The sequence below is a fragment of the Chaetodon auriga genome, chromosome 9, assembly GCF_051107435.1.
Source record: "Chaetodon auriga isolate fChaAug3 chromosome 9, fChaAug3.hap1, whole genome shotgun sequence".
In the NCBI taxonomy this organism is placed as follows: Eukaryota; Metazoa; Chordata; class Actinopteri; order Chaetodontiformes; family Chaetodontidae; genus Chaetodon; species Chaetodon auriga.
In genome coordinates this window covers 14,765,001-15,585,000 of record NC_135082.1, presented here as the reverse complement: position 1 = coordinate 15,585,000, position 820,000 = coordinate 14,765,001, and the positions used below count along the sequence as shown (strand labels likewise).

General features: G+C 42.4%; 33 protein-coding genes and 18 pseudogenes across 136 annotated transcripts in view; 4 read left to right on the top strand and 47 right to left on the bottom strand.

Moving 5' to 3' along the window:
- Positions 1–28,053, top strand: part of dock2 (dedicator of cytokinesis 2) — a 95,235-nt gene extending 67,182 nt beyond the window's left edge. Inside the window, exons 27-51 of the mRNA XM_076738720.1 lie at positions 6,489–6,587; positions 6,702–6,796; positions 7,653–7,731; positions 7,850–7,950; positions 8,255–8,313; positions 8,605–8,753; positions 9,103–9,188; positions 9,455–9,611; positions 12,408–12,448; positions 14,783–14,873; positions 15,829–15,939; positions 16,481–16,570; positions 17,997–18,101; positions 19,830–19,971; positions 20,376–20,457; positions 20,624–20,708; positions 23,667–23,753; positions 23,997–24,173; positions 24,833–24,916; positions 24,999–25,136; positions 25,639–25,766; positions 26,016–26,214; positions 26,382–26,487; positions 27,132–27,280; positions 27,806–28,053. Of these exons, the coding sequence (XP_076594835.1) occupies positions 6,489–6,587; positions 6,702–6,796; positions 7,653–7,731; positions 7,850–7,950; positions 8,255–8,313; positions 8,605–8,753; positions 9,103–9,188; positions 9,455–9,611; positions 12,408–12,448; positions 14,783–14,873; positions 15,829–15,939; positions 16,481–16,570; positions 17,997–18,101; positions 19,830–19,971; positions 20,376–20,457; positions 20,624–20,708; positions 23,667–23,753; positions 23,997–24,173; positions 24,833–24,916; positions 24,999–25,136; positions 25,639–25,766; positions 26,016–26,214; positions 26,382–26,487; positions 27,132–27,280; positions 27,806–27,868 (2,703 nt within the window). The 3' untranslated portion in view covers positions 27,869–28,053. The remainder of the gene's footprint in view (positions 1–6,488; positions 6,588–6,701; positions 6,797–7,652; positions 7,732–7,849; positions 7,951–8,254; positions 8,314–8,604; positions 8,754–9,102; positions 9,189–9,454; positions 9,612–12,407; positions 12,449–14,782; positions 14,874–15,828; positions 15,940–16,480; positions 16,571–17,996; positions 18,102–19,829; positions 19,972–20,375; positions 20,458–20,623; positions 20,709–23,666; positions 23,754–23,996; positions 24,174–24,832; positions 24,917–24,998; positions 25,137–25,638; positions 25,767–26,015; positions 26,215–26,381; positions 26,488–27,131; positions 27,281–27,805) is intronic.
- Positions 28,054–47,038: 18,985 nt separating this feature from the next.
- On the bottom strand, positions 47,039–50,603 carry LOC143325434 (uncharacterized). 2 transcript variants are annotated; one of them, XM_076738467.1, is made up of 3 exons: positions 50,103–50,592; positions 47,797–49,619; positions 47,039–47,676 (listed from the first exon to the last, which is right to left on the bottom strand). In XM_076738467.1, exons 2-3 carry the CDS (start codon positions 49,617–49,619, stop codon positions 47,286–47,288), a joined length of 2,214 nt encoding a protein of 737 aa, XP_076594582.1. In that variant the 5' UTR covers positions 50,103–50,592; the 3' UTR covers positions 47,039–47,285. The 2 variants fall into 2 exon arrangements, with proteins under 2 accessions (XP_076594582.1, XP_076594581.1); XM_076738466.1 differs by having other exon boundaries at positions 47,797–50,603.
- A 24,379-nt stretch (positions 50,604–74,982) lies between these two features.
- Positions 74,983–125,669, top strand: trpc7b (transient receptor potential cation channel, subfamily C, member 7b). Its single transcript, XM_076739852.1, has 12 exons — positions 74,983–75,539; positions 81,394–82,156; positions 88,862–89,044; positions 92,382–92,546; positions 98,655–98,871; positions 100,901–101,134; positions 102,882–103,146; positions 116,792–116,987; positions 117,823–118,044; positions 120,665–120,745; positions 121,655–121,730; positions 122,021–125,669. The coding sequence occupies exons 1-12, from the start codon at positions 75,052–75,054 to the stop codon at positions 122,158–122,160; spliced, it is 3,030 nt and encodes a 1,009-aa protein (XP_076595967.1). The 5' UTR covers positions 74,983–75,051; the 3' UTR covers positions 122,161–125,669.
- A 9,304-nt stretch (positions 125,670–134,973) lies between these two features.
- On the top strand, positions 134,974–136,032 carry smim32 (small integral membrane protein 32). The gene is made up of 2 exons (XM_076739263.1): positions 134,974–135,108; positions 135,521–136,032. Exon 2 carries the CDS (start codon positions 135,555–135,557, stop codon positions 135,894–135,896), a length of 342 nt encoding a protein of 113 aa, XP_076595378.1. The 5' UTR covers positions 134,974–135,108; positions 135,521–135,554; the 3' UTR covers positions 135,897–136,032.
- A 3,535-nt stretch (positions 136,033–139,567) lies between these two features.
- Positions 139,568–231,443, top strand: diaph1 (diaphanous related formin 1). Its single transcript, XM_076739732.1, has 27 exons — positions 139,568–140,338; positions 159,742–159,768; positions 160,603–160,767; positions 161,125–161,226; positions 161,952–162,082; positions 163,264–163,347; positions 163,450–163,513; positions 164,439–164,578; positions 164,913–165,018; positions 165,232–165,342; positions 165,602–165,720; positions 167,104–167,220; positions 169,502–169,617; positions 172,081–172,145; positions 173,524–173,703; positions 175,790–176,320; positions 177,590–177,704; positions 212,860–212,958; positions 213,090–213,184; positions 213,276–213,377; positions 213,721–213,960; positions 214,488–214,617; positions 214,834–214,959; positions 215,112–215,275; positions 215,774–215,906; positions 220,160–220,249; positions 229,104–231,443. The coding sequence occupies exons 1-27, from the start codon at positions 140,234–140,236 to the stop codon at positions 229,283–229,285; spliced, it is 3,639 nt and encodes a 1,212-aa protein (XP_076595847.1). The 5' UTR covers positions 139,568–140,233; the 3' UTR covers positions 229,286–231,443.
- Positions 164,202–329,109, bottom strand: LOC143325930 (protocadherin beta-16-like). The gene is made up of 2 exons (XM_076739351.1): positions 325,636–329,109; positions 164,202–164,212 (listed from the first exon to the last, which is right to left on the bottom strand). The coding sequence occupies exon 1, from the start codon at positions 328,411–328,413 to the stop codon at positions 325,960–325,962; it is 2,454 nt and encodes an 817-aa protein (XP_076595466.1). The 5' UTR covers positions 328,414–329,109; the 3' UTR covers positions 164,202–164,212; positions 325,636–325,959.
- LOC143325917 (protocadherin gamma-C5-like) lies at positions 248,398–528,827 on the bottom strand. 50 transcript variants are annotated; one of them, XM_076739322.1, is made up of 6 exons: positions 479,834–482,410; positions 433,203–433,222; positions 256,325–256,383; positions 255,207–255,260; positions 252,843–252,940; positions 248,398–251,135 (listed from the first exon to the last, which is right to left on the bottom strand). In XM_076739322.1, exons 1-6 carry the CDS (start codon positions 482,205–482,207, stop codon positions 250,852–250,854), a joined length of 2,889 nt encoding a protein of 962 aa, XP_076595437.1. In that variant the 5' UTR covers positions 482,208–482,410; the 3' UTR covers positions 248,398–250,851. The 50 variants fall into 50 exon arrangements, with proteins under 50 accessions (XP_076595437.1, XP_076595445.1, XP_076595461.1 ...); XM_076739330.1 differs by lacking the exons at positions 433,203–433,222; positions 479,834–482,410 and adding exons at positions 344,864–348,209; positions 384,880–385,101; XM_076739346.1 differs by lacking the exons at positions 433,203–433,222; positions 479,834–482,410 and adding an exon at positions 526,279–528,827.
- On the bottom strand, positions 282,541–286,053 carry LOC143325922 (protocadherin gamma-C5 pseudogene; annotated as a pseudogene). The gene has a single exon (XR_013077581.1). The product of XR_013077581.1 is annotated as a protocadherin gamma-C5 pseudogene (transcript).
- On the bottom strand, positions 286,262–288,746 carry LOC143325929 (protocadherin gamma-C5 pseudogene; annotated as a pseudogene). The gene has a single exon (XR_013077585.1). The product of XR_013077585.1 is annotated as a protocadherin gamma-C5 pseudogene (transcript).
- On the bottom strand, positions 289,671–292,469 carry LOC143325926 (protocadherin gamma-C5 pseudogene; annotated as a pseudogene). Its single transcript, XR_013077583.1, has one exon. The product of XR_013077583.1 is annotated as a protocadherin gamma-C5 pseudogene (transcript).
- LOC143325938 (protocadherin beta-16-like) lies at positions 293,955–353,144 on the bottom strand. Its single transcript, XM_076739360.1, has 2 exons — positions 349,534–353,144; positions 293,955–295,822 (listed from the first exon to the last, which is right to left on the bottom strand). The coding sequence occupies exons 1-2, from the start codon at positions 351,916–351,918 to the stop codon at positions 295,781–295,783; spliced, it is 2,427 nt and encodes an 808-aa protein (XP_076595475.1). The 5' UTR covers positions 351,919–353,144; the 3' UTR covers positions 293,955–295,780.
- LOC143325939 (protocadherin gamma-A10-like) lies at positions 313,085–315,929 on the bottom strand. Its single transcript, XM_076739361.1, has 2 exons — positions 315,475–315,929; positions 313,085–314,187 (listed from the first exon to the last, which is right to left on the bottom strand). Exons 1-2 carry the CDS (start codon positions 315,786–315,788, stop codon positions 313,368–313,370), a joined length of 1,134 nt encoding a protein of 377 aa, XP_076595476.1. The 5' UTR covers positions 315,789–315,929; the 3' UTR covers positions 313,085–313,367.
- On the bottom strand, positions 330,676–333,264 carry LOC143325931 (protocadherin beta-16-like). The gene has a single exon (XM_076739353.1). The coding sequence runs from the start codon at positions 333,262–333,264 to the stop codon at positions 330,811–330,813; it is 2,454 nt and encodes an 817-aa protein (XP_076595468.1). The 3' UTR covers positions 330,676–330,810.
- On the bottom strand, positions 333,950–336,573 carry LOC143325940 (protocadherin beta-16-like). The gene has a single exon (XM_076739362.1). The coding sequence runs from the start codon at positions 336,368–336,370 to the stop codon at positions 333,956–333,958; it is 2,415 nt and encodes an 804-aa protein (XP_076595477.1). The 5' UTR covers positions 336,371–336,573; the 3' UTR covers positions 333,950–333,955.
- LOC143325934 (protocadherin gamma-A3-like) lies at positions 336,608–404,597 on the bottom strand. Of its 2 annotated transcripts, none has more exons than XM_076739356.1 (2): positions 402,190–404,597; positions 336,608–338,688 (listed from the first exon to the last, which is right to left on the bottom strand). In XM_076739356.1, the coding sequence occupies exons 1-2, from the start codon at positions 404,582–404,584 to the stop codon at positions 338,684–338,686; spliced, it is 2,400 nt and encodes a 799-aa protein (XP_076595471.1). In that variant the 5' UTR covers positions 404,585–404,597; the 3' UTR covers positions 336,608–338,683. The 2 variants fall into 2 exon arrangements, with proteins under 2 accessions (XP_076595471.1, XP_076595472.1); XM_076739357.1 differs by lacking the exon at positions 336,608–338,688 and having other exon boundaries at positions 402,129–402,924; positions 404,212–404,597.
- On the bottom strand, positions 363,055–366,073 carry LOC143325944 (protocadherin gamma-A7-like). The gene is made up of 2 exons (XM_076739365.1): positions 365,750–366,073; positions 363,055–364,468 (listed from the first exon to the last, which is right to left on the bottom strand). The coding sequence occupies exons 1-2, from the start codon at positions 366,071–366,073 to the stop codon at positions 363,674–363,676; spliced, it is 1,119 nt and encodes a 372-aa protein (XP_076595480.1). The 3' UTR covers positions 363,055–363,673.
- LOC143325942 (protocadherin beta-16-like) lies at positions 368,166–370,577 on the bottom strand. Its single transcript, XM_076739364.1, has one exon. The coding sequence runs from the start codon at positions 370,575–370,577 to the stop codon at positions 368,166–368,168; it is 2,412 nt and encodes an 803-aa protein (XP_076595479.1).
- LOC143325943 (protocadherin gamma-A2 pseudogene) lies at positions 371,261–374,576 on the bottom strand (annotated as a pseudogene). Its single transcript, XR_013077588.1, has one exon. The product of XR_013077588.1 is annotated as a protocadherin gamma-A2 pseudogene (transcript).
- Positions 377,921–380,365, bottom strand: LOC143325935 (protocadherin gamma-A1-like). Its single transcript, XM_076739358.1, has one exon. The coding sequence runs from the start codon at positions 380,363–380,365 to the stop codon at positions 377,921–377,923; it is 2,445 nt and encodes an 814-aa protein (XP_076595473.1).
- LOC143325928 (protocadherin gamma-A5 pseudogene) lies at positions 381,899–384,361 on the bottom strand (annotated as a pseudogene). Its single transcript, XR_013077584.1, has one exon. The product of XR_013077584.1 is annotated as a protocadherin gamma-A5 pseudogene (transcript).
- LOC143325925 (protocadherin beta-16-like) lies at positions 385,152–388,658 on the bottom strand. Its single transcript, XM_076739350.1, has one exon. The coding sequence runs from the start codon at positions 387,642–387,644 to the stop codon at positions 385,155–385,157; it is 2,490 nt and encodes an 829-aa protein (XP_076595465.1). The 5' UTR covers positions 387,645–388,658; the 3' UTR covers positions 385,152–385,154.
- Positions 395,525–398,346, bottom strand: LOC143325936 (protocadherin beta-11-like). The gene has a single exon (XM_076739359.1). The coding sequence runs from the start codon at positions 397,964–397,966 to the stop codon at positions 395,531–395,533; it is 2,436 nt and encodes an 811-aa protein (XP_076595474.1). The 5' UTR covers positions 397,967–398,346; the 3' UTR covers positions 395,525–395,530.
- Positions 405,823–408,326, bottom strand: LOC143325924 (protocadherin gamma-A7-like). Its single transcript, XM_076739349.1, has 2 exons — positions 407,933–408,326; positions 405,823–406,639 (listed from the first exon to the last, which is right to left on the bottom strand). Exons 1-2 carry the CDS (start codon positions 408,324–408,326, stop codon positions 405,834–405,836), a joined length of 1,200 nt encoding a protein of 399 aa, XP_076595464.1. The 3' UTR covers positions 405,823–405,833.
- On the bottom strand, positions 409,553–412,054 carry LOC143325923 (protocadherin gamma-A11 pseudogene; annotated as a pseudogene). Its single transcript, XR_013077582.1, has one exon. The product of XR_013077582.1 is annotated as a protocadherin gamma-A11 pseudogene (transcript).
- LOC143325932 (protocadherin gamma-A3 pseudogene) lies at positions 416,718–419,182 on the bottom strand (annotated as a pseudogene). Its single transcript, XR_013077586.1, has one exon. The product of XR_013077586.1 is annotated as a protocadherin gamma-A3 pseudogene (transcript).
- On the bottom strand, positions 423,197–498,630 carry LOC143325941 (protocadherin gamma-A4-like). Its single transcript, XM_076739363.1, has 2 exons — positions 496,225–498,630; positions 423,197–424,303 (listed from the first exon to the last, which is right to left on the bottom strand). Exons 1-2 carry the CDS (start codon positions 498,607–498,609, stop codon positions 424,274–424,276), a joined length of 2,415 nt encoding a protein of 804 aa, XP_076595478.1. The 5' UTR covers positions 498,610–498,630; the 3' UTR covers positions 423,197–424,273.
- LOC143325933 (protocadherin beta-15-like) lies at positions 462,390–465,789 on the bottom strand. Its single transcript, XM_076739354.1, has one exon. The coding sequence runs from the start codon at positions 465,636–465,638 to the stop codon at positions 463,191–463,193; it is 2,448 nt and encodes an 815-aa protein (XP_076595469.1). The 5' UTR covers positions 465,639–465,789; the 3' UTR covers positions 462,390–463,190.
- LOC143325948 (protocadherin gamma-B7-like) lies at positions 497,380–502,936 on the bottom strand. The gene is made up of 2 exons (XM_076739368.1): positions 501,521–502,936; positions 497,380–497,448 (listed from the first exon to the last, which is right to left on the bottom strand). Exons 1-2 carry the CDS (start codon positions 502,687–502,689, stop codon positions 497,412–497,414), a joined length of 1,206 nt encoding a protein of 401 aa, XP_076595483.1. The 5' UTR covers positions 502,690–502,936; the 3' UTR covers positions 497,380–497,411.
- Positions 507,914–512,524, bottom strand: LOC143325946 (protocadherin beta-16-like). The gene has a single exon (XM_076739366.1). The coding sequence runs from the start codon at positions 510,445–510,447 to the stop codon at positions 508,048–508,050; it is 2,400 nt and encodes a 799-aa protein (XP_076595481.1). The 5' UTR covers positions 510,448–512,524; the 3' UTR covers positions 507,914–508,047.
- Positions 528,828–540,932: 12,105 nt separating the features above from the next.
- LOC143325537 (protocadherin alpha-C2-like) lies at positions 540,933–731,425 on the bottom strand. 30 transcript variants are annotated; one of them, XM_076738686.1, is made up of 4 exons: positions 728,883–731,425; positions 557,399–557,463; positions 553,930–554,015; positions 540,933–544,145 (listed from the first exon to the last, which is right to left on the bottom strand). In XM_076738686.1, the coding sequence occupies exons 1-4, from the start codon at positions 731,238–731,240 to the stop codon at positions 543,838–543,840; spliced, it is 2,817 nt and encodes a 938-aa protein (XP_076594801.1). In that variant the 5' UTR covers positions 731,241–731,425; the 3' UTR covers positions 540,933–543,837. The 30 variants fall into 30 exon arrangements, with proteins under 30 accessions (XP_076594801.1, XP_076594804.1, XP_076594808.1 ...); XM_076738689.1 differs by lacking the exon at positions 728,883–731,425 and adding an exon at positions 715,249–717,604; XM_076738693.1 differs by lacking the exon at positions 728,883–731,425 and adding an exon at positions 708,248–711,372.
- Positions 581,276–584,572, bottom strand: LOC143326166 (protocadherin alpha-3 pseudogene; annotated as a pseudogene). Its single transcript, XR_013077608.1, has one exon. The product of XR_013077608.1 is annotated as a protocadherin alpha-3 pseudogene (transcript).
- Positions 640,408–693,851, bottom strand: LOC143325543 (protocadherin alpha-8-like). The gene is made up of 2 exons (XM_076738695.1): positions 691,269–693,851; positions 640,408–640,520 (listed from the first exon to the last, which is right to left on the bottom strand). Exons 1-2 carry the CDS (start codon positions 693,645–693,647, stop codon positions 640,503–640,505), a joined length of 2,397 nt encoding a protein of 798 aa, XP_076594810.1. The 5' UTR covers positions 693,648–693,851; the 3' UTR covers positions 640,408–640,502.
- On the bottom strand, positions 653,782–659,945 carry LOC143325548 (protocadherin alpha-8-like). Its single transcript, XM_076738697.1, has 2 exons — positions 657,224–659,945; positions 653,782–653,804 (listed from the first exon to the last, which is right to left on the bottom strand). Exons 1-2 carry the CDS (start codon positions 658,229–658,231, stop codon positions 653,793–653,795), a joined length of 1,020 nt encoding a protein of 339 aa, XP_076594812.1. The 5' UTR covers positions 658,232–659,945; the 3' UTR covers positions 653,782–653,792.
- LOC143325540 (protocadherin alpha-3 pseudogene) lies at positions 662,850–668,024 on the bottom strand (annotated as a pseudogene). Its single transcript, XR_013077546.1, has one exon. The product of XR_013077546.1 is annotated as a protocadherin alpha-3 pseudogene (transcript).
- Positions 680,999–684,720, bottom strand: LOC143325545 (protocadherin alpha-3 pseudogene; annotated as a pseudogene).
- On the bottom strand, positions 687,909–691,259 carry LOC143325539 (protocadherin beta-15-like). The gene has a single exon (XM_076738694.1). The coding sequence runs from the start codon at positions 690,589–690,591 to the stop codon at positions 687,955–687,957; it is 2,637 nt and encodes an 878-aa protein (XP_076594809.1). The 5' UTR covers positions 690,592–691,259; the 3' UTR covers positions 687,909–687,954.
- Positions 694,168–697,966, bottom strand: LOC143326165 (protocadherin alpha-3 pseudogene; annotated as a pseudogene). Its single transcript, XR_013077607.1, has 2 exons — positions 694,584–697,966; positions 694,168–694,173 (listed from the first exon to the last, which is right to left on the bottom strand). The product of XR_013077607.1 is annotated as a protocadherin alpha-3 pseudogene (transcript).
- On the bottom strand, positions 704,368–707,469 carry LOC143325544 (protocadherin alpha-3 pseudogene; annotated as a pseudogene). Its single transcript, XR_013077548.1, has one exon. The product of XR_013077548.1 is annotated as a protocadherin alpha-3 pseudogene (transcript).
- On the bottom strand, positions 711,398–715,241 carry LOC143325541 (protocadherin alpha-8 pseudogene; annotated as a pseudogene). Its single transcript, XR_013077547.1, has one exon. The product of XR_013077547.1 is annotated as a protocadherin alpha-8 pseudogene (transcript).
- Positions 718,477–720,863, bottom strand: LOC143325547 (protocadherin alpha-8 pseudogene; annotated as a pseudogene). Its single transcript, XR_013077549.1, has one exon. The product of XR_013077549.1 is annotated as a protocadherin alpha-8 pseudogene (transcript).
- LOC143325546 (protocadherin alpha-3 pseudogene) lies at positions 722,052–724,433 on the bottom strand (annotated as a pseudogene).
- On the bottom strand, positions 725,314–728,595 carry LOC143326164 (protocadherin alpha-3-like). The gene has a single exon (XM_076739689.1). It carries the CDS (start codon positions 727,675–727,677, stop codon positions 725,314–725,316), a length of 2,364 nt encoding a protein of 787 aa, XP_076595804.1. The 5' UTR covers positions 727,678–728,595.
- Positions 731,426–735,674: 4,249 nt separating the features above from the next.
- LOC143325481 (protocadherin alpha-C2-like) lies at positions 735,675–762,042 on the bottom strand. Of its 7 annotated transcripts, none has more exons than XM_076738536.1 (3): positions 759,634–762,042; positions 738,872–738,907; positions 735,675–737,548 (listed from the first exon to the last, which is right to left on the bottom strand). In XM_076738536.1, the coding sequence occupies exons 1-2, from the start codon at positions 762,040–762,042 to the stop codon at positions 738,896–738,898; spliced, it is 2,421 nt and encodes an 806-aa protein (XP_076594651.1). In that variant the 3' UTR covers positions 735,675–737,548; positions 738,872–738,895. The 7 variants fall into 7 exon arrangements, with proteins under 7 accessions (XP_076594651.1, XP_076594652.1, XP_076594650.1 ...); XM_076738537.1 differs by lacking the exon at positions 759,634–762,042 and adding an exon at positions 756,748–759,328; XM_076738535.1 differs by lacking the exon at positions 759,634–762,042 and adding an exon at positions 749,535–752,080.
- LOC143325483 (protocadherin alpha-C2-like) lies at positions 743,258–749,133 on the bottom strand. Its single transcript, XM_076738538.1, has one exon. It carries the CDS (start codon positions 748,398–748,400, stop codon positions 745,968–745,970), a length of 2,433 nt encoding a protein of 810 aa, XP_076594653.1. The 5' UTR covers positions 748,401–749,133; the 3' UTR covers positions 743,258–745,967.
- LOC143325487 (protocadherin alpha-C2 pseudogene) lies at positions 752,439–755,900 on the bottom strand (annotated as a pseudogene). Its single transcript, XR_013077543.1, has one exon. The product of XR_013077543.1 is annotated as a protocadherin alpha-C2 pseudogene (transcript).
- A 505-nt stretch (positions 762,043–762,547) lies between the features above and the next one.
- Positions 762,548–765,165, bottom strand: LOC143325488 (protocadherin alpha-C2-like). Its single transcript, XM_076738541.1, has one exon. The coding sequence runs from the start codon at positions 764,966–764,968 to the stop codon at positions 762,548–762,550; it is 2,421 nt and encodes an 806-aa protein (XP_076594656.1). The 5' UTR covers positions 764,969–765,165.
- Positions 765,166–765,461: 296 nt separating this feature from the next.
- Positions 765,462–767,879, bottom strand: LOC143325485 (protocadherin alpha-C2 pseudogene; annotated as a pseudogene). Its single transcript, XR_013077542.1, has one exon. The product of XR_013077542.1 is annotated as a protocadherin alpha-C2 pseudogene (transcript).
- Positions 767,880–768,370: 491 nt separating this feature from the next.
- LOC143325486 (protocadherin alpha-C2-like) lies at positions 768,371–770,785 on the bottom strand. The gene has a single exon (XM_076738540.1). It carries the CDS (start codon positions 770,783–770,785, stop codon positions 768,371–768,373), a length of 2,415 nt encoding a protein of 804 aa, XP_076594655.1.
- An 82-nt stretch (positions 770,786–770,867) lies between these two features.
- On the bottom strand, positions 770,868–773,931 carry LOC143325484 (protocadherin alpha-C2 pseudogene; annotated as a pseudogene). The gene has a single exon (XR_013077541.1). The product of XR_013077541.1 is annotated as a protocadherin alpha-C2 pseudogene (transcript).
- Positions 773,932–774,290: 359 nt separating this feature from the next.
- On the bottom strand, positions 774,291–776,835 carry pcdhb (protocadherin b). Its single transcript, XM_076738530.1, has one exon. It carries the CDS (start codon positions 776,682–776,684, stop codon positions 774,291–774,293), a length of 2,394 nt encoding a protein of 797 aa, XP_076594645.1. The 5' UTR covers positions 776,685–776,835.
- A 4,848-nt stretch (positions 776,836–781,683) lies between these two features.
- Positions 781,684–788,662, bottom strand: LOC143326235 (protocadherin-10). 2 transcript variants are annotated; one of them, XM_076739785.1, is made up of 5 exons: positions 786,077–788,652; positions 785,873–785,986; positions 783,268–783,326; positions 782,985–783,112; positions 781,684–782,561 (listed from the first exon to the last, which is right to left on the bottom strand). In XM_076739785.1, the coding sequence occupies exons 1-5, from the start codon at positions 788,393–788,395 to the stop codon at positions 782,239–782,241; spliced, it is 2,943 nt and encodes a 980-aa protein (XP_076595900.1). In that variant the 5' UTR covers positions 788,396–788,652; the 3' UTR covers positions 781,684–782,238. The 2 variants fall into 2 exon arrangements, with proteins under 2 accessions (XP_076595900.1, XP_076595899.1); XM_076739784.1 differs by having other exon boundaries at positions 785,873–788,662.
- Between the last annotated feature and the right edge of the window lie 31,338 nt (positions 788,663–820,000).

The window sequence follows — 820,000 nt, the reverse complement described above, 5'->3', positions numbered from 1 at the left end:
AGCTGTGAGGTCTCATAAGTTTGATTTTGGAGAGGAGGATGAGAATAGAAGCATGCCACTCTTCTCTTCTCTTCTCTTCTCTTCTCTTCTCTTCTCTTCTCTTCTCTTCTCTTCTCTTCTCTTCTCTCCTTGACCTCTCTTCCTCTCTTTACATTGTCTTCCTTATTTGTATCAGCTGATTGTGTGTCTTTGTACTTGACTGGGAAATGGGAGTCTGAGGACACATTGATCTGTTTTCTGGAAAGTGAGGAAGCGTTCACATCCAAACAAGTAAACAGCCATGCACACACATAGACAGCCATGTTACCGTTCTCTCGTTCCCAGCCTCAGACAAACACACAGCCACATGCACACACAACAACTCTAATTACACCTCTGCACAATCCATCTCTCTTTCATCCCCCCTCTGCTTCCCCACGTCAGCCCCCAGGTGTCAGAAAAACGTGTGTGAGTGTGTGTGTGTGTGAGTGATAGAGGGGGGTCAGAGACGAGCATGTGTCTGTGAAGGTACAGTGAGGAACGCTGCAGGCTTCCAGCGAGACTGTGTTTTCTAGATGCTCTATTTTGAAAAACGATGGAAATCACAGTTGAGAGCAGCGTAATGAGTTCCCACACGGGGTGGGGGGCAGCACAAAAGGACAGAGGAGGAAAGAGGAGAAGAACAAAAAGGGTGGTGAAGGCCGAAATGAAGTGCCATGAGAGGCGTCAATGGACTTGATATGGAGTTATTTGAATGCATGATCGTTGTCATCAAATGAGCTTTGAATTGAAACTTGTTTTTTATTATGTTTTTGGCTCTGTGTTGCCTTCCTGTCTGTCTTTCTACTTGTCCTCAAACTGGGCAAAATGTGTTGGATATTGGCTGTTTGACACACACAATTAGATGCCAAAACCGTCCACGTGTACCTGGTGGATTACTTGCTCCACTCTGAGTGACAGTTGTGACTAACATGCCAGAAACATTTCTTTGTGTTCGGTTGACAGATTAAACCCTAACCCTTTAAGTATTTAAATTAGGGCTGTCAAAGTTAATGCTTTAATGCTCTGTCTTAATTTAAAATGAATTATATGTTAATTATATTTAATTGCATCAATTGTGTTTCACTGTTTATCCCACTGGGCATCTCTTGGGTATAACGAACTTTAAACAGAGAATTCAAACTTGGTGACATAAAGTGAGTCTATGGAGCTTTAATAAGTTTTGGAGGAAATTAAGTAGCACGCTTATTTGTATAGCACCTTTCAAGAACAGACTTCACAAAGTACTTAAGAATAAAAGACAACAAAAAAATAACAACAAAGCGACAGAGCGACAAACATTAAAAGCAGACATCCAGCTAAAACCAAAAGACAAACAAAACAAATGAAACAAAGGCAAGTCTAAACAAATGGCTATTGAGCTGTTTTTTTGAACGTGTCCACAGTGTCCACAGATCTTAAGTCCATTGGGAGAAAGCTCCAGAATTTAGGAGCTGCAGCCTCAAAAGCACAGTCTCCTTTTGTCTTGAGTCTGGAGGGAAGAACAACCAACAAGCCCTGATCAGAGGACCTCAGATTCCTAATGGTATTATATTATACGGCTGCTTCTTCTCATGTGGCTTCTTTGTTGAAAGAAGAAATGGCACAATCATTCTCTCAAATGAAAAGTTAAATTCATATGAAATTAGAAGCAGTTTGCTGCATTCAGCAGACTTAGCAGACATATGTTGCTGTATTAGTTAACTCAGTTTATGACTCTTCTCCATTTGCGATGCTGTTCCAGTACGTCGTAGCGTGTCTCTGCTATCACTATGTTCGTTGCCGTGCCGTGACGGTGTGTGAAGGTGTCGCTGGAAGCAGTGTGCTACAATTGGTGAGCGTGCTCCCTGCATACCTATTGACAAATCCAGGCTTAGGACAAAAGTAAACAAGCCTCAGCATCAGTGGCACTGCAGTAATGGCATGTTTAAATGCAGTAACACTATGATGCATGTTAGGAACTGGCGCAGGTAAAGCACAAGACATTTACTGAAAAACAAACAATTTAGTAAAACTAAAGTGAGATGAGCAATGGGGTGTGGAAATTAGCATTGTTAGCAGATGTGTGGCGTGTGTGCTGTGGAGGTGTTGAAAATGCAAAAGAAGGTGATGGAAGTGGGTGTCGGCTAAGGAAGGGAGAGACCGTGTGAGCACTCAGGCCTGTTCTTACAGCTGGTACAGCCAGATCAGCTGACGACCCTCCATGTCAGCCAGTTGGCTGCTGAGGTTGGCCAGGACAGCCTCCAAGACAGCAGGAGGGGCTTCGTGTATCAAAGAATTTTACTTTTAAATGACTTTTGCCAGAAAATGTGTCCAGGAGAAACTGCAGAGCCTGCAAATAAGGTCCTTAAAATGTCCTTGGGAAAAACACTTAAACTTTTTTTTTCAAAGAAATTGAGTGTAGTTTTAATGGACAGCTAGATCTCTGCTTATCTGCAAATCAACAAAACCACAGTGACTGCTCTGTGCTGCCCCCAGCAAAGGCAAAATCCACAAGCCTCTGCTACATGAAATTCATTTCACTGTAATAAATCTCCATTAAATCCTACATTTGCATCTTGAGCGGCATGCTGACAGCGGGCAGACCGCTAAAGACCGGCGTCAATCTGTGATGTGTGCCACTGATCTCTCACGAGCTGGGCTCGGTGCTTCCTGCATGTGTTTCCAGGATGATATTCCACTTCTGGTACTGCATTTTTCCAATGCAAAAACACACAGATAGCACATTTTTTGGTTGGCAGGTAATGCCAGCCGAGTTTAATTTCTACACAGAGCTTTCACATTCCGACTGTGAAGGTCGGACAAAAACATTGATGTTTTTCTTGTTCTCCAAAGCTGCTAAAGAATTTTAAAATAGTCATTTGTGACTGAAAACCTTTCACATTCACATGGTCTGATATCATCAGTTAGAGGGTGCAGTTGTTGACCGACACAAATATCTCTGCTTGTCATTGTCAATGGAAGTGTTCACTTTGGTTCTGCCGCCACAGTAATGGAGGCACTGCAGGACACAGACCAGCAGTGAAAGTTATCTATATTCAGACCACTGCTCGAGGGGTTGAACGCTTTTGAGTTTCATGACCCTGTGATATGTCTCGCTCCACCCCCAAGACAAAGTGTATATTAGTTTGAACGAATGGCAAAATCATCGTTATGCTGTTTGTTTGGAGCGTAGCGAACATTGCGTCTTACAGGGATTCCTAGCAGGGATGAAATGGAAATAGATTTTTGTCATGTCATGCAGGTGCATCTCCAGGTAACTGTCCCTGTGATGTAACTTTGAAATTACAGCCGTTACTACGTTATTAACAAGAGTGGCCAGAGCGAGAGGCTGCATGGATAAATGGAGGGAAAGTGAAGGAAGGAGGAGGAGGAGGAGGAGGAGGAGGAGGAGGAGGAAGGGAGAGAAATCCCAGACCTCACCAGCATCTGTGTCCTGTTTTGTCAGTAATCTCTTCACTGTTGCGTAAGGCCTTCGCCTCAACAAGCTCTGAGCTCGCTGTCTGTCTCTCTGTTTGTCACACACACTGTAGTTGTCACTGCTTTTATCAGTGTACACAAGGCTCATATGCCTCCCATATGTGTCTGCATGTCATGCAATGTCTTCATGGAACATGTCCACGTGCGAGGACAGTTGACGGTCGGATATTTGGCCCTTTGAGCATTTGTGTTTGTGTGCGTTTCAGATGGTGTTAAGGGAGATTGAGAGCATAAGTCCTCAGAGAAGACCAATTACGCTGAAGTAGGGCGACATGTGACCTACACTACACACAAACACACGATCAGACACACACACACACACAAACACAGTGGATCCAGAAAGTACTGAACTGTAGAGTAGTTTTGGTGAGTGGGTGTGTGTGTTCTTAATCCTATTAGTGATCAACCATTACATACTAAGGAGGGAAGAGAGAGAAGTAGAACGAAGAGTAGAAAGATCCAGAGTCAGAGTTAATTTACTGTAGTATAATTACATAATTTAAATGCCTGCTCTCTCCCAGTATTTTTCCATGTTGAGTTTTATTATCAACAGTGGTGGATTTTAGTGACTAAGACAAAAAATTTCCAAACCTCGCATCCTTATTTTAGAAAGCCTTACTTGCGGCACTTACCTCCTACTTTAGTGTCAAACAGAATTGATCTCCCAGCACCTTTAGAGGTGGAACATGTGACGGGAACATGAGGAGGGGCGTGCCAAGTGGGAAAGGAGGGAAGAGAGATTAAAGAGGAGAGTGTGCTGACAGGGTCTCTGGTGTCACTGCACTGCAGTCCAACTGAAAGCACTTCCTTTATTCCTTTCAATTTGTGTGTGTGCGTGCTGCACATGGTGGAAATATGCTTGTGTTTGCATACATGGCTCCAGAAAGTGTGTTTTCTTATCAATGCGCGGGCATGCATACACACACACACACTCTGCTCATTTTGATCAGATGAAAGCTGTCAGCGCATCAGATGCCATTCATCTTTCATCTTCAATTTGCCATCCATCATCCTTCATCTCTGTCTCGTGTTTCCCTTTTCCACCACCACCTCTGGAGGATAATTTCACACAAGCCCTGGCAGGCGTACCTGTACATCTGCCATGTTTCTGAAAAAGGTTTGTTTGCTTCATTCCAGCAATTAGGCACAGAGGGAAGGATCAGAAAATGTTAATGTAGAAGTTTCTCTAAGCGGGGCATAAGCGGAGACATCCTGCTCCACATTGGATATTAAGACTGCGCTCTTTAACTCCTTCTGGTGTCCACTAGGTCCTCTGACCACTCTGAGGCTCTCCCTGCTGGCTTTCATTAGCATGAGGACCGTGCCTGCTTGTTTACAGACAGCGACTAAAATGACAAAGAAGACAGATGAAAAAGAATTGAAAGAGCAAAACAACAAAAGTTACAGGGCTGCTTTATGTTTTGTAGGTCATTTGCGATTTTCCATTTTTTTTGTGTGTGTTTCTTTCCATATTTTCCAGATAAACGTTCAATTTCATCTTGTTCCATTTTAGGTTCTCAATAGCTAAAAATGGGCACAGAGAGAAATGATTAAGAAAGTCAGACAGACAGGTGGAGCAGATGGAGAAGAGGGAAGTGAAACGGGCTGACTGTAGATGACTTTGGCTTGACTAAGCAATCAATATTTTAGCACTCTAAGGGATAGCATCTTATGTATGAAATATATGCCAACTGTTTTTGTATTCATGCCATCGGTTATTTCTGTTCTCTTCCGGTCAGTGCCGCTCAGGTTTTGTCCTTTTCTTCTCTGTTTTCTTCTCCTTTTGTTGGCCGCTGCCCCCTCTCAGTGACTCCCCCCTCTCAGCCTCTGGTTGTGGGAAGGTTGGCACAAAATTTGCCATGAATTTTGTACTTTAATCCAGCTCAAGGAGCTTTTTCTCTGCATAAGTGGTTTTCACACAAACTTAGAACTTGTTTAAAACTTTTTTTTTTTTTTTTTTTTTGCCTATCCTCATCTTTCATGTCTGTCTTACTTTCACAGTCCTAGCAATGCTTGCTCCTTCTCCCTCCTCTTCTGCCTCTCGAGTCTCCTTCAATTTCATCTTCCATCTCTAATTCTCCCTATTACTAGGCTCTCTGCGTGTTTCGGTGTACTCACTTTGGGCCACATTCAGACTTAAGTGGACGTACTGAGGAGTCAATACCTCATTAAAAGCTATGTGTGTGTGAGTTTTCTGTGCCGTGTTATGACGTTATATCATTTTTTGATATCATGTTTTTACCATGCGATAAAATATGGCTGTATAATCTGTCTTGTGTGTGAAATCGGCTGCATCTTGCATCTCACATTCTATGAACGGGACCCTAGTGTTTGTCAAAATAACCACTCTCTTTGGTATTGCTCTGTCCCATATATGTAAAATTGTCTTCTCTTTCTTAGATAAAGGGAAAAAAAAGAAGCTTTTTTTATTTGTTATATAACAATTCACAGTATGCTTTGAAATCTTGCTGAGTGGCAGAGGGCCACAATGGAATCTATAGAATACAATTTTGAAACTGCAGAGGCTGCCAGTCTTCCTGGCGATGGTTATGTTTGTTTATAATAATTATGCTAATTTGTGAATAACATTGGGGTAACGGCTTGTTGATGCATACCGCATCTTTAAAAATAACATCATGACAATTTTCCCAGCTCAAAGCGATGCCCTTGTGTTCCAGGTCGTGTAGGCAGTATGGGATGATGTAGACGCTGTTTGGACCGAAGCATAGTTTGTGGCTCAAATTAGCAAATGACAGAAGAGGTTTTCTTTGAAACTCTCTTCAAGCAGCCTTAGACATGCCGCAGCAACAAATTACTTTAAGAGATTTAAATGTCTTTGGCTTTAGATGTATAGCACTCAGTTTAAGAGCGACTGCACCGTGCCCAAAAAGTAATGGTATGTCACCTTCTCTCTCTCTCTCTCTCTCTCTCTCTCTCTCTCTCTCTCTCTCTCTCTCTCTTCCTTTTGCTCTCATACACTCAAACTGTAGTCCAGAGTGGTAGCATGCATGACAGCTATCCTCAGTCAGATGGATGATCATCACTATGCTACATACATAGAAACCTTCAGTGGAACCACTGATCTAGTGGTAAGTACTCACACACACACACACACTGCAGGTGTCTCAAAACTGTTTCAGACTGTATTGAATGAAGGTATAGTCATACACACACACACACTTCTCTTGTCCATTTTAATGCAGGACTTCCTGATGGAGTCCTTCCTCCTTTTCAAGGACCTGATTGGGAAACATGTGTATCCCTCTGACTGGATGGCCATGATCATGGTACAGAACAGGTACCACACTATACACAGTCTGCTTCTCTCACTGAATAGGCCACGACTGCCTCAGCCTGGCCTGCCGCTGGGACACTGGGGCTTGGCCTATGTGAATTTTAAAGAATTGTTGATATCCACAGACACTCGCACATCCACACAAACCCTCAGAGGGATAAGTTAGAGATAGTAAAGCTGGGATCAGGGCTGCAGTGATGAAAAAGGCTGATGTGACAAATGTGTTTGTGTGTGTGAGCTGATAGAGCGGAAGCCATGGGTGTATGTTTTGTGACGTAAGTTGGAGGGGAGGCTAAGAGCTGAGAAAAGGCAAATAGGTAAAAGTGAGATTTAGGCAGAGGAAAAGGCAGGTTGATAAGGAGTTTGCAGACTGGGGTTTGGGAAGAGATATGCATGTAGAGAGAGGGAAAAAAGGAGACAGAGGGAGGCCAGGGAGAGGGATTGGCAGTCGACTCTGAATAACGATGATATATAGATAGTGTTAGGGCAGAAAGGCTGGGAGCAGATCTGCTTCTTAACTTTAGAAATGCACAAAGTCACAATTCACTGATCCATCTGCACACCGTGTGAAGCTGCTATCATGATCTATCATGGTGACAGAAGTTTTCAATCTGAAGCAATCTTACAGCCTTTTCTGAAATAGCCTAGTCTGAAGCTGTGAGCTCGAGCTGCTGTCACAGCTGAAAGCTACAAATAAGGATGTTTGTCCTTTATTAATCATTCATCAGCAATCAGCACACTGCACGAGGAAGTTATTTTTTTTTGCAGTCTTGATTTCTATTTCTCACGATATGATTCTACTTGATTGTGGTGTTTGGTTTGGGTGTGTGTAATAAATGTGTGTGTTTCTGTCGGTTAGAGTGTTCCTGAGAGCCATCAATACCTATGCAGACACTATGAACCAAAAGTTCCTCAACAACGACGACTTTGAAGTACAGGTAAGTGTGTTTGTGTATTTTGTCTTGTGTATTTTGTCTTGTGTTATTTGCCTGTCCTACTTTTAACATGGCTGTGTATTCTCTCTCTATATATATATTCCCCCTCTTCCTCATCTAGTTATGGAATAACTACTTCCACTTGGCCGTGGCGTTTATTACCCAGGAGTCTCTGCAGCTTCAGCATTTCTCACCAACCAAGAGGAACAAGATTCTGGCCAAGTGAGAGAAGGGCCATATAATTTCCTTATTTACCACACCTCCTCTCTTCTATTCTAATGAAACACTCAGTGATTTGTGATCTATTTTGGAGTCTGCATTTACTGTTTACACTCCCACTGCTTATTAAAACCACGTGGTGCCTGTACACAGACATTCACCTTAGTTCATGTCGGGGGAGATTAGTGCATCTTTTCCCCTGAGCTCTACAGTTTCCAAAGGTGAAATTAATCGTATTGATCATTCGTTATTTCTAAGCTGAAGGGCTTTCTCTCTATATATTTTCCTCTCTCTCGCTTTATTCCAGATATGGGGATATGAGAAGACTCATCGGCTTTGCTATACGTGATATTTGGTACAAACTGGGTAAGAAAATCCAGTTTATATAACTGTGGTTGACTTACTGGGTATGCAAACATATGATTACCCTGATATCAAGAAATACCTGTGTGTATAGTTGGGTGCAGGTGTCTCTTCACTTTAACCTTCACTGAGCAACACAACCAAGTGTCAGTGGAGTTTGTTACCATTATGCTTTTGGAAGAAGGGTTTAGCACCATTTACACACAGGCAGACATCAGTCATATCATGTATATTCTGAAGATGAGAGACTTGTGATTTTACCTGTAACCTGGATTTTCTTGCTCTATCTTTTAGGCAGCCACAAGATCTGTTTCATCCCTGGCATGGTGGGTCCCATCCTGGAGATGACTTTGATCCCAGAGGAAGAATTGAGAAGGGCCACCATCCCCATCTTCTTCGACATGATCACTTGTGAACATGCACACTCTGGAAACTTCAACAAGGTAAACACACATACATGCATACACATACGCACACATTGAATACATACAATGAACATTTCTGCATGTACGTATATAGAAATGTGAACATTTTTCTATGGATGTGTGTAGAAATTTCCCACAAAACATCTGAGGATTTAGATTCACACACACACACACACACACACACACACACACACACACTGCTCTTCCATCACTTTCCCGTGACTCTGCACATAAAAGTAAAAGAGACACCTTAATTACGCTTGCATGATTGATTTCTTCTCCTATTCCTCCTCTCATTTGCTTTCTCGTCTCCCTTTGTTCTCCCTCTTTGCTTTCTCCTCCTCCTCCTCTCTCGCTTTTTCTGCAGTTTGAGAATGAGATCATTCTGAAGCTGGACCATGAGGTGGAGGGCGGAGGAGGAGACGAGCGATACATGCAACTACTGGAGACCATGTAGGGTCAAGTATTAGAATATGTCTGATAAGTGTATAAATACGTACAAAAGAATTACATCAAAATGAGAGCCTTGCAGAAATATGATATAACATGATACAGAAATGGTTGAATTCATTAGTTTTTTCACTACTGTCCCAAAAAATAACTTAAAGTAGATTTCCTGCTAACCCGCGAAACTTTAACTTGTGACACGTGCCACTGCTCTCTCAGCAACACATTCACAAAATCCTCTCAAGATTAACCTGTTGGTGCTTGTCTGCCAGCCTGCTGGACTGCGCTGCCGAGAAACCCCCGCTGAGGCCACAGGTGCAGCACTTTGTCGCCTTGGTGAAGGGTCTCCTCATTCGTCTCCTTGACTACCGCACCGTGATGAGCGATGACAGCCGCAACAACCGCATGAGCTGCACCGTCAATCTTCTGGTACGTCCCACCTCCTTTGAATCTTAGTTGCGTGAGTCGTCCCAGCCTTTCAGTTCCCACGGGCTCCATCAGCTGCATGAATTCCTTCGCCGCAACTAAAGTGGGCTTTCTGAAAGGGTGCCAGCCAGCATGGGCACAGGGCTGAGTAGCAAGTTGCTGGGAGTCTTTCCTCAGTAAGAATTTTTTTTTTGTTTTGTGTTCATCATGTTTCATTGATGCTCTGGGACTTGCCAACCTGGCACACGTAATCATGGATTAGCACTTACTGACACTAACCTTGAGATTCATTTACTGTATTTTGTAGCTTTAATATTGAGCCCCACAGCAAAGAGGTGCTGATCCCAGACAGGCGCACACCAACACTCGCATACACACATCAGTGAACTCATTATTAATTGAAAGACGGACGTACAAAGAGGCTAGTACACTAAGTGAGTTTGTTCCATACAGACCTCAGTCAATAATCTCATCCATACCAAAAGAGCTGCACTGATTGAAGAGTTTATTGTGAAACACCGATTTTATGTCTTGTCTTTCACGCCAAGGTCTTTGTATTCCTTTTCCACATTTAATTTGTGTGCTGATTGATCTAAAGGAAAAGATTCATCTCTGTGTCTGGTCTCTGACTGTTTGCAGGGGGTTGCGTCAGCTCCTGTCTGTTCCGCATCCTTTTTCTTATGTGATCTCCTAATCAGATTCTCCCCCACGGTATTCTCAGGTTTAGTAACAGATCACATCTGCCCACCATATGATCTCTCCACAGCAGATGAAATCATATAATTCCTACTCTGAACTCTGTCTTCCCTCTGGTATATGTGTTGGCTTTATTTCGATTCTCCTCTTGAATGTTTGTTTGTCAAGACATTTCTCTGAGATGCCAACATTTAGGAGAGTTGGTTAATGATAAATGGATGGATCCGTCTGTTGGTGTCTTAAAATGTGTTATATTCCCCCTGAGGAGAGGAGTCTGCTGGCACATGGCAGAGGTGTTTAGCTTATAGACTGTTTCAGCTGCACATTAGCTATTCTCTTTCATTTGTCTGGCCAGCTAAAAAATCCATTCTGCAGGCTATCAGGCACTAGTGCACTTTCCTATCCAGGAAGTACACACACACACACGCACGCACACACACACACACACACACACACACACACACACTGTAGGTATTTGCTTAACTTCCTCATTCAGATGCACTTTCAAAGGAACACAAATACACATTGAGGAACAAACACAGACAGCTCAGGCGAAAGTAAAACTGCTCAAAAAAGCATGATGGTAAAGCAGATAGCACTTCCTCCATATAACATATAGACAACTATGGGGACTTTTAAACAGCTGCCACTTGGTGAGTCATCAGTTGGGAAGGATGCTTAGAAGCTGATACTGCAGTTGCACTGTAGATTGGGTTGCGTGTTCACACGACGTGTCAAAGGCGACTGCTGCAAGTAAAAAAATCTGACCTTCATGTAGATGTGCCAGCCTCCAGAAGTAATTTGGCTTAAGTTGGAATGCATTGATGTAAACAATGATGTATCTGACCTTTGCAAAAATAGAGCAATTAGATGTAAGTATGCATACAGTATGCTTTTGCTTCACAGTGAATCTCTCAGTAATTGAGCTCTCCTTTTTTATTACGTATTTGTGAGTGTGTGTGTGCGTGTGTTTGTGTGCATTGTGTCTGTTGGCTCATGCAGGTGGTGGGAGGAGGGGTTACATCAGTTCGTTCCACTCCTCTGTTCTCTGTAGATGTCATTAAACTTCATTAAACTGGGAGTTTGTGCCGCTTAACTAGCAAATGCATGCACACACTCCCACACATTAATACACAAAGGCAATCAGGAGCGTATGGTTTGACACACATAACACACACATACAGTCATTTAGACAAACTCTCAACCACACAAGTACAAAATGAGAAAGTTGCAGTCCGTGCAGTGCTTCAGAACGATTTTGAAAACCTTTCTTTGTCACACACACACATACATGTACAGATGGGTGACATACCAAAGGAAATCCTGAATAAATAAGTGGAGAAACATAATGAATGCAGATGCTTCCACACGGGTGTGCTGCATGGTCCAGTTGAGCAAATAACATCCAATCATGCCCTGTAGCATGCATAAAAATGCTGAGCATGCACAATTGATTCTGATTGTGTATCAAGATGTCAAGAGGAAAAGATCTGAGTGGCTTAGAAAGAGGATTCATCGTTGGGGCACGGGTCGTTGATTCAGACTACTCAGCTGGCTGGTGTTTCAATGGGAACAGTGACTAAAGCACCTGGATTTACTTCACTTCTATTGGAAAAGACATCAACAAATAGGGTCAGAAATTGTGGTCAGCGGCGCACATTTGATGACAGTGACGCTCGTGCATTTGTGTGATATGTAAGGAAAAATAAAAGATCAGCTCTTCCTCACGCTCAGCCCCTACAGTGAGGGGGTCTGGTGCCTCTGTTATGCTGCAATACAAAGTTGCTCTGAGCCTTCACCTTTATCCTATGATAGAACATTGCTGTCCTGATGGGAGTGGTCTCTCGATGTGATGTGAATCATATATTGTGGCCTTCACAGTCCACATCTCAACCCAGCTGAACACCTATGGGAGATTTTGGACTGATGTGTTCGACAGCGCTCTCCACCACCATCGTCAAAACAACAAATGAGGAAAATCTTTTGGAAGAAATGCTGTTCCACCTCTCCAGTAGAGGACCAGAGACTGTACTGTGTGTACAGTATGTACAGACACACACACCAAGACTGTCACTCACCCGACTTCTCTTTGTGATTTTGCAGAACTTCTACAAGGACATCAATCGAGAAGGAATGTATATCAGGTATTTATGTGCTAAATTTGACACTGTGTTTTTTTAAGTGATGCGTGAATGTGTCGTGTGTACATGCATGTATATGTCTGAATGTGTGTACAGTCTATGTGTGTATGTGTGTGTGTGTGCGTGTGTGTGGCTCCATAATCTGACAAGGGATTATATGAGTCCCACTGAATTAATGTCAAAATCCACAGGATCAGCTCTTGGTCTGACTGGAGGGAGAGCAGAGAGAAAGAGAAACATGATGGGCACAAGGGAGGGAGAGGTGGAGAGATGGAGGAAGCCAGGATGATGGCGGGGGAGAGAGAGGGGGAGAGGGGGAGAGGGAGAGAGAGAGAGAGTCCCACAGTGCATTTCTGGCATTGGCTTATAGACATAATTAGTTATCTGTATGTGTGAATGTGAGCTCAACTCTGTGGTCGATCAGCTGCCTCCGTCTGTCCTGTGGAGAATATGGTAATATTTGTTCGGCTCGCTGTTTAATGTTAGCAAACAAACATAGTTTAATGCAAATGCATGTTTCAGCTCGACATATGTTATATAATAAACCAGAATGTTCTCTTACGCCATGATCTAGATCTATTACTACAGGCCATGCATGCATAATAAAACCCACGTCTAACTGTTATGGCCCAGTGTGAGAAACCATTTGCAGCTGCATCGCTGGGAAGATAAAATGACTAATGACTATGACATCATCTTGGATGTTACTTGTATATGTCGAAGCTAAACACTTTAAAATCACCTAATATTGATTGAGCAACCTTCTTTTTCATGGCACAGTCATTCAGGATTGCCTTTGTGCTGACAACCAGAGAATTAACTGTGCAGTAAGTTATGAAATGTTTTTCACCATTAGTATACAAGAACTCATTCTTTACTGTTTTGCACCAACAAGAACTTTCTTAGATGTCAGTCAAACTCTGACTTTAGGATACTTTATTTTTTGTTTTGTGAGGTGTTAATAGAGCTGCTTCACAAGTTAACACAGCTTAGATCTTTTTCACCTGTGAATACCACCTTTATTCCCTTTGTGCATCACAAAGATTAAGCATTTTTTTTTAGCGTACTTGCAGTTATTTTATCAGTTTTTCAATGTGAACACACTACATATTCAAAAACTTTGGGGAATTTGTAGATAAGAGATAGGTCTTTATTTGTAGATAAAGATGGTCTACTTTTCAACATGGATTGTCCAATGTTATAACCTTTTCCTTTATTAATTAGAGGGCAACATCAGATTGTATTAAAAATGAGGGGATGAATTCTACAGTCTTCATTTTCCTGCACGATAAATTTCCGAACACACAAGTTTACAGAATGAAAAGCTGCCTCCTGTTAACCGCATCAGTGGTGAAATGGTTTGCACAGTGAGTGGCGGAAGGAAGTGAGGGAAGGGTGGAGTCAGAGAAGGTGAGAAGGAGAAGAGGAGGAGGTGAAAGAGACAAATATACAACAGTAATGTGTTCATCAAACAAACAAGTTAATGAGCGTGCACATTTTGTCAAGATAGAAAGGACTGACTGTTTTTGTTGATTTACTCCATCAACAGCAACCGGGTTGTCCAAACCAACAGAGCAGGCGGACTCTCCGAGTGAAAGTGTGATTGAGCTGGTTTAAATGGAGAGGAAGGACATGTGGAGATCGCCATTTAGCCAGACAGAATGAACGATAGACCTCAGAGTACATTTTTACTGCCCAAGCATACAGGGGATTGTTCAGTTAGAGGAATCTGGGAGCCACTGCTTTCCTGCTTCGTCATCAGTGCCTTAGCAAGAAAGCCTCTGGCCATGTGGCAAAATGTTTTCTCCAGACAGAGGGAGACAGAAAAGGATCAAAACTTAAAAAAAGGGAGGCAGTAAACTGGTAAATTGGTTCAGTAGCAGCCTAATGTTCCCATTTTCCTCCTTGTCATGAGCTACAAAACATCTGTCAGACCATTAAAAAAAAACACACGAAGAATTGTGCTTCTGTGTGCACACGTGTACTCTTGAATGACCTTTCTGTGTCGTGCACATAGTCCTGCGTGTGCGTGCATGTGTGCAGATTTGTGTGGCCATGCATGTGTCTGTGTTTGACCTCTTTTGTCTTTTCATCTCTTTTATGAGATGTGTGTGTGCGTGCGTGCGTGTGTGCGTGTAGGGAGAAGCAGATTGAATGAGACAGTGACACACTTGTGATTAATTCATTTTCAGGTCTTCAAGTTGCCCAACAGTGGCATCTAGTGGAGTGATATTTAAGTTGCATATTAAATTCAACTTGACCTCTGTGTGTGTGTGTGTGTGTGTGTGTGTGTGTGTGTGTGTGTGTGTGTGTGTGTGTGTACACGTGTGTGCTCAGGTACCTTTACAAACTGAGGGACCTTCACCTGGAGGGTGAAAACTACACAGAGGCCGCATACACACTGCTGCTCCACTCTCGTCTGCTCAAGGTAGGACACGCACACACACACACACACACACACACACACACACACACACACACACTCTTACAGAGAGATATTTTGTCGTTTTGTCGACCCAGTGTCTTGCGCAGCCTAATTACTTGTCTGTCTGCCGTGAGTGAGATAGTTTTTTATTAGCTGATAAATGGTTGCTGTGTCTCCGGCCTCCGAATGATGAAGGTCCATGGTGGGTTTATGGCATGACATTGGCCACTGTAGCTTCATCACTATGGTGATGCAGTAAGTGTGTATGTGCATGTGTGTGTGTGCGCGTGCACGCGGGTTTGTGTGACCATGCATGAGCCTGAGTGTGTTTGACCTCTTTTGTCTTTTCATCTCTTTTATGAGACACTTAGAGGCTCACAGAGAGGGACAGAGGACTCGGGGCACCTCTCTCTCTCTTTCTCGCTCTCCCTCTCCTGTCTGGTATCATTACATCAAAGCAGTTGAACTCTATAATGTTTTTTATAATCTCCATTCATTGCCGGTGTCAGCCCTGTCATGCCCATTTCACATTATTGCAAAGAGCAGACTGTTACGCAGCATGCTCTAATCCTCTTCTTGCCCTCTTTCCTAAGCAGATAGAACAGTCGCAATAAGATAAGTCAGTGTTGGAGATCTCTATGTGCTTTTGTTTGGTTTCTAAATGAATTTCTGTGTAATTCATGTTATGGAAGATTAACTATTGTCTCATTTCTATAATAAATGAGCATCGTGCTGCATGTTTTTGTGCACACTCTGCTTAGGACTAATATTGATTTATTACAACAAAGAAAAGAAGGTCTTCTTCTCTCTTATGTCAACATCATTATAAATGGGACACAATAAAAAAAAACGAGCTGATGTGAGTGCAACTGTTTTTCCTTTGGTATTGACTATAAAAAAGTTACACCACCGCATCTCACCTTTTGTCTCCGTATCTCCCATCCTGTCTCCATTCCAGTGGTTAGATGAGACGTGCAGCCCCCAGTTTGAGTCCCACGGCTCCCAAACCCAGCGGCAGCTTAAAGAGACACTCTACGACACCATCATTGACTACTTCGACAAGGGCAAGGTCTGCATTGTATTTACTACCTAATTAAGCTTTCATAGAGTAATGTGATGATGTGAAAATGCTTCAAAATCAATTATAGTAACATTTTTCATTCTGGATGAAGATTTGGAAATCAACAGAACTTTCTGAATTCCTTTCACAACAACATAAAGAGATCACAAAAGTAGGAAAATTGGGTTTTTTTGTGCTTTGGCAGAAGCACAAGCTGATAAAATCAGAATTCAGCGCACAGACTTTTATTTTGGAAAATGTTCCTTTCCTGTATTGTATCTTCAGTATCTTTTAAAGATGAGACAGTGTTGCAATCACGCAGTCATAGTCTCCCAGCAGCATTTTGGTGTCACATTCGTTTTGTATTCTCCATGAGTGCTTTGTGTTCTTTGAAGCAGTGATAGAGACATTTTCCTCTTCCTCTCCAGAGACTTGCAAACAGACATTTTCACAAGATGAATTCCCACCACGACAGCTGCTGCCGATTTATTAGCAGATGGTGTAATGAAGGACACTTTCTTTCCTTGTGTTTGTATATGTGTGTGTTTAGATGTGGGAAGAGGCCATCACTCTGTGCAAGGAACTAGCTGACCAGTACGAGAACGAGATCTTTGACTACGAATTACTCAGCAAGACACTGGTAATACACGAACCTTCATATTGAATCATCTGCACAGTAATCATGATCTGACATTTCCTTCACCCCTGAATTCCCTTAATAGATGCTATAGATGTTCTTTGCTTTGATTTGCAATCCTCATTCCCTGTGTAAAACATAAATAAAAACAGAGAGCAATCATTTGCAAACCAACTGTGCTGGATGTTGGTGTGTTGGGTTTTGCAAAGTGTTCCTGAGCCCATCTAGTAATATCCTTTGTACAATGATGTGTTCACAATGTGGTGAACTTCCCTCCATCCTTGCTTATGATCGACTGAGCCTTTCCAGGATGCCCCTTTCTTGCCCAGTCATCATACTATCACCTGTTGCTGATGAACCTGTTTACCTGTGGACTGTTCCAAACAGGAACACTTTCCGCAAATTTCTCAGTTTTTTGTTGCACCTGTGCCACCTTGTTTGAAATATGTTGCTGGCATCCAATTCAGAATAAGCATATATTTACAAAAATCAAGTAGGTTAATAAGGTAAAACAATAAATATATTGTTTTTGTAGTGTTTTCAACTGAATATATGTCAAAAACGATTGTCACATTCTGTTTAATTTACATTTTACACAGCGTCCAAACTTTTTTGGAACCAGGGTTGTCATACAGGATTTATAGTTCTTACTTTATATGGTAAACCTAAATCGAGGAAAATTGTAAGTTGTAAATTGCACAGAATAACACATTTTCTGAACTTCAGAACATATTTCTCCCAATGAGCACTTTCCACACTAAATTAATCATCTGCACTCTCAAACATTAGCACTGACTCAGCACGGCCATTCATCCACGTTTAAAAATGAATACTCACTTGACACAAATCTTCCTTTTAGACTGATCTTTTTCTGAAGAAATCTGGAAGTGTGACCTTCCCCAATTACCACATGACCCCAGAAATGTGATTCCCCAATGCCAATCATCAGCGACTTCAAACCCCTCCAAACTCTTCTCACTTTGACCTCTCAATCACTCCTCTATCTCTTTCATCACTTGCTTTGGCACCAAAGCAAAAGTGATTCCCTTCATACCCAAATCCTAACGTGTTCTTTAGCACCACCTTCTCCTCTATCTCCCCTTCACTCAACTCCTCTTTTCCCCTCCCAATGGAGAATTATGCTTTTTCCAACAATGGAAGAATCTCTCTCTCTCTTTATATGTCTGCACCAGTGGCTCTCTCAGCTAATGCTGAATTTATATGGTTATATAAATGACAGACATTGCCCTTGGATGCTTTGCACTTTATTTTATTCTACATCTATCACCCTCAAAGGCCCAGCATTCTGCTGAGGGTTGCTTTGTCATTGGCATGAGCTGATAAAACTGCTACAGCTGCACACAGTGCACATCTGAAACTCTCCCCTGAACACATCCCCCGTCTCTCTCTTTGTCTCTTCTTTCTCCAGGAAAAACAAGCCAAGTTCTACGAGAACATTATGAAGATCTTGAGACCGAAACCAGACTACTTTGCAGTGGGCTACTATGGACAGGGCTACCCTCCATTCCTCAGGGTTTGTGTTGGTCGCACACGAAATAATACATTCCCTTGGCATGGAGCACACGCACACGCACACGCACACACACACACACACACACACACACACACACACACACACACACACAATGATTCCCTTGCTTGTACAATGGGATCAAACTGCAAAAGGGTCCAAAAAAAAAATTGTTTTCCATTATCAGCACTGAAGCTGTTTAAAACTGCAGCAGTGGACAAGTTTCTACACACAACAGCAAGATAGTTAACAGAATAGGACATAAAGAACCTTATGGGAACATTGTGGATCTGTGGATTTCAGCAAACTGCAGAAATAAAATATTCCACTGTTTATAGCTCCTGTTTTCATTAGGTGTGTTAATCTGCTGTGGTAAGGAGTATGACAAAGTCAGTGACTCAGTTTTTCAGGGAGCAGGGCAGGGCAGTGAATGGAGGCCCGGCACTTTGATTTCGGCCACGCCGCAGAAATGACACTGCTCTCTCGACGGTCTTAATCTGCATCTGTTCAGATACAGAGATGGTAAAGTCTCTGTCTTAGTACTGCTGGATCTCAGTGCGGTGTTTAACCCAGTTAACTACAGAATATGACTGGACAGGGTTGGCGGGTGTCAGTTGGTAATTATGAATCTGAAAGAACAGCAATGCCATCATTGTCCATCATTGTTCTAGTCAACAACTATTTGCTCCCAGTAGCTCACATTTTGGAAGACAACAAAACAATAATTATGTGAGCCATAAATCCATGAGGAAGCCATGCCTGTGGCTCTGTACAGTCACTGAAAAATTGCATTGACCAAATCAATATTTGGAACTGAAGAAATTATTTTTACTGCCAAAAGTGAAAACTCAAATTTCAGCGCTCACCTTGAAGCCCTAATGTTTAAAACTTCAAGCCAAGTCAGAAAACTCACATCAATACAATTACCAAAGCAACCTACTACCTCTTTAAAAAATATAGCAAGACTAAAAGGATTCACGTCTTAGCAAGACTCAGAGAAAGTGCAAGCTTTTGTTTCAAGCAGGTTTGATTATTGTAATAGTGTCTTTACAGATCTCTGTGACAAATCAATGAGACCGCTGCAGCTTATTCAGAACGCTGCTGCTCAAGTCCTCAGTGAAACTAAGGCAGCGCAGGCTCAGGCACAGGCTTCCTATGCATCAAATAATTGATTTCAAAATACTGTTATTGACTTACAAGGCTCAGAATGGTTTGGGGCCAAAACACATTACTGATATGCTTCTCTGTTACGAGCCATTCAGAGCTCTTACTGTACATCATCTGGGACAGGCTTGCTCGCTGTCCCCGGGCTCAGAACCAAATATGCAGAAGCAGCTTTTCAGTTCAGCTCAGAACATTTGAGGTCTGTTTTTTTAAATGGAAGCTTTTCTGTTTGCCTCTGCCTTTCCAGGGGTCATTTAAAGATGCTGCATTTTTATGCTTTTGCACTCTTTCCTTTGTAAACTGGCTTTTTTTCTGTTTGTATCATATGATTATGTTTTATATAAAGAACTTTTAATTGCCTTCACTTATCAGATCTGCTATATGAGTAAACTTTCCTCACCCTTCCTCGGAAAAAGATATGCAATATGTCCATCTACAGCTATCCCTCTATAGCTGCAGATGGACTTTCCTATTGAAGGAAGTCTAAAGAAGAAGAGCATTTCCCTGTTCATGGGATGAATAAGGTCTTTTCAGTATCATTCCTAACACCAATACATGTGGCTTCAGAACAAAGTGTTCATCCACCGTGGGAAGGAGTATGAACGCAGAGAGGACTTTCAGAACCAGCTGATGAGCCAGTTCCCCAGTGCCGTGCGCCTCAACACCACCACCATGCCAGGAGACGATATCAGGAACTCTCCGCTTCAGTGTATCCTTCTGGCAGAATAGGACACATTATGTAGATGCACAGAGAAAACCAAAATGTAAATGCTGTACATGGTCTACAGTCTTTACAAGTACACAAGTGTAGCAATGCAAGTCTAAAGTAAATGATAAGATCAGCTCAGATCCATTGTTTTCCAAACAAAAATATAAGGGGATTTTTTTTCCCCAGAAACATAATAAAACATTGCCAGACATCTAGATGGTTTTTGGTCCTGCCTTGCTTTTTGTTTACTTTTGTTGTACCTTTTGGTTTGCCTCCGTATATTAAACCCCAGCCGCTGCAGATCGGACTCATCCCTCAGCTCTCTGTTTGCACGTTCTGACACAGGGATGTAGAGATACTCTCCATCATGTCATGATGTTTCGTTCCTGAGTGATCTGATCCAGATATCCAGTGTTTCACCGTGCAGCCTGTCCTGGAGATTCCTCCTCGCCTGAAGAACCAACCTGTTCCTGACCAGATCATCAAGTCAGTCAAACAGCAATATTTTCAGAAAGCGAAATGTGAATGCGTGCGAAATGATGGGCATTAAAAAAGGACAGGCAATTTTGAAAATGCCACATTTCCATCTTTTATAAATTATGTTTCATTATTTCCTTTGACCTCTCTTTCTGTTTTCTTACATCATGTGCAGCTTCTACAAATCCAACTATGTGCAGCGTTTTCACTATTCCAGACCTGTGAGGAAAGGACCTGTGGACCCAAACAATGAGTTTGCTGTGAGTTATTAGATTCATGACCACAGGGACCATGAAAGTCTTTCAGAAGCTCTTGCGTGCTTGCATTGTTATCAGCCTGAAACGATGAGTTCCTGCTCTATAAAATAAGATTTTATTCAAAAGCAGCTTGTGGTACAATTATGCGATAAGACATCAGATTATGTTTTAGGTATTCAGACAAGCACTTGAGATGCGACATCAGATTCAGGTATTACTGTAGTATAAGATTAGATATCAAATTGTGCAGTGATGAAGAAAAAAGTAGAGGAAATGGCCAAATGGGATAGAATAAAGAGGACCTAGTGTTTCAAAAAAAGTAATATATACAGAGAAGAGGGGAAACAGAGAAAAAGAAATAGGCTTCTGCATGACTGGTGAGAAGAAGTAGGAGTGTAATTTGTTCTTCCAATACTATTTCATTCTTTACTGTCTTTCCACCAATGGGAATGACTCGTATCTTCTGAGGAGAATGTTGATTGAGGAAGTTGAAATTCAGTGTGAACAAAAGTGACTCTAAACTCAAGATAGAAAATGGGAGGCTATTTTAGTGGAAGGTCAGAGAATGAGTTTACCGGTCCTGTACAATAGTTGGAACCAAAAGCATAACATTTTTTGCATTTGCATCAAAAAAGGAAAAGAAAAATGTGATTAAAAAACTAATGAGAAACAAAATGGGTAAGAATCCAAGAAGAATGTGATAAAGACGCTGAATAATAAGGATCTGCAAACACAGAATCTTAAGCAGCTTAAAAGACTTAATTGCGCAAATACAAAAGATAATATCGCAACACAGAGTACAATTTAGAGGAGGACAAAGAGGCAAGAGGTCACTGACACCTCACCCTGCTCAAACCCTTTGGGATCGGCTTCTCTTGTGGTGAGAAATTGCTTGTATTCAACAACCCAATCTAAAGTAGCCCTGCCTATGGCATCTTCATTGAACAGCCAGATGAAAGTACAAGAAAGGAAAGGCATGATCGTATGATGTCTCGTCTACCTCCCCCAATATGTAATGACCTGCGACGCTGGTCTGATTAGAGATGCTCAACAAGTGCAGCTGTTTTATTAAAACATGATGCTTCTCAGCCAGTGATCTCACGGTATCCTTTCTCATGGAACGAGAGAAGGCGTTCGTCCTGTCAGTCAATCTCTATCACAGATGAAGACATTTTTAAGGAATGGCGGGTTATTGTAGACGATGGTATAATGAATTATACATCACTTGCAGCACCACTCCAAGGGATATCAAAAACCCTCAACATGCATTCACCCCATACCTGGTCACAACAAGCAGAAGAGTGATGTAAGAAGTTGAAAGAAGCATTGCTGTCAGCTCCAGCGCAGAGCTTCCTACTATACTTACCAGAGAGGCACATGAGCATGTGACAAGGACCAGGGGGGATATAGAAATTGTGCTGGCACTCACTGGAATGCCATATGCAGGGTTTTGCAATTTGTGATGATTTCTCAATTATTGGAACGGCTGCCCTGCTACCCTCATTAGCTGAATGCATGCAGTGATGAGAGCCTGTCAGCTAGCAGAAGGACTCTACAGACTCTGTTGTTTGCATGACTTAATGGGCAAACCAAGGTTTGATGACATCCTCTGGGACACCTGTTTAACATGGTGAAATGACTGATGGACTGTTTGATGCAGGTTAACTCCTCACATTTACTTCTGTTGTTAAATGTTGTTAAAAGGACATGTGTCAAATAATGCTGAAAGATTGATATGCTTCAGTAGTGTAAGTACTGTTTAGTCTGCCAACACCAGGCTTGGGAAAACGAAACAAAGCCAAGAAAAGTACCTTAGGGGTGACATATCCTCCCCTGTGTTCACTCTTTAAAGTAAAAGACTACACTACAACCTGCTCTACTACCAATACAGCAGTCAGGCGTTAAGGTCATTCTACTTACACATCTCCACCAGAGGATGCCTTATCCATCATACTCCAGAGAGCAGCTGGACTGCTGTTCAACCCCTGGGTCCTATTCCTCATCATTGTCGGAAGGGGACTCTTTCGCAAAAGGACACCAGAGGCAAAAATATATATATATATATATATAGGACACCCACAGCTAACTCATAAGGAACAAAGGAGCAATACTACTGAAGTGGAAGGACCAATGAAGAAAGTGGATTGGATTACACCCACCCCACAGAGAAGGCTATAGATGCTACAAAACAAGTATTTCTACTATAAAATGAGACAAACACATACCTCCAAATGACAAAAACGGAAGCTGATAAAAATCCAAACCCTCTGCGGAGGGTGTCAGAGGGACAGTTACTGAAGGCTTTGAATGTAGCATCCTGTGACTCATGCACACATGTGATTTTCTAGGCCTGTCACACTAAAATCTGTGCAGCACATTTTACAAAAAGCATTACTTTGACCTACGTATGGCTGAGCTTCCTCCCATTCGGTGAGATACATGCACAGACTTTCAGCAGGAAAAACGGGAGGGTTGGCAGGTCTGCACACACTACACTTCATCTCCTCCTGTTAACGCTGTGCTGATCCACTTACACCATATTGATATTCCTGCAAAGATGCTTTCAACACCCTGATCCTAATAATGGCTTTGAACCTTTAAATTGATTGAAATTAGATAAATTGATCAGACCTTTGTCTCTATCTGTATGTCAGACCTTGGTGTCTGAATGTAAAACTGCATTACCCATTGATCACAACTGTATTAGCATACTGTGTGATCAAACCTGTCAGTCCACTGTATATATTCGATACCCTGCCATTCTGTTTGGCTGGCTCACTTTCTCAGACCCACTGTCTGTGTCTGTAAGCTCTGAATGATTTTTTCAACAGCAGTCAGCGTCTGGAGAGAGTTCAGACTTGAATCCAGGATTTGGTATCATGTAAGGAGTATTCACATGAGGCAGAGGCTCATCTAACAGCTCTCTCTCTTTTTTTCCTCCCTTCCGTCCTTGTTTTTTAGTCCATGTGGATTGAGCGCACAACCTTCACCACTGTGTATAAGCTGCCAGGGATCCTGCGCTGGTTTGAGGCCACTGACATGAAACATGTGAGTCTGAGCGGGCGTGTTATCACTCCATGCTTGACGTGTGTGTTTGTTGTGAGCTGTTGCCTCCAGTTAATGTGTTCCCTGTCTCGCCACCATTGATTGAATTCCCTTTGCTATTTTTTTTTCTACCTCTCCCACATCCCAACTCTCCTCCCTTTCTTCATCGGCCTCTTCCTCCCTCATTTTTTCATTTTTCTCACCTCCTTCCCTCTGCCCTTCGCACCACTCGGCTTATCTGTCCAGACCACCTTGTCTCCATTGGAGAACGCCATAGAGACCATGGAATCCACCAATGAGAAGATTTTGACCATGATTAATCAATACCAAGCTGACTGGAGCCTTCCCATCAACCCCCTCTCCATGCTGCTCAACGGCATCGTGGACCCAGCTGTGATGGGCGGCTTTGCCAAGTATGAAAAGGTAACTGGAAAGATTCAGCCCCAGAATCCAAACCAATCCACTTGCAAATACACGTTTCCAGGCCAGTTAATGACCATTGTACCACTGAATAAAGCTACCAATGAGAGTTCAGCTGAGTTTGATTGTCTGAAATTACTTGGTTATGGGTCTTTATCCCAAAATATTGTGTGCTGTTTTTCTTTTTATTTATTTAGTTTTTTTAAAGGAACAGTGGAGTTAAATAATCCATGATGTTTATCACATCTATCACAGCTGTGGACAAAGATTCTGCCTTGAATTTTGAAAGACACCATGACGAAGACTGACCATCTCAATACTCTTTGTTTTCATTTTCTATCATGACTAAGCCCCCCAAAACTTATCTGATCTTAAGACACTGCCTTACTGCAAGACCCATCTGTCATGATGAATTGACTTGAACTCATTCAGTATCAAAAATCAGCATCACCTCCTGAGGTGCTGAATTCGATCAGTTCAAATGAACTGCATTGAACTTATTAAAGTCTGGTGTATTTGTATGAAGAAATTTTATTAGGCCTCACCCTCAAACACCATTCAGTGTTATTGTATCCCCAGTAAGATAGGATTATCGTGCTTTGAAAGTGCACATGTGAGTGAAAAGGTCATGACATGAGTTTTTAACATTTCCTCGTTATCAGGCGTTCTTTACTGAGGAGTACACTCAGCAGCACCAAGAGGACAGAGATAAACTGCTGCGTCTCAAAGACCTCATCGCCTGGCAGGTACTGAAAATGCTAAGATCCATTCTTACTTACATGTGTAGCGTTAACACTTCTGTTGACACTATAACATTTGCATTTACAGATCCCGTTACTCGGAGGAGGGATCTCTCTCCACGGGAAGAGGGTGACGGATGACCTGCGTCCTTTCCACGAGCGCATGGAGGAGTGTTTCAAACAGCTGAAGAAGAAAGTGGAGAAGGAGTACGGAGCGAGAGAGCTGGTAAGAAAAAGGATGGAGGCAGTGAGAAGAGAGAAAAAGTGGAGGGATAAGGGACTTTTTACTGAAACATGGTGTTTATCTGTAGTCCAAAACATGTTCTTTTCTACAAGACAGAGTTGCTGTGGTAGAGCTGCGCTAATTATTCTGCAAATGAGCTGACCCAGGCGAATTTTAAAGATCAAAGTACTCACAAAAGCCTCTGAGTAGAACATTTATATGGGATTTGTACCTTTAAATTTCTCTCCAACCAGAACAGGGTTTGAAATGTCTGACTGGGGCTAAATATGGTCATTAACTCGTAAATTGGCTCTGCCCTTCAGGAGCGATTAAACTAATGATGAGTAGGAGTGATGATGTGCTGTTTTTAAGAAAAACTTCACTTGCTTTTGCTTTTCTTGTGTTGTAATGGTGTACTTCTGCCTTGTTTCACTGTCACTGTCTATGAACTGTTCTATCCTACTCGTATTGTCATTTTTGTCATTGTTCAACTCTCTGTTTCCAGCCGGACTTGGATGAGAGGAAATCTACTCGTCCTCGCTCCATGCTTCGCTCCATTCGGCAGTCCATCATCTCCATCTCCTCAATGCAGGGGTCTGAATGCGGGACTCCGACCAAGCTCCATGCAGACAGGTAGCATACACATATATGTGCTAAAAGTGACCTTCAAGTGTCAAGAGAACCCCACAATGCATTGCAAAAATGACATGTCTCCAGGATACATACATACACTATATTGTAATAAACTGGCCACCAGTGTGAATTAAAGCATACCTCATCTTAAACTCTGAATGTATATGTTCACTCCAAAGCAACCTGGATATGAAAATCCACATTTAACCCCTTTGATTTACCACTCACACCCTTCTTGCCTCCACCCAGGGACCTTCCCCCTGAGTCGCCCAGCTGGACCCTTCAGCGCTCCAGTGGCAGCGTGAGCGCAAGTACAGCAGAGGAGATGGTGGTGACAGTGGCCGACACAGAGGTCAAAATGAGGAAAAGTAAGAAGAAGAAGAAGAGAAGCAGCATGATCTTCATCTCAGAGGAAAGGGAGAGGACGAACACACTGGACTGCAAACGGGTAGGAATGAGCTTTAGTGGGAGGCAGATGGTTTTAGAGAAGAGAAAGTATGAGGAAAGGAGAGGAAGAAGTGAAAAGGCAGCAAGTGAAGGGATGTTTAAGTAATGGAGCTGAGGATCTGCAGGAGTGTTGTTGCTGAGTTTTGTGTGATCTCTGTCTCCCTCTAGCTGTCTAAGAAGCAGGAGTTCCGCAGCGACACCAACTTGTCTGAGCCCAATGAAGGAAATGTGTCGTTGACCAATGCCAACTCCAGATCCCTGCCTGCCATGACAGGTGATTAACACACACAAATCCATGTGGTGCAGCATAGTACAGCTGAGTCACACCTGAAAACAAAGGGCACACAAAGTCAAAATAAAAAAGTCATGACCCGAGAGGAAATACTGTGTTTTTCTTATTCTGGAAAGCTGACTGTGAGGAAACACACACACAAGGTTATGGCAGGAAGTCTAGTGTGCGTTCGAAACAAATTGGCAAGCTTGGGAATTTGGCAGTAATAGCCTGACCTGAGACAAACTCTGATGTAAGGTGGCAAAATTAGTGAATCAGTCATGTCAGATGTATTTTTTTTTTTTTCAACTGAGCCACCCTTTCATCCAGTTTATATTTCATTGTTGCAGTTATATAACCCTGCACTTCAAAGTCGTGCATCAGGCCACAATTCGCTGATGTTTCTCTGGAATCCTGCCATGTTGGCCCAGGCCAGCTGAGGCAGCACTGACTGTGGTGTTAATACGCTACCTCTGATTAGCACCGCTGACTACAAGCTGTACAGCCTTGCTTAACACACAAACAGTGCCGCCAGTGTTGCCAGAGCACACAGTTCATCAGTAGAACAGCTGCAAGACCACAGTATTCCCCCAAAACCAGCAGGAAGAGGCAGAGGAAACAAACACTGAAGCTGTTTCTGTCTCTAGGTCTGTCTTTGGCGGTGGTGGGGGGCATAGAAGAGGTGGACTCAGTCAGAGCCAGGAGGGACAGTAAGAGCATGTCTGTCTGTGGGACCTCTGACCGAACAGCAGACAGGCGCTCAAAGGGCGTCATTAACCTCCTCTTCAAGTCCAAGGTGAGACCAACAGGTTTAATGCAGTCCTGGGGTTGACAATCATGAATCAGCGCTACAGCTTGGGTATTGATTGGTTACATTTTGGGTGATATGCTTGTCGGCTTTCTTGCTGAGACCGAGTAGAGGAGGTAAATACCATTGTCATGTCTGTATTCTGGATATGAAACTACAGCCAGGAAAGAGTTACTTTAGCATAAAGACTGGAAACATGATGAAAACGTTAGCCCTGCTCTGTCCAAAGGTAACAAGATACACCTACGAGTGCCTCTTAAGCTCATTAACTAACACTTAAAATATCGTTTGTTTAATCCAAACTGTATTTTACCTTTGGACAGAGTCAGGCTAACTGTCCAGTCTTTATATAATCTAGATTATTTCGAGCAATATAAAATGTAAAAGATCAAAATCCCCTGATATGTATCATTTGAACATGTTAACACCAACATAGTCTTCCAGAACAGCATCAAGGACATATTCTAAGTCATTTTTTCTCCTAAGAATAAAAATGTGTGTTTGTTTCTACAGAGCTCCAAATCAGAGGATGTGAAGTCAGGTGACCCATCCAAAGACAGTGCCAATCACTTCTGAAATCTTTTTTTATTAATTTCCTGTTTCCTTTACTTATTTTAATGCATTTGTTTTACAAAGAAGTTCACAGAAACCAGCAAGGAAAACCAAATTATGCACTCACGGTCAGCCTGTCAGTCTCAGTGTTGCTGTTGCCTTAATATAATTGATTTTACCTATCAATAAAGGCTATTTTTGTGCCATGACCTTTTTCCTGGTAATTCAAATGATTCCCAGTGAAGCTAAATGCCATCTAACAGCTTTTCAATCAATTCTGCTTCTACAAGAACGAGCAAACACAAACCATCCCGCTGACATGCTTGATTAAAAAGCTTCTTATTACATAGTTTTCAGCATTGTTGTGACTGACTGAAGTTAATGGAAAAATGATAATTTGATAAAGCACAAAGGTTACAGTGTCCTCCCCGGGGTCTTTAAACAGGAACACGCTCCCAAAAGCTTTGGCACTGATACAACAAACAAGAAAGTCTTGCAAATTCAAATACAATAGGGAGCAACAGACTGTGGAGTCTAGTGTACAAATACCACAGCATTTGTAGTGTGTGAGGTTGGACAAGCTTTTGGATATATTCTTCTAATCGAAATCACATTTATATGTTCTGCATTAGTTGCAACAGCAACAGCTTTACTTTTATTTAAATATAAAAACAAAGCAAGCTTAAAGGAGCAGTTTGACATTTGGAGAAATATGCCTTTTTGCTGAGTTATATATGACAAAATCGACTACCAGCACCTCTTAAGCTTTCCAGTTAACACGCTGTAAACAAGCTGATATGTAAAAAGAACAAGTTGTGGTTTTGCAGAGGGCTATGCAAATAGTTGACAAATAGTTCCAGCACACTATAAGAGCCAAAACTTGTTCTTTTTAAGTGTTGGTTTTGGTGCAGATTAAACAAACTTCATATAACCAAGCTTTATGTGTTAGTCAGAGCCAGGCTAGCCGTTTCCCCATGCTTCCAGTCTTTCTGCTAAGCTAAGCTAACTACTCACCAGCTTCAGCTGCGTACAGTATGAAACAAACAGACATGAGAGACATATCGATCTTTTCATCCAACTCTTGGCCAGAGGTGGTATCGTTTCGAGTAGAGGTAGAAGTAGTGATGAAAATAATTACTTGAGTAAGAGTACCAAAATATCTACCGGAAAAACATGAGGAGTGACAAGATTCATGAGTAAATAAAGGAGAAGTGAAGAAACGTCTGTATTTGCAGTCAATTTTACTTCTAATTATTTAATTAGTTACATCTCTTAAGTATGATCACAAAATTTCCATAGAGATTTTAGGGCTACGCCAATATGAGTATGTATCAGTTAAAAATGATGAATGTATGCAAATAAACACAATGAAAGTTGATTTTTCTCCCAAAATATCAAGTAAAAAGTATGCTGCGTTAAAATATTCCAACAACTACACCTTACTCTAACATGTTATTTATGTACATATAATTAAGTAAATGTAACTCATTACCACCCACCTCTGCTCTTGACAGGAACTTCCTGAAATGCTTTTAACTACCAGGATGCTTCCCAAGATTCATGAAGTTTGGAAAATTCCCACTGAGTGATTTACTCCTTTAAAATGCTGCCATATAGATGCTGGTTGGTCTTTTTAGGGTCACCTCAAAACACAAAATACTGCTATAGAATACTGTGGTTTGTAATCTGTGTTGATGCTGCCAAACACGAGCGCGTTGGTTCCCCAAAGAGTCTGTTCTCTCATCGCTGAGTGAGAGGGAGCGTGAATAATGAAAGAACAACCCAAGGTGGACACGTCTGCAAGGACAGCGTGTATACAGCTCCCTGGATCTGAGGAACTGTTGTGAGCCAGGGGGAAAAACAAACTCTTCAGGTGGTGGGCTGTTTTCCCCTCACCTCCTGCACCAGAAGACAGAATTTTGAGGAGAAACAGTGCAGCCTTCGGACCAGTGTGGAGCTTTATTTTATGACTCATGAGTTTGTTGGTGATTTCCCCAGATTCTGTGCAAATGCATCCTGGTTAATTCTGAATGCAGCGAATCTCTTTCAAGTTCTGACAGATAGTGAGGTGGGCAGGACATGAGCTTAAGTCTTACTTTCTTCATTGACTTTAGCGGCATTTCGATAAAGATATTAAGATAAATTGTTAAAAGAGCAGACAGGCCGTTGCATATGATGAATATGAATTAGTAGCCAGGGCAGTCAGCGAGGGACTTAATGTATCACCTGCATTGGTAAAAGGTCATTATGTTAGAAAATATCATTTAGAATGAGGCTGTTTTAATGATTCGTAGATATGGATGAATATCTCACATTTGGTGGAGGTTTAATGTCCTCATGGTTTTCTCAGTACTGACAGTGCAAATAGTCAGAGAGTGATTGAGAACAATGGAGACATTTCCCCTGGCTCCCTTATTAATACTGCCATTATCTGGTGCCACACTGACCACCACGTTTCTCCACAGCCAATTTAAAGTTGCAGACTAGCCTTTTATAACTCGTGCTAAGCCCTGCTCTGCAAAGCTTCTGTCTGCACTGTGGATCCTCTGATTAAACCACTGCTCTGTGACCCCAGAGTGATTTCAGCCCACAGACATCTATCTCACTTCTACAAAAAAAAAAATGGATAGATTGGGCTGGTGGCTAAGTTAAATGAAATGCTGTATATTGTGGCAGGGAATCAAGGCACTGCATTGCTTGAATGACCACCAGAATCATTCCCACTGAAACAACAACACCGGCCTGGAAAGTGTGTAAATTTATCTAAATATTAATCGATAAAATCTCTCGCCGTGTAAGGGGAGACATGAAGAAAACATTGCATTTTAAGATCTAGAAGTATAAGAAGCGTGGTCACGAAGCTATCAATGATGCCTTTAATTTAAGTCATTCAAAAATGTGACTCATTATTAGTGGCTCCAGGCTGTATTCGTCATATTCATGTCAGATTTAATGATCCCGCTCTGTGGTTTCTTCAGTTTCCAAATGCAAAGACAATCAAAAACTCAACATACAACTCCTGCAATTACAATTCAGTGTTACTTTTAGCCTCTGAAGGCACGTCAGACTCCTGTTATTTAGTTTTAAGCTTTTATTGGAGCTGTCGTGTTTGGTGCCATGACTTAGATGTCATATTAATGGGTATAGCTCATGTGCTCAGATGTCATCTCGCCTGGTGTATTTTGAAGACGTCCACCTCAGCTGCATCTTTAAAGCAGATGTGTTCTGTTCAGCTCATGTCTGCTGCTGATCAGTGGTCAGACAAAATGTTTGGAGGCTTGCAGTTGCTTGCTGTTTAGCAAATTATCACATTATGTTTTGCTTATGTTTTACACGGCGTCCCAACTTTTTTTGGAATCGAGGTTGTAAAAGGCAAGCAATATCCTGAGTCCTCAGAGCATCATTCAGGCTTTCATGTGAGGAATTTATGAGCAAGCACAGCAGGGAGTTGCAGCTAATAAGCACAGTTTGGTTCAGTTTGATGGAATTTAGGAAATGTTGAAAAGAATGAAATGCACACCCATTAAGAAATATTTCACAGAAACAAGCACGGGATGCTGCATTCTAAAGGCTATTTGTAATGTCTGCAGTAGATTTTACTAAACAATCCCTCTGCAAAACCCCAGAGGGTTAAACTGTTTTATGCAAAAGTTGAAAGTTACATTTGTTCAACAGAAAGTTTTTGGCATCTCTGTGTTTCCTTAGTTGTCTGTAAACAACTTGCAGGAAAATACAGCTTGTGTTTGTATCTGCCTGAACTATATCCATTGATCAATATGCAGTACATCGTGCTGTCTTGAAGTGAGCAAGATTTCCATGTGTGAAAAGAAAAGTTGAAGCCTCGTTTTACAGACACACACACATACACACACACATACACACACACACACACACACACACACACACACAAAACGAAACAGGTTTTCGAGCCATCTGTGATAAAGTCGCTTGTGTTAGATGAGGTGCTGTTTTGCAGGACTTGATCCATTTAATCAGTTTTATGGCATGTAAGAAGGTAAAAATGTGCAGCTGCTTTACTGATCAGTATAATGTTAATTCAAATAGAGCATCAGCTTACAGGATAATTTGAGTCCACTTTTTTCTCAAATATCTGATGTGATCAAATGAATAATCACATAAACACACATGCACATATACATAAGATAAAAAAAAAAAACAAACAAACTAATAACAACGATGTAGTTTGCCAGATCTTCCCTCTGAAGGCTAAAAATGAATCTCATTAATGAAATCAAAGAGTGGTGTAAAAGAGTTTTTTGAAATGTTGCTCTGAGGGGATATGAGTAAAACACAATTGAACATAGAAGGCTTTCATTTATTTAGGATGGAGCAAAACGGTCAATAAATTATAGATGCACTCACTGAGGGCTTTTCAATATCTGTTTAAACTGAGCACAGCTGCGTATGGCCCCGCTGAGCCTGAGCTGTGCAGGTTGTTCAGTGCTGCTGCAGCTCTGCTCCGCAGCCTGGCTGGAGGATGGCGGACACGGCTGAGCAGCTCCACACTGTCAGAAATCATAATGAATTTGAATGAATTTCATAACGAGCCGTTGATGGCAAACTAATGAAGGTGGCGATATGAAAACAGTTATACTAATATCTGGCGCAGTGGAAGCAAAGCAAAATCATTTCCAGCTAATTTCAAGCAAATTATAGATCATCATCTAAAATTCCTCAGAAGCCTTTTGATTGCTGTTGAAACTGTGGCAGGGCAAACATTGTGCTGCAGGTATGGATCAGCTGCAGAATAATGAGAGTTGTAGTGATTATTTTTGTCCAGTAGGGGGCAGTAAGACACTGGCTTTAAAGATGAGTGAAAATTGATCACGCAGATCACTGACAAGCATGTTGGGAATCCTCAGAAGACAATGTGAAAAGAAATGTAAAGATTTGTGTTTGTATGTAAGCATCTTAAATAAAGAGTGAGTGAAATGCAGAATTCTGGTCAGCTGTAGGAGCAGGAGAGATGGAGCAGTTGATTTTTCTGGACAGACAGTTTGAGTGTTTTCTCACATTAGAGAGGCAAGCCACCCCTGTGAGAATAAAAGCTTCTGTGAATCTCTGGTTCTCACTTCTGCCGGTGATTTTAGCCACAAGGAAGTGTCGGCTACGACATGACGTCACAGCTCCAGGGACCTTCTGCTCATCCCCACACGCAGGCAACATCCTCTTCACTAAGATGGCAGCCATCCAGCTGAAACATGAAGGGTAATTCATAACTGATGACATGATGCATACTGTGCACAGGCTCCTTTCTTTTTAACTTTCATTGTGATATGCACTTCCTCCTGTTGGCCAGTGAACCATTGCACATCTGTCAACACAGCTTGAAGTTAAGTATCGGGGAAACAAGCCCTGTAATACCAACACAAAGCCTACGTTGTTCTCTGTTAAGAGTGTTATGAGCTGCATCTCTTGTATTTGAGTTATGCACCAAAGGCTTCCTTGCTCTCTCAAGTCTTGCATCTCTAAATTCAATGATCAAAAAATAGGCCTATTGGCCTTTTCCTGCCTCCAGAGTTTAACTTATGCATAGGGACAGTTTTCTCATTCCAGCAGTTTGCCTTTGGTCAGCAGTGTTTTGATTCCCTCTTTGCAGCCAAGGTCTGAAAATTGAATCCGGGAGTCTTATGGTAGTTGAGGTTAGGGGACACTATGAATATCTGTCACAACATTAAGTGTGTCCTTGGAGTCTGGTAATAATATCAGACTGTCAGAAAGCCATTGTAGTGAAATTATGTTAGAGGGATGCAGCCCACCCTCTCCTCTCTCTAGTGCTCTCCGTGGTTGGAACTGAACTCTCACTTTTTTTTTTTTTTTTTTTTTTACTTATGTGGTTTTCTTGATTTCTGCATCGTTGGGCCCAAACAGGCTGAGTGAGATTCTTTTCGTGTGAGTTTGTGTTGTGATGTCATCTCATTTTCACCCCGGCTGTGACTGTCTAAACTGTTCCATGACACAACAGCTGCCAGTGATAAGTAGCTCTGGTGCTGCATTTTGACAAAATTGTCCATGAATGGAAATAATTGACTAAAAACACCGTTGCTTTAAGAGCAGCTTCTTATTGCTTTCAGGTTTTAAGCTTTTCTACCAGATGCTTCATTTGGCTGTTACAGAGTGATAATAATAAAAAAAGTCTCATGCGTTTGAAACGACTAATGCTCAAGACCTCCTAATATCAGCCTGTGTTTACCATTTCTATTCCAGCTCACTTCTTCTTTTTCTTTTTTTCAGAGAATTGAAATTCCAGCTCCAGCCTGTAGAGTGCAGTGTTGAAATGTGCCAGCAGTGAGCTCTCCCACTCAGTATGATGGAGGATGCTGATGTGTTAGACCGTTAATTGTTGAATAGCTTACACACCTCCATAAATCAAGCCTGATAACGTGCCAGTTATCAGGCATCCTTCTCCACTTCCCACCTTCTGCTCTACTGTCAGTTCACTTTCCTCTCCCTGCCTCCTCCTTGTAATTGTCTAGTTCTTACTTTGCCAACACTTCATCCCTCTCCTCTTGCTTTCCAGCCCATTTTGCCCACCCTCTAACACTCTTGATAGTCTCTCCATCTCTCTGACAGGTCTGGCAAAAAGATGATGGGGGAGCAGAAAGTGGAACAGTGTTGCTGTGAGTTTTAATGGTGCTCCTTGGTAATCCTTAATCTGACAGCTCATCAGCTCACATTCCCCCCTTTCCAGGATCACTCATTAGGATGCATGTGAGTGTAATGTACCACATGTAATCTGTGCCTGGGGGGCTGTGAGTATTGGTTATGTATAATGTACTGTAGCACATACTGTATAATATACTGCAGCACATGGTTCAGACTTAAAATTGTAGATGACAGGGAGCTGGAGTGTGTCACTGGGTAATGGGCAGGAGAGAGATGAAAAGTATTACAATATTTGTAAAACTGACAGATTTCAATGCACAGTTTAATCTCAGAATTACTGTAATGACAGTTGATAAGACTGTAGACACATCTTCATGCCTGCTTTCTCACTGATAACTCAATGTATTATTTTACTGGTTTATATGCAGATTTTTTTGGTGCCCTGCGAAGAAGAAATTGCATGCCAGCAAAAGCAAGAACAGGGAGAGATCAGATACCAACCACAGTGCAGTATGTGGACGAGTTGAGCATCCAATATCCCAGTCCGCGTGAATGGAGACATCACAGCAAAATGTAAAACTTCCTACTTGTGGATCCACTGTGGTCTCTGTAGGACACCTTTCAATGTGTTCGGCAAGCATCAGCCAAACTGTGCGTAGAGGTGGAGAGCCACTCTTTTCATGAATCTTGTGTATACCAGCATTCATTCCACCTGCAGCAGAAGTAAACAGCAGATTCTAATCAGCATGATTCAGCACCTTTAGTCAAGCATAAATAGAACTAGATGCTGTGTAATGGTTGAGCAATCATGTCAAATGAACTTGAGCACTGTTTTTATTGACAGAAACAAAAAGGAATAGCTAACAGTCTGGGGAAAACACTTCTTAGATGAGATGACTGATACCAATCACGTCTGTAAACTAAATATGGAGTTACAGCCAGCAAACAATTAGCTTAGTGTAGCATGAAAACTGGAAACGGGAGGAAATATCTATCCTGGCTCTGTCAAGTCAAAACAAATCTGTCTACCAGCCCCTTTAAAGCTCAGTAATTAACAACTTGTATCTCTCTTGCTAATTCCATACAAAAACCAAAGTGTAAAAGCAGTTTTAGTTTTACATTGTGGGCGTTGTGTGGCAGGCTGGACTTGGATGATCACATTTTATGAGATAATACTACGTTTCATATGAAGACATTTACCCTGTAACATAACAAATAAAATCAACTGTTAAATAAGTAGAAAGTAGAAGATCTGCCTGGACAAGTTGTGTTTTAGGAGGATTATGAGGAGGACTACTTATCTGCAGAATGCACTTTCGCCGGTTGCGTGGCAACCTCGCGGTCACAGCTGTATCTGGAGTATTAATTAGTGACTTTTAAATGTGCTGGTAGTCTGATAGCAGCATGCATGCAGTGGAGCTACGGGGGTTAGGGCTGCTATCACAGGTGACGATGTTGGATGGTCAGTCAGTCCTGTCAGCAACTGCTGGATGGACTGCCTTCAGAGTTTTCACTTTTCCTGTCAATTATGTCAACATCTTCCAGATGGACTGGGACAAAATTTGGTGTAGATATTCATGGTTCCCAATTTATCCAATTGATTTTGTTGATCATGTGGAGGTTGGCTTTTTTTCTAATTTTTATTGAAATATCTTAACTTCTTATCTTCAATTTTTGATCGATTGCTGTGAAATACACATCATCATGATCCCCAGAGGACGAATTGCAGTCTCTTTGCCCCTCTGACGTTTCATGTAGTGTCATCATCACATCAAAATTGTATATTGTCCAATGGACAGCAGTCTCAGCTCAACTTTGTGCTTAATGCTAATAAGCTTTAGCATGCTAAACTAAAGTGGTGAACATGACAAACGTTTTCCCTACTAAACATGAACATGATAGTACGGTCATGATTGCTCCGTAGGAAAGCTACCTGTTTCCCCCTGCTTTCATTCTTTATGCTAAGCTAAGCTAATGGCCGCTGACTCTAGCTTTATATTTAGCTTGCAGACATATGAGTGGTATGGATATCCTCATATAACTCAGCAGGCTCAACAAAGCAAACAAGCATATTTCCCAAATATGTCAAACTATTGTAATTTGTCACCACCAACAACCCATATGTAAAAGTACAGTATATGATCCATCAAAGCCAGTGGCTTCTGTAAAGACTTGACTACATCCAGATAGTATTCAGTACTTGTTGCCAGTAAAGATACGCAGTCTATGTCTTGTCCGAAATATGCCTCTTTGAGAATTTTAGACAAACTATAGGATTTAATACACGAGTTAGAAGTTCAGCCAAACCATTATTTGGTTCCACAAATCAAGTTTGGGTGTAAAAACATAGATTGCAATATTGCAACAAGAGTGAGTGTATTAAATATTAATACTTAGTTCAAGTGAAATGCTGTAGAGACAAAGATGGGAGAATGAAGTTTCCTTCTTGCTCAAAAAGTAATGATGTGATTCAGATGTGACAAAAAAAAAAACTCTTGTTTAGAAAAATAGGAGCTGTATTAAGGCGTGACAAAGACCATAAAAATTGCAACAGATCTCACAGCTCAACCTTTCCGGGCTGTAACACTTCAGGCACACAGAGTCAGACATTTGATTTGCACCAGACAGGAGCAGCGAGGGCAGCAGCTCGTCCTCCTTTTGATTGGGTGGATCACTTGTGGATGTAAGTGAAAGTTTGGAAAGCGGGATGCATGTCATCCTGCAACAAGCTTTACAAAAGTGAGACTAATAAGCATGACATTCACAGGTAGCAGCAGGGCCGGCAGCAGCGCAGAATGATGAGTGAGTTTGACATCTGAAATCGACCACCTAATTGGTGATGGTCATACTGTACGTGAAACTGCAATATGTGGTGCTCAGTATGTGTCTGTATTGTGTGTATGTGTGTGTGTGTGTGTGTGTGTGTGTGTGTGTGTGTGTGTGTGTGTGTGTGTGTGCTCTGTGGCAATACATCTGCTATCAGATATCTCCTTGGTCTAATGGCAGTCTGTGAATGCCAGAGACATAATGACTGCGGAGAAGAGGAAATGGAGAAAGAGGAAGATGGAGGTAGACTGAAAGGAGAGGATATTATCTGTTAGTGGAGGAAAGAAATCGCCAATAGGATGCTTGTGTTGAGCATTTTGGACTGAGATTACATTTTGATAAAAGCAAAACAAAGAAAATGTATCTGTACCTCATCTGATTTTAGTTGGTATGCACATATGTTGTACGTATACACAAAAAGCTTCTAGTGTCTTTTTTCTCGCAGTCATACACCTTTCCTGTATGCACACACACTTACACACTCACGGGAAACATCGCATTTGTTCTTCCATCATAGATGATAAGCATTCCATGATAACGCAGCATTAACCCTGTCAGTAGGGGGATCTGGTTGATTATTTGGCAAATTGTCTGTCACTCAAAGCTGTGACCTCTGCTCTACCCTCCCTGTCAAGGAAAATAGTTATCACAGCCACAAGCCTGGCCAGTACAGCATGCTTTGTCATGACCAGGACCTCCATTTACCAAATGAAATCCCTCATGGGCTTACACGATCAAATTCCTTACTGTCACATCTATGGGAAACATGACTTATTTAGTTTTTGGCAGTGAATATAAGCAAGTATTGCTTTATTTGTCTACACTGTCAGCTAATAATAATCCTTCCTTGTTTTACTCCCCAGAGCAGACAAATTTCCTGGTTTCCACCAATCACTGGTCTCTACTGACCCATTGATTCCTGCTTAGGAGATTGTGTGATTAGTAGTGGATTGTACCCTGGGAAATGTGAGAGTTTGACATTACAAGGAAAAATGGCCGCCACTGTGTCAAACAAGCAGGAATGTGTCTCCACTCATATGAAAAACAACATATTACCACATTCTCTCATCAGATCAGTTAGGTTGTTTCAGGTTTTTCCATGAAATTTAACAGGGGATCTTTATACAATTCATTGAGGGTTTTCCATAAAATAGAAATAACATTTTCTTTTGAATACGGGATATCGACTCATCTTTCCAACAAAGTGCAATAAACTTAATGGCTGTGATTATTTTTTACTCTAAGAAAAGATTGAATGTTTTTGGCAATGCTTGTCAGTTTTGATGAGCTCACTTTACGAAGCGTCTCAGTTTGTCCATCAAATTGAATTTGAATTACTCGTATCAAGTGTGAAATAAAAGAATTTAACATTGAACACTTATTCTTTCCCAGCATACTTTAGCTTTTATGTGAAATAAAAGAGTCTGAAGTCCAGTTCAGATCAGTGCCAGCGAGCACTATGTTGGATGTACGCCTCTGTTAAACAGAGTGTGCTTCCAGTGCAGCAGCAGCATTTGTCAGGACTTCTTGAAAAAGGAACTGTGTGAACAATCACACTTTGGCCGTTAATGTAAAATAGTTGCAGTGATCCACAGGGGAGATGAGCGCACGTCTTTGGGGAATCACCCTGGGTATCTGACTGTCCGCCCACTGATGAGGCAGTTGTCACCAGAGGCCCCGTTGCCAAGGTAACCGCCCTCTGTCACCTCCTGTTCTCAGTCGCTTCCTGCTGCTCTCCACCCTCTGCTGCGCCCTCGCTCTCCGACAGTATCCCTGTCTTCTTTTTCTTTTCAAAGGGCAAGTGCTCACAAACTTCTTGTGCGTACATCTGTGTGTGTGTGTGTGTGTGTGTGGTGTATGGATATGTCTGTGTGTGTGTGTGTGTGTTAGTAATAGTGTGTCTGTGTCACGCAGAGTGGCCACTGTCTCCCCTGGGGATGGATTGTGATGCCAATCTGTTGCAGCAGTTCACAACAAGTCTGTCAGTACCGAACTGGAGAGAGAGAGAGGGTTAATTCACCCTTTCATTTCCATATCTTTCCCACATCTTTTCCTTCTTCTAATCTTTGTTTCCTCTGTCCTCTCTCACCCTCAAACTGTTTTTTCTCCTTTTCCCACCTTTTCCCCATTCCTCACTTCTTTCATTTCCCCTCCACTGCCTTCCTTCCTTCCTCCTGCACACATGTTCCTTCTTTTATGCCTTGCTGGTGCTCTCTTCATTCCATTAACCTTTTCATCCCTTCATGTTTCGGCTCCTTTAGTCTTTGTCTTCCTGCACTTTGTCTTTACAGCTATCTTCTCCTTCCTTGCTTTGGTGAGTCCTGATTTCATGTCTTTAATCTTCCATTACCTTCCACATTTCCCTCCACCCCTCCTCCATTTCCAGCCATTCTTGTCCACCTTTTTGCTTTTCTTCCTTTTCCTCCTGCTTATTATTTATTTTGTCTCATCTGTAGGAGGTGAAGGGAAAATGTGTAAGAAATTGTTGCAAAGGTAAGAAAGGAATGAACAAGAATTGTGTTGAAATGGAGATTAGGTAGTCTGTCAGACTTACCATAACTGTGGAAGACACAAGGCGTAATAGAAAGACTGCATCCATGCTGTGACAGAGAGGAAGATGGCAGTGTGACCAGCATCCTAAGGTGCAAATGAGGCTTATCGTAAATGTGGTTTTAAGTTATTTTCAAGAACCTCAAGCACAAACAATAACAATGATGTTGGAAAGAGGCTACACTTTGTGTCAACTGTGGTTTATTGTATTAAATAATAGCAAAATTCACACATGGAACCTTAAATCTAAATTGTACTAGAGACAGAGAAAGACAGATTTGTGGACATGGGCACAGACACACACCTGACTGGCACATCTGCAGATGAAAGTGAGATTGCTTTTAAGACAGTGAAGCACACTGCTGAGAATAATTGTAACCTGGTGAGAGAGAGATGAGGACTTTTGTCACCATTTTAGTTCAAAGTCTCACACCCTTTAAAAAAGCTCCAGGACCTCCAGATCCAGGAGTGACGGCCCCCGAACCCTTGGAAACACCCCCTCCATCTGTGTGTGCTGGTCTGCCAGATGGATGCAGAGCACCACCCGGCCGGTAATCAGAGCAATACAGACCTAAACTCACAGCTAACCACATGGAACTGGAACTGTGTGCATTGCAGAATTTATTCCTCCTCTCTGGGGTCCTGCTGGTCGCTGCTCTTTTCTATTTCATTCTTGCTAAACTGTGTTTGTTTAGCTCATCACCATATAAATGCTGTCTGTAATGCTTGCAATACATAATGCAGCAGAGGAAATAGAAGTTACAGCGACAGCAATATGAATTTGCAAATGTGATGAGAAAATATAGTGAAATCCTTTTAAATCTGAGTTGTTGTGGATCCAAGTATGTACTTTGCCTGCTTTAGCCACTGACACACCAAATGCCTGCCAATCACTTTGCCTTTCACCATCCTATTCTTGTTCTCTTGCTCACTCTCTCCATTTGCTTGTTCTTCGCTCTGCAGAATGGTAATTGGTGTAAGAGTTTATGGAGGACTGGCAAGTCCCGCAGGACTTGCCAGTCCTCTGTATGAGTCTAATTAAACACAGCTTTCTCATTGGCGCCCCTCCTTCTTCTCATCCCTCTTTCTTCCTCTCCTCCCTCTCACGTCCCTGTGATGCACAGTGGGCTCATTAATTACTCTGGAGTTTACAGATCAGCATGCTCTGTCTCAATGTCATCCAGTGTGAGAACATACAAGCACATAGAACTGCATACAGTAGCACTGACGCACTGTTTGTATTACTATTAAAGAAAGGCTGCCGACTGAGCTATTGTGCAAGTCCTTTTCTGTCGCCAAATGCTCTTTTGCATTTTCCCATAAATGAGTGTGTGTCACTGATCTGAAGTGTGTATCACATGGTGCAGTCACCATTCCCTGTTCTCTTAGATCGAGATACAAGTGCAGAGCTCTCATCTCCCAGACTGACATCTGACAACCAGCAAGATAAAAGGAGGTAGATGCAGAACAAAGAAGAGCAAAGACACCAACAAAAGAGTGATTCAGTTGCTAGCATGAGTAGAAAACACTTAAGACTGAGTCATAGACGTAGTTTCAGATGTTGCAAAGAAATGCACAGCAAAAAGAAGGACAGAAAAAGCCCAGCTAGAAACAAGCCAAAACTTCTGAATTTAGCGAGATTGTATCAAGAAAAATTCTGCAAAAAGAGTAGACAGCAATGACTCCATAGCCAATATGTCATCTTGAAACTAGTCCAAATACTTGAGTTTAAGCATGTTTAGTTCCATTAAAACTTTGGAAAATTAAGTCGAATTTCCCAAATCTATATCAGTCTGTTAGCCCCATGGGTTTGACACTGTGACACAGGTCAAACCCACATAGGCAGTCTGCTTGAAGAAGGATTCAGATTCTTCACTGTCAGATGTCTTGAAATAAACAGTGGTGTCTTGATAAAAACAGGAGCCAAATGGTGGTCTCATTGATGTTTTATAGAGTATGCTACCAGTCGATGACTTGATTGTCAGGGTGCCAATGCAGAGTTTCAACAGAGTTAACCAACACTGGGACCCTTCAAAGGATGAAACACACAAAAGAGAGTTGGCTTGATGTGACTATGAACACTGGTCTTTCATATCATCAAACGATAAAAGTTTAGAAGAACTGGTTTGTTTGTCTTGCTCCCCAATGTCACTTTTTCATGTTTGGTTGATAGTTGTTTGGGCTTGGATTCATACACTTTGGCTATAATAATATACAGTACACACAGTTGCTGGAACTTAGATGAAAGTAGTAATACCCTATGGGAATGCAACTTCCTGGGTAGGTTTGGAATGGAAAAAAAAAACAAAAAAAAAACATGTAATTATCTCCTCACATTGTCAAAATAATAAAAGCTTTCAACAAATCTCCCACTGAGAACAAATGCAGTACTGATGAGAAACCACCCTGTGAAAATTGATATTAATGCTTCAAAAATGAGGAAGATGGTTGGTTATATCAGGAGTAAAGAGGGATAAAAGGAAGACTCAGAGGGAGCTTAAAAAACACAAAACCTTGAAAGAGCTGGCTCATGTTGGGACCAGCGGGAGACTTCCCCAAAGACTTTTCCTGTTTCTTCAGTCACTTGCCAGAGGTGATGTTTTGATGTGCCGTGGTGGAGCATTTGAAAAGTCCTGCTGAGCAGAGGTGGTAATATCATGGCAGAGGGAGACATTTATGTGATCCAGTTTAGGATTCTGGCACCGTGCATGCTGCATTACTGTTGCACTTAATGGAACTGAGCCCCCATTAGTGTTAGTTAGAGTGGAGCTTTTCTAGTTATGTTATTAAGTCAACATGTCTGCTGTGAAAAAGTTTGGTGACATAAAGCTGCAGCAAGTAATATTCTTCACTGGAGAGGGGAAGGGGGGTAAGGAAAAAGAAAGTCTCAAGCATGTGTCATCAGTTTTAAAACATGGGAAGAAACTGAAGGGGGAGAGAAAGAGATGGAAACGTGTGTCTGAGTGTCTGAGAGTGAGGAGATGTGTAGAGAGGGATCAAAAAGTGACATGGAGGTGAACAAAAAATGTAAAAAGCCAAGTGACAGAGTCACCGAGAGAGAGAGAGAAACTGAACAAAGTTGTTGAGAGAAAATGTGTGTCTCGGCTGAAGTGGTTGAGTGATATTGAACCAGGCAGCAGAGAGAGAGAGACTGTGTGTGTGGCAAGGAGGGAGAGTGAAAGTGTAGCAGGACATCAGCCTCTTTGAAAGCAATTATCTTTGGAGCAGGTGTCGTCAGATTGGTGACAAGATTTGCCGGCACTTGCCTGCACATTTCAGGAACAGGGGATCAAATCTGTGATCTGGCAATGCACTTCAATTTCAGGCCTCAATAAATAAAATAATACAACTACCACAAATAAATGAATAAGGCCAGTATCAGAGGCAATGGAAGCAGGTGGTAGAGTGCCTGCTGGTCATCCAAAAGGAAAGCAGGTGAGCAGAAAGCTTTCCAGCCAGCAGTCAAGCCAGAATTAGAGATGGAAACCCCACAGACAATGAACAGTGAACATCAAGAGGTATTGAAGGAAAGTTGAAGAAAGCTGTCAAAGTTTGAATAGGAGACTGGTGATAGCACAGGCATATTCTGCAAATACATGATTTATTTATTTTCCAGGAGATTGCTTTGGTTGTTTTATATTGTACCTAGACAGCTACATATTCACAAGAGTAGACATTTCCTTTGAATCGAACAAGTAGTCAATTTAACAGTAAAAGGCACGACACACCGACGGGATGTTCGTCAAAACACCTCCACTCAATGTTATCTGTAAAAACCTGCAAAACCGCACATGAATTTTTTATTCACAATGTGCATCAACACGTCAGCACAACAGCAACTTTATCAAAGTTCGTCCCAGTAGCAGCACACCATGGCCACTGTACCTTGACTTCCTCTTTTGTTTGTTTGGGTGTGTGTTATGGGCTTCAAATGATACATGTCAAATGATGCAACACTGAGACACAGCTGGTGTGTCTGACTCATGCCAGAAAGCAGCACAGTGAAACTGAAGTGAAGCATCTGGAGTTTTGTGGCATGGAGGCCACCCTACTTGCATGTGAGCTAACACTAGCAACCCTGGAAGACGCCAGTGCTAGTCAGTCACATAAGCTCTCAGAGCTCCTTCCTTATTCTCTGTAGCCTACTGTGCTTTTTACCCTCGATCCAGCTTTTTGTCAGGATTGTACATGAGTTCATTCAATACAGAATTATTGAAAGGCTATCAAACCAGCTCTGACACTGGTGTAACAAACAAAAACAGCTGCAACAAAGTTAATAGGTGAATGAGCGAGCTGCCAATTAAGCACGGCCTGTACACACAGTCCTGAGAAGAGGCCTAATCAGCCAAATGCCTAATTGAAACACCTGTGTGGGTGTTAAGTGTGCAGGGCCTTTAAGATAATGCTAATGTTGGCTTGATGTTGCTGTGGTTTCATGCTGTCCATCTACAGTGTCTCTGCGACAGCAAGTCAGAGCCAAAAGTGTTTAGCCAGGCCAGTTTAATCAGCATGGCTCATGTCACTTGTTTTGCTGCTACAGTGAAGATAAATTGGTTATGAGTGGAAGGTGTTGGCTGACTAAATGGATGGGACAGAGCCAAGAAGCCAAGAAATGCGATGTCAGAGAACGTCAGATGAGGGTAAGTCCTGCTAACGTTGGCTAACAGTCAGAGAAATTCACTGGTTAATTGTATATTTATGTTCTGTCACTCACAGCCTAACATTGTCAATGTATGTATGTTATGTTGTCTGCCTGCCTTAGTGTAAGTGTTTCATAACTGATCAGCATGATAATGCCTGTAATATAGGGTTTGTTTGTTTGTTAAGCACATGTACATGCATGTGCAAGTGGCTGTAATGTCTCTGAATACAATGGCTGAGAAAGCAGACTCAGGACAATCATTAGTTGGTTGTATAAGCTATAGAAATGACAACAATGGCGATGAATTCATTGAAGAATGTTGCTTTAGTGTGTTTATCATATAAAGTGCATCATATAAGCAGTTTCACACAAAACAATGTGTTGCATTGAGATAGACCACATCAATACTTGAAAGTGGCTGAATCTATCAGATCAATAAGTAATTAGGTCTGGAAAAGCATTCCTGCTACTGGATGCAAACAGTGTGTCTTGAACATGCCTGTAGGAATAATAAGTAAGGTGAAGACCATCCAATGGATTTGAATTAGGTCTCATGTGCCCCAAGGATACAAAATCAACTCAAAATTAATAAATTTATATCTTTGATTCAAGTATAAAGATTGACCCAAACCTAAAACATTTAACCTGTTAAATCCATAAAGACTTGAAAATCAACAGCCATCACCTCTCCAAATCTTTCATCTTTCATTATTAGAAATACTCAGAGGAAGCGAGGGAATAACATCAGAATCTGAAGATGAGACGCCGCATCCTCTGTAGATCAGAGATACCAGCCGCTCTGTGCCGCACATCAATCGAGTTGACGTTTGTATCCACTAGTGGATCAAAACTGCTGTGACAGTGGGAGGAGATGGAGACAGATTACATCGTTCCCTCTTCCAGCTCCTTATCACAACAGCCATGCTTATCTTTCCCCAGTGGAATGATGTTATTAGAAGCCTGAATGAGTGGCAGGAAGAGAGACAAATGACTGGAAATGCGGAGGATGAAAACTACGAGAGCTGGATGGATAAAAGTTCGGAGCCAAAGTCATGAATCAGGGATTAAAGTGGAGATAGTGGGAGAGAATACAGTAAATGGGTGTTACTATAAATAAAGCATGATCTGGGTATTATTCTCCATGTATTGACTGTCAGCACAAACAATAGGTTTGTCAAATAAGTCAACAGCGAAGACAAAAAGGAGCAATAAATCCCATCAATACCACGACTGTTGTGTTTTAAAGGAGAAGTGTTTTGTGTCATGACCCCATTGGTGCCCTCACCATCACCATTCTTTCTCTGTCACATGCTCACTCAGTGGAGGATTAGTCCCTAAAGTTCCCCTGTGAATAAATCTATAACAGATCCTCAAACAGAAGTGACTGTGCTGAATCGGCAGCATCAGCGGTTGAATCAGTAGCTTTTTAGTGATGGACGTCCCCTCACTGGTGACTGAGAGCACTGCTGTTATCTCAGCTGCAATAGACAATGAATTGCTTCCTAGTTAAAGCTTACTGGAAGAAACGATAACGTGTTCACTCTGTTGTAGATAATTTGCTCCCGAGCTACTTGCTTTGTAAGTAAGGCTTGGACAGGCCCATTTTTCTACTGAACTGAACCAGTTTGAACTAGCTGAAAGTGGTAACAAACAGTGCAGTGTTATTGACAATGATGCATTGGCTCTCTGATGCACATGTGCATTTGAGAAAGAAATTAAGCTACCTTGTCGGTAACTGAATCTTTGAATCCAACTGAAGGGAAAAGAAAACAATTGAATCAGCAAAATGATACAGAATTTGCACCTCTAGTCCCATCTTTATTTGCATTTTTATTCCAGTTTATATCAATGTTAGAGACCCTGAAAGAAATAAAAAGTGATTTACGGGCATCTGGAGGCCCAGAGTGCAAGAGGGCATAGCTTATGGGTCAAAGACGAAACCAGGTTTTCAGTGCACCAAAAAATAAAATTCGTGCACAACTATAATATTTGTCTTTTTTGGGTACCTTGGACTGTCTAGTTCTTAACTTTAATATTTTTTAAGAAGTGAATTGTGTACAACATGTGCTTTTACTCTGTTTTTTAAAGGGTGGCCCTTAAAATGTCATTCAGTGTAATAAAACTTTTTTTTCCAAAACAATATGTATGCAATCACAAAAATGAAATAAGTCAAACTACTTACTAAAGTACTATATGTAGAGTGATCATTAGAAGTATAATGATGCGATAGGTCCTAAGTCTCCATATTATGAGACAGTCATTAATCTTCCAACAAGTCACTTCAGCCCACTTCCTCACATAAAGTTGGGAAATGGAAAGGAAAATCTATTCAAAATCCATTGTAATTCACGTGTTGGTATGTGTAAGTGTGCATTATTCTAAACCAATACTTATGAGACATGCACTTCATTTTTTTATGCCAATATGGGCATTACACCAATGGACCACAATGGTTACACCAAATGACCAAATGACGTGTTTTTATCAGAAGCTATGTAAATTGATACAGATCACAGCAATGTTATTATTACTCTTAGTATACCACAATATGCACTCTCCTAAATACATGACAGAGACCAATTTTGAAAAGAAAATTGTATTTATTATTTTTAAGAGCATGTAAGTTAACAAAAATGCTGCAGGGTATAACAGTGTAAAAAAAATGTGAAAAAAAACCTTGAAATTGTAGACGGCGGCTACAACAATCTGAAGTCTACATTTATACAAATTAAATCTTCCACAATAATGGAATTTTCAAATGATATAGGTATGCCACAATTTATGGCTTAGCATTACTTACACACACTGTGTTGCTGCTGTAAACTTGTCCCAGTCTGATTTGACAAGTTTGGACTGCCTCATAGTTAAGGGCTCTGGCTCAGATATAACAGCCTTCACATCTGATCTGAAATAAAAAACTTTGTCTGCTCTTTCTGGCCACACAAAAGCATTCTTTCCTGTTGCACACTGATGCATGCAACTGACTTCCATCTCGTGACCTACGACCTGCACCACCTGCCCAATAAAGGGCTTGTCTTCATACATTACAATGACAAATTTGCCACTTATGTCCTCGATATCATCTGTTTTCTTGTAAGCAGCTTCTCTTTCAGAATTCTCTTCCAAGGGAGGAAGTTGGTTTAGGTCAACATGGGTTGGCTCCTCGCATGCACATTGGGTATTGTTCCTGTGGCAAAGGCAAGAGATTTCCCTGTGAATAATTTGTCCTACCCCTGTCGTTTCCACTTGGTGTAATCTGAAGGTGCCTTTCACTATTGGTAAATGGTCAGGCACTGCTTCATCATACCTTGTCACATCCTCTTCAGTCACCCAGAAAAACCGAACATTGGATGGCGTTGTCTGAAGGAATGTGAAGAGGTCTTGGGGTGTTTGAATGTCGCCTCCTTTCTTCACATGGCCATCAGCCATCCTTTTCACAGCACCCCCAACACCATCCGGAGCACCTTTTCCATGGCAGGCTTCTGAGAAGTTCCAGGTCACCTTCCTGAATCCATTCAGAAATGGCAAACTGCTTAGAAGATAAAAGTTGCCTTTATTGCGGTACTGGGTGACTGGGCCATCACTCATGCAATGAAGGGTGGTGATTGATGCATGCTTAGTCCTGATGTCATCCAAGACAGGTTTCAGATGTGCCCAGACTGCTTTTTCATCATGCCGTAGACAATCTGAAATGGTGGCATAGGACTGATAGCCACTGGCTGTATAAACAACACATGTGTGTATAGTGGCCTGCTGTCTATTTGCACCAAAATTGATGGCCTGGATCTCAGTTTTGAGTTTGCACCCATAGTTTTCAGAGAAGTCCATATGGACGACAACCTCCTCTTCAGATAGGCTGTCCTTTAGCTGCCTGCATTTCTCTGCCTGACTGATCCAGTTAAACTGGTGTCTTGCCAATAAGTCAATTTTGGTGTTGAACAGTTGGACCAGGTCTTTTACTGTTCCAGGCATTCTTTTTTTCAAGTAATGTGGGACTTCTTTCCCACTTTTTAGAGTCTTCTTCTCCTTGACAAACTGCTCCCACACAATCTCCTCTGTATCATCACACACCTCAACTGCTATCTTGTTGTTACATTTTGTGCAGAGACGATACATGCATTGTTTGTTTTGTGGATCACAAACAATTGTGGATATAAGGTGAGATACACTAGATGTTCGTAGTATCCCTCGTTGTTTCAGTCTTTCCACCAGGAGGCCTACATTTTCATGATATATGCATGCGCATGTGTTGCGATCAGTGGCTCGAGGCTCAGTGATGTGAAATGGCCGGAGACGCAGGAACTGTCTATAGGACATTGTGTTTTCCTTGGCCACCTCTGCATTGAAGGAGCTGTGTAGATCCTTTAAGGTGTGTGAAAGGACACGCCGCTGCCTTTTTATTTTGTTCTTTGTAATGGTGTCCTTCTTCCCAGGCAAAAGCCTGCTGTTCTCATCACGGGAAAGAAAAGCAAACACACTCTTTCTCCTTGAAACACTCCTTTTTTGTGTTTGTGACACCATTTTTTTCCTTTCCATTGCTGTTTTCCCCTTCTTTCTCTCCCTGTGGAGGACCATCCTAATTTGTTCATATCTGTGTTTTTGTTGGGCAAGCTGTTTCTTGAGTAATGCCACTTGTCTTCTAAGTGCCACATTCTTTTTCTTCATCCGTTCAAATCTTTGTTTTTGTTTTGCCCCATCTTCCTCTGGAGTGGAGGTAGTCAATGGCTTGCCAGCAATAGAAGACCTAGGTGATGGAATGGAGTGTTGAATAGACGGCACTGGCTGTAGCGAAGGAGGTGACTGGGTAGGTTGCACTGGCTGCACTGGCTGGGAAAGAGGTCTGGAAAGCTCTTCAACGGGAATGTCAGGGGAGTCTGGTGTGAAGTCCAGTTTTTTGGCACGTTTAGCTGCCCGGTGCTTCCTTTGATTTTCCCGCCACTGTTGTCTTTTCTTGATGACTTCATGCTCTGACAGAAACTTGATTGGTTGATGGTCAGGATTTGCACCCAAGGCTGCAATTTTTCTCTTCTTATAGTTTTCTCTTCTTTTTGCAAGTAGTTTTTCCCGTTCTATTGGGTTTGCATTTATTCTTTGCCTGTGTTTTGCCACTGCCGCTTTGTTGGAAGGCATCTGTAAAAATATATAAATAATGTCATTAGAAATATATAATATCATCAATAATGACAGCATACATCATACATAAAAACAATATCAACATCGGTAATGGAAATGATGGCCATAATAAGCTTGTGCCCAGGTGTGGACAGTTAACAAGCCAGGAACAAACACTTTGTCTGCAGAAATGATGTTGGTGTTTTACAGCTATAACAGCACTGATTACACAGAATGACACTGTCCTTGCACTGAATGACATTATTATACATTTTACATCTTTTATGGGCAAATACATAGCCACCTACATTAAAAAGTGCATATGATCTACACAGTTCAGTGCAATTACTTCCAACACATACTGCAATACATTTGTTTCAATTAAATTTCAACTATAAAAGTGACTTTTGACATTTCACTGAATGACATTTCATTTTGTGTCCATTGGTACCACATCATAAAAACATGAATATATCACATATTTTAGAGAGGAAAACTCACCTTCTGCTACCACCTCCGAAGCCTTCAGGAGTCCTTCTAACGATGGAACAGGTGTTCAGCTGACTATATATTAGATTGGTCGTTAAAAAAGGCCAGCTTTATCTCATTACACTGAATGATCTGTAATTAACTTAGAAGTGGGCACAAAAGTCCCCTAATGATTTCAATATCAAAACGAAGGAGTATTGCAAAGTGCTTTTAATATGATAAGACCAACACCTGTACAATTATGCCAGGGTAGTTACAATACAACTTTATTTATTTTTTCACATGAATATTTAAACATGTTTCATTGAAATTGTAGTTCGTACCATTACACTGAATGACAAATATGGACTTTATGAGCTTATTTCACATATGCAGATTCATTTTTTTTCATCAAAAGTTACTGACATTACAAAGTGGACCATGTACTTTCACCTGATGTATCCAAAATGTAATCCTCTCCTTCTCGGGGTACTTTTATGTGTCCGTACTCAAAAAAAAGGGCGTCTCGTCTTTGACCCTTATACTGATCGAATGTCCAGGTTCGACTGCTGTCAGGGACTTCATTTGCATGTCATTCTCATGCACTTTTGCCTTTTCTTCTCTGTTACTTCTTTAGTAGAGATAAAAGCATATTCACACAAATAAATCCTCAGTAACAGTAATGCTGGTGTAGTGTTATACTTGCTGAGGTTCATTCCAGTTTCTATGTCTATCCATACATTCTTAAATCCTTCCTTTATCCAGTCTGGAGGATCCCAGATTGTCTATGTGGTGATGACGGTGTGTGAACGTCAGAAACTACTGTAACTCCCTCCTCTTGCAGTGGCCAGTCCCCAGGGCATGGGATATGTGTGTAGCTAAAGTCTGCATGTCAACAATCTGTGTGTATGTGTTTGTATGTAATTTCATACACATCCTGAATCACTTATGTGTAAAAGGACAGAAAAGATTTTAAAGATTTGAAAGTTATTTTCTTCCTTTCTTCCTTAAAGGTGTATGACGTATATATTTAAAAGGAAAGTCCACTCTAAATTATTTCTTTGCTTTGTGCACATAATCCAGATGGTTCTAATCAAAGAGATTCATGTTATTTTATAATGGTAATACAGTTGATTTTTCTCAAAATTAGCTTTCTTCGTTTGATCTGAAAGTTTGGTTTTGCAGAACTCTTTGGCCCCTTTCTAACCCCGATGTAATAGGCAAGATGCCGAGGTCTATTTCTCATGTCAACTGCAGTGCCACAGCTGCTGGCAGTGTTAGCATTAGCAAGCCTGATAAATGCCTGTATATATGAACAAGATGTATTCCTCAGCAGCAAACACAACTCAGGGGCCTGCTGATATTTGCAATGTATCCAGATCTTGACAAGATTTTTAGGGCTGACAAACAGTAATGTCATCTATAACAGAAGGGCTATGAACTGACACTCACACACAGACACACACTCACCACAGAGCCTCTCAGTTACAATACAGCTACCCACATTGTAACTTTCTAAAAGGCACTGGCAAGTTTTTTTTGACTTGGGTGAAGTATGTACACATTACAGCTACATGTAGTTCTATCAATCACAATCTATATTCTTTAAGTCCTCAAAAAGTAATTGCATCTTCAAAAGTAGGCTACATATAAAAGAAGAAATGCACATTCAAAAATACTTGTCAACCCACCTCTCACTGGGCAGATAGCCAATCATAATTTAGCATACTAAGGTGGCACTTGGGGGGGCAATCAGACTTCACGGATGGCCAGTGTCACCCCAGGCCACCCCATAGATACAGAGTCTGACAGTAGCCGCTCATGGCAGGTTAGCTCTGGCTACCAACTCTACCCACACTGAGAGGTGGTCAGTCAGTCGCCCCCCTGACCCTCAGCATCACGCTATGTAGTAATGAGTCCATGCCTCCTATAGTTGTTACTCCCTCACTCAGAATCAGAATCAGAATTACTTTATTGATCCCTGAGATCCCTGATCCCTTACAAGAATAAAATTAGAATAAAAAAATTAGAAGAAACAACAAGAAAAAACAAAACAAACTAGACACACACACACACACATATATATATATATACAGTGTATATATATATACACGCACACTGAGAATTACACTCCTGTGTTGTATTATTCAAATATGCTTGGAGGAGAGTTCTAGCAGAATTTTAGGGAGCAGTTACCTTGTAATGTGAATAGCTGTTTGAGTACAAATAGAAAAGCATTTCTTTGACTGTCTTTGAATGATGCAGTGAAGGTTGCAGCGCTGTATGTCTTTGCTGCTGAGTCCAGCAGAGGATTCGTCTCTGTGGTCTAACGAGTAAACAAAACTTATGTGATTCCCGTCATTGAAATGTAACTGCAGCAGCGGCAGTAGTCTGGTACTGAAAAGAGTTTCAAATAAACGCAATTGCAGATGCTTATGAGTGCGCCAGACTTTGAAAATGTATGTGTGTGTGAAAGAGAGTGTGTGTATGTGAAAATATGGACAGAGGGACACACCATCCCCGTGGCTGATGCAAATTAAATCAATCCGCTGTGACTTTCAAAGTGAAGGAATATTAAAGTTGAACAACAGTGGAACCGCACAGCAGCTGCCACATCAAATTGGAAGTGAGTATGTGTATATTAAATATGTGTGCGCCGTAGAACTGTCTGTCCCTTCAATTGTTTTATGCCCTCCGATGCTAAAACCTTGTCATTCATGAGCCAAGAGGTACACAACAGAGAAATATGTTCATTTTTCTCGCTGACAGGATGTTAACAGAGTGGGACGGTTGTGACAATTGAGGTCTCATCAATCCAACAAAGACAACACCCACTTTACAAAATCTCATTTATCCCCACAAAGCGTGGCTGCGCAAAGGACATGTTTCAGTGTTGCCTGGAGGGGGCGTTTGTGTTTGATGATAAGGGCAGGAAGATGAAGAAACTAAGAAGTGAGGACATTCCCAAAGGGCATTTGTAGGGCTCCTTGAGACTTTGGATTAGAAATTGCTGTAGGACAGTACAAGAACATTCAGATGATATATGCATGCTACACCTACACACAACCTGAGCCATTAATGTTGTGCATCATGACTGCAGCAGGTGTTTCCAGTTGATGCTTTTCGTAAGGCTGCATGGGTATGAAACCTCAATAACTTTTTGGTACCGACTGAAACATTTCTGTTCTGTTAATGTAAATGTAGCTGCAAGGCCTTTTAAGCTCAGCAGAAGAAAGCAGCTCAATCAGCCAAAATTAAAGTCTGCAGCAGCAATGAGCAGCTTTCAGGCTTCGCAATGACAAGCAAAGTCACTTCAGCTACTTTATCAGCTACTTCATCAACACAAAGCCTGCAGCAGTCCAATAATTAGGCACTTTCACCATTTGTCCCCCCCTCATCAGATTTGAATCAAACTCTGTATGTATGATCACAAGATAGTGCAGGATCTTTCCAGTGAGTTTAATCAGGATTACTCAAAGGCATCTGGAGTTCTAAGAGGCTGTTTTGTAAAGCACATTGAGCTGCACCTGTGTACCCAATTTCAAGCCAACCTGTGAGGGTATTTTTGGCCTTAGCTACAAGGAAGCACTTGCAAATCATTTCCAGTTTCACGCTTCTAGCTTGTAGGAAGATTTTTTACTTTGCATAGAGACGAACTAGCTGTCTTCCCCTGCTTCCATTCTTTATGCTAAGCTAAGCTAATTGACTCCTGGCTCTAGCACCATGTGCCACACAGACCTGAGCAGTTAATGCTTCATTAGGCCTCATACCAATCCTCTCGCCTTACTCTCAGCAAGAAAGCATATTAGCATATTTCCCAAGATGTCCTTTCACTGAGGAGAAGTTTGGCTTCTTTTGTTAAATGTAGAATATGAGTTTATAGAAAAAACGTGCTTGTATTCCAGAAAGTAAGGTATTGAAAAAGGACTCAAACTTAGGGAACATAGTTGCAATAGTTTAAAGAAATTTCAAACGATATTCAGCCCTGGTTTAATGGGATGGGCCTATGCACAATCATAACCCATTTTTCAGTGCCACACAGCACCAGCTGTGACTTGTCTTCTTGATCGGTTAAGTTTGAACGCTTTTGAAAGCTGCAGAAAAAACAAGATTTGTCACCTATCATTTGCTCTACGTTAAAACTCTGCAAGGCACAATCCAGGAAATCATGTAAATATACAGAATGTTTTGCCTCATAAATCTTAGTTTGAAAGTAAACTTTGCTTCCTTGTAGATAACAACCTGACGCTACTATGCTGTAATACCTTTGTGTTCATGTTTGCTTTATTAAAATTATATTGGTGTGAGAAAGAGTGAGGGAGAAGAGTATGAGTGTGTGGGTGTAGGTGTGTGTGTGTGTGTGTTGGCTACCTGACAGTGATAATGGCTGTCATTAATTACCAGTGGGTCTTCATCAGGCCTGATAGCTGGGTAATCAGCTGTTATATTCATCTCCAGGGGGTTTATGAGCACTTGCAAATTATTATTGCAGTTGTGTGTGCATGTGTGTGTGTGTATGGGCATGTATTCCTTACATTGTGGGGACATAAATCTGTTTACACAATCACATAGTGGGGACTTATCCTCCTTATGGGGACAAAATGCAGGTAACCATAAGGGTACCCCATAGGATATGTCAAGTAGTGGTTATGGTTAAGGTTCAGGCAAGTCTCCAGGAAATGAATGTATGTCTATGGTGCTGTCCCCAAAAGTAATGGAAGCGTGTGTGTGTGTGTGTGTGTGTGAGAAAGAGCGAGAGAGACAGTGACAGTTTGTGCATGCAAATACTGTGCAACTTTCCTGTAATGCCTGGTAATGACAGTAATATATTTGCGGATATTACCTGTTAACCTTTATATGCTGCATAATGTGACTGTAATGTCTTTGTAATGTCCGCCTCTTAATTTTCACTTGTTAAAGATGTTTCTTATTTATGACTAGCCATCTGCGGCATGTAAATATGCTGTGACACATCAGTGTGCCAGAAGGATTTCATATTGGATATCATATATTGTATAATCAAGGTCAATTCCCCACATCCAACAACTCCTGTAATCTAGTTTGCTGTCTTCATTGAACCACTAGTCTCCCTCCTCTCTCTCGTCCTGTCTGGATGTGTGAAGTCTGCATACACATACACGTTTTATGTAGTTGTGTGTGTGTCTGCTCATAACTGTGGTCTTTCTCTTTTGCCTTGCCCATAGTTACTGTATGCCTGTGGGTTTGACATGCTCCCATTAGCGCCTGTGTGTACGGTGTATGGAAAGCATTTCCTCCTTTTTGCACTTCTTCAGTCAATCCTGACTTGTGTGTTTGTTTATGCCCCCCATAAATGCAAACATGCTTGAAGCAACACTGCATATTGTGGCAATCAGGACAACTCCAGTGGCACACTAAGAGCCACTGCCAACACTCCTGTGGGACATATAAAAACAGAGAGGGAACAAAAGATGGGATTCAACAAGGATACTTAGGGGCAAAAACTAAACAGAAAGAGAGAGCAAGTGACATGGATAGAAAAGGATACAGTGCCGAGTCCCGGGTTTACGAATGAGATCCGTTCTTTGCTTACGTTCGTAGCCTGATTTTGTATTTAAGTCAAGTCATACACTCATATTATGTATGAAAGTACTGAACGATGCATGATGGGTTACTAATGGCGGCAGGCGGGAACTGGAAGAGGGCCTTCCTTGCTCAGACAACCACATAGCGCGTACTCTACCGCGTGCTCTACGCCAAATAGTTCTTTTGCACAGAACAACAAAATATATGAGATGAAAGTCTGTTTGTAACGGTGAGTTGCCGTAAGTCGGGGACCTCCTGTAGTTTCATTTAGTGTGCTGCAGGTGTGAGTTTGCAGTTCCGATTTTCACATGTTTACGCTCTACACAGTGTGAGCTGAGACAGGCTTTTTGTGGCCGTGATAAACTAATGAGCAGTCGACCAGGCAGCAGCCATGGCACCCTAACTACAGAGCTGAGCTGACATTTTGTTTGTATTATCTAATCAGTTGATAGCTTACCAATACTTTCATATTTCACCCTCAGGGATAATAATAAGTCATCATGGTGGCTTAGTGCAGCTTGTAGTTCATGATGAATACTGCTTTGTTATGACGAGCAGTGTGCATGCTGAAAATGAGCCAATATTTTGCTACACACACATTTGCAGACAAAAATGCACAAAATTATACTAACATGCAAAGACACTGACAGATGCCAACATATTTGTGTATTTTGTCTGTATATGAATATAATTTATAAGAGTGAGTGCTTGTGAAAACTCCCACTCATTAGACATAAAATGCATGCCTTTGCACACACACACACACACACACGTTACATATTCATTTTCATTAGAGCTGTGATTCGGAAATGAGGCCTGGGGGTGTTATTGGTATACTGATTCTGCTCTCTGATGTCTCACTCCGTCTCTTTCAAATCAGGAGACATACCCCTTTCATCTTCTCTGCTAAGCTATATCTGTTCCTTGTGTCTCATGTCTAAGTACAATGGAAATTACATTAAACCCGGCTGACATTACACGAGACAGACCAAGGCTCTGAATTTCACTGGGAGCCTCTTTGAGGCTGGTTTTGATGTACTCCAGACTGCAAAGGCTGAAATCTGTATGTTTCTGTACATTGTCGCCCATCACAGCAGGGGTTACTAGCAGGGTGGATGGATGGAGTAGGAGAAGTCTTCAGTGCATCGGCAGCCTACTATTTTGGACTGATTACTGCGGGCTAAATATCAATACCAAGCCTTTCTGCACTCTGAACTGATAGCACAATCATATCTGTATCAGAGTGTGGATACCAGCGGGTTCGGCCGGGCTCGAACAATAATCTAGAAATGAAGTTCTGGTTTGTTCATATTAGCTGGGCTAGCCTACTTCACACAGTGCTTTCAAGTTCTTTTAGTGAAAATATAAGCACGGAAAATAAGTTGGGAAAGCAATGGTATGGAGGCATTTCGAGTTAGTCATCAGTGCAGATAATAATGAAGCAGTTGGTTATGTAAAATGTGTGGGGCTCTGATGAGATATGACAGCAAGAAGACTGGGAGTTAAACCTTGCCGCGACATGTGGGAAGAAGGTGCAGGATGCGCGCTGACGAACAACAATTGCATGGCAGGGAAACACAAAGTAAAGGCTTTAGCTTACATTAACTGCGCCAGGCTCGGGTCAGGTTCAGACATAAAAATAGAAAACATACCAGACTTGTATTGGGCTTGGTTACAACTCTCTCAGACTTCAGTTGGGTTTGGACAGAAAAATGCATCCAGAACTTAATGAGCAAGAGCTTATCTTAGCGTGGCATGAAGACTGGAAACATGGGAAACAGCTAGCCTGCCTGTATGGAAACGCAAAATACCTGCCTCTCAGCACTATTAAAGTTCACAGTTTGAAACAGTATACCTCATTTGTTTAATCTGCACAAAACCTGAAATGTAAAAGCAACACATCACAGTATTACAGTGGTTACGCATGTGACTGACAACTTCACTATGACAGCAAGACATCAAGAAATAGTCCCACACATAAGCCCCAGTAAAACCATGAACTGCTGTTTTTACATTTTGTTTTTACAGATTAGACAAACAAGATAAAATGTGTTAATCTGTGGCCTTGATGAAATATGTAGGGGGTAAATTAGTAGCCTCTCCCCAAAGTGCAGCAGATATCAACATGGCTGCTCCTATAAGCATGGCCTTCAGTGGTCCATGAGGACACAACACATCTAATGTTGACAAATTCTTAATTAGTCCTTCCACTGTGACTCCTTCTGGATGTGGAGGAAACTGTTTTGTTTTTGCATATTTTTTCAAATGAGTCAAGATTAGAACAAGAAGTAAATTATCTGCGGTTCGATTGTCATCGCCCATCTCTATGGAAGGCAGGGTGTCTAACAGGAAATGTTTGTTGGGCTCACAGGGCACCCATGGTGATCTGGGAAACATTTAATTTGATGCAGATGTGTGTTTTAATGGTCTGGCTTGCACACTGATGTGTTTGTGAGTTAAAGAGAATCACACACACACACACACACACACACACACATCCATACAGAAACACACAGAGTAACTATGGCCACCAGTGTTACTGTACACAGAGATTTCTCCCCTTTTAATCTCTCGTTCTCTCCCTGTTTTTAATATGAGTACACTCTTGCTTTTGTTTGTACAGCCCTGCCCAATATCCCATTCATATTTGATCACTCTTCATGTTTAAACGATAAAGCTAATTGAGGCTGCCAGCAAGCTTCGGCTACAGTTCAGCTGCACAAACTGGAACTGCTTGCAGGACAAACTCCTCTACCGATCAGAAATGTGATACAAAAGCATGTTCTACCCATTGGTGCTGCAGCACAGTCTTCATTCTGTTTGCTATGGCGTTTGCTTCGCCGCATACTCTTTGTTGACAATGACATGCCCAGGGCGATGAGCATGTACATAAAATTTCACACAAGTTCATCTGATGTCAAGGTCTCATGTTCAGGCTGTACTCTACAGTATGTCCCTGCATGCTGCTGTGTGATTATATAGCAAGGAGTATGCAGAGAATTACACTCGGCCATGAGGATGTTACTGTGTGGGCTAGTTATCCATTTGTCAGCATCCATTCACTCACATGTCAGGAAGAGGTAAGGACCCTTGTACATAACTGTGTGTGTTGATTAGAGACAGCAGAGCGGGTTTGAAGCTGCTGGCCGGCTGGGGTCTTTCTGTGTGGAGTTTGCCTTTTCTCCCTGTATCAGACAGTTTATTGTTGCTCTTACCGTCTAATGTTCTTCCCTGTAATAAGCTGATATGATATGAATCCACTCAGTTAAAATGAGCTCAATAAAGCCATTTATCGAAATCTAGAAATGGATGGTGCAGTGTGGCTTTGTACAGGCAGTGTTCTAATGCTGTCATGTTGTGTGTGAGCTGAAGTTCAGGTGTTATCAGGGACAATGTGCGGGCTATTTTATTAGGTACCACTACTGTTTTCCCCCAAAAAACAAGGTCAGGACAAAAGGTGGCAAGGAGATCTGGTGTTCATCAGACTAACTTTTGACAAATGTGCTGATGCACTTTAGCATGAAGCCTCCATCAGTGCATGTATGACAGCAGTGAGCTCCTCTTGTAATTGATGCGAGCATCAATGAACAGAAAACAATCAAACCTGCACAGCAGAAAACAGACATCAAAATATCTTTTAATTAATTAAAAACAATTAGAATGAAAAGACATTAAAAAGTAAAATGAAAAATAGCAATGAAATTAAAAAACAGCCCTTTTGCACGCTTCCCATGTTCGAGTACACAAATCACCGCTTGTAGACAGATTTACAGCCTAATTTGTTAAGATTGTTATCAGTCATTGTTTGATTATGAACAATTTTCATTTGCCTGTCAATAAGGATGATGTTCTTTCTGTGTTTTGAGGTTGTTTTTTGCTCAATGGGCTTTAGGGCCACTGTGTATTTTCCATCAAATGCATAATAATACAATACAATAAAAACAATGATTCGCAGCAGGCTGAGTGTGGCTGTTAAACTCCAGAAGTGTCAGAAATAGAAACATGGGGTTGTTTTTAATGAGAAGGTGCAAGGCTGCAGATTCTGGTGGCAACAAGAGTTGTTGTATAGGCTAACTCTGTTATTGCACTCACTTATAGTGTCATTTATCACTGTGGAAGGCTGTGATTGGGGTCTTGGATCCTTCGCTTCTGATGTGTTTCCTGTCTCATTTGTTCAGATGGTTTCTCACCTACTTGTCCACATAGTGATGATGCTATATATATACACTGCAGCCACTTGTGTCTTGTCCATTTCCATTTATATGTTCTTGAGTCCAGGGCTCCAATGGAATGGGATGTTTCTTTCGAATGGGAGCTATTTATTTTTATTTTCCTGCTAATTAAATTTGTCTGAGGTTTGAAAGAGGAGAGAAAAAAACGGGTTGTGTGTGTGTGTGTATGTGTGTGTTCTGGTGATGATGAGATGAGAGAAAAGAGAGTGGAAAAAGCGGAAAAGGATCGGTTGTGAGCGTCGGTTGTCTGTCTGTGATGAGCGCTAATGAAAAATAATTCTGGCTGAAAATAAGATTGGATGGGAGACAACACACTACAAGCGCCTGTCTCATCCTCTTCCTCTTTTGTCATTCCTCCCCCGTTCTCCTCTCGCGTCCTTCCTCACATTATCATAAAGTCCCTCCATCTCTCTCTCTCTCTCTCTCTCCCTCTCTTTCTCTCTGTCTTTCTCTTTGAAGGCCACAACCAGATAAAGGGGAAAGTTGAGTCGAGCACGAAATGAGGGTTTCCTAATACCCTCGAATGTGCTATTATATTTATCAGGCCTGGACGCCAAGCTTCACAAATTTAATTAGCTGTGAGGAAAGACCCTTTCATTACATCAGTATAGCTACCTTGGAAAAAAAAAGTTTCTCTGTTTGCAAAGAGGAGCAACGTTCCACTTCCTCCTTTAATGTGGTTTAAAGTCTTCTCTGTGTTACTCAATGAGATATCTACATTGTTGCATAAGGGAACAGTGATAATTCAGGATGAAAAGGGGATGGGGTGGGGTGGTTGGTTATCCAAATTCAGGGTTTAAGGATAAAGGGTGTCACATGCTGTATAGATTGTAAAACCCCTTGAGGCAAATTGCTGATTTGTTATATTGACCTAAACTGGCAAATTCATCAATTAGCTTAATACCCAAATTGCTGTGTTTCCTAAACAGTAATCAATGGTTCTTGTAGGATTACGGAACTAATGTTGCAATAACATGATACTAGTCAGATTTTCCAGATGCCAGAAAGTTTCACCTAATTGTATATTTTATGTCCCAACTTCATCGTCTTGAAAAGAGGAAGAGAAGAAATATCGATGCATCTGGATGTGTGGTTGATGTCAACATCACACGGATGTCTGCATGATGGAGCGGTGAGTGAGTGACCGTCTACTAACTCTGTCGAACCTTTAAACACATCTCAGACTTCATCTGGAGTCTTTGCTCCGTTTGGATCTTCTATAACGTGTTAGCAGCTTGTTGTGTATAGCTGTTTTTACAGGAACTTACTTCCATACTAAAGAATATTAGTTTAAATCAGGCCACTTAGCAAAGGCGTACAATCCCTGTACAAAGGATTAGTCGATGGCACATGTTGCTGTTGGAGGTATTTGCAGGAGAAGCTAAATTAACAAGTCAGGAAGTTTACAGTGTTCAAGTAAACAGACATAAGAGACATTTCATTATTTATTGTGTACTCAGGGATTGTGGATTACCTGGTGCACTCATTTACATCCTGGAGCCGTCAGATCCAATAAGCAAAGTGTAATTTTCACACATGCTTCCTCCATAAAAATAATGGACAGCTGTTGATCCTCCTGCAAGACTCAAGGCTTTTTATATGTCCTGGGGCTTTTTATGTAACTGTAAACTACAGTAAATTAATTTCAGTCCTATGCAGAGTGAGAAAGAGGACTAGCTGGAGCATTCCCTCTCTGTCTTGTGTTGGATAAGGCTGAAATACTGAGCAATATAATGCCTGAGCTTGACTAAGAGAAGACAAAGGAGAAAATGGTTAAAAAAAAAAGTTTCATTTCCAGCGCAGCAGGGGCAGCCCGAGTTAATTAAACTTTATGTCTTAACACAGTTTAAATAATTTATTACGGCCGGTAAAGAGAGAGAAAGAGGAGGAGGAGAGGGAGACTGGACGAAAAAAAATCTTTCACTTCATCATCCTGAGGGTCATTTGTTTTCTTTTTCATTGCCTACAATCAAGAGCGTAGCTTGTAAATGTAATAAAGAACAAGTGAGTGATCCTCTGAACATGCAGCCAGATTTAATATAGCTTTAGGGGGGCATATGATCAATTATTGGTTCTTTGCAGGTTAGCAGATATTGGGGAACATAGTCGTTTTGTTTGAGGCTTTGAACAGTATTTCATATGCAAACATCCCTTTGGCCACAAAATGAGCTGCTGCAATCTGACTTATACATACTTCAACATGTAAATTAAAAGTCATTGGTTTCAATAATTTATGGGTTCATAATTGAAATTACTTTTTGGCCTTTTCACCATGACCACTCATATTATTGTTCAAAATGTCATTTTTAATAACAGATTGGATCTTCTGTGAAGCGAAAAAGGGTAACTGTTTCTTTGACATATTGATTAGCGAGTTTTACAACCATAAACATTTGCTGTGGTTTGTAATGTCTGGTTTGTTTTTGAAGGCAGGAACAGCTTGTTTTTGTGTAGCACAGAAGATGAAATGTTCTCTCTTCTCGAACAGTAAAGACTGCCTGAATGTGTGTGTTTTTGTTCACAGTCTGCATCTGAGAAAGAAGCTTTTCTCTCTTAAAATGTCAGAAGTTTGCCGTCCTACAGAGCCAACCTCTAGAGTCATTATTACATGGCCGCTGCCTTCTCTGTCAATCAATACATCCTTTGAAAATATCACACTCTGTCTGTGTTTCTGTGTGTCTGTGTGTCTGTGTGTCTGCGTGTGTGTGTCATGAAACAGATATATGATTTATAACCCATAGCCTTGTACTTTGCCCTCCTTCTTGTCTCGTTTCACCTCCTGTCTCTCTCTGACAGGATGTCACTTGTGCTGAAAATGTCATTTCAAGGTCAGTTTGAGGTCAATTTGACACCTCCAAAGGAATTATGCAACACGAGAATGGGGCTTTGTTTTGGTGCAATTAGTTTTCCTTTTGTATGAGATCTTGGTTTTGATCATATTTTAGATGCTGTGTGGTTGTGCATGTGTATGAATGTGTGTGTGGGCCTGTATGATATCTCCAGGTTGAATGGCAGCCATGTTTCCTGGAAATGTGCTGAGTCCCTGGTGATGCTAAGAAGCACGGGGGAAATAATTACTCTGAGCACACCAGAGCCTCTGCGACCAACCTCACAGACAAACATACAGCTACTTTATACACACCAAATACACCGCCATCCTCAGATGTTCAATTTGGAAATGAGGTGAAGTGTCACTGAAAGACTCTGATAAGAGACAGTAGGATGCATGAAGTAGAAGACAGAGAGAAAGAGAGACAGTGAAAGACAGAGAGAGAGAGACAATGTGACAGAGACAAGTGGCTGCTCTGCACGACGATAGATAAGCCAGGCAATTCTCAGGCAGCTCCTCATATCTCCCCTTACGCTTGATTGTGGGGACAGAATAACCTTTCAGCAACACCCCCTCCTTCTCCATCTTTATTTTCGGCCTCCAATTTAGACTTGAATACTGAATCTTTACATTAGTGTGCACTGGCGATTCAATGGATTTAATTCCTCGGGCCCTGGTCCTGCTCTTTGATGTTACTCCCAGTCAGCTTTTCTTCCTGTATTGAATTCACTATAAACGTGTTAAACCGAATCACTAACAGTGTGCGGGGTGATCTTATTGTCAGGAACCTTGGGGAGAAGTAATATGATTGTGGGAGCGAGGAGGCGGTGGTGGGGTGGCGGGGTGACAGAGAGACACAACAGAAATGAGAAGATTAGTTTTTGTAATTCATTCCAAAATAATCTTCTCCCATTAGTAAGTTGGTGCAGTTTGCTCCTCCCCTGTTGCCATAGAGGAAAGTAAGACTGAGCGGAGGGAGCACATTCCTGCTTCCGTTACCTTTGAATAAAATGTTTAGTTACTATATTTCAGGAGATAAATGGTTGCAATCAATGCGATCAATGCAGCTTTCATCCTGTTCTGATTCCCTTGTCTTGTTCCTGTTTGTGCACCTCCTTCTTTTCTTCTTTTCCTCACTGACCAGCTCAGACTCCTATAAATCACAGTATGTGCTGCAAGAAGTCCTCACATTTCTAGGTTGTTATTTTCTCCCTCTTTCCCTCCCTTCCCAGCCTCCCCATCTCGTGTCGGAGCTCAAATAGTGTAACTCTTGACAGTGCATTCTCATCCATATTTTACACGACAGCGCTGTCTTTTTCATTCTCCTTTGAGTCTGGGGGCACATTGAGAAGAATGAGGAAGAGGAGGAGAAAAGACAGACAGTATGCCTTGTGAATGTGATGGACGGAGGAGGCTTTAGGGGGAGCACAATGGAGGCTGGTGAAGGGGAAGTGATAGAGAAAAGGGGCAGAGGCAGGCGAGTTGAAAGGAATGGAAGCAAAAAGCAAAGCCTGTGTTTGTGTGTATCTGTCTCTTCTTTGTGTGTATATGTAAGAGGAAAGAAAAGTTCTGCCCCAGTCTATAGACGAGCACCTGAGTCCAATTACTTGCACAAGCTGCCATTTCCTATTTACCTCTGAGAGGAAACACACATACACATACCTGTCATTCTTCCTTGCCCATTGCAAATAGCTAAAGCTGGGAATAAGCATGACATCAAAAGTGTGATTATTTTACTTTTTGTCATCCCCCTTTTGCTCCACGGGTACATGTACAACACAGAAACTCATTTGTTCCCTCATGGATAAGACACATTCCTTAGCTCTTCATCCTCACCTTAACCATCACAACTAAATGCCTCACCCCAACCCTTAGCCTAAGCCTGAACCCTCAAACAGCCTGTATGAACCCTCAAACAGGTCTGTATGAAAGTGAACACTAGCCAAAATGTCCTCACTTTCCAAAAATGTCCTCGCTCTCAAAGTCAAACACTCAAATAATTTTTCACAAAGAGAGCTGTGCAAGTAGACACACACAGATACACACACGCTCCTGTTTAACGAGCAGGGAACCTCAACTGAGCAGCAAGTTGGCAGGATAAACAATGCCCGTGTTTTATGGGGGAGATGTTTACTTTGGTAAAACACACTGAATGCAGTGTGTAGATACTGTCCTCTCCGTGCCTCAGAGTCTTCATCATTAACTCTCACACCATGCTCATAAAAGAAGACAAGTGCACAGAGTACGAGCTGGAATACACCTCTCCAGGTACAGAGACTGAATTTCTCCTTGTCTTCTCCTGTCACTTGTTTTGTAGATAACTTTCAAATGCATTGCAGTTGAACATCCCAGCCACCTTCAGCCCTGACACCTAAACTTTGTCTTGTCAGGGAATGCAGCTGTTTCTGGAGGCTTTATGTAGCCTGCATGCTCCCTTTCTTTTAATATGGCTCCTATTATTCTTCCTAAATCCTTCTATCCAGATATATTTCTGCACCTAACTGTTCACAGCAGTCCACATGATAAGAAACCTACAAAGACTCTAAGATATTGAAAGTGTCTCCAGACATATTTATCCAAAGTGGATTTCAAGGATTTATTTAATAAATGGAGGAACATGCACTTTAATATAAGTTTAAAACATTAACAATACTATTGCTAAATACTATGGCTACAGTGCTGTATATATGGAGCATTGCACAGAGGCAGTGCAATGAAGTCCTGCTTGAATCAGCTGATTGGCATCAGCTTCTTCATTCATGTTTCACCATCAGAGGTTCAAACACACATCCGCTTTGATTCACAATATGTTTTGAGAGCTCTGTCAAAGAGTTACAGCCTTTTTCTTCCAAATCTAGCTACACAAACATTTGCTATAAGTTGTCTATTCCAAAAACTTAAATGTCTCTGACTGAGCTTCAACTTCTAGTATCAAACAACTATTGGACCTGAATGTACAGTTTATATGTTGCATGTATATGTAAGTACAGATGTTTAGTTGGCAGAAAATTATGACATCTTTAGCAAAGCTCCCTCAAAAATCCAAGAAACATACCGAGGGATTCTGCAGGGAGCGCTAAATCCCCCATCGTATTTACCTAGTGAACATACAGATCTATTAGAAACAGGAGTCGGATAACTTCTTGACATCATGGCATTAGCCAGACATGTGTGGAAATGTTGGATAATAGAGGGAGCTGTGGTTTGCAGAAGGATTAGAAGAGTTAAGCTGCAGTCGCACCAGAATAGCTGAAGGAAATGAACTTTTGAGGCCTGCTTCTCTACATACTGTAGGTGTAGAGGGGGTGCCGCTTCCTCCTTCTCACGAGAACAAGAAGGAGGAAACAAGGAAGATGGCATAACATGGAGAATGAGAAGGAGCAAATTATAACGGCTGTTTTGCATCTGCAACTCGTCCCGTGATGGTACACAAACATCAGTATGGAATTACACCGTGCGTATCGCTGGTGTGACAGGCCCACTCTTGTTCACGAGATGTCTCGATCATAGCAAGGCTTACAGTTAAAGCTAAACCCATAGCACACAGAAACGTGATAGAACATGCTGCATGGTCTCTGTGTTAGCATGTACGATTTCATTACGAAACATAGCTCGCCACTCTCCTTCATTTAAATGCCTTCAGGCTATACTGGCATGATCATTAGCTGACACTGACAGCCAATATTTCACCTCATTTAAATGCTTGTGGAAAACTAGACGTCTCATTTTCATTTCAACAGTCACTGCAACATAGTTTCTCTGCCTGCCAGGTAAGCAGGCCGCTAGGTCTGTGTTATGTGAAACCGGTATGGAAGCTTGCCGTTATTAATGGAGTCGTACCTCAGAGGATATTGTCCCTGCAGACTTTTGTCATAGTATTGATATATTCAAATTTGTTTGGCCGTATGCAGTAATAACATCAAAGGTGGTGTGTGGTTGACTTTGGATCTATATACATTTGAAATTTAAGCCTCTGATAAGAATGAAATAAATTAGGTTGCTCTGATTGTGCCTCCTTGTATGACTTTCTTTTAATTTAATAGCTGAACGATTGACATGCATGACTGAGAATATGGTAATAGGATGGACCAAGTCAGCAGGGAATAAAGCATGCTAAGATACATGCTAATTCACATATAGCCATACAGTGCGTACATACAGAAAAGCAAACAGCATGAGGGTGGCAGATGGAAAAAAAACACCAGCAGTTGTGGCAATAAAAATATTTTTACTGACTAATGAAATCAAGAGAGAGTCATAAGATCAACCTTTTTCATTTTAGAAGGAACGTATCTAATTTTGTTGAATGATAGCTTTTCATAAACTCCAATTTTGCTGAAGATATTATTCCGCTCAACAAACGAGACAGCTGGAAACTCTTAGAAGCGATGCTTAGTTTCCTGGCTGGTGTATGTGCAGTCGGTTTTCAGTTCCCTACACATGTTTAAGCCTATTCATGGGTTGACCAGAATACAATAAATATCAGCAAAGGCCAGTTAGAGAACTATTGTTTCCTCTTGCCACATGTTGTCACTCCCTCTCCTCTCTGTGTTTCCTGTTTCTCTGCTGTAAAACTATAAAATAATAAATAGCATAAGAAAATACTGAAGTCCAGTTTTAATAGATACCCAAGGTATAACAGAAGGTGGTGATTTACAGGCGTGAGTACCTGCGACTTACCATGTTTACCAAGCTATACTGTCATCAGCTGCTTGAACAGTCGTGCTACACTTCTACAGCATGCAAAATCCACAGACCTCTGGTCATTGAAATCTGCATGGATTTTGCATAATCTCTCTGAAATCCTCATGCTCTTTCTAAAACCTTCGAGTAAACATTGCAAGCTTGTTGCTAAAGGGATACAAACTTGACAAAGCTCCACAGATGGCATTATACAATTGTTTTCACAGGCTGAGTATCACAGACCATGACTAGAACCTGATATCCATGTGTAAAATCATTGGAGTGCCCCTTTAAAGGTCAAGGCTGGCATCATTTTATCATTTTACTTTCAAAAAATCCTCCATAGAGACAAAGACCAACGATCAATTTCGTGTGAGAAACAAAACTCGTGAACTGTGATGTTGCTGAGCCACAGAGCTCGATTCTTGTCCAAAACCTACACACAGTACTGCCCAACAGTTCTACTGTATATCTGTATGATGTCAAATACAATGATTAAAATTAAGAGTTCTTTCTTAGCTGTTTTGCATTGTCTAGTTTCATATTCTTTATTCCTTAATTAATGCTTTTAGTGGCCTGTTGTCCTTTACACCTCTTGCTGTCATTGCAAAAGTACTCACACAGCCTTGTGTCACTTTCAAGTCTTTGTTCAGAAGTGTGAAAAAGAAAATGTGGCCACTCACTTAATTCTCTAAGGACCTTTTTCAATTTACAGCAAGGGCTTGAGATGAAGGGTTGGGCAAAGAAACCTGAGGTCTAACAAGCCAGCGGGGTAAGGCTTGATTGGGCTCACCACAAGGCTGGAGGCGGATGTAGAAGTCATCTGTCAGTGTTGATGGGGATATTTTGTGGAGAGACCTTAGATTGATACACATCCAAATATATCCATTTAGGATCAATTACCCCTGTTCGTTTGAAAGTTGTGTTTTCTTTTACTAAAAACAGAAAATGGGGTTTAATTCTTGTCGCTTAGAGTGAGTGATGTTTTAGTTACAGTTGTGTCATAAACAGATGCGTTTTCTAGTTGAATATTCAAGCCTTGCACACAGACTTTCAGCTCGTCCTACTGTGAAATCAATAATGATTTGTAAATTACATTTTCATTCAAGTAGACATCATTACACATTCATTTAAGTTCAACCCAGGTGGTTTGTTTGCTCAGTAGGGAGCCTCTCACTCGATGTCTCTGTGACCTAAATGTTTTTCCCCCCATATACACCCTCTGCTCCAGCTGTTTGGCTTAGGAAGCAGCCTCAGTGCCGGAGACAGTGTTGATCCTCCCAGCATAGGCCACTGGTGAGGATAATTGGTGGCAGGTATTACTCCAATGATCCGCTCTGCATGGAGGAATGAAACTGCTTCCCTCACTTCACATAGACTTCTAGTTGGAGCCTGTGGCAACTCTCACCCCCAGAGTGCAAAAATCAGCTGCTGCTCTGCTGTGAAAACACTCTTTAATTGTCAGCAAGTGATACATCAATGCAAATTAACTTAAAAAAAACTGATTAGATTGATTGTTTTAGACTCATCAGTTTATCATTAAAATGTATTTTGATTGGCTTTGTGAATCATCACAAGTGTTGGAATAAACGATGGCTTAAGCATCTCAAATTAGAGAGTTCCTGATGAGGAAATGCAACTTAATTTGCCCAGTCATTGTCCTCATTCAAACCATGTCACAGTTTGTTAGGGATGCATGCTGGAGTTCAGGAAAGAGACACATTTGAGAGAGGCTTGAGCACATTTTGATTTACTTAGTTTAATCACAGGAATAACGTCAGTTGTCTTTTTGTCTTCTGGCCCTCTGGTGGCAATACTCGCTGGGCCGAATGGAAGATATTCAAATTCACAACAAGCGTCACTGTCACTTTGCCCGCAGGCTCAGTTTTCATTTCTCTCTTTGTCCTCAGTGATAATAAGTTTTAGTTTTCCCCTTGAACTCTTCCATCTGCTGAATTTTCCTCTTCCAAGGCCTGGTACAATAACACACATGCACACACACACACACACACACACACACACACACACACACTGCAAAGCCTGTTTCAGCTGAACCAGAAACACTTGCCATCACTTTCCATAATGACTTAGAGTCGGGTGCCGGGGTGGCAGTATACTGAATGCACCAAAGCAAAGAGAGACTCTCTTTTTCAATACATAAAAATACAATATTAGCTATGCTCATTAGGTTTGGAATAAACGTACATGTCAGCTTGATCTGTGCATGCTCTATGGGCACCCATCCGTCTGAGAGTGAATTTCTGTGTAAATAATAAATTGCAATTACTGTGCACTGTAAATGGGGGGGTTGAACAATTCATGCCATTCAAAATGCTTTTGGTGCATCAGAAGTGGTTAGGAGTATATTAATCTAATAACAGAAGAAACTCTCTGAGCATTTGCATGAATTTGCATGGTTGCATGTGGGTGTGTACATAACAGTATCAGTGTGGGTTTGTGGTTCAGACAACTGCACACAATTACACGCACACAAAGTGTCTGATTTGTTTAATTAAGGCCAGTTAGCAGAATACTTCATTAAATGCTTTGTCACTAGTCATTCATCACATCCTGGCAAGCGGACATAATAAAAGTTTTAAACACCTCAATGCCTCTCCCGTTGCTCTGCGCCAATAAAATATGCATAGAGTATAGATTGTCTTGAATATCTGCCCAGTATTTTAAACTCAGCTGCACAGTATCTTACTGGTTGGAGTAGAAGAGAGAATGCACAGAGCAAACTAAAGAACTGGTCTGTAGGGAAACATCGCCAATTGATGGCATGCCCTGTCATTGATCAAGAAGCCAATAAAATTACCATGAGGTCGATGGATGTGGGTGTGAGTGATTGGCTTTCGTTCCCTTCCTCCTCTGACACGTTAACACTGATTGGCCTGTTGAAGTCAATAGGACAGGAAGCTAGGCTGCCATGTTAACCCCTGACTGATGGTACCACTTTTTAGCCTCATTCAATCACTCAGACACCTCCAACAGTGAGATCTGATTCTAGTTGACAAATCCTGATCACTGTCACAACATTTGGTTAAGATTAAAATGTTGAAGCTAAAGATGATGGACCAGCTGATTGAAAGGTTTGTTTTTGTGTCTTATAAGACTTGAAAATGTCCTCTATCGCTTCAATCCTTGAAACCACTAGATTTGCAGGTTCTGGGTTTCCAAGAACAATGTTGCCCCCAAGGGCCTCCACAGTGATAAAACCAGTTGCAGTGAAATATACTTTTTATCTGATCCATACCGGCTATGAAAATAGAGTAAATGTAAATTTTAAATTAAATCCTCCATAATCCTATTAAGTATTTTATGTTTTGTGCGGCATGTGGCCATCTCAGAAAACTGGTGCCTCCAGACCTGATGGAACAGCGATAGGAACTGGGAGCAGACAAAATGGGCTGAGTGTGAGACAGTGTTTGACAGCAAAGCGATGACTGGAGGACAGGGTGTGAAAAAGAGGGGGACAGATGCAGGGATGGAAAAAAAAAATGACACTGGGGCCCATTGGATGATTGATTTTTGTCACCCTTCATACCATCTATCATTTTCTGTCTGTGTGCAACTCCTAAAAATTGTTTGCGTGCAACATTTGCATAAGCAAATGTGTTTTTCCACCTGGATTCCATTTTTGATTGAAATAACAAGGAATATGTATGTTGGGACATGGGAGCCTGGTCTCATGTCCCAGAGACACTTCGTCATGTCCATGGCTTCTCATACAGATACACAAGGTATGCTTTAGCATCTGTATAAGATGCACAGGGCTAACTCCTATGTAAATCCACCCACTGCAATATGAGACATTTAGCAAGGTGACGTAGTATAAATAGCAAGGAGGTCCGCAAATGCAGGTGTATGGAGTCAAACAAACACATGACTTTCCCTCAGGAGAGTGGGATTTGTGTTTCATGAGAAACCAAAAGTGATCTATCATTTCCTAAACCAAGCAGTTTTGCTGCTTAAATCTAACCAAACCGCAACCATTTCACACCTTTAACCACATGCTAGGCAAGGAGGGCTTTGTGCATCGCTGAGACGAGAACGTGTTGGACGGGTGAACAGTTGCTCTGAGCATCTGATACGGCCGTGGATGGGTTTACATTCGAGTTAGTTGAACTGGAACTTCATCATCTTCATCGTGAGTGTTTTGCTATCTTAAAATGTAGCTCACATCAGTGATTTTTAAAGCAGTTGGTAAATATAATGGACAGACCAATGTTGGAGGTCCATCAGAATTTAGGACGCTGTCTGTGATCAGATTGTCAGTGGTAGAGGCCTGCTGAGCTTGACATACCTGAAGGGAATTAAGGTAATGAGGACAAGGTGAACTTGCTGGGACATCATTGTTTCAACTTTCCTTCTTCAGCCAACAAACAGCTTAGGGCTTAATGAACTGTCCGCTCTTTCTGGTGGACTCTCTGTCTGGATGTCACATTTGCTGACATGAACACCTGTGAAATGTGAAGCCAGGACTTTGAAAATGTATCCTACAATTCTTTGTTTCCTCCAGAGGAAGTGATAGCTGGCATCACCAAACTGGCACATCTGCTGTCTCCTGTCACCAGAGGATGTAAACCCCCCCAGCAGCTTGTTGAACAGACAAGACTGACTTAGCTGCCGGAGGGGGTTAATCAGAGAGGTGCTGGGGTTTTTTTTTTAACCAAATGCTACAAGCAGCTAGCTGGTGATGCCACAGATGGGGGTTGGACACAGACTCCACTCTACTGATGGAAACAGTTGAAAGCAGGGCCTGTAAAGAGGATGAGAGTCTGCTGTCACACCAGTCTCTCTGTGTGTGTTCTCTCATCTGATTTGTGGGACTGCATGTTTTAAACAGTGAGTGACGAGTGTTTAATGTTTGGCCTGCTGAGGGGATCAGAGTGATGTTTAATAAGACCGTACCAGACCTTTGATCTCCATCTCTGTCTTCCTATTTAGGACTACAGTATCTTAACTCAAACGTCCTGAGCACACATTGACTTCAGTGTGGTATTTGAAATGCTAAAATCCATATTAAGTGGTTGCCATCTTTGCCCACTGAAACATATAGGAAAAGGTTCTGCTGCATTATTGTGTGTTAATCGAAGCTTTCATGCATGTAGCTTTCCTAAACTCCTCTAATCGGTGATTTTTCACAGTTCTGCCTGTGAAAGACAACAGAAAACTCCTGCTGTGACACAAGTGACTGAGGTAAGGCCAGAAGATTTAAACCCACACAGAGACCCTCCATTAATGACTACTGCTTTACCCTTTTGAATGGTCAAATGAGTAATTCCATTGTTTTCATTATATTAACATCCCTAAAGGAGTCTGGTCTGTTTGTTAGGGCTCTGCACCTCTGCAGAGGCTTACTTGTGCGAAGTAGGAAGAGTAATAGTTTGCCTTGGACAAATACAGTACCATGTAATTGTTACACTTACTCACAAAGACACAGGCTCCGACCTTGAATATTGTGCTTCTTACAATGGCACTTTAAATGCAGTATAAGCTTGGGTGGCTGTCAAAACAAAACAAAACAAAAAAAAGTCAGGATGAAGCCTTAAAGAAGCTTATTATAGCTTTGTTATCACACACATACACTCACAGCAACCCCACTTCAAAAGCCCAAAGCAATACAGAAGAGGTGCAATGGCAGACCCTTACATACATACAAACACGCAAAGGGATAGCCACTCAGTATCTCTTGACATTCACTCAGGACTTTGTGGGCAGTGGGACACAGTTTCTCCCAGTTCTTACCAATCTTTGTATTACCTGGGGGTTTCAGATGGATTAAGGGGAAGCCTTAGCAATAATAATTCATTACCATAAGAAGTTCTTCTGCTCAAGGTCACAGGGCTTGAATGTGAAGAGCATATTGGTATGAAATCCCAAGCCAGTTTTTCTTTTTTTTTTTTTTCATCAGTCTTGAGGAGTGTCTTGAACCAGTTCTACAGTGTCATTAAAATATTCTTTTTCATAAGTGTAATTAATCCTCCAGGGCTGCTTCACTGGTTTTTCAATTTGAATCCTATCACTCTAATGTGGGGAAAATGTAAAAATCTGACATGGAAGTATTTTATGAGTCCCTTGGTTTCCTCATTTCCAAGAAAAAGAAATTAAATTTAGCTTTTATTTTTAAAATAATTTCCTGGAAATGACTGTCATTTAGCTGAGTAATTGCAAGCTACTGAAGTGAGCGAATAAGCGGTGAAGCCCCAACGCTTAATGGTCAACGGTTGAACACATCAAACAAAGTTTGTCCTCCTGTGTGAAAATTGCTGCTACGCAATTCAACAAATATGAAGAATGTTTTTGATTCATAATGTTTAAATGGATAATGGACCACTGTGATTTATTATGAATTAAAGAATCAGTAAGTTAATCTATTAGTTGTTTTTGGTTTTTTTTTTTTGGTTTTTTTTTGATAATGGACCACTGTGATTTATTAAGAATTAAAGAATCAGTAAGTTAATTTTGTATTTTTTTATTTTATATTTATTACGAAAGCATTGTGTTTTACCAGAATTAAAACCAGATATTCTGGATAATCCACAGACCTCACTCTAGATGGTTTTGGGAGCTGTTTTCCACCCAAATGTAAACGCCAGTGAAAACAGTTTGTCATGTGTGATGGGTGTTCATTTGATTTGTTGAGATCTGTGTGCATGTGTTGGGATAGATCAAAGAGCTGGAACAGGACTGGTCATTGTCTGTGTGGGGGTGCAGGAAGTCTCCATCGTGACTAATGGGACCCTGCCTCTAATTACAGGACCACACACACACACACACATACAAGGATACAGTGACATTCAAACACTGCATTGTCTTCCTCTTTACATCTGAAGGTCGAGACCTTAAAAGGCTTTATGTCCTCATTTGTCTAAACCTACCAAGGCACAAGCAAGGACTCAGTGTATCCAAAGATGAACCTACCTATCCTGAGGTTAGATGTGGGTTACTGTTAGTATGAATTGTTTGTTCTCTGATGCAATAACAAGATTATGTCAGTACCAGTAATTGCCATACAACAGGTGGGCACATTAACCCCTTCAATCCCCATCCAACCTCCAACTCTTCCAAGTGGATTGTCTCTCCATCACTGAAAACAGTTTGACCGCACTGCAAATTATCTTGCAAAGAAGAGCTTTGATTTATTATTGCAGTGTTTTATTTGACAGTTGCTTACTTGCCTGGGTCACCTTTCTTATAAAAAACCACTTGTGTGTGCTTGCGTTTCTTAAAGAAGACAGCTTAGTTACTTGGCCTCATATGTGTGTTAGCTTCCCAGAACAGAGCAGTAAAACGTGTGTTATAAAGATACAGGCATTTTCAAACATGCAACTACAGACTGAAAACTCGTAGCATACTTGTTTTTCTCAATGCTAAATATAAGCATAACGTGTATGTATTTGCAAGCCAATGCAAAGTGTCAGTTGAGCTAGTTTCTGGTGTGGCCGCTTTTTCATTTCCCCCATTTTGTAACGGGTTGGCTCCCTGCGCGCGCACTCTCGTCCCCTTCTAATTGGAGCGCGCGCTCTCGTGCAAAGGTGGAGGCTTGGCTCATCGCTGCTGCGCGGCTCAGAAGAAACTTGTGCGGCTGAAACTTTGACAAACATCGTTAAATGTCTGTCACATAGCTCAAAATATTTAAAGTATATGCTGCTCACGAACTCTCCCCATGTCTGACGAGGGAGAGGAAAGCGACAGCGGCGAGGGAGGACATCTCTCCGAGTCTTCCTCCCCGCCGCTGTCTATCTGTCTTCCCCGGCAATCTCCGTCCTCTGCGCGGCCCTTAGACCTCTTCTCCTCTGCCTCTCCGCTCCTGGGGGACACAGACCCACCTTACCTAGCCTCTCCGCAGTGTCTTCACCCGTCTTCAGAGAACCGGGAACCAGGGGACTCCCCACACCTCACACAGCCAAAGTTCCGCCACGGCACCGGGGACAGTGGCTCTCCGTTTCGTTCGCGGCGGGATGTACGGATAGACGAGGTGTACGGCCGCTATGATGAGCCGTTTCCCAAGTGGAGAGGACGAGACGCGGCGAACGCTCAGCGCTTTCAGCACCGCGGACAGAGACTCCACCGCGCGCCGGAGCTCTCGGACCAGGAGAACCACTACTCTGTTGAACACATAGACACTGAGTTCAACTCCGAACCCAGGCAAACGTGAGTCATCTGTCCATATTCACCCAGAACTTTTATTCATCTATCCAGAAACATGATAAATAAGTAAAGTAACCAGTGTCGTGGCTTTCAGTGGACTCCATGTGCTTATTTAGGAACTCTATTTGAAGTTATGCAAACAGGCAGCTGAGCCATAGTTTAGAAATGGCAAAGCTGTTCTAGGTTGAGAGAATTTAATCGGCAGCAACTAATCCACTTGGGATGCCAACAAGTAGAGGTCAGCTTTTCAGGGGGTAGAGTAAAGCAGCCAGGATTTTCACTGAGCCAGCTGCGTTCACCTGTCTGTGCAGATATGGACCAATAACTGACACTCAGCTGTGCTTTACAGGTCCTGTATGCATGACATCAATGGGGCTGGACTTTGATTTACAGTAGATTTGTATTACTGGAAGGTCATCTTATATTTTGCTGTCATGCACTGCTTCAGTTGCAAATGGAACATTTTCAAACTTTTTTTGATGTTATTTTAATTTAGCTTGTGCTGAAATGTGGTGATTTAATCTTAAATATCAGTTCCCAAATAACTGGAATGTCTCAAGCTCTCTCCCACCTCATTCAATTAAGCTGACAGTGTGTAGCTGCTGTGCTTAGACTGCACTGTGCCCCTTGTGAATGCATATATGTACAGGAAGTCTACATATGCAAGCGGAGGGTGTGTGAGTTTGAATGAATTAGTGTTTCTGTGGGGCTTTTCCACTACAGCCCTTATGTTGTCCTTGTGTTGAGAGAGAGAGAGAGAGAGAAAGAGAGAGAGAGAGAGATTGATTGGTTCCTGTGCATGAATGCATAAGCACCAGTCAACAGGGATTGTGTGCGTGTGCGTGTGCATGTGTGTGTACGTTAGTCTGAGTAAGAGCGAGAAACCGGAGCAAAACCATGTGACACTGAGCTGGAGAAGACTACACAAATCGGCTTGCACAGTACATCCCCATAATGACACGCTCATCTCATACAAAAAATTTGCACAGACTCACTCATAAAACCCTGATTGGGGACCATTTTGCAAAAGCAGTGTCCTACGAAAATAATTTCGTTGTGCTATATGTTTAACTGCTGCAGTGGAAGATAAGTGCTTGTCAGACCATTTGGTGGGAGCAGGCCATTGCATTCATGCAGGACACAAATGGGACATAAATGGTGACACTTAATGGGTATTCATGTAGCACTGCCAGCTTAGCTATGACTAACAGGTTTTGAGAATGGCAGGCCTCAGTGTTGGGTCTTTGATCTGGTCTGCCCCTTTGATACACCAGTGTTCAGCTTGAAAGGCCTTGCATGGAAAAGAAGCATGTATACTGTCACCGATGCCTGACAAGGCTAAATGTTGGACGCCTTTGTGTGCTTGTGTGTGTGTGTGTGTGTCAAAGAGAGGGTAAAAGAGGGTGAATATGCCCCTTTCTCATTACCAGTGAAATATGGTGTGCAACTCACCTTTGATTGTTAAAACTGTCAATTTACTGATTGAAAAAGTGTATGCAAGACAGAGTGGAAGAGAGCTGAGAGTGTATGTAACTCCTCTAAAATATTCTTCTCATGTCTGTGCACTGATAAAGTACTAACTCATTAGTTAGTTCTGTAAATATTCCTGCTGTGTCAAAACTTCTGTTTCTGTTCGTTTTTTCAAATCTGATTTTGAACCTGATTCATCTTCTCGTCTTTTTCTCTGGTTCACCACTAAATGACCTAACCTAGCTGACTGCTTAAGCTGAAAATAATGAACCTGGTGAAGCATCCTTAGACAGTTCAGATCAGAAAAGAGGATGATCAATTCAAAACTGATTATATACAGAGTTCCTGACAGAAGAGCTCCCAGTAAGATAATGATTTTCAATATATACTGAAGCTGCAATGGAAGTGTTTTGTTTACATTTGCGCTCGTTAACTTTTGCCAATTTGCATTAATTGGAATAAGAATATGTTGACTGCAGCTCAGACTGATTTTCATTACTGCAGACCGTCATTCCAAGAAAACCATATGTTTCTAGATGAGTTCGCTTCCCTCCATCCTTAAATTTCAGTCATTTGAGTGCACAATGTCTTACATATGAGGACAGGCACCACTTATTGTCTTCTTGGTTTGATACTTCAACAACATAGACCATGACAGCAATTGCTTTATGACTGTCAACTAAAATTTCAAACTAAACTAAAGTTTCCAAAATCAGAACTCTCCAAAGGCAATGAAGGGCATGAAAAAATGGAAAGTCACACTGTGTAACTCAAAATAGAGGCAGCTTATTTTTCTTTGGTGAGTTATTTCACCAAGGAGCTTACATTACATTAATTATGCTTGTCATTTTATCATAATCCAAACACAGTCTCATTGGTATGAAAGAACTACATCTTGACTGGATGAGGCAAGATTTCTGCAATGGTGTGCTGTAATATAAATGGAATCACCAGCAGCAGTGGTGCACCATAGTTTCTTCCTTTTCTGACAGTTTAATAGGAGACGGAGCTGCTTGCTTCGACACAGGCTCTTCAGCAGCCTTTGACTTGGATGCAGCATCAAAATGAGAGCTGCAAGTCAGTAACAGCTGAAGCGGTGCAGTGTGTGGTTTAGGGATTAAAAACTGTTAACATATAATGATATTGCCAGTTGCTTCAAGCAGGCCATCAAATGAAACGTGGAGAGGTTGCCAATGTTGCGATTCAAGACTCATGTCCACAACCCCTTGGAATTTTTTTTTTTTTTTTTTTTGAGTCTAATTTTTTAGTGAATACTGTCAAACATCAAGGAAGCTGTGTAAACCCAGATATTTTTTCTCAGGTGTTTGTGAAGTAAAGCAGCAATTACAATATTGGACTTGTTGTATTCAACAGGTAGGCAGAGGGACAACTCTAGTGGAACTGTCATCATGATCTGCTACACCAATGTTAGCAATGAGGTGTGGTGGTCTCGGTTACAACTGTAAAGTCCTTTAGTCTCAAGAACACAATATGATGTGTGAGTACAATTGCTTACACTATAAGGAGTCATACATAATACATACACAATTCACTCACTCATTTTTCTTCTGGTTAATCTCTCGCTCTCTCCCCCCCTCCCTCTCTTTTCCTCTCCCTCTCCCTCTCCCTCACACACACACACACTCCGTCTCTCCATCCATCTATTTCCATTGTGTCCCCCTCCTCCCATGTTTGTGATTTTAATTCCACACAGAAATGATGCAGGTAAATTCAATTTCAGATCAGAATCACAAATAGTCAGAGATGGATGGAGAGGAGGATAGAGAGGGACGGAAAATGGCGATTCATTACTTGACTATAAGGTTAGCTAAATGGGCTGGCAGCCAGACTGTCCCCTCACTCATGAGGAATCCTCCCAATGCTTACAAATATGTCTGTGAGTGTGTGTACGTGTGTGTGTGTGTGTGTGTGTGTGTGGACACAGGAGTTGGGGGAGATATTAGGCACAGGCAATGCGCTGTAGTAAATCAGCAACACAAACATCAGCCTTTAGAAGTCAATACTTTATATCATCATAAGCTCCATAAAGGCAGCATTCACTGCATGGCTTTACTGGTTTACATTGCATTTTACAAATGATGTATGTTGTGTCCATGTTCTGTGTGCATACTGATGGTGGTGATGTTGCCACACGCATGTTCATCCATAGGTGCAGCTTATGTCCACATTTGTCTTCTTCTGTGTGTGTTTATTTGTGAGCTACCAATTGTGCGTGTGTGTGAGAGAAAGAGAGAAAGGGGGAGATTTTGCCATCTACCATTGATTGGCAGCCCAAGGCATACACAGCTGATTGTGTAAATCGAAAATCAAGAGCTGCAGGCCTATTATACCCTTTAAACACACACTGACAAACACACTCTCTCTCTCTTTCCCCCTCTCACACATACACACACACACGCACGCACACACTCACATACTCTCCCACAGTGATTTGCCTTGGTGAGCTTTCTTCATCTTCTCAGTTCCACATCCTTTGACGCCCCCGGGGAATGTTTTCACCATGAACAGGTTTCTATTTTCACATTTTCCAGCAGTGTCCAGCATTGTGTGCATACACACACACACACAGACCCACACAGACACACAAACACACACACAATTTATATGTTTTGGTGACAGGCCTTATTGTGAAACCGGACCTCTTGTCATTTGTAAGGTCACTGCATCAATGCAGAAAACAGTCTGTTCAAGTTAGTAAGCAGGTGTGTTGCCTTCTAGCCAACTTAATAAGAATTGTTTCAGTTGAACTCTACTATGACCTTTGCATTTTATAAATCAAATCTAAAGTGTAAGTTGGTTATTTCACATTGCAGAACTAAACTATTGTGGATAATGATTTTCCACCAACACCACTACTAATTTCCCATTCCCATTTTTCATTTTAAAGCTTACCCATGTGCAGTATCTCCCTCTCCACTCCCACACTGTCAGTCAGTCTTTCTCCCTCGTATTGTTCCAGCTTTGGGGAACATCAAGGCTTTTTTCACAATGCAGGTCAGAGTGTCAGGCTGCACAGCAGATGCAATCATTGTGACAGATCTTTGTGTTTCTAAAAAATACAATAGGAGGGGTACAATAGTGCCAATAAAATGTCTTTTGCAGGAACAGGGGGTGATTACCTGGGGTTCTGTACAAGGTACAGCTAGTTTTACTTGACAAGTCTCTATTGATGAAGGTTTTTTACCCACTATGTCCTGCTGGGATGTGACAGTGTGTCACCAGAAATAGTGCTCCAGTTAGGAAGACAAACAAATAAGGACAAACTGAATGGGAGCCTGGTCTCATTCCCAGGTTGTCAAATACCAACATTTTGTCACTCGCCTCGGCATCTCATACAGATGCACAAGGTCCGCTTTAGCATCTGTATGAGACACACCGGGTTTTCAACTAATTGCACTGTGAACTCATCCACAAAATATGAGATGCTTAGATAAGGTGACATAGTATAAAGAGCAAGAAAGTCCACAGATGGAGTAAGGTGTGGTGGATAGATCAGTCAAACAAAACACATGACTTTCACTCAGGAGACTGGGGTTCAAGCCCCATGAGAAACCACAAGTGGAGCTAAACTAGAATGATTTTCTCCTAAACCTAACCTGGTGTCTAAACCAACCAAACTGCAACCATTTCACAATGTTAACCATGCGTTAGAAAGGCTCTGTGGCAGTGTATTACTGGGATACGAATGTTTTGGACGACCAGAGCGGTTACTCTAATATTACAGCAGATGGTTTTACATTCAAGTTAATTGAAAGCCCCGAGTGTCTCATACAGACACCAAAGAGTACCTTGTGCATCTGTATGAGATGTTGAGGGCAATGACAAAGCATTAGTATTTGAGGCTCTGGGAATGAGGATGGGTTGTGAATGGAACTGCATGGGAAAGAGTTCATGCCTGCGTGTATGCATGTGGTGATAGGTAAAGACCGCTGGCCAAAGAGCCTCTTGGGTTGACCACAGACTCATAGTGTGTGTTTGTCATACCATAACCAATTAAAATGACAGCTTCATCTCTTTTTGCCAATTAGAGCTGTTGACCTGGAATGGCCCCCGCAATGAGCTTTGACCCCGATAGCATTCATTGATCTGGCTGGAGACAGATACATCACAGATGTCTTCATGGGATTTTCTCAGGGGTCATACGTTAAGCGCTACTGATAATGTTTGACCAGTCCCTGTCCACATAGGACATCCACAAGGAGAGACAGTGATGACTTTGTTTGCCTTGGAACACCATAGTCACTCTGATGTAACTGATGATGCTATCATTTCCTCTTACCTCCATAATTTGCTCTGTTGCTCCCATTTTTTCTTTCCCTTTCCCTTCATCATTTCATCATTCCTTCATCTGCTCTACTGTCTCCAGGGTGGAAGCCATGCATCGCCGGCACACCACACTGAGAGAGAAGGGGCGTCGCCAGGCAGTGCGGGGCCCAGCCTACATGTTCAATGAACGTGGTTCGCCCCTCACTGCAGAGGAGGAGCGTTTTTTGGATGCTGCTGAATATGGAAACATTCCTGTGGTCCGCAAAATGCTGGAAGAGTCCAAAACCCTTAATTTCAATTGTGTGGACTACATGGGCCAGAATGCTTTGCAGCTGGCAGTGGGTAATGAGCACCTAGAAGTGACCGAGCTGCTCCTAAAGAAGGATGGTTTGGCCAGGATCGGGGATGGTCTGCTTTTGGCTATCTCCAAGGGTTATGTTCGAATCGTTGAAGCCATTCTCGGCCACCCTGCTTTTCGCGGAGGTCTCCGACTGGCTTTGAGCCCTCTGGAGCAGGAGATGCGTGATGACGACTTTTACGCCTACGATGAAGATGGAACGCGTTTCTCGCATGACGTCACACCCATCATCCTGGCAGCTCACTGCCAGGAGTACGAGATCGTCCACATCCTTTTGACGAAGGGGGCTCGCATAGAAAGGCCACATGACTACTTCTGTAAGTGTTCAGAATGTGTGGAGAAACAGAAGAAAGACTCGTTCAGTCATTCGCGCTCCAGGATGAATGCATATAAGGGTCTGGCCAGCGCAGCTTACCTGTCGCTCAGCAGTGAAGACCCTGTGCTGACCGCTCTCGAGCTCAGCAATGAACTGGCAAGACTGGCCAACATTGAGACAGAGTTTAAGGTAAGGTAGTTTCTACATATTCTCGACATCTTTACCTATTCATTTTTATTTAACAGTGTTTTACTGCTTCTATCCCATCACTTTTTAATAGCCAAACTTACACAAACAGTACTGTTTTATCTGGGTTGCCAAAGGGTTGATTTAGCAAACTGGTGTAGGGAAGGAAGGTGGAAAAGAGGAATGCTCTTCTTCAGAAGACACACACAATATATTTAATTCACTTCAGAACGATAAAACAGCTATGCTGTGAATGTTAAATAGTGAAATGTATCATCTTACGCATAATTACAGTGCTTTCACTCTGAAGTCCCATACATTATTTTTTTCTTTGTTTTGTCAGGAACTTAGGAAGAATAGGGACATAGTGCTGAATGAATAATTGTGGCTCCATCTCTGTCAATGAGAATCTCATTTTGAATTGATTCTCCAGTGTACTCCCAGCTTTTTATTACTCTTCTGAACTACCTATTACCAATGCAAGCTCTCCTCAGCCGGCTTGTAAGAATTGTAAAGAGAAACACTTAAAATAAAATATGAAAGAATTGTGTGCGCTTTTACTGAGAAAGAAGATACTAAATACTGCAGTCACTGAAATGAACTTCGCTTCCATGATAATGTTGGTGGTGGAAGAGTATACACTGTGTGTATGTGTGTGTGTGTGTGCGTGTGTCTGTGTGTGTTTGTGTGTGTGTGAGAGAGAGAGAGAGAGAGAGAGAGAGAGAGAGAGTGTGTGTTGGAGAAAATTAAATTGCTCATGTGTGTAATAGTTAATGATGTTGTTTGAAGTGGCTGGATCTAAGGTCTTCACATCTTTGACTCATAGCAGTCCTACACACACACACACACACACACACACACACACACACACACACACACATATAAGTTGACTTCAGTCACTTTTGGGGACATTACATAGACTTATATTCATTTCCTGGAAACTTACCCTAACCACAACCACTGACCTAAAAAGCAGTATTGCAACTGGGGACAAAAGTCGTGTCCCCCATTAACAGGTCTTTCATCTGAAATTTGTCCCTGAAAGTCAGAAGCACACACACACAGAAATATTTTCTGTACTAGGAATCAAACCTGGATGTGCTGGCATCTGTTCTGAAGCAGGTTGATTGGCTCGGCCCGGGGGAACAACGTGCCCGCTCGCTCACACTGTGTGACAGGTTCGGGCAAGCTTTAAGTACCAGCTTGAGGTGGAGAGGGAGATGATTCCCACCAACTGTGCCAGCTGGTACACCTGTCCCGAATCAGTTGGCTTTGGATATTAAGGACAGCACACTCACTGACAAATGAGGCTCACTGAGAAAGACGAACTGCAACATATACTGTCACCATTCGACCAGTAATGCTGGCAGATGCAGTTGGAATTATTACTGCTATCTTGCAAGTTGTAAGTGCACAGATCCCAGCCTTCGGTTCCCGTAACCTTTGTCACATGTCATAATAACATGTAATGATAACACATTTAACCAATAAATATTAAAATACAGATTATTCAAGTCATTCATTTGAACACAAGATCAGAGTCATAGTCCGAAAAGCCAAAAGACGACTGTACATTGAATTACTTCTTTTCATCTGTCAGCAACTCGATGAGTCAACCCTGTTTTCAAGCACTGCATTTTGGTGCAGGGCCTTCATCAGCAATTTTAGAGACATACACCAACCCTCTGTCTCCAGCTGCTTTGTTTTCTGTTTTCGGTGTGGTGATAATTATATGAAATCAGTGAGGAGTTGAGTCTCACTCTGTTTCCTCACTCTGTTTCTCTGCCAGGGAAATCTGTTAAAAGCCACTTTGCTGGCTCTATGGCATTGTCTTATATTCCACAGTGTGATCATATCGCCCTGCTATGTGTGTCATCCCTTGTGTCCAATAGCCAGCAGGAATAACAAATAACTTAAAATAGTTTGCGGTCCAATAGTTTGTAGCATGTTTTCTTTCATGATTTGGATACAATATATGACTTTATACATAAAATTATCAGCAGAGTTCAGTTGTGTGACCGACAACACTCGGCTCCCATTGATTACTCGCTCAATTATATTTATAGTTAAAATCAGTAGTGTAGAAAGCATGACCATAATTGAACCAATCAGATAACAGTACTCTGATAACAGTACAGTTTCTTTGCTTATTTGTCTCCCTGCATCTGTCCATGTGTTGCTCATTTTTTCTTCCCACCTTTGTGTTTGTCATTCAGCCTTCCTGCTTGTCACTCTGTTTCCCATCTCCAGACAAGTTAATGAGAAGGGCTCACCTGAGGGACCAGAGTTGGGTTGGAACTCATCTGTCTCATTACCATCTCATTATCACCCCCGTCTTCTCTTTATATTTGACTCCCTGTTCCTCTTCACTTCACCCTCTCATTATATTAAAATATCAAATAATGTTAAGGCAGTGTCCCAGTAGCCTTAGTCCTGTCTCATGTGGGCGAATCAAACATGGGGAATAAGAGTTAGGGCATAGATTGAGGCATAATGTCACTGAGAATAAATGTGACTTTAGTGAATGAAACAATACTTTCAGTCATTGATGACACCTTAATGAGACTCAAGCACTTTAAAATAAATAAAACAATATGAGATTTTCCATGCTGATGCCAACGCCAGCACATTTAATTTTCTATAACTGCTGTTTGCGTTACAATGAATACAAGTGTCATTTTAATGTTGACTTAATCGATTTGGCATCAGTTTTTTAAAGATTTTTGTTTTGTGTGTGTGTAATACTGCGCTTCATTGCCTTTATTCTCATACCAATCATTGTGAGAGGTAACCTGAGCTCGTGAAATGAAAATAAAAATGGCCTGAAGGCGTCAGTTAATTCTGTTTCTTGAGTCAATACCTTCTCGTTGAAAACTTTGCAGGTGCTTTTATGAGAAGGGGGGTGCAGGCCTCTGACCCTGTGTTTAACTCTGCTCTGTAATAAGCTGATATGTGTTCTGTGGTTTGTTTATGTGCTGTGTGAACCTCCGGCTTCAAGATTTGAGAGCTGCCTGCTGAACGTCAGCCTATTTAATGAAGGAATTATCTTAATTATGACAGCGGTGTTTCCGTCTTGTTGTTCTCTGGATTTGCTGTTCTGACAGCGTAGCTTGTGATGAAACATTATTCAGCTGCCAACCCTCAATTTTCAGAAGTTGGAGGTTTCACAAGCACATGAATGCATTGTGCGCATTTAGCCACACAGAGCAACCCATGGGCTTCCATTTTTATAGATGTTTTATCCACCACCACCAAAGTGTCAGGATTTCTACTTACACAGCACTAAAATTCATCAGTAACACTGTCTCCACTCCACTCCACGTCTTAAATATATGCAGAGAATCTGAATACTTTATAGGACGCAGCTCATGTATCCACTTATGCTTACAGAAAATAAAAATGTACACACATTGCATGTTGGATGTTTATGTGGCCACTGCTAAAGGCATATCAGAACCTCCCTAACAGCCTGACATTTATCTTCAAACATCTAGCTTTTCAAGACAGCCCATCAATTTCTCATACGAGCTTCAGGACACACACACACACACACACACACACACACACACACACACACACACACACACACATACAGTATACACACCCCACATAGCCTGGGGAGACGCAGCGAGAGAGGAAGAAAGTGGCGGAGGAGGGTATCATTTCATTTTTTTGAGATCACATTGCACTCTGTGCTTGTGTCATGCCACTTTCAGTTGAATTTAGTTTAAATTAAGACACATGGCCACAGAGAAAGTGAAAAAAAAAGAGGTAAACTGATGGTGGTGAATGTCCGCTGAAGTGCAGCAATAGAAACTCTCTCTGTCCTGTTCGTCTCATCCCTCCATCTTCCATCAAGTCCACCCCCCCATGTTTCAGGCTTGGCTCATGTCCTCCTGAGTTCACTCATCTGTAGCCATTCTCACTCTGCTTCACACTGCTCTGTCTCCATTTTCAATCCCATAGCATCATTCCCTTTCCTTTATCTCAGCCACTGAGGCACAATCCACATACCATGAATTGTGATTGCGTTTTCACAATGTTCATGGTGTCTGTATGTGTGCTCTTGGTGTGTATTTTATGATGTAAATACCATTGAAGAAGAAATCATTTTTGTACATACGTATATACCCTGAAGACTTACCTTTACCTGAATATAAACTCACATGAAATTGTATTTTATTTCTTTCACTTAGTAGCCAAAGGCTTAAGACACGTGTGAAATTAGAGAAGCACATGAGCACAATCACATCTTCACTTCATGTGGAGTTCAATTTTGGTGAACTTTGATATGAATTTCGGTTCAGCAGGTAACGGTCATTCACCTGCATTCGCACGTGTGTGATTGTACCCTTAAGGTAAAAATACACCTAATGCCACTTTTTCCCTCATGTTCCCCAAAGGGCTCATAGATGCTTGCAGCCATTGCTTGATGCCTAGAATTCACTTTTTAATTTGCAGATTGTGATTGGCCTTTTGACCAACCTTATCTTACATGCCATCCAGTATAGTATTTTTTTAATTCGGTGATGAATCCAAACCTGATGGGCTGGATTTTAAAATGTATTGCAGCTGTTTGGCATTTAAGAGTATGAACACTGTGATTGTAAAAAAAAAATTGCTCCATTTTATATTCAAGACACACAGTGCAAGTCGTACTCGAAGCAACCCCCATTACAAAGAGGGTCAAACACTGGAGGAATGTAAATCACGTTCATGGTCTGTATTTGCACCAAATACAGGACATACTTGAGTATGTCCTGCATTTTGGTGCAGATACAGATACATGATAAAGCACATATTATGTGCTTTATCATACCTGCTTACAGCAAATGTGCCCTAAAGGAAAATGAGAGTAAAACTGGTAATTTCCCACCATGTTAAATCATAATGATTTTGATGGGGAGATCTGTGTAAAAATTCTGATGAAAGTCAGCATTATCAACACACTGTATTGGTATATTTGTACACAAAACTAACACAGCATTGAATGCATAATAAGAATCAGACCTTAGGGACTGCAAACCTGCCAGCAGCTCCAAGCTCCAAGCTGCTGACTGTTTACCTGCTCGGCGAAGTGTTAAGAAACAGAACAAGGCAGGAGGACGAGGGGAGGTAGTGTAAGAAGGAAGGGTGACAAGTGAACTGTGTGGGGCAAGACAGAGGGGCAAAAGGTTGAAGCTGCGTGAAGGAGCAGGAGGAGGTGCGAAGGTTGAACAGCCTGGCAGGAATTCTGATTTGTAGTGAAGTGGACAAAGTTATATTCAAGTCAGAGGGTTCCAGAGGTAAAAGCCACAAATCAATTTTTTCCATTTGACAATGGTGATCGGCACTTTGAGCAATTTCCACCACGAGAATGAGGAACGGAATCCACAACTTACCACCTTGCGCTCTGAAGATAAAAAAAATTGGTGCTTTCTAAGTTGAAAGAAACATTCTGGTGAGTTGTTTTCTTGTCTTCTCGAAGACGTGGACACGTCTTCGGCCTTCAACTGGCCTTGTCTTAATTGCCTTGACTCTTGTCCTAGTAGTATAAATGCCAGTCAGGAGACTGCTAGGAAGGAAGGAAGGTGTTTGCAGGGCCATCAATCTTTCAAAGGTAAAATAATTGCATTTAAGAGTGTGCAGCTATCCTCTTTTTTCCAGTCAACTAACACACATTCATTGAATTTCGAAAACGCTGGCTAAATAAAATGCAAATCAGTATTTCTATCAACTACTATTATGCAAATGTTCTTAAGAGAGTGCCACAAGACTGCAACAGGAACTACTCTGCTAAATCCATGGCACTCCTTGGTTGCCTCCCACCTAGGAAGACAATTTTGTTCACTGAATGAATGAATTGCCCCTCTGTGCTCACATCCTATTTCTTCTTCTCTCCTTTTGTGGTGTCTTTCTCACACGCCCTTTATATTTTTTTTACTTTTTTGGTCTTTTTACTTTCTACTTTGGTCTTTTCTGAAGTGATTACCTTGCAACACTTTGGATTTTATTCAAATTGCAGACATGTCCATTCAGTTTTTTTGATGTGCAAGCTCAAACTGTGCATGAATTCAGGTGAATGGCAGCATACTAAATGAGCATTTAAATGACCAAAGGAAAGGCAGAGTGGGTCCCTTCCCTCCAGCTTTAGTGGGGTTTAAGTGCATTCTTTTGTGCCCATGGCTGCCATTTCTGATAATGTATGCCATACATTTTTCAGTTTGATAAGTTATTAAGATAAAAGAAGTCAAGTGGACTCCCTCCATAGACAAATATTGTAAAGATAATCCAGCTCTCTGCTTCAGACAAAATGTCAAACATACACCCAACTGATTTTTTTTTTTTTGCAAAGTGAAGTTAAGTGATGTCTTTCAAGATGGAAAAGGCCGTTACCCATATCAGAGTCACCCTGTCTTTTTTTTTTCACACCCCAGCCATATTATAATTGCAAATGAGAATAAATGGCACTATTAGATGACATTATACAGGTGAGGACCCACAGGGGGCAGCTGAAGGCACAGTCACAACTTGATGGATCTACCGTTTCTTGATGCTCGCATTTATACATTTAAGGAATGTTGTGTGGTCTGAAACCAGATGTTCGCCTCAAAGTTGATTTTAAATTCTGTTTCAAGTCTCCTCTCTCTGAATTTTTCCCTCCTGTCTGTTCTTCCCTCTCTCTCTGTCTTTTCCCTCCCCAATAACCTCCATCCCTGCCTCATGCAGAATGACTACCGCAAGCTGTCCATGCAGTGTAAGGACTTTGTGGTGGGTGTGTTGGACCTCTGCCGGAATACAGAGGAAGTGGAGGCCATACTGAACGGCGACGTAGACCAGTGCCCTCCAAGCCCCTACAACCGACCCTGCCTCAGCCGTGTCAAACTGGCCATCAAGTATGAAGTCAAGAAGGTAAGATGACCGAGAAACGACTGATGAATCCATCATCTACTGTATGTAAAGGATTAATGGTAGTTTCAGTTGCAGTTATATTTAACATTTTGCTTCCGTACAGTGGAACTACACAACATGCAAAAGCTGAAATCTTGTTTCAGCAGGAAGCGTTGTGACATTTTATTGTACAGCAGCTCCTAAGGCTGAGGAGGGGCTGGCGGATGGTCGTATGTAGTGTTTGAACTAGGACACCTGGGCTCATGTCCCATCTCAGTGTCTGTCTTCCTCTCCTAAGCTTAACCGTACCCTAAAGAGGGTACTCCAGCAATTTATAATTATATTTCTATAAACTGGGGGACTTGCAAGACACAAATTGAAATGAGAGGTAGAGATAGAGATATCCACAAATATGGGAACCTACATTTCACATAATGCCAGTTAATAACGTGAATAAGCCAAGATAATCCCGATGATGTCATCATGATGTAATCATGGTTTATTTTTCAGACTTTGGTTAACTCCTCGAAAGCCACAAAAGACATTGTACAACTCTCTCCACAGAATCATACTCTCTATGACAAGTAACCTTGGTGTCATGCCCTTTTAACTATAGGAGGAGGTGAACAATGCTGAGCTGATACTGAGATCTGACGAGAGCTTTGTGAAAGAACTACATATCCACCCTGCCATTAGAGGATGCCTGTACAGATGAATAAAGAATCACATGAGATTACAAAATTCCTACCCACATCCTGTTCTGTTTGTTATTTGAGTTTATTATAATCCACAGATGTGCACATAAAGAAATTAATTGAAATATGTGCCAAAATTGAATATCTCTTGAGAAAATAACATGGAAGAATACCAAACATGTTTTTCTGCAGTGCCTACCTGAACATTGTAGATTTGATAGTGTCTGTTTGCTATTTTGTGCACGTGTACAAACAGTATGTTATATTTTCATATGCATGGCCTCTGAGGGCCCTATGTAAACAACAAACTGGCCTCTGTGTCAGAGAGTTAATCTCTTTGGTGCAGAGGTGTTCTTACAAAACGCCAAACCAAATCCCTTTTCCCCATTTCCTCCCACTATGCTCGCTCTCTCTCTCTCTCTCTCTCTCACACACACACACACACACACACACACACTCCTATTTGACCTTCATGTGCTGCTTTTTTTCTCTAATCACGTATATCCCACGTGTGTGTGTTTGTGCGTACAGTACACAGCCTGTTGGAGCTGTGTTTTTATGCTGTACATGACAGTGTGACCAATACTCAGAGCTAATTACACAGGAGGCGAGGAGAGAGGGAGGGGTAGATTGCCATGGAAACCAGGTGGATGATGATTGCATGATGCTGGACGCAGACAGAGTTCATGTCGTGGGTCAGTGGGTTTATAGACTGGCCACTTGACCGCTGGGAAACTATGTTAACTACGATTTAGTGTGCAGTGTTTACGGTTGCGTGTGGGTTCCCTCTCAATGGAAAATGATTGAGAGCACAAATACACATTGTACCTGTGTGCCTTTCGATCGGCGGACGGAACGTCAATCGTCAGCTCAGATAAATGCTCCCTTTATGCGATGACCGGCGAGGCTGATCGGTGAAGGGGTGGGAATGATTGATGCAGGGAGAAAACAAAGAGGAAATCAAGGGGGGAGCAAGTTTGACAAGAGGTAACCTGATGCTCGGATGTTAGATGTGAACGAAAAACAACACAGAGTTTGATTGTTACACCAGTTGACCTCATACTGTGCATCGATTGCTTCGTCGTCCACGTCCTTCCTCCAGCTGGAACAAAAACATCCATCCTCTCCTTCCTCACCAGACCAGCGGATGCTTTAATTTAATGCTTCCTGTCTCGGAGTAAAGTCTCCAACAGATGCTGAAATGCCACACTAAGCCTTATCTAATAAAGCGAACATGCTTCAGTAATGAATGTAAACTCTCTGTGCTTCTTCTTTGCTGCCTGCTCACCTTTGCATACTGTATTTTAAATGGACTTTTCCCAACGTGCTTCTTGACACTTTTTCATTCTGAGTGAAGCCAAGTGGCAGCCTTTAATGCAAACGTGTTGTGAATAATACATATACATATATATACACACAGTGAATATACAATAGATATGCTGTAAACACAGAAAAGCAGCCTGCGCACTCAGCTACTTAGGAATAAGTTGAATATTAACATTACATGGAGCACCAGAAGCCCTCCTCATAAATGTAGTATATTTTTTAACCTCATTCATTTTGCACTTATTGTATTGACGTAATAGCACACAAACACAGGAAAGTACCCTGTGTAGCATTTGTACTTTTCATGATAAAGGCAGTAATTAGTCTTATAATTTATTCTGTATGCTAATCGAGAAAAATTAATTCAGTCTGCTGCTTTGAGCATTAACAACCAGAGTGTTAGGGTCAGAAATGATGAATGGATTCATTGCTCAGAAATGCAGGTTGGACCACAAAACAACAATATACAAAAGAAATAGACTGGCCTCCTCATTCCTTCACCATCACTGTTACTTGTTTGTACAAGACAATACAACACTGGTATCTCAAACAAAACAGGATTTTCAGAGGTAAACAACAAAAAATGCACCACAGCACCATGCTCTAACTTGTGCCACTCTGGTGTAATGTGTGTTGTGTCTTGCGTTGGATTCAGTGGTGAAATTATTGATAACCACGTTGTAAAAAATACCCCATTAAAGTAAAAGGCTGCATTCACAAATATACTTCAAAGTAAAACTCCAAATGTATTATCAGTAAAATGTACTAGTGCAGAGTGTCATATGTGGACTTTATATTATTGGATCATTATTATCATTACTACGTGGCTGTTAGCAGCATTTGTGTATGAAATATTTCATAAAAAGGCTCCAGGATAGTTTGTCAGACCATTTTTTTTCTCAATATGCTGTAATTCTACACTTCTGTTGTTTTTGCTGCTTTTTTGTTGTTTTGAACCCCAAGATAACTAGGCCTGCTGTCAGGCTGTTAAATAAGCCAGTTCCATCATGTTTGTGGCTACCGGGCCATTTTAGTGTAGCTCTCAGAGCCGGAGCATCATCATATTTACTTAATATGCTGCTGCTGTAAAGACTTTACAGACCCCTCAAGGGAGCTGTAAAATGATAACAAAAATTATGAAGATGAGGTTAGAAAACCAAATTAGTATTGCTTCCATGAAAATGTCTTTATTATTGGCTGTTATGGCTGCTAATTGCTCCTCTCTCCTCTTCACCTCTCTTTCTTTCTCCTCTCTCACATTCCTTGCCCTGTGCCCCATCTCCTCTCTTTAATTCTCCATTGATTTACATTTCTTGTCCTGGTGTCTCTCTCTCCAGTTCGTTGCCCATCCCAACTGTCAGCAGCAGCTGCTGACTATCTGGTACGAAAACCTACCTGGTCTGAGGCAGCAGTCGGTTGGGGTGAAGTGCTGGACAGTGCTGGGGGTCACAGTCGGTCTGCCCTTCCTGGCTATCGCCTACTGGATAGTGCCATGCAGCAAGGTATGAACACACACTGTCCCGAGCCCATTTTCCTTCTATCACCCATGAACCGGTGTTCATCACACATTAAAATGCATGGGTGACCAACCACTTATATTATGCATATTAATACATAGATAAATTACATACATACATACATACATTAAAATCAAAACAAACAAACCGTTTATTAAATTATTCAAAATCATTAATAATTGGCATCAAATGAAATTCATACATGCATTTTGTCATAGCTTGTTAAATTTCATGTTTGTACTGTACTACCTTACATATTCTACTGGAGGCCACATCTCATAAACTGGCATCTCCGAAACCCAAATTAGTCATAACAGTAATCATAAATCACAGTCACTTGCTTGGGGTCGTTGCAGAATGGTTGTGCACAGCACAAGCAGGGGGTGGATTAACAGATGTGACATTCCCTGCATTTCTCCAGCATGTCTGGCTTCCCAAGTTGGCAAGTTGGGCAGAAAATGTGTTTACATATTTATAGCAGCAAGGTGGAGGCAAATGAAGTCATCAGTCCTAACTTCTCTGACAGTCGGGCCACTGTTTGACCATCCCATTCAGAGCTCATATCGACTGAGCTTGCTTTTTTTATTGTCAAGCTCCAGTTCTTTCAAATCAGATCTGATTCATAAATGGCACAAAAACTAGTCCCTCATCGTCAGTGGCCTCAGTTACATCTTTATTTCCAGAGCTGACAGTAAACGAATGTGAAATTTTCATCATCGTGTCAGTATTTATTCATATTAACCATGAGCTTAACAGTGTCATCATGAGGCCAAACAGGAAAACACAACATTTACTGCAATCGCTTGTGTCCAGCACATCACAGATAACAACTGGAACACTCTGACGTACCTCAGGTCTCTAGCAACTCTAGAAACTTAATCACCCACAACCAGACCAAGGCACCTTAAACACTTATTAAACACCAGAAAATTATCAGATTGAATGTAAAATCAGTTTCTTTGTTCTTTGATCTTAACCACAAGGGCAAAAAATGTTTTTCCTGAGGGTGAGACAAGGTTATGTTATCTAAATCAGGGTTTATCCTCTGATCAAAGGCCATTTTAGGACTCTCAGACTCTGCACTTCCTTCACAGATATGGTTCAGCTTCCATTTTTCTCAGCTCTACTTCGTCATCCTGAACTGAATGCTAACATGCAAACAGTCCCAGTACTGTCCTGTTACTGTGCTAATGTTAATAATGCTAACATAACTCCATGCTAAGGTCACATGCTATCCAAAATCTGCAGTGTCTTTGAGTCGAATACATTCACTGCAGAGGTGGCTTCTTGTCTGTGGCTTGCTCTTTCCCAGCTTTAGTAAGCCTGGATTCACCTCACTTACCATAGTAACAATTCTAATAGTGAGCCTGTTACACAGTCACAGTTGCAGAAAAAGCATCAAAACCCCACAGAATGTTCTCCGACGTCTGCATACTATATTCCACTCTGTCACCATGACTTTCGTGTCCTCGTGTGTTTAACACACAAACTTTTCTCACTCATTAAATTCATAACTGATTATTTCTCCGGGGACCAGGAATATGTAAATTCATTGCCAATCCATCAAGTATTTGTCAAGATACTAAAGGACTAAGTGTTGGACACGCAGACAAAATGACTGCCATGGCTGAAAACATTACAGATTTCCAATGTAAACAGTGTGATATAATCAACATTTGACTATCAGGCCCCAAGGCCACATTTTGTTAACACTCCATCAAGAATATTATAATCTGTCTAGTGACACAGTATGACAGAGGCCACACACACGCGCGCACACACACACACACACACACACACACACAAGCTATGTGCAAATCTGCTCATCAACCTGGATAATCCTCTACCTCATCATCAAGTGGTGTGTCTAACTATGTGCGTGCACACGCAAACAGTGTCGAGGACTTGAGTGATTCATGTCAGGTGTGACTGTTGAATTAGTCATTTTATGGACTCAGAGAGACAGCAGCTGATCTCAAGTGTGTGAGAGCAGCGAGGCTGAGAGCATCTCCACCAGCGAGACATGGATTCAGTTATGAGACGCTGCTTTTGATCTCACTGTGTCCCAAAAACACCTGTGTGTGTTATGTGCGAGTGTGTATTTGTATTTGCATGCGCATGCATGCACGGGCATGCGAGTATGATTATACTTGATTATGAATCAACCAACCGATAAGCCTGTGTGTCACACTCTGCCATTTTCTGATGTAGCAGAGAGAACAGGAAAAAAGGCAGTGTAGAGAAATGACAAATTGATAGAGGATGCAATATGTTAGTATTGTTGTTGTTGTTGCCATTATTGTTATATACATAATTAAAAGACCAGTTATATGCTGACATTGGCTAAATTTGAAATCTTGAAAAGGCAGAACTAGGAGGTAGAATAATAAAAAACATTTAAACCCAACTAATAACTGAGGTACAAAATGGATGTTTATGCAAGCTTAATAACAATATGAAGGCAGCTCAGCAGAGACAAAAAGGTACATTAAATGGATTTGATAATGAAATAGATAAAGACAGAGTGAATACATCAAGACAGACGCACATTGCAGAGAGAGAGCTTTGATGTGGTTTGGTTGATTGTGTGTAGCGTGTCGTCCTACACCTGGCGTTAATCATGCAATTTTGTTCTGCTCATCTCATCAATTGCTCATCTCTTACAGCTCATAATATTCTCCATTTATATGCCGCTGCAACAGGCCATTATCAGAACCCCAGAACCATATTACATTTCATATCAGCAGGGACAGATGAGGAAGATATTGATATTTTTGTTGCTCAAAAATAAGTAGTCATCAAAGAGATATGCTTTGGGGGTGATGGAAAACAGATGTGTGCTTGATATTGAACGTTTCTTATTGATTGAAAATGGTGAAAAATGATGAAAACATGCAGAGAGAGATGGGAAACAAATCGAAGGTGAACACAAGAATACTTTTTGGTCTTCCCCGAGTGACAGAAAAGAGATGAAACACAGAATAAGAGACAAAAAAAAGATTGGTAAATAAAATAGCCCGGGATTGACTGTCAGGTTCCCATCCTCCTAGAACAAGCTTCATACTTTGGTCAAGTCAAGGAATAACTCTCTCCAAGTGCCTGATTAGATTTAAACAGCAAGCATGCACTTTCCCTGGAAGCATTTTATTATTGACGATTGAGCTACTGCTGAATTAATTAGTTAATAAGTCAGAGGTGGAAAGTGTATTTGCATGTTATGATACTTAATATTTCTACCTCACTAAATTTCAGGGACAGCATTATACTTTTTACTCCACATTTACATTGCATACATCACATCACTCAACTTGTCCCTGTATGATGACTGCGAGCTACAGCTACTAGTTACTTTGCAGCCCCACAGAGCAAAGAAACAAAAGAAGGAAACAAAAGAAGGAAAAAAGAGAGGGAATGGAAGCATAAAGTAAGAAAACAAAAGACAATCGATGCACACAGGACAGGGTCACAACCCCCACTGATCATCGATTCAATGACTGGACATCATTGAATAATCTGCAGTATCTCAACCCTTGTCAGTGTGGGCCAGATTTTTTTCAAGAACACTGTCAGATGTGGTCTAGATCCATTAGACCTTTCAGCTGTTCATCATGTCTTAATGGCTTTTGATTGTGTTATTTATTTATTTATTTGTTGTGCACCGTGAATGCAATGCATGTATATTTTGTTATTGATCTGGTGTAAATGAGTTTCCTCACTGGAGATTAATAAAGATGTCTAATCTAATATAATCTGATAAGGATGCACAAATTGCATCACCCACAGAATATTAGACTTAGTAAGAAAGAAAAGGGTTTTTCGATGCAGAGCTGTAATTCTATATAGTCAAAAAGCTGATTGCAAGTTTAATGCCTGACCGATTAGATAACCTACATTCGTAAATGGGATTGTGTATTCGTGTGTGAGATACAAAGAGAAGTGGAGAGAAGGACGGATGAGAACAGAGACTCCAAAATGTACACATTTGTAGAGTCCCCCATATTTTACTATTTTGTTTTGTGAGGTGGACATAGAATATAATCTACAGAAGGTCTTTGCACATATCTAGATAAGTCATTACTCAGAGTGGATGCCTGTATGCACACAGCGTGTGTCAGGCTCGATTCTCCCAGGTGAAGAGATGTTAGGGAATAGTAAAGGACACAGCAGCTCCATTCTGCCCGTGTGGGATTTCCATTTTGCGCCCAACCTCTTTTTTTTCGTTCTGCATGCACCTGCTGCCACCGGCTAGCATTTCGTTATAGGCGAGGATATCAGTTCTTGTCACCACTGCAGTGATAAAAAAGAAACCCTTGGGATTTGCAGTCGTCACATAGCAGTAGTCCTGATCTAAGATGACCATCTCATTTCAGCTGACGGGTGAAATGGAGGAGCCTTATCAGCTCTGCAGATGGGATAAATGAAGGAGGGAGAGTCATCCCAGTAGCAGGAGGAGGTTCAGAGGAGGGTTTGCGGGGTTAAGATTTACCAACCAACCTCTTCCCACATGGTTTAGCGGTGTGTGTGGCATGGGAACAGCTATTGAATCTGATGTGTTAGTGTGCATGCAGAGAGTCGAGATATCCTGTGGGTAGTTAATATTGAACACAGCAGGCTTAGAGAGTGGCAAATGTTGGGATCTCAATGATGTCAGTATGGGGTGGGAAGTGTGTATGTATTTGTTTCTGTCTGTGTGTGTGTGTGTGTGTGTGTGTGTGTGTGTGTGTGTGTGTGCGCGCATGGATGTGCATTTTTGTGTCCTGGCATATTTTTGTGCAATTACAAAAAGGTCCCTCTGTGTGCTGGCATGTTTAATGCACCTTGTGCAGCACCACCTTGCATCACGTTCTCCACATATGGTGCACTTCCACAAATTTTGCTGGTTGTTTGGCATCTCGTTACTCTGGCATTATGTTGCTGTGAGAGTGATTGGTGGTTAAGCACATCCATGAATTGCAACAGCTGCTGTTTGCCCACTAAGATGGTTGTGTAGTGGTGCTTTTCAGATTTTGATCTCTGTGGACCGACATCTTAGGAACTTTGTAAAAAGCATAAACTCTGAATTATCTCTGTAAACAAGAACAGATGTTTTGTTTGCTGCAATTTTACACTTGTGTACGGTATTTTTTTAATGCTACACTCAATACTCAAACATGTATCTTCAGCCTGATTCTGTTACACAGAAGTGGATGTTGCAATTTTGCAACTCTTTGACAAATATAACAAGTAAAAATATCTAATGTTGTAGTGTGTCTTTCATTCCACTCTAATATACTTTGTAGTAACACGAAAGGGCTTTGACATCAATTTAAAGATACCCTGTGAAGTTTTTGCCACTGGCAGCGCCATGGAAAGGATTTGGTTTATTCCCACGTGTTCCTGCCACTGGCTTTGTATTATTCCACTGATCTACAGGTGGTGGTACTGCACCAAGAAATGCAGCAATGCGCTAGTAATGGCAGGGAAGAAGAAGACTGCTAGCAAGGAAAACATGGAAGCAAACCTGGTTCAAAGTGACAAAAACACCAGTTTTCAACTGATATACAAGATAGGAAAATCATTGGAAATGCATGTTTCTTAGAGCTCAGTGATGCATGCAACATGTTTTAATGAAAAACACTGAATGTAAATTTAACTTTTATTTATTTATTTGCAAATTAAACACCACAAGGCATCTTTAAAGCTGCATTCAATGTTGTTATCTTAACAATGGATCAAATGTGACGAACCCACAGAGAATAATCACCTGATTATTCTGGCACACTTTCTTCAGTCTCATTTCCAGAAGCATGACAACAACTAAAGACTGGAAAAGTTGTGGAATGCTCCAAAAACACCTGTTTGGAACATTCCACAGGTAAACAGGTTGATTGGTGAGTATCATGATTGGGTATGAAAGTGGCATCCTGGAAAGGCTGAGCTCAGGGACACTTCATAAAACCATTGTCAATGAAGTTTGTTGGTCAATTCTGCTTTTATTTACCTTTTACACAGCATCAGCATTTTTTTTTTTTTTTGAATTGAAATTGTATTTGGAAACCACAGACACACATTGAAACATTGACCCTATTATATCTTCAAACTTCTCACTTCCAGATTGGTCAGATCCTGAGAAGCCCCTTCATGAAATTCGTGGCTCACGCCGTCTCCTTCACCATCTTTCTGGGTCTGCTGGTCGTCAACGCCTCTGACCGCTTTGAGGGTGTCAAGAACCTGCCCAATGAGACCATCACAGACCACCCGCGACAGGTGTTCAGAGTCAAAACCACGCAGTTCTCCTGGACAGAGATGCTGATCATGAAGTGGGTTTTGGGTGAGTTGCCTTGAAATTCTCTACAGTTAAAGCCAGTAAACATGTAAGTAGATGTAAGATGGTTGCTGTCAAGGTAGATTCTCTTTCATGATAAGAAATAACCTTGATACGGTATGTAAGAGTGTCAAGGCAAAACATTTTCTGGTGGACTCTTCCTTTATTTAGGTTTTAATCAGCATAGATGTACTTTGTCAATGTGCAAGCAAGAAGAGTTTATGGCGATGTGTCTGCCAACGTTTTAGAAGTTTTTGATGTTAATCCAAAGTATCTTACACTTTCCACAAGGCCAGTGTTATCACAGAACAGTTTGTTTTGTTTTATCGTTCAAAGATCAAATAGAGGTTTCCTGGTTGGATGCAGCACAGGCCAGACTTGTTGAATCAGTGGCCATGCTGAGTCTGAACGATAATCCAGAGGGACATTTGGAGGTTAACCTCAGGGTGGTGCTGAGGAAATATTACAGGAAATGGCAGCCGTTGAGGGAAACAGATGAAAGTAGAGGTCCTTCAAAGTCCCAAATTGATCCAGAAACGTACTATGGGCAAATAAACCAGATGCGCGTATTATTTGGAACCCTGACCCATGCCAAATCGAGAAATGTCAAACCCAAACCCAGCCTGGAGACACAGAGCCAGTTGGTGCAGCTGATTGCTGTTAACAAGTTAACTTTTTACAAGTTGTTAAAAAACACTTTGTGTCTCAGTTAATGTAACTTTAGTCGCCTTCTCCTTTGTGCCTGGCCGTGACACATAATCCATCCTTCGTGCCAAAACATTTGCTGAAATAGGTCCAGTTTTTCTGTTTCTCCTGTCTTGCTGATTGAAACGGCATGGCTAATCCAGTCATTATTTCAATTCAAAAGTCCACTTGCTGTCACAGTGACGGATAATAAATGAGACTCATTTTAAATCAGCTTTGCTGTTTTGTTGCATCTAGCATAATAAACATAATTTCAACTGTTTGCCCTCAACTATAATAACTATTGCTTGTTTGTCACCACAGCTGCTAATGCTAGCATTGATAATTTGTTATCATCTGTGCTCTCTTACATGAGTCTGTTGTAGCTCCTGCTGTTTTTTCACCTTATTTCCGAGCCCTGACTTTCCCATCTTTTAATATTACCATCTCACAAGTTACAGTACAAGTTAAATAGACCTGGGACCGGTGGTAATAGAATGAGACCTGACCCAGACCTGCCTGACCGTATAAAACTTGAATCTGAATCCGTCCAAGGTTGGGCCTTGGGTCCTTGGGTATCCAGTTGACCTGTGAAGACCTCTAGAAGGAAGTAAAGGGAGGGGTGGAGTGTATGGAAACAAGGGAATAGACAGAGCCAACAGAAAGACAGATACCGTAAATAGCCTGTAGCAATATCTGTCAGACCTCAGCTGCTTTCCATCTGCTGATGTTCTTCCTTTCATCTACACACACATACACACACATGCGTGCACACACACACGCAAACACACCCACGTATAATAACATTTTGTCAGTGGTTTGTGCATGTTGGCGCACATATGCTTTATTTATGTTTATTGGTTTGCACATAATGGCACCGTTTTTATCCATCTGTGGTCATTTTTTTGAAAGCATGTGCTTGTGTGTGTGTTTGTTTGTTTGTTTGTGTGTGTGGATATGTTTGTGTGCATGCAGTGAATGGTGGCTTAAGTAGACCAGGATAATTGTAATTCCAGCAGCATGTTTTGAAGTCTCAGTCATTGTTAGAGAGATGATACTGATCAGGGTGCTATTTCAGTAAACAATTTTCTCCTTGTTTTGGGCCCAAATAGAGAATGACAGAGTGGTTGTGTGGGAGGAATTAGGTTTTCCTCTCAGTGTGTGTGTGTGTGTGTGTGTGTGTGTGTGTGTGTGTGTGTGTGTGTGTGCGTGCACACGTATGCACACCTGAGCTATGAGTTGGGGATGGCTTGGTGGTTGAATGTAAATTATGAGCAATTTCTAGTGTTTTCCATCTTTCCACAATGTATCCATGTGTTTAAGTGTATTTGTCTGTGTCTTCCCTCTTCAGGTATGATTTGGTCAGAATGTAAAGAGATATGGAGTGACGGGCCCAGAGAGTACATTATGCACCTGTGGAACGTTCTGGACTTTGGCATGTTGTCAATCTTTGTGGCATCCTTCACGGCACGCTTCATGGCGTTCCTCAAGGCGTCCAAAGCCCAGCAGTATGTGGACATGCATGTACCCGACGAAGACCTCAGCAACGCCTCGCTGCCTGACGAAGTCGCCTACTTCACTTACGGTAAACAGTTATTCCAAAAATATAAATACAACTAATGTCAGCAGTATAAGCAATATTGCATATGATTAAAGGGTTTGAAGTCATTTCTTTTGTGGTTTTGCTCTACATTTCCCAAAGATTACCTGTATGTGACAGTCTTTTGTTTGTTTTCCCAGCCCTTGTGACTACCTCTATTCATGATAACTCTGCAATTCCTCTGATCTTTAGTGGGAAAAAAATTGCTTCTGTGCCAGAAAATGTCAAACTGCCTCACTTCTTATCTACCAGACAGCGTTTCCCAGGGAAGGCCGAGTTGACACCACATGATAAAATGTAAAAGCTTTCATGAGGTGCTTGAATCATTGTTGTGCTACATCAGCCACTGATGAGAAGTAGCAACTCAGGTGATTGTTTGTGTGGAAATGTCATGAATAACTAAAACCCTGAGCTGGGACACTAGAAGATGAGAGCGTATTCATCAATTAGATAAAAATGTCATTGCTGCATATTTATCTCATGATGCTCACACATATTTGTGCATGCATTCTGATGTTTGAGCTTTAGCTTAATGGCAACACAACACATTCAGTTACTTACGGGCAGACATGAAATCTACTGATGAGCAAACACAATAAACAGTTTACAATTCACATTAGTTTTAAGCTCAGAATGCTGAGAGGAGCATTTGGATTGAAAACCCACCTCAGATAATTATTCAGGTTGGTGTTCATAATTGTCTGAGCTCCCTTTACTCTGCTGGCTTTCTTGGAAATATAGTGTCAGAACATTAAACGAATGGGGAAAACTGTAAGGTAACATAACATGTAAACATTTACTCCACTTCCAGAACCAGGACTCCTTTACATCACATTGAAAGACTGCTGCAGGCTGCAAGCTGCTGGACTGTACATTTCTTAGTGGCCTACTAAGGGAACCTACATCAGTGCTGTCATCTGGTGGTCTGACTCTGTCATGACACATCAGGAAATCGATGACGGTGTACTGTATATTACTGCAGTGTCCGTTATGATCCTGTTAACCACGTGTCTCCGTACCTACGCTGAAAAGATCTTCCTTGTCCAAGATATATCTCACAGCAAATCATGTCTTTAAATTGAGCCTTTCATTCTTTTACTCTGTTTTTCTCTGTTCGTGGTCTTTCTGGTACTTAAATCATCTCTTTCGTATCTCATTTTTCCATCTGGCTCAACTATCGTCTCTGTTTTCATGTCTGATTGTGCCTCTTTTGCAGCCCCTCGCTCTTGCTCTCTCTCTCTATGTCCTTTCGTCTCCTTGGACACACTATCCCTTCATCCCTTCTCTTTGCTGTCCACCCGTCTCATACTCATTGCCTTCCCTCCTCCCTCGCCCTCTCTCTCAGCATCTCTTCTCATCCTCACGTAATCCATGTCCGTTCTGTACCTTCTCCTCTCTCGAAGGACATGCTCCTTAAAGGCAAGATTATGCTGTAGGAACATCTCTTGCAAACATTTACATTTGTAATCAAAAGTTTTATACGTACACTGTTAAATAGAAGAGAAGTTATGTGCAGCATCAAGCCAAAGGAATTTAGGATTTTCATTAAAAACATTTCTGTCATTCTAAACCACCTTCAAAGCGATTGTTTCAATATGATAGAAAAATGTTTAAAATCCTAAATCCACAAATGCAGCTGTGGATGATTACGGTCGCTTACAAATGTTTCAGCATTAATTTTGGAGCCATACTTATTCGACAGCCACTCATCTTTTTCTCTCTTGTCCTCCAGCCAGGAACAAGTGGCGCCCCTCAGACCCCCAGATCATCTCAGAAGGCCTTTACGCCATCGCTGTGGTGCTGAGCTTCTCACGCATCGCCTACATCCTGCCAGCCAACGAGAGCTTCGGCCCGCTGCAGATCTCACTGGGGCGCACGGTCAAAGACATCTTCAAGTTCATGGTCATCTTCATCATGGTGTTTGTGGCCTTCATGATTGGCATGTTCAACCTGTACTCGTACTACCTGGGAGCCAAGTACAATCCTGCCTTCACCACGTGAGTTATGCCTGGCTGTCAGGGTGTTTTGGCAAATGTGTGTGGCACAAAAACCGTGCAGCTGCATGACAGCCCTACCCGTTTTATATCAGAACTGACTGCAAAGATAAAAAATAATTCACGACAAAAGGATTTGTTTTGGGCCACATGTTACTATAATTGCTGCACAGAGCCATAGAACAAGGAAATCCCCAGGACAATATAAATCTTCATGTATCCTCCTTGATTGGACTGTTTGCCGGGTTCATTAACTCCATGGTACTTTGTCAGGTTCAGTGTTCAACAGATCGAACTGTAATCTTCCAGACCTAATCCTGGCAATGGGGCTATTTGGTTAAATTTAATAAACAGAATGGTGAATGGGATGACTCAGTCACTACAATCTATAACAAACACTGGTGAAATGTGGCTTTATCTCACAGGTCAAACAAAGTTATAAGTTGGAAATATCCTCTGCACCACTTTACTGTAGGACCTCTGTATCGCTCCCATAAACACCACTACTTTTGACTACACTTATAATAGAAATGCCATCTGAGAGGCTTAAAAGGCAGATTCTGTCTGTCAGGGAAAAAATGCATCAATATTGGTATAATTTAAATTCATACAATAAAAAAACCTGATTTGACATGCAGCCAATGATGCAGCAAACCATCTCAGCTTATTGATTTTTTTAAGTCCGTTTAATTTTAGATCAGTGTGGATCTGGAAGTAGCAAGAAAACAAGAGGAGTTTTTGGAGATGTGTTGGAAGTGTCTCCGAATGTCAACTATTTGGTAAATTTTCACTGATACACAAAGAACTTTCCCATCGTTTGATAGCGCGGCAGGGCACTGAGGCAGGATTTAACACACAAAAACAAGTCATCAGCCATCAGTGTGCAACTGAAGCTCACTGGTATTCAGACTAGAACCCTTCAAGAATAGGTGCATGTTTTTTCCAAGTCTGTCTTTATACATTCACTTGCTATGTTCTCTCCTTACCGGCCATGAAGCAGTCTCTTCCTAGTCCTTGTTCTGGCTTCAACAGTCTGAGTTAGACACATCAAGAGCGATGTGACTATTGTTGAATTTGATAACTGAAAATCATCCCGCTGAAATTACAAAGGGGTCATAACAGCACTTACGCAGTACTCAACATGCACTTTATCTGGTAAAGTGCTGCATTTAACTTCATTATTCAGGGTCATCCATTTCAAATAATCAAGTGCACATTTTAATTGCATTAAAGGCTGCAGTGCGTAAAATCAGCCACACAATGCCTTAAATATTAAATATTATACATTATCCACTTCAGCAATGCAACATTCAAAGGCGATCCATTTCACTGTAGCATTTTTCCAGACACATTGTGTTATATATCAGCCTGCTTGTAAAACAATCAACTCCTCCAACAAGTCCGGCAACACATCAATCTGACCATTCTGCCTCCTTTCATTTCAGCTTATCCGCGGGTCTGTGTGCTCATCCGTTCACATCAGCTGCAAACAGAGTGACAGTGGATCTTTCACTGTCATTGTCTCGTATTTGTTGTAAAGTTATCCATCTTGGGCTGCTGACAGAATCTTTCAGCAAGTCTTTTTATCATCATTCATGTCAAAATGAAAACTCTCTCTGTGGTCTCTCGCTGTCACTTACCATTATTCACTTTCTCAGATGAAGACATTTGCAGACTTAAACGGATGACATTGCTTCATTTCTGCTCAATCCAATAGAGTAAAACATCCTTAACAGGTTGGTCTGTAATTATATTGTCATATACATACTGTTCTTAGCCAGAGTGGAAATTATTTTTTTTCATCTGGTACCTTATGGTTCACTCTGTCTAGTTGTAAGAGAGCCTCGACTTAAGATGTCACGAGTAACTCTATCTTTTGGCAAATTTGACAATCAGCCATCCCACCATGTTAGAGCAGTAAACAAGTTCAAAACCAGTCTGAACATACATATAGTGGAGCCTGATGGTCTTGTTTATCCTCCTTGGGATAATTTACCTTGCAGGATTTCCATATCACTGATGAACACATAAAGAAAATCATTCCAGAGTGTGGACTTTATTCATGCCCTCAGTTAGTTTTGCACTGGCAGGCTTTCCAACCATGACAAACCGCTGCCAGATGTCGACATCTGTCTCCTCATGAGCATAAATCTTGCGCTGCCGGCTTGTTTGCTGTTGCTGGTCTGGAGTACGCCCAGTAAACCACATGCTAGTTTGATGCACCACAGACCTGCCTTTTCAGATTCTTTGCTCCAGTTATTTGGCTTGCATCTCAGTTTCCTCTTCACAATAGAACCAAACTGGAGGATTAAATATGATGAAGTTAGAATGACCTGGGATCATTGCCACCACTTTGTTGTGTCTAGTTGTTTTGGCAAGCTATACAATGACTGTGATTCAGTTTTGCTGGCAGACTTTACTGGCCAGACTGCTTGTCCATCTGTTTGCCTGCCTGTTCTTCTTATCTGGTTATACACCTGTCTGCCCACCTGCCTGCACTTGGGTCATGTGTCTGCTTGATACAGGGACATTCCTCTTAAGTATGTGTGTCACTAAGCTATATAGGTAACTATAATCAATGTCCATTTACACATCTTTGTTAGATATAGCCATAACAGAAATTTTATGAAATTGCCTTCAACCTCTTTGATAGTATAGTATTTCACACAGGTACAGCTGATTTGCCCTGTATAAGCAATCAAAATACCAGCAGCAATAACAACACATACCAGTCTACTACTACCATTATCCTCCCATATTCCTATCGCCTGTGTGATATGTGAAGCCTGGGAGTAATTTACAAGTTTATGACCTGCTGAGCATTCACCTTAGATAGAATCACTGATGATAAAAGGTGTGTGATTGGACTTCTAGTGTGAGGACTCTGCTTTCCCATACTGTCTTATCCTGCACCTTGTGCTGTGCATATACAGCAGCTCCTCTGCTGAGCCCCAGCACAGGGGTCTTAGAGGCTGTGAGTTCTGCTTGGCTGCCCACATGGAGCCAAAGATCCAGGCGACGTGATGAGCAGACAGGCGGAGCAGTGGCATGAGACGGAGTTAACGGACAGAAAGGCAGACAGACAGGTAGAAGCAGAGTCTAATGGAGTCAAAGTGGACAGTCAGAGAGATTGTGGACACAACCTGACAGTCAGACATAATGAAGACTTCTCAAAAAGCAAAGGACAAGTACAGAGACGACCCCGGGCTCTACAGATGGAAGTGCCTTCATCACCATTACACACTCATTTATCTTGAGGCTCATTCCAGAAGTCAGTCCAAACACGGCTGTGGTAAAAATAGAAACGACCTTTGCTGATCCTGACTGCATATCTTGTCATATCTATATTTTTATTTATTTCTTTTATTTTTTGGAGGGAGGGCAGCAAAAATGCTGTCTCTAAATGAGCTGCACTGGTTCAGTCAGTTCATCAACTGCTTCGTCTGGTGGTGAGAGCTGAATGTTTTTAGCAATTCTATTGTTGTTGTCAGTCTCGCCACCAGGGGTCAGTCTGGCTTTAACTCTAATCCTGTCTGTGCAATGGTTTACCGAGCAGCAGCCCGGACTGGACTGTGCAGGCGGACAGTAATGCATTTATTTTTATACTCTGCCAAATTCTTTGTTGCTTCAGTATAATCAACCCTTTTCAATATTTTGTCACTGAATGTCTCACAGAATTTGCAGTTTGTGCACTAATGATGCATTTTTGTGTGTCTTTTGTTTCCGCGCATGTTTTTTTCTAGGAGTGACTGCGATGTGATTGGTGCGACTGTTAATAATAGTCTGCCATGTGCGCAAATTGGGATTTCTCAAAGGAACAATCTTGCATCTATTTCTTTTCTCTCTGTCACCCAGCAGAGAACATGTGCTGTATGGATGTAAGTGTGCGTGTGTGTGTGTGCTCATACTCAGTTCTGTGTGTGTGTGGGCTGTGTGACGCAAATGCATGTTTTAGATTTAGGGCAGAAGAAAGGGCTGGTCTGATAGCTCTGATACAGGAAGATGAAGAGGGAGCCAGGTGAAGGTGATAATGATACCCCAGGAGGGGCCACTAGGGGATGGAGGGATGGATGTGAGGGGTGGGTGAAGGAATGAGGAGGAGGAGGAGGAGGAAGAGGAGGAGGAGGAGGATATCACTCTCTGTCACACACACATAGACTCACACAGGCCATAACTAGCACACATACACATAAATGCACAGCTGGATAGGGCTTAATGAAGGCTCAGCAGTAATAGCCACACATATCCAATCCCCAGAGGCGTGCAGACGGCAATCTGACTCACACACTTAAAACACACGCACACACACACACACACCACATGATCCTCGTTGAGGTTCTCAAACGTGTAAATACACTTAAAGCAGGGACACACAAGGGACACGCACATTCACACATCCTCACTCTCACTGTTTGTTTTTTGCATATGCTGTAACAGGTGCTTAGATGGGCAAACAAACATTTTATGTACAGATCAATTCACACACACACTTATCAGGATTCTGATTTGGACAGCGCTGGGGGAGCAGTCCACCTGTCTCCATGTCCTAGTTAATCATGCATGATAACAGAGACCGCAGAGAGCGAGACAGACAAAGAGGGGAAAGACAGGGCAGGTAAAGGAGAAGAAAGGAGAGATGGATGAAACGGGAAAGCATTTTGAAATAGTCAGAGGTTGAAGGTGAGCACATTTTGCGGCAAGGACCTTGAAAAAAATCTTAATAATGATTGATGCTGAAGTGGAAACCATAGGAATGAGAGTGAACAAATGCAGCACAATCATAGAGGTGCCTAATAGCAGTGCAACAAAGTAAGATGATATGTATGATTCCACTGGGAAGAGGAGGGAATGGGGGATAAGAAGAGAACCAGAGGGAGAGATGCAGATGCAGAGGAGGGTGTTTTTGGCTCGGCTGTTTGTTCAGGCAAAATGTGGTAGACCTGCCAGGATGCATAGACAAAGAAAACCAAGGCAGGCAGAATGAGAGAGGATGAGAGAAGGTCAAACAAACAGAGCTGCAGACAGCCACACAGGCTTAGCACAGATTTAGACTGCACACATTTTACCAGTAACCATTTTAAAAGGTGGGAAGGAATCAGAAAATAACTCATGTAGTATGTACAGTGTGTAGATTTTGACAGTTGTTGTGTTTTTCCAGCCGTTAATGCTTATTACGTCTTCACTTAACTACTGTTTATGTACCGTAATGTGCAATTCTGTGTTATGTCAGTTCGACTCATTATGTTGCTTTGGCAACATGGGCCTTTGTTTCATACCAGCGAAACATGATTGAATTGAAAAACGCAATGTGCGCTGAGACAGTATGAGCAAGACAGGAGGCATATCAGATTAAAGCCAAGGACAAAGCCATGTAATGTAATGTAAATGGAGAGAGACAGAGAGCGAGGGCAGGGATGCAAACAGAGACAAAGGGCGAAGAGTGGGGAAGATAAAGGACGGCACATAGACACGCAGAGATGAAGATGCAGGCTGTAGCTGAAGGACTGAGAGAAAGTGTCAGGAGGAAGAAGAAAAAAACAAGGGGTGTGAGCTGTTGATTCTGTAGTGACAGAGTTGGTGGCAAGACTGAGATCGTGGTGAGAGAGACGGGGTCTGAAAGGAGGATAAGAGGGGGCCGAGAGAGCAGAGAGGGAAAGAGATGGTTGAGTCGGTGAGCAAAAGAGGGAATTTATTAGCTCTGAAGGCAAGGCAGCGGTGTCATGTTCAGCCTTTAGCAGTCAAGCACATCTGAATGTCAAAATTAGGAGAGGAGACACAATTACAATTAAGGCGAGACAGAGAGAGAGAGAGAGAGGAGAGAGCGAGAGAGAAATAACAGAAAAAGAATGCATTCATGCAGTGTGACCATTAATGGCTTTTAAATGTCAGTGCTCTCACCATAGCTTTAGAGTTTGTACCAATATTCAGTATTTTTCTATAGATTCTTCCATTATCAAGACAAATGATGTGAAGCATTCAGCGTCCCTCTCGGTGAGACCTGATCCCTCTGAAATACAGTAGCACCGAGGCCATCGTTTGTCTGTCGAAATTCATTCCTTTGAGTTAAGACGCTGCAGAGCAGGGACATCAGCCCACATATGGTCATGAAAATGCTTCAGTACTGTTCATGATCGCATGAAGAATTAACGATCTGCACAGACATTAACAGTTGACTGCTGGATGAGCTCTGCCCTCCTTCGTCATCGTTGCTGTACCCGTCAATCTTTCCGTTCTCGCACATCACAAATGCAGTATAGCAGGAAGCATATAACTAAGTATATTCACTGTACATAAGTACAAATTGGAGGGACATGTACTCTACTTGATTACTTCCATTTTGTGTAACTTTAAGCTTCTACTCCACTTCAGGGGCAAATATTGCACTTTTAACTGACAGCTGTAGTTACTTTTCAGATTACAATTATGCATCCTTCAAATGACTTGATTCTGAATGTTTCTGATAAACTGAAGGATCGAGAGCTCCTTCGTGGGCTGAGGAATTTCTCTACTTCTTAAGCTAAATTTTAGATTACTGAAAAACCCTCCTGGATGAGCTAGAAAATGCATTGTCAGATATGTGGTTTTCACAGGATAGCAATGCTGCAAACACACGGTGATCTTATAGAATATGATGTTTTGCTGCAGATTAGACAAAACAGACTTGTGATTTCTCGACTGCAGTCCTTTTAGCCGCATTGAAGTGAAAACTGTCACTGGCTCGGCTGGCAAAGCTAAAGTTAACTCCGTCTCCGTATCTGACTTGATTATTATGTTTTCAGCTAACTTAATCTAAAATAAAAGTCCTGTGTCAAGTATGCACACAAAGACTACATACTTGATAGTGTGCTAAATGGCTGAGGCTGAAGATGATTGTAGGCATAAAGTCAGCCCTCTCACCAGCTGATGATTCATGGAAAAGAAATAAAGTAGTAAAGTTGTTGAATTTTAGTGTAGAGCTGTGAGCCCCAGTGTTATAATGAAACATTTAAGATCAGGATATTTCTGTCTAAAACAACACTTACTAACATTGTAAATACATTGCTGTGTAGTTTTACTATTACTCCATGCACACTGCTTCACCATGTCAAAGGAAAAAAATCCAAAGCTTCCCTAGTCACAGTTGTTAAGAGGTGATTGGGCAAGGGAGAGGTTTGGTGAATGCCCATTAACATTTTTATTGATAAATGAAAAGTGCAAAACAAATGCATCATTTGACTGGCTGGTATCACACATAATAATAGCCGAAATTAGACACATTGGTTTGTGCTCAGTGTTATGACAAGATAAAGACGGCGTGGATAACAGAGAGACAGGAAGCAGACAGACGGCGAGGGAGCAGGCAAATTTTAAAAAAGGTTTGGTGACGTCGAGCTGGATTCACCATCAAAACACTCTTAATTGCTTGTCTTGTGGTGTTGTATTCCCCACTTAATAAGATTTCTCTCACAACTTGCCCGAAGATACAAAACAAAATGGCTTCCTTTTGCGTTTCTCCCTTTCTGCCTGTATGCCGCTGTCTGTCAAACACAAATACACACACACATACACACACACACACACATACACACACATTAAAAGTAGCACACACATCAGTTCAGTTCCCCTTTCCCTCTCTTTTTGTCTCTCTATCAAACACGCGCACACTCTCACACACACAGTCTTGGGAGCAGCATTCATTCATTCATTCATTCATTCATTAAAAGCTGAGGTGGGCAGGGCCCCTGCTGTTGCCATGGTGACAGCTCTTTTGGTGCAACAGATAGAAAGTTAAACTCAATTCAATATTTAAAGATGTTTTGTCTTTACTTGCCTGTCTGTGTGAATACTGGTCTGTCCTCACGAGAGGAGATGAGAGGAGAGGAGAGGAGAGGAGAGGAGGAGAAAAAGGACCCGATGAGGTGATCAAGAAGGAGAAATTTAATATCTTGCTAATAACTGAGGGGCAGAAGGAGAAACATCTAGCAGGAGGCCAGCTGCAGCCGTTCACAAAGTCGACATTTGCATTTACATTTACTCTCTGCCCGTGTGAGAATATTGCTGCAGATTTAACAAAGAGGACAAATATGTGAGAGGCAAAAAATAATGGGAGGAAAGAAAAGTATAAATCAAACCAATAGATTGAGTGGCATAGAAATAGCTAAAAGCTGTTGGGATGAAAGATGGGAAGAGCATGTGAGAAGGAGGGAGGGAGGGTGATGCGGAGAAAGATATAAAAGCAATGGCAATGGGAATATAATGAGAAAATGGGTGAGAGAGATAGAGAAAACCAATGAGAGGCAGAGATGATAGTGAGAGAGAGACAGAGAGAGAGAGAGAGAGAGAGAGGAGCAAAAACAACGACAGCGACAAACATAAAGCAAGAGACGGAGATGGAGAGAGACTGAGAGCACGTCTCTGGGGAGAAGAGGTTGATTTGGGCCTGTCGGTGATTGGGTTTGGACTGCTGCTTCCGTGGAGCCGAGGTGGTTCACCAGTCTCCCACACAGACACACACCATGCTGTGTGTGTGTGTGTGTGTGTGTGTGTGTGTGTGTGTGTATGTGTGCTTGAGAGAGAGAGTGAGAAGCAGGATCCCTTCTTTACTGTCAGTGCCCTGCAGGGTTAAGGGTGTGTGTGTGTGTGTGTGTGTGTGTGTGTGTGTGTGTGTGTGTGTGTGTGTGTGTGTGTGTGTGTGTGTGTGTGTGTGTGTGCCGTCATGTTGCATGCAGCCTGTTGGGAGCTGCCAGTCTTAGTAGCAGATAATAACACACTGTCCATCTTTGTCTCCTGATGTCCACTGTCCCTGCTGATTCACTGCCTGTTGTACAATGCTATTATGAAACACACACACACACACACACACACACACACACACACACACAGTCATGTTTCCAGTACTTCAGAGGACATTATATTAACTTCTTTCCTGGAGACTTACCGTAACCATAACCTTAACACTACTTGCCTAACCCTAACCTTCACCCTAATCTTAAACCAAGTCCTCGAGGAGTAGTAGTAGATAAGCGTAATACATGTCCACACACACACACACACACACACACACACACCTATGGGTTTGGTATGAATTTATCTTATTCCTAGTTGTTGTAAATCTTCCATTATGCAGAGTGTCAAGCATCTCATTTAATTGAGTAACATGGTATTGCATAATACACGCATGACCAGTACCGTAGCTGCCAAGAGCAAATTCAAATTTATCAATGTTGTTGATCTCCAAGGATACATTTTAGATTTTCAATAATTGCAGTTCTTCCTGGAGAGGCATCTCACACCAATTTCAGTGAATTAAATAAGCAGAAAATTAGGTGAGCAAAACAAATGATTATGCACAACACCACCGGCTGCCCATGAGTCAACGTTATCCAATATGGAAGACCTTTGGCTTGACTATCTAAATATATATATACACACACACACACACACACGTTCATATACACACACACACACACACACACACACACACACACACACACACATATATATATATATATATATATATACACATACTCACACACACACACACCAATAAATACTTCTGTCTATATTCTATCTATATTGGTGTCCTATGGGTAGAAATGAGGAGCTGTATTGCATGTACCCATTAGTGCATAGTCGATTCAGGTGGTGCTCTTAGGAGGGGTTCAAGTCCAGAAAGGCTGCCCACACATTTTTGGAATTTGCCTTATATTAAGCTAACAACCTGCCAAGGCACACAGATGATCAGTGTATATAAGTAGTCCACTATGTGGTGTAATTTTAATTGTGTGTGTGCATTTGTCCCTGCGAGTGTCTGGTTTAATGGCACATTAAAGTTGCCTGGAACAAAGCCCTTCAGCAGCCTCTACATTTTGGGAACATGAAAATCTAAATCGAGTCAGGATTTCACACGGGTGGGAAGAAGAGCTGGAAGACAGAATAATTTGATTAAAAAAGGTAATTGAGATAAAACATAATCGTGACCAGATAATTGTCCCTTTGTTTTATATTTCAAAGCTGCAGGAAAGCATTTTTATCATGTAAGAGAGGTTCCAGATAAGCGAAGGGACATTATTTAAAGAGAGAAGGCTCAAAATAACAGGTTTTCAAGGCAAGTCTACCAAAATCACCTTCCTCAGCTCTCCTGATTGCAGGATAGGCTGGTGGATGTGTGTGATGTGAATAGTGAATGCGAAGATGGTACTGTTGATAACAGCCTTTGGTCGCTGCTAGTCTCGCAGCAGTCTGATACCTAGGCCATCCATTACTGCAACACAAGGAAGAAAACCACTCGAGAGCTACTATTAATGCTTGTGAATGTGTTTCTCTTCACACATACCTCCACTGCCCGATGTCACAGTGATGTGTGTGCGATTGATAGTGCACTGTGCATGCCTCTGCATCCATGTTCACTACCAAAGAGGCACTTATTTCTCTAAGTAGCTGTTATGTGTTTGCTTGTGTGTGTGTGTGTGTGTGTGTGTGTGTGTGTGTGTGTGTGTGTATATATATATATATACATACATACATACAATACATGTATCTGTCTGCAGCTTATCTCACATACTACAAGATCCTTTTTTGTCCCTGTGACCTCTCTTTGTTGCGGTGATTCACAATTTTTGGGACAGGAAGTGTTAAACAACTGCTTCAGTTTTGAATCTTATTTCAGCTAGGGACAACGCACATAGCGGCCAGTATTAGTGGATTCTAGATCTTCCCACTGATTCTTTGTTTGCACTTTGATTTTTTTTTACACATGATCAGTGTTTTGGAACCTGCATATTGTCTTTCCATCATTCAACCGCTCTCATGCATGCACACTGGACACACAGCCTCCTCTACACTCTCTGTTCCCCACCCACGTGCCCTCAGGCATTCCTGGCAGACATCTGCACTCTAATGAGTTTGCTCTACTGGTTAAAAAAATGTTTCTATGTTAAAATGTTGTCACTGATTGTTTGTCTGGTGGACGCAGATTAAAGTTACTATTAGTCCCAATAGAAATTTATGCTTTCTGCTACGCCTTGTTGTTCAGTAGTTCATCTTAGCGCCAGAAGGTTTAAGTGTTTCATTGCCTCTGTATACCTAGGTCTGGACTTTTAAATGGATCAAGTATTTTCAGTTTTTGAGTACTCTGTGTGTGTGTGTGTGTGTGTGTGTGTGTGTGTGTGAGCTCCCAGCAGTGCAGGCCACGCTAACGTGATATGTGGGTATCGAGTGGAAGTAAAACAACATGATTCATGATCCTGCCCAAATATTAAGCTGTCGGCTACATAAAGATGACAACTTGAAACCTTACAGTAAATAAATACACATTTATCAATTTCTATGTATGTTGTATTATGACAGTTGCAGAAATGCCTGAAGGCGATAAAAGTACTTACATCTCAATGCAAAACACTAACAGGCAAGTTGTCTAAGTATCAAAATGCAGCAAGAGTCTTTGCAACGTCTGCCAGCAGTCAGGAATAATATCCACAGGCTAAAATCTTAACAAGCACTGAATCTACTGTCTTTCTCTGGTGCATGAACAAATCTGACAAGTCCTAATCCCAGTCTCTTTGGTATTGTACAGTATGTACGGCAAGTGTCGAGGGCAGGGAGTATGTGCGAGAGCTGCTATCAGCAGCAGTCAAGTTGAGTCAGAAGGAAAGCATGTATCATAGCAGAAAATGTGTATTCTTGTGGGACTTCATTACTCTTAGTAAGACACTGATTGAGAAAAACATATTCAGGGCCTGTGGGTTTATGAGGGTGGAGTCTTCTGTGGTTGTGACTGAATTTTTCATGCGAGTGTCTTTTTTGCATGTCAACACAATGTTCAGCGCTCACTTAAAGGCTCTGCGCACAACCTCACACACCTAAATTGCAGATTAGCGTTGATCCTCTGCATAATATCATAATAACAGCTGTTATGTTAGCAAGTGAGCAGACTGTCAAAACATGTTAACATGAAGAAATCAATGGAAATGGAAAGTCTTTCCCATGAGAAAGTTCATAGGATAAATTTTCTATTCAGAGGTTAAAAGCCACACATGCATGCTTTTCACTGACCATTATTCACGCTATTCAGCTACAGTTCAGAGAAGCAGAGGGAATAGTGACTGCAGACAGCCAGCCAAAGGCCAGTGTGATAAGAGAGAGTCATTAAGGAGTGCTTCTAATGAGCAACAACAGATTGTTCTATGTTACATGTGATGCAAGAGACAGTAGGGGTATTCAGTATCTAAGTAGTTCCCGAGTTAGGGAAGCAGTGTATTTCTACCTGGTGGGAGCACACAATGTTTTGGTAAATGGTTTCCCAGAGAGCAATTCAAGCAAATGTGTTGGATACGGGCAGAGCATATTCTTAGATGTTTTGCAGCTGAGATCTAGAGAGAAATTGAACAGACACAGATCTGGTCTTGAAGGTTAAAGAGTGTGTTTTGGTTTCTTCCTAAAAGGTTAAAGCTGTAGTACCCAGAGGAGTCTCTGTTTTCCTGTGTGTGTGTGAGAAAGAGAAAGAGAGGAGGAGAAAGGCTGTGCTGGTGAGTGTGTTTGTGTTTTATGCATGAGTGTGTTTTCTCTCTGTGTGCCTTCACCTAGCTATGTGCTTGCCAGTGAAACTCTTTGAAAGAACTTAAGTTGGAAGATGCCTGCAGCCTCAGACCAGGAGCCTATAGATCTTCTCTCCTCACTGCCTCCCTCCACCTCCAGCCCCTCCGGCAATCCAAGCAAGCGACTTCTTTCTCCCAACTGAGACCCCCACCCTCCACCTCCCTGTCATCTCAAGGCCATGCTTGCCACTCTTAGAAATAACGACAGACATGTACCCGAATGCCAATGTTAACAAGTTGCAGCTTCGTGCCTTTTTACCTCGACTCACACACTGGGTCAGTGTCATAGAAAGATTCCTCTGGCTGAGCGGAGATTTGGCTGTGGACTTCAGGAAAAAGCACAGTATATTTTTAGTGCTTAATTTATCATATCTTAATGTCAGGGGGAAAAGGCAAGTGGAGCTTTAGAACATAACGTATTTCAATCACAGCTCCCGTCTGGTGTCTCTGCAGTGGAAAGTCTCAGAAATTCAATTCAGTGACATTCAAATGAAACTAAAGAAAGTTAATTTGGCCACAATCAAGTTCACTGTTTCCAGTTTAATCAACCCTGGGCTTTTTAGACACAGCTCCCCAAAAAAGACAGCATACACATTCATTTTAAGTTACGGAGTGAAGCTTTTATTGTTTCCCCATTAGCTGCTGTGACGTCTCAGTGTCTATTTCGTGTAAAGGTCGGCGCAGGACAAGGCTACAGGCTTAATGAACTGATTCCTCCAAACCAAATGATCTCTGAAATGCTGAAGTTGAGTCATTTCCTGCACTTCGAGCTTGGTGGAAGTCAACCATGTTTTTATGTATCCGTATGTGCGGTATGTGCGTAATTGTAAGAGTAGGTGTACGTGTGCGTGTGTGTGAGAGAGATAAATGGGATAATGTGTTCAAATTGGACATGACTCATCAGGTATTTCATCAGTGCCACCTCATAAACCCCACAACATTAGACTTCAACTTTGTGTGTTTGTGTGTGTGCGTGTACATGTTTTTTGCTGCTAACATGGTGAGCTTTTATGTATGTATTCACTGTCACGTATGGTTTTCTTATTGCCACGTTTTCTCTCTCTCCATTACAGGGTGGAGGAGAGTTTTAAGACTCTTTTCTGGTCGATCTTCGGGCTGTCTGAAGTGATCTCTGTGGTGCTGAAGTATGACCATAAATTCATAGAGAACATCGGCTACGTGCTGTATGGAGTCTATAATGTCACGATGGTGGTCGTCCTCCTCAACATGCTCATTGCCATGATCAACAGCTCCTACCAGGAGATTGAGGTTCGTAAATAAGATTGTGGCTCATTACAGAAAGGGTATGATATCTTCAACAAGTCAATAAGGATCATTGTTTGATCACCTCAGTGCCTGCAGGAGGATTAGAGAGTGAGTTATGAAATACCTCGAGCCGTCAAAGATCAATACAGTGAAAGCAAACAAAAACACAGAATAACTAAAAAAAAAAAAAAAAAGGAAAAAGCAAGAGTTACGCCGGAAAGTTGTCACCAAAGAGAATGAAACAAAAACATGAGAAGTAGTTTCACCAAATAGATTTTTTCTTCAGACGTGCCAAGAAAACTCCTTCAGTGAGATTTGATCTTTCTGTTCTTGTTGTTGCTCTTGAAACATTCCACTAAGACAAAAAGACCAGTGCTGAGAGTCGCTGGACAGATGGAAGATCAGTTGTTTTATTTTGTAGAAGCAAAGTAAACACAAATTCAATGCATGAACTGGATGTGTTGACAGAGCAAAGAGCAAAGATATTTGGTTTTAAAGTTTGATTCTTGATACTCAACATAGCTTCTCTCATCATAATGGTATGTAATTGTAATTATTGCAACAGGTTAACTTGCCTAAATTTGCAATAATTCGTGTGAATTGTTTCATAAAATCACTTTAATGTGGTAGAATGTTGTTGATTTTTGCTTAATGTATTCCAAAGAAGCTTTTATTGTTTGGACTTAATTGTCTTGACTTCAAGTAAACCATGGAGTTAAATTGATCATTTCTTTGACAAAGGTCTCTGCAATCTGATGTTTTGTTTTGTTTTGTTTTTTTGCCACCGGCCTGGCTTATTTCAAATACACCCTCCGTGTCTGTCTGCTTGTCTCTGCAGGAGGATGCCGACGTGGAGTGGAAGTTTGCCCGAGCCAAGTTGTGGCTCTCCTATTTTGACGAGGGCCGCACACTGCCTGCCCCCTTCAACCTGGTTCCAAGCCCAAAGTCCTTCTATTACCTGGTCCTCCGTATCAAGTCCTGCCTGATACGCCTCTGCAAGGCCAACAGCCATCCCCACAACAACGAGCTGGAGCTGGGCATGCTAAACTCACAGGCCAAGGTCAGTGTGAGTAACTCTCATGACTCCTAATCTCAGGATCAATTACAGACCCATACTAAAAAAAACAGGTTTGTATTTTGCGTATGTTATCCCATGTAACAAGACTGGGAGAGCTAGCAACATTATTTGTCAGCCCATTGTGCAAAATGGTTAATTCAGGATTTTCCAAACCAAGTTGCAGTGGCAACTAAATAATAGACTGTGTTTCTTTTTAAGTGCTTTGATTCATTCATACATTTTCCAGGATCTGTGGTCGGAGCCAATAATTACAAGCTAATTACTGACAACATGCAACTTGTTTTTCTGGGCCACCATTCAGCATTATTATTGTCACACAGCAGGAAAATGGTATTATGAAGTGACAAGTTACACAAATCAAATCTCAAGTTTACTATCTCTTTTTTTTATTTTTATTTTTTTCGCTGCTATAATGAACATACTAATGTCCAGGAGAGTATTTTCTTCTTTTGAAGGCTCCTTCCCATCTAAATAATGTTATGCTTAGTTTCCCTTGTGTCATCATTTAATTGACTGTTGAAACTGGAAAAGGGGCAGAGGACAAGCTCACTAATTACACAAACAGCAATCTTGCCTTGCCTTTATGTACAAATATTGGTCAACTGCTTGTAATAATTGGATTGTCAGCATATATAATATGCACAGTGTTTTCAGATGGCCTTGGTTAAGACGGGAAATATATGATATTCCCACTGTGAGCCTGGGATGCTGCTTTGCTTTTGTTCATTTTCACTCCATCTCCCTCGCAAGGGTTGTCCATCTAAATAAAATCACTGTAATGAAAAGAAAGTCTTGCGTGAAGAAAACAGCGTAGGCCGTTTAACACAGAGTGAATCTTTTCTCCGGCCTTGTCCGCAAGCATTTCCTCCGTCTGATTCCTCTGCTCAAATGGCTCACCTCAGCGCCTCAGCTAAGCTATTAGTCAGGCCATCGGATCTGCCTGCATCTGCTCAAATGTCCGGGCAGCTTTCGGATAGGGCATGATGCGTTACACCCCGCTGCCTCTATGAACTCCTAAAGTTCTCTGCAGCACTGACAGTTTAACTGCAAAGCCAAACAGGTGCAGCAGACGATCGATACATAAGCTCACACTCGACCACAGTGCAGGGCTGAGAATGTCAAGTGAGGTTTAGAGAAGGCGGCGTGGTCTTTCTGAATCAGTAATTTTCTTTCTTCCTTTCAGTCTTTTGGTCCAAGTTTCTTCTGCTTCCACTGAGCAAACTAAATGTGCTTTATTAAAGCTAATTATGTTAGTTTCAAAACAGCATATTCTCAGAAAGATATACAAGTTAGTGTTATATCTGTTTTAATGACTGGATCTTATATATTTTAAGCAAAACTGACTGAGCCTCTGGCAATGTATTTTTTAATCACTGTTTGTATGTGGATTTGATAAAAGATTAATGTGTTCATATGTTTGCTTAGTAAGTGTGTGTGTGTGTGTGTGTGTGTGTGTGTGTGTGTGTGTGTTTGCTTGCATGATGTATATGTCCTTCATATATTCACACATCATGACAATTAATTTCTTGCCGAAAGCAAGAAACAAATGGAATATTGCTTAAATGGAGGCATCAGAGGCCAAAAAAGCAGGCTATTGATAGGAACTAGATCACAGAGTACACAACAAAGAGAATTAAGCTTTGTCAGTTGGCTTTTGGCAGAAGCTCCACATGAAAGATTCACATGAAGCTGAAACAGTAGTTGCCATCTGGTCCTGTGGTTCAGTAAAGCAGCGAGAAGATAAGAGCGTTAATTTGCCTCTGTATAGAAACTCATTTGTATTTGCAGTAGGTGTTCTCTGTTCTTCAAAGTCCTGAAAAAAATTACTGTACACCTTGTTCTTTCAGAGAAAAGAAAATGAAACATAATTCAGGAATTTGATAAGAAAATCAATCAGAGCACAAATGAATATAGTCCTGAATGGTCTGTACTGTATAAATCCACACTGTGGATCTCCTGTGAGTGTCTGCTGTGGGTTGGTAGAAATGTTGTATGATGAACTTCAGTAGTGTTTTTCTGTTATGATGTATGGCATTTTAGAATGAATCTGTTTTTAATCTCATGGATCTGCATTGATCTGCATTCATTATTTATACTGTCCATGTATATAGTCATAATTTAGAAAGATTCAGCTGCCCTCCTAGAGAAACTTTAAAGCTCATATAAAGCATTATTCATTAACAAACTGTTATATTGTTGGGTTGTCATCTAGCGATATCGCCAGTCCTACGCAGCTTTAGTGCATATAGAGTAGCGGCTAGTTGTGTGTGTCCACACTTAAGTTAAAACTCATTTTGACGCTGCAGCACTGAAATGACACACGAGCAACAAAGCAAGGTCACGGAGGTGGAAGGCATCTGGAAGTGAGTTAAGAGAGATTCACTCAGATCTAGTGATGCTGTCAATTCCCTTTACCTTCTCTTTGAAGACATCTGTGAGCGCTTGATACAAACACTAAGCCCTGCCTGTCATTGTTGTTTTGTTTTGGCAGTGTGTTGCCTCCTCCAACACCCTTCTCAAATGTTTCCATTATAAAAGATCACTCAACCCTGAAATGTGACGTTAACACTTGGCTGTTGTCTGTATCCCACTGTTGCAACAGGATGAGCGCTTCAGGTCTTATCCACGCCCAGGAGAAGAGTTCATGCCCAGAAAATCTAGAAAACACCCGACCAGATACCAGGTAAGACAGAGAGCGCAGGATGGGCGGAAAGTCTCAGAAAAGAACGAGAGAGGAAAATAACAAAATGAGAGGCAGGCTGAGGAATATAGAACAAAATAAAAGTAGAGAGGTATAACGGCAAGGAGTGGGGGCGGCTGGAGGGTGATATGATGGAGGATGACAGGAGGAGAGATGGAAAGAGAAAATGAGAGGGGTGGAAGAGGTAAAGAGGAACTGGTATGAACAACAGAGGTAAGGAAGAGTGGGGAAGGCAGGGAGATGAGCTGGAGACAACAGAGAGGGAAGAATCTGAGAAGAATTTGGATGAAAGGGCATTGACAGAATGGAAGGCAGGATTGAACAAGTGATAGCAAGTGGAGGAGGAATGGCAGAAAAAGAGAGCAACAGAGTGAGGCGGAGAATGCCTCTAATGAGCTGTTTGAGGGAGATTGAAAGCAGATACTCTGTAAATGAGCTGAAAATATCACACTGAGATGGGACGAGATGCTCTCATTCTTAGTCTGCCCTTCACCTTTTGCCCTGAGGGAAATTTCACTTCCTTCACTGGTCGACCATGCTTTTGTTCTCCCGGTGTGTTCGTGTTTTATTTGTTTCCGGCATCCAGCATGCAAATGCACAAGATCACTCACACCAAGCACTGAGATGTCACTTGATTAGACATTTGTATGTGTGCCATGTAAACGGTGACAGGTATCGATACACATCCAGACTGCCTCCATGCAGAGATTGGCTGCTCGAGCCTTGGCGGCCAGTACGGGAAGTCCCTATTGGCTGCAGATCAAAATGCGACATTTCACACACAGTCTCTGAGACACCGTGCAGTTCACTGCCACTGTACACTATGTGTTGTCACATCACACTTGTCACCTTCTCTCTATTTAATCTTCTCCTTCCCTCTCCTCCTGGTAGAATATCATGAAGCGCCTGATTAAGCGCTATGTCCTCAAGGCTCAAGTGGACAGAGAGAGCGATGAAGTCAATGAAGGTAAAAAGTCCCTCTTCATTAAGGCTCACTCTCATTGTGTCATTATTTGCTTAGGGTGTGTGCGTGCGCGCATGACTGTATGGACTGTTAATGAGAGACAAGTGGTAGGAGTTAGTGTGTGTATATATGTCTGCATGTGTGAGATAAAGCCCATGAAATTATGTCACGCCGTATGCACTCACACGTCAGCTATAGCACAGTTTCAATGGCACTGTAGATAAGTGTTTACTTGCATGCATGTCATATGTGCTCATGCTCACATGCTGTGTCCGTGTCTGACTGCGTTGTAGGCGAGCTGAAGGAGATCAAGCAGGACATTTCCAGCCTCCGTTATGAGCTCCTGGAGGATAAGTCCCAGGCCGCCGGAGAGCTGGCTCTGCTCATCCAACAACTTGGCGACAAGTTTGGCAAGAACACCATGAGACACTGACAGGACTTGCAAGCAGGAGAGAGAGGGAGGAGAGAGGGCGATGTGAAAGAGGGTGTCATCAGGAGGTGGTGGGGCCAGAAAACAGGGTCAGGGCAGGTATTTTTAATTTAGGGAGGAAAAGGGAAGGACGTTTGTAAGATAGACAGGGAAGAAAAGCTTAGGAGACACAAATAAAATTTGCTAACTTAAGGCAAAAGGCAGGAGTTTTGTATACGCAATGGCCAATTAGAGGGAAATGTGAAAAGAGGACAGCGGCGACTGCGACTGCGCATGAGGTCAAAGGGTCAGAGGTGAAGCAAACTCAGTTGCAGGGGGTTTATGTTGACAGCTGAATTCTAATTAAAGGCAACGTCTTCAGGGAGTGAGAGACGAGAGGAAGACAGAGGCTCACAGGCTGGGAGTGAGATAGAGGGAGACGAATGAGGAGGAGAACACAAGCACCATGAGATATGAAGAGGCACCACAGGGCAGAAGGCTGAGGCAGCGCAGCAATGAGGGGCCCCCACATCCGCTGCCAAGAGATATCAGTGCATCACCCACTTGGAGGAGCGAGAGAGAGGGAAACCAGGAGAGGGGATAAAACAGAAGGAGAGCTGGAGAGTGTGTTGGGGGGGAGATATGTGGAAACAAACAAAAAAAATTGCTACTGTTATTCACACCAGAAACGCCGACTTTACTTCTATGTGTTCACTTTGTCAGGACACGCACAGTGATGCTTGTCAAGATACTGTAACACCCCTTTATACACCAGGCTATCTAATTAATACATTACCATCCACGATGCACAACTTGTGACCAGGAGTCAGATGATTCAGGAAAAAGCGTGATAAAAGTCATTAAAGCTCAGTCAAAAATGTAACATTATCCTGTCTTTGTAACGCCGGTCAGACTTCTGTATGTCCACATTACACACAGTGTGTTCTGTAGGCATACAGTATTGTAGCTCCATGTGGACTGTCTCCAAGAGATCTTCTGTTAGTAGAAACTGACTTAGTAGAAACTGCGCTAAAAGCAGAAAAAGTGGCAATAACATTACTCCAGACAGCATGTCTTTTACCTCACTTAAAATACAGTGTACAACTGAGCAAGCACATGCTGCCAGAAATGTTGCCAAGTGTGGCTAACAGCAGACACAGATGGGATCTATAAAAACAAAGGGGACACTCTCATTCTCATGCATATTTGAACAACTTCAAGCCAGTAAACACTCTGAATACGACCTAGAAGGCTGTTGTGGATATTGTCCTTTTCATTGTGCATTTGCAGCACAAAGTGTCTCCCTGTGACACATTTTCTAAAATGGTAACCAAACGGCAACATGTCCTCGGGGAGTTGTGTTTACAGCTGCATAATGCAGGAGGTCAGTGTTTATGAGGAGCACATGAGGGCAGAAAAGCTCCTCTGCCTGATCGCTTCAGGGCAACCAGACGTCTGAGATGAGAAAATGTGGGAGATGCAGAGATATGACGAGAAATTAGACTATTGGAACAACAGTCATTTGGCGATAAAGCTCTGGCATTCTGCTGAAGGTGCTGTGTGGAGTAATTTTATGGCCTTGTTTTTCTTTTATTTGACAGACTGCTGCACACGCTAGCTGGCTGTGTTAGACTTCACCAGTCATTCGAATGACATGAGGATGAGTAGGTCATAGTTGCGCTGCTGCTTTGACTAGAATATACAGAAAATGTGATCCCAATAATAATGCACAGTCTGCTAATTCTGCCCATTAGAAAAGACTTTTTTGTGCTGAGTGGGAAACATTATCTACAACAAACAATACAGACGTAGATGCAAACAGGGTGCTAAAGATTGTGTTGACTTGTGGGATCAGTCCTTTGTGTAACAGCAATCTATTTTTGACAACAAAAAATAGCCATTCAGCCATTATTTCTATTGCATCCAACACCCCAAGCCTGAGCACAGTCGGGATTCAGCAATTTGAATGAGATTCTCTCATATTATTATATTTCTAGTTAGAATGCTTCAGTAATTTCTAAAATCCTCTTACTTGATGGCTTGCCATTTTGTTCCCCACAGCTTCTGGGAAACAGCAACATCCCATGTTCACACAGTACTGCTCTATGTATATTTCCATGTTATCATTTAAAAATGTCATAAATGAGACAGCTGTTGTATTTTTAGCGACAGATTGAATGGCTTCCTCCACGGATCCTGCTGTGTGTTCAGATAGTTAGAGTATATCATACAACCCTTTCGAAGCCAAAATATTATCAAGCTAAAACATCACAATTGCATTATTCTGTTGTGTGGATGCTATCAAATGCCATTAGCCTCATAGGTAAGAATCAGCAGGGGCCTACTGCACCGATTAACACATTTAGAGGGCTGTCATTATACATCAAATCAGATCTTGTTCGTCTTAACATCATTATCCATTATAGTAAAACTTTAACTTGCAAGACTGTGAGATGATGATGATGATGATAGCAAATGTATCTACAGTATATGTCGGTCCTTACAGGTAGTCACTAAAGCTTCATGGTTAAAAGCCTAAACTCACTTGTAGGTGTGGTAAGCCCAAGCACACTTCTCAGCACCATTGACTTGGATCAGAAGGCTTTAAACACAACTGAAAAGTTTATAGAGATATGAGGTTAGTGACTGAATTAAATGTTTAGAGTGAAGTTTTCTTTGAAATAAGTAGTGGGACTTAAACTTGTGTCTTTTTTATTTATTTTTTTTTGTTCTGTGTGTGTCAGAGAGTGAATGAGCAGCTAACTATTTTCTGTGTGCAGAACCAGGCTAATAATGAAAACACTCCCAGAGAAGGTTTTAAGATTCCCACCTCCTGAAAGGCAAATTTACCTGAAATACTGTATTTTTAATTTGTACGCAAGAAATATTGATTAAAGCAAAATCTTGTACTGTATAATGTCATATTTTTGATCCTCGAATTAAAGAGAGTAAGCTCTAAACTGATTGTTTGATCTCTGGACTGCCCTGTATGTTTGCGATGACGGGTGGAGTTAGGTCAAATTGAATGACTCTAAATACTCAGTGTTTGTCCCCATCAGTCAGTCCACGGCAGGCGCTGGAGCAAAACCAAACATGTGGCTGAAAGTGTTGCTCTGCACTCCAGCAAAGATACACACACATACACACACACAAATGTACACACTCAGAACAAATGCTCTTTAAACAAACATTTGAGCAGCCTGGAGGACCCAAACTGCACTGAGCAAACACTCACACACATTGAAATAATACACATCCATAGTACACAGTACTGGACCAACACACAAACATATAAAACATGGACCCTTGTATATCTGTGTACAAAGAGAACTTTCTATTTACTGCATAGTGTATTACAGTTTTTAGAGCAGTTTTTAGAGTAGTGCTTACAGGCATATCTCAGGCCTCATTCACACAGATCTCTTCACCATCATCAAATGTGTGCAGCTGCAGTCATGCACCTGTGCGTGTTGACCTCGCCATCACTTGGCGTGTCAGGGATATCCTGAAAGCTGCCCTCGAAAGCAGCGCTGTAAACACTCTGCTCAACATATGTCCAGATGTTTATCAGACCTCAGTTACTCCACTCTGTCTGCATTGTTTCAGGCTGTCACTGAAAGACCTCCTTTTATTGTCAAGTCTGTCATTGTGCAAAGGCCAATAAACCCTGTAAAGCTGTGTCTAAAACTTGCCTTACATGGCCTTCTTTAAATATGACAAGAGTCGTTGGATTAAAGATGTCCCCGTTTTCAGTGCAATTTCGTTTTGTGAGAGTTTATTTAAAAGTTTCACTTCAATAGCAGAGATGGTTTGATTAAAAACTGTTTTCCATTAATGTTGCTTTTGATGATGATGATCGGCAAGTTCATACGTCGATGGCAGCTCATGACAGCTGCAGGTAGCGCGTCTCGGGTGGCATTGAGCCGGAGAGGATCCTAAATACAATACATTTAATACCTACATGTAATGTGGCCCTTCAAACTGTGCAAACGCTGGCTTTTCTTCCCCTTTATGAGTGTTGGTGATGTACGTGGGTGGTGAAGAAAATCTGTCTCTACATTAGGGTCAGCCTTCATCTGTGAGTCCTGCTTTCTCTGGATGAGCTCACACATGAAATGCTACTGTTCAAAATAAAGTTTGGGATTTTGCACCCAAGTGTTAGTTGGTGAAGAAGATTTGTCAACATGAACTACGCACTCCAGGATGTCATGAGTCTATACACCCACATAATAATTCCGGTTGTGAGATGCGTGCTCATATTTTTAGATCAAACGTCGGCAGGCACAGCTTTAAGCACACGCTCTACAATAATCACAATTACAGGCTTGGGTAAACTCAGAGGAGCATCCTTTCCTCATCACTTTGCGGAGTCTGGTTTATAACCTTTGTCACATTCTGTCCTCCTTCTGTTTCCTCCACTCTTCCTCTCTCCTCCCCATCACTCCCTGCTGCACTATATATGCAGGCCAATAAAGCAGAAATGCCAAAACACTGTCTCAAAAGAAAGAAGACTTTATTCAACCCGAGAAATGCTGTACAGCACACACACACACACACACACACACACACACACACACACACACATACACACACGGCACACAGGATCCTTACTGGACTATCTCCATAGCAACAAAGTCAGTCCAGGGGAGATGTGCTTTTGGAAGTTCACAGGAAATATCTGATATCTGATTTCCTTGAGCGCTCTCCCTCTGACTTCATTTGAGTTTTGGCCTCAAGGGCGTGACTCAATGATACACTCTGTGCGTGTGTGTTTTACATGTGTTTGTGTTTTATCTGTTTTAATCAAAAGATAAAATTTTATGGAAGCGTATGTGTCCATGACCGGCTGTGTGTGACCTGTGCTTGTGTGCTTGCATAGGATCCTTGTGTGTGTGTGTGTGTGTGTGTGTGAGTGTATGTGTTAGAGAAACACAGTATTACTGACATCCCTTCTCTGGTGTAATTTGTCCCAGAGGCCCAAGGCATGGAAGTGTTTCCAGCCTGCCCTCCCTCTCTCCTCCCTCTCTGCTCCTCTCCATCCTCCCTCTCTCTCGATCCCCCTTGCCTCCTCCATCTGTCTTTCTCTGTTTCTGTCTCTCCTGGCACAGTAGTGAGCGATGTAACCTCCTGCTTCTGAAAGACGGGGATTCCAGGGATTTGGAGGAGAGATTAGACTCCCTCTCCAACGTGCCTCCCGCCTACTGCCTGGAAGCCCCCTCGGGAGGCAAACTTAGCAGCACGCACGCATATAAAAAAATATGCTTACTTGCTTGTATAAACACACATAAACAGCAGCTTACCCTTCCTTGTATATTATTAGAAGCTTGAACACACACGTAGGTGGGCTCAAATGCCCCCTCTCTGCCAGAAATCTACACACATTACACACTCACTGAGGCGTGAATACTCACATATGCATGCACACTCACACACCAGACTGTCATAAGTGCTCCCATTTAAACAGTGACTGCTAACTTGTTTGAACACAAACAAACAAAAGCTTACACTCACGTATTAATGGAGGCATTAACACAGAAGCGGGCTTAAACTCAAAAGTCTCTGCAGACGATTATGTGTCGTTCATCATTTTTGCATGCACTCATACACGGATACAGCTCCCATCCGAGGCATCAATCTCTTTCTTGAGCCATCTCAGTTTCTCATTGCAGAATCTCATTAGATGAAAGCCCTCTGGAGAGGATCTGATCAGGACAAACTTCTTAAACTAAAAGTCGATTGTACAGCATAAAGCTGTCATACTCAAAATGCAGCCTGTATCGCACTCACTCATAGGACTATCGTCTAACCTGCCCCCAAACCAATTTCTCACTTCTCTGACATGACAGCCTGTGAAAAAAAATCACAAATCCATAGCACTGAGACTTTTTTAAGACTCCTCATCAATGGTAAAATGCCAATATCTAATTTCTGAAGTAGTCAGAGGGCTGATGGAGTGGAGCAGGAAGGGGCTATTGGAGGGGCTATGAGAAGAAAACACTCGCCAAGTGTTTACCAATTCCTCAAAGCCACAGCCCGCTGAATCGAGATGGATGGAGGATTGATATGGCAACTCCCTGACAAGCCCTCCAGGTGGCTCAACCGGCCCTCGAGGTTGAGCTGAGGAATGGGAGTATACGCAGCCATGATTGCACTCATAATTGCAAGTGCAGAGCATGAAACAGACACACACACAAACAAGACAGACGTGTCAGGTGTGCGTCTATCTCATGGGATGACTTTTTCTCCCAGAAATCATCATCATCACTGTCATCACAATGAAAACACAGCTGCTTTCTGTATTGTATCTGCAGATTTTAGAGAATACTTTCTACTCGCCCTGCAGCGTCTCAATACCTGAACTTTGCAACTACCATTGTAACACATAACCAACAAAACTTCAAAATGTCACATCACAGCATATGTCTGAATATTTCTCGGCATTTTTCAATACTTCAACAGCCCTGTGAATTTCAAAGAAAATGTAATGATCATCGGAGCATGTGAAAACACAGAGGATGCCCTTATAGTTACTTTTACGATGGAAGCCAGTTGAATAACATGGGTAGAAAAAAATCCACTCATCCCAATGTACAAATACAGAGAATCTGACAGCAGGCGTCATCATCATCATCATCATCATCATCATCACCACCATCAGCAGCATTTGGCTCATTGCTCCAGACTTACAGCATCACCACTGGCATCCTTATAACCATTGCTCAATCTTTATCTCGGTATTACTGACAGCAGTGAATAATGGGTGTGGAATGCAACACAGGAACTGTTACAACGTTTCCTGGACTGCAAATATTCTCCTACGCATTCTTTGTAAGAGCCGTGTGTGAGTATGAAAGGAAAATGAGTGAGACATAGAGAGGAAGTTATGTTTATAACAATCCCAGCGCTGCAGCTTGTCATATACACCAACATTTCCCCTCAGTGTATTTATGTACCTACAACATAGTTTCCCTTTTATGGGCTAGCCATAGCTGTTACACCACCATTCATCTTCTGACTCACTTTTCCTTTCTTTGCCTTTGTTCTGCTCTATGTTGGGCACTGTTTTTTTTTTTTACATTCACCCTCTCTCAATCACTCACTCACCATCCTATTTTCTGTTTGATTCTCCATCTTTTTTTAATCGGCTGTTTGTTTCTGTCTGTCTCAGCAGCTATTTTCTTCTGTGTCACTTTCCGTTTGTCTTTGTACCGTTGCTGTTTTCTTTTCTTTTCCTTTCACGTTTGATGTGTCACTGGTTTTGTCTGAATCACAGGTGGTTTAGCAACACTGGAAAGGGGACATTACTGAGTAATTGGCTGTTTCTCTCTGTCTCCCCTTCCTCTCCTCATCCAGATTTAGGCTCCAGGCAGCAGAACTCAACACTACGAACATACACATACTCATGGTGGGATCAGAGATGATGTCTTATATGGAGCACTGGTTCTGTTATTTCCCACTTGATCTCCTCCTTTTGCTCCCCACTCCCCCTTTCTTCTACTACACACCTCGTCCTGCCCTCCCTCTCCATCCATTTCATCATGCTTTACATATCTAGGCTTCCAGGGTGAGTCTCTGCTCTCACAAACACCCTCCCTACTATCAGACATGCACCCACTTACGTTGGGGCCCTCCCCCCTCCCTCCCTTGCCTCCCTCCCTTCCCTCCCAAAAACCTTTCAATGATCCTGAACATAACCAACCCGAAATTATTCACATTTGAATTGCAGATGAAAAAGAAGGTAAAAGAGGACCGAGCTGAGCCTCAGCATCTCTGCTCCCTTTTTATAGTTTCTTTTAGTGTTCTCAAGCTCACATTTGAAATTCCCTGGTGGCCTTAACTGGCTGAGTCTGCTTTGTTTGCTATTGAGCTGAGAGGCTACTTGACCTGCACTGAGATCTGTGCCTATGCTGTGTAAATAGTAAAATAAAATGCAGATTTGATCCTTTACTGTAATAAAACAGAGTATAAATCAAAATGTACAATGGCAAAATGTGTCAGACTTACAAAAAATGTGAAATCGTCTGTTGTATTATGTTCATTTTACTGTAATTCCACTGTAGACTTGAGACTGTAGACAGAAATGCTTTGGTTTCCTTTTCCTGTGTATTTTTCTGTACTTTTACTTCATGTCTTTTCTTTTCATGCAACTCTACTACAGTTCAGAGGGAAATATTGCACTTTTTCCTTCACTGCATTTAGCTTATCAAACATGATAAACTGCCCAACAGCTGAGCAACTAGTTTGATCATCATTTAAGTCATTTTTCATGCAAAAACGTTTCATAGATATTAAAACAAAATAATCAACAGATTAACTGATAATGAAAATAATTATTGGTTTCAGTCCTATACGAAATAATTAAAATTTACCAACTTCATCTGCAAAATTCTGCTTTTACATCAATGCAATGGAGCAATAGTAATCTAACTGAGTACCTTTACTTCTAATACTTCATTCCTGATACCTACTTTGGCTCATATAAATAACGTTTTCAGTGCAGGACTTTTACTTCAAACAGAATTCCAACACCAATACGCTGCACTCTCAAATATATCTAAGCCTCACAGAATATTTGAAGGAATGTAAGGTGCATATTTACTGTATGTTGAATTTATCATGTAGTGGTAGTTCTCTCTCTCTCTCTCTCTCTCTCTCTCTCTCTCTCTCTCTCTCTCTCTCTCTCTCTCTCTCTGTGTGTGTGTGTGTGTGTGTGTGTGTGTGTGTGTGTGTTTCAGTGGTGACATGACAGCTGCTGCTCACTTTGAGTATCCATTTGTCATTTTTACTGCAAGCGAAAGTAAATGCCTCTCCCTTTATGCCTGAAGCAGCATTTGGTGTTCTGGCGAGATAATCAAGTGACTAATTGTAGAGTGTCTGATTTCTGCCAATGGGGGCGTTTGATGCGCTGGCAGGGAGAAATCCTATTTTGCCGGTTGATTTTTCCACAGAGGTTAAAGAGGAGATGGTTAAAAGAAAATGAAGACAATTACAGAAAATGAGAGAGGGGGAGACATTGTGTGTCATTTTTTGTTTAAGATTCTTGTTGGAAATCAGTCAGACAGAAAATGGAATTGAATTGACATAAGAGATAAAGGAGTCCGAGCTGCTTGTGTAGCCATTAGTGATCCTATTGACTGCATTGTGTAACGTGTGTGTGTGTGTGTGTGTGTGTGTGTGTGTGTGTGTGTTTGAAGTGACTGGAGCATGCTTTAGCTTGCACACTGTATGTGTGAAAGTGTGACTGCGTGTGTTCTCTCTCTTTCTCAGTCTGCTCCTGTTTATGTAAGTGTGTAGCAGTGTGTGTATGTGGCTGCTTGTGGTTTATTCATGTCAAATGTCTCCTGTGAGTGTGTTTGTGTGTGTGTGTGTGTGTGTGTGTGTGTGCAGTGCTGGAGCGTCTGGACCCACACCAATGTTCTCATAATCTGTCTCTCTCTGGCTTTTGTGTGTTTTAGTCTGGAGAGTCTGTCTGGGAGTATCACTGTTATCAGATGCTATGTGTACGTGCGTGTCTGTATGTGCGTCTGTCTTTGCAGGCAAAGAGGGGATGATAGCATTGATTAGATATGTTGATTTTTAATGATTTTGGAGCTTGGGTACCACCTTCTTTTTTAATGTGCCAACCTTCCAGTGAGGCCATGAAAAGCAGAGATGATAGACTCTATAGACAGTATATTTGGGTAGCTGTTGGACTCCTGCCTGTGCGGCAAATGATTCCACTGCTCTGTGGAGCTCATGCTGAGGAAAGCAACAAAACAATATTACTCTTTCATGAAGTAAAAATAAACAAAACTCAGTGGACTCAAGCAATTTTTTCTCAAAGGAATTAGCAATAACGGCCGAAGAAAGCACTGCTGTGAGTGCAGATTACTCCCGCTTTTGTTAGTGCTTTGTGCTCTTTACTTCATCCGCACTTGAAATGGCATAATTTGTGGTGACTAAAACTTAATGATGTAGAACAGTGGCAGAAGACTGTGAGTGTGGGATTTCCAAAACGTTTCCCTGCTTGAAATAATGAAAAATAGGAGTAATAAAATAACGAGCCCTGAGCAGACCCAATTCTCCTGTTAGCTGACAGTGCAGAGGAGTGTGTATCATTGTGTGTTTTATCAGTGTTTGTGTAAATGAGAGAGAGGGTGGTGTGGCTGGTGTGTGTAGGCTACACATACATAATCCACGTTGACTTGCATGGTGTGCCATTTGCTTTGGTTATGTCTCATCAGTGGGAACATTAAGCTTCTTTTAAGCACTTCTCTGACTCTTTTTTTCATCTTGTAAAACAACATTATTAAACTTAGAAAAAGAAATCCAAAAAATTTGTGGTTTTTCTTGTTTATCTCCTTTTCGAGCTCTCTGTGCTTCATGGATGAGTTGTCTTTCCCTCTGTTTTTTTTATGGATTAAAAGGATTAAGAAATAGAAAAAGATGGAAGAAAGGATGTAGAGAGAGGGAAGGAGAAGGAGGGAAGAAAAGGACACGAAGAGAAGTGAAAGAAACAGGCCACACAACGGAGAAGAGGAAAGGAGACATGAGGGAATTAAAGAGGAGATGAAAAGCAGCCAGTGACGGACGGAGTCCACATTGTGTTAGTTTGTGTGTTCATGTAGGACACAAAGGGAGAGCATGTGAACAAAGACATAGAAGGAAATAGATCAGTTTTGTGTGACATGACGGTTGACAGCATCAAGGAGTTTGAGGGGAGGTGAAGTCCATCGTGGTGGAGAATTATAATTCACCACTCCTGATCAAAATTCCATTGTCATGGGTTACAGCTAATTAGTCACAGAGCAAGGCATCAATCACCGTATACGCCATGGCATATCGCAGCCCTTCTCCCTCCCTTCCTGTTTTTCCTTTTGCTTTCAACCTAACCACATCACCTGGTTATGATGTGTGAGCTGGGTCCGTTAGCAACCTCGCAGTGGAGATTTGCAGGTTTAACAAGACAACATCATCACTTGAAGGCACTCACACAGTTTGTGGCAAAATGGGTCAGATTTTTCTTTGTGTGTGTCTTTGGATTTGCTGCTGTGCCTGTCCTGCATTTGTACATTTGTGTGAATGTGTGTGTGTGTCTGTGTATGTCTGTGTGTGTCTGTGTGAATGTATGATGGGGATGAGGATAGCAGCAAGCCCGCAAGGCAGGGAACGAGTGGCACATCCAAAAAGCACTAATAAACAGTAATCTCCTTAGCCGTCACAATTACTGCTGTCCCTCCACGTATGTAAACAAGGCTTTAGGCTGTATTTGGATTTCCCATGTGGCATGCACATTGTACCAGACTCTGGTCCACTGTAATCCCCTTTCTTGTTGAATACAAATTTGATGTGGGACACCAAGTCACTACTAGGTATTTTTCTGTTATTTGTTGACTAGTTTGCCTCAAACTTTTCATTGCCTGTTTGCATATATGTGCATGTGGCATCAAAGTCTATTCCAATGGGGATGGTTTACAGTGGTGCAATGAGTGTGTTTGTGTGTGTGTGTCCCTGTGCCCTTGCCTTCTATGCCTGCCAGCCACTCTATTGTGACAGAACAGGTGCAGATGAATATGAAACAGATCGGCAGAGCTTTTAGGGTCTGGCCTTTTGTATGCACGCTCATGTCTGAAGCATCATGTAAGAGCAAACTGGCTTTCAATCTCCATCTTTAGCGCCTTGTTTTTTAGTGTCTAGCACCAATGTCAAATCTGTTTTGCAGAGAGCAAACACATTAACGTTCTGAACACAGAGACCAGGGCCATGTGAGTCGCAAGAGCAATTTTGTTGCCATTTAAGTCTTTCCTGAAGGAAATGAAGTGACAGTTTATCCAGAATTTTGTGTACTCAGGCACTAAGACTCAGACAATACATGACTCTGCAGACCTTTTCTGAAATTTAATCACCCCTATGAGTTCTTACACACACTCACCAATCTCACACCTTTTCCTGCTCTCTCCTCACCCCCGTGTGAGACATTCCCCACACGGGCCCAGGAATGACTCTGACCTAACTTTTTTCTCATCACTTTGAAGATAAAATGAGGGATACTGTAGGTAGGTAGATAGATAGATAGATAGATAGATAGATAGATAGATAGATAGATAGATAGATAGATAGATAGTTGGGACTTCTTGCTTGTGACTCTGTCTTTAAAGTAGGCTGACACGCATCCCTGTCCGATGATGTGCCTCCAGCGCCCTCCTTCCCCTCTCCTGATCTGCAATTCTCTCTCTCTCTCTCTCTCTCTCTCTCTCTCTCTCTCTCTCTCTCTCTCTCTCTCCCCCACCCTCTCTCTCTCGCTCTCCGCTATGTCATACACACGCAACCCAGGAGGAAGATGGGAAGGTGCTCACGACCCGGTGTGCTGCTGTGTTTTGTCCTTCACTAATCCCTCCTTTCGTCTCATTTTTAGTCATACTGAATCAATAACCCCGTAAGGTCAGACCGTCAGTAGCATCTTTCCAACACGTATCGACCCTTTACTGGATAAAAGAACAAGCAGAGCTGTGCCCAGTGCGCACAGGCAAAGGCGATCTTGCTTTACTGCGCACCACGACGCACAAGGAGACATGTGTGCGCACCAGCGATCGCCGCTGAACTTCACCACCTCTGACAGACCCTATGTCATTTGGATATCGCTACAGTAGCCTGCGATAACGCAATGTGTGCTCAACCACACGCGTGACAGGACGATTTGGATTTAAACACCAACAAGTGGAATTGATAATGTGTTCTGTCACTGGGACCCTGGTCTGCGCTGACACGTTTGATTTGATCTGTTTGGTTTAATGGGACGTGAGATGTCGCTTTAATATCCCAGTCAGCGACATATGGTCTGTAGGCGCGCATTTGAGGCTATCGACCCGCCGCGTCCCCACAGTGCGTCCTCGGCGGGGCTGGTGCGGACAGAGCCGGGGACGCTGAGGAATGCGGAGCCGGGATTTTGTCTTTTCCAGCTCACCTGCGGATTTCTTCGCAGCGCACACCAAAGTAAGTGATTCTGTCAACTAAAACCATGTGCTGTGGTTTGTTTAATGTTGCTGTGGGATTCCACAAAAAGAAAATCACAAGGTTTTAGCATTTCTAGGAATCTATAGTTTGAACTGAACAGTGACTCCAGTCTACTTCACGGTGATTTCCTCATCACTTTTGGTATCCTCTGTGTCCCGATTTGAACATATATCAAAGATTATCTGTGTCACTGCATGGAGTTCAGCAGTGACATTGTCAAACATTGGTTTATTTTGGGATCACTGAATTTTTAATAGTCCTATTCTTAAAGGTTGTTCCCAAATTTGCCACACAGGAATCGCTCCTGATTCTTCATTTTATCGGAGTTGCTTCATCACAATAAGAGGGTCAGTGCGCCGCATAACCTTTTCCGTGTCTTTCCAACCTCCAGCCGATCAACGCAGCCGGTGAGTCCGCGGGGCGCCATGCTGAGACAGATTCTCCTCAATTCCACCGGCACCCCAGACTTCGACCTGGTGCTCATGGCCCAGTCCTCCACGCACGGCCCCTCCTCCCTGAACGCCTCCCACGGCGGCTCGGTGAGCGTGGCCGCTCTTCTGAGACCCACCACGGGTCGAGGGGGAGGAGGGCTCCGGGAGGGCGAGCTCCACAAACCGGATCTGATCACCTACATAGTCATGTGCCTACTGTTGTTCCTGTTGGTGCTGCTTATTGTGTTCTTCATCAACTGCCAGCTCCGGAACTCTTTCTTCGCCTCCATGCCATACGATAGGTCACTGAGAGAGGCACGGACCTCTTACAAATAAATTAGACCACAAGGACAAATCTCTGGGACTCTGGTTGAGACTCATGTGGGGGTTTAACTGGTCAACGTACTGGACACATGAAGTTGTTGCCTTTGTGAGTTGTCTTGGACACGTTGGAAAGCCTAAATATCCTGGAATCCCCAAGAAAACCTAACATGATTAGTCAGGGCCTCGATTATGCTAGATGTTGCCCACATATCTCACTTCAGGGCCCACAGCACCATCCCAAAACAGATAGCACTTCCACCCATGAGGGCAACAGTGTAACCTGTGATCAGATTAGTGAGTCATATACAGTATTTTCTGGTAAATAATGAATGACTTGTGAAGCAATCCATCATCCCCTGCAACCCCCGATGTGGCCCCCGCACTGCACTTTGGAAACAAATAGTTCATTCCTTTACAGTATATTCCCAAGCTTGTATTAATCGTTGCTTACAAATTTGAACCTGCGGTTTGGCTTCAAAGTCACAGTATTTCACTCTGGGAACCGATTAGATGAATCATTTTTGACTATTATTTATGGAAACATGACTTATGCCAACATAGGAAGAGTCTACAGTAGTTTGTATATAAAATATTTTGTATATCTGTAACTTAAATGTCTTGTCTTGTGAAATGATTCAGTCAACACAAAATTTCCCCTTCTTTGTCCACTGTAAAATGGTGATTAAACGACATACTGTAGGCCTCTATACGCATAAAGATATTCAAATGTACTTTGAAGTCTTTTCCTCTGTTTACCTGCTTATGAATGGCGACGCTGAAGATGATGCTGCAGCTGCTGATGTGAAGGGCCAACTGTTTATCACTTCACATGTGCGTAGAGGCGCTTTTACGAGTATCATTGGGCAGCCATCCATATCGTGCACTTTCACTTTTAATTAACCTTTCCCCCAGAATTTATAGCGCCAATATCCCGGAGAATGAAGACCTGAGGCTAAAGTTTATGACGAGACCTGTGCGATAAACCAAACTGTTGTCGGTTTCAGTGCCACCGGTGATGCGCAAATCCTCTCCAATCTTGTTGTTGGAAAACATCTCTCACATACCAAGACAGACAGATGAGCCTATCGCTGTAATCCTGCTCCTTTGTGTGTGTGTGTGTGTGTGTGTGTGTGTGTGTGTGTGTGTGTGTGTGGTTGGGTATGTTCACATGTGTATACGCCTGAGAAATAAGAGAAGCACTGCGCTGACTTCAAGTAGTGGACATATGTATGCCAAAATGACTTAAGCCAGGAGAAATGGAGTCAGAGAATTCCTCTGGATGTTCACTCAGTGACCCCGGAATTCTTCATCTGAGATGTGAAATTCTGCTGATGAGCTAAACACAGTGATTATTATTGTCTGTGGTGCGTAATCAAAATTATTATCTGGATCCGAGAAACGCTGAAATAAGACGTTGCAAGAGGGGGACAAAGGCCACATCTGCCTGGAGTGTTGGATTTATAATGGCCGACAACTACAGGCTGGTTTTGAAAGACAGTCCTCTAAGAAAGATTTTGTCAGCATATTCAGAAGAATGAGCTATGCGCCTTCTTGATTCAATTATTTGCTGCAATTGCCTTGTATCCTAGTATTATTGTCCCCTAAATGCGATATGCGATACATGCATTTGTAAATACAAAGAAATCTCTGTAAAGAGCAAAGCAGGTAATAAAGTAGGCAACATCGTTATTGTTTCAGTACTGATGCGGTAACTTTGCATGACATACTGTACTTGCACATGTTCCGATGACACTGCGGCACCTTCCACCACTTGGTGGCGCACCAAGTCTGATTATGTGTTTGCACAGTATGACTGGCTTACAAATGGAAAAGTGTACAAGCCATATATAAGCTATATATACATATAAAACACCTGCTAAAAACAGACTGCGCAAAGCACAAAACAGACAGATATGAAGCAGCTTAGCTTGTCTTGGGGGTTCAATAAGGAAAAAAAGGTAATAAGGGTTGCAAAGGGTCGGTGCATCTCCAAAAAATTTCCAAGGGAAGTTAAGCTTGGGAACATATTTGGGGGTGGGGTTGGGGGTAATACACATAAAAAAGCAATCCTGGGTCTTATGGTATGTTTTGGTTAAAAGTATACCCATTTAATTGAATTGTAACCCCTGCATTCACCACAAACAGATCATTTTTCAGCATCCCATTAAAGAGGAATTCAGAAAAATTACAGCTCTCTGCATCTACAATGCATCTTCTAATCAGATGTGCAGCCCATACTACTGCCAAGTGCACTGTCTGAGACAGAGGGCTACATGCAATCAGTCAAAACTTGATTACATTACCGTAATGAAAATGTTTTTCATTTTTTGTCATATTTCAATCCACCAGCAGATTATAGTCTAAAACAAAGTTGATAGATTGTTAACATCTCTCTGCTAGTTTTTTTCTAACTAGGTATTACCACGTGGGATGTAGCTTGATAGAGCATGCTGATTGAGAAGTTTTAATTTATCTATTTCCAGTCATTCTTATTAAATGAGTCAGCTAATTCAATTAAAGTTCAACTGAACCAAATTGTTGATTTAAGAAAAATCTATTTGAAGGGTTTTCAATTATGTCTTCTTATGATATATAATAAATGTTTGTTTCTATCTGCATAAGACATGGAAAATACAGACAGAGCAGATAACCCCTATTGTTCAGTTTTAGTCCTGTTCTTTCCTAGAAATTCCTGTTAATACCCATGGAAAGTTTCCACCTTGAATATTCCAAGAGTTTTGCAACCCTAAATTTGATCAATAATGATTATGACTTGCACAATTAAGCTCTCACCAAGCTCCAGCAGCCAAATTCCTTTCCAGATATGTGAGATAAGATGAATTGCCTGCATGGAGTGCAACCTTAGATGTCTGGCGGAGAGTTTTCTGGCCAATCTTACACATAACCTTAAGAGTCAAGGAGAAAGAAATGTGTGTCACGGAGGGGTAAGGTGCAGTGGCAAGGACTTGAGCAGAGATCACTCTGCTTTAATCTTTAATTACAGGCAATACATTCTCTCTTATGTCCAGAGCTTTTATGCAACATATGGTGAATAACATAGGAGGGGAAAATAGAATATTGCCGGTGAAAACACTGTCTTCCTTGATCTGATTTCTTGGCTATTTCCCGTGTGAACTATTGTTAAGCTTCAGTGTAAAGGGGTGGGGTGCCTGAGGTTGGTGTTAACATGATAACTCCACAGTACAGTATTACCAGCAGGCTAGTTGTCTGTAGTAATATTCATGTTTACTGGCCTGTGCTGCCTGCTGGTGGTGGATTATTCTACTACACTGCTCATTTCACATTTGAATTTGACCGGCTGTGTGGTTTTTAGAGTCTTTCCTACTCTTAATGGTGGATTTTTGTCTCTAGATTATGCCACAGTTATGACACAATGCATTGTTGCACCATTCCTGCAGTTCTGAACACGTCATAAACGGCGATTCCATGGAAGCGCTGCAACTGAAATTTGGGCAAATTCTATCGTATCAGTCCGCATTTAGACTGCTCCTCATTTCACCGTTGGACCCTGTAACTTTCACATGGAGGTGTGATGATCCCTAGACCCACAGATGTGTGCGTTTATAGGGCAAGTGTCTGTTCAATCCTCTCAGGTGTAACTGCAGAGCGCAGGCTCCGCCCCAACCAGCTCTGACCAGACTGTCAGAAGAACAGGAAGACTCCGTTAGTACTAGGCACGCAGTCACTTCCCCACTGTCATTGAGGGGTTAAAAAGTTAACTATAAAGTTGTACCAGTCATGGAAACTAATTTGGGAGTTGTCGCCGGGACAAGTCATCCGTAACACCAACTCGTCGCTCGTGTTTTGGTCACCGAAACAACTCGTGGAAGTTTTTTTTTTTTTCCCCCCACGGAGACTTTACCTACTGTAGCTAGACAGGCTAGCCCAGCTAAAGCTAACGTTAGCACAGACCTCATATTTTCGGGACTTAAATTCACGTTGTTAAAGCTTCGGAGTGTGTAACACGTGGATACTGGTAGAATAAAGCACTCATTTGTATGTTGTAAACGCAACAGGTTGTTTTCGTACGTTTCTTCCGGAGGACTTCGGGTTGTGCTTTGAATTTCCCTCCTTCAGTGATACAGACAGACGGCTTAGCGAGGGGTTCGTTCGGTGTAGTTGGCTTTCCACCAAATCAGTAGCAACGTTGTGCTAATTGTGGCTAGTTAGCCGGGGGACTAGCCCAGGCCAAGTGAATCAACAGTTGGCTCTTTCGGAAGTTAAGAAAGCTCATCGGAGGAAACGCTTTGCTTTTTACGTTTGAATGCGGGGAGATAACCGCCACACGGCTTTATTTTGACACCCAATTCAAGGAGACGGATTAATTTATGAACATGGATCCCCCCACGGGGATATCTGCCGCAGCTGCTGGTCCCAAGAAGGACAAGAAATCAAAGAAGAACTATGAGGATGGAGATGGAAAAAAGAAATTTGTGAGTATCTCACAGGGTTAACTTGTTGAACTTGTGTGCTGTTTGAATAACTTATCTGGGCTCCACGATGTTGCACCTACCTCCACTGATGGTGACATTTTCTTCCTCTCATGTTTCAAATGAAGCTACAGGGCACCAAACTGCCACCATACCTGTAATTACTTTTACCCCCTTGAGCTGTGCACCAGCTGTCGTAGAGCTTGTGTTGTTACCCTGAAGAATTCATGATTCGGGTCAAAGTATGAGGAAGTAATTGTCCCTCCATCTTTGAAGATTTGCACAGTGTAATAAACCTGAAGTTATGCAGTCCTGAGTAACTACAACACGTCAAAAATGACTAAGGTTTTATTGTTTTTGAGCATTTGACAGACTATAAAGACTCACCCAGTTGCAGAACCACATGCACACAGCAATGATTCATTTTTTACAGTGAGGACTGTATGTATTTTCAAACAGTATATAAAATGAAAACTTGGCAATAGAATTGTGTCAAATGAGAGAGGGAACTTTGTATGGTAAGGTGTGGCATTGGCACAATGGATTTTCTCAAGGTGACTTCATCACCATGACATCATGTGGTGTTTACCTGGCTGTGTCAGCATGTGTGATTCAGTGTGGTGTCTTGATGGGGGCAGAGCAGTAAGAGTCATCAGTCGTTATGCTGTTGCGTAACTTAACCTCTTGGCCATGTCTAGCAACAGGTGAAAACTGATATTCCACACACTGACAAATGGTAACCATAGAGGATGCACAGCAGACATATCTGGTCACAGAGTACACAAGTCCTCCATAAACAAACACTTACTCTCAGAGAGTTTTCAGGCCCTGTATTAGTCCCACTAAGAAGCCCTCTTGGTGAAACAACAAGGTGTTTTATATCCTGCTCTAAGGAATGTGCATTAACCATTTTTTTTTGTATAATTTATGGATACATACAGAACATTTTGTTCTGTGTTTTTGTTGGTAATATTTTAATGTAAATAGTACCATCCTGGACATGAGCCCAAAAACATGTATGCCAAGCCAAAGTGGTATAGGGTTGTAGTTGGTCTTTGTTAAAGGTACGGTTTTGATGACAAGACCTGATGTATTAGAACAGTTAGTCTACACTGGCATGCAGACACAGTCAGTGGAGAAGTGAAAAGCTGTCCATGCTGTATTGTAAATGTATGCTCTTGTGCTTTTTCAGCTTTTGCAAACAGAGACAGGTAAACACATGAAAATGAAGTGATGTATAATATCATGGTATAATATTACAGGAGTGTTAATGTATACACAGGTTTAGGTAGGGCAGTGACAGAAACCAATTGTGCAGTGTCCTGTGATAACACTCCATGCATGAGTCTGTGTTTGAGGGTGAGTGCATATCTGTGTGTGCAGCAAGTGAGCTATGTCCAAGAATTCAGTACACCAGTAACTCTGAAATTTGAACCCATTCTGGCAGAATTTTTGTTACACTACAGTCGGAGGTCAGAAAGGAGTTAAGGGGTGTAGAATTATGTTTGGCATGTATGATCTACAGTGTGATGTCTTCTCAACTATTTTGTCTGTGGAAAACTTATCTGACTTCATCACTCTCCTCAGACATACCAGTGACAATAATGTGACGCTATACATACGGCTTAATGATATGTGTGGTTTGCCGTCATTTGGTGTTTCGACCCAAAGTCATCCCTGTGTGAATACCTCTCCGTTATTTCGTCTGGGACTAAGTGACAGTGTGGGTGGGCTATTCAGCTTCCTTAATCATCGTCATGGTTACAGTTTTTGGATGAATTGAAGGCAGAATTGATGATTTATTTTTTTATATACAGTTTGTTGTTGGAATAATGTCACTGGACTGCCACTTCAGCTGGGCTTGGCACTCAGACAAATAGTATGGCTGTTTGCTGCATGCACAATTTATGACAGATGGACAATTTTGTCCATTTATATTCTGCCCCATCACCATTCAGTACATCGAATATTCACTAACCCCAACATCAGCCCCTGTCAGACTGCGTGTGTCTCAGTTCACACATTGGCTGTTTTTTTAATTATTTTTTTTTGGGCATATATAGCCTGTAGTTATGTTTCACAGAATGCTTAACATGATTTGCTGTGCTTACAGGTACTTTGGTAGCTGAGGATGATCCATGTATTTTCTTTGAAAAGCAGGTCATTAGCTGTGCTCCCTGAAGCACTATCTGTGTTCTTCAGGCCCAGAGAGACAGAAAGGATCAGCATCCATGAATACTGTTGACATAAACAGACTGGCTCAACCCAGCAGGCAGCCACAGTGTGGATTAGCCAGGGATCACTGCCTTGGACAGTTGTTTGGGATACAAGGTGAACTGCAGATCACATATTCTGGCTCTGGGACACCTTGCTGAATTTGGCAGGTTATCTGTTTTTTGGTGGGAACGTTTGCTGAATTCTATCAAGTAGACCTTTTCCAGGCCTTGATGAGGAATATTAGTTATCAAGGTGATCAATAACAAATATTTTGAGTGATTTGTCTAAGATGAGCATGCTCTTCTGGGGCTTCTGGTAAATCTTTGCACTTCTTTCAGAGCTTGATTGGTTATTTGCTAATTATTGGCATTCTATATTGTCTTTTGGATCAGTTTGATAAAGCCATATGGAGCAGCAGAGCAGAATTCCTTTATTGTCTTTGTCACAGATGTTACAATGAAATTGGTTAGGCACTCTATCCTCTGTGTGTTTAAAAAGAGAATCTAAAATTAGCAAAATAAATAACCATATATCTCCATATGTAAGCATCACACTCATCATTGGATTTTGGGCCAGAATTATAGAACTTTCCTATCAGCTGTGTAAGAGGATGGCTTGCATTACATGAAATTGCACTCTAATTGAAAAGAATATAGCCAGTTCTGATAAATGGAAAAATAACACTTATCGTCATACAATATGTAACGTGTAACTTCAAGCAGCAGGAAGAAGACCAGTCTGTTGTAGTTGGCACCAAAGAGAACCCTTGGCCAAGTGTCTAAGAGCACATTTTTCTCTTGTTGAATATTCATACAGTTCGAAATTATGCTGAGTTGCAGAGTTGAAACAAGTGGATCTGCACACCAAGTAGCTCCTATTGGAAGGATTTTAATGCTGTTTAACGCTGTGATGTTAAACGCTGTGCATGACCCCAGACCACCCTAGCTGGCTACTCAATATCCTTGTGGAAAGCCCTGACTGGGATGTGTGTGTCTTCTTTTATTTTCTTTGTATTGTTTCTTACTGCTCATGCATGTAATCCCAGCCTACCCATTGGATTATTTCTCTAATGTTATTTAAAGATAATGGAAGTAATTTCAGTCGAGCATTTTACGGCATTAATGATTATGATATTGCGAATGTTTAGTTTCAGTTAGGAAGTATAGAGAAATGAATAATTACATAATAATAAGAGTAATAAGTACACAGAGATTCCTAGTTTTAATATTTTGATACAGAACATATTGCAGTATATTCCCCACCCCTTAATTAAGGTAATGCATTTGTGCTGCAACTTCAAAATTAAACTAAATACACTCAAACACTATCAGTCAACAAGAACATCCAAAAGAATTAAATTATGTTGCAGTTGTTTCCCTCCATTTCTCTTGTATGCAGTGTTGTTTTGGGGGTTTCATGCCCCAGTCCTCGCCAGTCAGCATGGGTGTAAGTGTTGAACACAGTTTGACATGCTGGTGTTCATCATTTAAGGTCTGATTAATTGCAAAGATAAGTGCATCTTCCTTGAAGCATAAAATCTTGTGCCTGCATGTGCCTTTGTGCAGCAGTGCACCTACTTCCTGGGGGAACCACCTCAGCAAAAGCTTAATTTAAGATAACGCCACAAATTGCACCAGTCAGGTCACGACACTTTAGTCACACTGTCTGACTCAAGTAGTACAAGTCAAGTAGAATAGTTAAAAATTTGCTTTGGTGCACAGTGGGTCTCTTTTTGCCCTTTTTCTTTTTATATATGTCTGTTCTATTCCCCCAACACACACACACACACACACACACACACACACACACACACAGTTTCCTGTTCTTTACATCTTGGGGAAAGAAGAGCATACTGTGAGCTGAAGAATAGGGATGACTGAGTGCCAGCGTGAAACTGGAGTGGTTAATGGACTGCGAGTGGCAGGGGCCTCTTGGCTCAGAGTGAACGGGAGTATTTTAAAGAGGAAGGCTGAGCAAGGGAAACCAAGTGAGCCATCAGTGAGCAAGGACAGGGGAAGGCAGAGAGGGAGAGACAAATTGAGAGGGAGAGAAGAGAGTTTGACAGAAAGCAAAAGAAAGTGTGGGGAAGAAGCCGGAAAACAGAAATGCAGATAAGGAGATTAAAGAAAGGCAGAAAAAAACGCATGAGTGGGGGTGCTATCAGCAATAACAACAAGTCACAGGTGGTGTGACGGGTATGGAAAGCTTGAATTACTGAGTTGACTCTAAAATCACAGTTAAAGGGCTGTAGTGTTGAAGATGTTGTTTAGTTGTCAAGGCTAAGCTTCTGGTGTGACATAACTGATAAAATGTGGACAGATGTGCAACATGAGTGAAAGTTTTAATGCACACAGGGAGCAATTCTGCCATCATGCTTCTATGTGAATTTACCCAATATATTGTTAACTTAATGAAACATGTAACAGATTAACATGCAGAGACTTCCTTCTGAGATGCTTTGGAATGTATTTCTGACAGCATTTTTAAATACCTGGCTTGCATTAGTTGTCATTTCCAACCAAGATCCTGTTCAGACACCACTAATTGGTAGCGTTGGGTGGTGGACTGGTTTCGTCACATCAGCGGTGAGACGTTCTGTAATGACATGGATTTTGCAATAGTATCATTACAGGGATAATTGTTTTAGCATATTAAAAATACTTGCTATACTGTTGCTGTGGTAACATGCAGGTAGAGGGCTATACACATACTCACAGAACTACAGCTGCATGCACTAACTACAATTTTCTTCAGTATAACGCCAAGTCCAGTAGCACGGAGATGTAGAAGGTGACATCAAGAGCATTGCACACCAGTTTCTCACCTGTTGTTGGCTGCAGCAACCAACACAAAAGTCTTCACCTATTCCGAATATACACATACTTTTTTTGTTTTCCTATTTTTTCCTTCTTAAGATATGTTCCTTTGCATTACTTTACATTACCCTTTTATTTTTTTTAATACTGTGATATAATATCTACACACACACAGTGATATAAATTTTAGCTCATATCACCCACCCTTAGTAATTAAGTGGAATGAAGACACTTGTTGGAATAATCTGCCATGGATGAGTATGATGATTAACCTGCATTATGTTCTTGCTTGCTTTGTCCTTACTGTACTTTACACATCAAAAAGGAACAGCTGTTGGCTCAGCTAAGGACTGTGTTTGGTTTGCTGAAGCCTGTTCTGACTAGATGTGAGAGCTGAGTTGTGTAATAAAAGTGCCAGTGACCAATTTGTTGAGGCAGGCACACAGAGGAATGCAGAGTCACCACACCACTAAAATACCATACTTAGAATGGAATCTCACCTTCTCCTAAATGGTTGTTTGATTCAGATGTTTGTTTTTTTTTTTAATCTCAGACTTCACAGTTGACTTTGTGAGCCTGTGTCTTCTGATTCAATACATCAAGTACCTGATGACTGTATAGTTTTGTACTATACAGTATTATAGTACTATAGTTCAGTTGGCCCATGTGGTGGTGGTCCTAACATGATGTCTCAGGCAACAAAGTCTTCAGACTTCCAGTGATTATCCATCCACCACATCACACACAAACAGGGAATTTCCTAGTTACAAGACTGTAACAAATAGCCACTTTAATTGACTTAGATGGTGCTGAATGTTGGAATACGTTTTTATGAGGATTGTGAATATTGCCTCCTGTTTCTTACAATTGGATAGCACTGTGGACCTAATGTGTCATGGCAACTGTGAGTGAGAGCATTACTGACACCAAGAACCCATACACACAGTCGACAATGTCAGGTACCATTTTTAAAGGGAATTCCACAAAATGTACTATATTACAATATATATGTATACGGCAATGTAAAATTTAGGGCTGTGGTTATTAGTTTTTTAATCTCTTTGTTGATTAATTCAAATGCTCCAAAAAGCTCCAGCCTCTCAAACGAGAGGAATTGTTGCTTTTCTTTGTTTTTGTATGAGCATAAGCAGAATATCTTTGGGTTTTGGACTTTTGGTCTGACAAACCAAGACATTTGAGGATGTTACCCAAGTCTCTGAGAAGTAGTGATGGACATTGTTTCACTAATTCTTCAGATTTAATAGACTAACTGTTAATCCATTAATGAAAAACAAATCCTTAGCGGATTAATCAGTAATGATAATAATCATTAGTTTCAGCCTCAGTAAAATTATAACTTTTGAGACAGAAAGACTTAATTCACATTGCCCACTCTCAGCAACTATGTGCTCTCTGTAAGCAGTTGCCCTCTTGAGCGACTAGTTCGATTCTTCTACATGAGCAGCCACACAGTTGGTAAAAAATGTTGCTTTTCTGTTTTATACCGCCATGAACAAATTCACAGAGGGCTGAATTGGTGTTGATGTCTAATTAATCCAAACCACTGTGACAGCATTCTGCATGTTCAAGATGGAATTGTGTGTTTTTTATATCAGATATGTTCAGTCAACAGTGATCTTATACTCTGAGGAAAAACTGTCATAGTCACAACTATCCCATGTCCTTTTCAGATCGTGCATCTGACAATTTTTGTATTAATTGCTTGTTGTGCATAACCACATGTCTTGTGGTCTGTTTGTTTAGAGGCCTTATGCTGTCATGTATGTGTTGTTTAGTTTTATACACAGAGGCAGGAGAGGAAGTGGAGCACACTGTTTTTCTGCGTGTCATTCTTTGTCATGTTTATTTCCCCTTACTCGGGGATGAAATTTAAACAAATGCCTCTGTGCATAGTACGTTGCCCAGAGCTATTGAATTTTTGAATTTAAAGTTTGTTCAGTTTGTTCAAATAATAAACCGGCTAGTCCAGACAGTAGTATTTCACTTGTTCTGTTTATTTAAAGTGGAAACAGACAACTTCTCATCTCCCCCTAGTGTTTCCAAGTGGTGTTATTATTACTGACATCACCATTTTCCTTAGAACCCAGCAACTACCAAAAGCATGGGACACATTGCATTTGTTTCCAAATTTATGTGACAAAATGGTCCACACCACTTATAAGAGAATAAAAGAGAGGAAATGTATGGTTACTGAAGAGGTAAAGTTAAATTGCCATAAAGCTGTCTGTGCCGGTCCTGGTCCAATAAAATAGACCTGACATGTGGTATCCCACAGGGCTCTATCCTAGGCCCAGTTCAGTCTATGTATTTTACCACTTGGCAATATTATTAGAAATTGTAACATCAATTTCCATGATTATGCAGAAGATGGCCAGCTGTATATGTCTGTAAGCTCAAGCTATTACAGTTCTATCAACAGCTTAATTACATGCATCTCATACTCAGCTTGTGGATGTCTCAGAACTTCTTACAGCTAAATCAAGACAAAACTGAAATCCTTACAATTGGAGCAAAAGCTGACAGAGAGAGAGAGATTGTCTGAACACCTAAATCTACTTGTATTAAACAGCAAGGAACCAAAAACCTTGGCGTTTTCATTGTCTCTGACCTTAATTAGAAACGTGATTTAAGTGTCATTCTATCGTTTAAGGAATATTGCCAGAGTCAGAGTGTTTCTATCCCAGGCAGACACAGAAAGTTAATACGTGCTGGACTACTGTAACACTCCTCTGTCTGGTGTGTTTGAGAAAGCTGTTGGTCAGTTACAGCTCGGACAGAACAGAACAGTATGTGTCCTGACAAAACAACAGAGAGCCCACCTTACTCCAATCATAAAATCTTTACACTGGCTACCTGTCTGTCACAGAATTTAGAAATTCTTTTTGTTGTTCTTTTTCTTCCATCTTATCATTATTATTATTATCATCACACAAACAAGCAATTACAGTAGAGGTTGGCCGTGGGGTGGACGGGTTAGTAGAGGAAAACACGAGGAGAAAAAGTGTGAGTGCATTCATTCATGTAATCTGTAATGGAGACATGACAGCAGATAAAAACCAGCCCAACTTGATCTCCAATCAGCTGTAATTTTCCCAGGAGATCGTACCCAGTGGCAAACATTGCATAGTCAAGGCAAGGCTTATAGGGAACCATTCTGTGGTCATTATGTTGTGCAACCGACATTTACTTCATAATTTTACCTTAAATTAAAAAAAACCTGACTATACTATACTCAGTTTAAAATGAACTGCTACCTCTGTGCATTTCTGGCATCTATCTTCAGTGGAAATGAGAATTGTGTGTTCAAGCTGCCCTGACCTGGGTGTTCACTTGTTCACATGCTCATTTTGCCAACTGTTAAATTTTACTTCTCCTTCTCACTTTTTCTAGTTGAGTATGTGTGCATGCATACACACACACGCAAACACACACACATGCACACGCATACAGTGTTTCCACCCTGTAATATTATTTCTCAAATTCTTAGGGCTGTGGCAGGAAGCTGTGCAAAAAAAGCAGGATGCTTCCTTATTTGTCCCCATTATTTTGTTCCCATATCTCTCTCCTCCCTCCTTCCCATCCATTGTGCAAGGAGGTACCAGTGGTCTAGTAAATATGTTTACACATGTACATACACATAGCCCATTGTCAAATATTTTGAGGCCTGAGTACTATAGAAGCCTGGATAATGTTAGAATATATCGCAGGGTTATATCATTTGCGCCTCATGAACAGATTTGAAACATTCCATACTGGGGCTGGATAACACTGAGTAACTGCATTATCTTGAGGAGATCAGGACATTGTTTCTGCTATTGAGTTTTTCAAAAGCTGAATCAGATAAAATAAAAGCCATGGTGGCAGTCTGTGTTGGGAGAGTTCATGGAATTCATGATCTGTGCAGGACTCCTGACTGACCTTTTTCCCCACCTGTCTGAACTATCCCAATTAACAATTTTAACCATCCCAAAATGAATGTAAACCGTCCCAAAATCAAAATCAATCACTCATCTGAAGTACTTCAGTATATTTATTTACTGTAAACTTGGGTCGGCACATTAAACCGCAGTTCTCATTTTAACGCTTCATGTTCCTCTGAACAGAGACTCTCCTACTGTGTGTTTAGCTCTGCTAGCTCTTACCTCTTTTAGTTTTATTAGCTCTGTTAGCTGTAAACTATTAACTCCATTAGCTGTTAACTCCATTGGCTCTTTTGGTTCCGTTAGCCAAACACACCTCAGGAATCTGCTGCCCACCAGCTGCGACCAGCTACCAGCTAACTAGCTTTTCTCCTCCTGATGTAGCATTAATGATTAGCTTTCTCCTCTGATGCATGTGAAAGACATAACTGCAGGAGCAGCATATGAAAGGCTTTTGAGCCTCTTCTTAACGGCTATGACTTAATCATCATATCATCATGGTATCACTATTCTTATTCTGCCACGGTGAATCACTGTTTTACTTCCTGATTTCCTGTTAAAAACCTCATAAAACATTATTATTTTTATCTGCCGTGCTGCATTTAAGCTTCTTGCATTTCTCTCTCTAGTTATATGAGTTATATGAGTGATGAATCAGTCAATCAGCCATTAATCTGCTTCCTGTGTATGTGTGTGTGTGTGTGTGTGTGTGTGTGTGTGTGTGTGTCTGAAGTTTTGTGTTTGTAGTGTGAAATAAGGCTGATTGTCTGATGTGATAGATTATAATGATGTTTTCACATCAATTACACATTGTGGTCAGGCTGGTCTTTCAGTGATAAATTGATAAGTTAATGTGGGGTGATGCTCTTTTCCTGTCAGTCTTTCTCAGTCAGTCAGCTAGTTGGTGACAGAGGGCAGTGTCGTGAAGGGAGTTGACTTGTAAGCAGAGAGCTGGATAGACAGACCTGTAGACTGATCCTCACAGATATGAATGCTCTTACCTGTGTGTGACACTTGTGTTGTGTATGGGGGACTTAGTTAGGATTATAGTGTCAGTCCTCCTCTGTGACTCTCCCCAGTCTCCCCTGACAGATTACAGCTAATCTCAGACTGCTCGGTGTATCTCAACACCACGACTGTCAACAGCAATGGCCTACGTGCCACTTGCACAACTGTGTGCATAGGACACCAGTCTATGCCTGTTTCTAGGACTGGAGCAGGACATTAAGACATTCACGGCGGTGGAAGAAATTTAGCTGCTGGACGCACATGCACACCCTGCTGTGTCTTGGCAAGGAGTGTAGGAAACTAAGCTTAGCCTGAAATCTGTCATTAGTTCACATTATAATCACTATCTGAGCTGAGGTATAGCAGAGGCTTTAGTACCTATAGTCCACTAATAAGGAGATGGAACTGTGTCAGACCACAGGCAATAGCAATAATGTCAAATTATGAAATTCCAAATAAAACTTAGAGATAGTTGAGACTCTCTTTTCAAAAGAACTCTGTGGGTTTGTCTCGACATTTTCCCCCATGGACCTGCCTTGAAAATACACATATCCCCACAACACTTCATGATTTGTCTACTGGCGAAATTGTCTTGGGGAAGCGATGTGGGATATGATGGGTAATAAGGATTGAAGATATGGGCTTGGTCACATACACCACATCTTTGACAGAATACCGGATTTTTCATGGCTCATCATTAGCTGAAGGTACCTAACAGGTATGGGTGGGGGACTGGGACACCACTGTCACAGAAAAAGTTTTTGCTTTTGTTTATTATGTGTCAACTGTATTTGTGAACATTTTTAAAACCTGCTAACTAGCCCTGAGACGTGTCCAAATTACATTCAATGTAGCGGCTTGATTCCATCAGGTATTTGTGTGCCATTTTGGCTGTGACACATCCACGGGAGCTGATCGTGGCCGTTCCAAACAATGCTTGTGATTCCACCAGACGTGACACAGCTCGTCTCAGACGCATCCCAGATGCTGCTCTGCTCTATGGAGACTATGTGCCTTGTCTATTTTTGATGGAAGCCACGTCAAGCTGCACAGAGCAGATTGAGCTGGAAGTCAGACACAGGAATGAAACAAAGAATCCGGACAGTTTTCAAAATAAAACACCCTGTGCAGACTCCTGATTGTGTATCAACAGAAAAAAAAACACAATGAAAACAGACAAGAAAGAAGCCATTTAATTACACAGCCTGCTTACCCATGGTAGAAGCACAAACATCAAGAAAAAAATGACCAAATCAACAAAATCCACCAGGCAAACACTCTTCTTATGAAACGTTCTTGGTGGGGTATGAAGCCATGCTGAGGATGGAACAAAACTGCGTTACTAAGTAAAGCTACTTTATGAGTATGATAACTGTATATCTACCAAAATGTTAAAGGAAATACATTTCCAGTGAATCAGAATAATATTTGGTTATCGGTTTCCATTTTGAGTTTTCAAGTGTCCTGTTTGAATTTTTCCCCAAAACATATTGTAGAAAATACACTGCAAAGTTTAAGCACCACATGTAAAAAAAAGAAATTCAGAAAAGGAATTAATGCTGTAGAAATTATTTTGTCCATGTGGGATTCATGTGTTCAGCTTCTGCCTGAGTTCATATTGCAGCGGTACACGCAGAAGTGGACAGCAACAAACCAACACCCATAAAGAGAGACAGTGAATTTTTCTGTGCTCTCACTCCTTTTTTAAACCTCCTTTTTAGGCAGTTCTTTACTTGCAGATTTTCTCATTGTGGTCCTCTGAACCAGACCCTGCCTCTGTTTCTGTTGATTTAGAAGGCTGCAGTCATCAATAGGAGCAGTCAATGATGCCTGCACGTCACCCACGTCTCTGTGCTGGTACAGTGGATTGACTGTGAAGATATGAGGCAGGTAGTCAGAATTTGTGCGTGGGTGGCACCAGTGCTCGTGGTGACATGGAGGTGAAAGTTTGAGATTTGTATACTGTAGGTGAATTTGTGTTTGCGCGTGAGGGATGTTACTGCACTCTGCTTGTAAGCAGACGATGTGTGTAGGTGGATGAGTTTAAATATGCTGTGTGATAGCCTCATCACTTCTAAGACGTTAGGGTAGAACCGTTATTTAAATGACTCTGAAGGCATAATATCCACAACCATTTTTTTCCACCTGTATTGAAATGACTGTTAGAAGTGCAAAGTAAGCTGAAGTCCGTGAAGCGTGCAGTCATGAAACAAAACAGCTTGCAAAAGCTGAAGTTTGTCTGGAGGTGTTGCAGCATCAGGGTAGGTGACAGTATTGGCAGTGAAGCAAGCAGAATATACGCAAGCAGGAAACGTTAAAATGGCCGTGGCATTTTGACACTAAAGTAAAAGGAAGCTGCACCCGGTCTAACATGAACTGCACCATTGATATTGTAGGGTGATGGAGATGTAGGTGATAGTTGAGGGGTTGATTGTATTATTTGTTCTGTTTTTTTTTCCTGACCCATATGAACAAAGACACTACCTAGCCCCCCTCTCTCATGCCTCCTGAGGGCTGAATTGAGTGCTATTGGTGTCTGTGATTCAGATCTACTCCCTTTAAACATCTGTTTGTGTGAAACCCATTTGTAAAATCCCTAGACCTCTCCAAATTATAGGCTTAGCCTTAGACTTGTGTTGTTTAATCCCCCTTCCCCCTTTGTTTTCTATGCACATCTTTGTACGGCTGTTGCTGTGTTACATTTTTCCTTTGTTGTTGTGTTTGATCATGCCAACATGTGTGGCTGTCTTCTTGGTTTTGTTGTCCCATCAAGCAGTTGTTCTAGGGGTGAGTGGTATTACTTAAAAATCATATTTGGGTTATTATTATATTATGTATTATTCAACTATATATACATACACACACACACACACACACACACATATATATATATATATATATAAACTAAATATGATTGAAATGCAGTACAAGGCTTTGCAATTGTAACTGCGTAGTGCCTGGGGTTGAAGAAGCATTAATATACTGTGTATTGTTTTCATACATGGTGGAAGTTGAAGGCTAAACATGCTGCAGGTCCACTTTTAGCCACACCTGCTGTACATGTTTATTTTTAGGTGATATGTGTTTGATGTATTATTACTTATAGGAAGTTGGAGACTAATTCAGTTGTGCAGAATGGGTGAACTATGAATTACTGACTTTTTGGCTTGGTACCCAGGGGTTGACAAGTGCAATGGCAATCACTCTCAGGATGGGCTGAGCCTCTTCCATTGTTGAGTAACGTAAGATGCGCTCATTTTCTGAATTCATTAATATTCTGCAGACCAGATGGGAAGCCTTGGTGGCTCAGATGTGGCCCACAGGCTGCCAGTTGATGATCACTGCCCTAAATCCTACACACTGAATCTTTAACCTCAAGTTTGTTTCTTCTTTGTCAGCTCAGTTGGATTTTGGTTTTCGTTGATTAAATCGACATATATGTAAAGACTGCACCAATTATCACCAAGATTATCTAATTTCTCAAAAAATGAAAACTGCTATGAGAATTTCATTCCTCATAGCAGTAGTTTGGTTAACTAATATTATCCAAACAATTTCAGGGCATTACTCTGTAAGTTTTGAGAAGACTAGTTTTAAATGTACATATGGTAGGGATAGCTGCACTGTTCAGTTGGCAGCTGTTAGTCTGTGATGTGGCTAAAATGTTAGCGGCTTTTCATTGGACGTAAATGTCATTGTAAAAGGTCTTTATTGATGGACTAATGTACTGATTGTATTATTAACCATCAGTTAATTTAACAGGATCAATAATCCATTTGCAAGACCCTTGAAGTCCTTATAGGACACAGTGAGAACGCACAGTACAACACCACACTATGGATACCGCATTAATGTTTGTTCAGTCAGTTTTAGAAGACAGACAGGGAAGCTTGCAAAAAGGGAGACATAATGACAGTGACCTCCCTTGTTTTAACTGGAGGTGGGTGTGGGGTGGTTGGGTAGACCAACAGTGGACCAAGGACGAGGAGCAGTCATGCAGCAAACATGCCCCACTTGGGCTGTGACAATCACAATCTCTCCCACACACAGACTGTGCACTCAAATGCACCTTGAGTCAGTAGGTCAGTGAGGAGTGTAGGAGCATTATGAAGAGTGTCATGGAGATGATCAGATGGCTATGTGGGGTAGTGGAGAGGAGATTGTGACCTCTGTGAGTTAGACCTCACAGCATTGGTAAAAGTATTGTGTTCAGTGTTTTCAGGACTGCCGTTTGGTGTCTCTTGCTCTCTTTGTCAGTGTTTGTTTCTCTTTGTCACAGGTTGCTTGGAAGTTGTGACTAATCTTGCATGTGTCAGCAGGCAGAGTACCTCTGAAGCAGTAACTACAACATTATCACACCCAGCCCTTTTAGTACAATTCTCAAATGAGCATGTGTCATAGATCATTTCATTTTTTCCTTGTTTTCAAGGAAAAAAAAAACTCTTTGGAGCAGGGGCGAGTTTTTTAACTTGGTGCTTTGTGAACCTAACAGCTTTGTGTGTGCACACGCAATGTGTCAGGGTTGTTGGTAATTTCCTGTTTAGGCTGTATGCATAGACAACTTTTCAGCTGTGACTGGGTGTGCCTGCCCAAGCACTGCTTCCTCTGTGTAATATTGTAAGTACACTCAGTATGTTGCCATGGCAACATTGTAAGCAATATTAACTCAGTGTAGTTAATGACAGAGACCGCACAAACAAACCATCACACACACACAACCCCTGTGCCATTTTAAGCATTACAAATAACAGAACACAAACAGAAATATCAGTGCAGTAACCTCACATCCATCTTAACAGACATGTCATTTGTTTTCTCTGTTTCTACAAATACCCTGTGAAGTCAAGTGAACAAAGTGATTCCTGTGGTATTATTACATGATTTAAACATTTGATAGTCTTAGACAAAAGGTTTTGAATTTGGTCAAGGTTTGTAAAGCATGTATAGATTGGCAATGACCTTACTATGATTCTTTATTCCTTGCATTTCTGTCATATTGCAATTCAGCTTTTTTTGGTTTTATTTTTAGGTAAGCATCATGTCTATCTCAGTTTGAACTCTGCTGGTGTCTCAATATATGTTCATGCAGTTAGTGTCAAGGCCTATATATATATAAAGAGGAAGCTGTCGCTGGCTGGATATGTTCAGAACTAAAACAAACTTGCATTGCATTATTGTATAACATGAAATATTACTAGTTTTGTTTTATGATGATAATTATTGACATATACAAATATCTGTGTGGACACAGTGGTTGCGGTATTTGGGCCATCTGTAGTATCCTGGGTGCTCTAGGAAAAGGGGAAATTGTTGAACTTTAAGAAAAAGAATCTTTAAATATTTATGATATTTGGTTGCTCTTGACAATAAAGATAATCGGGATGTAAGATTGATATTAGACAATAAGGACTGAATGTTATTCACTGAATTTTTGTAGTACCCCTAAGACGGATACAAAATATGTCATGTCCTTATCACATTTACACTACCTGTGTGAAAAATCGTCTTTCCCCTTTTATGCAGCCTAACTATTAACCTTGTGTGCATCAGTTTGAATGATATTTGAGTCAACTGTGGATGCTTCACACATTTGCCTGTAAAAGTGGCCACTCTGCTTTCTGCCGGTCTGCATTTACTTAGTTTTCATTCTCGCTCTGATTTACATAATCTCAATAATCTCACCACTCTTAGGACCTGCTACATAAATATGTATGCACAGACAGTGCAGGTATGCACACACAGAGAAACATCAGCAACAGTGTATGACTGGCTCATTTTGTAGCTGTCATAAGCCAAAGGCATCTGCTGTTTTGCGTTCTCTTCCAGACAGATAGACAGACAAGCAGACAGAGAGAGAGAGAGAGAGAGAGAGAGAGAGAGAGAGAGAGAGAGAGAGAGAGAGAGAGAGCCCTGTGTTCTTTGTTTTGCCTTCAAGGCTATGTAATTATGCTCTCTTTGGAACACTTACATGTGCTGTATGTGTGTCTATTTGTGTGTGGGTGTTTTGTAAAGGGATTTGCATTGGGACACTGCAGGGGGTTTGTCCTGCACAGACAATTACAAAACAGCAATCAGTGTGCCACTCTTGATTTCAGACTTTGGTAAATGTCCCATGAATTGCAACTGTGCAATTGTATTATTATTTTTTTCATTTACCATCAGTCCAAAAACTCAAAGGTGTTCAACTTACAATGATATTATACAGTCAAAAGCTGACAGTCATCAAATTTTACAAGCTGCAACTAGCACACGATAGGCAGTTTTGCTTAATAAATGATTTTATCCATCATCAAAATGGTTATTATTAATTTTTTTCTTGATTGACTACTTGATTTATGGACTATAAATTTTCGCACTGTAGGTAAATTAAGACACAATGTATGTGGATTCAGTGCTAAACATTAGTGATGATTATGTTATGTTATTTATTTAATAGTTTATGTACACTATTCTATTCAATAGAGTAGTTTGTCGAGGCATAATCTTTTGCGTCACATGCTGAGTGGATTTTTGTTTCCAGTGTTATCTTAAGGATCCATGTAGCTGACACACACATTTATTGGTGTTATGCTTCTGATAGTAGCATGAACAACTAGTCTTATTGTGTATGGACTTTCAGTGGATCATAGTGGTCGTTCAATAATTACACAGAGCAGATTGTAATTCAAAGCTAACAAATAGTTGAAGTGTTTATTTTAAAGACTTTTGTCTGATGTAATGCATAACATTTAACACATAATTTTGCGGTCATTGCCACTGACTGTGTATGTGAAAACATTTTAACTAAGTCTGTAGTATTAAATTCAGCTATATTCAGCAATGTGAATAACCAGTTAGCACCTGAATCATAGCCAGCATTGGCTCATCCATTGAATGGAGGCCTTGGTACTCAGAGCGGTTCTAAAAGTGGTTCTGAAGTAGTTCATTGTTGCTTTTATAGTTCTCCTCAGACAGAGAGACAGTACTTTTAGGCCTATTTGCCTCCCTCACAAACAATCCTGGCACAAACGCTGTGGTTAATTTTATCTATGAGTGTCTGTATCCTTAACTGTACTTGTGGGTTAAAAAGCGGAAATTCACACTCACAGTTGTTGAACTCAAGAACGTTTTTTGTCTCTTCCTTCCCCATCTATCACTATTGCTGTCTTCCGGACACACTTGTGTTCAGTTTCCCATGCGATTACCCAGAATCCACTTTGCCTGCTGTCAGCTGTATAGTTCATTTCTGTGTGAATACACCACAACATTTGTATATATGTATTATTTTCTGCCCCTGTGTGTGTTTGTGGGTATGGATTGAGAGTTTGTCATTTAATGGCAGCTGTGTAAGCAGAAGCACCCTTCTCTTGACTGGTGACTGCTCTCCCCTGACTGCTCTCCCCTCTATGTGTCATTCTCCTTTATCTCTACCTCTTATTTTCCTGCTACAGAAAAAGTTCAGTGAACTTGTGCAGCTGTGGCATTTGTAGTATAGGGACCACTCACCTCTTGTAGGCAAGGGCAGAGGAAGTCTCAATAACTACACCAAGGTTGTTACAAAACCAGTAGAGTAAATGTTTAAAAATATCCTTCAGCAGGTTGTTTTACAAGGCAAATTGTTAACATTTTACATATAGAGACAGAGAGTATGGACGTTTTGTGTACCCCTAATTCAGTGAAATGCCAATTCTTGGCATTTTCCTTAATGCGATCCTTTATTATCCTAATGTGAGTTCTAAGTACACTAATCAAGGACTTCTTGATGTTGCAGTATGTGCTCTTTATGGCAAGTGTGAGCATATTTATGAGCTGCTGAAATTGGGTTTTCTAGTGGGACATTATTGGGTATAACCTGACACCTAGTTAGCGAGACATATGCAGCCACACCAGCATAGTCAACAAGAAACAAAGCAGACCTATCACAATGTAGTGCAACAGAATTTTTTTTGACCCACTGTTATTTTGCTCTACAGCATTTCAAGATACATGAATGCTAAATCATGTGACTTATTTTAATGTGGAACTAACTGGGCAATGAGCAATATGTGCTAATTGCATTGCATTGCTAAGTAGATGGGCTCACTTTAAGCTGTTGAAAAGCTACTTTTTGCAATCTTGCTCCATACATTAAAGAAGACCCTGTTCTGTGTGCGGTCTTGTAACCAGTTGACCCCCAAACCCCTGCACCTTAGACCAACCCCCAATGTTGCATGCTATTAAATGTCAGACCAAGGGATTAGAGTGTTAGGTCCATGCAGATCCATCATATGTCTTGAACGTATAGCACTTTGACTGTCAAAAGTCATGGAAAACAGCTTGTCTTTAAATTTTAATAATAGGCAAATTTGAAATCAAGAAGAAAATCTTATTGTACTACTCTTAAGATTCTTGAAAACAGGTCTTTTCACTTGTCCTGTCTCCTTTGTGTTACAAATGTTGGTTGTGGTTATTATTTGATGTTGTAAGCTCTGCATGGACTTTGACAGGACATGTATTTGTCCACTTTGAAAGTGGGCTTGTTGACAATGGGTTTCCTAAGGGGACATTATTGGACATAGCCTGACACCTAGTGGCCAACACATGCAAGTGTATTTCAGATATATTGGTGCAACTTTCCCCTCTTAAATATATATTGATGTCCCTCTGCCTCAGACTGTTTATGATTGCTGATCTATTATTAATGGGTCACACATGTAGTTACTGCCTTTTAGATGTCTTGATTAACTCTCCATAGGCTTGATTTTACAACACTGATTCCAAAAAAGTTGTGACGCTGTGTGAAACATAAATAAATGAATGAGATAATTTGCTAATCCATTTTGACATAGACTTAATTGAAAACAAAGACAATATATTGATGTTTACAACTTCATTGACTTTTGTAAATACATGCTTTTTCTGAATTTGATGCAGCAACACATCTCAAACAAGTTTTGAACATTCCTGTAAACAGGTTCATTGGTAACAGATGATGGTATCTTGATTGGGTATGAAAAGGACATCCTTGAAAGGCTCAGTTGTTGACAGTGAAGGATGGGGCTTGGTTCACCACTTTGTGAAACAAATGATTATATAAGGGATGTTACTACATGGGTTCGGAAACACTTTGTAAAGCCGTTGTCAGTACACATAATTAGTTTGGCAATGACTCCATTCTGTTTTTATTCACTAACATTTGTGGAATCAGGGTTGTAAATGTATTAGTTCTCTGGAGATGTGTACGAGTTATAACGCTGATTGACTGTTTCGCTCTCTCCTGCTGAGTCGCTCATGAGCTCTGTAGATGGTTTCCTCTGTTTCCTGTCATGATTTCTGTCTAATTGACTCTTTCTCTTTCTCTCCCTCCATCTACCTCCCTCCTTGTCACCGCCTTTCCCTGCTATCTGTTGGATTTTTCTTACCCTTCTGTGTTATTTTTCTCTCTCTCATCCGTTCATCCTTACAGAAACTCAAACGGCTGATTCCTGATGAGGTAGGTTTGTTATTGCTTGCCACCATCACCTGTGTGCTTGACTCGTCCATCCGTCACTGTGGTCTTTGATAAACCAACTCACCATTATTCATTTAATGTCATGTCGCCGTCTGTCATACAAACTTAATCCCCTGTAACACAAATGCTGTTAAGTATCTGTTTTGTCTTGTGTTGTATTTCCATTGGATGTGCATGCTTTGAAGATACGTACTGAGAGCATGAAATTCTTGGCACATAGCAGAGTGATCCTGAAACAGTAGCATGCAAGAATCATACATATTGACAGATTATTATTCATGATTCATTACAGAAATCACGATGTTAATATGTGCCAAGGATTACATGTATCCTTAAGTTGATTTTCTTCAGTGTTTTTCATTTGACAATAAATGATATAAACAGTCAGTGCAAGTACTTGAAATTTGCCACACAAAGCCATTAAAAGCAGAGAGAAGAAAGTCTCCCATTGCTTGTCAAAATTGAGGCTCATGGTCTGCGTCTGCCAATGTTTGCTGCTTGTTGACTTTGAATGGCAATGTTTGTCAGCAAAGCCTTCAACATTTCTGATCCCTAATCATCATCTCATGTTGCTGAAAGATTTCTACTGTTGTAGAAAATGTACTATCCCAAAAACTAAGGGAGAAAAAGCCCTTGAGAGTTTTGTTACTCTTCATTTATTCAACATTGGTATTAAGAGAGTAGGCTCGTCTTCAGACTGTGAATTGATTAGGGATTACTACCTTGTTTTGTGGCCTTACAGCGATGGTTGCACTTTGCCGTTTTTCCTCTCTGACCTCTTTCCTCTAACCTATGTCATATTGTTTGCCAATCCAGTTGGAGCGTTTCACCAGCATGAGGATGAAAAAGGACAAGGAGAAGCCCGGCCATATGCCGGGTCAGCGACACTCTTCAGCTGCCAACTATGAGTTAAATGCTCAGAGTGCTATGCTGCATGATCATTCTGATGAATATGTGCTGGATCTCTTCGAACAGATGCTGGTGAGAAAGATTTGTATTGTGTGCACAAGATTCTGCTTTTGGAGAATCACCTTTTCATTATTTCCCCTGAACAATTATTGAAACTTGTACTTTGTATATTCCACTCTCAAAGTGTTTCGTAGTAATGTGGTATTATTTAATAACTCTGCTCAGTGTCTTAGCGCCTCCATTTAATGCGATTCCTTACATTTAAAAATACAGTAAGATTTCCATTGCAGAATGTGTTTTCTGTTTATTAATTCCTTGAGTTAACAGATATTTCAGCATGCTGTCTCCTTGTCTCAAAATACCTTTATTTATTCCTCCATCCTACTTTATATGTCTTTGTATCTCCTTGCTTCCTCCTTCTTTCTCCAGGTGGATATGAACCTGAACGAGGAGAAGCAGCAGCCTCTAAGGGAAAAAGACATTATGATCAAACGAGAGATGGTCTCCCAGTACCTCCACACATCTAAAGCTGTCAGTACCAAAATAATATTGCTGTGTTGAAGGTTCATTTGAAGACAGTCTCTTGGAAGTTGTGTTTTTTTTTCAGTATTAACTAAAATCAGTACAGGTTCCAAAGCATTTTGACCTATATATATGTATGCCTTATTATCCTATGCTAAACCCATAGTGCTACATATGGGCCTGTCATGAAGCCAGACTGAAGTGTTTTCAAGCAACACTACTGCTTGTTCACTTCCTTAACTGATCATGTTTGATGCCTTTGCTTATGCGGTTGGAGTGTTTCCCTACTCAAGTCAAGACTAGATTGTTTTATACATTATACAAATGTATTCACTGGTGAAATGCAGAATCAATATATCACAATCATCATTGGTAGAACCAGCTACCACACTCTACTCTACTACTCTACTACTCTAGTATTAGTAGCAATCGGAATAATATGATTAAATATGGTGAAAAGGAGTAGCTCAAAGGACCAACATAACCAAGCATAGATGGTAGCCAGCACAGTTCATTAACTGTGAAATAAGTCTATTAAGAGGAAATCCTACATGAAGTACCCTTTAATTCTGCAACTGTAGTCTGTAACTGGGCTACACTATTGCCCTTGGAGCCCTACCGTTGTGCTTTCCCGTAATAATAATACCAGTTCTAACCTGAAAAGACAAATATAGACACACAAAATGACTCTTGAGTTTGTGTGCCCACTGTGTCTACTATTATTTGTTGAATAGGGCCAAAACCAGAAGGAGAGCGATAAGTCAGCCATGATGTACATCCAGGAGTTAAAGTCAGACCTCCGCGAGACAAAGCTGCTGAGCTGCCTGGAATCTCTACGAGTATCACTCAATAACAACCCTGTCAGGTAGTACACACACATGCTTACATACATGAACACACATGAATACAGTGTCCCTGACCCAGATAAATGCAGGTGTTGATTCTGATTAACTGTGTCAATCTCCAAGTGTGCATCAGCCCAGCTGAGACTTTGTTGCAAGTCTTTTTAAAGTTTCTAAGTTGTAAAAACGTGACAGAGCTGAAGCCGTTTTACAAAGAAAAATGCTAAAAACTGCAATGTCCAGATGTGCAAAAGTGATCCTATTTACATGTGCTGCCATAGAAGCTTCTATTAAATAGTCACCTAAAGGAAGCAAATGCTTGTGCAGTCCTTCACACTGTGCTGCTTGCTGTGTTATGTGACTGGAAAACCAATTGACTGACGCAGTGATGATTCAGCTGTATCACAGTAAAGGGAAGAATATTTAAAAGATAAAGTAAATAAATTTGTAATTCCTTAAGATAAATCAATAGACATATATTTTTACTTTGATCTTACAGTCTTTAGTTGTCGATCAGTGTGATTAATCCACTGTGATTCAAAATTGTGAAACATTCTATTTTCTTTGTAATGTTCAGCTTTTATGTTTTTTTTTTTAATTTGCCGGTTGTGTGTATGTCAATCTGCCTGTCACATTCTTGCCAATGCAATATCTCAGGAATACCGGGAGGCAATTTCTGTTTGGCACAAATGTTTACCTGGACTCAATAATGAAGTGGTTAGAATTTGGTGTTTTAGTGGAATCATACATGTCAAATAGTGATAGCTTACATTTCACCAAAAAAGACACAACACCTTTTATTAAATTCCTTCAAAGTCTTTACCACATATATTATATTAGTCTGGACAGACATGAATGTACTCTGCAAGTTAGCTGGGAGGCGCAGGCATACAACTGCAGAGTGGTTATTCTAGTTTGACTGTATACATTACAGAGTTTGACTTGCAGATATAAATTAAGGTCTTTTTGAGTTTCTCAACTATCTTAGTTGAAAGCATAGTCATGTTTTTTTTTTTTTTTTTTTTTTAAAAATCCCTCTAATTCAATTCGGGGAATTTTTATTACAAAGAAAAAAAATGTGTGATTTAAAACAAAAAAAAGGAGAGACACCAGATTTTTCAACATGATAAAATCAATTTTAACAGCAGAAACACAAAAAGGTAATGTGAGTACTTAAGAAATCATGTGCTCTTGTCACTTTCAGTTGGGTGCAGAACTTCGGAGGTGAGGGGCTGGCACTGCTGCTGAATCTGCTTCGAAGACTACAGGAGGATAAAGACGAGAACACGTAAGACCCTTAAGCCACAGAATAACTATAACTTGTTCTCTCTAGCAGTGTGTGTTTGTAATATCTTTCCATGTCTGTCTTCTTTCCTCATCCACCAACTAGAATGATTGCTGTGAAATGTCAACACGAGATCATTCGCTGTCTAAAAGCCTTCATGAACAACAAGGTAAGACAATTGACTGTTTTCTCTCCCTAAATCAAAGTAGCTAATCCTTTCTATGTGTTAAGTAATAGAACTAGTAATAGAACAATCTTCATCATGTTTACAACCCTTGTTGTAGTGTAGCAGTTCTTCCTCTAGATGGCATCATGAAGCCACTGACCAGCTGTGGTCAGTTCATTACGGTGAATGCACCTTTGAGAACACTTGAGTTATATCATCAATATAAATCTCTTCAAAATCTATCACATCTATTAATTACACATCAGTAATTGAATATCAATGATGTGGTTGTGATGTGATTGTGATGTGATGTGATGTGATTGAGTATCAGTGCCGACAAGAGACCAAATGCTACGTTACTCTTTATAGCCTAAAGTAATACATAGTTCTGATTAGCTAAGATCAATGTCATAAAAGCATCAAATTTAAAGGTGTGGATACAACACAGACACTGTCACAAGTTTGGTTTGTTAGTGAAATTCAGTCAATATTGAACTGAAATTGTCAGTAGTTGTAAATGTTACAATATTTGTCAATATGACAGTTTGGATGTTTAATAAATATTGGAAAAACAGTAAGTTTGTCATTGCCTTGATGTAGTCAATATCCATGATAACAGCGCATAGTAGTAGCTTGGTAAGTGATGGCAACTGATTGAAAAGTGCAGCCTGTGCTCCCTTGTAGAGTTGTTGAACATGTAACCTCTTGTCAGACCGTCATATCACTTTGTTTGTATCAATATATGCCTGTTATTTCCAAAGTTGTTGCGGTCAGTAAATTTTATCCTGACTGACAAAAACTCATTTTTCTGATGTAACCTCTAAAATTTGAACCATGAAAGCCCTGTCTCTGCTCTGCTGCACACAATAAATCTGAAAGGACTTTGCCTCATTCTGCCTTCTCTCTTCCTCGCTTTTTTTCCCGTCAGTATGGTCTGAAATCCATGCTGGAGTCAGATGAGGGAATCCCTCTGCTGGTCAGAGCCATCAACCCCAGGGTGCCTCATATGATGGTGGATGCTGTCAAGCTGCTCTCTGCCATCTCAATTTTGGAACATCCTGAGAACCTGTAAGCATCCCAGACAACCACATTTAATGGTCCATCTTCCCCTGACTGCATTAGTTTAAAGTCTGGAGCACAAATCTAATATGCAGTGTTATATGAAGATACAGTGTTGAACTGCTCTATTTAGGATGACTAGCAACCTAGCACTGACATCAATAATTGAATTATTGCATGTCTTACTTCTTTTCTCATTGACTTGTATGTCAGGTTTCAGTAAAAGCTGTAGTTTTACACTCTGCATACATGTTTTTTTTGTCATATCAAATGTTGTATTTATGTAGTGTTGAATATATGTAGCAACAACTTAAATGATGTGAATAACTGTCTGTTTTTGCAGTCATGAGCGTGTTCTGGAGGCCATTACAGAGGAGGCAGAGAAACGGGACATTGAGAGGTTTCAGCCTCTCCTTGCTGGGATGAACAATCACAACATTGCTCTTAAGGTACACATACACATGCACAAACATACTTTATCTATTATAAATCCCCATGTGTGTTTTTGTTTGCCAAATGACACCAGCCCAGTTGTATTTCATAGACAGAGGTACTTGATGCAGTCTGCAGTATAAAAGACTTACTCAGCTGACAAATATTGTGTTTTGTATTACATTTGTCATCTATCCAGTTATTCTGACTGTGTAATGTGTTTTTGGCAGGGTGGCTGCATGCAGCTGATCAATGCCTTGATCAGCCGGGGAGAAGAGTTGGACTTCAGGATCCATATTCGCTCTGAACTACTAAGACTGGGGCTCAGAGAACAGCTGACGGTACAGAAAGCACCGTCTTTTGATCTTCTCTCAAAGTGACTCTCCAACAACACACATTTGCACAGCCTCACTCTTCATGTCTCTCTCACTGTGATGCCTCTGTCTTGCTGACTGGCTGACACACACTCCTATGCTGTAAAAAAAAAAAAAAAAAAAAGAGCAAAAAACTTTCACAACTGTCAAAACTCAATGTTTGTCACAGTCTCCCTGCCATTCTCCCCTTGCCTTTTCTTTTTTCCCCCCATCGCTCTCCCTGCAGGAGGTGCGGATGATAGAAAACGAAGAGCTGAGGGTGCAGCTGACGGTGTTTGATGAACAGGCTGAGGATGACTCTGAGGACCTCAAAGCACGACTTGATGACATCCGCATTGAAATGGAATATCCTTCCACTGAGCAAAATTTTCCCTCTGTAGAAATTGACAGGGTCTACTTTTTGACCTTGGTTTTCAAGGATGCCTGGATACAACATTGCTTTGCATGCTTGTGGTTTTGTGTTTACATTACTTTGCCACTTTGATGAGCAAAAGGAATAACCTTCAAAATGTTTTTCCTAATGAAAGAATATGTATGATTCAGACAGAATAGTATATGGAATTATATGCATATATTCGTTGTCTTATAATGAGTCAGCTATGTACACAACATCAAATTGCTATTTTCTCCCCCTGTGCAATCAGCCTGAACACTTACTTTCTTTCAAGGCAGATGCAAAATGAATATTTTCATACTTAATAAGCATCGTTTTTCAGGCTCTAGGGACACTGTAACCCTGCGTGGACTTTTTTGCATTCAAAATCTGTCTTTGCTAATTGGATCCTCTCCGGCATAAGCTACTCATCTGTAGTGCTGTAAAGAACAGCAAAACATCCAACCACTGGTGGACCTTGTCATTGCTTTAATGTAACTCTCAATGATATGTTTTTGTCATAAAAGTAAGAGTCCGTCCAATTAGATACACAACAACCATAGAAACTACTTTTGTTTGTTTTTTTTGTTGTATGTGGACTTTATGGTTCATGCTCCTGCACTTCGATATCATTGTAGACATATGCTCATCTGCTTTATTCTATGTAGATATGGCCAATCTTTGTAGAACCTCCGTGTCTGTCATGTCTAATGATTTTGACCTAATTTGACAAAGATAGATATTTGAAGGAAAAGATGCAAAGGATGTTGTTTTATGTTACACAGTGCATACTGGTTTCAGCTGGTCGTCTTGTGGGACATCCAGGAGAGACAGATTTTTGATAAAAAAGAAAGTCATTCTTACTGTAATAGTGAACTTTTCTTCTTGCTGCTTTTGACTTGCAGTTATAATTCTCAACACCAGGTGTCTCCAAGGGGTCACAATTCAGTGAAAACATAGTCTGCCTTCCCCACTTCAACACTGTGTCTTCTGCCTGCACCTGTGATTAACACAAAGATGATGTAACACAGTTGGTCAAAGGAATTTTGAAAACAAAGATGCATATGCGATAGAATTGGCTTTGGCAGTTGTGCAAGACATGTTGAGATTACATCACATTGTCCCTATACAGCGAAGGTTATCAGATGGACGAGGGCCTGACTTGTGTCACTGTAATTCTGCAGTGTACAGACGGCACTGTTCAGTTGTGTTCCTTTTGTAAGTAATAATTGTAGCAAAGGTTGCTGTATGGCTCCTCAGTCACTGATTGTTGAAGATGTTGTGTGTGGAGTATTTAATAATCGTGCTAAGCTCTTCAATTCATTGTGTTAATTGAGCCTTAATTTTTGCTTCACTGATGTGAGGGAAGTGTTCGACATCCTAGTCAACACTGTGAAGGACTCCAAGGCTGAGAACCACTTCCTGTCCCTGATGCAGCACCTGCTGCTGATCCGTAATGATTATTTGGCCAGGTAGCACAAGAACATACACACTCATACATGTTGCTACTCTCTCACACATGCTCCTGCTCACATGCTCATTAGTGCTTATCAACACTGTTTTATTATTGTGATACAGTGCTTTATCATTTAGGAGTAATAGGAAGTAGAATAAAGCTAATTTATTTTTCTGAACGATTGGGTGCCTAGCTGTATGTAGCACAAGGTAAAGAGAGGTAAAGATTTCTAGAATTGTAAATGTTGTGTTGTTGTATGGTATCATTATTTTATCAAAATTGACGTTTATGTGAAAAAATGTGGATTTTTTTCAAAATCATACAGCCATATATATGTAAGGAAAATGTAAGAATTTTCTTCAGTTCCCTCTCTTACCATCCCCATGTCAGTCCTTTCCTCTGTTTCCTGTTTGTTTGCTAGAGAATCGTTCAGAGCTGAGAAATTAATACATGCAAAGTCCAATTCCATTTTAATAGAAATGAATGTGCATCATGTGCTAATGTCTCTCCCTGTGTATTCCAAAGCCCATGGGGGTTTAGCTCGGGAAATAGAGAAGAAAGGAAGAGTGAATGTTTGATTGACGAGACGGGGGGGGGTAGAGTAATGTTCGGAACAAGCCAAGAGTTGTATGGCTTTCTGTGTCCACATTTACACACGCGTGTCCACTTCCCACTCCATTAACACATAAGGGAAAAATGCTTTGCTTTACGTAATATCGCAGAATACGTCCAGGACACACAAAAACGTGCAGGTGTGCACGCATTTGAGTTAGTTGTGTTGTTGGTTCAGTGTTGCCTTGACAGCATCAGGCAAACATGAAATTGGTGGTTTATTTTTAACACAATTTAGGGAATATATTGTGAGCATGGAAAAGGTAGGTTGGCCCAGACATGTAATCCCAGCTGAAGTCTTTTTACCTCCCCTCTTTTTCTCCCTCTTTCCTTTCCTGTTTTGTCTGTCCAGGTGATCCCCTTGAACACAATAGAGGTGGTCTGTAATGGACTCCACAGAGACAGAAAGTGAGGGTGGGAGGGAGAGAGAGCTGTAGAATGGCAGAAAATACAGCCTGATAATTACAGAGATGAAAAGAGAAGGGAGGTGGAGGGTGAGACAATAATGAAGAAGAAATTGAGAGTTGAAGTAAATTGCTAGGTAGATGTGGAGAGAATGAGGGAGGGGCGTGCAGGGAATGGAAGGGTTAGCATTTGTGTGGGAATGAACGAAAGAGTACCAGCTGCTTTGGTCTTTTTTCATTCTGGGTCTCACTGTTTTCAATCTCAAGTGAAGATGGAGGCCAGGGACTTTACTAGAATACACAACTGCGCTCATATGAATGGTCATACTTACTGTATAGTCATGCACATACTGTTCATGTGCACAGACCATAAAGGGCCAAATAGAGTTTTAAAATGCAGTGACATCTGTATGTTTGTTTTAGGATTTAGCATTTCCCAGTAAATCACCTTAGGCCTACCAATCATATTTTTCCTAATATACCTAATATCTCAATTTAATATTTTAAACTCATGAAGAATGCCAGATTTAGCCAAATGCATATATCCAGTTTTTCCAGAATGACACTAGATGTCTCTCTCGCTCCACGGATAAATCAGAGCTTCAGGAAAAAAAACAAAAAAAAACAAAAAAAAAAAACCTTCAAGTATAGTGAAGGAGTGGAATAAGTGTCAGACAAAGGCAGAGTGACTAAGAGAGACAAGGGAGGGAGGGAGAGAGAATAAATAAAGTATTGAGTTTGTGACTCTGGCAGCATCTAATGGGGTCAGGGAATAAGACACCTCCAAAATTGAGTGTCTTTGTGAAGCTGGCTTGATCAGACACGGAGCGCTGGACATACACCAACACACTCTCACGAACACAGTTGCACACAATCAATCTTTGTGACAAGCAACTCAAACCGTCATGCTCACACAGACAGCCGGTCTCAGTTGCAGACAGAGTGACATAGCATGCGTGTTCTCACATTTGTCTGAACAAATGAACCTGCTTTCTCTTTGTCAATCCCACTCTCTGCTCACATAATGTGCCAGAGTTCTTGTGCATTTGGACTAGAATGACATTGTAAAAGACATTTATCTGCTGTGCTTGTCATTGTGGACACAACATGCAAAGTATATTGTTGAAAAAATCTCCTTTTTTTTTTTTTTTTTTACTCCAGCAACACATATAAACTCTCCTTCTCCACTTTTACTTTGCTTCCATCCTTCTCATCTTATCGTCGTCCCATCTGTTTCTTAATCCATCCCTCTGTTAATCCGTCTCTCCCTCTCTTCTGCAGACCTCAGTACTACAAATTGATAGACGAGTGTATCGCTCAGATCGTGCTTCACAGGAATGGAGCCGACCCAGACTTCAAGTGTCGTAACCTCAGCCTCAACATTGAAGGCTTGATAGGTGAGTTGTTAGACCAGACCACACATATGTAGCATCAAGTGTACATTCTTGCCTATCACGCAACACCCATAGAATTTAGAGCTATATTCATGTACTTTCACAGACATTAAAGACCAAGTCAACATAAAATGCACACTTACCAGACAAATAAAACTCTGCTGAGCGTGTGTGACTTGAAACTTTAAACCATATTTCACTTTTGGCCTACCCCACTCGAATTACTGACACAATTGCTGTGCTGCAGTTATTGACCGTCCTGTGTGATTTAACCTTAATTTGGTCATAATTTGTCTTAAATTTCTGAGGATTGACAAATGTGTAGTGGCCCAGAAACGCCATAGGGTGGTGCCAGAGAGGGAGTGTGTATCAATTTGAGCTGATTTGTGCTAAAGATTTTATGGTCACAGGTCAGAACTTTATCAAGAGGATAAAGGCTTTATCAAACCAAGTAATCCTTGTCCAATTTCACATTATAGTGGGTGAGATTTCTCAGTTCTCCGATTTTTGACCCCTGACACACATTGATATGTTGGCTAGATGGTAACTTTCAGGCAAGATGTATGCAGTGGTGAATGTGTAATCAATATAATAATGCCCATATGAATATTGAAACAGGTTTTGCTTGCTGTGCTCAGTCCTCCTTTTCATACTGAGTATAAAAAGATCCCCTCCTGATGTACTTCCAATGGAAGTGAAGGGGGCACCAAATCTACAGTCCTCATTTTTGCAAAAATATATTCCAGTCTGAAGCTAAAATGAGGCTTCTCCAGGCTGAGTTAGACAGATCAAGTGCGTTCCTTTCCAAAGTTACTGTCTTTTTAGTGCAGAGTACCCTCTTTGTTTTAGTGTATATTAATGTTTTAATGTACATATGGGCACCTGACTCGAAAAAGTGCCTTGATCTTGATCTCCATAGAAAACTCACACAGACTATGGAGATCAAGAAAGTATTATATATAGTGGCCACGGAACCATGTCATTTTCTGTCACTCTATTTAATTGAGCATGAAATGTTGAATTTTGTGAAATTTGTGGACGTGATTGACAGCTCTAGACGTTGACAAGAAAACACCTGCTGACTATAGTAAACCAAACCAGAGCAGAATGGAGGTGCAGGCCATGTCTCAAGAGTTCAATACTCCTTTATGGCAGGTCTCCGTTGCTCACCGCAGGAGGCTCTAATTGCGCTGCTTCTAAATGCGTCCTGACACACACACAGGCTGGCTGGCCTCCTTTAAGGCTGCCAGAGTTATTATCGGTGGAAAGCAGCCCAATTCTGCCCTGCATGCATTATTTAGTGTTTTTCTTTGAACTCTGAAATTCAGCACAGTTTTTCCCCCCACATTCTGGCTCCCTTAGTGCTCTCTATTCAAAGTTTGTCCCATTTAACCTAGCCACCATGACAGAAGTAACCCCCCATTACACATCCAATAACCATATAAACTCATACACAAATGCACACTCTGAAATTGTATATAGGTTGGCATTTTATTGTGAGATTCTTTTATCCAGCAAAAACTTTCCTTTCACATCATAGATTTTTCACTTTTCTCTGAGTTAATGTAGATACAAGGAAACCTGCATCGTTTCAACTCATTTTTCCACTTGCCATATTTTCATTTCAACTGAACACTCAAAACTTATCCTCCTCACAATCTTTATAATTCACTTCTATAAGTTTATGTAATGCGTTCATTTTCTATCTCAGCTTTTCACAGCTCTTTTATCTCTGCTATCTATCTGTTTGATCCCTCTCCTGGGCATCATGATTAGCTGTCTTTGATCCAGTGACTTTGTGGCGTTCATCTTCATGTTAATTAGCTCTTTTATTGCACATGCTCGGCAAGCCCTTGGGCACCGAACCACCTGTAGACCCTGCAATTATTCTGTAAAAGTACCCTGTTGGTTAGCCTGTGTCCTTCTCACCCTGTCCTCTGCCAAGCAGAACCTCTGATAATGGATTACTCCCAGACTGTTATATGGTTTTTCTTTTATTTTTGTACAGTCTGTCTCAAAGAGGAGGGGTGAATATAAGACTCTGAAATGAAGTAGTGTGAGATGTATTTCACATAGAGCGAAATTGGTGTGCTCTCACCTCTCCTGCACACACACACAGTCAGACAAAGGTGTATGTATTGGAGGCTTAAATGGTAATGATGTGTAGAAGCAGCATGCAACAGATAGCATCCCATTGCAAGGAGATGCCTCCACAATCGCCTCACAGATCTTGACTTTGAGTGGTGTGATAAGGGAAAACGAGGGAGACACATTGGACGATTGCTCCGTGTGCGTGCGTTTGTACGTGAATGTGAATGTGTGCACGCAGCATGTGCCAGACTGAAGGGTGCGATATCTTCACAGCCAGACTTGTGCAGGTCCATTGTCTGAAACGCTTATGTTATCTTCCACCTTTTTCCCCCTCTTTGTCTTTCCCTCTCTTTTGTCCTCTCTGTTTGTCCACAGACAACATGGTGGACCAGACCAAGGTGGAAACTAGCGAGGCCAAGGCAACTGAGCTGGAAAAGAAGGTGAAATACACAAATTCATTCACATTGCAAATCACAAATGCACACAAATGTGCTTGCAACAAAAGCATGTGATACACACAGACATATTTACACATCAATCCAGAAGCACACAGGTTGTTACAATCACATAGACACAAAAGAAAATCAGACGTTGTAAAAGTCTCACACACATAAACACATTGGGATTGTAGTGAAATTCTCTCTGATCAGTGTCTGGCTGACATGGGATGACAAATAAGAAAAAAGAAGGAACAGAGGGTGACTAAGAGAATGAGCATACACATGTCTGACAGCCACCCGACAGACACTCTCGCAGGCTAGGCAAGAAACACAAGCAACACACACACACACGCATGCACATTTCACACAAGGGGGTAAATGCCTTGATTGCGGTGTGCTGCTACCCTGATGTTTCTGTCCCAGTGACAGGATAATTGCAAAGAGGGAGCTGAAACTAGCCTTCGTTCAGGCACGCATTAAGACACACGCTCTCACTTGGGATCATATCAGTTGAATGCACGCACATCCACACAAGCACACATCACATGAACGCACTTGGATTAATTTTCGTTGACCACACACACCATAGTGCTGGTTGTGTATGATGGGGTAATTGCAGGCAGTCTCTGGCAGGAATTAGGGATGAGGCTGTCAGGACGCTGACAGCTAGAGTAACAGATCTGCTGTCGGCAAATTAAACAGCCGTGTGTGTGTGTGTTCATGGATTCATCTGTTTAACTACTCTTATCCTGTTTGTCAAGTGTCCTAGAAGAAAAAACCTTGAAAATTTGAGAAAATTAAAATTGGAGTTTTTTTTTTTTTTTAATGGGTGTGAAGGTTTAAAAATGGAAGTGAGAAGTGAATTCATACAAGTGCACTGAAGCATCTTAACTCAATAACTGACACTAATTTGCAGTGTAAATTATACAATGGAACTGAAAGCACTAGACTGCAGGAAATGGCTTCTACAGGTCTTTGAGATACAGAAACTGCTGCAGCTTCAAGAGGGTGGCTAAAAGCTTGTGCATGCAAACACACGCTGCCATATTACTTTGGTGTTTCAGTAGCTTGAAGATGGATATTTAGACATTTGTTTGTCGAGTGGATGCTAGACATGATTAGCTCTACATTCATTGCACAAACATACCTGGAACACCATTTTCACAACAGTGGCACAGTATTTGTGCAGTCCTGGTACTAATGGGACTTCCTGTTAGTGCCCGAGTGAAATGTGAGAAAACATATGTACTTCCCTGAGGATCACACCTCTTGAAATTCACCATTAAACAAAAATTGTAAAGTCACCAAAAAGACTAACCCTTTTTAGGATACTATAACCGAGTCTGTCCCTGTCTATAACCCTTTACACGTGCATTAGCTGGACGCAGAGTTGACAGCACGCCACGAGTTGCAGGTGGAGCTGAAGAAACTGGAGGGTGACTATGAGCATAAGCTGCAGGACTTGAGCCAAGAGAAGGAACGTCTGGCCTCTTCTAAGCTGGAGCAAGAAAAGGAGAACAAGGGACTACAACAACAACTAAGCACTCTGCAACAGCAGGTATACACAAACCACACACACACACGTCCATCTGTCCACGTGGGACTCAATGCCTTTTTAATTCAAATAACTCAAAATCTAACCACACGATGTTTCTATTTTAATCTGTTTTTTTGGCTGTGGAGTATTGAGCCAATTAGCTACATGTGACAAGTTCTCTGAAGGTTTTTCATGATGTGAATTCATCTTAAAGTAAATGCCTTAATTCACTGAATTAAAAGTGAGTTAAACCCTGTATGGCGCTTGCAGAAGTCTTTGTGGGTAGTTGACCAGGTCAAACAAACATACAGGATTTCGATCATTGCTTCATGCCAAGTATGAAAGTACCAAAACATCAGAATCAATAAATATCGGGTCATATAATTAGTTTTGTTAAATGTTCTGCAAACGCATACGCACAAAACAGAAACTTCTGCTAAAGCTGCAAGAAGTAAAATATTTCAAGGCTTAGAGAAATGCAATACTGCATAACTCTAAGCACCAAAAAGTTGTCCAACATCTATGCACACCCACACAAACACAGAAACCCCCTGGCCTTAAATGATTAAGCCAACTGCTAGCATGGCATGAAAAGAGGAAAAAAAACTAAAAGGATATTGTGAGAAGAAGCCAAATCCTTTAGAGATTAAGAAACTCAATAAAAACATGGAAAGTTGGGGAATGTGAGTATAAAGAGTGATGAAAGGGGGAAGAAAGAAGAAGAAACGGAAAGGATGGAGATGGGACAAACAGAATTTTTTAAGGCCAAGATACACATGCAGGGCGGTGTGTGTGTGCGTGCATTTGGGTGTGTGTGCGTGTGCGGGTGTGTGTCTGTGTGTGCGCATACAGTAGGGAGCCAAAGATGAGGATTGTTTAGCTGTCAGTGTCCTGCTGCCACACCAGCTGGACTCTGCCTCACAGTGACACCCAAACTCACAAACACACCAAGTGACCCAGAACAGTCTGCCTCTGTGCATGTGTGCTCATAACCACATGAAGATGTTCCTCTGTGTGTGTGTGTGTATGTGTGTGTGTGTATGTGTGTCTGTCTGTCTGTAAGAGAACTACACAGCTTCCAAAAGGAGCCTCATCCAAAGTGGCTGTTGCCAGCAGAGTCATCTTCTCACCACACAAAAGCCCAAACACACACACACACACACACACACACACACACACACACACACTCAGACACACACATGCATATGCACACACAGTTGTCCAATGCATCAACAGCATCACCAGCCAGGCATCTAACAAGCTTCTCATGCTAAGATGGCTCACTTTCTCTGTGTTTGAGGCACTGCCCATCGAAGATTTCTTCACATGTAGAGATCTCTCACTGTCCCTCCGTGTGATGTTGTGCCCAACTCTTCATCTGCTGCCTTACTAAGAAAGCTTGCCTCAGAGGCCTTTTATGTCTGTTACTGTCTTTTTTTCAAAGTCAGAGGAGGAAACAACACAAACAATTTGTTACGCTACATACAGACACTCTTTCACGCACATATGTGCACTGTTTACAATTTATACACCTACAGTAAGAACAGATACAGTAAATATACTTCTCTATATCTGTGTGCCTGGAATCACGTATTGTATATTCCTATTCACACCCTAGTCTTCTCTCATATGCCAGTATTAACTGGCTGACTTTACTGACTTGGACAGTTTTCTCAAGAATTGGCACCTCACGGATGTAAATACTGATATTTAGTATTTCATTGTTGAAGCAAAAAAAAACTTTACCCTCACGTCTAATTTAGAAGTTTGTCTTTAAAACTTTTTCCTTTGAATTCCTCTGTGGGCTTAATTCCCCCTGCTATGTTTCTCGCTCAATGCCTCACACTTCATTCTCTCCCCATCTCTCCCAAAACTCAGTCCTGCCCAGGCTTTAATCCCTTTCTATGTCAGTCTTTCTCCTCTTTTGTTCTGCCTTTTGTCTAATATCTAATCACTCTGTTGGCATGGCTGTTCATTGGAAATGATGTAAATTGGAAAAATGAGTGTTAATTCGAGACATATACAACAAAAAAGACAAGTCAAGATATGCCTGTTATTAGACTAATCAATATTTCCAATAACATACTGTATCCGCACTTCCCTGCAGATTGAAAAGCTGTCTAAAGATCTGGAAGAGGCCAAGACTAAAGTTGTCACAGTTACTGTTCCTGTGCCAACACCGAGTTTGCCCCCTCCACCACCTGCCCCTCCCATCCCTGGCCAAAATGCAGACATGCCCCCTCCACCTCCACCTCCACCTCCACCCCCACCCCCACCCCTACCAGGTCAGGCAAGCATGGGTGTTCCCCCAGCGCCACCTCCTTTACCGGGTCATGCCGGTATTCCCCCTCCTCCCCCAGCACCTCCTTTACCAGGTATGCCAGGGCCTCCACCACCTCCACCCCTACCTGGCATGCCAGGACCACCACCCCCTCCACCCTTACCTGGGATGGGACCTCCACCGCCACCACCACTGCCTGGTTGTCCTCCTCCACCGCCAGGTCCAGGAATGCCTCCACCTCCACCATTTGGCATGGGGGGCTGGGGTGCCCCTGTGCCACCTCCACTGCCTTATGGGCTGGAGCCTAAGACGGAATACAAGCCTGAGGTCCAGCTGAAGAGAGCCAACTGGAGAAAGGTCAGTTCAAGATAGATGGTTCGATATATTAGCAATCTTCGAAGAGTGGAATTTATTCTCAATAATAAGTGTGTATGTGTTTATTGTGCTAAGTTTGACAATGTATACTGTTGCACTGTATGTACTGTGTGCAACAGTATGAGAGATAGAGCTTCAAGAGTGAGATTCTGACCTAAAGTGACTTTTGTGCATACGTGTATCTCATGACTATTTGCTTCATGTTCTTCTCCTCCCTCTCATCTGTGATGGTTAAAACATCAAAACGGCCCTCTGTCTTTCTTTAGCCTAAAGCTACTGTTTAATGGCTTCAGCAGACTTCATCAGCATTTAGCTTCTCTCTCGCACTCTCGCTCTTTTGCTCTCTCTCTCTCTCTCTCTCTCTCTCTCGCTCTCGCTCTCGCTCACTCTCTCTCTCTCGGGCTGGTGAGAGTGTTTGACGAGGATGTCACAGAAATTGCTTTTTAATAAGCCTTCTTCTTTTAACTGCGCCACTGAAAGATAATTAAATTGCTGCTAGAAAGGACAGTATTCTTTTGTAATTTAAATTAACTTTTTTTCTGGCTTGGTCTCATCCTCCTTTTTGCGTGCTCTCTTGCTTTCTTCCTTGCTCCTTCAGCTCATCCCCATATCACATTTCCTTTCCCTCTTCTCTGTCTTTTCCGTCCTATGCCCCCATCCCTGAGGCTTTGTCCATAATGAAAGGCCTGATATCTGTAAACTTACTACCACTGCTTTCTTACTCGCTCTCTCTGTGTTTCACTTTCTCTCTCCTTCTCTTTCCCTTTGATGAGAACACTTGGAAAGTGGAGGAAAAACACACAAAGTTAATTGTGACCAGAATAGAGAGAGTGCAGTACCAAGACAAAGAGGGGGATACAAGGAGAGCTCCTGAGTAAGGGCGGAGAAAGAAAGAATAAGGGGAGGAAAAAGTGGAACCCTCGTTCTGGTAGAGACAGTGTGTGAAGATTAGAGAAAATCACTACTTAATTCCTCTTTGTCCCTTCCCTCCTTCCTACACCCTTTTCTCCTCCCTCTACTATCATACCCCTTCTTCCTCCTTTCACAGCCCTGCTGTTTCTGTTATTTTGCCGACTTCTATATCTGCTCATCTCATTGTTTACCAGGTGCACAGATGACCATTTTTGGAAAATTGAGTCAATTTGATGATAGGGTTCTAACATATTCAATACATCTCTCTCTTCTTCATTATGTCCCCCTCTGTCTCTCTCTCTGTCTCCCTCCATACATACTGGCATTTCTTTCTCTTAGCTCGGACCTGAGGACCTCTCTGAGAGCAGTTTCTGGGTCAAGGCAAATGAGAAGAAATTTGAAAACAATGAGCTCTTTGCCAAACTCACCTTGGCCTTCTCTTCACAGACAAAGAGTGAGTGTGTGTCTTGTGTGTTTTTACAACTGGTGCTATCATGTTGCGTTTCACAGTAATGAGCAATGTCTTTCTCTGTTTCTCACCTCTCCCACATCCCTCCCCTCTCTCCCTCATTCCATGTCTATTTCAATTCTCCTGCTCTGCCTCCATCAGCCACTAAAGGTAAGAATATCACGCACACGTTTCCATTTAGTTCTTTTTTTCTCACATCTTCTCCAGCCTTTCTCACCCTTCCCTTCCTCTGCTTGGAGGACACACTGCACATTTACATTATTCAGCAACACTGTGTCAAAACAGCATCACACACAAGTTCATGAATAAACCACCCACACCTGTGTTTGCACGTGTGTGTTCATCTTCTCAATGTGCCCATGACTTGTTGTGCAGAGACAGTGCTCACTACTGGGTGAAATGAATTGGGACTTGGGGAGAGAGGGAGAGATGGACAAAGGTAGGAGGGTAGAGGGAGGAATAAGGAGAAGGTCACTGATGTCCTTTGACTAGCCACCTGCTGTCCTGGCATAAAGCGCTGACACCCGGGCGTACGCTCACACACTCACACCTGTCCACTCCTATCACCTTGTCCCAGTGTCACTGAGCCTTCTGCTCTAACTCCTCCATATTCATTCCATAGCCAGGACACCAGAAAATCACAGACAGACATTGTGTGTGTGGGTGTGTATATAATTCCATCTGACCTTCAGATTCAGTCTCAGTACACATACACACACAGACACACCTCTCTCATCATATACATAAACAAAAGTGCACATGCACACATGGCTGATGCTAGCTGTTTATGTCAGTTAAATGTCAGTGTTGGCAGCTGTCCCATCTGCATTCACCTGTATGGCAAGTCCTAACGTCCGCCTGTCACTCCTTGATTTGACCCCCCCACGTACACACCCTCTTGGCCCGTGAACCCACGGCTCCATTTTTTATTGGCTGAGACAGCCGCCTGTTCTGGTTGATGTCTAATAACCTTTTCTGAGAGCTGACTATAAAGACACCGTGGCCTTTTCATAGCCCCACACCTGTCTGTATGTCTGCCTGTGTGGGTGTACTGTGTGTGTGTGTGTGAGAGTGTGAGAGAGAGAGAGAAAGGAAGAGAAAGACAAGGTGTGTTTATTCTTGTGTTGTTGATATCCTGTGTGTGTTTTGAATCCGTTGAAGTTGGATAGTTAGAATAAAACATTCTTTGAAAGAGAATTGGGATTTCATTGACCTTTTGTGTGCTTGTGAGTATATGTGTGGTTTAATCCACACTATGTCTGGTTATGCAGATTGACCCTTCACCCCTCGTCCTTCCTTCTCTTCCTTAAACACACCGCTCAAGGCCTAATACATTCCTCCTGACCTTCCTATCCTTCTCCTTATCCCTCACCTCTGGGAGCCCGGTTTCACTCCTCCTCATCCTCCTGTTCCTTCTCCACTTGTGCCTCCCATTCCTCGTTACCCAGCAAAAGCAGGCTGACACCATGCCGAGCTACCGCTGACCCTTCCTGACCCTTCTTCTTCCTCTCCATCAGCTGCCCAGCAGCACAGCTGGTTTGCACGCACGCACACACCCACACAGAAAACAGGCGTGCAGGGGGGTAATGTGCTTGGGGCAGGGTCAGGGGTGACCTCTGAGGCTCGGTGGAAGAGCAGAGAGCTGATGGTGGAAGACACGCCCTCTGGCTGTACATGGCTGTATCTTTTGCTCTTTATCTATGTAGTTATTTCTATTTTCAGTCTGTATAGCTATGTATGTATCTCTATCTATTCTTTCTCTCCCTCATTGAAAACAGTTGAGCTCAGGCCAGTTACCCTTCATGCTCCTATTCTGTCCAGCTGCTGAGCATGTCAGAATTTTACTGAACAAATCTCAGAAAAATCCTTGACAATTTGCAGAGGTTATAATTATGGCCTGTATTGTTTGTACTAGTTGGAAATGACATTGCTTTTGCAATGTTCAGATGGATTTTTGCCCCAACAGGAACAGATCTTATGAAATCCTACTCAAAGGAGGTTCCCCCATAACCCATAAGCTGCAGTGCAACACTATCTGTATGCAGTTTGTTAATGTCTGTATAATGAATCTATTACTGTCTGTAGCAAATCTATCATAGAGCATTGCTTAAATGTTTCCTAAATTGTGCAATGTTGGTTTCGTGTTTCCTTTTAAATGCAGTAATGCACCTGATTTCATGTAGCTGCTCTTAACTTCCCACACACAGACCTTTTCCCTTTTTCTTGATAAAATAGTATTTCAGCATTGAGCCTACTTGGCTACATTTTATCAACCACGGTTCTGAGGTGAGGCAAGAACACACATGTCCAGACTACTACCATAGAAAAGTTCCACCGTACTTGATTTATTCCAGTCTTGCTTTCTTTACCTCAAGACTTTTCACCTCTCTCAAACTACTTAACTTGCCTTGCGAGCAACCATTGCAGACAAGGTCACCATTAGTACTACGGTGCTGCCAAACACCTTATTCACCTGAATGGACATGCGAAACTAAGCTGTCAGCATGGGAAATCAGAAATAATCATTTCATAGTCAGTCAATAAATTGAGCAGGGCCCTATCAAGGATGTGAACTGTCAAGGTTTTCAGATGGCACACCAGCTCTGTGAGCTGTTTGGGCATATTCTTCAGACTTGCTTGCCGTCTCCCTGCTTCATTGTCCGTATCCATTTGTGTAATGTTGATAAACTATATTTATGGAGTTTGAAGGCACATATTAAGTGGTGTTCATCTTTGTTTTACCCTAAGCACCACCTTTTGCAAAGAAAGTATGTGATGGTGTATTTTTAATAAGACTGTGTGCTGTATTTTGTTATGTTGCTGAGCTTTTGGATATGACTGAACTGATGCCCAGTCTGAGATAATAGGAAGCTGCTACGCTGTACATCTGTAGTCAAGCTTGATGTGATATAAAATTCTATTTTAAGATCCATCCAGAGTATTCACAAGACTTTATTAGAATGTAAAAGCCTAATTCTACTGCACTGTTTGTGCTGGAGACGTGATGCTATTAACTGCCATCTTCTCTCTGTCTATATTCCTGTCAGACTTGGGAAAGACAGCTATTATTTTTTTCCCATTGTTGTGCTGTGCGAGTGTAAGGGCTTATAATCCAAGACCTGATATGACTATTTGCAATTGTAAACAGTTGTTTAGATGAGCAAGTATGTGTGACTGTAAAGCGGTTAGCGTAGGGTATAAGGTTTCAGCGCCAGTCTCATCCCCACATTCTCCCTTTAAGCTGGAGGTTCTCATATCCTCACTTTGAAGTGCTGGTGTCTGTTTTCTACTTTTAAGTGTTTGTTTTCTTCTATCTTTCTTATAATTTTACATTCTTATAATAATAATAACAATAAATAAGATAAATAACAACAAGTGAACGGAATCCAAATGGAGGTTGTGGTTATGCATACTTAACCAATTTTGAGGACAGTGACAAAGCTAGATTTGGTACACTGTTCATCTAATATGGGTATATATATCCTGAACTGTCCTTTTTTCACTTTTTCATCTGTTTGATAGCAGGTGCCTTTTGAAGTCGGCACCTCAGATAGCCCAATTAGCAAAAGAATGAGAGGGAGAGTGAGAGATGGAGAACGGAGAAGGAGGAGGAGGAGGGAGGCGGGTGGAAAAAAAAAAAAGAGGGAAATGCTGGGCTAGGGGGAGCGGTGGTGATTAATTTGATTCGGGAGAGAAAAGGAGAGAAAAGGGCCAGGAGCATATATGATTATTAATCCTCATAATGTGAGGATCATTTTCATATCCCAATTCTCCAGCCTTTGCACCCTTCCCTCTTCTGTGTCTGAGTCTCTATTGCTGTGTTTCTCTGGTCTGTTGTAATACAAAGACCTTATTTCTCTTTTTTGGTTGGAGACTAAACCCCCCACCCCACCCCAACCACCCTATGAGAGTCATGCTGTGATGCCGTCCACAGTATGGCGCATAGCACACCTACACAAGCAGACCGCACTTTCCTGGATCACATTTGCTTCCTATAAAATACAGACAAGTTTATTGCAGATGAATGCAAGGTTGTCAGTGCAGGGGTGTCTGTATGCTGGTGTATGTGCTCGAGAGAGTGGGTGGGTGAGCTCAGCCACATTTACAAACCAATTATAATAAGCCTTTTGATCTCCCTGTGTTCTGAAGAAATCAATTTCCTTCTCTGTAGGTAGGTGTGTGTGTGTGTGTGTGTGTGTGCGCACGCACGCGCATGTGCATGTCGCTGAGTTTCCTCTTAGGTCTGTTCCATTCACTTTTCACCTTAATGAGCCACCAATCAGCAAGAAAGTACTCTGTACACTGTGTGTGTGTGTGTGTGTGTGTGTGTGTGTGTGTGTGTGTGTGTGTGTGTATGTGTGTGTGTGTGTGTGTGTGTGTGTGTGTGTGTTTTTGCTTGCCTTGGGCCTCTCTTAGGTTGTAGACCAATCAGTTAAAGGGATGAGATGAGATATGTAATATAGTAGCAATAAAAAGACCAAGAGGCAAATTATGATGCAGTGTTGTTGATTAGGTCATTACATCTTCTGCTAAACCGAGTTCACAACATTTGGTCTTGTTTTTTTGTGCACTGGCTCAAGGTCATTGTCAGTCAAAGAAACATTTCCATGCTAATGAAATACCTTCAGCACATACAGTTTGAAAGCCTTTTTGTTGTTGTTGTTGTTGTTTTATGACAGTATAGCAGACTAATTGCAAAGTGTCAGCTGTGTGATGCATTGTTCAGTGTAGTTTTACCCTTCGGTCATTCATAACATGCAGTTCATAGACAATGCAGTTTAGTGTCTCTTGTGATTTTATACCTGTTGGCTGTCGCCGCTGCAGATTTGACAGGCCTGATAAATAACTTTCAAGTTTTTGCCGAAAATGACCACAGGTGAGAAAGGGGAAGACCCTGCTTTTAACTTCAATTGGCAGAGCCCTCCTTTCTTAAGTCCCTCCGTCTCCTCCCCTTCCATCCCAGTTTCATAATCCCCACCCCCACAACCCACTTTTAGAAGATGTTTGTTTTTCTACTGTTGGATCCCCTCTAGGTCACAGCCAAGAAACATTTGTGAGTTGTGTGTGTTTGTGTGTACATTGGTGTGTATGATTGCGTATAATTAGGGAGAGTTTTAGATAACAGTTTATGGGGTGTGTAGACGCAGAGCATCAGTCTCCTGAGACTCTTTAAAATATGTACTAATAAAGCACTTAGATGACTAAATGAGGAATGGGCACAGTGAATTAAGCCATATCAGTGTTTGTGTGTGATTGTGCTAAATTAGCATTGGCTTTGAAAAGCTTGTGTGTAATGTACTTTAAGTTCTCTGTGAGTGTGTGTGTGTGTGTGTGTGTGTGTGTGTGTGTGTGTGTGTGTGTGTGTTGTCTCTTTATGTATGTTTGGAACTGTGTAGCCCACAGTGGCAGGCCTTGTTAATAAATCATGCAGTGTTCAGGCTGGGGCTGCAGAAAGAGAAGCAGGTTAATGCAAAGGTCACTAATGCTGTAGAAAGAGCTGGGAAAAATATCATTCTTTTCTTTCCTTCTGTTCTTTCTTATTCACTCCATTTCTGGATGTAGCCAGTTCCCCACTTACATCTGTAATCCCTGTTTTCTCTCCCAACCTTTTTGGCAACAGTAAATGACCACATGGTCAAATAACTATGGGTCAGTGTACAGTGGTGTCTCTGAGACACATAAATCTGAACAGCACCTATAGCCCACATATAGACCAGCTATTCAGTGTGCAGGTATAACCTGTAAATGAAAAGATTTGATGTTTATAGGTTATGTTTGGTGTGCGTTTATGTGTACCAGTACTTAAGTTTAAATCCTAACTATACCTCTTAAGCCTTCAACAGTAGCGGTGCATTGGGTTGGCTTTGCTCACTCTCTAAGCCTTGGTGCGTATTCTCAGTGCGGCAATAGCAAGCGTTCCCTCATTCACCATCTCTTTATGGTTGAGGAACAGCCACTAAACGCCGCTCATTCATCAGGCCTTATCAGGTTCAAACACATCTGTGTGTGCTCGTACTGGCTCTCACTGCCAACTGCAACAGCTCACTCACATGCACAAGCAGAAGCATACACTGATGCATACACATGTGTGCGTGCTCTCACACACACGCACGCACACATGCTTTTGTCCCACTCATTCTCTTCACTCCCTCGTTATATCTCTCTTCTCTGTTTTACATGCAAATGAGCTGAGCTGTGTACTCATGCCGGAGCATTACTGCTGTGTGTGCCTAATCTCCTTGCTGCCTTTTCTCTTTCCTGGAGATTATCCTGTTTTTAAACGGAATGGGCCTTCTTCTTCGCTTCACTCGGCTCCTCTCCCAGCTAGCCAGCCACTTGGTCGACCAGCCAGCCAGCCAGCCAGTGTTCCAGTCTCTCGTCCCTACACCATTACCATTTAAATGTTCCCAGTGATATGACAGCTGAGCAGGGACTGAGAAAACCTGTGTGTGCATGTGCTTGTGAGTATGTTTGTGTGTGTGTGTGTTGGAGGCATTGATTGATAAGCTCAAAAGCTTGTTACAGATGCTAAGTATCTCCAGTGTTCGTGATTCTGTGTCTTTTCACCCAGGCCAAGGTGGGGGGTGGGGGGTGGGGGGGGTGAATTGAGATGGAAGGATGTGAGAATGAAGGGATATATGTATGCACACCTACTCTCCTCCCACCACTCTTCTTTTCTGTTTTGCTCCACTTGGTCACAGGAGCATACTCTTTTTTTTTTTTTTTTTTTAACCTCCCCCTCTGTTTTTCTTACATATGTATGCTTTGTGTGTGTGTGTGCAAGCATCTCTGAGGTGTCAAAGTGAAGGTAGAGGCACTTTAATTTTGGTATTGACAGGTTGAGGAGGGAGGAAAGTCATAGTGAAGCAATATCTATGATTAGAAAGCATAGAGGGATAGATAAAGAGAGGAGAAGAAAGAGTCAAAGTGCAGAGCGACTGTGGCTGACTGCTCTGCCACGCAGAAGCGACTCCCTCTCTGTTTATATTTTTGCAATATTAGCTACCTATCCCTGAGGGCAGTGATACTCACACACACACTTGCATAGACACGCACGCAGGAGACTTGGCCCACTTTGATGTCACTGATAACATACCTAAAAAAAAAAAATGGAGCGGTAAAGAGCAACAACTTCAAAGATGGAGTTGACAAGATAGGAGCATTAACCCCCATCTCCCTTCCTCCATCTCGTCTTCCTCTTCTCTCTCCTGATTTCCTCATCTCTCTTCTCTTATCTATTCCTGATAACGAGGTTCTTATGAAAAGAGACAATGAACTAGGGATGGAATCAGAAAAATGATGGAAGACTGGCGAGGGGTAAAGATAAAGTAAGCTGTAAAATGAGAAAAGGCAAGATAGATGGTAGCAACACAAGCATTTGAAAGTGTCCTTTAAAGTCCAAAGCTCCTATCTCAGTCAGATTGTTTAACAGTTGCCTTAAGCTGCTGCTGATGCAGTGTTAGCTAGCTATTGAGTTATTAGGGTACTATTAGACTATCTTCCCCATTATGCTGATGGCTCAGACCATGTCTTCAGGCTTCTCACACAATCCCACATATTAAAACTATCAATTTCACCCAAACTTTTCACCCAGTTGTACCAACTTTCTTAAGGTGCACATTATCTTGTTTATTTCCATATGTGTGTGCGTACACTTTGTGCTTGGCCAGGGTGTATATGAGCTCTGTGTATGTGTATGTGTGTGTTGTAACCTGACCAGCTTTTATTGCCGCTGGTGTAACATGGCCCCTGGTCTCTAGCTGTCGAGGCTCTGTGTAATATGGATAACCCAGTGGCATTTACACCAGAAAGCGATGGTATTTACAAAGCTTGGTGGACCACGCTCTGCTTTCTGACCTTAATTTGCTACCAGTGACCATGTGACAGTGTCTGTGTGTGGACTAAAGTGTATGTGTTTATGTGTCACAAGAACTTAGACTTAAATGCGTAGTTTACGTGAGTACAAGAAAGCTGTCAGTATATGCTACTTGTCAATTACAGTTGGTTTGCTCCTATGTCTTTGTCCTCCTAGCTGCGTGTGTGTGTGTTCGCATGCTGAAGCCCCTGCTCCATTACTCAGTATCTGCATGTGTCGTGTTCTCTGAGACGGGGGTTCTGCTTCGCCCTGCAGGCACCTTAATTTTACACCATGCTGTGTGCTACACTACACTGCACTGCATGAAAGTGTAGGTCTACACCCTCTCCTGCTCTCTCTCTCTCTCTCTGTCTCTCTGTCTACTTCCCCCATCCTCGTACTCTCCCACCACAACCACCACCCACCCTTTGCCACACACACATGCGCCTAATCAAAGGAGCTCTCTAGATTAGCACTTGAGAAAACTCCCTAAAGACATTCCTTCATTTTGACCATTTTCAGGTACTCTCTTTCCTCCCCCACCTCCTCCCTCCTGGCTTTGAATTTTTAACCTCCCCACTGAATAAGAGATGTGGCAGTCCTCGTGGGGAAAGGAAAGTTGGAAGCAGGGCAAGTAATGAAGGAAGGGAGGAGGGGAAGGAGGGGTAGGCTGAAGGGAAAAGGTTGTCCCTAAACATGCTTTCACATTTATCCCCTAAAAACTTCACTCTGTATGCTCAATAATGCATGGCCATCTCTCACTCCCCGTTCCCTTCCCCCCTCCTCTCATTCCCCTCTTCCTTCATCTCCTTCATCTTCCTCTCGTTGGTTCCCCAAGCGCTCATCACTCCACCCAGCAGATTAACTGCAGGGTGAAACTGAGACTGGCAAAGTAGGGTGATGGTATCAAGGCATCAGGGACTAAAAAGAGAAAAGGAAAAAGAGCAAGACAGCAGATGAGTAATTTGTCATTGTGTGAATGGAGTTACTTCTTTAAGTATTGATCTGAGTGGGCTTTGGAGTTGTACCATTTCAGAGGGGGCCGTACAGCTTGACTGGGCCTGAAAATTGGAGTCTGACTTCACCCAAAACAATCTTCACTTGAACAAAGCCGGTGACTTAAACCCCATTGAATTCTCTAATAATTTCTCAGCTTGTTTCTGACCACTTTCAGAGACAAAATCATCCCGGCCTAACCCCAAATCTGCCTGTTTCAGATTCGTGGCACGAATATGAAGTATCACTGTAGACATAGTACACGTTATAGTCAGAAGGAGGGCTTGAAGCACTTTCATTTCAACTGAGACTAAATGACACCATCCCTAACAAGCTGCAATACATGAGACATTGTGCCTATAACTAATGCGAGTCACATGTTTTGCATGTGTACTTTCTCTATCTTCTGTTTTGTCTGTATTATACTCGGAAGTGCTTTGTCTGCTGGAACTGTTACACTGTAGATGTGCAGCGAGCGGAGTGAACCTTTCAGGACTTGTTGTGCATGCACATGGCATCAGCAGCAGCTCTGTTTGGGTGAATGGAGAGGTATGCCAAAGACTTCTAAAGATCTCTCCAAGAATGTTTTTTTAAGTCTGTTCTGGCAAGTTTTTGAAGAACCCAGAGAGTTTTTGCTTTCAGAGTTTCATGTTGATTTTTGCTCTGAAGGTTTTTCCCTTCTCACTGGTTTCTTTTTTTCTAGCCCCAAAGAAGACACCGGTTTAATACTGCAAGAGCAACAGACCATAACCGCATTGGAAATAAAACTAAAAAAACAAATATTGGTGGGTCTTGAAAATGAATCTCAAATCTTGAAAGTGATAAATTCTGTCTATAAATACAGGTTTCTTTTTCAAATCAAATTTTATTTTAATCTAAAATGACATCGTGTTATTTGCTGTTTTAAGGATATACAGGGCTGTACAGCTTTCTGCAAAGAACTACAAACATGCTGCTTTCCCTTTCTTCCATATTCTGAAAAATGTGGGTAGCACTTGCAACACTGCAGCTTTTATTGGGAAAAGTTACTAAAAACATGGTTGTTTGGCTCACAAGGTTGTAGGCTAACCCAAGAAAGACAAAGACTTGCCACCACTGTGGAAAAGTGCAAATGTTTGGGTGCTAGATAGATGATAACAAGTATGCTGCTTGAGTGAAGAAAGATGGAGGAAATAAACATGGAGGCTGCTGCATTGTTTGCCAGAAAAAAACAGTAATTTAATATATAGTTGCAGATGAGAGTAATGTGGTCATACCTGCATTCTGAAACTCAAGACTGCAATGAGAGCCCAATAGGTCAATAGCAAGGTTAAATATTAGGGGTTTCAGGCTTTTCTTACTTAAATTAATTTACCTTTTTTCCTTTAATTTTTTCTAAGTTTATTCCTTAGGTTTAGAAAACCTATTTGACTTTCAAAACCTGCAGGAACTCTTCAGAAAAAAAAGCAGGAGAGATGATTGTCAAAGATACAGATGGATGGAGACTAATCTTGGTTCAGTAGACGAGAAGAAGGATGGCGTTATTGAGGGTAGAGTGAAGGAGAGAGGCACAGAATGAATGAGGCTCAGAGAAGGACGAATGGAGGCAGGAGTGATCTGTGTACGATTGAAGAGAGCACTGAGGGAGGGAATGAAGGAATGACAAATGATCAAAAGGTGAAGAGACATGAAGCAATGAGAGTGATTGAGTAGATGGAGATTTAGGTGAGGACGAGGAAACTGAGTTGAGCGTGTTGTGAGAGCGTGTGATTGAGAAAAGGGGAAATGAAAGCAGGGCACAAAGTTCAAGTGTTCAGGTTGGTCATAGTGACGTAGTGCTTTGCTGGCTGCTGTGATAGCTGCAGGAGAGATGACAGTGCTGCTCTTAACAAAACGTGACTTTGTCAGCATGTGTGTCCTGCATGGCTTTCTCTCGGCCAGTATACAGTATGTGAGAGGACGGACGACATGGACGCTCTCTGCCTTTTAGTGTTTCTCCTCTCCTCTGTGCCTCTCTTTCTCTGTGCTTTTCCTCTGTGAGGAATGGAAGACGTCACAGTAAGCATTTTAATGCCCCACTCTTCTGACAATGTTTGGCTCTCCACTGAATCTCTCTGCTTCCCTCTTTCTTTTCTCCAAATAGGTTATTTAGGCCTTGGTACTTAACTGTGCACAGTTAGCGGTCAGTCAGCAGGCACCACACACATGCACACACATGCACACACATGCACACACATGCACACAATGCCATAGGGCCTCCTTAGAGACTGTCTGCTTAATACTGCATAGCACTTAGAGGTATCAACAGGCCCCGTAGTGCTCCACTGAGGTGTAGAACGCATGAAAGCATGCTAATTCCCCCCAACTCACTCCATCTATTCCTTTGTGAGCCCCCACCCCATCCATCACAACTACTTCCCCCTTCTGCTCCCCCACCCCACCACCCTCAGTCATCTCTGTAGCCAAACAGGGTTTAATCATCAAATATTTGGACCATTGTTGTAGCTTGTTTAGCTCAACAAGCTAATGGTTATACAGTGGATTATTCTGTTACAACAAGAGTTCACCAAAACAGAGTGTTATTCAAATGGGAAACATGTATTGATTATTGAAGAGAAAAAAACATTTGCGCTGGTGTTCATTTGTTGTATAATATGTTTTGTTTTTTTTTTAACCAAAGTAATAGTAATAAAGTGTAAGCAGAGAGGGTGGAGTGCTATGTGTCAAAGGTCTCCTGCCGTATTCAAACTCAAAAACAATGTCGTGTTTATCTGTTTTAGCTTGCTTCTCTGTCACACTCCAGTCTCCCACATTTGTACATCAAACTACAATCACCACTATGATCAAAAAATTGTGCACATCCCCTGTTTTCCAGGATTTACTTATGGAATTAGCTACATAGAATCTACTCTTGGTGATTTATAGCTTTCCTTTTTATCTTAAAAAAGACTTCAAAAGACTGCAACGGACAATAGAACATAAAATGAGATAATTAGTACTGGTGTTTGTCGAGCCCTCTGGTTTTCTTTCAGACTGCAGTGTAATGCAGAACACATCACATGGGACAGTTTGTGTGGCAGCTTTCAAACCAGGACAAGTGTATGTATCAGGGGACATGCGTCTGTTATGTGAGTAAGCACATATCCCCCTCGAGCCCTCGCTTAAAATGTGTAAAGTAATGCTAAGAGTTCTTGCCACTCACCACAATAATTCATAAGCATATCAGGACCTGTCTTTCAGGGACTCATTGTGCATTTGTGTACGAGAGACACTGAATGTGTGTGAAAGAGTGTAAGTGAACGAGTGAATGTGTATGCGTGAGCCTGTGTCATAGGGGACCACAGACACTGTCAGCTTCATTTCCCAACATCATGTAACGGAGGACAAGCCGGTCTTATGAGACCTCACGCTGAAAAACAGTAAAGTGATGTTACACACACGCGCGCGCACGCACACACACAGACAGACACACTCATCAGGGTGAAGAGTGGAATCCTAGCCTTGTCATGCTCTGCGCCATAATCCAGTTTAGAAGGATTAATTAGGAATTAAGGAGTGTAATGTTATCTGTGCGTGATCCGTTCACATGCGTGCACATACACATATCTCACTCTTTTTGAGTGCGTATATAGGGCAAGGATTATTCAGAACTAAGAAAGAAAAGTAAAGTAATTTTTAGGATTTTTCTGACTTTATTACTTTCTCATTCACTTTTTCTTTCTTTTCATTTTCTCTCTGCCCTCTCTCCCTCTTTCTCTGGGTGCATTACTTATTATCCTCCGTGTTACTCATTACTCTCCCCTACTCTTCATCCATCCTCACACTTTTTTTCCCCTTCAACTTCCTTCCCTTCATATGTTCTAGGAACATTCATAAAATTACTTTTTTCAGTCTTCTCCTCGCCCTTGTTTTCTGCTACTTCTCTCCGCTTTCTGTGCCACCATTATCCTGTCTTTTAAGGTCGCGTATAGGCTTTCATTCAGTGCTTTCATCCTTCCAGCCTAGCTTTGTCAAAGAGAGTAAGAGTGTGAGAGAGATTTCTATAGCTTTGCTACTCTTTCAAGAAGGCTACAGCATTCAGGTGTGCCACTCTGGATGTCCATTTTGTGTGTCTAGCTTCCCATTTTTCATAGTTTTTTCTTTATTTTTGTGGTGAATGGTGCGACTGGGGATCTGCGCTACTTACAATTGCTTGACTCAAGTCTCAGCCTCTTTGCTGTATGAAACAGCCTTGCTTTCAGACAAGAGTTGAGTGGCTTACCTTTGTCCTTGAGACGGTGCTTTCAGTCCTCATGCTTTTTCGCTCCTCCTCCCATCTAGCTGCTCATTTGTGGATGTGTGCACTTGTATGGCCATACTGTTTGGGCTTTATCTTCAACAATGACTTTAAAGGTAGATTGATAGATGAAAGGCAGTAGAAAAGCGGGAGGATGAAGAGGAGGGGAATGGAGATGGAGTAAAAACAGGAAAAATGCAATGAGTGATGGGGTTGTTTATGTCTGCATGACTGTTTCCTGGACTGTAATGTTGTGTGTGTTCCTGCCTGCCAGATTCAGTGAGGTGTGTGTTGATACTTCCTTAGGCAGACAGCAATGATATTGTTTTTATTAATGGCTGATTAAAGTTTTAGCATGTGGCTGCTGGAGCTTTCAGTGCATTTATAACATGGCGCCCTTATCAGTCGTCAGCCTTCTTAACACACAAATCCAAAATGCTGAAGCCTCTCTAAATTTCCCTCAGTCAGTTTTTCCTGTAATGAGCAACAAGCCTTCTAGTCTAAACAAGCAATAGCCATTTGACCACTGTGCTAATCATTATCCATCCAGTTCTTTTCATGCGTCTGGTTTATGCTCTTTCTTTGTCTTCTTTCCTCAGCTGTCTTCTGTTCCCTCCTTCCCCCTTTTCGTTCTCACTGTCTGCCACCCTCCCTCTCTCTTGTTCCCTCTGGCACTATTGGCAGCACTCTGTCTCTGTCAGGTGTGTGTGAGATAGCCTTCACGCCATTGACTTGGAGGAGATAGGCTTTTGGATGCCTCAGCCCCTATTCGACTGGTTCCTTAACTCTTTCCTTCCCAACTGATAAGAGGATAGTTGCTCGTTCTCGTCACTCTCTGCAGATTTGATTGAAGGTGAATAGACATTTAATCGGTCATAGTGGGTGCACCGCATGTTTTAGCCGAGTGCAAATCAAGTACCGTAAAATGCCACCATCCATTTTCAGTGGGGTTTTTTTAATGTTTGATTGTTTTTTTTTTTAGCTTCTAGGCATCTGTTTGTTTCTGCTCATGTCAGCATGGTTTACAAATCAACTTGTAAAGATTTTAAACTTGGTTTGGATACATAATCCATCAGTAAACTTCATGGACCTTTTATTTTTGCCAGAGTTGTCTTTGTATAGTAATGCTAGTGAAAGATGGTTTGAGGGTTGGCTGCTACACACTAATATATTCATGACATATCAGAGGTTGTCAGAAAATCAAAAGCTGGAGACAAACGATAGGATAAGCATAATGTAAGGATAATTTGAGTTCGTATGAGTTAGATAGCTTGTCTCCAGGCCATAAATGCATCACACTTGCAGTTTCACGGCAGTTTCACTGATGACAATAAGATAACTTTGTCAAGAAAGAAAAAGCAGGAATGGAGTTAGCTGTGATGGATTATGTACCTCAAGCAAATTACAAGTATTCGCAAGTTGACTTTCATCTTGTACTGAATCAAAAAAGTTTCCAGAACCAACTCAGAACAGAAAACCTTGGTATGCTGTCAGCGGATCAAAATCTCACAGCTAATGTGTTGGCAAGCAGTAGCATATTTACACATCCAGCAAACACAGAGGAGCATGGGGATTTCTCTCAAGTCTTTCTATCCACCTGATGGCTCTTCAAAATATACTCACCTTTTGCCCCATGACCACTTACTCCATGCTAACATGCAGTTGTTTTGTCTGTTTGTAATGTAAGAGAGCTGCCTACAGTTTCCGCTGGAGTGCTGTTGGGACACCACAGTGCAAACCAGTGAACCACCACAATGAGCTGATAGCTGCGCATAGCTCTAGACCGAGGTGTTAATTCTCAGTGGAATCAGCAGTGCTAGAAACCCTTTTCCATTACAAGGATCACGTCAGTCAGTATTAATGCCAATAGTATCATGTAATGGAGCTTTAACGGCCTACAGTAAAACATGGACAAGCCCGTTTCTAAGAAAGTAAGGATGCTGCGTAAAACTTAAATAAAACAGAATGAGATAATTTGCTCATTCTTTTTGACACATACTCAGCTGAAAACAGGACAAAGACAATATATTTAATGTTTAAACACATCATCCTCTGATTTTTGTAAATATATGCTGAGCAATAGAAGAGTGGGAAAGTAGTGGAATGCTCCAAAAACACCTGTTTGGAACATTCCACAGGTAAACAGGTTCACTGGTAACAGGTGATAGTATCATAATTGGGTGTGGAAGGGGCATCCTGGAAAGGCTCAGTCGTTCACAAGCAAGGATGGAGGGACGTTCAACACTTTGCGCACGCATGATTGTAGAAAGTATATAATTACATGTGCTCAGGAACACTTTCATGGAACTGTTGTCGGTAAACGCAGTTTGTTTGCAAATGATTGCATTCTCTTTTTATTTATTTAGGCAGTGCCCTAACTTTTTTGGAATCAGGGTTGAATATGGGTCTTTCAGTATCGATTGGTACAGTAGTTGTTTGTGGGACATCAGGAGATATTTATCTAAAATGCACGGTTACTAACATTTGATGTTCATAAAACACGTGGATATTCATTCTAAATATTTCAGCATTGTAACTGTTTTCATGTGTTAGCCATGTTGTGATAGTCTCAGGTTCAAAATGCTCGGCTTGTTTCAGCAGCCGTGGCTCCGTTTGGTATAAATTTGAGATTGTGTCTGTTTGTGTCTGAAAGAGAGAGGAAAAGAGAGAGTAACAAGGCCAGCTCTGCCTCCGGGCTGTTTGGCCCCAAACTCTCATCAGCCTGCTGGTGCTGAAACAGAGAACCTTCTGCCCCTTGCCACTGTAAAACCACAGACACACGCACACACACACACGCACACGCACACGCACACACACACACACACACACACACACACACACACACACACACACACACACACACACACAACACAGAGCACTACAAACACATGTACACATAAGAAACCCACGTGCATTCATAACACACACACACACACAATCAAAGTTTGTGACTATCATCTTCCCCATCTCTCGCCGTCATCCTTACTTGTTTTATCAGTGTATCCCATCTTCTTTTATCCACCTCCCTAATCTGTCTGTGCTTCTATCAGACACTTTCTATTCCCATATCTTGCCTCTGAGACGAGCTCTCTTTTCTAACTCCTCCACTCCCTTCATCCTTATCTTGTTTCCTCGCACCCCCATACATCTACTAGCTTTAGATTAGTTTGAGAATGTTTCTTGTCCCTTCTCCCCTCTTTTCCATCTCTCTCTCTCTCTCTCTCTCTCTCTCCCCCTCTCCCCCTTTCCCTCTCTGTGTGTGTCTCCATTCCTCTCTACCCCCCTTCCTCATCTTTCTCCTCTCCTTTCCATGTCTCACTCTCTTCTCAGCGGTGGTTTTAATGCATTATGAAAATGGACTGGGGCTATGAAAGCGAAACAGGACAAGTTTGGCTGTTTAATGTGACTCCTTTCACTCCTCATCTGCCTCATTGGCAGCCTGCGTTTGTGTGTATGTGTGTGTGTGTTCATGCTGCTGTATGAAGTGTGCTTTTTCTGTGCATATTGATATGCGTGTGCATGCACACATGCACGTTCTTTCGCTGTTTTTCGTTCTTTCTGCTGTTAACACTGAAAGCTCAATGTGACCAACACATCAGCTGGTCTTCACACATGTAGTGACACGTTCTTGCTCTTTAACATGGACTTCCAACACACTTAATGCACACATGCACACACTTTGGGCAAACATTAAACTGCATGAATAATAGAATAGATGGGCAGACAGCATGGAACACATGTTTCTCCAAGACGTGTGCTAATGGAAAAGAGTGTTAGAGCATGGATAGAGAGATGAAGGAAGCTGGGAAGGGGTGTTTATGAGACAGAGTTCTACCCTACAGGGTGGTGTGACCTGGATGAAATTCTCCTCATTTCCATCTCTCTTACTCTTTATCTCTCACATTTATGCCAACCTCTCCTTCACTCCCTCCGCTATTCCCACTTTGTTAATTTGTGTGAAGTTAAAACTCTACATCTCTGGAGAGAGGGAGATCATCCTGTGGAGAGATAGAGCCAGATGAGCTGATTAGATGGATAGAGATGAGCTAATGGTAGATGCAGAGTGGGAGGAATACAGCAGATAAAACAGAGGGGAAGAATTAATATGAAGATATGAGTATTGCAGTATTGCAGTACTGAGGCCAACTGGTGACAATACAGCAACTGTTGTTTAGCGTTTGTGTGGTGCTTGACTATTAGATGAAGGCGGAGAATGTGTGGCTGTGGAGAGGTCGCCGAGCCACCTCATACCTTAATATCGCCTTGCTGTATTTAAATACACTTTATGAAGCCGATTGTGTTTGAGCCAGAAGTTTAATGAACTTTTACTGTGCTACTTGAGAGAGCAGTAGCATTGATTTAAAATAGCCTCAGTCTTTTCTTGTCATTTCTTTTTTTTCCCTTCCCAGCCTCCCCCTTTCTGCCTCTCTGCCACCTCCTCTCTTGCTTGCTCTTTCTCTCTGATGTTGCAGAGCGCGTGTGTGTGTGTGTGGCTGGCGGTGGATATTCTGAGTGCAGGCGGCGTATGTGTGTGCATCAGGGTTTAATTGCGGTGTGCATAGAAACGAGTGTAATTAGCCAGCGCTCGCTTCCCTGCCGCCCGGCTAACAACCAGCATCCCCTCTGTGCTTGCTCTTTCTCTCTCTGCCTTTCTTCTTTGTCTCCCTCCCTCTCTCTCTCTTGTCTCATGCCTGTTGCCACAACGACAAGCCCCACTCTGCCATTGTTCCCCGCTGTTCTCCAAGAACAAAGGAGGAGGCTATTAGCTCCCTGAGAGAGGAGTGGTGGAAATGGAGGAGAGGGATAGAGAAAGAGAGAAAGGATTGCTGTGAGGGTGGGATGATGAGATGAGAGTGTGAGAGAGAATTTGCGAACAAGTGAGGGAAGGAGAGAGACAGGCATGGAAGAAGTGAACACAGGGACAAAGAGACGGAGAAAAAGAACAAGAGTTTTAGAGATTTACACCGAGGATGAGAGAGAAGGGAAGGGAAAGCTAGAGGAAGAACACGTGAGCAAGACTTTGAGAGAATTAGAGGAGGAGAGACAGATTAGAGGAGGAGAAAGGCTTGTGGGGCATCCGAGTGAGTGAAAAGTCAGATTGGACAAGTTATTTAATTTAATTCAGAGAAACATACTTAGCCTCTCTGCAGAGTTTCATCCCATCTACCTTTTCTCTTTATAATCTCTCTCTTTCCCTTCTCCTTCCCCTTTTTGCCCTTTCTCAGTCCATTACAACCAGAATATGAGTGTTTGTGTATTGGCGTGTGCACATTCAAGTGTGCGCGTACAGACTTTGTACTTTTTTATACACTTAAGGTTGTGTGTCCTTGCTTGCGAGTGTGTGCATGTGTGCACTCTGTGAGGGTCATTAGTAGCGAGTGTAGGCGGGTAATGCGCTGTCTGCGATGCTGGCCATCTGAATGTTAACAGATTGTAACACAGGGCAGAAAGTGAATTTGGTTTCCCAAGGAAAATGGAGCAAATTACACTTTTATAGCTCTCTGCCACTATCCTTTGCTCCCGCCATTACTCACTGGGTGTAGCAAGAGAGAGATGAGGGGAGGGAGAGAATGAGAGAACAAGTGATTGGGAAGATGTCCTTACTGAGGAGGACGGTTGAGGTGTGATGGTGAATCTGCGGTTTATGGGGAAATGCAGGGACAGCTTTTTAGGTAGTTGATAACCTCTATCTCTTTTTGACCTTCTTACAGAGATATAGCTCAGGGATGAATGGCTGCTATTATCCCAGGGGAAGTTTAGATAATTGTCAAGATTTCCATCCCTAGTGGAAATTTGCTATACCCATACACATCTAATCCTTAAAGTATAATCCAAATGTCAACATGTCCTGCATAGTTATTATATTTGGATTAAGATATGTAGGTGTTCCTCCTATTTACTGTCCTGACTTTTGAGTCAAAGTAGGTTTTATAATACGTCTGTACGGTTACAAAGGAAATATGAATGCTATGGTTTTTCAGACATTTACATTTCTAATTGTGGTATAATGGCATGCAATGCCACATGAATATCATTTGAATTTATCAGTTTACAATGGTGCTTGAAATAGCGGATGCACAGTATGCACATATCAGTGAACTCAGTCAAAGCTTAAATGTCAAAGGGAGACATTTCAGTCTCGCTGGAGTTAACTTCTCAACATTCAACATTCAAGTCTATTTATATCCTCAAATTTCACTTAGTTTCATCCTAGTATTTAAAGTTATCTGTGTAATTACTGATTTTAGTTTTCTCTGTGCAACTTCTGAAACAACTACACTGAAATTTCTTTGATTATTTATCCATTTATTTTTAGTAACAACATTAACATGAAAGAACTAAATCAACCATATGCCTGCAAAACTGCTAAGAGGTACTAATTTTCACATTTAATCATTAACGTCCAATGAAAATTGCTTTGCTGTTTGTTTTGGAATAAGTGAAGCATTTTTTACCATTTAGTTGCAGTAATGTATCTGCCGAACATGTTTTTGTTTTCCAAAAAATGCAACATATGTCAATGTATATCAACAGCAAATGTCACTTTACTGATCCAGAATTAAAAAGAGATTTTGTGAGTCATTTGGTAAATGTGTAGAAAATCACAATTAAGTATCATCATGACACGCAAAAGTGTATTTGTGACAACTGCATATGTTGTCCACCTCCCTCAATAGTGACAAATTACTGGCAGGTAATTGCTAATGATGACTGACAACCAGTTAATGATACTGACAGATCTAAACTGTAGCAGATAGAGCTAACATTAGCTTCATACTCTGACAGTCCAAGCTGCCTCACAGCTCTGAATCCTAAGGATTTCGGTTAAGCTTAAAATATTGATGTGCTTAAAACTGCTGGAGTCTGACTGTTGTTTGTTATCTGGCACCTGTTGGATCTTCTATCCACCTAAAAATGACACAATCACCTTGTTTCACCCACATACAATTCACCACTTTCTGAACTGCAAAAGGCTCAGAACCATACAGACTGAAGTTTCTTTGAAAAGCCATCTTCAACTGAGTCTAAATACTACTGACACCTTCTCGCACTGAGCACACTAATTAGGTGGTTCGAGATCAAAAGTGTGACCACAAACACAGTTACGTGCTGCCCATCCATACCAAAACAAGATTTGAATACTTTATGGGAATTATAATAACAGACACAACACATCTTTGACCAATGAGACAGCAAGACTAAAACTTCATTTTGTTCAAAACTGAAGTGGAATCTGCAGTTTTTTCTTTTGAATAACCCTGACTCGACCCAATTGACCTTAGGTTAACTTAAAAGAACTGTTTAACTCATTACAGTTTGATTTTCTTTTAAGATTCACATCGCTCATGTTCACCCTAACAGAATGCATATATTATCGTATTCACTGCTGACTTTCGCTTGGCTTTTTGACACTGTTGAGCATTTAAATTTTAAAGACTGTGGCCAAAGTTCAGTCGATTTAATCATCAAGTTTAGAACTGTAGCTTAGAAACAGACATAGCACATTTCAGATTTTTGCCGAGAATTAATGGTAGGTTTATATTCTCGTTGTTAAAACTTGAAATTCTCTGATGTATTATTGGATGTGGACTCCTGGCTATAACTGTTGTTGTCTTAAGCTAAATAAACAGAATCTATATGTGCATGTAGTGTTTTAGAGATTTTAGAGGCAATGTTCACTTCAATTGTAGATATTAGTTACATCCACGGGTCTGCTCCCTCTTGTCATCTATAGCATCTCTGCATCCACTAGTGCTTAACAGCTAAAGAGGAAAGGTACAAGAGGATTGTGAGAGACAGTCAGGAACCTGTCTCACCGTCAAGTCGTGATGAAGCATCACAGGAGAGAGAAGGTGATTGCTTTTGATTTGGGAATTAAAACAGAGCTTAGCTCGAGTGAAACAGCAGTCAAGGTTGGCTGAAGGGCAACATTTCCCAGCCAGGCAGCGAATGTGTTCGTGTACAAGCACACACATTTATGCACACGCGTATACACCATCATATGAGGATTCACCCTGCTGACCTGGTGGCTCTGTGTCCCTCCAGAGGGAGACGGGGAATATCTTTCCCGGTGATGTGTTGCTTCTTAGCATCAGAGAGATTGTATTCCTTCCTCCTGGAGGGAGCAATGATGGTGTCTCCATCACTCCAACCCCACCTGTCTCCTTCTGGATGCTTCTTTTCTCCTCTTTTCCTCTCCTCCCTCTTCCCCTCTTCCTGTGTGTGTCTCTCTCTCTTCCTCCATCTGCTACCATTCCTGAGCTGACATTTGCTGTCAGGCAGCCTTATTATTTTGTTCTTCAGATTTCTGATTAGGATTCTCTCGTTCCCTCTCTTTGCCTCCCTCGTCTTCCTCTGCCCCCCCCCCCCCCCAAATAAAACTCTCTCAGCTCAGTCCAATAATGTTTCCTCTGCTGCTCGTTGTCTCACTTTGTTTTGTTCTTTATTTGCCGCATTCAATTGAGCATAATCTAGTTCAGTCTGTCCCCCACAATCCCATCTTCCATTACACCTCTGTCATCTCTCACCGTTTCTCTCCGTCTCAGTCTGTGTTTTTAAAGGTCAGTTTTCCTTTTTTCCTCCCTTCTCCCCATAAAGTTCTTGCTGCAGTCGCTCCCAAGGACTCTGTGTCTCTGGCTTTTAATTATGCTCTGTGGGCCCGCTACCCTGTCCCTGTAGAAACATGCACACATGCGGGTTTATGCACCCTCCCACATGCACGGACGTGGCGCAGGCTTGCGCACAGTAAACAAAGTATGTTCAGCCACAATTGTCCAGCTGTTAATGCACGAAGGTTGCATGTTCTCCTTGTTGGTTCTTCAAACACACATGTAGTTCGTAATCATTTACCAAAAGTATGTTGAAACTTGTTACTGCTAATTATTTCATGACCGATTGATTATCAGGCTGTGATAGTGAGTGGATATTTGGTCCATGCTGAGGTCCACTAAAGTAGTAGGAGTTCATCATGCAGCTGGACAGCAAAGGAGACAGGAGAGGGTTGTCATGGTGATAAGAATCCCTTGAGGGTATATTCCCCCCCCCTCATTCTCTCTGCATCCTGTCCACTTGCTGTGTTTTATTTTACTCTTGCTCTCTCCCATTACATCTTTCTGTCTTTGTCTTCCCATCCCTCTTATTTCTCTGCCTGTCACATTCTGCTCTCTGTTTGTTTCTTGGTCTCCACGTCTCTCTGAGGCTTTTTCCACTTTCTCTTAATGTCTTCTTTTGTTCCTATCTTTCTTTCTTGTTTCTCTTTCTCTCTCTCCTTTCTTCCGTCCCTGTGGTCCTCACCTCTTGTCCAGCCGTCGAGGGAGGGAGAAGCAGAGGAGGGAAAGGAATGCTAATTTTATCACCACAGCGACGGAGTGCAGTAGGAGAGACAGAAAGAGGGAGAGAGAGAAAATGTCACTCGTCTGAGGAAATGAGATGGCCATTGCAGTGTGTATGTGTGTGTGTCTGCATGCGTCTGAACAGAAAGGATCAGGGTGACAGTCTGAGTGACATTTCATGTATTTTTCCTCCACTTTGCCTTGCTCCCCCGCCGAGTAAATGATATATATGCATATATAGGTGTGCGTTTTTGTGTGAAGGGGCAAATGCTAATGTTTGTGCATGTGTGTCTACGCATTTGTTTTTTTTGGGATTTTTTTTTTTCCCATCCAGTGCAAGAGCAGCTTTCTACCCTCTCTTTGTTTTTCAAGTCAATCATCTGTCTCTCTCACTTTTTCTTCTTTCCACTGCTTGCTCTCTTCACCCCTCACTCATGTCGGAAATGTAATCACGTTCGGAGGCTGCAGTGAGGGAAAGAGGGGGATCATGGTGGGAGAAAAAGAGGAGGGGGGGGAAGAGAGACTTTGAAGAGAACGTGGAGAAGAGGAAGAAAAAGGCATTTGTATGTGTACCCAATTACCACTCCAGCCAGCCCAAAGTCACCTTCGAAGAGAACGGACGCGCGCTCTCTCAAAATAGCTACTTACATCCCGCCTCCTCTGTGTGTGTGTGTGTGTGTGTGTGTGTGTGTGTGTGTGTGTGTGTGTTGGTTACAGTGGTGATGAGGTAGACTGAATAATGTGATGGCCTTCCTCTCCGTGAGCTCAGGGCTTATTACGTGTGTGTCGTCCCTGTGTGTAATTGTAGTTGTGTGTGTGTGTGTGTGTCCTGTGTCTGATTGCACTAGCTGATTGAGTCCTAGCCCCGCAGATTTCAACCCAGGTCCTCAGCCTCTGATTAGGTGTTGTGATGTGTGAAAGAAGAGGAAATCGTGTGTGTGTATGTGTTGGGGGGGCTGGAACACAAAGGTCTTTAACAGTGTCTGCTCCTCTGTTTCTTTGTGCTGTGCTTGTTTACGTGTGTGTGTGTGTGTGTGTTCTGCTCCTATCTTTGTGAGGCAGAATTTGAGCTTTAGACCTTACGAGTGAAAACTGTATTGCAAAGTTTCTTTCAAGGTGCACATTAAATGTAAAACAATGACTTTTTCACTGGTAATGAAACAGTCTCAATTTAATACACACACTCCTGTATGACCTACATAAGCAAATGAGCCCATCAGCGAGAAGACTGGCTATTTCTAAGTAGTTATTCTCAATGCCTGTCGCCAGGTCCGAATCCGCACAAAATCAGATGAAACATTTTACGGCAAACAGACGGAAGAGTTTCCTCGGGCAAAGTTTTGCAGTGAGCTTTAGATTAGTCAGCTAAAAGGAAGCAGGAGGAGATTTTTCTTTACAGAATTTTATTTTTGACATTATATTTTGTGGTTATGGCTGACTGGGGCAGGATCAGCATCGAGAAAAAGAGCACGAGTCAGCCTTGGCTGGTCATTCAACGTAAAGGGAGATGGACAGAGTTGTGGAAGTGGAGGGATTCAAAATTGATCCTAAATTGGCCCTCTGCCTCTTAGACAGGTATGTAATAATGATGATAACTTAACCTTTCTCAACAAAATTACCGTAACTGAGCAGCTGAATCTGTTAGTTGTATGAACAGTAAAACCAACTTTACTTTGTTTCACCATCGTCATATTGCTGTCATTAATCTTACATAGCCACAAATAGACACATTACCTTGTTACAAATGCTGTGCATCCTGCAAACAGCTGTGATCAACAAAAAAGTACTAAAAATAAGTTTAACTCGCTTCCAGAATGCATGCGCTAGCCAGATCAAGACACTAGGCGGTAAAAACCACAGGGGCTGCCAAAATCAGGACAAAATATAAGTTTGTTGTAGTTGCTTTAAGGATTAGGTTTGAATCAGGTATAGATCCCTGTTATGGCTGAGTGTGGGTTCAGGTCAGGCCTGTGGTGCTGATGGTTAACTTGATGATGACGGTTAAGCACTGGGGCCTGCAGATAATGCGGGTCCTTACAAGTAAAGCAATGCAAACGTCTGTGTGTGTGTGTCCTTGTTAACTGTGGCCTCGTTCCGCCTTGCTTCTTAATTAAGAGACCATAGGCCTCCCAGCACTGCCTGCTATCCCACACTCCACTGGGGCAGAAAAGGACAGGAACAGGCAGAGAGAGAGAGAGCAGTAGAAAAACAGGAGACAAAGAGAGGGGACAGGGAAATGAAAAAGCTATGTGTCAAAAAATATTGAACAGAAAAAGCAGAGTGATAGATCCTGAAAGGAGAGGGAAACTAAAAGAAGGATTGCTTTTGAAGGAGTGAGAAGCCAGAGCCGATGAGGGAGAAAGTAATAGAAAGTGTGGAAATGTGGATTTAGAGAGAGGGATAGTGTAGACTGATAGGACACACGGCACATACACATTCTCCATTTCCCCTGCTGAATTGATGCCACTCATTTCCACAGCCATCTATGCATCAGATGTGTGTGTGTGTGTGTGGTTTTCAAGCGGTAATCTGTTCCATCTTATTCTTTACTTTCCATCTGTATGGGATCTTTCGCTCCGTTGCTCCCCATCTCTCACTATCACATCTAACTCACTCCTTGGAAATGAGTGTGTGTGCGTGTGTGTGTGTGTATGTGTGTGCGTGCGGTTGTGTGAGTGCATATCTGTGGTTAGATACGTGCCTGTATATCCTTGTATGCCTGCCCTGCTATCTCTGCCATTCTCTCATTGCTCTCTTGTCAGTGTGGGGTGAGTGGCGAGATAGTGGGTTAAATTTTAATGGTGCTGCCATCTCTCAGTAGCTTCTGAAAGAGGGCCAATGCAGACTGACACACTCACTGAGCCGTGAGAAGAGACAAGACAGAGAGAAGAATAATAGCTCACAAGACATACACACACGCACGAGGTCACAGGTCCACAGGACAAACAACAGGTAGAATAAAGGAAATACTACTTAGCCTTGTATTACAATATTTTTGGGAGCATTTGGTTGACTGCCTGTCAAATCTTACAGTCAAATTCTGTTATTTCACAACTTGTGTCTTATTATTGGAGTTTCCTTGTATATTTAAAGGGTACCATTGCATTGAGTGCTCTACTGACCTATTGTTTAAGTAATGAAAGCAAATAACATTCAGGTCAGCCTGCAGATTGAACTTGGAAGTAGCTCTACAGGGAAAAAGATGATCTTTACACAATCATCATCACAATCATCTTCATTTTGCAGACGCTCCATCCAAAGATACGTGCACACGCAGCAGTGAATCCTAAAACATTGATTCTTTTCCAGAATATGCCACTCTTACCATCAATCATTTTTAGTTACAGAAGACCCAGAAAATCTCTTCACACACAGTCCCTCTAAGAATGCACTGAGTGAGTTCTCCGGTTGGCATTATGCGTGCATGAATCGGTGAAATCAGTCACACAGGCACGCACACACACACACGCACTCTGTCACTCACACAAACATGTGGCAGTCCTGTAGCCATATTGTGTGTCGTTCCTAGATTGTTTTCATTCGCCCAGCCTCACATAGCCGTCTGATTGGCAACACGTCCCCTGATGGCTCACTAAGCACGTGGTGGGATTAGGTGTGTACTTTTGTGAATTTGTGTTTTTGTTTGTGTCTTTGTGGGCATGCATGTGTGTCTTTTTGTCTAGCCCCAACTACAGCCAATTCCAGTGAGAGGCCAGCAGACAGATGTTCTAGGAGAGGATTTGCACGACTGTCTCTCTGTTTAAATATCTATTTCTCTTGTTTAGTTTGTTTGGTGGGGTTGGGGGGGATTTTTTTCTCTCTTTTGAGGAGGGGGTAAAACTGACTTCACAAACTGGAAACCCTGCAGCACCCTGATGGATCTTTGATGAGAGAGACTTTTCCCCAGATTCCCACGCAGAGGTGGAGGTTGCCAGATCATGGTTGTCATCCCCCTGCAGCTACTTAGTTTGACTATGATCTCAGTGTTATTGATGTTTTTCAAACACCTGCAGTAGTTTTCCCAAAGCATTTGCAACAAAGAGAAACGTTCACCTACACAAATGCAAAGAAATGTTCCGTCTTCTCAGCACTATGGATTGCAGGATCAGTATACTTGCCGGTGTTCCGGTGATTCAGAACTGTAAATAAAATAAACAAATTCTAGTTCAAAGGGGGAGCTTTGGGTTTGTATGTATGCGGAGGTGACTGTGTGTCTGTCTGCTGTGTTAATCATCATAATTGAGGCAAAGTCTTTCTGGAATTGGGCTCTCATTCCCCTTTTCTTTCTTCTTCCTCTGTTGCCTGTTCACACCGTCTTTCTCCTCATCCTTATCCCTCATTCTTTTTGCTCCAGTCTCTTCCCCACAATACTGCCTCCCTTTGCAATTGCTTCACTTTGTTACTCATCCCCTTTATCTCTCCTCCAGCATTGCTCTCAACATCTTTTTTTCCTTCTCGTTTTGTTCTCTCCTCTCCTCTCCGCTCCGCTCCTCTTCTCTCCTCTCCTCTCTGGTTTCCTTGGCTTGGTCATATTAACATGCCGGCTGAAAAAAAACATAGTGACAAGCACCAGAAAACAGCCCAATATTTTGGCCTCCAGTCAGACACACTTTTTCAAGTGCGTGTGTGTCCTGCGAGCGATGGCTGACATTAGAAAAGGCAAAAGTCCCTCCTCCAACCCCCTCATTGTCTCTGGGCCTTGCTCAAGGGGTAATCAGACCCAGCAAAACTGGCCCTCATCCTCCTCTTTGCTACATATGTATGCGTATACATATGTGTGTGTACATGGTCCTGTGTGTGTTTGTGCGTGTGTGCCAATGTTTCCACCATGCGGTCAAGTCACAATTGTTAATCAGGCCTGCGAGCCTCGCCTGAAGAGACCAAGAGAGGGAGAAAGGAGGGGGGATAGAGCTGGGGAGGGAGGGAGCAAATGAGTGAGTGCTTTCCTTTGTCCTCATCACTGAAGCAGAGATAAAGACGAGTGAAGGGATGGATGGTTGGAGACGAGAGGACAGAAACTGAGGGATTAACAGAGGATGAGTGTGTGCTCCAGCCCTGCGACGAGCTTTTAACTGTCCTCCATGGCATGACACCGTGTAGACCTCCATTTTTCTCTGTCCCCCTTTCATCTATTTTGCTTTGCATAAGTCAGAACTGCTTGTATTCATAAAGTGCCTCTCTATCACTTACTCATGTTCTTTTTTTTTTTTTGCACTCTCCCTTATGCTTGCTCCTTCTTGCTCCCACTCGCTCTCTGCCTGCTATCTTTCCATAAGGTAATAATGAATATTTGAGGGCTGACAGGGGCGCAGTACCTAATCCTTTGTGCCCAGGGCAAAATGTGCCTCATGGGGTGCATGTGTGTTACAGTTCATCTAACTTTTTAATTGAGATAGGAACCCAATTTATAAGTTTTCATTTCTTCCTCTGTGCTCATGTAAATGAGAATTTCTGCATGGTTGTGCATACAGTATGTCATAGAAGCGGTCAGGATGGACAGTACACTTCACAAGCAGGGAAATGTCAGTTCACTCGGCAGGCAGCAGGCACTGTACATTCAACTGCTCGACCTCAGTCCAAGCATCTGACAGGATGAAGTGTCCATGAGCAAGGGCTTAACTGGAGGTTAGGTGGGGTTGCAAACTGTATTTCCCTAATGGGAATGATGAAGTGTCAAGTTATTATCAGTTCTTAATTGCTACTCTTATAGGCTATGTATTCAAATATGAGTGACTGTCAGACCTTCTCTGATAGCTGTCTGTTAGAATGCTAATCTCCTCAGTCGGTCTCATATGCACACATACACACACACGCACACGCACACACACACGTGCAAAGCATGCGAGTCTGCAAATGTCATTGCATGCCTTCTGCAGCACCAGGAACAGGGATCAAGGTTGATTGATGCTCAGCATAGCACTGAGTGAGCCTTCTTAATGATGCAATTCACTCTCCTCCCCATAGAGGGAGCACTATGCTGTGAAGGCCAGTGCAGCGTCAAGGACATTCACACTGTGAATAACAAACACCAAAGCACCACACAGACTACCATAGTACCACAGAAAAACTACTTACATACTCAGTGAGTCACTCAGTTAGTCAGTCAGACGCACAGACACACACACACGCAGCGAGTTTCTGAGTTTGAACATCGAACCTTTGTGTTTTCCTGTTTTCTGTGAACCCTGTTTAAGACATAAGTGCTGTGACTGTCTCAAGGTCACATCCTCGTTGACTTTGTCCTTTAAACAAACTTCTCTTAAGCCGTCTCCCCTTTATTTGCTTTCTCATTGTCTCAGTTTCACACCTTTATTTGCTCTTGCTCCTTTTGATTTGATTTTCTTCTCTCCTTTACACTCTGTCGCTCTCCCTCACTCCCTCTATCTCTCCTCCTTGTAATTAGCCAGTGTAATTGCTGTAGTAAATCTTTTCTGCTGTCCCAAGGAGACTGGCTGATATAGGACTGATTTAATAAGCACACCATAGCAGCTCACCTCTCCCTGTGTGTGTGTGTGTGTGTGTGTGTGTGTGTGTGTGTGTGTGTCCTCTGTTATTTGCTATAGGGATTTATGGGCTGTTTGTGTGGTTTCAGCAAGTGCGAATTCGAGTTCAAGGTAGTGCTGTGTCGGTGTGTTGACTGTAGTGCACCTTATCAGCAATGCAGGCGGCATACTCCGTGTGTGTGTATGTGTGTGTCTCATCAGTGATGCCGTTACATGCCGTGTGTGCGTCATCGCTGAAGACCTTCATGGCCAGAAGAGCAGAGAGAGGTCAGAATGGCCCTGAGAGAACAACACTGGCACACACACAGACCCGCTGTTTCCAAACGCCAAAAACTACTACACACTCTCTCCACCTCTGTCTCCCCCCTTGTGTACCCACTACACTGTCACACACACATACATACATATATATGTATATGTATATATACATATATATGTATACACTCTCTCTGTCTCTCTCTCTCTCTCTGTCTCTCTGTCTCGCACACACAATCAATATGTTCTTTCTTTCAGCTTTTTTCCACGTTTCTCTCTCTTTTACACAAACACACACAACTTGGATGGCGAGTGAGATGGAGTGTGAAGGTAATGAACAGGGTATCCAGGTGCAGGGGTTTGCTTGCCATCTAGCAGCAGTACACCAGATTCACCAGTGGAGGGCACTGTGACTCCACATATAAACAGTAACCTCAACGAAGGAACCACACTTTGTGCCTCCTGTAGTCAATATATTTAGATTAAACAAGCATGTACACTACCGTACTTTTTAATAAGAGGCAGTGTAAAAGTATCTCAAATTGTATATATATTTTTGTTTTTTTTGTTTTTGTATTTTTACAGTTTTCAAGGAAAATATAGAACTTTTACTTTTCAAGGAGTTAACATCAAAGGTTTGTTGTGAGTTGTTGAAAAGAGTACTTCTTTTAAAGTATATGGAAGTTGCCAATCATCTAAATTTAAACAAAATGCTAAAAAGTCAGTGTGATTTTTCACAGTGAGATGAATTTGGTCAGCCATATAGTACATAGGCTAAAAATATGAAATATATAAATGAAAATAAGTCAAAATCCTCCAACATATCTATAATTTACATGTTCAAACATTACTGATTGTCATTAGATTTTGGCAGCATGGCATCTAGTGTTACTTGTTTAAACTTCAAAGACCCAGAACTATTTGATGTCAATTTTGACTTTAATTAAATAAAATAGAAGCAGTTTTTAATAGTTTTAATTTTTTTTATGCTTGGAATTGTCCATTATGTAGGTTCATCGAATAATCATATTATGTTTGCTACATTCTGACAGACTTATCCATGTAGGCTTGAGATTAAAAAATATATTTTTATATCTGTTTGGAAACTCCTTTGGAAAACATTTCCGAGTGTGGTACCTTTAATGAACAGATGGAAGCAAAACTAAGTTCTATATTTTCTGTATTCCCCAGATTTTTCAGCTGTAAATATTGGCTATTTTTGATGTTTGTAAAGCATTGTAGTGTGATAATATCCAACTTCAGTTCAGTGCAGAAAATCTAAGCTGCAGTAACACAGTTCATGCACCAGGGGAGCGCAAGGGAGCACAGTCTTAGCCCCTCCCACGTGCCCTCCCCCTGCATCCTGGCCCTCCCACATCCTGCCCCCATCCCCCCTCCTCCCTGCCCCACCCTGCCATCTGGTCCTTTTCACACACAGACACACACACACTCACAGTCAGGATTTTTTTTTCTCCCCATTTCCTTTCACGGCGAAAAACAGGATGAAGGGGCTCTTTCAGACTCCAGGTTACCGTGGAAACCCCCTTATTCTTCCTCTGTCAAACTTGCTTTCATTGTAACACACACACACACACACATAGATATAGTGACAGAATGCTGGACATTTAAAGTTTAAAGGGACCAAGGCTACAGCTGTCCTTCTGTCTGCCATAGTTGTGGCCATGTGTTTACTTTAGACAAAGAACTTCTTGCCCCCCTGTTTTTCCTTTTCTTCTTCTTCTTCTTTGTCTCATTACCCTTTCCGTACTGTTACTTAAGCATGAATCCAGGAAACTTAATAAAACCATAAAATGTTCAGATTAAGTTTCCATGATATGTGTTTAGTCTCTGTTGATGTTAAAAGTTGGCAAAAGAGTTGTTTGTGTCTCCGTGTGGTTCTTTCTGCTGAGCAACCTCAGCAACTTTTTCCAAAGAACTGCTCAGCCCATAGATATTGATGTTGAAACTATAAACCCTCTCCTCTGTTCCAGTTTCGACAGTCTCCAGCCCTGGAATGCAACATGGAAAAAACTTAGTAGAAGTTACATAAAGTTAATGTTATGCTTTTCTAGCATATTGCCGCCAGAGGGCCCATGGAAAACACTTTTGGGGCCACAGATATACAATAGGGCACATCATCTGAAAGCTTTTAGTCAGTTAAAAATAAACCGCACCGCTCCACAAGCAGGGAGTGGTGATGAGAGGATGAAAAGACCACATGAAAGGACAGGAGGAAAGATAGAAAAAAGAAGAGCTTTCTGCTTTCTGGGAGAGGACTGAAACTATTCTTTGTGCTGGGGCTGTAGTTCAGAGCGGTCAGGGATGAAAGTGTTCTATACATTTTTTTTTCTTTCTTTTCATCTATCTTTTTCCAAATGTTTACTTTCTCCAAGCCTGTCTGCCCATCACCTTCTACTCCACACATTTTCTCCTTTTAAGGAGTGAGTGAAGGAGAGAGGAAGGGAATGGAAGGGGGGGGGGGTGAAGGACATACTCAGGTCTGCTGACTGATAAACAGACTCCTCTTTGTGCAGATAGAGACAGACAGACCCCCCCACCCCCCACCCCCACCCCCACCCGCACACACATGCACATGCACGCGCACACACACACACGGACACACTCACACACACACTCTTTGTTACATATTGACAGAGATCTCTGCATGACTTGGCTCCTCATGATTCTGTGCACCCTGTCTTTCGCCTCCTCTCGCCCTCCATCTCTCTCTCTCTTTTTTTTCTCTCTTACCACTTAATTAAAAACAGAAGTCAGAAATGGAAGAATTTAGTTTTTGGTCCATGACTCACAAAAGCAAATCTGCGTGCATGGAGACACGTACATACACACACACACACACACACACACACACAACACCCCCCTTTTTTCTCATCATCTCTCAATGCCAAGCAGCTGTTGGTTAGACGAGGGGGAGGTGTCCCAGGAAAAGTATGTGTGTGCGTGTGTGTGTGTGTGTGTGTGTGTGTGTGTGTGTGTGTGCGTGTGTGTGTGTGGGGTAGTAGGGGTGGCAGTGCTTTGGTTCCACAAAAAGGGCCTCATTTGTGCTCCGATATAACAAAAAGACATCTGGGATGATAAAACATGTGGATGTGAAGATGTCAGCACTCCACGAGCGTGTTCGTATGTGCTCATGTACGTTTTTTGTGTGTGTCCAGTCACACATGTTTCCTGGCTCTGTCATTTCCTCTCCTCCCCCACAATGACTAAGAGTAACATGGCGCAGCGCTCCGTAGCCACCACTAGAGGTGCCATCGGCTCATAAATGAAACGAGACGACTCCGCATGTGGAAACCACTCAGCAGCCATTTTACAATCTGCACACCAGACCCCATTTTATGAATCAGCCATGATGTCAACATAGCTAACCCTGATTCTATTGGCTAGAGTGCAGCTGGCACTGTCGTTATTATAGCACGGATGCACACACACACAAATGCATGCTCCCTCACTGGCTCTCCGTCTCTCTGACATACACACACAGGCACATACTGACCTAGTGACATGATGCTGTCACTGGGTCACTAGTCTTGTCACAGACCAAGTGGATTAGCACTCCCTCAGATTATATACTATCCACCTAAGTAGTTGCATTGTGCTGTAACATTTGCACTTTGTACAAGTCTGCATGTGCATATTTGTACATGTGCACATGGTGTTAATGGGCTTAAGTTTTCACTAATATTATTATACTTACTCTTAAGTGTCTTTATTTCTCTCACTGCTGTCTTCAGGGGTATTACCTCCCTCCTTAACTCGATGCCTCTGTCTTGAAGATGTGGATTATTTTAGGTCATTGTCTGTCTGTTTGTTTCTTAATGTGTTTATCTATAGATTCTTGTCACTTCCTCTGAGTTTATAGATTCTTGTCACTTCCTCTGAGTTTCTTCCTAACCTTGCAGCTGTGACTATCTGTGTTTATGTGTTTGTGCAGAGATATTTATGTTGTTTCCTCTGATGTGTCCTGATGGATTTTCCTACCCTGTGTGTTTGTGTGTACTATTTGACTTCCTGCTATGGTTTCCTGCTCTCAGTGGGGACTATGGCTGGAGTGTTGGATACACAATAGTGTTACTGATGGTAGTTTTAGATGGTAGTGATACACACGGCAGATTATACTTACTTTACACAAATTATACACAACAGTAGAAGTACAGAGTTCAAACAGATCAGGTTGACTGACAGTTCGAGTCAATTTTTAGGCACAAGTGATGGCTGGTTTTTAGAAAACAGTTTCATACAAGTGAATCTGACACTGAGTGAAACAATGGGACTTATTGAGGCCACAGTCCACTGACTGTCTGTTCAGTGTGTGTTCTAAATGGAGAGATGAGCAGCTCATTAAGAGGACTGGACTCGTTAACAGACAGTCCAAACGATTGGCCTCTCACATAGAGACAAAGCACTGTTTGACTGGACATATGGAAGGATGGCTAGATGGATGAATGAGTTGTTATGCTGTCGTGGCTAACTCTGTCTGTGTGGAGAATACTGACAGTGTTGCTGTTTGCATGGTAGAGATGAATGTGGGCAGATTTTGGAAAAAGATGGTGACTGAGGAAGTGGATAAATAAGACCGCATATGCAGCACAGAAAGCTGGAGGTTAGGTCAACCTAATTTACAATGAATAATCAACATTTGTAACACTGGCAGTAAAGCAGCCTTAATTGATTCTGTCTGTAGGATCAAGTCATTATTTTACAGTTGTTTCGGTCCTCGTCTGTTGTAGTAAAACACTTAATTTTAGCTTCTCATGTCATCACATGAGATCATCACTGGGCAGTGGAAACAGGTGGGCTCTATTGTTTGTGTGAGCTTCAGACAGAAAAGTGACAAAGAAATATAGTATGCTCTTATTGTACATGCTGTACCAGCACTCTTGCTGGCTTTTTTCCCGGACAGTCATTCTTATTTCCTGTCAGTGTCTTGTCTAAACAAAAACAAGACACAGACAAGGCCACATAGAGAATTAGACAAAACCATAAGAGAGACTGGAACAAAAAGCAGGCAGTAGAGATGCTCCAGTGTTTATCAGACTTTAAGCTGTGTAGTGAAGTTTGTGAAGCTGTAAGCAGAAAATGTTTGGTATACAAACCTGTTAAATGGCTCCATAGACAATGTCAGTGACAAATGTTTTATTAATGGACTAATGATTTTAAAAATCACATACAGGATTTGTGTTGCTCTTTCACAAGAATGCTGAATTGAGTGAGAGTGCTTAGATACGCTGACCTTAGATTTGATGTGCCTTTATACAGTGAGCTGTTACGTGGTCAAACCCATGTGCTTGTTAATCTTTCACTCTTAATTCTCATCCAGTGCAGAGTCACCCCCCTCACACTGACACATCCTTACAGTCACAAACCTGACCTTGCCAGAACACGTTAATGTGAAGTGTCTCTGTCAACTTTGTGTGTGTGTGTGTGTGTGTGTGTGTGTGTGTGTGTGTGTATTCGGATATAACTGTACATGGATGTGTGTAAGCTGATTTGCAAACTTCGAATGCCTCACAGCTAACAAACGTCTGACCATATTTACCAGGCCCCCACACACAAGGGACATCTTTCCCCCAGTGTTACAGCCATTTCATAGCAGTTTCATCTTACCCAAGGCCACTGATACAATAATCCTAACACCTCAGTGACACCATACAGTTGGGAGAGAGTGAAAAAAAGAGAAGACCATGCCAAGTCTGCCAGTTTTTATGGCCATCACATAGGCCCTCTGTCCACCCCTTATATTTACTTCTCTCTCTATTACAGAACCCACTGATTTTACTACTGTCCTTCTTTCCAACATTGCTGCTATTCATATCCAGCAGTACTATTAAAAAAAAAAAAATACAATTTCTAACAAAGTCTGCTCTTTTGTCTGTTCACCTGTGAATTTGACCACCACCCTCCCTGTTTCTCTCTCTCTCTCCAGCCAAAAACGAGCAGGATGGCAGAGACGAGAATAAGCAGCTGCAGAAGAAGAAGGTGAAGGAGCTGAAGGTTCTTGACCCCAAGAATTCACAGAACCTTTGTAAGTCCACACATGCCCATCTGTTAGAAAGCCTGATACCCCCATACCAGTTACATTGCTCTTTAAATGCATTTAGTAAACACCTTCACGGAAATGCTCACAACTGCTGTTAATTGTGTTTGCTCATATAGCCATTTTCCTGGGATCGTTCCGTCTCCCTTATGAAGAGATCAAGAATTCCATCATGGAGGTTAATGAGAAAATCCTCACAGAGTCCATGGTTCAGGTACAGAGCTGTTTGTATATACGGGTCATGTGTTAGTGAATATGCACAAGGTCTTGTTACTCATGTATATTTTCCTCTTATTGCTGTGTAGAATCTGATCAAACAACTGCCGCCAGACGAGCAACTGCTTTCCCTGGGAGAGATGAAGGATGAATATGATGACCTGGCTGAGTCTGAACAGTTTGGAGTAGTGGTGAGGAGACACAGATTCACAGACACACACACATTTGTGAAAATCAATATTGGTTCCCCTTACCAGCTGACTTGGACATGATTAACCACAAGCATAGCAGTGAAATCAGTTTAAGGGCAAATGAGGCATAGAAAATTTGTAAATGCTGAGATAAGGCATGCAGTTATCAATACATCACACACAAAAAATCCTCATGTTGTTAAACACAGACTGCTTTGTTCAACTGTGGAAAATGTGTGCCACAGAAGAAATCCCCTTGACTCTCTCACAACCACACACACACACAGACACACAGTCTATGTGGCATGGATCTCAAATCCCCCACCCTCTTTTCCCTCTCCAGATGTCCAGCGTGAAGAACCTGAAGAAACGGCTTGGGTCCATCCTGTTTAAGCTGCAGTTTGAGGAGCAGCTGAACAACATCAAGCCAGATGTGGTGTCTGTGACAGCAGCCTGCGAGGAACTCATGAAAAGCCAGACCTTCTCCAAGCTGCTGGAGATCATCCTCCTTGTTGGGAACTTCATGAATTCTGGCTCCCGCAATGGGAAGGCATTCGGCTTCTCCATATCATACCTGTGCAAGGTAAAATAAGGTGTAGATACAGTATGCACACAAAATAAAAGCTGAATAAATGCGCTGGAAATGCCTTTAGGTCTTACCTGATGTTCTTCCTCATCAAATGTGGACATGCTAATGTACAATGAATAGCATGGACACTGGGCCCCATAATGGTTGAGCTTTCACCTTAATAGTGCCCTGCTTGCAGTGTAATCACAGTGACAGAAAACTCTACATCCTGTCTTATATGTATGTATGTATGTATGTATGTATATAACACAGATAAACATGTACAGGTGGCCCCATAATTCCTTGATCAATATACTGATGCTACACCAAGTCAGTGTAACAACAGTGATTTTATAATGTGGAATAGGCAACATGGATGCACAGACTAATTGCATGAATGCTGGGATTTTGGAAAAAATCTTATTGCACTTCCATTTACACATATCTGTAAACAGAGAAGTGCGAAACACTGACAGCCCATGCAGACATTAAATATCTTTTGATTGATTGCCCTCTTTTAAATCAATCCTTTTTCCAATCAGCTGCGTGACACCAAATCAGCTGATCTGAAGCAGACGCTGCTCCATTTCCTCGCTGAAGTGTGCCAGGAGCAGTATCCTGATGTCATGAGCTTTGTAGACGAGCTCATCCATGTGGAAAAGGCCAGCAGAGGTACATGGGACATCTAACTGATCTCCACACTTCCCCATCTCAACATGCCGTACCATTCATTGCAACCTCTGGTTACACATTGCTTTGGTCTCATTGATACTGTGTGCTCTCATTGTTGTAGTCATATGAAAAACAACAGTCCTTTATAAGCTATGTGTGTAGGTGTTTGTATGTTGGCACTCTGCATCATCAATGGTTCCACTATGTCCCCTGCAGTGTCTGCAGAGACACTTCAGAAGAACCTTGAGCTGATGGGCCGTCAGATCAAGGGCCTGGAAAAAGATCTGGAAACCTTCCCCCCTCCACAAAATGACAAGGACCTGTTTGTGGAGAAGATGTCCATATCCTCTTTATTCAGTCACATGTTTAGTATAATAAGCAATTGCCATAAACAAATTTAAATCATATATCATGTCATCTTAAATGATCATTTTTTATGTCCTGTTAAGACACAGAGATGTTTTTTTTGTGTTCCTTAACACCGTGTCTCCACAGTTTTGTGGGTAGTGCCCGTGAGCAGTATGAGAAGCTGGATCTGCTGCATAAGAACATGGAGAAGCAATATAACGACATGGGAGCGTACTTTGTCTTTGACCCGAGAAAAATCTCAATTGAGGAATTCTTTGGCGACCTCAACAACTTTAAAAACATGTTCCAGGTGTGTTTTTGTATATGTGAATGAACTAACTTCAGCTTGATCTGTTTCAAAAGGGCACAGGTGTGGTTTGCAGTATTTGCTGACCACCCTCAAATCAAACCTGTACACATACACTACAAAGACAAACACAAAAGTGGAGTGAAAGAAAAGATAAGTAGATGAAAGAGGGAAAGATAAATGTCAAACCAGGAGAAGGAAAAAAGGCTGTGCACCTGTTTATATTGACATAATAACGACTCCATGGTACTGTCAGTTTATGGATCAACTGTAAGTGTGCTGTTTGGGAGGGTTCCCGCAGGAAGTAACTTGTTTTACCAGTTACTGTGGATAACTGCCATCCGCTGCTTTGGACGTTATGTTTATATACACAGACATCCATCAGATCCATCACACACCTGTCTTCCTGAATTTTCCGTTATCCACACCAAACCATTAAACTTAATTTGCATCCATGCACTGTCTGATCTTTTCTCCTTTTTCTCTTTCTTCCCCCACCAGCAAGCCGTGAAGGAGAACCAGAGGAGGAAGGAGGCTGAAGAGAAGATCAGGAAGGCCAAGCTGGCCAGGGAAAAGGCAGAGAAGGAGAAGGAGGAGAAACTTAAGAGGAACCAGCTCCTTGACATCAACGCAGGTCACAATTGCTGCATCATGTCTGTTTACCTGCATGTGACTGAAAGAGAGGGAAACACTCCAAGCATCCTAGTTTGCATTTCCCTCAGATTCCAGTTGGGGGCAGTCAGACTCCACACTTCTGTAGAATATTTTGTGTGTGTGTGTCTGAGTGTGTGTGTGTATGAAAGCAGCCCATCAGTATTTATAGACCGGAGTTAATCTAATGTTGATGACCTGTGTTTTGGAGTAAGCAGAATGAGCTCCACAGAAAGTGAGTACAAGGAGGGATGTATACAAGGAACCGCTTGACCTCTTTTCATGCCTCTGTTGAACGGGGGATTTGTTTCCATAAAAGAACTGAAAGAACGTCTAAATCTCTTTATCACCAAAAACATGTTTCCACTCTTTTATGAGATGCTGTTATACTTTGAAAACTGCTTGCAGCATATTGTCCTGTGTAACACACACACACACACACACACACACACACACACACACACACACACACACACACACACGGTCTCGCTCTCTCATCCATGTATACACACACAGTTAAAACTCAGGTCCTGCCTTGCAGACACACATTTATGCACAGGCACTTTTTCTCCCTTCTCTCAGACTGTGACCTAGTTTCAGTACATTCCTTCTCTCTCTGGCTCCAGCCAAGTTCTCTTGGGACTCCACAGTCAGAATTTGCCCCAGCCTCAGTGCTCTCTGCGTATGCGTGTTGGAAAATTTTTTCTTGTGAGTGTTTGTTTGGCTTTTGCCTGTGTGTTGGAGAACATTCTGTGTGTTTGTGTCTGTGTGTATGTCTCTGTTTTCTGAACCTCTTACAAAAAAAAGTCTTTCTGGCTTCTCTCCTTATGCTCCAACTTCCAGCTGGCTCCCTTTCTCCCCTCTTTCTTGCTTTTGTTCCATCATTCACTCTTCTTTTTTCCCTTTTTCCTGCCTCTGTGTCTGCCGTTCATTTAAATGGGCACTTAAAGACACAGCAAGGACTGAGGCTGTACTTGGAATATTTTGTCTCTGTCTTGAAAGCATGGAACAGACATGTTGTGGTAGAAAGTAAGGTAGTCAAATTTCACGTTCAGCCTCTAAAGACATGCACGACTGGAACATAATAGTGCTTTACAGATGTGTGTGTGTGTGTGTGTGTGTGTGTGTGTGTGTGTGTGTGTGTGTGTGTGCATGCATTAGTGGACTAGAGATCATTTACATACAGGTGGCATATTTGACTGCCCTGTAGCCCAGAGTCATTCACTACCCCCTGTTTAAATACAAGCACACACACACCTGGTCTTTGTTCTGTATTTGTTTATAACCCTCATACTGGATGGCTTTTACACAAAGGTTGTTTTCAGCAGCTACACTTTTGCATGCTCTCACCTTCCTTGTTCCCTTTTTTCCTTTTGGCATCTAGCACCCACATAGGGTGTGTGTACTATCTTTGAATGTTCCTGTTTCTCATGAGTCCTCTGAATGCTCCTCTTTCTCACTTTCTGTCTCTTTGTAAACATAATATCCCAGTTATTGGTTAAGCCCTGGAAGGTCAGTGTGTGTGTTTGCCGTCTGTGGCCTTGTCATTCCTATGTGAGTCAGACAGACAGACGCTCGCTCAGTGGAGCCTCACAATGTCCTAAGCATGTGATGGTTTAGTAACTGATTCCTTATAAGATAATGACTTATTTAATCTTTTGAAAATGCAATCATTCAGTGCTTTTGTGTGGCTTTTGTTTGGCTCTCATGAAACGTGGATGTTCAGGATTCAGACCACATTCAGGGCAGAGGACTTGGATGCCACACCCAAAAGTCCACTTTCATTGCTCTAATTTTATCTGACAAATACTTTGTACTACTGTAATGAAATATCCCTCCCTGGCTGTCATGCACTCATCTTTAGACATATGCCAGAGTGCTTGGAAACAGACCTTTTCTTATTTCTACAGCTAGGTGTCAGTACTGTCTGCAAAAGATTGTGAGGCTGGGTGTTTTTTATGTATGTGGCCAAGGGTGTGTGCATGTGAGGCTTACACACCCACATGGATGCTGGTATGGGAACGGCCACTAGGAGTGCTCGTGCTCCACCCAGAGAGCAAGTGAGGGAGTAGTGTGGGGGAGGAAGAGCGAGGAAGGAGAGTAGGGCGGCAGATGCTCTCTTAGGGATTAGACTGTGTTGTCTCTTAGAAAAGGGGGTAAGAGGAGGAGAGGAGAAGAGCACAGGGTGGGAGGGGGGTGGGATGGCTTTAACCTCGGTTCGTCTGATGTCTCACCTCAGACAGCTGTAAAAAAGGGACAAGATCATGACACATTGTAAAAATATAAATTCTTTCTGCAACCTGTTTCAGCAGTCTTTATTTTTCATACTCTTTTCCTTTTTCTCTGTTTTTCTTTGCGTGTTTTCTCTTCATGTCCTCCTCTGTTATTGTGTGAACATCCATTAGGGGTGCTATTGCTCCACATAAGACGCTGTCCTCCCTCTGTGTGTGCGTGTGTGCCAGATAGAATGTGTTGTGGAGTGTGTGCATGGGGTGTAGATCAGACATCTTTAAGAGCTCATGATCTAATGCTATTACACTAATTAATCCATCTTATGTTCTTACCTGCTTCAGGCAATACCTTGCTGTTTGTGTCATGCACTGCAGTTGCCTGTGTGGAGTGTGTGTCATGCATTATGCTTATGCTTGCTGTCAGTGTTGTTGTTGTACTCAGTCTAACTTTGCCACCACAGTATTTGAGGCCATTTCAATATTGATTTTGTATTGATTGTCAATAATAACACCATTAACCAGATACCTCTTCCACAGAATCATGGGCATTAACAAGTGAACATGATTCTCAACAAGTGATTGAGCCCAACAAGTGTGATTTTCACTCATTTTTAGCCCAATTATTAATTGCTAACAAACCAAACATTGTAAAGCTTTCCTTTGATAAAGAAGACTCCTATATGGCATTTCAAATAGTGTCGCCCAAGGCCACACTCTTACAAAAACACCATAGTGTTGCATGTAGTCGTATAATGCTATACAGTGCACTGACCCAAGGATATTCTAGTTTTAGTTCACTCCGTCAACAATAAGCCTGTTTTATATACAGCCGGGTCATTGTGTTGTCCCTCTACAGCCTCTGGTACATATTCACAAATAGGTTTGTGTGTCTCTGTGCTTCCACCAGTGGTTTAAGCCAACCATGTGATTAATGTGAGTGGAAATGTGCCAGATGTGTTTCCCCGGAAGGAGAAAAACATGGCCTACATCATTCTGATCTATCTGTGCAGTTCCAGGACATGGACATTGAGGGGTGTATGTGAGCTGTGCAAGGCCTGGGAATTGTGTGTGAGGGAGACTTTCTCTGACGTGACAGGCAAGACCACAGGCCATCTGCTTCATGGCTTACTGCAGGATTAAATATTGTGTGTGTGTGTGTGTGTGTGTGTGTGTGTGTGTGTGTTTGGGGGTTTGGGAGGTGACGACATAAACCTTTAACCCCCAGCCTCACTGCCCCTTTTTCCAGACCCCTGTCTCTATTCAGGTTCAAATAGATATAATTAAAACCATCTGCCTGAGTGCTGAGCTGTGCCACTGAATCCTACCCACACAACACTCACACACTTGTACACACAGCAGCATGCCATGGAGTACCCCCCATCACGCCCCCCTTCCCTGATTTAAGGCCACCAGACACAGAGTCTGTGTCGACAACGTGGATGTAAACACACAACAAGACCACCCATACAAGCTGTACTGTACCTATACACATACACAGAAACAAGGTTCCTTTACGGTTAACACTCTTTCACTGTAAGCCACAATCACTCATTGATTCTGGAGAATTTGAATGTTTATGAGGAGGTTTGGTCTCAGTGGGTGTGTCTTTCCAATAAAGCTGTGTGTGTTACAGAGGTTATCTCCCTGAAAGTGCAGTGTGTTGCCCCTAGCAGTGACAGTAGCTGAATTAGGTCACTGCCTATCTGGGTTAATGTAGCTAATTTGCTAATGTGGCCACATGGCTGGTAAATATCCACCATGCCCACGTGTGAGTTGGCGTGTCTGAGAGAAACAACGATAGGTAGAGGGTTTAGAAAAACCACTAATCACTCTCCCCTGTTGTTGGGAAAGAAAAAGAGTGTGTATGTCAGCGGTGCATTCAGTCAAAATAGCATGGTTGTTGTGGAGTGGTGTGTGTGTGTGACATAAAAGTTCAAATGTGACTCCACTTATTGTTTTCATCCAGTGGCATTGCTGATGTCATGTTCTGATGCTGTGTTTACAGAGGGTGATGAAACTGGTATCATGGATGGCCTTTTGGAGGCGCTGCAGTCCGGCGCTGCTTTCAAGAGAAAGAGAGGACCACGGCAAGCAGGTACTCATACACAAGCAGAGCAGAAAGTCTTGACAAAACATTTCTCAAAGATTTCTGTTTCCTTTTACACCCTTCTGTGGTATACATACTATACTGAAACACATAGCATATGAGGCTCATTCGTTCCATCTCCCTCTTCCTCTCCGTCCCTATGTCTCTGTCAACACATAACAACAGATTTGTTTGTGTTCCCCTGTTTCTGTTCCATCTGTCGCATGGCTCAGAGACTGTGGATTGTGGTAGTATTTTCTGGCCATGGTTACAGGGGCCAAAGCCAATTCCACCAATGACTGGCACAACAACAAAAGAACGGGGAGATTGCCAAGGGTGGGTGTGGGCAGCAGGATACTTAAGAAAGGAACAACTGGTGAGCGTGTGGTTGTGGAATTGGAAAATATCAGAGGAATATGAACATGCAGCTAAGGAAGATAAACCAGTGTGGGTAGAACTTTTAGTGAAGGGGCAAGAGGCGATATTTGAACAACTGGCTAAAGTATGGAGGAAAACACAAATGGTTAAAGTTCCCCTCCACTCAGAAATGTGTCTTTATTGTTTATTCACTTGGGAATAACAATAAATCACTACAACAATAAATCACTGCGGATTGATGTTCAGTGCGAAGTCTATGTCCTTTAACACTCACATAACAGCCTGTATGTATTTTCATTTAGGTCATGTTCACTCTGTAAGCTCATAGAGACAGGCCAGTAATCTGGTTACCTGCTTACTCTGCTCTCTGCCCTACTGCCCAATTAAGTTACATTCAGTTAGTGAAGACTACAGTATTCTTCTCCCTCCTTCCTTGCTTCCTTTCTTTCTTTCCTTCTTTCTTTAAATGTGTACATCTAGTACATTTTGAGGACAATGTAGCCTGCTAAGACTATGCAAAGGAAAATGAAGCTATGTGAGCTGTTGTAATAGTAACTTTGTAACATGATATCTGGTGGCAGGAAACTCATGTGTAACCATGTGAGTGGGAAAGTGTCCAGTGCCTATTAACTGAGAGAGAGAGAGAGAGAGAGAGAGAGAGAGAGAGAGAGCAAGAGAGCCTGTGTGTGTGTTTGTTCACATGCTCTCATGTGTAGGTTGAGTATTCACACATAAGAGAGGCCGGGGAAGAGTGTGTGCAACCCAATCCCCCCCTTCAATAGAAGCCAGATGTGAAGCGGTGCTCCAGAGTGGAATAGCTCTAGCCTGGACTCCTTCCTGCTCTTTCTTTGTGTCTCTCCCTCTTTCTTCCAATCACTAAATACATTTATAGCATGTGAGCTGTAATTGTGCATAGCTCTTAAACATGGGTTGTGAGATGTGGTCCAATCAGTCACACTGAGAAAATCTATCAAGTGGAGCAAACTCTCTTTAATCACAAACAGCTAAGGCTCATCACCACTAACTGGCTGAGAATGAAAATGGAGGGAGAAGCAGGAGCACTGTATGAAAAAAGGATGGGGCCCACTTGAGGGCTCAGTCAGTCACCCACAATACTGTTTGGCCACCTCACAGTCCTAACAGGAAATACCTCAACATGTGTGTTCAAGGGAGAGAAAGCCCTCCTCCTTACGCTTGTCGGTGGTAGGAAAAAGAAGGAAAATATAAGTGGCAGTATGTATCACATCTCTGCTCAGTGCCCCCTCCCTGTCTCCTCTTTTTCCTCCGCCTTGTCATTTTTGTTTGCTTTTGCTAAAGGTCAGGTTTTTCCATGGTTGATGTGGAGAGTGTGAAGCCTTGCTGTGGTTTTTAGGCAATCTCAGAGTTGTTCAGAGTTTATATTTTCTTCACGTACGCTTAAAGACAGCTTCCTTTTCAGTCACCCACTTTGCCTCTCACACCCAGAAGGGGCCGTCTTCGCCCACACAATAGAATTGCGTCTCTATGTCTGTGTGTGTGCACGCACATGTTTGACTGGTGGGTTGAGTCAGAGGTCTTAATTTAGTGGAGCTGAAGGAGGAGGAGGCACATCCTGACTCCGGCTCGACTGATACATATCTGGGCCCGCAGGCAGCCTGTATGCATAGACACTATTTTCAGTGTTTATTCCATCATGTGGAATGCATAAATGAAATTTGCTGGACACAGGAAAAACAAGATCAGACTTCACTTGGTCTGTCCTTGTTGTGTAGTAGCGCAGCACAACATGAAGGAACCACAGCTGTTGGAAAAAGTAATTAATGTTGGCCATAAGATGTCATAAAAGTGGCATCATTTTGGTGAGGCGTTTCCTCATTTCTGCCTCCCTCACTGATTGGGAGATATAATGTGCCACTTGCCCTGAGGCCAGTTGAACCAGCTGCTCATCTTAACCTCAGTCTAATTACTTTTCCATGCGGTTAAATTGCAATCAATTTGACCTGTTGTGTTCGATAGTATCACAAATCACGTCCCACAATGAGCAAACAAACACAAAACTGCCAACAACATAGGCAGAATCACGGTGAAGCCGTACATTAAAACAGAAGTTGCAGCTGTCCAACCGATGTTTGCATTTAAGGTAACAGGAGTATTAATCAGGAATAATGTATCAAGATGCCTGTTTTCACATAAGACATGATAACACGTCTACGGTATTAATGTTAAACGTCATAAGGCATTACGTAAGACTTCTCTCAGATGTGAAAAAGTACTTACCCTCATGTCAGTCAAAGCACCAGTGAATGCTTTACTGTACTGCAAATTAACCGACAGACCGACAAGGGGGAACGGGTCAAAAATATTTAGATATTGTGGACTGATAAATTGTTAACTGTTGACATCCCTATTCTGTACATGTACGTCCACATGTAATACACAGTGAGTGACCTTTCACTGTTTTCGTCAGCCCTCTAACACAACTCAAGTCACAGCAAACAAAAGTAAAAAATATGCATCCAGTGCTCAGTGTTTTCATTCTAACTTTCTGCTCTACTTTTGATCTGGTAGAAGAGTCATGCTGCCTCAAGGTGCTGCTCACAGCTTCCTAATTCTGAGTTTCAAAAGTCTTATTGCACACTCAACTACTTTTAGTCAGAAATAATGAAAACAAACAAAAAACAAGTGATACAAAGACAAGCTGCAAAAGCTGAATGAAACAGTGATTTTGGTCATTACTATTTTTGCGAGGATCTTTATGGATACTATAATTGTTTTTACAAAGCCACTCTTTGTCCTGGGTTAAATACTCAAATTTGTACTCAAATGCTGTTAAAACATGATGGAAATGTCACACATTTACATATTTTTTCACTTTTCCAAGCTTGTGTTCCTTATACGTAAAAGTACATTATTAAACATCTAATCGGAGGAACTACACTATACAGACAGAAGGCCAGACATTATTTTCATCAAAGGTCTTCTCACATTATCCCCTGTGCCAACATCCATAATGTCTCAATTGTTCAATTGCCAAAACAGAGTTCACATCAGGAAAATACCAAGCAGGTCTGATAACAATCGGTACATCCGAGATTAGGTCAGGAGGACGGTTGGACTCACCAGTCATCCCACAGCAAAGTGGTGGGTGAAAGCTCACTTGGTCTGAGGGTCTTAGGTGTAACTACAAAGTTTCTATGCTTTCCTTTATTTTGTTGCCAAATGGTGGAATAATAGTTAAACAAAGAGTCCAAAAAAGGCAGCTGGACACTGCCGGACATACTTTGGTTTCATTCCAGCGTCTTTTAGCATAAACTTTGCAAGGTGGCCTGTTGTGCCAGCAGTGTATATCTATGCATAATGTAACACAAAACAGAAACACGAAACAAATATCAGTGAAAATCTGGACACTCGTCACAGTGACAGACAGTGATAATTTAGGTTAAGCCCCTGACTACACACCCTCTTAGTGTGCATCTTCTGAGCCATTCATTATCATGTAACACTGTTTATTCAAATACATACTGATAATATCTTAAAAAGCACAGCAATACTACCACTCTCATGGCACATGTGGGGTATTCTACACTGTAGCATAAAATAAAAAATGTTTGTCATGCATCTATCTGTTGCACTTATTTTTATATAATATATTTCAAAGTTCAAACAAAAGTGAAAACTCCATTTAAGCCAAAGGATGTCATCCCCAAAACATCTGAGCTGTTGCCTGCTGATCACATTACAGTGATTACAGTTTCACCTAAGACCAGTTCTAATATGCTTAAACATCAGAGGGGAGAAGTCATGAATGCAACTTAAGTCCCAACTTTTTATGAAACCCAAGTTGCGTGACATTTTGTGGAACCGCTGGCAAGAAAAGCCCCTTTTAAATGTTTTATCAGTGCTCCGGGGCTGGCCTGTGTGGCAGCATATAATGAACAAAGACAGGCTGAAGTAACACTACCATCACAGTTTGAAACTTTCAACATGATGACGGTTACCAACTTTCTGTGACTGTCTTAAACCTTACAGTACATTATAATGGCGCACACACTGTGCCAAGCAAATATGACCACCTTAAAGCGACACTAACTTTCAAAGTTATTATCAATGTGGTTTGAAAAGCATGGTGTTAGGATGCTGTCAGTATATATCCTCACAATCTAGATATTTTATATCTACCATATGCTGATATGAAACAGCATTCATATTTTTATTATGTTTGCAGCTAGTGATCACTATTGTACATGTAAGGGTCTCCATTACATGAAGTGTGTCCCTCCTTTCCCCTCCTTTCTTTTCTCCGCACACAGCTGTGGTGACTGCAGACGTCACCAGCATGGTGTTAAAGAACTACTGAGGGTCTATTGAGTGTGTTGTCACGCTCATTGTGTCACAGCAGTGTGACTGAATGGGAAGCCACGAGGCTGCAGAGGCTGTATACCCCTCACCTTTGACCTGTACCTCAGCTCAGTGCATGCGTGTGTGCTGGTTGTGTAGAGTGAGCAGCTACAGCTGTCTACCCACCGTCTGTCTACCCCCCATTTAAACACATACAGACAAAGCACACACACCAGATGCTTGCATGCCTATACAAAGACATGCGTGGATGTTTGCATACCAATACATACACCCAAACACACGCATCACGTTCCAGAGGACACACAGCCTTGCGTACTTTTTCAAACACTATCACGCTCTCTGCTTTAGATAGTAAGTTATGGTTTGTCTGTGTCCTTTATATGAGTACAGACTTGGGTACATATGGCTAATTTGTGTTTAAAGTATTTAAAGCAATTTCAGAGCATTCGTGTGTCAAGGAATGATGCATCTAAACACTCACTATAGACCCATCTGCTGGGTCGTGACCCTTTCCAGAGCAACCAATCACAGTAGCAACTAGTTTACAAAGCACCAATCGCAACAGAGAGACCAAGATAAAAGGGATAGCAACAATAGGCACACGCTGGCCCTGCAGACGGTCTACTCCTACACACACACAGAAAAGAAAAAGGCCTCTACAAAGATCTGTGCTTTCACAGATGTTCACACACAGGGGAGAGAGACAAACAGGAGAGCACTCATCAGTCAAGCCATCAGTGAAGCAGTGGTGATGTCATATGCATCCTTAACACCCACTGAGACAGTACAGGTCGGCAAGCCCCACAGATCCAGTGACATAAATGCGTGCTTGCATGACAATACTAACCCACAGACACAAGCCAAAAGTGGTGCTAGATGATGTCACTCTTTCCCAGAGTCCTCCAGTGCAGAGCAGCAGTGTGTTATGCAGTGTGGCCTGAGGAGGGCGATATAAGTCCCTGCTAAGATGGAGACACCTACAGAGGTCCAGCCTACATCTGCAAAAACATAATAATGCCAGTCGTGGCACCGTCACCACGCTGTCATGTGACTGTGTCTTTGCTGCAGCTGCTGTACCAAGAGTAAATGAAAGACGGCTGATTCCTCATCACCCATTGGCACCATAGCATGCAGACTTAAAGTTCATTAAGATGCAAAGTAGGCATAGCCTGCGATCAGAGAAGAGGTGCCTTAAAGTGCCTGACCTCTGCACATTCTCTCCTCACTCTGTTTGTGTGTTTTCCCCTCATAAGGCCAGCACACACACATACTGTACAACAAAGCATGCTTTCCCTCATCAGGCAGTCATTATTGAGTCTCCTGGCGTGTAATGTGTTGCAGATGATCTTTTCACTACACTCTTTGTGCCACTGATCGCCCCTCAGTTTGCAAACACACTCATTCAGTCTCACTCCCAACAGTAAACACACCTAAAAACAGTCTTTGTTGTGAGTCCCGACATCTCATTTCCTACCGCTGCACACACCAGGCTTCATGCCAAGCACATGGATCATTTAGTCAACATCACAGCCAGTATCTGGATACGACACACATGCTGAGCACTTCCTCTGTTTGTAGTGCCACGTGTTAAAGGGCTAATCCAGCTATTTTTGTTTTGCACTTCCACAAGCCGAGGAAGCAAAAGAGACAAATTTAAAAAAAAAGTGGTCAAAATGGAAACAGCAGAGGCCAAGATATCCTGACTTTCAGTCCCTAGTGTGTGTTCACAGTAGTTCCAAAAACACTCGATCCTTCATTGCCTCATCATGGTTATTTTCTCAGGCTTTAGACAGCTCCTCAAGAGCCACCTGAGACATTTAATAACTATTAGAACAAAACATCATGTGTAAAATCAATGACGTACTCCTTTTAAATAGTTAAACCAGAACCTGACTCGTCAGGACAAGACATTATTTCTTTGTTGTGTCAGCCTCATCTGAGAGCTACGAGCTGTGAGATTGTTCCACTTCATTTCCAGTGGGAGGTAACTTATAACTCTGATCGACCTCAACTTAATCCCTTAAGTGGCCAGCTGTTTTTTTTTTTTTCCTTTTTTTTTAATGAAAGTATATATTCCTGCTGACCCATTTTTAGAAATTCACATATGTCTTAAGTTGGGGAAGTTAAGAGAGTTGGATTAATCCACGGTTTGTTTTGGTCTTTCATGGGAATTCATTTTTTGATGCATCATCTCTGTAATGTGTTAATTGAAACTGACTTTCTCATTTAAACCTTTTTATCATATATTTGCTCCTGAAGCTATTTGAGGTCATGTGTTTTAACTATATTTAAATATAGAGAATATTTGCACAACTTCGCTGAGAATTTTACTCTCATTACAGGTTTCTGTCTAAATTCATCTTTTTTCCCATGCTGCTTCCGATGCAACAACCCTCTGATCCTGAATCTTATCCCTCGTCTCTCTTCCTCCTCTCTTAAGAGGGAGTGGAGGAGGATGAGAGATGAGAGGAGCTGGGCTTGACAGCCTTTGAAGAGCTTTTCTCTGCGGGTTGGATTTTTTAGGACAAGCTCGTCACAGTACACATACACTAACACCCTCACTGACGCACACTCTTTCTCTCGGTTTTCGGGTCATTTGCATAATTTCTAATTAGTAAGTTTATGAGTGAGAGAGAGGTTTGGAGAGGGACGAAAATAGATATGGAGGACGGATATGACAGTAGGCTGAGAGAGAGAGAAAGTGTTCCCGTGTGTTGGAGTGTATGAGGGATGGAGAGTGATCTGTGTGCCTCTTCAAGGGAAGTGTGTGAGGTGATAATTTGACACCCCAGCTGTCTGTGCTGATCAGTCCAGCTGAGGCTCGCATATGAAGAAGACAAGTCATCTGTGAACATGAGTCTAAATCTTTAAATCCTCCTTCTCCCCTCTCTCCCCAGACTCAATTGTGTCTTTGTCACAGCTAGTTCTGGAGACCTGTCCGGTAACTCGTGTTTTTGTGTGTTTTTGCTCCATCAGAACCATGTGTCAAATCTTGGTTTGTTGTTTGAGTGACCATGGTTCATTTGCATGTGTATTTCTATTGGTTTGCATCATGACAGTCTTCTTTTTTTTTTTCCCCCCCTTCATCAGTGGCACAGGGACACATTGCATTAATGTGTGTGTGTTTATGATAACGAATGTGCCGTGTACTGATGTTAACCTTTTGTTCGGAGCCTCTTTTGCTTGAGGAATGAAGAGTTGTGAACGTTCACCAGGCATAAAATAACAGCAAACACATAAACACAATCTCCCACTGACCTATATAATTCAAAATGGCTGCTGCTGCACAGCTGTCCTCCCACGCAGGAGAATGAAGAGTGGTAAAGGATATAGAGGGAGGGGATGAGATAAAGGCAAGGCTGCTGCCCCTGCTGGTGTGTGTGGGAGCAGGAGGAGAGGAAATAACAGAGTAAGCAGGTAGAAGAAGAAAACAGCAGCATCCTCAGGGCACAGTTTGTCACACTCGCTCTGTCTTTCTGTCCATCCCTGTGCATGTCTTATCTTTTCCTCATGGCATCTACTGTTTGTCTGTGATCTGTTTTACTACTTGCTTCTGTCATTCCTTGCATTCGTCCTCTTACTCAGTCTCTCCATCCATGTTCCTCTCACTTTCATTCATCCCTGCCTCTTTAATCTTCCCACGGCATGAATCATCCCGCTCTTCATGGTGTCTCACCCCTTCATCTTACCCCTTCCTTTCCTCCTCGCAGTCAGACCCACTTCCTTGAAATGTCTCTTTTATTTGTTTTTAATTAATTCTTCAGGATCATGTTGAGTAATCTGATAAAACAGCGAGTTGCTGCAGATGCTACATTAATCCATACACATACACAGCCACAGCATTAAGCCATTTGTGTGTTTGTATGTCATGGTAATGCACATTTGTTGATGCTAGGAAGAAAGGGAGCATCCATTTTGTGTTTTAGCGTTCAAAACACAAGCCTGTGAGGTTCTTGTATGTTGTATGTGCTGACTGCCATATTTCTAACATCTATATTTTTTGTTTTTTTGCACATACATCGGATATGCCACTTCATGGCATGCACTGACATATCTGCATGGGCTTGTTATGATATAAATTGACATCTAATGTATTACCTCCTTATTTGTTTATATGTCACTCACTCTGCACCTTTCTCTTTCCCAGCCAACCACCGACGAGCTGGTCATGCAGTGACCAACATCCTGGCCAAAGAGCTGATGCAGGAAGGCACGTCTTCATCCAGCTACGCGCCCCCTAAGAAAAAATTACCGCAGGAGGAGCCTAGAGTAGAGGGAGCAGAGTCATTAGAGGAGTTATTGGATGCTGCTCCCTCACGGTCCAATTAGGCACCCTGGGGAGGAAGTTTTATTACTCACATAGTCAGAGATATCCAAACGCAGGTGTATTTTGCAGCCATTTCAGGGGCCAATATCCATTTGAGATTAGCTTACTGAAAAAAAAAAGGCTCATGTTTCTCCTTGACCTTTGTCTTAACAGGACCATGTTTTAGGGTAGCGTTGACTGTGTCTTCTGTGAGGACAGGGAGAAGCAGAGGGTGAGGGTGGGGTTCTCACCTCAACCATAAAAGCGCCCCCCCCCAAATGTCCCTCATCAACATGTGGATCTATGCCAATGTCATAAAGATTTAATTTCTCTCCTTAGCATGTGCACATATCTGTTTATGGATTGTTGTCTGTTTCTGTTTCTCTTTGTTTCTACGTCACTTGATTTTCACCTGTCATCCATCAAAGGGCATCTTGAGCAATTCCAAAGACTTACTCAGGAGGGATCCACCCTTTTTTGTTGTTATTTTCAAATCCCAAATTTAGACTGGGAGTGTCTGGAATTTGGCGCATCCTTGAGTTTTCTGTGGATGTTCCAGGCCAAGACCACTTTTTTGTTGTTGTTGTTTTTTAACCTATGACACATACTGCTTTGTAATTGTCTGATATACTGTATGTTACTATTTGTAAATGTTAATCCTTTTGCTGTGTTATTGAAAAAGTGCCAACCAATACAAATCCAGTCTTGTCATTTCACTCCAGTGATTTGTCTAGTCACAGTTTGCACTGGTTTGGGGACCCAGTCCAGCAGCAGTAATCACCAGGGTGTATGTTTCAATATGATTTAGTTTTTTTCACTGAGAAGGGGTTTAGTTCACTGGTGTGCATGCATTAGTTTGTTTTCACATGAAAAGGAGGGACAATTTACATAGACTTGTCTAAACAATGTTACCACTTGCGCCCACAGCAGTTCTATGAAGAAAACCTGCTTACATCCAAGAACATGAACATTCCCAGAAACCCGAAAGGGAAGTAGAGTTACTTTGGAGGAGAAAGTCCTTCCACAGTCAGTCAAACCAAAAAGGGTGTTTCCATGCAAAGCCTAGCCTGAGCAGTTTACATGCCTGTGTGTTTAAGCGTGCTCGACTTCCTATGTGTGTGTGTGCGTGCGTGTGCGCATGTAGGTTTGAGTGCATGCGTGTGTGTCGCCATCTGTAATTACTGTACGGTACCGACCATGTTGTCATAAATGCTAGGTTTCATAAACAGCTTTGTGGTCTTTCTGCTGAGGATATAGCACACTGGAAAACTGCCCAAAAACTGCTGAGACAAGTACGTGTGTGTGTGTGTGTGTGTGTGTGTGTGTGTGTGTGTGTGTGTGTGTTCGGTTGTCTGGATGTGTGTGTTTGTGTTGCTCACCCACTTTCCCTCCCACTGAACTGCAACAGTAGTTGATGAATGTCTGGCTTTGCTCTTCTTTTGTATTCAGCAGCCATCAGCATACATGTTGCCATGATGTTGTGGTGTAATATCTGACAGGAATCCTGTGAGGTGATGTCAGCTGCTTCATGCAATATTTATTCCTATGCAAACACAATACTGTAGCCAGATTCAGGATGTAAAAAATGCTCGGTGGATTTCAGCAGTCTTTATCAAACTGCTGATTCAAGATCAGTGCTTGGTATTGCTGGTGATTGAGGAGAATCTTCATAGCTCCTGAATTTAAGCATCAAAAAACTTTGTGTCCTAACACCAGTGTTTATATGTGACACCTTCCATACAAATTTGAGTGTCTTTGGACATGCAGAAACTGGCACTTAAAGAGAAATTAGGTTCTTCAAGTACAGTAGGTGTAGAAATCCTTGTTCTCATCGAGTGCCGTGCTTCATTTTAATCCAGTATCACTGAGAGTAATTGGTTTTGATGACTGCACCACCCGCTCTCAAGCACAAAACATGCCATAGCCGCATTTAAACCAGACCCGTCTCTTCAGGTGGACAGTGCCAGGTGGTTGTGTGGACCAGATACTGAAAAGTGGCATTAAGGAGAGAAGGATTAACCATGAAAAGAACATCAGGACATCACTGGAATATTTGCTGTTTGCTAATTTGAGTAATTCCTTCGTTGATTATTATTATTTTTTTTTAGAGATTGTTTTCTATGTGAATTTTTACGGTTGATTATTTTAATGTATTTGAATGGAGACGAGATTTTTTTTTTTTTTTTTTTTTTTTTTTCCAGAGATTGCTCTATGTCTACAGAATAATGCACATAGTTATTCTGTTTGCTACACAGAACTATTAAAAATGTCTTATGTAATGTACTTCCGTGACTGGCTCGTGATTTGTTCATGTCAGATTCTGTGTAACATGATGAAAGTGTGCACAGCATCTGTTGATGTGTTAATGGGAGAAAATGGGATTTCTTGGTCAGTTGTTTTCCTGTATTTTTGCCAACGTTAATTCCTTTTGAAGCACATTTCTCCGTATCTCTCACTCTCTCCCCCTCTCCCATGTAAACACACAGTGCAGTAAAATACCAGATTTTTCTGCACCCTGTGAAACTATAATTTTAAAGCCAGAAGACAGCAGAGGAATGAATAAACAGTTGGCTTAGTTATTTTTACAGATAAGTTCCAGGATTTTCCATGGCTTCAAGGTTTCCAGAGATATTTTCCGACATTGATTGCCAGCGTTCAACATGATCTCTCAGATTAGACGGTGTGTGTGTCTGTGTAAGGGAGAGAGGAGAGCAGTTGACGCTTATGGTGTCTTCTCATCATTTTGTCTCCCCTCTCCATTTGTCTTCCAGCCCTTCTGTCACTCTCACTAATACTCTATGACCTCCTCCTCTTTTGCTCCAGTAGCTCTTTCTCTATGAATCTAATCACCAACATCTAAACTGGGATAAAGGTCTGGCCTCAGTTTACCTTTTAGTTTGAAGCTTGTTTCAGTAATAAAATGGTTCACTGAGGCCAAAGTAGAGAGATTTCCTGTGACTTTAGATTGTTTGCTTGCCCACTTTAGATGTGCAGCCAGTTCACTCGGAGGAAGCCCACCTGTCTTCCATCTGACAGTCACTCAGATCATCAGATCTCCATCTCCTTCTGTCCTTCGCAGCAGCATTGACTCAGAAATGTTTCCTAACATAAACTATGAAGAGTCACTCATCTCCTCCCTGCCGTGGTCAGCCAAGGCGGCACTGGCCTGTGCTTGGAATAGCCTGCTGTGTCACACCAGCTACGCAAAACAGCTGGGGAAGTTTCTCTGGCCTCAGCTTTGCTCTGTAAGGTGAGTCGATTCCTTCCACATCTCCTAAATCTTTTACCCCTGCTGCAGCTTGTTCACACTGAGCCCTTTGCATCTGCTTTTCATTTAAAACGGAAAGAGAAAAGCATCAATTATGTCCTATATTCTCTGGCAGTACTGTTAGATTAAAAGCAAACTTTCTTTTTACTGCTCCGTGTACGGGTCAGTCTGTGTTTGAGAAGATGATAAACTTCACCCACAGTTATAGTCAAGAAAGCTGTTTATTGGGCAATGAAACTCTCCAGGGAATGCTGAATGGAGCACACAGTTTATGGACAATGCAGCCTTGTATAAACATGGTGTGAGGCTTTCATTTCAAACCTTTGTCACTGCTGTTCACTGCCCTGACACTAGTGCGTCTTATTTTCACGCAGCAATAATTTAGATTCAAATATTCAATCAAACTTTTTTCTGCTTCCTCCTCATGTGAAAGCATTTGCTAGTCTTATCTCGGATGTGAGTTTGAGAGAATGAGTTCTGTTTTTGGAAGCCATTTCATGTCATAAACCTGGAGAGTAATGAATCCGTTTCCCAGCGGCTCTCCCGTGCGCTGTGAATGAGGGCCTCTGCTCTTCAGTGAACCTGAACAGCAACTGCCGTCCTTTCACCTCATTAACTTGCCTGTTAATTTAACCAGAAAGGCCTGACTTCCTTTCATCATTTACGATCATTATTTGGGCACACACATACACGCACATGTAGGCCACAAGGTAGTAATGACTGGCTCTACACTAAAGAAAGATGGTGGATCAAAAATATCTGTACATAATTTCTTTGTATCCGTGTGTGTGTCTGTCACTCTTCCTGTCTCTTTGAAGACAGAAATAGGCAGCCATTGTCCAGCATCTGATCCTAATCAAAGTGAAACTCTAACACAGCCAGCAGCTCTTTGCCTTTCCCTGGTATTTGTGTGCATGTGCGTTCCTTATGTTATCCACATGAGAGTTGCTAAAGTGATTCGTCTCTATGTGGTAGAGCTGCACTTGGGATGTCCTTGTTAGTCACGCTGTAGAATGGAGGCTCTGTCTTAGACCAAATCACGATAATGCAACAGTAACAGTACCAGCAGAAATTCATAAAACTATTTTTAAATCTTTAAATGATGCTTTCAGAATGCCTGAAACATTAAAATACCTGCTTTCTAACAAATTAGACACCTTTTTAAGCAGACTTCAGATTGAGTGGGTTTTACCTTTTAACCATTAACAGATGGGCAAACTGAGGAGCATAAGGTTTGCCTTTGATGTCTTGTGGCACAAGTTCACTTGTATTTCATGAATGTCATCTTAAAATGTGTGAGTAGGTTTTATGAGAAAACAGAAATGCTTTTGTCCCACTGATACCTTTTTTGTCACTTGGAAAACAGCCTTGAATGTTTAGGCATTACACATTTCCTGATGTTATCACTAATGTTCCTTGAAATGACTGAAGAAATGTAAGAATGTAACATTCATATGCAGGTTTATATGTTTGTTTTCTCCCCTTTAACCTCTTGACACAGTAGTTTATATCATCTGCACTCCTTTTGTAGTCTTTCTCCACTCAGCATCTCCTCTGTACAAGGAGGAACTCCACCCTGTCAGGAGACAAACATGAACCTTTTGAATAAATGTCCACTGTGGGTTCATTTGCTTCCACAAGAAAGAATTCAGGTATGAATGAAAATAATGTTGGGTTAAGATAAGGAGGCGGATGCTTTTAAAAGCCAGGGGGAGAAAAGCTTTCAACAAACGGATGATTTACACAGCAAAAAGGAAACCGTATTTGAAAGAGGTCTCCTTAATTCTGAAGAAGAGAGCTTGAGTGACTACAAGAGGTCAGAACAGAGGGGATCGTGAGGGAGAGAGCAATTAACACCAGTGGGGAGGTTGGAGAATGAGTGAATGAATGAAAGGAGCATATAGTAGAGCAGGTGAAAGAGGTTTGGAGACTGAAACAGGGTAAGATGGGAGGGAATGCTGACTGTGATGAAGTGATGAGCTGACAAACAAAAGCAGAGGTCTGTGGATTGAAAAAGCTCCGGACCTTGTTCACACCAACAGCGCTGTGGGAGCGAGTGAGAAGTGACTGTGAGTGTGTGCCCTCTTCGTTGAGTGTGTTTGCCACATTTACATCCTTGAGTAGATGTAGCCTGTAGGTGTGTTCTTATGTGGGTGTGGTTGAATTTCTGCTTATATACTATAAACCTCATGCTTGTGACTGTGCTTAGACAACACACATGGCTGTGTAAACATGTGAGCACATCCTGTTCAAGGAGCTACAACGAGACAGAGAGCAAACTCTCTGTTTGGCTTCAGTTTGAAGCTGTACTGCACAGAAAAGGCCACATCAGTAACTGAAAACAAGACAGGACAGTTATCTGTGACTCATTAGATTGAAAGGCATGCCTTCATAGTAGATTGTGCTTGGATATCTTGTGCATTGAAGGTCCCAAGCATCATTATAGCTGTTTAGACTCTGTGACTCTGCTGTGCCATTTTGCAGTGTTTCCGTGGGGCCAACTTTGTTTGCAAAAGTCACAAAAATCCTGAGTGGTAGAAGCCAGTCAGACTACAAAGGTCATATTTTCATATTGAGCCCACTAACACCACACATATTAGACAAAGCAGAAATATATTGACAGTAACACGTCCCACTACATCCCAATCCCCTGAACATCATTTGTACAGGAGGCAGATATCACCTGGGCTACCTGTGGAAGAATTATACTACGGCTCAAATTTACCAGTAGAGTCAAAGATAGAATATTTTTAGGGTTTGGTTTCAGGTTAAGTAAACTGCTCTTTCTTCCCTTTAAGTTGTGTGTTTATTGTGGTTAAGGTCATATCAAGGATATCAAGAGTCCACTCTGATCTACAATGATGTCTCATTACTATGAGTTTCAGGTCCTCTGATTCCCAGACTCCCTCAGTCTCTTGTTGTGACATTCAGTGGAGTCGGGGGAGATTTGTGTGTGTGTATGTGTGTCTGTGCCCTTATATGCGTGAAGGGGGTCTGCTGGAGAAAAGAGGTCTGAACAAAGAAAAGGGGCAGTATAATTGGCTTCAGCACTGCCAGACGACACAATGACACAGCCATTGATAGTGGAATGAGTTCCCGGGAGCGGTGGACCAATGGAAGAGCAGGAGTCTGTTTTTCACAGCTCCTGATTGGCTGGCCGAAGGAGGCTGTCGGTCTCCAGGTAGCAAAGTGAACCTTGGAGCATATCTGCCACCCCTTCGCCTCCTGGGAGAGGGAGGGAGGGAGAGAAGAAGGGAGTGTTAGATGTGGAAGAGGAGATGTGACCTAAGCTGTGGAGAGAAGAAAAGAATAGATTTACATGCACACAACATATTATCTCTTAGACTCTGTATGCTTCCTCTCTGCTGTTTCCTCATTCCTTCTACATCACAATGTCGTTCTCTTTTCTTTTCCTCTGACCCAGACGTTTGTGTGTATGTGCGCATGTGTGCGTACACGCATTTCTCTGGCTGCTATTAGCATCCTCATTGCCAGGGCTCTGAAATAAATTTGTTTCATTTGTCTTTAACTTGGCTGTACACTCCACTGCTTCTCTGTCTTTCTCTCAGTCTCCATTTCTGAGAACTGTGGATTAAAGCCTCACTTCATTTGTTTAGATTGGCCATTTCTCAACTTTCCTGCTGTTTCAGGAAAGAAATACACACTACTGTGGCATTTAAGCTCCAGAGAAACATGGTTTGGAGTGGAGCGACTGCTGAGGAATGCAAAAAAAAAAAAAAAAAAAAGAAAAACTGACTTTGACATTTGAATATGTGCTGAATACATGTCTGTGCATTTGTGTGCTTGTTTGCATCATTTTGCATTTGCCCGCAAGTGAGATCATAAATTCACACGTTTGCGTCCTCGTCTGGAGCTAAACGTGTCGCCTTCATTCAGTCTCCCTGCATCGGTCGTCATATCTTGATAATATCCCCTTGATCAAATTACTCGGCTGCTTGTATAACACTCTCCATGTGACACACAATTAGCAGACAATTAACATGGGCCAGTGAGTGTCAACCGATTGGCTGTGCCATCACACTGCTGAGTGACATCTCCATCACAGCGCTGCCCTGTATCACCCTGAAGCAGCGGGGTGCAGAGATAAGGACGCTGTCTGCCTGTCTCATGCAGAAATCTGTGTCAGTCTATTTCGGACTCCATGTATGATTCTGTTTCTCTCTCCTTATGCATCTATACGTTTCTGACTGCTCATGAACATTTTCTTTATCTTCATTTCTACTTGTTTTTCTTCCTCCATGCTCTCTTCTTCCAGACTTCCCTCATCCCCTTATTTCCGATCATCTGCCTGTCATCTGATTTTTCGGCCTATTTGTCCGCTGTTTGTGTGTTTGTTCATCTGGAAGTGAAGCATGTCTTGCATTGAAATATTATGATGTGTCTGCACATCGTGGTGAACTTATGTGATCGGCAGCATGTTATGAAAAGGACTTCAATGTGTGTGTCAAATCTGAAGAGGTCCGGTATATAGAGACAACTTAAGCATTAAATCTCATTAAAGAGCAGACTGGGCTTTTGTAAAGAGAATTGTGTGTTATCTGAAACAGGCCTCTGCACAGCTTTTTGAGGAAGTGTTGAAAAATTTGACGAGGGTTCATGTATTATCAGGAGAGGCTGAAGAATTTAGACCTGTTCTCATTTTCTGCCTCCACCTGCTCACCTTTCCTTTCCTTCCCTTTCTCCTTGCTTTCTTTCTCCTGTGTTTAGTCCTCTTTTCTTTTTTCTTTGACTCCGTTGCCTCTCGTCGTCATTGTACGCAGTTGTTTCGCAGCTGGCTTTTTCTTCTGCAGTCAACTGGCATGATGAAACTGTGAAACATCAGATGCAACATGTACAGTATTTATGGACCAACAGACTTGTGTGTGTGTCTGCTTTTTTCTCTTTTGATTCCTTTTAAATTTTAGGGCATGCTGATCTCCCTCTGCCCAAATTCATTATGAACCCCACAATCCCTAAACCATTTCAACACACCCTCACACACACGAATCCTCCCACCACCAACTACAATTTTCATGTTTTAGCATTTTCTTCCCCTAATCCGCAATGTCATGGCTCATCCCAGCACATCATCGTCTCTCTGGGGATGGATTTCTCTCCTAAATATGAGAGAGATTTAGAGAGAGGAGGGTCTGTCTGCTCTGCAGGCTGTGCTGAAGGCTGATGCCAACAGAATATCAATAAGCATCAGGGGTCACACAGCCACATGCATTACCATAGCTCTCTCTCTCTCTCTCTCTCTCTCTCTCTCTCTCTCTCTCTCTCTCTCTCTCTCTGAAACCCCCACCCCTTTTCTCTCTCTCATGTGCGCACATGCTGTCAGGAATACCTGCACACCTCCTCATGTGTATAGTAAACAAATACAATAGAGGCATCTCCATAAGTAGCTTGTTTGTTGTTGAAATAGGCAAATGCTCTTGTGGAGGTGTGTATATCTGTAGCAGTACAGGCTACATCGGTGTGGACACAACAAACGTGACATTTCTTATCACACACAACTTATAGTGACAAGTTGACGACCTATAGCCACGTTTAGCATCATAATCCTATCCTGGAGTTGAGCTTGAGCCATGGCTCCTAATGCTGTTGTTGTTTGTGACGATGTGTTTACGTGACCACAGCTGAACAGTGTGGGGGGTGTGAGGGGGTCTTTGTGAGTCAGAGCATAGCATGTGAATGTGTAGGATAGAAACCCAAGACATGCAGTCAAATCTGTCTGTACCCATTAATATTTCCTCAACTGTCTGTCAATGCAGCTAAAATCTTTGATTAGAGCGTTTTCTCCTGACCTGCTCATTAGGCTGTATTTAGCAACTAGTGACTGAAACAGAAGTAAAAAAAAAAAAAAAAAAAAAAAAGGCAGACGCTCCTAAGTGTAACAGAGAACAGGTTGTGGTTGTGCTGGGTAGTTTGACCCAGTAGTAGTAGTTGATGTTCTGTGGCTCATAGTAAATGTTTGTGGTTTATTTTCTCACATGAGGAAATAAGTGTTCCTCAGGCTGCAGACATGTGAAGACATTCAGGACCTGGTGGGGTGTGGCGGTGCTATAGATGGTGACTGATAGCAATGATGTGAAGAAGCTGATTGTATCTGCATGGACCCTCCAGGCTGTTGTGTCTGTCTGGAAGGCTGTAATCACAAGGGTTGAGCCCCCAACCCATTTGATGAGAACATTCTGTATGCTTACTGTAAGTTTATGGGAATATTGTTCATACATGGTTCATTTTGTTGTAGGATCATGGTCATGTTGTTGCGGAAGGAGGCATCAAAAACAAGTTTGTTTTTCTTCTGATTGTTTCTAAGTGTGTGTGTCTGTGCGCACCCCTCCCTCATGCTCCCTATCTGTCCATACACATCGGTGGAGGTAGGGCAGTTGTCAGTCAATTGACCTACATTAGCAGAGCCTGCAGCAGTCTGATTTTCTCTGGGGGCAGTACATTTCTGGGTGTGTATGAGGTTGTGTGTTCATGCAAGCATAGCTACATTTGTATATGTGTGCGTGCACGCATGCATGTGTGTCCTACATAAGGTATAACCCCATCTCAGGAGGTTGAGTCTGGAGTGAAGAGAATGAGCCGACATCCACGGTGACATTTAGAGGTTAAACAGAGCAGATTCTAACAGAGGCAGACACTGAAGCCTCACAAAATGCTTCTGAATGCACTCCTAAAGATGAAGACGAGCTTCATGATGATGAGTTGGAGCAGTGATCCTAGCAAGTGCCAAATTACTGATAGCCTTTCACTGATTCTTATGTAGACAGTAGTGCAAATCAGATCAGCATGAAAACCAAAATGGACACAGATATTCCTTAATAGGCTTCATTGTTAAAAATGTAAGTTGATTAATCCACTGAAAACGGATAACAGATAACAATTTTAAGAAAAGATCAATGATTAAAGTTATCTATCTACCTGCAAATGCCAAACATTTTCATATTCCTGCCTCTCAAATTCAAGGATTTACTGCTTTTCTCTTTTATGTTCTGTTTGAATGATAACTTTCTGACTTTGAGCAGTTGGTCAGACAAAAGTCTATTTAAAAACATCCGTTTCTGAGTTCTGGGAAATATGGCTGAACTTTGTCATGATTTGCTGAGATTTTATGGACCAAATTAGTTAATTTATTAAGAAAATAATAAACTGATCAACTGATATTGGCATTAATTCATAGCTGCAGCCCTACCAATGGTTCTGTATGTGAGGAATAAGAAGCAAGTTTGGAAGAAAGAATTCAGAAAAGGGATTTTAGGGGAAACTGAAAGGTAATGATGAAGTTGGCGCACACTGGCAATGTCTGGTGTCATGCCATTGTACATCTTTTATTATCTGTAAAGGCTAAATTAAACTCCCAAATGCACACACCCATTTACAGGAGAGTTGCATTTTTCTCCTGATGTGCAACAATAAAGTGCTGAGGGTGAAGAACAGATTCGCTCTGCCAACCCCCCAAAATACCCCCACCCTGCCAAGCACCTATTAGAGGGGATGACATCACTCCTTTTGCCTGGTAACCATGGTTACACTCACCTCCTGCTGGCAAAAATCAGCACCCATACCCGACTTTCCTTGATTTGTCTCCCACCATCACCACCCCCGCCCCCTCCCTCCCCCGCCTGTCTCGTCTGCTTTCCTCACCTCTCTCTGCTCGAACTCACTTTGTTTCCTCTTTCATATCTCTTTCCCCTCTCATTTCCTCCTTTTTGGCTTTTATTTTTCCAATCCACTCCTCAGTGCATTTCCTTCTGTCTTTCATATCCTCCATATATCTTCCCTGCTGCTTGTTCTTTCTCACAACGTGCTGTCCTTGATGTATTTTATCATCAAGCTTTTAAGGTTTTCTCCACCTTGGTTTTATGCTAAAATGGAGGCTGAGGTGGTATTACAGAGGAAGGTGAGAAAACGAAAGACAAATGCAGAGGTAGAGATGACCTACATAGACAAAGGAAACACAGATGTGAACATATAGCTGCAGCTGAAAAGGCAGTGCATCTTAAACAGAGGGTAATAACGCTGCGGTTGTTACTCAGTCAGGCATAAAATAGAGATTGCAGCAGAAGCGATTGAAATATCAGCCCTGTAAACAATGACTAAACTGATTGGTGGACATTAACAGCTGGACCACGCAGGCAGTATGAGTCACTGCTCCATGCTGATAACGTAAAGGACAGATGGGTCAAGTGCTGCATTAAAATCCATTCCAGAGAAGTAGCTCTGCAAGAAGGAAGGCTAAAGTGCTACGACTTCCTGTTCAGAAAAGCTAGCACCCACTGCAAAGAAGTACATGAGGATAGAGGGCAGTGCACTGCATTACAGACAGGCAGACAGGCAGACAGGCAGGGTGGGTGGGGGGTAAAAGAGGAGTATTAAGAGGCATTGTGTAGCTGCATTATAGTAAGCAGCTTACAGTCCCTGTGCCGGGCTGAGAGGACAAAGAGGCGTCACAGAGGAGGAGACCAGGAGAGGGAAGAGCTGGCAGGGAGGGCGGGAGGACGGGGACACTTGTCTTAGTGTCCTCCCCTGTTGAAAGATGCTTCTTTTCTGTCTTTCTTTCAATGAACAATCACCAAACCTTCTTTTCTTTTGTCTTCTGCTTCTCTCTGATCAGCATGAATTATTTGTAGCTTTGGCCTCTTTCTTCCCCCTCTTCACTTCAGTCTCTCACCTCCAAGTGATTTAGTCTGCATGACGCTAACATGTTTTGCTACATGTTGCCAGGAAGGCGATCACTTGCCGCCACCACCCCTCTCTACAACCTGACTGAGTCAGAGAGAGGAGGGGGTGGGGGGAACGGATGGTGGAGGTTGCCATGGAAACTGGGAGTCTGTTGCCGGCCGACATCATCTGTTGTTGCACGGTGCAGAGCGGGCACATGAATATTTGAGCTTTATGGACATGGACAGACGAATGACACAAACTGCTCTCTGGACCTCTGCTGCCATCTCAGATGGAAATACAGAGAGGTCACTAAAGGGGGAGAGGATGGAAGGCGAGCAGGGAAGGGATGGATGGAGGAAAGGTGGGGTCACAAGGAAGACTGACAGACCTCCATTTTATCTAGGGCAGAGAGTGTCTGTTTATCTGGGTTAGCAAAAGGGAGACAGAAAAAATGGATGTAGGGAGAGTAATTGAAAAGAATGGTTGAAATGAAAGGATTTTGGCCCCTTAAATGAGTTTTGTGTGCTGAAGGAAATGCAGAGTGGATGATGGGAGCCGGAGAACAAAGAGAGAAAGAGATGGAGGGGAGGGTGGGTGACGTGCTATGAGAGCACTAAATTAGGGCACTGGAGCTTGTTTTTCCCTCTCTCTTCCCTCCTCCTTTATTCTCATCATTTCTCAGAACGTCCTGCAGTATTTTCCAATTAATCCTCTCGGAGGGTTGTTTCCTCTGCCTTCTGCTGATAGACACACAAACACACACACAAACACACACACACACACACACACACACACACACACACACACACACACACACACACACAAACACATTCATGCAAACAAACTAGTCATCATTCATTCAGATTTCCGAATGCGATGCTGCACTGACTTGGAAAATGTAATTGTGCACAATCTGACTGCACTGCGTCAAAAAGCACAGAAACTGGAACAAATATGGCCCATGTTTTTGCATCTCCTCTGACTTACAGCTCTGTGTCTCCTTATGGCTTTTCGTGCACTCTCAAAATACAGTTAGTTTACATAATGGATGCTGGAATGGGCCTTATGCAGAAGGAATGTGTGTATCTTTTCTTCTACATCTTTATCTGTTATAACGATTGGTTTAAACCTCTGGCATGTCTTGTATTTGAGAATTTCCCATGGTCCAAAAGTATGGTCCCAGCTTTGTGAGTGACCTCCACTGCTGATGGGTTTAGCACCTGTCCCAGAAGTCCTGGCGTGCACCAGAGTCCCTGTATCCCGCCAACACTACTGACACTCAGACCCTGTCAGAATGTGAGATACAGCTCTTAAAATATTCCCATGGTCCCTCTTGTTGATTGCTGATGTGTTTATGTCCAGTTTGTTATTCCCTGGTGTATCACAAATATGCAACTTTCACATATTATTTCCACTTGTGTGTGTGTGTGTGCATTTGTGTGTATGTCTGTTCTGCCTGGATGCATTAGCGCTTGATTCTGGTTTTTCTACGCTGTAGGTTTTGACGTCGTTCTTGGTTGTTATTTGATGTCTCTCCTTCTAGACATTTATGGAGTTTCTAAATATAAAGAACAGAAAACCTAATATCCATATCCATTCTTGGGTGAAATGGCCACGGCTGTGGCTCAGTGGGTGTGGCAGTTGTCCACTTCTCAGAAGGTCGGTGGGTCAATCCATGGCCTTGACAGTCTACATGTCGAAGTATCCTTGGGGAAGAGACCGAACACCAAATTGCTCCCGATGCTGTGTCATCGTCGTGTGTGTTAGTGTGTGTGAATGTGTGAACGTAGACTTGTGCAAAAAGCTCTTTGAGTCGTCATCAGACTAGAAAAGCGCGCATAAATACAGTCCATTTAGTGGCAAACAGCTAGCCTTGTGCTGTCCATAGTTCTAAAATCTACAACTGACACCTCTAAAACTCCAAACTGTATCAACTATCTGTGCAGTTAATCTGTGAGAACTCGCAACTTTGCTTTCGGAGTGTTACATGCTGTAATTATTTCTTGGCCAGCGGTGACTTTCTGGAGTCTTGTCACCATAAAGTTGGCAGACAACAAATCTTAGTTACAGCATGTACATCCCTGTGAAACCACAACTTGATGTTAGTACATTTCTGTTTGTGTACAAATGAAACAAACAAGATATAACATGTTCATTTGTGTGCTGTAGGGGGGGTTGGTGCTGGGATTTTAGAAATTTGGGCAGAGCCAGGCTATCATTTTCTCTCTGCTTATAGTCTTTATTCTAAAGTAGTACGCTCCAGCTCCATCCTTAAGCATACGTTGTTGGGGGTACTGACTATCTTATATAACTCTGGTCAACACTGCAAATAAGTTTATTTCCCAAAATGTCAAAAGATTTCTTTCAGATATGAAGATAAGTTTTTATGTGATTAAAAATGTTCATTACAGCTAAAATGTTTGCCTTTTTGGAATTATAGGAATAAAGTTTGGGGTTTATTCTCATTCCTTTATCAAACATCCCGCTGAATATGTAATAATACTCCAGATTAGCTCCCCTCTGAGTTTGCATTCTAGTCTGCAATATCAGGCAGGGGTGTGTTGGTTCAGGGAACAGAGAGGAGACGTGGGGAGGGGAGTGGAGCTTGATGGTGCATGCTTATTAGCCTGAAATATCCATGCAGCAGCTGCACCATATCCGCGGCAGCACCTGTCGCCATGGTGCTGAGTTGTCGACATGCCTCTGTGTCAGTGTCTGCGTGTCTGAGGCGCAGTGCATGCACAGTGTGTCCGACCTCTGAGAGCGCACACACAGCACACACAGCACACACACACCTCCTTCCCAAATGAATGCCTTGGCATCTTAAAACCTCATGCATGCAGCACAGCATCCTAACAAATGCAGTGGTGCCAACGTGTACCTACACACACACACACACACACACACCCCTGTGGCAGCAGTGCTGAAGAAGAAGTTATAAAATAAGAGAGCAGAAAGGGAATCTTTTTAGCTTGCTGGCTTCTCTCTTGCATCCTTACATACTGGATCCTCTGCTTTCCTCTGTGCTCCCTCCTCGCTCCGTTCTTTCTCCTTCTCTCGTCACTCAGATGGGGAATTTAGCGTTTCCATGACAACAACAGTGGTGGAGGAAATGGATTAGATACTCTGCACTGTCTGTGCTGGGGGTGTGGTAGCCGCTGGATGGGGGGAGGTTATGGGTTTATGGGGTGTATGGCTTGTAAAGAGGGATTGAGGTTAGAGTCGGGTGTATTTTACATTTGTGTGTGTGTGTGTGTGTGAGTGTGTGTGTAGAGACTGGAGGGGGGCAGGAGATGCCCTCAAACCACATAGCACCAGATGGAAGCTTGTGATCCCCTCGAAACACAAACATTCTATTTTGTCGAGTGAATGGAAACCAAATTGAAGTCCATTAGATGGGTCGTCATTTTGCATTCTCTGTCCTTTATCCGTGAGCCGATCATGTGACTTTACTGCTTTGTTTTACAGACTTGACCCTTGACTTGTAATTTAGTAAAGTGACATGTGAGGCAAGCATGAGGGGACACTTCATCCTCTCATCTTCTTCTCTCCAACCTGCTGCAGAGAAACCACACCAAGGAAATTAACCCTGCTTCGGTCACCTGAACTTCAACTCTCACCATCCCTCAGTCTGTCTTTCCCCCCCTTCATTCCTCATCTCCCCTCTGTCTGATTTCCATCCTCCCAGCTGAGAAAACAGGCGCGAGAGCTCTTGGCAGAGGAGATGGCGAGAGAGGGAGTGCAAGAGAGAGAAAAAGTAGAGAGGGGGCTTTTCAGATGACGAGAAAAAGGGATTGCTGCTTTGAATGGGAGCATTGTGTTCTTCTTCCACATTGCTACAGCTCCATCTCTGTGATTTAGTCGAGCCAGCAGCCAGCAGCCAGCACATTACTGTGTCTCTTTAAATCAGGGTACTGTTAGCCTTAGCAACGTTCAGGCTCCAGTGCTCCTGCTCAAAGACCTCCTCTTTTTTTTTTTTTTTCCAAAGACCACTGAACTTAACTCTGTCTGATGGGTGCATTCCTGTCAGCAGACATGATAAATGAAAACAGGCTTTTTGGAAAATATCTAAGAAATTTGGTAAATATAGTGTGTTCAGCAAAGCACAGAGAGGATGTTTAAAGCAACTGATAAGTGCTCATTAGTTAATATTTGTTGCCGTGTGGGACACTCGGGTGTATTTTTGGAGCTGGCTGAGTGTGCCAACAGAAAAAAAGATTCCGTTCCTTTCTCTCCCTGTTAATTTTTTATAAGGAACATCCATCCAAAAAGCAGCGAGTGTCTTTTTTTCCCTCCATCTCTCCATGAGAAGAAGTCGCATTAACCCACCACTGTCTGTTCTGGTTCTCTGAAACCTTCATATATAATCTCCACTAAGTGTGTCATTTGGATTTAGGCCATGCTTAACTTGACTGGTGCACTCTTAACATATACATGTCATCCCAGAGTCATTCGCTGGTAAAGTCCAGCTTAAGCTGGTCTTTATCCCCTGCTGTGTTTCCACAGAGCAGTGCTCTGTCCTCCAACATGTGGTGACCCAACACACTGCAGAGACAGCTGCAGGATGGGAGGAAGGAGGGAGTTTGGGGGGGGGGGGCAGGGAAGGAAGAAGAGAGGAAGTCAGAGGGGGAGGATGAAGAGGAGGGTTCCTTCCTTTCGCTGGACTACTGAGAGGGGAATAGTAAAAGAGGCGCGTAAACTCACTTCCTGTCCCGCCACAAGCAGCCATTACGTCATGTCCTGCTCTTTCCTGACATGGATCAGATGTGATCCTCCTCAGCCTGAAATTTGATCCATGTTTCCTCTCGCTGGACTTGCCTGGCGGCTCACACTCTGTGACAGAGGAGTTGTAGCTCTGCTCCTTGTTATGCTCCAATTTAGACAAAATAGAATAAATCTGATTAAGAGGCCAGTCGAGGATTTTGGATTTTCCACACTTTTGTTTGTGAGTGTGTTTGAACGTGTGACTTCTTCAGTGACTCATTGACTGACCCCAGGGTCTGAGTGGGACTGTGGGCTGCCACATGTCTGCTTACATGCACATGTGTCACATTCAGGATGTGATGATGCCTGTTATTCTCTCTTGTCTCCAGGCTGACTAATGCTATTACTGTGCACAGGCAATCCATTGTCAAGTTCCAGTCTGCCACGTCTTCCCCTCTTTGGACAACCCTACTATACATCACTGGTTTGAAGTTTTTTGCCTGTGTGTGACTGTGTGTGTCACTCTTTTGTGTATATGTCTGTGTGTGTATAATCAGTTGGAATGTGCTTAATTAAGCGAGATAGGGTGGGGGACCTAAAGAGGGCAATAAACGAACAATCTCCCCATTCTGCTGGGTCTCCCCTCCGGGAAATGGATGACACATGGGGACAGTGAGGACAGCAGGAGTCTCTGTGTGTCACAGGATGGCAAACAGCTGACAAAGTAAATCTAAAGCTACTTCAAAGCATAATGGTGTATGCATATTTACCCATATGAATTATGCTTCACTTTCCTTTTATTGTCACCTAAAATTAGCTCTCAAATTAAAGTCACACTGTGGATTTCCAGCAAATTAAACTGGGACAAACCCACAGTGCGTTATTACCTCTGACTCATCCCCTTGTGTGGGCTATCCTCCTCTCGACTCTGCCATGTTTCCCACATATGCCAGGGCTGCAAGGTTTGACTAATGGCTGAATATGTTTGCCTTCCTGCAGGTCATTCAGCTCAGCCGGGCCCTGAGTGGAGCCAATAATGGCCACTGCGTAGATGTGTAATGAAGATGTGGAGAACAGAGAAAAGCATCCAGCCGCTGGGGCTGACAGTTGCCGTGGCAACAACATAACACAGTGAGACAAGGGTGAGAGGAGTCGGCCATTTTGGGTATGTGAATCTGTCGCGTTTGATGTGGGAATGCTGCTGTGTGAATAGCTGGGCTGTCAAGTGAAAATGATTTTCTGTAACCTAAAAGAATGAATGTATTTAAATGTTTACATGAAGGAAAAGATTCTCTTTATAGCTTTTGATCTTGTGTCATGTTCAGGCAGTGACCTTTACTTAGAAAAATGGCATTAGCTGGTGTTGGAATGGACGTCACGCCTGACTCATGAACAACACTCACATCATCTCCATTCCTCCAGCTCCCTCCTTCCATCCCCCAACATCTGCAGCAGAGCCTGCTCCTTTTGTTTTGCTAGGTGACGTCCCATGGGCTATTTATAGGGACGTATGGTATTGTGTAAGACCTTGTGAAAGGCACAAAGAGCCTGAGCCAGGCTACCATGTTCCCTGTTGTGGCCCCAGGATGTCTTAGAGGAAAGTTACAGAACATGTGGCTTTTGGATGAGCTAGACCAGGAGACAGTGAGTTTGTGGAATGAGCTGTCTGAAAATTGACATGATTTTATAGTTTCTTCAGTCTTGTTTCCTGTACTCTGTATTTTCTGTATTCAGACGATAGCAGATGATATCAAATGTACTAATCATCTATCTATGAGGACAAATAGGCTGGAAAGCTTGCAAGTAAATAACAGTGAGGGAAGCATCTTCATGTCTAATCTGTACTGTTACACAAAAATGAAAAAATGTATAAAAATAGCATATTATACCATCAATAAAATCTTTTTTCCTGTTCAGGGTAATGCTTTTGTGAGTTTCTTGCTGCAGTGACTTTTTAAATTGGTAATTTCAGTCAATTCAGTCATGTTGCACAACCCAATTAGTCTCGTAATTTAGTAGATTTGGTGGATTTAGTTGTGAATCACTGTATCAGCAGAAGCAGCACAGCAATAAAGCGCCCCAATTCAATACTCTCATTTATTATGTGATGAGGGAATGGTAATTAAAAGGGTGCTAAGTCTATGTGGATTTTGTACTGACACATCAGTGTAAATAATATTTTGCAGCCTCATGTTTTGTTTTCTTTTTATTCCCCTGTTTTTCTGCCACAAAGAGCACTTGATATGGACCAGGGATGCAGCGAAGCTTCAGCAGTAGGAGTGCTGCGGACCTGCAGAATGTAGGTCACGCAGACAAAAAGCCGCAAGCAAGTTTTTTTTTTTTTTTTTTTTTTTTTATGCAACACACTGCATCCTACACCATTTAATGATTTTCACAAGAGTCTGAATGAATGAACTAACTCACTCACACTGTAGTCTCAATGAAAATGTTATTAGTGCAAAACAAACCACACACACACACAATAACTTTTTTTTAAATGATTTCAGAATCTTTTTTATTTGAAATGTCCGTGTTCAAGAGAAAATAAAACAGCAATATAAATATTAGCATAAAAATAAGAGAGTAACACAGGGGTATAGCGTGGGGGCTAAGCATTTGATAAGAAAGATAATACAGCAGGATAGAGTAGTATTAATTCAGCAGCGGACGGACTTACACATATATAATATTTATAATCATTTGTTCATATGGACAGAAAGAGAATGAGGCATTCTTTCACAAATGCACAAGATAAAATCACCGCAAAAGAACATTAAGAGGTTACAGAAGGATAGAAACATTTCCATATTTTTTTGTTTTGTTTCTTTACAGGGTGATAAAAGATAGTAGAGAGAAAATGAACACAAAAATATGCGCAACACATATCACAAGTTAACTAGTCTACGTGTGTCACTTTGTTTACTTATCTAAAGTTATCTTTAATTCATTTATTTACACTGAAGAGTTAGTTGGCTTCCATGGTGCTTAGTTACTACATTGCAACACAAACTGTTGAAGAACATCTCAAATTTTTATTCATTATTGTTTTGTTTTGTTTTTTTTTCAAACTGTGGTTTTCTTATTTTTCTTGAAAAACAAAATGCAACACATTCCAGTAGTAAGCCACGCCTTGTGGAGAGGGACTTTTATTTTGAAAATGTTGGACGTGGTCCCTACTTTACAAACAACTGGCTCATACCATCGACAGGACTTGTGTTTATTTACAGTGGGAGAAGAGCCTCACAGGACCAGGGAGTGGAGGGGAGAGGTGAGTGGTAGACTAAGGTTTCCCATTGATTTCAATGGCGGAGGGATATTTCAAAGGGCTCTCAAGTGGTATCTCCTCACCGACAGGGACAGCTGCGCTTGGCTCTGTTGACCTCTACCTGGGTCAGTGCATTAGAGAAAGTTTAAGGGGTGGGCAGGTCAACAGTGGTTCCTCTGTACATTCAGTGGGTAGAGCCGAGGTTGTTTCCCCCACCCCCCTGGTCGATGTAATGGTGCCACCTCAGTCTGTGTACGCCTCACCACACCCCCTTCACTCCCCCTGACCCAGCCTGCAAGCTGCCTTTTCTCATGCAGTTGTATCTGGCCAAGAGGCCTGACAGACAGATGGACGGCAAAGTAAAGACTTCATATCTTATACAAACAGTTCCTCTATGCTATTGAATTGTTATCTCCCAAAGAAAAACATGTTACTGTGCCACATCAAGAAGTTTCTTCAGCACTTCAGGATAGTGAGGGGAAAATACTCTAGCGGCTTGCAAAGTGTCTAGAAACTCCTAAGCACTTAAGTTTACCACATCTACGTGTTTCCCTAAAGACCAAAGTGATTACTACCCCTACATCATCTCATCAGTAAACGAACAGTGCATTTCTCTTTGTTTGGCTCTCCATGTGGGGTAGTGAGTGAGGGGAGAACACAAGCTGGGTGTGAAGAGGGGAGGGTAGAGGGTGCAGGGCAGCATGACCTGTTCGTGCCCATCTGGAGTTGTTAAACAAGAAGCCAGTCCCTGCTGCTACACCACCTGCATGGACAGCATGGCTCGTGACTACATGACAACGCCATGCTGCCCCACCCTCTGCCAGCCCTTCCTCTGGGTGCATGCTCAGGTCATAAAAATATCAGAAGATTTCAATCTTTTTTTTTTTTTTTTTTTAAACTATGATTACAAAAGTAATTTTCATTTTGTGTCAAGTAAATGCTACATGTGCATTATATTGACCTGCGATTGGAGGGAGGATAACAGATTGAGGATGTCCTCCTCTTTGCTTTTGCAATGCATAGTTTGCAACTCTAAACTATTATATGTGGTTGTAACCTTAAAGAGCATGCAGAAGAGTTTGTAATACCTGTCAAACAACAGCCTTATATCCACAGGACTTGTGCTTTAAGACCCTGCAAGGCTGACCCTATATAGGAATCTAATGGATGGCAACTAGCGTACTTTACAATAGCTGACTTTCCACCTTAGGGAAAGAGCACAATAAATCCAACATGAAAGACACTAACAATTTTCATCTCTGAATACATCACTGCGTATAGCCTTGTCATCCCAGCAAGGTTCCTTACTCTGAATCTCTTTGTCCAAGTTCATTTGATTTTGCCAAAAGAAAAAACAAACATTAAAAATCGAAATCGTTATAACCCCCCATACCCTGCCAAAATGATCCACGACAAAGATTATGTGAGCAGTATTCGACCTTTAGCACAACACGAGTTATCGACACCAGTAACAGCCTTCAGCACATTCAGATTCCTCAAGACACTCTTCCAAAGAACCATCAACATCGTCCACATGGTCAAAAGTGATTTGCTGTCATTATTTAGACCGTGGCTAGCATGAGTGACAGCAGAGCAGTACGATACCTAATGGGGAGGGTATGGGGGGTTGAATTTGTCATCAGATCAGGCCGGGTTTATCCTTCCTCCACCCGACTCTACTTCTTCTCCTTCTTGGTGGACTTCTTCTTGGAGGCAGGGGTCTGGGCCGCCTTAGGGGGCTCGGGCTGGGCCGAGGCCTGGGGTGGGGGCAGCGCCTGCTGGGTGGCCTGCTGGGCCGTGGCCTGTTGCTGCTGGGGGTTGGAGGTGAGGGTGGCCGTGCTGCCAGGGATGTAGACGTTCTGGCGATAGTCGGGCACGTGCTGCAGGGTGAACTGGGGGCTGTAGCGGGTGCTGAGGCCCATGGTGCCAGGTCCCAGGGTGGCCGTAGCCTCGCTCACTTCTGGGGGGAAGAGAGACAGAGTGGGGGAATAAGGGGCGAGGAGGGAGAGGAGAGAGGGATGAAACTTGTTAGATGGCAAGAATTTGAAAGTTTTAGTTTGACAGTGTTATATTAAAGCAGTGAAATGAAAATAGGTCATAAAAGGAGATCAAAGCAATTACTCTGAATGCATCTGTAAGAGATTTTGGACTGAAGGAAGCCTCTGTGTCAGCAATAGATTGAATTTAAACACAAACGAATGCTCAGGCAAAACATGAGGTTGCAGTAAGCTTAACTAAAAAGGGCTCGAGTATGAAAAATATGAACTCCAGAGGCAGAGGAGGCATTACAAAATGGATGATTGTGTGCAGATGTTTTTTTTTTTTTGTATAGCAGGAATGATGAAACCGTCTCCACAGTATACTCCTCTGTGTTTCTGGTTTTGTATCACGCCTGCCCAGAGCGAGTGTGTGCGCATGACGTAGCTGCTCTGCTCATAATTCTCCCACAGCCCCTGCATTGCAGAGCCAGAGACACAAACGCTCCCTCCCCCATCCTGTAGTTCCTCTCAGCCTATATAAACACGTATGAGCACGGGAAAACCGTCATGCTAACTGCGCTGGTTTCCAAAGAGCCAATGGAGAGACTGAAAGCTAAATTTTTAAAAACTCTCTCGCAGTGCTTTATTAATTGATGGCTCCTGCGCTGTACTTATCAACACAGTGACATTAAGTGTAGAGGAGGGCCGACCTTCAGTATTTATCACATGCACTGATTGTTCTTTGCTTCCTGATGGCAGCAACTGTTCCTTCTATCTGACTTTGTGCTGACATGCAGGTTACCGCTAAGCCCCAGACAGAGCCTTTTCTCACTCTGTCTCTGTGTTCACTCTGATGGAAAAATTTCACCACGTCCGGCGCAGTGTCCAAGAGGGGGGAAGAGTGTGTGTGTGTGTGTGTGTGTGTGTGTGTGTGTGTGGAGAGGGAGGGAGATGTGATGTGTCAGTGGTTAAAATAACAGTGGAAACAATGACTTGAGTCTATGAGGCAATAAATCTTTTTGAGTTTGTCCCTGCATCATTTCTGTGTATTTTGTGTTTGACTGTCACCATGTTTTGTGTTGCTCAGCCTGCTTTCAGGGGTGGTTTTCTGTGTATTTTTCCAGGTAATTACTAAGGCTTCCACGATATCAGCCCAAAGATGAATCATTGAGTGTGTCCCCTCGGTGCTGGTTAGGCACTCACTGCAGGGACAGAGAAATAGGGCAGTGGATGCATTGTGGAATACGGGAATCTTTGGTTATGTATGAGCCCGCAGGTTGTATATTACATAACAGTGATGTAGCTCTACGGCCTTCTGCTTATGATAAAACACAATGCATGTGATTAGTGTGTACAGTGGAAACATGCATTTGTGTCATATGTCATGTTATTCAATTCAACACTTCAACTGTACTGTGTATCTGTGGAACTGCAGGTCGTTATGTCCACTGTCTCGATTTCATCTGAGGCTTTATTAGCACTGAACCACTACATGGAAACATCAATGTGGACACAGAGAACTTCATCCATGAGCCAGTCTGGCTGGTTGCCCTCCAACCAAACAGGAGCCTAAATAAACCAACCCTGCCCACGCACCCTTGCTAAGCATATGAAGAAGAAGACATTCATTTGGAAAAGAAGATGAACTGATAGAAGGGAGGAGGAAGATGGGGAGGTATCGGACTCACCGTTAGCTGCAGCCATCAGCGCTTGGAGCTGCTCAGCCTCAGTTGGGGGTTGGGGCCAGGGGCCAGTTCCCATGGCAACCTCAGGTCCTCCAGTTGCCCTGTGGCGAAAACGAGGAAAGAAAACTGTAAATAACTGGTGGTTCGTCCTCTCCACTGTGTATGTGTGTGTCTTTAGCTCACTGGTGTGACAGTTGGTGGGTATGATGTCAAGGCAAAGCAGCTGATGGCAAAGTACACAGCCTGAGGAGACCTCAGCCGAGATCACAAGGAGGATGTACGGTTTACAAAACAGGGTGTGTCGCAAACAAACTTGCACTCTTAAACACACTCTTGTTAAGGCACGTACAAACTGTGTCTGCACACAGACACACAGTAGCAAGCGTGTTCGCGCATTCACACAGTAAACGTTGTACAGCGTTCACACTCTCCGTTATGACCATGAGAACTGTGCCGTCTGGTAAATCTGATTAAATATTTAATGATCCCACCTTTAAAGGAAATACCTGTCTGCATAGTCACACATGCAGCGCTCAGTGAGCACTGAACATTTCCATCTGGGCAAACTTCACCTTCAAAGGCTTGTTTACTTAAAGTCGGCAATTTGCATGTGGGGTAACGGAGGAGAAAGCAGACCTGCGATCTATTATGCTCACCTACTTATTTCCATTCCCACACTTGTGACACACCAACACAAGCTCTCCAACTGACGGCTAGGTTATAATGCTTTAATCCCAGCTCTGCTGCTGTTTCCCAAGTGCTAATAAACCTCCATTTTTGGATTTTTATCAGTACTACAGTATGTTCTCTTCATGCTCCTGGTACTCTATATTAGAACAAAAGCTAGCAATGCCACTTCACTTCATTAGAAGCCCAGCAGAAATCACAAAAAATCTTCTAAAACAGCTTCGAGAGTTGTTCCAGAGCAAAAATACTAACTGTGTGCAATACGTTGCTTATTTGACTGTTTTTGGTAATAACAAACCACCTGAGGGCATTTAGTAGATCATCATTAGTCCTCAAGAACATAGGTCAAAGATTCTTGCGAAGTGCACAACTCAATAAATGACACATCAGGGATTAAAGGAACACAGAGGTTTCAGGTCTCACTTTCTGACAAATATCGGCTGCAGTTAGGAATCAGGAAAGCAAAACTGCATGCATATTGAACACTGTCTTTTCTGTTTAAACCTAACAAACAAACAAAACTATTGGACAAATTGGTCTGCTCCAGAGACTTCACAGAAAGTAAAGGACAAAACGGGGAAAAAGTGAAAAAGGAATAAAAACAGAGATTTGTTTAAGAGCAGGTTGCCAGATTTCACTGCCAAAACTCTGAAGTGGTTTTCAGTTCAGTGCCAGAGAGAGACTGAAGGAGAGAAACACGTATGTCCTGTGCCAGGCAGCCAATGAGAAACAGGCTGAGTATGAGCTCCGTCTGTGAAGCTAGGGCAGCCATTTTGTGCCTCTTCGCACCACTTAAGATAAAGGGAATGCTTCATTTGTGCTAAATTAGCATCTCTCTGTGCTTATCGCATCCTGGAGGTTGCGTTAAACACATCCTGTGGTCAGGATTATCACTTCCTGTGGGCAAGATTGTCAACTGTGGTCCAGAGGGATTTCCTTGGTTGGCCAGACAGGGCTATCATTTTCCCCTTCAATCTCAGATGACATGTTTTGTCTCAAAGGATCGCTCTCGAGACATTAACTTGAAGCCTTAACCGACGCCCATTCAGCCAGTCACATGGTGCACATGCTGGCATCTGTCTCATCTGCAGGTTGACCACAGGAGTTTAATGCGGAGCTGTTTATTTCACTTCAGGCGTTAAAGACATCAATCATGAGACAGCTGTCTGCATTGTCTCTTTCTTGTAGTAGTTCAGTGGATAAATCACATGAAAAAGCCACATGTGGTGATGTTGAGCTCCAACTATCACAGACATACATCAAAGGCAACACTGTATGGTAAGCCAGTCTTCTAGGAGAGAAAACGAGCTCTCAGACTACAATGATATAATATAGCACACAAAACAAGGCATAACAAATCTACAAAACACTGCACGCAAACTCAAAAGTGTCACAATCCTTTCTACGCCACAGCAAGCATTGTGGCCTATATGCACATCGATCAACACACCCCATCAAACTTTTAGGGAGATTAACAGAAGCTATGGGTTAGATACATCTACACACAGCACAGCACTCGACTGCAGTGCACTACCTAAGAGTTTTTAGCCACTCTCTGCCCTTATCAGCTGGTTTGTGATCAGGTCCCTCTTGCACCAAACACTGAGTGGACAAAACCGAGCACTGATCAGCTGCTAAGGAAGGAGAGCGACCATATAGTGTCTACGTCTAAATTGGTACCTTGTCCCACTCTTCGGCGTCCATCGTATGTGTGTACCGTACGGCATGTGGGGGCTAAAAACACAACAAGTTATACAGTCTGAAAGAACCATTGTGTGTCTGTCTGAAAGTTGGAGTTAGTGTAAGGAAAAGGAAAATGCTGTGATGTCGTGCTCTAGATATCAGTGGAAAATATGTGGAGGCGGTCATATCCATTTAAAATACCAGAGATGGGGGGGTAGTTTTCTTTTTCTCCACCACTAACATGAATTATGTGCAAAACATTCCAAAAACGCAGTGGTATTCTATAACGACGGTGACGTGTGTTTGTGTGTGCCTAACATTTTTTGGCTCAACAGAGCGTTGTGCCCCAGCTGGTCTGTTTCAGGGTGAAGCCTTGACTCATAAAATGTGTTGTGCAATCATTGTTGTGAAAACTGTTACAACACACGCTCCATTTTGGCCCACACGATGTGGGCAAATAGCAAACACTGACCATCAACACAACTGAAACACGCAACTGAAACAGAAACGCAGTCATCTAATGTCACTTGTCTCAAAAAATTTCATTTCAAGTTACCCGTCAGGGCGACTTCACAGATGGCAGAAAATGAAGAGAGAGCAAAGACACTGTCCCATCCCCCCACTAGCTCCGGTCACCGTCCCTCATCAGTAGTACTGAGTGATGGCGCACAGGCTCAGAGAGCGCAGAGAGGAGAGGAACAGGAGGGGGAGGGGGAGGGGGAGTGGAAGCTGCGGCAGCCATTTTATAAAGCAGCCTGGAACCAGGCAGAGATGCTCAGTCAGGAGTGTAAATCAACAGTCTACATTCACTGAGCAGATTCACATAGTTAAATGCAACCATTACATCATCACCGCAATGTAATTCAAAGTCAGAATCAGATGGTTGCATTGTGACTTCGATGTCATGAGCATGTTACGATCAGGACTCTGCAGGCAGCCAGTTCTAATGGTTACAGCACTCACTATCCACCATCCACCTCTTTTATTATTCCTCATCCTTCATCACTCCCTCTGTCTTTACGATAAGCTCGCCTTGTGCAGCACAACACGTCCTTCACACTACTGCGCATTTTATCGGAGTATGTGTGTGTTTGTGTGTGTCTCAGTTTACTCACCCGCTAGGTCCGGGTCTCTGTCCCTGTGTGAAGCGCCAGTCATTGTTGGGGGGCTTTTGCTGTGAAGAGAACAGAAGATGCAACATGAATTGTATGTTTCATTGCACCAACAGGGAGACATTTGTGGGTTAAAAGGATATTGCTTTGTGGCTGACACATTTGTGTGTGTGTGACGTTGTATGTCTGTGTGTCTGTCTGTGATTTAGAAAGCCTTTTCAGTTTTCCAGTGAGGCTCAACAAAGGGTTACAGATGGCAGCAAATATCTGTATGCTCAGGCATCCATGTTGTTCCCAAAGCTGTGGAGCATAAAATGCTGCAGAGGAGCACACACACGCACACGCATAAACAAACAAACTGGGGCTTTGCTTATAAGATGGGACTCAAAACCAAAAACAAAGGGTAGATAATATCAAAGAGAGGGAACTACATGATCACATAATTGGGCAAAATCAGCTATAAAACAGTGTAATAAGCCCTGAAAATGCAGCAATGCAGCCAGAAGATCAAACATGTCTGAATGACCAAACAAACAAAGATCAGTCCAAAATACAGTATTTTACTGATCTGGCAAAACAATACTATGACACTACCTATATGTTTGACTGCAGAGGGAAGAGAGTCCTTGCAAGATGTTATTTTGATACCAAAACATCATGGAGATAAATCTCAGCAGTGATAAAAGCCTCTCTCATCTCTACGTGTCCCTGCTACTCTCTCTATTAATGTCTTCAAGCCCATTGCACTCTTGTCCATCTCTACCTCACTGGCCATGCCACCATGTCTTTTCCATCTCCCGAGCTCTTTCCCTCTCTCTCAGGCTCTCTTGTTGTGCAGTGATGCAGTGAATAGACCTCTTGGCCTGGCTCCAGATTCTGCCGCCTAATCGACACAAGAGCTCCCCGGAGAGAGAGGCCAGCAGGATGATGTGCTGCATTATTAAAAGAGCTGTTCTACCCGAGGGAATGACGGAAAGAAGCAAGCAAGCGGGAGTGAAAACAGAAAGAGAAAATCCTGAAAAACATACCTACACAAACAGAACAGTACTGCAGGATAAACTGGTAATTATCAAGACTGGAGCCTCTATTAGAATACAGGCAAATAAGGAACAAATGCACCGGTGACTTCTTGCAAAGAAAATGTGAAATAGTGTTCAGTATCCATGCAGACAAAACAAGTGACTGTCACGCCACGCAAAGAGAATGACAAGGACATCAACAGTAACTAAAATAGGCAAGGAACAGAAAGGACTGTGGTGGATTGTCTGCTCTACTATGGACCTATGAAGGACACTACAAAGCATGAGGGGGCGTGTGAATGATAACAAGGATGGAGTTAACAGTGATGGAGTTGTATGGCAAATGGTGTTTGTTCAATAATACAACACAATTACTGAACTCTGTAACACACTGAGTGAAAATATCTGTCAGTATCATCAACAAAACACTGGCAGAACTAACAAATTATTATTATTATTTCAACATGAAACCATAAGGGATGAGGATCCTCATTCAGAGCAGTGCTTCGTCCATGTTTATCTAAAAATGGACTCTGAGACGAGGATATGTGCGTGGGCACACAAGTCTGTCTGAGTTTTGGTGGGGAGAGAAAAAGATCTGCGCTGAGTGGAGGCAAACATCCACCGAGAGGCCCAGCATTCCAGCTGTGTGACTCGTTCTCACCACACAACACACACAGACACACGCTCGTCTTGTCCAAGGTCAGATCCCACTGCAGGCATGTGGAATAAGGGGTAATAGTCAATGCCGGACTGCTAGTACACTGTTAGCCTGCATCAGACAGGTAATATCTATAAGAATACAACTCTGCTCTGTTCAGGAAGGAGGTCAAACTGAGGGACTTCATCCTTTCATTCAACTGAATCACAAACTGTTAAGAGTTGCTGAATTCACAAGCTAGGAGGGTTTACACAACAACAGTTGCCAGGGAAGACAAACCCCAAGCCAAGTTTAATGGCATGCAGGCAGGAATAAAAGTCAAATTGACTTTAGCTCCAATTATTGGAGCATCTTTAGATGTGCTTGTTTTATCTATTTATTTTTTTTAGTACTTGGTCTCTGAAGTGATTTGATCCCTTCAGACAGATGAGATGAATATTTGAAAAAGTACAACTTTCTTTTTTTTTTTTTTTTCTTTCCAGAGTCAAGTTAAATTTAATGCCAGGAGCTAGAGAGAGAAGGTCAAATGGACTATTCAGGGAGAGTCATGAAGGGATTAGAGTTCTGTGGGCCTGAATTCTCATCCAACTGAGAGACTTTCATACCAGCATGGAAGCTTTAAACACTGTCAGTCAGCTTCCCTTACATCTGTAAGTTGAACCAAGGAGCTTTGAGGGCTCGTTTGGTGAGCTTCCTTAGCTACCACAACACAATGTCTGTCAGTTGAAGTCCTATCATCTTAAGGCACGAGACGGATATTCATTATGCGAGCACTGGATTCATCAGGGGGTATAAACTGGACTGTGCACATGCACATCTGTACTTACTGCATGTTTGAGAGCATGTGAATGTGAGCTTTTCTAAAATATCTGGTTTACTGCTTAATCACTTCTCTATCGTGATATTTATCCAGGTGTACAAAAGAAAATCAATGCAATCTCATCCTTTTCTCTTGTTCTGGCATGGGTGTAAAAAAACACAACACACGCAACCACTTCCTTCACACACACACACACACACACACACACACACACACACACACACACACACACACACACAGGTCCATCTGGTGCTCTTTGTAGAAGATTCAGTTTCCTAACACACACGCAAATAGTGTTGGTGTAAAAAGAACTGTGGCTGGACCGCAGCTGGTCATCTGTCTGAAAAGAGGAAGTCATATCTGTTCTGCTGCTCTGATAACATTCAGCACACACACACACACACACATACACACTATAAAACCTTCAGCACACAGGCATACATTCATTTCCTCATCCCAGATATGTTCTTCAGTGCTAAGCAATGATTAGGCCAGTAGAAAAACATAGAACAGAAGGACGTATAATCACTAAAATGTGGCATCCATTCCACTGTTTAATCACTATAAGCAAAGAGCTGAGCACTGAGACAAAGCACAATGTGTGGTGCTCAATTTTAATATTCCCCTCCCTTAAACAAACATCATGACTCAACTGACAAAAGCCCTGAGGACAGTTTTCCTGAACTGCACGAGCCAGTTTGTTGTATGTGTAGCTTTATCATTCATTAAAATCATTAATCATCATTAAAAAGATATTTACAGAACACTTGACCTAACTTAGGGCACGTGCAAAACCTTATGAACTCCCACTGACTCAAAGAGAAAAAACTAACACGTAGTCATGGGAATATTCATTTCCTGCTTTAAATATCTGCTTGTACAAGTATAGAGATGGGAATAACTGCAAAAATGGAAGAGATAAGTGACATCAGGATTACACGGCAGGTAGCCTGGAAGGCTCCCTTCATCATGGAAATATTCATCATTTAACGCAAAGATTTACATGCTGCAGGCCACTTTGAAGCAAATAAACCTTTGAATTCAGTTACCAATATTTCAGGGAAAAATAAACCTTCCGTGTAACCCCCCCCCCCCCCAACTTTCTGTGTTAGCACCTGGTTAAATAAAGTGAGTCAAAACAGCACACTCAAATGAATAGAGTGACTGGCAATCATTGCCCTAAGCCTCCAGGGTCCTGCTAAAATTACACACTAGTGCAGGCTCCTTGTGCCTGATGCTTTGTATGTACAATGTCACACGCAAGCATATAAACACCCACAGTGATGGCTGCTACGCTAAAGCCATTATAGCCTGTGCAGTCTGTCGCTGTGGCACACGTGCGTAAAGCTGCCCTTTCTTTCCCTTTGTCCATCCCTCTATCTCTTTTCCTCTGTTGTCCTCATTGCACACGTGTCACCAGAGCAGGGAGACAGATGGTACCCTGCATGCTGACCTCGGGGACAACCTAATTCAGCAAAGAGAGACTTTGTAATACAGAAACCAGAGAATCTTATGGATATTAAACAGACATAAGCGTCAACATTCTGTTGTGTGCAGAAGAAATTATTATTGCCAAACATCTCCAATCAAAGCATTAAACATGACACGACTGAGGATGATTGGACTTGAGGTGTAGAGAATGAGGAAATCTCATACTTTCTTTTTCATAGAATTCCCCTGCATCGATGAGAGCACTGTCATCCATTTTCTATCCCTGACAACTCTTCCATTGCCTCAGAACACTAAATGTGTTGTGCGTGTCTCATACATGTGATTATTCTATGGTTAGCTTTCCTTACACCCCATTTTGGAAACATGAAAAACAAAAACTGTGGCATGTCTGACCGAGGATCTAAGAATGGAATTTTAAAATGTCTGTACAGAACTGACACAGTGACAACAGCTTCAGTCACGTGATGCTGAGTCCTGGAACCAATAACCAAAAGTTCAGAGGACAACAGGAAGTCAGGGGTCACGCCACTGACCCCATGAATTCCTGTTTTTCAGCTACTGCTTTATTCTTTGACTCTTTCCTCCCCACCCCTCTCACCATTTTCTTTCCTTGGCCTTTTCCTCTCCTTCACCCCCCTGCTCTCCCTCTGTCATCCTATTCCCCTCTGTCTCCCAACCATTTCCCTGAGCCAACACTGCAGGACCTATTTTCATCTGTTTGTCTCCTCCTCTCCATCTGTTCGGAGCACTTATGCTTCCCCCTTTCCCCTTCCTTTTCCATTTCTTCTACTAGCTTCAACTACCTTCATTCTGCCTGGCTTTCTCTCTATCTGCATCTTTCTCATCCATTAGAAACAGATCCTCTCTGCCAGTCTAGTTACTGGAAGTCAGAGATAGTAACCACATTTCCTCGCCTGGGGTCAGATTAAATATTAAGCTCAAACCTGTCTAGTAGGACAACAATGCTCAAAGAGCTTTTTCACCACACAGAGAGAGGGGTCCTCCTGCTAAAACAAGTGGAGTTTCAGCTAAAATACTGCAGAGCTACGTGACTGAGGGAATCTAGGTTAGCACTCTACTGTCAAGAGTCATGAGTACAGTTTTAACCCATTCACTGTGTAGATATACATTAAATATGAAAACAACATGTGTTGAAACATCTCTCAGACCCGGCTATAGATATTGAAACCCCTGTATTGGTCTTATCCTACCATGGCATATTTCATCAATGCCATGTTTGCATTCCCATTTAATCCCTCACCTCCATGGCTGAGTTCATAAGGTGCTTCCTGCTGAGTGTCATGTTGAGTGTGTTGTTGTGGCTCAGCATGGGTGTCTTCATAAATACAAAGTCACTTCTGCTGGATATGGTGGAGTAGCAGGGCCTGTAGGTGCGTGTGTGAGGCTCCTGGGGGCCTCCCACAACCTCCATATAGCGTATAGGTCCATCAGTATTGAGCTGCAGGTGCAGGTCCTTGCTGGGCCTCTGATGGTAGCGGCTGGGCCTGTGGTGACCATAGCAGCAGCAGTCAGAGCCTCCAAAATCTGGGCCACGGTGCCTGAGGCAGCGTACCATGAGGACAACAAAGGTGATGAAGGACACAGCTGATACACAAGCTAAAGAGATGATGAGGTACAGGGTGATGTCTGACATCCCAGTGCGGTGGTAGAAGGGTGTGTGGGGAGGACTTGCTGGTGCATCGTTGGCCATGCCCTTCTCATCCACTGTTACTGTAATGTTCACAGAACTGGACTTTGGCGGGTCACCATTGTCCTGAATGATGACCACGATGTCATAAGTCGAGCCCACTTCCTCCTCTGCCCACTTGCGGGCCGTGCGGAGCTCACCGGTGTGTGCCCCAATACGAAACATGCCAGTATTTGGCCCATGGGCAATGGAGTAAAACAACCACGCATTGTGCCCACTGTCTGCATCCACCCCTACAAGTTTATTTATGAGGTGCCCTGGGCCGGCAGATGGAGGCACAGAGAGCTGTAATCTTTTGTCTTTTGGGTAGGAGGGGTGTACAACCACTGGTGCATTGTCATTCATATCCACCACAAACACATGCACAGTGACGTTGGCTGTCCGTGGGGGCACGCCTGCATCCCGGGCCTGCACCTCAATACGGAAAGCATTAAGCTGTTCATGATCCAGAGAGCGCATGCTGTAGATGTGACCGCTCTCTGGGTTAATGTAGACATAAGAAGAGATGGGTGAGCCCTGGACCATGCTGGGAAGGATTGAGTAGGATATGCGAGCATTGTCACCAAGGTCTGGATCAGTGGCTGAAACAGCAGCGATGGGGGCACTGGGGGCATTGTTCTCTGGGATGTCCACAGAGTATGAAGGCTGAGAGAAGGTGGGGGCATTGTCATTTACATCAGAGAGCTTCACCACGAAGGTGGTTTGTGATGAAAGGGGAGGGGATCCAGCATCAGTGGCCTTGATGACCACTGTGTACTCTGGGACAGTCTCACGGTCCAGGTTTCCAGCAGTAGTGACGCTGTAATGCATGCCAAAAGCTGAATTGAGTTTGAATGGCAAACCTGGTTGAACAGTTAATGTAACCTTGCCATTCACACCGGAGTCCAGATCTCGTGCACTTATGAGCGCTATCACAGTCTCTGGTGCTGAGTCCTCTCTGATAGGACTGGTCAGTGACGTCACTGTCACCTCTGGTGCGTTGTCATTCACATCAATGATGTCCACTATGACGTTGCAGGAGCCCTCCATAGCGGGGGAGCCACCATCTCTGGCCTGCACTGTGATATGGTATGCAGTGGCTTTCTCATAATCCACATCACCCTTCACACGGATCTCCCCGCTCTTAGAATCCACGCTGAAAAGGTTCAGGACGCGTTCCGGTGTGTATTTATTAAACAAGAAGGATATGTCCCCGTTGTTACCCGAATCCGCGTCAGTCGCGTTTAATTTCGTTACTAAAGTGCCCCGTGCAACATTTTCTAATAGCTTAACTTTCTTAACCGGCTCGTCAAAGACGGGCGCGTTGTCATTTACATCCAGAACTTTAATGAGTAGGAGTGTCGAGCCAGATTTCTCCGGCTGACCCCCATCTACAGCAGTGAGCAACAGGCGAAATGAGGCCTGCGCCTCCTTGTCCAAAGCTTTATTCACCACTAGTTCTGGAAACTTGCTGCCGTCACTTTTACTTTCCACATTCAAAACAAAGAAGTCATTTGCTGCGAGATGATAAGTGCGTAACGAGTTGGTCCCCACGTCTGGGTCGTGCGCGCTCTCCAAACGGAACCTTATTCCCGGCGCGGCCGCTTCTGATATCTCCAAGGAAATGTTGCTGGTTGAAAACTGCGGCGCGTTGTCATTCACATCCAGAATGTCCACCACAACGCGATGAATGTCTAAAGGATTCTCCAGAAGGACTTGAAGGTGTAGCGAACATGCTGAACTTACTTCGCACATTTGCTCTCTGTCAATTTTTTGTTTAATTACCAAATCCCCGGTCGCCTGCTTTACCTCAAAATACTGCGTTGTGGATTCCGAGACCACCCGCAACCTCCTCTGAACAATCCCCCCAGCAGTGAGACTCAAATCTTTCGCGATATTCCCAACGACAGAGCCCGGGCTTAGTTCCTCTGATACAGAATAGCTGAGCTGAGAGGAGGCACGAGAGAGGCAAGCCAGATAAAAGCAGAGCTTCCACAGCCTCCCTCCTCCGGAGCGCTTCCTCTGTCTGGAGTCCATTGTGCTCCGCTCCGAGGATCGGAGAATGGAAAAGTTTTTACCTTCTTCTTTCACCGTAACGTATCCATAGTAGTGTTAAAACGAGGCTGCCAGGCTTGATGGTAAACATTTCCGTTTTAAAAATAGATCGATGGGAAGTTTTGATGTGATCATGACGGCCGTCTTTTAAGAGAAAACGCGGACGAAAATCAAACTTTTTTCAGCCTCCAGTGGAGCCCTCTGCTCTGTCTCCTCCGCCTCACTCCCCTCGTGGGCGGGGAGAGGCCACAGAGGCCCTTCCTCTCATTGGAAGACAGGGCTGGACCAGCTCTGTCACACAACTCACACACACACACAGTGAAAACTTTTCAGTGACTCCACTTCCACTGACAGGCAAGGATCAGCCTAATTCTCATTTTAAAGGACTGAGAGGACAATGAAAGCGGGATAACAGAAGCAGGAACATGTCACGACTATGCAAATGCAATCTGCCATAATACAAGAAAAAAATAATAAATTTTATCTTGTAGAATAATATTCAATGAAAAATCCATGTGCTCTCATTGTGAACTCCTCGTGGTCAGTGTATCAAGCAGCTGTTATTTATAGCAATGCTATTTGTATCCGCAGGGGGGCATGCTTTCCAAAACTGTTTTTCTCCTTCCCAAAATCCACATCAAAAGAAATTGTAAACGGGGCTTCGTAATAAAGTTAAGACGTTCCACAAAATATTTCAGAGTTGATGGAAGCTATAGAAATGCCACGCAGCAGACATTTTGAAGCCCAATTTAAAGAGCAAAATTATTTTGTTTTATAAGAAAACGCAATAATGAAGTATTATTGTTGCAAATGACACAAAAGAATGTGAAAAAACCCTAATCTCTTTTTAACCTCAGCATTTAAACTGAAGATGACTATTTTGAGATACATCATGAAAGTGACACTATGTTTAAGAAAAATACATAACAATTCTGTGAAATAACCTTTAATAAAAATATGTACGTGTATACCAAAAAATGATTGGTAGCTAAAGTCATTAAAATGTATTACCAAAAATGTGCTTTGTCACGTACACTATCATATAAACAGAAATTACAACCCACTCTGTGAGAACCCCATGTAAGTCATAAAAACTCCAGCTTATACGCAGTTTGTACGAACTGGTTTCCATTACAGAGAATCAGGACACACTATGTTCACCCACAGACAGGCAGAGAAATACAGATAGAAAGAAAATCGCGCTTTGCTATCGAACACCTATTAAGAAGGACAAAAAAGAGAACAAAGAGAATTCTGTTCAGCCCACATACAACATCACACAATGGCTTACGGTTTTCAGCTCACCTGCTGGCTCTCAAAGGTCCAGGTGCTGTCGGGCAAAGACGCATCGAGGACACTGATCACCTCCTTAAAGTCTGTGGTGCTGCTGGGCTTAATCAAAGTGAAATCACTGTACTCTGACATTGGAGACATACACGACCTGAAGGACTGACTCTGAGACAACATGTCTCCTCCCAGGACCTCCACGTACTTTATAGGTCCGTCAGTGTTGAGCTGAATCTGCAGGTTTCTGTTGGGGTTCTTGTACTCATCAAAGTCGGTCCGTGTCATGCAGCAACTGCCGCTGCTTCTGCTGTTCCTCACGCATTTCACCGCTAAGATGAGAAAAGTCACCAGAGACAGCACGGACACCGAGGCCAGAGACACAATCAAATAAAGAGTCATTCTCTCAGTTTTCTTGCTGGGCTCGGCCGCTTTCTGTCGGAGGTCTAAGATGGGCTCATGGAGGCCGTCCTCCAGCAGGATGGACACCGTGACGGTGGCGGACTGGACCGGCTCCCCGTCGTCCCTGACCTCTATAAGCAGCCTCTGAGAGGAGTCGTCCTGCTCGGACACAGCGCGTTTAGTCCTCACCTCCCCTGTGTACAGATTGACAGTGAACAGAGAGGCGTCTGTGGCCTCCGCCACTTTGTAGGAGATCCAGGCGTTATGGCCCGAGTCAGCGTCCACCGCCGTCACCTTAGTGACCAGGTGACCCGCTTTAGCGGAGCGGGGCATCCTCTGATGAGAGAGGGAGCCCAGGGCAGCGGAGGAGGGGTAAATAACAGCGGGGGCGTTGTCGTTCTGGTCCAGGATGAAAACATGGACAGTGGCGTTGCTGCTGAGACACGGAGAGCCCTGGTCCTTTGCCTGAACCTGAATCTGAAACACTTTGAGTTTCTCATAGTCAAACGAGTGCATGCTGTAGATGCTGCCGTTATCTGAGTTAATGTAAACATAAGATGAGGCAGAAACGTCCTGCACTTTAGAGTCCAGTATGGAGTAAGAGATTTTGGCGTTTTCACCCACATCCAGGTCAGATGCTGATACTGAGTAGAGTATCGAACCTGGTACTCCATTCTCTTTCAAATATACATTATAGGAGGACTGAGTGAATACAGGAGGGTTGTCATTCACATCAGTGATGCTGACAGGTACAGTTTTCTTACTGGACAGAGGAGGAGAGCCTGAATCAGTGGCTGTTATGTCAATATTATACTCTGAGAAGCTCTCTCGGTCTAAAGCACCACTGGTAACCAGTGCGTAATTATTAGAAAAAGATGGTTTCAGATTAAAAGGAGAACCTTTGGTGAGGTGTAAAGTTACTTTACCGTTATCACCCGAGTCAAGGTCTCGCGCACTGATCAAAGCAACTACGGTGCCACTTGGTGCGTCTTCACGTACAGGCTTTGGCTGAGAAGTGAAAACAATTTCTGGCACGTTATCATTAAAATCAGTAATATCGACCTGCACGCGACAGTGGCCCTCCATTTCAGGAGTGCCTTTATCTTTTGCAGTCACATCAACGTCATATGACTTTGTGGTTTCATAGTCTAACTCTCCTTTCAGAGTGAGCTCACCTGTTAAAGGGTTAATATCGAAGACTGACAACACAGAATCTGGTGTCCGAGAGCCAAATGAGAATTCAATTTCACCATTTAATCCTTCATCTGCATCGGTTGCTTTGGGCTTGATTATAACAGCTCCCTTGATGCTTTTTTCACCCAATGATACTTTGTAAACGTTTTTTTCAAATACCGGAAAATTATCATTGATGTCAAGCACATTTATGGTTATCTGTGAGGTACCGGATCTGACTGGATTCCCACCGTCCAATGCTGTTAGTAATATTTTGTGAATAGCTGTTTTCTCTCGATCTAGAGGCTTTTCCAAAATAAGTTCCGGAACGGTCTTACCGCCCTCCATTTCTTTTATTTTAAGGGAACAACAGTCGTTTTTGCTAAGAGTATATGATTTCAATGAATTACTTCCAACGTCGGGGTCCGTTGCGCTCTCCAAAGGAAAGCGCGTGCCAACTGCTGCTGATTCAGCTATTTTTAAAGATAATTCATTTGAAAGGAAACTTGGAGAATTGTCATTAATATCTCTTATTTCCACCTCAATTCGGTGTAGTTGTAGCGGGTCCTCAATAACCACTTGCAGAGGTAGAACACAGCTGGCGCTTTGTCCGCATAAAGCCTCTCTGTCTATTCTGTCATTCACCACCAGCTCGCCCTTCCCCGCATCCACACTGAAATACTGCTTACCAGCCTCAGAGGCGACTCGCAATTTGCGTTCAAAAATTTCAGACAGTCCCAAACCCAGATCTTTGGCTAGATTTCCGACCACAGATCCTTGTTTTAGTTCCTCTGGGATGCTGTAACGCGTCTGTCCGTCTATTGTACTCCACAAGAGAAAGAAATGATGCCACCAAAGCGCCTGCCATCTCCAGTCTCGGTACCCCATTCTCTTTGTCATCCCCGATTCAGTAAAATACATCATTTCCAATCCACGAGAACAGAGAACATAAAGTCAAAATCCATATCCTGACTGCGTGAGATATTCCATTAAAAAGAGACGTGTTCATGGTCAAAAATAAAACTAAAATAAAACTAAAATATAACCTGATATACCGCGAGTATGAACCATTTACCTACTCTCCTCCCACTCTGAGCATTGTGGTTTTGGTGCTGAAGCTGCATGGGGGAGGGAGTAGATCTCTTTGTACAGTTGTGAATGCTATTGGTGCGCAGCGTCCATCTCTCACACCCAATGAAAGGAGAACTGAGCAGCATCGTTAAAGACACACTCTGCTGCATTGTCATGAAAGAGCAAGTGACACACCACCAGGAGGGTGTGATTAACAGTTACAGGACTTACATAAATGTAAAATAAATAAATGCACTTAAATCAAAGTCTGTGTATCATAATATATGTATATATACTGTGAACATTCGGTTTGACTGAGACCAAATTCCTTTTCCTCAGCTCACATTTGTAATGCGTGATGCCATCATCTGTGTTTATGTAAACCAATAAGTACAGTAGATGTAATAAGTAAAAATTGTTATTAAGTGTGTTGGTTACGTTTTCATGTAATTAAATTGTTACCCGTTGAGAAAAGTCCATCAGGAACAATGTTATGGTCCCCTCTGTCTACCCCATGGGTCAGAGTCGCTGTCCACCCCTGTGGTGCTGAAACACTCAGCTCGAAAAGCTATTCAACATCCAGCACACTCTTCAGGTCACATGATAACACAAGCTGTGACATTAAAATTGTTGTCAGCTAGACAAGTTACAAACTTAATTTGGATATAATTTTCATATTTTCTTTTAAACATATCAACTAGTCACAAATGCCTACGTTGAACTACTTTGCCATTATGATTTGTCTCACTCACTGCTTTCTTTGCGGTTTCTATAAGTTATATTCTTACAAACTGTATATGTCAATGTTTGCTTACACTACTCCTTACCTGCTGGCTCTCAAAAGTCCAGGTGCTGTCGGGCAAAGACGCATCCAGGACACTGATCACCTCCTTAAAGTCTGTGGTGCTGCTGGGTTTGATCAAAGTGAAATCACTGTACTCTGACATGGGAGACATACACGACCTGAAGGACTGACTCTGAGACAACATGTCTCCTCCCAGGACCTCCACGTACTTTATAGGTCCGTCAGTGTTGAGCTGAATCTGCAGGTTTCTGTTGGGGTTCTTGTAATCGTCAAAGTCGGTCCGTGTCATGCAGCAACTGCCGCTGCTTCTGCTGTTCCTCACGCATTTCACCGCTAAGATGAGAAAAGTCACCAGAGACAGCACGGACACCGAGGCCAGAGACACAATCAAATAAAGAGTCATTCTCTCAGTTTTCTTGCTGGGCTCGGCCGCTTTCTGTCGGAGGTCTAAGATGGGCTCATGGAGGCCATCCTCCAGCAGGATGGACACCGTGACGGTGGCGGACTGGACCGGCTCCCCGTCGTCCCTGACCTCTATAAGCAGCCTCTGAGAGGAGTCGTCCTGCTCGGACACAGCGCGTTTAGTCCTCACCTCCCCTGTGTACAGATTGACAGTGAACAGAGAGGCGTCTGTGGCCTCCGCCACTTTGTAGGAGATCCAGGCGTTATGGCCCGAGTCAGCGTCCACCGCCGTCACCTTTGTGACCAGGTGACCCGCTTTAGCGGAGCGGGGCATCCTCTGATGAGAGAGGGAGCCCAGGGCAGCGGAGGAGGGGTAAATAACAGCGGGGGCGTTGTCGTTCTGGTCCAGGATGAAAACATGGACAGTGGCGTTGCTGCTGAGACACGGAGAGCCCTGGTCCTTCGCCTGAACCTGAATCTGAAACACCTTGAGTTTCTCATAGTCAAACGAGTGCATGCTGTAGATGCTGCCGTTATCTGAGTTAATGTAAACATAAGATGAGGCAGAAACGTCCTGCACTTTAGAGTCCAGTATGGAGTAAGAAATTTTGGCGTTTTCACCAAAATCCAAGTCAGATGCTGATACTGAGTAGAGTATCGAACCTGGGACCCCATTCTCTTTCAAATATACATTATAGGAGGACTGAGTGAATACAGGAGGGTTGTCATTGACATCAGTGATGCTGACAGGAATAGTTTTCTTACTGGACAGAGGAGGAGAGCCTGAATCAGTGGCTGTTATCTCAATATTATACTCCGAGAAGCTCTCTCGATCTAAAGCACCACTGGTAACCAGCGCGTAATTATTAGAAAATGATGGTTTCAAACTGAAGGGAGAACCATGTGTCAGTTTTAACGTGACTTTGGCGTTATCACCGGCGTCGAGGTCTCGAGCTCTGATTAAAGCTACTACTGTACCTCTCGGTGCGTCTTCGCGTATTGTGTTTGGTTTTGATGTGAGAACTATTTCTGGAGCATTATCATTAATGTCTATCACTCCTACTTGAACACGACAGTGGCCCTCCATCTCAGGAACTCCTTTGTCCTTTGCAGTAATATCAATTTCATGAATTGCAGTCTTTTCATAATCTAACGGCCCCGCTAAGGAAATTTCACCTGTACCTGAATCCAAGTGAAAAATAGACAACAGGGATTGGGGTGTATGCTCAGCAAATGCGTATTCAATCTCCCCATTTACACCCTCGTCTGCGTCTGTTGCTTCAACTTTTATCAGAGCAGATCCAGCGACACTATTTTCATGTACAGTCACGTTATAAAACGGCCTTTTGAAAATGGGAACATTGTCATTGTTGTCGAGTACAGTTACTATGATTTTTGTGGTTCCAGTTTTGACTGGGTTGCCTCCGTCTAACGCTGTCAGCAATAACTGATGGACACTTTGTTTCTCTCGGTCAAGTGATTTCTCGAGGACTAATTCTGGGACCTTTCGATTACCAGACAGCTCTTTAATCCTTAAACTAAAACACTCATCTTTGCTTAAAGTATAAGACTTTACTGAATTACTACCAACGTCCTGATCCTGTGCCGTTTCTAAAGGAAAGCGTATGCCTGTGGCAGTGGATTCTGCTATCTTTAAAGATCGCTCTTCTGTTGAAAAAATCGGGGAATTGTCATTTATGTCCCTTATTTCCACTTCTATCCGGTGTAGCTGCAGCGGATTCTCTGTTACAACCTGTAAAGGCAACACACAGCTGGCGCTTTGTCCGCATAAAGCCTCTCTGTCTATTCTGTCATTCACCACCAGCTCGCCCTTCCCCGCATCCACGCTGAAATACTGCTTACCAGCCTCAGAGTCCACACGCAGTTTACGGTCAAAAATGTCTGATAATCCCAAACCCAGATCTTTGGCGAGATTTCCAACCACGGAGCCCTGTTTTAGTTCCTCGGGGATGCTGTAACGCGTCTGTGCGTCTATTGTACTCCACAAGAGAAAGAAATGATGCCACCAAAGCGCCTGCCATCTCCAGTCTCGGTATCCCATTGTCTTTGTCATCCCTTCTCCGTTACAATATATTAATTCCCATCGAAGTGTCCATCAACACAACCAACATCCAAAGCCATCGCCACATTGGACCCTCAAATATAAAGAAATCCTTAAATAATAGGTCATAAAATGAATTTTCCGGACGCCATCGAATAAGCACATCTCCTCTGCAGCTCTGAGCACTGCGAGGGTTACCGTGGTGAGACTGAATGGGGGGATGGAGTAGATCTCTTTGTACAGTCCCGTATGCTATTGGTTCACAGCATCAATGTCTGCTATCCAATCACAGAGAACTAACTCTATTTAGAAAGCTTCTGCACCACCTCAAGGTCGCACTGCATTTGGACAAATCACACATTAGGGGACGTCAGATTTGAGGGATAATTGCTTCTGTAGAACGCAAAATAAAAACTCAGATGATGAAAATAAAAGGATTTTGATCCCAAAACCCCAAATCCACTGACACCTGATTTTCAAAGGATTACTATCAACTCAACATGATTATAATATCAAATTTAAAAAAAAAACAACCTTCAACTTGGGGGGGGAGGGGGGGGGGGAGACACCCAATATATATCTTTAAACATTTTTGCCTTTATTTGAAAGTGACAGTTGAAAAGGCAGATCAGAAACGTGGGGAGAGAGGAGGGTGTGACATGCAACAAGGGTCGCCATATGCGCTCCTGTGGCATGTGCTGTAACAAATCCGCTACCAAAGCGCTGCAGCTTTCTAAAGTTTTTGTTTTCCATACATGAAATGTACCAGTTATGAAAAAAAAAAAGTGAATAACGTGGAAGTAACACCCGATTACAATTGGAAATATATGCGCAGTGCTTGCTTTCCAAAAATTTGAAATTAGAAACGAGTTCTTAAAAAAATATTTTTAAAAACAAATTCACCAACATAGAGGTTAATGGAGTCTCTTTTAAAGTGAACAGTACTTTATCCCATTGAAAAGCCATCAACTTTCAAGTTTAAATTAAACGAAATTTCTTCTTTTGTGGTTGTAGTGAAATCGAAAGACAGAATTCAGAAATGTTTAGGCTTCCCACCACATGATTACAACTCATTCAGGTTCATTCACAACAGTGTGAGGTCATATTTCACATTACAGTGGTGGTTCATATTCTTACTGTCAGGCTATACAAGAAATCTACACGTCATGTAAGAATTAAAACGTATGTAGTGGTTTTCAGCTCACCTGCTGGCTCTCAAAGGTCCAGGTGCTGTCGGGTAAAGACGCATCGAGGACACTGATCACCTCCTTAAAGTCTGTGGTGCTGCTGGGCTTAATCAAAGTGAAATCACTGTACTCTGACATTGGAGACATGCAAGATCTGAAGGACTGACTCTGAGACAACATGTCTCCTCCCAGGACCTCCACGTACTTTATAGGTCCGTCAGTGTTGAGCTGAATCTGCAGGTTTCTGTTGGGGTTCTTGTAATCATCAAAGTCGGTCCGTGTCATGCAGCAACTACCGCTGCTTCTGCTGTTCCTCACGCATTTCACCGCTAAGATGAGAAAAGTCACCAGAGACAGCACGGACACCGAGGCCAGAGACACAATCAAATAAAGAGTCATTCTCTCAGTTTTCTTGCTGGGCTCGGCCGCTTTCTGTCGGAGGTCTAAGATGGGCTCATGGAGACCGTCCTCCAGCAGGATGGACACCGTGACGGTGGCGGACTGGACCGGCTCCCCGTCGTCCCTGACCTCTATAAGCAGCCTCTGAGAGGAGTCGTCCTGCTCGGACACAGCGCGTTTAGTCCTCACCTCCCCTGTGTACAGATTGACAGTGAACAGAGAGGCGTCTGTGGCCTCCGCCACTTTGTAGGAGATCCAGGCGTTATGGCCCGAGTCAGCGTCCACCGCCGTCACCTTAGTGACCAGGTGACCCGCTTTAGCGGAGCGGGGCATCCTCTGATGAGAGAGGGAGCCCAGGGCAGCGGAGGAGGGGTAAATAACAGCGGGGGCGTTGTCGTTCTGGTCCAGGATGAAAACATGGACAGTGGCGTTGCTGCTGAGACACGGAGAGCCCTGGTCCTTTGCCTGAACCTGAATCTGAAACACTTTGAGTTTCTCATAGTCAAACGAGTGCATGCTGTAGATGCTGCCGTTATCTGAGTTAATGTAAACATAAGATGAGGCAGAAACGTCCTGCACTTTAGAGTCCAGTATGGAGTAAGAGATTTTGGCATTTTCACCAAAATCCAGGTCAGATGCTGATACTGAGTAGAGTATCGATCCTGGTACTCCATTCTCTTTTAAATATACATTATAAGAGGACTGAGTGAATACAGGAGGGTTGTCATTCACATCAGTGATGCTGACGGTTATAGTCTTTTTAGTCGACAGAGGAGGAGAGCCTAAATCAGTGGCTGTTATCTCAATACTATACTCAGAGAAGCTCTCTCGGTCTAAAACACCACTGGTAACCAGTGCGTAATTATCGGAAAATGACGGTTTCAGATTAAAAGGGGATCCCTTGGGGAGCTGTAATGTGACTTTACCGTTGTCACCGGAGTCAAGGTCTCGTGCACTGATTAAAGCTACTACAGTACCGCTTTGTGCGTCCTCAGGCACAGAGTTTGGTTGGGAGGTCAGAAATATATTTGGAGCATTATCGTTAACATCTAACACGTCGACATGTACAGTGCAATGTCCCTCCATTCTCGGAGTTCCTTTATCTCTTGCGCAAACGTCTATTTCATAATTTGCATTTGATTCGAAATCTAACTTGCCTACAAGACGTATTTCCCCGGTTAATGAATCAATATCAAAAACTGAGAGGACAATGTCTGGTGTGTGCGTTCCAAATGAATACTCTACTTCTCCATTCGGACCTTCATCAGTATCGTTTGCTGTAAGTTGTAGGATAGATGCACCTTGTACACTATTTTCGCTGATGGAGACTTTGTAAACATTTTTCTCAAATACAGGAAAATGATCATTAATATCAAGAACATTTATTATTATTTGTGAGGTCCCAGATTTCACTGGATTTCCCCCGTCCAGAGCTGTTAGTTGTAGATGATGTCTAGCCTTTTTCTCTCTGTCGAGAGCTTTATACAAGACAAGCTCTGGGACTTTCCTTCCACCGGACACATCTTTTATCTTCAAACTAAAAAAGTCGTCTTTACTCAGAGTATAGGATCTCACTGAATTCACTCCAACATCAAGATCTTGTGCACTCTCAACTGGAAAACGTGCCCCTGCTGCTGTCGACTCGGATATTTCTAATACAATATTTTGTGATGGGAATATTGGAGAATTATCATTAATATCTTGTATTTCCACTTCAACTCGGTGCAGCTGTAACGGTTTATCAATAACCACTTGCAGAGTCAACACACAGCTGGCGCTTTGTCCGCATAAAGCCTCTCTGTCGATTCTGTCATTCACCACCAGCTCGCCCTTCCCCGCATCCACGCTGAAATACTGCTTACCAGCCTCAGAGGCGACTCGTAGTTTACGGTCAAAAATCTCAGACAGTCCCAAACCCAGATCTTTGGCCAGATTTCCTACCACAGATCCTTGTTTTAATTCCTCTGGGATGCTGTAACGCGTCTGTCCATCTATTATACTCCACAAGAGAAAGAAATGATGCCACCAAAGCGCCTGCCATCTCCAGTCTCGGTATCCTATTGTCTTTGTCATCCCCGATCTGTGAGAATTATTTCCCATTGAGGTAATCGAAAAGCAGATAGTTACCATCCATTGTCATAAAGCATTAATCCAAAACAAAGATCCAAAATTGCTTCATACTAAAAACTAACCAAGATTCTTCTTTTTCAAAATCCGACAAGAGCATCACTCCCTCTCATCCAGCTCTTTGCAATGAAAATGTGCTCGGTGCTCTTAGCTGCATGGGGGAGGGAGTAGATCTCTTTGTACAGTTCTCCGTTTCATTGGTGCACTATATCCATCTCTAGCATCCAATAGGAGAGGGGTGAACAGTGCTTTGAAATACACAGCCGATCTTGACAGACTCTGCCTTGAAGCATTGAGTGTGCACAAAAAGAAATGATACCATGCCAACTGTTCGCCATCATGCAAATTAAATTAAATCTGATCACAAAACTACAACTAGTATCTGTGTTATAATTATTCAAACTTTTGATTAAAAAACAACTATTTTTGGTTTGAAGGAGGAAAGGTAATATTATTGTGAAGTTTAATTGCTGAAGGCAGCCGTGTGCAAACCTAATCAGGGTGTCGCTGTCCAACTCTGCGGTGCTGAAACAAAGTGCCATTCATACAACTAGAAAGGGATCATTCCTGAATCGTAAACTACAGAAACAAACTAACTACAAAATCTAAAGGTTGAGACAAAGTAGGCGGTCGTAGCAGAAACTAAAAATTGGCAGGGTGAAATTTTAAAACAAACATAAAGTGCGTGAGCAACACAACATGTATTAGTTTTGATGTGTTGACACATTTAAATGAAAACGTAGTGATGAAAATCTGAATATCCTGTTCGCATTATTAAACTGACAATAGCAACTGAACAAACTGATAATATGACATGATGTAATATTATGAGCGTAAAGTACGTGTAGGACAACCAAGAGGAAATATTACAAGAACGCCAAATATATTTAACGTATGTAGAAAAAAAAGAAAAAGAAAAAGAAAATAAAGAACACGGTCTTGTAACTAATTATTTGGACCATGCGATTCAAAAGAACCATGGAAACATTGCGTTATCAGAGGGGAGTTCAGTATTTACAGTTTACAGAAATTGTAAACAGCGATAGAAAATCACAGCGTAAATCTATTGTTGTCTGCTCACCTGCTGGCTCTCAAAGGTCCAGGTGCTGTCGGGCAAAGACGCATCCAGGACACTGATCACCTCCTTAAAGTCTGTGGTGCTGCTGGGCTTAATCAAAGTGAAATCACTGTACTCTGACATGGGAGACATGCAAGATCTGAAGGACTGACTCTGAGACAACATGTCTCCTCCCAGGACCTCCACGTACTTTATAGGTCCGTCAGTGTTGAGCTGAATCTGCAGGTTTCTGTTGGGGTTCTTGTAATCATCAAAGTCGGTCCGTGTCATGCAGCAACTGCCGCTGCTTCTGCTGTTCCTCACGCATTTCACCGCTAAGATGAGAAAAGTCACCAGAGACAGCACGGACACCGAGGCCAGAGACACAATCAAATAAAGAGTCATTCTCTCAGTTTTCTTGATTGGCTCGGTCGCTTTCTGTCGGAGGTCTAAGATGGGCTCATGGAGGCCGTCCTCCAGCAGGATGGACACCGTGACGGTGGCGGACTGGACCGGCTCCCCGTCGTCCCTGACCTCTATAAGCAGCCTCTGAGAGGAGTCGTCCTGCTCGGACACAGCGCGTTTAGTCCTCACCTCCCCTGTGTACAGATTGACAGTGAACAGAGAGGCGTCTGTGGCCTCCGCCACTTTGTAGGAGATCCAGGCGTTATGGCCCGAGTCAGCGTCCACCGCCGTCACCTTAGTGACCAGGTGACCCGCTTTAGCGGAGCGGGGCATCCTCTGATGAGAGAGGGAGCCCAGGGCAGCGGAGGAGGGGTAAATAACAGCGGGGGCGTTGTCGTTCTGGTCCAGGATGAAAACATGGACAGTGGCGTTGCTGCTGAGACACGGAGAGCCCTGGTCCTTCGCCTGAACCTGAATCTGAAACACCTTGAGTTTCTCATAGTCAAACGAGTGCATGCTGTAGATGCTGCCGTTATCTGAGTTAATGTAAACATAAGATGAGACAGAAACGTCCTGCACTTTAGAGTCCAGTATGGAGTAAGAGATTTTCGCATTTTCACCAAAATCCAGGTCAGATGCTGAAACTGAGTAGAGTATCGAACCTGGTACTCCATTCTCTTTCAAATATACATTATAGGAGGACTGAGTGAATACAGGAGGGTTGTCATTGACATCAGTGATGCTGACAGGAATAGTTTTCCTACTGGACAGAGGAGGAGAGCCTGAATCAGTGGCTGTTATCTCAATATTATATTCTGAGAAGCTCTCTCGGTCTAAAGCACCACTGGTAACCAGTGCGTAATTATTAGAAAATGATGGCTTTAGAGTGAAAGGAGAACCTTTGGGTAGTTGCAATGTTACTTTGCTATTATTACCAGAGTCAGCATCACGTGCATTTAGCAACGCCACCACTGTGCCGCTTTGTGCGTCTTCTCTCACCGGCTGCGGTTCAGAGGTGAGAACAATTTCTGGCACGTTGTCATTAACATCTACAACATCTATTTGTAAACGACATTGGCTCTCCATTTCCGGAACTCCTTTGTCTTTCGCAGTTATTTCAATTTTGTATGAGGAGGCTCTTTCATAGTCTAAGTCTCCTTTCAAATGTATTTCCCCTGTTAATGAATTTATTTCAAATAGTGATGAGACTGAATCTGGTGTCCGCGAGCCAAAAGAGAACTTCACTTCAGCGTTCGGGCCCTCGTCAGCATCAGTTGCTTTAACTTTAAGAACAAAAGTATTTTTTGCCGTATTTTCCCCTAATGAAACTTTATATACATTCTTATCGAAAACTGGAAAATTGTCATTTACGTCCAGCACTGTGATTGTGATTTCTGAGGTACCAGACATGACTGGATTTCCTCCGTCTAACGCAGTCAGTAATAACTGATAAACTGCTTGCTTCTCTCGGTCAAGGGGTTTCTCTAACACTAACTCCGGGACTGTTTTTCCATCCTCAACCTCCTTCATTTTCAGAGTAAAACAATCGTTTTTAGTCAACACGTAGGATTTAACCGAATTACTGCCAACGTCAGAATCTTCGGCACTTTCCAGGGGAAAACGAGTTCCCACTGCTGCCGATTCAGAAATTTTTAAGGACAGTTCTTTTGTATGAAAACTTGGCGAATTGTCATTTATATCTTTTATTTCCACCTCAATCCGGTGCAAATTAAGAGGCTTTTCAAGAACAACCTGCAGAGGTAGAACACAGCTGGCGCTTTGTCCGCATAAAGCCTCTCTGTCTATTCTGTCATTCACCACCAGCTCGCCCTTCCCCGCATCCACGCTGAAATACTGCTTACCAGCCTCAGAGGCGACACGCAGCCTCCGGTCAAAAATGTCTGACAGTCCCAAACCCAGATCTTTGGCTAGATTTCCTACCACAGATCCTTGTTTTAGTTCCTCTGGGATGCTGTAACGCGTCTGTCCGTCTATTGTACTCCACAAGAGAAAGAAATGATGCCACCAAAGCGCCTGCCATCTCCAGTCTCGGTATCCCATTCTCTTTGTCATCCCTTCTCCGTTACAATATGTTATTTTCCATCGAAAAAAGTCGACGTTAATACCCCGTTCCAATGAGCATTAGCTATTCCTCTGAAAACGTCTGAATCATTTTTTTTCATGTCTGAAGCTTAAATGAACGATTTCTTCTTCAGCTTCGAGATACGAGGGCATCACCCACCGTCCTCCAGCTCGTTGCATTGTCAACGTTTACAGTGCTGAGGCTGCAAGGGGGAAGGGGTAGATCTCTTTGTACAAGCCTGCGTGTGATTTGTGCACAGCATCCATCACCAGCATCCAATGAGAAGGCGAGCAAGCAGACAAGAAGCATTTAAAGACACAGCTGCGCTTATGAGAGTCAGTCGAGATACGCTGCTGTGTGATGCTTTTACAATCGTGAGGCTGAAACAATCTGCAGTTTATATAATGGAAGAAAATGTGTCTTCTAGAACAGCATATGCAGCAAATTATCGAGGAAAGTCACGTCAAAAACGTCACCATCTCGACAAAGCATGTATGAAAAGTCGTTCTTGAAGTCAGAAATCACTACGTTTTGTTATATGGAAAAAAAAGAAAAAAAAAAAAGAAAAAAGATTTATTTATTTATTTTCCCCACCATCATTATAGCAAAGCACAGAGCTCGTATTTTTGGGGGGCAATTTGGCTATGTTTTTGGCAATTGCGAATTGTTCAAGCAATGATACAAGAAGATGTTGGTGAATAAATAAAATTCTTCAGTATTCACTTAATAACAGCATTCACGAAGTGCTAAATGAATATCTTTCAGCATATGAGGGTATAAAAACAAGGCTGAGCAGGTCAGCTTTCTTTCATTCTTCTTCTTTTTTTAAAAAAAAACATGAAACACGATTGTCAAAGGACAACCAAGTATTACAGTATGATATATAATTGTGGAAACGTAACAAACTATTAGGACATAAAAAAAAGAAAAAGAAAAAGAAACAAAACCCAACAAAAAAACTCATCTGCTCACCTGCTGGCTCTCAAAGGTCCAGGTGCTGTCGGGTAAAGACGCATCCAGGACACTGATCACCTCCTTAAAGTCTGTGGTGCTGCTGGGTTTGATCAAAGTGAAATCACTGTACTCTGACATGGGAGACATACACGACCTGAAGGACTGACTCTGAGACAACATGTCTCCTCCCAGGACCTCCACGTACTTTATAGGTCCGTCAGTGTTGAGCTGAATCTGCAGGTTTCTGTTGGGGTTCTTGTAATCATCAAAGTCGGTCCGTGTCATGCAGCAACTACCGCTGCTTCTGCTGTTCCTCACGCATTTCACCGCTAAGATGAGAAAAGTCACCAGAGACAGCACGGACACCGAGGCCAGAGACACAATCAAATAAAGAGTCATTCTCTCAGTTTTCTTGCTGGGCTCGGCCGCTTTCTGTCGGAGGTCTAAGATGGGCTCATGGAGGCCGTCCTCCAGCAGGATGGACACCGTGACGGTGGCGGACTGGACCGGCTCCCCGTCGTCCCTGACCTCTATAAGCAGCCTCTGAGAGGAGTCGTCCTGCTCGGACACAGCGCGTTTAGTCCTCACCTCCCCTGTGTACAGATTGACAGTGAACAGAGAGGCGTCTGTGGCCTCCGCCACTTTGTAGGAGATCCAGGCGTTATGGCCCGAGTCAGCGTCCACCGCCGTCACCTTAGTGACCAGGTGACCCGCTTTAGCGGCGCGGGGCATCCTCTGATGAGAGAGGGAGCCCAGGGCAGCGGAGGAGGGGTAAATAACAGCGGGGGCGTTGTCGTTCTGGTCCAGGATGAAAACATGGACAGTGGCGTTGCTGCTGAGACACGGAGAGCCCTGGTCCTTTGCCTGAACCTGAATCTGAAACACCTTGAGTTTCTCATAGTCAAACGAGTGCATGCTGTAGATGCTGCCGTTATCTGAGTTAATGTAAACATAAGATGAGACAGAAACGTCCTGCACTTTAGAGTCCAGAATGGAGTAAGAGATTTTGGCGTTTTCACCAAAATCCAGGTCAGATGCTGATACTGAATACAGTATCGAACCTGGTACTCCATTCTCTTTCAAATATACATTATAGGAGGACTGAGTGAATACAGGAGGGTTGTCATTCACATCAGTGATGCTGACAGGTATAGTTTTCTTACTGGACATAGGAGGAGAGCCTGAATCAGTGGCTGTTATCTCAATATTATACTCAGAGACATTTTCTCGATCTAAAGCACCACTGGTAACCAGTGCATAATTATTAGAAAAAGATGGTTTAAGAGTAAAGGGAGAACGTTTAGGAAGCTGTAAAGTCACTTTACCATTATCACCGGAATCAAGGTCACGGACGCTGAGTAAAGCCACGACTGTCCCACTGCGAGAGTCTTCGGGCACAGAAGTGGGTTTTGAAGTCAGCACAATTTCTGGGGCGTTATCATTCACGTCTAAGACATCCACCTGCACACTGCAGTGACCCTCCATTTTAGGCAAACCTTTGTCTTTTGCACTAATGTCTATTCGATACGAGGCTTGAGATTCGTGGTCCAGCTGGTTTTTCAAAAATATATCTCCCGTCACAGCATCTATATGAAATAATGACAACACTGATGGCGGTGTGTGTATACCAAGCGAGTACTCAATCTCTCCATTTGGACCCTCATCTATGTCGGTTGCTTTTGTTGTAATTACAAAGGAGCCGTTTGCACTGTTTTCTTGAACAGCAATTTTATAAAAATTATTTTCGAATAATGGCACATTGTCATTAATATCGAGCACATTTACAGTTATTTTTGAACTCCCAGACTTGGCCGGATTTCCTCCGTCCATTGCTGTAAGAAACAAATTGTGAATGGCTTTTTTCTCGCGATCTAATGATTTATTTAATACCAATTCGGGTATTTTTCGTCCATTTTCAATTTCTTTAACTTTTAAAGTGAAGCAATCATCTTTGCTTAGTGTGTACGTCTTTAAGCCGTTACTGCCAACATCGGGATCCTCTGCACTCTCCAAGGGAAAACGCACACCTACAACGGTGGATTCAGCAATTTCTATTATATGATCGCTTTTGAGAAAACTGGGAGCATTGTCATTTACGTCTCTTATTTCCACTTCTATCCGATGTAGCTGCAGCGGGTTCTCTATCACAACCTGCAGAGGTAGCACACAGCTGGCGCTTTGTCCACATAAAGCCTCTCTGTCTATTCTGTCATTCACCACCAGCTCGCCCTTCCCCGCATCCACGCTGAAATACTGCTTACCAGCCTCAGAGGCGACACGCAGCTTACGGTCAAAAATGTCTGATAGTCCCAAACCCAGATCTTTGGCTAGATTTCCAACCGTAGAGCCAAGTTCCAGCTCCTCTGGGATGCTGTAACGCGTCTGTCCATCTATTGTACTCCACAAGAGAAAGAAATGATGCCACCAAAGCGCCTGCCATCTCCAGTCTCTGTATCCCATTCTCTTTGTCATCCCCGGTCCGCTACAGTACGACGTTATTCCGCATCGAAATATTGTTCAAAAATAACGAGATCATTGTGAAAATCCATCAAAGTCGAACTTGCTGTACTCCACAAATAGCCATATTTACGCATGATGACGTGTAAATGAAAGGCATATCATTTAATCTGAGTGTTGAAGCGCATCATCCTCTCACCACGGGCTCGAAGCAATATACTGGCTGCAGTGGCGGATGATGGGGGAAGGAGTAGATCTCTTTGTACAACTCCTAACGCTATTGGATGCACAGCATCAACTGTGCATCCAATAAGATGGAGGCAGCAGCAAGTTCAAGACACAGCACTACAATTCAAATATGTATGAAATGGAACAAATGGGTTCTGATTCCAATGAGCAACTACATAAACCTTGACCAGTTTATTCAAACTAGAATAAATGTTTTCTCTTTATTTCGACTGTTAAGATTTTAAGAATTACTGTAATTTCATTCAAACTGTATTTTCTTTAAACTACATTCAAATCAAATTTGCAACATGTCCAAAAATGGAATCCACACAAATAAATAAAAGTAAACGGATCATTAGACTTCCACACGCTGAGATTTTAAATAATAATAATAAAAAAATAAATAAAAAATACAAATCCATGGATCACTGGTAAATCCTCACAAGCATTGTTTTTGCTTATTTTATGTCACTGAATCAGAAAATCATCCAGTCACAAAACAGACGCTCTCTTCAAGCCCCACAGCAACTAACGGCAGTCTGGAAATCTGACAGCGTCAAACAGGCTGGGCTGAAACAGTTTGCATATAAAGCGCTGGGGTTTCAGTATTAAATCCCGCAGTTCAATTACACGTGTGTAGAAATAATGTGGCTATGAGGGTAAACACTGAAAAAAAAATGTATGTATAAAACTACAATTATCAAATGAAACCCACGAGACAGAAAAAATAGAGAAAATTAAGAGAATCTCGTGTGTGAATATACACACAACAGAAGACTCTCTGCTCACCTGCTGGCTCTCAAAAGTCCAGGTGCTGTCGGGCAAAGACGCATCCAGGACACTGATCACCTCCTTAAAGTCTGTGGTGCTGCTGGGCTTAATCAAAGTGAAATCACTGTACTCTGACATGGGAGACATGCACGACCTGAAGGACTGACTCTGAGACAACATGTCTCCTCCCAGGACCTCCACGTACTTTATAGGTCCGTCAGTGTTGAGCTGAATCTGCAGGTTTCTGTTGGGGTTCTTGTACTCATCAAAGTCGGTCCGTGTCATGCAGCAACTGCCGCTGCTTCTGCTGTTCCTCACGCATTTCACCGCTAAGATGAGAAAAGTCACCAGAGACAGCACGGACACCGAGGCCAGAGACACAATCAAATAAAGAGTCATTCTCTCGGTTTTCTTGCTGGGCTCGGCCGCTTTCTGTCGGAGGTCTAAGATGGGCTCATGGAGGCCGTCCTCCAGCAGGATGGACACCGTGACGGTGGCGGACTGGACCGGCTCCCCGTCGTCCCTGACCTCTATAAGCAGCCTCTGAGATGAGTCGTCCTGCTCGGACACAGCGCGTTTAGTCCTCACCTCCCCTGTGTACAGATTGACAGTGAACAGAGAGGCGTCTGTGGCCTCCGCCACTTTGTAGGAGATCCAGGCGTTATGGCCCGAGTCAGCGTCCACCGCCGTCACCTTAGTGACCAGGTGACCCGCTTTAGCGGAGCGGGGCATCCTCTGATGAGAGAGGGAGCCCAGGGCAGCGGAGGAGGGGTAAATAACAGCGGGGGCGTTGTCGTTCTGGTCCAGGATGAAAACATGGACAGTGGCGTTGCTGCTGAGACACGGAGAGCCCTGGTCCTTCGCCTGAACCTGAATCTGAAACACCTTGAGTTTCTCATAGTCAAACGAGTGCATGCTGTAGATGCTGCCGTTATCAGAGTTAATGTAAACATAAGATGAGACAGAAAGGTCCTGCACTTTAGAGTCCAGTATGGAGTAAGAGATTTTGGCGTTTTCACCAAAATCCAGGTCGGATGCTGATACTGAGTACAGTATCGAACCTGGTACTCCATTCTCTTTCAAATATACATTATAGGAGGACTGAGTGAATACAGGAGGGTTGTCATTCACATCAGTGATGCTGACAGGTACAGTTTTCTTACTGGACAGAGGAGGAGAGCCTGAATCAGTGGCTGTTATTTCAATATTATACTCAGAGAAACGCTCTCGGTCTAAAGCACCACTGGTGACGAGTTCGTAATTATTAGAGAACGATGGTTTCAGAGTGAAAGGAGAATGTTTGAGAAGCTGTAAAGTCACTTTGCCATTATCACCAGAATCAAGGTCCCGTGCACTGATTAAAGCTACTACTGTGCCACTTGGTGCGTCTTCACGTACAGGACTGGGCTTTGAAGTGAGAACAATTTCCGGAGCATTATCATTTATGTCCTCTACATCCAACTGCACACGACAGTGACCCTCCATTTCAGGGGTGCCTTTGTCTTTAGCTGTTATATCTATAAGGTATGATTTAGAACTCTCATAATCTAATGGGCCTTTTAATACAATATCTCCTGTTATGTCATTAATTTCAAACGTTGATAACACAAAGTCTGGTGTACGGGACCCGAAGGAATAATTAACTTCACCATTAAGACCATCGTCGGCATCTGTAGCTGTAAGTCTGATTACAAATGTTCCTTTGGTGCTGTTTTCCTTTAAAGAGACTTTATACTCATTTTCATTGAATATTGGAAAATTGTCGTTATTATCAAGTACAGTAATGATAATATTACAGGTTCCCGATGTGACTGGGTTCCCCCCATCTAATGCTGTTAACAGCAGCTGATGGACAGCATTCTTTTCCCGGTCTAATGGCTTTTCTAATACTAATTCTGGAACAGTTTTACCGTTTTTTGAGTCTTTAAATTTGAGAGAAAAGTAATCGTTTTTGCTCAGAGCGTACGTTTTCAAAGAATTGCTTCCAACATCAGGGTCTTCCGCGCTTTCCAAGGGAAAGCGTCTGCCAATCGCAACCGATTCTGGTATTTTAAGGTTAATCTCCTGTGTAAGAAAACGAGGAGAATTGTCATTTGTGTCTCTGATTTCCACTTCAATTCGATGAGACTGCAGCGGATTTTCAACAACAACCTGCAGAGGTAGCACACAGCTGGCGCTTTGTCCGCATAAAGCCTCTCTGTCTATTCTGTCATTCACCACCAGCTCGCCCTTCCCCGCATCCACACTGAAATACTGCTTACCAGCCTCAGAGGCGACACTCAGCTTACGGTCAAAAATGTCTGATAGTCCCAAACCCAGATCTTTGGCCAGATTTCCTACCACAGATCCCTGTTTTAATTCCTCCGGGATGCTGTAACGCGTCTGTCCGTCTATTGTACTCCACAAGAGAAAGAAATGATGCCACCAAAGCGCCTGCCATCTCCAGTCTCGGTATCCCATTCCCTTTGTCATCCTTGTTCCGCTATAACACAATCATTCCAAACGAGATTTTGTTCATCGCAATGGTGGATTCCATGATAGTATGGAATACACACAACGAAAAATTTCCATAATGTTTAAGCATGGCTGTACGCTAAAAATAATATGTTTAAATATCAGAAAACACGAGCTGGTCACCGTCTCTCCTCGAGCTCATTGCATTCAAAGTGTTATAGCGATCAGGCTGCATGGGGGCAGGGACAAGATTGCTTTGTACAGTTCTGAATCCTATTGGTGCACAGCATCCATTTTCACCATCCAATGAGAGGTGCACTGATCGACACTGTTAAAGGGGCAGCATCTATCCTCGTTGTGAGCTTCCATGTGGCATGATTACGACAAAGAAAATCAAATAATATGAGAGAATCGGTGTCAAATATAAAATATGAATGAGAACAACCCTGCTTTCAGTCTGCCAAACTAATTGAAAAGGTACAATTTCATATTCGAATCACAAAAAGAAAAAGCAGAAAAAGTATCAAACAGTTATCTGTCATCATGTCAAGAATACTGTGCAGAGTTAATGAATCAACACTGTTTAGACATAACAGTCGCTGTCCCCTCTAATGGTGCTGAATTGTTCAAATCTATGCGTGTAACACTAAATTGACGCATGTGTTCAACACAAATATGTTGACCGTCTCCGAAAACGCTTTTGCACCTTTATTTTCTCCACTTTTTAATGAAGACAACAATATGAAAACATGAAAGAGAGCAGACTAGAGATAGATAGCTAGATAGCTAGATAGATAGATAGATAGATAGATAGATAGACAAAAGTTTTGTGTGCCCAGCTGACTGACGTTCACAACAGACTGCTATAATTGTGTATTTTCTGTTCTTAATTACAAAAGAATAAGTAATGTATTTTTTTTCTTCATTATTGAGAAAAAAGGTTGTTTTCAGCTCACCTGCTGGCTCTCAAAGGTCCAGGTGCTGTCGGGCAAAGACGCATCCAGGACACTGATCACCTCCTTAAAGTCTGTGGTGCTGCTGGGCTTAATCAAAGTGAAATCACTGTACTCTGACATGGGAGACATGCACGACCTGAAGGACTGACTCTGAGACAACATGTCTCCTCCCAGGACCTCCACGTACTTTATAGGTCCGTCAGTGTTGAGCTGAATCTGCAGGTTTCTGTTGGGGTTCTTGTAATCATCAAAGTCGGTCCGTGTCATGCAGCAACTACCGCTGCTTCTGCTGTTCCTCACGCATTTCACCGCTAAGATGAGAAAAGTCACCAGAGACAGCACGGACACCGAGGCCAGAGACACAATCAAATAAAGAGTCATTCTCTCGGTTTTCTTGCTGGGCTCGGCCGCTTTCTGTCGGAGGTCTAAGATGGGCTCATGGAGGCCGTCCTCCAGCAGGATGGACACCGTGACGGTGGCGGACTGGACCGGCTCCCCGTCGTCCCTGACCTCTATAAGCAGCCTCTGAGAGGAGTCGTCCTGCTCGGACACAGCGCGTTTAGTCCTCACCTCCCCTGTGTACAGATTGACAGTGAACAGAGAGGCGTCTGTGGCCTCCGCCACTTTGTAGGAGATCCAGGCGTTATGGCCCGAGTCAGCGTCCACCGCCGTCACCTTAGTGACCAGGTGACCCGCTTTAGCGGAGCGGGGCATCCTCTGATGAGAGAGGGAGCCCAGGGCAGCGGAGGAGGGGTAAATAACAGCGGGGGCGTTGTCGTTCTGGTCCAGGATGAAAACATGGACAGTGGCGTTGCTGCTGAGACACGGAGAGCCCTGGTCCTTCGCCTGAACCTGAATCTGAAACACCTTGAGTTTCTCATAGTCAAACGAGTGCATGCTGTAGATGCTGCCGTTATCTGAGTTAATGTAAACATAAGATGAGACAGAAACGTCCTGCACTTTAGAGTCCAGTATGGAGTAAGAGATTTTGGCGTTTTCACCAAAATCCAGGTCAGATGCTGATACTGAGTAGAGTATCGAACCTGGTACTCCATTCTCTTTCAAATATACATTATAGGAGGACTGAGTGAATACAGGAGGGTTGTCATTCACATCAGTGATGCTGACAGGAATAGTTTTCTTACTGGACAGAGGAGGAGAGCCTGAATCAGTGGCTGTTATTTCTATATTATATTCGGAGACATTTTCTCGATCTAAAACACCACTAGTAACTAGTGCATAATTCTGAGAAAACGACGGTTTTAGGGCAAATCCAGATTTCTTGGCGAGCTGTAATGTTACTTTTCCGTTCACACCGGAGTCAAGATCTCGGGCACTGATTAAAGCGACTACGGTGCCATTAGGCGAGTCTTCGCGCACTGGCTTTGGATGAGAGGTGAGCATTATTTCTGGGGCATTATCGTTAACATCTAAAACTTCAACATGCACAGTACAGTGCCCTTCCATTCTTGGACTGCCTTTATCTTTCGCACTTAGATCTAATTCATAATTCGCAGTTGTTTCGAAATCTAGTTTTCCTTTAAGAAATATTGTTCCTGATATCTGATCGATAGTAAAAACAGAGAGAACAGTATCTGATGTGTGAGCTCCAAATGAGTACTCTATCTCCCCGTTTTGACCATCGTCAATGTCTGTGGCTTTAGTTTGTACAATCAAAGCCCCTTCTGGAGCATTTTCACTTATAGATACTTTATACAACGTTTTCTCAAAAGCTGGAACATTATCGTTGATGTCAAGGACTATAATAGATAGTTGCGCGGTCCCTGATCTCACTGGGTTTCCTCCATCTAGAGCAGTCAACAAAAGCTTATGAACAGCCCTCTTTTCTCGATCTAAATTTTTTGCTATAATCAATTCAGGGACTTTCCGTCCGCCGGCAACTTCTTTAACTCTAATATTAAAACATTCATCTTTACTCAGAGTGTACGTCTTCAGTGAATTACTGCCAGCATCTGGGTCTATGGCGCTCTCTAATGGAAAACGAACCCCTAAACCCGTCAATTCAGCAACCTCCAATGTGATATCATTTGATGGAAATCTCGGCGCATTATCATTAATATCTTGTATTTCCACCTCAACACGAAAAAGTTGTAATGGGTCTTCAATTACAACCTGCAGAGGCAACACACAGCTGGCGCTTTGTCCGCATAAAGCCTCTCTGTCTATTCTGTCATTCACCACCAGCTCGCCCTTCCCCGCATCCACACTGAAATACTGCTTACCAGCCTCAGAGGCGACGCGCAGTTTACGGTCAAAAATCTCAGATAGTCCCAAACCCAGATCTTTGGCTAGATTTCCAACCACAGAACCCTGTTTTAATTCCTCTGGGATGCTGTAACGCGTCTGTCCATCTATTGTACTCCACAAGAGAAAGAAATGATGCCACCAAAGCGCCTGCCATCTCCAGTCTCGGTATCCTATTCTCTTTGTCATCCTTGGTCCGCTATAACACAATAATTCCAATCGAGATATTGTATAGAACAACGCTGAGATCCATCATCGCAGATGTTATTCCAATGGAAAATTGTCCACAGTTACTGAGCATGGCTGTTAAATGAAATGATTAATATTATAAAAAGGAGCCCATTGCTTTCTCTCCTCTAGCTTTTTGCTGTCTACATGTTACAGCACTGGGGCTGAATGGGGGGCAGGGACAAGATTGCTTTGTACAGTTCTGAATCCTATTGGTGCACAGCATCCACCTACCGTCCAATGAGAGGGAAACAGATCTACACTCTTAAAGTCGCAGCATCTATTCTCTTTGTCAGCTGTCGCTCAAAAGCAATCATTTTGAGACTTAAGGGACGTCAAAAAAAAAAAAAAAAGAAAAAAAAAAGTACACGCAGCATGTCACTACAAAACATTTTTTCAACCAAGAAAGAGCAGGATATCAGCCTGGCTAATACAACTTCAGATCTAAACAATCACCGTCTGAGGAGATCTTCTTTAACTAGTCATTTGGAAAGAATGTTTTGGGGATGTTACTTTTTCTGAAAAGATGATCAAGAACAGAGGCAAAACATGCCCTCACACACATACTTTGATAAGAATCCCTGTATTACACCAATAGTCGCTGTCCAACTTCGTGGTGCTGAACTGCACTTTAACTCTTTCTGAACACAGTTCGGACTACAATGATTTCTCCAAGATTTTAACCAAACATTAGATAGATAGACACGCAGACAGAGACACAGACAATTGCACATTTCCTGGACTAATTTAAAAAAAAGGAAAGTTATTATTTTCTTAATTATTGAGATCAATGGTGGCTGAAACACGATTACTGAACAACAAACAAGCACTTCAGTATGTTATATAACTGTGGACACTTAACAAACTATTGGGACATCAAAACAAACTGTCATCTGCTCACCTGCTGGCTCTCAAAGGTCCAGGTGCTGTCGGGTAAAGACGCATCCAGGACACTGATCACCTCCTTAAAGTCTGTGGTGCTGCTGGGCTTAATCAAAGTGAAATCACTGTACTCTGACATTGGAGACATGCACGACCTGAAGGACTGACTCTGAGACAACATGTCTCCTCCCAGGACCTCCACGTACTTTATAGGTCCGTCAGTGTTGAGCTGAATCTGTAGGTTTCTGTTGGGGTTCTTGTAATCATCAAAGTCGGTCCGTGTCATGCAGCAACTACCGCTGCTTCTGCTGTTCCTCACGCATTTCACCGCTAAGATGAGAAAAGTCACCAGAGACAGCACGGACACCGAGGCCAGAGACACAATCAAATAAAGAGTCATTCTCTCAGTTTTCTTGCTGGGCTCGGCCGCTTTCTGTCGGAGGTCTAAGATGGGCTCATGGAGACCGTCCTCCAGCAGGATGGACACCGTGACGGTGGCGGACTGGACTGGCTCCCCGTCGTCCCTGACCTCTATAAGCAGCCTCTGAGAGGAGTCGTCCTGCTCGGACACAGCGCGTTTAGTCCTCACCTCCCCTGTGTACAGATTGACAGTGAACAGAGAGGCGTCTGTGGCCTCCGCCACTTTGTAGGAGATCCAGGCGTTATGGCCCGAGTCAGCGTCCACCGCCGTCACCTTTGTGACCAGGTGACCCGCTTTAGCGGAGCGGGGCATCCTCTGATGAGAGAGGGAGCCCAGGGCAGCGGAGGAGGGGTAAATAACAGCGGGGGCGTTGTCGTTCTGGTCCAGGATGAAAACATGGACAGTGGCGTTGCTGCTGAGACACGGAGAGCCCTGGTCCTTTGCCTGAACCTGAATCTGAAACACCTTGAGTTTCTCATAGTCAAACGAGTGCATGCTGTAGATGCTGCCGTTATCTGAGTTAATGTAAACATAAGATGAGACAGAAACGTCCTGCACTTTAGAGTCCAGTATGGAGTAAGAGATTTTGGCGTTGTCGCCCGAATCAGGATCAGCTGCTGACACTGAGCACAGAATTTTCCCGGGAGGATGGTTCTCTTTTACATAAATTACATAAGAAGGTTGGGAGAAAACTGGTGGATTGTCATTTACATCTAATAATTCAACAAGGATTACCTTTTCACTTGATAATGGGGGCTTTCCAGAATCAGTTGCACTTATCTTGACACTATATTGGCCATTTTTTTCACGGTCAAGTGGCCCATTCGTCACTAAAGAGTAATGGTTGGAGACCGATGGATTTAACTTAAAGGGGGATCTGGAAGACACGCTCAACATAACCCTGCCATTGTCACCTGAATCTGGGTCTTTCGCACTTATCAGTGCAATAACTGTTCCGATTGCTGAATCCTCAGGAACAGGTGTTGTTAAAGACGTCACGATTATTTCAGGAATATTGTCGTTAATGTCAACTATTCGAATTTCGACGCCACAATGTCCATCCATCTCAGGATTGCCTTTGTCTTTGGCAGTAATATCAAATCTATGTAAGGAGTTCGTTTCGTGGTCTAAAATTCCTTTGACAGCAATAGCTCCAGTCGATGGTTCAATGTCAAATAATGATAAAATCAGATCTGTAGTTTGCTCTGCAAAAAAATATTGAATTTCTCCATTTAGACCTTCATCTGCATCTGTGGCTTTAACACGCAATACTTCAGCTCCAGGTGTTACCTTTTCGCTGACATTAGCCTCATATACCTGTCTCTCAAATTGCGGCGCATTATCATTGATATCAAGTACTATAACTGTAATGTCAGATGTCCCTGAGCGCACCGGGTCTCCACCATCCACAGCGGTGAGGATAAGATTATGTACAGGCAGCTTCTCTCTATCAAGTGGTTTTTCGAGGACTAGTTCTGGAATTTTTCTTCCGTCCTTGTGTGTTTTAACAGTCAATTTAAAATTGTCATTTTTGCTTATGCGGTAAGAACGCACAGAATTGGTGCCGACATCAGGATCCTGTGCACTTTCTAAAGGAAATCGCGCGCCTGGATTTACCAGCTCTGCAATTTTCACCACTTTTTCTTTAGAAAGAAAACTAGGAGAATTATCGTTTGTGTCCTGTATTTCAATTTCGACTCTATGCAGCTGTAGGGGGTTATCTATGACTAGTTCCAAAGGCAACAAACATGACGGCCTTTGTTCACACAGTTCCTCCCTATCTATCCTATCAATCACCACCAGTTCTCCCTTCCCCAAGTCAATGCTAAAATACTGCTTACCAGCCTCCGAGGTTATCCGCAATTTACGTCGATACAGTTCAGATACAACCAAACCCAAATCTTTGGCTAGATTTCCAACCACAGAGCCCTGTTTCAGTTCCTCTGGGATGCTGTAGCGAGTCTGTCCGTCTATTGTACTCCACAAGAGAAAGAAATGGTGGCACCACAAAAAGACCTGCCATGCAGGCAATTTGTTCCACATTATTCCTCGTTCCATAAATCCCATATCTTCTCACTCCAATCCCAACTTCTTAACTGATTAAGGATAGATGGTCTATAATCCAATGTAGATGCGTCCTCATACATAACAGTGACACTCATGCTTTGTGTCTGCATATGTATCCCTCTCCTCCTGTGCAGAATATTGTAATGATTACGACGGCGAAGCTACTCAGTGAGGGGGAGAAGATCCCTTTGTACAGCTCCGCATTTCATTGGTGGAGAGAGTACACCTTTTTCCACCAATCGTGGCATCAGAAAACGTCTACAGTGACGTAAAAGGATGATCATAGATAAATTATCTAGATTACTGTGACTATGTGAAATATCATTATACTACTGATCAAACAGTCTCCACATTGCTTATATTTTTTTATTGTATATTTGATTAATACAAATATAAATACAAAGATGATACAATACATTCATTAAGGACAAAAGCTGTAAATAATAGATGACTGACTACAATTTCGTATGAAGAACTGAACAACTGATCTTTATATGATCACTCATATAAGGCTTTGTGTGAATCCGTCCATCCTCTTGTCTGTATACCTGCAGGCATGCACATGCCTTTGTGGTTGACAAGGCTCTTCGTTGCCTTCCTGTGGCCACAGAAAGCCAATGCAGCCTGCGTACGTCATTACGTTTACACGGCTCTCAACCAGCCTCAGAGAAAAAATTCTCAGCAGTCTACGTAAAATACCCGTATGGAGGTCTGTAGAACAAATGAAAAGGGAGGGGGAGCTCAGATGGTGGAGGAAGGCGTTTACGCCGGTATAGGTTTTGCTTTTGCTATCTCTCTCTCTCTCTCTCTCACACACACACACAAACACATGAAGAGAGAGCTTCTTCGCCGACCAAATACACATTTTAAGGACAGAACAGCCAGTGCAACACTTACGCATTTCACGAACAATCAAATCATCCTAAAATCCATGCACCATTATTATGCAACATCCCTCCACTGGAGACAGGCATTATAGGCCGACGTATAGAATAGTGATAATAAAGCTGAAGACGCGTGAATTCAGTACTGCAAATCGTAAAAGAATCCATTACAACACATGTCAAGTAATAGGAAAAATAAAGCCCATAAAGCATTAGTATGCAAAAGCCATCTGCTCTAAAAAGAGGCAGACAACAGAGGGAGATGTAGAGCGGCAGAGTGAGGGAGGGAGGGGGAGAGCGCCGGAGCTGCCTTCAGCACCACACGAGTGGACAGCGCCACACAGGCGGCCGACTGCTGCTGCTGCATGCTGCTGGAGAGGCAGCCAGCCTCATGGGCTCTCACTGAACTCAGCAAGCCGCCAGGAAAAGGAAACCTCAACCTCCTCACTATTTTCCACACTGAATACTGGGAAAAATTACAGTAGAACTGCCAGACGCATATTAGTCATGTCTTACTACAGTAAGCACAAGACATCAAAAATAATGACAGAGATAGCCCAAGAATCTATTGTCACACTAAAAAAAAAATCAATACTTAGGATACATATTAAGAGAAAAAACAACATTCAGATGTTTGATAATGATATAATTTGGATTTAAATTATGAAGTCAGCGGTTCTCCATTAAAGTCTTAGATACTGTTTTGCTACTTGTCCAGTGATGCTATTTCTAGGGCTGAGATTTGTAGGCATCATGAAAAATCCAAAAAGCGTAGTTCTCACATAAACAGCTGTAAACACGCATGCCGTTCACTCACACTTTGAATTTAAACACTTAAAAGTCACATATTGAATATGTTCACTGTCAGGTGTTGAATTAGAGCACACAGTACTGAAGTTGTATAGACTAAAGTGGTTTACTTTTTTTTTTTTTTTTTTAACCAAAACTTACTGATACTCAATCTTCATCCTCTATCCACTGAAATATTTTCTATACCCACTTATCCCATGCTGGACACGTAGAGGACAGGCCACCAGTTTATCACAGGTTAAACACACATCAACAAACAAGCACATTCATTCTCACAGAGTCCACAGAAAAAGGACCCAGCTACTCAGTGGATTCAAACCTGTCATGAGGTCACAGTGCTAACCACTGTGGCAGACTACATGTTCATACAGTCATTGCTCCACATGAGAATGACTGAAGTTAATGCACGCTGTTAAGTTAGTAGCATAACCTGTGTCAGATGAGCTGCGACTGAATGATTAGAAAGACACACGTAGGGTGTACAACAATTTAATATAAGATACCATCTGTAAATATTACCCAACATACGGTATGTTTAGGTTTTTTGCTAAGACTACAGTGTTAGATGTTTGTGTGTTAAATCAGTCATGTGGCATGTTTTAAAGCTGTAGTGTGTTGTGTTGGTCTGTGTTATATGAAAAGTTTTTTTCTACTATTTGTCTACCTCAGTTACACACACGTGTGGACGTTTGATTAGGTCCAGGTAGCTCAAACTAACACAGTCTACTACAACAGTCCTGCCATAAATCCTGTGACGCAACATTCAGTTTTTGTTGAAACTGTTTAAACAAGGTGCTGATTGAACTTTAATGTCATTTTGGCGGCTGCAGTTTGGGATATTATTGAATTGTATTGTGTTATACTGAGAGGTGATTCTATTATTTTGTCGACTCTATTTCTATCAGTGAGGGTAGACTAACTGATAGAAACACCTCTCTGTGTAAACACGTTCAACAGTTCAACAGCACCACAAAGTGCAGCCTCTAAAATGTTTCATTCAGTTGAATCAACAGTTTTGAGAAACACAGAACATTTAACCTTCCTAAGATTTACTGCGGGACTGATGTATTTGACTGCATTAGTTGCGACTATAAATGACAGCCTCCAAAATGACCATAGAGTTGAATCAACACTTTGCTGGTCTTTAATTGCTTGCCCCCTGACTAAGTCTTAATTTCCTCTGATATGTTAGAATTTTGTATGTGGGCTTATGATGCTGTTTAATGACTCTGACTTGCTTTATGATGGACTGTATAAGTGGGAGGGTGGTCCAGAGCACCATAACACAGGCTAAAATCTGTGATACAGTGCTGGACAGTATAATCACTGCAGCTTCACTCAGGCATGAGTTACTTTAACAGCTGGTATTCACTGCTAATACTTTCATTAAACCATATAAGCCTGTTAGTAGGGAGGGCTTTCCAACTTATTCAGAAGTCTTGTTCAAATCTACTTTGGCACCCTGAAAGAGAGGGCATGTACAAAGGAGTAAAAATACTTATTCAAAGTATTCTCAGATTAAAGATTACAGTCTGAAAGTTACATTTTTCATTTAATATCCAGAGACTAGTATTAAAATTCAACTGTCCTCTTATTTACAGTACAGACTCTAAATTATGTATATGTCATAATGAGTGCCATTCAGTGCAGCAGCCCAACCAGATAACACACATCACATCATAGATTGAGCATCAAGCCACTCACAATAACAAAATGTGTGTCTGTCAACGCCTGACTGGAGCAATCGTCAGTGGTGATAGATGTTTTGGGAGGTATGTGAACAGATGTGTCGCTTGTGGAAAATCGGATTAACAGCTTGACTTAATGCCAATGTGTAATGTTTGGACACTGTAAATATCACATGCTACAGTCTGTGTTTGAATTCTGTTACTGCATGGTGATCTAGAGCATGTTGTTTAGTTGTCAGTGCATCAGTAATCTGTGCTGTGATATAGATGAAAACTATGTCTTACCTTATTTGGTGAGTCAGGATTTAGCAGGAGTCAGGAAAAGGCACAGGAACAGCATCAGGAAACAAGGCGGACACATGAAAGAGAAAAACAAGAGCAAAGGAATGCCAGTTAGATTGGTGGTCAGCACACAGATTCTGGCTTTGGAAAGTACAGCAATCAACATACTTACCATGTGGCTCACAACAAATGGGGTTTTGATTTTGTGTGGTGATTCATAACATATGGAATTTCTATTTATTGAGAATAAATTGCCTCTCATGTATACACAAAAACAAAGCTCTGCTGTGCGAGCACATAAACTATGGAAGTTTAAAAATGTGGAAACAATTATGTGTTGTGTAATCTGTATCTGTGTCAGCCTTCAGTCAGTATGATAACAGTAAGATTGAGCACCCATCAGCACATACTGCAACTAAATATAAAGACTAGTGAAACTCTTGTGGCTTATTGTTCATGAGAAAGCAAACAAATGCATAAGTATGATACAGCTATTTCAATTGATGAAAGAGTGAACCAAACTGGGAGTCAAGTCACAGAGATTAATGTATCATAATCATTAAAAAAAAAAAAAAAAAAAATAGGGAACATATTTCCACGAGTGTGCTTGTTTGTGTTTGAGTTAGTGAGTGAATGAGAGGGAGAGAAAGAAGGAGAGAGAGGACGCAGCTTCAGGGAAACTTTGTTTTAGCATTGCTATACTTGTAAGAGAGATGATAATGATAATGAAGCATAAATAATTGTTCAGAAAGACAGAGGCAGTAGCTCTACCTCGGTGGACAGAGTGGTGCTGCTTTGCAAAAAAATATTTCCAGTTATGGTTTATTTGATGATTTTTAACAGCATTCACCAATTAGTTTAGATTTCTATACGACAGAAACCAGCTACAACAATCAACGTCCCATTCACAGAACAGAACAGAAGCACATACATACTTTGGTAAGGTACAACCACTTCAGCCTGAACCAAACATTTACAGAAAGCTTGGGAAACCCTGCTAACACCAGCATTGTACGAATCACAACCAATATACTGCACTGCACTGCAGCACAAAGCCACTACCCTGATAGCAACAGCAGGGGGCCTCGAGGCGATGCCCTGAGACAAATCCATGCCTTATTAATGAGACTGTTTGCTCTGTGACCCTATGTGTCATGGCTGATGTGTGTGTGAGAGTCTTTGTGAGAGCAAATTTAAGCTTCTTAGACAAAGCAAAGCAGCAACTGTGCTTTTATAATGCCAGTATATTGTAGTTTAAATTACAGACTGTAGGTAATGTACCTTTTGTTTGTACACATGAACAAGATTATAAGTGACACCATAAGATGTTGCTCCAAAAGCCACATACATCCAAAATAAACAGGTCAAACTGGAAAACAAGCAACAAGGAAATAAAAGCATAAAACTGAAACAGAGTTTAAACACAAATTAAATTCTAATTGGGCCTAATTAATTTAGGACTTTATATTAGTCAATATACTAATCATGGACACAGATATGCTGAAACAGGGGAAGGCAAAACAAAGAGGACAGCATCGATTAAAGCAAATATCAAAAGCAGCCATCATCGCCCACTCCCCCTCCCCTTTCTCCATCATCAGCCACCCCAGGTCTGAGGATGCTGTACTTATTTGCCCAATATGGGGGTGTCTCCCATCCTCTCAGTATCAACAAACACAAGGAGCCATCAGAGCTCAGAGTCTGCATCTGCTGCTGACTCCCTGTGGTTCAGTGAAAAATGGTACAGCCCTGCCTGTGAGTCAGCTTGTTGCTATGGCAACACATCCCACCTCGCTTGCTCGCATCCCACCCTGCTTCCTGTGAGCTGGCAAGGGTGGCAAAACAAAAAGAGCCACAAAAAGAACAGGGAGGATAAAAGAGAAGACAGAGGAAAGAAAGAGAGATGATGCTCAGAGAGACACACATTTACACACTGCTGCTTAATAAAGCGTCTCGTGGTAAATGGCTGAAAAGCGATACGAAAAGAGATATTTATTCATGTCATGAAACTCGCAACCTTCACAAGCATGAAATGACACCGTATGGTGTATAATGACTCTTTATAGACTGAACAAAATGTCCTACACTGAGCAGTCTCTCTGTCCCTTTCTCCCTGTCTCTTTCTCTCGCTGCAGCAGAGTGGTGCAGCTGGAGAGGGGGAGGGGAGGGATGCAGAAAATGAGATCAGGAGGAAAAAGGAGCACTGTTGGAAACCAAGACAGACTGCTGAACAGTGGCCATCCAGTTTTAGCTACAACTGACAATTGATTGAATAAATGGTAATTAGCAAAACAAATATTGCTCAATTTGGATGCAATATAAGAACAAAGTGAACATAATCCATGATAATCATTTGGAAGTTATATAATGTAACAACAATATCAGAATCATAATACACTACATCTGTACTCCCCAAGAAGGCAAGGCTCCGTCCTTCTTCCAAATCACACTTAAAGCCTTGTGGGTGGGAAAAAGGAGAAACAAACACACGCAATGCAATCATGTCCCACGCGGACATCAGACAACTGAAATAACATTTTAGTGAAGCTAATGAGGATATGCTTCTGGGTCTTTGTGCACTTGACACAAGTTTGCCATATTACAGTGTTCTTGGTGTACGCCTTATCAGAGAATCAGCCAGCACAGAAACTCCACTCTTCTACCTTGAGGACACCGATACACAAAACAATGTCTTCTGTATGTTCTTAAACAAACTAGGTTACCTTCATGCAAAGAAAGGTATGGGTAATTAATGTATGCATGTACTTGCTTGTATTCTCTACAGTTTCCTTTCCTGCCATCAGTCTAACGCACCCAAGGAAGTAAAATTGAGATCTGCACCACAGGAGTCAATACAATACTTTTTACTTGTCCTACTTCTTCCACAGTGAAAGAGTCGGGGTCAGTTACAGAATAGTTTTGCATTCTTGACACTTGCCATTTGTGGATGCTTGCTGGAGAGGAGCATGAAGCTTAGGTTTAAGGATGTGCTCTAACTGTTAGCCCTATGCTGTTCGAGTTAAACGCAGCCTTTTGTACAAAGCAACAAAACAACAGTCCCTGAAAGACAGACCGGGTGGAGATAATATTACGCACATGTACATTTCATTATTTTTTTTCTCTTCAGATCATGCATAGTGTATTGAAGTGCTAATTCTGGTCTGTGGGAATTAAGTCACACCAAAAGGCCCCTGATATTTCAGATATCTGGTAAACAAAAATATAATGAGGGTACAAACATTAACCACATCCCCAAACACACACAGTGCACAGTGTGTCGATGAGCCCCACCGGCATACACATGGACAGACAGCTGCTCACCAGACAGCTTGGCTAGAAAGGCAAGACACTTAAACAAGAGCTTGGGCCTGTGGGAACCAAGAGCTCCTGCACGTGATTATAATTTTGTGGTCAGCAACAAGTTTGGCAAACTGATGACTGGGGCTTTGTGTAGGATCCAGAATGAATGATGACAGCTCCACGGTGGGTTTCTTGAATAAAAGAAAGATAAAACAGCAACACGCTGAAGGGGCGCAGGGTATAAAACAGGCTGAACCATTTAGCCACTTGCAAAGACGTTTCTGTGAGCTTTGACCCCTACGGAGACACTGCCAAAAGAATTTATAGTACACAGTAAAAACCAGCGCCACTAACAAACCTGAGAAAATGAGACATAGTGGTTGAGACACAGTTCAAACAGGTAAAGCACACACAGATGTGGGCTGATAATGATGACAGACTGCTTCCAGCGGATATGGGGGTTAACACAGTTAACCTCAGTTTCTACCTTGTAGTTTCTACTTTCACACGCACACAACCTGAAAATCATGCAGATTTTACTGCTAAACCACATACACCACCCAGAGCGAACAGACCAGGCACACAAAGTTGATCTAATGCTTCCTCTAATGGCCGCCAAAACTCAGCAAACCTAACTGCAGACAGACGACCCTCAACCACATCATACAAGCATTTAGTAATCACTCATGCATCAAGCTGGATCTTTAAACAAAGCTTTATGTGCCCTTTCATCACAAGACACATTATTTTCATTAAATGTCAGATATTAAACACACATGCCTTTACTTTCCTCACCTCAGGCATTACTATAATAACACACCATCACTTTTAAAAAACATTTTCATATTCAGCATATCATGTAAACCCTCACAAATCTACTCTGTAACTGTATAACTTCTAAGTCTTATTAGTAACTTACAGATTTTGACTAAAATCATGATTTTACAGAGTTTGCTGACAGCTACATCTGAATACATTCCAGGTCAGTTTTGCTTTGTCATTAAATGTTTCTATTCAAACGCATTCAGCCTCTGTCCTGATTTCTGACATCCCCTTGTCATTTGTTATATAACTAATGTAGCTCTCTCCTGTCTCTCCCTCCCTCTCTCTCTCATTATTTCTCATCCGTTCCTTTATATTTTATCAATAAACACCTCATGCTGACCTGTGCCCTTTACCTGGCACAACTGTCTCACAAATAAGACTTTCCTGTGGCCCCTATTTCAGCACACAAAGAGGGCTGCACATCAAAATGGCTGCCGTGCATCACGAACACGAATGCTGCACAGGGATGGTGGAGACTGTGCCGGTTTACCACGTGCCTCCTCCCCTCCCCCGCTGCCTCCCCCTTCCTCTCCATCACACTGCTTTTCTCCTGCATTTTCAATCTCCCCAGCACCAGTAGTGACTTCTCCACTTCCACATTTTAAACCTCTTCATCAATATGATTGTCACTCTTTGCATTTTTTTAATATATTCTTGACTATATTTTGCTTGCATCCATCCCTGCTCCTTTTCTCTGTGTGTGTAGCCCCTGCCTATGGCTGCACTGTGTTGTGAAGGGATCTAGGTCACTGAAAAGTAGTGCATGGCTCAGTGGTGTGTCTCTATGTGGGAGCAATCTGTAGCAAGGCTTTAGCAGGGATGCAGCCTAGAACTCTGTTTTTCATTGTAGCTTCTGTATTGTTCTCTCACACGTACAGTAGGTGGAAAAGGATCAAACCTAAGCAACTAAAACACAATTTTACTTGGCTTGTCTGCATGTAACGTCACACTTCAAGGCAAAATGATGTCTATAATTTGCAGCACTACATTATAAATGAATCAATATGAATATCAAAGAATGGAATGAAGGGGAAAGACACCGCAAAGATGATGCCAGTAAGGGCATGTAGTGTCATAAAGCATCTGACACAGCATAGCTTCCAAAAAACATAGAAAACCACAGTTAGATGTAGGTACAGCCTCTGTACAAAGCATGCGACAAGTCAACATAAGTGTGAAGTTATCTCAAATACTAATAAATACATTTTGAATACTGAGTGAAATGCAAAAATAGGAGAACCAGACTTACATGATATTTGAGTGATTTTCTCTGTTTCACTGAGTCTTTTAAAAATCTTATCTTTTTTGGGGCAAAGTTGGAGCAGTAGAAATAAAAGGGGAATGAAAGGGGGAACAGTGCAACGTCCAGTGTTGATACTCGCTTAAGCAGTAACAGAAAAACTGATGTTCCATATTGTGTACAGTGAAATGCAAAGGGAGGAAAGGATGAAAACAAGAATAGTCTGAGAATGAGTGGACCTTTCAGTGAGTAGTTATGTTCAGTACCAGAGGCAGCCAAATATTGAGTGTGCTGTGGCTAAACAGAAATCAAAGCACTGAATAAAAAAAGAATGGGCACACGGGTTTCAAAGAAAGAAACAAGAGGCTGATCTCACCTCTGTGAGTATATTCTCTGACTCTGTCTTATGTCTTGGCACCGTCCTGGTGGCACTATGGTCAACACTCAGGGTGCTCTGACTGAAGGGTCGGGAGCACTTCATATCACTCTTCCGGGAGTCAGTAGTTCCGTACACCTCATAACTGAGCGCCTGCTTCAACGTGCCGGTACCTCCTACGTCTGCGTAAAGGGGCGGGTAATACGGAATAACTGGAAGATTCCCACTGGATTTGTAAGCAAGGCGCTCGCGTCTCCATCTGTAGATTTTCACTGATATAATAACCACCAAACACGTGATGAAGAGGAAGGAAACTACAGCCAAAGCCAGCACCAAGTAAAAAGTCAGGTTGTCATTGTACTCCTTGTCGTGTGGAAAGTCAGTGAACCCCGACAGCACTTCAGGGAAGCTGTCCGCCACCGCCACGTTAACAATGACTGTGGCTGAACGAGAGGGCTGCCCGTTGTCCTCCACTATAACAGTCAGTCTTTGTTTGACTGCATCTTTATCAGTCACTTGGCGGATCGTTCTTATTTCTCCATTCTGTAAGCCCACTTCAAACAGCGCCCTGTCTGTGGCTTTCTGCAGTTTATAGGAGAGCCAGGCATTCTGTCCAGAGTCCACATCAACAGCCACCACTTTGGTCACCAGATAGCCCACATCTGCCGAACGAGGCACCACTTCAGCCACCAGAGAGCCACCAGTCTGGACTGGGTACAGGACCTGAGGGGGGTTGTCGTTCTGGTCCTGGATCTTTATTTTCACTGTCACGTTGCTGCTGAGTGGAGGAGAGCCTCCATCCTGCGCTTTGACGCGAATGTGGAACTCTTTCGTTTGTTCATAGTCAAAAGAGCGCACAGCAAGTATCTCTCCACTCTCTGCATTCACTGAAAAATAAGCGGAGGCTGACATACCATTCAGGTGGCTATCTTCAAGGAAATAGGAAATGCGCGCATTGTTTCCAGAGTCCTGGTCAGTGGCTTTGACAGAGAGGAGCGACATGCCAGGTGAATTATTTTCAGGAATGAAAGCGGTCAGAAATGGCCGTGGGAAAATTGGAGCATGGTCGTTTACGTCAGATATTCTTAGATTAATGGTCTTGTTTGTAGAATAAGAAGGGAATCCCTCGTCCATTGCTGTTATTGTTATATTATACTCCGGCATTGTTTCACGGTCTAAAACATCGTCAGACATCAGGCTATAAAAATTAGTCGACGATGACTTGATTTTGAAAGGCAAATCTGGGCTAATAAAACACTTAACTTGGCCATTTTTTCCTGAGTCCAGGTCTTTAATGTTGAGCATTGCTATAATAGTATCTGGAGCCGAATCCTCTGGTATGGGATTGGAAAGGGAAATAATGCTTATGATAGGGGCATTATCATTTAGGTCGGTCACCTCTATGAGGACTTTGCTTGTGTCTCCCAACCCTCCTTTGTCTGTGGCTTCAATATCAATTTCATAATGTTTAGCTTTTTCGTAATCTAACACACCAATTACGCTTATCTCCCCGGTATGAGGATCCATATTAAAGAGGGATGATGCACTATCGGTGTGCTGGGAGAACGAATACACGACCTCATCGTTCGCTCCTTTATCATTATCAGTGGCACTGACTGTTAAAATAACAGTGCCTCGAGACGCGTTTTCGGGAACTGTAACTGTGTAACCAGACTGACTGAACACTGGCGCATTGTCATTTGCATCCAAAACAACGACATTTATTTTGACAGAACCCGATTTCTGAGGATTACCACCGTCAAATGCTGTCAGAGTTAGTTTATGCTCTTCTTGCTTTTCTCTGTCAAGCGACGTGTGAAGAACCATTTCAATGTATTTGGTTCCATCAGGACGAGAGACAACATTTAATTTGAAATTATCGGTAGGGTTGAGTTTGTATGTTTGAATAGAGTTTTGTGCCACATCGGGATCTCTGGCACTCTCCAGCGAATAGCGAGCACCCGGTGAGGCAGATTCACTAACCTGGAAACTGTATTCCTTTTTAGAAAAATACGGAGCATTATCATTAATGTCTGTAATCTCTACATCAATCCGATGCAACTCCATTGGATTTTCGAGGATGATTTGGAAATGAAGAGAGCAGGGAGACACCTGCTTGCACAATTCTTCTCTGTCTATCCTTTTAGCCACAACTAAAGTTCCTTTCTCTGCATTCAGACCTATGTACTCACTGTCGTCCTCGGTAAATATCCTAGCCCGCCCAGACTTCAGCCGCTTAACATCCAAGCCCAGGTCCTGAATGATATTTCCCACAACCGAGCCTGTCGACATCTCCTCAGGTATAGAATAACGGACCTGTCCGAGAGCCATTTCTGCGACACAAATGCAGAGAAGCAGCGGCATCCATGACGAGGATTTTTTTTCTGCCACACAACAAAGGACGCTCGTCATGACGAAAGCTTTGGCAAAATCCGAAAGGAAAAACAAATCGCCTGTTCAAAATCTGACCAAATATTTGATCATGAGCTCATAGTTGAGATCGGTGGCTGGCTTTGTCAGGCTACCGGTTCCGATTAAAATAGAGCTATGATAACGCCCCAGACAGACAGAAGAGGGAGGATTTCACTCAGGAAAAATGGTCTTATTTTCCTCACACTAACCAACAGCGGCACTTAGGGACGACAAAAGAAATTGCAGAAATAGCTGTATAAATACAGATTGAGATAGATAGATAGATAGATAGATAGATAGATAGATAGATAGATAGATAGATAGTGTCCCTGTCCATGGTCCTGAATATTAGAAGTGGTTGTGTATCGTTTCTTATATGAAGTCTAACCTCTAAAGGAGAGTCTGGTTCATCCAGGATGCTCTTCTCACTCTGTAGCCGCTGCATCGTCCCTGTTGAACTGGGGTCCATTATCAACACGTTCTGACTACCAGCTCTGCCGAACTTACAGTCACTCTTTCTGGAGTCTGTCGTCCTGCACACCTCGTAATTGTACACGTGTGGGAGAGTCCCTGTCCCCAAAGTGTCTGAGTAACGTGGTGGATAATATGGAATCACAGGCAGACTGGAGTGATAGAGGACGCGAGACTGTCTCCATCTGTAGATTTTCACTGATATAATAACCACCAAACATGTGATGAAGAGGAAGGAAACGACAGCCAAAGCCAGCACCAAGTAAAAAGTCAGGTTGTCATTGTACTCCTTGTCGTGTGGAAAGTCAGTGAACTCCGACAGCACTTCAGGGAAGCTGTCCGCCACCGCCACGTTAACAATGACTGTAGCTGAACGAGAGGGCTGCCCGTTGTCCTCCACTATAACAGTCAGTCTTTGTTTGACTGCATCTTTATCAGTCACTTGGCGGATCGTTCTTATCTCTCCATTCTGTAAGCCCACTTCAAACAGCGCCCTGTCTGTGGCTTTCTGCAGTTTATAGGAGAGCCAGGCATTCTGTCCAGAGTCCACATCAACAGCCACCACTTTGGTCACCAGATAGCCCACATCTGCTGAACGAGGCACCATTTCAGCCACCAGAGAGCCACCAGTCTGGACTGGGTACAGGACCTGAGGGGGGTTGTCGTTCTGGTCCTGGATCATCATTTTCACTGTCACGTTGCTACTGAGTGGAGGAGAGCCTCCATCCTGCGCTTTGACACGGAAGTGGAAATCTTTGATCTGCTCGTAGTCAAAAGAGCGCACTGCATGGATGACTCCACTATCAGCACTGACCGACACATATGAGGAGACTGGCACTCCGTTAACAGAGGAGTCCTCCAGGATGTAAGAAACACGCGCATTCTGGTTCCAGTCAGCGTCTGAAGCTTTGACTGTGAATATAGAGAGACCTGGTGTGTTGTTTTCTACAATGTAGGCCTCATATGAGCTCCTCTCAAAGACAGGCGCGTTGTCATTGACATCAGAGATCTGTAAGGTGAGAGTGACGCTGCTGGAGAGGGAGGGGACTCCTTCATCAGAGCAGGTCACAGTGATATTATACTCAGAGGCTCTCTCTCTGTCCAGATCACTGTCTGTCACTAAACTATACAAATCATTTGTTGTTGACTTCATCACAAAAGGAATATTGTTATTGATACTGCACTGGACCTTGCCGTTTTCACCAGAGTCCGCGTCATCAATATTAATCATCGTCACAACAGTGTCGGATTTTGCATCTTCTGATATCACGTTTGATTTTGAAATTATATGGATATCGGGTTTATTGTCATTGACATCAATGACGTCAATCATTACTTTACAGGAGTCAACTAGTCCTCCATCATCACTCGCACGAATGTTTATTTGAAATGTTCGAGCTTTTTCATAGTCAACATTTCCTTTCAGCCGAATTTCACCACTTTGATCGTTGACTTCAAATAACCCACGGGCATTATCTAATATGCTCGAAATAGAATAAGTGATTCTACCATTAGATCCATGATCTGCATCAGTTGCTGTTACTGTCGCTACAACTGTTCCGACTGGTACATTTTCTTTAATAGAGGCTTTATAAATAGGTTGCGTAAAAACAGGAGCATTGTCATTAGCGTCTAACACGGTGATGAGAATCTGCATTGTTCCTGACATCTGCGGCTCTCCTCCATCCACCGCTGTCAGCACTAAAGAAAGGTGTTCATTTTTTTCTCTGTCGAGTGGTTTTTCTAACACCATTTCGACATTTTTCGTCCCATCAGCTTGATCATATAATTTAACTACAAAATTGTCTGTCGGTTCGAGTTTATATGTTTGTAATCCATTTGAGCCAACATCGGGATCAACTGCCCGGTCTAATATAAATTTAGCCCCACTGGCAGCGGATTCACTAATCTTAAATCTGACGTCGTTCTTCTCGAAGGATGGAGGGTTATCATTAACATCCGTGATTTCAATAGTAACACTGTAGAATTCCATCGGATTCTCTAATATAATCTTGAAATGCAAAGCACAAGGCGTCGTTTGTCCACAGAGCGCCTCTCTGTCTATCCTGTCTTTGATGAGGAGGACTCCTCTTTCGTTGTTCAGCTCGATATACTGGTCACTGTCTCGAGTGAAAATGCGAGCTTTACCCGATTTTAGTCTTTTTACATCCAAGCCAAAATCCTTTGCCATGTTGCCTACAAGAGAACCCTTTGGCATTTCCTCGGGAATTGAGTAGCTGACCTGTCCGAGCACCGAGCTGAGAGAGAGGACCGACAAAAACAACAGTACTTGCCGTCTCATTGTTCTGTCCAACGTTATCCCAGAGTAAAGCAAGTATGGCTTTTGGGTTGCTGCCCTCCGATGTTTTTCACTCAACGCCGAGTTAAAAGCATATTCCGAAAACGAAAAAATATATCCCGTTCTGTATCTCTGGCAAATTCCAGACAGTGCGCGTTGCTTCTGTTTCTTTCTCTCTCTCTCGAAAATAAAGACAAGATGGGAGGTACAATGAATCTGAGGAAAATCTAATACAGACTGGCCAACAGCGGCGCTGTGAGTTCATAAAATAACATTGCATGTGAAATGTGTAAAACAAATCGAGAAGCCAAGGTTAAGGATGAAAAGAGGAAGAAAATATACGAGTGGCCATTAGTGTTTGAGACAACAGCTACTGGATGAAAAAAAATGTCACCTTAATGGGGATAAATGGAGATGCAAAATTTTGAGAAGATGGATTGTATGAAAATATAACAGTCAATTTAAACAGACACCTGAAGTTCAACTGGAAAAATAAATGGTTTTGAATATGGAGTCATGTCCCTCTCCAAGGTTCTGAAAATAGGAGGAAAGTAATTTAAAGCGTAGCTTCGAGGGACAGATAACTAGCAATTTCTAACCTCCATAGGAGAGTCTGGTTCATCCAAGATGCTCTTCTCACTCTGTAGCCGCTGCATCGTCCCTGTTGAACTGGGGTCCATTATCAGCACGTTCTGACTACCAGCTCTGCCGAACTTACAGTCACTCTTTCTGGAGTCAGTCGTCCTGCAAACCTCGTAATTGTACACGTGTGGGAGACTCCCTGTCCCCAAAGTGTCTGAGTAACGTGGTGGATAATATGGAATCACAGGCAGACTGGAGTGATAGAGGACGCGAGACTGTCTCCATCTGTAGATTTTCACTGATATAATAACCACCAAACATGTGATGAAGAGGAAGGAAACGACAGCCAAAGCCAGCACCAAGTAAAAAGTCAGGTTGTCATTGTACTCCTTGTCGTGTGGAAAGTCAGTGAACTCCGACAGCACTTCAGGGAAGCTGTCCGCCACCGCCACATTAACAATGACTGTAGCTGAACGAGAGGGCTGCCCGTTGTCCTCCACTATGACAGTCAGTCTTTGTTTGACTGCATCTTTATCAGTCACTTGGCGGATCGTTCTTATTTCTCCATTCTGTAAGCCCACTTCAAACAGCGCCCTGTCTGTGGCTTTCTGCAGTTTATAGGAGAGCCAGGCATTCTGTCCAGAGTCCACATCAACAGCCACCACTTTGGTCACCAGATAGCCCACATCTGCTGAACGAGGCACCATTTCAGCCACCACAGAGCCACCAGTCTGGACTGGGTACAGGACCTGAGGGGGGTTGTCGTTCTGGTCCTGGATCATTATTTTCACTGACACGTTGCTACTGAGTGGAGGAGAGCCTCCATCCTGCGCTTTGACGCGGAAGTGGAAATCTTTGATCTGCTCGTAGTCAAAAGAGCGCACTGCATGGATGACTCCACTATCAGCACTGACCGACACATATGAGGAGACTGGCACTCCGTTAACAGAGGAGTCCTCCAGGATGTAAGAAACACGCGCATTCTGGTTCCAGTCAGCGTCTGAAGCTTTGACTGTGAATATAGAGAGACCTGGTGTGTTGTTTTCTACAATGTAGGCCTCATATGAGCTCCTCTCAAAGACAGGCGCGTTGTCGTTAACATCAGAGATCTGTAAGGTGAGAGTGACGCTGCTGGAGAGGGAGGGGACTCCTTCATCAGAGCAGGTCACAGTGATGTTGTATTGAGACGCTGTCTCTCTGTCTAACTCACTGTCTGTCACTAAACTGTAGAAATAATTGGTTGTAGACTTCATCACAAAAGGAATATTGTTATTGATACTGCACTGGACCTTGCCGTTTTCACCAGAGTCCGCGTCATCAATATTTATAATTGTCACAACAGTTCCGGGTTTTGCATCTTCTGATATCACGTTTGATTTTGACATTATATGGATATCGGGTTTATTGTCATTGACATCAATGACGTCGATCATTACTTTACAGGAGTCAACTAGTCCTCCATCATCACTTGCACGAATGTTTATTTGAAATGTTCGAGCTTTTTCATAGTCAATATTTCCTTTCAGCCGAATTTCACCACTTTGATCGTTAACTTCAAATAACCCACGGGCATTATCTAATATGCTCGAAATAGAATAAGTGATTCTACCATTAGATCCATGATCTGCATCAGTTGCTGTTACTGTCGCTACAACTGTTCCGATTGGTGCATTTTCTTTAATAGAGGCTTTATAAATAGGTTGCGTAAAAACAGGAGCATTGTCATTAGCGTCTAACACGGTGATGAGAATCTGCATTGTTCCTGACATCTGCGGCTCTCCTCCATCCACCGCTGTCAGCACTAAAGAAAGGTGTTCATTTTTTTCTCTGTCAAGAGGTTTTTCTAACACCATTTCGACATTTTTCGTCCCATCAGCTTGATCATACAATTTAACAACAAAATTGTCTGTCGGTTCGAGTGTATATGTTTGTAATCCATTTGAGCCAACATCGGGATCAACTGCCCGGTCTAATATAAATTTAGCCCCACTGACAGCGGATTCACTAATCTTAAATCTGACGTCGTTCTTCTCGAAGGATGGAGGGCTATCATTAACATCCGTGATTTCAATAGTAACACTGTAGAATTCCATCGGATTCTCTAATATAATCTGAAAATGCAAAGCACAAGGCGTCGTTTGTCCACAGAGCGCCTCTCTGTCTATCCTGTCTTTGATGAGGAGGACTCCTCTTTCGTTGTTCAGCTCGATATACTGGTCACTGTCTCGAGTGAAAATGCGAGCTTTACCCGATTTTAGTCTTTTTACATCCAAGCCAAAATCCTTTGCCATGTTGCCTACAAGAGAGCCCTTTGGCATTTCCTCGGGAATTGAGTAGCTGACCTGTCCGAGCACCGAGCTGAGAGAGAGGACCGACAAAAACAACAGTACTTGCCGTCTCATTGTTCTGTCCAACGTTATCCCAGAGTAAAGCAAGTATGGCTTTTGGGTTGCTGCCCTCTGATGTTTTTCCACTCAACGCCGAGTTAAAAGCATATTCCGAAAACGAAAAAATATATCCCGTTCTGTATCTCTGATGAATTCCGGACGGTGCGCGTTGCTTCTGTCTCTTTCTCTCTCTCTCGATAATAAAGACAAGATGGGAGGTACAATGAATCTGAGGAAAATCTAATACAGACTGGCCAACAGCGGCACTGTGAGTTCATAAAATAACATTGCATGTGAAATGTGTAAAACAAATCGAGAAGCCAAGGTTAAGGATGAAAAGAGGAAGAAAATATACGAGTGGCCATTAGTGTTTGAGACAACAGCTACTGGATGAATAAAATAGCACATTAATTGGGATCAATGGAGATGCGAAAATCCGAAAAGATAGATTGCATGAAAATATAATAGTCAATTTAAACAGACACCTGAAGTTCAACTGGAAAAATAAATGGTTTTGAATATGGAGTCATGTCCCTCTCCAAGGTTCTGAAAATAGGAGGAAAGTAATTTAAAGCGTAACTTTATGGGACAAAGAGATAACTAGCAATTTCTAACCTCCAGAGGAGAGTCTGGTTCATCCAAGATGCTCTTCTCACTCTGTAGCCGCTGCATCGTCCCTGTTGAACTGGGGTCCATTATCAGCACGTTCTGACTACCAGCTCTGCCGAACTTACAGTCACTCTTTCTGGAGTCAGTCGTCCTGCAAACCTCGTAATTGTACACGTGTGGGAGAGTCCCTGTCCCCAAAGTGTCTGAGTAACGTGGTGGATAATATGGAATCACAGGCAGACTGGAATGATACAGGATGCGAGACTGTCTCCATCTGTAGATTTTCACTGATATAATAACCACCAAACACGTGATGAAGAGGAAGGAAACGACAGCCAAAGCCAGCACCAAGTAAAAAGTCAGGTTGTCATTGTACTCCTTGTCGTGTGGAAAGTCAGTGAACTCCGACAGCACTTCAGGGAAGCTGTCCGCCACCGCCACGTTAACAATGACTGTAGCTGAACGAGAGGGCTGCCCGTTGTCCTCCACTATAACAGTCAGTCTTTGTTTGACTGCATCTTTATCAGTCACTTGGCGGATCGTTCTTATCTCTCCATTCTGTAAGCCCACTTCAAACAGCGCCCTGTCTGTGGCTTTCTGCAGTTTATAGGAGAGCCAGGCATTCTGTCCAGAGTCCACATCAACAGCCACCACTTTGGTCACCAGATAGCCCACATCTGCTGAACGAGGCACCATTTCAGCCACCAGAGAGCCACCAGTCTGGACTGGGTACAGGACCTGAGGGGGGTTGTCGTTCTGGTCCTGGATCATCATTTTCACTGTCACGTTGCTACTGAGTGGAGGAGAGCCTCCATCCTGCGCTTTGACGCGGAAATGGAAATCTTTGATCTGCTCATAGTCAAAAGAGCGCACTGCATGGATGACTCCACTATCAGCACTGACCGACACATATGAGGAGACTGGCACTCCGTTAACAGAGGAGTCCTCCAGGATGTAAGAAACACGCGCATTCTGGTTCCAGTCAGCGTCTGAAGCTTTGACTGTGAATATAGAGAGACCTGGTGTGTTGTTTTCTACAATGTAGGCCTCATATGAGCTCCTCTCAAAGACAGGCGCGTTGTCATTGACATCAGAGATCTGTAAGGTGAGAGTGACGCTGCTGGAGAGGGAGGGGACTCCTTCATCAGAGCAGGTCACAGTGATGTTATACTCAGAGGCTCTCTCTCTGTCTAAATCACTGTCTGTCACTAAACTATAAAAATTATTTGATGTTGATTTCAACAAGAAAGGAATGTTTTCATTTATGAAACACTGAACTTTACCATTTTTTCCCGAGTCTGGGTCTTGGATGTTAATCATTGTAACGACTGTGTTGGGGTTTGCACTCTCTGTTATAATTGCTGATTTTGACATGATTTTAATAGTTGGTTCATTGTCATTTATGTCAACGACATCTACAATCACTTTACAGGAATCCGTGAGTCCTCCATTATCCATTGCGCGGACATTGATCTGAAAATTTCTTTTCTTTTCATAATCTAAACGTCCCGTCAGCCTAACCTCGCCATTGTCTTCATTTATCTCAAACATGTGTCTGACGTCATCCAATGTATTTGTGATCGAGTACGTTATTTTACCATTTAAGCCATGATCAGCATCTGACGCACTGACAGTAGTAACGATCGTACCTTTGGCAGCATTTTCAGCTACAGTGCCTTTATATATCGGCTGTGTAAAAACAGGAGCATTGTCATTCGCATCTAACACTGTGATGAGAATCTGCATTGTTCCTGACATCTGCGGCTCTCCTCCATCTAAAGCCGTTAACGCCAAAGAAATGAACTCGTTTTTCTCTCTGTCCAGAGGCTTTTGTAACACCATCTCAACATTCTTTGTACCATCGGCTTGGTTGTGCAGTTTCAGCACGAAATTATCACTTGGCTTAAGGAGGTAACTTTGGAGCGTGTTGGTACCTACATCCAAATCCACAGCTCTCTCTAAAACAAATTTTGCCCCGACCACTGCGGACTCACTAATTCTGAATTTAATGTCGCTCTTCTCGAAAGATGGTGCATTGTCGTTGATGTCTGTAATTTCAACTGTTACACTGTAAAACTCCATAGGATTCTCTAAAACAATCTGAAAATGCACAGCACACGGGGTCGTATCGCCACACAACGCTTCTCTGTCTATTCTCTCTTTGATAAGGAGGACCCCTCTTTCGCTATTAAGCTCGATGTATTCTCTGCTATCACCAGAATAAACACGAGCGTTACCCAACTTCAGTCGTTTAATGTCTAAACCTAAATCCTGAGCTATATTACCGACCAAAGATCCTTTCGCCATTTCCTCCGGAATAGAGTAGCTGACCTGTGCGAAGACTGAGCGAAGGGAGAGGATCGAAATAAACAACAGTACTTGCCGTCTCATTGTCTGAAAATATCTCGACAAGAAGAAACAGTAACCACGTAAAATCCGTCAGAAAGATGGACAGTCGTTCGATTGAAATAGGAAGCAACAGTAATCCTGAAATGTGGAGTAGAACAATGACAGTTTTGCCTCGTCGTGTATATCCGTCCCTTTGCCGAAGACAATGCAGTCTGCGCCTGTCCCTTCTCTCTCTTACAACGAAATGAAGAGGCGGTACTGCTGTAAATATATAATAACTGCAAGAGAGTGGACAACAGCGGCCCATTGAGTTCAGAGAGTAAAACTGCAGAGACGTGTGGTGAGAGGTAGAAAAACTTAAGATATAACGTAAAAATATCGACACTGAATTTTAATACTGTGTGGTCCTTGATGAAAATTATTTAATTATAGTGCAGTGGAAAATTTGGACTAAAGACACACACACACACACACACACACACACACACACACACACACACACACACACACACACACACTTCAAAAGACCTCTAGATCTGCATTATGGGGTGAAAAAAGATAATTTTTTTCTGTCGCTCTTAATTACATGAATGTATAAATCGTCCATTTTGCTCTCCAAGGTGCTGAAATATGAGCGTCCAATCGAAATGACCAAAATGCTGATACATTTGGTTAAAGTGTTTGATCATAACAAGTAATTAGGGAGAGCATGTGGGATGCAACACATTTCTAACCTCTAAAGGAGAGTCTGGTTCATCCAGGATGCTCTTCTCACTCTGTAGCCGCTGCATCGTCCCTGTTGAACTGGGGTCCATTATCAACACGTTCTGACTACCAGCTCTGCCGAACTTACAGTCACTCTTTCTGGAGTCAGTCGTCCTGCAAACCTCGTAATTGTACACGTGTGGGAGAGTCCCTGTCCCCAAAGTGTCTGAGTAACGTGGTGGATAATATGGAATCACAGGCAGACTGGAGTGATAGAGGACGCGAGACTGTCTCCATCTGTAGATTTTCACTGATATAATAACCACCAAACACGTGATGAAGAGGAAGGAAACGACAGCCAAAGCCATCACCAAGTAAAAAGTTAGGTTGTCATTGTACTCCTTGTCGTGTGGAAAGTCAGTGAACTCCGACAGCACTTCAGGGAAGCTGTCCGCCACCGCCACGTTAACAATGACTGTAGCTGAACGAGAGGGCTGCCCGTTGTCCTCCACTATGACAGTCAGTCTTTGTTTGACTGCATCTTTATCAGTCACTTGGCGGATCGTTCTTATTTCTCCATTCTGTAAGCCCACTTCAAACAGCGCCCTGTCTGTGGCTTTCTGCAGTTTATAGGAGAGCCAGGCGTTCTGTCCAGAGTCCACATCAACAGCCACCACTTTGGTCACCAGATAGCCCACATCTGCTGAACGAGGCACCATTTCAGCCACCAGAGAGCCACCAGTCTGGACTGGGTACAGGACCTGAGGGGGGTTATCGTTCTGATCCTTGATCATGATTTTCACTGTCACGTTGCTACTGAGTGGAGGAGAGCCTCCATCCTGTGCTTTGACGCGGAAGTGGAAATCTTTGATCTGCTCGTAGTCAAAAGAGCGCACTGCATGGATGACTCCACTATCAGCACTGACCGACACATATGAGGAGACTGGCACTCCGTTAACAGAGGAGTCCTCCAGGATGTAAGAAACACGCGCATTCTGGTTCCAGTCAGCGTCTGAAGCTTTGACTGTGAATATAGAGAGACCTGGTGTGTTGTTTTCTACAATGTAGGCCTCATATGAGCTCCTCTCAAAGACAGGCGCGTTGTCATTGACATCAGAGATCTGTAAGGTGAGAGTGACGCTGCTGGAGAAGGAGGGGACTCCTTCATCAGAGCATGTCACAGTGATATTATACTCAGAGGCTCTCTCTCTGTCCAGATCACTGTCTGTCACTAAACTATAAAAATTATTTGAAGTTGATTTCAACACGAAAGGAATGTTTTCATTTATGAAACACTGAACTTTACCATTTTCTCCCGAGTCTGGGTCTTGGATGTTAATCATTGTAACGACTGTGTTGGGGTTTGCACTCTCTGATATAATTGCTGATTTTGACATGATTTTAATAGTTGGTTCATTGTCATTTATGTCAACGACATCTACAATCACTTTACAGGAATCCGTGAGTCCTCCATTATCCCTTGCGCGGACATTGATCTGAAAATTTCTTTTCTTTTCATAATCTAAACGTCCCGTCAGCCTAACCTCGCCATTGTCTTCATTTATCTCAAACATGTGTCTGACGTCATCCAATGTATTTGTGATCGAGTACGTTATTTTACCATTTAAGCCATGATCAGCATCTGAAGCACTGACAGTAGTAACGATCGTACCTTTGGCAGCATTTTCAGCTACAGTGCCTTTATATATCGGCTGTGTAAAAACAGGAGCATTGTCATTCGCATCTAACACTGTGATGAGAATCTGCATTGTTCCTGACATCTGCGGCTCTCCTCCATCTAAAGCCGTTAACGCCAAAGAAATGAACTCGTTTTTCTCTCTGTCCAGAGGCTTTTGTAACACCATCTCAACATTCTTTGTACCATCGGCTTGGTTGTGCAGTTTCAGCACGAAATTATCACTTGGCTTAAGGAGGTAACTTTGGAGCGTGTTGGTACCTACATCCAAATCCACAGCTCTCTCTAAATCAAATTTTGCCCCGACCACTGCGGACTCGCTAATTATGAATTTTATTTCGTTTTTTTCAAAGGTTGGTGCATTGTCGTTGATGTCTGTAATTTCAACTGTTACACTGTAAAACTCCATAGGATTCTCTAAAACAATCTGAAAATGCACAGCACACGGGGTCGTATCGCCACACAACGCTTCTCTGTCTATTCTCTCTTTGATAAGGAGGACCCCTCTGTCGCTACTAAGCTCGATGTATTCTCTGCTATCACCAGAATAAACACGAGCGTTACCCAACTTCAGTCGTTTAATGTCTAAACCTAAATCCTGAGCTATATTACCAACTAAAGAGCCTTTCGCCATTTCCTCCGGAATAGAGTAGCTGACCTGTGCGAAGACTGAGCGAAGGGAGAGGATCGAAATAAACAACAGTACTTGCCGTCTCATTGTCTGAAAATATCTCGACAAGAAGAACCAGTAACCACGTAAAATCCGTTCAGAAAGATCGACAGTCGTTCGATTGAAATAGGAAGCAACAGTAATCCTCAAATGTGGAGTAAAACAATGACAGTTTTGCCTCGTCGTGTATATCCGTCCCTTTGCCGAAGACAATGCAGTCTGCGCCTGTCCCTTCTCTCTCGTACAACGAAATGAAGAGGCGGTACTGCTGTAAATATATAATAACTGCAAGAGAGTGGACAACAGCGGCCCATTGAGTTCAGAGAGTAAAACTGCAGAGACGTGTGGTGAGAGGTAGAAAAACTTAAGATATAACGCAAAAATGTTGGAATTAAATCATAATGCTGTGTCGTCCTTGATGAAAATTATTTAATTACAATGCAGTGGAAAATTTGGACAAAATATACACACACATGCACGCACGCACGGTCACACGCGCGCTCACTCGCTCACACTCTCTCTCTCTCACACACACACACACACACACACACACACACACACACAGACTTCAAAAGACCTCTAGATTTGCATTATGGGGTGAAAAAAGATAATTTTTATCTGTCGCTCTTAATTACATGAATGTATAAATCGTCCATGTTGCTCTCCAAGGTGCTGAAAAAGGAGCGTCCAATCGACATGACCAAAATGCTGATACATTTGATTAAAGTGTTTGACCATGACAAGTAATTAGGGAGAGCATGTGTGATGCAACACCTTTCTAACCTCGAGAGGAGAGTCTGGTTCATCCAGGATGCTCTTCTCGCTCTGTAGCCGCTGCATCGTCCCTGTTGAACTGGGGTCCATAATCAGCACGTTCTGACTACCAGCTCGGCCGAACTTACAGTCACTCTTTCTGGAGTCAGTCGTCCTGCAAACCTCGTAGTTGTACACGTGTGGGAGAGTCCCTGTCCCCAAAGTGTCTGAGTAACGTGGTGGATAATATGGAATCACAGGGAGACTGGAGTGATACAGGACGCGAGACTGTCTCCATCTGTAGATTTTCACTGATATAATAACCACCAAACACGTGATGAAGAGGAAGGAAACGACAGCCAAAGCCAGCACCAAGTAAAAAGTCAGGTTGTCATTGTACTCCTTGTCGTGTGGAAAGTCAGTGAACTCCGACAGCACTTCAGGGAAGCTGTCCGCCACCGCCACGTTAACAATGACTGTAGCTGAACGAGAGGGCTGCCCGTTGTCCTCCACTATAACAGTCAGTCTTTGTTTGACTGCATCTTTATCAGTCACTTGGCGGATCGTTCTTATTTCTCCATTCTGTAAGCCCACTTCAAACAGCGCCCTGTCTGTGGCTTTCTGCAGTTTATAGGAGAGCCAGGCATTCTGTCCAGAGTCCACATCAACAGCCACCACTTTGGTCACCAGATAACCCACATCTGCTGAACGAGGCACCATTTCAGCCACCAGAGAGCCACCAGTCTGGACTGGGTACAGGACCTGAGGGGGGTTGTCGTTCTGGTCCTGGATCATTATTTTCACTGTCACATTGCTACTGAGTGGAGGAGAGCCTCCATCCTGCGCTTTGACGCGGAGGTGGAAATCTTTGATCTGCTCGTAGTCAAAAGAGCGCACTGCATGGATGACTCCACTATCAGCACTGACCGACACATATGAGGAGACTGGCACTCCGTTAACAGAGGAGTCCTCCAGGATGTAAGAAACACGCGCATTCTGGTTCCAGTCAGCATCTGTGGCTTTGACTGTGAATATAGAGAGACCTGGTGTGTTGTTTTCTACAATGTAGGCCTCATATGAGCTCCTCTCAAAGACAGGCGCGTTGTCATTGACATCAGAGATCTGTAAGGTGAGAGTGACGCTGCTGGAGAGGGAGGGGACTCCCTCATCAGAGCAGGTCACAGTGATGTTATACTCAGAGGCTCTCTCTCTGTCTAACTCACTGTCTGTCACTATACTATAGAAATTACTAGATGTCGATGTGATTGCAAATGGTATATTTTTATTAATTGCACATTGGACCTTCCCGTTTTCCTCCGAATCAGGATCATTTACAGCCATAACAGCTACCACTGTGTTGGAACGAGAATCTTCTCCGATTGAATTTGATGATGAAATCATATTAATAACGGGACTGTTGTCATTAATGTCACCGACATCAATGACCACTTTGCTTGAATCAGATAAACCGCCTCGGTCCACTGCCTCTATATCAATCTCATATTTTTTGGCTTTTTCATAATCGATAGGCCCATTCAATATAAGACGACCATCTTCAGTAACGTGGAATAATTTTGAGATGCTCCTCATGCTGTTTCCTATTACGTAGCTAACCTCTCCATTCGAGCCTTTGTCTGCATCAGAAGCACTCACCTCTGTAATGAGCGTTCCCGTGACGGAGTTCTCTTTTACACTCGCTTTGTAAATGTTTTGCGTAAAAACAGGAGCGTTGTCATTAGCGTCTAATACAGTAACATGAATCTGCATCGTCCCAGACCTCTGCGGTTCTCCTCCATCTACAGCCGTTAATAGCAATGATGCAAACTCCTGTTTCTCTCTATCTAGAGGTTTCTGTAAAATCATTTCCACCTTTTTGCCGCCATCAGACTGACTATGCAATTTAAGCTTAAAGTTGTCATTGGGCTTCAGTGTATAGCTCTGAAGACCATTCAGTCCGATATCAGGGTCTATCGCTTTCTCCAGCATGAACTTAGAGCCGATGACTGCGGACTCGCTTATTTCAAACCTTCTCTCTTCCTTTTCAAATACGGGAGCATTGTCATTAATATCTGTGATTTCGACAGTAATCGGGAATATTTCTATTGGGTTTTCTAAGGCAACCTGAAAATGCAAAGCGCAAGGCGTTGTCTGGCCACAGAGAGCTTCGCGGTCGACTCTCTCTTTGATAACGAGGAGTCCTTTTTCCTTGTTAAGACTAATGTATTCTGTACTGTCTCCTGTGTAAATGCGAGCTTTGCCCGCATGTAGTCGTTTCACATCTAAACCTAAATCCTGAGCTATGTTACCGACCAAAGAGCCTTTGGGCATTTCCTCGGGAATAGAGTAGCTGACCTGGCCGAGCACTGAACTGAGACTGAGGACCGAGAAAAACAACAGTACTTGCCGTCTCATTGTTCTCTCAGGCACATCCGTCGAGCCAAAGTAACGATTTGTCCTGCTTTTTGCAATCTGCGTAATTGACGGAAATAAAAAATACGGTCTGGTCTGTTTAATCAACGTTTCACGATCAAATTATTCCAATTCGATATTCCGTGTATGGTGCTTAATCCTCTGTCGAATGTGCGGTATGCTTCGGAGTCTTTCTCCCTTGTGCGAGTACAGGGGACGTCCCAGCACATAAATAGAAATTTAAATGCAGAGACCCTGGTCAACAGCGGCCCACTGAGTTCACAATACGAAACTACATGTGTTAATTTCTTTTTTTTTTTTTTTTTTTTTTTTTTTTTTTTTTTACTTCTGAGCCCTATGGCCGCTGAATAAACAACCATCAATAAAAGACGGCCGTTGCGGTTATATGGAAGAAAATAAAAATTACAAATAGCACAATATTTTCCCTGAGTCATGACAACAAACACTGACTTAATACAAAGGCAATCACCTGCAGTGTGAACGAAGGAGAAAAACGTTAAGGTAAAAGAGAAAAATAGTACAAAGAAATAAAACAGAGTATGTTCTTTCGCTGTCCAAGGTACTGAAAAGGTATTGACAATATTTGACAAAACTGAAAAATAAAATAAAATAAAAGTATGAGTGTGATTATCAGATTTGTATCATTCTAACCTCCAGAGGAGAGTCTGGTTCATCCAGGATGCTCTTCTCGCTCTGTAGTCGCTGCATCGTCCCTGTTGAACTGGGGTCCATTATCAGCACGTTCTGACTACCAGCTCTGCCGAACTTACAGTCACTCTTTCTGGAGTCAGTCGTCCTGCACACCTCGTAATTGTACACGTGTGGGAGAGTCCCTGTCCCCAAAGTGTCTGAGTAACGTGGTGGATAATATGGAATCACAGGCAGACTGGAGTGATACAGGACGCGAGACTGTCTCCATCTGTAGATTTTCACTGATATAATAACCACCAAACATGTGATGAAGAGGAAGGAAACGACAGCCAAAGCCAACACCAAGTAAAAAGTCAGGTTGTCATTGTACTCCTTGTCGTGTGGAAAGTCGGTGAACTCCGACAGCACTTCAGGGAAGCTGTCCGCCACCGCCACGTTAACGATGACTGTAGCTGAACGAGAGGGCTGCCCGTTGTCCTCCACTATAACAGTCAGTCTTTGTTTGACTGCATCTTTATCAGTCACTTGGCGGATCGTTCTTATTTCTCCATTCTGTAAGCCCACTTCAAACAGCGCCCTGTCTGTGGCTTTCTGCAGTTTATAGGAGAGCCAGGCATTCTGTCCAGAGTCCACATCAACAGCCACCACTTTGGTCACCAGATAGCCCACATCTGCTGAACGAGGCACCATTTCAGCCACCAGAGAGCCACCAGTCTGGACTGGGTACAGAACCTGAGGGGGGTTGTCGTTCTGGTCCTGGATCATTATTTTCACTGTCACGTTGCTACTGAGTGGAGGAGAGCCTCCATCCTGCGCTTTGACGCGGAAGTGGAAATCTTTGATCTGCTCGTAGTCAAAAGAGCGCACTGCATGGATGACTCCACTATCAGCACTAACCGACACATACGAGGAGACTGGCACTCCGTTAACAGAGGAGTCCTCCAGGATGTAAGAAACACGCGCATTCTGGTTCCAGTCAGAGTCTGTGGCTTTGACTGTGAATATAGAGAGACCTGGTGTGTTGTTTTCTACAATGTAGGCCTCATATGAGCTCCTCTCAAAGACAGGCGCGTTGTCATTGACATCAGAGATCTGTAAGGTGAGAGTGACGCTGCTGGAGAGGGAGGGGACTCCTTCATCAGAGCAGGTCACAGTGATATTATATTGAGATGCGACCTCTCTGTCTAAGGCTACTTCTGTAACAATGCTGTAAAATCCATTCATTGTGTTCTGTATTTTAAACGGAATGTCATCATTAATATTGCACTTCACCTCTCCATTCCTCTCAGAGTCAGGGTCATTTACGGTTAGCATAGCAATGACAGTATTCTCAGGTGAGTCTTCTAAAATTGTGTCAGATTTAGAGAGTATTTTCAACTGAGGGCTGTTGTCATTTACATCTGTAACATCAATTAAGATCTTACTGGAATCAGAGAGTCCTCCATTATCTATAGCTTCGATATTAATTTCGAAGAGCTTCGCTTTTTCATAATCTATTTCACCGATTAGGATAACCTCTCCTGTTTTTCTATCGATCTGAAATAGGTCAGATAAACGACGCTTGCTATTTGAAATGGCGTATGATATTTCTCCATTCGAACCTCCGTCCTTGTCAGAGGCACTAACAGTTATAACACTGGTTCCCCTTGAGGAATTCTCGGTTATTGTTGCTTTGTATACGGACTGAGTGAAAACCGGTGCATTGTCGTTTGCATCCAACACGTTGACAGTTATCTGCATTGTACCTGACATACGCGGCTGTCCGCCATCTGTGGCTGTTAATAACAGTGATATCTGTTCCTGGTGCTCTCTATCGAGAGGTTTCTGCAGAACCATCTCCACCTTTTTAATTCCGCCCGCTTGATTCTCTAATTTCAATGCAAAGTTATTTGTTGGATTTAACGAGTAGCTTTGGAGATCGTTTGTACCAATGTCAGCATCGACAGCTTGCTCCAGTACAAATTTAGACCCAATGACTGCTGACTCGCTGATTTCAAAACGTTTCTCGCTGGACGCAAAGCTGGGAGCGTTGTCGTTTATGTCTGTGATTTCTATTGTTATGCGAAACAATTCCATCGGGTTTTCCAAAATCATCTGTAAGTGTAACGCACAGGGCGTCGTTTCTCCACACAACGTTTCTCTGTCTATTCTCTCTTTGATAAGGAGGACGCCCCGCTCTCTATTCAGCTCGATATATTCTGCACTGCCTCCCGAATGAATACGAGCTCTACCCGATTTGAGTCTTTTAAAATCCAAACCTAAATCCTGAGCTAAATTACAGACTAATGAACCTTTCTCCATTTCCTCCGGAATGGAGTAGCTGACCTGCCCGAACACCGCCGTGAGAGAGACGACGGAGATGAACAACAGTACTTGCCGTTTCATTGTTTTGTCGGTGCAGTCCAGTCTCATTTTAACAAAACTGTAATCCATAAGAATATTGTCACAATTTCCGATCGTGCATCAAGGAGAAGATCCACAAAATACTAACAGCTTCCCATGTCCGTGAGCAGTTTTCTATTTAAACGAGGACAGGCGGTTCGTGCCTGTTTTATTGTCTACCAGGACAAAATCTAAAGGGGAGGTACAGTTGTCAGTCCTGTCGAAGACTGCCACACTCTGGCCAATAGCGGCCCTTTCTGTTCAGTACACCAAACAGCAAATATTGGAAAAGAAGGATGAGAAATATAGTTGGCTACAGGAAAACAACCAAAAACGTTTTATTCTTATTCTTATGTAACAGTACTACTAGTAGTATTTGATTAGACTCAGTACGATCTTGGTTTAAGTCAGCAACATCATTGTTTAATTACAGATTTATCTAAATTAGTGTTTTAAGTAAAATCTAACAACAGACAGTGTCATCTGACAATTTAGTGAATAGATGACATTATCTTCAATGGCTGAAAGCTAAATAAAGACAAAATTAACCACAAAGAGCAAAACCTAGCTCTGTACACACACCACTTTGTTGACTACCGAAGCTCTGTGCAGCTCCACAAATATGAAAACAGCTCTTGTATCAGAAAAAGAAAGATGACAGGCACGGAATGAAGAGACAATGGTGCCATGAATTAAAAAAAAAAAAAAAAAAAAAGTGTTAGATTAGTAAAGTATTAAATGTAAGCATAGCAGTCTAACCTCTAAAGGAGAGTCTGGTTCATCCAGGATGTTCTTCTCACTCTGTAGTCGCTGCATCGTCCCTGTTGAACTGGGATCCATTATCAGCACGTTCTGACTACCAGCTCTGCCAAACTTACAGTCACTCTTTCTGGAGTCAGTCGTCCTGCACACCTCGTAATTGTACACGTGTGGGAGAGTCCCTGTCCCCAAAGTGTCTGAGTAACGTGGTGGATAATATGGAATCACAGGCAGACTGGAGTGATACAGGACGCGAGACTGTCTCCATCTGTAGATTTTCACTGATATAATAACCACCAAACACGTGATGAAGAGGAAGGAAACGACAGCCAAAGCCAGCACCAAGTAAAAAGTCAAGTTGTCGTTGTACTCCTTGTCGTGTGGAAAGTCAGTGAACTCCGACAGCACTTCAGGGAAGCTGTCCGCCACCGCCACGTTAACAATGACTGTAGCTGAACGAGAGGGCTGCCCGTTGTCCTCCACTATAACAGTCAGTCTTTGTTTGACTGCATCTTTATCAGTCACTTGGCGGATCGTTCTTATTTCTCCATTCTGTAAGCCCACTTCAAACAGCGCCCTGTCTGTGGCTTTCTGCAGTTTATAGGAGAGCCAGGCATTCTGTCCAGAGTCCACATCAACAGCCACCACTTTGGTCACCAGATAGCCCACATCTGCTGAACGAGGCACCATTTCAGCCACCACAGAGCCACCAGTCTGGACTGGGTACAGGACCTGAGGGGGGTTATCGTTCTGATCCTGGATCATTATTTTCACTGTCACGTTGCTACTGAGTGGAGGAGAGCCTCCATCCTGCGCTTTGACGCGGAAGTGGAAATCTTTGATCTGCTCGTAGTCAAAAGAGCGCACTGCATGGATGACTCCACTATCAGCACTGACCGACACATATGAGGAGACTGGCACTCCGTTAACAGAGGAGTCCTCCAGGATGTAAGAAACACGCGCATTCTGGTTCCAGTCAGCGTCTGAAGCTTTGACTGTGAATATAGAGAGACCTGGTGTGTTGTTTTCTACAATGTAGGCCTCATATGAGCTCCTCTCAAAGACAGGCGCGTTGTCATTGACATCAGAGATCTGTAAGGTGAGAGTGACGCTGCTGGAGAGGGAGGGGACTCCTTCATCAGAGCAGGTCACAGTGATGTTATACAAAGACGCTGTCTCTCTGTCCAGATCACTGTCTGTCACTAAAGTATAAAAATTATTTGATGTCGACTTAATAGTCAAAGGAATGTTATCGTTGATAAAACAGTGAACTTTACCGTTTTCATTTGAATCCGGGTCTTGAACGTTCATCATCGCTACAACAGTGTTCAGCTTAGAGTGTTCAGCTATCATGTTTGACTTCGACATTACATTAATCGTTGGTTTGTTGTCGTTCATATCAACCACTTCAACAATGACTTTACATGAGTCTGTTAGTCCCCCATCATCACTTGCACGTATGTTAATATGATAGTTCCGTGCATTTTCATAATCAATATTTCCTATCAATCTGATTTCACCACTGTCTTCGCTTATCTGAAACAGTGTATGGGCTTGATCTAAACTGTTTGTAATTGAATACTTTATTTTACCATTCAGTCCATAATCTGCATCTGACGCAGTGACGCTGGTGACAGCCGTCCCTGCTGGGGCATTTTCAAAAACAGTGGCTGTGTAGGTTGTCTGTGTAAAAACAGGTGCATTATCATTGACATCCAACACCGTGATCAAAATCCGAATTGTTCCTGACATTTGCGGCTCTCCTCCATCAAAAGCTGTCAAAACTAAAGATATCAACTCTTCCTTCTCTCTGTCAAGAGGCTTCTGTAAAACCATTTCAACCTTTCCTCTTCCATCACCTTGACTGTCCCGTTTTAATACAAAATTATCAGTCGGCTTAAGCTCGTATTTTTGCAGACCATTCTTGCCGACATCAAGGTCGATTGCTCTATCTAATATAAATTTTGCTCCAGTCACAGCAGATTCGCTGATTTTAAAACTGACTTCATTTTTTTCAAACGTGGGAGGATTGTCATTTATGTCTGTAATCTCGACTGTGACACTGTAGAACTCCATGGGGTTCTCCAAAATGATCTGAAAATGTAAAGCACAAGGCGTAGTCTGTCTGCAAATCGCTTCTCTGTCCATTCTGTCTTTGACTAGGAGGACTCCTCGTTCGTTATTGAGCTCGATGTACCCCGCGCTGTCTCCCGTATAAACGCGAGCTTTCCCTGATTTCAGTCTTTTTACATCTAACCCCAAATCCTGAACAATATTACCGACTAAAGAGCCACTCGGCATTTCCTCGGGGATGGAGTAGCTGATTTGCGCGAGCGCTGAGGTGAGATGAAGGATCAGGAAAAACAACAGTACTTGCCGTCTCATTGTTCTGTCCGACATTTTCCTCGTGAAATTTAAGAAGACGAATTATGTTCCACGATGACCAGATATTTATGGTCCATTACATTTGATGACAAAAAAGGTATGAAGTGTTACTCCGCGATCGTCCACATCGGTAAAATAGAGCATTTGCACTGGCGTCGTTTGAGTGTACGCGGACGTTACAACCCCGTGTCTGTCTTTCTTTCTCTGATATCATCAGGATGGGGGAGGCTTTCTTCAAATCCACGGTGAAACAGCAACTCACTGGCCAACAGCGGCCCTAAGAGTTCACAGTAATGAACTACAGAAAACGCCGGGAGAGGAAAACAATACTGTACGTGAGACAATACAGTTGTTTTATGTACCAGATGAAAAGGCCAGTAAAAAAGCTGACAAACAACTACAAAACTGGATCATAGAGGTCTCACATGATACTTTGGTTAAAGGCGTCAATCATGCATTTCCTTACGACACAGTGGAAAGGAAATATATGAAGTCATTTTGATATATGGACGAGGAATTCATTTCAAATGTTTACTAGTGCCACGAACATGTAACGATAGATAGATAGATAGATAGATAGATAGGCAGGCTACGGCTGTATTTGTATTTTCCTTTGTCATCATACGGTTGATTCCAAAATAGATGTTAAGTAATCATCTATCAATTCCTGCATCACGGAGCTACTTCAGCATGATATCCAGCAGGAACTAGCCTGCACCACCACCGCCCGCAAATACACACACACACACACACACACACACACACACACAGGGCGACAACAGCGACTCTGTCCATGGTGCTGATTACAAACTGGCGATACATAGCACCAGATATGGAATTTATCAGTCACAGAAAACATTCAAACAATGTGCAACTGAAATAAACCCAGATGACGAACCTCTAAAGGAGAGTCTGGTTCATCCAGGATGCTCTTCTCACTCTGTAGCCGCTGCATCGTCCCTGTTGAACTGGGGTCCATAATCAGCACGTTCTGACTACCAGCTCGGCCGAACTTACAGTCACTCTTTCTGGAGTCAGTCGTCCTGCACACCTCGTAATTGTACACGTGTGGGAGAGTCCCTGTCCCCAAAGTGTCTGAGTAACGTGGTGGATAATATGGAATCACAGGCAGACTGGAGTGATACAGGACGCGAGACTGTCTCCATCTGTAGATTTTCACTGCTATAATAACCACCAAACACGTGATGAAGAGGAAGGAAACGACAGCCAAAGCCAACACCAAGTAAAAAGTCAGGTTGTCATTGTACTCCTTGTCGTGTGGAAAGTCAGTGAACTCCGACAGCACTTCAGGGAAGCTGTCCGCCACCGCCACATTAACAATGACTGTAGCTGAACGAGAGGGCTGCCCGTTGTCCTCCACTATGACAGTCAGTCTTTGTTTGACTGCATCTTTATCAGTCACTTGGCGGATCGTTCTTATTTCTCCATTCTGTAAGCCCACTTCAAACAGCGCCCTGTCTGTGGCTTTCTGCAGTTTATAGGAGAGCCAGGCATTCTGTCCAGAGTCCACATCAACAGCCACCACTTTGGTCACCAGATAGCCCACATCTGCTGAACGAGGCACCATTTCAGCCACCAGAGAGCCACCAGTCTGGACTGGGTACAGAACCTGAGGGGGGTTGTCGTTCTGATCCTGGATCATTATTTTCACTGTCACGTTGCTACTGAGTGGAGGAGAGCCTCCATCCTGCGCTTTGACGCGGAAGTGGAAATCTTTGATCTGCTCGTAGTCAAAAGAGCGCACTGCATGGATGACTCCACTATCAGCACTGACTGACACATATGAGGAGACTGGCACTCCGTTAACAGAGGAGTCCTGCAGGATGTAAGAAACACGCGCATTCTGGTTCCAGTCAGCGTCTGTGGCTTTGACTGTGAATATAGAGAGACCTGGTGTGTTGTTCTCTACAATGTAGGCCTCATACGAGCTCCTCTCAAAGACAGGCGCGTTGTCATTGACATCAGAGATCCGTAAGGTGAGAGTGACGCTGCTGGAGAGGGAGGGGACTCCTTCATCAGAGCAGGTCACAGTGATGTTATATTTGGTCGCGACCTCTCTATCCAAAGCTAATTCTGTAACTAAAGTATAAAATCCATTTATTGTAGTTTCTATTTTAAATGGAATGTTGGCGTCGATATGACACTCTACCTTTCCATTATTCTCTGAATCTGGATCACTGATGCTCAACATGGCTATAACAGTGTTTGGAGGGGAGTCCTCTAATAATGATTCTGATTTAGAAACAATGTTAATATGAGGACTATTGTCATTTATATCAATAACATCAACAATTACTTTAGTGGAATCAGAGAGTCCTCCACTGTCAACCGCCTCTATATCCATTTGATACATTTTTGCCTTTTCATAATCTATTTCACCGACTAGGATAATGTCACCAGTCTTCGTATCAATTTTAAATAGTTCAGATAAAAGACGTTTGTTGGTAGATATCCGATAAGAGACGTCTCGATTCGAACCGATGTCTTTATCAGATGCACTGACAGCCGTTACACTGGTGCCTCTTGGTGAATTTTCTTGTAATTTTGCTCTATACACCGGCTTAGCGAATGTCGGTGCGTTGTCATTCGCATCTAATACATTAACAAATATCTGCATTGTCCCTGACATCTGTGGCTCTCCTCCATCTATAGCAGTCAACAACAGTGAGATGTATTCCTGCTTCTCTCGATCTAGAGGCTTCTGAAGAACCATCTCCACCTTTTTGCTTCCGTCTGCCTGATTTTCTATTTTTAATGCAAAGTTATCAGTTGGAGTAAGTGAGTATTGTTGTAAACCATTCATCCCAATGTCGGAATCAATAGCTTTCTCTAATATGAATTTCGATCCTATCACAGCAGACTCGCTAATTTCAAAGCGTTTTTCCGCATTTGTAAAAGTGGGGGTGTTGTCGTTTATGTCGGTAATCTCCACTGTTACACGAAACAATTCCATTGGATTTTCCAGAATGAGCTGGAAGTGTAAAGCACAAGGCGTCGTCTCTCCACATAAAGCCTCTCTGTCTATTCTCTCTTGGATGAGGAGGACTCCCCTTTCTTTATTCAGTCCGATGTATTCGACACTGGCTCCTGTATAGACACGAGCTTTGCCTGATTTCAGCCTTTTAAGGTCTAAACCTAAATCATGCGCTATGTTACCAACTACAGATCCTTTGGTCATTTCTTCAGGGATCGAATAACTGACCTGGCCGAGCACGTAGCTGAGATGTAGGACCGAGAGAAACAACAGTACTTGCCGTCTCATTGTTCTGTCGGAAGCAATTTCCTGCACCATTAAACCAAACGCTTTCCGGATAAAGTCAGTGCGAAGGTAGGTCCTAAAAATATCGTCCGCAATCCAACTATTGGAAGCAAAACAATATATCCAGTTTTGCCGTTCGTCGTAATCCTAACGGACCGTATATTCCGTCTTTCTCCGAGTATGTCCAACGTATCGACAGGAATGGGGAGGACACAGACACACAAAAAAAATAACAAGGAGTGAAATCGGAACACGCTTGTCAACAGCGACCCTTTGAGTTGAAAGTGCAAATTACAAGTCCCATCACAGAGCCAGCTGAATGCAAAGTCAGACTGGTAATCAAGCTGAACTAAAACTAGAGACAATGTGGCCATTAATTCAGAAAACTTACATTTTCCATAACAAAAATATTGATAATATTGTCCTCAAGTGGTTTAGTAATTTAGTTCAATGCTGTAATAACAAAATAGTGCTTTTGAATTGTAGAAAGAGCTGAAAGTATGAAGCAGAGTAAGAGATTAAAACAGATCACCTGGGTTAATTTCAACACAGCAGCGTTAAGTGCTGCTGTCCATGGTGCTGAATGGTAATACTGTCGTTTACAATGAGCTTCTCAAGCATGTATATGTGGTCTGTTTTGAAGTGCTGATGAAATCAACAGCCTTATGTAATGAATGCACATGTCATGACTTTGATTTGCATAAAAATTAAACAGTGTCATTGTTACAGTTTTCTAACCTCTAGAGGAGAGTCTGGTTCATCCAGGATGCTCTTCTCACTCTGTAGCCGCTGCATCGTCCCTGTTGAACTGGGGTCCATTATCAGCACGTTCTCACTACCAGCTCTGCCGAACTTACAGTCACTCTTTCTGGAGTCAGTCGTCCTGCAAACCTCGTAATTGTACATGTGTGGGAGAGTCCCTGTCCCCAAAGTGTCTGAGTAACGTGGTGGATAATATGGAATCACAGGCAGACTGGAGTGATACAGGACGCGAGACTGTCTGTAAAAACAGGTGCATTATCATTGACATCCAACACCGTGATCAAAATCCGAATTGTTCCTGACATTTGCGGCTCTCCTCCATCAAAAGCTGTCAAAACTAAAGATATCAACTCTTCCTTCTCTCTGTCAAGAGGCTTCTGTAAAACCATTTCAACCTTTCCTCTTCCATCACCTTGACTGTCCCGTTTTAATACAAAATTATCAGTCGGTTTAAGCTCGTATTTTTGCAGACCATTCTTGCCGACATCAAGGTCGATTGCTCTATCTAATATAAATTTTGCTCCAGTCACAGCAGATTCGCTGATTTTAAAACTGACTTCATTTTTTTCAAACGTGGGAGGATTGTCATTTATGTCTGTAATCTCGACTGTGACACTGTAGAACTCCATGGGGTTCTCCAAAATGATCTGAAAATGTAAAGCACAAGGCGTAGTCTGTCTGCAAATCGCTTCTCTGTCCATTCTGTCTTTGACTAGGAGGACTCCTCGTTCGTTATTTAGCTCGATGTACCCCGCGCTGTCTCCCGTATAAACGCGAGCTTTCCCTGATTTCAGTCTTTTTACATCTAACCCCAAATCCTGAACAATATTACCGACTAAAGAGCCACTCGGCATTTCCTCGGGGATGGAGTAGCTGATTTGCGCGAGCGCTGAGGTGAGATGAAGGATCAGGAAAAACAACAGTACTTGCCGTCTCATTGTTCTGTCCGACATTTTCCTCGTGAAATTTAAGAAGACGAATTATGTTCCACGATGACCAGATATTTATGGTCCATTACATTTGATGACAAAAAAGGTATGAAGTGTTACTCCGCGATCGTCCACATCGGTAAAATAGAGCATTTGCACTGGCGTCGTTTGAGTGTACGCGGACGTTACAACCCCGTGTCTGTCTTTCTTTCTCTGACATCATCAGGATGGGGGAGGCTTTCTTCAAATCCACGGTGAAACAGCAACTCACTGGCCAACAGCGGCCCTAAGAGTTCACAGTAATGAACTACAGAAAACGCCGGGAGAGGAAAACAATACTGTACGTGAGACAATACAGTTGTTTTATGTACCAGATGAAAAGGCCAGTAAAAAAGCTGACAAACAACTACAAAACTGGATCATAGAGGTCTCACATGATACTTTGGTTAAAGGCGTCAATCATGCATTTCCTTACGACACAGTGGAAAGGAAATATATGACGTCATTTTGATATATGGACAAGGAATTCATTTCAAATGTTTGCTAGTGCCACGGAACGACTTCAGCATAATATCCAACAGGAACTGGCCTGCACCACCACCCGCAAACACACACACACACACACACACACACACACACACACACACACAGGGCGACAACAGCGACTCTGTCCATGGTGCTGATTACAAACTGGCGATACATAGCACCTGATACGGAATTTATCAGTCACAGAAAACATTCAAACAATGTGCAACTGAAATAAACCCAGATGACGAACCTCTAGAGGAGAGTCTGGTTCATCCAGGATGCTCTTCTCACTCTGTAGCCGCTGCATCGTCCCGCTTGAACTGGGGTCCATTATCAGCACGTTCTGACTACCAGCTCTGCCGAACTTACAGTCACTCTTTCTGGAGTCAGTCGTCCTGCACACCTCGTAATTGTACACGTGTGGGAGAGTCCCTGTCCCCAAAGTGTCTGAGTAACGTGGTGGATAATATGGAATCACAGGCAGACTGGAGTGATACAGGACGCGAGACTGTCTCCATCTGTAGATTTTCACTGATATAATAACCACCAAACACGTGATGAAGAGGAAGGAAACGACAGCCAAAGCCAGCACCAAGTAAAAAGTCAGGTTGTCATTGTACTCCTTGTCGTGTGGAAAGTCAGTGAACTCCGACAGCACTTCAGGGAAGCTGTCCGCCACCGCCACGTTAACAATGACTGTAGCTGAACGAGAGGGCTGCCCGTTGTCCTCCACTATGACAGTCAGTCTTTGTTTGACTGCATCTTTATCAGTCACTTGGCGGATCGTTCTTATTTCTCCATTCTGTAAGCCCACTTCAAACAGCGCCCTGTCTGTGGCTTTCTGCAGTTTATAGGAGAGCCAGGCATTCTGTCCAGAGTCCACATCAACAGCCACCACTTTGGTCACCAGATAGCCCACATCTGCTGAACGAGGCACCATTTCAGCCACCAGAGAGCCACCAGTCTGGACTGGGTACAGGACCTGAGGGGGGTTGTCGTTCTGGTCCTGGATCATTATTTTCACTGTCACATTGCTACTGAGTGGAGGAGAGCCTCCATCCTGCGCTTTGACGCGGAAGTGGAAATCTTTGATCTGCTCGTAGTCAAAAGAGCGCACTGCATGGATGACTCCACTATCAGCACTGACCGACACATATGAGGAGACTGGCACTCCGTTAACAGAGGAGTCCTCCAGGATGTAAGAAACACGCGCATTCTGGTTCCAGTCAGCATCTGAGGCTTTGACTGTGAATATAGAGAGACCTGGTGTGTTGTTTTCTACAATGTAGGCCTCATATGAGCTCCTCTCAAAGACAGGCGCGTTGTCATTGACATCAGAGATCTGTAAGGTGAGAGTGACGCTGCTGGAGAGGGAGGGGACTCCCTCATCAGAGCAGGTCACAGTGATGTTATATTTGATCGCTACCTCTCTATCCAAAGCTAATTCTGTAACTAAAGTATAAAATCCATTCACTGTAGTCTCTATTTTAAATGGAATGTTGGCATCCATATGACACTCTACCTTTCCATTATTCTCTGAATCTGGATCATTGATGCTTAACATAGCTATAACAGTGTTTGGAGGGGAGTCCTCTGATATGGATTCTGATTTAGAAACAATGTTAATATGAGGACTATTGTCATTTATATCAATAACATCAACTATTACTTTAGTGGAATCGGAGAGTCCCCCGCTGTCTACAGCTTCAATATCAATTTGATAATTTTTTGCCTTTTCGTAATCTATTTCACCGACTAGGATAATGTCACCAGTCTTAGTATCAATTTTAAACAATTCAGATAAAATGTGTTTGCTGGTAGATATAAGATATGACACCTCACCGTTCGAGCCGATGTCTTTATCAGATGCACTGACAGTCGTTACACTGGTGCCTCTTGGAGAATTTTCTTGTATTTTTGCCCTATACAGCGGTTTAGCGAAGGTCGGTGCGTTGTCATTAACATCTAATACATTGACAAATATCTGGATTGTCCCTGACATCTGTGGCTCTCCTCCATCTATAGCAGTCAACAACAGTGAGATGTATTCCTGCTTCTCTCGATCTAGAGGCTTCTGAAGAACCATCTCCACCTTTTTGCTTCCGTCTGCCTGATTTTCTAGTTTTAACACAAAGTTATCAGTTGGAGTGAGTGAGTATTGTTGTAAACTATTCATCCCAATGTCGGAATCAATAGCTTTCTCTAAGACAAATTTCGATCCTATCACAGCGGACTCGCTAATTTCGAAGCGTTTTTTTGCATTTGTAAAAGTGGGGGTGTTGTCGTTTATGTCGGTAATCTCCACTGTTACACGAAACAATTCCATTGGATTTTCCAGAATGAGCTGGAAGTGTAAAGCACAAGGCGTCGTCTCTCCACATAAAGCCTCTCTGTCTATTCTCTCTTGGATGAGGAGGACTCCCCTTTCTTTATTCAGTCCGATGTATTCGACACTGGCTCCTGTATAGACACGAGCTTTGCCTGATTTCAGCCTTTTAAGGTCTAAACCCAAATCATGCGCTATGTTACCAACTACAGATCCTTTGGTCATTTCTTCAGGGATCGAATAACTGACCTGGCCGAGCACGTAGCTGAGATGTAGGACCGAGAGAAACAACAGTACTTGCCGTCTCATTGTTCTGTCGGAAGCAATTTCCTGCACCATTAAACCAAACGCTTTCCGGATAAAGTCAGTGCGAAGGTAGGTCCTAAAAATATCGTCCGCAATCCAACTATTGGAAACAAAACAATATATCCAGTTATGCCATTCGTCGCAGGGATCCTAACGGACCGTGTATTCCGTCTTTCTCCGTGTATGTCCAACGTATCGACAGGAATGGGGAGGACACAGACACAAAAAAAATAACAAGGAGTGAAATCGGAACACGCTTGTCAACAGCGACCCTTTGAGTTGAAAGTGCAAATTACAAGTCCCATCACAGAGCCGGTTGAATGCAAAGTCAGACTGGTAATCAAGCTGAACTAAAACTAGAGACAATGTGGCCATTAATTCAGAAAACTTACATTTTCCATAACAAAAATATTGATAATATTGTCCTCAAGTGGTTTAGTAATTTAGTTCAATGCTGTAATAACAAAATAGTGCTTTTGAATTGTAGAAAGAGCTGAAAGTATGAAGCAGAGTAAGAGATTAAAACAGATCACCTGGGTTAATTTCAACACAGCAGCGTTAAGTGCTGCTGTCCATGGTGCTGAATGGTAATACTGTCGTTTACAATGAGCTTCTCAAGCATGTATATGTGGTCTGTTTTGAAGTGCTGATGAAATCAACAGCCTTATGTAATGAATGCACATGTCATGACTTTGATTTGCATAAAAATTAAACAGTGTCATTGTTACAGTTTTCTAACCTCTAGAGGAGAGTCTGGTTCATCCAGGATGCTCTTCTCACTCTGTAGCCGCTGCATCGTCCCTGTTGAACTGGGGTCCATTATCAGCACGTTCTCACTACCAGCTCTGCCGAACTTACAGTCACTCTTTCTGGAGTCAGTCGTCCTGCAAACCTCGTAATTGTACATGTGTGGGAGAGTCCCTGTCCCCAAAGTGTCTGAGTAACGTGGTGGATAATATGGAATCACAGGCAGACTGGAGTGATACAGGACGCGAGACTGTCTCCATCTGTAGATTTTCACTGATATAATAACCACCAAACACGTGATGAAGAGGAAGGAAACGACAGCCAAAGCCAACACCAAGTAAAAAGTCAGGTTGTCATTGTACTCCTTGTCGTGTGGAAAGTCAGTGAACTCCGACAGCACTTCAGGGAAGCTGTCCGCCACCGCCACGTTAACAATGACTGTAGCTGAACGAGAGGGCTGCCCGTTGTCCTCCACTATAACAGTCAGTCTTTGTTTGACTGCATCTTTATCAGTCACTTGGCGGATCGTTCTTATTTCTCCATTCTGTAAGCCCACTTCAAACAGCGCCCTGTCTGTGGCTTTCTGCAGTTTATAGGAGAGCCAGGCATTCTGTCCAGAGTCCACATCAACAGCCACCACTTTGGTCACCAGATAGCCCACATCTGCTGAACGAGGCACCATTTCAGCCACCAGAGACCCACCAGTCTGGACTGGGTACAGGACCTGAGGGGGGTTATCATTCTGGTCCTGGATCATTATTTTCACTGACACGTTGCTACTGAGTGGAGGAGAGCCTCCATCCTGCGCTTTGACACGGAAGTGGAAATCTTTGATCTGCTCGTAGTCAAAAGAGCGCACTGCATGGATGACTCCACTATCAGCACTGACCGACACATATGAGGAGACTGGCACTCCGTTAACAGAGGAGTCCTCCAGGATATAAGAAACACGCGCATTCTGGTTCCAGTCAGCGTCTGTGGCTTTGACTGTGAATATAGAAAGACCTGGTGTGTTGTTTTCTACAATGTAGGCCTCATATGAGCTCCTCTCAAAGACAGGCGCGTTGTCATTGACATCAGAGATCTGTAAGGTGAGAGTGACGCTGCTGGAGAGGGAGGGGACTCCTTCATCAGAGCAGGTCACAGTGATGTTATACTCAAAGGCTCTCTCTCTGTCTAATTCACTGTCAGTTATGAGGCTAAAGAATTTCTTCGACGTTGTTTTCATCAAGAATGGCAAGTGTTCTTCGATATTACATTTGACTTTGCCATTTTCTCCCGAGTCAGGGTCTTGAACATTAAATATAGTTACCACAGTTCCTGCTCTAGAATTTTCTGAAACAGAATTCGTTTTAGACATTATATTAATAGTCGGGTGATTATCGTTCGTGTCGGTCACATCAACAATAATCTTACACGAATCAGTCAGTCCTCCGTCGTCGCTTGCTTGTACGTGTATTTCATAGTGCTGCGCCTTTTCATAATCCAGGTTTCCAGATAAAGCTACCACACCATTTTCTTCGTCGATTTGAAACACAAGAGGGACATCATCCAGCGTGTTTGTTATTGAATATGACACTTTTCCATTTGAACCTTGATCTGCATCTACAGCACTAACGGTGCTCAATATTGTGCCCTTTGGAGCTGTCTCCGGTATCGTTACCCTGTACACTTCCTGCGTAAATACCGGGGCATTGTCATTTGCGTCTAACACTGAAATTTCTACTCGCATTGTTCCCGACAGCTGAGGGTCACCACCATCAACTGCTGTGAGAGTTAAAGAAAGGTGCTCTTGCGCCTCTCTGTCTAGATGTTTTTGTAAAACCATCTCCACCTTTTTACTCCCATCTTGCTGATTTTGGAGTTTTAGGTGAAAGTTGTCTGTAGGCTTTAGCGAATAACTCTGCAATCCGTTCACACCGACATCTAGATCCATAGCTCTCTCTAGCACAAATTTTGCTCCAATCACAGCCGACTCACTAATCCTAAATTTCATCTCATCCTTTTTGAAGCTGGGTGCATTATCGTTAACGTCATTTATTTCGATTGTAACTGTAAAGAACTCTATCGGGTCTTCGAGTGTAATCTGAAGATGTAAAGCGCAAGGTGTTGTCTGTCCACAGAGCGCCTCTCTGTCGATTCTCTCTTTCACAACTAGGACTCCTCTGTCTTTATTCAGCTCGACGTATTCTGCATTGTCTTCTGTGTATATACGAGCTTTTCCTGACTTCAGTCTTTTCACATCCAACCCTAAATCCTGCGCTATGTTACCAACGAGCGAGCCTTTTGACATTTCCTCGGGAATAGAGTATGTGACCTGCCCGAACACTGAGCTGAGGGAGAAAATCGAGATAAACAACAGTACTTGCCGTCTCATTGTTCGGTCCGACATTTTAGCTTCGACAAATACTGTAGATATAAAGTGATATTCCAAAGCGTTAAGGTCCCCCTATTACAAAATGATCCAGAGAAGAAAAAAGATTATCCTCGTGTTTCTTGAATCCGAGCTAAATAAAATTGCTGCGCGGTTTTCTCCCGGTTTCTGCAACGACGCCTGTGTTCTGCATGTGTGTCTCTTTCTCTGTTTAATATTATACATGATGGGGGGAAGGCTCTACATTGACCAACAGCGGCCCTGAGAGTCCAAACACTTGCACTGCAGAAAACTGCACTATGCACGAGAGGAGGTTCAATATGAAGAAAACAATACGACTTCCAGCCATTACAAAATAAATACTAATTCAAAAACTTACTCTTGAAGTTGTTAAACAATGTAACGGCTTAATCAATAGGTATTATGTAAATAACAAATTAATTAGGAGTTCATTTGTTAAGTATGCAGTTTATCTACTCAAGAAAGAAGTCATCTTAGAGCAAAGAATAAACGATTTGTGGAGTTGATCAGAAACAGAAGTCAGAGATAAAATTATTTACGAAAATAACTATTGTCTTAGAAGGAAATGAGAGAAGAAATATATCATCAAACATGGGTAAATAATTGAAATGATTTGTAATTATCACAATTTTTGGAAGTTAAGATGATAAACTGACGACTGGGAAGAATAATCCCAAATACTATTCTTCAGCAGCTCACAAAACTTATTTTCCAGCAGGAACTCTTTCCCTTTTAATTTTAATCATCTCAGCAATGACCAGTAAAATGATAACTGAGGCGACTAAAAATGCTCACTTGCACTTGTTGTTTACACAGAGAGTGAGAGCAAAATGACTTTTCATCATATATGCAGAATGGAAACGTTACTCTCTCATTTCCATTTGGTTTAGATCCACTTATGGGCTACCTGAATGGAAACTGACACTATGGAGACATTTAATAACAATTTTCTATTTACTGTCCAACACCTTTACTGGGATCCAAAGTAACTTAGATTTTAATTATTATTTTTATTTTTTACTATTTTGTTTTACTTCCCACAGCTTCATCATGTCCAAAAAGCGGCTCATGAGATGAAGCTGTAGCAGAAAGAGGCACAGCAGAACAGCTAGGTGAACTGTAATGGGAGCAGATCACAGCAAGATAACTTAAAATCTACTGCTGCTGGCGTGTCTTTGCTAATGACTAATAAACGGTCAACAAGAACTGGGTTATGAAAACATCATGCACAGCGAAGATGATGCTCGTGCTAAGATGTTTATAGCTGCTTTTTTTACTGCACAAGTACAGCCAGTTCAATCTCATGCTAATAGGTTTTTCTGGTCTTACAACAAGGTCACTGAAGAGGTCATAACAGACAATTTCACTGATGCCCTGAAAAGATCACAGGATAGCCTATTGTTTGTGTTGGGTAACGTAAACACTCACACATAAGTGCTTCTCACACCATTTAACAGTATGCTGATTTGATTATATGCTTGAGAAAATACCGACAAGTTGTAAAAGAAAAGAAATCAACTGCAAGGACAACTTAAATATGGAAAAGTAAAGCAGGGAACGACCACACTGACTGTCTGGGGAGTATGTTAGACTCTCATAAAATGCCACATCAGTGAACACACTGTGTGTCTTCTGAACCACCGAGTCTGAAGCAACAAAAGAGACTAAAGCATTTTTAGTTAAAATACCATGAGATGTGAAGAATAGAAAATATGTGGTTTGGATTGATCAGACACAGCTCTTCACCTGTTCTGTTTAGAAAATATGGGTATCAGTTGAATCTGGAGGTTGGCTTGAATGAAACATTTTTGGATCAGTCTATCCCGTCTATGTCTCAAACACTGACAGAAGTGGACAAGTGGGAGCTCAGTAGACCTTGTGTCACTTTGCTTTGCTCACCTTTGCAACCAACAACTGACATACTCATTGGAAGCTTCTGGGTGATCAGCCAAGTATTCATACTATTTTCAAATACCTTAATTGTGATAAAGGCTGAGCTTACTTGTCTAATGTTAAAAAAGACCTGAACGTAAATGTTGCACTACAGACAACTACATTCGAAGAAGTGGATATTGAATGTGTCTTTATAGAAGTATGAAAGATGGTAGGTTGTAAGGAAAACAGCCTGAATAAGAAAGGATAGTTGTATTACACTATGTCTCTAAGCTTTCCAAGAACTTCAAGCTCAGTGAGCAACACAATGAATACATACACACAAAAAAAAGGCTGTTAGAAGGTCTGATGCAACACTTTTGTCATTCTAAGAAACTAACCTCTAGAGGAGAGTCTGGTTCATCCAGGATGCTCTTCTCACTCTGGAGACGCTGCATCGTCCCTGTTGAACTGGGGTCCATTATCAGCACGTTCTGACTACCAGCTCTGCCGAACTTACAGTCACTCTTTCTGGAGTCAGTCGTCCTGCACACCTCGTAATTGTACACGTGTGGGAGAGTCCCTGTCCCCAAAGTGTCTGAGTAACGTGGTGGATAATATGGAATCACAGGCAGACTGGAGTGATACAGGACGCGAGACTGTCTCCATCTGTAGATTTTCACTGATATAATAACCACCAAACACGTGATGAAGAGGAAGGAAACGACAGCCAAAGCCAGCACCAAGTAAAAAGTCAGGTTGTCATTGTACTCCTTGTCGTGTGGAAAGTCAGTGAACTCCGACAGCACTTCAGGGAAGCTGTCCGCCACCGCCACGTTAACAATGACTGTAGCTGAACGAGAGGGCTGCCCGTTGTCCTCCACTATGACAGTCAGTCTTTGTTTGACTGCATCTTTATCAGTCACTTGGCGGATCGTTCTTATTTCTCCATTCTGTAAGCCCACTTCAAACAGCGCCCTGTCTGTGGCTTTCTGCAGTTTATAGGAGAGCCAGGCATTCTGTCCAGAGTCCACATCAACAGCCACCACTTTGGTCACCAGATAGCCCACATCTGCTGAACGAGGCACCATTTCAGCCACCAGAGAGCCACCAGTCTGGACTGGGTACAGGACCTGAGGGGGGTTGTCGTTCTGGTCCTGGATCATTATTTTCACTGTCACGTTGCTACTGAGTGGAGGAGAGCCTCCATCCTGCGCTTTGACGCGGAAGTGGAAATCTTTGATCTGCTCGTAGTCAAAAGAGCGCACTGCATGGATGACTCCACTATCAGCACTGACCGACACATATGAGGAGACTGGCACTCCGTTAACAGAGGAGTCCTCCAGGATGTAAGAAACACGCGCATTCTGGTTCCAGTCAGCGTCTGAAGCTTTGACTGTGAATATAGAGAGACCTGGTGTGTTATTTTCTACAATGTAGGCCTCATATGAGCTCCTCTCAAAGACAGGCGCGTTGTCATTGACATCAGAGATCTGTAAGGTGAGAGTGACGCTGCTGGAGAGGGAGGGGACTCCTTCATCAGAGCAGGTCACAGTGATGTTATACTGGGAGGCTCTCTCTCTGTCTAAATCACTGTCTGTGACTAAACTATAGAAATCATTTGAAGAAGTTGTAGTAGTAAATGGTATGTTGCCATTTATTCTGCAGTTAACTTGACCATTGTTACTTGAATCTGGATCAAGGACACTGAACATAACTATAACTGTATTCTGGGGAGAGTTTTCTGGGATTGAATCAGATTTGGAGAGGATACTGATTACAGGCTGATTATCATTAATATCAATAACATCAACTATAATTTTACTGGAATCAGACAGACCACCACTGTCTGTAGCCTCAATGTCAATTTGGTAATTTTTGGCTTTTTCAAAGTCAACTGACCCAATTAATATTACTTCACCGTTTTCATTGATTGTAAATATGTCAGACACACTGTCCATCGTGGTGGACACTGAATAAGAAACCTCCCCGTTTGTTCCTTTATCTGCATCAGACGCGCTCACTGTTGTCAGTGTTGTTCCTTTCTGTGAATTTTCCGCTATGGCTGCCTTGTACACCGACTGCATAAAGACAGGAGCATTGTCGTTTGCATCGAGCACGGTCACATAAATCTTTACTGTACCAGACATCTGAGGTTCCCCTCCGTCTACAGCTGTTAACAACAATGATATTTGTTCTTCTTTCTCTCGATCTAACGGCTTGTGTAAGACCATTTCGACCTTTTTATTTCCATCGTCGTGGCTTTGTATTTTCAGAACAAAATTATCTGTAGGCTTTAAGGTGTAATTTTTCAGGCCATTCACGCCTATGTCTGCATCAATCGCTCTTTCTAACACAAATTTAGATCCTGTAACCGCAGATTCGCTGATTTCAAAACGTTTCTCGTCATTTTTAAAACTGGGGCTATTGTCGTTGATGTCGGTAATCTCTACTGTTATCCGAAAAAGCTCCATTGGGTTTTCTAGGATAATCTGCAAATGTAAAGCACAAGGCGTCGTCTGTCTGCAGAGCGACTCTCTGTCGATTCTCTCTTTCACGAGGAGGACTCCTCTTTCTCTACTCAGCTCGATATATTCTGCGCTGTCGCCCGTAAATATACGGGCTTTACCCGACTTGAGTCTTTTCACATCCAAGCCTAAATCCTGTGCTATGTTGCCCACGACAGAACCCTTTGCCATTTCCTCCGGAATAGAGTAGATAACCTGACCAAGAACTGAATCGAGGGAGAGGATTGAGATGAAAAACAGTACTTGCCGTCCCATTGTTCTATCCACAGTTTACGTTGCGCCAAAAACGGTGTCACACTCGGTTTCACAATAAAATTATTTCCATGTAAAAACAAACAAAAGAACACCGACAAAATCCACAAAATGTTAAGGCCAGTCTATCAGCTCAGTGATTCCATCTAAGAGGTCCGTGAACAGTGCTTTCTCCCCTTTTCTTTCTCTGAAAAACGGCATCACATGGGAGGGTCTGCTTCAAATCCTGACTACATCTACAACATGTTGACCAACAGCGGCCCATGGAGTTCATAGAATGATACTGCAAGAAAATTAATCTAAAATAAGTTGGAATAGTTTAATAATATGTAAGACATACAATACTAATAAATAATTAGACAGACAAATAAAAATAATAAGGCAAAGAGTCTGCCGTCGATCCAAACATCACCTAATTGACACGTAATGTCGTTTCTAAAAGAAACACTCTGTAAGAATAACCCATACAACTAAAAGCACATCATTTCAATAGTTTGACAGGAGACAAGAGAGAGAAAAAGTGAAAGCGGGTGACTGCCTCTGTCCGTGGTTCTGAAATGACGTTGTCAGCGAGGAGACACACATTTAAACATGCAGCACTGACAAAACCAAAAGGGGATATTTCTAACCTCTAGAGGAGAGTCTGGTTCGTCCAGGATGCTCTTCTCACTCTGTAGCCGCTGCATCGTCCCTGTTGAACTGGGGTCCATTATCAGCACGTTCTGACTACCAGCTCTGCCGAACTTACAGTCACTCTTTCTGGAGTCTGTCGTCCTGCAAACCTCGTAATTGTACACGTGTGGGAGAGTCCCTGTCCCCAAAGTGTCTGAGTAACGTGGTGGATAATATGGAATCACAGGCAGACTGGAGTGATACAGGACGCGAGACTGTCTCCATCTGTAGATTTTCACTGATATAATAACCACCAAACACGTGATGAAGAGGAAGGAAACGACAGCCAAAGCCAGCACCAAGTAAAAAGTCAGGTTGTCATTGTACTCCTTGTCGTGTGGAAAGTCAGTGAACTCCGACAGCACTTCAGGGAAGCTGTCCGCCACCGCCACGTTAACAATGACTGTAGCTGAACGAGAGGGCTGCCCGTTGTCCTCCACTATAACAGTCAGTCTTTGTTTGACTGCATCTTTATCAGTCACTTGGCGGATCGTTCTTATTTCTCCATTCTGTAAGCCCACTTCAAACAGCGCCCTGTCTGTGGCTTTCTGCAGTTTATAGGAGAGCCAGGCATTCTGTCCAGAGTCCACATCAACAGCCACCACTTTGGTCACCAGATAGCCCACATCTGCTGAACGAGGCACCATTTCAGCCACCAGAGAGCCACCAGTCTGGACTGGGTACAGGACCTGAGGGGGGTTGTCGTTCTGGTCCTGGATCTTTATTTTCACTGTCACGTTACTGCTGAGTGGAGGAGAGCCTCCATCCTGCGCTTTGACGCGGAAGTGGAAATCTTTGATCTGCTCGTAGTCAAAAGAGCGCACTGCATGGATGACTCCACTATCAGCACTGACCGACACATATGAGGAGACTGGCACTCCGTTAACAGAGGAGTCCTCCAGGATGTAAGAAACACGCGCATTCTGGTTCCAGTCAGCATCTGACGCTTTGACTGTGAATATAGAGAGACCTGGTGTGTTGTTTTCGACAACGTAGGCCTCATATGAGCTCCTCTCAAAGACAGGCGGGTTGTCATTGACATCAGAGATCTGTAAGGTGAGAGTGACGCTGCTGGAGAGGGAGGGGACTCCTTCATCAGAGCAGGTCACAGTGATGTTGTACTCAGACCCTGTCTCTCTGTCCAATTCACTGTTTGTCAGTATGCTATAGAAACCATTCGATGTAGTTTCAATGACAAAAGGTACATTTCCACTCAAAAAACATTTAACCACTCCGTTGATATCAGAGTCAGCATCATGCACATTCATAACAGCCACAACTGTTTGAAACATGGAATCTTCCGGTATAGACTGTGTCGTTGACATCAAATCTATTATTGGAGAATTGTCATTCACATCAATGATGTCAAATACTATTTTGCACGAGTCAGTGAGCCCACCTTGATCTCTAGCTTTAACATTTAACTGATAATGTTTTGATGTTTCGTAATCTATTTGGCCAATCAAACGTACCTCTCCACTTGTCCCGTGTATTTCAAATAAATCCAAAATTCCCTCGGTGTTACTGGAGATGGAATATGTCACTAAACCATTTGTGCCTTGGTCTACATCAGTGGCTGTTACAGTCATTAACGACGCTCCCTTGTGAGAGTTTTCCATTAAACTAGCTTTATATGTTGACTGCGTAAACACCGGAGCATTATCATTAGCATCTAATACAGTTACGTGAATTTGCACTGTCCCTGAAAGCTGAGGTTCACCTCCGTCGACGGCTGTTAATGTCAGAGTCAACTGCTCTTCTTTCTCACGATCGAGAGGTTTCTCCAAGACCATCTGCACTTCCTTTTCTCCACCTGGGCTGTCGTTGAGTTTTAAAACGAAATTATCGGTTGGGTGAAGTGAATAGCTCTTGAGTCCATTTATTCCAACATCAGAATCTAACGCTTTCTCTAATTCAAATCTGGCCCCTCGAACAGCGGTCTCGCTGATCTCAAATAACATATTGTTCATTTTGAAAATAGGAGCGTTGTCGTTTATATCTGTTACTTCTACCGTAACGCGAAAGAACTCGATGGGATTTTCCAAAATGATTTGAAAATGTAAGGCACACGGGGTCGTTTGTTTGCATAACGCCTCTCTGTCTATTCTCTCCTTGATGAGAAGGAGCCCCTTTTCTTTATTCAACTCGATGTACTCAGCGCTGTTTCCAACATGCAATCGAGCTTTTCCTGTTTTCAGCCGTTTTAAATCTAAACCTAAATCTTGGGCTATGTTTCCGACCAACGAGCCTTTTGACATTTCCTCCGGAATAGAATAGCTGACCTGCCCAAGCACGGAACAGACAGAGAGCATCGAGTAAAACAATAGCACTTGCCGTCTCATTGTTTCATTCAAGGTTTCTCTGCGATCACAACGAATCAAGAAAACACTCCACAAATAAGACCGTCGTATTCCACAAGCTGGAGGACTGAGGATGAAAAAGCGTTGACAAAAAATGTCGATGAAAACAATTTCCAGCTCTTTTGGCCGTGCGTTGTGTTCTCGGTAGCTCGGGCTGGTCGCTGTGTCGACGCTGCTTCTCACAAATATAAATGATCCGGGAGGTGCTATACTGATATCTACAGTGAAACCACCACACACTGGCCAACAGCGTCCCTAAGAGTAAAGAACACGACACTACACAAGACTGGTACAAAAAGGAGTCCAAGTCATGTAAGGTTGAAAAGTTGACCATAAAATGAAGAAAAGCCCATAGAAGAAAAAGGAATAATAATGATTAAAAAAAAGATAAACCTGTCTGAATAAGACTACTGTACTTGTTGCTGCTTGAAACAAATGTTACTAAAAAAGTACAGCACGATAGTACCAAAAGTCTCTCTCTCTCTCTCTCTCTCTCTCTCTCTCTCTCTCTCTCTCTCTCACACACACACACAAACACACACACACACACACACACACACACACACACACACACACACACACACACACACACTTCTGTGTAACTTCAAGATGCTATTGAAGACAGTATATGATAACTGGACCTGTGCAGAGCCTGCATTCACCTAATGTAAGATCATTCGAAGTGCTGTCCATGGTGCTGAAAGACAGCACACTGAAAAACATCAGCGAAAACGAGTGTGCGTTTTGTTAATTGAACGTATATTGTATATCAGTATGGGTGCTTGCTTTGTAACGGGAGGCCTCACCTCTAGAGGAGAGTCTGGTTCATCCAGGATGCTCTTCTCACTCTGTAGACGCTGCATCGTCCCTGTTGAACTGGGGTCCATTATCAGCACATTCTGACTACCAGCTCTGCCGAACTTACAGTCACTCTTTCTGGAGTCAGTCGTCCTGCAAACCTCGTAATTGTACACGTGTGGGAGAGTCCCTGTCCCCAAAGTGTCTGAGTAACGTGGTGGATAATATGGAATCACAGGCAGACTGGAGTGATACAGGACGCGAGACTGTCTCCATCTGTAGATTTTCACTGATATAATAACCACCAAACACGTGATGAAGAGGAAGGAAACGACAGCCAAAGCCAGCACCAAGTAAAAAGTCAGGTTGTCATTGTACTCCTTGTCGTGTGGAAAGTCAGTAAACTCCGACAGCACTTCAGGGAAGCTGTCCGCCACCGCCACGTTAACAATGACTGTAGCTGAACGAGAGGGCTGCCCGTTGTCCTCCACTATAACAGTCAGTCTTTGTTTGACTGCATCTTTATCAGTCACTTGGCGGATCGTTCTTATTTCTCCATTCTGTAAGCCCACTTCAAACAGCGCCCTGTCTGTGGCTTTCTGCAGTTTATAGGAGAGCCAGGCATTCTGTCCAGAGTCCACATCAACAGCCACCACTTTGGTCACCAGATAGCCCACATCTGCTGAACGAGGCACCATTTCAGCCACCACAGAGCCACCAGTCTGGACTGGGTACAGGACCTGAGGGGGGTTATCGTTCTGATCCTGGATCATCATTTTCACTGTCACGTTGCTACTGAGTGGAGGAGAGCCTCCATCCTGCGCTTTGACGCGGAAGTGAAAGTCTTTGATCTGCTCGTAGTCAAAAGAGCGCACTGCATGGATGACTCCACTATCAGCACTGACCGACACATATGAGGAGACTGACACTCCGTTAACAGAGGAGTCCTCCAGGATGTAAGAAACACGCGCATTCTGGTTCCAGTCAGCGTCTGAAGCTTTGACTGTGAATATAGAGAGACCTGGTGTGTTGTTTTCTACAATGTAGGCCTCATATGAGCTCCTCTCAAAGACCGGCGCGTTGTCATTGACATCAGAGATCTGTAAGGTGAGAGTGACTCTGCTGGAGAGGGAGGGGACTCCTTCATCAGAGCAGGTCACAGTGATGTTATACTCAGAGGCTCTCTCTCTGTCTAAATCACTGTCGGTCACTAAACTATAGAAATTATTTGTTGACGTTTTTAAAGTGAAAGGTATATTTTCACTCACAAAGCATTTGACTTTTCCATTGTCTCCCGAGTCCTTGTCCTCAATGTTTATCATCGTGACAACTGTATCAAGTCTGGCATCCTCTGAAATAACAGTTGACTTTGACATAATATTAATTTCAGGCTCGTTGTCATTCATGTCCTGTAAATCCACAAATAATTTGCACGAATCGGTTAATCCTCCCTCATCACTAGCAAGTAAACTTATTTGATAGTTTCGAGATTCCTCAAAGTCAACATTTCCGATTAAAGTAACTTCACCGTTTTCCTCATTCACCTCAAAAACCTTCATGATATCATCTAATGCATTTGTGATTGAATAGGTTATTTTCCCGTTAGAGCCTTCATCTGCATCTGAGGCTGTAACAGTAGCAACGACTGTCCCCTTTGGTGAATTCTCAGTAACTGTCGCCTTGTATGTTGGCTGTGTGAAAACGGGGGCATTATCATTGACGTCTAAAACTGTGATGACGATCAGCATTGTTCCTGACATCTGCGGCTCTCCTCCATCTACAGCCGTCAACACAAGAGATATCTGCTCTTGTTTCTCTCTGTCTAAAGGCTTCTGCAGCACCATCTCGACATTTTTATTCCCATCAGCGTTATTGTGCAGTTTCAGAGCAAAATTATCTGTTGGTTTTAATTCGTACCCATGAACACTATTAATTCCAACATCAAGATCCACAGCCCTTTCGAGCACAAATTTCGCTCCAGAGTTCGCTGACTCACTAATTTTGAATTTCATCTCACTTTTTGCAAAGCTTGGTGCATTATCATTAATATCGGTGATCTGGACGGTGACCGTGTAAAATTCCATAGGATTCTCTAAAATAATCTGAAAGTGTAAAGCGCACGGCGTCGTCTTTCTGCAGAGAGCCTCTCTGTCTATTCTCTCTTTAACAAGGAGGACTCCCCTTTCTCTGTTCAGCTCGATGTACTCGTCGCTGTCTCGGGTATAAATTCGTGCTTTGCCAGATGCTAGACGTTTCGTTTGTAAACCTAAATCATGTGCTATATTGCCCACTAAAGATCCTTTCGCCATTTCCTCCGGAATCGTGTAGCTGACCTGCCCGAACACCGAGCCGACGGAGAGGAGACAGATAAACAGCAGTACTTGCCTTGTCATTGTTCTACCCGAATTATTTCCTTGCGATTCAGAGTGTTAACATCCCACAAAACTGATATCAACTCCAGGATCAAACGTCAATTTTAGCGCACCCACAATCCACAAAATAGAAAGAAAGCCTCAAAGGTCGACGTCTCCTTTTCAAATATTCCACACGACTCCACTGTCCGTTCTCTTCTGCGGCGCTCTTTCTTTATTATGTCGATGTTACATGGGAGGTGCTGCTACAACCCTACTGTCTGCCGTCGACACTCTGGTCAACAGCGGCCCTAAGAGTTCATATGATAAAACTGCAGAACTCCAACACAAACCAAACTCTCCTCAGAAGACTTTCAAAAAATATGAAGATGAATGAAAAAGATCGTAATTACAGCGGTGATGTGAACATAATCTCTATCCTGTTATGATGATCCTCACAGCTATGGTTGAATGTTTTTGCAGTCCCCTTTTAAGTCACCTTAACAATAGAAGGATATGATTTCGATACTGTCATATGTCAAATAATCAAACAATTTGATGAAATGTGTGAAACAATATACGGCTTTAGAACCTTGAAACGAGTTTGCCAGAAAACTGACTGATGTACAAACAGATCCCAGTACATAAAGTGGGATCACTGAGTAGAAGTAAATCCAATCTCAGGGTACACACTCAGTGTCTTTGAGGCGCCATCCCGCCAAATCCGCGAATGTTTCCGGCTGTCCCACTGTCAAACTGTCAAGTTCACAAGGTCTGACTCACAAACACTCTGAGTCCTTTATGCACACGTTCCCTAAGTCCGCATTTCTGAACACTTTGCCTGAGGAAATTGCCCACAGTTCATAGCGCCATGACGTTAAACACGGCGTCGGCAGGGGACGCCCTTAAGAAGCAAAACAAAACCAACAAAAAAAAAAAAAAGAAAGAAAGAAAGAAAGAAAGAAAGAAAGAAAGAAAGAAAGAAAGATAAAACGTTATCAAACTGAATCCTTCATTTGATTTATTTCAGGATTTCCTTAAATATGGGTGGTCTCTCAAGGAAGGTGTCAGATATGGTAAACATAATTATCTTTTTTAAGTAAATACCAAAAACATAAGTGCAAATGGAGAAACAGTGAATCTTGCTTCATTTGTTTGAAAATGAATGAAAAAACTATGTGTAATCCTTTAAGATGTTATCGAAAAGAATTAGTTTGTTATACAGCTCTTTGCTCAAACTAGTTTTCACATTTTGTCTTACTGTCAACCCCCTAACTGTCTAAATGATTTTTCTTGACTGATGTTCTTATATAATGCATATGCCTGTCTGCATACACAAACACATGCATGGAAGCACACTCACACATCAACACACAAATGGGCATTGACCACATACACAGTATGACTGCAGGTGTATGTAAATCCATATATGTGTCTTATCTGGTTTGTATTTATTGTTTCAAATGCAAGGTGCCATTCCCTTATTGATTTTGTAAAGTACAATTGTTCAATTAAAACATGGAAAGAGCAGCTACGAGAAAAAAGAAAGTCTATATGTGAGGAACAAACCCACAGTTCTCAGTAACATGTTTTGGTGTCATCAAGGTACCAAATATGTTGCAAAGTGATGATCCATTCATATGTATACCATTTGGGCACTTGTGGCCTTTTGCACATAAGTTCTGATCAGATGAACTCAGTCAAGGCAGTGAGGGTTTAGCATTTAAGGCCTTGGAGGAAACATTGTGATTGGGCCATAAAATAAGCTAATGAAGCACTGGTAGCTGTCCCTTGTTCTAAAATTGATCAAATCCGTTTCATAACTGACATCAGCACACAAGACCTGTCACAATATCTGGATTCAGGTGCAAAAAATAACAATGTCGTCTGTGACTGATGTTCAAACATCATAGATGTGTTGCAATGAAACCTTGTCAGTGTCTGCTCAGAATTTGTGGCAAATAATAAGAAAAGAAAGTTAAGCTATGTGAGCAGGGAAGACTGAAAAAAATCTGATGAACTGTCCAATTTTATGCAAGGTCAGAAATGAAAAAGAATAAATAAATGTTATGTATCTGGCTCTGGAAAATTTTAAATCAGAGGATAAAAGCACCAGTATTAATAATCAGTCTATATCAACACACTGAACTTCAGTTACAATAAATAACACTTTTAGGCCAACACAGAGAGGACATGATCCTCTAACTGTACTACGTGCAATTATTTCAACCAAAACGCTTCATGCTTTAGGTAAAAGAAGAAGAAGAAGAAGAAGAAGAAGAAAAAGAATTGTAATGATGTGTGGGAACAATTACAAGAGATCAAACCTCTAGAGGAGAGTCTGGTTCATCCAGGATGCTCTTCTCACTCTGTAGCCGCTGCATCGTCCCTGTTGAACTGGGGTCCATTATCAGCACGTTCTGACTACCAGCTCTGCCGAACTTACAGTCACTCTTTCTGGAGTCAGTCGTCCTGCACACCTCGTAATTGTACACGTGTGGGAGAGTCCCTGTCCCCAAAGTGTCTGAGTAACGTGGTGGATAATATGGAATCACAGGCAGACTGGAGTGATACAGGACGCGAGACTGTCTCCATCTGTAGATTTTCACTGATATAATAACCACCAAACACGTGATGAAGAGGAAGGAAACGACAGCCAAAGCCAGCACCAAGTAAAAAGTCAGGTTGTCATTGTACTCCTTGTCGTGTGGAAAGTCAGTGAACTCCGACAGCACTTCAGGGAAGCTGTCCGCCACCGCCACGTTAACAATGACTGTAGCTGAACGAGAGGGCTGCCCGTTGTCCTCCACTATGACAGTCAGTCTTTGTTTGACTGCATCTTTATCAGTCACTTGGCGGATCGTTCTTATTTCTCCATTCTGTAAGCCCACTTCAAACAGCGCCCTGTCTGTGGCTTTCTGCAGTTTATAGGAGAGCCAGGCATTCTGTCCAGAGTCCACATCAACAGCCACCACTTTGGTCACCAGATAGCCCACATCTGCTGAACGAGGTACCATTTCAGCCACCAGAGAGCCACCAGTCTGGACTGGATACAGGACCTGAGGGGGGTTGTCGTTCTGGTCCTGGATCATTATTTTCACTGTCACATTGCTACTGAGTGGAGGAGAGCCTCCATCCTGCGCTTTGACGCGGAAGTGGAAATCTTTGATCTGCTCGTAGTCAAAAGAGCGCACTGCATGGATGACTCCACTATCAGCACTGACCGACACATATGAGGAGACTGGCACTCCGTTAACAGAGGAGTCCTCCAGGATGTAAGAAACACGCGCATTCTGGTTCCAGTCAGCGTCTGTGGCTTTGACTGTGAATATAGAGAGACCTGGTGTGTTGTTTTCTACAATGTAGGCCTCATATGAGCTCCTCTCAAAGACAGGCGCGTTGTCATTGACATCAGAGATCTGTAAGGTGAGAGTGACGCTGCTGGAGAGGGAGGGGACTCCTTCATCAGAGCAGGTCACAGTGATGTTATACTCAGAGGCTCTCTCTCTGTCCAGATCACTGTCTGTCACTAAACTGTAGAAATTATTTGTTGATGTTTTTAAGATGAAGGGAACACTGTCACTGATGAAACATTTCACAAGACCATTTTCTCCTGAATCTAGGTCCTCAATATTTATCATTGTAACTACAGTATTGAGTTTGGCATCCTCTGATATCACATTTGACTTGGACATTATGTTAATTTCCGGCTTGTTATCATTCACATCTCTTACGTCAACAATTAATTTACAAGAATCTGTGAGTCCTCCTTCATCACTAGCAAGTAAGTTTATTTGAAAATTTCTTGACTTTTCGAAGTCAATGTCTCCAATTAATGAAACTTCTCCATTTTCTTTGTTTATCTCAAATATTTTCCTGACATTATCTAACGTATTCGTGATTGAATAAATTATTTTCCCGTTAGAGCCTTCATCTGCATCTGAGGCTGTAACAGTGGCAACGACTGTCCCCTTTGGTGAATTCTCAGTAACTGTAGCCTTGTATGTTGGCTGTGTGAAAACGGGGGCATTATCATTAGCGTCTAAAACTGTGATGACGATCAGCATTGTTCCTGACATCTGCGGCTCTCCTCCGTCTACAGCCGTCAACACCAGAGATATCTGCTCTTGTTTTTCTCTGTCTAAAGGCTTCTGTAGCACCATCTCGACGTTTTTATTTCCATCAGCGTTATTGTGCAGTTTCAGAGCAAAATTATCTGTTGGTTTTAATTCGTACCTTTGAAGATCATTGACTCCAACATCAAGATCCACAGCCCTTTCGAGCACGAATTTTGCCCCCGAGATCGCTGACTCACTTATTTTAAATCTCATCTCACTTTTTTCAAAGGTTGGAGCATTGTCATTAATATCAGTGATCTGGACGGTAACAGTGTAAAATTCCATAGGATTCTCTAAAATAACCTGAAAATGTAAAGCGCACAGCGCAGTCTCTGTGCACAACACCTCTCTGTCGATTCGCTCTTTGACGAGGAGGACTCCTCTTTCTCTGTTCAGCTCCATGTACTCGTCGCTGTTCCGTGTATAGATCTTAGCTTTGCCTGATATCAAACGCTTAATTTCTAAACCTAAATCTTGTGCTATATTGCCCACTAAAGACCCTTTCGCCATTTCCTCTGGAATGGAGTAACTGACCTGCCCGAACACCGAGTCGAGGGAAAGGAGAGAGATAAACAACAGTACTTGCCGATTCATTGTTCTTTCCGATATTTTCCCAAGTGAGGCTCCACAGTCTGTTTATATTCCCCCAAAACAGATACCTCTTAGATCATTTCGTATTTACAGCTGCACAATCCACACAACAAAATCTTTTTTCAATTCGCAATTTCTCCTCTTCCTTTCAAAAGATGTTCCACAGGCAGAAATATCCGATCTTTACCCGTCGTGTTCTCTCTGTATTGTGTCGACGTAACACGGGAGGTGCTGCTACAACCCTGCTCTCACTCACAGACACTCTGGTCAACAGCGGCCCTAAGAGTCCAGATTATAAAACTGCAGAAGAACAACTAAAGGTCAGCTCTGGAGAACTCATTGTAAACCAGCTGATATTTAGTAACAATACATGTATTTAAGTAATATCTTGGACTTCTCAAACAACAACAAGAGGACAACTTGATTGAAATCAACCTTGTTTACAGACAAGGTCATTATAAAAATATACATTTAAAAAGAACAGATACGCAATTAAAAGTATTGAGTTTTCAAATCTTGCAGATCAGGAATAGGGTGGATATCAAATCCAGTTAAAACCATGGAAAGAGTCAAATAGCTCGGACGACAAATGCTTTCCCACATAATGACAATTCTGGAAAAAAAAAAAAAAAAAAAAAAAAAAAAGGAATGAGAAGAACTAAAGATTAAGTCCATTATAAAACTACAGAAAACGCTGTTGACACACAAGATTAACATGTGGATGTGCTATTTATGTCGCCATCAGGTCTGAAGTGAATCATTTCTGAATGAAAGCCCAAACAGAAACCCTCCGCGAGGTCTTCGAATAACGTGATGCCACATACAGGTATGACATCTGAAAAGAATTTTGAAAACTTTGTATAACAGATAATTAGACTATGACTTTCATTATCAACACCACAACTATCGTTACTACTACTGCTTCTACTAGTATTACAATTATAAATAAATAACTAAATCATTACGACTACTAAAATAATTGATTGTGCTTGCAAAGGAGGCAGGTTGAAGTAAAAATGCAATGAAAACTCTTTTGGACAAAAACAGGTAACGTTAACCCACAATTCATGTAAAAGTAAATTGTTTAAATGGGTTTAAAAACACGTCACTGTGCCCTAAATTAAAACTTTCGCTGCATATGTATGCTCCATGAATATTACATAAAGAAGATCAGTTGTGAATTATCAAATTTGAATCATTAAGAACCGTCTGAAGCTGTGTTAATGCAGTCTAACCTCTAGAGGAGAGTCTGGTTCATCCAGGATGCTCTTCTCACTCTGTAGTCGCTGCATCGTCCCTGTTGAACTGGGGTCCATTATCAGCACGTTCTGACTACCAGCTCTGCCGAACTTAAAGTCACTCTTTCTGGAGTCAGTCGTCCTGCAAACCTCGTAATTGTACACATGTGGGAGAGTCCCTGTCCCCAAAGTGTCTGAGTAACGTGGTGGATAATATGGAATCACAGGCAGACTGGAGTGATACAGGACGCGAGACTGTCTCCATCTGTAGATTTTCACTGATATAATAACCACCAAACACGTGATGAAGAGGAAGGAAACGACAGCCAAAGCCAGCACCAAGTAAAAAGTCAGGTTGTCATTGTACTCCTTGTCGTGTGGAAAGTCAGTGAACTCCGACAGCACTTCAGGGAAGCTGTCCGCCACCGCCACGTTAACAATGACTGTAGCTGAACGAGAGGGCTGCCCGTTGTCCTCCACTATGACAGTCAGTCTTTGTTTGACTGCATCTTTATCAGTCACTTGGCGGATGGTTCTTATTTCTCCATTCTGTAAGCCCACTTCAAACAGCGCCCTGTCTGTGGCTTTCTGCAGTTTATAGGAGAGCCAGGCATTCTGTCCAGAGTCCACATCAACAGCCACCACTTTGGTCACCAGATAGCCCACATCTGCTGAACGAGGCACCATTTCAGCCACCAGAGAGCCACCAGTCTGGACTGGGTACAGGACCTGAGGGGGGTTGTCGTTCTGGTCCTGGATCATGATTTTCACTGACACGTTGCTACTGAGTGGAGGAGAGCCTCCATCCTGCGCTTTGACGCGGAAGTGGAAATCTTTGATCTGCTCGTAGTCAAAAGAGCGCACTGCATGGATGACTCCACTATCAGCACTGACCGACACATATGAGGAGACTGGCACTCCGTTAACAGAGGAGTCCTCCAGGATGTAAGAAACACGCGCATTCTGGTTCCAGTCAGCGTCTGTGGCTTTGACTGTGAATATAGAGAGACCTGGTGTGTTGTTTTCTACAATGTAGGCCTCATATGAGCTCCTCTCAAAGACAGGCGCGTTGTCATTGACATCAGAGATCTGTAAGGTGAGAGTGACGCTGCTGGAGAGGGAGGGGACTCCTTCATCAGAGCAGGTCACAGTGATGTTATACTCAGAGGCTCTCTCTCTGTCCAGATCACTGTCTGTCACTAAACTGTAGAAATTATTTGTTGATGTTTTTAAGATGAAGGGAACACTGTCGCTGATAAAACATTGTACTTTTCCGTTGTCTCCAGTGTCCTTGTCCTCAATATTTATCATTGTAACAACTGTATTCAATTTGGCATCTTCTGATATAACAGTTGACTTGGACATTATGTTAATCTCAGGTTGGTTGTCATTTACATCTTGAACATCAACAATCAACTTACAAGAATCTGTTAGTCCTCCATCATCACTAGCACGTATATTTATTTGAAAATTTCGGGACTCCTCAAAATCAATATTTCCAATTAATGAAATTTCGCCGTTTTCTTTGTTTATCTTAAACACCTTCCTCACATCATCTAACGTTTTCGTGATTGAATAGGTTATTTTCCCGTTAGAGCCTTCATCTGCATCTGAGGCTGTAACAGTAGCAACGACTGTCCCCTTTGGTGAATTCTCAGTAACTGTCGCCTTGTATGTTGGCTGTGTGAAAACGGGGGCATTATCATTAGCGTCTAAAACTGTGATGACGATCAGCATTGTTCCTGACATCTGCGGCTCCCCTCCATCTACAGCCGTCAACACAAGAGATATCTGCTCTTGTTTCTCTCTGTCTAAAGGCTTCTGTAGCACCAGCTCGACGTTTTTATTTCCATCGGCGTTATTGTGCAGTTTCAGAGCAAAATTATCTGTTGGTTTTAATTCGTAGTTTTTAAGATCATTAATCCCAACATCAAGATCCACAGCCCTGTCGAGCACAAATTTTGCCCCCGAGATCGCTGACTCACTTATCTTAAATTTGATTTCCTCTTCTTCAAAGGTTGGTGCATTATCATTCATGTCTGTGATCTGGACGGTAACAGTGTAAAATTCCATAGGATTTTCTAAAATAATCTGAAAGTGTAAAGCACACGGCGTCGTCTTTCTGCAGAGCGTCTCTCTGTCTATTCTCTCTTTAACAAGGAGGACTCCTCTTTCTCTGTTCAGCTCGATGTACTCGTCGCTGTCTCGGGTATAAATTCGCGCTTTACCAGAAGTCAAACGTCTCGTTTCCAATCCTAAATCTTGTGCCACATTACCGACTAACGACCCTTTCGCCATCTCCTCCGGTATTGTGTATGTGACTTGTCCAGTTACCGAGCCAAGGGAAAGGAGAGAGATAAACAAAAGCGCTTGTCCTTTCATTGTTCTATCGGAGTATTTTCTCTAGTAGGTTCCACAGTCCAACTATGTATTACACAAACTGAAATTCCTTCCACTGTCAAACATCAATTCCGCAGCTGTATAATCCACACATTGGAGGCAACAGTCTTTGAAGTCGTCGTGTCTATTATCAGATATTCGCCATATCCAGGATGTCCGATCTTTTCCCGTCGTGTTCTCTCTTCATTATGGTGATGTTTCATGGGAGGTGCTGCAACAACCCTACCCTCAGTCTGCACACTCTGGTCAACAGCGGCCCTAAGAGTTCATTTAACACAACTGCAGAAAACCATCATGAATTAAGTTGTCCAGAAGACCCAACGTTACGAAAGATGAACTTGCTGTAACGTAATAAAAACCGCAGAAGGAGCATTATCCTCTGAACAGCCGGTGATTTGCCACTTCCAAAAGGTTTATATTTCTGTCTTCTCACGTTTGTCTGAACATTCGTGCCACATAATGTGTCATCACAAAACAAAACAAAACAAAACAAAACAAAACAAAACAAAACAAAACAAAACAAAACAAAACAAAACAAAACACACCTGACTACAGGGATAAAAGAGGAAAATAAAATAAATTAGAATACTACCCGAAAAACAATATTAAGTTGAAGAAGAGGAAAAAGGAGAGATGAGTCTGGAAAGTCGCTGTCCGAGGTGCTGAAATGATGAGTCTGAAAAACGGCAACATGACTGAACATCGCAAGTGGTTTCATGGAGACACGAGTGTTTCATGTTCCACTTAAAACATGAGAAAATTGAAATATCGCTGATGTCATTAAAAAATACACACATTTTCCATGTATGTAATACGCTTTGAGGAAATGTATGCTGAGTTAGCAAGAAAGTAAAACACAAAGATGAGATCTTTGTGTTTTACTTTCAAAACAGCCTGTTGACTATTTCATCAAATACCAATACCAAGTCTCTCTCCAAAAAAGATTACTGACTGTTAGAAAGGTTGCTGATAAGGAAGGAAATGAGCCACGAAACACATTTAAAATAGAAATGATAAACAATACAAAAATGAAGTAAAATTCTCCGACACGTCTGTCCGAATTTGAAGAGTATAGAATCTCTGTATCATTAATTAAGTTAAGCAACAACAGGTTGATTATTTAAATAGTGAGGGGAAAAAAAGAAGACAAAAGTCTGACCGCTTTGGGATATGTCAGTCCAAATAAACACACAACGTACCGAAGTCAAAGCAGCGTACTTGTGAAATGAAGCTACGTTATTCAACTAACCTCCAAAGGAGAGTCTGGTTCATCCAGGATGCTCTTCTCACTCTGTAGTCGCTGCATCGTCCCTGTTGAACTGGGGTCCATAATCAGCACGTTCTGACTACCAGCTCGGCCGAACTTACAGTCACTCTTTCTGGAGTCAGTCGTCCTGCACACCTCGTAATTGTACACATGTGGGAGAGTCCCTGTCCCCAAAGTGTCTGAGTAACGTGGTGGATAATATGGAATCACAGGCAGACTGGAGTGATACAGGACGCGAGACTGTCTCCATCTGTAGATTTTCACTGATATAATAACCACCAAACACGTGATGAAGAGGAAGGAAACGACAGCCAAAGCCAACACCAAGTAAAACGTCAGGTTGTCATTGTACTCCTTGTCGTGTGGAAAGTCAGTGAACTCCGACAGCACTTCAGGGAAGCTGTCCGCCACCGCCACGTTAACAATGACTGTAGCTGAACGAGAGGGCTGCCCGTTGTCCTCCACTATGACAGTCAGTCTTTGTTTGACTGCATCTTTATCAGTCACTTGGCGGATCGTTCTTATTTCTCCATTCTGTAAGCCCACTTCAAACAGCGCCCTGTCTGTGGCTTTCTGCAGTTTATAGGAGAGCCAGGCATTCTGTCCAGAGTCCACATCAACAGCCACCACTTTGGTCACCAGATAGCCCACATCTGCTGAACGAGGAACCATTTCAGCCACCACAGAGCCACCAGTCTGGACTGGGTACAGTACCTGAGGGGGGTTGTCGTTCTGATCCTGGATCACTATTTTCACTGTCACGTTGCTACTGAGTGGAGGAGAGCCTCCATCCTGCGCTTTGACGCGGAAATGGAAATCTTTGATCTGCTCGTAGTCAAAAGAGCGCACTGCATGGATGACTCCACTATCAGCACTGACCGACACATATGAGGAGACTGGCACTCCGTTAACAGAGGAGTCCTCCAGGATGTAAGAAACACGCGCATTCTGGTTCCAGTCAGCATCTGTGGCTTTGACTGTGAATATAGAGAGACCTGGTGTGTTGTTTTCTACAATGTAGGCCTCATATGAGCTCCTCTCAAAGACAGGCGCGTTGTCATTGACATCAGAGATCTGTAAGGTGAGAGTGACGCTGCTGGAGAGGGAGGGGACTCCTTCATCAGAGCAGGTCACAGTGATGTTATACTCAGAGGCTCTCTCTCTGTCCAGATCACTGTCTGTCACTAAACTGTAGAAATTATTTGTTGATGTTTTTAAAATGAAGGGTACACTGTCATGGATGAAACATTTCACAAGACCATTTTCTCCTGAATCTAGGTCCTCAATATTTATCATTGTAACTACAGTATTGAGTTTGGCATCCTCTGATATCACATTTGACTTGGACATTATGTTAATTTCCGGCTTGTTATCATTCACATCTCTCACGTCAACAATTAATTTACAAGAATCTGTGAGTCCTCCTTCATCACTAGCACGTAAATTTATTTGAAAATTCTTTGACTTTTCGAAATCAATGTTTCCAATTAATGAAACTTCTCCATTGTCTTTACCCACCTCAAACATTTTTCTGACATTTCCTAACGTATTCGTGATTGAATAAATTATTTTTCCGTTAGAGCCTTCATCTGCATCTGAGGCTGTAACAGTAGCAACGACTGTCCCCTTTGGTGAATTCTCAGTAACTGTAGCCTTGTATGTTGGCTGTGTGAAAACAGGGGCATTATCATTGACGTCTAAAACTGTGATGACGATCAGCATTGTTCCTGACATCTGCGGCTCTCCTCCATCTACAGCCGTCAACACAAGAGATATCTGCTCTTGTTTTTCTCTGTCTAAAGGCTTCTGTAGCACCAGCTCGACGTTTTTATTCCCATCAGCGTTATTGTGCAGTTTCAGAGCAAAATTATCTGTTGGTTTTAATTCGTAGTTTTGTACACCATTAATTCCAACATCAAGGTCCTCTGCTCTTTCAAGCACAAATTTTGCACCAGTGATTGCCGATTCACTAATTTTAAATGCAATTTCACTTTTTTCAAAAGTCGGTGCATTGTCATTAATATCAGTGATCTGGACGGTAACAGTGTAAAATTCCATAGGATTCTCTAAAATAACCTGAAAATGTAAAGCGCACAGCGCAGTCTCTGTGCACAACACCTCTCTGTCGATTCGCTCTTTGACGAGGAGGACTCCTCTTTCTCTGTTCAGCTCCATGTACTCGTCGCTGTTCCGTGTATAGATCTTAGCTTTGCCTGATATCAAACGCTTAATTTCTAAACCCAAATCTTGTGCTATATTGCCCACTAAAGACCCTTTCGCCATTTCCTCTGGAATGGAGTAACTGACCTGCCCGAACACCGAGTCGAGGGAAAGGAGAGAGATAAACAACAGTACTTGCCGATTCATTGTTCTATCCGATATTTTCCCAAGTGAGGCTCCACAGTCTGTTTATATTCCCCGAAAACAGATACCTCTTAGATCGTTTCTTATTTACAGCTGCACAATCCACACAATTAAATATTTCTTCAAGTCGCAATTTCTCCTCTTCCTTTCAAAAGATGTTCCACAGGCAGAAATGTCCGATCTTTACCCGTCGTGTTCTCTCTGTATTGTGTCGACGTAACACGGGAGGTGCTGCTACAACCCTGCTCTCACTCATTGACACTCTGGTCAACAGCGGCCCTAAGAGTCCAGATTATAAAACTGCAGAACAACAACTAAAAGTCAGCTCTGGAGAACTCATTGTAAGCCATTTCCACATTTACATCTATGTAAACGATACATTGAACTTGCCAAACGATTGCCAGACGAAGACGTGATTGATATTTATTGCAATTATTGTCCAGATAATCGAGATCATGTATTTATAGTGACAATATACACAATAAGACAGTCTATTCATGGTGTTTTGCACATGTATCAGGAAAATGGATGGTTATAAAATCTAAATGAAAGGATGGAAAGGGAACATTGCTTGGAAAAGAAATAGTAATAATTATAGGGAAAAAAATGAGAACACCAGAAGAAGAAACCAACAATAAAACAATGCAAACAGCAGTTTAAGATAAGACAAGATAAGAAATAAAAATGTGTCATCTATTATTCCCCATTATCACCGCCACTAAAACTACTGCAACTACTACTAGAAATAATAATTAAAATGAGAAATAAGTAAAAATAACTATTATTATTACCATTATGAAAACAACTAATCACTTCCCTCAAGTAGACAGGCTGAAGGTAAAATCTATTCGAAATTCCGTTGGGGAATGTACACATGAGTACAATGTACACATCAATGCTGTAGAGAGAGCGAGAGAAAAAAAACTTTCCTCTGAAATCAAAATGTTTATTAAAATGGTACACTCCCCTAGCTGTGACTTAAAGACAGACAGTTGTGTGTAATTACGTGTTAAATCATTAAGAAGAGACTGAAGGTGTATTAATGAAGTCTAACCTCTAGAGGAGAGTCTGGTTCATCCAGGATGTTCTTCTCACTCTGTAGTCGCTGCATCGTCCCTGTTGAACTGGGGTGCATTATCAGCACGTTCTGACTACCAGCTCTGCCGAACTTACAGTCACTCTTTCTGGAGTCTGTCGTCCTGCAAGCCTCGTAATTGTAGACGTGTGGGAGAGTCCCTGTCCCCAAAGTGTCTGAGTAACGTGGTGGATAATATGGAATCACAGGCAGACTGGAGTGATACAGGACGCGAGACTGTCTCCATCTGTAGATTTTCACTGATATAATAACCACCAAACACGTGATGAAGAGGAAGGAAACGACAGCCAAAGCCAACACCAAGTAAAAAGTCAGGTTGTCATTGTACTCCTTGTCGTGTGGAAAGTCAGTGAACTCCGACAGCACTTCAGGGAAGCTGTCCGCCACCGCCACGTTAACAATGACTGTAGCTGAACGAGAGGGCTGCCCGTTGTCCTCCACTATGACAGTCAGTCTTTGTTTGACTGCATCTTTATCAGTCACTTGGCGGATCGTTCTTATTTCTCCATTCTGTAAGCCCACTTCAAACAGCGCCCTGTCTGTGGCTTTCTGCAGTTTATAGGAGAGCCAGGCATTCTGTCCAGAGTCCACATCAACAGCCACCACTTTGGTCACCAGATAGCCCACATCTGCTGAACGAGGCACCATTTCAGCCACCACAGAGCCACCAGTCTGGACTGGGTACAGGACCTGAGGGGGGTTGTCGTTCTGGTCCTGGATCATTATTTTCACTGTCACGTTGCTACTGAGTGGAGGAGAGCCTCCATCCTGCGCTTTGACGCGGAAGTGAAAATCTTTGATCTGCTCGTAGTCAAAAGAGCGCACTGCATGGATGACTCCACTATCAGCACTGACCGACACATATGAGGAGACTGGCACTCCGTTAACAGAGGAGTCCTCCAGGATGTAAGACACACGCGCATTCTGGTTCCAGTCAGCGTCTGTGGCTTTGACTGTGAATATAGAGAGACCTGGTGTGTTGTTTTCTACGATGTAGGCCTCATATGAGCTCCTCTCAAAGACAGGCGCGTTGTCATTGACATCAGAGATCTGTAAGGTGAGAGTGACGCTGCTGGAGAGGGAGGGGACTCCTTCATCAGAGCAAGTCACAGTGATGTTATACTCAGAGGCTCTCTCTCTGTCCAGATCACTGTCTGTTACAACAGTGAAGAAATTGTTTGTTGTTGATTTAATGGCAAAATTATCATTTTCGTTTAAAACACACATGACTTTGCCGTTATCATTTGAGTCCGGGTCTTGTATATTAAGCATTGTGACAACCGTTCCCGGTTTCATGTTCTCAGATACTGTGTTTGAGTTAGACATTATGTTAATGGACGGAGGGTTATCATTTGTATCTGCCACGTCCACAATCACTTTACATGCGTCAGATAATCCTCCCTGATCTGACACCTGAACATCAATCTCATAAAGTCTCCGTTTTTCATAATCTACATTTCCAGTTAAGGTCAATTCTCCATTATTTGGATCAATTTTAAAGAGACCCGCTGCTCCAGATTTCGAAATCATGTATGTGACTTTTCCGTTATTTCCTTTATCCAGGTCTGTCGCCCTGACGGTAGTTATCAGAGTGCCAGCAGGAGCGTTCTCTGTCACACTTGCCTTGTATTCCGATTTGGAACAAACAGGCGGGTTATCATTGGCATCGAGCACAGTTATCATAATCTGCATTGTTCCTGAAAGCTGTGGTTCACCACCATCCAAAGCGGTGAGTAATAATGATATATGCTCATCATTCTCTCGGTCTAAAGGTTTCTGTAAAACCATCTCGACATGTTTAGTCCCATCTCCTCTGCTGATTGTTTTCAGAGCGAAATTGTCACTGGGTTTTAGGGCGTAGCTGTTCAAGCCGTTCACACCAACATCATCGTCTATGGCTTTCTCTAAAACGAATCGAGCTCCGGTAAGAGCTGATTCGCTAATTTCATATTTAATCTCCTCTCTCTCAAAAGTGGGAGGATTGTCATTCACATCGGTAATTTCGACAGTAACCGTGTAAAACTCCATTGGGTTTTCAAGGATCATTTGAAAATGAAGTGCACAAGGCATCGTTTGACCGCACAGAGATTCTCTGTCTATCCTGTCTTTAATAAGGAGGACTCCTCTTTCTCGTTTCAGCTCGATATACTCCTCACTGTTGCCCGTATAAATACGAGCCTTACCGGACTTAAGTCTTTCCACGCCTAACCCTAAATCCTGGGCTATATTGCCTATTAGAGCCCCCTTTGCCATTTCTTCGGGAATAGAGTAACTGACCTGGCCGTGCACTACACAGATAGAGAGCACCGACAAAAACAACCGCACTTGCCATCCCATCGTTCCCGTCGACATCTATGTGAAGAAAACCAGAACGAAATCCCCTGTTTTGTCGCTCCAGGTTCCGTTTTTGACATATAGGTCCACCTATATGATCGTTAAGGTGACACTTATCCTAAATTGCGGAACAAAGAAATCCCATTGTGTTGTCCTGGCTGATGCTATTCACGGCAACCCCGACTGTTAACTGCCTCTCTCTATTTTCCAGTGCAATACAAAGGGGTGGAGGGGAGGTACTGCAACAAATGCTTCTTCAGTAACTCGATGGCCAACAGCGTCCCTCTCTGTTCAATGAGCTGAACTACATGGTATATTTCTGTGGCAACCACCAAAAAGGAATTTTACAAAAAGACAGCAAAGAGATTTACGAAGATACATTTTGTTAAAATTGTAATCTCATATAAATACTAGCCTTTCTATCTGTCGCCATTGCTGATAAATGACAAATAGAGGACGAAAGCAATGGATATTATGAAGGAGAATATAGGAAGCAACAATAGGAACACGGGGAGCTACATATACCACTGAGTCCAAGAGTAATGTAATTACTTTTTCAAGTTACAATACCCTTAGTGGATTGCAGTATCACAGCTATTGTTTGCGCTTTCCATGGTGCTGAATAATCAAATACACTATTTAAAGCAATGACTCCAGCTTACACGTTGCACTTTGGTCTGCAACTGTAAACAGTCTGTATCGAGACTGAAAACAAATTCATATCCGTCTGTCAACGCTGTTTTTCAGTGACGTGTCTATTAGAGATATCTACAGAAACTAACACAGACAAAAGGATAAAATACAGAAAAGCTTGCAAAAGACTCTCTCTCTCTCTCTCTCTCTCTCTCTCTCACACACACACACACACACACACACACACACACACACACACACACACACACACAGAGAGAGAGAGAGAGAGAGAGAGAGAGAGAGAGAGAGAGAGAGAGAGAGAGAGAGAGAGAGAGAGAGAGAGAGATTAAATCCTGAAAAGGGTCTGACCCACTATGCTGAGAAATAGAAATAGACCTGCGACCAGTGGATGAAAACATATGAATCTTATGGAAAACCAACCTCTAGAGGAGAGTCTGGTTCATCCAGGATGCTCTTCTCACTCTGTAGCCGCTGCATCGTCCCTGTTGAACTGGGGTCCATTATCAGCACGTTCTGACTACCAGCTCTGCCGAACTTACAGTCACTCTTTCTGGAGTCAGTCGTCCTGCACACCTCGTAATTGTACACGTGTGGGAGAGTCCCTGTCCCCAAAGTGTCTGAGTAACGTGGTGGATAATATGGAATCACAGGCAGACTGGAGTGATACAGGACGCGAGACTGTCTCCATCTGTAGATTTTCACTGATATAATAACCACCAAACACGTGATGAAGAGGAAGGAAACGACAGCCAAAGCCAACACCAAGTAAAATGTCAGGTTGTCATTGTACTCCTTGTCGTGTGGAAAGTCAGTGAACTCCGACAGCACTTCAGGGAAGCTGTCCGCCACCGCCACGTTAACAATGACTGTAGCTGAACGAGAGGGCTGCCCGTTGTCCTCCACTATAACAGTCAGTCTTTGTTTGACTGCATCTTTATCAGTCACTTGGCGGATCGTTCTTATTTCTCCATTCTGTAAGCCCACTTCAAACAGCGCCCTGTCTGTGGCTTTCTGCAGTTTATAGGAGAGCCAGGCATTCTGTCCAGAGTCCACATCAACAGCCACCACTTTGGTCACCAGATAGCCCACATCTGCTGAACGAGGCACCATTTCAGCCACCACAGAGCCACCAGTCTGGACTGGGTACAGAACCTGAGGGGGGTTGTCGTTCTGATCCTGGATCATTATTTTCACTGTCACGTTGCTACTGAGTGGAGGAGAGCCTCCATCCTGCGCTTTGACACGGAAATGGAAATCTTTGATCTGCTCGTAGTCAAAAGAGCGCACTGCATGGATGACTCCACTATCAGCACTGACCGACACATATGAGGAGACTGGCACTCCGTTAACAGAGGAGTCCTCCAGGATGTAAGACACACGTGCATTCTGGTTCCAGTCAGCATCTTTGGCTTTGACTGTGAATATAGAGAGACCTGGTGTGTTGTTTTCTACAATGTAGGCCTCATATGAGCTCCTCTCAAAGACAGGCGCGTTGTCATTGACATCAGAGATCTGTAAGGTGAGAGTGACGCTGCTGGAGAGGGAGGGGACTCCTTCATCAGAGCAGGTCACAGTGATGTTATACTCAGAGGCTCTCTCTCTGTCCAGATCACTGTCTGTCGTTAAACTGAAGAAATTATTTGACGATGAGGAAATTGAAAATGGAATGTTGTCGTTAATATAACATTGCACTTTTCCATTTTCACCTGAGTCTGGATCTTGGATGTTTATCATCGTCACAACAGTGCCAGGCTGAATGTCTTCTTTTATTGCACTGGACTTTGACATGACATTTATCGCAGGTACATTGTCATTTGTGTCCGTTATTTCAACAATAATTTTACACGAGTCAGTTAATCCTCCTTCATCACTGGCTTGGACATGTATTTGATATTGTCGCTTCTTTTCAAAGTCAGTGCTCCCGACCAGTCTAATTTCACCATTTTCTTTTTTTATGTCAAATATTTCAGATGCATCATCAACAGAGTTCAATATAGCGTAGGATATCTTTCCATTAGATCCTTCATCTAAGTCGGAGGCACTGACTGTAATCACTATCGTTCCTGCGGGTGAATTTTCTCTTAAGGTTGATTTATAGATTTTCTGCGTAAAAACTGGGGCATTATCATTACTATCTAGCACACTTATATTTATTTGAACTGTCCCAGAGAGCTGCGGCTCACCACCGTCTACTGCAGTCAATATAAGCGACAGGTGATCCTGTTTTTCACGATCTAAAGACTTCTGTAAAACCATTTCTACCATCTTATTTCCGTCGGCTTGATTTTGCACTCTTAAAATGAAGTTATCAGTTGGCTTTAACAAATAACTTTGAAGGCCATTCACACCAACATCCAAATCTACTGCCTGATCCAGCATAAACACTGTCCCTGTAACAACCGATTCACTGATTCTGAATTTCATATCACCTCTTTTAAAAATCGGGGCGTTGTCGTTAATATCTGTAACCTCGACTGCGATGCTATAAAATTCCATCGGATTCTCTAAAATAACCTGAAAATGCAGAGCACAGGGAGCCGTCTGTGCGCAGATCACTTCTCTGTCTATCCTGTCCTTGACGAGGAGGACTCCTCTTTCTTTATTCAACTCGATGTACTCTGCACTATCTCCCGTATAAATACGAGCTTTTCCCGATTTCAGTCTTTTCAAATCTAAACCCAAATCTTGCGCAATATCACCGACGAAAGAGCCTTTCGGCATTTCCTCTGGGATGGTGTAGCTGACTTGTCCAATCACTGACGTGAAAGAGAGAACCGAGATAAACAGCAGCACTTGCCGTCTCATTGTTCTGTCCGTCCTGTTTCTGTATAAAGAACCTCCGATTATTCCTCTCCAAAACGTTTGTTTTCCGTCGGAGATAATCCTTTTTATGTCTTCCGATTGTATAATCACCAGTTAGGTCGTAAATTGCAAAGGTAAAAGAAAAATATCCGCCCAAATGAACGTTTAGATCTCTGATCGTCGTTTTCTGTACAGTTCCCTGTGCCTTTCTCTCGTTCTCTATCTGAAATGATGGGGGAGGTACTGCAAATTTCTTCTCCTTAACTGACACAGACTGGCCAACAGCGGCCCTAAGAGTTCACTATGCTGAACTACAGTATACTGTGGAGGATGGAGAATTATTAATGGTTTCTATAAGGTGTCGTGCAACGTTCAGGTTGACCAATTTCGTCAATTTAACAACAGATATTATGTTTTCATGTTACACACAAACACACATGAGCTCTTGGCCCTCCCCGTCTACAGTTATCTTAAAACTATAATATTACATCCTTCCGATGCTTTTTCTACTATTAACAATCAGTGGAAATCGGAATGATGGACCTAACTTTTATAGGTATCACTCATTTGTCAAACACAAGTCACCACAAAAGCATAAAGATTTGATGACGGCTATATTGAAAATCAGATGCCACCAACTACTAAATATCCAGACATTTTCAATGTGTTTCTGTTGTACAATCAGAATTTTAATGTAAATCAAGTTGATAACCGATAAGCCATGTTTACAGCGCTGAATCACCTGCTACAAAGTGTGCTGGAGTTAATTCACTGCAGTTAGGTGTGCATTTAGATAACCGTCCATGATGATTTGCTCGGCATTGTCATCTCCAACCGATATTAATCAGACTATTGGGACTAAAAAAAAGCTAAAAGTTCATATCTCAACAAATATATGAGAAACTGCATGTCACAACATTTATGAGTGTTCATCATTTGTCAAAAAAAAAAGGTTTGTTCCCACACAACAAGAAGTAGGCCGAAAGTAACACAAAAGATTATACTGTGTAAAATCTGATACCATGTGCTTGTACAGTCAACAAAGCTTTTAAGATGAAAAAACCATGATAACCAAAGAAAAAATCATGTTGAATGAAGCCCAGTTAAAAGATTAGATAGATAGATAGATAGATAGATAGATAGATAGATAGATAGATAGATAGATAACTTTTTCATTATTTTTTCCAGACAGTTGAGGTAAGACATTGCTTCTTATAACTTAGAAATGAGTTTCTAGGTTAGTTATTTCAGAGGTGAAAAGAAGTACGGCATTTAAAGCTTACAAGAATCTGTGGTGCTTGTATATTGTGTTAAAGGGTTCCTACACTGAATTAAATGCTATATTGTAGTCTCATGATATTTAGTAGTTATATCTGAGAGGTGTAAGGTCTCTGGAGTGACCCAAGATAAGGACCGTTAAGTTAATCAGACTTATACCAAAGTTTATTTAGATAAAGCAGGCAAAGCCCCATCTGCATATACAGAGAGTGGAGGAACTACAACTATGCAGACACTGAAGGAAAGGACCGTGTCGCTGAGAACATCAGTTAAAATTGTACAATTAGGAAAAAGGTGTAACGTTTCAAACTGTGAAAGGACTTTGTTTAATCCAACACTTGGTCAAACTGCAACAATGAACTGTCCTAACAGAGTCCAGGCCTCAAGAGTGAGACAGCCTGAGGCGCTGTCCGTGGTGCTGAATGAGGAAAAAAAAAAAGTCTGAAAGGATTTCCTCCAATGGAAACATGCTATTTTAGGAATGATGGGTAACACATATCCTGTCTTTCAGAAAAATTACTATTGAAATATGAATCTGTAAAGAAAAGCACGGGTTTAACAAAAGAATGTGTTCAGATTCAAGTAAAATACACCTGTCAGAAAGCTCAAGAAGTGCCAGCACACAAACTTAGATGAAAAAACAGAAATGAAAAGCGGCCACGTTAACTAAACTACATGTACAAAAGCAAGGAAAGGTCAGTTTTGGGGAACAAATGCTAAACAAATCACAGAGAATATGAGACAGGACTTCTGTTCCAAGGCATCCCTGCTCAACACTAAAGAACCTTTTGGCCGAGGATAAAACATATGCAATTAGTTACATGATTATTTCGGTAAAACTAACCTCTAAAGGAGAGTCTGGTTCATCCAGGATGTTCTTCTCACTCTGTAGCCGCTGCATTGTTCCTGTTGAACTGGGATCCATTATCAGCACGTTCTGACTACCAGCTCTGCCGAACTTACAGTCACTCTTTCTGGAGTCAGTCGTCCTGCACACCTCGTAATTGTACACGTGTGGGAGAGTCCCTGTCCCCAAAGTGTCTGAGTAACGTGGTGGATAATATGGAATCACAGGCAGACTGGAGTGATACAGGACGCGAGACTGTCTCCATCTGTAGATTTTCACTGATATAATAACCACCAAACACGTGATGAAGAGGAAGGAAACGACAGCCAAAGCCAACACCAAGTAAAAAGTCAGGTTGTCATTGTACTCCTTGTCGTGTGGAAAGTCAGTGAACTCCGACAGCACTTCAGGGAAGCTGTCCGCCACCGCCACGTTAACAATGACTGTAGCTGAACGAGAGGGCTGCCCGTTGTCCTCCACTATAACAGTCAGTCTTTGTTTGACTGCATCTTTATCAGTCACTTGGCGGATCGTTCTTATTTCTCCATTCTGTAAGCCCACTTCAAACAGCGCCCTGTCTGTGGCTTTCTGCAGTTTATAGGAGAGCCAGGCATTCTGTCCAGAGTCCACATCAACAGCCACCACTTTGGTCACCAGATAGCCCACATCTGCTGAACGAGGCACCATTTCAGCCACCAGAGAGCCACCAGTCTGGACTGGGTACAGGACCTGAGGGGGGTTGTCGTTCTGGTCCTGGATCATTATTTTCACTGACACGTTGCTACTGAGTGGAGGAGAGCCTCCATCCTGCGCTTTGACAAGGAAGTGAAAATCTTTGATCTGCTCGTAGTCAAAAGAGCGCACTGCATGGATGACTCCACTATCAGCACTGACCGACACATATGAGGAGACTGGCACTCCGTTAACAGAGGAGTCCTCCAGGATGTAAGAAACACGCGCATTCTGGTTCCAGTCAGCGTCTGAAGCTTTGACTGTGAATATAGAAAGACCTGGTGTGTTGTTTTCTACAATGTAGGCCTCATATGAGCTCCTCTCAAAGACAGGCGCGTTGTCGTTAACATCAGAGATCTGTAAGGTGAGAGTGACGCTGCTGGAGAGGGAGGGGACTCCTTCATCAGAGCAGGTCACAGTGATGTTATACTCAGAGGCTCTCTCTCTGTCCAGATCACTGTCTGTGACTAAACTATAGAATCCACTGGAAGTAGATTTCATTACAAACGGAACATTTTCACCAAGGAAACACTTGACTACCCCATTTTCATCGGAGTCCGGATCATGTACAGTCATCACAGCTATGACTGTATCGGAGGGAGAGCTTTCTGGAATTAAACGTGACGTTGATATAACATCAATATAGGGTTTGTTATCATTAATATCAATTATATCTACCACTAATTTACTAGAATTTGAAAGACCACCTTGATCTCTAGCTTCGATATCGATTTGATATTGCTTTGACTTTTCATAATCAACGTCGCCTATCACACGCACATCACCACTCTTTTCGTCTATTTCAAAATGATTCAAAATTCCAACCATGCTACTTGATATTGAATATGTTACTAAGCCATTTGAACCGTAATCAAAATCAGATGCACTTACTGTAATTAATAATGTACCCCGGGGCGAATTTTCTTGCAAACGCGTCCTATAAATTGACTGTGTAAATACAGGAGCGTTGTCGTTCGCGTCTAAAACTGTAACGTGGATCTGCACAGTTCCGGACATCTTTGGTTCTCCCCCATCGTTTGCAGTTAGCAGCAGAGATATCTGCTCATGTTTCTCTCGGTCCAAAGGCTTCTGTAAAACCATTTCTACTTTTTTACTCTCGTCAGCTTGGCCATGCAACTTCAAAATGAAATTATCGGTGGGAGAGAGTGAGTAACTCTGAAGGCCATTTATCCCGATATCGGAATCAAAGGCCCTTTCAAGAACAAATTTCGCACCGATCATTGCGGACTCGCTTATATCAAATTTCATTGAATCTTTCTGAAAATGGGGAGCGTTGTCATTAATATCGAGAATTTCTACTGTGATCCTGTAAAATTCTATGGGATTTTCCATAATGATCTGCAAATGTAAAGCACAAGGCGTTGTCTGTCCGCATAGCGCTTCTCTGTCTATTCTTTCTTTGATCAGCAGCACTCCTCGATCCCGATTCAGCTCGATGTATTCTACGTTATTTCCAGTGTGCACCCGAGCTTTGCCGGATTTGAGCCTTTTTATATCCAACCCTAAATCTTGTGCTATATTACCGACAAAAGAGCCTTTCGCCATTTCCTCCGGAATGGAGTAACTAACCTGCCCGAGCACTGAGCTGAGAGAGAGGAAAGACAAACACAACAGTACTTGCCGTTTCATTGTTCTGTCTGACGCACAGAATATTACACCACGAATCGTTGAGATCACTTTGGCCTATTGTCCGTAGCCTACAAATCCCGATCAGATCCTGTTATGCTGAAAACAAAGCGATCCAAAAGCGTTGATCACAACAGTCCATATTATCTTCATGTCCTCAAAAAGGAAAGCAATGTCGATGCCGATATACTCCTCGCTGTAACACGGACTGTGTAATATCTGCCTCAGGCTGGTGCACATTTAAAAAAAAAAAAAAAAAAAAAAAAAAAAAAAAAGGGGATGAGGAAAGATGTGCCACTGTGAGCATCGACTGATAAAGCAACCCACTGGTCAACAGCGGCACTCTCCGTCCACTACTCTGAATTGCACAAAGCACAACATAAAAGTCGAAAGGGGGAATGAATAATATGTGACACACAACACGAAACGTATTTAAAGAAGTGTGTCGGTAAAATGTTAAGAAAATTTGTGTTATTCGTTCTTGGAAAAATACATATGGAAAAATGTAACAATATAAATAACAAACAAATGAAATAAACGCTCTGAAAAAGTCACATTCAGCGTGAAAAGCTACTGTACTGTGACTCAATGTAATTAGTGATTGTGCACCGTCCAGTAAAGGATACACATAAAATGACCAACCCTGAAATAATAAACAACAACAACAAAGGCAAACATATTGCCACTCATACCTCTAAAGGAGAATCTGGTTCATCCAGGATGTTCTTCTCACTCTGTAGCCGCTGCATCGTCCCTGTTGAACTGGGGTCCATTATCAGCACGTTCTGACTACCAGCTCGGCCGAACTTACAGTCACTCTTTCTGGAGTCAGTCGTCCTGCACACCTCGTAATTGTACACGTGTGGGAGAGTCCCTGTCCCCAAAGTGTCTGAGTAACGTGGTGGATAATATGGAATCACAGGCAGACTGGAGTGATACAGGACGCGAGACTGTCTCCATCTGTAGATTTTCACTGATATAATAACCACCAAACACGTGATGAAGAGGAAGGAAACGACAGCCAAAGCCAGCACCAAGTAAAAAGTCAGGTTGTCATTGTACTCCTTGTCGTGTGGAAAGTCAGTGAACTCCGACAGCACTTCAGGGAAGCTGTCCGCCACCGCCACGTTAACAATGACTGTAGCTGAACGAGAGGGCTGCCCGTTGTCCTCCACTATGACAGTCAGTCTTTGTTTGACTGCATCTTTATCAGTCACTTGGCGGATCGTTCTTATTTCTCCATTCTGTAAGCCCACTTCAAACAGCGCCCTGTCTGTGGCTTTCTGCAGTTTATAGGAGAGCCAGGCATTCTGTCCAGAGTCCACATCAACAGCCACCACTTTGGTCACCAGATAGCCCACATCTGCTGAACGAGGCACCATTTCAGCCACCACAGAGCCACCAGTCTGGACTGGGTACAGAACCTGAGGGGGGTTGTCGTTCTGATCCTGGATCATTATTTTCACTGTCACGTTGCTACTGAGTGGAGGAGAGCCTCCATCCTGCGCTTTGACGCGGAAGTGGAAATCTTTGATCTGCTCGTAGTCAAAAGAGCGCACTGCATGGATGACTCCACTATCAGCACTGACCGACACATATGAGGAGACTGGCACTCCGTTAACAGAGGAGTCCTCCAGGATGTAAGAAACACGCGCATTCTGGTTCCAGTCAGCATCTGTGGCTTTGACTGTGAATATAGAGAGACCTGGTGTGTTGTTTTCTACAATGTAGGCCTCATATGAGCTCCTCTCAAAGACAGGCGCGTTGTCATTGACATCAGAGATCTGTAAGGTGAGAGTGACGCTGCTGGAGAGGGAGGGGACTCCTTCATCAGAGCAGGTCACAGTGATATTAAAATGAGACGCGACCTCTCTGTCTAATTCACCGTCTGTCAGTAAAGTAAAGAAATTATTTGATGTTGACATGATTGTAAAATGAACATTTTCATCTAAAGCGCAGCGGACTTTGCCATTTTCATCGGAATCTGGATCCTGAACGTTCATCATTGTCAGAACCGTGCCTGGCTTAACGTCCTCAGATATACTAGATGACGTTGACATAATACTGATAGCTGGTGGGTTATCGTTCGTGTCCAACACCTCGATTATAACTTTACATACATCGGAGTTTCCACCTTCATCTGATGCTTGAACATCTATCTCATAATGTCGAGATTTCTCATAATCAAGGTTTCCCACTAAGCTGAATACCCCGTTTTCTGTATCTATGTCGAACAACTCTAATGCCCCCTTGGGGGCATTTGAAATTGAATATTGTACGTGTCCGTGATTACCTTCATCCGCATCAGAGGCGCTCACAGTTGTTAGAACAGCTCCTTTCAACGAATTTTCTTTCACACTCGTCTTGTACTCTGTCTGAGAACAAACTGGTGCATTGTCGTTCGCGTCCAGCACTGTTATTATAATGAGTATGGTCCCAGAGAGCTGTGGGTCACCGCCATCTAACGCAGTCAGTACTAAAGACAATCGCTCCTGTTTCTCTCGGTCAAGATGCTTCTTTAAAACCATCTCAACATTTCTACTGCTGCCAATTCTGTATGGGTTTAATGTGAACGTATCACTTGAACTGAGTGAATAGCCCCGGAGCCCATTTATTCCCACATCGTCGTCAGCTGCTTTTTCTAAAACAAATTTTGATCCAATTTGAGCAGTCTCACTAATCTCAAATTTCATTTCTCTGTTTTTAAAACCAGGAGCGTTATCGTTAATATCAGTGATCTCGACAGTTATGCTGTAAAACTGCATAGGATTCTCCAGTATTATTTGGAAATCAAGCGCACAGGGCGTCGTCTGTCCGCAGATGGCTTCTCTGTCTATCCGCTCTCTGATGAGGAGGACTCCCTTTTCTTTATTCAGCTCAATGTATTCTGTACCTTCTCCGGTATATATGCGAGCTTTCCCTGACTTCAGCCTTTCCACATCTAAACCTAAATCCTGAGCTATGTTACCGACCAAAGATCCTGTCGCCATTTCCTCAGGAATGGAGTAGCTGACTTGCCCCAAAACCGAGCTGAGAGAAACAACCGACATAAACAACAGTAGGCTTACTTGCCGTGTCATTGTTCTGTCCCACATTCTCTCGTCCACAAAAAAACGATATAAAATCCGTTTCCAGAAAAAAGATTTTAGATCCAAATGTCAGTAAAGCAATCAAGAATCCAAACCCCAAAGAGAGCTGATAATTCGCCTGTATCCACGTTTAATCATCTCCCTCTCCTAAAACGTGCTATTTACTTCTTTTTTTCCTCTTCCTCGGTAACATTTCGAGAAGATGGGGGAGGTACAGCTGCAATGAGCTCTGCAATCTCAGCAGACTGGTCAACAGCGTCCCTGTGAGTTGGATGCACCGAACTACACATCTCACAGCCATTCCTGAATTTATTGGCTAATCAAAATATGTTCAAACACGCTAAGAACGTTTACAGGTTAAATGCTAACAAAAACAGAAACAACGTGCTGTGCATATCAGGGAAATGTGACCCCACACACAAGGGCACAGTGGGCCGAACACACAGAGGAAAGGCACTGAAAAAGGGAAGATACATAGCACTGAAAAAACTCAACAAAGCACCCTTAATGTTGCGCTATCCATGGTGCTGATAGGCACTGACAAGAGGTGCAGAAGCAACAAGAAGTCAGCACGTTTCACTCTTAAAGTATAAATCTATGTATCTGATGTCAATTCAATAATAATAAAATTAATGATAAAAAGGGCAATAACTGAGACATAAAGGTACCTAATTTTGGCATTCAATCTGGGTCTTGTGCACCAGATTTTTGAACATTTTGCAAGTCAAATCTTTTCAAATAGCTGTATTTGTTCAGTGAAATATTTATATTCAAAATGTCAGTCTATCATAAAATGCTCATATTACAAAAATCTGCACAATAACTTCAGCAAAATCAACATCAACTAAGTTATATGAGTAGTTTTCTGGTAAGGATTGACACAATGTAACATAAAAAAATAATAATCATATTAAATTGCAGATTCACAGGACATAGGAACAGACAATGCCAACCTCTAAAGGAGAGTCTGGTTCGTCCAGGATGCTCTTCTCACTCTGCAGCCGCTGCATCGTCCCTGTTGAACTGGGGTCCATTATCAGCACGTTCTGACTACCAGCTCTGCCGAACTTACAGTCACTCTTTCTGGAGTCAGTCGTCCTGCAAACCTCGTAATTGTACACGTGTGGGAGAGTCCCTGTCCCCAAAGTGTCTGAGTAACGTGGTGGATAATATGGAATCACAGGCAGACTGGAGTGATACAGGACGCGAGACTGTCTCCACCTGTAGATTTTCACTGATATAATAACCACCAAACACGTGATGAAGAGGAAGGAAACGACAGCCAAAGCCAGCACCAAGTAAAAAGTCAGGTTGTCATTGTACTCCTTGTCGTGTGGAAAGTCAGTGAACTCCGACAGCACTTCAGGGAAGCTGTCCGCCACCGCCACGTTAACAATGACTGTGGCTGAACGAGAGGGCTGCCCATTGTCCTCCACTATGACAGTCAGTCTTTGTTTGACTGCATCTTTATCAGTCACTTGGCGGATCGTTCTTATTTCTCCATTCTGTAAGCCCACTTCAAACAGCGCCCTGTCTGTGGCTTTCTGCAGTTTATAGGAGAGCCAGGCATTCTGTCCAGAGTCCACATCAACAGCCACCACTTTGGTCACCAGATAGCCCACATCTGCTGAACGAGGCACCATTTCAGCCACCACAGAGCCACCAGTCTGGACTGGGTACAGGACCTGAGGGGGGTTGTCGTTCTGATCCTGGATCATGATTTTCACTGTCACATTGCTACTGAGTGGAGGAGAGCCTCCATCCTGCGCTTTGACACTGAATACAAGCTGCTTGATCTGTTCATAATCAAATGAGCGCACTGCTTGTATAACTCCAGTTTCACTGTTTATAGACACAAAAGATGAAACCGGGCTGCCACTGACATGAGTGTCCTCCAGAAAGTAGGAGATTCTTGCGTTTTGATTCCAATCAGAATCTTGTGCGCTCACAGTAAATATTGACATCCCAGGGACATTATTTTCAGCGACATAGGCAGAATACTTTGGTTCAATAAAACGCGGAGCATTATCATTTACATCAGAAATTTTCAGGTGTAGAGCTGTTTTAGTAGAAAGTCGGGGTGACCCTGAATCGGTTGCAGTTATGGTTATGTTGTATTCTGCTATGGTTTCACGATCAAAAGGTATATCTGAGAGCAAACTGTAATAATTACTCAAAGAAGACTGGATTTTAAACGGAAGCTTAGAATCTATTGAGCATGTGATCTGACCATTTCTTTCAGAGTCTGCATCTTTAACATTAAAAACAGCTATTGTCGTACCTGGAGGGACATCTTCTGAAATCTGGCTAGAAAAGGACATTATATTTATAACTGGGGCGTTATCATTTATGTCAGTGACCTCAATGACAACTTTGGCTGCGTCACTTAGGCCTCCCTGATCTTTGGCAATGACTCGTATTTCATATTTTTTGTCTTTTTCAAAGTCAATATTATCAGCAACAGTTATTTTGCCAGTTGAACTGTCAATTTCAAATATTTCACCAGACTTCCCATTCACATTTGAAAAAGTATATGTAACAAAGCCATTAGATCCACTGTCGGCATCTGAAGCATTAACAGTGGTTATGTAAGTCCCTACGGATGCATTTTCTGTTACAGTAGCAGTGTACAGTGATTGATTAAATACAGGACGATTATCATTGACATCAACCACAGTAATGTTTATATTTACTGTACCAGATAGCTGTGGAGTTCCTCCATCTAATGCAATCAGCTTTAAGGAGAGTTGCGCATTCAACTCTCTGTCTAATGGCTTCTGCAAAATCATTACAGCGAGTTTGATGCCATCGGCGTTTGAGTGTTGCTTCAAAACGAAGTTTTCATTCGGGGACAAAACATATTTTTGTAAGCTGTGAATTCCTGCATCAGGGTCATAGGCGTTTTCTAAATCGAAATGCGACCCTATTGTTGCAGATTCACTAATTTCGAGATTAATTACGCTATTTTTGAAAGTTGGCGCGTGGTCGTTGACGTCTAATATCTCTACTGTCACCCTGTGCAGTTCAATTGGATTTTCTAAGATAATTTCGAAGCTGAAGCTGCACGGTGTTACATCTCCACAAAGCTCTTCTCGGTCGATTCTCTCATTCACCACTAGAATCCCTTTGTCTGTTTTCAGCTCAGTGTACTGATTGTTTTCTCCGGTCACGATACGGGCCCGACCAGAACGGAGCCTATTTAGAGCCAAACCCAGGTCTTGTGCTACATTACCGATTAGAGAGCCCGTCTTCATCTCCTCTGGTATGGAATAACGGATTTGGCCGTCGATGGTGGAAATCATGAAGACGAAAATGAATAGTTGCCGTGTAAGTGTCCAACACAACAGCCATTTTCCGCATCGATGCTGGTGTATCCCCATGTCATACAGAATGAAACCAAAAATGTAATTATATATCCCACAACCACAGAGGTGGACGCAAGGTACACTCCAGCTCAGTAACGCTGCATTTCTGTTTAGCAGGATTGTTAGATTATTACGACCAAACAACAACTGTTCTGTCAAGGCGAGTGCACTTCGGTCGAATGCCTCGCCTCCTTGTATGAAGCCTGTTTCTCCTCCTCCTCCTCTTTCTCTCCTCTGTCACTGCCGTAACACAACTAGACTCTGTTTACTGATCAACAGCGTCCCTTAGAGTCCAAACTGAGGAAAAACCCAGGCCGACAGTCAGAGAAAAAATGAAACCAAAACCACAGACAAAAGCAACAGAGCAGTATCACCAAACCAGTCTGATAATGTGAAACTGTCCAGCAAGGCAGTGCTAAAATGACGAAAAGGGGTTAATGTTTTTTTAAGGGTATGATTCTGCCTATAGTTCGAATGTAGTATGAACAATAGACACTGCAATAAGAAATAAGTACCGTATAGGATACAAACCAAATAGATGGAGTCAGTAAAAAGAACATTATTGTATTGTCAGCACTGTTAATTGCATATTTACAATGTTGTAAACAGAAGCTAGTTATGAGTCTGCTTCAACACAGAATGTAACTAAGTTAAAAAAAAAAAAAAAAAAAAAAAAGGTGTGCGTGTTAAATAACATAATAGCATGTCATTGTTTGAGAACATAGGTATTACTGACTTCTTTTTAAAAGTTGAATGTGAACACAGAGGCAAGGGTCGCAAAGCGAGGTGCTGTCCATGGTGCTGAAAATGAATGCACAGCGTCCAAAAGCTCACTATCAATGTAACTAAACAGAGAGGGGGAATTAATAACACACAGGCGAAGTGACATCATTTAACTGACCTCGAGAGGAGAGTCTGGTTCATCCAGGATGCTCTTCTCACTCTGTAGCCGCTGCATCGTCCCTGTTGAACTGGGGTCCATTATCAGCACGTTCTCACTACCAGCTCTGCCGAACTTACAGTCACTCTTTCTGGAGTCAGTCGTCCTGCACACCTCATAGTTGTACACGTGTGGGAGAGTCCCTGTCCCCAAAGTGTCTGAGTAACGTGGTGGATAATATGGAATCACAGGGAGACTGGAGTGATACAGGACGCGAGACTGTCTCCATCTGTAGATTTTCACTGATATAATAACCACCAAACACGTGATGAAGAGGAAGGAAACGACAGCCAAAGCCAACACCAAGTAAAAAGTCAGGTTGTCATTGTACTCCTTGTCGTGTGGAAAGTCAGTGAACTCCGACAGCACTTCAGGGAAGCTGTCCGCCACCGCCACGTTAACATTGACTGTAGCTGAACGAGAGGGCTGCCCGTTGTCCTCCACTATGACAGTCAGTCTTTGTTTGACTGCATCTTTATCAGTCACTTGGCGGATCGTTCTTATTTCTCCATTCTGTAAGCCCACTTCAAACAGCGCCCTGTCTGTGGCTTTCTGCAGTTTATAGGAGAGCCAGGCATTCTGTCCAGAGTCCACATCAACAGCCACCACTTTGGTCACCAGATAGCCCACATCTGCTGAACGAGGCACCATTTCAGCCACCAGAGAGCCACCAGTCTGGACTGGGTACAGTACCTGAGGGGGGTTGTCGTTCTGATCCTGGATCATTATTTTCACTGTCACGTTGCTACTGAGTGGAGGAGAGCCTCCATCCTGTGCCTTTACTACCAGCTCAAGTTGCTTAATTTGTTCATAATCAAAAGAGCGCACTGCATGGATAGCTCCAGTTTCACTGTTTATAGAGAGGTAAGAAGAAGCTGGACTCCCATTTATCTGTGTTTCCTCGAGAAAGTATGATATTCTAGCGTTTTGATTCCAGTCAGCGTCCTGTGCTTTGACAGAAAATATGGACATTCCAGGGGAATTATTCTCTGTCACATGAGAAACGTAGCTATTTTTATCAAATGATGGGGCATTATCGTTGACATCAGAGATTCTCAGGCGCAATATTGTCGTGCTTGACAAAGAAGGCGATCCCGAATCGGTTGCCCTTACAGTTATGTTATACTCCGGTACAACTTCTCTGTCAAAAGCTGAGTCTGTTACTAATGCATAATAATTAGTTAATGTTGACTTTATTTTAAATGGGAGGCTACTGTCTGTTTTACAAATAATTTGGCCATTCTGCTCTGAGTCCGCGTCCATCACATTAATTATTGCCACTGTGGTACCCGAGGCAGAATCCTCCGGCACTGGGCTGGAGAATGACATCACATTTATGACAGGTGCATTGTCGTTGACGTCCACAATCTCAATCAGTACCTTACTTGAATCTGTCAGACCTCCTTGGTCCATAGCTTCAATCATAATTTCATGTTTCTTATCTTTTTCATAATCCACTTGTCCTATAAGTGTTATGATTCCCGTAATTTCGTCTAAGTGAAATATGTCAGCAAGCTGCTCTTTCATGTTTGAAAATCGATATGTGACAAGACCGTTTGATCCACTGTCTGCATCACTTGCATTCACTGTCGTAATATAGGCGCCTTTTGGTGCATTCTCTGAGACAGTAGCTCTGTAGAGACTCTGATTGAAAATGGGAGGATTGTCATTGACATCAAGCACTGTAATATCTATATTTACTGTACCAGATCTATGCGGAGTTCCACCGTCGATAGCCATCAGCTTCAGTGATATTCTTGGCTCGCTTTCTCTGTCTAACGGCTTTTGTAAGATCATTTCCGCATATTTTCGACCATCTGGGCTTGAGTGTTGCTTCAAACCAAAAATACCATTAGTAGTTAGTATGTATTTCTGGAGACCGTTACTTCCTACATCTGCGTCTTCAGCACTCGGCAGCAAAAAGCGTGATCCCAGAGTGGCAGATTCGCTGATTTCAAATTTGATCTCATCCTTTCTAAACGTCGGAGAATTGTCATTTACGTCAATTATTTCCACCGTTACTCGGTGTAATTCCATCGGATTTTCTAAAATCACCTCAAAGCTGAAGCTGCACGGTGTTACATCTCCACAAAGCTGCTCTCGGTCTATTCTCTCGTTCACGACTAAAATGCCTTTGTCTGTTATCAGCTCAGTATACTGAATGCTTTGTCTGGTCACGATACGGGCACGGCCAGAACGGAGTCTTTGCACATCCAAGCCAAGGTCTTGAGCTACGTTACCAATAAGAGATCCCCTTTTAAGCTCCTCAGGAATTGCATACCTGATTTGACCAGACACGATGTGACTGAGACACCAAAGAAACAGCAGAAGCGCCCGGACTGACCTGCTATTCAAACGCCATTTTAGGCGAGACGGAGGAGATTTTTCAAACGCCATTGCACAAATAAGAAAAGGTGAAATCAACAGCCTGCTGTGTACTCTGAACAGAGAACACCGACGGTTGCATCAAGTAATCCTTTGAGTTGAAGTCCTCCCTCCGAATGAAATTGTGACCGCAGTCCTGCGTATGAAGCCCAGTTTGCCGTCTCTCCTGCCTAAAGGGAAAAATGAGGGCTCTGCCTCCACTGAATCAACCCTGAACACTTGTTTCACTGACCAACAGCGTCCCTTACTGTCCAAAGCACGAATATCACAAAAACAGGCAGAAAATAAAAGTCAATTTGCCAAGAAGTTCAGTATATAAGAGCTAGACTTGTGGATCAAAACGGCAATACTGTTATCTATCTATTTATCTATCTATCCATAAAACAGAGAACCAAATGAAACCAAAATAATTTTTTTTAGTGGTTTGTATTCTATAATTTCTGACCGAAATGATCACATGTGTGTGATGAATGAGAGCAAAGCCTTTAGTCTTCCCGGTTCTGCATTAATTCACATCGAATCAAATGATATTAAGCCTGAAACACGTGAAAATGTATCTATAGTAATAACGAAGGGAAGGCTACCTCGTGGACAAACATTTGGCTGCTTAACCCTCCAGATGTTGCTGTGGTTACAGTGCAAAGAGGAGACCTAAAGCATCATATGTTAAGCGGAAGCAACAAGTCGAGGCGCCTGATGCAGTTCACAGAATTGAATGATGGTGGAAGTGCAGCCAGGGGTCTGCAATAAATACAAATTACAAACAAAGAAACAAAATAGACTGCGAGACTTGGTAAACAAATGCCTTCATAGTGGTAATATAAAACTTGTATATAGATTAAAAAAAAAAAAAATGTTTTAAACATTATAAACTCAAAGTCTCAAATGGCACAGCAGCCTAAAGAACTAGTAAGACTTAAATGACATTTCCACAATTTTACATAATATGAGACTATTAATCCTCAATTACTCGCACAGTCGCCTTATAGTTACACCAGTTAAACTTAGTACACACAAGAAAAAGTCTATCAGCATATGGACTAAGGAGACACACAGTATCATCACAACCTTCCTAAAGGCTTTCTTAACGGCACCGAGTTTAATCAACCGGCCAACAGGTTACACATGTTCCTCGTTATGGACCTGGATTGGTGCGATTTGGGTCCGTCCATCTCCGGAAAAGTGCCACCGAGTAAGTAGACGGGGTTTACAAGTCTGGTCTGCATGGGCCGTGTCTTAGCAACTACTCAGCAACAGCAGCAGCCTAATTTTCCACACATTTTTGTGCAATGACAGTTCTTTTAAAAGGAAAAAGGGAAGAAAAAAAAATCTCACACCTTAATTCAACATCAGGCTCTTGCTCTATTGTGAATTAAGCAGCAGTTCACAAAATAAAGTTAACCTAGAGTCAGTGGAGCTGTCAGTGAGCTGTGTTTTTGAATGCCACATGAGTTAACAATGCTTGACAAGTTACACCTGAGCGCCAACGTCACACAGTGTTTAATAAGACTTCTGAAAAGGCACAAACTTAATTAGAGGTGAAGATCAATATGTCAAAGTCCTCACCTCTAAAGGAGAGTCTGGTTCGTCCAAGATGCTCTTCTCACTCTGTAGTCGCTGCATCGTCCCTGTAGAACTGGGATCCATTATCAGCACGTTCTGACTACCAGCTCTGCCGAACTTACAGTCACTCTTTCTGGAGTCAGTCGTCCTGCACACCTCGTAATTGTACACGTGTGGGAGAGTCCCTGTCCCCAAAGTGTCTGAGTAACGTGGTGGATAATATGGAATCACAGGGAGACTGGAGTGATACAGGACGCGAGACTGTCTCCATCTGTAGATTTTCACTGATATAATAACCACCAAACACGTGATGAAGAGGAAGGAAACGACAGCCAAAGCCAACACCAAGTAAAAAGTCAGGTTGTCATTGTACTCCTTGTCGTGTGGAAAGTCAGTGAACTCCGACAGCACTTCAGGGAAGCTGTCCGCCACCGCCACGTTAACAATGACTGTAGCTGAACGAGAGGGCTGCCCGTTGTCCTCCACTATAACAGTCAGTCTTTGTTTGACTGCATCTTTATCAGTCACTTGGCGGATCGTTCTTATTTCTCCATTCTGTAAGCCCACTTCAAACAGCGCCCTGTCTGTGGCTTTCTGCAGTTTATAGGAGAGCCAGGCATTCTGTCCAGAGTCCACATCAACAGCCACCACTTTGGTCACCAGATAGCCCACATCTGCTGAACGAGGCACCATTTCAGCCAGCAGAGAGCCACCAGTCTGGACTGGGTACAGGACCTGAGGGGGGTTGTCATTCTGATCTTGAATATTTAATCTAACTGTGGTATTGCTGCTTAAAGGAGGGGAACCCCCGTCTTGTCCTTTAACAAAAATATTGAGAGTTTTAATTTGTTCATAGTCAAATGATCGAACTGCCTGTATAACTCCACTTTCTGCGTTAACAGATATGTAAGTTGATATGGGGTTGCCATTTAGCTGAGTATCAATAAGCAGGTAAGACACACGTGCATTTTGCCCCGAGTCAGAGTCGTGTGCTTTCACGGAAAACACGGACAATCCTGGGGAGTTATTCTCCACGATATTAGCTTCATAATAACTCTGCTCAAATACGGGGGCATTATCATTGACGTCGGATACTCGAAGTGTTATTGTCTTGTTAGTAGAGAGTGGTGGATTACCTTCATCCACAGCCGTAAATGTGATATTGTAATCAGGATTACGTTCCCTGTCAAGTACACCGTTTGTCACCAGAGTATAATAATTCTTTAGTGAAGACTGGATTGCAAACGGGATATTACCGGTAACTGAGCAGTCTACTTTGCCATTTTTGCCCGAGTCTAGATCTTTAACGTTTATGATGGCTACAGTAGTTCCACTGGGAGAATCCTCGGGAATGGCGCTAGAAAACGAGGTTAGTGTTATGACAGGTGCATTGTCATTAACATCTGTCACCTCAATTATTACTTTTGTTGATGTGCTTTGTCCGCCTTGATCTTTTGCCTGCACACCAATCTCATAGATTTTATTCTCCTCATAATCAATCATACCGTTTACAGTTAAATCGCCGCTGTTTTCATCCAGATGAAACAGTTCAGCAACGTTACTAGACATGCGATTAAAGTGGTATGTAACACGGCCATTCATCCCTTCATCTGCATCTGTGGCGCTCAAGCTCACCACTAATGTATCTTTTGGAACATTTTCTTTAACAGACGCCTTGAAATTTGACTGCGTAAAAACCGGAGCATTGTCATTTGTGTCTCGCACAGTTACATGTATTTTTAGTGTCCCTGATCTCTGTGGCTCACCACCGTCCACAGCAGATAGCGTGAGAAGCAGCTTTTCCTCTTTCTCGCGGTCCAGGGCATTAGAAAGATACAATTGTGCGTATTTATGACCGTTTGGGCTGGACAGGACCTTAATGTTAAAATGTGTGGTTGGGTGTAACGTATAGCTGTGCAAAGCGTTGATACCAACATCAGGATCGGTGGCACTCTCTTGTAATATTTCGGTTCCTGGGAGAGCAGATTCTACTATTTCTACATGCACTTCTTTCTCATGAAACACAGGCGCATTATCATTAACATCCAGCACTTCCACGACCACGCTATGTAGTTGCATTGGATTGGTCATGATCATTTCGAAATTCAAGCTGCAGGGCGATGTCTGCCCGCAGAGCTGTTCTCTGTCGATTCTTTCTCCCACGACAAGAATCCCTTTGTCTGCATCCAGCCTTATATACTCGCTGCTATCACTGCTAACAATTCTGGCACCGCCTGATATCAGTCTTTTAGCGTCGATACCTAAATCTTCAGCCACATTTCCTACAAATGAGCCCTTTCTCATCTCCTCTGGGACAGAATAGCGGATCTGACAGGCTGCGACGTCAATGATAAAAACAAGGATGAAGGCCCGTACTTGCCATGTAATCGCGGGTTCACTGCTGACGAACGGCATATTCTCGAAGCAATCCACGCAATTCCGCATAAAAGTATGTAGCAAAAAGCCGGTCGGTTACCCCGTAACAACCTTCTGTTAATGTATTTATAATCCACGGTGTGACAACGAATCCATTAGTCTAAAAAACAGGAGTGAAAATGGAGACAGAATGATGTCCCGTCCTCCACGACACATTATGAAAAGTACAGGGGGTGTAGCTGCATATCAGAAGCATCACATGTGCTTTGAAGACCAATAGCGGCCCTTAGAGTCAGATATGAGAATAACAAGCGCTTTCAATAAAGAAAGGACTGAAAAATCATCTTTAAGTTGCAGTTGAGTGTGTGTAGCAGCTAAATAACGTTATTTTTAATATTGTGTGTGCAGGTATATGATGTATTAAAATGAAAATAAGATGTGGAAGATGAAGCTGAAAGGGGGTTCACGTGACTAGAATAGATGAAGTGGGAGAGCAAAATGCACTACAACCATGACACATGTTAACTGGTCATGCTATTTTGCGATTTGCTTCCTATGTTGAAAAAAAAAAAAGAAAAGAAAACAACGCTTGGTTGGAAGGAGAAAGTCTGCAGATATATTAGAATGACAAGTGACTGAAAACCCCCAGTGCAGAAAAGAAAACATGACAGGCTAATAACACATAAGGGCATCAGAGCATGTCATTGTGTGCATATTCCAGACTGATTCTTTTTCACTTCAGTTTACTGGTTCAACTCAGAGAGGAGCTGTCCACCACTAGTGGTACTGAAGACGCTGTCCGAGAAGGCAGTGAGACAAACCAAAAAACCAAGTCATGTCTGTAATCTAAAATCTGGGATGATTAAAGAAATGGTTCAGTCATGTGAGTTTGTGAATGATGATGGCTCAAAAAACCCACCTCAAGAGGAGAGTCTGGTTCATCCAAGATGCTCTTCTCACTCTGTAGCCGCTGCATCGTCCCTGTTGAACTGGGATCCATTATCAGCACGTTCTCACTACCAGCTCTGCCGAACTTACAGTCACTCTTTCTGGAGTCAGTCGTCCTGCACACCTCATAATTGTACACGTGTGGGAGAGTCCCTGTCCCCAAAGTGTCTGAGTAACGTGGTGGATAATATGGAATCACAGGCAGACTGGAGTGATACAGGACGCGAGACTGTCTCCATCTGTAGATTTTCACTGATATAATAACCACCAAACACGTGATGAAGAGGAAGGAAACGACAGCCAAAGCCAACACCAAGTAAAAAGTCAGGTTGTCATTGTACTCCTTGTCGTGTGGAAAGTCAGTGAACTCCGACAGCACTTCAGGGAAGCTGTCCGCCACCGCCACGTTAACATTGACTGTAGCTGAACGAGAGGGCTGCCCGTTGTCCTCCACTATAACAGTCAGTCTTTGTTTGACTGCATCTTTATCAGTCACTTGGCGGATCGTTCTTATTTCTCCATTCTGTAAGCCCACTTCAAACAGCGCCCTGTCTGTGGCTTTCTGCAGTTTATAGGAGAGCCAGGCATTCTGTCCAGAGTCCACATCAACAGCCACCACTTTGGTCACCAGATAGCCCACATCTGCTGAACGAGGCACCATTTCAGCCACCAGAGAGCCACCAGTCTGGACTGGGTACAGGACCTGAGGGGGGTTGTCGTTCTGATCCTGGACTATTATTCTAACAGTAGCCACCGAACTCAGAGGAGGAGATCCAGCATCACGAGCTGTTACGTTAAATTCAAACCACTTGAGTTGCTCATAATCAAACGACCTCACTGCATGAATGACACCGTTTTCTGAATTTACTGACACTAACGACGAAACAGCAACTCCATTTATCTCTTTTTCCTGCAGAAAGTAGGAAATCCGAGCGTTTTGGCCCCAGTCTGCATCACTAGCACTGAGAGCAAACACAGACAACCCAGGAGAGTTGTTCTCTGGTACAGTCTTACTGTATTCTGACTCATCAAATTTAGGTGGACTGTCATTCACGTCAGACACTTTTACATTGATGTTTTTGCTGCTAGACAGAGGTGGAGCGCCTTGGTCAGAGACGGTGATGGTGATGTTATACTCAGGAATACTTTCTCTGTCTAAGTAGCCTTCGGTTACTACAGTATAATATCCTGTTAATGAAGACTCGATTTTGAAAGGCACGTCAGAGTTAATGGAGCACTTGACGACACCGTTCCCATCAGAGTCTTCATCATCAACGTTAACAACAGCTATAGTTGTACCTGGGGGAGAGTCTTCGGATATCGAGTTAGAGAATGACATTAGCTGTATTGTAGGCACGTTGTCATTCTCGTCGAGTACTTGAATAATGACTTTGCACGTGTCTGTGTATCCTCCGTGGTCACTAGCCTGAACATTTAATTGATAAGTTTTTGATTTTTCAAAATCCAGTTTACCTGCAACTTTTATCTCTCCAGTCTTATCGTTTACTTCGAAAAGCTGCTTTGCATCTTTAGAGACATGGGGGATGGAAAATGTTACCTCTCCATTAAGTCCTTTATCTGCGTCATTTGCGCTAACAGTGGTTACCACTGTTCCTTCAGGAGAATTCTCCTTCACATCTGCTTTATAAACAGGCTGACTACACACTGGTACATTGTCGTTTGCATCTAGCACAGTGATATGAACACGCACTGTCCCTGATCTATGTGGCTCCCCGCCATCTGAAGCAAGCAGCACGAGTGTGTGAGTCTCCTCTTTCTCTCGGTCGAGTGGCTTTTGTAAAACCATTTCGATAAAATTTCCTCCATCAGGCTGGTTCTGTACTTCCAATTTGAAATGATCTGTAGGTCTAAGTGTGTATTTCTGAATATCATTAACACCAACGTCAGGGTCGTCAGCACTAACCAAAGAGAAGCGAGTCCCTGATGCAGCATTTTCAACAATTTTCAAATTGATTTCATCTTTTGGGAACGAGGGACTGTTATCGTTTATGTCTATAACCTCCACTGTTACTCGATAAAGCTGGATTGGATTTTCCAAAATGACCTCGAAACTGAAGCTACAGGGCGTCGTCTTCCCACACAGTTCTTCTCGGTCGATTCGCTCTTTAATAACAAGTGTGCCTTTTTCTCGGTTTAAATCAACGTACTGACGGCTTCCTTTTGTGATAATACGAGCTTTACCTGATATGAGCCTCGCCACGTCCAAACCTAAATCTCTGGCAATGTTTCCGACAAAAGACCCCTCTGCCTGCTCCTCCGGTACGGAGTACCGAGCCTGTCCAGTCACTGAGCTCAGCTTGAGAAGACAAAGAATCACAAACACTGCCTGCCATCGGCCTCTGCGAGCGGTTATCCTCATACAAGCCATCATAAATCCAGACATTGCGACGCCGAGATCTCGTTCAATGCAACACCGATGTCATTAAATCCATATATGGAAAAAGGTAATTATATTTTCAGCTGAGAAATTCCACGACAAATGCTACACTCGAGGTCCTTACGGGAAAGACCGTCGTCTTCCCAAGCAGAAAAACACTGAAATGGATCAGAGGGGTGGACCGCTGCACTGCTGATTTGGACATTTAGTCAGTGATGTATCAACAGCGGCGCTCAGAGCCCATGCACGGTAATGTCTGCAGTGTGCACATCATTAAAATAAGTTTAAAAGTTTAATTCGCTCAAAAATTGTTATATAAAAAATAAATGGGCCAAAGGTTGACAAAAAAGCAGCATTAATGAAGCCCATTCTATTATAATGACAGGCTACTTTCCACAAAAGCATCATAAGTTTAATATCATAGTGACAATCAACTGATGCAGCATGGTGACACATTGATGATGATGTTCAGAACAAAGTAAGAACATTGTGATCCATTAACAAATCACAGCACATGTTCAAGACGGAAAAGTAATGGGGCAAAGAAAAAAAAAAGGTTGGGGAAATTGCGTTTTATTGTCTGTTGTCATAACATTTCTAGTTTACAGTGGAAACTTTGTGTGTACTGCTGACTGAGTGAAACATGACAGTCCATTGCAAAAACAGATGGTGACAATGTTTATATCATCAGAATGTAAACTAATCCTGGTTGTAACACAATTGTTGACTCCACTTCAACTGAAAAAGCTGTTAAGGTTTAACTTGAGGATAATCTTAATGTGTATGAATATCTCTTCTACTACTTCCAGTACTGTAGTTTGTGTGATTTTATATTAAATTCTCACGAGTGTGTCGTTTGTTAAATTAATGAAAGCTTAGTTTTATTTTGCATCCATTGGAAGGAATATATTGGCAGTTCCAGGACCATGGACAGTGACATAAAACACTGCTGATACACGTGGACACACTTCAAATATTTTTAGGAGGAAAGAATCCAGATGAGAAGAAAATGTAAAAGATAAAGATGAAACATATGACTCACCAAAGTTGACATTTGAGAACAGGTGCCTGAAAGTTGCTTGTCCAGCTGCGGCGTATCAGTCCCATCTCCATCCACACTCACTAAACTCTGACTCATCGGTTGAATATACTTCATGTCACTCTTTCTGGAGTCTGTCGTCCTGCACACCTCATAATTGTACACGTGTGGGAGAGTCCCTGTCCCCAAAGTGTCTGAGTAACGTGGTGGATAATATGGAATCACAGGCAGACTGGAGTGATACAGGATGCGAGACTGTCTCCATCTGTAGATTTTCACTGATATAATAACCACCAAACACGTGATGAAGAGGAAGGAAACGACAGCCAAAGCCAACACCAAGTAAAAAGTCAGGTTGTCATTGTACTCCTTGTCGTGTGGAAAGTCAGTGAACTCCGACAGCACTTCAGGGAAGCTGTCCGCCACCGCCACGTTAACAATGACTGTAGCTGAACGAGAGGGCTGCCCGTTGTCCTCCACTATAACAGTCAGTCTTTGTTTGACTGCATCTTTATCAGTCACTTGGCGGATCGTTCTTATTTCTCCATTCTGTAAGCCCACTTCAAACAGCGCCCTGTCTGTGGCTTTCTGCAGTTTATAGGAGAGCCAGGCATTCTGTCCAGAGTCCACATCAACAGCCACCACTTTGGTCACCAGATAGCCCACATCTGCTGAACGAGGCACCATTTCAGCCACCAGAGAGCCACCAGTCTGGACTGGGTACAGGACCTGAGGGGGGTTGTCGTTCTGATCCTGGACTATTATTCTAACAGTAGCCACCGAACTCAGAGGAGGGGATCCAGCATCACGAGCTGTTACGTTAAATTCAAACCACTTGAGTTGCTCATAATCAAATGACCTCACTGCATGAATGACACCGTTTTCTGAATTTACTGACACTAACGAGGAAACAGCAACTCCATTTATCTCTTTTTCCTGCAGAAAGTAGGAAATCCGAGCGTTTTGGCCCCAGTCTGCATCACTAGCACTGAGAGCAAACACAGACAACCCAGGAGAGTTGTTCTCTGGTACAGTCTTACTGTATTCTGACTCATCAAATTTAGGTGGACTGTCATTCACGTCAGACACTTTTACATTGATGTTTTTGCTGCTAGACAGAGGTGGAGCGCCTTGGTCAGAGACGGTGATGGTGATGTTATACTCAGGAATACTTTCTCTGTCTAAGTAGCCTCCGGTTACTACAGTATAATATCCTGTTAATGAAGACTCGATTTTGAAAGGCACGTCAGAGTTAATGGAGCACTTGACGACACCGTTCCCATCAGAGTCTTCATCATCAACGTTAACAACAGCTATAGTTGTACCTGGGGGAGAGTCTTCGGATATCGAGTTAGAGAATGACATTAGCTGTATTGTAGGCACGTTGTCATTCTCGTCGATTACTTGAATAATAACTTTGCACGTGTCTGTGTATCCTCCGTGGTCACTGGCCTTAACGTTTAATTGATAAGTTTTTGATTTTTCAAAATCCAGTTTACCTGCAACTTTAATCTCTCCAGTCTTATCGTTTACTTCGAAAAGCTGCTTCGCCTCTCGAGCGACATGAGCTATGGAAAATGTTACCTCTCCATTAAGTCCTTTATCAGCGTCATTTGCGCTAACAGTGGTTACCACTGTTCCTTCAGGAGAATTCTCCTTTACATCTGCTTTATAAACAGGCTGACTACACACTGGTACATTGTCGTTTGCATCTAGCACAGTGATATGAACACGCACTGTCCCTGATCTATGTGGCTCCCCTCCATCTGAAGCAAGCAGCACGAGTGTGTGAGTCTCCTCTTTCTCTCGGTCGAGTGGCTTTTGTAAAACCATTTCGATAAATTTTCCTCCATCAGGCTGGTTCTGTACTTCCAATTTGAAATGATCTGTAGGTCTAAGTGTGTATCTTTGAATGTCATTAACACCAACGTCAGGGTCGTCCGCACCCTCCAGTGAGAAACGAGTCCCTGATACAGCACTTTCAGCAATTTTCAAATTGATTTCATCTTTTGGGAACGAGGGACTGTTATCGTTTATGTCTATAACCTCCACTGTTACTCGATAAAGCTGGATCGGATTTTCCAAAATGACCTCGAAACTGAAGCTACAGGGCGTCGTCTTCCCACACAGTTCTTCTCGGTCGATTCGCTCTTTAATAACAAGAGTGCCTTTGTCTCGGTTTAAATCAACGTACTGACGGCTTCCTTTTGTGATAATACGAGCTTTACCTGATATGAGCCTCGCCACGTCCAAACCTAAATCTCTGGCAATGTTTCCGACAAAAGACCCCTCTGCCTGCTCCTCCGGTATGGAGTACCGAGCCTGTCCAGTCACTGAGCTCAGCTTGAGAAGACAAAGAATCACAAACACTGCCTGCCATCGGCCTCTGCGAGCGGTTATCCTCATACAAGCCATCATAAATCCAGACATTGCGACGCCGAGATCTCGCTCAATGCAACACCGATGACATTAAATCCATATATGGAAAAATGTAATGATATTTTCAGCTGAGAAATTCCACGACAAATGCTAAACTCGAGGTCCTTACGGGAAAGACCGTCGTCTTCCCAAGCAGAAAAACACTGAAATGGATCAGAGGGGTGGACCGCTGCACTGCTGATTTGGACATGTAGTCAGTGATGTATCAACAGCGGCGCTCAGAGCCCATGCACGGTAATGTCTGCAGTGTGCACATCATTAAAATAAGTTTAAAAGTTTAATTCGCGCATAAATCGTTATATGGGAAAAAAAACAAATGCACCAAAGTTTTACAAAAGAGCAGCATGGATGAAGCCCACTCTTATATATTGACCGAACACTTTCCAAAAAGGCATCATAAGTTTAAGATCATAGTGATAGTCAACTGATGCAGCATGGTGACACATTGATGATGATGTTCAGAACAAAGAACAATGTGATTGTTAAAACACAGCACATATTCAAGATGGAAAATTAAGAGGGACAAAGAAAAAAGGGAGGGGAAAGTGCCTTTTGTTATCTGTTGTCATATCATTTAAAGTTTACAATGGAAACGTTGTGTGTACTGCTGACTGAGTGAAACATAACTGTCCATTGCAGAAACAGATGATGACAGTGTTTATATCTTTGGAACGTAAACCAACCCTGGTTATAACAAAATTGTTGATACCACTTACCCTGATTAAGGGGATAATCTTAATGATTAAGGATAATCTTAATGTGTATGAATACCTCTTCAACTACCTCCAACACTGCAGTTAGTGTGATTCTATATTAAATTCTCACAAATGTGTCGTTTGTTAAAGTAATGAAATCTTATTTTCTTTTTGTATCCATCAGAAAGACTCAATCGACAGTTCCAGGAGCATGGACAGTGACATAAAGCGCCGCTGATACATGTTGGCACACTTCAAATATTTTTAGAGGCAAAGAGTCCGGACAACGAGAAAATGCGAAAAAGAAAGATTTAACATATGACTCACCAAAGTTGACATTTGAGAACAGGTGCCTGTAAGTTGCTTGTCCAGCTGCGGCGTATCAGTCCCATCTCCATCCACACTCACTAAACTCTGACTTATCGGTTGAATGTATTTCATGTCACTCTTTCTGGAGTCTGTCGTCCTGCACACCTCGTAATTGTACACGTGTGGGAGAGTCCCTGTCCCCAAAGTGTCTGAGTAACGTGGTGGATAATATGGAATCACAGGCAGACTGGAGTGATACAGGACGCGAGACTGTCTCCATCTGTAGATTTTCACTGATATAATAACCACCAAACACGTGATGAAGAGGAAGGAAACGACAGCCAATGCCAGCACCAAGTAAAAAGTCAGGTTGTCATTGTACTCCTTGTCGTGTGGAAAGTCAGTGAACTCCGACAGCACTTCAGGGAAGCTGTCCGCCACCGCCACGTTAACAATGACTGTAGCTGAACGAGAGGGCTGCCCGTTGTCCTCCACTATAACAGTCAGTCTTTGTTTGACTGCATCTTTATCAGTCACTTGGCGGATCGTTCTTATTTCTCCATTCTGTAAGCCCACTTCAAACAGCGCCCTGTCTGTGGCTTTCTGCAGTTTATAGGAGAGCCAGGCATTCTGTCCAGAGTCCACATCAACAGCCACCACTTTGGTCACCAGATAGCCCACATCTGCTGAACGAGGCACCATTTCAGCCACCAGAGAGCCACCAGTCTGGACTGGGTACAGAACCTGAGGGGGGTTGTCGTTCTGATCCTGGATCATTATTTTCACTGTCACGTTGCTGCTGAGTGGAGGAGAGCCTCCATCCTGTGCTTTGACTACGAGCTGAAGCTGTTTAATTTGCTCATAATCAAATGAGCGCATCGCATGTAAAACCCCAGTTTCAGAGTTTATGGACACAAAATTAGACACTGGATTACCGCTGATTTGTGTGTCCTCCAGGAAATAAGAGATTCGTGCGTTTTGATTCCAGTCAGAGTCTTGCGCGCTAACAGTGGTGATAGACATTCCCGGGGAATTATTCTCTGTGACGTAGGCAGAATATGACTTCTTGTCGAACAACGGAACGTTATCATTTACGTCGGAGATTCTAAGATGCAATCTGACGGAGCTAGAAAGAGGGGGGGACCCTGAGTCTGTGGCCATTATTGTAATGTCATACTCAGAAGTAGTTTCTCTATCAAAATGCTGATCCGCCACTAAATTATAGTAGTTTGTTAATGATGACTGGATTTTAAGCGGAAGCGTTTTGTCTATGGTACATTTTATCTGTCCATTTTTCTCCGAATCAGCGTCTTTGACATTGATAACAGCTATTGTTGTTCCGAGAGGGGCATCTTCTGATATAGTATTAGAGAATGACATGATATTAATTACTGGAGCATTGTCATTGACGTCACTGACATCAATTATAACTTTACTGGTCCCAGTCAAACCTCCTCGATCCCTTGCCTCTAATCTAAGCTCATATTTTTTCTCTTTTTCAAAGTCTATAAGTCCAGCAACAGATATGACACCTGTGTTTTCATCGATACTAAACATATCTACCGTACTGCCTTTTATTTTCGAAAAACTGAATATTATTTCCCCATTACTGCCAATGTCTGAGTCAGTGGCGTTAACTGTTGTAATATAAGTTCCTTTAGGTGCATTTTCAACGATGGAAGCCCTATAAACAGACTGATTGAATACAGGTGCGTTATCGTTTACATCTAGGACAGATATATTTATATCCACCGTACCAGATCTCTGTGGGTTTCCACCGTCGACAGCTATTACTTTTAAGAGGAGAATGGGGTGTTCCTCTCTGTCTAATGGCTTCTGCAGCACCAATTCAGCGTATTTACTGCCGTCCGGATTTGCATGCTGTTTCAGAATGAAATAATTATTCGGAGACAGAATGTAATTTTGCAGTGCGTTTAGTCCAACGTCGGGATCAACTGCGCTTTCAAGGGGAAATTTTGCTCCAATTGTAGCAGATTCACTCATTTCAAAGTGGATGTCTTTATTCGGAAAGAAAGGCGCATTGTCGTTTATATCTAAAATCTCGACAGTGACTCGATGAAGTTCGATCGGATTTTCTAAAATCATTTCGAAGCTGAAACTGCACGGGGTCACGTCTCCACAGAGCTGCTCTCGATCTATTCTCTCATTCACTACCAGGATCCCTTTGTCTGTCTTCAGCTCTGTATACTGGATGTTTTCTCCGCTCACGATACGGGCACGGCCAGAGCGGAGCCTTTTCAGATCCAGACCGAGGTCTTGAGCGACATTGCCAATAACGGAGCCTTTCTTCATCTCCTCTGGTATAGAATAACGAATCTGGCCAGCCACTCTATCACCCATAAATGTAAGCAAAATGAGAAATCCCATTTGATATCGTAATATGCAAGCAAATCGCCATCTTACACTTCGAGAGTAGGGTTGGCCTCGGGTCGCCATATCAGGAACAACAAATCGTGACGAATAATGCGTCCTCACTTGAAGAAAATAAAAATGAGTGTGTAGTTCATTTAAATATATATTGTACTGCTTTCAGATAACAGCGTGCTCCTGGTATATTCCAAGACAGTCGTGTAAAAAAAAATCGTCTACGTCCTCTCACGAAGGACAGAATCTCTGCTGTCATGCTAAAGTATGGTAGTGAGGGAGGGGAGTAGGCTGGCTGTTAACACTGAAATCGATGTGCTGATCAACAGCGTCACTTAGAGCCCAAAACCTGAACTCCTTCCACTGGGACCTGAAAACTAAACTTTTATTGCCTGAGAATATTTGCAACCTAGTGTTCAGCTGTTTACTATTACTACATTTGCAATTTGTTGAAAAGACTGAGTCAAATGAACAATTGAAAGAAAAGTAGAAATCAGAACAAAAACTGCAATGACATCCCATTTAACGTTTCACTGCAACACATGTATGATTTCCAAAAGGCAATACGAGACTCTCATGTATTAAGTATAGGAAGGTCGCTGTCTGTGTTATGGAAACAAGCAATGAAATGAGAACAGGAGCTAGAATGCAGGTGTGGAACATCAGCATACAAAATTTTGAATTCCAAATGTAACTTTTTCAATAAATTCTATTCACTGCATGTTGCAAAGACTGATAAGTCATCAAGCATTTAAAAGGGAATGTAAGAGTGACAAAAAGTAAACAAAGTGAAGCCATTTAATTGTGCTGTGTATATACACATATGATATGGATTTTGTTACTGCTCCCTAATTATGTTAAAAGATTTTATCGCATATATTTGTCAGGCATTTAAAAGTCAAAACAGGCAGCAGCTGAGGAAACGTATACAACTATCAGTCAGCAGGGAGGAAACTGTGGGATTTGGGGGCGCACAGCTCCAGGGATTGTATCTTTGAGTAAAGTGAAAAAAAACAAACACTATCCTAACTCACCTCTAAAGGAGAGTCTGGTTCATCCAGGATGCTCTTCTCACTCTGTAGCCGCTGCATCGTCCCTGTTGAACTGGGGTCCATTATCAGCACGTTCTGACTACCAGCTCTGCCGAACTTACAGTCACTCTTTCTGGAGTCAGTCGTCCTGCACACCTCGTAATTGTACACGTGTGGGAGAGTCCCTGTCCCCAAAGTGTCTGAGTAACGTGGTGGATAATATGGAATCACAGGGAGACTGGAGTGATACAGGACGCGAGACTGTCTCCATCTGTAGATTTTCACTGATATAATAACCACCAAACACATGATGAAGAGGAAGGAAACGACAGCCAAAGCCAACACCAAGTAAAAAGTCAGGTTGTCATTGTACTCCTTGTCGTGAGGAAAGTCAGTGAACTCCGACAGCACTTCAGGGAAGCTGTCCGCCACCGCCACGTTAACAATGACTGTAGCTGAACGAGAGGGCTGCCCGTTGTCCTCCACTATGACAGTCAGTCTTTGTTTGACTGCATCTTTATCAGTCACTTGGCGGATCGTTCTTATTTCTCCATTCTGTAAGCCCACTTCAAACAGCGCCCTGTCTGTGGCTTTCTGCAGTTTATAGGAGAGCCAGGCATTCTGTCCAGAGTCCACATCAACAGCCACCACTTTTGTCACCAGATACCCCACATCTGCTGAACGAGGCACCATTTCAGCCACCACAGAGCCACCAGTCTGGACTGGGTACAGGACCTGAGGGGGGTTGTCGTTCTGATCCTGGATCATTAATTTCACTGTGACGTTGCTACTGAGTGGAGGAGAGCCTCCATCCTGCGCTTTGACGACGAAAACCAGCTGTTTGATTTGTTCATAATCAAAAGAGCGCACTGCGTGTATAACTCCAGTTTCTGCATTAACAGACACACAGTGAGACAGTGGAGATCCATCAAGATCAGAATCCACCAAAATATAAGATAAACGTGCGTTTTGGTTTTCATCAAGATCTTTAGCCGAAACCGTGAGAACTGAAACACCCGGTGAGTTATTCTCTGTGATAAACGCATTGTAAACACTTTGTGAAAACACGGGAGCATTGTCGTTCACATCAGAAACCTTTAAATGAAAGGTTTTCTTGGTCGACATAGAAGGCATTCCTGCATCTGTCGCAACTACAGTGATGTTATATTCTGAAACACTTTCACGATCTAACGCAGTATCTGTAATCAACGTGTAATAATTTCTTAAATTAGATTTAATCTTGAAAGGTGCATTTTGTTCCACAATACATGCTACTTGACCATTATCACCTGAATCGAGATCTTTTATATTAATGATGCCAATAGTTGTACCGGGAGGAGAATCTTCTGACACAGGACTCGTGAATGACATGACGCTTATTATAGGAGCGTTGTCATTTACATCAGTTACTTCAATTATCACTTTACTCGAATCTGTCAAACCTCCCTGATCTTTTGCATCGATTCTGAGCTCATACTTTTTGTCTTTTTCAAAATCTATTTGACCTGAAACAAATAATGCTCCAGTCACTTGATCTATGGACAACAAATCAGCTACATTGCTCTTCACGTTTGAAATTGAATATGTGATGTAACCATTCGATCCGCTATCTGCATCTGTGGCATTAACAGTAACGATATTAGTGCCCTTTACTGCATTCTCAATCACTGTGGCTTTATAAACTGACTGATTGAAAACGGGAGCATTGTCATTTACATCTAAAACCTTTATGCCTATATTTACGGTGCCAGATCTCTGTGGATTCCCACCATCTACTGCTATAAGCTTCAACGAGAGATGAGGAAGTTCCTCTCTGTCTAACTGCTTCTGAAGCACCATCTCTGCATACTTACTCCCGTCTGGATTTACATGCTGCTTTAAAACGAAATTGTCGTTTGAGGTTAAAACATAATTCTGCAGTCCATTGACGCCAACGTCAGGATCCTCTGCACTGTCGAGCACAAATCGCGCCCCAAGGTTTGCTGACTCGCTTATATCTAACATAATATCGGATTTCTTGAATACCGGAGGATGGTCATTCACATCCAACACTTCAATTGTTATGTGATGTAGCTCCATTGGATTTTCCAAAATTATTTCAAAGCTAAAACTGCACGGTGTTACGTCTCCGCACAGCTGCTCTCGGTCTATTCTCTCATTCACAACTAGAATCCCTTTGTCTGTCTTCAGCTCGGCGTACTGATTGTTTTCTCCGGTCACGATACGGGCTCGGCCAGAACGGAGCCTTTTCAAATCCAAACCAAGATCCTGTGCTACATTACCGATGAGAGAACCCTTTTTCATCTCCTCTGGTATAGAGTAGCGGATCTGAGCTGTCACGGCATTAAATAAGTAGAACAACAAAAGAACGATTACCCGTTGAGATCCGAAATACAAACGCCATTTGCAGGGCGGTTGGTGATACGCCATGTCAAAAAGGGAAAATTTCCGAGGGAAGAAGAACCGATATCCTATGACCAGAAATCAAGAAAATCCACTCTTAGAGCTGCACTTTTTCATGTATTAGAAGAGAAAAGCAAGACTTCTATATATACAAATATTGTCCAAGTTACGCTTCCTGATGGTCCCTCTGAGCTGACTACAATGTGATCTTACAAAGAACGCCCCTGAACTGCAGCAGTGAGATAATGGGTAAATGTTCCATCCTTGTTCAACAGCGTCACTTGGAGTCCAAAACGTGAACACCAAAAGGGTTTGAGATGAAAAATGAATACGAATGAATGGATGATACTACTACTACTACTACTACTACTACTACTACTACTACTACTACTAATAATAATAATAATAATAATAATAATTTGCTCTCTATACTATCTTAACTACTTTATGAAAACATATTATTATTATTATTATTATTATTATTATTATTATTATTATTAGTAGTAGTAGTAGTAGTAGTAGTAGCAGTAGTAGTAGTAGTAGTGTAGTCATCGTAGTATATATACACGGTGGAATTTCTTATTAGAAGTCATTCAGAGAGCGGAAAGTATTCTGGCCAGAAAAAAAGAGGGGAAATCGGAGCTGTCCGCACTGTGGTGCTGAAGAGAACTGGGTGCACTTGTTGAGTAAACCTCAGTCAGTTGAAATGTAATTTACATTGACAGAAACAACATTTGCAGAAGACACTGCGTATTGCACCTCACCTCTAAAGGGGAGTCTGGCTCATCCAGGATGCTCTTCTCACTCTGTAGTCGCTGCATCGTCCCTGTTGAACTGGGGTCCATTATCAGCACGTTCTGACTACCAGCTCTGCCGAACTTACAGTCACTCTTTCTGGAGTCTGTCGTCCTGCACACCTCGTAATTGTACACGTGTGGGAGAGTCCCTGTCCCCAAAGTGTCTGAGTAACGTGGTGGATAATATGGAATCACAGGCAGACTGGAGTGATACAGGACGCGAGACTGTCGCCATCTGTAGATTTTCACTGATATAATAACCACCAAACACGTGATGAAGAGGAAGGAAACGACAGCCAAAGCCAACACCAAGTAAAAAGTCAGGTTGTCATTGTACTCCTTGTCGTGTGGAAAGTCAGTGAACTCTGACAGCACTTCAGGGAAGCTGTCCGCCACCGCCACGTTAACAATGACTGTAGCTGAACGAGAGGGCTGCCCGTTGTCCTCCACTATGACAGTCAGTCTTTGTTTGACTGCATCTTTATCAGTCACTTGGCGGATCGTTCTTATTTCTCCATTCTGTAAGCCCACTTCAAACAGCGCCCTGTCTGTGGCTTTCTGCAGTTTATAGGAGAGCCAGGCATTCTGTCCAGAGTCCACATCAACAGCCACCACTTTGGTCACCAGATAGCCCACATCTGCTGAACGAGGCACCATTTCAGCCACCACAGAGCCACCAGTCTGGACTGGGTACAGAACCTGAGGGGGGTTGTCGTTCTGATCCTGGATCATTATTTTCACTGTCACGTTGCTACTGAGTGGAGGAGAGCCTCCATCCTGCGCTTTGACGACGAAAACCAGCTGTTTGATTTGTTCATAATCAAATGAGCGCACTGCATGTATCACTCCACTTTCTGCATTTACAGAAACATATTCAGAAACTGGGGATGCGCCGATATTAGTATCTTCCAGAATATATGATATACGGGCGTTTTGGTTTTCATCAGGATCTTTTGCCCTTAGCGTGAGAACAGAAATACCTGGAGAGTTATTCTCTGAGATAAACGCACTGAAAAGACTTTGTGAAAAAACGGGAGCATTGTCGTTCACATCAGACACCTTTAAGTGAAAGGTTCTCCTTGTTGAGAGAGGAGGCATTCCTGCATCTGTCGCAACTACAGTGATGTTATATTCTGAAACACTCTCGCGATCTAACGCAGTATCTGTAATCAACGTGTAATAATTTCTTAAATTAGATTTAATCTTGAAAGGTGCATTTTGTTCTATTCTGCAGTTCACTTGTCCGTTATCACCTGAGTCGAGATCTTTTATATTTATGATGCCAATAGTTGTACCAGGAGGAGAATCTTCTGACACAGGACTCGTGAATGACATGACGCTTATTATAGGAGCGTTGTCATTTACATCAGTTACTTCAATTATCACTTTACTTGAATCTGTCAAACCTCCCTGATCTCTTGCCTCCATTCTGAGTTCGTACTTTTTGTCTTTTTCATAATCAACAGAACCGGTTATTGAAATGACACCTGTTTTTTCATTAATCATAAACAAATCACTAAGACCACTGTTCAGATCAGAAAAATAATACGTGACAATACTGTTGGAGCCGAAATCTGCGTCAGTAGCATTAACAGTAGTAACGTATGTATCTCTGGGAGAGTTCTCCATCACTGTCGCTTTGTACACAGATTGATTAAACAGAGGTGCGTTGTCATTGACATCAAGAACAGTGATATCTATATTTACTGTACCAGATCTCTGCGGAGTTCCGCCGTCTACGGCAATTAGCTTAAGGGACAGATGAGGATTTGTCTCTCTGTCTAATGGCTTCTGTAACACCATCTCCGCATACTTTTTTCCATCTGCATTAGAGTGTTGTTTTAGAGCAAAATTGTCGTTCTCGGTAAGAAAATATTCTTTCAGTCCGTTGACACCCACATCTGGGTCCTCTGCACTCGCCAGTGAAAAACGAGCACCAGTATTAGCTGTTTCGCTGATTTCAAACTGGATTTTATCTCTTTTGAACGTGGGCGAATGATCATTTATGTCTGTTACTTCAACGGTAATTTGATGTAGCTCCATAGGATTTTCTAAAATCACCTCAAAGCTGAAACTGCACGGCGTCACGTCTCCACACAGCTGCTCTCGGTCTATTCTCTCATTCACGACTAGAATCCCTTTGTCTGTCTTCAGCTCGGTGTACTGGATGCTCTCTCCGGTCACGATACGGGCCCGACCAGAGCGAAGCCTTTTCACATCCAAACCAAGATCCTGCGCTACATTTCCGATTAGGGAGCCTTTCCTCATCTCCTCTGGGATTGAATATCGGATATGTCCGGTGACCAAATGGTTGAGATAAAAGAGGAAGAACAGAAGATGCCAGTTCAGTCCGCAGCCAAAGCGCCATTTCACGCACGGGGTGTACGCTGCTACTCCACAAGCCATAGCAAAAGACAAAGACGAAAATAAGCTCTTCAATGATCCAAGTACAAGACTTATTATGAAAACAATATTGATGGTACCTCAAAAGAAAATGTCTATTCAAAATACTGCATCCACATAATCTTGATGAAGATATCTATTAGTGCGAATCTGTTTTTCCCGAATGTCAGCCCATGTAATGCACTCCATCTCCTTTTCTCTCGTAGGCCACTGTGGTGAGGGAGGAGACAGTGTGGTAATGTTTCAGACATTCTGTTGGATTGACCAACAGCGTCCCTTAGAGTCCAAAATCAGGAACACCAAGTCACCTATCTTATCTTGAAATATTAAGTGGTTGATTGCGTCTTCCCGGCGCATAATCAACATATTAAAAGCCAGAATTACACACACACACCAAAAAAGCTCAAAATTATCTCACCCTGAACTTTGGTATAATACTCGTCTTGCGTGATCTATTAAAACTATGTGAATAAAACACCATTTTAATATACGTCACACAAATTACCAGAAACAAAATGCCACGAAAATGACATCATGGTTCGGTGAAGCGCTGTGGGTGAAAACGCAATGATGGTTGTGAAGCCAGTTGAGATGAAATGAGAAAAGTGAAAAGATAATTTTTGATCGTCCATATATTGCTTCAAGTTACCACCAGTCAGCAACACCGAGTGAGTGCACATCATGAGACTATGGTGATCGTACAAATCGCACAAGCACATTAAGTTAGGAGCAAGTCGTCACACCGCCTTAACACGAAGTGCAGCTTAGTCAAAGCAATGTATGCGTAAAATAATAAAACGTCATATCATTGACTGAGAATAAGGGAAAATATTAGGTTTTGAAATTTTGAATATACAGTAATTAGAGAAGAAGTACTCATATAAATCATTCAACAGAGATGCTCTCCATGGTGCTGAAAATGACGGCAGAGCCGACAGCAGTTCACAATTGAAGTAATTAAACATAGAATGAGAAATAACGGAGAGTCGATGCTAATTATTCAACTAACCTCCAGAGGAGAGTCTGGTTCATCCAGGATGCTCTTCTCACTCTGTAGTCGCTGCATCGTCCCGCTTGAACTGGGGTCCATTATCAGCACGTTCTGACTACCAGCTCTGCCGAACTTACAGTCACTCTTTCTGGAGTCAGTCGTCCTGCACACCTCGTAATTGTACACGTGTGGGAGAGTCCCTGTCCCCAAAGTGTCTGAGTAACGTGGTGGATAATATGGAATCACAGGCAGACTGGAGTGATACAGGACGCGAGACTGTCTCCATCTGTAGATTTTCACTGATATAATAACCACCAAACACGTGATGAAGAGGAAGGAAACGACAGCCAAAGCCAACACCAAGTAAAAAGTCAGGTTGTCATTGTACTCCTTGTCGTGTGGAAAGTCAGTGAACTCCGACAGCACTTCAGGGAAGCTGTCCGCCACCGCCACGTTAACGATGACTGTGGCTGAACGAGAGGGCTGCCCGTTGTCCTCCACTATAACAGTCAGTCTTTGTTTGACTGCATCTTTATCAGTCACTTGGCGGATCGTTCTTATTTCTCCATTCTGTAAGCCCACTTCAAACAGCGCCCTGTCTGTGGCTTTCTGCAGTTTATAGGAGAGCCAGGCATTCTGTCCAGAGTCCACATCAACAGCCACCACTTTGGTCACCAGATAGCCCACATCTGCTGAACGAGGCACCATTTCAGCCACCAGAGAGCCACCAGTCTGGACTGGGTACAGAACCTGAGGGGGGTTGTCGTTCTGGTCCTGGATCATTATTTTCACTGTCACGTTGCTACTGAGTGGAGGAGAGCCTCCATCCTGCGCTTTGACGACGAAAACCAACTGTTTGATTTGTTCGTAATCAATTGAGCGCACTGCGTGTATCACTCCACTTTCTGCATTTACAGAAACATATTCAGAAACTGGGGATGCGCCGATATTAGTATCTTCCAGAATATATGATATACGGGCGTTTTGGTTTTCATCAGGATCTTGTGCTTTTATGGTAAGAAGAGAAACACCCGGAGAGTTATTTTCTGCATTAAACGCATGATAAACACTTTGTGAAAACAGCGGGGCATTATCATTGACGTCAGACACCTTTAAGTGAAAGGTTTTCTTTGTCGACATAGGAGGCATTCCTGCATCTGTCGCAACTACAGTGATGTTATATTCTGAAACACTTTCACGATCTAACGCCGTATCTGTAATCAACGTGTAATAATTTCTTAAATTAGATTTAATCTTGAAAGGTGCATTTTGTTCTATTCTGCAGTTCACTTGTCCGTTATCATCTGAATCGAGATCTTTCACATTTATAATGCCAATAGTTGTACCAGGAGGAGAATCTTCTGACACAGGACTCGTGAATGACATCACATTAATGACAGGTGGGTTATCATTCACGTCAGTCACTTCAACTATGACTTTACTCGAGTCTGTTAAAGCTCCTTGGTCTGTTGCTTCAATGCGTATTTCATATTTCTTAACCTTTTCATAGTCAACCTGCCCTGAAAGAAATATCACACCCGTTGTCTTGTTAATTACGAAAATATTGTCAATACTGCCTTGCATCTTGGAAATCGTATAATCAATCAAACCATTTAATCCGCTATCTGCGTCAGTTGCATTCACAGTGATGATATAGGTACCTCTTGCGGCATTTTCCATCACAGTGGCCTTGTAGACGGACTGATTGAAAACAGGGGAATTATCGTTAACATCTAGGACAGTGATATCTATGTGTACTGTACCAGATTTCTGTGGCGTTCCACCGTCCACTGCTATCAGCTTTAGGGACAGACTTGGATATCGCTCCCTATCCAGCGGTTTCTCAAGTACCATCTCCGCATATTTTCTTCCGTCAGAATTGGAATGCTTTTTTAAGATGAAATTTTCATTAGGAGATAAATTATAGTCCTGAAGGCCGTTGACTCCTACATCAGGATCATTGGCTGTGGGCAAAACAAAACGGGCTCCCGGTGCTGCTGATTCTCCAATCGTCAGCTGCATGTCGTGCTGATGAAAAGAAGGTGAATTGTCATTAATGTCCAATACTTCGACCGTAACGTGGTGTAGTTCCATCGGATTTTCCAAAATCAAATCAAAGCTGAAACTACAAGGCGTTACGTCTCCACAAAGCTGCTCTCGGTCTATTCTCTCATTCACGACCAAAGTCCCTTTGTCTGTCTTCAGCTCGGTGTACTGGATGCTCTCTCCGCTCACAATACGGGCCCGACCAGAACGGAGCCTCTTCAAATCTATCCCAAGGTCCAATGCGACATTCCCAATAAGAGATCCCTTCTTCATTTCTTCTGGGACTGAATACCGAATTTGACCACTGGCAGTATGATTGAGGAAAAGAAGAAACAGAAGGCTTCGCGACGTCAGACCGTAGCACAAACGCCATCTTAATGTCCGAGAAACATATTTTCCGACATCCATGTTATCAAATAAATGACATGAAATGATACTATCGAAACACGTCTCTTAGAAAACACAAAGATGAACGACAACGTAATACAAGTCGAGTTTATAATAAGAACAAAAATAAAAGTATTTCGATCTTCTGTCTCTCGTAGTGAAAAAGGTCCAACCCAGTCTGCACCCACCTAAACACTGTTCACTGTCGAAAGCATATCCACTCTCCTCAGAGCAGGGTGGTGGTCTAAAACAGAGTTCAGAATTGTTTTTACTTGACCAACAGCGTCCCTTAGAGCCCACAGGATGAATATCAGCATGAGGAAGGGACAAAATTGCAAATTGCATTTTAATAGTGACTGAATATCTACAACTACACTGAAAGACACGAGTAATACCATCACTGTCCTCGAAACTGAAACAAGTAATAAATTAGCATAGGAGATATTAAATAGATCACCACCGCCCTCATCGTTTGTGATGCTATACAATACAGTGTATGTTAGGAATGCAGACGATAAGAAACATTAACTATATAATGTTGGGGGGGGGGGGGGGGGATGAAATCGAGAGTAGAATTAACTTGGCCGACAACACTATACAACTGCTGCTGTTAAGTAAAGTTTTCCATACAAGCGAAATATTTAATATTTTGTGTCACTTGACTGTTGTTACATGAAGGCTGAGGGGAAAGTTCAGCACTCCTCTGTATTTTATGGTAATATGTAACTGCATGCTTTAAGTTAAATGGTGATGGACAGTGCAATTGTAGGAAGCAGTTTGGATTTTGTGAAGTGTCGCAAAATATTAGTTTGTGGAAGTCTGGAGTGGGCATATGAATATTGCCATTAACATCAGGCTTTAAAAAAATAGTGAAGCTTGTGTGTGTGTGTGTGTGTGTGTGTGTGTGTGTGTGTAATGACTACAATCTTTCCATGACATTTAGCAAACCTTCTAGGTGCCTGCTTTGAACAATTCTGTCATATGTCGAATTCCATGTGGGGATCTAATACGAATGACATTACATCGTTGGCAGTACATGCTGTGCACAGACATGAACAGGACTGATATTTTGGATGTGCACAATGAATGCATTCCAGCATAGCTACTATGACACACAAGAAACTGCTCCATCTGCAAAAGCTTTTTGGTGAAGTAGAGTTCTTACTAAATTATACAAACTAAATGAGATGCTGTCCATGGTGCTGATAGGGACAGCATTCAGTTGCTCTTCATTAAAGCAAAATCTAAAGACAAAAATTAGATAGGCACATCAAACTAGAGAGACAAAATGAAGACTATGCCAACTCACCTCTAAAGGAGAGTCTGGTTCATCCAGGATGCTCTTCTCACTCTGTAGTCGCTGCATCGTCCCTGTTGAACTGGGGTCCATTATCAGCACGTTCTGGCTACCAGCTCTGCCGAACTTACAGTCACTCTTTCTGGAGTCAGTCGTCCTGCACACCTCGTAATTGTACACGTGTGGGAGAGTCCCTGTCCCCAAAGTGTCTGAGTAACGTGGTGGATAATATGGAATCACAGGGAGACTGGAGTGATACAGGACGCGAGACTGTCTCCATCTGTAGATTTTCACTGATATAATAACCACCAAACACGTGATGAAGAGGAAGGAAACGACAGCCAAAGCCAACACCAAGTAAAAAGTCAGGTTGTCATTGTACTCCTTGTCGTGTGGAAAGTCAGTGAACTCTGACAGCACTTCAGGGAAGCTGTCCGCCACCGCCACGTTAACAATGACTGTAGCTGAACGAGAGGGCTGCCCGTTGTCCTCCACTATGACAGTCAGTCTTTGTTTGACTGCATCTTTATCAGTCACTTGGCGGATCGTTCTTATTTCTCCATTCTGTAAGCCCACTTCAAACAGCGCCCTGTCTGTGGCTTTCTGCAGTTTATAGGAGAGCCAGGCATTCTGTCCAGAGTCCACATCAACAGCCACCACTTTGGTCACCAGATAGCCCACATCTGCTGAACGAGGCACCATTTCAGCCACCACAGAGCCACCAGTCTGGACTGGGTACAGAACCTGAGGGGGGTTGTCGTTCTGATCCTGGATCATTAATTTCACTGTGACGTTGCTACTGAGTGGAGGAGAGCCTCCATCCTGCGCTTTGACTACGAGCTGAAGCTGTTTAATTTGCTCATAATCAAAAGAACGAACTGCGCCAAGAACTCCAGTTTCGGAGTTTAACGACACATAAGTAGAAACTGGACTACCACTGACTTGTGTGTCTTCTAAAAGATACGAGATTCTTGCGTTTTGATTCCAGTCAGAGTCTCTCGCGCTGACAGCAAATATGGAAATTCCCGGGGAATTATTCTCTGTGATATAAGCAGAATAGCTGCTTTTATCAAATAACGGTGCATTGTCATTTACGTCAGAAATTTTAAGATGTAATTTTGTTGAACTGGAAAGAGGAGGAGACCCTAAATCCGTGGCTGTTATTGTTATGTTATATTCTGATACCGATTCTCTATCAAAATACTGATCAGAGATCAAATTGTAATAGTTTGTAAGAGATGATTCGATCTTAAAGGGAAGTTTGCCATCGATTGAGCATTTTATTTGGCCATTTCTTTCAGAATCTGCGTCTTTAATGTTCAAAATAGCAACTGTTGTACCGGGAGGGGAATCCTCAGATAAAGGGCTGGAAAATGACATAATATTCACAACTGGGGCATTGTCATTGATATCAAAAACATCAAATATAACTTTACTTGTTCCAATTAAGCCACCCCGATCCTTTGCCTCCACCCTCACCTCGTATTTTCTGTTTTTTTCATAATCTATTTCACCAGATACGGAAACTGTGCCGGTGTTTTCATCTATACTGAATATATCAGCGGCACTTCCTTTCATTTTAGACAAACTATAAGTAATGAGTCCATTTGAACCGCTGTCAGCGTCTGTGGCATTTACTGTAATAATACTTGTGCCTCTCACCGTGTTTTCTATCACAGATGCTTTATACACTGATTGGTTAAACACCGGAATGTTGTCGTTCGCATCTAAAACAGTGACGTCTATATTTATTGTACCAGATCTCTGTGGTGTTCCTCCGTCAACTGCGATTAGTTTTAATGAATAACTGGGACGTTGTTCCCTGTCTAAAGGCTTCTGCAGTACAATTTCACAGTTTTTACTTCCGTCTGGATTCGTATGTTGCTTCAATATGAAATTATCGTTTGGTGACAAAACATAATCTTGCAACGCATTTTGTCCCACATCTAGATCCTCTGCACTCTGCAGTGGAAACTGGACGCCAACGACAGCTGATTCACTTATTTCAAAACTGATAGGCTTATCTTTATTTGGGAAGACGGGAGCGTGATCATTTATATCCAAAACCTCAACAGTTATTCTGTGCAATTCCATGGGATTCTCGAGAATCACCTCAAAGCTGAAGCTACATGGCGTTACATCTTCACAGAGCTGCTCTCGGTCTATTCTCTCGTTCACGACTAGAATCCCTTTGTCTGTCTTCAGCTCGGTGTACTGGATATTTTCTCCGGTCACGATACGGGCCCGCCCAGAACGGAGTCTCTTCAGATCTAAACCAAGATCTTGCGCTACGTTGCCAATAACAGAGCCTTTCTTCATCTCCTCTGGTATAGAATAACGAATCTGACCACCTACCATGTTAACCACATGAAGCAGCAACATAAGCAGTCCCATTTGCTGTCGAAATCCATAAAATAATCGCCATCTTGCGGATCTATAGGTGAGAGATCTTCCAGTTCTCATCATGGTAAGAAAAAAAGAGAATTGCGGAAAGTGATCTACATCCAGTTGATATGACGGTAAATCTGATGGTGGTATCTTTTCCTGTTAACATCCACACACGTCGTCAACGTTTGCCTCCAATACTGAGAGACAATGTTCGCCCAGGACCTCGACTAAACACAGAGAGCTGTCTGAACAGTGCAGTCAGAATGGGAAGGACAGGATGACGACACAACACAGAAAATATTGAACTGGCCAACAGCGTCCCTTAGAGTCTAAAAGGTGAACATCAGATAAGGTCCTGACAAGATCAACACTCTGGAGAAGACAAACCGAACACATCTCTCCCTCGTGTGATCCATGGAGAAACATTTGAGAAATTATTTGTAAATTAAATCACATTTCAACTCAACTTTTTTTTTTTCATTAAACTAAAATCTGTGTGAATGCTAAACGATCCGTCAAATAAAAAGTAAATTTCGTTCTCAGACAATCAGACAATTCACTTGCAGTGCATCCAGTCATACAGAAAGAAAACCAACAACTGGTTTAAAATAGAATAGTCAGCATTGTTATAATTATGGAAAATATCCATGTTTGAATTCGAAGACCATAGCAGTGACTCCATACAAGGACTCAACGGATGACAGGATCTTATAAACAATGATATGGATTTTAAGCTCTTGTCTCTTAAATATGTTGAAATTCAACAATTCTGTGTTAGGACATGTTTGACATCAAATTGGAGTGAAAATGCAGCGAGAAGGGAAGTCATGTTGCTATTCTGAAGGGGGAAAAAAACTCGAGTCCCGCATAATACTACTAAACAGTGACACAAAATTCATCACTGTAATGTGACTATTGTATTGCCTCAACGTCCCCTGGCGACATAATGCCTCACTTATATCATATTTACAACATCTTGTCAAACGGCCAAGTTGTATAACAACACCAGGACGTTGGAAGCCAATGTTGCGCTTTGAAGATTGAACGTAATTAATGTAGCGACAGTTAAAAGTAACTCGGTAGAGACAACGTTGTTAAATAATACAGTTTGTTTGACATTGTTTCAAAAGCATCTACTTTGCAAAGTCATTTCTATAAAAACTTTAACGTTTAACATTTCTAGCAGGTTACGAAAAATGATGTGCTGTCCATGGTGCTGAAAATGGCAGCATGAAGTGCAGCTGTTCTATCAATACAACTCATTAAAAAGAAAGAACAAATGGGCAAAGACGAAGCTAAATTATTTAACTGACCTCTAAAGGAGAGTCTGGTTCATCCAGGATGCTCTTCTCACTCTGCAGTCGCTGCATCGTCCCTGTTGAACTGGGGTCCATTATCAGCACGTTCTGACTACCAGCTCTGCCGAACTTACAGTCACTCTTTCTGGAGTCAGTCGTCCTGCACACCTCGTAATTGTACACGTGTGGGAGAGTCCCTGTCCCCAAAGTGTCTGAGTAACGTGGTGGATAATATGGAATCACAGGCAGACTGGAGTGATACAGGACGCGAGACTGTCTCCATCTGTAGATTTTCACTGATATAATAACCACCAAACACGTGATGAAGAGGAAGGAAACGACAGCCAAAGCCAACACCAAGTAAAAAGTCAGGTTGTCATTGTACTCCTTGTCGTGTGGAAAGTCAGTGAACTCCGACAGCACTTCAGGGAAGCTGTCCGCCACCGCCACGTTAACAATGACTGTAGCTGAACGAGAGGGCTGCCCGTTGTCCTCCACTATGACAGTCAGTCTTTGTTTGACTGCATCTTTATCAGTCACTTGGCGGATCGTTCTTATTTCTCCATTCTGTAAGCCCACTTCAAACAGCGCCCTGTCTGTGGCTTTCTGCAGTTTATAGGAGAGCCAGGCATTCTGTCCAGAGTCCACATCAACAGCCACCACTTTGGTCACCAGATAGCCCACATCTGCTGAACGAGGCACCATTTCAGCCACCACAGAGCCACCAGTCTGGACTGGGTACAGAACCTGAGGGGGGTTGTCGTTCTGGTCCTGGATGATTATTTTCACTGTCACGTTGCTACTGAGTGGAGGAGAGCCTCCATCCTGCGCTTTGACTACGAGCTGAAGCTGTTTAATTTGCTCATAATCAAAAGAACGAACTGCGCCAAGAACTCCAGTTTCGGAGTTTAACGACACATAAGTAGAAACTGGACTACCACTGACTTGTGTGTCTTCTAAAAGATACGAGATTCTTGCGTTTTGATTCCAGTCAGAGTCTCGCGCACTGACAGCAAATATGGAAATTCCTGGGGAATTATTCTCTGTGATATAAGCAGAGTAGCTGCTTTTATCAAATAGTGGTGCATTGTCATTTACGTCAGAAATTTTAAGATGTAATTTTGTTGAGCTGGAAAGAGGAGGAGACCCTAAATCTGTGGCTGTTATTGTTATGTTATATTCTGATACCGATTCTCTATCAAAATACTGATCAGAGATCAAATTGTAATAATTTGTAAGAGATGATTCGATCTTAAAGGGAAGTTTGCCATCGATTGAACATTTTATTTGGCCATTCTTTTCAGAATCTGCATCTTTAACGTTGAAAACAGCAACTGCTGTACCGGGAGGAGAATCCTCAGATAAAGGGCTGGAAAATGACATGATATTGATAACTGGCGCATTGTCATTTTTATCAACCACATCAACAATAACTTTGCTTGTTCCAATTAAGCCACCCCGATCCTTTGCCTCCACCCTCACCTCGTATTTTCTGTCTTTTTCATAATCTATTTCACCAGAAACAGAAACTGTGCCGGTGTTTTCTTCAATACTGAATATATCAGCAGTACTTCCTTTCATGTTGGACAAACTGTAAGTAATGAGTCCATTTGAACCGCTGTCAGCGTCTGTGGCATTTACTGTAATAATATTTGTGCCTCTCACCGTGTTTTCTATCACAGATGCTTTATACACTGATTGGTTAAACACCGGAATGTTGTCGTTCGCATCTAAAACAGTGACGTCTATATTTATTGTACCAGATCTCTGTGGTGTTCCTCCGTCAACTGCGATTAGTTTCAAAGAATAACTGGGACGTTGTTCCCTGTCTAAAGGTTTCTGCAGCACAATTTCACAGTTTTTACTTCCGTCTGGATTCGTATGTTGCTTCAATATGAAATTATCGTTTGGTGACAAAACATAATCTTGCAACGCATTTTGTCCCACATCTAGATCCTCTGCACTCTGCAGTGGAAAATGGACTCCAACTGCAGCTGATTCACTTATTTCAAAAACGATAGGCTTATCTTTTTTGGGGAAGACGGGAGCGTGATCATTTATATCCAAAACCTCAACAGTTATTCTGTGCAATTCAATTGGATTTTCGAGAATCACCTCAAAGCTGAAGCTGCATGGCGTTATGTCTCCACACAGCTGCTCTCGGTCTATTCTCTCATTCACGACTAGAATCCCTTTGTCTGTCTTCAGCTCGGTGTACTGGATATTTTCTCCCGTCACGATACGGGCCCGCCCAGAACGGAGCCTCTTCAGATCTAAACCAAGATCTTGCGCTACGTTGCCAATAACAGAGCCTTTCTTCATCTCCTCTGGTATAGAATAGCGAATCTGACCACCTACCATGTTAACCATATGAAGCAGCAACAAAAGCAGTCCCATTTGCAGTCGAAATCCATAAAATAATCGCCATCTTGCGGATCTGTAGGTGAAAGATCGTCCAGTTCTCGTCATGGTAAGAAAAAAAAGAGAATTGTGGAAAGTGATCAACATCCAGTTGATATGACGGTAAATCGGGTTGTATTATCCTTTTCCTGTTAGCATCTACACGTCGTCGACGTTAATATGAAAGACTGAGAGACAATGTTCGCCCAGAACCTCGACTAAACACAGAGAGCTGTCTGAACAGTGCAGTCAGAATGGGACGGACTGAATGACGACACAACACGGAAAATATTGAACTGACCAACAGCGTCTCTTAGAGTCTAAAAGGTGAACATCAGATAAGTTCACGACAGGACCAACGCTCTGGAGAAAACAAAACGAACACATCTCTCACTGGTGTGGTCCATGGAGAAACTTAAGAAAAAATATTTGTAAATTATTCACCTTTCAACTCATATTTTTTTTTTCCATTAAACTAAAATCTGTGCGAATGCTAAACGATCTGTCCAATAAAAACTAAATTTAATTCTCAAACAATTCACTTACAGTGCATCCAGTCATACAGAAAGAAAACGAACAACTGGTTTAAAATAGAATGAAAAATATTCATGTTTAAATTTGAAAACCATATTAGTGACTCCATACAAGGACTCGACGGATTACAGAATCTTATAAAGAATGATGTGGAGTTTAAGCTCTCGTCTCTTAAATATGCTGAAATGCAACAATTTTGTGTTAGGACATGTTTGACATCAAATTGGAGTGAAAATGCAGTGAGAAGGGAAGTCATGTTGCTATTCTGAAGGGGGGAAAAAACTTGAGTCCCGCATAATACTACTAAACAGTGACACAAAATTCATCACTCTATTGTGACTATTGTATTGCCTCAACGTCCCCTGGCGACATTATGCCTCACTTATATCATATTTACAACATCTTGTCAAACGGCCAAGTTGTATAACAACACCAGGACGTTGGAAGCCAATGTTGCGCTTTGAAGATTGAATGTAATTAATGTAGCGACAGTTAAAAGTAACTCGGTACAAATAACATTGTTTAATAATACAGTTCGTTTGACAATGTTTCAAAAGCATCTGCTTTGCAAAGTCATTTCTATGAAAACTTTAACGTGTGACATTTCTAGCAGGTTACGAAAAATGATGTGCTGTCCATGGTGCTGAAAAAGGCAGCATGAAGTGCAGCTGTTTTACCAATACAACTCATTAAAAAGAAAGAACAAATGGGCAAAAAGACGAAGCTAAATTATTTAACTGACCTCGAGAGGAGAGTCTGGTTCATCCAGGATGCTCTTCTCACTCTGTAGTCGCTGCATCGTCCCTGTTGAACTGGGGTCCATTATCAGCACGTTCTGACTACCAGCTCGGCCGAACTTACAGTCACTCTTTCTGGAGTCAGTTGTCCTGCACACCTCGTAATTGTACACGTGTGGGAGAGTCCCTGTCCCCAAAGTGTCTGAGTAACGTGGTGGATAATATGGAATCACAGGGAGACTGGAGTGATACAGGACGCGAGACTGCCGCCATCTGTAGATTTTCACTGATATAATAACCACCAAACACGTGATGAAGAGGAAGGAAACGACAGCCAAAGCCAACACCAAGTAAAAAGTCAGGTTGTCATTGTACTCCTTGTCGTGTGGAAAGTCAGTGAACTCCGACAGCACTTCAGGGAAGCTGTCCGCCACCGCCACGTTAACAATGACTGTAGCTGAACGAGAGGGCTGCCCGTTGTCCTCCACTATAACAGTCAGTCTTTGTTTGACTGCATCTTTATCAGTCACTTGGCGGATCGTTCTTATTTCTCCATTCTGTAAGCCCACTTCGAACAGCGCCCTGTCTGTGGCTTTCTGCAGTTTATAGGAGAGCCAGGCATTCTGTCCAGAGTCCACATCAACAGCCACCACTTTGGTCACCAGATAGCCCACATCTGCTGAACGAGGCACCATTTCAGCCACCACAGAGCCACCAGTCTGGACTGGGTACAGAACCTGAGGGGGGTTGTCGTTCTGGTCCTGGATCATTATTTTTACTGTCACGTTGCTACTGAGTGGAGGAGAGCCTCCATCCTGCGCTTTGACTACTAGCTGAAGCTGTTTAATTTGCTCATAATCAAATGAACGAACTGCGCTAAGAACTCCAGTTTCGGAGTTTAACGACACATAAGTAGAAACTGGACTACCACTGACTTGTGTGTCTTCTAAAAGATACGAGATTCTTGCGTTTTGATTCCAGTCAGAGTCTCGCGCACTGACAGCAAATATGGAAATTCCCGGGGAATTATTCTCTGTGATATAAGCAGAATAGCTGCTTTTATCAAATAGTGGTGCATTGTCATTTACGTCAGAAATTTTAAGATGTAATTTTGTTGAGCTGGAAAGAGGAGGAGACCCTAAATCTGTGGCTGTTATTGTTATGTTATATTCTGAAACCGATTCTCTATCAAAATACTGATCAGAGATCAAATTGTAATAATTTGTAAGAGATGATTCGATCTTAAAGGGAAGTTTGCCATCGATTGAACATTTTATTTGGCCATTCTTTTCAGAATCTGCATCTTTAACGTTGAAAACAGCAACTGTTGTACCAGGTGGCGAATCCTCAGATAAAGGGCTGGAAAATGACATGATATTGATAACTGGGGCATTGTCATTGATATCAACCACATCAAAAATAACTTTACTTGTTCCGATAAAGCCACCCCGATCCTTTGCCTCCACCCTCACCTCGTATTTTCTGTCTTTTTCATAATCTATTTCACCAGAAACAGAAACTGTGCCGGTGTTTTCTTCAATACTGAATATATCAGCAGCACTTCCTTTCATGTTAGACAAACTGTAAGTAATGAGTCCATTTGAACCGCTGTCAGCGTCTGTCGCATTAACTGTAATAATACTTGTGCCTTTCATTGTGTTTTCCATCACTGATGCTTTATATATGGATTGGTTAAAAACCGGAACGTTGTCGTTAACATCTAAAACAGTGACGTCTATATTTATTGTACCAGATCTCTGTGGTGTTCCTCCGTCAACTGCGATTAGTTTCAAAGAAAACTGTGGATATCGCTCTCTGTCTAAAGGTTTCTGCAGCACCATTTCAACATATTTACTTCCGTCTGGATTCGTATGTTGCTTCAATATGAAATTATCGTTTGGTGACAAAACATAATCTTGCAACGCATTTTGTCCCACATCTAGATCCTCTGCACTCTGCAGTGGAAACTGGACGCCAACTGCAGCTGATTCACTTATTTCAAAAACGATAGGCCTATCTTTTTTGGGGAAGACGGGAGCGTGATCATTAATATCCAAAACCTCAACAGTTATTCTGTGCAATTCAATTGGATTTTCGAGAATCACCTCAAAGCTGAAGCTACATGGCGTTACATCTTCACAGAGCTGCTCTCGGTCTATTCTCTCATTCACGACTAGAATCCCTTTGTCTGTCTTCAGCTCGGTGTACTGGATATTTTCTCCGGTCACGATACGGGCCCGCCCAGAACGGAGTCTCTTCAGATCTAAACCAAGATCTTGCGCTACGTTGCCGATAACAGAGCCTTTCTTCATCTCCTCTGGAATAGAATAACGAATCTGACCACCTACCATGTTAACCATATGAAGCAGCAACATAAGCAGTCCCATTTGCTGTCGAAATCCATAAAATAATCGCCATCTTGCGCCTATGTTGATGAGACATCGTCTAGTTCCCATCATGGCAACAAAAGATCAAAAAAGGTTAAGAATATCCAACTAAAGCGACGATAAAGAAGGTCCTTATCCGTTTGTTGGTTCCATCTAAACACGTCTTCAACCTTTCCACGCAGGTCTGTGAGACAATGTTCACCCTTACGTGCCTTAAACCTCGATAAAACAGAGAGCCTTCCTCACTGTGTAGTTAGTCGGTGGATTGACTGAGTGACGACACAACACAGAAAGGATTTAACTGACCAACAGCGTCCCTTAGAGTCTAAAAAGGTGAACATCAAATGAGACCAAGACCACATAACTCACATTTTAAAATGAGCTGAGAGTATCAACACGTCTTTAAATACAGGAGAAATCACATTATTATAATCAAGTTTTCACACAACACGTTGCATTACAACTATTTCACTGAAAAAATGTTATCATGGAAGCGTAAACCCGACATATCCAAAGGAAAAGAAGAAGAAAAAAACAAAGTCAAGTTGTAATATGTCTAAGTCAGAGTGACTTGTGTACACAACAAAGTCGTTCTTGACGTAAAAAATACACAAGAGTTTCAAGATTAGTTATCATTGTGAAATAACTATGCCTTCATCGCAGAGCACAGTAACGCGTCCCTGTATCTATGACCTCTCTTGACTCCTGACTTCCATATGCTAAAACGAAGGATAAGGATGTGAGGATCGGGAGTGGGTCTCTGTGGTTCCTTTCACATCGGCGCGGAGTATTCGTGTTCTGTATTTTTTATTTTTTTTTCCCTCGGATTATTCAGAGACAACTGTTTAATTAATAAATGGTCACAACAAACTTTTCGCAACATTTTGCGAAGCGTTTTTAGCTACTCAATCTCTCATCCTCTTTAAAAGTCCACCTCCCAATGACACTGGCACGGAATAACATTGCACCCTGTATTCGAATTACTATTAAAAACTGTCGTCCCATAAACACATCATATGGGAAACATTAAAAACAAACAAACAAACAAACAAACAAACAAACAAACAAACACCTCACTCTGAAATTATTCAGTTTTGTTCAGTTTTCAGACTATATTAAATTGTTTAACTAACCTCTAAAGGGGAGTCTGGTTCATCCAGGATGCTCTTCTCACTCTGTAGTCGCTGCATCGTCCCTGTTGAACTGGGGTCCATTATCAGCACGTTCTGACTACCAGCTCTGCCGAACTTACAGTCACTCTTTCTGGAGTCAGTCGTCCTGCACACCTCGTAATTGTACACGTGTGGGAGAGTCCCTGTCCCCAAAGTGTCTGAGTAACGTGGTGGATAATATGGAATCACAGGCAGACTGGAGTGATACAGGACGCGAGACTGTCTCCATCTGTAGATTTTCACTGATATAATAACCACCAAACACGTGATGAAGAGGAAGGAAACGACAGCCAAAGCCAGCACCAAGTAAAAAGTCAGGTTGTCGTTGTACTCCTTGTCGTGTGGAAAGTCAGTGAACTCCGACAGCACTTCAGGGAAGCTGTCCGCCACCGCCACGTTAACAATGACTGTAGCTGAACGAGAGGGCTGCCCGTTGTCCTCCACTATAACAGTCAGTCTTTGTTTGACTGCATCTTTATCAGTCACTTGGCGGATCGTTCTTATTTCTCCATTCTGTAAGCCCACTTCAAACAGCGCCCTGTCTGTGGCTTTCTGCAGTTTATAGGAGAGCCAGGCATTCTGTCCAGAGTCCACATCAACAGCCACCACTTTGGTCACCAGATAGCCCACATCTGCTGAACGAGGCACCATTTCAGCCACCAGAGAGCCACCAGTCTGGACTGGATACAGAACCTGAGGGGGGTTGTCGTTCTGGTCCTGGATCATTATTTTCACTGTCACATTGCTACTGAGTGGAGGAGAGCCTCCATCCTGCGCTTTGACGACGAAAACCAGTTGTTTGATCTGTTCATAATCAAAAGAGCGCGCTGCGTGTATAACTCCACTTTCTGCATTCACAGAAACATATTCAGTAACTGGAGCTCCGCCTATTTGACAGTCTTCCAAAACATAGGAAACACGGGCGTTCTGGTTTTCATCAGGGTCTTTGGCATTAATACGTAGTACAGATACACCTGGAGAGTTATTCTCTGTGATGAATGCACTATAAAAACCTCGAGGAAATACTGGAGGATTATCATTGACATCTGCGACTTTAAGATAAAAGGTTCTTCTAGTTGAGAGGGGAGGCGATCCTGCGTCTGACGCAATTACAGTGATGTTACACTCTGACAGATTTTCACGATCTAACGCGGCATCAGTCGTCAATGCATAATAATTTCTCACGTTGGTTTTAATTTTAAAAGGAACATTGCCTTCGATTGTGCATCTTACCTGTCCGTTTTCTCCCGAATCAAGATCTTTAACATTAATTATGCCAATGGTAGTGCCAGCAGGAGAGTCCTCTGACACAGGACTCGTGAATGACATAACGTTAATGACCGGAGCATTATCATTTACATCAATAACCTCAATTTCAATTTTGCTGGAATCAGTCAGTCCGCCTTGATCTTTGGCTTCAACCCTGAACTCGATCTTTTTGTCTTTTTCAAAATCTATTTCCTTTGCCACATATACTCTTCCAGTAGCTTCATCTATATCGAACAAGTCAGCTATTCCTGCTTTTGATTTTGAAAAAGAGTACGTTACCTTTCCGTTTGAACCGCTATCTATGTCGCTTGCATTTACAGTAACAATGTGAGTGCCTTTTGGTGCATTTTCAATCACCGTGGCCTTATACACAGACTGGTTAAACACGGGAGCATTATCATTAACATCTAGAATATTGACAACTATATTTACTGTACCGGATCTCTGTGGATTTCCGCCGTCAACAGCCAACAGTTTCAGAGTCAGGCGTGGCTGTGCTTCTCTGTCTAAAGATTTCTGAAGCACCATTTCGGCATATTTGCTGCCGTCCGGATTAACGTGTTGTTTTAAACCAAAATTGTCGTTCGGAGTTAAAATGTAGTCCTGCAGACCGTTTACCCCGACATCAGCATCGTCCGCACTCTCTAAAACAAAACGGGAACCAAGCGCTGCTGATTCGCTTATTTCAAAATCCAAGTGGCTGTTCTGGAAAGTGGGAGCGTTGTCGTTTACGTCTAACACTTCGATGGTGACAGGGTGCAACTCCATTGGATTTTCCAATAAGATCTCAAAGGCAAAGCTACACGGCGTCACGTCCCCACAAAGCTGCTCTCGGTCGATTCTCTCATTCACGACTAAAGTCCCTTTGTCTGCCTTCAGCTCGGTGTATTGGACGTTTTCTCCGGTCACGATGCGGGCCCGGCCAGATCGGAGCCTTTTCAAATCCAAACCAAGATCTTGCGCGACGTTACCAACAAGAGACCCTTTCTTCATCTCCTCCGGGATCGAATAACGGATCTGTGCCTCCGCTTGATGGAGAAAAATAAACTGAACAATAAGCAGGTAGATTGCCACTGGTAGTCGTCCAAACAATCGCCATTTTACACCTCTGTCTCGATGTTGTTCTTTGAATGCCATGTGAAAACAGGGTCCTCAGGCAAACCGAACAATGTTATGAAGATTTCAACTCAGTGAGGAAAACGCAAACATTCCCGGTTAATTTTTATTTAAGAGTAAATCAACTGTGCATCCGATGAGCTCCAGCTCGTATGAAACACAGATCGCCTCTTGAAATGCAGTGACAGGGGAGGGAACAGCACTGCCTCACAATGCACACAGTAGAATTGGTTTACCAGGCAACAGCGTCACTTAGAGGATAAAATATGAAACTAGTACAACCAGACATTCAGCTCCACAAATTTTGTGTTTTCGATGACAGTCTCTATAGTGATGGCATTGCTGGTCATAAAAGACATTACTGATTGCTCATTCAAATCCTAAGCAAGTTAGTTTTTTCCCTTCTTCGGGGAATGAGGAAAGAAATCAATAAATATGGAGAAAAGGGCTCTCTTTCATTGCCAGGAAACATCTAGCTGATTTTCAATCTGTTGTCAAACTGATAAAGCACTGTATATTCCATGGTAAGCTTACTTCGAAATGATCCTTACATGGTCTCTATGACAAATAAAAGCAAAGCCTAGATGACAGAAAATAAACACATGGAAATAATGTTAATCTTGTCCTCGGAAGAGTGCACTAACAAATTGCCAGTTGGGAAGGAAATGGGAGTAAAAATGAAACTTAGTAACCTCTAACATGTTCTGTTTTCACAGTCGCTAAATATAGGCTTTATAATTATTATTATTATTATTATTATTATTATTAGTAGTAGTAGTAGTAGTAGTAGTAGTAGTAGTAGTAGTAGTAGTAGTAACGGCAGCAGTAGTAGTAGTTGTCACCAAATTGTGAAAATAAATTCAAGTAACAAATCAGCACCATGGACAGCGACAGAGCTGCCACACCATCCTGTTCAACGTGTTTTCTGTATGCCAACTTATTCAGATGCAGTTAATAAGATCAATAGAACAACGCAAACGTAAAATTCGATCAGTATTTTATTGTGCGCACAGATGGAAGAGTTGATATGATTTGCATAGGATTTGCAGGCCAACTTAAGTCACAGCTGATGTCTGGAGTCAGTCGTCCTGCACACCTCGTAGTTGTAAACCTGCGCGAGAGTCCCTGTCCCTAAAGTGTCTGAGTCGATAAATTGGAATCACATGAAGAACTTTAAAGTTAGTCCATCGACCTGTCCAGCACCATGGACAGTGACACTAAAGCGCTTCTGATAGGCGTGTGCACACACTTTACTCCAACTACCGAAGGGGAAAAAAAAGAGAGAAAATCCTGAAAATAGAGAATAAAATGTGAAATATATCACTCACCAAGGTTGACATTTGAGAACAGGTGCCTGTAAGTTGCTTGTCCAGCTGCGACGAATCAGTCCCATCTCCATCCACACTCACTAAACTCTGACTCATCGGTTGAATATAATTCATGTCACTCTTTCTGGAGTCTGTCGTCCTGCAAACCTCGTAATTGTACACGTGTGGGAGAGTCCCTGTCCCCAAAGTGTCTGAGTAACGTGGTGGATAATATGGAATCACAGGCAGACTGGAGTGATACAGGACGCGAGACTGTCTCCATCTGTAGATTTTCACTGATATAATAACCACCAAACACGTGATGAAGAGGAAGGAAACGACAGCCAAAGCCAACACCAAGTAAAAAGTCAGGTTGTCATTGTACTCCTTGTCGTGTGGAAAGTCAGTGAACTCCGACAGCACTTCAGGGAAGCTGTCCGCCACCGCCACGTTAACAATGACTGTAGCTGAACGAGAGGGCTGCCCGTTGTCCTCCACTATGACAGTCAGTCTTTGTTTGACTGCATCTTTATCAGTCACTTGGCGGATCGTTCTTATTTCTCCATTCTGTAAGCCCACTTCAAACAGCGCCCTGTCTGTGGCTTTCTGCAGTTTATAGGAGAGCCAGGCATTCTGTCCAGAGTCCACATCAACAGCCACCACTTTGGTCACCAGATAGCCCACATCTGCTGAACGAGGCACCATTTCAGCCACCACAGAGCCACCAGTCTGGACTGGGTACAGAATCTGAGGGGGGTTGTCGTTTTGGTCCTGGACACGCACAATAACTGATGTGTTACTACTTAGTGGTGGCGAGCCTCCATCTTGCGCTTTAACTCGTATTTTGTACTCTTTGACTTGTTCATAGTCAAGTGAACGCAAAGACTGAATGACCCCACTCTCCGTATTAATGGAGAAATACGTGGAGACCGGATTTCCACTAACCTCGCCGTCAATAAGAAAATATGATATGCGTGCGTTCTGGCCCTGATCTGGATCTGTGGCGTGGATCTGTAACAGAGGGATACCAGGAGTATTGTTCTCAACCACCTGAGCGCTGTAAACACTTTGGTTGAAAGCTGGTGCGTTGTCATTAATATCAGTCACGTCTAAAACGACAATTTTCCTGCCTGACAAAGCAGGCAAGCCCTCATCTGTGGCAGTAAGCGTAATGTTGTATCTGGAACGCTGTTCTCGGTCAAGATTTTGCTCCGTGACCAACGTATAGTAATTTCTAAGAGACGATCTAACTTTGAAAGGGAGATTTTCGTCTATATTTAAATGAACCTGTCCATTTTTACCTGAATCTTTATCTTGGACACTAATCAACGCTACTACTGTGCCTGGAATAGAGTCCTCTGATATTTTACCTGAATACGAAGCCATCGTGATTACTGGACTGTTATCATTCACATCTCCTACCTCAATTATTAATTTGCTGGCGCCCACTACACCCCACGGATCTTTTGCTTGAAGATTTATTTCGTAATTTGCAGTAACCTCGTAATCGATGTCACCGGTGAGTTTAACCTCTCCGGTGTGAGAATTTATTCTGAAAGGACAGGACGAATCCTCCTCTAAGTGGGTGAAAGAATATGTGACGTTACCATTGTAACCTTGGTCTGCATCTGTGGCACTGACGGTAGCAACAACTGTGCCTCGCGAAACATTTTCCAGTACAGATGCTTTGTATACGGACTGCGTAAAAACGGGTGCGTTGTCGTTTGCGTCCAAAACAGACACATGTATCCTCACTGTGCCAGACCTCTGCGGTTCCCCACCATCGACAGCCGTTAATATGAGCGTGTGCTCGCTTTGCTTCTCGCGGTCCAAAGCACTCTGAAGCATGATTTCAGCATATTTACTCCCGTCTGTTCGAGTGTGTTGTTTTAGAACAAAATGATCGTTTGCCTTTAAAGAGTAACTTTGCAGTGAATTTATTCCTACGTCAGGATCTGCTGCACTATCGAGCAAGAATACCGTCCCTGTGGGCGTCGATTCGCTTATTTCCAAATTGATTTCCTTTTTGGGGAAAGCAGGAGCATGATCGTTCACATCTTGTATTTCGATGGTAATCGAAAACAACTCAAGTGGTTCTTCGAGGACAATTTCTAGACTAAAACTACATGGCGATTTCTTGGCACACAATTTTTCTCTGTCAATTCTTTCATCGACAACGATGTGCCCTTTGTTCTGGTTCAGCGCGACATATTGGTTATCCCCATCTATAACTAGTCGAGCCCGACCGGAAACCAACCTTTTAACATCCAAGCCGAGGTCTTTGGCAAGGTCTCCAACAAACAGCCCTTTTCTCATCTCCTCCGGGATAGAATAACGAATTTGTCCGCTAACCGCAGCAACAACACAGAAAAGCAAAATGGAGACTCTCCAGTCCACTGAGGTGCATTTGCTCGTCCGAATATCCATTTCTTCCCGTGAATATCAGATCCACAACTCCGCAGTTATCTGTAGCGAGTGTGACAGTATATTTTGTAGTCTTCAGTCAGATCCATACAATGGCACCATCCATTCAGAGCCTTAACGAGCGTATGCACACAACCATCGCCTATTTTGTTAGAAGACGGGCAGTGACTTGAGATAAGGCTGATGTTAAACGAATAGTCTGCTTATGCAACAGCACCACCAACAGTGACTAAGTAAAACAACATCATCATCATCACCGGTATGTGATGACCAATGCTGTGCAATCTTTTTTTTTTTTTTTTTTAACCTTTAATGTTGTGGATCTGCAAAATCAAAATACAGAGAAGGAAAAAAAGGCCAAAAAGAATAAAAGTCTGTGCTAAATATCACTATTTTTAGAATGAACATTAATCAGCATGTGATTATACACTGAACTGGTCATTGTCACCACGTTCAGATATCAATTGACTGAAAAACGCAAGTGGGGATACTTTGCAATAATAACAGCTGCAATAATCTCAAATGTACAAGAGCAAGAAATTGTGGACACACACGCACAAAGTAAAATGGTACAGTGGGACAGAGTCATGGGTGGATAGATAGATAGATAGATAGATAGATAGATAGATAGATAGATAGATAGATAGATAGATAGATAGATAGATAGATAGATAGATAGATAGATAGATAATCTTTTCTCTCCCAATCCAATCTGACTGATAAGTCCAGTGACCTACATTTGAGCAGTGGAATTAACATCTAGCATGGAACTGCTGCAACACTATTTCACAAGCATGAATAAATACTGACACATTTCACAGCAGCCTAGTTCTTCTCTAAGCAGCTAAAACATGATAAACATGATGTCTGCAGAGGTAGCAATGTCGTTTTTTTCTTCTTTTTTTAAATGGGTCACAAGCATGCCTTGCATCGTCCCTGTACACACATGATATTAGCATATACTGTTGTAGAGCATAACATTCTGCACATCGTGATTTTGCATTATTCAGGCAATGACTGCACAGCAGCAGCCAGATTATTAATATTCATGTAGTTTAAAGCCTAGGGGTGAATCACAGCGCACACAAAAATAAGAGCAATGCAGCTGCCTGTGCTGCAAGACTGTTAGTTACAATTTCAGTCTTGCATGATTACGACTTTCAAAGCAGGATTTGGAAAGAAATGTGGCTTAGAAAAAATTATAATGTTGGGTTTGTTAGTTGGTTTCAATACAGCTTGTGTGTGGTGGAAGACAGATAGAGTAGGAAAGAGATAGAAACTCATTCTGGGTCAACTGTGTTCCATATTGATTTGGGGATTTGAGTAACACATAACAGAGCAATAAAGAGTGTGGTGTACAGTAGTGTACAGTGTGAGATTTCTAAAGAGAGGAAAATGAAAATAAGCTTACCTGCTGGATCAAAATGGAAGTTTCATTCAAGGAGTGCACCGAGAAAAGAAAGGAGAATAAGGAAAACAGTTAGTGTGATCATGATGAATCCTAAAAAAACACAAATTAATAACATCTGGTCACGTTCGTTTACATGACTATGAATTACATACAGAGTCATAGTGAAATGATGAATATCAGGAACTGTGATGTTTTGTAAACTACCCCAAAGAAGTCACCACACACAAAGTGCTAAGAGAACTTCTAGGGGCTGCTTTAACTTTCAGACACACTCAAACTACAGAATAGGTCAAACAAATAGTCTGAATCCAGATCGTTGTCCAAGTTCATCAGTTGCATACAGAGCGTTTTCTTGACTGACTTAATCAGGACTACTTTGCTCTTTCATGGAGCCGTGTTTTCATCTTTTACTTCATTCTTCAAAAGGCAGCTTTGTCAGTTGGCAGCAGGTACCTTAGGTGTGTTACTGTTGCCATGGAAATATAGCTCTGACCTTTGACCTGAAGTTTTTACGTAACATAGGTAACTTTAAGACTTCATGTCTATTTCTGAGCACTTAACTAACATGACTGTATGCCTCCTTATCTTTTAACCAGCCTAACTGAACAGCTCTCTATCCTGTAATGTTATTTCTGAGAACAGTGTCACATAATAATCATCAACCCATTAAATCCCAGTTTCAAATTCAATGATAGTTTCTAACATTACATTAAAAAAAAAAAAAGTCTATGCGATTGCCAGGTGAAAGATATTGTTTCTGTGTTGTAAAGATACAGACAAAGACTTGAAGCTTAAAGGTGTTGCTGGACATCTCCCACTCCAAGAATTATGCACATAATGTGTCAGCGCTTTTTGAACATTTCATCCCCTGCTCTGCACAAGATGTTTCTACAAAACAGAACAAAACTCTGTGACGTTTGTGTTAATTAAAATCACCCAATCCAATGTTGTCAACCATACTGCTTAAGACAGTGTTCTTGTGACCTAGATAATAAAAATCATTAAGCACTGCTTGTTTGGTTTTTTTTATTTATTTATTTTTTCTTTCTCCCTCTCCTTCCAAGGCTGAAAATTAGGAGCACAAATGAGCCTGCAGCTATAACAGGAACAGGAACAAACATGAATTCACATGGGAAGTCTTTTGATGACAAAACCTCTCTGCTTCACTACCATGACACAGTCAGTAGGAGACAAGAATGCGCACGCACACACACACACACACACACACACACACACACACACACACACACACACACACACACACACACACACACACACACACACACACACACACACACACACACACACCACCACACACCAACATCACTATTGAGCTGTTGCATAAGACTGTAACCACTGACCTGAGTGGAGACTATGGTACTTTTCAAAATCCATACAGTTCCAAATATTTAGCTTTCTGTTGTTCATATCACTTAAAAAGGATTTAATTTCTTACACATTTGCTCTCTTTTTTAACTGTTGTATGTCTGAAATGCTTATGTTCCTTGATGCTAAAAGGGTCCTGGAAGAGGCTAATTGAGAGCTGATCTAAAAAAAAAAAAAAAAAGTATCACTTGAAAGAAAAGGAAGAAAAAGGAACAGAAAACACAATCTTCTCTTCAAGTTTATTGTTCATCCATGTGCAGCCATAGTCTATTTACATATTGTTCAATTCATAGCATGTAGTGCAAAGCTTTTATCATGTCTCTGTCACACAAATCATGTGTTTGAAAACATTTATAGCTTTATCAAAACTTAGCTGTAGTGTATTCAAAGTCCAAAATGGACAGTAAATAAAAGTGTGAAGGCCATTTTACACAAAAACTATTAACAGCTCAATCAATCACGAACAAAGCAAAAGATAAACAGCTAAACCCGCATTTCTTCAACTGTGTAGCTATCAGAAGACGCAGTGATAGAGAGGTCAGAACAACAAAGGTCTACCATGCATTTCATATGCAGGAAATGAACCATGTATAATGTATCTCATATATCACCCTTTCTAAGACACACTGTCTGCTGCATATTTGTTCTGTCTTTGATTCCCCCCCCCCCCCCCCCCCCCCCCCCCCAAAAAAAAAAAGAAAAAGAAAGAAAGAAAACAGCTATTTAAAAGAGATTGTTTCACTTATTCTACTATGACTATTTCCAAAAAGATTCCAGGAGAAAGACTATCTACAAGGTTAAGCTTGGCGTCTGTCAAGGTCCAGTCATGGGGGTATGAGGTTCAGGTTAGATGCAAAACTCCAACTTTACAAAACATACCGATGCACTGATAACAATATTCATGCACACGTACTTTTGTAGAAAAAATGTAGACATTTTAAACATACACACAACAATATACTCTTCTCTAGTAACTCCATAAACACATGACAAAAAGTAATCCTAACATATCTGATAGTCAAAGGTCCAAATTATATTGACTGCACAAAGATTATTTTACATCATATTTACAATATGTCATGACCGACTCATGTGACCACATAGCAAGGATGTGGTGCACCTGCTCTCACCTTCAGAGTAGCTCTATCTGTACTAGCGCGCCTTAGGGTGCTTTTTTGATAGGCTGCACTTCTTTTCTTTAGTGTGTCAGTGTCTGTGTTTGACCCGAATCGAAAATCGCCTCTCCAAGACCCAGTGGTCAAGAAGGAGTCATATCGCTCATCTTTCAGCAGGGTCCCACAACGGCTCAAATCTGTAAAACTGGGGGGGCAGTAGGCTGTGGGGAAAACGGGGAGAGTAGCGGTGGTTGAACGGTAAACATAACCACGCCGGCAGAGCTTAAAGTAAAACACTCCACTGATTAAAAGGACGAGAAGAGAGGACACGGCCGCCAGGGCAATTATCAAATAGAGCGTTAAGTTATCGCTATCCGGTGATTCATCTGCAAACTCAAAGAGTTCGTTTAAAACAGGCAGCCCGTCTCCAATTACTATGCTGACTGTAACAGTGGCGGAGAGCGACTCGGGCCCGTTATCCGTTACTAAAACTAAAACAGTTTGCTTCGGTTCGTCCTCCTCCATGAATTCTCGCACGGTTCTGATTTCTCCTGTATGCAGACCGATCGTAAACAGGTTGGGCTGCGTTGCTTTGATTAATCTGTAGGAAAGCCAGGCATTATGGCCAGAATCGGCGTCCACAGCTACCACCTTAGTAACCAGGTAACCTCGAGGCGCTTCGGATGGCACCATATCTTCAGCAATGTACCCGTTGGTTTGGACAGGATATAGGACCACAGGTGCATTGTCATTTTGGTCTTTAATAAAAACGTTTACAGTGCATGTGCTGGAGAGTGGAGGGTCGCCTCCATCTCTACTTATCACTTTAATTTGGAAGTGAACGGACTGTTCATAATCAAAGAGGCGTGACGTGAAGAGCTCTCCTGTTTGTGAGTTGATGGTAAGGAAGGAGGACACTTCTGAGTTTGTGTCCCTTGATATTTGGTACAGTATTTTAGCATTAGACCCGTCGTCAATATCCTCTGCGTTCACTTTCATCACTAACGTGCCAACGGGTTGGTTTTCTAAAATGCTGGCATCGTACTGGCTGTGCGTAAAAGTCGGGGGGTTGTCATTTACATCATTAACAACGATTGTTATAACTTTTACACCAGAGAGTGGGGGGGAGCCCGCATCAGTCGCAGTAACTGTGATATTATACTCAGGCTGAAATTCTCTGTCCAGTATTCCGTCAGTCACCAACATATAGTAGTTTTTAACCTCTGAAACAAAATTGAATGGGACATTGTCTGAGATTGAACACGTGACGCGCCCACTGTTCCCAGTGTCCAGGTCATAAACATTTATCAGAGCAACCATAGTTCCTGGTTTAGAGTCTTCAGCCACGTTAGCAGACGCGGACTTTATCTCTATCACAGGTTCATTGTCATTTACGTCAATAACGTCAATTACAAGTTTACAGTGAGAGGCCTGACCACCTCCATCTTTAGCCTGAACACCCAGCTCGTGCGTAACAGCCTCTTCATAGTCAATAGGACCTGCAACCCGAACTTCTCCACTCAGAGGGTTAATTTCAAAAACTCCCCCCATCTTGTCTGACAGGTGACTGAAAGAGTAGGTTATCTCTCCATAAATGCCGTCATCCAGGTCAGTGGCATTCAGCGCTGCTATGACAGTCCCTATGGCCGAGTTCTCTGGCACAGAGGCTTTGTAAACTCGTTGGCTAAAAACTGGGACATTATCATTAGCGTCCAGAACACGGATATGGATAGAAGCCGTTCCTGATCTGACTGGATTCCCCCCGTCAATTCCATTGATTTTCAGTACATGTTCAGCTTGTACCTCCCGGTCCAAGGCTTTTTTGAGAATTAGCTCCGGATAAGCATTGCCATTTATTTGAGTGCTCATTTCAAGCGCAAAATGATCATTCGGGCTCAGTTTATATTCACGGACAGAGTTAGTTCCTAGATCGGGGTCATGCGCGCCCTCCAAGGGAAAGCGTCTCCCCAGAACTGTGGATTCTACCAAATCTAGTTTTATCTCCCCTGCAGCAAACACCGGGCTGTTGTCATTTATATCCGCAATATCCAAAACTAAGCTGTGTGCTTGAAGGGGATCTTCAAGTAAGAGCTGATACTGTAGGATGCAGACAGTGGCTTGCGCGCAGAGCTCCTCTCGGTCTATCCGTTGGCTGATCAAAAGATTGCCTGACGCAGTGTCCAGTTCACACAGCTGTCTAGTTCCTTCTGCAACAACACGGGCTCGACGAGCATCAAGCTCCATCACTTCCAGCCCCAGGTCTCGTGCAACATTCCCGATAACCGAGCCCCGCTGCATCTCCTCGGGAAGGACGTAACGGACTTCTCCAGACGACGCACCAAAAAGGAGGCTAAATAGTAAAAAATGCATCGACCACTTCACATTTACTCGCTGTTCCATTATTAAATATGCTTTCAGAAACCGATGGACTGTCGTCATTATAGCAAAATCCTAAAACTAAAAATATCGACTAAAAATGCTGCTGTAATCCAACGGTTCCCTGCTTCTCTAGCCGAGTTAATCATGCTCTATTAGGGAAGCTGTCAGCTTGGATTCCTCTCTCTCTACCCCCTTTTCACCACTACCCTCACTCCCTCTCTCTCTCTCTCACTAACACACATACACAGTCTCTCTCTTTCTCTCGCTCACACACACCCACACACACACACACGAACACGCATGCCTACAGCCCTCGGCTCTAACCCAATACTCCAGTTCCACTGGCACAGATAGGGTGAGACACGACATAGCATCCTTGAGTCAGACATTATAAAATAGCGCCACCATGAGACTGGGATGATAATTGCAGTGGATAGTATGAAAAACATGCATTATATTTGCTGATATTTTTAATACAATTAAAAGCAATACTTGGGCAATATAATGCAATTGTATACAATATTTATAAACATAATGGCTAAATGTTATAATGCTTTTTTGTGTGTTTGTTTTTTTTTTTTCTCAGAGTTAAATCATTGTGTCACATGGACTAATCAACACATGATTAGTCCTTGTGACACAATGATTTAACTTTTCAAACGACAGTTTGTGGTGACACTGCACTGGAGCAGAACACACTCACTGCAACTGTGGAGATGACAACACACACACACACACGCACGCACGCACGCACGCACGCACGCACGCATGCACGCACAGAGAGAGAGAGAGAGAGAGAGAGAGAGAGAGAGAGAGAGAGAGAGAAGAAAAAGGACATAGCAGGAAGTTAGAGGTGTACCTGTCTTTCCACTTCTACAGTGCAGTGAGTTTGGTCTTTGCAAATTAATCACAGATTATTTATCAAGGTAGGCAGAATTCCACAATAAAATTCCAGCTATGTGCCTCATTATTCGTGCGGTATTAAGTATTATAATAAACTAGAAATAGAGCCAGTGCTAACAGTGTGCAATGCGCTTAGACTAAATGTGAACATATTAACACATCAAACTTTCATAGAAGAAATGACCGAAAAAGTCACATTGCATGTAGTAAAACTACACACAAGCTCTGCACAGTTAAAAGCCAGCATAACAAACATTAACTGGGCTCAATTAGCAACATTTTTCAACATATACTCTAACATCAAATATGCACATAAAACAATCTCTGAATGAAGAGTAACATACTACTCATACAATATTACGGAGCAGGGAATGTTGTCATTTTATATTCATATAATGTGACATCTGTATGACATTCAGAGTCTCAAAGGATTTCAAAGGGTGAGGTTGCTTTTATTTTGCACTTATCACCACTGATAAAAATATCAATATCAAATAAACTGAGCCCAGAAACTAGGAGTTGTGTCAATGGCAGAATGACCATTCAGTTACTGCAGGAAGAAAACAAAGTATATTTACCACACGGTTTGATCACTCACCATGATCTTCTGATCCTGCTTAACAAAGAGATTTTAAGAGAAACTGAGACAGAAAACTATTTGAAAATTGGTAGGGGATTAGGAGATACCACTTAAAATTACTAATAAGAACACAGGGTTATTACTTGATAAATGCAGAATATCATTTAACTTAATTACAGGTCTAAAATGTGTGGAGATGATTTAAATTTAATTAACAAACAATTTTATGTCAGTTGAAACAACAGGTCTAATCTTTGTAAAGTGGAAACACCCTAAGAGTGAAATAAAATAAATAGAAAATAAGTGCAAACCTGATAGGTGATACTGGCAAAACTATCTGCAGGATGGTACCTGACTGTAACTCCAGTCAGCTGTGCTTAAGTTTTACAGTATTTCCAACTACAGTTTTAATAGGCATAAGTGACAAAACATAAGTGAATGTCTGTACTCCTTTGGCTACAAATGACAGTACAAACATTTTAATGAAATAAACAAGGAAAAAATAAGTAAAAAACAGCAAAATAAAAGACACAAGAGACAAAAATGTTCCACGTGAGTAAATGATTACTGCAGTTCTAATTGGACCATATGAGTGGTGTCTATTTTACTATTTTTAAAAATCAATTTTCAATATAGCATTTCTTGAACGTAAACTCTAATTTACAGCTAGTTAGGATTGATGATCACTTAAGGTAAATCAACCTTGCCCATTTTTGAAAAAAATAATTTCATGATCTTTCTGCAGCAAATGACATTAAACTCAGCTACCCTTCAAGGCAAGTCAACTGAAGTGTCCTCTCAAGGAACTTGCAATGAAACCTGATCAGAATATTAGATTAAAAAGATCAAAACAAATACAACTTAAATATTTTATTGATTTGATGTTATAACCAAACTGAATAAAGGACACAAGGCATCAGAAATAAAGAGAGAGGGAGAGAGTTTTAGACAGAAGCAGCAAAAAAATAGAAGGTGTTCAGCACCAAGGACAGAGAAACGAGTCAGACCAGTCAAAGACATTCCTCCAGCTGACAGTCGCTGGACATCACAGAGAGAGCTCGAACATGAATAAACATAGATACTGCACGTTGGCTCTGTGTGTGTGTGTGTGTGTGTGTGTGTGTGTGTGTGTGTGTGTGTGTGTGTGTGTGAGAGAGAGAGAGTGAGGTGAGTGAGGTGAGTGAGTGAGTGAGTGAGTGAGTGGTGTGTGTGCCTGTGCAATGCTTTGAGAGCATAAACTGTATATATCCTATGTGTGTGTGCACATATAAACGACTGTCCATGTTTTTACAGAGGGAGAAATTTTTAGAGAGTGATGACATTTCCTCACAACTTCAACGTGCTGTTTGAAGCTGAAGGTTGGGGAAGGTGTCTGGGAAACACATTAAGTCAAGGAGGGTCCCTGCAAGTATAGAAGTATGACTGTGTGTGTGTGTGTGTGTGTGTGTGTGTGCGCGCGCGCGCGCGTGCGTGCATGTGCATGTGCATGTGCATGTGTAAGACATGCCTGCCTCGCAGTAAAGATCATCAGCTGTGTAGGTGTGTTAACCCTCAGTCTGGTCAGACTGACCACTTACATCTCCTTATACACATATTAAAGCACACACACACACACACACACACACACACACACACACACACATATACAATCGTGTATAAATAATTTATGGTGACATCACATAGACTTACATTAATTTTCTGCACACCAACCAAAACCACTAGAGTTTTCATTCTAAAATTTAAAACAGATTTATGTCATCACAACATAATGAATACAATATACAAACACACACACACACACAAACAGCAAGACACAGACACACATAATCAAATAGAGGTAATACATGTCTGCTACCTGAACATCCAGTGTCCACAAGGTGGATAAAAATCAACGGATCTGAGTTTATTACAGAATGTATGCAGAATGATTGCATAACAGCTTGTCAATTAGAGTAAGCTCAGATATCTTTGAACACTGAACCAAGTGCAATCCTCCCAACTGACAGTGGAATTGAAACTTCTAATCCAGAGCTGCCTTATCACACATTAGGTTCCTCTTTTGTGAATGAAAAATGTGGAGTTCATGAATATTAAAATACAGAAATAAAATGTAAGATAGCATTGGATTGAAACTATCATGAGTAATGATGATTACATTTCAGACCCAGGAAGAAACAACAGACTACAAACTCCAAACTCATACAACAACAGAGGCAATGCAAAAACTGTTCTACGTCTCAATCTCAAATAACTTTTCAAGACATTTCATTGAGTGTGTCTAACTGAAAATCTTCATTGTAGGCCTGATTTTACACGAGAACAAGTCACCAAACATTTCTTCGTGGCATTCTTCCTCTGCATTTGCTCTTTATCACTCTTAGGTCTCAACGACGAATGAATTCCTTTATTGTTAAGAACAGGTCATTTGTGTGTGTGTGTGTGTGTGTGTGTGTGTGTGTGTGTGTGTGTGTGTGTAAAGCAAAATAAGCCAGATGTTCTACACATTTGGCACATATGATAAAAAACATGCGCCTACCTCGGGAGAATCATTTAAGTCTCCAAAGGCTTCAACAAAGTCAGACGGACTTTTCCTCAAAGTCTGGTCAGCAGGCAGTGTGTTGTCATTGTAAGATGACACAAACTTAAAGTCACTGGTTCGAGATCCTGTTGTCAGGTAGGCGTCATAATTGTAAGTGCTGCGTAAAGTTCCTGTGCCGTCAACATCTGCGTAATTTGGAGGGAGATACGCGCTCGGGATGGCGACTGCTCCATCAAACAACAGTCTGGGCTTTCTCCTGCGACAAAACCTCACACCCAGGATGATGATGATGAAGGTCAGAAAAAACGTGGACACTGACACCAGAGCGATGATCAGATAAGAGGTCAGTTTGGAATTCTTCTCATCATAAGAAATATCCTTCAGTTCTGGCACCTCAGCCAAGTTATCAGAAATAAGTAAATACATGGAGCACGTGGCAGACAGAGAGGGCTGTCCGTTATCTTTCACTGACACAATCAGGTTCTGTTTCATGCTGTCAGATTCAGAAATGTCCCGCTGTGTCCTGATCTCTCCGCTGTGGACACCGATAGTGAAAAGTCCAGGATCAGTGGATTTCACTATATGATAGGACAGCCAGGCGTTCTGGCCGGAGTCCGCGTCCACCGCGATCACTTTGGACACCAGAGAGCCTCCGTGTGCAGCTTTGGGGACCAGCTCGGTCATGAACGAGTTGCCCTCCGGGGCGGGGTACAGGATCTGAGGACAGTTGTCATTCACATCCGATATGAACACACTGACGGTCACGTTGCTGCTCAGAGGGGGAGAACCGTTGTCTCTGGCCACCACGTGCACTTTAAAACTCCTCAGCTGTTCATAATCAAAAGACCTCACAGCGTGGATCACCCCCGTGTCTCCATTAACAGACACATATGAGGACACCGGGGCACCGTTCACCTCTCCAGCTAACAGAGAATAAATCACTGTACCGTTCTGTCTCCAGTCGGGGTCTCGAGCAGTAACGGAACATAAAGTGGAGCCAGGTTTGTTATTTTCACTCACATATGCGCTGTACGACTGCTCCTCAAACACAGGTGGGTTGTCGTTGATGTCTGCTACAGATAACTGAACACTTTTAGAGGAGGACAGAGGTGGAGAGCCCTCGTCAGTGGCAGTGATTGTAATGTTGTAATCAGACACGAGTTCGCGGTCCAGTTGTCCTGTGCTCACCAGAGAATAATAGTTTTTGATAGACGGAACCAACTTAAAAGGAACATTTTGCTGAATGGAGCAGCGCACCTGTCGGTTGCGCTCAGAGTCTCTGTCCTGCACGTTAATGATGCCCACCTCTGTCCCCGACGGGGTGTCCTCTGGTATGGGATTCGTCACTGATTTCAAATTGATTACAGGGGCGTTGTCATTCACATCAGTGATGGAAATTATTGCCTTAGCATAAGATGATAGACCTAATCCATCTTTTGCTTTAATACGTATTTCAAATGATGTTGTAGTTTCGTAGTCAACAGCGCCAACTACTCGTATCTCACCCGATTTACGGTCAATACTAAATATCTTCTTCACATCATCACTAACATGTCCAAATTCATAAGTCACATCTCCATTGACCCCCTCGTCTGCATCAGTAGCGCTCACTGTGACCACCACAGTGTCTACAGGAGCGTTTTCAGGCAGACTGGCTTTATAAACGGCCTGGCTGAACACTGGGGCGTTATCATTAGCATCCAGCACCGTGACGTGTATGACTACTGTACCTGATCTCTGAGGAGAGCCACCATCTAAAGCTGTAAGCAGCAAATTGATCTCCTGCTGTTTTTCACGATCAAGCTCTTTATCAAGAACAAGCTCTATTGTGTTTCCATTTGCAGCCAAAATGAAATTTTCGTTCTTTTTGAGGCTGTACTGCTGAACTAAATTCTGTCCTACATCCGCATCGTGCGCCTCCTCGATCACAAAACGAGCTCCCCTGTCTGCAGACTCTCGAATTTCTATACTGATCATTTCTTCTTTAAATTGCGGGGAGTTATCATTAACATCTTGAATGTGAAGAGTAATACGATGGAGCTCGAGAGGATTCTCCAACACAAGCTCGTGTTTCAGGATGCACGAAGCCTTTTCTCCACAAAGCCCCTCACGGTCAATCCTGTCGGCAACTATCAGCTCTCCGTTATTCAGGTTGATGTCACAGTAACGTTTATCTGTCCCGTCGGTGTCAATCCGGGCTCTCCTGTTAGAGAGCGCACGCGTCTCAAGCCCGAGATCCTTGGCCATATTTCCAATAATTGATCCTCGCTTCATCTCCTCAGGAAAAGAATAGCTGATGTCTCCATATGCGGCGTGCATAAAAAGGAGGAGGAAATAGAATCCGCGCGATCGAAACAAGAATATTTTCGACTCCATCACAACGTTCAGGTCCTAACAGGCTGAAGAATAAAGCGAACAACGTCAGTTTAACCACAAAACACGAATACCAACTGCGATTCCTGGGTGACTGTCCCTATCTAGACACAAGAGAACAAGAATGCCTGTCCACACCGAAGGACAGATGCATTAAACCATCTTAAGGCTGGTGTATAGCGCCACCGTGAGTAAAATTTGACAAAAACACTAATGAAAAAGTAAGTGATAGGAACACTTCAAATTATCTGTACCCTGTTTTTAGTTTATCTGCATATGAAACAGATACTATAACTACTGTGATGTAAGAGCGTTATTTTCAACTGCAGTTATTCACAAAGTTTACACCAGGAAACAACCAGGAAACTAACAAAGTCAACAAACAAGTCTTCCAGAGTGCAGACTGATAGCTGGGTTCAAGCCATGCATTTCCTTGGTATGTTGATAATTTCGTGTTTTGTGATTGTGAGGAGCCACTCTTGGTTCTGCACTGTAGGCTTGATTACCTCACTGAGGCATGAGCTAGTCAATTTTTCTCATGGTCACCATAACATTGCTGCATATGCATATATTTAATCTATATACATAATGGTGGAAGGCAGGTTAAGTTTGGCATACTGAACACCTGCATATGTAGTTGACTTAAAAAGGGAAACTGTTGTCTGTAATGTTGAAAAGGGAAGTGAACTTGAGCAATGACACCGAGGCACAAAAAGTTTATGAAGTTAACTATTTACATATTTATACATGCATCTTAAATCATTCACAGTAAATACATTAACATATCTGTGGTTTTATCATCATATCAAATAACATTTTGGGCCCCCTTTCATCTTATTGGTTTATTCAAATATATATCAGGGAGAAACCAAACTATTCGTGGTGAAGACTTGATGAAACTGTAGAGGAAACTAAACTGAAAGTTGCTGAAAATATGTCAGTCTCCATCCTGTTTCTCGTTCAAGTTCGCAATAATCCACCGGCCATATCAGCTCTGACATTACAGTGGAATCTCCTCACAGCAATACTTTGTATAATAACAGCAGTGACTTTTGGATTTTTTGAGTTTTCTTTATTGGTTGTGGTCTTAAGATATATCTATATTTTATGCCCATCGTGAACTCTGCATGCATGTTTGTTAAATCTAGTCCTGCTGATTCCACCAAATTTAAAAAGAAACCCAGACGGCTGCCAATTGTTTGTGATTCCTTTTATACTTCATAGGAAAAAAGGTTTGCACATACACTAACTTAGACAACATTATGCAAATACAGCAGAAACAAGCTCAAAATCTTGTTGGAAATGCAACTCCTGCACTGTGCTCTTGCACTGAAGAAAAAGTCATACGATAAATAGGGTGTGGGTGGCTCAATGAACAGATTTAATAAATGTCTTGAATGCAAGAGAAGAGTCAGGGAATTACCTTTTTTCAAGATACTTAATTCAGATAAATTCAGTGTTGAGTTTTGTCTCTTGTTTCAGTAAAAAGATCACAACCATTAATGACCACAGATGTACAAGTTCTATGGTGACTTAAGGTGATTACAACTGCTTACTACACCACAATCAGCCTTTGACCTCTTCTGAAAAGAGGAGAATAAAAACAAAGTCCTTTCTAATGTCACAGAAAAGAGTTACAGGACTCACTTTGTCATTAACTTTCAACAAGACAATGGAAAACGCACTGAATCAAACATTTACTCTCAAAATAAATAAATAAATAAATAACAGCCAGACCTGGCAGCATAGCTGAGAGTCACAAGTTAAAACTAATTACTTTAAACACAACCAGTCCACAGCGGAAAAATCATGCAGAACAGCTATCACCAAAATCATCGCACAAAAAAAATTATTTGGGTCACATGGAGAGGAATACCCCTCATTCTGTCTGCATGACTTGTCTAGACTACCTGTATGAAACTCAGGCTGTATGTTGATAAACAAGGTGATTCATAAAGCCAAGACTTGATCTTCACAGTGAAAACACACACTGGATAAAATATGGTTCACAATGTTGTGAACAAAGTAAAGGACATTCATTCAGAGCATATCACTGAGCAAACAGAAACCACTTCAGAAATGCGCAAACTGTTGTGCAAAATGATAAACTACAAATAAAGGGGGGGGGGGGACTAAGTTTTTTTTTTCTTCTTTTTTTTTTCTTTCTCCATTTGTATCAACCGTAGTTGCATAATCACAGAGGTCAGAGTGGAGAGCAAAAACAACCCTGTCAAAACTCAAATGGAAGCCAAAACAAACACACATGCTAATAAAGTGCAGTCAACTGTATTCAAATGTGAACACCTAAATACTGGTGATGCCATCCACATTAAAAACCAGCATTAGACAGCAGTGGCATGTTTTCAGCCATTAATCTTTCAGGTATAAAAATCAATCTGCTACATATCATTATAATGTTAATACCCAAACCTTCTGTAAGTGTATGACCAGCGTGTGCATTCATGTGGCAGACACGTCTGATTAAAACAAAGAACAAGCGAGGAACAATACAAGCAACAGCAGGTCAAGAAGACGCAACCAAGTTTGAAATTCTTTCTGTGACATGCATCACTAGATTGCAGCTTTATGAAGTATGACATGAATGCATAAGAAGTGAGATGTTTTTGGTTTGTTTTTGTCTGTTTGTAATAGGAGAGATAGAGTGAGATGCATCTGCCAGAAACATTTAGCGAACAAGTCACAAACTGAAAATGACAAAAGACATGAGAGCGTACATGGACACACGTTGCTTCCTCTGCAACAATGATCATCTGATTGTAGATGTGCTTTAGCATTAAGAGAAAATTGCATCATACAAAGTCTATCAAAGGTTATTACTGAAGCTCAATTTTAGGAAAATGAAGTAGAATAATTTGATTCAAGCACTGATATTTCATGTGGTTCAGATGCTAAGAGATAATATATTTCATTAGTGAAAAGTCAAGACCAAACATTTGATGAGACACAAAAAGAACAATCTTCCTGAAAACTAGCAGCCCAATGTCACAACTTCTCATGAAGAATAACCTTAATTTTTGCTGACCATAAAAAAAACATTTACAAGTGAATAATCATCCGCAGCAAAGTGAAAAAATAACAACAGATTAGACTAAATCGAAACAATGACACATTACTCTGTTGACTTGGACAAAATGCATATGATTTGCAAGACTCACTGCTACACCAACACCTGTAAGCACAGAGAATGTATTCATATCTAAGAATAGTGAGACTAGAATGACCAAGCATTATATAACATCGACATCTACAAAAAGGACTTTAATTAGGCCTAATGTTACATGCTGACAGTATGGAAATGAAAGTGGGCATGGATGAAATCAAATGATTCTGGAAACTTAAAAAACATGGGGGGAAATAATGATAATAGTAGTTAAAAAAAAAAAAAAAAAAAAAAAAAAAAAAAAAAGCCGGTTAACAACTGATTTACATACACAGACCGAAATAGAGAAACGGTGGAAAGAATAGACACGATATGGCAATTACGCGTGGCAACCCATAATTACGCACGAAGTCAGTGCAAAACAACTTTGAGTTTGGAAATTATCTGGTTATCAGCTATGCACTTAATAAAAATGAAAGAGTTGAAAGGAAACTTTCGTTGAATTGACTGTTCTTCATAAAAGGGTTGGCAAAATTGATGTCGTGTGTATTCATACCTCTGAGTACCCATCCAAATCTCCAAATGCCTCAGTGAAGTCTGTTGGACTTTTCCTCAGAGTCTGGTCAGCAGGCAGTGTGTTGTCATTGTAAGATGAAACAAACTTGAAGTCACTGGTTCGAGATCCTGTTGTCAGGTAGGCGTCATAATTGTAAGTGCTGCGTAAAGTTCCTGTGCCGTCAACATCTGCGTAATTTGGAGGGAGATACGCGCTCGGGATGGCGACTGCTCCATCAAACAACAGTCTGGGCTTTCTCCTGCGACAAAACCTCACACCCAGGATGATGATGATGAACGTCAGAAAAAACGTGGACACTGACACCAGAGCGATGATCAGATAAGAGGTCAGTTTGGAATTCTTCTCATCATAAGAAATATCCTTCAGTTCTGGCACCTCAGCCAAGTTATCAGAAATAAGTAAATACATGGAGCACGTGGCAGACAGAGAGGGCTGTCCGTTATCTTTCACTGACACAATCAGGTTCTGTTTCATGCTGTCAGATTCAGAAATGTCCCGCTGTGTCCGGATCTCTCCGCTGTGGACACCGATAGTGAAAAGTCCAGGATCAGTGGATTTCACTATATGATAGGACAGCCAGGCGTTCTGGCCGGAGTCCGCGTCCACCGCGATCACTTTGGACACCAGAGAGCCTCCGTGTGCAGCTTTGGGGACCAGCTCGGTCATGAACGAGTTGCCCTCCGGGGCGGGGTACAGGATCTGAGGACAGTTGTCATTCACATCCGATGTGAACACACTGACGGTCACGTTGCTGCTCAGAGGAGGAGAACCGTTGTCTCTGGCCATCACGTGCACTTTAAAACTCCTCAACTGTTCATAATCAAACGACCTCACAGCGTGGATCACCCCCGTGTCTCCGTTCACAGACACATAGGAGGACACCGGGGCACCGTTCACCTCACCAGCTAACAGAGAATAAATCACAGTACCGTTCTGTCTCCAGTCGGGGTCTCGAGCAGTAACGGAACATAAAGTGGAGCCAGGTTTGTTATTTTCACTCACATATGCGCTGTACGACTGCTCCTCAAACACAGGTGGGTTGTCGTTGATGTCTGCTAAAGACAACTGAACACTTTTAGAGGAGGACAGAGGTGGAGAGCCCTCGTCAGTGGCAGTGATTGTAATGTTGTAATCAGACACGAGTTCGCGATCCAGTTGTCCTGTGCTCACCAAGGAATAATAATTTTTAATAGAGGGAACCAACTTAAAAGGAACATTTTGCTGAATGGAGCAGCGCACCTGTCGGTTGCGCTCAGAATCTCTGTCCTGCACGTTAATGATGCCCACCTCTGTACCAGACGGGGTGTCCTCTGGTATGGGATTCGTCACTGATTTCAAATTGATTACAGGGGCGTTGTCATTCACATCAGTGATGGAAATTATTGCCTTAGCATAAGATGATAGGCCCAGTCCATCTTTGGCTTTAATACGTATTTCAAACGATGTGGTAGTTTCATAGTCAACAGCGCCAATTACTCGTATCTCACCCGATTTACGGTCAATACTAAATATCTTCTTCACATCATCAGTAACATGACTGAAGTCATAAGTCACATCTCCATTGACCCCCTCGTCTGCGTCAGTAGCGCTCACTGTGACCACCACAGTGTCTACAGGAGCGTTTTCAGGCAGACTGGCTTTATAAACGGCCTGGCTGAACACTGGGGCGTTATCATTAGCATCCAGCACAGTGACGTGTATGACGACTGTACCTGATCTCTGAGGAGAGCCACCATCTAAAGCTGTAAGCAGCAAATTGATCTCCTGCTGTTTTTCACGATCAAGCTCTTTATCAAGAACAAGCTCTATTGTGTTTCCATTTGCAGCCAAAATGAAATTTTCGTTCTTTTTGAGGCTGTACTGTTGAACTGAATTCTGTCCTACATCCGCATCGTGCGCCTCCTCGATCACAAAACGAGCTCCCCTGACTGCAGACTCTCGAATTTCTATATTGATTGATTCTTCGTTAAATTGCGGGGAGTTATCATTAACATCTTGAATGTGAAGAGTAATCCGATGGAGCTCGAGAGGATTCTCCAACACAAGCTCGTGTTTCAGGATGCACGAAGCCTTTTCTCCACAAAGCCCCTCACGGTCAATCCTGTCGGCAACTATCAGCTCTCCGTTATTCAGGTTGATGTCACAGTAACGTTTATCTGTCCCGTCGGTGTCAATCCGGGCTCTCCTGTTAGAGAGCGCACGCGTCTCCAGCCCGAGATCCTTGGCCATATTTCCAATAACTGATCCTCGCTTCATCTCCTCAGGAAAAGAATAGCTGATGTCTCCATATGCGGCGTGCATAAAAAGAAGCAGGAAACAGACGATGCACGGCTGAAAAGTGATCATTTTAGAATCCATCGCCAAGCAAGAGTGCCTAAAGCGTGAATCGACGCAACAAACACGGTTAAACCACGCAACACGAATAGCAGCAGCAGTTCAGCGTGACTGTGCCGAGATCTAGACCAGGCAATGGGCGTACAAGACTGTCCGTCCACAAAGGACAGAGCCATTAAACCATCTTAAGGCTGGTGTATAGCGACACCGTGAGTTAAATTCAACAATAGCATTGATGACACAAATCAAAAGAAATACGATACATGTGCAAAAACAGTCACCCACAATCAATTTAAATCAGAACACCACTTGCAATAAGTAGTACCGTGTATGCATTTAGTTCAGTGTATCTAATGCTGACTCACATCTAGGTCTGAAGACAGCATGGACTTTTTCAAGCCACGCTATTTTTTTTTTTTTTCTGTTTTTTTTCTGTTGTTTTTTTTTTTTTTCTTTCTCCCAGACAGGTATTTGTGCAAACTAGAATTCATGTTGTCTTTAAACTGTCACAGTCAGCACACTTAAATAGCATGTATTTTAATACAGTAATGTGGCATTGCAAATAGCTGCCCTGATCTGGAAAATCAACTCTGTCAGATTCAAGGACAATGAAAATACTAAATGTCTTGTCTTTGCAGTACATCCCAGCTGTAAATAGGTAGTAATCATCTGATACTGTCAATTCCCTAACTGGGGGTATTGTTTTCATTTTTAACACTTATCAAAGGGACGTCTCTGCAAAGAGCAGACCAGGTTCCAGTGCATCTTTGCTGTTGTCTGCTGAAATATCTAGAACTGAAATGCTGTGGTCACCATAATCATGGTGTGCTCATTAGAAGGTGTTTGACCCCAGACTTTCATCACATGGTTTGTTTTGCTCAGAATTTCATTGTGTGAGGCTGAGTTGGTATTTTGGTACAGAAACACATTACTGCATATGTACTTTCTTGAAAGTAAACTTGCAGTTGAAATGTACTGTAGCACGGGTATGACTGCAGTGAGCTTCTTATTGCTGTCTGAAAATATTAATGTGCATTTTTGCAATTTATATTAAAATCATACCACACCTTAGTTACCTTTGCCATCACATCAAGGGTTGCACAAATTTGGTATAGCAAACACTATTGTCTAGAAGAGGATGAAGAGAGTATTTCCCTGCCTTTATTTCATCACGTCAGTGGGACTTTTGATTCCTGTTTTGTTTCTTTCGATGGACTGCAGTCTTATCTCAAGATGCACTAATAGTTCTATGTCAGGTATTGTTAAATGGTCATTGTTTGGCTGCATCATAATTATATGTATGTCAGCTGAATGCTTGTCTGTGGGCAGTGGAAACGCTGGCATCACCAACTTGGAACTGGATCCACTAGAAAGCAGGCTTGTCTTTGACCCCACTTGGTCTGACATCCTCCAATCAGCTTCAACTTGTATTGATCAAAGGTTTCATTTTTTAAGTTCCTGAAAGAGTGGGCATGTATTTAATTTACGACCAGAACATGTGCTTAAATTCTGTCTAAGAGACAGCTTCTACTACCACTGTATCTTACGACAAAGAACTGCAAACAATGAAGAGAAAAGTAAATGCAAAAATCAAAAAGTCAGAAAACCTGTTGAGGGGGACACTACTCTTCACACTACCGTATCTGTACAACTACAAAGTTCTATATAATACTGCAAATCTACACTTGTTATGGTGATTTATTGTTACTGCAGATATTTAATCTCACTATCCCGCATATGATGAAGAGGAAGTAGGGCCGAGCCTACACCTCACAGCAATTTCTTTCTTCTCAGATATGAGAAAAAAAAAAAATCACCTTTCAAAGAGTCACACAAGAAAGATCCAGGATACAGTCTGACACTGGGTATCCTCTCAAAAATACAACAGACAGTCATAACATAACAAAAGTTCTTCATTGTAAAATCATTGACTTCTCCATACAAAGTTGGCACAAGTACTGAATAAATCTCCAATGGATGAACGCTTCCATTGGAAAGGACAAACTACAGATCAAAAAATAATACAAGTGCACTCTCTCCTTCCATCTGAAGCTGTGGTCAAATCATTTAGTTATCAAACACATCAAGAGAGGCCAATTCAGCATATATGTTCATAAATGGGAATGGAACGGCTATAAGTGTAAAGAACCAGATTCCTCAGGCAGTGTCATCCACCTGTGATACATATGCTGCTATGACACAACAAACGTTTCAGTCATCCAACTCTTGAGATACATATAGCCCTCTGCTAGACACCATAATCACATACTTCCCAGGGCTATAAAGAAAGATCACTGCTTGCCAGAATATTTAGCAACAAAGGCAACAATCGTCTATGACATATGGTGGCAAATATGACCACAGGTATCATTTCTTTGTCAACAAAGATTGTGATGACATGTTATGCATGGTTCATAACTGACAGTCCCTATATTGTTCAAGATTCCAGGTAACTCTGGGAGTGGTTTCTGTAATATAAAAATGAAGACTACAAACTAACAACAATGCAAGAGATGGCACCTTTCAAAGGAAAGTCGCTGTGTCATCTTTCATGTAGGGCAAACCATGTCAACAACAGATCTATAATGAATGATCAACCCAAACAAAGTGTTTGGCTCACATAAAAGCTTCAAAATGTATGACATCAAGGCTAAAAACAATCTTTTGACAAAATGACAAAGTGAACAATGCATAACATCACACGATAACTCATTTGATAAATGGAGCATTGCTTTATGTGTCAGGGAAACAAACATCACATCCAGAGCTCCCTGATTGATTTGAGTAACCTGCCAACACCAATAATATACTCAAAGATGACATGTCATGACTTTTTCCTGTACGAACGAGCCTCATGTCACATCTTCAGAGTGTGCTCAAATTTTGGATAAATACATACGGCATCTGCACAGAGCAGTCGGTTGGTGACTTTATACGTTGCATTCAGGAAAGTTTGCCATTAAAATTGAAAATGGTATGATGATAAAAAACTGCAGTTTGAAGATGTTTGTGATAGCAGCACAAAACTGACAGATAAAGGGACAATTTTCAAACATAACTTCAACTATGAACGCTTTTGAAACGACTTGTAGACACAGAGAATTACACACTAAAAAGTAATCAAAATGAAACCCACAGCAGTTGAAATGAAAACTATTTTAGAAAATTTTTAAAAACGACTTCGTAAAAACAATGAATGCAATATGGCCAATCATACCTGTGTGAACACCACCAATATTTCAAAACCCCTGGCAAAGTCTGCTGGACTCTTACTCAAAGTCTGATCACTAGTCTTGTCATTGAAAAATGAATCAAACTCACAGTCACCTTATCAGTTTGCCAGTATTGTCAAAACAATTTCTTCCCAAAATCCATCTTTATGTAATTCCCTCCGATAATCACGTCATGTGGTATGAGATATTAAAAAGCAATTCGTCAGTTCGAAAATGAAACCTTATTCAGAGATTTTAAGTTCCATACAAGAGTGAGGAAAACCTACTTGAAATTTCGAACTGAAAACATGATAGTATAATGATATCAAAGAAAGAATGATGGGACGACTCCCGTTGTAGTTGGATTGCACTAATTAAGAAATATACAAAAATACCTCTTTTAGTTTAGAAGAAAAAGAGGCATTATTGTATATCGGTATTTCATACCTCGGGGGAAACTTCGGGATCTCCAAACACATCAGTAAAGTCAGTCGGATCTTTCCTCAGAGTCTGGTCAGCAGGCAGTGTGTTGTCATTGTAAGATGAAACAAACTTAAAGTCACTGGTTCGAGATCCTGTTGTCAGGTAGGCGTCATAATTGTAAGTGCTGCGTAAAGTTCCTGTGCCGTCAACATCTGCGTAATTTGGAGGGAGATACGCGCTCGGGATGGCGACTGCTCCATCAAACAACAGTCTGGGCTTTCTCCTGCGACAAAACCTCACACCCAGGATGATGATGATGAAGGTCAGAAAAAAGGTGGACACTGACACCAGTGCAATGATCAGATAAGAGGTCAGTTTGGAATTCTTCTCATCATAAGAAATGTCCTTCAGTTCTGGCACCTCAGCCAAGTTATCAGAAATAAGTAAATACATGGAGCACGTGGCAGACAGAGAGGGCTGTCCGTTATCTTTCACTGACACAATCAGGTTCTGTTTCATGCTGTCAGATTCAGAAATGTCCCGCTGTGTCCTGATCTCTCCGCTGTGGACACCGATAGTGAAAAGTCCAGGATCAGTGGATTTCACTATATGATAGGACAGCCAGGCGTTCTGGCCGGAGTCCGCGTCCACCGCGATCACTTTGGACACCAGAGAGCCTCCGTGTGCAGCTTTGGGGACCAGCTCGGTCATGAACGAGTTGCCCTCCGGGGCGGGGTACAGGATCTGAGGACAGTTGTCATTCACATCCGATATGAACACACTGACGGTCACGTTGCTGCTCAAAGGAGGAGAGCCGTTGTCTCTGGCCATCACGTGCACTTTAAAACTCCTCAACTGTTCATAATCAAACGACCTCACAGCGTGGATCACCCCCGTGTCTCCGTTCACAGACACATAGGAGGACACCGGGGCACCGCCCACCTCACCAGCTAACAGAGAATAAATCACTGTGCCGTTCTGTCTCCAGTCGGGGTCTCGAGCAGTAACGGAACATAAAGTGGAGCCAGGTTTGTTATTTTCACTCACATATGCGCTGTACGACTGCTCCTCAAACACAGGTGGGTTGTCGTTGATGTCTGCTACAGATAACTGAACACTTTTAGAGGAGGACAGAGGTGGAGAGCCCTCGTCAGTGGCAGTGATTGTAATGTTGTAATCAGACACGAGTTCACGGTCCAGTTGTCCTGTGCTCACCAGAGAATAATAGTTTTTAATAGAGGGAACCAACTTAAAAGGAACATTTTGCTGAATGGAGCAGCGCACCTGTCGGTTGCGCTCAGAATCTCTGTCCTGCACGTTAATGATGCCCACCTCTGTACCAGACGGGGTGTCCTCTGGTATGGGATTCGTCACTGATTTCAAATTGATTACAGGGGCGTTGTCATTCACATCAGTGATGGAAATTATTGTCTTAGCATAAGATGATAGTCCTAATCCATCTTTTGCTTTAACACGTATTTCAAACGATGTGGTGGCCTCATAGTCAACAGCGCCAATTACTCGTATCTCACCCGATTTACGGTCAATACTAAATATCTTCTTCACATCATCAGTAGCATGACTGAAGTCATAAGTCACATCTCCATTGACCCCCTCGTCTGCATCAGTAGCGCTCACTGTGACCACCACAGTGTCCACAGGAGCGTTTTCAGGCAGACTGGCTTTATAAACGGCCTGGCTGAACACTGGGGCGTTATCATTAGCATCCAGCACAGTGACGTGTATGACGACTGTACCTGATCTCTGAGGAGAGCCACCATCTAAAGCTGTAAGCAGCAAATTGATCTCCTGCTGTTTTTCACGATCAAGCTCTTTATCAAGTACAAGCTCTATTGTGTTTCCATTTGCAGCCAAAATGAAATTTTCGTTCTTTTTGAGGCTGTACTGTTGAACTGAATTCTGTCCTACATCCGCATCGTGCGCCTCCTCGATCACAAAACGAGCTCCCCTGTCTGCAGACTCTCGAATTTCTATATTGATTGATTCTTCGTTAAATTGCGGGGAGTTATCATTAACATCTTGAATGTGAAGAGTAATCCGATGGAGCTCGAGAGGATTCTCCAACACAAGCTCGTGTTTCAGGATGCACGAAGCCTTTTCTCCACAAAGCCCCTCACGGTCAATCCTGTCAGCAACTATCAGCTCTCCGTTATTCAGGTTGATGTCACAGTAACGTTTATCTGTCCCATCTGTGTCAATCCGGGCTCTCCTGTTAGAGAGTGCACGCGTCTCCAGCCCGAGATCCTTGGCCATATTTCCAATAATTGATCCTCGCTTCATCTCCTCAGGAAAAGAATAGCTGATGTCTCCATATGCGGCGTGCATAAAAAGAAGCAGGAAACAGACGATGCACGGCTGAAAAGTGATCATTTTAGAATCCATCGCCAAGCAAGAGTGCCTAAAGCGTGAATCGACGCAACAAACACGGTTAAACCACACAACACGAATAGCAGCAGCAGTTCAGCGTGATTGTGCCGAGATCTAGACCAGGCAATGGGCGTATAAGACTGTCCGTCCACAAAGGACAGAGCCATTAAACCATCTTAAGGCTGGTGTATAGCGACACCGTGAGTTAAATTCAACAATAGCACTGATGACACAAATCAAAAGAAACACGATACATGTGCAAAAACAGTCACCCACAATCAATTTAAATCAGAACACCAGTTGCAATGAATAGTACTGTGTATGCATTTAGTTCAGTGTATCTAATACTGACTCACATTGAGGTCTGAAGACAGCATGCATGTTTTCAAGTCACGCTTTTTTCCCCAGGTAAGTATATGTGCAGGTTAGAATTCATGTTGTCTTTAAACTGTCATAGCTAGCACACTTAAATAGCGTGCATTTTATCACAGTAATGTGGCATTGCAAATAGCTGCCCTGATCTGGAAAATCAACTCTGTCAGATTCAAGGACAATGAAAATACTAAAATGTCTTGTCTTTGCAGTACATCCCAGCTGTAAATAGGTAGTAATCATCTGATACTGTCAATTCCCTAACCGGGGGTATTGTTTTCATTTTTGACACTTATCAAAGGGACTTCTCTGCAAAGAGCAGACCAGGTTCCAGTGCATCTTTGCTGTTGTCTGCTGAAATATCTAGAACTGAAATGCTGTGGTCACCATAATCATGGTGTGCTCATTAGAAGGTGTTTGACCCCAGACTTTCATCACATGGTTTGTTTAGCTCAGAATTTCATTGTGTGAGGCTGAGTTGGTATTTTGGTACAGAAACACATTACTGCATATGTACTTTCTTGAAAGTAAACTTGCAGTTGAAATGTACTGTAGCACGGGTATGACTGCAGTGAGCTTCTTATTGCTGTCTGAAAATATTAATGTGCATTTTTGCAATTTATATTAAAATCATACCACACCTTAGTTACCTTTGCCATCACATCAAGGGTTGCACAAATTTGGTATAGCAAACACTATTGTCTAGAAGAGGATGAAGAGAGTATTTCCCTGCCTTTATTCCATCACGTCAGTGGGACTTTTGATTCCTGTTTTGTTTCTTTCGATGGACTGCAGTCTTATCTCAAGATGCACTAATAGTTCTATGTCATGTATTGTTAAATGGTCATTGTTTGGCTCCATCATAATTATATGTATGTCAGGTGAATGCTTGTCTGTAGGCAGTGGAAACGCTGGCATCACCAACTTTGAACTGGATCCACTAGAAAGCAGGCTTGTCTTTGGCCCCACTTGGTCTGACATCCTCCAATCAGCTTCAACTTGTATTGATCAAAGGTTTCATTTTTTAAGTTCCTGAAAGAGTGGGCATGTATTTAATTTATGACCCGAACATGTGCTTAAATTCTGTCTAAGACACAGCTTCTTCTACCACTGTATCTTACGACAAAGAACCGCAAACAATGAAGAGAAAAGTAAATGCAAAAATCAAAATGTCAGAAAACCTGTTGAGGGGGACACTACTCTTTACACTGCCGTATTTGTGCAACTACAAAGTTCTATATAATACTGCAAATCTACACTTGTTATGGTGATTTATTGTTACTGCAGATATTTAATCTCATTATCCCACATATGATAAATAGGAAGTAGGGCCCAGCCTACACCTCACAGCAATTTCTTTCTTCTCAGACATGAGAAAAGAAAAAGAAAAGAAAAAAAAAACACCTTTCAAAAAGTCACACAAGAAAGATCCAGGATACAGTCTGACACTGGGTATCCTCTCAAAAATACAACAGACAGTCATAACGTAACAAAAGTTCTTCATTGTAAAATCATTGACTTCTCCATACAAAGTTGGCACAAGCACTGAATAAATCTCCAATGGATGAACACTTCCATTGGAAAGGACAAACTAAAGTTACAACACAAAAATAATACAAGTGCACTCTTTCCTTCCATCTGAAGCTGTGGTCAAATCACTCAGTAATCAAACACAACAAGAGAGGCCAATTCAGCATATATGTTCATAAATGGGAATGGACCAGCTATAAGTGTAAAGAACCAGATTCCTCAGGCAGTGTCATCCACCTGTGGTACATATGCTGCTATGACACAACAAACGTTTCAGTCATCCAACTCTTGAGATACATATAGCCCTCTGCTAGACACCATAATCACATACTTCCCTGGGCTATAAAGAAAGATCACTGCTTGCCAGAATTTTTATCAACAAAGGCAACAATCGTCTATGACATATGGTGGCAAATATGACCACAGATATCATTTCTTTGTCAACAAAGATTGTGATGGCATGTTATGCATGGTTCATAACTGACAGTCCTATATTGTTCAAGATTCCAGGTAACTCTGGGAGTGGTTTCTGTAATATAAAAATGAAGACTACAAACTAACAACGATGCAAGAAATGGCACCTTTCAAAGGAATGTCGCTGTGTCATCTTTCATGTAGGGCAAACCATGTCAACAACAGATCTATAATGAATGATCAACCCAAACAAAGTGTTTGGCTCACATAAAAGCTTCAAAATGTATGACATCAAGGCTAAAAACAATCTTTTGACAAAATGACAAAGTGAACAATGCATAACATCACACGACAACTACTCATTTGATAAATGGAGCATTGCTCTACATGTCAGGGAAACAAACATCACATCCAGAGCTCCCTGATTGATTTGAGTAACCTGCCAACACCAATAATATACTCAAAGATGACATGTCATGACTTTTTCCTGTACAAACGAGCCTCATGTCACATCTTCAGAGTGTGCTCAAATTTTGGATAAATACATACGGCATCTGCACAGAGCAGTCGGTTGGTGACTTTATACGTTGCATTCAGGAAAGTTTGCCATTAAAATTGAAAATGGTATGATGATAAAAAACTGCAGTTTGAAGATGTTTGTGATAGAGGCACAAAACTGACAGATAAAGGGACAATTTTCAAACATAACTTGAACTATGAACGCTTTTGAAACGACATGTAGACACAGAGAATGACACACTAAAAAGTAATCAAAATGAAACCCACAGCAGTTGTAATGAAAACTATTTTAGAAATTTTTAAAACGACTTCGTAAAAACAGTTAATGCAATATGGCCAATCATACCTGTGTGAACACCACCAATATTTCAAAACCCCTGGCAAAGTCTGCTGGACTCTTACTCAAAGTCTGATCACTAGCCTTGTCATTGAAAAATGAACCAAACTCACAGTCACCTTATCAGAGTTTGTCAAAACAATTTCTTTCCAAAATCCATCTTTATGTAATTCCCTCCGATAATCACGTCATGTGGTATGACATATTAAAAAGCAATTCGTCAGTTCGAAAATAAAACCTTATTCAGAGATTTTAAGTTCCATACAAGAGTGAGGAAAACCTACTTGAAATTTCGAACTGAAAACATGATCGTATAATGATATCAAAGAAAGAATGATGGGACGACTCCCGTTGTAGTTGGATTGCACTAATTAGGAAAGATACAAAAATACCTCTTTTAGTTTAGAAGAAAAAGAGGCATTATTGTATATCGGTATTTCATACCTCGGGGGAAACTTCAGGATCTCCAAACACATCAGCAAAGTCAGTCGGATCTTTCCTCAGAGTCTGGTCAGCAGGCAGTGTGTTGTCATTGTAAGATGAAACAAACTTAAAGTCACTGGTTCGAGATCCTGTTGTCAGGTAGGCGTCATAATTGTAAGTGCTGCGTAAAGTTCCTGTGCCGTCAACATCTGCGTAATTTGGAGGGAGATACGCGCTCGGGATGGCGACTGCTCCATCAAACAACAGTCTGGGCTTTCTCCTGCGACAAAACCTCACACCCAGGATGATGATGATGAAGGTCAGAAAAAAGGTGGACACTGACACCAGAGCGATGATTAGATAAGAGGTCAGTTTGGAATTCTTCTCATCATAAGAAATGTCCTTCAGTTCTGGCACCTCAGCCAAGTTATCAGAAATAAGTAAATACATGGAGCACGTGGCAGACAGAGAGGGCTGTCCGTTATCTTTCACTGACACAATCAGGTTCTGTTTCATGCTGTCAGATTCTGAAATGTCCCGCTGTGTCCGGATCTCTCCGCTGTGGACACCGATAGTGAAAAGTCCAGGATCAGTGGATTTCACTATATGATAGGACAGCCAGGCGTTCTGGCCGGAGTCCGCGTCCACCGCGATCACTTTGGACACCAGAGAGCCTCCGTGTGCAGCTTTGGGGACCAGCTCGGTCATGAACGAGTTGCCCTCCGGGGCGGGGTACAGGATCTGAGGACAGTTGTCATTCACATCCGATATGAACACACTGACGGTCACGTTGCTGCTCAGAGGAGGAGAACCGTTGTCTCTGGCCATCACGTGCACTTTAAAACTCCTCAACTGTTCATAATCGAACGACCTCACAGCGTGGATCACCCCCGTGTCTCCGTTCACAGACACATAGGAGGACACCGGGGCACCGTTCACCTCACCAGCTAACAGAGAATAAATCACTGTCCCGTTCTGTCTCCAGTCGGGGTCTCGAGCAGTAACGGAACATAAAGTGGAACCAGGTTTGTTATTTTCACTCACATATGCGCTGTACGACTGCTCCTCAAACACAGGTGGGTTGTCGTTGATGTCTGCTACAGATAACTGAACACTTTTAGAGGAGGACAGAGGTGGAGAGCCCTCGTCAGTGGCAGTGATTGTAATGTTGTAATCAGACACGAGTTCACGGTCCAGTTGTCCTGTGCTCACCAGAGAATAATAGTTTTTAATAGAGGGAACCAACTTAAAAGGAACATTTTGCTGAATGGAGCAGCGGACCTGTTGGTTGTTCTCAGAATCTGCATCCTGCACGTTAATGATGCCCACCTCTGTGCCAGGTGACACGTTCTCCGGTATTGGATTTGCCAGAGATTTCACATAGATTACAGGGGCGTTGTCATTCACGTCGGTGACATCAACGGTGACCTTTGCATATGATGATAAACCTAAACCATCTTTTGCTTTAACGCGCAAATCATAGGTTGCAACAGTCTCAAAGTCAATCGCAGCACTGACTTTTATTTTTCCGTTCTTCCGGTCAATACTAAAAACTTTCTTTACATCCTCTGAAACATGCCCGAAGTCATAAGTCACATCTCCATTCACTCCCTCGTCTGCATCAGTAGCGCTCACTGTGACCACCACAGTGTCCACAGGAGCGTTTTCAGGCAGACTGGCTTTATAAATGGCCTGGCTGAACACTGGGGCGTTATCATTAGCATCCAGCACAGTGACGTGTACGACGACTGTACCTGATCTCTGAGGAGAGCCACCATCTAAAGCTGTAAGCAGCAAATTGATCTCCTGCTGTTTTTCACGATCAAGCTCTTTATCAAGAACAAGCTCTATTGTGTTTCCATTAGCAGCCAAAATGAAATTTTCATTCTTTTCAAGGCTGTACTGCTGAACTGAATTCTGTCCTACATCCGCATCGTGCGCCTCCTCGATCACAAAACGAGCTCCCCTGACCGCAGACTCTCGAATTTCTAGATTAATCGATTCTTCGTTAAATTGTGGTGAGTTATCGTTAATATCTTGAATGTGTAGAGTGAAAGGATGCAGTTCCAGGGGATTCTCGAGTACAAGATCGCGCTTTATTACACACGACAGCTTTTCCCCACAAAGCCCCTCTCGGTCAATCCTGTCGGCAACAACTAACTCTCCGGTACTGAGACTGATGTCACAATAACGTTTGCGATTCCCCGCGGCATCAACACGGGCATTTCGAGCAGACAGTTTACTCATGTCCAGGTTAAGATCCTTCGCTATATTCCCAATAACAGATCCACGCTTCATTTCCTCTTGGAAGGAATAGCTCACGTCGCCATTCACGGCTTGCCACACGAGAAAGAAAACGATGCAGCTCACTTTGAGCCCCGTCATGGCACAACGTTTGCTCCAGAAAAACGGTCCGCTTTTAGATTTCTGATTCAAGGATTATACGGTTCAGACACAAGCAAATCGACAGCACCGCACAGTTACTCTGGCTTCATCCTCGGTCCCACAGCAACTGAAAAATTACCCTTTTATTGGTCTACAGGCAACAACAGAGGGTGGAGTGGAAATGTTTCGGGTAGACTGGTAAATAGCGACACCATGAGTGAAATAAAGAAATGACAGAGTGTACTTATGAAAATTATTATTATTAATAGTAGTAGTAGCAGTAGTGGTGGTAGTAGTCGTTGTAGCTGCAGCACCATAGGCCTTATAACAATTAAACTACTACTTTGAAAGATATTTTAAAATTACACTATGGAGGAATGACAATTGGTTTAAGATTTTATGCAGCGTCATAACACAAAAAGGCTTCTTGTGTAAGAAAAGTTAGTCACATTACAGTTATGGATGAGTTGCAGTGATTAATTTTGAATATATATGTATATTTAAAATAATCAACATAATGTAGTATGCAAACTTTTTTTTTTTTTTTGACTGAAATTAAAAGACAAGTCCCCTCATGAAATGTTATCAAATGGCCATCATAAAGCCAGTGCTTCACAGCAGATATAATTACGCTCAGGGTAACCTTGTGAATAAAATACCTTCTTACAGTTTATCAAGATGCAGAGACAGACTGGTAAATCCCAACAAAACATATCTGTTGAAAAGTGTAGAGACACTGTCAAACCCAAACAAAGTGAATGTCCTGACAAGAACCACAACAGAAAATCAGACCTCACTGAAATATTACTCTGCTGAGCAAAAGAGAGAGAGAGAGAGACCAAGAGACATCCTAAATGATACAGAGGAAGAGTCTTATTAAAAGTAACATAAATCACAACAGCACCAAGTCAAAACTGTCAGTACTTCTTAACAGCCAGCTGGGACAGTTTACAAATGCTACCACCAATCAAAAGTTTTTAACCAGGCAAATTTGAGGTTTTGGTTGAACATAGACAAATGCATCATTCAGAACACAAAATATATGATGAGAATAAATTTGGAAACTCAACTACAAGTTGATGACAAAATAGCCCATATAATCGAACCTGTCTGACTGGAATCACAGACATATCCATTATCTGTCCAAGAAGGCGGGTGAAGCAGACAAGAATAACAACATTGAAAGTGGATCTCACAAGGTCTTGGGCATAAACGTCAAAATGCATCTTGATTATTATGTATCAGATATGCATACAAATACTTTGTGAGAGTACAAGCTTTTGACCCCTGAAGGTTATTGCCAATATTGTTGAAAAACTGTCTCTCCACAATATACCAGCAGGTATCTACTGACAATTATAATTTAATTCCTAAGATTGGCTCTTTTCGTCCAATATATTAATAAGAAAACTATCAGATCCAAATGAAACCTTACTGAGAGGTTTGTTCAATAAATGTCTACTAGGAAGGCCAGGTCCACACAAGAGCAGGGGAAAACGAAAGGAGAAAAATTATTTGATAGAGGTGATTGCAATTAGATCTTATCAGCAAAAGAAAGGAAATAAGATGAGTGACTTGTCCTGACAGTGAAAATATTAAGAAAATTAAAGGAGGACTTCTTATCTTATACTGCCACTAAGTTTGTTTTTCACGTGTTCCATACCTCTGGGGAAACTTCAGGATCTCCAAATACATCAGCAAAGTCTGTGGGATCCTTCCTCAAAGTCTGGTCAGCAGGCAGCGTGTTGTCATTGTAAGATGAAACAAACTTAAAGTCACTGGTTCGAGATCCTGTTGTCAGGTAGGCGTCATAATTGTAAGTGCTGCGTAAAGTTCCTGTGCCGTCAACATCTGCGTAATTTGGAGGTAGATAAGCGCTCGGGATGGCGACTGCGCCATCAAACAACAGTCTGGGCTTTCTCCTGCGACAAAACCTCACACCCAGGATGATGATGATGAAGGTCAGAAAAAAGGTGGACACTGACACCAGAGCGATGATCAGATAAGAGGTCAGTTTGGAATTCTTCTCATCGTAAGAAATGTCCTTCAGTTCTGGCACCTCAGCCAAGTTATCAGAAATAAGTAAATACATGGAGCACGTGGCAGACAGAGAGGGCTGTCCGTTATCTTTCACTGACACAATCAGGTTCTGTTTCATGCTGTCAGATTCTGAAATGTCCCGCTGTGTCCTGATCTCTCCGCTGTGGACACCGATAGTGAAAAGTCCAGGATCAGTGGATTTCACTATATGATAGGACAGCCAGGCGTTCTGGCCGGAGTCCGCGTCCACCGCGATCACTTTGGACACCAGAGAGCCTCCGTGTGCAGCTTTGGGGACCAGCTCGGTCATGAACGAGTTGCCCTCCGGGGCGGGGTACAGGATCTGAGGACAGTTGTCATTCACATCCGATATGAACACACTGACGGTCACGTTGCTGCTCAGAGGAGGAGAACCGTTGTCTCTGGCCATCACGTGCACTTTAAAACTCCTCAGCTGTTCATAATCAAACGACCTCACAGCGTGGATCACCCCCGTGTCTCCGTTCACAGACACATAGGAGGACACCGGGGCACCGTTCACCTCACCAGCTAACAGAGAATAAATCACTGTGCCGTTCTGTCTCCAGTCGGGGTCTCGAGCAGTAACGGAACATAAAGTGGAGCCAGGTTTGTTATTTTCACTCACATATGCGCTGTACGACTGCTCCTCAAACACAGGTGGGTTGTCGTTGATGTCTGCTACAGACAACTGAACACTTTTAGAGGAGGACAGAGGTGGAGAGCCCTCGTCAGTGGCAGTGATTGTAATGTTGTAATCAGACACAAGTTCGCGGTCCAGTTGTCCTGTGCTCACCAGAGAATAATAGTTTTTAATAGACGGAACCAACTTAAAGGGAAAATTTTGCCAAATGGAGCAGCGCACCTGTTGGTTGTTCTCAGAATCTGCATCCTGTACGTTAATGATGCCCACCTCTGTACCAGGTGACACGTTCTCAGGTATTGGGTTAGACAGAGATTGCAGGTAAATGACTGGGGCGTTGTCATTTATGTCAGTAATTTCAATTATTAAGGTTGCATATGAGGCCAAACCCAGACCATCTTTAGCGCTGATCTGCATTTCATATGAAGATTCTTTCTCATAATCAATAGATCCAGAAACTTTAACTTCTCCCGTTTTGGGGTTGAGAGAAAAAAAATGGTTTTCATCTGAAACATGGTCAAATCCGTAGCTAATTTCACCATTCACTCCCTCGTCCGCATCAGTCGCACTCACTGTGATCACCAGTGTATCCAGAGGAGAGTTTTCAGGCAGACTGGTTTTATACACGGTCTGGCTAAACACTGGTACATTATCATTAGCATCCAGGACATTGACGTGTATGACTACAGTCCCTGACCGCCGAGGTGAGCCACCATCGAATGCGGTAAGTAATAACATCATCTCCTTTTTGTCCTCTCTGTCTAATTCTTTGTCTAAGACTAGTTCACCATACTTTCGCCCCCCTGCTTTTGTGTTTATGTTTAGTTTGAAATGATCATTTTCCTGTAGCGAGTAGCTCTGAACAGCATTTTCTCCGATGTCTCCATCGTGTGCCTCATCCAAGAGAAAACGCGCACCCTTTACCGCTGATTCGCGAATTTCAAATTTTAGTGATTCCTCTTTGAACTGCGGTGAATTATCATTAATATCTTGAACACGGATACTTATACGGTGCAGCTCTAGAGGATTTTCCAGTACGAGTTCCTGTTTCACAACACACGATGCCTTCTTCGCACAAAGCCCTTCTCTGTCAATCCTCTCTTGTACGACCAACTCTCCGGTGCTGAGGTTAATGCCGCAGTACTGCACGTTGTTGACTTCACTATGGATACGAGCCTTGCGAGCTGACAGTCTGTCCAGATCAAGTCCCAAATCCTTAGCGATATTTCCAATTACAGATCCACGTTTCATCTCCTCGGGAATAGAGTAGCTCACGTCTCCACTGATGGGATGAAGGACAAGGAAAACAAAAGCAAGGCCGCATAGCAGCGCAAATCTGCTGTATCCCATTGTTACTCAGAGAAACACCACAGACGCAGTAAAGAAATACGAATCGGGAGTGGTGATTCCTTCCAAGAAAAGCAAAATGTCACATAGAAGTCCCGCACGAAGCGTTTTTGTCGCTACAACAGCAGTCAGGCTTTAATTCGTCGAGTCAGAAGGGTGGAGAGTGACCGTGCCTTCTCGTGCACTGGTACACACTGACACCATGAGTATTTGTGCAGGTATAACAAGACGATGTAGGATTTTAGACAAATTAAAATGACAGACTCTTTCATAACTCTTAATTAGAAAAACAACAACAGAAAGGGAAACTTTAAACATGCTGAAAAGCACAAAAATATGTTTCAAAGGTTGAGGAAGAAGAGATGATTTCTTTATCAGTAGAAAAACATTAAAAACGAAATCTGAAAATTTTAGGATAAAACTGCAACTTCTGCGAGCTGCTCTGTCAAAATCCAACTGTATTTACATATATTTGATATCGTTATAATTACATTCATGTTATTTTATACCATTGATAAGTGTATTTCTCGCTACTGGGCAACAGCATGTGGTATCTGTTTGACAAACAATAGATTCATATGAAAAAAATCAATTGAGTCAGATGTGCCATTTCATCACACGTTCTGTGAAAGACTGCATGCCATGCCAATTTAAGCAAAGAAACGTTGTTCACGGGTGCACATATCAATTATGATTCTTAACAAGGGGCCAACTTAAAAAAGAGCCTCCACAAGCGAAACAGTGTTGACAGAGAGGAACTTCTATGCAGTATGGATTGATAAGATGCATTCAAAATGACATCAGATTAGAACAACCACATTTTAACGGACAGGCATTAAAGTAGAAAAAAAAAAAGATTTTAGCTAAGCCTTTAAAAGATCAAATTTACTGAAATAAACTTCAGCAACGGGGGGAATGACAACAGTACAAAACACAGTTGCAAACGAACTCCAAATATACATCAATGAATCAGGCGCAATTCAGCACCAAGGACAGAGAGACAAGGAAAGGAATGGAAAAGTTGTCCCTCATCGCAGCATGATACAGAGAAAGCATAAAAGCGCATGGCCAGACTTAGTCAGAGGGACTTGGGGAAAAAAAAAAGATTTTTAAAAACACTTAAAAACTCCAGAAACAATTGACAAGCCGCACATTGAACACGAGAGAGTCTGCATACTTAATCGGGGCGTGTGTGTCTACATAGGTCGAGTGGGGTGCAATTTCAGACGCTTTGTAAAACTTGATATGTCAGCTTCTTTACGCACATTGTGGTTAGAAAAGACAACATAAACATAAAGGTTGTGATGCGAATACGGTAACTATTTAGGTTAAGTTATATCAAGACATAATGTATCATGAATAGCTAACGTCGAAAATATTTAGCAGCCATCAGGACTTCGTTACAAACCATAGACAGCAGAAAAGGTTGAATCAGCACGACCAACAACAAGAACCAAACCAAGAACAAAAGAAAAAACTCTGAACCAAAAATCAAGAATGGCTTCTAAGGGGTGCCGAACAGCAATTCAACGAAATGAAATGTATTCCTACCTCAGGAGAACCATCACAATCTCCAAATACATCAGAAAAGTCTGTGGGATCTTTCCTCAGAGTCTGGTCAGCAGGCAGTGTGTTGTCATTGTAAGATGACACAAACTTAAAGTCACTGGTTCGAGATCCTGTTGTCAGGTAGGCGTCATAATTGTAAGTGCTGCGTAAAGTTCCTGTGCCGTCAACATCTGCGTAATTTGGAGGGAGATAAGCGCTCGGGATGGCGACTGCTCCATCAAACAACAGTCTGGGCTTTCTCCTGCGACAAAACCTCACACCCAGGATGATGATGATGAAGGTCAGAAAAAAGGTGGACACTGACACCAGAGCGATGATCAGATAAGAGGTCAGTTTGGAATTCTTCTCATCATAAGAAATGTCCTTCAGTTCTGGCACCTCAGCCAAGTTATCAGAAATAAGTAAATACATGGAGCACGTGGCAGACAGAGAGGGCTGTCCGTTATCTTTCACTGACACAATCAGGTTCTGTTTCATGCTGTCAGATTCTGAAATGTCCCGCTGTGTCCGGATCTCTCCGCTGTGGACACCGATAGTGAAAAGTCCAGGATCAGTGGATTTCACTATATGATAGGACAGCCAGGCGTTCTGGCCGGAGTCCGCGTCCACCGCGATCACTTTGGACACCAGAGAGCCTCCGTGTGCAGCTTTGGGGACCAGCTCGGTCATGAACGAGTTGCCCTCCGGGGCGGGGTACAGGATCTGAGGACAGTTGTCATTCACATCCGATATGAACACACTGACGGTCACGTTGCTGCTCAGAGGAGGAGAACCGTTGTCTCTGGCCATCACGTGCACTTTAAAACTCTTCAACTGTTCATAATCAAAAGACCTCACAGCGTGGATCACCCCCGTGTCTCCGTTAACAGACACATAGGAGGACACCGGGGCACCGTTCACCTCACCAGTTAACAGAGAATAAATCACTGTGCCGTTCTGTCTCCAGTCGGGGTCTCGAGCAGTAACGGAACATAAAGTGGAGCCAGGTTTGTTATTTTCACTCACATATGCGCTGTACGACTGCTCCTCAAACACAGGTGGGTTGTCGTTGATGTCTGCTACAGATAACTGAACACTTTTAGAGGAGGACAGAGGTGGAGAGCCCTCGTCAGTGGCAGTGATTGTAATGTTGTAATCAGACACGAGTTCGCGGTCTAGTTGTCCTGTGCTCACCAGAGAATAATAGTTTTTGATAGACGGAACCAACTTAAAGGGAACGTTTTCCTGAATGGAGCAGCGCACCTGTCTGTTGTTCTCTGAATCTCTGTCCTGCACGTTAATGATGCCCACCTCTGTACCAGGTGACACGTTCTCAGGTATTGTGTTAGCCAGAGATTTCAGGTTTATAACTGGGGCGTTGTCATTTATGTCTGTAATCTCTATCATTAAAGTTGTATATGAAACTAATCCCAGACCATCTCTTGCGCTTATCTGCATTTCATAGGATGACTCTTTCTCATAATCAATAGATCCAGCTACTCTCACCTCCCCCGTTTCGGAGTGTAAGGAAAACGCGTTGTTATTTTCATCTGAAACATGGTCAAATCCATAGATAATTTCGCTATTTAAACCTTCGTCCGCATCAGTAGCACTCACTGTGATCACCAGTGTATCCAGAGGAGAATTTTCAGGCAGACTGGCTTTATACACGGTCTGGCTAAACACTGGTACATTATCATTAGCATCCAGGACAGTAACATGTATGACTACAGTCCCTGACCGCCGAGGTGAGCCACCATCGAATGCGGTAAGCAATAACATCATCTCCTTTTTGTCCTCTCTGTCTAATTCTTTGTCTAAGACTAGTTCGCAGTATTTTCGTCCCCCTGCTTTTGTGTTGACATTTAATTTGAAATGTTCATTCTCCTGAAGCGAGTAGCTCTGAACAGCATTTTCTCCGATGTCTCCATCGTGTGCCTCTCCAATGAGAAAACGCTCACCCTTGTCTGCTGATTCGCGAATTTCAAATTTAAGTGACTCCTCTTTGAACTGCGGTGAATTATCATTAATATCTTGAACACGGATACTTATACGGTGCAGTTCTAGTGGATTTTCCAGTACGAGTTCCTGTTTAACAACACACGATGCCTTCTTCGCACAAAGCCCTTCTCTGTCAATCCTCTCTTGCACAATCAAGTCTCCGGTGCTGAGGTTAATGCCGCAGTACTGCACGTTGTTGTCTTCACTATCGATACGAGCCTTGCGAGCTGACAGTCTGCCCACATCAAGTCCTAGATCCTTTGCGATATTTCCAATTACAGATCCACGTTTCATTTCCTCCGGAATAGAGTAGCTCACGTCTCCATAAACGAGGTGGAGGACAAGAAACATAAAAGCAAGGCCACAGAGGCGTGCAAATCTGCTGTATTCCATTGTTACTCAGAGAAACACCACAGACTCAGTTAAAATACTTTTCAGAAGTTGGGAATCCTCCCAATACGTCGTGATTCCTTCCAATAAACAGCAAAAATGTCACATTGCAGTCCTACACGATACGTTTTTTGTCGCCACAACAGCAGAGTCAGGCTTTTAATTCGTCGAGGCTGAAGGGTGGAGAATGACCTGCCTTCTCGTTTACTGGTACACACTGACACCACGAGTATTTGTGTAGGTATAGCAAGGCGATGTAGGATTTTAGACAAGTTAAAAGATAGAGTCTTTCACATACTTGAATGATAAAAGAGAACACCAAAAAAGGCAAAGTTTAAAACAGATTGAAAGGTCCAAACAGTTGTTGCCACAGTCAAAGGAAAAAGTTCTAAAATATATCAAATTTTAAACTGACAGCAGTTGAAAAGCATAAAATCCAACACGAAGAAACTTTCAGGATAAAGTCGCTTCCCCCCCCCACACCCCCACCCCACCCCTTTCTGCAACCAGCTCTGGACAATTTTAAGTGCAATTACATGCATTTGAGATACATTAATTTTGTTTTGTACTGTGTTGGTAGTTGTATTATGTCGTCCTGGACACAAATCTATGGTATCTATCAAAGAAAACAAATATATGAATATGAAAATAGCAATTCATTAGCATGCGCTATTTTAAAGACTGCATGTCATGGTAGTGTGAACGAGTACGCATTTTTACAGAGCCATCTTAAGAAGGCGAGATTCTGCAAGGGAAAGACAATGATCAAAAAGGCTCGTTCCTTTTTTTTTTCTCATTTATCCACATAACTTTAACACAGCAGCTTATTTTCCGTGAACACTGACAAACTTCTAACAAGTATCGATCAGGAAGAGACTCCCACGATGATATCAGATTAGAGCAACAACATATTCGCATGCAAACACTAAAGCAAGCACAATTTGAAGAAAAAAAAAAATTGGAAAATCTCTTCAGAATCAAATTTACTGAGACAAAATTCACCAACGGGGGAAAGTGACAACAGCATAAACCACAGAAGTAAACAATCTCTGAAAATGCAACACCGAATCAAATGAAGTTCAGGACCAAGGACAGAGAAATAAGGGACGGAAAGGACAAGTTCCCTCACTGGAACATAAAAAGAGCAATCCTGTGGAGTTGAATAGGGTATAACAACAACAACAACAACAACAACAACAACAACAACAACAAGATAAGAAAGTCCCAAGTATGGACAAAATAAACACATTGGACATGAGTGCGCATGCTTCATCGGTGTGTGGATGTGTGCCGGTGTGGCGGATGGATGAATGTTAAGTTGGCCTACGGAATTTGGGAATTTGAGAGCAGTTTGGATTAAAAACGCACATCATGGTTTGAAAAAAACAATACAAATATGAATGCAGTGATACCAGCACTGTAACTGTTTAGGAGAAAATGGATCACTAACGACTGTATCACCGACAGCTGAATTCGAAATTCTTGATCGAGATCACGACGTCTTAACAACCCTTAGACATACTAAAATTGTATTTAACCACCTTAATCACAACACGGAAAACGATACAACTGAAGCGAATTAAAGCAAACTCAAAAATGGCTTCCTCGGGATGTTAAACATGAGTTCAGTGAAATGAAATGTATTCCTACCTCAGGAGAACCATCACAATCTCCAAATACATCAGCAAAGTGAGTCGGATCTTTCCTCAGAGTCTGGTCAGCAGGCAGTGTGTTGTCATTGTAAGATGAAACAAACTTAAAGTCACTGGTTCGAGATCCTGTTGTCAGGTAGGCGTCATAATTGTAAGTGCTGCGTAAAGTTCCTGTGCCGTCAACATCTGCGTAATTAGGAGGGAGATACGCGCTCGGGATGGCGACTGCTCCATCAAACAACAGTCTGGGCTTTCTCCTGCGACAAAACCTCACACCCAGGATGATGATGATGAAGGTCAGAAAAAAGGTGGACACTGACACCAGAGCGATGATCAGATAAGAGGTCAGTTTGGAATTCTTCTCATCATAAGAAATGTCCTTCAGTTCTGGCACCTCAGCCAAGTTATCAGAAATAAGTAAATACATGGAGCACGTGGCAGACAGAGAGGGCTGTCCGTTATCTTTCACTGACACAATCAGGTTCTGTTTCATGCTGTCAGATTCAGAAATGTCCCGCTGTGTCCGGATCTCTCCGCTGTGGACACCGATGGTGAAAAGTCCAGGATCAGTGGATTTCACTATATGATAGGACAGCCAGGCGTTCTGGCCGGAGTCCGCGTCCACCGCGATCACTTTGGACACCAGAGAGCCTCCGTGTGCAGCTTTGGGGACCAGCTCGGTCATGAACGAGTTGCCCTCCGGGGCGGGGTACAGGATCTGAGGACAGTTGTCATTCACATCCGATATGAACACACTGACGGTCACGTTGCTGCTCAGAGGAGGAGAACCGTTGTCTCTGGCCATCACGTGCACTTTAAAACTCCTCAACTGTTCATAATCAAACGACCTCACAGCGTGGATCACCCCCGTGTCTCCGTTCACAGACACATAGGAGGACACCGGGGCACCGTTCACCTCACCAGCTGACAGAGAATAAATCACTGTGCCGTTCTGTCTCCAGTCGGGGTCTCGAGCAGTAACGGAACATAAAGTGGAGCCAGGTTTGTTATTTTCACTCACATATGCGCTGTACGACTGCTCCTCAAACACAGGTGGGTTGTCGTTGATGTCTGCTACAGATAACTGAACACTTTTACAGGAGGACAGAGGTGGAGAGCCCTCGTCAGTGGCAGTGATTGTAATGTTGTAATCAGACACGAGTTCGCGGTCCAGCTGTCCTGTGCTCACCAGAGAATAATAGTTTTTAATAGACGGAACCAACTTAAAAGGAACATTTTGCTGAATGGAGCAGCGCACCTGTCGGTTATTCTCGGAGTCTCTATCCTGGACGTTAATGATGCCCACCTCTGTACCAGGTGACACGTTCTCGGGTATGGGATTAGACAGAGATTTGAGGTTTATAACTGGGGCGTTGTCATTTGTGTCTGTAATTTCAATTATTAACGTTGCATATGAGGCCAAACCCAGACCATCTTTAGCGCTGATCTGCATTTCATATGAAGATTCTTTCTCATAATCAATAGATCCAGAAACTTTAACTTCTCCTGTTTTGGGGTTGAGAGAAAAAATTTGGTTTTCATCTGAAACATGGTCAAATCCGTAGCTAATTTCACCATTCACTCCCTCGTCTGCATCAGTAGCACTCACTGTGATCACCAGTGTATCCAGAGGAGAGTTTTCAGGCAGACTGGCTTTATACACGGTCTGGCTAAACACTGGTACATTATCATTAGCATCCAGGACAGTAACGTGTATGACTACAGTCCCTGACCGCCGAGGTGAGCCACCATCGAATGCGGTAAGCAATAACATCATCTCCTTTTTGTCCTCTCTGTCTAATTCTTTGTCTAAGACTAGTTCACCATATTTTCGTCCCCCTGCTTTTGTGTTTACGTTTAACTTGAAATGATCATTCTGCTGAAGCGAGTAGCCTTGAACAGCATTTTCTCCGATGTCTCCATCGTGTGCCTCATCCAAGAGAAAACGCGCACCCTTAACCGCTAATTCTTGAATTTCAAATTTTAGTGACTCCTCTTTGAACTGCGGTGAGTTATCATTAATATCTTGAACACGGATACTTATACGGTGCAGTTCTAGTGGATTCTCCAGTACGAGTTCCTGTTTGACAACACACGATGCCTTCTTCGCACAAAGCCCTTCTCTGTCAATCCTCTCTTGCACAATCAAGTCTCCGGTGCTGAGGTTAATGCCGCAGTACTGCACGTTGTTGTCTTCACCATCGATACGAGCCTTGCGAGCTGACAGTCTGCCCACATCAAGTCCCAGATCCTTTGCGATATTTCCAATTACAGATCCACGTTTCATTTCCTCCGGGATAGAGTAGCTCACGTCTCCATTGACGAGGTGGAGGACAAGAAACATAAAAGCAAGGCCACAGAGGCGTGCAAATCTGCTGTATCCCATTGTTACTCAGAGAAACAACACAGATCTACTAAATAATACTATTCAGAAATTATGATTCCTTCCAAAACGTCGTGATTTCTTCCAAAAAACAAACAACAACAACAAAAAAAGTCACATTGTCGTCCTACACGATGCGTATTCGTGGCTACAACAGCAGTCAGGCTTTTAATTCGTCGAGGCTGAAGGGTGGAGAATGACTTGCCTTCTCGTTTACTGGTACACACTGACACCACGAGTATTTGTGTAGGTATAACAAGGCGATGTAGGCTTTTAGACAAAATAAAAGATAGAGTCTATCAGAAACCTGAATGACAAAAAAAAAAAACTGAACCCCAAAAAAGCCAAACTTTAAAGCAGGTATAAAGGGTCCTGAAGTTGTTGCCAAAGTCAATGACGAAGTGAAGGCAATTGAAAAGCATCAAACCCAACAGAAAAAAGTTTTTCTTTTTTTTCCTTCTCAACCAGCTCTGGAAAAAGTTAGCTGCAACATGCCTTTGATATGTATTAATTTTGTTTGGTACTGTGTTGGTTGTTGCATCATTTCCTCCTGGACAATAATATATGGTATCTATCAAAGAAAACAAATAAATGAATATGCAAACACAAATTCACTAGCATGTGCTTGTCAAACGGTCTGTGAAAGACTGCATGTCATAGTAGTAGTATAAACGAGTAGGCATTTTTCACTGATACACATATTAATTATTTACATATACAGGGCAATCTTAAGAAAGCCAGACACCACTAGGAAAACAGAATTATCACAGAGATTCGGTTCTTCATTTATCCATACTGCTTTTACACCGCGGCTTCTTTTCCGTTAAAACTGACAAACTTCTAACGAGTGCCGATTAGGAAGACACACCCACAATGACATCAGACTACAGCGACTGTATAGTCATATGCAAATACTGAAGTAAAACAAATATTCTAGACAAATCTGTACTAAGTCAAATTTACAGACACAAAATTCACCAAAGGGGTAAAATGACAACAGCATAAACCACAGAGGTAAACTCTCTCTGAAAATGCATCAGCAAATCAAACGGAGTTCAGCACCAAGGACAGAGAGACAAGGAACGGAAAAGACAAGCTTTCCCTCACTGGAACACAAAAAGAGTAATCCCGTTGAGTCTAAGAGGGTATAACAACAACAACAACAACAACAACAACAACAACAACAACAACAACAACAACTAAAATAAAATCCAAAGTATTGACAGTATAAACACACTGGACACGGGTGCGCAAGCGCTTTATAAGTGTGTGGATGCCTGACTGCGTGGCGGGGGGATGGACGTCAAATTAGTCGATGGAATTTGCGTTGAGAGCAGTTCAGGATCAATACGCACATCATGGTTTGAAAAAAAAAAAAAAATAGTAATCCAAATATGAATTTAGTGATACCAGCACTGTAACTTATGAGGAGAAAATAGATCATAAACGACTGTATCACGGACAGCTGACGTTTAAACCCTTGATCCGAGATCATGACGTCTTAACAACCCTTAGACCTATCAAAACTGTACTTAACAACCTTAATCACAACACAGAAAACGGTACAACGGAAATGAGTAAAAGCAAAACTCAAGAATGTCTTCTTCAGGATGCTAAACATGAGTTCAGTGAAATGAAATGTATTCCTACCTCTGGGGAACCATCACAATCTCCAAACACGTCAGCAAAGTCAGTCGGATCTTTCCTCAGAGTCTGGTCAGCAGGAAGTGTGTTGTCATTGTAAGATGAAACAAACTTAAAGTCACTGGTTCGAGATCCTGTTGTCAGGTAGGCGTCATAATTGTAAGTGCTGCGTAAAGTTCCTGTGCCGTCAACATCTGCGTAATTTGGAGGGAGATAAGCACTCGGGATGGCGACTGCTCCATCAAACAACAGTCTGGGCTTTCTCCTGCGACAAAACCTCACACCCAGGATGATGATGATGAAGGTCAGAAAAAAGGTGGACACTGACACCAGAGCGATGATCAGATAAGAGGTCAGTTTGGAATTCTTCTCATCATAAGAAATGTCCTTCAGTTCTGGCACCTCAGCCAAGTTATCAGAAATAAGTAAATACATGGAGCACGTGGCAGACAGAGAGGGCTGTCCGTTATCTTTCACTGACACAATCAGGTTCTGTTTCATGCTGTCAGATTCAGAAATGTCCCGCTGTGTCCTGATCTCTCCGCTGTGGACACCGATAGTGAAAAGTCCAGGATCAGTGGATTTCACTATATGATAGGACAGCCAGGCGTTCTGACCGGAGTCCGCGTCCACCGCGATCACTTTGGACACCAGAGAGCCTCCGTGCGCAGCTTTGGGGACCAGCTCGGTCATGAACGAGTTGCCCTCCGGGGCGGGGTACAGGATCTGAGGACAGTTGTCATTCACATCCGATATGAACACACTGACGGTCACGTTGCTGCTCAGAGGAGGAGAACCGTTGTCTCTGGCCATCACGTGCACTTTAAAACTCCTCAACTGTTCATAATCAAACGACCTCACAGCGTGGATCACCCCCGTGTCTCCGTTCACAGACACATAGGAGGACACCGGGGCACCGTTCACCTCACCAGCTAACAGAGAATAAATCACTGTGCCGTTCTGTCTCCAGTCGGGGTCTCGAGCAGTAACGGAACATAAAGTGGAGCCAGGTTTGTTATTTTCACTCACATATGCGGTGTACGACTGCTCCTCAAACACAGGTGGGTTGTCGTTGATGTCTGCTACAGACAACTGAACACTTTTAGAGGAGGACAGAGGTGGAGAGCCCTCGTCAGTGGCAGTGATTGTAATGTTGTAATTAGACACGAGTTCGCGGTCCAGTTGTCCTGTGCTCACCAGAGAATAATAGTTTTTAATAGAGGAAACCAACTTAAAAGGGACGTTTTGCTGAATGGAGCAGCGCACCTGTCGGTTGTTCTCAGAGTCTCTGTCCTGCACGTTAATGATGCCCACCTCTGTACCAGGTGGTACGTTTTCAGGTATGGGGTTAGACAGAGATTGCAGGTATATAACTGGGGCGTTGTCATTTATGTCAGTAATTTCAATTATTAACGTTGCATATGAGGCCAAACCCAGACCATCTTTAGCGCTGATCTGCATTTCATATGAAGATTCTTTCTCATAATCAATAGATCCAGACACTCTAACCTCCCCCGATTTAGGGTTGAGAGAAAAAATTTGGTTTTCATCTGAAACATGGTCAAATCCGTAGCTAATTTCACCATTCACTCCCTCGTCTGCATCAGTAGCACTCACTGTGATCACCAGTGTATCCAGAGGAGAGTTTTCAGGCAGACTGGCTTTATACACGGTCTGGCTAAACACTGGTACATTATCATTAGCATCCAAGACAGTAACATGTATGACTACAGTCCCTGACCGCCGAGGTGAGCCACCATCGAATGCGGTAAGCAATAACATCATCTCCTTTTTGTCCTCTCTGTCTAATTCTTTGTCTAAGACTAGTTCACCAGACTTTCGCCCCCCTGCTTTTGTGTTTACGTTTAATTTGAAATGATCATTCTGCTGAAGCGAGTAGCCTTGAACAGCATTTTCTCCGATGTCTCCATCGTGTGCCTCATCCAAGAGAAAACGCGCACCCTTGTCCGCTGATTCCCGAATTTCAAATTTAAGTGACTCCTCTTTGAATTGCGGTGAATTATCATTAATATCTTGAACACGGATACTTATACGGTGCAGTTCCAGTGGATTTTCCAGTACGAGTTCCTGTTTAAAAACACACGATGCCTTTTTCGCACAAAGCCCTTCTCTGTCAATCCTCTCTTGTACGACCAAGTCTCCGGTGCTGAGGTTAATGCCGCAGTACTGCACATTGTTGTCTTCACTATCGATACGAGCCTTGCGAGCTGACAGTCTGCTCACATCAAGTCCCAGATCCTTTGCGATATTTCCAATTACAGATCCACGTTTCATTTCCTCCGGGATAGAGTAGCTCACGTCTCCATAAACGAGGTGGAGGAAAAGAAAAATAAAAGCAAGGCCACAGAGGCGTGCAAATCTGCTGTATCCCATTGTTACTCAGAGAAACACCACAGACTCAGTTAAAATACTTTTCAGAAGTTGGGAATCCTCTCAATACGTCGCGATTCCTTCCAAAAAACAGCAAAAATGTCACATTGCAGTCCTACACGATACGTTTTTTGTCGCCACAACAGCAGAGTCAGGCTTTTAATTCGTCGAGGCAGAAGGGTGGAGAATGACCTGCCTTCTCGTTTACTGGTACACACTGACACCACGAGTATTTGTGTAGGTATAGCAAGGCGATGTAGGATTTTAGACAAGTTAAAAGATAGAGTCTTTCACAAACTTGAATGATAAAAGAGAACACCAAAAAAGGCAAAGTTTAAAGCAGATTGAAAGGTCCAAACAGTTGTTGTCAAAGTCAATGGAAAAAGTGCTAAAGTATATCAAATTTTAAACTGACAGCAGTTGAAAAGCATAAAATCCAACACGAAGAAACTTTCAGGATGAAGTCGCTTCCCCCCCCCCACACCCCCACCCCACCCCACCCCTTTCTGCAACCAGCTCTGGACAATTTTAAGTGCAATTACATGCATTTGAGATACATTAATTTTGTTTTGTACTGTGTTGGTAGTTGTATTATGTCGTCCTGGACACAAATCTATGGTATCTATCAAAGAAAACAAATATATGAGTATGAAAATAGCAATTCATTAGCATGCGCTATTTTGTCAGATGGTCTGTGAAAGACTGCATGTCATGGTAGTGTGAACGAGGACGCATTTTTACAGGGCCATCTTAAGAAGGCGAGATTCTGCAAGGAAAAGACAATGATCGAAAAGGCTCGTTCCTTTTTTTTTTTCTCATTTATCCACATAACTTTAACACAGCAGCTTATTTTCCGTGAACACTGACAAACGTCTAATAAGTTTCGATCAGGAAGAGACTCCCACGATGATATCAGATTAGAGCATCAACATATTCAGATGTAAACACTAAAGCAAGCACAATTTGAAAAAAAAAAAAAAAATAGAAAAATCTCTTCAAAATCAATTTTACTGAGACAAAATTCACCAACGGGGGAAAGCGACAACAGCATAAACCACAGAAGTAAACAATTTCTGAAAATGCAATAGCGAATCAAACGAAGTTCAGGACCAAGGACAGAGAAAGAAGGGACGGAAAGGACAAGTTCCCTTATTGGAACATAAAAAGAGCAATCCTGTGGAGTTGAATAGGGTATAGCAACAACAACAACAACAACAACAACAACAACAACAACAACAACAACAACAACAACATAAAGATAAGAAAGTCCCAAGTATTGACAAAATAAACACATTGGACACGAGTGCGCATGCTTCATCGGTGTGTGGATGTGTGCGGCGTGGCGGATGGATGAATGTTAAGTTGGCCTACGAAATTTGGAAATTTGAGAGCAGATTGGATTAAAAACGCACATCATGGATTGAAAAAAACAATACAAATATGAATGCAGTGATACCAGAACTGTGACTGTTTAGGAGAAAATGGATCACTAACGACTGTATCACCGACAGGTGAAGCCTAAACTCTTGATCGAGATTATGACGTCTTAACAACCCTTAGACTTATTAAAACTGTATTAAACCACCTCCATGACAACACAAAAAACGACACAACTGAAATGAATTAAAGGAAAAATCAAGAATGGCTTCTTCGGGATGTTAAACATGAGATCGGTGAAATTAAACTGGATCCTACCTCTGGAGAACCATCACAGTCTCCAAATACATCAGCAAAGTCTGTTGGACTTTTCGTCAGAGTCTGGTCAGCAGGCAGCGTGTTGTCATTGTAAGAGGAAACAAACTTAAAGTCACTGGTTCGAGATCCTGTTGTCAGGTAGGCGTCATAATTGTAAGTGCTGCGTAAAGTTCCTGTGCCGTCAACATCTGCGTAATTTGGAGGGAGATACGCGCTCGGGATGGCGACTGCTCCATCAAACAACAGTCTGGGCTTTCTCCTGCGACAAAACCTCACACCCAAGATGATGATGATGAAGGTCAAAAAAAAGGTGGACACTGACACCAGAGCGATGATCAGATAAGAGGTCAGTTTGGAATTCTTCTCATCATAAGAAATGTCCTTCAGTTCTGGCACCTCAGCCAAGTTATCAGAAATAAGTAAATACATGGAGCACGTGGCAGACAGAGAGGGCTGTCCGTTATCTTTCACTGACACAATCAGGTTCTGTTTCATGCTGTCAGATTCAGAAATGTCCCGCTGTGTCCTGATCTCTCCGCTGTGGACACCGATAGTGAAAAGTCCAGGATCAGTGGATTTCACTATATGATAGGACAGCCAGGCGTTCTGGCCGGAGTCCGCGTCCACCGCGATCACTTTGGACACCAGAGAGCCTCCGTGTGCAGCTTTGGGGACCAGCTCGGTCATGAACGAGTTGCCCTCCGGGGCGGGGTACAGGATCTGAGGACAGTTGTCATTCACATCCGATATGAACACACTGACGGTCACGTTGCTGCTCAGAGGAGGAGAACCGTTGTCTCTGGCCATCACGTGCACTTTAAAACTCCTCAACTGTTCATAATCAAACGACCTCACAGCGTGGATCACCCCCGTGTCTCCGTTCACAGACACATAGGAGGACACCGGGGCACCGTTCACCTCACCAGCTAACAGAGAATAAATCACTGTGCCGTTCTGTCTCCAGTCGGGGTCTCGAGCAGTAACGGAACATAAAGTGGAGCCAGGTTTGTTATTTTCACTCACATATGCGCTGTACGACTGCTCCTCAAACACAGGTGGGTTGTCGTTGATGTCTGCTACAGATAACTGAACACTTTTAGAGGAGGACAGAGGTGGAGAGCCCTCGTCAGTGGCAGTGATTGTAATGTTGTAATCAGACACGAGTTCGCGATCCAGTTGTCCTGTGCTCACCAGAGAATAATAGTTTTTGATAGAGGGAACCAACTTAAAAGGGACGTTTTGCTGAATGGAGCAGCGCACCTGTCGGTTATTCTCGGAATCTCTATCCTGCACGTTAATGATGCCCACCTCTGTACCAGGTGACACGTTCTCAGGTATTGGGTTCGACAGAGATTTGAGGTTTATAACTGGGGCGTTGTCATTTGTGTCTGTAATTTCAATTATTAACGTTGCATATGAGGCCAAACCCAGACCATCTTTAGCGCTGATCTGCATTTCATATGAAGATTCTTTCTCATAATCAATAGATCCAGAAACTTTAACTTCTCCTGTTTTGGGGTTGAGAGAAAAAATTTGGTTTTCATCTGAAACATGGTCAAATCCGTAGCTAATTTCACCATTCACTCCCTCGTCCGCATCAGTAGCACTCACTGTGATCACCAGTTTATCCAGAGGAGAATTTTCAGGCAGACTGGCTTTATACACGTTCTGGCTAAACACTGGTACATTATCATTAGCATCCAGGACAGTAACGTGTATGACTACAGTCCCTGACCGCCGAGGTGAGCCACCATCGAATGCGGTAAGCAATAACGTCATCTCCTTTTTGTCCTCTCTGTCTAATTCTTTGTCTAAGACTAGTTCACCATACTTTCGTCCCCCTGCTTTTGTGTTTACGTTTAATTTGAAATGATCATTCTGCTGAAGCGAGTAGCCTTGAACAGCATTTTCTCCGATGTCTCCATCGTGTGCCTCATCCAAGAGAAAACGCGCACCCTTTACCGCTGATTCGCGAATTTCAATTTTTAGTGATTCCTCTTTGAACTGCGGTGAATTATCATTAATGTCTTGAACACGGATACTTATACGGTGCAGTTCTAGAGGATTCTCCACTACGAGTTCCTGTTTAACAACACACGATGCCTTCTTCGCACAAAGCCCTTCTCTGTCAATCCTCTCTTGCACAATCAAGTCTCCGGTGCTGAGGTTAATGCCGCAGTACTGCACGTTGTTGTCTTCACCATCGATACGAGCCTTGCGAGCTGACAGTCTGCCCACATCAAGTCCCAGATCCTTTGCGATATTTCCAATTACAGATCCACGTTTCATTTCCTCCTGGATGGAGTAGCTCACGTCTCCATTGACGAGGTGGAGGACAAGAAACATAAAAGCAAGGCCACAGAGGCGTGCAAATCTGCTGTATCCCATTGTCCTTAAGAGAAACACCACAGACCTACTAAATAATACTATTCAGAAATTATGATTCCTTCCAAAACGTCGTGATTTCTTCCAAAAAACAAACAACAACAACAAAAAAAGTCACATTGTCGTCCTACACGATGCGTATTCGTGGCTACAACAGCAGACAGGCTTTTAATTCGTCGAGGCAGAAGGGTGGAGAATGACCTGCCTTCTCGTTTACTGGTACACACTGACACCACGAGTATTTGTGTAGGTATAGCAAGGCGATGTAGGATTTTAGACAAAATAAAAGATAGAGTCTATCAGAAACCTGAATGACAAAAAAAACTGAACCCCAAAAAAGCCAAACTTTAAAGCAGGTATAAAGGGTCCTGAAGTTGTTGCCAAAGTCAATGACGAAGTGAAGGCAATTGAAAAGCATCAAACCCAACAGAAAAAAGTTTTTCTTTTTTTTCCTTCTCAACCAGCTCTGGAAAAAGTTAGCTGCAACATGCCTTTGATATGTATTAATTTTGTTTGGTACTGTGTTGGTTGTTGCATCATTTCCTCCTGGACAATAATATATGGTATCTATCAAAGAAAACAAATAAATGAATATGCAAACACAAATTCACTAGCATGTGCTTGTCAAACGGTCTGTGAAAGACTGCATGTCATAGTAGTAGTATAAACGAGTAGGCATTTTTCACTGATACACATATTAATTATTTACATATACAGGGCAATCTTAAGAAAGCCAGACACCACTAGGAAAACAGAATTATCACAGAGATTCGGTTCTTCATTTATCCATACTGCTTTTACACCGCGGCTTCTTTTCCGTTAAAACTGACAAACTTCTAACGAGTGTCGATCAGGAAGACACACCCACAATGACATCAGACTACAGCGACAGCATATTCATATGCAAATACTGACGAAAGTAAAACAAATATTTTGGACAAATCTGTATTAAGTCAAATTTACTGACACAAATTTCACCAACGGGGTAAAATGACAACAGCATAAACCACAGAGGTAAACTCTCTCTGAAAATGCATCAGCAAATCAAACGGAGTTCAGCACCAAGGACAGAGAGACAAGGAATGGAAAGGACAAGCTTTCCCTCACTGGAACACAAAAAGAGTAATCCTGTGGAGTCTAAGAAGGTACTACTACTACAACAACAACAACAACAACAACAACAACAACAACAACAACAACAACAAATAAAATGAAATCCAAAGAATTGACAGTATAAATATATTGGACACGGGCGCGCAAGCGCTTTATATGTGTGTGGATACCTGTCTGCGTGGCGGGGGGATGGACGTCAAGTTAGTCTATGAAATTTGCGTTGAGAGCAGTTCAGGATCAATACGCACATCATGGTTAGAAAAAAATAATAATAATCCAAATATGAATTTAGTGAAACCAGCACTGTAACTTATAAGGAGAAAATGTATCACGAACAGCTAACGTTTAAACCCTTGATCCGAGATCATGACGTCTTGACAACCCTTAGACCTATCAAAACTGTACTTAACAACCTCCATCACAACACAGATAACGATACAACGGAAATGAGTCAAAGCAAAACTCAAGAATGTCTTCTTCAGGATGCTAAACATGAGTTCAGTAAAATGAAATGTATTCCTACCTCTGGGGAACCATCACAATCTCCAAACACATCAGCAAAGTCAGTCGGATCTTTCCTCAGAGTCTGGTCAGCAGGCAGTGTGTTGTCATTGTAAGATGAAACAAACTTAAAGTCACTGGTTCGAGATCCTGTTGTCAGGTAGGCGTCATAATTGTAAGTGCTGCGTAAAGTTCCTGTGCCGTCAACGTCTGCGTAATTTGGAGGGAGATACGCGCTCGGGATGGCGACTGCTCCATCAAACAACAGTCTGGGCTTTCTCCTGCGACAAAACCTCACACCCAGGATGATGATGATGAAGGTCAGAAAAAAGGTGGACACTGACACCAGAGCGATGATCAGATAAGAGGTCAGTTTGGAATTCTTCTCATCATAAGAAATGTCCTTCAGTTCTGGCACCTCAGCCAAGTTATCAGAAATAAGTAAATACATGGAGCACGTGGCAGACAGAGAGGGCTGTCCGTTATCTTTCACTGACACAATCAGGTTCTGTTTCATGCTGTCAGATTCTGAAATGTCCCGCTGTGTCCTGATCTCTCCGCTGTGGACACCGATAGTGAAAAGTCCAGGATCAGTGGATTTCACTATATGATAGGACAGCCAGGCGTTCTGGCCGGAGTCCGCGTCCACCGCGATCACTTTGGACACCAGAGAGCCTCCGTGTGCAGCTTTGGGGACCAGCTCGGTCATGAACGAGTTGCCCTCCGGGGCGGGGTACAGGATCTGAGGACAGTTGTCATTCACATCCGATATGAACACACTGACGGTCACGTTGCTGCTCAGAGGAGGAGAACCGTTGTCTCTGGCCACCACGTGCACTTTAAAACTCCTCAACTGTTCATAATCAAAAGACCTCACAGCGTGGATCACCCCCGTGTCTCCGTTCACAGACACATAGGAGGACACCGGGGCACCGTTCACCTCACCAGCTGACAGAGAATAAATCACTGTGCCGTTCTGTCTCCAGTCGGGGTCTCGAGCAGTAACGGAACATAAAGTGGAGCCAGGTTTGTTATTTTCACTCACATATGCGCTGTACGACTGCTCCTCAAACACAGGTGGGTTGTCGTTGATGTCTGCTACAGACAACTGAACACTTTTAGAGGAGGACAGAGGTGGAGAGCCCTCGTCAGTGGCAGTGATTGTAATGTTGTAATCAGACACGAGTTCGCGGTCCAGTTGTCCTGTACTCACCAGAGAATAATAGTTTTTAATAGAGGGAACCAACTTAAATGGGACGTTTTGCTGAATGGAGCAGTGCACCTGTCGGTTGTTCTCAGAGTCTCTGTCCTGCACGTTAATGATTCCGACCTCTGTACCAGGTGACACGTTCTCAGGTATGGGAATATTGAGTGATTTTAGATATATCAAAGGGGCGTTGTCATTCACATCAGTGATATCAATAATCACCTTCGCTTCTGAAGAGAGACCATAACCATCTTTGGCTTCAACAAACACTTCATATTTCGGACCCTCTTCATAATCGATGCCTCCTGTCACACTGATTTCTCCGGTTTTCTGGTCGAGTGAAAAAAGGTTTCGTGATTTATCAGAGATCCGGCTGAATTCGTATGTAATCTCTCCGTTGACACCTTCGTCTGCATCTGACGCACTTACAGTCACAACTGGGGTATTCACTGGTGAGTTTTCCGGTAATGTAGCTGTATATACGGCCTCAGTAAACACTGGGGCGTTATCATTAGCATCGAGTACAATGACGTGTATGACTACAGTCCCGGATCTCTGAGGAGAGCCACCATCCACGGCAGTCAGCAATAATTTCATTTCCTGCTGCTCCTCTCGGTCTAACTCTTTGTCTAAAACCAACTCACCATATTTACTGCCAGCCCTTGTCGTCTGAATGCTGAACACAAAGTGGGGGTTTTGTTGCAAAACGTAGTTTTCAACAGAGTTCTTGCCTATATCTGCATCGTGTGCTGCATTTATGCGATATCTTGCGCCTTTGGCAGCTGACTCTCTTATCTCAATCTTAATAATGTCCTTCGGGAATATCGGTGCATTGTCGTTCACGTCCTGCACCTGCAGGGACAAACGGTGTAACTCCAATGGATTCTCTAATAGCAAGTCGAATTTGAGAACACACGAAGGCTTTTCTCCACAATGCTCCTCTCTGTCTATTCTGTCCGCAACGATCAAATCCCCGCTTCGAAGGTTAATCCCGCAATATTGTTTGTCGTTTCCCTCCATGTCAACACGAGCTTTTCGAGCAGACAGTCTGCCCACCTCCAGCCCGAGATCCTTGGCGATATTTCCAATTACAGATCCGCGTTTGAGCTCCTCCTGGACAGAATAGCTCAGGTCTCCGTGTGCGCGGTGCACCACAACAAAGAAAACCACAAAACCGTAGCTTTGAAAAACGGTCGGTATATGCATCATCCTTCGTCAGTGGGCGACAATATAGGTTAAAACACGGTAGTTTCAAGCATTAAAATTAGTTATACGATCAATATATGTGCCGTCCAAGCATTTGTCGTCTTTGTTGAAGGCTATAGAGAACACAGTGGTGGCCAACACGACCAATGGGTGGTGTGCAAAGCGGACTGAACATTTGACTCCGTCGCTGGTCTACAGTGACACCGTGAGTACAAGTGAAAAATAGCAATTTGCTGGGAACTCAATGGCCCGTTCTTTTTTAAAAAATAAAAATATGGTATCAAACCTTGTCATAAAGAAGTCTTATGCGTTGTTGTTGTTGTTGTTGTTGTTGTTGTTGTTGTTGTTTTCACTCTCTTTAAGGAGGATGAGACACTGATTCTCTATATAAGAAAACTTTACAAAAAATGAACCCAATTCGTACTAAACTAAATCGTCTTTAGCATTTCATGGTGATAATAGTAAAACCGAATTCTTCAAATGTTTGTGCTTGACAATGTCTGGCCACACACTGCTTCTGCATTGTTCCACGTTAAATACCGTACATAATATTGGTCACTTAACTACATTCAACAAATTCCACCGTCTATGGCGCTGATCTTGGAGCACCTGTAATGCAGGTAAATACCATTGAGAAAAGCTCCCAAAGAAGTCCGTCTCTCTGTCTCTCCGTATAGATGTTGGAGTCACGCAGCAAAAAGTTTTCAAGAAATTATGCTGCTGAAATTATGGTGTCAACTGGTATATGAAACGTAATAGTTTCAGCCAGTACAATCACGTTAATGGATGACATTCAACCTGTTTCTGAGAATACGGTCAGCCAAGCAGCCATTCTGAAATATTATTAATACTACCACTACTACCTGGAAGAAGAAGAAGAAGAAGAAGAAGAAGAAGAAGAAGACAGCATGAAACGGGACGAAACATGCGCGTTAGTTAAAAGGAAAATAATTTACGCTCAACCACGCCACGTCGGCAAAATTACGTTAATTTCTTTAAATGGAAATTCTACTACTTCTTGTACTGGTACTGACCGTAAACTACTTCTGCAAATAACTTTGAAAAAGAGGGGATTCATAGGAAATTCACGATATGAGAAGCAATCAGAGCGATAAAATTTTACTGACTAACTTGGTAAATATTTTCCATTACACCTGATGTGACTTTTTCCCCCTCTCGAAGGACAAAGAGAAGTACAACGTGAACTAAAACGTGGGACATGTCTGCCTGAATATAAGGGACGATATAATCTGAAAGAGAAAATCGCATACTTCAAATTTTAGATTGAGAAAATGACCGTGAAGCCATGAAAAAGAGCAAGACCGAGAATCAGCACCAAGGACAGAGGCAATAAAAGAGATTCCGCTCAACTCAAGACACAGACGTCAACACACCAGCGCTAATAAACAGGTAAAAACAAGGAGGCAAAGAGAAAATTTGAATTATTACTATCTTATTTTAGATTTAACACAAAAACTTAGTATAAAAAGGACATATATGCATGAGATTTCTACAGTTGAAGTTTGGGGGGGAAAGCTTAGAGAAGAAGGACAAAAATACAATTAAGCACGAAGGACTGAAAAGAACAGCACGAGAAAAGACTGGCAGCAAAAATAAACAATTCCTCATAATTCAACGGAAATACTAAGAAGGCACTCACATATGACAGATGACAGATATGTGGTAAACCATGAAAAATCGAGGCACAGATTAGAGTGAAACCGCTGAGAAAAAATTTGCCTTGAACTCGAGAAAATTATTACTTAATCTGTAGTGATAATGGCGACTAACATGAAAGTCTGTCAAGCTAAACCACTCGCGATAATGCTGAGAGTGGATCTATGTTTAGGAAATTGAAGGGAAAAAAAATTAATAAAGATGCAATCCAAAATGTAGGAAAATTTAAACTTAACTGAATTAACAAAACCAAAGAAACCTGTTGAAACCCTGTCAGGAATGTCAGCTAAAAGCACGTGTTAAATTACTTAAAATAAGCGAAATCAGTGGGCAAAACGACATGTGGGACCTGTTCCTACCTCAGGAGAAGAATCACAACCTCCAAACGCTTCAGCAAAGTCTATTGGATCTTTCCTCAGAGTCTGGTCAGCAGGCAGCGTGTTGTCATTGTAAGATGAAACAAACTTAAAGTCACTGGTTCGAGATCCTGTTGTCAGGTAGGCGTCATAATTGTAAGTGCTGCGTAAAGTTCCTGTGCCGTCAACATCTGCGTAATTAGGAGGGAGATACGCGCTCGGAATGGCGACTGCGCCATCAAACAACAGTCTGGGCTTTCTCCTGCGACAAAACCTCACACCCAGGATGATGATGATGAACGTCAGAAAAAACGTGGACACTGACACCAGAGCGATGATCAGATAAGAGGTCAGTTTGGAATTCTTCTCATCATAAGAAATATCCTTCAGTTCTGGCACCTCAGCCAAGTTATCAGAAATAAGTAAATACATGGAGCACGTGGCAGACAGAGAGGGCTGTCCGTTATCTTTCACTGACACAATCAGGTTCTGTTTCATGCTGTCAGACTCAGAAATGTCCCGCTGTGTCCTGATCTCTCCGCTGTGCACACCGATAGTGAAAAGTCCAGGATCAGTGGATTTCACTATATGATAGGACAGCCAGGCGTTCTGGCCGGAGTCCGCGTCCACCGCGATCACTTTGGACACCAGAGAGCCTCCGTGTGCAGCTTTGGGGACCAGCTCGGTCATGAACGAGTTGCCCTCCGGGGCGGGGTACAGGATCTGAGGACAGTTGTCATTCACATCAGATATGAACACACTGACGGTCACGTTGCTGCTCAGAGGAGGAGAACCGTTGTCTCTGGCCATCACGTGCACTTTAAAACTCCTCAACTGTTCATAATCAAACGACCTCACAGCGTGGATCACCCCCGTGTCTCCGTTCACAGACACATAGGAGGACACCGGGGCACCGTTCACCTCACCTGCTAACAGAGAATAAATCACTGTCCCGTTCTGTCTCCAGTCGGGGTCTCGAGCAGTAACGGAACATAAAGTGGAGCCAGGTTTGTTATTTTCACTCACATATGCGCTGTACGACTGCTCCTCAAACACAGGTGGGTTGTCGTTGATGTCTGCTACAGATAACTGAACACTTTTAGAGGAGGACAGAGGTGGAGAGCCCTCGTCAGTGGCAGTGATTGTAATGTTGTAATCAGACACGAGTTCGCGGTCCAGTTGTCCTGTGCTCACCAGAGAATAATAGTTTTTAATAGAGGGAACCAACTTAAAAGGCACATTTTGCTGAATGGTGCAGTGCACCTGTCGGTTGTTCTCAGAGTCTCTGTCCTGCACGTTAATGATTCCGACCTCTGTACCAGGTGACACGTTCTCAGGTATGGGATTAGTCAGAGATTTCAGGTATATCAAAGGGGCGTTGTCATTCACATCAGTGATATCAATAATCACCTTTGCTTCTGAAGAGAGACCATAACCATCTTTGGCTTCAACAAACACTTCATATTTCGGACCCTCTTCATAATCGATGCCTCCTGTCACACTGATTTCTCCGGTTTTCTCATCAAGTGAAAAAAGCTTTTGTGTTTTATCAGAGATTCGGCTGAATTCGTATGTAATCTCTCCGTTGACACCTTCGTCTGCATCTGACGCACTTACAGTCACAACTGGGGTATCAACTGGTGAGTTTTCCGGTAATGTAGCTGTATATACGGCCTCAGTAAACACTGGGGCGTTATCATTAGCATCGAGTACAATGACGTGTATGACTACAGTCCCGGATCTCTGAGGAGAGCCACCATCCACGGCAGTCAGCAATAATTTCATTTCCTGCTGCTCCTCTCGGTCTAACTCTTTGTCTAAAACCAACTCACCATATTTTCTGCCAGCATTTGTCGTCTGAATGCTGAATACAAAGTGGGGGTTTTGTTGCAGAATGTAGCTTTCAACAGAGTTCTTGCCTATATCAGCATCTTGTGCTGCATTTATGCGATATCTTGCCCCTTTGTCAGCTGACTCTGTAATCTCAATCTTAATAATGTCCTTCGGGAATATCGGTGCATTGTCGTTCACGTCCTGCACCTGCAGGGACAAACGGTGTAACTCCAATGGATTCTCTAATAGCAAGTCGAATTTGAGAACACACGAAGGCTTTTCTCCACAATGCTCCTCTCTGTCTATTCTGTCCGCAACGATCAAATCCCCGCTTCGAAGGTTAATCCCGCAATATTGTTTGTCGTTTCCCTCCATGTCAACACGAGCTTTTCGAGCAGACAGTCTGCCCACCTCCAGCCCGAGATCCTTGGCGATATTTCCAATTACAGATCCACGTTTGAGCTCCTCCTGGACAGAATAGCTCAGGTCTCCGTGTGCGTAGTGCACCACAACAAAGAAAAAGACAAAGCCGCAGCTTTGGAGAACGCTCCGTACACACAGCATCCTCACACAGCACGATACGAATTAAAACACGCTACTTTGGAGCATTAATATGCGATGTTCGATGAAAATATGTGCTGTCCAAGCATTTGTCGTCTGTGTTGAAGGCTATAGAGAACACAGGGGCAGCGGATCCCAATAATGGGTGGTGTGCAAAGCAGCCTGAACGTCTGACGCCTTAGCTGGTCTATACTGACACCGTGAGTAAAAAAGAAATATGACAGTTTTATAGAAGTGTTGCATGTGATGGAAAATAACTCTCACTCATACTTAAAGTTAATCACAATTTGCCTTTCTGTGTTCTAACGCTACAAACTCCTTATAGGGGCAAATCTGCAGACATGTAGTTTGTTTTTTTGTTTTTTGTTTTTTTCTTAATCATAGCTGCATTAAAACGTAGTGTAAAGGCACTTACAACTCTAATGAGGAGCTATCGTTTTATTTTTATTTTTTGAAAGCCTCGTGAGATGCTTCTCTGTGTTATAAAACTTTGTGAAACACGATTGTCTCCTCCTAAATGAATGTACCTACAGCATTTTATAGCTATAGTAGGAAGACAACATTATCTATATTTTGAACAATCTTTTCTATGGATCCTGTTTGTTGGTGTTGTTCGGGAAGACTCAGTTGTCGCTCAGAGATCAGTCTCTCTCTACCAATGCAACAGCTTGCTTCCAGCTTCATCGAACGACCTGTTCAGTTACATCAGAAAATCTCACTCAAGATAAATAAATCAGGAAAATACATAAACAGTACAGCTACAGCATGCCCTGTTAAGATGGTGGCATTTGTTTTTCTCTAAAATACTTTGGGATTAAAACAAAATGGGAATAGCAATACTTCCTGAATAGAATAAAACTAAACAACAAAAGAGGAAATGAATGAACGAGATGCATTTACAAAAGTGAAATGTTATTCACTCTGCACAATATTTCCAATCATTCCATTGTAGTTACTTTTTGTCGCTCGTTTTTCAGCTATTTGCAAAGTATGAAGGTAATATAGAGGCAGAACACTGATGAGAATATGGGATCGAGATATTTTGAAACAAGACAAGTTAAAATTTAAGATGTACTCTAAAACGCTTGCAAAGCGGAATAAATAAACAAACAAAAAAAGAGACAGAGGTAAACTGCTCATTACAACACATAACAAGGGCAACAATTGGGTTCAGCACCAAGGACAGAGACACACAGAGCAAACTGCAGCTTTACCCAAAAGACACAGACAGACTCTCCGATGTGGCATTAATAGACAGACTGCTTTAGAACGAAAGAAAAAAGGAGAAGAAGAAGAAAGATCAAAAGCCTCTTGTCCCATGTCCACATAAGTAGAATATCTCCTTATTATATCTGTATAAAACTAATGACACTGCATGAAGTAACTTTTAAAGTGAAAGGATTGTAAACAGAGTAACTTCAACCATTGTGCATGTTATATTTTCTCAGAATTCCCTTAAAAAAACATGAATGGACAATACAAATTTAAGTTGTAAGCGTAAGGGCTCAATAATTTTGGTAATCCTACCTCTGGAGAAGAATCACAATCTCCAAACGCTTCAGCAAAGTCAGTCGGATCTTTCCTCAGAGTCTGGTCAGCAGGCAGTGTGTTGTCATTGTAAGATGAAACAAACTTAAAGTCACTGGTTCGAGATCCTGTTGTCAGGTAGGCGTCATAATTGTAAGTGCTGCGTAAAGTTCCTGTGCCGTCAACATCTGCGTAATTTGGAGGGAGATACGCGCTCGGGATGGCGACTGCTCCATCAAACAACAGTCTGGGCTTTCTCCTGCGACAAAACCTCACACCCAGGATGATGATGATGAACGTCAGAAAAAACGTGGACACTGACACCAGAGCGATGATCAGATAAGAGGTCAGTTTGGAATTCTTCTCATCATAAGAAATATCCTTCAGTTCTGGCACCTCAGCCAAGTTATCAGAAATAAGTAAATACATGGAGCACGTGGCAGACAGAGAGGGCTGTCCGTTATCTTTCACTGACACAATCAGGTTCTGTTTCATGCTGTCAGATTCAGAAATGTCCCGCTGTGTCCGGATCTCTCCGCTGTGGACACCGATAGTGAAAAGTCCAGGATCAGTGGATTTCACTATATGATAGGACAGCCAGGCGTTCTGACCGGAGTCCGCGTCCACCGCGATCACTTTGGACACCAGAGAGCCTCCGTGTGCAGCTTTGGGGACCAGCTCGGTCATGAACGAGTTGCCCTCCGGGGCGGGGTACAGGATCTGAGGACAGTTGTCATTCACATCCGATATGAACACACTGACGGTCACGTTGCTGCTCAGAGGAGGAGAACCGTTGTCTCTGGCCATCACGTGCACTTTAAAACTCCTCAACTGTTCATAATCAAACGACCTCACAGCGTGGATCACCCCCGTGTCTCCGTTCACAGACACATAGGAGGACACCGGGGCACCGTTCACCTCACCAGCTAACAGAGAATAAATCACTGTGCCGTTCTGTCTCCAGTCGGGGTCTCGAGCAGTAACGGAACATAAAGTGGAGCCAGGTTTGTTATTTTCACTCACATATGCGCTGTACGACTGCTCCTCAAACACAGGTGGGTTGTCGTTGATGTCTGCTACAGATAACTGAACACTTTTAGAGGAGGACAGAGGTGGAGAGCCCTCGTCAGTGGCGGTGATTGTAATGTTGTAATCAGACACTAGTTCACGGTCCAGTTGTCCTATGCTCACCAGAGAATAATAGTTTTTAATAGAAGGAACCAACTTAAAAGGCACATTTTGCTGAATGGAGCAGCGCACCTGTCTGTTGTTCTCAGAGTCTCTGTCCTGCACGTTAATGATGCCCACCTCTGTACCAGGTGACACGTTCTCAGGTATGGGATTGGTCACTGATTTCAGATATATAATCGGGGCGTTGTCATTTATATCAGTCACATCTATGATGACTTTGGCATAAGAGGTTAAACCTAAACCATCTTTTGCTGTTACTCGCAGTTCAAACGATGACGCCGTTTCGAAATCAATCATGGTCGTCAATTTTATATCACCTGTCTTGTGATCAATTGCGAACATTGACTTTATATCTTCTGAAATGTGTCCAAAATCGTATGTAACGTCTCCATTCAGTCCCTCGTCTGCATCAGTTGCGCTCACTGTCAGCACGAGAGTACCTAGTGGAGAGTTTTCAGGAACACTAGCCTTATAAACGGCCTGGCTGAACACTGGGACATTATCATTAGCATCCAGTACAGTGATGTGAATTACTACGGTACCTGACCTTTGAGGAGAACCACCATCCAGAGCTGTAAGAAGCAGACTGACTTCCTTTAAATTTTCTCGGTCAAGCTCTTTGTTCAGGACAAGTTCGACTGAATTTGTTCCAACGCCCAGAATAAAATTCTCATTCTTTTGGAGGTTGTACGTCTGGACTGAATATTTGCCAATATCCGCATCATGTGCTTCTTCTATTGGAAAACGAGCACCTTTGGCGGCGGATTCACGAATATCTATGTGGATCAATTCTTTGTTAAACTGTGGAGAGTTATCATTTACATCCTGGACATGGAGACTAATTCGATGTAATTCCAATGGATTCTCTAACATGAGCTCTTGTTTTAACACGCAGGATGCTTTGTCTCCACACAGGCCCTCTCTGTCAATCCTGTCGGCAACAATCAGATCCCCGTTACGGACGTTTATCTCACAATAACGTTTGTCGCTCCCATCGGTATCAATGCGGGCCTTCCGAGCAGATAGTCTGCTTGTTTCAAGACCCAAGTCCTTGGCGATATTTCCAATCACGGATCCGCGTTTCATCTCCTCCGGAAAAGAATAGCTAACATCCCCATTGGCAAAGCGCAAAGAAAAGAGCAGCAAAGCAACGACACAGCTTTGTAATGCGAGTCCAGTGGTGGCCATCATGACGTCGATATGAAACAGCAATCGTGTCCTAGTCCGTGTCCACGTGCAAAGCCAAAATACAAAGGATTTAAACTAAAAATCTCCACAACCCAACACCAAGCCTCTGCCTCTGCTAGACCAACTGCAGCACCTTCAGTCACATTCAGCGTCGACAACAGTGGGTGGATTTCGACACACCATCTATTACAGCTGGTGCACAGCGACATCGTGAGTCTCGTCTAGAAACTGCATATTTCCACCACAGCAGAAAATCTGCACAAGCCGTGCAATTATGTAAACAGCATATGTGGTGAACACATTCATTTACAGTGGGAATGATAATGAAATGTCTTGAGACATGTTCGGAGGATCATACATAGATTAAAGGGCACATCTAAAACAAGAGCATTATTTCACCAGGGCACCTCATATTGAGCACTTCTTTTTTGTTGGGGAACTAATACACTCATATTTGTCTGAAGATGTGTATCAACCTCTTAAAATAAAGTATTGATGGAGCATAATGTTTCGTGAATTCATCTTTGTGGTTAAATGCTTCTTGAAATGGTGTGACATGCATTCAGAAAAACTGCTTTGGCCATAAAATATAGTGTCTGTAAACAAACCAGGCAAAACACCAGCCTGTGGTAAATCCTCTAAAGTACTTAAATCGTTAAAGTATCTGCTAAATTAATCAACTGGATATTGTAAAGCCAAAAGAAAAACTATTTCCGAACTAACATTTGATTGCGATGGAGAGAGAAACAACAAGGAAAATTATATGACTTATGAAGGACTCAAAAAGAACAAAGTGTGACTAAACTGCAGGATTAGAATTACTTTGCACAACACCATTAAATTATTGCACATGGTACTCTGTATTTACAAACTGCACAGGAAACAGCTCCACTTCACTGTAAATTCCACCAATATTGGAGACACATTCATAACCATTCAAACAGCAGAAAGCGAATCAGCTTATACATAAACAGGAAAAGGGTAGTAAATTATACGGGAGTGTAAATATGATGATGATGATGATGATGATGATGATGATGATGTTAAAAATACATAAATCATCAAGGATTTTTACTTGAGGTGAGTCTTAAAATCTCAGTAGCATGCAGTTGTACAGGAAAAGTTGAAGGAAGAAAATACAAAATACAAATGATGAACAACCCAGACTCCTAAAAATGTCAGCCATGAATTGATACACAAGCTATGCGTTGTTTCTTCTGAACAACAAGAAAGAATCAATCTGAACAATCTGACCCAAAACAACAAGAACAAATACACTTTTAAACTTTCCCTCTACAGTTCAATTCGAGTGCAAAAGCAAGGCAACTCTCAGCAATTGAAACATTTTCAGATGTTAAACCTGTACGTTAAGCTGGTCTATGATTCCTGTAAATACACTCGCAATAACTAAACCTTTGTCGAGAATAAATAAAACAAAGAGTGAATAAATGAGCAAAAATTTAAAAAAGTCACCAAAGAATAAATTCTTCAAGTATTTGCCAATAACCAAAATACTATACAGGCAGCTCAAAGGCAACTACACATGCCACACAATGCCCACAATATGCATCTTGAAACCACTCATTCAATGATATAAGTCATTATATCATTATTTTCTATCATCATTATTTTTAAATTATTTTCTGAAGCTGTTTTTTTATGGAGGCAAAGGTCAACATGTACCTTACTTAGTGAAAACCAATAAGAGAGAGAAAATGATGACCAAAATCTTTACAAAAAATAAAACTTGGAGTTGCAAATCTCATTAACTGAGTACTCTTTTCTTTTTCTCATTGCAAAATATGTCAAATATTTCATGCTCTTACCTCTGGAGAGTCATCACAACCTCCAAAGGCTTCAGCAAAGTCGGTTGGACTTTTCCTCAGAGTCTGGTCAGCAGGAAGCGTGTTGTCATTGTAAGATGAAACAAACTTAAAGTCACTGGTTCGAGATCCTGTTGTCAGGTAGGCGTCATAATTGTAAGTGCTGCGTAAAGTTCCTGTGCCGTCAACATCTGCGTAATTTGGAGGGAGATACGCGCTCGGGATGGCGACTGCTCCATCAAACAACAGTCTGGGCTTCCTCCTGCGACAAAACCTCACACCCAGGATGATGATGATGAAGGTCAGAAAAAAGGTGGACACTGACACCAGAGCGATGATCAGATAAGAGGTCAGTTTGGAATTCTTCTCATCATAAGAAATATCCTTCAGTTCTGGCACCTCAGCCAAGTTATCAGAAATAAGTAAATACATGGAGCACGTGGCAGACAGAGAGGGCTGTCCGTTATCTTTCACTGACACAATCAGGTTCTGTTTCATGCTGTCAGATTCAGAAATGTCCCGCTGTGTCCGGATCTCTCCGCTGTGGACACCGATAGTGAAAAGTCCAGGATCAGTGGATTTCACTATATGATAGGACAGCCAGGCGTTCTGGCCGGAGTCCGCGTCCACCGCGATCACTTTGGACACCAGAGAGCCTCCGTGTGCAGCTTTGGGGACCAGCTCGGTCATGAACGAGTTGCCCTCCGGGGCGGGGTACAGGATCTGAGGACAGTTGTCATTCACATCAGATATGAACACACTGACGGTCACGTTGCTGCTCAGAGGAGGAGAACCGTTGTCTCTGGCCATCACGTGCACTTTAAAACTCCTCAGCTGTTCGTAATCAAACGACCTCACAGCGTGGATCACCCCCGTGTCTCCGTTCACAGACACATAGGAGGACACCGGGGCACCGTTCACCTCACCAGCTGACAGAGAATAAATCACTGTGCCGTTCTGTCTCCAGTCGGGGTCTCGAGCAGTAACGGAACATAAAGTGGAGCCAGGTTTGTTATTTTCACTCACATATGCGCTGTACGACTGCTCCTCAAACACAGGTGGGTTGTCGTTGATGTCTGCTACAGATAACTGAACACTTTTAGAGGAGGACAGAGGTGGAGAGCCCTCGTCAGTGGCAGTGATTGTAATGTTGTAATCAGACACGAGTTCGCGGTCCAGTTGTCCTGTGCTCACCAGAGAATAATAGTTTTTGATAGAGGGAACCAACTTAAAAGGGACGTTTTGCTGAATGGAGCAGCGCACCTGTCTGTTGTTCTCTGAGTCTCTGTCCTGCACGTTAATGATTCCGACCTCTGTACCAGGTGACACGTTCTCGGGTATGGGATTAGTCAGAGATTTCAAACTGATTGTAGGTGGGTTGTCGTTGACATCTGTTATGTCTATAATGACTGTACAATAGGACGTAAGACCTGGTCCGTCTTTTGCTCTTATTCGCAGTTCAATGGAAGTCTCAGTCTCATAATCGATAGAGCCTTTTACTCGTATCTCTCCTGTCTTAGGATCAAGCGAGAACAAAGAAACATGGTCATCAGATACATGATCAAAATTGTACGTTATATCACCATTTGGTCCAGCGTCTGCATCAGTGGCACTCACTGTGACAACTTCTGTATCTGAAGGTGAGTTTTCAGGAAGACTCGCTTTATAAACGGCCTGGCTGAACACTGGGGCGTTATCATTAGCATCCAGGACAGTGACGTGAATGGTCGCAGTACCTGATCTCTGTGGTGAACCACCATCTACAGCTGTAAGCAGCAATTTCAGTTCTCTCTCTTGCTCTCGGTCTAATTCTTTTACCAAAACCAGCTCGGAGTGTTTCCGTCCACTGCCCTCTGTAGCTACATTAATGGTGAAATACTCATTATTTTGTAAGTTGTAGCGCTGAACAGTATTTGTACCGATATCTGCATCATGGGCTTCAGTGAGGAGGAATCTTGCTCCTTTGTCGGCTGATTCTCTTATTTCAAATGAAATCAAGTCTTCACTAAATTGCGGGGTGTTGTCATTTATATCTTGCACATGAATACTGATACGATGCAGCTCTAATGGGTTTTCCAAAACAAGTTCCTCTTTTAAAACGCAAGTCGCCTTCTTACCACAAAGGCCTTCCCTGTCGATCCTCTCAGTAACAATCAAATCTCCGGTGCTCAGATTAATATCACAGTACCGCTTATCATTCCTGTCTGTGTCAATACGAGCTTTACGCGACGAGAGTGTGGCGACCCCAAGGCCGAGATCTTTGCCTATATTACCGATAACAGAACCGCGTTTCATCTCCTCCGCAACAGAGTAGCTCACATCTCCATACGCCAAACGCAGGACGATGAAAAGGAAAAAAACGCAATAGCGATTCACAGAAAATCCTCTGTGCACTGTATTCCCCATGTCCTGCCGGGCGTTGGTCCTCCCCTTGCCAATTAAAAAAAAAAGTGATCAAAAACTGTTGTATTCCTCGTTTCAAATGACTATCCGAATGTCATCACAATGCAGACCTTTTGTATGGTGTTTAACCGACAGACACACCGCACCACAATGACGCTTTGCAATGGTGGAAAAGAATGGATGAAGCAGTGGACACTTTGGGCCTTTGTTGGTGCACAGTGACACCAAGAGTTTCAATCTGTTATAGCACTGCAAACGAAAAGAACCTGACAATTTCAGTGGCTACACCAAGGCAAACACGTATCGTTACTCACTCACTGTTTCCTTACTATAATGGAACTGTCATATAGACCTGTAACAGCCATATTTACATTTGATTGAATCTTTAAAAAAAAAGTTTAGTTTTCACATTTCATTGAAAAAAAAAAATCAATCAAAACCGAGTTCAAAGATCAAATGCTTTGTGCACAGAAACTTTGATTAAATCCATGGAAAAAAAAAAAAATAAAGAGAAAATTAGGCCACAAACAACAACTAAGCAGAGTAAAGTTCAGTCACAATAATACACAATGCACAGCATCCATTAAGTTTCAACCATTTCTTTAGCAGACTTCCAGATAAAAGAGCGGCATGATTCATTTCAGCATGACAGGCAGGGACACAACGGTGACAAAAGAGTTCATAAAAGGGAAACACAGACAGACAGCCCCAACATTTTGCTGTAGAAATATAGTTTGTAAGTGCTCAAATATTCAATGTACGCCAGGTTTTGTCGTGTCTGCAGTCAGAAAAAAAAGTATTTACTACAGCTGAAATTTGACTATACATGCAGTTACATCATATATCTGTAGAATAATGTATGGTTAAAGTTGAGTGCTGGAATAATTACAAAAAACAATAAACCCATTATAAGGTCATAAAGAAGACGTGAACTATTCTATACAGCCATGCCCCTGTCGCAACCCCTCCATACTAAATCCATATGGACACAAACATTCAGAGCATTACTTTACAGTTCATAAAATGTGAACCTAACACAATTAGAGGCTGCTGTGCAAATAACAACTCTCCTTGCACAATATAATTGTACTAAAATACATTTTTGCTGGCAAAAATAAACTTCTGGTTTCCTTAAATTAGCCCATCGAGACAAAAAGGTAAAAGCCAAGACTGAACACAAAGTCAGTAAACATCACTGATTATGACCTGAGGTAGCACCAATTCAGTCATCATACACTCAGGTCTGAACTTTTATCCAACTGCTGTCACACAGTTACGAGTCAAAGGACTGGGACTGATCAAATGTCAAATTCCTCAATCAATATGTGGCTTCCGAGCATTGTTTGTATGTATTGAAAGCTAGATATAAACAAATGGTGGTTGATTTTGATAATGGGTGATGTGCAGAGGAGGTGAAACATTTGACTCCATAACTGGTCTACAGTGACACCATGAGAAAAAAAAAGAGAAATATATCACAGTTTTAACACATTATCAGGTTCTTTGTCTTTCACGTTTGAATAAAAACACTGTAACTAGGATTGAAAAGGAGCAATGAGACACGTTTATCTTTTTTATTTATTTTTAAAGTAAAGTGAGATTACTATTAATCTCTGTTTTACAAGACCTATATAATTAAGATTGTTTCGCCTCCTGAACCAACAAATGTTTTACTGCAGACCGTTTCCCCAAGTGCTGCCAGGAAAACAGTTCAAATGTCTTGGAAGCTAATCAAACGATTAAAAGGTGACAAAAGACAGAAGTAAGTTGCTCTCGAAAATACATCGAAGTACGACAATGGTTTTCAGCACCACGGATAGAGACACACACAAAGAAATCTGTGGCCCTGCTCAGAATACACAGAACGACAACCCAATGCTGCGTTAACAAGTATGTCGTATTGTGGGGGGAACTGAACGAAATGAGAACAGCATCTTCTCCACTGACCACATATGCGGAAAATCTGCATTCGATGTCTAAATTATTCATGCGATATGACGAACTCTGTATGATTTTGTACACAAGAGAAACTAAAGACTAAGCATGCAGTAACACTGAAAGAATGCAATGATATAAGGGAACGTCTGACTACGCATGTTGCACTGTCTAAGAGAGTTGTTTAAAAAAAAGACAGGGAATGACGTACAAATCATAGCTGGAAGGGGATTGGCTGGATCATTTAGGTGTTCCTACCTCAGGAGAAGAATCACAATCTCCAAATGCTTCAGCAAAGTCTACTGGATCTTTCCTCAGAGTCTGGTCAGCAGGAAGCGTGTTGTCATTGTAAGATGAAACAAACTTAAAGTCACTGGTTCGAGATCCTGTTGTCAGGTAGGCGTCATAATTGTAAGTGCTGCGTAAAGTTCCTGTGCCGTCAACATCTGCGTAATTTGGAGGGAGATAAGCGCTCGGGATGGCGACTGCTCCATCAAACAACAGTCTGGGCTTTCTCCTGCGACAAAACCTCACACCCAGGATGATGATGATGAAGGTCAGAAAAAACGTGGACACTGACACCAGAGCGATGATCAGATAAAAGGTCAGTTTGGAATTCTTCTCATCATAAGAAATGTCCTTCAGTTCTGGCACCTCAGCCAAGTTATCAGAAATAAGTAAATACATGGAGCACGTGGCAGACAAAGAGGGCTGTCCGTTATCTTTCACTGACACAATCAGGTTCTGTTTCATGCTGTCAGATTCAGAAATGTCCCGCTGTGTCCTGATCTCTCCGCTGTGCACACCGATAGTGAAAAGTCCAGGATCAGTGGATTTCACTATATGATAGGACAGCCAGGCGTTCTGGCCGGAGTCCGCGTCCACCGCGATCACTTTGGACACCAGAGAGCCTCCGTGTGCAGCTTTGGGGACCAGCTCGGTCATGAACGAGTTGCCCTCCGGGGCGGGGTACAGGATCTGAGGACAGTTGTCATTCACATCCGATATGAACACACTGACGGTCACGTTGCTGCTCAGAGGAGGAGAGCCGTTGTCTCTGGCCATCACGTGCACTTTAAAACTCCTCAACTGTTCATAATCAAACGACCTCACAGCGTGGATCACCCCCGTGTCTCCGTTCACAGACACATAGGAGGACACCGGGGCACCGTTCACCTCACCAGCTAACAGAGAATAAATCACTGTGCCGTTCTGTCTCCAGTCGGGGTCTCGAGCAGTAACGGAACATAACGTGGAGCCAGGTTTGTTATTTTCACTCACATATGCGCTGTACGACTGCTCCTCAAACACAGGTGGGTTGTCGTTGATGTCTGCTACAGACAACTGAACACTTTTAGAAGAGGACAGAGGTGGAGAGCCCTCGTCAGTGGCAGTGATTGTAATGTTGTAATCAGACACGAGTTCGCGGTCCAGTTGTCCTGTGCTCACCAGAGAATAATAGTTTTTGATAGAGGGAACCAACTTAAAAGGAACATTTTGCTGAATGGAGCAGCGCACCTGTCGATTATTCTCAGAGTCTCTGTCCTGCACGTTAATGATGCCCACCTCTGTACCAGGTGACACGTTCTCGGGTATGGGATTGGTCAGTGATTTCAGATATATAATCGGGGCGTTGTCATTTATATCAGTCACATCTATGATGACTTTGGCATAAGAGGTTAAACCTAAACCATCTTTTGCTGTTACTCGCAGTTCAAACGATGACGCCGTTTCGTAATCAACCATGGTCGTCAATTTTATATCACCTGTTTTGTGATCAATTGCGAACATTGACTTTATATCTTCTGAAATGTGTCCAAAATCGTATGTAACGTCTCCATTCAGTCCCTCGTCTGCATCAGTTGCGCTCACTGTCAGCACGAGAGTACCTAGTGGAGAGTTTTCAGGAACACTAGCCTTATAAACGGCCTGGCTGAACACTGGGACATTATCATTAGCATCCAGTACAGTGATGTGAATTACTACGGTACCTGACCTTTGAGGAGAACCACCATCCAGAGCTGTAAGAAGTAGACTGACTTCCTTTAAATTTTCTCGGTCAAGCTCTTTGTTCAGGACAAGTTCGACTGAATTTGTTCCAACGCCCAGAATAAAATTCTCATTCTTTTGGAGGTTGTACGTCTGGACTGAATATTTGCCAATATCCGCATCATGTGCTTCTTCTATTGGAAAACGAGCACCTTTGACCGCGGATTCACTGATATCTATGTGGATCAATTCTTTGTTAAACTGTGGAGAGTTATCATTCACATCCTGGACATGGAGACTAATTCGATGTAATTCCAATGGATTCTCTAACATGAGCTCTTGTTTTAACACGCAGGATGCTTTGTCTCCACACAGGCCCTCTCTGTCAATCCTGTCGGCAACAATCAGATCCCCGTTACGGACGTTTATCTCACAATAACGTTTGTCGCTCCCATCGGTATCAATGCGGGCCTTCCGAGCAGATAGTCTGCTTGTTTCAAGACCCAAGTCCTTGGCGATATTTCCAATCACGGATCCGCGTTTCATCTCCTCCGGAAAAGAATAGCTAACATCCCCATTGGCAAAGCGCAAAGAAAAGAGAAGTAAAGCAACGACAAAGCTCTGCAATGCGAGTCCAGTGGTGGCCATCATGACGTCGATATGAAACAGCAATCGTGTCCTAGTCCGTGTCAACATGCAAAGCCAAAATACGAAGGATTTAAACTAAAACCTGCACAACCCAAGACCAAGCCTCTGCCTCTGCTAGACCAACTGCAGCACCTTCAGTCACATTCAACGTCGACAACAGTGGGTGGCTGTCGACACACCATCTATTACAGCTGGTGCATAGCGACATCGTGAGTCTCGTCTAGAAACTGCAAACGTCTACGAGATGCACTGCATTTTTAAGGGTGATGAAATAGAGGGACATTTGTATTCTTGCCTTAAAGTAAAATATCCAGCCTTAAAGTAAAATATCCATACAGTTGAATTCTTAATTGATATATCTCTATGGATAAATGTTTCTTGAAATGCTTTCGCAGCCACCCAGAAACCTGATTTGGCCACAAACTATATGTTTGTGAACATGAGCAACAAAAAACAGCTTATGGCAAATCCTCAAAACCAATAAAATGGGAAATGAAATGACAAACTACATTACTGAAATATTTTAAGGAATGATTTAAGCTTCATGGGGAAGAATGCCTTGTTTGACACTTGATAGAGAAAAATGAAAAGGAAAACTTTACAAATTATTGAGGGCACAAAAGGATCAAAGTTTGATTTAATTGCAGGGTACTCATCTCTTTGCTCAGCACCATTAAAATCTTACAGAGGGTACTCAGTATTTACAAAACTTAACAACTTGGAAAAAACAGCTAAACTTCACAGCAAAATGCAACCCACACTGGACCCAAGTCCATAGTCACTGGAACACCAGTTAGTGAAACATACACTACAAAAAGACAAAATGGATAGTATTTCATCTAGGAAGGTTTATACACACACACAGACACACAGACACAGACACACAGACACACACACACACACACACACACACACACACACACACACACACACACACACACACACACACACATAATGAAGGCTTTGTTACATAAAAAAGACTGCTCAGATTTGCTCACATTTGAGATGAATGCACTTGTAGCATATTAAAAGTAAGAAGACGTACAACACAAATGGCAGATGACAACTACAAGTATCGGCCATAGCTCCATTTACAAAGCATAAGTTATTTCCCATGAACAAGGACGGAAGGAGTTGATAAGAAAAATCCTACCCACAACGACAAGCACTGAGACACATTTAAACTTTCCCTCTAAAGATAAATTAGAGTGCAAAGAAAGGAAATGATCAACAATTTAAAAAGTTCCAATTGTCAAAAATGCATATCTGACCATTGTTTCTGATATAATAATGCATCAAATGTTTGATGCTCTTACCTCAGGAGAAGTATCACTATCTCCAAACACATCAGCAAAGTCTGTCGGATCTTTCCTCAGAGTCTGGTCAGCAGGCAGTGTGTTGTCATTGTAAGATGAAACAAACTTAAAGTCACTGGTTCGAGATCCTGTTGTCAGGTAGGCGTCATAATTGTAAGTGCTGCGTAAAGTTCCTGTGCCGTCAACATCTGCGTAATTAGGAGGGAGATACGCGCTCGGGATGGCGACTGCTCCATCAAACAACAGTCTGGGCTTTCTCCTGCGACAAAACCTCACACCCAGGATGATGATGATGAAGGTCAGAAAAAACGTGGACACTGACACCAGAGAGATGATCAGATAAGAGGTCAGTTTGGAATTCTTCTCATCATAAGAAATGTCCTTCAGTTCTGGCACCTCAGCCAAGTTATCAGAAATAAGTAAATACATGGAGCACGTGGCAGACAGAGAGGGCTGTCCGTTATCTTTCACTGACACAATCAGGTTCTGTTTCATGCTGTCAGATTCAGAAATGTCCCGCTGTGTCCTGATCTCTCCGCTGTGGACACCGATAGTGAAAAGTCCAGGATCAGTGGATTTCACTATATGATAGGACAGCCAGGCGTTCTGACCGGAGTCCGCGTCCACCGCGATCACTTTGGACACCAGAGAGCCTCCGTGTGCAGCTTTGGGGACCAGCTCGGTCATGAACGAGTTGCCCTCCGGGGCGGGGTACAGGATCTGAGGACAGTTGTCATTCACATCCGATATGAACACACTGACGGTCACGTTGCTGCTCAGAGGAGGAGAACCGTTGTCTCTGGCCATCACGTGCACTTTAAAACTCCTCAACTGTTCATAATCAAACGACCTCACAGCGTGGATCACCCCCGTGTCTCCGTTCACAGACACATAGGAGGACACCGGGGCACCGTTCACCTCACCAGCTAACAGAGAATAAATCACTGTGCCGTTCTGTCTCCAGTCGGGGTCTCGAGCAGTAACGGAACATAAAGTGGAGCCGGGTTTGTTATTTTCACTCACATATGCGCTGTACGACTGCTCCTCAAACACAGGTGGGTTGTCGTTGATGTCTGCTACAGACAACTGAACACTTTTAGAGGAGGACAGAGGTGGAGAGCCCTCGTCAGTGGCAGTGATTGTAATGTTGTAATCAGACACTAGTTCGCGGTCCAGTTGTCCTGTGCTCACCAGAGAATAATAGTTTTTGATAGACGGAACCAACTTAAAAGGGACATTTTGCTGAATGGAGCAGCGAACTCTTCCGTTACTCTCAGAGTCTCTATCCTGCGCGTTAATGATGCCCACCTCTGTACCAGGTGACACGTTCTCAGGTATGGGATTGGACAGTGATTTTAGATATATCTCTGGAGCATTGTCATTGACATCAGTAACATCTATTATTACTTTGGCGTACGATGTTAGTCCTAAACCATCTTTAGCTTTAACTCTCATTTCAAAAGAACTACTGTCTTCAAAGTCAATCACAGCACTTACTCTAATTTCTCCTGTTTTGGGATCAATAGAGAAAACATTCACATCGTCATCAGATACGTGGCCAAAGTCATACGTCACATCTCCATTCACTCCTTCATCTGCGTCTGTAGCACTAACAGTAATCACTATGCTCTCTGGAGGTGAGTTTTCAGGCAGACTGGCTTTATAAACGGCCTGGCTGAACACTGGGGCGTTATCATTAGCATCCAGCACAGTGACGTGTATGACGACTGTACCTGATCTCTGAGGAGAGCCACCATCTAAAGCTGTGAGAAGCAAATTCAACTCCTTTTGTTTCTCTCGATCAAGTGTATTTTCCAACACGAGCTCAACCTTGTTGCTGTCAACAGTGAGAATAAAGTTGTCATTCTTTTGAAGGCTGTACCTTTGAACTGCATTTTGACCGATATCTGCGTCATGGGCCTCCTCGATAGAGAAGCGGTTACCTTTGTCTGCGGACTCCCTTATTTCCATTTCTATCAAGTTATCCTTGAATTTTGGCGAGTTGTCATTTACATCTTGAATATGAAGACTTAGTCGATGAAGCTCCAAAGGATTTTCTAACACCAGATCTACTTTTAAAACACATGAAGGTTTCTTGCCACAAAGGCTTTCTCGGTCAATTCTCTCCGATGTGATCAAATCTCCGCTACTCAGATTAATGTCACAGTAACGCTTACGAGTCCCCTCAAAATCAACACGGGCCTTTCGGGAAGACAAAGTCCTCAGGTCAAGACCGAGATCTTTGGCTATATTTCCAATAACAGACTCGCGTTTCATCTCCTCTGGAACAGAATAGCTCAGGTCTCCATTAACGATGTGCAGCGATACAAGAAAGGAAGCGAAGCAGAAGATCGCACGAAGCGCTGAAAATCCTTTGTCTCCCATCCTGACATAAAAAGGCTCCTCAGCTCGGACAATGTCGAGTTTTCAGTGGCAAAAGATAAGAGCTATCAAAAAATCTCAATAATCCAATGCTTCACAGCACTTTACACAATAAAATACGATCGGAAATGCAATCGTTCCTCAGGAAAATCTGCAACTGATATCAATGTCATAGTCCAGTAGTGGGTGGAGTGGTGAGTGGCTTTTTTCTGTCAGCCAACAGCGACACCGAGAGTCTATTTTTTTTAATCTTCATACTCATATGTTGTCAAAAATATTCTTAACAAAGCCTCAAACCACATTAAGATACTATGGACTCAGATTAACTGTACACGTGTAGTAATCGTCCATTAAAAAACAAACGCGCCCACACACACACACACACACACACACACACACACACACACACACACACACACACACTCTATTCATTGCAATTGGCTCAGCATTGGAGAGGTGTTGTTCACCTCAGTACAGCTGAGCTCAATACGAATTGGTAATAAATTTAATGTGACGTTAGTTTTAGCTTTCTGAAAATTGATATATAGACGAAGTAAACAACAGAAAAAGTAATACCAATGTTTGACCCTCTGAAAGAGAAACCCGGAAGAAACTTTGATTTCAACACTGCAACATTCAAGAACACGGGAATATATTGTAATACAAAATATGTAGATGTCAGTTCCATATTAAGACAATGAACCGAAAAAGCCACGCAAATTACAGCAATTTTAAGTTTTCAATACACATATATTGAACTTACATCCTTATCATCATCCTCATTAAAATGTTGACAACATGCTTGAGGAGAAAACGATATCTGCAGTTGCGATTGTGTCTGAACTCCCGAGGAGTGTTTCAGCACCATGGACAGATACTTTGAGACTGAAAAAAGGCTGATGACTCGAACATATAGACTACTGTGCTGGTCACAGACAGTGTTCTTGGGGCTTAACTCATGAGAATAAAGACAGTTTCAAAAATGAAACACTGATCTTTTGATAGACCTAGGCTGACTCAGAAATCAGAGATGTTTCCGTCGATTCTTTCAAATGATGGCCACTGACAGGCGCAAACAGCGAGCAGTCTAAAGCAAATCCTCACGAGAGATTTCACAAGTCTCTGGCAGCTTCACTGGTAACCACACTTTGCTGATATTATTATTATTATTATTATTATTATTATTATTATTATTATTATTATTATTATTATTATTATTATTATTATTATGCAACTATAAATGTTCCCTTGAGTTTTCTGCCGGTAAAGATCAGGCTGAAGCAACTCTTTCATCCCGAATGATTTTGTTTCATGAACAAATTGATTACCCAATTTAAGACAAGCCAAAAACAACCTTATATAACCAAGATAGTCAGTTGCATATATTTTGTCGTAGACCTACGTATTGACAAGTACAAACGAATAAAAAACGCTTGAAAAATAGACACAGTATCATGACTCCATGGCTTTGAAGGAAAAATATACAAACATTTGCTGACATAATTTCCAAAAAAAAATGCGACCAAAACGTGAATGTTAACCTCCATTATGTAGTTTTCTTCAACAACCACAGAAGGACTTTCACATGTGGGAGAAGACATGCTGTAGCCAGATAGACATTAAAAGGATTCAATAGATAAACCAAAAGAAAACAAAAGTGACACGCGAGAAACTTTAAATAGATCTCACCTCGACAGACGACTCTAAATCATCGAACGGATCAGCAAAGTCTGACGGACTTTTCCTCAGAGTCTGGTCAGCAGGCAGTGTGTTGTCATTGTAAGATGACACAAACTTGAAGTCACTGGTTCGAGATCCTGTTGTCAGGTAGGCGTCATAATTGTAAGTGCTGCGTAAAGTTCCTGTGCCGTCAACATCTGCGTAATTTGGAGGGAGATACGCGCTCGGGATGGCGACTGCTCCATCAAACAACAGTCTGGGCTTTCTCCTGCGACAAAACCTCACACCCAGGATGATGATGATGAACGTCAGAAAAAACGTGGACACTGACACCAGAGCGATGATCAGATAAGAGGTCAGTTTGGAATTCTTCTCATCATAAGAAATGTCCTTCAGTTCTGGCACCTCAGCCAAGTTATCAGAAATAAGTAAATACATGGAGCACGTGGCAGACAAAGAGGGCTGTCCGTTATCTTTCACTGACACAATCAGGTTCTGTTTCATGCTGTCAGATTCAGAAATGTCCCGCTGTGTCCTGATCTCTCCGCTGTGGACACCGATAGTGAAAAGTCCAGGATCAGTGGATTTCACTATATGATAGGACAGCCAGGCGTTCTGGCCGGAGTCCGCGTCCACCGCGATCACTTTGGACACCAGAGAGCCTCCGTGTGCAGCTTTGGGGACCAGCTCGGTCATGAACGAGTTGCCCTCCGGGGCGGGGTACAGGATCTGAGGACAGTTGTCATTCACATCCGATATGAACACACTGACGGTCACGTTGCTGCTCAGAGGAGGAGAACCGTTGTCTCTGGCCATCACGTGCACTTTAAAACTCCTCAACTGTTCATAATCAAACGACCTCACAGCGTGGATCACCCCCGTGTCTCCGTTCACAGATACATAGGAGGACACCGGGGCACCGTTCACCTCACCAGCTAACAGAGAATAAATCACTGTGCCGTTCTGTCTCCAGTCGGGGTCTCGAGCAGTAACGGAACATAAAGTGGAGCCAGGTTTGTTATTTTCACTCACATATGCGCTGTACGACTGCTCCTCAAACACAGGTGGGTTGTCGTTGATGTCTGCTACAGATAACTGAACACTTTTGGAGGAGGACAGAGGTGGAGAGCCCTCGTCAGTGGCAGTGATTGTAATGTTGTAATCGGACACTAGTTCACGGTCCAGTTGTCCTGTGCTCACAAGAGAATAATAGTTTTTAATAGACGGAACCAACTTAAAAGGGACGTTTTGCTGAATGAAGCAACGGACCTGCCCATTGCTCTCAGAGTCTCTATCCTGCACGTTAATGATGCCCACCTCTGTACCAGGTGACACGTTCTCAGGAATGGGATTCGTCAGCGACTTAATGAAAGTATCAGGGGCGTTGTCATTCACATCTGTAATATCAATTATCAATATAGAAGACGACACTAATCCTAGGCCATCCTTGGCTGTAATTTGCATTTCATATGTGGATAGCTCCTCATAATCTATTGATCCACTCACTTTCACCTCACCAGTTGTCGGATCAAGAGAAAATACGTTATTACTCTCATCTGAAATGTGATCAAATTCATATGTCACCTCCCCATTGACTCCCTCGTCTGCATCACTTGCGCTCACTGTGACCACTACAGTGTCTAAAGGAGAGTTTTCAGGCAGACTGGCTTTATAAACGGCCTGGCTAAATACTGGAGCGTTGTCATTAGCATCCAGCACAACGACGTGAATGACTGCAGTACCTGATCTCTGTGGCGTGCCTCCGTCTGTTGCCACAAGTACAATTGTTAGCTCCTGCTGTTGTTCTCTATCCAACTCCTTCTCTAAGACTAACTCGCTGTATTTTCCGCCTCCACTTTTTGAAATTACATTCAATCTGAAGTTTTCGTTTGTCTCGATACTATACCTCTGGACAGCGTTTTGTCCAACATCTGCATCGTGGGCCTCATCTAAACGATAGCGACTTCCTTTCGAAGCCGATTCACTAATTTCGAATTTTATTGTATCCTTTTTAAACTGTGGAGAATTGTCGTTGATATCTTGAACGTGAACATTGATGCGGTGCAGCTCTAAAGGGTTCTCTAAAACAAGTTCTTGCTTTAAAACGCAAGACGCCCTTTTCCCACAAAGCCCCTCTCTGTCAATCCTGTCGGCAACAATGATATCCCCAGTACTCAGATTAATGTCACAGTACCGTTTGCTGTTTCCGTCTGCATCAATACGAGCCTTTCGCGCACCAAGTTTGCCGACCTCAACTCCTATATATTTTGCTATATTCCCAACAACTGTTCCGCGTTTCATCTCCTCTGGGAAAGAATAAGCTACATCTCCACAGACGGTTTGCAGCGCCAGAAGGAAGACTCCCAAAAGCAGGCCGAGCGTTGAAAATGCTTTGTGTCCCATTTTCCGTATGGACCAGTGCCAAATCCACCACAACCAAGACTTGTAAAATAAATATAATCAGCCAACCGGAATCCTTTTCGGAAAACAAGTGCACGTCCGATTTCTAACGGTGCGACATCTCTGCCTCAACCGATGAACAATCTGCAAGAATCTGGAAATGTGCAAGTGTGAAGGGCAACGTAATGTAACAACATAACGTAAAGCTAGTCGACAGCGACACTGTGAGCAAATTTTAAATATTACAACAGGCTTGAATTACTGAGTACCCTGATCAGAAAGACAAAAAACAACATATTCCACACTGCAGTCACATCTAAACACAAGTGAATGACCAAGGAAATGTAGAAGGGAGCTTTTGGTTCTAAAGGCTAGTGTGCATTTTCCTCTGTAAAACTGCATTTACTGCACAACAGTGATGACAGTGGGAATCTGTCAGGGTTGAGTCGTTTCAGCATCATGGATGGAAACCAGATTGTGATGTAACCATTAACATGTACCAGGGCGCAGATTGAACAGGAGTCTCAGAGGACGGGACAAACCGCAGATGAACGTGCTTTAAAAAAAATAAATAAATAAAATAAAATAAAATAAAATAAAATAAAATAAAATAAAATAAAATAAAATAATAATAAAAGGAAGAAAAAAAATGGTTTTGTTTCTGAACATGACGGACCAAATCGTATTTAAAACAGTGGTGCAGTGACTTAAAAAGAAATGGTTGGCGACATTAGCTATATCTAAGCACGATATGACCAACAGGAAGCTGCTGGATATGTTGGACCCATGACAAACCATACTGGCTTGCGCAGCCCAATCCACCTGATTTCTTCATTCCATTTTCTCTCTCGGCCAGGAGTAATGGAAGATGACGGTCTTCACGCCAATTAGTGGTTTACAGAAACGTTTTTGGCCCTGACTGCACCCAATTTAGATTACTGCTGTGTAGCTTTCTCCATACATAACAGCAGCAAACTTCAGTGTCAGTCCAATCTCGTATTTGTGGCGCTCATATGAAACAATTCTGGTGGAGTGATTCACATTAAAGGACAATGTTAAGTGAAAATGCGGGAAGCAACGTGGAATTCCTAAACAAGTAGTACTGGGAAGAAAACTATCTTATATTTATCGAAATGACTGTCGTTATGCATCGACAGACAGCAAAAACAGCATAAACCTGGAAAGCGGTAAACAATCATTAGAAAAAAAAGTTTGAAATTTCATGATGATTACTACGGGTAGTAGAAGTAGTAGTAGTAGTAGTAGTAGTAGTAGTAGTAGTAGTGAAGAAATAACACACAATTTAGGTTTTCTTTTTCTTTTCTTTTTTTTAAACAAGCTAATAGCTAAAATATTCTGACATGAAATCATGATCATATTGTTCTGTAACACTCCACCTCAGAATAAAGGTGATACTCGAGGAAACCAATGCGGATTTGATAACGTGTTTAAAAAGAAAACAGAAAAGAAAAAAAAATACTGGATATGAGGGCGCATACAATAAACACATGCTTTTACCTCGAGTGGATCCAGAGGATCTTGAAACACCTCAGCAAAGTCTGATGGACTTTTCCTCAGAGTCTGGTCAGCAGGCAGCGTGTTGTCATTGTAAGATGAAACAAACTTGAAGTCACTGGTTCGAGATCCTGTTGTCAGGTAGGCGTCATAATTGTAAGTGCTGCGTAAAGTTCCTGTGCCGTCAACATCTGCGTAATTTGGAGGGAGATACGCGCTCGGGATGGCGACTGCTCCATCAAACAACAGTCTGGGCTTTCTCCTGCGACAAAACCTCACACCCAGGATGATGATGATGAAGGTCAGAAAAAAGGTGGACACTGACACCAGAGCGATGATCAGATAAGAGGTCAGTTTGGAATTCTTCTCATCATAAGAAATGTCCTTCAGTTCTGGCACCTCAGCCAAGTTATCAGAAATAAGTAAATACATGGAGCACGTGGCAGACAGAGAGGGCTGTCCGTTATCTTTCACTGACACAATCAGGTTCTGTTTCATGCTGTCAGATTCAGAAATGTCCCGCTGTGTCCTGATCTCTCCGCTGTGGACACCGATAGTGAAAAGTCCAGGATCAGTGGATTTCACTATATGATAGGACAGCCAGGCGTTCTGACCGGAGTCCGCGTCCACCGCGATCACTTTGGACACCAGAGAGCCTCCGTGTGCAGCTTTGGGGACCAGCTCGGTCATGAACGAGTTGCCCTCCGGGGCGGGGTACAGGATCTGAGGACAGTTGTCATTCACATCCGATATGAACACACTGACGGTCACGTTGCTGCTCAGAGGAGGAGAACCGTTGTCTCTGGCCATCACGTGCACTTTAAAACTCCTCAACTGTTCATAATCAAACGACCTCACAGCGTGGATCACCCCCGTGTCTCCGTTCACAGACACATAGGAGGACACCGGGGCACCGCCCACCTCACCAGCTAACAGAGAATAAATCACTGTGCCGTTCTGTCTCCAGTCGGGGTCTCGAGCAGTAACGGAACATAAAGTGGAGCCAGGTTTGTTATTTTCACTCACATATGCGCTGTACGACTGCTCCTCAAACACAGGTGGGTTGTCGTTGATGTCTGCTACAGATAACTGAACACTTTTAGAGGAGGACAGAGGTGGAGAGCCCTCGTCAGTGGCAGTGATTGTAATGTTGTAATTCGACACGACTTCACGGTCCAGTGGTTCTGTGGTCACCAGAGAATAATAGTTTTTGATGGAAGGAACCAATTTAAAGGGTGCGTTTTGCTGAATGAAGCAACGGACCTGCCGGTTTTTCCCCGAATCTGCATCCTGCACATGAATGATGCCCACCTCTGCACCAGATGACACACTCTCAGGTATGGGGTTTGCTAATGAATTAATATATATCACTGGGGCATTGTCATTAACGTCAGTTATATCTATGACCACCTTTGTTTCTGAGGATAGGCCATAGCCATCTTTTCCTTCAATTAGCATTTCGAATTTTGTTTCTTCTTCATAGTCAATATTTTTTGCTACTATAATTTCTCCAGTATATTCATCTAATGAAAACATCTGTCTTGCAATATCACTTATTCCGCTAAACTCATATGTTACTTTACCATTCACGCCTTCATCTGCATCAGTGGCACTAACTGTCACCACTAAAGTCTCTACGGGAGAGTTTTCAGGCAGAGTAGCCTCATAAACGGCCTGGCTGAACACTGGTGCGTTATCATTAGCATCTAGTACAGTGATCTCTATGATTGCGGTACCTGATTTCTGTGGGTTGCCACCATCGACGGCTGTCAGCAATAGAGTCACCTCTTGTTGTTCTTCGCGATCTAATTCTCTATCTAAAATCACTTCACTGTATTTTGTACCGACAGAATTAGTTAATACATTTAGAGCAAAATAACTGTTTTTTTGTAAAACGTAGTTTTGCACAGCGTTTTGTGCTATGTCTGCATCACGTGCCGCATTTATTCTATAACGAGATCCTTTGTTAGCTGATTCACTAATTTCCAGCTTAATGGCATCCTTAACAAAAACTGGGGGGTTGTCATTTACATCCTGAATTTGCAAAGATATCCGGTGCGATTCAAGTGGATCCTCAAGTACCAATTCACATTTCAAAACACATGAAAGCTTCGCTCCACAAAGCTCCTCTCGGTCAATCCGATCAGCAACGACAAGTTCTCCGGTATCAACCCTTATCTCACAATAACGCTTACGGTTTCCTTCGAAGACAATTCGAGCCTTCCGAGGTGAAAGTCTGCTTACTTGAAGACCAAGATCCTTGCCTATATTTCCAATCACTGATCCGCGATCCATTTCCTCTGGAAAAGAATAGCTTACATCGCCATAGGATAGTTGCAATCCACATAGCAGGAGAAGTAGGCCGCAGAAAAGGTTCCCTTGGAATCCGTTGTACTCCATCCTTCAGCAATCAAAATACATCAGAAATATTGATGATGTGATCAGTATTCCTCAAAAACACACAGGACTGTGTAATTATGTGAGCGACTGAAGACAGACACTGGTTTGGCAAACAATGAGGAGGGAAAAGTGTGGGTGGAGACGCTTGACGGTTTTATATGCAGCCTATTTCACTTTTCGATTGGTAGACAGCGACACTTACAGCATGTCAGAAAAATTACAAAATATAGCCACCCTGCATATTGTCAGTACAATTCAGCTCAATCTATCTGAAGAGAGTGTAAATAATACATCAGACAGACAGACAGACAGACAGACAGTCAGAAGACTAAATGAGGAGTTTTTCCACAGGGAAATGCACACTGCAGAGCCACAAAAGTACAGGAACCCCTTTGATGTAACGCAATGTAATGTTGAAGTCCTTCCGTAATTAAAACACTTTCAGTCAATTACGCCTGTCGTGTGCACTCATTTCTCCTGTGAGTCGTCAGGTTGTGTGTTAACATGTTGTTGTATTGGAAAGCGTGACATTGTCAAGTGTTGCTACAATCCTGCGCCTCTCATTTATAAATGCGCTTGAGCAAAAACTATGATATTTGAATTAACTTAGAATATGTTGTGATGAAATTCAACACAATCGGAAACAACAGTGTCACAACAGAGTTGAAAAACAATATCCGACAAGGAAACAACATGTAAAAACTAAAGGACGAAGAGGTGTAGTTTTATAACGTCGATCTGACTGCAGTGCAAAACTGATGCAATTTTCTTTCACGGTGTATATCAAAAGGCATTCTGGTCTCTAAAATCTAGCACTGTACTTGACTTTGATAAATGCTTAACCAGATATAACTGCAGTAATCAACACCAACCAAACGAAGGTAAATATGTACAAAAATCAAATTGTTAAACGTATTTTCTGTGATTACACACCAAGGTCTGGTTGATTAACATAATGATTTCTAGGAAAATAGCAGACAAAATGTCGGGGTGGACCATTTTGTTAAGGACCATGGACAGCGACGGATCATGAAACGAAGATGAGGATGTAAATTTCACAGAAGCTTGGTTGTTTTCACAACATGTTGTGATTTATTGGTGTACTAGTGGGGTGAATTGAAACCGGTTTAGCCAGTTCAATAACATCCCTCACATTACTGTCAAACTCATTATGCATTAGGGATTTTAGTGACTGTTAGTAAAGCCATGTAGTAACGCTAGTTTCAAAGGAATCATCCCCCCTTTGTGCTTCAGCAAAGTCTGTTAGACTTCTTTCAGTCTTGTCAGCAAACAATGTGTTGTCATTATGAGAAAACTTTTAACATGCAATACATTTATAAGGATTAAAATCAGCCCAAACGAATGTTACATTTTCTAAGATGGTTGTCTTCAAAAAGACAAGAAAGGGAAATATACATGATCGCTGTAAGTGGATTGGCTAGATTATTAACGTATTCCTACCTCTGGAGAGTCATCACAACCTCCAAACGCTTCAACAAAGTCTGATGGACTTTTCCTCAGAGTCTGGTCAGCAGGCAGTGTGTTGTCATTGTAAGATGAAACAAACTTGAAGTCACTGGTTCGAGATCCTGTTGTCAGGTAGGCGTCATAATTGTAAGTGCTGCGTAAAGTTCCTGTGCCGTCAACATCTGCGTAATTTGGAGGGAGATACGCGCTCGGAATGGCGACTGCTCCATCAAACAACAGTCTGGGCTTTCTCCTGCGACAAAACCTCACACCCAGGATGATGATGATGAAGGTCAGAAAAAACGTGGACACTGACACCAGAGCGATGATCAGATAAGAGGTCAGTTTGGAATTCTTCTCATCATAAGAAATGTCCTTCAGTTCTGGCACCTCAGCCAAGTTATCAGAAATAAGTAAATACATGGAGCACGTGGCAGATAGAGAGGGCTGTCCGTTATCTTTCACTGACACAATCAGGTTCTGTTTCATGCTGTCAGATTCAGAAATGTCCCGCTGTGTCCGGATCTCTCCGCTGTGCACACCGATAGTGAAAAGTCCAGGATCAGTGGATTTCACTATATGATAAGACAGCCAGGCGTTCTGACCGGAGTCCGCGTCCACCGCGATCACTTTGGACACCAGAGAGCCTCCGTGTGCAGCTTTGGGGACCAGCTCGGTCATGAACGAGTTGCCCTCCGGGGCGGGGTACAGGATCTGAGGACAGTTGTCATTCACATCAGATATGAACACACTGACGGTCACGTTGCTGCTCAGAGGAGGAGAACCGTTGTCTCTGGCCATCACGTGCACTTTAAAACTCCTCAACTGTTCATAATCAAACGACCTCACAGCGTGGATCACCCCCGTGTCTCCGTTCACAGACACATAGGAGGACACCGGGGCACCGCCCACCTCACCAGCTAACAGAGAATAAATCACTGTGCCGTTCTGTCTCCAGTCGGGGTCTCGAGCAGTAACGGAACATAAAGTGGAGCCAGGTTTGTTATTTTCACTCACATATGCGCTGTACGACTGCTCCTCAAACACAGGTGGGTTGTCGTTGATGTCTGCTACAGATAACTGAACACTTTTAGAGGAGGACAGAGGTGGAGAGCCCTCGTCAGTGGCAGTGATTGTAATGTTGTAATCAGACACTAGTTCGCGGTCCAGTTGTCCTGTGCTCACCAGAGAATAATAGTTTTTAATAGACGGAACCAACTTAAAAGGGACGTTTTGCTGAATGGAGCAGCGCACCTGTCTGTTGTTCTCTGAGTCTCTGTCCTGCACGTTGATGATGCCCACCTCTGTACCAGGTGACACGTTCTCAGGTATGGGGTTGGTCACAGATTTTAAATTTATTACAGGGGCGTTATCATTTACATCAGTTAGATCTATGTAAACCTTAGCGTAAGAACTTAATCCAAGTCCATCTTTTGCCATGACTCGCAGTTCAAATGATTTTTTCTTCTCAAAGTCAGTGGTACCAATGACTCGTATTTCTCCAGTTTTACCGTTAATCGAAAACAACTTTTCATCTGTCTCTGAAACATGACCAAAGTCATACGTCACCTCACCATTCACCCCATCATCTGCGTCATTAGCACTTACTGTAACCACTACAGTTTCAAGGGGAGAGTTTTCAGGCAGACTCGCTTTGTAGACCGCCTGGTTAAACACTGGAGCGTTATCATTAGCATCCAGCACAGTGACGTGTATCATTACAGTTCCTGATCTTTGTGGAGAACCACCATCAATAGCTGTTAGAGGCAAATCGATCTCTTGCAGTGTCTCTCGATCGAGTTTATTCTCCAGAACAAGTTCAACTCTGTTAGCATCAATCATCAGAATAAAATTGTCATTCTTTTGTAAACTGTACCTTTGAACAGAATTTTGACCAATGTCCGCGTCATGTGCTTCCTCGATTAAAAAACGAGTGCCCTTCTCCGCGGACTCGCTAATTTCCATTTTGATTAATTCTCTTTTGAATTGCGGTGAGTTGTCATTTATGTCTTGGACGTGCACATTTATGCGATGCAATTCTAACGGATTCTCCAGAACAAGTTCCAGGCCTAAGATGCAAGATGGTTTGGTGCCACAAAGACTCTCTCTGTCAAGCCGCTCTGCAACACTTAGATCCCCGGTTTTCAAATTTATATCACAAAATCGTTCGTAATTCCCATCAGAATCAATACGGGCCTTGCGAGTTGACAGGGTAGTTATATCCAGACCAAGATCTTTAGCTATATTTCCGATGAGTGTTCCTGGTTTCATCTCCTCTGGGATAGAATAGCTCACCTCGGCGCAAACGTATGTCAGCCCAAGCAGACAGATGACAAAGCGGGTAACCAGGCCAAGCTTTGAAAATCCCTTGTATTCCATTGTTCAAAATGACAAATGTCCGCATGGACAGATTTCTTGAAAGATATTTAGTAAAACTCGCGACTACGCATGAGATGGACTAAATCAGGTAAATCCAAAGACAGAAATCAGCAACACGATCTCACAGCTCGTTCCGCAGCCGGAGCATAACTGGAAACACAAAGCTTAGGGGCAATGGGTGGAGATGCTGTGCTTCACAGTATGGCTCTATTTCCAAGAAAACTGGTAGACAGCGACACAATGTGTTCCTTTGAGATATAGCATGTGATCAAGCTTTATGGTCAAAGGCTAAAAGCGTGATACCAACCTTTTGCAATGTAAGCACAGAGAACACAAGGTGGCACCTCAACAGATTAAAGGTGTAATATGTAATGAAACCAAAATAGCAGAATATATCGCTACGATTTTTTGCTAAGATGAAACAGTGCTACTTTTATGCAGAGTGTTAAACTTCCTGGAAAACGTAAAAGCTGCACAAGTGTTGCACTGATTGGCAAAAACTTCTAATTGAAAACAAGTGAATGCAAGTTTGAAGAATAAACTGCAAAATATTTACAGTTTTTTTCCATGTTCACGGCATTTTAGTGACATATTTGTGAGAAATATATAAACTGCTAACCGTTGCAGCGCATACAGACAGGCACCTGAAGTGCCTTGCGTGTACCAAACGTCCTATTTTCAGCACCATGGACAGAGCGGATTCGTCGGCATAAAGGGGGCGCAAATGCCTAATTTTGAAAACACTTTCAGAAAAATTGTCACTTTTGGCTTCTGAAAAAATAAGCTGTTGGTTCATCAGTGAGCCACGAGATTTAACGGTCTGTTAAATCAATGGCGTCTCAAAGACTAGTCCTGTGGCAGAACTCAGCTTCTGAGAACAAACAGACTGGAGTTGGTCGCAGTTAACATTCAGTTTTACAAAACTAAAGATACTGGATTAATACTGATAGAATTTGTTATAACGCATTGATATGGCTAAATCCTATTTAACAAGGTCGGTGGAGAAACAGCGGCGCATTTGTATGATATCGAGCAAACTCGAAAGAAAATACAATTGCAAACGTTGAAAACAGTATCACTTCACCAACGTAAAAACAAAGTAGCTTGCTGCAGATGGGTCAAAACGCAGTAAAAGCATTGCGTTGGCTTTTGTATTATATTATGTATATTGTGCGGTCTTGTACATCACAACAAGGGTTGCTGCTACCATTCAACAGATAGATGTCAACCTTTCACTACTAAATAGATCTGAAACCACTAAGAAGAGAGATCGGGGAGATGGATGGCACCAAAAAGGAAGGGAGTGCGAAAGAAGATAATAATTTTTGAACTAATGACTTGCACTCTATACGCCATTTTTACTGCACTGTACTGAACTGTGTTTCGACTCATTTCATCCAGCTCATTTACAAATTTAGTTGATCAAATCCATCAAACAACACAATTCATTCTACATATTCACCACAAGAAAAAAAAAAAAAAAAGCCTCGAAAACTGCTAGGGTGAGATTGAGATTCTGCTGAGGGATTAAAATTGATAATCAAGGCAGGTTTCCACTTCTACACATCCCGGACTGTGTTGTCGGTGGTAACATGCCCAACTTGAAAAACTAGCAAATAAGAGAAACACAAACAATAATTTAGAAGCATGTGATATAAATATACGTCCACTGCCAGCTTCCTTGAATGTATAACTTAAAGGGAAGAATCTCGGGTTTTTCTTTGTGAGCATGACCATAGACAGCGACATATCAAAAAGACCGCATCACAAAGTTCCGTCAACTCGTCACAAGTAAATCATCATATTGTATTTTCCATACTTGGTGTATTAAAGTCGTTGAGCCTCGTCATATGGCACTCAGGATAAGCAGCCTCGTCTTAAAAGAGAGCACGAACCATAACACATACTATTAGTCTGTATGGAAAATGTGACACGTGTTCGTCAAAATGTGTATCACGATTGCAACGTAATCGACCATGCGGACTTATGTGATGTATGTAAGATTTGTGCATTATACTCAAGGGATAAGAGTAGCATCTGGAAGAAAAAAAACGTGAAAAGAGTACCGAAAAAGTTTGTTAAATTCTTACTTGGGGAGAAGTGTCAGAGTCGCCAAACGCCTCAAGAAAGTCTGTTGGACTTTTCCTCAGAGTCTGGTCAGCAGGAAGTGTGTTGTCATTGTAAGATGAAACAAACTTGAAGTCACTGGTTCGAGATCCTGTTGTCAGGTAGGCGTCATAGTTGTAAGTGCTGCGTAAAGTTCCTGTGCCATCAACATCTGCGTAATTTGGAGGGAGATACGCGCTCGGGATGGCGACTGCTCCATCAAACAACAGTCTGGGCTTTCTCCTGCGACAAAACCTCACACCCAGGATGATGATGATGAAGGTCAGAAAAAAGGTGGACACTGACACCAGAGCGATGATCAGATAAGAGGTCAGTTTGGAATTCTTCTCATCATAAGAAATGTCCTTCAGTTCTGGCACCTCAGCCAAGTTATCAGAAATAAGTAAATACATGGAGCACGTGGCAGACAGAGAGGGCTGTCCGTTATCTTTCACTGACACAATCAGGTTCTGTTTCATGCTGTCAGATTCAGAAATGTCCCGCTGTGTCCTGATCTCTCCGCTGTGGACACCGATAGTGAAAAGTCCAGGATCAGTGGATTTCACTATATGATAGGACAGCCAGGCGTTCTGGCCGGAGTCCGCGTCCACCGCGATCACTTTGGACACCAGAGAGCCTCCGTGTGCAGCTTTGGGGACCAGCTCGGTCATGAACGAGTTGCCCTCCGGGGCGGGGTACAGGATCTGAGGACAGTTGTCATTCACATCCGATATGAACACACTGACGGTCACGTTGCTGCTCAGAGGAGGAGAACCGTTGTCTCTGGCCATCACGTGCACTTTAAAACTCCTCAACTGTTCATAATCAAACGACCTCACAGCGTGGATCACCCCCGTGTCTCCGTTCACAGACACATAGGAGGACACCGGGGCACCGTTCACCTCACCAGCTAACAGAGAATAAATCACTGTTCCGTTCTGTCTCCAGTCGGGGTCTCGAGCAGTAACGGAACATAAAGTGGAGCCAGGTTTGTTATTTTCACTCACATATGCGCTGTACGACTGCTCCTCAAACACAGGTGGGTTGTCGTTGATGTCTGCTACAGATAACTGAACACTTTTAGAGGAGGACAGAGGTGGAGAGCCCTCGTCAGTGGCAGTGATTGTAATGTTATAATCAGACACGACTTCACGGTCCAGTTGTCCTGTGCTCACAAGAGAATAATAGTTTTTAATAGACGGAACCAACTTAAAAGGGGCGCCTTGCTGAATGAAGCAACGGACCTGCCCATTAGTCTCCGAGTCTCTGTCCTGCACGTTAATGATGCCCACCTCTGTACCAGGTGACACGTTCTCGGGTATGGGATTCATCAAGGATTTCAAATATATCACTGGAGCATTGTCATTCACATCAGTGACATCAATCATTACTTTGGAATCAGATGAAAGCCCATAACCGTCTTTGGCATCAATGCGCATTTCATATTTTGAATCACTCTCGAAATCAAGTGGCCCTATGACTTTAATCTCTCCAGTTTTACTGTTCAGGGAAAAAAGCTTCTTTGCTCTTTCTGAAATGCGGCTAAAATCATAGGTCACCTCCCCGTTGACTCCCTCGTCTGCATCACTGGCACTTACTGTGACGACTACAGTATCAAGGGCAGAGTCTTCAGGTAGACTGGCTTTGTAAAGAGCTTGCTCAAACACTGGGGCGTTATCATTAGCATCCAACACAGTCACGTGTATATTGGCAGTTCCTGATCTTTGTGGATTACCACCATCAACAGCAGTCAGCACGAAATTCAAGTCGTGTTCTTTTTCACGGTCGAGCTCTTTGTCTAACACCAACTCGACGTTCTTAGATCCATCAGTATCGTCTCGAACAGATAAAACAAAGTGATCGTTCTTTTGCAGACTGTATTGTTTGACTGTATTGTGTCCGATGTCAGCGTCATGCGCTTCGTTAACACGATATCGAGCTCCTTTGTCGGCGGATTCGCTTATTTCAAGCCTTATTGTATCCTTTGGGAAAATGGGTGAATTGTCGTTCACATCCTGGATGAGCAGTGAAATGCGGTGCAGCTCCAAAGGGCTCTCCAGGACTAATTCAAATTTCAGCATACATGAAACCTTTTCCCCGCACAGCTCCTCTCGGTCAATCTTTTCCCTGATGACAAAATTTCCCGTTTTTAGATCAATATCGCAGTAGTGCTGATAGCTCTCCTCGGTATCAATACGAGCTTTACGAGTGAACAATTTCCCCGCTTCCAGGCCGAGATCCTTAGCAATATTTCCAACAATGGATCCAGGTCTCATCTCCTCCGGAGCAGAATAGCTCAGGTCTGCCGCGGTGATGTGGAGAAGGACAGCAAAGACGCACATGAAACTCACCAAATAATGTCCTTTGAGGTCCATTGTTTTTACCCCAAAAGAAGAAACTGATACTGATATTTTCATTTTTGACGATACAATTAAAACTGAATGGGAAAAAAGAAGGTACGCCGCTCCCGTAACAATGGCAGCTCTGGCGTTAAGGCGAAAATGATTCCTTTTGCAGTGGGTGGAGAAATGAACCTCTTCATATCTACGAGTACGCAGCGACGCCGTGAGTTTATTCGGAAAATTACAAATAACTGCTGGTATAACATTCCTCAGTTGCTCCCATAATCAAGTCCGTAATGTTAAACATCAATGTTTAGACACAAAAGGAAAATATGTTCATGCGATGTTTTGGGTTTGTTTAAGAAGGGAATTCACAGACAACACAATTCAGCACCATGGACAGCGTTTGGATGGCGAGTAGGAGACCAAAGGATTCGGCTCAATTTGGTTGAAAATTAAAATGAATCCATATCCAGGCGAGACATTTAAACGGTATTTAAATGACCGCACATCAGTATGTACGAGATCCTCAGTGCACAATGTAGTGTCGTCATTAGTATGTTTGGAGAAAAAGAAAAAAATAAGCTGGAAGTACAGACGTCTCTTCACCTGCAAATAATTAAAGCAAAGCATACTAACAAGGCATTTTCCTAAATTTCATGAGATATGATGCAGTAAGTGCGAATAAACAACATTAACTGATAACCAAGCACTGAACGAAAAGTGTCAAAGTCAAGACAATTTGAAATCAGACCCACGAAGTTACTGAAGAAGTCAAGTGTTTCTGAGTATCCCGAAAAGCGCTATATGAGAAATTGTATTGTTATTAAAACATCAGGGGGACACAGAATAGTGGCTTCTGGCATGGTTATCACGTCATAAATATGGAGACTTGTGCCAAAAAACAAATTGCAAGCAGAAAGACTGCTCGTGGCTTAAATTATGAAAATGCATTTTGACAAATTTACTTAAAAGCATCCTTGAAGTTCATGGCCGTATTCTTGGACAGTCACAATCAGCGTTAAATCTTACGTACAATTTGTATGTGGCCTGCCTCTGGAGACTCATCAGGTTGACCAAACACATTTGGATGTCGGATACAAATGATTGGTGTATAAGTAAAACACCCAAACAAGCCAACCAAAATGCACCACATGGGACGAGTGGACTACTTTGAAATGCGCCTACCTCTACAGAAGCATCCAAGTCTTCAAACGGATCAGCGAAGTCTGATGGACTTTTCCTCAGAGTCTGATCAGCAGGAAGTGTGTTGTCATTGTAAGATGAAACAAACTTAAAGTCACTGGTTCGAGATCCTGTTGTCAGGTAGGCGTCATAATTGTAAGTGCTGCGTAAAGTTCCTGTGCCGTCAACATCTGCGTAATTTGGAGGGAGATACGCGCTCGGGATGGCGACTGCTCCATCAAACAACAGTCTGGGCTTTCTCCTGCGACAAAACCTCACACCCAGGATGATGATGATGAACGTCAGAAAAAACGTGGACACTGACACCAGAGCGATGATCAGATAAGAGGTCAGTTTGGAATTCTTCTCATCATAAGAAATATCCTTCAGTTCTGGCACCTCAGCCAAGTTATCAGAAATAAGTAAATACATGGAGCACGTGGCAGACAGAGAGGGCTGTCCGTTATCTTTCACTGACACAATCAGGTTCTGTTTCATGCTGTCAGATTCAGAAATGTCCCGCTGCGTCCGGATCTCTCCGCTGTGCACACCGATAGTGAAAAGTCCAGGATCAGTGGATTTCACTATATGATAGGACAGCCAGGCATTCTGGCCGGAGTCCGCGTCCACCGCGATCACTTTGGACACCAGAGAGCCTCCGTGTGCAGCTTTGGGGACCAGCTCGGTCATGAACGAGTTGCCCTCCGGGGCGGGGTACAGGATCTGAGGACAGTTGTCATTCACATCCGATATGAACACACTGACGGTCACGTTGCTGCTCAGAGGAGGAGAACCGTTGTCTCTGGCCATCACGTGCACTTTAAAGCTCCTCAGCTGTTCATAATCAAACGACCTCACAGCGTGGATCACCCCCGTGTCTCCGTTCACAGACACATAGGAGGACACCGGGGCACCGTTCACCTCACCAGCTAACAGAGAATAAATCACTGTGCCGTTCTGTCTCCAGTCGGGGTCTCGAGCAGTAACGGAACATAAAGTGGAGCCAGGTTTGTTATTTTCACTCACATATGCGCTGTACGACTGCTCCTCAAACACAGGTGGGTTGTCGTTGATGTCTGCTACAGATAACTGAACACTTTTAGAGGAGGACAGAGGTGGAGAGCCCTCGTCAGTGGCAGTGATTGTAATGTTGTAATCAGACACTAGTTCGCGGTCCAGTTGTCCTGTGCTCACCAGAGAATAATAGTTTTTGATCGACGGAACCAACTTAAAAGGAACGTTTTGATGAATGAAGCAGCGCACCTGTCCATTAGTTTCAGAGTCTCTATCCTGCACGTTAATGATGCCCACCTCTGTACCAGGTGACACGTTCTCGGGTATGGGGTTATTCAGAGATTTCAAACTGATTTCAGGTGGGTTGTCATTAACATCGGAGATTTCGATTATCACTTTGGAATCTGAAGTAAGGCCGTAACCATCTTTGGCGTCTACGCGCATTTCATACAGGGATTCTTTCTCGAAATCCAACGGCCCTATTACTTTAATTTCTCCTGTGGTTTGATTTAAAGCAAATACTTTTCTTCCCGTTTCCGAAATACGACTTAATTCATAAGTCACCTCTCCATTTAGACCTTCATCAGCATCACTTGCAGCCACTGTCACCACAATAGTATCTGGAGGAGAGTTTTCAGGTAGAGTGGCTTCATACACGGTCTGACTAAACACTGGGGCGTTATCATTAGCATCCAGGATAGTCACATGCACAGTTGCAGTGCCTGTTCTTTGAGGGGTACCTCCATCTAGTGCAGTCAGCAATAATTTCAATTCCTGCTGTTCCTCGCGGTCTAATTCTTTGTTCAGCACTAGCTCTGCAAATTTACCCCCATCAGATTTTGACTGAGTCTTCAACACTAAATAATCGTTCGTCTGTAACGCATAACTTTGAACAGCGTTTTGCCCAATATCTATATCGTGTGCCTCCAAAACACGGAAGCGAGATCCCTTAAAAGCCAATTCACTGACTTCTATCTTAATTTCATCCTTAGTGAAAACAGGCGGATTGTCGTTGATATCGTGTATTTGAAGTGAAATACGGTGCAACTCAAGCGGTCCTTCTAAGATCAGCTCAAATTTCAGGATACAAGATGCCTTTTCCCCGCAAAGCGCTTCTCTGTCAATTCTTTCAGCCACAATCAAATCTCCAGTGTTAAGGTTTATGTTACAGTACCGTTCACGGTTCGGCTCGCTATCAATGCGGGCCTTTCGAGCAGATAATTTCCACACGTTCAACCCGAGGTCCTTGGCGATATTTCCTATAACAGATCCGCGTTTCATTTCCTCTGGAACAGAATAGCTCACATCTCCGTTACCGATGTGAAGCAGATGAAGAAAGAAACCAAAGCTGCAAAGCAGGCCTGCCGCTGAATATCCATTGTGGGCCATCCTGGGAAAATATTGGAACACAGCTCCAAAACGTTCGTGTTGTTTATTCCAGTGCGAAAATCTCTCCTGTCCAGTTTAACATAATCGTAAATCAATTGGACGTGAAAAAGGTGAATTTGAAAAGAACGACTGTCCGTGGCGTATCCAAGGGTGGAATTTGACAAAGAGAAGATCAAGCCTCGCCAATGCTGGACGTGTCTTTCCTCTGCTGGTGAACAGCGACACTATGAGTTCAATTCCATCTTTGCACGTTAAAGCTCAACACTGAAATCTTCCACTGTGACTGTTGTGGCGTTTGTTTCATTATATTGTGGCACAAATCACGAGCAAAAGAGAACAAGTCATCAATATTTAATCAATGAATAGATATTTCAGAGTTTAATTATGGACAGTAAACACATCATTTGTGTATATATATTCAAAAAAAAAAAAAAAGAAAAGAAAAGAAAAGAAATTACCAAAAAGCCAAACCCAACTTTAAAGGTCACGCTAGTAAACCAACCGCATTCGCAAGAAAAGAGACAATTTGCGGCCGACCTGCGAATCAACTGTCTTTAGTCTATCCCAAACATTTTCTGTTGACACAGAAGAAATATATAACTTCAGGCCAGTATGACTTTAATTCACTGAGCACTGAGAATTTGATTCGACAAAAGTTTTGGAAAGATAACCAGAAACAGTAATCTTGGAGTGGTGTAAGATTTGTGGAAAAAATAAAAATAAAAATAAAATAAAAAATAATAAGATTGTACACTGACGGCTTAAAATGAAATCACATCCAAAGCCAATTCTACGATGCTATGCTTTAAGTGCCTTTGACAGTATAAATATTCTCCAGAGAGCTACAATGGAAAAAAAAAAACAACAAAAAAAACTAATCTTGATGAAGTGTGCTGTTATGAAAAATGGGAGCCAGCATGCTCAGAAGAGTGCACTTCCATAGTAGTACACATAATATTTACATGAGAAGGACACTAGCTGTTAAGTCTTGTCAAAAATGAACTCCTTCATAATAAAGTAGCATTGCATGAAATCAGGCTTGAAAGCCCTACTGCACTGGATATATGAGCCTCATCCATACATCCAAGGCAAGGTTATGTTGACACAGAGGGGGAAGAAACAGGTCTTAATTGCTCAAGGAGTCAGTGAGGTTCTACTTTGTAAACTACTTTAAAGGCAGTACCACTGAATGCTGCGTAAACAGGCATCTGATCTTAAAACACATCAGTGTGTTCTTACAATCCCGCTAGTGTTAACCAGTGGGAATCCTGAACAGCACCTGCTCTGTGGAGAAGATCACAGACTCTTAAGAGATTAGTTTGTACATTGGTTGGATTTTCAATATCTGGTCTGGTTGGCCTGTCATGTATGGTTAATGTGTTTATGTTGATTTTATTTTGTGAGGTTTCTTTTGTATATAATACATACCTCAGTTGTTCACTTGCTGAAAACATGATTTTACTGAATGGTACTTTACATTGTTAAATTGTAAAGCAATATTGTTGGGTGAATCAGTCTGTAGTTAAAGTGGCCTTCTCCTCTTTTTTGTTCTGTCAAGTTGACTATGACTCTGTGGAAAACAGGATTAATCTATGCATCATGACGGGAGCTCAGAGGAATGAAAAAAGCACAAAATCTATCCAGGGCCACCTTGCATGTGTCTGTTGATGAGACCATGTCACCTGTCAGCACAACACAGCAAAATTTACTTGTTAGAGCTCAGGCAAAAGGCTGAAAAGGTCTTCATTTGCAGTCATGGTGAGATGGCTTTATCGCAGGATATCGTACTCAGAATATTATTGTTGTTGTTGTTGTTGTTGTTGTTATTATTATTATTATTATCAGAATAACCAACCTTTCAGCAATGCCACACGGATCATTGCAAACATTATAACATTCAATATCAAGAGTTTTCAATGTTTTTATCATAGACGTTTTTAATGTTTTACATTATCATTAGTAGTAGAAGCAGTCGTACATATAGGGTTATTATCATTACTACTACGACTACCACTACACTGTATCGCTATGGAAAAGGATGACACTTTTGGTAAGATATATTTTTTAGAGAGTCAGGATACGGATACTTGTAACACCTCACCAACAGCTCGACATACTGACTGTATACATTCAACACACACAATACACACATATACAATATAACCCCTATAACCTTATCTGGTAAAGACTAAGACCGGAAGCCAAACAAAACCTGAAATGTATATAGAAGGGACATTCCTTCCATCTGTGAACACACAGGTGAATATTTTTATATGATGTGCAACACTGTCAGTAAAGGAAGTAAAAAAATTCTTATACTGAATCATTGTGAAATTGTGTTTTCCATCCTCCATGGATCCATCTGATTCTCCAAAGAGATCAGAAAAAATTGTTGGACTGAAAAACGAATTGCAAGAAGAAGGTCTGCTCGCAGCTTAAATGGCCAAATGCATATTGACAAATTAATTTACTTAAAAGCATCCTTGAAGTTCATAGCCGGATTCTTGTAAAGTCACAATCAACGTTAAATCTTACGTACAATGGATGTGGCCTGCCTCTGGACACTCATCAGGTTGACCAAACACATTTGGATGTCGGATACAAATGATTGGTGTATAAGAAAAACACCCAAACAAGCCAACCAAAATGCACCACATGGGACGAGTAGACTACTTTGAAATGCGCCTACCTCTACGGAAGCATCCAAGTCTTCAAACGGATCAGCGAAGTCTGATGGACTTTTCCTCAGAGTCTGGTCAGCAGGAAGTGTGTTGTCATTGTAAGATGAAACAAACTTAAAGTCACTGGTTCGAGATCCTGTTGTCAGGTAGGCGTCATAATTGTAAGTGCTGCGTAAAGTTCCTGTGCCGTCAACATCTGCGTAATTAGGAGGGAGATACGCGCTCGGGATGGCGACTGCTCCATCAAACAACAGTCTGGGCTTTCTCCTGCGACAAAACCTCACACCCAGGATGATGATGATGAACGTCAGAAAAAACGTGGACACTGACACCAGAGCGATGATCAGATAAGAGGTCAGTTTGGAATTCTTCTCATCATAAGAAATGTCCTTCAGTTCTGGCACCTCAGCCAAGTTATCAGAAATAAGTAAATACATGGAGCACGTGGCAGACAGAGAGGGCTGTCCGTTATCTTTCACTGACACAATCAGGTTCTGTTTCATGCTGTCAGATTCAGAAATGTCCCGCTGCGTCCGGATCTCTCCGCTGTGGACACCGATGGTGAAAAGTCCAGGATCAGTGGATTTCACTATATGATAGGACAGCCAGGCGTTCTGGCCGGAGTCCGCGTCCACCGCGATCACTTTGGACACCAGAGAGCCTCCGTGTGCAGCTTTGGGGACCAGCTCGGTCATGAACGAGTTGCCCTCCGGGGCGGGGTACAGGATCTGAGGACAGTTGTCATTCACATCCGATATGAACACACTGACGGTCACGTTGCTGCTCAGAGGAGGAGAACCGTTGTCTCTGGCCATCACGTGCACTTTAAAACTCCTCAACTGTTCATAATCAAACGACCTCACAGCGTGGATCACCCCCGTGTCTCCGTTCACAGACACATAGGAGGACACCGGGGCACCGTTCACCTCACCAGTTAACAGAGAATAAATCACTGTGCCGTTCTGTCTCCAGTCGGGATCTCGAGCAGTAACGGAACATAAAGTGGAGCCAGGTTTGTTATTTTCACTCACATATGCGCTGTACGACTGCTCCTCAAACACAGGTGGGTTGTCGTTGATGTCTGCTACAGACAACTGAACACTTTTAGAGGAGGACAGAGGTGGAGAGCCCTCGTCAGTGGCAGTGATTGTAATGTTATAATCAGACACGACTTCACGGTCCAGTTGTCCTGTGCTCACAAGAGAATAATAGTTTTTAATAGACGGAACCAACTTAAAAGGGGCGCCTTGCTGAATGAAGCAACGGACCTGCCCATTAGTCTCCGAGTCTCTATCCTGCACGTTAATGATGCCCACCTCTGTACCAGGTGACACGTTCTCGGGTATGGGATTCATCAAGGATTTCAAATATATCACTGGAGCATTGTCATTCACATCAGTGACATCAATCATTACTTTGGAATCAGATGAAAGCCCATAACCGTCTTTGGCATCAATGCGCATTTCATATTTTGAATCACTCTCGAAATCAAGTGGCCCTATGACTTTAATCTCTCCAGTTTTACTGTTCAGGGAAAAAAGCTTCTTTGCCCTTTCTGAAATGCGGCTAAAATCATAGGTCACCTCCCCGTTGACTCCCTCGTCTGCATCACTGGCACTTACTGTGACGACTACAGTATCAAGGGCAGAGTCTTCAGGTAGACTGGCTTTGTAAAGAGCTTGCTCAAACACTGGGGCGTTATCATTAGCATCCAACACAGTCACGTGTATATTGGCAGTTCCTGATCTTTGTGGATTACCACCATCAACAGCAGTCAGCACGAAATTTAAGTCGTGTTCTTTTTCACGGTCGAGCTCTTTGTCTAACACCAACTCGACGTTCTTAGATCCATCAGTATCGTCTCGAACGGATAAAACAAAGTGATCGTTCTTTTGCAGACTGTATTGTTTGACTGTATTATGTCCGATGTCAGCGTCATGCGCTTCGTTAACACGATATCGAGCTCCTTTGATCGCCGATTCTCGTATTTCCAGCTTTACTGTATCCTTTGGAAAAACGGGTGAATTGTCGTTCACATCCTGGATGAGCAGTGAAATGCGGTGCAGCTCCAAAGGGCTCTCCAGGACTAATTCAAATTTCAGCATACATGAAACCTTTTCCCCGCACAGCTCCTCTCGGTCAATCTTTTCCCTGATGACAAAATTTCCCGTTTTTAGATCAATATCGCAGTAGTGTTGATAGCTTTCCTCGGTATCAATACGAGCTTTACGAGTGAACAATTTCCCCACTTCCAGGCCGAGATCCTTAGCAATATTTCCAACAATGGATCCAGGTCTCATCTCCTCCGGAGCAGAATAGCTCAGGTCTGCCGCGGTGATGTGAACGAAGATAGCAAAAGCGTACACAAAACTCAGCAACGGTTTCCCCTTGTGGTCCATTGTTTTTTTTCCCAGAAAGATGACACGGACACGCAAAAGTTCCCAGTGCCTGGTAGAATTAAAACGTAATGAAAAAATTATGGTACGCCGCGCCTGCATCAATGGCAGCTCTGGTTTAATGCTACAATTGCCTCTTTTGCAGTGGGTGGAGAAAAGAACCTCCTGTATCTGCAGGTGAGCAGCGACGCCGTGAGTTTATTTGGAATATTACAAACAAAACATGAGTGGAATAAAATGCCCCTGTTGCTCCCATGACTAATACTGCAATGTCATCATCCAATGTTAAGACACAAAGGGAAAATATTTTCGTGGGATGTTTTGGGTTTGCTTGGCAGGCGCATTAACAGACAACATCATTCAGCACCACGGACAGCGTTTGAACGGCGGGTAAGACTGTAAGATTTCTCTCTAATATTCTTCGACGGACTGATCACTGAACACAAACGGAACCAGATCTTATGTTTCAAATGACAAAGAATATAGTACAACTTTTAGAAACTGACAATGGCAAACACTTGTTCCATGTTTAAACATCACGAGGACGACAACATACTTGCATCTGATTTTCACCGTAATTAAATGCAGACTAGGGGTCTACTTTATTGTACTTGGAATTATTTGGTGGCAAACAATAAATATAACTATGAAATCCAACAGGCATATGTGGCAGTTAGGAATGTCTGAGGGCCAAATCAGTAAGTTCAGTAATCTGCATATTTATTTAACAAGCCAGTCAATTTTTCATCACTTACTTGAAAACATGATCCAAGGTGAAAACGACCATCAGATTTACACCAGTCGCTTGAAATGCATAAAAACATAATATGGTTTTACAGTTTGTTTGTTTGTTTGTTGCTTAAGCACATGTTTAGTCCGCTTGTGATTCCCTGAAGAACTATATAAATTCAAATTTAAATGCTACTTTTGACGGGATGAAAGGAAAAAAGAATGTCATGTTTAAAGAGAGCGATCAACGCAATGGACAGATTGCGGTCACAGACTGGTCCAGGGACATAAGTACGATCTATTATTATTATTTATTTTATCATTATTATTTCTATTTATTGATTTATTTTAGTAGTTATTCGGTTGTGTAACAAAGGTTCACAGAGAGTGAACAACACGGGAGTACCTTAGCCAATAAGAACAAAGGTACGCAGCACAGTCGGCTTATTTTTTATTTGTTTATTTTATTTTATTTTATTTTATTTTTTGTAATTAATTTCTTCGAAATCGAAGATGGCGAAGACATGACCCGCCCTACTCTGACTCTGACTGGATAGTAGTCATTGCCATCGTTTTTTCGGTTGGTTCGGTTGAGGCATGAAGTGTAAGATTGGTTAGGGTTAGGGCAAGAATTTCAGAGTAAGCCAATGAGAGGCAGAGTAGAGCAGGTCATTCCTTAGTCATCCCGCGAAAATAAAGCTCATGATAGGCAGGTGAAACAGCATACGCTGTTGAGACGCTGGGAGACACCGTAGGGAGAGGACCTGTTGCGGCACGGTGCAATGTAGCTTAGATAACACAATGAAAACGAAAATAAAGTTGTCAAATCACAGGGTAAAAGCCTGTACTTTGTTGTAAGCTCGTAGGTGTGTGTGTCCTCTCTCTGAAACTTGCAGAGTAACAGAGAGGAACTTCCAAATCGATTGGAAAAAGACGCTAACCTTTTTCATTCTTCTTCAGACGCATTTCCGTGCTGGTGAAAGGACTGGGTCCTAACCATCAGCCATTCAACTGAATGGAGTATTTATATTATTGATATGACGTGTTATTGTGCCTTGATTACGGTGATGTTCTTGTTGCTGATACAGTGCCTAGTGAAGTATTGCAAGGCTGTAAACTGATCATACTGAATCAGGCATCGTCTTAATATTGTCATGTTATCGACTTGGATCCAAACATGAAGAACTGTGATTCCAAAAAATCTAAAGGAAGGTGCACACTTTCACACAGAAAAGTAGAGTGAAAAGACCTCACTAGTTCAAAACAAAAGAAAGACTGTTAATAGAAATATTTTTCTGAAGAGAACTTGATATCTTTGTGGAAGGGAACTACATATTGAACCTGGGTCTATTTCATTTATTTTTTTCTTTTCAAAAATCTAAGTTATTGTTGATAGATTTGTTGTGTTTTGTGGTCAGTGGATGTTGCTAAAAGCGTTTCTCTCTCCTCCTTGAATCTGGTATCGTCTTATTCTGAGTTTAAATGTAATTTTTACAGATTAATTCTGAATTTACTGAAAAACCTGTACTACTGCCAGGAGCTGTGTACAACAATTACAATAAATAGTGACTCCTGAAAATTTCTTTGACTACAATCTATTACTGGATGTGCAAACCACACACTGGCCGAACCATTACCACAACTACATTCTCAACCTGTAGAAGACAATGGAGGTGCATGGGGATAGTGTTGGAAAGTCACAATCAATGCTTAATGTTATATGCAACCATGTATGTGCCCGTCCTCTGGAGATTCATCTGATCGACCAAAAACATCAGCTGTGGATAAGTCCGACTGATAATATCACACAAATAGCAGTTAGTGGAAACCAACAAGCTGAATTACGTATTAGGATAAAAATTTGAACAACAAACATATATTAAGTATAGGCGTCTGAGGCAAAAAAAAATAAATAAAATAAATAAATAAATAAACAAAATGCCAAAAAAAATCATTTGAGAGCAGCGTGGAGTTGTGAAAAGGTCCTACCTCTACAGATGTCTCTAAATCGTCGAACGGATCAGCGAAGTCTGATGGACTTTTCCTCAGAGTCTGGTCAGCAGGAAGTGTGTTGTCATTGTAAGATGACACAAACTTGAAGTCACTGGTTCGAGATCCTGTTGTCAGGTAGGCGTCATAATTGTAAGTGCTGCGTAAAGTTCCTGTGCCGTCAACATCTGCGTAATTTGGAGGGAGATACGCGCTCGGGATGGCGACTGCTCCATCAAACAACAGTCTGGGCTTTCTCCTGCGACAAAACCTCACACCCAGGATGATGATGATGAAGGTCAGAAAAAAGGTGGACACTGACACCAGAGCGATGATCAGATAAGAGGTCAGTTTGGAATTCTTCTCATCATAAGAAATATCCTTCAGTTCTGGCACCTCAGCCAAGTTATCAGAAATAAGTAAATACATGGAGCACGTGGCAGACAGAGAGGGCTGTCCGTTATCTTTCACTGACACAATCAGGTTCTGTTTCATGCTGTCAGATTCAGAAATGTCCCGCTGTGTCCTGATCTCTCCGCTGTGGACACCGATAGTGAAAAGCCCGGGATCAGTGGATTTCACTATATGATAGGACAGCCAGGCGTTCTGACCGGAGTCCGCGTCCACCGCGATCACTTTGGACACCAGAGAGCCTCCGTGTGCAGCTTTGGGGACCAGCTCGGTCATGAACGAGTTGCCCTCCGGGGCGGGGTACAGGATCTGAGGACAGTTGTCATTCACATCCGATATGAACACACTGACGGTCACGTTGCTGCTCAGAGGAGGAGAACCGTTGTCTCTGGCCATCACGTGCACTTTAAAACTCCTCAACTGTTCATAATCAAACGACCTCACAGCGTGGATCACCCCCGTGTCTCCGTTCACAGACACATAGGAGGACACCGGGGCACCGCCCACCTCACCAGCTAACAGAGAATAAATCACTGTGCCGTTCTGTCTCCAGTCGGGGTCTCGAGCAGTAACGGAACATAAAGTGGAGCCAGGTTTGTTATTTTCACTCACATATGCGCTGTACGACTGCTCCTCAAACACAGGTGGGTTGTCGTTGATGTCTGCTACAGATAACTGAACACTTTTAGAGGAGGACAGAGGTGGAGAGCCCTCGTCAGTGGCAGTGATTGTAATGTTGTAATCAGACACGACTTCACGGTCCAGTTGTCCTGTGCTCACCAGAGAATAATAGTTTTTAATAGAAGGAACCAACTTAAAAGGGACATTTTGCTGAATGGAGCAGCGAACTCTTCCGTTACTCTCTGAGTCTCTGTCCTGCACGTTAATGATGCCCACCTCTGCCCCAGGTGACACGTTCTCAGGTATGGGATTAGACAGAGATTTTAGATATATCTCTGGAGCATTGTCATTGACATCAGTAACATCTATTATTACTTTGGCGTACGATGTCAGTCCTAAACCATCTTTAGCTTGAACCCTCATTTCAAAAGAACTACTGTCTTCAAAATCAATCACACCACTTACTCTAATTTCTCCCGTTTTGGGATCAATAGAGAAAACATTCACATCGTCATCAGATACGTGGCCGAAGTGATATGTCACATCTCCATTCACTCCTTCATCTGCGTCTGTAGCACTAACAGTAATCACTATGCTCTCTGGAGGAGAGTTTTCAGGCAGACTGGCTTTATAAACGGCCTGGCTGAACACTGGGGCGTTATCATTAGCATCCAGCACAGTGACGTGTATGACGACTGTACCTGATCTCTGAGGAGAGCCACCATCTAAAGCTGTGAGAAGCAAATTCAGCTCTTGTTGTTTCTCTCGGTCAAGTTTATTCTCCAACACGAGTTCAACCTTGTTGCTGTCAACAGTGAGAATAAAGTTGTCATTCTTTTGAAGGCTGTACCTTTGAACTGCATTTTGACCAATATCTGCGTCATGGGCCTCCTCGATAGAGAAGCGGTTGCCTTTCTCTGCGGACTCACTGATTTCCATTTCAATCAAATTTTCTCTGAATTTTGGCGAGTTGTCATTTACATCTTGAATATGAAGACTGAGTCGATGAAGCTCCAGAGGATTTTCTAACACCAGATCTACTTTCACAACACACGAGGGTTTCTTGCCACAAAGGCTTTCTCGGTCAATTCTCTCCGATGTGATCAAATCTCCGCTACTCAGATTAATGTCACAGTAACGCTTACGAGTCCCCTCAAAATCAACACGGGCCTTTCGGGAAGACAAGGTCCTCAGATCAAGACCGAGATCTTTGGCTACATTTCCAATGACAGCCTCACGTTTCATCTCTTCTGGAACAGAATAACTTAGGTCTCCATTAACGAGGTGCAGCGATACAAGAAAGCACGCGAAGCAGAAGATCGGACGACGTGCTGAAAATCCTTTGTCTCCCATCCTGACATAAAAAGCCTCCTCAGCTCGGACAACTTGTCCTTTCAGGTAAACCAAAATAAGAGATGTCCAAAAAAAACCTCTATCATCCAACACTTCACAGCGCTGTACACAAGAAAATACGGTCGGAAATGCAATCGTTTCTCTGGAAAAACTGCAACCTCTGCTGTGTCTCGTAATGGGTGGAGTGGTGAGAACCTATTTTCTGTCAGCCAACAGCGACACCATGAGTCATTTGTTTGTTGTTGTTGTTGTTTTTTATCTTCACACTGGTGTAAAATAAAATATTCTTCACAAAGTCCAAGGTCTCTTTGAGATAACAGTCACGTCCAATTTAACTGCGGGTCCTCCGAATGGAAAATAGTTCAATGCAGTTTAAAATAAATAAATAAATAAGTAAATAAAGAGTTCAACACTGTAACGTTCATCAACACTGTATCATATTTCTGCAATACAAAACTATAGATGGCCGCTCTGCTTAATGAAACTGAGCTGAGATGAAGGCGTAAATTACAGCAAACTTACGTTTTCAGTGCACACACATGAAACCTTTACTATTAATATCACCCTCATTGAAATGCAGGGAACATGGCTGAGGACAAATACATATACCCAGTTGCGGCTGTGCCTGTGAGCGCCCGACGAGTGTTTCAGTACCATGGACAGATACTTTGAGATTTGAAAGGATGATGCCACAAAAGCATTGCATTGTCGATTCAAATGATGCGAATGGGGGAAAGTTTAAAAAAACTACACACTGGCCTGTTCCGAGACTTAAACCGTTTTGCTGACTCACAAATCAAATCACTTGGTGATATGTGACGATCGGTGAAAGGCTGATGACTGAGAAAATGTTGTCCAGCTAATATTCTACAGTTATACATTTTCTAATGAGGCCGAAATGTTCAATTGGCAAAGATCAGGAAGAAACAACCCTGAGATCGCGAAGAATTTAGTTTTGCTAAACGACAAAGTTCCCCCACTTCAAATAATCCAGAAACAACGACTGAAAGTAACCAAAAACCTGAAATGTTAAAAAAGATATTAGGACCATATTTTGGCATGGAGTCATATTCACAGTGTATCTTTCTGAAGCAGGATCTGAAATAGTGACACCCATATTGGCAAATACAGAAGGAAAAAAAAGTGAGCAAGACACCAAGGTTTACCTCCATTATGCTGTTTCCTTTAACAACCAACTATTGACTTTTACATGTCGGAAAGATAAAGACGTGTTGCAAGCAGAGAGACATTAAAAGAATTAAACAGACAAACTAAAATTACTTTTGAAGAGCGAAGTACTTTAAACGAATCCTACCTCTGCAGACGATTCTAAATCTTCAAAGGGATCAACAAAGTCTGATGGACTTTTCCTCAGAGTCTGGTCAGCAGGCAGTGTGTTGTCATTGTAAGATGAAACAAACTTAAAGTCACTGGTTCGAGATCCTGTTGTCAGGTAGGCGTCATAATTGTAAGTGCTGCGTAAAGTTCCTGTGCCGTCAACATCTGCGTAATTAGGAGGGAGATACGCGCTCGGGATGGCGACTGCTCCATCAAACAACAGTCTGGGCTTTCTCCTGCGACAAAACCTCACACCCAGGATGATGATGATGAACGTCAGAAAAAACGTGGACACTGACACCAGAGCGATGATCAGATAAGAGGTCAGTTTGGAATTCTTCTCATCATAAGAAATGTCCTTCAGTTCTGGCACCTCAGCCAAGTTATCAGAAATAAGTAAATACATGGAGCACGTGGCAGACAGAGAGGGCTGTCCGTTATCTTTCACTGACACAATCAGGTTCTGTTTCATGCTGTCAGATTCAGAAATGTCCCGCTGTGTCCTGATCTCTCCGCTGTGGACACCGATAGTGAAAAGTCCAGGATCAGTGGATTTCACTATATGATAGGACAGCCAGGCGTTCTGGCCGGAGTCCGCGTCCACCGCGATCACTTTGGACACCAGAGAGCCTCCGTGTGCAGCTTTGGGGACCAGCTCGGTCATGAACGAGTTGCCCTCCGGGGCGGGGTACAGGATCTGAGGACAGTTGTCATTCACATCCGATATGAACACACTGACGGTCACGTTGCTGCTCAGAGGAGGAGAACCGTTGTCTCTGGCCATCACGTGCACTTTAAAACTCCTCAACTGTTCATAATCAAACGACCTCACAGCGTGGATCACCCCCGTGTCTCCGTTCACAGACACATAGGAGGACACCGGGGCACCGTTCACCTCACCAGCTAACAGAGAATAAATCACTGTGCCGTTCTGTCTCCAGTCGGGGTCTCGAGCAGTAACGGAACATAAAGTGGAGCCAGGTTTGTTATTTTCACTCACATATGCGCTGTACGACTGCTCCTCAAACACAGGTGGGTTGTCGTTGATGTCTGCTACAGATAACTGAACACTTTTAGAGGAGGACAGAGGTGGAGAGCCCTCGTCAGTGGCAGTGATTGTGATGTTGTAATCAGACACGAGTTCGCGGTCCAGCTGTCCTGTGCTCACCAGAGAATAATAGTTTTTGATGGAAGGAACCAACTTAAAAGGGACGTTTTGCTGAATAGAGCAGCGAACTCTTCCGTTACTCTCAGAGTCTCGATCCTGCGCGTTAATGAGGCCCACCTCTGTACCAGGTGACACGTTCTCAGGTATGGGATTAGACAGAGATTTCAGATATATCACTGGAGCATTGTCATTGACATCAGTAACATCTATTATTACTTTGGCGTACGATGTTAGTCCTAAACCATCTTTAGCTTCAACTCTCATTTCAAAAGAACTACTGTCTTCAAAATCAATCACACCACTTACTCTAATTTCTCCCGTTTTGGGATCAATAGAGAAAACATTCACATCGTCATCAGATACATGGCCGAAGTCATACGTCACATCTCCATTCACTCCTTCATCTGCGTCTGTAGCACTAACAGTAATCACTATGCTCTCTGGAGGTGAGTTTTCAGGCAGACTGGCTTTATAAACGGCCTGGCTGAACACTGGGGCGTTATCATTAGCATCCAGCACAGTGACGTGTATGACGACTGTACCTGATCTCTGAGGAGAGCCACCATCTAAAGCTGTGAGAAGCAAATTCAACTCTTTTTGTTTCTCTCTGTCAAGTGTATTTTCCAACACGAGTTCAACCTTGTTGCTGTCAACAGTGAGAATAAAGTTGTCATTCTTTTGAAGGCTGTACCTTTGAACTGCATTTTGACCGATATCTGCGTCATGGGCCTCCTCGATAGAGAAGCGGTTACCTTTGTCTGCGGACTCACTGATTTCCATTTCAATTAAATTCTTTTTGAATTTTGGCGAGTTGTCATTTACGTCTTGAATATGAAGACTTAGTCGATGAAGCTCCAAAGGATTTTCTAACACCAGATCTACTTTTAAAACACATGAAGGTTTCTTGCCACAAAGGTTTTCTCGGTCAATTCTCTCCGATGTGATCAAATCTCCGCTACTCAGATTAATGTCACAGTAACGCTTACGAGTCCCCTCAAAATCAACACGGGCCTTTCGGGAAGACAAGGACCTCAGATCAAGACCGAGATCTTTGGCTATATTTCCAATAACAGACTCGCGTTTCATCTCTTCTGGAACAGAATAACTCAGGTCTCCATTAACGATGTGCAGCGATACAAGAAAGGAAGCGAAGAAGCAGATCGGACGAAGCGCTGAAAATCCTTTGTCTCCCATCCTTTGAAAAATAAAAATAAAAATAACACGTCTACGGCTGGTACAAATTACTGTCCAGAACAAAAATAATGTAATCCCAAAACAGAGTCAATGATCCACTATTCTGCGACTACCAACGCAATGAAAAACAGTCGTGGAAAGAAGAGGTTTTGAGAAATTTCGACCGATTTTAATGCAGGCGCAGTGGGTGGAGATGTCTGTTCCACTTTTGTGCTAGCCTACAGCGGCACCATGAGTCGTCTTTGTACAGCATGCTTCTGCATGCACGACAAAGTATAAACCCGCCTTATCTTCACCCACTTTCACTGTGTACCATATAAACGCCACAATCTAATCTACAAAGATAAATCAGTAGCTGCTGAATATATTATTATTCGGCTTGGGCTCAGAAAGCATGCTAGAAAAAGCACATTTCAGCACCACACGTAAACTACAGATGGTTATTCGTTATCTTAGTAGGTATCACTAAAGAATTATGTCAACAGTTTTGTTTCTTATATGCATTTGTCAAAGTACAAAAAACAATTTCACACAAGGAGAAAAGATGACCTGAAGCCAGGGTAGGTAGATGCACAAACTAACACAGCTAATGCAATTAATGCAATTACAAATCTTTAGATATCATGGAGCGAAAATATGGAAATCTACAGGACTGATGTATGATAATGATGATGATGATGATGATGATGATGATGATGAATCTATGGATGACATCTAAACACAAACAAATTTATGTTTCCAAAAGTCTTATCTGATTTTCTTATTATAAAATGCTGCACATCAGCAGGTATAGCTCACTTGAAGCTTTCTTAATTTTTTGTTTCAAAAGCTTCACGATTTATGCATCACTGAGGGGACAATTAAACAATTACATTATTATTATTAGTCATAGTAGTAGTAGTAGTAGTAGTAGTAGTAATAGTGTAGCACAAATTTAAAAAAAAAAAAAAAAAGGGCTAAAAGAGGGAAAAGAAATTTCTCGTTGCGTTCGCTGTTTCAGGACCATGGACAGAGACGATAGCATAATGACATGGCACTGAAAGGCTTGTTCTACAAAAATACAAGACTTTACAATTTCAGGGTTGTAAGACGTCACAAAATGCTAAATACTGAGTAAAACACAGACCGCCATGGGAAGTGTGACACATTGCTAAATATTTCTTTTTGGTCTTTCTGCTTAATCCTTAACAACAGTTGTGTATACAAGTAAACATAATACTCAGTGTCAATAAATTAGGTCAGTATTGCCTGCAAATTGTTTCTCTCATCTCAACTAAAAAAGACAGACCCACTCAACACCAAAATGTAATCCACGGCATAAAATTCAGCCAGGAAAATGGTAAAATAAATGTATATCATACTGTAGCTAAGGTACAATGTTTATTTATATATCATGCTACAACACAGAGTTGTACAAAAAATGCTAGTTGGAGTCCCTTTATACTCACAAAACAAAAATCATATAAATGGATGAATAAATAATAAGACATAAAAATAAACTATCCCTTATTGTGGAGTGGGGAGGATGAAATGAGGAGGCTGCAGAACTCTTGAAAAACTCCCCTCGCTCCATGAGACATCTCTTATCACACATAACACAGATCGTGGGCAACAATGACATTTTGATGGCACGTACTCTCCAGTATCCTTCTAAACTGGGCATGAACTTCACTGAATCACACAAACCTTACAGTATTAGTCCAAACTGTTTCATTGGACAGGTTGCTGGTAAATGTCAATTTCATGTGTGGAATGTCAAAAACCACACCACTACACAGTGTCACGGAATTTATCTGGTCCTGATCAACAACACAGCACAGCAGGCAGCTGGGCTGTGGAAACTATGGCTTGAAATTGGATGTAACCTATGGTTGGATAAGATTTTTGTTGATCGCACACCGGGGAAATTAAGTTGTTACAGCCAGCAAGTATTAAAAAAGTAAAAACAGAAAAAACAGTGGCACAGACGGGTAAAGATAAAAGGTATACAGGATGCAAAATAAAATTCAAAAAAATCAAATATGTATACGTATATTATGTACAGATTATAAAAATATTAAATGCCATAAAAACAGCACTACAGTGCAGTGCAGTGTACTGCCAATATTCTTATGAGAAAGTTACCAATGTCATATGTTGCATTACACTTGAGAAACACTGTTGCATAGGAAGAAACATTGAATTACAATGGTTAGGATAACTGGCATTCAGGCTCCAAGCTGTAAACAATCATCAACTATTGTGCCTTCCAGCTGTTTGTCACTTCATAATATGAAGTATTCTAGCTTCAGTACAACCAGATGGCCAACAGCTCCACCATCTCCTCATGGTAACGCCTTTATTCAATCATCCAACCAATCCCTCAGGTTGTACAACACAGCAATGGATTCCACTGTTGTGTGTCACAGCACAGCAGTCAGAAATGTCTCCACATAGTTGTTTCAAATATAAACAACATGTCTAAATCCTAAATCTAATTATCAACTGCAAATCCTAAAATGTAATCAGTGTCAGTTATGTCTTAATAATTCAGCGATGTAGCCAAAAAAACTGCAAAGTCCATGTTAGTTATTCACCGTTTCACCGTCAACACACTGAACTCCAGCAACATCAAAGTGAGCACTGAGTTACATGAACATCATACTAATAATGCAGTAACATTATCCTTTCAAGGTGGACGGATATTAGCACAGTGTTTCAGCGGTTATGTCATAAAACGACTGAAATTAATTTACATTAATCCGCATCTTGGGTTTTATTCTCACGAGTGTGTTCAATGTACATTTGTTCTTAGTTGTTGTATAAAACAGAATCGAACCTCATTCACTCACCATGACAGTAGTTCTGAAGGATGAGCAAAAAATGTTCTTCAGGTAGGTCCAGCATTATCCACAAGCAAGTGTGTTCTCTCAGGAAGTAAAGAAACCTAAGAAGAGAAGACAAAAACATCAGACTGTGTCCAGTGTACTGTACTTTCTGCTCACGGGATATGTAGCTTGATATGAATGAATCCTTATCCTTCTGAACAACCTAGAAAACCCACAGCAAGCTGCATTGGTATTGTCATTGAAAATCAGATTATTAAATTAACATCAGAATTTCTAGTATCAAATTCAGACAAAGGTTGGTCACCATGCAGTCAGGATAAAATACTTACCTTTACTGGCATGGACTTTGAATGCACCTCTACTTCTTTCATCCAATGCACTTCCAAAGTCACTGACAAAAGTAGTTCTGGTTCCCTCTGCAGATGGAAGAAAGAAATATAAAGTTAAAAATGAACTAATGTTAACAGAGGAAATTTCACAGACATTAAACCCCCAACAAGAACTAATTAGAGTGGTGGTTAAGTACATCTGGCCCAAGCAAACATTTAACAGTGGGTTCAGTGATACAGTACAAAAGCTTATAAAGATGGTGTGAAAATTATGAGCTTGAAAACATAAATACTGACTCACATCATGTCGATATGATGATTTTTGTGGCACTGGCAGCTCTTCCTGGTCTAGACTAGTGGCGAGTTTGTAAGACATATGTTTTCTTTCCTTTCAGTCCTGAATTAATTTCATTTATGTACTTTCCCTTGTGATTTTCTGTTTGTTTTATCATATTGTTAACTCTTCACCATGTCACTTAGCTGTTATTTGTGGGCGAATCATGCGCTGTGTCCTGTTGGATAGGCTTTATTTTAGTAAAAACTATCTATCAACTTTGGGAATTACAACAGAGCTTCAATACACACAGATATGACAAGGAAATTGAAAATAATGTTACTTACCAAGTTGTTCCATAACTGAACGTAACTTGAATGAAAACGAGATTTAAAAAAGCAACATCGGATATGACGCCATTTCGCCGGAAAAAATGGGCCATCTTTCTCAACCGTCTCTTGGCGCCATTAAGAATCACTTCCTGTATCCGTATCACGTGGGTTTCGCACCTGGCCGCCCCTTTAGGAAAGTATCGCGACAGGTCTTGAATATATTCCCTCTAAAGGGGGAAGTGAACGGCAGCACAGATTATGACCGAGTTTTTCGCCCCATAGTCGACTAAATAAACATTGGACCAATTTATCACAAGCCACATATCTGACTCTAACATTCTGACACTGAAGTTGCATTTTTCAGACAGACAAATCCGGAGAAAATTATCTTTTTTCGAGAACTGACTGTCAGCAACAACACATTGTGAGAGATCTGTTTGATAGAAGGGGGTTCCGTCCAAAAACTTCTATATTGACCGCCACCCTGCAGCACCTTTTTAAATATTAAATCATCTATCTCAATATTTAGTTTGCCAAGTGCCACATTTATGTTTCAGAATTATATTCCAGATGTAGATTATCCCACACATATTTACATTTAAAGTAAATGTTATCCTACATTCTGTATTATTGGCTGGGTCCTGTATTTACTTCAACTGCAGAGGGCTGTGCAACAAGTTGTTGCACAGCATTGCTAAATACCCATCCACTCATTCCTCTGCCATACTCTGAGTAGGGTAAACAGTACACTCAAAGAGTGGTGATTTAACTTGAACTGTCTATCTGATGTGGAAGACCAAGACCTGTGCAACGCTCACTGAACTGTTGCCAAAAATCGACCCCAGTCGACTTAATTCTCTCTAACAGAAATCATCAAATCACAGCTTTTACACTTGGAGCTCACCAATCATTGACTAATTGTTTGAATTAAAAAAAACAACAACTTACAACTGACTGACTGACTTACAACTGTCCTCTTGGTTGCGCCTTTGGTAGAGAAAAGTGCCCCCTATGTTGGCCCAGTATGCATGAAATGTGATAAAGTGCCCTCTAGGGTGCTCTAACAGTGGTCAAAATGTGATGCAGAGCCATGCATACTGCTCTGCAGGCAAAACAATTAATTGGCCTCTGTGTGCCAAATGATTAAGTAGCCTATAGTTATCTTCATGTTTTTATCACAGAGGTATAGTCATCACGCAATTAAACAATTTTAATGGTAACTAGGGTTTGAAACTGTTTCAGCATGAATGCATCACAACTTTCCGCAGGGTGGTGCCCCACAGCAAGTGCATGCAAAATTGCAATTGGTTATATTATTTGGTAAAAATTCTGAGTTTTTACAACAATGATACAACATTGCAAACCTTGGCCTTATTATTATCCATCGCTGCAATATTTCTCTTTTTTTTTTTTGAGTAATTGTCTGAATGCATATAGTCTGTTTCATACACATGTACAAATGAACAAGGGAAAACTTTTTTTTTTCAGTTATTTTAATACTTTTATTCACTGAATGTACTATAAATGACAAATAGGTTTGCATAATGAAAGTCCTCTGAGCTGAATTCAACCATCATGAAAAGATATCTCCTAGGAAATTAATTTGAAGGCAGAGAAAAAATCAATCCTTCAATCACAAAAAAGAATGATACTCATGATTATAATTTAACAATTAATGACAGTTTGGAGACATAATAAATCATATAACAACAATTAAATTATAATAAGAATAAATGCATTCAAAGTTTAATTACACTTTGTTTTACTACCCTTTCTTTGCTCTCCACCACTTTTTTTGTTTAAGTAATTCTGATTATGAATTAAGCCAAAGCTCAAAAAGGATGTGACAAATTGTCTTCTCGTGTAAACACCTTTTCTAACTGGTCACTGTAGCCAAATGTGCTGTGATACTTTTGCCAGGAGATGGCGCCTTTTGCTCAGCACTCCTAGAGAAAAACCCAGCGTCCCAGAGATGAATGAATGGAAAAGGGAACGTGCTGGCATCGTGTAGTACTGAGTATGACAGAAAACAGTATGGTTCAACATCGGGAACCTCAGTATTGACAGTTTCAGGAAATCTCTGACCTTGTAAACCCACTAACATCTACATCTAAGTCCTTGATGGGTTTAATGAATGAAAATGATGGAGCGTGTCAGGCAGGGATCAAACTCATCCATCGTGCACGCGCAGCGTCATGGTAGGCGACGTGAAATCCACCACTCCACTCAGACATCACAAAATGACTGCAATATTGTTGTGTCTCAGGCTTCTACTGGCAGACCACTCATTGTTAAGACACATGGTGGCAGCCTGCATAGTAAACCATCAAGGCATGTGTGCGTGTTGTATTTCACAGCTTTTCATTGCCACTTCCTCTTGCAGCCTCCTTCTGAGTTACAGCTTATGACGTCGAAAATTAAATCATAGCTTTGTGTTTAGAGGCCTACACTAACAAGAGCACAGGGAAATAAATTGTAAAAATAATGAATGGTAACAGTAGAGAACATAAGTGGTAACACATAGCCTAAATATTCTAGATAGATAGATAGATAGACTGAAGCAAATTGCACTTTGGGGTTCAATCTCAGAAAATCAATTCTTATTGCTGTCATCCCTAACTTTCAATCATTTCTTTCTGCCATATTTTGACATCCTTTTTTTTACTGAAATTGTTTAAAATGTAAATTCTGAAGAGACAACCCAACAACCGAGTTTTTCTGTAAAGAAACACTTCACTGAATGCAAACTTCATAAAATACCAAACATCAAGGTCAAATTTACATTTGCATACTACTTATCCATGTACCAGTAGGCTAATTAAGATTATTCAGTAAGCATTAATTAAGCATTAATCATGACAGACTGAAACAAATAAACTTAATTCTCATCCTACTGTCTGTCTCTGTTTCATTAGCTTGTTTGCACTCTCTTGCTCACACTGTGTCTCCACAGTGTAATGTGTGAGTGCTGTTATTGCCACAGGCCAAAATTATTGTGCACATTAATCTCTCCATCTTCATCGTGGCTGTTTCCAAGTTGCTCCATTTTCCTTCCTCAGCAGTATGATGTTTTTTGCTGAGTCACTGCAGCTGGCAACATCACCAGTCAACACATCCACTAAAACAAGCACATGCACATTTCATTTCCAGTGTACCCTGATTCGGCATGTGTTTAATCTGTCTGATCATGTGTTTGACAGTATCAGACCATTTTGGCTGTTTATAGCTCGCTATTTGACCTTCCTTTAACTCAATCCATATTACATCAAAGAAGGCAGACTTGTGCTATGTGTATGATGTGTTTAAACTGGTTTACATTTACCTCTGTGAACTGGACAGCAAAGAGAGTGAGCACAGTGGCCTACTGCTCTGCTTGCAGGGCTCTGTTCACTCTGCCATAACATATATCCATATTCATTAGCAATAGATTCACTGCTCTGCAGACCAAACACTGCAGGCTATGTTTCTGCACAGTGAGCTGCTTTGCTTGTTTGTTAATTTGTTTGTATAACTCTAATGAGCCAAAAATCTGAAAGACCAGGGCACACTTTGCTAATACTCATGGGACTATGTAACTGTAGGCACTCTAAATGTGTGGGTGTTGGTGGTCTTTGTTAAAGAGTTGTTCTTCAATGGATCCGCTGTTCTTAATGTCAGTGAGGAGTCAGCCACACTGTGTGCGGTGCTGCATCATCAAATCAGCAGCTGTAGTTATCTGTGCTGCCTGCGGTATACGAAAGGACACACCTTGACCCCATACTGGGCACCCCACTGTTTCAACCCTCCTGTGTTTGCTAAGCATATAAGGCAGTTGCCATAGAGACTATCCCAAAAATAGCTGTCACCATAGAAACCATTTTTGTCTGTCTCCTGGAGAGAATGAAATAAAGGATGGGATGCAGCATTTGTGCAAGCATTTTTTTTTAAAACATGAACTCTTGAACCTGCCTCACTGCCATCTCACCTCTCTGTGTGGGAGATTAAAGCCAAAACTGGATAAAGAGACATTATTTCAAGAGCAGAATGAGTACAAAGACACAAAAATGTACAAACTCTTCTATTTAACAAAAAGCCATGACTAAGATCAAAATTTGCTCATTTCAAACAAAGAAAAAAACAAAATGAAATGTCTGTTCTGCATCCAAGAGCTCTAAATGACTCTTTAGGAAACTATTGAGTGGGCAGGAGTAGATGATTGGATAAATGTATTGATTATCAATGGTGCATTTTATCTAGGCCAGCATGACTGATGTCTCTCTATTGTGATCCTTTTTTCTACAAACTCACCCACTGGGACACAATAAATCTACTTAGCCACTCTATTAAATTATGTTGCTTCTGGAAGCTTCCTTACACAAGGGAGTGTTTGGACCATCTGTGACCATGGCTTTCAACAAGGACAAATGGGACATCAGTGCTGGGCAGGTCAGTCTGCATGTGCCTCTCATACGGGTGCGTGTTAGTGCAGGAAAAGAAGTGGGATGTGAGCATGTGTGATGTAAGAGAGTAGGCTGTAGATAGTTTATCATTCCTGACCTCACTGATGTCAAGAGATGTAGTCTTTCTACCTCTTTTCTCTTGTTGCACTGACTTATCCTAACCTTAACCCCAATCTTCATGGTAAAATTGAATGATTGACATATTGGGGACCTACATTTTGTCCCCATAAGGAAGGTGAGTCCCCACAATGTGACTGTGTAAACAGATTTATGTCCCCACAACGTAAAGAATACATGGTATGCACGCGGACACACACACGCACACACAGAGAGAGAGAGAGACTCCCCAAGACAATGAATTCACATGTATTTTTAAGAAAGAAAACTTTATTAGTGATTTATAAACAAAACACATTACCACTGTATCCATTTAGGTAAAATAAAAAAAGTCATAAAATAAATGAAATAAAATAAATGAAATTCACTACTTCACTGTCACAGTTGATGAGCGGGTGTACAAAAAAAGGTTTTACAACAGATCTGGGCCAGTCCATTTAGGACAGCACATTGCCACCATAGTTCACCACCATACATTGGGAAAGAATGACAGCATGAACGCTCACTAAACACAAGCATACACTACATATACGTTTTTTACACTGGAATCTTTTTTTTTCAGTAATTTTTGATTTTTGTTTAGAGTGAAAGGGAAGTGATAGCTCATCATAGGATCATACATATTTCAGTTACAATATTACAGTGTTAGTTAGATCGTCATGTCAAAGCCGGACACAGAGAGTGTTTTTTTTTTTTTGTTTTTTTTTGTATTTATTATTATTTATTTTTTTTGCCATTTTTTTTGCTTTGCTTGTTCTCAAAAGCAAAAATCATAGTTGGTAAAAGAAAAATAATAAACTTGCGTTGAAAGGTATCACACTATAGCATTTACAAATATTTAAAGAGGTTTAGTGGATGCCATACAACATCTGTGGAGCGTGAAGATTGTAGTACATAGATGTTTGGCAGACAGAAGTACATACAAATATCTCCTGTGCGAGTAATGAAGAAAAATGATAATACAAAAGAATAAAATCATAGCCATCTATCTATTTATATATATATTTCTCTATATAGTATGTGTTTCCTTAGAGCAGTACATGCAGCAGCCACTTAATGGAGTGACGTCATACTGAGCCGCAAAACTTTGGGGACGTGGCAACAAGTTACAGGCAGGGGAGGGGAACCAACAGAAGCAGGTCTTGAGGCATGTGTGTGCCCCTTTTTCAAAACCTCCTGAGAGAGGATTGGTGGGATATAACTGCGGGACAGGATTCCCTAGATGCCCGTATTTTCAGCAGGTTTCAATTACTAATGTAGAGACAATCTATGAAAAGTCTACGCTACATTTACAGCGTACATAAAAGCTAATATGCGACTCAACAATCCTACACAATCAATTTGGAGAACAATGTTCTTCTCTTGTACATGGAGGGGGAGGGCCAGCCCACGGCACCTGTCTCCTCACTTAATCCCAGTCCTCCGCCCCTGTAATCTGCCTCATCCCACCTGGTCCCCTCTCATCTGTGGCTACAAACAGGAAAATGAACAGCGTACTGTAGTACTTGTAAGTTAAAAGCGCTGAACCGTTGTGCACTTAAAGAGACATCTGACAAGAGTTCAGGGCATAGACCCCCGACTGGGCTTCCCCAGGCCTCATCCACATTACTCCATGCTGTTCTCAGCACACCACAATGTTCAGAGCAGGCCATTCCCAGGATCGATCCTGAGCAGGGGGTCAGAGCAGGGGTTAGGTGCAGTGTCTGAGGGTAAATAGGGGTGGACATGACACGCAAAAAGCAGTTAAAGCTATGAGGAAGAAAAGAAAAAAATGCCAGAGGATGTAACTGTGAATCTCTTTAGAGAATGAACGAAAACAGAATAAGTTCACAGACTTCATCATCACATGACGATGGGTGACCGTGGGGAAAAAGGCAGTCTGGGGAGGAGAGGAAGGCTCGTGGCAGCCTGAGGGAAGTACAAGCGGGTGAGCAGTTGTAAACTCAAGGTATCAGGTAAGGGCTGGTTGCTACCAAACATTCAAAGCAGAAAGCATCAGGCTTTTGCTGCAGCAGGGGGAGAAGAGACGGTGTTATCAAAATCTCAAGACTCTCCTAATATTCTGTAAGATTTCATCAGAGTCCACTGACTGGAAGCAGACTCACAAGCCAGCTCAGCTTGACTCTCCACTCTGTGATCCTCAGGAGAGTGCCAGGCATCCTCCCATCTTGCCATCTTTCTGGTGCTCTCTGCATTCCTCAGTTGTGGCTCTGGTTGGAGAGGAGGCTCTCTGTGTCCTTCAATGCAGTGAGCAAATACAGAGTGATTGCAAAGGATGCTGTGTCCATCCTGAGAGAGTTGATGTACACATGCACACCGCGTCGGTGACTGTGCAGGGCAAAAAGCTTGCAGTGTCTAGTTTTAAGCACATTTCTTTGATGTCAGTTGATTCTCTCTCCATTTTTATTTCTCTCCCTTTCTCTAGGTCTCAAGTGCTTTCCATGCCTACTTTGTCATGGTACGTGTATGTATGCATTTGCACTTTTGAATGTGTGAGCATGCGCGTGTGCATGTGGTTTCATTGAGATCTCTGGAAACACTGTTGGTAAATATCAGAGGAATCTGCAGCAGTGTCATGTTAGCCTTAGTTTCAGTGACTCTCTCCTGTGCTATTTACAAGTAATGTGTGTCCAGCTCCAGATGGCGTACATCTGGTTCAATCGTCGTTGTCTTTCTTCTTTTCCTTGGCTGGCACAGAGCTTTTTGTTGTTCTTGTACAAAGTATTTGTCTTCTCTCAGAGAGAATGGTTTACACATCATAGTTGGGGAGGGGGTAAGACAGAGGTGCCAACGTGCCCAGTGGGTTAAAGGAGAAAAAATTCAAGACAAGGGCAAAGAGTGGTCCTTCCTTTTTGGGAACGATGACTGACATGAGTTGACTCGGGGTGTATAGGCACATAGGGGCATGGAGCAAAATCAATCATTTTATTGTTTATCAAGGCAAGATCAATAATTTACCTCAGTCAGAGACTGAGGGTAAAATAAATCTTGGTAAGGCCAGGTTCATTAAAATATTATCAGTGAAAATAAGTCATAAAATGAAACTGGAAAATCTGTAATAGTTTTCACATTTTCTTTTTGCCCAGTGGACTTTGGTTGGTACCTCTGTTTTAACAACGCCCTTTTCTTCTTTGCTAGTTTCACTTTCTGCTCCTCTACTCATCTCCATCATCTTTCCCCTTATCCTTCTTGTCTTTCTTCTCCTTCTTCTTCTTCTTTTTCTTCTTGGCCTCCTCTTTCTTCCCAAAAGTGATGAAATCACTCTTGTCATCCTCTCCTCCCTGGTTCTGTCTGATGGATATTATGGCAGGGGAGCCAGGGATGATGAAGGCTTCTGGGGGAACCTCGCCAGGTTTCAGGTGTTGTGGGGGTGCACCAGGACCGCCGGGGCCATACCGAAAGTGCCAGCTGTTGCTGTCTACACCAGCACCCATTGGGGGGGACACCTCTCCACCTTCAGCATCTGAAGGAAACATAAGAGAGATGGATGGTAGGTTATTATTTTCTTTCTATTTGCTTTAAACAGATGTGGTCATTAAAATGACCAAACGTTATTATTTTCTTACTCATAGAGACCATACAATTTGCCGCCATTATATTCCACACACTCTGAATTGCGATGTAAAAAGCAAACCTCTTCAGACACACTGAGATTTACTACGCCTTTTCCATCTGTGATGCATTCTCCACCTTTTTTTTTTTACATTGAATGATGCATTCTGCATCATTCAATGTTATGAATGATGCTCATGAAACACACCAGCTTGGAAGCACAGCTGTCTGCATATGTTACAGGTTGAGACTATCTGTCATGCATGCAAATGTAAGCAAGGACTGAACACATAACCGGAGGAGACACGATAAGAGATGCTGATCTTGCATTCTGCTGTATTTACAAGTGTTATTCCAATTTCCAAGGTCAGTTTTATGTGGAAATGCATCAGTCTCTGAGGAGCAGGTACAAAGCGGTATACAGTAAAGTGGCAAATGAAACGTCTAATGAGTGCATAGCTTCTTTTTTATACAGTATAATGTTTAGATATTTTCTTAATTTATTATTACCCATAGCAATCTAATTTTTTCTAAAAACCTGTTCATTTAAAAAAAATATATTTAGCACAGATTTCTATGAATATGGGGTGCCTTAATTTAAAGCTGAAGTTTGTTGAGCTGCTCCTGCACCAAAACATATCACTTTATGTGCTTCCATATATTTCTGATTTGATTAGAAGTATATTTAATGACTACAGCAGCATTAGCAAACCTTTCTACAAATAAATATTGTTAACTGTCTATATCTATAATGTGTCATATTTTCTTTTTCAAAGATTAACATCAGGCTGTTCTTATTACATCTACATTTTGGTTTCTTTTCAGATAAACCCCCCCACTGAACTCCATCTTTTGAGCTCACAGAGCATGCCTGTAGGTGGTAGTCTCAGTGGCTGACTAAAATTAACTGCTGCAAATTAAATAAAAGGCATAGTGCAAATCCGCCCTGAGCTTTTATCTACATAAATCAGGCCTTCTGTATCAAAACTTTGACCAGAAGCAGAGTTCACTGATATCCACAGCAGCCACTGTAAAAAAAAAAAAAAAAAAAAAAAAATCTAATTGGTCAATAATGAGGAGCATTCGATGAGGAACAGCCATGGCATGCTATAAAAGGTGGGAGGTAGTGGAATTTAATGGGAGATTTCCAAGACGAGACCGTTAAATGGCCAATGAATCAAGGGCTCCCTGCTGGCCAAAGCTAACATCCATGTCACTGGTTGATGAAACATTAAACCCTTCATCATCATGCTAACTGCTTAGAAAGGCAATGAAGTACAGCTGTGTTTTTTCTTAGTAGAATCTAACTGAACTGTTTTGTGAGAAACGCAATATTTTACTTTACTTGTGTTTACTGCTCTGTGCAGAAAGTCCTTGTGTGTCATTTGATGGTTGCGTAAGGTAAATTTTAGCGTTCAAGATTAAACCAGTATCCGCTAAGGTGACTGGGTTTAGCTGAGCAGCGTTCTGATAGTTAACAGATGGGCAAGAAAACACCTTTCATCATCACTACAGGTTTCATAGTCTGCCGATCTGTCTTGTTGCCAGGAATAAATTACATGATTAAAAGGGTGACCACACGCACGCAAGCAATTCCTTGTTGGGTAGGACAGTGGTAAGAATTGTGCACACAAAGCACACACGTCATTATTCAGTAATTGGCAGGTGTGACTGTATTTAGGAGGGCATGAATAACCAACCTGACCATGCATGAAGTGATCCCACATGTACTTCATTGTCTGGGTGTGTGTCATTAATGTCTATGTGCAGCATGACAAAACTGAGCACAGACTACCAGCAAAAAACCCAGTCATTTTGGTTATTTCCTCACAGCAATGACCTACTTGCCACACTTGCCTCACATATTCCTTTTATTTCTCTGACTCCTTTTCTGAGTTCTTTCCAAAGGGGAGATTAACTGAGCAGGGCTCCATCCAACCAGAAGGAACAGTGTCTGGAAGAAGACGCCTGACCTCATGCAGTACCCATGGCAGAGAATACCAGACTACAATCTTATCTTACCCAGCCAGCCTCAAAATACAGACTCTGTTCGGTTTCAGTTTGCTTCATGCTGCATCTCCTACACAAAATGAACTGTCGTCCTAAGTTTAGTTGGGCATAGAGAATGCAAATGTTACTCTGACTAAACTATGAATGTACTGTTGGCTGTAAGTTGGATTTTATCCAATGACCTCGGTGATACCAGAGATAGTGAGTCTCCACGAGTGTCATATGCAGTTACCGTGTTTGTGTTTGGCTGCCACAATACTGCATTACATTGTTAAAAAGATGTAGGGTGATGAATAATGAAAACTGATTCAGCCATAAGTCACTCACATTCATAAACTTTAATTTGTGAGATGATGTAGTTTATTAGATCACTTTTCAAATATAATGTACTCCCATTTTGCCCCCTCTTTATTTTTCCATCCCTGGTTTTAATTCATATTTTGCTCATTCTTCATACTTGTTTGCCCTTCCATATTCTGCCATTTTCAGATATCAACTTTCATTGAGATCAGCTCACAGTGAAGGGTTCATGGAATAAAGCCATTAAAACATGACGTCCCCCGCTTGGCATTCAATCCTAATCAGTCACAGAGGCACGCACTGCTGTAAAGCTCCTCCTTCTGCAGGGAAACTGTCCAAGTTGAAGCAGACAATGGCATTAAGTTGAATTGTTTTAATGTGCAAACTTAAACACACATGGATTCTAGTCTGAAAAAAAGCTGGGATGATGAGATGATTCACTGCTGGTCAGTCAGTCGATCGATTGACTAACACAGCAATAGCTTCGGGTTTTGGACTGTTGGTTGGACAAAAGTTGGACAAACTGAAGATTATCCTGGGTGTTATGAGATTGTGGTTGTGACTATTTCCTTACGAACTCATTAAGAGAATAACAGGCAGATTGTTCAAGACTAGAAATTTTTAGTTGCAGCCCTAGTCTGATTTTCAATATCATGTTTAATTCCCTCAAATATATTTCAAAAATCAGCTTGGGACCACTGTGCAAGAATTAAGTGGGTCATGCATTTGAATTGTTTCACATCATTATTCCCCAAAAAGCTCTCATACTTTCACCAACTGTGACAACACAGCTGCAAGAGCCACAGAGAGAAGACAGAATTTGACAAAGAGACTGAGAGGATCAGGACAAGGCAGGCTAGATCGAGTCACTGCTTCCTCCACATGCAGACACAGAGACAGCTAGAGTCACATTCATTTCCAAGGCGAGAGTCTTCCCCCAGTTGATAAGCCCTCATCTGACTCCCCCAGCAGAAACATGACCCTGATTCTATAATCTCAAAAGGAAGGCCAAAACAGAGGAAAAAAAGCAAAAAAAAACAAAACAAAAAAAAAACATTAAATGAAAAATGCAGAATACTGAAGTGCTGCAATGCTGTGCCATGAAGTGTCCACTCTTTTGCCTCTGAGAAATTACCTGTCTAACTCAGTGGGGAACTTGATGAGACACCAGTGCCCCCATGCAAACTTAAATCCATAAACAAAACAACACCCTGGAGAGTGATGAGTCATGCTGAGAGCAGACAGATGGAAAAGGGTAAGGGGGGGGGCAGCGTAACTCTAGTGAAAGGGTCAATGTCTTATGCTGGATTTAAAAAAAAATAAAAAAATAAAAACAGACATCATGGGACACACTGTAGTCTGGCTGTATTAAACTCTGGTGCAACTGAAAAGGTCGTATCATAATAGTCTTCATTGCTTTAGGGGGTTCCTTTTATACTTTGCTTAAAAAAACATCTCTAACTGCATTGCATATGTAATTTGGACACACAACAGGTTTGACCTGTGATGCCAGCTACATCTCCATTCCCTCTATATTTAACCCTTTTCATTTATCTCCTTAAACCACGTCTCGCCTCACTTTATTTGCTCTTTCACTCTTCTCCGCGTCTTTTCCTTCCCAATAATGGTAACACTCTCACCTCGCCCAACACTGATCTCCACACAGCCGTTGCTTCAATCTGATTTGTCGATGGCTGTTGCAGAGCAAAACTTCCTCTCTTCTCTCCTCTCTGTTCCTCTTGTACAACCTCCCCCCTTCTCTTTCCCCGCCACCTTCTCTCTGCGCCTCTATCGCTCATTTCCCCTGACCTTTCAACTAATCTTGCGTGAAAGCTCAGCCAGCTGACACCCGTCCCTCCCAGTTATTGATAAAAGTCTTAATCATGCCTATCAATGTTTATGGCAACATTAATGTGATTGGGTATTAAACAGCTTGTCCATCAACAATAACTTCCAGGCACATTAGAGACAAGGATGGTTTATTTGTTCCATAGTGATGACTAATACCCTCAGCTCTATTACTCTCTCCATGTATCTGTAACTTGCACAGTTTTTTACCCTCTGTATTTGATATGAGGGACACAAGCTATGGTAATCAATAATTTTGCATTAGAGACTGTGATTTTCTCTACATCTCCCCCCTGGGTTTGATCTCTGAAGTCTTCAATCCAGCGTCTCTGCGTGTGAATGTGCCTTCGTTCCCTGTGCCGCCCAAGGTTTTCACAGCCACTTAAATCACCCAAGCTCCATTTTGCCACGTCTACTTTATTCATCCCCTTGTCTCACCCTACCATCGGCCAGTTGGACAGAAGCGCAGTGGAGCGCAGTGCAGCGTTACATAACGAGCTGAGGAGGAAGGGAGGAGGAGGAGGAGGTGGAGGAGGAAGAGGGGCCAGGAAGTGCAAGGATGCAGATATGAAACACGATGCTCACCACCAAAACGGAGGGTGGGAGGGAGGGGGGGAAAAAATGGATTAAAAGATCCTGAAGGTGCGATTCATTTTTTTTTTTCATCACACTGCAGTCGAAGAGAAATCTGTGACTGTTATGATGGCAAAGAGTCAGCTGGGACCACACCCTTCTTCAAGGTAGCACCTGTGTCTCTTAGTGTGCAGTGCAGTGTGTGCCCATTTTGATAAAAAACAAAGTGTGATGTTGCTGTCTATTGAAAACCTAATTCTTATTCATGTCTGCATTTCCACTGATATGGCTGAGTGGTGATGGAAGAATACATTTTTTCGCCTGCACAAATTACCATATATTCCCCAATCTGCTAACAGGAAATGAAATAAAGAAATAAAGCTGTGGTAGGTAATCATACAATAATGATGACTGGTTGCTGGTTTGTAAGCGCAATTATGCTTCTGCATATGCATATTTTGTGTGTGTGTGTGTGTGTGTGTGTGTGTGTGTGTGTGTGTGCACACGCGCACGTCTGTTTGGGTTTCATGCCAGACTGAGCACCTTGCTGTCTGCTCCCTGCTGGATCATGTGGCAGATGGTGGACACAAGCAATCCCAAGTGACAGGACTTAACACAATAAAAATAACACTCAATGTAGGTGTACGTGTGTGACTTTGAGTTGTTATCTGTGTGTCTGTGTGTGTACGTTAGCATGTGTGGGTGCTATGGTAAAAAAGAAAAACCAAAAAAAACTGAGAAGTAGAAATTGATTTATTCCCCAGAGAGCAAGAGAGAGAGAGAACTGGCAAGATATCTAAAGACTCAGGGAGTGCAGAATAGGAACAAAAATGAGTGACAATAAAGGAGAGCAAATAATTGAAGTAGAGAACAGGAAACAGGTGAGGCGGAGGGATTCTGAAACTGTGAAAAGTCCATGACAGCTTCCAGACTTTTCTACTTTGCCATTTCTCGACTGTGCCAACAGTCTTCTCATATCAAATACATCTTAACTAAAAGACTGCAGCTCTAAAGTATGATATCTAGCCTTGAATTGAATCAGACACCTGTTTTATCTGTTCTTTACCGACCTCTTTGTCTCTATTTAAGCACCACTCAGAGAAAACACTCAAAAGTTACTGATGGAAACTCACACCTATAAACTCTCTGATGAAACTGACAATGATACAGTAAGTGTAAATGGATGAGGTCGTGGTTCTAGATGCTACATTGCAGATCATATAGCCATGCCCTGATGCACTGAAGGAGCAAAATGAAAGACAAAATCTCCAACAAAACCTCCTCTTGTCCACCTTTTTCTCCATCACCTCGCTGCATTTCCTCTCCCTCACTTGGCTCTTTGCCTCCACCCTTGGGTGCATTTTTGCTGTGACAGGTGCCTGCTGCAACTGATTACAGTAAACTCTAATCATGTCTTTCTCTGTTCCTCTGTGAATATGTTCCAGTGTGTGTATGTGTGTGAGCGATCAGGGGGATACAGAAAACAGTAAACCTGCATCCAACTCTGCAGTACACCACCGCCCCTGTGAATGTAGGTCACTCTCCGTCTGTTTCTCACTCCTCTGCTCTCTCCTACACTTTACACCTCTTACCTCCAACTGTCACTTTCTAAACATATCTCTCACTCCTTTGACTCGGTCACTTCCTCCTGCTGCGTTTTAGTGTTTGCTCATATATGTGCATTTCAGTCAACACCTCCCTTTGTCTTGTCCTTCACCTCCTGATGCCACAGTCTACTTTTTCTTTCCCCCTTTCCCCCTCCTTCAGCACCTTTTGTCCCATACCATATGTTTGCACTCCCCTCTCACTGCCCCCCCTTCCTCTCCTGCCAATATTAGGGGCCATGAATGGTTGCCGTGGAAACTACATCCTCCAGTGAGGCAGTAGGACATTGGAAGGAGTCATGGTGACAGTGCTTGTGCTGATGGAGAATAATGCTGCAATCTCTCTCTCTCTTTCTCTCTCTCTTTCTCTCTCTCTCTCTCTCTCTCTCTCTCTGTCTAGTCTTACCACTCTCCCCTAGCAACAGCAGCCTCACGCAGCTTCTTCTCTTTCCTTTGCTACAGTCAGTCACTCTGATCTACTCACGGTCGCTCCCTCCCAAACAGTTTATGTCCATCGGATCTCTTCCTTCCCATCCACCTTATCCTTTATTGCTCATTCTCTTCTTTCTTTTCAACCCCTCACTCTGCAACCCACCCATCTCCCTCCTGTCTCTCTCTGCCCATCTCTCCTGGGTACGGCTGTAATTCTGCACAGTTTTCTCTGAATCCATATGTGCCCTTGGTTTAGAGACAGAACTGTGAAATACAGGCAGTGACAGAGGAGGAAGACATAGAGGGAGTGAGAAACAGATAGGGAGAGAGCGTTGGACAGCAAGCAGAAGAACCCTGATTTCATTAATGTGGGTCTGTTAATCTGGGTGTGGGCTGCGCTCCATCTGTCACAGTAGGAGCAGCACACAAAGCAGGCAGCCAAAACACACTTAGAAAAACAGCCAAGCACACACAGGCACGTACACATAAAAATAGAAGACAAGATGCAACGACACACGCACACACAAATTGATACCAACACACAAATCCACACTGAAAATCAGCGGGGAAGAAAGAGGGGCGTTGTCGGCTGTACCTCCGTGTCTAACATCGAAGCAAAAAATAGACTGTTAGGCAAAACAACACCCTGTAGGTACAGCACACAGACGGAAACAATTCCCTCAGCAAACCCAACTCCCATATACTCCTGCTCCCCACCTAAGGACCACAGCCTGCCTAACAAACAAGACGATTTGGTTATAAATAGCACAGAGTATGACTCAGAGCGATGTGACAGGCCACACTGAATCAATATCTCCATTTCTCTCATTTTTGAGACATGATAAACACAACTTGAAAGTCAGGATGCAAATCTCTCTCAATCTTGTCCTCCAGTCAAGAAGCTCTACAAATAACCACTTTTCATATTATCTGACACTCTTAAACCAGAATTATCCTTAACGCAAACTTAAAATGTGACCTGAAGTAATATAGCCCTCAGCTAATATTTCCATTCTTAACCTGACTAACAATGAGATAAAGAAGGGACAGTAAGCCCGTAGGCACAGCAGGGTTAGTGTATGCACAATGTGTTGTTCTCGAAGTGCCAGGGCTTAATTAGACCACCTTAAATCCTCACCAGCTGATCTTGTTACCGCTGACCCACCCTAAGGACGTCACCACTGCCTGTTCTGCTCTCTCTCTGTCTGTCTTTCTATCTCTACGTCTTTCATGTTTTGAAGTGCCTGCAGGCTGTAAGTACTCAGCCAAGGCAAGAAATCGATGGCAGAGTGGAGGCGGCTGTGTGTGTGGATAGGAAGGGACAGTAGTTAGTGTGTGGGTAGTTTGTCTGCCTGCCCATCCCACCACCTCCTGTCTATAACAGACCAGGCCATTTTCACAGCCTTTCTTTTAAAGGTTGTTTTTTGGGGGCTTTTCTTAGTTTTATTTGTCAGATTGAAAGTGAAGAGGCAGACACGGGGAGTGAGAAGGGGCATGATGGATGTATAACAAAGCGACATCGTGGTTATGTGGCATGCACAGTAACCATTTGGCTACCAAGGCACTCCTACACTGTTAATCACAACAAATCACCTCTTTATCTAAACTTAATTGCACGTCCTTGCTCCAGTTCTCTCATTGCACATGCTTCTGTCTAGTTAGCTCACTGGTCTCCTCCTTCATTTTTTCTCTATTAGACCACTCCATTCTCAATTTCACCCTTAATCCCTTGTGACCTTACTTCCCCGTCGTCATGAGGAAAGTCAAGAGTTGACAACTGAATTCTCCTCAAAGTACAGAGGCCGCTGCCACTGTGTCTGCAGTGCATGTTTGGTCATACATCTTGGTTAGAGGCATCATATGCAATGACATTCACATTACAATGTCCATGAAATGTCATCTAACATTGAGTATGCTGTCATTTACAGTTTTGTTATGCTCCAGTGTCCCATTCTTGCGATTCATCTCGCACTGTTTTCTAATAAGCTCCTGCAGTGCTTTGTTTGAGCATTGGCAAAGTCCATCCTGATGATGACTAGATGGCCAGAAACATGTTGTACATGAAGTGACTTCTTTCTACTGAGTGCCTGCAGCTGCTTCACAGCAAAAATACTGCCAAGACCATTTTGCTATTGAAATTCCCGATGGCCTAAAATCATTAAAAGACTGTTTACTACATGAGAGCGACATAAAAATCTAGCAGCACAAAACGGCACAATTGTGTAATGCACAAATAGATTATTTTAAATGTCTACATATTAAATAAAAATCTTGAAAATTTTCAATTGCCTACATCACCCACCCCTAATCTTGTCTTTGTGAATGTGTGTATAAAAGAGCTACAGAATGAGAGAGATCCACATTAAGTGCACAGGGAATGTAATTGTGTTTTATTATTCTTCTCTAATGTGTTCTTGAATGTTTGTCCTCTGTGGCTCAGTGGCTTATGCCTCTGTAAACATCTTGTTGATAATCCAAACAACTATTCACTCTCTCTCTCTCCCTCTTTTTCTCTGTACTGTCTCCCTTCCTGATGCAGAGATATCCATCTACGCCTACGTAGCATGTGTCATTTCCTCTCCCTGCAGCAGTTGGAAGGGGTTGGAGTGGGTTGGGGCGATCTCGTAGCTGATACCTCTGTCTTCCTCATTTTATTACTCTCTTGTGGTTTGATAAGCTCTTTAGGAATGTACAGTTATTGGTATAAGACAGTCTTAGCTGATATTGTCTGTGCCATGGAATGTGTTGCATAGAGATCCATTCAGCTAAACTGTACTGTCACTAATTTAGACCTTAAAGGAATACACTCGGTCCATGTCTGCAGAGCAGACATCTTACTTTATTCAAGTTTCTTACTTTACTGGGCCTAAGCCAGTATTTAATTTAAACGTGATTGGTTTAGGTGAGAGTAGTATGACAGATTCTTACCAGCGGCGCTGGATGCAGTGGGCCAGTTCTGAACCAGGACCCCCTGGGCTCCCTGCATTACTGAGGACTCTTCCATGTGCACTGAGCTGGAACACAAAAAAAAACAACAACAAATGCACATATTACACACTACAAAGACATTCTTGATAAATACTAAGCCATGTTAAATCAAACTGAACACCAGAAGGCATCCATACACATAATTTAATACTATATTGGTAAACTTTATGTTGTGATTGCTTAACATGATTAAACTGTACACTCCTGTATTTCTAAATTTCTTCTATCCATATGTTTCCTATAATGCACAATTTTGCAAATTCAGACCTTGGTACTCTGTGTGAGGTTATTGGTTGGGGGGTGTAGCAAACACAATCCCAGCAACGCAACATTCAGATTTGGATTAAAACATTCACCCTACATTTTCCTGGCATTCTCTGGATTATGGATTACAGAAGGCCTGTCTTACATTTTCACACTTGCTATGTGGAAATTCAGAACGCTCTCCTCTACTGAAAAACACCACACTCTCTGTAGTGCTGAACAGCAACTGAAATGCTGCTACTAACCAAAGATCTCTCTCACTGCCCCCACTTATATTTTTGAGCTCTGACAACAAGATTTTAGTTATGAAGTTCCATGTGAAACCTATGAATCATCCAAAGGGCCACTGCTTTCTGATATGATCCAAGCAAGGGAAGAAAACCTCTTTTAAAAGGTCAGTTCACCCAAATTATACTAACATACTGCAACAGCCTAGCCATGAGCCCTTACCCTAGCCATGAACAGGATCATACAGATAGTAATCTGAAACTTGAAGATAAGGTGCTGGGTGTTAGCAGCAGGGTAAAGACGTTTTTAATGTAGACTTGATTTTGTTAAACCAAAAAAGATATTTCAGACACAAAAACATATAGACCTACACAAACCGCTATTCTAGTACTACTCTGAATCTTTATCTCTACCTGCTGCTGTTACACTTAAATCCACCTGTCCCCCCTTCTCCCCACTGTCCCTAGTGTAAAATCAGGTAACTAGAAGCCAAAACCTTCACCAAAGTCAGTGTGAGCTGGTCTTTTTTTCTTATTCATTTGTACATTCTGAGGGATTAATAATTGTTTTATGTCTTCAAAACAAGGACAAGCTGAAATAGAATTCTGAAAAAGTAGAAATCTGTTGTTTAATAATGCAAAAAATAGTTAAAAGATGTACACATCTAGATCCCTATGTACAGTGGCTCTGTGAAGAGCAGAGAAGTGATATGGAGATGGAGGCCATTTTAAGTGCTGCTAAGCAACAGAATCATCAAGGTGCACTGATAAAATATATTGGCAAACACTGCACTGATAATGCACTTTTCAGCTAATGTCAGTCCTCCTTTCTCATTCCTCATCATCTCATCTTCTCCTGCTGCTTTGTAAACACATCCTCATCATTTTGCACAGCTAATTACTTCTCATAAGGCCAAATTTACAATTACACTGATCACAAAATGAACTCAGACACAACCTCTTAAAAACACAACTATGGGGGATATGTTGTGCATTCCACCAGTAATTAAACAAAACTAAATAGGTCAGTGCATTACACGTTGTTTGGGTGTGGTATCCAAATCGCTTATACAAGCTCTGATTACAGATGATCATTCAGTGAGGCTTGGTAATGGGACATGGGGAACATCAACTTAAAACACATCAGAGGCTGTGAGTCATGAGACAGATTTAATATGGTAGACTGGTTGACACAAGCCCATTAACTCTCCTTAATCCCTGCTGTAATTATGAGGGAATCTGTGTATCATTAATGACCCTCAGATGGCGTACAGTTTTTAATCTGACATGGAAATCAGGGTGCACACATGAACACATACGTACAACTCTGATTCCAAAAAAGGTGGGACACTGCATAAAACATAAAAAGAACCAGATCTATGCCATATCTATCTACAGGAAGTGGATAGATTAGATAGATTACATATGCAGATATGACAAGATGATAGGTAGGTAGATAAAGTTACTTTGAGTCTAGCTCATTGAACCTGTGACTTTTTGTAATTATGGTGCCATCTCATTAGTGTGACCCTTGAGTTGGTCTTGTCCATCTGATCCCACAGCAGGTAATACCCCAGTGTCTTATGGGTAATGTGATCACTGGTGTGGTCATGCAGCAACCCCTACGTCCCTGATAGGCCATCTTTACACCTGACTACCTGCCCTTCATCCATCAGCGACCCCCTCTCTGCTTACCCTTCCCTCCTGTCAGTTCTCCATCTGTCTATGGTAATACTGAGAGAGGCATTTCCAACAGCATTTCTCCTAGCTGTGTCCATCTCTCATTTTCAGTGATCATTAAAAGAGTAATCATTTCTACTTATTAAAATGTGATGCTTTTATTCAGATTTAGGCCATTTGGGATTTTCTCTATTGCTAAGTCCCTCTCCTTTCCCCTCAACACAAATCACAGCTGAGCAACAGCTGGCAGCCAAGATGATGTCAGACATCTTTACTGGAACAGGCCAATGCCTCACCTTGTCCTCTCATGCAAAGGTGGGAAGGGATTTTAAAATTTTCCTGGTGGCCTTGTAATAGGAGCACACTCTGTACCCGTTTCATGTTGATGCTGTTTATTCCATGTCAACAAAATAAAACAGATTTAGTGAAATGTCAAGAGTGGATTAGACTGTGCAGAGGACCCCAGTGTCAGCATGAACATGAACACTAAGACATCTTTTCAAAATATCACCTGACTAGGTATCCTCCACTAACTCATTAAAATTATATGTTTAGGGAATGGCCTGCCTCTGGGCAGCAAGCTAGGTTAATTAATGTCATTAAAAACAATGCATCAATTAGTTCTCCAGCATTAAAAAACTTAAAAAGAACCAAAAGGGTGTTGTCAGATATGCAAAATAACATGGCTCTTGATCTTTTTAAACAAATGACTATTTTAATTATTTTATTATTTTTGTTTAGGATGAATTTTAGATGGACATCATCTGGACACACACACCTTTGCTTTAAACAGACAGTGTGAAGTTTTTATTTTTGGTCTCCACTGCAGTATGACAGGGCTTCTCTCTTTGAACTGACAGAAGAATGACTTTGCATTCATTTTACGTCCATATTATTTAACATCTTAAATGTACAATATGCCTCAATGACACACTGTAGTCATTTAGACTATTTAAGGGTACGTCGCACACGACTCCCAGAATCAATTGTATACTTGTGTTAGGTGGCTAAATGAAACCTTGTTCAAAGCTGTCTGAGGTAGCTGACAGTCTTAATTAAGGGTTAGTGGCTCTTAAGATCAGTCAGAGAATGGTGCAGAGTTTGGTTTTTTATGTAAATTGCATCAGGTGAGACAATAATGTATACATCTTTTGGTCTTCAACAGACATGATGAAAGGGACTGGTGAGGTTTGATGGGACTCTTACTGCAAAGTGACAGAAAAAAATGGGATGCTTACCTCTGCATTACACCTCCTGCTCTCAGGGAGGCTGAATATCTCCAGTCTGCACTCGGCACTTTGGGCTGCAAGAGAGAGTGAGAGGAATTGAGTCTTAAGTACAGGCGAAAGCCAATAGCATCTCATTAATAAGTCATGGCGAGAACTGCTAGTGCATGCGCGTCACGCACACACATAAACACACACACTCAGTCACACACACAAATGCATAACCATAGCAGCGACAGCTTGGTTCTCAAAAAGCAGGGGGCCTTTGTACAGAAGGGAGTGATGAATTGAAGCTTGTAGGTGCAGTCATTTCCTCCCTTCCCCACACCTCCTCCTCCTCCTCCTCCCCCCTCCTTATCTCCATACATGTCCTTTGACAAAAAAATGACAGAGAGATTTCACTCCAACAACCCACTGACCCTGACACTGTGAAACATAGGCCCTGAGCTACACGTTCAGGGGTCAACTCAGATTAGGCTGGTCATGGTATGTTTCATTATCATGGAAGCACTGCAGAACTCTCACACTGATGTGTGTGGTGATGACACACTACATGCAAAGCTACAGCTCTTTATGTAACGCTCTCGATGACTTACTCTCTATTCTCTATGAACATATTTAAAAATGTGAAAATCAGTCATCTCAAAAAGACTAATATATCCAGACATTTTTCATCAATGCTGGATCATGGCTTCTGAACAGATTCTGCTGTATTTTTCCTTCTCACCCCTCCCTCCTGTTCTGCCTCTGTACATTCACCACCTCTTCTCCTGTGCTGTTGAGTTCTTTCTCCCTGTTACATTCTCTTTACACTGATCAAAACCTTGTGTTTCACTGGCACACACGCTGCCTGAGTCAGTCTGACACATCTCTCCATGGTAACTATGCAGAGCCCAGTCTACATTTTACCCTGCACCCACGGCCCGCTGTCATTTCACTCCTGTGAAGGTCACAGGTGGAGAGAGGAGGGGGGATGGGAGGGCAGATATCAGATTAACCCCCTCGGCCCTGCATCTAGAGTCAGACACATCACACCAGAGGGGCACAAAGGGACACCACATCATTACAACTGGCATCCCAATATGAGACTTCAATGTGTGTGCTTCTAGTAAATTCTATTATCACAAATATATGAAGACTACAACATTAAGAAATTTGAGGTTAGAGGACTAAAATTCACAAGTGGTTGACATTCGTCTGTCAGATCAAGCTCAAGGTGCAGAAAAATGGGGTATTAACCTCACCACATAACTCAGATGAGATTGCATTTTCTCTCATTTCAACCTAAAGCACTGACAGAGCTAAACCAATCTGACTGAGGGTACAAAATTCCCCCTGCTTGGCCATGCAGCTCATAAGAGACCCATTTGCAATCCCATTTCTTTTCAAATATGACAGATGTTCACTTGCTGCTGAAGCTGCATTGACCTCCGTGAGTCTGCAGTGGACATTCATCATCCTTGAAATCCAATATTTGGTCTTAATGAGAGAAGCCTGGTATTCCTCCTGGAGTCAATCAAACAGAGCAGAATGTGCACAGGGAGACAGAGCACTGCAGCATTGGAGACACTTATCCATAATGACAACTGAGGATGCACCTGATAATCTAAAGACAATCGCTCTTCACAACACAGCCAGTGGCCAGATTGATAGTATAGATTGATATTGGAAGGAAGAAGATGTTGATATCGTAGTAAAAGCACAATTAAACAATAGCTCTAATTTTAGCTTTTTGCACAATGCATGGGAAGACAGTGAGACAAAAAACATTCAAAGTAAGACCAGATTGTCCACAAATGGGACTAAACGGCTTTGCTAAATGTTTGCCCTGTTGCGGCATGCCAGTGGCCGAAGGGAGAGGTTGGCCGTATGGTGTTTATGGGGGTAAGCGTGCACACACACACATACACACAGTTGCACATACACACAAGCATCTGGAACCTAAACAGTCTAATATACTCCTAAGGGATGACATACATGCAAAACTAGACTGTTACCAGTCACTGTTGCAACACAGGAAATAGAAACAAAAACAGAAGAAAAAAAGGTTGTATTTTGTATTGAGGAGGAGAAATCAATACATTGTGTTTCATCACTGGAAAGCTAGAAACCAAATTAAGTGGAAATAGAAAAGAAAATCCCATGGGTTCTTAGGGTATTCATTTCCTTGCCTGGCTGTACATTGTAAATCAGGGAATAAAGGCAGCTTTTGGTTTGGCAACTCAACCCTTTTCTCGCCTATTTCTCCTTTCTTCCCTCTCCCTCTGAGTGAACACTCCTAGCATGGATACAGAGCTCACACCTCTGCCATCAACACTGTGTCCAATCACCTTTCATCCCCCGCCTCATCTGAGCGGAGCCAGCCAATCCACACACAATACAGAGAAACACATCGCTGCCAGTTAATTGCATAGCAAGAACAAACATGACTGGCATTTAATGAGGAACATGCAACGTGTTAACAGAATAATTATCTTAAGCATTTCTTTACTCCTGTTTTTATCACTTATTTTCTCTAATGTCCTTTTGTGCACTGCACAGACAGACCCAGAGAGGCTCTGGGGCAAACACTAACATGCAGAAAACAAATCATGTTTGTTTAATCCTAATAATACTGTTTGTTTTACTACAACCACAAATGATGCAAACAACTCTGTGCATGGTGTCATAAACCTTTTACATGGGAAATTACAATGATACCATGAAATGAAGCCCCAGTCTAAATAAAACTCATTCCTGCCTTCTTCACTGATTCCCAAACTCTGGCTTACCTCTCAGTATGAGAGAGGTACGTGACCAGAAGAGGATATTTTGGTGCAGTGTGACTGGTGGCCCTCGTAGCTGGTGAGGGCTGCACTATATCCCAGGCTCTCCCTGTCTTAGAAATGGCCACTGAATGCCCCCTGGACCTGCTGGATTTGAATACTGTGGCACACAGCCCACAGTGGACAAATGACACTGGCTGTGTGGGGTCATAGGTGAGCAAGCCACTGAAATCTACTAGTTTGTTTTGAAAAGAGAATAAGGAACAGGGAGCAGAGACAGAGCGTGAGAGACGGTTTTTGAAAAATACTTTGATTACAGCTCTATGCAGAACTGTGGAGGACTGGTGCACTTTAACATCTTGTACCCTGAATCACAAAACAACTGGTCTTTAGTTAGCGCGGCATACACACAGACACACACACGAAGACTCTATCCACCACATCCAGCAAATAAGAGTACGCCCACCTGCCCACTGAAATAAACACACAAACCAGAGAAGCTACCCACACTTGGGTATGCCATCTTAAGATGCAGACCTGAAGATAAATAGCACATAATGTACAAAACACTAAAGATAATAATGGAAGCATATAAACAAAATGGTGGTATCTCTGTCTTCACTCCAGTAGACACAGGTCATATGAATTTGTTTTAGAGAGAAGATTAAGCAGATCCTTGCAGTGATACAATTTTTTACCTTTAAACCCAATAAATGTTCATATTCCACACAAAACTATCTGAAATAACAGCAAGAAAGTACAACTTTTAAAACTTAGAGCTATAAATATCAACTGCATTCCTACTGCAAGAACACCGCCCTAGAGCAAAACCTGAACCATAAATCTTTTTCCTTTTATGGCTGACGCTTTGTGTGTGTCAGTTATTGTGAGGCAATCTAAAGTAACAAACACAGAGATCACACCAGACACACACCTGAATGGCAGTTGCGTCTGGCATACTGAGACGCCGTACAAATATCTGGCTCTGTCCGCTGTGGCTGGTGACGTAGCCCGAGCCCCAGGTGCCACTGTGAGGCCGTCCCGTGTTGTAGAACATAAAAGTGTCACTTCCTGACGTGGCGGTCAGGCATGTCTTGTAACAGTATGTTTTGGTCAAAGACCCATTTCCCCGCACTTCAATATAATGCGGTTCCACTTTAAGGTCACGGCGCAGGGCCACATTGTTATTTGGTTGCCCTCCACCGCCACCACCACCACCACCTCCTCCTCCTCCTCCTCCTCCTCCTCCTCCACCTCCTCCACCTGCAGGTCTTCCTCCGCCCCCACCACCACCTGCTGGAGTGCCACCCTCTGGAACACTTTTCTTGGAAACACAACATGGAGAGCAGGAGCCAGGCTGGGTGCAGTAGGCATGGCAACGCACAATGGCCAGCACAAAGACGGTGACCAGGAACACGAAGGTTGTGGCACTCAGGGCAATGATGAGGTAGAGGGTGACATTGGAAAACATTAGGGGGCTGTTGGGCCTGATGATGCGCTTGGGGTCAGGGGTCAACTTCGGTGGCAGCTCCATCACGTGCACATGGATGGTGGCGGTGGAGGCAAGTGGCGGTAATCCGTTGTCGCGGACCAGAACTGTCAGTACAAAGGAGGTGGAGTTGTCCTCGATGACACGCCTTGTGGTACGGATCTCACCTGTGTACTCATGCACCTTAAACAGGTCAAGGTCTGTGTTGGTCTGTTCCAGGGAAAAGAGCAGCCAAGCATTCTGCCCTGCATCACCATCCCATGCCGTCACCTTGCTGACCAACACTCCTGCCTCAGCATTTTTCATCAGCGTCTCTGTGGTGCGGCTCCCGTTGGCAGGTGGGTAGACTATCCTGGGCGCATGGTCATTCTGATCCATAATGTAAACATACACTGTGGCTACACGGCTGAGGGGAGGCACACCATTATCCTGGGCTTTAATCTGAAAGTGAAACTCTCTCAGCTTCTCAAAGTCAAAGGCTCGCAGGGCATAGGCCTCACCTGTATTAGGTTTGATGCTGACATAGCTGGCTACAGGGATACCATGGTTGTTGTCATTGAGGACTGTATAGGTGATGCGCGCATTTTCTGCAGCATCAGCATCTGTGGCCTTAACGACACACAGAGGTGCACCGGGAGCATTGTTCTCAGTAATATAAACAGTATATGATGTCTGTTCAAAACGAGGTGGGTTATCATTCACGTCTGCAACGTCCACCTTAAAGGTCATTTGAGATGACAGGGGTGGGGTGCCTCCATCTACAGCGTTGACAGTGACATTATAAGATGAGATGGTTTCCCGGTCCAGGAAAGCTGATGTGACGATGGTATAGTGGTTCCGGAAGGACTTGATCTTAAAAGGCAAATGGGGCATGATCTCCAGGGTAACTTGTTTATTTGGTCCAGAGTCACGGTCATTCACACTGATCAATGCTACAACCGTGTCAGCCCGGGCATCCTCACGCACAGGACTGGAAAGTGAAGACAGCACAATCTCAGGAATGTTGTCATTGACATCCAAAACTTCTACAACTACTTTACAGTGTACTGCCACGGGAGCTGGCCCCTTGTCCATAGCCTGTATATACATTTCATATGAGTTTGTCTCCTCATAGTCTATATTGTTTTTCACACGAATTTCCCCCGTGTCTGTGTCCATGGAAAACATCTGCCTGACTCTCTCTGGTGTGTAACTGCTGAAAGAGTAAAAAACATCCCCATTTGGGCCCTCATCTGGGTCTGTTGCATTTAACTTGATGACAAGTGCGCCCTTTGGAGAGTTTTCAAACAGTTTGACTTTGTACACGGAGCTGTCAAACGCAGGCACGTTGTCATTGGCATCAAGGATACGTACATTGATTTTGGCCGTGCCAGTTCGCTGTGGGGTGCCTCCATCCATTGCTGTCAGGATTAGTTGATGAGAGGGCATCTGTTCGCGGTCAAAGGGCTTTCTGAGAATAAGCTCGATGTGCTTGTTGTTGGAAAAGGGCTTAATAGAGTCAAGGGTGAGGTGGTCGTTTGGGCTGAGGCGGTACTGCTTCACAGAGTTGGAGCCGTCATCTGCATCCTGAGCTCCCTCGATGTGGAACCGCGACCCGGTGAGGGCGGACTCTGACACCTCAAGCTGATATTCATCTCGAGGGAACTGTGGCGCGTTATCGTTCACGTCCAAAATCTCCACCTCCACGTTGTGCACCTCCAGTGGATTCTCTAGTACCACCTCCAGGTTGCGTGAACAGGTGCCACTGAATTCACAAACTGTCTCTCGGTCAATGCGGTCACTCACCACCAGCTTCCCGGTTTTGTGATTGATGGTGAAATATCTCCGGCCACTGTCCGACGTGATTCTGATTCGTCGTGTGGAAAGTTTTCTCAGGTCCAATCCCAAATCTCGGACAATGTCACCGACCAATGCCCCGTTCTCCAGCTCCTCCGGAATGGAGTATCGAATTTGTGCATTCGTAAGGCCACTGAGTACGAAAATAACCAAATATAAGGAAAAAGGCACATTCTCCGTTACACTGTAACAGCATCGCGCCGTCACAGCCATCGCAGGCAGGCAGAATTTGCAGACGGGTTTGAGAAATCTTTCCGCCTTTTCAGCTTGCTGTGCGTCCCCACCCGCCTCATTAAAAACGAGGGAATAGTCCGCGCATAACTCCGACTATGTGCACGGCGACCACCGCATCCTCCCCGGTGCCAGTCTAAAGGGAATTTTCCCCTGTGCATCCATGTTTTCCTTTGTCTGTACGGGTGCTGTTTTTAAATTTCTCTATCCTCCGAGCAAGGCTGACTTTCACTGATGCTGCCTATTGGTCTCTCTCTCTTTCCCTCTCTCTCTCTCTCCCTCCCTCCCTGCGATGTGGTGATGGTGTCTGTGGGCAAAAGGGGAGGGGGAGTCACTCGCTCAAACGGTGCTGGCTGCATTTCAGCACCTCCGATAAAACGATCGAGCACCATCTAATAAAAATAAAAAGCTGAAAGACGAAAAGACTGGAGTTTTATCTATCTACACATCTGGACTACGCACACGGAGCGGCCATTGTCATCTGCAGGCTGATTTCGATTAAATGAATTCGACACAGTCGTTTTCCCTCTTTTTGTCAGTGCCACCGCCCTTTTCATTGTGCGCTGGGAAACTGATTTATGAACCAGCCTGGCGATTAGACGTCCTCAGTGATGAAAACACACTATTACCCAGGAGCCAAACGGAAAAGCAGATTTTTGATACATACACATGATATTTTGGAGATAAAAGGAAACAGAAAAGCAAAAAGAGCAATTGGTTTTAGTGCAGCAAGTCTCAGTTCAGTTCAGCATTATGATTTTAAAGAAGGGGATTTATCAGTGTATATATCGCAACCAAAGGAATTGGACAGGTGAATTGATTAGTGTGCTTGAGGCTGTTCTCTGCCTGTTTTCAACCACACAGCCATCAGACCAATAGTGCTGTATACCTGGCTGTTTCACCTTGTGTCTGTTCACGAGCTCAGCTCTGGGACACGGGGGACTTCTGTCAGCACAAAAACATGTTCTGTTCCTTCATATCACTTTTCTCCTCAGGGACGTAGCACAAAAATCTGGACCCTGTACATAAGCATTCTCTATATGGGCCTCTTCCTGCATCTACGGCTATTCTAGTATCTTTGTGGGCACCTGAGCACCCTGTACAGTCAGTCCCCTTTTCCCTCCCTGTCCTATGTCCCTGCCACATTACAGCTGACAGTGCTTTCTGCTTACACCACTACTGGATGTGGGTGCTGCAAAGTGCTTTGTGACACATGCTCATTGTCATATAAAATTCAAAGCCTGTGACAATCATGAGGATATCTTCACTGTTGACGACGATAAACGGTTCACAGACAAGATGCTCCAGATGTCACCCTTTTCCTGATCTGACAAAAATGCAACACTTGTCTCTCATAGGCAGTAGTGACTACACACACATAAAGCCTGCAAGACCTAATGTGTAAAAACATCACAAATTCATCACATCTTGGAAGGATTTTCTTTCTTTCTTTCTTTCTTTCTTTCTTTCTTTCTTTCTTTCTTTCATTCTTTCTTTCTTTCTTTCTTTTTTCTTAACAAATACACTGTTTCCCTGTATTATGCACATTATATCAATATACACTAACCCACAGTTACCAAAACACATCAGTCCCATTTCAAGCAACAAGATGCACATCAGACTCCATTTTTCCCACCAAAGGTCTAAACAACAATGTGTAGAGTAACAAGTCCTCTCATTACCATCCAAGTCATTCTGCTCTGCTGTCCTCTAATTACTCTGGCCTCAGAACCCATGTACCTCAATTAAATTCATATTCAAATTGGATTCAAGTAAACTGGATGATACCTTACCCTATTGCAGTCAACACGACTGAGAGAAATAGAAAAACGTAAAGAGCTACACAGTCGACCGTTTCACGTAAATCTGTCTTGAACAGCCAGAATATCAATACAAATCAGTCTCAGGAACCAGGAACAACAATGATGCATCCAGTAGCGACATTAAAACTGTGTTTCTGTGATCGATTGCCCTTCTTTAAACAAAATGTATGCAGTGAAGGCGTGGCCTTGTGAGAACCTGAGTCTTCTTGATTCACCCTGGCCACTGGGCCAAGACGAACGTCCACTGCCCACATAATCTTTTTTCCTCTTCTGGTGCGATGCCACTCTCACCCACGCCCGGTCTGCCCATGGCGATGACAACGCTTGGCATCTCAGGAGACGGGGAGAAGACAGTGACTCACTCGGATGCTGCTTGTGGATGGGTAGATAGAGAGCGACTCTTCACACTCCGAGGCGACAAGAAGGAGGTGGTGAAATGGGGAGCTGGAGAAGCAGCCAAATGTCCGTTGAAGGAGGACAGATTAGCTACATACAAAAATCCCTTCAGCGAATTTGTAAAATGTGCAAATATGGTATAATTAATCTCTAATGGTATTAGTAGACTACATTAATAACAGACTGTGCATGTTGCACTCAATGTGTATTTCAAATAATCTCATGTGAATATCTATTTTTGCCTATTTGCAGTGTTTATGCAAACCTTGGCATTATCATCCCACTGAGCAGCGGTGATAATACAGAGTTTCTTTCAACCGGTGCGAACAGTCTCTGATGGTTTGCTTGTGTGGTCTGCCATGCTAACAGTGACATTTAGCAGATTTACCCGGTGGGATGTGTGGACCTCCGTGTTTGGCAATGACACAAAAAAGAAAACAGGCGACGTTTATCGCATCAATAACAAACACAGAGCTGGATTTACACCTGACCTTTGCACCTGTCTCTCTCATTCTCCTCCTGCTCTCCCTCTGCTCTTCCAGTGTGTTTGGTATGTTACAACTCTCTCATACCTGTTTCAAATATGCCCATCTGTTTTGCTGTTAATTGCATGCCACTGAGCTGTGGATTATTTCATTTTTCAATCAAGGGTGCTGCAGATAAAGTTATCACCATTATTCCACCTGCAGACAGATGCCTGTATACGCATGAACGAACACTGATTTCAAAGCACTAATTGGTGTTTATTTTTACTGTATCTTGTCTTAAAAAGGGGGGGGGGGGGGGGCTGTCATACCTCCGCTCACCATCTCATTACTTAATTTACCTGACCATGACATTTTTTTGTATTCTCAACCCTCCTCCAGTCTCTCCTTATTCTCAGTCTCCCCAGTCGTCTCTCACCTATACTCCGCACTGTGGAGTGTCTCCAGCTGCACCTCTGACAAATATGTGCTGCTCCAGCTGGGGGCTGGCTGAGGGGCATACTGGGGTCTTAAGTGGAAACACGAGAGCTCATCCCTTTTGCAGACTGAGAAAAAAGTGAGAAACTGGTGAAAAAAAAAGTGGCTTTCTACAGGTAGGCCTGTGATAGATATGGGGAAGAGAGATAATTCAGATTTTAAAAAATGAGACTCCCTCTTTGTTCGTTCTCTCTGTCAGAATATTAACATCCCCAATTTCATCAATTATGCAAGGTGGCCACCACATTAATAACATTCTCTTCACTAAGACTCAACCTCATTAATACTGTAAGCGGCCACTCTAAAAGCCATTCATATTACTTCCCCTCAGAGTCTGTTATCTGGAATCTCCCCTTTCTAATGAGTCAGATGACAGCACAGATCCACAGACGACCGGGTCACGGCTGGGCTATCATGAAGCAGGACTTGTTACATCACTCCCTCAGTCAACACATATACACACAAAGGAAGTCATGCAAACTTAAAAGGCATTTGTGTCTGTAGGCATGTATGAAGACATACCCTCAGGCAGTGTAAAACACAACTACAAAACACAAATATCCAAGGACAACATTATTTTGTCTCAATGAATGTGAGAGCATATTTGGCTGTTGTTTTCTCTCACTCTTAAATGGCAGGGAATAGCCATCAAGTGCTCTGATAAACAGATGCACTGACTGCAGGGAACAGGAGCATGCAGGCTTCTTAAAGGTTATACTGACAACACCTACTGTTTCACAGGTAATGTTCATAACGTACTTCACTTTAAAGCACTCAGGTAAGGAGGTAGAAGATTATTATTCACATCCATAATTAAAGAAGCTGACCCAAAATTTTCAAACCCATGTTTTCCAGTCAGGACCTTATGTCATAAAGCATTGGCTTCGTGGGGCAACAGTTACATTGTGTTATGGAATATGTTGTTACTGGTAAATTGCTATGTGCACAAATACCATTCTCATTTTTTTTTATGCTAGTAAAGATAAGGTGAGCAAGAAAAATAGAGGAAATGTCTGCAGGCTATTGGGCAGCAGTGTTTGTGGTGTCAGGAAATGGGCTTTCAGATTTCGCAAATCTAAAAGGACATTAATACATTCACAAAACAGACAGAGACAGAAACAGCATCCTGAACAAATGTGTTACAAAATAAAGGCTATCATTGGTGGGTGTGGTCATTGGATGTATCAAAAAATAATGCTGAGTCTATATATTTAACATCACCAAGCCTATTAACAATTAATCAAATGGGCATTACGGTGTGTTCATGTGGTCCTTTAATTCTTTTGCTGAAACCAAAATATAAAATGTCTGACAAGAAAACATCTTTGGCATAACTGTCACAATCATTGTATATTAATTATGCCTCATGAAAGAAGGAAAGAAAGTCAATGCCAATAGCACTGCAAATTTAACCCTACTGTATGTGTGGGAGAGGCAGGCTGAGCAAGAGGGAACAGAGGTGAGAGAGACAGTGAAATTGGTCCCTCTGTTGGATTAAATCGGTAGTACAAGGGTTGGACATGTGATCATCACCCCACTGCCCATCCATACAGACTTTCTCATTAAGCCAAAGCACTAAAACATAATCCCATGTATGAGTGTGTATGTGCGTTTGAGAGAGAGATAGAGAGAGGGGGATAAGAGGGAGCGACAGAGAGACCGAAAGAGAGAAGGAGGGCAGAGACATCACACTGCAGTGGCAGTCATTTTCTCTCTCATTTCCAATACAGTGACCGCAATGGATGAAGCAAGTTATAAGGCAAGGCACCCTCCAGAGGTGAGACGAGAAAGAGCAGTTGAAAGCACATTGATGGTAGAATCTATAGCACAGCCGCCTGTCATCGGTACACAGGGAAGTCATATGTGTATTCACCAAAATGATACATTTATCAGATACACATCACATAAACACTTAAGAGGTAGATTCTAGTGCAAAATGGTCCATAGATAGAACAAAGCCAGCTGATCTCAAACATTTTGTCTCAAAGGCTATGAAATAATAAAAAAAGGAAATAAACAGCCGTCTATCACAACCCATTCTAGTTTTGCTCACTCATTTCATCAGCGTCACTCTTTGACATGAAATGAAAAATGCGTAGAAAATTACACTCCCAAAACCCAAAATACAGACTGGTATTATTTAGTAAATAGGTTTATAACATTATAAAGGAGCTGTGTTTCTCATACCTTCATCTTATCATACTTTTCTCTTTGCCCAAGAACTTTTGTTTCTAAATCTCCAAAACAAAAGTCCCACGATAACCACAATCCTTTTACTCAGGTGGACACAGTAAGCGGGTGGAGGAGGCATCCTCTGTTTGTTTCTGCTGATCCCTTGTGTACCTTGCTTTCAAAAATAAAGGGCATGAGAGAACTAAAAGCAGTACAAATCCCTCCCTCTGGGGCCCTGCAAGGGTTAAACAGTTCCTTGGTTGTCCTGGTTCAGCCTGTGCATAAATCAAACAGATTCTTGTTGTGGCACTGAACAAAGCTATCAGGAAACGCAGGCAGGCTTTGGATACTTCCCTCTTAGGATGCCCTGGCTTTGTATCCTTGCCGAATGGGAAAGGATGGAACCCGTGGTTCTGAGCATGACAAAGCTAATCTAATGACTGCAACAACATCCCGATGCTACTAAGAGGGAGCATGGATGGAGGACGGTTTGGTGGTAGTGGGGGAGATGGGGAGGGGTGGTGATAAGTTCTTCCTTTTATCTGTGACCAATTGTAAGCTTGTGATGTTCTCACTCAGCTGCAGGGCCTGTATTTAATGTGTTTTTTTTGTCCATCTCATCCTCAAAAACTCCAGTTTTCTCACTATCTCATGCTCAAGGTTTGAGCCTGTGCTGCTGTATTTGTGACTTCCTCTAAAATCCTTTCCCTTTTAAGAACCGATTCTCTAATCTCACATACTTTTCCCTGACTTGCTCACTTCCTTTACCCTTGTCTGACTTGGCAGTTTTGCTTAAGATGCTGCACATCTCTGGTTGGCATCCTTGTCTTCATCATGCATCTTTCTCTTTGTCTCTCTCTCCATCTCTCCTGCATCCCTTTGTGTCCACCCTGTTTCCTTCCTGCTTGCGTCTACACAGCACATGCTGGGGTGGATGTGTGGGTGGGGGCGGGGACATACTGGCAGCTCCCTGGAAACAGACTAGTTCATCATTTCATTACAGCTCAGAACAGTCGCCATGGTAACCAAAGATAGCAGTGCTAACCTCTCTCACACAAAGGACACACCCTTGTGAAGGAGAAAAACAGGAAGTGCTACATAATGTGTGTGTCTGACAGACAGAGACACATAAAGAAGAATAAATGTATTTTCCTTATTTCTTTATTTATCACTCTGCTGTTCTGTCCCTTTGTATTAAACCTGGTGAAGTAAAGACATGTCTACGTCATGCTTTTGGTCCATCTGTTGGACCCATCTGTGTAATCCTCCAAAATGACTTAGGTGAATGGCTCTACAGTAGGACTGCAATCTCTGAGCTGTGAACCACTTCACTCTCTGCCTCACCCAGAATAATGTACTATAGAATCAATAATTTAATGCATTTTGCAGCACTGGGGGAGGCAGAGTTAGAAGCTATTATCGGATGCACACTCTAAATCCCTTGTCATCAACTTATGCATACTGACAAAAGGCTATTGCTCTCTCAATAGTTGCTCAGAGTGTATATATTATTATCATCGTGTTTCTATAAAACATCCACAGCATCTGCTGTGCCCAAACAAGCACACTCTTACAGCTCCATGAAAACATCCTGTGACACGACACGCCGACACAGACACACGATGTTCTGATGGCTGCATGGATAAAAGCCTCTCCTCATCCGCCCTGGCCCTTTACCCCGCCCAGCCGGTTTGGCTGTGACTGACAGTAGGTGTTGTCAGCCCCCGCCCAGCCGCAGAGCAGAGCAGGAGGGAGAGCTGAGCCGAGCGGAGCTGATACCTCGATCGGTACTGAAGCTCCCTGCTGCTGCTATTGCTGCAGCGAGTAGCGGAAAATTACCTGCCCCTCCCCCATCTCTCCCTCACACACCCACAGAGAGCTGCAGCATACAAAACACATACTGAACCACTTTTACGCAGAGACAGCTCCAGGCATTGTTTCAGGAACCACAGTATGGACAGCTTGTGCACGCAGCAGAGACTGTATCGGAGAAGGAACGAGGCAACTCCCAAACACAGGTCCATTCAGATGGCGCACGTAGCGCGCTGCCATCTTTAAATCACACGCTGACCCACTTAAAAGCTTCAAATGCCCATACGCATCGCCTGCAATATATAAGGTCTGTTTGAGAGCGCAGAAAGCCCTGGTTCAGTCTCCTTCACACTGAACCAACCAAACGAATGCAGTTATGACAGCTCTGGCCATGCTTGTTTGTGCTGTACCACTCCCTGAAATGAGGTCACTTCGTCTGAGTGGCTCAAAGCATCACAGATCCTGCACAACACAATGTACAGTGAGCTTCACCGGGGATATCTGAACACATTCCACCGGTTAGGCGCAAAGCCTAAATGCCACGACAACATACATAAACAAAGCTAGAATTGACCTTGCAAATGCAATCAAAACAGAACACGTGAGGCGCATCCCTGCTGCTTGGCTTTCACGGATCTGGGTTACCTCTACACTGTATACACATTAGGGATGTTAATGAAAATATATTAGATCGTGTTTACAGTGCTCTAACGCTGATAGCACACATGTCTGCAGAGATGAACGTTAATTCCCTGTTAGTTCTCTCAGCTGCTCCCCTTCTCAGAGAGTGCTGTGAAGGAGAGGGGGAGGGGAAATAGGTCTGGCAGCATGGTGGGGGAGGAGAAAGAGAAAAAGCAACTGGCATGAAGTGAATAATATGGATGTCTTGATTTTGCAGAGCAAAAGAAATGGGGATGTGGAGCAAGCGGGCATAATAAAAACAAGAAGAAGAAGGAATTATAACTACAACGAATAGCCCTAATTGTACAGAAATTGGAGGGTGTGAGCATGTTATTTTAACAAACAACATCTAAATATTTGTGCTAAGCAGTTCCATTTTTAGAGCAGAGAATAAACAGCCAGGGAAGACAATTAATTCCATATAGGCCCACAAGTCTTTCATATTCAAACTGAAAAGATGGCTTGGCAAAAAGCGACCCCTTCTCAGGGTGTTAATCTATTTTTAGAAATACATGATCACACACTACTCTAACTGTGTTTCTAAATACACCAGGGTCTTGAAGTGCAGTTCCTAGCAGCTGTAATATTAAGATAAAGGGGCATGACGTAATAAGTTGAAAACACAAGCCTGAATTACAGGCCAATTTAAAATAATAACAATAAAAATAAAGTATAAAAATGAAGTAGATTTTCTGGGTGGAATTCAGAGATATGAGTACAAACAAGCAGTACAAACAGTGGAGAATATAAAGCTCTAATGGTGATTAACAGCAAGGATGATGTGTGACTCTAGAGAAGCTGATGGAAATCTCTCAGGAGAAACACATTCAATTACCAGACTAGAGCAAATTTGAGCAGAGCAGTATCAAAGAAAAAAAAAAAATCAGATTACTCCAGATTAGAGAATAAAGCTAAAGAGCTACAGTTCCAAGCCTGGGAGAATCAAAGGCCCTACACACCCATGGTCCACACACATGGGTGTTTTCACTTGCTTTGCTTAATCAGTCCTCCACTGAAGACAGTGTGGGCATGTACAAATTGTGCTTGACTGACAAAACATCACTTTGATGTGGGACAAATTACACCTTCATCATTCTGAAAGACCTTTTTCCACAGAAAACATTTTTGATATGAACACAGGAGGAGGAGTAGGTATAAATAATACATCCATTGGTATCTGAATTTAATTTATCTATACGTGAATCAGTGTTTTTCCTACAATGACAAGTCAAAATGTCTGCTGTGGAAACAGTGAAGGAATACACTGGGATTGGTCCCCTCACATAAATGACTGCTCCTTAACTTCAACCTGAGCTGAGAGCTAGTAAACCAGAATGACTGAAGAAAACACCTGTGTAAATGTGTAGGGCCATATACACTAAAGTCTGAGCGACATACAAGGACAAGCTAAATCAGCTAACTGTATGCACACAGAGAAAGCAACATTGACTGGAAATTATTATTTTTTCTTAACAGATAAGCCTTGTGATTATATCTAGCCAATTAGAGGAATTAGTCTCGAAAGGCTGATGAAGCCTGCAGTTCGAATGCAGAACTAGGACAAATTTGTACAACTGGCTCGAGAAAGCAGACAATAGACAAAATGTGTAGGCTAAACATCTAAATGACAGTGAGTCACAACACCCAAGAATTATAGCTGCTGTCAATAACTCCCCATCAAGTCTAGCCTAATGCTACAGAAACTGATGACTATCCATCTCAAAACATGTCAACTTGAGGTTCTGGTCTATTGAACTTGTTTCACAAAGCACAGAATGAAACAAGTCACCATAGGTCATGTAGAAGCTGGTCACTAGCTCTGTTTACGTATGGCAGCTTTGCCATGCCCCGGTGCACATGAAAGAAACAAGGTTTGTAAATAGCCAAATCTTAATTACAGGTAATGTCAATGGACCAAGTGAGGACTATTTCTTTGACATAAAATCAAAGTGTAGATGGTTTAAGGAACTTGTAAGGTAACAACAATCAAGACTCACTCAGATGGACTGCGGCGATTTTCATGGCAGACAATACAACTCGCGAAACCCACAACGCCATCACTGGCCTAAAGCGAAGGTAAGCTTCAGATGCTTGCAACACAGCCTTGAGCCATCAGTGGCAGCACTGAGCGCAGTGCGGCAGACCCACAATTGATAAGCGAAGAAGAAATGGCGGCCAGATGGCGGAAATGGCGTCAGAGCGGGAATCCGACAGCAAACTTGAAAATGACGAGGGGAGAGGATTTAAAAATAAAAAAGAAAAGGAAGAATAAGACCGTGTTTCCAGTCGGTCAACGAGTAAATTTAGATGTTTATCTGGAGCAGATGATAGCATTGACAAAAATGGAAGATATTTTCAAGGATTTACATCGGGATTGATGTCGGGAAGTTTGTCGGAGGGAAACTTGGAGACGTTCGCGGTGGAATTGAAGAACTGGGTTTGTCCTCGTCGAGTGTGTATCAAAGAGAGAGAGATAAAGCCCGGACGATTCGTACTTTTGGATGTCATGGCTGTGTAAAGTTTCCCATTCGGATGAGGAGGAAGGAAGAAGCGAATGGTAAGTGACCAACGCTTTCCTAAATGACGAAATGACTTTGGGTGTTTTGTGTGTTTTTTTTTTCTTTGCAATGGTGATAACAACATGTGCTGCTGGAAATGTCAGAAAGAATTAGGATTGTGCTGGACGCTGACAGGAATGCGTTGGACATGTTCAAGTGTCTCCTGGACTCTTGCTAAGATGGCGGCGCCCTGTTTGGCTGCGGCTGCATGGGCTCGCGACAGTTACGGATATACTTGTGTGTGTGTGTGTGTGTGTGTATATAAATATATTTTACATATTTTTAATCCTGTGCTGAGCCTATTGCAACTTAATTTCGGTCGGTGTGCACTCGTTGTTTCCTGAATGACAATAAGGTCTAGTCCAACTTAGAAACTTCTCCACCCCTGCAACAAAACTTTTTCCAAACTGTTATAATGTACATCTGCCATCAGACGAATCTCCTCTTTGCTTTCAGCTCCATCACGCGCTAAATAAGCTTGTGAAGCGATATTAAGCACTTAATTGCCCGTCGTCATTCATTCAGCCAAAACGATGAAGACAGACTTTTGCTGCTTGCTACTGTTGCTTTTCACAATGTTACTCAGAGCTTGCGTTTCCACAAGATAGACCTACTTTATTAAGTTATTTCCATGACTACTTTTACTTCATTATCTGTTGATGTGAAGTGAAAACTTGTGTTTTTAATTGTAGTTTTTGGCAGCATTACACCCAGGGCCCCTAGACGAGTTTTGTGATGTGCTTTGTGGGACGGCCCATTGTGACAAAGACGCTCGAACAGGCCTCTGTGATTTCAGCACCATGGATAGCGCCAAAGGCAGCCAGACAAGGGAGAAAAAGTAGGTTAAAAAAAAAAGAAGCACAGCAGAGCGAGTAATTTCAATACTGGAGGAGGCGGTGTATGCAAAAGTTACAACAATAATTGTCTATGCATTCGTTTGGGACGAGTTGCATCTTACCTTTTCTTTATTTGGTAAAGTCTGAGTTCTTGTAAAAGTGTCTCCTCCGTTTATACTGATAAGTTCCGCATCTGCAGGCGGAAACGGTGCGGGGAAAACCACTACGTCACTCTTGAGCGTGTCTGAGCTGAAACACACGTCATACTGCTGAGTAGATTTGGAGTAAGACCAGCTCCCGTCAGGGTGGGTGGTGATCATTGGGGCGCTGTACCTGCTGAAATTGCCGTCTGTCCTGTGGCATTTGACAGCTATTAAACTGATGAGGCTGAGCAGAAAGATGACTGAGACCGACACAATGGCGATCAGCAGATACAGGTTTAAATCCGAGAAGCTGTCCTCCTTCACGGGCACATGTCTGAACTGAGTCTGGATGTCAGCTGTGCTTTCTACCACCGCCACGTCAATAGACACAGTAGCTGACAGGGAGGGTTCTCCGTTATCAGACACCAACACCACCAAGGGGTGAGTTTTCAGGTCATTGTCACTCATTCTCCTCTTAGTCCGGATTTCTCCGGTGCTGGTTCCAATCCGGAAGAGGTTGTTTCCTTTGGGCTCAGACAGGTGATAAGAGAGCAGCGCATTGTATCCAGAGTCTGCGTCTACAGCCCTGATCTTTGCCACAAAGTATCCCGCTTCAGCAGAATAGGGGATGCTCTCACTGTTAACGGAGCCATGCTCAGAATATGGCGCGAGAATCGTGGGACTGTTGTCATTTTCATCCAGAATTAAAACGTTGACAGTTACGTTGCTGCTGAGCGGAGGAACACCAGAGTCTGTGGCCTGAACTTTGAAGTGAAACGTCTTTAACTCCTCATAGTTAAAAGACTGCAGGTTGATGATATCTCCAGTCTCCGAGTTGACGTTAATAAGTGACCCTATTAAATTGTTTTTATGATTATTATTAATTACTGAAAACGTTACTTTTGCATTTTCGTCTACATCCGGATCATCTGCAGTCATAGTGTAGATTACAGCGCCTACGGGACTGTTCTCTTTGACGAAAATGTTTATGACAGGCTCTTGAAAACGAGGTGCGTTGTCATTGACATCAGAAACGTGGACTGTAATAACGCTTGTACCGGAAAGAGGCGGAACTCCTTCATCAGTCGCTGTTATTGTGACATTATACTGAGACGCTCTCTCTCTGTCTAGAGTTCCGTCGACGACCAAAGAATAATGATTCTTATATGTGTTCTTTATTGTGAACGGCACTGAATCAACTATTCTAACCTGAACAACGCCATTTTTATCTGCGTCGATATCTCTCACAGTTATAAGTCCAACCATTGTGTCGAGGGGCGCGTCTTCCCTCACTACGTTGACTAAAGATGTTACTGATATTTCTGGTGGATTGTCATTAACATCCGTGATTTCAACGAGTACTTTACAATGAGATGCTCTTGGACTTGACCCTTTGTCTTTCGCTTGGACACGGATTTCAACTGCGTTGCTTTTTTCGTGGTCCAATTCACCATTGACCGTGATCTCTCCCGTTAGGGGATTAATGGCAAATTTGTCAACATCATTATCACTGTCGTGATTGATAAAGGAATACAGTATTTCTCCATTTGGCCCCTCATCTAAATCCTGGGCATGCACAGACATTACGGTTGCACCGTGCGGCGTGTTCTCGCGCACTGTGGCTTTGTACAGCGACTTGTCAAATATTGGAATATTATCATTTACATCTTGTACATTAACGGTGATATGTAGCGTGCCGGATTTAGGAGGTTTTCCTCCATCCACAGCTGTCAGTGTTAGTTTAATAACAGCTTGTTTCTCACGGTCCAAAGCTTTCTGCAGTATCATTTCAGCGGACATTGTCGGCTCTCCACCGTTCTGCACATCCAGAGTGAAATGTTCATTTTGACTCAGCTTGTAGTTTTTGACGGAGTAACTGCCGACATCTGCATCGAAAGCCTTTGCTAGTGTAAATCTTTCACCAGGAAAAGCTGACTCAGACACGTTCAAAACAATCCCCGGTATCCGAAAAGATGGTGCATTGTCGTTTATGTCCACGATTTTAACCTCAAAACGATAGAGATTCAGTGGAGAGTTCACAATGGCTTCCACCTCCAGAGAGCACTTCACATTACGAGAGCAGAGCTCCTCTCGGTCTATTCTGTCTTTCACTAAAAGTATCCCAGTCTTAACATTTACTTCGAAATACCTCGTATTAGGTCCTGAAATCTGAAAACCTCGATTTCCCAGTTCTTGCACGTCTAGATGTAAGTCCTTCGCCAAATTCCCCACAGTGGTACCCGGGCTCGATTCCTCCGTAACAGAATACACAATCTGTGCTGCCGCGATACTCCATATGTGAGATACATGGAACAAAAAATAAATCCAATGCCGGAAAATACTCCGTCGATGCATTCTGCCCAGAGCCTACTAAACAAGTCAGATCGAAAAAATCACCCCAGCAGTAACATTGCTCAGTAATGATACATCCATTTTCAGAGCCCCTTAAATCCGTGAGGATGGTCTGTTGAACGTCGAACAAAGAATTACAAACCTCTCTCTGAGACGAACAGGGAGGAGCGTCACACTCAAAATTAGGTATTTTAACTCTGTGAGCTGAGAGCGACATCTTGTGGTAATGTCGAAGTCAGAGGCAAGAAAAGATGAAAACCGATGAAATAATTAAATTTCATCATTTTGGTGAAATTAAGCAACTCAAAATTCATGTCAATTTGCCGTCAACTGAAAAAGAATCACCTGTCATTCTTGCAAGGATATTTAAAGGGGAATAATCAAAAGACTAAATATCAACAAGTTTTTGGACAGTCCAAAAGTGCTGCAAGCCACAATCAAGGGCTGAAGTGACTGACCAAGAGGTCAACGAGGAACAATTTAATAATGCTTTAAACTTACTACCTTTACAATAATGACACCAATGATTAATTTCAAAATAACATCGTGAAAATTAGATCACTCACAACCACACTTACTGTCAAGGACAACACAATAAAGTCTAAGACTAATCTCCATTATAGATAACTATTGGTAGCCTGTGTTTTATGCACCATCAGCCTTACCTTTTCTTTATTAGGTAAAGTCTGAGTTCTGGTAAAAGTGTCTCCTCCATTAATACTGATGAGCTCCGCATCTGCAGGTGGAAACGGTGCGGGGAAAACCACTACGTCACTCTTGAGCGTGTCTGAGCTGAAACACACGTCATACTGCTGAGTAGATTTGGAGTAAGACCAGCTCCCATCAGGGTGGGTGGTGATCATTGGGGCGCTGTACCTGCTGAAATCGCCGTCTGTCCTGTGGCATTTGACAGCTATTAAACTGATGAGACTGAGCAGAAAGATGACTGAGACCGACACAATGGCGATCAGCAGATACAGGTTTAAATCCGAGAAGCTGTCCTCCTTTACGGGCACATGTCTGAACTGAGTCTGGATGTCAGCTGTGCTTTCAACCACCACCACGTCAATAGACACAGTAGCTGACAGGGAGGGTTCTCCGTTATCAGACACCAACACCACCAAGGGGTGAGTTTTCAGGTCATTGTCACTCATTCTCCTCTTAGTCCTGATTTCTCCGGTGCTGGTTCCGATCCGGAAGAGGTTGTTTCCTTTGGGCTCAGACAGGTGATAAGAGAGCAGCGCATTGTATCCAGAGTCTGCGTCTACAGCCCTGATCTTTGCCACAAAGTATCCCGCTTCAGCAGAATAGGGGATGCTCTCACTGTTAACGGAGCCGTGCTCAGAATAGGGCGGGAGAATAGCTGGATTATTGTCATTTTCATCCAGAATAAAAACATTGACAGTCACGTTGCTACTGAGCGGAGGAACACCAGAGTCTGTGGCCTGAACTTTGAACTGAAATGTCTTTAACTCCTCATAGTTGAAAGACTGCAGGCTGATTATATCTCCAGTCTCTGAGTTGATGTTTACAACAGAAGTTATTGGAATGCTTTTTGAAATGCCATCTAATGATGCATATGTTAACTTTGCATTTTCTTCCATATCAGGATCGACTGCAGTTATAGTAAAGACAGTAGCTCCCACTGCACTATTCTCTTTGACATATACATTAATTACAGGCTCTGGGAATAGAGGAGCGTTGTCATTCACATCAGAAATGTGAACAGGAATAACGCTGGTGCTGGACAGAGATGGAGTGCCTTCATCAGTGGCTAGGATGGTGACGTTATACTGAGAAACACTCTCTCTGTCAAGAGGTCCATCGACTGTTAATGAATAATAATTTTTGTAGTTCAGCTTGAGTTTAAAAGGCACCATTCCAAGAATTTTAGCACTGGTGAGTCCGTTATTACCTCCATCTTTGTCAGTCACTGTCACCAAAGCGACCACTGTACCTATCTCAGAGTCCTCTTTAACTGGGCTCATAAGAGAGGAGATAATGATTTCAGGTACATTGTCATTAACATCAGTTACTTCCACGAGCACTTTGCCATGCACACTTCTAGAAGGTGTACCTTTATCTCTTGCCTGTACACGAATGTCATATGCTGTATTCTCTTCATAGTCTACTTTTCCCGTCACAGTTATTTCCCCCGTGTCTGGGTTTATGGAGAACACAGTTTCGGGATTGAAATTTCCCCTCTCAATAAACGAATATAAAATCTCACCATTTATTCCCTCGTCTAAATCTGTAGCAGTTACAGTCAATATGGATGTCTGAGATGGAGCATTTTCAGTAACCTGGGCCTTATACAGAGTTTGACTAAATACTGGAGCATTGTCGTTTATATCCATAACATGTACAACTATTTTTAGTGTCCCTGACCTGGCGGGTTTTCCTCCGTCCAGAGCAGTCAAAGTAAGGTGGATAACAGACTGTTTCTCTCTGTCTAAAGATTTCTGGAGCACTAACTCAGCAGACTCACTGTGATGTCCGCCGCTCTGTACATCCAATGAGAAATAATCATTTGGACTCAGCTTGTAGCTTTTCACCGAGTTACTCCCCGTGTCTGCGTCGGTTGCCATCGGGAGCAGATACCTCTCCCCGGTAAAAGACGATTCAGAGATATTAAAAGTCTTCTCTCTATCACGAAAAGATGGTGCATTGTCGTTAATGTCAATAATTTGTACCTCTATGCGATGCAGGTGCATTGGGTGGCTCAGAATGGCCTCTATATTCAGGGAACATTTTGCCGTGTTTGGACAGAGCTCTTCACGATCAATCCTGTCGCAAACATATAGAGCACCCGTTTTTAAATCCACGTCGAAATATGTCTTAGAATTCACAGACACAACTCGTAAATCCCGTTTTTCCAGTTCGTGAACATTAATTTGTAAATCCTTAGCGAGATTTCCCACGACCATTCCTTTGTCAACCTCCTCGGAAACGGAGAACGAGAGCTGCGCTGCGGACCCGTCACACAAACAAAGCAAAGCTATTATTTGCATCCAGATCGAGACTGTCAGTCGTGCACGTCCCATCGCTGCCACAGAAAGAAAGAAATAATCATTTTCGAACATGTCCACAGTTTAGGCGGATTGCCGACGAAGCGCTTGCTGTCTCATAACCATTTGTGTATTTTCTGACAAAGCACCGATGACTCCGTGCGGAGAGGAGGAGTCTGATGAGGAGAAAAGGAAGCCACTCGAATATTGTGGTCTCCAGCGACACCAGCTGTTATTTTGGTGCTAGTGTATAAAGACATACAAGTTGAAGTTCAGCCCATACATGTGCAGACGGTCAGATCAGTCGAAACCTGAATTTTTATGCAAAATTATCAAAGACCTTGTTATTACAAAAGCATTTTCTGGAGCGTCAGTAAAGACTATATGAGCTGTGTGTTACCAGGACAAAACACATTAAAGAATTGACACTGTTAACAAGGTTTAAATGAGACCTAAACACGTGCACGGAAAAACGCCATCTGGCGTTCAGAACCATGGACAGCGTCCTCCCTCATCAGCAGTCCAGCAGAGACCTAATTTGACCAGAAACTTCTCTGCTTGAAATACCATCATTTTGCAGCTGTTTCGAATCATACCGCACACAAAATCTCCAATAACGAGCATCATACGAGTGAAAAGAAGTCAGGCAACTGGTGATCTACATGTATCACTTAAAATACCACTTTGTATCTCGCTGGTTTCACAACCATAGCTATCACAAAAAGTCAGCCATTTTTAAAATGTCCAAAACCGGATTATCTGATGACCTAACTCGTCTTTCAGAAGCTGAATGGCATACATAATTACCACAATGCTACTCTTAATTTAGAAATAACTTACCTTTTCTTTATTAGGTAAAGTCTGAGTTCTGGTAAAAGTGTCTCCTCCATTAATACTGATCAGCTCTGCATCTGCAGGTGGAAACGGTGCAGGGAAAACCACTACGTCACTCTTGAGCGTGTCTGAGCTGAAACACACGTCATACTGCTGAGTAGATTTGGAGTAAGACCAGCTCCCGTCAGGGTGGGTGGTGATCATTGGGGCGCTGTACCTGCTGAAATCGCCGTCTGTCCTGTGGCATTTGACAGCTATTAAACTGATGAGGCTGAGCAGAAAGATGACTGAGACCGACACAATGGCGATCAGCAGATACAGGTTTAAATCCGAGAAGCTGTCCTCCTTTACGGGCACATGTCTGAACTGAGTCTGGATGTCAGCTGTGCTTTCAACCACCACCACGTCAATAGACACAGTAGCTGACAGGGAGGGTTCTCCGTTATCAGACACCAACACCACCAAGGGGTGAGTTTTCAGGTCATTGTCACTCATTCTCCTCTTAGTCCGGATTTCTCCGGTGCTGGTTCCGATCCGGAAGAGGTTGTTTCCTTTGGGCTCAGACAGGTGATAAGAGAGCAGCGCATTGTATCCAGAGTCTGCGTCTACAGCCCTGATCTTTGCCACAAAGTATCCCGCTTCAGCAGAATAGGGGATGCTCTCACTGTTCACAGAGCCGTGCTCAGAATATGGAGCGAGAATCGTGGGACTGTTGTCATTTTCATCCAGAATTAAAACGTTGACAGTTACGTTGCTGCTGAGCGGAGGAACACCAGAGTCTGTGGCCTGAACTTTGAAGTGAAACGTCTTTAACTCCTCATAGTTGAAAGACTGCAGGCTGATTATATCCCCAGTCTCTGAGTTGATGTTTACAACAGAAGTTATTGGAATGCTTTTTGAATCACCATCCAATGAGTATGTCACTCGAGCGTTTTCATTTATATCAGGATCGACTGCAGTTATCGTATAGATACTAGCTCCAACAGGACTGTTTTCCTTCACATAAATATTAATCACGGGTTCAAGGAAACCAGGCGCGTTATCATTGACATCAGACACCTGAACAGTAATAACGCTGGTACTGGATAGAGGCGGGACCCCTTCATCAGCAGCTGCAATCGTGACGTTATAAAAAGAGCATCCTTCTCTATCAAGAGGTCCATCTACAACTAAAGAGTAATAATTTTTATAATTGGAATTTAGCTTAAAAGGCACAGAACCAATAAGTTTAGAGCGAGTCTGGCCGTTTTTTCCTCCATCTTTGTCGGTCACCGTCACTAAAGCGACAACGCTTCCTATGTCAGCATCTTCTTTAACGGGGTTCATGAGTGACGTCACCACAATTTCTGGGGCATTGTCGTTCACGTCAACTACCTCTACAAGCAGCTTTCCATTTGCACTTCGAGGCAAACTCCCTTTGTCTGTTGCTTGAACATGAATTTCATATGCCGACTGTGCTTCGTAATCCAAGTCACCCTTGACTGTGATCTCCCCACTTTCTGCATTAATTAAAAACACATCTGCGGGATTGAAGTTTCCTCGTTTGACAAAAGAGTAAGTAACCCTCCCGTTGTCCCCTTCGTCAAGATCTGTAGCGTTCAGTTGAATCACTAATGATCCAGCTGGCGCATTTTCATTTACCCGTGCTTTGTAAAGTGTTTTACTGAATGTCGGCGTGTTATCATTGACATCCAGAACATTTACATTTATGTGTAAACTTCCGGTTTTCGGAGGCTTTCCTCCGTCTACAGCGGTCAGCGTTAGCTTTATAACTGCCTGTTTTTCACGGTCCAAAGCTTTCAGCAGCACTAATTCAGCAGACAGACTATGTTCTCCACCGCTCTGCACATCAAGGGAGAAGTATTCACTCGGACTCAGCCTGTAAGTCTGTACTGAATTGCTTCCCGTATCTGCATCAAGAGCCAGAGGAAGCAAGAAATGTTCGCCTGTAGGTGACATTTCTGATATATTAAGTGAATATGACTTCTCAACGAATGTAGGTGCATTGTCATTTACATCAATAATGACCACCTCAATACGTTGGAGTACCACAGGATCACTCAGTATGGCCTCTAAGTTTAGCGTGCATATGATCGTGTTTGGACAAAGCTCCTCGCGGTCTATTCGCTCATTTACATAAAGATCACCCGTTTTAAAATTTGCTCCGAAATATTTCTTACTGTACCCAGACACGATATTCAGATTCCTCGTTTGCAGGTCTCGAACGTTGACATTTAGATTCTTTGCGAGGTTCCCAACCACGGTCCCTTTGTCCACCTCCTCGGAGACAGAATAGGATATCTGAGCTGCAGCCCAGTCAGATAAAAACACGATAAACAGCCAACAGAGAATTTCGGTGTTCCTTCCACTGCCCATGCTTTCAAAGACACCGACGAAACATCAGATATATTCATCCATAAAACGCCACTCGATCGGCCAGCATGTTTCATCCCATCCACTCAAATCCTCTCTTTTTCGTCGCCATCCGTGTTCCTCTCACAAAGCACTCGCAGTCTGCTGACGCTTCACACGGAAAGGAGGAGACTGAAAACGCCAGGCTCAAAATAGACGTGGTCATCAGCGACCCCACGCGTTACAACTCAGATATGAAATATTAAAAGAAAAAAATAAACGAGCACAATCCAGATCTAATATTACAACACGTCTAATCCTGTAAATCTTTACATTTTGAGTGTAAGAACACATCTTAAATTTCCTTTAAGCGGGTACGTAGAGAGGAAAAGATGACGCTAAATGGTCACAGATTCCTGAAGAAACAAATGGCCGTGATCTCCACCAACTACCTCCAATTAATGTTACACATGGAAAATAAAATAACGTGTTCAAGACAGGGAGAATACAAACAAATGTTGCCAGTAGTTTAACATGATAAACAAGCTGATTCCCGTCAGTTTTGCCTCAAAAACAAAGATGCATAAAGAACTTATTCACAGCCTCAGTTAGAGTGATAGCATCATTGAAATCTGTCACGCCAGAGGTTTCTGATTGTGAGCTCAAGAGGACGAGGAAGACACCAGTATGTTTTCAGCACTACGGAAAGCGCCATACAAACTCGCCAGCAGGGTCCATTTTCTATTTTTCAATTTAAGACAAGTCCATTATCTGTGTCAGTGCAAAGGTATGTTATGCATTGGATTGACTTAATTATGATTTCTGTCAAGCTTCTAAGACATGTGAAAGCAGGGAGAGGCTATTTGGCTACAGATGGCAAGTTGCCTAAGATAAAATCACACATTCAGAACAGGAAAGGCAGCTCTTTGACGGACTTCTCACAACTTAAAATGGAGCGAAAGGCTGCAGACAACTCACCTTTTCTTTACTGGGTAAAGTCTGAGTTCTGGTAAAAGTGTCTCCTCCATTAATACTGATCAGCTCCGCATCTACAGGCGGAAACGGTGCGGGGAAAACCACTACGTCACTCTTGAGCGTGTCTGAGCTGAAACACACGTCATACTGCTGAGTAGATTTGGAGTAAGACCAGCTCCCGTCAGGGTGGGTGGTGATCATTGGGGCGCTGTACCTGCTGAAATTGCCATCTGTCCTGTGGCATTTGACAGCTATTAAACTGATGAGGCTGAGCAGAAAGATGACTGAGACCGACACAATGGCGATCAGCAGATACAGGTTTAAATCCGAGAAGCTGTCCTCCTTTACGGGCACATGTCTGAACTGAGTCTGGATGTCAGCTGTGCTTTCAACCACCACCACGTCAATAGACACAGTAACTGACAGGGAGGGTTCTCCGTTATCAGACACCAACACCACCAAGGGGTGAGTTTTCAGGTCATTGTCACTCATTCTCCTCTTAGTCCGGATTTCTCCGGTGCTGGTTCCGATCCGGAAGAGGTTGTTTCCTTTGGGCTCAGACAGGTGATAAGAGAGCAGCGCATTGTATCCAGAGTCTGCGTCTACAGCCCTGATCTTTGCCACAAAGTATCCCGCTTCAGCAGAATAGGGGATGCTCTCACTGTTAACGGAGCCGTGCTCAGAATATGGAGCGAGAATCGTGGGACTGTTGTCATTTTCATCCAGAATTAAAACGTTGACAGTCACGTTGCTGCTGAGCGGAGGAACACCAGAGTCTGTGGCCTGAACTTTGAAGTGAAACGTCTTTAACTCCTCATAGTTGAAAGACTGCAGGTTGATTATATCTCCAGTCTCTGAGTTGATGTTTATCATTGATGAAATCGGAATATTTTTTGCAGAACTGTCTAACAGTGTGTAAGTTGATTTTGCATTAGTTTCCAAGTCAGGGTCAAAGGCATAGATTGTATAAATAACGGAGCCTACTGGACTGTTTTCTTTCACATAAACATTAATCACAGACTCCGTAAATCGAGGTGCATTATCATTGACATCAGAAACATGAACAGTAATGACTCTGACACTGGACAGAGGTGGACTTCCTTCATCTGTGGCTGTAATGGTGACATTGTAAACAGAAGTGTTTTCTCTGTCCAGTGGTCCATCTACTACTAATGAATAGTCATTTTTGTAGTTGGACTTGAGTTTAAAGGGAACAGATCCAACGACCTTACAGTTAGTTACACCATTGTTTCCTCCGTCTTTGTCACTGACTGTAACCAAAGCAACGATTGTCCCCAGTTCTGCGTCCTCTTTTACTGGTGTCATGAGTGACGTCACAGATATTTCTGGGGCATTGTCGTTCACATCAATTATCTCTATGAGCAGTTTAGCATGTGCACTACGAGGAGACGTACCTTGATCCATTGCTTGAACTCTAACTTCATAAGCAGCCGTCTCTTCATAATCTAATGTTCCCTTGACAGTAATTTCTCCTGTTTCTGAATTTAGGTCAAAAATATTTGACGGATCAATATTTCCTCGTTTGATAAACGAGTAAATGATCTTACTGTTCATGCCTTCATCTAAATCTGTTGCATTTAACTTAATTACGAGTGTTCCCGGAGTTGCATTTTCTTTGACACGCACCTTATAAAGAGATTTACTAAATGTCGGCGTATTATCATTGACATCTAATACATTTATAGTTAACTGCAATGTTCCTGATCTTGGAGGTTTACCTCCATCTACAGCCGTCAGAACGAGTCTAATAACTGACTGTTTCTCTCGGTCTAAAGCTTTCTGCAGCACTAACTCAGCAGAGACACCGTGATCTCCGCCGCTCTGCACATCGAGCGAGAAATGTTCATTTTGACTGAGCTTGTAAGTCTTTACTGTGTTACTTCCTATGTCTGCGTCGAGTGCTATTGGAAGGAGATATCTCTCTCCCGGTGACAATGATTCAGTGATATTAAAAATATGCGCTTGCTCAATAAAAACAGGAGAGTTATCATTTATATCTAAAACATTTACTTCGATACGATGTGCAGTCATCGGATTGTTAAGAACAGCCTGTAATTTCAAGGAGCATTTTACCGAATTTGGACAAAACTCTTCTCTGTCTATTCTTTCGTCAACGAAGATATTCCCGGTCCGCAAATTCACATCAAAATATTTCTTCTTGTAGCCCGATACGATTTGGATATCTCTGTTTTCTAAGTCCTGTATATTGAGGTTCAGATCCTTTGCAATGTTCCCAACTACGGTGCCTTTGTTCACCTCCTCGGAGATGGAGTAAGATATCTGAGAGGCAGAGCAGGAACAAAGACAAAGCAGCGTAACGATATGAATCCAGGCGTGTTCCTTCTGTCGTCGCACATACATCCTTGGTGCAATGAAGCAGCCCAACCGAGTCAAGCATCAATCCCCTCTGTCGGTGATTCCTATAAAACCAAACTACTCCGTTTGTGCTCCAGCGTTTCTCCTGACAACACCATCGAGTGCCACGCAGGTTATAATGGCCGATGACGGTTTCATTTTTCCCATCCATGGAGGAGGAGTTTTCTATGTCCAGCAACACTCTGATCTGTGGTCTCCTGCGGCCTCTTGTGGTGAATGAGTGGTAAATTCGGCGTTTACTTTGTCAGTCAATTTGTAGCACAGTTCTCCATAAATAATATTAATAGGTGTTTAAAAAGAATCCAAGCTCGCACGATGATTGGCGTCAAATCCCCGACAAATAGGTAAAAGTCCATCACGGACACAATTATTAATCACGATGCTGAGTATTTAAACATTTAGTTAAATATTCAGAGTGCAACAATCATCCATTGACGGATATCTCAAATGCCAAACAAGCCATTTCAAAGTTCAAATCTTGTAATGAATCCAGAAAAAAAGACTGTAAGAGTTACTCGTGTAACTCTAAAACAATATAAAGCCCCTTAAGTGAACAATGGTAGTAATTATAACAATAGCAATGATACATAAATGACTGTCTGTGTCAACGTAGATGGCACAAAAACCAAATTACAAGCCTGACTTCCGCACCACTGAGATCGCCATTTCATGAACATCTTAATTTCTGCTTATTTCAATTCCGTGAAAGACTGGTGTTTAAGAGCAGACTGACTGTGAACCCAAAGACCGTTAAGTTCAGCACAATGCCGAGTTCTGACTCAATACAAACAATGACCTACTGAGGTATGGCTGTTATATAATGCCCAGATTTTTCCGGAGGGCATGAAAGACCGTGTTGGCAGGACAGTGGAGTTGAAGCTCAAAGTTGGGAAAACTTAGTTCAGCACCATGGACAGCGCCTTTAAAACTCTGACAAAACTGTCAAACGATTTTGTCTTTGCCACATTGCCAAGTTCAAAGACACAAACGAGCAGCGTGGATATTTGAATGTATGTGAGACTAAGACATTCTGTTAAATAGTATCCTATCGTTGTGCTGTTTAAAAGTAAACGTGTATTTAAAGACGAGGGCAAGCAAAATGGGACTACAAGTTATGTTGCCACTGTTATTTGTAGTGAAGACACTTCTCTCCATGAACGCTGTTGTAATTTCAATGAAAAGCAACAGCTTCCATGAAGTGGATTCCTGCGTTCATAAAGAGGTACAAGTGTGAATTAGCAATAGACAAATGGGAATTCAGTGTTGACACTTTCACTGTCATCCATGCTTGTATAAAATTAATATGGTGTAAATAATACAAGTCCATAACAGCTGTTTTAATGCTCAGTCGATTATTTCAGCATTAACTGCAAAGTATAGCCTACCTTTTCTTTATTAGGTAAAGTCTGAGTCCGTGTGAAAGTGTCTCCTCCGTTAATACTGATGAGCTCCGCATCTGCAGGCGGAAACGGTGCGGGGAAAACCACTACGTCACTCTTGAGCGTGTCTGAGCTGAAACACACGTCATACTGCTGAGTAGATTTGGAGTAAGACCAGCTCCCGTCAGGGTGGGTGGTGATCATTGGGGCGCTGTACCTGCTGAAATCGCCGTCTGTCCTGTGGCATTTGACAGCTATTAAACTGATGAGACTCAGCAGAAAGATGACTGAGACCGACACAATGGCGATCAGCAGATACAGGTTTAAATCCGAGAAGCTGTCCTCCTTTACGGGCACATGTCTGAACTGAGTCTGGATGTCAGCTGTGCTTTCTACCACCACCACGTCAATAGACACAGTAGCTGACAGGGAGGGTTCTCCGTTATCAGACACCAACACCACCAAGGGGTGAGTTTTCAGGTCATTGTCACTCATTCTCCTCTTAGTCCTGATTTCTCCGGTGCTGGTTCCGATCCGGAAGAGGTTGTTTCCTTTGGGCTCAGACAGGTGATAAGAGAGCAGCGCATTGTATCCAGAGTCTGCGTCTACAGCCCTGATCTTTGCCACAAAGTATCCCGCTTCAGCAGAATAGGGGATGCTCTCACTGTTGACGGAGCCGTGCTCAGAATATGGAGCGAGAATCGTGGGACTATTGTCATTTTCATCCAGGATTAAAACGTTGACAGTCGCGTTGCTGCTGAGCGGAGGAACACCAGAGTCTGTGGCCTGAACTTTGAAGTGAAACGTCTTTAACTCCTCATAGTTAAAAGACTGCAGGTTGATTATATCTCCAGTCTCTGAGTTGATGTTTATCATTGATGAAATTGGAATATTTTTTGCAGAACTGTCTAACAGTGTGTAAGTTGATTTTGCATTAGTTTCCAAGTCAGGATCAAAGGCATGGATTGTATAAATAACGGAGCCTACTGGACTGTTTTCTTTCACATAAACATTAATCACAGACTCCGTAAATCGAGGTGCATTATCATTGACATCAGACACGTCAACAGTAATGACTCTGACACTGGACAGAGGTGGACTGCCTTCATCTGTGGCTGTAATAGTGACATTGTAAACAGAAGTGTTTTCTCTGTCCAGTGGTCCATCTACTACTAATGAATAGTCATTTTTGTAGTTGGACTTGAGTTTAAAGGGAACAGATCCAACGACCTTACAGTTAGTTACACCATTGTTTCCTCCGTCTTTGTCACTGACTGTAACCAAAGCAACGATTGTCCCCAGTTCTGCGTCTTCTTTCACTGGTGTCATGAGTGACGTCACAGATATTTCTGGGGCATTGTCGTTCACATCAATTATCTCTATCAGCAGTTTAGCATGTGCACTACGAGGAGACGTACCTTGATCCATTGCTTGAACTCTAACTTCATAAGCAGCTGTCTCTTCATAATCTAATGTTCCCTTGACAGTGATTTCTCCTGTTTCTGAATTTAGGTCAAAAATATTTGACGGATCAGAATTTCCTCGTTTGATCAACGAATACAGGATCTTACTGTTCATGCCTTCGTCTAAATCTGTAGCATTTAACTTAATTACGACTGTTCCTTGTGCAGTATTTTCACTCACACGCACCTTGTAAAGTGATCTGCTGAAAATCGGCGTATTATCATTCGCATCGACTACATTTACGTTTATCTGTAATGTACCTGATCTCGGAGGTTTACCTCCATCCACAGCTGTCAGAATCAGATTAATCACTGGCTGTTTTTCTCGGTCTAAAGCTTTTTGTAGTACTAGTTCGGCAGACAGACCGTGATCTCCGCCGCTCTGCACATCAAGCGAGAAATGTTCATTTTGGCTCAGCTTGTAGCTCTTCACCGAGTTGCTGCCTATGTCTGCGTCTTCTGCTATTGGGACAAGATATCTCTCCCCCGGTGCCATCGATTCGGAGATGTTTAACGACAACGACTGTTCAATGAATTCTGGCGAGTTATCATTCATATCCAAAACACTGACCTCAATGCGGTGTACGTCCATTGGATTGCTTAACACAGCCTGTATTCTCAGTGAGCATTGTGCCGTGTTCGGACAAAGCTCCTCTCTGTTTATCCTCTCGTCAACAACGAGGTTACCGGTCCGCAAATTCACTGTAAAATATTTCTTATTGTAACTCGAAACAATACGTAGATCCCTGGCGTCTATATCGTGTACATTCAAATTCAAATCCTTTGCGATATTCCCCACCACGGTGCCTTTGTTCACCTCCTCCGAAATGGAGTAAGACAATTGCGAAGCAGACCAGTCACAAAGACACAGCAGTACAGCAATACGAATCCAGGCGTATTCCTCGTTCCCCATCGTTGAGTCACACACACTGAATCCTGCTCCTCATGTATTTCCACTTTATGTTAGTATTCGTCATAAACGCGATTATCCAGCAGCAGCAGCCCCTCTCGCCACAGTACAATCCCACTGTCTCTCCAAACTGATGGCGGATGACGGTGTTAGGTTTCCCGTGCAGGAAGGAGTTTTACATATATTTTAACAATTACTCCTATGGTCTCCAGCGACATCATGTGGTAAATGACAGATACCTCAGTTTAAATATGAGTCACACTACAACCGAATGATTTGCAGTCGTATAAGAGGTGTGTGTTCAGGCTAAATCTCATTCTTCACGAAAACAATTAATTAACGAATTAATCAGTCAGCCAACTAAGCTTACTGTTGATGGTTTTTACAAAATAAAGGTAGATTGTTGATCAATGGAAGGATCTAGAGAGCGAAGAGAATTCAAAGGCACAGACCCGTTTCAGCACCAAGGAGAGTGCTGTCAACCGCATGGGTCCAGCGCACCCCTGAAACGCTGTCAAAAAATCCTGCTTTCAAAGCCCGACGTTTCAGGTCAAAATTGGTAGATGAAATGTTTCACTGACTTTTTCAGTCCATTTCTGAACTAAAATATGTGCTCACGTGAACAGCGAAAATCATTGCAATGTCAATTAAGATGCTATTACTACTACTTTAATTTCTTTGTTGTCGGATCCTCTTGACTTGTGTATGCACAATTATCTTAAAATGTGAGATCTACATGGAAATAGTAAACTGAGAGCATTTCATTGAAAACTGTACGTTTTTAGATATTACAAGACTGTACATCTTGACACAGCTAAGCGATCAGGACACATGTTCAGCACTGTTCAGTTTTACAAGCATTCAGCACAAATAGCCTACCTTTTCTTTATTTGGTAAAGTCTGAGTCCGTGTAAAAGTGTCTCCTCCGTTAATGCTGATAAGTTCTGCATCTGCAGGCGGAAACGGTGCGGGGAAAACCACTACGTCACTCTTGAGCGTGTCTGAGCTGAAACACACGTCATACTGCTGAGTAGATTTGGAGTAAGACCAGCTCCCGTCAGGGTGAGTGGTGATCATTGGGGCGCTGTACCTGCTGAAATTGCCGTCTGTCCTGTGGCATTTGACAGCTATTAAGCTGATGAGGCTGAGCAGAAAGATGACTGAGACCGACACAATGGCGATCAGCAGATACAGGTTTAAATCCGAGAAGCTGTCCTCCTTTACGGGCACATGTCTGAACTGAGTCTGGATGTCAGCTGTGCTTTCTACCACCACCACGTCAATAGACACAGTAGCTGACAGGGAGGGTTCTCCGTTATCAGACACCAACACCACCAAGGGGTGAGTTTTCAGGTCATTGTCACTCATTCTCCTCTTAGTCCGGATTTCTCCGGTGCTGGTTCCGATCCGGAAGAGGTTGTTTCCTTTGGGCTCAGACAGGTGATAAGAGAGCAGCGCATTGTATCCAGAGTCTGCGTCTACAGCCCTGATCTTTGCCACAAAGTATCCCGCTTCAGCAGAATAGGGGATGCTCTCACTGTTCACGGAGCCGTGCTCAGAATATGGAGCGAGAATCGTGGGACTGTTGTCATTTTCATCGAGGATTAAAACGTTGACAGTCACGTTGCTGCTGAGCGGAGGAACACCAGAGTCTGTGGCCTGAACTTTGAATTGAAACGTCTTTAACTCCTCATAGTTGAAAGACTGCAGGCTGATTATATCTCCAGTCTCTGAGTTGATGTTTACAACTGTTGAAATCGGAAAGTCTCTCGGATAGTTATCCATTAATGAATAACTTAATTTAGCATTTTCATTTGCATCTGCATCCTGTGCAGTTGTCCTTGTGATAATATCTCCGATTTTACTGTTCTCCCTCAAGTAAATATTTAGACTGGCGTCTGGGAAACGTGGCGCGTTGTCATTAATATCAGAAATCTGCACAGCGATTACAGCTGTGCTGGAAAGAGGCGGACTTCCTTCATCCCGAGCAGTAATGGTGACATTGTACTGTGACACAATTTCTCTGTCAAGGAGGCCATCAACTACCAAAGAGTAATAGTTTTTGTAATTTGACGTTAATGTAAACGGGACTGAGTGTTCAATTTTACAAGTGATGAGGCCATTTTGCCCTCCATCTTTATCAGTCACAGTCACCAATGCAACCACTGTTCCAATTTCCGCATTTTCCTTCACCGGACTCATTAGTGAAGTTATAGAGATCTCTGGTGCATTGTCATTGACATCGAGAACCTCTATCAGCACTTTCGAATAACCACTGCGAGGGGAAGCGCCTTGGTCTGTAGCCTGTACTCTTAATTCATATGCATTGCTTTCCTCGTAATCCAAGTTGGCCTTTACAATGATTTCACCGCTCTCGGGAACAATAAGGAATTTTTCAGCAGAGTTCACATTTCCTCTTTTCATTAAAGAATACCTGATGTCGGAATTTGGCCCTTCGTCTAAGTCGGTTGCATTTAGTTTCAATATCGTCGTACTTACTGGTACATTTTCGCTCACTCTTACTTTATAGAGCGACTTGCTAAACGACGGCGTGTTATCATTAACATCTATCACATTTACAAGAATCTGCATAGTGCCAGATCTCGCCGGTTTCCCTCCGTCTACAGCGGTTAATGTGAGTTTTACGATGGGTTGTTTCTCTCGGTCCAAAGCTTTCTGCAGCACTAACTCAGCGGACGCACCGTCTCCCCCGCTACTCACATCTATGGAGAAATGCTCGTTGGGACTCAGCTTGAAGCTTTTCACTGAATTACTGCCGGTGTCTGCATCTTGAGCTATCGGGAGCGGGTACCTCTCTCCCGATGAAGACGACTCGGAGATATTAAACACATGGGTTTGCTCCAGGAATGATGGTGCATTATCATTTATGTCAACAATGATCACCTCAATGCGATAAATATTCGTAGGATTGCTCAATAGTCCTTCTATATTTAAGGAACATTTAGGTAATTTCGGACAAAGCTCTTCACGGTCTATTCTTTCGTTAACAAACAAAGCTCCCGTTCTTAAATTTGCCTCGAAATATTTCTTACTGTATGCCGATACAATCCGAAATCCCCGCTCCTGCAGTTGCTGTGTATTGATGTTTAAATCCTTCGCGAGATTTCCCACCACCGTGCCTTTGTCAACCTCCTCGGACACAGAGTAGGAAATCTGAGCTGTAGACCAGCCAGATAAACAAAGAAGAATGGCGCACAACATCCACTCCACCTGTCCATACCGTTGGCGACTCATCCTTTTGTTAAGATAAAGTGTTCGAGTAAACAAACGTCATTCATCCACATAAACGGAAAAATATCCAAAAGGCAGCCAAGCTCTCTTCATTTCCGAACCATCTTTTATACCAAGTGGTTCACTAACCCAGCCCCAACCAAATGTACAGCCTGTTTCTCATTTCACCGAAGTGGAGGAGGAGTTTTACGTCATGACTGAACACGAATGAACGTGTGGTCTCGAGCGACATCTTGCGTTCCTCTGATAGACTACGAGAGAAGTGGATTTTTCACCAACCACACCTAATATCTCATGAATTAGAGTATTTTTCTTAAACAATGCGCCAGAATTGTAAGATTGACCAACGGATTCTGTGAAGCACTATGTTTGTTGCAAAACAAAACAGTAAGAGCAATGAAAGAAGCCGAGTAATTGGAGTAGGACTAAAGAGAGGGACAATAAAGTATTGATGACTATAAAAAAAAAAAATAATAATAATAATAAAAATAAACAAATAATAATAATAATAATAATAATAATAATAATAATAACGATTGAAGGTGGGGAATAAATATTTATATATGAAATCGGGTCCTAGTGTAAGACATCCAGGGAAGTACAGACTCGGTGAATAACATATAGGATTCTATAGGATTCGCTATTCATAGCGGTTATTGGACTCCCTGTAAAATGGCTAGATTGAAACTATGAGATTCTGATGTATGTGGGAGATGTGATAGAAGCAGAGACACACTCAAACACACACACACACACAAAAAACACGCTTTACAAATCAGCTGATCATGTCATTCCTCATTAATCTACAATACCAAAACTTACAGACCCACCGACAAACCCTGGCACGTGTAGTATGAGTTCACCATAACTACAAGCAGTCAAGCATGGGCCGAGGACTGAGGGAGTCAGATATATCAGCACCATGGAGAGCGCATTTCCTCACTGGGCAACATCAGACTGGCTATTTGCAATCTGTCAAACTTTTTGTGTCGTGAGTCAATGATAATTCATTACTGTCCATGACAAAAGGAACTGTACTTGCACCATCTTAATTTTCTAAAGTCGTCTATTAAAAACACAAAGGGATAATTACAAGACCTTTTTTTCCCCTTCTCCTTTTTTGCATTGCTGAAAGCAGCTAAAGCTACAGAAAACAAACTATGCACTGATTGATAGTAATCATTCTTTATGCTTCTTACCTTTTCTTTATTAGGTAAAGTCTGAGTTCTGGTAAACGTGTCTCCTCCGTTAATACTGATGAGCTCAGCATCTGCAGGTGGAAACGGTGTGGGGAAAACCACTACGTCACTCTTGAGCGTGTCTGAGCTGAAACACACGTCATACTGCTGAGTAGATTTGGAGTAGGACCAGCTCCCGTCAGGGTGGGTGGTGATCATTGGGGCACTGTACCTGCTGAAATTGCCGTCTGTCCTGTGGCATTTGACAGCTATTAAACTGATGAGACTGAGCAGAAAGATGACTGAGACCGACACAATGGCGATCAGCAGATACAGGTTTAAATCCGAGAAGCTGTCCTCCTTTACGGGCACATGTCTGAACTGAGTCTGGATGTCAGCTGTGCTTTCAACCACCACCACGTCAACAGACACAGTAGCTGACAGGGAGGGTTCTCCGTTATCAGACACCAACACCACCAAGGGGTGAGTTTTCAGGTCATTGTCACTCATTCTCCTCTTAGTCCGGATTTCTCCGGTGCTGGTTCCGATCCGGAAGAGGTTGTTTCCTTTGGGCTCAGACAGGTGATAAGAGAGCAGCGCATTGTATCCAGAGTCTGCGTCTACAGCCCTGATCTTTGCCACAAAGTATCCCGCTTCAGCGGAATAGGGGATGCTCTCACTGTTAACGGAGCCGTGCTCAGAATATGGCGCGAGAATCGTGGGATTATTGTCATTTTCATCCAAGATTAAAACATTTACAGTCACGTTGCTGCTGAGCGGAGGAACACCAGAGTCTGTGGCCTGAACTTTGAACTGAAAGGCCTTTAATTCCTCATAGTTGAAAGACTGCAGGCTGATTATATCTCCAGTCTCTGAGTTGATGTTCACCATTGTAGACACAGACACTGAGTTGCTGTGTAATAATGAGTATCTCACCTGACCATTCGAGTCAATGTCAGCATCCGATGCAGATACTGTTTCGATAATTTCCCCAATTTTACTGTTTTCTTTCACGTAAACATTAACCACAGGTTCTGAGAAACGAGGCGAGTTATCATTTACATCAGAAACGTGAATTGTAATGACAGTAGTGTTGGAGAGGGGAGGAGTTCCCTCATCAGTAGCTGAGATTGTAACGTTGTAGCTGGAGCTAATTTCTCTGTCTAGAGCCCCGCCAACAACTAAAGAATAATAATTCCTATAGTTTGTCTCTAATTTAAAGGGAACCTGATTTAATATTTTGCATTTCACTTCACCATTTCTACCACCATCACTGTCTAGAACGGATACAAGCGCAATAGCAGTCCCTGCATCAGCATCCTCCCTCACAGTACTGAACAGTGACGTCACAGTGATCTCAGGAGCATTGTCATTTACATCAATGACTTCTACCAACACTTTACAGTGAGCAGACATCGGGGGCTGAGCTTTATCATTTGCTTCTGCGCGTATCTCGAATGCAGAGAATTCTTCATAATCAAGATTAGCTTTGACCGTTATCGCACCCGTTATGGGATCAATATGAAAAATCTCTAGTATGCGATCCTGCCCTTTACTTCTTAAGGAATACACTATCTCACCGTTTGTCCCCTCGTCTGCGTCGGTTGCATTTAATGTAATCACTGTTGTCCCAATTGGTGTATTTTCATGAATGCGAGTTTTGTACAAGGGACTACTAAACACGGGAGGGTTATCGTTTATGTCTAAAACGTGAATGATGACCTGTGACGTGCCAGATCTCGGTGGAGTCCCTCCATCTATAGCAGTGACAGTGAGGTGTATCACAGGCTGTTTCTCCCTATCCAGCGTTTTCTGTAAAACTAACTCGGCAGACACGCTTTCTCCTTCTTTGACTGTCACGAGAGAAAAATAGTCATTTGGTGTTAATTTAAACGCATTAACCGTATTCTTACCGACATCTGCATCGATGGCCTCTGACAAAGCGAATTTCATCCCAGGCAGCGTGTTTTCTGCTATGTCTACAATTTGAGATTTCTCTGTGAATAACGGGTCGTTGTCGTTGACATCTAGTATATTTATTTCGAAGCGGTAGAGCTTCAGTGGGTTATTTATCACGGCTTCTACACTGACTGTGCATTTTGGTGACTTCGCGCAGAGCTCCTCTCTGTCTATTCGCTCATTAACATAGAGAGCACCAGTCTTTACATTTACCTCGAAATATTTGCGTTTTGATCCAGTAACAATCTGAAACATACGGGATTCCAGATCTTGAAGGTTGAGGTTTAAATCCTTAGCGATAATTCCTACTGAAGTGCCCGGATCCACTTCCTCGTACACGGAATAGGAGAGCTGCCCAGACTCCGCTTCCCAGCAGCACTCCAGTAGCACAAGCAGCAAATAGGAAACAATAGACGTCCTCATTGGTACGGACATAATTCCATACGGCGACTTAAACACACATCCAATGCAAGGAAACCTCACAGGTATGAAAACATACAACTTTAGACTGCGTCAAATAGGTATTGTACACGAGGATAAAACAGAGCTTCCATCTGTCTTTTCGTTCTCTCTCTGAGACAAAGCCTGGAGAAGCCAAATCGTCATCTACCACTGGGAGGAGCGTGAACTACAACACAGAAACTCTCCGTGTTGCGGTCTATACTGTCACCACGTGGAGATCTACTACAACTGCTTTCATGTGATTTATGTAGAGATGCAGGTGGTATGTTTCCAAGCGAGGCTAAATGTGTTCACGGTTTCTCATCGGTCTGTAGATACATAAATGAAATGCTAAAAAAAAGAAGAATAAAATAATGGAAGTTCATAACTTGATTGTGTTCGCTATTACCGGACAATGAGTTAAAACTGCAAAAATCGATGAAAGCACTCTACAGTCAAGCAAACCATTGGATCCAGCACATAACTATTCACAGGAACGTTTTTCAAAGCCAATGTTTTCGGAATCAAAAAAAAAGAAAAAAAAAGTGCAGAATGCCACACACGTCTAAAACTTTTCCACACTTTTCCACACTCTGGCATAAAAATCTGACAAGGAATGAGAAGGGGAAGTAATCAGTTCTACGAGAAAAAAGTCGAGATGAAATCAGGTGCATTTTTTTCTTACCTTTTCTTTATTAGGTAAAGTCTGAGTTCTGGTAAAAGTGTCTCCTCCATTAATACTGATTAGCTCCGCGTCTGCAGGCGGAAACGGTGCGGGGAAAACCACTACGTCACTCTTGAGCGTGTCTGAGCTGAAACACACGTCATACTGCTGAGTAGATTTGGAGTAAGACCAGCTCCCGTCAGGGTGGGTGGTGATCATTGGGGCGCTGTACCTGCTGAAATCGCCGTCTGTCCTGTGGCATTTGACAGCTATTAAACTGATGAGGCTGAGCAGAAAGATGACTGAGACCGACACAATGGCGATCAGCAGATACAGGTTTAAATCCGAGAAGCTGTCCTCCTTCACGGGCACATGTCTGAACTGAGTCTGGATGTCAGCTGTGCTTTCAACCACCACCACGTCAATAGACACAGTAGCTGACAGGGAGGGTTCTCCGTTATCAGACACCAACACCACCAAGGGGTGAGTTTTCAGGTCATTGTCACTCATTCTCCTCTTAGTCCGGATTTCTCCGGTGCTGGTTCCGATCCGGAAGAGGTTGTTTCCTTTGGGCTCAGACAGGTGATAAGAGAGCAGGGCATTGTATCCAGAGTCTGCGTCTACAGCCCTGATCTTTGCCACAAAGTATCCCGCTTCAGCAGAATAGGGGATGCTCTCACTGTTAACGGAGCCGTGCTCAGAATATGGCGCGAGAATCGTGGGACTGTTGTCATTTTCATCCAGGATTAAAACGTTGACAGTCACGTTGCTGCTGAGCGGAGGAACACCAGAGTCTGTGGCCTGAACTTTGAACTGAAACGTCTTTAATTCCTCATAGTTGAAAGACTGCAGGTTGATTATATCTCCAGTCTCTGAGTTGATGTTTATCATTGAAGCTACCTGTGTGGTCTTTGAAGATCTGTCGATTATGTGGTACGTCGCTTTTGCGTTTTCATTCAAATCTGAGTCTAACGTCGTCAGTGTATGAATAGTAGTTCCAATCGGGCTATTCTCTTTCACATAAATATTAATCACGGGTTCCAGGAATCGAGGAGGATTGTCATTAACATCAGCAATTTGAACAGTAATGACGCTTGTACTCGACAGAGAGGGAGTTCCTTCATCTGCAGCTGTAATTGATACGTTATACTGGGACACGCTCTCTCTGTCAAGAGGCCCATCTACTAACAATGAGTAGTAGTTTTTATAGTTAGATTTTATTTTAAGTGGCACGGAACCCGTAATTTTACAGTTTGTCAGACCATTTTTGCCTCCGTCTTTATCAGTGATAGTCACCATAGCAACAGCTGTGCCTACTTCAGCGTCCTCCCTCACTGGACTCATGAGTGATGACACCGAGATTTCTGGAGCGTTGTCGTTCACATCAATAACTTCGACTAAAACCTTACTATGCGCAATGCGAGGGGGAGTGCCTTTATCACGCGCTTGAACACGAATCTCGTATGCTTGATTTTCCTCATAATCAATATTGCTTTTCACGGTAATCTCTCCAGTGTTACCATTCAGGGCAAATTTGTCATCAGGGTTTACGCGTCCCCGTTCTGTAAAAGAGTATACAAGTTCACCGTTCACACCGTCGTCTAAATCAGTGGCTGTCAGTGTCAATAACGTTGCGCCAACATTCACATTCTCAACAACTTGGACCTTGTAAAGAGACTTACTGAAGGAGGGTGAATTGTCATTTACATCTAATACATTAACTTTAATCTGTAAAGTCCCCGTTTTGGGAGGTTTTCCTCCATCTATTGCTGTCAGTGTGAGGTCAATAGCAGCCTGCTTTTCTCGATCTAATGCTTTCTGCAGCACTAACTCTGCAGACACGCTCTGATCACCGGTGCTCTGTATATCCAAAGAGAAATGATCGTTCGGGTTTAATTTGTAAGTCCTTACTGAATTCATACCGACATCTGCGTCGTGAGCTATCGGCAGTGGATGCCTTTCTCCAACATATGAAGATTCATACATATCAATTGTGGTGATTTCTTCCAGAAAAGACGGAGCATTGTCATTAACGTCTGTAATAACAACCTCAATTCGATGGAGGCTGCGTGGGTTACTCAGGATGGCTTCTATATTCAAAGAGCACTTTACCGTATTGGGACAAAGCTCCTCCCGATCTATTCTCTCGCTAACGAAAAGTACTCCAGATTCATGATTTACGTCAAAGTACCGTTTTTTATACCCGGAGGTAATCTGGAGACCCGTGGAATGGAGTTGCTGCACGCTGAGATTTAAATCCTTAGCGAGATTCCCCACCGCTGTCCCTTTGTCCACCTCCTCTGAAACGGAGTAGGATATCTGAGCCACGGACCAACCGCACAGACAAAGCAGAGTGAAAAGCAGACCGACAATATTATCCCATTGTTCCCGAGCAGCCATTGCTGTTTAGGCAAAAGCGACGAAGCTTGGTCCCTGCCTTTTGGTCTGTCCACGCCGAAAAGAAAAAAGAGGTGAATTTATATATCCATTCTCGCTTAGGGTCCTCTCTCTTTACGTCTTCACTCGTCTGTTCGCTATTTTCACAAAGCTCGACTCGATGATGACGTTTTCTTGTTTGTCATAAACAGAGGAGGAGTTTGAAAACGATGAACGCAATATTTTTGTGTGGTCTCTAGCGACATCTTGTGACACTTTTTGAGCCAGAGAGAAGGCCGAAAATGGAGGAGGATATGTTTATTATAAGGTACAATAAACACTGTTAATCAGGAAAAACCTGTACTGAATAAATTATTACAATTAGTAGGTTGATTGTGGAAGGCCTGGGCTGAACTGTTCATAGAGCGCTCTATCTGTGAAATATGCAGTTTAATGAATTTGTTTCTTTATTCATTAATACAATATCTATATATGTAGTTATTTAACGTGGTCTCCGTCTGTATCCAGTCACTGAACACGAAAACACGGAATATAACCCACAATAACCTGTAACCAGCAACCTGCAATATTTGTGCTTCACAATACAAGCACCACGGACAGCACTCGAGTCTCTATACAGCCCAGAGGAAAAGGAAGAGGATTTCAGAACCACGGTCAGCGCCTAATGCAGCTTGAATGCATTTAGCGGCTTTTCTCAACTGACAGCAGAGTACTGTTTCGAAGATACCGTAAAACTCGTACTGAAATTGTTCTTAAATCAAAGAAACCATCGTTTACAGACTTAACACTCATAACATCACCGACCAGTGCCATCATACTATTCAGAATCAAGTTTTACGTGGCAGAGACGCGACAAATAAACGTCTGAGTTACCACCTTTTACAAATTAGCATTTCTGCATCTTATAAAAAATAGCCACATTATGTTCACTCAAAGACAGAAAAGATTCACTCCTTTGAAGTAATAAAATTAGCCAAGGCTTACCTTTTCTTTATTTGGTAAAGTCTGAGTTCTGGTAAAAGTGTCTCCTCCATTAATACTGATCAGTTCAGCATCTGCAGGTGGAAACGGTGCGGGGAAAACCACTACGTCACTCTTGAGCGTGTCTGAGCTGAAACACACGTCATACTGCTGAGTAGATTTGGAGTAAGACCAGCTCCCGTCAGGGTGGGTGGTGATCATTGGGGCGCTGTACCTGCTGAAATTGCCGTCTGTCCTGTGGCATTTGACAGCTATTAAACTGATGAGGCTGAGCAGAAAGATGACTGAGACCGACACAATGGCGATCAGCAGATACAGGTTTAAATCCGAGAAGCTGTCCTCCTTTACGGGCACATGTCTGAACTGAGTCTGGATGTCAGCTGTGCTTTCTACCACCACCACGTCAATAGACACAGTAGCTGACAGGGAGGGTTCTCCGTTATCAGACACCAACACCACCAAGGGGTGAGTTTTCAGGTCATTGTCACTCATTCTCCTCTTAGTCCGGATTTCTCCGGTGCTGGTTCCGATCCGGAAGAGGTTGTTTCCTTTTGGCTCAGACAGGTGATAAGAGAGCAGCGCATTGTATCCAGAGTCTGCGTCTACAGCCCTGATCTTTGCCACAAAGTATCCCGCTTCAGCAGAATAGGGGATGCTCTCACTGTTAACGGAGCCGTGCTCAGAATATGGAGCGAGAATCGTGGGACTGTTGTCATTTTCATCCAGAATTAAAACGTTGACAGTCACGTTGCTGCTGAGCGGAGGAACACCAGAGTCTGTGGCCTGAACTTTGAACTGAAAAATCTTTAACTCCTCGTAGTTAAAAGACTGCAGGCTGATTATTTCTCCAGTCTCTGAGTTGATGTTCACCATTGTGGGAAGGGGCAGAGATTTACTATTATTGTCTAAAAATGAGTAGCTCACCTGACCGTTGTTGCTGACGTCAGCATCAATTGCAGTCACTGTTTTAATAACTGTGCCCACTTTGCTGTTTTCTTTCACATAAACGTTTATTGAAGGTTCTGGAAAATACGGCGCATTGTCATTAACATCAGAAACGTAGACAGTAATAACACTGGTGTTCGAAAGAGGCGGACTCCCTTCATCTGAAGCTGAAATTGTTACATTGTACTGAGGAGTTACCTCTCTGTCTAGATGTCCGTCAACCACTAAAGAGTAATAGTTTTTATAATTTGTCTCCAGTTTGAACGGAACCGTATTTAAGATCTCACACCTCACCTCACCATTTTGACCACTGTCTCTGTCTAGAACGGACACCAGTGCAACAGCAGTACCGACAGCAGCGTCCTCATTCACTGTATTGAGCAGTGACGTCACAGTGATTTCAGGAGCGTTGTCGTTTACATCAATTACTTCCACCAGCACTTTACTATGAGCAGCCATCGGAGGCTGGCCTTTATCCCGAGCCTCTGCTCGAATCTCAAAAGCTTTTCTTTCCTCGTAGTCGATTTTGCCTTTAACTGAAATGATCCCCGTGTCAGGATCAATTCTGAAAATATCCAGAATATGATCTTGGTCCTTATTACGAAGAGAGTATACTATTTCACCGTTTGTGCCTTCATCAGCGTCGGTCGCATTTAAGGTGAAGACTGCCGTACCAGTCGGGATATTTTCAAATGTTTGGACTTTGTAAAGAGTGCTGCTGAACATCGGTGCGTTATCGTTATTATCTAGTACATTTATTACAATTTCTGATGTGCCTGAATTTGGTGGCGTTCCCCCGTCGACCGCAGTTAACATGAGCCGCATATGTGGCTTTTTCTCACGGTCCAGGGCTTTTTGCAGCACTAACTCTGGAGACACACTCTCCCCCCTTTTGTGTGTCGCCAGAGTGAAGTGTTCGTTTGGACTGAGCTTATACGCACTAACGCCATTTTTACCCACATCAGCATCGCTTGCCTCCGACAACGCGAATCTAAATCCAGGCAAGGTGTTCTCTGCTATGTCCAGTATTTGTGATTTAGTGCTAAAAGACGGAGAATGGTCGTTCACATCTCTAATTTCAACCTCCACTCGGTAAAGCTTTAACGGGTTGTTTATCACCGCCTCTACACTAACGGTGCATTTAAGTTCCTCTGCACAAAGCTCCTCTCGGTCTATCCTCTCATTCACATACAGAAAGCCAGTCTTTAGGTTTACCTCGAAGTATTTCCTCTTCGATCCTGTAACGACCTGAAACAAACGGGACTCCAAATCCTGCACATTGAGGTTTAAATCCTTGGCGATATTTCCGACATGAGTTCCGGGGTTTACCTCCTCTGAGACGGAGTAGGAGAGCTGCCCAGACGCCGCTTCCCAGTAACAGTCGAACAGCACCAGCACCAGACAAGAAACAATAGACCTCCTGCTCGCCGGTAAATGCATCATTCCGCCGGAAAAGAACAAATACATCCACAACGCGGTTTCAACCGTGGAAGTACGAGCTGCCACAAAATTTTAGCCAACACTATTTCGAGCGTCTTATTCTTGTAGACGATGAATCCATTGTGCCCTCCCTTCTCTCCCCGTGTCTCTTTGTGATAAAACCACACTCATTCTGTTTTTACTCTGGGAGGAGCCTCAACATTTCTGTGTTACGGTCTATAGCGTCACTGCGTGGTAACTTTCATTAACTGCACACAACTGTGAAATACCCTCCTCATCGAGAAACACTGACAACCTCTTCATGATAAACAGCACTATACGTTATTGTAAGGATTTGGATACATTAAAAACACAAGATGGATTTCAAAATGAGTGGATAACCTCAGACTTTTTACAGCACCAGGGATTGCGGAGTCAAAGTCAAAGTGGTAAAAATCTGTTGTGACATTCCTTTATTCAGTTTTGCAAATGACCATTAATGATACTTGATATTTAGCATCAACATTAAGGCTGCGCGTCTGGCAGCAGTGAAACACTGTCTCTTTAAACCTGTTATGGAGCATTTTGTGTTTTTAGGACCAGACAGAGATCTGGCTGTATGTGGTATGGTTTGCATTTTAGTCAAAATATTCAAGTTTACAGTAGACCATAGCAGGTCCTTCATTCCAACAGCCATCAGACTGTTTAACTCCAGCATCGTTTAAGGTAGCACTGTGTTGATGTTTCCCATTTCAACATCAGAAACCTTTTTTTTGTTAGTTTGTTTTTTGCACGACTGTTATTTATACTAATATATGCTCACATCTTGTGCTTTTTTTTTTCTTTTACTGTTGGATATATTTTTTTTCTGTGCAATAGTACAAACACTGTATTTATTTTCCATATTGGCAACAATGTTTTAGAATCTGTACATAATGTACATATACATAGACTCTTACATAGATTCTTTTTTATGCAGTGGTATTTGTCGAGTGCAATTCAACATATGGCATTGATAGATTATTCCTAAGAATGGCAAGTCTTTTTAGAATCTGTACATAATGTAGACATGCCTACTTAATCCTTTACTTTTTTTTTTTTTTTTAATCCTGTATCCTTTTTATCTTTGATCCATCTATGCCACTGTTTTTGCCTATCTTTTAATACTTGCTTAATTTCACTGGTATGGAATCAATAAAGTTTTATCCTATCTTACCTTACCTAAAGTTCTACATGGAATTGAAGTATTTCCCTATTTCTGTGCATTGGATAGTCTATTAAAATGAATTGATGGTCACTCTGCAACAGATAGAATATTAAAAGATAGCCACATGTGGACACAGTCATGTTTCCATCACTTTTGGGGACATAACCTAAGTCTTCACCCTAAAATGTAATGATTTACATGATGGGGATCTGCAGTGTGACTGTATGTATACATGGCCCCACACAAACACACACCTCAAAGGGAGGGTAGTCAAAGGGTGAAATTTTTACAGCACACTTGCACTGAATAAAAAAAAACAACAACAAAAAAAACGCTATTGTAAAGATCCAGATATGACCGAGATTGAACCAAAATCATAATACCATGATCTCATACCATTGTCCTTTCTTTTCACACTCTGTTATCAGGATACAGATATACATATGTATTTCTCTTGCAAATATAACATTGCAAACTTGAACAAACAGCATATTTTTTATATACCATGAAGAACGCCAGCAGAAAACGTTTTGGAACTTGTGTTCAGCACCACGGACAGTAACATAAAAATTTCAGTGTGGAGTTTGCAGTCAAACTGGGGAGACAGCAACAACACGTGCAGAGAATGCCCACAAAGAACATGCAACAACAACCTCAATGAGTTTTGATTTCACTCAAAATATAAAAGAAGCTTGTTGTAGCTGAAGTAGCAAAAAGCCCTTAATGAAATAAGCACGTACAAGTTCACTGTCAACGACGAACATACGTGAAAGGCAATCATGAGACGTACTTAATGCCGATGTTCTTACCTTTTCTTTATTTGGTAAAGTCTGAGTTCGGGTAAAAGTGTCTCCTCCATTAATACTGATCAGTTCAGCATCTGCAGGTGGAAACGGTGCAGGGAAAACCACTACATCACTCTTGAGCGTGTCTGAGCTGAAACACACGTCATACTGCTGAGTAGATTTGGAGTAAGACCAGCTCCCGTCAGGGTGGGTGGTGATCATTGGGGCGCTGTACCTGCTGAAATTGCCGTCTGTCCTGTGGCATTTGGCAGCTATTAAACTGATGAGGCTGAGCAGAAAGATGACTGAGACCGACACAATGGCGATCAGCAGATACAGGTTTAAATCCGAGAAGCTGTCCTCCTTCACGGGCACATGTCTGAACTGAGTCTGGATGTCAGCTGTGCTTTCAACCACCACCACGTCAACAGACACAGTAGCTGACAGGGAGGGTTCTCCGTTATCAGACACCAACACCACCAAGGGGTGAGTTTTCAGGTCATTGTCACTCATTCTCCTCTTAGTCCGGATTTCTCCGGTGCTGGTTCCGATCCGGAAGAGGTTGTTTCCTTTTGGCTCAGACAGGTGATAAGAGAGCAGCGCATTGTATCCAGAGTCTGCGTCTACAGCCCTGATCTTTGCCACAAAGTATCCCGCTTCAGCAGAATAGGGGATGCTCTCACTGTTAACGGAGCCATGCTCAGAATATGGCGCGAGAATCGTGGGACTGTTGTCATTTTCATCCAGGATCAAAACATTGACAGTCACGTTGCTGCTGAGCGGAGGAACACCAGAGTCTGTGGCCTGAACTTTGAAGTGAAACGTCTTTAACTCCTCATAGTTGAAAGACTGCAGGCTGATTATATCTCCAGTCTCTGAGTTGATGTTCACCATTGTGGACAGCGGGACTGAGTTGGTGTTACTTTCTAAAAAATGGTAGCTCACCTGACCATTTTCATTCATGTCAGCATCTAGTGCAGATACTCTTTGGAGAACTGCTCCCACTGGGCTGTTCTCCTTTACATAAATGTTAATGTCTGGTGATGAGAAGTGAGGCGCGTTATCATTGACATCAGAAACGTGAACAGTAATAATACTGGTGCTGGAAAGAGGGGGGTTGCCTCCATCACTTGCTTTTATGGTGACATTATAGTGAGAGATGCTCTCTCGGTCTAGGGGCCCGTCAACCACTAACGAGTAATAGTTTTTATAGTTTGTTTCCAGTTTAAATGGGGTTTTATTATCTATCGTACATTGCACTTCACCATTCTTGCCCCCGTCTTTGTCGACGACAGAGACAAGTGCAATAGCAGTACCGATTTTAGCGTCCTCCTTCACTGTGTTCAGTAGTGACGTCACAGTGATCTCAGGAGCATTGTCGTTCAGATCCAACACTTCGACCAGCACTTTACAGTGAGCAGACATCGGAGGCTGGCCTTTGTCACTGGCCTGTGCACGAATCTCAAACACGGGATGTTCTTCAAAATCCATATTTCCTTCAACTGTCACTGTCCCTGTGTTTGGGTCGATTTTAAAAATCTCCAGTATATGGTCCTGCTCCTTTGTGCTCAGCGTATATATGATCTCTTTGTTTGTTCCTTCGTCTGCGTCTGTAGCATTTAAAGTCACAAGAGTGGTACCAATAGGCACATTTTCAAATACGCGAGTTTTGTACAAAGACTTTGCAAACATTGGCGTGTTATCGTTAACGTCTAAAACATTAATTACAATATCTGATGTTCCAGACTTTGGCGGACTTCCTTCGTCTAACGCTGTTAAAGTAAGCGTGATCAGAGGCTCCTTTTCTCTGTCTAAAGCTTTCTGTAACACCAACTCAGTGGAAATACTCTCTCCCGCTTTGCTTATTGCTAATGAGAAATGTTCATTCGAGCTGAGCTTGTATGTGTTTATGCCATTCTTTCCTACGTCTGCATCGTAGGCTTGTAGAAGGGGAAATCTTATCCCGGGTAACGTGCTTTCTGCAATGTCAATACTTTGTGACTTGGCAATGAAATAGGGAAAATTATCGTTGACATCAAGAATCTGAATTTCTATTCTGTACAGCTTTAAAGGCTCGTTTATGACTGCCTCGACATTAGCAGTGCATCTTGCTGCTTTCGCGCAGAGCTCCTCTCTGTCTATTCTGTCACTAACATAGAGGATGCCAGTCTTCGTATTTACCTCGAAATACTTTTTCTTTGATCCAGCAACAATCCTGAACATACGGGACTCCAGATCCTGTACGTTTAAGTGTAAATCCTTAGCGATATTTCCAACAAATGTCCCCGAGTTCACCTCCTCTAAGACGGAGTAAGAGAGCTGCCCAGACGCTGCATCCCAGCAGTAATCCAGTATCAGAAGCAGAAAATATATCCAGACAGACCACTTTCTACTCGTTGAAGACATAATTCCTTTCGTCGTAAACACACCATATGTTCAAATCTGACAGTTTGTATAAAACAATCCAGACGAAAACAGCATTATTAATAATCTATTTTCATTCCTTTCAGTCGGACTAGAAAGGCGGCTGTCGCACTGTACCCTCTCCTCTTGTATGTCTTTGTTACATAGCTCTGTGAACCGACTCTGGGAGGGGCGTTAAATACGAACAGAGAAGTCTTCATGTTACGGTCTACACTGTCGCCCAGTGGTGATTTCAAATACCTACATTTACAGGCCCTACCAAGCGGATTGATTGATATTTCTCCCTGCCCTTATACAAAGTGAATGGAAACTGTCTTTAAAGCGAATGAAAACAGGAAAACTAATGGTAAAGTTTCTTACAGGGTCATTTACTGGTCTTTATTGCAGGACCGCGGAGCGCAACGCACGCCTTTCTATTAGTCAGAGGTTGAAGAAAAACAGCTTAAGGGAATGAATATTCAATAAAATTGCATTTTGTAGGCTGAGAGGTGGAAAGAAAATGGCAGAGAAGAACATTTTTTTTTTTCCAGGCTAACAATTGTTGATGGTTTCAAAACACTTACTTTTGAAGACCAATCACCAATATTTGTAGAGGTAAGGCGTTGAAAAATAAAGGTCATTATTCATTGTCAAAATGGGTCGTGGAATATTGAAGCAGCTAAAATGTTTGTACACTAAATATTATGTCCCATACATGCGTAAATAAGAACCCGATAGACGTTTCCAGTATTGATCGAAACTCTCAGAGTTGTTGGCTGACAAGAGCGATGCATTTAAAAGGATCAAAGCAGTGCACATAACACAACTTAGATATTCAGTTCCCATGTGAGCGTGGCTATTTTTTTATTTATTTCTTATTTTTTCCCAAGGTATTAGCGTCTCTGTATCTTACAACAATGCGCGCAATATGTCGACTCAGAGATACGAAACATTAACTCCAAGAAATTATCAAAATTAGACATGTCTTACCTTTTCTTTACTGGGTAAAGTCTGAGTTCTGGTAAAAGTGTCTCCTCCATTAATACTGATGAGTTCAGCATCTACAGGCGGAAACGGTGCGGGGAAAACCACTACGTCACTCTTGAGCGTGTCTGAGCTGAAACACACGTCATACTGCTGAGTAGATTTGGAGTAAGACCAGCTCCCGTCAGGGTGGGTGGTGATCATTGGGGCGCTGTATCTGCTGAAATTGCCGTCTGTCCTGTGGCATCTGACAGCTATTAAACTGATGAGACTGAGCAGAAAGATGACTGAGACCGACACAATGGCGATCAGCAGATACAGGTTTAAATCCGAGAAGCTGTCCTCCTTTACGGGCACATGTCTGAACTGAGTCTGGATGTCAGCTGTGCTTTCAACCACCACCACGTCAATAGACACAGTAGCTGACAGGGAGGGTTCTCCGTTATCAGACACCAACACCACCAAGGGGTGAGTTTTCAGGTCATTGTCACTCATTCTCCTCTTAGTCCGGATTTCTCCGGTGCTGGTTCCGATCCGGAAGAGGTTGTTTCCTTTGGGCTCGGACAGGTGGTAAGAGAGCAGCGCATTGTATCCAGAGTCTGCGTCTACAGCCCTGATCTTTGCCACAAAGTATCCCGCTTCTGCAGAATAGGGGATGCTCTCACTGTTAACGGAGCCGTGCTCAGAATATGGAGCGAGAATCGTGGGACTGTTGTCATTTTCATCCAGAATTAAAACGTTGACAGTCACGTTGCTGCTGAGCGGAGGAACACCAGAGTCTGTGGCCTGAACTTTGAAGTGAAACGTCTTTAACTCCTCATAGTTGAAAGACTGCAGGCTGATTATGTCTCCAGTCTCTGAGTTGATATTTATCATTGTCGAGAGTGGCAGTGAGTTGCTGTTGTTGTGTAGAAATGAATAGCTCACTTGACCATTTTGGTTGATGTCTGCATCAACTGCTGTCACTGTTTTTATAACTGCCCCCACTGGACTGTTTTCCTTCACATAGACATTGATTATGTTTTCTGTGAACAGAGGTTTGTTATCATTCACATCTGATACTTGTACATTAATAACGCTCGTGCTGGATAGTGAGGGGCTGCCCTCATCAGCAGCAGTGATGCTGATATTGTATTGAGATGCGGTTTCTCTGTCAAGAGGACCGTCCACCACCAACGAATAGTAATTCTTGTAGTTTGACTCTAATTTAAAAGGAACAGTGTTTGAAATTTTGCAGTTCACCATCCCATTTTCCCCTCCGTCTTTATCAAATACTGAAACAAGTGCAATGGCGGTGCCAATGGACGCATCCTCTTTGACGGTGTTTAACAGTGATGTCACTGAAATTTCAGGAGCATTATCATTGACGTCTAAAACTTCAATCAATAATTTGGCATGTGAGGTGAGAGGAGGAGAAGCTCTGTCACTGGCTTGTACTCGAATCTCAAAAGCATTATTTTCTTCAAAGTCGATATTCTTTTTATTTGTTACAGTCCCTGTTTTTTCATCTATAGCAAACAGATCAGTTTGTTTCCCTCTGCCTACTTCACTGAATGAATATAACACTTGTCCATTGTGACCTACATCCAGATCCGTAGCATTTAATGTAATTATCGATGTTCCTATCTTAACATTTTCATACACACTGGCTTTGTACAGACTTTGACTGAACACAGGAGCATTATCATTACTGTCCAACACATTCACTATTACAGTCATTGTGCCTGATTTAGCAAGTGTTCCTCCATCGATGGCAGTCAATATGAGTCGAATCACAGGCTGTTTTTCTCGGTCTAAAACTTTCTGCAGCAGTAATTCGACAGTCACACTCTCTCCTTTATGTGTATCGAGAGAGAAGTATTCATTTTGGCTGAGCTTGTAGGTATTGACAGTATTTTTACCGACGTCGGCATCGTGAGCAGGGTGCAGAGGAAATTTCGCCCCTGCTGCTGTGTTCTCGCTAATGTTCATTAACTGTGACGGTCTTAGAAATGATGGGGAATTATCATTTACATCTAAGATCATAATTTCAATTCGGTACAGTTTTAACGGGTTGTTAATTACTGCTTCTATACTGAGTGAACATTTGGGCTCGTCGCCGCAGAGTTCCTCTCGATCTATTCTCTCGTTAACGTACAGGACACCAGTCTTTAGGTTTACCTCGAAATATTTCCTCTTTGATCCAGCAACGATCTGAAACATGCGGGACTCCAAATCCTGGACATTAATGTTCAGATCTTTGGCGATATTTCCGACAACAGTCCCAAGATTCACCTCCTCTGAGACGGAGTAAGAGAGCTGCCCAGACACCGCTTCCCAGCAACAATCCAGCAGCACGACCAAGAGATATATCCACACAGAGCTCGTTCTCCCCGGAAAATGCATAATTCCACGCATCGACAGAAATCATACAGACCGATTATTTCAATAACGTCACAAAAATAAAGCATTTAAGCTTTTTAGGCTAATGCACTCAACCACCTTAAATGGCCACATGAAACCCCTCCGTTTCATTTCACCCTCTCCGTCTCTTTGTTTCAATTTTCTGAGAAACATCATCACCCTCTGAATCTGGGAGGAGCCCCGAAACTCCAGAGAGGAAGCTCAAATGTGATGGTCAACAATGTCCTCATGTGGACACTTGTAAGAACTACATTCACCATCAAACACAAAACAATATTACAACGACCCTCACATGAATGTCCCCTAACAAAAGACATCATGTTAATCTTCTAAATAAATAAATAAATAAAAATATAGCACACTTTATCACGATAGAGAAAGAAGACATGGACAGTGGTGACAGACACTTTCCTGAGGACTGATGAAATCTGAGAGCGAGCATAAATTTCCGAGATGAAAGTGTTGTAAGAGTCTGTGTGTGTGTGTGTGTGTGTGTGTGTGTGTGTGTGTGTGTGTGTGTGTGTGTGTGTGTGTGTGCGTGTGTGTGTGTGTGTGTGTGTGTGTGTGTGTGTGTGTGTGTGTGTTATTAGTCACATTTGTCTTTCCCTTTGCCTCCTGGAAGAGTACATGATACAAACGCAAAATTGCTTTCAGCACCATGGACAGCGATATTCCCTTCGAAAATGCCAAATATGCAGCAAAAATTCGCTACATTTAAAATCCGGAAACACAAAGCAGTTTATTCCAACAATCTTACGTATGCTCTAACGTCAGGTAAATTTAACTGTTAGCTTTACCGTCGCCTTTGACGGAAAAGGCCCTTTGAAAATGCCTTGAATCGAAACTGCCATTATTTCTCACGCCTTTCCGACGCCGTGTGATAATATGCCACCGTAAGAGAAGTTTTAAGCCTGTCTTCATAAAAATCTCTTTCTAGGTAAATACCCAGCTCTTTTTAACCTGTGTGCAAAATGACGGCAAAATTTGAACCACGTAGATACTTTGACGATGATTGATAGATCTTTGATATACTGCCGCGTTAAACATTGCGTAAGCTATGTGTAACTGTAATCGCACATCCGGAGTTTTCGAAAAGGACCGTCTTTTCACCTTCATCTCCAGGATTATATGGTAGACAAATTCAGGGACCTGCGTTCAGCACATGAAAATACCGAATGAGAAGACCGTAATGAATGAGACGACAAAACCATGGACACTGCAGTTTACCTACTTCACGTATACTTGATATAGTTTCTATTTGAACTCAAACTGTATTTCAAATGTAATGTTCTTGTCAGCGAGCATAACACGAATAAAGCTGCAGCATTCCGCCTCCAACTGTCAGCATTGAAACAGTGACGTAGTGAGTATTTAATACAAACATGTTCTTACCTTTTCTTTATTTGGTAAAGTCTGAGTTCTGGTAAAAGTGTCTCCTCCGTTAATACTGATCAGTTCAGCATCTGCAGGCGGAAACGGTGCGGGGAAAACCACTACGTCACTCTTGAGCGTGTCTGAGCTGAAACACACGTCATACTGCTGAGTAGATTTGGAGTAAGACCAGCTCCCGTCAGGGTGGGTGGTGATCATTGGGGCGCTGTACCTGCTGAAATTGCCGTCTGTCCTGTGGCATTTGACAGCTATTAAACTGATGAGGCTGAGCAGAAAGATGACTGAGACCGACACAATGGCGATCAGCAGATACAGGTTTAGATCTGAGAAGCTGTCCTCCTTTACGGGCACATGTCTGAACTGAGTCTGGATGTCAGCTGTGCTTTCTACCACCACCACGTCAATAGACACAGTAGCTGACAGGGAGGGTTCTCCGTTATCAGACACCAACACCACCAAGGGGTGAGTTTTCAGGTCATTGTCACTCATTCTCCTCTTAGTCCGGATTTCTCCGGTGCTGGTTCCGATCCGGAAGAGGTTGTTTCCTTTGGGCTCAGACAGGTGATAAGAGAGCAGCGCATTGTATCCAGAGTCTGCGTCTACAGCCCTGATCTTTGCCACAAAGTATCCCGCTTCAGCAGAATAGGGGATGCTCTCACTGTTAACGGAGCCGTGCTCAGTATATGGAGCGAGGATCGTGGGACTGTTGTCATTTTCATCCAGGATTAAAACGTTGACAGTGACGTTGCTGCTGAGCGGAGGAACACCAGAGTCTGTGGCCTGAACTTTGAATTGAAACGTCTTTAACTCCTCATAGTTGAAAGACTGCAGGCTGATTATATCTCCAGTCTCTGAGTTGATGTTTATCATTGTGGACAACGGCAATGAGTCACTGTTACTTTCGACAATTGAATAGCTCACTTGGGCATTTTGATCGATGTCTGCATCATCTGCAGATATCCTTTTTATAACTGCTCCAACTGGACTATTTTCCTTTAAGTATACATTGACTAAAGTGTCTGAAAAATGAGGAGCGTTGTCATTCACATCGGATATATAAACAGTAAGCTCGCTGGTGCTCGTGAGAGCAGGGCTTCCATCATCCGTTGCTGTGATGGTGACATTATAATGTGAAGCACTCTCTCTGTCGAGCTGTCCGTCGACTACTAAAGAATAATAGTTTTTATAATTGGTTTCCAATTTAAAGGGACTGTCATTTTTAATATCACAGTGAACTACTCCATTTTTACCTCCATCTCTGTCCAGGACTGACACGAGTGCAACAGCAGTACCTATTTTTGCATCCTCTTTCACTTTGTTAATTAATGATGTTACAGATATTTCAGGGATGTTGTCATTTAAATCCACCACCTCTATGAGGACTTTACACTGTGCTGCCATTGGAGGAGAACCTTTGTCACTCGCTTGCACGCGGATTTCAAAAGCTGTGTGTTGTTCAAAGTCAATATTTCCTTTAACTGTTATCAAACCGGTCTTCTCATCAATGTGGAATATTTCCAAAATATGATCTTGATCTTTGCTGCCCAGTGAATATATAACTTCTCCGTTTAGTCCTTCATCACTGTCTGTTGCCGTTACTGTTATTATTGATGTACCTTGTGGTATATTTTCAGAAATACTTGTTTTATACAGTGATTTGGTGAAGACTGGGACATTATCATTATTGTCCAAGACGTTGATTATTATCTGTGATGTTCCGGATTTTGGAGGTGTCCCTCCGTCCACAGCAGTCAATGTAAGCTTAATTACAGGTTGTTTTTCTCGGTCCAAATGTTTCTGAAGTACCAGCTCAGCCGACACACTCTCTCCTTTGTTCACTGATAGTGAAAAATAGTCATTTTGATTTAGCTTGTACGTACTGATACCATTTTTTCCAACATCGGCATCATAGGCAGGCAGCACAAGAAATGTCGTCCCAGGCAGCGTGCTCTCGGCTATTTCAATGCTTTGAGAATTGGTACTGAAAGACGGATGATTATCATTAACATCTAGAATATTTATGTCTAAATGATAAAGCTTCAATGGAGAATTTATCACAGCTTCTACGCTCACGGTGCATTTCGGTGCCTTCGCACAGAGCTCCTCTCTGTCTATTCTATCGCTGACAAAGAGAACACCAGTCTTCAAATTTACCTCGAAATATTTTCTCTTTGATCCGGTAACAATCTGAAACATACGTGACTCCAGATCATCGACACTGAGGGTTAGATCCTTGGCTATATTTCCTACAGACGTCCCCGGATTCACCTCCTCTGATATGGAGTAGGAGAGCTGCCCGGACACCGCTTCCCAGAAACAACCCAGCAGCAAAAATAACACGTATGCCACCACGGAACTCCTGTGAACGGAATACATAATCCAACCCGTCGTGAAGCCAGCATAGACACAAGTCTATTGGAGATCGAGTATTGACGAAAATTGTATTCCCCTTTCTTCGATTTTGTCCACAGTGCAGATAATTCCCCAGCCTCCTCTCTGTTCTTCTGCGTCTCTTTGTGTCAAAGCCCAACAAGACATCATCACGCTCTTAATCTGGGAGGGGCATCAGGAGTTCAATAAAATCTTCTCTGTGTTATGGTCTACAGTGCCCTCCTATGGCTTTGTGAAATAATTACATTACAAACTGAGGGAAAACTGTGTAAAATTACACAGACTATCTGTCTTTCATGCTCAGCACAAGATGGCCAAAGTTAAAAAGAACTCAAAGCCAATATGTAGCGTTTGAAACGAGGGTCAGCACATCTGTTTGTGATTGGCATGTTTTGCCTTAAGTGGATTAGAATCCGGGCGAACAATCATTTCAAATATACCCCGAGGGATATGTCGTGAAAACATAAAATCTGTATGAACTTAGCCTTTATTTGTACCATTTGTTTGTGAAAATATGTAAAACAAAAGAAAACATTACAAGACAATCTACTTATGGAGTCAGACTGGTTCAACTCTAGTCCACCATGTCCAGCCACTATCATACTTGCTCTGAAAAGACTGACTGACAAGTTACAGACGATGACAGGTGCCAAACGTCACCATTTTAAAAGGATTCAGTAGGAGAAAATGGACAAGATCAGTTTCCACAACAATGTGTTTTACATGTGTAAAACACACAGCGAAATGGTGATTAAAACAGGAAGAAAACGACCAAACGACGAAATACACAAATAGCATACAAGGCCAGCGTTTACCAGCACTGTATGTTCTTTAAATTTGTAGGCCATGGTAAGTTGGTGGTCTTACCTTTTCTTTATTAGGTAAAGTCTGAGTTCTGGTAAAAGTGTCTCCTCCGTTAATACTGATCAGCTCAGCATCTGCAGGCGGAAACGGTGCGGGGAAAACCACTACGTCACTCTTGAGCGTGTCTGAGCTGAAACACACGTCATACTGCTGAGTAGATTTGGAGTAAGACCAGCTCCCGTCAGGGTGGGTGGTGATCATTGGGGCGCTGTACCTGCTGAAATCGCCGTCTGTCCTGTGGCATTTGACAGCTATTAAACTGATGAGGCTGAGCAGAAAGATGACTGAGACCGACACAATGGCGATCAGCAGATACAGGTTTAAATCCGAGAAGCTGTCCTCCTTTATGGGCACATGTCTGAACTGAGTCTGGATGTCAGCTGTGCTTTCTACCACCACCACGTCAATAGACACAGTAGCTGACAGGGAGGGTTCTCCGTTATCAGACACCAACACCACCAAGGGGTGAGTTTTCAGGTCATTGTCACTCATTCTCCTCTTAGTCCGGATTTCTCCGGTGCTGGTTCCGATCCGGAAGAGGTTGTTTCCTTTGGGCTCAGACAGGTGATAAGAGAGCAGGGCATTGTATCCAGAGTCTGCGTCTACAGCCCTGATCTTTGCCACAAAGTATCCCGCTTCAGCAGAATAGGGGATGCTCTCACTGTTAACGGAGCCGTGCTCAGAATATGGAGCGAGAATCGTGGGACTGTTGTCATTTTCATCCAGGATTAAAACGTTGACAGTCACGTTGCTGCTGAGCGGAGGAACACCAGAGTCTGTGGCCTGAACTTTGAAGTGAAACGTCTTTAACTCCTCATAGTTGAAAGACTGCAGGCTGATTATATCTCCAGTCTCTGAGTTGATGTTTATCATTGTCGAGAGTGGCAGTGAGTTGCTGTTGTTGTGTAGAAATGAATAGCTCACCTGACCATTTTGGTCGATGTCGGCATCAACTGCTGTCACTGTTTTTATAACTGCCCCCACTGGACTGTTTTCCTTCACATAGACATTGATTATGTTTTCCGTGAACAGAGGTTTGTTATCATTCACATCTGATACTTGTACATTAATAACGCTCGTGCTGGATAGTGAGGGGCTGCCCTCATCAGCAGCAGTGATGCTGATATTGTATTGAGATGTAGTTTCTCTGTCAAGAGGACCGTCCACCACCAACGAATAGTAATTCTTATAGTTTGACTCCAATTTAAAAGGAACAGTATTTGAAATTTTGCAGTTCACCATCCCATTTTTCCCTCCGTCTTTATCAAAGACTGAAACAAGGGCAATGGCGGTGCCAATGGACGCATCCTCTTTGACGGTGTTTAACAGTGATGTCACTGAAATTTCTGGAGCATTATCATTGACGTCTAAAACTTCAATCAATAATTTGGCATGTGATGTCATCGGTGAGGAAGCTCCATCACTCGCTTGTACTCGAATCTCAAAAGCATTATTTTCTTCAAAGTCGATATTCTTTTTATTTGTTACGGTCCCTGTTTTTTCATCTATAGCAAACAGATCAGTTTGTTTCCCTCTGCCTACTTTACTGAATGAATATAACACTTGTCCATTGTGACCTGCATCCAAATCCGTAGCATTTAATGATATTATCGATGTTCCTATCTTAACATTCTCATACACGCTGGCTTTGTACAGACTTTGACTGAACACAGGAGCATTATCGTTGATGTCCAGTACATTGACTATAATGACCATAGTGCCTGATTTAGCAGGTGTTCCTCCATCAATGGCAGTCAGTGTGAGACGAATCACAGACTGTTTTTCTCTGTCTAAAACTTTCTGAAGCAGTAATTCTGGTGAGACAGTCTCTCCTTTTTGCACAGCTAGAGAAAAGTACTCGTTTTGGCTGAGCTTGTAGGTATTGACAGTATTTTTACCGACGTCAGCATCGTCAGCGGGATGCAGGGGAAATTTCGCCCCGACTCCTGTACTCTCAGAAATGTCGATTACCTGCGACGTGCTGAGAAATGACGGGGCATTATCATTTACATCCAAGATCACAATTTCAATCCGATACAGTTTTAATGGATTATTAATAACTGCCTCTACGATGAGGGAACATTTGGGCTCGTCGCCGCAGAGTTCCTCTCGATCTATTCTCTCGTTAACGTACAGGACACCAGTCTTTAGGTTTACCTCGAAATATTTCCTCTTTGATCCAGCAACGATCTGAAACATGCGGGACTCCAAATCCTGGACATTAATGTTCAGATCTTTGGCGATATTTCCGACAACAGTCCCCAGATTCACCTCCTCTGAGACGGAGTAAGAGAGCTGCTCAGACACCGCTTCCCAGCAACAATCCAGCAGCACGACCAAGAGATATATCCACACAGAGCTCGATCTGCCCGGAAAATGCATAATTCCACACATCCAGAAATCACGCAGACAATTCGTTCTATAATATTGCTCAAATCAAGCAATTAAACAAAATAAAGCTCCACCATGTGAGTTTTTCCACATATTTTCAGTCCAAGACGAAAATGATAGTCGCACCGTTCTCTTTCGTTCTCCAGGTCTCTTTGTTTCAGTCGCTTGAGAAGCATCATCTTCACTCGAATCTGGGAGGAGCCCCGAGCCACCAATGACGACATTCATATGTCATGGTCTACAATGTCCTCATGTGGACAATTAGAAGAACTACACTCAACGTCAACACATTGGAATATTCGCAAGGGCCTTATATTTTTGATTTCTCCTTGAGCAATTCCATATCTCAAGGAAGAGTCAGCATAACTGTCTGTCATCACAGCGATCCTTTCAATCACGTTTTTACACCACGTTTTGCTCTTAGTAGTATGACCTGTTTTAGACACCGAGGCAAAGCTCTCTACAGAAGTTATTGGAACTACTTATATCCCATTTTGATAGTAACACTGTAACACAGACCCAGCAGATAATTTTCGGAAATGAATCATAATCAATCAAAGGACAAAGACTTTATCAACACAGCCAAAAGATGAAATCTGTTATATACTGTATAATAATTGTTTCCAAGGACATGAGTTCCAACATAGACATAATTTCTAATGGACAAGGTTGTAAATATTGTTGACGAGCAAGCTGTTTATCTTTCTTAAAAGCACTGTTTTCTTTCTGTCCTGTCTTTTTTAAAAACAACAACAACAACAACAACAACAACAACAACAACAACAACAACACAGTATCAGAAAGGTCTTTCAGTACCATGGATAGCGACATACACGTTAAAAACTAAATCTGCAGCTACAAAGATCAGAAGCCCATTCACACATTTACAACAAGCTCACATCAACATAACTGAGTAATTTAAATATGTGTTTTTCGAAAGTCTCCATCTGTAGTTTTGTAGTTAACTGAAATGCATGTTGTCAAAATTAAATGACGTACAATAACATATTTACGTCCTTAAGGTCATCATGTTCTTACCTTTTCTTTATTTGGTAAAGTCTGAGTTCTGGTAAAAGTGTCTCCTCCATTAATACTGATCAGCTCAGCATCTGCAGGCGGAAACGGTGCGGGGAAAACCACTACGTCACTCTTGAGCGTGTCTGAGCTGAAACACACGTCATACTGCTGAGTAGATTTGGAGTAAGACCAGCTCCCGTCAGGGTGGGTGGTGATCATTGGGGCGCCGTACCTGCTGAAATTGCCGTCTGTCCTGTGACATTTGACAGCTATTAAACTGATGAGGCTGAGCAGAAAGATGACTGAGACCGACACAATGGCGATCAGCAGATACAGGTTTAAATCCGAGAAGCTGTCCTCCTTTACGGGCACATGTCTGAACTGAGTCTGGATGTCAGCTGTGCTTTCAACCACCACCACGTCAATAGACACAGTAGCTGACAGGGAGGGTTCTCCGTTATCAGACACCAACACCACCAAGGGGTGAGTTTTCAGGTCATTGTCACTCATTCTCCTCTTAGTCCGGATTTCTCCGGTGCTGGTTCCGATCCGGAAGAGGTTGTTTCCTTTTGGCTCAGACAGGTGATAAGAGAGCAGCGCATTGTATCCAGAGTCTGCGTCTACAGCCCTGATCTTTGCCACAAAATAACCCACTTCAGCAGAATAGGGGATGCTCTCACTGTTAACGGAGCCATGCTCAGAATATGGAGCGAGAATCGTGGGACTGTTGTCATTTTCATCCAGGATTAAAACGTTGACAGTCACGTTGCTGCTGAGCGGAGGAACACCAGAGTCTGTGGCCTGAACTTTGAATTGAAACGTCTTTAACTCCTCATAGTTGAAAGACTGCAGGTTGATTATATCTCCAGTCTCTGAGTTAATGTTCACCATTGTCGCGAGTGGTAGTGAGTCACTGTTACTCTTAAAAAATGAATAGCTCACCTGACCATTTTGACTGATATCGGCATCAACTGCTGTTACTGTTTGTATAACTGCTCCCACTGGACTGTTCTCTTTCACATAAACATTAACCTGCGGCTCCGAGAAGCGAGGCGGGTTATCATTGACATCAGAAACATCAACGCTCACGATGCTGATGCTGGAGAGAGGTGGAGTCCCTTCATCTGTTGCTACAATAGTGACATTATACTGAGCCATTGTTTCTCTATCAAGCGGACCATTAACTACCAACGTGTAGTAGTTTTTGTAATTTGTGTCTAATTTAAAAGGCGAATCATTTGCGATTACAGCCTTGACTATCCCGTTTTTCCCACCATCTTTGTCCAGAACAGAAACAAGTGCAATAGCAGCACCTACTTCAGCGTCCTCCTTCACTGTGTTCAGTAGTGACGTCACAGTGATGTCAGGAGCGTTGTCGTTCAGGTCCACCACTTCTACCAGCACCTTACAGTGAGCAGACATCGGAGGCTGGCCTTTGTCACTGGCCTGTGCATGAATCTCAAACGCAGGGTTTTCTTCGTAGTCGATCTTACCTTTGACTAAAATCGCACCTGTTTTAGAGTCAATTTCAAATAAATCCAAAACACGATCCTGACCTTTTTTTCTCAAAGAATATTCTATTTCACTGTTTACACCTTCATCTGCGTCTGTTGCATTCAGAATGGTCACTGTCGACCCTGGTGGCAAGTTTTCAAAAATTTGAGTTTTGTATAAAGACTTACTGAAAACAGGATGGTTGTCGTTTATATCCAAAACGTTAATAATAACTTGCGAGGTTCCCGATCTGGATGGATTTCCTCCATCTACTGCAGTCAGGGTGAGTTTTATAACAGAGTCATGCTCGCGATCTAAAGATTTTTTCAGGACTAACTCGGCAGACACACTATCTCCCCCCTTGTGAATTTCTAAAGAAAAATAATCATTATTACTCAGCTTGTATGTATTAACCCCATTCTTTCCAACATCTAAATCCGATGCCTCTATCAGTCCAAATTTCACCCCTGGTAAAGTATTTTCTGCGATATCCAGTGACTGCAATTGCTCAGAGAAAACGGGTGCATTGTCATTTATGTCTATTATAGTGATCTCTATACGGTAAAGCTTCAGTGGGTTGTTGATCACGGCCTCTACGTTTACAGTACATTTTGTCGCCTTGGCACAAAGCTCTTCCCGATCTATCCTTTCATTGACATAAAGAACACCCGTCTTCAGATTTGCATCGAAATGTTTTCTATTTGAGCCACTAACAATCTGAAACATGCGAGACTCTAACTCCTGGACACTGAGATTTAAATCCTTGGCGATATTTCCAACAGAAGTCCCCGGGTTTACCTCCTCTGAGACGGAATACGAGATCTGTCCACACACGGCTTCCCAGCAATAATTCAGCAGCACAGTCACAAGATATATCCGACAAAGGCTCCTTCTCCTTGAGAAATACATTATTATGTCCTCCACGAAATAGGCATAAATCCCAGTCCAACCACTCCCGTCAAACAGTCATATTAAAAGTCAAATACACGATTCCAGTTTCTTGGATATTTATCAGCCATTCGCAAATATCGTTCGCCCTTTTCTCTCTCGTCCTGCGTCTCTTTGTGACAAAGCCCAGCGAAACATCATCATCGTCTGTTTTTCTGGGAGGAGCCTTGTGCCGACTGAAGTAACGTCCAGATGTCATGGTCTACAGTGTCTCCACGTGGTGATGTAAAATAACTACAATCAACTGACTACTACAGTGGAGTGTCTGAACTGTTGTGGAAACGGAACATCACAATAACACACATAACTGTGTTCAACTAATTCAACCCAACGCAGCTCTAAGCACTACATTCTTTCGTTGTCGTTTTCTCTGTCAACTTTTCTTTCTTTTTTTTTTTTTTTATCCATATGAACAGACCCTTAACTGTTAGTGACATATTGGCTGGAATGCTATACAAACAAACAAACAAACAAACAAACAAACAAACAAAACCATGCTGTACATCATGAGTTTAAAAAAAAAGTATACTACAGATGCAGAAAAAGATGAAACTATGGCAAATAAAAAACGGTGTAGATCCCTGTTGTCCAAAAACAAAATAAGCTAAAGAAATTAAGGCCATTAAATAACCTACTGAAAAATCTTCCCTAAAGGGAATGAAACGAGGTTTACATCTTTCTCCAGTAACAAAAAATAATTGTTATAAACTCTAAACAAATATGGCAAGAAAATACGCTGCTCTTTTTCCATTATTACATTTTCCTACACTTCACTTTCCGGCCCAAACACAACCCAACACACTGTGGTGCTTATTCCAGCGCCGTGGAGGACGATATACACTTTCTGCGTAGTGAGAAGCCTGAGAGCTTCAAATTCTGTCATTGCTCTGTCTTGTGTACGCCTGTATATTTATCATAAATTGGATAAAGAAAAGTATTCATGAATACATTGTGTAAAGTTGTCACAAACTAATTTACTTTTTAAAAAAATACAGATGGACATGCTTTCAGCCTCTGCTCTCGAACGTGCGATCACTTTAAGACACATTGATTTATTTTTTTTTTTTTTGAATGTTTTGCTTACCTTCTCTTTGTTGGGTAAAGTCTGAGTTCTGGTAAAAGTGTCTCCACCGTTAATACTGATCAGTTCGGCATCTGCAGGCGGAAACGGTGCGGGGAAAACCACTACGTCACTCTTGAGCGTGTCTGAGCTGAAACACACGTCATACTGCTGAGTAGATTTGGAGTAAGACCAGCTCCCGTCAGGGTGGGTGGTGATCATTGGGGCGCCGTACCTGCTGAAATTGCCGTCTGTCCTGTGACATTTGACAGCTATTAAACTGATGAGGCTGAGCAGAAAGATGACTGAGACCGACACAATGGCGATCAGCAGATACAGGTTTAAATCCGAGAAGCTGTCCTCCTTTACGGGCACATGTCTGAACTGAGTCTGGATGTCAGCTGTGCTTTCTACCACCACCACGTCAATAGACACAGTAGCTGACAGGGAGGGTTCTCCGTTATCAGACACCAACACCACCAAGGGGTGAGTTTTCAGGTCATTGTCACTCATTCTCCTCTTAGTCCGGATTTCTCCGGTGCTGGTTCCGATCCGGAAGAGGTTGTTTCCTTTGGGCTCAGACAGGTGATAAGAGAGCAGCGCATTGTATCCAGAGTCTGCGTCTACAGCCCTGATCTTTGCCACAAAATAACCCGCTTCAGCAGAATAGGGGATGCTCTCACTGTTAACGGAGCCGTGCTCAGAATATGGAGCGAGAATCGTGGGACTGTTGTCATTTTCATCCAGAATTAAAACGTTGACAGTCACGTTGCTGCTGAGCGGAGGAACACCAGAGTCTGTGGCCTGAACTTTGAATTGAAACGTCTTTAACTCCTCATAGTTAAAAGACTGCAGGCTGATTATATCTCCAGTCTCCGAGTTAATGTTCAGCATTGTCGCGAGTGGTAATGAGTCACTGTTGCTCTTAAAAAATGAATAGCTCACCTGACCATTGTGACTGATATCGGCATCAACTGCTGTCACTGTTTTTATAACTGCTCCCACTGGACTGTTCTCTTTCACATAAACATTAACCTGCGGCTCCGAGAAGCGAGGCGGGTTATCATTGACATCAGAAACATCGACGCTCACGATGCTGGTGCTGGAGAGAGGTGGAGTCCCTTCATCTGTTGCTACAATGGTGACATTATACTGAGCCATTGTTTCCCTGTCAAGCGGACCGTTAACTACCAACGTGTAGTAGTTTTTATAGTTTGTGTCTAATTTAAAAGGCGAATCATTTGCGATTACAGCCTTGACTATCCCGTTTTTCCCACCATCTTTGTCCAGAACAGAAACAAGTGCAATAGCAGCACCTGCTTCAGCGTCCTCCTTCACTGTGCTTAGTAGTGACGTCACAGTGATGTCAGGAGCGTTGTCATTCAGGTCCACCACTTCTACCAGCACCTTACAATCAGCAGACATCGGAGGCTGGCCTTTGTCACTGGCCTGTGCATGAATCTCAAACGCAGGGTTTTCTTCGTAGTCGATTTTACCTTTGACTAAAATCGCACCTGTTTTAGAATCAATTTCAAATACATCTAATACACGATCCTGACCTTTGCTTCTCAACGAATATTCTATTTCACTGTTTACACCTTCATCTGCGTCTGTTGCATTCAGAATTACAACAGTTGTGCCTACTGGTAAGTTTTCAGAAACGCGTGTCTTGTATAAAGAACTACTGAAAACCGGAGCATTGTCGTTATTGTCTAAAACGTTTATAATGATTTCAGATGTCCCTGACTTGGGTGGATTACCGCCGTCGACAGCAGTCACTGTGAGCTTTATAACATCTTCTTTTTCCCGGTCTAAAGCTTTTTGAAGCACAAGCTGCGCAGACACACTCTCTCCCCCTTTGTGAACCTCTAAAGAAAAATAATCATTTGGACTCAGCTTGTATAAACTCACACTATTCTTACCAATATCGAGATCTAACGCCCCGATAAATCCAAATTTCCCTCCTGGCACAGTACTTTCAGCAATGTTAAGAGACTGCAAATTCTCAGGGAAATATGGTGCATTATCATTTATATCGAGTATATTAACCTCCAAACGATAAAGCTTCAGTGGATTGTTGATCACGGCCTCTACATTGACAGTACATTTTGTAGCCTTCGCACAGAGCTCCTCTCGGTCTATTCTTTCGTTGACATAAAGGACACCCGTTTTCAGATTTACATCGAAATATTTCCGCTTTGATCCGCCAACAATTTGAAACATACGTGCCTCCAAGTCGTGAACGTTAAGGTTTAGATCTTTAGCGAGATTTCCAACAGAAGTCCCCGGGTTTACCTCCTCTGATACAGAGTAAGACAGCTGCCCAGATACCGAGTCCCAGCAGCAATCCAAAAGAACAACGACTATATAAAGTCCAAAACGGCTCCATGTCCCCCGCGTCGACATATTTTTATCCAAGGTGAACAGAGCATATGGATTCTAGGCTCCCAAATCCCGACTAATAATGCAGAATGAAAGCGACGTGCCAGAATCCAGTAGCCTTGCTTTTTACCGGGTGACAGACGAAACGATGGCTGCACAATCCATTCTTGAAATGCGTCTCTTTGTAACAAAGCCCCGAGAAACATCCTCATCCTCTCTGCTTGGGAGGAGCCTGATGCAACCAAGTGAACATCAAAATGTGATGGTCTACAGTGTCCCCGTGTGGTTACTTGAAACAACTACATTAACGCCTAAAAATAGATGAATCGCCTGCATACGAATGAACAGTGAAGTCAACAGCTAACAAAAAGTCACAAGTGACAGCACAAAATGTCCAGTTGCCCTATTGACTTATCCACAGTTTTGTTTGTACAAAAATGCGATGAATATAAAAATGCAAACAAACACTAACTTTCTATAATTTTCTTTGAGTCTACCAGGTAAAGTCGTGATATCATCCAGAGAGAGACAGCTTCTTGAAATCAGATGAAATCTGATTTATATCACGTATCAATAAATATGTATATTGTAAGAAAATTCAAGTGAACATGCCAGTTAATACGAGTAAAACGCGCCATGTCCTATTTTGCGTAGATGAACTGACTGAATGAAATCAGTCTATTTCAGCACCATGGACAACGACATACACATACTGCAATGCTATCAGAGGACTGAGTGAGAGGCTTACGGATTGTTGACTTCAGTTTTGTCATTACTTTGACCCATGACCCGATACATACAAACACATGTACAGATGCAATGTGCAAAGTTAACACAAAGGAATGTAACTTTATATAAAAGAAAAATTGAACACGGACGGACATCATATCATCAAATGGAACATGTTACTTTTTTAAAGTTTTCTTACCTTTTCTTTATTAGGTAAAGTCTGAGTTCTGGTAAAAGTGTCTCCTCCATTAATACTGATGAGTTCAGCATCTGCAGGTGGAAACGGTGCGGGGAAAACCACTACGTCACTCTTGAGCGTGTCTGAGCTGAAACACACGTCATACTGCTGAGTAGATTTGGAGTAAGACCAGCTCCCGTCAGGGTGGGTGGTGATCATTGGGGCGCTGTACCTGCTGAAATCGCCGTCTGTCCTGTGGCATTTGGCAGCTATTAAACTGATGAGACTGAGCAGAAAGATGACTGAGACCGACACAATGGCGATCAGCAGATACAGGTTTAAATCCGAGAAGCTGTCCTCCTTTACGGGCACATGTCTGAACTGAGTCTGGATGTCAGCTGTGCTTTCAACCACCACCACGTCAATAGGCACAGTAGCTGACAGGGAGGGTTCTCCGTTATCAGACACCAACACCACCAAGGGGTGAGTTTTCAGGTCATTGTCACTCATTCTCCTCTTAGTCCGGATTTCTCCGGTGCTGGTTCCGATCCGGAAGAGGTTGTTTCCTTTGGGCTCAGACAGGTGATAAGAGAGCAGCGCATTGTATCCAGAGTCTGCGTCTACAGCCCTGATCTTTGCCACAAAGTATCCCGCTTCAGCAGAATAGGGGATGCTCTCACTGTTAACGGAGCCGTGCTCAGAATATGGAGCGAGAATCGTGGGACTGTTGTCATTTTCATCCAGGATTAAAACGTTGACAGTGACGTTGCTGCTGAGCGGAGGAACACCAGAGTCTGTGGCCTGAACTTTGAATTGAAACGTCTTTAACTCCTCATAGTTGAAAGACTGCAGGCTGATTATATCTCCTGTCTCTGAGTTAATGTTTAGCATTGTGGACAGCGGGACTGAGTTAGTGTTGCTTTGTAAAAATGAATAGCTCACCTGGCGGTTCTGGTCAACGTCAGCATCAGTTGCAGTCACAGTTTTAATAATTACTCCAACCGGACTGTTCTCACTCACGTAGATATTAATTAAGGGTTCTGGGAACAGAGGTGCGTTGTCGTTGACATCAGAAATGTGTATAGAAAGTACACTGGTGCTGGAGAGTGACGGGCTGCCTTTATCAGTGGCGACGATAGTGACGTTGTAGTTAGAGACGCTCTCTCTGTCCAGGGGCCCGTCAACTAACAAAGAATAATAATTTTTGTAGTTTGTTTCGAGCTTGAGTGGAACCACATCTTTAATCTGAATTTTCACTTCACCGTTTTTCCCACCATCCTTATCGAGGACTGACACTAAAGCAACTACGGTGCCCAGACTCGCGTCCTCTTTCACTGCTGTGTGTAGTGACGTCACAGTGATCTCAGGAGCATTGTCATTTACGTCCACCACCTCGACCAGCACTTTACAATGAGCAGACATCGGAGGCTGGCCTTTATCACTGGCCTCTACACGTATCTCAAAAGCTTTTTTGTCTTCAAAGTCTATATTGCCTTTTACTTTAATGACGCCCGTTTGACTTTCAATTTCAAATATATCAAGTACGCGATCTTGATCTTTGCTTCTCAATGAATACACAATCTCACTGTTCAGGCCCTCATCTGCATCACTGGCGTTCACGGTGATTACTGTTGTGCCCAGTGGCGTGTTTTCGGGAATTTTTGTCTTATATAACGTTTCGCTGAATATCGGAATGTTATCATTATTGTCTAAAACATTAACCACGAGCTGTGAGGTGCCTGATTTCGGAGGATTCCCTCCATCTACAGCGGTCAGTGTCATGCTGATCACAGGCTGCTTCTCGCGGTCCAGGGCTTTCTGCAGCACTAACTCAGCAGACACACTGTCCCCGGCTTTGTGCACTGCCAAAGAGAAGTGCTCATTTTGGCTTAATTTGTAAGTACTGACTCCGTTTCTCCCCACATCTGCATCAGCCGCTTCAGATAATGCGAATTTCACTCCTGGCAAAGTACTCTCTGCGATATACAAATTTTGTAATTTGGAGGTAAACAATGGGGCATTGTCATTTACATCTAAAATGTCTATATCAATACGATAAAGCTTCAAAGGGTTATTTATCACGGCTTCCACACTTACTGAGCATTTAAGTTCTTCTGCACAAAGCTCCTCTCTGTCAATCCTCTCACTGACATACAGAACGCCCGTCTTCAGGTTTACCTCGAAGAATTTTCTCTTTGATCCAGAAACAATTTGAAACATACGGTGTTCCAAGTCCTGTGAATTAAGGTTTAGGTCCTTAGCGACATTTCCAACAGGAGTCCCCGGGTTCACCTCCTCTGAGATGGAATATGAGAGCTGCCCAGACACCGCTTCCCAGTAACAATCCAATAAAAAAAGCCCTAGATATATCCCGAAATAGCTCCATCTACAAGGTGAAGACATATTTCTGTCCAATAAAAACAAAGCATCAATATGATTTCCAATCACGGTCAGATATTTTGGATAGCCTATAAGATATCAGCCGGTGTGTGCCTTGCATATGGTTGGAAAATGCTGTTTGTTCCACCGTCTTCTCTTTATAACAAAGACTGAGGAAATGTCCCAGTCGCCTGAAAACAGGAGGGGCTAAGTTGCGTTAAAGAGCAGGGCTGTCTCTGATGGATCAACAGCGGCGCCACGTGGGGAAATAGGCAAATTGCAGACAGCATTGAAAATGTCATCCTGCCCCCTCTTCAGCTGCCATTACGTCACACCAAAAATACTCACAATTATATGCCACAGAGGAGCCCAACTCAACCAGGAGCGTTGGACATTACATTTCAGCACCATGGACAGCACGCTGGAGCGCACCCCAAATGTAAAGCCCGTTTTTTTCCCCTGCACTAATCTGCAGTGACTGTCAGAAAAAAAACATGGTGCAACCACTCCGAATCGTCATGCTACCTCCTTCCACTTCTCCTCTCCACTCCTTTCCCATGTATTTATTTTAGGCAGTAATTTGCATAATTATGTGGACGATGTCAACACAGTTAGTTTTGGTGAAGTGGTGACAATGGGCTTCCATTGCTTCCAGAAACAGCAACATCCAGTCGATTATTTGGATATCCTGCTCTGGAGGCAATTTCTGAATTGCGCTGTAGTTGTTCGTGAAGAACTGTCAGCCAGTCTTCACTTAAGACTTTCATCTTCCATCGTCTTTTCTATTGTGGAATCAAATTATCACATACATGTACAAATCACTATTTACGTCATGACAAACTGTATATTTGCTGGCCACAAATTGTAGAAATGAATTATACATTCTCTTCCCACTGCTCCCACATATCCTCCCGCCCCCCACCCACCTCCACCATTTCTTTCTTTTTGCTTTTTTTTTTTTTTTTTTTTTTTGGTCAGCCTTGCAGGCAATAAATACAGTTAATTGGACTCATTTGTTCTGCTGCACATGAACACGGAGGAGACATGGGTGTGCTGCAGCATCTTTCAGTGTATTTTAATGTTTCTCCACATTTCCACAGAGACTGTAGTCATAAGCTTATGAACATTCCCTCGTTTGTAATCCCAGGATTAAGCCCTTGATTCTGAAACTCCTGTCCTATTTCCATTCTGTAGGAAACATGATTTGATTTGAAAATATTAATAACCATCACACACTGAGCCCCAGTCATCTGTTTACCCCAAAATGCAATAATAATAATAGCTCTCAAAGGATGACCTGTGTGCTCAATTTTCTTAATGTATGGAAATAGAAGATGGTATATGCTGCACACAAGGACACTGTGAATAAACTACCGGTGCATTCCTCTCATCACACACACACACACACACACACACACACACACACACACACACACACACACACACAAAGACCACCTGGCCCATCAGACCCAGACAGCCCATGATGAAATTCAATGATTCATAGTTTATTTATAGTTCACTCTCTATACAGCAACGACCTTACAGGGCAGTCTGGATTATCTTTGTCATAAAATCACCATGACACACATGGATCACTGAAGCCTCAGTTTACTCAGCACTGTAAAGAGAATTAATCTTTTAAAAAGCAGAGGTCTGACCAGGGATTCTGCTTTGTGGCCTGATGACACCGTGACCTTATTTTGTGGGCCAAATGAACAAGCCATTTAAATGTGTAATAAGCACCTGTACTATGAGTCACACCTTTGCCAGAAATGATAAACAAATCTCTAACAGTGTCTTAATTTACAATCCACAAGTAAAATTACCTACATATCTATATGACCCACATGCAGTGTGTGAAGGATATCAGAAGTTCTGAATCCAAGCTGAGAGCAAGGTCAGGGCCTATTATTGAGCATGCCCACTAGGCCATATGAAGCTAACACTGACTGTGTCATGGAGATATAAAACATGCTGAACACACATCACCTCCTCTTCCCATGCCAAATACGGCTCCTCTGGGAAGCATTTGCAGAGGAGTCAATTAATCATTAATTGCTGTGTATGCAGAAACAATAAATCATACTTTTCAAACACGGACAGGAGCATGTGTGCTTTTTGACTTCTCTTTGATTAAGTTAACTAGGTCCCCTTGAAGACACTATTTCAGTTTTCATTTGTGAACTCTGTATGAATTGATCAAAGTCACATTTCTTGAGGGTATGATAATTGAATTTGCTGAATAATTAATAGTGAATAAATAGTGGTTAAGAAAAATACACAGAATTTGCTCCCTGAGCACAGGGAGCTGTACATAATGAATCTTGTGGTTAAATACGTGTGTGCCTCTTAACCTGATTCTCTGTCTGAGGTTCACGTGATAAAGTTAAAGGAGAAACAGCAGGAAAGCATGGAGAACAGTGTGATCAAAGGGGCAGAAGGAGCAGTGGTAGGTGAGGGGAGGGTGGTGGTACGGACGGAAGCAGTTAACAGCAGTGTTTTAGGCATTTTCACTGCATCATTAAAGGGCTACCACAACATATAGTCACCAAATTAGCTTCTTTATCTCCGTCATACTCATAATATTTCACGATAGCCCTTTGTAGAGCCATCAGTTGTGTGTGTGCTTATGAATAAGTGTGTTATAAGGGTGTGTCTTGTTCTGTTCATCTGTGTGTGAGTGGGTGGGGGAAGGGTGCTATCTGAACATGCTCCAAGGCGAGTCCCCCCCCGCCCCCCCTTCCTCTCTCCTTCTGCACAGCGCACTTGTCTCCATAGCAACGCCATCTCAGGCACAGACACGATGCATGTGTGCACGAACACACACACACACACACACACACACACACACACACACACACACACCCTTCCTGACATAGAAGCCTGTGGGTTTATTTTTCAAAAGGCACCATGTGTAAAGTAAGACACTGGCTTTCTTACCAACTTCCACATTTTATCTGCTAATGTTCACTTTCAGGTAGACCTTTCATCTCACTGAATGAATCACACACATTATTCTGACAGACGCAAAGTAAACACACAAACTCACCCAAGCACACTCAAACCGCACTCCTATGCATGTTACACCAGGCTGCCCACAGCTGCAGTTGGGCTGCTCATGCATTGGTAATGTAGCACTGCAGCAGCATATTCACTATGACAGATCCACTTTAGCAGCAGCGCCTGCCTCTTTTTCCACCCCCACAGCCCCACAGAAAGCCTGACCTTTGCATTCAGCCATGCCCAACCCACTATACACTCTCTGGGCCAGGACTCTGGAGACCACCACTCCTGCAGTCTGCACACTACATCCTGCTTCGTGTGACGAGATGCTGATGTCATTGCGTTTTTGTGTGGAGTAGAGCTCATCACAAGGGGGCAACCTACTCCTTGTGCATGTTTCCCCCTTCACTCAGTCTTCAAGCAGTCTTCTATCTAGGTACTATATCATGCTCATTGTTCACATCTGTTTCACAACTATCCTTTTTGCTTTTTACTTGCGAGCTGAGGTGCTGAACCTAATTCATAGGTCCAAGGTCTCTGGTCATTCTCTGATAAACAACTGTGACACAACACTTGGCTTTAGAGACAGAGTGATTAACCACACCCACCTGCAGCATTACACTAACACCTTAGATTCTTTGATAATGCACAGTGGATGAATGGGGGAAAAGAGGTAATAAAATGGACATAATGTAATAAAAAACAGAAAATTGGGGAGTGTAATTGCAGAGGTGGAACAGAAAAGAATAACAACGTGAGAGAGAAAGGGAAATGGTACTTGGAAGACAAAGAAGTCTAAAAATAGAGGGGGGTGTGGGGGTAGTCACCATATGACACTGAGATTTTTTCTTTGTCTTATTACAAGATCCTCAGCCATGCACAGACAAAAAAAATGATAGATAGATAGATAGATAGATAGATAGATAGATAGATAGATAGATAGATAGATGAGAGAGGGGTGGGGAATCACTCCTAGTATTTAATCCAACTACCACTTAATCATTCATTTCCAAATCTGTGCTCGCTTCCACTGGTTTCTGGAGTAAGTAGGACAGGGGCGGGTCCAGGGAAACATGAGCCGGAACAAGATGAAAACCAGGACACAGCAATATGCCCAAACACACGCATGCACATACCCCTGAGATAAAACTAGAGGTACACCAACACAATGTTCACTCATTTGGAAAGTGATGGCACAATGCCCAAAATTCATATAATTAGTTACTCTACTGTAAAACAACAGGCAGAAGAAACGGCATGCTATTGTCACACAGAGTGATTGTTCTCTTTGATGTTGTCACAAGCTGTCATTACCCAACTGGGGACAGTACTGTAGTGTTTAGTTTATAAATCAGTATATACAATCACTCTACATGACCAGAAAAGTTTCAATACAGTACTTAGCTTATTTCTTTACCATTTTACATACATTTACATACATCAGCTAACAGATGATGAATACTGTAAAGGACCCTCTGTTCATAAAAGCTAACATACCATCGTCATCATGTAGCTATGCTATCAGAATCACTCATTCAGTCAGCAGAGACAGGGTGTGTCATTGAACCTGTAATTGTGAAAATACTGAAATCAGTAGTAAGCATTTATACTGTATGAATGGCAGGGTCTCTGTATGGAGTTCTGCAGGAAGGAATGATCAAGTTTATGTGATTTGTATGTATTTATGTGCGAGAGAGGTGTGAGAGTGAGAAACAGATGGTGAAAGAGACAAACAGAAAGTCTGTGCATGGTATATAGTTCACTGTAGCTCAATGAGAGTGTCAGGTGTGTCTTCCATGTTGAAAAAATATTTCAGAATTCTAATTCAGCAAACAGATTGTGACTGCAGAGCCACAGGTATGGCTTACTTTGCAACAACAGACCATTAGTCAAAACTGTCAATAGAACAGGAGGCACAGCAAGCTTTGGTAACAGCAAAGGTGGCACTGAGGTGTGATTGGTTAGCTAGAATCAATGTGACTGCAATGGACATTCTGATTGGCTCAGCATTGTGCCTGGAGACAAAGGCAGGGTCCGACAGATCTCTGCTTTCACAGTGAGCACCCATGATTGATTCACTATCTCCTCTCTTGTATCCATGGTGATGCAGATGCAGTCCCTGCCTTTGCCCCTCCCTGCAGCCCCCTCCTCCACACCCCTCTTTATGAGCACCAAGGACAACACATTTATTTTTTCCTAATCACAATCATGCAAACTCAAGGCACGGGTTACATTCAACTCGAATGGATATATTTTCGACATTGCACAATCACCTATTTTATTTTAGCGTTTGATATGATACAGGATGTGTACGCTTGATGTACACCATCTAACTCCCTTATTCTCTTTCTCTGTCTCACTCACACACAGAAACAGCCCAAACCAAACCTTTTTTTTTGTGGGATTAAGAATAAATCTAGTTTTATAGTCAGGCATGGGTAACCTAGATTTGCCAATCAAACAGTTCACTGGGGAAGAGGGCATGGACTGTGTTTGGCATTCATCAGAATGGGAAGTGGGACAGGACCCTCTATCTGTGAATCAATACTGACACATAAACTCAATAATAAAACCAGTCAATGCACTACCACATACAGAGTGGCAACATGCTAAATAATTGAAAGTATTGACACACAGACACACATACACAACAAAAGAGCTGGCAAATCATTTCCGATTTTGTGCCACAAGGGGGAGCCTTTTCACCCTTTCCTTTGTTATCTATGCAGTGTGCACACGCACAGACAGACACACACTGATGTCAGAGGCAGGCAATCCTATAAAGCACTATGTTTGATTAGCACGTTCACCCACTACAAAAACTGTATCAGTGGTACAGCTACATTAGCAGCCTTAGTGTCTGCCACACACTTCCTCTGCCTGCGGAAATTAAAATGTCATCTCTCCCAGATGGGAATGGAGATGTGTGTGGATCTAACAATACCTGCACATTCTCATCCAGCCTGATACATATCAAAACAAAGAGGGAAAGATGGAGAGCTAATTCCACCAGGCAGTATCATTTATAGAGCAGCTGCATACATTGTGCTTTACAAGGTCAAACTGTAAAGGCAAACAGGGACTGTGAAGCATCATTCAGCCACACGTTTGTGTCTCCTTTAAATTCTCCATACATCAGCAAATTATACCTGTGTATATCAGTGTAAGAATGTGTCTATTTTCAATAATGTCTACTTTTACTTTCTTATTTGTCCTGCAGACCAGCACCTGCAATGCACTGCCTGCTGCATGGGAAGTGCATTGCAGGTGTAGGTCTGCTGCACTCGGCCATGGCCCATTTCTTTGAATATATTTATATATATATATAAAAAGGTCTGAATAATAGAGGAGAGTACTGGCCTGTGGAGAACCTGATGTTGGAAATGGTTAAAATGGTTTTGTGAGGTTGCTCCACTTTCCACAGAAAATGAAGAAAGCTATTTATAAAATAATGACTTAGCTACAAATCATTTAAGCCTGAGCTCTGATGCTGCTGCTCTCCGAGAATAGCCAACACCATCTTCCACTCTCATCAGCATCAAAACTTAAACAGCTACATGGACATCAGCCTAGCATGTGTAGCAGCAGAAGCCCCTATGATGTGGTGAGGTTGCTAAGATATAAGTGCAACATGATTGTGCATTTCGTTTTTGTATGTTTTTGGTATGCTGGTTGGTTTACAGACATGTGGAGAAATGTCAAGGCCAAAGCCAATGCACAACAACAACAACAATAGGACTCAAAGTAAAAATGAAATAATATAATATAAAAAAGCAGCCTGGACATTAGCCAGTAATTTAAGGGTAAGTGGCATTCCAGCTTTCTGTCTGTGCTGTTGCCCTTTCAAAGCTGCTCTTCATGGCATAGTTAAGATGATTCCACCTAATCGCATTAGAGGAGCAACATAGTGGAATTATTACTTTACACCCTTTACAGAAGCCTTAATCCAGGACAACTGGGAATCTTGACAGCTGTGTCAGAATGGAAAGAACGCCCAGACAGGAATTTCTTTTTTAAAACACCTGATAGAACAGTGATCATGATTGTAATGCATTTGGTATAACAAATAAGTACTTTTCATACCGTAGATCCAATCTATTGGTTTCACATAGGCAGTATTTAGTTCAGGGTTGCATTACATTGTACAGGTATTTCTATTTCACTTGTGACTGAGTACATTTTTATTCCTCATACTTCTCACATATATATCTTTATTCTATAAGAAGCACCAACAGCACAACTTACTGCGGCAGCTCTTAGTTAGAGGACAAAGCAAAGTGAGTTAGGATTAAGACAAACATTAGGGAGTAAACAAGGGTTTAGGGAACAATTATACTCTAGTCTTATCGCAAAGACCCCATTTACAGTGGTCTGTAAACAAGCAGACTAAACCCTGCTTGTTATTTTGGAATCATGTTTTTTAACACCTTTGTTGTCTCTGCTCAGTTTTGCTCCTCTACTCATGTTAAGCAGATGCTCACTTCATTAGCTGTAATGTGATGCATAGATTATCTAGCCCAGTGTCTGCAATTTAGTTTTGGTGTGCTCGAAATATTTAGTTTCCCTGTTTGATGTATCATGTGGTACCTGATTTTGTTATCTGTTATTAAAGCCTGTTGATGTCTAAACCATCAGACTAAACACAGTGAGATATGATGTGACACACAAACAATGATTCACTGAGATCTAGACTGTAGGTCAAAAGCTGCATGAGGGCAGAGACACAGACTCAGAAAGATGCACATGGGCTGCACAATTAAAAGCAACTAAAACAACATCATCATGTTATGTCACAATAACACATTGAATAAAGCATTTGTTATACTTGTCATTGTCCTGACAGTGGACATGTGAGATTTTAAACACTTTGAATGCTCAATCACAATTTTTGGACATGTCCAATGCGCTTACATAACCAAATGTTAAAAGGCAGAAACAGTCAGCATCTGAAAGTAAGCGACCTCACATAAATCATCAGAAGAAAGCAGGCCAAGAGTTTAAAATTCAGCAAGAAACAAAGTATAAATAAATCACTAATTATTTATCAATGTTTATGCACTGCAATACTGCACTGTTTATTGAAACCGACGCGTTATCGTCACTAGTAATCATGATCACGAATAGCGCAGCCCCCACATACACACACAAACAGAAGCCATAACAAAAGGCCCACGGCTGTACCCCAGGCACCAGCAGAGCTTCACCTTTTAATGAGATACTACATTAAATCTGTAAGCACTATCAATAAAGAATCATTTAGCAATACAGAACATGTATCATTCAGTGCACATGGCATAAGTTCATCCTAACTGCTGCCTGCACAGAGCATGGCATCAAATGGGCAGAGGCTAGAGGCAATATTGTAACATGTAGTACTGAAACACAACCATCCCTATCTCACAGAAACCCCTGTTTCAATATATGTATTTAAAAAAACTACAAGTTTATGAAACAATTGTTTTCCTAATCTTAACCCTACGAAAACTTGAGTCATTTTGATTAGGAAAAAAAGTGCAGTAATATTACAGAAAGTAGGTCACTTGTCACTGTGCATTTCACACACACACACACACACACACACACACACACACACACACACACACACACACACACACACACACAGCGACACAAACCCAAACACACAAACTTCACTTGCTTTTTTTTTTATATTTAGTAATATATGTTCATTGAACATATATACAAAATTGTGATTGAAACCTTCCTAAGGTTTTAATCACTATGAGGGAGTAAAAGTGCAGACTGAAAAACCTAATTTGAAAACATTATTCAACATTAAACCATGCCTTATCAGTATGTCTGACAGTTCCCACACTGCATATGAAGTAGCCATTTATAATTCTTAAAGCCAAGTCAGTTCAGCAACAAATAGCAGACATTGTCACTCTGGGTTCATCTGCAGGATACACACACACACACACACACACACACACACACACACACACACAGTAATAGAGGATAGGTTCAGGATAGGTTCTTTTGCTTTTGGCTCGAGGCCTGAGGCTGTGAAGAGTCACTCTAAGGTTTGGTAATGCGTCCCTACTTTTGCTGCAGTCACAAGGGTGAGAGAAAGAGGAAGGTGCTGTGACATATTCAGCTCTACTCACAGCTCCAGTTTCTACAGAAAGAGGAGGTGCTGTGGAGATGAGAATCTGTCTCAGTGGTCAGAAAGAGAGAGGAGAAAGGATGGTGCTTGGTGGAATAAAGACTAATGGATAAAGCTATGTATTTAAAAAGCAATTCTCAACTAAATTAAGAATAACAGATGAATGAACAGATAAATGAAAGAGAGAAGCAAAAAAGAACAGAGAGTAACCCAGCTTCTAAAAGATTTCAGCCATTTTCTATCAGCTTGCAGTTAAATAAAGCGACAGGAGGGGGCATATGAGAGAGATTACCAGCCAGAGGGACTCAGGATGTGTAGGAGGAGGAGAGGGAGTAAGAAAATCAGAGAAAAGGACTATTTATTTAACAACCAGAACGAAGAGATATGAAAGCAAACAGATAATCTGAAGAAATAAGATAGTAAAGGAAAAGAAACCATGAAAAGGTGAAGACGAGAGGGAAAGCATGCGAGGCTGGAGAAAAGTAGGGTGGTGGTAACAAGAACAAAGACAGGGAAAGAGGGGGAGAGAGAGCCAGTTGGTGGGAGGAGAGAGTGGGATATGAGTCAGGCTTACAGCATTAACACTCATCTTCCACACCCATGTCTCGTTGTTTTATTCATACACTGCACCCACTGGATAAGATGGCGGGAAACATGTAGGGGCAATAAGCAATCTACACACATGTAAACACACATAAACAACTCTCGTGTGTGTGGCTACAGGGTATCACATTACCAAATCCCCCTCACATAATGATAGAATAATACTACCGCTAACCCCAAATGTTGAAGTTCCTGATTTCATTTTTTATGACAGATGGTTCACCTAAAAATAAATACAGCCGACCAACTTCACAAAATGAAAAGCTACACGTGGGATGAGATGACTCACCCACTGTGCAGAGCAGCTCGCTGGTTCACACTAAAAAAGATGACCAGAAGGAGCTCATGGCGTCCGGGCCATTTTAAATACAGGAAGAAAACAGACAAGACGTTTCAGGCTGTAGCTTTAATCAGTGTCAACAACAGGCTTCTTTTTGTATTTACATGACCACATCTATGCCCTGTGATCACGGACATGTGATATCAGCACAGTGACTCCCTGTGCAGTGCTGAAACACTGCAGATCAATGAATAATCAATTATATTTCTGTAGACTGACCACATTTTCTTGTTGCTTTTAACAGAAAAGGCTGTTTTATAATGAGTTATCACTGAGGTGAAAACTGCCACCTTATAATATTTTAACTTGTAAGAAAAAACAAATGTACAATTTGATAAACCAGACGTCTCTGAGTGGATCTTGTTACTTTTTTGAAAATACCTTACAGTCGAAAGGCTACAGAAACTTGGTCATGCAATTCTTGAACTGAAGTTAAAACATGAAAACCACCTCATTTGGAGTTATATGCTCTCTGCATCACAGAAATATCACCGTTAGCTCACACAGGCAAGCTATGCCTAGTTTAAACAGACCACTCAAAGAGCCTAATATACAATTCATGAATGCTCAGAAAAGATGTCCAAAGTTCATTCTGTATAAGTTCTCACACAATTTTGTTCTAGTTTAAGTCTTATCACTGAACAGACAGGGTAAGCGATTGCTAATAGTCAGTTTCTTTGCACAAATCACAGATAATAGCCTCTGACTGTCACTCTGCACTCCTGGCTAACCATATAAAAACATTAAAAGACAAAACCAACAATATTGTGTTGTTGCTACATTAAATAAGTCATTAGGACAGGTAAGCTTCACTATACAGCTTTATTGTTGCGAATACCCAAACAGACAACATTCAGGGAAACAGTAAAAATACACTCACTAAAAACAAGGCTAAGCAATTACCCAAGATGCTTAGTGGGAGTATTAGGAAGGGGCAAATAGCCACAGGGGGAAGAGGAACCCTGCAGCTAGAGACTGGATCTCTCTAACAGCCAAAATCTGATCCCATCCACATGTGGCCAGAAATAAATACAACACACGGTATTAATCACACAAGTCTATGGCAATTGTGGCTGTATACCCGATCTACCCCACAGCGAGCAGTGCGAGGATACTGCTGTAAGAAGGCAATCCTCTTACCAAGGCTGCAGCAAAAGTCTGAAACAGCTGACTGTGGATTTCCCTCAACCATTCATACATTCCTTCAATCAGAGATCACAACCCCTTCCCATAAGTCTAGATCTCAGGACAGTGGAAACATCTCAGTTAGCAACAGGGTGAACTTCAAGAGGATTTTCAACCAACTGTGTCTTCGCTAGTTTTTCCCTTAATAGGTGGCTGTCTGACCCCTCAGTCAGTTCAATCCTCCGGGCATGCAGCAGATGTTGTGGCTGTATGAGCACTGATGCCAAACAAGAGCAGTGTAGACCTACATCTGTTCTGGTTGCTGTTGATTCAGAAAAAAAAGAAAAAAAAAGAAATAATTAAACATAGCACAGGACTAGCTGCACTTAACAAAGCTATCAAGCACTGGTTGTTACATCAGAGAGACAGGTATATAAGTATGTCCACAAACTCTTTTATTTTGTATTTTATTTTAGTAAGCAAGAGAAGGCATCGGCATAACGAGGCACCCTGACTCATATCATCCAGCATGGATTTTTGAATGACACATGAAGATAGTGTGCACAAATGTTTTTCATTAATGCAATGTTGTTAATGCTCGTAGAAATATACCCAGACAACACCCTGGAGAAAGGCCTCAGTGCCTTGATTCTGCTGCAGTGGAGTTATTCTGAAATGAGAGAGGCAAGGTCCAACCTATAGGACTCATCCACACAGCCATGAGTCAATGGACTAAGACGTAATGAAACTGAGAGCTTATATAACCAAGTGGTGGAGAGGAGAAAGGGTCAGACCCACTCACACAATACCAGGCATGAAAGAGTAAGAAGAGTGAGACAAAAAAAACGTTCTTTACTATTTGCCATGAAACCGAGATAACCAGATCAGACACACTGGACATGCTCATGAATATAACTGGCGTGTCTCTTTATCAGCACAGAGGAACCAGGTTTGACCCATATACTTAAGAGTAGTGACTAGCCTGGGCCAATTCACATCAAAGCCACACATGGCTCTGAACCAGTCTCATCATGTTCTAGGACAAATGACAAGAGTGAAAGGAGCTGTGCCAGGGAGTCTTGGCCCACGGTTGTGAATGCAGCCCACAATGAAATTTTTGGCCCACTGACTCTGATTTTGCCCTGTTAACCCAGAGGCAAAGATGTATATCTGTGTATCTGTATAACAAAAAAAAAAAACAAAACATGTTTTATATACTGTGTGAGCATGATGAAATAATGTGGGGTAAAGTAACAGAATGTAAATGTTAGGTATAATACTGAGAAATAGTAATTCACACTCATGCACAGGTAGTCTAACTCGATATAGAGACATTTCGCATCTTTGTCAAAGCCTTCTCTGCCACTCTATGTTCAGAGTAAAGCAATACACAGAGATGTACAAACAGCTTATTGACCAAATACTCTGTAAGCCTTACTGCAGCAGTGCCTGTGCTTGCTGACATTCACAACAACAACTTCCTGATTCACCAACACCAATCCATCTGAATGGTCTGCAAAGAGGAAAAGCTGATACACGCACACAGACCAGCGCAAGAACACAGAGAGAGTGCATCTAGTATCAGCACATTATATAAGTGCTCACAAGCATCTGGACAGCATGCAGTTTATATGGCACAACATAACAGAGCCAAAAACAGCAAGTTCTTATTGAAGGAATCAACCTAATGCTGATATAACAACCAATATTGATATATCGCCTCCCGTCCTCCTTTTTCTGAGACACATCAGTGTAGTGAAAAATAACTGACAACCTGGTCAACTGTAAGTGTAAAATGCTCTAATTGCCACCGTTTAAGTGCTGTGCTGTGAGTGTTGCTGCACTGCCAGATCTAACTAAACACTGTTTTTGTGCTCAGCCAATGAGAGAATAGTTTGGCTGAACAAAAATATCAGGGTTATTTCTTAAACCAATTACTACAGTCAGTGGCAGGCCTAAGGTGCTCTAACTTCATCGGTTGTCTTTCTACAGTAAACATATTGTTGAGGGGGGAATGCTATGTGGATACTTACAGTTTACTGAGCACAACAATGGAGAAAAGGCCAGAGACAAGTCGTTCTAACGATCTTGGATCGAACAACCATGCATTCATTTAATGTAGTATTACCTGAGCAAGAGAGAATGAGCATACAGAAGCTGTAGTTCATCCCCCATCATTAAACAATAGTAATATCTGTGTAATTACACTCCCAGTGAGCGTTAATGTTTGGTCAGTTTTGCATGTTCAAGAGCTGATGTCTGTTCCAGTCTCATCTCAGTGGTGAAAGTTTTGTCTGGGATGGAAGCTGAAATGTGCTGAGGAGGAGGTGGTTCAGTACAATCATCCTTTTTATAAAGCTCGTGGCATAAAAGAGGTTTCTCTGAAATCAGGAATAAAAGAGAGATATCCTTATGATATTCTATTTTCAGTCAATGCAGGACATCAGATTTTTGGCAGGGGTCTTTGATGTAATTGTCTCACTCTGGCTGTGTCTTTCTTTCTCTCTGCACGTCACTTTATCACCAAGGGAGCACGCTCTTCCTCTGCTCTGTTTTCTTGTTCTCTGCCTGTTTGTCCCTCTATCCGTGCAGCCCCCCTTCTGTGAAAGTGTTTTTCAATAAGGCGGATTAACCGTATGGAAGTATGTGTGGTGTGTTGCTGTGTGTGTGTGTGTCTGACCACAAGCGTGTGTGTGAAGTGTGAACATAAAGATAGTAGCTGTTTTCGTTGTACCCTACTGTGTGTGTAAATTAGATTACCATCACTGCTGCTGACCTCAATGTGAGTGGCGCCATCCTCCAGCAAAGCTGGAGCAATAAAAGACAATGTGCCCTACTGACACACAACAGCACATGCAGCATCCACAACCACAACCCTACAGGCACGAAGCACAGCAATGCAGAGCTAAAGAGCATGTGGCAGAATGAGAGAAGAGATAGACTGCAGAGAGAAAGGCAGAAAATGATAGCGAGACAGAAGAGGGTGGCATATGAAAAGAGGAAACGAAGGGCAGAGACATAAAAGCGGGAAAAGGAGGCCAAGAGTGGGATGGGGGAGGGGGGAAACTGAGAGTGATATCAATATGGAGGGTAAAGAAGGAGAGGAATAGTGTGGAATGAAGAGACAGAGAAGCTGCAAAAACAGGGGAAGGAAAAGCAGGCCACAGCATTAAACAAAACAGATTAGAGGCAGAGCAGAACAGGGAGTACTATGAAGAGAGGCATCTTATAGAGCAACATCCATATTGCAGTATCTAAAAAAAGAGACCATACATGGGGCAAGGGGTTTGTGGGGGGACTCAGAAAGCGGCAGCGAAATAACAAGGAGCTAAAACAACGGAACTCGTTTTGAAAGGTTTTCATAAAATATGAGTCAAGGGGTTCAGGGGGTGAAAGCAGATAAAGTTAGAAAGCAAAGGCAAGAGAAGAGTTTGCTTGGGAGAAAGTCGTCAGCATTTTTTGTATGAATGAAGATGAGCAGCTACATTAAAAAAAAAAAAAAAAAAAAAAAAAAAGGCTCAAGCTCGTGAAATAACAGAGGAGACAGTAGATACAGTCACGCTGCAACGGCTGTGTCTCCTCTCTCTAGCTTGTCCTCTTATCCTCTCTCCCCATGACACTGAATACAGTTTGATGAGGAAAATGCTCTCACACACTTCACAACAACAACATACTCAGACACACAAAACACAAGGTTCATTGCACTCTGAATGGTTTTCAGCGCAGACACTGCATGCAAACACAATTGCACTGATCTGCAGAGCCAGCCAAGCAGACAGACAAAGCCACTGGAGCAAGCAGCCACACCCCCACCAAAGAGGCACACAGAGTGAAAATATACTATGACAGACACGCTGTATTCAGTGTACAGTGTCCTGCTGTACACTAATAGTTTACATTAAAGTCAGCTAGTGGACCAAGCCACATCCCATGTGCTCGTATTCTGAATGCAGCTCATGACCCTGCTAAAAAAATCATCCGGTACTTGTCTTTCATCTGTTTTGTCTCTACCAAAAAATGCCATGGCAATGGAACGAAAGTGCAATGATGTGCAGTTTAGGAAGAGGCAACTCACACTGAAAACGGGAGACAACCAATGTGATCCACTGACACCACCCTGCACTTTTTAGGTTTAATGAGATGCACTCATTTTTAATCACATCAACAAATCTTTTCTGGGCATCTGCTGTCCAGGCACAGCTTAGCACTGCCGCTGTACTGCAAAAACACATGATGCCTCACACCCACTTATCTCACATAAACATGTGCATATGAAATATGCATGCACACATACACACACAGAGGCAGTCATTGCTATCTGGTAGAAAGTGTGTTCAGCATTTCCCAATCTTGAAGCTCAGCTCCTGCCTTACTCTGAATCTGAACTGATACTTTTCCTTTCCTGCATTCACGCTCCACTCTGGCCAACTGCTTTATTTCACATGCTCCTCCGTGGGTCAAAATAATGCCAACAGCTTTTCAGACTTTTCAAATTTAATGACAATTTAATGCATGGTTTTTCTAACAGTCATTTTCTCGGTAGGAAATCTAAGGTTGACCCAGTTGTTTGAGAGTAAAGATTATCTCCACCCTATGAAATATCTAATTAGAAGCTCAACTATTGCTGCCTTCACTATTGCTTTAATATCTGCACCATCTGTTGCCTGATTTACAATGAACATTTACTGACATAATCCATGTGTATCTAAATAAACCCATTTCCATTAAATATTGTGAGGTGTCTATAGATGAGCCATACAAAAGCCACTTCCCCTCCCCCCTCCTCTACTGCTCTCTCCCTCCCTCCCTCCTCTTCCGCTCTTCCGCTGCTGTTGCTAAGACCACTGAGCACATGCTAGTCTGTGAATCCAGTAGGCTCAGAGAGGTGGATCTCCTCATGTGTTGCTATGGGCAACACACAGTGTTCGACAGAGAATCAGCCCAGAAGCCGAGCATGCAGACCTTCACACATGTGATAAATGTGACCTATTTTTCAGTGAGTCAAAAGCGATCATTTGCTCAGAAACTAATATGTACATTGTATATGTAGGCAAACTGTATACACTCTTTTACATCACTGCCTAGTATATTTCAAGCTGAAAAGCACAAAATGGCAATCAAATGAAAAATAGCCAAAAATATACTGCTTGCTGCTTTGCAGTCCTGTAATCAATGAAGATCCCTGTTAAAGCAAAGTGCCCCAACCCCACCTGACTGGCTGTACATTGTGATTCAGTGCACACCAGCCGCAGGCTCTCTCATCCACTCTCTCTGTCGTGGCTGCAGTCATTCATGGCCCACTGAATCACCTCAACTACATCAGCGAGCACAGACCTCAAGTAACTCTGTCAGTCGGTCACTTACTCTGTGCGCAAACGTGTAATGACCCTATAGATAGACACAGAGAGGAGAAAAAAAAGAAGAAAAAAATGTATGTGTACAGGCGTGTAAGACACACAGACCACAATTTCTGTACTGTCAGAGTTCATCAATGTCTTTGTAAGGTTGTATCATTTTTGTATGAATTGCATTTTGAAGTAAATTGACACAGCATGAAGTTAACACAAACACAGCACACTAACGGCAGTCCAACGTGTTATGAATCACTTAACACCCTGAGCTGTGTGAGAGCCAAGCATGCACCCACCTGTAAACCACCAATTCAGCACTCTCATAACAACACACAACCTCCTCATTTCCCCCTCTGATGAGTTTTTATGTATGTGCCACAGTTCTATCCAGCTATTCAGAAAAGGTGGTATGATTCAGTACTTTTTTTCACAATTTAACCATTACGATATGAATCTCATCAATCACAAGCACTCATACCAGTACTGCCTTGAGAAAAAGTGATCTTACCTCTACAGAAGTACGTCTCCTGTCAGGGAGCACCAGTGTATTCGCATGGCTGCCAGGGACTATAGTAGATCCTATACTCATTCTGGGTCCAACTAACATGTACCGCTTGTCTCCTGATCTGTACTGGATGCTGTGACACAGTGTCCCATCATAATTAGTCTCTTGTAGATATTTAGAAGTATAGTCTGTTGATTTAGAGCACTGCATCGCAATCAGCACGATGATACTGATGATAAAAAGAACTGAAACTGAGCCCAAAGTTATCATCAGATAAAAAGTCACATCATTCCCCTCTTCAACCGTTGCTGCACTTTTAACATCAGAAGCCGCAAAAGCCTCTTTGGGCTCCACAACTTTGACAATCACAGTAGCTGTTGCTGAGAGGGAAATGTTGCCATTGTCTTTGACCAGTATGAGCAGTTTGTGCTCAGCCTCGTCTGTCTCTGTGAATGAGCGAAGTGTTCTGATCTGTCCTGTATAGCGGTCCAAACCAAACAGACTGTGGTCAGTGACTTCCTGCAGTGAAAAGAGTAACCAGCCGTTATATCCTATATCAGCATCATAGGCTCTGACTTTGGTCACCAGGTGTCCTGCGTTGACATTGCGGGGAATCTCCTCCACACCTTCAGCAGAACCGTTGGAGCTGAGTGGATACAGGATGACTGGAGCGTTGTCGTTCTGATCCAGAATGAACACGTTCACTGTGACGTTGCTGCTCAGTGACGGAGTTCCAGAATCAGTGGCAACAACTTGGAACTGGAAAGTTTTCACTGTTTCAAAGTCGAAACTTTTTAGTGCCAGAATTTCTCCATTTTCAGAGTTTATGTTGAGAAATGATGTAAATTTTTTGTGTTCATCCCCATTTCTCACAATGTTGTAAGATATGAGAGCATTTTCGCCCTCATCACAATCGTGAGCACTCACTGAAAATAAAGAGGACCCTGCAGCATTGTTCTCAGTAACATAAAAAGTATATGGACTTGTTGAAAACTCCGGACTGTTATCATTCACATCTGATACAGTCACACTTATTGTCCTATGAGATGATAAAGCTTGTTCACCAGCATCTTTAGCAATTATTGTTACATCATACTGGGACCATTGCTCCCTATCCAGCAGAGATTTGGTGACAATAGAGTACATGTTGTCTTGTAAAGACGGTGTTAATGTAAAAGGTACGTCCTCACTGATATAACAGATTACCTTTCCATTTACACCTGAATCATTATCATTGACACTTATCAAGGCAACCGTTGTTCCAGGTTTGGAATCCTCAGGAATTGCCTTTGAAAAGGATGTCACCTCAATCTCAGGTGCATTGTCATTCAAGTCCACAATTGTTATTACAACACTTTTTTCTGTTGCCAGGGGGACTGGTCCTTTATCAGAAGCTTTGATGTCAATTTCATACCTGTCTTTTGCTTCAAAATCTATTAGCCCCCTGACAATAATTTCACCAGTATTTGCATCAACTTCAAAAAGTTTCCGTAATTTATTATTTACATTATTGCCGAATGAATAGACCACCTCCCCATTCAAACCATCATCTAAATCTGTGGCATTTACTTGTAAGATAGTTGTGCCAATAGGTGAATTTTCATCAAGCACAGCAACATATGAGTCTTTGGCAAAAACTGGCATATTGTCATTAACATCCAAAACATTAACTATGATGGTCATGGTTCCTGACCGAGCAGGCTTCCCTCCATCAACAGCTGTCAGCAGTAATCTGTGACTTCTTGCAGTTTCTTTGTCCAGCGGTTTGTGCAAATACAAAACAGGAATTTTCCCATCCTCTCCTCTATCTTTAACTTCCAGACGAAAATGGTCATTTTGACTGAGCCTGTACAATTGAATTGAAAACGTGTCACTGTCTGGATCACGGGCACCTTGTAGTTGAAATCGTGCTCCAGGTAAAGCAGATTCTGATATCTCTAAATTCGTCTCATTTTCGGAGAAGGTGGGAGAATGATCGTTTACATCCAAAACCTCAATGGCGACGTAATGCACCTCTAACGGGTTCTCCAGCACGGTCTTTATATTGATAACGCAGGTGCTGATCCGTTCGCACACCTCTTCTCTGTCTATTTTTCGGTTAACATGTAAGATGCCATTATCGTTTAGTTGAAACGGCGGGTCGGTCGATCCAGGAACGATGCGAAATCCTCTGGAATTCAGAGCACTGATATCCAGCCCTAAATCTTTAGCGATATTCCCAACAACAGCACCCACCGTAAGCTCTTCGGGAATAGAGTATCGTAGCTGTGCTGAGGCAAAATTCAAAGTAAGGTCCAAAGAAACAATGAGAACAACCAGGCGCTCCCACCATGCCCTGCATCCTCGTCGTGCCATGTCGGATTCCAGAAAAAAAAAAAAAAAAAAAAAAAAAAAACACGAAACAGTATGAATATGAAGGTCAGAAATTAAAATGTGAGTCTACGCAGAAACAGCCATTGTGAATAAAATAAACTGCCAGATATTAGAAAAATGTTGAACAGAGTGAAACATTTGAAGCCATCGTCCGAAAGCACAAGTGCACCCTGTCGCGAATAACACCCATCGACTGACGTAGAGGATGTTCAGCCGAAAAGTCGTTCAGTTTCACAAGCAGTGACACCAAGCGAGCTGCCGATACAATGCTGATGCACTATCAATAACAAGATATTCTTTTTATGAGAAAGTGGTGAAGCGTTTCCATTACTTGCTGAAGATGGAAGTACAAAAGGGAACAAAAGTGAACTATTTTAGCATTAACAAAACAACCAATGAATTCAACAATGAATTCTTGAATTGCACTTGACTAACATGCACATATGTCACCTTTTTTTTTTCTTTTTCTTTTTTTTTTTAAGCAACTGTTGTAGTTACAACTATAATAAGATGAAATAGGATTAAAATTACAACTGAGAACCGAACCAGCCAAGTGTCCGACTTCACAAAAATATATTATGCGAAGCAAACGGCATACTTGCATATGCAGGAGAATCTCCTGCATATGCAAGTATGCCGTTTGACTGAACTAATTAATCAACGATGAATAACACATGGATAGCACAGCATATGGAACCAGGCCAGGGTGTTCACAAAAGTCTTACCTCTACAGAAGCCCTCCTTCTGTCAGGGAGCACCAGAGTATTCGCATGGCTGCCAGGGACTATAGTAGATCCTATACTCATTCTGGGTCCAACTAACATGTACCGCTTGTCTCCTGATCTGTACTGGATGCTGTGACACAGTGTCCCATCATAATTAGTCTCTTGCAGATATTTTGAAGTATAGTCTGTTGATTTGGAGCACTGCATTGCAATCAGCACGATGATACTGATGATAAAAAGAACTGAAACTGAGCCCAAAGTTATCATCAGATAAAAAGTCACATCATTCCCCTCTTCAACCGTTGCTGCACTTTTAACATCAGAAGCTGCAAAAGCCTCTTTGGGCTCCACAACTTTGACAATCACAGTAGCTGTTGCTGAGAGGGAAACGTTGCCATTGTCTTTGACCAGTATGAGCAGTTTGTGCTCAGCCTCGTCTGTCTCTGTGAATGAGCGAAGTGTTCTGATCTGTCCTGTATAGCGGTCCAAACCAAACAGACTGTGGTCAGTGACTTCCTGCAGTGAAAAGAGTAACCAGCCGTTATATCCTATATCAGCGTCATAGGCTCTGACTTTGGTCACCAGGTGTCCTGCGTTGACATTGCGGGGAATCTCCTCCACACCTTCAGCAGAACCGTTGGAGCTGAGTGGATACAGGATGACTGGAGCGTTGTCGTTCTGATCCAGAATGAACACGTTCACTGTGACGTTGCTGCTCAGTGACGGAGTTCCAGAATCAGTGGCAACAACTTGGAACTGGAAAGTTTTCACTGTTTCAAAGTCGAAACTTTTCAGGGCCAGAATATCTCCATTTTCAGAGTTTATATTTAAGAACAGACTTATACCATCTCCACTGCCGTCCCTCGGAATGTGATATGAAATATGCGCATTATCACTATCATCAAGGTCCGATGCCCGAACTGAAAATACGGGTGATACTAGGTCATTATTTTCAGTGATGTAAAATGTATATGGGCTCAGTGAAAACTGGGGTTTATTGTCGTTCACGTCTGATACAACCACGGTTATCGTCTTTTCAGATGACAGTGATGGCTCACCGGTGTCCTTTGCAACAATTGTTAGTTCATAAAAAAACTTTTCTTCCCTGTCCAGTTGTGTTTTGGTCACTACAGCGTACATATTATCCTGCAGGGACGGAGTTAAAGAAAAAGGAACGTCCTCACGAATAAAGCAAGAAACCTTCCCATTGGGGCCTGAATCCAAATCATTCACGCTGATCAGAGCTACTGTTGTTCCAATTCTGGAATCCTCCGGAACTGATTTGGAAAATGATGTAACTTCAATCTCTGGAGGATTATCGTTAAGATCGATTACCTTTATTATCACAGTTTTGTCTGTGGAGATGGGGACAGTCCCCTTATCTGAAGCTTGTATGTCAATTTCATAACTTTGATTGTCCTCGAAATCAATCACCCCGGTCACATTAATTTCGCCCGTCCTCGGGTTTATGTTAAATAGTTTTTGCAAATGTACATCCGCTTCTTTACCAAAAGAGTAAACAATTTCGCCGTTAGCACCCTCATCTAAATCAGTCGCATTGACCTGAATAACTAACGTGCCAGGAGGTGAGTTTTCCTTTAAAATAGCAGAATACACATCTTTTGTAAAAACTGGGGAATTGTCATTAACATCAAGCACCTCAATTACTATTTCTGTTGTTCCAGACCTCGCCGGCCTCCCACCATCAGTGGCTGTAAGGATGAGCTTGTGCTCTCTCATGGCCTCTCTGTCTAACTGCTTCTGTAAAATCAGAAAGGGCATCTTACGGTCTTCGCCTCTCTCCTTCACTTCCAAACGAAAGTGGTCATTGTTGCTCAATCTGTACTGCTGGACAGCAAACTGACCACCATCGGGGTCGCGTGCAGGCTGGAGCTGAAACCTTGCTCCCGGTAATGTCGATTCAAATATCTCCAATCGTTTCTCTTTCTCCGGAAAGACGGGGGAGTGGTCGTTTACATCCAGGACCTCTACAGCCACATAATGGATTTCCAGAGGATTTTCGAGCACCGTTTTAAGGTTGATGACACACGCGTTGCTTCGTTCACATATCTCTTCTCTGTCCACTATCCTGCGGACATACAGGATACCGTCGTCCAAACGAAAAAGGGGTTCCGTTGAACTGCCAACAATACGATACTCTCTATCTTTCAGTGTGGCCTTATCAATTCCTAAATCTTTCGCAATATTTCCAACAACACTTCCTTCTTTCACCTCTTCGGATATGGAATATCTGATCTGCGCAGCGGCTTCGCTCCAAAACGTTACCAAAACCACAATGAAGGCGACGCATCGCCATCGCTCTATCCACGCGTGGCGCCCGCTTTGTTCCATTATGTACAGCAAACAATAATGACGATAAAAATGATAATTTCGGAATCTATACTTGTAAGGACATGAAACAATAACCTGCCACAATCCTTTGCAAACTGCGCTCCATCGCCGAGACAGCCCTGGGAATTGGACAGAGCTAGTATCTACCCTTTATACGCAATTTCAAAATACAGGGTTGGACATAGTAGAGGCAGTATTTGCCATTATACCGACACCATGCGAACCAGTAGATTATTTCAGCACTGTTCGAAGAAAAGTATCGTGAAATTAAAAGTTCATACCACATGGAAAACACGAGGCAAGTGAGACAAACAGCTTTCAAAATATTATATAATATATATATATAATATAAGCAATGGACTCGATTCACAGTCAGTTCCCTCCTCAAAAAGGTAGTATTTCTGATTTGGCATTTTGAGGGAAAGGGCAGCATTAACCCCCCGGCAAAAAACCCCAAACAAACAAGCAAACAAATATTAAAACCTGTCAGCACCACGGACAGCGACACTTAGAGTGCTCTCAGACGTGTCGGCAAAGATTACAGTGCAGTTCTGGAAAACTGCAAGAACATATTGTACAGTGTATCTCCAACTATCCAACAAGTCAACGACAGCGTTATCAATATGCAAAAAATAAACACATATGGCGTCAAGTAGACAAGATAGAGATGCTGCCTTTTAAACACCATAAATGATACTGAAAGATACTTAAGAAATATTCCAAAAAAGAGATTTGACTTGTGCACATTCGTAGTTCTAAACTATCACCACTGGAATTGGCATTAAGTGGTATAGACATGGAAATTCTCTGTGTACGGTATTAATATAAAAAATGTTTACATATTATTAAATATTGGCTTGTGTAAATGTATGTAGTGGTGTAGCCATTACTGCAAATGTTATCAAAAATAAATAATAAAAAGCAATGACATTATTAACATTTATCTTACCTCTTCAGATGCCCTCCTTCTGTCAGGGAGCACCAGAGTATTTGCATGGCTGCCAGGGACTATAGTAGATCCTATACTCATTCTGGGTCCAACTAACATGTACCGCTTGTCTCCTGATCTGTACTGGATGCTGTGACACAGTGTCCCATCATAATTAGTCTCTTGTAGATATTTAGATGTATAGTCTGTGGATTTGGAGCACTGCATTGCAATCAGCACGATGATACTGATGATAAAAAGAACTGAAACTGAGCCCAAAGTTATCATCAGATAAAAAGTCACATCATTCCCCTCTTCAACCGTTGCTGCACTTTTAACATCAGAAGCTGCAAAAGCCTCTTTGGGCTCCACAACTTTGACAATCACAGTAGCTGTTGCTGAGAGGGAAACGTTGCCATTGTCTTTGACCAGTATGAGCAGTTTGTGCTCAGCCTCGTCTGTCTCTGTGAATGAGCGAAGTGTTCTGATCTGTCCTGTATAGCGGTCCAAACCAAAGAGACTGTGGTCAGTGACTTCCTGCAGTGAAAACAGTAACCAGCCGTTATATCCTATATCAGCGTCATAGGCTCTGACTTTGGTCACCAGGTGTCCTGCGTTGACATTGCGGGGAATCTCCTCCACACCTTCAGCAGAACCGTTGGAGCTGAGTGGATACAGGATGACTGGAGCGTTGTCGTTCTGATCCAGAATGAACACGTTCACTGTGACGTTGCTGCTCAGTGACGGAGTTCCAGAATCTGTGGCAACAACTTGGAACTGGAACGTTTTCACTGTTTCAAAGTCAAAACTTTTTAGGGCCAAAATATCTCCATTTTCAGAGTTTATGTTGAGAAATGAAGCCAATTTATTTTCTTGGCTCCCATCTCTGAGAATATGATATGATATGAGAGCATTGTCATTCTCATCACGATCAAAAGCTTTCACAGAAAACACAGAGGCTCCTGGCTCATTAGCCTCAGTGATATAGAAAGTATATGGACTCAGTGAAAACTCTGGACTGTTGTCATTCACATCTGACACCACAACGCTGATTGTCTTTTCAGACGACAGTGGAGGTTGACCAGCATCTTTTGCAGTTATTGTCAGGTCATAATGTGACTGTTTCTCTCTGTCCAGTGGCGATTTAGTTACTAATGAATACATTTTGTCTTGTAATGATGGCGATAAAGCAAAAGGTACATCCTCGCTGATAGCACAAATAACTTTTCCATTGAGACCAGAGTCCAAGTCATTCACACTGATCAGGGCAACAGTAGTTCCAGGTCTGGAGTCTTCAGGGATGGAGTTTGAAAATGAGGTAACTTCAATCTCAGGTGCATTATCATTCACGTCAACTATCTTAATAATGACGCTTTTTTGTGTAGCCAAAGGAGCTAGACCTTTATCTGATGCTTGGATTTCAATTTCATATTTGTCCTTCTCCTCATAATCTATTACACCTTTCACAATTATCTCACCTGTGGACGGATCCATGTCAAACAGTTTTAATAACCTATGACTGACACTGTTGCTGAATGAGTAAACTATTTCTCCGTTCGGGCCTTCATCCAAATCAGTTGCATTCACTTGTACAACAGTGCTGCCTACAGGAGAATTTTCAGAGAGCATCACCGAATAAATGTCTCTGGAGAAAACAGGTGCGTTATCATTAACATCTAAAACATTTACGAGAATATTCATTTCACCAGATTTCGGAGGTTTCCCTCCATCCAGCGCAGTTAGTACTAACGAGTGGCTTCGTACTGCTTCCCTGTCCAAAGATTTCTGAACAATTAATACAGGTATTTTACCATCGTCTCCCTTATCTTTAACTTCCAGACGGAAGTGGTCATTTGCACTGAGTCTATACTGCTGAACAGAGAAAGGACCACCGTCTGGATCACGTGAGGCTTTGAGCGGAATACGTACTCCAGGTAACACCGACTCCGAAATTTCCAGCGTTTTCTCTTTCTCTGGGAAACTGGGAGAATGGTCATTTATATCCAAAACTTCCACTCCGACATAGTGCACTTCCAGTGGATTTTCCAGCACTGTTTTCACATTTATCAAACATGTACTGCTTCCTTCGCACACCTCTTCCCTGTCAATCTTCCGTCTTACGTACAGGATGCCGTCATTCTGATCTACATGGAACAGAGGTTCCGTAGCACTGGAAACAATTCGATACTTTCTGTCTTTCAACGTGCTTTTATCTAATCCCAAATCCTTTGCTATATTCCCGACCACAGTTCCTTCGTTCACTTCCTCAGAGATTGAATATCTCAATTGCGCCGAAGCCACACTCCATAAAAGCACCGCAGCCACGCAGCCGATCCAGCTCCTTCTCGCCCTTCTTACCTCGCATCCTCTTTGTTCCATGATTAAAACAAATCTGTAACGATTCCTCACTGGATTAGTAACCGTGTTGTAAGAAATTACTACAGGACATCTGGGTATACAAATGTTCACTCTTGCTCAAAAATGTTAAAATCACGGGGCACGATTAATAAAGCCTCGCTTGGCAGCTTGCTGCTGCCTGTATCGAACTGAGAGGAAGAGGTGGAACCAAATAGCAGTGACGACAAAGTAAAGCCGCTATTTTCCTAACACACTGACACCACGCGACCTCATTGCTCATTACAAGGAAAGTTTCTAGAGCTACTGCATAGCAGACTTGGAAGGTTTTATATTAATTTAGTTTGACCGTGTGTAGAGACTGTGGAGTGACAGTACATCAGGCAAAGGGGTGCCTTCTTAAGCTCATTTAAGATGCAAACAAACAACTTAAATTCATCGAATGAAGATGGAAATATCAAATCCTCCCCAAAAATTAAAGTTAAAATAACTTTGAATTTTATTTGTTGGACATATGCAAACAAATATGAGGAATACGCATTCAACAAATCAGTTAATACAATTCCTACAATGTATCAACAGGTATTGAAAAAGAGAGCAAAATGGATCAGCACCATGGACAGCGAATAAAGGCCTTACATAAGGCCCAGCCAAATATGTGACGCTGTATAATATTACAGGAGCCCAAAAAGCTCAAAGCACATTACGATCACAAAGTGCAAAATATTCTACATTGTGCAAAGAGTTATTCAATAAATCATGTGTTGTAATACTGGTATGTGTTTTTGATAGCCGAGTGACAAAGCATGAGACTAAGAAATAATAAACGGATGAGTAAGCACATATGTCAACCTTTATGAGCAAGATTTATAGTTACAACCATGCTTGGAGTGATATTATTATTAAAAATGCCACTGAGAACCAAACCAGTGATGTGTCCAAAGTCACAAAACTATATCATTATGCCGAGCAAACAATACATATGCAGTATATGCAGGAGATCCTTGACTGAACACATTTACCAACAAACAAATGAATAACACTGCAAGTGGATCCAAACCAGGGTTTTCACAAAAAAAGTCTTACCTCTCCAGATGCCCTCCTCCTGTCAGGAAGCACCAGTGTATTCGCATGGCTGCCAGGGACTATAGTAGATCCTATACTCATTCTGGGTCCAACTAACATGTACCGCTTGTCTCCTGATCTGTACTGGATGCTGTGACACAGTGTCCCATCATAATTAGTCTCCTGTAGATATTTAGATGTATAGTCTGTAGATTTGGAGCACTGCATTGCAATCAACACGATGATACTGATGATAAAAAGAACTGAAACTGAGCCCAAAGTTATCATCAGATAAAAAGTCACATCATTCCCCTCTTCAACCGTTGCTGCACTTTTAACATCAGAAGCTGCAAAAGCCTCTTTGGGCTCCACAACTTTGACAATCACAGTAGCTGTTGCTGAGAGGGAAACGTTGCCATTGTCTTTGACCAGTATGAGCAGTTTATGCTCAGCCTCGTCTGTCTCTGTGAATGAGCGAAGTGTTCTGATCTGTCCTGTATAGCGGTCCAAACCAAAGAGACTGTGGTCAGTGACTTCCTGCAGTGAAAAGAGTAACCAGCCGTTATATCCTATATCAGCGTCATAGGCTCTGACTTTGGTCACCAGGTGTCCTGCGTTGACATTGCGGGGAATCTCCTCCACACCTTCAGCAGAACCGTTGGAGCTGAGTGGATACAGGATGACTGGAGCGTTGTCGTTCTGATCCAGAATGAACACGTTCACTGTGACGTTGCTGCTCAGTGACGGAGTTCCAGAATCAGTGGCAACAACTTGGAACTGGAAAGTTTTCACTGTTTCAAAGTCGAAACTTTTTAGTGCCAGAATGTCTCCATTTTCAGAGTTTATGTTGAGAAATGAAGCCAATTTATTTTCTTGGCTCCCATCTCTGAGAATATGATATGATATGAGAGCATTGTCGTTCTCATCATGATCAAAAGCTTTAACAGAAAACACAGAGGCTCCTGGCTCATTAGCCTCAGTGATATAGAAAGTATATGGACTCAGTGAAAACTCTGGACTGTTGTCATTCACATCTGACACCACAACGCTGATTGTCTTTTCAGACGACAGTGGAGGTTGACCAGCATCTTTTGCAGTTATTGTGAGATCATAATGTGACTGTTTCTCTCTGTCCAGAGGTGATTTAGTTACTAATGAAAACAGTCTTTCTTTTAAAGATGGTGATAAAGCAAATGGAACATCTTCACTTATGGAGCAAATAACTTTTCCATTGAGACCAGAGTCCAAGTCATTCACACTGATCAGGGCAACAGTAGTTCCAGGTCTGGAGTCTTCAGGGATGGAGCTTGAAAATGAGGTAACTTCAATCTCAGGTGCATTATCATTCACGTCAACTACCTTGATAATGACGCTTTTTTCTGTCGTTAGAGGAGCTAAACCTCTATCTGATGCTTGAATTTCAATTTCATACTTGTCCTTCTGTTCATAGTCTATAAGACCCTTAACAATTATCTCACCTGTTGATGAATCGATATCAAAAAGTGTAAATAATTTATTATTCACACTGTTACCAAATGAGTAATACACCTCTCCATTCTGACCTTCATCCCGATCAGTTGCATTCACTTGTACGACAGTAGTGCCGACTGGAGCGTTTTCAGCGAGCGTAACAGAGTAGACATCCTCTGAGAAAACAGGCGTGTTATCATTAACATCCAAAACTTTTACTAGAATATTCATTTTGCCAGATTTCGGAGGTTTCCCTCCATCAAGCGCAGTCAGCAGTAAGGAGTTACTTGACGCTGCTTCCCTGTCCAAAGATTTTTGCAAAACCAATATCGGTATTTTGCCATCATCTCCTTTATCTTTAACTTCCAAACGGAAATGATCATTTTGGCTCAGTTTATATTGCTGAACGGAGAAATGACCACTGTCTGCATCCCGTGAGGCTTTTAGCTGAAATCGTGCTCCTGGCAACACAGACTCAGAAATCTCCAACCGTTTCTCTTCCTCTGGGAAAATGGGAGAATGGTCATTTATATCCAGCACTTCCACTTCAACATAATGGACCTCCAGTGGGTTTTCCAGCACTGTTTTCACATTCATTAAACACGTACTGCTCTGCGCGCACACCTCTTCTCTGTCAATCTTCCGGCTCACATACAGGATGCCATCGTTTTGATTTACGTGGAAAAGAGGATCCGCATTACTTGAAACAATCCGATACTTCCTGTCTTTCAGCGTGCTTTTATCTAATCCCAGATCTTTTGCTATATTTCCAACCACAGTTCCTTCATTTACTTCCTCGGAGATCGAGTATCTTACTTGCGCCGAGGCCACACTCCAGAAAAACACCGCAACCGCGCAGCCGACCAAAACTCCCCGCGCCCTCCGTCTCCCGCATCTTCTTTGTTCCATGGTTCAACCCGATGTCATCAGTAATCATTCACAAAAAACAATAATGCATCGCAATCATCGAATACAAGACTCCCACGTTTGAAAACAATTATCCTCCTCTCACAACGACAGGCATGGGGTGAACAGAGTATTTCCAGCGGTAGCAGGAGGATCAGAAACGACTGTGTCAACATCGAGCTGAGGAAGCTTTCAAGAGGTGGACCCAAAATGCACTGACGACAGGCGCATGTAATGCTGACTTCTTCCATTGCACTGACACCATGCGATTTAAATTCACACTGCAGAAAGCCAAACGCCAGGAACACTTTAGCTGAACTGTTCGTAGTGTGAAAAAGAGCCTTTTCAAAAAATTACACAATTCTTCCCAACACGTTACTTCATATGATTAAAGCATATGCATTCAAGCACATAGAGAAAGTCACTGTGGTCTGATATAACCTGTCAAAATCTAAAGGGACATGACAGCAAATTTACTCAGCACCAGGGACAGCGATTACTGCTAACTTATCCAGCTATATTTGGTGATAGTATTACATTTCAAGTTTGTTGACATTGTTATTTTATTTAGCTTTTTCCATCGTCTTGATATGGCTGACAGTGGCTTAGGAATAGTAAAGGCGTGTTGATGGAGCACACTCATGTATCAAGAGTCAATCGGCTCTTGTTTGGTTGAAGGATAATTCTCCTTAATGACGCCAAAGAAATTAAACCCGCATATTTAAAATATTGTTCAAGTGTAAGAAACAAAATGAGAAGCAGGTGAAACACAGTACCAAAAGAACGAGAATACGACCGAGAATACAAGTTGCCAGTCTTTCATCAACACGATCAAATACTATACTTCTCAAAAAGCGCAATGAAACCACCGGAAAACATATGGAACAGGATGTAGTTTATGCAGAGAAATAAATGAATAAATAAATGGTCATCACGCCATCGCTTTCACAAATAATGGAACTTGAGGGTTTGATATGTGGTGGTTGGATCACTCTCAATCAGAAGACATATCAGGATGGAGATGAAAAACTGTCTTAAGCAGTACTTTAGTGTTCTCCACACGCCATCCGCTTCACAACAACGCTTCCCGGTTCTCACTCACATGTGACTGAAGTAACCAATCAGAAGCTCGAAGATCTCTGACAGAGGCAAATGTGAAGGAACCACAGAGGATGAAGTAGATTTTTGAAGCTTTTAAAGATGCAGGTGTAAATAATTAAACATGTGGCAATGTAAAGGACAACCGTGTAAACATAAATATATACAAGTTAACGGTGTAAAGATTGCACATATATTTTAGATAATTAACATAAATTTATTAACGATTTAATTTATAGATCTTAATACAAATTCTGTTTAAAAGCAGCTACATTGAAATATGAATTAATGCTGACTTTAAGTCATCGACAGCTATCTCTCAGTTTAAATATGTTGGCAATGTTTCCACTGTCTGAATTAAAAAGCCTCATTTGTCCCAACAAAATATCTGTTCCTTTATTATTACTTTCTACATTTGTATAATGTTAGAAGAAATTTTTGAAAACTTTTCAGATACATTTGTTATAAAATTATGGCAAATAACAGAAAAAGTGGACATGCTGAAGTTTTGTTTGTTTGACATATTGATGATAATGATGTAGGTTTCGACAAAACATATTTATTTTTGCTCAGTGTTTCAGCATGAATGTTATTCTGTTGGGGGGAAATGACTTGTTTAAACATGTCTTACCTCTCCAGAACCTCTCCTCCTGTCAGGGAGCACCAGTGTATTCGCATGGCTGCCAGGGACTATAGTAGATCCAATACTCATTCTGGGTCCAACTAACATGTACCGCTTGTCTCCTGATCTGTACTGGATGCTGTGACACAGTGTCCCATCATAATTAGTCTCTTGTAGATATTTTGAAGTATAATCTGTTGATTTGGAGCACTGCATTGCAATCAGCACGATGATACTGATGATAAAAAGAACTGAAACTGAGCCCAAAGTTATCATCAGATAAAAAGTCACATCATTCCCCTCTTCAACCGTTGCTGCACTTTTAACATCAGAAGCTGCAAAAGCCTCTTTGGGCTCCACAACTTTGACAATCACAGTAGCTGTTGCTGAGAGGGAAACGTTGCCATTGTCTTTGACCAGTATGAGCAGTTTATGCTCAGCCTCGTCTGTCTCTGTGAATGAGCGAAGTGTTCTGATCTGTCCTGTATAGCGGTCCAAACCAAAGAGACTGTGGTCAGTGACTTCCTGCAGTGAAAAGAGTAACCAGCCGTTATATCCTATATCAGCGTCATAGGCTCTGACTTTGGTCACCAGGTGTCCTGCGTTGACATTTCGGGGAATCTCCTCCACACCTTCAGCAGAACCGTTGGAGCTGAGTGGATACAGGATGACTGGAGCGTTGTCGTTCTGATCCAGAATGAACACGTTCACTGTGACGTTGCTGCTCAGTGACGGAGTTCCAGAATCAGTGGCAACAACTTGGAACTGGAAAGTTTTCACAGTTTCAAAGTCGAAACTTTTCAGGGCCAAAATATCTCCATTTTCAGAATTTATGTTGAGAAATGAAGCCAATTTATTTTCTTGGCTCCCATCTCTGAGAATATGATATGATATGAGAGCATTGTCGTTCTCATCACGATCAAAAGCTTTAACAGAAAACACAGAGGCTCCTGGCTCATTAGCCTCAGTGATATAGAAAGTATATGGACTCAGTGAAAACTCTGGACTGTTGTCATTCACATCTGACACCACAACGCTTATTGTCTTTTCAGATGACATTGGTGGTTGACCAGCATCTTTTGCAGTTATTGTTAAATCATATTTAACGTTTTTCTCTCTGTCCAGTGGCAATTTGGTGACCAATGAAAACATTTTGTCTTGTAATGATGGTGATAAAGCAAAAGGAACATCTTCACTTATGGAGCAAATAACTTTTCCATTGAGACCAGAGTCCAAGTCATTCACACTGATCAGGGCAACAGTAGTTCCAGGTCTGGAGTCTTCAGGGATGGAGCTTGAAAATGAGGTAACTTCAATCTCAGGTGCATTATCATTCAAGTCAACTATCTTGATAATAACGCTTTTTTGTGTCGCAAGTGGAGCAAATCCTTTATCTGATGCTTGAATTTCAATTTCATATCTGTCCTTCTCCTCAAAGTCTATCAAACCTTTCACAGATATTTCACCTGTCGATGGATCTATATCAAAAAGCTTTAACAATCTATGATTCACAATGCTGCTAAATGAATACACTACTTCTCCGTTCGTACCATCATCTAAATCAATAGCATTCACTTGTACAACAGTGGTGCCCACTGGAGCATTTTCAGAGAGCGTCACCGAATAAACATCTTGAGAGAAAACAGGAGCGTTATCATTAATATCTAAAACATTTATCAAAATATTAATTTGCCCAGATTTCGGAGGTTTCCCTCCATCCAGCGCAGTCAGTACTAACGAGTAGCTCCCTGCTGCTTCTCTGTCTAAAGATTTCTGAACAATTAATACAGGTATTTTACCATCTTCTCCCTTATCTTTAACTTCCAAACGGAAGTGGTCATTGGCGCTGAGTCTATACTGCTGAACAGAAAAAGGGCCACCGTCTGGATCACGTGCGTGTTGCAGCGGAATACGTACTCCAGGTAACACCGATTCTGAAATCTCTAGCGTTTTCTCTTCCTCTGGGAAAGTGGGAGAATGGTCATTTATATCCAGCACTTCCACTGCAACGTAGTGGACCTCCAGTGGGTTTTCGAGCACGGTTTTCACATTCATTAAACACGTACTGCTCTGCGCGCACACCTCTTCTCTGTCAATCTTTCGGCTCACATACAAGATGCCATCGTTCTGATTTACGTGGAAAAGAGGATCCGCATTACTAGAAACAATCCGATACTTCCTGTCTTTCAGCGTGCTTTTATCTAATCCCAGATCTTTTGCGATATTTCCAACCACAGTTCCTTCGCTGACTTCCTCAGAGACGGAATATCTTATTTGTGCCGACGCCACACTCCACAAAAGCACAGCAATCACGCAGCCGACCAAAAATCCTCTCGCCCTTCGGCTCTCGTGTCTTCTTTGTTTCATGGTTCAAGCCGATGTCATCAGTAATTCGTTACAAAAACAATATCTGTGCTATAATGACATAATCTAGCTCTTCCACCTGGAAAAATATTCACCGCTTCCTCCAACAACAGACATGCAGATAAATAGAGTATTTCCAAAGGCTGTAGTAAGCCTCGAAACGACTGCGACAATACCGAGTTGAGGACTCTACAAAGAGGTGGAACCAAAATGCCATGATGATAACGCAGTGTTATGCTTCATTTTTCTCTTACACTGACACCATGCGACCGAAAATCTAATCGCAGAAGATCTAAAACCATGAACACTTTAGCTGAATGGTATTTTGTTTTATCTAGAAACATTGCACAAAGAGTCAAGTGGAAAAAAAAAAGATAAAAAAATAAAAAAAATGCGGCTGCTCATTCACAAACCCTTATTTCAAAAAAAGAAAGAAAAGAAAAGAAAAGAAAAGAAAGACTTAGACCAAACCTTCCGGAAAGTGTAGAGAAAAAGCGAGAGTATACTTCGAGGTCTAGTGAAGTTAAAACACCAATAAAGTCAGTGAGTGGTTTGCTGTGTTATTAACAGTGAATGAAGGCACACTGGGCAACCACAGCACTCAATTTCAGCACCATGGACAAGGAACTCCACGAACCTTTCTTCTGTCTGACTGCATTTGGTGATAGTTTTGTCACTCCAGTTCAGGTGTATTTGTTAGCAATGGCATGATTTTTCTCATCACACAATGAAACTCTTTAAGTAGTAAATTTGTGCCAGTGTAGTGCAGTCCAGTATCTTAAACCAGTCAGCTCTTGTTTGCTAGAGGCATGCTTAACCTCATCAAACTATGCACGAGCATTAATGCAAGTTACAGTTACATCAGCTTTTTGAAAATATTCCATTAATGTAAAAAAAGATGAAAGAGAGAGAGGGTAAATTCATTAATTAAATGTAACAAAACAAACAAAAAAACAAAACAACAACAAACAACACCGACAAGACTTTGTTACTCGTCCAACAGACAATGCAGACAGAGCGACGGTGTGCAAAATTAAATGTTTTTGAGGAAAAGTCAACATGTTGATTGGGCTTGTAAAACAACTCACCAACCTAAGAAACTCATAGAATTAAGATATAAAATACTAATTCACTGTCTGTGTCATCCTAGTCCAAGTTCATTTATGATAAAATGAAAATCAGTCCTTCATAAGACAGCAGGCATGCCGCAACTTCCATGAAAAATAACTATGTGGGTTGGAAAAAAAGCTTGATTTGAAATTCTTTACTATTCCAGAAGCTCTCCTCCTGTCACTGAGTACTAGTGTATTTGCATGGCTGCCAGGGACTATAGTAGATCCTATACTCATTCTTGGTCCAACTAACATGTACCGCTTGTCTCCTGATCTGTACTGGATGCTGTGACACAGTGTCCCATCATAATTAGTCTCTTGTAGATATTTAGATGTATAGTCTGTTGATTTGGAGCACTGCATTGCAATCAGAATGATGAAAGTTATCATCAGATAACACAAACACAGCATACTAACAGCAGTCCAACGTGTTACTTACTCTGAGCTGTGTGAAGGCCAACCATGAAACTACCTGTAAACCACCAATTCAGCACTCTCATAAAAACACACAACCTCCTCATTTCCCCCACTGATGAATTTTATGTGTGCAGTCCAATTTTATCCAGCTATTCAGGAAAGGTGGTATGATTCAGCGCTTTTGGCACAGTTTAGTCATTAGGATGTGCATCTCATCAATCACAAGTACTCATACCAGTACTGCCTTGAGAAAAAGTAATCTTTCTTACCTCCTCAGAAGTACGTCTCCTGTCAGGCAGCACAAGTGTATTTGCATGGCTGCCAGGGACTATAGTAGATCCAATACTCATTCTGGGTCCAACTAACATGTACTGCTTGTCTCCTGATCTGTACTGGATGCTGTGACACAGTGTCCCATCATAATTAGTCTCTTGTAGATATTTTGAAGTATAGTCTGTAGATTTGGAGCACTGCATTGCAATCAACACGATGATACTGATGATAAAAAGAACTGAAACTGAGCCCAAAGTTATCATCAGGTAAAAAGTCACATCATTCCCCTCTTCAATCGTTGCTGCACTTTTAATATCAGAAGCTGCAAAAGCCTCTTTGGGCTCCACAACTTTGACAATCACAGTAGCTGTTGCTGAGAGGGAAACGTTGCCATTGTCTTTGACCAGTATGAGCAGTTTATGCTCAGCCTCGTCTGTCTCTGTGAATGAGCGAAGTGTTCTGATCTGTCCTGTATAGCGGTCCAAACCAAAGAGACTGTGGTCAGTGACTTCCTGCAGTGAAAAGAGTAACCAGCCGTTATATCCTATATCAGCGTCATAGGCTCTGACTTTGGTCACCAGGTGTCCTGCGTTGACATTGCGGGGAATCTCCTCCACACCTTCAGCAGAACCGTTGGAGCTGAGTGGATACAGGATGACTGGAGCGTTGTCGTTCTGATCCAGAATGAACACGTTCACTGTGACGTTGCTGCTCAGTGACGGAGTTCCAGAATCAGTGGCAACAACTTGGAACTGGAAAGTTTTCACTGTTTCAAAATCGAAACTTTTTAATGCCAGAATTTCTCCATTTTCAGAGTTTATGTTTAGAAATGAAGCCAATTTATTTTCTTGGCTCCCATCTCTGAGAATATGATATGATATGAGAGCATTGTCGTTCTCATCACGATCAAAAGCTTTAACAGAAAACACAGAGGCTCCTGGCTCATTAGTCTCAGTGATATAGAAAGTATATGGACTCAGTGAAAACTCTGGACTGTTGTCATTCACATCTGACACCACAACGCTGATTGTCTTTTCAGACGACAGTGGAGGTTGACCAGCATCTTTTGCAGTTATTGTCAGGTCATAATGTGACTGTTTCTCTCTGTCCAGAGGTGATTTAGTGACTAATGAAAACATTCTTTCTTTTAAAGATGGCGATAGAGCAAAAGGAACATCTTCACTTATGGAGCAAATGACTTTTCCATTGAGACCAGAGTCCAAGTCATTCACACTGATCAGGGCAACAGTAGTTCCAGGTCTGGAGTCTTCAGGGATGGAGCTTGAAAATGAGGTAACTTCAATCTCAGGTGCATTATCATTCACGTCAACTATCTTAATAATGACGCTTTTTTCTGTTGTTAGAGGAGCAAAACCTTTATCTGATGCCTCAATTTCAATCTCATATTTGTCCTTCTCCTCATAATCAATTAATCCTTTAACAGTTATCTCACCTGTTAATGGACTGATATCAAATAGGTTTAATATATCTTGATTCATGCTGTTGCTAAATGAGTAAACGACATCTCCGTTCGTTCCGTCATCTAAATCAGTTGCATTCACTTGTATGACTGTTGTATCTGCAGGAGTATTTTCATCGAGCATCACAGAATAAACCTCTTTAGTAAAAACAGGCGCGTTATCATTAATATCCAACACATTCACCTGAATATTCATATTACCCGATTTCGGAGGTTTGCCTCCGTCAAGAGCCGTCAGTACCAATGAGTGGCTTCCAGCAGTTTCCCTGTCCAAAGATTTTTGAACAACCAATATCGGTATTTTACCATCGTTTCCTTTATCTTTAACTTCCAAACGGAAATGATCGTTTTGGCTAAGTTTATATTGCTGCACAGAGAAATGACCACTGTCTGCATCCCGTGAGGCTTTTAGTTGAAATCGAGCTCCGGGCAACACAGACTCAGAAATCTCCAACGTTTTCTCTTCCTCTGGAAAAGTCGGGGAATGGTCATTTATATCCAGCACTTCCACTTCAACATAATGGACCTCCAGTGGGTTTTCCAGCACCGTTTTCGCATTTATTAAACACGCACTGCTCTGCGCGCACACCTCTTCTCTGTCAATCTTTCGGCTCACATACAAGATGCCATCGTTCTGATTTACGTGGAAAAGAGGATCCGCATTATTGGAAACAATCCGATACTTCCTGTCTTTCAGCGTGCTTTTATCTAATCCCAGATCTTTCGCTATATTTCCAACCACAGTTCCTTCATTAACTTCCTCAGAGATCGAGTATCTTAACTGCGCCGAGGCCACACTCCAGAAAAACACAGCAGCCACGCAGCCGACCAAAAATCCACGCGCCTTTCGTGGCTTGCATCTTCTTTGTTCCATGGTTGCACCCGACAACATCAGTCATCCACCACACGACCAGTAATTACGTTATGAAATCAGAATCCAACACCTCCCTGTAGTGTAAGATCCTCTCCTACATCGTCAAAAAGTGGCAAGCAGGATATTAAGAGATCCAACAATAAGCCAAGAGAAAGCTGTGCTTCTGTGGAAGTGAGAACGCTGTCAAGAGGTGGAACCAACATGCAATGACGACAGTGTGCACTGATGACTTTTTACATTATACTGACACCATGCGACCAAACGTCTGGCTGCAGAAAAGTGGGAGAGTTTGTAGCGATAGATAAATTGTAAAATGTTTCGTTGCTACAGCGAAGCTCTCTCCAAACATGGTTTAGTAACTGCCAAGACATTAAGAGATGGACTCTTTCTCAGCAAGCAAGCAAACTCGGTATGTCATTTAAATAAAGCCAGAAAACAAATGCCTTTCAAAATGTTGTGAGGATTCTGCGGAACATTTACGAGTATTATATATTTCCAACGGTGAAGCTGTATGATTTAAATCAGCGCGATTACGTCATTTTGATGTCTAATGTTTGCGATATTTTATGAACAAATACTAGGGAATGAGACCAAACACACTCAGCACCAGGAACAGTGATAACCACGCCTGCAGATGAGTCGACCGAAACTTCATCAAAATATTGTCATTCATTTTCAAATTTAGTAAACAATAAACTCCAGTAACATTTTTCTCTGGTCATTCTGCCACACGTGTGCCAATTTGAAAGAGACTTTACATTATAATTTGTCTCTAGCTAAATATGGTGTGGATGTTGTGATACTGCTGAGTCAGCATGCTCATGTGTCTGCAGTCACCTTTCCCTCAGTGAAAGCCAGACTCTCCTCATCTAAACAAATCAACAAAATTAAGTGAACTGTAATTACATATTTATAATATCCTTGTTTTAAAAATATCCTACATGTGTCCAAAACACATGAAAACAGGAAAACAATATGACAAGAAAACAATAAATAAAAAAACAACAACTCAGCAATGTGAAATAAAGACCAGCATGTTATAGCCAGCAAGAAGTGGAAAATAGCAAACACTGCGAAACATTCAAAACTAGATATAATGCTGATAAGGATATTCATACAAATGACCAAGTTCCTGAACCGGACATAACTCAAGAAATGCTCCTTCATGGTTTATGTTCAATCATGTCGAGATTAACCCATAAAAAAGAATTGTGCAGTTAAAATGCCAAAGGACCACACCTTCAAAGTCAAACCAAACACGAGCTAAATGTTTCAACAGCATACGTTGCAAAACCAGAGCAAGGCCCACGAAAACACACAGTACTGTATATCTGTATGTAGGAAGCAATCAGGCAAATCACATCATCAGCAAACTGGACACTTTTCATGAACTCCTCATTTAAGAAAAATGTCTTTCATGTATAACTAATATGAAATGAGTTTACATTTACAAACCAGAGTTATTGCCAATTTAGGACCACAAGTCTCGACCAATTCGTATTATTTGCCAGAATTTAACAATCCCTTCAAAAAAGGAAAAAATTCCCTCAATATAAAATTCTCAATTACTTCGAGTTTGTTTCAACACATCTTACCTCTTCAGATGCCCTCCTTCTGTCAGGAAGCACCAGTGTATTCGCATGGCTGCCAGGGACAATAGTAGATCCTATACTCATTCTGGGTCCAACTAACATGTACCGCTTGTCTCCTGATCTGTACTGGATGCTGTGACACAGTGTCCCATCATAATTAGTCTCTTGTAGATATTTAGAAGTATAGTCTGTTGATTTGGAGCACTGCATTGCAATCAGCACGATGATACTGATGATGAAAAGAACTGAAACTGAGCCCAAAGTTATCATCAGATAAAAAGTCACATCATTCCCCTCTTCAACCGTTGCTGCACTTTTAACATCAGAAGCCGCAAAAGCCTCTTTGGGCTCCACAACTTTGACAATCACAGTAGCTGTTGCTGAGAGGGAAACGTTGCCATTGTCTTTGACCAGTATGAGCAGTTTGTGCTCAGCCTCGTCTGTCTCTGTGAATGAGCGAAGTGTTCTGATCTGTCCTGTATAGCGGTCCAAACCAAAGAGACTGTGGTCAGTGACTTCCTGCAGTGAGAAGAGTAACCAGCCGTTATATCCTATATCAGCGTCATAGGCTCTGACTTTGGTCACCAGGTGACCTGCGTTGACATTGCGGGGAATCTCCTCCACACCTTCAGCAGAACCGTTGGAGCTGAGTGGATACAGGATGACTGGAGCGTTGTCGTTCTGATCCAGAATGAACACGTTCACTGTGACGTTGCTGCTCAGTGACGGAGTTCCAGAATCAGTGGCAACAACTTGGAACTGGAAAGTTTTCACTGTTTCAAAATCAAAACTTTTTAGTGCCAGAATGTCTCCATTTTCAGAATTTATGTTGAGAAATGAAGCCAATTTATTTTCTTGGCTCCCATCTCTGAGAATATGATATGATATGAGAGCATTGTCGTTCTCATCACGATCAAAAGCTTTAACAGAAAACACAGAGGCTCCTGGCTCATTAGCCTCAGTGATATAGAAAGTATATGGACTCAGTGAAAACTCTGGACTGTTGTCATTCACATCTGACACCACAACGCTGATTGTCTTTTCAGATGACATTGGAGGTTGACCAGCATCTTTTGCAGTTATTGTCAGGTCATAATGTGACTGTTTCTCTCTGTCCAGAGGTGATTTAGTTACTAATGAATACATTTTGTCTTGTAATGATGGTGATAAAGCAAATGGAACATCCTCACCTATGGAGCAAATAACTTTTCCATTGAGACCAGAGTCCAAGTCATTCACACTGATCAGGGCAACAGTAGTTCCAGGTCTGGAGTCTTCAGGGATGGAGCTTGAAAATGAGGTGACTTCAATCTCAGGTGCATTATCATTCATGTCAACTATCTTGATAATGACGCTTTTTTCTGTCGTTAGAGGAGCAAGACCTTTATCTGATGCTTCAATTTCAATTTCATATTTGTCTTTCTCCTCATAATCAATTAATCCTTTAACAGTTATCTCACCTGTTAAGGCATTGATATCAAATAGTTTTAATATATTTTGATTCATACTCTTGCTGAATGAGTAAACTACTTCTCCGTTTGGTCCTTCATCTAAATCAGTTGCATTCACTTGTGTAACTGTTGTACCTACTGCAGCATTTTCATCGAGCATCACAGAATAAACCTCTTTAGTAAAAACAGGCGCGTTATCATTAATATCTAATACATTTACCAGAATATTCATTTCGCCAGTTTTTGGAGGTTTCCCTCCATCTAGTGCGATCAGTACTAATGAGTGACTTCCTGCAGTTTCCCTGTCTAAAGATTTTTGAACAACCAATATCGGTATTTTGCCATCATCTCCTTTATCTTTAACTTCCAAACGGAAATGATCATTTTGGCTCAGTTTATATTGCTGCACAGAGAAATGACCACTGTCTGCATCCCGTGAGGCTTTTAGCTGAAATCGAGCTCCGGGCAACACGTTCTCAGAAATCTCCAAAGTTGTCTCTTTCTCCGGAAAAATGGGGAAATTGTCATTCATATCCAGCACTTCCAATCTGATATAATGGACCTCCAATGGGTTTTCCAGCACCGTTTTCACATTTATCAAACACGTACTGCTCTGCGCGCACACCTCTTCTCTGTCAATCTTTCGGCTCACATACAAGATGCCATCGTTCTGGTTTACGTGGAAAAGAGGATCCGCATTACTTGAAACAATCCGATACTTCCTGTCTTTCAGCGTGCTTTTATCTAATCCCAGATCTTTTGCGATATTTCCAACCACAGTTCCTTCATTAACTTCCTCAGAGATCGAGTATCTTAACTGCGCCGAGGCCACACTCCACAAAAGCACCGCAGCCACGAAGCAGACCAAAAATCCACGCGCCCTCCGTTGCTCGTATCTTCTTTGTTCCATGGTTAAACCCGAAGACGTCAGTAGTCCATCACATGGACGACTGGAACGTTGCACAGACGGAATCCAACACTTTACTCCCAAGTGCTATTCATTCACTTCATATACATCGAAAAATTGAGGGAAAACCAACCATTTATAACCAATGAGCAGAGAAACGATCCCGTCAGTGTCGCGGTGAGAGTATTGTCAGGAGGTGGAACCAAATAGCAGTGACGACAAGCTCGTGTAAAGATGACTTTTTACATTACACTGACACCATGCGACCCTTTTTCTTACTGCAGACCTTTGAAAGATGTTCTGCATGTTAAGCCAACGATCGTTTTGTTTCTTTGGTTTTCGTCATAGTGATAATCGCAGCATGGAAATATACCATGTGGCTGTTGAGTCCCCACACAAGCAACCACAAACTCTCATTCAGGAATTCTATCAAAGAAAATATGTTTTGCGATTCGTACAAAACACAGGTGAATATTCTTTACAAAGCATAATTATTGTCGTGAAAAGAAAAGACAGAGATGACGACATGAGTATCAGGAAACGACAACAAAGACTTTCAGCACTAAGGACAGCGATCGCGACAGGGTGCTGTTCAGGCGCCCCCTTCAATTACAGCATCATTAGATCCTCTCAGGTTATTTACTAGTGCTGAGTCATGTTGAGCTTGTTCTTCCACACTGCCATATTGTACATGCAAGTCTATTTTACTTTTACATTGCGCATTGTTCACCGCTAAGTGAAAGAGTATTGACGACGCACACTCAATAATCGCATTTAAGCCAATTTTCCATGCTCTTCGTCAATTTACACTTATCAATTTATATTCCAACAAAGGGAAGAATGAAATAAGAGTGTACAATTAGACATGATACAAAATCGTAGAACAACATATAATTGCATAGGAGAACAAGCAGAATGTCAAACCAGGCATAAAATCAGAATTGTTCTGATAGAGCTCATGAATATGTTGACAAAAGGAGTGATGACAAAAATTATGGGGGAAAAAAAGCTATTTTACTCTTCAAGTCAGCCTGAATTACCCGCTCTACCCTCTCTCATTCTCACTACACACAAGTTCTCAAGTAACATACAGTCATAATTGCCAGGGGAATGCAAGGAAGCCAACAAATCCAATGCCATGCTATGCAAACATTACCCAATGAGGAATAGTTGATATGTTTAGTAAACAAAAACTACAATTAGCCAACTCAAAGCTTACATTTAAAGATGCCTTACCTCCCCAGATGCCCTCCTCCTGTCAGGAAGCACCAGTGTATTCGCATGGCTGCCAGGGACTATAGTAGATCCTATACTCATTCTGGGTCCAACTAACATGTACCGCTTGTCTCCTGATCTGTACTGGATGCTGTGACACAGTGTCCCATCATAATTAGTCTCTTGTAGATATTTTGAAGTATAGTCTGTAGATTTGGAGCACTGCATTGCAATCAGCACGATGATACTGATGATAAAAAGAACTGAAACTGAGCCCAAAGTTATCATCAGATAAAAAGTCACATCATTCCCCTCTTCAACCGTTGCTGCACTTTTAACATCAGAAGCCGCAAAAGCCTCTTTGGGCTCCACAACTTTGACAATCACAGTAGCTGTTGCTGAGAGGGAAACGTTGCCATTGTCTTTGACCAGTATGAGCAGTTTATGCTCAGCCTCGTCTGTCTCTGTGAATGAGCGAAGTGTTCTGATCTGTCCTGTATAGCGGTCCAAACCAAAGAGACTGTGGTCAGTGACTTCCTGCAGTGAAAAGAGTAACCAGCCGTTATATCCTATATCAGCGTCATAGGCTCTGACTTTGGTCACTAGGTGTCCTGCGTTGACATTGCGTGGAATCTCCTCCACACCTTCAGCAGAACCGTTGGAGCTGAGTGGATACAGGATGACTGGAGCGTTGTCGTTCTGATCCAGAATGAACACGTTCACTGTGACGTTGCTGCTCAGTGACGGAGTTCCAGAATCTGTGGCAACAACTTGGAACTGGAAAGTTTTCACTGTTTCGAAGTCGAAACTTTTCAGTGCCAGAATGTCTCCATTTTCAGAGTTTATGTTTAGAAATGAGGCCAATTTATTTTCTCCGCTTGCTTCTCTCACAATATGATATGATATGAGAGCATTATCACTTTCATCACCATCAGAAGCTTTAACCGAAAATACTGAGTCTCCGGGAATGTTATTTTCAGTAATATAAAATGTATAGGGGCTTGATGAAAACTGCGGATGGTTGTCATTCACATCTGACACCACAACACTTATCGTCTTTTCAGTTGAAAATAACGGCTCACCTGCGTCTTTGGCTGTAATTGTGACATCAAATTGGGAAACCATTTCCCTGTCCAACTGCGACCTGGTTACAACAGCATACATGTTTTCTTGTAACGACGGAGACAATGCAAAAGGCACATCTTCGCTGATCGTGCAAATGACTTTGCCATTGATTCCAGAGTCTATATCACTGACGCTAATCAGCGCCACTGTAGTTCCTATCTTTGAATCCTCCTTGATGGAGCTAGAAAATGATGTCACTTCTATCTCAGGTGCATTATCATTAACATCAACAACAGTTATCATTACACTTTTGTCCGTTGTTAGGGGGGCATGTCCCTTATCAGACGCCTGAATGTCAATTTCATAGCTTTTACTTTCCTCGAAATCTATCTGACCGATTACTTTAATCTCACCGGTGTTTGCGTCTATGCTAAAGACATCCATTAATTTTGAATCAACTTCCTTCCCAAATGAATATATTACCTCGCCGTTTGCACCCTGGTCTAAATCTGTTGCATTTACCTGAATCACTACAGTGCCAACGGGAACGTTTTCTTTCAGTGTGGCAGAGTACAGCTCTTTGGTAAACACCGGGGAGTTGTCATTAACATCAAGTACATCCACAATTATTTCTATAGCGCCGGACTTTACCGGTTTCCCTCCGTCAACAGCTGTTAGACGTAGCTTGTGTTTCCCCGCTGTTTCTCTGTCCAACTGCTTCTGCAGAACTAAAAAGGGTACTTTACGGTCCTCGCCTCTATCCTTCACTTCTAACCTAAAGTAGTCGTTATGGCTGAGTTTATATTGCTGAATGGAGAACTGGCCTACATCGGGGTCACGCGCAGCCTGCAGTTGAAATCTCGCTCCTGGTAAGGCCGACTCAGAAATCTCAAGCCTTTTCTCCTTCTCTGGAAAAACAGGCGAGTGATCATTTATATCAAGTATTTCCACGGCCACATAGTGGATCTCCAGCGGGTTTTCTAGCACGGTCTTCAGGTTGATCAAACATGGAGTGCTCCGGTCGCACACCTCCTCCCTGTCTATTCTTCTTTTCACGTACAAGACACCATCATTTTGATTCACCTGAAATAGGGGTTCAGTTGAGCCTGTGACAATGCGATACCCCCTGTCTGTGAGCGCACTCTTATCCAGTCCCAAATCCTTAGCTATATTCCCGACGACTGTTTCATCTTGAACCTCCTCAGATATCGAATATCTGATCTGTGCTGAAGCTCCGCTCCATAGAATATCCAAAACAGCCATAAAGGCAAACCAACACTGTCGCTCCCTCCATGTTTTGTATCCTCTTTGTTTCATGACTTGAAGGCGGTAGAGAACAGTCCAGTAATTACGCCGCGATACCAGTGAGACTTAATGCATCATGTGTCTAACCGTTGTCCAAGGTCTGTTTATTTCCATGAAATTAAACACACACGTTGCCGCCAATCCCGATCTTACGCTCAAGTGTGCTGTTTGAGGGAAAAATGCAAGGGCTCGGTCGAAATAAAGCTCGTGACGTAAAGTGCGACTAGAGGCACAGGATCACTGAACTACACTGACACCACGCGTTGAAACTGATATCTACAGTTTAGGACAATCTTAAAATCTTAAGAGGAGAGATATGTCCCACATACACACGACAACAGACATTTTCTGAGAGGAAATGCTTCCTGTTGCAACCTTGGTCTTTGTATCTGCATTTCAGGAAATCTAAAACAATGAAGTAGTTGGAAGATATAACTCTAAAGTTCAACACCACGAACCACAGCTGTCACGCACTGATACATCTGATATAAGCACAATTTAAAATATATGGTTAAAAATCACATTGCAAACCACCACAATCAAAGTGTTTTTTAAACAAAGTTGCTGACTGCCAGAGAATCCTTTCTCTCACTCATAATCACAAACTTGTCACACAGTCTTAAGTATGCAGGGGATGGGAAAATCAAAACATCCAAAGCATTAGACTCACCTCTCCAGATGCCCTCCTCCTGTCAGGGAGCACCAGAGTATTCGCATGGCTGCCAGGGACTATAGTAGATCCTATACTCATTCTGGGTCCAACTAACATGTACCGCTTGTCTCCTGATCTGTACTGGATGCTGTGACACAGTGTCCCATCATAATTAGTCTCTTGCAGATATTTTGAAGTATAGTCTGTAGATTTGGAGCACTGCATTGCAATCAGCACGATGATACTGATGATAAAAAGAACTGAAACTGAGCCCAAAGTTATCATCAGATAAAAAGTCACATCGTTCCCCTCTTCAACCGTTGCTGCACTTTTAACATCAGAAGCCGCAAAAGCCTCTTTGGGCTCCACAACTTTGACAATCACAGTAGCTGTTGCTGAGAGGGAAACGTTGCCATTGTCTTTGACCAGTATGAGCAGTTTGTGCTCACCCTCGTCTGTCTCTGTGAATGAGCGAAGTGTTCTGATCTGTCCTGTATAGCGGTCCAAACCAAAGAGACTGTGGTCAGTGACTTCCTGCAGTGAGAACAGTAACCAGCCGTTATATCCTATATCAGCGTCATAGGCTCTGACTTTGGTCACCAGGTGTCCTGCGTTGACATTGCGTGGAATCTCCTCCACACCTTCAGCAGAACCGTTGGAGCTGAGTGGATACAGGATGACTGGAGCGTTGTCGTTCTGATCCAGAATGAACACGTTCACTGTGACGTTGCTGCTCAGTGACGGAGTTCCAGAATCAGTGGCAACAACTTGGAACTGGAAAGTTTTCACTGTTTCAAAGTCGAAACTTTTTAGCGCAACGATGTCCCCATTTTCAGGGTTAACGTTTAGGAAAGAGGTCAGCACATTTTCTCCTGCCGTATTCCTTGAAATAAGATATGAAATTAGAGCATTGCTACCCTCATCATCATCACGAGCTGTCACTGATAAAATAGACGCTCCCGGGTTGTTATTTTCAGCTATGTAGAAAATATATGGGTTCTGTGAAAACTCTGGCCTGTTGTCATTCACATCTGACACAACGATGTTTATAGTTTTGTCTGATGTTAAGGGTGGTTCACCTGTATCTTTAGCAACAATTGTTACAGTGTATTGCGATTGTTGCTCTCGATCCAAAAGCGATTTGGTGACCAGAGAATACATGTTATTTTGTAAAGATGGAGTTATTATAAAAGGAAGGTCTCGGTCTATGTAGCAGACAACTTTTCCGTTAAGACCGGAGTCCGAATCTCTAACACTAATTAAGGCCACTGTGGTTCCTGGTTTTGAATTTTCTGGGAGCGCATGTGAAAAAGACGTCACTTCAATCTCTGGCGCGTTGTCGTTTACATCAACAATATGTATAATAACGCTCTTGTCTGTAGCCAATGTTGCCGCACCTTTGTCGGATGCCTGGATGTCAATTTCGTATCTCCCAGATTCTTCAAAATCTATAGGCCCTGCAACAGTAATTACTCCAGTCACTGAATTTAAATTAAAACGTGCACTCGCCTGTGCATCCACGTCATTGCCAAAGGAATATACAACCTCACCATTCGATCCCTCATCCAAATCTGTTGCATTAACTTGAATAACAGTTGTCCCAAGAGGAGAATTTTCTTTTAGATGGACAGTATAGGAATCCTCAGTGAAAACTGGGGAGTTATCATTGGCGTCGGAGACGTCAACAATTATTGTCATGTTACCAGATCGTGGAGGTTTACCTCCGTCAATGGCTGTCAGGAGTAACACGTGGTTTTTGACCGACTCTCTATCAAGTGGCTTTTGAAGAATTAAACTGGGAGTTTTTCGGTCTTCGCCACGATCTTTTACTTCCAAGCGAAAATGATCATTATGACTCAGCCTGTACTGCTGAACGGACAGCGAACCACTGTCAGCATCACGCGCACCTTTTAGCTGAAATCGTGCTCCTGGTAATGCCGATTCGGAAATCTCTAATATCTTTTCATTTTCGGGGAAACTCGGTGCGTGGTCGTTCACATCCACAATCTCCACTGCGACATAGTGGACCTCCAGTGGGTTTTCTAACACGGTTTTTAAGTCAATCACACAAACCTTGCTTCGGTCGCAAACTTCCTCTCTGTCAATTTTCCCGTTCACATACAACATACCGTCGTCCTTATTCACTCGAAAAGGAGGCTCTGTTGAGCCATAAACAATGCGGTACCCCCTCTCTGACAGCGTCGTCTTGTCAAGACCCAAATCTTTAGCAATATTTCCAACAACAGTTCCTTCTTTCATTTCTTCCGAGATGGAATATCGGAATTGTCCTGAAGCTCTGCTCCAAAACGTAACCAAAACGACTATGTAGGCAACCCACTTTGTCCGCTCTCTCCATGTCTCACGTCGTCTTTGTTCCATGGTGTGAAGATTAAACATTACATAAAAAGAATTCCACAGACCTTTACTCGTATACTAACGTGAAATCCCCCCGTCACATTCGTTTCCATAATCCAACCATTCTCCAACACAGCATTCGTATTTTGTTCTGAAGATAAATTGTATATTCAAGCCGTCAGCACGTAAAGGGCTCTGTCAAGGATGGTTTTAGAAGAAGGGGATGGGTCTCGTGATTATGACGACAGCTTGTGGTGGTATTATTTAAGAATATACTGACACCATGTGATCAAGAATAACACTGCAGTAAGTATTTTTACAGCAGCAAAAATACATTAAAACGTGAACATTGCACAAAAACATAACTTTTTTTTTCCTCTCTCAAAAATGCATACCATATCACAATTTACAAGACACAACGGAGGCAAACATGTCTGTTCACCTTCACTCAACAGATCGTCCATGGAAACATAAACTTTTGGATTACATTATATCAGTAATCACCAGCATGCTTCATGTGAGAATATCGCTTTTTGCCCAAGAGGAGACTTACTTAAGAATGTTTCAGCACCACGGACAGCGACAGCTTGCTCTCAGATAAACCACCAGCGCATTTCTTCCACCACACGGAGATGGATAAGATTGTAATTCCAATAAAAATAAGGAAAATGTATTCTAAGGAGACGTGTCAGTCATATGCCACACCAGTGAGAAACAGACGTCTGAATCTGTGATGCAACTAATTACAGCAGCTCTCTTTACTTGCATTTTTATGTAACTACTCAATTTGGAGCTTGTTGAAAATTGCCAACAATTTGTCCATACCTATAGTCCATTTTCCGGCACCTATCAGCTCAGCATCAACATTTTAACAAAACAGCAAAAACTAGTTGGCTTTACTAAAAGTTACATTTTCTGTAATCTGCAGAAGAGGACCGATAAATGCATGAAAGATTTTTCTTTCCATTTACTTCCTATATGGACATTAATAAGTTACATTCCATAAATAAATAATAAAATAAAATAAAATAAAATAAAATAAAATAAAATAAAATAAAATAAAATAAAATAAATCTAAAGAAACTGAAACACATATGTTCATGATAGGTGCACAAACCTCAGATTTGGGAGCATGTAATTCAATTTCAATTTCACAAATCTCAGCCAATGTTATTTACACTAAATTAGGCTCACTTGCAGGAATGAGAGTCAAACTTTTGATCTTACCTCTTCAGACGCACGTCTCCTGTCTGGGACCATAAGAGTATTCGCATGGCTGCCAGGGACTATAGTAGATCCTATACTCATTCTGGGTCCAACTAACATGTACCGCTTGTCTCCTGATCTGTACTGGATGCTGTGACACAGTGTCCCATCATAATTAGTCTCTTGTAGATATTTAGAAGTATAGTCTGTAGATTTGGAGCACTGCATTGCTATCAGCACGATGATACTGATGATAAAAAGAACTGAAACTGAGCCCAAAGTTATCATCAGATAAAAAGTCACATCATTCCCCTCTTCAACCGTTGCTGCACTTTTAACATCAGAAGCCGCAAAAGCCTCTTTGGGCTCCACAACTTTGACAATCACAGTAGCTGTTGCTGAGAGGGAAACGTTGCCATTGTCTTTGACCAGTATGAGCAGTTTGTGCTCAGCCTCGTCTGTCTCTGTGAATGAGCGAAGTGTTCTGATCTGTCCTGTATAGCGGTCCAAACCAAAGAGACTGTGGTCAGTGACTTCCTGCAGTGAAAACAGTAACCAGCCGTTATATCCTATATCAGCGTCATAGGCTCTGACTTTGGTCACCAGGTGTCCTGCGTTGACATTGCGGGGAATCTCCTCCACACCTTCAGCAGAACCGTTGGAGCTGAGTGGATACAGGATGACTGGAGCGTTGTCGTTCTGATCCAGAATGAACACGTTCACTGTGACGTTGCTGCTCAGTGACGGAGTTCCAGAATCAGTGGCAACAACTTGGAACTGGAAAGTTTTCACTGTTTCGAAGTCGAAACTTTTCAGGGCCAGAACATCTCCATTTTCGGAGTTTATATTTAGAAACGATGTCACTTTATTTTCATAACCTATATCTCTGAGGATATGATATGAAATGAGAGCATTGTCTCCCTCGTCATGATCAGACGCTCTTACAGAAAACACAGATCCTCCTGGGGGATTATTTTCAGTGATGTAGAAAGTATATGGACTCAGTGAAAACTTGGGACTGTTATCATTCGTATCTGAAACAAACACGCTTATTGTCTTTTTGGATGTCAAAGCTGGTTCACCTGTGTCTTTAGCGATTATTGTAATATCATATTTTGATTGTTGTTCCCTGTCAAGCTGTGACTTAGTGACAACAGCAAACATGTTATCTTGTATTGATGTAGTTAATGTAAAGGGACTGTCTTCGGAGACATAACTGATTATTTTGCCATTCATTCCAGAGTCTAAATCAGTAATGCTGATTAGTGCTACGGTTGTCCCTGGTCTAGAATCCTCTGAAACAGCACTTGACAACGATGCTACTTCTATCTCAGGAGGATTATCGTTTGTATCTCCAATTTTAATGATAACACTTTTATCTGTTCTGAATGGAATGATTCCCTTATCAGAGGCCTGTATATCAATGTCATAGCTGTCTTGCTCCTCAAAGTCTACACCACCTTTCACAATTATCTCCCCAGTAACAGAGTTGATATCAAATAGTTCTCGAATTCTGCCTTTTACATTGCTACCAAATGAATAAACAACTTCCCCATTAGGGCCCTCGTCCAAGTCGGTTGCGTTTACTTGAATGACTGTTGTTCCAATTGGGGCGTTCTCTTGTAGCACAACTAAATATGTATCTTTGGTGAAAACTGGCATATTGTCATTAACATCCAGAACATCTATGTATATTTCAACTGTGCCTGTCTTTGGGGGGTTTCCGCCATCTATAGCTGTCAGCACCAATCTGTGGCTCCTTTTGGCCTCTCTGTCAAGCTGTCTCTGTAATTGTAAAATCGGAGTTTTGCCATCTCTCCCGCGGTCTTTAATTTCGAGACGAAAATGGTCAGTCTGACTGATTTTGTACTGTTGGACAGAGTTGGTACCACCATCTGGGTCGTGTGCGTTTTGCAACTGATATCGTGCCCCTGGCAAGGCAGACTCTGAGATCTCTAGCCTCGTTGTTTTTTCTGGAAATGTGGGAGAGTGGTCGTTCAAATCTGTTATCTCCACGGTGACATAATGTACTTCCAGTGGGTTTTCGAGAACAGTTTTCAGGTTAATTAAACATGAACTGCTCTCTTTACATACTTCTTCCCGGTCGATTTTCTTGTTCGCATAAAGGACGCCGTCATTCTCATTTACCTTGAAAAGAGGTTCAGTCGAGCCGGGCATAATACGGAATCCCCTCTGCTTCATCAAATTCAGGTCTATTCCCAAATCTTTAGCTATATTCCCAACAAAGGTTCCCTCTTTGAGCTCTTCAGATATCGAGTATCTCAATTGCGCCGAGGCTGCTCTCAAAAATAAAAATAAAACCAAAACGACGAACAAACGTGGCCGCAGTCGCCATGTCTCACATCCTCTTTGTTTCATGTTTTGAGGTAAAACCACGAATCGAAACCCGTCCATTATCGTCCACTTGTCAAGATGAGTGTCTCCATGAAAGCTTGAAATATATTTCTATCTCTTTGGAGGGTATTTCACAAAATACAAAAACGGTGACCGTGCGCTTATTCGAAGTCTGCCAGCTAAAGGTTTTCTGACGAGACTGAACGTAATAGTGACGGACTCGGAAATGTCCTGTGCTAAGACGCTATTAGGCGTTATACTGATAAGGTACTGCCACCTTGTGAATGTGTGTGATAACACATTCAACTACGTTAATATTATCGATACTAAGTGACACTATGCATGTTCAAATGCATTTTACTGAAAAAGTTCAACATATAGGTTCAGAATTAATCCGACGTCAACATCGTGGTCAAGGACGTAATAAAAAAAATATCCTTAAATCGGCAAATATATCGATTTAAAATATCTACTCACCTCTCCAGATGCCTTCCTCCTGTCAGGAAGCACCAGTGTATTCGCATGGCTGCCAGGGACTATAGTAGATCCTATACTCATTCTGGGTCCAACTAACATGTACCGCTTGTCTCCTGATCTGTACTGGATGCTGTGACACAGTGTCCCATCATAATTAGTCTCCTGTAGATATTTTGAAGTATAGTCTGTTGATTTGGAGCACTGCATTGCAATCAGCACGATGATACTGATGATAAAAAGAACTGAAACTGAGCCCAAAGTTATCATCAGATAAAAAGTCACATCATTCCCCTCTTCAACCGTTGCTGCACTTTTAACATCAGAAGCTGCAAAAGCCTCTTTGGGCTCCACAACTTTGACAATCACAGTAGCTGTTGCTGAGAGGGAAACGTTGCCATTGTCTTTGACCAGTATGAGCAGTTTGTGCTCAGCCTCGTCTGTCTCTGTGAATGAGCGAAGTGTTCTGATCTGTCCTGTATAGCGGTCCAAACCAAAGAGACTGTGGTCAGTGACTTCCTGCAGTGAAAACAACAACCAGCCGTTATATCCTATATCAGCGTCATAGGCTCTGACTTTGGTCACCAAGTGTCCTGCATTGACATTTCGGGGAATCTCCTCCACACCTTCAGCAGAACCGTTGGAGCTGAGTGGATACAGGATGACTGGAGCGTTGTCGTTCTGATCCAGAATGAACACGTTCACTGTGACGTTGCTGCTCAGTGACGGAGTTCCAGAATCAGTGGCAACAACTTGGAACTGGAAAGTTTTCACTGTTTCAAAATCGAAACATTTTAGCGCGGTGATGTGTCCATTTTCAGAGTTTACATTTAGGAATGATGTTACATCATTTCCTCTAGCAATACGATATGAAATGACTGCATTGTCATTTTCATCATTGTCCCTTGCGCTTACAGAGAATATTGATGCTCCAGCAACGTTATTTTCGACCAGATAAAAATGTAATGGATTTTGATCGAAATGTGGACTGTTGTCATTTACATCTGATATCTGAATGTTGAGAGTTTTATAAGTGGATAAGGGAGGTTCACCACAATCAGTGGCTTGTATTGTTATGTCAAAATGTGACATCTCCTCTCGATCCAGAAATCCCTTTGTGACAACTGAATATGTATTCTCCTTATAAGAAGGTTTTAATTCAAAAGGAACTTCCTCTGTTATGCTTGATATTATTTTTCCATTCACACCAGAGTCTTTATCTGTCACACTAATCAGAGAAATAATTGTGCCAGGCTTTGAATCCTCAGACACTGTATTTGACAGTGATGTTACTTCTATTTCTGGTGGATTATCATTGACGTCTTTTATCTTTATAATGACTCTACACCGACTTGTTAATGGAGGAGTTCCTTTGTCCGATGCTTGAACGTCGAGCTTATAAATCTCGGATTCCTCAAAATCCAACACTCCTTTCAGTTTAATTTGCCCACTTAAACTATCCAATTCAAAGATGTCATAAACTTTACGTACTAATGTTTTGCTCAGACTGTACTCTATTTCGCCATTAGTCCCTTCGTCTGGATCAACCGCTTTCACTCTTGTAACACTCGTGCCAACTGGGACGTTTTCATATATTTCTGTTTGGTATGTTTCCTGATTAAATATCGGACGATTATCATTAATATCAAGAACAGTAATTGAAACATTAAGTGTCCCTGATCTTTGAGGTTTACCTCCATCAACTGCAGTAACAAACAGCAAGTGTTTATCCGTTTGTTCTCTGTCTAAGGGCTTCCTCAGAACTAAAAATGGCATTTTGTCTTCATCGCTTTGGCTAATATCTATTTCAAAGTGATCAATTGGCGTTAATGTATATGTACGAATAGAGTTAATTCCAGCATCAGGATCACGAGCCGCATGCAGCTCAAATCGAGTTCCTGGAGATGCATGTTCAAATATTTCAAAATACTGATCCTTTTCGGGAAAAGTGGGGGAGTGATCATTTACATCAGCAATTTCCACAACAACATAGTGTATTTCCAAAGGGTTTTCAACAAGGATTTTCAACTCAATTAAGCATGCGCCACTTCCCTGACACAGCTCCTCTCTGTCGATTTTTTTACGTATCTGCAAGGCACCATTGTCCGGGTTTACCTCGAATAAAGCGTCCTTAGATCCAGACACAACACGGAACCGTCGTTCAGCTAAAGAGGTTTTGTCCAGTCCGAGATCCTTCGCAACATTTCCAACAGCAGTTCCCTCTTTCATCTCTTCTGGAATAGAGTACCGTAATTCAGCCAAAGCCTGCTCTACGAAAATCACCAGTAGAAGAAAATGAAAAGTAAACCAGCAGTGGTCGCTTGGTCGACATCGTCTTTCGCTCCCCATCGTTATCCAGCAAAAAATATACACGCACAGGACCGTATTTCTGCTGCAATTCAAGAGTGTATATCCGAGCCGTTCAGTACCGCCTGTGTAGAAAACACGCCACGCCGTGTCATTCGTCTCGCATGCTGAAGTCAAATGTATCCTCTGCTGTGAGGTACCAAACAAAAGCTTTCTAAGGGGAGGGACGGATGGTCCTTTATGGCCTTACTGATGTAACAGTGACACCAAGAGGGCAACATTTTGGACGATTTCAAGCTGTTAAAATGTCATTTTTCGTCAGAAAATCCAACTGGAGATATGACAACAGAAGCGGACATAAAGCAAGTTGTGAAGAACATCATGATCACGACCGCTTAACGCTGTAGAAAAGGCTCCAACATCGTCGGGGTTATGTGTTATTGTTTTCTCTGCCCCAGATACACAAAAAAGAAACTGTAAAGACGTGAAATGCATACCCACCAAGAATTGAAACAGTCAACACTTCAAAGCGGCAATAGAAATGAAGTGTAAGAGGAAACAAATGATCATAATACTGACTATGTATGCATTAGCTTTGCGCATATTCTTCCTTCAAAACAGCAGTCAGTGCATTTCAGTACCACGGATAGCTATTCCAAGCAGACTCGCAGCCTTTTTTTCTGCTTAAATATTATGCCTTTCACACAATGATGATGAATACTACCAACACCAATAACTAACACTATCCAGGCAAAACTGGTCGGACGATGACGTCGTGTCGCTTGCCAAAAAGTGTTCAGGTCGGACGCTAATAACTGTAACCTGGTTATGTGGCAGACGGCCGTTGTTTCCACGTCCAGTAATGGTCCAGTCAGACCCTCTCTTACAAACCAGGGCATCTTGATCGTGTTATAGCTATGAACAAAAGCAAACGCGTGTGGCTTTTTTCTTTCATTTATTATTATTATTATTATTATTATTATTATTATTATTATTATTATTATTAGTTTAATAGAAGGCCACTTTAGTGCCATCTGTTTGCATGTGAAATGGTTGTGATCAGACGTACACGGCACAAAGACTACTATTAGTCAACGCAAATTTTTTTTATACACAAAAAAACCATTTACACCGTTTATGCAGCTCTGTCTACACGTGAGTCATGTTACTGTTATTGTGCATCAGCCAGCGGCTCTTGCCAACAGAAGCAGGAAGCTGAGTCCAACACCAAAGGAACGTGACAAAATCTGTCCTTTTGGAAACAGAAGATGAACTAGAATCTGTCTCAAATATTTCTGAGCTGAATTTCTGAAGACACAAGTCCACAAACCTCAAATAAAGTGAGGCAGATCTGAACAGAAGACAAGACACGTGCTACATATTAAAGTCTTACCTCTCCAGAAGCCCTCCTCCTGTCAGGAAGCACCAATGTATTCGCATGGCTGCCAGGGACTATAGTAGATCCTATACTCATTCTGGGTCCAACTAACATGTACCGCTTGTCTCCTGATCTGTACTGGATGCTGTGACACAGTGTCCCATCATAATTAGTCTCCTGTAGATATTTAGATGTATAGTCTGTGGATTTGGAGCACTGCATTGCAATCAGCACGATGATACTGATGATAAAAAGAACTGAAACTGAGCCCAAAGTTATCATCAGATAAAAAGTCACATCATTCCCCTCTTCAACCGTTGCTGCACTTTTAACATCAGAAGCTGCAAAAGCCTCTTTGGGCTCCACAACTTTGACAATCACAGTAGCTGTTGCTGAGAGGGAAACGTTGCCATTGTCTTTGACCAGTATGAGCAGTTTGTGCTCAGCCTCGTCTGTCTCTGTGAATGAGCGAAGTGTTCTGATCTGTCCTGTATAGCGGTCCAAACCAAAGAGACTGTGGTCAGTGACTTCCTGCAGTGAAAAGAGTAACCAGCCGTTATATCCTATATCAGCGTCATAGGCTCTGACTTTGGTCACCAGGTGTCCTGCGTTGACATTGCGGGGAATCTCCTCCACACCTTCAGCAGAACCGTTGGAGCTGAGTGGATACAGGATGACTGGAGCGTTGTCGTTCTGATCCAGAATGAAGACGTTCACTGTGACGTTGCTGCTCAGTGACGGAGTTCCAGAATCAGTGGCAACAACTTGGAACTGGAAAGTTTTCACTGTTTCAAAGTCGAAACATTTTAGCGCGGTGATGTGTCCATTTTCAGAGTTTACATTTAGGAATGATGCTACATCATTTTCACTTCCTTCTCTAAGTATATGGTAAGAAATGAGTGCATTGTCATTCAAGTCTTTGTCCGTTGCGCTTACAGAGAATATTGATGCTCCAGCAACGTTATTCTCTGAGAGATAAAATTGTAATGGACTTTGAGAGAATTGTGGTCTGTTGTCATTTACATCTGATATCTGAATGTTTAGGGTTTTATAAGTGGATAAGGGAGGTTCACCACAATCAGTGGCTTGTATTTTTATTTCATAATGTGACACCTCCTCTCGATCTAAAAATCCCTTCGTGACAACTGAATATATGTTTTCTTTATAAGAAGGTTTTAATTCAAAAGGTACATCAGAAGTTATGCTTGATATTATTTTTCCATTCATACCAGAGTCTTTATCTGTCACACTAATAAGTGAAATAACAGTGCCAGGCTTTGAATCTTCAGACACTGTATTTGACAGTGATGTTACTTCTATGTCTGGTGGATTATCATTGACGTCTTTTATCTTTATAATGACTCTACATCCTCCCGTTAATGGAGGAGTTCCTTTGTCCGACGCTTCTACGTCGAGTTTATAAATCTCTGATTCCTCAAAATCCAACACTCCTTTCAGTTTAATTTGTCCACTTAAACTATCCAATTCAAAGATGTCATAAACTTTACGTACTAATGTTTTGCTCAGGCTGTACTCTATTTCGCCATTAGTCCCTTCGTCTGGATCAACCGCTTTCACTCTTGTAACAGTACTACCAACTGGGACGTTTTCATATATTTCTATTTGGTATGTTTCCTGACTAAATACCGGACGATTATCATTACTGTCAAGAACAGTTATTGAAACATTAAGTGTCCCTGATCTTTGAGGTTTACCTCCATCAACTGCAGTAACAAACAGATCGTGTTTATCCTTTTGCTCTCTGTCTAATGATTTCTTCAACACTAAAAATGGTAGTTTGTCCTCATCGCTTTGACCAACATCTATATCAAAGTGATCGTTTGGTGTTAATGTATATGTACGTATTGAGTTAATTCCAGCATCAGGATCACGGGCCGCATGCAGCTGGAACCTAGTTCCTGGAGGTGCCTGTTCCGCTATTTGTAATTGCTGATGCTTTTCGGGAAAATCTGGCGAGTGATCATTTACATCAGTAATTTCTACAACAATATGGTGCATTTCCAAAGGGTTTTCAACAAGGATTTTCAGCTCCATTATGCATACACCACTTCCCTGACACAGCTCCTCTCTGTCAATTTTTTTACGTATCTGCAAGGCACCATTGTCCGGGTTTACCTCGAATAAAGCGTCCTTAGATCCAGACACAACACGGAACCGTCGGTCAGTTAAAGATGTTTTGTCCAGTCCGAGATCCTTCGCAACATTTCCAACAGCAGTTCCCTCTTTCATCTCTTCTGCAACAGAGTACCTTAATTCAGCCAAAGCCTGCTCTCCGAAAATCCCCAGTAAGAGAAAATGAAAAGCAAACCAACAATTGCCACTTGATCGACATCGTCTTTCGCTCCCCATCGTTATCCAAGAGTTCATGAACACACGCTTGTTTCAGTCGTAAATCAGTTCTCTGCATCCGAGCACCGCACAGTTACATCCAACACTCGTTCTTTCATCAGATATATCTTGCAGTGAGGGACCAAACAAAAGCTTTTTTAGGGGAGGGACGATATTCTGTATACGCTCATTGATGTTACACTGACACCAAGTGGACATATGATCCAACATTTAACTGTTTAAAGACGAACAACTTCATATATTTCCTCGGAAAATCTGCGTGGAACGATCAAGACAAAAGTGGAGAAATCGTTTCATTAAAAAGAGGACGACTGAAGCGTTTTACTCTTCAGGTTATATTCTTCCTAAGGTTACATTTTCTTGCAAATTAACGACCTGATGAAATATCACTATTTCACACGTTTAATCAAGATTTTACGACCCGTTCACCCTATTCACCCTGGACACAGTCAGGCCTGGGTATTTCAGTACCCTGGATAGCGATCTCTGCTCTTCATATAGCCGATGTCCATTGGCAATGCGTTCTGTGCTCAACAAGCACTTTGGAAGATGCTGGAACAAATGCATTCATAACACTAACAACAAGTGCAGGTCAGGGCTGGTTGGAAGTTTAATTGGCAGATCCGCGTCAAAATTTGCTGACCACACATTGTCAAAATGGAGTACCTTCTTTTCAATGGGAGACAATTATTTATTCCATGAATCTGAAACATGTCTGATAATTATCATTGTCTTCAGAGTATATTGATATTTACTGGGGAGATAAACAATATGGGCTAGAAGAACAGTAAGCAATCTTTGGATTATTAAAATGACTAGCAGACTTGCAAACAGTAAAAACTAATCTAAAGCTTTTATAGATTAGTTCTTAAACACAGCCGGACAACACTAACTTCTGTGAGAAAAAGCAAAAAGTGTAAAAAGAACTGAAATACTGTGACACAGATCCCAGCAGGGAGTGTCACATTTGGTTGACATGTTGTGACGTTCCTGTTTTCTGGATTTATTTTTTTTTTTTTTTTACTGTTGAGGCTAATTATATACGGAGATTTTTGACATATGTTCGTCCAAGTATTTTCACAGTCAAAGGCACATTGAAAGTGTTTGCTCGGAAACTTTGAAGCCCTGTATATTTGAAGTCTTACCTCTCCAGATGCCCTCCTCCTGTCAGGAAGCACCAGTGTGTTCGCATGGCTGCCAGGGACTATAGTAGATCCTATACTCATTCTGGGTCCAACTAACATGTACCGCTTGTCTCCTGATCTGTACTGGATGCTGTGACACAGTGTCCCATCATAATTAGTCTCTTGCAGATATTTAGAAGTATAGTCTGTTGTTTTAGAGCACTGCATTGCAATCAGCACGATGATACTGATGATAAAAAGAACTGAAACTGAGCCCAAAGTTATCATCAGATAAAAAGTCACATCATTCCCCTCTTCAACCGTTGCTGCACTTTTAACATCAGAAGCCGCAAAAGCCTCTTTGGGCTCCACAACTTTGACAATCACAGTAGCTGTTGCTGAGAGGGAAACGTTGCCATTGTCTTTGACCAGTATGAGCAGTTTGTGCTCAGCCTCGTCTGTCTCTGTGAATGAGCGAAGTGTTCTGATCTGTCCTGTATAGCGGTCCAAACCAAACAGACTGTGGTCAGTGACTTCCTGCAGTGAAAAGAGTAACCAGCCGTTATATCCTATATCAGCGTCATAAGCTCTGACTTTGGTCACCAGGTGTCCTGCGTTGACATTGCGTGGAATCTCCTCCACACCTTCAGCAGAACCGTTGGAGCTGAGTGGATACAGGATGACTGGAGCGTTGTCGTTCTGATCCAGAATGAACACGTTCACTGTGACGTTGCTGCTCAGTGACGGAGTTCCAGAATCAGTGGCAACAACTTGGAACTGGAAAGTTTTTACTGTTTCAAAGTCGAAACTTTTTAGTGCCAGAATATCTCCATTTTCAGAGTTTATATTTAGAAATGATGTCACTTTATTTTCATAACCTACATCTCTGAGGATATGATACGAAATGAGAGCATTATCTCCCTCGTCACGATCAGAAGCAATTACAGAAAACACCGACGCCCCTGGAGGATTATTCTCAGTGACATAAAAATTATATCGGCTCATTGAAAACTCTGGCCTGTTGTCGTTTACGTCAAATACAACAACTCGTAATGTCTTTTCAGATGTCAAAGCTGGTTCACCTGCATCTGTCGCGATTATTGTTACATCAAAAACAGATTTGTTTTCCCTGTCAAGCTGTGACTTTGTCACGACTGCGTACATGTTGTCCTGTATTGACGGCGTTAGTGTGAAAGGGGCATCACCTCTAACAAAGCTGACAACTTTTCCGTTCACCCCAGAGTCCAAATCGGTAATACTGATAAGTGCTACCGTCGTTCCTGGTCGAGAATCCTCTGAAATTTTGTCAGACAACGACGTTACCTCAATGACAGGTGCGTTGTCATTTATGTCTTTAATATTTACAGTAACGCTTTTATCCGTTCTAAGTGGAACAGCACCGCTGTCAGATGCTTGGATATCTATCTCATAACTCTCATCCACTTCGTAGTCTAATTGTCCTCTCACACTTATCTCACCTGTGTTTGGGTTGACATCAAACAGCTCGCGCACCTTACTATTCACATTGCCAAAATAATAACTAACATTTCCATTTAAACCATCGTCCAAATCTGTGGCGTTTACTCTTATGACTAGTGTTCCAGTTGGTGAATTTTCATTTATCTCTGCAGAGTAGACATCTTTTGTGAAAACTGGTGCGTTATCATTCACATCTAAAATGTCTATTAATATCTCCATGCTCCCTGATTTTGGAGGTTTACCCCCATCCAGGGCTGTAAGCAGCAGTTTATGGCTGCTAGAGGCTTCTCTGTCTAATGGGCTTTGTAATTGTAAAATAGGCACTTTACCGTCTTTCCCGCGATCTTTCACTTCCAGGCGAAAATTATTATTTGGACTTAGTTTATACTGCTGAACGGAATTCACACCACCATCTGGATCGAGCGCAGCATGCAACTGAAATCTGGTTCCCGGTAAAGTGGACTCTGAAATCTCAAGCCTTTTGTTGTTCTCTGGGAAAGAGGGCGAATGGTCATTCACGTCTAACACTTCCACGGCAACGTAATGGATCTCCAGTGGGTTCTCTAGCACGGTTTTAAGGTTAATCAAGCACACACTGGTCCGCTGGCATATTTCCTCTCGGTCAATATTACGATCTACATATAAAATCCCGTCGTTTTCGTTTACCCGGAAAAGGGGTTCAGTGGAGCCAGAAACAATACGAAATCCCCTTGCTTTAAATATAAGTGGATCAATTCCCAGATCCTTTGCTATATTCCCAACAGCGGTGCCTTCTTTGATCTCCTCCGATATAGAGTATCTTATCTGTGCCGACGCCTTGCTGAGAATCAAACTCAAAGCCAGCACCAAGGCGATCCATTTTCCTTCTTGTTGACCGCTTCGTTCCATTGTCTGGTGCCAGCAGATGAATCCAAAAACCGCAAAGTACACCTAAGCTACAGAATGTTTATATATCCATCAGTTAAAGAAAATAATCCATCTCTGACAAAGCGCAGGGTTCGTGTGGACGAGAAAATCGGTAAAACAAAATCACAATCGGAGGATAATGGTCTGCCCTCCTGAATGCTTCAGAGGCAGTCTCTCAGACCTACGTATGCATGGTGAACCGATGTGAAGCGTATTTCTGGTTGTTTAGTGCCACCGTGCGACAATATAATCTTACAACCAAACACTGCACGCAGAGGCGCTTCGCTGACAATCCCCAATTGAATCAATTTGACTCACGCTTCAGAAATGATTAATCAAGACATTGCATATTCCTTTCGTTCATTTTATGTTTGAAAGTCAAATACAACGACTTCATCCGAAAAAAGGCAGATCTAAAACACTGTCAGTACGAAAAATCATGACATAGCTAGCAAAGACAGATGCTTTCTATTACATACTGTCAATAAAAAGATGGAAGTATTATCTTTCTAAAACTCACACCCATTGCTGAACCAATGAAAAGCTTATGGTAGTTCTACTAATTTAGAAAGTGTTCACAGTCACTGAGATGTTGATTTCTGCTTTATGAATGAGATTCTCCACAACAGCCTGAAAAATAATATTGAAAAATGCCTTACCTCTGAAGTCGCAGACCTCCTGTCAGGGAGCACAAGTGTATTTGCATGGCTGCCAGGGACAATAGTAGATCCTATACTCATTCTGGGTCCAACTAACATGTACCGCTTGTCTCCTGATCTGTACTGGATGCTGTGACACAGTGTCCCATCATAATTAGTCTCTTGTAGATATTTTGAAGTATAGTCTGTAGATTTGGAGCACTGCATTGCAATCAACACGATGATACTGATGATAAAAAGAACTGAAACTGAGCCCAAAGTTATCATCAGATAAAAAGTCACATCATTCCCCTCTTCAACCGTTGCTGCACTTTTAACATCAGAAGCTGCAAAAGCCTCTTTGGGCTCCACAACTTTGGCAATCACAGTAGCTGTTGCTGAGAGGGAAACGTTGCCATTGTCTTTGACCAGTATGAGCAGTTTATGCTCAGCCTCGTCTGTCTCTGTGAATGAGCGAAGTGTTCTGATCTGTCCTGTATAGCGCTCCAAACCAAACAGACTGTGGTCAGTGACTTCCTGCAGTGAAAAGAGTAACCAGCCGTTATATCCTATATCAGCGTCATAGGCTCTGACTTTGGTCACCAGGTGACCTGCGTTGACATTGCGGGGAATCTCCTCCACACCTTCAGCAGAACCGTTGGAGCTGAGTGGATACAGGATGACTGGAGCGTTGTCGTTCTGATCCAGAATGAACACGTTCACTGTGACGTTGCTGCTCAGTGACGGAGTTCCAGAATCAGTGGCAACAACTTGGAACTGGAAAGTTTTTATTGTTTCAAAGTCGAAACTTTTTAGTGCAGATATTTGTCCATTTTCTGAATTGATATTTAGAAAAGACATTATATCAGTTTGACTCCCATCTCTCACGATATGATATGAAATTACTGCATTGTCATCCAAATCTTTGTCCGTTGCACTTACAGAGAATATTGACCCTCCAGCCACATTATTTTCGACCAGATAAAACTGTAAAGGATTTTGATAGAAACATGGTCTGTTGTCATTCACATCTGATATCTGAATGTTGAGAGTTTTATAAGTGGATAAGGGAGGTTCACCACAATCAGTGGCTTTTATTGTTATGTAATAATGTGACACCTCCTCTCGATTCAAAAATCCCTTCGTGACAACTGAATATATGTTCTCCTTATAGGAAGGTTTTAATTCAAATGGCACGTCTGAGGTTATACTTGATATTATTTTTCCATTCATACCAGAGTCTTTATCTGTCACACTAATCAGAGAAATAATTGTGCCAGGCTTTGAATCTTCAGACACTGTGTTTGACAGTGATGTGACTTCAATTTCTGGTGGATTATCATTGACATCTATTATCTTGATCGTGACTCTACACTCACCGGTTAATGGTAGTGTCGCTTTATCTGATGCCTCAACGTCAAGTTTATAAACATCGTTTTCTTCATAGTCCACCACTCCCTTTATCCTAATCTCTCCAGTTAATTTGTCTAGCTCAAAATTTTCATAGATTTTCCGCCTCAAGGTTTTTCCAAGGCTATACTCAATTTCCCCATTAGTGCCTTCATCGGGATCCGTAGCATTCAGTCTAAATATTGAAGTGCCGACTGGAACATTTTCCCTTACAGAAATTTGGTAAATCTCTTGACTAAACATTGGACGATTGTCATTACTGTCAAGAACAACAACAGAAACGTTTAATGCCCCTGATCTTTGAGGTTTACCTCCATCAACTGCTGTAACCAGGAGCGTGTGTTTGTCCTTTTGTTCTCTGTCTAACGATTTCTTCAGCACTAAAAACGGAATTTTTTCCTCATCGCTTTCGCGGATGTCTAGTTCAAAATGTTCATTTGACGTTAAAGTGTACGTGCGAATCGAGTTAATTCCAGCATCGGGATCACGAGCTGTGTGCAGTTGAAATCGCCTTCCTGGCAATGTATGCTCAGCTATGTCGAATGTCTGTTCTCTTTCAGGAAAACTAGGAGAATGATCATTGACATCAGTAATTTCTACAACCACGTAGTGTATTTCCAAAGGATTTTCAACTAGGATCTTTAGCTCCATTAGACATGCACCACTGCCCTGACAGAGCTCCTCTCTGTCAATGTGTTTGTGGACGTATAATGCCCCATTATTCTGGTTAACTTCAAAAATAGCGTCCTTACTTCCCGACACAACGCGGAACCGTCGATTAGTCAAAGAGGTGATGTCAAGGCCAAGATCCTTTGCAACATTTCCAACAACAGTCCCCTCTTCCACCTCCTCTGGAACAGAGTATTTTATCTGAGCCAAAGCCTGTTTTCCGACAAGCAGCAGAAGAGCCAGCTGAAAAGCTAACCAAGAGCAATCCATTGTTCGCATTTTTGTATGTCTCCCCATCGTTATCCAGCAAAACGCATACATACACAGGAACCGGTTACTTTGACAAATACTTATTTATGTCCAACCGCTGAATTTCGCATATCTGCAAAACGCACCACCTGATTCCATTCGGTCGTGTGGTTGATCCAAATACTGTCTGTGATCTGTAAATCAGGAAACAAAAGCTTTGCAAGGGGAGGGACGAAGTCGTTTATGGTTTCCCGATGTAATAGTGACACCCAGAGGTATTTAGTCAGGGTAAACTCGGCAGCATCTTCTTTGTTTTTCTAAAAACGTCCCCCACAAAAACTGATGTAAATGACCTTAAAATAACAAAACGAGGTGATTGATGTCTCATGCTTGTAGGGATTTAGTAATTTATACTGTCCACTAATAATGTTTTAGAAATCATAAAACTAATACCATGCAATATGTTCCTTGAAACATGAATCTCTTTTTGATACGCTCATACTTTCAACATCATCACAGCAATCAGAGTTGTGGCCCAGCATTTCCCTCTTATGACAAAAGTAGCCCACTGTTAAGACAACCAAATCCATGCCTACTGCTAAAAACACCAAACAGAAAACACTGCAACATCTCCTCACTTTACAAACAATTGTTGGTTAGAGGTTGGAAAACTCTGGAACCCAATTGTGTCACATAAGTGCTACCCATATATTCTCACAGAAAGACTAAACTACTCAGTAACTTATTTGCATTGTTTTTATCTCTTCAACGAGCACTCGGCAAGATGGTTGAGACAATAGAATTCAAAGAAAGCTTAACAAAGCCATCATTAATATGTACATATGTTGCAAAACTTTACAAAAGCTACCTATATGTTTGTGTTTCATGGGAATTATATTTGGCACCATTCTCTGTACCAAACGCTCGGAGATATGTTAGAACTAAAACGTCTAGAAAATTATCATAAATAAATAAATAATCTATGTATGCAAACCTATCGAATAAAACTTTGCTCTTAAGTCTTACCTCTCCAGAAGCTCTCCTGTCAGGAAGCACCAGTGTATTCGCATGGCTGCCAGGGACTATAGTAGATCCAATACTCATTCTGGGTCCGACTAACATGTACCGCTTGTCTCCTGATCTGTACTGGATGCTGTGACACAGTGTCCCATCATAATTAGTCTCTTGTAGATATTTAGATGTATAGTCTGTTGATTTGGAGCACTGCATTGCAATCAGCACGATGATACTGATGATAAAAAGAACTGAAACTGAGCCCAAAGTTATCATCAGATAAAAAGTCACATCATTCCCCTCTTCAACCGTTGCTGCACTTTTAACATCAGAAGCTGCAAAAGCCTCTTTGGGCTCCACAACTTTGACAATCACAGTAGCTGTTGCTGAGAGGGAAACGTTGCCATTGTCTTTGACCAGTATGAGCAGTTTATGCTCAGCCTCGTCTGTCTCTGTGAATGAGCGAAGTGTTCTGATCTGTCCTGTATAGCGGTCCAAACCAAACAGACTGTGGCCAGTGACTTCCTGCAGTGAAAAGAGTAACCAGCCGTTATATCCTATATCAGCGTCATAGGCTCTGACTTTGGTCACCAGGTGTCCTGCGTTGACATTGCGGGGAATCTCCTCCACACCTTCAGCAGAACCGTTGGAGCTGAGTGGATACAGGATGACTGGAGCGTTGTCGTTCTGATCCAGAATGAACACGTTCACTGTGACGTTGCTGCTCAGTGACGGAGTTCCAGAATCTGTGGCAACAACTTGGAACTGGAAAGTTTTCACAGTTTCAAAATCGAAACTTTTCAGCGCGGATATCTGTCCGTTTTCAGAGTTCACATTTAGGAAAGACAGTATGTCGTTTCCACTCCCGTCTCTCACAATATGATAAGAAATGGCTGCATTGTCATCCAAATCTTTGTCCGTTGAGCTTACAGAGAATATTGACCCTCCAGCCACATTATTTTCGACCAGATAAAACTGTAAAGGATTTTGATCGAAATGTGGACTGTTGTCATTTACATCTGATATCTGAATGTTTAGGCGTTTATAAGTGGATAAGGGAGGTTCACCACAATCAGTGGCTTGTATTGTTATTTCATAATGTGACACCTCCTCTCGATCCAAAAATCCCTTTGTGACAACTGAATATGTGTTCTCCTTATACGAGGGCTTTAATTCAAACGGGACATCATTCGATATGTATGAAATTATTTTTCCATTAACACCGGAATCTTTATCCGTCACACTAAGTAGTGAAATAACAGTGCCAGGCTTTGAATCTTCAGACACTGTGTTTGACAGTGATGTTACTTCTATTTCTGGTGGATTATCATTTACATCTATTATCTGAAAAATGACTCTACACTCACCGGTTAATGGAGGTGTCCCTTTATCTGATGCCTCAACATCCAGTTCATAAACATCGTTTTCTTCATAGTCCACCACTCCCTTTATCCTAATCTCTCCAGTTAATTTGTCCAGTTCAAAAATGTCATACACTTTCTGCCTCAAGGTTTTTCCAAGGCTATACTCAATTTCCCCATTAGTGCCTTCATCAGGATCCGTAGCATTCATCTTAAATATTGAAGTGTCGAATGGAACGTTTTCTTTGATTGCAGTTTGATAAATCTCTTGACTAAACATTGGACGATTGTCATTACTGTCAAGAACAATAACAGAAACGTTTAATGTCCCTGATTTTTGAGGTTTACCTCCATCAACTGCTGTAACCAGGAGCGTGTGTTTGTCCTGTTGTTCTCTGTCTAACGATTTCTTCAGCACTAAAAATGGTATTTTCCCCGCATCACTTTGGCGGATATTTACTTCAAAATGATCATTTGACGTTAAAGTGTACGTGCGAATCGAGTTAATTCCAGCATCGGGATCACGAGCTGTGTGCAGTTGAAATCGCCTTCCTGGCAATGTATGCTCAGCTATTGCAAATCTCTGTTCTCTTTCAGGAAAAGTGGGAGAATGATCATTTACATCTGTAATTTCTACAACCACGTAGTGTATTTCCAAAGGATTTTCAACTAGGATCTTTAGCTCCATTAGACACGCACCACTGCCCTGACAGAGCTCCTCTCTGTCAATGTGTTTGTGGACGTATAATGCCCCATTATTCTGGTTAACTTCAAAAATAGCGTCCTTACTTCCCGACACAACGCGGAACCGTCGATCCCTCAAAGAGGTGATGTCGAGGCCAAGATCCTTTGCAACATTTCCAACAACAGTCCCCTCTTCCACCTCCTCTGGGATCGAGTACCTGATCTGAGCCAAAGCCTGTTTTCCGACAAGCAGCAGCAGTACAGCCAAACGAAGAGCCATCCAAGAGCAATCCCTTTTTCGAAATATTGTTTCGGTCCCCATCGTTATCCAACGACACACAACAGGCTATTAATTAGACAAATGATTCATTATGTCCAACCCGCTGAATGTCGCATCTTTACAGAACAAATAACGTGATTTTATCGGCTGGTCTGCTTGATTCAAGTGCCGTTTTCAGTCTCCTCAGATGTCAAACAAAAGGATAGTGAGGGGAGGGACAACGTCGTTTGTGCTTTCCTGGTGTCATAGTGACACCAAGAGGTAATTACTGAAAGGGAACTTAACCACGTATTCTTTCTTTTTATCGTTATTATTTATTTATTTTTAATAAAATGTGCTTCGAGGCGAAAGACCAGAAACTTTCGTGTCATGTTTTTTGAAAAACAGCAATTGAATTTCTGCTCTTTAACCTTGTTCTTTCGCTCTCCCTGATTAGTAGAAATAACAAAATAGGATAAACTATCTAATTTAAAACAACAACAACAACAACACTATCCATTGTGATTTTCTGATTTTGCATTACTGTTTGACCTGTATATGCACATCAGCACCATGGAAAGCAATCACAAGCACTCACACAGCCTTTCCCTCTGGTAATTCAGTATTAAAACAACAAAGTAAAAGTGCTCACTTAAATAAAAGCAATGCAACATCTTTGAACTGTCCAATGGGTTATTGGTTGGAAGTAAGTATCTTCTGACGATGAACAGTCAAAAACTCACTGCCAATTTATTTCAGTGAACTTTTCATTTCAGCACCATGGACAGGGATTACAATCAGACAGGGGCATGGATTGTCCTTTTCACAAAGGTTGAGCTCTTCTGTGTATTTCAAATGTAGTTCTTCATAACTTATCATAAATGAGACAATGAGAGATAATGGAAACTCAAATCTGTTGGAAATCGTACAAGAAAGAATTTCAGAATAAGTATCTGAGTTTGCTTTAGGTTCAGTTTAGTACTGCTCTCTGTGTGCAAAGGCACAGAAGCACAAGCACAAGCATACAAGAGCTGTATGCTTCAAATCATATTGTATAAAACTATGTTTTAAAAGTCTTACCTCTCCAGATGCTCTCCTCCTGTCAGGGAGCACAAGTGTATTCGCATGGCTGCCAGGGACTATAGTAGATCCAATACTCATTCTGGGTCCAACTAACATGTACCGCTTGTCTCCTGATCTGTACTGGATGCTGTGACACAGTGTCCCATCATAATTAGTCTCTTGTAGATATTTAGATGTATAGTCTGTGGATTTGGAGCACTGCATTGCAATCAGCACGATGATACTGATGATAAAAAGAACTGAAACTGAGCCCAAAGTTATCATCAGATAAAAAGTCACATCATTCCCCTCTTCAACCGTTGCTGCACTTTTAACATCAGAAGCTGCAAAAGCCTCTTTGAGCTCCACAACTTTGACAATCACAGTAGCTGTTGCTGAGAGGGAAACGTTGCCATTGTCTTTGACCAGTATGAGCAGTTTGTGCTCAGCCTCGTCTGTCTCTGTGAATGAGCGAAGTGTTCTGATCTGTCCTGTATAGCGGTCCAAACCAAAGAGACTGTGGTCAGTGACTTCCTGCAGTGAAAAGAGTAACCAGCCGTTATATCCTATATCAGCGTCATAGGCTCTGACTTTGGTCACCAGGTGTCCTGCGTTGACATTGCGGGGAATCTCCTCCACACCTTCAGCAGAACCGTTGGAGCTGAGTGGATACAGGATGACTGGAGCGTTGTCGTTCTGATCCAGAATGAACACGTTCACTGTGACGTTGCTGCTCAGTGACGGAGTTCCAGAATCAGTGGCAACAACTTGGAACTGGAAAGTTTTCACAGTTTCAAAATCGAAACTTTTTAGTGCAGATATTTGTCCATTTTCTGAATTTATATTCAGAAACGATGCCATATCATGATGTCCGCCTTGTCCTCTAACTATATGATAGGACACTGCAGCATTGTCCTGTAAGTCTTTATCACATGCACTCACAGAAAATATTGATGCGCCAGGAGCATTGTTCTCAGTCAAGTATAATTCCAGGGGACTGTGTGAGAACTCTGGGATGTTATCATTCACATCTGACACTTGGATGGTCAAAGTTTTGAATGTGGACAGTGGAGGCTCACCACAGTCAGTAGCTGTTATTGAAATGTCATAATGTGTCACAGTTTCCCTGTCCAGTGTTTCTTTCGTCACTAATGAATACATATTTTCTTTGAAAGACGGTTTTAATTCAAATGGTACATTCCCCGTCAGACTGCATAAGACTTTCCCATTCAGCCCAGAATCAAAGTCTGTAACACTGATAAGAGAGATCACAGTCCCCTGTTTTGAATCCTCTGGGACCATACTAAATATTGATGTCACTTCTATTTCTGGTTTATTGTCGTTGACATCTTGGATCTTTATTATAACTCTACAGTCCGTTGTCATCGGAGGCTGACCTTTGTCAGAGGCTTGGACGTCTAACTTGAAAACATCAGCTGTCTCATAATCAATTTGTCCGTTTACTCGAATTTCGCCTGTATTTCTGTCAAGACTAAATAGCTCCAACACCTTAGAGTTAACGTCACCAGCAAAGGCGTACTCAACACCGCCATTACTTCCCTCGTCTAGATCAGTTGCTTGGACTTTAATTACAACTGTATCCAAAGCAACATTTTCTTGTAATGTCGCGGAATAAACCTCTTTCGAAAAAGTAGGTCTGTTATCATTGATATCTAGAACCCTTATGGTGAGATTAAGATTTGCTGATTTGAGCGGCGTCCCTCCATCCATAGCGGTTAAAATCAAGCTATGGTTTGTTTTCTGCTCTCTGTCCAAGTGCCTCTGTAACACTAAGAAGGGGATTTTATCCTCTCCTCTGTCTCGAATTTCAAGATGGAAATTTTCGTTTTGGCTGAGCTTGTAGCGTTGGACGGAATTAATTCCAACATCGGGGTCACGGGCGCCTGGTAGTTGAAATCGTGCACCTGGTGAAGTACTTTCTGCTATTTCTATCACCTTTTCTTTCTCGACAAACGTCGGCGCATGGTCGTTCGCATCCGTTATTTCTACTGTGACATAATGGATTTCAAGTGGATTTTCAACAACGATTTTCAGATCTACTAAACAAGCACCATTCCCGTCGCACAGCTGTTCTCGGTCGAGATTCTTATGAACATACAAGATCCCATTGTTCGGGTTTACCTCAAACAGCGCGTCCTGAGCTCCAGACACAATACGAAATCGCCTGTTCGTCAAGCTACTGACATCAAGGCCTAAATCCTTGGCAACATTTCCAATGATGGCTCCCACTTTAACTTCCTCTGGAGTCGAGTATTTTATTTGAGCTAAAGCCAGCTCCCCAAAGCAAAACAGCAGAAAGAAAAGCAGTGGACGCGACCAAGACATCATTCTTCCCCTTTGTCCTTTGTCTTCTTTGCCGTAATCATTGGAAATAGCATCCACAAGTATCTTTCTGTCAAAGCACCCCTTGCTGTCCTGAGATCAAATACGAGAAAACCGCGTTCGCGTAGGAAAGGTACAGACAAAAATCCGAAACGATGGCATTCTTTGTGGTCGAGCTGAAAAACACACTTACAGAGGGCAGAGACAGTTTTGACTGAAGCCCCAGTAATTCCCCCACTGTAACACTGACACCCAGTGGATAATGCAATGCTTCCGTTTAGTAGAAAGCAGAAAGAGAATATAAAACATGATTCGACTGAACAGAAACCTCTCCAGTACGAAGTTTAATCGCAAAAAAATCAACAACTACATTTTCAGTATGCAAGCCTCTATCCATTAATATCGAACACATCGCTGGACAACCAACAGTCAATGTAATAAACTGTTTATAATAGCTTAGTTAAGCAAAGCCCCGTCGCCTGTTACTGGCCGCTGAAGTATGCGTATTGTTACCTTGAGCTGTGGAAGGACTGAAGATACTTAAGACAAAGGTTCAGTACCATGAACAGCGCAAACAAGTCAATCTTATTATTATGGCAGCCAAACTAAACTTTCAAGTGTGGTTAAGATAACAATGCAGCTCTCTCCTCTTGCCTAGAATATAAAACACGACTTGAAATTCACCACAAGACCAAAATCAACACGACTAAATTTAGCATCATGGACAAAGGCATAAAAGATGTTGCTCTTGTAACAGTGCTGGACTCAATAGCCAGAACACATTTTAGAATTTCAAGGGAGGGAAAACATTGAACAATGCTTAGACTTTGACAAAAAGAACTCACATGGCAGTTCAGCTCTTCCGCAAAAAATAAAAATAAAATAAAATAAAATAAAATAAAATAAAATAAAAAATAAAACGTTTACTTTCGAAAAACTAATCATTTGATGAAGTGGAAGAAAACCAAAATATGTGATGCGTCAGCTATTAATATCATAAATTAGTCTTTCTTACCTCTCCAGAAGTACGTCTCCTGTCAGGGAGCACCAGTGTATTTGCATGGCTGCCAGGGACTATAGTAGATCCTATACTCATTCTGGGTCCAACTAACATGTACCGCTTGTCTCCTGATCTGTACTGGATGCTGTGACACAGTGTCCCATCATAATTAGTCTCTTGTAGATATTTAGATGTATAGTCTGTTGATTTGGAGCACTGCATCGCAATCAACACGATGATACTGATGATAAAAAGAACTGAAACTGAGCCCAAAGTTATCATCAGATAAAAAGTCACATCATTCCCCTCTTCAACCGTTGCTGCACTTTTAACATCAGAAGCTGCAAAAGCCTCTTTGGGCTCCACAACTTTGACAATCACAGTAGCTGTTGCTGAGAGGGAAACGTTGCCATTGTCTTTGACCAGTATGAGCAGTTTGTGCTCAGCCTCGTCTGTCTCTGTGAATGAGCGAAGTGTTCTGATCTGTCCTGTATAGCGGTCCAAACCAAAGAGACTGTGGTCAGTGACTTCCTGCAGTGAAAAGAGTAACCAGCCGTTATATCCTATATCAGCGTCATAGGCTCTGACTTTGGTCACCAGGTGTCCTGCGTTGACATTGCGGGGAATCTCCTCCACACCTTCAGCAGAACCGTTGGAGCTGAGTGGATACAGGATGACTGGAGCGTTGTCGTTCTGATCCAGAATGAACACGTTCACTGTGACGTTGCTGCTCAGTGACGGAGTTCCAGAATCAGTGGCAACAACTTGGAACTGGAAAGTTTTCACTGTTTCAAAGTCGAAACTTTTTAGTGCAGATATTTGTCCGTTATCTGGATTTACATTTAGGAACGACATTATGTCATTTTGACTCCCATCTCTCACGATATGATATGCTATAGCTGCATTGTCATTCTCGTCATTGTCAGTTGCGCTAACAGAGAATATTGATGCTCCAGCAACGTTATTTTCAACCAGATAAAACTGTAATGGACTTTGAGAGAATTGTGGTCTATTGTCATTTACATCTGATATCTGGATGCTGAGAGTTTTAAAAGTGAATAAGGGAGGTTCACCACAATCGTTGGCTTTTATTGTTATGTCATAATGTGACACCTTCTCTCTATCTAAAAAATCCTTAGTGACCACTGAATATATGTTGTCTTTGTAGGAGGGTTTTAATTCAAATGGCACGTCTGAAGTTATGCTTGGAATAATTTTTCCATTGATACCAGAGTCTTTATCTCTCATACTGATGAGAGAGATCATTGTGCCCGGTTTTGAATCTTCAGACACTGTATTTGACAGTGATGTTACTTCTATTTCTGGTGGGTTATCGTTGACATCTATTATCTTTATAATGACTCTACACTCACCTGTCAGTGGAGGTGTTCCTTTATCGGATGCCTCAACATCAAGTTTATAAACGTCGTTTTCTTCATAGTCCACTATTCCTTTTACTCTTATCTCTCCAGTTAATTTGTCCAATTCAAAAATGTCATAGACATTTTTCTTCAGAGTTTTTCCAAGGCTGTACTCAATTTCGCTGTTAGTGCCTTCATCGGGATCCGTAGCATTCATTTTAAATACTGAAGTGCCGACAGGAACATTTTCTTTGATTGCAATTTGATAAATCTCCTGACTAAACATTGGACGATTGTCATTACTGTCAAGGACGAAAATTGATATATTGAGTGTGTCTGATCTTTGAGGTTTACCTCCATCAACTGCTGTAACCAGGAGCGTGTGTTTGTCTTTTTGTTCTCTGTCTAATGATTTCTTCAGCACTAAAAATGGTATTTTATCCTCATCGCTTTGGCGGATGTCTAGTTCAAAATGTTCATTTGACGTTAAAGTGTACGTGCGAATCGAGTTAATTCCAGCATCCGGATCACGAGCAGTGTGCAGTTGAAATCGCCTTCCTGGCAATGTATGCTCAGCTATGTCGAATGTCTGTTCTCTTTCAGGAAAACTAGGAGAATGATCATTGACATCAGTAATTTCTACAACCACGTAGTGTATTTCCAAAGGATTTTCGACTATGACTTTTAGCTCCATTAGACATGCACCGCTGCCCTGACAGAGCTCCTCTCTGTCGATTTTCTTAAGGACGTAGAGAACTCCATTGTCCTGGTTTACCTCAAAACATCTCTCCTTTGATTCAGAAACAACACGGAACCGTCGGTGAAGCAAAGAAGAGATGTCGAGGCCAAGATCCTTCGCAACATTTCCAACAACAGTTCCATCTTTCACCTCCTCTGGAATGGAGTATCTTATTTCTGCCAAAGCCCCTTTTCCGACAAACAGCAGTAGAACCAAATGAAAAGCAATCCAGGCGCAGACCCTTCGTCGAGTTTGTCTTTCGATCGCCATCGTGATCCAACAACACATGAATAGACAAAAATCCGTTTCTGTCGGAAATGTCTACATCAAACCCGCTGTGTGTCGCAAATTTACAAACAGCACAACACGATTCCATCGGGTGGAAAGCTCGATACAAACGCTTTTTCTGCTTTCTTCAAGGGGCGAACAAAAGCTTTGTGATGGGAGGGACAGAGTTTTCTTTCCCAGTGTAATACCGACACCCAGAGGTCATTTGGAAAGTACAAGGCTATTTACCATAAAGATGTCGGCATTGAAACACCTGATCAAAATGCCCACTTTAAGCAAAATATGCGTAGAATGTCTCTAAATAACGTGAAAAAGACGTACGAGTTCAATGTGTTAAAAACACTACAGTTACTGGAATTCCTTTATTTTATTAATCTTCTTTGTGCAGTGTTCTGTGAGCAAAAAAAAGCAGTTGCGTTTCAGCACTATGGATAGAGACCTGAACCACACGTTTTACCGGTCTCTTTCTGAACTAAAGACATCGAGTCTCCTGATCAGCGCTCCAACAAATCAGCGGGAACACCAGCAACTCCAGACTTTCCTATTACTTCCAGAAATATCGCAGATACTCGGTCTAAATGTAGCTTGCAATTCTAACGGCCTGTTATCTTTGGGAAGAGTAAAGCTAAATTGTTTTTTCTTTTTTCTTTGTCTTTTTTTTTTTTTTTTTTTTTTGCCGTGGATGACAGTCATAATTATGCAAAGATTGTGGTCTTTGAAAGGAATTACAGAAATCTAACAATTTTTCCCTATCTGAAATATTTGGTATTTATCAGCTGACACAGCCTTGCAAATGATAAACAAATGTCAATTGGAGTGTGGACAAAAACTGTAGAGCAGTGTGACTGTTGTCGACACAGCAACGAAACTAGGCCTTGTGTGACATTCACTTCAATCCCTACATGTCTTCATATGCGTAAACGTTAATTATAGTGGAAAGGGTACGACGACAGTGGAATAATAATCCAGCAATATGCAGAATCTTCACGCTATCAAGAGAATCTGTAAAACGCGACCACTATTCTATGTCACAATAACTCTCCTGGACAATGTTAACACTGAACTTCAACAGATTCAAACAACTTTCACTCAAAACTGTTTACACAATATTGCGTACATGCTGTATGAAGATTCAAATAATGAGCTAAATCAGACTTGTAGTTTGGTCGACTTTGATTTTAGATGTTTGGTAGTATTGTGTGAACTATGGGCTTTAGGAACGTGATAAAAACGAAATGTGCCATTGACCAAAAAACAGTAACAGACCAGAATGCATATTATGTGTTGTGTATCACATTGTTTTGAGCTCTTACCTCTCCGGATGGACGTCTCCTGTCAGGCAGCACTAGTGTATTCGCATGGCTGCCAGGGACTATAGTAGATCCAATACTCATTCTGGGTCCAACTAACATGTACCGCTTGTCTCCTGATCTGTACTGGATGCTGTGACACAGTGTCCCATCATAATTAGTCTCTTGTAGATATTTGGAAGTATAGTCTGTAGATTTGGAGCACTGCATCGCAATCAGCACGATGATACTGATGATAAAAAGAACTGAAACTGAGCCCAAAGTTATCATCAAATAAAAAGTCACATCATTCCCCTCTTCAACCGTTGCTGCACTTTTAACATCAGAAGCTGCAAAAGCCTCTTTGGGCTCCACAATTTTGACAATCACAGTAGCTGTTGCTGAGAGGGAAACGTTGCCATTGTCTTTGACCAGTATGAGCAGTTTATGCTCAGCCTCGTCTGTCTCTGTGAATGAGCGAAGTGTTCTGATCTGTCCTGTATAGCGATCCAAACCAAAGAGACTGTGGTCAGTGACTTCCTGCAGTGAAAAGAGTAACCAGCCGTTATATCCTATATCAGCGTCATAGGCTCTGACTTTGGTCACCAGGTGTCCTGCGTTGACATTGCGTGGAATCTCCTCCACACTTTCAGCAGAACCGTTGGAGCTGAGTGGATACAGGATGACTGGAGCGTTGTCGTTCTGATCCAGAATGAACACGTTCACTGTGACGTTGCTGCTCAGTGACGGAGTTCCAGAATCAGTGGCAACAACTTGGAACTGGAAAGTTTTCACTGTTTCAAAGTCGAAACTTTTTAGCGCGGTGATGTGTCCGTTGTCAGAGTTTACATTTAGGAATGATGTTACATCATTTTCACTTCCTCCTCTAACAACATGGTAAGAAATTGCTGCATTGTCATTCTCGTCAATGTCCGTTGCGCTTACAGAGAATATTGATGCTCCAGCAACGTTATTTTCGACTAGATAAAACTGTAATGGATTTTGATAGAAAAATGGTCTGTTGTCATTCACATCTGATATCTGAATGTTGAGAGCTTTATAAGTTGATAAGGGAGGTTCACCACAATCAGTGGCTTTTATTGTTATTTCATAATGTGACACCTCCTCTCGATCCAGAAATCCCGTCGTGACAACTGAATATATGTTTTCTTTATAAGAAGGTTTTAGTTCAAAAGGCACATCAGATGTTATGCTTGATATTATTTTTCCATTCACACCGGAGTCTTTATCTGTCACACTAAGTAGTGAAATAACTGTACCAGGTTTTGAATCTTCAGACACTGTATTTGACAGTGATGTTACTTCAATTTCTGGTGGATTATCATTGACATCTATTATCTTCATAATGACTCTACACTCACCTGTCAGTGGAGGTGTTCCTTTATCGGATGCCTCCACATCGAGTTTGTAAACGTCATTTTCTTCATAGTCCACTATTCCTTTTACTGTAATCACCCCAGTTAATTTGTCCAATTCAAAAATGTCATAGACTTTTTTCTTCAGAGTTTCTCCAAGGCTGTACTCAATTTCGCTGTTGGTGCCTTCATCGGGATCCGTAGCATTCAGTCTAAATATTGAGGTGCCGATTGGAACATTTTCTTTTATAGAGATTTGATAAATCTCCTGACTAAACATTGGACGATTGTCATTACTGTCAAGAACAACAATAGAAACATTTAATGCCCCTGATCTTTGAGGTTTACCTCCATCAGCTGCTGTAACCAGTAGCGTGTGTTTGTCCTTTTGTTCTCTGTCTAACGATTTCTTCAGCACTAAAAATGGTATTTTTTCCTCATCGCTTTGTCGAATGTCTACTTCAAAATGTTCATTTGACGTTAAAGTGTACGTGCGAATCGAATTAATTCCAGCATCGGGATCACGAGCTGTGTGCAGTTGAAATCGTCTTCCTGGCAACGTATGCTCGGCTATTGTAAATCTCTGTTCTTTTTGGGGAAAACTAGGAGAATGATCATTTACATCTGTAATTTCTACAATTACGTGGTGCATTTCCAAAGGATTCTCGACTAGGATTTTTAGCTCCAGTAGACATGCACCGCTGCCCTGACAGAGCTCCTCTCTGTCGATTTTCTTAAGGACATAGAGTGCCCCATTGTCCTGGTTTACCTCAAAAAATGTTTCCTTAGATCCAGACACAACACGGAACCGTCGGTCAACCAAAGAGGTGATGTCAAGGCCAAGATCCTTCGCAACATTTCCAACCACAGTTCCTTCTTTCACCTCCTCTGGAACGGAGTATCTTATCTGAGCAAAAGCCTGCCCTCCGAGAAACAGCAGTAGAGCCGAATGAAAAGCAAACCAGTTACAATCCCTTGTTCGACTTTTTACTTCAGTCCCCATTATGGTAGTACAACGCAGTGAAATCACAAGAACGGCTGTTGCTGCCTCAATAATACCTATTTCTACCCCGCTCAGAATCGCATAGTTAAAAAATGTGCAACATGAATCCTTCGGCTGGCGTGCTTGCTTCAAATGCCTGTCTGCTCATGACAAACAAAAGCTTTTTCAGGGGAGGGACAAAGACTCCTTTCGTTTCCCAATATTGCAGTGACACCCAGAGGTCATCATTGTGAAGTAATAGATTATATACACGTATTTTCAAGGATATACGAATTTTCCCCAATCACAGTTGTGATGTCCTGAAATTAATGTACACTAACTGCAACACAATAAAATACATGATCTTGAAAATCAAACTCGATTTTAACATTTGAACATGTTTGCAGTCTCATAGATTGCTTCCAAAAGATTCTGATATTTTTATTCCCCGAAGCTCCTAATTTCCAGTACAGCAGTCTTAACAATAAAAGTTAATCTATTTCACAAACATTATTATCACTTGTGTATTATCCTGTTTTAACAGAGATGGTGAATGTGTTGCATTAGTCATGGAAAGCAGTCACAATCAGGTGTCTAAGTGTATGTTTGCGTGGAAGGTCTTTCAGTCAAACTTCCCCCAGTATTTCAACAATATAACAGACACAAACTGCTCACACAACTGAGCAGAAAAACCATCAACTTCATAAATTCCACTCCGTTATTAACTGAAATTTCTTGGACTATTTATAATTGTTAACAGTCAGAAACAAACTACCCAAAACAAAACTACATTTTCTGTAGTTAAATCTTCTATTTGCTTCAAAAGAGAAAAACAAAAGCACTTCAGCACCACGGACAGCGGTCACAACCAGGCAAAAAACGGTATTTGCTGATGTTTGCTTTCAAGCTCTTACCTCTCCAGATGTCCTCCTCCTGTCAGGGAGCACCAGTGTATTCGCATGGCTGCCAGGGACTATAGTAGATCCTATACTCATTCTGGGTCCAACTAACATGTAACGCTTGTCTCCTGATCTGTACTGGATGCTGTGACACAGTGTCCCATCATAATTAGTTTCCTGTAGATATTTAGAAGTATAGTCTGTTGATTTGGAGCACTGCATTGCAATCAGCACGATGATACTGATGATAAAAAGAACTGAAACTGAGCCCAAAGTTATCATCAGATAAAAAGTCACATCATTCCCCTCTTCAACCGTTGCTGCACTTTTAACATCAGAAGCTGCAAAAGCCTCTTTGGGCTCCACAACTTTGACAATCACAGTAGCTGTTGCTGAGAGGGAAACGTTGCCATTGTCTTTGACCAGTATGAGCAGTTTGTGCTCAGCCTCGTCTGTCTCTGTGAATGAGCGAAGTGTTCTGATCTGTCCTGTATAGCGGTCCAAACCAAAGAGACTGTGGTCAGTGACTTCCTGCAGTGAAAAGAGTAACCAGCCGTTATATCCTATATCAGCGTCATAGGCTCTGACTTTGGTCACCAGGTGTCCTGCGTTGACATTGCGGGGAATCTCCTCCACACCTTCAGCAGAACCGTTGGAGCTGAGTGGATACAGGATGACTGGAGCGTTGTCGTTCTGATCCAGAATGAACACGTTCACTGTGACGTTGCTGCTCAGTGACGGAGTTCCAGAATCAGTGGCAACAACTTGGAACTGGAAAGTTTTCACTGTTTCAAAGTCGAAACTTTTTAGTGCAGATATTTGTCCATTTTCTGAATTTATATTCAGAAATGATGCCATATCATGATGTCCGCCTTGTCCTCTAACTATATGATAGGACACTGCAGCATTGTCCTGTAAGTCTTTATCACATGCACTCACAGAAAATATTGATGCGCCAGGAGCATTGTTCTCAGTCAAGTATAATTCCAGGGGACTGTGTGAGAACTCTGGGATGTTATCATTCACATCTGACACTTGGATGGTCAAAGTTTTGAATGTGGACAGTGGAGGCTCACCACAGTCAGAAGCTGTTATTGAAATGTCATAATGTGTCACAGTTTCCCTGTCCAGTGTTTCTGTCGTCACTAATGAATACATATTTTCTTTGAAAGACGGTTTTAATTCAAATGGTACATTCCCCGTCAGACTGCATATGACTTTGCCATTCAGCCCAGAATCAAAGTCTGTAACACTGATAAGAGAGATCACAGTCCCCTGTTTTGAATCCTCTGGGACCATACTAGATATTGATGTCACTTCTATTTCTGGTTTATTGTCGTTGACATCTTGGATCTTTATTATAACTCTACAGTCCGTTGTCATCGGAGGCTGACCTTTGTCAGAGGCTTGGACGTCTAACTTGAAAACATCAGCTGTCTCATAATCAATTTGTCCGTTTACTCGAATTTCGCCTGTATTTCTGTCAAGACTAAATAGCTCCAACACCTTAGAGTTAACGTCACCAGCAAAGGCGTACTCAACACCGCCATTACTTCCCTCGTCTAGATCAGTTGCTTGGACTTTAATTACAACTGTATCCAAAACAACATTTTCTTGTAATATCGCAGAATAAACCTCTTTCGAAAAAGTAGGTCTGTTATCATTGTTATCTAGAACCTTTATGGTGAGATTAAGATTTGCTGATTTGAGCGGCGTCCCTCCATCCATAGCGGTTAAAATCAAGCTATGGTTTGTTTTCTGCTCTCTGTCCAAGTGCCTCTGTAACACTAAGAAGGGGATTTTATCCTCTCCTCTGTCTCGAATTTCAAGATGGAAATTTTCGTTTTGGCTGAGCTTGTAGCGTTGGACGGAATTAATTCCAACATCGGGGTCACGGGCGCCTGGTAGTTGAAATCGTGCACCTGGTGAAGTACTTTCTGCTATTTCTATCACCTTTTCTTTCTCGACAAACGTCGGCGCATGGTCGTTCGCATCCGTTATTTCTACTGTGACATAATGGATTTCAAGTGGATTTTCAACAACGATTTTCAGATCTACTAAACAAGCACCATTCCCGTCGCACAGCTGTTCTCGGTCGAGATTGTTATGAACATACAAGACCCCATTGTTCGGGTTTACCTCAAACAGCGCGTCCTGAGCTCCAGACACAATACGAAAACGCCTGTTCGTCAAGCTACTGACATCAAGGCCTAAATCCTTGGCAACATTTCCAATGATGGCTCCCACTTTAACTTCCTCTGGAGTCGAGTATTTTATTTGAGCTAAAGCCAGCTCCCCAAAGCAAAACAGCAGAAAGAAAAGCAGTGGACGCGACCAAGACATCATTCTTCCCCTTTGTCCTTTGTCTTCTTTGCCGTAATCATTGGAAATAGCATCCACAAGTATCTTTCTCTCAAAGCACCCCTTGCTGTCCTGAGATCAAATGCGAGAAAACCGCGTTCGCGTAGGAAAGGTATAGACAAAAATCCGAAACGATGGCATTCTTTGTGGTCGAGCTGAAAAGCACACTTACAGAGGGCAGAGACAGTTTTGACTGAAGCCTCAGTAATTCCCCACTGTAACACTGACACCCAGTGGATAATGCAATGCTTCCGTTTAGTAGAAAGCAGAAAGAGAATATAAAACATGATTCGACTGAACAGAAACCTCTCCAGTACGAAGTTTAATCGCAAAAAAATCAACAACTACATTTTCAGTATGCAAGCCTCTATCCATTAATATCGAACACATCGCTGGACAACCAACAGTCAATGTAATAAACTGTTTATAATAGCTTAGTTAAGCAAAGCCCCGTCGCCTGTTACTGGCCGCTGAAGTATGCGTATTGTTACCTTGAGCTGTGGAAGGACTGAAGATACTGAAGACAAAGGTTCAGTACCATGAACAGCGCAAACAAGTCAGTCTTATTATTATGGCAGCCAAACTAAACTTTCAAGTGTGGTTAAAATAACAACGCAGCTCTCTCCTCTTGCCTAGAATATAAAACACGACTTGAAATTCACCACAAGACCAAAATCAACACGACTAACTTTAGTGTCATGGACAAAGGCATAAAATATGTTGCTCTTGTAACAGTGCTGGACTCAATAGCCAGAACACATTTTATAATTTCAAGGGAGGGAAAATATAATAATATCAAAACATTTACTTTCGAAAAACTAATCATTTTATGAAGTGGAAGAAAACCAAAATATGTGGGGCAACTACATAGAAGTGATACGTCAGCTATCAATATCATAAATTAGTCTTACCTCTCCAGATGTCCTCCTCCTGTCAGGGAGCACCAGTGTATTCGCATGGCTGCCAGGGACTATAGTAGATCCTATACTCATTCTGGGTCCAACTAACATGTACCGCTTGTCTCCTGATCTGTACTGGATGCTGTGACACAGTGTCCCATCATAATTAGTCTCTTGTAGATATTTTGAAGTATAGTCTGTAGATTTGGAGCACTGCATTGCTATCAGCACGATGATACTGATGATAAAAAGAACTGAAACTGAGCCCAAAGTTATCATCAGATAAAAAGTCACGTCATTCCCCTCTTCAACCGTTGCTGCACTTTTAACATCAGAAGCTGCAAAAGCCTCTTTGGGCTCCACAACTTTGACAATCACAGTAGCTGTTGCTGAGAGGGAAACGTTGCCATTGTCTTTGACCAGTATGAGCAGTTTATGCTCAGCCTCGTCTGTCTCTGTGAATGAGCGAAGTGTTCTGATCTGTCCTGTATAGCGGTCCAAACCAAAGAGACTGTGGTCAGTGACTTCCTGCAGTGAAAAGAGTAACCAGCCGTTATATCCTATATCAGCGTCATAGGCTCTGACTTTGGTCACTAGGTGACCTGCGTTGACATTGCGGGGAATCTCCTCCACACCTTCAGCAGAACCGTTGGAGCTGAGTGGATACAGGATGACTGGAGCGTTGTCGTTCTGATCCAGAATGAACACGTTCACTGTGACGTTGCTGCTCAGTGACGGAGTTCCAGAATCAGTGGCAACAACTTGGAACTGGAAAGTTTTTACTGTTTCAAAATCGAAACTTTTTAGTGCAGATATTTGTCCATTTTCTGAATTTATATTTAGAAAAGACATTATGTCATTTTGGCTCCCATCTCTAACGATATGATATGAAATGACTGCATTGTCATTCTCATCTTTGTCCGTTGCACTTACAGAGAATATTGATGCTCCAGCAACGTTATTTTCCACCAGATAAAACTGTAATGGACTTTGAGAGAATTTTGGTCTGTTGTCATTCACATCTGATATCTGAATACTGAGAGTTTTAAAAGTTGATAAGGGAGGTTCACCACAGTCGGTGGCTTTTATTATTACTTCATAATGTGACACCTCCTCTCGATCCAAGAAATCCTTAGTGACCACTGAATATATGTTCTCTTTGTAGGAGGGCTTTAATTCAAATGGCACGTCTGAAGTTATGCTTGAAATGATTTTTCCATTGATACCAGAGTCTTTATCTCTCATACTGATGAGAGAGATCATCGTGCCCGGTTTTGAATCTTCAGACACTGTATTTGACAGTGATGTTACTTCTATTTCTGGTAGATTATCATTGACATCTATTACCTTTATAATGACTCTACACTCACCTGTCAGTGGAGGTGTTCCTTTATCGGATGCCTCAACATCAAGTTTATAAACGTCATTTTCTTCATAGTCCACTATTCCTTTTACTCTAATCTCTCCAGTTAATTTGTCCAGTTCAAAAATGTCATAGACTTTTTTCTTCAGAGTTTTTCCAAGGCTGTATTCAATTTCACTGTTGGTGCCTTCATCAGGATCCGTAGCATTCATTCTGAAGATCGAAGTGGCGATCGGAACATTTTCTTTGATTGCAATTTGATAAATCTCCTGACTAAACATTGGACGATTGTCATTACTGTCAAGGACAAAAATTGATATATTGAGTGTGTCTGATTTTTGAGGTTTACCTCCATCAACTGCTGTAACCAGGAGCGTGTGTTTGTCCTTTCGCTCTCTGTCTAACGATTTCTTCAGCACTAAAAATGGTATTTTATCCTCATCACTTTGGCGGATGTCTAGTTCAAAATGTTCATTTGACGTCAAAGTGTACGTGCGAATCGAGTTAATTCCAGCATCGGGATCACGAGCTGTGTGCAATTGCAATCGCCTTCCTGGTACCGTTTGTTCAAAAATTTCAAACTTCTGTTCTTTTTCAGAAAAACTAGGAGAGTGATCATTTACATCTGTAATTTCTACAACCACGTAGTGTATTTCCAAAGGATTTTCGACTATGACTTTTAGCTCCAGTAGACATGCACCGCTGCCCTGACAGAGCTCCTCTCTGTCGATTTTCTTAAGGACGTAGAGAACTCCATTGTCCTGGTTTACCTCAAAAAATGTCTCCTTTGATTCAGAAGCAACACGGAACCGTCGGTGAAGCAAAGAAGAGATGTCAAGGCCAAGATCCTTTGCAACATTTCCAACAACAGTTCCATCTTTCACCTCCTCTGGAATGGAGTATCTTATTTCTGCCAAAGCCCCTTTTCCGACAAACAGCAGTAGAACCAAATGAAAAGCAAACCAAGCGCAGACCCTTCGTCGAGTTTGTCTTTCGATGGCCATCGTGATCCAACAACACATTAATAGACAAAAATCCGTTTCTGTCGGAAATGTCTACATCAAACCCGCTGTGTGCCGCAAATTTACAAACAGCACAACACGATTCCATCGGGTGGAGAGCTCGATTCAAACGCTTTTTCTGCTTTCTTCAAGCGGCGAACAAAAGCTTTGTGATGGGAGGGACAGAGTTTTCTTTCCCAGTGTAATACCGACACCCAGAGGTCACTCGGAAAGTACAAGGCTATTTACCATTAAGATGTCAGCATTGAAACACCTGATCAAAATGCCCACTTTAAGCAAAATATGCGTAGAATGTCTCTAAATAACGTGGAAAAGCCGTAAGAGTTGAATGTGTTAGAAACACTACAGTTACTGGAATTCCTTTATTTTATTAATCTTCTTTGTGCACTGCGTTCTGTATGAAAAAAAAAAAAAAAAAAAAAAAAAAAGCAGTTGTGTTTCAGCACTGTGGATAGAGACCTGAACCACACGTTTTACCGGTCTCTTTCTGAGCTAAAGACATTGAGCCTCCTAATCAGGGCTCAAGCAAATCAGCGGGAACACCAGCAACTCCAGACATTCCTATTACTTGTTTGTTAAAGAAATATCGCAGACCCTCGGTCTAAATGTAGTTTGCAATCCTTACGTTCTGTTATATTTGGGAGGGGTGACGCTAAATCATTTCGTTGCCGTGGACGACAGTCAGAATTATGCAAAGATTGTGGTCTTTGAAAGAGATGACAGAAAGTGGATTATTTTACCTATCTGAAATATTTGGTATTCATCAGCTGACATAGCCTTACAAATGATAAACAAATGGCAATTGGAGTATGGACAAAACTGTGGAGCCGTGTGACTGTTGTCGACACAGCAACGAAACTAGGCCTTGTGTGACATTCACTTCCATCCCTACATGTCTTCATATGCGTAAACATTTATTATAATGGAAAGGGTTCGACGATAATGGAATACTACAACTACTATTAACAACAACAACAACAACAACAACAACAACAGATCAGAATTAGTAAAACAGGACTACTGCTCTATGTCACAACAACTCTCCTGGACAACCTTAAGACTGAACTTCAAGATATTTAAACAACTTTTACTCAACACTGTTCACATCATATTTCGTACATGCTCGACATATGACATACCGAAACAGCGAACACTGTCTGGTGAGTAGATGAAGTACTAACAACTAAAGATTCAAATAATGAACTAAATCAGACTTGTGGTATGATCGATTTTGATTACGTTTAGTAGTGTTGTGTGAACTATGGACTTTAGGAACGTGATAAAAAAAAGAAAATGTGCCATTGACCAAAAAACAATAACAGACCGGAATGTACATTATGTGTTGTGTATCACATTGTTTTGAGCTCTTACCTCTCCAGATGTCCTCCTCCTGTCTGGAAGCACCAGTGTATTCGCATGGCTTCCAGGGACTATAGTAGATCCTATACTCATTCTGGGCCCAACTAACATGTACCGCTTGTCTCCTGATCTGTACTGGATGCTGTGACACAGTGTCCCATCATAATTAGTCTCTTGTAGATATTTGGAAGTATAGTCTGTTGATTTGGAGCACTGCATCGCAATCAGCACGATGATACTGATGATAAAAAGAACTGAAACTGAGCCCAAAGTTATCATCAGATAAAAAGTCACATCATTCCCCTCTTCAACCGTTGCTGCACTTTTAACATCAGAAGCTGCAAAAGCCTCTTTGGGCTCCACAACTTTGACAATCACAGTAGCTGTTGCTGAGAGGGAAACGTTGCCATTGTCTTTGACCAGTATGAGCAGTTTGTGCTCAGCCTCGTCTGTCTCTGTGAATGAGCGAAGTGTTCTGATCTGTCCTGTATAGCGGTCCAAACCAAAGAGACTGTGGTCAGTGACTTCCTGCAGTGAAAAGAGTAACCAGCCGTTATATCCTATATCAGCGTCATAGGCTCTGACTTTGGTCACCAGGTGTCCTGCGTTGACATTGCGGGGAATCTCCTCCACACCTTCAGCAGAACCGTTGGAGCTGAGTGGATACAGGATGACTGGAGCGTTGTCATTCTGATCCAGAATGAACACGTTCACTGTGACGTTGCTGCTCAGTGACGGAGTTCCAGAATCAGTGGCAACAACTTGGAACTGGAAAGTTTTCACTGTTTCAAAGTCGAAACTTTTTAGCGCGGTAATGTGTCCATTGTCAGAATTGATATTTAGGAATGAAGTTACATCACTTTCACTTCCTCCTCTAACAATATGGTAAGAAAGAGCTGCATTGTCATTCTCGTCATTGTCAATTGCACTAACAGAGAATATTGACTTTCCAGCTACGTTATTTTCAACCAGATAAAACTGTAAAGGATTTTGGTAGAAAAATGGTCTGTTGTCATTTACATCTGATATCTGAATACTGAGAGTTTTATAAGTGGATAAGGGAGGTTCACCACAATCAGTGGCTTTTATTGTTATGTCATAATGTGACATCTCCTCTCGATCCAAAAATCTCTTCGTGACAACTGAATATATGTTCTCTTTATAAGAAGGTTTTAATTCAAAAGGCACGTCAGAAGTTATGCTTGATATTATTTTTCCATTCACACCGGAGTCTTTATCCGTCACACTAAGTAGTGAAATAACTGTACCAGGTTTTGAATCTTCAGACACTGTATTTGACAGTGATGTTACTTCTATTTCTGGTGGGTTATCGTTGACATCTATTATCTTTATAATGACTCTACACTCACCTGTCAGTGGAGGTGTTCCTTTATCGGATGCCTCAACATCAAGTTTGTAAACGTCATTTTCTTCATAGTCCACTATTCCTTTTACTCTAATCTCTCCAGTTAATTTGTCCAATTCAAAAATGTCATAAACTTTTTTCTTCAGAGTTTTTCCAAGGTTATAATCAATTTCACTGTTGGTGCCTTCATCGGGATCCGTCGCGTTCATTTTAAATAATGATGTACCGACTGCAACATTTTCTTTAACTTCAATTTGATAAATCTCCTGACTAAACATTGGACGATTGTCATTACTGTCAAGAACAACAATGGAAACATTTAATTTCCCTGATCTTTGAGGTTTACCTCCATCAACTGCTGTAACAAATAGGAAGTGTTCTCTTGTTTGTTCTCTGTCTAATGACTTTTTCAGCACTAAAAATGGTATTTTTTCCTCATCGCTTTGACGGATGTCTAGTTCAAAATGTTGATTTGGCGTTACAGTGTATGTGCGAATAGAATTTATCCCCGCATCGGGATCACGAGCTGTGTGTAACTGCAATCGCTTTCCTGATAACGTTTGTTCAAAAATTTCAAACGTCTGCTCTATTTCAGAAAAACTGGGAGAGTGATCATTTACATCAGTTATTTCTACAATTACGTGGTGCATTTCCAAAGGATTCTCGACTAGGATTTTTAGCTCCAGTAGACATGCACCACTGCCGTGACAGAGCTCCTCTCTGTCGATTTTCTTAAGGACATAGAGTGCCCCATTGTCCTGGTTTACCTCAAAAAATGTTTCCTTAGATCCAGACACAACACGGAACCGTCGGTCAACCAAAGAGGTGATATCAAGGCCAAGATCCTTCGCAACATTTCCAACCACAGTTCCTTCTTTCACCTCCTCTGGAACGGAGTATCTTATCTGAGCAAAAACCTGCCCTCCGAAAAACAGCAGTAGAGCCGAATGAAAAGCAAACCAGTAACAGTCCCTGGTTCGAATTTGTGGATCTGTCCCCATTGTGGTAGTACAACGCAGTGAAATCACAAGAACGGCTGTTGCTGCCACAAAATACCTATTTCTACCCCGCTGAGAATCGCATAGTTAAAAAATGTGCAACATGAATCCTTCGGCTGGCGTGCTTGCTTCAAATGCCTGTCTGCTCATGACAAACAAAAGCTTTTTCAGGGGAGGGACAAAGACTCCTATCGTTTCCCAATATTGCAGTGACACCCAGAGGTCATCACTGTGAATTAATAGACTATATAAACGTATTTTCAAGGATATACGAATTTTCCCCAATCACAGTTAACTTGTCGTAGTGAAATTAGTATACACTAACAGCAACACAATAAAATACAAATATCATAATCTTGAAAATCAAACACGAGTTTAACACTTGAACATGTTTGCAGTCTCATAGATTACTTCCAAAATATTCTGATATTCTTATTTCTGAAGTTCCGAATTTCCAGTACAGCAGTCATAACAATAAAAGTTAATCTATTTCACTAATATTATTATTACTTGTTCACAGATGGTGAATGTGTTGCATCAGTCATGGAAAACAGTCACAATCAGGTGTCTAAGTGTATGTATGTCTGGAAGGTCTTTCAGTCAAACTTCCCCCAGTATTTCAGCAATATAATCGACCCAAACTGCTCGCACAACTCAGCAGAAAAACCATCAACTTCATAAATTCCACTCAGATATTGGCTGAAATTTCTTGGACTATTTCTAAATGTTAACAGTCAGAAACAAACTACACAAAACAAAACTACAGTTTCCGTAGTTAAAACTTCTATTTGTTTCAAAAGAGAAAAGCAAGAGCACTTCAGCACCACGGACAGCGGTCACAACCAGGCAAAAAACGGTATTTGCTGGTGTTTGCTTTCAAGCTCTTACCTCTCCAGATGTCCTCCTCCTGTCAGGGAGCACCAGTGTATTCGCATGGCTGCCAGGGACTATAGTAGATCCTATACTCATTCTGGGTCCAACTAACATGTACCGCTTGTCTCCTGATCTGTACTGGATGCTGTGACACAGTGTCCCATCATAATTAGTCTCTTGTAGATATTTTGAAGTATAGTCTGTTGATTTGGAGCACTGCATTGCAATCAACACGATGATACTGATGATAAAAAGAACTGAAACTGAGCCCAAAGTTATCATCAGATAAAAAGTCACATCATTCCCCTCTTCAACCGTTGCTGCACTTTTAACATCAGAAGCCGCAAAAGCCTCTTTGGGCTCCACAACTTTGACAATCACAGTAGCTGTTGCTGAGAGGGAAACGTTGCCATTGTCTTTGACCAGTATGAGCAGTTTATGCTCAGCCTCGTCTGTCTCTGTGAATGAGCGAAGTGTCCTGATCTGTCCTGTATAGCGGTCCAAACCAAAGAGACTGTGGTCAGTGACTTCCTGCAGTGAAAAGAGTAACCAGCCGTTATATCCTATATCAGCGTCATAGGCTCTGACTTTGGTCACCAGGTGTCCTGCGTTGACATTGCGGGGAATCTCCTCCACACCTTCAGCAGAACCGTTGGAGCTGAGTGGATACAGGATGACTGGAGCGTTGTCGTTCTGATCCAGAATGAACACGTTCACTGTGACGTTGCTGCTCAGTGACGGAGTTCCAGAATCAGTGGCAACAACTTGGAACTGGAAAGTTTTCACTGTTTCAAAATCGAAACTTTTTAGTGCAGATATTTGTCCATTATCCGTATTTATATTTAAAAATGCTGCAATTTTTATTTGACTGCTTTCCTCTCTGACTATATGATAAGTTAAAGCCGCATTTTCATTTAAATCTTTATCCGACGCACTAACAGAAAATATTGGATTTCCAGGCACGTTATTTTCTACCAGGTAAAGTTCAATTGGATTATGTGAAAATTCTGGTAAATTATCATTCACATCTGATACATCAATACTCAGAGTTTTGAATGTAGAGAGTGGAGGCTGACCACAATCTGTAGCTGTTATTGTGATGTCATAATGCGAAACTGATTCTCGATCCAAATGCTGTTTCAAAACTAATGAGTACATGTTATCTTGAAATGATGGTTTTAAATCGAACGGCACATTATCTGAAAGGCTGCATATTACTTTACCATTTAAACCAGCGTCTTGGTCTGTAACACTGATAAGAGAAACTACAGTCCCAGGTTTTGAGTCTTCAGATACCGTGTTTGACAGGGAAGTCACTTCTATTTGAGGTTTGTTGTCGTTTTTGTCGAGCACTTTGATGATCACCCTGCAATCAGTACTCATTGGAGGTTGCCCTTTGTCAGTGGCATGGACGTCTAACTTGAAAACGTCTGCCTTCTCAAAGTCAATTTCTCCCATAACTCGAATTTCACCAGTGTCTTTATCTAAGCTAAACATGTCATATATATGCCGGTCGAGCTGACTACCGAAAAAATATTCAATGTCTCCATTTGCGCCCTCATCCACATCTGTGGCCATTACCTTAATTACGCTTGTGTCTGCATCCACATTTTCAGGTATTGTTACTGAATATACTTCTTGGCTAAATGTAGGATGGTTATCGTTTGAATCGAGAACGATGACAGTGACGTTAAGCGTCCCTGATCTCGGTGGATTTCCACCGTCAACTGCTGTCAGTATTAGCTTGTGCTCGTGGTGCTTTTCCCGATCCAGAGACTTTTGCAAAACTAAGAATGGTATCTTGTCCTCTCCCCTCTCCCGGATCTGTATATTAAAATATTCGTTTTGATTTAATTTATACACACGCACTGTGTTGATAGCAACATCAGGATCGTGCGCAGTTGGTAACTGGAAACGTTTGCCAGGAACAGTTGATTCAGAAATCTCTAATGTTTTTTCTTCCTCTTTAAAGCTCGGTGAATTATCGTTTACATCCAGGATCTCAATTCCGACATAATGTATTTCCATGGGGTTCTCAGCTACCATTTTTAGGTTCATTAAACATGGAGAAACGCTTTCACAAAGCCTCTCTCGATCGATGTTCTTTTGCACATACAAGACGCCATTGTTCTGGTTTACTTCAAACTGAGCGTCTTTAGTTCCCGAAACAATACGAAACCGTCGTTCCTTCAGCGAACTGATGTCCAATCCTAGATCCTTGGCGACATTTCCAACAACGGATCCCACGTTTACTTCCTCTGGAATTGAGTATTTAATCTGAGCTGAAACCTGCTCCACACAACTGAGCATCACAGACAAGCGGATGGCTAACCACCAGGATGGTATTCCTCGTCTTTGTCCTCCGGCTCCCATCGTTTCCCGTTTGATTATTATTATTTCCACTGGGAGGTCCTTTCAAAAAGGGAAACTGCCTAAGCCACGAAATACACTGTTAAAATGTATTCCATATTTTCAACTGATCTATGCACGATTGCAGCAACGGCAACATTCGTTTTCGTTGAAAGTGCCGTCTCTTCTCTGTCGACCTGAACAAAACCTCTCTGGAAGGGGCAGGGCCAACGCCATAACACAACAGTTTTTGCTGATATGACACTGACACCTTGTGGACTTGGGACATCGTGACTTCATTATGTGTTCATTTTTTGATTCACATTATACCGGTTAAGATTTGAATATGTTTTTTCTTCAGTTCCAGGTACCTTGTTCCCCACAATTTCTGTATAATATGACGATCAGTTAGCAGACTGAAACTTGCTTGTGTTGTGTAATCTTGCCAGCGAAAACCCTGTACCGCAAACATAAGTGCTTTTTTGGCAGTGCAATATAAGCAAAGTGTGAGCTGAATTCTTTTAACAGAAATGTTAAGATTGGAAACACGTACAAAAACTGGATGAACTGTAATGGACAACATTACACAAGGAGATTTCAAGGATGTGCTTATAGACTTTAGGAAGGCAGATGAACGGAAACCACCGGATTCCTGGAACGGTGGACAAAAATCCATCCAGGTAAATTCAGATTAAAAAAAAAAAAAATCAGTAGTGTGGCAAATAACCAACTCAACGGCACGTGATGGATATACTAAAATACCAACCGAAATATTGACCAATGAAATCATTACATTAATTTAGTCAGTTTTAAAACAAAAACATTTATGCTCACTTGGAATTAAGCACAAGATGACGAAAAGTGACCGTCAGCACCATGGACAGCGTTACAAATATGACTTCTTGTTCGCAAGTTTTTTCTTTCTTTCTTTCTTTCTTTCTTTTATTTTAATAAAAAATGTGAACTACACTCCAGCACCTTGGACAGTATGGGGATATAAACCACAAATATGGTGTCATGTTAGAAACCTGAACACATCATCAAATCTTAATTTCAAGAGAATCATGAACGGACATTGAAAAGACTAAATCAAAGACAGAAGAAGTAAAAACATTTCTTTACTGCATATTTAATGTTATACATCTCTAAAGGTAATCAGATCTGTTCGGAGGAATTATGTTAACCGTGTAATCCGCTCTAAGTTCTCTGTGAGCAAATTAAAAATGTCGTCAATGACATAAGGAACACGGGCTTACCTCTCCAGATGCCCTCCTCCTGTCAGGGAGCACCAGTGTATTCGCATGGCTGCCAGGGACTATAGTAGATCCAATACTCATTCTGGGTCCAACTAACATGTACCGCTTGTCTCCTGATCTGTACTGGATGCTGTGACACAGTGTCCCATCATAATTAGTCTCTTGTAGATATTTTGAAGTATAGTCTGTTGTTTTGGAGCACTGCATTGCAATCAGCACGATGATACTGATGATAAAAAGAACTGAAACTGAGCCCAAAGTTATCATCAGATAAAAAGTCACATCATTCCCCTCTTCAACCGTTGCTGCACTTTTAACATCAGAAGCCGCAAAAGCTTCTTTGGGCTCCACAACTTTGACAATCACAGTAGCTGTTGCTGAGAGGGAAACGTTGCCATTGTCTTTGACCAGTATGAGCAGTTTGTGCTCAGCCTCGTCTGTCTCTGTGAATGAGCGAAGTGTTCTGATCTGTCCTGTATAGCGGTCCAAACCAAAGAGACTGTGGTCAGTGACTTCCTGCAGTGAAAAGAGTAACCAGCCGTTATATCCTATATCAGCGTCATAGGCTCTGACTTTGGTCACCAGGTGTCCTGCGTTGACATTGCGGGGAATCTCCTCCACACCTTCAGCAGAACCGTTGGAGCTGAGTGGACACAGGATGACTGGAGCGTTGTCGTTCTGATCCAGAATGAACACGTTCACTGTGACGTTGCTGCTCAGTGACGGAGTTCCAGAATCAGTGGCAACAATTTGGAACTGGAAAGTTTTCACTGTTTCAAAGTCGAAACTTTTTAGCGCTGTGATGTGTCCATTATCTGCATTTATATTCAGGAATAATGTTACATCATTTTCACTTGCTCCTCTAACAACATGAAAGGAAATAGCTGCATTGTCATTCTCATCTTTATCCGTTGCGCTTACAGAGAAAATTGATGCTCCAGCAACGTTATTTTCGACCAGATAGAATTGCAAAGGGTTTTGATCGAAATGTGGTCTGTTGTCATTCACATCTGATATCTGAATACTGAGAGTTTTAAAAGTTGATAAGGGAGGTTCACCACAATCGGTGGCTTTTATTATTATTTCATAATGTGACACCTCCTCTCGATCTAAAAATCCCTTCGTGACAACTGAATATATGTTCTCTTTATAAGAAGGTTTTAATTCAAAAGGCACATCAGAGGTTATGCTTGATATTATTTTTCCATTCACACCAGAGTCTTTATCTGTCACACTAATAAGTGAAATCACTGTGCCCGGTTTTGAATCTTCAGACACTGTATTTGACAGTGATGTTACTTCTATTTCTGGTGCATTATCATTGACATCTATTATCTTTATAATGACTCTACACTCACCTGTCAGTGGAGGTGTTCCTTTATCTGATGCCTCAATATCGAGTTTGTAAACGTCATTTTCTTCATAGTCCAACATTCCTTTTACTCTAATCTCTCCAGTTAATTTGTCCAATTCAAAAATTTCATAGACTTTTTTCTTCAGAGTTTTACCAAGGCTATATTCAATTTCGCGGTTGGTGCCTTCATCAGGATCCGTAGCATTCATTCTGAAGATCGAAGTGCCGATTGGAACATTTTCTTTTATAGAGATTTGATAAATCTCCTGACTAAACATTGGACGATTGTCATTACTGTCAAGGACAATAATGGAAACGTTTAGTGTCCCTGATTTTTGAGGTTTACCTCCATCAACTGCTGTAACCAGTAGCGTGTGTTTGTCCCTTTGTTCTCTGTCTAACGATTTCTTCAGCACTAAAAATGGTATTTTTTCTTCATCGCTTTGTCGGGTGTCCACTTCAAAATGTTCATTTGACGTTAAAGTGTACGTGCGAATCGAGTTAATTCCAGCATCAGGATCACGAGCAGTGTGCAGTTGAAATCGCCTTCCTGGCAATGTTTGTTCACCTATTTCAAATGTCTGTTCTTGTTGGGGGAAACTAGGAGAATGATCATTTACATCAGTAATTTCTAAAATTACGTGGTGCATTTCCAAAGGATTTTCGACTAGGATTTTCAGCTCCATTAGACATGCACCACTGCCGTGACAGAGCTCCTCTCTGTCGATTTTCTTAAGGACATAGAGTGCCCCATTGTCCTGGTTTACCTCAAAAAATGTTTCCTTAGATCCAGACACAACACGGAATCGTCGATCAAACAAAGAGGTGATGTCAAGGCCAAGATCCTTCGCAACATTTCCAACCACAGTTCCTTCTTTCACCTCCTCTGGAACGGAGTATCTTATCTGAGCAAAAACCTGCCCTCCGAAAAACAGCAGTAGAGCCGAATGAAAAGCAAACCAGTAACAGTCCCTGGTTCGAATTTGTGGATCTGTCCCCATTATGGTAGTACAACGCAGTGAAATCACAAGAACGGCTGTTGCTGCCACAAAATACCTATTTCTACCCCGCTGAGAATCGCATAGTTAAAAAATGTGCAACATGAATCCTTCGGCTGGCGTGCTTGCTTCAAATGCCTGTCTGCTCATGACAAACAAAAGCTTTTTCAGGGGAGGGACAAAGACTCCTATCGTTTCCCAATATTGCAGTGACACCCAGAGGTCATCATTGTGAAGTAATAGATTATATACACGTATTTTCAAGGATATACGAATTTTCCCCAATCACAGTTGTGATGTCCTGAAATTAATGTACACTAACTGCAACACAATAAAATACATGATCTTGAAAATCAAACTCGATTTTAACATTTGAACATGTTTGCAGTCTCATAGATTACTTCCAAAAGATTCTGATATTTTTATTCCCCGAAGCTCCGAATTTCCAGTACTGCAGTCTTAACAATAAAAGTTAATCTATTTCACAAACATTATTATCACTTGTGTATTATCCTGTTTTAACAGAGATGGTGAATGTGTTGCATTAGTCATGGAAAGCAGTCACAATCAGGTGTCTAAGTGTATGTTTGCGTGGAAGATCTTTCAGTCAAACTTCCCCCAGTATTTCAGCAATATAACAGACACAAACTGCTCGCACAACTGAGCAGAAAAACCATCAACTTCATAAATTCCACTCCGTTATCAACTGAAATTTCTTGGACTATTTATAATTGTTAACAGTCAGAAACAAGCCACCCAAAACAAAACTACGTTTTCTGTAGTTAAAACTTCTATTTGCTTCAAAAGAGAAAAGCAAAAGCACTTCAGCACCACGGACAGCGGTCACAACCAGGCAAAAAACGGTATTTGCTGATGTTTGCTTTCAAGCTCTTACCTCTCCAGATGTCCTCCTCCTGTCAGGGAGCACCAGTGTATTCGCATGGCTGCCAGGGACTATAGTAGATCCAATACTCATTCTGGGTCCAACTAACATGTACCGCTTGTCTCCTGATCTGTACTGGATGCTGTGACACAGTGTCCCATCATAATTAGTCTCTTGTAGATATTTAGAAGTATAGTCTGTTGATTTGGAGCACTGCATTGCAATCAGCACGATGATACTGATGATAAAAAGAACTGAAACTGAGCCCAAAGTTATCATCAGATAAAAAGTCACATCATTCCCCTCTTCAACCGTTGCTGCACTTTTAACATCAGAAGCTGCAAAAGCCTCTTTGGGCTCCACAACTTTGACAATCACAGTAGCTGTTGCTGAGAGGGAAACGTTGCCATTGTCTTTGACCAGTATGAGCAGTTTATGCTCAGCCTCGTCTGTCTCTGTGAATGAGCGAAGTGTTCTGATCTGTCCTGTATAGCGGTCCAAACCAAAGAGACTGTGGTCAGTGACTTCCTGCAGTGAAAAGAGTAACCAGCCGTTATATCCTATATCAGCATCATAGGCTCTGACTTTGGTCACCAGGTGTCCTGCGTTGACATTGCGGGGAATCTCCTCCACACCTTCAGCAGAACCGTTGGAGCTGAGTGGATACAGGATGACTGGAGCGTTGTCGTTCTGATCCAGAATGAACACGTTCACTGTGACGTTGCTGCTCAGTGACGGAGTTCCAGAATCAGTGGCAACAACTTGGAACTGGAAAGTTTTTACTGTTTCAAAGTCGAAACTTTTCAGCGCCGATATCTGTCCATTTTCAGAATTAACATTCAGGAAGGATGCCATGTCACCCTGCAGTCCATCACCTCTGACAATGTGATATGTTATTGCTGCATTTTCATTCAGATCATTATCGGCTGCACTCACAGAAAAGATTGATGCTCCCGGGACATTGTTTTCTACCAGATAAAGTTCAAATGGATTCTGGCTGAAATTGGGTCTGTTGTCATTTACATCAGACACCTGAACACTCAACGTTTTTACAGTGGAAAGTGGGGGCTCACCACAGTCAGTGGCTGTTATCGTGATGTCATAATGTGACACAGTTTCTCGGTCTAAACGCCCCTTTGTGACAAGAGAGTACATGTTCTCCTCAACCGATGGTGTCAAGTCAAACGGAACACCATCCGAGATTTTGCAGATAACTTTTCCATTAACTCCCGAATCTCTGTCTGTAACACTGATGAGAGAGATCACAGTGCCAGGCTTTGAATTTTCTGGGACAACGTTAGACAGTGATGTTACTTCAATGTCTGGTTTATTATCATTTATGTCTTTTATTTTTATCACAACTCTGCTTTCGGCCGTCCAAGGCAGCTGACCTTTATCGGAGGCCTGCAGATCTAGTCTATAAATCTCCGTGTCCTCAAAGTCCACGTTTCCTTTCACTCGAATCTCCCCTGTGACGCTGTCTAATTCAAATGTGTCATGCACTTTTTTCTTTTGTGTTTTTCCAAACGTGTATTCAATTTCACTGTTCAAACCTTCATCTAAATCTGTAGCATTTAATTGTATTACAAGAGCACCAATCGGGGCATTTTCATCTAATGACACCGTGTATGTATCTTTGCTGAACACAGGACGGTTATCATTTGCATCCAGCACAGTAACAGTTAAATTTAGGCTACCAGATTTCGATGGACTCCCCCCATCAAGAGCAGTTAACACTAAACGGTGCTCTGCCTTTTGTTCCCTATCCAACAGCTTTTTCAGCACCAAAAATGGTATCTTCTCGTCCTCATTGTCTCTGACTTCAATATCAAAAAAATCATTTGCGCTCAGTTTGTATAATCGAACTGAGTGTGTACCGACATCTGGGTCTCTCGCCGCATGAATTTGGAAACGAGTACCTGGAGGTGTGTGCTCCGCTATTTCCAGTCGCTGCTCGCTTTCTGGGAAAGTCGGTGTATGGTCATTAACATCAGTTATTTCAACGCCAACGTAATGGATTTCCAGTGGGCTTTCAACAACAATTTTCAGGTTTATCACGCAAAGCTTAGCTCCATCACACAGCTCCTCCCGGTCCATATTTTTCCCAATATACAACACACCATTGTTTGGGTTTAACTGAAACAGAGCGTGATTGGGCCCGGAAACAATACGAAACCGCCGGTCTGTCAAAGTGCTTATGTCGAGCCCTAAATCCTTAGCCACATTTCCGACAAGGGATCCCACCTGTATTTCTTCTGGAACAGAGTATCTTAGCTGAGCCACAATCCGCTCCCCAAAGCACAGCAACGAAATCCCGACAACCCACCAGCAGTTCACTCGGCGCCTTTGTCCTCGTTCTCCCATCGTGAAGCGACAAAATGAAGGTTTTCGATTGATCAAACACAGTAATCCAACTGCTTATCCGACTGGCCAAATTAGATCCATTTCACGACTCTCAAACAGAAGCTTTCACACATAAACATCAATCTCTATTCATATTACTTGATGCATAGCCTACGATGTGTACTCTGTCAGCTTTGCGCCTCCATCAGCTATATTCCAGAGATGGGCAGGGCCTGTATAATATGAGCAACACAACCATTAGGCCACGATGACACCATGTGGACAGCGGGCTGCAACACGATACTAAATCACAAGCGGATTTCTTCACAATATCCTTCTCTGTCGCAATCGGCTGCTCCATACTTCGATGCTGCCCATAGTGTAGTTGTAAACAACAGGAGATTATCTAATGAGCTAAAGCCTCAGATTCACTCTGTGGAGGATGCTCAGGTTTTGCCTCCTCCAGCAAGTCAACTCAATGTTTGATATGTTTCTCAGCAAGCTCCAGTCAGCGTGCGGCTCAGGTGTGCTGTTACTGGATAATTGACAGGACAAACAATATCACCTGCAATTATATACACTGTTTAATGGCATCTAAGCCCCTCAGCCAGGATGGAAGAGACACACATTTTAAATGCGCTCCACAATTCTATTTTGTTTAATATTCTGTGGATTCACTTTGATTTATACAAAAAAGTAGTGGCTGGAAGTAATGATACTGGTTGAAACGGGGATTTTATTCGGCTGGAATGATAATTCACTGAGATCTGCCATCATTAACTATAGTCCAAAAAGAAAAAAAGAAACATAACCAACAAAGGAAAATTTCAGAACCACGGACAGCACAATTTGAAACGAGCGGCGTTAAAATAGCTAATAACGGATGTGTAGAAGTTGGTTTCTAGATAGTTTTCCAGCATTTCTGTATGGCAATCAGTTAAGACTGAAACTTCAATGTCAGTGTTCCATTATTGCTTTGTGCAATGAAGTCTCTTCATAAAAAGTAATTTTGGAGACTATTGCAGATTGGATGCACTTTAATGAAAAGCAAGTCTCAAGCTTGTGCAACAAGACTGCAAATGATGGAAACCACTTACTTTGGATTTTTAAAACACAGCAGTGTGGTAATGAAAACGCCATATCCAAGTTCAAACTTAAATACCAACTTGAATATCACCACAATGTGACCAGTAAAAACTTGAACTGAAATTGAAATATGGGCTTACCTCTCCAGATGTTCTCCTCCTGTCAGGAAGCACAAGTGTATTCGCATGGCTGCCAGGGACTATAGTAGATCCTATACTCATTCTGGGTCCAACTAACATGTACCGCTTGTCTCCTGATCTGTACTGGATGCTGTGACACAGTGTCCCATCATAATTAGTCTCCTGTAGATATTTTGAAGTATAGTCTGTTGATTTGGAGCACTGCATTGCAATCAGCACGATGATACTGATGATAAAAAGAACTGAAACTGAGCCCAAAGTTATCATCAGATAAAAAGTCACATCATTCCCCTCTTCAACCGTTGCTGCACTTTTAACATCAGAAGCTGCAAAAGCCTCTTTGGGCTCCACAACTTTGACAATCACAGTAGCTGTTGCTGAGAGGGAAACGTTGCCATTGTCTTTGACCAGTATGAGCAGTTTATGCTCAGCCTCGTCTGTCTCTGTGAATGAGCGAAGTGTTCTGATCTGTCCTGTATAGCGGTCCAAACCAAAGAGACTGTGGTCAGTGACTTCCTGCAGTGAAAAGAGTAACCAGCCGTTATATCCTATATCAGCGTCATAGGCTCTGACTTTGGTCACCAGGTGTCCTGCGTTGACATTGCGGGGAATCTCCTCCACACCTTCAGCAGAACCGTTGGAGCTGAGTGGATACAGGATGACTGGAGCGTTGTCGTTCTGATCCAGAATGAACACGTTCACTGTGACGTTGCTGCTCAGTGACGGAGTTCCAGAATCAGTGGCAACAACTTGGAACTGGAAAGTTTTCACTGTTTCAAAGTCGAAACTTTTCAGCGCTGAAATCGTACCATTGACCTCATTAATATTTAAAAACGAGGTGACAGTGGGCCCCGGATTCTTACGGTTCAGTAAATATGTGACTGCCGCATTTTCACCTCCATCAGCATCTGCCGCGCTCACAGAAAAAATTGACATTCCAGCCTTGTTGTTTTCAGGCACATAAAAAGTATATGGACTTTCAGTGAACAACGGACTGTTGTCATTAACATCTAGCACATCTACCTGTATCACCTTCGTGGATGACAGGGCGGGGCTCCCTAAATCCTTCGCTGTTATTGTAATATCATACATATGTATCCGTTCTTTATCTAAGTAGTCTTTTGTGACCAAAGAGTATGACTGTCCGTCAGGGGATGCCTTTAAGTCAAAAGGTAAATGACCGGGCACACTGCACACCACTTGTCCGTTCACACCCGAGTCAAGGTCCGTCACCCCCATCAACGCCACCACCGTGCCTGGAGGGGCATCCTCTGGAATGCGACTTGAGAGGGATGTGATGTCTATTTCGGGTGGGTTGTCGTTCACGTCTTCCACTCTAACAACAACATTGCAGTGTGTGGAGAGAGGCACGGCACCTTTGTCCGCAGCCAGTACCTTAAGCTCATACACTTGTTTCTCCTCGTAATCGAGACCCCCCTTCACCGTTAGTTTGCCAGTTCTACTATTCAAATCAAAGGGCTCAGATGAGAGTCCTCTGAGTTTACTCCGTAACGAAAATTCGATCTCACCGTTCACCCCCTCGTCTGAGTCTGTTGCGTTTACTGTCAGCAGAAACGTTCCTACAGGTGCGTTTTCCTTTATTGTTATAGTATATTTCTGTTTATCGCACACGGGTGAGTTGTCATTAATGTCCGATACAATAACAGTGATATTAATAGTACCGGATTTTGATGGTTTACCTCCATCTGCGGCTGTTAATAATAACCAGTGTTGAGCGGCGCGTTCTCTGTCTAAAGGTTGCTGTGATATTAGGAACGGAACCTTTCCATCCTCCCCAAATTCTTCAGTTTCCAGGCGAAAATACTGGTTATGATTTAGCTTGTATGACTGTAAGGAATTCAATCCAACATCCAAGTCGTGTGCTCCCTCTATCTGAAATCGAGACCCAACCACGGCGGACTCCAGCACCTCTAATGTGTAGTTTTCTTCAGGGAATTTCGGCGAATTGTCGTTTACATCTATAATCTCAACTAATACTTGGTGCATCTCTAGAGGATTTTCTACAACTGCTTTTAGAGTCGTGATGCATGGAACCGTTTTTGCACACAGCTCCTCCCTGTCTACTCTCTGGTTCACGGACAAAACACCATCTCTGGGGTTTACCTTGAACAGATCCTGCTTTGTCCCTGACACGACACGAAGATTCCTGTTCGTCAGTCCTCCGAGATCTAATCCAAGGTCTTTGGCTATATTTCCAACGGCCGTGCCTAATTTCAATTCTTCCTGGATGGAATATCGTATCTGAGCAGAGACTCCTTCCAAGTTAGTCAAAATCAGAGCCAGACAAAAAGAAATCCACACATCCAGCCATGGTCCTTTGATCGCCCGTATCGCCATTGTTTACCAAAAGCCTTTTAATCATCTGTTTTAAATCCGACAACAAAAGATCTTCTGGGATTTTCAGTTTCCCCGCACTGATGATGAACAATAAATGTCTGCGGGAACCATCATTCTGACTGAAAAACGAAAGCTGTTCGGTCCGTCTCTTTTGGTTGTTACTGAGCGTACATGCAGAGGAGAATATCCCCTCACACACCGCTGTGGTGATATGTAGTGTAACAGCACCACCCATTGTCAGTGTGAGGATGGTGTGGTGCTCATGAGACGTTTTCTGCCATTTACATATAGTATGATTTTGCTGAAACGCCACTCCACATCTACAGTTGGACAGTAAACAATATAAGAGTAGAAGTTTTGATCGGACGAGATAAGAGAGGGTATTATTTTAACATTACCGTGTGTTAAAGGTGGGTCTTCCACGCAGATTCTGAAAAACACGACTGAAACTTAAAATGGGAGAGGGACGTTAGTCAGTAACTATTTGCCATTAAAGTCACATAAAGCACTGTTGCCAAAACAGACTGTAAAGGCTGCCACAGTGAAACGCAACCTCCCATTTATTATTGAGAATGTAAACAGCAGCTTTATTTGTCTCCAGACACTGAAGAAAATAATGGCAATCAAGTGTGTTGAGATGATAATGACCAATTAGAAAATGCACCTGCGCAATTTTTTTTTATTTTCTTCTGTACAATAACAACGAGTTTCCTGGAAAGAGCTGTGCTAACTTGATTACAGGGAAAAGGGGACTTCCCTGAAAGAAGAGTAAAACCCAAACTCAAATAAATAATTCATTTACACTCCCTATAGCAATTAATTGTTATTCAGTAACTGAAAGTGCACCGACTGAACACTGGCTCCACTTTGTCTAGATTTAGAATTCCACGATTTTTTCCAGGTAATTTGTTGAAAACAAAAGGTATATTTTCCAGTTTGTTTATTTATTTATTTTTTTTTTCTAGTTTTTTATTGTGTTGGTGATGATGTGGGTAAATCTGTTGACACTCACTTCTGTGCTTTTACTGGTGTATTCAGCACACTCCCACAACCTTTCTCTTCTCCAGCAGTGAGCAGCGACATCTCATGGATCAAACCTGCAAGTGCAGCTATGATGAGCTCACTCCTATGTTTGCATTGCTCACATATAACCGTGCCTTGTGCCCCATGCAGAAGCCTTCCCATCAGGCCATAGGAAAATTAATAAATTATGACGGAAAGCGAAAAAAATAGCGATGCACTAACAGCAGCTGGAAAATAAAGTGACCTACATAGTGAAAACCCCGCATCTTCGCACCCCTCCCACATGCGACGGCTGCGTAGTGCTCTGGAATTAGGCCAAACGTATACGTGCGCGTGCACGAGCACTGCCGCATTCTGCAACGCCTCCTCCCTCTTCTGCCTCCATCCTTGACCACATGCTGCACATTGTTTGAAAGCATGCCGTTTCCGTTATTATCAGCCCTTGGTGGGCAGAGGTAGCCATAATGTTTCGCAGATAACGCTCAACTGATGTCTGCATGCTGCGGATGCTGCACTGTGAAGTGGGGGGGGGGGACATGTCTGAATATTCAATTACAGGAAGCTTCAGAGCACACCGCGTGCTCTGGCGAACAGACAGCACGTCGCCATGGCAACGCAGCTCCAATAGGCGTGTCACTGTCCATGGTGCTGAAAGCAAGCAGGGCTCAGGAAGGACGGAGGCAGAGGGTGAATGATGCAGGAGCCCTGAATGCTGCAGACAAAGAAAGTCAGCTGTACCCACGTGCCCTGATGCTACTGACTCTCTAAAATGTGTAAGATACATTTAGCCCATTTCGCAGTAATATCCCTCCGATATGGTTTATTTACAAGAATTATTTTGGAATGACGATATCAAGGACAAAGCATGTACTTGCAGACCAGACATTTTCAAAAGACACACACATAAAACATCATCAAATGTTTTTTTTCTCTTCAAAATTACCAAAATAATAGCAAATAAGACCCCCAAAATATACAAATACATAATATAAAGAATAAATTTCATCTTGACGCATGGTGTCCATGTGTTAACCAACTACTGCCAGCTGGTGGTTGTTCTAGTGTTTTGTTCCACATTGGTGCGTTGTTGTGTCATGTTCCAGTGTGCTAGTGTGCCAGTGGACCAGAGCAACAGACAGAAGGCAGTGTGAGAGTCTCCTCTTGGGCTCAGGTGGTCATGACAAGCTGTTTCATATCTCACTCTAGTTCAAAAAACACACAACCCAATAAAAGCCTTTATTCTTGCTTTATTTAAGACATTACAGAGACAGACATGTGTCTGCGGGACAAGAAAGAGCTAATGAAATTTAATGTATTTGATATATTAAATGAATGGAAATTAATTCCAAGCTTTCCTGCACACACATGACCTCATCTCCCTGGGGAGACGAGGTCATGTGTGTGCAAACACAAAACCAGAGACAGATGCACTCATTCATCCACCCTCAGAAAAAAGTCCTGCAGACATGTATTTTCTGCAAAATAGCTTTAACACTAATTTTCTAGACTATATTTAGAGCTTCAGTTGAGACATAATGTGGTTGCTCTTTTACTCCAAATGTTACTTATTATTAACATTAGCATGAACAATGGTCATGATGTCCTCACACATGGTGAATATGTAGACTGGGACCGGTGAAGCCACTTTACTGCAAACATTAGAAAGGTATTGTCATGGACTTCCTCAAATTCCTGCCTGTGGAAATGTCTCTCTTGTTTTGACTTACACATATGTGCACTGCAGTTGTTTAAAATTAGTCAATTAAATAATGATTCTAGAAGAAAAAAAAAAACTTATTGGCTTAAATTGCACAAGAGCTCTTTGTCATCTTCAGCCCTTAGTGATGCTCAGTCTTTCAAGAAATGGATGTGGATGGATATAAAAAAAAAAATTAAAAAAAAAAAAAGAGGAATATCTAATAACTCAAAGGCCTTTTACCAAAAGTGAAAGCAGGGAAAGTACTACCACGTGGATTAATATTTTGAATTGAAAAACTAGATTTTTAAGCAGAAGAAGGATCCCTAAAATGTTCAGATGATGTGTTCTTGCTGCATGTGAAGAAGGCCTCTAAGTAGATGTGACTAATTGTTGAATGAATTTAGTTAAAAATGTTGACTAGAGAAAGATTTTATGACTACTTCTATGATTACTTGAATGCTTTATATGAATTTCAATGCACTATTTGACTGGACAGGACTTGCAATGGTTTTCCTTAACTATCTCTTTTAGTAATGCTCAGTCCACACTAAATCTCTTGTGGCAGAAATGCATTATTGCACTCTTCAAACTCTGGTGCACTTGTTACCTCCACACTCAGTAAGTGCAGTGTTACTGCAGTGCCAAAGTGCCTTTGCAAACTCCTTTGACCGGTAGATGGAAGCAGAAACAGAATTTTCAGCCTATGTATTGATTGGTATTATTTGATTTTTGAGACACAAAGAATCCTTTTTAAACAAACCAGTCGATTATTTTGCCAAAATAATTAATGAAGGCAAATATAATACAAGTCTGACAATTCAGAATTCTGTATTGAACTTGCCTTGTAGATATTCTGTCACTGTCATGCTGCATTTGGGATTCAACATTGCAGGATGCAGCACAGACCAGTAACTCATGTACAGTATGCAAAACTTTTCAGATTAATGTTACATTTCGATCAATTCTTGTGTTTTGGTGCTTCCTCTTATTGTTAAAGTCAATGTTCCTGTTTTGTTACCACATTAACACTGTCTCAGTATCAGAGAAATGATGAGATAAAAATAGATGCCACACCTCTGAGCATGACAGGCTCAGCCTGCATGTCTGTGTTATACCTGACTCTGAGCTATACTTTGATTTAGAATCCTTAAACCTTAAAATGAAATTGGATTCACTTAATATCTGGAGAAGCTTTGTGTGTGTACTGTGCCATTTTAAAGTCTCTAATACAAGCTTGCAGTACGGCTGTCCAGAAATCAATTCACTGTGTGGGCCATATGATTTTTAAAGGGTTAGAAAGGCCTTGAATCAGCATAATCAACCCATCTCCAACACTGCCATTTCTATAAACTGTACTGCAATGTAAGCACCCAAGCAAATTGCTGTTTCACAGAGTGACTCAGGCAGGAAACATAATACACAGAAGTGTCTGCAATTTGTTTTGGAAGTTAGCTAAATGTTTTTCAATGGACACATCTTATGAAGTGACACATTACTTAACCAGCTGACAAGAATGAGACAGGAACTACAGTGCAGTACAGTTGGCCTTCAACTTATAACCATTGTTATCACAAACATAGTTTAACTTGATCCCTTGTTCTTATCTATTAGGACACAAACTGCCTTTTCCTGTACATTCACTGAGGGTTCACTGAAGGACTGTGATGACTTTTGATGCAAAACTCAAGAGATTCAGAAGTCCATCATCAAGCTTGTTGTTCTCTTTTGTGTTTGTATTTAATAGATCATACACACCAGACCATAGCACACAGTAAGCTCACATTACACAAGATACCACATATTGCACCATGAAAGTACCACTGTACAAAAGCACTCACTGTATATGTTTGCCTGTAAAACATTAGAACTTTATACAAGTAATGCAATGTGAGCTGTGCTAAAGAGTTTGACTACATGAGGCCTGATTATTTTACAGTTTCACATACTAGTTGGCTCATAAATCTGATGGCACAGGAGGTCAACTGTTTTTGTTCACTTTAAAAAGTTCAGCATTGGCATTGAAAAAGAAAGGCATGTTAATAGATACAGACATGTAATACTGTATATGTCAGTCATATCTTTATCAGTATTTTCGTGTTGCATATGTAGATACATCTTATCTTATACAGTAGTCAGTAACACACGTGAGCACAGCTTTCATTGGGCAAGACCAACCACAACTACTGTATGTTATCTCAGTATTGTAAAGCAACCATGAAGTTTTCATGTTCAGTTCAGAGTTTTCAACTTTTTACACACCCTCATAAGATGCTGAAACAAAGGAAAATCCAGAGTTCATCCTAAAAAATAAAAACAGTGAAAGTACACGGCCGTGTTTGTGATGTATATAGTCATAAAGCATATGTTATTCAATCCATTCTCAAAGACTCACTGTGTTCACTTGTGTTCAGTTCAGTCCAACTCATGTCTCCCACTAACATCCGAGTGAACATAACATTCAAGCGCACTGTACACTGACTTTATGAATCCACAGAAATGTCCCACTGCTGCTGGTCATTTTCCTCTTGCCTAGAAATTAGGGAAAAGGAATGACATTACAGATCTGTTGACCCTCTCTGAAGATCTTAGGATTTGGGGAATCATATCAAAGTATCGTGCTGTTGTACTTCCTTTGTGATCCCATTCAAATCTAATCTTCCATCTGGTTTTGAACAATGCTACACAGTGAGATAAAATCGAACTATAGAAAATGGATTGTTCAGTATCATAAAATATCTAAAGCTATCAAATTACTTTGATTGATCCATGCAAAAACAACTGAAAGGCAGATATGTAATAGCTAAAGGCCTCAATTTTATCTGTTTGATGTACTAGTACACTTATCTTAATCTCTTAGCACTCTTGTTCATATACTTAGGCCTAGTTCACATATAAAGCACAAAGTCAAGTACAAACAAACCAAAAAAAACTTACTAAAAGCTACAACATTTACAAAATACTGATTTCCTTTTCTTTCATACTGTAAAATCCAAGGTTGGTGCTCTTCTGACATTTAGTTAATTGTGCTGCTTCACTTCTTGGATAACTTGTAGAGTATACATCAATGCTTTTATATAGCAAGACAAAGCACAGAGGTCAAAAATGTAACGTCCAACATGTGTTTCATTTTTAGAGAGGGAAAACAGTCTCTTAAAGGCATTTCAACGTTCCTGTGTCCACTCTAAGTCCTTGTTGAGGCTTCTTCAAATATCCATAGCTGTAATTTTTCGTGTTGGCTGTTTCTTTTTGAGTATGTCCTCTTGAATATTTTTTAGAATGAAGGTCTTGGAGTGTGGTTGAAGCCATGCAGTCTTATCATGCATATTGAATGGACAGCGAGACATTGTTGATTGGCTTTTTGTGTGCTTAAACAAAGAGAGGGGGAGGGCTGTGTCATTGATTTGCCACCATAGTCCATTTGGTGTCATAGCATGACGATGACGCACTGTGAGGAATAAGGATCAGCTGGAAGGACATGGGGGGGAGGGTTCTCCTTTTTCCGTGTGAAGCTTTCCTGTCAGCGTAAATCCAGTACGCAGCTGAAGGTGTGGCCTTATGTGGAACTGCTGCTGCTGGTGGTGGATGCCTGCAAAAGAGACAAGAGAATTAGTTGCATCTGGAAAAGAAGCACAGCACTGACAGCCGTGTGACTGGCCAAAGTGACATATCTCATGCAGCCGACGTCTGTCACTCAGACAGGGGCTTCAGGCAGAAGACAGAGTGGGTGGAGGGGATCCTTGAACATGTAGTGGTGAGGTGGCGGGTCTATCAATGAATACCATGCTCCGAGATTATGTGAAGGAGAGTGGTTGCTAGGTAACTGGGTGACTGGTTTCACTTTGCGCCTCTCCTGCACAAAGAATTGGGTCATAATTCACACTACAGCAGACAGAAAATTCAGAAGTGTTATTCTGTGTCTGTGTGAAGACAGTAACACTAGAATTACAATTTTAACCAACCCAATCATACAGAAACAGCACAGTCCATTCCCACTTAAAAACATTAAAACAGGGCATCCTCCTGATCTATTAGTGATGGGTCAGTATAGGGGATGAACACAAATTAATCTCCACATGCACAGGACCCTTTTGAGAACATAGTGATTCAATGAAAGATATCAATATTTGCTTCACATGTGTGATAACAGCAAAAGCCAGATTGTGAAAATAGCAAAGCCAGCAAATGGCAACATTGTTAGTGGTAGTAAAGGATTTAATAACTGTGATCAATGACCTTCAAGCAGAGCAGCATGTTGATGTTATTATTTTTGTGTTAAAGGCTAATACTCAGTGAGCGCAGGAGAAAGGTGTGTGGCTCAGTGACTGGCTGTACTTGACTCTCACTTTGTTCACCAAAAGTAATGACCAGGACAGGAATACTGTTTGAATACTACTTCATCTGGATCATCACCTTTTTGTTTGTCTGCAGAACTGACCACAGATAATCCAAATCAGTATATTACAGATATGATTATTATGGCTTAATAGCTTTGTCCCCTAAAGTCAATCAAAATTAGGGCCATATTTTTGAGGCTCTGTCAAACTGTAGAAAAACTTTGGGGAGGGGACATAATCCTAATAAAGGTAGTGTTAATTACTGTGGTAGTTAGATTGCATTGACACATTTTGTTGGTCTTTAAGGATGTGAATTTAATATGAGTAACAGTAACCAAAATGTCGGCATGAAGAGGTTAACACAGGAGATTTGGCAAACTGCATGTGATGTCAACTGAGTGACCCTTTGCAATTAAAAAAAATCTCCTTCTCCAAGAGAAATTAAACAAGACAAAATAATTAAAAAGAAAATCCACTGAGAACAAAACAAACACAAAAAACAATTCAAACACTAAGTTCTGTAACATCATTCATTAAAAGGGCATCCGGGGCGGGGGAGTGAGACTCCTGCATACCTCCAGCTGCAGAGTGGACTTCCCTCATTTAGGGTACTTTAGAGCAGGGAGAAAAAAAAACAAGCAATTCAATGGTCAGGTCATTGCAAGCACAGAAAAAAGGATTATTTGTGTATGCATCCTATCATCACAGAGTTGGTGTCAAGGCACTATGAATGAAATGTTATCTTTGAAAAACAACACATACTAAGCATCGTTAGTGTGACCCTCTATAACAGCTAATGCAGTGTGTTTATAATATGTCAGGGTTAAAAGTAACTGTGTAATTGTTTGTTCCTTCAGCAGCATACTTACCACCATAGATAGATAGATAGATAGATAGATAGATAGATAGATAGATAGATAGATAGATAGATAGATAGATAGGTCAACATTCATGGTAACTTACATTAAGTAATCAAGTGACACTGCAAAAAGAAAAGGTCGTTTTAAACAGTAAATTCAACAGTCTGCAGTTCAGATATGTGCTGTGGTGATGCACATTTCCTGACTGTCCAATGCTGCAGACTGTGCTCAATCTTTGACTACTGACATTGACAGGACAGGACAGGACAGAACACCTGCACCACACAGACGACAGGGCCCATGTGTGCTGACATGCACCACCCTGTGTTGTTGCGGTCACTGTTCGCAACAGAGGAAAACTGTATATTGCATATTTTATCATCAGTTCAATAACAGAGAGCATGTACATTTGAAGACAAACGGCGGGCCATGCATGACAAGAAATGATCAGATTATCAGTTAAAAGAGTCTTTACTCACAGACTTTCACTGTTTGAAAATCATGAGCTCCTTGTGTATAACATTGCTGTTCTGCTTTAGACATCCCGTTGGATGTTTTTGAACATAGTCACAAGTGTTTTGGCATTTTCACTGACTGAACATAAATAGAAATATTTTCATTTGATTTTTTTGTATTGACCCGTGACAAGAAAAGACGAACGGATATTGACAGATTGAGTGACGAGAAGCTTTGTCATACTATTGAATGGTGAGCCACTGTCTGAGGACGTGACACACGTGAAAACTGAAACCGGTCGGCCTCCTTAGTGTAACACACGAACACAGTCAACATCAGAATTACAGCAAAAAATGACATGATTTTTAGACTGATTTTGTTATTTTATATTATTTTTTTTCAGTGTTTCTGGTTTGACATATTAAATAGATTAATTCATCACTGAAATCAAAAATGTAGGTTCTTAATGTCTAAACTGTAAAATAGAAGAAGGTTTTCCAGTACACCAATGATGAAATATTGTGTGAACTGCTTTAAAAAAGTGCCAGATATTTCTCTTCACAAAACTAAACTTAGGAAAAAGGATTTATTCAAACTGCAGTAACGTGAGCAGTCGTTTGTACCTGCAGAGTGGAAGCTGCAGAGTCACTCGTGTCTGTCAGTCCTGTGCCTCTTGGTAAACTGGACACGATGTATCTGGAGCCCTTTGGCACAGGCTGTCTCACCACCAGCTTTCCTTTCCTGGTCTCCGCTAGAAACAGACTGTACCAGTAGGCATCGTTGGACACCAGAGTGGAATCTGCGATGGTGGAGTTCCTCTCACTCATCACACTGTTCCTGCAGGGAGGAGCCGCTTTGCTGGGTTTGGGTGTCTGACACTTCAGCACAATGGTGACCAATATGGTGATCAGCAGGAGAAATGACACCGAGCCCAGACCGATGACCAAATACAGGTTGAGGTCTGAGAAGATGTCGTACTCTAGAGGCACCTCGGTCATGTCAGAGTAGGCCTTCACGGCAGTCTCCACTGTGGACAGCTTGATGGTGACTGTGGCAGAGAGAGCAGGCTGCCCGTTGTCTTTGGCAACAACAACCAGTCTCTGGTGGCGCGGATCTCTGTAACTGAACATCCTCATAGTCCGGATCTCTCCGTTGTATTGGTCCAGACTGAACAAGGTGGCGTCAGTCACCTGGAGAAACTGGTAGGTAATCCGAGAGTTGTGCACAGAGTCTGTGTCTAAGGCTATGACTTTGGCAACCAGGGAGCCTTTATCGGTGGATCTGGGGATCTTTTCCTCCACCACCGAGCCATGCGCGCGCCACGGAGAAACGATCACCGGAGCGTTGTCGTTCTGGTCCACTATGATGATGTGGACCGTCACGTTACTGCTGAGCGGAGGAGAGCCAGAGTCTCTGGCCTCGATGTGGAAAAGAAACTCCTTCTCGATCTCATAGTCAAAAGTTTTCAGTGCGTAAAGATTACCGTTCTCTGGATTGATGGAGAACAGCATGGACATGGACGTGTTGGCTATCTCCTTCTCCAGGATGAAATAAACCAGATACTGGTTCTCATGGAGGTCAGGGTCAAACGCAGTCAGGGAACTCAGCAAGGCCCCAGGAGCGTTATTCTCCATCACACGTATGGTATAAAATGACTGAGGGAACTGTGGAACATTGTCATTCACATCCAGCAGTTCTAACGTCATCGTTTCATTGTCAGATAAAGGAGGAGAACCTCTGTCTGTTACAGTGAAAGTGATGTCATATTCTGGAACCTTCTCACGGTCTAACGGCTCTGACACCACTAATTCATAATAGTTATCAGAGGATTCCCTCAGTTTGAAAGGCATATTCTCTGGAATATGAAGATCAACCACTCCGTTGTCCCCTGAGTCTTTATCACTGACACTAACTACAGCTATCACTGTGTCCATTGGCTCATTTTCTTTAATGGGACTTTGAAAAGATTTAATGGATAATTCTGGGTGGTTGTCATTCATATCTGTCACCTGGATTGTAAGTTTACACTGTCCAGATAAGGAGTTTGGTCCTTTATCACTCGCAATAACCTCCATTTCATAAAGCTTAAAGTCTTCATAATTTATCATCTCTTTCACTCTGATTTCACCGTTTTCTGGATTCAAGTTAAACATCTGCTGCGTCCTCTCTGATGTATACAAACTGTATGAATACACAATATCAGAATTGCTCCCTTCATCTAAATCACTGGCATTCATTTTAATCACTAGACTGCCAATCGGGGAGTTTTCCATCACTTCTACGACGTATTTGTCTTTGTCAAATGAAGGGGCGTTGTCGTTCACATCAAGCACGCGAACAATGATGCTGGCTGTACCTGTGCGCGTGGGGACCCCACCGTCCACTGCAGTCAGTATTAGATTATGAACAGCCTGCTGCTCTCTGTCTAAAGCTTTTTTCAGAATCAAATCTGCAAACTTTGACCCGTCCCTCCCTGTCTGAATTTCAAGTGCAAAATGTTCACTTGAGCTCAGATGGTAATCTTTCACAGAATTTGTTCCAACATCTGGATCTGCAGCGTTATTCAATGAGAATCTCTCTCCAACGGGGCTGGACTCAGAGATGTCCAAATGCATCGTTCCTCGCCGAAAGTGAGGAGCGTTGTCGTTGATATCCGTGATTTCCACCTCAATGTTAAACATTCGGATTGGGTTTTCAATTGTAGCGTCTAATTTAAGAAAACAGTATGACGTTGTTTTCGACGGGCATAAAAACTCCCTGTCTATCCTTTCCAGAATAAACAGCTCTCCCGTGTTCTTGTTGATGTCAAGAAATTTTTTATTGGCAACAACATCGATGCGCATTTTTCTCTCACTTAGGGTCTTCACGTCCAATCCCAAATCAGTAGCCAAATTAGCAACGACGGATCCTTCCTCCATTTCTTCCGGAACAGAATAATGGGTGACGGTGGATCCAGTGTTCATGATGGCACAGAGAAATATAAATACGGAAACGTACCGCCTCACGAACAACAGCTGGACGCCAAACGCCATCGTGCAAATTCTGTAGTTAGAACGTTGAACTGTGCTGAAACGCAAATCGACCGTCCTCTTGATGAACGAACAAATGAGACGAGAATCTTACACGAAAATGTTCCTTCCTTAGACCCCGAGTGACGTCAGTGTAACACAGTATCTGACTTTGTTTCCTCCAATGAACTCTTTCGAGAATGATGACTTCATCATCATCATCATCAGAGTGTGTTTTCGTGGAGAGCAGCGACCAAAGCAGACTTCGGTAAAGTTGGAAAGGTATTCACAGATTCGATGTTCCCAGATCAATAACTCATGAACGAAACGTTGTAAAAACACAAACGACGCCTCGTTCGAACCATAGCAACGTCGACAATGAGCTACAAAATAAAGTTTATCAAAACGAGCCGTTTTCCGACGGATACAAATCATACTGATCTCAATGTGCAGGCGGCTGTGAGGCGAGTGCGCAGGGACCGTCTACAAAGTGCAAAACCGAAAACAGACACTCAAAAAAAAAAAAAAAAAAAAAAAAATCACAACTTCACTGTAATACAGTGTAGTGTCACCAAAATTACTTCACGTGCAAGTGGTCTCCAGATGGTTATACTACGATATTTAGATTTTAAAAAAAAGGATAATTTGGGGGAATTTTTATTGGGAAACATATTTAATAATTTCACTGTTACACAGTGTCATGTCTCTAAATTCAGTTGTATCACCAGGGGTCTCCTAGAAGTAAGACTGTAACACTCATTTTGGAAAAATGTCTAGACTTTAATTGTCTCAATGTTTATGTTTTTAAGATCAAGAATATTGGCACCCAATTAATGTCAAACACTAAGAGACCCCTGATGGTTATGCAGCACCACTTAATTTTAATGATTTTTTTTTGCTCAGTTTTCATTAATTTAAACCAGATTGTCTTTATTTGCTTTGTACAAACCAAAATATTGGTTTAGGCTACCTTCAGGAATTGAGATACACACTCAATACATCATATATTTTTGACATATACAGTGTGAGACACTGACAGTCCTACACACATTTTAACAGACTACATCAACTTCTGTGTGGAGAGTGCTGTACCCATCAGGACTGTACGTTGTTTTTGCAACAACAAACCCTGGAATACTCCTAATAGAAAGTTTCTCTTCAAAGAAAAAAAGACGGTTTTTACGTCAGGAAATAAAGCAGAGCTGAAGAATGTGTAGAGAGAGAAAAAAAAAACAGCTAGAGGCGGAAGATGGGGGAGCAGTTGGAGCACAACAACTTCAGCAGAGTCTGGAGAGGCCTGAAAACCATCTCTGGCCACAAGAAACCCCATTCCCAGTCTGCGAGGGACCAAAAGTTGGTCAGTCATCTGAACCTTTTCTTCAATAGATTTGATCAATCATCTACCCCTCTTCCTCTCCAGTCCTCCCTGCTGCAACATCTCAAATCCAGGGTACATTAGTTATGCAGGATAGTTGAGCACATCTTTGACCTAAGCCTGAAGCTGGGGAGAGTGCCAGAGCTGTGGAAAACATCCTGCATGGTGCCACATACTCCACAACCTGAGGTTCTTGACAACGACAGGCCAGTGGCACTGACATCACACCTGATAAAGACCCTGGAGAGGCTGGTTCTTATCTATCTCTGCCCGCTGGTGAAGTTATCAATGGACCCACAACAGTTCACCGATTAAACCAGCATTGGGATAGATGACTCAGTCATCTACTCCCTACATAGATCCATCTCACACCTGGAAAGGGCTTGGAGCACTGAGAGAATCATGTTCTTTGGTTTCTCTGGTGCCTTCAGTGCCATACAGCCTATGCTTCAGAGGGACAACTACCACAACAACAAACTAAAGTATGTGAACATGCAGGACTGTGTGTTTCCCCGTGGGGAACAGTCCTCGCTCCCTTCCATTCACCCTCTAAACTGCAGACTTCATGCACAAATCAGCTAACTGCCACAGGCAAAAGTTTTCTGATGACTCTGCAATCTTCAAACTTTTCAGTGTGTGTATGATCAATAAATGCCACCAGCTGATAGTTTTGATTTAATATAATGTCACTGTGCCACATGCTCTGCCTCATTTCTCCTCCAAATATCCTCCAATTATCCATTTCTCCTCTGCATATCCATGCAGAAATCCAGTTCGAAATAAGAAAAACATCTGTTTAGGAAAGGGGATGTGCAGATTATGAATCTAAGTACTTGTTCAAGGTCTCATCACAGATGGGGACGACACGGAGTACATTGAGCTGACCCATGCGTATGCGGATTGGTGCCAGTGGCACAACCTCTAGATCAGTGGAGGGAAAACTAACAAGCTGGTGGTGGATTCATGCAGGTGAAAAACCCTTACATCAGTTAACAGCATGGGAGCAGACACTGAGATGGAGGAATCTTACAAATGCGTGGGCGTTGACCTGAATAATAAACTGGACTGGACTGGCAATACAAAGGCTCTCTATAAGAAAGGCCAGATAAGACTGTATCTGCTGAGGAAACTTAGGTCTTTTGCACTGCAGTTTGCAGTATCTCGACTCAGTATTGCACTTTGACGGTCATTGAACACTCATCTCGCAGCCACCTGTGCACAGAGAACAATATAGTTTGTCTCATGCATTGGGCAGCTTGTTTTGATTAAATTTTGGTTATAGCTCATTGTTTACTTTATGGTTAGAGAGAGACTTTGTTTATGTTTTGACAACGTGTCGCTGTTGAGTTATTGATCCAGCAACATCGAGTCCCTGAATATCTTTCCAACTTTGCAGAAGTCAAAAACTTGCTTTGTGTGAGCCACTGCAAAGATTAAAACAGAAAAAAAAAAGTTTTAAACGTTTAACAAGGCAGAAACAGGTATTTTGGTGACATTTTGAGCTCTGATTTCTAAACATCTATTCCCGGATGTGAAGTGGAATTCTGAAAGCACATAATTTTCAGCTTTTGTCAATCATGTATTTGCATTTCATTATAATCGTATTGTTATTCACAAGTATATACAGTGATTGTGATGGAATAGAGTATTTATCACGGTATTCTCTTTCGTCTTCTACTGGTGTTACACATGGTTGTGAGCACGCAAAAACAATATCAAACATGAAGAAATGAACATTTTTGGTGTATGTATGATAAGCAATTGCAACTGGGAGCTAATCTGTACAATTATATTTTTAATTGCCATGCATGGTTCCTTTTAGGCAGTTATTAACCTTTTATGAGGAATGACTGAAATTGAAAAGCAGAATGCAAATTCTCCAGCAGTGGCATGAGAGTAAGACCATGACACCATGATGACTTGGAGGTGTACTTGATGAATATTCAGTGAGTACACCTGTTTCTAATTCTAATTAAATATATATTTTCACCCATACCTGCAGAGTGGAAGCTGCAGAGTCACTCGTGTCTGTCAGTCCTGTGCCTCTTGGTAAACTGGACACAATGTATCTGGAGCCCTTTGGCACAGGCTGTCTCACCACCAGCTTTCCTTTCCTGGTCTCTGCTAGAAACAGACTGTACCAGTAGGCATCGTTGGACACCAGAGTGGAATCTGCGATGGTGGAGTTCCTCTCACTCATCACACTGTTCCTGCAGGGAGGAGCCGCTTTGCTGGGTTTGGGTGTCTGACACTTCAGCACGATGGTGACCAATATGGTGATCAGCAGGAGAAATGACACCGAGCCCAGACCGATGACCAAATACAGGTTGAGGTCTGAGAAGATGTCGTACTCTAGAGGCACCTCGGTCATGTCAGAGTAGGCCTTCACGGCAGTCTCCACTGTGGACAGCTTGATGGTGACTGTGGCAGAGAGAGCAGGCTGCCCGTTGTCTTTGGCAACAACAACCAGTCTCTGGTGGCGCGGATCTCTGTAACTGAACATCCTCATAGTCCGGATCTCTCCGTTGTATTGGTCCAGACTGAACAAGGTGGCGTCAGTCACCTGGAGAAACTGGTAGGTAATCCGAGAGTTGTGCACAGAGTCTGTGTCTAAGGCTATGACTTTGGCAACCAGGGAGCCTTTATCGGTGGATCTAGGGATCTTTTCCTCCACCACCGAGCCGTGCGCGCGCCACGGAGAGACAATCACCGGAGCGTTGTCGTTCTGGTCCACTATGATGATGTGGACCGTCACGTTACTGCTGAGCGGAGGAGAGCCAGAGTCTCTGGCCTCAATGTGGAAAAGAAACTCCTTCTCGATCTCATAGTCAAAAGTTTTCAGTGCGTAGAGATTACCGTTCTCTGGATTGATGGAGAACAGCATGGACATGGACGTGTTGGCTATCTCCTTCTCAAGGATGAAATAAACTAGATACTGGTTCTCATGGAGGTCAGGGTCAAACGCAGTCAGGGAACTCAGCAAGGCCCCAGGAGCGTTATTCTCCATCACACGTATGGTATAAAATGACTGAGGGAACTGTGGAACATTGTCATTCACATCCAGCAGCTCTAACGTCATCGTTTCATTGTCAGATAAAGGAGGAGAACCTCTGTCTGTAACAGTGAAAGTGATGTCATATTCTGGAACCTTCTCACGGTCTAACGGCTCTGACACCACTAATTCATAATAGTTATCAGAGGATTCCCTCAGTTTGAAAGGCATATTATCTGGAATATGAAGATCAACCACTCCGTTGTCCCCTGAGTCTTTATCACTGACACTAACTACAGCTATCACTGTGTCCATTGGCTCATTTTCTTTAATGGGACTTTGAAAAGATTTAATGGATAATTCTGGGTGGTTGTCATTCATATCTGTCACCTGGATTGTCAGTTTACACTGTCCAGATAAGGAGTTTGGTCCTTTATCACTCGCAATAACCTCCATTTCATAAAGCTTAAAGTCTTCATAATTTATCATCTCTTTCACTCTGATTTCACCGTTTTCTGGATTCAAGTTAAACATCTGCTGCGTCCTCTCTGATGTATACAAACTGTATGAATACACAATATCAGAATTGCTCCCTTCATCTAAATCACTGGCATTCATTTTAATCACTAGACTGCCAATCGGGGAGTTTTCCATCACTTCTACGACGTATTTGTCTTTGTCAAATGAAGGGGCGTTGTCGTTCACATCAAGCACGCGAACAATGATGCTGGCTGTACCTGTGCGCGTGGGGACTCCACCGTCCACTGCAGTCAGTATTAGATTATGAACAGCCTGCTGCTCTCTGTCTAAAGCTTTTTTCAGAATCAAATCTGCAAACATCGTCCCGTCTCTCCCTGTCTGAATTTCAATGGAGAAATGTTCACTTGAGCTCAGATGGTAATCTTTCACAGAATTTGTTCCAACATCTGGATCTGCAGCGTTGTTCAATGAGAATCTCTCTCCAACGGGGCTGGACTCAGAGATGTCCAAATGCATCGTTCCTCGTCGAAAATGAGGGGCGTTGTCGTTGATATCCACAATTTCCACCTCAATGTTAAACATTCGTATCGGGTTTTCAATTGTGGCGTCTAATCTAAGAAAGCATGATGTTGTTGTCTTCAAGGGGCATAAAAACTCTCTGTCCATCCGTTCCAGAATAAACAGCTCTCCGGTGTCCTTGTTGATATCAAGATATTTTTTATTGCCCACAACGTCTACGCGCATTTTTCTTTTATTCAGAGTCTTCGCATCTAATCCCAAATCAGTAGCTAAATTAGCAACGACGGATCCTTCCTCCATTTCTTCGGGAACAGAATAATGGGTGACGGTTGATACCGTGTCGATGATGGCAGAAAGAACGAGAAATACTGAAACGTACCCTCTCCGGGAATACTGGTTGATATGACGAGCCATTGCAGAGAATCCGTAGCTAAAGCTTCGGTATGTGATGTTGTTGTGGAGAAAAGACAAAGGAGTGCTTTGTATTCAATGATAAAAGTCACCGAGGGTCCTCAAGGAAAGCGTTTCTTTATGTTGGTGTCAGCAGAGATACTGCGCGTAACGTGTCTGCCTGCCCAGCCTCCAATGAACAATCGGGAGAACGATGACTTCATCAGTGAGGAAGTTTTTGTGGAGAGCAGCGACGTGAATAGTCGTTCATGTGCCGTTGCACCTCGATAATTATCGGGGGTGTCAATGTTTAGTTAAAAATAAGATCAATTGTTAATGAACTTGTCGTTTTAGTTAAAAGAAAAAGTGTAATCAGATATTTCACTTGTGATGTCGCTTGTCATCGTTTCTGGTCTTGATTTTTCAAGTGGTACGAGAGCAACAAGTTTCAGGTTTTCGGCACTGTTTTGTTTTCACAAGTATTCAAATTTATTGTTATTTTGTTATATTTTAATTACACACGTGCCACATAATATTGCGTCAGTCCAAATACATGATGTCCCTGCCTTTGTCGTCGTGTGAGACTTTTACGCACTGACTTCTGTGGGTAAAACCAAGCCACTATAGTTAAAATGAATTAGTATGCACATATGTTTAGTCTCTATTTTGAGTGATTTTCTAATTTTCGTCAGAGGATATTTTTTTGTTGTTTGATTTCACCTTAAGCAGTACACGATTGCCTCTTACAGTATCGAATTTAAGGCGTAGCACAATGCCATGCGCGAGAAAACTGAAACATGAAAGCGGCAAATATTGCAAATATGTAGTGATTTGTCCTATTTTAAAAAATGAAAGGATCTTATGAAATTGTAAATGATCATTTGGTGTCAGCTTTGATTACAATCAGTATAAAGACTGTCCATGTGCTTTTGTACTCAATTACATAGCACTAAAACATAATCAGTTTTAACAGTTTATATCCCTGAGGGAATGAATATATACAGTTGTTGTTAACTGGTGGATCAACAATAACTAACTTGTTGGAACAATAAGGGTTATAAAATGTCATGATTCGCACGGTTAATTTTCGCTGTATTTGATGGAAATGCTCTCAGAACATTTGTGCTAATCACAAATTTAATTGAGGTTTTCCCATACCTGCAGAGTGGAAGCTGCAGAGTCACTCGTGTCTGTCAGTCCTGTGCCTCTTGGTAGACTGGACACGATGTATCTGGAGCCCTTTGGCACAGGCTGCCTCACCACCAGCTTTCCTTTCCTGGTCTCCGCTAGAAACAGACTGTACCAGTAGGCATCGTTGGACACCAGAGTGGAATCTGCGATGGTGGAGTTCCTCTCACTCATCACACTGTTCCTGCAGGGAGGAGCCGCTTTGCTGGGTTTGGGTGTCTGACACTTCAGCACGATGGTGACCAATATGGTGATCAGCAGGAGAAATGACACCGAGCCCAGACCGATGACCAAATACAGGTTGAGGTCTGAGAAGATGTCGTACTCTAGAGGCACCTCTGTCATGTCAGAGTAGGCCTTCACGGCAGTCTCCACTGTGGACAGCTTGATGGTGACTGTGGCAGAGAGAGCAGGCTGCCCGTTGTCTTTGGCAACAACAACCAGTCTCTGGTGGCGCGGATCTCTGTAACTGAACATCCTCATAGTCCGGATCTCTCCGTTGTATTGGTCCAGACTGAACAAGGTGGCGTCAGTCACCTGGAGAAACTGGTAGGTAATCCGAGAGTTGTGCACAGAGTCTGTGTCTAAGGCTATGACTTTGGCAACCAGGGAGCCTTTATCGGTGGATCTGGGGATCTTTTCCTCCACCACCGAGCCGTGCGCGCGCCACGGAGAGACGATCACCGGAGCGTTGTCGTTCTGGTCCACTATGATGATGTGGACCGTCACGTTACTGCTGAGCGGAGGAGAGCCAGAGTCTCTGGCCTCGATGTGGAAAAGAAACTCCTTCTCAATCTCATAGTCAAAAGTTTTCAGTGCGTAAAGATTACCGTTCTCTGGGTTGATGGAGAACAGCATGGACATGGACGTGTTGGCTATCTCCTTCTCCAGGATGAAATAAACTAGATACTGGTTCTCATGGAGGTCAGGGTCAAACGCAGTCAGGGAACTCAGCAAGGCGCCGGGAGCGTTATTCTCCATCACACGTATGGTATAAAATGACTGAGGGAACTGTGGAACATTGTCATTCACATCCAGCAGTTCTAACGTCATCGTTTCATTGTCAGATAAAGGAGGAGAACCTCTGTCTGTAACAGTGAAAGTGATGTCATATTCTGGAACCTTCTCACGGTCTAACGGCTCTGACACCACTAATTCATAATAGTTATCAGAGGATTCCCTCAGTTTGAAAGGCATATTCTCTGGAATATGAAGATCAACCACTCCGTTGTCCCCTGAGTCTTTATCACTGACACTAACTACAGCTATCACTGTGTCCATTGGCTCATTTTCTTTAATGGGACTTTGAAAAGATTTAATGGATAATTCTGGGTGGTTGTCATTCATATCTGTCACCTGGATTGTCAGTTTACACTGTCCAGATAAGGAGTTTGGTCCTTTATCGCTCGCAATAACCTCCATTTCATAAAGCTTAAAGTCTTCATAATTTATCATCTCTTTCACTCTGATTTCACCGTTTTCTGGATTCAAGTTAAACATCTGCTGCGTCCTCTCTGATGTATACAAACTGTATGAATACACAATATCAGAATTGCTCCCTTCATCTAAATCACTGGCATTCATTTTAATCACTAGACTGCCAATCGGGGAGTTTTCCATCACTTCTACGACGTATTTGTCTTTGTCAAATGAAGGGGCGTTGTCGTTCACATCAAGCACGCGAACAATGATGCTGGCTGTACCTGTGCGCGTGGGGACCCCACCGTCCACTGCAGTCAGTATTAGATTATGAACAGCCTGCTGCTCTCTGTCTAAAGCTTTTTTCAGAATCAAATCTGCAAACTTTGACCCGTCCCTCCCGGTCTGAATTTCAATGGAGAAATGTTCACTTGAGCTCAGATGGTAATCTTTCACAGAATTTGTTCCAACATCTGGATCTGCTGCGTTGTTCAATGAGAATCTCTCTCCGACGGGACTGGACTCAGAGATGTCCAAATGCATCGTTCCTCGTCGAAAATGAGGGGCGTTGTCGTTAATATCCGTGATTTCCACCTCAATGTTAAACATTCGTATCGGGTTTTCAATTGCAGCGTCTAATTTAAGAAAGCACGACGTAGCTGTCTTCAATGGGCATAAAAACTCTCTGTCCATCCGTTCCAGAATAAACAGCTCTCCCGTGTCCTTGTTGATATCAAGATATTTTTTATTGCCCACAACGTCTACGCGCATTTTTCTTTTATTCAGAGTCTTCACATCTAATCCCAAATCAGTTGCTAAATTAGCAACGACGGATCCTTCCTCCATTTCTTCGGGAACAGAATAATGGGTGACGGTTGATACCGTGTCGATGATGGCAGAAAGAAAGAGAAATACTGAAACGTACCCTCTCCGGGAATACTGGTTGATATGACGAGCCATTGCAGAGAATCCCGAGTGAAAGCTTCGGTATGTGATGTTGTGGAGAAAAGACAAAGGAGTGCTTTGTATTCAATGTTAAAAGTCACCGAGGGTCCTCAAGGAAAGCGTTTCTTTATGTTGGTGTCAGCAGAGATATTGCGCGTAACGTGCCTGCCTGCCCAGCCTCCAATGAACAATCGGGAGAACGATGACTTCATCAGTGAGGAAGTTTTTGTGGAGAGCAGCGACGTGAATAGTCGTTCATGTGCCGTCGCACCTCGCTAATTATCGGGGGTGTCAATGTTTAGTTAAAAATAAGATAAATTGTTCGTGAACTTGTCGTTTTCGTTAAAAGAAAAAGTGTAATCAGATATTTCACTTGTGATGTCGCTTTTCATCGTTTCTGGTCTTGATTTTTCAAGTGGTACAGGGGCAACAAGTGTCAGGTTTTCGGCACTGTTTTGTTTTTACAAGTATTCAAATTTATTATTATTTTGTTATATTTTAATTACACACGTGCCACATAATATTGCGTCAGTCCAAATACATGATGTCCCTGCCTTTGTCGTCGTGTGAGACTTTTACGCACTGACTTCTGTGGGTAAAACCAAGCCACTATAGTTAAAATGAATTAGTATGCACATATGTTTAGTCTCTATTTTGAGTGATTTTCTAATTTTCGTCAGAGGATATTTTTCATTGTTTGATTTTACCTCAAGCAGTACACGATTCCCTATCGAATTTAAGGCGTAGCAAAATACCTTGTGCGAGAAAACTGAAACATGAAAGCGGCAAAGATTGTAAATATACAGTGATTTGTCCTATTTTTTTAAAAAAAATGAAAGGATCTTATGAAATTGTGAATGATCATTTGGTGTCAGCTTTGATTACAACCAGTATCAAGACTATCTAAATGCTGTTGTACTCAATTACATAACACTAAAACATAGTCAGTTTCAACAGTTCAGGTCCCTGTGGGAATACATATATACAGCTGTTGTTGTTGTTGTTAACTGGTGGATCAACAATAACTAACTTGTTGGAACAATGACGGTTATAAAATGTAACGATTCGCACGGTTATTTCTCGCTGTATTTGATGGAAATGCTCTCAGAACATTTGCACTAATCACAAATTTAATTGAGGTTTTCCCATACCTGCAGAGTGGAAGCTGCAGAGTCACTCGTGTCTGTCAGTCCTGTGCCTCTGGGTAGACTGGACACGATGTATCTGGAGCCCTTTGGCACAGGCTGTCTCACCACCAGCTTTCCTTTCCTGGTCTCCGCTAGAAACAGACTGTACCAGTAGGCATCGTTGGACACCAGAGTGGAATCTGCGATGGTGGAGTTCCTCTCACTCATCACACTGTTCCTGCAGGGAGGAGCCGCTTTGCTGGGTTTGGGTGTCTGACACTTCAGCACGATGGTGACCAATATGGTGATCAGCAGGAGAAATGACACCGAGCCCAGACCGATGACCAAATACAGGTTGAGGTCTGAGAAGATGTCGTACTCTAGAGGCACCTCGGTCATGTCAGAGTAGGCCTTCACGGCAGTCTCCACTGTGGACAGCTTGATGGTGACTGTGGCAGAGAGAGCAGGCTGCCCGTTGTCCTTGGCAACAACAACCAGTCTCTGGTGGCGTGGATCTCTGTAACTGAACATCCTCATAGTCCGGATCTCTCCGTTGTATTGGTCCAGACTGAACAAGGTGGCGTCAGTCACCTGGAGAAACTGGTAGGTAATCCGAGAGTTGTGCACAGAGTCTGTGTCTAAGGCTATGACTTTGGCAACCAGGGAGCCTTTATCGGTGGATCTGGGGATCTTTTCCTCCACCACCGAGCCGTGCGCGCGCCACGGAGAGACAATCACCGGAGCGTTGTCGTTCTGGTCCACTATGATGATGTGGACCGTCACGTTACTGCTGAGCGGAGGAGAGCCAGAGTCTCTGGCCTCGATGTGGAACAGAAACTCCTTCTCGATCTCATAGTCAAAAGTTTTCAGTGCGTAAAGATTACCGTTCTCTGGATTGATGGAGAACAGCATGGACATGGACGTGTTGGCTATCTCCTTCTCCAGGATGAAATAAACCAGATACTGGTTCTCATGGAGGTCAGGGTCAAACGCAGTCAGGGAACTCAGCAAGGCCCCAGGAGCGTTATTCTCCATCACACGTATCGTATAAAATGCCTGAGGGAACTGTGGAACATTGTCATTCACATCCAGCAGCTCTAACGTCATCGTTTCATTGTCAGATAAAGGAGGAGAACCTCTGTCTGTAACAGTGAAAGTGATGTCATATTCTGGAACCTTCTCGCGGTCTAACGGCTCTGACACTACTAATTCATAATAGTTATCAGAGGATTCCCTCAGTTTGAAAGGCATATTATCTGGAATATGAAGATCAACCACTCCGTTGTCCCCAGAGTCTTTATCACTGACACTAACTACAGCTATCACTGTGTCCATTGCCTCATTTTCTTTGATCGGACTCTGAAACGATTTAATGGATATTTCTGGATGGTTGTCATTCATATCTGTTACTGAAATTTTTATTTTGCACTGCCCTGATAAACTGTTGATTCCTTTATCCATAGCTATTATTTCCATTTCATAATTTCGAATATCTTCATAATTCAACATACCCTTCACAGTTATTTCTCCAGTGGATGGATTCAAGTTAAATGTTCCTTGTGTTTTTTCTGATGTGTACAGACTATATGTATACTCGATTTCTGCATTTGTCCCGTCGTCTAAATCTGTAGCATTCAGCTTAATGACAAGACTTCCAACAGGAGAATTTTCCATAATATCAACCTCATAATTATCTTTTGCGAAAGTTGGGGCGTTGTCATTCGTGTCTAGCACACGAACGATGATACTGGCTGTGCCAGTGCGAGTGGGGGCTCCGCCATCCACAGCAGTCAGTATCAAATTGTGGACTGCTTGCTTTTCTCGGTCCAAACCCGTTTTTAATATTAAATCAGCAAATTTTGATCCGTCTCTTCCGGTTTGAATTTCTATGTCAAAGTGCTCACTTTCGCTCAGCAGGTACGTTTTGACTGAATTTGATCCCAGATCTGGGTCAACAGCGTTGTTCACAGAGAATCTCTCGCCAGCTGGGGTTGATTCCATAATGTCCAAGTTAATGGTGTCTCGTCGAAAGTGAGGAGCGTTGTCATTGATGTCCGTTATTTCAATTTCGATGTAAAATATTCTTTGCGGGCTCTCCACAATAGCCTCCATTTTGAGGTAACATGTCGGTGTTTTTATTGCACAGAGGTACTCTCTGTCTATCCTCTCAACGATGTAAAGCTCCCCTGTTTCTTTGTTCACATCCAGATATCTTTTGCCGGATATATTGTCTAAACGCATCTTCCGCCGACCCAGAGTCTTGACGTCTAAACCTAAATCGGAAGCTAAATTGGCGACAACCGATCCCTCCTCCAGTTCTTCTGGAACAGAATAATGAGTTATGGCAATAACCGTGTTAATAAACGCGCCAGTCAACATAAGCGCGGACACATACCTCAAAGAATTTCCACTGTTATGCACGTTCATTGTCACACCGCTGATTAATGTTCCTTTTGTCAGTGACTCAGTTCAGTTGCAGCGTAGAAAAAGGAAAAAGTAATGTACTTTGAAGATATTTATCGTTAAAAAAGCTATTAAAACATATGACCGTGGAATAAACCCATGAAATCCAGTTCAGCACCAGGAGCTGTCCACAGTGCTTTTGTGGCCGTCCGGTATGTCTGCGTACAAGACACTATCATGGCGCCTATGAAGTCACAGATAAGGGTGTTTATCTGGGGAACAGCGACGCTTGAGTGCAAGAAAATACGCATGTGCACCATCGCAGCTTTTCATGGAGGTCAGAAGAACGTCGAATTAATTTAGAAAACTGGTTCCCAAAGTAGGGGTCGTCGCCCCAACTCGGGGTTACCAAAGCTTGACGAGGGGCGTCGGAGTACTTCTTGATTTGAAGGGGTGTAAGAAAACTTTTTTTTTAAAAAAATATATATAGTATGCCTGTACAGTATCTCAGCATTTGTTTCATTTCAATGGAGAAAACTAAATGAATTTGTTATTTTAAATTAGACTATCATTAGCGATATAAACTTAGAATAAACGTCCTGCATTAGAAAAGTAAGCAGTTAAAAAAAACCAAGTGTCAGGGTGAAGAAAACACTGGATTTGTCAAATAGGAAGCCTATTAAGTATGAAAGATTGCAAAAAAAATGATAAAATTACATAATATAGACAGATTTGTATAAACACAAATGGTAAAAGTATGAAGAAAACGCATCTCTGAATCAATATTCACAGAAAATTATCTCAAAATTCGTCCAATCGCTTGTTTCAAACAAACATATTGCAGCTATTGTGTTCACTATTTAGGATAATTGTATAGTTTTTCAGTTGTTCTGTCCTGTTATTGTAATTAACTGAACTTCATTTGAAAGATCCATGAAATCGGTCACATCGTCGGGGTCGTCAGTTTACTCAGTGAGAGAAAGGGGTTCCCTAAAGAAGAAGATATGGGAACCCCAGATTTATAATATCTGAAGGCAACATTTAAACTCTTCTTTACAACTATGTATTCTGTACAAAGATGTTGTTGGACTGCAGATTTGGAACATATTTGTTGTTACAGGTTTACCAAAATGTGAAATAGCAATTTACATATTTTTTTAAAAAAACACTGACAATATCTGGAAATGTGAGCAGAAAATGAAATAAATGAAAATGACGTTTAATCGAAGGACTTTCAAAGTTGAGAAAAAGCAAACGTGGTGAATTTAATTGAAAATTTGTGAGTTTACCTGCAGAGTGGAAGCTGCAGAGTCACTCGTGTCTGTCAGTCCTGTGCCTCTTGGTAGACTGGACACAATGTATCTGGAGCCCTTTGGCACAGGCTGTCTCACCACCAGCTTTCCTTTCCTGGTCTCTGCTAGAAACAGACTGTACCAGTAGGCATCGTTGGACACCAGAGTGGAATCTGCGATGGTGGAGTTCCTCTCACTCATCACACTGTTCCTGCAGGGAGGAGCCGCTTTGCTGGGTTTGGGTGTCTGACACTTCAGCACGATGGTGACCAATATGGTGATCAGCAGGAGAAATGACACCGAGCCCAGACCGATGACCAAATACAGGTTGAGGTCTGAGAAGATGTCGTACTCTAGAGGCACCTCGGTCATGTCAGAGTAGGCCTTCACGGCAGTCTCCACTGTGGACAGCTTGATGGTGACTGTGGCAGAGAGAGCAGGCTGCCCGTTATCCTTGGCAACAACAACCAGTCTCTGGTGGCGCGGATCTCTGTAACTGAACATCCTCATAGTCCGGATCTCTCCGTTGTATTGGTCCAGACTGAACAAGGTGGCGTCAGTCACCTGGAGAAACTGGTAGGTAATCCGAGAGTTGTGCACAGAGTCTGTGTCTAAGGCTATGACTTTGGCAACCAGGGAGCCTTTATCGGTGGATCTGGGGATCTTTTCCTCCACCACCGAGCCGTGCGCGCGCCACGGAGAGACGATCACCGGAGCGTTGTCGTTCTGGTCCACTATGATGATGTGGACCGTCACGTTACTGCTGAGCGGAGGAGAGCCAGAGTCTCTGGCCTCGATGTGGAAAAGAAACTCCTTCTCGATCTCATAGTCAAAAGTTTTCAGTGCGTAAAGATTACCGTTCTCTGGATTGATGGAGAACAGCATGGACATGGACGTGTTGGCTATCTCCTTCTCCAGGATGAAATAAACTAGATACTGGTTCTCATGGAGGTCAGGGTCAAACGCAGTCAGGGAACTCAGCAAGGCGCCGGGAGCGTTATTCTCCATCACACGTATGGTATAAAATGACTGAGGGAACTGTGGAACATTGTCATTCACATCCAGCAGTTCTAACGTCATCGTTTCATTGTCAGATAAAGGAGGAGAACCTCTGTCTGTAACAGTGAAAGTGATGTCATATTCTGGAACCTTCTCACGGTCTAACGGCTCTGACACCACTAATTCATAATAGTTATCAGAGGACTCCCTCAGTTTGAAAGGCATATTATCTGGAATATGAAGATCAACCACTCCGTTGTCCCCAGAGTCTTTATCACTGACACTAACTACAGCTATCACTGTGTCTAATTCAATGTTTTCGTCCACTGGACTCTGAAATGATTTAATGGATATTTCTGGATGGTTGTCATTCATGTCTTCAACTACAATCTTGATAGTACATTGTCCTGATAAACTATTGGCTCCTTTATCAGTTGCTATAACTTCCATGTCATAAATCTTGAAATCCTCATAATTCAACATTCCCTTCACAGTGATTTCACCAGTGGAAGGATTCAGATGAAATGTTTCTTGTGTTTTCTCTGACGTATATAAACTGTATGAGTAAGTTAGATCAGAGTTGGAGCCCTCATCTAAGTCTGTTGCATTCAGATGAATAACGAGGCTCCCAATGGGAGAATTTTCCAATATTTTTATGTTATAATTCGCTTTGTCAAATGCAGGAGCGTTATCATTAGTATCCGAAACATGAACAATAATGCTAACCGTACCAGATCGAGCAGGTGTGCCTCCATCTACAGCTGTGAGTATTAAATTATGAACAGCCTGCTGCTCTCGGTCTAAAGCCTTCTTCAGAATCAAATCGGCAAATTTCGACCCATCTCTTCCAGTCTGAATTTCAATAGTGAAGTGTTCGTTTTCACTTAGATGATACGTTTTCACCGAATTGCCTCCAACATCCGGATCAACAGCGTTGCTTAATGAGAATCTGTCCCCAGAAGGCGTTGACTCCGATATGTCCAAATGTATGGCATCTCTTCGAAACTGCGGGGCGTTGTCATTAATATCCAGAATTTCAAGCTCTATGTTAAATATACGCAAAGGATTTTCAAGTATTACTTCCATTTTCAAGTAGCACAATGTCAGCGTTTTAGTACAAAGATATTCCCTGTCGATTTTCTCTACGACATAAAGCTCACCAGTCTCTTTGTTCACATCCAAATATTTTTTGTTGGCGATGAGGTCAAGACGCATCTTCCTCTGATTCAGTGTTTTAACATCCAAGCTGAGATCGGCAGCAAGGTTTGCCACAACTGATCCTTCTTTCATTTCCTCTGGTATGGAGTAATGAGTCACCGAGGCAGTTGCATGAAGAACAAAAGAAAAGAGAATAAAAAGCGCCACATACCCTTTCCGTGACTGCGCTGTTTCAACGGACCGCATAATTGTTCTTCTGTTCACAGTGTGTTGCACAACTTAAGAAATCCGTCAAAGCGTATGAGTCAAATTTTAAATCCGTGAATATTCTGAGTGGAAAATCAACGAATTCGTCTAAATTAAGTTCATATGATTTTTCAGGACCACGGTGATATCTGGCTGATTGCAGCGCTGCAGGTTTTACAATGATTTCTTTTCATGGCGGACGCGGGTTCCGATTTTATTTTTGGAGTGAACAGCGCCACTCTGTGTACATTGCAAAACATTAAATTTAAAGTGAAGTAACCGACAAAGGAAACAGGTTTTAAAGTTTAAACTTGAGATCAAGATGTGTAGTGGCTGCAGATATTGCTAAAGTGAATTATGATCTTGTTCCTTTTCATCAACATTTTAACATTATATTCTCACATAATACACATAGGAAATTGGCAAATAAAGTGATAATGAACAATAGAAAACAATGAGCGATTTGAACGAAGGTCATACCTGCAGAGTGGAAGCTGCAGAGTCACTCGTGTCTGTCAGTCCTGTACCTCTTGGTAGACTGGACACAATGTATCTGGAGCCCTTTGGCACAGGCTGTCTCACCACCAGCTTTCCTTTCCTGGTCTCCGCTAGAAACAGACTGTACCAGTAGGCATCGTTGGACACCAGAGTGGAATCTGCGATGGTGGAGTTCCTCTCACTCATCACACTGTTCCTGCAGGGAGGAGCCGCTTTGCTGGGTTTGGGTGTCTGACACTTCAGCACGATGGTGACCAATATGGTGATCAGCAGGAGAAATGACACCGAGCCCAGACCGATGACCAAATACAGGTTGAGGTCTGAGAAGATGTCGTACTCTAGAGGCACCTCGGTCATGTCAGAGTAGGCCTTCACGGCAGTCTCCACTGTGGACAGCTTGATGGTGACTGTGGCAGAGAGAGCAGGCTGCCCGTTGTCCTTGGCAACAACAACCAGTCTCTGGTGGCGCGGATCTCTGTAACTGAACATCCTCATAGTCCGGATCTCTCCGTTGTATTGGTCCAGACTGAACAAGGTGGCGTCAGTCACCTGGAGAAACTGGTAGGTAATCCGAGAGTTGTGCACAGAGTCTGTGTCTAAGGCTATGACTTTGGCAACCAGGGAGCCTTTATCGGTGGATCTGGGGATCTTTTCCTCCACCACCGAGCCGTGCGCGCGCCACGGAGAGACAATCACCGGAGCGTTGTCGTTCTGGTCAACTATGATGATGTGGACCGTCACGTTACTGCTGAGCGGAGGAGAGCCAGAGTCTCTGGCCTCGATGTGGAAAAGAAACTCCTTCTCGATCTCATAGTCAAAAGTTTTCAGTGCGTAAAGATTACCGTTCTCTGGATTGATGGAGAACAGCATGGACATGGACGTGTTGGCTATCTCCTTCTCCAGGATGAAATAAACCAGATACTGGTTCTCATGGAGGTCAGGGTCAAACGCAGTCAGGGAACTCAGCAAGGCCCCAGGAGCGTTATTCTCCATCACACGTATGGTATAAAATGACTGAGGGAACTGTGGAACATTGTCATTCACATCCAGCAGTTCTAACGTCATCGTTTCATTGTCAGATAAAGGAGGAGAACCTCTGTCTGTAACAGTGAAAGTGATGTCATATTCTGGAACCTTCTCACGGTCTAACGGCTCTGACACCACTAATTCATAATAGTTATCAGAGGATTCCCTCAGTTTGAAAGGCATATTATCTGGAATATGAAGATCAACCACTCCGTTGTCCCCTGAGTCTTTATCACTGACACTAACTACAGCTATCACTGTGTCTAATTCAATGTTTTCGTCCACTGGACTCTGAAATGATTTAATGGATATTTCTGGATGGTTGTCATTCATGTCTTCAACTACAATCTTTATCGTACATTGTCCAGATAAACTATTGGCTCCTTTATCAGTTGCTATAACTTCCATGTCATAAATCTTGAAATCCTCATAATTCAACATTCCTTTCACAGTAATTTCACCAGTGGAAGGATTCAGATGAAATGTTTCTTGTGTTTTCTCTGACGTATATAAACTGTATGAGTAAGTTAGATCAGAGTTGGAGCCCTCATCTAAGTCTGTTGCATTCAGATGAACAACGAGGCTCCCAATGGGAGAATTTTCCATTATTTTTATGTTATATCTCGCTTTGTCAAATGCAGGAGCGTTATCATTAGTGTCCAAAACACGAACAATAACACTTGCAGTACCAGATCGAGCAGGTGTGCCTCCATCTACAGCTGTGAGTATTAAATTATGAACAGCCTGCTGCTCTCGGTCTAAAGTCTTTATTAAAATCAATTCAGCAAATTTCGAACCATCTCTTCCAGTCTGAACTTCAATATTAAAATGTTCACTTTCACTCAGATGATACGTTTTCACTGAATTGCTTCCAACATCCGGATCAACCGCATTGCTGAGAGAGAATCTCTCTCCTTTCGGCGTCGCTTCAGATATGTCTAAATGTATGACGTCTCGTCGAAATTGTGGGGCGTTGTCGTTCATATCCAAAATTTCTACTTCTATATTAAAAATTCGTACAGGATTTTCTAGTATTATCTCCAGTTTTAGATAGCAAGTTGCAGAAGATTTTGACGGGCAGAGGTATTCTCTATCTATCTTCTCAACTATATACAGTTCACCAGTCTCTTTGTTCACGTCCAGATATTTCTTATTCGCAATGATGTCAAGACGCATCTTCCTCTCATTCAGTGTTTTAACATCCAGGCTGAGATCCGAAGCGAGGTTTGCCACAACTGATCCTTCTTTCATTTCCTCAGGTATGGAATAATGAGTCACTGAAGTCGATATTTTACGAACAAAAGACAGAAGAAAAAGGAGCAGCACGTACCTTTTGCAAGACCGCATTACTGCAGAGAGCCCCATTGTTATGTGTGTGATCACCGCAATTCAAACCATGCAATGCATATTTCCAGCCATACTCAATTTTGCTTTCCCGGCGTAAATCTTAATCACATTCGCACAATTTTAATCCCGAGGACATTTCCGCGCCGGACAGAGCGAGTGTTCTTTCAGTCAAGATTTTCAGCACCACGGAGCTCTCCGGTTGTGTTACGATGTGTCCTGATGACAACGATTCACTGTCATGGCGATCATGGGCTGGCATTTTACCTACAAAACAGCGCCACCTTTTAGATTTTGTTGACTCTTTTTACTGCCCTTAACATTTGGATCTTTACAAATTCGTTTGGTCGTATAACTCTAACTAAATCTGAGTCGGGTTGACGAGAGAAATCGCAGATATGGATATTGTTTGATATCTTTATGTTTTAAGTTTAATTATATAAAAACCGATACAGTGTAAAAAATAAAACAAAATAAAATACCCCTCAATATTGATTAATAATAAATATTCTAACGAATGTGCACATTAGATCCTCACCTGCAGAGTGGAAGCTGCAGAGTCACTCGTGTCTGTCAGTCCTGTGCCTCTTGGTAGACTGGACACGATGTATCTGGAGCCCTTTGGCACAGGCTGTCTCACCACCAGCTTTCCTTTCCTGGTCTCCGCGAGAAACAGACTGTACCAGTAGGCATCGTTGGACACCAGAGTGGAATCTGCGATGGTGGAGTTCCTCTCACTCATCACACTGTTCCTGCAGGGAGGAGCCGCTTTGCTGGGTTTGGGTGTCTGACACTTCAGCACGATGGTGACCAATATGGTGATCAGCAGGAGAAATGACACCGAGCCCAGACCGATGACCAAATACAGGTTGAGGTCTGAGAAGATGTCGTACTCTAGAGGCACCTCGGTCATGTCAGAGTAGGCCTTCACGGCAGTCTCCACTGTGGACAGCTTGATGGTGACTGTGGCAGAGAGAGCAGGCTGCCCGTTGTCTTTGGCAACAACAACCAGTCTCTGGTGGCGCGGATCTCTGTAACTGAACATCCTCATAGTCCGGATCTCTCCGTTGTATTGGTCCAGACTGAACAAGGTGGCGTCAGTCACCTGGAGAAACTGGTAGGTAATCCGAGAGTTGTGCACAGAGTCTGTGTCCAAGGCTATGACTTTGGCAACCAGGGAGCCTTTATCGGTGGATCTGGGGATCTTTTCCTCCACCACCGAGCCGTGCGCGCGCCACGGAGAGACGATCACCGGAGCGTTGTCGTTCTGGTCCACTATGATGATGTGGACCGTCACGTTACTGCTGAGCGGAGGAGAGCCAGAGTCTCTGGCCTCGATGTGGAAAAGAAACTCCTTCTCGATCTCATAGTCAAAAGTTTTCAGTGCGTAAAGATTACCGTTCTCTGGATTGATGGAGAACAGCATGGACATGGACGTGTTGGCTATCTCCTTCTCCAGGATGAAATAAACTAGATACTGGTTCTCATGGAGGTCAGGGTCAAACGCAGTCAGGGAACTCAGCAAGGCCCCAGGAGCGTTATTCTCCATCACACGTATGGTATAAAATGACTGAGGGAACTGTGGAACATTGTCATTCACATCCAGCAGTTCTAACGTCATCGTTTCATTGTCAGATAAAGGAGGAGAACCTCTGTCTGTAACAGTGAAAGTGATGTCATATTCTGGAACCTTCTCACGGTCTAACGGCTCTGACACCACTAATTCATAATAGTTGTCAGAGGATTCCCTCAGTTTGAAAGGCATATTCTCTGGAACATGAAGATCAACCACTCCGTTGTCCCCTGAGTCTTTATCACTGACACTAACTACAGCTATCACTGTGTCTAATTCAATGTTTTCGTCCACTGGACTCTGAAATGATTTAATGGATATTTCTGGATGGTTGTCATTCATGTCTTCAACTACAATCTTGATAGTACATTGTCCTGATAAACTATTGGCTCCTTTATCAGTTGCTATAACTTCCATGTCATAAATCTTGAAATCCTCATAATTCAACATTCCCTTCACAGTAATTTCACCAGTGGAAGGATTCAGATGAAATGTTTCTTGTGTTTTCTCTGACGTATATAAACTGTATGAGTAAGTTAGATCAGAGTTGGAGCCCTCATCTAAGTCTGTTGCATTCAGATGAACAACGAGGCTCCCAATGGGAGAATTTTCCATTATTTTTATGTTATAACTCGTTTTGTCAAATGCAGGAGCGTTATCATTTGTGTCCAAAACGTGAACAATAACACTTGCAGTGCCAGATCGAGCAGGTGTGCCTCCATCTACAGCTGTGAGTATTAAATTATGAACAGCCTGCTGCTCTCGATCTAAAGTCTTTGTTAAGATCAAATCAGCAAATTTCGACCCTTCTCTTCCAGTCTGAACTTCAATATTAAAATGTTCACTTTCACTCAGATGATACGTTTTCACTGAATTGCTTCCAACATCCGGATCAACCGCATTGCTGAGAGAGAATCTCTCTCCTTTCGGCGTCGCTTCAGATATGTCTAAATGTATGGCGTCTCGTCGAAATTGTGGGGCGTTGTCGTTCATATCCAAAATTTCGACTTCTATATTAAATATTCGTAATGGGTTTTCTAGAATTACCTCAAGTCTGAGGTAGCAAGACGCTGAAGACTTTGTGTTGCAAATGTATTCCCTGTCAATCTTCTCAATAACATACAGTTCACCAGTCTCTTTGTTCACGTCCAGATATTTCTTATTCGCAATGATGTCAAGACGCATCTTCCTCTCATTCAGTGTTTTAACATCCAGACTGAGATCCGAAGCAAGATTTGCCACCACTGATCCTTCTTTCATTTCCTCAGGTATGGAATAATGAGTCACTGAAGTCGATATGTAACGAACAAAAGACAGAAGAAAAAAGAGCAGCACGTACCTTTTGCAAGACTGCATTGTTACAGAGAGCCTCATTGTTGTGTGTCGGATCACAGCACTTCACATGATATAACGTACGCTTCCAGCAATATTGAATGGAGCGAAAATATGCGTTATCTCACACATTTTGACGCAATTTTAATCCCAAGTTTCTTTCGGCGCAAGGAAGGACGAGCGCGATTTCGGAGTAGAGTTTCAACACCACGGAGCTCTCCGGTTGTTGAACGATCTGCCGTGATGACACCGATCCACTTTAATGGCGTTCATGAGCTGGCATTTTACGAACAAAACAGCGCCACCCTTAACATTTTGAATCATTCTCTCAACTGTGTGAAACATGGTGATCCTTAAAAAATCGCAAATAACTATCAGTTTGACTTAAAATTGAGTATTGCTGACGATAATAATCAAGGGTATTTATGATGTTTTCCACGTAATTTTTGAAGCTTAGTGACCTCAAAACAAATACAGTGTAACGCAAAATGCCCATGGACCCTGAAAGTGATACTTATTATAACAAATGTGCACATTAGATTCTCACCTGCAGAGTGGAAGCTGCAGAGTCACTCGTGTCTGTCAGTCCTGTACCTCTTGGTAGACTGGACACGATGTATCTGGAGCCCTTTGGCACAGGCTGCCTCACCACCAGCTTTCCTTTCCTGGTCTCCGCTAGAAACAGACTGTACCAGTAGGCATCGTTGGACACCAGAGTGGAATCTGCGATGGTGGAGTTCCTCTCACTCATCACACTGTTCCTGCAGGGAGGAGCCGCTTTGCTGGGTTTGGGTGTCTGACACTTCAGCACGATGGTGACCAATATGGTGATCAGCAGGAGAAATGACACCGAGCCCAGACCGATGACCAAATACAGGTTGAGGTCTGAGAAGATGTCGTACTCTAGAGGCACCTCGGTCATGTCAGAGTAGGCCTTCACGGCAGTCTCCACTGTGGACAGCTTGATGGTGACTGTGGCAGAGAGAGCAGGCTGCCCGTTGTCTTTGGCAACAACAACCAGTCTCTGGTGGCGCGGATCTCTGTAACTGAACATCCTCATAGTCCGGATCTCTCCGTTGTATTGGTCCAGACTGAACAAGGTGGCGTCAGTCACCTGGAGAAACTGGTAGGTAATCCGAGAGTTGTGCACAGAGTCTGTGTCCAAGGCTATGACTTTGGCAACCAGGGAGCCTTTATCGGTGGATCTGGGGATCTTTTCCTCCACCACCGAGCCGTGCGCGCGCCACGGAGAGACGATCACCGGAGCGTTGTCGTTCTGGTCCACTATGATGATGTGGACCGTCACGTTACTGCTGAGCGGAGGAGAGCCAGAGTCTCTGGCCTCGATGTGGAAAAGAAACTCTTTCTCGATCTCATAGTCAAAGGTTTTCAGTGCGTAAAGATTACCGTTCTCTGGATTGATGGAGAACAGCATGGACATGGACGTGTTGGCTATCTCCTTCTCCAGGATGAAATAAACTAGATACTGGTTCTCATGGAGGTCAGGGTCAAACGCAGTCAGGGAACTCAGCAAGGCCCCAGGAGCGTTATTCTCCATCACACGTATGGTATAAAATGACCGAGGGAACTGTGGGACATTGTCATTCACATCCAGCAGCTCTAACGTCATAGTTTCATTGTCAGATAAAGGAGGAGAACCTCTGTCTGTAACAGTGAAAGTGATGTCATATTCTGGAACCTTCTCACGGTCTAACGGCTCTGACACCACTAATTCATAATAGTTATCAGAGGATTCCCTCAGTTTGAAAGGCATATTATCTGGAATATGAAGATCAACCACTCCGTTGTCCCCTGAGTCTTTATCACTGACACTAACTACAGCTATCACTGTGTCTAATTCAATGTTTTCGTCCACTGGACTCTGAAATGATTTAATGGATATTTCTGGATGGTTGTCATTCATGTCTTCAACTACAATCTTGATAGTACATTGTCCTGATAAACTATTGGCTCCTTTATCAGTTGCTATAACTTCCATGTCATAAATCTTGAAATCCTCATAATTCAACATTCCTTTCACAGTAATTTCACCAGTGGAAGGATTCAGATGAAATGTTTCTTGTGTTTTCTCTGACGTATATAAACTGTATGAATAAGTTAGATCAGAGTTGGAGCCCTCATCTAAGTCTGTTGCATTCAGATGAATAACGAGGCTTCCAATGGGAGAATTTTCCATTATTTTTATGTTATAACTCGCTTTGTCAAATGCAGGAGCGTTATCATTTGTGTCCAAAACACGGACAATAACACTTGCAGTGCCAGATCGAGCAGGTGTGCCTCCATCTACAGCTGTGAGTATTAAATTATGAACAGCCTGCTGCTCTCGATCTAAAGTCTTTGTTAAGATTAATTCGGCAAACTTCGACCCATCTCTTCCAGTCTGAACTTCAATATTAAAATGTTCACTTTCACTCAGATGATACGTTTTCACTGAATTGCTTCCAACATCCGGATCAACCGCATTGCTGAGAGAGAATCTCTCTCCTTTCGGCGTCGCTTCAGATATGTCTAAATGAATGACGTCTCTTCGAAACTGTGGGGCGTTGTCGTTCATATCCAAAATTTCCACTTCTATGTTAAAAATTCGTACTGGATTTTCTAGTATGGCTTCCATTTTCAAATAGCACAATGTCAGCGTTTTTGTGCAGAGGTATTCTCTGTCTATCTTCTCAACAATATACAGTTCACCAGTCTCTTTGTTCACGTCCAGATATCTCTTATTCGCAATGATGTCAAGACGCATCTTCCTCTCATTCAGTGTTTTAACATCCAGGCTGAGATCCGAAGCAAGATTTGCCACTACTGATCCCTCTTTCATTTCCTCTGGTATGGAATAATGATTCACTGAAGGCGATATGTTACGAACGAAAGAAAGGAGAAAAACGAGCAGCACGTACCTTTTGCCATTCTGCATTGTTGCAACGACCCCCATTGTTGTATGCAGGTTTACCGCAGTTCAAACATATAACGTGCTCATCCAGTAATATTGATTTCTGCTTTATCGGCTTTGATTACAAACATATTCAGACAATTTTAACCCCGAGGATATTTTGGTGGAAGAAAGGGCGACCGCTTTGTCGGAGTGTAGTTTAGCACCACGGAGCAGTCCGGTTGTTTGACGATCTCCCGTGTTGACAAGAATTCACTGTCATGGCGTGGAGGAGCAGGTATTTTTCTAACAAAACAGCGCCACCCTGTAGATTTTGTTCGACTCTTGACTGCGTTTAACATTCTGATATTTACAAATTATTTTATTCGTATTACTGTGACTTTAAATTGAGGCGCGGTGACGAGAGAAATTGTAGTTAAGGCCACTTTTTATCAACTTTGATTTTGAATTTTAATGATCTCAACGCAGATACAGTGTAAAACAAAACGCACTTTAATATTAAAAAACGATACTTATAAAAACAAATGTGGACATTAGATTCTCACCTGCAGAGTGGAAGCTGCAGAGTCACTCGTGTCTGTCAGTCCTGTGCCTCTTGGTAGACTGGACACGATGTATCTGGAGCCCTTTGGCACAGGCTGTCTCACCACCAGCTTTCCTTTCCTGGTCTCCGCGAGAAACAGACTGTACCAGTAGGCATCGTTGGACACCAGAGTGGAATCTGCGATGGTGGAGTTCCTCTCACTCATCACACTGTTCCTGCAGGGAGGAGCCGCTTTGCTGGGTTTGGGTGTCTGACACTTCAGCACGATGGTGACCAATATGGTGATCAGCAGGAGAAATGACACCGAGCCCAGACCGATGACCAAATACAGGTTGAGGTCTGAGAAGATGTCGTACTCTAGAGGCACCTCTGTCATGTCAGAGTAGGCCTTCACGGCAGTCTCCACTGTGGACAGCTTGATGGTGACTGTGGCAGAGAGAGCAGGCTGCCCGTTGTCTTTGGCAACAACAACCAGTCTCTGGTGGCGCGGATCTCTGTAACTGAACATCCTCATAGTCCGGATCTCTCCGTTGTATTGGTCCAGACTGAACAAGGTGGCGTCAGTCACCTGGAGAAACTGGTAGGTAATCCGAGAGTTGTGCACAGAGTCTGTGTCTAAGGCTATGACTTTGGCAACCAGGGAGCCTTTATCGGTGGATCTGGGGATCTTTTCCTCCACCACCGAGCCGTGCGCGCGCCACGGAGAGACAATCACCGGAGCGTTGTCGTTCTGGTCCACTATGATGATGTGGACCGTCACGTTACTGCTGAGCGGAGGAGAGCCAGAGTCTCTGGCCTCGATGTGGAACAGAAACTCCTTCTCGATCTCATAGTCAAACGTTTTCAGTGCGTAAAGATTACCGTTCTCTGGATTGATGGAGAACAGCATGGACATGGACGTGTTGGCTATCTCCTTCTCCAGGATGAAATAAACTAGATACTGGTTCTCATGGAGGTCAGGGTCAAACGCAGTCAGGGAACTCAGCAAGGCCCCAGGAGCGTTATTCTCCATCACACGTATGGTATAAAATGACTGAGGGAACTGTGGAACATTGTCATTCACATCCAGCAGTTCTAACGTCATCGTTTCATTGTCAGATAAAGGAGGAGAACCTCTGTCTGTAACAGTGAAAGTGATGTCATATTCTGGAACCTTCTCACGGTCTAACGGCTCTGACACCACTAATTCATAATAGTTATCAGAGGATTCCCTCAGTTTGAAAGGCATATTATCTGGAATATGAAGATCGACCACTCCGTTGTCCCCTGAGTCTTTATCACTGACACTAACTACAGCTATCACTGTGTCTAATTCAATGTTTTCGTCCACTGGACTCTGAAATGATTTAATGGATATTTCTGGATGGTTGTCATTCATGTCTTCAACTACAATCTTGATAGTACATTGTCCTGATAAACTATTGGCTCCTTTATCAGTTGCTATAACTTCCATGTCATAAATCTTGAAATCCTCATAATTCAACATTCCCTTCACAGTAATTTCACCAGTGGAAGGATTCAGATGAAATGTTTCTTGTGTTTTCTCTGACGTATATAAACTGTATGAGTAAGTTAGATCAGAGTTGGAGCCCTCATCTAAGTCTGTTGCATTCAGATGAACAACGAGGCTTCCAATGGGAGAATTTTCCATTATTTTTAGACTGTAATTTACTTTGTCAAATGCAGGAGCGTTATCATTTGTGTCCAAAACATGAACAATAACACTTGCAGTGCCAGATCGAGCAGGTGTGCCTCCATCTACAGCTGTGAGTATTAAATTATGAACAGCCTGCTGCTCTCGGTCTAAAGTCTTTGTTAAGATCAAATCAGTAAATTTCGACCCTTCTCTTCCAGTCTGAACTTCAATATTAAAATGTTCACTTTCGCTCAGATGATACGTTTTCACTGAATTGCTTCCAACATCCGGATCAACCGCATTGCTGAGAGAGAATCTCTCTCCTTTCGGCGTCGCTTCAGATATGTCTAAATGTATGGCGTCTCGTCGAAACTGTGGGGCGTTGTCGTTCATATCCAAAATTTCGACCTCTAAATTAAAAATTCGTAATGGGTTTTCTAGTATGACCTCCAGTCTGAGATAGCAAGACGACTTTGCAGGACAAATGTATTCTCTATCTATCTTTTCAACAATATACAGTTCACCAGTGTCTTTGTTCACGTCCAGATATTTCTTATTCGCAATGATGTCAAGACGCATCTTCCTCTCATTCAGGGATTTAACATCCAGGCTGAGATCGGTAGCAAGGTTTGCCACTACTGATCCCTCTTTCATTTCCTCCGGTATGGAATAATGAGTCACTGAAGTCGATATTTTACGAACAAAAGACAGAAGAAAAACGAGCAGCACGTACCTTTTGCAAGACTGCATTGTTACAAAGAGACCCATTGTTGTGTGTGGGATCACCGCAGTTCAAACGATGTAATGCATATATCCACGCATACTAAATTTTGCTTTACCGGCTTTGACTTCACTCACACAATTTTATTCCAGGGACATTTCCGTGCCGGACAGGGCGAGTGTTCTCTCAGTCAAGATTTTCAGCACCACGGAGCTGTCTGAGTGTTTCACGGTCTTCCCTGATGACGGTTTACTGTCATGGCGGTCATGGGCTAGTCTTTTACTCATAAAACAGCGCCACCTTTTGGATTTTCCTGAATTCTCTTTAGTGAGTTTAACATGATAGGACTTTTAAATTCGTTGGGTTGTATATCATCGGGGTTAAATTGAGTAGAACTTTCAGGAATAATCAGATGGGTTTTTGTTTTGTTGTTTTGTTTGTTTGTTTGTTTTTGGCACTTTCTCACTTTTACTTTTCCAGCTGATTCGTCTAAAAACGACAATGTAAAACAAAATGCCCCTAATTATTGATTCATTAGAAATATTATAACAAATGTGGACATTAGATTCTCACCTGCAGAGTGGAAGCTGCAGAGTCACTCGTGTCTGTCAGTCCTGTACCTCTTGGTAAACTGGACACGATGTATCTGGAGCCCTTTGGCACAGGCTGTCTCACCACCAGCTTTCCTTTCCTGGTCTCTGCTAGAAACAGACTGTACCAGTAGGCATCGTTGGACACCAGAGTGGAATCTGCGATGGTGGAGTTCCTCTCACTCATCACACTGTTCCTGCAGGGAGGAGCCGCTTTGCTGGGTTTGGGTGTCTGACACTTCAGCACGATGGTGACCAATATGGTGATCAGCAGGAGAAATGACACCGAGCCCAGACCGATGACCAAATACAGGTTGAGGTCTGAGAAGATGTCGTACTCTAGAGGCACCTCGGTCATGTCAGAGTAGGCCTTCACGGCAGTCTCCACTGTGGACAGCTTGATGGTGACTGTGGCAGAGAGAGCAGGCTGCCCGTTGTCTTTGGCAACAACAACCAGTCTCTGGTGGCGCGGATCTCTGTAACTGAACATCCTCATAGTCCGGATCTCTCCGTTGTATTGGTCCAGACTGAACAAGGTGGCGTCAGTCACCTGGAGAAACTGGTAGGTAATCCGAGAGTTGTGCACAGAGTCTGTGTCTAAGGCTATGACTTTGGCAACCAGGGAGCCTTTATCGGTGGATCTGGGGATCTTTTCCTCCACCACCGAGCCGTGCGCGCGCCACGGAGAGACAATCACCGGAGCGTTGTCGTTCTGGTCCACTATGATGATGTGGACCGTCACGTTACTGCTGAGCGGAGGAGAGCCAGAGTCTCTGGCCTCGATGTGGAACAGAAACTCCTTCTCGATCTCATAGTCAAAAGTTTTCAGTGCGTAAAGATTACCGTTCTCTGGATTGATGGAGAACAGCATGGACATGGACGTGTTGGCTATCTCCTTCTCCAGGATGAAATAAACTAGATACTGGTTCTCATGGAGGTCAGGGTCAAACGCAGTCAGGGAACTCAGCAAGGCCCCAGGAGCGTTATTCTCCATCACACGTATGGTATAAAATGACTGAGGGAACTGTGGAACATTGTCATTCACATCCAGCAGTTCTAACGTCATCGTTTCATTGTCAGATAAAGGAGGAGAACCTCTGTCTGTAACAGTGAAAGTGATGTCATATTCTGGAACCTTCTCACGGTCTAACGGCTCTGACACCACTAATTCATAATAGTTATCAGAGGATTCCCTCAGTTTGAAAGGCATATTCTCTGGAATATGAAGATCAACCACTCCGTTGTCCCCTGAGTCTTTATCACTGACACTAACTACAGCTATCACTGTGTCTAATTCCATGTTTTCGTCCACTGGACTCTGAAATGATTTAATGGATATTTCTGGATGGTTGTCATTCATGTCTTCAACTACAATCTTGATAGTACATTGTCCTGATAAACTATTGGCTCCTTTATCAGTTGCTATAACTTCCATGTCATAAATCTTGAAATCCTCATAATTCAACATTCCTTTCACAGTAATTTCACCAGTGGAAGGATTCAGATGAAATGTTTCTTGTGTTTTCTCTGACGTATATAAACTGTATGAGTAAGTTAGATCAGAATTTGAGCCCTCATCTAAGTCTGTTGCATTCAGATGAACAACGAGGCTTCCAATGGGAGAATTTTCCATTATTTTTATGTTATAACTCGCTTTGTCAAATGCAGGAGCGTTATCATTTGTGTCCAAAACACGGACGATAACACTTGCAGTGCCAGATCGAGCAGGTGTGCCTCCATCTACAGCTGTGAGTATTAAATTATGAACAGCCTGCTGCTCTCGGTCTAAAGTCTTTGTTAAGATTAATTCGGCAAATTTTGACCCTTCTCTTCCAGTCTGAACTTCAATATTAAAATGTTCACTTTCACTCAGATGATACGTTTTCACTGAATTGCTTCCAACATCCGGATCAACCGCATTGCTGAGAGAGAATCTCTCTCCTTTCGGCGTCGCTTCAGATATGTCTAAATGTATGACGTCTCGTCGAAATTGTGGGGCGTTGTCGTTCATATCAACAATTTCTACTTCTATATTAAAAATTCGTACTGGATTTTCAAGTATTACCTCAAGTCTGAGGTAACAAGACGCAGACGACTTCGTCGGGCAAATGTATTCTCTGTCAATCTTTTCCACGATATACAGTTCACCAGTGTCTTTGTTCACGTCCAGATATTTCTTATTCGCAATGATGTCAAGACGCATCTTCCTCTCATTCAGTGTTTTAACATCCAGACTGAGATCCGAAGCAAGATTTGCCACTACTGATCCTTCTTTCATTTCCTCCGGTATGGAATAATGAGTCACTGAAGTCGATATTTTACGAGGAAAAGACAGAAAAAAAACGAGCAGCACGTACCTTTTGCCATTCTGCATTGTTACAGAGAGCCTCATTGTTCTGTGGGATCACCGCAGTTCAAACGATGTAAAGCACATTTCCAGCAAACAAAATGTTGCTTTACCGGCTTTGCTCTCAAATATAGTCACTGAATTTTAATCCCTAGGACATTTCCGCGCCGGAAAGGGCGAGTGTGCTTTCTGTGGGGATTTTCAGCACCACTGAGCTGTCCGGTTGTTTGACTATGTGCCCTGATGACAACGATTCACTGTCATGGCGTTCATGGGCTGGCATTTTACTTACAAAACAGCGCCACCTTTTAGATTTTGTTGACTCTTTTTTTTACTGCTCTTAACATTATGATCTTTACAAATTCGTTTGTTCGTTTAACTGTGACTTAACCTGAGTCGGGTTGACGAGAGAAATCGCAGGTATGGATATTGTTTGATATCTTTATGTTCTAAGTTTAATCATATAAAAACCGATACAGTGTACATAATAATAATAATAATAATAATAATAATAATAATAATAATAATAATAATAATAATAAATAAACAAATAAATAAATAAAAACAATACCCCTCAATAATGATTAATACTAAATATTATAACAAATGTGGACATTAGATTCTCACCTGCAGAGTGGAAGCTGCAGAGTCACTCGTGTCTGTCAGTCCTGTGCCTCTTGGTAAACTGGACACGATGTATCTGGAGCCCTTTGGCACAGGCTGTCTCACCACCAGCTTTCCTTTCCTGGTCTCCGCTAGAAACAGACTGTACCAGTAGGCATCGTTGGACACCAGAGTGGAATCTGCGATGGTGGAGTTCCTCTCACTCATCACACTGTTCCTGCAGGGAGGAGCCGCTTTGCTGGGTTTGGGTGTCTGACACTTCAGCACGATGGTGACCAATATGGTGATCAGCAGGAGAAATGACACCGAGCCCAGACCGATGACCAAATACAGGTTGAGGTCTGAGAAGATGTCGTACTCTAGAGGCACCTCGGTCATGTCAGAGTAGGCCTTCACGGCAGTCTCCACTGTGGACAGCTTGATGGTGACTGTGGCAGAGAGAGCAGGCTGCCCGTTGTCTTTGGCAACAACAACCAGTCTCTGGTGGCGCGGATCTCTGTAACTGAACATCCTCATAGTCCGGATCTCTCCGTTGTATTGGTCCAGACTGAACAAGGTGGCGTCAGTCACCTGGAGAAACTGGTAGGTAATCCGAGAGTTGTGCACAGAGTCTGTGTCTAAGGCTATGACTTTGGCAACCAGGGAGCCTTTATCGGTGGATCTGGGGATCTTTTCCTCCACCACCGAGCCGTGCGCGCGCCACGGAGAGACAATCACCGGAGCGTTGTCGTTCTGGTCCACTATGATGATGTGGACCGTCACGTTACTGCTGAGCGGAGGAGAGCCAGAGTCTCTGGCCTCGATGTGGAAAAGAAACTCCTTCTCGATCTCATAGTCAAAAGTTTTCAGTGCGTAAAGATTACCGTTCTCTGGATTGATGGAGAACAGCATGGACATGGACGTGTTGGCTATCTCCTTCTCCAGGATGAAATAAACTAGATACTGGTTCTCATGGAGGTCAGGGTCAAACGCAGTCAGGGAACTCAGCAAGGCCCCAGGAGCGTTATTCTCCATCACACGTATCGTATAAAATGACTGAGGGAACTGTGGCGCGTTGTCATTCACATCTAGTAGATGCAAGTGTATTGTTTCGTTGTCAGATAGAGGCGGCGTGCCTGCGTCTGTTACAATCATTGTGATGTCATATTCGGGTACTGATTCGCGATCCAGTGGCTCAGACACTATGAGGTTGTAATGCGTGGGTCTGTCTGATGATTTGTTCAGAATAAAGGGCAGATTCTGATCTATGGATAAGCTCACTTTTCCATTATCGCCAGTGTCTCTGTCACTTATGCCTACCAAAGCAATAACACTTCCTACTGGGATGTTTTCATCCACTGTGTTTTTAACAGACTGTATGGTAATTTCCGGATAATTATCATTCATATCTGTCACGTGCACGACTACTTTACATTGCCCCATTAACGGATGCGCCCCTTTGTCTCTGGCCTCAATGTGCATTTCATAAATTTTCATATCTTCATAGTCAATAGTACCCTTCACAGTTATCTCTCCTGTGTTCGGATTCAATGCAAAAACATCTTGTGTTTTTTCTGACGTGTAAAGGGTGAATGAGTACACCATTTCTGAATTCAGACCTTCGTCAAGATCCGTAGCGTTGAGCTTCATTACTAAGCTTCCGATCGGGGAGTTTTCTGTCATATTAATTGTGTAAGTCTGCTTGTCAAACCGTGGAGGATTGTCGTTTGTATCCTGTACTCTAACAATAATATTGGCGGTGCCGGAGCGCACGGGGACGCCGCCGTCCACTGCAGTCAGTATTAAATTATGAACAGCGTTCTCCTCTCGGTCTAAAGACTTGGTCAACACCAAATCAACATATTGAGTTCCATCACTGCCCGTCTGAATTTCGATGGTGAAATGTTCACTGACACTGAGTCTGTATGTTTTAATTGTATTTATGCCAACATCTGGATCCACAGCATTCGGCAGGGAGAATCTCTCTCCCGGTGTCGCCGATTCTGAGACGTCGAGCTCAACTCTGTCTCGTCGAAAATGTGGAGCGTTATCATTTATGTCCGTAATTCCAAGTTCAATGTTGAAGATGCGTAAGGGGCTTTCTATGATCACATCAAGCTTCAGAAAACAGGAGGCTGTTTTCGTCGGACAAAGATATTCCCTGTCCATCTTTTCCACGATGTACAACTCCCCTGTCTTTTTATTGACATCTAGATATTTTTTGTTGTGGAAAATATCAAGTTTTACCTCTCGTTGTGCCAAACCTCCAAGCTCGAGTCCCAAATCCGCAGCGAGATTAGCCACAACGGAGCCCCTCTCCATCTCCTCGGCTATGGAGTACCGTGTCACAGACAAAGCGCTGGGCCATACTGCACACAAGACAAAGACAGGAGCCCAAAAATGCATCTTGTCGTCCGCAGGAAACAATACTCCAGATTCTCGAGACACGTGTTGTTTTTGTTGATTTGTAAGATCTGGCTAAATATTGTATGGCATAACTAAGGTCCTTAATTTAGAAATGAAAAGCGCATCTCCCATAGCTGTGTCTTACACCCTTTATAAATGGGTGTGCCATGAATTCAGGAGATGTCATTTTGCTTTTAGTGGTCAACAGTGACACCATGTGACAGGGACGGCAGATATGCTGTAACTGTTTCAGAATCAGCTCTGTTGGCCAAGAACTGGCAAAATGTGGTTTCATAGGACAGTGACATGCAGCAGCAGCAGCATATTCACTCATATTTTTGACATTTTTTCAGTATCCCTCAATAATGCTCAGTTTAAAGACATGTCAGAGCTGCATCCTGTCAGGCAAAATCTCACATGCTTCCTAACACATTTTACCTAAGCTGACCATATTTGATATTTGTATTTTGAATAGTGACTAGTATCAAAAAACCCACACAGCAATCCAATCAATTTTTGGCATTTGAGACAGCAGCATGTGCTAGTTAGAGGAAACTGACTCCCTGATGATGAGATGAGAGACAGGGTTAGACAGTATAGTTCACTTAGTGTTTGGAATTAGGTTGGCTGAAGAACACATATCATGGTGCCATGTGTAGCATAATATTTCTGCAGCATCAGGCCTCGCAAAGAGCAAAACCATATCATGTTCTATGTGATGTGAGGGATCCTAAAAGAAATAAAGTTACTCCATCACTTTGCAGATAGTCTGCTTCATTTATCCCTCACATCCAATTATACTCACTTGGCAGTCTCATTTAAAGACTCCTGCACTCGTACTCCTTCTTCACTCTTTTTTTTTTTTACTCTAATTATCAATATTTTTACCCAGGCATCAGTTTGTTCCTTTGTAGGCTTATTTATCTTACCTTTTTTTTCTTTTAGGTGACCATTTTTAACGCTCCCTGCATGTAATTTATCTGGTTGTTCTGTTTTCTTGATATGCTATTATGATGCAGCACAGGGCATCTGCAGTCGTTGAACCAAGTCAAATAATATTGCGACCTTCATTTGCTATTTTATGTGAGTGTTCCTGGCAGAATTATATTATACATTTTTAAAAACTTGTCAGCTTAATTAGAAACTTTGTTCTATCATACACATTACGACATTAGGAAAGTGGAAAACATGAGGATCATCTTTGTTCCGGTTAGAACTTCAAATAGTTCTCTCTCTACATACATGTCTCCATATAACATGAAAGTAGGGGGCTCCACACACATTTGATTGTGTCAGTGTAGAGGGTTAAAAATATCACTAGAGTGTAAAGGATTAAAAATGCATTCACAGGAAGTAGAAATGGCATAAAATACATTAAAAGGTAATTGAGACTATAGCACAGCTCATTCTGGGAAATAATATCTTAGATGTGTTTAAAAATAGACCCCCAATATTTATTTTTAATTCTTATTGTCATAAACGGAGATTTAAATGCCAGTTTCATTGCTCTCTATTGGAGTGCACTAACGCTGGTATTGTGTTAGTGTTATACTGAAACGGGTCACTAGAGGGCGCACAGTGCTTAGGATGAACCAAAAACCCGCTTGGAGGCAAGCGCTGCAGGACAAATCCTGCAGTTGAGCAGAACCCAAGCAAAAGTTTTCTGCCTCTTTGTCTTACGCACAGCTTGTTTGCTGCCGGCCCAGGTTCATCTACGTGTGATTTACGTAGAAGACTCGTTTAATTTTTAATTAACAACCTTAAAGGCAATCAGAAATGTTCAAGGGGGAAACAAACACTATTAAGAACCAGTAACTGAACCAAACTGGGTTGAACAGAGGATAGATTCTAATTTTCCTGTACAATACACCTGTTACTGACAGCTGAGCATTTCTCTTCAGCCTTACTTTGTCAGTAAGGTCACACTTCTTTGATTAGCAGTATATCCTCATGCTCCAAAAATGATTATCTGTTGATCACATTCAATAATGAAGTGACTCAGTGGGTAGCACTGTTGCCTCATACAGTAGAAAGAGCACAACCCAGCCAGTGGTGTTCTTTTTACCAGATTCGGTATCTACAGTTCTTCAGGATTGCAAGTCAGCAAGTATTTTGATTCAATATTGTGATTTATTTTGATCTTCGTTGGCTTTTTTTTTTTTTTTTGGCCGTAAATCATGGGGAAAAAGTTGAATCAGTTTTATGTCAGCAGCATCACATAATCAGCATAATAAATGAAATAAGATGTTAGGCCAAAATGAATGAAACCCCTGAAAACTGCATAGTGCACGAATGTGAGACTTTAAATTAGCATCCTTCACGTATGCTAATTTGACTTGAACTGTCCGTTTAAAGTCCTGGCCTTCACTCCATATGAAAGTGGTAAATAAAGTGTATATAATAATAATAATATCATATCATGATAGCAGTTTTCTTGTCAGACTGTGAAGGTTGTGGTCTTATTGTGGACAATGTTATATTTGCCTTGCTCACCCAAAGGGCCTTCTATATGTGAAGCATTTACCTCACAGGCATAGTAGATCACCTCTTAAAAGTAAAGAATTTCAATTGTTTTCACTGCATTGTAGATGTGCATTTTTCACATTTACCTCCTCCTTGCTATGCTGTACATTACTGCAATTACACAAATTAAAGAAAATTATCCATCCTGACCTCATTCCATCAGGACCATCCTTTATATCCAGATGTATCTTTAATGTGCTGCTCTTCCCCCTTCATTTTTAATGGTTCATTTGTGCAAAAATGTGCATTTCATACTCAGCTTTATTTTTTAAATACATTTTCTCTACAGTCATTCTCTACATACTCAGACCATAGATGCACACACACACACACACACACACACACACACACACACACACACACACACACATTCCAAAAAAGGAAAATATGAAAACGATGTGCAATAAAGTGGAATGGCAGGTAAATCTTGATCTGCATATACATGCAAATTAAAATTGTCAAAATATTTCAACATATGTCTCTTGTATTTTCATATATAAGAATAAGATCAGAAACAGAGCTTTGATTTGATAATTAACAGCCAATACTACTGATGTCATGTCTATCTGACTGAGTTCCTCCACCCCTCCTTCCTCCACTCTGTTGTTGTTTTCTCCCCCAAATGCATTCAGCAACCCTCCATTTCTTTGTGTGTGACATTGTTTGGGGTTCAATCATTGTAACCTTCCAGCCTCACACTCCCTGAGCTTACAAAGAAAAATGAATTTACTCTCTTACCAAGTGACCAAGACTGTGTGGTGTTGAATGATTCTTACTCAATGACGCCCTCTGCTGGAAAAATCTGTTGCCAACCCAGTGTTAAAAGACGGTGCAAATGCATCTCTCGCACTCCCACTATACATACATATATATGCACGTACATTTATTCAAACACTTAAATTAAATACAAATTTGATGTGCTTGTACGTGACTTGAGTATTTCCTTTTAAGGCCACTCTGTACTTAAACTACTTCATTTCAGAGCTTTAGTAGTGGTACCTCTTGACTGCCATAGTTACTACTTACATTGCAGATGAAGATGTAACAACCTTAGATTTTAGTACTCTACTGGTTTCAGAGCAATTTAAAGAGCTTTACCATGACCTACTGCAACATTCAAATTCTCAGCAGTGCATTAGTAATTTTGTAATATGTATTTTTGTACAACACTCACAGTGGTCAGTGGTTAAGCTTAGAGTAAGGGTTAGGGGGTGTGCGCATGCGTGTGTGCACGTGCGTGTGTGCCGTGAAGAGAAAGAGCAGTGCCTCCAAAACATTACAACATTAAATCCAACACGCTGCACCAGTTGAGAAGAGTCAGACGTGCCCTCTGGTGGACGACTGATGAAATTGCAGCTGGCTGTAAAAGAACCACTTGTCAAAAACAATTTCAGCACCATGGCCAAGGACAGCTCCCAGTGCAAATGACCAAGATTCTCAAAGGGTGTGAAGTGACACGATCTGCCCTGTGCTAAATATCATGTTGCTGTCACAGAACAGAGTTGCAGCGTTTTTACCATTTATGACCATAATTTTACGAATCAGTTAGAATAGTTTGGTCTGAAGGTGTAAACGTATAGGCTACATGAATTTGATATTTCTGAATATGTTTCGCTTCATCGTTCTAAATGAACTGTTATTACTACACTTAACTTTAAAGTCGTTCTTGAAGCAGAGAGTAAGAGCAATCCTGCACCGCTGTAGCAGGAACAGACTTCCATTCCTCACTCATCTGAAAGTAAGCCAAGCTGACCTAAAAATGGCTGCCCCTTCAGCCGTCCCTATGGATCACCTTACAGTGGAGAAGGTTAGCCTGCTCCCCTCCATGCTCTCTATGGACACCCGTATCCTTATTAACGGAATTATTTTCAATCTGAGCCATACGACGACCTAATTACCCTGTTCATTTCTGGCTAGTGGCCAGCTCTCATCTGTTGATGGTAGGGAATAATTCCCTGAGAATTGAGATGTAAAAGGGCACACAGAGAGAAGTCACAGCCCCCATAGCTCACATCCAGGTGTGGCATTTGGAGCTGAGGTCCCCTCCCCTTCCCCTGACGCTTGTTTTTGTGTTCGTCGTCTTAATTAAAGTGATATTTCGAGAGAGGAGGTTCTGTTTGTTCAGTTAATGAACCCCACTATTCTCTGCGGGCAAATGGAAATGCAAGCACTCCAATTAGCATATGTTAGCATTTTACTATGTTTATTCCTCACCGTGGAAAACAGCTTACCGAGGCGAAAAGCTTTCCACCCTTGTAAGAGTAGCTGTGGAACTTTTTCACCCCAAAATAATTGACTCAAGCCAATTAAACAAAGATCTGGGAAACTTATATCTAAATGCTTTATGCATGTAGATTGACTGAATCTGTGTTTAAGTGCGTGTGTGCTTCAGTGCTCAAGGTTTGAGTCAGGCCTGGGTTTTTCTGAATTGCAGCAGGCCACACATGCACGTTTGAGAGACATAAGAAACGCCATATGAAAAAAATACTTTATTTTCATAAATGTATACAGTACATGTGTGGGGAAATCCCCCGTCTTTACAGTTGTCTGCATCATGTTGCAGCTTGCATATACATTATCATACTATTGGTCATATTCACACAAGCTCTGTTAGCAAACAAAAAAAAAGAACATTTTTCATAAAACCAAAAATAGAAATTCATAAGGATGTGCAAAATTATCGTCCACTAATGCTTTTTCAAAACATTTTGGATGTAATTGCTGCTCCAGTTTGATTGTCTAAATAATAAGAATAATGATAATAATAATAATAATAATAATAGACAGACGCATACACTGGCCATATTACAGTGGCATGTCACATAAATAGCCATCAGACTTCATTTTCCTTCAGCACTTTAGACAAAAAGGATTGTTCATTATGTTTCTTACTCTGAACTGCACATCCTCTGTATTTTCATACCACTACTAATTCATATGTTCATCAATATATGTACTGAATTGGCTCTCCTTCTGTTTTCATATGAGAATATCCATCATCTTAGTCACCCATTCAGACCGTCATGATAACTCAGTCATTGTACAGGTCATTATTTATAATCGCAGCCTCTCCCTGGGGGGACATCTGAAGACGTCGCTTCTTACCAAAGGTGGAGAAGGAGTTGTGGACATCCAGCTCATTCCGCTGTACTGCGGGTCTCAGGGTGCAAAAGCCTGACGGTGTCCCGGGGATGTACACATTGTGGTGGTAATCGGGTGGTGGGTGCGGGTGTGGATGTGGGTGCGGGTGAGGGTGGGAGGGAATCGATGGCTGCTGCTGTTGGGGGGGAGGTGTGCACCGAGGAGTCCAGGGGCGAGATGGGACCCCACTGGTTGAAGGAGACATCTTATAGTCTGTGGTATGACATAGATGCAGAGAAATGAGAGGACGAGAAACTACTTACTTATACAATAGTTATTTACTACTGCTGAGTTCTCTTTATTTGTTTATGGCACCTTTTTTAGTTTAGTGCAATCTGGAGGAAACAGTGACATACAACAAAAGAAGAGGTCAGCAACAAAAATACAAAAGCAGCCATAATGATGGGATATGAATATAGCCCTGTCTGTATTAGTGGTAGTGGAGATGAGGTAAGACTATGCCAACAAACCAATTAAGGGAACAACAAAGGAAAACAGAGTAATTACATAAAAGCATGGAAGTGTGCTGCATTGTATAGAATACTTGTGTTTGCTTGCACATAATATAAAGACAAACACAATCTTAAATGCGTGTCATTTTAATGAAAGCTCTTCGTTGTGTTTGATCTCTCGTACCTTTCATGCCTCTCATGTGAGTACCCCAGGTCCAGTACTGTCCAGGTGCCATGGACGTCACATAGTTTTCTGGGTCTGCATGCATGGCCTTACGCATGAGGGTGCCATCCATGTTGATGGAGTTATAACTGCAAACAAGATACCAGTCTGTAATGGTAGTATATCTATATCCATGACCATGAGTGATTATAATACAGGCTGTGTACTTCAGCTCTTTATATTAGCTTTGTACTGTAACACTAGGAAAAAGCAAGGTTGTTTTACATTGGGTCAAAAACGGTACCTTTTGATGGAAGAGTTCTGATTCTTTGTGAGAGTCCAGTCCGTGTTTGGCTGTTTCAGCTGCAGGAAAAAAGCAGAAAAAAAACGGATTTTCATTTAAACTTAATGAAAATGACAAAATCCCCATGAGAGGTCACATGACGGTGCGATGCGGCTGTCCACATCTATTTTTGAGAAATGTCTCTCTTCAGAATAAGTTTCAATCAAACCGGTTTTGATGGCAAACGAATCAGCAGAGGTCAGCGCTAACTGACATGATGAGCAGTCTGTCTTTGTGTTCGGACTGAAATGGAGACATGACTCTTTTCACGTGGATCGCGGCTGCCGCCCTGTGGATGTTTGGCAGAACTGAGATTTTTCAAAGCAGAGGTGCTGTTGCCTTCAGCTACGACTCGCCTGTCACTTAGTTTTTCTTTTATCCTCTGTGGCGCAGCGGGAGGGGTGAAGGAGAGCACCCGAGTGATATTTATTCCGGATCTGAGTCTCATAGTATGGATTCCACGCTCTATTAATTCACTTAAAGTTGTTAAACAAGGAGAATGCGACGTAAGCGTATTATTAGAATCGGTATTCAAAATACACTCCTCGCCAACAACGCACAAAACCAATTAGAACCCCACCGGGATGAAACGAAACATGATTTTAATCTTCAAAGGAAACCGTGCCAGGGAGGAAATTAAGAAAATTACACACGTCATTGTTTTGTGGATTTTATGCATCATTTTACATTAATATTTGCCTGATGCTCCTCGAGCAAGGTTTTTAATTAAAAGTCTCACGGAGAGCCTTGAAAAGTTTGCGGTCCTTGCAGCTGTATATAACCCGAGACAGCTCAACACGCGCGGCACGCACACACGTGCACGCACCTGTCCTGCGTGTCTTGCACGCTTGGATGTGTCTTTAATCTCTGCTTTCACCTTCAATTCATCAACTTAAGCAGGCCCGTGTACTCGCTTTGTGTAATGCTCGCGTAGTTTCATAGTGATTTGCCTTTGAGATTTAATGTGTCACTGACGACCTCAAGACGACTCACGTGTGTGCGCTGAGGGACACCACCGGGTGAATTGGGGGAACCAATTAACGACAGGAAGGACACTTTCTCCTGAAGGAGCATAGCTGCAGGCAGAACAATCACCGTGACCTCGAAATCCCTCTTGTGGCCAGAGGTGTATGTGCCAGTGACCGAACTGACATTTCTCAGTCTGCCTGGTGGTGGCTGGTATCATGGCTGAGTCTTTGTCTCTCTGCGTTTTGATAATAGTCACGGGAAGGAGACAATGGCCAATAAGCACATGTTTACGGTCTGCAGTCCCGTCCATTAGAATTAGAAAACACTGCTGTAGACATCCTGCCTCCGAACATTTCCTTTCTCCTTGTCTCCTTCATCCCCCCTTCTTCTATTACAGCCCCCCCACCCACCCACCCACCCTTGCTCGACAAATATGAAGCCACGTCTCTCTCTCTCTCTCTCTCTCTCTCTCTCCTCGCATTCAGAGGACAGCGCTGGGGCCGATCTACAGGCGGCCCACGTCTCAGTCCAGCCGTGTCCTTGCACCCCCTCCTTCTCCTTGCCCCCTCCCCTCCCGATGTCCTCCCCTGTCTCCCCAAAACCGGCCATTTGCCATTTTTCATCAATAATGGACAGCCCCCCCTTGCGAATACGCCACATTGTGTGTAGTATAATGGTTCGGCCGTGCTTGTGCCCTTGAGGCATAGTTAGTGAGGTTATCTGTCCTATATTGTTAGTTTGAGAACAAGAAGGCGTGTCGCAAACCCGACTGGTCGAAGAAGAATTGCCTGAACCCAAGGCAGATGAATTCAAACAACTGCCGTTCACCTTGCCCGTCACGTACATAACCTTGACTTTTCGTTCAAACTCAGGTAGCTATGCTGGAAGCAGGTGTGTGTGTCCTCTCGCTGCATGAAAAGTATTTGGCAGTGACCGTGGATGATGTAGCCATTCATCTCCCCAGGTCACAAACTACAATTAGATTCATGAATTATTAATAAAAGCTTTTTGTCAGCGTGTATGTTTATGTCTTTTTTCAATGACGTGACGTGAAGACACCTGGAAATGTTATCAAGACTGAATGGAAGAGTCAAGTTGAACTACATCTCCTCTTCCTCTCACACAGTAATTGATATCTCACTTCATTCTATACAGATAATAAGACACGCTATGCGCACAGAATATGCTCCTCTCAAGATAGGATTTTACACTTTCATTAACATGTCAATTAAAATCTAATCTCGCATCGTCCCATTTCATTTCCCGGGTGCCAAACATTACCATAGGCTGCACAGTTAGGATAAATTATTGCCATAATTAGAAAAGCAGTCGAGGCAACATGCTGTGTAACACACTTACTAACGAGAGAGAGGAGAAGAAGACGAAGAAATTTGTGGCTTTGCTCATTTTAAACTCAAATTGAGTTTAAATCTGTCTGGCATGCGTGATTTGACCTTCATGTGAGAATGTCACAGCCTAGATTCTTTCTCAGATATGAAACTGCGATGGGTTTTGTCGTGGCAGTGAGTGAAACAGGCGGATGTACATGGACAACATAAGCTCTCGCGTCTCATACGATACGCTGTTTTCACTGTACCTCATTCGGAGTAGTTGCTCCGTTGTTCACAGATGCGCTCCGGCTTTGCGCGTTCCACGAGTTTTCTGCGCTCTTCGCCTCGTTGTTCCTCGGTGTGCTGCTGGGGCTGCATGGCTTCAGAAACATAAAGTCACTTTTGGCAGATTCGGGAGTCAGGCACACTTTATAACAATATGACTGTGACAGACTGCTGTTTCCATTCACCTCCATGCAGTTTGTGGGCACTTTGGCCGCGGATGAAATCTGCAGATTGAGGTTGGATTTTTTGAACACCTCCGGGGGCGGCTCGGGCTGAAACCCCCCGCAACAGCAGCAGGCGAACGGGGGAAGGTTATACCCACTTAGGGTCTCTCTGTCCTTGTAGCACTTGACCGCAGCCAGCACGATAATTGCCACCAGGAATATTAAAGATATTGTGCTCAGTGACACGATCAAGTAGAGGGCGAGGTTTGAGGGGGGCTGTGGGCTGAGTGTGAGGTCTCCGAAATCTGACAGCGACTCGGGCACGCTGTCTACCACTGTGAGGACAATGGAGACGGTGGCAGAGAGTGGCGGCTGTCCGTTGTCCTTGACTAATATTACCAGTCGTTGCCTTGTCGCGTCTTTTTCCACTAGCCGGCGAATAGTCCTGATTTCGCCCGTGTACAGAGCCACGCTGAACAGCCCCGGGTCTGTCGCCTGCAACACCTGATAGGACAGCCGGGAGTTCTGCCCTGCATCCGCGTCTAACGCTGTTATTTTGGTAACCAGATACCCAGCGTCTACTGACCGCGGAACCACCTCTGTGGCCACGGTGCCGTTTTTTGGCAGCGGGGATACAATTACAGGTGCGTTGTCGTTCTGGTCCAAGACAAAGACGTTGACTGTGATATTACTGGCGAGAGGGGGGAAGCCGGCGTCTTGCGCCTGTACCAGAATCTGAAAGTTTCTAAGTTGCTCATAATCAAAAGAACGCAGTGCGTAGATGTTGCCGTTGTCAGAGTTGATTGAGACATAAGTGGACACCGGCATGCCCTGAATCTGACCCTCGAGAATAGAATAAGACAGATAGGCGTTCTGGTTAGAATCGGGGTCGAATGCAGTCACAGAGCAAATGGAAGCGCCGGGGGCATTATTCTCGGTCACATAAACTGTGTATGAAGGTTGAGAGAACCGCGGGGGGTTGTCATTAATGTCGGACACTTGAACGAGGATGGTTTTCCTGGTGGAGAGCGAAGGAGAGCCCAAGTCTCGGGCTGTGAGGGTGATGTTGTACTCGGACACCGCTTCCCTGTCCAGAAACTCGCTTGTCACTAGAGTGTAATAGTTTTTAAATGATGAATGGAGCTGAAAGGGGACATTGCTCGGAATTTGGCAGTCAACGTTCCCGTTCTCTCCCGAGTCCCGGTCCATCACACTGATAACGGCTATCACCGTGCCCGGTGGCGCGTCTTCCTGTACAGGAGTGGACACAGATGTGAGAATGACTTCGGGTGCGTTGTCATTCACATCCAGGATGTCTACCAGCACTTTACTGTGTACGGCCACAGCCGAGGGTCCCCTGTCTTTTGCCTGCACATACAGCTCATATACACTGGCTTTCTCATAGTCCACAACGCCCTTCACTCGGATTTCACCCGTGTACGGGTCCACGTTGAACAGTTCGCGCACCTTAAGGGGTGCGTGCCCGCTAAAGGCGTAGGTCACCTCCCCATTTGAGCCCTCGTCCAGGTCTGTGGCGTTCAGTTTCAGCACCATCGTCCCCCTCGGCGCGTTCTCCACCAGACTCGCCCGGTAAACTGAGCGGTCAAACACGGGCACGTTATCGTTTGCGTCTAACACTGTAATAGTAATCAGTGCTGTCCCAGATCGTTCTGGTGACCCTCCGTCAAACGCAGTCAGAACCATTTCGTGCTTTTTCTGCTGCTCCCGGTCCAGTGGGGTGTCCAGCACGAGCTCGGCAAACTTGCTTCCATCGTTGCGCGTCTGGATATTCAGTACAAAGTGCTCGTTTGCGCTTAGCTGGTAGGAGCGCAGAGAGTTGGTGCCCACGTCCTGGTCCTGTGCGCTCTCTAACGGGAAACATGAGCCAGGCGCAGCCGACTCTGTGATGTCAATATTAAACTCGCTCCATGGGAAACTGGGGGAGTTGTCATTCACATCTAGAATCTCCACTTCCACTCTGTACAGTTCTAATGGGTTCTCAATGACCACTTGTAAGTGTAAAAAGCAGCTCGGGCTTCGTTCACACAGCTCCTCTCTGTCTATCTTCTCGTTGACGAAGAGAATGCCATTCTCCAAGTTCACTTCTAAATACTGCTTCTTTGCGCCGGAGACTATACGAAATCGACGGGCTGACAGCTTGGCCACATCTAAGCCCAGGTCCTCAGCGATGTTGCCCACAAAAGCTCCATGCTCCAGCTCTTCAGGAATGGAGTACCGTATTTGCGCAAGAACCAGGTCCACTACGCACGCACACAGAAGCAGACATATAACCAGCCCAGTCACTGGTACCCAGCTGCCTCTGGAGAGTCTGTGATCCATTTCAGCGGCGCGCGTAAAGTCACCTCACCCAGACATCTTTCGCTTCATAAAGCTTTTCAGCCGTACAGCTAAAAAGAGCATACAAAAGCAGAGTCAGTCACAAATTGAAAAAAAAAAAAAGTCTTCCAATCTAAGTTTTAACATCTATATGTAAGGATAACTTTACTGGATAGTTAAGCTGAGGGGACGGGAGAGGAGAGTGAAAGCTCCTCTCTCCCTCTCTGTTGTGCTCCACACGCGCAACACCAGTGGTGTGTGAACGAGGGAAGCTCACGCTTTGATTTTCCAGTGTATTAGACACTCGGAGAAACTGGTGGGGAGGCGGGTGTGTGTGTGTGTGTGTGTGTGTGTGTGTGTGTGTGTGTGTGAGAGAGAGAGAGAGAGAGAGAGAGAGAGAGAGAGAGAGAGAGAGAGAGAGCGAGAGAGAGAGAGCGGGGGGGACGTACGCAGCTCCGTATTGGAGGACGCCGACGCGAAGTGCGACTCTAATTACTGTAGACGTTTAACCCTTTCACATCCTCATGTCTGTTCCTCTGACCCATTAAAGAGACGAGAAGGCCCAAGTTTGACACCAGACGTCAGAGCCAGATGTGGATTAAGGAACAAATTGTGTTGTGGGTGTCGTTTTCTTGGCTGCATTTAACAGATGAGGATGGACAGGGATTTATCATGGTGACCACAGTGCCCTACAGGCCCATGATGGCAGTGGTAGCTAACATTATTTTACTTTGATTTATTATAACCCCCATTATAGCTTCAGAAAAGAATAAACTACTCTTCCGGGGTTCCACTATTAAAGCAGGCATGAGCACTCATTTGCTTTGCCTCAAATGGGCCAGTGACCACTGCCAGCAGGCTCCTGGGAGTTTAAAATGCTTTTTAATGAGAGCTCTTTGAAGATGAATGCCCACATTGCAAAAACAGTCCCATTCATTAATCATCACACACGAAATTGGGTTTTACAAAAAAGAATGTTTGATGGGTCAGGACATTCAATTTTAATCAATATTTAAATGAGTGAGAGCTACATTTTGGAGCTTAAAATGATCACATCGACAGTCACGTGCGGGTGATACACTCATACAAATACGCATTACACGACTTTAATTCACTTAAGTTGGCCTGAACATGTATCAACATAATCAACATAAAAGCAATGTCATAAAGCTTTAATCATACTTGTCTCTAATCAGGTATTATTTGGGATTAGATAAATATCCCATAGGTGATGTGTTTACAGTTTAGAGATGACAGAAAAAGGCGAGCGATGTTTTCGAGGACTGAAATCTTTGACTTCAGTAGATGAAAGTGAGCACTGTGGTTGTGTCAGGACTAAGAGGACAACTCGGGCCTCTTCAGAGTGCGGCACATGTTTGTTCAGATCTAATCTTTTTCCTGTTAATCCTGGTCAGCTAGACAACCACTGAACCACAGAGAGGGGGGGAGAGAGTGAGAGGGAAACTGAAGGATGCCTTTGTGAATTCGGGTTCGTCTCCAGACAGACACGAGTGGCATCCTAATGTAAAACGGTGGCTTGAAATCTGAAAGTCTCTTCTTGGGACTGACGACACAGCCTTGGCCCCCAGGCAGCGCTGGGCTTGTTAGCTGCTGCGAAGGGTGAAAAAAAAAGCGAGAAGGCGACGAGAGAAGGAAGCAAGAAACAAATATTTCTATTTCCCAAGGGCAGCATTTTCTTTTACACTAGGCGCTGCATTTTCTGTTGAACTGCCCCCGAAACCTGACGACTGCATCCACTGTCGGCAATTGTGTTTGATGGTTGGTCCTCTGTGAGAATGATCAGGGAAACCAAGCGACGTTGATGTCTGTTGTTGTTGTTGTTGTTGTTGTTGTGATCTTTTCACTTGAGGAAAATCAAACGGGGCTAGTGGGAATACGTCAACTCGAAGATTGTGGTTGTTTGTGACATTTCTGTTTCAAACTTACTTAGGGAATAATAACTTTAGGAATCAGGCAACGGAGGTTGGATGGAGTTTCTGTATAATTCAAGTCCAGTCTGGTCTTTGGAGTGCATAACAACAGTCACGACTTGTGTCTGCATACAAACTGCAGTGCTGAAATGCTCATTGTGGAATAAAATGTTACATAATTACATCATTTATACTTTTCCCTGGGCACAAAAATTGTCTCCAACCTATCTCTCAAACAAACAGCCCCCCAAAATAGGCTACAACACCCTCTCCTTTTCAGGAAAAAAAAATAAAATCCCCAGGTTTAAATAAGCAGAAAACACAATCTGCTTGCAGACTTAACCTCAAGCAGATGGTTAAGCTTCTCCAGAAATGATTACATTTCTGGAAAAGAAAAAAAAAATCACCACCACCAGTTCCATTGCTTTCCCCTTCTTTTTAATTAACGGAGTGAAGGATTAGTGTGCAGCTATCCGGGATCAACCGTTCTCCGACGGAAGAATACAAATGTTTTGTGATAAATAATCCCAAAGCACTCCGGCCGGCGGTCCCTCGGTGCCTGTAACATTAACATGCATTACACGGAGCATTAAGCCGGTCTCATCCGCCCCTATCGCCTCGCTCACCCCATTGTCCGACAGAAAGACTGCCATTACTTTCTCTGAACTGCCGCTCAACAACCACCTGACCGTGACCCGTTACTCCGCTCAGAGAGTGTCTCAGGATGAGAAGGTGTTGATGGGTGGATGAAGGTTAGTGAAGGAGTAAAGGCTGACAACTTTTCATTTATTCCCATAATTATAAAGAAGCATATGTTTCACTTTTTTAAGGGGGTTTCAGTTGAGCAGGTATGGGCTATGTTTCATTTGACCCACAATATGCCACAAGCGAGGCCAGCTGAAGCATTTCGCTTCATTTGTGATCCTGTGGCGCCATCTACTGGGTGATGTCCGATAACGTAAAATGATTGGAAATATGTAGGTGTGAGTGACATCTCTCAGCAACAGAGCGTTGTTGAGTAATTGTAGTACAAATAGTTTCTTTTACCATGTTAATAAATAACTTAAATAACTTAAGTTAGGTTTTCAATAGTTCTCAGTATACTTATACACCATGAAGAGAACAAATTAACAGGAAGATACATATAGTAGTAAACATAGCTGACTGACATAGATTATAAACAACAAACTCTGTCCTTCTTAACCTCGAGTTTTGACCTAATGGTTGTCCCTGGCCCACACTTTGAAAACCACTGACTGAAAGCACTGAGGATAAGCTCTCTATTTAACCATTATAGCTTGAGTCACCTAAAGTCATCAAAGAGTCTCAGACATAAAGGACTTTTAAACATGACATTATCGTCCAATCATTAACCACAAGCTCAAGAATCTGAACCTTCCAGAGAATAAGTGTTTTCTGGAGCCTGCAGTCTTCATTGGGCTCATTTGGGAATACATACTCAAAGTGCATTAAAAACATATAATAATACTAAAAAACATAGCCAAGCTGATGTACAGCACACTTTAAAGAGCAGGATATTTTCACATAATATAGAGGACCAAATAATAATCATATCTTCATCATGGAAGGCTTGTCCTCCCAGAGTCTGCCTCTCACAAGGCTTTAGTATATTAAAAGTGTGGAGGGAAAAAAAACAGCGAAAATGCAGTAAAACTCATTAATTGAGATACCCCGAAGCACCAATCAAGATTTGTCATTTAAGTTTCTGCACTTTGCCCCCATTGAAGGCCGTTATTTATTGTCTGTGGTGTTTTTGGTCTTTTTTTTATCCGTGATCTTAGTGCGCCATCTATCGGATATTGATCGGCATAGCAGCTGCTGAGGGCACCATACCGTGTTAGTAAATACTCTGTAATCAGGTGCTTTGTTTAATTCAGTAACCTCTGTGTTTGAGATAAGTTTTCTAAATTATTTCTCATCAGTTTAGAAAGACTGTAGATTCATAGGCAACTGGTTCTCTAAAGCAATACCTTTTTTAAATCTATATCACCAGTAATATTTTAATTATTAGTAATTACAATGTTGTTTATTGTTGCATTATTTATTGGTGCATATAACCATATCATCATATCGTGTAGGACCCTTTGATATAAATTTCCAAAAAGACTGAAAACAAGAAAAAAGACAACCTATTCAATAGGTCGGAAATGCTTGTTAGAATGGACTGTTTACAATAAACACAACAACAACAACACAGCTCTGTCAGATATGAATTATCAGCACAGATTAGGCTTATGTGCTCAAAATAAGTCAGCCTATTTTCTTTGATTTTGATTATTTTAGATAACCTTATATTTCAGAACATAAGAGTATGTTTGGCTTTTCCCACTTTACAGATTGATCCACTTCACATCAAAGCAGTTTTCTTCGGGCGGACAGCAGCTGAAACCATAGGAATGCCACAGCTGACCCCACAGCCCGCGGCCCGTAGGATAGAAACTTCCAGGTAACAGGTAACCATTGAGCTAAATTGATACAAAATATCAATGAGCACAACTTCTATATATACATGAGCATGTCATTGTAAATCCTGATGCCTGGCTTGCATTGTCAATTTCTGGGGTTCATTTCAAAAGTGACGCATGATCACGTGTTGATAAACACTGAGCAAAAAATGCAAAAGTGAAATGATTATTTTGCAATAAGAACTAGATATTCTATTCTATTTCTGTGTTCTAGAATTTAGTCACATATTACATAATAACATTCATCTACATTAGAATATTCCATTCTGAATTCCACAGTGTTAATACATTCACTTAAATACCAGCAAATTCTGCACAATCTAGCATCACGTCTGAAAAACAAACAAACAAACAAACCTGAAGAGGATGGCTTCTACAACAAGAAAATGATCCTAAACACATCTCAAAATCCACAATGGGCTACCTCAAGCTGAAGGTTTTGCAGTGGCCCTCACAGGCCCCAAACCTAAACATCATTGAAAATCTGTGGATAGACCTCAAAGGAGCAGTGCATGCAAGACTGCCCAACAATATGACAGAAGTAGAAGACTTTTACAAGTAAGAGCGGGTGAAAATCCCCCAAACAAGAACTGAAAGACACTTAGCTGGCAACAAAACACCCTTACAAGCTCTCATAGTTGCCAAAGTGGGTGTTAGTGACCATTGAAGGGTGCCTAAAGTTTTGTTTTTGAGTGCCCAAACCGTTATTTATTGTCTGTGGTGTTGGTCATCTTTTTTTTTTTTTTTTTTTAATCTGTGATCTTAGTGCGCCATCTATCGGATATTGATCGGCATGGCAGCTGCTGAGAGCATCATCCAGTGTTTATATTGTAAATATCGTGTAATCAGGTGTAGTGTCTGATCCAGTAACCTCTTTGTGTGAGATTAGTTTTCTGAATCATTTCTCATCAGCTGAGAAAGATTCATGGGCAGCTGGTTTTCCAAAGCATCAACAGTATTATTTCTGTTAGTCTGTAGATTATTAGTAATTATAATGTTTTTTTGTTGTATTATTTATTGGTGCGTATGTATTTTAAAGTCTTGTGAATGGTATTTATTGTTACCCTCCTTTCTAGACATTGACTTTATTAGATATGTGGTTTTATTCAGTTTCTAAGAATCAGGAGGATTTGTGATGAGATCAGTACGTTTTCTCTTTTCTGCTGTGCTAATTAATGAGCATTGTCTCTGAGAAAAAAAAAAAAAAAAACCTGCAGACTGAGCCTCCGCTCTTTAAATGAGTTTTATTCCAGTGGTGAAGAGCAGCTGAAACCAGGAGGACATCAGGTCAAAAACATTGTAAAACTTTGAGCCACCTAACAGCGACTTCTACTGGAGACAGAGCTGTATGACGGAGCCGCTCTCACCCTCGAACAAACCGTCCGTGACGAGTTAACGTACAGTGAAATGTTATTTCTCGGACGGATGAATCGCAGTCAGAACTGTGGAGACGTGTTTCTTTATTCTTAGTCAGATTCAGAGGATAAAATGCCGGACGACGCACATTCTTACAAAAGTCATGTGATGGTTATGGTGGGGTTTAAACTGCTTTGTTACAATATAATTAGACGACCATACTGGGTTATTTCTCCAATGACATCACTTTTTGATCTGATTATAAGCTTTTTAACGTGCAGCTCTAAGATAAAATACTTTCCAGAATAATGAAGGAAAACATCGGACAGCGCCCGTGGTCGAACCCAGTAGCCCGCGGTCCGTAGGATAGAAAGTTTGGAGCAAGGAGTAACCACTGAGCTAAGCCGATGCAACAAAGTTAGTACGATAATTTGTATTAATACATGAGCAGTATGTGTATATGACGATTTCAGGTTTATGTCGTCTGTTCTCGAAGATCAATTCAAAAGTAGGTAATGTGTTTAAGAACCACGTGTTGAATAAACACAGAGCGATTTAACAAAGAAACAGAAAAGTGAAACCAGGTCATAGTTTTATATTCAAGAGTATGGCCGGTGTCACGGCTGGAGGTGGACAGAGAGGTGCGTCGCTTCCTGTATTGGCGCTGCAGGTCACGTGGTATACGATAACTCAGGCCTGATGACGGACTCCTTAACGCTTTGGTCTGTTTTATTTACCGGCTGGTAATACATAAAAAGAATATGAGTGAGCGGTGACATTCAGTAGAGAATCATCTTATGTATTCCACCACAATAATAAATAAACAAACCACAATTAAGGACTTTATTTATGGTTTCCTTTCATTTATTATTTTTCTTTTTCTCAAAGACTTCGCCTCAAAGAATATAATCGTGACCCTGACACCGTTTACTGCCCAGTTTATCTATTATTTCTATCTCTCAGCATATTCTGTAATCCTAAAGGTGAAACCTGTTCACGGCATACCCGGATTCAATTTAGAATTACGTCATCTTCATAGGAAAGTAACAGGGGTTTTATCACGTTGACACAGAAAATCCACTAGGAGGAGCTAAAGACCAATAAAAGACAGGCCAGAGTACAACGTCCACTTATTCCCCCGTTTGACTCCTATACTGTTATACACACACAGAAAGGCCCGTATGTGTGTGCGTGTGTGTTTACATACATACATACGTGTGTGTGTGTGTGTGTGTGTGTGTGTGCGTGCATGCCCTTGAGGTTATTTTGATTACTTCAGCAGGTGTGTGTTTGTGGTGGGGTGAGGTAGGGTTGGGGGAGGACACAAAGATGTGATGAGAAGGAGGGTGATGTGGCTTCCACCTGCAATTAGCCTCACCCCATCACTCTCCGCAGTTTCCATAATAATTTGCGGAACTCTCCACAGTGCGTCAGCACAATATCTATCAGAGGAGATTAAACAGAGAGGAATAGAGATGTCGCTCCACAGGTGAAAGGGAAGGAGGGAGGTCACACAAGACAGAGAGAAAGGTGCAAGAAATCATGGGGGAGGAAGGCAGGTGAGAGGAGATAAGAGACAATGAGGAAAGAAAACAGAAACGTGTCTGAGATACACACAGAGACACAGTAGCAGACCAAGTGGTGATGTGATAGGAAAATGAAGAGCAGGGATAGGGGAAAGGAGAGGGAGGAAAAAGAGGGAAAGAGAGAATAGAGGGTTTTCGTCCACATGCTCCTCAGCTGTGTAAACTGAAGGTCTCTGCTGCTTCTCGGATTCCCCCGAAGAAGGGGGATATTTATAGGAGGCTGGCAGTTGCAGTGAATGGACCCTTGCTCTGTCACACCCACTAATATTATTATTATTACTTTATATGCGCAAAAAATGGAAAATGTCAGCAACCTGAGAGGCCTGCAGAGACAGTGCGTGCATGTACCGTGTCTCACTCCCTCTTTGTGTGTGTGTGTGTGTGTGTGTGTGTGTGTGTATGTATCCCCATGTTCGTGAGAAACTGTCTGCTGGTGAGACATAGCATTTATATGAAACGGGCAAAAGAAAGAAGCAAGAAGACAGAATTAGAGAGAACAGAACAACAGGGAGAAGCTGGCATGTAACGAGGGGTGTAACCTGATCTACTGAACTTATTAGAGCTGTCAAAGAGTGAGAGAAAAAGGGAAGGAAAGAAAGGAGGTGGAGCAGGGCTAGACAGACACAGACATGAGCTCCAGATTATAAGATTCCCGCAAGTTGCAGACGTGTTGAAACAGACTACACACTCGCACACATGCACAAGCACTCACACAGGTCCACATCCACCTGGTAACAGATGCAAACCCAGGCACACATGCAGAAACACAAACAGTCTGATAGACATAACAGACGTGCACGCGCGTGCACACATGGTTGGAAGAGAGGAAATTCCAGAGGGAACAGGTGGGAGTGGTGATAGCAATCTATCAGGATGACTTTGATCTTCCCCGTGCCTCTGTCACCACCGCTGAAATACTGTAGATGGATCAGGCCGGTCTTCAATTAATTATGATGTGCATACACACACCAAGATGTAACAGCACCATGCCAAAACACTGATATTGTAGTGTTGATGCAACGATTACACATCAAGTTGTTTGTGCACATTGGAAATAAGTTGAAATTTATCTTGAGTTGTGGAGTGCTGACTGTCTCTTTGTGTATCCACGCTTACTTGTGTTCTGTCCAAAGTAAGGCAGAGACAGAAGAACAGTGGCATCTCCTGCTCTGTGTGCTGTCAGTGGGAGAAAAGGATCTGAAGGGGGCAGTGTTGAGAGAATCTCCAGGGACTTCAGTTTGAGCTACACCTGAAACATTACAAATAACATAATGGGAATGTTTGGCCTCTATAGCTGACATAAAACAGCTCCTGTTGTCAACACAGTCACATTTAATCATTTAATGTTTATAATTTTCTCGCGATTTGTCAACAAGATCATCTGAGATTTGAGGGAGGAAAGAAAAACACGAGGAAGGAAGGGAAGAGGGAGACAGAGAGGAGACAGAGACATGGCTCTGGCACAAATGCAGTGTCTACTGAGGACAGAAGTCAAAGCTCAAGTGTGTATATGTGTGTGTGCATGTGTATGTGTGTGTCCTCGGGATGACCTGAACCTTAGGGCACATTAAGCAAAGTCATTCAGTACAATGTCTCATCACAAGGAAGAAAATATCCAAATGTCCATATTATCAGCCAAGCACACGCGTGTGTGTACGTGTGTCAGGGTACTACTCATTTTGTGGGGACATAAATCTGTTTACACAGTCACATTGTGGGGACACCCTATGACATAAATCATTAAACTGTAGGGTAAGACTTAGGTTAAGGTTAGGTTTAGGTTAAGTGTAGGGTAAGGGCTGGGGTTGTAGTTAGGCTTATGTTAAATCTCCAGGAAATGAATGAAAGTCTAATTAATGTCCTCTGAAGTGATGGAAACTTGACTGTGTGTGTGTGTGTGTGTGTGTGTGTGTGTGTGTGTGTGTGTGTGTGTGTGTGTGTGGGCGAGTGCCAAGGCGGAGATGAGAGTGGAGAACCCCTGCCTTAGGGGCCACAAAGACAGTTGATTGACATGTCACATGAACATGAATGTGCCTGTGTAACCCTCTCCATACCAAATCCTCATAATCACACCTCCTCTCCTCCTTTGTCCCTCCTCTCCACCCATTCCTACCTGCACTTCCCCTCCTCACCCTCCTCCAAACCATCCCTCCTTCCTCCACTTCTCTATTTCCTCCAGGCCTTTTTATTGGGAGACGGGCGTATATTAATGACCCCCTCGGTAATTAGCTACTTTAAAGCATAAAAAGTCATGAATGGAGGCCTGCCCATGAACAGGTTTGCACATAAACACATTGGTCAGCTCACAGAGTGTGCTGCATGGCCAAAACATGAGCAGCAATCGAGAAAACATGCAAGGAGGAAAAAACTCAATGGTGACGGAAACCGTTTGCAGAAATTATTCATTTCCCTCCTTTTTTATGTTTTCCTTGTGCTGACTTTACACCCCTCCCTCTCCCCAGTCTCCCTCTTTCACTCTCGCTCTGTCTGTCTTGCACATTCCTCTCCGTTTTGCATATCTCTTACCCCCCCTTGCACTATACCTCACCATTTTTAAAACAACTCTCGTTCACCCTCTCATTCTCTCTTCTTCTCCTTTCTCTCTCTCCACCTCATGCCCGCCCTCCCCTCACTACCTGACATTGTGGCTCGATGCCCAATGAGTCACACCTCTGCTAAAATCATCAGAGATGGAGGGAGAGAGGGAGGAGGGAGCAAAAGAAAGAAATCGTCAGGGAGAGAGAAAAAGCAGGAGAGTATGACAGAGAGAAAAATATAGAAAATAAAAATGGGAGGAGAGAAAGCTAGAGAGGCAGAAAGAGGGAGCCTCCGGGGAGAGAAAAGAGCATAGAGTGCGTTTAACTTTTTGACTCCAGTAGTCAGTGTGTGCTTGTCAGTAACAGTTAGCCTGTAGACAACAACACTTTCCACACACTGCTTAGGCAAACACATGCATGCACATATACACACGCACACACAGCCATACACAAACATAGCTACACAATGACATCGTGCATAAGCCCACCTGCATGCTCTGCAGGCGCACACACACACACATACAGCAATCAGACATGCAAACAAACCCGAGTAGAAAGTGTGGCTGCAGCCCTGCCTCTCTACATCAGCCTCCCCCACCCTCTCTAGCCGTTTCCCTTGGATACCACACAAACACTCCCTGTTGGGCAACACTGGGAGTCAGGAGAGGACGTACATGGGTCACACACCTCCCCAAGCGCTACGAGTTTGAAAGCAGTTGTATGTGAGGTTGTGTGCGAATGTGTTTATGCGTTTTTGCGCATGTGTTTCAGCCATGAGTTGCAGTGTTTTTGCATAACCAGTCTCTCCCCGTCGTAGAAATGTGTGTGTGTGTGCACAAATAAATAAGTGGAAGCAGCGCCCATATCCCAAGATGTTGCATGAAATATGTGTGAAGAAAGTGGCAGAGGAGCGTGTGTGAACAATCCAAGAAAGAAGGGATCAAAGAAGGGAAACAAGCTCAACAGATGCAAAAACTGACATGATAAAATACCCACTAGGAAAAATCAAGATGGAAGGATGAATGGTGGGATGGACGAGTATGGTTTACTACAGTAAGTCTCCCTTTTACTCATGACGACCCTTATCCGTGAACTGTGACCTTCACTTGCTCGTCACAGTGGGGGCGCAGGCTTTAACGAGGCTTGTGTTTTATGAACCCTGAGGGATCGCTGCAAGCTGTGTGGATGTTGCCGTGTGCCACGTGCCTGTCATCATTCAGCAGGGTTGTTTTCGAACATTTCTGCGCCTCAGTCAAACAGGCTTATGCTTCTGACAGATAGGCTTACTGTTTTTGATGTAAAATCGATAGATCTGTTGAAAAGTAAATCAATCAGTCCATAAATCAATTGGTTTTTCTGTCTTACAGATCCTCAGGTTGTCTTATCACCACATGTGCAGATGGAAGTGAACCAAGTAAGTTTCATGTTTCCTTTATCTTTGGTTTTGCACTGAGGGATTCATTTTGATTTTAGGGAAACTGAGAGACTACAGCTGAAGACTCTTTAGTACCTCTACAAATGGCACAATCTATTTTGCTTTGATGGGGTCAATCCTAACTGAAGCCTTAGGCTTAGGAAGCGGAACAGGCCTTTACCCATAGCTGTAATGTTTTTAAAGCCATACCAGCCAGCCACAAAGCTCCTTTTGCCCTTTGTACAGAACACACCAGACAAAACCTTGGAAGCCATCCACTGCAAAGCGCATTCCCAAAGTATTTCTTTTTTTCTTCTTTTTACAAGTGTGGGATGGGGTCGAACAACAATTACGGTAAAATGTGACTAATATGTCACAGACATGCTGGTGTGTTTTTTTTTTTCTGACCTGCTCTTTCTTTTTTTTCCCTTTTCCATCCATCCTCTTCTCTCTTCTTGAAAATTCTCCCCTTTCACTTCAAACCCCTGTAATTACAAACAAAAGCGCTGACTCCTCTCCAGCTGAAACAATGATAATGATGGAGAGTAGTAAGTGTGTGTGTGTGTGTGTGTGTCTGTGTGTATGTGTGTGTGTCTTCATCAAAGCGGCGTTGACGTTGATGAGTGTAGAGAAATATGTGGAGGACAGAGAGGATTAACACAATCTGGGCATGAAGCCCCGCAACTGAGAGAAGTGTGTGTGTGTGTGTGTGTGTGTGTGTGTGTGTGTGTGTGTGTGTGTGTGTGTTTGTGTGTACATATGTTGACTCTGTCTTGATAGCAACGATCCAACACACAGCTGCTCCCTAAGCTTGGCATTTAAATGAGGCAAACAGACACTTGGAGTCAAATGGGATACAGACAGAGGCGGTGACAACACAGACAGATAGAAGAGATTTGAGCAGCAGCAGCAGACTCGAGAGCAGGTTGCACTTCTTGTAAACAACATAACAGTCATGAGCATATAGAGTGTGCATACGGTAGAGATGGTGATACGACCTTGGAAATCACATCTCACCTTTAAGCACAACGAGATGCACGTCATTTGACCTCAAGGAGCATGAAGTACACAGTTGACGTGTTTTTTGGTCGTCTCTGAACTTCACGCTCCCATACCAGAATCCGAATGTGCAGCTGAACGTTAGGTACAATACACCAAGTGTGCGTTGCAGTAGTATCTAGGCCACATGTATGCATGGTTGTGAGGTAGAGAGAGTATACTCCCTGGTTGTGTTTGGAGCGGGCCCAGGCCAGAGGAGCTCAAAGCACTGAATGTCATCATCAGAGCTGTCGGAGAGCCAAGCAGTAATCACACCCAGATCACCTACACACTCACGCCAACTTACAACACCAGTCACCCCAGAGTGGATGTGTGTGTTTGTCTTAAAAAAAAATGGAGACTGATTGAGAGGGAGAAAGAAAACGAAAGACAAGAAGTATATGTGCATGCGGCAAGTATGCATCCTGTGTTACCGCAAAAAAGTGTGTGTGCACAGACAAGCATGTGGTCATAGTGTGAGCAGTGAGTGAGTGAAGGCTGTGAATGTGTGTGCTGTGGAGAAGAGAGGAGGGTGTATTTTTTCTCTCCTCTTTCTTCCTCCCTTTCTCCATGTCAGTCTTATATCCCACCCCTCTATTTTCCATTTTTACATGCAGCTCCAGATGTGAAGGCAGTGAAATATTAAATTACAGAAATGGTCTTGTTCCTGCACTTTGGCTATATCAAAAACAACCCAGCCTCTGCGCTCTCCTGACCTGACAAACTTTGATAGTCACAATTCAAACTGGGTATGACCATACACTGCAGGTGAAAAGAGCAAAGTACAGTTAATGTTTGTTACTTATTAATTGTGCCGGTACTTTTTTTCATTGGTTGGATTGTGTGTTCAGACTTACATATTGCTTGTTATCATTTTAGAGTACACACTCTCCATACACACTGCGTCAGAGTCAAGTAGCAACCACCACAGCTGGATCTTGAAGCTGCCTAGAGGTGCAGTCCCTGTAAACACCACTAGATGCTGGCTACAAGAAAACCATTACAATACTGAAGTCAACACAGTTTTTAGTTACAAATAAAAAATGGTTAATGGCTTCATGTTGATGTCATGTGGTAGGATTTGCTAATGTTAGTAGCTGATAGGAAATAAATTGGGACCAAACTCTTTCAAAGCAAATCATTTCCAATTAAATGGTATAAAAATGGTCTTTATGCTTTTTCCTGATCAACGTAGGAATTTTACACAGCAGTTATTTTGACTTGTTATAGTAGGGAGAGTGTAGATGTCACTAATAACGTTAATGATGGGAGTGTTCCAGTAAGCCCTGACCGTGAGCCAGCATGAATAATACCAGGACCCTGAAACTGAAGCTGCTAAATGGAATCCAGCTATCATTCACATTATTATTTGACACTGTGTGTCATGTGTTCTAAAAATTATTATTCGGTTAAAGGGATACGAAGTCTTAAAGGGACATATATTTGGAGATTATCTCTTGATATTCACGCTCAACTGTGCTCCACTTACTTCAGCTTCACCTGGCCTCACAAAACATATGAATATCAGCTGGTTTGCGAAATCATAAGAAATCCTGTTACTTTGAACACAATATAGCACTGTCAAGAAAATATTACCATGTCTAAGAAAATTATTTTGTCTTATTAACAGCACTTCAGATTTTAATTTTTAATTACTCTTTCAGCTTTTCTATTCCAGACAACTTTGGCAAAATATTCAATTTTAGCAAGCTCTTACTGATAATAATAATAATAATAATTCACAAAAACATCAGAGAGACACTTACAGTTGCAGAGTTTGGTTGTTGAAAATGGATGAAAACCAGTGATATCAGGTCACTTCAGTTCAATTTGAAACAATATTATCAAACTAAGAATGGAGGAGATATTAAACTCCACCTTACTGAAATTAGAAATGTCATTAAGGTTGAATGTCACTAATAAAAGTAGTGTAATCAATCAAAACAGTAAATTATAAAAACAGCTATTCTCAGAGAACTGAAATGACTGCATGGAACAGAATCCTCTAAATGTCATAGTGGCATCCCAGAATGCATTGCGACATCACAAGTGCTTTTAGGTGTTGTGATAAATACACACACACAATGGTTTATATGAGGAATATATTCAAGTCAGTGTCAGTCAGTCTAGCCACAAAACTTATACTATGGGAATTTGTTTGGCAGTTATTGCTGCACCTAAACCAAATTCTATTTGTGTTGTTTTTGTTATTGTTGACACTCCTCAGTGTGCTTAACAAAAGCAATTTGCACATCAGTATCAATCCAAAAAGCATGACATGTCAAGGGCAGTTCAAAAGGTAAGCAGCAGACCCAGACTGGCATAATGACTGCTAGTGGCTTCAGTTAGATAATTAGATTTACAGTTAAAGGCAGATAACACCCAATCCTGGCAATAGCTAACGTAAAACCAAAAGATCCTTTCAGTTGTGCTCCCTCTTTGAGAAAGAGATCTTCCTTCAAAGGTGAGTTAAAAATAGTATTTCTTCACAGTTTGTGTTGAATTTTCAGTATTGACAATCAGCTGTGTGTGTGTCAATAACAGTGCGGGCATCCAAGAAGGAATCTTTTCTTTCTGCTTCATGTCATATCTGCTGATTACACAGCAGCCAACACACTGACATCACATTCTAATATAGCATTACTAGCTACTATTATAATGTTACAACATCCCCAAAAGTATACGCTGTCCCCTCTGCACATATTGTTCTGAAAGTGTAGCCCCCTGCTCACCTCCTCCATAAACCTTGATCTATCCCGGGGATACACATGACTTACTGATTGAGTGTAGACAACCTGATAGCAGTTTAGGATCACAGTAGAGTTAACACACTGTCAAATGCCATGCAATGAGCACCTCAACGGGGGACAGATGGGAGTAACATGTGAGCGTATGCTGGGCGTGTGTATGTCTGCGCATAGTATATGAGAGGGGTGAGTGTGAAATGAGTGTGTATCTTGAGTGTGTGTGTGTGTGTGTGTGAGAGAGAGTGAGTGAAGTGTGTATATGTCTGTTTGTGTGTGTGAGGGCTACCCTGCTCAGGGCATTGACTGAATTGTTTCCACATGTGTCTTAACGCAGAGTTCTGGGCGGGTTTGGAGGACAACGAAGGAGAGGGGGCTGCTATAGTTGGTGGTGGGGGGGGTCAGGTTTCATAGCACCATGCAGCACATCTGGGCTGCAAGAGCAGAATTAGATTTCCCACGACTGAAAACACATAGCCTACACACACTCACATGTGTCGGCACACACCTTGATGAACCACGATCGGTACACAAACATCTGTGAAGTGTAAGCAGCGAGCATGTGCACATCCACTTCCACAAACACGCACACACATGCACACTGTGCTACCACACACAGTGTACAACCAGCTACATAGTTCCTTATTTATGTTATGCAAGTGCTGCTTATTGTATCACGCTCTGTTGCTTTTTAACGCTGGCCTTTCTTATCCTTAACGCACACTCTCTCATGCATGCACACACACACACACACATGCACACACACACACACACACACACACACTCAAACACCACTTCTTCCCTGGCACAGCTGTCCCAAATGCTGCGGGCACACGGGCGTTTCACTGGCATGACACATGGAAGGAAAATCTGAATGTGTTCTCACTAATCATTCCCCTATTCCACCCAGAGAGAGAAAGAGAGATGTGGACGACTAAATGATGAGGACGGACGAGTGCAGGGACTGGACGACCTGCATAGCAGGTGTTGAAAAGTGAGGAGGCTGGGGACAATGTGAGCGGCAGAGCGAAAGTGCAACAAGAAAGAGAGAGTGACAGAGCAAGATAAAAGCAGGTTAGAGGTGAATGGATAGGAAGAGCGGGTGGGAGAGAGAGAAAGACGGAATGAGATGGGATAAATGGGGGCATGCCAGTTCCATAAATGTTTAATTGCCAGCAGGTTTATTCATGTTGAGAGAAAGAGAGAGGAAAAAAGAGAGAGCTTAAACAGTACAAAATCTGTCTAGAGCCCCCAAATCTAATTTACACAACAAACAGAGAGAGGAGAGAAGAGAGGGCAAAAACGAAGGGGAAGAGAAGGGGGGGAGTGAAAGAGAAAAGGAGAGGGAGAAAAATGCTAATTGGCTACAGTTGGGCATGTCTGGCTTGAGATGAAAGAGGAAGAGGACAGAGAATGAGGGAGCAGGAGGGAGGGATGAGAGTGCAAAGAGAAGAGTGAAGAAGGAAGAGTGTGGACTATACAGACTCAAAGATGGATGGAGGGGTGGATGGATGGATGGATGGATGGATGGATGGATGGATGGATGGGAACACACATGGGTGAACGAGTTTCATCTGTTGTGTATATCCCATAATGTGTCCCAGCCATTACATTAGCTTTCTTTCTTTTTTTTTCTCCCGTAACTGTTACTCAAGCCTGTGTTTTTCTTTTCCCAAAAACAACTGAATGAATGAAAGTAAGGCTAAAAGATGGTCATGCCTTTTCATTCACATAAATAGCAGTGGGATAACATTCTGTGTTGAGACATGTTGTTGGGAGTGAAGATGCTACAGCTGAATGTCACTTCAATGGTCTCCCTCATCCTGTCAGGAATAACATGAATACCTCTCACAACATAAATCAGTTAGCCATCTTTCTGCTTAATTCACTGCTGGTCTTTAAGTCATTTCTTGTTACATTGTGTTCTCCCTCTCAGTGCATTACAGACTCCTTGAAACTGCATTAAAAAAAAGAGGACACCCAATTCACATGTCAGTCATGCAAAGGGGTCACACGTGATTGACATTTGGTCAGAAGCTACTGTTCATTGGGCTAACCGTTGGAAAGGATGAGAGGAGAGGACAGGCAGCACGGTGTTGTATTTCACTATTCCAGTCTTATTTACACTGCAGCAGTATTTCTCCATCTGTAGATGCATAGACTTTGAATGGAATCCACAAATGAGTCAGATTGGACTTTCCCAGCTGTGCAGAGGTTTGGCGTTGTCTGCCGTACTGATGCAGGGATACTGGAACTGTTTTGACTTGGCGAGTCCTTCCTGAATTGAAACAACTCATAAGCTCAACTGCTGCACAAAGAGGCTTAAAATTCTATTGGTCCCCAGCGCAAAGTGTACCTCGTACTCCCACTGTTTATGGCAGGACCCTCTCCCCCTCACCTCACCCCATTTTGTCTCTCACTCTGTATATCTCTCCCATTCTGTCTCTCATCTCCCGTTCCATCACATTTTACACCTCCTCCACCCTGCCTCCCGTGTGTTTTTGCTTAAGCCTATTCCTGCATTACCCCAAATCCCCCCAACGAGCCACGTGTGGAGAGCTGAGCCCAAATGTCACAAAGAAAACATGATACCTACTTAATAGGTCAGCATTGTCCAGAGAAAGTTCAGAGTGTTCCTTGGGCTCAGCCAACCCTTGGCCTCGGCTGGATGAGGACGTGTGTGTTGCAGCTAAACCAAAGGTAAGGGCATTCTTAAAATGTCTCCCTCTCTGCCTTTCTCCTTCGCTAACGCAGACCTAGAGTATGTCTCCAGGCTGATACAGCATCTGTGCTTTGTTAAACATATTACTGTTACGCAAGAATCTGGGGCAAAGAACAACAACACTTGCTAAATATTTTGTTTATTGAAGTTAAAAATGCATTCAATTGCGGTCATGAATCCTGCTTGAGAACCCTTCACTCTGATTAATCATGAAAACAAAGCAGCCTTTTAAAGGAAAATAAACCGAAGGCAGGCCACTGGTGGAGAAACCGCCTTCGGTGTGTACCTGACTAGGTTTGGATTCCGGCCAGAACCAGGCCAGGAAAGCAGGTCAGGGGGTGCTGTTCTGCGGGAGATCTGTTTGGAGTCTGCTCTGTGTGTGTTTTTGTGTTTAGCGCGGTTTAGTCAGTCTCCGATTTACAAACATTTAAGGCCCCGCTGCTGTGCTGTTTCATTTTTCATTTAGTCGCAGCCCAAGGCCATGTCCCAGATTGGAGACTGCTACACAGCACACCGCTGCACTCTGCACAGGGCCGCTCCCCTCCTCATCGTCTGGTCTGGTCTGAGGAGATGAGGACCTGCCAGTGACCCCATAGCCAGCAACACACACACACTCACATTCTTTCACATTTCTATATGCACGCTCACACACATATAAGCCAAAGTGGAAAGCAGACATATTTCTGCGTGTGCACACAAACACACACGAGCGGGCCAAGAAAACACAGACAGATAGGCAGACAGAACACACACACGCAGACAACATGCGGAACAAGCCGTCTAATTCCACTAATACGAAAAAAATCTGCAGAGACAGACAGGTATGACACAGCAGCCACTGCAAACACAAAGAGAGACATTACACACACTCTAGTGCACAGTTTTGTGCTTAGGAAGGTTTAATTCAAACACACACACACACACACACACACACACACACACATACACTGGAACACCTGATAACCAGTCGCATGTATACTGTACAGTCCCGCATACACACACAAATGTATAAACACACACAGATGCATGACCACCACATTTGAAACTGCTCACACCAAAACAGAATTACAGTACGTACACAGAGAAACACGCTCATATACAGGAGGTACAAGTGTGTGCACACAAACACACACCTGTGGTCTCGGGCCAGCACACACAGAACTCTTTAGTCTTTGAGCTGTCTGTCCCACTTAAAGTGAGCGCTGCTTTTGAAGAGGACCTGACAGACAGAGAAAACACACACGTACACACACGCGCGCACACACTGCGATGAGTACACTGCTGGAGCAGAAGACCTGACTAAGCTGAATTTCCCCCTGCTCCCCTTTCCTATTTTCCATCTGCCTCAGCGTAGGAGAACCTGTGTGGGGAAAAATAATGCCCACCATACACATGCCACGCTTCACTTTCTCTACTCTCGCTGTGACACTCCTTTGCACACACACACACACACACACACACACACACACACTCACACTGCTAATCCGCTCCGTCAATCTTTACAGTTTCCCTCTGCTTTCTATTCACTGATTTCTTTCCATGCAGCCTCTCAGTATTCTGCCTCCACTCCTCCCAATTTCCTCAACTCCAGCCTTATCTCCTTTGGGTACCCTATCTGCTCCATCTCTCCTCCTCCCTCCCTCCTTCCCTCCATCCCTTTGTCGTTTATGTGGTGCTGTGTGGTTGACCAACAGCCAGGGAGAGACAAGTGCAGGAGTGCCGGCCAAACTTGCCTGCCTCTCCGCCCAAATTACATGGGACAGTCCCAATTACCCTGTGGCCAACCAAAGCATTTCCTGGAGTTAGCACTGGTGACGCGTGCCCCCCCCTTTGCTGTGGTTACAGGGGGTGTCATTAGACGCTTGTTTTACTGCAACCCCAAGAACGTGCCCGCCGGCCGCATCCACGCCACGGGAAGCACGACTGCAACGTTCCAATAACTTTGCCGAGCCTGATGGATGACAAATGGAAGAACCTTAGGGGTAACGCTGGAGCTTGTAGTAAATTCCTGCTGGCCAAGAGGGAGATGCAAAGAGAACATTGCAGGGAAAATAAGAAATTCTAGATGAGCTGCTTTGACTTCTGGGAAGCAGATAAGTGTGCGCTGTAATGTTTAATGGGATTCAAAACACTGGGATTGAATGAAGAGAGCTTTTTGGACAGGTTATCCCTAATACTCAGAAAGGAGTAAAGCACGGATGTGGAGGGAATAAATAATGTATTCTGACAAGTGTGGTTTTGACAGCAATGTTGGAGGCCGGAAATAGCCATGAGAGATGCAAATGAGGGAATGAGAAGAAGGCAGAGGATTGTTAAAGACAATTTGAGAAGGAGGACAAGTTACATTTTAGGCTTTATACCATAAGCTCCATGCAAACTTACTGCAGGTGTCCATGGATACATGTTTGTGCAGGTTAGTGAGTGCAGGCGCATGTAACTGGCGGAAAATAGCTAGTATCTATTTACTCAAGTTGCTTGAGTATTTCCATTTTATGTTACTTTATATTTATCCTGAGAGGAGAATATTGTACTTTTTACTTTGCATACTAAGTTTTAATTGTTCACAACATACCACCAGCTTATAAAATATGATCCATCGTTATAGATTTGATAGCTCAAAAGTTTATAAAGTAGATCAAATGAGCACCACCTCCACCAGCTGCAGCATTAAAATGCTGCGTATACAATAGTGAATTAGAAATAACGGTCCAATAAAGGCATATATTTAATAACATTGTAATTGAAAAGGCCTTCAAGCCTTTTGCATTTGATATGTTCAATTTGCTCATATTACCCCTGTGCTTATACTTAAAACAATGAATGCAGGACTTTCACTTGTAATAGCGTATCTCAACACTGTAAGATGTGAGTACTTGTCACACCACTATGCGTGGCACAGCACAGACGGTCTACAGTATGTCATAGCGAAATCGAAAACATAAAGCAAATTTCCATTTTTTTCTTATTAGAACCAAACAAAGGGGAGTGAGAATGGGGGATGGAGAGCGAAAGAGATAGATCTCATGGAGAAAAGTAGGCAAAGGGAGAGGGGAAAGAGTAGGCGACTGACGCACAGAGCAGGATGAAGGTTTGGAGGGGGTGTCTGGCGAGAGGCGGAGTGACGTAATGGATGAGAGGAGAGAGGGATTAGCTGAGTGACAGAGATGAAGGGATGCTCTCTGGTGTCACCCATCCTCACTCTCACTCCGTCCATCATTCATGGGGAACATCATGGAGCTCCAGAGTGTGTGGCAGCTGTGCATGCCAGCTGTGTGCAAGTGTATGTGTGTGTAATCAATTTGTTTGCATACATTTCAAAGTCTGTTTATACACATGTGTATTTTATGTATTAATACTCTTTCTGTCAATCTGTCAGCATTAATGTGCACCATGTGTTTGTGTACAAAGTGTGTGTTTTCTGTATGTATGAAGTGTGCATCTGTGTGTGTTTTATGTGTGTGTCTACATGCAATGTGTCTACTTCTTGTTGCCCATCTGGTGCTGCTATGTGCTGCTGCTCAGCCAGCTCTCTAATAGCTCCAATAAGCCTGTGGTTTGCTGCCTCATACACACATGCGCACATAAACACACATGTATACACAGATATGTACACACTGGCGCATGAATACACACACACACACATACTTACACAGTTAACACAAACCTTTACACACATGCTCCTCTCACTGTTATTCTTCTTCCAAGAGAAAGAGGCCGAAAAATGGCCATATATTTACTTTGAGCTCTGCGTCTGCGGCAACACAGCCTGCCAGTTTCAGAAAAAAAAAGAAATAAAGAGTCAAAGACCGAAACAGAGGAGGGAGTAGGAAGGCAAAAGGTAGGCGAACAACAGAAGAGGACAGAGGGAGGAGCGGTGGATGAACAAGACAAGAACGAGCCAGAAGGAGCCACAGGTTGAGAGAGAGCGAGAGTTTGCTGGTGGATGAGGAGTAGCGAGCTGTGGTTTGGTCCGGTGCAGCGTTTGGTTGTGTTACAGTCTGGCTGTGGCTTGTGTGGGTTGGGCTGAAACGAGCAGGGAAACGTAGCTGAAAGAAGTAGCTGGATTCACTCTGAGGACACTACCATGCTTAATAAGCGTATCTTCCAAGTGAATTTCATCCACATTGAGGTTGTGTAAGTGTCTGATGATGCAAATTAAGGTTCACTTCATACATTGCAAATATTTTGAGTTGTATTTATGTTTGTCCAGCTCTGCTGGAGGGAGCGCTCTGCCCTGCCCAGCATGCTCCTGGCTCGGCCGTTGGGGCACCGTTCAGTAGCAGAGTGTCTTTCCAGCTAGCAGGGCCGCACTGGGTCCAGTTCCAACAAACTGAGACCTTATTTACATTCGGGGGGAAAAATATGCCTTTTCAAATATGCCTTACAAGTCATTTCTAGCCAGAGAAACATTTCTACACATGTAAACAGGACAAATTGTCAACTTAACTTTGACGTGATTCCCCTGGATGTGGTGGATTACGCTCAGATTCAAAGCCAGGTTGTTCCAGTTTATCCAACAAAACAGGTCTCTCTTCAACTAGATGTTTACTTGAATCCCCCTGGGAAAAGCCAGGTGTTGCCAGTGTACACAGGCCTAATGTGGTTTGGGGAGTTTACCTTCGAGTGCAGACTACAGGTGCTTGTAGGAGTGTTTGCTGCACTACTCAGAAGATAAGATGCTGAGATGGGAGGAGAGCATGTGTCCCACGGCCCGTGAGCAATGTGGTCCAAGTCAGCACGGAGATACAGGCAACCAGATTGACTGACTGACTGACAGATTCACACACACACACACACACACACACACACCCACACACACAGACTGCCTGTCTACTCTGAAGGCCAAGGTTGCCACAGTTACCTGCTCTCTCTGTTTCTCTTCCCTCTTCCGCTCTTTTTCATCCCTCTCTCTCCCTCCCTCGTCTTCTGTTAATCTGTTCCAGAGCATTGTGATCACATGGAAAAAAACATAGCAAGTGCACATATTTCCCCCTTAGCCAAGAGTGAAAAAAACACACACAGGGGTGGGATGGGGTGTGTGGGGGGGGGGGGTTGGGGGTGTATGATGGGGAGAAAAAAAACGCGAAATAAACTGTTTATTCAAAGGCAGCGCTGAGCCCTTTTGTTGTGGTGGGGACCTGTCTTTTATTAGCAGCCTGAAAAGCCTTCAAAGGCTGGAAAGACAGAGGACATGCCAACAGACGAGTGTATACAAGACAGAGGAGAGAGGAGGGGAGAGCGGGAGATGGGAGAGAAAGGGGGGGGGTGGTGAAGGGGACAGGGCAAAAAGGTTTAGAAAGAGGCAAACGAATAAAGTCTGGGGACATGAATGGGTAGAAAGGTCTCAGGGGGTGGTGAGGGGGGTCGGCAGTGGAGGAGGTGATGGAGGGTTGAGAACTTGAGATCGTGCCACTGGCAGTGAGGACACACAGCGAAGGCCAGCGCAGAAGGAAAAGGGGGGGCGCTGGGACTATTCCAGATGGACCATAATATGGGGAAACTGTTCAGAACTGTTCTCATATGTTTGCAGCTTTTTACACTGGCAGGACTTTCACAGAGTCTTGTAACCGATTTTGTCAGTGTGTGTGCATGTGTGTCTGTTGGGGAGGTTAAGAGGAGAATGATGTTTTATATCAGATCTAGATAGTTTGAAAAAAAGTTCTGGCAGAGATTAGTTTGTATGTGTGTCTTTGTGTGTCTGTACCTAAATCTGTACAGAGTTATGAGTGTGTGTTTGTCAGCATGCTGTGTGGTAGGTGTTTGTGCGCATAAACTTACACGTGTGAGGGAGATGCATGTATTTGGGGATAGCTTGGAGAGGCAAAGGAGACATTCCCTCATTGCGTAACTTCATCTCTCTTCTCTCTTATCTCTTCTCTCAAAGCAAACCGTCAATGCTGCATTCCCACCTCTCTCTCTCTCTTTTTCTATCTCTTTCTGGATCAAGTCATCAGGGGCACAACCTATTTGCTTTCCTCCCTACTCATCCTGCTTTCCATCTCATCTCCTGAGTATTCAAGCTGTTTGTCTACTTTGGAAAAGTGCTGTTAAAGTGATGTGGCCACTATGATCCAACCTTAAAGCATTGTGTGTGTGTGTGTGTGTGTACGTGTGGATGTGTGCGTTCAACAAATACGCTGATGCTATGAACCATATGTGTTCGTATGTGCATAATGCGTACAATCTATTTTAGTGTTTGTGTGTTGTGTGTACACGTGCGCTCGCCTGTGCACGGTGACCGCTCTTGAAGCCGAATCAAAGTGCTCTGCTTTCAATAAGAGTCACAATCAGCAAAGTGGCAGCAAGCAATGACATCAGTGCAGCTGGGTCCCCAGCTGGAGCACAGAAAGGACTTTGGCAAGTGTGTGTGTGTGTGAGTGAGTGAGTGAGTGTGTGTGTGTGTGTGTGTGTGTGTGTGTGTGTGTGTGTGTGTGTGTGTGTGGACGTATGTGTGTAACAGAGTCAAAGACCAGTGTACGCATAGTTTATTTGTAATATGCATATTTCATGCTATTCGTAAACCCTGTGGCGGAGCAAAATGCAAGCAGGTCTGTGCCAATGTAGAACCTTTCCTCGCAGCGCTCATGAGTGTGTGTATGTGCATGTGTGTATATGGTGGCTGAGAGCGTAAGTGAGATTTCCAACCTCAGTCGTCCCCATCAGTCTCTCTGCACATTCTGTGCCTTGTTTCTATTGGAGCAGACAGTGCTGCGGTGAGAAAAACAACAGGAATTTCATCTGTCATTGATTAAGCCCATTAACGATGGTGTCTGATGTCTTTTACACTCATTCCACACACACCGACATGCAGCTGCACTCACAAACACACAAAGTTACACACACACACCCTGACTCCCCCCACACTGCACCGCTACCAAGACTACCATACAGTAACGGACACACCATGGAATATAATCAAGATCCACACCATTACTCTGTGTGTGTGTGTGTGTGTGTGTGTGTGTGTGTGTGTGTGTATTTGTGTTGGGTGTGAATGGATTTTCACACGCTAAGTCATGCAAGCCGGAAAATACTGATCATAAACTTCCAACCAGCATGAGCAACCAACAACCCCACAGAGAGCCAACACACACACACACACACACACACATACACACACATACATGCACACACACACACACACACACACACACACACACACACACCATGCCACTGGACACACAAGCTACTGACGGGTTTACACATGTACTCACACACGCATTGTAAACTGCACTCATATGAACAAACCATGCCTTCAAGCACACACACACATACACACACACACACCCATACGACACAGCCACTGAAAACACACTGCTACTGAGCATACCGCGCAACCAGACACTCCAAACTCACTAAACAAATGTCTGATGTTGTCACTCTGGTATTTACCACTCCACCACTGTCATTTAATAAGCTAGCCTCTCTACTTTGAATGTGCAAGCATTGTGAGTTTAGCTGCGTGCTGAAAGTACAGCTCGCATAATGTGACAGTTATTGGTTGAAAACAGAGCTCAAGTGCCATAGTTCCACTACGTCGGCATGGTTTATGTTTCAGTTTCATAGCAGAATAAAAACAAAAAAGGTAAAAAAAAAAAAATAATAATAATAATCTTTTAGTGATGAACCTGGACACCTGCAGTTCTGATGTCAACTTTCTGGTTTTCATTACAGAAGACACTCTGCACCAAGGACATGCTCAAGGCTAGGCTAAAGTTGCCTGAGCGTATATTATGCTATTACAGGAACCAATCTCAGCTAGCTGGCTAACTGGCTAACAGCAATTGTTGCTGTTACTTTTTCAGGTTCGAGCAACAGCCTCTCAAAAATATCTGTGCACATGGCTGTTCTGCACTGTCTGTTCAACATGGTTCCTACATAACCCCAAAGTCAGAGCCACACATGTAGTGAAAACACCTCCCTGCAAACTCTCTGCCTCATATAATCTGAAAATTCAAACTATTCTGCAGCAGTCCAAGCAAATATGGTTTTACCAAAAGACATCTTGACTCAAGGTTACTACTTGCTAGCTTTTTCTTAAGCTTTCAACCGCATTTCATGGTCTTCCTCAGCAGATAGAGATGGCTCAATGATGGCCGCCTCTGGAGCTTCAGTTTTTCAGGTGGTTATATACAGTATGGTTCAAATATGATCTTTGATACTTAATGACATCTCTTTGTCAAATGACATAACTCTAACCCACCACTGTGAGATATGATAGAAAGCTCCCGAAAAAGCCAGTAAGTAGATCTTTAATTAAGAATGTTTTGTCAAACTAGCAGTTCCAAGTCAAAAATTAACTTTCTCCCTCAATTGAGAAAATTATCTGATCTGTCATGGCGGTGACACAAAACTGTGTATAAAATGATGCATGAGATTATTTATTCCACTTGTTTTACTCAAAAAAATGTCATCTTGGGTTTGAATATTGTATTTGGTGTATTACATGAATGAAATAGTACCTGGAACATGTGTTTGTGAAGGTGTAAGTGTAAGACCAAAAAACAACAGTATTTCCTCATTTGGCGTTTGGTGATGACGGTGGGGAGTGCTGTTTAGCATGTTAGTCAAAAACCTCCTACAGATGTTGGATTAACTATGAAGGTCATAGCCATGAGCGCCTGATTATGTCAGAAAAGATACATCATTGGCAAGGGGTCTGTAGGGTCCTCCTCCTGAACAAACAAACAAACAAACTGTAACGTAAAACAAAATTCTTGTATTTCTACACCACCTAACCTCTTGGATTAAGTCAAGAAACAGCCACCTGCACTAGATTAGTTAGACTGAGGGAATTATGAAAACCAGGAATGCATCAAGAACCATAATTGGGTGGATCAGGACAGGAAAAGATTCTTAGACGTTATATTTAGAAACACACTACGCAACCTATAATGGTGGTAGGTTGCCTAATCCTGCTTTTAGCTAATTTAAAGTTTGACTTTTCCTGTGTTCTCTTTTCAGTCCATGATCACAGTCAATGCTAAATGCCGTGTTTCTGACCTTTGTAAACAGTCAGACTCCTTTCCGGATTGACAGACTGTGACCAGCAGCCAAAGCAACAAGTCGATGGCAACTCAAAGAGCGGTCCAGAAGTGTCCTTTAAAATTATCGATACAGGCTGCAAGTGACTGCGTGGACTCTATAATGATAAGTTGTTTTTTTTTTTAAAGACAAAAAGTAGGGAAGCAAAACCATAACTTTGCCCTCCTAATTGAATAATGGGGATGAATTTGCTCCACTTGCTCCATTGCTCCGGTGCCTATAGCCTTAGCATATGATTCACATCATTTTCATGCTCATCAAACCACTCAGTGACCCCTCGTGCCCTCTGTGGAAGCATCTGCATCCGTTATGTTTCTGGATTCAGGTTTCTTTAACTTGTCAGCCGTCTGTGTATGGAAAATGTCAATAAGCTTTATAGGAATGTTCATACAAAGATGAGGCTTGAGTAAAGGAGTGGCTTCTTAATTGCTGTGCAGCATTTGAAAATGTGTGGGAATATTTTTTTGGCTGTGCTCAGTACAAAGAATTTAGATGAAGATCATTTACTTGCGTATAATATGAGTTTCCCCTCTTCTTTTCCATTCTTACTGTTTTATCCAGTATGGAGTTGTTTGGGTATTTATAGTCTCTGAAGTTTCCTTTCACTTGGGTCAGCACAGTTCTCACCAGATCATTTGGATCCAAAATAGTTCCCTCACAATAAAAATCATTTTCCTCCAACTAGGCTGAATACAGGCTATTGAGCTGAAGAGAATAATTTAACCAAATGGTTGTCTACCAGCTGTCACTACTTGATTCATTCTTTTTTTTTTTCTTGCAGAACCAAAAGGGAGTAATGAATTGCAAGATATAAAAATAGAGCTTTCAAAACTCGTGAATTTATCGTGACTGCAGTTTAATCATTGAATAATCCAACTTTGAGTCTAAAACAAGTCAAAGCAAAAAATTATTATCTGTATCATAAAATGTACATTGGCAAAGTTCTCTGTAAGTGCTGCAGTTATTCATGCTTTCAGCAGTAGGGTAGAATAGGACAGAATAGAATAGAGTAAAACAGAGCTGAACACAAAGCATACGGCAGCATAGCAGAACAAGAGAGGAGAATGAAGCCAACAGCAGAGACCTGGGGGAACAGAGCAGTGATGAGGGACGGCTACCAGAGACACCCAGCAACTCACATGGGTGTGCACAGCAACCCACACACACCAGTGCACAAGGCCATAAAAAACACACATGATTATACACATAGATACACAGGCCAGGAAAGAGCCCGGGTGCAAACACATGCCAGGCCATGCTCATGAGTACCTGCACCCATCGCGCAAACAACACACCTGCAGTGCACATGCATGCACGTCTTTGTTTCAGAACACACTGAACACATAAACTCATGCCTCGTTATCATGAGTCCTTTCTTAGCTTCATGTTTCCTCTCATCTTTTTCTTTGTGCTTCCATCTCTGTCCTTCTTCTTCTATCAAATTCCAGGGATCCGTCACATTCCATATTTCCATCACAGGAGACAGCCCCACGGCCCTGCCTCTCTCCAGAAGTCCAAAGCTCTGTCCAACACACCGGTTTGACTCCAGAATCCTGTCATGTGCTATAATTTAGCTCTTTCCAGAATGCTTTGCTTTTCCTCTGACTGTCACCTCCTATATATCACTGTCATTCAGCTCATCTGTTGGGGGTCTGGGAAAAGGGCTATGGGTGACTGAGCAGAGGTGTCATCAGATTCCTGTCTGAATCTTTCTTGGTTGTTTCCTCTGCTTATAACACACACACAAACACACACACATCTAAGCCTGAATGGCAAAGGGCACAGAGGAAAGGCAGGTGGGTTTACATGGAGTGAAAGGCTGAAGAGAGGAAGGGAGAAAGTGATAGAAGCCAACAGAGAGAGTGTGAGTGAGGGGGAAAGAGCGTGAGAGAAAGAGAACGAATAAGCAGAAAAGGGAGAATAAAACAACAGGCAAAGTGGGAGAGAAAAGGAGAGGGAGAAAGCCTCTGGAGTGCTTTTTCGCTCCAACGGGACAAAAGGTTACAGCATGACGGGGGTAGGTGTCAGGTGATGTGTGACAAGTCCAAATTAAAGATGACATAATGGCGGGGGCCCGGATGGGGTCCAAACTGGGGGCTGACTGAGACTGAAGGTGGGGGCAGACTGTGGCAACCAAGTCGAGCTGGGCCATGCTGGGGCTGGGCTAGGCTGGGGCTGGGCAGCAGGGGGCTACCCTGCAGGCTCCTCCATATGGAACGTGTTAGCCTAGCGATTGCTAATGAAATGCAGGCTGACGTCAGGCAGACACCCACCCATTGTTTTGCTGCTTAATTTGTTATAATATTTGTCTTACAAATGAGGATTTTGCCAGGACAGAGGAAGAATGAGAGGCCGCAGCTGCCAGATGAACAGAGGTGGGCAAAGGGTATTAGAGTAAGAGCGCAATGTTAAGGCAGAAAATAGGGTTTGAGCAGTCGCTGTAAAGGTAGGGGAAAGCTAGGGGACTTAGCATAAGTGCTAACACAAGAAGGGCCAGGGCCTCAGCTGTCTAAGTGGGAGGTATAGTGACCGGAGGACTAACATGGGTGGGTGTGCTGGAAAGGGAGGGACTGCTGTAAGAGGCTCAGAGTATGTGTTAATTGCATATGGAAGTTTTTAGCATAAACAAACATTTCTGCATTACTCACAACAATTTGTTTAAGGAATGCATCATTCAGGCTACTCCTGCAGCTGCCTGCCTGTTTTATGCATCCTCATTTTCACTCTTTCAGTAAGTGTTATTTTTTCTAATTCTCTCTCCCCCTCTCCCTCTCTCTCCCTTCCACCCTCTCTCCTTCAAGCCCATTCACCCAGTTCCCAACATACAGAGAAGTCTTCCTAAAATAGGCTCAGTGGAGCAAGTTTAAGAATGCTTTTGTTATTCCAAAAGGAGTTGTACTGTAATTGACCACCACCTGGGCATCTGGCAGAAGTCACAGTGAGCCAGAGAGAAGGGGATGCAGAGGGAGAGGAAGGAGCTGTGGACGGAAAGAATGAAAGAAACGACAAAACGGAGATGAACAAATGGAGTCTGAGGACAAAAAAAGAAAGGAGGAGAGATTAATGGAGATGGGGGGTGAATGATGGAAAGTGTGTGTGCTATGTCCCCCTTTCTTTTTCTCTGTCTCTTGCTCTCCCACTCTGACATGTCAATTCGAAGGTGCTTTATTGGCATGAGTAATGATGGGAGGTGTTGCCAGGGTAATTACATAGCACATTAAAGGGTTTCATAAACATTACAGTTCCTCTTCTGCCCGGTGGCAAGGCTAAAGGGGCAGGGAGAAGGAAAAAACAGAATGAGAGAAAAGGACACGGTGAGAGCGAGCTGAAGCAACACAAAGGAGAGTAAAGAGGAGGATGGAAGAGTAAAGGGCACTTACTGGAGAGGAGGGGAAGGAAGGGAGTCAAAGACATGAACAGAAATGATGACAGAAATGAAGGTTACCATGATCGTGGATTCCATCTCTGAGCGGCTGAACATGAAACGGGAAGAAAAAAAAACAAAAAAAATAGCAACATCCCAGATCAGCGTCCAACACAAGCCACAGCTGCAGTTCACATCATTATGCATTGACAGCACTGGATAACTGTCTCACACACACACACACACACACACATATGCACACTGCAGCCACGAAGCACACAGCTACACAACTTTGTGCATATCCTTGTTGACACAATCTTTGCATGTGCTCGTAACCATTCACACTATAGCCACAAACCCCACACACTAAGCTCAGTGCACGCTCTGTCACTGAGGGTCATGACACTCCCACTCAACCAAACACACACAACCACAAGGACCATAATTAAACAAACATCTACCCCAGTCGCTGAGCGTTGCATATTTATGTACAACCTCATTGGTCAAAAGCAATTAACTTCTTCTTCACTGCCAATCAGTGTCAGACAGCATGCGGTGCCAGACCTGCAGTAAATGTCCATCATGCAGGACAGTTTACTGCACAGTGTTGCAGCATCTTATCTTTAGTTTTGTGCATGTAGATGTCAAATCAAATACTCAGATGGTCCCTGATGTTGTTGAAATTTATCTCCGTCTTTGGATTAATTTTATTGGGGTGGTCAGAAGTTCTTGGCCCCTGCACGAGGTTCTGTCATGAACTCCTTATGATGCTGATATATGATCCAGGTGCATGAAGATGATGCCTTCCACATTTGATGTCTTTATGTTTTTTACATACCACTTCATCAATGCAAAGTGTCCAAACCTCAACAAGCAGTCTTGCCAGATGGCACAGAGGTTGAGATGAGACAGTCTTGCTGCTGGTTTGCATATGTTGTTGGATCTAAGGTCAGTATTATATAATATTTATCTGAAAGGCACAGGTGTTTTGTATTATTTGGTATTTTGGCAAACCTCACCCACAATAATGACAATAAACTCCTGAAGCCACTGAATAACATCCATACTGAAAACTGTGCCAAGTGTAGCCCAAAGAACTCAACTACCTGTGCATGATTCAGTCTGAATAAATCAGGTTTTGGCATAACAGTGACAAGCTAGATTGCATGAATAATTACCCTGACATGAGTCCAAAGTAGCATCAAACCCTCCAACATGAAAGTGTCAAAGTAAAGTTATTCCAGTGCTTCAGCTGGGCTATGTATAGAGACAACAGCTGCAATGGATTGTGAGAGGGAGGAGAGTGAACGTTCATATTCACTGAATTAATCTTGCTAAGCGAGAGAAGGGAGCAGGCTGCGCACCACCAACATCGCGGCTAATAA

Bases quoted from the DNA above. Each gene is read 5' to 3' on its own strand.
- LOC143325434 (XM_076738466.1), bottom strand. From the start codon at position 49,679: ATGCTGTCATTATTGATGATATTATATATTTCTAATGACATTATTTAT. The intron at 47,677-47,796 runs GTATGATGAAGC...CCTTTGCCACAG, and splicing joins ACTGAAGAGGATGTGACAAG to GAACAATACCCAATGTGCAT.
- trpc7b (XM_076739852.1), top strand. From the start codon at position 75,052: ATGTCTGACGAGGGAGAGGAAAGCGACAGCGGCGAGGGAGGACATCTC. The intron at 98,872-100,900 runs GTGAGTTGCCTT...TTCCCTCTTCAG, and splicing joins GATCATGAAGTGGGTTTTGG to GTATGATTTGGTCAGAATGT. The intron at 118,045-120,664 runs GTCAGTGTGAGT...CTGTTGCAACAG, and splicing joins TGCTAAACTCACAGGCCAAG to GATGAGCGCTTCAGGTCTTA.
- smim32 (XM_076739263.1), top strand. From the start codon at position 135,555: ATGCTGAGACAGATTCTCCTCAATTCCACCGGCACCCCAGACTTCGAC.
- diaph1 (XM_076739732.1), top strand. From the start codon at position 140,234: ATGAACATGGATCCCCCCACGGGGATATCTGCCGCAGCTGCTGGTCCC. The intron at 140,339-159,741 runs GTGAGTATCTCA...TCATCCTTACAG, and splicing joins GAGATGGAAAAAAGAAATTT to AAACTCAAACGGCTGATTCC. The intron at 172,146-173,523 runs GTGAAATACACA...CACGTGCATTAG, and splicing joins CAACTGAGCTGGAAAAGAAG to CTGGACGCAGAGTTGACAGC.
- LOC143325917 (XM_076739295.1), bottom strand. From the start codon at position 274,930: ATGGTAACTATCTGCTTTTCGATTACCTCAATGGGAAATAATTCTCAC. The intron at 256,384-272,419 runs GTGAGCTGAAAA...TTCTCTTCACAG, and splicing joins GGACCTTTGAGAGCCAGCAG to CAAAAGCCCCCCAACAATGA. The intron at 251,136-252,842 runs GTGAGTCCGATA...TCTTCCCCCCAG, and splicing joins GCTGATGGCTGCAGCTAACG to AAGTGAGCGAGGCTACGGCC.
- LOC143325939 (XM_076739361.1), bottom strand. From the start codon at position 315,788: ATGAGACGGCAAGTACTGTTGTTTATTTCGATCCTCTCCCTTCGCTCA. The intron at 314,188-315,474 runs GTTTTACAGTGT...TCCACTCAGTAG, and splicing joins GTTTTAGAGAATCCTATGGA to CAACGTGACAGTGAAAATCA.
- LOC143325930 (XM_076739351.1), bottom strand. From the start codon at position 328,413: ATGGTGCAGGAAATTGCTTCCGACAGAACAATGAGACGGCAAGTACTG.
- LOC143325931 (XM_076739353.1), bottom strand. From the start codon at position 333,264: ATGGTGCAGGAAATTGCTTCCGACAGAACAATGAGACGGCAAGTACTG.
- LOC143325940 (XM_076739362.1), bottom strand. From the start codon at position 336,370: ATGTCGGACCGAACAATGAGACGGCAAGTACTGTTGTTTATCTCGATT.
- LOC143325938 (XM_076739360.1), bottom strand. From the start codon at position 351,918: ATGAATCGGCAAGTACTGTTGTTTATCTCTCTCCTTTCCCTCGACTCG. The intron at 295,823-349,533 runs GTTTGATCTCTT...TCACCAAATAAG, and splicing joins AACCAGACTCTCCTCTAGAG to GTAAGACATAGTTTTCATCT.
- LOC143325944 (XM_076739365.1), bottom strand. From the start codon at position 366,073: ATGAGACGGCAAGTGCTGCTGTTTATCTCGGTTCTCTCTTTCACGTCA. The intron at 364,469-365,749 runs ATCGCAGTCGAG...CTCAGTAGCAAC, and splicing joins ATCCGATGGAATTTTATAGC to GTGACAGTGAAAATAATGAT.
- LOC143325942 (XM_076739364.1), bottom strand. From the start codon at position 370,577: ATGAAACGGCAAGTACTGTTGTGTTTGTCTTTCCTCTCTCTCAGCTCA.
- LOC143325935 (XM_076739358.1), bottom strand. From the start codon at position 380,365: ATGGCGTTTGAAAAATCTCCTCCGTCTCGCCTAAAATGGCGTTTGAAT.
- LOC143325925 (XM_076739350.1), bottom strand. From the start codon at position 387,644: ATGTCTGGATTTATGATGGCTTGTATGAGGATAACCGCTCGCAGAGGC.
- LOC143325936 (XM_076739359.1), bottom strand. From the start codon at position 397,966: ATGGCGTATCACCAACCGCCCTGCAAATGGCGTTTGTATTTCGGATCT.
- LOC143325934 (XM_076739356.1), bottom strand. From the start codon at position 404,584: ATGGATGTCGGAAAATATGTTTCTCGGACATTAAGATGGCGTTTGTGC.
- LOC143325924 (XM_076739349.1), bottom strand. From the start codon at position 408,326: ATGATGAGAACTGGAAGATCTCTCACCTATAGATCCGCAAGATGGCGA. The intron at 406,640-407,932 runs TTGAGGTTTTGG...TCACAGTGAAAT, and splicing joins GGAATTGCACAGAATAACTG to TAATGATCCAGGATCAGAAC.
- LOC143325933 (XM_076739354.1), bottom strand. From the start codon at position 465,638: ATGGGATACAGCAGATTTGCACGCCTCTGTGGCCTTGCTTTTATGTTT.
- LOC143325941 (XM_076739363.1), bottom strand. From the start codon at position 498,609: ATGGGAGACAAAGGATTTTCAGCGCTTCGTGCGATCTTCTGCTTCGCT. The intron at 424,304-496,224 runs GTAAGAGCATCA...TTGATCCAGCAG, and splicing joins ATAGTGATACTTCTCCTGAG to GTAAGCTTATTTTCATTTTC.
- LOC143325948 (XM_076739368.1), bottom strand. From the start codon at position 502,689: ATGGGACACAAAGCATTTTCAACGCTCGGCCTGCTTTTGGGAGTCTTC. The intron at 497,449-501,520 runs GTTGGTTCCGTC...GTCCCTTTTAAG, and splicing joins CAGCAAAACGTCCCTTTTAA to TTGGTTCCGTCTATCAAAAA.
- LOC143325946 (XM_076739366.1), bottom strand. From the start codon at position 510,447: ATGGAATACAAGGGATTTTCAAAGCTTGGCCTGGTTACCCGCTTTGTC.
- LOC143325537 (XM_076738662.1), bottom strand. From the start codon at position 563,689: ATGGCTGTGACGGCGCGATGCTGTTACAGTGTAACGGAGAATGTGCCT. The intron at 557,464-561,085 runs GTGTGTGTCTGG...TCTCTCTTGCAG, and splicing joins CAGACGCAACTGCCATTCAG to CCCAAAGTGCCGAGTGCAGA. The intron at 544,146-553,929 runs GTAAGAATCTGT...TGTTTCCTTCAG, and splicing joins CACTGCATCCAGCGCCGCTG to ATGCTGAAGGTGGAGAGGTG.
- LOC143325548 (XM_076738697.1), bottom strand. From the start codon at position 658,231: ATGGAACAAAGAAGATGCGGGAGACGGAGGGCGCGGGGAGTTTTGGTC.
- LOC143325539 (XM_076738694.1), bottom strand. From the start codon at position 690,591: ATGGAACGAAGCGGTCAACAAGAAGGAAAATGGATCGCCTTGGTGCTG.
- LOC143325543 (XM_076738695.1), bottom strand. From the start codon at position 693,647: ATGTATGCGTTTTGCTGGATAACGATGGGGAGACATACAAAAATGCGA.
- LOC143326164 (XM_076739689.1), bottom strand. From the start codon at position 727,677: ATGGGAGAACGAGGACAAAGGCGCCGAGTGAACTGCTGGTGGGTTGTC.
- LOC143325483 (XM_076738538.1), bottom strand. From the start codon at position 748,400: ATGGCTCGTCATATCAACCAGTATTCCCGGAGAGGGTACGTTTCAGTA.
- LOC143325481 (XM_076738533.1), bottom strand. From the start codon at position 762,042: ATGGGGCTCTCTGCAGTAATGCGGTCTTGCAAAAGGTACGTGCTGCTC. The intron at 737,549-759,633 runs GTATGACCTTCG...TCTCTTTTGCAG, and splicing joins CTGCAGCTTCCACTCTGCAG to GCATCCACCACCAGCAGCAG.
- LOC143325488 (XM_076738541.1), bottom strand. From the start codon at position 764,968: ATGAGGCTCTCTGTAACAATGCAGTCTTGCAAAAGGTACGTGCTGCTC.
- LOC143325486 (XM_076738540.1), bottom strand. From the start codon at position 770,785: ATGGGTCTCTTTGTAACAATGCAGTCTTGCAAAAGGTACGTGCTGCTC.
- pcdhb (XM_076738530.1), bottom strand. From the start codon at position 776,684: ATGCATTTTTGGGCTCCTGTCTTTGTCTTGTGTGCAGTATGGCCCAGC.
- LOC143326235 (XM_076739784.1), bottom strand. From the start codon at position 788,395: ATGGATCACAGACTCTCCAGAGGCAGCTGGGTACCAGTGACTGGGCTG. The intron at 783,327-785,872 runs GTACAGTGAAAA...TTTTTCCTGCAG, and splicing joins GAGCAACTACTCCGAATGAG to CTGAAACAGCCAAACACGGA. The intron at 783,113-783,267 runs GTACCGTTTTTG...TCTTGTTTGCAG, and splicing joins CAGAACTCTTCCATCAAAAG to TTATAACTCCATCAACATGG.